Here is a 1,153,433-nt window from a genome sequence, read left to right as displayed (position 1 = left end):
CATGTTCCTGACTCAGGGAATATAGTTTATATTGCACAGAAGTGGATCTGAGTCACATAGAAACATCAATAAAGTGACTACTGCTGTGTCTTTTAATAGGAAATATTTATTGATATGTTCTGTACAGCAGATGTCTCCTGTTTGGTAACAGGCTAGCTACGCCATCTGCCTCTTTAATTTCAAGAGTAGTTATCAGAAAAGATTTGATGTATAATATGTCATTGAAATGGCGGAAACTGCCGAGGCATGGAGGGCAGAACGCCGTATTCCAGGAAGACAAGGCGCTTCCATTGTGTTGCATCAGCCTTCCAAGTACATAGCTGGCACTTTTCTAGGCATCCTAATTAAGCACACGAAACAAGCTGCCTTAAACTTTTCTTCTTTTCTTACTGGTGTGTCTAAGCTGGTTATTCTTTCTACCTGTTTGGTAGGTAGACATAATGTGTGTGGACCTTGTAATTTTAGTTCATTAGGCTTTGTCCATTTTTTGCAGTCATTTTTGCATTTACTGTTAAATCCTCACAGTTGGAAAGTGGTAGATATTACCTTAAAGAAGGAAATACTAGGACCCACTTAACTAGAGAACTTAAAAGCAATTTGTCATAAATTAGCAGGTCTGTGAGTTTCTTTGACTCAAAAGATCATGCTGGAAATTTAACTCTTCTGAAGGAAAATGCACTTTGTCAAAAGCTCTGCCCTAAATGGTAACCTTGATTTAATACATTTCCTTCAGTTGCATAGGAGTTACCTGAGGAAAAGCTGACCAGATACGGATTTGTTTCCCTCCAGTGGCAGTCACAGCTGGCCCTTAAAGCAGCTTTCCTCGCCACAGGGTCTGAAGGGAGGGAGGATTCTGCCGGAGAAGTCCAGTATTTATTCTTACAGTGCTCAGCTGCTGTCGTCCCCACTACATTTGTGAGGGATTCGAGGGGCTTGCTGTCAGCCGCGGAAAGTTTTCATATTGCTACATCATCTTTCATGTGATGGAAGGCGTTGGACTCATCATTCCTGCCTCATTATGGAGACTTAAGTTGATATTTTGCTGTTTTGTATTTTTGCCATTTAAACACATTCGTGGAACTGGTGGGTGATGATTTGCTACATGTACACATGTCAGCCCTAGGTTTAAATAAGATATAGCCTTTGACGGTGGCAGCTGTGAGCAGGTGATATATTAGGGGGGTTTTGAGGCCTTACTTAACACAAGTGTAAACTAGGCACTGAGTATACAGTAGACCTCACCTTGGATTGAAGTCTTCGGAATACTCTTTGATCTCTCCAGGAGAGTTTACTAGAAGATACAGGTAAAAGTTTTAACAATGAAACATCATCAGAGACTACAAGCTCTGGTCCAGAGTGCTTGCGTTCTCATTCCAGCTCCCTCACTTAGTAGCTGGTGACCTTGAACAAGCCACTTAGCTGTTCTAAACTTCAGTCTCTTCGTATATAAACTGGGGATAATTGCACCTTAAAAAGTTAAATATACCAGTGCTTAATATGTCGAAAGTGTTTGCTACTATTTCCTTTCACTTCACAGTGATTGGTGTATCTCACATTTGTTTTTCAGTGATATCGTGGTCCAGATAGTAGATGCTCGAAATCCACTCCTATTTAGGTGTGAGGATTTGGTAAGTAAAATGTGACATGATTCGAACTTTAAGTCCTTGGGCAGCAGTGGCAGGACAGCATCACCGATAGCAGTGAGCCTAGGCAGGCCTTTGCACCCTCCTCTAGCTTTGTTTAATCTGGCCTCCTGCTCCTCCCAAGGTCAGGAGTTTGCATTTTGGGACTGTTTAGATAGGTGTTTTCTTCAAACAGTTGTTTCCATCTGCAGGAAGGCACAAACACTTGAACTTCCTACTTTTAGTTTCGAAGCTACTTTGTTAATAGGCATTTGCCAGTGTTTCTCATTTTTTAAGAGACTCTAGTTGAAATAGCATTTTGCTTACTTTAGCATATGCCTAGTCCCTTCACTTACCCATCCCACTAAGCTTTCTCTTCTCACACCGTACTTATTACCTCCTGTGGTATTTTACAAATGAACTAAGTTTGTAAAACACCACAGGGGGTAATCATTAAGGTGTGAGGATCACAAGAAATAATGTGATACAGGCTTTCAATTAATAAGACGCTGAACACACATGAAGTATTCCTATTTTTGTTTGAGGACCAGAGTAGGAATAGTACTGATTATTTTAAAAGCTACTGGTGAATAACAATCTTAATGGGGAAACTCTTATTAATTCAGCTTTCATACTTCTGGTCTGTTTCCTAATGGAGAGCTATGCTTGGGAATTAATTTAATCACTGGGTCTTGTTTTCCTTTTAGCCTTCAAAAATATTTTTTTATATTAATAGGTAAGATTATTATTAGCTGTCGTCACTTGGCTTGAAGATAGTCCCTGCTGGCCGACAAATCTAGTTATACAGTTCTTTAACTTTGCTTAAAAGAAAGAATTCAAGATTATTAAAGAGAGGAACTATATAATTTAAAGAAATAAGAACCTGTTTTACTTAAACTGGGCAGGAAAGCATTTCTTTTTACCCTTTCCAGTTTCTCACGTGAAGAGTATTTTTTCTAAGTATAGATGACCTAACTTCTTTTCAGAGCTTGCTGAAAGGATCCATAGAATGTATCACGATTAAAAATCTTTAAATTAGGAATGATTTAAAACTGGGGGCGGTAAAAACTTTTAGTCATAGCTGGGGATCTTCAGTATAATTAGCCTAATTTCCCCCCTTTTGGAGAAATATCTAAATATCTTTATCTTGCATAGGAATGTTATGTGAAAACAGTTGATGACAACAAGGAGAATGTTATTCTAATAAATAAGGCTGACTTGATGACTGCCGAGCAGCGGAGTGCCTGGGCCGAGTTCTTCGAAAAGGAAAATGTGAAGGTCATTTTCTGGTCGGCTTTGTCTGAAGCCATTCAACTGATTGATGACTCTAAGGTAACCTGGGGGACTTTTTCAGGTTGGGTTTCAAGGAGGAGGATTTTGGCTTCTGTTAAGTGTGCTCTGTTTTTGTTTGTTTGTTTGTTTGTTTATTGTTGATGTGTGGGGTTTTATTTGTTTCTTTTTTCCCTAAGTGCTGAGATAGTCGGGTGATCTGTAGAAAAGTAAGCCACAAGGTTGCTTTCTCTGGTTTTTAAATAGTCTGCTATCCCAGGGGTCTATGATGCACACTGATAGTAGCTATAATTTTTAATTTTTAAAAATTTTAGGCAGAAAATTGTATAGGAAGTTTCATACTGCCCTTGTATGTAATTGCTTTTAAGAGAAGTCGGAACAAAAATCAGATACAACTGAATGTAGTAACTTCTCTGGACTTGATTAGACTCTCTTTTGACTTTGTTTTGAAAACAAAGAAATGAAGTTGTCCTAAATTAAGATATACCATGTTATTTTCTGTATCTTTTAATCCACTTTTTACAGAAACAGTTTAGGAGTTATTTTCTAGTAAAAATTAATGGTAACCAACTATGAAAAGAAATTAGTAATAGAATCTTAGAGCTGGAAGAGACTTAAAGTCAAATATTTTCCTATCCACCTCCTTTCCTCTCGCCTCTATTTATCAACTACTTGCTGACTGGTTAGGGTGTTATGAATACAACACCCTCCCTTGGTGAGCTCACAAGTTAGTGAGCTCTAGCTCTGTGAAGGAGTTCTTCCCTTCACCTCCCTGCCAGTCACATGCTGTCTCTGTGACTCCTTTAAATGGCAGACACCAGGTGTCTCATTCCTTTTTATCTCCAAGGTTAGAAAGTTGTTTAGTCCAGTGAAGCTAAATCAGCTTCCCTACCTTTGATCTGAGGCCTCTTCCTCTCTCCCCGTGTTCCCTCTTCTGCAGAAGAGACGTTGTCTGCTTTCCTGCTCCTTATATTGACATGACCTCCAGAGCACTCCTCACCCTGAGCGCCTGTCTGCCTGTGTCAGACGCCTAAAGTGGGTGGCAGCTGGTTGAGTACAGTATTCCAGGTGTGGTTTGCCCAGGACATGTACTCTTGTTTCTTGTGATCAGGATACTCCCAGTAATTCAGAGTTTTTGTTAATTCACCCCATTTCAAAGGAGCTTATGCTCTTGGCTCATTGAACCTGTGAACAGCCACATCCCTCACATGTTTAAAAGACAAGACTTACTAAGCAGATCTCATCCTGTCTTTACACGTGGGAAAAGGTTTTCATTTTGGTTTTAGCTCAGCTTAGGATCATGCTGTTCCTCTTAAATATTAGTGATTTGGGAACAAGGTAGAATTCATTTTGCATGTGTCATTTGCTTTTCTCTTCTTCCAGCTTTGAGTCATCTGCAGCTTTTGTATTGGCCCTTCTATATATTCTTTCTGGTCATTGATAACGCTGTTGAGTAGACCGGAGCCAAGGATAGAGCTCTGTGAACTTTTGTGGACTTAATAAGCGCTCAGTACCAAGCATTTTAGTGTGATGCATACAGATGTATTTGAAAGACTATAACAATAGTTATTCTGTTATTACTGTTAATAAAAACTAACCCATAGAAAACTTATTCGTAGCCAGGCACTGCTATTCTGAGTACTTTATGTGTTTCATTTCATCTTTTGCATCTGTGGTATTCCCTGACCTATCAACCAAGGAGTAGATTGCAAAGGGAAGTGGGATTTGTTTGCACCATCTGTTCTCAGGGAACCGTTGTTGCCTCCCATTACTGTCAGGGGAGGAATTGTTTGGAGGAATTTCCTAACTTGAGGAATTGCTTCCCTGTCAGACTCTGGATTAACAGTGCATGATTTATGGAAGATATTCTTTCTTCCTTTTTAAAAGTTGAACCCTATTTATTCCTTCCAGGTCTTCTGAAATCTGTTATTCATGATTTTCCAAGTCAAGTAGCCAGCTACCATTGTGATATATCTAATCACATCTGTCATTTGAGCGTCAAACATGAACTTACTAAAAATAGATATTCACTGTTTTCTCACCTATCTGAAGTTTGGTTCTTTCTCTATGGTTGCTTAACCTTTCTTATTTTAAAAAAAATAGGACATTTTTTTGAATTGAGTACTTTGGTTTTCTCTTGGCCATCTCTTAAATTGCACTGTGTTCCCCCAAAAGACTGACTTTTCTCTTCTTTCTCTCTATTTTTGATGTAACTACTGCAAAGTCCTTTTGTTGCCTTTATCATTTTTCCTGAACCGAAACTGCTCCTAGCCTTAGTTTTCCTAATGCACATTCATGCTCAGTTGACATTCTTGTGTCTGCAGAAGAGCACACAGTGACTGCTTTACATTTATTGCTCATTTATCATAGAAATTGCTTCCAATTCCATATTTCTTTTTGAGTTGCCAGGAATGACAATGAAATCATGCCTTTTTTCCCTGACATTTTTTTTTAATATCTCTTTCCTAAAATGTAGGATGCCTGTTTAACTGAGTTCATCATGCCCTCTCCTGCGGTGGCTACTCATTGTAATGCTAGACTGTTTGGAAATGATAGGTTTCCATCACTTCTGAATCTGAATCAATTCTCCCTTGTTGATACTGCTTGGTAATACTATAAATCTGCCATATTTCTGCTTTGCTACCCATAGGAATTCAGAAGGGTTAACACACCCGTGAATCGTAGATGACTTTTACCTTTCTCTTTCCAGAGGAAATCGTTGGTTGGTGAATAATTTCCATGTGCAGCGTTGAGTTTTGTTGCTCTCATACTTCACACACAGGGACCTATGCTCCATGGTGCTATGATTTATTAAAGGCAGTTATAAAAGAATAGCAGTTTCCTTAACTATGCAAACCAGTCTTTGAAAATGCAAATATACAGTGAAGCTCAGATTACAAATTATACCCTTCTTGCTTTGTGCAGAGAAGAGAATGTTAAATGTTTTATCGTTCATGAGAAATGCTTTGTTTTATTCTACAGACCATTGCTAAAAAAAGTGTATTGCCAAGGAGTTCAGCTTGATACAGGTTTTTCTAAACCCTTGCTTTCTTTTAATAGGTAAAAGAGTTATCTACTAGAAAAGTAATACATGTTATTTGTAAAGAGTTCAAATAATACAAAACTGTGTAAAGTGAAGGTCCACCACTCCAGAGGACACCACTGTTGATAGTTTGGTTATATCCTCATGCTGTCTTCTCCCTCTGTTCACCTTTCTCTTTCTCCTTCGTAACTTTCCTTGTCCTGTGTTCATCTTAGATAACCAACTCTGAATGTTGTTCACCAGAGTGAAGAGTAGAGTTGTTACACACTTCTGAACTTTGGTGGTTTCTGTTATTTCATCAGGAAGAAGTAAATGGAGACAGTGCAGAAGCCATCACAGCTGAGTTTGAAAACTCCAGTTGTGACGAAGCTGAAACTCTACACAAAGAGACTGAACATCTTTCAGTTAATGAAGTTGCCAGGAGTGATGAAGATGACAGTGAGTATGAGGACTGCTGGCAGGAGGAGGAGGACTGGCAGACGTGTTCGGAAGAGGGCAGCGGCCCCGACGAGCAGGCCTGCGGCCAGGATTGGAAGGAGCGCTGTACTGTGCGTTCTGAGGCTCAAGGAAGGAAGACCCCCCAGCAGAGGCAGATACACAATTTTAGCCACCTGGTATCAAAGCAGGAATTACTGGAGATCTTTAAACAGCTACACTCTGGAAAGAAGGTGAAGAATGGACAACTTACTGTTGGACTGGTAAGATGAAATATATCATAAAATTGTTCCGTGAGGGTCTGTATTCCCCATCCTTTGGTAGCTACACTGGTACTCTAGAGCTCAGGCCCTGGCGTCATAGGGAACATTGATGCCCTCTTGTTGCCCACGGGCATCCTGGGAGCAGACTGGGTGACAGGCAAAGCCCAACTCAAAGAATGAACTTTCTCAAGGCTTATATTGGTTACACCACTGTTCATATTAATTATCTTCTACAGTCTCCCAGTTCATCCCTACCTGTCACGTCACTTACAAGAGATACTAGAATGAGAGCTTTCAGGGTTGTCTTCAGACTTCCAGTCCAATGTTCTTAGCTTTAGATAGGCTTTTTACATAGGGTAGGCTTTCGGCATCCTGTGATCCTTGCCAACTTATACTGTAAACATTCCTTCTGACACCCTTCTAGGTGGGCTACCCAAACGTTGGTAAGAGTTCAACAATCAACACCATCATGGGCAACAAGAAGGTGTCTGTGTCTGCCACGCCCGGTCACACCAAGCATTTTCAGGTATTTCTACAGCATCGGCCTCTGTATTTCCTTCTCCGCCAGTTCCTCCCTCTGGGTGTTTTCTGAAGTTCTTTGCCACTCGTGTGCTGCTGCCCTCCTTTCCCTTCCTTTGCTGTATGCCCAGCATAAACCTCTTACGTGTCTTTCAGACTCTCTATGTGGAACCTGGCCTCTGCTTATGTGACTGCCCAGGCCTGGTGATGCCGTCCTTTGTCTCTACCAAAGCTGAGATGATTTGCAGTGGAATCCTCCCGATTGACCAGATGAGAGATCACCTCCCACCTATATCACTAATATCCTCTATGCTGTGCCAAAATTTTGGTTGTTATGTGTATATTAGGGCTTAAGAAAAATCTGGGCAATAGACAGGGGAGGAAAAAATAATCACTCCTTACATAGTTGTAAGGATTAGAAACAAAGACTCGGTGCTTTATGTCTGAATTAGGGTCATCTCACAAATCTATAGTGTATTTACATAAAAATGTGTCATCTTTAAGGTCTGTTTTCAGAGATAATATTTTTAAAGGATACATTTGGAAGTGATCATTGTGCATAAGGCTTTGTTTAAAAGAGGGGAGAGGGGATTCCCTGGTGGCGCAGTGGTTGAGAGTCCGCCTGCCGATGCAGGGGACATGGGTTCGTGCTCCGGTCCGGGAAGATCCCACATGCCGCGGAGCAGCTGGGCCCGTGAGCCATGGCCGCTGAACCTGCGCGTCTGGAGCCTGTGCTCCGCAACAAGAAAGGCCACAACAGTGAGAGGCCCGTGTACCGCAAAAAAAAAATAATAATAACACAAAATAAAAGAGGGAAGAAAAGTCTTTTAAATTAACGAATAATCGTACTTCTTCTTTGGAGAGGTGAAAAGTTTTTTTGTCACAGAGGTGCTGAAATACCATCTTCTTAGATGGGGAGGAGGAAGGGGTCAGTTCAAAGAAACGGATTCCTTGACAATCTTACATTTGCCAGAATATTCCAAGACATGTTTTAGAAGCTACGTACGGCATTGACATCATAAAACCTAGAGAAGATGAAGATCCCCAGCGACCTCCAACGTCAGAAGAGCTGTTGACGGCTTATGGATGTGAGTTGTGATTTATTTTAAAACATGAACAAAAAATAGTAGTATAGCTACTAAGAGGAATACTCTGCAAAGGTACAAGTTCAGAAGTTTTCCTTAGCATTTGTCATGTCACCTTTCAGGCTTGATATTTTTGTTGTCCTGTTGGTCTTGCCCACTAGGTGGCCTCCAGGTAGCTGACTTGGTCCAGCAGTAAAGGAGGGAGAGCCGGCCACTGCCTGAGTGGTATTTTACTTCAGTGTTAAGTGCTTTTTAGAGTTAGAGAAGGAGCTGCTCTGTATCCTTTGCCTCTTCCCCAGATCTTCATCATAGAAATCAAGTGCCTGGGAGACACATCTTCCCAGGCTCTCTCAGGCCCTTTCCTATGGGAGGCCTAGGACCCAAGTGTAGACACAGGGCTTCTGATCTAAGGCTATGTTGGCTTTTTCCTTTTCTGCATGGGAATTATCTTTGTCTGTCATTTCTCCAATTCATTGTGATTTATTTACCTTAAACACAAGCTTTAAAGGTAATCTGGAAAGACGCGTATCTACCTAAAGAAAAAGCGGTGTTAAAAAAATTTCCATGCATGTGTGGCTTGCCTTGTAAGGAATTGCCCCCAGCCGGGAAGGAGTTCAGGTTATTTGAGTATTTACTGGCAGAGAAAGGTGATTTGATATAAACCACACTTACATAGTTAAAATCAGACCTTGAATTTACTTTAGTTGAGCGACTTGAGAGAGGATGAATACTAAGCACTTGTTGCAAGACTGCCATAGTCACAACGTCACAGGACAAGAAGGGCCTTAAAGATTCCCCCCCTCTCACCCCCCTTTTCCTAAGTAATCTGAAATCAGAGCACGAAATGACTTGCCCAAGGTGGTGTCTGGTCAGTGGCATAGCCTCAGTGAGAACCCAGATTTCCTAATCTAGACCTCTCCAGTGTGCTAACCTGAAAGATGGGGAAGGGTACACTTTGCACTAAACTTTGCATCTGGTTTGATTTCCAGATAAAACTGAAAGAAATGTGAGTCTTTTAAGATTTTTCATCTGATTCTCTCTGATGAAATCAAAGAGAGTGAGGACAAAACCAGTTTGTAAAAACAGATGACTGAACATTCTTAAAATATTAGTGAAATTCAACATCTGTCCATATATTTGTTAGCCATTTTGTCTTCTGAGAATCACTTTTTTCTATGCATCATTTGTTTTTGTCGTAATGATTTGTAGGAGTTCTTTGCTGCCTGTGCTGCAAATGTTTTTCCCAGTGTCTATTTATGGTTTTTTTAGCCCTGTAGAAGTTAACGGCTTTAATAAACAATGTGGGTTTTTTTTGTTTTTTGGGGGCGTGTTTTTGGCTGCATTGGGTCTTTGCTGCTGTGCGCAGGCTTTTCTGTGGTTGAGGCGAGCGGGGGCTACTCTTCTTTGCAGTGCGCAGGCTTCTCGTTGCGGTGGCTTCTCTTGTGGAACACGGGCTCTAGGTGCATGGTCTTCAGTAGTTGCAGCGCGCGGGCTCAGTAGTTGTGGCTCGTGGGCTCTAGAGCGCAGGCTCAGTAGTTGTGGCGCACAGGCATAGTTGCTCTGCGGCATGTGGGATCTTCTGGGACCAGGGCTCAAACCCATGTACCCTGCATTGGCAGGTGGATTCTTAACCACTGTGCCACCAGGGAAGCCCAACAATGTTTTTCCTTCTTAGTTTTGTTGGGTTCGGTGTTTTACTTGGGAAAAACTATTTTACTGTAATCCTTTTTTTTTTTTAATCTTTAGATTTTTTTTTCCTTTTCCTAAATGTTTTTTTGTGTACGGTTAAGTATTGATACTTTCTTCTAAACTGAAGGAGCCAACATACAGCTAGTATGGGAGGGAACTGAGTTTTGAACCTGTCAGCCAAAGCTGTGTTCTCACCTGCTGTGCTCTGCTACTCCCTTCTAATTGAATTAGTATTAAAGGGATCTTCGTTGCATGTTTGGGAAACTGAAAAAGGTGTAGACACATCTTTAAATAAGAAAACTTGCTCTGTTGCTTTGGGGTTTGCTAATAATATTGACAACATAGCATTGTACAAGTAGCCTCCTTGAATCAATAATTAAAATCAGAGAGATAGAAATGACTGGAGTAGAGAGAGGTTGAATGTGTCACAGCATGTTGCTAGGTGGTTGTCAGAAGATCAGATGTAACAATATAGTCTGTTCTCCTGGATTATCAGATGTTTTTGTAATGCTAACCAAAATATTTTCTACATTATTAATTGATTTGGTTTTTTTTAAGGTTAAGTAAGAATGCACAGTGTAATAACAGAAAAGGCTAGATTTCCATCACCTCAGTTGTCTTTGTTGTGATGTTTTCTAACTTAGGTTTTGCAAAATTCATTTCTCCTCACAGGTATGCGAGGATTCATGACAGCACATGGACAGCCAGACCAACCTCGATCTGCACGCTACATCCTGAAGGATTATGTCAATGTAAGTGAACCCTGCTTCTCGTTCCTCTGGAATAAGTAGGTCTTCTTTCTCCACAGCGTATGTTTAGGGTAATGGCAACCAGCTGGGTTATAAAGGAGATATCTTCTCATTGATATTGTGCCATAACTGGAATTATATTCTTGATCCAGGAGAGCTAGCATCATATAAATCATAGAAGTGACTGACATAATATGAAAGAGACGAAGATCTCTGAATACCTATTTGCAGTGAAGGTGATAAATTTATGTCTCCAGTTTTTCCATCTCCTCCAGCCCTTGGGTGTTTCTACTGCAGCTATATCACGGTATTCCTTGTAGTGTAGCTGTTTATATACCTGTCTTCCAACACTTGTCCAGTAAAAATAATAATCATAGCTAACATTTATTCAAAGCTAGCCCTGCTAGGAATAGTTCTAAATGTTTTACGTTTGTCATCTCATTAAAAATATGTAAGGGGCTTCCCTGGTGGCGCAGTGGTTGAGAGTCCGCCTGCCGATGCAGGGGACACGGGTTCGTGCCCCGGTCCGGGAAGATCCCACATGCCGCAGAGCGGCTGGGCCCGTGAGCCCAGAGCCTGTGCTGTGCAACGGGAGAGGCCACAACAGTGAGAGGCCCGCGTACTGAAAAAAAAAAAAAAAAAAAAAAGTAAGTCTGTGAGGTATTATTCTCCAATTACAAGTGAGGACATGCTAAGTTTTGGGTTTTCTTCATCAGTAAAATAGGAATTAATAGTACCTATCCCATGAGATTATTATGGGAAATAAATGAGAACAGTGTATGTATGTGGAGACATACACACACACACACACACACACACACACACACACACACAAGCACGCACGCACGCACACACGCACATCACTAAGCTCAGTGCCTGGCACTTAATTAGCCCCAATAGTTTTTATTTATTAAGCTACTTCTTTCTACAAAAAAGCATTCCAGGGGCTTAATTGGTTGTGAGGATTTCACTTTATTCCCTCCTCTTCTCAATACACCATCAGCGGAGCTTGGAGCATAGAAATAAAAGAGGGCAGCCATATTCTCTTTTTTTTTAATTCGGTAGGAAAACAGTTAATAGAATATTTGTATAGATGAATTATTCATTCATTTACCATTTGTAAAACTATGGAGGGTGGGGGAGATGAGTTAAAAACAACCACAGTTTTTAGAGTGTTTATGGTGGAAAGAGGAAACTTGGCACCCAGTGGACAACAGCAGCAGGCCCAGTGTCCCCATCAGTACAGCCACACTGTCCAACTACGTCCTGGCTTTTGTTTTGGAAAATATTCTCTTAAGTATAATCATATACATGTACTGAAGAGTACGGTAAACAAGGTGAAAGGGGGCACAGGGAAGATTTCGTTCTTGTGTGGGAGCTGTGGGAAGAGGTAGGCCTCTAGAGCACTAAGGATCATCATCAGGGTGTAAGTTGGGACTCTCCAGTTGCAGTGACCAAAACTCAGCTCAGCTGTCAAATGGCCGAAAGTTCCATCAGAGTGTGCACCGTGGAGAGGCCTCCTCTGTGGACTCTCACACAGATGGTCCTGAGGATGTGCTGTTACCATGCATGTTGTCTTTGCAGGGTAAACTCCTGTACTGTCATCCTCCTCCTGGAAGAGATCCTCTGACCTTTCAGTATCAACACCAGCGACTCCCAGAGAAAAAAGCGAATGGTGGGGAAATAAAAATGCAGCCACGCAGAAATAAAAAAGCAAATCAGATTGAAAATGTAGTGGACAAAACTTTTTTCCATCAGGTAAGTTTTAAAGTTTTTTTTTAACTTCTGATCCAGTACATTTTGTATAACAGCTTTATTGAAATAACATTCACATACCATAAAATGCACACTTCTAAAATATACGGTTCAGTAGGTTATAGGATATTTGCAGAGTTATGTAACCATCACCACTCACTCCGAAAAGAAACCCTGTACCCATTAGCATTCACTCTCCACTCCCCTCTTCCCCCCAGCCCCTGCCAACCGCTAAGCTACTTTCTCTATATAAAGATTTGTCTATTCTGGACATTTCATGTAAATGGAATCATATGCTCTGTGGTCCTTTGTGACTGGCTTCTTTAGCCTAATGGCTGCAAGGTTCACCCATGTATCAGTACTGTATTCCTTTTTACTGCCAAATAATATTCCATTGAATGGATAGACCACATTTTGTTTATGCATTTATCAGTTGTTGGACATTTGGGTTGTTTCCACTTTTTGTCTATTATGAATAATGCTGCTGTGAACATTCATGTGCAAGTGTTTGTGTGGACATATATTTCATTTCTCTTGGGTATATACATTAGGAGTGGGATTGCTGGGTCACGTGGAAACTCTAAGTTTAACAGTTGAGGTACTGCCGAACTTCCCAAAAGTGGCTGCACCATCTTACATCCCCAGCAGCGATGTATGAGGTTGCTAATTTCTCCACATCCTTGCTAAACTACAGAAAAGAAGTGATATTTAAGCTGGACTTTGAGGAACAAATAAAAATGTGTCAGTTGGAAGAAGCAGTGAGGGCCAGATTTCCAGGAGTAGCATGGGCCAGATAGAAGGAGTAGCATGAACAAAGGCAAAAAGATGTGAGACTGTGGATATTTTCAGTAAAGAGCCTATGTTGTAGGTGGCCTTGTGTGCCACTTGAGGGAATATGAACTTGATTCCCCAGGCCACAGGCGGCCATCAGAGATCTGTGAGGACAGGACTAGAGAGATACAGAATAGAGCACTCTGATAGAAATGTGCACACTGGATTTGAGGAGTCTTGCAGTGAAAGTGAAAGTTCAGTGAAAGCTGATGAACACCTGGGTTAGAGCAGTGGGGATGGAGAAGAGGGGGAAAGATGAACAGAGTTCTTGAGAGTGGAATCCACAGAGCTTAGTGCCTGGCTGTGTGTGATAGATAAGGAAGACAGAGTGTGCGCCATCTTCAGGGCTGGGCAGATTCTTATACCACTGGCCGAAATGAAGAATGGAGAGTCAGCTTCTAACTAACTCTGGGTTGCGGCCGGTTGAAGTTTGGTATCAAGATAGAGATTTCCAGAAAATAGCTGGTACTGAGCCTAGTTATAGATGTTGTTTGAAGCCGTGGACTAAACAAAGTTGAAGACAAAGAGAATGGAGTGAAGACAAAACACTGAGAAACTTATTTAAGGAATGGGGAGAGAAAGAGGACCAGTGAGAGATGGAAGTCCACTTTCTTGGAGTTCTCCATAAGCAATCCTGTGCATATCCTGTAAAGGAGACTGCTGACATCGCCAATAGTATTTTCTCTTATTTCCTAGGAAAATTTGAGAGCTTTGACCAAAGGAGTCCAGGCTGTCATGGGCTACAAGCCTGGGAGTGGCCTGGTGACGGCAGCTACTGTGAGCAGGTCTGAGACGGGGGCTGGGAAGCCCTGGAAAAAACATGGCAACAGAAATAAAAAAGAGAAAAGTCGTAGAGTCTATAAGCACCTGGATACGTGAACTTGGGCTGCAACAGAAGTAGCATCTGCACTGTGCATCTGTGGTGCTATAGGGTGGACCCTGCCCTTGTGATTCACACCCAACAGCTGATATCAAGACCGAGGGGCTCCTCAGAGCACCAACTCCAATTAACAGGGTCGTCTTGGAGCCCCAGAAACCTGTTCCTGTAGGAGGCTGAATCTGAGATGGGGGAATGAATGATGTATGTTTATTTGTGTAAACATATATACAGATGCATAGTAATTTGTAATCTGGGAATTTTTTGAAGAGATATTAAAATTAAATTGCCACATGGATTTTTTATTTGTTCGTGTAGCTACACTGCAATTTGGACATTTCACATTATTTGAACAATTTTAATCTGCTAAAACATGCTGGGATTTTAGATGGATTTTTGAGTACATTATGAGATTTGTGATTCTCCGTCTCACACACATACCCAACACACACCCCTACTATGGCAGAAGGCATATCACGTCTTGGAATAGGGGCTAGCACGGGTGATTTTTAAAAGCCCTTGAAGAGCATAATCCTCTGTTGAAAGTCGCCGTGAGTCTCTTCCCCAGAGGGGAGCGTGGGTTTTTCTATAGCCAGACCCACAGCGAGTGAGGAAACTGGCAGCTAAGCAGCTGGTTCTGGTTTTAGGTGTAGGGATCCTGACGTCCTGAGCACTTAGGACCATCAGGAGTAGTTGACCAGCAAGGGCAGTTGACCTTTTACAATCACCTTTGTAATACACTATGGCTGCTTCAGCCTCTCACTTCTTTACTTTTGTCTCTCTTTTTCTCTGAGCCTCATTAGTCCCTTAATTCAGATCCTTACCTTGTTCTGTGTCATAGATATTTTTGGAAATCTAATGGAAGTTATAAATGCTTTCTCCAGAAAAATGCACATTCTCACCTACACAATTTTGCAAAATGTATCAGAACATTCACAGGTCCCCAAAGTTCATGAATTCACTGTTAAGAAGCCTTGCCTTGGGAATTCCCTGGTGGTCCAGTGGTTAGGACTCTGCTTTCACTGCCAAGGGCCTGGGTTCTATCCCTGGTGGGGGAACTAAGATCCCGCAAGCCATGAGGTGTGGCCAAAAAAAAAGGTGTTAAAAAAAATATTTTTTATTTAAAAAAAATTTTTTTTTAAAAGAAGGCTTGCCTTTAACTGACCATAATGTATTTGGTATATTTGAAAATTGTTATATATGGGAAATTAAAAATTTTTGTTCATTAATAAGTATTCATTGACCAAATTTTAATTTTCATGAAGTCCAAATTTATCTTTTTTTGCTGTGGTTGCTTGTGCTTTTGGTATTATAATTAAGAAAGTATGGCAAATAAAAGGTTACTAAGATTTACTCCTGTGTTTTTTCCCAAGAGTTTTAGGGTTTTAGGTCTTAAATTTAGGTCTTTGGGCCAGAGTTGATTTTTGTATATGGTGTGAGGTAGGGGACAAGCCAACTTCATTCTTTTGCATGTGGATATCCAGTAGTCCCAACACCATTTGTTGAAAAGACTAACCTTTCCCCATTGAATTATTTTGATACCCCTGTCAAAAGTCGAACGTAAATGTGAGGGCTTATTTCTTGATGTATGCCTTTGATATTTAACATTCATGGGTGTGTAACAATTGTGAAGAGTATCTGACTCAATTTCCTAGCATGTACTGCTGGTAAGAGATGATGTCTGTGCAGATGCCCCACCCACTCCACATCCCTTAGCCTAATTGGAGTTCGCCTGCAGCCCAATACACGGTTCCTGTGCAGGCTCACAGCTTTCCACAAGCCCTGTGTTTTCTGCTTTCCCACCTGAGGACTTTTCCTGCACCCCAGGAGCTTGCTCAGCCTGCACACAGGGCAGTCTAGAAGGGCTGGGGGCTCAACATTCCTGGGGTAACCCCCAACCAGTAAGGAATGGGGGCCAGTTGGTAAGCACCCCAGCTTCCCTTTCACCCAGTGTGTACATTCTACATGTTCTTCCTCAGTGGAACTGAGCCCCACTTGCCCACGGCTAAAACCGTCTCATGAACTCACCTTACCTTTTCTCCCTTCCCAGTCTCACTCTCCTCTTCCTCATTTCTGCTTCACGGAAGTACCACCCAGATAAACTAACTGAACCTAAGTCTTTGCTTACAGTCTGAGGAACCCAAACTAGGACACCACGAAGAGGGAATTTCTAGTTTCACCTTTGCTTCTGCCCAGAACATGTCTCGTTAAGCATCCTCGCAATTTTTATTTTTAAGTATTCTCACCCTTGTTTTACAGGTTAGTACTTAAATTTACGAAGTGCAGTCATTATCACACTATCAAATTTTTTGTTTCGAAATGTTTTTCCAATATTTAATTACAAGGACTATGCCACCCTTTTCAAGTAGAACCTGCTATACATCTGTCATCTGTTTACTTTTCAGGACATTAGTAGGAAGTGTGGTTTCTCTCAAGAAACCAATAGCAGCATATGTTTTCTTGGTGGGGAACCAGGAAAAATTTGGCAGCAAGCCAGAAATCTACTTAACTCCGACCTTGTTTTACCAGCCTTTTCCCATCTTCGGTCTTTGTGGATAAGTGAGGAAAATCGTTTTAAATTTCCACGCCTAACAACCATTTGTCGTCTGTTGTGTTCAACGTACTGTAAACCAGGTGAAGGCGAGAGGCCCTACAGAAAGGAAAAATGGTGCTTTCAAAAGTTTCCAGTATAGGGACTTCCCTGGTGGTCCAGTGGTTAAGAATCCGCCTTCCAATGCAGGGGACACAGGTTCGATCCCCGTTCGGGGAACGAAGATCCCACATGCATGCCGCAGCTAAGCTTGCGTGCTCTAGGGCCCATGCACTGCAACGATGCGGCCAAATAAATATATTTTTTAAAAAGTCTCCAGTATAAAGAGGAAACAATAACCATTCTGAGCAATTTAAAAACAAAAGGCATTATGTTAGCAAAAAGTAGACCCTCAATAAAATTTTTAAATGTTTTATTGAAGTGCAATACGTATACAGAAAGTGCACAATCATAAGTGTACAGATAGCTGAATTTCCACAAGCAACACACTGATGCAGCCAGCACCCTGATGCAGACACAGAGCATGACCAGCACCCACCTAACCGCTGTTCCAACCTTTCCGCCTCCCTTTATATTATATAGAAACAGAATCAACAGTGTGTACCCTTACGTACCTCACTTTTTTAATCAGGGTTTGTGAGATTCGTCCATATTCTCACGTGTAATCGTAAATCGTTCATTCTCATTGCCAAATAGCATTCTATGGTGTGAATATATCACAGTTTATCAGTTTTATTATTGGTGGGCTTGTAGAGGTTTCTCAGGTTTGGGTTTTTTTTAATTTTTCAATTAATAAACTTTATTATTTAGACCAGTTTTAGGCTCACAGCAAAATTATGCAGAAAGTACAGAGAGTTCCCATTTATCCCCAGTCCCCCCACACACAGAGCCTCCCCTACTGTCAACACCCCATACCACAGTGGCTCGTTCGTTACAATGGATGAAGCTACAGTAACACATCCTTATCACCCAATGGGTTTTGGTTTTTTAAAATAGTGCTGCCATGGATGTGGTAATACAGTGCTCTTCAACAGAACTTTCTGCTATAATGGAAATGTTCTATAATCGGTGCTGTCCAGTACGTAACTACAGCCATATGTGACTATTAAGCCCTTAAAATGTGGCTAGTGACATCTTCAGAAGTTAACTGCTAAAGGTAAAGACTCTTAACTCCTGCCTGACCCAACAATCAAAGGTCAGTATGATGAGATTTTTTTCAGAGTTGGGGGAGAATAGGGGTAAATTTCACATTTATAATTTATACATCTTGTCTACTTCTAAAGTAGGCAACACACAGTATTAAAACACTTATAATCTTTTGGATTATAAACCATTGAGTTTTTTTAAAAAGGATTTTTGAATCCATAGTAATATTCAAAAAAGGGAGAGGAAGGGAACCTTTTTTACAAAAGAACCCCAGGGAGAAAACGTAGAAGGAATGATAGGATCATCATTTTGTAACCATCAACGAAATCAAGGATTCAGGCAAGATCACCAACGGATGCTGAAAGCACTGAGTGAAAGGTCGTCGTGGAACTGGATAGTCACACCCCTCTAAGTATCACCCACCCTTACTTATTAAATTCAAAGGGAGAGTGCTTTCTACAATGGAGCAACCTGGCAGCCACTACGTTAAACAAGTGATCAAACTCAGCATCACCCGTGGAACGCCACCCTGGCATTCTGCACCCCCGATGCAGTGTATTAGGGAGTACACGACATCACCTTGTACTGCTTTTGCAAAAGCACTTAACCTCAATATAATCACGAGGAAACAACTAGATGAATCCCACATTTGGGACAATCTATAAAACAAGGGACCTGGGCTAAAGAGACACACAGCTAAATGAGTCAATCCTAAATTGAAAAAAAAAAAAATCAACTACATTACTGGACATTATTGGAACAACTGAGCAAATTTTAATAGGGATTACATTTTTTTCTTCCAGTTTTATTGAGATATAATTGACATACAGCACTATGTAAGTTTAAGGTGTACAGCATAATGATCTGATTTACATGCATCATGAAGTGGTTCTCACAGTAAGTTTAGTGAACATCCATCACCTCATATAGGTATAAAATTAAAGAAATAGAAAAAATTGTTTTCCTTGTGATGAGAATTCTTATGATTTACTCTTAACAATTTTCATATATAACATAGAGCAGTGTTCATTATATTCATCATGTTGTACGTCACACCCCTAGTACTTATGTATCTTATAACAGGAAGTTGGTACTTTGCGACCACCTTCATCCACTTCCCCTCCCCCACCCCATCCCCGGATTGCATATTAGATAAGATTATTGTATCAGTGCAATAGAAGTGTGGTTCTGAGGAGACTATCCTTGGAGAAACATGCTGATGCATATTAAGGGTAAAATGTCGTGATACCTGCAATTTCAAATGTTTCCGAGTGGAGACAGAGAGACAAAACAAATGTGGCAAAATGTTAACAGTTGGTGAATCTAGGTAGGTATTCTTTCACCTTTCTGTAGTCTTGAAATTTTTCAAAATAAAAAATCGGGGAGTGAGGTGTTGTAAGAGTTGACAGTTAAATGCCATAAGGGCTCAGGAGCCATTCAGATGCATAGACAAAATTGTACCAGAAGACTACAGAATCAAACAGTTACCACGATTAACAGATACACACAGAGCTTCTGTCTTTACTCTTTGCCTTTGCTGACTTTTAGGCAGGGTGGTTATCCAGCTCCCATACTGGCATGTAGGAACTTAGCAGGATGCTGGTTGCTTTCTGAATTGCAAACGGCGTGAGAACTTACATTTCTTTTAAATAATTATCTCAATGCAAATATTCAAGTGCTCAATTCGCTTTAAGAGGTGAGTTGCCGGACTTCCCTTGTGGCGCAGTGGTTAAGAAGCCACCTGCCAGTGCAGGGGACACGGGTTCGAGCCCTGGCCCGGGAAGATCCCACATGCCGCTGAGCAGCTAAGCCTGTGCGCCACAACTACTGAGCCCGCGCCCCTAGAGCCCACATTCTGCAGAAAGAGAAGCCACTGCAGTGAGAAGCCAGCACACCGCAACAAAGTGTAGGCCCTGCTCGCTGCAACTAGAGAAAGCCCTTGCAGCAACGAAGACCCAACGCAGCCAAAAATAAATACATTAATTAATTAATTTTTTTTAAAAAGGTGAGTTGCCTTGCTTTAAAGTCCCTTTAAAAAAGGACTTTCCTTGATGTAACATCTCAACATCTGTCCGTTCCATTAGCCCTTGCCTAGCTTCTGAGTGACATGCAGGAAGTGACTTTCAGCAATCAGATGTTACAAGGAGCTTGAGGGGAAAAAGGTAAAGAAACCCTCACAAGATCCTACAGTGTGTTGATGACAGAGTTTTAAATAGAACCCAGGACCCCAACAGTCCTACCACCTGCTTCAGTCACAACACTCCAACTTGTCCACAACGGGACTGATTAAGATTTGGAAAGGCCAGGATAAACAACAAGGTCCTACTGGCTAGCACAGGGAACTAGATTCAATATCCTGTGAAACCACAATGGAAAAGAATATGAAAAAGAATATATATGTATAACTGAATCACTTTGCTGTACAGCAGAAATTAACACAACGTTGTAAATCAACTCTATTTCAATAAAAATTTTTTAAAAGATTTGGAAGGGTCAGTATTGCATTCTCTTAGAATTAACTTCTCTGTATTTATAGCAGGTAAAACACACCGATGCAGAACTTTTTTTAAATGTTGTTTGAGGAGTAGCCCCAAGCCCTTCCTCTCAATAATGCATTTTAAAGAACACTGGCAGGAGGCAATGTGTCCTCAGAAGAGAAAAGCTGTTGAGCGGCTAGCCTGTCCCACCCACCACCACAAGCGGCTGGGATTTACGGCCTGATTGGCCGCCCATTCCTCAGAAATGCTCAGCCCACTGCAGCCCTTCCTGCGTCAGGATAATGCCGATGGGCACAGTGCCTCTACCAACAGGACAAGTTTACGAGCTGTGAGGGAGGACGTGTGCTATGGTCCTCTTGTTAGTTTTTCTTTCTGACAAACTCTGGACCATGGCCAAAAAAAACATTCGCTTCTGGACCTTGGAGGAGCCTGGTAAAGGAACTGAGACACTTCCTGAGGGCGGATCAGGTGGAGAGCCCTATGGAAGGTACTGGAAGAATTTGGGAGGGGTCCTAATGGCAGGGAGGGAGTTGGTTAGAATGCATCATCCTAAGTGTTCCCTACAAGATGAAGTCCTGGCTCCTTCAGGACCGGACCATCTGCCCCTCTCGCCCATCTCCCCTCGCTGCAGAACCTCTGCTGTTTCTTGTGCCCATAGACAAGCTCTTACCACCTCCAGGAGCACATTTGCAGGACTGGTGCTATGGCCTTGCCACCAAAAGCAAACATTCTCCAGAGCCCAGCTCATGCGTTTCTTGAAAGCCTTCCCCAATGTACACACACATGCAATGTTAGGTATCACCTAAGCATTTTCTTTCTTTTTTTTTTTTAACATCTTTATTGGAGTATAATTGGTTTACAATGGTGTGTTAGTTTCTGCTTTATAACAAAATGAATCAGTTATATATATATACATACGTTCCCATTATCTCATCCCTCTTGTGTCTCCCTCCCTCCCACCCTCCCTATTCCACGCCTCTAGGTGGTCACAATGCACTGAGCTGATCTCCCTGTGCTATGCGGCTGCTTCCCACTAGCTATCTATTTTACATTTGGTAGAGTATATATGTCCATGCCACTCTCTCACTTCATCCCAGCTTACCCTTCTCTCTCCCCGTGTCCTCAAGTCCATTCTCTACATCTGTGTCTTTATCCCTGTCCTGCCCCTAAGTTCATTAGAACCATTTTGGATTGGAAGAATCAACATTGTGAAAATGACTATACTACCCAAAGCATTTTCAATATGTTCTTAAGTACATATCACATTTCTCTGGCCTGTTTAAAAATCAATATTTTCATTCCGTAAATGTTTTTCTAACTATGTGCCAGGCACTGAGCTGGGGAGACAGGTAGGAACTAACCAACCCCAGCTGCAAGGTGCTCACAGCCTGGTAGAAGGACAACACTCATCGTGCTTGAGAGGCACCCTAACAGAGGAGGAGAGCAGGCACCTACCCCCTCAGGACCAGGACGCCCAATCACCTTTGTAGGGAAGACTACCGGTGGAGCAGCTTTGGGAAGGAAAACCACCCAGTTTGGTTTTAGACGCGCTCAATTAAGACATGCAAGACATGTCACGCATAGGCAGTTGCGTATGTGAGTCTAAAGTCTGGGAGCTCTGAGCTGCAGATAACTCACTTGGGAGGCAAAGCACAGAAGACAGATGCTCCTGGAACGTGGTGGGGAAGGGAAGAACTGAGCTCTGTGTCTCCCTCCATTGTTGATCTTCCTTTTCACATATTCTTTATACCTCTTTTTTTTTTTTTTTTTTTTTTTTTGGCGGTACGCGGGCCTCTCACTGTTGTGGCCTCTCCCACTGTGGAGCACAGGCTCCGGACGCGCAGCCTCAGCGGCCATGGCTCACGGGCCCAGCCACTCCGCAGCATGTGGGATCTTCCCGGACCGGGGCACGAACCCACGTCCCCTGCATCGGCAGGCGGACTCTCAACCACAGAGCCACAAGGGAAGCCCTATACCTCTTTTTTTTAGTGGATCTGAGGTTCTTCCTAGGAAGGACAATAACAGTAATAATTGCCACTGTTGACATGTGCCAGATGCTTTATCTGCAGGATGTCTAATAATCACAGTAACTCTATGATAGGTACTCCTATTCTCAGTTTACAGGTAAAAATACTCCTGTGCAGAGAGAATCAGTGCTTCACCCCAATCACACCTGCAAGGACGCAGAGTGAGAATTCCAGTCAAGATTCTCCAAAGCCCACGTCTTCCCACTGCATCATCCAATGAGCCAAGATATCCAGAGACTGGGAACAGCTCCCCACAGCTTCTCCAGCTCCACTGAGGGCCATCTCATAACCTAGTGTGTCTCATAAGAATCTCCTAAGAAGAGACTTCCATGGTGGCACAGTGGTTAAGAATCTGCCTGCTAATGTAGGGGACATGGGTTCGAGCCCTGGTCCGGGAAGATCCCACATGCCGTGGAGCAACTAAGCCCGTGCACCACAACTACTGAGCCTACGCCCTAGAGCCCACGAGCCACAACTCCTGAGCCTGCATGCCACAACTACTGAAGCCCACACGCCTAGAGCCTGTGCTCCGCAACAAGAGAAGCCACCGCAATAAGAAGCCCTCACGCTGCAATGAAGAGTAGCCCCCGCTCGCCACAACTAGAGAAAGCCCGCATGCAGCAATGAAGACCCAATGCAGCCAAAAATAAATAAATTGTTTTAAAAAAAAAAAAGAATCTCCTAAGAAGCTTGTGCAAAGCAGTGTAGTTGACTAAATAATGGTCCCCAAAGATTTCAAGTCCTAATCCTTGGAACCTGTAAATGTTACCTTATGTGGAAAATGGGTCTTTGCAGACGTGATTAAGTTAAAGAACTTGAGACAAGAAGATTATCGTGGATTACCTGAGTAGGTCACAAATGCAATCACAGTGTCTTTATAAGAGAAAGGCAGAGAGACATTTAACACACAGAAGAGGAGAAGGCACTATAGCCACGGAGGCAGGAGGCAGAGACTGATCAGAGGAATGCAGCCATAAGGCAAGGAACACTGGCAACCACCAGAAGCTGGAAGAGGCAGGACAAGAAACAGCTTCTCCCCCAGAGCTGCCATGGAGAGGCAGCCCAGCCAACACCTTGATTTTGGTCCAGTGAAAACTGATTTCAGACTTTTGGCCTCCAGAACTGAGGGAATACATTTTTGTTTCTTTAAACCACTGCATTTGTGGTGATTTGTTTCAGCAACTCCAGGAAACTAATCCATGCAGATTCCAAGGACACATGCCCAGGGAGTTGGAGTTAGTAGGTCTGCTTTTTGACAGGCAGCCAGAGTGATTCTGATACTGACAATCTGTGGGCCACACTGCCTCAACTGCTCAGGCAGGGTACCTGTAGGACTTAAACCCTTAAACTAGGGATTTTTAGTCTGGGTCTATTCTGCTATGGAATCCATATTTGAATTTCAGGTGTTCCATAAATTCCTTAAGATTATACGAGAAACTGTGTGTGGGTGTGCACACAAGTTCATATTTTTCAGGGGTGAGGTTTTCTTCAGATTCTCAGAGGAGTCACAGAAAAGGTGGAGAATTAACTACTAATTTAAGAAAAAGACGTTAATGTGTGTAAACCTGGTCCAAGGTGGGTGAGGAGGATTGGCCAAGCAGGGTCCTTAGTTCCCCGACCAGGGATCGAACCAGGGCCACAGCAGTGAAGGCGCCGAGTTCTAACCACTGGATCACCAGGGAATTCCCTGAAGCAACTTTTATTTTTTATTTTTATTTTTCGGCCGCACCATGCAGCTTATGGGATCTCAGTTCCCCAACCAGGGATCGAACCCGTGCCCCCAGCATTGGAAGCACGGGGCCTTAACCACTGGACAGCCAGGGAAGTTCCCGCAACTTTTAAATTAGGCCCACCTCCCCAGGGTCTATGCTGAGCCTGAGAGAGAAGGAAACCGTAACAAAGATTGAATCAAATTAAATAGTGGTATCTTCAAGTCAAAACAAAACTGAGAGCATAAGGCAACCTTAGGGCCTGGTGAGAGAGTGACACAAAACTGTGGGCTGTGTCTTCACTTCAGTGAGACAATTAGTGGAATAGATTACCTTTGGATAGATCTGCCTTTGGGAGCAGTAAGTAGACAGCATCACTAGAGGAACCCAGGATCTAGGTAGGCAGTCACTGGTCAGCACCCACAGGAGAGCAAGGTAGAGATGACCATTTGTAAGCACAGAGAACAAACACCGGAAGAGCCCGAAAAGAACAAGAAGGCAAAAACAAAGGAGAAAAAAAAAGATGAAGAAGAAAAAAAAAAAGAATCAGAAGGCAGAGGTTTCAGACTAGGAGCATTTTTTGTTTATACACTATGAGAAACTTGGGTTACATATATTTTTAATTTAACCCTTTAATCTTGTCTTAGTTGGCATGAATTTTATATCAATTCATCTTAATCATGTTACTATTTGAATTTTGGCCCCTTTTGCTTAATAACATATTTTAATTTTATCTTTATTTGCTCGATTGCCTGTTTAATATCTCTCTCTTTTCTACTGGACTGTAAATTCCCCTGAGGTAGAAAAACATCTGTTTTTCTCAACAATGTGTCCCCCATTCCTAGCACAATGCCTGACAGATAGTGTTTTATTTCTCCCGTGTGTGGTCATAACTTTTTTAAAATGAATGAACCAATAAAATAGTGTAGCCACTTTGGAAAACAGTCCAGTAGTTCCTCGAAACTTGAAACACAGAGTTACCATGGGACCCAGCAATTCTACTCCTAGGTATGTGACCAAGAGGACTGAAAACCTATGTCCACACAAAAACTTGTAGACAAATGTTCACAGCGCATTATTCATAACAGCCAAAAAGTGGAAACAACCCAAATGTCCATCAACTGATGAAAAGATAAATAAATCTGGTACAACCATACAATGGATTATTTTTCAGCCATAAAAAGAAATAACATACGGATACATGCTACAACATGGATGACGCTTAAAAACATTATGCTAAGTGAAAGAAGTCAGTCACAAAAAGGTCACTATTGGATGATTCCATTTATAAGGAATGTCCAGCATAGGCAGCTCCATGGAGACAGAGGTAGATGTGTGGTTGCCTAGGGCTGGGAGTGCTTGAGAGGGGTGGAGAGTAACTGCTAGTAGGCACTAGGTTTTTTGGCAGGTAATGAAAATGTTCTAAAATTAGATAACGGTGGTGGTTGCACAGCTCTGTGGATATATTAAAAACCACTGAATTGTACACTTTAAATGGGTGAATTTTATGATATATGAATGGGATCTCAGTAAAGCTATTTTTAAAAATAAAAAAAAGAAATGATATAGTCATGTCCTTTAAGAAAAGTTATTAAAATCAACAATGAAAATTTTAAATCATAATAATAGCTTGTTTTCAAGAACAATAGCCCTGTGTACTTGAACTGACGGCAGTGTGGCTGGATGGGAGGGGACAGATTGCAAAAATCACGGGGCTCCCTGGCTGCGGGGGTCGCGGGGTAAGAGGACTTCGCCTCCAGAGCCCCGCTTGGGCAACGGAACAGGGACACAGGGTGCAGCTCCAGCCTCAGAAAAGAGTGAGGGAGGATGCAGAGGGGCGCGTTTGATTCCTCCTTCTTGGCCTCCCACAGCACCCTTTGTATTGTGCCATTTTAACGATCTGGACCAAGCCCCACTCCTCGCGGGATCCCCAGCGCCCAAGCAAGCTCCCCAGGCGCCAAGTATGTATTGTTTGACTCAGGAAACATGGTGGGTTAATGAACGGACGAGGTGCCTCACAGTGCGCCGGCAGGTCACTGTATTCCGCTCTGGCCGCCGGGTTTGGGGGTGCGTGGCAGCGAAGGGGTCCGCGGGAGCCGTGCTGCCGCTGTCTGGGGGGCGTGGGGCGCAGCCTTTGTGCAGAGGCTGCTCCCGGCTTCCGCCACTGGGGGGCGGCCTCCCGCCCGCCGACCCCCGACAATAGCGCGAGGGGTGGGGAGCCGCGCGTTCCCGGAAACTTTTCCCTCGAGTCTTGACCGCCGCCGCCCGCCCCCTGAAGCGCGGATCTGGGCGCGCCCATCTCCGGCCTGCGGTCGGCGCGCTCGGCTGGGGCCGCCGCGAAGGAACAGAACCGGAGGAGACGCGCGGGGAGGCAGCGCCCGGGGCGGCGGGCAGCGGGGGGAGGCTGCGCGCGGGTCCCCGGCCAGGCGGAGGCGCGGGCACCGGGCCAGGCGGAGCTGATACAGCCATGGGGGAGGCGCCCAGCCCTGCGCCCGCGCTCTGGAACTGGGACTACCTGGACCACTGCTTCGCCCGCCACCGTGTCTGCATCTCCTTCGGCCTGTGGATCTGCGCCTTCTCCTGCTGGATCGCCGTCCACGCGCTGTAATGGGGACTGGGACCGGGCGGCGCCAGGGCGGGGACCGGGGCGGCCGCGGGGGGAAATGGGGCGCTGCCCCCCGCCAACTCGCGCTTGGAAACCTAGAGGGAAGGGGGCAGAAAGGGAGGATGCAGGAGGCAGCACAATTGCAGGATCGAGAGGAACATTTTGCTGTAGACTGAAATCAGATACTTCTTTCCGGATTCCACGCACAGGAGACTGGGCTGGGAGCCAGCAGGAGGAGGCTGGGTGGTGCAGTGGACGGGGCCGTGGACTGGAAGCAGCCAGTCCTGGGTTCTAGTGTCGGCCTTTCCCCGTTTACTGGCCGTGTGAGCTGGGCGAGCTATAAGATCCCTGGGGCCCGTTTTACTCACGTAAATGGGCATGGTAGCACATAGGACGGCTGGGAGGATCAAATAGTACTCGTAGAGCTCTTACTAAGTGCTCATTGAACAGCATTATTGTTGCTCCAACACTGCCATCAACCCTTGGCGGAGGGCAAGGGCCTTGGACAAGTCCCTCGATGTTTCTGGCCTCAATTTACTGGCCCTCTTAGCTGAGAAGAGGGGAGGCTAGTATCCGACTCTGGCCACAGACTTTGCCCTGGTCTGTCCGACACCTGGAGTGTTTTGGCCAAGTGGTCCCCATAACCTGGCTTCTAAGGGTGAAGTCTGGCTAAAGATGGTCTCCAGATCTTCTGCCACCCTGTCCCAAGCTCTGGAGGATGGTGCCACCCACGTATTCCCTGGCAGGGGAGAAGGACCACCCCTGAGGGAGGCTGACACCGGCTCTCCTTTGACAGGCAATCCCGTTCCCCTCAGGCATTTGACGCTGGTGGAGAGATTCTGCAGCCCCAGGGCCCAGTCCCTGGAATATGAATAAGAAGACGCTTAGAACAGTTACTGAGGGCCTAGTGCTGCGTTAACTCACTGATCCCTGCCACAGCCCCATGGGGTAGGGACTGTCATTGACCCCGCTTAGATGAGAAGCCTGAGCTGCTGAGAGGTTAACTAACTTGCCTGAGTAAATAGGGAGAACCGAAATCCCAGAACCTACTAGAAAGGGGCAGGCTTGTGAGGCAAACTACCCAGATCAGAGGATGGGAACTAACAAGGCACTTTATGTGCATTATCTCTCTTGTCCCTCACCGCCACCCTCTAAAGCCAGTATTATTAGACGTCTTACCCTCCAGGAACTAAGGCTTGGAGAGGTTAAGGAGCTCCCTCGAGAATGCCCAGTGGCCAGGCTGAGAGCACAGCCTCTGCCTTTTCGCCTTGCCTCAGCTGTGTGGGGACTGGGTCAGAGTCAGCCCGGGATCCCTGACCCCTAAGAGCTGGGGAAGTGGCCGGAGAGCCGCAGGGCACACGCAGAGCCGCCACACGTGAAGCAGAGGCCTGCCGTTAACTCACCTTTCACCATAGGCCTCAGTGTTCTCCTTTCTCAAATGGGAGGGTTGAAATGAATTATTTCTTTTTTTAAATCAATTTATTTATTTATTTATTTGTTTTATTTTCTTGGCTGTGTTGGGTCTTGGTTGCCGCGCACGGGCTTTCTCTGGTTGTGGTGAGCGGGGGCTACTCTTCGTTGTTGTGGTGCGCGGGCTTCTTATGGCGGTGGCTTCTCTTGTTGCAGAGCACAGACTCCAGGCGCGCAAGCCTCAGTATTTGTGGCACATGGGCTCAGTAGTTGTGACTCACGGGCTCTAGAGCGCTGGCTCAGTAGTTGTGGCGCACGGGCTTAGTTGCTCCGCGGCATGTGAGAACTTCCCGGACCAGGGCTCGAGCCCGTGTCCCCTGCATTGGCAGGCGGATTCTTAACCACTGCGCCACCAGGGAAGCCCTAAATGAATTATTTCTAATTTGGGTCCAACTCAGAGAGCCTCTAATGTAGGAATTTTCACTCCTGGGCCTTGAAACAGTTTCAGGACCCAAATTAACAGTTGGTATTCCTACTGTGAGCTTTGGGCTTCGGCTGGCTGGTCGGAGAATGTTTGGGAGCCCAATGGCCTTCTGTCCTCATTCATTAGTCCCAAGGGCTGAGCCCAGAACCAGCCATATGGTCCTAATGATGTAGAGTGAGTACCACCCTGTGGTTAAATGAAGTGAAACCAGAGCTGCAATCGTGCCTCAGTTTCTCCATAGAAATGGAGCAGGGAAACATCTAGAATAAAGTATTTCCAAGCTCCGATCAATGATGCTGACAGAGAGACATCTGGCCCCTTCCAGTCTGTCCTGCCTTCCTGCGCTTGTTCCTGGGGGTGGAAAGCGGGCAGTAAGGGAGAGAAGCCAGCAGTGGGGCCCCTAGGGGGAGGTCAGCCCAGAGTGCCATCACAGCTTAGCGGAGTCTCCCCCGGTGTGTGAGGAACATGCGCCCAAAATGAAATCAGTTTGGATGCAGCTGGCAGAAGCCAGGCCATTTCACTGCACAGATGGATTAGAAGGATTGCATTTTAATTTCAAAGAAGCGAGTTGCCTTTTTAATCCAGGCAATTAACTCTGCTCTGCAGTTAAACTGCAATGATTGGGTTACTTTTATAACCCTCCTGTTGCCTTTCAAAACATAGCAGCTGACAGCTCATTTGTCAGCACTGAGTGGTGGGTCACGAACTTGAGGCAGCCAGATTTGTAGGAGGAATTTCTTTCATCCTTTCACGAGGTCTGCCTCCGGCCATGGGCTTGTTGGTCAGAGGCTCGGAGGTTTTCCATCCTTTCTTTAACCACCTGTAAACTAAGGTCAAAACCACCTGCTGAATATCGGGAAGAAAGTGATTCTGAGGGACCTAAAGTCACAATTGCCCTTTTCAGACACCTGCTTTTGGAACCCAAACTCACGTCTCTGTGTTCTGCCCACACGCCTGTCTGTCCCCGCAGGCTTCTCTATCTGAGATGTGGGAAGAAATCCGGACGGGACCAGTCGGCGCTGTGTGCTGCCTGCTGCCTCCTGACCAGCCTGTGTGACACCATCGGGGCGATTCTGGCCAAACAGCTCACCATCCAGGTGTGTTGGGCCTACAGGTGACAGTGGTTTCTGTCTCGTTCCTTCCCCATGCGAGGCAGTTTCACCTCAGGGCTTGTGCCCCTGCTGGCCTTCCTGCTCCTCCAATACCCACGTGGCTCACTGCTCACCTCCTTTAAGTCTTTGCTCAGATATCTCCTTCTCAATAAGGCCTCCCTGATCACCCGTTTAAAAGTGTGCCCTGCCTCTACCACAGGTGCTCCAGACAACCTCATCTTGCTCTAGTTTTCCCTAATATACCATCGACTTCACTTATTCATCATGTTTATGGCTTATTGTATGTTAAACCCCTACTAGAATGTCAGCTCCATAAGGGCAAAAATTTTTATTCGCTACCATATCCCCATCACTTAAAACACCAGCTGACGCATAGTAGATATCCAGTAAAAAGGGATTGTTGCTGTTACTGGTTTTAGAGCCCAGGGCCCAGCCGCAGCTCAGGCAGGGGTGTCTGAATCCTTTCCCAGGTGGTGATGTGGGCTTTGGAGCAACTGAGAAGCAGTTTCAAGTTTTTCCAAAGTCTAGACCCTCAAACAAATCTGTGTAGAAGGGGCTTATCCCAAAACACATATCCCAAGGAGGACCTATGGGTCCCACTTCAGGGGGCTGGTCCTGGCCTTTTGCCATCCAGGTAGATGTGAAGGAGGGGAGCCTAGTGGTTGGACACAGATTTGGAGAGTTCTAGACCCTGCTGTGAGCAGCGTTCTATCAGAAACAAATCACCTTTCCTTCTGGGAGCCCGTTGTCATTAGCTGATAGACTATAATGAGGCCTAGCTCAAGTCCAATAATAATAGCTGATATTTATTAAATACGTAACTATGTACTTGACATGAAGGGCTTTTCATGTATTAACTCATTTAATCCTCAAATCGACCTATGACGTGGGTGCTCTCATCATCCCTGTTTTATACATGTGGAAACTGAGGCATAGCGAGGTTAAGTAACCTTGCGAAAGTCACCCTCTCGTAAGTACAGAGTCAGGATTCAAACCCCAGATCGCATGCTCTTGAGCACTAAGTACAGTGGCCCCTTGAACAACATGGCTTTGAACTGTGTGTGTCCACTTATACATGGATTTTTTTTCAATAAATACACACTACGGCACTACAGGATCCACAGTTGGTTGAACCATGGATGCAGAAGCTCGGATACAAAGGGCTGACTGTAAAGTTATACTTGGAATTTCCACTGCAGAGGAGTCGGTGCCCCAACCCCTGAGTTGTTCAAGTGCCAACTGTACTGTCAGTAGCTAGAGCATGTATGGGTGGGTGCATTTTACTTTCGTCAGTCGCTGGCCTAAGCAACTTCCCATGTATCGGCCCATACAATCTCCTTAACAAGGAGGGAGGCACTGTTATTATCCCTGCTTTCTAGATGAGGAAACCGAGGCCCAGGGAAGTTCAGTGGCTGGACCAAAGTTGCACAGCAGAGACCATGCTGTCCAGTGGAAAGTGGGGCGGGCTGAGTTCTTATCCCATCTCTCTGATGGGCATCTGCATAATGGGATTGGTTACTTAAGCACCCCATCTCCTCGTTAGTCAAATGGAGGTGATAACCAACCTTTCCTGGGGTTGGAGGTGTCCCTGGAAGCCCTACATCAGTGGAACACACGTGGTAGAGGAGAGCCAGAATGAGCGGTGCTACAGTTGCTGAAAGGTGTTTGAACACCAAGACCCTCTTTCCTTTGCTCCCAGGTCTTCACTGGTGTCTACCTAGCAGCTGTTGACCTGGTGAGCTTTGTGTCCATTCTCTTCCCAGTCTGCAGCTCCAAAGTCAAGTCCAGTTCAGGTAAGTGTGCCGCCGTCTGTTCCTGTCTTCACCCATCCACTCAGTGCATCCATCAGTGTGCTGAGTGCCTCTCCCTGCCACACCCGAGCCTGGACCCTGCCAAGCACAGACGAATGGGCGAGCTCCCTGGTTTCACCCAGAGCGGGGAGTCAGGGGCCTAAAAGTTAGTTAGCGCTGCTAGTAAGGGGGTGTGGGCTCACAATGGGCAACCAGAGGAGGGGAGGGGCTGCAGGTGTCAGAGAAGGATGTGACGTCGGAACTGGGACAGCAAGGAAGGGCATTCCAGGTGAAAGGGCAGCATGGGCAGAGGTCAGGAAGGGGAGGGGGCGGGGCTTTGGGGGTGGACAGTGATACTCAGTGTGCAAGTCCAGGGGCTCCAAGCGAACCACCTGGGCTGCCTCAGGCCGAGCGGGCGCTGGCAGTGACTGAGATGGGACGAGTAGCCTTAAGTATGTGGGACTGGGACTTCCCTGAGAAGGGGCAGCAGTGTGCTCGGACCCTTGTCCCAAAGGGAAATGTTTGCATCCGGGGTGATGTAAGATGCTCTCAGCTGCTCGAGGCTGCCCAGAGGAGGAATGTTCTTTTTGGAATTGTTCAGAGGCGGATCTGTCTTCCATTTCAAGGAGACTTTCAAAGACGATGCTTATCCTACTCACAGCTTTGGTGCCTTGGCACCAGTGTGCCCACTTATAATACATCCACCAAGCTTGTGCCGGTTCCACTCCGTGCCGGGCTCTGTGCAGATTCTAGAACTGGCCGGGCACAGTGCCTGCCTTCAGCGGCCTCCAGTCTAGGACGGGCGACTCTGTGTGCGTGCAGACGCGTATGAAATAGGATCACGTTGCCCTGCCTTGAAACATAAAACACTATGAGAGGCTGAGGATGGGGAAGAGTGCCAGTCATGGGGGGGTGGGGGGATAAGGGGAAGGGGGGAAGACCCAACCACAGGCCCTTGAAGGGGGGTGAGGGGCTGGCCTGTGGAACAGTGTGGGAGCCCATCCTGGCCTCGGGTCTGGGGTCGACACCAGTTCTTCCCACGCAGCTGTCTGTCGAGTTCCAGATCCCGGGAGCCCTGTGGGACCTTGGTGTCTGTTGCAGGTCGGGGCTCCCGGGAGAGAAAGAGGAGGCGGCAGCTCAGGGCCAGCATATTTGCCCTGGTCCTGCCGCTGAGCCTGGGCCCAGGCTGGGCTCTGTGGGCCGCTGTCCCGAAGGCTTCAGGCCCCATCCGAGGGCCGCAGCGGAGGCTGCTGGGAAGCCTAGTACAGGTGAGGTCGAGCCTGCTCAGGGGGACCTGACGGCGGGGGGCGGGGGGCGGGGGGGGGCAATGCGGGCCCCTCCCCTTCTCCTAGTTCCAACAAATGCCCTGGGGGTGGGCGTCAGGGTTAGGCCTTGTTGGGAAGAACCTCCTAAAAGCAGAAAAGGACGGGCCTGGGGTGCATGGGCATATCCTCAGGGTGCTGAGTGTATCACTGTTCCCGCAGGACAATACTGAAATCCTTGGCTTCCTGCTGGGCGGCATCGCAGCCTTGGGCGCCTGGGCTTCCCGGATCCCCTCACTCTCCAGAATCGTGAGTCTGGGGCCGGGACTGTGGGTCACCCTGGCAGGTCTTAGGGCATCTGGGAGCATCCTCCCAGCTCCAGGTCACCGGGGTGGAGAGGTGGTGTCTCCGTTCACATGTGCGCGTGTGGGTGTGTACGTGGGTGTGTGTGCGTGTATACACATGTGTGTGGGCAGCGAGCAGCCGCCCCCAGGCCTCGGAGGGTCCTGAGACTCACAGGGAGAGGGCACCGTGTTCTCTCCATTTCTCGTAGCAAATGAAAATCAGGCTCTGCGGAAGGAGCCCCTGAGTTTGGATGGATAAGCACCCCATTAAGGAGCAAGAAGATCTGAGCTTTTAGAGAACAGGGTCATGCAGCTCCTGGGGTCTGTGTATTCGAGAGTGTCTTGTTGGCAGTATTTTTCAGGCATCTGGGATTAGGGAAGTCATGTGATGGCCAGTCCCTTGGGGGAACAGACGTGCCTTGAGATGCCCTGCTTGCCCTTGGGGAGCTCACAGTCTCCCCAAGGAAGACACAGAAATGGAAAGCAGGATGTTTGAATGCTCTGAGAAAGAATCAAATGTTTGGGGTTCTGGAAGAAAGGGAGAAGCCTCCTGCATTATTCAAATGAGCGAGGGTGAAAACTGTTCACACTGCCAGGCACTGGGTGCTGGCGCGGCCCCAGGTTGGCAGCGAAGGCCAGGTGGGGGTCTAAGGAGGCAGAGGCGAAGGGAAGGCACTCAGGGCAGAGCAGAGTGTGCGGGAAAGGCCACCGAGGCAGGAGAGCGCCTGCGGGAAAGGCCACCGAGGCGGGAGAGCGCCTGCGGGAAAGGCCACCGAGGCAGGAGAGCGCCTGCTGAAGAGCCCCATATTATGGATGCGTGAAACTGGCGGGGCCTGACGCCAGAAATGTGACGGCCCATCATTTAGTCTTGCCCAAGAGCACTGTGGTTTAACAGCAATCCCAGGAGAACAGGATTTGAGGAGGCGGGTGCTTAGTTGACCGCTCGTGGGAGCTGCAGCCTGAAACCTCCCGGGGCACAGGGCCTCATCAGCAAAGATGCTGTCTCCAGGGCAAGGGAGGGGAGCATGGGGAACACTGTGCGCAGTTCAGCCGCCGCTGGGATGGGCCCCCAGGGTGTGGTCAGGGCTGGGAAGCCGTGTCACATGCGGGCCTTTGAAGGAACAGCTGCAGTGCCCTGGCCACCTGTGTTAGTTTCCTCCTGCTGCCATAACAAAGTATCCCAGACTCTGAACAACAGAAACATACTGTCTTTAAGTCCTGAGGCCAGAGATCCGATACCAAAGTGTCAGCAGGGCCACACTCTTTCTGAAGGCCCTAGAGGGGGATCCGTTCCAGGCCTTTCTCTAAGCTTCTGGTAGTCCCTTGGCTGGTGGCAGCACAACCCCAGGATTTGTGTGGAGTTCTCCCTGTGTGTGTGTGTGTGTGTGTGTGTGTGTGTGTGTGTGTGTGGTCGCATGGGTTCCCTCCATATGTTTCTGTGTCTGACTTTCCTCTTTTCACAAGGACACAGTCCTCTTGGATTAGAGCCCACCGTAATAACCTCAGCTTACCTTGATCATCTGCAAAAACTCTCTTTCCAGATAAGGCCACATTCACTACCTCTGGCGGTTGGGACTCCAACATCTTTTTGGGGGGACACAATTCAACCCATAACACCATCCCACCTAAAATAGCCCCAGGCCAGCCCCACCGCTGTGTCCCTCCCTCTGCTTAATTTTCTTCCTCGCATTTATCACAGCCTGAATGAGCTCCTTTAGTTACTTACCAGGTTGCTGCCTCGTCCCCCAGCAGAGCATCAGCAGTGTGAGAGCAGCGCCCTTGTCTGTTTCATTTCTCACTGTGTTCCAGATGCGTGGGGCCTGCCCAGGGTAGCTTCCAGCAGACACTTCTTAATGAGTCACTGCATTTGGCCTAGAGAAAAGGAAGCTCATGGATACAGGAAACAGAGGGCTATCCTGGGGCAGAAAGAGCAGCCTTGTTCTTTGCAGTCTCGGAGAACAGGACCAAGACCAGAATCAATAACCAAGAGGTTACTGGGAGGGCCGCTTCCCATTCGGTTAAAGGAAGAATTCCATGGGTTAGACACTTTCCCCAGTGCCTGGCATGTTGAGAACAGCTGGTGTTGTTATTCCTGCTTTAGGAGGTAGTGGGCTTCTCATCACTAGAGGCATTCAAACCTGATGGCCCCTTGGCAAGAAGATGGAGATTGCAAGGGGACTGAGCTGGGCAATCTCGGAGGGGCTGCCAGCCCTGAGTGTCTCTGGTCCCATGAATAACCCAGAGCTAGGGTTCCCTTGTTAGGGAGAAAGCCAGCAGGGTTGCAGTGCTATGGGAAGCCAAGCCAGCCCGGACTTGGACCCTGGATCCCCCAGAAGCTGCTTCTAATTTACCCCTGCAGGGGGCGCTGAGGAGCAGCCTGGCTGGGTGGCTTTGGTGGGAAAAGTTCCCATTTTTCCAGGAGCAAGTCCTTGAGGACAAAGGGTGTGAAACACGCACTGATCAGTAAAGCATTGTGCTGACAACACCGGGAATCATTGCTGCTGTAAGAGTGTCTGAGGCACAGCCCGCTTCCAGTCCCCAGCGCGGATTTGCCGGGAAGCCACCAGGCAGGTCGTCCTCCCAGCCGTCTGTCCTGACCTGCTAGACAGGCCTGTGTGTGCTGGAGAAATTCATACCACATCTCGAGTCACCAAGCCAGTTCCAGTCTTCAAGCAGTGATGCTTGAAGCACAGCTGTGTGTTCAGCGCCGCAGGCGGAGCCCTCTAGACCCTAGTACCGACCCTGAGAAGAGCTTGAGTTCTGAGTCAGTGGGCGCTGGGCGTGGGTTGGCACGGGAGTGAGAGCAGAGGGCTCCCCCAGCTTGGCCTCATCCAGCTCAGGGCCTAGCCCGGCTCTGCAAGTCACCTTCCCCTTTGCCCATCAATGTCCTCTGTAAAATGGGGGTGGGTGGGCTGGAGGACCCCAAAGTCTTCCCGCCATAGCAGTGCTGCTGGGCCGTGTGAGGTGGGACGGGCTGATGGGAAGGGGTGACACTCCACCCGCAACCTCTGGGGCCAGTGGGCCAGGGGCCACCGTCCCCGGCTGCGTGCCGTCTGCTCAGGGGGTGGCAGGCCAGAAACAGGGAGGCCTGGGAACAAAACCGGAAGAGATGCAGAGGTAGATGTAACACTTCTGAGGAATCTATTTCTTTTTCTTCCCCTTTCCTTGGCCGTGCTGTGTGGCTTGTGGGATCCTAGTTCCCCAACCAGGGATTGAACCCAAGCCCTTGGCAGTGAAAGCGTGGAGACCCAACCACTGGACCGCCGGGGAATTCCCAGGAATCTTTTTTTATTTTATTTTATTTTATTTATTTATTTTTGGCTGTGTTGGGTCTTTGTTGCTGCGCGCGGACTTTCTCTAGTTGCGTCGAGCAGGGGCTACTCTTCGTTGCAGTGCGCGGGCTTCTCATTGTGGTGGCGGAGCACGGGCTCTAGGTGCGTGGGCTTCAGTAGTTGTGGCACGTGGGCTCAGTAGTTGTGGCTCGTGGGCTCTAGAGTGCAGGCTCAGTAGCTGTGGCACACGGGCTTAGTTGCTCCGTGGCATGTGGGATCTTCCCAGACCAGGGCTCAAACCCATGTCCCCTGCACTGGCAGGCAGATTCTTATCCACTGCGCCACCAGGCAAGTCCCAGGAATCTTTTTGAGGGTTAAATTAAAATGGAGAAAATCGGCTAAAACATGCTTTTTCTCTTGAATATTTTCCGTTCCTTAACCAAGGTGTCTGTATGTCTCTAAGTACAGTCATCTAATGAGCAAACTAAGTTATATATATATACATATATATATAATATAATTTATATTTATGTATTAATTTAAATACCTATGTAATTGTATATAATTGGAAATACATAATATTTGTATATATACTTAATGTGTATATAAAGTGACGTTATACCTGTAAAGGATACTTACATATAAATATTGCATGTTTCCTTTTTTAAAAACCAGTATTTCCATTGCTCATTCTCCAGAAATATCCCCTTGGCTTCAAAATTTCCAGAATGTTATCTCTAATTTTCCTGACTTTCCCGTCCCTCCTGGTTCAGAGTTGGTGGCCCCGAGACGAGAAGAGTGGGCCCTTGGTTCTCCATAATTCAGTCTCCGTCCTGCTCTCCCCACTGACATTCACGAGCCCCTGCCCAGTGCTGGGTTCCAGGGCACCGAGATGGTGAGGACCTCAGCCCTGCTCTCAGGAGCCCTCTGTCTGTTGGACAGACAGATGTGTAAGGAGCTAAGTCATGATCAGGGTGAAAGGCACTCCAATAGAGGGATATGTCAGAGGTGTGAGGGACCCTGAAGAGGAAATAACTTGCTCCCCTTAGGGTGGAGGTGTTAAGGGATGGTTTCCCAGAGTTGGGTTTAAGCCAGGTTCTGAGGGATGAATAGGAGTTCACCAGACAAAGAAAACAGCTTTGTTTTTTTTTGGCCACGCCGCGCGGCTTGCAGGATCTTAGTTCGCCAACCAGGGATCGAACCCATGCCCTCTGCAGTGGAAGCGAGGAGCCCTAACCACTGGACTGCCAGGGAATTCCTGGAAGCAGCTTGAAGCCCAACAGAAGTGGCACCTCTGGGGACTGGCCATGGGCAGAGGGCTTGCCCTCCAACCTCTTCCATCACCAGGGGCCTGGGTCTTAGAATCAGCTTTAAGGGAGCTGAGGGAGGTGGCAGTGTTCCTCCCAGCCCAGCCCCCTTCTCTCTCTGCCCAGTGCTGGGGTAGGACATTTCCCTCCATCTACCTGTGGACCCGGCTCCTGTCGGCCCTGGCTGGCCTCCTCTACGCCTCGGCCATCGTGGCCCATGACCGGCGGCCTGAATACCTGCTACGGGCCACACCCTGGTTCCTGACCTCCCTCGGCCGTGCAGCGCTGGACCTCGCCGTATCCACTCCAGGCCCGGGGGCTTGGCTGCTGTGCCTCATCTGCCCTCCTACCCTCTTGCTAGAAAGAATTCTTTCCCAGTAGCCAGGGTGGTGGTTTGAATCCTGGGGGAGGCAGACACAACTGCAATGTGCAGTTTTGTGCTTTGTGTCCTTTTAAAATGTTATTTATTTATTCATTTATTTGGTTGCACCGGGTCTTAGTTGTGGCAGGCTGGCTCCTTAGTTGCAGCTCTCTGGCTTCTTAGTTGTGGCATGCGTGTGGGATCTAGTTCCCTGACAAGGGATCGAACCTGGGCGCCCTGCATTGGGAGTGCAAAGTCTTACCCACTGCGCCACCAGGGAAGTCCCTCCTCCTTTTTATTTTTTTTTAATAAGAAGAAATATCTCTTGACTGGAGCTTTGTGAAACAGCAGAGGGGAGTATGAAGCTTCCTGGCCTTGGGATCACAGAAGAGCCAGGCTCCTGTCTCGGTGCTGCTCCCCACCTGGATTGGTCCCTGTCCTCTGTGAACCTGTTTTCCTCACCTTTGCCTTGTCTTCTCACAGGCTGCGAAGGGCTTTGCAAGCTGACCTGCCCTACACGGGTGATCATCTGCTTTCTGTCCTCTTCGGTGCTGGAGCCTGGGGTGGGGAAGCAGAGAGAAAAGCTGTCAGTGATCGCTGAGCCTGTTTCTGATCCCCAAGCAGGTGTTGCCTGATGTGCTGACACCCCAGTGACCTTGGTGTGAGGGCCTCAAGGGCAAGCTAAGCTCAGACAGTGGCGAGTGGAGATGCCGGGTGGGGTTGGGGGAGGGGTGGAAAACCTGCGGATTTAGCATAAATAGTTTAGAAATGGATTTTCTCACATACTATTTGAGTCTGCGAGGGCTGCCGTAACACATAACCACAAACGTGATGGCTTAAACCACAGGAATGTATTTTCTCAGCTTTAGGAGCCAGAAGTCCGAAATCCAGGTGGAGTCACTCTCTCTCCAGAGGTTGTAGGGGAGAGCCTTTCCCTGACTGTTCCAGCTTCTGGTGGCTCCTGGGGTTCCCTGGCTTCTGGCAGCATAATATTTTTTTTATTTTTTAACATCTTTATTAGAGTATAATTGCTTTACAATGGTGTGTTAGTTTCTGCCTTATAACAAAGTGAATCAGCTATACATATACATATATCCCCATACCCCTTCCCTCTTGCGTCTCCCTCCCACCCTCCCTATCCCACCCCTCTAGGTGGTCACAAAGCACGAGCTGATCTCCCTGTGCTATGTGGCTGCTTCCCACTAGCTATCTATTTTACATTTGGTAGTGTATATATGTCCATGCCACTCTCTCACTTCATCCCAGCTTACCCTTCCCCCTCCCCGTGTCCTCAAGTCCATTCTCTACATCTGCGTCTTTATTCCTGTCCTGCCCCTAGGTTCTTCAGAACCATTTTCTTTTTTTAGATTCCGTATATATGTGTTAGCGTACAGTATTTGTTTTTCTCTTTCTGACTTACTTCGCTCTGTATGACTGACTCTATCTAAGTCCATCCACCTCACTAAAAATAATTCAATTTTGTTTCTTTTTATGGCTAATATTCCATTGTATATATGTGCCACATCTTCTTTATCCATTCATCTGTCAGTGGACACTTAGGTTGCTTCCATGTCCTGGCTATTGTAAATAGAGCTGCAATGAACATTGTGGTACATGACTCTTTTTTTTTTTTTTTATTAGATTGGAGTCACCTTTATTATTTTTCTTTACATCTTTATTGGAGTATAATTGCTTTACAATGGTGTGTTAGTTTCTGCTTTATAACAAAGTGAATCAGTTATACATATACATATGTTCCCATATCTCTTCCCTCTTGCGTCTCCCTCCCACCCTCCCTATCCCACCCCTCCAGGTGGTCACAAAGCACCGAGCTGATCTCCCTGTGCTATGCGGCTGCTTCCCACTGGCTGCTTCCCACTAGCTATCTACCTTATGTTTGGTAGTGTATATATGTCCATGCCTCTCTCTCGCTTTGTCACAGCTTACCCTTCCCACTCCCCATATCCTCAAGTCCATACTCTAGTAGGTCTGTGTCTTCATTCCTGTCTTACCCCTAGGTTCTTCGTGACGTTTTTTTTTTCTTAAATTCCATATATATGTGTTAGCATACAGTATTTGTCTTTCTCTTTCTGACTTACTTCACTCTGTATGACAGACTCTAGGTCTATCCACCTCATTACAAATAGCTCAATTTTGTTTCTTTTCATGGCTGAGTAATATTCTGTTGTATATATGTGCCACATCTTCTTTATCCATTCATCCGATGATGGACACTTAGGTTGTTTCCATCTCCGGGCGAGCTGGCAGCATAATTTTAATTTCTGCCTCCATCTTCACCTGGCCTTTTTCCCTTTGTGTATCTCTGCATTACTTCTCTTCTTCCTGTGAGGTTCCTGCCACAGGACTTACCTTATCCACCCTAATCCACTACCACCTCATCTTAACTAATTATATCAGCAAAGACCCTGTTTCCAAATAAGATCACATTGTGAGGTTCCGAGTGGATATGAATTTTGGGAGGACACTATTCAACCCACTACGTGTACTGTCCTTGTAAGCCAGGGAAAATGGTTTTCCAAATCTTTTTGTGTAACAAGTATCTATTAAGTGCTTGTTAGAGGCAGCGTCTGGCTGGGTACTGGGCCCTCAGGGGGACAGGAGCTAGGGAGTGTTGGACCTGGCTCTGTCCTCAGATGAGCTGTGTCTGTTCTGGGGCCGACCTGACAGGATGATCCCGGGGAGGTAAGGAACCAGCCCAGGATGGAGCCCTCAGGGTGCAGAGGTGAAGGCAGCACCGGTGGCTGAAGTCCTCCGCCTCCGTGGACCTTAACTTCACTTCTCAGATCATTTTCCTTTCCTGGGTGATGAAGAGCAAGCTGAGACATGCTTTGGGATTTGCCTCTGAAGCCAGAGAGAATGCCGACACCCAAGCCCTTTTGACCTGTGCAGAGAAGGAGGAAGAAAACCAGGAGGCAAGGACCGAGGCAAGGTCTCACAGCTGGACGGGGCCCCCCGGTGTTTGTGCACAGCATGGGCAGAGGCAGCGAGCCTCACCGGGGCCGGGCCTGGGAATCCTGGGGGTCCCCACGAGCTTGGCCAGTTGGTCACTTTAAAAAACTACTGTTACGCGCAATGCTGAGTGCCCTGAATAAGTAGGATCCTCTGTTTTCCCAAGTACAAAATACTTTTTAAGTTTGCTATTATGCTATTTGGTAATTTACATATATATATTTAAGTTCACATACTATATAAATTAATACGTTAGTTTAGAAGTAATGTGCTTTTTGCCCTCATTTCGTAAAAACTTAAGTTCCCACTTTCGCATGCATCTGACATCCACATACTAACACGGCTTTTTTTTTTAAGCCGGTATCACTAAAAAGCTGATTTTTAAAAGTGCTGCTTACAAATAACTTCCACCCTTTACAATTATGTCATACCAGTGAATGTGTCTATCTCTGCCTTTTGCTGATTTAATCAGGTGACCCCTCTAAGTAAGCAGAACTGTGCTAACTGAGGCAATTTTTCTTTGTCGAAAGTCCTTGTTGCAAATAGTTGAGAAAGTGCCTCATAATAATAAGAGAGCTGGTAAAGAGTTGAACGTACAGCAGCTCCCCCTTTTCTAAGATCATTTTTTGAGAAAAAAAGTCTCGCCTACTACCTGGACTCCTCACTACCTTCATTTCTTTCGGAGTAGAAATGAGGCTCCGTGTGAGTGAACCGGGTCCCCTCCTCCGAATTTTCTAGGTTTAACAGTGTAATCTGACTGAGTTAATGAAGTAGAAGATAGTGTGGGTGTGACCAAGGTAAAAGGGGAGATACAGGTGCTTAGACCAAAGATCCAAGTTCCCAAGGAGGCTCTAGTGGGAAGTTATTTTCATTCCATTCTAGAAACTGTTACAAAATTATATCCCAATGGGGAGCTAAGGTATTTCAAGAGAGCCCTGTGTGTTTAGTATTTTGAAGACAGGAAGTGGAGCCTTTGTAATCTCTTCAGCAGTCTTTCCATCAGTGGTTCTCAAAGTGTGGTCCCCGGACCAGCACTGCCTGGAAACTTGTTAGAAATGCAGATCTTAGGGCTCCACCCAGCTCTACCAAATCCAAAACTCGGGGTGTTTTTATAAGTCCTCTGGGTGCTTCTGGTACGCAGTAAAGTTCAAGAACCACACTGCTTTGCAAAAACACTCATTTAGCACCCATTTCAGTGATTCCCAAACTTTCCCATACTTTAGAATTATCTGGGGGGCTTTTAAACTCTGCAAGTCACATCCATACCAATTAAATCAGAATGTCTGGTGTGGGGCGGGGTGGGGGTGAGAGCTAAACTTCAGTTGTTTGGTTTTTTAAGAAGCCCAGGTGATTCCACGGTGCAGCAAGTTTGGGACCCACCCACCTACTGTGACCTCAAAGAGACAGATAAGATACATCTCACAGGAAGCAGAAAGTGAGATGTGCCATAAAAGAACAGAAAAAAATACTGTAGGGGTTCTTTTGAAGAAACTGGGATCCTGTTTTGAGAAAAGGTCTCCTGACTTTAAGAATCCCCCTTTCTGTCTCCCCATCCCCGCTTGAAAGAATTCGGACTGGGTGCCTCTCACCACGCTTCCTTACTGCAAGCCCCTCAAGAGGATGGCAGCTGTCAGCCGCTACCTGGAGCTGACCATCGAGCCTGTGCAGCAGGTAAGTGGCTGTGGGCCACAGCCGGGTGTCCAGAAGGGTGGGAGGCAGTCCTGGAAGGCTTCCTGGAGGAAGTGACACTTTAGCTGCAGGAGGGGCGGAATGAGGCAGGAAAGCCTGTAAAAAGAGGAAGGAACTCTCAGAGGCCTTGGTGGGGGGTGGGCGGTGGCGGTCAGCTGAAGGAGAGCTCGGAGATGAAAGGGTGGAGGCGGGGTAAGTGTGAGATCGCAGAGGGTGACAGGAGTTCAGGAGGCTTCAGGACTAGAGACTCAGGGTCAGACGTGCATTTTAGAGCCGTCACTCAGGCATTGTTGGGGGGCAGACTAGGGAGTGGAGACTAGAAGCAAGGGGGTCAGTGAGGGACAGTTGTAAGTCCAGGAAAGACATGGTGTGGCCTGAACCAAGGCTGCAGCCAATGGAGAAGCAGAGCTGCAGTGGAGTCGGCAGGTAGAGCAGTGGGGGCAGTGAGGATGTGGCGGTGAAGAGACCGCATGCTTCAGATGACTCCCAGGGTTCTGCACGGGGGGCCTTCAGGAGGAAGAGGGTTGGAGGGAAAGAGGCGACAAGAAGCCCACTCCATGTCCCACACCCCACCAAGTCGTTCCTGTCGAGGCTACAGCGACCTCCCAGTTGCTAAATCCCGGGGTCATTTCTGTCCAGTTGAGGTTCTACTCATTTGGCCGCCTGCTTCTTCTGATTTCTGGGCCCCTCCCTGTCCTGGTTTTTCTGCCACCCTCACCTCTGCGGGCTCCTCCTGGTGAGCGGACTTCAAGGTTGCAGTACCGCAGCTCCGCCTCAGGAGGGCTCCCTTCTCTGGGTACACTCTTCCAGTCCCATAGCCCTACCTGCCAGCTCGGGCTGATTTCCCTGGCCTGTGTCTCCATCCTTTTCCTCTCCTTCAGTTCCAGTCTTGGCTGCCCCACTACCTCTTCATCCTCCCTCTTCATCGTCCCCATGTGGCATCTCACACGTGCCGTGTCCAATACAGAATTCTGGATTTCCATGTCCAGACCAGCTCCTCTCCCCATCTTCCTCATGTCAGTAAGCGACACCACTGTCCGTGCAGTGGGTCAAACTCAGATTCCTCTCTTTCCCTCACGATACGCCCGTGCCCATATCACCCATCTGTGAGTCTCGCAAATACTTCTTTTAAAGTAGATCCAACCTAGAGATTATCATACTGAGGGAAGTAAGTGAGACAGAGAAAGACAAATATCATATGATATCACTTATATGTGGAATCTAAAAAATATGACCCCCCCAAATTACAAATGAACTTATTTACAAAACAGAAACAGACTCACAGACGTAGAAGACAAACTTACGGTTACCAAAGTGGAAGGGTAGGGGGAGGGATAAATTGGAAGTATGGGATTAACAGATGCACACAACCATATATAAAATAGGTAAACGACAAGGTTTTACTGTATAGCACAGGGAACTGTATTCAATATCTTGTAATAAGCTGTAATAGAAAAGAATTGGAAAAAAAGAATCTAGGTATATTCATATAAATATGTAGAAATGAATCACTTTTCTGTACACCTGAAACTAACACAATATTGTAAATCAACTATACTTCAATAAAGAAAGGAAAAAACAAGTAGATCCAGGAGCCTCCTAACTGGTTTTCCTCTCACTGCTATTCTTGTCCCACCCCCTCCATTTACAACCAGTAACCAGAAGGGTCTCTTACAAATGTAAATGACATCTTGTTCGTCTTTGTTTAAAAACACTCCTCTGGCTTCCCATTTCACGCAGAATAAAATCTAATCTCCTGCCACAGCCCCACGCTTTCCCCCTCCCTCACTGCCTCCTATTCTCCCCTCTTCACCTCTCTCTGCACAGAATTTCTCTCCGTTCCTCTGCCTACATGCTCTTCCTCCTGATTTTTTGCATGGATGCTTCTTTCTTGTCTTTCCGATTTCAGTAAAAATGTCACCTTCTCCTTCCCCCACCACTCATTCTGTGGAAAAGTTGCTTCCACCCCTCTGCTGTTTATTTTATTACCTTTTAAAATGCTCTGCAAAGCACTTATCGTGATCTTTTACTTTTGTTTGTTTTCTGTTTCCTGCTGGGATATAAACTTTGTCTCCTTCTGTCTTGTTTGCCAAAACCCTGGTGCGTCATGTCACGGGTTCTCCGTACAGGTGTGTTTGGAACCCAGAGTGCAGTGATAGCCGCCCCGCTGGGCTGCCCCTGGGACGTGCTGACGCTCAGACTTTGTGCCTGAGAGAAAGGTTTTACTCTTTGCTGTTGTTCCTTGGAAAGTGGGTGTAAATAACCTGTATGTGACGTAAGTGAAGTTCTGGGAGGTTTGGAGCACGCTTTCACGATTAAGAGTCCACTTCGGCCATTAAGCTCTTCCTCTGTCCAGAGGGTGGGTGGGTGGGTGGGTGATGGGAAGCCCTGGGGAAAGCACAGGGAGCCCTGGCAGCATCTGGCCAACGCTTTGCACTAGAAATTTTTAAATCGTGGAACTTGTGAAAAATAATAGTGCAAAAGTTGCATTCACTTGAACCCTTCCAGTACCTGAATCTTGAGTGGATGCCCACTGGAGAGCAGACTCCTTGAGAGAAGACTGTGTTCCTCTTCTGTTCTCCTCCACTGAGGCCGGCCAACACATTTTTGAGCAAATACTTCCATTCGGCCTCTTCCTTCTGTGTCCACCAGAGGGCGAGAGTTGCCTCCAAGACAGCTCCCAGCAGGGAGCCTGGGCAGAAGCCGCCTCCCTGGGCTCTAGGGTCATCATTTGCATGGTGGTCTGTTTACTGAGGGCTAACTACTTGCCAGGCTCTGAGTAAATAATAGCAGCCAACCCTTCCATGATGCTTATTGTACTGACTGGTCACAGTGCTTGGAGTACTGGTCTAAGTGCTTTACATAGATCAACTCATGTAATCCAACAGCCAACACTTGAGGTATTATGCTCATTTTACAGAGAAGGAAAATGGGGCCCAGAGAGGTTAAGCAACTTGCTCAAGGTCACACGGTTTGTTGGTGGTAGAACCAGGGTTCAGACCTGTCTCTGCCGAGTCTGTGCCTTTGACCAAAATGCGATGCTGCTTCTTACTCGGCATGATGGCTGACACCGAGTAAGCGCTTGATAAATGTTTTTTACAATTATTAGCAACGCAGAGTCTTATAACAACCTGAGGTAGATACTAGTATTATTTCTATTGTCATTTATTAATACTTAATCATTTTATTATTCTTTTTTTTTGCGGTATGCGGGCCTCTCACTGTTGTGACCTCTCCCGTTGCGGAGCACAGGCTCCGGACGCGCAGGCTCAGCGGCCATGGCTCACGGGCCCAGCCGCTCCGCGGCATGTGGGATCTTCCCAGACCGGGGCACGAACCCGTGTCCCCTGCATCGGCAGGCGGACTCTCAACCACTGTACCACCAGGGAAACCCTTCTTCTTCTTTTTTTTTTTCAATATTTATTTATTTATTTTTGGCTGTGTTGGGTCTTCGTTGCTGCCCACGGGCTTTCTTTACTTGCGGTGCACAGGATTCTCTTTGCGGTGGCTTCTCTGTTGCGGAGCACGGGCTCTAGGCGTGCAGGCTTCAGTAGTTGTGGCACTCAGGCTCAGTAGCTGTGGCTCGCGGGCTTTAGAGCGCAGGCTCAGTAGTTGTGGCACATGGGCTTAGTTGCTCCACGGCATGTGGGATCTTCCCGGACCAGGGCTTGAACCCATGTCCCTTGCATTGGCAGGCGGATTCTTAACCACTGCTCCACCAGAAAAGCCCCCCTTATTATTCTTTTAAAATGAGGCACAGGGAGGATTAACTCACTTGCCCAAGATCCCATAGTTAGAAAATCACAGGAATAGGTTTCAGACTAATCCTGTCTGACTCTGGCACCTGAGCTTTTATACAGAGGACGTGCTTTTTATGCCGCCGTTTCATGCCACCATTTCATGCCTGCTGCATTAGCAAATTATTTTCTTTTTTTCATGAGACTGTCCCGATGGGCATGTTGTAGTGATATCGGTACCCTGTTGCCATGTGCCTTGATACACGTCCTGTTTGAACTACCATCAGGAAGTGGGCAAAAGAGCCAGAGTGGTGCTCACTCTTGCCAGCATCACCTCCTGAGTGCTGGTCAAGGAGGGATTTTCCAAGAGATGCAGCTGGGGTCAGGCTGAGCCTAGGAGGCCGAGGATGTGGGGTCCTAGGAGTCAACAGCTTGCAGCATTTGAAAACTCCATTTTCTCTGTTGACTCAGGTGTGGTCAGACCTGAGGAATTGATAGATTATTTCCTTTGTTGTGGCCTGGGAGGCCTCTGCTGCCCCGCCTCCCCCCCTCTCCCACCCAGAAAGCTGTCTTTGTCTCCTTTGTGGACTTTCCTCCCTTCCAGCCGACTCTCACAGGGAACTGTGCCCTTGACCCCTCCAGGGCTGGAGCCCTGCGTGATTTGGGGACCCGTATGAGCAGCTGTTCTTCTCGTGTGTCCAGGACGTTTACTAAACCTGAACCCCGTGACACCAGTTCAGAGGAAGCAAGGCAGGGGTTACCAACCCCTTCTACAGATTAGGAAACTGAGACTCCGGAGGATAAGTTTTTTGCCGAGGTCATATGGTTAGTTGGTGGAAGATACGGTCCAGAAGGTGGGTTATTCCCCCTGTGCTGTGTCAGTGGGATGACCGCCTGGCTTCGAGCCCAGCCGGGAGCCTTGAGGATCTCTGGGGAAACCCCTGTGAGGCCTGTGGGAGGAAGCTGTCTTCTGAGATAGATGGACAGACAGACAGACAGGTAATCTCACAAGTTTCTTCCTCCCTTAACCCTTCCCAGCTCACTCTCATAGGCTGCTGGCGGGTGCGTTGGTTAAGCCTCTAGGGAGCACACTTTTGGCAAGAGCTATCCAGATTACAAGCGCTCATACCCTCTGATCCAGCAATTCCACTTCTAAGAATTTATCCTTTATATCCTGAAATTTTTAATGTACGGTATAATTTACTGCAGCCAGGGTTGATTGTAAAAGCAAGAGACTGGGGATATCCTAAACGTCCATTAGCAGGGGACTGGTTTAAATAGCTTGTGAACATCTGTACAATGCTACCAAAAAAAAAACTGCTATAAAACTACTTCTAAGGCATGTTGTTAAGTGAAATAAAGCAAGATGCATAAGAGAGTATAGAGTGTACTACCGTTAGTGGAAATGGGGGAATCGTGTACATGCATTTGCTCTCGTGTGCACAGACTATTGGGAAGGACACACAAAGGAGGGCCGGCTGCCTCTGAGGAGGAGCTGAGTGGCCGCAGGAGGAGGGTGGAGGCGGCTGCATCCTTTCGTGCCTTTTGAATGCTGAAGCACGTGGATGCTCTGACAGTGCGAAAAACAAAGATGCCAACCAAGTCTCCTGCCTGCCCTTCCCCGCACACCTTGCAGGCGAGCTGCAGTGCCACCAGGCTGCCTGGAGATGGACAGACAAGCACGGGAGCCACATCCCTGCAGGAGCCCCCCTCGTACCCTCCGGTTCAGGTCATCCGGGCATGCGTGTCCTCCAGTAGCTCCTCCCAGGTCTCCTCCATCAACTCTGACCTCGAGGTAGGTGCTGTGTCCGCCGGCAGGTGCACGGGGCCTCCTTCACGCGTGCTTGCTGGTGCCTCTGAGGTGCCTGCACTGCTCTGTTCTCCTCGGCCCACGCCAGCCTCATGCCCACTCAGTAGTGAATAAGCATCTGCACGAGAACTTTCCCACGCTGTCCGTGCTGAGGAGGACTTTCCGCAGTCAAATGAGTCATGGAAACACTGCATGCTGAATCATGGGGCACATTCAAGTCTTGCAGAAATAAATGCTGACTAACAAACTTCTTTTTTTTTTTGCGGTACGCGGGCCTCTCACTGTTGTGGCCTCTCCCGTTGCGGAGCACAGGCTCCGGACACGCAGGCTCAGCGGCCACGGCTCACGGGCCCAGCCGCTCTGCGGCATGTGGGATCTTCCCAGACCGGGGCACGAACCCGCGTCCCCTGCATCGGCAGGCGGACCCTCAACCACTGCACCACCAGGGAAGCCCCTAACAAACTTTTTAAAGAGTCTTGGTGTTTCCCAAACCCATTTGACCATGGAAGGCTTTCTTCCCCTGCAAGGAGCGCCAGGCTGTCCCCTGTGGTGCTGTCAGGGTCATACACAGGGGCTCTCAATGGGCATTGTGCCTGGCACTTTCATAAGCTTTGCCTCATTTTGAATTTTTGGATCTTTGAACAAAACACATCACATTTTGGATACCGGAAATGGGTCAAACGCTCAGGTCTACAGTCCTGTCACTCTCAGCCCCACAGCTGTGGCTCCCAGCCCTGGTCAGGAGGAAGTTTCCCTTTGTCTGTGGCAAGTGAGAACAAGGACAGCATAGTGGACAGGTGGTACCAGCAGGGGGAGGGACCGTCCTTCATTCTGGGTTTGCTGGGGTCTCCCACTCTTTTGATATTTAAATGCCCTTTTATGAATTGACGGTAACAGGAAGTGCTAAGTTGGTGTTGAGGGTTTGGTGTTGGTCTTAATGGCCTTATTTGGCAAAGTAATCAATCATCTGTCCTGAGTCAGTCCCCCAGATTCGTTCAGCTCGTAGTGGACCCTGAAATCCGAAAGACTTAGAGCCCCTGATCTGCGGGGTAGAGTCCAGATCCCTTAGTGTGGGGTTCAGGCCTTGCACACCTGCCCCAGCCTCGTGCCCCTCCCCTGCCCTCACCTACATGTCCTCCTTGGCCGTGGACTCTTCCCTCATCCCCAGGGCTCTGGGCCTTTCTTCCTGGGATTTCCTCTGGCCCAACTGCCGTGTGTCAGAATCCTACCCAGATGCCACCTGCTGTGTGAACTCCCCTCCCCTCCACGTACACACCAGAGATTAAAGCCTCCTTCCCTTGGGTGCTCAGAGCATACACCTCTCTTCCATCCCTGGTATTGTTTGCCCTGTAGCCTGAGGGCTGCAGGGACCTGTCTCCCCGGCCAGGCTGTGCACAGGCTTTTAGGTCTAGGGGCCTGGGCTGCCCTCATCTTTATCTCTTGATCCTGGAACACACACAGTTGGTCATTGAGAGGTGGGTTTTGAGGGAGAAATTCTGCTCCAGACCAAGGACCATTTGGGCTCCGTGTATCCCTGAGTCCTTCATTTGGTGCTGTTTATTTCTTGGATCTGGTCTCAGAATGTGTCAGACAACCCAAGGCGCATGTCTTGGCAGCCCGGAGCCAGCAGTCCGGGCAGAGTCTAAGGCTAAGGGGAGAGAGGGAGAGTGTGTTCAGTGAGGGGAAGGGACAGTTGAGTTGGTGAGATGGGGGGAGGGGGCTTGGGGAGGGTGGGAAGCAAGCTCACTCTGTGGGAACCCTCAACTGAGCTAAGGATTGGACAGTGACCTTGAACAATTCAGAAATTTGTCTCTGTGGCTGTTTCGGGCAGTTTCTGTGTTTTGCAGTCCTTTTTCTCCCTCTCCTCTATTCGCTCTTTCCTTTTAAATTCCAAGGGCACAGGGTCGCGCTCATACATGAGGCAAATGGAGATGAATGCTTTTGCCCTTGCTAAACAAGGGGTATATTTTTAGAAGCCCAGGTGCCCCCATCTACCCCACCCACCCCCTCCAGAACCCCCAGCACAGCCTCCTACTTCATTCCCCAAAACACCCACGCGCTCCACATGACAAAGCACCGAGTCCCGATCGGAAGTTACTTAGAATCTCACTAAACACAGGCACTGAGGAAATGCGAGCAGGGGACAGTGTAGCTTGTCAGGCTTGTGGCCCATCCGGCCTTCTGGTAATCTATACATTCTCTCTCTATATTCTCTCTCTAATCTATATATTCTCTCTTAAAAGTAATACATGTTTATTGTAGAAATGTTGGAAGATGTAAAGAAGAAAATGAGAGTTAAGCCACAAGCCCATCAACCAGCAGCTGCCTCAGGGCGGTGGGATTGATTGGGTGGGCTCCCCAGTTTTTCAGAGCAATATTCCTTAAAAGTTCTGGCTCCCTGATGGCTGAAGGGGAGGAAGAGGGTGTCTTTTAGCCGATGAGTGTGACACTGCATTTCATCCACCTGTTTGGGTCACTCATTTAGCAAACATGTTCTTGGGGGGGCATTTGAAAGAAAAATGCATGAGGGCAGGGGGGCTGGCCTGACCCACCACACACGGTGGGAGGTACTTGGTAGGTTGGTCACAGTCTGATCATGACTTTGCTCCTCCAGACCACACCACACCCAAGGGACTGAAGCTGGGCCCCAGGTCATCACCTCTTCTGGTTTGCGACTTCTCTTGCTCCCAAGATGGATTGCACAGTTCAGATATTTCCTAACACTGGGCTGAGACACCCAGGGCATCTGTTTGTACTCTCTGGCTACAGTCGTCTGTGTCTTTTGCCAGCCAGCTGGGCTCCTGCTTGACCCGCGGGTCCATAGGTGAACGCTTGCGCCCCCCACTCTGGAGGCCTGGGGGCACTCTTTGTCGCTAAGGTGTTGTGTTTGTCACTGTGGTCCTTTCCGACTTTGTGACTTAACTCTCAGAGGGTGCTTTTGTGTCCATGTCCTTGGGGCACATACCCACAGGTTTGAAGACCTACCTCCTGCCGTGCTGGGGGAGGTGGAGAGAAGAGAGGTCCCTCAACACGACATACACTGTATTCACAGCACGCAGCTCACTGCGCGTTTTTAAATTCATTGCTCACAGTGACTGCGTGTGTGTCATGAGGCAGGCGTGGTATGTTCTATACTTTACAAGCACTGTTTGATATAGTCCTCCTAACAGCCCTGAGGCAAGTACCTTTAAATATTCTTGTTTCCCAGAAGAGGAGACTGGGATACATTGAGTTTTAGTAACCTGCCCAAGAAAACATCATCATCGTCATCGTTATAATTGGCAGAACTGGGGTTCTGAACACAGCTCTGTCTGGCTCTGAAACCCTGTTGTTACCCACTACACCCCACTGCCTCAGCAGTAACTACCCAGGGCTGAGTTTCTTATCTATCATTCCCATTTTACAGATGAGAAAACTCTCTCCACAGGACTCTCTCCACTTACCTGTGTTCTCAGGCAGGGTCCTGTCTAATAGGCAGGATAAAACATTGGGATTTACAAGGAATTCCAGTGATGCAGAACACCCATGAAAAGAGGTGAAGTAGAGACAGATAAGGCACGGGAGCTTGCGTGGAGGGAGAACTGGGTCTTTTTCACCTTTTCTCAAGTGTCCGCTGGATGGGCTGGTCAGGGCACCAGACTAATGGTGGTGGAGCCTGAATGGGACTCATAACCCTGTAGACAGGCCATTTGTGTGGGCTGTGCGGATTTCTGGACGTCTCCACAAGACAGGGCACACTCCGCGGAGACTGTGCACCTACTCACTCAGCTACTCGACACCAGGCAGCCTGTCTCCTGACACAGCCGTCGGAGGGCGTTCTGAACACATGTGGAGGAAGGGTCACTGGCTCATGGTCTGTGCGTGAGGGACCAGGGCCCAGAGGGAGCAGGGCTTTCCAGAGCGGCCCGCTCACTTGCCGGGGCAGCCAGCACCTGTTTTATGAGTGCAGGGTCGACATTCCCTCAGTGTTGAGACTGCTCCTGTGCCTTTTAAAGGTTTTTTTCCTCCTAGCCTCTGGGATGCAAGAAAAGATTGAGTCCAGCTTTGTGTTTAGTCATTTTTTTCCTTCTGTGCTTCCTAGCAATGCCATTGAAGCTTTGTAGGAATTCTGCAAGGAGGCTGTTTCTGTCAACAGAAGAAAGTCTGCATGTTGAGAATGACTGTACCTGGAGCTGGCTCAGTGTGTGTGTGTGTGTGTGTGTGTGTGTGTGTGTGTGTGTTTGCGCGCACGCGCGCGTGCATAGAGCCAAACACCACACACCAGATTGCTGTCTGAAGAGGCTCGCGTCCCAGGCCCCGTGTCCTGCTAATTCTGTGCCTAAGGCTCTTGACAGCCAGGACTGCTTGTTCCCTCTCCAGACCCTGCTTCCAGCACCAGCAGACCAGGACACAGTCCCTTGGATGTTTGTCATTCTTAAAGCCAAATCATTCTTTCAAGGAAAAAACAATTAATTAGTTAATAAAAAGAATACACACCCACACACTGACTCTAAAAGTGCTAATTTTAGAAGTAAATACATATAAGTATGAAGAAAGAGGCCAGAAATTTCTAATAGGTCCCAAAGACCAGAAATTAAGTTCAGGGCATGGTATCTGCCCTGCACAGATCTGTGTGCCCCGATGTGCTCGGCAGCAGTGAGAGATGGTGCGTCCGGAAATGTGTGGACAGTCAGCTAGTTCCCCTGGGGGTAAGGAAAGACTGTACTGGGCCCCCCCAGGGCAACGGGGCTGGGCAGGAGAGAGAGGGCTGACCAGGGGTCGGGTGGACACTGGCTTGTCCAGGCTCTCGCTGACCTGCCAGGCAGCCTTGGTTCTGCCCTGGACTTCTTGGGTTTTAGTTTCTCCCTCTGTAAGTGGGAATCAGGAGACCTGCCCTACTTACATTACGGAGTGATTCTGAGGATCAAATGGGGGTGCTGCTGGGGCCCTGCAAGCCTGCCAATGGTGCTAGATGCAGTGCAGTGGACAACGGGCTGCAAGTGGGCTCAGACACCTACGCTGGCCCTGCGAGCCTTTGAACCAGGTGACGCCGTTCATTTCTCTGGACTTGCTCCGTAAGTGGAGATAATGAACTCAGGGAGCTGGTGAGGCTCTGCCAGAGCACTGTTCCCGCAGATGATGAGCTTTGAACTGGGCCATCTTTCAGGTCCCATTTAGCAAGTGACCTCAAGTGAGCAAGTGTACTGGGGGAGTTAGGCGGAGGTTAATTACACTGAGTCAGTTCTTAGAAGTGGAAAGGCTTCCATCAGGAAAACAGCGGGGCCAACCACCAGCAAAATGGGCTGCTGTGTCTGCCTGGGTGCCACTCAGAAAACCTCTTCTGGCCTCCGCAGTCTCTAGAAGCATTTCCATCACGCTGCCTGAAATCCAGGGAGGAGCTCCTGACTGAGCTCCTGCCTCCGTCCCTCCTCCTTTCAGTGCTGTCCTACCCAAGATCTTCCCAACACTCCATCAGCCCCATGGCCTTCCTGCTCTAAGGCCCTTACTGCTTACAGTTTATGTCCAGACCCCTTAGCCTGATCTCTAGGACATTTCGTTGTCTGGTTCAGGGCTAACTCTCCAGGTTTTCCTCTGCACATCCAGCCAGCTTTCCCTTCTCTGGGTTCCTTTGCTCATCTGTCTTCTGCCCTTCAAGGCCCTGGCTAAATCCTGCTTCCTCCGGGAAGCCTTCCCTGTGTTCCTGAGTAGGGTTGCTAGATTTAACAGGCAAAAAATACAAGAGGCCAGTGAATTTGAATTTCAGATAAACACACCTATACTAAACATTATTTGTTATCTGAAATTCACATTTCACGGTGTATCCTGTGTTTTATCTGCAGCAGCCCTGCTCCTGAATCCAACTTGATCATGGCCATTTCCCGCCCTTCCCTGGGCCACTTCTTCGGTTCTGAGCAGCATATGAATAGCAAACCTTCTTCCAAAAAAATCAGGAACATACAATGTTTTATGTCAATTATATCTCCTGTTTTAATGGGAAAAAATAATTTAAAAAAAATCAGGAACAGGAGGCAGGGTTACCAAGGCCTTTCCCACTGGTGGTCTTGGAGTTTGGCCTAAATACAGTATTTGCATCTCCTTGTCAGTGGAGTTCGGAGGTGCTCGCTCCCAACCCTTGCTGCCCACCGTTGTAATACATAGGCCTTCATCTCGGCTTCCCCTTCATCCCAACCTTGGGATGTCCCTGCAGTGAAACTGTCATCTTTATAAGGGAAACCGGCCCAGTGTGGGTCAGAACTTCTCTCTTACTGATCCAGTTCACCATGGGCTTTGCATACAGCACTCCACGGCCTGTGATCCATTTTTCCTCACATCCCATTTTCCTCACGACAGCCGAGGAAGGAAGAGCTGAGTGGGGAGTTTGGGCTGGTAGAGAGGAGGAAAGAAAGTATGGGAGGTGGGACAGTGCTTGATCCGGAGTAAGTGCTATAGAACTGCTTAATTAACTAACTAAAGAAATTGAAAGGATGAGATTTTTGAAGCGTACGGTGTTAAGGTTTAAAAGCCTGTAAGGTACTAGGAAAATCAAAAAGGAAATCTACTTGATGAAATCTAAAACGGAACTGTAGCTGGCGTGTATCTGGCCAGTCTCAAAACTTTATGATCAGAAAAAACAAAAAACCTTTATAATGGGTCCTGAGTCCAACACCATCTCACCTCCCCCATCTTGGGGAAGTCGCTTCTCCCCAGATGTAAGAGGAGGGAGTTGAACAAATGGTCTCTGAGGGCCCATCCAGCTCCCAGTCCTAGAAAGTGACCCTGTTTCCTCAGTGGCTGAGACACACCTCAGAGTCTTCAGGGACAAAGGAGAGCTTACCACATGCCCTGTGGACAGCGCCTATAGGTTGCTTCTTGGTTTCAGAAGCATGAAAAAGTGTTCTTTTAGAAATGAGGTGAATTGAAACCCTACGTGCTGTGGTTCACGGAGATGATGGAATTGTGATCCTAAAGACAATTCAAGGATATGTGGAAATGCTCACTATATTTTAAGAGAGAAAAGCCATTTGCATAATTTGGGGGGTGTGTGTGTGTGTGTTTGTATTTCAGAGGGCTATTCAATAACTGTTCATAGAGGCCCTCTTTTAGGGATAGAATTCTGGGCAATCTTTTTTTTTTTTTTTTGCGATACGCGGGCCTCTCACTGTTGTGGCCTCTCCCGTTGCGGAGCACAGGCTCCGGACGCGCAGGCTCAGTGGCCATGGCTCACGGGCCCAGCCGCTCCGCGGCATGTGGGATCTTCCCGGACCAGGGCACGAACCCGCGTCCCCTGCATTGACAGGCAGACTCTCAACCACTGCACCACCAGGGAAGCCCTGGGCAATCTTTATTTTGGGTTTTGAAAAAATTTCTATACAAAAATGAACAAATTTTGCTCTTGAAACAGGGAAGACTACACAAATGTTTATTTATTTTTACTTCTTTGTGGGGGGTGGAGAGAGACCTCAGTTACAAAGATTTGAGTTAATTGTATTCCCTAGGCACATTATCATTAGTTTAGAAAGTGACTTAAAAAAGAAATCCTGGCTACTACTCCCACTAGAGGGTACTCTTCTGAAATTTTAGATTGCTTGTGATGCTAAAGTTTTTGAAAAGGAGGTTTCAAGGTTTCATTTCAAATTCAGTTGGAGGACTCTTAAACTTTTTTATTTGTTTGCTTGTCTTTAAATACACTTTTTCTTTTGGAGTAATTTTAGACTTACAGAAAAGTTGCAAAGGTAGGACAGAGAGTTCCTGTGTACCTTCACCCAGTTCCCTCTAATGTTAACATCTTGCACCACCATGTTGCATTTGTCAACACAGAGAAATTTACATTAGTACATTACTATTAACTAAAGTACAGACTTTATTTGGGTTTCACCAGTTTTTCTATTAATGTTCTTATTCTTAGCATATTTTCTTTCATCTCTCTTTTTATTTCTATTACATTTGCAGAAGTTATGTAACTTTTTCCACCTGTGTTGTCATCAACATTTCTGTCTTTTGCAGTGTGTGTGGAAACATCATTTCTCGTAATTTTGTGTGTTCTCCATTTAATCTTTTTTTTAGTTTATGTTTTCCCCAGCAGGATGTCATTAAAAGATGAATGCTGTGGAATTATCACGGTTTTGTTAGGTATTAATGGCATTGTGCTTAGGAGTTTTTTTTTTTTTGCGCGCCTCTCACTGTTGTGGCCCCACCGCCACCCCCGCCGCGGAGCACAGGCTCCCGATGCGCAGGCTCGGTGGCCATGGCTCACAGGCCCAGCCGCTCCATGGCATGTGGAATCTTCCCGGACCGGGGCACAAACCCGCGTCCCCTGCATCGGCAGGCGGACTCTCAACCACTGCGCCACCAGGGAAGTCCTGTGCTTAGGAGTTTTTAAGTCCTTATCTATGAGATACATACTGAAGTATTTACAGATGAAATTATTTACTTTAAAACACTTCAGCAAATAAAAAATTGGGGGAGCTAGAGCAAATGAAAGAGGATATGTCCACAGGTGTTCATTAGATTTTGCTTTTGTGTATGACTGAAAATCTTATAATTAAAAAGTTGTTCAAGAGAAAAAGGCGTGGTACAGCTGAAGTCAGTGGTGACTCAAGTTTTCTAGGTCCATTCTGCCCTCCCGTGGAACAGGGGGAAGTAGTTCATAGGTACCAGGCTGGAAACATGTGACCTGGAAGGGGTGGGTGGGAGAGGGAGGGAAGAGGGAGAAACTGGGGAGACGACTCTCAAGCTTCATTTCTGCCACCCACATCCCCATATCCTGCCCTCCCTCCTGCAGTGGCCACCTCATCCTACCCAGCAGGGGGCAGGGCATTCTTGTGGGGGGCACTGACCAAGGACCCAGCTCTGGTGCCCCTTCCCTGCCCTCCTCAGTTTCAAGGTGGAACCTCTGCCCTTCGCCTCCAGTCTGCCAGGTGCCCTGCCACTGAGCTTGGGGCACAGCTCTGCCAGCACAGCCTGGGTCAGACCTCTCTGCCTGACTCCACCCCTACCTCCAGCTCTGACCCAGAATGGGACTTGTGCAGGCCCCAGAGCAGAGCCCCATCTCTGGGCTAGCACACTTATCAGTGGACAAATAGAGGTGTTCAATAAAGTTTTTATAATCCTAACAGATACACAGCTGCACACACGCACGCACGTACAGATTCACGTAACAGACTGGGCTGAGTGCATTCCGCCAGCCCTGCCGGTCCTGAAGACTCAAAGTTGAGTCAAACTGCAGCCCTCAAGGAGCTCAGAGAAACCAAACAAAAGCAAACAAACAGAAGTTGTTCAAAATGGAAATTTTAAAAGAATTGAACAGTAGGGGCTTTGTTTCAATGGGACAATAAAGCCAAATCCTGTGTACTGTGCAGATTGGCAGCAGATCAGTATAACAGACATTTGCAGATTCATAGCTTACGAATACGCACACACACACACACACACACACACACACACACACACACGTGTCCTGGGCACTACAGGAGGTGCTGGACGAATGAGAGCAGACGGCGACACTACCCTACAAGAACCTGAGCCAGACATATTTGAGGCTTGGGGTGGAACCAACCGTGCGGTAAAGGCTGATTAAATATGAATCTTGGCTGGTAGCAAATACCCCATAGTTTCAAGATGAGGGTTTTATTTGCATCTCTCTTTCTTAGTTTTATGGGTTTGTGTTGACTCATCTCAGCCATGTGGTTAATAGATGGAATCTTTATGATTATGCCTAATAATAATTTCTAATAGTAATTTTTAAATCTGCATAGATGATAATTTTTTCAAGGACCTGTAGCCCTTCATAATTATCACAGTATCCTACTGACCATTTAACTAAGTTGTAGCCACTCGTAGCTGCTGCCTTTTTGCTTGCTGAAGTCGGTTGTTCCTTTGCCTCCAGACCAGCGGAGGGCCTTTCTCCTGGCTCACTGAGCAGACAGGGGCTGGCGCTGATCTCTGCTCTGTGATGGTGGCAAAATCTAGTCAACACTTTTTTTTTAATCTCTCTTTTTATTCTGCAGCAGAACTATTGGGAAGCCCTAAACTCGGAGCAGGTATGGACAATCGTGCTCTCTCTTTATTCTGCAAGGGACTTCCTGTGGCTTGATTTCAGTTCCTGCTTTTGTGAGCCCCCCTTGGATGGCTGGGCCCGTGCCAAATTCCTCTAGGAAAAAAAAGAATTTGAAAATGAGTGGAGAGTCTGAAAGTCGAGGGTTTTTTCCAGGCTCTCCATTTCAGAGTTCTTTCTGCTTTGTCCAAACCATCTAGTAGGGGCTCAGAGAAGATGCATAACCCAAGGAAGAAACTTGCTTGGAACAAAAGTTTTTGAACAAGAGGAAGCCCAGCAGGTCACTAATGGTAGCGGTGCCGGGAGTGGCTGCAGGAGTTGAGATCAACGTTCCCCTATGTTGTCATCGTGAGACGTTGGGCAGCTGGCTGCTGTCTCTATGCCCTCCTCGCCTCCAAGTGACAAATAAGCACATGATTCATGACAGCCACCTGTGCCTGTCACCTCCCAGGATTTTTTTTCTGATAAGAGAGTAGATTATCTTTTGCTCAAATTCTCTGAATGCCTGGATTCCAGTGATGTTTTTATTACTTAAAATGACATATTAAAACACAATATTCCGGGAATTCAGAAGGAAGAGATTTAAATTGTTTTCGAAGGCTTAATCCACTTTAAAGAGTGCACCTGACCAGAGTGGTGGGCTGTTTCTGTTTGCCGGCAGTGGAATTGGTCAGGAGTAGCAAGGATAACTCTTAAGAAGACATTTTAGGAACTGGAGCTGTGGTTTTGACACATCAGGGCGGCTAAGAACCACCCTAAGAGCTTGTTCAAATGCCAAGCCTTAGGTCCCAACCCACAGATAGGGTCTAGGGTGGGTCCCCAGCATCAGTCTTTTTTTTTTTTTTTTTTTTTTTTTTTTTTGTGCTGTACGAGGGCCTCTCACTGTTGTGGCCTCTCCCGTTGCGGAGCACAGGCTCAGCGTCCATGGCTCATGGGCCCAGCCGCTCTGCGGCATGTGGGATCTTCCTGGACCGGGGCACAAACCCGTGTCCCCTGCATCGGCAGGCGGACTCTCAACCACTGCGCCACCAGGGAAGCCCAGCATCGCTCTTTTTAATGAGCACCCTGGGCGCTCCTGGTGAGACTGGTCCAGAACTGAGATCTAGAACGTGGGTCTCCACTTGAAAACAGAATTCATCAAAAAGCACACTGTCCATTCTCAGAGAATGGAACAGGCCCCCACTTCCACTACTAGGCAACTGGGTCTCAGAGGCTGAGGGGCCAGGGAGCTCTTTTACTTGGGATCTCTGATAACGTCTGGAAGGAATTTGCTTAGAGGTATCCGCCCAAGTCTGCATCCACAGGTAGATGAGAAATTAGCATACGTGTGCCTGACACAGCCCCAGACACGTACAAGGGGCTGAGCTGCACCAAAGAAATCAGCTCAGTCCCTGGCCTGCAAGATTACTGGGGATGAGGTGGTCTTTTTAACATGATACTGTTTTTCATGACCAAGTAGTAGAACTCAGTTCAGTTATGAGCAGTAAATCAGTAATTGAACGGGACTCTCTTTCTGTTGGAAACAAAGCTACAATTTGTGTTTTATAACTAATGGGGTGTGGGCATTATCTTTCAGTGACTCAGGGAGCCTTGAGGACCTTGTCCTGACCCTCTGAGGACTGGACTGTTTGATTCTGCTCAGGTTTGAGTAGCTGGTGGAACACTTTTTTTGGAGTGCATGTCCGTGCCTGGCTCTATTTTCTTGCCCAAATAAGATTGTCTGGCCCGGGCTGACACATCCTATGTGGCCTTTGCTTGTTGTTTCCTTGGTCTTTTGCTACTGTCAAATGCAACCTTATGACTCAGAATCACCAGTCATAGAAACTCAGAAATGAGAGATCGTATTATCTAGCTGCTGATTCAGCCTCCCAATTTACACATGGAGAAATCAAGATCCAGAGAAGAGAAAGCAAGTTAGTGGCAGAAAGAGGACCCGAGCCCGACCCCTACTTGCCTCTGTGGCTGGAATCACTAAAGATGATGCCCTTGCTCTTGGCCCACATGAAAAGCTCTCTCTTTTATCTGTTGTTTTGGAACAATAGGAGGATTTTGCAAACAGCTTCATCAGTTCTTGTGTGCTCACCTATTTTTTTTTTCCTTTTAACCTTTTTTTTTAACCCCTACACATTTCAATTTCCCATACTTGTCTGAGTCAGAGTGATGAAATACTCACAGGCAGTGACCACCACTCTGGATTAGGTTTTAAATGTTTGTTTTTGACAAGTCTGCTGACCTCAAGTTTAGAGGAAACACCATGTGGGGGGGCAAGGGCAGACCAGTACCCTGCTCCTAAGAAGCTCTGTCATCTACCTGAGAGGACAAGGTGGACACACAGGGCAGGGCTGCCCATGCTCAGCTGCAAACCAGTGGTACAGGCAGTATAGAGAAGCTGGGGAGAGCTCAATGGGTGTCAGGATAGGCTTCTAAGAAGAGGAGGAACTTACCTGGGCCATAAAGAATGGGTTGAGTTTGCCTGGTCTTTTCCAGGAATGAGTTAGGCAGGGAGGTGGGAATTATCAGGATAAAGGGAGCGTGACTGAGTCTCACTAGAGAAGGACTTGGTGAAGAGGGGGGAACAGAGAGTAGGAGGGGGAAGTAGGGTTGGTCTGTTCAGGGTGGCTGTCCATTAATTCCTTGATTTAAAGTTATACTTGCCCTGTTAGGTTCTAGAAACACAGACCTGGTTAACTTGTCCTTACCTGTTTGTTCTTGTCTGTGCCTGGGCCATGAGGACCAAGATTGGAGCTGTCGTTGGGGAAATTGTAAGAGATGGGAAGGGCCTATTCCACCAAGGTACCTCTTGTGTCTTTTCTCCACAGTGGGATCCTGAAGACGTAAACCTTGGAGGGAACAAAGACAACATGGAGATATTCAGACCCCGGGTGCACAGGTGGTCTATGAAGCCAGTGGACTTGACCTCTGATAAGTAACACTTTCTGGAGCCAGCTCAGCAGCTCAGAACCCAAGGTCAAGGTTTGGTCAGGAACTGAGCAGGGATCAACCTGCAGAGACAGCCATGGCAGGAATTTAAGCTTCTGCCAAGGCCACCCATGAAAGTGAGGAACCAGGAGCTGTCACGGAGCTTGGCTGGTCTGCACCATGGCTCAGAATGGAGCTAAGACCTTGGGCCCTGTGGACAGACCTGGACACACCCAGAGTTTGTTCTGAAAATTCAAAGTTCACAAACCAATCTCGCTTTGAAATATAATCTAAAATAGTTTGGTCTCTCTTTTCCCTTTCCCTTTGGATTCAACCCTACTCTGAATATCTGCTACAAACGAGCTCATCTAACAAACAGCTAATATGTTTGGATCTTAGTAAAGCCCCACTCTGTAAGACCTGGCTAAGCCTAGAGAGGGGTGGGCCCGCGTTTGGGGGGTTTGGGACACAGTCACAGGTTCTGATGGGACCTGGCTCCTGCCCTCCAGTCACCCACTTGAGTTTTCTGCTGGAAGTTGAGAGAGGACTGTTTGATCAACCAAGTGTTTGCAAGGTCACTGGTATTGCAAGGGTGAGCAAAGCAAAGTGCTCTAGGTACCAGGACTTGCTGCAGCCTGGCCCAGTGTGTGCTGGGCTAGGGTCTGCAGGTGCAGGGAACTGTCTGCTTCAGGAGGTAACGGAAAGCATGCAAAGGGTAAGAGGCACGGTGGGAGGGGCTCGAAATCCCCTCTCAGGATTATTTTGGAGCTACGGTGGGAGGAACGCTAGAATGAATAAATCCTGATCGAGTGCACTGAAGCATCTCACCATGGAGCACAGAGATACGTCTGAATCCCAGCACAGCCACAGAAGTTGGCCACCAGGGGACCTGGGAGAAATGCCAAGAAACACAGCTCTGCTTCTGGCTGGCCCCTGGCAGCCTGTGTGACTCAGCTGCAGCTGTCCAGTTGCTCCTGAGGGGTAGTGCAAGTCCCAGCAGCATGAAAGAGGGGGTGCCTCAGGGAAGCAGGTTGTTCCACAGGTCTCTGCACAGATTCCAATCCCCTGCATGATCTCTGAACTAGAAGTGAACCTAAAGCCACCCTATTTATCCAACTGCTTTGGACCCTGGTTGTCTTTTAATGGAGTTTGCTAAAGTCAATTTTGCTTTGTGATCTTAATCACTGAAGCTATACTTTGAGAGAAGATGAAACTTTTAACTGGGGACAAGGGGAGGTTGGGAGAACAATCCAGCAGATGAAACCACACAGAGGATTGGAAGCAGGGAAGGGGGGAATCTAGCTAAGGAAAGAGGACTCTGATGTGGCCAGAATGGATGTAGGGGGTGGGTGAAGAGGCTGGAAAGGAACCTGGGAGTTGGTGCTTAATTCTGTGGCTGGCTGGTAGCTATTGCAAGATACAGAGAGGAAGCTGACTGACATGCCTCAGGTGGGCCACAGCTGATTGGTGAGTTTTACATCCCTGCAGCCACAACTTTTCAAGAAGCAGAAATGTACAGTCATGGTTACAGCACCAACTTGGGAAACGTGTTTAATTTGATTAGTAACAGCAGGGCAGGAGGAGGGCTCATCTTTGGAAAGGCGGAAGGCCTGGGGACAGGATGACATCCCTGGAGTTTGTCTTTAACACATCGCCCCTCCCAACGGGAGGCTGGCTCATGTCCCTGGGGCACCAGAAATTGGTTGGATCCTAATGGAAATGGCCATTCACTGAAGAATATCAAATGATCTTGCTGACTTTGCGCAGCACAAACTACTTGAGCTCCAGATGTTAACCATCTCCCTAGATCCCATCGTCCCTGCCTCTTCCTTCACAAACCAGTCCAAGCTGGTCTCAAAATGGAATCCCAGAGCGAACCTTTACACTGACAGTTTTGGCAGCAAAGTTTGGCCTCATTGTTCAATGAGAATCTGCCTGTTATGCAACGCTCTGGAGCCTTTGGGAAGAGATGCCAACCCAAATGCCTTCCTCCTAGCAGGAGCGTTCCCACCCTGGGCCTCCGCTGCAGCTTCATGCCCTAGCCGTTAGTCAGACCAGGAGGATAACAGGAGTTACTTGCCCTGAAGACCCACTGAGCAGTGCAAGGGGGTTACCTACACTAGGGAGAAGCTGGGGAACCAACTGTGTAATCATCCTCTCCTGCCCACTCATCTGGAGGTGAGAGATGGTATAATAGTTGTAGTTGTACTGCCTATGATCTGCATGGCTTGGAGCTTGTTACCTAACCTTTGTGAACTCCTGGGGTAGACTGAGAATAATACCTATCTAGAAAGCTTGTTGTGAAGATTAAATAACGTATATGAAATGCATAACACTACGTGACTCAAAGTAGACATTGAAGAGGGATTAGTTTCCTTCCTCCCTATAATTCCTGGCCACATATGACCTGCAAGCCAGTTGGTAACCAAAGAATCAGACCCACAGATGGAAGGGACTTCAGAAGATTGAATTGCCTTGACAACAACCCCAATAAGTGATTAAAGTGATTACCCACCCCATCATAAGCTACTCAAAAAAAAAAAAAAAAAAAAGGATTTCACCCATTTTAATCTCCCAAGGAAAGAAGTCTGTGTGATTTAGGGAGAGCTCTATCCCTAAGGTTTTCTTAAAACACTTTCTAGATCCTGAAGGACCAATCCCCTTATCTCCCCCAGTACTTCAGTATGATGAAGAGATTTATGAGCAGTCATCTGATGCCACACTCACATCTGATTGTTACAACTGGGTATGAGCTCCTCCAGAGCAAGGAGAGGCACTGGGCCAAGGAGCCTGGCTGGGCTCCAGTTCCTACGTCTGATTCAGCGTGATCCTTGTTAAGTCATTTCCCTTTCTGATCACAGTTTCATCATCTGTAAAATGAAAGGACAGATTTCTTTCCTTTTTTTTTTTAACCTTTTATGAATATGCCAGTGAATTTTTTTTTTTTTTTTTTTTTTTGCGGTACGCGGACCTCTCACTGCCGTGGCCTCCCCTGCTGCGGAGCACAGGCTCCGGACGCGCAGGCTCAGCAGCCATGGCTCACAGGCCCAGCCACTCCGTGGCATGTGGGATCTTCCCGGACTGGGGCACGAACCCGTGTCCCCTGCATCGGCAGGCGGACTCCCAACCACTGTGCCACCAGGGACGCCCGCCAGTGAATTTTTTTTTTCCTACAGAAGACTGACATCTTCATAAACTCTCAAGAAAGAGACAATATCAAGAGAAATTTCAGATATATTTAAAAAATAGGTTTCATTATATAATATACACTTCTCTCTGTTTGGATTTTACTATCCATTTAAGATAAAATTCCCCTTTTATGAAGAACCGAGGCTTTGCTGAAACAAGAAGAGATCACAGCATTTGATGTTTAAAATTTTTGCAGTTTCCTTCCAGTACAGTACTGAAAATTTTTAAATATGATATATGAATATTTTCCAGTGACAGAAAAAGAATTCTGTATCGATCATTAAGAAAAAGAAGAGGGCTTCCCTGGTGGCGCAGTGGTTGAGAGTCCGCCTGCCGATGCAGGGCACACGGGTTCGTGCCCCGGTCCGGGAAGCTCCCACATGCTGCGGAGTAGCTGGGCCCATGAGCTGTGGCCGCTGAGCCTGCACATCCGGAGCCTGTGCTCTGCAACAGGAGAGGCCACAACAGTGAGAGGCCTGCGTACCGCAAAAAAAAGAGCAGTGTCTTAGTGTTTCAAGGCTAATTTTGCAACATTTCCAAGATTCTCTCCACTTCTTTTGCTGTCCTTTCTTGATCATCCCCCTCCACAGTTTCCAACTATGAGGGCATTGCTCTACTCTCTTCCACTTTTCATTGTTTTTTTCTGACATTCAAGTCGATGTTTTGACAGAGGAGGCTCTACTTTGAATGAACCCAAGATTTGGTGTAATGGTGACTAACATCTCTTCAAGAAGTTTACACGTGCCTGTCTAGTATTATTCTAAAGGTCATCATCGCGTGAGAGAGACAGCCTTAGATCAGGGAATGGTGCTAAATCAAGTGACTTAGAGCACATCTGATTTGTTGTTTCCTTACCCAACTCTGAAAGCCAAACAAGGTACCAGGCACCCAGCACCGCTGCTTCTGGACTGGACACTTCATCGACAGTGTTAACTTCCAGTGTCTCAGTTCATCTGTCGCCTAGAGAACTCAGCATACCCTCCCAATTCCATTGGAAATTTTCCACGGGCAGTCGATATTGGCGACAGAGGGCCAGGCTCTTCTCTTCCTGGTCCTCGGGGTCTTGCAGCTGTGATTGCAAGAGGGCTTAGTCCCTGTCGTAGGTCAGGAGCGCTCGCCCCCTCTTCACCGTCCACTGGGCTCCTCCACGACCGTCCTGGCGGGGCAGTAAGCGGTCTCTTCAAACTGCGACGGCGAAGGAGGCCACTGTTGGCACCGTCAGAAGTGAATCCCGACCTCCTACTGGCTACTTCTCCCTCAGAGAAGCGGCCTAACCCCGGCAGCCTACTTCCCGTTCAAACCTCTGTCCTGGGTCTTCCGGGAAGAGAAGAAATGCCCGGCCCCGCGAGTGAGTGCGCACCAAGCAGCTGCCGCCTCACGCGAGTCCGGCGCATCCCACGCCGCCTCCGGGGCCCCAGAACGGCACGGGGTTGTGTTTCGCCGCCTCCGGGGAGCTGCTGAGGGCGGCTCCTGGGGTGCATTTCACACCGTTGGTTTTGTAAGGGGATGATAACAAGGTTACTGTTCCGAAATTATTGACAGCATTCAGCATCCTTTATGGTGTACTGGAAAACATCCTATTTGTTTTTAAATACATTTAAAATGTTTTTTGAAATATAGTGCAGGTACAGAGTTTTTAAAAAGAGAATCAGATTGTAACAAAAGGCTTATGAAGGAAAACAGCAGTGCCCTGCTCCTCCGACCCCAAAGGTCCTGCTTCTCGCCCGTCCACTTTTTTTTAAACTTCTTTACTGGAGTATAATTGCTTTACAGTGGTGTGTTACTTTCTGCTGTATAACAAAGTGAATCAGCTATACGTATACTTATATCCCCATATCTCCTTCTTCTTGGTCTCCCTCCCACCCTCCCTATCCCACTCCTCTAAGTGGTCACAAAGCACCGAGCTGATCTCCCTGTGCTATGCGGCTGCTTCCCACTAGCTATCTATTTTACATTTGGTAGTGTATATATGTCCATGCCACTCTCTCACTTCATCCCAGCTTACCCTTCCCCCTCCCCGTGTCCTCAAGTCCATTCTCTACATCGGCGTCTTTATTCCTGTCATGCCCCTAGGTTCATCAGAACCTTTTATTTATTTTTTTAGATTCCATATATATGTGTTAGCATACGGTATTTGTTTTTCTCTTTCTGACTTACTTCACTCTGTGTGACACCCTCTAGGTCCATCCACCTCACTACAAATAACTCAATTTTGTTTCTTTTTATGGCTGAGTGATATTCCATTGTATATATGTGCCACATCTTCTTTATCCATTCATCTGTCGATGGACACTTAGGTTGCTTCCATGTCCTGGGTATTGTAAATAAGGTTGCAATGGACATTGTGGTACATGACTCTTTTTGAATTATGGTTTTCTCAGTGTATATGCCCAGTAGTGGCATTGCTGGGTGGTATGGTAGTTCTATTTTTAGTGTTTTAAGGAACCTCCATACTGTTCTCCATAGTGGCTGTATCAATTTACATTTATTTCATACATCTGCCTTCTGCCTCTGGCCTCTCGTTGCTGCTTGTCTTGTCATTGGCTGAACTCAAGTGAAAGCCAGAGGGCAAAGCGATCCATTGATTTTGTTTATAGAGGCACCTCCTGTAAGCTGGGGTTTTTATGAATGTGACGTGGCTCCTCCACTGTCTCTTTCCCTTTCTGCCAACTGAAGCAGAAGACTCTGAGGCTAGAACAGGGCAGTGCTCCTCAACATTGTCGAGGTCATCAAAAATGAGGAAAGTATGAGAAATTGTCACAGCCAAGAGGAGCCTATGGAGACATGAAGACTAAATGTAACGCTGTATGAAGTCAGCAATGTTGAGGAAATTTTCTGAACTTTCCCAGAATGCTAGTCCACATCACAGAGAGTTATTTAATAAGGCTATTGGCGATGTTCTGAAAAGGTAGCAACACCAATAAACTTTTCTGGGTTTGCAAAGAAAAAGGAAAAAACAGCTGGTTCTGCTGGCTGTCCAGTCTCCAGGGCTAATTGACGTGCCATCTGCTTGCAGCATAGAGTGGGAACCATGGTTCACGTGTCACACCCTAGGCCACCAGTTTTTTAATTGTTTTGTTTGTTCTAACAGTTTTCTCCTTTAGGTTTGATATCGAACATGCTTTCCAGCTGTAAGGTTCTAAGATTATACTGTATTTGTTTGTTTGTTTGTTTTCAGGAGATTACCTTCAACTTCCATTAAGTTCAGGCTAATGAGACACTGCAGCTAGGACAGGACCACCAGTGTATTGGGAACGTTTGCCAAAGCTGTCTTCACATCCTGCAGGTTGCTGTGGAATCCTTCGTGCGAGGGCCCCTTCCCCATGCCGTTATTCCTGAGCTAGTTTCCAGCTTCTGAGTCCAGACTGCACCAACTCAAATGTGCTTTCAGAGCAACCTGTCAAGTCCCATGCCTCTGCTCTGAACTTGACCTTGACCTTCATCCTTTTGTCTTTCCTGCAGGTGTCCTAGTATTTGGGGCGTCTCCAGTGCAAGTGTGAGAAATTTTCTAAACCCACAGCTGGAACAAGGGCTCTCGTACTCTCCAGCCGCCACAGTCTTTCCCAAGGGCAGCCTGACCACGTGTGAGAAGAGCTATCCCATAGGCCTTTCCTCGGACCAGCAATTGCACTTTGGAATATGTAGGTCTTAAAGCTCTGATGTGTGTGGTATCTGTTGAAATATAGGCTCTTAGTCTCCACCCCAGGGATTTCCTAGATCTGGGCAGGGTCTGGGAATCTTTAACAAGCTCCTCAGGTGATTCTTTGAGAACACTGCCCTCAGGAAGTTACTTTTAAAGTGATCTATTTGTATGAGATGTTCTCATAAAACTATTTAGAATAGGGGGGGAAAAAACTGATAAAGCCCCAAAACTCCACTTGTTCGGAAAGATTAAACATTACAGTTTCATGAAGAAATGCTATTTTGGCATTAAACCTAAAAGATTACAGACCCGTAGACTGAGGAACAGACTTGAATTACCTTGAAATCATCTAGTTCAGTGCCTGAGCGGCCTGCTCATTCTCACAACATGAATTCTCAGTTCTAACATGGTAAGAAAAATCTGCAGAAGACAATGTCAGGTGATAAAGTAGAATCCAAGAGAGTGTGTGCCACTGTCAGCAATTATTTTCAAAACACTGTGTACTGACGATATCAGATGAGTCTTATTATGAGACTTTCCATAAGGAACTATGTGGATTCTTGTACTAGTGGTTTCTGACTGTGGAAGCAGTTGAATACATCCCCCAATTAAAAACTAGTTCCCCCTAAATTCCCTTTCCTTTCAAGTTTGCAGCATAAAACTTTGTTTCCAAAGGAAACCACTTGGCTCAAGAAGCTGTTGCAGTTCCAGTTCATTGCCAATCACATCCCCCAAGACCAAAGAATGGTAAAGGGAGACCAGATAGCATTGACTCCCAAACCAGGGAAAACAGGCAGGAGAGAGCCCCTGAGAAAATGTAACAACCTAGTTACTATTTAAAAGCAAGGCAGGACTTCCCTGGTGGTGCAGTTGTTAAGAGTCTGCCTGCCAATGTGGGGGACACGGGTTCGATCCCTGGTCCGGGAAGATCCCACATGCCACAGAGCAGCTAGGCCCATGCATCACAACCGCTGAACCTGCAGTCTAGAGCCCGCAAGCTACAACTACTGAGCGTGAGTGCCACAACTACTGAAGCCGGTGTGCCTAGAGCCCGTGCTCTGCAACAAGAGAAGCCACTGATCACTGCAACTAGAGGAAGCCCACAAGCAGCAATGAAGACCCAATGTAGCCAAAAAAATAAATAAAATTAAAACAAAATACAGTACTTATACTATTTCATTAAAAAAAATAAAAGCAAGACAGGAAAATTAGAAGGACAGAATTTTTTTGAGTTCTTAGTGTGAATAAGAAAAGAGGCATATGACAAAGTATGTATTATATAAGTAACTTTGTCATGGATACATTTATGAATGTTAGGCTTTTTAATACTTTTTGGTGCTTCATAAACTTTATAAAAACTTTTTATTGGAGTATAGTTGATTTACAATGCTGTGTTCATTTCAGATGTATAGCAAAGTGAATCAGATATATATATGTACATTTATATATATATCTCCATCCATTCCTTTTCAGATTCTTTTCCCATGTAGGTTGTTACAGAATATTATAAACTTTTTCAATTAGTATATGTCTATTATATAATCAGACAAAATAAACTGAAGAAAGTTATAAATACATATATGGTCCCCCAAATAACATTCACAGAAACATTAGCAGAGGGGAAGTTTATAAGTAACTATACTGTGTATTGTGCATGTATTTTTATCTTGCTCTCTGTGTGTATGTAGAAATTATATTTCCATTATACTTTTCATTATTCTATACCTTTTCCATAATGAGTATTTCTTTTCTAGGTTAAAAACAATGTGATCCACCATAATAATATTTGACAGACAGGGACCTCAATAATTGCTAAAAACACGTGAAAGGTTATTGGGAGTAGGATACTCACAGGGTCTCAACGTACCACCTGTTGATGAAAATTCAATTAACAATCAAGCTAAGAAGAAAAAAAAGGGAATTTTATTTGAGCCATACTGAGGATTATAACCCAGGAAACAGACTCTGAGAAAGCTCTGAGAACTGTTCCGCCTGTTAGAAGTCAAAGGCACAGTCATATCATTCTCAAAACAAAGGATCATACATCAAATGATGTTTTACATAAGGTTCACCAAGGTTACTTAGTCCAGGGAAGCACGTACAAAGTGGGCTGCAAGTCAGCACAGCCCCCTACAGAGTTTGGAAAGAATGCTGTTCTTCAAAGAAGTTACATTACTAGTGTCAGAAGAAAGGGGGAAAAAGTTATCTTTTTTTTTTTTTAAACAGGATTTATGTATTTATTTGTTAAATCTTATTATTTATTTATATTTGGGCTGCATTGGGTCTTTGTTGCTGTGCGCGGGCTTTCTCTAGTTGTGGCGAGCGGGGTCTACTCTTCATTGCGGTGCGCGGGCTTCTCATTGCGGTGGCTTCTCTTGTTACAAAGCACGGGCTCTAGGCACACCGGCTTCAGTAGTTGCGGCACGTGGGCTCAGTAGTTGTCGCTCGCGGGCTCTAGAGCGCAGGCTCAGTAGTTGTGGCGCACGGCCTTAGTTGCTCCGTGGCACGTGGGATCTTCCCGGACCAGGGCTCGAACCCGTGTCCCCTGCCTTGGCAGGCGGCTTCTTAACCACTGTGCCACCAGGGAAGTCCTGAAAAAACGTTCTCTTTATGGTGAAGGCACTGCCGTCTTTGAGAAGTTCTGGTTAACGTGTAATGCAGATGCACGCTGCACATTAGGGAGAGAAGGAGGAGGCACAAACGGACGCAGAGAGAGGATTTTATGTTTAAATTTTCTTGATCTGCCTTAAAAGATAAATTTGGTTTCATCACACCCTGCAGAGTAGTCTATGAATTACAAATGGAAATGGGTTTGTTTACAATGGAGAAATCTGGATATCACCATGGGGGTGATATGAGGATATCACCTTAACCAAGTCGTCAAGTTCACATTACCAAGACGGGACAAATTGACACCATGTGCCTCCTGTTGTAATATCCTGATCAGGACATAGCATCACCTGTGAAATATTCTTGCCAAATATTTTCATCGGAAATCCATTTTTGAGGAAATAATCCGACAAATCCAAATTGTGGGCCATTCTGTAAAGCAACTACCTTGGATTTTTTTTTAATGTCAATGTCCTAAAAAACAAAGAAAAAGACTAGAGAACTGTTCTAGTTTAAAGGAGCCTAAAGGCGGGGGATGGGAAGCTACATGGGATTATTGGGACAATTGAGGACCTTGGACTATGTACAGTATATTAGCTCACATTATTATTTCATTTTCTTGAGAATGATAATAGTATTATGTTTGTATAGGAGAACGCCCTGTTCTTCGGATAGACATGCCAACTATTTAGGAGAGAAGCATGATGATTTGGCATGTTTCAAATGTTCAGACCAAAAAAGTATACGTGTTTCAGGTATTTATGTATATGGAGAGAAAGAGGTAAACGAGACAAAATGGGATCAACCGATGAATCCAGGTGAATAATATAAGCACGTTCATTGTATTCTTGTTGCGACTTTTCTGTAGGTTTGAAGTTTTTCAGAGTAAAATTTGAGGGAGGAATTACAGGAGTGAAGACTCTCACAGTCAGCTTCACCACGAGGTCGCTCTCCATCACCCTTGCCGGTAGAGGACCCTGAAATCCTAGGGCTTTGTGGAGGAAGCAGCTGGATTACTGGTGACTGCAGCTTCTCCACGCAGCTGGCTTCTGAGACCGCTAATTGTGGCATGATGTCAGGCCACAAAGGGTAGACAGATTCCAGTTTGTCTGGTACTGAGAAAAAAATAGTCCCTGTATCTTAGACAGCCCTGATAAGGCGCCTCCGTGGATATGAGTAATGGTCAGACCCAGGGGATGAACCAGGGCTGAGAAAGCTGGACAATGGAAAGCCGGGAGCACCATGACAAGGAAATTCTTCCCTTGAATTGCCTTTTCCTATTGAGATAAGATAGTACGTAATAAAGCACCAGACTCAGAAGTGCTGTCACCAGCGGTAGCAGCTGGCGTGGGGCCTGAGTTGCAGCACGTGAGTGCCTAGCGTTGTCAAGCATCTAGGGGGTCTCTCAAGGGCTCGCTCTGGCCTGCCTCACAAGGGGCAAAGTCAGTGACCTCAAACCCAGAAGGCCTGGGGGCAAGTCCTGATCCCACTACTCACCAGCTCGGAGACTGATTCTTTTTTCTTGTTCACAAAATAAATGTCTACTTCTCTCCTACCTGCCTCACTGATGGGTTGCAAAAACTGAAAACAAACAATGAAAGTGTTTTTCAACCCAAAGGCCATCGAGATGTCAGTATTATCATGACTTCCTAGGCATGAAGCAATTCATTTTGTAGCTTCCCCCTCCTCGGGCCCAACTCACCTGAAGTCTTTTAGGCTCTGAGTACGTTTTTAATATGAGGTTGTATGAGTAAAACCTTTCCAACTTCCGAGGAAGCAGGATGGAGATGCTTTGAGATGCTCTAGTTTCTCCTGAATAGGCAGAGTGTGGCAGCGAATGTTACCCCTTTGTTACACCTTAACTGGGAAGTAGATCCCCATAGACAAGCAGTGACTCACCCACACTGTCCCGAGTGAATCAGTGTCCCGGCTGAGCGAGCATGGGTGGCCCTGGGCCAGAGTACCACAAGGGAGGGGAATCTGGGACTCAACTCAGTCCAGGATGTGGGCCTTGGCATCTCAGGGGCAGTAGAGCGGAGCCGACAGAGTGAAAAGGGAGCAAGCCATAGGCTGGTCTTCAGGAGAGGACTGAGCTAGTGGGTATATGCTACAGAGAAGGAGTTTAACTCAGTGCAAGGGAGAACTTCCCTTTGGCCCTGTCCCAACTGCAGTGGTGGCCAGGAGCTCCCCTCCTCTAAGATGTTTTGGGAAGGTGCACCACTGACCAGAGATGGATCAGATGGTATTCCAGGGCTCTTCCAACCCTAAGAATCTGAGCCACTTGTGTCCAGCAGTGAATTTGCATTAACCCATCCTCTGCTTACTAGTCATGTGACCTTGGACATGTTTACTAGTTTTCTGATCCCTAGTTTTCTCAGATGTAAAATGAGATTATTAACATCTACCCTACTTATTGGGTTGTTAGAAACATCAACACAGATGAGAAGTGATTCCTGGTGAAATCATAAACGTTCTCCCCACTCCCCCAGGCCTCTGCCCACAGTTTCTGGGTGACCAGGAGAGTGCCTGGACTGGCATGTCCCATGGGTCAGAGCGCAGGTCACAGATGCTCAAGGGATCGGCACTAAATCCGATTTCACCAGCCATCCTCCGTCCCTGCTTCACACTTTGCCCTGTCTGGCTTCCCCATCCCTCTATTTTCACCCTTCCCATCTTCCTTCCCCTCATGCTCAGTCAGCTAGCACTTTCTGAGGGGGTACTATGTCTCAGACACCCTCCTGGGCTGGGGAGCATGTAAAAAGTACCAGTCCTGCGAGGGCGTCTTGCCTAGTTGTGGGGAGAACACAGAGAACAGATGAGGTGGGCAGTGCTCTGAGGGAGGGCTGTGCTGGGGCTCACAGGGGCAAGCCTTTGTAGGGGCGAGGCCGGTGCGCAGGCTGGACGGGAGAAGTATCCACCCAGAATAAGACGTCTGAGCCTGTCTTTCAACAGATCTCTTTCCAAGTAGAGAAGGCAAGCGGAGGGCATGAACGAAGAGCATGTGGACGCGAGTCTTGGGCCCCGCGGGCTTGGCTTCTCTGCTGGCCCTTAGCCAGCTCCTTCCCACTGGTCAGCTTCCACAGGGAGCTTCCTTCTGTGCAGGAGGATTTGGAAACTCGAAACGGTTCCTGGAAACACTGCTGCCTGGTCACTGGGGGCTGTGAAATGTTACTATGAAATAAAGGCAGTAATTCTCAACGTTGGCTGGACACCGGCATCACCTGTGGTTTGTTCTCGGTTTGTTTTAAATTCACATTTACTGGCCCCACCCTTCATGTACCCTCATTCAGTAACTCTGGGGCGGGACCTCTGAGACTGGTGTGATCCGCTTTCATAAAATCGGAGGTAGAAATATTGCCCCACTTTTGTTTTTCCAGTTCCTCACTAAGGACTGCACAGGTTTTATTGCGGGAAGTCCAGTATCCCCTAGTCAAGATTCCCAACTAGCTTCGGTTTTCTGAGAATCCTAAAGGCTTCGAAGTTCCAAAAAGCGGTGGAACTGTGGTGGGATTAGATGGGATTAGTCTGACCTCCATTCCCGGAGGGGAGAGAACGATAGCGAGCAGTCCACTACTTATATCTTCTCTGAGCCTCACTTCCCTCATCTGTGAAATGGGAATATGAACAGTCCCCACCTCATAGGATAGTGGTGAAGACTAAAAGAGCACCGAGAACACAATATATAGCACGTAATAAGCGCTCAGTCAACAATGGTTAATGTCATGGAGGCAACAAGACCTGCCTGGCAGTTAGAGGGGTGGGCTCTGGAGCCAGACCGCCTGGTTCACAGTCTGCCAGCTACTCACCCTATAACCTCCATGCCTCAATTTCCTTTTCTGTACAAAAGGGGTGATAATACCTCCCTCACAGAACTGTTATTAAATGAATGAATAAGTGCCAAGCACTTAAATCAGTGCTGGCAGAACATTTTGATCCGAGAATACAGGAGCTAAAGCTGTCCCTAGAGGGCGGCTGGCTCAATGATTCCCAAATTCAGTGCAGCAGAATCACGGGGTCTGCCTATCGCACAGATTCTCAAGTCTTGCTGATTCAGGAGGTCTGGGGGTGGAGGAGTGGGGAGGAGTCCCAAATCCCAGTGAGGTGCTACAGAAGAGCCCCGTGGGGGGGGGGGGGGAGGCAAAGCGGGTGGAGGGCTGCCCACAGAGTGCCGCCTATGCAGAGGCTCATGAGAGGCAAGGGGGCTTCTGAGGGAGGCTCAGACGGGAGGGAGTTGTCATCTGTGCAGTTCTCAAAGTTAAAGCTCAAATCTCTTGCTAAGTAATATATCTCCTCTCTGGCTATCGGGACATATTTTCAGATGGAAGAAAGTATATGTCCAAAGCAGGAATCCCAGTATCAGAACCCTCCGTGGGAGCGGAGGTGAACCCCTGGGAATGCAAGCCAGGAAGACAATTGCTGCCCCTGGCCAGTGAGGAAAGCCTTGGGCTCCGATGACCTCATGGCTCTTTTCTGTCGCCGGTGACGGGACACACCCTTCCCCTCTGCCCACCTCCACCCACAGGCATATCAGACAGATGACCGCATGAGCACAGGGGAAAAGTGTTCCCCGTCGATAACACACATTCTCACGTGCTGCTGCCGCCACTGGCCTCATCTTCCAAATGTCCCATGATGTCAGGCTGAGCAAGCCTGGCTGAGGTCAGTGGGAGCTCGCTCTCCCTGGAGACGCAGGAATTTTTGAAAAGTTGTCTAAGGGCAAACGTCCGATTGTGCCTTGAATTCTTTTGTGTGAAAACTTTAGCTCTGACAGCTCAAGTCACATTTGCCTCCTGGCTCACTGTGCCTGATTTTGTTTTTCTGAGCAGTGCTCATTGTGAGACGTAAAAGAATATTTCCCTATCTCTCCAGAGGAGTCGGCAAGGCAGCCTGTCCAGCCATGAGGTAGGTGATTGCTGAATCAAACTGGGCTCAAGTGCTTAGAGCCTCCAGAATCCATCCCTCAGAAGGAGTCTCTCCCCTTCTCCCTGCATTCCGGCAGAGACCCAGAGGTGTCCCCTTACCCCCAAAGAGCTCAATTAGTGATAAAGAAGGGGCCAGAGCCTCCTGGGTATCACCATTTCCATCAAAATGCCAGAGGATCACCAAAAAAAGTCCTTTCCCCACATGATCAAGCTCTCAAACCTCTGACAGCTCCCCAACGATCATCCCCGGCCTCCTGCTTGGCTAAATATTTGGGAGCTGAAACAATAGCCTTACTGAAGCAGTGATGGGCAATTACTGGAAAGTCATGTGATTGTCCGAATTCAACCAATTTGTCAGACCATTTTCCTTTCACTCATCACCTCCCCCACGATAAGATAGGGTCACCAGAGCACAATAATCCTTTCCTGAGATACAATGTAGAGGCTCCTGAGAAAAGAAACAAAAGTGGGGCTAATTTTGGCTTTTCTGGGACTAAAGAAAAGCAGGCAGGCAGGCAGGCAGGCTCCGTCCAACTCAAGGAAGCCAGGGTGGGCCTTGTTGCATTGCTCCAGGGTGTCTGCTTAGATCACCAGGGGATTTGGAGAACAATGCAAGGGGGGAGGGGGATGGGAACGGAGTTCTGGCTCTGGCCACGGTGACCAAGCTTTGTCCAGACTCTGGAGAGGTCTCTGAAACGGCAGCCCGTGGCTTCAGACTTGAATTTTTTTTTCAACTATAAACGTCTTGCCACTCCTCCCCAACTTAATGAATTAAGATTTGGGAATTCCTTCCAGAGCCAGCAGTGGTCTTTGTGCTCTTTAGGGCTCTGTGAAGGCCCTGAAGTTGTAGGTGAATGTTGGTTATCATGGGCACTTTTTTCTGGGGCAAGGGTCTGTGGCTTTCCTCTGATTCTCGGAGGGATCTGCCGTCCAAAAAAGACATGCTCCTCGAGGCAAAGTGTCCCCCCACCTATCACCCCAGCCCCAGGGAGAACTCCTGTTCTTTGTGGCAATGCTGGTCAAATTTCCATGTGCATTAGAATCAGCTGGGTATCAAGTTAAAATGTAAATTCTAATTCCTTTGGTCTTGAAGGCAAGCAGTGAATCTCCCTCCCCAGGCCTGGATCATGGTCACAGCCTCCTACCTGATCTCTAGTCCACCCTCCCTCTGGCCACAGGAGTGACCTTGATGCACATTTAAAAAAAAAAAATTTATTGGAGTAGAGTTGATTTATAACGTTATGTTAGTTTCAGGGTTACAGCAAAGTGAATAAGTTATACGTATACATATATCTACTCTTTCGATGCACATTTCTTTTTTTTTCTATTTTTTTTAAATTTTATTTAATTTTTTTGGCTGTGTTGGGTCTTTGTTGCTGCACGCGGGCTTTTCTCTAGTTGTGTCAAGTGGGGGCTACTCTTCGTTGCGGTGCTCGGGCTTCTCATTGCAGTGGCTTCTCTTGTTGCGGAGCACGGGCTCTAGGCGTGCGGGCTTCAGTAGTTGTGGCTCACGGGCTCTAGAGCACAGGCTCAGTAGTTGTGGTGCATGGGCTTAGCTGCTCCGTGGCGTGTGGAATCTTCCTGGACCAGGGCTCGAACCTGTGTCCCCTGCGTTGGCAGGCGGATTCTTAACCACTGCGCCACCAGGGAAGTCCCTCGATGCATGTTTCTAGTTTGTTCCTCCCCTTCCTTAAAACCTGTGTGCCCTTCCATCTCTATGTTAAATAAAGCACCTCAGAATCCATAAACAAGATGTTCCATGATTTGTCTTCATCCTATCTTTTCTCCCATTGTATCTCTCCATGAGCAGCTAATTCCATCCATGCTGGACTACATAAGAGCAAGGACTTGGGAGGTGAGGGGGTCAGACCAATGTCTGAATACTATTCCTGCCATTGACCATCTGGACTCGTTTCTTCATGTGTAGAATGGGAATAAAATACCTACCTTGGGCTTCCCTGGTGGTGCGGTGGTTAAAAATCTGCCTGCCAATGCAGCAGACATGGGTTCGAGCCTTGGTCCGGGAAGATCCCACATGCCGCGGAGCAGCTAAGCCCATGCACCACAATTACTGAGCCTGCGCCCTAGAGCCCGTGAGCCACAACTCCTGAGCCCACGTGCTGCACCTACTGAAGCCCGTGCGCCTAGAACCTGTGCTCCGCAACAAGAGGAGCCACCGCCATGAGAAGCCCACACACCGCCACGAAGAGTAGCCCCTGCTCGCTGCAACTAGAGAAAGCCCGGGTGCAGAAAAAAGACCCAACGCAGCCAAAATAAATAAATAATAATTAAAAAAAATACCTACCTCGTAGAGTTATAATGAGGAACAAATAAGATAGTCTATATAAAACACTTAGCACAGTGCCCACGCAGCAAATGCAGTAGCTTTTGTGACTTAATCATAATATGCCCAGAGTTTCATTTGTCACATGATGCCCTACTTGGATTATTCTCCCAGTCCCCCTTCTTTGCCCACATCAAAAGCCACCTCTTCCTTAAATCCTTCCTGACACCCCTCAATCACCATTCAATCCTTCACCTCAGTTATAACACTATGGGTGATTTCTTTCTGCCTATAGCAATGCCCAGCCCAGTTTGGGGCCCATATTAATAACAGTCACTAGTAAAGTTTTATGAAACTGAATTGTGTTCTTATTTCTTTTTGTTGTCATGTATAATACATACCTGTAATACTTCCTCCTTAGCTATGATAAATATATGCAGTATGTATTATCCTATAATTGGAGAGTTTGTTTGGTTATTTCTTTTCTTCCCCCAATTAATTTAATCATCAGTAATATCTGTTACTTTTGCCCTGACAAGTTGCAGATCTCAGAAGAGTATGGGATTAGCATGGGCATTACCTTATATTGGAATCAATTCACTCAACCAATATTTACTGACATCTGCCATGTACCAGCACAGTAAATGATTGTAGTGACGATCATTGCAACAACACAGGTGCATGTAGCCTTCCTTATAGAGGTGTTGGCTCTGGGACAGCTTCTGCCACCCAGGAGAGGACAGGGTCTACGTTGACACTTCCCTCTGTAAGCCCCATCATATGCCTTCAGGGAGCCCATAAATGCCAGGGACACTCCTCTGTAGACACCTTAGCAAGGATCCCTCAAAAAAAAAAAAAAAAAAGAATCCCTTGAAGCTATTTCCTAACACCAAAGATTTGGGCTAATTCTCTGAAAAATCAATCCTTTTGAGTACTTGTATGCCCATCCAAGCCTCAATTCTCTAATTATAAAGGTCCTCATTCAAACCGTCTTTACAGTTTACAAAGGTCTTTCACATAATACTAATGAGATTGATTTTTTGTCACAACTCTGAGAGGTAAGCAGGGCGGGTTTCTAGATTTTCGTTCTGAAGTTGAGGTGCTGAAAGCTCAGAGGAATTAAGGGATTGACCCAAGGTCTTGTAGCAAGTAAATGAAACACTCAATACCCACATCCACACCTGCTGACTAAAGGTCCAGAAATTCCTTCTATTGTGACAGGATCCTGGGTCTCGTAGCTGGGAAAAGATGAAGCAGGATAGCAAAACAACCTCTCTGCTACTTACTCTCAGTGCATTTCCTGAAAGGGAGGAGGGGACCAGATGAGGTCTTATGGCTGTGGGAGTATGAGACGTGGGGCTAGAGGGAGGGTAGCCCTTTCTAGTGTCAGGGAAGTGGTATTTTTTACAAGTTCCCCCAGGTGACCTATTACATAGTGACAGTGAAGAAAAAGGATGGGTTAATTTCTGACCTGCTGGGAAGAGCTGGGCAAGAACCCGAGATCTTGTGTCCATCTGGTCGACATTCCACAATGTACCATGTGGCCACTCCAGCCTTCAGACTCAAGGATATGAAAGACCAGAGCAGACAGTATATACAGAGACCCCCTGGGGGGCCTTGTGTTCCAGGTACACAGCAAGGCAGAGCCATCAGGTGTTCAGGCATCCAGCCCTCAATCCAGTGGCCTTGTCTTACTGCCACACAGTGCTGGAAGAATCCAGGGGAATTAATGGAGAGAAAGGCTTCTGCCCCCCAGAAGCCTTCCCCTAATGGTGTTTTGGAGTTCGGTGAATATTTCCTCATTCCTTCTGCACTTGATAACTAAGTGGCCCAAGCCCCAGAGAAGCAGGTTGTTATTATCCACAGAGGACAAAATTACAGGTGGAAAGGTTGAGACTTGCCCTGGTCACACAGCACACTAACAGCAGAGGCCGTGTATTGGAAACAGAAGCCCTTGTTGTCCTGGAGGAAACACCGTGACTTAGCTGTGCAGAAGCAGCCGGTCTTGGCTGGGTAGCTCCATGGAGAACAGGGACGTACCTGCCGGAGGTGCCCCCGCCCTCTCGAGTCCCAGCAGGAAGTGACAGCACACCCCAGGCAACACTTCTCCAGCAGGACAGCTCTGCGGCTGTGTTTTGGCACCTCAATATCTCTCACATGCTTATCATAAAGCCCTTTCACATCTTGTCCACCGGTTTTCCCTGCCCTTGTGTTCAGGCACGAGCTCTCTCGTCTGTCCCCAGAGGTCTCCTCTGCCTCATTCCATCCGGAAAGGCAAAATGACAGGAAAGCTCCCACCAGGGGCCGGAGAGGTGATAAGAAGGAAAAACCTTAGGCTTTCAATTGTCCTGTGGTCAGTAGAACAGCCGCTGAGGTGCTCTTGTGTGAAACCACACTGTGCCAAAGTGGAAACTCCACCGGCTCCTACAGAGTGCCGCCCATCACCACACATACAGATTTTGGGTATTCTGCTGACCAAGAGTGAGAAGTGAGAAGTCAAAACCCAGTATGCCATGTAGATTTCTTCTTAGCTTTGCTCAGTGGAGAATCATTTCTGAAGCCCTGCTGCTGTTTCCCTAGCCCTTCCCACTCGGCTTTAAATTCATTAGCAGCCATAGACAATGTGCATCAGGAAACTGGGCAACCCAGACACACAGCCAACAGAGGGTTTGTGCAGTCAAGCAAAGTGCCTTTGTGTGCCTTGGCTTCGATGGTCCCAGCTGATGCTTCCCTTTCGGGAAACTAGTAACTCTTCACCTTTGGGAGGTTATTCGGGCTGATGGGAAATCTGATAGACCAAGAACACCATCCACAGACCCTTGGGCTAGAATAGCCAAGACAGTGAAGCACCTCTCTCAGTCACCTGGCCTTTAGCTTTCTGTCAGCACTGCTCCCATCTGGCTTTACCTGACCTCTGCCATGCCAGGTGTGGCAGCCAGCCACCCATGTGACTCCCCATCTCTCGGTATTCACAGCTGTGTTGTCCCCTCGCACGATGAAGAGGGCTGATCCATGTGACCAATAGAATATTGCAGGCCTGATGGTGTGGGGCTTCCCATTAACAAAAATTTCAGCTTCCACGGTGGGCCCTTGACCTGCTCCCTTGGGGAAGCCAACCACCATGTTGTGAGGACATTCAAGCACCTGCGGAGAGACCATGTTGGAAGGAACCAGCCTCCAGCATAAACTTGCCAGGCACTTGAATGAGCTACATCTGGAAGCAGATTCTCTAGTCCCAGTTAAGCCTTCAGATGATTCTAGTTCCTCAGCATTTGAATCTTCAGCAAAGACCCAATACATCAGGGAGCAGAGATAAGATGTCCCTGCTGTGTCTGGTCTGAATTCCTGACTCACAAAAATAATGGGATAATAAGTCATTATTGTTGTGTTTTTGCCAGTAAGGTGTGCGAGTGATTTGTAATGCAGCCGTAGATGCCTCCAGCCTAGCTGTGTACGGATAGGAGCCGTCATAAAATTCTCTCTGCAAAGCTCATCCTACTTTATAAAGCAATCATTAAAAGCTGAATTCTTCTACCCCTGCTTTCTAAATTGCATTCATGTGGTCTTGAGTATTCATAACTGAGGTGGGTCCTTCACCTACCAGTACCAAGGAAGGTGCAAATGCACCTTGTGGATGGAGGGGACCATACAAAGTCCACTAAAGGAGCCATGGCTTGAATAAGCAGTTAACTTTCCACTCCTCCCACCAAACCTCTCTTAAGAGAAGGAATCTGACTTTGGTCTCTACCACTCCTTGGGAATCATCTTCTCCTCTATCATCAGGGGCCACCCCATCTCTAACTCCAGGAGCCTAAATTCTAATTCCCCTGTACCTTCTTGGTCTTCCCCTCCTTTGATTTCCTTGATACCTACCTCCTTTTGTTCCTCTTTGGTCCACCTACTGCTTCCTCTATTTTAATGGCAAATCTTCTTCCCAATCCTTTTACATCCTGGACTTCTGATGAACTCTTAATGACCCGGACTAAAGGGAAATGGGCTGCCTTGGGAGGCAGTGAGCTTCCTGGTGTTGGTAGATGCAGGGTGACCTTCTAGCAGGGGTGGCGTAACAGGGGTTCCAACAGTGGTCTCTGAGACACTAATCAACAACATAAGTCTGTAAGTATTGAGAGACTTGAATATCAAGATAACTTAAAGAATATTCAGAACTGGGACTGTTGTTATTTCAGAATTCAGACTCATCATAGAGAGTCAAAGCTGGACCCGATCTTTGAAATCGTCTATATGGTCTTATCCACTCTAAAATTTGAACTCTCCCTGTAGAGATGACTTCCATTGTTTTCTCATGACTAGCCCTATTTTTCAAGAGCTAGTCCCAAGTTTCTTCCAGGAACCTATACATCTGCCCTGGATGTATCGTGTGCCACCCAGACTCAGGCCAGCTAAATCAGGTGCACCTTCTTCTTCTCCAAACCTACTCATCCTCCTGACTTGCTTATCTCAGTTAAGCACACTCTCCTCTGGTTGGGTCTCCAAGGTAAAATCTTGGAATCATTCTTGTGTTTTTCCCCGTCCTTCAAATCTCTGTTTTATCGGTTACCAAGACATCCATCTTTCTCCTTCATGTCTCTCTCATCCTTCTCTGTATTAGTCAGGGTTCTCCAGAGAAACAGAACCAATAAGAGATAGATGGATAGGGGCTTCCCTGGTGGTGCAGTGGTTAAAAACCCACCTGCCAATGCAGGGGACACGGGTTCGAGCCCTGGTCCGGGAAGATCCCACATGCCATGGAGCAACTAAGCCCGTGCACCACAACTACTGAGCCTGCACTCTAGAGCCCACGAGCCACAACTACTGAAGCCCGCGTGCCTAGAGCCCGTGCTCCACAACAAGAGAAGCTACTGCAATGAGAAGCCCGCGCACCTCAACGAAGAGTAGCCGCTGCTTGCCACAACTAGAGAAAACCGTGTGCAGCAACAAAGACCCAACACAGCCAAAAATAAATAAATAAAATTAATTAATTAAAAAAATTTTAATAAAAAATAAATTAATTTTAAAAAGAGATAGATAGACAGATAGATTTATATAAGCCAAATCCTCATTATATATAACACTATTACAGAGCTGAGGCTGGCAGTTCCTACAGTCTGTGAGCTGGAGACCCAATGGTTTAGTTCCAGTCAGAACCAGGAGAGCCAGTGGTAAAGTTTTCTTTCGAAGGCTGGCAGGCTCAGTGCCCACGAAGAGCCAGTGTTTCAGTGTGAGTCTAAGGGCAGGAGAAAAGCTAATGCCTCAGTCTGAAGGCAGTCAGGTAGGTAGAATTATTTCTTACTTGGGGGAGGGTCAGCATCTTGTTCTATTCAGGTCTTCAACTGATTGGGTGAGACCCTCCCACATTAGAGAGGACAATCTGCTTAGCTCAGTCTATGGATTTAAATGTTAATCTCAGCCAAAACTGTCCTCACAGAAACGCCCAGAATAATGTGCACCCCATGGCTCAGTCAAGTTGACACATAAAGTTTTTTTTTTGGCTGCGTTGGGTCTTGACTGCTGTGCACCAGCTTTCTCTAGTTGTGGTGAGCAGGGGCTACTCTTCATTGTGGTGCTTGGGCTTCTCACCGCGGTGGCTTCTCTTGTTGTGGAGCACGGGCTCTAGGCATGTGGGCTTCAGTAGTTGCGGCGCGTGGGTTCAGTAGTTGTGGCTTACGAGCTCTAGAGCACAGACTCAGGTGTTGTGGTGCACGGGCTTAGTTGCTCTGCGGCATGTGGGATCTTCCCGGATCAGGGATCGAATCCGTGTCCCCTGCATTAACCACTGCACCACCAGGGAAGTCCCGACACATAACATTAACCATCATATCTTCCTACCCATCCCCACCACCTATGCCTTAGTTTGGGCCTGTATTAATTTGCTTTCCCTGCCAGCACTCTAAACCTCTCGGCCTATAACTAGACTCAAGTCCCAGCAGGCCCCAAGTGAGGTACCAAGTGTGACCCATGAGGAGATCTACTACACTCAAAAACAAAACAAAAACAAAAACTGCATGGGGAACTCCCTGGCGGTCCAGTGGTTAGGACTCGGCGCTTTCACTGCCGGGGCCCGGATTTGATCCCCTGTTTGAGGAACTTAGATCCTGTAAGCCACGCGGTGCAGAAAAAAAAAAAAACTGCATGAGTTTTCCAATTTATGCATATAGAAATCTGGGGAACACAGTGTAGAATAGATCTTAAAGGTATAGGATTATGGTGGAAAGACGATAAAGTTGGATCAGACAGAATTTATTGATATGAGCCCACTCAGCAGAGATTCTGAATTCAATGCTTTAGATTGAGGGGAACCTCAGCATCCTTGAAGAGTTCTGTGGCCACTTTTCTCAACATTACAGTAGGAACTACAACCACCACACCGGGATCCCTAATGCAATGAGGATGAGATCCCCAGGGAGGCCCATACCAAGTGACAGCACTTAATCACAAAAGATTGGTGTGGTTACCATAATGGACAACAGAGCCAAAGCAGTCATCACAATAGACTGACTCACAGAGACCTATGGCGTTTGGCTAGTAGATCATGGTCCCTTTGGGGAAGACTTAGAGAAAGATTAGCAGTACTATATAAAAATTTGGCAGTGTTGGCAGAGCCTTTCCTCAAGGGACCTGGCCTCCACTTCATTCAAGAGCTCCTTGGCCTATAAATTGACTCAAGTCTGGGAATTGACTGAAGGACCATCATGACTCTGTTTTGGTGATCTGAGATATACTACTGTTCACTCAACCTAGGATTCTTACGCTTATACAGATGCAAGAGTCTATGCTGATTCATGGGCTGTGGGCAATAGTTTGGCTGAATAGGCAGGGACTTGAAAGGAACATTATTGGAAAGGTAGTGACACGGAGGTCCCAGGAAGAGGTCAGTGTATAGACCATCTCTGAATGGGCGAAAGCTGTGAAGATATTTGTATTCCATGTGAATGTTCACTGAAGGTAACCTCAGCAGAGGGAGCAGTTTAATAATCAAGTGGATGGGATGACCCATTCTTTGGATATCAGTCAACTTCTTTCTTCAATCAGACCTGTCATTGCCCATTGGGTTCATGAACAAAGTGGGAATGGTAGCAGGGATGGAGGTTATGCATGGGCTCAACTTCTACTCACCAGTGCTAACCTGGCCATGACCACTGCTGTGTGCCCTAATTGCCACAGCAGAGACCAACACTGAGATCCCTTTATGACTCTGGGGTGATCAGCAAGCTACTTGTTGGCAAATTGATTACATTGGACCGTTTCCATCACGGATGGGCCAGGACTTTGTTCTTATTGAAATATCCACTTATCTAGATATGGATTTGCCTTCCCTGCACACAATGATTCTGTCAAAACTACCATACGAGGGTGTACAGAATACTTTATCCACCACCACACTATCCCACATAGCACTGCTTCTGATCAGGAAGCTCGCTTTATAGCCATGAAGTACAGCAATAGGCCTATGCTCATGGAATTCACTAGCCTTACCATGTTCCCCATGATCCTGCATCAGTTGGCTTGATAGAACGTGGAATGGCCTTTTGAAGACTCATTCATAGCACCAGCTATGTGGCAATATCTCATGAGGCTGGGATAATGTCCTCTAGGATGCTGTGTATTCTCTAAATCGATATCCAATATATGGTGCTATTTCTCCCATAGCCAAGACTCCTGGGTTCCGGAATCAAGGGGTGGAAATGCGAGTGGCTCCAGTCAATGTGAATTCTCGTGATCCACTAGCAAAATTTCTGTTGTCTTTCCTTGTGACCTTAGGTTCTGCTGGTCTAGGGGTTCTAGTTCCAAAGGAAGGAATGTTTCAACCAGGAAACACAACGATGATTCCATTGAACTGGAAGTTAAGGCTGCCACCCAGCCTTAACTCTGTATACCTCTTTATTAACAGGCAAAAGAGGGGTTAGTCTCCTGAGCAAAGGATTTGAACATTTCTAAGGAAACGTTACCTAAAGGCATGTTTTCTATCAGTTCTTCTTATAAGAAATAGAAAAAAGAAATAAGCATATTTCATTTTTCTTGGAACTTCCAAAGTTCCAAATAGGTATTTGAGGGACATGATGGTCTTCTTTATGTGTCAACTTGGCTAGACCACAGTCCTCAATTAGTCAGTCAAACATTGATCTAGATGTTGCTGTGAAGGTATTTTGTAGATATGACTAAAGTCCTTAATCAGTTGACTTTAAGTAAGGGAGATTAACCTAGATAATCAACTGGTTCAATCAGTTGAAAGGTCATAAGAACTTCTTCCTTGGAGAATCCACCTGAGAGTTCTAGCCTACCTTTCTGGATGGTCTGCCACATGGAGTTCAGGCTTGCCTAGCCAGCCCCTACAATTACATAAGCCAATTCCTTGCAATGAATCTCTTAATATATTAATATGTATTTCCTTCTTGTCCTTCTCTAGTTGAATCCTGATAGAGACATTAAAAATCCTCTCTCCAACGGACTTGAGGGTATGGGGAGGGGGAAGGGTGAGCTGTGACAAAGCGAGAGAGAGGCATGGACATATATACACTAACAAACTTAAGGTAGGTAGCTAGTGGGAAGCAGCTGCATAGCACAGGGATATCAGCTCGGTGCTTTGTGACCGCCTGGAGGGGTGGGATAGGGAAGGTGGGAGGGAGGGAGATGCAAGAGAGAAGAGATATGGGAACATATGTATATGTATAACTGATTCACTTTGTTATAGAGCAGAAATTAACACACCATTGTAAAGCAATTATACCCCAATAAAGATGTTAAAAAAACCCTCTCTCCAAAGCCCCTCCCATTTCCCACCTTCCCATTCAATGGAGAACCTAAGAATTAGGCAGGATCATGTGGGCTCATTTTCTCAAGTTAAAGGAGAAGCACATTATAATGAAAACATAAATTTATGTTAACAAAAGGAATGTGAATTACTTATGTAGACCCACTGAAGCTTAACTAATCCTTTTGTTTCTGTTTTTTTTGAGACATAATTGACATATAACATTGTATAAGTTTAAGTTGTACAGGTGTTGATTTCATGCATTTGTATATTGCAGTATTATGACTACCACCATAGTGTTAGCTAACACTTCTATAAGGTCACATAATTATTATTTCTTTTTTGTAGTGAGAACAATGAAGATCTAATCTCTCAGAAACTCTGAAGTTTATAATACAGTATTGTTGACTATAATCACTATGCTATGCATTAGCTCTCCAGGACATATTTATCTACTAGTTGCAAGTTTGTAATCCTTGAGGTGCAAGGTGCATCTGATTTTTCTTTTTTTCTAACATATTTGGAGGAAAGCAAACTTCACTCTGAAATGGGAGTCACCTCTGTTCTGGACGTCCTTTGTTTCCATTGTTGGGTCTCAGAACCACCTCTTCTCCACACCTGGCAGCAGAAAGTGGAGAGAAGAGAGAGAGATGCTAGAGGCTGTGGAATTTAATTTTTTTTTTTTTTTCCTGCACCAAGCGTGGCATGTGGGATCTTAGTTCCCTAACAAGGGACTGAACCTGTGCCCTCTGCAGTGGAAGCTCGGAGTCTTAACCACTGCACTGCCAGGGAAGTCCTGGAGGCTGTACAACTTAGATACAAGAGGGGACATGGATGCAGAGATTTCTGATTAAGAGTGTTGGTAATTCAAGAAAATGGGGTAGGAGATGCAGGGACTCCATGGGGTTTAAAAAAGAAAGAGGGAATAATGAGAAGGGAGAGAAGGGCTGATGTTAGGAAAGGAGGTTATCCATGTGACTATAGGTCAGGGCAGTGAGGCTCCAGGCTTTTGTTCAGGGCAAAAGGACAAAGTTTGAGAAAAGAACCTCAGTGCCTGACTTTCCACACTCCCAACTCTATATGGTTCACATCCATCACTGGAGCTTTTAGTAAAGCACTGCTTACCCTTGTTCGGACCTTGAGGTCTAAAATAAGGGAGAGAGCCCCTTCCTCCAAGATCAGTGTCCGGAATTAGAAACACCTTCGTTGAAGCTGACAACAGGGCGGTGGAGGGGACAAAAGTGTAGTGCCTTTTGCATTGCCTTTTACAAAGTAATCCAGAGCACAGAACGTTGGGTGGAAGATACAGGGTGACAGATTTCAGTTCTGCCAAGAAATACCTTTTAAGTGCTCTTCCTGACTAAAGGGAAATGAGCTGCCTTGAGAGGCAGTGGGCTTCTTGCCCTATAGGTGTGAGTAGATACAGGGGACCACCTAACAGGGGTGGTGTGGGAGAGGACTCTGTTGAATTGTATTCAACAACATAATTCTACAGTTATTGAAAGATGTAGATACTGAGATAACTTTCAGAATATTTGGGACCAAGACCATGAGATATTCTTTTATAATCTCAGAGTTAAACCTCATCACAGAGAGTCAGAGGCAGACAGGATCTTTAAAATCATCTTGTCTAACCTCCCTCCTCTCCCCCTTTTATATAAATGAAAAAACATAAGACCCAGAGAGAAGTGACTAACTCAAGGTCACACAGCTAAAAAGTGGAAGATCTGGGCTAGAACTTGTAGGCATGTTTCATCTCTCAACATCTTTGCTGGTCTCATTATCAAATCTGCCCAGCAATATCTGGAAACTTACCAGGAAAGAAAATAATGGAAACAATTAAACCTAGATAAATGACAGCTTCTTCAGATATCATTTAAACACAAAGAAATATAAGGAACTCAACTGCTGAAACTCCTTGATAACATCAAGGAAAAGGAGGCATTTCGCATAAATCTCAGAGATGATGTCATCTAAACACACAAGCCGTTAGTGGAAGTTCCAACTCATTATGAAGGAAATGATTCTTATAAATAGTTTCGATCTGGAGATACCGTTTGGCGTCTTCAAATCATAGATTCTTGAAGTAGGAAGACCTATCATAGAGGTCATCTGATCCAGGGCACGCTGACCCTGCAAATATTGGGCCAGGGTTCACGCCACTCTCAACTCTGTATCTCATGCCACCTTGTACCAGCCACTACTCCAGCATTTTGCATATTAAAGTACACCAAACTGAATGGAAATTTTTTCTTCCAATCTGAAAATAGATTTTTCCCCTAATAAAATAAACATGCTCATTGCAAAATGTCAAATAATACAGAGAAGTATAAAAAAATAAAAAGGCTTACCAGAAACCTCACCACTCAGAGATAACCATTGTTAGCATTTTGATATCGTTTAAGTATTTCTCCATGCACATACGTTTCCACTTGCACATCCATATTTTTGTAAAATTGGGACCAAGTATAAGTGCAGTATTGTCACATTCTGCTTTTCACTCATCTGTCTGTATAGATCTACATCTTCATTTTAATGGCTGCATGATAAACCTTAACATGGTGAGCCAGACCCTGACTGATGGATTAGTTGTTCGCAGTTTTTTTTTTTTTTTTTTTACTAACATGGGGTGTTATTTCCTGCTTCAGCGAGAGAGGTCACCTTGGTCACCCGCGGGAGGGTGTATCATCTCTGGAAACTAAAAGTAGCTTGCTCCTTCAAAGGGGTGATGGGGTGATTGTAGAGCTAAGGCTCCCTGGAAAGTGAGTGGGTGGGTAAGAGGCAGTATTGTCTCCTCTGGGAGTTTAAAGGAGCCTTTGGTTTGCCGGAGAAGTTGCCATAATCCATGGGGAGACCCCAAGGTATGGTCAGTGACTGGAACCCATCTGACCTTGGCTGACTTCCAGATCAGCTTGGAAACCTGCCCCTGTAGTACTCACAGCAACAGCCAGAATTGAGGACTGAACAAACCTCTGGTCCAGAGCTCAGCTCACGCAGGCCAGCTGCTGCTCTGTGACCAGGACTGCACTCCGGAGCAAGAGACATGGCTGCCTAATTCCTTGGTCGCTAGGTGAGGCCAAAGCTTCATTCACTTCCGGGTTTTGGGTATAGATCACTTAACCAGCTGCTGCTCCTCTGTCACCAGCCCTTCCCCTCACAATTACAATAAGAGACACCACTATCAGTTAGTTCCCATGGGTGCTATATGAAGTGGGGAATGGGGGGGGGTCTAGGACCCATCCACACTCTGGGGGACAGCATGGGGTACAAAGTACCGCCATCACCACCTCCAGCTGAGGGAGAGAGAAGATGACAATGCAATAATAAGCATTTTTCTACATACATTTCTCATATTTATCCAATTAGCTCCTTAATATAAACTCCTCTAAGTGGAGTTACTGGGTTTGTGGGAAAATGCTGAACAAATCTTACAGTGATGCTGGGAGGTACCTGGGAAGGACCAGCTGGCCAGCTGCTGAGAACCTTCACAGGGTAGCAATATATTATAGAAATAGCCGCTATCCAGGGTCTGGCCTTGAAGGTTCAGAAACTTGATCCCATCAGGGTCCCAAAGTTAATTGGTCGGAGGAGACTGGAGGGGATAAAGCAGAATCCTGAGTGATTAATTTATAATGAGATATCTAAATGCCAGATGAAGTGGCCTTTTGGGTCAACCTGACCGGCCTGTTCCTTCTCACTGTGGGCAGCCAGTGTGGGAAGCCAAATCACAATCAAAGGCTAGCGGTGGCCCTAGAATAGAGGAAGGAGAGTTAGTAATGATGTCATCTGAATGGTGGCCTGATTCAGCCACTTCTCCACCAGAGCAGGGATAATATACACCCGTGAGGTGACAGTGGCTCCAAAGGGAAGTCAGGTGAGTTCTAAGTACTGAAACTGCTCTGTGGCTAAGGTGGACCCCAAGCCACTCTCCTTACAGACCCCCTTCTGTCCAGCAGTCTCTAGGGACCTTGAGACTCACAGCTTTTCTTGTAGACAGAGAGGGTGCAGGTGGTCAAATGATGCCATAAGACCTGCTTTTTTTAATAGCCTGGCCATATCTCACTTTTCTATTTATCTCTTCCTTTATTCGCACATTCAACAAATGATGGTTGGGCACCAGTCAGGTCCTGCAGAGACAGCAGTGGGTAAAATAGACCAAATTCCTGCTCTTGCGGAGCTCACACGCTAGGGGAGGAGAAAGACAACAGACAGATAATCAAATCAATAGACAATAATTATTTTTAAAAAAAAATCACCAAAAAAAAATCACCAAATAGGGCTTCCCTGGTGGCGCAGTGGTTGAGAGTCCGCCTGCCGGTGTGGGGGACATGGGTTCGTGCCCTGGTCCGGGAGGGTTCCGCGTGCCGCAGGGCAGCTGGGCCCGTGAGCCATGGCCACTGAGGCTGCGCATCCGGAGCCTGTGCTCCGCGGCAGGAGAGGCCACGGCAGTGAGAGGCCCGCGTACAGCAAAAAAAAAAAAAAAAAAATCACCAAATAAATAAGAAAGTTGCTAACTGCAAAAACCTATATGCAAGATATTAGATGGCAATATTTGCTATGAACAAAAATTAAGCAGGGTAAGGGGTTAAAGAGTAACAGAGGAAAGTGGGGAACATTTTTAGAGGGTGATCAGGGGAGGTCTTTCTGATAACGTGACATCTGAACAAAGACCAAACTGTACAGATATCTGGAGGGCGAGTATTCCAGGTGGAGGGAACAGCACATGCAAAGGCTTTGAGGCTAGAGGATGGCTGGAATAGCAAAGAGATCCATGTGGCTGGAATATATATAAGCAAGGGGGAAGAAGGGGTAGGGGAGGAATCAGATCATGTAGGGCTTTGTAGTGCCACACTGTAAAAACTGGATTTTATTCTGAATGATATGGGAAGTCACCAAAAAGTCAAATTCACCTTTTATAAGGAGTCTGGCTGTTGTGTAGTGAATAAACTGATTATTCTAATGTGTCAAAAATGGAGCCGTTGAATATTAAGAAAGGGACTTTTGGAGATCAAGACTCCTGCTACAGGGCTTCCTTGGTGGCGCAGTGGTTGAGAATCTGCCTGCCAATGCAGAGGACACGAGTTCGAGGCCTGCTCTGGGAAGATCCCACGTGCCGCGGAGCAACTAGGTCCGTGAGCCACAATTACTGAGCCTGCGCATCTGGAGCCTGTGCTCCGCAACAAGAGAGGCCGCGATGGTGAGAGGCCTGCGCACCGCGATGAAGAGTGGCCCCCGCTTGCCACAACTAGAGAAAGCCCTCGCACAGAAACGAAGACCCAACACCGCCATAAATAAATAAATAAATAATAATAAAAAAGACTCCTGCTACACAAAGTGTGGCCTATGGACCAGAAGAATTGGCATCACCTGGAGTTTGTTAGACATGAAGAAATCTTAGACCCCCACCCCAGACCTCCTGAATCAGAATCTGCATTTAACAAGGTCCCCTGATGATCTATGTTTACATAGAGGTGTGGGAGGCCCTGGTCTAGTCTAAGCCCCTCATTTTACAGGTGATGAAACCAAGTGTCAGTCTGCAGAAGTGACTTGCTTACAATCACATGGTTGGGTTCATAAGCGGTCCAGGGCTAGTGCCCAGGTCTCCTGACTCTGGCGAGCCCACTTTCCATGGCCTCGCGTGGTCATGAAATTATAAAATCCACTCATTCAGTCAATAATTCACTTACTCACTCAATCGTCACTAAGGCATCATCCCATAATCATACATAATCATCTCACTAAAGATTTTTACCTTTTAAGAACTCACGAGTAAGTCAAGAGAAACTGATAACAGACTAGGCTAATCTAACTCAACTGACCACCTACACTGATTTTAAAACAGAACAAAACCTAACCGTGAGTGCTAGCAGCCTTAGCTGCAATACTTTTCCCAACCCATCTCATCAACTGCTGAGATTTGCTGGAAATGCCCAGCATGTTTAGGTGTGGTGTCCCCTGAAATGTTTCTTCCTCCAGGACGGTGGGAAAACCACAGATTTCATTGTCTTCTCAGCAGAAAAATCCCCTATGGCCTGAAACAATTTTTTAAAAAAAGCTCAATGTGGGTACCACCCCAGGATCTTGGAGATTAGACATAGAAACCCAGGTCATGTCCCAAAAGGGAAGAGTCAAGATAGGAAGGACTCTATTTTAAGGGATTGATAGGGTGAATGGCTGGAAGTTTCTACAATGGGAAAAAAAGGCGAGTTATCATCTCTGTCATTGCTATTATTGTTGTTATTATCAAAAACTTGTAAATAGTGTTCTTAAATTATTGTCCCTTTAAAACAATAAAGGAGATAATGGAGATTTCTATGGGCATTTGCTATTCACCAGCAGCTTTGCTTTCAGAAAAGTGGCCCAGTAATGACTGTTGGGATCTAGACAGTTCCAGGAGCAAGCCTGGGTCTGTTGTATGAGGACTGAAGAGGGTCAGAGCCCTTAGAGAAATGGTTCTGGCAGACTGCAAAGGGCATTTCCAAGGGGAGAAGACCCACTCTCTAGGAGGCTATTGAAGCCAATCAGGGGATAGATGGCAGGAGAGAGGGTGAAGGAAGGAGGGGAGGGGTAAATGGGAGACGCTGCGGAATTAGATGCCTGGGACAGGGCAGAAAGGAGGGCTCCAAGATGTCTCTGAAAGGTCAAGCCCGAAAGATTGGAGGGATTGGTGGTTTCCCCGGAAAGTTCCTCAGTTTCTATATTAACCAGGGTGGTTAGCACTAGCTGCTGCCCACCCTCCTCCACCCCTCATCCCTGTGACGACAAAGGCTCATTTATGTCTAACTCCTACAGTCTGTCGTGAGGGGCTGGGAGGGCGGCACTCCCACACAGCTGTCTTCCAGGGACTGAGGCATCCTGGCTGGGCCCATCCTGGAACCCTTTGCTTTCAGCCAGATGGGCAGAAGAGAAAGTAAAGCTTTTTCTTCACCACCATGAATGGGAGGTGACCCATAACTTTCACTTGCTTCTGTTGGTGAAGATTAGTCATGGGACCCCACCTTACTTCCAGGAGCCAGGAAACCTATTTTAGCCATGGGCCCAGGAAGTGAGCCTGGCTGGGGAACACAGCCAACTCTCTGCAGTGGGACTGACACGCCCACACCCCGTGTGGCTCTCAGGAGGCTGGCCCACGGGCAGGGGGCTGCCCTGTCCGGAGTGATGAGCTGTTGGTAACCGTAGTAGAAGGGAGCTTCCTTCGGCGCCTCCTCACTCCAAATCTCATCCTGCTGCCCTGTCTGGACGGTTCCTGGTTTGGGTAAGGTTTGGAGGCCACCAAGGCAATCCCACCTTGTAAATGGCAAAGCCCTTTATTCTGTTTTTTATTGTGGCTGTACGACCTTTAATGCTCCTCCCAACACTGGGATCTGATGAATATTCAGAAGCTTTGGAGTCTCACCCTGCCTCTCCAGTACCTTATCCTCCGATCTCAGGGGAGTCCCTTTCTCCTGCAGTTAGAGCCTTAGCTTCCCTAACTGCAGAGGGAGTGGGTTGGCCCAGAGGACCGTTCCTTTTCTTTCTAGGCCTCAGAGTCTTACTTCCCTTGAGGACTAGCTTGAACTAGCTCACTTCCACCTCTCCTGAGTCCTTGGAAAGGAATGAGGCCTGAAAAACCTGGAGTTACTGCTGTGACCTTTGGCTCTATTTGATCCTGCCCAAAATTGTGTAACAAACTCAGTGACTACTTCAGCTGAGCAGCTGCTGGCATTCAGCAGCTGGCAACTATCCCAAGAAAGCAGGACCTGAATGGGTAGAGGGAGAGATCGAAGGGCATGTGCCAGGGCCAGAGGCCAGATTTCAAGGCAGCAAAGAGTCCTGCCTGCCGGGACCTCTGTGAGATCCAGGGCATGAGCAAAGCCTAGAGCATCCGTAGATGTGAGACCAAGTACATGAGTCAGGGTCCCAGCAGGCAACAGGTGCATGCTCCAAAGTGCTTAGTGGCCGAAGGGGAGAGAAGAAGACCTTAATGAAGGGACTGTTTACAAACGTGTGGCCAGAGTTAAGGGACCACACAGAACAGTGAAGCATCCTGGGACTAAGCATCCCGGGACTAGGACCAGGTCTGAAGGGCAAGGGGCGGGGAGGTTGCGGCTGGAGGCCGCAAGAGCTAGAGCCCTGGGTGAGGGACCTCCCCACAGGAGCCAGAGCTGCAGACGTACGTGACCGCTGCCAGAAGTGCAGTAAAGCAGGGAGGAGGGCGGTGGCATGGAGTGGGGGATAAATATGTCAACCTGGAATCTCCTGCTAGTGCTTCCCATCGGCCCAACATAACAAGAAGCCAAAGGAACTGGGAGCCTGGTGATGCAGTTGTAGAGAATCCAGAGGGGCCAGAGCAGGGCCAGCCGGGAATGGATGGCGGAGGCACGAGGAAAGCGAGCAGGACATGAGTCTCGGGTCTTCTCTGGTCTTCCTCCCATCCTCTGTGAGATTGTGAATATTCTGGACCTGGTGGTACACTCTCAACAAAGTGCCCAGCCACGTGCGTGACAACAGCAGTAATAATGAAGATGATGACATTATCTTGTTTATATTACATACTTTCCTGCAATAATATCTGGTTACCTGGAGCAAGTTTCACCGCATCTGAAGGAGCCAGGTTGAATTTTTGGCATCTTACCTTGAGATTGCTTTGAGATACAGATTTGGACCCTGTTCCACCTTTCATCTGCGGTGGTAACACTAGCTGCTCTGTCAGTCCTGTGAGAGCTGGAAGACTGAGGTAAATTTAGACCAGAGAGTTATTGTGCCAGAGCCAGTATTTTAAATACTTGATTTTTAACATGACCTTGACCTCTGTGCCTTGCATAACCACATATTTCTTGTCCTGGGCTTGGCCAGCTTTTCAGTCTCTCACCCCCATGCTCACATGTATCTCCCCGCCCCCGGCAGCTCTGAAAGGTCGGTGCGTACAATGAGCCAGGGTGCTGGGCTGTACTCAGTTCCCCCTCCATCAGATACCATCACTGTCAAAACAAAGTCAGCGATGTGAAAACCCTCACCATTCCCCCTGCCTCCTTTCGGAATGCGCTGTTCCAACTGCAAGTACAAAGCAGCAATTTATAAGCATGAATTGGTACAGAAAACAAGACACAAAACCAAGAAAATGAATATGACATGGCATAGCATGAAACCCAGAGCTGTAAACAGGGAGATAGGGATGGAAACAGGAACTAGATGACATTTGGACATCAATATACATGACATAAGAGAGCCAAGAAACCAGACCTCAGGTATTTCTTTTATTGCTTTGCGTAGCCACACTCACTATGGAATGACCATTAATGGATGATTTTCTTCTGGTACTTTTAAAACTCTTTAAACAATTGTGGCCATACCTTTTAGTACTATTTAAAAAGGAAAAAGATAAAGATATATGTGTATTTTTTACCCTATAGTATAGTGTACTGTTTTCAAACTGTGGGTCACAACGTTTTAATAGATCGTGAAATTAATTTAACAGGTATGGCCAGCATTTTTCAAAAAAATGAAATAGGGTGAGAATCATCATAAGCATCAGAGTGTATCACACAGAGCAAAGTTAAGTGTTGGATGATACACAGAGACACGTGTGTTGGGTGTGAACATAGGCTGCACTCTTTGCCGTGGACTGCGGTGTGTACAGTTGGCTGGGTATCGGGGCACTTGGGCACTTGTACCAGCACAGCTTTTAATCTTCCAAGTGGCCTCCCCTAGACAGTTGTCCTCTCTGGTGTTGGTATCCTTATGTGTAAAGTGATACATTTGGACAGAATGAACCCTAAGGGCCTTTCCATCCCCCAGTTTAACACGTCTCTATTGAATACCTACTAAGTGCCAAGCACTGGGTGTTTAGCAGCAAAAACCTTGCGCTCACTGAGTTTATATTTTGGTGGGGGGTTGCCCAGTAATAAATAAACAAATGAACAGATAAAACACTAGTGAGTGGTGATAAGTGCAATAAAGAAAAACAAAGCAAGATAAGGGAGCTTACAGAACAATGAAGGGAGGGGATGCCATGTGGGCAGGTGAGGCCTCTCTGATAAGGTGATATTTCAGTTGAGACATTAAGAAAGAAAGTGAAAGAATCAAGTCACACAGATATATGGGAGAAGAGTAGATCCTGCCAAGACTGAAAAGTGCTTTTGCCTTGGAGGAAGAGGTCAGAGTGGCTGGAGCAGAGCGAGCCAGGGATCGGGGCAGCGGAGCATCACAGGGAGGGGGGCCGGACCAGTGGAAACGAAGCCTGGAGAGGGTTGACCTGATCGGACTCATATTGTAAAAGGTTCCCTGTAAATTGTAAGAGGCTTCTAGAATACTCCAGAAGCAAGATAATAATGTTTTGCTCTAGGGTGGTAGAGAGAAGAGGTGAGAGGGATTCTGAATATATTTTGGAGGTAAAGTGAGTAAGATTTGCTGATGGTTTACATATGATGTGAGGGATAAAGAGGAATACAGGATGAATTCAAGGTTTGAGGCCTGAGCGGCTGGAGTTTTGATTTACAGAGATAAGGATGAGCATGAGAGAAGAGGCTTTGGGGAAGGGAGGGTGAGGCGGGAGATGCTTGTGGGATGTTGCAAATCTAAGTCTGGAGAGAGGCATTCATCAGCACATGGTGATACAGAAAGCCATAGGTGACCCCTGGGAGGGCGGACACAGGGATTAGAAGAGGGCCAATCCCTGGCCCCTCCCACATAGAGACCCAGTGGATGAGAAAGAACCAGCAAACATGATTTGACTCTATGACTCTTTCCAGAAGAGGCTGCTGAATGAGAAAAGGAAAACTTGGAAAATGTAGGTTTTGTTTTGAAATCATGAGCATGACTTTCCTATCAATCATTGCTAAACCCATCATTCCTGACCGCAAGGATCACATCTTGCACCAAACTAAGTAGAGGTTTGCTGGCAGGGTAAATGGAAAAACATATATTGATTGACTCAGGGTTTCCTCCGGCTTCTTGGTGTTCTGAAAAAAGGGGGTGAATTAGAGCTTATTTACTTTCAGCAGATGATTCCAACTGAAAGAAATTGATTTCCGGGGTTTCCCCAGAAGCCCCTGAGCTCCAAAGGGAGGCTGCAGAGTGGATCTCTCCAAATTTGCCCCCGTCAATGCCCTCTCCATGTCAAAATATAATTGCAGTGTCAAGTCCTGAGCTCTCCGGGGAATTTCTCTCTCTCAGCAAAGGCAAGAGAGACCAGCCTTGTGAGGAAGTCCTCAGCACATGCTTTTCTGGTGCTTTCTCAGGCTTCAGGACTAACTCTCCCACAGGAGCAGAAAAAATTTGAAGTTGCAGGGAGTTCAATGCACGCTTCACCTCATGAAGACATGTCCTCTTGAAAAAGGATTCCAAACTGCCGTGTTCATCAAGCTGTGTGGAGCTGCCGGGTGTGTCTTTCTGTTGGTGCTGGATTTCGACGGCCATTTGGATGCAGCCACAGTTGGAAGGTCGTGGTGGCCACACTGAGATTAGAGGGGACAGCAGAGGACTGCTATATCAGGAGCAGCCGCAAAAGGAACTAGCAATTTTTGCCCCCCAGGAAAACTTCCGAAACTGCCCCTCCTACCCACCCCACCATTGTCCTCTGCCTCTTGGTCCTCCTTCCCTCCCCTAGCAACAAATTCTCTGATTCTATTGTGACTTCTCTGGACACCCAAGCCGTGCATCCCAGAAACTGTACCCTGGGCCTTCACTCTCCCTCTCTTCACCCTCTTTGCCCTTAGAGCACTGAACTCCTAAAATAACTATGTCTGGCCTGCGAGACAGGTTGACAGATTTGGAGGCCCAGCATGGTTAAATACTGCCTGAATCAAAAGTGAAGGCCCGCTGAACGTTCTCCAACCATCTGGGAGTGTACTTGTCAGGCTGAGGGAATGGACCGGCAGCTCTGCCCCCTGATCAGCAGCAGGGACAGAGAACAATGTTGGGACCAATCTATAGCCCAACAGAGAGTCTGTTTTTGGTCTTGGCTGTCCTTCTCTGCCCAGGCTGCACATTATTTTTTAAAGCCCTTCCCTAGTTTCCTGTTGCCTGTTGTACAGAGGCTAACCTTAGTGGACTCTCATTCAAAAGCTCACACCATTTAGGCTTCCCACAATAGTAAACCATATCCTCTTAAATACCCTCCCCAAGCACACGCGCGCGCGCACACACACACTCACACACACTCTCTAACATTCTATTCATGACAGACACAAGGTCTTTACCCACAATGTCTTCCCACATTTCTGGGCCTTGGTCCAAGTCTTTTCCTTGTGCCTTGGCTCTCAAATCCACCTTCTCAGATCCTAAATTACCCTGTTCGTGGTTAGGGCACTTTATACTATGGCTTTGCGGCAGTCTGCATGACACTCAAGCTAGCTGTGTGGGCTCCCGCCCACACTTGCCCCCTCCCCAATGTCCAAGCACACAGGAGACTCTGAGCTCTTTGAGGGCAAATTAGCAGTGGCGACAGTCACATGTCAGGGGCTATGGCACTTTCACAGAATCAAAGTAAAGAAGACTTTGCTAATTCAAAATGGTACCAGGCGAACAGCTCCCATTTAATTTCTGTTAATTTCCTGTTTAAAGACTCCAAAAAAAAAGAAACTTGACATCTTCAAAAACAAAGAAAACCTGGCACATGACTTGGGACTTGGGCACATTAAACGCCCTCCAACTGTGGTTCCAAACAGATTGTGGTCAGACACTTGATCAAGGCAGCTACCTGAGCACAGGCTTAGAAAGGTAGCCGCTCCTCCCCGCTTTGACTCAGCAGTTCTCTTGCTAGGAATTTATCCTAAGGAATAATTATGTATGTTGATAAAGACTTAACCACAAGGGAAAATCGAAACAAATTACATGCCTAACAGAAAGGATAGGCTCAAAAATCGGGGTATATCTGTGTGAAAGTGTACTGTACATCCAATAAAAATTATGTTCTAAAGATATGTTTGCTGACATGGAAAATTATCCATGATTTATTGTTGGTGAAAAAAATGCAGGTTACAAAACAGAATATATCATTCAATTTTTATAATAAAAACCTACCATAGGTATATGCGGAGGATAAAGCCTGGAAGAATATACTTCAGAATGTGGACAGTTGTAATCTCTGGGTAATGGAATTATGGCTAATGTTTACTTGCTTCTTTTATATAGCCTGTTTATTTTGGCAATGGATAAGTGTTTCTCCATTAATATATAGAGAGTATTCAGACAAAACCATAATTTAAAAAGACACATGCACCCCAATGTTCACTGCAGCACTATTTACAATAGCAAGGTCATGGAAGCAACCTAAATGCCCATCGACAGATGAATGGATAAAGAAGATGTGGTACATATGCACAGTGGAATATTACTCAGCCATAAAAAAGGAATGAATTTGGGTCATTTATAGAGACGTGGATGGACCTACAGACTGTCACACAGAGTGAAGTAAGCCAGAAAGAGAAAAACAAATATCATATATTAATGCATATATGTGGAATCTAGAAAAATGGTACAGATGAACTGTTTTGCAAGGCAGAAATAGAGACACAGGCATAGAGAACAAATGTATGGACACCAAGGAGGGAAAGTGGGTGGGATGAATTGGGAGATGGGATTGACATATATACACTAATATGTATAAAATAGATAACTAATTAGAACTTGCTGTATAGCACAGGGAACTCTACTTCACTTTGCTGTACAGTAGAAACTAACGCAACATTGTAAAACAAGTATACCCCGATTAAAAAATATATATATTTAGAGAGAGGGTATTAATAATAAATAGAGAAGCAACAGAGAGACATGGATCAGAGCATAAGTTCATCAGCAGGCAACCTGAGTTGGATTTCATCTGCCAATAACTTGCTGTTGGATCCTGGAGAAAGTTCCTTAACTTTTCTTCTTCTATAAAGTGTGCATAAAAATAATGCGTAAGGTGATTCTATGGAGAAAAGAGAGACTTTTAAACACAGAGCGTTGGAACCACTGGACACCCACAAACAAAGATATGAACCTAGACAGAGACCTTACAACCTTCACAAAAATTAACTCAAAATGGATCACAGACCTAAATGTAAAATACAAAACTATAACTCCTAGAAGATAACATAAGAGAAAATCTAGATAAGCTTGGGTGTGGCCATAACTTTTCAGATACAACACCAAAGGCCCAATCCATGACAGAAAGAATTGACAAGCTATATTTCATTAAAATTAAAAACTCCTGCTCTGTGAAAGACACTGTCAACAGAATAAGACAAGCCACAGAGTAGAAGAAAATATTTGCAAAAGACACATCTGATAAAGGACTATTAACCAAAATAAATAAAGAACTCCCAAAACTCAACAATAAGAAAACAACCTGATTAAGAAATAAACACCTCACTGAATAAGATGTGCAGATGGCAAATAGGCACATATGGAGAAGGCTGCGAGCGTGTGGGTCAAGGAGGTTATGGGTACTCTCTTCATTTTCCTCTCATCGTTGTTGTGAACCCCAAACTGCTCTAAAAAAATAAAGTCTATTAAAAAAATAGTTTCTATCTCATTGGGGTTGTCGTGAGAGTTAAATACGTCACTCCTGCAGAGCTGTTAGAATAGCTCTTTGGCAAAGAGTAAGCACTCAATACATTTTAGCTAAAATTAAGTAAAATCAACACACACACATACACAAGAAGAGATTTTTTTTAATGCAAATGAGAAAAACATTTCCTATCTGACTGGAAAAGTCCAGGAACTTCATACCCCAAACTCACAGAACCTGGCATATTCTAGATGCTCAATAAATGCTTGTGAACAGGTAAGTAAGGGACTAATCTCTGATTTAAACCCGAGAATAAATGAGATTGCTTAGGGTGAGATGAGCATGGGCCCAGGATTAGGTCTTATGCCCTCTAAATTTAATGATCAGCTAGAGTGGGAGAAACAGGTAAAGGAAACTAAGAAATGGCCGGATAGGAATCAGGAGCGTTTGGTGTCTGAAAACCAAGAAAACTGAGCATTTCAGCAAAGAGGAAGTGCCCGGCTGGGCTGGGTGCTCTGCCGAGAGGCCAAGACCAAGGAAGTATGAGCATGTCGCTCAGGTAACAAAGGTCCTGGTGATGGTGGTAAATGCAGCTGCACTGGAAGGGGGTGGGGGGGAGCTAGACCGGAGGGGGCTGAAGAATGACTGACAAGTAAGGAAACAAGACAGGGAGTGGAGACACCTTTCAGGAACCTTGAGAAGGGAGCAAAGAAAGACATTAGCAACCAGAGGGGAATTTGGGACAGAAGAGAGTTTATATTTGTTTGTTCTGCTTTTAGGCTAGAATGACTGGAGCAGGTTTAATAAAATACTGATGAGAAAGGATGCTTCCTCCATGTCCATGAGGGATGACGGGAAAAGCATGATGCAGATGCAGTGGTGGGAAGGTGAAACAGTCCCCATCAGAGATTTCTCTTTTCTTTGTGCAGTAGGGAGCCAGGTCATTTGCAAAGAGTGAGGAGAATCGGAAGATATGGGTAGATCTGAGCAGAGAGGAAGGTCTGACACGGTCTCTGTGGGGAGCAGCACAGCCATAGATGGCAAACTCTGGAGGGATTGTGGGGTCCTTATCCATGCCCTGTTCCTTCTGCAAGTTCTTCCCACCTCTAATTCCATAACCACAGATACCAAGACCCAGAGGGAGGAAGCCATTTGCTCAAAGTCACGTAGCACGTTAGGGGCAAAACTTTGATTGGAGTCAGGTGTTTGGGCCTCCAGTTGAGGGCACGTCCATCCCATGACAGCAGTCACCTTCTCATGGGTCTGTTCTTCATCATGTGCCATTGTGTCGGGCTCTGCAAAAAATAGTCTCCTTGGTCTTACGAGATGTTGTGTCGCCCCTTCCCCCTCATGCAAAGCCTTGCACATAGAGGGGACGGAAGGAATATTTTCTCAGCTAATGAATGATTAGAAATCAGGCTGCCCTTCTGTCTCACTCTTCTTTTTTAAAAAATTAAATTAAATTTTATTTATTTATTTTTTTAGCCGCATCTCTTGGCTTGCGGGATCTTAGTTTCCCAACCAGGGATCCACCCGGGCCCCTGGCAGTGAGAGCACGAAGTCCTAACCACTGGACTACCAGGAAATTCCCTGTTTCACTTTTCTTAAAGGGAAGCCCTCCCTTATGTATAATAATTCCCTTCTTGCTCACTCACCCCCATTTCAGAAAAAGCCAAGGGGAGAACAGAATGAGCATCTCTTTGTCATTTAGGGTAGCAGACACCAAAACAGACACCAATATCTGCTTTCCTACACTGGGACATGGATAACGTATTTACTTATGTACACTTCACCTTGTTCTGGAAAAGATTTAATGCTCCTAGGGTGTATCAGTTGCTAAAAAAATAATAAGTCCTTCTTTTTATTGTGGATGTCCCAATGCTCCACATAACTGGATTTGGCTATTAACAGATTCTACTAATTAATTCATGGTATTTCCTTGGGGGCTTAGGAACTCATTTATGTAAATGAATGCAAAAGAGATGACACATTAGAATTCCCACCCCAAAATACTTGTCACATTATAAAGATAGAATCAGGAGGGAGTAATTACTATTTACCCACTCAACAGGCTAGTTGAACTTTTTTTTTTTTTTTTTTCCAGTTACATAGAGGTAACCCTATACAAATGCCAATGGAAGACTCATACCCTGGCTCTGGTTCCACGGCAGGCCCCTGACCGTGGAACACTCAGATGTTGGAATCAGAGGTTCAGAGAGAGTAATAGAGAGAACGGTAAGCATGCAGCCGTTAGGAGACCTCTGCTCTAGGCTTGGTTCCATCACTTATTCTGGGCCTCCGTTTCTTGATGGACCAGATAAAGTGAAGCATTATTGCTGCCCTGACACAGTGAGAACTTTTGGAATGTAAACTATTTCTGGCTGTGGTCCAGGCCTCACAGGGCTTTGATGTCCCCTCAGGCACAGGAACCAGCCGCTTGTCTCCATGCAGTCCGTATTAGTGAATAGGAGCTTGGTCCCAGTGGTTAAATAGCTCCCCTGCAACTTGCAGGGGCTCTGGGTCTGGTCCTGGCTATGTGTTCCAGGGCCTGAAGCCCTGCAGCGTTGTAATGCAGGGTAAACTGATAAGTGTATTTAGCTCAGTGGCGGTAAATATTCCCTATCACTTTTTTTTTTATTGGAGTATAATTGCTTTACAATGGTGTGTTAGTTTCTGCTTTGTAACAAAATGAATCAGTTATACATATACATATGTTCCCATATCTCTTCCCTCTTGCATCTCCCTCCCTCCCACCCTCCCTATCGCACCCCTCCAGGCGGTCACAAAGCACAGAGCTGATTTCCCTGTGCTATGCGCTGCTTCCCACTAGCTATCTACCTTACGTTTGGTAGTGTATATATGTCTATGCCTCTCTCTCGCTTTGTCACAGCTTACCCTTCCCCCTCCCCATATCCTCAAGTCCGTTCTCTAGTAGGTCTGTGTCTTTATTCCTGTCTTACTCCTAGGTTCTTCATGACATTTTTTTTCTTAAATTCCATATATATGTGTTAGCATAAGAGAAAGACAAATCCCTATCACTTTTTAACAGCTGAGCAGGAATGACTGAACAATGTTTCTAAGAAACTTCACGTTTGAACCTCTTTATAGGTTCGGCTAGGGGATTATATATGTGAAGATATGGCAAATATCAAAAAGTAACTTGACTGGGAAAAAAAGTCTTGTCTGTGCATCTGTTTGCATTTCCTGAGCCCCTGAGCCTTTACCATGAGCAAGGGACTATACCAGGGCTGGGAAGGCAGGCCCAGGCCAGGGTGGATGAGAGCGCGAGGAGCTTGCAGAAAGGTGGGTGATTTCTATCCTCAGCTGAGGGGCCCCCAGTCTCCAGGCTAACCCACAGGGTCAGGCTACCAGATCCAGGGAAGGGAGCTATTCTTCCAGAGTAGGAATGAGTATTCTATCTGGAACACACGAGTATCTAGGTTGCTAGTGCTGACTGAAAAAAAAAAAGCACAACCTAAAAGTTGAGAGTTACATTTTATTAGGCGTACATTCTTAGGACTTCAAGCCGGGAGACAGCCTCTCAGATAAACGCTGAGAAAACTGTTCCGTAGAGGAAGGGTGGGAAGCCAGGAGATATAGGAGTTTTTGCAACACCACCAGGTAGTCAGAACAAAAGGCTACTGTTAATAAAAGAAAACCAAATATCTCAAGTTAAGGAATTTAGCGCTTTCCTATATATGGGAAGATGCAAGAGTCTGGGCTCACTGAAATCCTTCTTTTGATAGGCACCTCAGCTATCTGGGGCCAGCATCGTGTGTTTTCTCATCCTGAGTTTCCTCAGGCTGCACCGCTGCAGGTAGCTGCAGTCTGATGGCTGCTAGATGGCAGGCATTCCTTTTTTCCATCCTGAACTCCCTTAGGGCTCACCGTTGGGACATCCTTTGTTTGCTGATATGTCAGGCGATTTTTTATTTCTCACCAGGAAAGTCTATCAGTTCTGTTGTTGAAGGCAGGACTTTGCCAGGCACAGGGAATTTAGAGGTGGATAAAACATGATCCATGTCCACAAGGAGCTCACAGGTGTCTGGTCCTTAACAGAAGCTCTCTCTAAGCCTGGGAAGCCCCAAGAGAGCATCCAAAATCACGTTTCTGGATATGCAAAACTGAGGACCAGATCCTTAACACACTTGGCCCCAGCTAGATGCTGTTGTGCCAGAAAGGCCTGGAAAGCCAGCTGGATTTAGCCCCTTCTCTGCGCAGTCAGTGGATTTTACTGCAAGAACCACTTTCCTCTCTAACCAGGCACAGATATATTAGAATGTTAGAAATGTATTGTTTCCTTTTGTATTTAACTTGCTATTGACGATGACTCTGCACGTATTCACTCATTGTCTCTGGTTTCCAATGAAGGAAGGAAACGATGTCCTTTAGGCACCTCCCCTGCCACCTCCCCTGCCCTTTAAAATTATGAAATGTTCCACATTCACAGACGAGTGTATGTACAGTTTAAAGATAAGTAATAAAAGAAACACCTGTTACCCAGCTGGGCCTGAATCCCAGCTGTGTGGCTCTGTCCAGTTCCTGCTTCCCCTGACTGCTCCCACCGCCCTACGTAACCAATGTACTGACTTTTATGTTAATCATTCCAGTTTTCTTTACAGTTTTACTCCCCATATTACATGTCCCTAAGAAATCTACTGCTTGGATTTGAATAACACAAATTAAAAAACAAACAAACAAAAAGCTTTGTAAAGAAAGAGCACTATTGCCATTATCAGACGGGATTTCCCAGAAAAACAAGCTGACTTGTTTTCAACGGGTACAGTATGGTTTCAGCTTTCCCGAGTTTTCAGAAGCCTCTTCTGGGGAAGTCAGAGGGCAAAACTGTAAGTAGAGGCACATCTAGGATTTGTGGGGCCTGAAGATTATATAATTTGGGAGACTCTTTAAGAAGAGTGTGAGTTCAAAATTACAAATGTTGAGTTAGCTGCAGGGCTTTGCGAGGGACAAGTATGAGTAAGAGGGTTACGTTTCATTGGCTTCAGGTAAATAAGTCTCTAGCCATGAGGGCTCACCTGCATCCAGGCATCTGGTAGATCTGCAGTATGGGTGAGGCACTGAACACCCTGTAAAAATAGGATCAGAGGGAAAGGGCTGCTTTGTATTTTCTGCTTCTAAGCTCATCATAGCCTATCTCCGTCTCTCAAGAACAGGTCAAAGAAGAACACTTCAGAAATGGAGATGTTTTGTAACATGAGGGTTCTCAGCTGATTCTAGAAGCGAGGCATAGAGAGATGAGCAGGAAATTCCTTAATAGATGAGGAAGCCATGACAGACACAGATAAACCTGTCCTCAAAATTAAATGAGGGTATAATGTCAGTGGGGATTTTGGTGATGACAGTTTTCATCATATCTGTTTCTCTTTTTTTTTTTTTGCCTCACCATGTGGCTTATGGGATCTTAGTTCCCAGAACAGGGATTGAACCTGTGCCCTCGGCAGTGGAAGTGTAGAGTCCTAACCACTGGATGACCAAGGAATTCCCTCATATCTGTTTCTTGAGTCCCACTTTTCCAAGTGGAGCTGGTTAATCTCTACGTCTGGTACACGGCTATTATTATGGGATTTCCCTTCACCATCCTCCTAGGGAATCTTTGTCTCTCTCCTGTTTTAGATCCTCCTCCTTGATTTACTCTATCTTTGAGTGAGGTATATTCTTCAGTAGCTTTCTAAAGATGCATGATACTTGCATACTTGAAAAAAAAATTTATTCCACTTTCATACTCAGTTGGTAGTATGGCTGGGTATAGAATTCTAGATTGGAAATGACAATCTTCAGAATTTTAAAGGCTTCATGGTATTTTAGCTTCTAGTGTTGCTGATGGGAAGTCAGAAGCCCTTCTGATCCCTAAACTTTGTATTTGACTCACTTTATTTTTCCTTAATGGAAGCAGTAAAATCTCCTGGTCCCTCAAATCGTACCAGCCACTTACTGGCTCTTCAATCTGGCAGTTCATTCTGTTCTTGAATTACACCGTTGATTGTTCCTCCCCTTTTTTTCTCTTGCTCTCTTTCTGGAAACACTGCTATTCAGATGTAAGGCCTCCTGAACTTGTACTCTAATTTCTTACTTCTTCTCTCTTATTTTCTATCGCTTTGCCTTTTTGCTCTATTTGCTGGGGAATGGACCCAATGTTATATTCCAACTACTGTGTTGAATTTTTTATTTTTACGTAGGCAGATAATTTTCCTTTCATATATTCTTATCATCTTTCCTAACTACAAAGTATTATATGCACATCATTTAACAATTATTACAAAAATACTTTACATAGAAAATAAAAGGTTGCTATGGTTCCATTTAGTAGATCATGAAACAGAATAGAGTCCAGAAGTAGACTCATGCATAATAGCCTAAACCTTTGTAGATGAACCACACTTTATATTTATTTTCAACAAAGATGCTGTATAGTAAGAAATGTGGCCTCCAGAGAGAGGTCTGGGTTTGTGTCAGTACCTGGGAAGCAACCTCTAAACCTTAGGAATTTCCTGAGCAATAGGAATGTCTTTCTTTTTTATGGTGGGCCCCTGGGACTACACCTGGTATTATATGCTGATGAGATGACTTAGGCTGGGGGCTGGTCATGTAAGAAAGACCAAGCACGAGATTAGAGGTTTGGGGCTTTGGGTCAGATGGTATCAGTCCAACTTCCAGGGAGGAGAGGGCTAGAGATTGAATTCAACCATGTGGGCAGTGTTTCAATCAATCATGCCTATATAATGAAATCTCAGTAAAATCTCTGGACACTAAAGCCCAGGTGAGTTTCCCTGGTTGGCAATACTCTATGCATATTACCACACATCAATGTCAGTAGGGTAACACATCACTGATGATGAGAGAAGCATTGTATTTAAACACTCCCAGACTTTGCCCATACATTTTTTTCCTTTGGCTGGTTTTAATTTGTATGCTTTTGTTATAATAAAACTGTAATTGTAAGTATAGGGCTTTCCTGAGTTCTGTGAGTCATTCTAGCAAAGTATCGAATCTGAAGGTGGTTTTGGGAAAACCCCAAACTTGCAGCTGTTGTCTGAAGTAAGGGCAGTCTTATAGGGACTGTTCCCTCTGAGTGTTCAGTTTGGAAAACCCCTTAGAGATGTCAAGGCAATTCAGTGAGAAAATGGAACTCTTTCCACAAGTGGTACTGTAATCATTGATATCCATATGTAAACAAGTGAACCTCAATACTTACCTTAGGGAATTCCCTGGCAGTCCAGTGGTTAGGACTCTATACTCTCACTACTGAGTGCCCAGGTTCAATCCCTGGTTGGAAAACTAATATCCCACAAGCTGTGCAGCGTGGCCAAAAAAAGAAAAAAAAAAGGTAAAAAGAAAGAGGTTGAAATAAATTAAAACAAAATTTTTACCTCATACTATATATAAAAATTAACTTGGAATGGATCATAGGTATAAATGTAAGAACTAGAAATATAACATTTTTAAAATAAAAAATAAGTGAAAATCTTTGTGACTTTGGGTTGGGATATATTAATATATTAAATAGACCACAAAAAGCAGGAAAAAATGATGAACTGGACTTCATCAAAATTAAAACATTTTGCTCTTCAAAAGACACTGTTAAGAAGATGAAAATGCAAACCACAGGCTGGGATAAAATACAGCTGACCCTTGAGCAATATGGAGGTTAGGGACACCAATCCTTGTGCAGTTGAAAATCCACATAAAACTTAGTATTTGTATCCAAACTTAACTGCTAATAGCCTACTGTTGACTGGAAACCTTAATAATAACATAAACAATTGATTAACACCTATTTTGTAGGTATTGTATTCTTACATTAAAGTAAGTTAGAGAAAAGAAAATGTTGTTAAGAAAATCATAAAGAAGAGAAAGTACATTTACAGTATTGTACTGTATTTATTGATACCATAAGTTTACATTGTCTGTTTACAAGATGAATCGTCTGTCTGTCAGTACCTACATCAGTATCGTCTTATGTGATGCAAAACACTGTAGATGTTACACATATTACTAACACTTGACATAAAAGATGAAAGACAATGTGAAAAAGAATTTCATATTTATTTACAGGTGTAACAACTGATGCATTGATAATGAAGAAACAACAATATAATTGCTTCGTGGTAGCCTAGCCTACACACTAGCAAATGAATCGTTATAAAATATTTTTAAAGTTATTTTTATTTATTTAATTTTTGGCTGCATTGGGTCTTCATTGCTGTGGCTTTCTCTAGTTGCAGCCAGTGGGGGCTACTGTTCATTGCAGTGAGCGGGGGCTACTCTTTGTTGTGGTGTGTGCACTTCTCATTGTGGTGGCTTCTCCTGTTGCAGAGCACGGGCTCTAGAGTGCAGGCTCAGTAGTTATGGCTCGTGGGCTTAGTTGCTCTGAGGCATGTGGGATCTTCCCGGACCAGGACTCAAACCCATGTCCTCTGCATTGGCAGGCAGATTCTTAACCACTGTGACACCAGGGAAGTCCCTCGTTATAAAATTTTTATGGCATACAGTATTACTGTCATATTCATAATACAGTATTGGAACTTTGTTACATTTTGTGAAAAAAAATACTTTCCTGTGATGATAGGCTGAAGCACAGTTTCTCCAAGTAGGGGAGAGAGAGAGAGGCGTACTTTACAGTAATGTAATTCATTGAAAGCAAAGCTATAAAATAGTAAGAAGTGAACACATTCTTAATTTCATATTAAGTATCACTCACCTTATGCCAACGTAAGGATAGGCTTCCACTTCAATACAAGTCTTGTACATGGTGTTCTACATGATGAATACTTAGGTAACGGTGATGATGCTGACACAAAAATGTCTCATACAGTTTTTGCCATGCACTTATTAGATTTTCAATATTTACTATTCATTAGGTAAAGTAGATCGTCATAAAGGTCTTCACCCTCATCGTCTTCACATCGAGTCAGCTGAGGAGGAGGAAGAGGAGGGGTGGGTCTTGCTCCCTCAGGGGTGGCAGAGGCAGAAGAGGCGGAGGTGGAAGGAGAGGCAGGCACACTCAGTCTAATTTTACAGAAATACCTTGTAAATTCTGACTTTTTTGTGTTTTCATTTCTCTAAAAAGGCTTCTATGTGGTACCAATCCTTCTTCTACCTTTTGCTTTAGTTTCAGTGCCTGAATGATAGAAGTGTCTATGTTGTAAAAGTCAACAGCAGTCTTGAATAAGCAGAACCCGTCTGCCAGATTGTCTAATGTCCGCTTGTTTCCTAGCACTGCTTCTTCTACATCGTCTTCCGCATCGTCTGGCTCTGGTTTAGAAGCACTCCTCTCTCAAGTCCTCTTCAGTTAATTACTCTGGTGTGGTGTCTATTAGCTCTTGAATTTCTCCAAGATCCATATCTTTTATATGTGTGTGTGTGTGTGTGTGTGTGTGTGTGTGTGTATACATATATATATATATATATTTATTTATTTGGTTGTCCAGCTCCTTAGTTGTGGCACATGGGCTCCTTAGTTGTCACATGTGAACTGTTAGTGGCAGCATGCGTGTGGGATCTAGTTCCCTGACCAGGATTGAACCCGGGCCCCCTGCAATGGAGTGTGAAGTCTCAAGATCCATATCTTGAAACCCTTCACCACCACCACCCACCTTTTTTTCATATCCACAATCTCTTTCATGATTTCCTTGATTGGCTCTGTCATAAATCCTGTGAAGTCATGCACAACATCTGGATAGTTTTCTCCTGCAGGAATTTATTGTTTTGGGCTTGATGGCTTTCACAGTTTTTTCTATAACAATGATGGCACCTTCAATGGTGTAATCTTTCCAGACTTTCACGATGTTCTGTCTGTCGGGGTTCTCTTCCGTCATACTGACCGTCTTTTCCAGAGAGTACCACGTGTAATGAGCCCTAAAGATCCTTATGATTCCCTGGTGTAGAGGCTAAATTAGAGACGTTGTGTATGGGGGCAAGTAGACCACTTTGCCAGCTTCAGTGTTGAACTCATGGGGTTCTGCGGGGGCCAGAGGAATTGTCCAATATTAAAAGAACTTAAAAAGGCAGTCGCTTACTGGCAGGGTACTTCCTGACTTCAGGGACAAAGCACTGATGGAACCAATCCAAAAAGAGGGTTTTGTTGTCCGGGCCTTCTCGTTGTACAACCAAAAGACTGGCAGCTGGTGTTTATCTTTTCCCTTCAAAGCTCGGGTGTTAGCAGCTTTGTAGATAAGGGCAATCCGGACCATAAACCTGACTGCATTTACACAAAACAGAAGAGTTAGACTATCCTCTCTTGCCTTAAATCCCAGTACTCATTTCTCTTCCATACTAATAAATGTCCTTCATGGCATTTTTTTTTCCCCCCAGAATAAGACACTTTCACCTGCATTAAAGACCTGTCCAGGCAGGTATCCTTTCCCCTCAGTGATTTTCTTAATGGCACCTAGTAACTCATCTGCTGCCTCTGGGTCAGCAGAAGCTGCTTCTCCTATTATCTTGATATTTTTTAAGTCAAATCTTTTTCTAAAATGATAAAACCATCCTTTACTGACATTGATTTCTCCAGCTTCATATCCTTCACCTTCATTTTGCTTTAAGCTGTCATATAATGACTTTGTTTTCTCTTAAATCGTATTGAAGTCTGTAGGTATGCCTTCCCTATAGCAATTCTGCACCCACATAAAAGCTGCATTTTCAATACAAGATAAAAAGTTATTTCACAAAAAGTGCAATGTTTTCACACCTGCTGGTGTAGCTGCAGTTAAGCTTTCATGAAATTCTTTTTCTTTTTTCATAGTGGTCCTTACATTGGGACAACACAATAAATGAAATTACAAATGCTCTAGAAGGAATCAAGAGCAGAATAACTGAAGCAGAAAAACAGATAAGTGACCTGGAAGATTAAAATAGTGGAAATAACTACCACAAGCAAGATAAAGAAAAAAGAATGAAAAGAATTGAGGACAGTCTCAGAGACCTCCGGGACAACATAAAACACACCAACATTCGAATTAAAGGGGTCCCAGAAGAAGAAGAGAAAAAGAAAGGGACTGAGAAAATATTTGGAGAGATTATAGTTGAAAACTTCCTTAACATGGGAAAGGAAATAGTCAATCAAGTCCAGGAAGCACAGAGAGGCCCATACAGGATAAATCCAAGGAGAAACATGCCAAGACACATATTAATCAAACTATCAAAAATTAAATACAAAGAAAAAATATTAAAAGCAGCAAGACAAAAGCAACAAATAACATACAAGGGAATCCCCATAAGGTTAACAGCTGATCTTTCAGCAAAAACTCTACAAGCCAGGAGGGAGTGGCAGGACATATTTAAAGTGATGAAAGGAAAAAACCTGCAAATAAGATTACTCTACCCAGCAAGGATCTCATTCAGATTCGATGGAGAAACTAAAACCTTTACAGACAAGCCAAAGTTAAGAGAATTCAGCACCACCAAACCAGCTTTACAACAACTGCTAAAGGAACTTCTCTAGGCATACACAAGAGAAGGAAAAGACCTACACAAGCAAACCCAAAACAATTAGAAAATGGTAACAGGAACATACGTATCGATAATTACCTTAAATGTAAATGGATTAAATGTTTCAACCAAAAGGCATAGGCTGGCTGAATGGATACAAAAACAAGACCAACATATTGCTGTCTACAAGAGACCCACTTCAGACCTAGGGACGCATACAGAAAAAGTGAGGGGAATGGAAAAAGGTATTCAATGCAAATGGAAATCAAAAGAAAGGTGGAGTAGCAATTCTCATATCAGACAAAATATACTTTAAAATAAAGACAATTACAAGAGACAAAGAAGGGCACTACATAAGAATCAAGGGATCAATCCAAGAAGAAGATATAACAATTGTAAATATGTATGAACCCAACATAGGAGCACCTCAGTACATAAGGTAAATGCTAACAGCCATAAAAGGGGAAATCAACAGTAACACAATCATACTAGAGGACTTTAACACCCCACTTTCACCAATGGATAGATCATCCAAAATGAAAATAAATAAGGAAACACAAGCTTTAAATGACATACTAAACAAGATGGACTTAATTGCTATTTATAGGACAATCCATCCAAAAAGAACAGAATACACTTTCTTCTCAAGTGCTCATGGAATATTCTCCAGGATAGGTCATATCTTGGGTCACAAATCAAGACTTGGTAATTTAAGAAAATTGAAATCAAGTATCTTTTCTGACCACAACACTATGAGGCTAGATACCAATTACAGGAACAATACTGTAAAAAATACAAATACATGGAGGCTACACAATACACTACTAAGTAACCAAGAAATCACTGAAGAAATCAAAGAGGAAATTTAAAAATACCTGGAAACAAATGACAATGGACACACAATGATCCAAAACCTATGGGATGCAGCAAAAGCAATTCTAAGCAGGAATTTTACAGCAATACAATCCTACCTCAAGAAACAAGAAAAATCTCAAATAAACAACCTAAACTTACACCTAAAGCAATTAAAGAAAGAAGAACCAAAAAACCCCAAAGTTAGCAGAAGGAAAGAAATCATAAAGATCAGATCAGAAATAAATGAAAAAGAAGTGAAGGAAATGATAGCAAAGATCAATAAAACTAAAAGCTGGTTCTTTGAGAAGATAAACAAAATTGATAAACCATTAGCTAGACTTATCAAGAAAAAAAGGGAGAAGACTCAAATCAACAGAATTAGAAATGAAAAAGGAGAAGTAACAACTGACACTGAAGAAATATAAAAGATCATGAGAGATTACTACAAGCAACTCTATGCCAATAAAATGGACAACCTGGAAGAAATGGACAAATTCTTAGAAAAGCACAACCTTCCGAGACTGAACCAGGAAGAAATAGAAAATATAAACAGACCAATCACAAGCACTGAAACTGAAACTGTGATTAAAAATTTTCCAACAAACAAAAGCCCAGAACCAGATGCCTTCACAGGAGAATTCTATCAAACATTTAGAGAAGCGCTAACACCTATCCTTCTCAAACTCTTCCAAAATATGGCAGAGGGAGGAACACTCCCATACTCATTCTACGAGGCCACCATCACCCTGATACCAAAACCAGACAAAGATGTCACAAAAAAAGAAAACTACAGGCGAATATCACTGATGAACATAGATGCAAAAATCCTCAACAAAATACTAGCAAACAGAATCCAACAGCACATTAAAAGGATCATACACCATGATCAAGTGAGCTTTATCCCAGGAATGCAAGGATTCTTCAATATATGCAAATCAATCAATGTGACAAACCATATTAACAAATTGAAGGATAAAAACCTTATGATAGTCTCAATAGATGCAGAAAAAGCTTTTAACAGAATTCAACACCCATTAATGACAAAAACTTTCCAGAAAGTAGGCATAGAGGAAACTTACCTCAACATAATAAATGGCATATATGACAAACCCACAGGCAGCATTGTTCTCAATGGTGAAAAACTGAAACCATTTCCACTAATATCAGGAACAAGACAAGGTTGCCCACTCTCACCACTATTATTCAACACAGTTTTGGAAGTTTTAGCCACAGCAATCAGAGAAGGAAAAAAAATAAAAGGAACCCATATTGGAAAAGAAGAAGTAAAACTGTCATTGTTTGCAGATGACAGGATACTATACATAGAGGATCCTAAAGATGCTACCAGGAAACTGCTAGAGCTAATCAATGAATTTGGTAAAGGAGCAGGATACAGAATTAATGCACAGAAATCACTTGCATTCCTATACACTGATGATGAAAAATCTGAAAGAGAAATTAAGGAAACACTCCCATTTACCATTGCAACAAAAAGAATAAAATACCTAGGAATAAACCTACCTAAGGAAAAAAAAGACCTGTATGCAGAAAACTATAAGACACTGATGAAAGAGATTGAAGATGATACAAATAGATGGAGAGATATACCATGTTCTTGGATTGGAAGAATCAACATTGTGAAAATGACTATACCCAAAGCAATCTACAGGTTCAATGCAATCCTTACCAAACTACCAATGGCATTTTTCACAGAACTAGAACAATAAATTTCACAACTTGTATGGAAACACAAAAGACCCCAAATAGCCAAAGCAACCTTGAGAAAGAAATACGGAGGTGGAGGAATCAGACTTCCTGACTTCAGACTATACTACAAAGCTACAGTAATCAAGACAGTATAGTGCTGGCACAAAAACAGAAATATAGATCAATGGAACAGGATAGAATGCCCAGAGATAAACTCACACATATATGGGCACCTAATTTACGACAAAGGAGGCAATACAGTGGAGAAAAGACAGTGGTGCTGTCAATAAGTGGTGCTCGGAAACCTGGACAGCTACATGTAAAAGAATGAAATTAGAACACTCCCTAACACCATACACAAAAATAAACTCAAAATGGATTAAAGACCTAAATGTAAGGCCAGACACTGTAAAACTCTTAGAGGAAAACATAGGCAGAACACTCTATGACATAAATCACAGCAAGATCATTTTTGACCAACCTCCTTGAGAAATGGAGATAAAAACAAAAATGAACAAATGGGACCTAATGAAACTTAAAAGCTTTTGCACAGTAAAGGAAACCATAAACAAGATGAAAAGACAACCCTCAGAATGGGAGAAAATATTTGCAAATGAAGCAGCTGACAAAGGATTAATCTCCAAAATATACAAGCAGCTCATGCAGCTCAATATCTGAAAAACAAACAACCCAATCCAAAAATGGGCAGAAGACATAAATTTATCCAAAAAAGGATAAAAGGATAAAAGACATTTATCCAAAAAAGGCATACAGATGGCCAACAAACACATGAAGGATGCTCAACATCATTAATCATTAGAAAAATGCAAATCAAAACTACAATGAGGTGTCATCTCACACCGGTCAGAATAGCCATCATCAAAAAATCTACAAACAATAAATGCCGGCGAGGGTGTGGAGAAAAGGGAACCCTCTTGCACTGTTGGTGGGAATGTAAATTGATACAGCCACTATGGAGAACAGTATGGAGGGTCCTTAAAAAGCTAAATATAGAACTACCATATGCCCCAGCAATCCCACTACTGGGCATATACCCTGAGAAAACCATAATTCAAAGAGAGTCATGTACCACAATGTTCATTGCAGCACTATTTATGATAGCCAGGACATGGAAGCAACCTAAGTGTTCATCGACAGATGAATGGATAAAGAAGATGTGGCACATATATACAATGGAATATTACTCAGCCATAAAAAGAAACGAAATTGAGTTATTTGTAGTGAAGTGGATGGACCTAGAGTCTGTCATACAGAGTGAAGTAAGTCAGAAAGAGAAAAACAAATACTGTATGCTAACACATATATATGGAATCTAAAAAAAAAAAAAAAAAGGTTCTGATGAACCTAGGGGCAGGACAGGAATAAAGACGCAGGCATAGAGAATGGACTTGAGGACACAGGGAGGGGGAAGGGTAAGCTGGGACAAGGTGAGAGAGTAGCATTGACATATATACACTACCAAATGTAAAATGGATAGCTAGTGGGAAGCAGCTGCATAGCACAGGGAGATCAGCTCAGTGCTTTGTGACCACCTAGATGGGTGGGATAGGGAGGTTGGGAGGGAGACGCAAGAGGGAGGAGATATGGGGATATATGTATATGTATAGCTGACTCACTTTGTTATACAGAAGAAACTAACACAACATTGTAAAACATTTATAGTCCAATAAAGGTGTTAAAAAAATAAAGGAACAAAACCAAGACTCCACTGGCAAATGAGCTAAAGCTGAATTAAAAAAAAGAAAAATCCAATTAGAAAATGGGCAAAGGACATGAGCAGACGTTCTGAAGAGGATATACAAATGGTAAATAAGCACGTGAAAAGAAGTTCACTATCTGTGGCCATGAGGGAAATATAAATTAAAGCAAATGAGCTATCACTACACACCTAGCAAATTGCTACAATAAAAAAATGACAACACCCAATGCTCGCTAGAGTGCAGAGAAACTGGATCACTTACAAACTGCTGGTGAGAACGTAAAGTGGAACAGCCACTGTGGAAACCAATTTGTCTGTTTCTTAAAAAACTAAACATGTAGCTACCATACAACTCAGCAATTGCTCTGCTGGGCATTTATCCCAGAGAAAAGAAAATGCATGCTCCCGCTAAAGAACTGTAGAGAAATGTCCAAAGAAACTTTATTCAAAATAGCCAAAAACTGAAGACAAAACAGATGTCTTTCCACCAGTGAATGGTTAAGCAAACTGTGTACATCCACACCGTGGAACACTACTCAGCAATAAAAAGGAGCAAACTGTTGATATATTCAATGACTTAGATGAATCTCCAGGGAAGTATGTTTCATGAAAAAGTCAATTCCCCCCAAATTACATATTGTATGATTCCATTATAATATATCCTTTGAATGGCAAAACTATGGATACAGAGAAGAGATTAGTGGTTGCCAGGGTCTGGGGGGTCTGGGGAGGGGAAAACAGAGGTGAATGGGGCTATAAGAGGGCAGCATAAGAGACCCCTTTAATGATAAGACTCTTCTGTATCTTGACCATATCATTGTCAATACCCTGGTTGTGATATTGTATTATACTTCTATAAAATTTTACCATTGGGGGAAACTGGATAGAAGGATCTCTGTGTTATTTCTAACAACTGCATGTCAATCTACAACTATCTCAAAATAAAGAGTTTAATTAAATGAAACTGCACATAAATGTTTATAGTGTATTTATTCATAATCATCAAAAACTGGAAGCAAACTAAATGTCCATCAATTGTTAAATAGTAAATAAATTGTGGTACCACCTTACAATGGAATACTAATCAGCATAAGAAAGAATGTTCTATTGATAGGCAGCAATATGAATGAATGTCAAAAGCATTATGCTAAGTGGAAGGAGCCAGACTTAGGAGTATATACTTTACGATTTCATTTATATGAAATTCTAGAAAAGTAAGAAACCATAATGATAAAGAGCAGATCAGTGGTTGCCAGGGCCCAGAGGGTGAAGATACAGAATGACTGAATATGGTTTCCAGCTAACTTTTGGGGGTGATGGAGTTGTTCTATCAATATAATGATTGCAGTAGTGGTTTTATGACATTATATATTTGTTAAAACTCATCTAATTGTGCACTTAATATTGATGAATTTTATTGTATTTAAATTATACCTTCATAAAGCTGACCCCCAAAATGGGGCTAATACATTTAGATGAATTTACAAATTTTTCACTTACCTGTGTATTATGAACTCTAGCTTCAGAGCATATAACCTTACCTTCTTTCCACAACAGTTGCATAGTATTCCAGTGTATGGAGCCCCATAATACCAGAGTTAATTTAGTTAATTTAATTGTCCCCTTTTGATGAGCGTTTGGGATGTTTCCAATATTTTACTTTACAAATAAAGTTGTAATAGTCGACTTTATCATATATCTTTGCATACTTGAATGCTTTTATTGAATGGATTCCTAAAAGTGATTTCTTGGTCAAAGGTTATATACAATTAAAAGTTTAGTAGTAAGTATCAAATTGCCCTACAGAATAGGGTGGTGTCAAGTTGCATTCTTGTCAGTGGTGAGTAAGAGTCCTGTGGTTGTTTCTAAGGGATTTTTTTTTTTAACTCATGCTTTCAGAGTTTATTTCTTCTATTTACTTTCCATCTAAGGGATTCTTTTTAAGCTCATTTACTTGTTCCTTTTCCCACAGCTTTTTCATGCAGTTAATATTTTCCTTTTCACAGCTCCTATAGGATTTCCCTAGCTCTGAGTTTTGACTGTTCTTGTTTGTTTGTTTGTTTGTTTTTGTATAAATTTATTTATTTATTTATTTTTGGCATGTTGGTTCTTTGTTGCTGTGCACAGGCTTTCTCTAGTTACAGCGAGCAGGGGCTACTCTTCGTTGTGGTGTGCGGGCTCCTCCTTGCAGTGGCTTCTCTGTGTTGTGGAGCACAGGCTCTAGGCGTGCAGGCTTCAGTAGTTGTGGCACGGGGGCTCAGTAGCTCTGGCGCATGGGCTTAGTTGTTCTGCAGCATGTGGTATCTTCCTGGACCAGGGCTCGAACCTGTGTCCCCTGCATTGGTAGGCATATTCTTAACCACTGCACCACCAGGGAAGTCCTCTGAGTTTTGACTGTTGGTGCTTTGCTAGGGCTTGTAGAATGACCTAGTTATTTGTTGACCAATCAACAAGGAGCTCATATGATAGTGGGGAGATAGACACAAAAAGCAATACTATATAGCATGTTAAATAACATGATACTTGTGTATGTGTCATAATAATGATGAGAGAGAAGATGATGATAATGGTAATAATAATAGCTAAAAATTATTGAGCCCTTACTATGTAACAGGAAGTAATCTAAGATCTATATATATATACTTATTAAATCCTCCCAACAGTGCTCTGAGGTAGAAACTATTTCTACTGTTCCCATTTTATAGACTCCTTTGCTGGGCGTTGAATGATGAATTAACTAGGTTAACTAGGTGAAGAAAGGTTGTGGATTAAATGGAATCAGAATGAAAAGTGTGTAGAAAGGTACCGGGGAAGAAAGAAAAGTCAATTCAGCAGTCCTGTGAGTAATTTCAGGTGGCTGGCATCCAAAGGGCACAGGAAAAGAAGAAGCTGGAGAGAGTTCATGAGAGGGTGGATGGAAATGTTTCTCATTTCCTGTTGCTAAACACACACACACCCCCTACATTTGGCTGCCCCCACCTTATTAACCTATGGTTTCTAGTGGAGGCTGGGGGAAGACTTCTCATTACCAAGTAATGCCTGGGGACTTCTCTGGTGGTCCAGTAGTTGAGAATCCGCCTTCCAATGCAGGGGATGCAGGTTCAATCCCTGGTTGGGAAACTGAGATCCCACATGCCGGGAGGCAACTAAGCCCATGCACCGCAACTAGAGAGAAGGCTTTGTGCCGTAGCAAAGAGCCTGCACGCTGCAAAGAAAGATCCTGTGTGCCACAAGGAAAGACCCAACACAGCCAAAAATTAATTAATTAATTAATTTTAAAAGGAAGCAATGCCTGGAATTAGACCCAAAGGTTGAGTAAGAGTCAACCAAACAAAGAAGAGGAACTGAGTGTTCAGGCAGAGAATGTGACACAAGGTATCATGACTGGAGCACTTAAGAAACTGACTGGAACTGGAGATGGCTAGTTATGAAGTGTTAGGGAGAAGAGCCATTAGCGAGGCCAAAGAGGGTGGCAGAGCCCAACTCATGCAGAGGCTGTAGGTTGCATTAAGGAGTTCTCAAAACTCATGGTGACTCCAAAATCAATCAATGAAAAAGAAATGAACCAATATCTACTCTAGGTAGGCCCTGTCCTGGGGGCCAAGGGAGATGCAATGATGTGGACTGCCTTTAAGAAGCTCCCAGACTAGCTAAGAAGGTAAGAAATGAGCAAATATAAGGGAGCCAGTCAAAGATAAAGAGCCACATATAACAAGGAATAAATGTGAAATGTTGGGATTTATGGGAGGGAAAGACGATTGGCTGGGGAGGTGGGATAGTGAGGCGTCAGGGGACGGAATGGAGTCTTGAAGGGTGAGTGCCATTTGGAAGGTGATAGGGAGTTAGCCTCCTGTATAGGACATTCCAAGAATAAACAAACGGAATATATCCTATATATATATATATATTTGGAAGAGACTGAGTAAGCCTGCTGGGCCAAAGGGTGGGTGTGTGCAGGGAATATGAGAGAACCTTAGAAAAGGTGCATAAGGTCAAATTAGGAAGGGTCCTACATGCAAGGCTAAGGAATTTGAATTTAAATCTTTGTGGACAAAAAAGGGCCATTCTGTCTTTTTCAGTGTTGAGCAACTTGAATAAGGTGATTTTGTTTGATGATTAATCTGGAACAAAAGAGATAACCAAGTCAGGGAGACAACTTAGGAGGTTAGCGCTTACGTCACAGTTCTGTACAAGGTTCGCCAAAATAAAGCAGAAACGAGAAACCAGAGGGAAGAATGTGCCTCGTTATTTATGCCTTTTTGCAGGAAAGTTATTTTCTTCCTTACCATGACATACATTCTCTTTTCATGGTAATCTGCCTTCAGAACCTTGAAGATGGATGTATTTAGAGTTCTAGAAGCCAAGTCGATGGCATAGTATGATGTCTTTTAGGAATATGTACTCAAGTTTCTTCACTGGTGTCTATCACTATGTTTCATGCTCACTCTCCTGTCTGCTGGGTCTCCTTTTTCCACAGGAGGTTCATTATTGAAGCATTCTTGATACAATAATAAAAAACATTAAAATTATTTTAAAAGATGTTTCCTTCTCTTGGGGTGTTTTTACTCACAACACTTCTGTGGGTTTTCCCATGCCAACAACCAGTTCTCCAAGTCTCCAGACACCAACTGGGTGTCCTACAATTCAATTCTATTCTGACACTAACTACCCTGAGTTAGCACAGGCTCCACAGTTTTTAAGGGTTCAGTCCCACAAGACTGTCCCACTTCTGATGCCAGCTGAAAGTATTGGGTCCCCCAGGTACCCACGCTTTTGTCCAATTTGTCTGCAGAGTCAGAGTTCCCAAACTCCCCCACCAACTTCACGTTCCATCATTTGCTAGAATGGCTCACAGAATTAAGGAAAACACTTTACTTTCTACCATTGGTTTATTATAGAGGATACAAATGAACAGCCAGATGAAGAGGTATATAGGGTGAGGTCCAGAAGGGTCCTGAGCACAGAGCTTCTGTCCCTGTCGAGTTAAGTTGTGCCACCTTCCCAGAACAGAGCTGTGTTTGCCAACATGGAAGCTCTTCCAGCCCTAGGTTTTTATGGAAGTTTCACTACACATGTGTGATTGAGTAAATCACTGGCCAGCAGTGATTAACTCAATCTTCAGCACCTCTCCTCTCCCCAGAGTTGGGAGTTCTGAAAATTCCAAACCTCAAATCACAGGGTTGGTTCCCATTGCAACCAGCCCCCACGAAGTTACCTAGGGGCCCACCAACCACCTCATTAGCATAAACTCAGGTAAGGTTGAAAGGGGCTTATTATGAATAACAAGAGACACTTCTATCACTCAGGAAATTTCAGGGGTTTTAGAAGCTCTTGTACCAAGGAACCAGAGATGAAGACCAAATATAAATGTATTTATTATATCATAATATCACACCTTCCTCTTATTTGCTGAACAGAAGTGAATATGGCCTGTGCCATCTTTTAAAAACAGAGAGTTTTCAGTGAACACTTAGCATTTTTCATTATTTTGCTCTCCATTGTAAGGTCAGGGACCCATATGAGAACCCGCTTAAAAACCAGGGGGCATCACCGCACCCAAAAATACACTATGTACACACACACACACACACACACACACACACACACATGCACACGTGTAAAATTTTGCCTGCAATCTGAGGGGTTCACTGACAGCTGAAACTTGTAGCCTCCAGGTTAAGAATCCCTGTCCCTCTGTATCCAGGAGACAAGTGCTGTCTGAAGGCCACAGAGAATTGAGACAAAATTCTATTACCTCTACAGTATTAAGGAAAAGGGAGAGAAGGTATGGAATGCATTCCAATGAGGAATTTTATTGGATTCTTTAAAGGTTTAAATGGTAAGATTAATAATAACAACTAAAAAGCTTTGTATATATACACCATAAAATGCTATACCTGTATAAATTTAAGGGATTCAGTCTCCATTTGTGTATACAATATGGTAGAGAGCTTAAAGTGGAGGAGAAACGTAAGCTCTCCTCATTCCCCCCTCCACCCCCCCATATAACTGGCCCTTGTTGGACTTGTTTTCAAAGCAGTAAGCAGTTTTCGAGGGCCCTGCAATGTGCCAGAGGCTATGCTCAGCACCTAGGAGGGAAAAGAATTTTGCCTGGAGGTGAATTTGAAAGCTCTGCAGAATGGGAAGGATGTTCAGGTGAAGTTTTGTTTTGTTTTTTTCCCTTTTAGCACAGGAAGAGAGAATTCCAGGGTCCCTCTACCCTGGACTTATCACCTGGACTCTGTGTACCAGCTACTCCAAAAAGAGAAATGGCCAAGGGCATTCACCCTGCTCTTCAGTAATGAATGAAGTAGCTAATGTGTGCCAGGAACGCTGCCCGGCATTCTCCAGCTGTTATCTCTAATTCTGATAACAACAAAATGGTGGAGTGTTAGCCCCGTTTTCCTGAGGAAACTGGGTTCTGAGCTAGGACTCATCATGGTCACACCTCTAGAAAGTGGCTGAGCCAGGTCTGGAGCTGACTCTAACTTCAAAATCACTATCTTTCTTCTATGCTACATGGCTGCTTTGGGCCTGTGTTTTAAGGCCTTGTGATGCTGTGGTGTACCCAAGCACACACATAGCAGACATTTGATACTTGTGTGGTCAATACATGGATAAATGAAGAAAAGAACGAAGGACTAAACTTCCCAGTAGGGGCAGCTCCTAGGAAGCCTGTTCCTGCATCCTGCAGAATGAATTTGTCTTCCTTGCTATTGCCATATCATCAGTCAGACCCTGTTGTGCAGAGGGACTCCCCTCAGCAGGGTGTGCTGACCTCTGCTGCAGGCACTGTCTGGGGAGGTGTAGATTTGCCCAGCCAGAAGCCATACTTGTGCCTGAAAAGTTGTAGCACCCCTTCTCATCCACTCTGCCAGATTTTGCCACCATCTGCCCTGGATTGTAACCACATGTGCAGAGACCTTGCTTTGCCTGCGAGGCTGAGAGTCCCATCTGCCTCACCGTTAGCAAAATGAACTCGGGTTTGCTGGTCTGATATGCAGCAAAGCCAGTCTCCTGACACCAGGTGGTGGTGAAGGATAGTGCAGCTTTTATTGCAAGGCACCAAGCAAGGAGAATGGACAGCTCATGCGTAAAAGACCCGAAATCCCCAATGGCTTTCAGGGAAGTGTCTTTAAAGGTAACCTTTAGGGGTGAGGGTCACAGGGTGTGTGATCAGCTCGGGGACATTCTTCTGATTGGTTGGTGGTGAGGTAACAGGGTGGTATTTTGGGATCTTAATCGTCAACCTTCTGGTTCTAATCAGTCTGGGGTCTATATGCTTGCAGTCAGCATGTAGTCACCATCCTAGTGGTGGTGACCCTGGTGGGGGAAGTGGTCAGTTTCTGCAGAACAATACAAAATTATGCAACAGATTGTAATCTGTATCCCTTCAGGAAGAGCTAGGAGTTTTGTGACTCTTTCATTCTAATCATAAACTGCTTGAGTTTGTTCTTTGGAAACTTGGAGAAGGCCAAACAAGAAGTAGGGGACACAGAGGAGCTTTTGTATCCCAGAGGCTCTCTTTTTCTTTAAGACTCCTCAATCCTGAGGGGGAACAGGGGCAGGACAAGATAAGGAATACAGTTTTGGATAGAGAGGTTAATTATCAACTTAGCAGGGGAACTCAGTTTTAGGGGGACTTGGTTTCATCACCACCCTGCTCCCCGTGGTCCCTGGGACTGACACGCAACAGCTGGGGAAACCAGAGCAGCTCTGAAATGGGAACCACCGTCCACCAATTTTGTAAAGATTACAGAGGCATAGTTGTCACTTGAAGCTCTTTAAATTATACTGTCAAATACAATTTTTGTTATTATTAGAGTTAGCACTTGACAAAAGTTTAGCAAATGATTAGACAAATGATGATGTGAAAAAAAGTATGATGGGAAAAAGTGTTCTAGGAATTCAGATTACTGTAGGGTGGGGGGGGCACTGAGGAAGGGAGACTGGAGGAAGGGAAGATTTGGCTACTTTGGAATATGGAAATGACAGTGGCCGTGGGGAAAATAACTAGAAGGGGAAAACTGCACCAGCATTCAGTTCAGCAACAAGCACTATTTATTTGCAGCAACATTCTGGTCCGAGGAGTCCTCTAAGGAAGTTTTATGTAAAGGTAACTCAGCAATAGCTAGCATTGATCAAGAGTCACTTCGTGTTGGGCACTCAGCTAAGTGCTCTACATGGGTGACCTCCTTTAATCCTCACAACAGCCCAATGAGGTGATTACTGTTATAATCATCCTCAACTAATAGATCAGGACTTTGAGATGCAGAGAAGTTAATTAACTTACCTGAAGTCTAGTGAAAGCCAAACCATGCAGTGATTTGAATGCCAAACTAGGACTTTGAACTCCCACAGTGGCAGAGGAGAGTTGCTGAAGCAGTAAAATGGGTGCTTCAGGAAAAAAGCAGTATGGTGCAATACTTAGGAGTTGGGACTTTGGCACCAAACTACCTGTTTTTCTAAAATCCCAGTTCTGCCACTTGCTAGCTGTGCCATCTTAGATGTATTATTTAACTGCTCTGTGCCTCAGTTTCCTCATCTATAAAATGGGGGTAACAAAAGCATCCCGCTTTTAGGGTCTTCTGAGGAGTAAATGAGATAATAAATGTAGAGCACTTAGAAACAGTGATGCACATACCTGTATGACAACTGTTAGCTACTATCAATATGTTAGCTATTTGCTAGATGCACTGGAGAGAAGTCAGAGGCAGGGGGCCAGCAGGAGGCAAGGACTGAAGCAGCACTGCCTAGGGTGATGGCAACTGGAATAAAGAGTAAGATATTTTAAAGTAAGATTCAATAAGGTTCATTAACTAGAAATGTGGGATAAAGAAGAATAGTCAATAATGATTCCTGGTGTCATTAACTGGGAGGAAAAGGGTTTCTAATAGCAACAGGAACACTAGGAGAGGAGGTAGTTCTTGGGGGCCAAGACCACACTTAGGGAAGGCATGGGGGGCACGTCAAGAGGACTCTGGGTTCTATCGCTAGCTCTGCCACCAGCTTGGCAAAAGCCTCCTTCCTCCTCTGGGTTTTCCCATCAGCAAAATGAAGCTTTTACACTTGAGATCTCAAACTTCTCTCCCAGCTCAGGTATTTTCCTATCTCACCTGGGAGTGCCCTAAAGGGAGACTGTTGCCGATGGCCTGGCTCAGGCTTTTCGAAGTTCAAGGGTAGGTGATAAGAGGAAGGCAATAACAGAAGAAGGGGACTCCCCCCTTCTTCTTTTTTTTCAAATTGAATTATAATTGACATGTAACACTATATTAGTTTCAGCTGTATGACATAATGATTTGATATTTCTATATATTACGAAATGATCACCACGATAAGTCTAGTTATCATCTGTCACCATACAAAGTTGAGACAATATTACTGACTATATTCTCTATGCTGTACATTTCATCCCCGTGACTCACTTATTTTGTTACTGGAAGTTTGTACCTCTTAATCCCCATCACTTATTTTGCTTCTCCCCTCTGGCAACCACATTTTTGTTCTCTGTATCTATGAGTCTGCTTCTGTTTTGTTTTGTTTTTTAAATTCCACATATAAGTGAAATCAAACAGTATTTGTCTTTCTCTGTCTAGTTACTTTACTGAGCATAATACCTCTACATCCATCTATGTCACTGCAAATGGCAAGGTTTCATTCTTTTTACGGCTGAGTAATATTCCATATATATATATCACCTCTTCTTTATCCATTCATCTATCAGTGGGCACTTAGGTCGCTTCCATATCTTGGCAATTGTAAATAATGCTGCAGTGAATATAGGGGTGCATATGTCTTTTCAAATTAGTGTTTTTGGTTTCTTTGGAAAAATACCCAGAAGTGGAATTGTTGGATCATATGGTAGTTCTATTTCTAATTTTTTTGAAAAACCTTCAAACCATTTTCCATAGTGGCTGCACCAGTTTACAATCTCAGCAGCAGTGTATGAGGGTTCCCTTCTCTCCACATATTTGCTGTCTTTCTGATAATAGCCATCCATTCTGACAGGTGTGAGGTGGTGCTCCCTTATTTTTCTTCATTCCCCCTTAAATATTGCACCTCAGGTCCTGCAAAGGCCCCCTCTCTTGAGATCCCAGGGATCTCTGGGACAGGCTCTCCAAAACAGCCTGTCCCAGAGATCCCTGCACCTCTCAAGAGATTCTGGGGAGCAGTGTTGGAGAAAGTCAAGGTCAGTGTTTGATTTAGATGCACCGTCTTCCACTTGACTGGTTCCTGACTCAGGCTTTGTTTTCCTACCAGATTAGAGAAGAAAGGAGAGGTTGTTTTTAAAAGTTCACTTTCCTTAGCACTGACATCAGAAACACAGCGACAGTGAAAATGGAACCCTTAGTGGTGGCAGCAGCCCAGGAGAGCTTGTGTTTACCCACATGGCACACCTGAGGGGGAGGAGCGTTACCTGCCCAGGTGCACCCGGAACCGGCCCTAGGCTGGTGCGTGCAGCGGGCCTTCCATTCAGAAGGGTTGTGGGAGAATGGGCAGGCGCTTTTCTGAGAAGAGCTGCAGTTTGAAACGGAGTTTCACATAAAGTAAAATAGAATGACAAAACCTAGGCTGAATAATGAACATGTTGAACGCATGCCAATCAACTTAGACAGAAACAAACACCGGGAGAAAAATGTTTTTTCAAATAAAGTACTACTTCCTCAACGTAGTGGCATAGTACTACACAGAGGAGGTGTCTTCTCCTTTTTTAAAGTTGGCAACTGTGCTTAGACCATTTTCCTCAGATTGGACAATATTTAGGAATTAAAATTAATTCTTACATATAGTGATTGGGAGTCATTTACAAAACCTTAATTGGCTCTCAGAGTTAATGATTAGAGGGAACTTTGACATTAAGTAGGCTCTTTTCAGTTCACACAGAGTCATCACTGTTACTCATGTCAGCAAATGTTTATTGGGCATTTTTGTATTAAATAAAATCCTACTTGGCAAAAGTATTTTAAACACTTTAAAGCACTGTGCAAAAATGTTCGTGTGCTTAGCAGATTCATAGATTTCAAAAACCTTATGCCCCACATTTTACAGATAGAGAAACTGAGGTTCTGGGAAGCAAAAAGTCTTACCGATGATCATTCCCTATTTTAAATATAGTGCCAGGCTGTGAGGATTTAAGGAGATGAGACATGCAAGTAATTGATAATCTAGCTCAAGAGAGATAGCACTAAGAAATGGAACCCATGGTGTTTAATTCCTTGTTTGTGCCCAATAGAATGCCCAATGCTTCTGAGGGTGAACTGGAGACCTAGGAGGCTGCATCTTCCATGCAAGTTTGGAGAGACCATAGTGAAACCTAAAAGAGAAGAGGATGCAGAAGTGACTAGAAGTATATCCATGGCCCCCTGGAGAGATGGCAGGCTGCTGAAGACTGCTGGTGACCACCCTGAGACAAGTGCCTGATCTCTAGGGAGAGGCCTGGCAGGGGGGTGGGTGGGGGGGCACTCTGTTTTTAAGCAGCACCTGCAGGAGACTTCAATTATTGGCTAAGTATCAACAGAGAAACCATGGGGAAAGTAGGGCATGGTGTGGCGAGAACCCATCCTTTGGCTAAGTCATTCTACTAGAGTCAATCTCAGTGAAATAATCACTGTTAAATAGTCTCAGTGAAATATGGACAAAGCTTTATACACTCCAGAATTATTTATAATCGCCTCTGTTCTCCTTATTTCTCTCTCCACTCCTTGCACCAGTCATACTGAAATACTTGTAGTTCCTCTGAACTTGCTGCATTTTTTTTCACATCCCTACTTTATATATATAAAATATTTCTATCTCCTTTCACTTTTTATTCTTTATCACGCTTCTAGAATGAGCTAAGGGTCACCTCCTTCCAGCATTTTCTTGTTGCTAAATTTTTGGGGCTAAATTGTGTCTCTTTAAAATTCCTGTGTTAAGGCCCTGACCCTACTCAAAGCCTCAGACTGTGACTGTGTTTGGAGATAGGGCCTTTAAAGAGGTGATTCAGTTAAAACGAGACTGTATGGGTATGATGACTCAATCTGACCGGTGTCCTTATAAGAAGAGGAAATTTGGACATACGGACACCAGGGGTGCACACACACAGAGGAAAGGTCACATGAGGACACAGTGAGAAGGCCACCAAATGCAGGGTAAGGAGAGGCCACAGAAGGAACCAAAGCTACTGACACCTTCATCTTGGATTCTTAGCCTCCAGAACTGTGAGAAAATACGTTTCTGTTGTTTAAGCCACCCAGTCTGTGGTACTTGTAGATCCTTTCCCCTTTGGGTTAATGGCACTCCTCGTGCCTCCTCTTGTCATCTTACTTTAATTGTATATGTCTGCTTCCCAGTCATTTTTCTTCCACATTTTGAGTTCCTGGAAATCTAGACTTACTCACTTTTATATCTTCAAACCAAGCCCAGTGCTTGACTCCTGAATGCCAAGGGTTCAATAAATGCAGAATGAATTAATTCCTCTGAATGAAAACAATATGCAATGTAAATGAGGAACAATGAGGAACAGGATACGCAAATTATATTCATACGACTAAAACAATGCTTACAACCAATTTTTAATAATGTGGGAGAAATGCTTATGTTCTTATAGTAAGTGAAAAAAAGGTAGGATAAGAGATTCTACCTTCAGGATGGGCACAACTATATTAAAATGAATCAAAGGCAACTCAAAGGAATTATGCAAAATATTCCTAGTGCCTCACCCGGGTAGTGGCGTTATGGATATTTGCCTTAGTTCTTGCTTCCTATTTTGGAAATTTGCACTCCTGGTATTTCCTATTGAAAGTCAATCTGTACTTACCTCCTTTGTTGCAACTCTCCTGTATTTCAGTTTTCTGGTTTCTTATTCCACCGTTTTACTAGTCAAGATTATATACTCCTTGCAACCGGAGCAGCGTTTTTGTACTGAGGTTTCTCTGGTGCTTGGCATATCGTATTAAACACTAAACATTTAGTCATTCACTAAATAATTCTTCAATGCATGATGGCAGTAACAACCACAAAAATGAAAGTTTTTTCTTGTTGTTTTTAAGGAAACTCTCATTAAACTTCTTTTTCTTATGTCTGGCAATCCAGAAATATGTGAGCAGAGATGACAGTTTTCACTATGAATGGAGGCCAGTAATGATTCAAGTAACCTTGCATCCAAAAAAGGGATAAAATGGGTCCACAGAGCAGAGAAGGGTTTTGTGATTTGGGAAAACTTTCTGAAAGGCCCAGATGTGCGACATGCTGAGGGTGGAGAAAGAAAACCTGACTATATTTTGTCAGATTTCTTCAAAATCCCTTACCAGTCGGTCACTTTGTTCATCTAAAACTTGACGTCATGGTAAGATAACACAGGAGTGTTTACAATGAAAAGTTACTAGCAAAACACATGGAGTGTCTAGTTGCCACAGCTAACACTTTTTGCTCTCTGAAGTTTAGCCTCAGTTTCTGGTGAAATTTAATAATGAATATCTACATCCACACTTGTAGATGGGAGTGGACCTCTCTCATAAATACTAGGTCAAGGTTTCCTTCTGAAGCTTAAAAACAGCAGAGTGACTATTTGTGGCACTTACCGTAGAGCCCCACTGTGAGCTCAGCACTCTGGGTTCATCTTAGCTTCACTCACACACTCAAAACAGGAGAAAACTCAGTGGGCCCGAAGCAAAGGTGGGATCTTAGAAAAACACAGCTGCCAGTGTTAGCATGTGTGTAAATGTTTCTCTCTGTCGTGCCCATGCTGCTTTCTTATTTGTTTGGCTCTGAAAGCTAAGCTTTGGGGCTTTAAACTTAATCCCGTCAGACCTGAATTGATGCTTCTTAATTATGCCTGTGATGTAGTAAATCAACACCCTATTAGGAAGTCATTCAAGCATTAAATATTTAGGAACTTATTACAAGAGAATTGCAACATGTAAACCCTCAGGCAGGAAAAGATGTTGCTAATCTGTTCCACGTACAGAGCAGTGCTAACTGACATTGTGCAAACCAGGACAGGGCTTCTGGTCATATGTCCGTTCATATATTTCATCAAATCTCACCTTTCAAATAACAAAAACATCCGGTATAACCTCCCTCCTTCACCTTTCCTACTTATTTCCTTCTTTGTGGTTCCCTTTAAGCTGAAATTAAGTCCTAGTTGTGGCACATGAGCCTAGTTGCTCTGTGGCATGTGGGATCTTCCCCAATCAGGGCTTGAACCCATGTCCCCTGCATTGGCAGGCAGATTCTTAACCGCTGAGCCACCAGGGAAGCCCATGTTGGAAGATTTTTAATCACAGTTCTATTTCAGTGCTTGTGATTGGTCTGTTTATGTTTTCTACTTCTTCCTGATTCAGTCTCGGAAGGTCGTGCTTTTCTAAGAATTTGTCCGTTTCTCCCAGGTTGTCCATTTTATTGGCATATAGTTTCCTGTAGTAATCTCTCATGATCCTTTGTATTTCTGCATGTCAGTTGTTACTTCTCCTTTTTCATTTCTAATTCTGTTGATTTGAGTCTTCTCCCTTTTTTTCTTGATGAGTCTGGCTAAGGGTTTATCAATTTTGTTTCTCTTCTCAAAGAACCAGCTTTTAGTTTTATTGATCTTTGCTACTGTTTTCTTCATTTCTATTTCATTCATTTCTGCTTGATCTTTATGATTTCTTTCCTTCTACTGACTTTGGGTTTTCTTTGTTCTTCTTTCTCTAGTTGCTTTAGGCGTAGGGTTAGATTGTTTATTTGAGATTTTTCTTGTTTCTTGAGGTGAGATTGAATTGCTGTAAACTTCCCTCTAAGAACTGCTTTTGCTGTGTCCCATAGGTTTTGGGTCATGTTTTCATTGTCATTTGTTTCTATGTATGTTTTGATTTCTTCTTTGATTTCTTCAGTGACCTCTTGGTTATTTAGTAGCGCACTATTTAGCCTCCATGTACTTGTGTTTTTTACAGGTTTTTTTTTTCCTGTAATTGATTTCCAATCTCATAGCATTGTGGTCAGAAAAGATGCTTGATATGATTTCAATGTTGTTAAATTTTCTGAGGCTTGATTTGTGACCCATGATGTGATCTATCCTGGAGAATGTTCTGTGTGCAGTTGAGAAGAAAGTGTATTCTGCCACTTTTGGGTGGAATGTTCTATAAATACCAATTAAATCTATCTGGTCTATTGTGTCATTTAAAGCTTGTGTTTCCTTATTTATTTTCTGTTTGGATGATCTGTCCATTGGTGTAAGTGGGGTGTTAAAGTCTCCTACTATTATTGTGTTACTGTCAATTTCCCCTTTCATGTTTGTTAGCATTTGCCTTATGTATTAAGGTGCTCCTATGTTGGGTGCATAAACATTTATAATTGTTATATCTTCTTCTTGGATTGATCCCTTGATCATTATGTTGTGTCCTTCCTTAGCTCTTGTAACAGTATTTATTTTAAAGTTTATTTTATCTGATATGAGTATTGCTACTCCAGCTTTCTTTTTTTTTTTTTTTGCGGTACGCGGGCCTCTCACTGCTGTGGCCTCTCCCGTTGTGGAGCACAGGCTCCAGATGCGCAGGCTCAGTGGCCATGGCTCACGGGCCCAGCCGCTCCACGGCATGTGGGATCCTCCCGGACTGGGGCATGAACCCGTATCCCCTGCATTGGCAGGCGGACTCTCAACCACTGCACCACCAGGGAAGCCCTCCAGCTTTCTTTTGATTTCCATTTGCATGGAATATCTTTTTCCACCTCTTCAATTTCAGTCTGTATGTGTCCCTAGTCTGAAGTGGGTCTCTTGTAGACAGCATATATATGGGTCCTGTTTTTGTATCCATTCAGCCAGTCTGTGTCTTTTGGTTGGGGCATTTATCTATACATATTATCGATATGTATGTTCCTATTAACATTTTCTTAATTGTTTTGGGCTTGTTTTTTTTTTTTTCCTTTTTTTGCGGTACATGGGGCTTTCAATGCTGTGGCCTCTTCTGTTGCGGAGCACAGGCTCTGGATGCGCAGGCTCAGCAGCCATGGCTCACGGGGCCCAGCCGCTCCGCGGCATGTGAGATCTTCCCGGACCAGGGCACGAACCCGTGTCCCCTGCATCGGCAGGCGGACTCTCAACCACTGCGCCACCAGGGAAGCCCCTGGGCTTGTTTTCGTGAGTCTTTTTCTTCTCTTGTGTTTCCCGCCTGGAGAAGTTTCTTTAGCATTTGTTGTAAAGCTGGTTTGGTGGTGCTGAATTCTCTTAACTTTTGCTTGTCTGAAAAGCTTTTGATTTCTCCATTGAATCTGAATGAGATCCTTGCTGGGTAGAGTAATCTTGGTTTTAGGTTTTTCCCTTTCATCACTTTAAGTATATCCTGCTACTCCCTTCTGGCCTGCAGAGTTTCTGCTGAAAAATCAGCTGATAACCTCATGGGGTTCCTTTGTATTTTATTTTTTGTTTTTCGCTTGCTGCTTTTAATATTTTTTCTTTGATTTTAATTTTTGTTAGTTTGATTAATATGTGTCTTGGTGTGTTTCTCCTTGGATTTATCCTGTTTGGGACTCTCTGTGCTTCCTGGACTTGATTGACTATTTCCTTTCCCATGTTAGGGAAGTTTTCCACTATAATCTCTTCAAATATTGTCTCAGCCCCTTTCTTTTTCTCTTCTCCTTCTGGGACCCCTATAATTCAAATGTTGGTACATTTAGTGTAGTTCCAGAGGTCTCCAAGATTGTCTTCAATTCTTTTCATTCCTTTTCTTTGTTCTGCTCCTCAGCAGTTTATTTCCACCATTCTGTCTTCCAGCTCACTTATTCGTCCTTCTGCCTCAGTTATTATGTTATTGATTCCTTCTAGTGTATTTTTCATTTCAGTTATTGTGTTGTTCATCTCTGTTTGTTTGTTCTTTAGTTCTTCTAGATCTTTTTTAAACATTTCTTGTATTTTCTCTATCCATGCCTCCATTCTATTTCCGAGATTCTGGGTCATCTTTACTATCATTACTCTGAATTCTTTTTCAGGTAGCTTGCCTATTCCCTCTTCATTTGTTTGGTCTTGTAGGATTTTACCTTGCTCCTTCTTCTGTGACATATTTTTTTGCTGTCTCATTATTATTATTTATTTTTTGGTGAGTGGTATTGTGTTCCTGTCTTACTGGTTGTTTGGCCTGAGGCTTCCAATGCTGGGGTTTGTAGGCAGTTTGCTTGGGGGTTCCTTCCATCTTCTTGGGCATCAAGGGTCCCCACCAGCATCTGGCATGTGCCCTAGTTGTGGGGAGACATGAACGTTGCGTCTTCCCACACTGCCATCTTGACTCCACCTTCTAAACTTTTAAAAATGTTAATATTTTACTATATTTATTTTATCTATCTATCTGTATATATATTTATCTTTGTTGTTTTGTTGTTGTCAACCCATTTGAAAGATGCAGACATCATGGCACTTTATCCTCAAAAATAATCTCCTATTATATCACATCTCAGAAAACTAAAACTGATGAAATCTAAATTCAAAATTCCCTTCTTTCTAAGAATCCTTTTACATACTACCAGGATTCCAATCAAGGTTCATACATTGCATTTGATTGTTATGATGTGCTGGTCTGTTTTATTCTAAAATAGTCTATCCATGGTTTTGTTTTCTGATTGTTTATTTTCAAGACATTGACATTTTGGAAGAGTTCAGACCAGTTGTCTTACAGAATGCTCCCACTTTTGGATTTGATTGATTGTTTCCTACTAGTGTCTAACTCATTCCTCTATCCCCTGCATTCCCTGTAAACTGGAAGTTAGATCTAATGGAAATTTGTGAGTTTTAATTAGATTAAAGTACTACTAGTGTCTAACTCACTCCTCTATCCCCTGCATTCCCTGTAAACTGGAAGTTAGATCTAATGGAAATTTGTGAGTTTTAATTAGATGAAAGTACAGTGTAATCTGGGAAGTGGTGATCCATTTTCTGGGTATTGACTGGATTAAACACCATTTGGGGGACTTCCCTCATAGTCCAGTGGTAAAGAGTCCGCCTTCCAATGAAGGGGATGTGGGTTCGGTCCCTGGTGGGAGAACTAAGAGCCCACATGCTGCGGGTCAACTAAGCCCCTGAGCCACAATTAAGACCCAATGCAGCCAAAAATGATAAATATTAAACACCATTTTAAGTTGCTGGTACTTTAAAAGATCATCTTTAGCCTTATAGGACTCATTCCTATCCTTTACCCACCTAGGGAGGGATGCATGGTTATATACGGACAGAGAGGGAGAGAGAGAGGAAGATTTCCCTGGCAGTAAGAGGAAGAGCACTGAATTTGGAGTTTAGCCCTGAAGTTGATCATATCCCTTTCTCAGTTTTCTCATCTACAGTTTAGAATAAGTTTCTTTTTAATGGATTGTTGGTTTCAAATGAAAGATCAGAAAAGTCTTTTTTTAGTGAAATAAGAAGATCTATGTGGAAGCAGCTCTGCTTCAGGGACTGACATCCAGTTCACAGACATCCTTGATTCATCTCAAGTAAGTGAGCAAAGTATGAATCAATCAATCTATCATCTATCTATTATCTATCTATATCTATCTATCTATCTAGCTATCTATCTATCTATCTATCTATCTATCTCTATCTGTCTATCATCATCTATCTACCTACCTACCTACCTACCCACCTATCCATCTAGAGTAATGAATTTTTGATATTTCTCAAGAGTGACTAGAAAGTGTGGTGGGGGTCAGTTTTTCAAGATGATTTAAGACAGTGGTTCTTAATCAGGGGAAATGTTGCCCTCCAGGGGATATGTGGCAATGTCTGAATACACTTTTGGTTGTTTAACTGGGGAGCAGTTACTGGTGTTTAGTGGGTGGAGGCCAAGATGCTGCTGAATATCCTACAATAAACAGGACTGTCCCCTTCACCCCCCAGCCAAAGAATTATCCTGCTCAAAATGTTAATAGTGCCAATATAGAGAAACCTTGATTTCATATAAGGCACAATTAAATATTGAACCTTAGTCCAAAATCCTAGACCAATCCTTCAAATAAGTATTGGGAATTTGAAATTCCATGCCATGAAATAGCGAATTATGAACAGAAGAAGAAAAACAGAAAGAAAAAAATGAAGATGCAAATATGTTAATCATTTCAGTTAACATAATTGCTACAGTTCAACTGAGCTTCCTCCAAGACTAAAAAGAAATCACAATCAGTTGTATAATTTTGATTATTAAAAAGGGTAACTCCTAAAGGACATTGATTTTCCTAAATAAATTATAAAATATCATTTTCAAAAAGTGTTTTATAATACAGGGAGCAGTGAGTGACCTGATGATGGGATGGGCAATAGTCTCAGTATTCATGCAAAAAATGCAGAAGTAAGTTCCATATGGCTATTTATTATAGCGACTTATATAAAAGCTATAGGGAAAATATTCAGGTGAAATGCCTTTAGGGCGATTCTGTGAGGCACTGGGTTAATATGATTCCATTTGGAGGCTTCTGATGGTCTAATTTGATTAAAGAATTGGATTATGGTACCTGGAGGAATATAAGGTTTAAGTAAAGGCACAACTGAACCATGGCCTGGAGCCCTTATTATGTTTTTAAAAACACTTTGTAAATATACTATTTAAAAAAATAACTTTATTGAGATATTATTCACGTACCATAAAAATCACCCTTTTAAAGCATAGAAGTCAGTGTCTTATGGCATTTTCACTGAGTTGTACAACCATCACCGCTGTCTAATTTCAGAATATTTTCATTAGCCCAAAAGGAAACACTGTACTCATTAGCAGTTACTCCCTCTTCATCCCCCCGAACCTCCTTCCCCCATCCCTGGCAAACACTAGTCTACTTTCTGTCTCTGTGGATTTGCTTATTCTGGACATTTCATATAAATGGAATCATACAAGATGTGGCCTTTTGTGACTGCCTTCTTTTACTTAGCATAATGTTTTCAAGGTTCATCCATGTTGCCACATGTGTTGATATTTCATTCTTTGTATTGCCAATCAATATTCCATGATATGGATACACTTATTCACTTTTTGGTTATTATGAATAATGCTGCTATGAACTTTGGCATGAATGTTTTTTATCCTGAAAAGATATTGAATTTTGTCAAATACTTCTGCATCTATTGAGACGATCATGTGGTTTTTGTTCTTTATTCTTTTAACATAGTGTATTGCATTTATTGATTTTCGTATGTGAGATCAACCTTTACATTCCTGGGATAAATCCCACTTGGTTATGGTATAAAACACTTTTTACATGTTACTGGACTTGGTTTTCTAGTTTGTTAAGGATACTTGTGTCTATAGTTATAAGGGATATTGGTTTGTAGTTTTTTTGCATTGTCTTTGTCTAGTTTTGATTATCAGGTTCATACTGGCCTCATAGACTGAGTTGGGAAATATTCCCTCCTATTTTATTTTTTGGAAGAATTTGTGAAGAATTGGTGCTCTTCTTTAAATGTTTGTAGAGTTCATTGGTGAAGTCATCTATCTGGTCCTAGGCTTTTCTTTGAGGGAACTTTTAAAAATTACTAACTCAATTTCTTTACTTGTTATAGGTCTATATAGATTTCTATTTCTGCTTGAGTCAGTTTTGATACTTTGCATCTTTCTGGAAATGTATCCATTTTGTCTAGGTATCTAATGTGTTGGCATACAATTATTCATAGTATTCCTTTATAAATCTTTTAATTTCTGTAATGTAGGTAATGGTGTCCTCTCTTTTATTCTTGACTTTGGTAATTTGAGTCTTCCCTCTTTTATTCTTGATTATCTGGATAAAGATTTGTCAACGTTGTCAAAATTTTCCAAGAATCAAGTTTTGGGACATCAGTTTTCTGTAATGCTTTCTTATTCTCTTTTCAATTTATTGTCACTCTAATCTTTATTATTTTCTCCTTGGTAAATATACTATTAAATGTTTGCATAATGTGTTATAAACTACATTCTCATTTTGCTGACCATCTTTGGGCTTTAGGTTTTTTCTTCCTCCCTTTTCCCCCATTATAAATGATATCTGAGTGACCATCTCTGTGTAATCATTTTCTCTGTTGCAAATACTTATATACGTTAATAGAGGAGAAATGGCTTTGGAGGAACACGCTGGTCCTTTAATTTACCCAGCTATTTGACATTGAACAATTTACTCAAGTTTAGGTTTCTTTAGAGATTAACATCCCTTTAGGATGTTAATCCTTTCTTGGCACCTAGGTAATGTTATTAGGTTTCTATGATTGAGATATCTTGGGCAGAGGATGTGAACATTTCTTAAAAAACTTGATACATAAAGGGATACTTTTTTGTTGTTCCTTCTTATATGAAATAAGAAAAGGAAATAAATATAGATATGGAAGGAGCCACTTCCAAAGTTCCAAGATAGGTATCTGAGGGATGTGATGGTCTTTTCTATGTGTCAACTTGGCTAGACCAGTTATTCAGTCAAACAATGATCTAGCTGTTGCTGTGAAGATATTTTGTAGATATGATTAAAGTCCTTAATCAGTTGACTTTAAATAAGGGAGATTATCCTAGACAATCAATTGGTTCAATCAGTTGACAGGTCTTAAGAGCAGGGCTGACTCTTTCCTGGAGAAGAAGAAATCCACCTGAGTGTTCCAGCCAACCTTTCCTGATGGTCTGCCCTATGGATTTCAGCCTTGCCTAGTCAGCCTCCACAATCGTGTAGGCCAGTTCTTTGAACTAAACCTCTTAATAGATATATCCTGCTGATCCTGCTTCTCTGATTGATCACTGACTCTTACAAGGAGGACCAAATTTAATGGAAAAAATTTAAAAACTCTAAATCTCCTTACACTACATTTATTAAGGCTGTAGACTAATTTATTCAAAATTTATTGAGTGGTTACTACCTAATGTTTATTGTTCTAGTTTCTGGGACTATAGGAATGAATAGAGAAAATTCCTGTCTTCGTGGAGGTTACATAGCAACCGTAACAATATTGACCACCTGCTACAGCATCCACATGTGGAGGATAAAAAGGTGAACTATACCTTCTCTCTTGGACCTTGTAATTAGTCCATGAATATTTGAATTGGTATGAAGGAGCGTGGCACTGAGCATGAATTTTAATTGTAGGAACACATAATTTCTAATGAAGAGATAAAATCAGGTATTTCAGAGGAGCTATGAGGTACCTCTTGAAGGGATATTTGAGATCTTTAGGGTCCTGAGACTTCTTTAACAAATAAAATTATATTTTAAAAATGAAACTAAGTTCATAAGTGTATTTAGATGTACCCTAAAAAAATCACATAAGCTTAAAAAAATTATAAAGGGAATTTTTAGTAAAGCCCCAAGAGGTTTCACTTTGGCTTTCTTTGTGAGCAATATGAACTATTTAAGTGTATTTGAAGAGTCCAGTGACAAAGAACAATGTGCAAATAGTGAGACGTTTCTGTTGTTCTCCACTTGAACACCTGGTTCTATTTCATTTTGTGCCTGCAGCTGTTGTGCAATTTGCAGAACCTTGAGCTGTTTGGACTCTGCTTTCTAGACTGGATTAGATTACAGGTAACCTCATGGTGGAGGTGTATTTTGGATCAACTTACTTTTGAAACGTTTCTGAAAGAAATTCTTTGGTAATGGGACTTCCATACAGTAGCTCAATCAGTATTGCCTTAATTTGCCAATTTTGGTGAGGCATTTTTTCCTTTGACAAAAACAAAACAAGAAGAACAAATGGGTTCTTTTTCTTTATTACTGTAAAGAAGCAACAGCCTTCAGCAAACAGACGATAACAAACAACCTTCTGGAGATCTTGAGATATGGACCCGTAGTTTATAGTGGGATGAACATCTGTCGACTTGAATGAGACAATCATACCCACCTACTGGCCTGCAATCCTTTCACCATTACCGAGCAATTCTTTTTTGTTGCCGGGAGCCTAAAGGAAACAATCACCTATAGCTGGGCTTGTTCCTTGTTTGCTCTAGAAGCCAGAACTGCCAGCACTGAAAATAGGTCACAAGTGACTAGCAGTCCCTGAGAGGCTCACAGGAAGTAGCTGCAAAGGTCAGGGGAGGTTTTTAAAGATTATCTAAGAGGCCAGTGAATGACAGGCCTACAGGTGTTTCTCTGCTTGGCATCTGGAACAGCCACGTGGAGGAGCTGCCTCGGAGACAGACTGACAGGTGTGGAGATGTGAGCCTGGTGCCTAAGCCCCATGAAGGAGGTGCCTTTGCTCTGTTGTACAAAAAGCCTATGACTGTATACAGTATAGGGAAATCATCTTTCAGGACTCAAAGGATGATCAGGAAGGATTTACGGCATTAACTGCTGAAACCCAACACAATAGCCCCAAGTGGAGAGTCAAGGTTGCGATGAACAATCTCTGAATTAATTCCAACCCTGAGATGTTGGGATCCCATGACATCAGGTATATGTTTCTACTAATACTTGTTTTCATGGATCATTTGTTACTGAAGTTTATACCTTAATGCTGTTTCACTGAGAAAATTGTTATAGTACAAATGTCAGGGTACAGTTACAATCTTGACATTACTTTTCACTTGTCTTATTGGCCAAGAACACAATTTCAGAACCAGCTTGACCCTGGGAACTACTAGGCTCAATAATAACCATTGCCTCTCCCCGAATAAAGAGGCAGGATACCATAGAGCAGGGATCAACCAACTTTTTCTGTAAAGGGCCAGATATTATAAACATCTGGGGCTTTGTGGGTCATATGGTCTCTGTCACGACTACTCAACTCTGCTGTTGTAACACAAAAGCAGCCATAGACAATATGTAAATGAATGAGTATGGCTGTGTTCCAATAAAACTCTATTTTTAAGATCAGGCAGCTGGCTTTGACTTGGGGCCCTAAAGGGTAAAAGTACAGACTTTGGAGTCAGGTTCAAATCCTGGCACTATTACTTGCTAGCTGTGTGACCTTAAAGAACTTAATTAACCTCTCTGTGCTTTGCTCTTTTTGCATCTCTAAATTGATAATAGTACTTACACCACAGTGTTGTTATAAAGATTAAATAAGTAAATGTGTAAAGTACTTAAACAGTGCCTAGCAGATAGTAAGTGTTATACAAGTGTTTGTTAGATAATTAACCATCCTGTGAAGTAGGTAATATTTTTCCTATTAAAACTGAAATTTGAAGAAATAAATATGTTACTTCTAAGAAGGCTAAGACTGGAACTTAGTTTTCCCATCTCCAGTACAATTGTTCTTTTCTCATCAGAGGTGAAATCATTACCTCTAAACACAGAGGAATCCTGGGAACAGCCTAAGGGGGCAGGCTTTGTCCCTAAAACCGTCATTTAAAGAGCTGCTTGTATTTCTCCTCTCCCTGTCCACAGGAGGAGGCCCTATAAGCAGTAGTGTGCTAGAGCTGATTTGTGTTGGCTCATTAGAGCAGATTGCTAAATTTTCAGGAATCTGTGAGCTGTGTAAACTGTTGGTAGCTTGAAAATGGCCGTGGTGGGAGTATTTACACCATGAAACTGGCAGGTGCTCCAAATCAGGGCTTTTTTCCTCCAGGAGGCCTGGATCACTGGCACATGAGTGGCTACATGCCAGCAGTGAGCACCCCTCCAAGCAGGCGACCTATGACCTAAGCGAGTTTGTAAACAATATTCAGCCGCATGTGACCCACCATATCCTAGTGTACCATGGCCTGAGGAGAATGCGCATCCCTGGCTTTCTGTCTCGTGGCAGAGACAGAAAAGATTACATGCTTTGTTTAGCAACAGAAACGAGTCAGTGGTGGCCCCTGGACTCTGATTTCTATACATCTGATTCACAGCTCTCTTTTTATTCCTGTTCCAACACACTCGTGTGCATGCACGCACACACACACACACACACACACACACACACACACACACACAGAGGCCTGTGTGGTTCAAGCTAAATAGGGACAAAACGACCTAAGAGGGGCTAAGGGAAAGAGAGAGCTTGTTAGGCAAACATCATAAAGTACTTTTAATGGTCACTTTTTATAGGAAAGGCAGTGAGTGCTGTGGCATTTTGTTTTTAGTCTTCTAAATTTTTTTTTTTACTTTTTTTTTTTTTGGCTGTGTTGGGTCTTTGTTGCTGTGCATGGGTTTTCTTCTAGTTGTGGTGAGCGGGGGCTGCTCTTCATTGCGGTGTGCAGGTGTCTCATCGTGGTGGCTTCTCTTGCTGCGGAGCACAGGCTCTAGGCGCGCAGGCTTCAGTAGTTGCAGAGCATGGGCTCGGTAGTTACGGTTTGCGGGCTCTAGAGCCCAGGCTCAGCAGCTCTGCGGCATGTGGGATATTCCCAGACCAGAGCTCGAACCCATGTCCCCTGCATTGGCAGGCAGATTCTTAACCACTGCGCCACCAGGGAAGCCCCTTTTCTAGTCTTTTCTAAGGTGAAGTCTTCCTGAACACTGTCCTCTAAACTGTGGGAGCAGCGGAAGTAATACAAAAGAGGGCTGGAGTCAGTCAGAAGGACAGTAAGACAAATCACTTCCTCTTATGAAGTTGTGAATCTCATTTTTCTTCTCTATAAAATGGGAAGCTTAATCATGCCATTGTTAGTTTGACATGGTGGTTGTGAAAATCAATGACAGTTTGTTATTCATTTAGTCGACATACTTGTTACTGAGGACCATCATTAGCCAGGTCCTCCACTAAGTGGTAAGGATCCAGAGATGGGTGAGTTGGGTCCCTGCTCATGAGAAAGTCAGAATCTGGGTGTTTAAACAGATAATCCAAAGAGTTTGGATCCCAGAGGCTGGATCCCTGTGGCTTCATTTGGTCGTACTGATGAAGAGTTTGACCCTGGAGCCAAGTTGCCTGTATTGAATCCTGGTTGTGTGTTGTTTATTAGCTCTGGGACTTTGAGTGAGTTATTTAGTATCTTCTCCTATTCTGTAAAAGGGAATTTTAAGCTCTCCTCAGTTTCATCTTTAAACATTGAGATGATAATAGTATCCACTTCCTGGATTATTCCAAAGATTAAATGAGATAATACATGTAAAGCTTCCTCAGTTTAAAAAATACAGATAATAAAATCTATTAAAAAATATAGATAATACAAATAAAAATCTCTTTAAAAATACAGATAATAGTAACTACTGCTGCTTTTAGTATTGGCATTGTTGTGATGATCAAATAACACACAAAAGTACTTAGAACTGTAGTAACAAAAACACAAAGTCAACATAGACTAATGGAAGACACAGACGCTAAACAGGTACTTGTTCAAGGTTGCAAATGCAGTAAAAAGATGCACAGAATAGGGATGCTTAGCCTGAGAGTCAGGAAAGGCATTTAACAGAGATGATGTTTGGGAATGTAAGTTCATTCATTCATTCATTCATTTGACAACAAACATTTGAGAGTCTACCATATGCCAGGCTTCATCTAGTGCTTGATATATAGTGATAAACCAAACCAATTCAGTCTTTGCCAGTAGCTGCACCAAAAGATGGCTTCTGGGGAAGGCAGGGGAAGTGCTTCCTGTGTCCCTTCCCCTTAATTCCAAAAATCCTTTCCCCATTTACAAACATGGACAACTGATCCTTTTTCAGTTTTACATAAAGTGTCATGGAAGCATAGCCGCAAGACAAACCCTCATTTCTTCGTCCAAAAAGACCACTACTTTTAAGCCCCTTCTAGAAAAATTCTTGAGGTGTAATCAGTGCTCATCTTCACAGAATTGAAATCAGGTGGGAGAGACAGGTGTTAAATACGTACATAAACTCACAGGTAATTAAAATTGTGGTAATGGTTATAAAGAAAATAAATGGAGGTCATCAGAAAATAAAGGAAAGAATAAATAGCCAGGGAAGGCCTTTTTAAAGAACTGAGGTACACGTATTTAAGGCATGAGCTGAACTTGTACGAGTTAGCCAGGCAAGGAAACAAGGGAAAGAGAGAAAGAAAAGGTTGTGCAAAGGCCCTGGGGCAGGAAAGAGTGTGGCATGTTTGAAGAGCCGAAAGAAGGCTTACTGTGGTTGGAATGAGGTGATGTAGGAAAGGATCTAGGGTGGGGGGAAGGTGAGGGTGCAGGAATGCCACTGAAGGGGGAGTGATGGGCAGGCCGCGTCTAACCCTGGACTTTGTAGGTCAAAGAAGTTCACATTTTATTCTCAGTGAAATGGGAAGCAGTTGAAAACTTTTATCAGAAGCTATGCTCGGAGTCACACACAGGAATACACTCTGGCTGCTGTGTAAGAATGGATTGGAGGGTGGTAAGTGTGAAAGTGGGGAAATCAGTTGGGGGCTAAGGTAGTAATTCCAGGTGAGAGAGAAACTTGAGAGGTGGCTTGGATTATCCTAGTGGAAGTAGAGATAGAGAGAGGTGGAAGGATTTGAAGTGGATTTGATATTGGAATGGAAAGAATGACACCCAGGTTTCTGGCTTGAGCAGCTGGGTGGGTGACAGTGTCTTTTGCTGACGAGAAAGTCTGAGAATGTAGCTGGTTTGGAGAAGAAGGGGAAGAGCTGGGTTTTGGATAAGTGAATTTATGAGGTACCAGTGAGACATCATGTGAAGATGATATGGACGTATGGCCCAGAGACTCTGAAGTGAGACCTGGGCTGCAGGTATATATATACGGTTGTGAGTTATTAATGTACGTGCAGACAATAGCTACAGCCATGGTATTTGAGGTCATCAGGGGGAGTGAATGTGGATCAGGGCTCTCATCCTTTTTTGAGGTTCCAGATGTCTTTGAAAAGCTAATAGACACTATACTTCTTCGTTTAAAGTATTTTCATTCAAGTTTAAGGAATTTATAGACCCCCCGAAGCCCATCCACAACTCCTGTAAGGTCCATAGATGACAAATGGGGGAGAAAAAAAAAAAAAAAAGACCCAAGCAATAAGACTTGTATATACAGAAAAACAGGCCCTGGATTGAGCCCTGGAGAGCAGCACCATTTAGAGGTGAGACAGTGGAAGTATCCACAAGAGTCTGGGATGGCGTAGACAAAGACGGAGGAGCAATTCCAAAAGAGACTTATTGAAACTGAGAGAAAAGCCTTTCAAGAATGGGAGATAAGTGTTGCTGAGAGGTCTGAGAGATAAAGACTGAGAAGTGTCCACTGAGGTTGGCAACAGCAGTGACCTTTGGGAGGCCCAGGACTGTACTTATGAAGGGTTAGAGCTCTCGGAAGGAGGCATTCCCTGCTCCTCTGGAAAAACTGGAGTGAGGGAGAGATACTGGTTGCAGAGGTGGGTTGATGTGTAGACTTGCAGGTGTTCCCTCTTGATGGCCTGCATGTTTTTCAGTGAACTAGAAGGTAAGGTGACGGTGAGAGAGGAAGACAATTGAGAACAAGGGTGGAAAGTGAAGTTAGAGCTTAGTAAGGGGACTGTTACCTATTTGGGGTTGTGATCAGGGGTTGGGTCTTAAAGAGTGAGTAGGATCAGAGGAGGGAAGGGCTGGGCTCAGTATGAACAGAAGTGTGGGCACGGAATCATCGTGGGCCAAGAGCCAGCCAGGCTTCCAGAACTTCTCAAGGCTTGCTGCACTCCCTTTCTCTTCATCCTGGGCTTCTCTTTTTTCTGGCTTGTCTTTCCCCTCAGCCTATAAACATGCTCAAGCTTTACCCAGTGACTCAGCAACTCCTCTCATCAGTGTCCAAATTCTCTTCTTTCCATACCCAAAACATCTGTAACAGGAAACCTTATGAAATCTTCAATTGCTCTTGTTCTTCCTATAGTTTTCCCTTGCTTGGTTGTGTGTTGACTTATTTTGGGGGTGTTGGCTGCTTTTTGAAGTCTGGAGCTCTGCGTGGTCTTTTAAAAGCCTGAGTGCATTGATAAGTTCATGCTGGGTTCCTTGGAGATACAAGCAACAGCCAGAAGACGGGGGAACCCCTGCAGGATTTTAGATAGGTATGTGTTTTAGACAGTTCACTCTGGAGGCTGCGTGGAGGATGAATTTGTCTGAAGGAGACTGTTAGGAGGCTGCTGTAATAGTTCAGGCTGGAGAGGATGGCTGGAACTTTTGCCAGTGGGAATGGAGGTAGAGATTTGAGGGTTACTGAGGTGAAATAGAAATGACTGGATGATTGGATAACACAAGAGGCTGAATCTAGAATGACTCACACTCATTCCCAACTTTCTAATTCTGATGGCTGTGGATGGTGGTGCCAACAGCTGAGGGAGGAGCTGCTATGAAGGCAGAGGATGAGTTCGGTTTTGGACAAGCTGAGTTCGGGGCGCCCCTGTGATATCTAGATAGAGCTGCCTGGTAGGCATTTGGATATTTGGGTCTAACTTTTGTGGAAGAGGTCTGGGCTGGTGATCACTGATCTGGTAATTGAAACTGTGAGGATGGAGGTGATTTCCTAAGAGTGGAATGAGAGGAGCTGTGGGCTTGCAGTGGAGTCTTCCATATAAGGTGCAGACTCACAATTGGTGGTAAAACAGGATAGAAAGGGGCAGGGCACAACTTTTTAAAAAAATGACATAGTCATAGTACATGACAAAAACTCCTGTGAAGCAACTAGGTCCAGGATGGTGGAGGATTCGACTTCCAGTAGACCTTGCGCCTCATTATACGCTCATTGTAATACCATGCTAAATGACACACCCACAGGCCCATGACAGTTTTGAGGCCAACCATAAAAGGTCAAAAAGTGGAAATCCCCACCCCTTCCCTGAAACAGTTGAAATAATCTTCCCACTCATTCGCTTACGAAATCCATGCCATATTTCAAGGACTCTTGCTTCTTGCCTTCCGAGATGGCCCACACTCTGTCTGTGGAGTGCGTTTCTCTCTAATTAAATCTGATTTTTACCTACCACATCGTCTCCGAATTCTTTCACAATGAAGAAGAAACCTTAAATTCACGGGCAACAGTGGCACTTAAGGTGCCACCCAAGGAGGAAGAGGCTTTATTTACTGATGTGAGAACTGGTTTTGTTTTTAGAACCTAAGCTTGTTTAAAGGCTGAGGGAAAACAGTGACGAGCCAAGGAGCCCAGAGAGGTGAGGAAGGAGGCTTTAAGGGCTCCACGCCGCCAAGACAGCTTCTTAGAGTTTGCCCAACGCTTCCACGCTCCTTATCTCATTTAATCATTTGAGGGGGAAAACAAACGGTGAGACTGAGCCCAGGAATCGGGGAGTAGAGCTGTAGATCCATCCTGGTCCAGTGCGCAGTCCATGCCACGTGGTACCAGGAAGTGCGCAGAAACCGTCCAGCTCCACACAACCTACGGGCCAGGAGCAGCGTGTTCCTGGCTCCCGGTGAGGTGACATCGGTGCCGCGGACTTGGGGATGTGTGCTGCCCCCAGATGAGGTGTCAATACGTGTCACGGACCGAGGGTGGCAGCCCCCCGCCTAGTGTTATCATGTGCTAGGAACCGGAGCATGAACGCTCCCTGCCCTCGGCAAATATGCCCAAGTGCTGTGCACCAGAGGTCGTTGAGTCTCCTCCTTTCTTACGCTCCAGCAGCTGGGAGTTCTGTTAGCCGTAAGGTGAATGACAGTAACAGTGATAGCCGGGCCTTAAGGGCGCGGGCAAGGTAGTCTCACGGCCGACAGATGGCGGGAGCCCGAGGAGGCAGATGGCTGGGCGCGCTCCTCGCGCGAGTCACCGAAGGGACGTCGCGAAAACCAAACTCGCGATTTGTTCATCCGGCCGGGGCCCTTCTCCGAGATAAATCTTCTGCGGAGGGAAGTATTTAATTTGCATCCAGCGCTGTCGGAAGAAACTCCTTACCGCTGGAGGCGGTGTAGTGGGTACGTGGGAGCTTTCTCTTGGGTACGTCTTCCAGTCCTCAGCCCAAGGTCGGGCGAGCCTAGCAGGTTGTTAAATGCAATTTATAGTTTTTGGTTTGTTTTTGGAGGGGGGAGTCTGCTGTTAAGGAATGAAAGGTACCTGGATTGCGAGCCAGGATCTGACCTCCTCTCCATCATTCTAGTACAAGCTACCTCTGTGACCTTGACTCGGCGCAAGTTAAGCTAGGCCCTTCACTGCGACTCAGTTTCCCTGTTCATAAAATGGGGATTTGGACTATGATCTGGTCTGCAGGGCCAGGATGGCAAATTCCACCTCCTCCCGCCCAAAAAATGAAGTCCTCCATTAGGAACATCCCCTCCCCAACAGCCGGCTCCTCCGTAGTGCCCTCCCTCACCCTTTTTTTTCTCCTCCTGCCTGGGGGGACGGGACCAAACGGGAGGAGGTGGGCGGGGCCGCCCCTCGCCCCGCCCACAACGCCCCTCCCCTCCCGACTTCCCCTCTGCGCCCCTCCGCCTTCGGCGCTGGATGAGGCAATCACGTGACCTCACATCCGGCTCGGGAGTCCCGAGCTCGCCGCGCGCGCTCCCCCGCAGCCCGCCGGCTCTCCCCGCAGCGTGATCCAGGCGCCACCGCGGAGGGGAGGGGGGGTTCGCTACGTCGGTGGCGGCGGAAGGCCGTTTCGGAGTGCAGAACGCCCCCCTCCCCTGCCTACCTCCCCCTGCTGCCCGCCCTTGTTCTCGCCCTGCTCCGGCTACACGCCGCCGCCGCGGGCGCAGAGGAGAGCGCGGACGCTCCTGCGCCCGCCTCGGCCCGGGCCCCGCCGCGGCTCCTCCCTCCCCTCACCCCGAGCCGCAGCGTGCGGCGGCGGCGGCGCCTCGAGCTCGAGCGACCCGCGGCCGCCAGCGCCGGCCGAGGGCGATGGGGCTGGGCTGAGGCGAGGCGGCGGCGGCGGCGGCGGCGGCGACGACAGCGGTGGGCCCCGGCCCTGCGCGGCCCCTCGGTTGCTCCGGCCGGGAGGCCGCCGAGGAGACGGCGCGGCGGTGCCGGGTGAGTGGCCCCAGCTTCCCCGAGGCGTCGGAGGGCTGGGTGAGCAGGGCGTGGAGCCGGTGGGAGGTTGGAGGAGGTGAATGGTATTGTCGGGGGTGGCGGGTACCAGGTGAGCTCGTGGTCGGCCTCCTCGAGCCGGAATTGGGCATCACTTCTCGGGGAAGGTGTGTGTGGGGTGGGGAGAGGAGCGTTAAGACTGCGGAATGTCTGTCTGGGACAGGTGAGGCGCGGAGGAGGGCACCACGTTGTGGGTGTGAAGGCCTGGTTGGGACACGCCGCTTGGGGGGAAGGCGAGTGTGTTGGGTTTGAGAGTGAGATGGTGGTCCAGCCCTTTCAGAAAGTACGGGAGATGGTGAGATCGAAGGTAGGGGTATTGGCAGGGCGCTTGATGGGTTCGTGCGGGTGCTGACTGAGGAATCTTCATTTTGTCCTTAGCCACGGAGTAGTGGAGCTCCTGGCCAGTCACCGCATTAAGCTAAGTGAGGCCCAGAGAGGAAAAGTGACTTATGACTTGCTTAAGGCCTCTCACTTTGACTCTAGAAAAACCCGGGGCCCTTTCTCCAGTACCTCCATGGCCGCTCTCTTTAGAGCCTTTCCTTCTCCCCACATCATTCGCAAAGTTAGGTTCTGGTGGATATGTGACCTCTTTTTTTTTTGCGGGGGGGGGGAGGAGGGGGAGCGGAGGGAATCTGACTGGGGATTGACAGTAGTAATTCAGAGCTTCCCAGTTTGGAAAGCTTTTGTGACAGGTGTTTATCATTTCCTCTTCCCACAGATCTGACAGAAACATCCTTGGATCTTGGTGTCTGGACATAGGAGGTATGAATCACTCAGATAATTAACTACTTTTTCATCAGTGTTTTAGAGCTGTATTGAATGGTTACGTTAGTGCAAAATGAATGGGTATGGAGTTGTAAACCTAGAAACAGAAACCTATGTTTCCTACATGATTCCAAACGAAATGAGTAGAACGTTTATGTATGTAATGACTATTTTAGATCTATGAATCAGGAAGTTAGAATTTTTCAAAAATCTAAGAAATGCAGGGACGTTTAAGATAATTGCAAAATGAATACTTTTCTAAAGACTTTGTTGCTAAAGTGAAGGTGTTCTGATTTGATTGTCTTTTGAAGGGCGATTACTTAGTTAAAAATGCTCTACCGGGCTTCCCTGGTGGCGCAGTGGTTGAGAGTACGCCTGCCAATGCAGGGGACACGGGTTCATGCCCTGGTCCGGGAAGATCCCACATGCTGTGGAGCAGCTGGGCCCGTGAGCTGTGGCCGCTGAGCCTGCGCGTCTGGAGCCTGTGCTCCTCAACAGGAGAGGCCACAACAGTGAGAGGCCCGCGTACCACAGAAAAAAAAAAAAAAAAAGCTCTACCTTTGCTTAGAATTCAGCCTTTTAGTACCAAGGCACATTTATTAATTTTGTTTCACTGGAATATATGTGGTATTCTTTTCTTAGGAGGATTGTTGCTTTGCTGAATAGGCTACAGTTGCCAAAAGAAATGTATGCGGGCATCCCATTCTGGTTTAGCGACCCTTTTTAAAGGCAAGTCAGTTCCTGGAAGTTGCTTGAAATAGTAAGCCTATTAATAATTGTTAAGAAAGTTTACTTTTGCTGCTATCCTTGTTTTTGCATTATCCACCATTAAAGCAGATGAGGATGAGACGGCTAAGTGAGATTTTTGAACATTATTAGAACAGCAAAGCCTGTTTTTGGTCAGGGGATTGGATAGGAAGAATGTTGACATTGGTTGGTTGCGTTATTTCCTAAGTAGTACAATTACAAAAAAAATAAAAATATTAAGTAGCAATAAAGTTGACAGGCTTCACTTTGACTCTGTGTTCAAATTATGTAGTAAGAGGGCAGAGTTCTTCGTCCAGGCTGACCAGGAAGCTTTATTTGGGGGAGCTTTGGTTGTTAAAGTTTTAATTTACAACTGATTTGAGATAAATAGGATAAATTCCTATATAGATAGGAAAATAGTTTCACAGTAGTTAAAACAAAACTCTATAACCTGAATGTCTAAATAGTATTTTCTGATGAGTTTTCTACTTGGTTCTGCTTATTAGTTATTGGAACTAAAATCCTTCTGTTGGTTTAGTTAGCCCTAAATAGTTATTTCATTTAGGTAACATCAGTTTCCCATCTGTTGTATTTCGAGTATGGATTCTTATGTGGATAATAATGTGTGTTTGCTGCTACAGAATATTGTAGTAGAAGAAGCATGAACTTGGGAATCAGACCTGAGTTTGATCTGACTTTCTTAACTAGCTATTGACTTTGACCAGTGCTGATAGTTATTGAGTAAGCTTACTTTATACTATGCTTTGAATTAAACATGATGTGAATTGTCTCATTTAAACCCCATTTTACAGATGGGGAAACTGAGGTTCAGAGATGTTAAGTTGCTGAAAGTCACATGCAGCTAATCCGGTAAACCTAGAAATAGAAACCTCTATGTCACATACAGTAACAGAGCTAGGATTCTGGCTGTGTTGAAAGTCCCTTATACTGTTGCTTAACTTCCCTGTTCTGCTTTTTCTTTCTTTTTTTTTTTTTAATTAACAAAGGAGAATACTAGTACTTACGTCAGAGAGTTTTGAGGATTAGCTGAGAGCATATGTAAAGAAAGGAGCACTCTTCCTGGCACATAGTAAATATTCCTTTCCCCCTTCCATTCCATATACTGAATCAGGGCTGTTCTTGTTTAGCATGGTGGTTTTGTAACCACTGTGAATATAAGGTTTTAAATGTGAATATACTTTATTGCTGAAATGGATAGCAGTCCTAGGAAGTGGGCAATGATGAATGATAATGGGGCATGCTGTGGAGTTTTGTCTTTAGTTTTTGTATTTTTTCCCACTGGTCTAGGTGATGGTGGAAATAGGAACTTCATGCTTGTGAATGACAATGAGGTGGTGGTTGTAGTTTCTAAAATCTTAGAAGACAGAAGTAGAATTTCAAAATGATATTGATTACTTGGTTCATCTAAAGCTGGCTTTTGTTCACTGGTATACTGGGTAACTTAAGCAGGGGACCTTGTGAACAGACCCTAAGTTGAATAGGAGTTAGCAGCTTATCACTAACTGGACAACATTCTTAAAACAACTCACAGTGGTATGCTAAAGGAAGATAATCTAGTGTCTGATGTCTACCTGGTACATAACCAGAAGGTTTGTTCCAGTGATGGAATGTGTTCTGAATGTGCTGTATAGCTCATCTGGTTAAATCTGGATCCAAGAGTTAGCTGATGGGATTTAGTCTTTGGTTTTAGAACATAGTTTTTCTGTGTGAAATGAAGCCAACTGGCCTGTTGGAGAGAGTAAATCTGTAGTCATCAAAACCGTATTCTAATTAACCCACTTAACTAGTCCAGGTAACAAGCAAGAAGCAAGGAAATTACCATTACAGTCTTACTTTAATGTTGTTGATCTTCATATTTTGAGAGTAGAGAAATGAGAGAGGATCAGGATTGGGCTACATATTTTAAGATTTAGGTTAAAAAGTAAAAGGTTCTAGGCTTATTTAATCTGGAGAAAAGTATGTATCAATTACAAGGTAGAATGTCCTGAAGTTAATGGTAACTAGTAATTATAAAAATTGAGTTAAAAACATTAAAAACATATTAGATTAAAAATAGAGGTAATGTGAAATGTTATGAATAAATGGTAACTGGAAAAAACGATCACTGTTATAATGGTGAGTTGAAAATGATTTTTTGGTCCTCAGTAAGAAGGGAGAAAAGTGGAATGAAGGAAAGGGAGAGTTGTCCAAATAATCAAATATCTGAGACAGAGGAAAGTTGAGGATGAGGATTGCTGAAGAGTTTCCAGAGAGCTATCCCAACACCAGGCCTCATAATATCTTCAACCCACAGGCTTGTATTGGGACCTTTGCTAGGTCTGAGATTGTAAAATATTAACTCAAATAGCAAACTTTGAGGCTGTCCAAATTAAAAAAGGACTTATGTACCTTATGTATGTGTCTCCCCAAGGGAAGGGTCCACATAGATTTATGAAAATGGAGCTTCTCAGAGGCACGTATCTTTGAAGTTACAGGTGAAAATGCATCTTTTATCTTATCTATCACCAAAGGCCACTAATGCTAGTATGAGCTGGGAATGCAGGAAGAAATTAGTACCCTGTGTTTGAAGTCTGTTTTTTTGTATGTAAGATGGGGTGAATGAAGTGAGTTGTAATTAATCTTTTTTTTTTGTAATTAATCTCTTAATCAAAATTTCTCTCTTGTTGACTCTTTCACTTACTCGCTGTGGATCTTGCTTTTAAATAACCCGTTGAGGGAATTCCCTGGAGGTCCAGTGGTTAGGACTCTGAGCTTCCACTGCCCGGGGACCGGGTTCGATCCCTGGTCGGGGAACTAAGATCCCACAAGCAGCACAGCGTGGCCAAAAAAATATATATATATCCAATGACACTCAGATACTAGTTAGATTAGAAGCATAATTTCCAGGGAAGGTGAGTTAACTATAAAGTAGAATTTCTTGATTACATGATGTGGAACACGCTGATATCTATATAATCTTCCTCAGAAATTATTAATAAAATTTATTTATATCTGTTGTTGGGTGATGAGGTGAAAGACAGGTCTGCCTCAGTGATAGCAAGCTAGATTAATTGACTGCTATTTTTTTGTTGTTTTTTAATTTTTTCACAAAGGAGTTTATGAGTTGGACATTGAAATAAGGAGGTATGAGATTAGAAAATAATAATGCTGAGTGGTTGTAGGTTATTTAGACTAGCCCCTTCTTTTTATAGAAAAGGAAACTGATGTCTGGAGAGGTAAGTGACAGCATGTTGGTAAAGGAGAAGCTTTCTATTAGTTGGGTGTTCTTTTCACCCTTGTCTTTAGTTTGTACTCTGTAGTAATGGCACATCTCAAAACTCAATGTATGTTTTGTGGGGTGTTTTTTTTTTTCTTATTGAGAACCAACTTTAAAGGATTGATTTTGATCACTTGACAGACTTCTATTACATTTTTAGTTTATTTTAAAATAAGTCATGGAACAGCTCCCACATGTGTCTAGCATGGCTTCTTTACAGCATCCCTATTGCTCTCTTTTTCCTATTTGTAAAGTAGGATGAAAAATATGTTAGTAACTTACTTTGATATATAAAAGACAGGTATTTTGGTTCCTAATTCTTTCTGATCTAAACAGCTGAGTAAAATGAAATCCCCTTTTATGTAGGGGCTTTGGGCCTACATTCTCATTTAAGATAAAAATCCTGTGAAGTCAAAATTACCCATGAAAAAGTCATTTAGGAAGGCACCAGTTTGAAAACTGGTTAACTGACATATGGTTTTTCAATTCTCACAGCTAGTTTTTTCTTCAGCTATTAGTATAGGTTACTTTTTTCTGGAATCATAATCGGTTATGTGCTTTGGATTGACCAAGGAACACCAGATTTAGTCTCCGTTGCATGCTCACTCTGGGACAAGGATGTGAGGGCAAGCGTCCTGCCGCCATTATTTAGAGTATTTTTCTCTCTTGTTTTTCTTTTTTCTTGCAGCACAGATAGTTGAATTGTAATTAAATCCATATGTGATGTGATTCCACAGTGTGAATAATGGAGAAAGAAATTAGGTGTTTAGGAAAATCTGCTATTTCCCTAGGGTTATACTGGGTGTTTTATACCACACAAAAAACCTAGCATAATTAAAGGGCTAAGTAATAAAGTTGGGATTATTGGGGCACTGTTGGTACTTTTTATAATTCTAGATGGATATTCAGCTACTATCAGTGTTTTTTGTTTTTGTTTGTTTTGTTTTTTTTGTTTTGGCTGTGTTGTGTCTTTGTTGCTGCTCGCCGGCTCTCTCTAGTTGCCGCGAGTGGGGGCTATTCTTTGTTGCGGTGCGCAGGCTTCTCATTGCGGTGGCTTCTCTTGTTGTGGAGCACGGGCTCTAGGCGCGCGGGCTTCAGTAGTTGTGGCACATGGGCTTAGTTGCTTCGTGACATGTGGGATCTTCCTGGACCAGGGCTCGAACCCGTGTCCCCTGTATTGGCAGGTGGATTCTTAACCACTACGCCACCAGGGAAGCCCTGACTATCAGTGTTTTTAAGAGTTAATGTCTCCTTACTACTAGCAAGATTTGCCTTATTTAAAAACAACTCTGTAAGTTGTTAATGTTTTCCATGAAATTTAAAGTATTTGAACTTAAATATCGCTCTGGGGATAGCACAGTAAGAAAACACCAGTCGTTAAAGAAATGTTATGGTGACTAAAGATTTAACAGTCCTGTGCCCTGGGAGAGGGCATGTGTATTGGTTAAAATGTGGCCTCAGAGCCATATACAAGTGATTTTGAATTCTAGCCTCATCACTTACTAGCTCTGTAGTCCCTTAACCCTATTTAGCTTCTTCATTGGCTGAATGGAGGTAATAAAACATAGAGAATTGTGAGGATAAGAGGCTCAGTAATTGGTAAATTACTATTATTTATTAGTTTAATAACATTTAACATATTCAAAACAAGTCACACTCCTGTGTGTATCTGTGTGTCGTGAGAGAGTGTGTGTGTGGGTTGTGATTGAGGATTGCTTTTTCTCAACTGGAGCAGCAGGCAATAATGACATACTGTTTAATTCCGGCTTTTATAGCAAAAATACCATGATTTTGCATCTTTGGTAGTGACATCCTATAAAGCTCAAGATGTTAATTTCATGGGTCTCTAATGTACATTTGATGTATATTTTTATCTTGATGTTTCTGGGTGTGTTTGCAGTCTCTTTTTCCCCCATCCTCTGTGTTAATGTTACCTGTTGTCTCTCTCCCTGGCTGCATTATAAAATTTAAAAATATGTTTATTTAATAGGATTTTATGTTTCCTTTTTTTTTTTTTTTTTTGCGGTATGCGGGCCTCTCACTGTTGTTGCCTCTCCCGTTGCGGAGCATGGGCTCCGGATGCGCAGGCTCACGGGCCCAGCCGCTCCGCGGCATGTGGGATCTTCCCAGACCGGGGCACAAACCCGTGTCCCCTGCATTGGCAGGTGGACTCTCAACCACTGCGCCACCAGGGAAGCCCTATTTTCCCTTATTTTCATTTAGAAATTCTGGTTAGTGAAATGTGTCTACATCTTTTCTTTAAAAAGAAGTCTTGAAATTTTGTTTTACTTCTCTGGCCTTTGGATTGATTAGATGTAGTCGCTGGTTCTTTGTAGACCAAATATTTTTTCCTTATTGTTTTCCCAAGCACCTGAGATGGAGTTCTTACTTACATGCTAATTATCATAATATAATTCAGTTTACTAAGTGAAATGTAAAGTACTGCAGGCAAGTAACCTGAGTAGCACTTAATTATTTGAAACACTAGTCTAGCAAATTGTTAGTTAAAATAGATTTTTATTCCATGGGTCCTATATAAAAATATACTTTTTATAGTTATCACCACTGTCTTAGAGTTAGTTGTTGAATAATTTTGAGCTAATCTACAGTTGTTTTCTGTTCAGTTTTTGGTGAGAAGAGTAGAAAAACTGCTTAATTTTGTCAGGTTCAAAAGCATCTTAATGTGTGTTTTCTCAAAATCCTTTCTAATCTCTGGTGCAGCCCATACCTTTCCCCATGTTACTTTAAAAGTTGTGCCAATTACCAATTGTTGTAGTGCGTAAGAGTTGTGAGTTTTATAGGCAGTAAGGAAGGAGGCTGGGTTAGGGCCACTTAGTTGAGCCCTAAGATTGTGTTGGCACATCTAAGTATTGGATACTTTTTTAGTTCCTGTCTGTGCCAAGCACAGGGCTAGATGCTGGGTATATGTTGATGAGTGAGTTCTGCCTTCTTGGAGGTAAACAGTCTAGCAAGGGAACACAGAACTGCTGCTTTGCACACCATTCACATTGTATTCTTTGGGAATGTGGCCTCTTGGCACGTCCTTGGGTCTCTTTCAGTTGAGAAAAGTTCAGAATCTCCATCACGTACAAGTTAATCCATATCTTTATCAAACAAGGTCTTTCATCATAACTTGATTGTGTTCCATCTTTTTCAGCTCCATTTTCAGCCATTCCCCAGAGGCCATCCTGTGCTCCAGCTAGTTCAAGTAACTTGTATTCCTAACATTTTCTGGGATTTCTCACCTTAGCACTTCTGCATATGGTAATTCCTCTACTTGGATTCCATCTCTCTCTTATTTCCCCTTTTTACTGCTTGTTTGCTTGATGAACTTCACACCCGTCAGGTCTTAGATCAAGGGAGAGAGTTCTTCTCTGAAGACTCTTTTGTCCCTTGCCTGCCTCTTCCTCCCTCCCTGTGCCTCTCCGTGCTCCCAGTGCTCGCATGATACTTACTTTACTGCAGTGTGCAACCGCTTTGATAGGTTTGTTTACTTGTCTAGCCTAGGTTTGGCTTCTTGAGGTTAGAAATTTAATCTTTGTAATCTCCAACATTTAGCACGTACTTGGCACGTGTAGACAATGACATTGTAACAAATGATTTTTTATGAAATAGGAAGTAGTGATAAACCATACTGATTCTTTCTAGAATGCTAATTTAATAATTACAGATTTATTTTGAAATATTAAGGGTACTTGGGCAACATCTTGGTTTTCTCAATTAATTTGCCTTTTTCTAAATCAAACAATGGTCTAGGGTTGGATTTTAAGATATTACTTGGTTAGAATAGAGGCATTGTTTTTTTTTGTTTTGTTTTTTTGTTTGTTTGTTTTTGCGGTACGTGGGCCTCTCACTGTTGTGGCTTCTCCCGTTGCGGAGGCTCCGGACGCGCAGGCTCAGCGGCCATGGCTCACGGGCCCAGCCGCTCCGCAGCATGTGGGATCTTCCCGTACCGGGGCACAAACCTGTGTCCCCTGCATTGGCAGGTGGACTCTGAACCACTGTGCCACCAGGGAAGCCCTAGAGGCACTGTTTTAAGTTCATTGGTGACCGTGTTGGTGAGACTTTCTGTCCATAATAATGAAAAACTGACCGTCACTGGTCTCTAAAGCAAATAAAACTTTTCAACCCAAAAAGAATGGGTGATCCGTAGGATTGCCATAGCACCAGCTCCATCTGTCTCTGTTAGTAGTGCCCACTGCTGCTCCTGGGAAGCAGGGAGACTCAGTCAGGAGGACTCCCAGATTTTTATGGGCCAGCCTCTCTGAGTGGTAGAAGTGTAATGCCCACTCCCTGTATCTCCTTCATGCTTAAAGAAAAAATATTTTGGGGACTTCCCTGGCTGTCCAGTGGTTAGGACTCCACGCTTCCACTGCAGGGGGCCATGGGTTCAACCCTTGGTCAGGGAACTAAGATCCTGCATGCTTCATGGTGCAGCCCAAAATAAATAACTAAATAAATTGTTGCCTAGAGATTCATCTTGGATTTGCCAGCTTTGAGAAGCTGTAACCCATTTATGTATTAACTTCTGAACAGAATAACTCTTGATGAACTGGACGAGGAAGTAGTTGATACTGATGAGCATAGTCTTGTGGCGGCGGTTGTATAGAGTTAGGTGAGGTCACTAAGGACCTGGGGAGAGGGTATTGGGAGAGTCAGGAAAGCGAAAGGGGCATAAGGATGAGATGTGGGAGTGGGGCAAAAACAAAATTTACTTTGTTGTGAAATTTTGCCCAGAAAAAGGAAAGATTTTACCCCTTCCTCACACTCACCTCCTGTCTTGCCCTGTCTGATTCAGTCAGCTATGTTGCTGGGTGCTGGCCTGCTTCCCAACTTTAAGTCTGTTTTTAGTCTGTAAGCCCAATATTGTGAGACAAGTACTGACTGCTCTGACACGTGTAGAGGAGGGACAGAGGTGGGACAAGTCTGCTGCGGGGTGGAAGGGACAATCAAAGCTTAGTAGAGAAAATAACTGACCAGGGGCTGGAAGGACTCACAGGAGCTCTTCAGCCAGCCTAAATTAGGGAACGGCATTCTTAGCAGAAGGAACGACGTATGTAAAAGAATGGAATCAGGAATCAGTAGGACTCTTTGAGGAACTGCAAGTTGTGTTCTGTATAGATGGGATGTAAGGTTTGTAGGAGGTGAATAATAACCTTTGATGAATGGAAGGTGGTGTTGACAACTAGGCAGGGCCAGGTTCTGAAGGATTTTATGTCTCCCAGTTAGTTGTGACTTTGTCCTTGGAGCCCAGTTGGGTCTGTCTTTTGCACCAGTTTCCCATGGTAGGCAAACACATAATAGTATCGTGTGTTGTAAGACTTTCCAAAGTCTTCCTGGTAAGAGGGCTACTTAACTTTGTTTAATGCAGTACTTTTCTTCAATTTATATGAGCAGTCAATGCCTTTAAAATTTTTTTATTTTGGGGCTTCCCTGGTGGCGCAGTGGTTGGGAGTCCGCCTGCTGATGCAGGGGACGCGGGTTTGTGCCCCGGTCTGGGAGAATCCCACGTGCTGCGAAGCGGCTGGGCTCGTGAGCCATGGCTGCTGGGCCTGCACGTCTGGGGCCTGTGCTCCGCGGCGGGAGAGGCCACGGCGGTGAGAGGCCCACGTACCGCCAAAAAAAAAAATTATTTTGGAGGGACTTGTACCAGTTGGGAAATGATGCTGCAGACAATAGGAAGCCCTTGAAATTTTAAGCAGAGAGAAACGATCACATCAGGTTCGTATATTGATTAGAATGAGGGAGACTGGAGAGGGGGTCAGGACCCAAGGTGAGGCATGCCAGTGCAGGTAGGGTGGGGTGAGGTGGGTTTGAGAAAGGTAGGAATGATAAGACTTAGTGCCCAGATGGATGTAGAAGGTGTGGGATAGGAAGGAGTCTAGGATGACTTCCAATTTCCTAGCATGGCTTTTTAGGCAAGTCCTATTCGTTAAAGGAGTAGAGGGAATTGGTAGTGGCAGCAGCAGGTGAGAGGGCAGGTTTTTGGAAGAAAGTTGAAACAAGCCATTTGAATTAGCTGTCTGCAAACATGGACTGTAGATGTTTGAATCCGTGGTTCTGGAACTCCTGAGAGAGCAGTGCTGACAATACTGATTGGTGGTTGCCACTGTAGATGGGCCAGTGGTGCCACCCTTTGCCCATGATACTGTTACAGAGAGAGGAGCATGGAGGAATTAATAGTTAAGAAGTAGGCAGAGGAAGTAGAGGCTTGGGGAATATTAATAATTAAGAAGTGGACAGAGGAGGTAGAGGCTTGGTAACCTGGCTACCTGCCTCAACACCCAGGCTAGTGTAATAAGAAGTAGATCAGCAGCATTGTGAGAGGTAAAAAGGTCATTTGCGGGCTGTCTTAGGAACCTACGCTGTTTTCCGTATGAAAGCGTGTATTTCAAGTACACGCTGCTTTCAAATGAAGTTGTGGAAAATGGATGGTGCTGTCTACATTAATTTGTTGGCAAGGCTTTTCGGTATAATGTCACCCCATGCTTGACTTTCTAGGGAAGGTGAAAAATGCTAATCTTAGTTAAGTGAAGATTATTTTTTTTCCTGTTTTTAAAAGACAGTATTGATTGAAAACTGGTAAATGATAATATTTTGTAAACTAAAAATCCCTTTTCAAATGTCAGTCACTATTATTACGGTTGACATAGTACCCAAATACATTGATTTTTTTTTTTTAATCCTGAATAGTGGATTATAGAATGACCATAGGAAATGAGGAAGTTTAGATTTCTGTGATGGTTGTACCATGAGTAAGGCCATTATCCTCTTCAGTAGTAACTTAAAGTTCTGTATTATTGAAATATTTGCTGAATGAAAATGTTAAGGCCTTTATACTTCCTTTCTATGCTGAATCAGCATGAGTAGGTTTCAAATTGGGGAAAAGGAGTACAGTGGAAAAAAATTCACGTAACTGAAAAAAATTGATCCAAGTGCCTATCAGTTGTAAGTGGAAATTTGCAGGATTGTACTTTTTGTACAGAATGGTTTCCTGGTGATTTTGTGCTTCTTTGAGGTTGAGCCTTTATAATGTTTGGAAAAATGAAATGTGAACCATACTGTAGTAAAGATCATGAGTAAAACTAATTTTGTTTTTTTGTAAGCATAATACAATAATCCTGAAGTGACATATGCTGAGTTAGTGAAGAAAAATTATTTTGGAGTTTGTTGTTATAAGAAAAATGAACATATCTGTAGTCTGTGTGTGACTCCTTAACATACTGAAGATTTAGAAGTATAATTCTCCGGAAAGTTCTTCTGTTCTTCCTTTTTCCTTCTCTACCTTTCCCTATCCCCCCACCCCTTCTGATCCTAGTTCTTCCTTTCCACTCTGCTGCTCTATTTTGATACTTTTCTGTGCAAATGATTACTTCTTGTTTCAGTATGCAACTACAGTGTAATCTTTTTGAATATTTTTAATAATCAATTTAAACTCAGCATTGTACTGCCAATAATGCACTTTACTCAACTGAAATGACAATGCTATAACCAGTTGACACCAACTTTGAGTGTGTGCATGCATTGATCACTGCGTCACCATGGTTACCTGTCAACTGCAGCAGTAAGATTTCATCTATAAGTTATATCCCAATTTTAACTATGCTAAAATGTGGAAAATACGAGTCTTAGAATTAATGAATGTTTAAATTTCAAAGACCATCTTTTAAATTGCTGATTGAAATGTCAAACAAGTTATTAGGGATTGGATTAATAGCATTACATTTTAGAAGAAATAGTCACTAATTTGCATTAAAATGGAAGAAACATTCATGTATATATTGCTTAACAAAAACCCTTACCTTACCTCTGAAAAGTGTAACTTTTTTTTAGTTGAAGTATAGTTGATGTACAATATTATATGTTACAGATGTACAATATGGTGATTCAATATAGTGATTATACTTCATTTATAGTTATTATAAAACATTGGCTATATTCCCCATGTTATACAATATACCCTTGTAACTTACTTTATACGTAATAATTTGTACCTCTTAATCCCTTACCCCTAAACGTGTAACTTTTAGTTTGGGGACTTAGGCACAAACAAACAATTTGGTTTATTTATACAGTTGTTATTAGAACTCTTTTTTAAAATAAATAAATAAATTAGGCTGCGTTGGGTCTTAGTTGCGGCACATGGGATCTTCGTTGCGGTGCACGGGCTTTTTGTTGTGGCACGTGGGTTGCAGAGCGCACAGCCTCAGTAGTTGTGGCACATGGGCTCTCTAGTTGTGGCTCGTGGGCTTAGTTGCCCTGCGGCATGTGGGATCTTAGTTCCCCAACCAGGGTTGACCAGGGATCGAAACCCGTGTCCCCTGCATTGGAAGGTGAATTCTTAACCACTGGACCCTGTTACTAGAACTCTTGATTTGTCAATTCTTATTGTATTAAATGCCCATGGCACACAATTTCTTTTGTGCGTGTTTTAAAATACTCTCATTTGTTTCAGCTAGCCTTGGTTGTTTGTAGGTACCCACTTTCACCCCTAAAGAAAAAAAAAAAAAGCACAAAACATTTATAGTCTATTTCATAAGTCTAACAATGCAGAGAGGAATTTGAAGAAACTGTTAGTAGTAACATACATGTATAGGTACATGTGACATGGATTTCTAATTGGGATTGTTGGATCAAAGTATGTAGGAAGTTTAAATTTTTGTATACTGTCAGTTGGTTTTCCAAAAAGCTAGTACAGATGCACTCTTAACAGCAGTGTATAAAGGTGCTCTTTTTTGTGTGTGTGTGCCAATTTAATAGGCAAATAATGTTTTATCACGTAATTTCATACTTTACCTCATCTTGTTTTCTAATAGGATCATGTGCTCTTTAATTGTTACTGTTTTCCCCCTCCCTGGTTCTATAGCATTGTAAGATCCCTAAATTCTAGTTTCAGATGATTGTGAATTTGGCAGTAATCTTTATAAAGGGAATAATATACCTGCCTTTCCCTCCCATTATCATGTTTTATGTTTATTGCCATGTCTTATTTTTCCATTGAGACACATGAAATAGAATTTCTATTATAGGCAACTCCTACTTTCTCTTATTAGTATTTCCATTGGTACTAAAAAAAACTATATAAAATTTCTTATCTTTAATCATTCTTGATCAGTGATTGCCTTGCTAAGGCTTGCGAAAACTGTCAGCCTCTTTTCTTACCAATGTTGGAACGTCACCTAGTGGTGAAAGAGTGCAAGAGAAGGCTGTATACACAGGCGATACTTGTGTAGCTCAGAAGCTTTCATGGTTGGAGTAAATCATGAGTTATTGGGTTGGCCAAAAAGTTCGTACGGGTTTTCTGTAAAATGTTACAGAAAAACCCAAACAAACTTTCTGGCCAACCCAGTATTACAACCGTCTCATTTTAGTGGAGAAGTTGAAACCAAGATGGGTGAAGGAACTTGCAAAATAGTTCGTGTTGAATTAATTGGCATTTAAGAACAAATTGAAGCTGATTCTTGAGTTGTGTACTCTTTTCATTTGTTTTTGTTTTGTTTTTTTGTATTTTGGGATAAAGTTGTATATCTCCTACTGTTCCTAATATAGTAGTGAATATGTCATATATGCTCACTTAATACTTATAGTTGAATTAGTTTGATAAAATAATTTAGAATTTGCTGTTGCTTATGCTGTATCACTGGCTAGTACTTTTCCTCAGTGGAGCCAAAATATGGAGGAGACAGAAAAATAAAAATAGCTAACTGTAGCTTTCTTGAAATATGCTTGTTAAAGGAGCCTTCAAAATGGTACTTTACCTTGTCTGGGGTAAAATAACAATAAGAGTGCATCCAGGCAAAGAGAGTGGAATGGTCTGATAGAGACCATCTGGAGGGTCCTACAAGTTCAGGCCCACAGTTGGCCACGTGTGGTAGAATTAGAATTCTGTACATATGCTCAGTCTTCTTCCTTTACTTTCTTCTTTAACTATTTAAAAATATTATTGCACATAGATGGTGAAAGCATTCAAAGAGCACGAAAGTCTCCCTCATTCCCATCCTGACACACTGTTACCCCTGATAGTTACGTCACCAATTTACAGCTATATTCATCCTTTGGTTGTCTTAGGGGTGGGTGCCAGTTTTCTTTTGAGGCCTTTTTGGTTCTGCCAGTTTTCTTCACTCTTTAGGACTGGTCTTATCATAGTGAGCCTTTCTACTGCTTTCAGTTGTCTGCTGTAGCATTTTTCATAATAGATGGTAAGATTTTGAAATCAATCTAGCAATTATAATACTTTCATAACTCTCAGTCCTTGAGTATGGAGTTTTAGAAAGTCACATACATGAGGAAGGTTTAAGGGGAAGTATAAAAGTTTTAAGTTCAAAGTAACTTGAATAAATGAAAAAAATCTCTCATTCATATTAAGTAGACAAACTTAATTATGCTGTATATAAATTATATATTTTACTCATTTCCTTTTTTTAATAATGAGAATAAAGCATAGATACCATTTGTCAGTCCAAAGGTACCTTCTCCCAGTTTTTACTGATTAAATACTATACAATTGACTGTAATACTCAAAGCCATTATTTTGTCTAATGATAGTCTTATCACATGGGGTTTCTCTGAATAAATGGGTTGATTTCTTTCTTTAAATAGCAAATATAATAAAAGTGATAAAAATGTATGCATGTATGTTATAGTGTAGGTTAGGTTATGACTCTTAATGTTCTTGAATTGACCCTAAGACAGAAAATTGCATTATCTCTCCTAATTATAACTTATTTTGTTACAGTTATCACATTGTTTTATAACTTACAAAAAAAATAATTTCACAAAGACTGCATTTTACAAATGTAAATACAGTTTTAGTTTGGTGTATATTGGATACAATGGTCTTCCTTAAGCCTAAACACAGAAACAAAAGCATGTATTATAAGAGAAAGTTCAAGATGGGAAGTGATAAAATGGGTATTGAGTAGAGCTTTGTTAAGATTTAGCTGGTATCCTCGTAAAATTTCCATGTATTCATTAAATTATATTATGTCATTCTTATTGTTAGGAGCTGACTTGAAGTGTTAAGTTTTGCCCTCATAAAGTTGTCACAATTTGGTTACTGTTGTTGGGAGATTGAGATTTTGTCATTCTTTTTACACAAATATTTGTATAGATACTAAAATTAAGGTTGGACAGTGAGTAGAGTTAGGATTTTATATTAATAGGGCATATTTCAGTTGTAAAGGTAGAACGCTTTTGAATTGCAGAAAGTCATCTTAATTGCTGTGGATGCTACAAATTTGACAATGAAATAATATTGATTGAAATATTGATGAAATAATACAGAATGCTGGCTTTGCTGTTTATACTTCAGAATCTTTGAAACACCCTTTGTTTTGTGGTTCTGAAAGATGTGTTTATCAAATCTTTATTTAACATGTATAGGTATGTTTAATTCTCAGGAAAAAACCTAGAACTACAAAATAAAGTGGGATGATTCATTTTGTTTTTCAACAATACAAGGTGGCCCAAAAGTTTTAGTGCAGTTTTAATTTTTAAAACTTAAGAAGTACATGTTCCAAACTTACAAAAAATATCATTTGAGAATTTTTAATACTTATTTAGTTTTGCAAATATTGAATAGTACATTTTTAATTTAATTTTGTGTGTGTGTGTGTGTGTGGTACGCGGGCCTCTCACTGCTGTGGCCTCTCCCGTTGCGGAGCACAGGCTCCGGACGCGCAGGCTCAGCGGCCACAGCTCACGGGCCCAGCCGCTCCGCGGCATGTGGGATCTTCCCGGACCAGGGCACGAACCCGTGTCCCCTGCATTGGCAGGCGGACTCTCAACCACTGCGCCACCAGGGAAGCCCTAATTTTATTTTTTTAACTTCAGTTTCCCTGAAGTTGGCAAATACCAACAGAAGTAAAAAATTAAATTAAAAATATTTATTCAGAATTTGCTTGAGGTTTTACTTGAGTGGCAGATCATTCATTCCCTAATTCACCTCATAAAATTACCTACTTTGGAAATCTAAGCACATACATTGAGTATCCTCAAAGAAAACCCTCCACATATAATACTATAATATTGTTACAGCTTGTGCGAAACTCAGGTTTGAAGCAAAGATGCCTTAGGTGTGGGGATTCTATGCTTGTTAAGTCCAACTCATCTTGTTTTAGGAAAGGAGATCTGACTCTTAACCCTAGGTTTAAGACTGTACCTTAAATGGTTCTTAGTAATTACATAATATGAAAAAATGAGTTAACTTTCACAAAAATTAGCATTAGATTTTGTGTGATTTATTCCTGATAGCTTCACTTTGTCCTGTGCTGCTGTTTTTACTCACACAAAAAAATCAGGTTCATTGTAAATGCAAGGAAGGGTTTGGTTAAGCACAATAGCCTATAAGCTGCTTGCTATTTAGATAACATCAAGGCTCAGTCATGCACCGTGGAATTGGGACTTCAGTATGCTAGCTAGATATGATTTATTCAAGTAATAGGAGCTCTGCAGTGACAGTCAGATGGCAGAAGGTATGTCTTCTGAAAACCCATTTAAAATTGGAGCATTAAAAAATCCTAAATTTTAATGTCTTAGTCATTTTGAAAACAGTTCAAAAAGAACCCAAACAAGTATGTGGCAGAAAATTGTCATTTGAATGGATTTTTATGCTTAGTTTCATTTTATTTTTGTTATTAAGAGCCGGCTTTTGAAAGCTCTGCTAATATCAACAGTTGGAAGGAATGATGATACAGTGCTATTGGTAAGAAAAATTTCTTTGTGTTTTATGATCTAGAAATTGACTTGATTAAAAAGCACATGCCCTCAAGCAAACCACCGGAAGTTATACTTCTGTAAGTTAAATGGATTTTAGAAGTTCGATATTAATGTTTTAAATATCTAATTGGGTAAATGGTAGGATAGTATTTAATATGTATTTTCATCTTGATAAGTAATATATTTTGAAATATGTTATATAGATTTTTATCTTCATGATGTCATAAAAATGTTAAGGGCTTTCTATATATGTACATGTTTTTAAAATGTATACATTTATGATATGTATATGTTTTAAATGTAAGCTGTTGCAGTTGTCTCACTGGGTTTTACTAAAAGTTTATGTGACGAGTGAATTCTTAGTAATTTCCTATGAAGTATAATATGTTTATAGAGAACAATAATTGGTGACTTTTAGAGCAACTTTTAATTTGAATTCCTTAAATTATTTTTAACATTTCCTCTTTGGTAAAGTTTGGTAAGACTTAAGAACTTTGCCTTAAAAAGTAGAACTTTGCCTCAAAAAGTAAGTTAAATTTCAGAGAAATAACACTTATAAAAAGAGTAATGAGATAATACGGTCAAGAATTGTATTTAGAAAAGTATGAACATAGATTGTTGTAGGCAGTGCACCATGTGTAATGGCTCATTTAAAAATAATTTGAGTATTTTTTTGTTGTGGTCAGTTTTTACCTGTAGAAGATGAGATGAAAATATAGTTATCTTGGACTAATTTGAACTCTGTCAAGAGATATTTGGGGAAAAGATTTTAAATAGTTATGAGCATATGGAATTAAGGAAAACATTGAATTTTAATGATAGTTCTTTTTCTAAAATTATGAAAAGCATGCTTATTTATCTGCAAATATATTCTACATTGAAAACTTAGAATTTACAGAAGTGGGGAAGTACATCTATATTTCTAGGCAATGGATGAAAGACAAGAGTGAAGAAGAGTTAGATTCAAAACCCAGGGGTAAGAGTTTATGGATAATACCTGAACATAATAGGTTGAGTCGGTAGATTTGGGACTCAGAGTCCTCAAGATTCATATCCCTTTGTGCCAGGAATGACTATCCTCTGAAAATTTTCTTTTATTTTCACTTCAGATGGGTGAATTTTTTTTTAATTCAAGTATATTGATTTACAGTGTTGGGTTAATTTCTGCTGTATAAAAAGTGATTCAATTGTGTGTGTGTGTGTGTGTGTGTGTGTATATATATATATATATACATATATATATATATATATATATATACACACACACATTCTTTTTCATATTTTTTCCATTTTGGTTTATCACAGGGTATTGAATATAGTTCCCTGTGCTATACAGTAGGACCTTGTTTATCCATTCTATATATGATAGTTTGCATCTGCTAATCCCAAACTCCCAATCCATCCCTCCCACACACCCTCTCCCCCTTGGCAACCACAAGTCCATTCACTGTGTCTCTGAATCTGTTTCATAGATAAGTTCATTTGTGTCATATTTTAGCAAATGGATGGCTTTTATTTATTTAAGAAAACTTTTCCATTATGGACAATTTATACATATTAAAGAGTAGAAAGATGAGTATAATGAACTCTCATGGACCATCACTCAGCTTTTTTTTTCTTTTTTTCATTTTAATTTTTTTCCATCACTCAGCTTTTAAGTCAGCTTTAGCAGTTATCAACTCACAGCCATCCCCTGACTGATAAAGATTTTTTTTTTAAGTTTTTTTATTGGGAAGTAAGTTCAAACCTGCAGAAAAGTTGGTTTGTTTGTATAAAGTTGCTTGTTGGTTCCTTGATTATCCTTCTGATATCTGCATAATCTATAGCGATGTCTCCTGTTCTATTCCTGATATTGATAATTTGTGCCCCCCCCCTTTGAGTTTAACTAGAAATGATCAATTTTATTAATGTCAAAGAACCAGATTTTGGTTTCATTGATTTTTTCATCATTTTTCTGTTTTTTAAAATTTCATTTATTTCTTCTCGGAGTTTTAGTCTTTCCCTTAAGTGCCTACACTGGGTATAACTTGCTGTTCTTTTTCTACTTTCTTAAGAGCATTGTAAGAGTGTACTTTCATTTCTCCATGTTCTTTGTGCTTTTGCTGTGTATAGTTACCCTCTTAGTTACCATTTCTGGTGCTCATCAATCCTTTGTGGAGATCCGTATTACCATTGGTTATCTTTTTTTCCCCCACCTGAGGAATTCTCTTAACAATTTTTTTTTTTAAATAGTGTAGGTTCACTGCTGGTGAATTTTTCCCAGCTTTTGTATCTGAAAAAGACTTTTATTTCACCTTTGATTTGGGAAGATATTTTTGCTGGGTATAGAATTCTCAGAATAGTTTCTTTTTCTCAGTACTTCAGAGATGTTTCCCTACTGTCTTTTCGCCTGCATTGTTTTTAAGCAAGAAATTTAATGTCATTTTTATTTATTTTCCTTTGTATGTGACATGTCTTTTTTCTCTGGCTTCTTTCAAGATATATATATACACACACACACACACACACACACACACACACACACACACATACACACACACATATATATACATATACACACACATATATATACATGTATATATATACGTGTGTGTGTGTGTGTGTGTATGTATATATATATATATTTATATATATAACCCATTTTTCATCATGGGTTTTGATGATGGTATGCCTTGGTTTAATTTCTTATGTTCTTTGGTTAGTGTTAGTTGGACTTCTTGGATCCGTGGGTTTATAGTTTTTCATCTAATCTGGAAATTTTGGGGCCATTATAGAATTACATATTTTTTATTCCCTCCTGCCTTACATGTATATCAGGGTGCTTGAGATTGTCACACAGCTTACTGATGCTGTTATGTTAGCTTTTTTTCCCCTCTAGTCTTTTTTCTCTCCATTTTTCATTTTGGATATTTCTATTACTATGTCTTCAAGTTCATTGATTATTTTTGTGTAATATCGAATCTGCTGTTAATCCCATCTAGTGTGTTTTTCATGTCAGACATTGTACTTTTTATTTTATGTTTGATTTGGTTCTTTTTTATATTTTTCATGTCTCTGCTTCACATGATCAGTCTTTCTTCTTGCTTTTTGAACATATGAACTATAGTGGGGACAGTGTCAGGGCAGAGTTCCTTTGCAGTCATTTTAATGTCCTTGTCTACCAGTTCTATTATCTCTGTCAGTTCTAGGTCCTCTTCTGTCCTTTGATTTTTCTCATTGTGGGTCATATTTTCTTGCTTCTTTGCAAGCCTGTTAAGTTTTTTTGTTTTTATTTATTTATTTATTGCGATACGTGGGCCTCTCACTGTTGTGGCCTCTCCCGTTGCGGAGCACAGGCTCTGGACGCACAGGCTCAGCAGCCATGGCTCACAGGCCCAACTGCTCCGCGGCATGTGGGATCTTCCCGGACCGGGGCACGAACCCGTGTCCCCTGCATCAGCAGGCGGACTCTCAACCACTGTGCCACCAGGGAAGCCCAAGCCTGTTAAGTTTTAATTGGATATCAGACATTGTAACTGGATATTTTGTATTCCTGTAAATCTCCTTGGACTGTGTTCTGTGAAGCAGTTAAGTTACTTGGAAACAATTTTATTCTTTCAAGTCTTAAAAGTTTTGTTAGGCAGGAACAGAGTAGCTTTTAGTTTCAGGTTAATTTGAACCCACTACTGAAGCAAAACCCTCTGAGTACTCCGCCTGATTTCATGCAGCTAATGAGGTTTTCCCACTGATTGGTGGGAACAGGTACTCTGCCCAGCCCTGTGTGAGCCCTGATGCATTTTTCCCCTTAAACCTTTTGGGTGGATTTTCCCCTGGTCTTGGTAGTTTCCTCACACACAAGTGCTGATCAGTATTCAGCTGAAGACTTGAGAAGGGACCACTTTGCAGATTTTCAGTGTTCCTTCTCTGTACATACCTCTTCTCTGGTAATCTGCCCTGCAAACCCAGTCACTTTGGTGCCTCCCCAGACTCCCAGCTTCATCTCTTCAACTCAGGAAGATTGCTGGGCTCCCCCTGGGTTTCCTGTCCTACATTTTTTTTTTTTTTTGCATCCTGTAAATTATTCAGTTTGTAAACTGGGACAATTGTAGAGCTCACCCATTTTTGTATCAGTTTCTTTCATTGACGTCCAGCTCCTTGAAGGCTATATAGTTTTATATATTTTATTCATTTTGTTGTTTTAGTTAGGAAGGCTAGTCTTGGTTGGAAGCAGAAGTCTCTCCACTTAAGAATTTGAAGAGGTTCTTCCCCTCGAGAAACATATTTTAGGTGGTGGTGGGAAATGGGGATCAGAATTATATGTTTTGGTTGTTAAAAATGAGTGGTAAATCCTGAGTGATGATCCTGAGACACAGTCCAGAGCTTAAGGAAGAACCACGGATTAAAGGTTAAGAACCCCAGACTGGATTCTTTAGTGGGGACAGTGTCAGGGCAGAGTTCCTTTGCCTTATTACCCTTTGAAGGTAGGCATGTGCACATTTGAAACCTTGCAGGATTGGACTAAACCTTACAGGTTCAGGCAACAACAGCTGATCTTTTCTACAGGGAAAGAGGTTGGACTTGCTAATTCTCCCCCAAAGTCTGTAGCAGCAGGTGTATAGCCCTTGAGAATAACTGCTGCCTCAAGTTGTATTGGTTTGATGGAACAGTCTTACAATGGTGGGATGACTCTAGTACTATACTTTTCAGGGCTCTAACAGTACCCTAGACTGAGAAGAAATTGTTACTAAATTGCCTAAAAGGTTTTGTATGATAATGTGTCTTGTTTTCCTCTGAGAAACAAGATATCTCTGAGTCTTCTTTTCCAAGATGGCACTGAGTCCAATATATTGTGTGTGTATGTGTGTGTTTGTAATCAAACTCTTGCATTTTATTTCTGTGGAAAGCCCTGACTCTACCTAGCCCTAACCCCGTCTTCAGGGCTACCAGAAAGTAGAGAAACTTTGCCCATTCAGGAGGCATCAATATTTTTTATTGGTCATTTTGTTGATGACATAAATCAGGAGATTTCAGTAGTCTTATGGGGGGGGGATTAACTTGAAATCCTGCAGTTGGTTTTACTTTGCTCTTAATTCATATCATGTAAACATTACATGTGGCTATTGCTGTCTTAGCACAAATTCTTTATCAGGTCATTCATTCAGCAAGTATTTTTTGAGTGCCTACCATGTGTCAGACTTGTGCTATACACCATATAGATGAGTGGAGGTATGGCGTCTGGAATGAGGGAGGTAATATTCCCACTGTGTTCTGCAGAGATCAGCCTAGTCTAAAGCAGTGGCTCTCAAACTCTTTGGGCTCAGGGCTCAGACCCTTTTACATTCTTGAAAACTGTTGTGAACCCTAAGGAGCTTTTGTTTATGTGTTATACCTGTTATCGCCACATTAGTTTTTATAGATCTTTAAGAATATTAATTTAATAGAACAGTTATGGATACTACATGTTAAGTAACATATTTTCCAAAAATATATATATTTTCCAGAAGCAAAAAAAAAACGAGAAAACTGGCATTGTTTTACATTTTGCAACTCTCTTTAATGTGTGGCTGAATGTCTAATATTTGAATTTAATCTGTTTTTTTAATACAGGAAAATGATTTTTGTCAGTGGGCTCAATGAATTTTTTCCTACACAAGCATTATGGGTAGTCAGGAACAATAAGATTGCTCAGTGGACTTGGCATCAGAATGACATAGTCAGTTGAGTGGTCTCCAATAGAGGTACACCTGCCTTAGAGATTAACCCAGCAATTGCCATACATGTGATAGGTGCTCAGTAGATGAGTCTGGGGAATGAAAAAGGAAGAGTCTGTAGAAATAGTTTCTCTCAGAATTTAAATGGCTTTGTAGCAAGGCTAGTGCTAGTATAAATTAATTAATGAAATATGCCAAGTTTTGTGATAGTAGTAAGCCAGGCAGTTTCAAGAACTGGCACACCATTGAAAATGTCACGAGAATCAGCACTTTAATGACTACTTAAATATCAGTTAAACTTGCATCAAAACAAGAAATCTGGTAGTATGAAGTTAGTATCAGATATAGTCTACCAAGATACAAGATAATGTTCTAATATTTGTTCCTCTTTCCCTCAGTTATCTTCAATTGTTCTGAAGCACAAGACCTTTCCAACCACTGTAGATATGGACAAAGAAGAAAGAAAGACTATCAACCAGGGTCAAGAAGATGAAATGGTAACCAGCTTTTATAATATACTTATAAAGTGTGAAGAATTTATATTTCTAGGGAAGTAGAAAAGTATATTTAAAAAACTGCTAAACTAAAATACAGTAAAACAACAGCTAAATCGGTGTGCTGTCGTCTTTCTGACTGTGTTTTTGAGTTGGGATTATGTAACACCTCTGGTTCCAGTATAGTTCCTGCTTCACTTGTGAACTGTTAAAACTTAGAGGAAAGAGATATGTGTTTTCATTTGATAATTTAAGAAGTTACATTAGCTAATGCTTAAATATATCCCCCAAATGCAAATTTTCTAATTTTCCATTTATAAAAAATGTTTAAGGTCAGCTTAATAAAACTCAAGTCTTTGCTGGTGGTATGTGGGGGGAAAGATAGGGTTCTCACTTTGAAATTTACCTCTCATGTCACTTGATGTGTAATCACTATGTCCATGCAGGAGATTTATGGCTATAATTTGTGTCGCTGGAAGCTTGCCATAGTTTCTCTCGGAGTGGTGTGTACTGGCGGCTTTCTTCTCCTGCTCCTCTATTGGATGCCCGAGTGGCGGGTAAAGGCAACCTGTATCAGAGCTGCAGTTAAAGACTGTGAAGTGGTGCTGCTGAGGACTACTGTAAGTCCACGTGTTTACTTGTAGCTGATTATTTGAGGAGTAAAATAATGTCTTTGTGTGTATTCAAAATAAAATACGAAGAGAACATCACTGCTAGGATACAATGAGGAATACTAATCCTAGTATTTCTAAAGCATCTGTGTTTGAAGTGACTATTATCCCAGTGATTAGACTTTAAAGGAATCTTAAAAATGATCACATCTACCCTTTTTTATAGTTCTTGATGCACTGAGAGATTGGATCAGTGGTTGGTCTATCAAGGTCTCTTGACAGGACTGTATCCCAGATCTCTTCTACTGTGCAATGCTGTTGCACCCTAGGATTTGTTTTAAAATCCTAATTGGAAACATTTTATAAGAGGCTTTAATATCTAGTCTCAGTATATAGTTGGATAAATTAAGAAATTATGATCTTTTATGAGATCCTCTCAGTGAAGTATGACATATAAAATGGTGAGCAGTTGAAAGCACTTCATGTTTGAATTTATGCATCTTCGTAATTCGAAATGGTTTAACATTTAGTGAGTGAAAAGTGAACTTTCTCAATTAGAGATAAGTAAATAATATATCGTGTAAAGAATGGAAACCAATATATATGGTTATGTAATATGCATAATTGACTCTTTATCCTTATTCCTTTCTCTTCTAAGGATGAATTCAGAATGTGGTTTTGTGCAAAAATTCGCTTGCTTTCTCTGGAAACTCCCCCATTTTCAAGCCCCAAATCTATGGCTAATAAGGTTTCAAATGGCCATGCAGTTCACTTAACTGAAAATCTGGCTGAAGAGAATAGGCTTGAGATGAATAAATATTCACAGCCTCAATCACAACAGGTATTGTGATCTTAGTCTCAAAGTTCCTTTAAGAACCAGAATTGTTACATTTTATACTATTACGGATAGTCTATAATTTTGTACTTGCAGTTTTTTGTTTGAGATTATATGCATATAAAATGCCTATTTATCATTGTATATAACACTTTAGTTATTTACTAGAAGAAATAGATTACATGTCACATGTGATTGCTTTAATTTTAATAGTTGTTACATTATATGCTAAATTTGTGTTAGTAAACTTAATTGTTAACAAGTGATAATAATGCTTTTTGATATAACCTTTATGTATGTTCTACAGATTCGTTATTTCACCCACCATAGTGTAAAATACTTCTGGAATGATACCCTTCACAATTTTGTTTTCTTAAAGTACGTACTTTTCTTTTGTTTGGATTATGAGTATCTTGATAATGTTTTAGCTAGAAAAGAATTCATTTTAGTGTTACATAAAATTGAAGAGGTTTTTGTTACATAACTTTCATTCACTTGTTCATTAATAACTTCTTGGTGTTATTTGAATACTTACTAACCATTTTAGAATAAATCCTATCTGCAGCTTGTACCTTGGCAAAACTTACATAAAAGTTAGAAGCAGTATGCTCCCAAAATCCAGTCTGAGTCCTTTTCTTTTTAAGGATTCATCTAAAGTGAATTTTGAGTATACCTTTATTTATTATTTATTTATTTATTTATTATTTATTTATTTATTTATTTATTTATATTTTTGTGGTATGCGGGCCTCTCACTGTTGTGGCCTTTCCCGTTGCGGAGCACAGGCTCCGGATGCGCAGGCTCCGCGGCCGTGGCTCATGGGCCCAGCCACTCCGCGGCATGTGGGATCTTCCTGGACCGGGGCACGAACCCGTGTCCCCTGCATTGGCAGGTGGACTCTCAACCACTGCGCCACCAGGGAAGCCCTGAGTATACCTTTTAGTCTTTCAGTTCTTTTTCTTTTTGAGGGTTCACCTCAAAGTGAATTTCGAGTGTACCTTTTAGCCTGTCAGCGTATCTGAATTATCACCTCTCAATTTCCTGACAGTTCCATCCACTTGTACTTGAGGGATGGAGTGATAGACAAACATAAATTTCACTTTAATATGTGGATAAAGATGGGACATCATCAAACAAGTTAAGCCTTGGGTAGGACATATTGGAATAATCCTTTAAAATTTATTTTTTGTGGAGGCTTCAAATGATATAAGTACTAAACTAGGATTCTATTTTTATTGCTGTTAAAGTGATTAAACACTGTTAAGTATCGTTGCTTGAGAGTGGCAAAGGAATTCTTAATATTAGCAGTAAAAAAAGAATCACCTTGTGAACATTTAAAATGTTCATGCCTGGATTTTTTTCCTCAGACACTAAAGAATTGGTATATTCTGGAATGGAGCAGGGCAATTCCACATGCCTACTTCTGAAGACCATTCCTAGTTAAGAACCATTGATTTCTTTATAGAACACTGCCTATAAATTGTCATTTTGTTTTTTAAAAAAATTTTGACTTGGAGCTGATCCCTGCTGCCTTTGGAGAAGTAATCCATCTCAGTGGGAAAAAAGAGTCAAACATATTTGCTGTGTAGCCTTTGCCAACCATACCAACTTGTAGAATTTAAACTTATCCCAGTGATAGCAGCTAATCATGGGGCTTGGTTTTTCTATCCGAAAAAAGTAGAAAAGGATTGGAGTTAAATGATGTGTTATATTCTCTTTAGAGTTTTTCTGAATAGCATCTCAGTTAAAATAAGCATAATTAAGACATTTGTGGTGGAAAGTAGATATGCTAGTTGAATCCCAGTTTTAATAGTTACAGATTTTAGACATTGCCTGTGACTCATACAGATTCAGCACTTCTCTTCTCAGTATGTATTAGATGAGGGAAGGATTTAGATGGATGCTTTTGTAGAAAGAAAAATGAGTAGGACTTCTTAGAGTGAAGCTTAAAAATTGAAGAGGGAAAACTAGATAAAAAGTAAAAACTTTTTCATCTTTAGTTTGGAATTCTTGAGTTAGTCATACTTTAATTTTATTAATTATTTGCTCTTAAAACTTTGGCACAGACTTAAAGGATAATAATATTGTTACATAAGCTTGAGTATTGAGAGCCATCTTATTATGTGACACGTTGGATAATTTAGAAGTTGCCATATTTGAGACTTAGACCTTTCATTATTGTTTTATCTTAGGAATTGGAGATTTAAAAATTGTCATCCATATCTCAGTTTTTGTTAGGGGTTTCTATTTGTAAGGAAGTCACACTTTAAAACCAGGAATATAGAAAAATGAGGCATTGAGAAATATGGATATTTTAAACTTTGTTTAAAGTAAAAACTTTGGATTTATTTAGGGGACTGGATGAAGGTGTTTCTTGTACGTCAATTTATGAAAAGCATAGTGCAGGACTGACAAAGGGGATGCATGCCTACAGGTAATTTTTATCCAACTAAAGTTAGACCTATTATCAAAATTCCTAAATAAAGTAGTATATATAGTCTACCCTTTTACCATATAGTTGTAACATTAACAGGTATTTAAGTATTATAGTAGATGACAACTTATTGATATTTTATTTGGGTAACATTGTCTCTCAGTTTAAGAATTATAAAAATGTTGAAGCTGATTTTGAAGTGAATATCCCTGATAATATACTGTATTTCATCAGTTCTAAGGTGCACACTTCCCTGCATTTTAACATCTCTATAAGGAGGGTGTGTCATACAGTGGGTGGAGTGTCATCCTTTACTTGACAGCATTTTTGTCTTTCTTGATAGTACATAAAATCATGGAATGTCTTACAATTCAAATCTTAGATTTACTGAAATGTTGGGAATTGTAAGCATGAGCTCAAATTTACCACAATGAAAATGTGTAAATTGGGAGACATAATCCTTCTTATAGTGTTATTCTTTGCTAAAGTATAAAAGTATACCAGTGTATTACATATCGTAGAGATAAATGCCTTTTTCAACTACACTAGAAATTTTCTTGTACTCCTATAGCATGTTCTTTCAAAGGGTTGGAATATAAATTCATTCATTCAGGCTTCTACTTCATAAAAGGCAAGAATTAATGTATCATATAGGAAGTACTATTATAAGGAATTTAAGTGGAAGGTTTTAAGCAACTTAAGCATTAAAAAAAGCCAAATGTATAATGTTCTGAAATAAACATTTTTAGTACAGTATTCTTATTAGAAAAATAGTACAGGACCCCTCAAATTTACTTACGTAGTCTCTTGCAAAAATTAATTGCAATTCAAAATTGTTGAGATGTATTTTGTTCATGGGTGGAAAAGAAAGTCTTTTGTTGATATGGTTATTATAGACTAGTGGGAAAGGTACTTGTCACACAAAAAGATAAAGTGATAACAGTATAGTTATCCAGTATGGACTACATTGATTTAAATACTGTAGATAGTTTAAATTGTAGAAGACAGCTGTTTAGAAACATGAACGTTTAAGTTCTGGATTTAAGGAGCAGTCGGTGGTTTGAGCCTTATCTAACGCAATGCCTTCCCTAAATTGTTATTATGATATAATATAATGTAATATTATTATTGTATTTTCCTGTTATAGAAAATTGCTTTATGGAGTAAATGAAATTGCTGTGAAAGTGCCTTCAGTTTTTAAGCTTCTAATTAAGGAGGTAAGACAATTGTACTTGTCTCAACATTTGTGATCAATAGGTTTGCCATTTGAAAAGAGCCAGGATTTAAGTAATGATATCCTTGGTGTTTTGTTTCCTAACTTCTCTTTGCTTATTTTTTTACTTGGAAGGGCAGAAAGATATTCCTCTGATAGATCAGTAATTTGGGAGCATGATTACTTTTTTATTTTGTCTAATTTTTTTCTTTTCGAAGTCTGTTGTTTTTTGTTTTTTTACTCTCAGGAAGTTGCACATCTAAACCTTGCCCTATTTTACAGATGTATACACCTGTCTTTTCTTTTTTCCCGCTAATTTTTTTGGCCGCGCTGTGTGGCATGTGGGATCTTAGTTCCCTGACCAGGGATCGAACCTGTGCCCTCTGCAGTGGAAGCGTGGAATCTTAACCACTGGACGACCAGGGAAGTCCCTCCTTCTAATTTTAAAAGCGATTAATCATGTTTTCTTCAGGTGGTACACTCTTAGGAACTAGGCATTGTGCCAGAAGTTTGGAATTAAAAACATGACATGATGAGTAACAATGAGGAGCTTGCACTTTAGCCCAGGAGTAATACATGTCAGTAGTTACTGTGGTGACCCTTCAGTTGTAAGAGCTGTAGAAGCGGTGGGGAATGAGGGATTGCAGGCATGTAAAGGAAGGAGTAAGTGGTTTTGCCGAGGAGGGTGGGTTCTCCAGTCTTTCTGGTTTGGGGCTAAAGTATAGAATTAGCTGTATTGAGTGAATACTTTTAGTAGAAGGTACAGATTGTTTTCCGTCAGTTCCTGAGAGTGGCCATATAATGCTGCTTTAGAGCATAGCAAAGTGTAATAATGATTAGGAATTAGAAACACTGGTTTATAATGTGACTTCATCAGTAACTAGCTTTGGTCATTAGAAGACCTTTCTCCCTGCTGTTCCTTTATTGGTAAAATTGTAGGAAATCCTTTAATGATCCATTTGATTTTTTTTAAGGGAACTTTTATTTATTTATTTATTTGATTTATTTATTTATGGCTGCTTTGGGTCTTCGTTGCTGCGCGGGCTTTCTTTAGTTGCAGTGAGCGGGGGCTACTCTTCATTGCGGTGTGTGGGTTTCTCATTGCAATGGATTCTTTTGTTGCGGAGCACGGGCTCTAGACACATGGGCTGCAGTAGTTGTGGCTCATGGGCTCTAGAGTGCAGGCTGAGTAGTTGTGGCGCACGGGCTTAGTTGCTCCGCGGCATGTAGGGTCTTCCCGGACCAGGGCTCAAACCCGTGTCCCCCTGCATTGGCAGGCGGATTCTTAGCCACTGGGCCACCAGGGAAGCCCATCTCGTTTGATATTGAAGTAAAATGGGACTATATATGTGAAAGTGCTTTAAAAAGTACAGAAGCATCAATTTTAAAACATTGGGGGTTATTAATGAAATTGGTAAAATACTATAAAATTTGGGTAAACAAAGTCCATTGCCAGGACTCCTTATCTTTTTTTTAATTCAGATTTTAATACTTAATTATTTCCTTAGAGAAAGCAAAACTGTAACTTATTTCATGTTTGTCTTCTCTTTGGACTCCAGTGAACCTTTGACTTATAAGTAAATTAGTGCTTCGAGTTCATAATAAGTAAACGTTTGTTCCAGTTGGTTAAAAGTTTTTGTATCCTTTAGCAGCACAGTAATTATTGAAAGTAAATGTATTTTATTGCTAAAGCAGAATGAAGAACAGCTAAATTCACACGTGTTAGCTGTTTCTAGCTGAATCTGTATTTGGGTTTGGTATGAACCTAAATGGGTGCAAATAAATTAAGCTTATTTAGTCAAACTCTAGTAGTTTGATGGTAAAAAAAAAAAAAAAAAGTAATATCTTGCCCTGCTCTTTGGGTAGTTACTTGTTACCGTAGGATACTACAGAGCTTATCCTGTAAGTATCCTGTTGGTTATTTCTTAAATCTGTATGCTTATAAATATCTCATTCAATTTGACTTAAAAATCTTGTTTTTTAGGTTCTCAACCCATTTTACATTTTCCAGCTGTTCAGTGTTATACTGTGGAGCACAGATGAATACTATTACTATGCTATAGCCATTGTGATTATGTCTGTAGTATCAATTATAAGCTCCCTATATGCCATTAGAAAGGTAAGTCCAATTTATTATGGGTTTCACAAATGTGTTTGTATTTTGTAATAACACGTAAGGTGTGTAGAATGATGCTTGGTATAACGTAAGTACTCCATACAGTTATTCTTTAGTTATGTGAATATGTACTCCCTTTCCCTCTTTTTTGAGGTGGGGGAAGGCAGCTGCTTTTTAAGAGTCAATGTATCGCTTGACTGCTTTGAGGCTGTAGGATCTATAGTTGCTTATCTAAGACTGGAATACTGGAGGGCTGATTCTGCTGTTTTCAGGGCTGTCTCATTAAAGTGCTTCTTATTTTGTCTAATGTTTTGAGCTAAAATATTGAATGATCTTTGAATCTTTTGGTCTTGACCTTTTCAAAGGCAGAGTGATATGAATTTATTATTTTAGCTTACCTTATTTTATATTACCCTTGCTTTCTAATAGCTTGAAGAGTTAGTTTATATTAACAAGTTAAATTTTTTTTCCCTGATTCAGCAATATATTATGTTGCATGACATGGTGGCAGCTCACAGTACTGTGAGAGTTTCAGTTTGCAGAGTAAATGAAGGTAAGTAAGTACTTCAGTTTACTCTTGGAAAAGTAAATTTAAAAAGATTTCCACTAAACCCTAATGTGTGAAGCAAGCCCAATATATTATACATATACACTTATTTCCATAAGAAATAAAAATGTGTGTTTGGATTTGTACTCATGTTTCTGTATCAAATTCATTCATTTATGTGAAATTGTATTTTTCTATAATGTGACACATACTATACTAGACTCTTGGGATACAGTGGATGGACATAGTCCTTGCCATCATTGAACTTCAGTCTAGTTGGAAAGACATGATAAACAGAAACAGTAACGTGTGATAAATGCTATGATAGGGAGAAGTCAGGGTTAGATATTAGAGCTCATTTACTGTAGGTGTCAGGGATGCCTTCTTTGAAAAGGTATTCTTAAGTGATTGAATTAGACAGATAAAAAGTAGGTGAGAAAGTGGTAAGGTGGGGGTGAGAGAGGGATAGAGGAGGGTTCTAAGTGCCCAGAGGCCTGGGTATTAGAGAGAGTTTTGTCATTGTAATAACTGAAAGCAATTCAGTGGCAGCAACTAGATAGTGGACAGCCTTTTAAGGCTTGTTAAGGGATTTGGACTCTCCCAAAAGGCAGAGGAAAGCCATTGAAGAGTTTTAAGTAGGAGAGTGATATGATCATATTTGCCTATTTGAAAAAATCATTCTGGCTGCCATGTTCGAACTTATTTAGAGGGGATTAATATTAAAGGCATGAAATGAATCAGGGTGAGGGTTGTGGAGATGGAGAGTGGTGAGATGGGTTTGAAAGATACTTAAATGTGGGCATTGAAGAAGATTTGATGATTCATTGGATGCAAGGTGATACAGTGGTGTCAGGCTGGGGGCATGGATATTGGTGTCATTTAATTAAATAGGGAACACTGGAGGAGAAGCAGGATTGTAGGGAAGGATAATGTTTTGGACACGTTAGTTTGGTGAGATATTGAAGAGGTAAAGGAGATAAAGGGGAGGCAGCACAGCATCATGGGCCTTGGAGACAGTAGCCGCTTTGATTGATCAGGAAAACCAAATCAGTCTGCATTCTCTTGGCTCAGTATACTACATCCAGGTGTAAACCCAAGTTGGCCTGGCAGGTTGCTTTCTTCCTTGCGCTTCCTGGTCACTTGCTAGAGTACTAGCTGATAGTTTCTGCCTCCCTAGCTGCAGTCTTAGATGTGTAGCTTATTGGTGCTCCTCCTCTCCCCACTCTGCTGCTGCTGAAGATCCTGGGGATGCTAGGACAGATGCACTGCTCAGTGTTTAGCTTCCTTATCCCCTTTGTATAGTCCAACAGATCATTGATATTTAGTTTCTCAGTGCACCTAAGAGGGTTAGAATTTCACGTGGCATTAAGGCATTGAGTCACGTTTTTAAAATAAGGGATCTTATTAAGAAATGAAGATTATTATACTTACTACATGCAAAATAGCATCAGAATTCTTTAAAAGTTGTTTCCTCATAGCTTAGTAAACTACTTTTACCTTTTTTTAGAAAGGGAAGAGTATTTGTCCTGCAGACTGACATCACAAACAGTAGTTTTCTCCTCACCCATCTTTGCTTAGAAACCAGTGTAAGTCTCTTCTAAGCATAGTTTAATAAAATCTAGGGGTAGGGGAAGAGAGAGAGAATGCCCAAATATAAGGCCACCTTTTACTTGGGAAGATCATTAAAGAAATGTTTAACTAACTTGAATATAATACATAAATTTCTAAGGAAATAATGAACTAGGTATGACAAAGTTTAATTTATTTTATAAATTGATTTAAAATAATATCTAAGATATTTTGGGACTATTTTAGGAATATTGAGAAAACAATGAGACATTATGGATTATAAATAGTAGCAACAAGAAAAAGAATGCTGTTAAAAAAGAAAGTGCTAAAATTTCAATGCTTTTATCTGTTTCCAAGGGATTACAGAAATCTGAGTTTATTTACCTGTTGCAGGGGGTCTCCTGTGTGGATTCATCATCTGTTTACTCATAGGGCTGATAGCTAAGATTGAGCATCCACCGTTGTAATGAGTGTTGAAGCCCACCTACCTGTTAGCTTAGAGGGGACTTGGCATCAACTCTGTGCAGTTGGCGTCCTATCCAGGGACAAACTAGCTGACACATTTAGACACCATGCTTTGTTAGCTTAAGGAATAATAATCTTATTTGTCAAAACTCTTCATCTATTGGGATTTTTCTATTTAACTCCATTATATTTTTAATGTATTTCTGAGATCAGGTGACCTTTGGATAGATCTTTTGTTTGCTGTATTCTTATTCCAAGTTAAAGAATATTCTTTTCAGACTTTTCTTTCTTTCAATTCAGAAATCGAAGAGATCTTTTCTACAGATCTTGTGCCAGGAGATGTCATGGTCATTCCATTAAATGGGACAGTCATGCCTTGTGATGCAGTACTTATTAATGGTACTTGTATTGTAAATGAAAGCATGTTAACAGGTAAACTAAATTAAATGAGTAAAACCCAGATGAGTTGTTTATAATGATACTAGGATTAAGTAGTTGTTGATTAAGCTATGTCACAATTAACTGTGCTGTTTGTGTCCTTTACTTATGAATGTCATGAATGTGATAGATATTTGTGAAAAGATTTTCTTTTTTTTTATTTTGAGGGAACCAAATTCTGCATTATACTCAGCTGTGATACTAAAGCACAATGCTGTTGTTCACGATATCTCGTCCTTCTTCTGTCCATTCTTTTGACATGAGGAAATGCTTTATAGTAAGGGAAGAGGAAAGAAATCCTTTGCCCACAGCATATTTACTTCTCACTTTGATATGCAAAAAGTGGGACTAGAAGAGTTGATATTTTTATTAAATTGGGGAGAAATAGACTTTAAAATAGCTTCCCTTTGGAAACTCACAATCTGGAGGTAGAGCTTTACATCTTTATTTTTTTAAATTTAATTTAATTTAATTAAAAAATTTTTTTTCTTTGAACATTTTTTTAACATCTTTATTGGAGTATAATTGCTTTACATTGTTGTGTTAGTTGCTGCATAACAAAGTGAATCAGCTATGTGTATATATCTTTTTATCATGACTATTTTTTAATTGTCATAGTCAACCTGGCAAGAAAGTGATTCCTATATAATACATTTTTGAACTGTTAAGAGTCTTAAAACACACTCATACACATAAATATCCCCACACACCTGTCACCTTTGACATAAGAAGTGTGAATGCTACAGAGCACTACATTTTAATGTTAAAAGAATTTGGCTCTTTTTTACTGTTAGAGAATTACCATACTCCTCTGCCTTGCTCGGATGCTTGTTCTCTTCTTACTCGTGTGTGTGTGTGTGTGTGGTGTGTGTGTGTGCGTGTGTGTGTGTGCGCGCGCGCGCGCTTGTGGTCTGGGAGTGGGTGGGATTAGGAGTGGATCTTCACATGTTGTGTGTGCTTGGGGTTGCAGAGTACTTCCTAGGTTAGTTCTCAGGGATACCAGAACAGGTGCTGAGGCGACGGTAGCAACCTCGTCTTCTTATTTGAAACTTGGCACAGTTATTTCCAACTGATTACCTTTGAGTCACAGATCACTTTCAGGAATTATTGTGGAAGACAAAATTTGATATTTCTGGGTAAGGAAATTGATAGACCAAAAGCTAATTGATTAAGCTATGTTATTCACATGTGAGAACTGTTAATAATTGTTGTCAACAGTATGATAACATTTAGGATATTTAACAACTCAAGATTTGTGTGTTTGATACTGATTTCTATGCTTTAACTTACGGATTTTTTTTTTTAAAGGAGAGAGTGTTCCAGTGACAAAGACTAATTTGCCAAATCCTTCAGTGGACGTAAAAGGAATGGGAGATGAATTATATAGTCCAGAAACACATAGACGACACACTTTGTTTTGTGGGACAACTGTTATTCAAACTCGTTTCTACACTGGAGAGCTTGTCAAAGCCATAGTAGTTAGAACAGGTAGAAAATATTTAATCTTGTCTTGCATGGTTTAGCACATTTGAAGCCTATCGAATGCTTAATAAGAGATTCTGTTTTGAGAGATAATTCTCATTTTCTTATAAAAATACTATATAATCATTTTATTCTTTAATTTTTTTGAAAGGATTTAGTACTTCCAAAGGACAGCTTGTCCGCTCCATATTGTATCCCAAACCAACTGATTTTAAACTCTACAGAGATGCCTACTTATTTCTACTGTGTCTTGTGGCGGTGGCTGGCATTGGGTTTATCTACACTATTATCAATAGCATTTTAAATGAGGTATGTACATGGGACCCTTAATAGAGTTTGATTCTTAGTTTGATTCACATGTGGCTCTTGAAGATTTGAAATGTAGCTAGTGAGACTGAAAAATTAAAATTTTAATTTAATTTAAATGAATTTAACTTAAAAAAAAAGCCATATGAGACTTGTAGCTATTATGTTAGAAGGTAGAGATCTAGAACATCACCATAAAAGCAGAAAGTTTTGATCAGCTCTGGTTTAGATGATCTTTTATTTGCTCTCTGGTTACTTTAAAAGAGGGAGGAGTGATCCCATACTCACCAAAAGCTTTATTTTTTCTTTTTTTAACCTCTGGTATATACAGCATTAAAATTACTTGTGATTACTGAATTGAAGGTATTTCTAAGGGACCTTGTCAAATTTCTTTTTTCTATCCCCTATAGAGACTAGCATAGTAGTTAAGAGTCAATATCTGATAATATTTGTTGACTTTGAAGTATGTAGTGTATGAAGTATATGGGGCTATTAAAGTAAGAATTAGCTTTAAAAATAGCTCATTCCCACAGTCCACTGACAATTCATTGAGCTTTCCATTTTGCAGAATGTCTAAAGGGAAAAAAATTATAGATAGTTAATACATGAATATACATACACACTTATTATATATAAGATTAAAAATGGTTTATAGACTTTTCACTAAAGAAATACCCCCATTGGGTTAATAAATATTTAATATTGGGGGTCTGACATTTATTTTTATGTTAACTGTAGGTAGAAGTTGGGGATATAATTATCGAGTCTCTTGATATCATTACAATTACTGTGCCGCCTGCACTTCCTGCCGCAATGACTGCTGGCATTGTGTATGCCCAAAGAAGACTGAAAAAAGTGGGCATTTTCTGTATCAGTCCCCAAAGGATAAACATCTGTGGACAACTGAATCTTGTTTGCTTTGACAAGGTTGGTTCAATGTCAATAATCATTGTCAAAGGTCACTTTGTAGCTTTTTAAGTCTAAAGTATTTAGATTAATGGTTTCTGTATTCTTTATCATCTAATTTGCACACGTTTTAAAAGAAATGTTCTTCTCATTTTTCTCTTTTAACTTATTTGGCACATGCATCATTTTTGTATTATTTCTTCTCATTATTTTTTCAATTTTTAATACTTTGGATATTGCTTATTTGCCCAGATCTACCATTCATATCCAGAATTATGCCTTATAGTAGTAGTAGTAAAATTTATCTGCTCTTTCACCTTTTTAACAGAATAGGCTCTATACAGATATAGTTACTGGAATGTTATTGCTGTAAAGTATATACATTTAGTGTTTGCTCTATGATTTCATTGAATGTGTTACAAAATTATGAAAGACACTGATTATATGATTTTATGTGAAAATGACAAATTTTGTACCTGTGTGAAATATACCTTGCCTCTTACAAAGGGTTCTTCTTTCCTCACCTGAAATTAGTTTTCCTAAAAGTTTAGAGAATTAAACCTTGGTCAGAAAACTTTCCATCTGTCTCTTCTGGGTGACTAACATGATAAGAATTTGATTTTTGTGCATCTTCATTATTAAAGAAAAAAATATGAGATGTATTTTATTAAGAGAAAAAAAAAGTCATATCCCATGACTGTGTTTTATATGAATCTGTTCAGAAAATTTTACTTAAAATTTTGCTTAATCTTTTTTGGAAATGTTTTTAAAATTTTTAAGCAGACACAAAAGTGGAGAAAAAGATGCAAGTATAATAAATCCTCGTTTGCCCATTATCCAACTTAAACAGTTACCAACATTTTGTCAGTCTTATTTCACTATCCCCTCATTTTGAAGGTGGCAGCATCAGATATGTTATTTCATCCATATACTTCGGTATATAGCTCTAGAAGATAATGTTTTAACAGAACTTACCACACTACCATTATCACTGCTTACTACACTTAACAAAATTAACAGTTCCTTAGTATTACCTAATATCCAATTCATATTCAGGTTGCTCTGCCTTTCTCAAAAATATCTCAAATTTTTACAATTTGTGTTTTCAGCCAGAATCCAAATAAGGATTTCATTAGTTATAATTAATCTGTGACCATTGCTTTTCTTGCCTCTCTTTCCCAGTCATCTTATTGAGGAAACCAGGTTATTTATATCTTGAATTTGCCTAATTGCACCTCTTGATGTCATTTAACTTGTTGCTCTTCCCTTTTTTGGCTCCCTATGCCCTAATCTCCCCATCTTGTGTTGGCATCCTTCATTGATTGATAGGTCGATTGGTGCATTGTTCCACCATTTAATACTATAAGTACATAAGTATACTATTCCACACATATCTCCCCCTACCCCGCCCCACCCACAAAGAGGAACCGCACCATAGGGAGTGTTCTGCACACTTTTCCTCACTTTTTGTCCTGCAAGTTACTCTGTTAGTACATGCACAGAGATCTTACTTATCCCCCTCCCCATCTTATAGCTGTATTGTACTCCATTATGTAGTTGCAGCATAGCTTTTCATGATTTTGTAAATGTGTGCTTTTTTTTTTTTTTTTTTTAAAGACTGGAACTCTTACTGAAGATGGTTTAGATCTTTGGGGGATTCAACGAGTGGAAAATACACGGTAATTATTAGCTAGACTTGATCATTTATTTTAGTTAATTTTAATAAATATTTTAATATATGAAACATTCAAACATATAGAAAGTAATATTATAGCTATGTACCCACCACTAAGATTATACAGTTGACATTTTGCCATATTTGCTTCAGATCTCCTAAAAGATTTAAAACATTACAGATATTGCTAAAGTCTTAACCTATCCCTTTTTCTATCCCTACCACCATTTTGAAGTTGTATTGTTATCTTTGCATGTTTTTATATTTTTACTTCATATATATCTACCCATAAACAAGATCTGTTTATAAATAAATATACACAACTGTTATGTACTGTATGTGTTTTGCTGCTTTTTTGCCTCATAACATTGTTTTCAAGATTCATCCATGTTGATATATATAGATCCAATTTATTAATCTTAACTGTTGTTTAGTATGCTGTTATGTGATTAAACCATAATATTTGTTCTTCAGCTAAGGTACAGTTTAACTTTTTCTCCCTTTTTCCTTCCACTTTCACAGTGTCGCAATTAAAATTCTTAGGCATACAACTTCTGTGAGCATGTGGTTGAGTTTCAGTAAACCAGCTTCTTAAAAGTTTCACTGCTGGGTCATACCGCACATGCATGGCCACAGCTCTAGTAGGTACTGTCTACTTGCTCTCTAAGTGATGGTGCTAACCTACACTCTCTCCCTCAGTGGGTAAGAGACCCTGCTGCTCCATATCCTTGCTAAACTTGCCATTGTCAGACTTCTAATTTTCCCAAATGGATAGATATGAAATGGTATTTCATTGTGGCTTTGTTCAGAGTTTCTTTGGAGTTTAAGCGTATTTTCACATTTTTGGAAGGAGGGTCATTTAGCATTCTCTGTATTGTCAGTTTATATCATAATTTTTTTAATGGTGTTGTTTGTCTTTATCTTATTCACTTGGTAGAAGTCCTTTGTATTTTCTGGGTGATCATCTTTTTCAGTACTATACATTAAAAATATTTCACCAGTCTCTGTTTCATCTTTTTACTTTGTTTTTGCTGTCTTTGATGCTTAAAAGTTTTACTACTATAGCTGTGTCTATGCCACTTTTATTTTTTCTCTCTCAAAAGTCTGTGGGATTTTGGTTTATACAGTCTGAGAGACTATTGTTTGGTTCATGTCATGTCAGAGCTGTCACATCTTCTTGGTAAATAGCGTGTCACATTGTGACCTTACTTATCCCTAGTGATGCATCATGCCTTAAATTCTGTTTCATCTAATATTTGTATAGTTTTACACCAGCTTGCTCTTGCCTGATGTTTGCCTCCTATATCTTTTTTTCTATCTCTTTACTTTTCAGTCTTTACGTTCACATTTATTGCCATCGTGTTCACATTTATTGTGATTTCAGATATATTTGAAATTATTTCTACCATCCCTCACCCCAATTCCCAAACACATTTTCTCATATTTCTCTCATTTTCTCAGAATTTATACATCCTAATCTTTTACTACTTGTCCTTAAGTTATTAATATTCATATTTAGAGTCTAAAGTCCATGGGAGTCTTTATTAGTTTCTAAACCCCCAAAACCCATGCACTGTACACTACTTTTACTTTCACCTCCCTTTTTATATGTATTTGTTGCATAACATTTTATGATTATGATTTTGGTTTTATACAGTCTGCATGCAAGGATTTACCTAGGTTTACGGATACCTTTGCTAACCGTTGCTTCATGTATCCCATTCCTCTGGATTAAATTGCCATCTTCTGTAACCACATTCATTAGTAGTTCTTTGTTTCGTTCTCTCTCGTGAATGATGGTGTAACTGTATAGATTCCTAGGTTGACAGCTGTGTTCCCTCAGCACCTTGGAGGTGTTATTCCATTTCTCCTAACTTCTTCTGTTATTGCTACTGAGAAGTCTTAGTCTTCTTTAGTAATTTTTTTTCTACTTTATTTAAAAAAATACTTCTTTATGCTTGATTTCTGCAGTTTTACCATGATCTTTTTCTTTGTGCGGTACTCATTTTGCTTCTAGATTCCAAAGATTCATGCTTTTCCTAAATTCTGGAAAATTTGCAGCCTTTTTCTGTTCCATTATGGCTTTTCCCCCATTCTTTGTTTTCTCTCCATCTGGGAATCCTAACCATACCCTGGACAAGAAATTTCATTTGGTTCTTTCCAAATCTGCCTCTCCCCTTTTCCCCGCCATGGTGTCTTGTTCTTTTTCTAAGTCTGTAATTTTAAAATGCCTTCTTTGCATTCTTTCAGATTGCCATTCTATTATCTCAAGTTTATGGGATTCTAATTCGGTCTTTGTTTTGTCTGTTGAGTCGTGAGAATTGTTTCCTGGTTCATTTTTAAATTATGGACTCATCCTTAGCAGGATTTTTCTGTGAGTCTCCTTTGTGGCTGTGTTGTGGGAGCTCCTCTCTAGAGAGTTTAGACTTTGGCCAAAAGTAGTGTCAGTGGTGCCAGATAAGCTGTAATGTTACTTTCATAACTTGGGGATTTCTAGGCCAGGCAGTAACATACATTCAAGCCCAAATGCCATCCTGAGTAGCGTAATGGTTTAGAGTTTACGTACTGACACCAGACCTCTTGTGTTTGAATCCTTGCTTTGCCACTTATATGCTGTGACTTGGCAAGTCACTTAAGCACTCTGCTTCGGTTTTCTCATCTGTAAAATGGGGATAATAAAACACCTTCCTGTGGTATAAGGATGAGAGGAGTCAAATAAATTTAAAGTTCTCGGAACAGTGCCTAATGCATAGTAAATATGTTATATAGATATTAACTGTTTTCTTGAATTTTGGGTGGGGGAAAAGAGGTAAGCTTATTCTTAGTTATGCCTTTGTCTGTGGGTAAATTTTTTCTAGTATACTCTTTTTCCAAGGGTGTAGCTCTTCCAGAGCACTGGCTGTCTTAGGTGAGAGGGATATTCTCCGTTCCAACTCCCCACTTTGTATGTGGCCACAACTTTGTCTCCTGTTCCCCGTGTGGTTATTAAAACCCAAGGCCTTAAGGGTACTGAGATGGCTCTCCTCCCTCTTCCTTTTCCCCCAGACAGTCACAGCATCTGTTTAAGGTCACACCCCTCTGGTTTTCCTTTCACTGTTCCTGGCACTTGAAATTTTCCTTTTCTTTCTTATGAGCCCAGTTTTGCATTTGAAAGGTAATGGCGTTACACATTCATTTTATGTTTTTACAAGAGAGTTTTTATGTGTTCTAATTTGCCATGTGTCCATAGGCAGGAGTTTTAATTATTGTTTAGTATGTAGCATTTTCTATACTGTTAATGTCTGGTCTAGTTACTCAGAATCTAAGGTAATAGTGTATTTTAGTCATGTATAATAATTTTCATGGAAGAAAATGTTTTTGAATGTCAAAATCTATAGTGAAAATTAATACATGCATAAATGCAAACATTTTATTTCTACTTTTTAAAATAATAAAACCTGAAAAGTCCTGTTAGACTATTGTCTTCAGTCTTGGGATTTATGAATCTAATTCAGTGAATTTTCTATATAGTTTTCTTTTGCCAGAAGAAAAGGTTTGCAATGAGATGTTGGTAAAGTCTCAGTTTGTCGCTTGTATGGCTACTTGTCATTCACTTACAAAAATTGAAGGAGTGCTTTCTGGCGATCCACTTGATTTGAAGATGTTTGAAGCCATTGGATGGGTAAGTTCAGTGTTTTAAAGTACAATTAATTAACTTTAGGAAAATAGTAAAAATTAACTTGCAAAGAATTGTTTCTTCACATTGTTTTGACAGTGGTCTGTCTTGTACCATAAAAGGAACTATGTAATTTCTTTTTTTTAATTAATTTATTTATTTTTAAAAATTTGTTTATTTTGGCTGCATTGGGTCTTTGTTGCTGCGCATGGGCTTTCTCCAGCTGCGGCGAGCGGGGGCCACTCTTCATTGCGGTGTGCGGGCTTCTCATTGCGGCGGCTTCTCTTGTTGCAGAGCACAGGCTCCAGGCACGTGGGCTTCAGTAGTTGTGGCTCGCGGGCTCCACAGTGCAGGCTCAGTAGTTGTGGCTCACAGGCTTAGTTGCTCCGTGGCATGTGGGATCTTCCCGGACCAGGGATAGAACCCGTGTCCCCTGCATTGGCAGGCAGATTCCCATCCACTGCGCCACCAGGGAAGCCCTGTAATTTCTAAAGTTACATCGCTGGAGAGATATTTATAATTGTCTAAAAAGTCTGTTTTAGTAAAATTGACTCATTCAAACGACCTTTAATAGAGGATGACCTGCTCAGGGCCCCGCTTCATGTTTACAAGAGAAAGCAGGTATCAGTATCTTGAGGCAGTAGGTCTAAGTCAGTAAGAAGATCTCAGTGACACAGTTCGTTGGGCATAGGGCAGAAGTATAGAGTGGGCATGTGTCTTCAGTGCTCTTTTGTCCCCATCCATGTACTACTTCCTGTGTCCTTACTCTCACACACGCACACACGCCTGCGCAGAGGTTTCTGTCTGTTCACTTCTTTCTGTTTGTTTTGTCCTTGATTATTTTAATTTCTGAGTGCTCGCTTGTGTTCTCTGGTTCGTTTTCTCTGTTCTTCTTTTATAGATGTAATAATAGTTTGTTTTTAAAGTTCCTTTCTTGCTTCTGAATTTTTAATTTTCTCTGGGTCAGGTTTTCTTCCCCCGCTTCCTATATTAATCTTCTCCTTTATGCTTTTAGAAAAAATTGAGGTGTCATTGACATCTCCTTCATGCTTTTGGTTTTCATTATGCATCTTGATGGTACTTTTATATTTAAGAATGAGGGTCTGATTTGATAGTTCTGGGTAGCTGCAACAAGGTTTTCATCCTTGTTCATATGTATGTTGGTCTGTTTGCCTGAGAAGTGTCTTCCCTGAATGGGAAGGCTGACTGGGGGAGCCTGTTGTGTACTGAGGGTGGGGCCCCTTCAGCAGGCATTCTTCAGTTTCAGGGGAGCAGAAGTAGTCTTTAGGTTGCTTTCCCCGCCCACTCCCCCAATGCTTGCACATGCAGTACTCTGGAATGCTGCCCCTCATATTAGCAGCCCTTCCTCCTCTCAGGTAGGTAGTTCGTATCTGTAGAGCATGACTCTGGGTTTTTTGGGGGGTTTTTTTGTTTCTTTTTGCTTTGCTCAGCTATTCTGGCTGATAAGAAATGTTCCCACCTCTCCTGTATGTCCTTTTGTGTTTATTCTGGGCTACTATTTCCTTCATTGCTGTATCCATCAATATGTTTCAGTCTCCTTGCTTTGCTTTCTGTTTACTTTTACAGGGTTGTTTCTTTTTGTGTGTTTTGTTAGTATTTTGAAAGGGAGGGAGATGAGTGAAGAAGTACTCTGCCACTTTCTGAAAGCCCACAGTAAATACTCATTAAATTTAATTCCTTAAAGGAGACCCACTTCATTTATAAGGAGTAGAACAAAGTACAGCTGATTCATCTCTGATATTCTCTAAAGCCGTTCTCCAACTGAATAGATTTTCAGTAGATTTTTTGTTCTGTATGTGAATCTTTCAAAAAGTGGGTTTAAATAAGTAAGTTTGTATAATAGCATGCTTTTTTGACTCTGAGATGCTTTGATGCTTGATCTTACCACAGAGTATCTATGGAATGTTTTTACATAACTGGGCACTACTATTATTTTATGTGATTAATACCATGTAAGGTGTTAAAATGTTTCTTAAGAACTGTGTAAATTGGACACAGCTCTCTTCCCCTTCATTTTCCCGTTGATGATTCCTTCACTTATAGAGCCAAATTAGTTGTATTGTCATGTGCGTGTATTTAATACAAGTTTTTGATAGAATTTTTCACCAGAAATATTTTAAAATTAAATTTCAAGGAGTTAGGATAGTAGTACTTTAATTAGACATATTCAAGGTGGGGAAACTAAATTCACATCTTTGTTCCTCAGAGTGCTCTTGACCCAGTGGTTCTGCTAACCGTATCTGAGTTCCACATATTTTTGAATCCTCTTCTGTTGGCAGAAAGGAATCCCTGGATGATAGACTGACAATTTTTGGAACTGCAAGGACCTTCTTTATCTTGCAGAAGTAGTCTTTAAACTCAACTGGTTGTAGGAGCAAAATTAGAGAAGTTTTTCTCTATTTCTTTACTAATCTCTGTCTTCCCTCTGCCATGAGTTGCTAGGACTTTAACTAACTAGCTTTGTTTATATATTGTTTTACTTTTTTTTTTTTTAACTTAACTGAAGATAGCCGTAATGTTTCATTTTAAAATGGAACCAGTGAATTGAATTTATGAATTTCATGGATCAATACTTTGAATATTTTCCTTTCAGATTCTGGAAGAAGCAACTGAAGAGGAAACAGCACTTCATAATCGAATTATGCCCACTGTGGTTCGTCCCCCAAAACAGCTGCTTCCTGAATCTACACCTGCAGGAAACCAAGAAATGGTGCAGAATTGTTTTAAGCTAGATAATACTGTTGGTGCTCACATTTTGTCCTCATTTTAAAATATTGCTGGAAGATGAAGTCACATGTCCTTTTTCTAACTCTAATAGAGATATGAATATGTTTACTGCATTTATCAGAAACTACACCTGGTGTGTTGCAGGCCTTCCGTGTAAAACATTGAGATTCAATTCTCAGTACTATTACTTTTTTCCTATATACTGAGTGGCTTAGTGCCTTGTGATTTAGATGCATGGTGGTTAAGACTTTTAAATTGCATCTGTATTCCTGGGACTTAATAAAAATAATATGTGAAAGGCTTTATTTTTAGGGTAATTTTTAAATATGTTCCTATTAGTTTATGTTAGAACTTAATATTTTAATATTTCTAGGATAGCAGAATGTTTTAAAATACTCAAGAATATACTTTTTTAAGAAATGGGAGGTGGTAAAGAAGCAATCTTAAAACCTGACTTTGAAATACTCCGAATTCCTTACTGTTTTCCAAATAATGTTTTGTGGATGTGTAGTTAAAATTTTTTTAGCTTGAGTGTGTTAATGGACTTAATTTATACTATTACTTTATTCTTTTCGTCTTGTTTTATTTTTAGGAGCTGTTTGAACTTCCAGTAAGTGAAGAATGTTTACTTGTTACCTAAGTATATCTTTTAAAAAAATTTTTTTTTTAAAATTGAGGTATAGTAGATATACTTGTGTATCTGTTTTAATTCTTAAAAAATAATAAATGGTTTGTGCATCTTTTGAAATTACGTAGGCTATTTATGAGATAGGAATTGTTCGCCAGTTCCCATTTTCTTCTGCTTTGCAACGTATGAGTGTGGTTGCGAGGGTGCTAGGGGACAGGAAGATGGACGCCTACGTGAAAGGGGCGCCGGAGGTCATTGCCAGTCTTTGTAAACCTGAAACAGGTAAGGAAGCAGCTAGGCTTTGAGTGAGATTCTGTTATTTGTGTAAGCTTGTAGTCACAATCCTACTAATGACCTTTATTTTCTCCTTCTTAAAAGTTCCTGTTGATTTTGAAAAAGTTTTAGAAAATTACACCAAACAGGGCTTCCGTGTGATTGCTCTTGCACACAGAAAATTGGAGTCAAAACTGACATGGCATAAAGTGCAGAATATTAGCAGGTAAGGTTGGTGAATGGTTTTTCTACAGCTTTTCCAATAAAGCATCACTTATGTTTATAAAAGTCTTGTACAATAATTTATATTCAATTACTATTTATTTATTAAATATTTATTGGATATATGCAAATATGTAACAGTTCAATGTTTGTTTTAGGCAGTTGAGATAAAAGTACAACTCTCTGGAACTACTTCTATTTTTTTAAAGCTACCTTACCTTTAAAATATTTATTTATTTATTTTTTGGCCGTGTTGGGTCTTCGTTGCTGCGCGCGGGCTTTCTCTAGTTGTGGCGAACGGGGGCTACTCTTCGTTGTGGTGTGCAGGCTTCTCATCATGGTGGCTTCTCTTGTTGGGGAGCACAGGCTCTAGGCACACGGGCTCAGTAGTTGTGGCTTGCGGGCTCTAGAGCGCAGGCTCAGTAGTTGTGAGAACAGGCTTTGTTACTCTGTGGCATGTGGGATCTTCCCAGACCAGGGCTTGAACCTGTGTCTCCTGCATTGGCAGGCGGGTTCTTAACCACTGCGCTACCAGGGAAGTCCCTCTGGAACTACTTTTAGTTTATTTGTTAGATATTTATTGAGTGCCTGCTATGTGTCAGGCATGTTTTAGGAACATAATTATGTTTTTGGTAAACATAATTCTACAGAAGTTTATTTTTCCCCAGTGATCTACAGTTACTCCTTGGTATTTGTAGGGGATTGGCTCCAGGACCTGCCTCACGGATTCAACTGTGAATTTTGTAGTACTGTAGTATTTATTGAAAAAAATCTGTGTGTAAGTGGACCCACACAGTTCAAACTTGTGTTGTTCAAGGGTCACCTGTACTTGCTTTTGCCCAGTAGCTGAAACCAAGTATCATGAGTCACAATAACCACACCCTCCCACCCTCACCCGCAAAGGTCAGATGGCCATTACCAGTGTCACGTTTACTTCCAGTTATAGCTATGGGTTTCACATTCAAGGATTGTCACTTTTACTATAACTGATAACAGACCGACCTTTTGAAGATAACACTTTTGTTTAGGAATATTTCACGGGGTACCTAGCATTTTGTAAGCAGAAAGAAATATTTATTGGCTATCCTGCTAATTCTGCCTATCAAACAGACTTTTCTTCTCACATCCCTGCCCTGCTGCCATTGTCTCTAATTCAGGGACTCAGCTCTTTAGTCCAGTCTTTCCTATATCTAATCTGTGTACCACACTATATCTACAGAGAGCTCTTTAACATTCAAATCTAATACTAGTCTTCTACCTGGAATTCTTATAAATAGCTCCCCATCATCTACTGGCGGAGTTCACAAGCAAGAATATGAATCAGGAAATAAACAACAGAATACATACTTAGTTAAAAAAAAAAAGTAAATGATTCAAACAGCTAATTATCAGAAAAAGACATGCAAATGGCCACTGAACACATGAAAGTGATAAGACACTTCAGTCTTGGGGAACTACAGAATTAAACCACAGCAAGACATGACTTCTTTCTTAAGGTTTACAGAATTGAAAAGATTGATGATATCAAGTGTTAGAGAAGGCTTGAGAAAATTTTAACAACATACTGCTACTGCACTATTGTAAATAACATGCATAGTACCGATCAAAATCTCAACTTGCTTATACAATTTGACCCAGCAAGTGCAGTTCTAGGAATCCAGCCTAAAGAAATATTTCTATGTGAGCATAAGGTTCAAATTTAAATAGTATAAATAACATGATATGATAGTGGTTAAATCCTGAAGTATTAATACTTCTGTTAATTATTCTAAGCGCATTATGTGAAAAGGGTAGGACAGTGTTTATAGTACAATCCTGTTTTTCTGGATGAGGACTAAAGGAGTGGAGTGGATAGCCAAATAATAACTAAAAGTAAAAACAACTTTAGGAATTCTACCTATTAAAACAGAATACTGGGGGAATTTGGTCTAAGCAGGGACGTTTAAAAAAAAAAAAAAAGACAGCGGCAACCAAATGATCTGATGCATGCATACGTGTGATTGGGAGCCACACGTGTAAAATATCATACCCTAATTCCTACGAAGGGAACATGAAGGGTTGTCTTTCTCTACGGTTTTGCCTTTTACCACCTCTCCTCCCCCACCTTAAAGACTGAGAACTGAGTTGCCTATGGTTCTTGAGCCTGTCTTTCAGGCATCCTTCTGTGCCTTGGACAGGCTGTTCCGTCTGTGCAGAATACCCTACCCTCCCTATCAACCCTTCTCTCTCTCTACTCCCCTTCCTCATCTTTCAACCAGGATCTTCTCTGTGTTTCCATTCTACCTGTAGGAACAGGTTTTGGCATTTCTCTTACAGCTTGAACCTGTATATCTTGAATTGAATATTGCACTGTTCATTAACTAGAGGGCAAGATTTCCATGACCTGTATCATTCCTGGGAGAGTTAGGAAACCAGCTGCAGCCAGAAACTAGAACCTCAGAGGAAAATGGTTACAGAGCTTTGACCCAGTAGTTTCACATCGGTACAGCTTTGTGCTTTGAATTGCATTTTCAGGCTTCAAGGCTTATTTCTCCTGTTACCACCAGCAGGATAATTCATATTAAGTTTTCTAACTATTCTTTTAATATCTTTACCACTCATTGTGTAATTATAAATTTCAAAGATGTTTAGATTTTGTCGCTGTTTACTTAAGCACCCTTATTTTGAATTTTGTGTAGAAAAACCATTTGGTTATTGCAAGTCTGAAATTTTGGCCCCATCTTCAAACCCCATTTTCACTATTGAAAAGAATATTTCTGTGATATAATTTTGATAGCTTTAGATTTTTTAAGAATGCAGCTGTCACTGAACAGACTTCATCTCCATTGTAGTGCTGAAGCACATATTATTTTTGCATAATCCCTTTGCTTGCGTGTCTGTTTCCCCACAAAAGGGTCTTGAGAGTAGAGATCATGCCTTTTCATCTTTGACCTCCCAGTGATGAGTGTACTACTTGGTGCACAGTAGATGATCAACTATTTGAAGAAATAGCATCTTGATAACTATTGAATATTAATATTCTGAAAGACCCATCTCTGGATCCTGAGTAGATCTCATTGTTGGACTACTAATAGTTTTTGTATCACGCTTCCAGCATCAAGAATTTGATCAAGAGTTTTATAAAATTCCTCAAAGACTTGATAATGAATCCAGTATAACTATTGAATGTGCCTGTGTACAGTTTTTCCTTTTCTCTTAACATTTAAATTAGAGTATATTCGATGGGGAATGGTAAAAAATAGATATATTTTATGGTCATTCATTTTGTAGGTAGGATACAAGATGAATATTCCTTAGTACTAGAAGTATTTAGTGTCTTAGACAAAGGTATACATTTCCTAAGGATCTTTATATGCCCATGTTTCAAGGGTAAAATTTAATTTCAAAATGTATTTCTTGGGAATTGTTTTTTCAGATTTAAGTTCATTGAGATTGAACTCATAAACTTATACATTTATGGTTTATTCAGCATATAAAATGTTTTAATGTATAATTTTTGGCTATTTTAAATTGCCTTATCAACATAAAATGAACAAATACTTGTTCTCTTGACTAAATCATTATGTTAAAATTTCTTTTTCTGCAGAGATGCCATTGAGAACAACATGGATTTTATGGGATTAATTATAATGCAGAACAAATTAAAGCGAGAAACCCCTGCAGTACTTGAAGATTTGCATAAAGCCAACATTCGCACTGTCATGGTCACAGGTTAGACTTTATAAAAGGACACAGAAAAAAATCGAGTATGACTCTTAGAGTTCAGGTTATCTAATATTGAGGAATGATGAGTTAGTTATAAAAGCATACTTATTACTGTTGATATATAGCTCCATCTAATACCACACTATTATCCTATAACTCAGGTAATTAAATTTATTATATAGTTGCTCCATCTTACATTGCCCTATTTCAGCTCTGAATACTTTTCCAAGATAGAGGACAACTTTACAATACACTTTGGAGGTCTAGCAAATCTGTATATAAGTATAATACAGTAGTGAAAGGCACACTGTAAATATTTAACTGCTCTTTTTTGTTATCTCTCTTTAATCATATATTTCTTATAGCAGTTGTTTTACTCTGCCTTGTGTTAGTTATTTGTAGATTTGTTTTCTCTATTAGAATATAAGATTCTTGAGGGTTAAGAATATGATTTACTTATTTTGAGACTGTCTGTAATTTTTAGAACTGTGCCACATACATGGAAAATGATTAATAGATATTTGTTATAATTATATTTTTATATATAAGATAGTACATTTATCATTGTTTGTGTGTAACAGTGAAAAGAGCCATTTTTTGGTTTCTTTCTTGACTGCTACATCTAAATGATTCTCCTGGTGTTTATCATACTGTTATGATCAACAGTTTATCATACTGTGGATAATATTAGATAATTCCTTTCTTAGTCATATGAAATTGTGGCAGCTCTTAAAGTGTTTTTTTCTTAGCAAATAATCACATTTAAGATATTCACTTTATGGCATTTACGTGTACAGTAAGACATACGGAAAAAGCTTGTGTACATTTTTATGTTTTAGACTCTGAGATCCATCTAATACCATACTTATTACCAGATAGCTCAAGTAACCAAGTTTATTAGCATCCCAGCAGTTCTTGGTTCTCATGATCCTGCTTCAGAGCACTTTGTCTGTATCACTGGCCCTTGTTTTCCTGCCCCGGACAGAATATGGCATTGTGTCTCAAGGATCTGTCAGGTCATAGGAAGACACGCTTGGAAATAGTGTGTGGGAATTGAAGGAAGAGACAATCGTGCCCTTCCATTCTGGTAGCAGTGGGCTCCCCAGACCTTTGCCTGCTTCTCCTGTACATCTGCATTTTCCTCTCTTGATCTTGTCTTTACAGTGTCTTTAGTTCTTTCCTTTCGTGACTGAGAAGTTGTCTATCTTGCTTCTCTTTATATCTTATAAAGATTGTATTCTTGTTACTTTGCTTATCTTTTTGTTTTGTGTAATCTTACTTTTGTAACTCAGTTTTTTCTGTGATGCTACTCTCATATTCTTGAACAGATTACCAGTCACTCCCAGGTTATTTCAACAATATTTATTGAGCACTGTGCCAGGCGTTGAATGGGTACCACTAGTCCATGACTCAGAAAGATTGAGACTGTATTTGTCTTTAAAAATTGTGGGTGAGAATGTTCTGAATATTTAGTATCTATGTGCTTTTGAATTATTTGAGGCTTCTTTTGATATATATATATATCCTGATTTTATTATTTTTAAACTCCAAGAGTAAGGACCTACATTGACTTCATTTTGCCCAGCCCAGTAATGGGGACTGTAGTAGATTCTCAGTAAGATTCTTGTTGTTTAATGCATTCATGTTTCTGTTGTAATGTTAATGTATTTTCAATATTTTGAAAATTAGGTGACAACATGTTGACTGCTGTCTCTGTGGCCAGAGACTGTGGAATGATACTACCTCAGGATAAAGTTATTATTGCTGAAGCATTACCTCCAAAGGATGGGAAAGTTGCCAAGATAAATTGGCATTATGCAGACACCCTAACACAGAGTAGTGATTCATCAGCAATTGACTCAGAGGTAATATCAAGTAGAATTTTCTTTTACAAAACTTGCTTGTTTTAATTTATTCTGAAAAAATGTGCATTAAAAACACAACAAAAACTCAACAAAAACAGAAGCCTGGGCCATCTCCTCAGAGACTGATTCATTCGGACTGGGGCAGATGTAGGTCTCTCAGTGTTTAAATTTTGATATTTAGCCAAAGTTGAGAAGCACAGTTTTAAAGTATAAGAATCCCAGATACTTATCCTATTTTAAAAGTAGTGGTGAATGATGCAAGTGATCCATAATGTTTAGCTCATGGATCATTTCAAACCGAAGCTGATATTTAGCCTTCCTTAAGTTTTATTTTTTAAATAAACAATATAGACAGATTACCTTAAAACTGAATTTTCTTTTACTTTCAATAAATGTTAAACATTCAGTTGTCTTGTGTAAAACATCAAATGAAAGAATTTAGTTTTGGATCAAATATATTTAAAATAGGATTGTGTTACTTGGTTTGGCTAAATATTGTTCTGAATGTCTTATACACAGGCTATTCCAGTTAAATTGGTCCATGATAACTTAGAGGATCTTCAGGTGACTCGTTATCACTTTGCAATGAATGGAAAATCATTTTCGGTGATACTGGAACATTTTCAAGACCTTGTTCCTAAGGTTAGTGATTTGGGTTATGTATGTGTTCATACAAATACACTGTGAACAGTATTTTGAAGAAATTTATATCTTTTCCAGTTGATGCTACATGGCACTGTGTTTGCTCGTATGGCACCCGATCAGAAGACACAGTTAGTAGAAGCACTGCAAAATGTAGAGTAAGTATTGGTGGATTTTGTTTTTGTTTTGGTTTTTTTGGGGGCCCTGCTGCGAGGCATGCAGGATCTCAGTTCCCTGACCAGGGATCGAACCCGTGCCCCCTGCAGTGGAAGCACAGTGTCCTAACCACTGGATCGCCAGGGAATTCCCTGTTTTTTTTGAATTGTAGTTTTGTTTTCAAAACAAGAAAAGTAACTAATATTTCATGTATATAAACTTGTCACCTGTAAGATAGGTAAGTGCCTCTTTAAAAGAGGCTCATCTGCTTATTTATTTAGGTAAAGTACAATATCCACCATTCCTTTTCTAGGTGATATCCATGAGGATATCCTTCACTCTTGAATGATAGAAGTGATGTTATACTTTTAGTAACTAATTATGTTTCAAGTTTTTAAGGGAGAAATCTTTACTGATAGCCTTAAAAGTAAGCGTACTAAAGACTAGGCAGGCCCAGTCTTTGCTCTAAACATTAGGAAACTGAGATGCCAAAATGATAAACTAATGGTTGCCCATCTTGTGACAGTACTGGAGCAGTGACCCAGGTCATTTGACTTGCAGGCTGGTGCTGTTCGCAAAGCAGCATGCCTGTGGTCATTGTAATGAAAAAATTCATTAGTCCCACTGGGGGAATCGGGGTCTGTCAGCTCTTCAAAATACTGTGTTGGAGGAAATCTTAAGTTAAAAGTTGTATGTTTTTAGAAATTAATCAAAATCTTAACATAATTTTTGTTTCTTAGTTACTTTGTTGGGATGTGCGGTGATGGGGCAAATGATTGTGGTGTAAGTATAGATTTTGTGATTTGTAGTTCTTTCTGTGGCCTAAATCACATGCACAAAACGCAAGTAATTTTATTCTTCAAACCATTAGGCTCTGAAGAGGGCACATGGAGGCATTTCCTTATCAGAGCTCGAGGCTTCGGTGGCATCTCCCTTTACCTCCAAAACTCCTAGTATTTCCTGTGTGCCAAACCTTATCAGGTAGTATACATTGAAAAACTTCCCATTATCTTTTTGTAGCTTGCTCTAAGAATATAGAAAAAAAAAAAAGTCATAGAAAGTAATTTGAATTTGTTTTAATGGTATGTTAGTGTATTTGATCTATAACTCTTTAGCAACAGATTGATTGCTACTGCTCATTTCTTCCAGTTCTGCTTTGGCTAAGTTCTTTTGGTAGAAAAGTGCTTTGTTGTAACGGTTGAATGTTGATGTTCATCTGTCAAGATATAATTGTGGTTTGGAGGAGGCATTTAGAAAACTTCTGTTCACATGCCAACATTTGTTTTCACAGGGAAGGCCGTGCTGCTTTAATGACTTCCTTCTGTGTGTTTAAATTTATGGCTTTGTACAGCATTATACAGTACTTCAGTGTTACTCTACTGTATTCTGTGAGTACTGACATTGCTAACAGAGATGGTATTTAAATTAAGATATTGAGCATATATATTTCAGTTTGAATGCATCCATTAATTGTGGAACTTAAATAACTAGCATCTGTAAATATTCCTTTCGTTTACTATATTTTGAGTAGCAAATTGAAAATCTCATTAATCTGGAATAGCATTTTCCTTAACTGTGGATTCGGCCTTGTGAATGAAAGATGATTGTATTCTTTTTTTGCCTTTAGTGCAGATTGGACATCTTTTTAAGAACTCTTCAAAATGTCAAGGTGTGACATACTTTAGAATTGCAGTTAACTTTGCTATCCATTTATAAGGAAGGGCCAGAATGAGAAAAGATGTTTCAGCTGTAGTTTTAGGACTTGTATAAACAAGTGATATCCCTAGGTACTCCATAGGTTTTGTAGTTGAAGTGATCTCACTTTAGATTTTTCTCTAAATGAACATTGGTGAGATCCCAAGGAGTCTTTGTGAAACTATCCCCTTTTACCATTTGTGGAAAGTATCAGGCGGGGTGGTGTTAGATATTAAGGAAGCTTCAGGATACTAATTTTCAAGAATGTCTAAATTTTGTGAGTAGAAGTTTGTGTTTTCTTTTTGCCAAAAAACTTTTAAAGTTTTTATTGAACGAATTTTTTGGAGCTACTTTTTATACTAATATATTAAATTGAATTTTGCAAATATGTTATATTTCACTAATTTAAAGGCAAATCTGTTCAATTTTTAAGCATGTCCAAGTGTCATTTTGAAGTTGTCATTTAAAACCAGGGAGGAAAAATCTAATAAAACCAGGGGGAAATGGTATAAAAGTGGTGCTATAAAAATAGTTCCTGAACACTAACTATGTTAAAAAAATCCCTTCTCTAGATCTTAAGTAACCTAGGAGACTTCCAGTTTCTCTTCATTGATCTGGCAATCATTTTGGTAGTGGTATTTACAAGTGAGTATTTTGCTTTGTTATTGTTTTTAAAGCATATGAAATTCTGATGTGGCTTATTAAACTTTGGTAAATTTACATGAACAGTTGTAACACAGTGCATATCTCTCCATTTTCCCTGTAAGTATGTTCTTTTGTTAGTGGTTATTTATATTTTGCCCCGTTTGTTTTATTCTTTCTCCATTTTTTTCTGAAATATTTGACAATATGTTTATGTTATCATGACCCTTTGCCTCTGAATGTTTTAGTATATATTGCCCTAAACAAAGTCATTTTCTTATACAGCTAAACACAGTTATAATGATCAAGAAATTTAACACTGATAGAATTTTACCTAATCCATACCCATATTCAGGTTTTGTTATGTGTTCCAGTAAGGTCCCTTATACCTATTTTGCCCCCCTAGTCCAGGATCTAGTGTAGGCTCATAAATTTCATTTAGTTATCATATCTCTTTCGTCATCTTTAATCCAGAATAGTATGTCAGCCTTTTGTGGGGGGAGCTTCTTGACGTTGACATTTATGAAAGAAGATAATCCAGTTACCCGAGTTTGTCTGATGTATTCTCATTAGACTCAGGCTATGCATTCTTGGCAGGAATACCAAAGAAGTGATGCTGTGTCCTCCTGAGTACATCATATAAGGAGACAAGATGTTGATTTGTTTCAGTATTGGTGATGTTAACATCAAAATAAATAATAATGGTAATGAGATATGATCTATTTAATCAAATGAAAATTCATAAGTCCATAGTGGAAATAAATAAGTGATTGGGAGAGAAGGGAAAGCTCTTCCTTACTGTAAAATGCTAACTAATAATACAGAAGGAATGATTGGCTTATACTATGGAAAGACCCTTGTCTTACTGACATCTTAGGCCGGCTGCGTCTTCACTGTGGGGGACTATTGTGTGTGTCATAGGATGCTTACCAGTATCTCTGGCCTCTACCCACTGGATGCCAGTAACACTCCCCCATTTGTGACACCCAGAAATATCTCCAGACATTCCCATATGTTCTCTGGGGGCCAAAATCACTTTGGTTGAGAACCACTGAGTTTGACAGTCTTTAGTGGATGCTACAACTAGTGAATGAAAGTTGATAAGGAACAGGATTTTTACACAGTCCTAGTATCTTTCTACAAATTACTTATTAATTACAAAGAGAAAAATTAGAAACACTACAGTGGAGAAACTTGGTGGAACACCTTAATAAGCGATCAGAGCCTTTTTTTTTTATGTTACTGTTATGTTTATATATCTTCAAACCTTTGTTAATATCTTCTTAAGAGGAGGAAATATGTATTATTTTAGCTGTAGCTTTGCAATTAAAGATTCAGAAATAAACATACAAGGGTGGTGATGATATATGCTAATATTTACTATTCTTTTTACTTGTACTAGTGTTTCCTTTGATTTTCAATAGACTAATGTAAAAAGTACTCCTGAGCCATTTTTGAAAAAGCCTAAATTGTTTACTTTTACAGATTATTTAGATATGTATAGCATCTGGCTTGTTTTTTGGACATTTTTCATGCTAAATATTTGTTAGAGAAAAACAGGTTTTTTTTTTCCTAAATGTTCCCAAATGAATCTGACAGATGAATTTAGATATAAACCTTTCCTCTCTTTCTTCTCAATGTAGTGAGTTTAAATCCTGCCTGGAAGGAACTTGTGGCACAAAGACCACCTTCAGGTCTTATATCTGGGGCTCTTCTCTTCTCCGTCTTGTCTCAGATTATCATCTGCATTGGATTTCAATCTTTGGGGTTTTTTTGGGTCAAGCAGCAGACGTGGTATAAGGAATCGCATCCACATTCAGAGTAAGTTGGTCAATCCATTAAAAAGTATGTGTAAAATGTATGTAATATATATGCATGCAAAAATAAGTTTAAAATTTATGTAAAAATTGCATGCAGCTTGACTAAGCACTTAAATAATTTGGCCTGTATTTGACTTTATCTGTAGGAAGGTGGTCAGGCCAGGTCCTAATCACTACCAAGATGGGGACATTGGACCAGTTTCGTAATTTGCTGCTGAGCCTTGCTTTCCTTATTTGTAAAATAAGAAAGTTGAAATTAATCACTAGGGTCTGTTCTAAACCCAGAATGTTTGTGTTCCTAACTTCTCTATCCCCAGTTTGGGAAACGACATTTAAAACCTAAAAAAATTTAAGTAAAGCTATTAAGTGGGTCTTTTATTTGTTTATGGGCAGAGTGTTTTCCAGTTCACAAATTATGATAACATTATTTTAATCAATTACACAAGGTCTGTTTACCTTTACTATGCTAATATTACTCCCCAAATTTAAAGAATGGGGAAAGGGTTAAGTAAGAGAGGCTTATTAATTAATGAAGTTTCTTACTTTCTTGTAATTTTTTAATTGATTGGAATGTGACTAGAAAGAAAAACTGGTTTCCTTTGGGAAACATATTGTGTTTACTAATATAAAATCTTTTGTGTGTGTTTTAGTACACAGGAAGCTTTTAATACAACAGGAAGCCTATATGGGAATTCTTCACATTCGTACAATGAAACCAATCCTGATAGACATAATATAGAAAATTATGAAAATACCACAGTGTTTTTTATCTCCAGTTTTCAGTACCTCGTAGTGGCAATTGCCTTTTCAAAAGGAAAACCCTTCAGGCAACCTTGCTACAAGAATTGTAAGTTTGGCATTTATTGTGATTCCCATCCTGCTTCCCTTCTTTAAAAGTAATGCAAGAGTAGAGTTAAAACTGTCCTTTCAAAGTAAAATAGATCTTCACAAATAGAATGAACCTAGTGATTTAGATGTTTACTGTCTTGTTTTATTCTCATGGTAGCTGCCACCCTAAGTTTAAAATTAAAGCCAGCAGTTCTAAACATTCCTGGTTTTCACATCCTATTACTTCTGGCTCCAACTTTTATTTTTACAGCCCATTGCAAGGAGAGTTAGAATTAGAAGCAGGAACAGAGGTTCCTCAGTTGGAACAGTGGGTATTATACTTTCCTTCTGGGTGGTCTGCATAGCACCAGCTGTCTTTTCTCATTTTTGACACTGTTCCAGCCAGTGTTCACCTGGAATTCTTCATTTCTGTCACCTTTGCATCCACCACACTTAAGGGACCAGTAGAATGGAGGCTTGTGCCTATGTAAGCTTGTCTGCCTGTGGCAATAGGAGATAGCATATTTTGATTGATTACAATTAGGGTTTTAGGGGGGAAAAATTATTCACTGTATGTAAATTGCTAGTTTTAAAAATTTGAGACTGTACTAATTAATATATGGAATAACTTAAATTTTTTTTCACATAAAACTGTAGACTTTTGCAGTATCTTGGGATGAGTAGTAGTTATTCTTTTGCTGTAAAGAAATGCCAGTGTTCTAGTTGGCAGAATGTCAGGCCACAGGTTTTGGTGTGTTACAGGGGTGATAGCTACTCACATCTCTCTCTCATGTTAGAGTTAACAAAGCATATTCACATATGTTTTCTTATTTAGTCTTTACTTCTATCCTCTGATTTGTAGGGAAGGTTTTATTACTTTATATTTTGGACAGGTAAGACTGTTTAAAAATGTAAGTGCTGATAATAATTGAAATCTGATTTTTCTCTTTTTTAAAAAGAACTGATATTTCTTATCTAATAAATGGAGGCTGTATGACTGAGAGTCATATTAAAACCATGGGGGACAAAAAGCCTTGCATAGAAGGTTTATCACTGTACTTTTAAGAGAACTTCATAACTTAAGTTACCTTATTATAAGGTGAACTTAAAACATGTATATCAACCTTAATTATTACTTTTAGTTCAATATTTTTAAATTTTAAGGAAATACTGAGCATGCCCAGGGGTAGCTAAAACATCTATCAAAGAACAAAACTTTCTTTACATGAAGAAAACTGGTGTTCAGACTGGTTGATAATAAGTAAGACAAGCTGCACCAGGAAAGTTAATTTAGAGGTCTAAGTAAATCCACCCTATCCATACTTCTCCAATTAAGAAAGAGAAAGAGAATATTAGTTGCCTAGTTTTTAAACACATCTTTTAAGTTATTTTGGGAAACTTCCAAAACAATTAAAGGCTCAAATATTTTGATTTCCTATTTAATTTCAAATTGATTTAAATAAGCTCAGTTGTTGATGGCTGGACTTTTTTTTTTTTAAACGTGTTAAAACTTATATTTTAGTAGAAATATAGCCACAAAACCTTTGTCTTTACTATAAGCAGCTTGTGCATGTCTGTCAGTACATACAGAAGTGCATGCTGTCATTAAAACATGCCTCCCGGAAAATACAATAGGAACAGGAAAGTCAACATATACATACTTTGTGATTTTCACATCCTGTCTGTCTGTCTGTCTTTCTGTCATTGACGTCCCCTGATCTTGGAATGTAGTAAAGAAGGAAAAGTAGAGAAGAAAGTAAGAAATGACAGAAATAAAGTATTACTGTATAAAGTGATATACAATGTAAAGTATAAATATAGATGGAAAAGAGTGGGGAAAAGGTTAAGGCTTTCCTAGAGCTGACATTAATTAGCCTTTCCTTTTGTCCTGCACAATAGACAGTTAACAGGTCTTCACTGGGACCTGCTAGTTGCTCTTCTCAATATCTAAACAGTGTAATGTATTCAGTCTATCTTGAGGTGATTATTTTTAAGAATTAACCTCAATCTTAGGCATTTAAGGCATTATAGAGTTTTTTGCTGTCTTCTAGTGGTTCAGATTAATCTAAGTAAAACCTTATTTCAGCCTGTGGTTACCCATTTTTAACTTTAGCTTAGCCCAGTTATATTTTCTTGTTTGACTATGCTATCATTTCAGGGGCCATGATCTTACGGACTTAGTTCTAGCACTCTCTCTTAACTAGATGTGATTTCTTGAGATCTGGCTTCAATTTTTGCTACAGTTTTTTTACTTGATCCCTATAATTTACTGCTTGTGAAATCCAGGTTCTTTCTCAGTTTATGAAGGCATTATTACTGACATGCCAGTATCCTTCCTGTTCAGGCCTATGTATCTGTTTTTTTTGGCTGTACGCGGGCCTCTCACTGCTGTGGCCTCACCCGTTGCGGAGCACAGGCTCCGGACGCGCAGACTCAGTGGCCATGGCTCACAGGCCCAGCCGCTCCGCGGCATGTGGGATCTTCCCAGACCGGGGCACGAACCTGTGTCCCCTGCATCGGCAGGCGGACTCCCAACCACTGCGCCACCAGGGAAGCCCAGGCCTATGTATCTTTTGCCTGTTCATCTGCCATGCCTGAATTGGTTGGAGCAGATACCTAGAGGCCCTGCAGAATAAGGTGGCCTTTGAAAGACAAGTAACTGAGTAAGGAAGGAGGGAATAGAAGTACGAAAGACTTGAAATCTGTGTTATAGATCAGGCAGTCCTGGTTAGTATTTTTGAGGAAGGAACAAGAGAGGTATATATCAGAGCCATGGACAAGTATTGCGGATTTATTTACTCCATGTAGGTTTTTATTTTTGAGTCACTTAGCTAAGGGGAATATGAAGGAAATCCTTTATGGTGCCTTATTTTGATGCCATATTCCATCAAAAGGAACTGGTATCATTAGAAGAACAATTCTGTGATGCCATAGCTGGGATGTATGTAATAATAACTTAAATCTACTGTTTCCTCCAGGATCATCACCATATCCCCATTTTATAGTTAAAATAATTTGACTCTGAATGACTCGATGTTCACATAGCTTTGTGGCAGCATCTGAAATAGAAGCTAATTCTTTAACTTGTGGAACATTCTCCCTCAGCCGCCAGTCACCACCAACACAGAATTTGTTTTGATAGCTAGCTGTCTTCTGGTGAAGAGCATTCCTTGCACTTCAGTACGATCACTAAGGAATCACTGACCATGCCAGGAGAATCCCAGAGTTGAGAGCACAGTCTACTAGAAACTCATACCTCTCCAAAATGAATCCCTGAGTTTTCCATTCTTGGTTGAAATCCTTATTGATTTTTTTCATTTTGGTGGTTATCTAAATCTGCTAGCCATCCACCTCCCCTGTCAGATTCCTTTGAATAGTGCCTCTTTTTCTCCCCTAGCTAAACAAAGGAAAGATTCAATTATTTATTTTTTCCTTCAAATGGAAATCTTGGCAGATTTTTAGAGGTGTGATCAAAGGGGGTGGTTATAGGAGAAGGACAGATGAAGAGTTGAGAAATACTGTTGAGGTAAGATGTAAGAAGTTTTTGAGCTTGAGTAAAAAAAAAATTCTTTTTCTGGTAACATGTCAGGACTAGATTGCAAGTCTGTTTTTGCTTATCGTTATAAAAATGGAATAGGAGTTGAAAAACATTCAATATGGGCTATTACTTTATTGAAACAAAACCTTTCTGTCTTTCTTTGGGATTTATATTCTGACTTTTTTTTTTTTTGGTCCTTTTTCTGATTTAGCCTTTGTGTGTGTGTGCTTGTGTGTGTGTGTTCACGTACTTCCAACTAGCACTTTCCGAACACTTTTTCTTTAACTGACTATATAGATATTTGAATGGCTATATAACATGTATTACTTTCATTGCTGCATTTATTGAATAGAATGTTGTATCCCCGGTTTGAAATTTATTTTTTATTATTTGGTGAAATTTTTATTTTTATTTTTTGGCCACCCCACGCAGCATGTGGGATCTTAGTTCCCTGACCAGGGATCAAACCCACGCCCCCTGCATTGGAAGCGCAGTCTTAACCACTGGACCGCCAGGGAAGTCCCATCCTGTTTGCAATTTAGTAGAATGTTGGAAAAGATAAAAATCTAGAAAAAAATTTCTTTTTTATCTAAGTGGGTTCCAAATTTTTCATCCTGTTGGTCAGTGGCTCATAGTAAAAGAGTTTCCCCACTTTTGGCATGAATGTTAGTATAACTTTCAGTCTAAGCTTCTAGAACAATAAATATATATATAAAACAATAAACATATATATATATATATATATATATATATATAACACAGTATTGTTTCTATAGAATAATAACTCTTGGCCTATAGTTTTCAACTGATGGATTAACAAATTTCATATTTACAGATGACTCCCACATTTAAAAATATTGAGACCCCTTCCTTCATTTACAATCTGTAAATAGTATATTAAACTTCTTTACTCAGTCTGAAGGCTTCATGATAAAGTTTTGGTTATATGTGGTCATAGTAAAGTTTGAGTTTTGAAGCCATCCTCAAATAGGAACTTAGAAATAAATATCCAGACCAAAGAAAAAAGGGGGGAAAAGTTGGGGTCTGTCAATATAATTGAGACTATTTCTGAGCCCCTCCACTCCCATGGCTTGTTACATAAGGGTGTGCTTGTATACGTGCATGTGAATGCATGTATGTACACAGTTAACAAAATGAGCAGGGAGTTTTATTTTTGAGTTAGGAAAGTGATACAAAGTGCTGATGGATGGAATTTACCATCCCTACCTACCACAGCAAGTCACAGGGTTAGCCCACATTTAAAGTAGCAGATCAACTCAGTTTCTGGGTTTTAGCTAGCGTTTTCTGTGGAAATATTTTCATGGAGGAAATTAATGAAAAAGTGGGATTCACTGAACAGAAATATACTTACGTTCAGCTTAGAGTGCCTCTGTTTAGGATTATAACATAACTAATACTGAGAATAAACGTTATCAGCATTTTTACAATCAGTTGTCTTTGCATGTATGTTTTAAATGATAATCTAATTTTGCCGTACGTAGTCTAGTCTCCTATTTATGAATTATAGATTGGCTTGGTTGTCTTATAAAGTAGCTATCTATCTGTGAGATACACAAATAAATATTCATAAAGGTCTGTCTCATATTTTTTATAAATGCTGATTATTTTCACGTTACATAAATAAATCCTTTGGGCCTGCATGATGGATCATACTCTAGGAAATATCATAGAGCACACATTTTATATACTTCATCAACCTGAATAGAAGTATTTAAAACCAAATTTAAGATCGACAGTATACCAGTATGTGCCTTTTTATTTAAAGGAACTCCCTAATTTGTTTTACTTTCTGTTTCAGATTTTTTTGTTGTGTCTCTGATTATTTTGTATGTTTTCATATTATTCATCATGTTGCATCCAGTTGCCTCTATTGACCAGATTCTTCAGGTAAGGCTTAAGCACATCAATTATTACTGATTGTCTGAGGAGTAATAGGATCTGGGATAGCAGTGGTAAATAAGACAGTAGTGGAAAATGACACATTAGTATCACATAGCCAAATGAGACTTCTGGATGATTGCTAGGGCTTAAGATCTGTCCCCCTCCTCTGCTCTTATGTTACTGGGGAAAGAAACTAAACTGTCTTTGTTTCTTTTTTCCAGGATCTCTTCTTTCCTAATTTTCGAAGATCCAGTTATATTAACCCAAAGGGAGCATAATTAAAACAGCAGCCTTTATTGACTACCTGATATTTTTCTTTCCTGTTTCTTCATTCTTTGCTTCTAGTTCCATTTCCCTTTGTCCACAAACAAATTAAATGTCCCTTGGTCTTTAAAAATAAAAGAACATTGATTCCATTATTTGACCCGTCCCTTACCAACCTACTTCTTGAGTAGTCTGCCTGTGCTGCCTCATCACGTGCTGTCCATTGAGTTCTTATTCTCGTTCTCATTAAAAACTTTATGAAAGATGAAATACTTGTTTTATACAAACGAATATGCATACACGTTTAAGTTGTTAATCATAATAGCAATAAAATAATACCTAGGAGTCCAACATGTAACCTAAAAAAAAGGTAGCATTACCAACACCAGTAAGGCTCTATTGTGCACCTTTCTCCAAACACCCAGAGGGAACCACTACCTCATTGTCTTACTTTTCACTATACCATATATGTATGAAGTCTTAAAAGATAGTTTTGCTTACTTTTGAACTTTATGAAAATGGTATCTGGTGATTGCTGCTTTACTCTGACTTGCTTTTTCCCAAAAGCCTTATTACGATGCTGCATGCATTTCATTTTCATTCTATATAGTATTCCGTTATAGGAATATACCATAATTCACTTCTCAGTTCTCCACTGGTAAATAACTGGATTGTTCATAGACTTTTCCTGAATTAATGGTCCTGATGTAAACATTCTTATACACGTCTCTTAGTGTAAGGGAGTGAGTAACATCAAAGAGTTCATCCCAAGTACAAGCAGCAAGGGGGTGGTACAATGCTGTTGAGAATTTAAAACCAGCAATAAAGCCCACTAAACGTCCATCTGCTAGAAATATCACCTTGTCGTGGGAATTCTAAACAATGTCAGTGGTAAAATACTCCTTCCATTACCACCTGCCCTACCTTGGCATACCACTAGGGCAGACCGTCTTCTGGTGTGTTCTAGTGTAAGTTTGAGCATGTGCTCTTGAGCTTTCTGAGGTTCCAGTTGTTTTCCAAAGTGATTATACCAATTTATACTTCCATCAGTGTATGAGATCTTTTGTTCCACATCTTTGCCAATGTTTGTCTAGTGGGTGTAAAGTGTGATATGACTTTGTAAGTAATTTTGATATATGGTTGGATAGGACCCCTACCCCACCTCACATTGTTCATCATGATCTTTTTGGCTGTTCCTGAGCTTTTCCTCCTCCGTATACATTTTAAGTTTATACCAGGATAAGCCCTCTTGGAATTTTTATTAGAATTACACTGGGTTTATCAAAAAATTGAGGGGGAGAATATCTCTATTTATTCAGAACATCTTTCTCCCTAAAGGTGTTTTTTTTTTTTTTTTTAAAGAAGATGTTGGGTGGTAGGAGATTATTAATTTATTTATTTTTGCTGTGTTGGGTCTTTGTTTCTGTGCGAGGGCTTTCTCTAGTTGTGGCTTGAGGGGGCCACTCTTCATCGCAGTGCGCGAGCCTCTCACTATCGCGGCCTCTCGTTGCGGAGCACAGGCTCCAGACGCACAGGCTCAGTAGTTGCGGCTCACGGGCCTAGTTGCTCCGCGGCATGTGGGATCCTCCCAGACCAGGGCTCGAACCCGTGTCCCCTGCATTAGCAGGCAGATTCTCAACCACTGTGCCACCAGGGAAGCCCTCCCTAAAGGTTTTTATACACATTTTTGTTAGATTTATTCCTGTAGTATTATGGTTTTTGTTCCTCTGATAAGTATCTGTTTAAAATTGTATTTTATAGTCCTTTTATGCTGGTGGAAACAGTGCAGTTAATTTGGGTATTCATCTCGTATCCATCAGCCTTGTCAAACTTTATTCTTAAAATTTTTAGATTCTCTAGGATTTTGTTTTAGACAGTTATCTATAAATAGTGACTTTTTTGGTTTCTGACATTTCAGTCCTTATTCCTTCTATGTGTTTTGCATGTCTGTTAACCACACTAATGTTGGTGTGATAGTGATGTACTTGTCCTGTTCCTGACTCTACAGGGAGTGTTCCTAGTATTTCACCACTGGATATATTGTGGGCTGTAGGTTTCTGGTATATACTCTTTATCGGGATGAGGAAGCTTATTTCTATGGTGTTGTTAACATAAATAGACGTTTAATTTTATCTAATCCTCTTTCTACAGCTGTTGAAATGATCACATAGTGTTTCTTCCAGGAGAATGTGGTGAATTACAGTTAACTGATATTCAAATGTTGAACCAACACCATTCCTAGAATAAATCCAACTTGGTCATGATGCATCCTTTTTTATATCTGCTGGATTTGGTTGGCTATGATTTTGTTTAGGATTTTTGCTTGTGGCTGCATGAGTGAGATCAAACTTGGTTTTCTTTTCTTGATGTATTGACAGGTTTGGGCATCAAGCTTATAAGCACTTTATGGATGAGCATTCCGCTTCATGGACTTTCCATATTTTAACTGATCCCTTTAACGGATATTTAGGTTGTTTCCACTGTTTTGCTATTATAAACAATGCTGTATTTGCAGGTTCTTGCACACTTCATTAAGAAGGACAAACGCATATTTAGAGGTTAATGTCAGAAGTAGAATTGCTTGGCCCAAGGGTATCTAGAATTTGAATTTTTATAAATACTATGTTATTGAACTTTGAAAAGGTTGACAGTTTATAGTCCTACCAACAGTGTATGAGCATCTGTTTCCCCACACACTTCATTCAGGGATTTAGATAAGCACTTTAGGCAAAAGAAGAAAATAAAACACATTTATATAATATTTCTCTCTCACCGCATGCCTTCTACTTCACAGCCAATTAATTTTTTGAAAGAATGCTACATGCAACTCACCTCTCACACACTCATCAACTAATCTAATCTGGCTACTACCCCTGCCAGTCTACTGAAACGGCCCTTGCCAAGGCAATTAACAACCTTCTTGTTAAGTCCGGTGGATTTGTACCCCTGACGTGTGTGTGGTTTTCTTTTTCCCCTCAGTCTTACTTGTCTCCTCAGCAGTATTTGACAAGTTAGCCATGCCATCGTTCTTGAGACATTCTCCCTGGAATTCTATGATGCTTTGCTTTCTTCTGACCTTTTCCTACTACTTCTGTGACTCCTCATTCTCCATTGTGGTTCCAAACCCTGTGCCTGTGTCTTAAATGTTAGTGTTCCACACATTTGTGTTCTTGTCTTACTCTATCCATTCAGGTGACCTCATCCTTAATTGTGGCTTCCCCTGTAGTTGCCATCTATGTGTTGAAAACTCCTTTTTTTTTTTTTTGCAGTACGCGGGCCTCTCACTGTTGTGGCCTCTCCCGTTGCGGAGCACAGGCTCCAGATGCGGAGGCTCAGCGGCCATGGCTCACGGGCCCAGCTGCTCCGCAGCATATGGGATCTTCCCGGACCAGGGCACAAACCCGTGTCCCCTGCATCGGCAGGCGGACTCTTAACCACTGCGCCACCAGGGAAGCCCGAAAACTCCTGACTTTATACCCTTAGCCTAGTCTCACAACTGAGCTTTAACCTGAATATCCACTAACATACTGAACATTATATGCATGGTTCACCCATCAGTTCTCTCAGTCAACATTTAAAAAACTAAGCTCATCATGTTCTCCCTCAACCCTGCTTCGACTCTGTTTTTTTTTTTTTTCGATTCTGTTTCTTGATACTCCCATTTATCCAAGGCAGAAGTATGTGTGTATACTTGTCTTTTCCTTCTCTTTTCATGGCCAGTCTGGTCCTAGATTTTCTCAGGTTTCTTATTCTGTATCCCTGTCTTTCTCTTTACTCCAATCCCATCTGCCACCTAAAAGGAAACTATTGTTTCCTACTCAAAACACTTCTGACCCCAGATGTGTGGGGTTGTTTCACACCAGCCAGTTCTCTGGACACCAACTGGGTGTCTTGCAGTTCAGTTTTAACACTAACTACCTGGGGCGAGCACAGACCCTGCGAGTTAAGGGCATGGTCCCACAGATTGCCCCCACTCCAGGCACCAGATGCAAGTCGCAGATTGTCACCTGTACTTCTTCTGACCAACCAGCTATAAGTCATGGTTCCCACAACCCTCTTCTCAGCTTTGGTAATTTGCTGTAACAGCTCAGTGAAACACTTACGTTTATTGGTTTATTATAAAGAATATAATAAAGGTACAGGATACAGCCAGATGAAGAGGTACATCAGCCAAGGTCTGGAAGGGTCCCGAGCGCAGGAGCTTCTGTCATATGCCATTGGGATGCTTCACCCTCCCAGCACACGGATGTGTTGACCAACCCAGAGGCTCTCCAAACTCTGTAGTTTAGGGATTTTTTTAAAATGGAGGTTTCGTCATATAGACATGATCAATTATTAACTCGATCTTTAGCCCCTCCCCTCTCCCTGGTCTTTCTGGTGACCAGCCCACATCCTAAAGCCCATCAAGAGTAGCCTTATTAGGGCTTTCCTGGTGGCGCAGTGGTGGAGAGTCCGCCTGCCGATGCAGGGGACACGGGTTCGTGCCCTGGTCCGGAAAGATCCCACATGCCGCGGAGCGGCTAGGCCTGTGAGCCATGGCCACTGAGCCTGCGCGTCTGGAGCCTGTGCTCCGCAACGGGAGAGGCCACGACAGTGAGAGGCCCGCGTACCACAAAAAAAAAAAAAAAAAGAGTAGCCTTATTAGAATGAAAACATTCCTGATACCCAGGAAATTCCAGGGGATTTAGAAGCTCTGTTTAAGATATTCCTATCTCTCCCACCACTCAGGAAATTGAGTTTATATATAAACTCAATTTATATATAACTCAACTCTCAGATATATTTATTTCTCATTATGTCTGCCACCACTGTAGTTCAGGCTACCATCGTCTCTTGCCTGGATCAGTATAGCAGTCTCCACCCCTCAAATCCTTGCTGAGCCGTAAGTGTCTTTCTAAAACATGCTTTATCATGCCACTCCTCGGCACTTGACACAGGCACTAGTGTGTACCTAGGTACTCAGTAAATATTTGCTGACTGAAGAGATGAATGTATGGAGGAGATTTATTTCCTTCTTTCTTCTTCTCTTTTTTTTAGGCCTTAGAAATTAATCACAGGTTTTAAAGTGAAAACTTCCTTCTTAAATTGATCTGCACAGTTCTTTTTATGAATTTGTCTTTAAACAGTGTAGAGTTTTGAGTAGTACTTCATTATTAGATCAGTATCTACTTCATTGTTTAAAGATAGGACTTTATTTTTAAAATAGAGACTTGTTAGAAATTCATGATCTAGTAGAGCATGGGCTTTTGAGTTTGAATAGGATTTGTCTCTTAAGTTCCACCACTTTAATGTATCTTTTAAACCCTGAGTTACTTCACTTAGCGTTTTATCATCTGAAAAGTGGGTATAGTATCTACCTTGTGGCATTGTTGAGGATTGAGTAGATAGTGTATGTGAAAGTGTTTGGTGTATAATAGGAATTAAATAAATTTGGAAATTACGATATAATGCTATAATATCAACTACGTACTATATTAACATAATTTTTGTCTTACAGATAGTGTGTATACCATATCAGTGGCGTGTAACTATGCTCATCATTGTTCTTGTCAATGCCTTTGTTTCAATCATGGTAGAGGTAAGCACTTTACATAATTAAGTGGCTGCCTTGCTGCTTTGCAATTCTTGGTGATTTAATGGTAATGGGGGAAATGGATAGGTAACATTATGGAAGCCCACAAAGAATTTCAGTTTCATTGCAGTTAAATTCATTTAGCCTTCTCTTCTCAACTTTTCCATGAGCTAATAATAGTCATATTGAGAGATAGGACGGAATTCCCTGATGGTCCAGTGGTTAGGACTCCGTGCCTTCACTTTCGAGGGCGTGGGTTCGATCCCTGGTTGGGGAGCTAAGATCCCGCATGCCATGCGACGTGGCCAAAGAAAGAGAGAGATGATTTAGCTGAAGTCATAGGTGGGAGAAAATAAGCAGTTATAAATCAAAAATTAGTGACTGAGAGAAAGGAGAGAAGATTGGTGCTCAGGTGGCCCATAAACTGGTAAACCAGTGGCCATGAAATCAGAGCACCACCCAAGTCCTGTGATGTACAGTAAAATCTCCCATTTAAGGGAGGAAAGGGAGGGGGCTCTCTCCATGAAGTATAGTAAATCTTAATCATTAGAGAGTTTATTGAAATTGTAAAATAGTGACCATGATGAACTTACCCAGTCTCAGCCTGATTGCTGGAACTTCTTCCTTGGTATTTACTTCTAAGTTTTCCTTAGAGGGAAGAGGTCTTAAGTACTCTTTGATCCATTTTATACTGTATAGTTATTCTCCTACTAGGATGCCTTTAGGTCAACTTCTCTAAAAGGAGATAGTAGGTTCTCACTTGCTGCTTATTAATAAAATTTGGTCTGTTCTCAGAGCTACTATTATTCACTGTTACAATAGCAGTATGCCAAATGAAGAAGGAGATACAGTTGTGATTTTTAAGTTAAGGCTTTCATAGAGTAGGCTTTTGAATTAAAATTAGGTAATTTGTGGGAAACATGTATACTTTAAAGATAATGGCTGTAGACTTGGAAATTATGTTTAATTGGATATTTTTCTAAAAGATGACTTGGTATTTAAATTGGGGCCATAGTGGACAGCATGGTTATTACGGTACTGATCTTTTTAAGTTGCCCATTTTAATGTATTTTTGCTGTTTTATGGACAGTAGAAAGCATGTCCAAGATACTGTACTTTAAAAGCTTTCCTTTTTCTATAGTATAAGTTCATCTTTTCACTCAAATGTTATTTAAGATAAAATCTTTTTATAAAACAGAATTTCTAGGGAATCCTTTCTTAATCTCCCTTAATTTATTCTTGCTTACTATCAAAAGAATTATTTTTCATCATATGCATATAGATATAGTTGTATATAGATAGAGATAACTCAATTCACTGTTAAGAAAAATACTTCAGATTATAAGCATTATTTTAATATGGGAAAGCCCTGAGGATTCATATAAAAGCTATACTTCGTAGAAAATTTATCAAGAATTTTATGATGATTTATATTTGTTACAAAAGTCCTGTTGTTATTCTTTGTCCTTTTGCAATGTAAACTGAAATCCTCTCTATGAAAGCCAAATCATGTTTTTCACGTATGTCTCAGCATTGTGTGAGCCTTTTTAAATGTACGCATTAATGAACAATGACATAGTCATTTTTAATTCTTAACTCGCTGGACTATCTCTCAGAACTTCTTCCTTGACATGGTCCTTTGGAAAGTTGTGTTCAATCGAGACAAACAAGGAGAATATCGCTTCACCACCACACAGCCACCACAGGTTGGAAATCAGCCCTTACTCTCAATTCTTCACGTCAGTTGTGTACTCTGCATTGTGTAGGGTGGTGTTCTGTTGTGTGTTGCTCAACCTTTTCCTCTATGCCTGGCATTTCATTTTTTTGTAAGGAGTCCTAGAAGATTCATGGCAAATATTTGTTACAGTCTTTTTAGGACTTCAGAAATTTCATAAGTCTCTTTTCCATTCCAATCCGTATCTTCTCTGTGTGTGAAGGTCTTGTTCTCAGTGGTAAATTTTTCCATTTCTGTCTGGCTTAAATTTTATGCTTTCGGTTTTTATGAGTCCCATTAGAGGCTAAATGAGATTCATGTAAATAAAGTTATGGAATGGGAATTGTTTCTTCATGGATCAGAGTCCAAAGGTCAAAATTCTGAGGAATTATTTCTGATTTCTTGTCGGTTACTGTGCCTTAATTTTGGGTGACTTTTTGGTTTTCCCCAGCATATGTCTCTCATCATTTAGAAACATTTTCAGAGAGGTAGTGTTCATTTTTATACAAACCATGGTTTAAGGACTTTTGACTTTCTTTGTGGTGAAAAGAAAAGAGAAGCAGATGAATAAAACCCATTTTTTGGTGTTAGGATGTTGAAATTCTTGACAGAAAATATAGGTTAGTCTTGTTTTTTAAACCAGTACCATTGAATCACAGCTCTGAGCAGCTTTTTGAGTATAGAGAACTTGACAGCATAAAGTTCCACTCCCTCATTATTGTGCCCATTGCTGTTTGTAGGTGGGCGATATGCTTTATACACATGAGTTCTAAACCTGTCACTCATCCCAAGCCAGAAAGCAGCTTTCCGAATTCAAGAGGATTCCCTGGCGTGGGTCACTCACTTATTTTTAGCCTTCTTTTACCTGAGTAGCTATGTCCTGAGCTTTGCTTTGGTAGTTCATCAGGCTTGATGCCTGGTGTAGCAGTGTCACAGGATCACTTTATAAGAAGTTCTGTAGAGCACCATTTCCTTTTCTAATGCTTGATGATGAGTAAGGATAGTTTTGTAATGATGTGATAAGTCTGGAATCTGCTTTAGTTTCTTTTTCTCAAAGCAGTGTAAGGCACAGTTGTCCCTAGTAAGTATGACCAGAGCTGTGTTAGAGAGAGGCTCAAGTCCCTGAGCTACATCTCCTCTGTGTCTTGGTTACCTCACTACATTTCTTCAAAGGGTTAACTTCGGGTCCTATCATCAGTCCTCATATAAAATATTTGTACTGGCAAGGCCTTGGCCAAGGAAAACATTTCCATTGTTTTTAGCTTTTCCAAAGAGATCTCCAACTATTGATCTAAACAGGAAATGCAGGTTCTGAAGAGGAGCTGTACCCTAAGTCAAAAGTGGGTATCATAAAGCTCCTTTAAAACATTTGAATTGGAAAGCCTTCCTTACTTTTCAACCAAAATTAAATGGCAGAAGATTCTATAATTTGCTACATCTTTTTTCTAAAATTGTGTCCTCATTATTTTTAAGAGTTTGTGCCTCTTATGTGAGGTTGTACCTCTGAAGTGTTCTGGGGAGAGAGTGGTCTGAGCAGGGAGGCTCCCACCGGCCCCATGTGTTTACCAGTTCTGAGCACCACTGAGTAGACAAGAAGTTTGGCCTTCAGTTTCCAGGGTCATGTTTTAAGAAAGCATTTTTTAAATCATTGGCTTCAGAAAAGAGAGTTCTTATAACCTCTTAGCACAGAATGCTGTGCTTTCATCTTCCAACGCTTCCGTTTGTAGTTTGCTCTCACTGTTCATATTTGTGACCCTTGGAGAGCCCATCCGTTAGTCAGATTACTGTAAGGCTGTAGTTCTCAATTAGGGGTAATGCCCCCATCCTCCCAGGGACACGTGGCAGTATCTGGAGACATTTTTGTTTGTCACAATTGGCAGGGGTTGGGGGGTGGGGGTGAGGTTGCTCCTAGCATGTGGTGGGTGGAGCCTGAAGATGCTGCTGAGTAAACATCCTACAGCAGCGCCCACGACAAAGACTGTCTGGGCCAACATGTCAGCAGTGCCGAGGCTGAAAAAGCCTGCCATAAGGTGAAAAAGCAAAAGCAAGTGAATATGAGAGTGACCTGCTACACCTAGGAGCCCATTCTGTGCTCTTTCCTACCAAGAGTCCCATGGGGTCTTCTAAGATCGCAGCTCTCAACCTTCTCTGTTAATGTCGGGGGAAGAACAGCCATATTTCTTCATTCCTTCCTTACCATATAAACCCAGACACCATTGAGTAAGGTTTGAAGTTTCACAGCTAAAGACCCTGGACTAGGCTCCAGGTCTTAATGCAGTTGAGTTATGAAGTCGAGAACCTCACCTAGAAATCTCAAGTAACCACGTCCAAAATATCTGGTGATCTGCAAGACAGCTATGTAACACCTCCAGAATCCTTCCAATCTTAAGGTGTTTCTAACTTCGTTTTATACATAAAGAAACAGCATTCAGTCAACTTGCCGTGGTTATGCAGCTTATGAGTGGCAGAGCTGGGAGTTGAAGCCAAGGTTTCTGATTTCAAGAGGAGTGTTTTTTCCACTGTGCCACACTGTCTCACATTATGAGGCCACAGAGATGCAAACTAATAGAACAATCAAGTGACAAAATGGAGACAAAGAACAGCTACTGTTTTCAAAACCTACTTTTTATGGTAGATACTGTGAGGCATTTTGTATAAATTCTCTCTAGTTGTTACAACCACCTAAGAGGTTAGGGTAGAGAAACCGAAGATATCCCTGTCTTCACAGATGAGGAAACAGCGTTAGAACTGGAATTCAGGTTCAGTTTTATCTGGGCCCAGGACGTAATATTTCTGTAACAGAAAGCCTCCATCTGTTCTTTAAAAACGAAATAAACCTTTAGGTGTCATTTTATTTAATAGTAGACATTTTAGATATTATGTTTATTTGGCCCACTGAACATACATACAGCTGATCTAATTTAGATACAGAAAGATTTTTATATAATAGTCACTTATTTCCTACAGTGGTTCTTTTTCTTATTAATGCACAGTGGCCTCAGTAAATGTCCATTGAATCAAATTGAAAACAGGTTAAATAAACCATTTGTAAATAATCAAAGTTAAAACTTTTATGTAACTAATTATTTGTTTTTCTGTAGTGATCTTTAGCAGCTCCAGATGTTAATACTTATTCTCTGACAAAAAAAAAACATTCTTGAGATGCAGTGATTTTCAAGTAAGGATACTCATCACAAATGCCTTGAGCTCCACCTTTGATCTACTGAATGAGAAGTCTTCAGTGGAGGGGCCCATCACCTGTGTTTTTCTGTACAGCTTTACCCGTGTTTGAGATCTGTGCTTCATATTCTCTTTCGAAGAAGCGTTTGTGCCTACCCTGTGTCTGGTAAACTGAGGCTGCTTAGTGGTTAGATGTGGAACTGGAGTCATACCGTCATGTATTTTGGTAATGCCTGAGAATGTGTCCTGATTATGTTTCCCTTTTGGGGGAAAAATCCAGATGTTAGCTGTAGTCTTTATGCCACTTAGGATATTATTCGAGTTTATTTAGATAGAATGCTCATTCTGATTGTGTTTGTCTTATATTCAGGATTGGTATGGAAGAAGAGTTTTATGAAAACCACAGCACCATTACAACATTTTCCCCATAAGCATGGCTTTATATCTTACATACTGCCTATGAAAACATTTCCTAAAAGACACTGCTAGTAGTTAGCTGGCATTGGGGTTCTGGAATGAGCAGCTTGGACTGGTCTAAAAAGCAGGAGAATTTTAGCTGTAGATCTTTTTAAAAGTTCTTTGTGTTTTTTCTGCTGGGCTGTGGTAGCCACTTTGCCTTCTCTGAGGGATACACTTGGTTATTTAACCACTCCTTTCAGGAGCAAATCACAAGATCCAGTTGCTGGGGCTCCTGTGTTCTGCTTCAGAGACTTACCCTAGATGTTAGGCGAGGCCTTGGTGCTCATTCTAAGCCCCGTGACGCTTCATCTCTTCCCTCTCCTTGTGCAGTGCTTGCCTTTGTCCTGTTGCCACTGTCTTTTCTCCCTCGATTTAGTTCTATTCTAGCATGCCTGTAGCACTGTTTATTTTCTGTACCAGTGAATTATGTTGTTTAAGAATGTCTGTGGTATGCTTGTGTTTGTAAATGAACAAGCCTATGCTTGCTTATAGTGTATTTTTTGTGTATGCTGTTTGGGGGAGGTGAGGGTACAAGAACAAAATATGAGTCTAATTGTAGTGGAGGGGGGATCCCTAGTGTTCCTTGTGACTGAATTTATTTTTAAAATTATAACAGGTGTATGTTGCTTTTAATAGGGACATGAGGATTTTTGTTTAAAAAAGCATGCACATTAATGTGAAAAGAATTGTGATTCAATTGTGATTCTGTTTGCAGTGGATTTCATTTTAATTTTATTGCTTGCCTCATTTTCCACAGGTGGGGAAATGATGGATTTTATTATTTTGTGTGTGTGTGTGTATGTCTTACATTTGAATACACTTGGCTGTGACTTTCCTTAACTCAGCCTGTTTTGCATTGCTTTCAGCCCAGCTGGCTCATCTGGACAGACAAGGCTTATATGTTTCTGCCTTTTTTTTTTTTTTTAAAGTCAGCATTCACCATTCGCCCTTTTCTGTGATCCTTTAACAATGCTACTTGCTGTAAAATAAAAAGTGACAGCTTTCACATTGATTTAGGAACAATGAATTTTTTTTCCCCTGCAATTAGACGGAAGAATTTAAACACCTTGGGGAAGAGATAGGTCCAAGTAGTGAACTGTCGCCTCAGATTAAATATTAAGGTTTGTCATGTATACACCTGTACCGAAAAGGAATTCTTTGTTATTTGGATCACCTGAAGAGTCCTATAGCTAACCTCTTCTATATTCTAATGCTAAATGTTTTCTTGTGGACTTCCTCTGAGGTGATGGTAATAACTCTGCTTTTAGCTATGACAATAAAGAGGCTACTAGATGAATAATCCTCAAATCTGCATCCCCACTAACCCACCCCACCCCTAATCTGTATCCCCACTAACCCACCCCACCCCTAATCTGTATCCCCACTAACCCACCCCACCCCTGATCTAATATAGCTTACTTGTGACAAACCACAGTCTTTGCCTTTAAATTCTTGGTAATGGTGCAGCTTACACTGTTTTGTCGACAGAGTAAACTAGAAGGCCTTCAAAAGCATGTCGTTATTGTGTATCACGCTCTCTGCCGCATGCCCACCCCCAGTTTTGAAGAAGGAGAGAGTAGTAGGTTCCTGGTGGTTGTCTCAGTACGATGAGACCTACCAAGTCAAAGTATGAAAAAGTTTTAAAGAGTTTTCATTTTAAAGTATTTTTGCTATTCTCCATTGGCCAATTTAGAAACCTGTGTTTCAGGGTCTGTGTTATAGCAAATTTGCCTTTCTTGATCATGAAGATATTTTGAGAGTTAACATTAGAATGCTTCCGGAATTTTGTGAGATTACAGCTGACCCTTGAATAATGCCAGGGTTAGGGTTGCTGACCCTCCCCACAGCCAAGAATCTGCTATGATTTATATAGTTTATAGGCCTTCTGTATACAGGGTTCCTCCATATCTGCAGATTCAGCCAACTGTGGATCATGTAGTACTGTAGTATTTGCTAAAAAAATCCACATGTAAGTGAACCTGCACAGTTCAAACCCGGTGTTGCTCAAGGGTCATCTTTACTTCAGTTGAGCTTAGACCTGGTTGTAGCCTAGGTTATATGTTGATGGCAAAACAAAACAACCTGGGATTTAAATTTTGCTTTGTAGAAGAAACATCCAAAATAGTTAAGAATTGACTGTTCTTCAGAGGTGAATATAACTACAGGTCTCAGTATAGTCATTTAGTTTTATTTCATTTATTTCCGGTTCCAATTAAGACAAATTCTGAGGGCCTGTATTGAATTTACATTTTTGTACAATAACCAGGGACTCTGCTTTCTTGTTCTTCAAGAACTATTTATCTAAGATCACATCCAGTAAAAACATTGGGATTGATCCGAAGGAATTCTGTGACAGCAGAGCTTTTTATAATGAAATAATACTAAGAATTAGTACTTGCTTTATAGTTTTGTATGTACCTCTTTCCAGTTGTGGAGCACCAAGGGGAAACCATCATTATAAAATAAAATTGTTTTTATGTTAATGAGAATGTGGTTTTAAAAGAAGTGATTGACATTAAGCATGATCTAAGTTCTGATTTTGACCTAACAGTATTTACATAATGCTTTGAAAGGTGATATTAACAGTAGCAGTGGTATCTTTACAGTGTTTTCTTTCAAAAATGATCAGGTGGTTAAGTTGCTAGAAGCAGTAGTACCAAAAGATAGTTTAGGATAGAACGAGGGTTTTCATATTAAATATTAAAAATTTTTTCTCTGAATAGTTCGAAGTTATTCTTAATACATCAGATGTTTTATGTTATGGAATCACAGACTCCAGATATACAAGTTATTTTTAAAATGTATCTGCATACAGGAGGAAGTAGGACCATAGAACTAAATAAAATGAAGTATAAATTACATGGATACTTTAGAAATATAATCTTAAAAAAATAATGTTCCTAAATAATGGAAAGCTGACTGTTTTTTAAGCGTGGATTTTTTTCTTTCCTTCATGTATTTGTTGTGCCCAGAAGTAATTTCCTCTTATTTTTCTGTGCTGATGAACTGTGCTTTAACAAACTTGTTAAAAACAACAGCTCTTAATCTGCTGGGTGTTCCTCTTTTTCCTTATTTTCTTAGGAGTCAGTGGATTGGTGGGGAAAATGCTGCTTGTCCTGGGCCCTGAACTGTAGGAAGAAGATGCCAAAGGCCAAGTACATGTATCTGGCCCAGGAGCTCTTGGTTGACCCGGAATGGCCACCAAAACCTCAGACAACAACAGAAGCGAAAGCTTTAGTAAAGGAGAATGGATCGTGTCAGATCATCACCATAACATAGCAGTGAAGCCGTCTCAGTGGCATTCTAGTAGCAGTATTGAGGAGAATGTAAACGTAGGACTTAACCTGATCCTGTGCGTCAGAATGGCACCCCTTCAATTTATGTCCCTTCCAATATAGTAGCTGATTTGAGGGTTTTTTTAAAAACAAAACAAACAAAAAGAGATTAGCCTGTCAGTTAAATTAATAATCAAACTTCAAAGTCCTATCCCTTCATTCAGTAACTCTAAATATTATATATATTTCCAGAACTGGCTTGACTGTTATCCTCAGTGATACTCTTTATAGGGTTCAGAAGAAAGTTGGTATCTGGAAGGTGTTTAGATATTAGCTTCTAAGACTTTAGTTTATGCCTTTAAATTTATTTTCACAGCCCCCTTATTAGAAAAAGTCATCATTTATTTACAGGCCCTAAATTTGTGGTTGATAAATAAAATGGGTGTTAATTAGCCTCCAATGAAAATAGGTACAAAGCCTGTTTTTATTTGATTTCAGTATTTCTCCCAAAGAAGACTTAGTATGCATACCACCAGTTCCCTTTAATAGCATAGAGTTAGGAGTGAGTTTTATGGTGTTGCAACTCAGGTAATTTCCATTTATGGTTTTATATTTTCTGTACAAACTGCCTGGGTTTTATTTTTTCTAATCAGCAAGGTGCTTCACTGCCTTCTTGAGATGTCCCTCAAAGCTATTAAATGGATCTTGTGCTACGTCTGGTGTCAGTAGTATAATTTGCTTTAGTTAAATGTTGTTGAAGCCTTTTCAGTAGGAAAAAAGCTGATTTCTTTTGGCGGTAGATGTAGATCTCCCTTTCTAATATCTCTTCATACCTATTTTTTTCCTCTCAGGCTTTATATTATTTTAAATGTCTTTTTATTTTCTCCTACGTCTTTAATTACCTAAAGACATAGGATAATAGTTTTTTGTTTTTTAGTTTTTTGAGTTAGAATTTTACCTCCTAAAATTTTAAAGGTTTGATGTATGTCTCTCCTGTTAATAATGAGGCTTAAAAAAATGAGTGGTTTTGAATGACTGCTATTTTTTCAAAGCTGTATGAACCTGGCGAGTTTGTTTTATGCCATTAGGTGGCGCCAGAGGTCAGAGTTTACCTATTTTGGATTGGGTGTTTACGAATGAGCATATTTGGTTGTGGAAATTTCTGGGAGAAAAAAAAAATGAAATAAAGTTTAAAAGAAAAGTCATTCATTGAGCCAAAAGAAATGTGGAAGATATTTTTCACCTTTCTGTTTTGCCTGGTTAATGTTTAAATTCTAAACAAAATTAAGATGATTTAAAAATGCCTTTATAGGTAAGATCCAGCAGTTTGGCAAAGACCAAAGTTCTGATAAACAAGAAAACTGATACTGCTGTAAAGTGGACACTAAACTACTAAGACTGTGTGATCTTATCCTGTGCTCTTCCTTGACCGGTAGCGTGCTTGTGCTTTCTACTTCTAGCTGATCATTATTTTCCTGATACATATTTACCAATTTGATCAAATGTTACCCAGAACCATAAAACCAAATGGTTCTCATTTTTTATGCTGCAGAGACCTGATGATTTTTGGTTAACTGTAGAAAAATGTATGTTACACTCAGGATCACTGTTAACTGCTGTGGCCACTGATGATTCTTACAAAAATATAATCAAAGTTTTCCATCAAAAAAGTATGATACTATATTAATACGCATTAGATGATAAGAACAATTATTCCATGAATGATTCTATGAAGCTATGCATCTTAGACCTCTTGAGCTGTGATTAGCACTGTTTTTATAGTTACTTACTCTCTTTATCATTTTATAATTTCCACATTCAGTTCACTTCCAATACATACGAGTGATAGTCTTCAGTGATCTCCCACAATTGTAAATTTTATTCTCTGATTTAAATACTGAAGCATATAATTAAAGTAATTGCTAAGTAGCAGCTTAAAAATCCAACTGTCAGATTGTATTTAACATCTTTAAGAGCATGATCATAAAGAGCTATATTTTTGACAACCTCCCCCCTTTTTTAACATTTAGATTTTATAAGGGTTTTAAATCACATCTGTCCATATTGTTTTCAAAGGAATGAGGTTTTTAGGTAGGTGGACAAAGCATTTGTAGGAGGTTAGATTTGAACATAGACAAGGTGGGTTGTTCAGGTTGAAATGGATGGCTTCCAGAATGTGATTTGAAGAACGCCTGTGAGTCCAGGTGTGGGTCCTACTTAGTGCCATAGATAGATGAGTCCTCTCTCTGTAGGTCACCATTACATAGTAATCTTGATTCTGAATTTCACATTAAATTATTTGAGTGTATACAGATCTAAATTTTAAAATCTGTACATATGTTATTTTGACGTATTAAGATGAATAAATATTGCTGATTTAAATTTTATTTATGCACATACCTAAAGGACAGAAATGTCCAGGAAAGTAATTGTTAAATAATATGTAACTTTTTAACTTTTTAAATAAATAACAAGATTTTTAATGTGTGTCTCCCTCAGGGTTGTTTAAAGGTTTTTTTCCTCCCTCAGATAGAAATAGTGGTAACTATATGTTTTGTATCTTCTAGCACCAACTGCTGTAAAGCAATGCTGCAAATAATGCTTGAATAAAAGTGGCTAAGCCAACAACAAAGTAAAACCTTTTTATATTAGTTTTATAATCCCTACATTCGAAAGCTTTCCAAATTGTACTTGCATTTAAATAAAACTGTTGCAGTTTTTACTATTCATTTTGTTTCCCATGTTTATGAAACTACTGCACAGTTTCAAAGGCATGGAAAATTATATCATTGTTTATGTACTCTGTTCCCCCAAACGGCTATGGATCCAATGTCCAGAGAAGAGCAAAATTCCAGCTTTAGAAAACATTCTAAGATTTCATGCATGCAGAAAATAGGCTTTTTGTATATTTATGGTGGGAGGTGGTTGGGAACTTTTAACAAAATGTTAATTTTTGTACAGTCTGTAGGCATTTACACATATTTTTAATGTATTAAGATTTGGTAATTATGTGCACATTAAATTAATAAAATAATTACTTCCTGTTATGATTTGTGAATTCCCTAAGACTTTGGATTTTTTTAAGTAACTTTATATCAGAAATGATACTGCATCTTTATATTTTTTAAATAGTATTGCTGCTCAAGAATGGTACCCTGATGTCAAAAAGGCATACGTTCAGAATTGTACATTCAGCACTGTAAATAACCTTATGAAAAATTTTTGATTGAAGCTGTTCAAAATAAAGATTTGAATAATATATATAACATTTCTTTTTTCTGTGTCTTTATATACGTTTGTTTGCTCTTTAGTTGCATGAATACTGCCCAAATACTCTGGATTTATTTTCCTGCTTAATACTTCCCCCATTTCTCTCTTTTTTTTTAACTTTGAATTTTTCAAGAAAATAATGCAACTTTCCACACACCACGTCATGTCTGTGACCGGCCCGTGGAAACCCATCAGTCAGATACAGTGTAGAGCCAAATGTTAAGCCTCAGGAGGTCTGAGGGAAATGGTGAAATAGAAGACTAGGGGCTTAGAATTTATTAGTAGTTGGGAAGATCAGACGGAAAGCTAATGCCATGTAAGCCATGTAAGTTTGAGGGGAAGCGGCATCCGTGGATGCAAAAAGAGCGCTCCATGGTACAGGAGACCTTGGAGCTGACTACTGGCCATAGGAATCCCGGAGAGGGCAGGATGTGCTGGGCCTTGTGCTTGGGTGGGAGGGCTTTCCTTGTGTCACAGGTTCTGCAGGAGCCATGTGTCCTCTGCTGTGGGCCATGTGGATGGTTGGCTGGTGTGAGACCTAGTTTGAGCCCAAGTTCCTTCCATTCTCTGTGGATTGTGTAGCAAATGATCGTGTCCCTTGCACCACAGCCTGCAGGTGGCAATACAGTTCTGCATGTCTCTCCTTCCTTTTCCCCCTCCATCACTGCCAGGTGCTTTACTCTGGGTATATACTTACTGCAGGGAAGGACAGAGGGAGTTCTAGGAGTTTGAATGAGATTGTCCGCGTACCAAGTTGGGGTTGTGGTTACTCTACAAGTACAGAGAGATCGCTGCTGTGCCCTGGCCTTGGAATCTCTCCCACGGAGGAAGAAAAGCGTATCTCCTTCGGTAGATACCTGGTTTTGAATGGCCAAACCCTGTAAGCCAGGGTTCTGCGACTGATACAGAAGCTGCCACTTAGGACAGCAGATTCCCGACTTGTTTCATGGATCCAAAATCCAAAGGACTTGAAACACTGGTGCCGTCATTACTTCAGTGCTCAAAGTACTTCTCAATACCTCATCAGTTTGCTCATTGGATCAACTCTCCTCCTCCACTGTCTGCAACTTCCGTGCCCAGTGTTCCCTTCTTGGCCCATCATAATGTCCTCTCTTCAAAATAAAACTTGGAGGTAATTCTCACAGGAGATCTTCCTGGGGAAATGGGCTAAAGAAGCTTCACCCGAACTTGACTCGAAGTCGTACTCTGATTACCCCACAGTGCCTTTTCGCAGGCCTCTGTCATGCTGGCTTCTGGCATCTGATGGGCAAGGGGCCTTTCACTTGGTCTGCCTGTGTGACTGGCTCACTGGTCACCAGGGGAGCTGTTCCAGGCTCTGGAGCTTCTTCCCTTGATGTAAGCGGAAAGACCGCTCAGTGGCTTTCCCTGTGTTTTAGGACTGCATATGCTTAGAAGATCATTTCAGTCCCTTCAGCATTTAATGGGCTTCGACTGCATTTGGCTACACTAAAGGCTGAATAGATTTCAGTTCCTTTTCTATAACACCTGACAATGTCGATTTGGGGGACTTTTTTCCCAACGATAAAATAATTTAAGAGCCACTTCTGTTGTACCACTGCACTCAGATTCCAGAGGTTAATGTTTATTCTTTTGCAATTCAAGCATTGACTTTTCCCAGTATTTTAAAATACCTATATTCCTACCTTTTTTCTTAAATAATGCCATTTTCCCTTCCAAATCCTTTATATTTGCATTAAAAAAATTTTAAGTGACATTAGGCACATTTGATAAAATTTCAAAGCTCACAGAAAGGTATATAAGGAAGTCACCTTTTTCCTGGTTTCTCCCCCAAAGGGGGAATACTAAAGTTTCTTGGGTGTATTGTTCTAGAAGAAATATATATGCACATATGTTTTTAAAAATCCTACACACATAGAACCCCATGTTATATGCTATGCTGCCCTTGATTTATGTCATTCAGTGTGTTTTAGAAAGTTATGTCAGGGACTTCCCTGGTGGTACAGTGGTTAAGAATCCGCCTGCCAATGCAGGGGACCCGGTTTCGAGCCCTGGTCCGGGAAGATCCCACATGCCGCGGAGCAAATAAGCCCGTGCACCACAACTACTGAGCCTGGGCTCTAGAGCCCACGAGCCACAACTACTGAGCCCGTGTGCCACAGCTACTGAAACCCGCGTGCCTAGAGCCCGTGCTCCACAACAAGAGAAGCCACCGCAATGAGAAGCCCGCGCACCGCAACGTAGTCCCCGCTCGCCGCAACTAAAGCCCACGCGCACCAACAAAGACCCAACGCAGCCAAAAATAATTTTTAAAAGTTATGTCAGTACTTGCAGCTCAAATCCATTCTTTTCAAAGTCTGCAAGGCATCCTATTGCATGGATATACTATAATTTAAACGACTACTTCCCTATTGATGGTCATTTAGATTTTCTTTTTTTTCTATTAAAATCCTGCAAATAAGTTTTTGTGTACATGTCTTAATGAGCATTCCCATAGGATATATTTTTAGCAGAGGAACTGCTGGACAAAGAATATGTATGTTTAAAATTTGGTTGATACTACTAAATTTTCCTCCCCAAAGTTTGCTACCATTTATATTCCCACCAATGTAGTATAAGAATATCTACTTCTTCACACTTCATAAAACACTGGATATTTTCAGACTTTATATTTCAGTGTGGTGTTGGTATAGGGATTATCAAATAGCCCAGAAACAGACCCACACAACACTCATCAGATGTTGATTTATGACAGTGCTGACATTGTAGCTCTGAGGGAAGAAGGGATATACATATATAGGAAAGCTGGTTATCCTAATGGAAAAAAATAAAATTGTACTTACATCATACACAAAAATCAATTCTAGACAGATTAAAGACCTAAATGCGAAGGACAAAATTCTAAAATATAATAATAAGGTGTTATAGGAGAATATTTTTTGGCTTGAGAGGAGAGGAGGAATTATTTTAATAGACATAAAAAAACAAATCTTAAAGATTAATAACTCTGCCTATATTAAGACTTCTGTCCATCAAAAGACAGAAAGCAGGTGGAAAGGCAAAGCACAAACTAGATGAAATATCTGTAACACCTACAGTTGACAAAGGATTAGTATCCAGAATACATAAATAATGCCTACAATTCAGTTTTTTAAAGACACAATCATACATACTTTGCATATAGAAAAATGGTCAAAAGAACCCAAATTTCTCAGAAGATGAGGCACAACTGTCCCTTAGAAATATGAAAAGATGCTCAAGTTCATAATTCAATAAGGAAATGAAAAATTAAAACCATACCGAGACAATTATTTCACACGAATGGCAAAAATTAAATTTAAAAAATCAATTCCAAGGCGTGGGTGGAGATGTACGGGAACTGTCATACACAGCAGGTGGCAGCATACATTGGCACAACTACTTTGCAAAGCAGTTTGACATCCCTATGTTCAATTGAACATGTGGACACCCTTCCTTCAACCCAGCAAGGCCATTATGGAACATATTTGAGAATGTTTTTAGCTTTACTACTCCTAAAATGAAAAAAAAAAAAAAATGAGTAGGGCACTTGAGAATGTCCTTAGCCTTATTCCTAAAAGGGGGAGAGGGGAACTGGAGTAGAACTGGAGCGAAACGGCAGGAAAAGGAACACCCAAAGGAAGTGTAGCCCAACCAGGGGGGCGGTTGCTGCAGTGGCCCAGCTGTGTCACTACTGGACACACATCACAGAGTCATATTGTGCCTCTGGGGAGAAACTGCTCTCCCTCCTGCTCTTATCATTCGGCTTTGGCCATAGGACTTGGGTGATATATGGTCTCTTTTTCAAAGTTTGAAGAGATTCGTCATTAAAAACCAGAATATGCCCTCTGAGATAGGGTCCTTAACGTGACTTTTATTCTGGGAAAGCCTTTATCCTCAGGATGCAAGGATACTTCCCTCTTCCTCTGGAAAGTGCCCGATCACATGCAAAGCTCTAAGCCTTTCAGTTGCTTTGGGGTGCAGCAGCATTTCAGGTAAGGCCAAATATTTTAAAAATTAGTATGGGCAACTGGAGGGCTCGGTTAGTCTGTACGGATAAGAAATAAAATTTAGTACAAGAAGCAATTCGTTTAAAATTACGTGTAGGAAACATTGTTTTGGCCGATTAGTATTGCTGTATTTCACAGATAATTCAGTGCCACGAGTACTCATTTTTATTTAAGCATCTTAGAAGTGATAGCTCCTTATTTATGGCTCAATCAGAGATACTACTCTCAAATTCTAGCTCTGGGACCCTGGTTAAGTTACTTAACCTTTCTGTGCCTTAGTTGCGTCATCCTTTAATTGGGGATAATATTAGTACCTAACTGATAGGATTATTGTAAGGATTAAGTGAATTAATTTAAATAAAGTGCTGAGAACAATGCGTGGTGTAAAGTGATAGGTACTATTACCTACTTTTCTCAGTGTGGTTCACTATGATGGGGTGGTCCTGTTTTAGAGTAAGTTGGCACTGAAGATACAGCATGACTGTGATAAAAGGAATCAGGTGATGGTCGCTGCTGTTTTAACAGACTTTGCTGTTCCCTTCAGGGCTGTAGGTCATAGCCACCCCAGGCTAAGTCATGAAGTCAGGAGCAGGGCTATGTTCACAATGCACACTGCTCTGTGATGTCTGTGAGCTTGACTGTGAGAAAGATTATTTTAATTAGTTCTCTCTATGTAAAGGTTTAAAGGTGTTGACTTTTCCATAGCTTGAAAACGCTTTCATTTCAACGATTTGAACTAAGAGTGGAAAATCACTAAAACGAACGAGGCCTCGTAGTGTAGAATGAACGTCTTTTCACCACCCAGGAAAATCAGCACTCCTAAGAGGGAGACTTAACTTGTACCTGGGTAACATTCAAAGTCAGTGATAATCCTGGCGAAAGGATCATGCAGGGTTACAAGACTGAAATTCGAGCGTTTGTCCTTTGTGTGCTGCCCACAGATTTGCCGCGGTCGCCTTTCCAGACATGCTGAGGAGCGCTCTGCTGTGCGCCGCGCTCGGGCTCCTGCGCGCCCAGCCCTTCCCCTGCCCACCCACCTGCAGGTGCATTTTCCGCGACGCCGCGCAGTGCTCGCAGGGTAGCGTGGCGCGCATCGCGGCGCTCGGCTTGCCCACCAACCTTACGCACATCCTGCTTTTCCGAATGGGCCCCGGCGCCTTGCTGAACAGCAGCTTCAGTGGCATGACCGTCCTGCAGCGCCTAATGCTGTCCGACACCCACGTTTCGGCCATTGCTCCCGGCACTTTCAACGATCTGATAAAACTTAAAACCCTGAGGTTATCGCACAACAAGATCACTCATCTTCCAGGCGCGCTGTTGGATAAGCTGGTGCTCTTGGAACAGTTGTTTCTGGACGGCAATGAACTAAAGAGCCTTGACCAAAACATGTTTCAGAAACTGGTTAACCTGCAGGAGCTCTTTTTGAACCAAAACCAACTCGCTTTCCTCCCTGCTAGCCTCTTCACACACCTGGGGAACCTGAAATTTTTGGATTTATCGGGAAATAATTTGACCCACCTGCCCGAGGGATTGTTTGGGGTCCAGGTTAAGCTTGAGAAGCTTCTGCTCCACTCGAACCAGCTCGTGTCTCTGGATTCGGGGCTGTTGGATAGCCTGCGCGCCCTGCTGGAGCTGCAGCTCGACAGAAATCACATCCGTTCCGTCGCACCCGGCGCCTTCGACCGTCTGCGAAGCCTGAGCTCTTTGACTCTTTCCAGAAACCGCCTCGAGTTTCTGCCCTCTGCCCTCTTTCTTCATTCGCACAATTTGACCTACCTGACACTGTTCGAGAACCCGCTGGAGGAACTCCCCGAGGTGCTCTTCGGGGTGATGGGCGGCCTGCGGGAGCTGTGGCTGAACGCCACCCAGCTGCGCACCCTGCCTGCCGCCGCCTTTCGCAACCTGAGCGGCCTGCGGGTCCTGGGGGTGACGCTGAGCCCGCGGCTGAGCGCGCTCCCGGAGGACGCCTTTCGGGGCCTCGGCGAGCTGCGGGTGCTCGCCCTGCGCTCCACCGGCCTGGCTTCCCTCCCCGCCGGCTTGCTCCGCGGCCTCGGCGGGCTGCGCCACTTGTCGCTGCGCCGCAACCGGCTGCGGACCCTGCCCCGCGAGCTCTTCCGCAACCTCAGCAGCCTGGAGGAGGTCCAGCTTGACCACAATCAGCTTGAGACACTGCCCGGAGACGTTTTTGAGGCTCTGCCCCGGCTGGCGAAGGTCCTGCTGGGGCACAATCCCTGGCGCTGCGACTGTGGCCTGGGGCCGTTCCTGGCGTGGCTGCGGCGGCACGCGGGCCTCGTGGGTCGAGCCGAGGCCCCGCTGTGTCACGGCCCCGGGCCGCACGCCGGCCTGTCGCTCTGGGCCCTGCCCCTCGGCGACCCCGGCTGCCCGCGCCCCGGGAGCACGCCTTCCCGCCGCCTTGCCCTCGGCTCTTCCGAAGGCCCCCAGCAGCCCACCCTGCCCGCCGCCCCTGCCCGCGCTTCCTTGGGACCCAAGCGCTCCGAGTCCTGGGCGTGGGCCCGGCCGGTGGCCGAAGGCCAAAGTCAGGACCAGAGCCTGTTCTGGGGTCTCTATTTTCTGCTTTTAGCTGCTCAGGCCATAATAACCGGGATCATAGTGTTTGCGATGATTCGACTCGGCAGGCTCTTTCGGAAATTAATCAGAGAGAGAGCTCTGGTTTGAGGCAATGGTAAAACCTTGCAATTAATTAAAACGTGACCAGGGTATTGTCAGACGTGGCTCTGGAGAGAGTCCCGACGGGCTGCCGCTGTCTTCCTCCTGCTTCCTCTTCCTCTTCTCCCATCTCCCTCCCTCCCTCTCTCCCTCTCTCCCTCTCTCCCTCTCTCCCTCTCTCTTCCTCTTTCAGTCTCACCTCCCATTCCCGCCCCCGCCCCATACCATTTACAGTCAGAAATTGTGGCTGCCTGCTGTGCCTTTGTCTCCTCCGTCGTGTGCATCAGGGCGCGCGGGCAGTGAAGGCCCCTCCCAGTGCCCGCCGTGCCGGCAGGAAGGAGGGTTCTCTCCACTGTTTTCGGAGGGAAGGTGCAAAGGAGGCAGCCACCTTCGGTCCAGGGCCCGCCTCCCGCACCTGGCAGGTGTCTGGTAAATGTTTGTGAAATGAATGAATAACATGAATACAGGGGAATCCAGTGATAATGGCTTTTCCTAGCGGAGAAGATGGAGTGCTCGCTTTATCTACTTTTATTTGAAAAGCAGAATTCTTCCAGTTCTTGGACTTCCCTGGTGGCGCGGTGGTTAAGAATCCGCCTGCCAATGCAGGGTACACGGGTTCAAGCCCTGGTCTGGGAAGATCCCACATGCCGCGGAGCACCTAAGCCCGTGAGCCACAACTACTGAGCCTGCGCTCTAGAGCCCGTGAGCCACAACTACTGTAGCCCGCGCGCCTAGAGCCTGTGCTCCACAGCAAGAGAAGCCACCACAATGAGAAGCCTGCGCACGGCAAGGACGAGTAGCCCCCGCTCGCCACAACTAGAGAAAACCCGCACGCAGCAACGAAGACCAAACACAGCCAAAAATAAATAAATAAACAAATTTATCTTAAAAGAACTTTTCAAAACAAAAAAAAGAATTTTTCCAGTTCTTTTTCTGTCCTGTTTCTTCTCACTTTATGTATGTCTGACCTGTAGGCTGAGAGAGAGAAAACCCAGTCTTCCCTCTGGGAGCTCGGTGCCCAGAGCAGAGCCCTTACAGCAGGCTCCGGGCTGAGCGCCGAGGAGCGGGGGAGGGGCGGGCATGAGAGCAGGTGGGACGGGGGTTAGGGGAGGAGCGGGGACGTTCGGGAGGTCTAAGTGTGGGGCTGGGAGCGCCCAGTGTCCACGGATGCGTGCCCGTGAAGCGCTGCTCTGCTTGTTCACGGGGCCTGTGAGTTACTACTTGCTTCCTACAGGGGTGAAGACTGTCATTTTGACACTGGGTTGGTTTTCATTTCCTGAAACTAAACGCTACCTCATTTCACAAGCATTTACGGAGCACCTGACAGTGACAGGTGTTCATGAATGTAATGATAAGCTTGGGTTTTAGTTTATTATGCTCGGATCACGTTCTCATTTATTACAATTGAAGGCAGTAAAACTCTTGTTGCTTTCATTGGGTGTCTGCTTGTGAGAAGCAGTGGTTAAAACGCAGGCTGGAGAGTCGGAAGGGTTCAGATCCCACCTAACTAACTCCATAGGACTGTGGGCAAGGCACCTGAATTCTCAAAGCCTTGGTTTCCTCAAAGGTATAAATAGTACGTGCCTCTTAGAGTTGTTGTGAGAACTAAAGGCAATAAAGCATCTGATGACAGCCCAGTGCCCTGCATGCAGTAAATGCTCAGTAAATGGTAGCTCTTATTATTAAAGGGCAAGCAATTATTACTGCTGTCATCATTTCAAAAGAAGAGCTTTGAGCTGTTCCCCCGCCTACCATGTATATAAAGATGAGAGCAAACATCCTCAAACTGGAGATAGCATTCAAGTTAGTCTTCACTTGTGGGTGGTCTCAGCCCTGTGTGGTCAGGCTCTGTGCTCAGGGTCCAGAGAAATAGGTCCTCCAACAACCACTGGATGTGGAGCAGAAAGAGCTGGGCTCCTGGCATTGTAGGTGCACTTCTCTTTCAAGGCCAAGTTCACATGTCTCCTCCTGGTGAAGTCTTCCCTGACTGTCCTAGCAGATTAAAGCATTCCCTTCTGTGGGCCCCCGTCTCAGGCTCTCTGGCACTAGGCACCCTCCCACTCCAACTGGTTCTGCTCACCCTTTGCTCTAGGGGTTGTGTGTGTGTTTATGTGCCTCCTTGGCTTATTTATTTACATTGCTGCAAATTTTGAAACTACCTACAGCATGAAACTCATCCTCTGCATATAGTATTCTTCAACTCTTCTGGGCTAACACATTTTTGAGATTTAGCCACATGAAGCATTTGGCTCTAGTTCATTCATTTTAGTAGCTACATAATATTCTATTGAATGAATATACCACAGTTTATCTGTTCTCTTGTTGATGGACATTTACTCCCAGTGTTTTTTCTTTTCTTTTTATGGCCCATTACTCTACATCCTTACCACCTCTTGATAATGTCAGAATTTTTAATTTTTGTCAATCTGATAGGTAGGAAATTGTATTTCATTGTTGTTTTATCTTATATTTCCCTGATAACTAGTGAAGTTGAACTTATTTTTAAATGTCTATTGAACGTTCAGATTTATTCTTAGAATTATCTGTGCATATCTGTCAACCAACTTATAATGGGGCATTTTGTCTTTTTGGTATTGATTTCTAGGAACTCTTTACATATCCTGGACACTAATCTTCTGTAAATTATATGCTTTGCAGGTACCTTTTTTCTGTTCTTATTTCACTTTATTCATACTATCTTTTGGGGAGCAGAAACTTTAATTTTAATTTAGTCAAGTTTAACAATAAAACTTTATAGTTTGGGCTTTTGAAAAAAAACTCTTGTCTTAAGAAAATCTTCCTGGGGCTTCCCTGGTGGCGCAGTGGTTAAGAATCCTGCTGCTAGTGCAGGGGACCTGGGTTCGAGCCCTTGTCTGGAAAGATCCCACGTGCCAAAGAGCAACTAAGCCCGGGTGCCAGAGCTACTGAGCCTGCACTCTAGAGCCTGCGAGCCACAACTACTGAAGCCTGCAAGACTAGAGCCCATGCTCCACAACAAGAGAAGCCACCGCAATGAGAATTGAGAAGACTTCACACCTCAAGGAAGAGTAGCCCCCGCTCGCTGCAGCTAGAGAAAACCTGTGCGCGGCAATGAAGACCCAACGCAGCCAAAAATAAGTAAATAAAATGGATCAATTTATATATAAAAAAAGAAAATCTTCCTACTCTCAAGCCATGAAACTACTCTCCTTTATTTTCTTCTAAAAGTTGTAAAGTTTTTCGCATTTAGATCTTTAGTCCACATGGCATTTATTTTAGTATACGGTGAGATGTAGGGAGCCGACTGTATTTTTTGCAAACATACATCCTATTATCCCAGACCATTAATCACACAGTCCATTCTCTCCCCGCTGGTTTACAAAGCTGTCATTTATCAAGTTTCCTTATATGCATGGGTTGGTTTCTGGGTCCTGTAGCCTAAACCATTGGCCTATGTATCTAGTCTTATATTCACTGTCTTCATTGTTGTAGCTCTGATAATTCTCGGTAGAATCACCACCCCACCTTGTTTATCATCAGAAAAGTTTCATCTATTCTGGGCCCTTGGCAGTTCTATGCATATTTTAAGGTCAGCATGTCAAGCTCCACTGAGAAACCCTGCTGGAATTCTGATAGGCAACTGGCATCCCCCAGATCGAGTGTTCAAGAGAGAGATATCAAGACAGAAGCCAGTGTCTTTTATAGCTTAACCTTGCTAGCCACATTTCGTCAGTTCCTCAGTAACCTACTGGTATACGCAGGTCAGCCTCGTCAGGGCACCAGCTGGAGTGAGAACACCCGGAGGCAGGGATCACCGGGGCCATGTTGGAGCCTGGCTACCATGGGTATGTAAGTTTGTGTGGTTTACTCTTAACTACTGATTTAATTTCAATGGTCATAAATCTGTTCAATTTTCTGTTTCCTCACTTTTGTTACATTATATTTTTTTTGTTTTTTGTTTTTTGTGGTACGCGGGCCTCTCACTGTCGTGGCCTCTCCCGTTGCGGAGCACAGGCTCCGGACGTGCAGGCTCAGCGGCCATGGTCCACGGGCCCAGCCGCTCCGCGGCATGTGGGATCCTCCCAGACCGGGGCACGAACCCGTGTCCCCTGCATCGGCAGGCGGACTCTCAACCACTGCGCCACCAGGGAAGCCCACATTATATATTTTTAAGGAAATTGTTCATTTTGTCCCCACATTTTCAAATTTGTTAGCCTAACATTTTCCATAATATTTAATTTCTCTGTTGTATCTGTTGTTGTCGTCCCCCTTTTATTCATTCTTAATATTGTTTATATCCATCTTCTTTTTTTTCTAGATAAACTTCACGAGTGTTTTTTCTATTTTCCTACTTTTACTGAGAACAGACTTGGGGTTTTGCTGCTCCTCTCTACTGTATCATTGTTTTCTATTTCATTCATTGTTGGCTTTATTATTTCCTTCCTCCATTTCCTTTGAGTCTATTTAGTTGTTTTTCTCTGCATGACTTCTTAGGTCAGATACTTAGCCCATTAATTTTCACTCTTTCTTCTTTTTCGGGGTGTAAATTTCCCTTAAGGACTGTGTCGAGGTTGATGACTTTTATGTTCTCTTACTGTAATTAACATTTTGGTGGTTGTTGAAAATGAATAAAAAGGAGTTGATGTTATTGTTTCTTTGGAAATATTGTTTACTATAGCGTCAAGTAGTACATTGTAACTACATTTCCTTTCTAACACTTCCTTCATCTTTCTAGAATTTGTGGAAACCGCCCTGGACCTCTACCCAGCTGCCTCTGGGAACTCCTCTCCATGGCTTTCATTGGTTGCATCCACTATCTCCTAAATTCCATGTCTTCTTCTTTCTAGTGTGCTCTCCCATCTTATAACTTCCTAGGAGAAGGGATACAGAGGGTATCCTTTTTTCTGAGTCCTTACCTGAAATTTTCTTTATTCTCCCCTTATACTTGGTTGCTAGTTTAGCTGGGAATAGAATTCTACATTCAAATTGTCTTTTGCACCAAGATTACTGGTAAGAATTCATTGTCATTATTTACAGCTGACTCATTTTTTTCTTTTTGGGAGCCTTTAAGATCTTCTCTATGTCTTTTGTGTTCTGCTGTCACTATGATGTGCTATGTATTCCTCTTTATTTCATTCACACAGATGGAAACATCCAGGGTCCTCTGGAGACTTATGTCCTTAAGTTTTGTGAAATTATCATACACTACTTCCTTGATAATTTTTTGCCTCTCTTTTAATCCTTTATTTATTTATTTATTTATTTATTTTTATCTTCTCTTGTGTCTTGTCTTTGAAATCTCTCCTACTTTCCGGAGACTTCTCAACTCTGTCTGCCAACACTTTAATTAACATTTTAATTTCTGCAGTTGTATTTTTAATTCCTGTGGTGCCTGTTCTTTACTTGTTCCTTTTTATAGATTCTTACTCTTGTTTAATAGATGCAGTCTCTTTTGGATTTCTCTTAGGATGCTAGGGTTTAAAATTTTGTAGTTTTTAAAGTTACCTTTTCCTTTCTGAGCTATGTCTATTTTCTCTGGGATTTGTCGTTGATTGTTGTTTGCTTCCCTTAAATCCATGGTTGTTGGCTCATATTTTAAAAGGGAGGCAATAAAAGTCACTATCAGAGAGCTCTGTACACATGGCAAGTTTCATGTTTGGGTTCTGGGGTAGCAGGCTGAGTATTATACTGGGAACCTCTACAAGCCAGAATGTTCGTGGAGGGTTGTTTTCTCTAGAACACTGTAATTTAAAAAAATAACTTGTTTGTTTTCCTAGGTGTGGGAGCAAAGGCAAATGTTCTATATAGTAGCTTTCAAATGACGCCCTGGTTTTTACTCCCCGTCTCACACACGCCTGTCCTGCATTGTACCTGGTGTAATCAATTTTCAAACCTCTCTGGGGCTCTGTTAAGAAAATGACATCTCTCTGCTCAGCTACCTTCAACTGTTCTGTTCCATAAATGTGTTGAAATCTCTAGTCCAGTGATAATCCTCTTCCCTTCCCTGTGATGTAGTGGGCTTATCATTTCAATTCCTTTGTTACCATCTAAGTGGGGTCCTTGGAGGGAGAGGAGATAATTGGGGACAAGCAATTTGCATGTTTAACTGCAAGTCTTTCCATTTCTATTCTCCAAGTTTCCAGTCTCTCTGCACCACCAACCCCCCCACCCCACCCCAGCATGTTGTAATTGGCTTCTCTTTCTGGAACAACTGCAGGTTGGGCTCTGAATCTCTGCTGACATGGGGACTGACCAAGTTTGTTTTGGGAGAAGTCACTTTGGGCTTCCCAGCTTTTAAAAATCACCATTACTACCAGGGCGTGCCGAAGGCAGGGAGACTCCAGGACTCGCTGTGCAGTAGCTGTGCCCACCCTCATTAGGCATCTGGAATGTTACAAGATGATTTCATCGCATCATGAAGAGACAAGCATTAATTGAATTCAGTGGCTGGATCCAGGGTACTGGGGAGGCTGAGATGCCCAGGGGGAAAAACAATGAACAGCTTCTTCCCAGTGACACTCTTCCTCCATTCCCTTCCACCTCTCTGTTGATGCTTCCAGGTGCTTCCTGGCTTTTATTACCCCAACACAGATACTGATATTTTCAAGTCCACTGCTTGGGATGGTTTTGTGTTCCAGCTGCTGCCGCATTCAACCAAACTTTATTAAATATATAATACATGCCTGGTACCATGAAATCAATTTTCCTAACCTTTACAACTGTCCTGGGAGGTAGCATTTATTATCCCATTTTATCAATGAGAAAACTGAGGTCCAGAGTGGAGCAGTAATGTACCTAAGGTTATGATCGGCAGAGCTGTCTGTGAGCTCAAGCCAGAGCTGGCTCCTGGCTTCTGGCCTAGACTATTCCAAGCCCCCTCCCCCACTGCTTCTCCTGGTGTGGACGGGTTACCTGCTCAAACCAGGACCTACTGATCGGGGGAGGCAAGCACCAGGAGGACACTCATTCGTGGTGGTAGACATCCTGACCTCAGCATTCTAGTCCCTTAAGCCTATTAAGGGCTACCGAGAGCTGAGAGTTATTTGTAGGGGCTTTGGTTGCTAAGAAGGAGAAAAGAAGAGAGAATAAAGAGAGAGAAAGAGGGAAGAAAAAAGGCTGGGAGAGAGGTAGTTGAGAGGGGAAGGGAACGAGAGGAAGGAGGTAGAAATCCAAGGGCAGGTCATTCTGACAGTGGCTGTGAGCATGGCCCTGACCCAGCAGGAGCTGTCCAGAGCCCACGGGAGGCACCGTTGTGTGGTGGGAAAGACAGAGAGTTGGTCTGAGATATGGGTCTGAGCAATGCCACTGACTGAGTTTCCGCATCCTCCTGGGGTGGTGTAGGAGTCAAATGGATGTAAAAGTGCACTGTACGCTGGAGCTCTGTCCCGAAGTGTCCCCTGTTTTTGGCACACCGTGGGGGCAGGGTGGTTCTCGATCTACCACCTCTGCATCCCGGAGCCAAACCCAGAACAGTCCCACTTGGCACAAAGAAGACCCACAAATGCAAAACATCAACAGAAGGTGCAAAGAGATAAAGGGATGCAGGATGTGTTTTCTGCACAAGCCTTTCCCATGGTCCTGTCTTCCCTCCACAGGCCCCGCAGCCCAGAGCTCCCACGCTCTCCCCTTAACCGCCACAGCAGGAGCTGCCAGATTGAGGCCTGCCAGAACCCCAGCTTGACAGAAGGCAGAGAGTTGGGCCTCTTCCCTGGCTCCAATCCCCTAGCAATTCATGGCCACAGTGACATCAAAAGAGAAACAGAAAATGTCGCTATTTCTGAGTTTTTGCCCCCTTCAAGCTCAAGGTCAAAGTCAACCTCAGTTTAAACTCTTTTGAGTTGATTTGTAGGACAGGAGTAGAGTAGATGGCATCAGTGAAACTCTGCAGCCCACCCAGCTCTGGGAATGCTATCATTCTAATAAGGTATTGGCCCAATGACCTGCCCAGGAGCATTTAGGTGGAACACAGTCTATCTGAAGATGAACCTCAGAGAACCTCCTGGCTGCCTCAGACCCCTGTGTGCCATGACCCTCCCACTGCCCAGCATCCTTTCTGGTTCAATTAAAGTAACTCCTGGGCACCGTAAGATCTGTTAACATTTCCAGTGATGATGAAAATGTCAGGGTCCTCTGTTCAGATCTGTCAATAGGAAGAAACAAGCTGCCTTGACAGGTAATGTATCACACAACCCTAGAGGCAATCAGGCTCTTTCTGGAAAAGAAAAAAGAAAAGCAATCTAAAAAAAGTTGGGGAAGGGCACAAAAACTAGCCAGGCTATCCTGTCCCCATGCCTTGTGCAAGCACATTTTTGTAAATCTCTTTTCCCTTTTATGCCAGGGTGCTCCTGCGAAACTACAAAGCCGTAAAGGACCCACTCCCACAGGCAGAGTTAGTTGTTCTCTGTGGAACATAATGGCCCAAATAGCGGCCACCAAAGATGTCCATGTTTTAGTCCCCTATGAATGTGTGAATAGGTTACCTTCCACGGCAAAAGGGACTCTGCAGAAGTGATTAGGTTTAGGACCTTGAGATGGGAAGACTATCCAGGTGAGCCCAATGTAATCACAAGGGTTCTTATAAGTGAAAAGAGGCAGGAGGCTGGAGAGAGATTTGAAGATGTGACAATGATGCTATTGGCTTTGAAGATGGAGAAAGGGGGCCATGAGCCAAGGAATGCGGGCAGCCTTCAGAAGTTGGAAAAGGCGAGGAAGTGGATCCTCTTCTAGTTCCTCCTGAAGGAACCCAGCCCTGCTGACACCTTGATTTTAGTCCAGTGAGACCCATTTTAGGTTGGTGGTCATTTGGTATAAGAGCAACAGGAAACCAACTTTCCCCACTTCCATGCCTCAATTCCAGCATCTAGCACATTTTACTATAATTCTACATGTATGGATCTGCTCAACTGGGCTCCTTGGGGTCAAAGCTATACATTAAGTAGCCTCTCTGTCATGGTGCTACTGTGCTCAGAGTTAGCTCTCCTGAATGAATATGTCATATCTACGCTGGCCCGCAGAATCAGACCTGACAGAGGTCAGCTGCGGCCCATGCTGTGCTATTAAGGGAGCTCACCTTTGACCCCACTGCCTTTAGAGAGTTCAATGTTCTTCCTTTTTAAGGTTTTGTAAAGTCGGGATTTGCCACACATTTAATTATGAGCGCAGGTTCCCATAACTGTTCTCTGAGCAAGTGTGGCCTTCGTGTGTGTCTCTCTGAAGCTTGGAACAGAGGGTCTAAACCCGAGGTAACAGGAAGGAGAAAGGGCACGTGGATGAGGTCTCTAGGAGGGTGCTTTGAGATGTTGACCTTCACCTTGAACGTTATGTTCAATCCTGGGGAGCCAGGATTCATAATTAACCTAGTAGAGAGAGGGTAGAAGAAAATGACTAGGGTGAAGGGTGGGAGGGAGAGCTGATGAAGGGCTGGAACCCAGTCACGGGGAAGCTGGTTGAGAGAACCGGGGTGTTCAGCCCGGAAAGGAGAGGATTTGGGGGGCTGATCGCTGTGTTTAGCCAGTTCAAGGGTTGGTATGGGGAAGAGGAAGGGATTTGGTCCATGGGGTCTCAAGAGACAGAACGAGGCCCACTTGGCAGGAAACACAGGGTGGGTGGTGGAGGAGACGCTTGGTCCCAGGGTTGGCGTGGCCATCACGTGGGACCACGAGCTGTCTCTGTGAACTCCTCAAGCTGTGGCCGTGCAGCCCCGAGATGGAAGGAATTCCAGTGTTTGATGGAGACGGATGTGAGGCTGCTACGTGCCCTTTAAGGTCCCTTCTCCCTCACACGGCCTGTGAGTACTCGACCCTGCCCTGGGTTGAACTGGGTGGATATGGGTGTACCCTGCTGCCCAGACTCTGGCCGCTGGAGACACTGGCCGTGGCCTTGTTGAGCTGATCTGCACAGAGAGGAAGAGCAATTTGCAGGCTCTGTGTCAGCTCGGGTCCTTAATGCCCTGGGGTCAATCCACATCCTCAAACATAAAACCAGCCATCCCAACAGCAGGCTTTTTGCAGTTCGCTCTTTCCGGGGAGGAGACCTCTCACTGGCCAGCAGGGCCTCCCAGGGGTTTATATTCCCAGATTGCTTTGGAAAAGCTCAATCCTAGGTTCCCACACAGTCCTTAGTGGGCTGGTCCCTGGCCAAAGTGTGTGTCTGCTTTTCTCCCCTCTTTCTATGCCTCTTCTAGATACCCAGCCCCCCCACCTAGGGATCAGGTCCTCACTCTGCTACTGACCAGCTATGTGACTGTAAGTGAGTTCTTTTCCCTCCTTGGACTGTAGTGTCCGCATCTGTAAAATGGGGGTCTGGACCAGGAGGTCACTGCCACTCTGATGCTACAGAAACCCAGAGTCTAGGACCTGAAAAAAATCACTTCCCTTCCTTGTACATTTACCTCTATCCTTTCAAAGACACATCCCTGTCCCCTCCTCCCCGCCCACCTCAGGCTGCCCTTGAATGACTGACCCTGCTCGTCTCCCTCCTAACACTTAATCAGCTACAGAAAGGGCCTTTTCCCAGAACGAGTGGAGAACCAGTCTAAGTGCCTGTCCAGGTGTCCCCGTGCCCACGTTTGGTCCTACTGCCGGCACCGCACTTTGTAGGAACGCATTTTGGCTGGTGGTGCTCATGACTTGTGGTTGGAGGGCACCCTGGCGAGGCCCCCTCCGAGCCCAGGTTCAGTCCATGCTGTGGTGGAGTCCAAGGCTCCCCGCTAACTAGGAACACAGCAGCAGCTACCTGCCGCCCAGTCCCTGCCCACAGAGAGAAGGCGCATCCTCTGGCACGAAGCCTGGACTTTCACTCATCCTAGTGCGACGGCCAGACATCCCCTGCGTTATCGTGGCCCTGCTCCTACGCCCGCCGCCGACGGCTGGGAGTAGACGTTCTTGGAACCATCATGGTGAGACATGGGTGAGAAAGTGCTTTGTGATTTGAAGAGCTCCATGTGAGGAATGACTACATCTGGGAGGTCCACTGGGCACCCATGGGACAGTGAGGTAGGGCCTCCCCAGGACTTGGGTTCTCCCTGGTAGCATCTGGGGAGGCGTGTTAGGTCAGCAGATGCTACTGTACGTAGGCTTAGACGTGTTGAGTCAGGTGCTTCCTGGAAAAAGAGTGCGACCCAGAACAAGAGCAAGACAGAGAGAGAGAGACGGAGAGAGAGAGAGAGACGGAGAGAGTGAGAGTACGCGTGGACCCCATCTTGGCTGTGCCCCTCACTGCACGGCCCTCGGCAAGTTCTCCTTCTCTCTAAAATCAGTTCCTTCAACTGTAAAGCGAGAAGGTTGCTTTCAATGCCAGACATCCACACGCCCCCTATCGGTGAAGCTCTGTGAACTCAAGCCTCTTCTTCGCCTCCTTGGGACTCCTGGACCACACAGCTCCTGAGCTGTCACCAAGGCTGAGGCAGTAGGGAGACCAGAGTGGTCTGGGTAGCTCAGTGGTTGGAGGAGGGAGCCAGTGGGGCCATGGAGATCCCTGCTTGGGCTGCATCCTCCACAGGCCTCCCTCACCGAGCAGGAGTCAGGGGGAGAAGGGAGGCTGATTCCCAAGGGCCCGCCCGCATGGTGGATGGTACGGCTTCCCGGGCACATCATTCTCCTGACAGGCCTGCAGTGCCAGCCTCTTAAACAGAGCCCAGCCCTTTGGACTTGGTTTATAGATTGAGTTATGGGACATCACATAAACGCCCAGTGGAAAGCCAGTTCCTGCATCTTCCTTTCTTCCTGAGGAATTCCCGCTTCTGCTCAGATTAACCAGGTGGTCCCTTTGTTGGGCATTTAAAGACTCTCTCTTTTAAAAACGCTTGATTTTAGAAGAAGTCAACTCGAAGATGGGCAGGTCTGGATTTTCTGGAGGGAAGCCCTGCACTTCAACACTTGGCCGAGAGAGCAGGGTCAGCCTCACGGCCACTTGATGTTGTTTCGAAGCTCAGGTGAGAGGAGCAATATTTAGGGCGAGTTGCTGGAAAGAGAAGACGTGGGAAGTGGCTCATACACTCCCCCAGGTACCCTGAAAGATGTTTCTCAGACAAGCCAGAGGTGTAGAGAGCTGTAAATGTATTTTAAAAATTCCCATCCATAAATCCATACAGAAAAGTGCATAAATCGCCTGTGTGCCGCTGGATGAATGATCACAAAATGAATTTTGAAGTATTCACTTTTAGTCGCATTCCTGAATACCTTTGAGTCCTTCACTTTTGTTTTTCCTCCTTCTTTCCTTCTTGCTTTTTTTTTTTTTTAAATTAAAAATTTATTTTTCTTTTTGGCTGCCCCGAGCGGCATGTGGGAATCTTAGCTCCCTGACCAGGGATCGAACCCGTGCCTCCTGCAGTGGACGTGCAGAGTCCTAACCACTGGACCGCCAGGGAAGTCCCCCTTCTTGCTTTTAACTTAGGTTATTTTGTTACATTTTATTTGAGCTACCTCAAATCCTTTCTGGAACCAGGAGGGATGAGAGTAAATACACAGAAAGATGAATGGGTTGATGGATGAAAACACGGTTCTCTGAGATGACTGGGAAGCTGATCCACCCGGAGCCACCAGTCCTGAGGGCCATGACTCCATCCTAGACATGAGGAAATGCCTCCCAGCAGGGATGGGGTGGTGATTTTAGCAGGGGAGAGCCCGGGGTCATCCCTGTTCTGCCCTGACGCCAGCTCTCTCCTCCGCGTCACTTGTCACCTGGGTCGCCATCCATCCTGTTAACCACTTCCTGCCTACCTTCCAGGTTCCCGGTTGTAATAAGCACTATCACTGCGTTCCTGTCTTCAAAATCCTCCGCTGTCAGCAGCAAAGCTTAGACATTTCCCTTAATTTGCCAGCAGGGAAATGGCCGATGCCAGAGAAGACAGCCTGTCATTCCAAGGACTCAGGTGACAGCTCTGACAGTGGAACCCAGGCACCACGGTCATTTAGCCTTGTTTTCCCCTCAGAGCAATAACCACCAGCTTCATTTATGAGGAGCCGCAGCTCTTTCAGCTGTCTCAGCAAAGGCTGACCAGAAGGCAGTCTTCAGGAATAATATGTTGCTCCTCTGAAGAACAGAAACTAATAGTCAAAGGTGTGGTGTATGGGGCTTCCCTGGTGGCGCAGTGGTTGAGAGTCCGCTTGCCGATGCAGGAGACGCGGGTTCGTGCCTCGGTCCGGGAAGGTCCCACATGCCGCGGAGCGGCTGGGCCCATGAGCCATGGCCGCTGAGCCTGCGCATCCGGAGCCTGTGCTCCACAGCGCGAGAGGCCACAACAGTGAGAGGCCCGCGTACCGCAAAAAAATAAAAAGGTGTGGTGTAACGCAGAGAATGCTGGATTCTAATCCCAGCCTTTGACTGAGACTTCTCTAGAATTCAGTTTCCTTTTCTAGAAGAGCATAGATTTAAACTAGATGAAGTCTGGGCTCCTTTCCGGGCCCCACCCTCCTCCAACCCCTCCCCCAAAGCACATGGTTTGGGTGGGTAGTGGTGTGAGAACCCTGACCACTTTTAGGTGCCAAAAATGGTTCTGGATAATAACACATGTATAAGCAACTGTTTGAACAAAAGAAGAAACCCCAATTCCTTCTGATACCGATTTTATTTAGAAAACTTTGCTAGACATATCTTTTTTGGACAAGTCCTTAAAAAAGGGAATAGGGGCCAAAGGCCTGAGATGAACCTTGCTATGAGAATGTCTCACTTTCTGAACTGCAGATGCTGCAACCTTTCAAGGTACTGGATTGAATAAATGGCCTAAAAGCACAGGTTGGAGTTTTTCAAAGCAAATGAGGGGGCAGAATTACAGAGGCCTCAGCTCAGGCAAGCCGTCTGAAGGGGCTCCAATCTGAAATGCTCTTTTCAGGCCTTTCGATGGAACTGAGTCGCTGAAGGCTCCAAGTGCAACGAAACCTCTGAAGGAGTTGGTCACAACTTATCCAGACCCAGCCCAGCCGATTTCCATCCTGCAAGAGCCGCTGCCCCCCAGCCCAGCCTGGGGAGGAGCCTGGGTCACTCTATGCACCTGTGCGGTGAGAGAACGCCAAAAAACTTTTACCATTTATATGTAATAAATGATAATAATAACAATAATAATAAATAAAGCTGGAAGCTGTCGGGTCTGGGCACTGATGTGTGCGGTGGGCAGTGCAGAGTCAAGACAGTGTGAAATTAGTCAAGGCGAATGCAAACATAAACTGTGAACAAAATTTGCCCACCTCCCTCCATCACTTCCCTCCTCCCTCCCTCCTTCCTTTCTTCTCCTTTATCAGATGAGATAGGGCGAAAAGTTATGATTTTTTTCGTAGAATAACAGACTGTCATAAATAGTTAGCTCGTGGAATGTCCCCACTTTATGGATGGGAAAACTGATACCCAGAAGGGGAAGTGACTTGCTAAGGTCCATGTTCTGGGCTCCCAGCTGTCGTCCATGCCTTTCTTGAACCTGTTTGTTTAGCTAACTGCGTTTTCTTGCTCCTTTTTGGGTTGTATACTGAGAGGAATCTGTAGAGAGTGTGCTGATCAAGGCAGGTTTCTCAGAGTGGGGAGCAGGGGAAGAACGAGGCTCCTTGGATTCGGCGCAGGTGCCCCTGTGTTTTTGTGCAAACTTCAGTCATCTAGGGCATTCAAAACAGACTTGTTCATTCATGTAATAATTAAGGAAAACACGGCAGCTCTTACAGTGCTCATCTCTGACCTTTAATTAGGTGTGGTGACGCGCTGGAAGCTGCTCTAGCCGTGAGGACCACGAAGTTGCTAGTTTAATCATTTCAAAGGCTGCTCTGTTTTATGGTGGCATAAAATTTGGAAGTCTCATATTAAAATGTACAATTAAATGTAACTTGAATAAATTGCTTTAGGCCAAAGAGAACTTCTCCCTTCTTCCTGTGATCAGCCCTGTCCCCTTCCCACCCCCATCTGTTAACTGTCTATTTTCAAACTCCCTGAATCCCTTTGAGGTAACTAGATGATTGGGCTCTTTGAAAAACAGTGTTTAAAAAGACATTTGGCAAGCTTGCCGGAGTCAGTCTGTAGATTCAGAGATAGCTACTGGTTAGGCTCAAACTGTCCTTCCTGCTTGATTTGAGGCTGCTGGGACGAGAAAGCAGACTCTGAGGCCTCTTGATCTACATGGGCTGGTCTCTTGATAAAGTAAATGAAACCATAACAACCACTACCCTTCCTGGTTTGCAGTCAACTATGGAAAAAAGTCCAAAAAAGTCTCTCAGCCTGGCATACAAGGGCTTCACAATCCAGTTACCTATAAAAGCTCACACCCTCAAACAAGTACCCTTTCTTGCCTTTGGACCTTTGCTCACCCCATGGCCCTTGTCTGGAATGTCCACCCACCCCCTTCAAACCCTTTCAAAATCCCATTCATCCCTGAAAGCCCTGCATCCACCCTGCCATACCTTCCTTGATCTATCTCGGCTGGAGAACGGTCCCCTCCTCTGTCCCTTCTGGACACAATGCTTGCATGAGGTCAGGACCTGTTTTTAGTTTGGGATGCTTTATGTTGGTTGTTTATGTGTCTCAGGCCCCTGAGACTGAGCTCTGAGGATGGGGGCTGAAGGTCATTCCAGTTGGTCTCTGCAGACAGTTTGTCCCTAGCAGAGCGCCTACCTGGAGCCCAGCTGATGGCCACAAAGGTTTGCGGGGACATTTGTCCATCTGGACTGTGAGCCTAGCCCATCCCTATGACCCTACCTGCATGACTCACTTAGGAAAACAGCATTTCGCTTGGGGGCTGGTCCTAGGCAGTGGAGGTCCCTCCTGAGAAACACTGAGCCCTCCTCGCTCACAGGGGTTGGCATGGAGGATGAGGTCTTTAAAATATGAGGAATTTCAGGAATGTTTTCTTCATTATAAAAATCATTTCAGAAAATGTGGAAAAAGTATAAAAGACAAAATTATAGGGGAGGGAAAGATGGTTCTTATTCCCGTCACCTAGAGGCAGGCCAGTCTTCCTCCAAGGCTCAGACATGTCTGCTGGGCGAGGGGAGCTGAGTTCAGGCCAGAGCAGAGGGGTGGGTTCTGTGTCCTGTCTGCGTCTGGGTGAACCAGGAACCAGCTCACTTAGACTGGGTTTCTGTGTTCTTTATTTCGGATAATGTTTTCAGAAAGGCTTAATTTTTAAGTTCATAGAAAAAAATATTTCACCAGTTAAATAATCTTCTTCAACTCTGTCTAGCATACCATTTTTAAGGGTACACTTCAGTGGCATTAAGCATATTCATATGTAACCATCCATCTCCATCCATCTCTAGAACTTTTTAATTGTCCCAAACTGAAACTCTATACCCATCAAGCATTAGCTCCCCATTTCTCCCTCCCTCAGCCCCGGACAGCCACCATTCTACTTTCTGTCTCTGTGAATATGAATACTTTAGGCACTTCGTATAAGTTGTATCATACAGTATTTGTCCTTTTGGACACTTGGGTTGCTTCTCCCTTTCGGCTATTATGAATAATGCTGCTATTAACATGGGTGTACACTTATCTATCTATATCTACCTATCTGTCTGTCTATATGTACATATACGTACATACACCTGGAAGTGGCATTGTTGGGTCATATGGTAATGCTATGTCAAATTTTTTAAATTTTTATTTTATATTGGAGTATAGTTGATTTACAATGTTGTGTTAGTTTCAGGTTTCTACAAAGTGACTCAGTTATACATATATATATATATATCTATTCTTTTTCAGATTCTTTTCCCATATAGGTTATTACAGAGCATTGACTAGAATTCCCTGGCTATGTTTAATTTTTGAGGAACCAACATACTGTTCTCCATAACAGTTGCACCATTTTACATTCTCACCAGCAACACAACAGTGTTCCAATTTCTCCACATCCTCTTCAACATTTACTAGGTTCTATTTTGGGCATAGAAGCCATCCTAATGGGTGTGAAGTAATATCTTATTATGGTTTTGGTTTGCAATTCTCTGATGACTAGTGATGTTGAGCATCTATTCATGTGCTTATTGGCCATTTGTATATCTTCCTGGAGAAATGTACACTCAAGTCCTTTGTCTTTGTTTTAATTGGGTTGTTTGTTTGAAGATTGCTTTTTCACGTGTGAAATCCTCTCTGCTCCCAGGCTTGACAACCTCTGACCAAACAGTCTCCTTGGGACACTCATGACTCAAAACACATCACCATCATCATCAGGAACAGAATTCTAGGATGAAAAACCATCTCATGACACCTGCCTTTGGAGAAACACCATTAATAACCTGGTATAGGTGGAGATGAGTCTGGGAGCTGTCACTGGGGATTTTAAGAAGGTGACTTTCAGAACCCTCCTACACTGCTGGTGGGAACGTAAATTGGTGCAGCCACTATGGAGAACAGTATGGAGGTTCCTTAAAAAACTAAAAATAGAGCTACCATATGATCCAGCAATCCCACGGGCATATATCTAGACAAAACTCTAATTTGAAAAGAGACATACACCCCTATGTTCATAGCAGCACTATTTACAATAGCCAAGACATGGAAACAACCTAAATGTCCATCAACAGAGGAACGGATAAAGAAGATGTGGTGTATATATATGCAATGGAATATTACTCAGCCATTAAAAAAGAATGAAACAATGCCATTTGCAGCAACATGGATGGACCTAGAGATTACCATACTAAGTGAAGTAAGTCAGACAAAGACAAATATCATATGATATCATTTATATGTGGAATCTTAAAAAATGATACAAATGAGCTTATTTGTACAGAATAAGCTCAGACAGAAACACACTCACAGAAACAGACTCACAGACATAGAAACAGAAACAGACTCACAGACATAGAAAACAAAGTTACAGTTACCAAAAGGGAAAGGGTGGGGAGGGATAAGTTAGGAGTTTGGGATTCACAGATACACACTACTATATATAAAATAGATAAACAGTAAGGACCTACTGTATAGCACAGGGAACTGTATTCAGTATCTTGTAAAAAACTATGATGGAAAAGAAAAAAGAAGGTGACTTTCTGCTTGTTTGTTCCATTAATATTATTCTGCATATTTTAAGTGTTTCATTCTTCCCTCATGAGGCTGGTGTGCAATACTTTACATGGCCCAAATCGTGCCACTTTGGGACAAGTAGGAAGATTAGAAAGTCATTTTTTTAAAAACTGCCCTTTTCCTGAGAAGTCAAAAGCAGCCCTCCTATAAGAAGAGGAGGGTGGGGAAGCGAGAAGGGCCCGCCCACCTACTGAGCATCTACTGCCATCAGGACTGAGCTGCGCCCTTCACACATGATTTTTCTTCTCATCCTTTAGTCATGTCGGGCAAGTTGTTACTGAGTTCACACACGGGGACAGGGAGGCTTGGAGAGGTGACGAACTCACCAAGGACCCAGCCAGAGACAGGTAAAGGTGGCAAGCGCCCCAGAAGCCTAAGCCCTTTCCGTGACAACAGGCACTTCTGCTCCTGGTGCTGGGACCACACCTGAATTTGGTGTCAGGAACCTGTTTCAAGAAAATATCGTTCGCTCTATCTCTTCACAATTCCTCCCTCTCTGCTGGACATTTCCACTCAACCTCTGACATGTTGAATCTTGTCACCCCAAAAGCCCGGTGTCCCCTCCAGGATGAGGCTTCTCTCCCATCCCTCGCTCCGGGACCCTGCCTCCTTCGCCTGCTCATTCTACTGCCCCCATAGCACCGCCACGCCCACGGGCTCCCCACAGCACCGTCACGCCCACGGACTCCCCACAGCACTGCCACGCCCACGTGCTCCTCCGTCAGCCGCCACATTGTCGTAAACGCTACCCCACCCCTCAAACGCTGCATCATACTGCTCCTACCACCTCCCTCGCTGCTCTTTTTGGTCCCTGCAGTTGGCTACTCTGCCTTTGTCTGCCTCAGTAATATTGGGAAGCCCCAGGCTGCCTTTCTGAACCCTCTTTTTAGCTCACTCTGCACCCAGACCCGTTGAGAATCTGACGAAAGTCATGAGATTTTTTTTTTTCTCTAGAAAATCGCCCATGCACAGCACATGCACTGACATGCTATCTCACGGAGTCGCCCGCTGCCTCTCCCTCTCATCCTTCAGGTGTAGAGCCTGCTTTAATCAGTGAGGTTCTTGGACTCCAGATTAACACCATTTCTGGACAATGTCCTCATCTATGGCTCCTTAGACCTCCATCAGCATCCAGACCCTTTCCTGAGCTCAGACCCTGATTTCAGACTCCGCTGGACAGTCTACATTATGGTTCCATGAGGCTCAAATGCAGCCTGTCCAGGTGAGTCTGCCATCGTGCTCCCACCGCCCTCCCCTGTGTCTTCTCCCCCTCCTAATGGTACGCACCATGCTGAAAACCTGGTTGCTTTCCTTCATGAGTTTTTTCTCTTTCATCACCTGTGGCGTGGACTGCTAAGAGCCCCCCAGTGACTGTGCACACCTACTTTCATAGTTATAAGTGTTTTACTTTTGTACATGGCGTTCAGCTCAAGACTACATTTCCCTTGCAGGAAGGGGCAGCCATACGACTAAGTTCTGACCGATAGAAAGTGAACAGAAGTGATATATGTATAGCTCCTAGGTCATGCCTTGAAAAAGAAGGACTGAGCCCTTCCTCCTTTCCTTTGGCTGGAATATGAATGTGAAGGCAGGAGATGGAGCAGCTGTTTCAGCCATGAGATGGCAACCATGGATTGAGATGGCAGAGCAATTAGATAGATGGGATCTCAGTCCCTGCTATACCACCCTTCCAGCTCTAGATGGAAAATAAACCTTCATCTTATTTAAGCTCTTGCTTTTTGGGGCTCACTTTGTTGTGACCTAACCCATATAGTGACAGCCCCATTGTGTTACCCCACTTACCAGTGTAATCAATCCATCACCATGTTTTACCAGTTTTACTCCTTACATAACTTATGATGCAGTCTCCTCTTTCAGTCCTCACTGTCTGGTCTTAGCTCAGGCTTTCATCATCTCCCATCTGAGCTATTGCTATACTTGTTTTATTAGGTCTCCGTACCCACACCTCCTCCTCCCAAGCAGTCCATCTTCCGTACTGCTGCCAGAACCATCCATCCTCTACACCAGTGTTCCTCAACCTCAGCACTCTTGACATCTCAGCCCAGATCGCTCTTTGTTGTGGAGGGCTGTCCTGGGCACTGGAAGCTACGTAGCAACATCTCTGGCCTGTGCTCACTTAACGCTACTTGCATTCTCCAAGTTGTGACAACCAAAAATGTCTTCAGTCATTACCAAATGTCCCCTGAGAGGGTGGCAAAATCACCCTTGGTTGAAAACCACTGCCCTACACCAACCTGACCACATCTCTCCTTGGCTGTACCCTTCCATGGCCCTTCATTGCCTGCAGAATGAATCCAGTTGGTGGGACCCTTCATACAGTACCTCCTGCATTCCCCCGGCTGGTGTTCCTGCAGAGCCCTCACACACACCCTGCCCTCTGGTTATCTGCAACTATTTGACACATGCTCGATGTGCCATGGTCCTTGGTGCCTTTTAGCTTTTGCAAATGCTACTTGTTCTTCCCAGTGTGCCCAAATGCCTGCTCATCCTACCAGGCTTAGACCAAGGGTCACCTCCTTGGGGAAGCCTTCCTCCCATGGCTCAGGCAGGCTGAGCGGCTCCCTTGTACGGCCCCATCTCATACATGCCTTACCCTTGAATATGACTGTTCATGTGTTTGAGTCCCCTTCAGACAAATTCGCTTCTGTATACGGGCCCTGGGCTAGGCCTGACCTTTAATGAACGCTTGGCTTGCTGAGCTGGGGCTCCGAGTTGAGCAACCAGGATGGTGGAGGGAAGGAACGATATGATGTGTCCAAAGGTGCAGGAGAGGAAGGGGCTTGGAATGAGGTGAGCCTGTTCATGGATCCCAAATGTCTGAGGGGCTGGCCTGTGGGCGAGAGCAGGGACGATGGGGCCTGAAGTGGGGAAGAGAACCATCTGTGGAGGGTCCAGGGAGCCAGGATTCAGTGTAATAAAAAGAAACATTAAAAAAAATAGAATTTTGTTTTTTGTCTTAAAATAGTTGTCCTAATGATCAATTAGATGAAATTCAGGAATGTATGTTTCTTTATTTAAAATTTTTAAAAATTATAGTTGGATTTACAATATTGTATAAGTTTCAGGTGTACAGCACAGTGATTCAGTTATATACATATTCTTTTTCAGATTCTTTTCCCTTACAGGTTATTACAAAATATTAAGAATCGTTCCCTGTGCTGTACAGTAGGTCCCTGTTGGTTATCTATTTTATACATAGTAGTGTGTATATGTTAATCCCAGCCTCTTAATTTATTCCCCCCCCAACCCCTCTTTCCCGTTTGGTAACCATAAGTTTGTTTTCTGTGTTTGTGAGTCTTTCTGTTTCGGAAATAAGTTCATTTTTGCCTTTTTTTTTTTTTTTAATGAAACATAAAGCAACAGATAGTTCTAAAAAATCCTCATTCATCGCTACTCCCTACCCCCACTACTGGAGCAGTTTTTTGTGTATCCTTCTAGATCTATTTCTGTGCATTTATATAATAGATATAGACAAAGATATACTTGTGTGTACATGTAAACACACACACACACACACACACACAGATGTATAGCTGTTTGAAATTTTCTCTCACCTGCACTCTTCTCTCTTGTTCCTCCTTATCTGTGTTGGGAAAGGTTTTTTATAAAACGGAGTAAGTGGACAGAGACTTAGGTGGCAGCCACATCCCAGTGCTGTTATGAGAGGCTGTCTACGTGAGCACAAGGGATGCCTGTGTGTCTTTGAGATTCACTGCTCTGAGGAACCACCTAAAATTCCTCCTTCAGAGAACAGCTGGGGCTGTGGGAACGAGCTGGGAACCACAGCCATGCATCTGGAGCTCAGGGGTGTGGCCTTCTCTGCCTCCGAGACAGCTGGGCCACTGGGAGGGGAGCAGCAGCTGAAGGCAGAACAGGGCCACCTGGGGAAGGTGAGAAGTTGGGGGACAGGCAGAGACAAGGGCCCTGGGTGCCCATCTCAGGCTGACTCCGTGGGCACTCAAAGGGCCTTGCGATGGGAAAACTGAAGTTTTGTACCATCTGGCTTTTTGTGTGATCGTGATCAACACACAGAAAGAGTGCTTTCCTAAAACCAATAAGTGAGATCATATTATATATATTAGCCTGCTTAAAACATCATATACATTTTTCTTTCTCAGCAAATAAAGGTGAACCCCCTCTTTTAAATTAGCTACTTGGTGTGGGTTTTCACGATGCAGGGAATCATTGTGTTATGGACGGACATCTGCATTGTTCACAAAGATCTGTTATTGCCAACACTGCTGAACATACAGCTTCATGCCCACATGATCCTGTCAGCGAATGTGGCACTGACGCTGGCTTACATGTTTTGAATTTTGATACCTACTGCTCCACCAATTTATATTCCCATTAACAGTGCGTGAGACCACCAGCATCCTTGCCGAGCCTGGGTGTCTCCATCTTTTTTATTCTGCCAATCTACCAGAGGACCTCATTGTGCAGTACTGACAGCCCCATCCTGGAAGTAGACCAAGTGGGTCATAACTTCACCCCTTGAGGGTGAGGTGGAGGGGCTTCCTCCCCACTGGGGAGGCTGGATGGTATGGTTTGCAGTTCCCCGGATTCTGTGCTTATTCACCAAACTAGAGAAACATGTGTGGGTGGGAGTGCTGAGTTCTCTGAACCCCGAGGCAACCTGGTCCTTCTGGTACTCCCAGAGGGGCTGGAAGGTGACCCCTGAGGTTTCCAGGACCTACGGGTAGTGAATCAGCCTTTTGCTTTCACCAATAATAGATTTCACTTCTGGGGACTGAGTGGGGTCATTTTGCTTTCTCTGTAGCAGAGAGTATGCTTCTCCGTGAAAGAGAGGGGCTCAGTGAGCGGAAGCTCTGAGGTCCTATAGCTGGATCTCGACAAACACTCTTTTTTATTTTTTTAATTGAAGTATAGTTGATTTGCAATGTTGTGTTACTTTCAATTGTATATAGCAAAGTGATTCCGTTATACACACATATATGTATATGTCTATATTCTCTTTTTTTCAATTCTTTTCCATTATCGGTTAGTACAAGATATTAAATTTAGTTCCCTGTGCTGTACAGTAAACCTTTACACTCTTAATCTGGGGAATGGACCTTCCTGCACAGCCTGGTTACTGTATTGAAACCCGTGTCTTTTCATGAGGACCAAAGAAAATGATAGAAGTGCTTTGAAAACTGCAAGCACCCATGGGTCCTCCATGAAACCTGGAAACCCCGTGTTACTGCACCTCCGGCAGCGTGGCTCTGACTGTGCCTCTCGCCTCCTCCAAAACCTTCGGTGACTCCCTCCTGCCTGCAGAGAGACATCCGACTCCTCAGGGAGGCATCCCAGCCCTCCCAGCTGGGTCTGTCACCCACCCTGGGCTCTAGCCACACACAGTGTTTGGTTGTGAGCTCTCTCGCCTTCTTGCTCTGACTCCGTGATTTTCCTTAACTCCCCCCCCCTCATTTCCAGATCCTGTTCATCTTTTTTTATTTTTTTAATTTAAAAAATTTCTTTCTTTCTTTCTTTTGGCTGTGCCACGTGGCTTGCAGGATCTTATTTCCCCAACCAAGGATTGAACCTGGGCCACGGCAGTGAGAGTGCCCAGTCCTAACCACTGGACCGCCAGGGAATTCCCCCTGCTCATCTTTTCAAGCGACCTTTTACATGAAACTCAAGCCCTATCCCTTCAAATGCACCCACAGGTATCAACCTTACCTCAAGGAAGCTTCTGTCAGTGACTTCACTCCCCTCATCCCCGCCTAATCCTTCCTCTCCACCAATCCCAACACAACCGCACTTCTATCTACAGTATTATGTGTGTCTGAGCACACAATGTGGTGGAAATAGCATACAATTCACAGTCTAAGATTTGAATCCTAGTTCTGCCACTTAGTGCGTGATCTTGGGGAAATTAGTTAACTGCCCAGGGCCTCAGTTATTCTATCTGTAAAGTGGGGGCAATTACTCCCACTCGCAGGATTATTTGGTAATCAGTGGTTCTCATTTGTGTGTGTGTGTGTGTGTGTGTGTGCGTGTGCGTGTGTGCTGACTCCCCAGGGGACGTTTGGCCCTGTGTAGAGACATTTTTGGTTGTCACAACTTGAGAGGGATGCTACTGGCATCTAGTGGGTAGAGGCCAGGGATGCTCTAAGTATCCTATGATATATAGGACAGCTCCTTACGACAAAGAATCCTCTGGGCCAAAATGTCAATAGTGGTGAGACTGAGAAAGCCGGTGTAGATGAAGGAAAGTAATAAGGTGCTCTGGGCTTTCTGGCTCACAGTAGGTGCTTCCTGAACAGCCTTTCTTTCTTCCTGCCCGCTGAGTGTCAGCTCTTTATGGGCAGGAAACGTGTCTGATTCATCCCTGTGTTGTCTGGAGCTCCCAGCATAAGGCCTGGCACAGGGCGGCTGAACATCAGGATTGGGAAGGAAGGAAAGAAGGTAAAGAGGGAATATTCTTTTTCTTGCAGGTTCTATGGAAAGGCAGTTGAAGACCCGAATGTGGGGATATGAAGGCTCCAGGGGAGTAAGAGGGAGGGAGTTTTCCACGTGGACTATTATTTGGAAGGAAGGCTGGTGGCTGAAGAGATGGGCTGGGTGCTGTGTGGAGACCCCCTCCAAGTACCCTGCCCCTTTTGGGCCAGCATCACTTAATGGACAGGGCACTTTTTGTTTCTGCCTCTGAATCATGGGGCCACGGTGAGGAGGAATGTGGCATGATTCAGGCTGAAGGGCTTGACCATGGCAGGCTCCCCAAATGACTATTTCAGTAATAACACTACGCACTTTTATGTTTTCCTTTCATCACAGCTCTCAAAGCGCAGTGCCAACGTTAATTAAGGCTTTCAGCATGGCATGAGGCACTGTGTGTAAATATTACTCTCCACAATTGGCTGAGAGGGTAAACTGAGCCAGGGCAGGGCAGGTGGCTTAATCCAGTGTGGCTCATACCTTGTTGAGGCTCCACCTTGGAGAAATTGGGGTTTAACAGCCTCCCTGCCTCTCCAACTATGACTTCTTCTCTCCTTCCCAGGCCTTCTTGGTGATACCATGAGTAGAAATGGTTTCTTATTTCCCACTGGGGCAGCAGGATGACAGCTCCAATGCAGAGGTGCAGGGCATAGGGGGCTCCTCATTCAGATATATCCCTTCACTGCCATGTGTCACCACTTCTGGTTGGGGGGGGCAGTGAGGGGACAGAGGAGGATGTCAGAAGGTAATCGAAACATTGTGGTTTTTGGGGTTTTTTTTTTTGTTTTTTTTTGTGGTACGGGGGCCTCTCACTGTTGTGGCCTCTTCTGTTGCGGACCACAGGCTCCGGATGCGCAGGCTCAGCGGCCATGGCTCACAGGCCCAGCCGCTCCGCGGCATGTGGGATCCTCCCGGACCGGGGCACGTACCCGTGTCCCCTGCATCGGCAGGCGGACTCCCAACCACTGGGCCACTGGGGAAGCCCGAAACATTGTTTTTACGGACTTCCCTGGCAGTCCAGTGGTTAAAACTCCAGGCTTCCTCTGGAGGGGGCACAGGTTTGATCCCTGGTGGTGGAACTAAGATCCCACATGCCCCGTGGCAGGGCCAAAAAATTAAAAAATAAATGAAGAAAAGAAAAGAAACATTGTTTTTAGGAGGGACACTGGGGGTAACTTTAACTTTCCTCGGAATTTTTCCAAAACCTTAACAACAGGTGAATCGGGTTAAGCAAATAAGGGAGTTCCTTGTATTGTTCCTGCAAATGTTCTTTAAATTTGAAATTACTTCCGAATAGAAAGTTTAAAAGGAAAAGAACGGATATCTTTTCTAGAACCGCAGCGGCCAATGCAGCAGAGTCTCCAAAAGAAACACTGGAGGAAAAGAGACAAGAGGAAAATGTGTTCTTAAAAAAGAAAAACAAAATCCAAAACACTGGCAGAAGGAAACCCCTTCCGCTGAGCGCACAGGCTTGCCTCCTTGGGTGACACCGCACCTCTCTGTCCTCGCACGTCGGGGTGCTGCAGTGGCGCGCGTGCCCCTCCCCGCCACCGCGCCGACACTGCCCCTGGCGGTGACTCACGCCGGGCATCCTTTAAATACGGGGAGGGACCGGCGAGCCGCACTCCTGCAGCAGCAGTGAGCCGTCCCACGTCCTCCTCTCTGGCTCCCTCTGGTTGACGGCCGCCGGGCGGGCTCTGAGCTGCTGGTAAGTAGGAGGGCTGGCCTCCTGCCTCCTCCCTCCCTCCCACCGGCCTGGAAGGACCCGGCTAGCCTCCCCCTCCTTTTTTGCTGACCCCGCTCCCCGGGGAAGAGCGTCCAGAAGGGGCAGGGCTGGCGCTGTGCCTGGGGATGCTCTCAGAACGCGGCCGGTGGAGCCTGCGCTGGAGGGGCACGTGGCCGAACCCAGGTGCCTGGGGCCACAGCCCCTCTCTGCGGATCCCTGACCAGCCTCTTACTCTTTTAGTCCCGACCCGTCCTGGATGTCGACCTGGGACACTGAGAAGATGTTTTAGACCGGCAAAAAGTTGACTTTGAAAGTTGACTTTCAAATTATCACACCAGTTACCCATCGAGCTTACCTCTTACGGGATACTAGCTCCACTGGGAGAAGAGTTTCTCTTTTTAAGATCCAGGTTATTTGAACCCAAGTCCTCTTCCCCAGCACTTACTATGGTGGCCACCAGCGGCCTGTCCTGTATTTGGGTCTGTTGAGGACCAATGGGGGTATCCCAAGTGACAGAGCTGTCCTCTTTTCATAGACTGACTTCTAGTTGCTACAAAAGTGGCTTCAGCAGATGTGCTGGCGCCTGGTTTGGATTTCCAATTTGGAATTCGGCTGTGGACTCAGGGTTGTTCCAGATCCTAAGTTTGTGTGTGGCTTAGGCGACTCCATCATTCTGGCGGCTTTCCCCTCTTGCCTTGGCCACTAACGGCTTTGGGAAGGGAGAGTCAGGGCTGGAGATGGATTTGTGATGAAGCTGGTTTGCATTTAAAATTGTGACTGTTGAACCTTTACCAGATTCTCTGCTCAAATGTAGAGGCAGGAGCGGGGCCAAGGAACCACCTGTGGAAAACCAGGACTTTTCTAGAGCTTCCCACCGTGCCAAGTGTGAGAGAGCCAGTCTACCTCCAGGGCCAAGTGTGTGACCTCAGGGCAGGTTGCGACTCTCTCTTGGATGACACGTCACTCAGGCTGAAGGTGCTGGAGGCCTGTCTGTCACGCTCTGGCTTCTCCTTCAGGATTATATCACCATATCAACCAGTGCTGGTGCCACTGGCTCTGTAATTTAGAAATTCTCTAATGGCTGTCACTTCTTATACTCTGAATCGATTGAACATCTGGGGTACTTTCAGGGCCAGACAGTCCTATTTGCCTGTGGTCTTGAGTCAGCTGGGCGGGCTCTGCAGGGATGAGACAAGAATGTGAGAGAGGTCGGGGTGCGGGGAAGGGTTCTGAACAGACCCTGCAGCAAGTCAGGGCACGGAAAGGCTCTCCCAGGGCTGGGGACACTACCTGGGCTTGCTCAGTAAATGGAGGGGGGTGGGCTGCCACTGGAAGTAGGTCCAGATGTGGAGAAATAAGGAGAGCTGGGAGAGAAGCTGTCCCTGCTCGGTCCTGCCAGCAAACACTCCCACGGCTGTGACTACACGTGGCAGTTTGCCTCCCTAAATCCTGACCGCGAAAGACTGACAGCAGCTTCTGGTTTCACTGCCTCCCTGGGCTTTGGGGACACAGGATTTAGAAACTTCTGTCAAGATGCTTTGATGAGGGACTGGTCCATTTTATCTAAGTTGGGCCCCCCAGGTGTTACCCTGAGAAGGGGGCTGTAGCCCATGGCTTTTAAAATAAAAGCCCCAAGTGGAAGCGTCTCCCTGCTCGGCTGGCGAGTTTGTCAGTATGTCCTGCCACTTCTGCCAAGCTAATTCCAGCCCTGCTCTGGCCTCTGCCAGAAGCCCTACCTCCCCTAACCCCAGGGCTGGAAAGGACTTGTTTCCTCGTACTCATTTCCTTTTCTAAACGAATGGACTGAACTTTGACCTTGATGGGCCATGAGAGATGGGGTCGGTGACTGAGGCAGGTGGAGGATGAGGGTGCGGCTGCTCTTCCCTTGGGGCTCCAGGATGTGTTTGGGGTGGAGCCCTGAGCCGGGCTGTGTGTTGAGACGATGGGATCACCCCCTTCTGGTTGAACAACCTCTTCTGTTCTTCCATCCACTCCTCCAAGCCACTCAGGTGAAACTGAGCAAACACGAGCATCAGAGCAGCCTTGAGGAAGAACATCTCTCAAACCATGCAGCCTGGGAGTTGGGAGAGGCACTTGACCTTGACTCATCACGCTGGGCAGCTGGAGGGTAGATTGTAGATGAGCCTGAGATCATTTTAGAATGGAGGGAGAGAAGCCACCTCTTCCCCGAATCCAGGCACAGCTGGACACGTGGTTGATGAGGTCCTAAGCCTCATGATAAGGTTCAGGGGGACCACCAAGCTCTATGGTTAGTTAGAGTCCTGATCTGGGTGTCTGGAATCTTCCACTGACTGTGTGAGCCCAGGCAAGGCTCCTACTTCCTCTGGGCCCCTTAGTTTTCCCATCTACAAAATGACCAGATGGTTTGACCAGATGGGCTCAAAAGGCCTTGGCATCTCTGATGCCCTGGGCTCTAAGTGCTGCTTCTGGGAGCAGCCTCTACTGCTGGGTTCAACTTAGCTCAGACTCCAGATTTCTGACAGGGATGGAGAAAGGGCCACTGAAGGACGTATCGATAGAGGGGGCTGGACCTGTCTATGGCCTGACTTTTAGCCTCCCCAATCCAGGGTTCAATCTCTCTGTCTTGGCAGTAAATGACATAGGTCAGGAGCATGGGGTCCCAGCTGGTCTAGGCCTCCAGTGGTGCTTCCGAGTGTGGGCTGTGGACCCCTGCATCAGAGCCACTTGGGGCGTTTGTTAAATGTGCAGGGTCCTGGGCTGTTCCCCCTGCCTCCCGGACCTAGGGATCAGGAGCTCTGTGGGTCGAGCCTCCAGAGATTCTGACTTTACTCAACAAGATGAACAATGATTGTAAGTAACATTTATCGGGTACTCATTTTGGGCCAAGAACAAGCCTAAGGGCTTCACATGCATTAATTTGTGCAGTCCTCATCACTGCAGTGCTGTGAGTTCGGTTCTATTAAGCGAGTTTCCCAGGCACTTCCAGGCGACATTTATGTACTGATCTGGGGAACACAGCGGTTACCCCCTTCAAGCGAGACGTGGAGGTCAGGATACAGTGAGCCTCTCATTCAGACAGTGGCTTCAGACCCGCTGGACCGCGCAGAGAGGAGCGCCTTGGTTGGGGCTGACGCCGGCTGTGTGCAGGGGAGACAACACAGCCCCAGGCCTGGCATCTCCCTCGGAGGACGGGGCCACGTCTCAACGCTGATGAGGCCATGTTTTGGGAGATCTCTGTGCGGGGAGGGCACAGGCCACGGAGGGAGATTTCCTGTCTGGGCTTCAGTTTCCCCAGGTGTGCTGGGAGGGGGCCTCCCTAAAGCCCCCCTCTCAGCTCCCTGATCCATGAAATGGCTCTGGGCCGTGTGAAGATGCGCCAGTTAACAAGTGGGATTGCCCTGCCTGGAAAACTTTGGAAGCAAGGTGGGCCTGAAAAGATGGATGCAATGTCCTCAAGCCTCCATGTGAAGGTGGCACTGCTGGTGGTTCCCCGTGACCTATAGGGGGTGGTGGGAAGGGCGGGGCTTCAGGCCAAATCTCCTTTCTGTCTCTGGTAAGATATCAGAGCTGCCAAGGGCCCCTGGGAGTCTTTGCAATAGGGGAAACTGAGGTCTGGAGAATTTACCTAAACTCACACTCCAACTTAGAGTTAAGACAGAGTAGCACATCCGTCTCTGAGGTTCTTTCCGAAAGCTTTGCTCCATGGCATTGAAATAAGAAGGCGTCTCCTCCGAGGGAACCTCGTGTTTCAGGAATGTGATGATGGTATTAAACCCAAAAGTCCCAACCCACCAACCAACAAAGCTCAGGGCTTCGAGGCTAATTACGTGTTTGCCCATGAGTCATAGAGGCTGTTTTTGCTAAAGAGACCAGAGCCAGAGCGCCTGGTCCAAGCGCTTCCACTCCTGGGGAGGGACCACGTCAGAGTGCCCAGGTGAGCTGTCTGTCTGTCCTTCTGTGTGTCTGCGGGCTCAGTGAATTCCCTGGGCCAGCGACAGACGCCAGGCTGCTCCCCCTCCCAAGACAGGGGCTGGACCAAGTCGCTGCAGTGACTAAGGACACGTTTGGCTGCCTGGAGGAGGAGGGTGTAATTAGGGCAGCTTTGTGGGTCTTTAACTGTCATGGCTGCCAAGCGGCACAGGGCAGCGTGGACTATTAGTCCACTGTGTGCTGGGCTCCTGAGGGCCTCAGGCTGCCGTGGACGCCGGCCACACTTGCTGGAAATCCAAGGGCCCCGCTGGTTATCCAGCCTGCTCCTGCGGCCCCTCCCTCCCCTGAGGGCTCTGCAGCTGGGTTTGGGGTAGGCTCCCTGGAGGTCCTTTGCAGCAGTCAGTGCCAGCCGTGGCGGTAACAAGTGCTGGAAAGTAGGAAAGCAGTGCATGTGGTGCTGGAGTGGGCTCTGCAGACACGAGGATTTATAAAAGGGAAAATCTGCAAATTCTTGCAATATTCGTTAAGCTGAGTGTGGTTCGTTTTAAACAGTAGTGGCTCTGTTCCCATAAGGGAGTTGTTCCCATAAGGGAGTTATCTTTTTCCTCCTCTTCCCGAGACGTGAGGCACCACCCCTGGCCGTGGGCCCTTCCTGGGGCTGGCTTGATGCCCCCTCCGCAGCTGGGGAGTGCAAACTCAGAGAGGTCTGAGATGGGTCTTCAGAGGGGTTCCTTGCCCACACCCTCATTTATGGATGGGGAAACTAGACAGAGACGGCCCTGGGCTTTCCAGGTTACGGGCACTTTAATTTAGTCCCTAATACTTGTGCTGCAACACCATTTTGAAGCATCCTGGGCATAGGAGTGTACATAGAAATTAAGCGCTAGACGGCTCATCACCAGGAGAGACGCTTCCCATTTTGTAAGTCAGTCCAGTGGGTAGATCTCTCTCACACATATATCAAGGGGATGGGCAAACACCCACAACTGTCTGCGTGGACCCCCTGGGAGCACAGGCACAACTGTCCTGGTTGATGGCTCTCATATCCTTGCCCTGGGACTCAGCCTTAGAATCCTAAAGTCTTGGTGATGGACAGCTGTCATCTAGTCCAATACTCTACCAGGTGTAGAATCTTCTCTCCAGGTTCCTTACGATGTTTCTGCTTGAACACTTTCAGGGATGGGGAGCTTCCTGCCTTATGAGGTTGTCCATTCTGGTTCAGACAAGCTGTCTTCGGTGAAGAACTGAAATGCGTGTGACCCCGTAGCTTCTGTGGACGAGTTTCGACCTCGAGAGCCACACTGAGGCTGTTTGCTTTATCCCAGGGCAGCCCTTCACGAACACTAAGAAAGTGCTTGCAGGCTCATCACATCTTCTCTTCTTTCTGCTATTCATCCACAGTTCCTTCAATGGATGCTCAGATGTTCTGGTTTCTGCATCCCCTCACCATCCTCTTACCGTTCTCTAGAAGGCCTTCAATAGACCAGTTTGTCTTTGGCTTTCTTGAAGTTCAGGGTGAAACTGAGAACAGCATTATAGGCGTGGACTGATGAGGGTGGTGTAAAGCAAGACTATCACCTCCTTTGTTCCATACTTAATACTTCTATTAATGCAGCCTAAGATCACATTAGCTTTTGTGAGCAGTCTTCTTTCTCTGCTACCATCAGTAAAACGCCCTCACACCTAAGGGTGGATGTTAAGTCACTTTTTCAGTGCCTCCTTTCTAAGCTGTTCATTTTCTGCTCTCAAGTTCTGGATCCCACATTTATCTATACAAGTTCATTCTTTTAGATGTGTCCATAGCTTAATCTGGTCCCCTTCCTTTGAATCTAGACTCCATTGTCAAGTTGTTGTTTTTCTTTCATTTCTCCACAGTTCTACATAATTTGAGTCTTGATGGAAAGTACAGCAGGTCAGGGCTTGGATGGGCTGTAACTAGGGCAACAATCAAGGCCTGGGTGGGTGGGGGATGAACTTGGGTTCTGTCCTCAGAGTAAGCTTGTTGGGAGCAGGGAGGGGTGCATTGAGTTGAGGCCAGGTTGGGAAGCCTGGATTATTCTGAGTTATGGGCCAGACTCAGGACTCCATGAGTTCAGGGGAACAAAGAAAGGCCAGAGAAGTACCTTCTCCACCCAGCCAGTTTATGCCTTATAGGCCATCATTTGAAATTCCTTCTGACTCAGGACTTTTGCTCATTAAAAGGACAGGCACTGCAGTAACACTCACGGTTCTCATCCAGGAATCTGGAGATGCTGGCTTTAAGCTCTGAGCCTCAGTTTCCCAGCTTCCTGCATTCCCCCAAAATGATGGGCATGCATGATCAGCAGGTCTTAACCCTTTGGGAGTTAGAGACCCCTTTGAATCTCAGATGGAAGTTACAGGTGTCCTACACACACACAGAAATCTATAGTCCCTTGACTAAGAATGCCAAGATTAAAAGCACCTTGAGGCCTTCCTGCCTCCAAGAGTCTGCAAGGGCCATTGTAGGGGAGCTTGGCACATGCTCACACTTTTGCACAGAACACACCCTCACAGCCTTTCTTCAATTTGCTCCTCATGGCGGCCTCAGGAGGGGGCAGAGGTTATCACTGTCACTTAACAGATGAGGAAGCTGAGCCTGGAGGCCTCAAGCTTCATTCGAGTCAAACAGCTAATCTGTGGTCCTTAAATATTCATGTAGGGCCCAGTTCCCATGCCCCCCATCTCCACTTTCTGTTTGTATAGACCTGATCTCAAACACCAAACGTTCCATGACTTTGACTCCATTCCCAGATCAGCACCATGTCTGCGGGAGCGTCTGGGCCTACCCTAAGTTTTCTGGGACTTACTCAAGGCCACCCAATGTTTCTTCTGGAAACTGGGACTGGTACCCAGAAGGCAGACCCCAGACGTCGGTCGACCCACAGCAGCCCCTTCCGGAGAGACAGGAAGTGGTGTGGATAGTTTCCTTTTATTGGGAAGGTGGTTTGGATTAAACCTAGATGAAGCCCCTGTGAAAGGGTTAACACAGGGGCAGGTTGGTGGTGGCGGTGATGGGGCAGTGCTGGTCGCTGTGCGGCGGGGCCCAGGGAGACGGAAGGCTGAGCTTCCCTGCAGTATTTTCCACCAGATCGCAGTGTGGTCCTGCTCTGCTGGCTGCTGCTGCTTCTCCCCACAGGTGTTCATATCTGTGGCCTCAGCATCTTCCCCCAGGTTCAGGCCCTGTTTATTTAATCTCGTGTCCTATCTGTTCCTCCTGAGGAAGCCACGTTCAACTAGCAAGTCCAGGTGCTCTGAGAGACACAGAGGTGGATAAGATACTGCTCCTGACTTAAGGAGCTCATAGGGACGGGACACAAACATCCCTGCCCTTGCAAAACCTATTGACTAGTGAAGGAGACAGACGGGGACACAGTGAATGCCATGTGTGGCTGCTATGGCTTAGGCCGTAATGGAAGTTGGGAAAATCGCCTGCACGGGAGGGTAACTAAAGCTGACTCATGGAATCCTGGAAAGCTTCCTGGAGGTGACTGCCTGTGAGCTAGACTTAGAAGTGTGGGGAAGATTTGGATGAGGATGAAGAGCCCTCCAAGTGGGGCGAATGGCTTGGGCAAAGGCATGGAAATAGGAAGGCCTGGGGGAAGACGAAGAGGCTGCAGACCAGACCACAGGTAGCATGAGATGCGTATGTGGTGATGGGGTTCAAAGGCAAGCCAGCGTTTGGCACCCAAGGTTGATGTTGGCTTAAAAACAGCTGAAGCGTCAGTGAGGCAGTCCTGACTCGTGCCCTTTCTCTCCTTGCAGAGGCCATGCCACTGAAACATTATCTCCTTTTGCTGGTGGGCTGCCACGCCTGGGCTGTGGGCTGGGCCAACCATGGCTGCCCTAGAGAGTGCACCTGCTCCAGGGCCTCCCAGGTGGAGTGCACGGGGGCGCACATCGTGGTGGTACCCACCCCGCTGCCCTGGAACGCCATGAGCCTGCAGATCCTCAACACGCACATCACCGAACTCAACGAATCCCCGTTCCTCAACGTCTCGGCCCTGATCGCCCTGCGGATTGAGAAGAATGAGCTGTCCCACATCGCGCCCAGTGCCTTCCATAACCTGGGCTCACTGCGCTACCTCAGCCTCGCCAACAACAAGCTTCAGGTTCTGCCCGTCAGCGTCTTCCAGGGCCTGGACAACCTAGAGTCGCTCCTCTTGTCCAGCAACCAGCTGGTGCAGATCCAGCCGACTCACTTCGCCCACTTCAGCAACCTCAAGGAGCTGCAGCTGCACGGCAACCACCTGGAGTTTATCCCCGACGGGGTTTTCGACCACCTGGTGGGCCTCGTCAAGCTGAATCTGGGCAAGAATAGCCTCACCCACCTCTCACCCAGGGTCTTCCAGCACCTGAGCAACCTCCAGGTCCTCCGGCTGTATGAGAACAGGATTTCAGACATCCCCATGGGCTGTTTTGACGGGCTTGGCAACCTCCAGGAGCTGGCCCTGCAGCAGAACCAGATTAGTACGCTGTCTCCTGGCCTCTTCCACAACAACCGTAACCTCCAGAAGCTCTATCTGTCCAACAACCACATCTCCCAGCTGCCCTCCGGCATCTTCATGCAGCTGCCCCAGCTCAACCGGCTCACGCTCTTCGGGAATTCCCTGAAGGAGCTCTCTCCGGGCATCTTTGGACCCATGCACAACCTGCGTGAGCTTTGGCTCTATGACAACCACATCGCCTCCCTCCCAGACAATGTCTTCAGCAGCCTCCGCCAGTTGCAGGCCCTGGTCCTCAGCCACAACCAGATCAGCTACATCTCTCCGGATGCCTTCAATGGGCTGGTGGAGATGCGGGAGCTGTCCCTCCACACCAATGTGCTGCAGGAGCTGGATGGGAGTGTCTTCCGCACGTTGGCCAATCTGCAGAACATCTCCCTGCAGAACAACCGCCTCAGACAGCTCCCGAGCAACATCTTCGCCAACGCCAATGAACTCAGGGCCATCCAGCTGCAGAACAACCAGCTAGAGAACCTGCCCTTGGGCATCTTCGATCACCTGGGGAAGCTGTGTGACCTGCGGCTCTATGACAACCCCTGGAGGTGTGACTCAGACATCCTTCCGCTCCACAATTGGCTCCTACTCAACAAGGCCAGGCTGGGGACAGACACTCCCCCGGTGTGTTTCAGCCCAGCCAATGTCCGAGGCCAGTCCCTCATCATCATCGATGACAATGTTGTCTCCAGTGTCCAGGGTTCAGTGGTCCCCAAGGTGTCCACCCACCCAGAGACACCCAGCTACTCCGACACCACCTGCGTCTCCTCCACCACTGACTTCACCAGTCTGACCACCATCAAGACCACCAGTAGCCGTGACACGGGGGGCATGACCCAGGCCCAGAGCGGGCTGACCATTGCTGCCATTGTGATTGGCATCATCGCCCTGGCCTGCTCCTTGGCTGCCTGCATCTGCTGTTGCTTCTGCAAGAAGAGGAACCATGCAGTCTTGATGCAGATGAAGGCACCCAATGAGTGTTAAGAAAGGCAGAGGCTGGAGACAGGGCTGGGGAACCGTGGGACCCCCAGAGGATCCGGGATTTCATTGTTCCGCCTCCACCCCTGGGTCCACAGAGCCATCCCCTGCTCCCCCTCTCTCTGGTCCCCGAGAGAAAGGTGTCCCCACCTTTTCCTGACCTGCCTGGTTCTCCTATAGAAGAGGTTCTTTCAGAGCCTTCTTACCAACAGGGAGAACTAACCCACTGTGGCAAAAACCCTGCGGTGTTCCCAATTCACATCCCTGGGCTTCTCTCAAGAAAGCCCCTCCTCTAAAGCCTCACCAGCTCTCCTCCAAAAACCACCTTCCCTGCGTCTGTACCCCTGCCAACCTCTATAGACGCAGTTATTACACACCTGCCACTTTGTGGCAATGGTTCTCCACTGGGACAGCCCCGCTCCCAAGTATTATGTAAGTTGATTCCCCTTCTTCGCTCCTCTTGTTTGCGACATGGCTCTACCCTGTCCCCTCAATGAAAGGTCTCCCTTCACTTCCTACTCCTGAAGGCAAGGTGACTTCTCTCCTCGAAGAAGGCTTCAAACCATTTAGCTGATCTCTTAAGAACTGCCAAGTGCCCTGGCTTTCAGGATGGTATGCAAGAGAGAAGGGAAAAATGAGGCTGTTCAGGTCCTGGAGGCCGGACTACCCTCAGCATCTCTTGTGATTTTTATCTGGAAAAGGAAGAAAGGCACCGGTGCAACAAGTTTAGCCGCTTAGAGAATGATATTTCTGAACTGCAAACTTTGCTTTGAAAATTTCAGTCCTTTAAGGAATAAAATCATGTAGAATTTCTCACCGCCCCGCAGGAAAACTTGAAAATCAGCTTATTGGTACTGGATGGAGAAAGCAATTTCGTGTCTGGGGGTCCTCGTGTTCACCCCCAGGATTTTTCTCTTTTAACTTTTTATGGAAGTGTAATATACATACAGAAAAGCATGATAGTGTCTAGTTTGATGGATTTTCACAAACTTTACACACCTGTGTAACCAGCACCCAAATTAAGAAACGAGACATCGCCAGGATCCTCCATCCTGAGCTGTTACCGGAGGAGACTGGGGCCTGTGGAGGTGGCATGACCTTACCTGGGAACTGGCTCCCCATGGGTCAGGATGAGCCCCTCACTGCCCTCCCCCTGCAGCCAGCCCTTGCAAAGGCCCAGCTGCCAGGGTTGGAGGAGACGATGTAGGTACACTCTGGCCTGGACGGGAAATTGTATTAAATCCCAGACCTTGAAGCACCAGGCTTGGCCAGGTCAGAGGCATCTCAACTAGAGAGGCCCGTGCAACCACACACCCTACCCTGCCAACAAGCTGTCTGTTGCTCATTGGAGGCTCCTCTGCCTGGGCCTTTTATGGGCATGATATGCCTATATCTGTTTTTAATTTTCACTCTCCGTTTGGGAAAGTGAAATAGCTCAGAGATGAGATCCTTTAATTGGACAGCCAAGTGTAATGGAACCCAGCAATCCCTCTGGTTGTGGTAAAATTCTCCATCGACATTACAGTCAGCTAGACACTGAATTTCAGCATTCTCATACACAGCAGGCAACATGGGTACACAGATAGGTCACACTGGGTCAGGGCCCTCTGTGGAGCCTCTCGCTGCCTGTGGTCTGGTTACAGGAGTTGAGTTGTTTGGTCCAGAGTTGCAGTCACATGAATGCCTGCCCTCACCATCCTTCCTGCTACATATATATTCACACTGGTAAAGGAAGTACACTCAGGACGATGCATGTCTTTCTCTGGACAACTGGTATACCAGTTTAGAAGAACAGTGAAATGGAGAATTTCCCGTATCTGTGTCTGCCCAGGAAAGAGCTGCATCAAACACTACAGGGATCTGGAAATCTGCTCTCAATCCTGACTGGCCTTTACTAGTTCCCTCTGCCCCACGAGACAAATAAGAAATTCCCTTGGGCCTTAACAGCATGATGCTGAAAGGTCCCAACAAAATGAGTGTGTAAGAACTTGTGCATTTGTAGCTTTTCACTCTCTGTCACAGGGAATCTGGGAGAGCTGGGGCCTGTTAAGGCAAAAGACATAGTATCCCCAAGGTGAATCAGGGTCTCCAAAATGTTTTCAAATTATTTATAGCACCTGGCGGACATGTATCAAGGCTTGCCAGGGTCCAAAATGATGTGAGTCCAGAACTTGGGGCACGGGCACCATTCCACTGATGGTGGCCTGCCATATTGATCCTGGGGCCCAAAGGGGAAGCTTGGCTTGCTCGCCTCCAGACAGGAAGCATGCTTTGGCACTGCATTCCTCAAGATGCTCCTTGTAACTAGGCTCCAACGTCTCCTTGTGCAAGGGTACAAGTGGGCCAGAGATGGCAGAGAGGTGGAGAAGGAGTCCTCTTCATCCAGCGTGCCCTGCCAAGCTGAACCCAGAACACCTGGGTATTGATGGCATTGGCCATGACCTTGGAATATCTTCCTGTCTGGCCCAGGATATCACACGTGGCCTGAGGGCAGCTGTCCTCAGATGACTCCCCACAGGAGCACCCTGCGTGGGGGTGGTGGGCCCTTTGCCTGACCTTCTGAGCTTGCCTGTTCCTTTCTCCCATCAGCATGGACCGGAAGGAGCCACTGGGCCTCCTCTTCCTTGGCAGGCGTTTTGGTCTTTCTGAACCACGTTGTCCGGTCAGGGAGCTGCCAGAAAATGTGGGTGGAGTTTCCTTTCCAACAGGATGATGCATTTGCTCACTTCTTGGGGCTGGAGTGAGCTGCTTGGTCCCCCAAAAGTTGAGTTCACTTTCCCCCTTTGCTCATTGGCTTCTAGTTCCCCTTGCCAGTACTCCATTTGGAGTGGTGGGTCAATGTTGGAGGAAAGATAATAAAAGCCCATTAGAACCACTGTTTTTCAAAAATGCTTGCTGTGCATGGATACCCTTCAAAGCACCTAACAGCCATTTTCTTTTTAACCCTCACAGCACCCCTGTGCATGAGTAGTACATGTGAGAGGGTCTAAAACCACTTGTCTTCCGCAACATTATTCAGTAGGCTGTGGCTTTACCTTCTCTCTTTAAGCTTTGCACAACCAAAGAAAATGGGAGTCACCGTCCTCTTGCTCCCCATACCATAGTCTTAGCCATTGGAACCTCACCTGGTACTGTGTGGATCCAACGCTTTGTGAATACAGGAAAAAATTAAACTCATCCACCCGTTAAAGAAAAACTGGCTTTTCTCAAGGGAACTGTTGGGCTGAGTGTATATTGTTCCTCCTCGTTAGAATTTAAAGGCAAAACACCCTTCTTAGAACTCTTCCTGGGAACCAATACAATTGTCACAGATGTCTGTGTAGTGCAGTGATGGGAATCATTTCCAAACTCAGGAAGCTTGTGGCGAGCAGACAGCTAGAGATAACTAGATAACTAGAGTTGCTAAAGAGACACTGGAGGTAGCCCGACCTTTAGCTATGAATCACTCAAAGATTTCAGCCTACAGATCCCGCAGTTGGAACTGAATCGGGGCTGCTGGGGAGCCGGTGGTGGTCTTGGGGAGCAGGTCTTCGCTGTGGTTCAGAGAGGCATGGGGCAGACACTCCTCCAGGCCAAACTCCTCCCAGTGTGAGCTCTCTCCTTGACCTAAGGAGAGATTGTTCTCACAAACCTGTTGCCTTCGTGCTACCTTCAAAAGTAGATCAATTTCGCCTCGCTTAAAGAATCATTGCAAATAGTCCCAGGTGCTTGGTGATGCGTTTAGAGCTTTCTAGGCCCCCGAGGTTTTATAGAGTGTGAGCCCTGGTGGGCAAGGTTGGGGGTCTGTCTTTCCCGGATGCTGCTTGTAACAGATTTGGTGCGCAGAATCAGCAATAAACGGTATACACAAGACACGTGTGATACTGTGGGCGCCTTGGCTAGGGGATCTCACTGTTGATGCTACGCTTGTCACACGAATGCAAGGCTGACCTGGACAGCCCCCCACAGAGACCAATTCCAGGCTGGGAAAGGTCTTTGGAAAGTGAGTGGGGACCACAATGATGTCTATAGGTCACTGTGGCCAGAAGGGGCCTTAAGAATAGGTTCAACCCATTTTATAGATGAAGAAGGTAAGATTGGGACAGGAAATGTCCCAATCGTATTTCCCCTAGTCACCTAGGGAACTAGTGGCTGAGCTTGCAAGAAAACCAGGCTTCCAGACTCCCAGGCTGGAGTTTCTTCTATGTCTCAGAAAGGCAGTGAGGTTCACTCAGCGTTCATTAAAGTGCCTGCATGTGCGCGTGCACACACACGCACACACACACACACACACACACTCTTCACTTTGTTCTGAAGCCCCTGGATGAACACCTTCAGGGCTGTTCACTCTCTCCTCAAGCAACTGCTTTCATCCTTGGATATCCCAGTGGTTAAAGCTTCTCTCTCCATATTGGGCCAAAATTCACCTTCCTATATCATTTCCCCCTTTTAACTCAGAAAGGGTTTACAAACTTAAATAAGCATTAAATAAAGAAACAAACACAAAAGGACAGCAAACCCACAACCCTCTTAGAATTTCTCCTGGCACTGAGAGCCCACGGGTGCGTGTGGCCGGCTGCCCAGCTGCGGTCAGTCTGACCTTGCACCGGAGGGGATGTGAATGCGGAGCCCTCAGCCCAGAGCAACTTACTAGAAACTTTCTAGGGCCTAGTGGCTGCCCTTAGGGTCCTAAAGTTGCCAAGACCATAACCTTAGCTGGATTTTGGCCCCAACCTGGATCCGTCCATGGGAACAGTTCAGGGTCATTTTGTAATCTGCAGAGGTCTTGCCTAGATTCTCTTCTGCTGTCCTGTGACCCTGGTGACATTCCGGGAATGCTCAGGCCACGTGAGGGGAGGAACCACTGCCTGGAACTTTGATCAGCAGCAGGACTGCTGGGCTCAGGCTGACCACTGACCACACCAGAAGTCCTTCTGCTCCTGAGGAACAGCCAGGGCAGCTGGTCCCCAACCGTGAGCCCCTCGCGGTAGGTTTCCTGGGGTCACTACAGGGCTCTGGGGTCTGTGGGGACGTGGGAGGAACCTGGCCTGGGATCCCAGCTTGGGGGCAGGAGATGGGCTGGCCACTCGTCCCAGGTTTCAGAGCACGTCCCCAACTCCATGTAGGCTGCACCTTCTGTGTCCCCTTGCCCGGGCAGGAGAAGCCCCTGAGGTACTCAGCCAGGGTGGTGCTGGGCTGGGGCTGGAGGCAGGTCACGGTGTGGAATTCTGAGATGAAGGTGACCCAGTCCCTGGGCACAGACAACTCCTAGTGGACGGTGGGGATAAAGCAGTGTGACCATATGTGTAGGTTTTCCCGATCCCACCCTTGTTTATGCCTGTCATCCTGGCATAATTATCAAGAGCTCTCCTTTTATTCTCAGAAGTGTCCTGGTTTCGATGATAAAGTAGGAATAAAACATGTATGTGGCTACGTTTTAGCAAACATTTATTATTTGCCAGGCACTGCATTAAGTCCTTTATTATTTACCATCTCATTTAGCCTATTTATCATCCAATTGAGTGCTAATTTTAACACTAAGGGATGGGGTAATAACCAGGTATTGGGAAACTGAGGCTTAGAGAGGGAGTGACTTGCCCAATCCCACACAGCTAGTAGGTAGCCGGGTCAGAATCTAAACCCAGGGTACAGCAATGACAGAGCCCTAACCCATGAAGCAGGATGAAGGATAAGACCCTGGATACAGGCTCACGAGAGCCACAAATACATCCTGTTCAATTCGGCACCCAGGGCCCGAGCACCTCTCTGGCTCAGCCCTGGGCCAGGTGCTGGGGTGCACGGCCAGGTAAGAGATGCTGCGGTCACGGGACCGCCACCTCCCAGGGGCTCCTAGTCAGGTGGCGCAACTGACTAGAAGGCAGAGCAGAAGGACCCACATGTTCAACAGAAGACAAGTCCCTGCAGGGTCCAAAAGAGGTGCAGTCCAGAAAGGCTTCCCAGGGGACGTGTGACGTGCTGGCCTGGAGGGTAGGGAGACTGGGGACAGGTAGCAACAGGGAAAGGTCAGCAAGGGCATTCAAGTGGAGGGGGCTGCCTAAGAGAGGGCTAGAGGTGGGGCCCATGGGGAGCATTTGGAGAAAGGACAGTGCCCGCTTCACAACCTCCTATTTCAGAATGTTAGTTCCCTTCAGGAAGCTATGACAGTGGATGAAGTTTCCTTGAGCCTCTGCAGTGTAATTGCAAGGAAGGAAAGGAGTCAAGGAAGCCCCTGTTAGGTCCGTGGAACTGTGCTGTGTGTTTTACATGATCTAAAAAATTGTTTTAATTGTTTAATTTTTTTGGCTGTGCTGTGCAGCATGCGGGATCTTAGTTCCCTGACCAGGGATCGAACCTGTGCCCACTGGACTGCCCGGGAATTCCCTACATTATTTTTATAATAACTTTCAACCTTATTACAACAGTGACACCTATTTATTATTTTTAAAAGTTGAAAATACGTTATTAAGCCAAAGGAAAAAATTAAAATCACCGCAATTAATTCTGTTCTTCAGAGATAACCACTGCAAATATTTTGTGTACCGTCTGGAGCTCTCTAGGGGACCATCAAAGTCACTTCAGTGACATAAACTCAGGTGTGGGTTGAAAGGAGCTTATTACGAATAACAAAAGACGTTCCTCTTATCACTCAGGATATTCCAAGGGTTTTTGGAGCTCTGTGCCAGGAACCAGGAAGACCAAATATAAATTTATTATATCAGAGTATCATAAACCCATGGCCAGTTGTTTCATTTAATTGCCACGATGACCCTAATGTGCGGTAATGCGGGTGTTATTATCATTATCATGATTATCATGATTGTTCTCAATCTACAAATGCGGAAACTGGGACTCTGAGGGATTACTTCACTGCTTGGGACACCCTGGGCAGCAGGGAGGGTGGGGAGGGCGGGCTGGCTGGGAAGGGAGCCAGCTCAGGTCCCACTGCCTCAGCCACTTGGCTTACTTCCCTGATTGAGAGGAAAGGAGACCGGGGTCCTGGAGACTTGGGTGAGGCAGTCAGGGGCTCCAGATAAGCCTTGGAAGCCCCTCTTCCTGCTCGCAGATGTACTAGAGCCCGAGGGGCAAAATCCAGCCACGTTGGTGAGACAGATCCTGACGTGGATACCCCAGGTCCAGGGACAAGTCCCCTGGGGGTGTCGGGCCGGGCTCTGGGCTCCCATCACCCTCTGGAAGGAGTGAGGGTTGGCTCTGCGGTGGATGACAGATGGGCTTGTGGTACACACACAAATGTGCCAATCCAAAAGTAATCTGAGAAGAGGAAAGAGTCCATTCGCAGCCAGTCACCCCTCCCCCCCTCCTCCGCAAAAAGCCAGGCTTCCTCAGCTTGCTGAAGGCATGGAACATTTTTGTGGGCATTTGCTTGTCTCTGCGCAAATGCAGAGGTGGTTTCTTAGATGACGAGTTGGAATCTTCTGGCTGCCGCCCCACTGTCCCCTCTGCTGCCGTCCTCCACGGTACCTAGGCGGGGATGCTCCCGGTCTCCAGAGCCTGTGGAGACCTGCTCTTGAGGGTGGCTCGGGGAAGAGGCCCAAGTCCAGGGCATCCTGGTCACATCAGAATCTGAGCTCCACTAAACCAAGGACAAAACAATGACCCGTTTCCCTTGGCCAGAAGAGCCAGAAAGTGCTGTAGCGAGACAGCCGGCTGGCCCGTAAATGAGGTGCTTGGATGAGCTCACCAGTCTTTCCTTAGCTGACTCCTGCGACTGCTTTACCACAGAGCTGGGGCTGGCCTGGGCTGAGAGTGCTCTCTGTGTACACGGCTCTGGGTTTGGAGCCTTCGATGCATTTTCTCATTCACCCTTCGGAACCACCCCTTGAGGAAGGTAGTATTGAACCTTGCTGTTTTGAAGGTGAGGAAATTGAAGCACGGAGAGGTTAAGTAATTCAGCCAAAGCCACACAGCTAGTAAGGGATGGAGACAAGATTTGAACCCAGACTCTCTGACACCACAGCACAAACTCTTAGCCATTCTAGAGTGATGTGAGAGTGAGTCTTGGGCTGGGAGCGGAACATTTGGAAATGATACGTGTTCCATACCCTCACTGTGAGTACCAACTATCACTTCCTTTGCCCCAGTGGACTGGGACAAGAGGGTCTTGCACTGAACTTTAGAGGCCCTGTTCTGGTTCCCCTCCCACCATGACACCCCCAAGGGGTGAGAAGTTTGCATGATCAAAGGGACATGCCCATCTGGAGGCTGTGTCCCCATCTCAAATCCTGATTCAGGTACCCAGGACCCAGGGCTTGTGTGGCATGCCTCCCAAGGTCCATCTTCTCTAGGCTGACCCCGTCACAGAAGTGCGTTCCCTTAGGCTTCTGAGGTGCGGGGACACAGCTGTGCGAGGGATCTCTACTCACAGTACCGGAGAGAGGCCGGTGGGAAGAGAAGGGGACAGGCGGTAGACAAGGTCCCTTGTGTATGTTCACCTTGGGTCCTGAAAATGTGAGCATGGGTCTTCCTGTTCCAGAAGCCTTGTGGTGTTGCTGCAAGCACCTTGCTGACAGCTCAGGCCATCAGGACGGATCCTAGCCCCACACTTCTTAGTCGTGTGCCCTTTGACCCGTTGCTGTAGCTCTGGGTCCCCCAGTTTCCCTGTCCTGGAAACTTCTCGATGTGCTCTGAGGATCAAGATGTGGGTGTGAGAGCTTTGGGAGCTGGCAGGTGGGTCTCGCCCCCTAGCTTAGCCCCCCACACCAGAGAAGCTCCGCCCACCTCTCCCACCAACCACTGCCTGAGCCTAAGCTGATTTCTCTACACTTGATTTTCTGTGCCATGGATGCCACAGTTTTGACTCAAGTCCTGAATTCTCCAGTTACATCCCTTTGTTGGAAAATTCTAAAGTATATTATTTCCTTTTTTTTCTGTATAACTACAATTTTTTTATTATCTATTTTATACATATTAGTGTATATATGTAAGTCCCAATCTCCCAATTCATCCCACCACCACCCCCTGCCCCCGCTTTCCCACCTTGGTGTCCATATATTTGTTCTCTACATCTGTGTCTCAAGTTCTGCCTTGCGAACCAGTTCATCTGTACCATTTTTCTAGATTCCACATATATGCGTTAATATACGATATTTGTTTTCCTCTTTCTGACTTACTTCACTCTGTATGACAGTCTCTAGGTCCATCCACGTCTCTACAAATGACCCAATTTCATTCCTTTTTATGGCTGAGTAGTATTCCATTGTATATATGTACCACATCTTCTTTATCCATTCGTCTGTTGATGGGCACTTAGGTTGCTTCCATGACCTGGCTATTGTAAATAGTGCTGCAGTGAACATTGGGGTGCATGTGTCTTTTTGAATTATGGTTTTCTCTGTGTATATGCTGGTCATATGGTAGTTCTACTTTTAGTTTGTTTTGGTTTTTTGCGGTACGTGGGCCTCTCACTGTTGTGGCCTCTCCCGTTGCGGAGCACAGGCTCTGGATGCACAGGCTCAGCAGCCATGGCTCACGGGCTCAGCCGCTCCGCGGCACGTGGGATCTTCCCAGACCAGGGCATGAACCCATGTCCCCTGCATCGGCAGGCGGACTCTCAACCACTGTGCCACCAGGGAAGCCCTACTTTTAGTTTTTTAAGGAACCTCCATACTGTTCTCCATAGTGGCTGTATCAATTTATATTCCCACCAACAGTGCAAGAAGGTTTCCTTTTCTCCACACCCTCTCCAGCATTTGTTGTTTGTAGATTTTCTGATGATGCCCATTCTAACTGGTGTGAGGTGATACTAATGGTAGTTTTGATTAGCATTTCTCTAATAATTAGTGATGTTGAGCAGCTTTTCATGTGCTGCTTGGCCATCTGTATGTCTTCTTTGGATAAATGTTTATTTAGGTCTTCTGCCCATTTTTTGATTAGGTTGTTTTTTTACTATTGAGCTGCATGAGCTGTTTATATATTTTGGAGATTAATCCTTTGTCCGTTGATTCATTTGCAAATATTTTCTTCCATTCTGAGGGTTGTCTTTTTGTCTTGTTTATAGTTTCCTTTGCTGTGCAAAAGCTTTTAAGTTTCATTAGGTCCCATTTGTTTATTTTTGTTTTTCTGTCCATTACTCTAGGAGGTGGGTCAAAGAAGATCTTGCTGTGATTTATGTCAAAGAGTGTTCTTCCTATGTTTTCCGCCAAGAGTTTTATAGTGTCTGGTCTTACATTTAGGTCTTTAATCCATTTTGAGTTTATTTTTGTGTGTGGTGTTAGGGAGTGTTTTAATTTCATTCATTTACATGTAGCTGCCCAGTTTTCCCAGCACCACTTATTGAAGAGACTGTCTTTTCTCCATTGTATATCCTTGCCTCCTGTGTCATAGATTAGTTGACCGTAGGTGTGTGGGTTTATCTCTGGGCTTTCTGTCCTGTTCCATTGATCTATATTTCTGTTTTTGTGCCAGTACCATATTGTTTTGATTACTGTAGCTTTGTAGTATAGTCTGCAGTCAGGGAGTCTGATTCCTCCAGCTCCATTTTTTTCCCTAAGATTGCTTTGGCTATTCGGGGTCTTTTGTGTGTCCATGCAAATTTTAAGATTTTTGTTCTAGTTCTGTAAAAACTGCCATTGGTAATATGATAGGGATTGCATTAAATCTGTAGACTGCTTCTAAATCATATTATTTCCAAGTGACATTGGGTTAGAAGTTAGAGGTACAGCAGGGGCGGGTGAGGCACAGTGTCCCTATGAGGCTTTTCCTTTCGCCTGCCCCTCTTGCTTTGGTCCCAGCTCTCCCAGCAGGAGTGATCAAGGAAACCAGGAGATCTGGGTTCTAACCCAGGCCCCACTGCAGACACCTGGGGGCCTGGCCTCACCCTCTCAATGAGGCTGGCCAGATGGTCCCTAGGGTCCTCATGTCCCTTCTAGTGGGATTTCTTCTGGAAACTGCCTTTGAGAACCAAGGACCAAAGGGGTTAGCAGGAAGGGGACTGGCATGTTGATAATATTATGGCGCTTTACAAATAGGAGTTGCTCCTCTCTTACTCTAGGTGGGGGAAGGAGGAGGGAGGGCTCAAGGCCGTGCTCACGCCTGGCTACGGTCATTCACTCCGGGCTGGAATCATTCCAGGGAAGGGCAGCTCTGCCTCTCAAGCTGCTCATCTCAGCCAACGGTTCAGTTCAACAGACCCTATCATGAATCAACACGAGCGTAGAGAGGACCACACCCACCTTCTCGCAGAAAGGACAGCTGTGAGAACCCGTCATCTGGAGGACGATGCCAGGTGCTAAGATAGAGAAACATATCAGGAGTCAGAGAAGGCTTCTGTCAGGATGACCAGGGGTTTCGTGTAGGAGCCTAGGGACAGCCCAGGTAGCAGGTATGGGTGGGACCATGGCTACGTCATCCTTCTTCAGCCAGGCTCTCTTCTTCTTATCTGTATTCTGCGCATGCAATCTCAAGAGAATAAAGTCTCACGCTAAAGCTGAACTCTGTAATGCTGGTCTATGGGATGGCAGGACCAGGAGGCTTGTCCTTTGCCCTAGTGTGTCCTGAGTGGCAGCAAGACCCTCACTGTTAGAGACCTTCCCAACCATGGTGTTTAATCCACCTCCTGTGGCTTACCTATGTGGCCATCAGAGGAGCCTCAAGGGAGCGGCAGCGCTTTTTCAGGGAGAAATTGTTCCTTCTGTATTGATTAGGCAGAAAAATTCCTGGAAAAACTGAGAGTTATTGAGCGTCTGAATGGGAAGAGGGTACAGGGGGCTTTTTGTAAGCACCGTGCTTGCATGTGGAGCCTTTTGGCTGAAGCTGAATCTTGCGATGGAGGAAGCAGCCAGCAGAGGGCAGCAGAGAGGCAGGGTGCAGAAAGGGTGCTTGGGGCCAAGATTCCCCAACAGGGAGCCAGCTGAGTTCTTGCTGAGGACAGGTAAATTGAGAAAAATTACGATTATATTGCATGAGAATTTTCCCTTTCTTTCTGACTTTCCTTCTTTCTGTCTGTCTTCTTTCTTTCTTTAAAGCTAAATATATTCTAGCTAAAGGGCATTTTGTTCTTCCTACTTCTTTCATGTTCAAATAATCTTTTCTGTAATGACGGTGGTTTGCAACCTTTAACAATGGTTAACATAGCTTATTAATTGCTCACACTATGTCAGACGCTGTTCTAAGAATTTTACCTCTATTTACTCATTTAATCCTGCAATTACCCCAACAAGGTTAGCACTAATATTATCGTCATTTTACAGATAAGAAAATTGAAGCACAGCCCAAGGTCACATAGCGAGAACGTGATGGAGCTGGTATTCCAACTCATGGAACTCGAACCACTAGAAGCCATGTAAATGATGACGTGGGTGGGAGCAGTAGAGGTGTGGGGGGTACAGACCCCCTAATGGGACAATTAAGACCCCGTTGATCTCGTTATGTGGGAATGTGAACCCAATGTCCCTAAATCATCCTGAAGTCTGGAAACATTTAATGTGCTATTTCTCAGTTTCTACATGCCGGCTAGTGGTTCAGACATAAAAAAGACTGCGTGGTAAGTAAAATGTGCTTGTCAGCTGTGTCACCAATTCGTGACCTGTGGTAGATGCTGGCATTAAAAAAATTTAATATTTAGTGAACTAAAAACTTGGTCCCCTTCCCTTATTTAAAACAAAAACCTACAGGTCTGTGGAATCCCCTCATCTGGGACCCACCTGTCCACACAGTGTTGGAAAGTTCCGTGGGCTCCAGGCTGGTGATAGGGGTGGCGGGCAGGAGGGGAGCGTTTCGGTAGCAGCACTGAAGAGAAGGCGGACTCATTCCAAGATAAGAGCCCATCTTGTCCCTGTGTCTGCTCTCAGCCTCAGCGGTGCAAAGAGCTGAGGGTAAGATCTCCTCATAATTAGGCTCTGCAATGTGCTGAGATTCGAAAACTCAGGAAGAGTTACGGTTAAAAGACTTTCCAACTCAGGAATAATCTGCCCATACTTTACATATCATCTTAAAAATTCCACAGTACCCATGGTCTCCTTTTATACCCCTGTTCCATGCCTTTTGGTCTCGGTCCCACCTCTTTCTCCAATCTGGAAAGAACACGTCAGGTCCACGAGACCAGGGTCTTGGTCCTGCCACTAACCTGCAGGGTGGGACTGTGGACTGGCCACGAGACACCCTTGCTGTCAGAAGGTTAGAACTCTGGTCCTATTGACCTTGCAAGGCTGCTGTGAGGTGGTATGAAAACAACTATTAGAAACATAAACTAGCTTCCCATCTCCTGGCTCTCTGACCAGTGTGCTGGTCACCGGGCTGCCTGCCCTTGACGAAGGTGCCACTTCTGTTTTCGCTTCCCACTCAGATCTAGGAGATGCTGCCCAGAGCCTGGCTGCGCTGGGCCTGCCTCTTGCTCCTGGCCACGCCTACCCAGCCCTGCCCCAAGGGGTGTGACTGCTTCATCCGGGAGGTCTTTTGCTCCGACGAGGAGTTGGCCGCCATCCCGCTGGACATCCCGCCACACGCCACAGACATCATCTTCGTGGAGACCTCATTCACCGTGGTGGGAGCCAGGACCTTCAGTGGCAGCCCCAACCTGACCAAGGTGGTCTTCCTCAACACCCAGGTGTGCCACTTCGGGCCGGATGCCTTCGGGGGGCTGCCGGGGCTCCAGGACCTGGAGATCACTGGCGGTGCCTTCTCCAACCTCAGCACTGACATCTTCTCCAACCTGACCTCGCTGGGCAAGTTCACCCTCAACTTCAACATGCTGGAGGCTCTGCCCGAGGGCCTCTTCCAGCACATGGATGTCCTGGAGTCCCTCCAGCTGCAGGGCAATCGGCTCCAGACGCTGCCCGGGAGGCTCTTCCAGCCTCTGAGACGTCTGAAGACCCTCAACCTCGCTCAGAACCTCCTGGCCCAGCTGCCCGAGGAACTGTTCGCCCCCCTCTGCAGCCTGCAGACCCTGAGGCTGAGCAACAACGCACTGGCCGGCCTGCCCCAAGGGCTGTTCGGCCACCTGGGCGGCCTGCGGGAACTCTTCCTGGACGGCAACTCCATCTCCGAGCTGCCCGCGCAGGCGTTCGCGGGGCTGTCCCGCCTGGAGAAGCTGTGGCTGCAGCGCAACACCATCAGCCACCTGCCTCGGTCCATCTTCTCCTCCCTGGGCAACCTGACCTTCCTGAGCTTGCAGGGCAACGCACTGCGGACGCTGCCCGCCAGCCTCTTCGCCCATTCCCCGGGCCTGGTCAGCCTGTCCCTGTCCCACAACCAGCTGAAGACCATCCCCGAGGGAGCCTTTGCCAACCTGTCCAGCCTCGGGTCCCTCACGCTCTCGCACAACGCCCTCACCCATCTGCCGGCTGGCATCTTCAGGGGCCTTGAGGGGCTGGTCAAGCTCTATCTGGGCAGCAACAACCTGACGGCCCTGCACCCAGCCCTCTTCCAGAACCTGTCCATGCTTGAGGTGCTCAGCCTTTCCAGGAACCTCCTGACCACGCTCCCCCAGGGCATCTTTGACACCAATTACAACCTGTTCAACCTGGCCCTGCACGGCAACCCCTGGCAGTGCGACTGCCACCTGGCCTATCTCTTCGGGTGGCTGTACCAGCATAGCGACCGGCTCTTCAACAGCCAGACCTACTGTGCCGGCCCCGCCTACCTGAAGGGTCAGGTGGTGCCCGCCCTGAGGGAGGAGCAGCTGGTGTGCCCGGTCACCCGGGACCACCTGGGCTTCCAGGCCCCGGGGCCGGAGGACAGGGAGCCAGGGGGCGGCTGGGACCTGGCCATGGAGGAGAAGGCGACCTGGGGCCGGTGCCTCTACAGCAACCCCGAGGGCACCGTGGTGCTGGCTTGTGACGAGGCCCGGTGTCGCTGGCTGAACGTCCAGCTGTCTCCCAGGCAGGGCTCGGCCTCCCCGGGACTGCCGTTCAATGGCAGTCAGGAGTGGGACTTGAAGTCCAGCTGTGGCTCTGCGAGGGTCACTGTGTCGATCGAGGCTCTGGCAGGGGAGCCCTAGGTGCAGAGCAGGTGGGCTGGGAGCCTGGGCAGACAGCCTCCGGGCCCAGCCAGGCAAGAGCCGGCGAGGGGAGCTGAAGCTTTGGTTCTTCAGATGCAAGGGATGGGGCTGCATCTCCCCGGGTGGAGTGGGTGGGGAGCTCGCCCCCCGAGTCTCCGCCGCCCCTTCCTCCTTCATCCCCCCAGTCTCTGAGTCTGAGACCTAACGGGGCCTTCCTCAAGCTTTGCAAAGCATCCGTTAAATCTGCATCGTGGTCCGGAGAATAAACTGCTGGCGTCGCCCTGGTGTTTTTCTGTTATTGAACACCCACCCTAATCTCATCCCCACCCTGAGATACCCTCTTACCCCTGCTCCATTTCCGCAAAGTGGAGGCCACCCGCTCTTGACATCCAGTTCAAAGCCAATGTCTGTTTCTATTTCTCTGCCTGGAACTGTGGTTTTAATTGATAAAGACAAATAGGGGAGAGGATAAAAGCAGAGGTGACCAGAAGGATGAGGGGCGGGGCTCTGACTCCACATCCAGGGGACTCATGCCGTTCCTGCCCCCCTCCAGCGCTTCCAGGAGAAGTCAGGTGACAGGGGCTCTGGAGGGGAAACGCTTTGCCTGCTCAGCCGACGGGATGGCTGCTCCCTGAGGGGAGGGGGGGGGAGGGAGCTGGGTGGCTGGGACCGACGCCCTGCAGTTTTAAGTGTCGGCCTCTGTGGGCTGCTCACTCACTGAAATGGTCCTCTCTTGGTTCTGGGGACACCGCCCTCTTACCCAAGCCCAGCTGCTCTCCCCGTTTTACTCAGTCACCTCTTGCACGCTGGTCTCCTCGGGGCTGGCTGTCATTCAGGATCCCTGGGTAATCCCTGTGCAGGCCCTTGGGGTCAGATGCCGCCTCTACGCTGATGGCCTCAAATCTCCAAAGACCTGAGCCAAATCTCAGACTCGAGTTTCTGGCTCCATCATGAGACATCCGCCTGCTCTGCCTGCAGCCCCGTGTTTTATTATGACGGCCACAAACACGTCCAAACCAGACTCCGACCCCAGCTCCTCCTGGGTCCCAGCAAATCGCCAAGCCCAGGAGCTGGGAGTAGTCTTCAATCTCTCCTCCCCTTATTCCTCTTGGCCAACCAGTCGCTGAATGCTTCTGAGTGCCGCTCTGTCCATTTCTCCTTTCCCGTTCCCAGCCCAGGGAAGCTCTTTGTCTCCCTGGATTGAACCGTGACCCAGCCCCCTTCCTGGTTTCCCAGCCTGTGGTGCGGACTGGCTTGGGTGAAGTGCTGGGGTAGGGGAGGGAGAAATAAATCAGATGTACAGCAGGTCCTCCAGGGCCTCATAGTCTGGTGGAGAGATCAGAAAAGAATGCATGGGATGAAAACGTAAGTAAGACGGGGTGGGCACCAAGAAGGTGCTGGGGAGTTCAGGGGAGGTGGATGTCTGGGTGAGCACAGACCTCGGGAAGCTGCATTTGATCCCTGGGCCTTGAGATTGTGCAAGAAGCGTGTGAGTCAAGGGATGGAGACGGGCAAGTGGGTGAGGACAGGGCCATGGCCTGTGGAACAGGCTACAGGTGGGAGAGGAGATGGGGAGATAAGTAAGGCTGAAAGGTAGCTGGAGCCTCGACAGGCCCAGGGAGTTCACGTGTTCATTAAGAACGCCCAGCTGTTACTGAAGGACTTTATGCAGAGGAGGGTCATGCTCCTGCCTGTGAAGTTTGAGGAGATCAAGAGACAGAGAAAACAGTAAGGATTCCTGCTTGGCTTGAGCTAAGAGCTGAGCTAACAGCTCAAGGATGCCAAGGAAATAGAATGAAAAGTTTTCAGCATCCAAACAGCACATACACAGATGGATTAAAAGACTGAAATAATTACAGAAATGCAAATTCAAACAATATAGGTATCACTTCCTACCTATTAATCCCATGGAAATTAGAAAGCTGGATTACGGGCACAGGGGAGCCTCCAGGTACCGCTGGCTGGTGCAGCCACTCCCTCGAGGACACGAGCAAGCCTGAGGCAAAGAAAGGGTTTGGTGAGGGAGTCAGGGGTCCAGTGGGTGGGGCTGAAAGATGGGGGGAGGGAGAAACCTGGGGTGACTCTCAATTTTCTCTCCTGGGAGACAGGGAGGACCGTGAAGCCATCGACCAAGGGCAGGGGCGGTTTTGGGGAAAGGGAGGAGAAAGATGCCAGCTTTAGACAAGGAAGTACAACTTCACCCTCGTGTCCAGTGACGCCCTTTTAAAAAGACATGCTTCCTGAGCGTGATCCCAGTTAAATTCTAAGGTGATGGAAGGTAGTTTGGCAGCTGTGCCAAAGGAACAGACTCTCTCCCAGATTCATTTGGTTCAGTTCCCAAAAGCCTCTGGCTTAAGAATAATCCTGACCAGGTCCTCCAAGGTTGGGGAACGTTGCTTCCCCAGAAAGGAGGAGGCCCTGAGCGACTGAGGGTCCCGTGATGCCAGCCCCCAAGGCTTGTGCTTTCACTGCCCAGGCCCAGGGCTGGGCTGCCGTGGCTGCTAGCTTCCAGCTGGTTGTGATATCCGCTGTCTGGGGAAAGGGTCACCAGCACACAGCAGGCGCTTCCCAAATTTCCATCGAATGGATGCCCGTCTGAACTACAGCTGCTGGTCCAAATAGTCCCTGGGTCTACCGCCAGGGATAAAGGAACAAGATAATCCCGCAGACATTTCTCTTAATTATATTCCCTCCCAATAGAACTCTTTGTTAGGTTAAGATATAATAGTTTTTCTCTGTGCTGAATGGTGCTGTGGAAAGAGCACCGGCTGACAGGGCAAGCTGCTTGCTGGCCCTTTCAAGTTGGTTGGACGAGATCAGAGTCACTGTGCTCTTTGGGTAGGGTTGCCAGATTTACAAATAAGCACATACATGCTGCTAGGGACATATTTATACTAAAAAAGCGATTTGTAGTTTATTTAATTGGGTATATTGTTTGGTGACCCAACCATCTGATGAAAGTGGGGAAACAATGGGGGCAGAGGTGAGGGTTCAGGGGTTCTCTTCAGGGCCAGGGAGGCCAGGCCTGAGCCTGCAGTGGTGCAGGTCCTGACTACTGAGGGCTGCTAGGGTCTTCAGGTTGGAGCTGACAGGAAGCAGGGGGCACTGAGCATCCCCCCAGACCGAGGTACGCAGACAAAGAGGCAGCTCTGAGTGTGCTGTGCACCCAGGGCCCTCGGTCCTGCTGCCTGTTTCCTTGTGAGGTGGTCCCAGTCTGGGGCAGCAGTAGAGCTTCTGATGGGCTCTGGAAAGAAATCAGGACACTTGGTTCCCCCTTCCTTAACATTTGGCTTTTGGCAAATCATGGCTCCTCTCTGGGCCAGAGGAGGTTGGTTCTCAATGCTGACTGAATCCTAGAATCACCTGTGGGAAGTTATAAACGACAACAGGGCCCCACTTCCAGAGATGATGATTCAACTGGCCCAGGGAGACCCAGATATCAGTTTAAACACACACACACACACACACACACACACACACACACACACACACACACACACAAAACATCCCCAGTGATTCTAATGCTTAGCCAGGCTTGAAAACTCAGGGCTCGATTTTGTCCAGTTCTAGGTCTTCCCACTATCTGTAGCTGCCCCAGGGTTGTGGAGCAAATGCTCACCTTATCAGACCCACCTGGTGTAATGCTTGGGATGAATTCATGAACAAAGTAAGCCACAACACTGTGTCCCAAAATATCTCATAGGTTTTTTTTTGTTTGTTGGTTGGTTTTATTTTATCATCCTCAGTGTTCTCAGATTTTGGAGAAACAATAAGCTGAGTGCACGCTGGCTTGTTTTCTTGCAGTACGAGGACGAGGGTGGCTAAGTGCCTCCAAAGTACCTCCTTAGAGCAGATGGGAGTCCTTGCGCTGATGCCTGGAATGTTCCGCAGTTCTTCAGTGACTTCCCCGCCACTTGCTAGCAAGGTAACCTTGGGCAAGTTACTGAAACCCTCTGCACCTCAGTTTTCTCATCCATGCTGTTTATCATGGGGATAATACTACCCACCTCACAGCGCTACTGGTGAAGATAAAATATTCATTCATGGAAAGAACCGAAAACAATGAGACGTGGTTAAGTTCTCAAAAATGTTATCTCTTATTATTATTATTTCTAGAGAAGTGTGTGTGTGTGCGCGCGCGCGCGCGCGCGCGGGAGGCAAGAACTGGCCAATCTCTTGGCCATTGCACTTGTTTCACCCATATTCATTGGTGTTTCTGGGAGGATGTTGACGTTGCTGTTTATATATCAAGATTATATTATTGGGAGGATTGGAAACGCCATTTACAAAATTATTCAGTGCTAACAGTGGATACTGGAAAAGTGGATGGTGCTGCCACAGATAGACAATTTCGCACAATAGTAGTGCAGTAAGGAATTCTTTCTCACACTGTTTTCGGCCTGCCTCCATCTCTTGCATCCGTAGACAGTTCAACATCTCACAAACCTGCAAAGGTTCCGATTCTGGGTCTCAGGGCGCCCCCGCGTGGCCAACTGGGAGAACTGCTTTCCGGGAAGTCACAACCAGGGAGCTCCAGAAGGGACAACATGACCACATGGATGCTTTCCGGCTTCCTGCCGAGCTTCTGTTTCCTGCGATTCTGGAACGTGCCCGCGCCCAGGGAGCAGCTGGAGCGGAGGCTGAGGTCCCGGGTGCACCTCCACCTCGTGGCGTTTACACATGCCGGGCGTTCAGATTTGTCCCAGTGATGTTCCGCATGGGGAGGGTTGGGGGACAATCCAGCACGAATGTGGCTTGTCTTGCGTCTCCCATGGCTTCCAAACAGACCTCCAGACACTGCTGTGGGTGAAATCCTGCCGGTGATGGTCTCTGTTCATATACACTCAAAATTGTGGTCCCTGCCTTGTTGTCTGCACACTTTTTCCAGGACTGCCCCTTAGTATATATATATATTCTGGGAAGACTGTGCTTTATTTTCTTTGGAATTTTATTCAGAGTTGTTCAGGATTTTGGAGAAAAATCCCCCTTGGCAATGCTTAACTCTTATTTCAAGAAGTCGCATATAGAGGAAAAGCAACTTCTCTTGAATTCATCCTTTACTCAGTATCTAGTAGGTTAAAGCCTCTACTTCATCAAGTCTCTGGTGAGGTCTTATCCAAGCATTTACACGCAAAAATGAATAGTATTTTATTATAAACTGCCTCTTCTTTCTAGCTTATGACAGTCAGAACATTTAATTTTTAAATTCTCTTTGAGATCTGATTATATCTGTGAAATTTATTTCGGGAGACTGAAGGGGGTGTTAAGATTTATTTCCTTTAAAAGCGGTGTTGGGTCTGTTGGTGATGAGCTCCACTGTTCCAAAGTAACAGAAGGAGCAAAAGCTAGATGTCAAGGTCTCTAGAGAAACAGAACCAGGAGGACATATATATATACAGAGAGAGAGAGAGAGAGAGAGAGAGAGAGAGAGAGAGGGAGGGAGAGAGAGAAGGGAGATTTATTATAGGAATTGGCTCACACAATTATGGAGGCTGAGAGATCCCACGATTTGCTGTCTGTAAGCTTCAGAGTCCGAAGGCCGGAGAACCAGGAGCTTTGATGTCCAAAGGCAGGAGAAGACAGATGTCGCAACTCTAGTGAAAGAGCAAATTGGCCCTCCCTCCACCGTTATGTTCCGCTCAGGCCCTCAGTGGATTGGATGGTGCCCACCTGCATTGGTGAGGGCCATCTTTACCCAGTCTATGGATTCAAATGCTAATCTCTTCTGGAAACATCCTCATAGACACACCCAGAAACAGTGTTTCACCAGCTATCTGGGCATCCCTTAGTCAAGTTGACACGTAAAATGAACCATCACAGTCTCTGTCAGTGGAGGTCTTGAAGTTATTTCCTGGCTCCTTTTCCCCACAGGCAGAGACTGTGGCCGCCTTTCCCACACCGTGTGATGGTACCTCTCATTTCCCCGTTGCAGAGAAGCTTTGTAAAAGGGAGTAAGATTCAAGTTGCCTTTGGAGAGAGAGAAAAGATTAGGAAGCCTCATTTGTGGCATCTGCTCTGTCTCAACCTTGCTCTGCGATTGTGAGCAAGTTACTTGCCCTCCCTGGGCCCTTGAATCTTCATCTGGTAACCAGGGGCTGAAAGTTTTGAGCACTGACGTCCTCTTCAGGTGGGTGTGTGGAAGGTCTCACCTCCTGCCCCGGCCCTCCAAGGTAGGCTCACCTGGCTTTGGGGATGCTGGGCACCTGCAGCAGGGCCCAGCCGGAGTCTAAGCTCTCAGAGCTCTGGGCCCTCGGGCCCTCGACATGCAGAGTGCCATCGGGGCCTTCCAGGCTGGCCCCTCAGGAGCTGCCTACTGGTTGTGACCAGTGATGGTCAGCTCACTGTCTCCTGACACAGCCCACCTTCCCTGGGCAGCTCCAACTGTCCAAATGGGCCTCCCTGCTGGCCTGGCCAAGTGGACACTCCTGTCCCTACAGTGACCTTCAGAAATGGAAGCAGCTTTCCCATCTCCTCAATCATCCCAGCCCTTCAGTCATCCCAGCTCCAGTGTAACCCTCCCCAGTCACAACTTCTCATAAGCAGCTGCTTCTCGCAGGGTGTGGTCTTCATAGAAACCATGGTTGGGAGCCCTCCTGAAGGATGTGCCCTCCTCCTGCTGTGGATGGACCACAGGTGTGGAGTGTAGACCTGACCGCCTTCCCGCAGGGCTGGGCTCTGGGCCAGAGGCCCCCCTGGTAGGTAGAGAAGCCATTTTCCTGATGCCGTCATCGGATAGGTTCCCTCCATGGCTGACAACAGGGTCGTTTTATTTCTTCCTCATACTATGCGGCTGGCCTGCCTGTGTGCTTTGGTTCCACTCCTGTAGGATGGATTATCCCAACAGCAGCCTTGCCAGGCCTTCCTCGTCAAACTGGATTTCATAGAAATTCCAGAGACTCTGGGGTCAGCCTTCATGGAGAGATCCTTCACGGCCAAAGACATTCCTTTTGCGGAGTGGGAAGCACTAATGACCCTGCGAGGCTGAAAAAGGTGGCATTTGCCTATAAGGCCTTTGAAGCAGGTGTGCTGATGGTCTGGAAGGCTGGTATGCTCAGGCTGGAAGCTTCATGGGGCCTCATCTTGTCAGCTGCAGAAGCAGAAACTCGGTCCTGAGACGACAAAGGAATGAGAAGAGACTGTTTGATGACCTTGCTAATTAGAGAAACGGTTCTGGAATAATATTGACATTTTCTTCCTGCTCAAGGGACCAGGCTCCAGCTGACTTTTGTGTCCATGGTTGAGAGAGATCTTTGCCCTTCCCAGGAAAGCCTTGCAGAGACTGTCCCACAGAAGCCCTTCTGCTAGCAGAGACCAGGATTGCATACCACCCCTCAGGATTCGGGACAATCTAGTGTCCCACGTTGAACTGAACATTCAGCACAATGGGACTGAATTTTTTTTCTGGAAACTCCTTGAGCTGGAAGTGATGAATTTGGAGAGCAACCTTCCTGGGTGGCTCCCATGTTCTGTCTTCTTTGGGCCAGTCCAGCACACAGGAGGAAACTCAGCTTTGTTTTTCATGGTCTGTATAATTTATACAAGCAGCAGGGACCCAGCCTGCATCCCCTACTAAGATAGAGTTCTCTCTACAAAATATAGGTAATTTTGTCCCCTACGGCAGCCGGAGGGGGAGGGGAGGGAGGGTATGAGGAGGAAGGTTAAGATGCATCCTCTGGGCAGCAGAGGGCAGGGGCAGGGGCAGGGCCAGGCCAGGGCAGGAAGGCACCATCAGCATTGACAGGGAGGGGTCTGGGGAGGGGCTACAGGAAAGCAGCCAGGGGCTGGGGGCCCAGGAGATGGGGGTGCCAGCGTGGGGGTCAGTATTTGTGGTGGGCGGGGGTTCACTAGTGTCTTTGGTAGGGGCTGAAGGTACCACCAGTGGGGGACAGGGGTTGCACAGGAGTCTCATCAATAGAAACAGGGTAAAGGTGAGAGGGTCGGGGTTGGGGTGACCTCAGGTCCTAGGAACCCAGGAGCCGAGTGGCTGCTGGGACACTCCCGGTCCAGTTATGTAGTGCCCTTCCCCCAGGAGCAGGGGTCCGGGTCTGAACTCCTGCCAGTTCCGTGGGTCAGCCAAATCGCTCTTAACCAAGAAGTTGGTCGTTTCTCATAATCAGATTTCACCTCTGCCTTGGGGAATCATGGATTTGGGAAATTCACAGATTTCAGCGTGGGAGCCAATTCAATCACCTCTTGAGAGGTGGCGTGTTTTCTTCTCTTGTCAAATGTGAAGAGTCTCTCCCTGCAGTCATTGGGGTGGTGAGCTTGCCTCAAGGGACTTCTGTATCCCCACCGAAGCTCTAATCCATGAGGTTCCCTCCCGTATGGCCCCAGAGGATTCCCAGGTGGGTGCAGCTGTCAGCATCTCAGAGGGACAGCGGGTCTCGCTGAGGCTGCGCCATCCTCAGGCACACCAAGCGCCAGCCCTGCTGACCCCCCGACAACCACCTGGCCTCCCGCCTGCCTGCAGCCGCATCCTTGGCAGGCCCCCCCACCCCGTGCGAATTCCAGCCCTCAAACCACACATAGTGACCACCCCGTGAGGGTACTTCATCAACCCTGATGTCCTCTGAGCAGCTGTGACCCTCAAACTTCAGCCCTCCTGTCACTGCTGCCTTGCCCAGAACACCAGTCTTTGCGGTCTTCAAAACCATGGCTTGTTCGGGGACGGAGGCCCCGTGGGATATGCTTCCCTCTACCTAGATTTAGTCCCTCTCCAGCAGGGAGCACACTGCCACGCTGTAGGGCTGAGCCCATCCAAGAAGGAAGCTCCCATTCACCATTCACTGCATGTCCCAGGAGGTTCTGCAGCCGAGGCCTCCCTCTCTCCTGATCAAACTTTCCCCTAAAAACACCCACACGCTTTTGCCACCCCTGTTCTCAGCAGCACAGAAAACACTCAGCTCACTGACCGCTTGTTTCTCCCCTTTGCCCCTCCCAGGGCTGCAGTGGGTTACCATCGACACACCTGCTGCAGTGTGCTCTCAGCCTGTCCCTGAAGTGTGGCTCTTTTGTGGCTTTTCCCCAGCTGTACCATCAGCCTTGGTACCCACAGGTTGTCCCTGGTGCCTTTGAGGCTGAGAAAGTTGCCGGGGAGAGAGGCGAGCCCAGAACAGAACTCTTCCCATGGGAGGAATCCCATGGAGTTACCTGAAGCCAGTGTGGACACACACCTCCTCCTGCCCACAGGAGGGGACATACGACTTCTTGGGAGAGGAAAGGGGTTAGACTGAACCCTAGGAGGCTGAACAAGGAGATTTTTATTCAATCCCTGGTTGGATTCTATTTTTGCTCCAAAATCTGTGTGTCAGACATCATACTTTTGGCATCTGTGAAGCTGGCAAACTTGTGAACACCCTCAGAGTCCTAAAACTTGCATTTGTGGAGTTAGCACATCCTAATAAACAGCAGGCCGAAGCCTTAGGGCAGGGGTCCCCAACCCCCAGGCCGGGAACAGTCCGCAGCCTGTTAGGAACCAGGCCACACAGCAGGAAGCGAGCGTGAGGCAGGAGCGAAGCTTCGTCTCCAACTCCCCATGGCTCCCCATCGCTCACATTACCGCCTGAGCCACCTCCCACCCCCCCAACCCCTCCCTAACGCCCCCCGCTCCCCGCCCCCACGTAAAAATTGTCTTCCCACGAAACAGGTCCCTGGTGCCAAAAGGTTGGGGACCGCTGCCTTAGGGCGTTTGCAATAAGTATTATTAGATCCACTGCCTTTGCCCACAAACACGTCGCCTATTTAAACTGAAATAGAAGAACTCGTTCATACAAAATTTCACTATCCAACCTCTACACTCTCCAAATTAGAGCTCTAACCAGGAAAAAGAAAAATGTCTCACGAGCAGCCAAAATAAGTTTCCAGTGCCTTGGATGAAAGCTCGTGCATTTGCTCAAAGAAATATTCCTGCACTCAGGGTCTGTTCACTTTTATGTTAGACACAAGTCCATCACGTTTGGTCATATGGTTTCCAGACTGTAGTAGATTAAAGGCAAAAAACGTAAACTCGGAGGAGGGTGGCAGTCCTGCTAGATACTTGCTAGCAACAAACAAAGAGACACAAAAATGGCAGAATCAAACACGAATTCCCGACGAGGCGCAGCTGGGCCATTTAGTGGCGGGCACTTGGGTAGCTCCCAAGGTAACACGTATTCCAGCGCAGAGCTGGAGGTAAATAATAAGCCCTGGTGGATAATGATGACCCGGGCTGCCTGGAAAAGTGCACGTTACGTACAACACTGGCTTGATTTGCGGTCCCCTGAAAGCAGAGCTTGGGGCAAGGGCTTGGATGCAGTCTAATTGGGAGGTGATCCCAGGAGGCAGGCGCCTGCGACAGGGAAGGAGGAAAAAGCAACATACAGATGACTGCCGAAGCTGCTCTGGGTAACGGGGCTGACTCCAGAAGGACTGCCTGAGAAGCATCCAGAACGACTCTAGCAGGCAGAGCATTTACCCAGCAGCCCCCACCCCCACCTCCCATCCACCCCCACCTCCCATCCGCCCCCACTTCCGGAAGTGGGCTCGAGGATGGCGGAGGATGGAAAACTCGCCGCACCCGGAAGCTGCTGCTGAGAAACGGCCCGGATGAAGGCGGCTGCTTCGAGCGCCCTGATTACAGCAGCGGCTGCGAACTCTAAGGGGTGTAAATGTTATCCGTTAACAGGGCGTGTGCTCAGTTATCCAGAAGATGAGTCAATCCAGAATGGTCCTTCATGAGGGCTCTGGGCTCACAGTGTCCCTGGGGATGTTGAAAGAGCTCCTGTGCTGGCGGATGTGCTCCTGGCGGGGCCAGAGCCTATGGGAGCTGTTTTCAGCGGAGGCTCCTGGCGACTCTTCATTAATCCCGGCGTCAGCCCACCGGACACTTCAGTGCCACTCTTACTGCCGCCTCCTTCAGCCGCTTCTCTGGAGGCGCGATGCCTTCACTCGTCCCCAGATGTTGCCTGGTGTCTTTGGTCAGGCTTCCCGAAGACCTTGAGGTGAGGGTCCAGATGCGGCTGATTTCTCATCAGGAAGTGATCCTGGGAGAGGCTGGTAAGAGAGTGGGAGAAGATGACGGGGACGTGGTGGGAAGTCTAGCAGTATGCGACCTCAGACAGAGAACCAGCCCCAGCCCGGGCCTGCAAGAAAGCTCTGGAGTGTAAATTATTTCCCAGTTTGCCCTAGCTGGCCCCAGTGGTGGGAGGACAGCTCTGCAAAGAGTCACAGGTGCCTTGGTCAGGGGTGAAAGCATGCAGAGGCTGGGGAAGGGTGCACGGGACCAGTGAAGGTGGCCCTGGGGATCTGGGAGCGTTGCCATTGTCCACTACAGTTGGGTCCTACTGTGAGCCCGGTGCTGGGCTAAGGTGTGGTTTTGCTGTGTTTACTCTCTATCCACTGGGGGAAGGAGCTGGTTCTGGTTACCCCTGCCCTCAAGTGCACAAGACCCTAGGAGACCTGAGTCCTCCACTGGGTCCTGTGACCACAGGGCCTCAGTTTCCCATGTATTAATGAGGGGAGTTGACTTGTAAGACAGCCTCCCGCAGTGGTCACTGAAACCTGATGTGGTGGCGTGTGCGTATGGAGAGAACGCACTGTTTAGTTGTCATTTGTCGTTTCTTATCTAGAGATATATGATTAAAATTCTATTATAAGGGCTTCCCTCGTGGCGCAGTGGCTGGGAGTCCGCCTGCCGATGCAGGGGACGTGGGTTCGTGCCCCGGTCCGGGAAGATCCCACATGCCGCGGAGCGGCTGGGGCCATGAGCCATGGCCGCTGGGCCTGCGCGTCTGGGGCCTGTGCTCCGCGGTGGGAGAGGCCACAGAAGTGAGAGGCCCGCGTACCGCCAAAAAAAAAAAAAAAAAAATTCTATTATAAGGCTGCTGATGAGACACACAGAATGTTTAATGAGATGGTAGGGTGGAATCCTAGGAGCATTTTACTTCTGTAAATTCAATCCTAAAATCTAAGGAGAAAGGTTGAGGGTCATGCCAGGGAGATAGAGAGAGGAGGTGGGGCAGGTAGGTAATTTTAGGTGGATTTTTTTTTAACGGAAGTATAGTTGATTTACAATGTTTCCGGTGTACAGCAAAGTGATTCAGTTATACATACATACATATATAGATATATATATATATTCTTTTTCAGATTCTTTTCCATTATAGATTATTACAAGATATTCAATATAGTTCTCTATTCTATACAGTAGGACATTGTTGTTTATCTATTTTATATATAGTAGTGTGTATCTGTTAATCTCAAACTCCTCATTTATCCCTCCCCCACCCTCTTTCCCTTTTGGTAACCCTAAGTTTGTTTTCTGTCTGTGAGTCTGTTTCTGTTTTGTAAATAAGTTCATTTGTATCACGTTTTTAGATTCCACATATAAATGATATCATATGTATTTGTCTTTCTCTGACTTACTTCACTTCGTATGCTAAACTCTAGGTCCATCCATGTTGCTGCAAATGGCATTATTTCATTCTTTTTTATGGCTGAGTAAAATTCCATTGTATATACGCACCACATCTTCTTTATCCGTTCATCTGTCGATGGACATTTAGGTTGCTTCCATGTCTTGGCTATTGTAAATAGTGCTGCTGTGAACATAGGGGTACATGTATTTTTTTGAATTCAAGTTTTTGTCTCTCCTGGATATATGCCCTAGGTTGATGTTTTTAGGGTGGTGAGATAGTTGAGGCAAATCAGGCTTAAGAACAAAAGGCAAGAATAAAAGATAATTGCCACTTGAGGACAGGACAAAAGAAGTGTAAACAGTTGAGCCGCAGTGTCCTCTGGCTGTTGCCCACCCACATTGCGAAGAGCACAAAGGCCAGCTCTTCCCGTAGAGTTACTGTTCCACGGTGAGGGAAGCTGTGGCTGTGTGGGCTCACTTGCACTTTAGAATCTACCATGACCAGATCGACCGCGTGGATGGTGGCCGTAGCTCTGCTCTTCGGAGCCCATCTTGGAAGGAGGGGCTTTTTGAGTGACGAGAGTTTTCCTGCCTGTCTCTAGCATCCATAAAGTATATTGGCAGGATGCGGGGACCTCTCAAAGCTGCGTGCTCCCGACTGACCTATGCTATGCCTGGGAAGGACGCTGCACCCCAAAGAATGCTTGGGGCCGGGGTCGGGTCACGGGCGGAAGCCTGAATGCCAAGCAGTCATTAGGGGAGATTGATGGAGGGGAGCGCCTTGAGGGGGCCCCAGAGGCCTGCCGCAGTTTCATTGCGGTTATTTATGGTCTAGCTGGGGCGTCAGAAACGGGATGACAGCTCGCCGTAAGCTGACCTGGCTGGCGCACAGCCTGCAGCCTTCTGCCTGCCCATTCCTCAACTTGAGGAATGTCAGCCTCAAAGACAGTGACCAGACGTGGGAGGTGTGGAAGGAGAGATTCCAGAATGCGTCCTAACCCTGAGACCTCTTTATCCAGAGAGAGGTGTGTGTGTGCGTGCACGGGACACATGCTTGCACCCCCTAAATATTTATATAAGCAGACATTTGTGAAATAGACATAGCACAGCTAACTGGATTCATTTTTTTTGCGGGGGGGGGGGGGTTGGGTACGGGGCAAGGGAACACCAGTAATCCCAAACAGCAAGTAATCCAAAAACGGTTCTTTGTAATTGGCTTGGGGAATATACGCTAAAGGTTTTTTGTTTATCTTCCTGGTTTGTTTGTGCTGTGTGTGTGTCTTTCGGCAACAGAAGTACCAGTCTAATCCTATTTAATTTATCTGAGCTTTGTTTTCTTAACGGACACTGTGGGTCAAGGAGGTCCAGAAATGTCCTGGGTGCTAGGGGCTAACTGACATGGTTACTGAGAAGCTCGGACGTCTGTGGATGGTTCAGTCCACACCAGGGACAGACAGCAGGACCCGCCATGGTGATTAGCAGCAGCCTGGCTGGCAGTGGCCCAAGCAGGGTGAGGGGCCCATGGTGTGCAGCCAGAAGCCCAGGTGAGAGTCCTGGTGAGCCACTTCCTTGTATCCCATGGGCCTGGTCACCCCTGCCGGGGCTGCCTCAGTGACCCTGTGGGGATTGAGGACAGGAGGCAGGAGGAAATGCTCTGAAAACTGGAAAGCACTCCTGGTGAGGTCTGTATCATGGCATCTCTGCCTGGAGGGCCCTCCGGGGAAGGAAATGCCCACCCAGAGGCAGAGGCCAGATGTCTGGTCTGGGCAACAGAGCAGCAATTCTGTGTTTGGGGCCCTGGGGAGGCGGCTCCAGGGATTCAGCCTGGGGTGGGGGGCCTCGGCCGGGCGGCTGCCTGGGGCCCCGCAGAGCCCCAGGAGGGAGTGGGGAGGGAGGATGTGATGCTCCCTGAGAAGGAGGCTGCCTTTTGTTGGAGGACAAGCTGAAGTCACAGTGTGAGAAGTAGAAATGAGTATCACTTGGTAGTTCCATGAGGCCGCTGAGCCGAAGAGCTGAAAGGGGATCGTTGCCGTTGGGTCCCTTTATGTCTTTTCAACTGTTTACTCCACATCAAGTGCCGTAATAAGAGACCATGGTCTAAGGTGACCAATTCATAAAACCTCGAAGCTTTAAATGGACACATTCTCACCAACACTTCGTTTATTTTAAAAACATATTTTACATCTTCAGAGCTGTAGCTCAAATATTTCTCTCACTTGGGAATTCATTTCTGATGCCCCCAAACATCTCTCTCTTACTTGCTGGCTTTCGTTGGGTGCACATTTGCGGGGTGCTCCGTGAGTGGCAAGCCGTGTGCCTGGTCCCCACCCAGGGTACTCAGCCTCTGGAGGGAAGGCAGGGCTGTCAGCCAGCCGTTCCAACTCTGGCGGAAAGTGCCTGACCGAGAGAAGCGCAGGGGTCGCAGGACTCCAGACAAGTATTTTTGTCAGTTGCTGCACAGCAAATTACCCTAAAATGTAGTGGCTTAAAGCAGCAGTAATCATTTATTATCTCTGTGGGGGTCCACGGGCCAGCACGCAGACAGAGCGTGGTGGGGACAGTTTGCGTCCACACCATCAAGTGGGGCCTGCTGGGCATGACCTGAAGGCCCACGCTTGCCGCGGGCACTGGCTGCAGACACGTGGCTCTCCCTGTGGCCCCACTTCCTCTGAGTGTGGCGGCTGGGGCCCAAGGACAGGTGTTGAGGGGGAGAGAGAGAATATGAATGAGAACCAGGCAGAGGGCTGTCCTTTTTCTGACCTGGACCCTGAAGGCACAGAGCATCACTGCGCTCCATTGGTCAGGGCAGTCACAAGGCCCCCCCACCCAGATCCAAGGGAGGGGACACACACTCACTGCTCTGTGGGAGGGGTGTCTGTCCATCATACTGCCAGGAGATCCTGCTGGATGGCATAAGTACATGCGAGTGGCTGTCTTTGGAGAATACGAATGCCATGTCCATCTAGGACGGGACGGGGGCTGGGGAGGTCAGGGGAGGCTTTCTGGAGGGAGTGATGCTTGAACTGAGTCTTAAAGATTGGAGAAAATAAGATGTGTGAGAGGAGAGGGAAGGAGAGAGATTCCAGGTAGAGAGGCAGCGTCCGCCCGGGGCTGAGGACTTGAAGAATCATGGAGAGTCGGCGGCAACTGCAAGGAGTTCCGTGATGCTGGGGCCGCTGGTGAGGGGCCGGGCAGGTGGGAGGTGGGGCTGCAGCGTGGAGGGGCTTAACCTGCAGTTCATGATCCCCTGGGGCTGTCAATTCCTCCAAGAATCAGACCCTCTCCCAGGAAAAAGTACTTACAGGGACCATTTCAGAGACCCACGTCAAGGGCCCTAACCGCAGGGGACCTCAAAGGATCCCTTCCTGTCCTGTGTTCTGTGGAGCCAGCTTGGGTCCTGCACTTGCCAGTGATATCGCAGGTGTGTGTGATCTCAGGGGTCCCCAGGAGCACATCAGACTCAACCCAAATGCCTTGCCCAGCCACTGGCGTCACTGAGCCCCAGCTATTGCTGGCATCTTCTGGGCATCCTGGCTTTCCTGGCATAGATAGAGCCTCACTGTTCACTAAGTGCTTCTGTATGGTTTCTATTCTCCCAATGGGGGAGGCATGCTCTCCACTCTACAGATGGGAAACCAAGGCTCAGAGACCATTGTTCACTCGCCCAAAGTCACACAGCTAGTCGCCATCAGAATGGGCATGATGAGGTGGGTCTAACAGCCTCTCCAGGACAGCCCATTTCCACCTTGGCATCCTTTCTCCTGATGCGGGGCCTGGCATATCACTGAGCCACCTGATACCACCTTGCCCTGCCCCACCCACGAGGCTTAGCACCGGGACAGTGTGACCCAGGCATGAGTTTGCCTCCGCTGGAAAACCTCCAGCAGAGCCATGCTGATCCTTCCACATCTGCCTCTCCAGCACTCCAAGTCTGTGTTTCCAGTGCATATGCCAGATACCCTTCCAGGGAGGCCCCTTGCTCTTCCCATGTTAAAGTCTGCACTCGTCATCTTTGCTCACCCTGGATGCCTCTAGTGGTCCTGCACTAGGCATTTCCTGTATCTGGGCTTTCAAGTAGGCTTGGCCAATAGCAGGTGGGTGGAGAGACACCAGGGTATTTCTTCCCCTCTCTCTGCTCTAGGAAGCGTCTCCGTCAGGGCCTGGGTCTCCTCTGTGCCCCAGCTCCCACTGCACAGGGCTGCTCTGGTTTCTGCTGGGCTGGATTGCTCCTGGCCTTCCGGTTCTAGTTATACTGCCTCCTCTTTCCATCCCTTCTTCTCTAGACGGTGCCAGTGGTTTTTTCCCATTGCTAACCTCTATGCTGCCTCAACAGCTTATGCAGCTTCTCAGCTTTTACATCACTATACAACCAATCCCCCGTATTAAATTGAGATACCAGTGTGCTTCCTGCTGCCCAGCTGGACCCCTGACTGAGACCATTCCTTTACCCGAGGATGGTACCAAGTCAGAGCGTTCAGTCACCAAACTCACCTACCCCTCACCCAACTAGTCACTGAGCCAGAAGACTATGCCTCTGGAATCCTCTCAAGCCCAGCCCCCCGCCCCCCGCAAAAAAAAAACCTCTCCTCCCATCTGCTGCAGCTCTGGGCAAGTCCTTATCATCTCTGGCTAGGATAGCCCCAGCAGCCTTCCACCAGGGCACCCTGCCAGCCCACCTTCCCCACAGTGGCCTGGGGGCTTTAGACAAGGTCCCCAGAACGTTCCCAATCAAGCCTGACTTCAGAGCTAGCCTTTCCAATCTGGTCCAACGCTACCTTCCAGCCCTGGCCATCCTCCACATCCCCTCCTCCCACCGTGCACCCTATGGCCCTCCACCTGTGTTCACCTATTCCTTCTGCCTGGTCCGCCCTGTCTTTTCTCCTGGTGAATGTCTATTGATTTTTTTAAGACCTACAGCAGATACTGCTTCCTCTAGGGTGAAACACAGCACTCCCCTTTCTGCCTTCCATGGCACTGGGTCTGCCTCCTTAAGAGTCCTCACATGAGACGTGAGTTTCTCAGGGCTGGGACCCTGTCTGAGCCCTCCTTCTACCGAGGCACCTAGCCCTTACTCAGAAGGTCAGTCAGTCTTCTATTGGCTGGAAGGGAAAGTGCTATTGGAATCAGCTGACCTCCCAAGCCCTTGGCGATGGGGCCTGCCCAGGTCCCTTTCCTGTTTGAACAATCGACCAGACTCGGGGGCCTCTCCTCCCCTAACACCAGGGCTGTTCATTTCAGTGATCTTCTCAATGATCCTGGTTAATGTTTAATTTCAGTTTTTTTTGTTTTCTGTAAAGCAGATAACAGGGTGGTGTAGCTGGGAATGTAATAGACCACAAGAGGAAAACAAATACCCACCCGTTTTTACTTAACTACAAATTGTTTATTCCCCCCCAGATTTGGGGGGATGAATGGAAATGAAGGCCGAATGTTAAAATGTAGCCCTTCAAAATTGCTAAACCTTATACAGAACGTTGGTGATTCTCTCACCACAGGCCCTAAAGCTGGACTTTAGGAAGGCTTTGCACATCAGCAATTTGCTGGACTCTAGAAAGACTCAGTCTTCCCGAAACTTCCATCAGTGTCTGTTTCCTGCATCACAACTCAAATGGCTTCCCGTGGGATCCTGGATAGAGCCCAAACTCATCAATTTTAAATTCAAGTCCCCCTTGCCCCTCTCTGTTCAGCCTCAGCTGCCTCTCTTCCAGCCAGACATCCTGTTTACAGATCCCAGACAGGACATGGGGTGGGGTCTCACCTCTGTACCTTCTGAGGACAGGTTAGAGGAGTGGTTAGGAGTGTGACGTCCATCCTACCCTGGCTGTGATGGCCGCGCAGCCTCCAGGAAGCCTGCCCTGATGCCCCTGACCCACACTGTGCATCCCCTTAGTGTCCACCTACTCTAAATGCCATCCCTCCTCAATTCTCATGGACATCAAAACCTCCAATCCTGTGATACCGATTTCATGGTCATTTATTTGTGTTTCTCTAGTCTCTCCACCCGGACTCTGTGTGCCCCTCAGAGTGCCTGCATGAAAAATGACAAAAAAGGATAGAAATTCACCATGAGCTGCGGTCAGAGCTGGCCATCCAGCCTGCTCAATGTATCACATCTATAAGATGGGTGCCTGTAAGATAGGCCTCTGATCTGTCTCTCTTCCCTGAGAAGTCAGAAAAATAATCATGAACAAAAAATGGGTATGAGTCTCAGTGGGTGGGGTCAGCAGCTGACACTCAACTCTCAAACCTGGCCCCTCCTGAGTCATCTTGGGCAGGCCCCCTCCCACTGTGTGCTCTGTTGCAGTTTCCCTGTGTTTCCACTCCCTGCCTCAGTGCACTCCCTCCTGGGCCTCCACAGGCCCCTCCTTGAGTTCATGAGGTGCCTGACCCATGGATGAATAAGGTCATAAGTCACAAGGGCTGCCCCCTGGGGAGGAGAGGGAATGTTTATGGATGTATGAAATTTGAGGTGCCCAGAGTGATTGACCCTAGGCAAGTTCCTTCCCGTGTCTGGGCCTCACTTTCCCCCATCTGTATGCAAGAGAATCAGATCAGGTAATCTGGAACATTCCATCCAGCTCTCTGATCCAGAGATTATGGGGAGGATGTAGAGAGGTTTTCCCAGCACTCAACACAGCCTGATCCTATGATGCCTGACCAAATGGCGTTAGAGCAGCACTTTGCCCTAATGTCAAACGAATCTGCCTACATCTAGGTAAACTGTAGTTTCTGGTTCACTGGATCCGAGGTGGGGCCTCAAATCTTCATGTCTGACAAGTTCCCAGGTGCTATCAGTGCTGTTCCTGGCCCACCCATTGAGTCATGGCTGTTTGGCCCTGGTTCTCAAGGTGGGTCCTGGGAACAGGGGCATCAGCATCACGTGGGAACTTGCTAGAGCTAAGAAATCAGACCTATTGGGGCAGAAACTCTGGGGTGGCGCCCGGCAATCCGTGTTTTAAAGCCTTCTAGGTGATTTTGATGCACGCTCAAAGCAGTAGAACCACTGTTTTAATTGAACCGGTTCCGTACTTGGCTGTACATAGGAAACACCTCGAGAGTTTTAAAAAATACTGGCGCCCGGGTCCCGCTCCCAGGGGTTCTAATTTAATTAAGATGGGGTACCTCCTGGGCACTGGGATTTTTTTAAAGCGCCGCAAATGATTGTGATGTGATCCCCATGAGAGAATGTATCCAAGATGTCAGGCCCCACACCTAGGCCTGCGGGGCTCCGGGACGCGCTCTCCGGGCTATGACCACTAGGGTGCGCTGTTGCGGCACCTGGGAGGCCGGCCGGAGGGCGGCTCAGACTCTTGCCAGCCCGCGGCTGGAGCAGCTCCGGGGCGGGGGGAGGAGCGGGGGCGCCTGCGGGAGCGGCTCATGGCCGAGGCGGCCAGCCCCCGTGCATCTGTACCTAGTTAGTGCTGGCCGCGGCCCCACCGCGCTTGACGTCAGTGCTGTGCTCCGTGCTGGGGAGAGGCGGCCGTTGCAGCCGCTGCGTACAAATTGCTTCACCCGGCCAGCCCTGCTGCCCCCCTCCTCCAGGCAGGACGCCAGGCTCACCCTGGGTACCGAGCCTTTGTTCACGCTCCTCGGATGACGAGGAAGCCCCTCCCGGATTCCACCCTACTGGGGCACCAATGTCCTTTCCCATCTTCCCTGGCAGCTCCCTGCCCTTCCCCTGCCTTGTCAGGACCCTGAGAGTCCCAGGAAATCCCCCGGACCCGGGTCCCCCAGGCCAGATCCTTGGATCTGCCAGGTCAACTGCAGGAACCAAGTCTTAGCTTTCTTTCTCCTTCTGAGTTTCTCTTCTCCCTGGCTCTCCTCTGCTCCTGCCCTGCTGCCTGCTCCTTTTCTCTCTTATCTGATGTGTGTGGATCAGATATTTCAAGCTGATATGTTCTCATAGCAGGAGTGGAAGAGATGAGGCCAGAGATTGCCTTGGTTTAATATGACAGATAAGGCAGTGCTCTTTGTAAGGAACGTTGTTTGCGTTGGTGGGGAGGAGTAAGGTGAGTTCTGGTTGTTGATGAAACTTTAGTTTCAAAAAAAAATTCTTTCCTTTAAGCAGGGGTGGGAGTTTATTCTGGAGGAGAGAGTGCCTTCAGGTACAGTAATGCTCTCCTGTCTGGCTTCCCCTGCTGGCTGAGGACATCCCTGGAGTTGCTTTTCCCAGTGAGGATGCCAGAACTGCCTTTATCATAAATGCTCCATTATAGTTGTCTTTATTATGAATGCTCCATTTCACCCCTGCTATTGCTCCCCTCCCCCGTGTTTGATCTTCTGGGCCTCTGTGTGAGATTTCATCTGGAGAAAGGCTTTGTGGGTAAAAGCAGCTTGAACGCCTCTGGTCTGGATGATGCCTGATGACCCTCTGGGTTTCAACAGCTCATAATTCTAAGAGGAGGAGAGGGAATTCTGGGAAGCAGGAGGCAGGCTTGATTCCTGCTCGAACCTTGACCTCAAGTGCCTATTCCTGGTTCCTTCCATTTGACACCCCTGCCCGCTCCCAGCCATGACAGGGCAGTGAGGTGGGCATTCCCTGCAGCCCCAGAAGGGGGAGAGGCTGCTGGGGTGTTGGAGAGGGACACAGACCGGCAGCACTGGGCAGGTAGCACGGAGCCAGGCCAAGTCAGATGGGGAAACCGAGGCCCAGAGAGGGAAAGGACTTGCTCAGGGTCACACAGCTGGTCTGCAGCGGATCCGTTTACAAGCTAATTCCTCAGAAGCTCCTGGCAGGGCCCCTCAGAGCTCCTACTAGGTGTCGGGTTGAACACTATCAGGAAACGTTGAAGGACTGACGGCTGGGTGCCAGAGGGAGCCGGTTTGGTTTAATCTGAGGAATACTAATCTCTCCTTGAATCCAGATAAGCGACCCCTTGCCAGAGGCAGAGGTCCTTCCAGGGCTCAGCCTGACCCTGGGGCAGCAGACCCAGCTGGGGCTCTGGCTGGAGACAACTGCCCCAGGGCTCAGAGGGGATTTCACCTGCCAGGCGCCACCCCACCGGGACAGAAAGCCAGGGAAGAGGTGTGGGAGGTCAGTATGGATCCTGCACCTTCCAGCATAGCCTCTGAAAATAAAGGTCTGAGCCTTGAATTGGATCTCAAAAGGGCCTGGGGCAGCCAGTTTCCCTACTGCCTCAGCAGCGCATCTGCCCAGAGCCCAGCGGGAAGTCAGGGACTCATGAAATAGCAGCTGGAGGAGGACCAAGGAGATTCGTGCTCTTGTCTTGTGGGTAAGGAACGAGGGCGGGGCAGGAGAGGGATGGGCCCAAGGTCACCGGATAATCAGCAGCAGAGTGGAGCTAGGACGTAGTCTCTGGACTCTGAGTGGTGTGTCCCCGCCATTGTCCAGTTTTCCATGTGGACAGAGGCTCTGCTTTCTCTTCTCTTTGGGTTGTGTAATGTGTGTGTGTGTGTGTGTGTGTCTGTGTGTAGACATTTCCTGTTTTCTGTGTCTCTGCCTCCAATTCCTATCAGCTTCATAAAACCCAGAGCAAAAAATTCTATAACCTCGTTCACCTATTCCAGGATCACTGTCGGGAAATCCTCTTTCCACCTTGTTCAGAGCTCCCATGCTCTAGTTTAAGTCCCTCCAGGTGGAGCTGGCAGGGTCCGTGGGACTTACTCCAAGGGCCCCAGGGAAACTGGCTGGGCCGTTTTGGAGGAATGTTTACTTGGAGGAATGTTTACTTCCACTTCGCAGTCTCCAAGCACGCGCTCTCTCTGCCTGAGGTCTTGAATGTTGCTGCTTTTGGGGCTGGGGGGTGGGGGGCGGTGTGATCCCAGCTAGTGATTTATGGTCTGTTTACTCAGAAAGCGCTTGCTCATTCCTGCTGGTGGGAAGGGATGGCTGGACGGAGGGAGGTGAACGCGTGTCCTCTGAGCTGCAGAGGGAGCCGGCAGGGATGACTTACCCACTACCTCTGACGGTTGGCTTCCATTTACTCATCCTCCGTGCCTCTCTCCACATGATGAGAAGCCGAATGCTCTTCTCCCCTACCTGGGAGGCTTCAGGCATATTTTCTGCTCAGAGGCCACTGAATGCAAAATTCCACCCAGAAGATGAGGAAGGAGGAAAGAAGTTAGCTGGTGGAGCAGTACTGTGTGCAGGATGTGTACTGGGTCCTTGTGTGGCAGCCCTAGGATGGAGGGATTGCCTCCATTTCACAGAGAAAGCTGATGCTCAGGGGGCCTAAAGTGCCTGAAGCCACACAGAAGTGAATAGAGTTGGGATCCAAGCTCTCGTCTGGCTAGTACCAGCGCTCAGGCTCTTCTTCCACCAGGGTTTCTCGAGTGTCCCCTGGGCCACCGACATTAGACGCACTTCCTCATTCAGTCCATCCTTTTAAACAGGTGTTACCAACCCAGGCTGTTCCAGGCTCATGGGAGCCATCAGGAAGCTTCACAGAGCTTCCGTGATCGGGGAGACCAAAACACGTATAAGAACCAAGTCAATTATATAGTTGTCTCAGTCAGCTTGACCATAACAAAATACCGTAGTCCGGGTGGCTTAAACAAACATTGATTTCCCACTGTTATGGAGGCTGAGAAGTCCAAGAGCAAAGGGCCAGCACATTTGGTGTCTGGTGAGGACCCTCTTCATGGTTTGCAGATGGCTGCCTTCTTGCTGTGTCCTTACAAGGTGGAGAGAGTGCTGGCCTCTTCCTGTTCTCATAAGGGCACTAAGCTCATCACGAGGGCGCCACCCTCATGACCTCATTGAAACCTAATTACCTCGCAAAGGCCCGCCTCTGACTTCTATCACACAAGGGGTTAGGGCTTCAAGGTATGAATCTGAGGGTGAGAGGACACAAACATTCAGTCTGTAGCAATGGTATAATAGAAGGTGATAATGCTGTGACAAAAAGGAGAGCCGGGATAGGAGGTGAGAAATGGGGAGGTGGTATGTGGGTTATCGTTTTAAATATAATGGTCAAGACAGACGTTAGTGACATTTGAACCAAGTCTTCAAAGAGAGAAATGTTTTGCTATTGACCCTGCACTTCCTGTGCCCACTTCATACCTGCTCATTCAGAGCCTCTGGGAATATGTATTTTAACAAGTCTTTTATACATAGGTAAATTTGGAAATCTCAGTCTGCACCCTGGTGCTTCTTCTCCATGCAAAAGACTTTTACTTAAGCGGTCAGGAAATATTTGCCCAAATCTAGGTGTGACTTTAGGTGTTCAAGAATGAAGTTGGAATCCAGGGTCCTGATGACACATCCCTTTGCAACTTGATAACTGGCTTATACTTAGTAATTAAAATAGGCAAAATGCCCTCATGACCATGACTGGGCCTGGAAGGATCTGTCAGTGCAGGGCAGGATGCTCATGTTGTCCAGTCAAGGTGCAGCCCAGGCTATTGGAGCAACAGGCTGGTGTCATGTGAAGAGCATGGCTCAGAAAACTTGGGTTCTAGGTCACACTCAGCTGTGGTGAGCTTGGCCAAGTCATTTGCCTCGACTTCCAGGTTTATGAAATGGAGCTGCTAAAACTTCTCCTACTTATTTCAATGCTGCCTCCACCTCTGCCACCAGCCAACCTGTGTATCCATCCATCCGCCTACCCATCCCATCCATTCACCCGTTCTATCTATCCATACATCAATCCTGTCCATCCATTCGTCCCTCCATCCCATCCATCCATCCTGTCTATCCATCCATCCATCCACCCACTCATCCCATCCACGCCATCCATCCATCCCTTCACCCATCCATCCACTATCACCACAACCATTAGTATCCTCATTTCATTATTATCAACATTTCTGGTTTGGCCCATATTCAGATCAACAAAATTCCATGCTAGAACTTATTGTAAAGGAATTAGGCCTGAAAAAAACAATGAAGAAAAATTGTATGGGTAATGAACTAGGATAGTGAAATCTTTCATCTGGGAAGATGTGTTTAATGAGGTCCAAAGGTGGAGTCCGTGCTGCTTGTCTGAGGGAGCCAGACAAGTGCCTTGTAACTTCAGTTGCAGTGGAAGCCGCATGAAAGGCAGCTTCAGATTTCCCCTGGTGGCTGGGAGTCCTGCCTCAGTGCCCAGCCCTATTAACTGTTGGCTTCCCAGTTGCTGAATCCAGCCAAAAACATCCTCCACTGTTTGAAGTGCTTATTGGAAAAGCAGATTTCATCTTGGCTGGAGCTCTGAGCAGTTCCTTGTGTGGGGTACTCCCCAGGGCTGTAATTGAACACAAGAAAGCATCAGCCTCCTTTTGGCATTCTTGCTTTCATCTCGAAGTCACATTTTAAAATTTATATTTAAAAAAGTTAGGGCAAGGGGCCAGCACGGCTCACGCGGCCACTGGTGCCAGAACCCCCAACACGGCAGCTCCAGGAACGAAGGCTGTATAGTATTAGAAGGGGGAATTAGGACCATACAGTGGAGTGATGCTTCACGCCAGTTCTGGGGGCTCTCAAAGTGCTTTTGAGGCTGGGCTTTGGTGTGATGTGGGCTTTGCAGAGCAGGAGGCCTGAGGGTGCAGACCGGGGCCCCACTTACAATAGTCCATTCGGAGGAGAATTTTCTAAAAGCCTCAGAGAACGGGAGAATCTGAAGCCTCTTGGACACCCATTCAGGGGCTGATCAGCCTGCTGAGCAGGAAATGTTCTTTCCTCCCAATCCAAATCCATTGTGCTGCTGGAGAACTTGCTTCCAAAGGCTTCTGTGGACACTGGTGACCATGAGTGGGGGAAAACCCCTGAGGGAAATGCTTGTGCTCTGTTCTTTTTCCTCCGGATGCTCCCTTTCCCAGGAGCTGGGGCAGGATTCTGGAAACAGCAGGTGTCTAATGGATGTTTATTAGACAAGCTCTCATGCCAAAAGATTGTAGTTAAGTATGGCACACTGCTTTCCTACAAGCCTTAACAAGACCATTATCTTCTCCGGGGGCCGATGTGAGAAGAAACACCAAGCTTCATGAAGGATTGAAATACAGTAGCGTCCTGGAGAAGGCAATGCCCTCACAGTTCAAACATACACCCAAGTACCCAATCTGTGAGGCCCAGCTGCCCCCTTGCACAGGGCTATTTGTTGCATCATTAGCTTGTGCCCCACTATGACCCCTTAACCGTTTTCAGGAGGTTTTGTTTATGGGAAATCATTATTGTTTATGCAGCTGGAACTTATGTTTATCCCTGTTTGACACTAAGATCATTGATACCTTGTGTTTTGCCAGAAATTAAAAATTAAAAATTTGAGGGCTTACAACAAGGAACATACTTATTCAGTAAGATGATAAAAATCATCATCCTGCTTTCGGGACCACAAGAAGGAGGAGGGAAGTAAACATATAAAACCTAGAACTCTTATTAAATTGAACTCTGAGGGTCCTAGTGGCCAAGAAAAGAAGGGGAGAAGTAGGTATATTCGTTCCTTAGGGGAGATAAAATTTCTCATTTTTGAGTTCTAAAAGAAATTTTTGAGGGACTCAATAGGCTAGTGTGTTGACAACAGTTTTATGCTAAATGCAGAAGTAGTTTTCACAGGGATATTTTCTATTATGGCTTTAACCAGCATTTAGGGTGACGTCTGGGATGTGGAAGGCGACCTTGAGGGTACAGTAGAGTGTAGGAAACTGTAAGAGGACTGATGAGATCATTATGCATTCCCTACTTAAGGGCACTGGGTTGGATCTGGGGCAAAAAAAAAGAAGAGAGGCAAGATAACAATGGTATAGGTCAGAATAGATCTCAGGGGAATCATTAACTCTGCACATGGCCAACCCCCTTCCCCCCACCCCCAAGAAGTGAGCAGAAAATGAGTCATCCAGTTAAATCAGCTAATGCCTAAGTTTGGTGTTGGTGCCCATGTGCACGTAGGTGTGTGAATACAAGCCCTTCCCCTGTCCTACTGCCCTCCCACCCTGCAGTGTACACCCCACCCTAGAGAAGCTCCGCACCCTGCAGTCAGCTCCTCTTGTCAGGAGTTGACTTTGATAAACAGCCAAAATATAGGATTTTTTTCAAGGTTTGAAGATCATTAACTCTTTGGAAGAACAAGAGGACAGTTTCTGAAGGCTCGGGGGGGGGGGGAGACAGCTTATGGGTGACAGCCTTAATTACCCCAAGTCAATATTCAGGAGCAGGGCCAGGCAAGGCAGCAGAATCAGCGGAAGGAGTCTTTGCTCCATGGCTGCAGGGCTCCTCGTTACACTGAATCGAGCTCCTCTGAGCTGAGCATGATTCCTGGGCCCATACAGCCCTGCCCTTTGACGATATTTACCCCCCTTTGGGAGGCATCGGCTTTAGAAAATTTAGCGTATTTATTCACATAGCCTTAACTGAGGACCTAGCGTGTTCCTGGCACTGTGCTAGGCCCTGGAAGTGATGACAAGGAGACTCACTGCCCTGGAGAAAGAGGAGAAATCCCCACCCCCACATATAATTATGAGACATGTGATCTCATGTGTGATGAAAACATAATAGGAAATAAAAGTAAATTCTAAAATTCTTCTTTACTCAGACTGTCTTTCCTTCTCGGGAATCACAGGCCAGTTTCCTTCCTGTATCATGATCGTGACCATTACTGACACTTGGGGTGATGGCATGACTTTGGTTTACAAGCTGCATGTTTGGTTGTCATGAAGTCCCTTCTGACTTCTGAGAACAGGGCCATCACTACTGTCTGGACAGCTTGGGGTGGGCCCCTCGCGCTCTGCTCTCTCCAGGTGCCTCTGCGGCCTGAGGCTCCATCCCCAACAGACCAAGCTTCCCTGTGGCCCACACGGGGATGGAGCCCATGCCTATTCTCCTCGTATCCATGCTCCAGCTAAGAGAGCAGCTGGGGATTCCTGGCCGTACTTTGGCCCGACTGAGATGGGGGGAGCCACCGGCACTGGAGGAGGTGGAGTCTTGGTATTTTAGTGTGTAGTCACAGTCAGCATCAGGAAATGCAGCAGGGAAGTTTGAGCTTTGTTCCTTTGCAATAAACAGCACGTGGTTTCTTTTCGAAACCAGTTGTTCTTAACCATTGTCTCCCTTGAAACACATGGAGGGTGTTGAGCGTGGCCCCAGGCTGGCAGCAGCAGCATCACCTCTGAACTTGTTAGAAATGCACATTCTTGACTCCCCCTTCGGAGTTACTGAGTCAGAAACTCTGGGGTGGGCCCAGTGGTTTGGGCCTACCAAGCCCTGCAGGTGATTCTGAGGCCACTCGTGTTTGACGGCCAGTGAGTCACGATAACTCACCGTGACAGTGATTCTTGGTCAGGGAGGCTCCCCTGGGGCGTGGGCCAGAATCTCTGGAACTGGGCTTGAGGGTGACACATGTAGTTTGAAAAAGTCCCTAAAGAGATTATGATCTCTCCCTCCTCCCCTCCCCTATTTGAAAATCATTGATCTAGAAACTAATTTTGCATTGGAAGAATCATCTCATGCAAATGTCTCCGTATTTTGATGATTTTTTTTTAAGCTTCAGAAATTTCATGATACCACGGAGCATCTTGTGCCTGGCCTGGAACAGCTCCCTCCACAGTTAAACAGACTTAATTTTTACACTCTGAGACTTAAAGAAGGAGAAGAGTTTCCTCACAGTGATTTTGGCAAGTCTGTCCTGTGGAGCTTGCTGATTAGAAGCTGGCTGAGGCGACAGCCCACTCCGTGGGTGGGAGAGACCCACCCTTGAACCCGTACCTCCCTCATCAGCACAGGGAGTACGGCCCCCCCGCAGAATGGGATGTCGCTGTGCTTAGCCTCAAATGAGCATGCGCCGGCTGCGTGACGTTTTACACAAGCTCCTTAAAGGAAACGGAGGGCGGGAGCCTCTTTTTATCGCCCAAGACAGGGAGAAGATAAAGCTGAAGTTGTCCGGTGTTTGCAAACAGTGGTAGACCTGAGGGGTTTTTTTTTCCCTCTGAAAATGTTTTATTTGGGAAGCCTTCCTGGATTTAAAGAGAGGGTGGGTGTTTAAAAAATAAGGAGCGTTTGCTTTAATCCACCCCAGCTCACTGCTATCTGCAGGTGTTCAAGCTGCTTCTACCTGCCAGGAAGACACGGAGAGGAGGGAGACCGCTTCTTAGAAAGTGGGTTTTCCTGTTGAAGTGGGCAGCCCGACAAGGCCTGCTTATCTGGGTGACAGGCTCCACCTCCGCAGGAGGTAGTATTTCCCCTGCGGCTACTGAAGCAGGAAGCAGGTGGCAGGGAGCGGACCCGCAGGGTCCCCCAGAGCGGGCGGGGCGGGGCCTTGCCATCAACCGTGGCTAGTGCTGATCTCCCTGATTGCTGAGTGGTTCTGAGTCTCTCTGAGGGGATGGGATCGGCTGACGTCCTCAGCAGATCCGGTGGTGCAGGCCTGGGTGGAGACATCCGGGCCTCAGTCAGGGAACAGAGGTCTGAAAGGACCCAAAGCTGCCACTCGCTCTTTGTGCAGAGCGGGGAGGAAGCCCACCCCCCAGCGTGGACCTGGCTGGAAGGGAAGCTGGTTTTCTCATGTGATGGCCCCACCTGAGCCCTGACCTTCCCCTCCCTAGGATGCAAGCTCCACAGGAGTCAGATCTGGTTGGTCTTGCTCCTCACATGCCCTTAGCATCTAGAACAATGCCCGGCACATAGTAGGTTCTTAATAAATATTTGTTGACTAAGTACGTGAATTTCTCCCCCTCCCCACTCCTGCCTGCTCTCAAGCCTGACAGGGAAGGACTGAAGGTCTTGTCCCTAGGCTGTCAGGTGCCCTGGGGACAAAGAAGGGCTCTTCTGGGAAGACTGTCACCCTTCTGCAGATGTTTCCAAGGGCAGCTCCGAATGAGGGAGAGGAAGTGAGATCCCAGGCCTGGATACCAGGCCAGTGTGTCACATGTTTATCAGAGTTGATGGGGCCGACACCACGCCCCTCCTGCCGCCCCCTCCCTAACACTCTGGGCTGGAATCCGGCGTGCAAAGTAAGGATAGACAAGGTGACTGGACACAGGGGCCTTTGCAGACGTTTGGGGCAAGGCTTCTCTGGCAGTTTGCCCTTAAACCCACAGGTCACCCAGAAGCGGGAGACTACCTGACAGGGATGCGTAAGAGGCTCCGAGTTGGCGAGCGCTGGGCTGGGCTGTGTGGAGCCCTGGCACTGCCGTGGGTTTGTGGTTCTGGCTGAGTGCAGTGTGGCAGGGAACTCCCTGCCAACGGGCTCCAGGCTGTGTGGTCCTTGGGTGAGGACCCAGACCCTCAGACTCGAAGGACCCTGCAGGATGCCTGTCCTACGCTGTCCCAGGCAGGACCCCCTCCTCCACAGCCCCACAGCTCTGTCTTGGACCAGGAGATTACAAACAGTTTAAACTATTAGTAATGTTAATAGAATATTAGTAATGTTTATAGAAAAATATTCCCTGGGGCTTGACTAAGCAATTGCATTTTAATGATGCCCATAAAAGGCAGTGGGGCATTGCTGGGGTTTTGGAACTTTCCCTTCTAACTATAGGTGGTGTCACTGATCCGGAGGTGTTCCTCCTGGTGGGCTCCGCAACAAATATGGTGACAACAGGAGAGTGATTAGGAAAGAGAAGAAGAGCAAGGAATGGATACAAATGTGACACACTTCTCTAACCTCAAATTACCTAAAATTGTTTTGATTTAACTTACATTTCACAAGGAGACCTAAGCCCAGCCCCTTCTAAGCTTGGCAGCAAGAGAAGAAAGAACAGGGAAGAGATTTGCCTGAAGTCACATCAGGTGGCCAAAGCAGCCTTGGGATTTGACAGCTGTGGCTACAAGTGTGTTAGAATGGCATGGGGCATCTGGCTGGAGACTTTAGGAGAAGACTAAGGAGTTTCAGGTCCTTTGATAATTTGCCTGTTCTGAACATTCAGTCAATTATTCAGTCATTCATCTTGCAGTAAGTGCCTTTTGAAGACCCGGCCTGTGCCCAGCACTGTGCTAGCACCAGGGGAACAATGGTAACAAGGGACCAAGTTACTGCCCTCATGAGCTTATGGTCCCACTTTCCAACCCCCTTCTCTCTTTTACTGTAGAGCAGATAAAAGCAGTCAGAAGCAATCTGCACGCCCCTTGTCTCCACATCAACTCTGCCCCGCCCCGAGCCTGTGTCTGTGCCCTTGTCTCTGCCTCTGTCCTCTTACGATGGATGAACTTTCTATATGTGGCCGAGGCCAGCCCCTCCAGCTGCCCGAGCCACCCCACACCAGCCTGGATTCTCAGGAACGCTGCTCCAGTGTCTCCCTTCTCTCTCTTGCCCTGCCCTTCTTTCCCTCTCTACAGCGTCTCTCCTGTAGAGCCGTGCTGTCAGTTCCCCCATCTAAGTATACCTTCTCTTGACCCTGCTTCCTCCCCCAGAAAAATGGCCCCCGAGCTCTCCTCTTTACAGCTAGACTCTTCCAACAGTCGTGCGTACTTGTCATCTCCAAGTCCTCTTCTCCCACTCTCCCTTGAATCCACTCCAGTCAGACTGTCACTCTCGAAACTGTCTTGACAAGATCTTTAATGTCCTCATTTTGCTAAATCCAATGACCATTTCCTGGTCCGTCCTTGTCTTGCTTGACCATCAACAGCATTGGAGCAAGCGCTCTTTGATTCTTCTTTTAGGCTCGCACCTCACACTGATGGTGTCATCAGATCCTGTGAGCTCTACCTTCTCATCACCTTTATTGCTATCATGTCGGTCCAACCTACCATTATCTCTTGGCTAGAGCATTACAAAAGGCTCCTAACTGGTTCTTCCTGCTTCCATCCTTCCCAACAATGCCCCTCCCTGCCTTCGTTCTATTCTGTACACAGCTTCCAGAGGAATCCTTTCAAAAAATAGGTTAGATCATGTCTCTCCCTTCTCATCTCACTTGGAGCCTCAGCCACATTCATCCCAAAGGCCTGTAGAACCCTATGTGGTCAGTCCTTCCATTACCTCTCTATCTCCTTGCTCACTCTCTCCAGCCTCAGGACCTTTGCACTTACTGTGTCTTCTGCTGGGAACTCTTTGCCTTCAAGATCTTTACTCAGACGTCACTTTAGTAAGGTCTTCCCTGATCACCCTATTTAAAGTTGCAACCTATCCCACTCACACTCCCTATCCACCACCCCTGCTCTGTTTTCTCCAGTGTACTTATCACTCTTCAAATATGTATGTTTTAAAATTGAAGTATAGTCGATTTACAATATTGTGATAGTTTCAGGGGTACAGCGAAGTGATTCCGTTATACATATGTATACTTTCTCAGATTATTTTCCATTATAGGTTATTATAAGATATTGAATATAGTTCCCTGTGCTGTACAGTAAATACTTGTTGATGTATTTTATGTATAGTAGTATGTATCTGTTAATCCCAAACTCCTAATTTATCCCTCCCCCCTCCCTTCCCCTTTGGTAACCATAAGTTTGTTTTCTATGTCTGTGAGCACTTATCACTCTTTAATTCGGTGACCTACTAATTCAGTGGTGGAGGTGGGGAACCTGCACTGGGTCCAGGTAATAAGGAGGAGCATCATCTGTAGAAAATTTAAAAATAATCACGAAATGTTGGTCTTTTTTTTTTTAGCTCTAGAGAGTCACACAGGTTTTTGTTTTTTGTTTTTTTTAAGTTTTATTTATCAGCTGCATCGGGTCTTAGTTGGGGCACGTGGGATCTTTCGTTGCAGTGCACCGACTCTTTGTTGCGGTGCACGGGCTTCTCTCTAGTTGTGACACGTGGGCTTCTAGCTGGTTGTGACACGTGGGCCCCAGAGTGTGCGGGCTCCGTAATTGCAGCACATGGACTCTCTAGTTGTGGTGCTCAGGTTCAGTAGTTGCGGCGCGTGGGCTTAGTTGCCCCGCAGCATGTGGGATCTTAGTTCCCCAACCAGGGATTGAACCGGTGTCCCCTGCATTGCAAGATGGATTCTCAACCACTGGGCCACCAGGGAGGTCCCTAAGTTGGCCTGTTTTTTATTAGCACCATGCATTGGCAATTCTAAACATTGTTATATGATACTTCTCCCCACCAGGGTGACAGCTCCTGGTAACTCTCCACTATTTAACATACTCTATATTTCCCTTATTTATTGTCTTGTCCTTTTCCCTCCCATAGAATGAAAGTTCTTTGGGGGCAGGATGTTTTGTCTGTTCACTGCTGTGTCCCTAATGTTTGCCAGGGTGGTAAATGCTCAGTGAACTTCAGTCAAATAAATGAAGGAAGCAGAGGGTGCTCTGTGTGCCCACAGCTGAGGGTCATCAGGAGGGTTTCCTGGATGAATCCATGTTGAAGTGGTCGAGGAAGAAGGAAGAGCAGGTGCCCAATCTGGGAGCATCTTCACTCTCAGGGTTACCAGCTAAGGGTAGGAGTCAGCATCCACGAGTGTCATTCAGCAGAAGTCCTTCCTTCATAATGTTGATGTTTGGTGAATGAATGTGTTCCTTTACTGGTAATTGGTTGAGGGTCCTTGCTGACGGCCGGCTGTCACTTTCAATCAGAATGGCTATTCCCCACTCCTTCTGAAGAATTCCACGGCTGGGAGGGGAGCACACTCTCCCACACTCCGTCAGAAGCTTCTCTTATCCCTGTGTTAAGTGTGGGAGCTGGGAGACCATGTGCGAGGCTGTGGTAACCATCCCGGAGAGTGATGGATGAGAGATGGGAGCCTTCCTTTGGCAAGATGTCCCTACTTTCTCTTCCCTTTTCTGGGCAGAGCTTGCAACCTTCTTCCTTTCGGCTCCTTGTTCATTTCTTTAACACTTACAACATGTTACCATCTTTATTTGCTTCCATGTTTTTATCTTCTACTGAATGTCACTCCAGTAACAGAAATAACGCTGACTCACTTCTGGTCCCTAGCACAGAACCTGGCACATTGGAGGAAATCAATAAACACATAAATAACAAGGCAGGTGTTGTATCAAGTGCTATACCAATATCAAAAGAATATAATGGTTATTGTGATGATGCTTTTGAATGCCCATCATAATGAGAGTGAGCAGTCCATGGTGATTATATAGAATATAGAATATATATATATATATATATATATATATACTTTTTTTTCTGTAAAGGTGACATTTCGCGTAACTCTGTTCTTTTAAGTTCCAGAAGCTCAGTATCATACACAATTATTCAAGCATTATCAATGCAGGTGCTTATTCAAGTGTCAGATACGTTATAGCTTCCAAAAAGTGTGAATCAGACCAAAGATCAACTTTAAAAAAAGATGCTACCCTAAAATACTAGTTTTATATATGTACCAAATCTGAGATGGGGAGACCAGCCCATATGCCAGTGCACTGATTTATCCACAATTGGCAGGCGGGCCCTACCCCACTGGAAATAAATCTTATAGGCTTCAGAAATCAATCTAATGAAATAAGATTTTTAACTAGCTCAAAATCAGAGTTCAGAAACAGTTCAGTTAATATTTAAATATCAAGTTAAGACAGGAAGTTGAACAAAATTAACTTGGAAGCTTTCACAGAGTTTTAAAAAAGCAACACTTGAGACGTAAAATTGACCATTTCATTATATTCAATGGATTTGAGCATGAAATATATGTTAAATTTTTCATTTAGCAGATTCCTTCTCGGACTTTCAAAACCACCACCAATAAACATTTACATATTTACCCCTCCTCAAAGCACTTCCCCAGGTATACGCAAATACCACTCATTCTGAGGTCCTGTTGCTCCAGATGAAACAGGTTCTCCTTCTACGAGGGCCCACAGGATTCTGCTCCAGCCAGAGCAAGGTCTCTGGCCCTTGGATAATTTCACCACCTCTGGTTGACTGAGCAGGGCTGGGAATCTCATTATGGAAGCCATCCACCTCCTCCCCAGGCCAGCCTGAGCGGGGCTCAGTGTTGCATCATCCGCCCTGGGCCTCAGCCCTCCTTGCTTGAAGCCAGCTCACCAAAAGTATTTTAAGAGCATTCTAACAGCCCAACTGCCATTCCTCCACCATCCCAGATGGGGAAATGCTTGTGAGGTGGATCTTCCTCAGTGTGACCACGATCGGCCTCCTTGTGCTTCCAGGACAGTGCTCTTCACGCCAGACAGACTGGTTGCCAGTCATCAGGTCTGGGAGTCTCAGGGACAAGGGTCACTCTCAGAAGTGATGTCATCTCGTCTGAGAGGACACAAGTAGAGATACTGCATAAAACCTGGGGTCGAGGGCTGGACGTGCAACCCTTCCTCACCCACGGCCCACACCCGCTCCTACACGAGTGCCCAAACACCGCAACATATTGGGGCAGTTTTTAAGTCTATTTCTGTCTCAACTGGGACTTTCATTCACTGGATATCTAAGTTCTCAAACTAGCCAGTGGGTTCCTGTTTCTTTTTTAATAATTAAAAGAAATTTCATACTTCATGATCACTGTAGGAAAAATAGGGAGGAAATGTAAATAAAAGGAAAATATAAAAAATCAATACTGAAAGGTTTATATATATATATATATATATATATATATATATGCGTTGGAGAAGGCAGTACCTCCAGACTAGTTATTAGGCAGGTCTGCCAGAAATCAGTCCAGCAAGAAAAAGATGGTACGCTCCAGAAACTCCCACCTATTGTTTCTTCCCTGTTTCCTTTGGGGACCTCGGGACAACAGCTGGGATTGCCACGCTAGACGGGCATCACTGGTGCCCTGTATGCACAACGCAGAGGAGTAGGAGTGTACTAACCCATCTGAAGGGCCACGGATGGCCACTGTCCTACATTTTCCCTCATTGCTCCCAGAGGGTAGCCCTGATCAGGCTGTGGGCTGGGATCTGGGTGCGGTTTACCTATCGCCAGCTTGAACTTCTGTCTGCTCCACTCCGCAGCAACTCTCCTTCCTCATCACCAACTCCAAGTGAGCAGCAACTGTCTTCTGCTGGGATGGCGGACAGGATGTGTAGCTGTTCCCAGATGCCTGTGGGTTTGTGCTTCCCACCTGTCCTGCCCAGGCTGATCGTCCAATGTTATCACCAGCCCTCTGGGTAGGCACTAATAGAGGTGCAGCCTTCTAACTAGCCCCAGGACAGCACTGAGGAACTGGAGTGGCTCTTTGGTCCTTTGGGAAGTTCCCCTGGGAGGCTGTGCTCTTACTCTAACGGTGGATGTTCCTTCACCCATGTCCTGCGGTTGCTGGCCAGATCCCCTGTGAGCATGGCAATGGTTCAATCTGGAATTGTCCTCCCGGCCACCTATGAAGATCTGTCTCTTCCCATTACCCCCTGGCTTCCCACAAAATGGTCCATGTGGCTTGTCTGCACGCCTTATGCATCACGGTGTCTTGGAATGCCTTTGGGCCATTCTCCAAAGACTCTGGATTTGACTGTGGAGTGCCTGCCCAGAGGGCTTGTCACAGGCTCTGTGGGTCCCTCTGAAGAGTGGGGCTTGGTGGGGGAGAGGGGAGCAGCAGCGAAGGAGTCTGGAGCAAGCATTGTGTCAGGGTAAGGCCTGGCCTGCCGTTTGTCCCCCGCACCCCCCAGACCTCATCACTTCAGAGGCACTTTCCAAAGTGGCTGCCCTTGGGTGCAGTTGGTTGCACGCTCTAATGACATTGTAATTAGGATTTCAGCACCACCTACTAGAAGGAGGGTCACATACATTATTGCTCACCCCCAAAACTTCCTCTCTCCATTTTTGCCTAACAAGTGGCCCAGAGGGTATGTTTGAGGTCACACTAATGTCTACTTTGCATCAAAATCCCGGCCCTCGGATGGATGCCCCCCTCCTGGTTGTGGTTAGCCAAGTCTATTCGGCCGATGGCAGAGGACGGGTGGAGAGCAGTCAGGCAAGAGTCAGGGCCCAGATCTTAAACGTGGCCCCTCAAGCCGGTTTAAGCCGAATCCTTCCCTTGCCCTCAGGCCGAAAGAGCTTCCCCACTGGGAAAGGGACGCGCTGGGGGTGGGAGCATCTCCTGGGGCGGGAGGGTGCGGCGGGCCAGGAGCGCGGGATTGGGGGGCGGGGCGGGGCGGGGCGGGTAAGGGAGGAGAGCCCGGGAAGAAAAGAGAGGTGGGGCAGGCTGGGGCCGGGAGTGGGTGCAGAAAGTGAGGGCTGGAGGAGAGGGGGCCCCCCCAATTGGCCGATGGGCCGGGGCGGCGGCCGAGAGCGGGGCGGGGCCGGTGGTGGCTACAGCGGGGAGGGCGAGGGGCGGGCCAGCTGGTGTGGCCGATGAGACCGTTATGAAGCCGGGCTCCTGGGCTCCCTTTGTTCCCGGGAAGCCATTTAAAAAGCCCCTTCCTCGAGCGGGGACAAAGGCCGGCGGCGCGGAAGGCTGAGCGGAACGCCCCCTTTAGAGAGGCCTTTCCAGTCGCGGGGCCGGACCGGAGGCTCAGGGCACAGCGAGGGCCGGGGCACCGCACGCGGGGCGCGCGCTGCCCTAAGGGGCTAGGAGGGCCACTTAAAAACAACAAAGGTGAAAACACACAGCTCTCCCTCGCTGGAAGGCGCAAATGCTCGGGCTTCTGGGTCCTCCGCAGATGGCCTAAGCGGCTTCCCATCCCCCGCCTGGCACCAGGGGGACGAGGCGCGTGCGCCGCAGTAGGGCGCCTCGCCGCGTGGTCCTCAGTGCCGCTGTGGCACATTCCTGGCCTTTGCAATTATTGGGAAATGAGAGGATCTTTTTTTTTTTAATCTCCCCTGCTCCCCCTTCGCCCTCCCTTGTTTTTCTTCCAAGCATGGAATTATCTACTTTAGCAGTTCAAAAGACATTCCATTCCCATGACAAAAACAGCAAGGGTGATGTTGGCATACCGTAGCCCTCTTTCTTACAGGGAGATTCAGGCAATAAATCATAATGAATGAAAATTTAAAATAGCATTTCTTTAACTTTTAATGGTGTACTTTGCTTATTTTCAAGTGCCGCTAACAGCTCTGTTTCTTGACGTCCCTCAAGAAGAACCCATCTGAGATGCTGAGCTAACAATAGTGAATTTTATTCCTTTACAATATTCCTAAAGGAAGTGGATTGAGGAGATTCGTTTCGAACTCCCTCTCAACTCTAAAATTCCTGAAGTCTATCAGTGAAAAAAGGCTGATGGAAGATTTTAAAACGGAGTGAAAGAAAAACTATCACCGTGGCGAACGACCCATCTGTCTGTCCCATCCATCCAACCCATTCTGTTTAGTGCTCTCTTTCCCTCCTTTGGCAGACCTGAACCTTACATCTGTTCCAGAAACAATGACATACACACATTGGCTCACCCAAGGCAGACTCATATCAGCGTATGCCAGAGTATCTGGAAATGGTTGATCAAAAACACTCTCAGTAATGGGTAGTCCAACAGGAGACACTAAACTGGATAAAAATGAAAGATGGGGGATTATTTCCTCAAGAGAACCAAATATTCTAAAAGTTTGAACTCACTTTTAAACAAAACCGTCTCAGACTTTCATCCCTAAATGTGTTGCAATTTACACTCAGGCTGGAGGATGGAAGGGTGTCTCACCAAGTAATTGTTTCCAGTAAAGGTCATTTTCGGCCTCTCAAATCACGACTCTCGTATGTCACATTGCACAGGTATTTTTCACAGCTCACCAAGTCTGATGGTTCTGAGGGTATTTAAGACTGCTGCAGAGAGGAGCCCAGGGCCATGGCGATTAGTGGGCTTCTGTAGGAAGCACAGTGGAAGGGACAATGGGCCAATTACCAGCAAAGCCTGTGGTCTCCCTTGGAGAGGTTAAGGAGAGCACATGGCCTTTGAGCCAGCGTGTCATCTGTCCTGGGGCTTAATCAAGTTATCATATCACCCCAGTGTCTCCAGGCCTCCATCCTTCGATTTGAATGAGGACAAAAATTTGCAGACAAATTTCTAGCAGCAGGAAGTTGGTGCTCTCCTGCGAGGCTGGATGAAAAGCACCTGTAACCTTGTCGGCCTTGTCCAGCTCCTGCTGGGAGCCGCTTCAGGCTACAGCCTGTTGGCTTCTGAGCCTGCCTGTCAGCAGGAGCTGAGGCTGGGGCTGGGGGAGGGGGCGCGGGGAGTGGATGCCATTATGTGTTTCAAAAGAATGCCCTGGAGCTGGCCGGCTGTGGCCAGTACAGCACAATGTGGCTAGCTACCGTGAATGTGTAGGTGGACACTCTCCCCTTCCTTTTGATACTGGCCTGGAGTCATACTTAGGTTAAGACGGGGGCTGACATGCAACAACCCTCATGATGGCATAAAGGGAATACTTGTGTTTCTCCCTCTCTCTAGCGAGAGTGAGAAGCAGGGAGCTTTCCAGAATGCCATCAAGGCCAGCCAGATTTCTGCTCCTCTCTGAGCTGCTGTTTCCCCCTTTGTGAAATTCAGGGATGTTGTAAATTTCATCTAATCTGCAGGGTGGAAGGGAGAGGGGGTTTGGTGTGGTAGGTTGAGCATTCATGGGGGGTTATGAGACCTGTGTTCCAGGCCTAGCTCTACCACGTGTGGGGAGCTGGCTCAGCCTCTTTTTGTTGTAGTTATTTCATTTGTAAGAGGGGGATAATGATCCAGGCCGTTAGCTACTTCACAGCTTATGAGTCAATGCGATGATAGATCAGTGAATGAAAAAACTTTAAAACCACTTTACTGTTGCCTTTACAGCCCTTCCAGCATCGGTGCTCTATGACTCGGTGTCACAAAGAGGGATTGGAGGAGAGGAGTTATTAATTAGCATTAATATAAGAGCAGTCCATCCTGAGAATAAGTTGATCACTGACTGTGAATGTCATAGTCCTTAGCAGGAAAAGCCAGAAGATGGGAACTTGTTTTTTTGTGTGGTATGCGGGCCTCTCACTGTTGTGGCCTCAGGCTCCGGACGCGCAGGCTCAGCGGCCATGGGCATGTGGGATCCTCCCGATCCGGGGCACGAACCCGCGTCCCCTGCATCAGCAGGCGGACTCTCAACCACTGTGCCACCAGGGAAGCCCCAGAAGATGGGAACTTTAACACTCTGTGGGACTGGTTGTTCTGATCAAAATCAACTTTTCTCAAGTCTACAGGAAATTGGACTTCTTGACATTTTGATGAAAGGCTTGTACCCTAAAAAAAGTGGATGGAGACCTGGCCAATAAATTACTTCTTCCCCTGCTCTTTAGATGGTGTTCACATTCTGTAGCCACTTTGTGACAGGGGACATCAACCTTAACCCATGGCAGCTCCAGCCTGTTTCCTCACCTATGAAGTGGGGTGCGTTTTCTCTGCCCCTCTAACTTATGGGAGCGTTGGGAGACTCCACTGGTTAACAGGTGAGAAAGTGCTTTGTAAATAAAGAGTAAGGTGCTACGTAGGTTTGCACTGTACGTGCGTGTGCACACACACGGAAAGGACTATTAGTGCCCATTTAGCTGGAGCTTAAATGAACACGTTGCAGAAATATCATGGCCTTGTGGACCTCAGTACATGGATCCAGTATCATGGATGATCTGGCTCAAAAGAGGATTCTTCATTCAGAGCTAACACCCGGCTGCTCTCTCCGAATGAACAGCACTGGAGTGCCCTGCTTGATCTCGCCTCCTGAGGGGGTGGCCCTGTGGACATAGGCAGGTCTGGGGTACTGTTGCCCGAGCGCAGCAATGAGCAGACAGCCAAAATGTAAAATACAGACCGAGTGCTCTTCATTCTTTACTTTCTCACTTGCCTCCCCCTAAGCCCCTGGTCCACCAAAATACCCATGACTCCCTCAAACAGCACAGTGAGGTCCTGCCCCACAATTTTGCATCTGCCACTTCCCCTGCCACCGTCTCTCACCGTCTCTCCACCTTCTCTGCTTATTAAGTCTGTCTCATCCTTAAAGGTCCTATGCAGTGTCCTCCTTTGAGGACTTTGAGGACACTTTGAGGACACAGTCCTCAAGCTCCTAACCCAGTCAGAACTGACTGCCCGCCCCCATCCCCACCTTGGAACTTTGTCCTGAACTTTGCCCCACAATGCGGGTTTTGTATTAGTATTCATTGTGCACACACCTCTCTCCCTGCTTACTCTGTGAGCTTCTCAGGGGCAGAAACTAAGTCTGATTCCTCTTGGTGGCCCAGTCCCTAGTACTGCCACTGGTGCGTAGCAGTAATTTATGCATTAAATGTTGCATTGCATTTATCCTGCCAACAGTGAGAGGCCCACGTACCGCAAAAACAAACAAAGTCACCCAGAGCTATATTTAATTTCTTTTGCCTCACTGTTGCGGCCTCTCCCATTGCAGAGCACAGGCTCCGGACGTGCAGGTTCAGCGGCCATGGCTCACGGGCCCAGCCGCTCTGCGGCATGTGGGGTCCTCCCAGACCGGGGCACGAACCCGTGTCCCCTGCATCGGCAGGCGGACTCTCAACCACTGCGCCACCAGGGAAGCCCATAGAATTTTATATAAATGAACTGATACAGTACGTTGTCTTTTGTATTTAACTTTTTTCACTCACTGTCAAGTTTTTGAGATTCATCCATGTCGTTGCATGTATCAATATTTTGTTTCTTTTTATTGCCTAGCAGTATATCATAGGATAGCTACAATTCGTTTGTCCATTCACGCATTGATGACATTTGCATTGTTTTCAGATTTGGTCTATTAAGAATACGTGGCTATGAATAATGTTGCTATAAACATTTGCATACAAGTCTTTGTGTGAATATATTTTCATTTCTCTTGGGTAAATACCTAGGAGTGAAATTGCTGTGTTGTATGCTGGGTATACCTTTAACTTTTTTTTTTTTTTTTTGCGGTACGCGGGCCTCTCACCGCCGCAGCCCCTCCCATTGCGGAGCACAGGCTCCGGACGCGCAGGCCCAGCGGCCATGGCCCACGGGCCCAGCCGTCCGAGGCATGTGGGATCCTCCCGGACCGGGGCACGAACCCGTGTCCCCTGCATCGGCAGGCGGACTCTCAACCACTGCGCCACCAGGGAAGCCCCCTAAGTATTTTTATACTGTTTGTAAGTGGAATTGTTTTTTTAATTTTTATTTCCCAGTTGTTCATTGCTTATATGTAGAAATACAATAGCTATTTTATTAAACTTTTTACTTTGAAATAATGTAGCTTCACAGGAAGTTACAAAAGTAGTACAGAGGACCCATGTACCCTTCACCCAGTTTCCCCCAGTGGTTATAGTGCAATATTAAAACCAGGAATCTGACATTGGCACAGTGGGTGTGTATCATTATCATATGTACATATTCATGTAACAACCACCACAATTGAGATACAGAAATAGTCCATCACCACAAAGATCTCCCTGTCCTACTGCTTTATAATCACACCCATCCCCCTCTCCCACCATCCCTAAACTTTGGCAACCACTAATCTGTTTTCTATCACAATGATTTTATTATTTCAAGAATGTTGTAAACCTGGAATCATACAGTATGTGGCATTTTGAGCTTGGCTTTTTTCATTCAGCATATGCCCTTGAGATTAATCCAAATGGTTGCATGTATCAACATATCATTCATTTTTTTTAAGAACATTGTTTTTATTTATTTATTTATTTATTTATTTATTTATTTATGGCTGCATTGGGTCTTTGTTGCTGTGCATGGGCTTTCTCTAGTTGCAGCCAGTGGGGGCTACTCTTTGTTGCGGTGTGCGGGCTTCTCATTGTGGTGGCTTCTCTTGTTGCAGAGCACAGGCTCTAGGCGCGTAGGCTTCAATAGTTGCAGCATGTGAGCTCAGTAGTAGCGGCACTCGGGCCCTAGAGCGTGCGGGTTTCAGTAGTTGTGGTGCGCCAGCTCAGTAGTTGTGGCCCACGGGCTTAGTTGCTCTGCGGCATGTGGGATCTTCCAGGACCAGGGATCGACCCCATGTCCCCTGCATTGGCAGGCAGATTCTTAAGCACTGTTCCACCAGGGAAGCCCATATCATTCATTTTTATTGCTGAGCAGTATTCTATATTATGTATACACCACTGTTTGTTTGAACATTCACCTACTGAGAGAGATTTTGGTTGTTTTCAATTTTGGGATGTTACAAATAAAGTGGCTAAGAAAAATCATGTATAGGCTTTTGTGTTGACGTAGGTTTTCATTTCCCTGGGATGTATGCCTATAAGTACAATTGCTATGAGGTATGGTAAGTGTGTGTTTAGGTTTTAAAGAAACTGCCAATCTGTTTTCTGGAGTGGCTCTAACATTTTACATTCCCACCAGACATGTATGAAAGATCCAGTTTCTCTGCATCCTTGCCAGTATTGTGACTATTTTGAAAATTTTAGGTCTAATAGGTACATAGTGATAGTTCATCGTGATCTTATTTTTCATCTCTCTAATGGCTAGTGATGTTTAACATTTTTTCATATGCTTATTTGCATCCCTAAGTCTTCTTTAGTACAATGTCTCTTCATGTCTTTTGCCCATTCCCTAACTGGATTGTTTGGTTTTTCTACTGTGGAGTTTTGAGAGTTTTAAAATATATTCTAGATATAACTTCTTTTTCCAGATATGTGGTTTGCAAATGTTTTCTCCCAGTCTATGCTTATCTTTTCATACTTTTAAGAGGATCTTCTGCAGAGCAAAAGCTTTTAATTTTGATTAAGTCCAATTTATCAATTTTTTATGTTACGGGTGATGCTTTTGGTCTAAGAACTTTTTACCAAGCCCTAGGTCTTGAAATTTTTCTTCTGTGTTATTATCTAAAAGGTTTATGGTGTTATGTTTTACATTTAAATCTATGGTCCATTTAAAGTTAATTGTAAAAGGTGTGAAGTTTAGGTTCTTTGTTTTTTTTACCCTCGAATATCCATTTGCTGTAGCACCGTTTGTTAAAAAGAGTATTCTTCTCCCATTGAATTGCTTTTGCAACTTTGTTAAAAATCAGTTGGCCCTACTTGTGTGGGCCTATTTCTGGGTTCTGTATTCTGTTCCACTGGTCTATGGATCTATCCCTCTTGATTACTGTAGCCATATAATAAGTCTTAAAGATCAGGTAGAATAATTTCTCTCACTTTATTCTTTTTCAAAATTGTTTTAGTTATTCCACTTCCTTTGCTTTTCTATGTAAATTTTAGAAGCTTGTCCATATCTTCAAAAAGTCTTGCTGGGATTTTTTTTTTTTTAAATAGCAAGTAAGTTTTTGTTAAATATTTAAAAATACAGATTTTGTGGCAATTATAAATTAATTTCTAATATGATAATAAATTGATACTTTGAACCAAGAAAACAATATAACCAAAAATTCATTTCCTAATGCAAAGCAGGTACCCTATGTTTAGGGATAGTTCATATTAATGCATAATTTTGTTTTTAGAAAAAGATGATTGTTACAGTCAGGTATATAACCACTTAGTTACACATAAGCTCTATTGGTTAAAAATATATTCTTTTAGAAAATCCATTTTAAACATATTATACTTTTTTCAGTGATTTTCTCCAAACTATGGTAGAAGTGTGCCTTGATGGACAGAACTCAGGAACTGGTTTGACCACACCTAGGTTATACTGATATCTACAACATAGGACTCCAAGGGAGAGTCCAGCTCCAACTTTTGAAGTAGGCCCAGTTCTGAATGTTTAACCGTGAGGTGCTAACAGACGATAGTACTAATCATCAAAAATGAACAACTTTAGGCATCTTTGTTTTGGGTTTCTGTGGTTTAGGCACATCCAAAATTTCTTCACAGTCCGCACTCATTCCCTTTGCCCAGCGACCAGCTGTGACCATTCGATCTGAATTCTGACCATCTTTCCTAAAATGTTCCACAGAGCCACAAAGTCTGCAGCAGCCACCATCAGCATAGAGTCCTTTGGGATCATCAGGACAAGATCTGCACAGCTGTCCCATTTCCCCACAAACAAAACATTTTACAAAAGAAAATTCACCAAAACCTAGGTCTACTTTAGCCTTGCACTTGGTTATTTCATGCTCTGTGCATCCACACCGGTAACACATTCCAGTGCCTGTTTCTTGATTCTCAAGGGCAGCTGGACAATCTGCAATCCCATGGCCAGGTTTTCTACAGTGGAAACATACCATTGCATTTTTCTTTGCTGCTTGTCTTTTTAATCGTCTTCCTTCCTGGCGACTGTCTTTCTTTAAAGCAACTGCAATTTCTTCCCTGACTTCCTGACTGTCTGTTGCTATCATCTCCCCATTGTGAACCATCTGTGAGTTTGTCTTAGATATTCCATGAATCCATTCACATCTTCATTTGAATATTCCTTTTTCTTTTTATTCTTTTTGTGTTTTGCTTGGGGTGCATCATTTTTAAGGGACAGACTGTTGGCTTCAAGTTGTTTCCTCTTTGGTAGGTTTTGGCTTTTCCCCTCAAAGGACCCCTTCTTCATGTCCTCCCATGATGTTGCAGGGAAGGGTCTTTTGTTCTGTGTGGTAGTAACTCGTGCCCACCTGGTCATGGCTTCATCAGATGTTTATCAGTCTGCTAGTGTTGGAGGGTCTCCTGCAGAGGCATGAGGTGGCTGTGGCTCATTGTGGGGACAAGGACACTGGCAGCAGAGGTTCTGGGAAGTACTCCTTGGCATGAGCCCTCCCAGAGTCCACTATTAGCTCCACCAAGGAGCCGGGTAGGCTCCAGTGTTGGGTCGCCTCAGGCCAAACAACCAACTGTCTTGCTGGGATTTTGATAGAAAATTTATTTTACCTGTGTATCGATTCGGGCAGAATTAACATGTTTTATATTGAGTCTTCCTATCCATGAGTGTAGTACGTCTCTCCATTTACTTAGATTTTCTTTGATTTCTTTCATCAGCATTTTGAAATTTTCAGCATGTAAGTGTTGTACATGTTTTGTTAAACGTACACCTAAGGGTTTTTTTTAGTGATTATAAATGGTTTTATATTTTAAATTTCAGAGTCTCTGTCCTCATTGCTAGTATACAGAAATACAATTGATTTTTGAATGTTTATCTTGTATCCTACAATCTTGCTGATTTCACTTATTACTTCTAAGAATTTTTTTTGTAGATTTCTTAGACTTTGTAATAATATATAATCATGTCATTTGCAGATAAGGAGACTTCTGTTTTTTCCTTTTCAATCTGTATGCCTTTTATTTCCTTTTCTTGCCTCATTGCCCTGACTAGACCTTCCAGTACTATGCTGAATAGCAGTGGTGAGAGTGGACATTTTTGCATTGTTCCGGGTCTTAGAAGAAAAGTATTCAGTCTCTCAACATTAAGTATCATGTTAGCTGTAGGTTAAAAAAAAAAAAAAAAAAAAACTTTCATACCAAGTTGAGGAGGTTCACCTCTATTCCTATTTTTTGGAGAATTTTTTAAATCATGAATTTTGTCAGATACTTTTTCTACATTTATTGACATGATCAAATGTTTTTCTCATTTATTTTAGTAATATGGTACATTACATTGATTGAATTTTTAATTTAAACCAGTATTGCACTCCTGTGTTAAATCCACATGGTTGTGAAGTATTATCCTTTAAAATATGTCATGAGATTTTGTATCTAAAATTTTGGTTTTTGTGCCTGTGTTCACGAGGGATATTGGTCTGCAGTTTTCTTTCTTTCTCTTTCTTCGAAGAGATCACATCTCTTTGCCTGGTTTTGGTGTCAAGGTAATATTGGTCTCCTAAAATAGATTGAAATGTATTCTCTCTTCCTCCATTTTCTGAAGTTTATGTAGGACTGGCATTTTTTCTTTTTTAAATACTTGGAAAATATACCAGTGAAGCTGTCTGGGTCTGAAATTTTCTAAGGGAAAAGTTTTTATTTACAAGTTCAATTTCTTTCAGTGATATGAGGCTATTCAAATTTTTTACTTTCTTTTGAGTCAGTTTTGGTAATTTCTGTCTTACAATGAATTTATGCAGTTTATCTAACTTGTCAAATACATTGGCATAAAGTTATTGATAATAAACCCCGTTAGCCTTTTGATGTCTGTACTAATGTTACCTCTTTTTTTTCTGATACTGACCATTTATATCTTCTCTTTGTTTCTTTTTTATTATTATTATTTATTTTGGCTGCACGGGGTCTCAGTTGCGGCAGGCAGGATCTTTGCTGCCGCATGCTGACTCCTAGTTGCGGCATGCAAACTCTCAGCTGTGGCATACATGCGGGATCTAGTTCCCCGACCAGGGATCAAACCTGCCCTCCCCACCCCCGCGTTGGAGTCCTACCCACTGGACCACCAGGGACGTCCCTCTCTTTGTTTCTTTATCAGCTTAGCTAGGAGTTAATTTTATTGATCTCTTTAGAAAACCAGTTTTCATTTCATTGATTTTTCTCAATTGTTTGTCCATTTTGTATTTTATTGATTTTTGCTCTTATCTTTATTATTTCCTTCCTTCTACAGCTGACCATATATGAACAGCACAGGTTTGTACTGTGTGGGTCCATTTATATGTGGGTATTTTTCACTAGTGAATACTGCAGTGCTGCATGAACCTGGATTGGTTGATTCTGTGGTTGCAGAACCACAGATATGGAGGAACTGAATATATATTGGGGGGGCTACTAAAAGGTGTGTGTGGATTGTCTACTGCAGGTAGCCCCCACATTGTTCAGGGGTCAACTGTACTTAATCTGGGTTTCACTGCTCTTCTTTTATAATTTATAAGAAACCTAGGTTACTGATTTTAGGTATTTATTCTTTTCTAATATAAGCATTTAAAACTATTCATTTTCTGTAAGCACTAATTTAGTGCATGCTACTTATTTTAATATAGTCTATTTTAGTTTTCATTTCTTTAAAACTTTTATATTTCCCTTGTGATTTATTTTTTGACCTATGGATTCTTTTAAAATGTGTCATTTAGGGCTTCCCTGGTGGCACAGTGGTTGAGAGTCCACCTGCTGAGGCAGGGGACACGGGTTCGTGCCCCGGTCCGGGAAGATCCCACATGCCCCGGAGCGGCTGGGTCCGTGAGCCATGGCCGCTGAGCCTGCGCGTCCGGAGCCTGTGCTCCGCAGTGGGAGAGGCCACAACAGTGAGAGGCCCGCATACCGCAAATAAATAAATAAATAAATAAAAATAAAATGTGTCATTTAATTTTCAAATATTTGGCATTTTCCTAGATATCTTGTTATTGGTTTCTAATTAAACCCTCTGTGGTCGGAGAACACAGTTTGTATAATTTCAGTCTTTTAAAATTTGCAGAGACTTGTTTGTGTCTCAGCATATCATGATTCCTAATGATCCCCATGTAGACTTGAATATGTATTCTTGCAGTTGTTGGATAGAGCATTTTACAGATATCAGGTCAGAGTGGTTGAAATTGTTCAGATTTTCTATGTCTTTGTTGATTATATTTATCTAATTGTTCTATCTCTTGCTGAGAGTGGATGTTAAAACCTCCAACTATGATCATGGAATTATCTATTTCTCCCTTTGATTCTGTTAATTTTTACCATGCATTTTTTTTTTTTTTTTTTTTGCAGTACGCGGGCCTCTCACTGTTGTGGCCTCTCCCGTTGCAGAGCACAGGTTCCGGACACACAGGCCCAGCGGCCATGGCTCACGGGCCCAGCCGCTCCGTGGCATATGGGACCTTCCCGGACCGGGGCACGAAACCACGTCCCCTGCATTGGCAGGCGGACTCTCAACCACTGCGCCACCAGGGAAGCCCTACCACGCATATTTTGAAGTTTTATTATGAGGTACATGTATACTTAAGATTTTCAAGTCTTCTTGTCAAATTGATCCTTCATCATCATGAAATGTCTCTTTTTATTTCTTTAATTTCTTTGTCTCAATATCTATTTTTTAATTAATTTTTTATTGGACTATAGTTGCTTTGATATCTGTTTTATCTGATATTAATAGACTCCTCACACTTTCTTATGGTTATTGTTTGCATGGCATATGTATTCTTTTTAACCATCCATTTACTTTCAGCCTATCTTTGTCTTTATATTTAAAGTATGTATATATTTTTATAAACAGCATATAGTTGGGTCTTGCTTTTATTTTCATCCAATGTGACCAACTATGCCTTTTACTTAGATTGTTTTGTCCCTTAATTCTTAATGTAATTATTAATATGGTTAGGGTTGGGCCTATGACTTTGTTTTCTCCTTGCCCCTACTGGGTTGTTTTCCTCCTTGCCTGCCTTTTATTGGATTATTTGGATAACTTTAGAATTCCATTTTAATTTATATATTGACTTTTAGCTATAATTCTTTTTTTTTTTTTTTTTTTTTTGCGTTATGCGGGCCTCTCACAGTTGTGGCCTCTCCCATTGCGGAGCACAGGCTCCGGACGTGCAGGCTTAGCGGCCCAGCCACTCCACATGTGGGATCCTCCCGGACCGGGGCACGAACCCGTGTCCCCTGCATCGGCAGGCGGACTCTCAACCACTGCGCCACCAGGGAAGCCCCTAGCTATAATTCTTAAATTTTTTTCCCATGGTCTCTCTAAGAACTGTATGTAATGTATCCTTTTTTTAAAAAGAGATTTCCCTTTTTAAAAAAATTAATTAATTAATTAATTTATGGCTGCATTGGGTCTTCGTTGCTGTGCGCGGGCTTCTCATTGTGGTGGCTTCTCCTGTTGCGGAGCACAGGCTCCAGGCACGCGGGCCTCAGCAGCCGTGGCTCGAAGGCTCTAGAGCTCAGGCTCAGTAGTTGTGGCTCATGGGCCCAGCTGCTCCGAGGCACGTGGGACCCTCCCGGACCAGGGCTCGACCCCGTGTCCCTTGCATTGGCAGGTGGATTCTTAACCACTGCACCACCAGGGAAGCCCTGTAATGTATCCTTAACTTTTCGTGGTCTATTATAGTTAGTGCTTCACACAAAATGGAGAAAATTTGCAACCTTATAATTTCATACCCTTCTATTCCTTATGCCTTAGTTATTATGTGCATTACCTCTACATATGTTATAAACCAACAAGGCAGTGATACAGTTTTGTTTTAAACAGTCACATATATTGTAAAGAAATTAAGAGGAAAAAAAGTAGAGTTTTGTATTTATCCAGATATTTTCCATTTCTAATGTTTCCTTTCTGAGGATTTGAGGCCCTATTTGGTATCATTTTTTTTCAGTCTGGAAAACTTCCTTAGCATTTCCTGTAGTGCAACTCTGTTGGTAACAAATGTGCTTAGTTTTCTTTTATCTGAAAATTATCTCTCTTTGATTCTTGAAGATTTTTACTGGATCATGCATACTGGGTTGACAGGATTTCTTTGTGTTTTCAATTTTAGCACTTAGAATGTTGTTCTCCTCTCTTCTGGACTGCATAATTTCTGATGAGATATCAGTTCTTAATTGGATTGCTGTTCCCCTGCATATAATATGACATTTTCTCCTGCTTCTTTCAAGATTTTCTCTTTCAACATTTGACTATGGTGTGACTTAATGAGATTGTGTTTATATACATAACAAAACATACTGTTTGTCATTCATTGAACATCTTGAGCCTATAAATTTATGTCTTTCACAATATTTGAGAAAAATTTGGCCATTGATTTCTTCCATTATTTTTTCTGGCCCATTCTCCCTGTCTTCTTCTTTTATGACTACATGTATTGAGGCTCTGCTAGGTTATATTTATATTCTCACTCTTTTTTCTTTTTGTTCTTTAAATTGGATAATTTCCATGTTTCATCTTCAAGTTTACTTCTCTTTTCTCTGCCACCTCCATCCTGTTGTTTAATTCACCTAGTGATTTAAAAAATTTTTTAGATATTGTATTTTTCAATTCTAGAATTTCCATTTTTTATTTTCATTTCTTTGTTGAGGTTTCTTATGTATTCTTTCATTGTGAGCATGTTTTCTTTTATTCATTGAAGATAGTTATAATACATGCAAACAATTTCTTGTCTGCTAATTACAACATCTGTGTCATCTTACATTTGTCTCAGTTGATGGATGTTCTTTGAGCTTGATGATGTGTTCTATTTTCCTGGTTCTGTGTGTGTTAAGTAATTTTGGATGATATTCTGGACATTATGTGTGTTAAGTTGTATAGATTCTGGAGTTTAGTAATTTTCTCTGATGGATGTTAATTCTTTTGTTTTATCAGGCAGTTATCTTGGTTGAATTCAAACTGTAAACTCTGTTTCTTAAGCAGCAATGACGATATCAGTTCAGATCTTTCTCCAATAGCTCAGCTGCTTTGCATCTTCTCTGTGTATGTATAGTTCAAGGTTTAGACAGAGATGTGGACAGATGACTTTTGGGATCTTCCTTCTGCTTCTTTCCCTTTAAAGCTTTACCCTGTTCTCTTCACTATCACGGTTTCATTGGCTTCAAGGCCAGAAAAAAAATTTTTTTCCACTAGCACCTACCCTCCTCCCTCCCTACACCACCCTGCACGCTGTACCAACTGCACGTGGTCTCAACTAAAAGCTGCAAATATGGGAATTTGCTCTGCAGAGTATAGACTCTGCATCGTATTCTATCTGCTTTTTTTCACTTTTGTTCATTGGGTATGATATTACTTAAGCATTATGGGAAGTGCAAGTTGACTGTATTTAACTTAATCACCAGAAAAGGAATGGTACATTTCTTAACAAATGTGAAGAATGGAAACATTTCAGGGATTTCAAGATTGGAAAGAGCTTGCCAGGCCTGACACAGTGAGCCCTAAATAATGCCCCAGGGACGAATCTTCTCTCCAAATCCCACTCTGCTGGATTACCCTCAGTGATAGAATGCTCACTACCTCATAAAGTAGCCCACTCCACTTTAGACGGTTCTGATGACCGTTTGAAATATTTTCCTTTGATATGCTCAAAACGTCTTCATTTCAGCTTTCACTCCTAGTTCCAGTCCCAACCCTCACGGCCACACAGAACGAGCCCAATCCCCCTTTCCTACAAATGTCACTGAACCATCAGTAGGGGATGCAGCCTCAGGTCCTCCAGCCAGTCTTTGAAGTGTGGGATTTCTAGTCCTCTCATGGTTCTGACCTCCTTTCCTTGAGCAGGGTCCTGGACCTACATAGCTTCCTTAAAATGTGATGTCCAGAGAAGACCCAACACTTGGGGCAAGGCTTGGGCAGCCTAGAGTCCCCCTTCTTTCCACAAGGCAGCTGAGGTTCCTGTTGGTGTATTCCAGTCATGTCGTACGTAATTGGCTCTTATTAAGCTGGTGCTCAGTGAGCAACCCTGGGCCCGTTTTCATCTTTCCCTGCGTAGAAGCACACATCACATTTCTCCAGCCAGCCTCGCAAAGCTGCCTTCTAAGGAGTACAGCATCAAGCCTCAGAGGATTTGCCGCCATCAGAGACCTGTCCTGCCCTGAGACGTCCCCTCACCCTCAGGGCATCAAGCCTGGAAAGTGCTTGCAATCAGATGCCTCAAGGCCCTTAAATCTGTCTGCATTTCTGGTCTATCATTTTCAGAAAAATTAGTCTGCATCTTGTGATGGCTTATATTCAAGTCAGGGTCCACACAGCCACTGCAGAGCAAGATACTGTATACAATCCTATAATCTGGAAAAATAATTTCTATATGACCTCATTAGATCCATGGAATAGCCAGAGTAACTGTATGAAATGGGCACAGGAAAATGTATTATTCCCATTTGACAGATGAGGAAACTGAGGTTGCAGGCTGGCTCCAGGCTGCCAGGACTAGGGACAAAGGATAGTCAAAACCAATAGAACACGGGCTTACCTGGTGGCGCAGTGGTTGAGAGTCCACCTGCCGATGCAGGGGACACGGGTTTGTGCCCCGGTCCGGGAAGATCCCACATGCCGCGGAGCGGCTAGGCCCGTGAGCCATGGCCTCTGAGCCTGCGCGTCCAGAGCCTGTGCTCCGCAACGGGAGAGGCCACAACAGTGAGAGGCCCATGTACCGCAAAAAACAAAAACAAAAACAAAAATAACCAATGGAAAACTCTATCGCAAAACATTTTTCTCAGCATCTCAGAGGCTTCAGGCTTCCGGTCAAATTCATGTCTGAGCCATTCTCTGGGTAGAAAGTTTTTTCTCAGGGCATTTTGGGAGCAGATGATCTAAGCGAATCCCCCCTTCCTGTGCCCTCACCCCCAACCCCAAGGGGTGTGGTACAGGGTGCACAGTAACAGGGAGAAGAGAGTCTCTAGGCTGCTTTCCAAGAAATTGCTTCTGGAATCATTTGCCTCCAGCCCCCAACAAAAGCTCAGGTATGGAAGCTTGGCGCGCCTCTGACCTTTCACATCCCAGAACCAAGCTGCGGGGAGGAGGGGCTGCCGCACAAAAGGGTCTGAGGAGTGACCGGCCTGCCTCAGCTCCCCGCTGTCCCCCACAATGGGGCCCGAGGCCCTGGCCGCCTCTAGAGGCCAGAGAAAAGGGCCGAGATAATGACAGGCCCAGCTACCGCTGCTCTCTTCAGAGAAATGAGAAGAGGGAGGAGGCCAAACCTCCCAGATAATAAAGAAGTAACAAATGGGGAATAAAAGCTTATGGAAGACATCTTAACCCAGGGATGAAAAAAATGTCAACATCTGTGAGGCTTTCTGCACCAGCAGACGCAGCCCTAATGAAAACCCTCGAAGAGCCATTCAGTGGAGCAGAGGCAAAAAGGCTACATTTTTCTATGGGGGCATCGAGGGGGTTTCAGGGGCCGGACGAGGCTGCCCGCTTTCCCTTTCGGCTGCTGCGGAACCAAGCGCTAATGTTCATCTTCAGCTTTATTAGGGAACCAGGGGCGGGAGGAGAGTGCAGTGGCCGGACCACCTTTATCCTGACGTCTGTGAGGTGGGTGGATTTAGGAGCAGGCGAGATGTCTGCACGCTGAGGCCAGGAAGAAAGCCAGAGGAATTAGAGAAAATGCTGTTTAACAAGAGTCTCCTTTGACCGGGGCCTTTCGGAAGGATGTGGCTCCAGGAAAGTAATCCTCTTAGCACAGACTTCTGTGTGTGTACAAAACAGGGAAATCGAATCTGAATGTCCTCATTGCATTTGCTAAAATACCTAATGAAAACACAAAGATGCCTTATCCCGATCTTCACCCTTCCTTCAGAAGACGGGGAGCGGCAGATGTTTGCTTATAAAGCTGATTTTAAAAATTCAGACTGGGAATTTGGGCTGGGGGAGAAGCTGCGCCTCCTCTCTTCCCAAAGGGTGTGGGTTTGCAGAATTTCGAGCCTTCGTATCTTCCCTTGAGGTTTTCAATACCCTCCTCCCTTGTGCCTTTGAGGCACGAGGTGTGATTTTATTTCTTTGGTTTGTGTTCTATGTTCACCACTGGAATGTGTCTCCAGAGGCTTCAATGAGAAAAATCTCAAATCCTGGCCAACCTTTGCAGCTTCCTGAGGAGAGTCGGAAAACTGGGAGGAAGAGAAACGTGCCCCCAAATTTGTGATTGCTTTGCAGTCGGAAAATGTTGTATCCTGGCCAGAGCGCACCAAGGTGGTCCTCACCACACCCACACCCACACCCAAAGGTATGCATTCCCCTTCCCACACACATACACATACACACACATGCACATAAGAACCCATGCCACTCACTGCCATGTACTCATACAGACATACACCCTTTCAGTTATAACTACACACACAACACAACCCCTCCCAGATACCCACACACACACTTCCAGTGTGAACTGTTTTAGCTAGCCTTACGGATAAACATCTTCCTTACCCATCACCTTAGCACACAGGTTTTTAGACTAAATGCTTCAATTATGATTTAGCTCCAAAAGGAAACAAGACATAAGTAAGGTTAAGTCAAATGTTTTCAGGATTGCCCATGAGGGCTTTACACTAAGTTAAATTGGGGTGTATACTTTTTTTTTTTTTCCTGCGGTACGTGGGCCTCTCGCTGTTGTGGCCTCTCCCGTTGCAGAGCGCAGGCTCCGGAGGCGCAGGCTCAGCGGCCATGGCCCACAGGCCCAGCGGCTCCGCAGCATGTGGGATCTTCCCAGACCGGGGCACGAACCCGTGTCCCCTGCATCGGCAGGTGGACTCTCAACCACTGCGCCACCAGGGAAGCCCGGGGTGTATACTTTTATTTTTTCTTTGTTAGGGGGCTGTTTGTTAGGGGCTATTTGAAATTCAAAACTACTGTTTGCTGTTGGGACGCAAAAGGGATGGAGGTGCAGGGGGCAGCCACAGAGGGGCTGATTATGGCCCCAGGTCTGGTCCAAGCTGTCCACCTGTGGGTCGGCACTGTGCTCCACGGGTGGCTCTAGGTCTGGTGCGAGCTCTTCGTCTGCGGGTCAGCAGATGTTCAGGGCAGGTAGTCAGCTCCCAGGCTCTCAACATATTCAAGTAGTGCCCCAAGAACCCTCTGTCATCTGTCGTAGTGAATTGGGGAGCGATTCCCGTGCCCGGCGTGCCGTTGAACTGGGTGAACTCTGATGTCTTTTGTAATCCTAATATTAATAATCATATGTTATTTATGAGGACTAATTATGTCCTAGTCACTGTTCTAAGGGCCTTAATGGATTATCTCATTTAATTTTCACAGCACTATGGTATAGACTATCTTATACCAATTTTGTAGATAAGGAAACCAGCCTGGAGACGTTAGTAATGATAGAACCAATATTCAAACCCGCTAAGCTTAGGCTATTGACCTAACACTACAACAAGGCCCTTTAGGAGAATTTGACTCTGGGGCTTCCCTGGTGGCACAGTGGTTGGGAGTCTGCCTGCCGATGCAGGGAACACGGGTTCGTGCCCCGATCCGGGAAGATCCCGCATGCCGCGGAGCGGCTGGGCCCGTGAGCCATGGCCGCTGAGCCTGCGCGTCCGGAGCCTGTGCTCCGCAACGGGAGAGGCCACAACAGTGAGAGGCCCGCATACTGCAAAAAAAAAAAAAAAAAAAAAAGAGGCAATTTGACTCTGAATGAGTTTCTACTCCCTTCTTTTCCTGGTCTGTAGGAAGGCATTGACTCTGTTCCTCCTGGTTCATCCCCATGCTGCATCATCTCTCCTTCCCATTCCTTTGGAGGAATGAGGGAAACCTGGCGAGTCCCTGCCAGCCTGTCCTTGCTGTGGGCTGGGGAGGATTCCACACTCAGCTACCGAGTTCCAGACCATCGAGGTGGTCAGACATCCTGCATTACCCGCACCTGGCAGCGGCGGTATGGGAGCACACAGCAGGTGCTCTGTCCACTGGCCAGCAGCATCTTTCAGCAGCTGTGCTAAGGCACTGGGTTCACTGACAAGGCTCATAGCCCTCCTGACCTGTGCACCGCTCTGAGGAGCACACCTTCTCGTTCTCCAGGTCCTCTCTCCTGAGAACACAGCCCACCAGGAGAAGGGTCAGCAGACACCTCTGATCCTCTTATGTCCAACATGCCTGATGCTCTGCGGTGGGGAGTGGGGAACGGGGTGGTGGGGAACCAGAGTCACCGCCCCGGAAACTGTAGGGATCGTTGGATCTAACTCCCTATGGTGGTTCTGAAGCTGTGTCCACAGTTCTCTGATATGACTCCCCTCAAGAAGCAGAGCTCAGTTACCGCTTCCTGAGTGTGGACTGGACTTAGTGACCAGCCCACTAGAGAGTAGAATATGGCAGAACTGATGGCTGTCACCCCCAAGATTAGGTTATAAAAAGATGGTCGCTTCTGTCTTGGGTTCTCCATCTGTCTCTGTCTCCATCCCTGTCTCTTGAATCACTTGCTCTGAGGAAAGCCAGCTGCTAGGGTGTGAGGCAACCAGAGGAGAGGCCCACAGACTGAGAAACCGAGGCCTGACAGCAGTTGTGTGGGTGAACTTGGAAATGGTCTTCTGAGGCCACCAGCAGCCGTGGGAGCCAGCCTGGAAGCAGCTCTTCCCTCAGCCGAGCCTCTACTGACTGCTGCCCTGGTGGGCATCTTGACTGCAGCCTTGGGAGGGACCATGAGGCCAGATTCCTGACCCACCGTGAAACCGTGGAGAAACCAGGAGATTGCGTCTGGTGTGCGAAACCCCTACCCTGGGGTCACTGTGTCACGTTGCTCTCTCTCACTGTGCAGCTGGGAGAACTGAGGCCCTGCTGGGGAAGTCACCGACCCGTTTTCACAAATGACGAGTTGGTTCTTGAAACAAACTTAAATATTTTGACTTCTTGTCTAGTGTTCTTTCCACTACATCAGGCTTCCTTTTGCTCCCGTTTCCCACTAACGGACGGGAAGAATTGAACCTGGCAAAGCCCTGCCAGCCTGTGAGCTCAGGTCTTTATGTTCTGAGTGGTGTGGCCACAGCAGGGGATGCCCCAGTGGCCTAGGGTTTGGTGGGGACAGAGGATCACCTCTGGGGCCGTTTGAGAGTATAACAGCCCCTACCTCTGCCCCCCTTCCTAGGGCTCACGTTTGGCTGATGTGGGAAGCCCAACCCATGCCTATGAATTTTGAATTTAATACAGAACTTACCACCCAGAAATGACTGTGTGAAGTAAGTGTAATTTGCCTGTGTTTATTTTTTTTTTATTATGAACTTAAGCAAAGTTTATGGAAAGAAAAGGAACCTGATGGTCATGAGACGTGCTATTTTACATGTCTCTATATTCTCTCTGTTAGTGTTCTTTGCACAGCTGTAATGGCCCGTGCACACTATTTAGAGTTTTGTCTTCCTCACTCAGCAAGTGTCCTTTGTGCCCCAGGCCCTGTGCGGTTGGGAACGCAGAGCCCACTGTGCTTGGCACTCTCCCAGACCACCCTCCCGTTTGCCCGCCTTGCCCCCTTGCCTTCCGCTCCTCCGCGCTCCTTGCAGGGTAGCCCAGCGTCTGACCCCCGGCTCCGCCCCAGCCCCTCTTCCAGCCAGGCCCGCTCCGCCTGGCTCACTCACTGGACCACACTGTGTGGCGGGGCTTGGAGTCTTGGCACTCTCCCCGCCTCCACTGAGGGCTGGTCGGTGCTCCCGGAGGCCGCGTGGCCGACAGTCCTCCTGAATCTGGAGGAAGGGCCGAGGAATCTGCATTTTTACAAGCTCCCGAGACAATTTGGTGCCCAGTACAATCTGTGAACTACTGCTCTGCTCCCGCCTGCTGTTGACAGTGTGCAGCTGTTCATAACCACTTGATTAGCAAACTTCACAGAGACAGTCAGAAGCAACCTTCGATTCCCTGAGCCTGAGCCCTCAGCTGGACTGGCTCTTCCTGCCACCCCAGTGTTCTCCTCGCCATACACCTTTATCTCTTCTTGTGACCTGCTTTCACCTATAGGAGCAGGAGGTCAGAAGATGCCAGGATGCCGTTCTCCAACGTTGGTCCATTGGCTTTCTGATGGAAGCCTAGAGACTGGTTTCTAAGGGAGGAGCTGGCAATTATCAACCACAGTAAGGGCTGAGAGTTCACCGTTGGCCTCTGTGGGTTGGCTTTGTGAGCACTTTACATTAGGGACAGGTGACACAGTGGGAGGTCTGCAGCAGGGACCACTGTGGACTTTGAGGCCGATGCTCCCATACGGTCCTCTCACTGCATCCTTCCACTCTGTCTAAAGGGCCAGTTCTCCAGTGCTTCCGATTCACTGCTTCCTCCAAGTAGAGGAAACCATCCCCGGTTTTCCTGGGGTCCACATGATGTCCCTTGCTTCCCTCAGAGGGCAAGAAGGTCCCTGCCCTGAGCCTCAGTGGCCCCAGCCATAACATGGGGGGTTCCAAGGAAGTCCTTTTCAGCTCTGAGATTCTGTAATATTTGCTGCAGGTAGGGGTCTCTCCGTACCGCCTAGATTCTGACCCAAACGTGAGCGCCTTCCCTCCCAGTGTGGGCCTGGACCCACAGCCTTGCAGGCTTGGTTCCTTCCCCTGTATGTAGGGGCTCCTGCCCCTGAGTCCCATTGAACTCAGCCAGGCTGAAGTGTCAATCAGAGAGGAGACGCGAGCTGGAGGGGGCTTAGAGAGTGCCGCGGGCTGCAAGCATGTCTGCAGATGTCTGTTTATTTTCACACCCTGAGTGCCCTCTGAGGGAGGCCGGGGCCACAGAGCAGCAGCCAGCTCCTGGCTTTGTAGCTCTGCTTTGAGGCCTAGGATGTCTGAATTCTCCCCAGGCAGTTCTCCTAACCGCCTGCCCCCTGAGGAAGAGCCCCACCGGCTCTGCCGGCTCTGTGCACCAGCAGAGGCCCAGTGGGAGATGTGATCGGAATCCAAACAAAGCCTGCAGAGAGGACCGGAAGTTTGACACGGGGCCCAGGCAGGAACCCCCAGCCCTAACAGCTGTTCTCCCCCACGTGACAGATAGACTCAGCAACAGCCTGGAAATAACACCCAGGGTGTCATCTGCGTCGCCTGCCACCCTCCTGCCACCCTTGTTTTCCCCGCTGCCGCAGGCATGATGGCTTCTACCGCTGACATTTGGGGTCTTGTGAGATGTCAGTCAAGGGAGCAATCATTGTTCACACAGGCCCTATCCCTGGTGTCCTCTATCACATGCACACTTCCCCCTCAACAGCCGCCCAGACTCCTTGGCTCCCTTAACACGCCCTCGCCCGTCCAGTCCTCCACACGGGCCTCCAGGAAGGAAGCCCTCAGGCGCCCAGTGAGGACAGACAGGGCCCCATGAGTGAGACAGGCCTCAGGGCCTCTGGTCTGGATGTGGAACTGTTCCATTAATTTGATACTGACTTCCACAGCTGGGGACTAACCCCATAAATCCTGACTTGGACACATGGCAGCAACAGAGACCAGGACAGGGTGGATGCATGAAGCTGCTATGAGTGGGAGAGAACAGCGAGGGCCCGATCTGACTCCAAGGGCCAGGGAGGGGATGGAGTGGGAAACGTTGACCCTCTCTCCCCAAAAAGAAGATGATCTAAAGGTGTCACAAATGTGTGATCAGGGCCGTGATTGACATGGACCTTCTCATCCTGGCTCTGCCACCCTGGGCAAGTCATGCAACATGGCTGGGCCTCTGACATATTTGCAGAATGTCAGGATACACTGATTGATGACCAAGGGCCATCCCAGCATTTATGTTCTATGCTTTATTTCTGTTCTGTGAGTGTCCAGTTTCTGAGAGGGTATGTTTGAGGGAGGAGTGGCTGGGGAGAAAGGGTCTGGATGGCGAGTGTGTGAGGGGTGTGTGCACGGGCGGTATTTCCCAGGATCCGAGAATTGCTTCCTCCGACCCACGGATGAGGGAATAGCCTCGGAGAAGCTAGGTGAGCCCCCAGCTGGGGTGGGGCCTGGCTAGGGCTGGGTCTGTGCTTCGCTTCGCTCTTCTTATACAACCAGCTCTGCTCTCTCCCTTCCGGCTCCACCCATCAAGACCCTTCGCAGTGTCATCTCCTCTGTGTGGCCTTCCCCGAGGCTCCTTCTGCCAGAACCCATACCGCGCCTAGCCCCCTTGACTTCTCCTTAGACCAAAGCGGGTCCGGCTGCCCCAGTGGCCTCAGAGCCCCTTGGAGGCTGGGCTTCAACATGCTAAGTCTTTCCCAGCCCCGCACAGTGAATGGCAGTAGTAGGTTCCACTGAGTGTGGAATCGAAATTACTGAGAGGAGCCCCAACATGCGGGTCCCCAAACTCTGCCCCCAGCCCGCCCAGGCCTCAGAGGTGAGACCGCATAACCCCCAACCCAGCCCCTGGAGTATATGTCCCTATGTGGTGAGGCCCATGCCCCTGTGCCCAGGAGGCTGTGAGGGTACCGCACTGTCAGTTGTGCTTTAAAGGGGCCTCTCCTCCAGGGGCTCCTCAACCAGGCAGGAAGATGGGTTACGGGATACCCTGCGCTTGCCCGTGGGGAAGAGTTTGCTGAGGACCCCGCGGACTCTGACCCTCTGAGCTGTAGTGATTGTAGCCCCTCCACCTTTCCATATCCTGTTTTCACCTACAGCAGCAGGAGGTCAGAAGAAGCGACTGTGTCGTTCTCATGGTCCATTCGCTTCCTGTTAGAAGCCCAGTGAGGACAAGGAAGAGTATGGTATAAGCCCGCCCTGGTCCCTTGCTCTGTGTGGGGCTGTGAAAGGGACTCAGTGAAGGAGTTTTAGAGTTGAGTCTATTTTTCCTATCTGTCCCAGAGCTGTTAGACTTGGAGAAGGACCTCAGAGCTCCCGCAGTGAGTCCAGTCCCCTTGGCGGGCATGGGCTCTGCCTGAGGGCCCCAGAAGGGATTTGTTCAGAACCGCCTTGAGCCATCTACCCGCACTCACTGCGTGCCTTGGGGCTGCCCCCTCTGCAGGGGAAGCTCTGCACAGAGGCCACGTGCGTTCAGGAGGTGGCAGCACAGGGGTGGTAAGAGAGTGTGGGCCTCAGAGGCAAGAGAGACCTGAGTTTGAATCCTGGCTGCATATTTCCTTGTGTGGTGCCTCGCCAGTCTTCACTTTTCTTACTTATAAAAGGGGTAACGTTAATATCCACTCTGCAAGGTTGCTGTTGTGTTGAAAACGAGATCGCATTGGCAGATGCTGGAGCACGAGGAATGTAGAGGCACTCACTACCCTTCCTTTTCGGTCCGGGGGGGAGAGAAGATGTGTCCCCGTGGGGACCGGTGAGGCAGTTCCTCAGCTCTGATTGTATCCGCGTGCCACCCAGTTGTCGTTAAGTGAGGTTACCCAGGGCAGAAAGTTAGAGGGAAGTTTGACGTGTGGGCAGCTGGGCTTCCTTCCCGTTGGGTGCTGTTGTGGCCTGGAGGCACCGCAGGGGAATGTGCCCCAGGGTCTTCTATGGCAGAATCCGGGTCCCTGGGTCCTCACCTGACCTGTCTGTGACCTGGGCAGCCCCTTCTCCCCCCGGGCCTGGGGAAGGTAACACCTGCCTTGTTTGCAGCTCGGCACCGTAGCGAATATCCACGTGAGGATTTTATACACACGAAAGTGCTGAGCAAACACTGGGGTCGCTGCCGTTTCGTTGTGAGCACCACTGTTTTCTTAAAGAAATTTTCAGAAGTGAAAGCATTTGCACTATGTCTTGGTTCAAACTTTTTTTGTGTGTGTGTAAGCAGCAGAGAAAAAGAGGGAGCAAGGTTAAAAAGAAAAAAAAAAAAAGGATTCAAGCCAACAGCTCTGACTCCATTGTTAGCCAAGTAGAAGACGTGAGGAACGAGATTTGTTTCCAAGGGTGTTTGAGCCAAGGAGAACTGCAGCCAGCCCAGCCGGGCCTGGGGCCAGTGCTTCCTCAGGGGGTCAGCGCCCTGCCCGCCCTCCCAGGCCCCGCTTCTCCCACTATGTGGAGGCAGGAGGTGGTCCTCCTCTTGCCTTCTGTCCTGCTGCAGCGCTGGCTCGACTTCCTTCCCCTTAACCCTCCTTATTTCTCTGACCAGTGACTTGTTTCCCCACCGCTGTTTCCTGCCTTGCTCCGCTCCCTTCCAGCCCAGGTTCCACAGCTGCCTCTGGAAACACAGGCAAAGCCCTGGCACCCTCCTCCTCCGCTCTTTCCCCTCCCCAGTGGCCTATCCAGGCCCAGGCTGTGCTCCCTGGCCTGCCCGTGGTCGGTGGTGCTGGCCCCCCTGGCACAGGCCTTTGGCACCTTCCTCAGGTTACAGGCTGGGTGGAGGCCTTGGCAGTGAGCATGCCTGAAACCTGAAAGCCATCCAAGGCCCAGTTAGAAAGGCGTGAGGGGGTAGAAGAGACCAGAGCGCTTTTGGGTGGGCGGCTGCCCACCAGCAGCCACTGAAACCTTGCCTAGGCCCAGCTGGGGGAGGCCGGCTGGGAAGGGGCTTTTGCCCATCAGATGCACACGCCACCCTGTGAGTGAGCTACGTGCTGGCTAGCAGCTGTGCCTGGCGTTCGCTCCTTTTCAGCACAGTGTTAAGAGACAGATGGAGTTAACGGGAAGGCCTGGCTCCCGGGCAGGAGGTGGAAGGCGTTCCCCGGTCCTGGTGGGGTAACCAGTGACTGACACACACACACGCCTAGGGAGGAGAGATCAGAGGCCATAGGTACCTCAGTGTCGACCGCTCAACCCCCTGTTTTCCAGATTGGAAAACTGAGGCCCAGAGAAGGAAGGAACCCACGCAGCAGTAGAGCCTGGAAGGGAACCCAGGCTCCGTGGCTGCTCAGCCCTGTACCCCTCCTCCTTCACCTCCTGCTGCCTCGCACCAAACCAAGCAAATCCAGGTGCACCAATGCATCCGTGCACCACAGGGTTGTAAACCAGCTGATTGGAGCAGGGCATGCACGTTCTCACAGAGAAAGTGTTCCACAGTCGACTGTGTCTCTCAGTGCCCGAGGGTCCCCACTTTCCCAGGTGTAAATCAGGATGGACTTTCTTGAAGAGGATGTTGTTCTCCCAGTTGATTTCCCGTTGCTGGAAATTTAGATAAAGCGGTCATCCGTGCGCATGCGTGAACACAGGAGTGGGTGGGAATCTTTTGGGTCGCGGAGGTACCTCATGGACATCTGCCTTCAGGATGAGCTGTTCCGACTTCTCAGACCCACTTGTCTCCCCATACCTGAATGTAGATCTTCTCTAGAAGCTCTTCTTTTCTGACACCATCTCCAGCGGGGAGCAGCAAAGCAGTGGGGGTGGAGTGGAGGAAAGATGGGGGATGGGGTCTGAGAGGGCGTTTGAAGTGCGGGCTTCATGTGGTGACGGGTGAGGGGAGTGGAAAGACCACGCCACTATCATGGTAGTTGTCAATCCCCCACTCCCTCCCCCTTGTCATCTGTTTCTTACCTTGGCAACAGCCTCCAGATTGATCTCCCCACTGCCCTCTCCCCACTTCCACCTGGCCTCCTTGCTGCTCACACGATAGTCTAGGCTCTTTCACTGCCCCCCCTCACACTTGCCCTATCTTTTTATTGCAACAGACCACTCACCATTCTGCAAAACCCGCCCTCCGTGCCTTCCCTGCCTGTCTCTGCAAGGCCACCTCCCTCCCTCCTCCAGCCATGCGAGCCTCCTTTCAGTCCTTGGACCCAGCAAGCACCGGCCGCCTCTGCCCCTGCTGTCCCTCTGCCTGAAGCCCATTCTGGCTAACTAGCCCCCTTCCCCAACCCTACCTTGACCTGGTGCACTCCCACCTCCCCCTGATGCTTAGCTTAACTTCCAGGTCTGCTCCCTAGGCACCTGCCACCCTTTCCTCTCACCTGCTCTTCTCCTCCACAGGACCTCAAACAGAGCATAGAAATTATCAGGACTCTCTCCTTCTCCACTCAACCGCTTGAGGGCAGGCCCATTCCTCATTCACTGTGGGCCACCAGTGTCTAGTATTTAGTAAGTGATTAAGAAAACATTTGTTGGGTCGAAATCATCTTTCTTACTGACCTGAGAGCTCCTCCAAGGCAGGACCTGTCTCTGCATCATCAGGATGACTGGTGAAGTACTGGCCTCACAGGCTGCCCACAAATGCTTAGTCAATTGAATTTCAATGACGCTGTTATTGGGGGAAGTGATCAATAGTCTTTCTATCTCTAAACACCACCCCCCCGCTTGTATAAAAAAAGAAAACTCCCAGGCTGTCTTGGTTACCAACCATTCTTGGTTTTCAAAGATGGAAAGCAATTTGCCACAAGCAGAGAATGACAAATACTCAGGATGAGAGAGGAAGAAGGGAGGGAAACAATTATGGGAGGGAGAGGGAGGGGTGGGTGCTATCGACCCCATCTCCTGAGCTTTCCTTCTGTGAGTGAGAAGGAAAGCAGAAGAGGTTATTCTCAGAAAATCCCATTTTCTTCTTAAGGGACCAGGAAAGTGTTGTATCCTTCTTTCACTGTTAGGCCTCACAGAGTCTGTGAGCATGAAGCATCCGTTTACATTGGAGGTGCTGGTCAGGGTGCAGGGACCTTGTGAGCCACCTGAGGGAAACTCCTGCATTATTCAGAACATACGGTTTAACAATATTTCCACAGTATTCAATATCTCCCCCAACTCTGGGCTTTCTGCAATTAAAAATGAAATTATGTCGGTCATCGAACCATATTTGTTAAGCACTGCCCAGTTCCTACTCTCCTTATATTTAAATTTTATTGGGAGGAGACAGATTAAACACACACACGTGTAAACAAGAAAATATCAGAGTGTTCTCTGCAGAGAATTAACTCTGGGCAGGTCAGGGAAGGCTTCTTGGAGGAGGCAACTTTTGAGCTGAGGCCAGCCACAGAAGCTGGGGAGGGGCACTCCAGGCCTAGGGCACAGCAAGTGTGTGATCAGAGCAAGCTTGCTGGTTCCAAGGTCCGAAGAGAGAGGGAAGGAGGGAGAGGACCACCTGAGGTGAGCGGGTCCCAGAGGCAGCGGGTGGCGGATATTTTCTCCTCAATTCTGTGACTCACAGAAAATGGCGCTTGGCAAAAAGAGAATGGACTCGGGATATGGCTTCTAGGTTGGCTCTACCGCCGAATTCCCACGGTACAGGCCTGGGGCAGGTGGTCTCAGTCTCTCTTTGGTTCTCGGCTTCCCTTGGCGGGGGGACCTCTGACCATCCCAGCCCTGAAAAGGCAGGCCGTTGGCATGCATGTGTGCTGTGGTACAGATGGAAACAAGAGAAACGTCATCTGCTCCGTCCATACGAATTTGCCGGAAGGAACCCTGCGCCCTTCCACGTCGAGTTGCACTTTCCTGGGCATCTGGGCGGGGCCTCCTTTTAAGATGAAAACTGCTCCTCCACCCTGGTGACTTGCTTGCTGGTCTACAGCTGGCCAGCTGCTGGCCTGGGTTCAGGGCTGAGGTGGTGGCTGGATTGACAGGCAGTTCCGTGGCAGCCATGGGGGCTCCAGCCTCCTGAGCAACGGGCCATGGCCTAGCACCTTCCTCCTTCCTGACTCAGCGTGACTGGAGTGTGGATTTTGGCGGGTGAAGGCCACGCACCAAACTCGTGTGTGGCAACCAGGGACCACCCGGCCCTGAACCGTTGGCTTTGCCACGTTTCAGGGTGGGTTATTTTCCTGCGCGGGCATGTTTTTCCTGGCACTGAGAAGGCCACGTGCTTCAGGGCAGTGAGTTGAGGAACGTCTGTGGGCTCTATTTACACAGTGAGGGGAGAGAGAGAGAGACACTTTTTTTTGTGTCAACAGAAGGATGCTTGGGAACAGGACCGTTTATAACCCGTTAAACTGCCCGTCCCCACAGATGCCGGGGCCCCTCCTGTGTGTGGATAATGTTTACAATATGTGGAGCGCTACGGGCGGAACTGGCAGCACGCGCTGGCCAGGCACTTCTGTTCTGAATAAACCTCTGCGGCAGTGCTGGCTAATTCATTCCAGGGAGTGGCTTGCGCCCCTCGGTGACCAGAAAATCCTGGGACCCCCGGGAAGTGGGGAGGGTCCCGAAGGTCCTTAGCTCGTGATCCCCTTTAAAGAGTCACCTCCGACCACCACGTGTGTCCAACCTGAGCACAGAACACCTCCAGGGACCAGGAAGTCACTGCCCACAAACTCGGCTATCCTTTGTGGGATCGCTCAGCTTGCCGAGAGTTCTTTCTTAGAGCAGTCGAAGTCTGCCCTCTAGATACACGTTCACCCTAGGGCCCTTTGGGGTCAGATAAGGGCAATCCCCTCTCCCGTGAGTGTGCTGAGAGGAGATAGTTGTCTCCATCTGGGGATCTGGGTTGAACTGCCTGAGTCCCTTCTCCTATGACCTGGTTGTGACCCTCCTCACCGTCTGTCCAAGCCCCATTTCCTCCCCTGGAAATGTGGCTCCCAGGTGCTCACTGAGCAGCCCAGAGAGGGGCCGGGAGAGGCCCCGCATCCTCTGAGAGGCAGGTAGGCCCCTCTACCAAGTGAGGAAGGTGGTGGGCTCCAGGGCCTCTGCGGCCACACGCTGGGGCTCCGCTGGGGTCACTGCCCCCTCCTGCCCTCAGGCTACGGAGCGTCCACTCTGGCAGCCACGTGGGGCCCTGGAACGGGCGCTCCGTGGGCCTCAGGGTAGATGCTTGAGGAAGGCCCGTCTGCCGGCCAGCAGCTCACACTCCCCCTGTTCTTCGTCTCCCCTTTGTCTCCCCTTGATCTCCCCTTGTGTGGGAAATGCAAGTTCTAAACCAGGTCAATAAGATGTTCATAACAGCGAGAAGCTCTCATCCGAGCGTGCACCTCACTTACGCTCTAAGGCTCCATCCCGCAGCCGGGGAAGCGGGGCGCAGCAGGGCTTACTTCCCCCAGCGCAGCTGACCTGACATGGCCACCCCGCAGGGCGATGGCCACGCTACCCAGGAAGAGAACCCATGGTTTTGGAGGCCAAATCAAAGAAATGCCTTTCTCTGACCTCCAACAGCTCAGCCTAGCAGGGGAGCTAGGATGTGCTCACGAGGAAACACCCTAGGACTTGGACATGGGGTGGGGGGCCGAGGCCTCGGGGCATGCCGCTTCCTCTCTCCGTGCAGTGCCCTTTAGTTCACCGAGCAGTGGTCTAGGGAAAGGGCTGGCTGTAGTGGTCCCTCCTGCTGCAATGTTCTGGCTCAGAGACCGGGGCTGGGCTGAGCGAGGATGGTGGCAGGGGCCTGCTCTGCCACTCTCCTCAATGTTCGGAAGCCTGAGGGCACGAGGACTGGATGCCTTCCCAGAAAACACAGCTCACTGTCTGCCTGGCCTGGCCTTGAGCCCGGGCCCAGCTCTGTCCCATGGCAGGATCCGTAGCGAGCTGCCCCCCTCCCGGAGCCCAGGGAGGAGAACAGGCTCCCAGGCCTGGGGGAGCCCCCCAGTGGGATGGGGACCCCAGGCCCACCTCTCTAGCCCTGCTCTGTAGGAGAAGCACCAGTGGTAGCTGGGTCTCCAAGCCAGACCTCTGGGGCCGTCCCCAGGACCTGGGGATCCCGAAGGCTGTATGTGGCTGCATTCAGAGCCAGAGGCCAGCCTCTGGAGAGCTCAAAGGAAGGACTTTGTTTTCAGGGAAGAAGACAGGGCAGGGGTCGCCTCCCTCTCCTCTCCAGCCCGTCTCTGCCAGGGCAGGGGGCACGCGGTTGACAGGGCTGCAGTCACTCCCTGCCACCCCCGCCCCTCAGACTTTGAGCTCATGGGCTCAGCGCAACTTGTGTGCGGTTGACCCAGAGGAGACTTTCTGTGCCCTAGATCTGACCGCAGTGAGCAGAAAGCCTTTTTCTCCTGGGAGCAGTGGGATGGGCCTGCTGATGGAAGGGGAGGCTGACTCTGAGATGTGCCGGTTTGCAAACACAGGATGATCCTGCAGGAAAGGGGTGGGTTTAATCAGGCTACCCCTGGGCACAAAGGTACTTGTGACTGAGGGGCAAAGAAAAGAACCGGTTCTGTTTTCAAGATGGTGTGATATTTGCGTGAGCGGTCGGGGTGGAGGGGGGTGGGCAGTGGGCGAGGAGGTGGCCACGTCTCCCTCTTTGAGGTTGGTGCACTGACAAAAGCCAATGAAAGGGAGAATGAAAAGACCGGTTTCTAGTTCCAGCTCTGCCAAAGACTGCCAGAGCCTGACTCAATGTTCTCATCTGTGAAATGGGGTGTTAAAAATGTGCCCCCTGAAGAAGCACCAAGTTGTGGGAGTTGGATGTGAAGAGGCTTCTTCAACCGCGAGGGGCTGTAGAGTGGGACCCACACTGCCGGCATCTGATAGGCCTGGCGAAGGCACCCCACCTTTTGGGAGGGGGAGGGGGAGGGGCAGCCGAATGGGATCTCACATCTTTCCTTCCCCACTAGGAGGAGCACTTGGCACTTCCAGAGACTGGATTGTCCGTGTGTCTGGAAGAGGGGGTGGAGGGGAGCAGAGTCCGCCCAGCTCCCGCCTCCTCCCGCCCGCACCCTCTCTGCAAGGCTTCCCTTAGGGCAAACGTCCCAGCCGAGCCGGACTTTCCGTCTCTCAGAGACCTGGGAGGAGGCCTGGCTGCCAGGAAGCGTGGGGCTACCAGGCACCGCCCAGCTGCAGTGTGATCCCCCCCAGGCCCAGAAACTCTCCAAACCTTGGACCTCAGCAGACATCCCGCACCTCAGAGGGGTGGCGGCAGGACCTGCCAAGGGGGACTGAGGGTGTGTGGGGTGCCTCTGAGGTTGAGACAGGAAGAGCCATGTTGTATCCTACTCTGGAGTCAGAAGGCTTTGTAATGTACTGCCAGTGTTAACAGAAGTAGCTGGGCAGCCTTCAGAAATGCTTTTCGCCCCCAGATGCTGCCATAGGGCCGTGCAGGTATCCTAGATTTATTAATTAATAAAAAAGTTGCCACTTGTTGAAGAGTGTTTACCATGTGCTGGACACTTGCTAAGCTTGTGACCTACCTGAATCCTTCACCAACTCAATGAGACAAGATTATCATTGTGCCCTTTTCATAGGTGAGGAAACTGAGGCTCAGGGGCAAGGGTCACTTGTTCAAGGTCACATAAATACTAATTGCTGGAGGCTGGATTCAAACCCAGGTGGGTCTGGCTGATTCCAGACCCTTGCAGATCACCTGGTACCTGGCAGGTACCCAGTAAAGATATGTTGAATGGAGCCTGATGCATTTTGGGGGGTCTGATTCTCTCCCATTATAGTCTGATGAAATGACATAGAATATGTAAAAGTACTTATCTCAGCGACAAGCGTACAGTAGGTCCACATAAATCTAAAGACGAGGCCCAGCTTTCCTCCCTTCTACATGCGGTATCTGCCCTCATGAATAATATTTTCAGAGAACACAGCCTCCCCTTTGGGTCCCTGCCCAGGCAAGGCTGTTCAAAGTCCCCATCAGACCTCGCCTAAGGGAGTGAGGGGCCTTGGGGGTGGGATGAGGGGAGGAAAAGGAAGAGGCTGTGATTCTCTCTCTCTTGAGTCCCAGATGCCGGGAGTCTGGGAGTGGGGAGGAAAGACACCTGCTTTCTTTGCTGACGCTACTGAGGGAGCACTTCTCTCCACCTCAGTGGAGGTTGACGTAGAGGCTTCTGGACCTAGAAGCTTGGCTTTCTCAGAGCTCTGAGAGGCTGAGTCACGCTGTCTGGCCCAGGTGTGTGAGAAGCACTGATTGTGTCCTGCAGTGAAAGATGCTGGGCAGGGGGCGCCTTGTGAGAGGGGAAGGGGCCTGCGGCGGGACAGGTAGGCAGACTCCAGGTCTTCTGGTCCCGTGCGGAGCCAAGGTGCACTTGGCTGCCTCCTCATTCCTCCTGCCTCTGACTCTCCTGGAGGTGGTCAAGATAGAACTGTCCCATATTTCCATCCATTTCACCATCTCTGGCTGGGTCTCCTCTGACCCACACTGACACGGTATCAGAGTCCAGGCAGAAAACATAACCCATTCCGGAAATAAAGCCATTGGAAGAGATGAAAGGGCAGACTTGGATGAAAAGCAGCCTTGAGGGTAGCGGCCACGGGAAAATGGCACCGTTCCTGCTGAAAGGTCGGAGAAGAGGTAGTGTTTCCAGAACCCAGAGAGAACTGGAACCCTGGCAGAGGTTCCCTGGCAGGAATTGGGACCCAGAGGTGATCGGCCAGATAAAGGGAGAGAGGGGGAGAAAGACTCTAGTTTCTCCCCTCCTCCCCCCCACCTCAGTCTCCTGGCTGGCTGGGACTTGGGCAAATGTAGCCTGCAGGGGCCAGTCCCCTGTGAGAGACAGCGGAGGAGCGTGGAGGGGAGGGAAGACAAGCAAATGACCTGCCTAATCTCCTGCTAGTCAGGCCTTTGGAAAAGAGCGCATCTTTACAACGGGTGGAAACTCTGGAAATAGTCCCAGATCCTCTGTGGGTTACCGGGATTAGTGGTGATGCCCAAGCCTTATCCCTGCTGGGAGTGAGACAGGGAAAAGGAGGACTTTTTTGGTGTGTGTGAGAAAGATGTTTCCTTACATTTTGCAAAGGATCGGGGAACCCCCCAGATGCTTTTAGTGAAGCACCAGGTTTCATGTTAGACCATAATACCAGTCTTCAGGGGCAGAAATCTCTATGTCAGACAATAAGACAGACCAACATGCCTGTTAGGAGAGGGTACTAGACGCAGGATCAGGAGACCTGAGGGTAAGACCCAGCTCAGACGAGTCACTTACCATCTTTGAACCTCGGCACCGGTCTTTCAGATGGGGACTCTGCCTTTTTCAGAGTTCTCTAGAAGTGAGGGACAACACGTACGTGCGTGGGTTTGTAGACTATAGAGCACTCGGGTAGAAAGGCCTGTGCCTGGACCACACACCATTGCAGGAGAGTTGCTCAGCCTGCTTTTGGAGTTGATGTGTCCCCTTGGAGTGGGCACCTGATCGCCTTGTCTTATAATCACAGAGTCAAAAAGACAATTGCAGTCAGCTTGTCCAAACTCTCTCCTAGAGGAGGAATCTATTCTCCAGTTTTTGAAGATGATCCTTTCCATTTTTTCTCCTTCTCTCTGTCTCTCTCCTTCCCCCTTTCCATCTCTCTTTCCTTCCCTGCTTTTTTTTTTTTTTTTTTTGCAGTACGCGGGCCTCTCGCTGCTGTGGCCTCTCCCATTGCGGAGCACAGGCTCCGGACGCGCAGGCTTAGCGGCCATGGTTCACGGGCCCAGCCGCTCCACGGCATGTGGGATCTTCCTGGACCGGGGCACGAACCCGCGTCCCCTGCATCGGCAGGCGGACTCTCAACCACTGCGCCACCAGGGAAGCCCCCTTCCCTGCTTTTGCCCCTCCCCCTCCTTTCTCTCTTCCACAAATATTTGGAGCATTTACTCTTTGGCAGGCACTGCGCTGGTTTCTGGTCCTGCAGCAGGAATGGAGACACGTAGGGACCCTCACAGAGCTTACAGTCTAGCACTTGAAAAGTCTCTGCAAACGATTTCTGTTGAAGATCTCCAGTTACAGGGGGCTCATTACCTTAGAGGACAGCCTATTTTCTGGGTTCATTTTCCCTATTTAAACAGAATCCTGCCTCTGTAGAATGCTTGTTCTGACCTCTGGAGCTACACAGAGCAAGTCTAACCCCATTTCCTGTGTCACTGCCCGTGAAATGTGGGAAAATAAACATGGAATGCTCAGAAAGTATTCTCACTCTCCAGTTTCCACTTGTGAAGGGGAAGCTGAGTCTCCGTGAAGTTAAATTCCTCCAGGGAGTGAGGTCAGAACCAGGGTGGGCTACCATCTGGGTGCTGGGCCCTGTTCCCAGGCCACCCGGGGCAGAGGGAAGCCTTGCGGTGGAGACTCACAGAGAAACGCAGGCAGAAGCGTGCAGGTGGCGAGGGAGGTGGACCCGAGTGAAGCGAGGGGGTCAGTCAGTGTGGAGTGTGGGGTGTCTGTGAGGCATGCTCTGGCCGTCTGCCCAGGACAAGCCTGAGCTCCCGGGTTTCTGGGCTGATTCACAGCTTCCTCCCTCCCCAAAGGAATCCCCTTTATAGCTCTCCAGGCCTGACCCCAGCGTCCCTGTGAATGTTGTCTGACAGCTGCAGGGAGTGAGCCGTGGCTCCTGCGCCGGGTGCCAGCTGGACGTGCTCGGCGGCCAGGGCCCTGGGAGCCACCGCTTGGGATGTCAGAGGAGCGCTGAAGCCGCCCTTCCGTCAGCAGGAAGCCCAGCCGCAAACACTTGGACAGGAAGCCCGGGCGCTGGCCAGCTGAGCGAGCTCTGGTTTCTCCTGCGTCGCAGGCTTTGGCCCAGCGCGGAGGGAGGCCAGCCAGGTGCCGCGGGCAGGCAGCACTGACAGAGCTGCGGGCTCCGCCTCGGGCCCAGGGATGTGGGTTCAAGGGTGTGAGCGGAAGAGCATCATCGAAGCCGGGCCAGAAGAGGTGCTTCCTAGAGGAAGGGTGAGGGAGCGGGGAACATAGTGTCTAGCAGAGCTGGGCCAGCTGGCTGAGGATGTGCAAAGACCTTTGTGTGATGGTTCCAGACAAAACATGTTCCCTTGGGTTCAGACCTCCAGCATAAACTCAGACCAGCTCCAACCTCCAGGCTGCCTCCGCCTCCGGGAAACACACGACCACCTCTTGGGGTGGAATGTCCACACATTCCCAGCTTGAAAGTGACTCCTTGCAGGGAAGGACTCTTTCATAACCTACCAAGCTGCATTCTGAGTGAATTAATAAAAAATTGAGTGTGCTCAGCCGGGGACAAAGGCAATGGTGCATTCAGGGCTGACAGTTTTGCTTCTAAGTGCTACGTGTGATGATCTCCAAGGTGGTCTGTTGGTGCGTGCGACCACCTGAAGGTCCCCCAGGATTTGTCGAGTGCTTAAATTTTTCACAAGTCACTCAGGGATTTTTTTCCCCCCACATTTGCCTCTCATCACCTGATAAGCCAGTAAGAGATGGCTGGTATCTGGGGACCAGGAGGTAAGTAGATGAGCTTAAAGTCCCTCAGCTCAGCAATGGCAGAGCCAGAAGCACTGCCGTGACTTCTGATGCTCCAGAGGGAGAATTTGGATGATTACTTTCCAAGTGCCCTAGCATCCCCTACCCTCTCCTGGACTGTGTGCGTTCAAGAACAGGCACACGGAGGGGGATGTGCTCTGGGCTGGAGTCTGCTGCTAATAGTCCTTTGTCAGAGGCCATTTTGAAAACCTCCTCCTGGGTGAATCCTGCCTGTGGCTTTAGTCGCTCTCCTCGGCATCCCCACAGCTCTTTATTTGTGCCATTTTAATAATCTAGATTTTATCATAGTCAGTGGCCTCTGCGATCCTGATTCTAGACCAGGGGTTGGCCACTTTTTCTGTAAAGGGCTAGAGAGTAAACACTTTAAGTCTGTGGGCCATTTGGTCTCCGTTGTAACTGCTCAGCTTTGCAGTTGCTGGTGCAGAAGTAGCCATAGACATGTCAACAAATAGGGTGGCTGTGTTCCAATAAAACTTTATTCACAAAAACAGGCAGTGGGCCGTGGTGCCCAGGCTGTAGTTGGCTGACCTCTGCTTTAGAACTCCTTGAAGACAAAGATTCCTTTGTTCATATACAACCACAAGCACTCTTCCCACCCCCAGTACCCACATTGCGTTGACTCTATTTATACTTTGCGCTTAATAGGAATTCAGTGTTAATTCAATGAATGAATACGTGAATGAGTGAGTTTGCAAGTGAAACCATTACGGGACTGGTTAGATTTCAGTTCAGATCCTCATCTGGAAGCAATATGATATCATTGAGTCTAAGCTCATTGGGGGGAATTTGAAGGCCTGGTTTAAACACCAATTCTGCTACTGTCTAGCTTTGAAAACTTAGGCATGTAAATTATTCTTTCTCAGTCTTAGTTCTCAGCTTGCCCATATGAGATATAGGGTGATAACTACGTCAAAGTGTTGTTGTGGGATAAATAGAGAATGAATGGAAAGCTAGGGGCCCAGTGCCGGGCACACAGCGAGCACAGGAGCGTGGTGGCAATTGCTCCTGGAAGGAAGTAGTTTTACTGCTGGAAGCCACTTTGTGTTCAGGGTCAGCTTCCAGATTGGGCCTCAGCATCCTCCTCTGACACATGGAGAGGATATTGTGAGAATAAGTGGAAAGATACCCCTCAGTAGGTCATGTAGACCCAGGCAGGGTTTTTTTGGGGTTTTTTTCTGGTGTTCTGTACTTCTTCTTGTGGATTCAAGTTACTGCCCATTGTCCTTCATTTCAGGACCCAGGCAGTTTTGCAGAAGTCTCCCATGTGGCTCTCCAGAAGCATCCCAAACTCACTGTCCAAAACAGACCTCATCTCTACCTGCCACCTTCCAAGCCACTGTTCCTTCTCCATCTCTCCCGATCCCAGGTCAGAAATCTGAAGGTCATCTGCGGGTGAGGCTGGCTTCCTCCTACCCCAAGACCAGCAACCACCGAAGCAGCCACCATCCCCTCCTCCCCATGCCCCAGCCTCGTCACGGTCTTACATCCTGCAGTTGCAGTAGCTGCTTTCAGTGGCTCCCAACTCCATCCATTCAACCACTGTGCTATTAGGTCTATGCTTCAAAATACACATCTGGCCCTGTGCTGCACAGCTTCTAAAATCTTCAATGCCTCCCCGTTCATAGTAGGCCAAAGTCCAGTTCCTTAGCCAGAACTGTTCTCCACTGGTCTCTGTCGGTCTCTCCAGCCTCATCCCTTAGCATCCTTTGCTTGCCACCTGTGCATTCTCCTCTCTTGCATTTTTTATGTAGTTACCTTCTCTCTCCTCCTCACACCCCAGAATTCCCATCCTCTTCAGGATGTCACAAATCAGTCATTAAATAGCATCTTGTGGCCTTGGAGCTTTTAAACACAGTTTTTAAAGGTATTTCACTCAGTTCTAGTTTGGAACTTAGCTCTGGGAAAATCTGTGCCAATGGTATATTAAAAGAATATATATATATTTTCAACTAAAAGGGAACTTATATATCAGGTGCTTTCTGTCTAGAAGCTTCCCTGTAACATCCAGAAAAGAAATGTGCTGGCATTGGGCTTATGGATCGACTCTCTAACAGTAAACATGAGGCTTCCAGTCCAGTAGAATAATGGTGTGGCCAGTGTGGATGCCATTTGATTAAATTGCTCCTCCAGAGGTCCTCTGGAGTCACAGAGCAGAGGTCTCCTCCCGGCAGCAGAACCTTCAGTGGAACCTGTCACTGTGACCACTCATTAATCCAACATGACCAGCAGCTGGTACTTGGCTTCCTACAGCTTCAAAGCCTGGCAAGTTCGGAATGAAGGATGAGGCCTCCAGGCTACAGGAATTGGAAGGGTGAAAAATCACATGGCCGTTCTCCTTGCCCTCCTGCTGATGGGTGATAGCAATTCTCCTTGTCCTTGGAAAAAGCTCCAAGTGCAGACACCTAGGGCCAGTTCAAATTGGTCCTCTCTGGGGGCTTCCCTGGTGGCACAGTGGTTGAGAGTCCACCTGCCGATGCAGGGGACACGGGTTCGTGCCCCGGCCCGGGAAGATTCCACATGCTGCGGAGCGGCTGGGCCCGTGAGCCATGGCCGCTGAGCCTGCGCGTCCGGAGCCTGTGCTCCGCAATGGGAGAGGCCACAACAATTAGAGGCCTGCATACTGAAAAAAAAAAAAAAAAATATATATATATATATATACACACACACACACACATACACAAATTGGTCCTCTCTGGCCCTCTAACCTCAACCCCATCTCTGGTCTCACCTGTTGTCCACTCAGGGCTTATTGAAATCCTCCTGCCTCTCTTGCTCCCTTGAGAACAGGGAACCAGGACACAGTACCCCACACAGTGTTGATGGGACTTTCATCCCCACATGTTTGCACACCAGAGTTAGGTAGGCTGGTGGCCTTTCCAGAGCCACAAATAATTTTTTCTTTTAAGGAGCAGTGTATAAAGGCATAATTCTTCTCAGACATTAGCCGGGCTGAAAACTTGGGTGAACGCAATGAGATGTTTTTCTTACCAATAAGAAAAAGACATTTGCTTTTGCTTAAAATCTACTCTTACTAATCTCTATGATGTAAAATTCCCTTTTGGTTTAGAAGTAGTGAAGTGTAATGGACAGAGAATGACATGGAAGAATTTCCCTTAATCAGCTCATCTCTATCGTATAAAATGCTACTTTTTGATTCTAACTCACCTATACCCTACAGCTGTTAGGAAAAACATTGCTGGGTTGAATTTCTACAGTGCTTTGAATTGTTAGTAAGAAAGAACTGTGAGAGGCATATCTTGGTTTTAGAAACTTGAAATATTGAAACCTCAACTTATTAAACAAACAAACGGCTGGATTTAAGCATGGTAAAATAATCTACACCATTGAAAAGATGGATATCATGATGCATTTAAAATGTGATTAGATTTATGAGGTTTAGCTTCACATTTTAAGTAAACCTTCTATGGCATAAAGCAGTTATAGGACTTTTCAATATTGTGTTGATTAGAATTAGGTTTGGGTTTAAGGAAGGTAGAAGTTTGTTTTCCTCTCATGTAAAAGTTTAGGTGGGTGGTCTGGGGTTGATGTCACCTCCCTAGTATAAGAGATCCAGACTTATTCATTTATTCATTCATTTAATCAGTCAGTCAGTCAGCAAATATTTGTTTAGCACCAGTTAGGCACTGGCATTATAGAAGTAGGGGAAGGAAAAAAGAGGACAAACAAAAATCTCTGCCATCATGGACTTTACATTTTGTTGTTCTACGGGGCATGGCCTTGACCTCATGGTCCGAGATGGCAACTTCTCTGCATTCTGGGCAGCAGGCTGGAGGAAGGAATGAAGAAGGCAGAGTGCACCTATATAATCTCTTTGGAAAGGTTCTTAGAAGCCACAGGACTCTTTTCCCTACATTCCATGCAGCGATTAGTCAGGTAGTCCCACCTAGCTGCAAGGGAAGCAGAAAATGTAGTCTTAATTCCAGGTGACCACCATGCACCCAGCTTAAAGTCTATTATTTAGGAAGATGGCAAGATGAATAATGGCAGGGGGCAGGGGACTATAGGTATCTCCCACAAACAAAACTTGTAATTAAAAAAATACACTTTATTTAATTTGATATATTCAAAATATTATTTTTCCAACATGCAACAAATGTAAAAATTATTATTTCCCATTCTTTTGTTTTGTCGCTAAGTCTTTGAAATCCAGTGTCTATTTTATACTTACATCACTTACATTCTCTCATTCACTCACTTCACATTTCAATTCAGATCAGTACATTACAAGTACTCAGCAGCCACACTGGACAATGCGGCCCTGGAGCCTGGAGACCTGAAGTGTGGTCCACGGGCCAGCAGCAGATGCGCAACACTGGGAAGCTTGTTAGAAATGCAGACTCTCAGGCCCCACCCCAGACCTACTAAATTAGAATCTAAGACCCCCAGGTGATTAGTGTGCTTATCAAAGTATGACAGGCACTGTTCTATGATGCTTCTTCAGAGGACAGTTTCCAATAGAACCTCATAAAAAGTCTCGGGAAAAGAGAAGCTACCCTCAGTGAACTCTCTGGAATCAAGTGTGGAAACCTGTCAGACACCGTCTTTCCTTTTCTTGATCCCATTAGACTTTAATTAGACCTTCCAAGAAGGGGCAATTTTAAAAATGTTACATTTAAATAAATCAATTAATTTTGGTTAATTGACCAAGGGAGAGACTTTGAACACCAAACAACATAGAATTGTTGGGTTGTGAGTGGATTTAATTTTCAAGGCTGTCCTCCAATGCATCAGATTTCTCTTAAACCTGTTGCCTGATTTTAGTTTTTACAGCTTTATTGAGATACAATTCACAGGCCATACAATTCACTGATTTCAATTGCACAATGCAAGGTTTTTTGTATATTCACAGAGTTGCGCAACCATCACCAAAGTCAACTTCAGAGCATTTTCATCACCCTTAAAAGAAATCCTATACCTCTTGGCAGTTACTCCCCATTTCCTGCTAGCCCTGGGCAACCAGTAGTTCGGTTTATATCACGATAGATCTGGCTAGTCTGAACATTTCGTATAAAGGAAGGATACCATCTATGGTCTTTGGTAACTAGCTTCTTTCACTTCGCCTAATGTTTTCAAGGTTCATCTGTATTGTAGACGTATTGGTACTTTATTCCTTTTTATGGCTGAGTAATATTCTATGGTATGGATATATCACCTTTTGTTTATCCATTCACAAATTTGTAAAGCGTTAATACAAAAGCCAGCAAGAAGGGGGAAAACAGTAAGTAGGAACTCAAGGAAAAACAGCTCCTTTGAGGTTCAGAGTCACAGAGAATCAGAATGAAAAAGAACCTTAAAAATCACTCAGTCCTTTTTTTTCCATGTGGAGAACCCAACACCCAGGGTAGGAAAGCCATCTTCCCAGGGTCCCTCAGCATCAGGGTTTGAGCTGGGATGAGGCCCAGCTTGTCCTGACTCCAAGTCCTGTGCTGTTCCCTGCTGCCACCCACATCCAGGGCCTCAGGGCTCCTCTCCAAGGTGGAAACGGTAATCCCTGGTGACAGCAGGGAGAGGCACAAGTTTTTTTTATCTCAGTCTTGGTCTCAATTTTAGAGAATCATTCTGAGTTCAGAGCCTCAAGGTGGGTTTAGAGTTACTTCTGGAGAACGGTTCAGAAGCACCGGTAGTAGGAAGTTTGATTCTGGACCTCTCTCCCCCGCACCTTCAGCCACGTCTCTTATCATCAGAAAGAATGTATGAAAAACTCAGGAATCGAGTACATCACAGCTGGGATGGACCTCACGCCATTGGCTCAGGCATGAGCCTGTGGTGCGGGGGGGTGGAAGTCTGTTCCCTTTCAGCCTCCGTCGGGGGGGCAGGGCCCTGGCTTTCACCTATTTTGGGATTCTTCTAAATTGGGAAGACAGTTTGCATACTGGGTAGTCAAAAACAACAGGTGTCCACGACAGTTATAAATCTAGTGTTCTGTAGCGAGGAATAAACGGGAAGCCCTGTCCCAGCAAACAATGCCAGTCTTGGGCACTGACTCAGGGGGTAGCAGGCAGGTATTTGAAAAAAGACTGAGAAACTTGCCGAGAGCCTGTGTCCCCTTCTGACTGCCTCTCAGAGAAACAGAGGCAAGTTGAGTGGAGGACCAGGGTCCAATGGAGGATGAGCCTGTGACGGGCCGAGGTTCAAGTTCATGTGAGAAACAGTGGAAGTAACAGGGGCCGTTTAACCCTGAGAAGAGCCAGGCTGTGGAGAACTAGGAGAGTGTATTCCCCTGTCGTCGAATATTGGAGCAGTCAAGGGGGTGAGATAGTCCGGGGGGCATGGCTAGAATTGAGAAGCGGGAAATGATAAGGAGGCAGATTTCCGTTTGATGTGAAGATGTTTCTAGCAACCAGAGGTGCCCACCAAGTAACTAGAGTGATTCCAAAGGTGGGGACCTGTCCTCCACTGGAAGTCTTCAAGCCAGGACATGGGAGGTCAGTTGGTTAGCCTCTAAGACTGTACTGTCCAACACAGGAGCCACTAGCCACATGTGGCTTTTGAGCACATATAGAAATGATGATCTTTTGGATACATTGGCCCAGCCCAGAAAGCTGCCCCCTGCAGGCACGGGTTCTTCTCCCAAACTTACCCATTAGATGAAACCTCCTCCTCTGAGGAGAAGGGAGGTGAGGGTGTGTTTCTCCCGTTGCTAGGAATGCCCAGTCAGGGGGTGTGTGGGGATAGAGGTGAGGTTCACCTGGGCTTACACCTCCAGCGTAAGCCAGTGTCCAGCGTGCTGAGATGGAGAGAGACAGGGGGTTACGGATTGGACACCTGGTGGACCAACCTGTGTAAGCTGCATCTCCCCACCGGTGCTGGCAATGCCCACATGGGCACGAACCGTGGCCATGCACGGAAAGGCACATCGCCTTGCTGAGTGCATGCCCCTTGCTCAGTGCAGAGCAGCTATTGTCTGAGTCCTTGATCCCACACTCGGTGTATCTCCTATGACATCAAGCACTGGTTTTCGGGGCTGGGATTTTGCCTGTCTCTTACCAACTGGTGTTGTGTCTGAATTCTAGAATTGTGGGATTTCAGAGCCGTTAGAGCTCCCAGATACCATCTGGGCGTGTTGCAGATGAGGTAAGTGGTCTGTAAGAGGGGAAATGAGGCGGCAGCGAGGAAGAGGGCTGTGTGGGTGTTGTCCGGGACACGTGTAGCTTCTCCACCCCACCCCCACCCTGTCACCACCGCTTCCTAGACCTAGTAATTCAGGAAGGCAGTCTGTCTGACCAAACGGCAGGAAGTCCACGGCCCACTCCCATCCCGCTGGGGGCTGGTTCTATTCTTGGGCCATCAGAGGCCCTTCGGGGCCTGTGATACGAGCCCAGACTGCTCACTTTAGTTCTGGGATCTGCCACATTTAGTCTCTTTCTTAGTTGTTTATGTTTTCCTTGCATTTTTATATATCCATGACAACCACAGGTCCTCTCAGGTTCTAACGGAGATCTTAGACCCAGCATCTGGGTAGAGATAAGACGTTTTTGCGATTTGTTTTTTTCATACTTTTTCCCATTTACTTTATTGTTCATTAAGTGCAACATATTAAGTTTAATATATTAATGCAAATCTATTTCAAACTCCAAGTACGTGATAAGAAAAGAACTTATTTTTACCTTTAAAAACAAATCATCCGGGACTTCCCTGGTGGCGCAGTGGTTAAGAATCCACCTGCTAATGCAGGGGACATGGGTTCGAGCCCTGGTCCAGGAAGATCCCACATCCCGCGGAGCAACTAAGCCCGTGCGCCACAACTACTGAGGCTGCACTCTAGAGCCCACTCGCCACAACTACTGAGCCCACGTGACGCAACTGCTGAAGCCCGCAGGCCTAAAAGCCCAAGCTCCGCAACAAGAGAAACCAGTGCAATGAGAAGCCCACGCACCGCAAGGAAGAGTAGCCCCCGCTCGACGCAACTAGAGAAAGCCCACGTGCAGCAACGAAGACCCAACGCAACCCAATAAATAAATACAAATAAAAATTAAAAAGATAAATCAAACCAAGTCAAATCCAATCCGTTCCTCCTAAAATAAAAAAAAGCAAATAATCCGTGATGTAGGCAATAGAGTATATGTTACAAAGTCAATTTTTATCATAACCTAAATTTATTTGAGCCCAGGTTTCACTAGCTGTGAACCAGAAGTGTGATATACTTACTTGATTGGATCCATGTCTCTGTATATTGGCATTTCTCTCATATCCTTTTTGTATATGCAAAATGCATTCTAATCCCTGATTCTAGATAAATCTGTTTCTTGGAGAGTAACAGACATGACAAGAAGACGGTTTTCATATGAAGAGAAGTACAGGCAGATGAGGCTGAGTTTGCTCCGAGTTCACGCTCACAGCACAGCCGAGGAGCAGCTTCAGAGCTGGAGCCAGATTCCTGAGTTCTTGCCTCAGCGGTGCTGCCGTTGAGCTGGAGATCTCGGGCAAGGCCCTCCCTCTCGGCTACCCTTCTCCAACGTTAGGGATCAGCTGAGCTGAGGGAGCCATGCCACGAACGATGGCCCTGAGATTACGGGAGGGGCTCTGGCCCAGGTGCCCCGTGCTGTGGTGAGTTTCCTAGGAGGCTCAGACCACAGCATCGGCGCAGGTCGCCCCCATCATGTGCGGGTAGCGTGCTATTAAACAGGCCTCTGCTGCTGACCGTCCCAACCTCTGTCCTGTAGTGCAGCTGGGTGAGATCTCTCCCAGAGGGTGAGCTTCCGACACTTTGTAGCAGGAAAAAAATTCGAATCGAATCACTCCAGGCTGGCCTTGCACATTGTCTTATTTGCTGATGAAACAGCCTTTCTCGGGCATAACCTCTTGAAACTTACCTCTTCAGAGGAGGCTCATCTTAAGGGGATAAGCTTTAGCATTGAAAATTCTCTTTCCAGCTTTGGTTGGCTGTTTATTCTCCTTTATTCCAGGCCCTAAACTTCAGCCCTATTTGTGCTGTCTGAGTATTTGTGTTAAACAGTCAGCCTGGACTTCATCAGAATGACAGCATTTTAGGGAACCCAGCTGTAGGGCTAGTGTCTGGGATTTCAAAGAGCGGACGCTTTAAGCCTCTGACCTGTGCTCCAGAAGGGTAAAGGTTGGCACTAAAAGCTGCCATCTTTATGGGGGATATTAAGCAAATGGGACTTTCTCCTAATGCAGCCAAAGGGACCGGCAGCTCCGATTCAATTCAAAGAGAGCTCAGGGCCCACAGGAGGCCCAGAGCTGCATTCACCGTGGTGAGTCTCCTGCTGTCTGCTGAGCAGCCATGTGCTCCCAGGAGAGTGTTTCTTGAGCACCTACTGTCTGCCCAGCTCTGTGCTGAGTGCTACGGAGGAGCAGACCTAACCCGAGTGTTACCACGTGAGTGCTGGTGGCTGCTTCCCAGCTTCCTCCAGAGGGTTCGGGCAGCCGGCTCTGACCCGTCCACCGGCAGAAGGGGGCTGGCCTTTGTGTTGCAACCACAATCCCGGTATCTGAAGCACCTGGACGAAGCTGATGTCTTACCTTTAGTCCACCCGTTCCCCTCTAGGGCCAGAACTTTATCCGAAACTCCACTCTTCTGAGCTGGGGCTCAGGCAGCTGGCTAATCTCTTGACACCTTCTCAGATGCTACCTGTGTCTTCAGCTGGGGTTCTACTCCAGTCTGGATCGTCACCAGCTCTCACCGCGCAGCCCAGCTTAGATGCTGGGTATTGCCACTGTCCCATTGCCCCTGCAAACAGGCAAGACGGAAGCAGACTTCTCAACCCGCTTCCATTTGTGTGACCCCCTCTGACAGGGAAGGGCTCCTCCTCTACTCAGCACCCAGCTAGAAACCTGACCATCAGCTTAGATCCTTCCCTCCCCATCCCGTCATCCAATTAAAGTTGACTCTCGCTCTCTCAAAGCTATTGATTTCTCTCCGTTCCCCCCCTTAACAACCTTGGTTCAACCACCTGTGTCTGTCTTGCCCGCCATTGCAGCTTCAGCTCCCGGCGTAGGACCTGTCAAGGGGTTGCTCACAATATCTGCTGAATCAATGAGTGAAAGTGAGTGAGCCAGTGGAGACCGTCCATGGTGATCTGTCTAGTCTCATCTCTCCCCTCACCCCTGGCACCCGTCCTGAACTCCTTTTGGTTCCCTGCCCATCCACCTCTTCTGGAAGCCTTCTCTTATCCTGCCGTGTGAATGAGTTGACTTCTCTGTGCCTCAGAGCACCGCACACCCAGCCCATTCCTATAGAGCGCGTGTCCCACGGCACTGCCTGTCTGTGTATCAGTTGTTCTCACTTGACACTTAGTTCCGTGAAGCGGCATCTGTGTTCTACTAGTCATTGCATTCCCAGCACTCAGCACACGGGAGGTGCTCCTCACATATTTGTTGACTAAATGAAGATCTAGAAATTCCTGCTTCCCACCTAACCCCTTGCCACTCTCGTGTCTCCCCCTCACCCCGTCCATCCGGGTTTTGGCACTGGTCACTCTGATGTGCGTCCGAGAACCTCGGGACCAGCTCCACTGGGAGTTTGTATCTGGGCGATCGCATCACCCATCCTGGTTCTTGCCCTGTATTGGGGTGCTTTGTTCAGTGTCCTGACCTGCACAGTCAGACGTGCTTTGCTGGCTCTGACCTCTTAGTCTATCCAGAGCTCGTGCCCTGTTCTGGTGTTTTCTGACTGGGTCTCCTATGGTGTTTTGTGCTAGGCTGATCCCCTCACTGGGCCGTGAATCCCCAGGCAGAGGTGACATCTAAGTCCTATCTGGGTGGGACCAGATAGGTGGGACCACCCTCCCCGATCCCCACAGCGCCCAGAACAAGGGCTTGTTGGTGCATAGTAGGTTCCCAGGAAAGGTCAGATGCTTCCCTTGGATTGATCAGAAGCTGGCGGGGCTCAAGGAGGAGCAGGGCTCTGGGAGTTAGGATGACTGGAGGGAAGCCCCTAAGGTGAGGGAGGGCGAGGGGAAAAGGGGAGATATTTGTCACCAAGAGTGTGGGTGGAAGAGGACATGCCCTGACAGGAACAGCAGGGAAGCAAGAGGTGGAGGGAGGGAGGGAGGGAGGTGCAGAGCAGAGTTGCCGGCCTCAGTGCCCTGTTAGACATGCCCCAGGCACCCGGGGGGCAGCCAGCTGGCTGGGCCCCGTGCCCACACAGCTGTGACCATGGGAGCTCTCTGCACATGTCTGTCCTCGGCCACAGGGGCCCTTGCTCTCCCCATGTGATGGAAAGAGCCTCACACCCCTTTTATTGAGAGAGGAATCAAGTCAGCAAAGCGCTTTATGTCTCCTCTAGAAAGGTTAGTTATCTTCACGGCCACCACCACCACCATCCCCTCACTATTCCTCACATCTGTTTCCCTGGGTGTTCACCTTTATTATCTCATTTCGATCATCACAACTGCCATTATTTACACTTCATAGTTGAAGACACAGAAGTTCAGAGAGGTTGAAGGGCTAACCCAAGGTCACACAGCTAGCCTTGCGGGGTGGTGATGTGGACTGAGATACCTGCTCTGGAAATCCTCTTAGAAAGTGTGGGCAGGGGCACAGCCCAAGTCTGTGTGTGTGTGCACGTGTAAGTGTGCCTGTCCCGATTTTCTCCGTGTGCACCTGTGTCTGTCCACGCCTCTGCGTGTCGAGGGGTGCGTGTACGGTTCAGGGTGGACCTTGGCAGGTGTTTACGTGTGGAACCGCACAGGGGGCAGCCTCGGGGGCGCGGGCGCGTGTGAACGTGGTCTGGGCTCATACACGCGCGTGCACGCAGGCACTCACCCCCTTCTCAGATGACTTGGCTGAGGGTTTGACAACTGAAACCCAGCTGCGTTCTGGCCGGGAAACATCCGCTGTGGAAACCTAGGAGGAGCTGACAGTCCCTAAAGAGGGGCTCCACACGCTGCCAGCAAGCGCTCCTGGCCCGCCGCCTAATTCCCTGCAAATGCTCTTTAAATCTGTTTCTAATTTGGACTCTGCCTTCCCCTGTCCCCACCCAGCCCTCCCCACTCTCCCAACTTGCCTCAAACCAGTCGAATTATGCTGAATAATGGCTGTGGAGGGGGGAGAGTGCTAAAGGCCACCAGTGGGCTGTTGGAGGGTGTAATAATGTCACATTTTAATTTACGCAGGGAATGGTGAGGGGATCAAAACCAATAAATTCGGGCTGTACTCGCAACTCCGGCCAACGGTAACTCCTGCAGGTCATGCCACTTCCAGAGAAGAAATCGCTAACTGTCACACCCCACAGTCCACTGTGTTGGAGAAAACCCATGTGTGTATGGACAGATGCAAAACACAACCTTTTCTGTTTGCAAGAGGACTTGGATTTGGGGATTTGCAGCATCAGCAAGAATCTCTCCAGTTGTCGGAGTATCACCCAGATGGTCTGGGTATTAAGATTCTAAAAATATGTCTTCCGTGTATTTTGCAGTCCTGTGAAATATTCAACACCAGGATGACCCAGATCCATGGGAAAGTGTATCCAAAGCACAGCAAGAAGGGTCAGGAGCAGAGTTGTGTGTATACATTGATGGCAGCTCTGAAAGCTTGTTTACATGCGAGAAAGGTGGGGAGGGGGCTGCTGGGAGACATCTGTCGGAACTGTGTTTGTGTTGAGAGGTTGGGGATATCATTTGAGGTGCAGTTGTCTTAATCATTAATATGGACTTAAAGCATGAATTCTTTTGGAAGGCAGAGGGTTTGCTCTACTGACCCCTTATGCCCCCTTGCGGAACAATGGAGTCCAGAGATCTGGAGGTCTAGAGATGATTCTCACCTGTGCTGTGTGGCCAGGTACCTGGGGAAGAAGCCAGGAGCGAGAGGAAGCCATGCGTTGTCGGGTTTCTGGAGGCCTTTGCTAGGGAGGCTGTGGTCATGGTGATCTGGTGAGAGCCCCGCCTCTTCCCTCCAGCATCCTGAGAGTCTGCAACTGGCGTGTGCTCCAGGGGCTGCCGAGGGGGCCTGGCGCGCTGCCCATCCCTCAGCTGGCTCTGCAACTGCGGGAAGGTAGAATTTGCAGTCCTGGGGGCCACCACCGGGAAGCCGTGAGGCTGTCAGGACTCTGGAGCACACGCTGCTCCATCTGGCTGGGAAGGAAGTGGGAGGGGGAGAAGCTGCTCTGGGCTGAACGACACCCTGAGGACTTGTGCTCCCCATTCCCCGCCACACACCAGACAGAGGCCACCAGGATGCCTTGGGAAGAAAGAGGAGGATGGGGCCACACGTCTGCCATGCCCAGGGCCTGTCTCTGATTCCATCCCTCAAGACACTTCACTTTCATATCTTTTTCCTTTTTAAATGGTTGCCATTTATTTAGCTGTCTGTGATGCTTAAGACTTTGCATATGTCAAAAGCCTCATTTAATCCTCAGAACACACCTGCAAGGTAAGTGTGGCAGAGATGGCTAACCTTCAACCAGAAGTCCCTACTTCCCTTTCTTTAGGGTTGAGCTCTTGCTGGGAAGTAGCTGCTCATTCATGGACCACACTTTCCAGCCCCCTTCACAGCTAGTTGCAGCCAGAGGACTGGGTTCTGACCAATGGTTTGTGAGCAGAAGTGAGTTGCTCCACTACAGAGCCTCGCCCATGAAAACCTCCCAGGAAGCCCTCTCTAAACTTTACCCGCTTCTGCCTGGATGGAATAGGGGCAACCCCCGGGATGACCTTGGAAGCCACAGATTTAAAAGGACAGAACATCTGTCAGCCTGGGGGTCTGAGTGCCTGTGTGAAGAAGGACTGCTGAGCCAGCGTGTTCCCTGCCCAGTCCTGAGCAAGATGGAAACTTGTATCCTACTGTTTCCAAGCCATTATACTATTGGGGGTCTGTTTGTTATAGCGGCGAACCCACCCTAAGTAATTAATTAGAAATTCTCACTTCCATTTTACAGATGAAACTGAGACTCAGAGAGGAAAATAAATTGCCCAAGGTCACATATTCAGTACTAGCAGGGTCACGATGCAAGTCTAGGCCTCTCTGGTTTCATGCTCTAATCTTATGAGTTTCCCCAAGTATGTTCCATGGAACACTATTAACGCAACAATGACACCCCAAAACTTCTGTGCTTGAATAAGTTTGGGAAGTGCCAAAGTCAACAGGCTTCTTTCTGCGGCTCTTTTAAGGATGTTTGCATGCTAATGACCTCTGAGATTCACCACCAGGGCATCTAGCAGGCAGGGAGCAGAGTTTTCCCAATGTTTGAGACCACAGGAACCTTTTCTCTACAGAGCATCTTTGAGAAGAGCACACCAGGAACACACTTTGGGAAAGGTTGAACTTCAGTATGCTGCCCATTATGGGTTGAATTGTGGCTCCCCACCAACCCCCCAAAAAGAAACACTGAAGTCTTAACATGCAGTACCTCAGAATGCGACCTTATTTGGAAATGGGGTCTTTGCAGATTTAACAAAGTTAAGGTGAGGTCTTTGGGTGGGCCCTAATTCAATATAACTGGTGTCCTTGTAAAAAGGGAAATTTGGACGCACACAGACAGGCACAGAGGGAAGAGGACATGAAGACACAGAGACATGCAAGGAGAATGCCGTGTAAGGGCAGAGATGGGAAAGATGCAGCTCTATGCCGAGGAGCACGAAGGATTGCCAGCAGCCGCCAGGAGCTAGCAGAGACAGGAAGGATTCTCCTCTAGAGGTGTGAGAGGGAGCGTGGCCCTGCCCACACCTTCATCTCAGACTTCTAGGCTCCAAAACTGAGAGAGAATAAATTTCCACTGTTTTTAGGTGCCCCGTTTGTGGCACTTGGTCCTGGGAAATGAATACACTGCCTCAAGCTCCTTTCAGGACTGAAGTTTCTTGGCATTGGTACCTTCCAGATAACCGTCCACATGACTAACCAAGGTGGCTTCAGTTTACCAAAGCACAGATGGAGGAAAAGAGAGGCATCGGCTTCGGTGCCAGGCTCTGCATCCCCTTTTGACTTCCTGACCTCTCTGTGCAGTTTGATCGTTTGTAAGGTGCGGATAGCAAGGCTCACGCTCACTTCAGAGGCTAAGGGGAGGGTTCAATGAATTAACATAGCTGAAATATCTAGACTAGTACCTGACAGAAAGCTAGTGCCCATTCCTTTAAAATTATCTAGGCAGGATGGCGTGCTAACTGGGGCGGGAGTAGGGGGGGCAGGCCGATCTGCGTTTGAATCCAAACTCTGCTCTTCACCAATGGTGTTACCTGGAGCAGTTTGCTAACCTTTCCAAGTCTCTATCTCCCCATCTCTACAATAGAGAAAAGTCGTGCCTGTTGCTACCAGAGGGTCTTCAAAGAAAGTGAAATCACAACCCTCAGGTAACAAATGAACACGTGTGAATGATTTTATTTAATCTATTGTTAATGAGTGAACTAGAGAGATGTTACAGTTGGTTCAAGGGAGAATCCTAAAAACAGACACGCGTAGATCAGAAATCTTGAAATGCATTTTCAAATGGACACAGCGAACTGGCTTTTGCACAGGGAATAGGGGCTGCCCAGCTCATTTGTGTGTCCGCAGTCAAGAATCCCTGTGTGTCCTCAGTGCCCTACAACTTATAGAGCTGCAGAAAGAGCTCAGAGGCTGGAATCAGAGCTAGGAAGGGTGTGTTCTAAACAATACGTACCTTTAGAGATACCCAGTAATAATTTTTGCTTATTTTGCAGATTTCCTTATGGTCTTGTCACCGAATTGGTCAACTGGACCCGCGTTGGGGTCCTAGCCCGGGCCGAGACCCCCTGTCCTGGCCAGGGAGTTTCTTTTTCCTATCGTATTCACGTAGTCAGTAACAACAAAACCAATGCTGAGACTGGAACAACACAAGCTTTATTCAACGGGTAAAGAATGGGGAATCCGGAATGTAAGTTCACAAAGCAACTTCTCAACCCAATTCTGGCAGAGATGCCAAATATATAGGACGGTCGAGGTAAAAGGGAGGGAATTAAAAAGAGTGGGCGGAATATTCATGAATTATCCGAGAACCGGGGTGTGGTTTGGACCCAGAGCTGTTGCAGCTCTCCTTTTCAGTCCTTCTATGGGCTTTTCCTGTTGCTGTCATGGCAACTGTCAACTGTCACGGTGCCGGTGGGTGTGTCATTTGGTTGCTAATGTATTCCAGTGAGTGTGTAATGAGACTCAAGGTCTACTGGAAGTCAAATCCTCCACCATCTTGGGCCTAGTCGGTTCTGACCTGTTCTTGTTTTTTACTTCTTGCAACTTCCTCCCAAAACTTAGATAAGAATAACTGGTTTCTATTTGAGGGAGGGTCAGGGGTATGATTCTGGGGCAACAGCCTCTCACATATTCATATGTACGGGAGTAGAAAAAGATAGATGCATGTGTGAAACAAGCAAGTTGCTGAATAAGGTACGATCCTATTTTCATAAAAACAAGCTGTGTGTGTGTGTGTGTGTGCGCCTGTACGCACACGAGTGGGTGTGTATATATAACACTGATTAAATTCATACGAGTGTCTGGAGAATACACAGATGCACACACTGCCCGCCTCTGGAGGGCGGGATCCAGGCTGGGATGTGGATGGAGACTTCCGTGGCTCACTTCCTAAACTTCTGTGTCGTTTGAATACAAACCAATACCTGCTTCACAGTGTCCTGTGACCGAGGATTGCCTGAATGAGAAATATGTCTGTCGTGCTTGACGCAGTGCCTAGCTTTCCAAACATGGTAGGTTTTGTGAATATTATTAATGTACGTTCGAAGAGCCCGGAGCCCCCAGGCCTGTTCTCAGGAAGAAATGACCAAGAGGAACAAGCACACTGCTGCCCAAGGGCCTCTCCCTCTGAGAGAAGCTAGTCTTGAAACCCTGGGCTTGGATTTGGGGACCCACCTGTGTGCCCCTCACCCCCCTGAGGGTTGGAGGGCACCTCCTTCCTGAGTTATGGCCTGGGGGTGGCTTCAGCCCTGCTGGCAGCCACATGTTCAGGCCCACCCCATGTTTAGCTGTGACAAGCTCCTGGGCCACAGGAGGAAGGCCTGGCTGGGCCAAACTCTAGACAGAAGGGCTGTCTGTACCCAGTGCCCGCCTCCTGCCTAGGCTGGGGCCTTGGCCTCCATGTGAGTCCAGTTAGCGTCCCCCAACCAGGGGAAGGGGGTGCTGGTCACAAAATGCAAAGAGACAAAATCGAGTTTTTGAGGATCTAATTTTAGCCTCTGACTCATCCCTAAAGGACAGCCTTGGTACCCGGGAGAGGTCTTGGGAAGGGGTCAGAACACCTGACCCTGGTGCAGGTCTGGCCACTAACTGGCTTCATCACGACGGACTGAGCCTTAGTTTTCCCATCTGCCCAATGGGAATAAGACTAGTATTTATCTCCAAGGGCTATTGTGAAGCTCAAATGAGGTGGTGTCTGTGAAGGTGCTTTGTGAGCTGTGAAGTTCTATAGAGATTTAGTTTGGGTTGATGCAGTGAGGTACTGCAGGAAGCTAACTATGCTGTAATAATAGCAAATGTTGTACGGCACTTACCCCATGACAGGCCCTGTTGTAATTGCTTTACCTCTATCTAGTCATTCAATATCCACAGCAGCCCCACGAGGAGTGTGCAATCATCCGATCCCCACTTGACAGATGAGAAAACCGAGGCAAAGAGAGATAAGTAGCTCCTCAAACCTTCCCATGACGACAGGCCACCTGGACAGAGTCCTTCCTCAGGGAAGCATCTCATCACCAAACCCACACATGCAACTGGGTTTTCTTTTCCTTTCTTTTGTAGAATATTTCAACATATACAAAGTAAAAAGAATATCAGAAAAAAATCACATGAATTCTCATTACCCAGCTTTATTAATTACCAATTCATGGCCAGTTTGCTTCATCTTCATCCCCTCCTCTCGCTGATTTGTTCGGAAACAAATCCCAGATATGTTGTCTATGTGTATTTCATTTTGTGTTTCCACAAGATAGAGATTCTTCCAAAAACTTAACCTTAAAACCATTGTCACCTAAAAATTTTCAATAGTCATATCATCAACTACTCAGAAAATTTATTTGAATTAGGATACAAATAAGGTTCATATATTGTAATTGGGTGATAGGTCCCTCGAGATTTTTAAAATCTATACGTTTCCATCTCCATTTTTTTTTCTTACGTTTTGTTCGTTCATTATCGTTGTTTGAAGAAACCAGGTCACTTGCCCTATAGAGTTCACCACACTATGGATTTTGCTGAATGCACCCCTGTGGTTTGTTTATGGTTAAGGTCCTTCTGTCCCCTAGATTTTCTGTAAATTGGTTGTTTTGTCTAGAGGGCTGCCCAGATTCAGTTTCATGGGTTTTTTGTGTTTTGTTTGTTGGTTTTTCCAGCAAGGGCACTTCATGAGTAGTATCCTTTTCCTCCTTCCAGCCCCTCAACTATTGGTCTCTCTTCTTCCCAGTATCCGGGATGCCATCTTGAAAGAATGTGTCCTAGGAGTAGAGACACTGGGATCTAATGGGGGCAAAACTGAGAAGGAAATGGCTCAAGACAACATCTAGAAAACTCAAGGTCTTTACCTGTATCCACTGTTTAGTTAGAAGGTTCCCCTTCATCGTAATAGTAACTATCACTTCTTGAGTGTTTACAATACGCCAGGCACTGTTTTGATTGCTTTTAATGTAAAACCGACTTTGTTCTTCTCAACAATGCTGTGCAGTCAGTACTAAAAGTATTATCACTTAGAAAAGGGGAACCAGGCCCAGAGAGGTTAAGTCACCTGCCCCAAATCTCACCATGGTGTTTGCCAGAGAGAACTGTCCTGTCTCCAGGAGTGCTTGACTTAGGGACTTTCCAGGCCTGTATCATCAACACATGGCGAAACGCTGCATTCTCACTCGGATTGACCCTTTGTGATCTCAAAATAGTGTGTCAACTACAAATTCTTCTTTTATCTTTTAGGGAGCTTGCCTCTGGGACAGCTGCTCACGTCCAGATTCCTCGTCTCAAGGTCCCCTTATAGATATAAGAATTATGCTCTCTTGTTAGGCAGTACTTTGCAGGCTAGATTAGGGGACATGGCCCATCTGCCTGGAGCCCTTGCCTTTCTCTTGATGCTAGAGGACTACAGTGATGCTTGTCTGTAAAGACAATCTGCTCGGCACTGGTATTTTTTTGACCACTTTACAAAATACCCACCCTTCACCCCACCTGATAAAACCCATTCGGTCCTAGAGTTGGAGCTCTTCCTACCTAGCCCTGGGGCTGTGCCTAAACTGAGAGTCTTTCTGTTTCACCTGCAGAACCGGGGTAATGATCTTTGTATCTTTCAGGGAGGCCTCTTGTTGAAGGCTCCTCACCGGAAAAGGGAACCAATGATATATCCTGTGACAGCTTCAAGAGCCAGACCTCAAAGTTCTGCCGGGAGCCAAACCTCTCTGTTCCAGGGACGTGGATCGTGGGCCCTCGGCTGGGGTGGTGAGGGGGCCGTGGAGAGGGGCAGCAGCAGGCAGGGGCAGGGCCAGCTACAGGATTTGCAGGGTTCATTGCAAAATCCAAAATGTGGGGTCACTTGTTCAAAAATTATCAAGAATTTCAAGACAGCGACAGCAGAGCATTAAACTAAACATGGGGCCCTTCCAAGTCTTCCCTCACTGGTACTTCGGGACCCATCCAAAACACTTTTATAAATGGCGTGATGTTTGTAAAATGAGACAAGCTAGGCTGGCTTGTATGTGCTAACTACTTTTCATTGTGCCTCGACTAACTCTGAACTGTGGAATATTCCGGACAGAGGTATGGTGGGAACAGACAGAGAGCCTCCAGGGGGAAAGTCTTGGGTGTCTGGCAAAAATGGCCTAGCAGTGATTTCTGCCTCAGAGTGAGCGGGTGAGGGCAAGCAGAGCGTGAAAAAGTACATGTGTTGATTGAGTTATACACAGAAACCACAGAAAGTAAAGCCCCACCTGAGGGGCTATTCAAGATGCAGAGAAGGTTAGGCGAGAAAGCCTGGCACAGTGTTGGGTTAGAGAAGGCTGGGAAACCGTACCTTTGATTCTTTTTGAAAAGCAGCAATGCAAGGAGAAACATTTGTAGATGTTTATGAATATGAAAGAAAGCTGGAAACGTGAAATGACAGATGCCGATGAGGTTTCTTTGAGAAGAACCCACAGCGGAGTGGAAGCAGGGCACCAGCCTGCCACTTCCCTTGCAGAGGAGAAGTTGGCTACTCTATGGACGGGGCCATACCCAGAAGCTGGGGGGCAGGAATGTCTGGAGTTTGTGCATCAGGCAGTTTTCCCCCAACCACCTCTACAGGATGACAAGACACTTCTCCCAGAAAACCTAGAGAGAAGAATCCACACTGCACAACCCAGGGGCACCCTTCACCTTCTAGCCCAGCAGGGGGCTGTCCTCCAGGGTGTCTTTCCCATGCCCTGCGATGGGACCAGTACCCCACTGGCTGGCTGGTGCGGCTCAGTGTCTCTCTCCTCCAAGGTGGAGGCGTTCTAGCAAACAGTGGCTTTCCCACTGGTGGTCAGTGCGGTCCCCCATCGGACACCATCTTGTCTTCCCTGCATGGCTAACCGACGAGGGACGACTTGTGTCCTTGTCTCTTTTCTGCTTCACCCTACAGCATGCCACTGAGTTCCTACTAGCAGATGAAACCAACTTGGAGTAAGATCACCCTGAGTCCAGCAAAACTTGGTCTTCCTGAAAAAGTACTTAATTTAGTTCTAATGCTCACTTAATCCTTTAGTCTGGCTACCCTTTTTCCTGGGCGAGTGGTAAGTTACTATGACTCTCATTGAAAGGCTGAGAGTTGCAGCGATTAAGAGCATAGAACCTACACCCAGACTGCTGGAGGTCAAATCCCACCTCCACCAATAACAACTGTGGAAACTTCAGCAAGTCAATGAAACTCTCTGTGCCTCAGTTTCCTCATCTACAAAATGGGGATACTGTGGGCTGTAAGGAGAGTTATATGAGTTAATACAAGAGAAGTCCTGTCGTGGAATAAATGTCACTATTATTATTAAATGAGAAATATGATTAATTAAATAAAATATGTACAATTACTATTAAATAAAAAGATGACTTTACCGGTTTCTCTGTGGCACCAGTAATTACATGGGGTCATTGCTTGGCCTGTGACTGAAATACTGAGTATTACTACCTAAAAGCAGCTTCCTAAATTGGCTCAAAAGTCAGTATCCCTGTGTCCAGATGAGCAGATTCTTTCTTGCTTCGAAAGAAAAATGAAAAGGAAAGAAGTGATTTCTTCTGTGGGGTTGGATGCCGTCCAGAACCGTATGGCCATACTTTAAATTGATGAATGGCTGAATTGCCGGCAGAGACCCTGACAGGCGGGGACTGCTGGGATGTTAAAATAAAATGATAGAAAATGAAGACAATTCAGCTGAGTTTCCACAGGGGCATTTGATCCGACCAGACTTCTTGCCAGAGCAAATGAGACCAGAGTGAGCGAACACCTGTAACAACATCGTTGTTGTCACTGCCTGAAGGGCAGCCACTGCGAGATGGAAAAGGAAATAAATAGTGGGGGGAGGGCAGACAAAGGAAAGATGCAGGCCTGGGGACCTGAGCGCTCATGCCGCTTTCGAAATGACAATGGGGTTCTAAAAACTGAGCACTGCTTAAAACAGGAAAAGAAGAAGGCTTCCAGCCTGTAAAGATGCTGCCTGGCCCCGGCCCTGGCCCCGGGTCAGCCAGGTCTGGACTCATCCTTGTCAGCGCTGTGTGTCACCCACTGGGTCCTCTGGGCTTGTCTCCCTGGGACAGGCTGCACTCTGCTCTCTTCCTGGAAACTGAAACTCTGACACTGTAACTAACTACTACAGTTATGGGATTTTTAATATATATTTTTATTATAAAAAAGATGTGATATTTAAAGAAAGCTTAGGAAATACAGAAAAGTAGAAACAAGAAGAATAAAATTTTCAAATCTCAGTACCTAGAGCCAACATTTGTTAAAAGTTTGGGGTTTTCATCCAGACTTAAAAAAAAAAGTCAGAGTGATATGATTAAAAATATATATAATAGTTTGATTATAGCCTACTTAATATTATTTCATAATCATTCTATATAGTATCATAAAATTTTATAGATATAATTGAATGAGTGTACAATATTCTGTCAAATAGATTCATTATAACAAGTTTTTTTATAAAATGACATTTTGAACATTTCCTTTTTACTAGTATAAACAATAATATAATGAACACTTTTTAAATAACTGCTCTATTGAGATAAAATTCACCTACCATCAAATTCACTTTCTAAAGTATACGATTCAGTAGTTTTTAGTATGTTCACAGTTATACAACTATCACTGCTATTTAATTCTAGAGCATTTTCATTAACCCCCAAATAAATCCTGTACCCAATCCTCCTAGCCTCTAGCCCCTGGCAACCACTAATCTACTTTCTATTTCTATGGCTTTACCTATTCTGAACACTTCATGTAAATGGAATCATACAATATATGGTCTTTTTTTTTTTTTTTGCGGTATGCGGGCCTCTCACTGTTGTGGCCTCTCCCGTTGCAGAGCACAGGCTCCGGACACACAGGCTCCACGGCCATGGCTCACGGGCCCAGCCGCTCCGCGGCATGTGGGATCCTCCCGGACCAGGGCATGAACCCGTGTCCCCTGTATCGGCAGGCGGGCTCTCAACCCCTGCGCCACCAGGGAAGCCCCAATATATGGTCTTTTGTGTCTGGCTTCACTTAGCATATTTTCAAGGTTTATCCATATTGTAGCATGTAGCAGTACTTCATTCCTTTTTATGGCCAAGTCATATTCTACTGTATAGATGTACCACATTTCGTTTATCCATTCATCAGTTGATGAACATTTTGGCTATTTCCACTATTTTTTGCTATTACGAATAATGTTGCTATGAATGCTCATGTACAAGTTTTTGCGTGGACATATATTTTCAGTAATCTTGGAGATATACCTAGGAGCGGAATCGCTGGGTCGTATGGTAACTCTGCTTAACTTTTTGAGCAACTGCCATTTTACATTCCCACCATCAATGTATGAGGTTCCCAGTTTCTTTATATCTTTGCAATCTCTTATTAATTTCTGTTTGTTTGCTTTTCACTAGCCATCCTAGTAAGTGTTAAGCATCTTTTCATGTGCTAATTGGTCCTCTGTATATTTTCTTTGAAGAAATGTCTTTTCAAATTCTTTGCCTCTTTTAAAATTATGTAATTTTTATTATTAAACTTAAAAGTTGTTTTTATATTCTGGATGAAATTTCTTATCAGATATATGCAGAAAATTCAAATATTTTCTCCTGTTCTGTGAGTTGTCTTTTCACTTTCTTGATAGTGTCCTTTGATGCACAAAAGTTTTAAATTTTGATGGAGTCCAATTTATCTTTTTCCTTTAGTTATTTATTCTTTCTTTTTTTTTTTGGTTATTTATTCTTTTGGTATCATATCTAAGACTCCATTGCCTAGGCCAAGGTTGCAAAGATCTACACCTATTTTTTTCTTCTAAAACTTTTATAAGTTATTTATTATAGGGAATTTGCTCATGAGATTATGGAGGCTGGAAAGTCCCAAGGCCTGCAGTCAGCAAGTTGGAAACCCACAGAACTGATGGGGTAGTTCCAGTCTGAGTCTGAAGGCCTAAGGACCAGGAGAGCTGGTGACGTGAGTTCCTTCCTGAAAGCTGGCAGGTTACAAATCCAAGAAGAGCCAATGTTTCAGTTCGAGTCCAAAGGTGAAAAAAGACAGATATCCCAGCTTAAGCAGTCAGGTGGGAGGAAATTCCCTCTTATCCAGTGGAGGTCAGCCTTTTCATTCTATTCGCACCTTCAAGCAATTGGATGAGGGCCACCCACATTGGGGAGGGCATTCTGCTTCACTTGTCCCACCCATTCAAATGTGAATCTCATCCAAAAATACCCTCACAGAAACATCCAGGATAATGTTTGACCAAATATCTGGGCACCCTGTAGCATAGTCAAGTACACAAGTACAATGAACCGTCACACCTAGGGTTGGTGAAGGCCTAGTGGTGACGTTTGAACTAAGAGTGGGAATAATGGGGGAAGAGATTTTGAGGTAGAGGGGATAAGTTCTGAAGTAAGAATAATCCATAATATTCCAGGAATTGTAGAAGGACCAGTGTGGTTGGAAGGAGATGTGCAAGGAGGAAAGGAATCTGGAGACGGGGCCAGGGCTACGTTGTGTGTGGTTTGTAGACAGCGATTAGAAGTTTAGATTTTATTCTAAGTAAAGTGGGAAGGTATTGGAGTGATACAAAAAAGATCAAGGTGATGAAATGAAAAGGGTGTATGTGTGTGTATGTGTTTACGTGCGTGTGTGTGTTGGGGCAGGGAGACCGATTGCAAGGTCAAGACGATGGCAGCTTGAATTAGGGTGGTGGCTGTAAAGGTGATGGTCAGAGGTTGGATGTATTTCGGAAGTAGAGCTTGAAGGACTTGTTAGTGGATTGCATGTGAGACGTGAAGATAATAGATGAATCAAATATTACTTCTAGATTTTTGCCTGAGTAACTAGATGGTTTGGTACCATTTATCAAGATGGGGGAATGTTTGCTGGGAGTTGGAGTGAGGAGTTGAGTTTTGGAGAAAATCAGAAGTTCTCTTTTGGCCTCATTAAGTTTGAGTTTGTTGCCTCTGACTAGAATTTAGGCCTTCTAACCACGACAGGTGTTTTTCCTACAATGCCACACTATTCATCTGTTGGCTGAAAAAAGATGCACAACATGAGAGCTGTGGGTTAAGTTTTATTTGGGGCAAAATGAGGGCCATAGCCCCGGAGACAGCGTCTCAGATAGCTCTGAGGAACTGCTCCAAAGGGGTGGGGGTGGGATTGGTATAGATGTGATTTTGGTGAAGGGGGAGACGTGCAGTCAAGCACATATGTTGGCACAGGGTCGTTGCTAATTTTGAGAAGCAGATGTTAATGATTTTAGTGCTTTTCTAGATATGAGAAAATGCAAGAAATTGGGCTCATAAAATCTTCCCCTGAAAATATCTAACTATCTGAAGGCCTGCTCTGCCAGTTTTTCTCAGAGCACAGAGTGCCTCATTCCTGATCTCTGCCCTGAACTCCTTTCAGGGTGTGTTGAAGGTTAACAACTGCAGCGACTAGTGACTTCATTCTTATAGAAGCAGATGGCGAGCGACAATTTTTAGTCTGCATATCCATTCAAAACATATGTATTGAGCACCTGTGTGCAAATTTCTGTTCTAGATGTTGAGGAAAGAGCCCTCAGCAAGTCAGACACAGCAGAACTAGCTGCTGTTTCTTGAGTCTCTGCTGTGTGCTGGGCATTGTGCAGAATACGAAATGAATCAGACAGATCTCCATCTCACCAAATGCTTTCAACTTAATTGGGTAGTTTAGGCAGAGAGACAAATAAATAACAGTTGAAAGTCATAAATACATTTATCGAGTACCTGTTATATTCCAGGCACTCTGCCAGCCATGCCACATGCTGGGAGTATAAAGATGAATTAAGATGCAGGCCTGTTCCCCAAACACTTACACTCCAGTGGAAGAGACAGACACCTTCGAGCGGAGGAATGACTAAATGATTCTAATCCAATGTGGTCAATGACAGGGCACTGTGAACGCACAAATATACTGAGCAGAGGCCGTCATCCTGCATGACGGTGGCCACCTAGAGGAGATAAAAATTCAGGTGAGTCTTAAAGGATGAGTCAGACCAAGAAAGGTTGAAGGCATTCCCCGCTAAGGGACAGCACAAGAACAGAGCGGCGAGCTGCCAGAGAGTTTTCAGCAGAGACGTGAATGGCTGGGCTTGCATTTTGTAGCTACGTATATGTAGGTCAGTGGTGCTTGAAATGGGGGCGGGGGGAAGGGGAGGCAGGGAAGGACTGGAGGCAGCAGTGTCAGCCAGGAGGATGTGGCTAAGGATAACAACTAAGAGAGGAAAGATGGGAGCCAGAATGAGTGACAGGTGGTGTTCAGCATGGCGAGGGTTCTGCCCTCCTGCAGACCTGGAGAGTCAGCGCGGCTTTCACCAGTGAGGGGCACTGAGAAGGGCTGAAAGGAGGACTTGGGGGACTCAGCCCTAAAGTAGATCAAGAGGCTGGCAGAGAAGTTTCAAGTGGAGGTGATAACAACCAACAGGGACTTCCCTTCCCTGATTAGCATTTCACGACGTCATGTAATCCTCAGGGTGCTGTTAGGCACACACCCCATTTCAAACGCAAGGAAATGAAGGGTCAGAGGGGTTGAGTGACAGGCCTGAGGTCAGACACTGCACAGTGGTGGGGTTTTTATTTTGTCTCCCCTGCTGTAATGGGTCAGAACCAAGACAACACCACACTGAGAGAGATCCTTGGCTTTATACCCCAAGACCCCAAGGAGCGAAGAACGAGCGTGAGGCTGGGCAGAGCCTGCGGAGTTCCTTCTGGGCGCTCACGCTTCTTCCAGCCCAGCGGTCCCGCCCTCACTCTCCAGAGACGTGTCTCTCGCCTTCTCTGACCCCGGCAGGCCTGACAGCCGTCAAGCTCATCACCTCTGAGATCAGAAAGACTGGGAAGTAGACATTAGTGGCTGTGAGCTGAGGAAACACACAGAAGAGCAATTAAAGTGGCGCATGGGAGGAAGCTTGCCTTTAATGGTTTGCAGCTGCAGAAAGCATTCGCCTCCCCCTTCGGGCTCTGCCCTGCTGCTGCGGCTGCCTGTCTGTATTTCGCATCCTGACCAATTAGATCCCCATGTGTGCTGCAGGCGTGAAAAAATAGAAAGTGAATAATCCTTCATTCTCTGCATAGCGAGCAGCTTTGATCCTCTGGTGTGGGGGCCCTGCTCCATCAGAAAGTGCACCTCTTCTCAGTTTTCTTTTTTTTTTTTTTAACTCAGTTTCCTTGTTTCAAAATGACATTAACCTCCACCCAGAGACCTGTGAAATGACCACAATTCATCTTTAGACCCCTGTGATCAAAGCTGGGTTGGGGTTTTTCTTCATCTCTTTTTTAAACTCTTGCTACACAGCCCTTCTTTCCTCACACTGGTTTGCTGCCAATGTTTCCAGGCTGAAATCAAAAGGAATAGTCTATTAATATCAGGCTCATGCAACAAGGGCACCATTGTCTGCTTCATTTCAGAGTACCTATGGTCCTCTGGTGAGAGAGAGAGAGATGGTGAGTGTGTGTGTGTGTGTGTGTGTTCAGATAAGCAGTTTCAAAATAAGCAGGAAGAGAGGGAGTTAATCCTGGTTTATTTCAAATGTGAGCTGAATCTCAGTGACTCTGGCTATAGATTCAAATACTGATCGCCTGTTCGACTTTGAAAGCATTAAGATCTCAGAAGCATATTTGGTAGGAGACCTATTTTAATGCTATAAATAAGGTTGTGGTGAAGCTGCTTGTGGTGGTGTAGGGGTACAGGCAATAAAGGAGGTGGTGGTGAGGAGGAAGGGGAGCTGAAGGTGGTAGGGATGGTGCTGGTGTTGGTGTGAAGAGATGCAGGTAGAGTAGGCGGAGGGGGCGCAGGAGCTGGGTGGTCACAGTGATGATGGTGTCAAAGAAATGGAGGATGAAGTGGCTATAGAGGTAGTGAAGGAGAAAGTAGAGGAGGTGGTTTGGTGGTGAAGGTGAGAGAGGTAATGGAGGGAGTGGAGGAGGAGGTGAAGGATATGGTCATGGTGGGAGTAGAGGCAGTGGTGGTGAAGGACATGGAGGAGGGGGTGCAGGGTATGGTGATGGTGCTGGTGGTGGTGGAGGTGGTGGTGGTGGAGGTGGTGATGGAGGTGGTGGTGGTGGAGGTGGTGATGGTTATGATGGTGGTGGTGGTGGTGGAGGTGGTGATGGTTATGATGGTGGTGGTGGTGATGGAGGTGGTGGTGGTGGAGGTGGTGATGGTTATGATGGTGGTGGATGGTGGTGGTGGTGATGGTTATGATGGTGGTGGTGGGGTGAAGGTGGTGGGGGGGTGGCAGTGGTGGTGATGGTGGTGGTGGAGGTGGTGATGGTGGTGGAGGTGATAATGGTGGTGGTTGTGGTGATGGTGGTGGTGGTGGTGGTGGAGGTGATGGTGGTGGTGGTGGTGGCAGTGGTGGTGGCGGTGGTGGTGATGGTGGTGGTGGAGGTGGTGGAGGTGGTAATGGTGGTGGTGGTGGAGGTGGTGATGGTGGTGGTTGTTATGGTTATGATGGTGATGGTGGTGGTGGAGGTGATGGTGGTGATGGTGGTGGTGGAGGTGGTGATGGTGGTGGAGGTGGTAATGGTGGTGGTGGTGGTGGTGGTGGTGGTGATGGTGGTGGTGGTGGAGGTGATGGTGGTGGTGGTGGTGATGGTGGTGGTGGTTATGGTTATGATGGTGATGGTGGTGGTGGTGGAGGTGGTGGTGATGGTGTATATAAAGGAAGTGGAAAAGGAAGTAAAGAGGTGGTGTGGGAGGTGATGGTGGTGGAGGCGGCGGTGAAGGATGAGCAGAGTTACTGAAAACAAGAACCAGCTGCTGTCTGTACTTCCATCATCCTGTCTCAGCAGATCCCACAAGCTGGGAAGACTCAAAAGCTTATCCCATGAATCCTCAGTTTCACCCAGGTGTATGTAAATCTTTTCCTCCTGCTTCACTGGGCAGGTTTTGTGTGGTGGTCACTCCCAGCTGAGGGCTGCTTGGATAGCCCTTGTTGGAAACAGCTCTCCCTGGATCAGTATCTCATAGACGTAGGTCCACCTCCTCCAAGTCCATGACATGCATCCACTGCAGTGTAAACCTTCTGGGAGTGGCAGGTAGAGGTAGGGAAGCGGTGGGGTAGAGGTCAGCTGGGTCACCCAGATCGAATATGCTTAGGGCTCTTGAGTGAACTGCATGACAAAGTAAGAAAAAAGAACTGGGAGTCCTGGGGCCTGGGGCCTAGCCCTGCCTCTGATAGCTGTATGGCCTCCAATGGGCCACTTTCCGCTCCATTCCCCAGTCTCCCACTGTGTGAAATGAGATCATTGTATCAGAAGAGTTCTGCCAACTCTGCCCCTTGTCTTCTCTTTTGGAGAAATTACGGCAAATATTAGAGCTTTGCTTGAGTTCCATCCTGACTTTCTGAGGATGGAGTTTTATTTCCCATTTCTTCAGTTTATGTCCTTTTCTGAAGGCAGAACAGAGTGGCCCTTAATTTACCTGTGTCAGCCTTGGGTAAGTGGGTGGGTTACATGACCCAGTGCCCATTACCCTAAAGCCATCACTAGAACCAGGTTCAGATCAAAGTCAGACTGATTCTTCCCATACCTGCCTTAGAGGAAAGTTCACAAGTTCTGGTGAGAGGGTTCCAAAGTGGCCTGTTATCACCTGTCATTGCACATTGCCAGAGATGAGACATGCAAGTCGGAGCCTAGAATAAAGCTGGACTCTTTCAGACCAGAGAGTAAGCAATTGACCTTGGTCTAAGAAAGCTGGCAGAACCGGAGCAAGGGAGGGCATGGGGCAGGAAGGGCAATCTAGGGGGCAGATTCTTTGCTGCTGATCAAGAGTCAGGACAGTTGCTGGTAGTGAACTTTTCCACCAAAGGACAAAATTGCCCTTGTTAGGATGTGGCGGTGTGGCAGGAGCAGTGGATTTGTGTGTGTGTGTGTGTGTGTGTAACTTCTTTTTTTGTTTTTCTTTTTTTTTTTTTAACATCTTTATTGGGGTATAATTGCTTTACAATGGTGTGTTAGTTTCTGCTTTATAACAAAGTGAATCAGTCATACATATACATATGTTCCCACATCTCTTCCCTCTTGCGTCTCCCTCCCTCCCACCCTCCCCATCCCACCCCTCCAGGCTGTCACAAAGCACCGAGCCAATATCCCTGTGCCATGCGGCTGCTTCCCACTAGCTATCTACCTTACTACGTTTGTTAGTGTGTATATGTCCATGACTCTCTCTCGCCCTGTCACAGCTCACCCTTCCCCCTCCCCATAACCTCAAGTCCGCTCTCCAGTAGGTCTGCGTCTTTATTCCTGTCTTACCCCTATGTTCTTCATGACATTTTTTTTTTCTTAAATTCCATATATATGTGTTAGCATACGGTATTTGTCTTTTTCTTTCTGACTTACTTCACTCTGTATGACAGACTCTAGGTCTATCCACCTCATTACAAATAGCTCAATTTCGTTTCTTTTTATGGCTGAGTAATATTCCATTGTATAAATGTGCCACATCTTCTTTATCCATTCATCCGATGATGGACACTTAGGTTGCTTCCATGTCCTGGCTATTGTAAATAGTGCCGCAGTGAACATTGTGGTACATGACTCTTTTTGAATTATGGTTTTCTCAGGGTATATGCCCAGTAGTGGGATTGCTGGGTCATATGGTAGTTCTATTTGTAGTTTTTTAAGGAACCTCCATACTCTTCTCCATAGTGGCTGAACCAATTCACATTCCCACCAGCAGCGCAAGAGTGTTCCCTTTTCTCCACCCCCTCTCCAGCATTTACTGTTTCTAGATTTTTTGATGATGGCCATTCTGACTGGTGTGAGATGATATCTCATTGTAGTTTTGATTGAGCAGTGGATTTTTAGTCAAAGACTTGGCATTGCAGCTTCTGAGACTTTAAATACATCGCTTCCCTTTTCTAGACCTCAATTTCCTCCTTCCCATTGTAATGGGACAATAATAACGGCAGCACCAATGTTGCCCTGAGGGTAAGATCACATTGCAAACTGCTCAATATCTGATAAGTGTTAAAGGATTTTTATTCCTAGAGCTCCCCTTGACTTTGGAATTGACTTGATGGGGTAGCTAGGAGGAAAGGTGAGCCGGATGGGAGCTGTTCTGACACACCTGAGCAGCCTGCGGCCATTGCTGATTTAATTACAAATTTCCAGCTGAGAAGGCACCACTTAGGCACCTGTAATTGAAATGTTCTCAGAGGGGCACTGGCTGTAACCCCATTTGAATGCCTCAAAAGATGTAATTAGCCAACTGAAGAGCCAGGCCTTGAAAAGAAGGGACACAACATTTCCTGAGCATCGACTACAAGTCAGGCTGGGTGCCTTTCACGGATAATCGAGGCTAATTCTTATAAGGTAGAAATTATGATCTTTACTTCATAGATGAGGAAACGGAGGCTTGGAGAGATTTAGTGACGTACCCAAAGCCATAGTGCTGAATCTAAATTCAAACCCAGGTCTGTCTGTCTACATCGCCATCATGCCATGGTGACGTCTTACCAAAACAAGTTGAAATCTTTCTCGGATTGATTTTTAAATAAGTCTATCATGGCTTGCCTGACTCTGGGTCCCCGGAGTTGACACGGGTTTCCGAAGGCCGGCTCCCCTGACCAGGATCAGCTACCAGGGACGGTAGGAGAAACAGTACGAAGGAAACCTTGAGAGCTATTTCCCAGAATTCATCTCATTCCCCTCAGAAGGGGAATCTAAATGCCTCCGAAAAAAGCAAAGGAAAAAAAAAAAAGCCTTCCTGGACAAACTCCAAGGGGAAGGAACTGTATTGTTCTTGGTTTTATTTGCTCCGGGGCTAGAACAGGATTGCTGAAAAGCTTTGTAAGTGACACACAGGTGATGGGGTCTGGCTTGCCGCTGCTGGTGGCACTCAGGATATGGCAACCACGGGATGCTTAGTGAAGGGGCTCAAACATCCCTTCCATCTCCTGGGTCCTAAGATCATTCAGGTTCAGAGCGGCGACACTAAGTCAGAAGGAAGAGGATATGTGATGTGCAGGACCTTTAGATGGAGAGGAAGCACGCAGCACTTTGCTTGTTCCCCCCTGTTGAAAGGCTCCACTGCCCTCTTTTCCACATCTGGATCCTTCTCATCCTTTGGGTCTTAGTTTAAATGTCGCCTCCTCAGAGACGCCTTCTCAGATGATCAGATCCGAAGGCTGTCTTCTCCTAGCTCACCTTCCTTTCCCAGCAGAGGTGCACTGGTCACAATTTGTAATGATACGTTTAGTCATTTACCTGAGTCAAGTCTGTCTCCGCACCAGACTCTTAGACCCACGAAGACAGGCACCACCAGGACGGTCTATTTCTTCACCATGTTTTACTGAGTGCCCAGTACATGGCAGGATGAATGGATAAGTGGAGTGGTTAGAACAAAGGAGTTCTTATGCGTGAAGGGGTGAGCTGCGTGGGAAACCTAAGTATATGGAAGGAAGGGAAGGGAAGACCCAATTCTAAGCAGTTTTAAGAATGAGAACATTTATTGCAGCACCTAACGAGGAGCCTCGCAACAGGCGCTTCCAGAACTGGCCCCACAGTTGCAGGCTGTCCTTGTAGACAGTGGGATTAAGAAAGAACATACATTTTCACTAATTAAAGAAAAGTTGTGAATTGCAAGTGTTCCCCAGTTCATTGACGTAACGGTAAACCTTCATAGTTCAGAAATGCTAAGCCATTTATTAGACATCTGCTGTGAAATTAACCCCCAATCCCTGCAGCTGAGACATTACACTTGGGCCCTTTTCCTGGAAGAGACTAAGTTAAAGAGGTTCGTGTATGGAAACCACTGGGGAGCGTCACCTCTGAATGGCTGGGTGGTGAGACTTAAGAAGAACTAGGATTCTCTCCTTTCCCATTCCCTATCCCCAGCCTTGGCCCAAGTCTTCCTGTTAGATTTCAGAAATTCCTTGATTATTGTATATTCCTTGGACTGTACACCTGGTTGCTTAATTGGCATCTCCATAGGCTGTCTAATAAACCTCTTGAACTTAAAGCATTTCAAATCAATTCTTGGTTACCTCCACCCCTATGAATTTGCTTCTTACCCAATCTTCTCCAAATTGGGAACTGTACCACCATTCACCTCTTCTCAAGCCAAAATTTACGAGTCATGTTTATTTCATCTCTTTCCTTCACAGCCCACATCCAATCCAGCAGTGACTCATGTCAGCTCTGTCTCCAAATTACATCCCAAGTCCAGTCACTTCTCACAGTTTCCACTGCTATCGGCCTAGTCCTTGAACCCTCCTCTCTTAGTTGGACCACGGCAGTAGCCTTTAAGTTTGTCTCCCTTTTGCTGTTCTACTTGGCAGCCGAGTCTTTTTGGTCATCTGAAATGTGAAAAGATCATAACACTCCCCAACTTGGAAACCTCTAATGGCTTCCTGAAGCCAAAGAATAAAATTCAGTCTTCCTCTGTGGCCTGTGAGACACTATGGCATCTGCCCTTTGCCCGCCTCACGGACTTCTTGCAAGCTTTGTTCACTCTGCTCGGCATCTGACTGGGTCCTCAGGACCATCGCAGTAGTCAAGTCCGAAATACCTTCCCCAAGAACTCTGCAGGCTGACTTTTTCTTATTATTCAGGTTTAACTTAAATATGTCCTTCTCACAGACGTCTTCTCTAACTCTTGATCCAAAATAGCCCACCCCTCCATTCTCTAAGTCCTTACCATGTTTATTTTCTTCATAGCACTTTTCACTACTGGAAATTCTTTTACTCATTCGTTTACCTTTATTATCTGTCTTCACAGCAGAATGTATGCGTCATGAAGGCTTATGTTGCTTATTGCTGCAGCCCCTACTCTAGAACAGGGTCCATGTTTATAGATATGCAGTGAGTATCTGTTGAATAAGGATGAGTCTTAAGCCTTGAATCTCATATTAAAAAACAAAACTCTTTGCAAGAAGAAAGGTCAACTTTTTTCTCAGGTCTTGGGAAGACCGAGACACTGTAGGGACAGAGGGCATCCAAAATATAGGTAGGTGAAGCCTAAGGTAATATTGTAACGGGTGAGCTTAGAGCATAATGGAAGGTCGAGGATGGGTGACTGGACAAGTGGTCCAGGATTTGGTCTTGGTTCAACCATGATAAATTTAGAGACTGAAGATCCTAGAGTCAAAAAAGAAGAAAGTCACTCAAAGGTCTGCCCGGAGTCCTTGGACTTTTTTCAACGAAGTTTGAAATCTCAGGCAAGTGCTTCAACCCCTCTGGGCCTTAGCCTCTCAGAGCCTTGGGCTAGATGATCACTAAGGTTTTGGCCACCTGTGATTGCTCCGTGTTCATTCAGGAAGTAATAGCCGAGCACCTACTGAGCTCCCAAAACTGTATTACATGCTAGGAATACAGCAAAGGACAAGGCACAGTCCTTCTCCTCATGGAACTTCTAACATAGAAGACAGAGATTAGACAAATAGTTACACAGATAAGCATGTCATACACATTGTGTTGGGAAGGGGAATAAAAGATGCAATGAGAGGTGATAAATGAGCACCTCATGGGGATTGTAAGGTCAGATGGACCTACTCTCCCCAAAGAGGTATTTTCTTAATATTGAAAATATTCAAGCTTTGGGGGAGGGGACAAGGTGGCTTAGGGGAGAGTTTCTGGCTGAGTCCCTGATCGTGGGCTGTGTATCTGGGCAGATACTTTCTCCATTGCAGTGATGGATCCCACAGTTCCTGGTACATGGCATGTGGGGTCCTCCTGGAGCCAGGAGGGTGTGCTCAGTGGGCCATCTCTGGGCCGAGGGTGGCTAGGGAGAAGTTCTCTGCAGTGTGAAGACTGGTTTTCCTCTAATGCCACAGATGAAGGTGAAACTTGGCGTTTTCAACTATTTATGGCAGTCCCCTGACTCCACCTGGCCAAATCCCCACAGGCAGCAAATAGAAGTTGGAGGTGGAGGGACTGCCCCTTCCTCCCCTACTCAGTGTGTGATTTTGTGGTGGGTGTGGATCTCGGTATGTAAATTTATTTGTGCAACAAATATCACTTTATTTTGTTTAAAATGATCTTAAATCTTTCTCTATGCCCCCATCCTTTCAGGTGGAGGAACTCAATCCCAGTCATTACTGGGCTCTCTCCTCCACTCTCCCCAATGGGTCCCAGGGGAGGCTGAGATCCCCCAGCCCTCCCAGGCTTGGCCTTTCTGGGGCACCATGGACCCATCCCGAGGAGCCTTGGCCACCTCTCCGAATGGCTGAGACCACACAGGACTCCCGGGACCTCTCTCCAAGGCTGGAGAAAGTTCTCATCTCTCTTCTCTCCTAGGCTGCTTTCAAAGGTCCCTCCAGGACACCTGGCATCTCTCTGTGCTTTGACTTCTGCAAAAGACAGCAAGAGACTCAATTTTCAGTCTTTGTTGCTTACTGCCTGCAGAAATCTCTGAAGCAGGTCTGTCTCTCTGCTTGGAGAGCTTGTGGAAACTCAGGGAAAATGCATATAAATCTATGCTTTAAAAATTGTCCTGCCATAAGACTGAGGCTCTGCAACCAGGGAAAATCTGCATCTGTCTGAGTCTTGACTTTACCTGGGCAAATCGCCACCGCTTTAAGCCTCATTCCTCATCTTAAAGTAGGCAAAATTGTAGTAGAGACCCCTTCATGGATATGTATGCAATATATTTAATATATGCAAATATATTTGCATGCAAAATACTTAGCACAGTGTCTGACACATGGCAGATGCTCAATAAATATTAGCTATGATTTTAATAATATATGATGTTAGTTATAAAATATACTGTTAATTATGATCCCCTAGCTTAGTGATCATATAGGTTTTATGGAAGGTGGTCTTTCCAGTGCTGCTAAGCCTTTTCCACCCACCCCGGCCTATGAACGGGGCTTGGCGAGGCCGGCAGTGTTTTCATGCTCCCCGCAGAGCAGGTGCAAGTCCAGTCACGACTTCTCCCGTCAACCTTGTCAAATCATAAAGAATGATAATCTGTCCTTGGAGGTTCCTACTTTCCTTGTGGCAGCTTCTGAATTATACCTCTCTTGTTCAGACAGATTTTTTTTTCTTCCCTCTACCCTCTCTCTTCCCCTCCAAAATACTGCAAGTAAATATCATTTATGTTGATTTTTTTTTCAACCTACCCTCTGGGGAGCCCATTTCCACCCCCTGAAAGTCTGGGAGGCCAGCCTCTGATTATAATTTTTCCTAATGCTGAGTCAAATTTTTGTTTGTTGTGGCAATCTTAAATCTTTTTAAAAAACAGGCTCAAGTCTTTGGGACAGACTCTGACATGAGCCGTGTGCACACGCTGATGACAGAAGGGTGGAGCCAGGAGGAGAGCAAGGCTTCCATTTGTGAGCAAAGGATGAACCTCAGAGAGAAGGAAAGGAGGGGAGAAGGGGAGGACCCCCGGGCCTGAGGAGAGAGAGACAGAGAGAGACAGATCCACCGGATGAGGACCTGGGGAAAATGACACAAGGCCAGACTGCCTGTGTACTTTTCCGACTAAACTAAGAACATATTTGACACGAGTAAAAAAAGCGTGTGTAAGGAAAATGGCCTTAATGGATGAGTGAGTTGCATCTTTCCAAATTGAAAGCCAGACCCAGGGAATTTCATTCAGGAATTAAATGCATAGTAAGGCTGATTGCCTTCTGATTTTAAGTCGTTCTGTAGATTGGAATAGATCATCTCTGCATGTATTTTCTATACTTTAAAGGAACAAGAAAAAACATTGACTTTAAGGGTTCTGCTGATAATATGTTTGAGGACTAGCTTTTATTTACTGCCTGATATGTGTTAAATATTTAGTAGAGGTTTTATAAATGTGTCTGAATCAACCCTAAAAATAATACTGTGTGGGAGACGTTATCTTTGTTTCTTCCTTTCTTTCTCCCTTCCCTTCCTTCCTTCCTTCCTTCCTTCCTTCCTTTCTTTCTTTCTTTTTTTCTCTTTCTTTTTCTTTCTTTCTCTCTCTCTCTTCCATCCCTTCCTTCCTTCCTTTCTCTTTTCTTTCTTTCATTCTTCCTTTCTTTGTGCTTGAACTGAAGTAGTAGAAAGGCAAGCATGCTTACTTGGTTTGTAGTTAACACAAAGTTGAAAAGGGTTGCTAATATTTTAAACGAGGAGAATTCAAAGTGACTGATAAATAGATGGTCAAAGGATGTTTAATAAGAATCATTTAAAAACTGTATAGCTAGGGAAAACAAAAGCAACTCTAGCAATGTAGTGTATTAGCTGGAACATAGGCAGTATTTAAAAGAATGTTTCTAGAATGAACATGAATATGACACTTCTGTTCCTATTGTTTAACTGGAAACCTAAAGCCTACTGGGGGTTCTTAGACCAACAACAAGTTTTGGGGGAGGGAGGGGGACTCTTTTTCTCTGTTCTAGATGTAGAAAATGAGGATCAGAGACGTTAAGTAGCTTGTTCAAAGTCATGTGACCTGTAAGTACAGAAGCTGGGATTTAAACTGGGCCTGGCTCAGGCCAACCGTCCTGTCCAGTCCCCCTCGCCAGACAGGGCCTGAGGATTCTCTCTACAATGTTCTACCTCCTTCTTCTGCTTCCAAACTTCCACCGTTCATGGAACCCATCCCTCAGGACGCCTCCCCTTTCTCATTGGCTGTAAACTTCCTGCTCTTTTTCCTCACCTCTCAGCAGCCCAGCAGGGCCAGAGCATCCCAGGTACACAACAAATATTTCTTCACCTGAAAGTCTCCCAAGGATGTTGTTAACCCCTAGACAACAATGCAGAGTCTATTTTTCAAATTACATCAGTCAATGACTTTTTAGTTTTTGTATTTATCAAAGTTTTACATGCACATAATGTGGGGAGTCAGATCATTCTATGAGGGTTGCCTTTAATATGCCTGCGTTTCTCTTCTGATTTTCCAGTTTTAAGCACTGACTCTGGAATGCCCACTAGGAAAGATGAGTTTTGCTCTTGCATTCTCTGCCCTAGCCAGGACACTACCCCCCCTTACATGTACACTCCTCTTACATTCCACATCCTCCCAAGATTGTTAAATACTAATGTAGTTTATTCAGAATTCTGTGTTTACATTGTTAAAAACAACATTCAACCCAGTAAATGTTAAAGAGCTTGCTGGATCTATTCAATGATTCACGAATCAGCCAGCACCCAGTCTAGCAGATAGAAAGGAGCTCTGAGAGGTTGTAGAAAATGAAAGACTTTTACAGGCAGAAAGGAGCAGAAGCAGGAAGTTATACTAGGTAAGTTCCTTTTAGGGATGGCAGGGGCTATCAGGTAAATGACCTGTCTAGTACTACTCAGCTGATTCCTGATGGACTGGTTTAAGATTCCATTTCTGGGAGAACCGAAACTGTAATTAAGTCTTGGTTTGGTGACATGGAACTTAGCATACGTGACTCCATTTTGGGCCTGTTGTCTTGCTTTAACAACATTATGAAAATTTATATTTATAATGGAGCCCTTTGGTAAACTGTGATTATTTTTCCTTTCCTGGAGTTAGTAACTATCTTCTTTTTTCATCTGCTTTGTTTCCTTTGTATTAAGCAATAATTAAAGTTCAAACTCTGCCAGAGATCTAAATCCCCTCCACAGTTATTTGAAGGATCAGGTCTTCTATCAAACTCATCTCCGTGTGAAGCCCCTCCCAGAGTTCTGCCCTGCGGCGCTGGGGGTGGGGCCTCCACGCCTGGTGTTCCTCCTGCAGCACCCTGGGGCTCCTTTCTTTCCCGGTTGGAGCTCCTGCTTCCTGCATCCATGTCTTCCTCTTTCTTGGTTTACTCTTGAATTTGTGAGGAGCTCATTTCCCAGTAACTTCATGAGAAAGGGGGCCTGCCGCCATGCGTTTTTTTTTTTTTTTTTTTCTTTTCTTTTGCGGTACGCGGGCCTCTCACTGCTGTGGCCCCTCCCGTTGCGGAGCACAGGCTCCAGACGCGCAGGCTCAGCGGCCATGGCTCACGGGCCCAGCCGCTCCGCGGCATGTGGGATCTTCCCGGACCGGGGCACGAACCCGTGTCCCCTGCATCGGCAGGCGGACTCCCAACCACTGCGCCACCAGGGAAGCCCCGCCATGCGTTTTTAATCTCAGCATTCCCAGCACTTGGCATCATAGGTGCTCAATAAATGTTTGTTAAGTTGATGAAAGGATAAAGGAAGAAAGGAAGACAGGGAAACATCAGCAGAGAAGAAGTTATCACACGTCTAAGAGATGAAAGGGAAACAATAAATGCTGACAACCTGATGTTAAATGACTGACCTAAACTTTTAATTTACATAAGTAATAATGAAAGTTCACAAGAACCCCTGGATTTAGGGAACTCTTCTCATCTTTCCCAAAGGCAGTCTGGCACAGGGGAGAGAATATAGGCTGTGAATGAATTACCTAACCTTTCCGTGTCTCTGGTTTTCCATCCCTAAAAAATAGGGATGATAATACTTATCTAGGAAAACTGTGGTGTTGAGTGAAAGCTAATAGTTGCTGAGCGCTTTCACCTGTCATCCCATCAAAATAACATTTAAATTCAATTCAATTCAATTAAATCATTTGCATGCAAAATACCTAGCTCGGTGCCTAGCCTGTTGTAGCACTTGGTGAATGAAAATGACTGCCCTTCTTTCTCAAGGGCTCAGGGCTCTCTGAATTGCCAAACACAGCAGTATCAACTGTGTTGAAAATGGTTTAAAAGCGTAGATTTGGATTCTGAAGCATGGTGAGATGCCCATTCTAATCTTGGCTTTCCATGTGACTCGCTGTGTGCCCTTCGCAAATCCCTCCCCCTCTCTGAGCCTCAGTGCTTTCTTCAGTAAAATGTGGGGTTACATGGATGGTGACTCAGGTCCCTCCCCCACCCCAACTCTGTCATGCTAGAATCTGGTTCTGTGAAATGTCCTTCCCAGAACTGACTGCACCCAGCTGCTGCGAGCATAGTTTGCCTACAGATAGATGCTATCTCTGGCCCTGGCACCCGCTCCTACAAGACTGGGGCTGTGGTAGGTGTACGGAGATTGACTGGGGAGAAGCGGGTACATTCTTCTGCAGCGTAATGCAAAACAGATCTGGCCTTGGCCGTAGCCAGCACCAAGGAAGTGGACTTCATTGTAAAAGCCACCTTGTCAGCGTCAGGTCGGAGTGATTAATGACTCTTTAATCCCACAGCAGAATACCTGACAAAGTACGCTTGGGCCAAAAAGGCAGAACAAACCTAATTAGCCCGGTTGATCCACTCACAAGGTGTGGGTTGCTAAGGATCCCAACAGCTTGGAAAGGAAGCCTCTCCCTTTAGGTCTGTGAAAGCATCAAGTGGCCACAATGGGGAAGAGACTCCATTAAAAGGAGGGGGCCGGCCAATGAATAAACATGCAGGTTACCGTGTTGATATTTCACTGAATGCCGTTCTGAAGTGGGGTGCTTGGGGCCTCCGAGGCCGGCGCCCCTGGTATTGTGCTGGGGGAGGGACTGGCCATTTGAAGTCAAGGTGAGGACATACTGGGGGCAGATGGAACCTGCTTTGTTTGTGAAAGAGTTTTTCTGCTATTTATGCTAATGAGTGGGAAACACTTCTCAAGCATTTCAGATGATTCTGTAATGAGGCCGCGCAGAATGTGCTAACATTGTTGGCCCAGGACGATTTTAAACTCCCACTCGCCACATTAGCAGCCCCTTTTCTTTACACGAAGGCCCTTGGAGGGTAAAAGGGGACAATGACGGGAGAGGGAAAACATCACAAAGAGAGGCTTTTGTTTCGCGTTCCTTTGAACCCTCTCAAAAGCCGGGTTTCAAGGGGTGTGTTGGGCCTGCCTTTCAACGTTACTGAACCCAGAATCCCCTGTTGTTTAGCAACATAGAAAGCTGACCTTAATTGACTCCACTTCTGAGAAGGCTTTGTAAATCACTCTGCCCCAGAGTGAAATTTCCTGATGGGGTCTGTGTGTGATATATACCATTATACACTGGATACCAATGCGCCTTCCCACGTACACAGTGATTTCCAGCTTACACTCCACTTTATGGCCATTGTCTAGATTAATTCTCACAGGCACCTACCGCTGGATGAGGAATCATTGCTCTCAGTTTACAACTAAGAGAACTGAGCTACAGAGAAGTTAGGTGGCCTGCCCAGAATCATACGGCAAGAAAGAATCAGAGCTGTGACCCAGAACTTGGATCTCTCTGGCTTTCTCCACTCTATCACAGATGTTCCTGGGATTGGAGATCATGTAGATGTGTGTGCCAGAGAGATATCTTCACTGATGAGTTGCTTAAACACATTATTTTTTGGAGAAAGAAGGGCACCACAAGATTATGGTGACATTTTGGATTTCCCCCTTAATTTCTGGGCATGATAGCATTTCTTGGACAAGACTTCTCCTTTCACTGTACCTTAGCTGTGCCCAGCTGATTTGTACCCCCCCTTCCTTCCTCACCCCCAAGTCACCCAGCTACAGGCACATGGCTGTTCAGTGGAGCAGTACTGGGTGTCTCATCTTCCCTATGGGATGGTGCTTCTCTAAGCCTCACCAGTGGGGTGTGTTGTGAGGAAGGGGTTCCACCCTGGAACTCGTCCAGAAGTTGGGCTACAGTTCAGGCCTGAGAGACATATCTATACCCTAAAAGCCTCTAGACTAGTAATAATCGAAGATGCCTTTGACTTCTGACCAGCTTCACGGGCATTTGACCTGTGCAGTTGTGCAGGACTCCGTACTCAGAAGGGCCCTGTGCTTGGTTTCATGCCCTGCTGTCATTGTGTTGACATGCTTAATGATTTCATCTCTGAACTTTCGTTTTGTAAAATGAAGTCCAATGAAATGATGGAGCAAGGGAGAAGCATGCGATGTGCCTGTCCATTGCAATTCCTTGCTTGCCGTTCGTGGCCCAGGAGAACAGAGTCCCTGTGGGCCCACAGTCAAGGGAGCTTAGTGACACTCAAAGCAAGGTAGGTGCGCTATGTCTACAACTGAGTCACTGGTGGCTCCAAGAGGCCATGCTTTCTGTTCAAACCAGAATGGAAGAATGCAGAAAGAAGGCAGTGGTTTTCTAAGAAACATGACTGACCAAAGAACCCCATCATATCCTTTTTTACTCATGGGACTTCCCCATATTGACCAATCATTTACACTGAAAATGACGACGGAAGGAAATGGAGAGAGAGGAGGGTGCGGAGTTGCTTGTCCTTTTCAGCAGCCTCCTCAGTAAACCAAAGGCAGAGTGCACTCGGGGAACAGGTGTTATGAAGTGAAATAAAAACAGTTGAGTTAGTTTTGAGTGACACTTCTGCTGTTCTGGTAAGAACAAAAAGACATGTACATATAGGATACGAAATCAAAATCCTGTAATTTGGGTGATTCTGCATAGGAGTTAAATGCTCTTCTAGTTGCATTCAAAACTGGCATTGTACAATCTAAAGATGAACAGTAAAGCTCATGCTAATCATTTAAAAAATTCGTTTCACTTTACTTAGAATGACAGTAAATAGCAAGTCAAAACCACCATGAGCCTATTTGACCCGCCTGCTAGAGAAATGGAAATGAAAACAAAAATAAACAAATGGGACCTAATGAAACTTCAAAGCTTTTGCACAGCAAAGGAAACCATAAAGAAGACGAAAGGCCACCCTCAGAATGGGAGAAAATATTTGAAAACGAAGCACCTGACAAAGGATTAATCTCCAAAATATACAAGCAGCTCATGCAGCTCAATATCAAAAAAACAACCCAATCCAAAAATGGGCAGAAGACCTAAATAGACATTTCTCCAAAGAAGATATACAGATTGCCAACAAACACATGAAAGGATGCTCAACATCACTAATCATTAGAGAAATGCAAATCAAAACTACAATGAGGAATCACCTCACACCGGTCAGAATGGCCATCATCAAAAACTCTAGAAACAATAGATGCTGGAGAGGGTGTGGAGAAAAGGGAACACTCTTGCACTGTTGGTGGGAATGTAAATTGATACAACCGCTATGGAGAACAGTATGGAGGTTCCTTAAAAAACTACAAATAGAACTACCATATGACCCAGCAATCCCACTACTGGGCATATACCCTGAAAAAAACCATAATTCAAAAAGAAACATGTACCACAATGTTTATTGCAGCACTATTTACAATAGCCAGGACATGGAAGCAACCTAAGTGTCCATCGACAGATGAATGGATAAAGAAGATGTGGCACATATATACAATGGAATATTAGCCATGAAAAGAAACGAAACTGAGTTACTTGTAGTGAGGTGGATGGACCTAGAGTCTGTCACAGAGTGAAGTAAGTCAGAAAGAGAAAAACAAATACCGTATGCTAAGACATATATATGGAATCTAAAAAAAACAAAGGTTCTGAAGAACCTAGGGGCAGGACAGGAATAAAGATGCAGACGTAGAGAATGGACTTGAGGACACGGAGAGTGGGAAGGGTAAGCTGGGACGAAGTGAGAGAGTGGCATGGACATATATACACTACCAAATGTGAAATAGATAGCTAGTGGGAAGCAGCCACATAGCACAGGGGGATCAGCTCGGTGCTCTGTGACCACCTAGTGGGGTGGGATAGGGAGGGTGGGAGGGAGATGCAAGAGGGAGGGGATATGGGGATGTATGTATACATGTAGCTGATTCACTTTGTTATACAGCAGAAACTAACACAACACGGTAATGCAATTATACTCCAATAAAGATGTTAAAAAACAAAACAAAAAAAACACCCTGACAAGTTGAGAACGAGACTACAGAAGAAAGGAAAAAACTTTATATTTTAGGACTTTTAATGGCGCCTTCTTCCTTTCGAACAAGGGGCTCTCTACTTTCATTTTGCACTGGGTCCTCCAGATTACCTAGGCAGTTCTGTTTCTGACAGAAGACACATAGAAAGTGAATACTAGGTGTTTAAAAAAAAATGTTCCACGATCTCAGATCTCACGATTCACTCAAGAAGAATTGCTCTATGAATGCTGCAGAGCCTCGTGTTTTATTCGGGTGCTGTGTGGGGCTGGGCATGTGCTGTGATGCTCTGTGGGTGGAGGGTGGTGTTGTGGAGGCCACCTGGATGTATTTCCTACATGAACGTGGATAAGTGGCTTACCCCAGGATGTCTTCTTTTCTATTTTATTTATTTATTAATTTATTTATTTTTATTGAGGTGTAGTTGATTTACCATGTTGTGTTAGTTTCAAGTGTACAGCAAAGTGATTCAGTTATACACACACACACACACACACACACACACATATTCTTTTTCAGATCCTTTTCTATGGTAGGTTATTATGAGATACTGAGGCTGTTTTCTTAATCTGCAAAATGGCAATAACACATGCTTTGCCCATTGGTCAGGGGTTCCAGTAAAAGAATGGATATAAAGATATTTTGAAAACTGTAAAGTGTAGTGCGTGGATAAAGCACTTTATAATTTTTGGTGTTATTTAAAAACCACAAAGCAAGAATCATGAACACTGCTGTCTTTGTCCCCTCCGATTTGCAAATTAATTTTGAACGCATTCCTGCCAAGTTTGCATAAATCCAAATTCATTTCTTTTTTTCTTTGACACAAATCTGTTAATAACTGGAAGAGCGTATGGAACTGCCGTATATTCACAACCTTTTGTCCCCCTTTGTAGACGTGCGATACACATCGATGTTTATAAAGGCAAGAGTGGTTTGGCAGAAGTTAGAAAAGTTTTACCCTATAGAAAAAAAGGAAAAAAAGCAAAATATGAAGTAGTTTATACAGTATTCTGTGATTACACAGCTGTCAAACCTGTGTATAGACAAATGACAAGGAAATAAACCAAAAGCCCAACAATTAGATAAACAACTTGGTACAGAGGACAAATGAGCCCTAATCACATAGGGTTCTATCATAACATGGTCTATTTTTTTTATCACACAGTTTGGATAACTTCTGGATTCAAACATGTTTCTCTAAATGTAACAACTGCTCACAGGCCAAGTCTGATTGATCAACCCGCTGAGACCACAGCAAATGTCCTAATCATATCCCTCCAATACCAGCATTGTAAATAGTTCTCTGTCATAGAGTGAGGACTTTGTCATAAATGGTAGACTGATACTGTAGAATAATGGCTGTACTGGGAGGGAAAACATTTCTGCCCATGACCTTGGGGAAGGAACTTCTCTTAGCATGGACCTTGGGGAAGGAGCTTCTCTTAGCATGGACCTCAGCTTCTCCATTTGTCCTTGGAATGGAGTGGACCATGAACTCTAAAGGGCCATCCAGCACCAACATTCTGTGTTTTGATGGCTTTGATGTGAATTTCAAAGCTTCATTGCCAATGTCACTTTCAGGACCACCTGAAAGAGGAGATGCATAGACATGGGGACACTCAGCATGGACGGGTTCCATGTGCCAAGGTGACGCAGCAGATCCGGGCTCTCAATACCTGTTCCAGGTTCACACCAGCACAGCAGCTGACCTGTGAATGTCTGTTGAACACCGAATTATGGTTTCATAGTTTACACCTCATTTAATCCTCCTTTTAGACTGCAAGCACTATAAAGAGAGGCTCATCAAATTCGTCTCTCAAATTCGCCCCTAGCACAGCCACAGGGCCTGGCACATGGTAGGAGCTCAGTAGATGAGAATTCCAACATTTTGAGATGACTTAAATGATCGCCAACACCAACTTTGTTGAGATAGATATTCTCACTCATGAAGGACCCCAGCTTGCCCAGATCAGTCCTGGTGAATGTCTGCTGCCCACCAGTGGGAGGAACAGGGGTGCAACTTGTGCTTTCCGGGGAAGATGTGCAAACCGGAAACTGGCAAGTCCCAGAAACTCTTCCCTGTCTTAAGACCATACCTTACGGCTTCAGGCTTTTCCTTGCTTTGCAGTCCTATCTGAAATGGCATTTGGAATATACCCTTTGAGCCAGCAATGAAAAATTGTGAGAGGCCGTTAGTAGCAGGCGCATTAAGAATAGCCTCAGGCTTCCCTCGTGGCGCAGTGGTTGAGAGTCCGCCTGCCGATGCAGGGGACGCGGGTTCGTGCCCCGGTCCGGGAGGATCCCACATGCCGCGGAGTGGCTGGGCCGGTGAGCCATGGACGCCTGCGCGTCCGGAGCCTATGCTCCGCAACGGGAGAGGCCACAGCAGTGAGAGGCCTGCATACCGCAAAAAAAAAAAAAAGAATAGCCTCAAACTGGAAACACCCCAATGTCCATCAGCAGGAGAATGGGCAAACAAAATATGCTGTGTCCTTACTGGAAAAACTACGAGGCAATAAAAAGGAACAAACTATATGGACGAATATTAAAAGCACATAAAGTGAAAGAAGCCAGACACAGAGGAGTCCATACTGAATGATTCCATTTAAATGCAGTTCCAAAACAGACAAAATGGATCTAGAGTGAGAGAAATCAGAACAGTCATTGCCAGGGCAGGGGTGGGGTGGGGCAGTTTGACTGGAAAGGGTACAAAGGGAACCTCTCTCTGGTGTGATGGTTATGTTTTCTATCTTGACTGGGCTGGTAGTTACTTAGGTTCCATTTGTCAAAACTCATTGAACTGTACACTTAAAACATCTGTCCATTGTATTGTTTGCGAAATTAACCCTCAATTCACCTCCTCTCCCCCCAGTACTTGGAGCTGAAGTTTTCTCAGCCTTTCCATGGTTGGCTGTCTCCCGGCTCGGATACTGGGAGGGGAAGCTGTGATTTCCGCAGCTGTGACCACACTGCAGGTTTCCTCACGTCCGCCTGGGGTGGCTGCAGCACGTGGCCCATTTCTCATCCAGGCACTTTGCTGGCTCTCTGGGAACACCTGTCTCTCCCTGGGCTCTCCTGGGGTCCATGCAAGACGCTCATCCTTCTTCCATTCAGCACTTCTTCAGATCTCAAGTTCTCTCTGTGTTTTCTCTTCTGCAGGCTAATCCTCAGTTTTTTCCATTCGTGCTTCACTGAACATGGTTTCCAAATCCTTCCTCCTCGGAGTGTCCCTCCCCTGGATCCGATCCAGCTGCCCGGGGCCCATTTAAGTGATTCTCTGAACGCTTGGGCTGACAACTCGACTTCTACTTCCCAAGTGATTGCAGCAGGAGGAGACAGGCTACAAGCCTTTGTCTGCACAACCCAACAGGTTAAACTTTTTTTGTTTTTTAAGGGAAAAGACAAATGAAAGCATGTTGGGTATTCCACAAAGGCTCCTGTGAATGATTGACATACATTTAAGCAGACGGCATATTTGTGCGATGCCAGGGGGCTGATACATTAATAGATATAATTTGTAGGCTCCCAAGGAGAGGTTAAAGAGGGGAACACAGATTCCTTTGAGCTGACTTGGTGTTCCCATGTCATCTGTCCCAGCCTTAATCAAGTTATCATATCAACCCAGTGTGTCCTGGACCCCAGCTCTCTGTCTGAATGAGGAAAAAATTTGCAGACAAATTTCTAACAGCAGGAAGTTGGTGCTCTCCTGCGAGGCTAGATAAAAAGTACCTGTAACCTCTCCAGGCCTCCCTCCTGCTCCTGCTGGGAGCTCAGTTCAAGTGGCTCCCTTATTTGATTACGCCTCTCAGGCCTTCTCTGGTGTAGGTATCCAATTCGCTGCTGTGCCCACCGGCTCCCTACGAAGCAGAAAACATTAGAGTCACTCTTTTGCGAAATTATGGCGAAGCTGAGGGGGCCAAGCGCTTGTGGTGTGTGTGTGTGTGTGTGTGTGTGTGTGTGTGTGTGTGTGTTAGACACACAGATGTGGATAAAGAGAGGAATGCTGTTTGCCAGCAAACGTGGCATTGATTTATACTTCTTTCCTTTAGTCAAAGAGTAACTGAGTGGCATCTCCAAATTCTCACGATAAAAAAAAAAAGAGGTAGCAGAAAAAAAAAAAAAAGACTCCTGCTAAGGGCTATAGATCATTACCTTTTTTTTTAGTGTTTGCAAAAGATTTAGCACATGCATAATTTACAATCAATGGACCAGATTCTCCTATTGGATTTAATTCTCCTATGGATTTATTTGCTTCATGACTATATAATTCAAATTAGAGCGCTGTATATTATTTTATAATGAATGTATGAATTATGATGGTGTTTGAAGCTGTTTTCATTCGAGGGTATTATTGGAAGGATGCTGATGGGTTGGTGGATTTGTGCGTCCATCTCTCCTACACATTAATTTATGAGTGGACAAAAAAAGTGGAGGTGATATATGTTGTAAGGATGGGCCTACTCTACATTACCTTTTCCCTTTTTTTTTTAAATGGCTGGCAGATTATTATTTTTTAAAATTTATTTATTTAATTTATTTTTGGCTGCATCGGGTCTTCCGTTGCCGCGCGGGGGCTTTCTCTAGTTGCAGCGAGCGGGGTCTCCTCTTCACTGTGGTGCGCGGGCTTCTCATTGCGGTGGCTTCTCTTGTTGCGGAGCACGGGCCCCAGGCTCGTGGGCTTCCGTAGTTGTAGGTAGCTCGCTGGCTCAATAGTTGTGGCTCGTGGGCTGTAGAGTCAGTAGTTGTGGCGCACGGGCTTAGTTGCTCTGCGGCATGTGGGATCTTCCCGGGCCAGGGCTCGAACCTGTGTCCCCTGCATTGGCAGGCGGATTCTTAACCACTGCGCCACCAGGGAAGCCCTACGTTACTTTTAAAAAACTGGTTTTCTTTCAAAGAAAAACATGTATTTTCCCACACAATCACCAAAAAACAACCAAAAACCACACTCCCCCACCCCACTGCCGCCAAAACTTGGCAAGGCAAGGAAGTATTTTGTATTCATTTCTGGAAATCTCAACCTAATCAAGGAAAATAATGGTACCATTTTTCATCTTCAGGTGCCCAAGACACCTGAGAATCCGGCCGAAGAGAAGCATTTTAAGATCGGCCTGTGGCTTCGGGCAGACGGGCACTGGCCAGGAGCTGGTAAGAGGGAACGCTCAGAGGGTGAAACTGGACTTGCCCGCGGGCTGAGGACGGTGCTGGGCTGGTGAGACACGGAGTTAACGTCCATCCATGCATTCCTAAGCGGGGGGAAAAGGAAACACACCATCCGAACTCAAGATGCCTATTGATTTATCCCTGTTAGCAGGCAGGACCCTTGAGAAGCCCATGCCTTGGGGCTCGTTAGCATCTTTACTGAGAGAAGACTGCGCAGCGGCGAGTTCCCACGGGGGCCGGGAGTCAGCGGGGCGCTGGGCGCGGGCCGGGAGGCGGCGGCTTTTCTTAAAGGCCTCCACAGACTTGGCTGGAATCGCAACGGTTAAAGAGACCTCGCCGCACAAAGGGGCGCCCCGGCGGTAATCGGGAAATAAATTTGATTTTCTGAATTCTTTGGCAGCTGGTGACAAAGGGCCAGGTACGGCGCGCGGCGGGGTTGATCCGTGCAGAGGCGGCCGCCCGGCGGGGCACACGGGCTTGGGGCGCACAAAAGCGGCCGCCGGCGCACAAAGGCCGGCCCGGGGCTCTGGGCTGTCCGCCCGCCCCGCTGCTGGGCCGGCTGCAGAGGGGCTGAGTCCCAGGACACCAACTGTCTTCATCCTGGAACTCCAAGGGCCTTCTGCTGGGGCCACAAGCAGCAGGGGACTTCTAAAGTTTCCATCAGTTCACCAAGAAATGTCCACAACCCTTCGCCTAATTCAGCCTTTTGCTATGGTTTGGGAGGGGTCACCAGAAATTCCCTGAAATTTCCCCAGATTCCTCCCGACTCAATGGGCTGGGCCTCCCTTGTCTTTATTTATCGGATTCTCTTGGGTCATTTGGGAGTCATGTCCTGTCTGTAAGTTTCTTGAAGGGAAGTGGTGGACCTTATTCTATCCTTGGTGACAAAGCTGAAGTGCTAGAGGAAACCCTGGGGAAATGTAGCTGCTATAGGCCTCTAAGGGCAGGAAGTAATGCTTTGTTCATTCATTCACTCATTCAAAAATATTTCCCAAGTGCTGCTCACTGAACCCCCAGCCCTGTGCTGATCTCAGGATGTTTTCACCTCCTCTGGCTCCTGTCACATCTTGCTCCTAAGTCAGCTACAGTAGCAGCACCTCCCAAACGCTACAGTGTCTGGTTCCCCCACCAGCCTAGAAAGCCCTGCTGGTAAAAGCACAGATTTGCTTCTCCTCAGACTTGAAGATGTGTGTGGGCCAGATTTCCTCAGCACCACTCTGGAACGTTCCGACAGCCAGTACCTCAGACACTAGCCAAACTTCCATCTCGTTTCGTTCATGTCCAAAATGAGGCCGTCCATAACGTTGATTTTAGAATGTTTGTAGAGGATGTCAGGATTCCAGAAAAGCAAACTCTCAGAAAGGAACAAAATGTGTTAACTAACACACTTACTAAGGCTCTTTCCACACTCTCTTTGAGCAAATCTGTAACCTAAAAAGAAGTCCCATGTCTTTAGCTGCTATTAAAATACAAGTGGCCATTTTTTTTTGTATTTATTTATTTTTGGCTGTGTTTGGTCTTCGTTTCTGTGTGAGGGCTTTCTCCAGTTGCGGCGAGCGGAGGCCACTCTTCATCGAGGTGCGTGGGCCTCTCACTGTCGCGGCCTCTCTTGTTGCGGAGCACAAGCTCCAGACGCGCAGGCTCAGTAGTTGTGGCTCACAGGCACAGTTGCTCCGCGACATGTGGGATCTTCCCAGACCAGGACTCGGACTCTTGTCTCCTGCATTGGCAGGCAGATTCTCAACCACTGCGCCACCAGGGAAGCCCCACAAGTGGCCATTTTTTAAAGAAATTATAGATATGGGGCTCCCCTGCTAGATTAATTCTTCTTCTGGCGTAATTCTTTTGGGCAGATTCTTTTTTTTTTTTTTTTTAATTTTTATTTTATATTGGAGTATAGTTGATTTACAATGTTGAGTTCGTTTCAGGGGTACAGCAAAGTGATTTAATTATAAATATATCTATTGTTTTTCAGATTATTTTCCCATATAGGTCATTACAGAGTATTGAGTAGAGTTCCCTGTGCTGTACAGTAGGTCCTTGTTGACTGTCTACTTTATATATGGCGAGTGTTACAGTCTTGTATGGTGTCATCATGGGAGTGACATCCCATCATCTTTGCCGTATTCTGTTGGTCAGGAACAAGCCACAGCCCCGTCCACACTTGAAGGGAGGGGATTACACAAGAGTGTGGATACCAGAAGGTGTGAACCATGGGGGTCTCCTTAGAGTCTGTCCACCACATTCATTTCACCCACATATAAACTGAGGCCCTAAGATGGGGATGTGCCCTGGTCACAGTCTCAGTGAGCTAGTCTAGTGGCTAGATGCTCATCTTGCTAGGATTTCTGTTCTGTCTTGTGCTCTTTCCTAAATGGCATGCCTCCAAGATACAGGTTTAACACCTGTGAAGCCCCTGGTTCTGGAAAGCAGGCATGGTCTCTCACAGCACTCTTGGACTGCTGCCAGGTTAACACTCACTGCCCAGTAATCACTGTGGTCCCCCACTAAGGAAGTCAAGGAACCACAATTCCCCTGCCTCCACAAAATATCCCTAAACCAAAATGGTAGAAAGAATCCCATTTCCATATCAATTAAATGGGAAAATTTTGAGTATATCAGGATTTTCCTAGTCCCCTACTTCCACCCTGCCCCAACTCCTTTCAACAGATGAGAAAACTGAAGCTTAGGAAGGAGAAGTAATTTATTCAAGCCCCATGGACACAGCCCAGTTCTCTTTCTTTTTGATGCATGTAAAGTATCAGAGAGAAGGTATTGGCTTGAGCAGGCAACCATAGGAGGGGGTGGCCCACAGGATAACTGGAACCAGGACTCAAAGGCCTCAGGGGCAGTCCTGTCCCATCCCTCCACTGCAGCCCCACCCAGGCCCCGAGACCAAAAGGAAAACCATCAAATAAACAACAGTCCTCATCCCATCCGGCTGTGTTGCCTTTTGAGGGGATAAAACAAAACAAAACACCGCTCAGATCATAAATTCTGGACATGCAGAGGCTGCTTAAACGGCTAGTTCCCCAGGGACCACGTATCACTGACAGTGCACAGTGTAACAGGACCCTAGCTTTGCCTCTCTAATTTCAGTAGGACTACAATTCCCACCACAAGAAGTGGAAGTTATGTCTAATTTGACATGAAGAGAGAGAGAGAGATTGAGATTCTTTCTTCTGGGTCGAAGTCTTTGTCTCACCTCCTCTCTGCACTGGAGAGAAAAAGTAGTATTTTCTGATCTCCAGTCACTGCGTTTGGCCAAACAGCCTCCCAGGAAGCCATTAACAAAATCTCCTCCTCTACCTGTGCTCTTATCAAAGCGGCCTCTGGCTGCATTCTCCTTCCATGGTCCTCAGAGGGTAACTGGAGGAACAGGTGAAACAGGGTATAATGAGTTCTGTGCCTGTCCATCTTGAGTTTAGAAGCCCTAAGTTGTCTCCTTGCTGGCTTTGAAGAGCTGAAATCACCCCATTTGTTGGAAAAGTTCAGGGAATACGAAGAGTTTGTGCCTTGGACCAGCTCACTAAGTAGTGCTAATGCAGGGCTGCCTTTGAGTTTTATTTCCTGGGTCCAAATGGACTTTCTTTTGTTTTAATTTTGAAATTATTTTTAAAAATTGAAGTATAGTTGATGTACAATGATTCAGGTGTACAGCAGTTTATATATATATATATATATGTATATGTATTTATATATTCTTTTCCATTATAGGTTATTACAAGACATTGAATACAGTTCCCTGTGCTATACAGTAGGTCCTTACTGGTTATCTATTTTATATACAGAAGTGTATCTGTTAATCCTGAATTCCGAATTTATCCCTCCCGCCCTTTCCCCTTTGGTAACCGTAACTTTGTTTTCTATGTCTGGGAGTCTATTTCTGTTTTGTAAATAAGTTCAACCAAATAGACTTCCTGAAGGCACCTGTTGTCCGACAGAAATCAGAAATAGACTTCAGAAAAATAACCATCAAATCATTTGGGAAGAAATAGAGAAGGTACACTTATTTTAGCAATAAGATGGTCTCTCCTGGGATGCATAACTGATTTGGTGGAAATGTTTCTGCTTTAAATAAAGTCCACTTGAGTATTAGAATAACAGGGATTGATTTTCAGGGCCTTTTAGACTTTGGGACCTCACTGTTTTCTGAATGTGGACTGTCAGGACTCCATCGCTTTGCACATGCTCTTGTTTATACCTGGAGTGGCTTCCACCTTCCTCTTTCCGACAAACTTCCTACCCACCTGGTAGGATGCAGCTCCCTCCTCGGTGAAGCCTGTGGACGTTCCTGACGCCCCCACTCCCCTCGCTATGCACAGAGACGGTTGCCTTCCATTCTGGGTACTCACAGCCCTTCTTTGTATCCCTAACTGCATATTGACAACTTCTGCCCTGGGGAGACTGATACAGCAGGAGAGCAGGGGTTTTGTCTTGTTCGTTTCATTTTCCTTTTCGTAGGCCTTACACAGCTCATAGTGGCATGAGTTTGATGGGTGGATGAATTGGTAAATTGCTTTAAGGAATATGTCTTTGACTTGGTTGTTTTGAATTTTTGTTAACGAATTGCCTACTAGCATTCCTGGGCGTACGCAGTCAGCATTGAAATGATATAGGGCTGCTATGTGCAGAAATGAACTTTGAAGAAGACAAAGACTTCCAGGTGGAAATATAGAGCAAATGAGTCAGAGCGCCCTCGGAGATCAAAAGGAGATTGCAGCCCTGTTATCCCATGTTCTTAGTCATTCCCTGTATTTACTGAGCACTCAGTGTGTCTACACAGCATGCTAGGGGCTTTACAGAGACTACCACAAAATCCCTTTAAGGTCCTATTATGGTCATTTTACAGATGAGAAAACTGAGGCACAGAGATCAAGTAAGTTGCCCCAGGTCACCTACCTGGTGATGGAGGCAAGTGTTAGCCTGAGCTGGCTGACTCCAGAGCCCAGCTCACCACCTCTAAAGGGTCACAGAAGCTTTGTCCCAGGTGTGCATTGGCTGTAACTGAGGGTCTGTGGCACACTAGTTCCTGCCCCCAGTGCTTCCAGTGCATGAAGGAAAGCGATCGGGTCTCCATCCTCGAAGTTCTGTAGGAAGGGGTGGAGGTGGGAGCTCAGACAAGCACACAAGTTACTATAATGCAGGGTGAAACAACAGTGTCATCAAGAAGCAGGACATGCTTTGGAGGATGATTCGGGAAGGCATCTTATAGAAGATGAGTCTTGAAGGATGGGGAGGATATCAAGAGATCATTGGAGAGGGATCCAGATAGAGGCTAGAACCAGTGGGGAGAAGGGGGGCAGGTACCAGCCAAGGGAAAGGAGGCTGGGAGGTGAGGCAGGGCCAACTCATGGAGGGTCCAGCTATCTGCCTGGAGGATGCAGCCAACCTGGTAAGCACTGACAGGGGCTAGTTTAAATGATCAAGAAGAACCTGCAGTCCAGGTGGTTGGAGCTGAGCCTAGTGGGGCTCTAACTACTAGCTTCATGTCTCTGTTAACTGAGTTCCAAACTTGTCCCTCCTTTCTGAGGTTTCTGTCTTCACTGTCGGTTTCTAACAATCCTCTGCTCCGCCTCCCACATCCCCTACTCACCCCCCCCCATTATCTCCTAATTTTGATTTGCGAGTTCTCAGTACTCTTCACAGATTTGCAGGTGGTTACTAACTTGCTGGGAACCTCCCTGTGCCAGCTCTGTGATCACCCTCTCATTCGCCCTAGCTGCTCCTCTGCGCCCCCAGTAGCACTCAGCCATGGAGCTCCACATTTTAAATATCACACAGATGGTCCTTCTGGCCTCTCAGCCTATGTAAACGTTATTAAAATCCCATTGTCTATAAACTGAGTAGACTTCACTCATGAGAATCCACTTAATGTCTTTAGAATGAAGCACTGTTCAAAAGTTCAACCTACAAGGTGTTCGTGGGAAGAGGGTCAAGTCTACCATTCCTGCGGCAGGTCACCCTCCACCTCTGCCCAAATGTGTCCAGTGGTCATGTTCACCGTCTTTGGCACCTTTCTTCCTTCCCAGTGTCACTAGCTGGGACGGGTTCAAACCCACTGGAAAAGCTGAGGCCACACCTCAGGAATTCGGTACCCCTGCTTCTCCTCTCGGTCCTGTGGCTTCTGCTCACTCATGCCTTCCACTCCCTGTGGTTTAGGGAGATTGTACAACAATCCAAACATTCTTTGAAGGGGGTGACTTGCTTGTTCATCTTTGAATCCACTCAGCGTGGTACCCGACACACAGGAGTTATTCAGTAAGTGTTTATTGACTTGCTTCTTTCCAGTCCACCAGATTTCATGCCCTTGACTCCATTCCCCTGAACTCCTCTGCTTGTCTGACCCACAGGAGTGGACTCGGGCATCCTGGCTCCCTTCACTTGGCTTTGTAGGACCTGTTTCCCAACGTAATCATTAGCTTAGCTCCATTCTGAACCTCCTCCCACTTTTCATGCCCCTCTAAAGCTTAAAGCCTACGACTTGATTTTCAATATAGAGACAGTGGGCTTTAAACTACTTTTTGAACTCCAAAGTGCTGTGCAAATGTAGAGAATACAATCAAAATGATGAGATTTCTATGAAGGACCGTAATGGTTAAGAGTGGAGGTAGGATGCTGGGCTAAAGGAACAACTTTAAAACAGACAGACAAGGTCAATGACCATGAATTGAGTTTAGTAATCTTGGGGGAGTAATTCTCTTCTGGCTTAACAAATATTGATGAGATACATCTTGTATATTTTTAGTTGGAAAGCAAAGTGAATTTCTTTCAGCAGTATATTTATGGTTTCATTTCATCTACTTTCAAAAACTATTTGAGAAACATACAATAAGTTAACAGACAGGAAAGGAGAAAGAATTTATCTATTGGCTCCAGCTTGAAAACTCTGTGACCACTTTTCCTCTTTGTCTCTCCATTTATAAAATGGGCGGGGAGGGGAGGGTTGGAACAGATAACCTGTAAAGTCCTTCCTGGCACTGATAGTCTACGGCTTATTGAGAAAACCTAGCCATTCTTTGGTTCCTTACATGGCTGGGTTCACTTTCCGTGCGAACTCTCTCCCTGGCACACATCTCATTATTTGCCATTCTTTGTTAAGTGTAGTTTTCTCTGACTAGACCATGAGCCCTCCCAGGTCAGCACTGTGTCTTGTCCAGTTTCGTGCCATCCTGACTCAGGGCCTGGCACATAACAGACGCTCAGTGAATGTTGTCAAATGAAGAGGTCCGAGGTGCTGACGACATCTCTGTCCTCAGGTGATTGAAAGGCTGGGCTGATGAATGAAACTGAACACTCATATACTTAGAAAGGACTTCTACTGGGAGAAAAAGATTTCAAACAGTCTGTCTGAAAACGTTCTTCAGGGGTACTTTCCCATGTCATCTGACGCTGGTGAATAAGGTAAAGCTAAAAGGGTGGTACATCTCCATTGGACACCGTATTTTCAGTTTGTATTAGTTTTCTGACTTCTCAGTTTAGCTGGTGTCTGGCCATCTCTGATCCCTGACAGAATTTTAACATCATAAGCATCTTCGCAGGCTGATGGAGAAGAACCTACCATGTACTCCTAGCCACTCGTTCAGGAGTGCCTGGGGTGGTGTTGGGTGCTTCATTATCTCATCTGAGCTCAGGTGATGTCAAGACATCATTTCTTAAGTGGAAAACTCAGTCATTCACCCAGATGTTTTGTCTTTGAGGGTTAGAAACGCTGACCTTTGGTAACATAAAGTCCTTATCATGGAGTCCATTAATTTGAAGACATCAAAGAATATATAAAATGATGAGACTGTACAAAGACTGCTGAGCTAGAGGACTAGATTGAATGATTTCTTTCCCATCAGAACGGCTACCATGGTCTTAGCTTGGTCACTGTTTTTTTGTTTTGTTTTTTTTAGGACAGCTTACATTACTGTTAGATTTACTTTCCCTTGTGAAAAATTATTTTCATTAATAGGATCATTCAAATGGGAAACATTGAGAGAGGATGCTGCAGTTGGGCAACAGTTAGCATGACAGCTCATGCATCGGAGTCCTGGGTCTCATCTCCTTCGGGCCTGGAAAGGATCCTCGACAGCACAGGGTCCAAGATGTGTTGGCTGCTGGAGTCCTCGCCAAGGAAGTTCAATTCCTGAACAGAGTCAGTGGGCAGAACGTTCTCTGTAAACCTAAGTCAAGAGTCTGGAAAACGGCCGGACAAGTACTATGTCTTGCTTGACTGAGCAGATAGAATGAGAAGAAAAAATAAAAGAGAAGATGAGGATTGAAGCAATTCGAAAAGTAAAATTCAGAGGTAGAGAAATAGAAAGAGGGGAAATATTTTACTGGTCTAAAATTGAAGAAATGTAGACTTGAGTATATAGGGACTTGTGCCAATGAGTTCAGTCCTCTGGTTATATCAACAGGGGAGCTGAGGCTCAGAGAAGGGTTAGGACTGCCCGAGATCACACAGCTAGTTAAAGACGTACCTGAAATTGGAATCCAGGTCTCCTGGCTCCAGGGCTGGTAACAGGACACCGTAAAGTTAGCCAAAACTTATTTTATTAAGATCATCTATGTTTATTTAATAAAGACAGAGAGTCAGGGAAGACAAAACAATTTAATTAGTTATGATTCACCAACTGGCCTTCAATTCCTTCTCCCCCTTTTTTTTTTCTGAAGAGTGTTTATTAAGGTTCAACTGGCCTCCCATTCTCTCTGAAACTTTGAGTCTTGCAAGAGGAAGAAACTCTAATCTTCTACTTTGTCTCAAGAGGAACCTATAAAAACACCTACTTGAGGTCTCACCACAGCAGCTCCTCAGAGAGTAAGATCTTATCCAAATCTGCTTTTCTTTTGAAGCCTTTTTTTCCAGTCTTTAAACATAAGACAATTCAAACATTCCTTGGGTAGCGTATGCCTCTTTAATTGACTGGGTGGCGGATAATATTTTTGAAGAATTGACTGCTATATTCTTATTCCCCTCCCATCTCCATCTCCAGCAGACGTATGAACAGCTGAGATTTCCTTCTGCCCCAGGCCCTTCCCCTCTGGTCCAAACAGCTGGGCCTAATCCCATCACTCACTGCTTTCAGCAAGGGTGTCTCAGACAAATGCAGAGAGCCACGCATCAATTCCTGCATGTCACTAGGGAAAAGCAAGGGACAAAAATGGAAGAGTAACCAGGGTCAGCTTATGAGGACTTTAAATGCTGAATGAAAGACTGTTTTCTTGATCCTATAGGACTGGGATGGCCAGAGGAAGTCTTTAAAGTGGGAACACCATGATCAGATTCGGTGTTTAGAATAGACTGTGGTTGCACAGTAGATAGGGGTAGCAGACAGAGTTAGCAGTAGGGAGGCCAATACCAATCTGTTGTAGAGGTAATTGCAGAGGGAGAGGTGCTGATGGCTTGACCTGGGGCAGTTCCAATGAGGATGAAAGGGAGATGGATTCAATAGGAAAAAAAAATAGAAGGGAGGATTAGAAGGACCTGGCTATGCTGAGTGTAGAGAGTGCAGGCAACTGTGAGACTGGGGAGAGGAAATGAGGGAGGGAAGTTGAGGAAAATGAGAATTCTGGCCTGGGGGCTACAGCATATCCAGGGGAATATGGGGGGCAGAGGGGTGCGGCAGGATGTGGTGCAGAGGTTGGGGGTAGGGTGAGAAGGAATGGCAAGTTCAGCTGTGGCGCATTTAAGGAGTTTGTGGGACATGCAGGGGGACAAGCCCTGTGGGGAGTTGGAAACCCAGGTCTGGGGTCAGGAGGGCCCACAGCCAAACATGTGGACTCGCAAACCAGATGGTGATGGAAGCTGAAGGCAGGAGGTGCCGATGAGTTTATGCCTAAATGAACATCCAACGCCTTAACCATAGGGTCTGCGTCCTATGTGCTGTCACTGTATTAATCTTTCTAAAGCACCACTCAGACCCAATTACCCTACCTCTACTTGCAAATACTCCTACATTTCTTATAAATTCAACTGCCCATTTTTTTTTTTTTTGCGGTACGCGGGCCTCTCACTGTTGTGGCCTCTCCCGTTGCGGAGCACAGGCTCCGGACACACAGGCTCAGCGGCCATGGCTCACGGGCCCAGCCGCTCTGCGGCATGTGGGATCTTCCCGGACCGGGGCACGAACCCATGTCCCCTGCATCGGCAGGCGGACTCTCAACCACTGCGCCACCAGGGAAGCCCCCATTGTCTTTTAACTGAGATCACATACCTGGTCTCAGGATTTCATGAAGCTCAGGTTCTTTATGTCTCATCACAGCAAGAATTCAGTGAGAGACAAAATGATAGGTAAGAAGTGGATTTATTTAGAGAGATAACACATTCCATAGCCAGAATGTTGTCCATCTCAAAAGGCGAGAACGGCTCTGGGAGAAACACATTCCACAGACAGAGTGTGGGCCATCTCAGAAGGCGAGAGGCCCAGAATACGGGGTGGTTAGTTTTTACGGGCTGAGTAATTTCATAGGCTAATGAGTGGGAGGATTATTCCAACTATTTCGGAGAAGGGGTGGGGATTTCCAGGAATTGGGCCACCACGCACTTTTTGGCCTTTTATGGTTGGCTTCAGAACTGTCATGGCACCTCTGGGTGTGTCACTTAACATATGCTAATATATTACAATCTGTGTATAATGAGGCTCCAGGTCTACTGGAAGTTGAATCTTCCACAGTCTTGGACCTAGTTGGTTCTAACCAGTTTCTGTCACGTCCTCAAGGGCTATGTCATTCTTTAAAGGTTATGCCCTGCCCCCTTCCCTCCTGTTTCAAAGGGATTTGGGGTGAGAGAACCAGGCCTGGCGGGACCACTGAGACAGAAGAGGAATCAGCCTCCAGGGATCAGGCAGTCTCTGCTCTGGTGGGCACGGGCGCTGGCAGCCAGAGCGATTCTGCAGACCACCCCATCCCCATCCCAGCCAGTCTCCATCCCACCACATTGTGGGTGTCGAGGGGCCCCAGCCGCTGTCCTTCCTGTTGGACCACTGCCATGGACGGCCAGGAAGCACTTCTGTCAATGCCCAGAGGGTCTGCATAGTCCTGTCTGGCTTGCCTATGTGGACAGCTCCCTTTCCAACTGCGCCAGGATGAAGGGTGGCATCTCAAGTATCCAGAGGACTGCTGGTGAACTTCTCTTCACCATATCTACACTTCTGTGAGATTACATGGAAATGGCTCAAAATTTCCCTCTTGCAGAAAGAGATATACTCCTGTTACAGATACTTTTCTACTGGCATCCGATGATGATCGCCCTTGTGTTGTAGATATTTCTTACTGCTGGATGTCTTCTGTTTGCCTATCCAGATACACTCTCTGCTCTTGTCCACTCTGCTCTCTTCCCCAGAGGCTGGTCAGTGTGGGCTGTAGGGCTTTGGACTTCCTGCTGGGTTCAGCCAGTGGGGAGCCTGGCAGGAGATTAGAAGGATGGGAAGAGTGAGGTCAGGGCATTTATTCCCCCAGCTGTGCTTTCAAGGGAGCCCTTCCTGAACTCTTCTCTCCTGAGTTCCTGCAACCTCTCCTTCTTCTTTTTCTTTCCAGTAGGGGTGGGTAACAATTTCTCTGTTACCAGGCACCTCAGGATATCACACTTATTTCTTGTTTCCCTAAGCCCTGCCTATATCCTCATAACTAGTGCCTTCGTTAAGCTTCCTTGAATTATCCTAATTTGGTTGTGACATCTGTTTTCTGCTGGAACACTCCTGCAGATTATGTTTTCCAAAGATGGTTAAAACAACATCTCCCATTCCGCATGTTCTTCTTATCTTATAATATGACTTTGACAACTCTCCCTTGAGAGGAAATGACACTGTGACTTCTGAACTACTTGTAAAAGACGATACAGCTTCTGCCTAAGTCTCTTGGGAAACTTACCTTTGGAGCCGAGAGCTGTCATGTAAACAGTTTATCCTAAGGCTGCCATGCTGTGAGGAAGCCCAAGCTGGCCCACTCAGAGAGTTAACATGGAGAGGCCCTGAAACTATATGAAAAGAGATGCCTGGCCAGCCCCCAGCTGCTTCAGCAAACCCTATCTGGCTGCAACTACAGGAGACACCCCTTCCAGAATCGCCCAGCTGAGCCCTTCCTGAATTCCTGTCCCATACAAACTACAAAAGATACTAACATGATTGTTGTTTTAAGCTGCTAAAATTGGAGTGAATTGTTAATGCAACAATTGATTACTAGAGCAGACCCTGACGGATATGGTATACAAACAGCGCTCCCTTCTGAGCTGTGAGTTTCCTGTGGTGAAGGGATCATGCCTTATTATCTTCCCTAGAGCTGCTATCACACAACAGTCCATTCATGAATATTAGTGAATGGGTCCAAAAGATGTGACCGATTTGAGTTTTGGTCCTCAAGGGAGATTTGCGCATTCTGCTCACTTGGGAAATAAGAAATGGAGACTGTTGCATTGTTGACCTCATAAAGGCAGACTGTGGGTTCTGCTTCTTTTGCTTACAAATAGGCCTCTTTGAACCCCAGTGACCAGGAGCAGATATACCTCAGATTTAAGATGTACTTTGAAAATAATATTTGTCTTAAGAAGTAGAACACTAATTGTGCCAAAATGAGATCGTGGACTTTCCCAAAGACTTATCTAAGGCCCCACACTAAGGGTGGCCTCCCTGTTTTCTCTCCTTTGTGTGTATGTGTGTATTTTGTCAGTTCAAGGCCAGAAAGCAAACGGTCCTAAACTGGGAAATGGAGTTAAATGTGGGGAAAGAGGCCACTGCTTGGATAACATTCCTGAGATGATGGGTTTGAAAAGTGGGAGTGCCAGAAATTTCCTGGAAAGTTTATTTTTGCTGAGTTTTAAGCCTGACTTCAGACCATTAGAGCTCTTGGATAATGCCAGTTTGTTGAAACATGCAGAAAGCCAACCGTCCCTAGAAATGAGGTTCTCTCCTGCCAGCTAGAGTTTTGTGGTCTGGCTCGCCTCTATGCTTGAGTTAAGCCAGACCTTAACTTTCAAAGCAAATTGTCAGGAAAGGTCAGAGGGATGCTGTGCTGCCAGTAGGGCTGATAGGAGTGCATCTAGACCACTGCTTCTCCCAGGGAGCTTGTGAAAACACAGATCCAGACTCAGGTGGTCTGCCTCTCCACCGACTAGGTTTTGAGAAGCAGCTTTGTAGAGGGCGTGGCTGACTACAGGAGGGCCCCATCTGACCCACCTCCATCGGGCAGTCCTTCCGCTGGGGTTCAAAGTTATTTTTTATTTCAAGAATCTTCTAGTAAAACGAAAATGCCCTTGGGTTGGGATGGGGTGCAGAAAGGGTCTCCACCTGAATCTGGGCAGGAACTATGTCATTGCTATTTAAAATAAAATTCATCATAACAACAACTCAATTTATTGAAATTTACCCTTTGCTGGGCTCTGTGCTGAGGGCTTTGTGTGTTGTGTTGACTCACTTAATCCTTGTGATCCCCTGGTGAGGGGGGTCCTAGTGTGCCCTTCTTACACGTGAGGAAACTGAGGCACAGAAAAATTAAGTTCCTTGTCCAATTTTCAAACAGGTGGTGTGGAGAACACTGAGATGGGCCATCAGACCTCAGAGTCCCAGGTCCTGGGCAGGAGGACACGGGAGGCTCCTGTACATAGCAGAAGGGTCAGCTCCTGGAGGAGGATAGGGGAGAGTGGGATGGGTCAGCCTTGCTAACCTCTTAGTATTTCCAGGGACGGCATGGCTACATATTTGCCTGGAAGTGGTATTGTTTTGTCCTCATTAAACCATTCCTCCATATCTTTATTTAGCATTTGCTGAACATGCAATGATGTGTTAGGCCTTGCACTAGGCATTAGGGTAACACGCTCAATGAGCCACATCCCTGCCTTCCACAAGTGCAGAGTTTCCTCGAGGAGGGTGACCTGCAGCAGTGCCAGGATGACAGAAACAGAAACACACGCAACCACAGGCTGCTAATCTCACGACCATTTTCTTGACCCTGGAGCAAACTCTTTCAAATGCTGAAGTTACAAAGTCTCTGCCCCCAAACACTTAACCCCCTCAAGGATTTAGCTGGTGCACTGGTGGCATCTCAGTTGACACCCTTTGCATATGCCCGCCTCTCTGTCTTTGTTTATGCTGCATCCTCCTTCTAAAGAACCTTTTGACCCCTTCCCCCTTGCCTAAATCCTACCCAAGGGACAGGCCACTTCCTCCATGAAAACTGGACAGATCCCCCCAGCAACACACGTCATGCGGGCCTACACTCATCTAGGGTGACCAGTTGTCCCAGTTTGCCTGGGGGTGTCGGGGCATGGGGGGGATGGGGAACTAAAGCATTTCCTGGTGGATTGCGTTTCTATTGCCACATAACAAATGACCGCAAACTTAGCTGCTTAGAACAACACCCATATTGGCTTACAGCTCCATGGGTAGAAGCCCAGGCGTGGCATGGCACGGCTGGGTCCTCTGCTCAGAGTCTCAAAGGCTGAAATTCAGGTGTCCACCAGGCTGAGTTCTCATCTGGAGGCTCTGGGTAAAAATCCATTTTCAAAGCTCATGCAGATTGCTGGAAGAACTCAGTTTCTTGCAGCGCAGGGCTGAGATCACCACTTCCTTGCCAGTTGTCCGCTGGAGGCCACTCAGCTCCTAGAGGTTATTCATATTCCTTGCCATGGGATCCCCTCCGTCTTCAAAGCCTCATTGGATCCTCTTGTAATTCAGATCTTTCTGAATTCATCTCTGACCTCCAGACCTGGATTTAAAGGGCTCCTTTGATAAGGTCAGGCCCACCCAGCTAATCTCCCTATCTTAAAGTCAATTTATTTACACCTGCAAAATCCCCTCATAGCAATACCTAAATTTAATGTTTGATTGAATAACTGGGTGAGGCTGTGTGTACAGCAGGGGCTTGGAATTTGGGGAGTCCTCCTAGAATTCTGCCTATTACATCTGGGATGAAAGCCTGGGACGGCTGGTCACTCTGTTAGCAAATTGAGCAAGGGCCAGGCATTGGTTATTCATCTCTCTACCTCACTTCTGACCCTACGCCACTGCTCTGTACATGACAGGTTCTTTCTTGGTAAGATGCGCTGCTCTGGATGACAAGGCAGCTGACCTCAGTGACATGTAGCATTAGGACAACAGGGCCTAATGGCTGAGACCGTGAGCACCGAGTCAGACAAACCTGGATTCAAATTCTACCTTACCAGCTTTTGTGATCTTTCACTAGACACGCAAACTCTGAGTCTCATATATTTTTTTCTTCTATAAAATAGATATTGCTACTATACAGTCCTAATAACGTTGCTATGAGGATTAAATGAAATCTTGTACATTAAGCATTGGACTCAAGGCCTGGTGTATAGTAAGTGCTCAATGAAATCAGTTATTATTGGTATTACCATACCAGAGCCAGTTAAATGCTAGCAACCAGATATTGCTTGTGGTGTCTCTGGGCAAGATGCAGAGGGAAGGGCTGACCGTTCACAGTCCTCCAGTGCTTAGAAAAATATTAGAAGGAAAACCCAATAGAAAGGTTTTCCTGCAGTGATGTCCTGGCCAGCCTAGGTAACTGAGCTCTACTCTGAAAATTCCTCTGGGAACTTAGTGCAAGAAACACATCTTCCTTCAATTTAAAACTTTTGGGTGGTACAGCAGTACAGATGTTAAATATTTGGTGTGTATGGCTCCAGAGGGTAGGGGGGTGGGTCGGTAATTCTGAATCCTTTGAACATCTTAGCGGCCTCTCTGGATGAAAGGTGCATATGTTGAATGTGGCAGTATATGAAATTAAAAGAAAATAATTTTCTGCTCAAACAGCTGTGGGGTCTCTGCAGACCAGAGGGATGTCTCAAAGCAGTTAGTGGACCCTAGGGCACAGGGCCCTTTGGAAAACATCTGGAAACGACACATCTAACTCCAACACAGCCTATCAAGGATAAAGTTGTTTACGGAGGAATTCCTCAGTTTCAGGGCAATTCCTTGCAAAAAAGAAGGCCTTCTAGTGCAAACTTGTGCCACGAAGAAGAGTGTGCTAAAGGGGATTTATTGTTTTAATTAAACTAATTTCAGCTTTGAATGATTCTTTACAAAACAACACACAGACACAAACAAAAGACACGCAGACGTTCCCTTCCCCTCTCCCTACTCCTAAAGCACACAGCTAGGGCTTTAAAGGGGGACTTACTTCCTTTGTCCTGGAGCCAGCAAACCAGGTGGTCACACAATCAGCAAACCAATAACAATGACAGACATTACAATTTTCTACTTCGCTGCCATAAACAAACACTGAGCAATGGGGCAGAGAAGGCCTGGGCCATCAGCAATGCCGATAGAAAAGGAAGACAAACAGTGTTGGGTCCCAAGATTTAGACGAGGCCTCAGGCATCTCCAGAGCTAAAAAAAAAAAAAAAAAAAGAAAGAAAAAAGCCTCCTCCCTTCTTCCTACACAAATGTTCCAAGGAAGGATCCCTTAATACCTAAGCTTAGTGGAGCTTAGCGAACTGTAACAGGCCCAAACAGGGGCCGCTGTGACCTCCGCAATAAATCACTTTCAAGATAGAGGTTTGCCTCCCTCTTTGACCCTCCTACACAGCCATAGATTAGATTTAAGGAGTTGAAGTTGAAGGGAACTGTTTTTTAAAAATTGCCTTTTCCACTGTTTATTTATGTGGATTGGATTTCCCATGATGAGCATTCTTTTTTTTAATCTTCTTAAATCTGTGAGCTGTCCTGTCCTCTTTTTCCATACCCTTTGAAAGGAAGTTCCATCCCCAATGACTTTGATGTCATTTACTGTAGCCTTTTTCAGTGGTTGTCTCTGGACCGGAAGGGACGCAGAGATCATTTGAGTCCAGCGATTACCTAACACAGCCCGGTGGCTCCAGGACCTGTGCAATCAGACTTAGGGGGTTGGCCCCGAAGGTGCGTTTAAGGGCCCCCGCCCCTTATCCCACCTTTGGTGAATCTGATATGGCTGCTTGGTGGATATATATCTGGGAACCACAGGACGTGGGAATCTACTCCCACATCATCCCCCTCAATGTGTAGATGTAAAACTGAATTCCCGAAAGAGGTCATGGTCTGTTCAAGGTCATCTGATAAGTTGGGGGGGGGGGTCTCCTGAGTCCAAGACAAAGACTGGGACCTTTCGCCCGCAGCTGTATGTGTGCGATTCTGACTGCAGGGCTGAGGAGTGGCCCCGCAGTGACAGGGAGTGGCAGCACACTGGTATTACAGGGAAGCCGCCTCTTACGGCAGCCGCGTTCACGTCACCAAAACCTCACTTGGAAGAAACTCAGTTCCTTGGCCAACTTGCTCCATCTGGCTCAGCGTCCTCCAGCTCATTTCTCTTGTCTGGTGTGTTTGTCCAAGATTGGTCGTTATAGCTAAATTTGAGATTCACAGTAGCAATGATGTCATTACTGGTGAACTCGTTCTTTCCCCTTCCTCGTTCCCCCCCTTGCCTTCCTTCCTCCCTTCCTCTCTCTCTCTCTTTTTCAAAGAAGAGAAAGCAGTTATTTTTTTTAGTCACTAATCCTTAGAATATTTGTCCCCACTGGGACTTCATGAGCATCTATAGAATTTAGCTGAGGCGTTGCGAAGCTGAGTGCAAGCACCGCTTCTGTGCCCAGGAGCCGTCTCCCTCCCTGTCCCTCTAGTCAGGGCGCTTGTTGGGAGCGTCGGTTGAGGGCAGCTCTGTGCCCTGGATTTAAGAAAAAAGTTTAATCTGGTTCACTCCTCTGTTTGTCACTGTGGTCTGTGGGGCCGGGGGATGCAGTTTTCAGCTCTAACATTCACAGGAAATAGTTTATGTATAATTTAGAAAACCAGTGACCTTAGTATCGTTGCTTCTTTCTCACCTTCTTTTTTCCCCTTCTTCTTTTTCTTTTCCCTCCTTTCTTCCCGTCAGCCTGTCTCTTCCCTTCATCCTCCACTGTTGTCACTTTTCTCTCCCTCCTCCTCCTCTTTCTCATCTCCTACCCTAGACCTGGCAGCAGCAGGAGGAGGGGGGAGGGGAGGGAGAGAGGAGGGGGGACGGGAGGGAGAGAGGAGAGGGGAGGGAAGAGGAAAGGAGAAGCAGAAACTGGTGAATGAACGAATACAAGAGTGTCATTGTGATGATCACAGCCCTGGTTAGGACACTGGAGTGAAGGTCTGGGATGGTGTGTTGCACAATTTGAACTTTTGAAGCAATGGGTTCTGCCAGGGAACTTCCTCCCGACGCATTCTGGGTGATGTGGGAAGCAAAGTAAAGGTTACAGTTCATTCTGAGAAGAGAGTGAATTTGATGGTCTCCATGCTGAATCGAAACTCTCTTCTCCCTCTTCCACCGCACAGTCTCAGAGATGGCTTTTTCTTCCTACACTGGATGGACCTCAGCTGCAGCTTGAGGGGTCTCAACATACCAGTAACAGCCAAAATGACACCCACTAGCTTCTACTCCAAACCAATTTCTTCTCCACTAACTTTTTAAATGCACCACAATTTTGTAGACTGGGAGCCCTCCCACCTTCAGTGTGACTGCTCGGACATATTGCAGATGGAAGCAGAAGAAAAAATCTGTAAGATATCTTGTCTTTATTGAAACTTTTCATATTTTATACATCATGAATGCTTTGCATTAATTTTTATTTTAAAAATATGGAATAAAAATGGTATTTATCTTGATTACTGAATTTTTTTTGACTCTTTCTTCAATTTTGTGCACTGGTCTCAACTTCGCCTAAACCCCTCCCAACTCTCTGAGGCAATTTAGTTAGGACTTGTGACCAAGTCCTAAATCCTGCTAATTCCACCTTACAGCCTTTTCTGAGGGTCTCTCTGTCTCTGTCTCTCTGTCCCTCTCTCAATTCCGCTGCCACCGCTCCATACGAAGCCACCACTGCTTGTCTCCAGGATACATCAACAGCCTCCTAACTTGCCTTCCTGCTTCATCCACCCCCGTTCCCTAACAATGCTTTTTCCCCAGTGACTCCAGGGTGACTTTCTGAAACACAAAGCCTCAACTTGACATTTTCCAGGGTCTCCCTACTGCCAACCAACTAGAACCCATCCTTAGCTCGACATTGCAAGTCCTCCAGTGTTTGGCCCCAACCTTCCCTCTGTCTTTACTTTTACTAATGTATGAAACCATTGGTTCGCTTTTGCTTGGTTAGGGAGTATGGAAACTAGGTGTAGAGAAAGTATTGGGTTGGCCCAAAAGTTCGTTTGGCTTTTTCCATAACATCTTACAGAAAAACCTGAATGAACTTTTGGGCCAACTCAATATAACAATAGATCTCTTGAGAGAATAGGTATTTGTGAAAAAGTAGGTCAGTGATCAAGGAAGTTTGGAACTGGTTTCCAATTTCCCCTCCTTGGTGATTCAAAATAATTATTAGCATAATAAAACCTCTGAGTAGGTAAAGAAACTCTTACCATAATGCAACATTCTCCTAATATTTGTCCATTGAATCTCATCTTAAAATTCAGATTAACCTTTTAAAGGATATGTTTTGCAGAACAGTTTGAGAAGCGTCAGTCGAATAGTGAAAGCCTTTTGGACAATCAAGCTAAAAACCAAGGTTCTAGGGTTGCTACTGGTGTTCGTTCACTGATCCCCTTGTTCATGTTACACACAATGCACTCTGAGGAAACCAAATGAATATAACATTAAGTTTTTGTCTCCAGGAGTTCACTGGGAAAATTACAAACCAATATGGTAGGAGAAGTCATAGTGGTAGGGACAAAATAAAGAAATTGTGCTGGGGGACCTTTGAAGAAGAGAGATATTTGAACTGGGTCTTTATTTTTAACTTGTGGACATATTTTATTTTATTTTGAAAATCTTTTGGCCATGCCACACAGCATGTGGGATCATAGTTCCCCGACCAGGGATCGAACCCACGCCCCCTGCAGTGGAAGCACTGAGTCTTAACCACTGGACCACCGGGGAAGTCCCCTTGAACTGGATCTTGAAAGAGTAAGAGTTTACGGCTGGAGAAAGTGAAGAGATACTTTCCTAAGAGAGGGACAGTGTATGTAAAGGGGAATAAAAGGACATTGCATATCTCAGAAATGGTGAACGGGACTTCCCTGGTGGCACAGTGGTTAAGAATCCGCCTGCCCATGCAGGGGACACAGGTTTGAGCCCTGGTCTGGGAAGATCCCACATGCCGCAGAGCAACTAAGCCCATGAGCCACAACTACTGAGCCTGCGTGCCACAACTACTGAAGCCTGCGTGCCTAGAGCCCGTGCTCCACCACAAGAGAAGCCACCGCAATGAGAAGCCCGCGCACTATAGCGAAGAGTAGCCCCTGCTCACTGCAACTAGAGAAAGCCTGCACACAGCAGCGAAGACCCGACGCAGCCAAAAATAAATTAAAAAAAAAAAGAAATGGTGAACAGAGAACATGTGATGGCATGAGGTCAGTGGTGGAGAAGAGTTTCTGGAGAGGACAAGTCCCAACTTTCACAATCAAGAGGGCACTGTGTGATGGTTCCCCCTTGAGTTGTGCAGTGCACAACCTGCCTGCCTGAACGTGGAGGCCCTGGAGCAGATGTTAGAGAGTCAGACAAGGTCATATCCTAGAGGGATGCTAGAGTTGAAACTTTAGTGAAAAGACAGCCATGGCCTAGCCAAGTAATACTGCTTTTTGTTTAACTTTAAATCTATACAATATACGATTATTTAATTTAAAAAATTTGAACAAAATATAAATTTAGAGTTAGAAACAAAAGCCCCGCCCTTCCCTTTCCCCTACCCTAACCACAATCTTACCCTGCTCACTCCACTCCCAGATGACACCTCTATCAATGGTTTGGCTATATCCTTCCAGAATTTACATACATGTATTGGTACATTTATGAATATATTAGTTAGTAACGTTTTTACTTTAAGTGGGATCATACCCTGCATGTTGTTCCGCACCTTGATCTTCTCACCTAATGATGTATTATGAAGAGTTTCCAATGTCATTACAAGTAGAGATGCACCTTCTTCTTTTTCATGGCTGCCATGCTAGGTACTGTGGTTGGCCCCGCCCATCCACTCCGCCCCTTCCCCCTTGGGGAGGATCCTTGGCATTTGGGTGGGGTTGACCTCATCCCTAGTTCTAGGGATGAGCCTGTTTCGTATCAGCCTCAGCAGTGAGCTCAGGATCATTCCAATCTCGGGGAGGGGCAAGATGTTCCTGGGTGACCGCAGGAAGAGCAGACCCCTCTGTCCCTCTGTCTGAGCTGCTCCGTGTGCAGATGCCAGGCCCGGGAGGGCTATTGAAGTTTGTCGGCTCTGCGGGAAGCCAGCAGAGGATGAAGGTAATGCATGGAGGAGGGTGAGCTACGAGAATAATAGAAACACGAATCTGAAACCCTCCCTCCGTGTGGACGTCTCCACTAAATAAGCCAATGAACTGCTGCAGAGTTTAGGACTGTTTGTTGGGGTCTTCACTGAAATAGCTGCACGGTATTCCCTGGATGAACTACTACTTAACCAGGCTTCCGTTGTTGGCCGTTAAGATGATTTCTGTGGTGTTTTTATTTGTTGTTTGTTTGTTATTATAAATCAGACTGCAAGAAACATCTCTGCAGTGTTTTGTATATGTAAAATATGTTGTAGAAAAAAAATAACTGAAGTGGAATTGCTGGGCCGAAAGGTATGCATACTTTTTGTTTGTTTGTTTGTTTGTTTGTTTTTAGCGGCACTTGGGCCTCTCACTGTTGGGGCCTCTCCCGTTGCGGAGCACAGGCTCCGGACGCGCAGGCTCAGCGGCCATGGCTCACGGGCCCAGCCGCTCCGCGGCATGTGGGATCCTCCCAGACCGGGGCACGAACCCGTGTCCCCTGCATCGGAAGGCGGACTCTCAACCACTGCGCCACCAGGGAAGTCCAGGTATGCATACTTTTACTTTGCTAGGAGCTGCCAAATTATATTACACTTTCAAAAGGACAAACCACCACCACCGAGTTTGGGGGTGCTGGGTGTGGTGGGGGTGACGAGATATTAAACACATTAAATGACATCCTCCAATCAGCACAGATGCTGGCCATCAGCGTGAAGCGTTGAAGCAGGGTCTTGGGGGTCCCAAGCGAGAGGATGGGGGCTGGGTGGGCAGGGCACACAGGGGGTTTGGGTCAGTAGCCATTTCCCAGCTCTTACAGAGATCCTTGAGTTCCTGGGTGTCTACCTATTCCTGCACCATTACAGGAAGATGGTTGAAAATGTCCTAGCTACGTTGTGATGTTGTGGTGTTTGGTGAGACGATAAGCTTTTCGTCATTGTTCTTTTTCAAAATTCTCTTGGCTCCTTTCTCACATTGTCCCTCCCAGAGTTTGTGCAAAAATCTCTGATTTCTAGATGGCCGATTTCATCCTCTGCTGGAGAAGGAATGTCCCATCCTTTCCCGAGGCAGATATTTGACCAGGCCTACCGGCCATTCATTGGGTCATTTTCGGATTTAACTAGTTAGAATCAAAAACAAAATGACAGGGCTTCCCTGGTGGCACAGTGGTTGAGAGTCCACCTGCCGATGCAGGGGACGCGGGTTCGTGCCCCGGTCCGGGAAGATCCCACATGCTGCGGAGCGGCTAGACCTGTGAGCCATGGCCGGGGAGCCTGTGCGTCTGGAACCTGTGCTCCGCAATGGTAGAGGCCACAGCAGTGAGAGGCCCGCATACTGCAAAATAAATAAATAAAACGACAGAAAGTGGAATAAAAGTCTCAGAGAATGCAGTCCTAGGGGAAGATGATGAATAGAAGAGAGATCTTTCAGCCTGCTGTGTCCCATTTTATAAATGAGGACCCTTGGATCTGGGGAGGTGAAGTGAGGTAGGGAAGGCCACGCTGAGAGTGGGTGGGGGATGGCGAAATGGCTGTGACCTTCAACCTGGAGCTGCACCCCCCGCCCACCTGCCCCAGGCTGGATGGCCTCTGGGTCCTGGCAGTTTTGTGGATGGGCACAGCCCTCTAGAGCTGCCAGGGCACATCTGTGCTAATGCTGCATGCTCCCTGCCTGCTCACACACCTAGCAGAGATGAGGTCTGAGTCCTTGCTAAATGTACCCAGGCCCTTCTGGAGACATTCTCTAGAAGAAGATCCCCCCCTTACCCTGCTGTATTTTCTTCATGCCTCTATCATCGCCTGGGGTATTATTTATTTATTTCTATTCACCATCTGTCATGCCCTCCCTCCCCCAGAACAGGAGCTCCACGAGGGCAGGGACTTGGTTTTGACCATATCCACATGCCTAGAACAATGCCTGGCACATCGGCTGCTCAGTAAATGTTTGCTGAGCGACTGGACGCTACGAATGACTCTCTTAGTTTGGTCTGGCCACTAAAACAGAACACCACCGACTGGGAGGCTAACAAACAAGTTTAGTTCTCACAGTTCTGGAGGCTGGAAGTTTGAGATCAAGGCACCAGCAGATCTGGTGTCTGGTGAGGGCTTGCTTCCTGGTTCATAGATGGTTGTTTTCTTACTGTATCCTCACATGGAGGAAGAGGCAAGGGCACACTCCCAGGTCCCTTTTATCAAGGCACTAATCCCATTCATGAGGGCTCCACCCTCATGACCTAATCACCTCCCAAAGGCCCCACCTCCTCATACCATCGCATTGGGCATTAGGGATTCAACATGTGCATTTTGGAGGGACACAAACATTCAGAACGTATCAGACACTGAGGAAGCTCTCGTAGGTTTGCAGCCTGTTTCTCCAGGGAGACGAGGGAGCTGACACCAGTCAGTGCCACGGCCCTGTTGGAGGTGTGAATCAGGCTGGGCATGTGGAGACAGATAGAGATTGAGGACACAGTCTCAGGTGTCTTGGTACCAGGGCACAAAGACCTCAACCAAATAACCTTAGGGAGTTTAACAATTCTTTTTATCATTCGCTGGATTTCTTTTCAAAACCTTCAAATGCTGAGGAGGAACAAAAATAGGGAGATTGTTTATGATCTTTGGTCTTTTGTTTTTTTTAACCTTGAAGCTGAATGAACAAAAACAATGGAGCTCACCCCAGAAGAATGTTGAAAGCCTTGGTGTTTCACCCAAGTTCATTCGGCTGTTTAGCAGGGAAGGAGGAAATATATCATGGAGTGGTATTGACAGGTGTGGGTTTACTGAGAGTTCGGCCAAGTTCAGAGGATATTTGACATGCATGGCTTGCCACCCTCTTCTCAGGACCAGGAAAAAAAGAACCACAAATATCTCATCACTTCACTGAGCCTTGGTCTCCTCACCTGTAAAATGGGGTAACAAAGACCCACCTTGCAGTGTTTGAGGATCCAACAAGCTAGTGAGTATGAAGTGCCCTGTAAACCGTCAGATGTTGTACAAGTGCGTTGTTGTTTTCATTGCGAAAGGATTGGAATTCTGCATGGTAAAGTTGGCATGCACAAATGGCAGGAAAATTTACTGAGATATCCACTTGGACTTTGTTCTTTACTGTATTTTTCCCCCTCTCATTCTAGGTAGATAATTAAGCCTTTGGGTTTCCTTGTTTCAGGACTCTTGGGGCTGTAGGATTGAAACGAGGAGTTCTTCGAGATCATTCTGTCCCCATTTCTGGCCTGACTTTAGAGAGGATTGTGCTAACGGGAGAAGGAGGCAGCAGGGGAGGCTGGGGAGAAGAAGGGGAGAGAAGGGGACGGGAGGGGAGAGTGGGCTGGATAGGTTCTCCCAGACCTAGAAGAGAAGTGGTTTGGGGTTCTGGGCCCTTATTCTCTTCTCGCCCAGGGCCCCAGGGTAGAGGCAGAGCCTCAGTGAGCCCAGGGTCTGCCATCTTCTGCAGAGGCCACAGCCCAGGAGTAGGTGAGCTGACAGCCTGTAGGGACCTTGGACTGTGAAGACGTCAATCACCAGAGGCCCTTACAGCTGCTCCACTTCCAAACCTTGGGCCCCTTCCATGGCCCCCAGGTGGATGGTCCCAATGCCACTTCCAGGATGAGCCCCATTCACTCATGACCGAATGGGTAAATTTCTCCACCTACCTAATGAACTGGATGCTCCTAATCAGAATTCATTTGTCTTTAGAAAAATCATAAGGCATTTCTTTCATGCCCATGTTTGTGGAATAAAACCTATTACCTGCTCCACATAGAGCACAATATCTAATAAATGCCCTTGGACAAAAATGTTACATAAATAGCAACACCTGAAAGAGACATATCCTGAAAGAACCAGTAGAAATCAGGAAATCACTGTCTTATTTTTGCCTCTGGCACTAAAAATCTCTGTAAACTTAAGTCACTTTCTCCATCTGTGTCTCTATTTATTGGTTAAATTAAGGAACTGGACTAAATTCCTGGTCCATGTTACTACAAATTTAGAATGGATTTGGGAAACATGAAATAGTCATGAAACCATATTCTTTTTTTTTTTTGGCTGTCTTGGGTGTTCGTTGCTGCACGTGGGCTTTCTCTAGTTGTGGTGAGCGGGGGCTACTCTTGCGTTGCGGTGCAAAGGCTCTAGGCGCGTGGGCTTCAGTAGTGGCAGCACGCGGGCTTCCGTAGTTGTGGCTCATGGGCTCAGTGGTTGTGGGTTGCGGCCTCTAGAGCTCAGGCTCAGTAGTTGTGGCGCACGGGTTTAGTTGCTCCGCGGCATGTGGGATCTTCCTGGACCAGGGCTCGAACCCGTGTCTCCTGCATTGGCAGGCAGATTCTTAACCACTGCGCCACCAGGGAAGTTCCCCATGCAACCATATTCTTAACTAAAGATATAGTTTAGAAACTGCTCCAGTACTGTACTGTAAATTTCCACTTCAAAAATAATTGATTTTTGGAAAAAGAGAGTTTCTGCAATTGCAGAAGACATGCATAAATGTGACATTACCTGCTTAAGCAACACTTGTTCACGCACTTATGGTGTCTCTGTTAGGACTTTGGTCTTCATGGTAATGTGTACTTGGGATTTTCATTTTAAAAAGAAAAGGGCCTTTGAAAAAACCAATCCTTCCATAACGGGCTCATCTTTCACCAGGGCTGGAACAGTGTAAACATGACCACATGAGGCTCCGTGTTTATGTTTTCTCAATGATTTCCAGATCAAATTTGCTGTGTTTACAAAATGGAGACACTTTTTCTAACCGCTGGCATTGCAAATTCAAACAGGGGCTGGGGGGTGGGGGTGGGGGGTGATGGCCCAGCTGGGCCCTCTCTGCTTCCAGTTATCCTGCGTCTCCGACAATGTGTTCACGGATGCCCCGGCAGGATGCGCCTAGCTCAGCAGCTGCCTGTGGACACTGGCTTTCATACTTAAATTGAATCAGGATGCCAGGTTATTATTACTATTACTACTATGACTATTATTATTATTATTATAGACTTTATGGCTCAGGTCCAGAAGTAGGATCCTGACTACAGAATTATTCTTTTCTCTTTTTTTCCATGCTTGACAATTGCTTTACTTTTCCCCACGCCTCCCTCAGTTCTTACCTCCTCAAGACCTGGTGAATCTCATTTTGAAGTTTCTCTTAATTCCCTTGAATCATGACCAGTGTTAACCTGATGCCCAGAAGCCCCTGGGTGATCATGAGGTTTGCCAGTCATCTGTTGAGGTACCCTTCGTGTTCTGTAAAACTTCAAGCACGAAGTCCTTGCATGCTCTACCTTGAAAAAATACCATATCCCTTTAAAACAACCGTTTCACTTAAATCCCCTTGTACTAGATGTTTAATGCTTATAAGACATGGTACTTGGACCATGGAGCTGGCGCCCTAACTGGCTATCCCAGTGTCCTAGTTGGGGCTCTGTCGGTGGGCAGTGAGGTGCCCTGGTTCCTCTGTCACTGTCTGCTGTTTGTTTTTTCACCGAGGCCACGGGGTGGAGAGCAAAGAGTGGACTTGCCTTCAAGAGCCTGATTCACAGCCCGGAGCTGATCCACCAGCAGCTTGACTTGGGTGGAATCTGACTCTTCGAGGCCCAATTTCCTCTTCTGTCCTCTCGCCTCACAGAGATCAGCTCTGGTTCCATGGAACATGCCGGGCATGAAAGAATGTTGTAACTAAAACACCATGGGAGTAAAGCGTTCCGTGACCATCAGGCTCAAGGTTCTTGGGGAGGTGGCTAGGGATCAGGGGTGCTGTCTATTGCTCTGCACCTGGGAATATTTGTAAAAACAAGTCTAAAAATTTTTAAAAAATCATTAACATCCCTGAAACTCAGACATAAGTTTTCTTGGACTCCGCCATCACTATAGCAAACTCCCTCCCTCCCTGGGCTTCCAGTTGTCCCTCTGTCAGCTGGAGGGATGGCCTTAGTGGTGTCTAAGGAGCCTTTAGCTCCAAAGTGCTGCAGCTCTGTTCCACGGCTCTCAGGCTGCTGTGTAGGGAGATGTGATGGGATTGGAGGGGAGAAAGGGAGAATCTAGTTATACCTCTATTGAAGATTTCTCGGGAAATAAATAAACAAATGAAAACTTTATTACCAGGGAACTCAGATCTAACTCAATTTTAGTGACCATCTTATTAGATGTTTTGATTTCACTCAAAATATGTATTCCTTGACCGCCACCCAAGACCAGACATACCATACATAAGTGTGTGCGTGATATACACGTTCTTATTTCTGCTTTCTTTCTTTCCTTTCTTCCTTTTTCCTTCCTCCCTCCCTCCCTCCCTCTTTCCCCTGCCCCTTCCTTCCTTGTTTAATTGCACGTGCCTTATTGCATTTTTAAATTTTTTGAAAATTGAATAAGTAAAAATAGTACATTTTTAAAAGTGAAAAAAATGACATAAAGGAAGTAGACTGTGCGCCTTTGTGTTTTCAGTTCTGGAATCTTGTTCCTGCAACTCACAGCACAGGAAGCTCTGCTGGCTATTAATCAAGTAATGCCTTGACCTGGATCTGGAGGTGTTTTTGTAGTGCTGGCTCTGATGTTGATTGCTGTGTGACCTTGGGACAGTCCCTTCCCCTCTCTGGACCACAGCTGCCTCATTCAGAAAATGAAGGAGTTGGACTAGATAGTCTGTAAGCTACCTTCCGTACTTAAAGCTCTCCATATAGGTGTCTCTCACTTTATAAAACCCAACATCTGAAACAATTAATAAATAAAATCTACCCTCCCCAAGCACCTTTTTACTTATTACACAGGCCAATAAAGGTAAAATGGCTTGCATTATAAAAAAGAATTGTAAAAAATAGCTGCTTCATTTTAGAAATAATTTGATTTACGTGTAGCATTTCAAATTCTCTTATACCCATAATTGATAAAAATTTATCTAGTTGGACATTTCAGAGATGGTCTTTTATCCCTAGCAGCTGACCCTGCCACATTTATCAGACAAATTCCCAAGAAACCTGCCTATAATGTTCAGCGGAAATCTCTAATGGGTGTGATCAAATCAGGTTTAATGTTAGCTTTGGTGAACAGTTACTTTGAAAGCCTATGTTGCTTTCTCATTACCATTTTATTTCTACCATTAGCCACATTTAAATGTATAAATCACTACTAACATCTTTCCGAATGAAGGTTAACCCTCTCACCTCAGAGCTGATCCCCATTGCAAGTGAGGACATGGGGCATCACGGAAAGAGGAGGGAGCATCGTGGTGTGACCTTGGGTAAGTTGCTTCCCTCTCTGGGCCTCAGTGCACTCATAGGTAAATGCCGGCTTGGTCTAGGTCACTCTGCAGGGCCCTTTGCCACTGATGTGCAAAGATGTTGTCATAATCTCGGCAGTTGCTGCGCTGTTGTAAGAAATGTATCCGTTAAAGCATTTCTGATGGCTGTCCCCCTCGGTTTATGCTGGGGTAGGGTGGACCAACCGACAGCATCCTTCAGCTTCAGAAGAGAAAAATGGTTCCTCAGACCCAAGAAAACCACCGTAAAGGAGAGAAGTAGGGAGTCAGCAAAGCCCCTCTCCCTCGGCTCCCTCCCCACTTCAAGTGTCTCCTGGTTGAATTGCCTGGAGACCGGGTTTTCCTGTTCAGTCCTCCAAAGCCCAGGGGCAAGTCTGTGAGTAGGTACTCTCAGGGCCCCTGGGAGCAGGCGAAAGGGCTCAGCCTCCTTTAGATGCTTTAGGGAGGGGCGCTCAAACTTTTTAAGACACAGCAGTCTTTTTAAAAAATAAAATGTGAGGTGGAACCCAATATATAAAACAAATAAAAGTGGTGTTTTGTTGGTATAAACCTATTTTCTATGTTCAAATGTATGACATTAATTATCAACTCAACAAGAGGCTGTTTGTCCTGACTGACATAAAATCTTGAAATTGGAGAATGGGGTGCCGGTTGCTGTCTTATGAGCCTCTGCATTGATCAATTTCCGTAATTCATTTTGTTACATCATGTCCGGGTTGCAAATGGGAAGTTTTTCTGAGGGTGGCTTTGCCATCAATTGATACTCCTCAAGTATGTAGAGGTGGCAACTTTTATTCTAAAGTCAGCCCTAAAATGAGTTATAGATTTCCGTTAGTGGTCTCCCATGTGTTAATATAGTATAATTCCACATACTAATATAGTCTAATTCTTTCTTTCATTAAAAATAGTTCTAACTATATTATAAAAAGTATACATTTGACTGTAATCCTTGTAAAACTTCTGAATTACTTAAGTGGAATGTCTTCGGGCAGCAGACATGGAGAATTCTGGAGGCTTAAGGCACCCCTGCTGGGAGATGTGGGTGACATATGTTCTCTGCCACACAGAGGCAGGGAAAAGGGCCCACGGTGACCCGCAAGGTGTTGATGTGTAAAGCCATGCTTTAAAGCCAGATTCTCAAGACTCGCTGGATCTAGTTACCTCCCTCTTGTGGATTTTCTGTTCCCTTCGTGGAGTCTTTTATAAGGCTCCTGCCTCCCTCAGCAGCCTCCAGACCTCGCCTAGAAAGATGGTTGAGGCTACAGGTTAGAGGAAGTCCAGCCCTCCCCTGAGACCATCATGGAGGCGAGAGTGGTACCACTCCAAGGAGAAGGCGAGTCCTATGTGGAATGAGGCTCCCTGGAGCTGCCTTCCCCAGACCCCCATCTTGCTCCCTAGCTAGTCTCCTTCCAGTGCCAGCTCTGGAGGTTCTGGACTTTACTTTTAGTAATAAAGCCCACATTCCTTGCCAAGTTGTATATGAGGCACTGGGGGGACACGGAGACGAATAGGCTCAGGTCAGGCCCCCAGCAGCTAACAGTCAACAGAAACGTGAGCTCCTGGGCCGTTTCACCCGAAAGAGAAGCTGGGTTCGTGGTGTGCTTCAAATATTATTTTCAACATCGACTCAGCTTGTCTCAAAGATCTAATGGTACTAATTCATTTTTTAAGTCCCAGTAAGATCTATTTAAATGTTCCCATCCTTCTGCCCGACCCCACTCCCACCTCTGCAGTGTAAGAAAGCAGCTTCAGGACATCTGCTAATGATTGATGGCCCGGTTCTCTCTTTGTCTTTCATGGCCTGTAGGTTTAGGTCCCAGATTGTTTCAAAATGGCCAGCACCAGTCAGCATGTGGTATCTCTGAAATCTTAGAGACGACAAGCAGATCACACGCTCATAACATCATACAACTGAAGGAATTATCTTAAAAAATAACAGTAGAATTCTCCGATATTTGCTAGTCAAGGCTGAAGACTTTACTTCTTGGGCAGTGAGGAATAGCATCTGGGAAAGCAATTTTGCAGAGGAAAAAAAATAATAAGGAAAATAAGGAGTCATGTCATGCCTAAGCCTGTATACCATTTCTCCTCTTCCGGGGGTCTCCAACAGTGGAAGGGGCTGGGAGGCACACTTTCCGTGTCCTGGCAAAGATATCCACTGCACAGCCCCACTGAAAATCAAACTGTCTCTTAGGTGAGGGGACGGGACTTAGCAAGTGATTCTCTATCGCTGAGCCCACAGACTTCTGGGATGAAGGTGTTAATGGCGGGGAAGATGAGAAGAGGTCTGTGAACAATTTTCAGCATCTCCAAGAGCTTGCCGGGAATGCCGCATTTGCCTCGATAGGGGTTGTACTGTCCACGGGATGCCCCCTTCCTTTGCTCTTGGCCGTGTGGGTGCACCGGGGACTGCTTCCTGCAACCGGAGGCTCTGCTGGGCCAAACAGAATTGTGATGAATCACCTGGGCTTTGACGGGAAGACAGGTCTGGGGTCACGCCGTGCTCATCCACTTCCTGAGCGGATGACTTTGATGGAGTGCCTTGATCTCTCTGAACCTCAGTGTCCTTGCCTGTGAAATAAGGCCGATAGTCGCATCCACCTCACAGCGTTGTTAGGGGTGGTCCGTAGTGTGCCCTTGATTAAAGGCAGCTGTTATTGTTAGTAGCTTTAATTAACGAAAAATGAGAAATCCAATTATGATTTAATGAAAGTAGCACATTGACAGGCAAAAATCTTTCCAAACTTGTAGCTCAGAAGGGTTTGACGCAAGTTAGAGATCCTTTACACCAGGAGACTGTAAGGTTCTGGACTTTCAGTGGGGCCGTGGCATTGACAGGTGTGTGTTTAAAATTTAATTGAGAGACTTTGATTTCTTTCCTTTGGGCTGACTATGCATATCTTCGGGTGTCATAAAACAAGCCCAGGACCATAGTGCAGGCCACATGCCCCGTGGTGACCTCTTCTAAGCCACCCCTCTGTCCTCTGGAAAACCATTGATTGAAAAGGGCAGAACAATACCCTCTGTCACGATGGCTGCAGATCACATTCAATCAGGACAGCATTCTGTTGATTCAAAAGAAACACACAGACACAGACACACACAGACACACACACAAACACACGTCCCAGCTGGTGACATCAGTGACCTGAGGACAGTGGGGGAGATTTGAGGACAGTTTACCTGGGAATGAAGGTTTCAATCATACTACCACCCAGTGGTGGGTAGAAGTAACTTAGATCGATGAAGCCTGTTCTAGGATTTGGCTTAATTCTCAATAATCTTACCACTACTCTTTGTTCTTAGAGGTCTTTCTTGGCACTATGTAGAGACCCATGGTTTTTCTTCTTTAAAAAAAAAATATTCTGAACTTAAAGTGCTCTAAGAAATAAAGACTAATTAAAAAAAAGTGTGTGAATTCACTGGCAGTCCAGTGGTTAGGACTCTGCACTTTCACTACCAAGGGCCGGGATCAGTCCCTGGTCAGGTAACTAACACCTTGCAAGCCCATGGCGCGGCCAAAAAGAAAGTGTGTGTGTGTGTGTGTGTGTGTGTGCGCGCGCGTGCGCGTGCACATGCTGTGTTGAAAACAGTATCATGAAACATAAAATTTGGTTCCCAACTTTTCATGTAATGTTACATGACTTGAAGGCTAGAGCTTTGTACCTAATATTATGATTTCCCTGTCTGTTGGGCCCACGTGGAAATTTCCTGCTGAATGCCAACCCTCCTCCCCTCTCTCCCAACACACAGCCCTCCCACCCACTCACTTTGCAGTGGATTCTCTTTGGAAGATCTTTTAGGTTTTCTTTTTCATCACACAAGGACGTTGCCATATGTAACAAGGTCTTTCTTCCTACAGATGAAGACCTCAGCTTTATGACGAATGGCAGAAGTTCATTTTCTTTGCCTAAGACATTTAAAATGTAATAGTTCATTGAAGAGGGAGGGGGGAAACCCATTTAGTTTTTGTCTTGACTAAAATGAAAGGAATGGAGATTAACAATTCAAAAACAGAGCTTGCTAATTACAATTAACTACAATTACCCAACTTGCCGTGCAGCTCACTGGGAATCATTTCTCTTCTGCTTGATTATGATGATGAAAACTTATCTTTTACTGGATAAAATGAAGACATCTTGATCAGAGAGAAAAATTGTTTCTTAAGACTGGCTGTAGAAGTGTTTGTTTTTATAGAATTTTTAAAAAAACACCTAAGTAATACATTAAAAGAAGTTATTCTCCAGACCTAACTTTGTATTAACATGTGTTTAAATATGGGGAGAAATTTCTCACATAATGAATCCAAACTTAATAAACCAAATGCATTTAGATTTCTACAGTTGGGGACCTTCAGGATTGCAAATACCTGAATAGGTACACAATTTCTAAATAATTCTCATATTACTGAAGCCATACTCCAAATGCACTGTGCCTGAATCACATGATTTATCGGATATGGTACATGGTGATTACCGTGTTCTAGAATTCTCCTCTCCCCAGTGGAGAAGAATTTATTCTTACGCGATTACTGCTACACAGTCATGTCGGTCTGATTCTGTTACTAAGCATGACATCACCTTTTAAGAAGATCCCCCAGAGAAATAAAGTGATTCTAAAAGAAGCAGAGGAGTGAGGGGAAATAGAACTATGAGCTTTAATCTCTGGAATAATTCCAACTCTGCAACAGGAGAGAGCAAGTCTACCCCAAGAAAAAAATTCCACTGGCTCAAGTGATGATGAGGACCCTCTCCAATGGGGAAGACATCTGCCCCTGTCGCACCCTGATTTGCCCACCACTGGCCTTAGGACAACCTGTGAGTAAGAGAATGAAAGGTCCTTTTATGTTTTAACCTCACCGCCTCTGAAACTGCCCTTCAGAAACCCTACCTTTCTCGTTCTCTCTTTTCTTGGCAACACTCAAAGTCCTTTGTAAACATCCTCCCGGGAAGTCTCTGTAGATCTGTCTGATAAACTTTGAAAGGGAGAGAGTTTAAACTCCTGTCTGAGAACAGATTGGATGGAGAGCTTAAAAGATTATTCCCTTCAGAGAAGTAGCCGAAATCACCAAGCTTGAAAAGGTGTCAAGGAGAAATAGAAATGACACAGCCCTGGTCTTTCTGTACCGAGCTTTTTTCTCTCCCCAGACCCAGCGTTCTTATGAGCCTTGCTGAGCAGGAGAAAGGCAAGCCCAGGCTCTTGATTCTAAATGCACAAAATTGGGAAAGGCCAAGACAATGAAACATTAAGAGATGTGCTCAAAATTCTTTGGCGCTAACTAACGTATAAACCCTCCAACCAAACGGAAATAGCCCATTGGGTCAGAAACGCAAACTCTTTTCCTTTTTAAAAGAATTTGTTGGCAACTCAAGTCTCATTTTTCAAATTCATCTATCTCCCTTTCTCCCCGTCCCTCTTCCATCACAGGGCAACGGAAATGTATTTGTCTATCGAAAAGATGTTGATTTCCTCCCAAAGTTAAGATTCCTAAGGAACCACATTGAAAGAAAGGATAGGGATCCTGATGCGTTTCAGGATCAAGAGGACAGCTCTCTCACTTCCTCTTGTCCTCCTCCCGTTTCTTCCTGTTGGAATGTAGCTACTTGCATCTTATTCACGAATAGTGGAGTTTTCCATCCTGGAAGATATTGTCAGAGGGGAGATGATGGTTATTCCAAAGTGGAGGGATTCCCACATGGGATGGAGGTGGGACCAGAAGACCCCAAAATCCCCTTTCAGTTCTAAGGCCCTGGGGACCAGTCCTTCAATCCTATCCCAGGGGTCCACTTGTGGTTCAGAAACATTTGGTGCAAGTCTCAAGAAATCAGACTTAGATATTTACCCCTCCTCCCGCCCAGATGATCCAGTAGCCGGTATGGAAGCTTTGTGGGAACAGCAGTCCATTGTAAGTTTGTTGGGCCAGATCGTGGAGGATGCTGGACTCGATGCGGTTAAAACAAAGTCGACAAACAAACGAAAACTCTTCTCTTCTTCTAGTGGTGTCTCTTCAGGGAGACCATGACTCTGAGCTCCTAGGTTTTAGAAGTATGTCTATTTTTGAAAATTAAGCTTTATTGAGGGATTCTCGACATAAAATAAACTCATATTAAAAGTGTACAATTTGGTTCATATCAGTACTATTTACAATAGCCAAGACATGGAAACAACTTAAATGTCCATCAACAGATGAATGGATAAAGAAGATGTGGTACATAAAAAAGAGTGAGATAATGCCATTTGCAGCAACAGGAATGGACCTAGAGATCATCACACTAAGTGAAGTAAGTCAGACAGAGAAAGACAAATATCATATGATATCACTTATATGTGGCATCTAAAATGTGACACAAATGAACTTATCTATGAAACAGAAACAGACTCACAGACATAGAAAACAAACTTATGGTTACCAAAGGGGAAGGTGGGGGAGGGATAAGTTAGGAGTTTGGGATTCACAGATACACACTACTATATATAAAATAGATAACCAACAAGGACCTACTGTATAGCACAGGGAACTATACTTAATATCTTCTAATAACCTATAATGGAAAAGAATATGAAAAAGAACATATATATATGTTTCCTATCATATAATCACTTTGCTATACACTTGAAACTAACACGACGTTGTAAATTAACTATACTTCAACTTAAAAAATGTATGTAAAAAAGTGTACAATTTGGTAAGCTCTGACACATGTGTACACTCAGGAAACCATCACCACAATCAAGATAGTGAATATATCCATCACCCTCAAAAGCTTCCCCTTCTCCCTTTGTGATCCCTCTCTGTCCTCTCCAGCACCCTCTCTGTCCCTCTCCCCCAGTCTCTAGGCAGTTATTGATTTGCCTATGTCCCTATAGATTAGTTTGCATTTTGATTTTATATAAGTGGAATCATAGAGGATGTACTCTTCTTTTTCTGACTTCTCTCACTCAGCATAACTATTCTGGGTCAACACGTTTTCCCATTTTCTTGCTGAGCAGTAGTCTATTGTATGGATATACTACAATTTGTTTATCCATTCACCTATCGATAGACATTTGTATTGTTTTCAGTTTTTGGTTGTTACAAATAAAGCTGCCTTGAATATTTATGGATAAGTCTTTGTAAGGACATATGCTTTCCTATCTCTTGGTGAATACCTAGAAGTGGAACGGCTGGATCATATGTTAGGCATAGGTTTAAGTTTTTAAAAACCTGTTTTCCAAAGTGGTTGTACCATTTTACATTCTCTCCAGTGGTGTGTGCGTTCTGGTTACTCCACATCCTTTCCAACACCTAATACAGTCAGCCGTTTTAGTTTTTGACTGGTTTTAGTGGGTGTGTCATGGAGGCATATCTCACTGTGATTTTAATTAGCATTTCCCTGATGACTAAGAATGTACATCTTTTCATGTGCTTGTTTGCCATCCATATTCTTTTTGGATGAAGAATCTAACTCTTTTACCCATTTTGTAATTGGTTTGTTTGTTCTTATTATTGAGTTTTGAAAGTTCTTTATATAATCTGGATACAGTTCTCTTATCAAATCTGTGATTTGCAAATATTTTCTCCAAATTCTTTTTTCTCTTTTTCACCAGTGTTTTTCTTTTTTAATTTCTCAAAACAATGTCTTTTGAAGAGACATTCTTAATTTTGGTGAAGTCTAATTTATTAATTTTTTGCAATGTACTATGCTTTTTTGTGTTGTATCTAAGAGATCTTTGCCTAACCCTGGGCCACAAGGATTTTCTCCTATATTTCTTGTAGAAAGTTTATAGTTTCAGGTTTTATATTTAGACTAAGATCTGTTTTGGGTTCTTTCTTCAATGTGACGTGACGTATAGATCAAAGGTCTTTTTTTTGTTTGTTTTTTGCGTTGTTCATCCAAATGTTCCAGCACAATTTGTTGAATAGATCAACATTTCCTCATTAAATTGTTTTCGCCTGTCTGTCAAAAATCAGTTGACTATATATGTGGGGTCTACTTCTGGATTCTCTGTTCCATTGACCTATTTGCTCATTGCAACACAAATATCATATTGTCTTGATTACTGTAGCATTCAAATAAGTCTCGAAATCAGATACTATAATTCTCCAACTTTGTTCTTTTTCAAAAGTCTTTGGCTAATTCTAGTTCCTTTGCATCTTCAAACTGGACATAAATAGCCTACTGTGGGACACACAGAAGCGAATCTAAACTTCTTTAAACCGCACTTGTTGTCAGTTCCTTAGGAAAGAGGATTCAGAGATAGATACCAGCACTCATTAATTATACCTTTATTTAGAAGTATAGTATATACGTATCTTGAAAGATAAGTGTTTAAGTAACTTGAAAGAAAAGAAGAGAGGGAGGAGGAAAGACAAGCTTCATGGAAGAGATGAAATTTAATGATATAATTTTGATAAGTAGGGTGTAGATAACTTGAGTTAGCACCTGGAGAGAATAATATGAAGTGTGCCCATCACAAAGCCCAATTAGATTGTAAGAAAAGGTGCATGAAGAAAGTGGCTTGTCTTCATATTGTAGAGGACCTCGAAATGGAAGTTGAAGAGTTTGTGCTTAATTCTCTAGGCAACGAAGAGCCATGAAGATTTTCCCTCTGAGACAGGGTTTTTTAGAGGGAGAGGGTTGTTACGGCAGTTGAGCCGACTGCTCGAACTGAAGCATTTCATGCTCACATCCTTATACAGATTCCCTCACATCTCACCTGCTTGCTACCAGAGTCCCAAGGGAGGGAGGGCTAGGACTTGTGGGAGAGGTTGATTGGCAGCAGGGCTTTAATTTCAGTGGAATGTTTTCATGGGCGTCGCCTTTCCCTTCCTGGATCGGGGGATGAGTGGAGTTTCCTTGGGAGTGTTTTTCTTGGATACATTCATTGGGTTTCAACTAGAAACACAGGATATTGGTATGGCTCTTCACAGTTTAGGTTGAATTGCAGTCCACCCCCAAAACTTCCTTGAGGTTATGTTTTATCCAACCCTTCTCACTGTTCAAATGCCTACCAAACAGATTTATAGAATGCCAAAGCTGGAAAGGGCCTCCGAGAACATCTGAACCGTCCTTATCCTCTTACTCCCTCTGTTCTGTGAAGAAATGAAAGTGAGACGGTAACTCAATTCCAATAACATGAATCTGATCACACTGTTTACCTCTATAAAACCCTTCAACACAGCCTAAGACCTTTAGCTAGGGTGACCTGACATCCTGATTTGCCCAGAATGGTCCTAGTTCTTGCTTGTTGCCCTGGTGCAGTTATTCATAGCAACCCTTTTCACTCCCCAAAGTGAACCAGTTTGAATGATAAATTAAACGGTCCTCCTAAGTAATGCTTTCCAACATACAGACGCTGATGGGAGACAGGCAGTCTCAGAGTTACCGTGGAGGTTTTGTACACCCGTCATGTTTATACAGTCTCTCAATCAGCAGAGAGATGAGTAAGATTATTACACTTTAAGGGTCCAAGAAGAATGTTGAAGTTCAGTATAGGAATCACTTGAAAGTATTGAGACACAATGACCAGCCCTCCTATCCAGCCTCCAGCCTCCCCTGCTCATCTCCTAGTGCCCTGCCTCCCTCCTGTGGTCCAGCTCCGGGGAGGGACGATTCGTGGGTGTCATGACTCTTCCACGCTGGTTCAGGGCTCTGTGCTTTTGAACATGTTTTCCCTCTGCTGGAAGATATCTACCACCAGCCCCTGCCCCTCTTGTCCAACTGATGAAATCCCACCTTTCCTGCAATGCTCAGAACCTCCACACCCCTGTCTCCCCAGCACAACCACCCCTCCCCAGGGCAGAGCCAAACTCTCTGTTCTGAGCCTTCCTGTGCCCTGCATTCTCCTCTGTCCTGGTGGCCCTTATCACTCTGTGTTGGCTGTATTTGTTTACATGGTTGTCTCTCTCCTCGACTGGGAACAACTTGAGGGCATGGTGACTGGCACAGGGAGGGGACACAGGCAGTATGTGCCAAGCTCATTCATTCAATACATATTTATTGAGCATTAACTTTGTTCCAAGCACTACTTTGCACAGGATCCAGTAGCGCACAAACGACGTCCCCGGCCCCCGCACTCCAACCCCGTCTGGGAATGGGTGTGGTGCGAAGGGAGCACGGGGGCTGACCTGTGCACCGTGCATGTGTCTGTGCGCACATGCGTCTACGTGGCTCAAGGAGGTTTCCTGGAACCTTGGGCTCTTCTCAGGAAGCCAAAACACTTCAGGACAGGTCAGTCTTTTTCCATGCAGCTTCTTTATGAATTAAGCTGCGTTAAGTCTCTGATCTATTTTAAAACAGAGAAAGGGAAGTCTGTAGAGACAAAGCTAACTTTCTCAAGGTCACTGAGTTGTGTGGTTGGTCCCCAGGGAGAGAGGCCTTGTGCCTTGGACCTGGCTTAGCCCTAGGTGAGGGGTGGCGGTGGGCATGGCCTGCCAGTTCCCCTGGGAGGTAGAGGCTCCCCAGGCCAGCCGGGCCAGCGTCTGTGAGGCAGGCTGTGTGGGTGCCTGTCTCCAGACAGGAGCCCATCCCAAGAGCTGGTCCAAGGCCACAGAGGCTGAGCAGAAGCCCGTGTGCTGTTTCTGGTGTGGAGGGCTCCTTTCTCAGTGGTTTACGTGTACCATTCCTGGAGTCGGGGGAAGACTTGGAGCTGGGCTGAAGTACACACCAGGTCCCAAGGAGCTTGGCAAATGATAACACAAACCACTGAAGCAAAAGAAGACAGAGAGGGAGAGGGGTGTGGGGCAGGAGAACTGAGGAAAGTGAGAGAGATTGAGATGCAGAGATTCTCAGGCTGTGGCAAGGGACCAGAGGCTAACGTTTTGCTCTCAGAATACCGTGAATCACTCTTTCTCACTCCCTCTCCCTCTCCCGCTCCACACCCACCCTCCCACTCTCATCGCCATTCATTTCTTTCTGAAACAGCCCTCCTCACCCCAACTCAGAGATTTTATTTTCTTCTCTCATTCGGAAGTTGCAGCAACTCTGGGCAGCCCTGGGTCCCTGGTTCAACACTCCCCCTTCCGGCCTTCACCACCTCCTTACTTACATGCGGGAACACTCTTCAGGAGCAAGAAAAATGAGATGGGACTCCCACAGGACAGAAGGGAAGGTGATGGCGCCCCTCACGGAGATGTCAGTCTCCGGGTGGGGTGGGACCTAGGCCCGCCCCTTGGTCCATGGAGCGGGGAGAGGGGCTCGCCCTGGTGCCCTTGAGGTAGGTGTCCTCCAGCTCTGAGTCTCAACTAGATTCCAGAACAGCCCCTCCCAGCTCAAAGAAATAGAAGCCACAGGGAGGGGAGAGCAGGTGACTTGGAGGTGGCAGAGAAATGCCAGCTGCTGTCAGGTAACCTGAACCCCGAAACCTAGTTACTCAGCTACCGTCAGGCCTCACCAGGGGCCTCACTCCATCGGATGTCCCTCCCCCAGCACAACTTCCTCACTCAGCTTTAACCTTCTGCTGGGGGGCCAGTGCCCTCTCCTTGAGGCTTGTCACGCCCACACTCGCCCCTCCACTTCTTGGGGTCACTTGCCTCCTCTCTGGGCCCATCAACAAACCCCAAGTATCCTCAAGCATAAGGAGGCCAAAGGGCCTGAAACGGTTGTAACGCGAGAGGGAGAAGCACTGGAGAGGGAGGAGTGGGGCAGGAGGAGGGAGTGGCCGTTTCATTTCGAAAGGCTGAGCCTTTCAGAGTGTAGTAGGACCCGGTTAACAGGAACTCCCCTCACCCTCCAGGGAATCTGGCGAGAATCCAGGAAACGGATGGCTGCTGCCGCGTGACCCACGCACAGGGTGGCAGGGCCCTCCCTGGAGCTCGGGAGCCCAACATCAGGTTCCTGGGACCAGCCTGACCGTGCAGGACAGCCCAGTCTCCCTGCCGTCTCTTCTTCCCTTTCCACTTGGAAGTTCACCCCAGAGTGGGGCTGGGAGAGAGAGGGGTACCTGATGTAGTGCCCACTACATGGTAAGGTGCTAAACGTAGCTGTTGAATGATTGAATGAAACATGAACCAAACAGAGCGGGGTAGAGGGAAACAAACGAGGCAGAAATAGGAGGGGGCAGAGATCCGGAACGAGGGTGGAGAAAAGAGCAATTGAAAGGGGCTCTGTGTCTGGGGGCAGATAATGTAGACTTGCAACTCATGGAACACAGCCATCTAACTGCAACATCTGGCATAAATACTCCCACAGTCCACACTGTCCACATGTATCGACCCTCATCCAGGGGGGCAGGCCTACTGGGAGGACTCCTGGGACCATATGATCCAATGTTCCCATTTTACAGATAAAGAAACTGGAGTTAAATGAGGGCAAGTGACATTGCCGAGGCCTCCAGGTCAGGCTCTGGCTCCACCCGGCCCCCTCCAGGGGATTTCAAGAGGCACCTTTCCTGGACAAGAATTGATCGATGGCTCTGACTCATTAGCACATGAAACCGGTCAGACCTGGCCTTTCTCTGCCCTCCCTCTGGAAACCACACCCAGCCCTGGGACTTCTAACCTCTTCACTTCTCCCTCTGCTCTCAACTTCCAAACTGGCTGGCATGCCAGCCTTTCAAAAAAGAAGCTCTCATTTTGTTTGAATCACCTTAGGGGCCCCCCTTTGGAAAATATTTTATTTATACCTCAATCCTCCAGAGATGGAGAGACTAGTGTCTCATTCATCTGTCTCTCCACAGTGACACAGCGCGCGCACAGAGTAGGTGCTGAGTAAGAGTTTAATGCTGGGAGGAAATACGAAAACTGGAGACCAGAACTCGAGGCAGCCTGGGGAGCCACACGTTGTACGAGCTTTGCTGGTGGATTTTCTTAGAAAAGCCCTGGACCCCATGGTCTGGCAAGGAGAAGTGACATTACGTGCCTGTTAGACAAGCAAAAAGTACTATTAGACCTTCATTTATACTCAAATACATGCAAAGAACAGAAGTAGGCTCTCAAACCAAATTAGAATCAAGCCAAATCAAGTTGATAGACAAGAGTTAGGGGACTCCAGCAGCAGCAGGCTTGTGAACCCCTGGCCTTTTAATATTACTTTCCAGGGATGTAAGCGCAAACTTCCTTCAATAGCAATTTATGACTCAATTCACATCCAGCCTATTTCTGGAGTTAATATCTCACATCCATAGTCAAGAGCAGTTGTGTGGACATGTGGGCATCATGTGAATCTTGACTTTGATGGTTCTTTTGGGTGGGGTCTGCAAAAATTACATATTCAGCTACTTAAATGTTTCAACCAAGGGGAAAAAGAAAAACACGAGGAATGGCCTTCAACCGTACTTCAAAGATGGCAGCTCAGTTGTTCTTACAAGGTCAAAACCAAAGTCAAGGAAGATTTTAGAGATTCCCAGCCTGGACTTGTTATAGCTCATAGAGTTTCTTGCAATTTCAAGTGACGTCATAGGTGGTTCAAAGCACAATTAAATTTACTTTCGCTTAAATGTTTATATACACACACATCCCATGTGATTATGTACGTTATCCTGATGGTGTATATTTGCCATGTATCACGTTTGCTAGCAGTTGGCTTGTGGGATGAGAACTACCAAGAAATCAAGCAACACGTAGGCAACTCGTATCCAAATGTTGCAGGTCACGGGAATTGCCTTTAAGAGAGAAAAAAAATCTTCACAAAATAAAAACTATCAAATAAGAAAAAAATAGAGAACACTTCTGTACAGAGAGAAAAATTACTATTAAAGGGGAATAATCAATGGAAACAAAAGCCTGAAAGCTTTCAATGTCTTTACAACTGTTCATAGTGTTTAAGGATATTCTGGGAAATAAAATTACATGAGTTTCATTCCTTGCATAAGTCACTGGTGCAAGTGAGATGAAGTGGACCAAGTAGGACCTGGATTTTAACTGTGTTATGTGAGGGCAGTGGGAGCTATGGAAGATTTGCGGGGGAAAAGGGAGAAGAGGGAGCTGTGTCTTAGCAGAAACATCAGTAGTCCGGCGGCAAGAGATTGGTGGAGATAGAGCAAAGGCAAAAAGGCCAATTCTGAGGATGTAGCAATAACTGATGTGCAAAATATTGAAGACAGTTGAGCTGGGGTAGATGTTGGGATAGATGTGGTGGTTTGAGAGGGAACTATCTAAGCTCCTGGTGGATGATGATGGCAGGTAGGTGTGAGGGGAAGGGAGAAATGAAAGATAGCCCTGAGCCTGGCTATCTGGGAAGACGATTATCATTAGACCCTCCAATGCTGCTCTGGCCAGGATGGCAGCCACTGGCCACAGGTGTCTACTGAGCACTTGAAATGTGGCTGGTCTGAGTTGAGAATTGCTGTCAGTATCACACAGACACCTATGTCAAAGACTTAGTTCCCCGAAATAGAATGTAAAATATCCCATTCATAATTTTGCACATGGATTACATGTTGAAGTAATATTTTGGATATATTGGGTTAAATAAAATATTAAAATTAATAATGTTTCTTTGTACTTTTCAAAAATGTGGCTACTAGAACATTTTAAATCGCACACGTGGCTCACATTTGATCTCTATGGGGCATCGCGGCTCCAGTGGTTTCCCATTGCTCTTAGAGTCGGACCCAAATTCCTCACTGAGACCATCAAAGCCCCATGTGACCTGCCAGGCTTTCTGAGGCTGAGTGAGGGCCCCACTCCCCTTGGTCAGCATGTTTCAGGCACACTGGCCTTGCTGTTCCCCTGGCACGCCGTTGCTCTTTCCTGCTGCTGGACTTGCCCCCACCGTGGCCCCGCCTGTCATGTTTTCTCCTGAGATCTTAACTTGCTGGATCCTCCCACCCTTCAGTTTTCTCCAGAGGACTCCTCCCTCCCCCACCAACATGCTAGCTCATGCCCTATTTTATGTTCCTCAGAAGACTTCATCAGTTTAGAAATTACTTTGTTAATTTCTTTGTTTAATGTTTTATTGTCTCTCTCCTCCTGGCTACGACTTAAGTCCTGAGAAAGCAGGGACCCCCATCTGCCTTATTCTCCTTTGTATCTCTAGGCTTGGCACATAATGGGTATACAATAAATGTTCGACAAATGAATGAATGGAGAAGTACAGAACCATGGAGAAGGGCTCCTGGCTAGACCGGGGTGGGGTGTTGGGATGACGGCTTTCAGCACTTTTCCTCCAATATGGTCCATACACCATGGCTCTCTCTAGACTGTGACCTCCTGAAGGCCTTCACGTCTGTTCATCACTGCATCCCCAGGGTTCCCAGTCCACCACCGTGTGCAAGGTGAAAGCCCAGAGGATTATCTATGGAATGAACACATGGATACAAAACCAAAGCTCGCGCCATACACCCCACTTCTTCCCACAGGAAACAAAGGAATTGCATCCGTTTCCTTTGAATTAGCTTCTATCTCGAATATTTCAAGTGCTTTGCAAACTGGGAGAAGTTTTTAGTAACTGTATTCATGAAACAGCAGCAAGTGACACTGGTCCTCTTTGTGGCCCCGGGCACCACGGTCAGCCATTTACAAACCTTGCCCTGGCTGGCCAGAGGTGACATTTTCAGACCTGTAAAATCAGGTTGGGCTTTTTGTTTTACTGGCCTTCCTGGCTTCAGGAGTCACCTCCTCAGTGAGGCCTTCCTTGATCATCCATCCCAAATTAGAGCCCCAGCCAAACTTCTGTCCCTTTATCACAGCACCGGATTTTAGTTTCTTCATAGTATTTATCATGAGCTGACGGTCTCTCCTTTATTTATTTCTTTTCTTTTTCTTAACTGTCTTCCCCGCAGCGGAATACGTGCTCACTGAGAGATGTGGCCTGCCTGTCCTGTTCACTGCAGAAACTCTGGTGCCTGGAAGAGCGCCTGGCACAAAGTAGGTGCTACACGAATCCCTGGTGAATGACTAGCCAGCTGCAATGAAGAGCTATTCTGTGGGCCGGTGACCCACTGGTGCCGTATGCCCCTGGCTTCCGGTATCGCATCCTGAGCTGCAGGTGACCTCGACAAACTGTCTCTTCTAAAGGAACCCCTCAGGTAATACATGCTCATTTTGATCTACCACAAAACCTGGATGCAAACACCAGCAGTCACAGACAGGAAAAAAAAGCCCAAACAAACTCTATCTGGAAATTCAGAAACTGCTTCATGGCTCTGGGACATTTTGCTTACAGAGACTGTATTGATCTTGTTGCAGATAGCCGCCCTGTATGAGCAGCTGTTCTGGTGTGGCCGCCCCCAGGGCTGGTGCTTCGGAGCCCCTGTTACACCCTTAGGTGCTTTTACCCACTGGTTTCTCTGGGTCATGGTGTGATTCATTCACCGATTAAAGAATGACTCTCAAACCAGCCACACAAATATGATCTTCAAAATTGGATACTTTTTGGGCTTCCCTGGTGGTGCAGTGGTTGAGAGTCCGCCTGCCGATGCAGGGGACACGGGTTCATGCCTCGGTCCGGGAGGATCCCACGTGCTGTGGAGCAGCTGGACCCGTGAGCCATGGCCGCTGAGCCTGCGCGTCTGGAGCCTGTGCTCCGCAATGGGAGAGGCCACAACAGTGAGGCCCGCGTACCGCAAAAAAAAAAAAAAAAAAAAAAAAAATTGGATACTTTTCTTACTTCTTAAAGTTTAGGATTTATTTTCCCATTCTCTCTCTATAATTTTTGGTTCTGAAAAGGTCCTGGCAATTCACTTTGCTGAGAATCATTAAGCTTTTTTTTTTTTTTTTGTTCCACCCAGTTTGTTTATTTTTTATATTTATTTATTTTTGGCTGTGTTGGGTCTTCGTTTCTGTGCGAGAGCTTTCTCTAGTTGTGGCAAGCGGGGGCCACTCTTCATTGCGGTGCGCGGGCCTCTCACTGTCGCGGCCTCTCTTGCTGCGGAGCACAGGCTTCAGACGCACAGGCTCAGTAGTTGTGGCTCACGGGCCCAGTTGCTCCGCGGCATGTGGGATCTTCCCGGACCAGGGTTCGAACCCGTGACTGCTGCATTGGCAGGCAGGCTCTCAACCACTGGGCCACCAGGGAAGCCCAGTTTGTTTATTTTTTTATTGCAGTATAGTTGATTTACATTATTGTGTTAGTTTCAAGTGTACAGCAAAGTGATTCGGTTATACATATATATATTTATGTATATATCTATATTCTTTTTTTGGATTCTTTTCCATTGAGATCATTAAGCTTTCCGTGTAAAAAAGACCTTGGCTTCGATTGCATTAGTTCTTCTGCTGCTCGATAGACAGGAGGATGGAACGGACCTGCGCTTCTTGTGCCCTAAGAGATACAGTTACACATCCGAGGCAGCAAAGCAGGAGGAGAACAGGTTTCTGTCACTCTCTAGCTGCCACCTTGGCCAAACCATTTCCTCTCTTTGAGACAAATTATCCACATTTGCTACGAGAATAACATTTTCAGTCCTACTTACCTACATGGATTGCTTTTGGTGTCAAATGAGAGAGTGTCTGAGAAAGCATTTTGTGAGACTTCAAGTATTATTCAAATGTGAGTTGTTATTTTTATTAATATCCTCCTTCTTCTTCTACTAGTAATGTGTAGCTTCCTGAAGGATTTCTGTATGGCAGGCATTGTGCCACATGCTGTGAGTAGAGAAAAAATATGTTCTTTTTGCCTCCAAAACTTGCACAGTCTGGGTTGGGCAGAGAGATAAAGAGACACTATAATCCAGTATCATCAGTGATGTGTTGAATGCACGAGGAGGGGGTGAGAGGGACAGGGAGGGGTCAGGATGGGTTTCTGGAAGCAGGTGAATTGAGCAAAGTCTTGAAGGATGCCTATGTAGGAGGTCTCTGGATGGAGAGGTAGAAGAGTGATGCTTCCGGCGCAGGGACGGTGTGTGTAAAGGGAGGGAGGGCTCATGGCACTGGTGCAGCTTTGCGTGCAGGGGAATCATGGACGGGATGCTGACTTCTTGTAGGGTATAAGGCAGGAGGGTAGGTCAGGAGCAAATCACGCGACTTTCTCCAGAGGTGGAGGCAATAGGAAGCCTTTGGGAGTTTTCTCTCGGTGTCGTGGTTGTTTGGCTACGTGACTGGAGTGTGCTGGATGGGTTGGAGGAAGGCAAGACTGAAGGAGGTGAAAGCAAAAACCTCGAAGCTCCTGCACAAAGGCAATGACAAAGGGGGCCGAGATTCAAACAACAGGGAAGCCTGATGGTTCCTGGTGTCTTGTGGGATGCAGGGAGGAGATCGGTGATGGGGTTGAGGAAGACGTATTAAGCCTGGGAAGACAGGGGTAGGACACCTCGCAGAGTTGGGGACCTACTGACTTTCATGTAGAGATGGTCCGTGGGTGGCTAGGTCCACGGTCTGGAGCTCAGGACAGAATTTGGGATTGAAGATACCAAATTTGGTGGTGGTCTTCATGCAGACACCAGTCACTGTGGTGGGTGACGAGTGACAAAAGGAAAAGGACACAGACTTTTCAGGGACAGCAACCTTAACGCGTAGGTCGTGGGGAAAAAATCCCATGATAGATGTTGAGAAGTCACCAGAGAGGTTGGAGGAAGTCAAGAAAAAGAGGCGTCAGGGGGGCTAAGGAAGGAGAGAATGTCCAGGATGGAGTCTGCACATGGTCAGAACCTCCCAAATGTCGACAGAGGAAAGAACAAAAGAGGGACCATCTGATTTGTTCAGAGAGGGAGGGGCATTCAGAAGCCTGGCTGCAGGGGTAACAGTGAGAGAGAAGTGAGGCAGGGGAGGCTATGAGCTAGAACTAGAGTCTAGGGTCCTTGGTGAGAAGGGAGGAGGGCAGTCACGGGTGGAAAGAGGAGTGCAGGGTGGCAGAAGCTGGCTCTGAAAGACGGTGGAAAAATAAATGTATTTATATGCTGAGGAAAAAGTAAAAAATGTAAAGGAGGTTGCAAATTCAGGAATAAGAGCTGGTGTTTTGTGGGCCACGCCCCTGATAAAAGGGAAAGGCATCCAGAGTGCAGTCCTGAGAAAGAAGGGAAGGATGGAGCCAGGTGGAGATAAGCTTAAGGGGAGGAGGCAGGACCAGTCAGAAGGAGAGCTGACCAGGACCTGACAACCAAGGAGTGGGAGAGCTGGATGACACCACACTTTTCCCAGTGGAAGGAAAAGCCCTGTCTGGGCAAGGGTGTTGGGGGGGGGGGGGGGCGGGGATGGCACTGGGAATAGGTCCTCACTCTGCAGCCCTGGGACCCGCACCCCTCATTCCCCTACCCTGCTTCCTACCCTACTCACACGTGGAGTGGGCAAAATGATGTGTCACCCAGCCAGTAGGCTCAAAAGAAAAGCAGAACCAGGCAGTGCAGGGGGGCAGGGGTGTTCATACCGAGGCTGCAGGTAGAGGGGCATTTATTTAAGAGAACAAGTTTCCAGAGAGAACAGTGGAAAGGCTGAGGAGGGACTCCATCAGATGAGGGGCAGCACAGAGCAAGATCTGAACCCGTGGCTGGAGGCTGTACGCTGAACATGAAAACTTGGCTTTTAAAAAGTTAAGTTGAGGAGCTTCCCTGGTGGCGAAGTGGTTAAGAACCCCCCTGCCAATGCATGGGACACGGGTTCAAGCCCTGGTCAGGGAAGATCCCACATGCCCCGGAGCAACTAAGACGGTGAGCCACAGCTGCTGAGCCTGCGCTCTAGAGCCCGCGCGCCACAACTACTGAGCCCACGTGCCACAACTACTGAAGCCCGTGCACCTAGAGCCGTGCTCCACAACAAGAGAAGCCACCGCAAAGAGAAGCCCGCACACCGCTCGCAGCAACTAAAGCCCGCACGCAGCAATGAAGACCCAACACAGCCAAAAATAAATAAATTTATTTAAAAAATAATAATAAGTTGAATTCAACCCCACATAGGTGAGAAACCAGTTGCTATGTCTCAAGATGATCAATTGTTTGAAATCCAACTTCTATTTTTAAACTATCACATGCATGTAAATATGACTATAGCCTCAGGTCTTTGTATAGGAGCTGTGCGAATATTTGAGGCAAGAATGACATTTTAAGTTATCCTTTATGAACTGCTCCCAGCATTAAACTGTTTCAAAATGTCTCTTCTTTGGATGGATACTCCCTGGTTTGCACTTAAAATGAAACCTCAAGGAGATCACAGTGGTTTCCAAGTTCTCTAGATGATCATACATTATGCCCCTTTCCCATCGTGCCCTTCCCCCAAATCCAAAATAAGAAATCAAAAATAATCCAAACGAGTCTTTGGTTTCAGAGTTTTTTAGAGGTTTTCTCTCCTCTGTAAGGTATTAATGGGCAATTCCACAATTACTTTGTTATACAGAGTTTTAAGGGAAATATCTGTTTGATCCTTCAAGATTCTATTCGTATAAAAATAATCTTATGGGTCCTAATTACGGAACAGACACAGGAAAGAATAACTTATGTTCAAGAGTATTTGTTCTTCACAAATCTGGGGTAAAGGAAGCCTTCCTTTATGGTTTGTATCTCATCCCTGACCCCAGATATCTATTGGGTATTCACTAAAATGAAGAACTGCCTCGAGTACTTTTACTTACTTTTACTCCTAAACGTCATATATGGTACTTGCTTCTGAAACTGATTTGACGTGGCCTTTACCCTCTCCTGGCCCCCTTAAGGAATAATATCCCTGTTTTACATTCTGATGCCTTAGGGACAAATTTATGGCTTAGGGGAAAAGCTGATAGAAGAGAAACTACGTCACAGAAAACATCAAGGTTAGGGTGGTGGTGTTTGTCAACTGAAGTAATTTTTCTCTAGGCTGGAGGTTTTCTCAACTGGATTTATAAATTTCATGTCTCATATTGATGACTAAACTAGCAGAATTAGTTTAACATGAAAACAGATCACATTTGTGAATAACAAAATAGTAAACTACAAAGAATGTTCCTTAAATAACATCGCTATCATTGATACTTGCAATTCTAAAAAAAAAGAGAAGATTCATCGATCCCTGCTTCACTAAAGGCAAATTACAATTGGAAACATATCCAGACATAGAAAGAATAGCTGCAGTAAAGCCTTATTTTTTTAAATTTTTTTTGCAGTTCACGGGCCTCTCACTGTTGTGGCCTCTCTCGTTGTGGAGCACAGGCTCTGGACGCGCAGGCTCAGCGGCCATGGCTCACGGGCCCAGCCACTCCGTGGCATGTGGGATCTTCCCGGACTGGGGCACGAACCTGTGTCCCCTTCATCGGCAGGCGGACTCTCAACCACTGCGCCACCAGGGAAGCCCAAGCCTTATTATTAATTTAGACTTCAATTATTTACTTGAGCTGCAAATCATGGCTGTTCTTATTCTTACTATAGATTTATAGTATAAATAATACTGAAGAGCTATGTTTAACCTGCTTAAGAGAATACAGTCTTTAAATGACTTTAGTGCATTAGTTTTATGAAAGCAAGTCTTTCTGTAAACTATGAATTCAGACTCACTACAAGTATTTGCCAAGTTTGCTGTTCTTCCTCCTATTGGATATTTAAAATTCAGATTTTTCACTAATTCAGACTGACTTCACTAATTTCTTCTTGTTTAACCAGACTAATTCAGTAAGTTTAGTTACTTCAGTAAGTGTACTAGTGGAAAAACTCTAACCAGCTGGGGAAATATGTTTCCTAAATGGAGAGAGTCTGGTAATCAACACACCACATTCTCTTTTCAGAAAAGAAGTGTGCAAGTGAAGGGGGGTGGGGAGAAAGTGCTTAGGGTGAAGAGGGAAAGTGATGGCATTTTTAACTCTTGCTATTCTGTTTTCCAAGTAAGATAACAAGATATCACAGCGAAGGATAGGGTCTTAGTGGCAGATATTAGATACATCTATCCTGTTAGATGTAGTCTTCCTTTGATGGGTCACACAGGGAACACGATTCTCACTAACACAGCAGGTCTCCAAGAAAACATGTGGCCTATTTCCTTGCAACAGTGGAAGTACAGGGCCCATGCTTCAGGTCTGTTTCAAAATCTTGGGGTTCTTGTAGCCCCGTCACAAGTGTCAAGATGCAGAGGCACACGGAAGCATGCTGAGGAGATAATCACAGACTGTGGACTTGAGAAGGACTTCAGAGACTTCTGGTCTAAGCTTCTCACCTTGTCAGTGAGGAAACTGAAGACCAGAGACTTAAGAGGATTTGCTTAGCATCTCACAGGCAGTGGCCAGTTTGGAACCAGGATTCCCTGACTCCCAGTGCATTCCTTGACCATATCAAGGTGACTCTGCTCATTCAAAAGATATTAGTATTGTAAAACGATTAATCTTAAAATTAACCATTTGACACTAATTTTTCTTAGGTAGAATTTGACTAGTTATTTACTATACCAGCACTTTCTATGGTCACAAAAATTTATACAAAAATTAATCATGATTTGGAGGCCGCAAAAGTTACCTGTTACAATGTGTCACCATCTTTTTGTACCACCAGTGTACACTACTCCTCTTTTATGACACTTAACATAGAGTAATTCATTTTTGTTTTTAAACTAGTCTGTTGGGCCTACTAGACTGTGAGCTTTATAGCTACAGAGATCATGCCTTTCTTTTCCCTTTATTTCCATGGTACCTGGTTCAATAATTATTGAATGCATACATGAAATTCAGAACCTAGGGAAGAGGCAGTGGTGCTCTCACATGGGGCCCGGTGCAATTACAAGCAGCTCCTGAAATCACTGGGCAAAGGCCAGGGCTGGCTTTCCCGTTTGGTGAACATCCCTCACTGTGGCTTAGGAATCATTAATAGCTGACATGCACTGGGGGCTTACATGCCAAGCTAAATGCTTTGCCTGCATTTATGCATTTCATCTTCACAACCCTATGCCGTACCACCCTGTGAGGTACAAATGACACGTACAGTACAAAGGAAGCACAGAGAAGATAAGTAATTTGCCTGCACTTACAACCTAAACAACCTGAAGCCAGATCATGTGCTTTTAACCTCTGGGCTATTCTGCAGTCCAAGGACTGAAGCAGACAACCTTGGTTGGCTCTATGTTTTTGACCTCTGAGCCAATTCACATATTTGAAAATTTCAGTACCACCATGGCAAACTTCCTGAAATTCCCCCAAACTGGACTTACATATTTACCTCTCTCTGCGTTTTCCCTCACAGTTCCATTCCCATCTCTTCCTGTGGAACGCATCTGTCACCTCTCCGCTTCAGGTGCCAACTCTCTGAAGACCTTACCTGGTTTCCTCTCAAATCAGAAATCAATCTCTCTGTTCTTAGGTGCCCTTTGTTGAAACTTCTTTTCTGGCACGTCCCACATCAGGTCGGGGGTGAGTCACTTGGCTGTTTGTCTGTCTCCCCAGCTAAACTGAGAGCTCTGGGAGGGCAGGGGCTGGGTGGCACTTAGTGTTATCTTTTTAGCGCTTGCAGGGGGCTTACTGGGCACTTAGTAGGTAATGGGTTTTCGAAGATGAGATTCCTTTTTTACGGAGTCGCGAGTTGCCGTCTGTTGGCTCTGTCTTTTTTGGGACGACGGTGTGCGCTGAGCCGCCCTTGCCCGACCGCTCCCCGCGCCGCCTCCATCCTCCGCCCCCCCTCCATCCTCCGCCCCCCCTCCATCCTCCGCCCCCCCTCCATCCTCCGCCCCCCCGCCTCCATCCCCCCCCCCGCCCCCGCCCAAGGCCTGGCCTGCCGCTTGGCAGGGCTCCGGCGGCCGCGAGGGCCTGTGCTGCCCTGACACTGGCCTCGGCCCAGTTTCCCGGCTTCTAAATGCGGCCCGGAGCTACCGGGGGAACTGGAAAAACACTGGCAGGCGGCCCCACCCCCGGGCCCAGCGGGCCGGGCGGCCGCGTTTCTGCGGCTAAGGGCCTGCTGCTTGGGAGGCGCTGGGGCCCCGGGCGGGGAAGCGGGGGAGGCGGCCGGGCGCGGGCGGCTGCCTGCCTGTCAGCGGGAGCGGGCGCGGGCTCGTGTGTCAGCGGCTCCCTCCTCCCTCTCCCCCCGCCGCCGCCCGCCCGCCTGCCGGGCCTCCCGGCCTCCCGCCGCCGCCGCCGCCGCCCGCTCCCCCCGCGGCCTGGCAGGCTGCCGGCTGCACAGGCGGGGGTTCGCGCCGTTCTCACGACCTCTCAGGTTGCCTGAGCTCATCTGGGAGCTATTCATTTCCTGCCAGAAAGCAGCCGGGCCTGCTAAGCAAACCACCTTGGCTGCAGGGCCGCCGGGGCTGGCCCGGCGTGGCCGCCCCGACCTGCTCCCCGCCCGGGCCGCGGGCCCTGGCGGCCTCCCTGGAACCCCTGGCGGCCCCGGCGGGCGCGCGGCGGGGGCAGCTCGGCCGCCCATCTGGTTGCACTTAGGAGCCGGGGAGGAAGCTAGCAGCGGGTTGTTACCGGCCAAGGGGTGTGGGAAAAGTTAATTGACTTTAATGACAGGTTTCCCGGGACGGCGGTGACGATGAGGGGGTCCAGCTTAACCCCTGGGTCCCCACTCCAGCAACACGTGGGGTGCAATGGGGCGCGCCTCCCAGCCGCGGCAATTCACCGCTTAGAGAAGGCGCCCGTCTAGACCCAGGAGAGCCCCCTTCTAGTTCAGCGCCTTTTCCGCTCCGGATGCTGCCGGGGACGGCGGGGGGCCGGAGCCCCGAGGGTCTCCATTGAGAGGCTAATGCACGCGGCAGCGAGGCCGGCGGCCAGCATCCGGACGTGGAGCTGGGAGCCGCGCCTGATCTCCAGGAGACATCGTCACCGCCCGGGGGCGGGGGAGAGGGGCTGCTGGGTGCGACCCGAGGCTGTGCAATTAGTTCAGGCCCGAAGGATCGGGTGGGGGCCAGATTGAAGCTTCTCCTCTCCCCCAGCTAATTACTCCAGAAAGAGCCTGGGTGCAGGAGGGCACAGGGCCTTAGACAGAAACCCTCTCATTTTACGGACTTGGAAATGTTCCAGAGAAGGGAAATGACTCATCCAAAGTGACACAGTGAGTTTGGTGGCAGAGCTGACACAAGAGCCTGAAAATCCCCATTGGGGCCTAGGGTCTCCCCTTTCTTTCTGTATTGTACAGAAATGCCTCATCTACTAGTTTAAACCCAAATTCAGGGGGAAAAAAGACCATTTTCAAACTACTAATTATTTTCAAACGAACAAATGTTTACTTCTTTTCCTTAATCACTCCCCCCATATCTGTGTGCTTTTGATGATATTAATTAAAATCCATTTTTTTCAGTTGTTCCCCTTCAGCGCAGGAAAAGACAACGAGATTTGGTTTTGAGTTGATTTAGTGATCTCACTGTGTGTGTGTGTCAATTTTTAAGAACATAAATGTACTTCTATAAAAATGAGACCCTGTTGTCTCCATTATTTCTGCTGGGACATTTCCAGCGGAGCCAGAGGACAGATTTACCAAGTGAAGCATTTGAGCTTGGAATGGGTGTCTTAAAAGAGCAATTGTTATTATGTTTGTGTTTAAACAAGGCAGAAACGGCAGAAAAATGATATGATAAAGAAGACTGTGTGTGTATATGTGTGTGTATTTCCCTGGGGGGAAGGTGTGTTGGACACCTTTCCCAGACACAAAATAATGCAAGTAGGAGCCAAAATTTTTAAAGTATCTTTTAAACGTCTCACTCTAGGTCTGAAACTGGGTGGAAGGTATTTGAGAAAACTGACTGCTGTCTGCTAGATCGTTCCTGTGATAGAGCAGCTCTCCACACTGGCCTGTGGAAAAGGCCAGCTAGGTGGGGGAGAGGTAAAGCTTTTGAAACAAGACAGAAAATCGTTGGCTTTATCTTTGTTAGGAAGGCTTCAAAGATTGATCTCTCCCGCCTCATCCTTCTCCTCCCAGAAGCCCTTCCAAAAGAAGGGGGGTGAGAGGAGGCTGGCGGGAGGGGCCGGGCAGGGAGGACGACTGGCCGTCGGTGGGGGAGGAAGGCGCGTCCGCCAGACCCACAGCGCCGCTGATGTGTCTGGTCTCGCAGGGCTCGTGGTTTTCATTTCCCCAACACCTGGATGCAGTCAAACACCTGGCCAAATCTGACAAAATCTGACAAGCCTTTGTGATGGGATTTGGAAGAAATTCCCTGCAGATCCTGGCACAGTTTAAAGCTGTCCGCTTTGAGTTAGGACTTGTTAAGGAGGGTTATGTGAGCTGAAACCGGAGACAACCCTTTTGCTTCTATCTGGAGCCCACATCTTGCCTGGAAATGGGGCATGACCAAGCAAAGGGGTCGCTTGCTGTTTGTATTAAAAGGGGAAGATGGCCTGTGTGCTTGCCAGCAAGGCCCCCACATGCTTTCTCTATTAGAGCCAAGCGCAGAAACTTATCAAAAACATATGTCTGGTGTTAATCATCTGGACTCGGGCTCCACTTGGGAGTCTAACTAGCTGTTCCTTGGCAGAAGGAATCTGTTGACCTTCTCAGCTTGCTTGAAGAGGGTGCAGAGAGGCATTTCAAACTTTTAGATGCTGGTACAGAAAATGTCTAGCTGCACCTAAAGACTGACTAATTAAAGGAAGACTCCGACACTTGAAGGCTGGAGGCTGCAGCTATGAAGACTGTTTTTACTTGGATGTTGGTGAGCTGCCCCAGGGCAGTAGTGGTGCAGGAGCCACCCGTAAATGTGCAGTGGGCAATAGTACCGGACTGATGAACTTCATGAATTCAGCCCTGTTCCACCCTCCTCAGAAGGAGCCAGCATGAGTGCCAGGACTGAATGAACTACCCAATTGCAACTAGAAAAGTTTTTGAAATCCTTTAAGAGATTGACCACAAATTGATCAGGGAAGCCATATCAGATGGGTTCTCACAAATTAAATGGAATTTAGTTCAAGGAGGGTTGGTAGAAGGTTGGACAGATTTTTTAAAATGTTCTTTTAATAACAAAAGAGCCAATTCCTGAATTCTCAGATTACACGTAATTCAAATTCTGCTGAGGCCTTTTTTACATATTCTGAAATAATCAGTTCTAAGACATAAGAGCATTCACTCTTTTTTTTTCTTTTATTATATTTTCTCAAATAAACTTCCCAAAAGGAAGATATTTTAAGAGCATTTTCAAACATCTTTGGCATCACATAAAAAAGAAATCTCGTGTAAAAAACGAAATGTCATCTGAACTTTTATAATACAAAGGCGCAATCCAATATGAACATATAAAATATATACAAATATAGTGCATGGTCAGTCACTTAATACAGCTCTCTACAAAAAAGTAACTTTAGAAATTAAAAAAAAACCAAAGTAACCACTTAATCACAGAAGTCCTCCCTTCTTTCCCAGCCTCCAAGTTCCTGTTTAGTGTCCCGAGGGAAGGGAGGTGGGTTGGGGAATTTAGGGGGAGGGGTGGCCTGAGCCCCTCAGTTCCGCCACGGCCTCCACATGGAGTCCGCCGTGAGCGAGGGGCCGCTGGAAGGCGACACCGCGTTGGGGCCCACGGAGGTCCCGCTGTTGCTGGTGTAGACTGGGATGACCGGGCCGCTGTGAGCGAAGGCCCCGTTGGGGATGAGGAAGGCAAACTGGCCGTCGGGAGCCGGCACCACCTGGAAGCCGCCGAACACCTTAGCCGCCTCTCCAGCCGGGCTGCCCAGCTTGCAGGGCGCGCCGCCGGGAGGGGGCGCCGCACCCCCGGGGATGGGCACGAGCGGCGGAGGCGGCGCGAACGGCGCGTGCTGCGGGCCTCCAGGTCCCGGAGGGGGTGGCGGCGGCGCCTGTAAGGCGGGGTGCGGCTGCCCAGGGTAGGTCATGGCGTTGATCTGGGTCATGCAGTTGGCCAGGTGGCCGAGGAGCCGGGTGCGCACCTCGGTGTTAACGCCCTCACACGTGGACAGGAAGCGGGTCACCTCGTTCATGCACTCGCTGAAGCCGGCGCGGTACTTCCCCAGCACGCTCGGGTCTGTGCTTAGCGCGGCTGCGGGCCAGAAGGAGACAGACGGGTCACCGAACAGCCCTGGCCCCGAAGCCGCCGCCTCCGCCCTGGGAGGTCCCCGCCGCGCGCCTCCCTGACCACCCGCCCGCGGCACTGCCTCTTGGCTACCGGGCTGGGTTTAGAAAAACCATCCGCCTCTCCACACTAGCTTGGCGACCGAACCCGAGACGCTCCCTCTCCGTTCCCTGTCGCTCCATTTAAACCGATCTCAAGCCTCAGATTTGCCTCCTCCCCACCCTCTCGCGATGTGACCTTGGATAATGCCCTTCCCCCCTTCTCTACCATCCGATCCGTATTTCCCGTTCTGTAGTGGGGGAGGAGGGAGTGTTAAACCAGATGACCCCAGGCTCCACGCAGCTTAAAAACCGCCACGGTTCTAAGTCCTTTCGCTCCCACCCGCTTCCCCCACTGCCAAGCCGCCCGCAGCCCTTGCTGCTACAACCTCTCTCCCTCCCTTTCCGGAACAGTAACAACTTGGAGTTGTGGCTATAAATAAGCCCCAGACCGTGGGAACGCAAGAGTGAGCCAAGGCAGTAAAATGTAGCTGAATGCCTCTCACAACCACGGGCGGAAGTCTGGAAGAAATCACCGCGGGGAGAGAGGGACGCCCGCAGAAGGGGACGCGGCGAGCCGCCCTCACCCGTCATCTGCGCCCGCTGCAGGTTCCGGAGGTGCTTCACTGTCATTTCCAGAATGTCTGCCTTCTCCAGCTTAGAATGCCGTGAGCTCTGCACCGAAGAGGCAAGGGAGGAAAGTGAGAGCCCCGCCAGCGGCCTCGGAGTGCTGGGGGTCCCTCCCACCCCCGGCCGTGGTGGCGACATCCCTAAACCCCGGCTAAAGGGGCTCAGCCCTCCCGCCTCAGAGAATGCAGTGCAGGCGGAGAAGATCCCGCTGGCAAGGGGGTTTCACTCTTAGTACCTGAGAAATAGTATTTTGTTTTTTTATTTTAAAAAAAAGCAGAATTACCCACTTACATCTTTCTTAAGAGCATCCAAAATCAGTGTTTTCAGCTGGCTCAGACTTTCATTTATTCTTGCTCTTCGTCTTTTCTCCATGATAGGCTTTGATGACTGTAAAGAAAAAAAAAAGAGCGCTGAGTTCCCATGGGACCTGCCATTTCACCCCTCGATTTTAAGGGAGAAAGGAGCCCCCAACCCCGTCTTAATCTCTTGGGGCTGCAAGAGATGCAGGTACTGCCCTTACCTTTCTGTGCTCAGATGCTGTCTTTGGTTTATCCGGTGTCGTGTTGACACTGGCTGGGGTAGCAGCCACCGGGGACGAGGAATTTTTCTCCATTATATCAGCTGGCATTTTCTTTTCTTTTTTTTTTTAAATCCCTAGAGAATTTTATTTTTGGAGTTCTTCACACACACAAAAAAAATTGTTTTGTTTATGTCCCTTCTACTTGAGACTTTCGCAAAACTACTGAGCAAGTGCTGAGCGTTTATTACAATATCTTATGGCTACTTGGTGATCGGTAGCGCAATTCCAGGACCAAGGAGAGAGGTAGACGGGGGATTCCGCTGTTATCAGCACCAGCTCCGGATCCTGTGTGATCCCCAGGCCCTGGCGGCCTCTATATATATCTGGGACTGCACGCGAACGGCTCGTGTGAAACTTCCCAAACTTTCTTTCCCACAGTAACTTTTAGCCAATGGGAGGAGGAGACACGCGGCACCGCTCGTGGACCGCGCCCCCCCATTGGCCGCCAGGCACAAGGCCTGGCGGCCAATGGCGCGCGCCTGAGCCCGGGGCACCAGAGGCTACAACGTCAATCAAAAGGATTTTAACCCTTTGCTACTCTCCCTGCTGGGCTTTGCTTTAGAGAGGATTTTTCCACATTGGGTTTGCTCTAGTCTAGTTTATTTCTTTTGGGGCTAGGGTCTTTGCTCCTTACTTCCGTTCATGTGTAACAGAGCTACTTTGACGCTAATAAGAAGTTCATTTGAAATATATTTTTAAAAAGGTTTAGAAGGGCAAGGATAAAAGGTTATAATTGCAGTGGTTAAAAGGGGGGAATTGTGTAAGGGTGTAAGTTACGGAAACATCCAAGTGATTTCCCGCTCAGACTCCGCACATTCGGGGCAGGAGAGGGGTGAAAGTCGACCATGCAGAAAACGGACCAAAAAAATTCCTTCTTGCATGCAGAAAAAGTGCCTCCATCTTACATTTGCAGGTTTTTCAGAGCAAGGTGGTTTTTGATCCCCGCCCTCCCCCCGACACACGCCCACCCCGGCCCGGCCCTCATTTCTCTTCTAGAGTTGGGGCTTTGGACCCCGCGTTTCCCCAGGAAACAATCAGAATAATTTCCAACTGAGCAGAAAGGAAATGGAATTTCAAATGAAAGATGAACAAGGGGGGCTTTGATGGCAATGCCTCAGGGACGCGCGCGCGTCCTCGCCACCCTTTCCCTTTCCACCCGCCGGCTCTCGATTCTGCCGCATGTTGAGGTGGCGAGCGGAGCGGCAGCCTCTCCCTCCTTCTCGCCCCGCGGGCGGCCGGGGCAGCCTCGGCACCCGGCGCGCGCGGGCCCTTTAAGAGCTACACCAGCCGAGCTGCAGTTTGACATCAGCCGGCCGGCAAGGGCGCGCCAGGAGCCGAAGCACGTGCCAGGATGTTTTATTGCCGCCGCGGCTGCGGCCCGGCCGGGAGGATGTGTGTGTGCGTGCGTGTGTGAGTGTGTGTGCGCGCGCCCCGGGGGCAGGGAGGCGGGGGGCGGCGGCGGGCGGCGGAGCGCGGGGGCTGGTTCCTGGTCCCCGGGAGAAGCCAAGAAGGTAAATAGCAGCTGCTGTGCTAGAGCCTGGGAAAACCCCGCCCCCTGCGCCTTGGCCGGGGCTCATTGGCGCGCGCTGCGTGTGGGGTGTGTGTGTGTGTGTGTGTGTGTGTGTGTCTGTCTGTCTCCCCGCGTGTGGTGTGTGTGTGTGTCCGGGCCCCCCTCCTCTGGCCCCCGCCGGGCCAGGAATCCGAGGGGGCGGCGGGAGCCGAGCCCCGGAGCTTACCACCCACCCACCCCCCCCCAACTCCGCCGGGCCAAGGTCAGCCCTTCCGGGCGGGGAGCGCACGCCCTGGGGTGGAGAGTGGGGAATTATTCCAACCCCCCACTCCACCCCTGATTTCGGGCTTGAGGTTTTAACTCTGCCGAAAGCCTCACTAGCAACAGCCCGGGGGAGGGGTGGGGGCCTTCTTGTTTGCTCCCAGCCTCGGCCCTCCCTCCCACCGCGGGGCCTCCGGCGCCCGCCGCGGTCACGAGATGCCTGACCGCACTTAGGAAGCGGCCGGGTCAGCCTCCTGCCTCCGCTCGGCGGCTACGGTTAAAGCGGCTTCGCGCCGCCCGCCCTTTCCCCGGGTCCAGGGCGGCCGGGCAGCTCCCCCTCGCTGCGCCCGGGAGGCCGCCGGCGGGCGGCCGGGAGGAGGCGGGCGGCGCGGGCGGCTGCGTGCTGCCGGTTGGCCGGGCCGCGCGCCGGGAGGAGCCGCCGCTGCCGCCGCCGGGTGCCACGTGGCGGGCGCCGGGCCGGGAGCGCCAGGGCTCTGGCGGCGGCCTCCCTGGGGGATTTGCCGCGCAGGGCGGGCGACGCGCACTGCCCCGGCCGGCCGCCACCGCCGCCACCGCGTCCCTCCCTCCCGCCCGCTTGCCCGGGTCGCCGGGCCCCACGCCCCCACCCCTTCCGCCCTTCCCGCCGCCCGGGAGCTCGGGGCGCTGCTCGGGCGGTTCGGGGCGGCCCGGGAGCCGAGCGCGTCTTGTTTGATGTCGCCCCCCGCCCTCCCAGCGCTTCCCTAGGCTTAGAGGCCGCCGGAGGCCTGGCACACATTTCTCAGTCACTTCATTCCTTCCTTCCTCTGAGCTCCCCACTGAGATAATGTTGTAAATGATTTCACCAGATCTCGTCCCGAATGAGATTCAGCGGTTCCCGACTCTGGGTGACCTTGGGCAAGCCCCTGTCTTCTCATTACGGAACGCATGCTCTGTGCCAGACACTGTGTTAAAAACCCTGGGATCACCACGACGAGAGATAGAATGGCAGCCTGTAAGGAGTTGCAACTCTGGAGGCAGACAGACTCTGATTTTCTGATTGATGACCGAGCATTCCTCTATTATTCCTTTCTTTTAGGGCTTGGATGATGGCCCAAGCCATCAGATCAGGAGAACCTAAAAGAAACACTGAACCACACCTGTATGGGCAACACTGTTTCTGGTCTATATGGGGGGGGGGGTACAGGGATAAATACAATAGTTATTGCCCTCAGGGAGCCTAGGGCAGAGAGACACTGAACTCTTAAGTGCAGCTGATATCTGCCTATTTCCACGTATATTCCTTTGGTAGGTCCTAGGTTCAAGAGAGACAGTTATATGTCTAGATAGAAGTAAAATGAAGTTTTAGGATAATTGAATTACTCATAAATTGCGGTATCCTGGAAAAATTCCTGGAGGAGGTGTCCTGTGCTTTGTATCTTGAAAAATAGGTAGGATTGGAGCTTTGGAAATGTGGTGAGTCATGGGGCTGGGGAGGATGGCCGTACACATGGCCCTGAAAGCCTAGACTTTGGAACTTGAGGTCTTTATTCAGGGAACATGGTCTGGAGCCTAGGGTATGTGACAGCCAGGAGTGTAAGAAGGCACTGGAGGAGGAGGAGACTTAAGGCCCTTAAACATCTTGCTAAATGACTTTGGATTTATCTTTAGACAGTGGAGAGCTATGAAATGCTCTCGAGCAGAGAAGGGACATCAAAATTCTCCTTTAGAAAGATGGCTCTGGGAAAACGTGGAGAGTGGTTTGCAAGGTTCAGAGGCAGAGGGCCAAGTTAGGAGGTTCAAACCAGTAAAGGAGGTTCCTACCAGTAAAGGAGGTTCCTAGGTGACAGGTGTAGACTGACACTCACCCGGAAGCACCTGCCTAGAACTAGCTCACCTGGGCGTTAACTGCACGTTGTCCAATGATCCAAGTTCTGCAGAAACCTGCCTACCCTTTACTGCAATGTTCCTCCACAACCTGGAGTCCAACCAAGGAATCCTTGTGACTGGGACCAAATTTACCTTCCAAGCCTCATTTCCGTCTTCCAGGACAGCCCTCAAGTCTGCAGCCAAACCTGTACCTCATTGCAGGCTGAGTTTACTCGCTCTTGCCCCTCAGGCTACTCTCTGGGATTTTTTTTGCTGTTTTCTTTACACACTGCAGAGTGGGCTGTGTCCTATCATGTTCTGAAGAAATGATGAACAATGCCTCCTTTGTTGACCTGCAACCTGGGCCAGTGGGGAAGGACTTTTCCTTCTTATTTTAAACAGATGGAAAAGTGGTGATGACAGAAAATTGTCTGTTGCTTTTGAAAAAAGTGGAGTTTCCCTGTGTGTTTGACATCCTCTTGGTGAAAGGTGATGAGACTATGAAGTTACCCTGCTTTCTGCTGTGCAGACTTTGCAAGCTTCTTAAAAGGCTTCTGCTCAGCATCTGACTTTTTAAAAACTGCATAAATACTCTGACCCAGATTCTTCCAAGGAATGAAAATCTCCCCAGGGAAGATTGTTAGTTAACCCTTTCCAGGTTACCCCCAAATCTATGAGAACCAGTGACTTCCTCTATTAAACTCTGCTATGACATTGACTGCTGCCTGCTCTTGGGCCCTAATTAACTAGCAGGGCATGCCACCCCCTGTCCCTTCTAGCCTAAGAGCCTGTTTTTTTTTTGTTTTTTTTTTTTCTCCCCTGATTCTGTCATCTCCTGAGGCTTTGGCACCCTGAAGGTGCGTGGAGAATGTTGAACATAGTCAAGTTATGGTCTCACTGCAGTGCCTAAAACAGCCTCGTTGGCCAAATAGTTAATCAACAACTCGTTTACTGCCACTTTAGGAGTGCTTAGACTGGTAGAATGAGCAAATAATTTAAACACACACACACACACACACACACATTTTCAGATAGAGCCGGTCAAAATTTTGCCATGAATTTGTTTCTGGACCAAATAAACAAACAAACAAAAAACGAAGCCATGAAATTGTCAGCCCTCCATCCCAACCATTCACGTAGAAACTTTCTTTGCAAGTGTGCTCAGATGCTGTTTTTCAGCATCCTTATCCTGGGCAGTGAAAATAGTACCAACCAACGGGACACTCTCCGCACCTTCTCAAATGGGTAACTAAGCTCCTAAACTCAAGAAAAGCCTTTTGGATTTGGAAAGCCCTCCTTAGAGAGAAACAGCCTTTATTTTTCCGTCTTCCTCATCCCCTCCACCCCTCCCCCCAAAGCACAGAGAAAACTGAACCCTGTTCATCAGTGGAGGTCATTTCTTTGATCCCCATGTGAGACCAGCAAAACACCAGGAATCTTTCCCACTGTATCATGCCCAATAAATACAATCAGGGGCTGCTGTGTTTGTCTCCTTCCCCCTTTCTGCCCTGTGAAGGGTGATTTTTCTCCATCTTATTGCATCACCTGTTTGCTTTAAACCATAAAACAAATAACCGCATCTCTAGTGAGACTCTCCTTTGTCCCTGGGTATCGGAATGGTTTGTGGGTTTGGTTTAAAGCTAAAGAAAGGAGAAAGAGTGAGAGAAGAAGAAAAAAGGTATTTTGCCTGAGGACTTGAAGCTTTTTTTTTTTTCCCCTCTTTTCCTCCGCTTGACTGACTTTCTCACACTCAGATTCCCTGCAGCCTGCCAGGGACGTGGTAGCTGCCCTGCCAAAGAGCTATCCTGGGAGGGCTATTGAAAGAGCTTTGAGTAAGTACACACTGGGCGGATTTTCCCCTCCCCTCCATACCTGCTCCGCACCTGTACAGGGAGCAGTCCCACACCTATCACCTGATCGCAGCCCTTTCAGAGACCGTGAGAAAAATAAAGCCCAGGATAGAAGAGATGTTTGTCTCTGTAGGGCTGCAGCCAGCTCCCCACAGTACAAGTGCCCAGAAACAGCACATTCCTGCCCCGGTGTGCACGCGTGTTTGCCCTCGCGCGTGCTGGCTGGGGGCACCGAGAAGGCGAGGGAAGCCGGGCATCACCTGCATGATGTAATGACTGCCTTGCTGCCTTCGTCTTCTGGTATCTGCCTGACCGGTAGTTTTGTGATCCTTTACTAAAATCATTGTTGTGGTCCTTCTAGATGAGTCCATATATGCTCATCACAGCAGAATTCACGACAGGGATTTCTGACCTTAAGGTTCACGGATGAACCCCCAGGGAACCCCCTGAAATGGAATTCAAAATTATGTCTCTCCATGCATATTGAGCAGGAGCTTAATAAATACTTTTTGAATGAATGAACAAATGCATCATTTCCCGCCCCCCCGCCCCAGCAAGGAGAGGGTCCACAGCTTTTAGTAGAATCTCAAAGCTTTTTTGACCCAGAAAGGTTGAGGAAGCTGGTCCAGGCAATCTCCAATTACAAGTGGGTACTCTAAGGCCCAGAGAGGGCCAGGGACTGGCTCAAGCAACATAGGGCCAGAGTGGGGGCCAGAGGCCAGCTCGAAGCCCTTTCCATCACGCCAGAGTGCTGTGGGCTTTGGGAAACTGAGGATGGGTTTATAGAGTTGTGATCACTGCCAGAACTTGGATTTAAAATAGACACTTTAAATAAATTAATTAATTAAATAAAATAGATACTTTAATAAAGATACTTTGAATTTCCAGAACTTTTTTTTTCTTAATTTTGAGGCACTTGAGCGGCTCTGCACCCAGCATTTGGATGGAGAAAGGGATAGGCAAGAAAGCCAAGTGTCTACCCACAGAAGAGGATTCAGGAATGCTTGCAGCAAGAGTCCTGGTTGCCATGCAGTGGCATTCGAAACGACCGCAACTCTGCATTCCATCTTTGATAAAAATAAGTTGCTACTTCTAAACAAAACTGCCTAGTTGGTTTCTGGCCAAGCTGGGACCTCGAACTGCAAATCGCGGGTGACGGTGGAAAAACAGAAACTTTTCAGCATTGGCTCCTAGCAGGCTGTAATGCTTTCTGCTTCCCCCCAGCCCTTTGGAAAACTTGACCACAGCCAGTGGGACCAAGGGAATGTGCACTTTTCTAATGGGCCCAAAAAGAGGATGGTTGCCAGGAAAGCCTTTCCCATGGGGCGGGGGCAGGGCACCGGGGACAGCTTAACTCCCACATTTGGCCACAGCAGCCATGGCGGGCAGGCTTTAAATGTGCTCTCAACTAACCTTTTACTCTCTGAGCAGGGTTGCAGTGAGGCAAGCCTGCAAGCCCAGGGATGAAGGCGGGCATTTCTGAGGGATTGCACGGTTGCTGACTTGCACCCTTGTGTGTAAAAGGCTCAGAACTGCACGGGGGCTGGTGCCTGTAGGGGCCTCTGGAAGACTCAGGAAGGTGGGGGGGAAGTCTTAGCCCCTTTAAACCCAGGACATGGGTTTGCTGGGCTTGCTGATAGCTGCTCAAATTGTGACATCAGATCAAGCTTCTCAAAAAATCAAAAACAAAAACAATGCAGCTAACCAAGAGAATCATTTGGATAAAACCTAGGGCCAGAAAGTGATATGGGATGAGTGTATAAGGCATATTTAAAATCAAAGTCGCTGTCATTGTTACCCTTGCTTATTTTCCTCGGCTTATAGGAAAGGGGTAGGGGAGGCAAAGTAAGAGACCTAACAGGTGGCTTAATGGGTCCGTTCATTGAATGCATAGGAAAATTGAACCTAGGAAGAAATGACTGGACTAAGGTTTAACAGCCTCCCCAGAGAGGGAGGAGAAGGCCAGAATTAGGCTCGAGTTTCCTACCCACCAGTCCAGAAACCCGCCCCTCTGTATCTGTATGAGAAGGATGTTTTGAAATATCATCTACAGCAAGTGACTAACATTACCACCAAAGATGGATTTTCCGGTTGAGAATCAGAGCTACCTGCTGGTGGGCGAGTGTGGTGGTGTGACAGAATGTGCCCAGCACACAGCGTGGTTAAATGCCAGGCTTGCTGCACCGTGATTCCCTCTAGAATTTGCTCACCACCCTGTGACCTCTGGAAAAGAAGAGATCTTGATTTCTGAGTTCCAGGAGACAGGAAGCTGCTCGCCGGGGCCACACAGAAAAGCAGAGGGAGAGGTGAGAAAAAGAATGAATTTTTCCAAGTGGTAGAGAGATGGTATTTGCATGTGAGATATACATTTTCCTTTTATGTATCAGGTTTAGGGAACAAGAAAAGACAGTCCGGGCAGCTGCCACAACTGCCACTTAAGACTCTGGTGGGTTCTAGCATTTCGGGAGCTTCTGGTCTCTTCCACAGAGTTGGAGGGCACCTGTCTTCTTGCCTTGTAGTATTTGACAGTGGACAAAGCACTTTATAGTTCATTACAGCATTCTGTCCTCATATATAGCCTTATAACCTAGCCTAGAAAGACATGGTGGAAGGCCCAGGGATGGGGAGAGAGAGGATTCAGGTGATTAGTTCAGGAGACCATGGGCTGTTGAGGGCACAGGATATAGGATAGACAAGCTTCCTGGAAAGTTGTACCTCTAGAGAAACAGGGCAGGGAGCTTAGAGGCCGGGAGAGAACAAACTTTCCTTTCTCAGCCACCGGCAAGAATAAGATGTCAAGAAACTGGAACAGAGGGAAGAAGGGAGATGACTGTCAATTTGTTAGAGAGTATCAGTAATCCGCAGGACACATCTTGGGCGGGGAGCAAGGAGGAAGGGTACTTTCTTGTGGCAGGAAGCCAGGGTGGAGAAGGTGAAGGGAAGGAATCCCACTTAGCAGGAAGGTGACTGAGCAGGTTCTGGAAAGGACATGGAAAGGTGATGAGCATAGTTTTCACTGGGCTGAGCTGCTTAGTTCAGCATCTGGTACCTTCTGAGGGGCTTCCTGGAAAATCTCAGGAAGGGAGACCGGGTCTGTGCCTGAGGGCGCTTGTAGAACTCTGGAACTGGTATCACTCTTCCTCACTGGTTATTTGTTCTATGCTTTTGTATTGCTATAGGCATAACACAAGAGCCCACAGACTGGAAAAAGCGGTGGGATTGTTTGGGGGTGATGGCAGGGAATGGGGGCAGTATGGAGACTGCATCCTGCTCTGTAGCCAGTCTGAGGGTGGTCGTCCTGGAGAGGAGGCGGCAGGGTGACTCAGCGGAGGGGGAGGCAAGCACATCAAATTCTTCTAGTGCCAGGGGAAGGACCGAGGACCCAGGGTTCATCTCCAGCTCCCTGACCGTGTGGGCAACTGCCCACATATTGCAGTGCATTCTGGGTCCCCTCAGCCCAACTCTGCCTCTACTCTGGAAAGTAGGGGAGAGGAAGCTCCTTTTGCAGGGCTGGGCTTCTACAGGCCCCTTGACTGAAATCGGAGAGGAGCCTGGAGGCTGTGAGTGGTGACACCTCCTGCCTGACCGATGGAGCTCTCTTGATAAAGTCCCTGAGCGTCGGCTGTCTCCTGGAGCAGGTTGCCAAGCTATGCGGGTCTCATCCCCACGGATCCAGCTGTGGCCTTTATCTCACCAGGCTCCCACAGTCACAGAGGGACCTGGTACTCAAGTTCAAGTATTTGAGCTCCCTGTCCTGGGGGCTATTCAACCCTCTACACCCTCCTCACTTACCCTCAAAGTCCCGGCCCCTGGGACAGACCTGGACTTGGTCTAGAACTCCAAGTCATCTGGACAGAGGGTGGAGTCACAGCTTGTCTTCTGTGTATGGAGTGAACCTGTGTGGACGGTAGCCAGACAATCTCGTCAGGGGTGAAAGCCGCCCGATCTCCAATTGCCTGTTCAACTTAATTCAGGTCAATGACTATTTGCAAGCACCTACTACGTGGAGGGCAAAACGACATGTCTATTTTGACAGTTACTTCCATCCTTTCCTGCTATTCAAATGCTATCCATCTGTGCAGAGGGGCAACATCCCAGGTTTATATTATAAAAATTGCCCCTTTACTCTCCACATTCTTCATCTCTATTGCTTCTCTGATAAAGAAGCAAAGAAACTCCTTACGGTGTCAGTTATAATATCTTTCACAGAGTCAGCACCCCCAAATATTGGACAATAAATGCACGAGTGAACTTCAACTTAAAAGAATGTTTTACTGGCGATTCAATGGCCCCCTGAGAGGGTCAGGGTACATTTCTAAATTTTCCTCGGTTGCTAAGTCCAAGGAGTGGGTTTACTTTGACGCCTCTGGGTAAGCACCTCTGGGCAGCAGGGACACCCCTGCGGACAGCTCTCCTATGTTGCAATCAGGAGAATTGAGAGGAATCTACGGCTGGCTGTGTTTTCCCAGGCCTATCTTTATTGATGGTTATTAAAGACACACCAGCACACGGCAATACGAAAGTACAAAGCAATTCCCAGGGTAAGGTACGTGGGAAGGAGCGAGATACTGAGCTCCCAAACAATTCTACTGTAATCGTAGTCTGCCATATCTACGTATAGTTAATAAGTAAGATGTAAGCAGGCAGGTTCCACCACTGGGTAGCAGATGGAAGGGAAAAAGGCCACGGGAGAGATCACTGGTCCTGCTGGAAAATTGGGAAAGAAAACAAGGAGGATACCTGGGAAAGGTGAGTCTGGCGGGCAGTCACTGGGAGGTGCGGAAGCCTACACCTGGTCCCCAGGAAGGACCACTGCTCACCTCTTCTCCTGCCCTCACTCTCCCTCTGCATGCCAGCCCCTCGTGGAAGATTGCGTGTAACCAAGAATAGGTAGGAATCACGCCCAGACACACTGGGTTAAAAAAGTGTCAATACAGCACACAAAAACACCTGTTTTTATAGAGTACCCCCAACACACCTGTTGTTTTACGATGCCGAGTATTATTGATAAAGGGGGCTGTAAAGTTGAGGTGAAATGGCCTCTTATATTTAAATAGCACCTTCCTCAATGTTTTACAGCTGAGATTTGACTGACCCGTTGATTATTTGTTAGGAATGTTGAGCGCATATCTCTATGTATGTTCAGGGTGGCTAAAAAGCAAAGGCTCTGGAGCCTGACTGCCTGGGTTCACGTTCCAGCTTATTCACTTTCTAGCTATGTGACATGACTATTCTGTACCTCACTTTACTTGCCTGTTAAATGGGGAGAAATTCATAGTACTTACCTTCTAGGATTGTTAGGAGGACTAATATATGGAATATGTTTAGAACAGTGCCAGGCATATTGGACATACAATATAAGTTCTTTTATCATATTGCTATATATATATGCCACATATATGTTTATATTTATATCTGGCATACAAGATAGACACTCATTCATTTAAAAAATATTCATATGTTAATATTCTCAAAGAAATGGATGGACGACCACTGTGATAATTGGTCCACAGGTATTTGACAAATCAAAAGCTTCAGCAGTCTTTTATGAATAAAAGGCTGTGGGACCAGGAGGAACCTAAAAAATTAGCTGGCTTCTTCTTTTCCAGGGAGGAGGGTCTCTACCATCTAAGCACTCTGGTGGCTTTGTTTGTGGGCAGGTGCAGACCTTGGTGTAGCCCTGCCTGGAATAATTAAAATGAGCCTCAGGCCCATGGAAAGTAAAGCTCTAGATGGAGGCAAGGGCATCGGCAGGGGCCAGGCACACAGGATGTGGACTGGAGGTGGATTTATTCCCGCTCGCCGACAACACGAGGGACCGGAAGGGCTGTAGAGGGACACTTCATCCAAAAGAGTAAACATGGGCAGGCCCTCCCTGGATGCCAGTCACACTTCCATGAGGTAAGATGAGTGGGGAAGATGAACGTCTGAGACCTTTCCTGCTTGTAGGTGCCCGTATAATTTATGGTCTAAACTGGAACACTTTTGAGAGTGAAAACTAATGCTATTAACAATTATGTCAGGACAATTGGCATAAAAACTGGGACACATGACCATCGTAGTTCTGTGGGCCTACAATGGCAGGTCCTAGATTGTTCATCTGTCTATTTAGGTATCTTTTATCAGAGATGCTTCCTAAGAAGAAGAAAACAATTTTTTTGGCCGTGGCATGTGGCTTGCGGGATCTTAGTTCCCCAACCAGGGATTGAATCCAGGCCCCCTGCAGTGGAAGCCTGGAGTCCTAACCAATAAACCGCCAGGGAATTCCTAAGAAATATTATTATTATTATATATTTTTTTCGGTACGCGGGCCTCTCACTGCTGTGGCCTCTCCCGTTGCGGAGCACAGGCTCCGGACGCGCAGGCTCAGTGGCCATGGCTCATGGGCCCAGCCGCTCTGCGGCATGTGGGATCTTCCCGGACCGGGGCACGAACCCGTGTCCCCTGCGTCGGCAGGCGGACCCTCAACCACTGCGCCACCAGGGAAACCCGAAATATTATTTTTAAGTCACTAATGTTTTAGCATTTCTTCATCTTTGGAAGGTGATGCCATTGATTTACCTTCCATACAGGGAGGAGCCCCAGTTTTGAACCTAGGGGACCTTAGTGTGTATAGGAGAAGGGACGGTCAGAGGGAGGCCCTGTGATGGTTGGATGGTTGTGCTTAAGGCATGTTTGACATGACTCGGTTTCTTCTTCGATAGAGCAGGTGTGGTCCAAGCTTCCCCACCTGCGAGTTTGCACCCGGGTTATGGCTACAGCACAGCAATGCTTCCAGGGACTCTTGCACGGACCAACCATGGCTGAGTACATCCATTTTTCTTGGGCATGTGAATGTGGAAAAAGCGATTGCTGCAATTTGACACTCAGGCCATTGTGTAATGGCTGAAGGAAGACTCCAAAGGAAAGAACATTTTCCCACCTGAAATATTTGCTCTTTTTGCTTTGAATTTGACTAAGTCTTTAGTGGTAAACAAAAACCAAAACCCACCCCAAAACCAAAAGCGGAACAAACAAACAAAAATCACATTTTTTTTTCTAAACAGTTCAAACTCAAGGTTTGGGCTTTGTTAATTTCCTTAAAAAAAAAAAAGACAAGAAAGAAAAGAAAAATGGCTCCTTCACCTGAGTGTTCTTATATGTGCCTATTTAATGATTAATAATACCTTGTGGGCTACCGTTGGATGTGGCCTCTGCTGGTTTGAACAGGAGAATTCTGATTCACACTTCAGGCATTTATGAATCACAAGTGTTTACCCTGAGACAATAAGTGAAAGGGGGGAGATTAAAAAAAGAAAAACACCTAAATATGCTGGGTTCTTTGAGGAAAAACTGGAGATAATGTGGGCTCTCCGTCTTTGATACCCTGTGCAGGGCCCACCGCTTTCTCTCACTGAATAAAGATTGTGTGGAGTGACCGCGACTGCGCCTTTTGAGTTTTATAGATTTTCCCTTTCATTTGCTGAGCGGTCGGGCAACTCTTCCCCCTTGGTTTCCATGTCACGTGCCTTCGTTTTCTTCCCACCTGTCTGGTCAGTCTGTGTCAGTGGTTTGCAAGGGAGTCTCTTCATGGGCGTTTAGGGGCACCCTTTCCCCAGAGTCCCACTCGTTACCCTCTTCATTAAAGGGGGGCTGGAAGGCTGGGGGGAACGAATTAAAGAGGTTCAGGTCTTGGCGACTGACTGGGTCACGGTGGGGAAAGAGGATTCTAAAGATGCCACGCAGGGCTGTCGCTCGAACAACTAATTGTGGAGACCCTTCTTCCACAATTCCGCTTTTCTAAAAATTATTATTCTTTAAGTTAATTCATTAATTAGGCCGCGTTGGGTCTTCATGGCTGAGCACGGGCTTTCTCTAGTTGTGGTGAGCGGGGCTTCCCTTGTTGCGGAGCACGGGCTCTAGGCGCACGGGCTTCAGTAGTTGTGGCGTGTGGACTCAGTAGTTGTGGCTCACGGGCTCTAGAGCGCAGGCTCAGTAGTTGTGGTGCACGGTGGGCTTAGTTGCTCCGCGGCATGTGGGATCTTCCCGGACCAGGGCTCGAACCCGTGTCCCCTGCATTGGCAGGGGGGTTCTTAACCACTGTGCCACCAGGGAAGCCCCACGATTCCCCTTTTAATAGTAACTCCTAGACTTATTTTCCCTACTTTCACCCCCAAAGCCTAGAGGTCAGTGAAAAATAACTGCCAACTTTGACTCCAACGGCCCTTAAAATTTTTTTGAGACAATTTTAGACTCACAGAAAAGTTGCAAAAATAGTACAGCTCTCTTATACCCTTTAACCAGCTTCACCTCTGTTACACACCCCACCCTGGTGACATGGTTATCTTATATAACCATGGACTGATCACTGAAAAATAGTCTTGGTACAAACTATAGATTTGTTTTGGATTTCATCATTTTTTCTACTGTATTTCATCCTGTCCCAGGATCCCATCCAAGGTCCACAGTGCATTTAGTTATCTTGTCGCTTGAGTCCCCCTTCAACCTGTGACAATTCCACCGTCTTTTCTTGTCTGTCATGATACGACAAGAGTACTAGTCAGTTGCTTCGGGGAGTGTCCTTCACTGGGGTCTGTCTGATGTTTTCTCACAACTATACAGAGGAGCTTTGCCGCTAAGGAGAACAGCACAGGGCTGGTGAGCCCTTTCCAGGGCAGCATGTCGGGGACTGTACAATGCTGCTATATTTCACTGCTGTTGTTGACCACGATCACGAGGTGAAGGTGGTTTCCACCAGAACTGGCCACTGTACAGTTAGGATTTTCCCCTTTGTATTTCCTAAATGTTTGGGGGGTGTTACTTCAAGACTACTCAACTATTCTGTTTCTGCTTACACTTCCGCTCGCTAATTTTAGAGTCCATCAGGGGATCTTGCCTATGGCAATCATTCCTGGGGTAGTCTAATCATTTCCCTCATTCCTTCTATACTTATTAATGGAACTTTTCTTAAGGAGGAGTTGCATGACTTTACATGGTAGAAAAGCAGAAATTTAAAAAAATAAATAAATAAAACATATAAATAAATAAAACTCTAAAAAATCCTTACTCTTTTGGAGCTTACATTCTAGATGGAGAGGTAGACAAGCAAAATAAATAAATGGGTAAGATAGTATATTAAAAGGTGACAGGTACTAGAGAGAGAAATCAAGCAGGGATGGGGAGAAGGAAGTACCAGGAGGTGCAGGTTTAAATGGCACAGTCAGCAAAGGCCTCAGAGAAAAGACTTGAAACAGAGGAGGGAGCCAGCACGTGAGCATCTGGGGGGGGTAGCTTCCTAAACAGAGGAGACAGCAAGTGCAAAGGCTCTGAGGCAGGACCACGTCTGGCCGATGTGCTCTCGGAAAACAAGGAGGCCAGAGTGATTGGCTCCAAGTAACCAAGGGGGAATGGGAGGGAGAGGGAGGGGACGCAGAGGGCGGCAGGGCTGGATGGGGCAGGCTCTGGGCCATTCTAACGGCCTGGCTGTGCTCTGAGGGAGGCAGGAGCCACTGCAAGGGTTTGTGCAAAGAGGTCACATGATCTCCTTCATATTATTAAAGGATGGCTTTGGTTGCTCTGGGGTAGGCAAGCATGGAGGCAAGGAGATCATGCTTAGGAAGCTATGACATTCATTCAGGTAAGAGATGAAGGTGTCTTGGCCCAGAATGGTAGCAAAGAGTTGATTGGGGTTTGGGTGTATTTTTGAAGGTCAAACTAACACTGCTAGGAAAGATCTCCCGTGTGATGGGCAGCTTCTGGCCACCTCCTGAATCCCCCAGGGAGTGTATGCTCCTCCCTCCACCTTGAAGTGGGGCTTCAGGAACAAGTTTGAGAAGAACTGGCTGGCTGCGTTGAGTCTAAGCTCCACAGCCCCTCAGCAGAGTCTTCTGCCATCCGGGTCCACCTTCCTTCTCCCTGCAGCGCATCACACATTTCCCTCTGCCACATTCTGCTCAGGCCACCAACACATGCCCATAAACTCCCCCGCTCCGTGCTCTCTGCCAATCAAGATCCTTCCTATCCTCCAAAGCTCAGCTCCACCGCTGCCCCCAGCCCCGACTTTCTGACCTCCTCCCCTCTTGGTCCCTGGATACTAACTAGACTCAGCTTCACAGAGCAGCCGCTGGATACAGACACACCTCAAGCACCCCTGCAGCCTCAGGGCCCCTGAAGCACAAGAACTGGCACCGAAGACTTCATTAGCCTGTTGGCTGGCTCGTTGGTATGTGGCATATCGTACAAATGAAAATATTGTGTTTCCTCTTAATCATCCAAGTACATTTTGCATTATACTCTGCATATATTCCTATTTCTTTTAATATAAAAATAATATATCTGCTCCCTCTTCCCAACTTGTCAAGGAAAATTGAAGTTCCAGATTTCCTCTTGTTGGGCCACTCTGTACCTCTGTGGGTCCTGTGTACCCCAGTTTGAGAAGTCAGGAGAGGCAGGCATCACTGAGGGTTCATTTGCTGCTAATGGATTTCTCTTTATCTGTTCATTGATTTAACTAAAAAGTGCATATGGTTAAGATTTTCAAGCAGTACAAAGGGTAGATACTGAAAAGTGACCCTTCCATCTGTGGCCCTCATCCCCCAAACCTTGCCCCAGAGGCAGTCACTCTTACCGGTCCCATGCGTACACATCCGGGGATTGCTAATGAACAGCCAATGGCTGGTAGCACCCAGCAACTACCAATTGAAGGTAAACTGAGCTGCTGTGAGAACCAGCTCCCAGCACTGCCCTCCCCAGGGCTGACGCGACTCCTGTGCAGAAGGGCCAGTGGTAGCTATTGCCACTGCAGCTAACCTGCCATTTTTATTGTGGTATTAAGCTCAGATCACATAAGGCTGAGTTTGCAAAGGCTCCACACTGGGGTGGAATTGGGGCATTTGGTACCACCCTCTTTGGCTCTAGGTCTGGGCCATTGAGATGTCCCAGGCTGGCTGTTGTCTCTCCCTCCAAGTCAGCCAGCCAGAGGGAGGTGCACAGCCGAGAGCTACATAGAGAGGGAAGGCAGGTGGGAAAAGGGACAGGGACGGAGGAAGCCAGGCCCTGAGCCGTGAAAACAGCAATGCCGAGAGTGAAGGGAGATTTCGGGGGGGGCTATGTCATCCTCCTACTCTTCCTGGGGCCTCCAAGGCTCACCTGAAAGGCAGTACTCTCCCTCTACCTTTCCCGTGGGAATTCAGCGCAGCCAACAGAACCCCTGAACTCTGCTGGGCCGCTGCCAGCAACTTTCAAGCCTTTTCCCCCCCTGCCGGTTACAGTGACATGATGTCGTTTTTATTGAGGCAAGATTAGATTTTTTTTTAAGTTTTTAGAAGTGTGGTTCACATGATCTCTAGTACTTTGCCTGTTGCTGGAAGACCACAGAGCTGCCAATTTCAATTTGCTTCAGCTTTTATCACTAGAAGAAGCTTAAGAGAAAAAAGAAAGGGGGGAAAGGCCGGATGAAAATATTCCACTTGGCCCTGGCAGTTAGCTTGAGGGTGGCAGGGGACACACGCATCGTCCCCTCCCGCGTGTGTAACCGGTGTGATCAGGGGACTGAAGTCGGGCCTGGCAGCTGGACAGCACACTGTGTCCCAAGGGTTTTCATGCCATAGCCAGAGAGAAAGCACATAACTGGAGTCATTCATGGAGTCAGGAATGTATTAGAAAAGATGCTAAGCTATTGGGAGATGGGTAAAATAAACCCATAGAAAAGTGGTCCTTCCTCTTAACTCTAATTTGACTAATTCCCTTCTTTGGAGGCAACATTTCCCATTCACTCATTCATTTAACACATTTATTGAGCATCTTCCGTATGTCTGGCTCTGCTGAGGATACAGGGTGATAAGGCTAAGTTCGTGTCATTCACCATTTTTATAGGAAAATGGAAGAATGCCAATTTGCATGGTTGATGGTTTTTCAGGTGCCAGCTCAGCCCTCAAAATGGGTGATGTGATGGAAAATCGTGAAAAACATGAGATCCAATCCCATTGTTTTGGCATCAGGTCAGAGAATGAGGTCTGGAGGGGTAAAAGACGTGCTGAGGAAATACATGTCTCCCACTCCATGGGAATGTTAGATAGAAGCAGCATCCCTGTATCCCCACCACTGACAGCCATTCAGATCCCTGCTGGTCTCGTCCTCACAATAGCCTGGGAAGTAGGGAGGGGAAAAATTTACCACAGCTCTACCTGGCACTGGTAGGTGCTCAGTGTGTGTTGAATGAATGTTGAATAAACCCCCAATGTACATGGGAGGTAGGGTAGGTTCAAGGGAAATCAAGAGATTGGTCCCAAGTCACCAGTAGTAAGTGGCAAACCCTGGACTTGAACCCAGAGGTCTTGAATATACACGTCAAGGCCCATCATTACTCCTAGAGGCAACACTCCCTGGAGATTTCTCCAAATGACTGCCCTTCCTTTGACTGGCAGGAAAGTGACTCTGGACTCACCTTCCTCAGAGGTTGCAGTGAGTCTTTGGGGAGTCATTTCAATGGATGGAGGCCAAACTGACCTCAGAGGCGGACAGGACACCTCATGAGGAGAGCCTGCATCCCAGGAAGCTTCTCTCAGTGTTGAATTGGTTGGGCTAAGAAAACTGAGTATTGGGTGTTGTTCCTTGAGTATGGACTTCTAAACTGTCCCAAATGAAGTTGGACGTACTTGGGGGGCACGTTTCCTTTCAGAAATCTAGGTATCTCCCCAACTTACACTCTCTCTGTCAATTATGTGGATGAGAAAAAGCTGGATCCAGAGCAAACCTGTGAAGAAGCAACTCCCCATTTGTGTCTCATGAGCCTTGATTTTCCTCTTCCATAAAGGAATGGAGTGGAGTAAGTGCCGGGTAGCTTAGAAGGTGACATCGGGGTTACAGGGAAAGGCAGCCTAATTGGAACCGCAGTATCACTGGACTGGAAGAGACCCAGAACGTCACTGAGTCCCTTCCCCTGCCTCCTGGAGAAGAAGATTAGAGCACACGTCCAGGGGCTGGTGCTGGATATGTCCCTGCCAGGAGATGCAGTGTGGGGACCAGGCAGAGGCCATAGGAAAGTAGAAAGATCAGAGGGTGTGAAAATCCCTCTTCTTGTCCCCTTCACCCTGAGAGCACGAGGTAGTGCAGGCAGCTTCACCTTGGAAGTCAGAGAAAGATCTGAGTTCTGATCCTGCTTCTGCCATGGTTGCATGTTGCTGAACATAGTATTCGTTACCACCCCTCTGGGCCTCAGTTTGCCCACTGGTAGTCTAATGGTTTTCAGAAAATGCCTAGGGAGGAGTTTCCTCCCAGGAAGCTCAGGGACAGAACTTGGAGCTACGCTGAGTGGGAGGGGCTCTCCCTAGCCCTGTTTTCCTTCCACCAGAAGGATCTGGCTTTTGCCTGTTCACACATTGTACGTCCTAACACGATTTTTTGCAAAGAAAATGTTCTATTGGTTTTTTGTGTTCAAGTTTGAAGCCATCAACTAAGATGGTCTCAAAAATCCTCTGCAGCTGGAAAAATCTTGAGTCTTCCCTTGTGCCTCCCGGGATTTTGGACTTTGCCTCCTCTGACCTGTAGCACACTGTCCTTTAACCACTTGTATGCTGGTTTTTCTCTGCCCAAAAGCTCCTTGCTACCTGATTCCACAAAGGATTTTGGGTATGGGGGAGCTGCTGCACAGGCAGGGAAAGTACCTGCCCCTTAAACTGCTCACAGTTCAGTGGGGTAGGCTGGAGGCAGTGGAACGAAGAATTAAAATACTACCCAGTATCTTCTGCTATTCACCACCAATAACTGGGACCTTGTCTTATCTCTCTCACCCACAGACAGCATATGTAGGACACTTAGTAGTTGCTTAGTGAATATTTGCTAAAAGGATTGATCAAAGAATGGCTTGTTCCTCTCTTTGGGAGGAATCACAGATGTATCTGTAGCTAAGGGCCTTCCCAAGACTGACTGGAGCTGTATGAATTCTGTGGCCTCCGTGTTTTCCTTTTATGAGCTGGGCTTATAGCTGTTGGTAGTCATCACCTGTTATGGGTTGAATTGTGTCCCCTAAAAAAAATGTGTTGCAGTCCTAACCCCCAGTACCTCAGAATGTGACCTTATTTGAAAATTAGCATTGTTAGAGCTTTGTTGCTGATGTCATTAAGCTAAAGTGAAGTCATATTGGAGTAGGGTAGGCCTTTAATCCAAAATGACTGGCAGAGCTTCCCTGGTGGTGCAGTGGTTAAGACTCCATGCTCCCAACGCAGGGGACCCGGCTTTGATCCCTGGTTAGGGAACTAGATCCCACATGCGTGCTGCAACTAAGAGTTCACATGCCACAACTAAGGAGCTGCCAAGCCGCAACTGTGGAGCCCATGAGCTGCAACTAAGGAGCCCACCTGTCACAACTAAGACTGGTGCAACCAAATAAATATTTTTTTAAAAAACAACAAAAAACCAAAATGACTGGCGTCCTCATAAAAAGAGAAGAAGAGACACAGAGAGAGAAGATGGCCATGTGATGATGGAGGTAGAGACTGCTGAGACGCCTCTACAGGCCTAGAATACTAAGGAATACTGGCAAACACCAGAATCTTGGACAGGGAAGCAAAGATTCTCCTCTGTAGGTTTCAGAAGGAGCATGGCCCTGCTGACACCTTGATGGCAGACTTCCAGCCTCCGAAACTCTCACAAGACAATGCATTTCTGTTGTTTCAAGTCAACCAAAGTTTGTGGTACTTTGTTTTGGCAGCCCTGGGATACTAATACATCACCCCACCTGTAATATTATGCCTGGAAAAAAACCTACAACCTCTTTTTCCTTTAACCTCTAGGAAATGGTCACAGGAAAATATGTTTGGTTGAACTTATTTTTTGAAGCATTAATTACAGTATCTCATAAAAATATTTCATGTATTTAAAGCTCTAGAACCTTTGTATGTTGGGTCATATGTATGGAATATGTTGCGTAGTAACATACAAATACAGAAGCAAAAAACCTCCCCACAAACAAATAATAGAGTAACTTCCCCCCCTCATTTTTTCAAAAACAAATTTGCTGAGGAGTGGCTACTTCTTCTTCTTTTTTTTTTTTTTTGCGGTACACGGGCTTCCCACTGCTGTGGCCTCTCCCGTTGCGGAGCACAGGCTCCGGACGCGCAGGCTCAGAGGCCATGGCTCACAGGCCCAGCCGGTCCGCGGCATGTCGGATTCTCCCGGACTGGGGCACGCACCCGTGTCCCCTGCAGCGGCAGGCGGACTCTCAACCACTGCACCACCAGGGAAGCCCTAGCTACTTCTTTTGACCTGAGAGTTTGCACATTTGCTCAGTCTGGGGGGTGAGTTTCACTTTCCCGTCTAGGAGCAGGGCATGACTGTCTGGGTTAAATGTGATGTAACCACAGAAATGATGCCACTTGCTTCTGAATATCCTTCTTGCATTTTGTTTCATCCACCCATCCTCCTGGGGGCAGGTTTCCAGCTCTGGCTTCTCCTCGGGTGCCCTTGATCAAGAAAGCACAGCTCCTCCCCCTCCATCCCCAAGGAGATGCAGGAATTTGTGGGACCCACCTCATTTCTGGTTATTGAATAACTGGTGGGGCATCGAATGTCAGGGCTGAGAAAACAGAACAGCCTACCTGTTGGACTAAATGACCTCATAGCTCCGGCTGTTCTCATGGTGTCACCTTGCACTCTCTGTCAGCGACTTTTTCATCGCAAGCGGCGCTTACATCAGACTATTCTAATCACGGTCACTGTGCTTCCAACATGGGTGAAGGAAAGAGGTTTAAGGTTCTGATTAAGCCTGGGCAGTCTTGCCAAGGAGGAAGGGGTCTTCTTTTTTATCGAAGTATAGTTGATTTACAGTGTTGTGTTAGTTTCAGGTGTACAGCAAAGTGATTCAGTTACACACACACACACATATATATATATATATATATATATATACACACACACACACACACACACACACATATGTTCTTTGTCAGATTTTTTTCCATTATAGGTTATTACAAGATATTGAATATATTTCCCTGTGCTATACAGTAGGACCTTGTTGTTTATTTTATATACAGTGGTATGTATCTGTTAACTCCAAACTCCTAATTTATCTCCCCTCCCTCCTCTTTTCTTCAGCCTCAAGAAAGGAAGGTGTGAATGGGGCATGAATGAGGAGCTTATTGTGTTTTAATTCAAAATTCACCATTAACCTGCCACTGGGATTTCCAGTCCAAGGCTTCTCTCAGCAGTAGATCGGAGAAGAGCAAACCATTGGCCTCCCATCCTCCCCCAAATCTGACCTGGCTGACTAGGGCTTCCCTGCAGGGAAGAGAAGCTTCTGGCACCATTTCTCCAGCATGGGTACCACAGCAGCAATACTGTGGATGTCTTTGATCCACAAATCTTTGATGTGGAAAACGATATTTTCTGGGCTTTAGCAGATGACCAGAGGGTCTCTTTTAGGTTGTATTTGTGGACCTGCTTTTCTCCACTGGTGCTGGCTTCCCAGTCAGTGCCTCTGAGAGACACTGCCGAGACAAGGAGAATGGAAAATGATCTTTTTATTAAATTTAAAATTAACTTGTAAATAAGTGTGGCCTTAATTTTTTTTTAATTTTCTTCTATTGTTCTTTATTTTTTAAATTGACATATAGTTGATGTATAATATTATTGATATATAAGTTACAGGTGTACAATATGGTGATTCACAATTTTTAAAGATTATACTCCATTTATAGTTATTATAAAATATTGGCTGCATTTCCCTGTGTTGTGCAATCTATCCTTATAGCTTGTTTTATACCTAATAGTTTGTACCTCTTACAACTCTACTCCTATTGCCCCTCCCCCACCCCTTTCCCTGCTGGTAACCACTAGTTTGTTCTCTATGTCTGTGAGCAAAAAATGATCTTGAATAGCAAGTCATGTTTTCCTCAAGTTAGAGCTGGAAAAACTGGGGAGAAACTGAAAGGGGGGTAATTATTCTGTGGTGATGTTAAATTTATTCATTTGCTCACTCATTCATTCACTTATTCATTCCTTAATTCAACAGACATTTTCTGAATATCTGCTCTAGACCACGTACTGTGTGATGTGCTGGGGAAATAAAGACGGTGTCACAGTTCAGTGATACTAGTGTGACTCGTGCCTAAGGAGAAGTCCGCTGCCGGAGTTTGAGAGAGTCACAGGGAAGAAGAGAGCTCAACCAGTGGCCTGGAGAAGCAAGGAGGAGAGTTTTATCCTGGGACTAGAAGAGCCACTTTCAAAGCAGAGACCTTAGGCACTCGACCTCAGCATTACCTGGGGGAATTAAAATGCAGATTCCGGGCTCTCATCCCCAGCCTGCTGATCCAGAGTCTCAGGACTGGGTCCCGGGGATCTGCCTGTGGATTCTGAGGTACTAAGTTGGAGAATGCCTGCTTTAGGCTGCTGCATCAATGAGAGCTGGAGCCAGGGAATGCACAAGCGAGTTAGGAGGTCTGGCCTGGCCCAGAGTGCTGTGTATTTATAACCGAGACCAGGGCTGACCTAGAGCGGAGCAAGGGACAGCCTAGGACATCTTTTGGCGAGATGCAAGGAGAGAGCCCTTTGTCCCCTAACCGATTTTGTCTCAAAGCTTCAGGGAATCTCCTTTCTTTTGCTATTTCCCCGTCTTTTCTAAGGAAGTCGTTTGTATTAGGAAGTTTGAAGACGTAGGTACAATTCCAAGGACATCGGGGGTGGGGGGGAGGGGCGAATTGTTTCTGTTGTGCATACCTGCTTGGGGAAGACCCACATTCTCCTCCGAGGCTCCTTTGGTGGAGGGCCTGCTATGGCTCTTGCTCAAGTGGCCGGGCAATCTTCAGCTGAGGCGAGAAAGCCCCGCCAGCTCCGCACAGTTCTCCTTAGGTCTTAGTAACAACCAAGAGAAAGGGTGGGGAATGGCAGGCTGCGCAGCACTATTTGTGATCTGCCCTTGTGTTCAGTGAGTAATCACAGTTGGAGGAAATCAAAACCGAAAACTGGAGTCCCTTGTCATCCATTCATTCCTTCAACAGAAATCTATCGAGTTGGCGGTGTTGTGTGATTGCTGGAGTTTGAGGTGAATAAGGCAGACACAGCTCCTGCCCTCATGGCATTTGCGACCTAGAAGGGAAGAGAAACAAGTAAAGGATGCATCGCAGTGAAGTGTGGTGAGAGTTGAGCCAATTCTTCCGTGGTTCCTTTGAGCCCTCAGAGAGCACACCTGGCCCGGGGCTGGATGGCTCGTTGGTATTTGAGATATCCTGTCCTGTGTTCATTTGTTCCTTCGATCGCAAGCATTTGCTGAACCCCTATGATGTGCCATGTGGAATGAATTATGTCCCATCCTCTGCTAATAACCTTAGAGGCAGATTTAATAAAAAATGAGCAAAATGTAAAACCTTGTCTCAAGAAGCTCAGAGTCAAGTGAAGGGGGTCAGAAAAGTAAACCAATTGCATTGAGGCTGGGGTCATGGTCACTGGTATACAGTCATGGTCTGTGCAAGGTCACAGGGGGATGTGGGGCTGGGGTGGGGGGCAGCGAGGGCAGAGTGGTCTGCGGGGACCACTGAGCTGGACCTGGAAACATACGTAAGAGTTTCGTCTTCTTTTAGTACTTCCCAGAAAGGTTCACTGATGTCTATTTCATCATTCAGTCCCTCAGTAACGATGGACTGAGTACCTAAGATGATCTTAGAGAACCAGCAAGACAAATCATTAGATTAACCGATCAAACCAACAACTTGTTGGTCCCCTGGCAGGTGACAAGCTACAGTCAAGCCCTGGGGACTAAATCAAAGAAGTGGAAGACTCTGTCTCTTGCTCAGGGAGTCCACAGCTGAAGTGAGATGGCCAAATGTGCCCAGTCACCTCCAAAACTCCTAGTTTAGGAAAAGCTAGGTCCTGCCCACCAGCAATGGCGAGTTTCCTTCTGGGTGGAAGTGAGATGCCCCATCACCTGGGTAAGGCAGCAAGTATAGCTCTTAATTTCTGTAGCAGAATGCCAGCTCTGTTGTCTACCAGGCTGGTATCAAAAAGTAGTAGGATCTGTAGACAGCTACTTATATACATTAATAATAAAGTTTATTTCCAGTTATAATATAAGCGCTTTAAAAAATAGAAAAATACAGAAAAGGTGAGAGAAAATCACTCTTCTTATTTGATATTTTTCTTCCTTTTCTTTCATGATTTTACATGATTATGATCATTGTAATAATACACTTTGTTTTCCAACGTGATGACAACGTGGAAAACGTTGTCCAACGTTGCAATGAAATTGCATCCAACGTGATGCAATTTCATTGCAAACGACTGCACAATCTTTCACCATTGATGTACCATGATCTACTTAATACATTTAAGCATATAACTTTTAAAACATTTGTTTTTCTTAAGACAAATTCCCAGAAGTGGAATTGCTGAAAGAGGAGCATTATTAAGCATTATGAATATCTTAATACATATTGCCAAATTGTTTTCCAAAGGGTCATATTGATTTTTTTTTGTTTTTTACTTAATTTATTTTAAATTTAATTTTTATTTTATATTGGAGTATAGTTGATTTACAATGTTGTGTTAGTTTCAGGTCTCCAGGGTCATATCAATTTTTATTTCTGCATTATGTGGGAATGCATGAGTTTAATTCTAAATCGTGTGCTATTCATCTCTCGTCAAAAACATGATTGAAATAATGAATTAAGCCCTGTCCTTCTGATTGGGTCAACACAAAGAAATAGGTTTGAATTGCATTAGTGTAGTTCCTTTACACTGAATTATAAGTTAATACATTCCCTTAACGTTGATTATGGGCTATTACCAAACAACAGAAAAGATACTTTTGGCATTTTCTGCTAAACCATCAGTGACAACCCATCCATTGTGTTACTCAATGTCCCTTGTATCAGGACACATCCCTCTTTAACTTCAGCTATATTTCCATTTTTTATCAAATAATGATACCCAGGCTATCAGGAAGCTCATAGCCCACATTTGTGTTCGCTGGCAGAAAGGGCTGTAAAACCGTCTCTCCTCCTCTTTTGGAGTGATTGGGAACACGTTCCAGGACCAGCAGCCGAATGCACATCAGTGTATCGGTTTCACTGATTGCAAAGAAGTTTCCAAAACTGCAGGTTCTCTTTTAACCTCCGTATTGGGGAATGGGATGGGACTCCCTGCTCCCTCCCTGAGCCTGACTTTGGGACCTCCGTGTTCCTCCAAGTAGATGCTAAGTCTAATTACTCAAGCTACTGCAAGAGAAGATTATGGCCTGCTTCTAGGAGGCCGGTGGAGTAGAAGCAACAGAAGGTGGTAGAGGGGGAGAGGGGGTGGGCAGTGAGGAGTGATTCCCTGTGCAGATGGCTTTTTACAGAAATCCAGCGGGGGCAGAGAGCAGGAACCTGTTCTGCTCTGAAGAGACCAAGGAGCACAAGGCAGTGACTGCATCACAGTGCCCCGACCCCGTGACCCTCTCCTGGTAGCCCTCACGCATCTCACTAGCTACTCCTCCTCCCAAGAAGGAGAGAGATGGGAAAGTTCCAGCCTTCCCCTTTTGTGGGCTGAGGAATACAAGTCTCTCCTCTACAAAAATGTGAAGAAGGGAAAATGATGATTATCCCCAAGGGGACGTAACTGCGGTAGCCAGCTTAACCTAGGTATCTAACATAATTGTCCTTTGCTTCCCTCAGTGGTGTTTCTGATTTTCCCCTCCATTTGTATCTCGAGCTTTGCTGTTATAAATGTCTTTATTTTGAAATTGTAAGTAACTTGATTTTTTGTATTATATTGTATACAAGTAAATAGCTATAGGCTTGGAGTTCTAAAGCTAACATGTGCAAGACACAGTGAACAAAACAACACATTTTATGGGTGACGCCTTAAAAGCTAGTCAGTGAGAACTCGAGTTATCAGGCATGAGTTTTCTATGGGCGGCAGGGCTTGAGTTGAGTTTGACCACGTGTAAGAATCATGAGGTCAAAGGCAGTGCTGGAGGTGAGAGGCATCATGACTAGATACGAATAATTGTCATTCCTTTAGCTCTTTACAATTTATAAAGTACTTTAACCCTTATTATACACTTAATCCTCATGCCAACCCTATGGAGTGGATTTTATTTATCATTCCCATTTTGCCCACGGGGAACTGGGTTCAGAGAGGTCAAATGGTGGAGCTGGGACTCATACTGGGTCTTCCGGCTCCAAATTTCATCTTCACCTCCATGCCCTGTCCTACACTGTCTGAGCTGGGTGAGGAGAACAACTTGATTAAAGGGGTAGAAGTGGTCTAAAGCACAGTAGGAAACTACGGTGTTGGGGCCGAGCCAGACCAAGGAGGTCCCTGAGAGCCAGGCAGAAGAGATTTCATGCAGAGGAAATAGGGAGCCATTGAAGGCTGTTGAGCGGGAGTGTCACACAATACAAGCAGTGGGATCCATCAGTCTGATAGCTAGTGTGCACAGAGGACTGGGGGGTGGAAAGAGGGAGTATGGGAGTAGAGACGCTAGTGAGGGGGCCTCTGGAAGAACCCCGGGTCTCCAGATTATATTGTTAGTACCCAGGATCTTACTGGCTTCTTTCTGGGAATTTATCACTGTGCCATGGAACAACTGAAATGTTCTGTCATTCACTATCTTTATAAATGAGCCCGTATCTCTGAGTTTTGGTCCATGTTATTGGACCAAGCCTTTCGGCTTCACCTCACCTCAGGGTCCTCTCTGTACGCAAGGTTGTGATCAGAACAACGCACTGAGAGTGAGCTGGAGCAAACGTGGACTTGACTTTTACCATATTTCATGAATATTTACTGAGAACCAGCTATGAGCTTGGCACCCTGCAACATTCCTCTGTTGGAGAGACAGAAAGAAGGGGTGGCAGGGCAGCTGGTTCGGGTGCTCTGGGCTGAGGCTGAGAGGAAGCTGGGCGGGAGGGGGTGGGGAGGGGAGGGGGGAGGCCGTTAGACGGGGACACAAAGAATGCAGGAGAGGGTGACGACGGCTGGTTCCTGTTCGTGCCAGGAGGCCAAGGATTAGGTGTGAATCCATCTGCAGCAGTGAATGTCCCACTCAGAGGATGGCTCTGTCCTGTGATCAAAGGGTGTCTCGGAGATGCCAGCAGCCCCGGCCCCGGGGGGACCCGCTCCCTTCTGCTCTGTGGTGACCATGATGGCCCTCTGAAACTGGCTGCTCCAGAAGGAGCAGTTGGGAGCTGGTCCCCTCCCCTCCTCCACCCCACATCTTCTCCCTCGGGACGTCAGCGGGGAGCCCCACCCTCCAGGGGAAGTCTGTGCTGTGAGGTGCGACAGGACACCTGAGGCCAGCCCCACTGACTCACTGTGTGCCCCTGGGCAAGCTATTTCTTCTCTCTGGTTCCTTCCTCTTTCAGAATTGGAGCAGCTTCTTGTAGCTCTGAAGACCTGAGGGTGGTTATAGCTGAACTGCACCGTGGGCATGTGTGTGTGTGACTTGCTGTTTAATAGGGTGCTAAGACAGCGGGTGGGCCGTCCTTCCCACCCCCCAGCCCCACAAGTGTGGTTCTCATTACTGTCAGGAGGCCTTAAGTCGGCCCCATGGAGATGAGAACAGACCCCTTAATTAGGCACCGTTCCCAGAGCCAGAGAGGGACCATCCTGGGCCTGGCTGCCCTGGCATCGCGGGGAGCCAGCCTGCAGGGCTGGAGCGGGGGAGGGGAGGCTGTGGCCGGGGCATCTGAAGGACTCAGCAGGTTTACACTTCACTGACCTGATGGCTGAATGGGGCCCTGTCTACCCCACGGGGGCCTGGAATCTTCAATTATGGCAATTACATCAGTGGGTCGGAAGGGCAGCACTTTCCACTGAAGAGCTTCAGGGCTTAAAAGAGAAATCCTAAAGCCACCGTTTTTTTGTTTGTTTTTTTTTTCTTCTTTCTTTTAAAGGGATTGGGTTGATGGAAGAAGACCCCCATCTGCAGTCTAATTGGGCTGTGGCTAGAAAACAAGGAAGTCGCACTTTTGGGGGGTAAACTCTGGCCCACACGTGCTCCCCCACCTCTGGACCTCTGGCTCTTCTCTCAGACCACTTTGTGTTACAGGTCCTGGTGCAGTGCCTCTCCCCTGTCATCTTCCTGAGCTTGAATGTTATGACTTCATCTCCGAATCCTCCCGGCACAGAGTGTAGTGGCGGGCAGTCGAGGCAGCTCTGAACTGGTGGCAGAAGGACTGGATTCGTCCTTGGAGGAGGCACTTAGTCTCTCTGATCATCAGTTTCCATATCTGTAGAATGGGCACAATGCTGTCTCTCCTTCACCAGGTTTCACTTAGTCTCTCTGATCATCAGTTTCCATATCTGTAGAATGGGCACAATGCTGTCTCTCCTTCACCAGGTTTCACTTAGTCTCTCTGATCATCAGTTTCCATATCTGTAGAATGGGCACAATGCTGTCTCTCCTTCACGAGGTTTCAAGGAAGACTCTACTTCCTGCTACATACTCAAGCTAATCAGGCATATTCTCTCTCTCAGTGACCCTGTTAGGTCGGTAGCACTCCAGTGTGGCCCTTGTACCAGCAGTGTGGGTGACACCTGGGAGCTTGTTAGACATGTAGAATCTCAGACCCCACCCCAGCCTTGCTAAATCAGAACCTGCATCTTACCAATCTCTCCGGGAAATCCTTGTGCACATTCAAGTCTGAGAAGTGCTCCTCTAAACTGAAACTTGTACACAATAGGCATGTGTTAAGTGAGTGAGTGAGAGTGAGCCTGTGGCCTTGTTCTCATCTGTAAAATGGGGATAATCAAATCTTTGTTCTTCTCATATGAGGGACGCTGTGAGGACCAGATAAAGAAGTCATTTATAATTGTAGAGGCGTGTTATCCAGTCACTCATGAATCCATTCAATAAACATTCGCTGAGCATCTTCAAGGCAGGTTTGGGGTTTAGAAAATACGTTCTCTGCTTAAGAATAATTTGAAGTTCTCTAAAAGCCTGATTTTTAAAAAGAGATAAGTACAATAAAATGTGCTAAGTGTTGTCAAATAGCTGTGCTCAAAATAGGGGATGACAAGGGGGGAGCGATCAATTCTGATTGAAGTTCAGGGCTGGGCAGGTCAGGAGAGTCCTCACCAAGGCGGTGGCATTGAGCTTATGTCACATGGTGTGAGCCAAGCGGAGGAGGGAGAGAAGATCTTTCTAGACGGAAGCTTGGAGGTATGAAAGAGGGTAGGGATCAGGGTGGCTGTTAGTTCCCAGGTCTAATAAGAGCAACTAGAGTGACAGTGTATTTGCAGATGGCCCCATGACTTGATTGGTAAGGGTGGACAGGAGAGGTCTTGCTGCCTGTTTCGTTTCTTTGGGGGCCCATCGTCTGGTTTATTTCAGTTTCCAGTTCCAGGTGGGCCATCAGCCTGATTTATTGTCCTGTCTACGCTGTCAGTTGCCTAAGAGGAAGACACTGGTGTGGGGGCTTTTTTTGTTTGTTTGTTTTATTTTGATTTTTATTCCTCATCTGCTCTAATGAGTGAGATTTACTGCCAACACCAAGGTCCTACTTCCTAAGATGTTAACATAACACTGAGTGGCAGGGTTTAGTTAAGGAAGGAAAGTAGGTCTCTAGATTTGTCATTTATTTTTATGACAGTTGGAAAGGAAGTTGGCACCTATGATAACCGAGAATGGAGATGTCAGCATGTTTAGGAAACGGTCAAAGCCCTCCTCCAGCACCACTGACATCCGTCACTGCCCCGCTCTCCCACTGCCACCCCGCTGTGTCCACAGCAACAGAGGACACAGGCTCAGGGCGACATGGCTCTTGGCCAGCGGGCACACAGAGGTACAGACATCGCCGAGGCCCATTGAGCAGAAACCCTGACACATCTGGAAGAGGCGGTTCCCACGTGATGCAGCCGAGGGCATGGGGGCCAAGTCTCTGGGCTCTGCCTGGTCACAGCCCGTGAGACCAGGGGTAATCGTGGAGGACACCGGGTGGCGTGTACAGAAGCAGGCATGGGGTGGAGTCTGAGTTCTCCCACAGGCCAGGAGACTTCCAGTTTGACATGAGGGTTGAGTTCTCACTACTTGTCCAGGCTGTCAGTGTACGTACACCGGGCCTGACTGCCACCAGGCGATGGGGAGGAGGGCCCCTCAGTGTGGGAGGAAAGCGGCCTGTGGGATGCTCAGGCTCCTTTGCTGATCTCTGAAGCTAAAGGGAAGGACTTTGTCTCGCTTGTATGGGGCAGCGCCCTTGGGTCCTGAGTTACTATTTAACGAAACTTGCAAATAAGGGTTATCTGTCTCTGGCAAGGACATTGGGGCAAATGGCTTTCTGTACCACTGCCCTCGGTGTTACTGTTTATTCTCTTCGGCAAAGGAAAGAGATAGAATCTTCCCTTTTCACTGGTCCCTTTTAGTTCTCTGCTGATGTAGGTGGCCAACGTTTTAAAAATACGACCCTGGCGGGTGTGTTGCTCTGGGGGGATCTTGGGAGAGCACAGTGCAGCAGTAACCTGAGATCAGCAGCCAGGTATAGGGCTGGATTCAGATCTGGGCCCCTCCGCTGAGGAACTTCATGCCTCAGTTTCTCCACCAGTACCGCACGAGCGACCTGCCCTCCTTGCTGTGTCGTGAGGACACAGCACAGTGACAGCTGCTGTGCCGGCTGGTTTGCTTGGAATCTAGGCCCAGTCCCCAGTAGTCTAGAGATGGAAACTCAGGAGGCTTTCAGTTCAAAACCATTTCAATGTCAGAGCCGGGGCAAGCAAAGGAACTCGTGTCAACCCTTCATCAGCCAGAAAAGGAAAGTGCAGCCAGGGACACTGCACCCTGTAGGGGCCCTGTGGCAGCAGCGCCTGTCCTCAGACCCACACAAACCCCACAGAAGAGGGAGCCCCAGTGCCCTCAGGTTTCCTGGACCTATTCTCCACACCCACCCTCCCTTCACCTGACCTGGCGTTTGCCCTCCCAGCTCTAGTCGCCTTGCCTTTTGGACTTGATCTTGCCAGTTCCTTGCTATGGCCTTGAATCCACTCAAAAGTGACTCTGATCTCACACCCAGTATGTTAGTTCTGCTGCCTCTGGGGCACACGCCTCCCTTTTCTGTGGGTCCAGGAGTGTAGCGCTTCAGAAGAACGGTCTCCTCTTCTCCCGGGTGCTGTGTTGGTTTCTGGGTTTGCATTCTTTCCCTCTCTCTCCCTCTCTCTCCCTCCCTCTCTCTCTCTCTCTCTCTCTCTCTCCCTTTTATTTTTTATAGCTATGGGGAGCAGTCCTTAAGGATTTTTTTGGTGAACAGGCCATATGCCTGCTTCATCAAGCAGTAAGAATCAGCAGGAGGAAAACGGATGCTCTTAACATGACATGAAAAAATCAAAAGCGCTCTCAGCCTCCCCTTCAGAGGGCAGAGGGAAAATCCTGAGCGAGCCCCTGACGTCGATGACCTAATCCACCTCTTCTAGATGCTATGGGGCGTCTTGAAACGTCCATCTCCTTGCTCTGAGCCTTAGTTTCCTTTTCTGTGAAATGAGGACAATAGTGACTCCATTCTCAGCAACTTCATCAGGTTGCTCTCTGGACCAGATGTGAAAATACTTGGTAAGCTTGGTAAGCCCTGTGTGCTTGACAGGGGGCGGCCACGTTAGTTCTCAGCCCCATTCTAGGTTGAGGTCTGTATGTCCTCCACTGGGTCAGTCAGTCCTGGTTGTGCTTAGCAGCCTCCTGCAGAGGCGCCTCCATTTCCAGGCTGGCAGAGCGGCCGCCATGATGCCACCTGCTCTCTCTCCTCGGGCTCTTCTCCCGGATGAGTGTGCCTTGTGGGTGGTGAGGAAGCTCAAGGGATCCTTAAGGGTCCCTTTGCTGGGAGTCTCCAGATGGGATCTCCCATGGCAAAGATGCCTCAACCGAGGACCCCGCAGAGGTAGCAGAGTAGTGTCCAGGGACACGTGTGGGGCTGCATGGGTGATATTACATCCCCAGGTAGGCAGGAAAAATCATCGTAAAGGGCAGCCTTTTGCCTGTTGCCTAGGCAGTAACCCAGCCACCAGTGGCATCTGCATAAGGTGTTTACATTCACCATAAAGGAGCCAGAAGAATTGTCACAAACTTCCCTTAGAGATAGCAGCATCAGTCTGGAAATATTTACTAGTTCATCCATTTGGTCATTTGTTCAGACATTTGTCTGTGTATTTATTCAACCATACATAATTATCAAGCACTTACTGTGTGCAGAGTCCTACGTATGTTCCGTCTTGTATTAGTCAGGATAAGTTAGGTCATGCTGTGGTAGCAAACAATCGCAAAATCTCAGCGGTTGGAAGCAACACCAGTTTATTTCTTACTCGTGTTACATTCTCAGTACAACTCTTTGGGAAAGGGGCTGCTCATGGGTGCCAACCTGAGGGGTGCCGTACCATCTTCTGTTGCCACGATGTCAGCCTGAGCCCTCAGGGTTCACTGCGGCAGGGGAAGAGAGCGTGGAGAACTGTGCCTCAGCTTCTAAAGCGATTCTGTCTGGAAGCGACAGGCACCACTTCTGCGCATGTTTCATGAGGCAGAAGATGTCACGTTGCCACACCTGATTTCAAGCACTGGGGAGAGAAGTGTAATCCGCCTTAAAGAAAGGAAATATGGAAATAATATGACCGCTGTTTATTTCTACCGCATTGCTAACCCCACCACAACCCTGGGTGTAGTTATTATTCTCATTTTACATATGATAAAACTGAGGATAAGAAGGGCTAAGGACCTCCTCCACATTTGCATATCAAGTAAAAAGGAGATGTGGGATTTTTGAACTTGGGACTCTCTGGCTTGCAAAGGCTTGGCTGGTTCCCTTCTGTCACCCAGACACGTACACGAATTAGCCGTATCACCAGGTGGGAAACCAGATGGTCGGCCAAAGAAGGATGGATCACGTGCTGTGTAGTTTTAGAGGAGGGAGAGGTCACTGTCAGTTGGGGAAATCCAGGAAACCTTCATTGAGGAGGTGGCTCTTGCCTCCAGGTCTGAAGGAATAGGCCACATTTGGACCTTCAGAGATGTTTGTTCTTTCAATTGGTTATTCATTCTGTGTGTTATGCTCACATCTGGAAAATCTTTATAAAATCCATTTAGTTCACACTCTTAGTTTAGTTCACACTCTTCTTTCACAAGAGAAGTCCTAGAGTGATGGGGATGGGAGGGGAAGTCATTCTGAACTGGGTTTGACTGAGGAATTTTCCTGGAACAGGCCTTGGGGAGAGATCTGATGCAGTGGGTCAGTTAAGACTGAATTTTATTGCAGATTTATGGCAGCTTTCCTTGCTCCTTCCCTCCCTCCTTCCCGCCCTTCCTCCCTCTCTTCCTCTCTCTTAGTCCTTACTGCCTGCTCTCTGCCTCGGGCAGGGCTCAGGGCTGGGTCAGGGGAGGAGGGAGCCGACTCTGACACAGTTTTTGGCCCCCTGGGAGTCTCCGTGTTTAATGATGGGAGGGATAAGGTTGCAGGGCCCCAGGGTCCCAGTGTTTGCCTAGAAACTCAAGAAGAAGCCCCCAGTGTGGAGCAGAGTGACTGCCTTGAGGGGTGTGGGTAACTGGAGTAAAAGAAAATAAGACAGACTTACAGAGCAGGGGGAGAAGCTGCAGGGCAGCCGGAGGGGGAGGCCCCGGCCTGCTGCTCAGAGGCGCTGAATGAGTCAGGACCCAGCGCTGCTCCCTGACTGGGGCGGGCAGCTGGGCCCTCGGGCTCACCCGGAGGCTGCCGCCGCACCTGGCCTTGCCCACAGCTGTGCTCCAGCCAGTGGCCCAGGGCGGCAGCCAGCTTTTGTCAGCGCAGCCAGAGAAGAACTCAACCGCTTCGCTGAGTTCTTTCTGTCTGTCACACACCCACTCAGGGAGAGCTGGTTTCGAGGACAAAACTCTGCCTACAGCAGGGCTGTCCTGGGTCAACCACGGAGGAGAGATACTGGAGGACATCTCTGCACACACACTGAGGCTTGGCTGTACTGGGTTCCCTTCCAAGATTCACGGGCCGTCAGCAAAGCCCCTGAGTTTTCTACTTGAGAAACTTAAGTTTACTCCTGGGTGCCCTTTACCTGCGACTGCATTGCTTCTACCTCTAGGTCTCTTCTCCCACCATCGAAAGACCTCAGGCCTGGAAGAATGTCAGAGGGTAGCCAGGCCAGTGGTTACTCAACTGCTCATCTTCACCTGGGAAGCTTTGAAAAATACACTTTGCCAGGCTCTGAGCCCTGATGTTCTGACTCAGGAGTCTGGGTCTGGTCCCTGCCCAGCTGTTGATTCTGTGTGTCCCACACTCAGGGTCCCGGAGAGCACGTCCCTTGCCTGTGCTTGGCAACCAGCCTCTCCTCGTGAATTTATCGTTCTCATTAAGGGAATGGCTCGCTAAACCCGCTGAGAGCACCAACACTGTTGTGCTTCTGAACGCTGGGCTGTCCGGCCAGGAGAGGGCTGGCTTCTGCCCTGGCCCAGCTCCCTGTCATCAAGAAGGAGCCCTTCAAAAAAAAAAAAAAAATCAACAGAGAAAAAAAAAAAAGAAGGAGCCCTTCCCTGAGGAAGGGGAGCAGCGTCTGTGTCAGTCCCAGCTGCCTTGAGAAGCTTCCCCTGAGCGGTGCAGGGGAAGGTCTGCCAGGCTGAGGCAAGGGGCTGTGGAGAAGCACAGCTGACCGCCCCCCTCCCCTCCCACACACCCCAGGCCGCTGAAGAGCAGGCTGTCTTCTGGGGGGACTGAGACCGTGGCCATGTCTCTGGGAAGACACTTGAATCCTCATTTCTAACTCCCAAGAAGTACTTTGCAAAAGGATAACAGCGATTTTGCTCCATGTGCCCCAGATGTGCTCTTGGAGGTTTTCGTGTGCTGCCCGGCACTGTCCTGGGAAGAGAGGGGACAGGATTACCTTCCCACAGCCTGGAGCCGAGCAAGCTGGGCTCAGAAAGGACGTGGGGTTCCCGCAGGGGCCATGATGTATGTAAGCGGCCCTCAAATTGTTCAAAAGGAAATTGTGTGTGTGTGTATCTATAAGCACATATAGATACACACACACACACACACACACACACACAAAGAGAGAACAACTGATAAAGTAAATGGGGTAAAATGTAACAATGGTGAAACATCTGGGTAAAAACCATACAGGTGTTACTGTATTCATTTCATTTTTATACTGTTTAAATTTTTTTTTTTTTTTTTTTTGCGGTACGCGGGTCTCTCACTGCTGTGGCCTCTCCCGTTGCGGAGCACAGGCTCCGGACGCGCAGGCTCAGTGGCCATGGCTCACGGGCCCAGCCGCTCCGCGGCATGTGGGATCTTCCCAGACCGGGGCACGTACCCGTGTCCCCTGCATCATCAGGCAGACTCTCAACCACTGCACCACCAGGGAAGCCCATGTTTGAAATTTTAAATGTATTTTCAAATTAAAAAATGGCTTCAAAAAGGAGGTGTGGTTTATTCAAGGACGCAGAGCAAGTTAACAGTGGGACCCCTGTCCACGGAAGGCCCACAGGTCACATCTTATCATCTCTATATTTATATTTTTTTCTTAGACTCAACTTAAATGCCAGTTCTTGAGTGGACCTTCCCGACCTCCTAGACAAGATCATGTGTCCCGATTTCATGTACTTTTCCTTCCACTATGACAGCACATAGGAGTGAATTATTTTTAACTTAATTCCTGTTTCTCCTGCTTGACTGGAAGCTCCATGAGGGGAGGGTCCCATTTGTCTTGTTGGTGCTTTATCCCAAGGGTCTAGCACAGTCACTGGAACAGAGCAGATGCCCAACTAATGTTCATCGATGGGATGAGTGAATGGACGCTGGAGCGTGGGCCACAGATGTGCACAGGTGGACACACACGTGCACACACGGGCTCGTGCTCTCTGTTCTTAGTTTCATCGCTCTGTGTCATATGCAGGCTGGAGATGCCAGGATTTAGAGGACAGCTGGCAGTGTGGCATCTTGCCTCTGGAAACGACATCTGGGAATGAATGACATCCTTTGGGAAGAGAGGATGCTGCCCCTTCCCAGCCTCTGCCTCCCTCCCCTCCCCACCTCGAGGCCAGAGGCTCTTCCGGGGGGAGGAACGATGCTCTTGCAGCAGGTGGTGAAGGGATCCCAGAGACCACAGGCTGGGAGAGGGGGCAGGGATGCGGCCTGGAAACCGCTGCCTTTCCGGAAACAAAAGAGCTCTTTAAAGTCCCTTGATAACATGTTCTCCTGCGCTGGGCGTCTGCCAAGGCCCCCTCTTCCCATTGTGGAGCAGCAGGAACACCAGAGACCTGTACTTGCGTGTCCTGATGCACAGCACAGGGAAAGGGGACCCAGCCTGTGCTGGGCAGGCCTCGTGGGCCCCAGGCGTGCCCATTAACTGAAGAGTTTTGATGTTCATTTTTGAGTAAGTGATACGTCCACATATTTCAAAATTCATAAACTGTAAACACACATGAGGTGAAAGTCCCCTCCCACCCCTGCCTTCCATCCATCCAGTTCTCCCTACTGATATTTTTAGTTCTTACGAATCCTTCTACAGGTAGTCTATGCATATCCAACCTACGTCATCTATTCCCTGTGGTGGCTGGCAGAATTCCATACACACTGTTTGCATCTTGCCTTTTTCACTTAATGAAATATCTTGGCACTCTTTCCATAGGAATCCATAGAAGAGTATCTTTGGGCTTTTTCTTGGCTACATAGTATTCCATAGTATCAGTGTCCTAGGTGAAGAGGCCCCCTTCCCCCAACCCCATATCTAAGGAGCCATGCTCCAGCCTTCCCCTGCCACGCCACGTGCATGAATCACTCACTTCTGTTCCTGAATTGTACTGAGCATGATATTTAGACATGGGAGGGACCTTATACCTGTGCTGTCCAGTACGGTGACCACTGGCCTCACATGGCTGTTGAGCCCTTGACATATGGAGAGCTGAACTGTGATGTGCTGTAAATGTCAAACACTCACTGGATCTTGAATATTTAATTTTAAAAATATAAAATATCTTATGAATTATTTTTTATATTTATTACAAATTGAAATTATGATTTTTGAATATATTGGTTAAATAAAATCTATCGTTAAAATAAATTTCACCTGTAAAAAATTTTTTTAAGTGTGGCTTAATGAATTTAAAAATTATATATGTGACTTGCATTCATGGCCAGCATATTTCTCTTGGACTAGGCTTCCTTGGAGGCTTGGAGGCCCAGAAGAGAGCTGGGGCTGGGAAGGAACTAAACAGAACAGGAGAAAGCAAAGGAGTAGAAACTGATGGGTAGCAGTAGCCAGCTGAAAGCTCCCAGGCTGGGGGTCAGGAGCATTGGGTCCCTGCCCATCTCAGTGATTTTCTGGGAGACCCCAGGACCAGCCTCCTCCCCTCTGGGTCTAGGTTTCCTCCTGTGTGCAAGGTGACTAGGATTCCAGAGTGCTGCCTCCAGGTGAGCAGGAATTCCTCTCTGCTTTATTCTCTGCTCTGTCCCCAGAGCTAGAATGGTGCCTGGCACAGTCTGGGTGTTTGCTGAATGAATGAATGAAAGTAGGAAGTGAAATAGAAAATTTGATTTTTTCTTTCTAGGTAAGTGTTAGACTCATCAAAGTATCAGGAGTCAGAGGCCTTTAGAGATCGTGGGAAGCCTCGGACTATGAAGCCAAGACTCAGAAGGCGGGAATGACCGAACTAGGACCACCTCCAATTTCTTCACTCCTCCAACCAAAGAACCATGCAGAAAAAAAGGCTGTTACAAATTAGCATCCGCTCTTGGTAATGTCTGCTGTTGATGCAGCCTTGCCATGGCACCTGTCCTCCTTCCCCACCAGCCGCGTTCAGGGTGTGGGGTGACATTTCCCGCTCCTGTTAGGCAGAAGTCCCGAGGGAGAATGAGATCAAGAGGAACCCACTCAGAACCAAGGGCTCAGTGTTTTCCAAGGCCTCTCAGTCAGAAGGGCCCGAGTCCCCAGGCGGAGGCCCTGTCATCTCCCCACGCCTCCCGGCCCCAGGCCACTGGCCCAGAGGAGCTGGAGGCCAGCCCTGGGGCGGCCAGAGGGCCGTCTCTAAATGAATGGTGCTTGGGTGGGAGGGCGGGGGGAGGCGCAGAGGGGATTTCTAGACTATAGTGAGAGAATGACAGTGGGGAGGGAAAGGAGCTGAGTTCCCACAGAGTGTCCGGTCACTCCTTCGGGGGCTGTGGGAGCCGGGGTGGCTGCCTTTTTCTCTCTGGACAGCAGCACACGCAGTTTCTAATAATTAAGTAACTTTAATTGTCCTGGGAAAGCAGAGCTCGCCTTGGGGCACGCTGCACAAACTCATAATTAATGTTACCAAGAGAGATTAGCAAAGGAGAACTGAGAAATGATTCACTTTCAAAAGAGCCTCACGGTTAAGTCTTATTATCCTAAGTTTAGAACCTCATTTATCTGCTTGGAGGAAAACAAAACAAAACAAAAGACCCAAGACCCAGAAATGAATGCATGTGAAATTAAAACTCCATGCCTTTGTAATCTGGTTTAAAAACATCAGATGGGAAAATGCTGCCGTTTCTTGCTTGCATTCTGGTGACCAAAGGAAAATTTAAAACAGAGGACTATAATTAGTACATAATAATGCATGAAGAAGAGCTCGAGCTTTTCACTGGTGCCCCTGTTGCTTAGAAATGATTTCATTTTAGGAGTTTTGGGAATGGCTTTTTCTCTCTGACTTTCTATGAGAGACATACCAAAACCCGTGTAGTTTTCAATGACTGTTCGTATGAAATGATACTAGTGGAGTGTTTGTGATGTCAGTGTTCGGTACACATCAGATGAATTAATGAATTAGCGAGCACGTTAACGTGAGATGGGAGGACCCCAAAGAGAAAATGGGGAAATAGGGCAGCTGTGACACACCTGGGGTGGGAGGGAGGGGAGAGAGAAGCTTGAATGTCAGGACTGAGTGTGAGAGTGAGAACAAGGGTGAAGAGAAGCTCAGAACTCAGGGCCCCGTGTGGCCCTTATGCATAATTAGTAATCCATAAATAGTATGTGATCGATAGCCCTAAACTAGTGAGGATGTTTCCTCACTATGTCCTTGTGTCTCCACAGCACCGCCCTGCTTTCTTCTACTCATTATCTTCTTCTACTCAGTAGATGATGGGTGTCCTACCCTTTCCAAGTATCATCGTGGGGTTTTCTTCCACTTAGTCAACGAATACTGACTGAACGCCTACTAGGTTCCAGGCACCATGTTACGTGGACACACAGGTGGAAACAGCTGAAGTGCAGGCAGGGACTTTGGCTCTAAACCTACACATATGGTTCCCTTCTTCTCTCTGAGCTTCCGTGTCCTCAGCCACAAGGTGGGAACGACAGTGCGGGCTTCCCTGAGGCCCTCTGGAGAGTGGATGGGAGCTGGAGGGATGACAGTAGGGGTTCCTGGAGCCCCTTTTTCGGGTAACTGCAGAAGAGTTTGCTTCTGGCTTCTCTGCAGCCTCCATCCTACCCCGGGTACTGTTCTCGTCACATGCCCACCAAACAGGGCTCAGACAGCTGGCCCCCTCATCCCTCCTCCTAGAGTAGGAGCTGGATTTGTCCCAGACAGCCACCTGCTAGGGCACTCAGGCCTTTCCTGAGACTCTGCCGTTCCCTGGACATCAAGAGGCTGGGGGGTACATAACGAGGCGGGGGCTGATTCAGCTCAAGGTATGATTCTTTTCATGGTCTTTCCACGTGACCAGACAACTTACCAAGAATGAAAACTTTCAAGACATGAAGGAATGAAGCCGTTCTCTTCCTGGTGCAGCCCCTTTGTGACCACACGCAAATTGTGTCCGGGCCTTTGTTGCCTAAGGGGCAGGGGTTGAAGGGGCACCAAGGAGGTTCCCCCGGAGCTTTTCCTGAGCAGGTAGAAACTGGGGCACTGAGCGCTGAGGTGGCAGAGGCTGGGAAAAGCTCTCAGACCCGAGGGCGGAAAGGAGGGTGTAGTGGAAACAGGGTTTGCCAGGCTCAGTGGCAATGAAGAGGGGCCCCTCTTGGAAATTTGACTAATGAAGGCACTGGTTAGAGAGAGCACACTCTGAAAATAACTGGTGTTTCTACTAATAACCACAATCCTTCAACCTGTTCCGAACATTAGAAATGATGAAGCGCTTTCCCATACATCATCTCATTTGATCCACACAAAAATTCCAGGAAGGAGATATTACTATTCCCATTTTGCAGGTGAGGAAACTGAGGTTTCTGAGATTTCAGTTGACCAAGGCCTTGAGCTCAAGTTCTCAGACTCCTACCACTCTGCCCGATGAGACGCTACCCACGATAATCCTAATATTTCTTTTCGGCTCTTAAATACTGTGATCTATATTGCTGGTCTTCTCCAAAATGTGACGCTATATATTAAATTATTACCTTGGAGCTCAGGAAAAAGCAGACACACTTTTGTTCATTCATGCGTCCTCTAACCATCAATCTATCGAGCTTGTATTTCCTGAGGACCTCTTATGTGTTATAGCTAATCAGGGTCCCTGACTCCAAGTCTTGGGCGAAGTGTGATTCTTACATTTTAAGTAGGTTGCACAGGCCCATGAGAAACAATCCAAGTTGTATAGAAAAAAGTAAAAAGTAAGCCCCTTCCCTCTTCTTCTTGATGCTCTGTCCCCCTGACCCTCTCCCAGACACAACCACTGTTGCGAGTTTCTTGTGCATCGTTCAGAGATAGTCCATGCATATGCATACGCACACACTTGAGTGTGTGTGTGTGTGTGTGTGTGTGTGTGTGTGTGTTTCCCTTCTTCCAAAATGGTAGAGTACCATGTACAGTTTCTATATCTTGTTTCTTTCCTTATAAAACTGTATCAGGGAGATAACTCCATATCAGGACATAGGGAGCCGTGCCCATCTTTCTAAATCGCTGATTAGCATTTTATGTTACGTAACCTACGTTTCATTTTTTAAACTACTGGCCTAGTGATGGATATTTGGGTGGTTTTCATTATTTTGCCATTCACGTGTTTCCTTAACATCCAAGCCTTAACGTTTATCTTGGAGTAATTAATCTTGGAGTAAGCATGGAGTACAGTGGAAATTGCTGGGGACAGAGAATTGAGAGATGAGAGTTCTCTCTTAAGTCTGTGTTAATTAGCTATTGGACTCTGGGCACGTGCCACTGCCTCCCTGGGCCTCAGTTTCACCATCTATCAAATGGGAACACTGGGCTGTAGCTGGCGCCTAGCATCCCTCCCAGCCTGTCTCCTCAAACCCCAGAAGAAGCAGAGTGCCCCACAGAGGGTCGGTCCGGCTGGGTCTGTGGGTGGGGTCCGCGGGGCTCAGTCACCTGGTGAGCCTCTCCCGTCGTTGATCTCAGTGATGCAATATTGAACTCAGGCAAGTTTGGCCTTGCCCTCCTCGGGACCCAGCGTGATTGTGATTCAGGGCCCGTAGCGTGGCTTCCCCACCAGCAAATGAGCTGCAAGACACCTTTCTTGGCAATGGGCTTAACGAGGGCTCCGGGAATGTCTGATTACTCATCTTTTTGCAACGGCAGCAAACTCCCGGCGAGAAGAAGAGGCAGCTAGCGTGGCTTCCTTCCTGAATTAATGACTTCAGCGTTATGAATGACTCATCAGTTCAGCACGGAGCAGAACTGGGTGGTCGATTCGGGGCTGCGGGTGGCAGCCAGGCAGATGGCGCAGATGGTGCTGGGTGTTGAGTGGGCTTTAACCTCCCCCGCCCTCTGCTTGGCTGCCTCGGGGTCTCCGTGCTGTCCTTTTAGGGGGGCAGAATTGGGGTCAGAGGTCCTACCCAGACACCAGTCTCCACTGTCTCCTAGAGCCTGTCTACCTGGGACATCACTGCTGTCAGCCGATTGCAAACTCCCCCTCCAGCCTCAGCTTAGGTCCTTCCGAGGGAAATCTAAATGCTTACAGAGAAATCCAGGAGTGAAACCCGGAATATGCCATTTTGTATGATATGCCTGCTGTGTACCTAAGAAGGAACTTTGAAATTAATCTGTTACTGGGAGAAGACGTAAATCTTCTTTGGGCCACACTTTTGAGACAAGCACCACGAAAGGAGGACTTCTTTCCTGGCTAGTTTTCTTACCCTTCTTATCTCAAGCAGCTTATTGTAGATTCGAGGATTAATGGGGACTGGAGGGAATATCTCTCCTTTAAAGCAAGGTCTCCGGCTTCACAGTGCTCCCCATCTCACCCCCTTTCTCTCTTCAAGCTTCCCCTGTCAGGCCAGTCCTGGCCCAGCCCTCTGCTTTCCAGCAGTGACTAGGTAACTAACGCCTATTGAGGTGGCCCGAGGGCCTGCCTGGACTATCGCTATGCAGCACAGGTTCCAGGTGGGGCTTATACTTTCGGCTTCACCTGGTCCCGGTCCCAGAAGTCCTGCACAAGCTCCTTCCATGAGGGCACAGGTCCTGAGAGGTCTCTCTCCTCTTTTCCCAGTCCAGGTGGAGCTCTCCCTAACAGCCCCCTGACCCCTTGGACAAAAGGGGTCCTTTCCTTTTGGTTTTAATTTGAAAGTGCTCTCCTGATTGACCACACAAAATGTGTGGCCTCAGCCTGTGCCCCTTTTTTTCTTTTTTAAATATATCAGACTTTTTAATACATTTATTTATTTATTATGGCTGTGTGGGTTCTTCGTTTCTGTGCGAGGGCTTTCTCTAGTTGCGGCGAGTGGGGGCCACTCTTCATCGTGGTGGGCGGGTCTCTCACTGTCGTGGCCTCTCTTGTTGTGGAGCACAGGCTCAGTAGTTGTGGTGCATGGGCTTTGTTACTCCGCGGCATGTGGGATCTTCCCAGACCAGGGCTCGAACCTGTGTCCCCTGCATTGGCAGGCGGATTCTCTACCACTGCGCCACCAGGGAGCTCAGGCCACAGGAAATCTCTGAGCATCCTGTGCAGGGGGTGGGTCACCTGTCTCTAGCAGCACGTGCTGGGCCCTGGCTCTGGGGTTTGTCTTGGGACGCTTCCCCCAGCCTTTCTACGATCAACCAACTCATGGTAGGGGGGTTCTCTAAATTTCCCGTCCTTCCCACCATATGTCCTTTGTGGTCCAGCATGCTCCCTTGAGGTTGAAGGGAATCACCATTTAACACAGGGTTCTGCCCAACATAGATGCTCAATTGTTGGGTGGATGGTTCTTATCCTGAGCAATGCCGCATTTCCTTTGCCCTCAAAACTTTAAAACTGGTTTGTGTTACATCTCCCTGGACCAGCCGCTCTGTCACCAATCACTTTCTTTTTCTTTTTTAAAAATTTTTTATTGGAGTATAGTTGATGTACAATGTTGTGTTAGCTTCAGGTGTATAGCAAAGTGAATCAGTCGTGTATACATATATATTTTTCAAATTCTTTTCTCATCTAGGTTATTACAGAATATCGAGTAGAGCTCCCTGTGCTGTACAGCAGGTCCTTCCCAATCCCCTTCGGTGGCACGACTCCATCTTCCTTGGCACAGTGGCAGCAAAGTCCATCACATCAGAGGGACCCTGTTGCTTACAATGTCATCAGCTTCCTAACCTGGCAGAGAGTAGTTGGCCTTTGTGGAAATCATCTTCAGCTAACATCTTTAATAATTTTAGGATGAGTCACCCTACTTGGCCTTTTTCTAGGAATTGCCCCACAAATTCACTTTATGTGCTCAGAGTAGGCCAGAGACGACCTCCCCAAGAGGGAGACACATCTCTGAGGACGTCCCAAATACGAGGTGAGATTTATCTTTTCTTTCTCCAATTCAGAGCCTTTTAACATCTGGGAAGCCTAAGTCCCAGTGTAAAATGCTCCAGGGAGGGGGCTTCCCTGGTGGTGCAGTGGTTGAGAGTCCGCCTGCCGATGCAGGGGACACGGGTTCGTGCCCCGGTCCGGGAGGATCCCACATGCCGCAGAGCGGCTGGGCCCATGAGCCATGGCCGCTGAGCCTGCACGTCCGGAGCCTGTGCTCCGCAACAGGAGAGGCCACAACAGTGAGAGGCCCGCATAACGCAAAAAAAAAAAAAACCAAAAACGTCCAGGGAGTGCTCCCTGTACCGCCCTCTTCTGCCAGCACCTCTGGGTCTGGGTCTTGGGTTTCATCCTTTCTCTCAGTGTGGCCCCCCTCCTGGCCCCTTGGCCTAGGGGATTGCAGCCCCTGCTCTTCAGCGAAGAGATGATGCCTAAGGCTGAAATATACACCAACACGTGTATTTCCTGAGACTAGACACTACCACTGCTCACTTTAAGGTTGACAAGCTGTTTGACTAAGGAGATTATTTTTTTCTTTTCTCCTCTCCACCCCATCCCCTTCCTTTTGGTTGCTTTTCACACCAAGACACTGAAATCACAGGTTATGGGCAGTATTTTTCTCTTTAGAAATCCTTTTTCAGGCAACTATGTCAAGAATGTTTTCATACTTTGGGTTGGATAGGGAGGGAGGGAAAAAAAAAAAAAAGGCTTAATCCCCCCCAGATGGGTATTTCTCTGAAAACGGACATGCAGATGTTGGGCTTGTCAAACACTAAAATGTTTTCTTTCTTCTTGAGAATTATGGCATACTGCCTGCTGAGCCTGGGAGATCTGACGAGTGAAGGAGGGAGTCTGGGTAGCAGAGGATGCAGAGTGTGGGAAAGGGCAGGCGGCAGAGGCACGCGCCAGATAAGCGGGGGCGCTGAGGACAGCCGCCCTGCGCCATGTGCCTCAGGCCGTCCCTCCCCAGCCCCGCAGGCTGGCGAGGTTGGAGGTTGCCTTCCAGGAACTGGAGGCAGGGATACGGGAAAAGCCAGATGCCCCACGCTCTTGCGCATGTGCACTGACATCTCACCCGTGCTCCCCTGCTGGGGGCGGGGCTAGCCTGAGTCACCTGGGAGCTCCAGCCAGTAAGCTGAAGCTCGCACCTGCCAACCTGAGTGTAACGAGATTTAGCGAGGTATTGTCATGCCTGGGGTAGCCGCTTGAGGCTTCTGTCCGGGAACCTCTCTAGATTCTCCTCCACCAAGGGACCCCGAGCTGGGAGGGGGACAGATTTAGCAAATGCTTCCTGCGGGCTGCTAAATAATTGCAAAGCACCACATGAGGCCTTGCTGCCCCTAGGTGACGAGTTTACAGCTCTGTGGGAGAGAGAGACAAGAAAACATGCATGCTAAAGCAGGGCAGCCTGGGCTGAATGGAAAAAGAGAGGTACAAGTCTCCCCCACCACACGCCCAGATATGGTTAAAAAATTTATATCAGGTGATAAAATGGCTTAAAAATATTTTACTGCATCTGTAGCTCTGAAGACGAGCTGGTCTAATTTTTTAGGTTTTGGTTTCTCACTCCCCAGGCCTTTGCCTCATGAAAGTATGGAAACAGGGCAGGAGGTGGCCTCCTCTTCGTGCCGAGGGGCGGGGGGTACGCTTCGGTTGGGCACAGGTAGGTCTGGCTGAGGCTGCAGGAAGAACTGTGGACTTGGCTGCTCTCTGACTTACTTCTCTGGGTTATTGTTTTGAGGATCAAATGAGGTCATGGTTATGATTATATTTTGTATATTATAAATCAGTAAATAACTAAAGAGTAGTATTATTTCCTTGAGAGTTACAGCCCTGAAAGTCCTAATGATGTCTTCAATTTATTTAGCACCTACTATGTTCCAGGCACTGTCTAGGGACTTAACACATGTTACAGCCAACTAGAATGTAAGCTTGATGAGGGGCAGGATTTGGCCTTGTTCTCCTGTAGTCCCAGGGCCTAGAAGAGTGGTGGTCACATAGCAATTCTTCAACAGATATTTTTTAGAGGTTGAAAAAGGAATTTCAAATCCTGACAGCCCCCTAGGACACTGGCCCTGCTCTACACACGAGGATATGGAGGCTTGGAAAGGTTGAGCGGCCTGTTCTAGGTCCCACTGCTAGCTAATCGCTGACTTGGGACTGGAGCTCAGTTCATCTGTCTGTGAGTTCAGGCACTCTCCACAAAGCCCAGGCCTGCCTGGGGCCCTCGGATCATCTGTCTCCTGACGTTACTGGGCTTAGTTGTCCTTGTCAAAGCAGGTTGCTGTGCCAGGAAGAAGTGGGATTTCTAGGGACAGGCAGGCTCTCCCCTCCTGGTTCTGATGACCGGGCAGAAAGCCCCCCCCAGTTAACTTCATAAATGCCTCGAGCTCTTTTGAGAAAGAGGTGGAACAGTATCCATGTTAGGCAGAAAAATGGTCCCCCAGACCTATGACCTAAAATGGTCCCCCAGACCTATGACCTAATCTTTGGAGCCTGTGAATATGTCATGCTACATGTCAAAGAGGAATTAAGGTTACAGATGGAAATAAGGTTGCTAACCAGCTGACCTTGAGATGTGCAACTTGTCCTGACTCATCCAGGCACTGTGCGGGCCCTGTGTAATCACCGGGGTCCTTTAAATGTGGAAGAGGGCGGCAGGACAGTCAGTGTCAGGTGCGATGTGAGAAAGGCTTTCCTTGCTGTTGCTGGCTTTGAAGGTGGAGGAGGGGGCCACAAGCCAAAGAATGCAGGCACCTTCTAGAAGCTGGAATAAAACAAGAAAAGAGATTCTCTCCTAGAGTTTCTAGAAGGGAAACAGCCTGGCCAACCCCTTGATTTTTAGCTTAGTGAGGCCCATTTTGGACTTCTGAGCTCTAGTGCTGTCAGATAATACATTTGTGGTATTTGTGGTGATTCATTACAGCAGCAACAGGGAACTAATACAGCATCTTAGCAAGGAGCAGGCCTCAATCGGGTTTAGCTTGTGCCTTGGACTCCAGGGACAGACATGATAGAAGCAGACACAGCCCTCCAAAGCTTTCCAGAGAACCCATCCGGCCCCTCTTCCCACAGCCATGGGCAGCACCCAGGCACACAGGCTTTGAGCAGCTTCATGGGGGTTCTCCAGCTGCACCTCACCCTGGGCTGCCCCACATACGTCTCACTTCCTGTCCTGGGACTTCTGCTGCATGGCTGGGACACTAACCAATGTGCGTCCTGGAATTGCATGGGGCCACCCTTGACCGATAAGGGACAACAGCCCACGGGTAAACGTGTCCACATTTTGACTCTCAGGTGAGCAGTTCTAAGACGCTTTTCACAAAGCTCTTCAGGAGTTTCCAAGGATTTGAGCCCTCGGTTCCCAGATGGAGGCCATCTCAGTCTCGCCTCCTTGTATCGGCTCTCCCCTCTTCCCTGTTTCCCGTGAAACTGGACCTCACTCCTGCCTCTCAACCCTGCCCTGGGATCATTACCCATACGAATACCTGTATGGGAACCTTTGTTTCCAGCCCTGCCTTTAGAGGAAATAAGACAATCTGCCTGAACAGACGCCCTGCCCAGTCTCCCAGAGCTGTGGGGAGCTCGTGCAGGTGTGGGGTAGCGGGCGGGGACTTGCACAGAGCCTCACAGCTGCAGACGAGCCTGTCTTGGGGTCTCAGCTGAGGATGCTTCCCAGTCTAGCTAGGGACGGGTGAAGTCTGGAGGGGGAGTTGCCAGGCTCCTTGGGGACATCAAGGGCCCTGCTCATTTTGTCACCCAAGTCCCCTGATTCCGGTGGGCTTCCCTTAGAGCATACCCACTGTGCCTATCACTCAGAACAGATGGTTTACTGGTGAACTTAATTACATCATTAGCAACTGGGCTACAAAAATGAGTGATTTGAGAGGGGCTGGGCAGCTGGGAGTCTCCTGGCCGCATGGCTGGGCAGCTGTCCCTGGGGCTGGCTGAGTATGCCTTTGCAGTGGGCTCCTTCCCATCCCCCATCCCAGGCTGCCCCTGTCATGCCGATAGGCTGAGCTGCCCTCTCTGATCCCGAGGCTTTCCCACCAGCTATGCCCAGAACAGATGGAAATGAATCTCTTGTGTGTCTCCAGCTGATGCGGATTTCACAGCCGGCGGAAGAAAGTGAGGGGGAGTAGATAAGCCACCCCTTCCCACGGCCACTTGGGAGGCCACACTGGTGGTTCAGCTGTCCACCCTCACTTCTTGTGAAAGGGGTGGGGCTTGTCATTGGGGGGGATTCATTTCAGTGGAGGTGAGCCTAGAAGCTAGGAATACAAAATACCCCTGTTCCTTATGGTTTTAAACCTGAGCTCCAAGGAGCCATGGGGGCTGGGGACCCCTTACCATCACTGCTTCAGCCAGAGCAGAGTTTCTTTCCAGCCTCATCGGATAGCACAGCTGCATAAAAGGCTAGACTAGTCCCCAGTCTCCAAAGCTTCCCTCTCCCTCCCCCCATTTCCTGTCTTGTAGCCTCTGCTTTCTGCTGTCATCCCAATATTCTTTCTGCACAAACCCATCCACCTCATCTTCCAGACCTGGCTCAGATGCCACTTTCCAGAAGCAGCTATCCTCTTCTGTCTCCCCTCCCCCCAGTTTTAGCAGTAATTCAGCCCTCTTTCCTCTGAAGTCTCCAAGGGCTCCATCTGCATAGCTCAAATTACACCAATCGCTTTCTGCGTGCGACGTAATTACTTCTGTACTTGGTTCATTTCTCCCACCGGACTGGGTTCTCTTCAGAGCAGGGAATGGCTCTGTCTTGGCTCCATAGTCTCCACGGGAGATGCTGGGTAAAATGTCTTTTGTGCTTTGGTTGGTTTTGTTTTTCTTTTTAATGAGTGCACGTGAAAAACGCATATCAAAAAGTGCTTTTCCCAAAGACCCTGTCTTCGTCTGATCTGGCTGCTCTAACAAAATACCATAGACCCGGTTGGCTTAAATGATAAATGTTTATTTCTCACAGCTCTGAAGGCTGAGAAGTCCAAGGTCAAAATGCTAGCTGATTCGTGTCTGGTGAGAACCGTCTTCCTGGTTTACAGGCTGCTGCGTTCTTGCTGTATCTTCGCATGGTGGAGAGAGAGAGGGCTCTGGTCTCTTCCTCGAATAAGGACACAAATCCTCTCATGGGTGCCCTATTCTCATGACCTCATCTAAACCTAATCACCTCCAAAGGCCCCACTTCCAAATACCATCATATTGGAGATTACAGCATCAACATATGAGCGCTGGGGGACACAAACAGTTCGTCCGTAGCCTGTCTTGCGATAACAACCTCTGAATTCAATATTGGGAACTCTGTTCAAAACGATCCTCTTTTGAGTACCTGCTGTGACAGGCACTGGGCTGTGAGTTGGAGGGAGGTATTCAGTGTTGGGCGAGACCCAATCGCTGCTCTCTGGGAGCTCACAGTCCGGGGGAGTTGCCGCTGCACAGTCCGACAGCTACACATTGTCATCAGTGCTAGGACGGCTGGGGCAGGGAGGTGGAGATGGGGCTCAGTGCGTGCATGCCAGGGGCCACGGGAGGGAGAAGAGGCATCCTGGTGGGGGCATGCTACTGATGGCTGTCTCTGGGTGGGCTCTATCACCAACTCTGGCCAGGCCCTAATGGACTTTGAAAATACAGTCCCCGGTACACGCCAAGTGAGAGTTAAGAAGCTTCTTCCTTACTCACGTTTTTCAAGGCTTTACCAGTCCCCACATAATTGATGTTTTGTAATACTTTTGGATGATGGAGATGGATATAGAGTTGTGCTGTCCAACATGGTAGCTACCAGACACAGATGGCTATTTCAATGGCTTAATTAAATGCAATTAAATGTAAAACAGTTTTTCAGTTGCATTATCCACATTTCAAGTGCCCTGTAGCCACATGTGGCTAGCACAGAATGGAACTGTTCTGTCATCAGCGCTATTGGATGTTTTATTGAATAGCCCTGGTACAGAAGGTTGCTTTTCAGCCACTAGCTCTTAGTGTTTTATTTTTTTAACAGGAGAAAATCAAATTTAATTTTGTTTGTAAGGGGCCTGGGGGCATAAGAAAAGTGAGACCCAAGTGAGGCAGTTGAGGCTTGAATGCCATCCGAGAGAAGGAAAAGGGGGTAGCGCTTTGGGACTTCAAAGGGTTAATGTTTTTAAATTTTTTTAATTTTTGGGGGGTACGCGGGCCTCTCACCGTTGTGGTCTCTCCCGTTGCGGAGCACAGGCTCCGGACACGCAGGCTCGGTGGCCATGGCTCACGGGCGCAGCCGCTCCGCGGCACGTGGGATCTTCCTGGACCGGGGCACGAACCCGTGTTCCCTGCATCGGCAGGTGGACTCTCAACCACTGCGCCACCAGGGAAGCCCGTTAATGTTTTATTTTTAAAGGTTAGCTACTTTTTGTCTTCTCCTTTCTTCTTAAATGACCTCTCTCTTTGGCCTCTTCCCATAATTTTTTGAGGACTTAAGTTGCTAGTACTGATATTGACCCTGTAGGTCTAGTCTCACTTCCACTGTTATTCATCCCACTGGAGCACAGAGCTTTGCTGTTCTGTGCTTAGTTTTCCACGGGCTGCTAATTCCGTCTCTCTTGATCCTCAGTCTACTGTAAGAACCAATGGAAAGGGCTTTAAGCCAGCCAGAAGAAAAAGTAGCCAAGAGGCCAAAGTAATAAGGATCTTTTGGTACCTGGGGAGAAGTTGCCCTTCCTCAGGGTGGATCTCACTGACCTGGGACCTACCCTCACAGCGGGCAGAGGGATTTGCAAAGGGAGCCAGGTTGTCTGGGAGGCAGCTTTCCGTAAGTTCATCTAGAATGCCTTAAAACACAGCACTTATCCGAAAGGTAGAGAGAACACCAAGACAAGCTTCATCTGAGCTATAAATGTACAATTATGATAATATGTAATTTAAATCGTACTGTTCCTTCAGACAAGTAAATTCCCGTTCACAGTTACTATGATGTTTATACTTTTGATATCCCAAGAGTGAAAGGGGGCATCACTGGTGGGACAGCCAATGCAACCTCCAGAGTGTTTTGCAGTCTGCTCGGAGCCCATGCATAGGTAACATATCTACGGCAGCATGCAGAGATTGTCACTCATTTCGGGGTATCAGTGACAACATCTCCAGGGCAGTCACTACATACAGAAGCCCTTATGCCAAGGGACAGAGTTGGCCAACCAAAGAGGAAGACCTCAGTGGGTGACGTCATATACTCATTCCTTCTCTTGAACTTTACTGGTTTGTGTACCCTGTAATTGTGTCAGTAGTGGGCAGAGAGAGAGAGATGATCGAACCAGAGTCTCGTGCTCCAGGCGTAAAACCAGTTACCTAGAACTTTGTAAAGTGACTCGTTCTGCTGAAATAAAAACCTGTTTTATGTGGATGTGATACGAGTACCAACAAGCTTCCTTCTTCGCTTCCCACTGTGCTTTAAATTCAGACATTGGGTTAATAAGCACCCACCGAACACCTTCTGCGCGCTGGGTCCTGGGCTTAGAGCTGAGGTGGATCCGGAGCTCATCAGCGGGCGTGGTGAGTCAGGGAGCTCACGGTCCACGATGGAGGGGCCGCTGGGGTCAGGATACAAGGCAAACTGTGCTCAGCCCTCTAAGCGGGGCCCCACAGACGAGAGCCACTGGGCAGGGACACAGACTCACTGAAGAGCCAGCAGAGATGGCAAAGTGCTTTAGAGCTTCGCTCTCCAGTGGGTTGGTACGATTTTCTCCCAGTGTCCTTACTAGGGGCTCCCTATGGCCTTGAGTGGCCTCAGCAGCTGGTGTTTGACAGGCAGGGGTGGGGAGGCCCACTCCCACTCTCCTAGTATCCCGAGATGCTCTATTCCTTTGGTGGGGTCAGGAGATAGAAACCATTTCTAATGACCTCAGTGAATGTCAGCCCTGGAGAAGGTTCCAAAGAGGGTTTAGTCCAATTCCCCTCATTTGGAGAAGCTGAGACCCAAAGAAGGGAAGGAGCTCCCTTGGGGGCCCTGGGAAGTAAAGCAGTGACTCGACCCATCTTGGAGCCCTCAGGGTTTGCATTATTGCTCTGAAGGTATCTGAAGAAGAACATGAAGCGAGAGGAGTGCCCTGCTGCCCACAACACACAGAGATATCTGTGAAGGGAAAGAAGGAAAAGACCAACAGCGAACAAGCCGTACATTCTTGCCTGAGCCATTTTCCCACGTCAGGACAGACTGTGCTGAAAAATGTAGGTTTCTCCTTTCATGTTGCCTTTCCCTGCACTCTGGACAGAATGCCTTTCTTTTCCTCCTTTTCTTTGGCTGGATCCTGACCAAGCCTGCAGAAAAAAAATCTTTTAAGAACATATATATCTATCTATCGATATACATTCAGGCCCTGACAGTGACACGAAATTGTAGTGCCTCTTAATTAGCCAGGAAGTGACAAGGTCAAGAGGTGTCTGAAAGCTGCCTTGTGGTTCTAGCATTGATTTCTAACCATTGTCACCACTTCACAAGCTAAAGTGGGGGGCCACAGAGCCTGCGTTTCTCCACTGTTTGGATTTCTTCCTTTCTCCCTCCCTCCCTCCCTCCTTTTTTTTAAATTTGAAAAGAAACTTCTGGCATTTGGGGTATTGATTGGAAATTTATAAAAGCAGGATGTGTTTCAGGTTGGCTGACCAGTCATAATTGCTGCTTGGGCGCTAGGGGAGGAGGTCAAGTTCTTGTAAAGACACCCTCCCCCCACTCCATGACCCCGCTCTCTGGCTACTCTCTCCCACTTTCTTCCTATTACTTTTGGACTTTCCGGGAGAAAATGACTAAAAAGATTTTTCATGCCCTTGAGTAGTCACTGGCTCTACTTATAATGCATACATAAGTTGTGTCCTTAGTTCTTGACACAGAGTTTTGAGGCAGGTGTGTGTGGGGTTTTTTTTAATAAACTTATTTATTTATTTATTTTTGGTTGCGTTGGGTCTTCGTTGCTGCACGCGGGCTTTCTCTAGTTGTGGCAAGCGGGGGCTACTCTGTTGCGGTGCGTGGGCTTCAGTAGTTGTGGCACATGGGCTCAGTAGTTGTGGCTCGCGGGGTCTAGAGCGCAGGCTCTGTAGTTGTGGCTCACGGGCTTAGTTGCTCCATGGCATGTGGGATCTTCCCGGACCAGGGCTCGAACCCCTGTCCCCTGCATTGGCAGGCGGATTCTTAACCACTGCACCGCCAGGGAAGCCCCAGATGTGGTATTTTTTTTAAAGGAGAGGAGCCAACCTTTGAACCATGGTCATTGAGAAATTATATTAGAATAGAAAAACAGAACTAAAGGTGTTCCTGGAAACATCAGCCTGAAGTTGTAGAAATTCCTGTGAAGTGTCGTTGAGTTACATTTTGAGACAGGGAAGCCACAGCCTTCTTTAGAGAAATGAGTGCACAGAGACCTACCTGACTATTTTGTTCTTCAGTAAAAACTATGGAATGTGATTACCTGCCAGAGTAGAGAATTGGTTAATTCTTAGTCTGATGATAGAGTTCTTCAAAATTTTACCAAGTCCTAGCGGATGTCAGAAATTCCATGGAGAAGAAGAGTCAGAGCCTGTGACGTGCAAGTCACCAATCTTCATCTTCCATGTCAGAGAGGACGTGTCTGTGCAAATACAACTCTGAAACTTCTAGAGCTCTCAGGAAGGAGTCAGAGGCACAGTATTTTCCTCTTTTTATTTATTTATTTATGGCTGTGTTGGGTCTTCGTTTCTGTGCGAGGGCTATCTCTAGTTGTGGCAAGCGGGGGCCACTCTTCTTCACGGTGCGCGGGTCTCTCACTATCGCGGCCTCTCTTGTTGCGGAGCACAGGCTCCAGACGGGCAGGCTCAGTAATTGTGGCTCACGGGCCCGGTTGCTCCGCGGCATGTGGGATCTTCCCAGACCAGGGCTCGAACCCGTGTCCCCTGCATCGGCAGGCAGATTCTCAACCACTGCGCCACCAGGGAAGCCCAGTATTTTCCTCTTGATTGTACAAATGACACCTTGGAAAGTTAGGGCCTTAAATCTAATGGTGTTAAGCATGGAAAGATTCTATAATAAGAGAAACTTTACCTCTCTTTAGAGAAATCTTGCGTTTTCTTCCCAAACCTTCCTGCTCTTCATCAAGGATTGAAACATACCTAAAGGGACTTCCCTGGTGGCACAGTGGTTAAAGAATCCGCCTGCCTATCCCGGGGACACGGGTTCGAGCCCTGGTCCGGGAAGATCCCACACGCCGCGGAGCAACCAAGCCTGTGCACCACAACTACTGAGCCCACGTGCTGCAACTACTGAAGCCCGGGCACCTAGAGCCCGTGCTATGCAACAAGGGAAGCCACCACAATGAGAAGCCCGTGCACCACAATGAAGAATAGCCCCTGCTCGCCACAACTAGAGAAAGCCCGTGCACAGCAATGAAGACCCAATGCAGCCAAAAAAAAAAAGAAACATACCTAAAACATTTCAAGGGATAAAGGACAGAGTGAGGAGTTGGGGGTTTGGTGTCAAGGCAGAGTTTTAATCTCACTCTACCCCAGATCTTGAGAGAGCCACTCTCCCTCTCTAGACCTTGGTTTCCTCATCTGAAAAAATGAGCAGTTGGCCTCGTTGACCTCCCATTCAGAACAGAAACAAGAAATACATTGACATCTACTTCTGAATGCTAGTAAAATCTCATCGGGCTTCAGGTTAGGGACAAATTAAAATATATCCGGCCTTTTGTCATCTGTAAATATTGACTGCACAGGACTTAAAATCCAGCCGGAATTAAATGTTCCCAATGCCTCTCCCCGAGATCAGAAATAGATTGTGGCTAGACAGACAAGACATAGAAGCTGTTGAATAAACGTGAAACAAGTAAATATATGAGCATGATGCAGACACCCAGGTGTGAGGATGTCTCATAACTCTAAGAGGTGTTGCTATCTCTCTACTCAACAGTTCATATACCTTCCATCCATGCCCCCATCCGTGCATCCCCCCACCCATCCCCCCATCAGCTCACCAATATGCCATCTTGTTCCTCCATACGCTGCATGACAGGTGGGTGTCATAACAGGGAGGTTTAGAAATGTGCAGGGTTGGGGGGCTCAGTTGAAGGGGGAGATCCTTTCTAGCTGGAGTCTTTAGAGAAGCCTTCAGGGAGGAGCTGGCATTTGAGCTGAGGTTTGAAGGATGGGTAGCGTGTGAAGAAGAAGGGCTGATGTGGGGAAGACAGAATGAGCAAGGACACAGAGATAGGAGAGTCCTGTATTTGTGGGGCACGTTGAATAGTCAAGAAAGAAGGTCAAATAAGAAGACTGAAGAAACATTAACTCTGGGGATCAAAGCGACTAAGGAGAGTAGCCAGCAGTGTTTTGGAGGACCTTGGAACAAGCTATTTTTACAGTAGAGAGAGCGCTGATGAAAGGGAAGTGGAGGAGGTGGGGGCTGGAGGGGGTGCTGGGGAGCCAGGAGACAATGGCTAGCACATTGTGTTATGGGAAAGGGTGTGCAAATAAAATATGAAAAAGCAAGAGGAAACCCTGAATACCGTATGAAATTTTACAAGTGCCTTACATTCAGTCTCCAAGAGTTCTCCAAGTAACTCTTTAGAAAACTTTGAAAAGTCAAAGAGACTGGGTTGGTAAGAGACTCATTAAGGAGTGAGAGGTAGGAGGGTGTGAAAGGAATTTCACTGTTTTTTTGTGTGTGTGAGACAAGAGCCTTTCCACCTTCTTGCACCTGGCCCTCTTATGCTATTTTTTCTGGAATTGCAGACATGGATGCTTGGGTGGGTGGAGTCCACTGCTGTGCCCTGAGCCAGATGATTTTCCAGCCTGGGAAGCACCGTCTGGACTGACAGCACGAAGAGGGGCTGGAATCCTGTCTTTGCTCCTCACGAGTGCGTGACACAGGAGAGCTGCACAAACTCTTTAAAATGGTGTCATTAAAATGTTTCCAGTAAGGATCAGTTTCAATGACATATGAAAAAAGAAACTAGCCCCAAACCTTAAGCCCTCCGAACATGCTGGCTCATTCACAGGTCATCTCATTTTATCCCTGAGGTAGCCCACTGAGGTAGGAATTCTTTCCCTTCTTGCAGATAGGATCCTTGAGGCCAGAGAGTTTGAATAACGTTCCCATGATCACACACAGAACTAGGCTCCAAGCTCAACACACCGGAGAACCAGTTAGTCATTTAATGATTTTTGTGCTTCAGTTACTGTAGAACTCTTGGCATTAGGGATTCCTGATGGCTTTGGGCTATTCAATAATTAGCATATATCTCTGTAATAGCAATATATTATAATTATATTAAGTAGAAGAGGAATGGAAAGTTGTGGATGAAGGGAGCATTGGAGGAAAATATGAGAGAGTGGAGAAAACTGGGAGGCAAAGTAACTTTGCAAGTTCCTTAAATGAATTCTTCAAAAACGAAGAAGCGGGGGAAAGATGAGCCAGGCTGCGGGGATGAGTAAAGCCAGGCAGCTTCATTCCTCCCCCCGCTACCCCGGCTGCCCAGACCACGCTCCGGCCTCTGGCGGGGGGCACCTAGTAACCACAGTGCACAGCAAAGCAAATACTGCCTTGTTGATTTTGCTAAAAGAAAATAAGAGAAACAGAGTTTACTCCCCGAGGCCCCTGTGCTGAGCCAGCTGTTTTGTAGCCCCCCCATGCTGGGCTGTGGTCCTCCGCTTCCAAGGTATCTTGAGTGTTCAAGTGAAGGGAAATCCAGGCTTTTTAGCTTCAGCGCCTTTTTCTTTTCTTATAAACAGTGAAATGCTCACATCTGAAGTCTTCTGTTTTGACCAATACATATCAAGGCCTAGAACATTCCTATCACCCCGGAAAGTTGGCTTGGGGTTCTTCTCAGTCAGTCCCTGCTTCCCCCCAGCAACCGCGAGCTGATTTCTATCACCATTGGTTAGTTTTGACTCTTCTAGAATTTCATAGAAATGCAGTCGTACTGGGTGCTCTGCTTATGTTTTTTTCTTTCACACCGCGTATTTTTGAGATTCACCCGTGTTGTTGCCTCTCTCGGTAGCTCATTCATTCTTACCAATAAGTAGTATTCCATTGTATGGACACAGTGCAGCTTAGTAATCTAGTCTCTTGTGACCGGCATCTGGGTCGTTTCCAATTTTGGCCTATAATGAAAAAGGCTGCTACAAACATTCTTTCGAGACTGTAGATGTATGTTTCCATTTCTCTTAGGTGAATACGTTTCAGTGGAATTGCTGGGTCAGGGTGTAGTTACAATGGTGTGCTGGGGTGGGTTGGTACTGGCTGGCGAGAGGCAATTATGCTCAGCTCTTCCCAATTCAGCTCTCAGTGATGTCACTGACAGCTTGAAACCAGCCATGGCGAGGGAATTGATACCAGGGAGATCAGCAAATACTACCAAGCAGGCTTGTTTTTCTTCTGGGGAGCCTGTTGTTAAACATTTACCAGTATACCACTGGGTAGATGTGTGTTTAACTTTTTAAGAAACTGTTAGTTTTTCAAAGTGGCTGTACCATTTAACATTCCTACCAGTGATGTATGAGAATTCCAATGGCTTCATGTCCTGTCCAACATCTGGTGCTGTCAGTTTTTAATTTCAGCCATTCTGGTAGGTATGTGGTGGCACCTCATTGTGGTTTTAATTTGCTCTTTTCTGGTGACTGATGATACTGAGGACTTCCCCATGTGCCTATTGTGGTCCTTTGTATATCTTCTTTGGTAAAGTGTCTGTTTAGTCTTTGGCCATTTAAAAACATTGGATTGTTTGTCTTTTTTATTATTGAGTGGCAAGAATTCTTCTTATATTCTCCATAGAAGCTCTCCGTCAGATATATGTTTTGTGAATCTTTTCTCCTTGTTTATGGTTTACCTGTTTATTTTCTCCATGGTATATATCTTTGGTGAGCTGATATTTTGAATTTTGATAACATACAATTTATCCATTTTTAATGTATGGTTCATATTTTCTGTATCAGCTCTAAGATATTCTGTCATGCTCTCTCTGCCGGGAGTGGCCTTACCCCATTGCCTATCTGGAGAGCCATTCATTCTTCAAGGCTCAACCTAAAGGTCATCCTTTAGGGAACCCTTTCTGGACTTCAGCTAGTGGTATCCTCACCCTTGGATCCCCACCTGTCTGATCATGCTATAATGTAACTGTCTCTTTATGGGTCTTTTCAACTTACCTGACTGGGAGCCCCAAGTCGGGTCTGGAGGGTTTCTAGATTTTATTTTCCATTGCATCTCCTCTTCCTCCTAGTCTCTTTTCTCATCTCCCTGCAGTACCCTGCTAAGTGTCTGGCCTACAGTAGGTTCACAGTGAACGCTAGCTGGTTGAGTGAATTCACTGGAACTAACCCAGGACCTCATACATCTCCATGGTTGACCTCTTTGTTCCTTGATTATGTTGTAAGGTTTGCGACTATACTGCTTATAGATCAGAGGATGGGGTAGTTTATTTCACGGAGCAAAAGTGAGTTTGAAAAATTTTACCAGGTTCTACCAAAGTCAGAGTTATTGAGAATCCTCAGTGAGGATCCAGTGTGATTCTGCTCAGAGAATGTTAAAGTCAGGCAGCTCTGTGTGCGTGTGTGTATGACAGGGAGGGAGAGGGAGAGGGTGTGTGCGGGATGGAATCTGAACTGCATCTAAACTTTGAGCCCGAGCTGACAAAAGCACTGGGCTGGTAGTTAGACAAACCTGGGGTCAAGCACATTTAGAGCTATGTGACATTAGGCAAGCGCTTTCATGCTTTTAGTCTCAATTTCTTAGGTATAAACCAGGGACGGTCATACTACCCATTGTCGTTGGAATTAAAGGCAATGTACACAAGACAGATCTGCAAATAGTAAATTTTCCAGGATACCTGAACGTAGGGTCTGGGCAGCTCTTGTGGGGGGATGCTTGGTGGTTTCCTTGCTCTGCGTGGTTTTCCATGGCTGAAGGCTCCATGACTTACAGTGTCAGTGTGGTATCTGCCTGGGGAAGTTCCATACAGTTCTGGAGGTAGCAGAGTTGGAGGGGTCCCTGGGAGTCCACACAGAAGCCCAAGTGAGGGAGAATACTAGGAGTGCTTGGCACGCCATACACACGGATGTCTGCCCCTGAATCAGAGGGCCCCCTTTTTGAGGAATTTTCTAATTGTCTGTTCTTGCAGCACTCAAATTGTGCCAGAGTGGGCTGTGATCAAGGCTTCCCTCGCCCAACAGTAAATAGGGAATTGTGGGAGTGGGTCTTGCGTAGAGATTGGCAGACCTCCTCATTACAGACTCAGATGTGGGGGATCGAGGGTGTCCCCCGCCTCGCCAACTTTCCACCTGAATCCGGAGGCAAGAGCGGCCCTACCCCTAGCAAGTCACATTCCCTGAGGCCAGTTTTCCCCGTGGCAAACTAGTGGGTGCCAATACCCCTCTCCTCCTATCCTTCAGGGTCTTTTCAAGAATATACGGAGACAGTGGGGGTCAGGCCTTTGGAAATGGTTCATAACTACATAGGCACGTGGTGCGTGCCTGCCAGGAGCGGCTCCCTTTCTTTTGTTCCTTCGTTCCCTCATTCATGTATTCATTCCACATCGATTCAGCATCTAGGTGAGCCACGCACTGGGATTAGAAACAGAACGAAAACAAAACCAAAGCCCTCTGCAGTTGTGTCCAGCCATCCAAGGGTTAAGCGGGCGGCTCTGGAAGCGGGAGGGCGCGCGGCGGGTGCCAAAGTCGGAACCTGTTCGGCTGCAGCTCCGGCGCTGCCTTGACTCGCGGCCAGGCCTGGCGCAGCCGCCGGCTGTGGAATGTGTGAGCGCCATGTGTCACCGCCCCAGACTGTGGGAAAACGCTGCTCCGCTCACCTCCCAGCAGCTGCCCCGCGCCCGCCGGCCCGCCCAGCCGGTAAACGGGAACCGCCTGCCGCGCGGGCCCCGGGGGCACTTCCGAGAGCGCCTGCGGCACCCACGCTCCGCCAGCCTCCGCGGCAGCCTGGCAGGGTCCTCTCCCTGCCCTTTGGATCCCGAACGATCTAACTGCTTTCCGTTTAGTTCAGTTGGCCCTGTTAGACCCAGCAGCCTTCTAAGCACAGGGGCTGGGGATGAGGGCCGGGAGGGCTGTGGTTTGAGATACCACTGGTCCCCCTGAGCACCTTCCTGGTCCCCCGCTAGGGGCCCCGAGGTCATGGTCAGTGATCACAGCTCCGAGTCGGAGGCCCCGCTGTACCTGCTTCCCCCACATCAGAAACAGATTCCTCCAGGGCCAGACAGGGGATCTTCACCTCCCTGCAGGGTCACACCCCCAGTCTCCGGTGCACCCACGATGACAGCCCAGCGCCTGGTGTGAGTGGGCGCCACGCGGTGCTCAGAAATCCCTCAGGCCAAGGCCTTCTAAGTGCAGCCGTGCTGGGGGACTTATCCAAGGTCACCGTGCTGGGTGGCAGCAGAACCACTTCTAGAATCCAAGTCCAGTGTCCCTTCTGCCACAACTCCAGCACTCCCCTCCTGGGCATCGCGCTCCTCTCAGCAACTTAGTGCCCTGATTTGCGTCCCTGCCTTAATTAGAGAAGTTGAGAGTGGGGCACAAGGGGATGGGGGTAAACCATGTGTGTTGAGGCTTTGCAGCTTTGCCCAAAGTCAGCCTTATGCTGCCAGAGGTCCTACTCCTGTCACTTCACCCTGTCTTCCTGGAGGGGTACCACCCACAAGCCTTGGGCCCTGGTTAGTGAAACCTCCACTGGATCCCAGTGCTCCACCAGCATCTTTCCGTTTTTGCACCCGGCTCCTGCTTGTCCTGCAATGTCTGGGCCTGAGGTCAGAGTGCAGCTCGGCCCTCTCTTGAAACCCTTGATTCCTGTCCCTTCTTACGACCACCTACAGTTCACGATCTACATGCCCTCTCTTTCCTTCCACAATTTCTTAAGGACCAGGTCTACGTTGCCTTCCTTTCTGTATCCCCAGCAAGCAATAGTTTGGAAGTTCTGCGTAGTGGTATCTGCTCTGTTTGTTGGCTGGATGAACTAGAGCGTGAATGCTTTTCCAGTGCCATCTATCACTGGCTCACCATTTCACTTACCAGATGTGTGACCTGGGCAAGTTACTTAACTCACCTCTTTAAGTCTCAGTTTTCTCACCTGTAAAATGGAGATAAGTTCAACTGGTCTTGGGTCTGAAGTGACTTGTGTAGTGGCTGGCACACAGCAGGTGCTCAGTTAAATATATATACATATATATATGAAACTGCTAAAATATTCAGTACATGAACGCTTATCAGCGTATGCATAGAATATGCAAATACTAAATGACAAGTATTTTCAGTAACTGTTTCAATACGACACATCTATCTCTTTGTTAGCTAGCCTGGTGGTTGGGGAAACTCCTTGTTATATCAGTGTGGGCCATCTTTTGTGTGTTTTCCCCTTCCCAGTGTCCTTCTGGGGGCTGTGGTGACAGAGCCAAGTCTGGATATAGAGAAGCAGACGTCTGGGTGTGGGTAAGTGTGTGCTTCTAAAGGTGCCCCACCGCCATACCAGACAGACTCCTGTCTTCTCAGGACCACTTTTCCTCCTCTATCAGGGCATGACTTTTAACCAGCTAAGCACGTCTGGAGCATCTGCTGTGTGCAATGCTCTGTGCTGGGCTTATGGATGATACAGATCCTCATGTTCATACCTGCAAAGAGCTTCCCTCTTTATTGGAGGAGCAACATGGGGACGCATGGGGGAAATTATTGAGTCAGCAAGATAGCGTCACTAATTTAGTGCTATCATGTGAGGGGCTGGTGACAAGTGACACAGGTTTCTAAGAAAGGAGAGAGCAGTGATGACGGTGGGTGTATTCATCTACTTGGGCTGCCATAACAGAATACCATAGACTAGGGAGCTTAAACAAGAAACATTTATTTTCTCATAGTGCTGGAGGCTGAGAAGTCCAAGATCAAGGTGCTGGCCAATTTGGTTTTTTTTTTTTTTTTTTTCCAGTACGTGGGCCTCTCATCGTTGTGGCCTCTCCCGTTGCAGAGCACAGGCTCCGGACGCGCAGGCTCAGCGGCCATGGCTCACGGGCCCAGCCGCTCCGTGGCATGTGGGATCTTCCCGGACTGGGACACGAACCCGTGTCCTCTGCATCGGCAGGCGGACTCTCAACCACTGCGCCACCCGGGAAGCCCCAATTTGGTTTTTGGTGAGGCTCTCTTCCTGGCTTACAGATGGCTACCTTCTCACATGTCCTCACATGGGCTGGGTGGGGCAGGGCTGGCGGTAGTGGGGAGTCTTGTCTCATAAAGACACTTATGCTATTGGATTAGGGCCCTACCTTTATGGCTGCATTTAACCTTAACTACTTCCTTAAAGGCCCTGTCTCCAAATTCAATTCACATGAGGGGAGTTAGGGTGTCGACATATGAATCTGATATGGGGGCACGATTCAGTCCATAGCAGGGGGGGAAGGGTGTGACTCAGTCTAGAAAGAAATCTCCCTGGCGAGGTGGGTGGAGGGCCTGCCTGGTGAAGGGAACAGCTTGGGCAGAAGTGCAGAGACAGGCGCGAGCAGGCCGTGAGGAACCCGGCAGGGCTGGTACCGAAAGTGTGTGCTGGGTGGGAAACAGGTTTGAGAAGCTGGGGGTATGGCCAGATTATGGAAGGTTTTGAATGCTGGGTGTTTGGAGGGTTTTTTAATGCTGAGTCTGTGCTTATTGTGTCTGGAAATAGGAGCTGAAGAAGGTTTGGGAGCGGAAGAGGAAACACTGGTTAAATGACAGGGCAACAATAAGGCTTTGAAAATGCTTCTCATAGGCACCAGATCTAGGAAACCTAATCCTAGTCTTCAGATGAGGGCGCTGAGGCTAAGAAAGGTCAAGTGACCAGATTAAGGCCAACAGCGGGTTAGTGGGACGCCAGGATCAGCTATGGCATTTGGCTGGCTCCACAGTGGACCCATCTTCCATTGTGTGCCTTGGCCCCTGAGTACCAGGTGGGGAGAGGGGCTCCAGGAAGGTCCATGTGGGAATTCCCTGGCGGTCCAGTGGTTAGGACTCCGAGCTTCCTCTGCTGTGGGCCCGGGTTTGATCCCTGGTCGGTAACTAAGATCCCATAGCCAAAAAAAAGGAAGGTCCACTTACTTACTGGGCTTGTGACAAGTGGATTAGAGGGAGTTGAGAGCCAAAAGCAGCTGGAACCCCCCAGCAATGATCTAGATGCGATTCCCTCCACCTCCTATCCCCCTGACCTGGCCGGGGCAAGGTCAGCGTATGTGACGCTGCTAGGGAGCAGCGGAGAATGGATTTGAATGGAGTTCTGAGGACTGAGGAGGATTTGGAATGGATGTGCAGGCGGAAAGGAGGGCATTTTATATCTGTTGGATATGTTGGTTGCTATTATCATTGCTATTTAAGATGGTACCCTGAACCATACACTTAAGTTAATGCTTTAAGCAGTAACACACCAGATTTAACCAAAATCCAAACAATATGACAGTACAGACAGAAAGGCAGAAACATCTGGGAGATATTAAGTGCCTGTGAGCAGTGGTTTTTCTAAGTCAAAATCCGTGGGGCTGACTTACAGGAAAACGAACCATTCGGTAGATGAAGAAACTGAGGCTCAGAAAGGATAGAAGCTGCCTCCAGCCACACAGATAGTAGGTGGCAGAGCTGGTTGACCCCAGATCCATCTGGATCCAGTGTGTGTCCTCTTTCCACCCCCACGATGCTGACACTGGGCCTGTTTGACATTTGGATATCAGGTATCCATCTGGTAACTTTATTTTCCAAACCCCAAATAGGGACACATGGTCAGACAAGTGTGAAGGCGCTTATGGGGACAAGAGGCTAGAATGTTTTAGATTAGGACCATCCGGGCAAATCCAGGACATCTGGTCATCATAGATATCTAGGGGCTGCCCACACCCTTGGCACGAGGCTGACTGTTGCCATTTAATACCCTTACCCATCCTGAAGGCCCAAGGGCTATTTTTCAGTTGGAGCATATGCCACGGACAAGTGAGCGACTTTTAAAAAGATCCAACAGCTGGAGAGAGATTGCAGTGGACATTCTTTTCAGGGCAGCCTGAGAAGGGGAAAGAGCAGGGGAGGGCAGGGAAGTGGCAGAGGGTCAGAAGAATAACCCACAGCTCCCAGATCCTAGGAGGCGCCAGGCTCTGTGAGCGGAGGGCAGCCTGAGGTTGGAGGGCTCAGGAATGTGGCTCCCCTCCTCTCCTCTCCCTTCCTCTTTCCCCATCTCTTCCACTTGCTCTTTCCTCTTTATGAACGTCAACGGCTCCCTTCCTGCCTTCCTCCCACTCCGGCTGGGAGAAGGATGTGCCTGGCACCCCTCTGGGAGGGGGCATCGGCTTCTGGGGAGGCGAGATGGCTTTCTAGCTGACTTACTAGCGAGTGGTGTGATGGCATCAAAACCTCTTCTGCGAGGGCTTCCCTGGTGGCGTAGTGGTTGAGAGTCCGCCTGCCGATGCAGGGGACATGGGTTCGTGCCCCGGTCTGGGAGGATCCCACATGCCGCGGAGCGGCTGGGCCCGTGAGCCATGGCCACTGAGCCTGTGCGTCCTGAGCCTGTGCTCCGCAACGGGAGAGGCCACAACAGTGAGGGGCCCGCGTAACGCAAAAAAAAAAAGGAAAAAAAACCTCTTCTGCAAAATGGGCCCAAAGGAACAGGTTACTGTAGAATTCTGTGGGGTTCTATGTGAAACTGTTCTGGAAACTGTAAAGAATTGGACACATGGAGTGCTCAGTTTTATATTCTGTGGGTGTTGGGGTCAATGTCATGTTGATATTGTTAGGATCAAATGCCAATCTTAGAAGCATTCATCTGGGGAGGCGTGTGTTTGATGTTGTGTGTCTGACTCATTAAGAAAGAAGAAGTGAGGTGGGAGGGGTGTGTGTGTTTCTGTGTATGTGTGTGTTTGTGTGTGTGTGTGTGTGTGTGTGTGTGTGTGTGTGTTATGGAGAGAGAGAGAGAGATTTGGCATTCGCTAGAAATCACATAATCATAGAGTATTAGAGACAGGCCTCAAAGAATATATAACCTATCCTCTTCACTTTATACATGGGGACACTACAGTCCAGACAAAAGTTAATTTTCCAAGGTCAATAGCTAGTCAGTGGTCACAGTCGACATCATCCAGGTCTCCCGGTCCAAGTACAAGTCTTCCCCTGTGAGGCCGTGTTGAGCCATATCATGCAAACGGCCCTCTTTAGGAGAACGAGGAGGCGGACAGGAGAGGAGATGTGATCTCTAGTGTCCGGGCCTCACAGACTAACTGGAAAGGCCATGCCCCAAGCAGAGAACAGCTCCAAACTGTGCTGGCTAGGGTGGGAGATCCAGGGATACAGCCCGGGGGCCCATGAGAATTTAGATAGAGTCACAACCATCCAGGCCAGATGGTTGGGCAGGACTTGGGGGACAGTTGGAATGATGGAGCATTGCTTTGGGCTCCAACTCTTGTCTAGAGGTGGTTAGTTAGGCTTTTAACCAGCACCTCTATTTCGAATTCACATGTGCCTGTACTTCGCTTTCCCTGCAAAGTCCATTAAGTTACAAACTGACGGCTCCTAAAACGTCTCTGCAAAGCGTTAAATGTCTGTGACAGAGACAGAGAAGCTCACCAGTTAGTATCTACTTCGCAATCAGCCCAGTGTCTAAAGGAAGGCCACTGACTAAGTGGTTGGCAAAGCTAATTTGTCATTCCGGTGTTTTAACCTATTGTGCTTTTCAAAGCATTATTCTTCCAAAGCATTTCAAAAGTCTATCTAGCTCCTCTTGGGGAGAACCAATTAGCAAGCAGTCTTTACTTGCCAGTGCAACAAGTTCTCATTAAAGTTACTCACCTTGTTTTCTTTTTTATCTGGAAACATCATTGGGAACCTCTGGAAGACAGTGAGCTCTGCCCCCTCCATTGCACCTCCCATGAATTCTTGCCCAGGGTGGGCTCTAAAGGAACTTTTGTTGGATCGACTTGAAGATCAAAGTAGATGGCATGTCCAAGTTACTCCCAACCCTCTTGAACCCCAAGCCTCGAGTTGCTCACAACTCGAGTTATCACCTGTGAAACTGTGGTTATCCTAATACCTCACGTGAATTTCCACCGTAAGCAATGTCACCTGATGGCGGGCATCTTGAGGAAGAAGATTGAGTCTTATTTGTCTTGGTATCTTTATGCTTAGCCCAGTGCCTGGTACATAGTAAGTGCTCAATAAATGTTTATTGGATTAAACAGAAACAAAACACACTTTTACTAGGCTACTTCTGTCCCCAAACTCAGACTATATATCATTACAGGTAAAAGAGATTTTAAAAATCATTTCCTGCTTTGGAAACTGTACGATTGGCTTCTTTTCTCAAGGTCAGTGTTTCTGATCTGATTCCTGTAGTTCACACAAGAAATGATAACTTCCCTGTTACTTCAAAGTCCCTTTCTCTTACCTAGGCTGATTTTTTAATTTTAATTTTTTAAAGCACAGACTCATCTTTGATCTATGCAGGACAATGTATCTGTGTTGACAAGATGTTTTTCCCCAGTTTCCTCATTTAAGCAAGCTTTAATCAGTTTGCTCCTTCCTTGTTCTAGTCCTGAAATGATTTTTTTTTTTTTTTGGACCCAGAGTTTACCACAGAAATTCACATTAGAGATTATTTCTGAGTCTTTCTGGGCTTTTCATCTTCAGATTATTAGGATAAGACCCTCCCCCTCCCCCCAACCTCTGTCCATTCTTTGGATTATAACCTTATTTAAAAACATGATCTTGGGCTGCATATTCATTCATGTGAAGATTAACTGATCCAGATGAACTTTACTGGGATGTAAATACTGGAGCTGGAAGGCAAGATCAAAACCATTCCCTGTACAGAAATGTTAATCTTTCTTTTGCAAAGGGGAAGCACAGCACTTTAACATGTAAGGCGATTTCAAGCATTTTTACATTAAGTAGAATCTTGTGTCCTTTTTGTATGGTTGAGATTATTTACAAGTAACAGGTAAAGGCCAGAGGTCCACAGAACCACCCAATCTTCCTGTTTTAATGTCAGTCCCAACAAAGATGTTTCGAGAAATCACTGTTGTGACCACAGTATCAATTAGTATTACCTACTAGTATTTCATCCACTTGAACTATGTCACCAGAGCTTGAATGAAAAAACTATGTTTCTATTTGTGTGTGTGTGTGTGTGTGTGTGTGTGTGTGTGTGTGTGTGTGTGATGTGGTGGTGGAGTGCTGGGTTAATGCAGAATAAGAGAAGAGCCTAAGCTTAATGAATAGTCAAACTATAACAGACTTTTCTTATGAAGCAAACTCTCTAGACTTCTCCAGTATATCAAGAAATCAGTAACTCCTTCCATAAAGCAAAAGTAAATCTTTTTTGACTTATAAGAATGTTTGGACTTTCCCTGGGTACTTGCCACTGAGTCACTCTTATATGGACAGCTTTGGAAAGTTTGCCTCCCGCCAGCAGATACCAAATTGAGAGACTAATAGCACATAAAATAGCCTGGAGCATTCTGGGATAAAAATGGCTCCAAGCTGACCTCTTATCCAGACTTCTATACTTCTACCCCCTCCAGCTCAGCCCAATCTCTTAGACCAGGTCTCAAATAGGCTGCTTCCAAAGAAGGGTATTACCAATACAAAAGGGTATTACCCTTGGGTTAAATAAATATTTTGTGTGATTTCTTTCACCTGGTCAATCAATTATTGCCTGAGATTGACCTAGAACCTTCTGGTTATTGTAACACTCTTCTGTCTCTACCCCCGAAGAAAGAATCATCTATTATCTCAACAGTACACACACACACACACACACACACACACACACACACTTTTACAGCATTTTGAAGCTTTGGTGAGATGCCTTAACTTATTTAAGCAAATTACACAAATAAAGTAAAAAAGCTCACATCTGTTTTGAGATTGACTCTGGTAGCACTCGTGTTATTGGATATTATAAAAAGGAATTCCAGTTACAGCAACTACATTTATAAAAGCACAACTGGGGTGGGTGAAATTGGAGTAGTTCACTAGGTTAGATCAATATTCAATCCTGGTTACACATTCACCTGGGAAGCTTTTGAAACATACCCATGCCAGGTCCACATGTCCGACCAATTAAATCAGAATCTCTGGGGGCTGTGGCCTAAGCATCTGTATTTTTTAAAGCTCCTCCAGAAGATTCTAACGTTCGGCTAGTGTCGAGAACCACAGTCAGGTAAAAGGAACCTGGGAATCAGGAACGCAGTGATTAATATTATGCCATGTTCAATAACAGAGTCCGAACTTTTAATTTAGGATAAATCTTCAGGTGTCAGATGCTAGATAGGACTTTAGAGAGAATGTCTCATTGTAGAGAGGGGGAACTGAGGCAGGGAGGCTTGTTGGATGGCAAGATAACATAGGCAACACTCGTTCTAGAAATCAGTACCTTTCACTGAATACCTCTGCCCCTAAAAGTTATATTGGAAATTAAAAGATCAGATACACCTTTTTGTTCCTAGCCATTCATTTACTTCGAAATACTTAAAACACCAGAAATGGTTTATGGTGGTGAAAAGAGCACAACTTTGCCACTCTCAGACCTCTGAGTGGCATGGACATAAAGGCCACATCATTTATTAGCTATTGCTTATCCTCTCTGAAGCTGTTTTCTCACCTGTAACATAGGCATTAAGAATAACACAAATGAGGGAATTCCCTGGCGGCACCACGGTTAAGACTCTGCACTCCCATTGCAAGGGGCCTGGGTTCAATCCCTGGTCAGGGAACTAGATCCCACATGCATGCTGCAACTAAGAGTTTGCATGCCACAACTAAGGAGCCCACCGGCCACAACTAAGGAACCCACCAGCCACGACTAAGACCCGGCACAATGAAATAAAAAAAGATAAATATTAAAAAAAGAAGAGCTTTTTTTTTTTTAAAAAAAAGAATAGCACAAATACGTCAAACATGTAGGATGTGCTATAATATACGCTCAGTAAATTAAATATAATTATTAACTGCATTAAAAAAAAAAACTTGGGCTTTATGTAGAAATAGCTGCAGAGGGGATAAAAAGATGTCATGGTGTTTCTTTGCATGAAATATCTTAATCTTGCGAAGGTTGTTTTTGGTTTCCATTGATTGAAAACACAAATAAACCTCAACTGAAGCACTTCCTAGGAAGGAATGAATGGATTTCCAATCTGTGTTTTCTTGTTTACGGTGGAAAATATGGCATCCAAGGAAAACACAGGTGGTTAACTGTTCAGTGCCTTCTATTTTTATCATATGCAGAGAGGGCTCTAAGCATACAAATGCAAATATTTTAAGTAACAGAAAATGAAGACTAACTTCTGAAGGTTAAAAGGCTTCAGGTTTCCTGTGGCAAATTTAGGTTTCTCTCTTTCAGCCATTTCTTGAAAAAGAGCTCCAGATCCCATACAGACTGAATTCCAAACCAATTATCAACAACAACAAAATCTCACAATTGGCATTTTCAAAGAACCATTTCTTTTCCTTTAGGGTCTTTTTGTTTTGTTTTGCATCCTTTTTGTTTTGCAAAAAGAGTATCTACGTCGGGAGAGGGAAGCCACCTCGGCAGGTTGTATGTCTGTGAAACGAAGATGGGAACCGAGACTCGGCAGGTCCCCGGAGAAGCTGGCCGCCCCCGCGTCCCCAGCCCCCGGCCGGGCTTGTGCGGACGTGTCTCGGGCGTGACCTCTGAGCAGCTGCGCCACCGGCTCAGCCTCGCGGCGGGAGAAACCCGAGCTCCTAACAAAACAGTTCCATCTTTGGCAAGTCCTCTGGTATTTAAGGCGCTGCCGGTGGGGAGAGAGGCCGCGTGCCTGAGAGGCTCTGGGAACTCGCAGGCTTTCGCCTCCCTGGTGTTACGTTTCTGAAGGCTCTGAGCATCTGCGGTGGAGGGCCGGGCGGGGGCGGGGGCGAACCCAGCCAAGGGATCTTCCTGTGGCCCGAGGGAGTCTGGTTCACCGTCCTCCCTGGGGTGGGTCTCAGGACTTGATTTTTCTTTTTCTTCTTTTCTGCAGACACTTTGTGGTCAGCAGGGGCTGAGAAGATTTAAACCCTTACAAGAGGAAATCTTCTTTCTAATATCATCCTCCCTCCCCCCAAGCTGATTCAAGTCGTCACTTTAGGAGCTGCCTCTACCTGCCTGAAGTACTGGAATGCAAAGTTGAAAGTGACAAAAAATTAATGCATTCTTTCGGGGGAAGACGTTTTGTGGCCCCATAATAGTAGTTAACAGTTATTGAGTGCTTACTCTGTGCTAAGTACTTTAATGCAATAATTCATTCAATCCTCACAACAATCCTATGAATCCTATGAAGTAGGAATTCTTATTATACCAGTTTTATAGGCAACGAAATGGGCACAGAGAGGTTCAGTAACTTGCTCAGGGTCACACAGCTAGTAAATGGTAGGGCTGGGATTGAAACTTAGTCAGTCTGGCTCCAGAGCCTGTGCTTGTAACTACTGTGCTCACCAGATGAAAGATGCTGTGTTCTAGAATTCCTCTTCTAGCACGCCGGATCTCAACAGGTGGAGAAACAAGCTCTGGGAAGTTTGGAAATCAGATGTGACAAAGTCAGGCTTTCTGAAATGCCCTGACTTAGTCAGAAAGAGCTGGGGCCTGTGGGGGCGGTGCATACAGCCCTCACCAGGAATTGTGTACATTCTGTTAGTTTTGGACATGGTGGTGGTGTGTTAACACTCACCCTGCCATTCTTGGGAAGGTTTCCCTGGCATTTCGACTTATGGGAAAGGGATAGGACAGGCAGTGACAAGAGATGAGGATTGTAGTCAGTTGGCTACAAGTATTGGTGTGAACAAAGGAGGGGTATAAGAGCGACATGCTGCCTGGCAACCCAGCCAGGACCTTACCTGAGAGGCAGGGGAAGGGCCTGATCTCACCTTCACTGCTCCAGGAAGTGTTCCGGGCCCTTGGAGGCCCCCTCCTCTGAAGCCTGGGTCTGGCAGGCCACTTTATTGATGAACAGAAGTCAAGGAGTCAGAATTTGTTTCCCCATCGAGGACATCCCCTTCCTGGTATGCACGTATAAAGAGTGGAATGAGGCATGAGAGGATGCTTTTGAGGAGAGGGCAGTGAAAAAGCCAAGGTTCTAGGATGGGTTGGGGGCTCATTTCTCTGCAGTGTGGAAGAGCTAGAAGCATTGTTTCCCTCACACACACACACACACACACACACACACACACACACGCACAATACAGGAAGTTCACTTCCCACTGGTCTGAATGTCTCTCTAGAATAATCCTTACTCACAGATTCCACTACTTTTGTGGTAATAGTCTCTACAGTACCATTTAATACCAGTGAAAGTACGCACAAATATACCTTCAGTTAGGCAGGAAAAATCTTTCCCTATGGCCCCCTCTCGGGGTACCAGAGTGTGAGGGTCCTGGCACACAGCAGGAACAGAAATTGCCACCCCCTACTCACCTTTATAGGACAGTGATTAGGGCACAGAGCAGCCGTGGGTCTGTACCTGAGTCACCTGGACTGTATCTGGGTGTCACCAGGCCAACCCTCAGAGTAAGCATTCCTTTAGATGGATAAACGGTGTGGTGGGAGGGACATGCATACCTTTTGTGGGTTCCTTTATGGCTGTGCCACTTACTTGCTCTGTGATCTTGGGCAAGTCACTTAACTTGTCTGTGCTTTGGTTTTATTGTCAGCAAAATGGTGCTAATACTAATAATCATCTCAGAGGGTTGTGAGGATTAAAATGGCCTAATAAATGTAAGATGCCCGGCACATGGGAAGTTGCTTAATAAATATTAGCTTCTGCTTTTGCTACTATTACAGCTATTATTATTAGGCAACTGTAGGCAGCTTACTTTACCCCTCTGAATCTCATTGTTCTCATATGTAAAATGGGTGTAATACTGTCTGCTTTATAGGATTGTTGTGAGAATTCGTGTTAATTACTGTTATGAAGTGTGCCGTTTATTGTGTTTGCTTTAGCCTAGTTTATGTCCCAGGCGACGACTTTATTTTCAGATATGAGGAGGTTTCCTGTAAGAGCTTCCGGATACTGACCGTAGCCAGTGAGGGTGCTTGGACACTGCGTAACCTCAGCCACATCCCCTTCCCCAGCTGTAAAATGGTATAATAACCACCGCTAGGAATCTCAAGGACCTTAAGAGGAAAAAAGTAGACAATAATACACAAAGAAGCATTTTGAGCTCCTCTGAAGAGAAACGCACATAAATGGAAGGTGGAGTAATCACTGGTTTCTCTCCCCCTCTGTTTTATTTACTTAGAAGAAAACTAGTAATTAGGAAGCATGGCCTTGTTAAAGCCATGGCCTGGGAAATTGTTCCCCTGGCACCTAATCAGGACTTGTGACACGGCAAGTTTTTGCAAAATGTGGGCCGCAGGGGACCTCTCCCCAGGCCCAGCGATAGGGCTGCAGGTCGATCGTGAGGCATGTGCTGTCTGAGGGCCATGGCCTGGGGGGCCTGACACGGAGCGGGCCAGGGGAGACTCCCTGGTCTCCTGTTCCCTGAGGAAGTCTCCCCCCAGGTCAGCAAGGAGGCTCCGCCCGGCTCAGGAGCCTTAATCCCTGGAGCCTGAAGTCACCCTTCTGTGCCTGTTTCAGGTTGCTGCGGTCCTGGATCCAAGCTTTTCCACCCTTGCGCCCTCTTGGCACCACTGGGGTGACCGCAGGGCTCTGGAAGCTCCTCCCATCTGGGCTTTTTGCTCTAATTCGGTACCGAGAGGAAGAAATCTGCCTGCTCTCCTTAAGATGGGCCAGAGCGGAGTAGGTGCTTGAGGCCTCTGCCTGCCCTTCACTGTGCCTGGCCTCCTGAAGCTGCCTCCAGCTGGGAAGACTCCCTCCTCTCCGTGAGTCCCGGTTTGCCCGTTGTTCTTCTGCATCCTGCTAAGGGACTGCCTCTGCCAGGAGGCCTCCCCCAGGCTTCCCGGGTGCCATTACCCTCTTCTTCCTCTTCTAGACTCTATTCGATATAGGGTGGTTTTTGCGTCACTCCTTGACTTCTCTCACCTTTGACTCTGAGCTGCTGGAAGGAAGGGAAGGGACAGAAATTGGAGAGGTAAAGTACACCCAGCCATGTGCCACGGCCAGAATTATGCGCAGAATTGACTGAGTCGATTTCCCCTCACTTCATTGGCAAAGCAAGCGGACAGCTTTCTGCGAAACACTGGGATGAGCAAGTCTTTTAAAAATTATGAATGAGGGCTTCCCTGGTGGCGCAGTGGTTGACAGTCTGCCTGCCGTTGCAGGGGACACGGGTTCGTGCCCCGGTCCGGGAAGATCCCACATGCCGCGGAGCCATGGCCGCTGAGCCTGTGCGTCTGGAGCCTGTGCTCCGCAATGGGAGAGGCCACAACAGTGAGAGGCCCGCTTACCGCAAAAATAAATAAATAAATAAATAAATTATGAATGATTTTAAATATACAGAAAACATTATAGTAGGCACACATGCGTCCACCACGCAGGTTACCAGATAATAGTATTTTACCTTAAATATTTGCCTTAAATATCTTCTTTTCTTCTTATTTTTAAAATATATATATTTATTTATTTATGGCTGCATTGGGTCTTTGTTGCTGCACGTGGGCTTTCTCTAGTTGCGCGAGCGGGGGCTACTCTTCGTTGAGGTGCACGGGCTTCTCATTGCAGTGGCTTCTCTTGTTGCGGAGCACGGGCTCTAGGCACATGGGCTCAGTAGTTGTGGCTCGTGGGCTCTAGAGGAAGCATGGGCTCTAGGTGCACAGGCTCAGTAGTTGTGGCACATGGGCTTAGTAGTTGTGGCACATGGGCTTAGTTGCTCCGTGGCATGTGGGATCTTCCCAGAACAGGGCTCGAACCCGTGTCTCCTGCATTGGCAGGCGGATTCTTAACCACTGCGCCACCAGGGAAACCCTCTTTTCTTATTTTTTTCAAATAAAACTTTTAGATATGGAAGCAACCTAAGTGTCATCGACACATGAATGGATAAAGAAAATGTGGTATGTATATATACAATGGACTATTACTCAGCCATAAAAAGAATGAAATATTGCCATTTGCAGTAACATGGATGGACCTAGAGATTATCATACTAAGTGAAGTAAGTCAGACACAGAAAAACAAATAGGATATCACTTTTATGTGGAATCTGAAAAATAGTACAAATGAACTTACAGAACAGAAACAGACTCACAGACAAAGAAAACAAACTTATAGTTACCAAATGGGAAGGGGTGGGGGAGGGATAAACTGGGAGTATAGGATTAACAGGTGCACAAAATATACAAAATAGATAAACAACAAGGATTTACCGTATAGCACAGGGAACTATATTCAGAATCTTGTAATCAACTATGATGGAAAAGAATTTTAAGAAGGAATATAGATACATATATATGTATAACCAAATCACTTTGCTGTACACGGAAACTAACACAATATTGTAAATCAATTATCCTTCAATTAAAAAACAAAGTCAAAAAAGAAATGAAATTTTAGGTACAGCTAAGGCTCTCCATCTCCACTGTGGTCCCATTTTCCGCTCCCTCCTTGGGGTCACCACTTCCCTTTCTCCTTCCATCAGGGGCCCTTTACCTGCATCCACGGATGGGATTTAGGAGATGGGTAAACTGCTGAATTGTATGTGAAATTGTATGTGCACATCTTTTTCACACACATCACAGCTATTCAGGAAATCCTCTGGACTCAGTCTCGTGGTCTCCACTGCTACCACTGGTGCACAAGCACCATTATATGTACTGGGACCAAGTGGTCCCTACGACAGTCACTGACATTGTAGAGTCTCAGCCGAATCCTGTTACCCCTTTGCTCAGATCACACTAATGGCTCCTGATTTAACTCAGAGTGAAAACCACAGTACTTGCAGCCCACAGGGCCCTATGTGATATACGTCCCCCCAGCCCCCTGCCTTTCTGACCTTGTCTCCCACCAAGGCTGCCTCCCTCTCCCTCTCTCCAGTCCAGCCACACTGCTCTTCTCATTTTTGCTCAGACACACGAGCGTGGCCGTGCCCGGGGGCTGATCCCTCTGGCTACTACACTCTTTCTCCAGGTACCCACATGGTGAAACCTCTCACGTTCTTCCGTTCTTTGCTAACATTTCACTTCTCAATGAGGACAAACTGGCATAAGCTATTTAAAAATATAATCACAGTGGTTAAGAATCCGCCTGCCAATGCAGGGGACACGGGTTCGAGCCCCAGTCCGGGAAGATCCCACGTGCTGTGGAGCAACTAAGCCCGTGCGCCACAATTACTGAGCCTGCGCTCTAGAGCCTGCAAGCCACAACTACTGAGCCCACGCACCACAACTACTGAAGCCCGCACGCTTAGAGCCCATGCTCCACAACAAGAGAAGCCACCGCGATGAGAAGCCCATGCACCGCAACAAAGAGTAGCCCCTGCGCAACGCAACTAGAGAAAGCCCACGCAGTAACGAAGACCCAATGCAGCCAAAAATTTCTAAAAATATTTTTAAAACCCTGCATTCCCACCAATCTCTTACTCTGCTTGAATTTTTCTTTTTCCGTAGCACCTAATTTCTAGCAAATTGTATGTTTGCTTATTTACTACATGTATTCTTTCTTGTCTGTCTCTTCTTGCTAGAATGTAAGCTCCATGAGAGTAGGAATTTTTGTCTATTTTTTTTTTTCACTTATGTTTCTTTGGTCCCTGCAATAGTACCCGGCACATAGGTGCTCCGTAAATATTTGTTGAATGATTAAATAAATAACTGAAAATGAGCATTTCTTGCTGGAAAGCCCAGAATTTTTCAACAGATTTTCAAAAGTGTCCGTGACACAAAAAAGGATAGGAACCATTGACAGAGTAAATCATCAAAAAGTTTGCTGGAAATTTTCTGCTTGCCAGGTAGCTTGTCTAATGAAGCAGAAGGTCACGAGAGGTTTTTTCTCTTTCTCCAGCTTGTGTTTCCCTGGAGAGCTACTGCTAGCAGCTGCTGGGAACTCCTTCCCCAGGACTGGCAGTGAGGCTCCCTGGATCCAGCCCTGGCCTGACTGACGTAGGGAGCCAGTGGGGCACTAAGGGAGAGTGTGGGCAGGACATCTGGCAGTGGGCCAGCTCCAGAAAAGCTGTAATTTTCTTTACTCCTGTGTCTGGGGGCAGAGGCCAAATGTAGCCACAGCCTCCTGAGCTTCCTTTGGGGAGCTAGGCAAGATGCCCAGACCAACAGGAGTTGCTTCCTGCCTTCCAGGCTCCAAGCCTAGGCGAGCAACTAGACCAGGAAATCTCGCAGGAGCCCCAACCGGGGAGATGAGACATAGGCATGTGATGCAGAGAAAGATAATAGGGGAGTGGGGGGAACCTGGAAAGCAAAAAGGTACCAAAGGCCATCTGGAGGTGATAGTGGGAGTGAATTGGAGGTGAGTCAGCCAGCTCTCAGGCAAGTTAAAAGACAAGTGGGTAATTGTGGGTGCAGTCGGCAGGTCACACACAGAAAATGAGGAACAAGTGGTTAATTGGGCCCACAAGCCCAGGATCCCGCCTGTAATTAGCAAATTGCAGGGCTTTGATGTTTGCTTTGCTAACAACTTGTATAGTCAATGGCAGGGAGGAAAACTGCTCCCCCAGCCTGGGAGGTGACGCCCTGTCTGAGCTCTCTGAACTGTTTTCTCACAAACACTTACAGGCAGCATACACATGAATATACCCCCAGCATTGGGAGAGGGGGGTTTACGCCTTTCTGCAGGCTGACAGCAGCCTGTGACACTTTCTTTTTTCCCCTTTACCTCTTGCCTAAATTTTTGTCAGCTCAGGGCTGAGGCTGAGGTCTGGCTCCCGGGTGTGTGTTCCCACTGTTCACACACTGATTCCTAAGTTCCCTGAAGCCACAGCCCCTAATGCAGAGCTCCTCTAATCAGAGATATGACCTAGGAATGGCCTTGGGGAATTTCCATACAAGTGTCATAGTAGGGGAGGGGAAAGACAAGGAATTCTGTTGCACTGTTGTTGAAATTTTGTCCATGAGGATGGCCTATGCTGGTCCCCGATCAGAGATGGCCCTGCTAGACTTCAGATCTGTGTTTACCTCTGCAAGTTTCTGTGAAGTTCTAACTAAAGTGAAGAATAGAAGTATAGGAAAATTGCTTTGGGACTGTCATGGCAAAACCTTATCAGTTGCCGCAGAGGCAGAGAGATTGGTGAGCACAGGTGATGGAGCACTAAAAAAGTATCAGGAGACCTGGGTTTGAATTTGGACTCTCTACTGACTCTTTGTTGGATCTCGCCCAGTTACTTAAATACTTATATATCATGTCTGTCATGTATTGGCCAGTTTTTATCGACTGATTTTCCCCTTGGTTATGGGTGAACATTTTCCTGCTTCTTTATATGTCCAGTGATTTTTTATTAGATGGTAGACATTGCAAAGCTACGTGGTTAAGTATTTGGACTTTGCTGCCTTCTTTTAAAGAGTGTTAGACTTTGTTTTGGCTGGAAGTTAATTTACTCATGAAATAGTTTGATCCCTTTGAGTCCCGTCTTTGAGCTTTGCTATGCAGGGTCCAGAGTGACCTTCACTCCAGGAATAGTTCAGCCACTTTACTCAAGTGTGCCTCTTCCTCTGAGCTCTCCACTGATTGCCCCAGGGGATCACCAAGGACTCTCCACTCAGGTTGGTGCACAACCATTTCCGCATTTGTGAGAACTCTGGGTTATTCAGCTTAGTACTCTCGGGTCATTTCTTTTGCCTGGTCTTGTGGAGTTTCATTTTATACACACATGTACTAATTCTCAACAGACTCAAGAGAGTATCTCAGCAGACTTATGGTGTTCTTTTTCTGTGTATCTCCCCTCTGTTCTGGAACTGTGATCCTTAACTCCTAGCCACCTCAGCTTCTCCAGTCTCTGGTCTCTGTCTCCTCTGCTTAGCAAAGTTTCCAGACTGTGCTTGTGATTTCCAGATGGGAATTGCCTCCAATCGTAAACAGGGTTATTTTAAGACTCACTGCATTGATCCCTTCTCTCAGGGATCACAGTTTTGCGCTGCCTATTTCTCAATGTCTTGAAGCAGTTGTAATTCTGTCAAGCCTAGAGGCTGATGTCTTCTTGAGTTAATAAAGCATCAGTTTCCCCTAGTGTAATAACATAGCATAATAATATTTTCTTCAAAAGTTAGTTATAATAACTGAAATACATAATGATCAGAAATAATATAAAATGATGTAATAAGCAACAAAACATAAAATAAGAACAGTTAATAAACACTAGTTCTAGTTTTACTTTCCGTTGACACCAATAGTATGAATGGATTTAACATTTTCATGAAACTGTAGAATTTTAGAGCTGCAAGAGATTTACTTCGGAGACAATGAGTTGGTCCAAATGCCTCATTTTACAGATGAACAGACTGAGGCTTTGTGAGTGGGAAGTGATTTTCCCAAGACCTCATGGCCTGTGAGCAGAAGAATGAGACTGGCACTCAGGTGTCTTGGCTTCCAGTCTGTGAGGTATCCATTCATCCAGCTCACACTTAGTGAATATTTACTAAGTTCAGAACACTAAACTGACTGCCATGTTGCCTCTGTATCATGTTCTGGTTTGCAGAAATGTTTAAAAGTTGATTTTGGAATATTATAGTAGGTTCAATACATCAGCATATACTTCGGGGCTTCTCAGGAGTGAATCTGACTGGTATTAATTGGAGCAGTCTCTGTTGTCTAAAGTGCAGAAATGCGAAACGCTTCTCGTATTCAGCTCCCGTGGGATATTCCATTATAGTGCTTCAGACATGTGAACACGTCAGGTAAGTACTGTGGTTTTATGGCTCTTTCAGTCATGGTTATAGGGAAACTAAGGATTTACTCTGCATGCCGCCGTGCCAGGGAGTCAATGCAAAGATGGATAATAAAACTTTAAGGAAGGTGATCAGGAAGTTGCAAAATGTGAAAAGAGCCGCGTATAAGGTGTCACGAGGCCTGGGTTCTAGGCCTAGTTTGTTACTTCTCTTCTCTGGTCCTAGATTTTCCTGACAGTAAAATGAGTGCAATAGACTGGATGACCTACCACATCCCCTGCAGCTTGGAGATCTTTACATCTGGAACTCTACATCGAGCTATCCCTACTGCGATGCATGGTGCAGCTGGGGAGTGGCGGTGGGTGGGAGCTGTGTGTGGAAGATGCGGGAAGGCATTCTAAACCCAAGGGGCAACATAAGGCGAGGAAACAAAGCAGGGCTGTGGCTAACTTGGAATTTTTGATCTGATGCACGCTGGAACGTAGAGAAGAACGTGAAGACCCTTGAGGAAGCTTCTCTGCACCTGCATCCCCAGAGGTTTTGTGACCCCCTATTAAGAAACTCTGCATTAAAAGTTAAAAACTGTCACTTGAGTTGTCCATTTAGCATCAGAAATTACAAACACAAGTGCAAATAATACAAAGATTAAAATAGTGAGGCAGGATTGAGCAGAAGATATATATATATATATATATATACTTCCCCCTTTAGATTACCACTGAAACAAAGACAGAAAATTTCAAAATATTATATAGAACTCCACTCTTCTCCCAGAGCAACGCTCAGAGTTTTCTAGACTCTGGTGTGCAAAACAGTGGTGAAAGGGGATAATGGTAGATGAGATGGGAAATGTTGATCAGGAGGAGATCATAGAAAGCCTTGAACATCAGGCTTAAGACTTAGTAATTTATTCTGTCAGTTGTGGGGAACGATTGAAATTTTATGGGCAAAGGCTTATATGATCAGGTCTGTGTTTCAGCTTTCTGATTATAGTGTGGAGGATGGACTGGAGGGGGTTGAGACAGAAGGACTGGCCAGGAGGCTGGCACAATAGCCCAGGTGACAAAGGATGAAGGACAAAAGAATGAGGACCCTGACACAGAGTAAGAACAGTGTTCATAGAAGAACACTGAGGATGAAGCACACCTGGAGCCTGTCTGCTGACCGAGGTGGAGGTGAGGGAGGAGCCCACATTGCTTTCAAGTATTCCAGCCCCTGGGATGGAGTGAGTGATGAGCCTGAGCAACAGTAGAAAGGGGTTTGGGAAAAAGACAAATCTGGGTGTTTATTTGATTCATTCTGAGTTTCTCCCATGGTAAAATAAGGATGGGTGTACCTATTCCTTGGATTTTTTGTAAGGACTGATGGATTAGTATATATGAAAGTACCTGGGATATGTAAGTCCATCCATCCATGTATTGATTAAATCTGTGTAAATATGGAGGGAAATAATTAGTTCAATTAAGACCCTATCAAACATTTCAAATTCACTTTGAGTAAAGAGATCACGGCTGAGAAGGTCTCTGTAGGTTTGGACCATTCTACTCCCAGACACTAGGCTGGGCCACAGTTCAATGCCAGGAAGTTGTTTTTGGTAACAACAGGTTTCTTTCTTTGCCTTCCTTTCATAACCAACCTCCTACTGCAGTCTATTTCTAGGTCTCTAATTCTAATGTAGTAAACGACAAAAGAAAGAAAAGAAAAAAGAAGAACACAAACATCAAATGGATCAGTGTATTTTCTTGGTGGCCTCCTCTGAGGACACACCTGTGCCAGGCACCCATCCACAGGTGTGTAAGAAACTGTTACTTGGGCTTCCCTGGTGGCGCAGTGGTTGGTTGAGAGTCCGCCTGCCGATGCAGGGGACACGGGTTCGTGCCCCGGTCCGGGAAGATCCCACATGCCGCGGAGCGGCTGGGCCCGTGAGCCATGGCCGCTGAGCCTGCGCGTCCGGAGCCTGTGCTCCGCGACGGGAGAGGCCACAACAGTGAGAGGCCCGCGTACAGCAAAAAAAAAAAAAAAAAAGAAACTGTTACTGGGACTCTTTTCTGTGATTAGACAGTAACATCAGGATTGAAGAGCACAGGGTGGCTTACCTTGGGAGATGCAGACGCCTTGGAAGGTGACAGTGCCCCGTGGAGCCTAAGGTCAGCTGCAGATCTTCTATGTGATGAGCAGCACCCGGCACTATTTCTCAGGCTCCTGATTCTTGCTCGATTTGCACACTGCTCAGATCCACCAAACCCTCCTACGGTGACCTCCTCCCTTTTTCTCAGTTCCCAGGGACCAGGGTCCTGAGCAGGTGAGAGCCTTCACTCTGTCCTTTAGTCGGGACTGCAGTGCTGTGTGCCAGGCACGCAAAGCGGAAGCAGGGAGCTCTGTCAGGAGAGCAGGGATTTCAGCCCTGCCAGATCCCTCCTTTCCTAGTTCCTTCCCGGCCCTAGGTCACAAATCCCCTGGCAAAGCAGCTGCAGCTACAACCTCAGGTTTAGGGAAAGTCCACAGGCTCTGACTCCCCTTTTTGTCTTCCGACACAAACTGGATGCTGTACTTGTACACACCCAACCATGGAGGGGTTGGGTCCAAGTCCTTTTCCTTTGAATCCGGGTATACTTGTGATCGCTTAGACAAGTAGTATGGCAGAAGGGACACTTAGTGACTTCAAAGCTAGGTCATCGAAAGCCACATAGCTTCCACCTAGTTCGCTGGAGACTTAGCTCTCTGATCAACAGTCGCTGCTGAGCCCAGCCTTGCAGCCATGTCCACCCATGAGCCTGACATGTGCGTGGAGCCATCACAGACCCTTCAGCCCGCCTGCCAGCTGAGCACCTCCGAGAACCATAGTTGGTGCCACGTGGAACAGAATTGCTCAGTCAAGCCTGGCCTGAATTCCTGACCCACGAAAACTATGAGATATAATAAAATGGTTGTTTTAATCTACCAGATTTGGGGATGGTTTGATATGCAGCAATAGATGACTAGAACACTAGACATAAATAGAAGAAACTTTGCTGACGGCTTTTGATCAATTTAGGCTGATTTCATGTGATTTGCTCCGTCCATCTGCTCCTGGCCATAATAATTCCATTTGGCTTAAAACTTGGATCAAGTTACCTTTTAACGGAGCCAAAACTTCACCTGGGTTCACGGACAGCTCCCTGAGCCACAGCAAAGGTTTCAAGCTCTCCGACTCTGGTTGTCACTAAACATCCACTCCGCTCACTCAAACACAGCCCTGCACGATGCCTTCGTCCAAAAGATTTGCAGAAATTGCCACGTATTGGAAGTGTGGCAGCACAAGCCAGTTTCTGTGGATCCAGAGAAACAACGCGGAGACAACTTTTTCTCAGCATTTTCACAACTTTTTCTCAGCATCTTCACATACAGAAAGGGTATCTTCCTATTTCTTGGCTTGTACCTGACTTCAAATACAGAGTACAGGATTTCCACATGGCGATTTTTCTCCCCAGTTACCATCATTCCTGTCCTTACAGCCCAGAGACCTCTTTTTCAGCCTTGATTTGAGGAAAGTTCCTAGTTTCCTGAGTGCGGTGAGTGTGAGGAGGGGTGGGCTGTGTCCCTGTGGTCAAGTGACATGCTTATGTGTGCCCTTCTTATTTTTTTTTTTATTATTATTTTTTGCGGTACGCGGGCCTCTCACTGTTGTGGCCTCTCCCGTTGCGGAGCACAGGCTCCGGACGTGCAGGCTCAGCGGCCATGGCCCACAGGCCCAGCCGCTCTGCGGCATGTGGGATCTTCCCAGACCGGGGCACGAACCTGTGTCCCCTGCATCGGCAGGCGGACTCTCAATCACTGCACCACCAGGGAAGCCCGTGTGTGCCCTTCTTGAAGTATGCCAACAGGACAGGTGTGGACTTGGAGTCAGCAGGATGTGGGTTCAGACCTGAGCTCTACCACATGCAAGCTACGTGACCCTAGACAAGTTACTTAATCTCTTGCAGTCTTAGTTTTCTCATTAGTCGAAAGGATAGTTTTCACCAGTTTCACAGGAAATATGAGGCTGTCTTAGTTTGGGTTTGGCCAGAAGCAGATCCTGAGACAAGGACGTGAGTGCAAATGGTGTATTTAAAAGGTGGAGGGAGCACAGGCAAAGGTGTGGGCAGTGGTGTAGGGAAAGGAAGGAAACCAGTTAGGGGTTCATTAGCAAGCCAGTTACCCCTGTGGGCAGCCGCAGCTTGATCCCAACAGAGGCATTCTTGAAAAAGGGTAAAACACATGCCCTGAAAATTATTCTCCCCATGGGGTGAGGGAGCTGGGGTATTTAAACACTGACCCCTCCCAGTCTATTGGCTGAAGGCTCTTCCCCAGAGGGGGTTAATTTCCCAGAGAGCTGGACTGCTCCCTTCTGGAAAAAGCCCTCAGACCCTGAGACACGGATCCTGGAAGCTGGATGTTTGCTGGAGCGTACTGAAAGGATGAGGTTGGAGGGTCGCAGGCGGCACTGTAATAGCATCGGTTAGAGAGGACTGAATGAGATGTATGTAAAAAGCTGGGCTACGGCAGGCACCTAACACATGCCAGCTCATGTCTCTTCTTCCCTTTCTTCATCTCTCTCCTCGGCCCACAGTGACCTCTGCCTTCTCTTGTTCTTATTGAACACCCAGGTCACTTGGTACTCGATATGTAGCGTTTTACCCACTGATAGCTTGTCCTTCAGATAAATAGTAAATGCATCAAGGGTCAGCTCCTCCCATTTCTTACACTTTGTTGCATCTCCCATAGTACCCAGCTTCGCAAGAAATATACGGTAGATGCTAAGTGGTAAATACTAGTCAGGCATCAGGGGCAAACCACCTTGGTTGATAATGGGAAGGGCTTGTACAGGTCTGGTGGAGTAACCACCAGTGAGTTACAAGTGAGTGTACACTTGTGAGTTAATGTACAAGTGTACAGTGTACAAGTGAGTTAATATATATAAAGCACTGTACTTTATACACAGGGAGAATTTGTACACAGGGAGAATTCATTATCCAGTTGATCGTTCCTTTTTTATTTGTGGTAGCCTCGATCATGAGGTTAAAGACAGCAATAATCCTTGGAGGAGACAATGACTCTCCAAGTAAAGAAGAAAGAATATATTCTGGGAAAACAGTTTTCTAGTTCCCTTTTACTTTCCCCAATTATTGGGAAACAAACAAATCCCCTGTTACCCTCCTCTTGTTTTGTGTGACACAATATTTAGACATTGGTGTTAGCTGTGCGGCGTGTAGGTTATGGGAACAATGGACAATTCACTGCAGGCACTCTGTAATGATTTTTATGATTAGTTCTCATGATAAGTCTATGAAGGAGATTTTATTTCCATTTTATAGATGAGGAAATTAAAGTACAGAGAGATTTAGGCAACCTGCCCCAGGTCACACAGTTATTAAGTGGCAGAGCCAGGATTTAACCAGCTTGTCGGGACCTCCCTGGTGGCACAGTGGGTAAGACTCCATGCTCCCAATGCAGGGGGCCTGGGTTCTATCCCTGGTCAGGGAATTAGATTCCACATGCATACCGCAGCTAGGAGTTCATGTGCCTCAACTAAGGAGCCCTGGAGCCACAACTAAGGAGCCCTGGAACTGCAACTAAGGAGCCCACGTGCTACAGCTAAGACCCAGCACAACCAAATAAATAAATAAATATTTGAAAAACCCCCAAAACCCCAGCATGTCTGCTCCAGTGGCCATAATAACAAATGCACATACCACTTTGTTCTAAATTAACTGTGGAGAAGCAGAGTGTTTGTGTCCTGAATCATCTTCCCTTCCAGAACCAGGGTTCAATAATGCAAATTCTTGTATATGGTCATTTGGAAATTGGTACTGATGAATCTAATATTCCTTTCTGCATGCTTTCTCCTCTATTGTTAATACGTCCATTGTGATCAGAAGTTCACCAACGAGCTTAGGTGGATAGAGAGTGATTGCCCACTGTCTTCTTTGCTCTGAAGAGCCTGATTCTTGGGGAGCAGAGGATGTAGGTGAGTGAGTCAGAAGGCATGGGTTCTTCCACAGCTGGAGACACCCTGAGGGGGTGATGAGATGGCCTGAGCTCATAGTGAGGTGACCAGCTGTCCCAGTGTGCCTGGGCCTGAGGGACTCCATGGGCATTTTAGTGCTAAAACTAGGATGGTCCTGGGAAAATCGAGATGATGTGCCATCCTAACTCATATGCCAAAGTATTAAATAAGGAATTTTTTTTTAACCAGAAAACAAGAAAGAAGAGCTCTATAGGTTTTCAAGATGCTAAGAGGAAAGCTTCTAGATGTATCTCAAAAGTCAAGTTTCTGAGACTTAATAAGAAAGTTGCAGTGGAAGGGAATTTGAGCCAGAAGACCCAGAGTCCCATTAAGGAACTTTATACTGTGTGACTTAGAAAATCCTTCTAACCTCTCTGAGCCTCAGCTTGCTCACCTGAGAAATGGAGAAGACAGCCCCAACCTGTTTTAGTCACAGGGGCTGTGGCTGCCATCAAAGGACATAATGGAATTGAAAAGTTACTTATTTGCAGACGCTTACCACAGTCCTATAGGATGACTAAGGGCTGCCTCGAACAGTCATTGTGGAATACAGTAAGGTCAGGTCATCTTGATGAATAAGTGGGAGGTCAGCCCTGTGGGGAAATACGACGTCTCCACACACAACTCTGAGACTGTGTAGACAGAGTCATAGGATCTTTTCAACGGATAGACCAACCACAGTTCAGCTGGTGCCTGAGAATGTATGAATCCCTTCCGAGGTCTCTAAGATTCAGGATGCCCGGAAAGTGAATATTGATGAAAATGAAACATGCAAGTCATTAGAACTCTTAGATCCCAAGAATCTGTAACAATGTGCTCATCTCTCTCCTGCCCTCCTCTAACATTGTTCCTGTAACCTGGATCAGCGGCCAGGAAACCTGGACTCTGATGTCACCTGCAGCCCCTGTCTGTCCTCGCAAGGCACAGTGGTCCTATTTATTACTTAAGTATCATGCATCAGCTGTGCTTCCTTACTTGTGCTAACCCCTGCTGTGGTCTCGGCTGTAGTCAAGACTTGGCTCTGTTTTGATTCACCTCCTAGAGTAATGGAAGTAAAGACAACAATAAACAAATGGGGCCTAATGAAACTTAAAAGCTTTTGCAAAACAAAGGAAACTACAAACAAGACAAAAAGACAACCCTCAGAATGGGAGAAAATATTTGCAAACGAATCAAAGGACAAAGGATTAATCTCCAAAACATATAAACAGCTCATGCAACTCAATATTAAAAAAACAAACAACCCAATCGAAAAAGGGGCAGAAGACCTAAATAGACGTTTCTCCAAAGAAGACATACAGATGGCCAAGCAGCATATGAAAAGCTGCTCAACATCACTAATTATTAGAGAAATGCAAATCAAAACTACAGTGAGGTACCACCTCACACCAGTTAGAATGGGCTTCATCAGAAAATCTACAAACAACAAATGCTGGAGAGGGTATGGACAAAAGGGAACCCTCTTGCACTGTTGGTGGGAATGTAAATTGATACAGCCACTATGGAGAACAGACAGTATGGAGGTTCCTTAAAAAACTAAAAAAAGAACTATCATATGACCCAGCAATCCCACTACTGGGCATATACCCAGAGAAAACCATAATTCAAAAAGACACATGCACCCCAATGTTCATTGCAGCACTATTTACAATAGCCAGGTCATGGAAGCAACCTAAATGCCCATTGACAGACAAATGGATAAAGAAGATGTGGCAAATATATACAATGGAATATTACTCAGCCATAAAAAGGAACAAAATTGGGTCATTTGGAGAGACGTGGATGGATCTAGAGACTGTCATACAGAGTGAAGTAAGTCAGAAAGAGAAAAACTAATATCGTATATTAACACATATATGTGGAACCTAGAAAAATGGTACAGATGAACCGGTTTGCAGGGCAGAAATAGAGACACAGATATAGAGAACAAACGTATGGACACCAAGGGGGGAAAGCGACGGGGGGGTGGGGATGGTGGTGTGATGAATTGGGAGATTGAGATTGACATGTATACACTGATGTGTATTAAATGGATGACTGATAAGAACCTGCTGTATCCAAAAATAAATAAAATTCAAAAATTCAAAAAAAAAGACTTGGCTCTGGACCCAGCCCCTCTCATCTGCCTTTTCCAGAATCAGATCCATGGATGTGGGGCCGTGGAAGGTGGGGTCACATGACTTGGGCTTTACTGGATTTGTGTGTACCTGCGTCTCCTCTGTTGGGGATCCAGGGATTGGCTGCTGAAGGACATAGAGAAGGTTTGATGACTCTTCGGCAGCAAATAGTGGGGCCTCCAGGTTAGTGACTCTTAAACGTCAGCATGCAGGACGTTTAACCACCTGACGTGCATGCTGAAATCTGACTTCCCGGCCCTATCCACCCGGAGTTCTGATCCAGTATGTCACAAGAATGTGGGTTTTGAAATAAGCTGCTGGTTTGCCTCTGATACGTGTGCTCTGTGAGTTATACTTTACAGAACGATTGCTGAGAACTGGGGTGCTTCAGTTAAAGAGAGATTCAAGCTAAGTTAGATATGTTACCGTGAACTTTTAGAGACCAAGAATGTGATAGTTAAAAAATAATTTAGTCTTTGGTGCTTTGCCTCCGGTGCTATTGCAGCCTGAGATAGTCATTATTTAGAAGTGAAAAAAGTTTTGGAGTGAATTTCATTTTCTGATGGTTTGCATGCGGGTGAAATGGAAAATTGACCCAAGGTATTAGACACCTTTGTGCCTATTATCTCTTCTGTCCTCCCGACGTTCAGGAAAGTGAAATGCAGAGATTACTGTATCCATTTTATAGATGAACTCGGCCAAGTTCCTTGGCTTAAAAAAAACCCCATGACTGTGTATTATTTTCTGTTTCAAAGCATTTGTACATGCATTCCCTTACTTGAGACTCACAGGAAAGTGTGTGCAGGTAATACCATTGTCTCTGTTCTGCAGGGGAGGGAATTTAGGCTCCAAGAAGTTACCGGACCTGCTCAAGGTCACAGGGTGAATAAGTGATGACACCAGGACTGACAGGCTGCTGTGGCTCCTGACATCACACTCTTTTCAACGTGTCCATGCGCCTCTCTAGAGAAGACAGCAGCACACCTGAGACTGGAACCTAGAGACCCTGATTGTTGGGGAAGCAAACTGTTTTTCCAGGCCCGTGGACACTTATCCCAAGATTTTAGATCCACTGTGACAGTTTGGTAGCTCCACCCTCAGACTTCCTGGATAAAACCTGGATAGACGGCAACTTGATTTAAAAGAAATGGAGGAAAAAATAGGAGATAAAAGTGACAAATGGACATGGGCGTGTTCCTACAGTCGTGACCGCCCTGGCTGCGTACTTGTCTCCTGTCACAGATCTTTCTGTGTCTGGCACCTTCGTCTCCCCCACTCTGGGGCCCCCAGGGAGGCGGGGTGGTGAGCAGGGACAGTTGTTGGGATTTATGGGGCCGCGGCAGCCCCTCTCCCCCCCCGCATGGTAGGGAGGGGAAGCAGGATCCATTTCCTCCTGGGTAAACATTTTCACAGGAAGCATTTATCAGATGTCAGCAGGGGCAGCGCGGGGTCTGGGATCAGTCAGGCAGAATCTGCTTCTCTCCTGCTCTCGCGGGGGAAGGCTGCGGGGTTTCTCCTGCCCATTCTCACCCTCTCTGTCTTGCGTCCCACCTTCTCTCAACCAGCTGAGCTGCAGGGGAGGAGAACAGATCCTAGGACACCCCAAGTCCGCTCCACCCTTTTTAATAAACAGAGTTTTTGTCAGCCTGAGCCCCGTAATGAAGCTGATTGCCCACATCCTTCCAGAAGAAATGCTGATAAGGAAATGTCTGGAAAAAGACTCAAGCAAATAAAGCCCCATTACTCCTCAGGTGCTGGCCTTGGACTCTGAAACCGTCTCCCTTCCTCCGAGGCGGGGACCGGTGACTCGTACTTGACTCTTCTGGTTGGCGAAGGTTGGCCAAGAAGCACCCCTGATTCAGGACTCTCTCCTGGATTTTCAGATTCCGGCCCCCTCTACCAATGCAGAGGGAAGAAGCCTTCCCTCACCATGCCTGCTTTTCCCTCACGGCACCTGCAACCTGTCCTCTTCTCTTTTATGAGAAGCAGTATGTAGTAAAGAGTTGAATCTCAACTCTGCTGCCTATTAACTGTATGACCTTAGGCAAGTGACTGTACCTTCCAGGGCCCAGTTTCCTCATCAATCGTTTCTTTTTGTAAATTAACTGAGCACCGTCTCTGTCCTAGGCACTGGACGAGGTGTTGGACAAAAGTTACCCCCCTTACAGGTTTTTGTGAGGATTAAATGAGACAGTTCAGTGAAACACTTAGCAAATCATAGAATAAGTACTCAATAACGGTGAGCAAATACAGTTATTCTCACTGTTATTATTTCCACATCTGTCTTTGGGGAATTTGAAAGGCCACTGGTAGCTTTCCAGGCCTCTGACCCTCATGCCATCATGTAGAACCATCTTGCCCTTTTCACTGGATCAAGGCTGCTGTCTTCCCAGATTTCTCTGTGGAACCACAGCCCAGTCACTCACTCACTCTGTATTTTAATCATTCAACCAAAACCGCACACAGTGTGTCCTTTGTGTGGCAAAGAGGAATAAGAAAGGCACCAGCCAACAGGCACTGGGGCTGGGGGCAGCAGAATACATCAGCAACTGCAGCTAAGTCAAGACAGAGGTGAGACTCTGGAAGAGCCAGCAAGTAGGGCTCCTTCTGGGGAAGAAGTGGTTATTTCCACCTGGGGATCTGAAGGAAGGCTTCGTGGAGGAAGTACCATCTGGGCCGTGCTTTGAAGGAGGAGGACGGTTGGTGGGTCCTGTGGAGGTGGGAACATGCGTGAGCTGTGAGACCTGTTGCCAGGCAAAGGAAACCACTTCAGCCTGAGGAGATGAAGCGTCTGGTCTCTGGGCTGTCACTTAATTGTGCAGACATTTTAAAGCTTGCCTTAGATTACCAGTAATACTTGTGGGTCATTTTCCACATACCTAATGTTGTTTACGTTTCACAAAAAATTGAGTCACAGTGAGAATTATTATGCCCACTTTCCAGATGAGGAAACTGTGACTCAGAGAGGTCAAGGGATTCGACCGTATCTGTGAAGGTGGCCGGTGGGAATGTGGTCATTGAACTCGTGTCCCTTGGCTCCAAGTCCAGAGCACTTTCTGTGGCATAAAGCTGCTCCTCCCTCCTCCCACCCCCTCCCACCTCACTCAGGCTGGTAAAGCTGGTCTTTGGAGCCAGAGGAGATTGGAGCTGGTCCCTTGGCCTCCGTTGATGCTGCACCAGCACTTGCCAAGACTCTGCTATAGCATCCTTAGAGGTCTTCCTGCTTCCATCCGATGGCCTCCAATCCATCTTCTATAATCATCTTTTATGCAGAGTAACCTTTCTAAAGCCGAGATCCGACCATGCTATGCCCTTGCTTGAAGGACCAACCCCAACTCCTTCACCTGTTCTTCCAGGCCCTTCAGGACCCATCCTGCCCTGTGGGCCTCCCCAGCCCCCTTCCTTGCCGGCCTCCCTTGAGCTTCCTGTGTGTGACATGCTGAATTTCTTGCAGTTCCCCAAATACTCCAAGCTGTCCCCTCATAGTTTTGTGCCTACATGGGCCCTGGAGCCAAACTTCCTGGTTTTAATATTCAGACCCACCGCTTAAATAGCTGTGAGATTGAGAACAAATGCTTCAGTGGCACTGTGCCTCAGTTTCCTTATCTGTAAAATGGGGATAGTAATAGGACCCATCTCGTGAGGATGTTGTGTGACTCATTTTCATAGATATAGAAGGATGAGCCCAAGGCTCGGTACACAGTGGGTGCTTAATAGATATTGTTGTGGCTGTTCGCAGTGCAGGGAAACTTTCCTTGGCTGGTGAGTTTCCTCTGCTGGGCTGGTTCTCTCAGGCTCCTTCTCCTGTTGCCCCCTCCGGGAAGCCTTCCTGAACTGCCCGAGGTGAGTACCTCTCACCCGCTCTCACAGGCCCCTGCACGCGCCTTTCCTGTGCTCCTCTGGCTGTAACTGCCAGCCTGAGTTGGCCTCCTCACCACACTTAGAGCTCCTTGAGGGCAGGGTCTCATCTTTGAGAGCTGGGGCCACGTCTGAGTTACTGTGGTGCTTGTCATGCCCAGCACGGCCCTGACACATGGGAAGTTCTCCTACCGTCTGTGGAGGGAGTGATTGGTGTGCAGGGCTGGCACTGAGGGCTTTGCTGGTGGCATAGTCACTGATGTGTTGGGTGACTGACCACAGACACCTCTGTACCGCTCTGTTTCCCCAGAAATGGCCTTCCTGGTCTGACAGGTGTCCCAAAGACCACAGTGCCTTGAGGACCACACCAGTACCACCCTGGAGGGTATGACAAGCTTTGGAAAGGAAACAGTTAATGTCCCATCACAAAATGTTAGCCTGTTAGAGCAGATTTACTGGGAGGTCATAAAGCTCGTGACAGGGCCCCTCACTACCCAGCCGCCTTCCAAGGCCCTGTGCTCCCTGTTATTCTTGACACTTCAGATGCTTTTTCTTAAAGATGCCCCCCCCAAACTGTACCAGTTTCAGGACCCCCAAATCCCGGTGGCCCTAAAGCTCACCCTTCCCCGGAGAGTTTCCTCATCTTCTCTGCATCTGGGACTCTGAGTCAGGGAGGAGGGCCAGGACCCAGGCCCCTGTCACACTCTGCCCTCTCCTGGTCTCCCCACACTCACCTGGACCTGAAGAGCAGCTCTGGGAGTTGCCAACATCCATGCAGAACCCCTCCCGTCGCCCACACCCACGGCTCCCTCCTACCACAAGGCTTCTCAGGTCCTCAGAACTTCCCTGTGGGTTTGGCTCTGAACCACACCCCACCCCGTCCACCTGCCTTCGGGGCGGCGTCCTGGGGTACAAGCCTCCTTGGACTTTGGGCGGTCCAGCCCCTCCCTTCCAGGGCCCAGCCTCCAGCTCCACCCACCTCAGCCGTGGTCCCCAGCCCCAGCCCCAAACTGCGGGGCAGGCCTGTGGGTCAGAAAGCTGACCTGCCTTGACCCGTACCCATGGGTGGGAAGAGGGAGTGGGGGGATGGCGGGGTGATGCTAGACACATTCAAACCATTTCCTTAGGGAGGAAGTGGCATTTTCATAAATACGCTATTTGAAGGCTACCTACACACACCCTACAGGGCACAGTTCTCAATCCTGGTTGCACTTTTGAATGACTCAGGGAGCTTGAAAATATACTGGTGCCTGGGTCTCACTCCAGAGATTCTGTTCTAATTGGCGTGGGATGCAGGCCAGGTACACGGCATTTTAAAATTTCCCCAGATGATTCTAACATGTGGCCAAGACTGAGAATCCCTGCTTTAGGGAACAAGCACATTCTGTAAACATGTAGGCAGATGAACAGTAAGGGTTCGGAGCAAAATGAGTTTTAGCATGAGTAACACGCCCACGCTTGCTAAAGTTGCCTCCCTGATTTGACCTGAAAGAGACACACCCTTTTCTCCCCCTCCCTCCAGGCCCGAAGCTCTGTGGGGTGGGTGAGGATCACACTGGCTCAGCCCACCTCCGCCCTCCAAGAGGGTAGGAGTTTTAAGGTAGAAGCAGTGATGTTTAGGGGAGCAGGGCCAAGCCTTCTTTACTTTGGCGTGCCCCGGGCCTAAGTCAGAGGTCATGGGCTCGCCGGCAGCTTGAGGCAAGGGTTCAGTGTTTGTATTCCAGCTGAGCCCCGGTTGCTGCCCCATGCCTGCTACTTCTCCTGCCTCCTCAGCTCAGAGAATTTTCCCGTCATCGTCGTGGCTGTTTGGTCTCCCCAGTTCACTCACCCTGGACTCTGCCTCGATTTCCCTCCAAATGCAGTTGGCCACCATATTCTGTGCCTTCCCCCACTAACATCCTCTAGATGCCCTTCCTCCCCAGCTGCCCGCCCAGGCCCTCCTCAGGTCCCCCCTTGTTACTTCTACCAGAAGCCCCTGCTCTGGACTTCCTGTTTTCTCTTTCTGCATCAGATCATGTTCCTATCTTAGTAAGTCTCTTCCTTTCTTTTTTAAAATTTACTTTATTCAAGTAGAGTTGATTTACAATGTTGTGTCCCTTTCTGCTGAACAACAAAGTGATTCATTTATACATAGATATACATTCTTTTTCATATTCTTTTCCATTATGGTTTATCACAGGATATTGAATATAGTTCCCTGTGCTACACAGTAGGACCTTGTTGTTTATCCATCCTATATATAATGGTTCACATCTGCTAATCCCATACTCCCAAGCCATCCCTCCCTCACCCCCTCCCCCTTGGCAACCACAGATCTGTGCTCTATGTCAATGAGTCTGTTTCTGTTTCATAGATAAGTTCATTTGTGTCATGTTTTAAGTGATATCGTATGGTATTTGTCTTTCTCTTTCTGACAGCAAGTCTCTTCCTTTCTCTCTCTCCCTCTCTCAAACGCAGTCTCCAGGAGCCAAAACCTCCCGTGATTTCCCTTGACCCAGCCAAGTGGTCCTTAAAGTGTCTTCCAAGGACCAGCAGCATCAGCGTCACTTGGGAACTTGTCAGGGATGCACGTTCTCAGGCCCCAGCACAGACCCACTGAATCTGAGCTCTGAGGCTGGGGCCGGGTACTCTGCTTTAACAAGCCCTCCAGGCGCTTCTGCTATGTGGCCTGGACAATTTAGTGCACGCTCCCGAGCGTGGCGTTCGTGGTCTCTCACACTCCAGTCCCCATTGACCTGTTTGTCCACTTTTCAGCTCTCACATCTCCCATATCCCTTCCTGTGGGACTCTGCTCATACTGTCCCCTGCCTTGGAAAGCCCTTGACCACTTCCATGTATCTAAATCCATTTCTCCTTCCAGATCCAGCTCAAACATCATGCATTTTGGCAGATCCCAAAGACGCCACCTCCAGGAACATTCTTCCCTTCCCTGACCTCTGTAGCGTTATTTTTTTCCCTTCTCTCTCTCCCTCCCCTTCTGTCTGAGATTTCTGAGTTTTACCTTTAAAGCAGAGCTTCTTCCGATCATGCTTATCTATTAGAATCACTCAAAAAAAAAAAAATGTATACCCAGGCCATACTCCAGAGCAATTAAATGAGAATTCCAGGATGAAGCCTGTCAGCGTATATTTCAAAAGTTCCCCAGATCATTTTAACGCATACCCGAAATTGAGTCCTTCTCTCCTAAGGCAACCAGAGGGGAAACCGTGACAGGAAGAGAGATGAATTTACAGTTAAGAGACCCAGTTTCTGTTCAGGGCTCTGTCCCAACTGGCTGTTTAACTTTGGGCAGGTCACTTGCCCTGTCTGAGCTGCTGTTTCCCAAACTGCCATTTGGGGCATTGTTTCGGATCAGTGGCTCTCAAAGTTGGCCAATGCCTGATCCCACCACTAGAGATTTCCTTTTAATGGATCTGGGAGGCGGCCTGGATTCTAACATGTAGACAGGGTTGAGAACCACTCTTGTAGGTCTTATCTAAGGGCCATGAAACTGTGTCTAGTGGTTTACTTTTGGGAGCAAGGAGGCCTGCCTCTTCAAATTCGTGGACTTCTCTGCCCCGGCACCTGCTAACTTTTTCTCCCCAAGAAAACGCACACCTCATGTCAGTGATGAAGGGCACACAAAATTTCCTTGTTTGGTAGCAGGATGGCCAGGGATTTTGAGCGGTAGGTAGCCGGGTTGGGTGTGTTTGTCCACTGGGGCAGAAGGAGGATTAAGGATCAGATGAAAATCCTCACCAGAGTCCTGGCAGAGGGCCGCTGAAGGGACCCATTCTTCAGCAACCTTGAGGCCTCACCTTATGTGTCTCAGCTCCTAAAAACCTTGTCACACCAGCACAGACAGGGACATAAGCGTTCCTTCACAGCCAGGTCAGGGGCTCATTTAAAGGCAGGTGTAAAAAGAGAACTCATGAGGAGCAGAAGAACACGGAAGACACAAAAGCAACCAAAATGTCCATCGACAGATGAATGGATAAAAAAGATGTGGTATATATATATATATATATATATATATATATATATATATATATACACACAATGGAATATTACTGAGCCGTGAAAAGAATGCAGTAATGCCATTTGCAGCAACCTAGAGATTATCAGACTAAGTGAAGTAAGTCAGACAGAGAAGGACAAATATTAGATGATATCACTTATATGTGGAATCTAAAATATGATACAAATGAATTTATTTACAGAACAGAAACAGACTCACAGACATAGAAAACAAACGTATGGTTACCAAAGGGGAAAGAGGGTGAGGGAGGGATCAATTAGGAGTTTGGGATTAGCAGATACAAACTACTGTATATAAAACAGATAAACAACAAGGTCCTACTGTACAGCACAGGGACTGTATTTAATATGCTGTAATAAACCATAATGGAAAAGAATATGGAAAAGAATATATGTATAACTGAATCACTTTGCTGTGCACCTGAAAATAACACGACATTGTAAATCAAACATACTTCAATTGAAAAAAAATAAGGAGCAGGACACACCACGCACCAGGGGCAGCTGAGGGCTGAGACTGGATGTGAAGTCGGGCTCGAGCCTGAGGAAGGCAAAATGACCCAGCTGCAAGGGGAGGGGTGGAGGGGAGGAAGTAGCCTGCTTATTTAAGGGGTGGGCGCGGGGAAGGGAAGCGATTGCTTACATAAGCACCTCTCTGATGAAGGTGTTACTGATCCCCAGAGACGCCCAACAGCCGTCTACAATGAGCCCCTCTGTTTATCCGCACTTTGGGCTGTTCCCCTACAAAGGAAGTCAGCCCAAGTGCAGGGGAGCCCAGAGCAGGGACCCTCGACCTCAGGGCCGGGAGAGTGGAGAAGTGAAGACAGTGAAGATGAGAGAGACGGTCCCTGAAGTCTTCGTCCCCTCCCCCACCGCCCCCAGTACAATGAAGCCTTTCTTACTCTGCTCTGTTCTTCCACAGCCCTCCCCAGTGATTCTCTCTCCCAAGAGGTAGGCTGGTCCTAAGTCCGGCTGCTGCCGGAGGAGGGAGGGGCTGTGTTTTGCATTGAGAGGTGATGCCGCCTTCAGAGGCCCGAGCTGCTTTGCGGAGGAGACAGTCCTGGGGGTGCGCTGTCTGGCTCAGGCCAGTCCTGGGAGCCAGGACAGAGGTCAGGCAGTCTGTCTGGAGCTTGGGGCACTAGACCATGCTTCCTGATGACTTTACAGTCTAAGCCATAGAGGAAGAAAATGCACATGCAAAAGGAGCTTTGTTTTGACCCTTTGATACTGGCTGGGACCAGCTCTCCCCGCCAGGGGTTGGGGGGAAGCGGGGAGGGGATGAGAATGTCACAGGGCAGCGGGTGTGATGTGTCCACCCCCCCCTCACCTTCCAAGTGTCTGGTGGAGGCTGAGCAGGTTGTTCCCTAAGGTTAAGATGCCTGGGGTTGCTCCAGGCAAACTGCAAGTTTTGAGGCTTGAGTGTTGGTCAAATGCAGCTTTCTGGTCCCAAGGAGGGAGAGAAGTCATAAAAGTCGCCTACCCAGAAGGCTCAGCCTGGCTTTGGAGGCATCTATCCTCTTCACAAGGCCATCGTTTGGCTGCCTTTAAGGTAAGTGGATGGGAACGGTCTGAATCCCATTTCCCTGGCAAGGGCTGGCAGGGAGCGAGAGCAGAGGGAGAGCTGCAGGGCTGCACCTGAGGTTTGGTGTGGCCCCGGCGCTCCAAGCAATTGGAGTGCATTTCTGGACCCCTAGATTGTAAAGTAGTGGAAGAATCCCAGAGTTGGAAGGGAGCTCAGACCAATTTAGTAACTGCCTCAGACGGCCTGACCTGCTGGCTTTCCAGAGGAAGAGACCGAGGCCCTGGGAGGCAGGGTGACGTGTTCTCCAGGGAGCTGTCAGCAGTCGGGCCCGGAGCAAGCTTGCCATCCCCAGCCCCAGGCACCCTCCGTGGCTCCCCAGAAGCTTCCTCCTTGGGACTTGACTCTGGGCCCTTTGGCCTGCTCTTAATATCCCTGCCCTCTGGGAGGGCCTTCCCCAGCTCTGTGGTGTTTGGCAACTCTCTTAACCACACTGTTACTCAGTCCAATGCATCTGGGAAGCCAGACACGACCCAGACTCCTGGGAACACAGCTGTGGCACCCGATTGGCCTTTCTCCGCCAACTCCTCTACAGCCTTGGAAAGAAGACCTGGTTGGGGAGAAAGGTTGGGGAGAATTGGACATGGCTTAGCAACACCCCAATAAAGGCTTGGCCTGAGCAATGCCCCGGCCCCTCCCCCAAACCCTAGGAAGAGTGTAAAGAAGAAACATCCTAAATGATGATCCGTCACAAAATCTTCTTTGGTTTCATCCCACACTAATCCACGGGATCTATTTTAAAAGAAAAGGAGGAAAAAAGATTGAAAGGAGGCCAGAGGTGGTGACTGCCTCCAGAGAGAATGGGCCAAGTAAACGCCGCCAACTGCATCAGTTCAGGCCGCCCATGGAAATTCACAGAAAGAACCCCAGTTTATCTTGTTCGGAAAAGGAGGCGTGTTGTCCAAGGTCAAGTGGCAGGGTGATAGTGGCAGGGCCCAGAGAATCCCCAGCGCTTTCCTGCCGGTCGAGGGCTCAGCTCCATCCTGTGTGCTGTTTGCACAGGTGGAGATCAAGGCTGCATCTCTGTGTTGCTCAAGAAGCCACTGATGGCAGCCAGCCAGGGGAAAGCATGGGCCAGATCCTTGCCCCATACTGGCCTAATATCGAACTTCTTTGACTGATGGATCATGCTATCTTCTGAACTCCCGTGGGGAGGCTAGGGGAAGTCATAGGTCCTGAGATGTGGGTACAGTGCCAAGTCTCTTCAAGAGCCACCTGAAGGGAGGTGACCAAGGAGGAGAGAACATTCCTATGCTTAGCTCTGCCCCCTGAGGCTCCCTTGAGCATCCTAGAGACACCCCCTTTCAACAGTGGAGCTCAGGCAGCTGGTGAGCAAATGTCAGCAGAGCACCTGGGAAGTGACGGATGCACCAGGATGGCATTCATGCCAGGGAGAGGCCTGAAAGCCCATCAGAGAGAAAGGGCCGAGTCCAGTGAATGCATGGCGGTGACGGGGCCGTTCTGTTAGGTGGTCAGCGTGAGGATGGTTCTAGGTGGGGAGACAGGCCTCAGCTGTGGACGAGGGGGAGGTGCAGGTGCAGGAAGGTTGCGGGTAGGGCTTCCCCTGCCTCCACACTGCAAGTGACCAACTGCGTCAGAGCCTCAGGGCTCAGAGCTTAAGAAGACTGGCTTAGCAGGCAGACAGAAGGGCCTGACTCCACCTCTTTCTGGCTGTGTGAATGTGGGCAAGTGTCTTGCCCACCTAGTTTCCTTATTAGTAGGACAGGGGTTAGAATACCTACCTCACAGGTCATTGTGAGAATTCAGTACAACAACACATGTCAAATGTGTACCACAGGGCCTGCCACTCAACAGAAAATTATTATTATGATTTTTTCTTTCAGGGAGACTGTTTTTTTCAGGGATTTAAAAAAATTTTTCTTTCAGGGGTTGTCTCCAGACCCCATGATTCTGCTGGATTATAGAATGGGAGTCTTTCTTTTGACACCCAGGAGAGCTACCAAAGAGGGAGGACAGAGGCTAGCGTGCCTTTTTGTGGGCATTACCTGTCCGCGTTGCTTTTGACTTTGGGAGCAATAAGGTGAGGAGGCCTCATAGGTGGTCTGCAGCTCCCTGGTCGCTTACAAATGCTTCCAAAACACAAAAGGGCCTTCCTCCTCCCTAGGACCTGGGCTGAAGGGTGGTCTGACTCAGGCTCCTCCCAAAGTCCCTCTCACACTGTCGCATTCCTATCAGGTTCCTTACAGTTGGCCTCACAGTGTGGGAAGGGGCTCAGTCGGCTAAAGTCGGGTCCAGCTCAGACCCTGCCTGGCTGGTGTGACCTCTCACTTGCCCCTGGGAGTGGCCAGGGTCTCGGCTTCCCTACCTAGTGCCAGTATCCTCTGTGGCCATCCTGTCTCTGAGGCGGGGGGCTTGCTGGGCCTGTGTGGTTCCTCTGGGGGATTCCTGGCCCTGGAAGTGCCTCCTCATTAAGGGCTTCAGGACCCTCCCTCAGCCTTTGGGCTGCATGACACCCAAGGGCTCCGATTCCAACGAGGGTTAGGAAGAGGCTACACTTTCAGGCAGCCCTAGAGTGGGACTGGGAATCTTCATCAGCCCTGGAGTTGGCTCAGGAACCAAAGCAAGGGCTTGGGCAGGATTTCCTAAGGTCAAGGTACAGCTCTCTTCCTCCCCGTCTCTACACAGATCTTGGTTTTGCCTCAAAATAAACTTTGAGCAAATATTTAAAGAAGAACTGAAGGGGAAGGAGCAAATTATTAATCTTCCTGGGGCAGTCACAGGTCTTGGTATGAACCCAACTTCATATGAGTCCCTAAAACAAACCAACCGTGTCAGGGACTCCAAGCAGTCAAGGAAATCTTGTTCTCTTCTTCCTGGTCATCAGCCAGACTACATTTCCCAGACTCCCTTGTGGCTAAGTATGGCCATGTGACTGAGTTCTAGCCAATGGAAAGTGAGCAGGAGTGATGAGTGCCACTTCCTGTCTGGCCCATCAAAACATTTCAGGTGCACTCCCACATGTTCCTTTGGGCCAAATGAGGATAATGCCCAGGTACCTTGAAAACCACATATTATAATGTCTGTGTCCATCTAGCCCTGCAGATTTTGAGATTCCTACAGAGCCAAGTGGAGGAGGATCACACACTGGGTTGACTCACTCACCCACTCAAAACTGATGTGTGAATAAGAACTAAACAACTGTTGCATTTGAACTGTTCTGAACTTGGGTATCCATATGCTAGAGCAGTGCACTTATACTAACCCATATAGGAACAAACATTTGAGCCAGAGACACAGCCTCTAGTCCTTGCAATCTATAATCCGACACAGTCTATTCTTGTAATTCATGGTAAGTGTATTCTATAGAGTTGCTGTGATTACTGAATTAGGAAATACTGAACCATCGCTCCTGGGGGGAACTCAGGGTTAGTTTCCTGTGAGCCTCTGGTCACAACATTTTTGATGACTGATCAATACAAATCTTGTTTTTTGCGTGTTTCTGTTTAAAGACACCTGATTTAAATATATATATATAAACAATATATATTACATTATATATATATTAACAATATATATTAACTATACATATATATATATATATATATATATAAAAGAAATAAACTGGCAGCCCACAGCACTACAACTCACAGCTGCATGAAACTTACCTAACATGCATATTATTTGTTCCATAAGGCACATCACAGCCTTCCTGCACTAAGGAACGCTAGACAGAACTTCAGTGTTATCCTTGGGGATTGTTTTAAACAATGAAATCACTAAAAAACAAAACAAAACAAAAACCCACACAAAAATGCAAAAAAGGTGGCACTAAATACCACCCCATTACAGTATGAGAGCTGAAACAAGAAGGCACAGGGTGTGTATCAGCTGGGAATGTGGGCATCAAAAATGCAAAATTTTCATCCCTCTACAAACATCCATGAATGACCACCAAAGTGCCCTGAGTATTGACTTTGGGATTATAAATAGGTGAATCTGCAAATGATGAGAATAGACCATAGCTGGATACCACCAGAGTCCCCTGACCTGGTATTCTGATATGCGTAGCCTGGCTGATAAGGAGGATTGGGATCAGATGAACAGAGGAAGGCGTAGGGCTAGTACTGGGAGTATATGCGGGTGGGGGGGTGGGGGTGGGGGGGTGGGGGAAGGGGAGGAGTGTGAGGTGTGGGATGTGCAGGGAGATGGTGTGAGTGGCTCTCAAAGACGTGGTGGGTCAGTACCTGCTGCCTCTACTTGCACTGCTCGTTCAAGGATGCCTTTTGTTTGAAGAAGGCACCAAGGTCATCAGGCTACAACTAATTTAAAAGGGATGGCAGGATCCCTGGTAGAATCTAAAGTAACCACATTCTCAGTGACTGTTTTTTAAGACAGGACTACATCTTGGGACCATTTTTGGTTTCATGAAAGCACCAAGTTCTTTCTCACTTTAAGCCTTTTCTTGTCTCTGTGTGGAACTCTATACCCTCCCTCTTCTTTTCCTTCTTGCCCTCACCTTGCCTGCCTAATTTTATCCACCCATCTAATCTTGGTCGGTTTTTCCAAGTTTGGACTCCAAGCTTGAAGTAGGTGACCCAGCTCTATGCCTCTCAGTACCCTTTTCCTCCTCCAGTGTTAATATTCATTATGTTATGCATTTCCTCTCTTCTTGATTGGACTGTTAACTCCCCCAAGGCAAGAAACTTATTTACCATAATCTCCAATCAAACTGCCTTAAATAATGAAGATGTGTATTGGCTCTTGAAAATAAACATTCTAGGGGGTAGGCCTCAATACTGCTTTAATTCAGTGGCTCAGGGATGTAACCAAGGATCTAGTTTCTTTTTCTCCCTCTTCTTTGCCTTCTGTGTGTCAGCTTCATCCTAAAACAAGCTCTTATTCTGCTTATACAGTATCTACTAAGAGCCCCCAGGATACCTCCTTTCTTTCCATGTGCAGAGAAAGAAAGATAGTAAAGATTGTTTCCCCTCGAACCATCAAACAAAGGTCCTCAGCTTTCGTCATTGAATGATCTGAAGTCATGTGCCCACTCCTGAACCGTGGAAAGAGGAAGAGGGTCACTGTGCCTGATTTAGATCTTGGAGCTAGGTTGGGACCACTTGTATAGGACTGACTGTTGCAGAGGAAGTGTGGAATGGGTGTGAGGGGGCCAGCTAGAGTGTCCAGAAGATTAAGGACTGGTGGCAGGAAGATCCCAGAGAGAGCAAGTCCTAGATGAGCCGGGGACCTGGGCAGGCTATTGGAGAAGAGCCTTGGACTCATGTGGACCAAGGGTGGGACCATTTCCTTCCTTCCGAAGTAAGGGAATTTGCAGCAAGGCAGGTGCTACTTTTAGAATGAAGGCCCAGTGGGATCAAAGCTAGAAGGCAGTGATTGAGGGGAAGACAGCACTGTGAGATGAGGTTGGAGAGATGGGGTGGGGAGGCAGTTCATGTAGAGCTTTGCAGGTCATTTTAAGATTTGAGAGATTAAGCATGAACAGATCACGTTTCTGCAGCTCCCCCAGAGAGGGCTCTGAGGAAAGAGCGGCAGGCACACCACCACTGGAGAAGCGTCCCCCTTGGCCTCCGGTTATAGGAATGCTGCTCACCTATAAAAAGCTTTTCTTGGTGACAACTGAAAGTGAAATAGGGCAGCTGCCCAAATGTGTGTCCAGAGTGGCCAGATTCTGCCTCTCCAAGAGAAGTGATTGTTTAAGAGCATGCTCCTCAAAGTGGGGTGCCAGGTTTCCTGTTGGGGTGGTGACTCAGCAAAATCCTTTAATTGACAGGATAAAATTGGCATATCCTCATGGGATATAAGTTCACTTTGCAGTAATTTGAAATATTTTTATAGTAAGACAAGATATATTATGGAGTAGTGGGATACAAATCCTGCAGGAATTTTTAAGCTTAACCACAGGCTTTAGGGAACGTTTGGGCTTGAGTGTAGGTGGGAGGAGTTTGGAGGGGAGTGTATAGAATACGCAGGACCCTTGCGGGCCAGCCTTTGGGGATATGATTTCATTTTCCTCTCCTATTTGGGATACTTTAGGGAGAAATGAAAAGCACTGGCTTCAAATGGCAGGGTCACTAATGCTTGTGCTTCGGGGCTAGGTGCTAACACCACTCTTTTATGACCCCATAATACCACAGAGCCAGGTTAGGGGGCAAGGCTCATCCTCCCCTCACCACATATAACGAGATCCTTCAGGGACTTGGCAGGCAATGCCCCTTGGATTTTATCCAAAACAGAAGAATATGCATTAGAGTGAATCTGTGCTTGAACGAGTTTTCTCAAAGTGAGGTAGGGGCTAGAGTCTGCTGAATCTCATATGTGATGCCATTTGAACGCCTGGCTGTGAACCAGGGAAAAAGCGGGGGTGGGGATGGGGCGTGGGCACCTCATAAACACCCTGCCTCTCATTTGCCTCTGTAAAGGTTATGTTTGTTCAAGGTCATTGCCTTTTGTCTTTTCTTTTTGCATAAATCTCAGTTCTTGGTATCCTATTTCCCCTCTCCCAGTCCACTTACTGCCCTCTGCATTTCTTCTGGACAATGGGTGTTATGCTTTTCATCTTTGTGATTTTTTTCTCTGAGTGCCCACTCAGATCAGGAGGGAAGTGTCTCTTTGGTTACTCAATTAGTTTTTGTCCCCAAGGGCTATTAGGAGGGGAAAGCATTTGGAATTCTTTCTCTTTTTTTTTATGAAGAACTTTCTCTGTTCTTCCATGAGTAGTTCTTGAATGATCAGCTCCCCGGGGGGAGCGATGAACCTCTTGATATCTGAGACTGTTTGAAATTTCCTGTGTGTGCCTCAGTGACAGCCTTCCCGGGAATGTGTTCTTGAAATTCTGCAGGGTGGTCTCCTTCCCACAAAGTGGGACCTGTTCTCCATGGGCCCCGGAGAGGAAGGAAATGTCAGACAGGTGGAGTTATGAGAATTACAAGGAGGAAACAGTCAAAATGTCACCCTATAACTAATTCAAGTGTAATCGAAATTTAATAAAGTACAGCGACCCATTTTGCATTTACATACCATCTTTCATCCGAATGTGGAAAATATTACTCTTTTCAGTCCTTTGGTCTGGTTTTTGCGAAGAGTCCCGTCTGTGTTTTGTTTTGTTTTTTTCCTCCTCCCCAAGGCAAAGAAAGAGTAACTGACTTATTCAAGTTCGCACAATAGCTCCTCAGATTTGAGAGAAGTTGGTGTTGGTGTTATTTTCAGGCCCCGGGGACAGGATGGGGGCTGGAAAACAAAGATGGCTTTTCTCTGTCCAAATGGTCACCCAGTGAAATCCCTTCCGGATGGGCCAGCCCTGTCAGGTGAGCACACCGATTCAGTTAAAAAATATGAAAACAGAACAAAACAAGACCAGTGTGACCTGTCCTCTTCACAAGTTTCTGGTGAGAGGTACCCTTTCCCCCTGGGACCTCTGACTGGTGGTTTAAGAATTTGCTTTATTTCATGATGCTGCTGAACGCTTGGCAGAACATATTTCAGGATCTAAGGCAGGCCTTTGAAGGTAATGGTGTCTGAGTTTGGGGATAACATGAAAACGTCAGTAACATCCAGGGAGACGGGGTGGGGCATGTTTTATTTTGTGATCCAATCTGTCTTCTTCCCAATTAGACTACGTTTGGGGAAGAAATGCCATGCTTCTGGAAGCTAAATTTAGATCACTTATGAATCTCGCTTGATAAGATTCATGGAGATTTTGATCTCCCTGTGTGTCTATTTATTTATGATTTATATCTCACCTATTTCCACTTGAGATTGGAGAGTTTTATAATAAATATTTGAAACGAGCATCAAAGATCAAAAACAACAGAAAAAAGGAGGGAAAAATGTACCTCAAGTTGCAAACTAATACAGCCATTAAGATCGGCAGTAGCTTTAACTCTGCAAGCACTGTATTGATTTCTGAAATAAATTTATGTCAAAGATCTGTATATGAGGCTCTTTGAAGAACATGATGACTATATTTTTAGCTGTACTCTGGCAACAGATGCAGTTGTGTGTGTATGTGGGGGGGGCAATTGTGACATTTCATCAGACCCTCCCAGGAATCCTTTCTGTCCTCACTCTCCATGAGAGGACAAGGGTGTTTAGGGGTTAGATACAGGCAGGTGTCTCCATATAGTTGTGGGTTGCAGGCAATAAAAACTGCTTCTGGCGATAGTAGAACCAGTCTTGATTACCTCCTGGTGTCCAGGCTGGTGGACAGTCCCTTGGGGCTCAGCAGCTGGATGGACAAGGGAGTGCAGCTCTTCTTTCCTGAGTCGTTGTACTTGGCTCAAAAATCCCAGAAGTGAGTTCAAGAAGTAACGCATGGCTGAGACGGCAGCTCCTTGTAAGGGGATGTCAAGGCATTTTGACAGATTGCATGCAAACTGCATACACGGAGGGCAGAGGACAGACCCTAAAGGAAACTGGAATGCTGTTGTCAAAGGACTTGAGTCCAGCAGGGAACTCTAACTCCACCCCACACTGGCTTTGCTTAAGGAAATTTCCTGATTCAAAAATAAAGCTGCTTTGGGGCTTCTGTGGTGGTGCAGTGGTTAACAATCCTCCTGCCAATGCAGGGGACAGGGGTTCGAGTCCTGGTCCAGGAAGGTCCCCCATGCCACAGGGCAACCAAGCCCGTGGGCCACAGCTACCGAAGCCCACGTGCCTAGAGCCCATGCTCTGCCACAAGAGAAGCCACCGCAATGAGAAGCCCGCACACCCCAACAAAGAGTAGCCCCGGCTCACCGCAACTAGAGAAAGCCCACGCGCAGCAACGAAGACCCAACGCAGCCAAAAATTATAAGTAAATAAATAAATAAAAATAAAAACCTGCTTTTTACTGTTTTCTGTGATCTGAGCTTAGTCTAGTGATGTTTTCATGCTCAACTGACCTGATGATTATCCAATGATCAATCTGAAAGCCAGCAGAGTATGAATTTTCTATCGTCAAGAATGGGATCTGTCGGGCAGGGTCCCAAGGCTGCCATAACTCTACACCATAAACTGGGTGGTTTAACACAACAGAAATTTATTCTCTTACAGTTCTGGAGGTCAGAAGTCTGAAATCAAGGTGTCAGCAGGGCCATGCTCCTCCAAAGGCTCTAGGGGAGAATCCTTCTTTCCTTCTTCCAGCTTCTGGTGGTAACCAGCAATCCTTGGCATTCCTTGGCCTCTTCCAACATCACTCCAATCTCTGCCTCTTTTGTCACATGGTTTTCTTCCCTGTGTGTCTGCCTTCACATGGTGTTTTCTTCTTTGTGTGTCTTCTCTTCTTAAAGGACATCAGTGACTGGATTTAGTTCCCTTTCTAATCCAGTATGACCTCACCTGCTATGTTCTGAATGTTTGTGTTCTCTCAAATTCACATGTTGAAATCCTACCCCCCAATGTGATGGTATTAGTAGCTAGGAGCCTTTGGGAGGTGCTTAGGTCATGAGGGTGGAGCCCTCATGAACGAGATTAGTGCCCTTATACAAGAGGCTACAGAAAGCATTCTAGCCCCTTCTACCACACGAGGACACAGTGAGAAGTTGGCAGTCTGCACCTGGGAAGAGGACCTTCAGCAGAGCTCAACCATGCTGGCACCCAATCTTGGACTTCCAGCCTCCAGACCTGTGAGAAACAAATTTTTATTGTTCATAAGCCACCCAGCCTGTGGTATTTTTGTTATAGCAACCCAAGTGAAGGAAGACAGAAAACCAGTATGACCTCATCTTCACTTCCATTTTAATTAGATCTGCACAGACCCTATTTCCAAATAAGATCACCTTCACAGATTTCACATAGACATGCATTTTGGGGGACACCATTCAACCCAGTCCAGGCAGAGAAGGGAGTTTGCTTTTCTGATGGTTGATGAAGTCAACTTTAAATACAAAATAACTAATGGGTTTGACCTGGAATTCATTAAGAAGGAAGCTCAGGGACTTTTGTTTTCCATCTAAACACCTTTTAAAAGTGCTTAGATTATATAACTGGACAAAACAGGTATTGTCAAGTTCTTGGACTAGTCTGTCAAGACTTAGTTTTTAGGGAGTTGAACATCAAGTCAGTTTAAGCAGCTTTGCTATGAAGGAAAAAAATAGTTTTTTCTTTGGATGAGTTCCCAGTCTGGAGCAGGGCATTCCTAGACCTCAACATGCCATTTATCTCCACGAGTTGTCCCTTGGCTTCAGGCCTGCTTTTGTCTCCATTCTGCCCCTTCTCACCTTCCTTTTCCCAAATTTAGAACTGACAATCCCTTGAGTTACTTTAAGAGAAGAAAACAAGGGGCCTGGTCTCTAAGGGAGGTTGAGAAAGAGAACAGGAACTCAGAAGCACCATATGTTTTGTCCCTCTCAGCTTTTATGCTCACTCTGGACTAAGTCACAGAGACGTGGTTCCCATGGTGACCCATCGGCATGGCCCACAGAGACTTTGCTGGGTGTCAACTCAGCTATTTTTATCCTAATCTCATATAACACAGCAGTCATATGGAGAAATGCAATTGGGCTTGACTTTAACATGGCTTTTCATTTTTCCTGACACAGGTCTGTCTGGCAGGATTAGGGGCAGGGTTTTGAGCAGTGAGGCTGGAATGGTGGACAAGGGCCAGATGACCAGGGTCACTGAGAGCCCTGCTAAAAGTGGACTGTATTTGGGAGGTTTTCCCTCTCCAACTGTGCTATCAGACCACCTACATCAGAATCCCTTGTGGGTATGTGGTGAAAATGAAGATTCCTGAGCTCCACCCAGACTTTCTAAACCAGAATCCCGGGAGTGGCTCAGAAGTTTGCCTTTTTCTGCAAGCACCCCAGGGGATTCTTGTGCAAACGCTTGAGAGCTACTAGATAATGTGGAGCCGGGAGGATGGTAAGCAGACTTGGGTTTTAGCAAGAGTATTTTGATATTGTAGGAAAAAAATGAAGCTAGAAGGCTGTTTAATAATCCAGCATTTTATGAAACACATACTATGCTTACTACATGCCATGAACTATGTTTGTTGCTTTAGAAAATTAACTCATTTAATTCTCATAACAACGCTAGGAATAAGTTCTGTTATTTTCTCCACATTCTGGAGAGGGGAACTGAGGCACAGAAACTTGCCCAAGGTCATACAGTGGTGTGACTTCAGAGCACATGTCTGCAACTACTATGCTCTGTTGAGATGTAAGAATGTGGAGACCTATTGGTGACTTGGGGACCTGAGGAAAAAGAAATCATGTACAACCAGAAGATGATGGAACCATTAACCAGAACCTGAATGTGAAGATGTGCTGGTTTTTACATACTTATGTGACCTGTGCCTCCACTATTAGTCGTGAGCTCTTTAAAGGGAGGGATACTGAAGTCACTCACAGCTTCCAAAATGGAGTACATGTCGGATTGCACAGGCACCAGCCTCAAAACCAGTGAGTCAGGATTCTGGAATCAGCTCTGTCAATTACCTGCTGTGTGGTGAGTTACTGAATATTAGTTTCTCCATCAGTAAAATGCAAGTGCTGGATATGTGATGTCTCTTCCACTGTAACACGGGCAAGGCTGCAGGGTTGCAGAACTTCAGCGGGTGCCATTCTCTTGGAGTTCTCAAAGACAATGTCAGCAGTGGAACCCAGGATTGTACACTATGGGATTACTGCAGAGGGGGATGATAGTACCTACTGGCGGATTAAATGAGTTAATACAGGTAAAGCGTTTGGATCACACCTGGGATATGCAGATGTTAGTTATTTTTGTTATTATTATCTCTCAATTTATTCCAGCTGGAATACCTGGAGTCTGAGATCCTTTGAAATAAAGAAATATCGTTTCCCCCCAGAAATAGAGAAAGTGAATTTGAATTTGAAGGACAAAATAGTCTATAGGCAGACAATTTTCTCTCTTAACTGGTTTGTTCCTTCTACCCAGTATGTCTATTGAGTTCCTTTGGCCCCCTTTCAGCATCTTCTTCCCTGGAAACTTCCACCTCCAGGTAAGCCAGGAAAGTACAGGCATTGGCAGAGGCTGACTTGACCAGCACCTTCTCCACCCAGCTGCCTCTGTCTCTGCAGCTGATCAAGGTCATCTGTGGACAACACATTTCCCAGTGAAGGCTACTTTGCCTAAGGTTCAGCTCACTGCTGAGACGTCTGCACAAGGCATGGAGCAACAGAGATCGGTGTTCTCAAACTACTATATAATGATCTGATACGGAAATCTAGACTAAATCTAGACTAAAAGATATTTTTTGCTGGTCCTAAAAAATATTAATCAAGCAAAACACTTTCCTGAGGACACTTCCTGAGGATGTGTGAGCTCATACTTAAATTTGGAAATGGAATTTCAAGAGGAATTTCAAGAGACTCAGTTTCTTATTTTTCATTCATTCTTTCATTCATCTATTAATTCAATCAACCAACTTTTATTAAGTGTTTATTGACTACATGCCAAGTATACATTACATGTCAGGGACCCTGTGTACTAGTTATGTAGATTTTAAGTTAGAAGATTGGTTTTAAAATCCACTACAACCCATTAACTTTGCCAACTCTGGGAACCTCAGTGTTCTGTCCCACCTCACAGGGACGTTGTTAGGGTCCAATGACTTCATATACATTATGGATGTCATATGTAAACAGATGTCACTATTAGGAACATGAGGAATGTGCTGGTAGGGCAAACCTTAGCTTTGTAGATAACCATGGAATTCTTTCTAACAACACACTCAAATGACATCTCTCACAGGAGACAGCCTGTGTTATTACAGTGGGAAAGCAGCCTTTAGGCTACTTACTTTATCCCTGGGCATGAGTAAACCTTTAAAACCCTTTGGGGAGTTGGAATGCTTCACTTCCCATACAGTTTTCTAAGTCAGTAATCCTCCAAGGCCATTTGGCTTCCAGAATTTTTCACCAAACATTCATTGCTTCCCCATTTTTCTGTCTCAACCAATATTTCCTTATATTACATAATCATAATATCCCTGCTAGTCTGAAGGAAAAATCCTCCAAGGGCAGGTAATATAACATTTCTTATTAGGCCTATTTGATTCCTGTTGGGCATGGGCTTAGATGATCTGGCCAAAATTCTAGCTAGTTGCTGGCAGAATAGAAGGCTGAGCTGAGTTCCCATCTTTGTCCTATTTACCAAGTCAGAGCTGAGTGGCGTGAGGAAGGCCAGTGTCCCTCTTGGGCTGCTCTGCATTTCAGTCATGCCCTTGGTTAACCCATAAAGTCTTGAGTTTGGAAAAGCACCGTCTGACAGGACCTTGCTCACAAGTCCTTAAGGCAACTCTAGGAAGTCCAGAAGGCACTGACTACTCTTGAAGCGGCTGAAAATCTCCTTATTTTGCAGCCCATTCTGCTCATTCATTAAACCCTCAGACTTCTGTTTGGAGCATAAGACAGGTCAGTTTCCTGCACCACTGTGGACCTGACCACTGTATGATCTGTACTGTCCAGTATGGCATCCACTAGCCACGGGTGCGTATTGAGCACTAGGAATGTGGTTGGTCCATATGGACATGCACTGTAAGTGCAAAACAGTTAACAGAGCTTGAGGACTTAACAAAAATAGGAACGTAAAATATCTCATGAACAATTTAAAAATATTGGTTACATATTAAAATGATGATTTATTGAATATATTGGGTTCATTAAAGTGTAGTTTTATATTAACTCTTTTTTATTGAAATATAGTTGACATACAATATTATGTTAGTTTCAGGTATAGTACATAGCGATTTGACATTTGCATCCATCATGAAATGATCACCACGGTAAGTCTAGCAACCATCTATCCCCATGCAAAGTTGTTACAATGTTATTGACCATATTCCTCAGGCTGTACATGACATCCCCGTGGCTTATTTATTTTATAACTGGAGATTTTTCCCTCTTTATCCCCTTCACCTATTTGGCCCAAGCCCCACCCCCTCCCCTCTGGTAACCACTCATTTGTTCTCTGTATCTATGAGTCTGTTTTCATTTTGTTTTGCTTGTTTTGTTTTTTAGATTCCACATTTAAGTAGATCACAAGGTCTTTGCCTTTCTCTGACTTAATTCACTGAGCATAATACCCTCTAGATCCATCCACATTGCCCCAAATGGCAAGATTTCATTTTTTTAAAATTAAGTAATTAATTAATTTATTTTTGGCTGCATTGGGTATTTGTTGCTGCACGCGGGCTTTCTCTAGTTGCGGCAAGTGGGGGCTACTTTTCATCGTGGTGCGTGGGCTTCTCATTGCGGTGGCTTCTCTTGTTACAAAGCACGGGCTCTAGGCACACGGGCTTCCGAAGTTGTGGCACGTAGGCTCAGTAGTTGTGGTGCGCAGGCTCTAGAGCACAGGCTCAGTAATTGGGGCACACGGGCTTAGTTGCTCCACAGCATGTGGGATCTTCCCGGACCAGGGCTCGAACCCATGTCCCCTGCACTGGCAGGCGGATTCTCAACCACTGCGTCACCAGGGAAGTCCCTCATTTTTTTTTTTTTTTAATGACTTCCTGCAACGATCTGTCAGGACCTCAAAGAGAGTGGTGACCGTTCCTCCCTCGTGTTGCCTCTGCCTGAGTTCAGCATGTTTCCCAGTCCCCTGTCCATACTGTATGCCCCTATTTCCTCTTCTACTAACTGTCCTTTTTGTTGTCTGACAGATGATGATGATTTAAGAAGCAGCAGAGTCAAAGAACACTGGCATTTTGAAGATTTGAGAGAAGGGCTGACCTCAAGTTTTCATATCTAGGTCTATGTAAACACACAAAATCCTTTCCTCCCCTATCTAAAATTCTTTCCATAAACTCATTTGACTGAAAGATGAAGTCATGTGTATGAAAATATCCATGAGATTCTGAACATGTTTATCAGTAAAAAGAATTTCATTTTCCACAGGGAACTCTACTCAACACTCTGTAATGGCCTATATGGGAAAAGAATCTAAAAAAGAATGGAGGGCTTCCCCGGTGGCGCAGTGGTTGAGAGTCCGCCTGCTGATGCAGGGGACACGGGTTCGTGCCCCGGTCCGGGAGGATCCCACATGCTGCGGAGCGGCTGGGCCCGTGAGCCGTGGCCGCTGAGCCTGTGCATCCAGAGCCTGTGTTCTGCAACGGGAGAGGCCACAACAGTGAGAGGCCCGCGTACCGAAAAAAAAAAGAAGAATGGAGATATGTACATGTAAGACTGAATCACTTTGCTATACACCTGAAATTAACACAACATGGTGAATCAACTATACTCCAATATAAAATAAAAATTAAATTTAAAAAATTTTAAATTTCATTTTCTAGAAAACTTACTTCTGTTAGACAGTGGGGGTAACCAACAGTTCAGAAAGGAGAATACTGGGCCAAGTCACCTTTAGCATTTCCTTCCAGCTCTAAGATCGAGTCTGTAATTCCCTGTCCCAGGGTTTTATCCAGGCTGGAGGGGAGCTGTCTCAGGGATGGAGAGAGACCATGCAGACCAGATACATCTTCAGTGGAAGCTTCATCTTCATAGACATTTGCCCTCTAGAAACAGAGTTAAGGTCAATCCCTTTGCCAAGAGGTCAACAAACTACCTTCTCAACTAGGTCAGTAGACTAGGCGTAAAAGACCTCAAGGACCATGAAGTCTCCTTAGAGGGACTTTTTGAACATTCAGAACATGCGTCAATAAACTGGCCTGGACCCAGAATTCACTGAAGGGAGAAAAAACACAAAAGACTATGATAAACCCAAGGATTATCTTCTTGGCATTCCCTAGAACAGCTGTCTGGCAAATGTTACACAATGTCTGAGATGATTTTAGAAACTTCGTCTTGAGGAAGAACACGTAGAGAGAATACCAGACAGATTTGCCCTCATTTTTTGTCACAGAATAAGAATTTCAGGGCCATTGGTACTTTCAGTGAAATCATCCTGATGATGGTCTTATCATTGTTTGAAACTTAAATCATGTCACATCTAATAAATTTATAACCAAGTGCGGTCACAAAATAAGGTGATACCAATAGTTACTTGGGTCTTCCTTCTCCTCTTCCTGTTGCTTTTCCTCATTATCGTGGTAAATGGAATATTCAAAAGATGTGTTAAACAAGAGAATTCTGCCAAGTATCTATAGATGCCCATCTTAAATGAAATACATATTCAGGGGTAAAATGATGAATGAGATGTGCTTTCCTAAATTTCCTTTCAGACCTCATTTTCTCCCCAAATATCCTATTCTCAGGGCTTAGTAAAACAGATTATGCCAGAGAGGGGGAGGGAGGGAGAGATAAAGAGAGAGAAAGAAAGAGAGAGAAGAAGGAACGTTACCCGTGAGGGCTGGAATGAAAATTACAGCAAGACTGTGATCAGAGTAGAAAACTCAATGTAGCTCTTGGGATCTATACCTGTGGGGGTGAGTGAGAGGATGGCCTAGCATGAACCCCTCACTCTGTTCTTGTTCACATCAGAATTCTAAGTGAAAGAGCAGTTTGTCAACATGGATCACTCACATCAAGGTAGTGTCTGAACATTGAACACGTGACTCAGCCATTACCTGAAGATGCCACCTTAGCAGTTCGCATGATAAAGTTTGGGGTTTTGTGTGTGTGTGTGCAGGTGTTGGTTACTTTATACAATAATTATGGGGAGCTTTGTGGCTAATCTAGAAATCAAACTATCATTTGTAACATGATTTCCACGTTCTAAATAATAATTTTTAAAAAATTTTGGAACAGAGCAGGATCGCGACTTGGGGGCAACCTGTTCCACTGGGAGAGAATGGAGAGTCAGTGCAGCTTCCTATGGAATGCTGTAGAAATACTCCAAACATTCCCCAGGCATGTCACTTCTTTGAAAAAGAAGAGTAGAAACAGCTAAGCTGGGGTTTGCCCCAGCACACACACAGAGCTCTGGACGTCAGCAGACTTCATTCTCTCTTCACAAAGGAAATGGGTATGTGCTGACTGCATGTCTCCTCTCATTTCCAGCCTTAATTTTCTTTCTCTTCTGCCTTCCCCAGGTTATATTAAGCTAAATGATAGGTTCACTAGGTGTTGTAGATTTCCTAAAGTCTGCAAGGAAAATAGACTTACTGATCAACCCAGACAATGCTGAAGTGCATTAAGACAATGAAGGAAGGAAGGAAGGAAGGGAGGGAGGAAGGAGGGGGGGGGCAAGCCAGTCATCCTTAGACAAGAAGAGACATACACTGTATGATATTTCATTGGAAGTTGATCATTTAGTGGGAAGGCAGTAGAGAGCACAGAAGAATCCAACACAGGAAGGTATTGTTCTGTGTGGTGGTGAGCTGGTGTGGCTTTCATTCATCCCACAGTCTGATGAGAGCACATTCATTTCTGGTGGTCTTCCTTTTGAAGAAAACCAGTATTCACATTACAAAATCAGACTTAAAAAAACCCCCAAACCTTAAAGTATTCTTTTAGATGGGAACCATCTCAATAGCCTTAAGTGTTTTGTTTTTCAGAACATTTTTTTTCATTGAATGGGTCCAATTTAAAGGTAAAATGAAAGAATGCTTGCTAACTAAAAGTTGACTGTAAATGACTACCAGCCATCATGAATTTAAACTAGCGAGGGGAGGGAAGGTTTGGGAGTGTGGGATTAGCAGATGCAAACTGGTATATATAGGATGGATAAACAATAAGGTCCTACAGTGTAGCACAGGGAAGTATATTCAATAGCCTGTGATAAGCCACAATGGAAAAGAATATGAAAAAGGATATATATATATATATATGTATAACTGAATCACTTTGCTTAGAGCAGAAATTAACACAACATTGTAAATCAACTATACTTCAATAAAATTTTTTAAAAAAGAGTGAGGAGATAGGACTGGTTTATAGACATTGCACGTAATCCTTTCTATCCCTGCACCAGGCTGCCGCAACTGACAGGTTACTACACTGTCCTTGAGGGAGGGAGCCTACTTCCTGGAAGAAGTGACAAAAATATGTTTAATATTCTCTACTTTGACTTGTTTGTGCCTGAATTTCTTCTTTAAATTTTTAATTTTAGAATAATTTCATACTTACACAAAAATTGCAAAAAAAACCACACCTTTTTTTCTGAGCTTGAATACTTTAGTGTGTAATTTTTACAAATTCCCTTACATAATTATAATGCAATCATTAAAATAAGGAAATTAACATTGACACATTACTACCATCTAATCCTCAGATGCCATTCAAGTTTTGACAATCAAAGAATGATTGTTATAGCAGATGGATCCAGTTCAAGCGGACCTGCTGCATTTAGCTGTCATATCTCTTCAGTTCCTTCACTTAGAATACTTCCTCAATCTTTCCTTGATTTTATAACTTTGATACTATTGAATATCACATTCTGATTATTTTGTGGGATGTCCCTCAATTTGCGTTTGCCATTTGATATTTCCTCCTGAGTTCATTGTAAAGTTGCTCTTTTTCTCTTTGTAATTAATAAGAATTTTGTGTGGAAGTACTCTGACACTATGCAAATCTCCCATTTCTTAAACTTTCACCTATTAGTTTTAACAACTACTGATGTTTCTTAGATGATTTAATTATTACCGTGATGGTTGCTAAATGACAAATTTTCTAATTCCATCATTTCTCCATTTATTAGTTGGTGTTTTACTGTAAGAAAAAGTTTTTTCTCCTCTCTTTCTTTAGTTCTATCAGTATGGACTTACAGATTTTTATCTTAATGATTATAATATATTAATATCATTATTTATTTTGATACATAAATTGCCCCAGATTTGACCAGTGAGAGTGCTTTGAGGCTGACTTCTGTGTCTTTTTATATATCCTCATTCTTTGAAAGGCTGTGAGTCTTTTGAATGGTAGCTCTGCTGGGCTCAGTGGAAAGGGGGCTGTTCTTAGAGTCTGAAGACCTGGGTTGAAGTCTTCTTGACTTCTTTCATTCCCAGTTGGGTATCCTTGGGAAAGTAGCCCTTCTGTATTCTGTAAATGGGGGTAATCAATACCTGTATTATCTTTAATATCTATATTGATTGAATTAAATCTGTATAAAAGGAAACATGATATTGATCTTACTAATCATGAAATGTAGTATTCATAAAAATTTCATTGCATTTGAAAACTATCTAGGGTTAGATTTTCCTGGGTCTGTCAGGATTGTTGAGAACATTGTAGAAAATGAAACAGGTTACTTATAGGCAATTACTTTCAAAAGCAAAAATTATAAAAGAACCATGAAAAGAAAAATTTTTTTTTTGTGGTACACGGGCCTCTCACTGTTGTGGCCCCTCCCGTTGCGGAGCACAGGCTCCGGACGCGCAGGCTCAGCGGCCACGGCTCACGGGCCCAGCCGCTTCGCGGCATGTGGGATCTTCCCAGACCAGGGCACGAACACGTGTCCCCTGCATCGGCATGTGGACTCTCAACCACGTGCCACCAGGGAAGCCCTGAAAAAAATTTTAAATAGAAATGATATTTGATGTGGGATGAATGTACATTTTAAGATGTTTAAAATGATGTGGAGTGGGACCCTCGAACTAGGAGAGTTGAGGGCTTGTGAAGGACGTAAGCCAGGCAGAACAGTTGGGGAGTGAGTCCCCTGTTCCTGTTCCAACCACAGAGGCTGGACAGCTAGAGTTTTGGGAGCAGTAAGTGCCTTCCTGTGCTGGATGGTGGAGTGGGAATCAATCCCTAATTAGTCTGTGACCCTGAGCAGACTGCGCCCCTCTCTGGGGCTCACAGTCCTCAATAAAACCAAAATACAAGCAAATATGCAAAAATCCTTTAAGCTCTCTTACACCTCTAAGAACTGTCTGTGACAGACATAGAAAACAAATGTATAGTTACCAAAGGGGATAGCGGGGTGGCGGGGAAGGCGGGGTGGGGGAGAGCTAAATTAGGAGTTTTGGATTAACATATACACATGACTATATATAAAATAGGTAAACAACGAGGACCTACTGTATAGCACAGGGAACTATACTCAGTATCTTGTAATAACCTATAATGGAAAAGAATCTGAAAAAGAATATGTATATGTATAACTATATATATATATATGTATAACTGAATCACTTTGCAGTACACTTGAAACTAACACAACACTGTAAATTCACTATAGCTCAATAAAAACAAACAAACAAGCGGAAAAAAAAAAAAAACCCTCTGTCTGAAGATGCTGGACTCCATGATCGCTCTCCATCCTCGAGACTCTAAAATTCTATGTACCATCCTCTGAGCTTTGATTCCAGGAGCTATTTATTTTGAACATCAGGTTCTGCATAGCCCATAATCAAGGATTCAACTTCTCCCGCTGCTGGTGTCTCCTTCAGAGAGGAAGTAGACCCGTCGGGCTTTGTGAGCTGGCGTTCTCCCCTCTTTAAACATAATTGCATCCCCGCCCTAGGGACTGGGCTGAGAGAAGGAAAGGCTTTCTTCCTGATCCATACGTATACGGGTTTGTAGTCCTTGCCCTTGACAATTATATCAAAAGGAGGATATTTTGCTAAGGTGGAGTATTAGTTTTCCATGGTTGCTGTAACAAATTACCACAAACTGGGTGGCTTAAAACAACTGTGATTTATTTTCTCACAGTTCTGGAGGCCAGAAGTCTGAACTCAAGATGTTAGCAGGCTTTAGGCTCCCTCCAAAAGCTCTAGGTGAGAGTCCACCCTTGCCTCTTTTAGTTTCTGGTGACCCCAAATGTTCTTTGGTTTGTGGCTACATCGCTCCAATTTCTGCCTCTGTCTTCTCCTCTTCATCTTTATAAGGGCACTTGTCATTGGATTTAGAGAGCACTTGGGTGATCCAGGATGACCTTATCTAGAGATCCTTACTTAATTACATCTGCAAGTTTCCTTTTTCCAAATGAGGTCACACTCACAAGTTCTGGGAGATTGGATATTGACATATCTCTTGGGGCTACCATTCAACCCACTGCAGGGGGCATGAATGTTGGGCTACTGGCTCTTAGATGAGCTCTAGAGTGTCAGTGATGGTGGATAGAGAGGGTGCTGTGAACAGCGTCAGGGAGAGGGAAGGATGGAAAGAGTGAGGAGTGTGCACATGACCCCTGTTGACCTTGGCTAGTGCTGTCATCAGCAGTCCTGCAGTTTAGTGAGGGCCATTCTGAGCACCCGTCTCTCCTCCTTTCCAAAGGAGGGTGCTGTATCAGTAAGTTAGGCTTGGCTCTGCTGCAGTCACAAACAACACCAGAATCTCAATGGTTCATACAAGCATTTTTCATTCACTTGCCTTACGTCTCTGATAGGTTGGCAGCAGGACTGCTCCAGGTCACTTTTACTCTGGGACCAGGATGATGGAGTGGTAGACTGGGAATATGGCCAGTCTTGTGGCAGATGGAGAAGAGTGCATGATAAACCTCGAGCTGGCTCTAGAATCTTCTGCCTGGAAGTGATGGGTGCCTTTCCTGCTCATTTCACTGGCCAGGGCAAATCACATGGCCAAGGTCAATGGCAATGAGGAAGAGAAAGATCAGCTTTTCCCAGGGAAGGGCAGTGAATGTTTATGAACCACAGTAAGGCAAACCACAGGGGCTACAGGAACAGCCCCTCTGTCTGCTGAAAAGATGCATAGCTTCCTCTACCATTTCTCACCCAGGGAAGATTGCTGCTCATCCAGGTTTTCTTGAAACCCTTAGCATTCAATTCTCCAGGGACTGTGCTATCTGCATTTTTTGAGTATACCCTACTCGTTATCCTGTACTATGCAGGCCTCCCATCCCGGCTCATTCCCCATCCCCCAGGAAAAAACCATCGGGTTATAGTTTCATGCCATTTTCTGGTAGAGCTGCTGTTGGGACTATACTTTCCAAACACAACCTACATTGAGTGTCTCCAGTCTAGTTATTTTCACAGCAGCTGTGGGAAGAACACTTTGCTCCTTCCTCTGTTTGCAGAGGCTCTGAGGAAATGGTCAAAGGCTTGGCCCTGAAGTCAAGATGGAATCATCTACGGATCCCAAAAGTCTTCAACAATTAAGGCGGAATAGGTCTTAAAGAGGTGGAGTGCAGCTTCCGTGAATCTAATGGTCTGTAGATGAACTGCAAGGTTCTGTAAGTTTCTTAAATTGTAAGTATAACTGAGGGAGAGTATATGTCCAGTGGCTGTGTATTTTCTGGGGCCAGGAATCATAGCTTACATCTGATCCTCAAAGAATCTGTGAATCCAGGAAGATTAAGAACCATGGAATCTCAACCATGTACCAAATGGATTGATTCTAATATATTAGCTAACTTCCTCAAAAGCCTTTTCCCTATACGTTGGTTTTGTTTCAGTGAGCTCATTTCTCTAGTATCACAACCTACTCTGGGAGAAAGAAATAGTCTTTGGAAAGTTACACTGACTTCCAAAGCCGGGAAGGTATCCTTTGGTGCATTCCTACCCCAGCAATTATTGCCCTTCGAGTGCCTGCAGAGCTCCCTCCAGCCTTCCCTTTAGTCTCCATGGGGACTCATTAGGTTTCTAATAGCCAAGTGGGAAGACTTACAGTGCTGGCTTACCAGAAGGCCTTGTTTTGGGAATTTCACAGACAGGGCAGCTTCTCTCTTGTAAGGAAATTTATACCCCACAACGCAGAATAGGGAATGACTGTGGCAGATGACGATAATAGGATTGCATCAATATTATATGCTTGCCAGCCAAAGAACCAATGTTTTCACAGCACAGGTTATTTATTCTCCTTTATGAAGCTAGTTGGATGTGAATAGTATTTCCTTTTTACAGATAAGGAAACACAGGGTCAATATTTTATTAGCCTCTTGGAGCAGAGATTCTTAACAGGGTCCTTGGATGGGACTTCAGGGGTCTGTGAACCCCTGAAATGACCTGCAAAGACAAGAATAAATTTGTATGCGCATTTGGGAGGGGAGGGGAGAGGGAGGAGCGTGAGATTTTCATCAAATTCTACAAAGTTCTGTGACTGTACAAAGTTCAAAACCACTCCCCTAGGGCTTCTATTCTCGTAAAATAACTGGCAGATTAGCCTAATCTTAACGTGCAGCCCTATCTTTGTGAGTTTTTTTCCCCCTTTGGTTGCTGACCTCCACGACAGTGAAAAAACTAGAAAGCAAGGACAATCGTGGACGAGTCATATTTAGATAAGTTTCCCTTACCTACCTCTCTTCCGGAAAGTTTAAACTCTTACTTCTACCCATGATCATCCCACGTATGTTAGAGTCCCAAAGACAGAGTGGAAAGAAACCTTAAAAATCATCAGGATTCATGGATGGGAAAACTGAAGCTTAGAACTGAGGCTTAATCACACTCACATAATAAATCAGTGATCAAGTGAACGTTCATTCCTTTCTGCGAAATCAGCTCCCATCTCAGTTGGAAACCCCTTGCCAGTATTTTTAAACAAATGCCAATTCAATAAGATTCATTTTTCTTGACATTATGTAAATGAGGCAAAGGAGACTGAGTGGCCTTCTGTCCAGGGAGTAGGAAGTGAAGCCTGTCTGGGGCTACACGCTCCCTTGGGACACATTGTGGTGTCAGAAAGGAGTTCTGGAAGAAGGAGGCCCTTGTCCATTTCTGTTTCGTGAGTGAGCCCCTTCTCTTGGCCACAGCTGGAGGCGTGGCTCCAGACCCACTTCCCCACCTCGGAGAGGGAGCAGAGCGTTAAACCAAAGTGCATCTCCTCAGGACGCCCGGCAGGTTCTGCTCTCCCAGAGCTGCCATCAGAACCTCCTTTCCTCCCCAGCCTTGCTTCCCACTGAGGGAAACGTTGACTTTTCCAGGTTAAATGTTCCGAGTCAAATAGTCCCTCCCGTGAGAAGCAGAACCATGGTCAGGTCAGGGGACCAGAGAGGCCGTGAGCTGATGCTGTTGAAGTGTGCCGGGTTTGATCCTTAAAGATATTTAAATGTCTTTCTGCCCCAGAGGCAAACTTTGTTCTGGCTGGAGGGACCCTGGACCTCTCTAACCTCCATGAGGGGTAAAGTCTGGTGTTAATGTCACTAGCGAGCCGTCAGTCACAGAAACTGGCCATGCCCCGGTGTCTTCCAAGCGGACCTAACAGTGTTTCTTCAGAGAGACCTTTGATAAGACACTTCAGAAATGTAGTGATTCATAAGAAAGATGTTATTTCCTACAGACTAGGAAAGTTGGAGGATGCTTTAAGATATTATTCACTCATTAGACAGACAGATGAGGAAACCAGAAAGGGGCAGCTTCCTGAGGGCCCAGAGCCAGGAGGTAGCAGCGCTGGGCGGGAGACTTGGGTCTTGTGACTGAGCTGTGTGCTTCAGGCTGCTCTCCACATCACAACTTTCTGTCTTCCTTCCTACTCAGACAGTCTTCCTTAAGCTTCAATCTCCAAATTGTACCGATGGTTCATTTGTGGGACCCCAAGGCAAATTTCAAGAACTAAAGAATGCAGATCAAAAGATTTGCCGAGGGCTACCCTGGTGGCGCAGTGGTTGAGAGTCTGCCTGCCGATGCAGGGGGCGCGGGTTCGTGCCCCCGGTCCGGGAGGATCCCACATGCGGCGGAGCGGCTGGGCCCGTGAGCCATGGCCGCTGAGCCTGCGCGTCGGGAGCCTATGCTCCGCAACGGGAGAGGCCACAGCAGTGAGAGGCCCGCTTACCACAAAAAAAAAAAAAAAAAAAAAAGATTTGCCGAATAGCATCTAAGGGACTTTTGAACACACTCTCATTGAGTGGAGAGGGCTGCATCCCGTCCTTGCAATCAGGATAGTGCACAGACCCTAGTCCTTCTGCTTCTACATCCTCTACAAGCCCAGAGCCCAGGGATCCTACTAGGACATGGCCGAAGCCAGCTATCCATCCACACACGTGTCCAAGGCCACTTGTGTGGGAACCCGTTCTCATCACGTCTGCCTCCGGAGACTTCAGATGACACCTCCCCACTCTCCCTTCCCCTGCTCCAGCCCCTCTCCGGTCGTGCAGGAGCCAAAGGGGATTTGTGCAAACAGGCACAGGCCCAAGCCCAACCCAGGCCTGAGGAACTTGACCTGAAGCAAGAGGATAACCCAGGACAACACACTCAGCTCCCCGGACGAGGAGGGGTGGCCCGGCAGCCGGAAAGAAAACTCCTGGACTTTTTATTGAATCCATAAAACAAAAGGTGAAGGGGTTCTGGGGAGGGGAGGAACGTCCGATGATTTATGGCGCTGGTGTGCAGAGGAGGAGAGCAGGGAACTCTGTCCAGCTCGGCGGGCGGCGTGTGATTCATTTCCCCCGGGGCCGCGGGGCCGGGCGGGCGGGCGCAGGCAGCCTGGGGCAGCCGCACACCCCGCGCTCGTTTATTTACGGTGGTTTATCAGCGGCTGCGCGCGGCGATAAAGTTTATGAAAAGAGGCGGCGGCTCCGGCCGGCGGCCCGGCCCGCGCTCCTTTCCCACACTGATTAGGATCGAGCAGGGCTTTGGAAGCTGTAGTTAAGGATCTCGGGTGCCCGGAGCCGCGTCTCCCCCTTCCTGCCCCGCCCGCCCGCCGGCTGCCCGGCTGCTGCCCCGCGTGGGAGCCGAGGTCAGGGTTGCGGCCGCGGCCCGGCCCGGGCGGGGGAGGGGAGAACCGCCCCGCGCGGGAGGAGGAAAGGGAGCGCCCTGGCCAGGGATGCTGGCAAGGAAGAGAAAAATACCATTCAAATAAAAATGCGCAATCCCCGTGTTAAGAGGTAGAAGAGGGATGATGGGGATTTTTCTCCCCTGGAAGTGTGGTATATTCTCATCCCCTGCGCTTACTTTTTGAGATCCTTCTCCATCATTTCACCTACGTTGTTTTGTCTTTGCATTTGGACTTCAACTTTTCTTTTCCTTTTCATGAGCATATTTTGTTCGTCCCTTCAAGGTAGTTATTGAACACCTACTTTGCAGGACCCCTCTAAGCATGGGGGTTTTGGCGTGGGGGGAGATTCAAATATGAAGAGGGCGGTCCTGTCCCTCAAAGTTCTCATGTCCACAGGGACAGACAGTCCAGTAAAGTGTAACAGCAGCCCTGGGACTATACGTAGCAGACACTGAGGCCGGCAGGAAGGCAGGTGCCGCTCTAACGCCTTGGCGGCATTAACTTGTTTACCGGGTCACAGCGACTTTAGGAGGGAGCTGCCATTATTATGCTATTTTACATAAGGTAAAACTATGGCCCAGAGAGGGCCAGTGGCTTGCTTGAGATGACTCAGAAGTCAGTGGCTGAGCCGGGATTTGAACCCAGGCAGAAAGGCCCCGGAGCCTGGGCACCTAACCTCGAAATCTCCCTGACGCTCTAGAATAGATAGGGAGCAACGAGAGTGCAGCAGCCTGATGGCCTATCCTTCCTGGGAAAGACGGTGGACAGTGGACTGTCTGCAGGTGGGGCGGGCATCATGAGGGTTGGGCTCAAATAGTAGGTTTTCACAAGACAGGCATGATGGCCAGAGGAAGGCAGTTTTAAACGGAAAGAACTTCTTCTGCCGTCCTGAGTTCTCCAGGCCCAGCTCCTTTCACCTTCCATTTTGTATTTTCTCCAAGGAATGGGAGAACAGTAGTGCAGAACCTTCATACTGCGTGAAAAGAAGGTCACCTTCCCAGGCCATTTCCTTGATCTGGAAGGCTCTATCTGCAACTGCTGTAATCCTAACAGTTTTCAAGTCTGAACAGTGTCATCCCCTCCTGAAAGCTCTCCTGGCGGCTCCTTATTTTCCTGCCAATGACTGAAAGCAATCCTTCCTCCTCCTGTCTCTCACGCTTGCCTGTATGCAGTAAAGCTCGGGAGTTTGGCCTCCATCTGTCCTTCTTACTAGACTGTGAACTCCTGGAGGGCACTGGGATATTCCTCCCCTTCTCACCTGCTTCTGCCCCAGGCCTGGTTTACTATCCTGCACATACGAGGTGCTTACTAACTGCATTTGGTGAATAAATGAGGGAGAGAGAGAAAGCGTCTGATCTCATAGGTGTCTCATTTACCCCTCGATGGATTTCATAATCAAGCAAGCTAAAAATGGAGATATGTGTCCCCACCAGAGAAGGTCTGGACCAACTCTGCCAAGAGAACACAAAGGCAGAGTCACCCAAACCCCGAGTCCCTTAAAATCCCTCCAGACTGGGAGTAGGATGAGTCCTGGAGCCTGGGCATAGCAGGAAGTCTTGTTGCCCCAGTTATGGGGAAAGGGCTGTGAGGGACCGGAGCCAGGCACTTCATTGCATAATCCGTCTTGATTTCAGTGAGGTTTTCCATGGGGCCAGTGGCATGGTGGTGGACATTTGACTCCAAAGGGTAAGGCATAACTACGGGCACCTGTCAGCACCACTGCTAAGGGAGTCAGGGCTGCCTCTCGTTCTTTGTTGTATTTTTGTTTGTTTAGAACCAGCTTTTTAAAAATTTAATTGGAAAAGTACCACATGCACATGATTTAAATTTGAAGTGATTCAAAAGGGTATACAATGAAAATTCTGCCTCCAGCATAGACTCCTCAACTCATCACCTCCCTCCCCAGGGGCAGCCATCGTTAAGAGTTTCTTTTCCCAAGATGCTGTGTGCACATATATACAATATTTTTGTATTTTTTCATGATGACTTAATGAGGTTATTGTGGACATACTCAGTGCACTTGCAGGTGTTGGTGATGTTGGTACGGTTGTTGACACCCTGGAAAAGAAGTTTAATGTCCACTGAGCTTGAGAACTGGAGAACTAGTCTTGTCCATTCTGAGTGATGTTGAGTAATAAAAGCTGTGTAGTAGGGCTTCCCTGGTGGCGCAGTGGTTGAGAGTCCGCCTGCCGATGCAGGGGACACGGGTTCGTGCCCCGGTCTGGGAAGATCCCACATGCCGCGGAGTGGCTGGGCCCGTGAGCCATGGCCACTGGGCCTGCGCGTCCGGAGCCTGTGCTCCGCAACGGGAGAGGCCACAACAGTGAGAGGCCCGCGTACCGCAAACAAAACAAACAAACAAAAAAAACTGTGTAGTAGCAAAATGTAGATATCTCAAATACTATACGGAAGAAGATTGATCTGGCCCATGGGTAGTGGAGAAAGGATCCAAAGAGGCATGGTTGGCCACAGGGCAGGAAGTGTTAGGCCATCTCTAGCAAGTACCAGTATGCTGTCAATCAGGGTGGATCCTAAGGAGTATAACTGATGGAAACCAGCAAATTATTTACGAGTAGGTGCTCATTAAAGTATTTGCAAATCTCCTGTTATTTGTACTCTGTTATAGACTGGTAGGAGGGAGAGTCACAGAAGTGAATAAGGTAACTTCTAGTTAAATAACGAGGACCAGAATGCACTCATATGACATTAAAATAAAGATGCCCTCCATAGACTGGTTGACAGAACTGGCATCCTTTAATCTAGACAAGAAAAGGACAGAAGGTGACAATTATATAAGTACCTGGTAAAGGAAGCTGAGCGCCCCAGGCCTCACTGCCTGAGTGTGACTTCTTAGTGGTGCTCTACCCTAAGGTACCTAGGGCAAGGGATCTCCGGCTCTCTGCACAGCCCAAGAGCCCCAGGGCCTGCTCCTGATGGCTGCCCCTAGGCACGCTGCAGCCAGAGTTCTGGGGAATGAGGAAGAAGGCTCTTTGCTCATCTCCCCTCCGTGTGACATTCCAGTAGCGTGGCCCCAAAGCTCTACCGTCTGCACTCTGTTCCCATAAAACTCCAACAAAATTGTCTTTTCCATTTTCCCTTCTGGTCCTGATGCTCTTGATAAAACTCAGATATGAGTCGCAAACGTGTTTAACCAAGGCGTACTTGGGATGAATTGCTTCCAATGAACAAGACTGTCCTCCAGGGTCAACCCGGGCCCCCTCAGGTCTCCTTTGCCCCAGAACGCCCTCCCTCCCAGGAGCCCCTTGGTCCCTCATGCAGTTGTCAGATGTGCTTGGACACATCAGACTCCAGCTCAGGCGCAAACTAGGACCTAGATTCCCCCTAATAATAACTAGCAAGTGCTTGGTTGTTTTGATGAAAGATTCTGCTGATTGTTCTATAAGGAAGGTCAGATAAGAGGCTGTGGATATAAACGATGGCAGGAAAGATTTTAGAGAGTGAAAAGGGAGGATTTCTTATATCAGGATGATAGGAAGGAAAGTTATTTCAATCTCTCTAGGGAAAAGTCTGCAGTCTTTCTTGAGTTGTTCAGGAAGAGGAGTCCTAGTTCTTTCCTAGCCAAGACCTTTAAAATCGAATAATAGTGGCTTTTCCCCTAATTCAGGTAATGTAATTTCTCCATGTAAATTTTTTTCCATGCATTTTTCTTACGTCTTAAACCTTTAGCACCTGCAGGCAACAAAACTAATGAACAAGTAGTAAACAGATATGAACGGGGAAACTTGAAAACCACCGATCCTGCTGAGTTTGTTGCTTTTTCTAAAGAACATGAGTGCTTGTGGTTTTATACTGCCTGCCCATAATGTAGCCATATTTTCTGCTGTTAAAGTGGTTCCTAGTTCATGGACGGAATGAAACAGACCATTAATCCAGGGTGTTCCTGGAGGAGCCTCATATTTCAGGAGGCATACCACGACTTTTCACCTTTTCATCCTCCACCACTTGAGTACACTTGAGCTTCGCTATTGTCCACCCTTGAGTATTAGTTTCCGTTCCTTCCCCCTGCCCACCTCTCTCCACCTCTGCTGTTTCACATCATGGCCCAGACTGACTCCCCTCCTCTGCCAGGCTAAAGATAACCTCTCCATCTGGGATATCACCCACAGGCTAAATTTATTCTCAGAGGTGAGTTGGGGCTATCCTGTCCAGTGACTCCAGGTAAACATCTAAGCCCTCAAGGCTGTATGTCATTGAAAGAGATGAAAGGAGCTTGGGAAGGGGAAGGGACCCCTGGGGAGAGAGGGGGAGGGGTAGGAAGGAAAGATGAAGAGGGAGATTCATAGGAAGCTGGCAAAGGGACTTCAGAGAAAGGGTGACACACCGTGACACTGTGACTACAGCATAAGCTCAGTTAGTCTGAAGGATTTGACTGCCCCCAGCAAAGATTCCATTTCTGTCGGTTATAATATTACCGTAATACAACCCTCAGAGGGAAAAGCCCAGTGCTAATTAGGGCTCAAGAAGTCAGTGGACTTGATGTACAGAATGGGGTGTTTAGTTTTATGATATGGCTATGGGTTACATGAGAGACTATTAAAAGAACTCCATAAAATGTGGCTTGGAGCAATGGGGTTGCAGCCTCTGCCAGAGGGTCAGCCCTGTTCAGAAGTTGTTTTAGATCAGGGCTGATGTCTAGCTGGTATGGACGTTCTGGTTCGTATTACTGAGTGGTCAGTAAGAGCCAGACAGTGTTCCTGGAACTGGAGATGCGACAGTTATCTGGAAGTGGTTCCGCTCTGAGAGACTGTCCAGTCCATTGGGGCCAGAACTAGGTAATCAGGGAGACCAGGGGAATCAGGGGTGGCTGAGCTTTGCTTCTGAAGCCCATTCCTGGCCTGAGTGTATCTTAGGTGGGGACCATCCTGGGTGACTCTTGGTGAGAAGCTTCTGTCTGTGGTTCTGCTTTGCCCCCACAGGTTACTAATAGCCTGGTGGGTCCGCTGAGAGCATGGAGTTCCCAAGAGGGGCTCTCATTGTACAGACATAGAGGTGGAGAGAGGCCAAGGACTGCTTGCCATCTCCCTCCTTACACTCTAAAATTGCTTGTAAGCATCAAACATTTTATGATGTATTTCGCTGAATTAACAATTGAACAGAATAATTCTTTAACCTTTCATAAGAGAGAAATATTAGACAATCTGGATAGGAAAAAAGAAGATAATAAAAATTATAAATTCACCATCTAGGGACAACAATTTAGCGTTTGTTCATGCAAATTTTTTTTTTTGGATGCACAGGCTCAGAGGCCATGGCTCACGGGCCCAGCCGCTCTGCGGCATGTGGGATCTTCCCGGACGGGGGCACGAACCCGTGTCCCCTGCATCGGCAGGCGGACTCTCAACCACTGTGCCACCAGGGAAGCCCTCATGCAAACTTTTCTTCTGGATGTATCTCCTATTTCTACAGATGAGGGAGATACATACACACATACCTACACATATGTATGTACTTTGGAATCTGCCTTTTTCACTCACTTTCCCAATGAGTGCAATTTTAAAGTAAATCCAATTATTCAAAAATATTTAATTAATGCACACAACTTTGAAGGACTTCCCCGCCAAAATCCAGCAAGAACAAAGAGCTTAATCGTCTTAGAAGTAAATGAGGCACTTGCCAGGGATAGCAGATCAAATTTTTCCTGTTTTTACATTAAGACATGGGATGGAAATTTTCATATGATGGTGCCCTGGCTGCCTTCGACTCTCAGTTCCAACTTGGTGCTCTCCTGATGAGGCAGCCAATGGGAATGACAGGGGCGGAGCCTGGAGGAGCAAGGGCAGGTGAGGCTCTGTTAGAGACTTGGGGAAGGGAGTCAGGGCAAGGCTTTCTCCCCTTTGAGCCAGTGGATGGAGAGATTGGGGATGAGGCTCTAATTGAGGTGGGTCCTGGGCTACATCAGCACTCATGACTGACCCCCCTCCCGCCAGGTTGCTGAGGATAAGCTGAACCTGGAGACACAGTGGAACTGAGAGGTTTGCTCCCTCCTGGTGCCATGATTGAGACCGACTCCCTATATGCAGCTACTCACAGGACTAATGTCACCTAAGGAATTCACAGAGCTGGCCCTGAGTTTCAAAGAACAGATAGAAAAAAAATAAGTGTGCATCTAAGAGGGATCAGGGGGCACAGAGGGAGAGGAACCCACCAAACAGCTAGAATGTCAGCCTGAGCAGAAGTAACAAGGACCTTCAAACACAGTAGAAAAGGAAAACAAAGACTTCCTGGAACTAAACATATTTTGAATGAAACTCCTAACTGGATGAATTAAATCAGGAGATGGACTTGACAGATCAAATGCAAGAGCATCCTATGTCCAGAACAAAAATACAAAGAGATGGAAATCATGAGGGCAAAATCAGAAACCTGAAGGCTGGACCCAGGAGACTAAGATGTCAGTAATAGGAATTCTGGGAGGAGGAGAAAAATAAACACATGAAGGAGAGGGAATAATTAGACAAATGACAGATGATTACTTCCCCAAGTGAAAAAGACTCGGGTCTGAGTCTTTGGTTTAAAAAGAACTCATGGGGTCACTAGGACTGAAAGCCACACACCTAAGCCCATCCAGATAAAATTCTTGAACAGCAGGTGTAAAGAGAACCTCTTGCCCCCTTCACTACAAAGAGGAAAACATTAATTACAAAAGAAAAGAAAAGAAAAGAGGTGGGTGTCATGTTTCTCACTTACCATAATGGGAACTTGAAGACATCTACAAAACACTGGAGCAAGCCAAAATACTTCTTGCTGGTCAGGGTAAATAAATAAATAAATAAAAATATCACCCAGATATCCAGGCAACGGTCTGGGAAAAATACTCTAGAAAGAACCGTAAGCAAATGAACAAATGAACTGAAGCAGATCACTCAAGACAAGAGAAGGTGAAGAAGAGAGAATCTGGTGGTGGGCAATTGGGCCTCACAATCTCTCTGTCTCCGTCTCTCTGTCTCTTTGTCTCTGTCTTTTCCTCTCTTTCTGAGGCAGTTGCAACAGAGGCCTCTGCTCAACCCAAGGGGAATTTTGGAGCTGGGATTGTTCTGAGTTGGGACGGATCTGGCTTTTTCACCCTAGTAGTTGCATAGAGGGTGCCCCCGGGAAGGGAGCAGACCTGGGGTTTGGCAGCTTCTTTCAGCTTCAGGCAATTCCTGGAGAGAGAGAGACTTAGCTGTGAGCTGTCGGCAGCCAACACTCCTTCAGCTGGGGGCTGGAATGGGCGTAGCCCCCAGCATCCCTCACAAGGCATGCATGGTACCATTTATGTAAAATGATATGTATCAATGCATACTTATGCTGGGGAATGTTTAATCATCAGCTCTTGGGGAGATGGGGGCTGGTGTGTGTGTAGGGGTTTTCCGATTTGTAGCCTCTGTTGATTCTTGTGGTATAAATACTCCTATCATGGCTGATCTCAAACTACCAATGTGATGGGACTGCAGAGGGACCTGGGACCAGACCCAGCAGTTGCCCAGGAGGTTCAGGGAAGGGGAGGGGAGGACAGAAGGAGCAGCAGTCACAGCATCTTATACGGTGGGAGTGCTCTGATACTGGGAGTTTTTCTCTGTTTGCTTCATTTTTTCTTTTTGGTCACCTTTCTAACCCTTGTCCCTACAGTCCACTTCGGTAGGTTGGTATTCTTTGCAGGCAGTATTCTAGAAGAAATCTCAAGCCCTTGTTCTCACCAAGGCCCACGTGACCATCAAAACTCAAGGCTGCTTCTTGGTGGGCGGTGCTGGGGATGGAGTTGAGAGGGTGTGGAGGGGTTGGCAGACCTCCTCTGAAAGGGGCCCGTGGTACATATTTTTGGCTTTGTGGGACCTATGGTCTCTGTTGCAACAATGAATCCCCCGCAGGACATAGTTTGCTGACTCTTGCTGTACATGATACCATTGTGTCATAAACCTCACTGAAGTGTTAATTATGGCTATTTCAAAGGCCCCAGAGGAAAGAGCCCCTTCACTCTAAACCAACCAACGCAGAGGAGGGATTTAGGCCTTGGGGGAGGTTTTGTGGTTTAGCCGCCTTCTCCAGGAATGTGTTTTAACTTCTTTTCTCCAGGGTTAAATAAAATGAGGAAAAGAGAATGCCTGGGTTAAAAAACAAAAAACAAAAAATAAACTGACAAACAAAAAAATCTCAAACCCCTCAAAAACCAAAAACCCAATTCTACTCACAAACTCTTTATTTATTAGGATCCTGTTAATTTTGGATTTGGAAAAATAGACCTGGGAAGGAGGCAGGCCCTCCCCACAGCACTAGCTCTGAAGGAAGGTACCGTAGACAGATCAACAGAGTAAACCAAGCCCGGCAGCCAGAGCCTTCATAGGGCTAAGACATCTTCCTCAGCTTTCTAGCATTATTTGAATGTTAATATGAAATCTATGTCTGTTTATAAAAGTGAATCATGTAGGACCATTTTTGGGGCAACACTTGATAAATACCTCTAGCATGTTGGTGTAGATACTAAGCTACGGTTTTCCAAATGTATTTGGGGCAAGTCTCTTTTCCCCCGGCTTCAAGTTTTCCATCTTTGAGTATTTACAATATCTTGGACAGCCTTCTGAATTTTTGTGACTGTATTAATGCGGATTCTTAAATTTCACCCAAACAATTAAACCCCTCTACTCAAAAGAACTGCCTTTGACTCCTGACCAGTCCTTGCCTTGTAACTCCATGAGGTGGACAGCATGACAGGTGAGTTCTATTTTGGCTTTTGGTTTGTCTTAGAGTGTGTGTGTGTGTGTGTGTGTGTGTGTGTGTGTGTGTGTGTGTGTGTTTATAGTTTGGTGGTGAAAAAGTTCTTTTGTAGTAGAAAGTCCTTGCCTTATCATTACTTTGCTGATTTTCCCCTGGTGACCAGGAAGCTCAGAGCTGAATTTAGGGTCCATAGAATCCCACCCAGGTTCTGTTGCAATGATCTTTCGGTAATTCTCAGTCTTTCTGGGTTCACAGATCTCTATGGGAATTTGATGGAAGCAAAGAGGAATCCCTCAGGAAGCGTTCCTATCTGCCCACAAAACATAGGCAGAGAGTGGATTCTGATCATTCCCTTTGGAACTCTTCCCCTACCATATTTTACATTTTATTTGTGTTACTTTCTGGTGCCCCCAGTGCTCACGCACCCAGGACTTTAAGAAACAGAGGAGGTGCTGACAAGCGTTGGAAGGGTTTCTTTGTTCTCATGCAAAGGGGGGAGAGGTAGTCAACGCCTTCTACCCCAAGAGTATTTCTCCAGGAACGTTATCACAACTTAGTCCTGTAGTACAGGGGGAAAGCACTGGACTAAATTAAAGCCCTGGTTTTATCACTAGCTAGTTCTGAACTTAAACAGATCCTTTCACTTCAGGGAGCCTCCATTTCCTTAACTGTAAACTGAGAGCCCTACCCAGGCCAGTGGGAGATTAAGGGAAAGACTCTCTGTTGGAAGAGCTGGCTACTCTGTAAAGTGTGGTGCAGATGACTGGTTCCTTGGGGTCCTCCCTAACCAGCACTCAGTTAAACCAGGACCAAGGGGTGGGACACGCAGAGGCCATCACCTTGCCTGGTACAGCGATGGCTACTGACTGATGACCCAGCAGTCTTGGGCCTCCATTTGTTCCTTCCCGATCCAGGAAAAAGATGAACATTAAGGAGGCTCTAACATGACTGAAATGAGCAGGTGGAAACTGATAGACCAGTGAGGGCCTGGGCCCTGTCTCTGGGATGCCCAGGAGAAATGCCAGTCTCTCCCAGAGATCACCCCTCCCCCTCCTCCACACTTGCACAGTTACGCCTCCTTGCAGCTCCAATGCAAGAACCAGTCCTACCACAGCCCCTTCCCTGACTGTGTTCTTTTTTCTTCTTCAGGCCACAGGATTCTTGTCCATCAGATTCCAGTAGCATTTACTGCTTGTTCTGTTTATCTGTTACTGAAGCTGAATTCAGTAGTCTACTGAGTACTTACCATGTAGAAGGCTTTGCTCTGATCAGAATCCCGTATTGCTTGATTCATCATTTACAGCTTGTTCATCTCTATATGCGTTGTACCCCTTACGCAATGGGATCACTTGTGATACATGCATCCTCCAACCATCCAGCACATTGGAATTGACAGCTAAATGTCCATGCTTAGGTCAACTCCCCCTGGCTACAGCTCTGGTAGAACATAGTGGTGAGTCAAACACATAAGTATAAAAGTTATACATACCCAGTCTAAAGAGTTTGGGAATATATAAAATATAAATTTACTTAGAATCCTACCATCCAGTGATAACTTCTATTAATATTTTAGTACATTTTATTTTAACCTTCTTTTATCTATGTATTTATCAAATAAGGAACCATCTATGTGCAAAGTTTTACACTTCACATTTTCCCACGCCATTACAAATTTTGAAAACATAATGCTGTATAAGATTCCATTATACTGATGAGCCGTCTAATTTATCAATTTCCTTATTAGACACGTAGGCTGCCGTCAAGTTTTCCACTATTACAGAACTTATTGTAATGAGAACTTTTTGTACATAGGTCTACATGTCTTCATGCCTACATCTCTGATTATTTCCCTTCAATGTGTTCATGGAATTTAAATTACTATTCAAAGGGTACAGAACTTCTAGTTATTGGTTTGTATTACCAGATTGTTGTCAGAAAGGATTATCCTTTCTATCCCATCAGCAGAGAAGAATGCCTGGTTTATTATTCCTACACTAACATTAATTATCTTTTTCAACATTTACAAATTTGATTAGCGCAGATGAGTTTCAGTTTTGCCTTTCCATGTTTCTTTGATCATTAGTGAGCTTAAACACTTTAATATATTTATGAGAAACATTATTTCTTCTCTGAATTATCTGTTGATGTTTTTGACCATTTAAAAAAATGAAGTGTTAGTATTTTTCCTATTGGTGTGCTACAGATGCATTACTAAAGGTTTTAAAAACCATTTTAAAATCAACTGAATTTTTTTTATTTTTTTATGCCACATCATCAACGGCCACCTTAGAAGAAAGACCAATTCCAGACACAAAGAGCAGTTCCTTCGGTTATTTTGGGTTATTGAATCATTCCTTCTTTGCATAAAGAATGCACAAGAAAATGTGAGTGCAGTTTTTTCCTCAACACACTTGCTTTCCATTAAGTGGATCTTTTGTACTGAAACAGATTTACAGACCCACCAAACCAGAGGATGCCGCTGGCAGAAAGATGAGCCTGGTCTGGTGTTAATGCAAGAAGATCCCTGTGGTACAGACGCAAGATGTTGGACCATACGGAGAATTTTCTACCTCTGCCTTCTTTCCTTCCTTGTTCCTTTCTTTTTACTTTTTTGTAATTGTAAGGCGTCAGGAATGGCTTGACTCGTTAGACGATACATATTTTTCAGAAAGTCTCCATTTTTTACATTTCCCTCAGGTAATATAAATTCCTGAAAGCATTGAAAAAATAAAGACATTTTTTGAAATCCATTCATAAGATGCGCAAGAGGAATTCATCACACAAACTTCAATCAATCTTAAAAAAAAACAAAAAAACAGGCTTCAACAACTCCCTTGAGATAGGTGTTAGTATTATCTTGATTTTACTTACAGAAGAGGCTTAGAGAAATTAAGCAATTTGCTCAAGGTCAACAGCCAGCAGAGCAACGACACCAAAACTTGGACCCAGTTCTGCTGATGCCAAAGTACCAGTTCCAGTTTATACTACTCCGCTAAGCTAGTTAGTTACAGTTCTTAATTACATGTGATCAGAAAGCTCTAGTTACAGCCTTTATACGTGATCAGAAAGCTTGTATCAGATCTATGAGGCAGGTGCTGTAGGAAACTGGGCACAGTGTTGGGACATCTGACGAAGTATTGGACCATGGTCCAGGAGAGTCAGCAAATTCGTGAAGGAAAGAGAATCTTTAATGGGGGTCAGAGTGACCATCTTTCTGGCAAAAGGGCAAAAGGGAAAATTGGACACACTGGTATAGAAAGACAAGGGATGGTTAGAGAAGGAATCAAGGTGGTTTCTCTTCTTCCTCAAAGACTCTAGGGGCTCCACGTTTGAGTCTGTTTCAGAATAATTGTGAAAAGCTGTGGAGTTTCTAGGACGATGGGAGAAGAAGAGTTGGCCCAAGGAAGATGGAATTGAGCCAGGTGAGGCTCTATCACGGTGTAGAAAGGAGGACCCAGGAGCAGGGAGCTGGGCTTCGGGAATGCTGGGGCTTGAAGGCAGAAGGCACAGCAATAGGGGAATGGATGCTCCTTTCTCATGAGCTGTGTGATGAATTGTTCTCTTAATCAAGTTCCCAGCATAACTGCAAACAGTGCTCTCAAGAACTGGGACGTAGAAGACGGGAAAGAGTGCTTTCTGGTTTGGTGCAGCAGATCCTCTAAGACAGTGGCTTTCATACTCTTTCGGATTATGACTCACAGCAAGGAGTACCTTTTCTCTCATAAGCCAGTGACATATACATATCTATGAAACCGAAGCAAAATTTCATGGGACAATGCTTACCCTTACTATGCAGGATACATGCTGGTATTTTCTATTCTCTTCTGTTTCATTTGAGCAAAATTGCTGGTACCTCTCACGAAACCGATTTCTCAATCCTTGAAAGGGTCATGACTTACCGAGTGAAAAATCAGTTCTGAGTTGCACCATGTGTCAACAAACAGAATGTCCACAGAAGCCATCCTTCGGTTCTTACAAACCACAATCAACAGCATGGAAGTAGTTGCATGCAGAATTTTTTCCAAGGCATAGAGATATAAAAGCAAGGTTTTAATTCTGGTTAGCCTGTGTCCTTATAGCCTGCAACTAACTTCCACTGCAGTGGATTTTCAGATTGTCCAGAATGTGATTATGTAAGGGGGGATTGGAAACATGTTCTGAATATGTGCAGAAGTTTCCTGAGTACCATTTCAGTTCAGTCGCGCTAAGCCTGAGATAGGGCGTCATCCCTCGCAAGCTTCCCAGGACCCCTTGGCTGTGCACACAAAGAGAACCCAGCTTTTCTTGTTTGGGCCTTTGCTCCTTCCTATTTGATTGAATCTGAAGAGGAACTGTTTGCCTTAGGCCGTACATCCTGAATCACAATCAGGATGCTGCTGGCACAGAAAAGCTGCTCCCACCCTTGCCTGAAATAACTGAACAGGGAAATAGAGTTAGTTCCTCCCATCCCCAGCCTTAAAGAAAGAGGCTCACAATTTATGGTGTGCTGGCAATACATCAGAAGTCAGTTCAGTCACTTACAGTAAAATCAAGGAGGGCAGAACAATGAATATAAAGTGAGATTAAAACACCTCACTAAGGGACAAATTGTTCAGTGGACCCCAGAATAACGATGCTTTGGTCTTTGTTAGCCAGACTCCAGTGGCCTTCAGAGATGCTTCCTTGTCTATACGATATGAAAAAAGGTATAAAACCACATCCTCAGCTTTTTCAATTCTTCAACAAATACGCTTTATTCAAACTATCTATCAGGGACAGTGCTACTAGGATATATGGGTTCCCTAGGGCTGCTGTAACAAATTACTATAAACTGGAGGGCTTTTTTTTTTTTCTTAAATTTAATTTTATTTTTGGCTGTGTTGGGTCTTCATTGCTGCATGCAGGCTTTCTCTAGTTGTGGCGAGCAGGGGCTACTCTTTGTTGCGGTGCATGGGCTTCTCACTGCGGTGGCTTCTCTTGTTGTGGAGAATGGGCTCTAGGCGTGAGGGCTTCAGTAGTTGTGGCACGGTGGGCTCTAGGTGCACGGGCTTAGTTGCTCCGCGGCATGTGGGATCTTCCCGGACCAGGGATCAAACCCGTGTCCCCTGCACTGGCAGGAGGATTCTTAACCACTGCGCCACCAGGGAAGTCCTAAACCTGGGGGCTTTAAACAACAGGAATTTATTCCCTCATAGTCGTGGAGGCCAAAAGCCTGAAATCAAGGCATTGTCAGAGCTGCTCTCCCTTCAAAGGCTCTAGAGGAGAATCTTTCCTTGTGTTGTCCAGCTTGGTGGTCCTTGCATTCCCTGGCTTGTGGCTGCATCACTCTAAGCTCTGCCTCCAGCTTCATGTGACTTTCTCCTCCTTCTGTGTGTCTCTCCTTTACGTGTTTCTTATAAGGACACTCACTTGTCATTGGACTTAGGGTCCACAGACCTGGATAATTCAGGCTGATCTCATCTGGAGATCTTTAATTATATTTGCAAAGACCCTTGTTTTTCCAAGTAAGGTCTCATTCATAGGTACTGATGGGGTTAGGACATGGCCATATCTTTTGGAGGGCCACCATTCAACCCACTATACAGAGGATACAAAGTTAAAAAGGACAGGGTTGTTTTTCTCAAGGAGCTCAGTCTAGTGGGGGAGGCACTAGTTATATAACCATGTCAAAAGGATAACCACAGACAGAGCTGTGTTCCATGGGCTGAGGGGATCTTACGCGTTTGTACTGGGAGTTGATGTGGAGGTTATAGTGGGGCACGGAGGGAGTGGTTTTGTTTTTGTTTTTTAACTTTTGAACTCTACAATTTTCTGGCATCTAGAAATCACTATAAAATAAGTCCAGTCTGAATGGAGAGGATTAATAGCAGCAGAGCCAGGTCTTTTGGGTCTGGCTGAGTTCAGCCAACCCTGCTGGCTGTCTGGACGTTTGGGAGAGCGGGCAGGAGAACGAGGGAAAGACGAAGCCCAGGAATTGGTTGGGATTGTTGATGGCTACGTTGCTGGCAGGTGAGGAGTAAGACACCAGGAAATGGGTTATTGGCTTTCTCTGTGGTGGAGAAGGAAAAGAGGGGCATCTGTGTCTGCCGCCCAGCCCAAGTCAGAGCATGTGGGCCCTGGCGGGGGGATGCCACAGGCCAAGGCAGGTGCTCCACTGAGGTCTTCTTCTCTCCAAGGCCTTGGGCCAAATGATCTGCCTGGGCCTGGCACGGTGGAGGAGGGCAGCTACTGCCTCTAGACGTGCTGGGGACCAAAATAGAGATGGTTTGCACATTTCTCTTTTGGGGACAGCGTTTTTACAATCTTTGCAGATTATCACCTCCAGGTCTCTGTGCTCCCCTGGGACTTCACCTTCTTTGTGATTATTTAAAAAATTCTTGGTAATAGATATTGTGGAATTATTGTTAATATGCTTGGGTGTAATACACTTGTTATGAAGAAGAACATCTTTATTCTTTTTTTTTTTTTTTTTTTTTGCGGTACGCGGGCCTCTCACTGCTGTGGCCCCTCCCACCGCGGAGCACAAGCTCCGGACGCGCAGGCTCAGCGGCCATGGCTCACGGGCCCAGCCGCTCCGCGGCATGTGGGATCTTCCCGGACCGGGGTACGAACCCGTATCCCCTGCATCGGCAGGTGGACTCTCAACCACTGCGCCAACAGGGAAGCCCCAGAACGTCTTTATTCTTAAAGAGCACATACTGAAGTATTTATGGGGGTGTTACTAATGTTGACAGTTTCCAATATTTCGGTGAAAATGTAGATAGATAAACCTGATATCACAAAAATGTTAAGAATTGCTAAGTCTACGTGGGAGGTATGTGAATGTTCATTGCTCTATTCTTTCAACTTTTTTCTGTACTTGAAATTATTCTTAATAGAAATCTTGGGGGGGATTGGGAAAGGAAAATTCTTAAAGCAGAGTTTCTTGACCTATGTTTCATGGGCTCTGGGGGAAGAGGTAGATGAGCTTCAGGGACCAGGAAGCTTCGAAATGTATACGCCAAACTTCGCGGTGTGTGTGTGTGTGTGTGTGTGTTTCTATCCTCATTATGGGGAAAGGTTTATTGTTTGCAGCTCTTCTTCGATTCTCAAATGGACCTATGACTCCCCTTCCTCAAGATTAAACACCATTGCTTCAAACTAGAGATAAATTTGCAAGTATTATACCTTTTGTAAATGGATACAAATGGCCAGAGTTTGTTAGCATGTATCATTAGTACTTTGTTGCAAAATCTGAGTTAGTTTATAAATATAAATTGTATACTACTCTGTCTTCATATTCATTAACTTATTTCTTGGTTTTTCTTAATTATTACTTTTCCTATTACAGTTGACTTCTTAGACTTTCTCATAGTTTAAAATACTAATTGCTAATATGAACATATCTGTTTTCCTTTGCACAAATTTAAAACTGAAATAATCATTTTGGTATCTTTCTACATTATAAAAATAACATAGCCTCACTATATACAGTAAGTCTCCTACATATGAACGAGTTCTGTTCTGAGAGCACGTTCTTAAGTCCAATTTGTTCGTAAGTTCAACGAAGTTAGCCTAGGTACCCAACTAACACAACTGGCTATATAGTACTATACTCTAACAGGTTTATAATACTTTTCACACAAATAATACATACAAACAAACACAAAAAATAAAGAAAACGTTTTTAATCTTACAGTACAGTACTTTGAAAAGTACATTAGTCCAGTACAACAGCTGGCATACAGGGGCTGGCATCAGTGAACAGGCAAGGAGAGTTACTGATGGGAGGAGGGAAAGGAGGTAGGAGGTGGTAGGGCTGAAGGATCGTCAGCAATAGGGGATGGAGGGCAAGCTGCAATTTCACTCACACCTGACGTTGATGGAATGCACGTTCGCATCTTCGAAAGTTCGCAACTAGAAGGTTCCCATGTATGGGACTTACTGTACAACTTGTAAAATACAGAAATGTATAAAGAAGGAAATAAAGTTACCATTAACCCATGCTCCGGAGGTAACCGCTATTAACATCTTGTTGGATTTCTTGCTTTTGGTGTGTAGGCTCCTGTGTGTATGCATATATATATATATATATATATATATGAAACAAAATTGAATAAGGCTGAACATGCAGGTTTATATTATGCAAAAAAGAACATTTCAAACTTCTTTACACTTTATTGTCTCCCCAATTTTTATATAGAAGCATTCAAATGGATTTCTTCAGTCTTCATATTAAATATGGTTGTTCAAATCCATGTGTTTAGGTTTTAGTGAAGGCAACTTTTCCTTGAAATCTCTTATCTCTTCTGAGTACTTAATACCCTGACTAATATTATTTACGTTCAGTGCCTAGAGTTATAGTTTGTTTTACCCATTGAGTTGCCCCCATGAGATGGGCAAGAAAAAAACAATTTTTCAGTCCATACTGGTTGTTCAGGATAGAACCAAAATACAGCTGACCCCAAACAGTTGGAAATCTGGGGGGGGCTGGGGTTGGGGGGATGAAATCTGAATAAACTCTGATTTGTGTGTAGCTCGTTCTTGCAGGTCTGATATTTGGTGAAATCAGAAGAGTTCAAAGGAAAAAAGCTATGGCTGCCTGCAGGAGCCACTTCTGGGAGCCAGGAGGTTGCCATAGAGACGTCATGGGGCAGAGGAGAGACAAGGGGCCTGGAGAGACTGGCCGTGTGACACTTGCCATCCCCTGACTTTCAGTGGCACTTGGTGAGGCCCTAAACACATTTTGATTTGAACCAGGGTTATTTGTTTACTTAGGTTAATGTACGTAAAGCGCCAACAAAGTGTCTGGTACTTAAATAGCACAAAACAAATACTAATCCCCTGATGTCTTATTAGACCATGAGTTCTTGGGAGGCATTTGTGCTGTTCAGTGCAGTGTATAAGAACATGGGGTTGGATCCAGATAAACCTGTTTAGGGTGTTGAGTTTGCCTCTTATTAGCAGTATGACCTTGGGAAACTTGCCTCGTAAGGATAGTAATAGTTCCCATCTCTTTGGGTGAAAGGATTAAGTAAAACCATCCCTATAAGAAAGGCTAATATTTATCAAGGGCTTACTATATTCAGAGCACTGTTTTAAGTGCTTTAGGTATGACCATCTTATTTAATTCACATAAATCTGTGTGCTAGGTGCTAGCATCCCCATTTTGCAGATAAGAAAACTGAGGCACAGAGAAGTTGAGTAACGTGTCCAGGGTCACAAAGCTATTACATAGGTGAAGTGGGATTTGAACTGAGGAAGTTAGTACGCTGGTATGTTTACATCCCACTTTGCACGGCACCTTGCCGTGGCCATCCCCTCATTGCGTGTTTGTGCGACTGCACGCCTGGGAAATACTCGCTGAATAACATCTACAGGAGTGTCTTTCCAGGTTGCTAGTTAGAAGAGCACTAAATGTATTCCTGTTGTGAATAAGAAAATGTGCTCATTTAGAGAAGAGACACATCATATGAACCTGATATTCAGTCCTTTAAAATAGTAGCTTTAAAACTCACGTTTGAATAACCTCATGGAAGAAAGGTTGGTCTGGTGAACATTTGTGCTGTTGCCTATTCCAATCAGCTGCTGAGTTGGGCTTCTGCCAGATTAATGACTCTTCTCCCATATGCAAGAGGGCGAAGCATGAGCATGTTACCAGGAACTGAGGCCTGAACGGGCTTGCAGGGCCGGGCTCCCAGCCGAGTCACACCCAAGTGGTGGGCGCTTGCCAGCTTTGGGGCTAAGCTATTGCCCCAGAGAGGCTGAGCAGGGCGGGCAGCTCTTTGCTTGCTGATTCTCTGGTCTCCCAGGGCAACAGCCTAGAGCCGACTGTGGTCACCCGTGGGAATGCTCCTCCTGACTCAGCGGGGCCTGCAGTGCCCCAGGGTGTGGCTGTGTGTTCCTTTGGGCCCCTCACAGATAGCATTTATTTCAAAGGATATCACTGCGCCATCGTGGGTTGAGGGCTAGAGCTGCAGGACGGAAGCTGCTTGATTTGAGCCCCATTAGGTCCTCAGAAAGTCAACTTTTAGAACTTTTCACTGGGCTGCTGCTGTATGCAGAAAGTGCTTAAGATGGAGACATGTGAAGCCTGTTAGTGTATCAGTACATCTGTGACCATCAGAGACTAGAGACCTCGGTTCTAGAATCAACTCTTTCTCTTATGTGTTGTCTATTTGGAAAGATCACTTTCTCTCCTCTAGGCCTCAGTTTCCTCATCTGGAAAATTAATATAACTCCTGCCCTACCTGTATCCCTGGATTCGGCTGAGAACCAGACGGGATGATGAATATAAAAATGGTCACTAAGCAGCCAGTGCTGCCTGAAAGCAAAGAGCCATTTCTTCTCCTGCAGGTGAATCTTCCTGCCCTGGTTCCTAGTGATCCTCCTGGTTTTTTTTTTTTTTTTGCGGTACGCGGGCCTCTCACTGCTGTGGCCTCTCCCGTTGTGGAGCACAGGCTCCGGACGCGCAGGCTCAGCGGCCATGGCTCACGGGCCCAGCCGCTCCACGGCATGTGGGATCTTCCCGGACCGGGGCACGAACCCGTGTCCCCTGCATCGGCAGACGGACTCTCAACCACTGCGCCACCCGGGAAGCCCCCTCCTGTTTTTTTGAGTCTCTGACCATGGCCAGCTTGGAGGGCTGGAGTTTGATTTTATTAAGAGAAGTGGCTCGATTCCTGACCTGAGAGGCCAGCAAGGAGCTCCAAGAGGAAAGACAGTCTCAGGAAGCCGGTGTTGGAGGCTATGGGATTAGCCATGCCTGTTCTGTCTGGAAGCCTCCCTCCATTTCCAGCTTCAGTGGGTTGGGCTCTCATTTTACTAAAGGGGGTAATGCAGGTTTTCTTAGTGCCTCTCAGTCTTCCGTGGTACTTTTGGGAACTCTTTTATGTTAGGGGTACATATTGGAGTGCAGGGCACCTTCAGAATGAAGGTTACTTTGGGAGGGGGAAGTGGAGGCCCCGACAAGGCTAAATCTCAGCTCATAAGGACCAAAAAGGAGAGGAAGAGAGGGAGGAGGAAAGGGGGGTGATGCTATAGCCCAATGGCAGCTATGCTGGCTCTGATATGCTCACCATAGATTTTTTGGCAGGAACAACAGAAACTTTTCAGCCAATTCTTTTTTTGGGGGGAGGGAGTGGCACCCTTGTTCTTTGTGCATTAAGATATAGCTGTTGTTGTACCAGAAGAGTCTACTAATGGCTGCACAATGGTAGACAGGAGTGAGGTCTGGCCCCCAGGGTTCTGCACTCGGTTCCAGCTAGAGCATGTCCTCAGGGGAGTGACATAAAACTTGTGTCACAGAAAGTGAAGGGATGCTTAGTGAGGAGCATGAAACTTGCCTTCATATACCTGAGGACCCATCCTGGGGAAGGGTAGCCGGCTCTGTTAGCTCCCAACCTTTCCTCCTCCTCCCCTACTCTCCAAGCTTTGGCTCATTATAAGTCAGAACTTTCTATAAGTCAAGATACCTAAATGTGGTGAAGCAGAAACTGACTCACCTCATGACTGTAAAGTTCCACTGCCCTCTGGTTTTGCTGGGAGGGGAGGATGCCCGCATTGTCGTTCTGCGTTCTGACTAGCCCCCTTTTTCATGTTTCTTCTTCCTTCTTTATTCTCATTTTGTTGCTCTTGGTGCTAGAATTTGTGGAGATTTGTTCATAACAATTACCCTCCGCCTTGAGAAGCATGTGGAATGTTTTAGGAATATTTTTACAGAGTCTCGGACCATATTTTTATGGCTTGAAATTAACCAGAGAACTGCAAAAATGCAGGCTTGCTTATTCAGCTCCACGTCCCGATGACGAGCACTTCTCGCCTCCCGCTTCTGTTTTCTGGGTCCTTGGGCCACAGTTAGTCCTTAGACGGGATCCCTTCTCCTCTGACAGGACTATGGGTTCCATGAAGCTCTGTGTTTTTATTGTCAAGCCTTCTGGTCCTCTTCTCACCTCCCAGATACCGTCTTTCTCCTTGATTTCCTTTTTTCTCTCTTCAGCCCTTGCTGCCTCCCCATGCCCCATATTTCTTCCATCTTAGAAGCCCCTCTGAGCTGAAGGTACTTGTCTGCAAAGGTGTTTACACCTGCTTCCTGAAGGACTCACGGAGGTTAAGATGAGTGGGCTTTAGTTCCCTTTAAAAGGGCTTTAGCCATTCAGACTATTGTTTCTCTTGGGAACTGAATTGACAGGATGCTAATCTCCAGCAGACATCCTTTTGCTCAGCCATGCTTGTGAAGTCCTTGTCCATTTCCACATTTTCATCATTTTGATCATTCTTTTCAGATTCCGACATCAAGGCAGGTGTCTGGTGCCTTTTATTTTCAAATTTAAAATGTTAAAGGCTGAGGAAAACTGTCTGAGTCTTGAATGTGAGTCCACAGAGCTCTGTTTGTTGGCGCATGACCCCACATCAACTGGGCATTATTGACGACTGTGCAACAGGTGTTGGGGGTCTGCACGGGGACAAAGGAACTGGTGTGACAGCTTCCTGCCCTCGGGCACTCAGAGTCCAGCCAAGGAGACTCCCCTAGGCCACGGTGAGGGCCAGACCAGGTGCTGTGGGTGCACCGAGGGGGAAGGCTTGAATTCTGCTTGAGTGGAGATGGTGTAGGGGCAGAGAGGGGAAGGCTGTTCAGCTAAAGAGATGAAATCTCAGGTGGGTCTTAAAGTACCTGAGGAAAATCTTGCTGGGAAGACAAGGATTCTGTGGGCAAGGAACAGCATTAGGAAAAGCAAGGGATTATGAGAAGAGCGGTACGTTTAGGGATCAGAGAGCAGCTGGGTGTAAGTAGAGGTAGTGGACGCGGGTGGAAGCCGGGGTGGGAGATTGGGGAGGTGTCTTAGAGGGGGCTTATGAAGGGCCTTGGGCGCCACGTGAAGAAGTTGGGATATTGGTGATGGGAGTCATATTGATCTCTGCCCCCCACCCCAATCACCACGGCCTTTCTGGAGGGTTTTCCTGCCCACCAACTCACTGCGAGATGCTCAGAGAGGCCTCTGTGAGTGTGTGTATTTCCGGCTGCAGAATGAAAGACAAACATGAGTAGTGGGAGACTGGCCACAAGCAGATGGCCTCGGAGGATTCTGGGATAATCCAGGTGAGAACCGTGGAGCATCCACAAGACAGGCAGCCTCTGCCTCACGGACCGCACGTCCATACTGCCCGCCACGTCCAGCGACAGTGCCTCCCCTGGTGCTCAGGCTGCCTCTGGCTTGCTTCCCAACCTCTGTGGTCACCTATCACCTCCCTTCCCAGAATTCATCCTCTTGTTTACGGTGGCCCCTGACTGGGGCTGCATCCCCAAAGCTCCCTCAGGCACTCCCCCCAGGACACACAGGCCAGAGACATGGTGGGATGGATAAGGTGTAGCCTCGGCCCCCCCACCCCCACCCCGCCCCGCAGAGGAACGCTTACAGGAAAACAGAAGTTCTCTGTGTCTCAGCTGAGTTTGGGTTGGACTCACCATTTCCTTCACATCCAATGCAGTCCCCGTGGCTGTCTGAGGAAAAGGATTGTGTGGGCTGGGGAGGCCTGCCTACATTCATGTGAACTCAAAGGCTTCCTGCTCACGGCATGGGATGGCTTCAGACCTGTTTTTGCAGGCCTTTTGGCTGCAACCGGGGGAAGTTCTTGCATGACATCACCCAGCTGAACATGTGCTTGTGTCATCCTCAGGAGCCCTGGCAGCTCCCAGGGACTCTGCCAGCTTCCATCTCCCGGAGAAGAAGGCCTGTCCTCCTGGCCCTTCCCTCTATACTTTGCCTCCCAAGGTTTAGAGCAGTGTTTGCCTGAATGTTCTAGCTGTTCAGCAGACAAAAGATCTCATGGTGGTCCAAAACCTTTGGGAAGACTCTGGGTTGAAGAATGCTAAGTGGTTTAGTTCACTTCAGGCCTTCTCGAGATCTCTAACGTGCTAATACAGTTGGCCCTCTGTAGCCAGTGGAGGGTGGATTGAACTATGCCTTTTTTTTTTTTTTTTTTTTTGGCTGCGTTGGGTCTTCATTGCTGCTCATGGGCTTTCTCTAGTTGCGGCGAGCGGGGGCTACTCTTCGCTGTGCTGAGCGAGCTTCTCATTGTGGTGGCTTCTCTCGTTACGGAGCACGGACTCTAGGCGCAGGCTCAGTAGTTGTGGCGCACAGGCTTAGTTGCTCCACGGCATGTGGGATCTTCCCGGACCAGGACTCAAACCCATGTCCCCTGCATTAGAAGGCAGATTCTTAACCACTGCACCACCAGGGAAGCCCTACTATGCCATTTTATATGGAGGAGTTGAGCATCCCTGGGTTTGGGAATCCACAGGGGTCCTAGAACCAATCCCACACCAATCATGCGGGATGACTGTATATATACTGTGAGTCTCCCAGAGTGGTTAAGAATATGAACAGTCCATTTTCCACACTTATTTGGCTAAGGCGCTTCCTCATGCCCCTTTCTTTGTTACCGTAGAGGCTTTCCCTCTGGGGAAAAGGAACTCAGCTGGGGGCTGAACTTTGTGGAGAAGATTCTGAGAGCAGCTAAACTTTATCTCCTAGATTTTGGAGGGATTCTAATTAGGGTCAGCAACACCCCAGTTTGCCTGGAGCAGTCTTTTTTTTTTTTTTTTTTTTGCGGTACGCAGGCCTCTCACTGTTGTGGCCTCTCCCGTTGCGGAGCACAGGCTCCGGACGCGCGGGCTCAGTGGCCATGACTCACGGGCCCAGCCGCTCCGCGGCACGTGGGATCTCTGCGGACCGGGGCACGAACCCGTGTCCCCTGCATCGGCAGGCGGACTCTCAACCACTGCGCCACCAGGGAAGCCCAAGCAGTCCGTTTTATATGCGTTGCCCCAGCATAATTCAGATAGACTCCTGACTTTTACTCTCCAAAGTGCCCTGTTTGAGGGCTGAATTATATGGTCACCCTGGCCGTAAGTCCACTACAGGGTCCAGAGCCCAGCCACTGGCCTTCTGGACTCCAAAGGGCAGCTATTGTTAGACTTACTTCGGCTTCTGCCCATAACACAGTCTGATGTCACCCTTTGACTCACCACTTGCTCTCTGACAACCTTTGATATTTGCCAGTGGGTCCCGAATTCTTTCCCCTTTATTCAACCACCATATTCAGCCTGGCAAAATGCCTCACCTTCTCCAAAGTGGTTCTGCAAGGGAGAGCGACAGAAAATCAGGGCCCCTAAGAAACGCAGACCTTTTGTGTTAGGTGTCCCTTCACAATGCAGGCCTTCAGTCGTGGCCTTTCTGGACTGCCTCAGCCCATGAACTTTTGGACTCTGCGTCTGCTGGTCTGTCTCTGGACTGTTTGTCTGTGTCATTCTCTCTCCTCCTTCCCTTGTCTCCTCTTTATTCCTGCTACTGAAACAGCCACCTTCCTGCTGTCAGATGCTCTGAAGGAATTCGTGTTAGAAAATATCAAGAAACCATTCTTATTTAGGGGATGAGAGGAATAAAAGGAAAAAGGCCAAGCACACAGGGCAGGAACCCAGTAGCTGATGAATTAGGGCGATCACAGAACTTATGGAGAAAAATGAAAGAATTAGAAATTTTCTTGATTCTTTTGGAGGGGCAATTAATGGCCTATAAGATTTGATGTCAACTTTTGTTCGCTTTTTGAAAAATATTTTTGTTGACAAATTCATTTTCAGAGTGGTAGAGTCTGGCTTTCCAAAATTCTTTACGTGGAGACTCAAAGCGGAAAGATGAGGATTTACTGAAGAAATGCTTTCTTTTTATTTGATAAAGTAAAAAGTGAGAAACATCTTTAAAATTTGCAAAAGCCTCCAAAAAATCTCACCAGTTAGAAATACAAGAGGGAACTAGTGATCAAGTATTTGGGATTTCTTTTTTATTAGGGGATGTTGTTGGATTTAAATCCTACATACCTGAGTTTCATCTGGTTGTAAATGTCCCAGGCAATAGGGTTTCTTCATGGATTTTTGCTTCATGTTCTTAGTTGTCCGGGACAGACTCTTAAACCCTTGTCTCTTTCTCAAAAGAAAAAAAAAAAAAAAAGTAACTATTTTGATTTTAAATTTAATCCTTTAAAAAATTGCTCAAGTTATGGATCTTAAAAATAAGATCCACTCTTTTTTGGTGACCATTTTGGCCCTTTTTTCCTTTCCCCCCACCCCCTTTCTCCCACCAACGGCATAGTTTTGCTTTGCCTGTTTTTGAGCATGTGGAGGAAGTATTGTTTTCTCCTTAACTCTTTTGAAAGAATGAGGTTATGTGGCTTTAATACTGTCATCTAGGCTTTCCTAGTATGTGTCTGTTTATAGCAGTTTTTAATTGGCCTAAATACCATAGTTTTCAGCTCGTTCGTCTGTTGTAGAGTCTTCATGACTTTCCTTGACCAAACCAAACCAAACTAAACAAAAATCAAATCAGAGCCCACTCTCAAAAACACAGCAAAACTGGCCCGCTGGTTCTCAGGAGATAACTGACTAAGGTTACTGTCTTATTTTTTTTAAATATATTTATGCACATAAATATATGCATATATATCGGTATTACATTTCAAATTTTTTTCAAAAGATGCTTCAACCCTATTATGTAAATCCTGACTGAAAAACTTGAAAGAAATATTTGTACCTAGACATTAAAATCAAACCTTGATTACACAAGCTCCACCTCATTTTGTTGACTTTATTTTTAAGAGAGAAGGCCATTTAATTAAAAAAATTCTCCGTTTCTTTCTTTTCTTCCCCTCTCCCCTCCCCCACCCTTGCTATTGTCTCTTAGGACCAGGAAGTTTATATGTAAACAGAAGCTGTAATCAGACCCCTGACCTCCTCTGGGCTTTCAACCCAGTGTTTCCACAGAGGGATTAACCCCAAATACCAACTTGCTCTCAGAAGCAAAATTGTTCCTGAGGCGGGCATCACCAAAGGGTTTTCTTCTCTCTAGGCTTTCACATTCACCCTGCAAATAAGGTCTTCTCAAAGGGAGGCTTAAAGGCGGCCACGGGAAAGCAAATTGCCGGGCAGCCTGGAGCCGGGAGGGATGCTGAGAATTCTCTGGGCTCTCCAGCCCCTTAGTCTGTCCTCTGCCCACCAAGTGGTCATAACCTTCCCGATCCATGAGTGTGGTGGGAAAGGGCCAGTTTGCTTGGTCTAATAATGCATCGCTCTGTGCATGCGTGTGCATACTTGTGCGAGTCAGTGTGGGTGCGCATATTCCCATCTTTGGATTTACACACAGGGTGTCTTGTGGATGGCCGGCTTGGGGGCAACTCAGGGGTGCTGGCAAGGAGCAGAGCGTGGGGATGGTGGGGATCATGATTTCCTTCTGGGGGGGGTGGTCACGAGCAATAGTCCTGGCCTCTTGTCCAGAGCCACAGCTGTGTGCCTACAAGGGGAAAGTTTGCAAGTCGTTCTGTTTTATTCTTCCCTGCAGGTCTTAGAATGTCCACTCATTCTAAGACTTAAGGGAACGCTTTGAACCAGGCATCAAGCTCTGGGCTGGACGCCAAGTCAGCTCTGAAAACAGTCAGAGCTCCCCTCTGGCTCCCTACTCGCTGGGCAGAAAGGCTGAGAGAGTGGGTTCTCACTTCTGCACCCACCTCACACCGCCACCCCCCGGGCCCCGCCCAAGTCGGTTCCCCACATCGCCTGAACAGCCCTGCCCTAAGCCGGGATGCGGATGAGACAAGACAAGGAGCTTTTCTTAGGCCAGCGCATCCTCTCCCCACCCAGACCCCCAACAATTTCTCATCCGAGAGACAAAGTATCTTTCTTTTAAAGGCTCCATGTGGCATGTCCAGAAATATCTCATGTTATTAAGAAGGGGGATGGGGGTGGGGAAAGGGCCCGATGAGGCTGCTTAATAGCTCCTAACAGCTGTGGAAAGTTTGATGCCGCAGGAGCACCCAGACAGAAAATTAAAAAACTAATAAAGTCCTCAGTGAGGGGGCGCTGGCATCACGACAGCTTTACTTCTCCAGACACCTAATAAAGAGACATTCCGGGACATTCACTCATAAGGGGAGTCTGCAGGGGTCACGGAGAACAGTGGAAGGCGAGCCATGGAAACACAGCAGTCACTCACATCCCTGCAGGGAAGGGGCCTTGGCTTCTTCTCTCCCCCGCACCCCCTTGGCTCCATGTTAGGAAAATGGCAGGGTGCTCAGGACCAAAAGAAAAAACTAGAAAGACCAAAAAGAAAAAAAACCCACAAAAGAAGAGGGGATCGATTACAGGAGCCCCGGATTTAGAAATGTCACTTTCACGGAGAGAATAAGCAGGAGGCTGACGTTTGACAGTTTAGGGATTAGAGGGACAGGAGGCGAGGCGGAGACTGGCATATGGTTTGGCTTCTGGAGGTGGCGGAAGAAGAGGGCTTGGAGGACTGAGGTTGGTTCAGCGGCGTTTGGGAAGCGCTCTCTTCACCATAGGTCTTCTCACGTGGATTTTTCCACTGCGGTGACTTGGTCCTTTTGGATCTGAGTTTCTTGGGGTCTACGAGGTTATGGGGTTGCCGGTTGAGACTCTGGTTTTAAAGGACATTTATGTGATTATGTCTTGGTCCTCAAGTCGGTTTTGTGTGCATTTGAAGATCTTTTTCACCATTGTTTTTTTAATGGTGACTTTGAACAACCAAGCCATCGGTCCGTTGTGGAGATATCCCCATGGGTTGGTGGTACCAGTCTTTTCACACAGATAACTGTGAAAGGGCCAAAGGTGGAACGGAACAGCCTGTTAGGAACAAGAGAGTGAAGTGAAGTAAGTCAGACAGAGAAAGGCAAATACTGTACGATCTCGCTTATGCGTGGAATCTTAAAAAACCAAATACGTAGGAACAGAGAGAACAGATGGGTGGTTGCCAGGGGGGGTCGGGGTGTGGGCCTCGGGGTGGGGGGAGAATGAATGAAAAAGAAAAAGTCAAAAGAAAGTTGGTTCCATTTCCTCATCTGTTGAATTCAGTTCAAATTTTTGAGAATGGCTTACGTTCTCACTTTCTGCCTAATATTCTGAGACCAGCCGCCAGACTGGTTCCTCGGGATTGCCTCTCCACAGCAGTGGTTACAACGGAGTAATGGTACATTTGCTTTAGAAGAATACAGTTTCGCGTGGTGCAAATGGCCTTTGCAAGCTGGCCTGGAGATAGTCCTTGCACAGATTTCCCAAGGGCGCCTGGTACCATGGAAAGAGAACCTGAGACAAGAAACCCGGGCCCCATCCTGGCCAGCTCTGCCACTAACAGGCCTGGGTTGCTTGAACAAATCACTTGTCCCCCGTGGGCCTCAGTTACTTGTTCTACGGGGTGAAAGGGTGGGAAACGACGTCTAAGGCCCCTTCCTGCTCCCAGCCGCTGTCGTTTTGTGAGGTGAGAAGGTTTGCCTCTGTATTGGCGTTCCTGGCTCTCCCGTGTCAGAGAGAATGTTTTCCCTCTGGCCTTTCGTTCAGCTGTGGCTTAGCAGAGTGGAGCTGTAGCCATTGGGTATGATGCCGGACAGATCAGTGGTTATGGGATGAAATATGGGCTTTTCAAGTCCAGAAACTCTTTCATGGTCTTTTAGGTTTCTTTGTTTTGTTTTTTCTCAAAAAAAAAAAAAAAAAAAAGGTTTTTCTCCCATGAGTAGCGTCCCACATTTAAGAAAAGAGCAATGCTGCCACTGGGGTGGGCGTGGGCTTGTTTCTATTGGGTGGATCTCTCTGAGGGAGGCCTGGGAAGTTCTCGTTGATACTGGAAAGATCTAGACCACTGCTTCTCAAATTTCAAAGGGCATAAGGATCATTTGAGGGTCTTGTTGAATCCAGATTCTGGTTCAGTAGCTTTGGGGTGGGACACGGAAGTCAGCATTTCCAAACAGCTCTCAGGCGATGGTGCTGATGCTGGTCAATGGACGACACTGTGCGTAACACGGCTAGACGATCCCAACTAAGGTGTCCCCTCGGCTCCTCCAGAGAACAGCAGAGCTCACAGAACGGGAAACACTGCAACCAGACCCTCCGGACCAGGGCTCCCAGAGGGATAGAACTCCCTATGTTAAGAGATAACTTTTCAGGTGCATTCTCGATGTCGGTCTGTCACAATCTAGCTGAGAATCAGTCTTTACGTATGTTCTCCCTTTTGCCATCTGACACTTGAGTGGTTTCCTCTCTCCGTTTCTCTGTCTCTGTCTCTCTGCTTCCGGCATCGGGAAAAGAAAAATTGGACAATAGGGTAGGGAAGAACAATGCGTCAATTACTTAGAAAGCTACAGTATAGAATCAAATGAGCCCCATACTCTGGCTCATTAACAACATTTTATTACTTAGCAAGTCTAGAACTAGTGCGGCAGCTAAAGAAAGAAACGTAAATCATTTAATACACCTCTCTTCATTGAGCCGCACGCCAGGGCCACCTTCCCCGTGGTATTATTGCACCAATTACCTCATTAGGAGAGAAGACCTGCTTATATGACAGGCTCGGGAAGTTAAAATGGCAGAGGGACATCCTTCAGAAGGACTAATTCTGGGCTGGGCTGAGTTGAACAGTGAACAGCGGCGCAAAGGGCCTGTGAGGACCTGGGACTGAAGGTAAGACAATGATCCCTGTTCAGTCTGACCCCAGGCTTGGGGACAAGATCCGGTTTCACTCTTGCCGTGTTCTTTGGTCAAGAATGTAAACCCCAGTGGCTCTTGTTCTTCGGTTTGTGTAAGATCCACTGGGGAGGCTCGTTAGGAATTCACGTTCCAGGGCACTACCTTGAGATTCTGGTCCAGGAAATCTGGGCTGGGCTCCAGCCAAACCAGCCTGTAGTAAGGCCCCTGGGTAGTTCCCCTGCAGGAAGTCCACAGATGCTCACTTTTTTGGTAGAAATTGTAAAGAGGGTCCCAGTGACTTCACCCCAAACCCAGTTGGGTGTATGCAGATTCCTCCATCAACCACGGGTTTTCATCTTTCCAAAATACAGACCAAATGAGCTCTGAATGGGTTTGTTTCCTTAGACACAACACAGATAATTTTCTCTCTTTCTGTCTGGCTGAGTAGCAGGACAGACTGAGTTGGACTATTAGCTTGGATGTTTACTTGCTGTGTGACATTGGGCAGGTCATGGTGCCCTTGAGGCTACGGTCTCCTCAACTCAGAACGGGCACGGCCATTGGGAAGAGCGAAGTACATAGACGTGTTATTGGTCAAGCCACATTGTCTTTTGGCAATCATTTCCTTCTCTGTAAAACGAGAATGTTGCCCTTGAGGATGGATTTGGGGAGTCCAGGTTGCAAGTGGGTTCTCTTTCTGGCAGCTTTTCCTGTTTTCCTTCCCTGTAGTGACAAGAACTTCAACCTCCAGATTTTGTGTAAATATTGAATCTATAGCAATGGTTTTGTAGAGTGTTCCAGTTTCCTGGGTTGATGATTAATGTGGTTTTCTCAGAGTGCGTCGTGCCTTCTCCAAAGGCTTTTCCTGCTAGTCCTGTGAACCGCACAAAAGCTAAATGTTATTTCTGCTTTTCTCTCTATTGTCACGTGTCATCTGCTGTCACGGCAGCAGATGCATTCTGTGTTATCCCATAGGGCAGAAGCAGCATCAGCTGAGAGACACGTAGGGAGGTGAAATTAGGCTTAGAAACTGGAATTTCCTATTACAACAACTTCCCTGATTCAAAACCTTGGCTGGCTTTACATTGCCTACCATGTCATGCACAGACTTCTCTGTCTGGACTTAAGTGTCTCATTGCCTGGCTTTAGCAGGCTTTGCTAATCCTATATCCTCTTCCTAAGTAACTTGCACTGTGTGGCTTTAATTCACTTTTGTGATGGTCACTCTCCAATCCAGATCCCGTTCTGCATTTTCATCAGTCTGCAAAGCTTCTCCAGTGGGCTATCTTGTCATTATAACAAATTCAAAATGTCCTCATGGACACCCATCAACTTTCCCTTAACTTCACTGCTCTTCCCATCTTCCTCATTTCTGTTTGTGGAAGGAGGATCTGGCCTTAGGGAATGAAAGCTGACTTGGAAGATTTGAAACCTCCTTATTCTGTCATCTGATCTTCTACTAGGACCCGTTGCTTTGAAATATCTCAATATTAATAGTTACAAGAAATCTTTTCCAGTTCTTATAGCTCATGCTATTTCTTCTTCCTCTAAATCAATAATGAAACGTCTCTAGATTTTATAGTTCATGGGCCTGGTTGGATCTCACATGTGGTGGAGAATGGTTTGTGAGCAGCACGTGTGCAGATGGGGTTTGTTGATAGCGTCAGCCAATTACGTGTATAAATCCATGCCGTATGATGCCAAGTAAGTTCACATACAGTACACTTTCATTAGGAAAAATTCACCCTCTAGAACAAGCAGAGTTATTGTCCTGATCAACTTTGCACTGATTGAAACACACCTGGGGTGCTTCTTGACTGTTATATTGTTGTATGTGTACTGCATACACATGTATGAACTGTCAAAGACATTATCTGAAAGTTTCCCATTACTATTAGATTTCTATCGATTTCCCCCGAATCTCTGAGAATTCTTGCTGTATTTTTTTTAAATTCTATATTATGTGGCATATAATGGTTCATAACAGTTATGTTTTCTTTATGTTCGCTTTGTCAATATTTACCTAAATTTCACTTAAGCTTTTCACTTTTAATTCTACTTGGATAAAAAACATTGTGATCCTGATTTTTTTATAGATTGTACATTTGTGAGTGTGATGTATTTGCTAGTGTATCTTTCTTTAATCTGATACTTTTCTTTCTTTGTTTTAGGTATATATCTTGGGATAGCATATGGATAGGTTTAGTTTTTCAAATATTGGAATTTAAGTCATTTACATGTATTATCATAATTACTCTGTTAGTTTTTATTTGACGTAAGTAAAGTTGCTTATGCTTTCTGTTTTTTGGGTTTTTTTTCTTTTCTTTGTTTTCCTTTTTTTGCTAGTGAGATGGAATATATAGGCCCTATTGCAAAATTCCATTTGGATTGCACTGAAAAATTTTAAAACATATGGACTTTATTTTCCTAATTAATAATTAAAAAAAATTCTACCTATCAACTGTTTCCTATGTAAGGTTATGAAATAAACACACTTTTATTTCCCCCTTCCCTGCTTTACTCAGTTTCCTGTTCTGTTTATTTAATCTGGGATTTTAGACTCAGATAGTACTTTTTGCCCCCCAGTGTTTTGCTTTATGAAAATATGCAAACATACAAAAAAGTTGAAAGGATTTTACAGTGAACGCTTGTGCGCCCAGCCTCTAGTTTCTACTATTGCCATTTTACTTTCCTTGCTTTGTCATGTATCTATCCATCCTTCTGTCCATTCACCAACTCATCTTTTTTTAAAATGCATTTCAAAGTAAATTGAAGAAATCAGTATACTTCACTCTAAATATTTCAGCATGAATATTATTAACTAGAATTTAATATTTGCTTGCAGTTTTTTTACCCCTTTGAGGTAAAATTTACAAACAATGAAATACACAAATCTTAAGTGTATTTTCATTGAATTTTGACAAATATATACCAGATGTTATTTTTTAACATTATTTTCTCTTTCAATTATTGTTTTGTACTTTAAAAACTCTTTTACAATCATGCTTTAAAATTATTTAGATGATATATTTAAATGGTTTTAGTAATCAACATGAGTTCCATTTCATCAGAACTTCTCCATTCTTTGTTTTGATTCATCTCTCAGTTGGCTGGAGTGTACCTTAAGTACTTTTTTCAAGAAGGATATGAGTGATATACTTAGGAGTCTCTGAGTAGCTAGAAATTTTCTTATAGTTCTTTCAGACATGAATGACAAGTTGGATGAGCTTAGAAGTCTTAACTGGCAATCTTTTGTACCCAAAACTATAGATATTTCTGTATTGTCATCTGGTCTTTAATGTTATAGGGCTATCTGAGGCTATCTGCCTGGATAATTGTAAATTCTTCTATCGCTTCTGAACTTGAGTATATCTAGTAGTTGAAATCTTTGAGGTAATTTGCCAGGTACTCAGTGGGATCTTTTGATCTGAAGTATATAGTTTTATTCAATTATGGCAGAGGTTGGTAGCGGTTCCCCCAAATGCACATTTTCCTTCTTAGTAAACTAATTCTTGATTTTCATATGGGCACATAGCTGCTTGGAATAAAACCCATATTTTCCAGACTCCCTTGAAGTTTAATGTTGCTAAACTTCATTTCTGTCACAGGCAGCTGACTCTGATCCTTATGGTTATATCAGCTCAGGAAAGTTTTCTTCTCTTATATTTTTGGTTATTTTGTTTTGTTTATTCTGTTCTCTTTTGTTTTCCCCAGGAACATCTCTTATCTATATTTTCTGTATTATCTGTTCTTTAAACCCAACAATTTTTTCTCTTATTATTTCAATCAGTTTGTCTTTTTCCTCCTCATTCCATGGTAGAGTTTCTCTTCTGTACCTCCGATTTTGACTTTTTGCTGTGCCCAGTCTACTCTTTATTGTTCTTAATGAAAAATTTAATTAGCTATTGCTTTTTAAGTTTCCTTAACTCACTCATAACTTTCTGCCTCCTCTGAGCATCACCCTTTTCATCATTGCCTCTGGCCCTCAAAGCTTCACCACTGGAGTGGGGAGGGCAGTCAGGTTTGGTGGGGTCTCAGTCTCTCTGCCGCCTACTTCCTGGAGCCCCTGCTGTTTCTCAGGAAGCAGAGGTGTGAGATGGCTTTCAGTGCCTTCCTTCCTCCGGGCCCACCTGCACCACGTTGAACAGGATGGCCCCAGGCTTTCCACCTTGCGGAAGGCACGCTTTCCTGTGCTGGTCCTCCCTCCCTGCAAAGCTTCTTCTTTTTTAATTCTTCTCTGGGTCCTTTCAGAGGAGATCTGGTGTGCAAGACGTTAAACAATTAGTTCCAATGCCTTTTTACCCAGGAGTCTGTAAAAGACATTCTTTAACATTTTTCATATTGTGAGAGCATATACCGTATGCTATAAATTTATTAAAAACAACCTTAGTCTTTGTAGGCAGAGGAACAGAGATATAAGAGAACTTGAGTCCCCAACTTAGTCACTTGTAAACCATGGGATCCTGGTCATATGCTCTTCAGTTTACTTATCTGCGAAACAAGAGTAATACCTTGGATTGAATGAGATCAAGGACAGTATTTAAAAGCATTTTTAAGTTCTTAAAAGCTAAAAAAAATGTAAGAAATGGCAACCATTCTCTTGATGTTCTTCTTCTTTTTGCTTCTTATAGGCTGGGTCCACGGTATGGAAGATATTCCATAAATCTTTGTTGGTTAGTTATTTGGAATGAATGTCCAGAAAATGCTGAAGAATACCTGAGGAGACAAAAGAGAGTGATAGAGTGATTAAATATGTCATTACTGCCTTCTTTGCTATTTATAAGATTTCTTTTAATCTGTGGTATTATCTGCTTAGAAAGTGCCAGATTGTATTAACCATGTTCACATTTTCTCTCTGATCCCTCCTTCCAACCCTTGCTCTCCATTCCCCCAACATTTATTGTAAAAAGGTGTTCTTTTAAAGACTTTTTTTTAAAGAAATGTAATTATCCATGGCTCAGTGTCACTTTTAAAGTTGTCCCTTGGTACTTTTTGGAGGCTGCAAAATATGTTTAATTTCCAAACCTTCTTGGAAGTCACCCAATAAATTCAGTCATGGAAGGCATGGTCAGAGTACAGGGTGAACGAAGAGATTGTGCTGTGAGTTGGCCAGTATCGTTTATTATAGGCAATCCAGCAGGTGCGTAAATAGCTCCTACTGGGAGGTTTTCCCCTCAGCTTCCCAAAATGGCTCCATTTCAACATCCAGCAGTGACTCTGTATTCTCAGAATTGGATTAGCTAAGCACTGGGCAAGTAAAATCCACTAGAACGATCCAAAGGAAAGCTTTGCTCCCACATCGACAGCATTAGTATGAAATAGGCTTTTATTTATTACAAATGGTAGGTTTCATCAACTAATTGAAAAGTCTAGTTCTTGGAAGTGCACATATACATTTCATGTTATATAGTTCAAGTCTATGTATGTCATTTTTGAGTCCTTACTAAGTATCAGACCCTGTACTGGGTGCTGTGGAGGGTAGTCAGATGAGTGCAACCTTGCCTTGTCTTTGGGAGTTCACACGTTTGTTGCGAGACAGGGGCAGATATATCATCTCATCATGAAACAGATTGGGAAATTATAAATGCAAGCAAAATGCCGTGGTGTTAGAAAGGAAAACTTGGCGACGCCTCTTGGTAGAGTAAGAATTAAAACTAGGCATTCTTGCATTCATTTTTTACACAGACAATTATTGAATGCTTTATATCATGAACACTCCAAGAGGGCCAATTTTAGTTGTTAATAATTTACAGAAGAATAAAGTTCAACAGGCAGAAAAGGGAAGGGAGGGCACTCCAGGGAGTAGGAGTTTAGTTGAAGCCTTGAGGCTACAGGGCCTGCCCAAGAGATGAGGAGGAGTCGGAGTCGGAGTCGGAGTCGGGTGTGGCTCTGACCCAGGATGTGCATATGGGAGTGGGGGAGGGGGTGTTGTAGTGAAGGTAAGGATGGAAGATAGATGAGGGTAAAACTGCAGAGGGTTCTGAACACCCAGCAAAGGAACAATAAGTTTACGTTTAAATCACATTTTTACAAATTGAGTCATTCTAAGTTTACTGGGATTGCTCCCTTTTTGGTGTAACAATTGGAAGTGCGCTGTCTGGGAATCAGACCACACTGAATTTGCGCTGTGTCAGATGAATAACTGTGGACAAGTTATTTAACCTTTCTGACACTCAGTTTTCTCATCTGGGAAAATGGGGTTTGTGCAGATTAAGTGAAAAGACATAGGTGAAATGTCCACCAAGGGCATTTGTCCATCTTTAGTAGGTACTCAATAAGGATTAGCCTCTTCTCTTTCCCTCCCTTCCCTTCCTCTTTTTCCCCTCCCCTTCCCAGAGGAAGGCTCTGATGAACCACACATTTCAGTAAGATCACTGAGTCCTCAAGCTTGGTTGCTAAGTTTTTTTCTCAATTTTTATCCCAGTGGTTCCCAAACCAGAGCAGTCATCAGAATCACCTACAGGTTGTGTGAAATCACGGATTGCTGGGTCCCACCCCAGAGTTTCTGATTCAGTAGGTTTGGTTGGGGGGGGGGGGGCTGAGAATTTGCATTTCTAACACATTCCCACATGCTGCTGATGTGGGGAGTGCACTTTGAGAACTCCGACCTTATCTTGTTTTGCCCTGGCGTAGACCCTGTTAGTTGCTTACCCAAGAGCTATCCCCTCATCCCTGCTGACAGAGCCCTGAGTTGTTCTGGTAGTATAGAAGATTCTTTGATTTCAGTGTTAGGCTTCTACCTCAGTGCCAGAAGATGATGATGATGATGGGTCTAAACCAATCACGGTAATCTCAGTTCCCTTGACCATTGATTGATCTGAATGTACCATGTAGTGTCTCAAGAGGTGTAAGGGTGAATCAACTGACAACAACTCACAAAGAGAAGGGCTTCTGCCCCTTGCACCTTCTTCCTGAATGTGTATATACTGCTGCAGTTACACTAGTCATCTTGGGACCAAGAGACGACAAGCACGAGGAAGAGAACCAACATGGCAAGGACGTTAGGGCAGAGATACAGGAAGAGCCTGGATCCCAAAGGCATCATTGAGCTGCATGCCCTGGATTCCTACCTCAACTTGTTCTCGGTGAGAAAAATACATTTTCATTTGTTGAAGTCACCATAATCTCTTCTTTTGTTACTTGCAGCCAAACACACTCCTGACTGATACAATCTGTTCTAGTTCTCTGATGGCATAATTAATATTGACTTCTTTTATAGATGAAGACACTGAAGTTCAGAAAAATGAAGATGACATAATATATAGTGGTAGAGCTTAGATTCCAACTCAAGCTTCCTGATTAAAAGTTCTTGGCATTTTCCCACTGACCTATAGCTCAACCACTCTAATTATTTCTTCCTACTAATATAAATAAATAAAAATAAATAAATTTCTGTTTTTCCTTCTATTAAGGAAGAAAAAATTGATAATTCCCTATCTGTTCTGAGCTTTACTTGTGCCTCTGCTCTCAGCCATCTGACTTCTGATTGTTATTTATTAATTATCTAAATAATTAATTCCTTCCACATTTACATATAGATGTACTATATATAACGTTTGAACTTGATCTTTTTTGTAATGGACAATCTTACTTTTGTTCAGATTTTGTTCCTTACAGAAAGAAGCAGTTCAAATTAGCTTTGTGTCCTAACTCTTATTTTTTTTCTGTCCTAAGATTTTTACTTTTATTTATTTTTATTTTTTTGAATTTCATTTTATTTTATTATTTTTTAAATTTTTTATTTTTTCCGGTACGCGGGCCTCTCACTGTTGTGGGCTCTCCCGTTGCGGAGCACAGGCTCCGGACGCGCAGGCTCAGCGGCCATGGCTCACGGGCCCAGCCACTCCGCGGCATGTGGGATCTTCCCGGACCGGGGCACGAACCTGTGTCCCCTGCATCGGCAGGCGGACTCTCAAGCACTGTGCCACCAGGGAAGCCCCATTTTATTTTTTTTATACAGCAGGTTCTTATTAGTTATCTATTTTATACATATTAGTGTATATATGTCAATGTATCCTAACTTTGAGACATAGGCTTCAGTTATACTTCTAAATTTTTGAAGACCTTGAAGTTCTAATCAAACAAAAATTATAGAGCAATACTAGTAATCTTCCAGAAAACACAATTGGATGCCGACTACTGTGTAAACCAGCCTGCATCTCTGACTTTGATATATCTTCTTAACCCACCCACCCATTCATCATACTTGGGCCCTCCCAGCTCTACTACCTCAAGCTGTCAAGGTTAGTGCAAATGTATTGAAGAGACCAGCCTCCAAGTCACACTGACACATATGTTTATTCCCCCATTGCCTGGTTGAGACAATGGGCCCATAGCCCTCTGAACCCCTAGGGAAGACTGGAATCCCATTTATTACTAGCTCTTAGATTAGAGCTGGGTATATATGATGGAACTTAAATTAACTACAATTGCTAACAATATTTTCTTTAGTATATGAAGAAATATTGTTATTTAGCTCAGTTACATTACCTTAAGTAGTTTACTCATGCATTTGGCAAATTTTTATTGAACGTTATGTGTGCTACAGCGATAACGATGTCATCCATTTATACAGTCACTTATCCACAGTTTACAAAAGCACTTTCATAGCATTAGGGGCTGGGGATTGATTTACAATGGAGAGCAAAGCCAGTGTATATTGATGAAATATGCCTATTGTTCATAGAAATATTTGTTAATATAGTTATGAGAACATGTACACGTGTGGTTTAATTTTTTTATTACTATTATACGTTAACATGGTTATGTGCATATGCACATATATGCTCTTGCTTGCATCTTATTACTATTTTCTTGTTGGAGATTTTGACCTCACATCTTATCATTTCTTTAGTGTTACTGTCAATAACAATGTAAGGAATCAATCAGATGTGCTGTCTTCTCATCTATTAAGGAAGAAGGGATTGGTAAGTTCCTATCCATTCTGAGCTTTACTTGTACCTCTGCTGTCAGCCACCTGGCTTCTGATTGTCCTTATTAAGTATTTAGGAGACCATGGGCTAAAATGTGGAGAAAGCTCTCTTCACTCTGTGCCCGAGAGGGCAAAAAGCCTATCTATGAGATGGGAGTAATACTTATCCACCAGGTCAGGTCTTGTTCTACAGTAGGAAAGGGCCACCCCAAATACTGAGATTTGTCTGGAAAAGCTCTGGTACCAGACAGCTCCCTTGCAGAGGCTCGACCGTCTTCTGTGTAGAGGTTTGGGTGAAATGGTTTGCACGTTTTCTGGAAAGGGTGGACCTTCATGCTTCTTAGGAATGGAGCAAAGCCAGATTAGCTGACACTTGGAGAGGGGCAGGTAGATTCCTGGCTCAGGAAGCTTTTCGGGGTACATTTCCATAAGGTTGTTCCTTTTGAGATAGCACAAAGGAATGACAGGAGGAGGAGGGGGTGATCAGAGAGCAAAACAGTACAGTACTCAGTACTTTCAACCAGCCCCTTTGAGTTATGTACAGTGTGCTCTCCCACCCCAAGTTACGAGCAGCTGAGTTGAATTAAAAAACAGTCCCTCCTTTGCTGCGACCTGGCCTGCCAAATTCTCAGCTGGCGTGAGCTTTTATAGCTATGTTATAAACCCCCCAAAAAGTGAGGCATATAATGGAAACATTGACATAACTTGAACTCCAACGAGCGGCTTGTGCCTCTCTAATTATCCTTACGTTTCATTGGCCATTTCTCTCCCTCCTCGGGCAGGACCTGCTGCAGAGGCTCTGCCTAATGGTCCAGGGGGCTGGAGGGTTGAAGCTGGGCTTTGCTGGGGATAATGAGACAGTGTCTGCTGGTGGGAAGCCCCTTGTTCCATACATACTAACCCCTCCCTTTTCCTTTCCTTCCCTTGTTCTCCCCCTGCACCGCCTCTCACAATGCCCTCGCACCGCCCCCCCGCTCCCCAAAAAAAGGCAGAACAGTTCAGTTGGTTGTAAAAATTAATGAGTTCAGATACAGACTTGCCTTATTCCGGTCCAGCTGCGTAACCAGGGCGATTCCGACCAGCATTCTAGACGCTGACATCAGCTCCACACCCCGGTACAATGCTGCTCTGTTTGATCTCAGAAACAGATCAGGCTCCTGGGCTTTATACATCCTGCTTCCTCCCTTCGTAGACTCATTTTATCACCCACCAGGAGAGCTCATCTCACCGCTCTCCCCCTGGGTAGCTAATACCAGAGGATCAGACCCTACAGCTGACTCTTCTTTCACCAGCTGGACACTTTGATCCAGTCTTCCTGGTCCGCTTGGAGAATCCCTGCCCCCATAGGCGTTGACAACTGGTGGAGGATGAGAGTGATAATGATTTCACCGCCTTGTCTTTGCACAGGACTTCACGATTTTCCATACACTTCCACGATATCGTCAATGTGGCCCAGGACCACCCTGGGCGGTGGAGGTGGGACACCCATTTTACAGATGAAGAAAGTCTGGGAGGGCTGGTGAGTGGTGAGAGCAGGAACCGATCCCAGAGTCCTGGACTCCTATTCCCAGCTCATTCCATGGACTCAAGGTGCTCACCGCTTAGTGCAGGGACCAGGCAAGGTAGATTGAGTTTCTGTTGGTGAACGGAGCTGGAAGAAAGCTCTGTGGACCCACTCTCTGCCAGGCTAAAGGAGGGGGGCAGTGACAAATCACTTTAGGCCCCTCAAAAGTGTGTCATTAATCTGTCACAGCTCACCCCTTCTGCAGAATGCTGCTTCCTCTTCCTCTGGTTCAAGAATATTTATTTCCCAGGAGGACCAGACAGATGTCTTGCTTACAGTGGCTCCGGAAGCATCAACAGCAAAGACGGATTGTAAGCAGTTTAGGAGGATTTCAGGAGAAGCTGTTCAAACGATAACAAACCTTTTTAGAAATAAAACATAGAAGAATAAACCTTATTACAGGGGGTGTTTCATTCCGCAGTTTGGGGTAAATGTTTTAGCAAGTATAAAGTTAGCAAAGAGGAGCACCGAGGTCAGTATCAGTTTCCTGTGGCTGCAGTGCGGCGTTCCACAGACTGAGGGCTTAAACAACAGGCATTATTCTCTCCCAGTTCTAGAGGCTAGGAGGTTGAAAACAAGGGCCACGTGCCCTCCAAGGCTCTGGGTTGATGCCTTCCTTGGCTCTTCTGAACTTCTGGTGGTGGCCGGCAATCTTTGACTTGCCCTGTGGCACCGCAGTCTCTGTCTCTGTCACACCTGGCATTCTCCTTGTCTTCCCATGCCCTTTTTCTCTTCTTATAAGGACACCAGTCATATTGAATTAGGGTCCACCTTAAGTTAAGATGAGGTTGGAAAAGATTGGGGGGTGTCCTAATCCAATGACTAGTGAGGGTCTTTCTAAAAAGAGAAACGTAAGTTGATAACATCTGCAAAGACCCTACTTCTAAATAAGGTCCCATTCACAGGGACCAGGAGTTAAGAAATGAGGAGAGAGGTGGCAGTCTTGAAGAAATGCTCCGGGAGCATCACTTGGAGCTCCTGATTCCCCTCAGTGGCTCTTCTCACTTGACTACAAGAATGAATCTCAGAGAGGTTATCCAACCTGACGAGGACCCCATCTGGGAAACTGAGCTGGTTTGCAGTTTCCAAAACCTACGTTCATTCCATTGCATCTTGTCTTTGGTGGACGTTGAATGTGACTGAACCCTACCCTTGACTTTTGGTGAACTTGCTGGGAACCAAGGCCAGCGAAGCCGCTTCTCGGAAGCCTTCGGGGGCTCATCAGCTGACCCGGAAGCACAGCTTCAAGGTCCCCACTCTGGGTCATGTGCTCTGCCCACCCTCCTACCCCAGTCATGGCTTCCCATTATCAGACAGCCTGGCTCCCTTTAAAGTTGCTTCAACTCATGTTAACCGTCATCTTGCAACATTTCTAGCTGTTTTCCTGTGTCCCTTTCTTTTGTAGAGTATATAAACTCAGCATGTTTAATTTTTTTTTTTTTTTTTTTTTTGCGTTACGCGGGCTTCTTACTGTTGTGGCCTCTTCTGTTGCGGAGCACAGGCTCCGGACGCGCAGGCTCAGCGGCCATGGCTCATGGGCCCAGCCGCTCCGCAGCATGTGGGATCTCCCCGGACCGGGGCATGAACCCGTGTCCCCTGCATTGGCAGGCGGACTCTCAACCACTGCGCCACCAGGGAAGCCCAACATGTTTAATTTTTGAAATAGATTTGCTGTGAAGCCTCGTGATTTTTTAGTGGCTTAAAATGTATTGTCTTGTGAGTTTTTCCGTGCCAGTCACAGTGTTCACTGTGGGAAGCAGCAGGACACCAGGGAGGTTGATGTTTATTCAGTTTTAGGGGGTTTTAAGGCATTCCTGAGACCATCCAGATTTTAAATGTTCTGTCTCATTGTTCCTGAAGCTATTAACATATGCGAGAAATGATGGTGTCTCAGCCCCTAAGCCACACATTTCAGATTGCCTCCTGTCCCCAGAAATGACTTCTATCAACAGCCTTCAGTAAGCCACTGTAATGGTTCTGAAATGAGAACAACATGGTCATTCCATCATTAAAGCCCCTCCTGCTCTGAGACTGGACACACATTACTGTTTTCTGCCAGGGTTCTGATTTATGAGATGCTCTGTGGGTTCTGGGTTTAATGTATATGGCTGGCTGCCCTCAATGTACACGACTTGCTGGAATTCTTTCTCACGTGATTAGATGGATCACATTTATGTTATATCGTTACTGTTTGGGTATGCAGGCAATCCTAGCTTTGTACAGTATCAGTTAACTAAAGCACGTGCCTATTGGAATGTGTCCCCACTTTGCACGGTTCCCTGGTAATTGCTAAGTGAAGACACAAGAGTTTCTGTATGAGTTTCGGTGAACATGGTTCCAGCGCTAAGTAGGACGAGTTGTAGCTGCTTTTTAAATAAAATTTGGATGTAGCTGCTTTTTAAATAAAATTTGCATGTGACTATGGAGGCTTCCCTGATGGCGCAGCGGTCAAGAATCCACCTGCCAATATAGGGGACACGGGTTTGAGCTCTGGTCCGGGAAGATCCCACGTGCCGCGGAGCAACTAAGCCCGTGAGCCACAGCTACTGAAGCCTGCACACAGCAACGAAGACCCAACACAGCCAAAAATAAAGAAATAAATTTATATATGTAAAAAAAAGAATGTGACGTGGCAGTTCTCATTTCTTAAACAAATAGTGAGTACCCGTTGGGTCCAAGTCACCAGGCTTGTCTCTGTCCTGAAATAGAACTGCCACAGCCTCCACACTCGAGCTAAATGGTGGAGGAGGTCTGATGACGTATGGAAATGACTGAATGAAGACAAAGACAGCTGACAGTTATCAGTGATGGAGTGTGGCAGGGACTCAGAGGGGGCGTGGTCTTCTTTCTGGTGGTAGGAGGATCAGAGAACTTGTATGAAGGAGTCAACATTTGAATTGAGCCTTGAGAGAAGAGGGTATCTGGGGAACGCAGAAGAGGGAAACGGGAGGTGGGCACTCCAGGCTGACCTGACAACACGAGTAAAAGCACAGGGGTGAGAAATCTTGAATCCCAGAGCTGGGAATTCATAAATTTATAAATGATGACCTATGGGTGACACTTTCCAAGGAAGGAATCACACACCAAGGGCGGATGGTGAGAACCAGTCAAGTATGAGGGATCTCACGGTGCTGTCACCTTCACGGCCTTTTTTTGATGCCCAGAACGAATCTGTGAAGGACGGAACCTGGGTGTCCCCATTTCATAGACGAGGAGCAGAGTCAAAAGGCAGAGACCCGCCCAAGCCTTCAAAACTAGCAAGTGGCTAAGCAAGGAGAAGAAGGCAGGTTTCCGGAGGTCCAATCCCCTCCTTTGTCTATTGCCCACCCTGAGAAGTTGGTGCCTATGACAGTTGTATTTGGTTTCTGCTAAATTGTCCAGCTTCACATGATTGTGTTCACAAAAATACACAAAAAATACACAAATACACAAATACACAAAAAATACAAAATATACAAAAATACACAAATGCACAAAAATACTAATTATTATAGCTAACCTCTCCCTAAGGAAACACTCATTGAGGGGAAAATGAGAAATCAACCTGGGCACGTCTAATGGCTTTGAGTTTCGTTGCTTTCTTATTTCTTGTGTTCTTTTACTTTGAAAAGTAATGTCGATTGGATTTTAGAAAACTGTTCCCCACAGAATATTTTCAATTGTTAAAAATAAGAATAATAATAACACCCCCACTAAAGGAAGCCGTGGTGTCAAGCTGTCTTCCATTTTGGGCGGATTTTCCTTTTGTTTAGCCAGTAATTACCGCAGGACTGCTGTCCTGGACTCCTCCTGGCCAGGGCTGATGTGTCTCTGAAAGCACGTTGCTTCCACGTCTGAACTCTTCCGTCCTCTCAAGTTTACCTCAAGCAACACGACGAAACCTCTCCATCAGTCACTTCCTGACAGATCAGCACGGATTTAATCCCAATCAGAGTATCTGAGAGCCAGCAAGATGGGGCTGTCAGGAGGCCCACGCTGGCTGGTCTGAAGCCTTTGACCAAGTAAACACAGTCTCAAAGGGCTGGGGAGCTTGAAAGTAAAACTGTAAATGATCCCATCTGTGATTCTTGGCTGGCGATTCCTCTGGGGTGGACCAAAGAGGGGGAAAGCAGAAGAGAGGGTCTCTCTTTGCTTTAAACAAAATATAGTTACCCTTCTAGCATCTTCCTTGTTTGGGGTATTTTCCAAGTGAAAGTTCATTAGGGAGACACGAAAGCACGACTTACTAATGTCCATCAAAGAGACGGGCTCAGTTTCAAAGCACAGAAGAAATACGATAGTGTTGAAGCAAACTACATGAAAAAGATCTTATGGCCCCAAGAAGCAAGAAAGAAACAGGGACCGGTGACTTGGATTTTTTTTTTTTAATTCAATCTTTATTTGGGACAAAATAAGTGAGTCCCAGGAAAATGAGTATCTCCTGGGCTTTCTCTTATTTACATCGGGCAGGCTGAACTAAACATTCTGGAATGTTTGTAAATGTTTGGGTTTCCTATTCCATATTTTCTCCTGTTGGCACCACAGCTGAAGGGTTCAGAATTTCTCAAACAAGGTTCTTACCCACAGTGATGACTATTATTAACATGTATTGATCTAGAGGATATACAGAAACAGGATTAAGTGCAGATCCGGAGCCCAGGGATTACGTCTGGCTGGAGAGCAGAATGTAAACAGGGGATGTCTGAGTGGTGGGAGGCAGGGGGGCTCATTAGAGGTCTGGGCCAAGGCACAGGGTGGCTTTGTGTCTGTCCTCAAGCCAGGGAGGGGGCCTGGATGCTGGCGAGCCTGAGGGCCAGAACGTCACTTCCTGGGGGGCTCCACAGGGGTACTGGGCAGGTTCCCAGGGTGACATGCCCCTCTGCAAGGAGCACTCGGGCCAGGTAGAGGGAGGCTCTCTCTTCTGTTGAGTGTTTTGCTGAGGAAATCCCAGCTGGTCTCAGGCATGCTCCCTGGGGGAGCAGTTCTCCTCCATGTCAGAAGGGTTCGTCTCCCTTGGCTGCCCGTGGAAAGAGCGGCTGTTTTCCACGCTTCATTCCTCATGCATTGTGAACCCCCCAAAATACCTCTCTGAAAACAAGGCCCTGGGTGAACATCAAGGTCCCCAGGAGAAAATCCACCATAAGAATTCAGGCTGCCATAAAAGAGGATGAAATTTTGCCATGTACAGCAACACTATGCTAAGTGACATAAGTCAGACAGAGAAAGACAAATACTGTATGATATCACTTATATGTGGAATCTAAAAAATACAACAACTAGTGAATATGACAGAAAAGAAGCAGACTCACAGATATAGAGAACAAACTAGCGATTACCAGTGGGGAGAGGGAAGCAGGGAGGGGTAACATAAGGGTGTGGAATGGGAGGCACAAACTACTGGGTGTAAGATAGACTCAAGGACGTATTGTACAATGCGGGGAATATAGCCAATATTTTATAATAACTCTAAATGGAGTGTAACCTTTAAAAACTGTGAAGCGTTCACTATATTGTACACCCATAACTTGTATAACATTGTACATCACCTACACTTAAATTTTAAAAATTAAAAAAAAATTCAGGCTGCAACCCTGCACCACAAGAATCCACTGAACCTGGGTTCCCAACAGTGAGATGGAGACTGCCATCGGGATGGACCCTCTCACTCTGCTCACGAGGCCCACCTGGAGACGAATCTAGTCCATCTGGTGTTCTCAGGTTCATAGGTTCATGGGGGGACATCTTCTGGAGCAGAGGTTCTCAATCTCAGCACTATAGTTGTTCTTATCAGTAGCGGAGACACAGGGAAAGCAGAGTTAGCCCTGGCACTAAGCATAGTGGTTATCTTCACAGGCGTTGGAATCTAAGATATGGGATCAAACCCAGCTTAAGTTGCTCAGTTTTCTTATCTGTAAAATGGGGAGAATATCACCTACGTGAGAGAATACCTGTGAAGAATAAATGTGGTACATATGTAGGTGGTTGCTTAGCCCAGTGTCTGGCACATAGTAAGTGCTAAGTAAATGGTAGGTTTACTGTTTCCTGTTGTGGGCTTCACAGACAAGTGTGTGGATGGGGACATTAGCATGTAGGAAGCATCACTCTATGTTACACATCCTACGATTGCTTTCGTGGGTGTAGGTAGAATAGACCCTTCCCTCCTCAGTTGTGGTAGCAGCTGTTGACTTAAGGTGACAGTGATGCCTGGTGCCAGAAGCTGAGGGTGGAAGAAATGAATGTCACTTGTCCTTCTTAGATCTAAAGCAAAAAGTCTGATACGTGCTTTCTTCATTTGTTCTTAACTGATGGTAAGCTTTCGTAGCTGCAGTTATAATGTAAAGTCTTTGAAGAGAAAAGACTTATTTTCTCTTACGCTCAGGCGTTGGATCTTTCCGAGTTGCATATCCAGGTTTGGTTCTTGACATCCAAGCTGACCCTATCCGTCTACTCCCAACCACCAACACTTCCTCACAAACCTCATCACTCAGAATTCAGGCTCCCAAAGCCTGGGCAAGAAATCCTGAATTATCCGTTGAGCAACTCAGGTTAAGGGGGAACTGGTAGAAAAAGTGAGTCAAACAGAGATGAAGAGACAGGGAGAGAACCATTCTTTGATCCATTCAAACACTATTTGTGAAGTACCTGCCTGCCAGCCACTGTGCTCGGTGCTGAGATTACAGAGACGATCAAAACTCAGCCGCTGACCTCAGAAACATAATGGTCACTTCTTGTCCTTGGAGCAGGTTAAGATGTGTAAACATTCAGCAGGTTGCAAACTTTGGACAGTTCTTGATGAATGTTATTCCTCAATAGAAATTTGCTGTTGCCGTTTTTAAGAATAGTGCAGACAAAGACACAAAACCAGATCATTTTAAGTGTGAGATGCGGATGTGCCCAGGGCATTGTGGGAGAACAAAAAGAAGGTAGGATGTGTTCTATAGTCCTGGAGGGGCAAGTGTCGTCCCTGACAGAGGTTCCAGTGTAAGTGAAGTTGTGGAGGAGAGAAACCATGTGGTATGGGCAGGAAACTCTGAAGAGCCCCATGTTCGTGGCGCATAAATTGTGAGGCAGGAAACAATGAGCCTTGAGATGGGAGAGGGAGGTGAGGACATTGCCTATGAGGTGGACTTTTTCTTGTGGGCCGTGGGGAGTCCTGGGCAGGTTCCTGTCAAAGAGGGAAGTGGTCAGATCTGCATCTTAGACAGCAGTGTGGAGGTGGACTCAAGATAAGGGGCAGGGAGGACAGTTTTGTGGCCATTGCCATTTTCCAGATGAGAGATGGGTAAGAGTTCGAACTAAGATACAAGCTTTTACACATAGTGTAGTCACACACACACACACACACACACACACAATTTTCCAACTGAAGATTTTCGTGTATTCTGCAGAAAAGCCCACTTGAGCTTGGTAGACACAAAGGTGGAATTGTGCAACAGGAACTCATGTCTCTCTTAAACACTCTTTTTTAGTACCAGCAGATTTCGAGCGTGAGTTCAATGCTCCTATGTCAGCTCTAAGCAGCACGTATTTCATGTCCTTTGCATTTTTTGTTTTTGGAGACATTTGTGAGGAAGTAATTCTTCCTTATTCTTTTGGGTGTTTATTTGCTGCTTGTCTCTTGTCTGAAATATTTTCTGTTATCTACTTTCCTGGTCAGGCTCTAGTCTGGGGAGTGAACACCCTGTATTAGCTCACATTTTCCACATTTAGTTCTTCACTTCTTTCCTCATATTGTCCAGAAGAAACTCTCAAGCAGCAAAATTGATGAAAAGATTTTGTCTCCTCTCCATAGCCTCTCCCCACCCCCTGCATGGACTGATGTGTTTCCTCATGTCCTGTTCCTTTAAAATAGTAGACTGAAAGGTCTGCTCATTCATTCCAGAACAGTGGCTCAGAGAGGCGCTGCTGGTGACCTGGACTCTGATGGGAATGGTAAGCTTGGGGCTGTGGACTCAGAATAGTCTCTGACGGCTGCATACCAGCTGGAGGAGGGGAGGGGACGTGGCGACCAATACACCCTGTCTATCCAAACTCTCCTGCTTCAAAGGAACGTTGATTTCATTGTTCCCTAAAGAGGATGAGTAAATAACGGGATATTGTCAGGAGCCAGGGTGTTTCCTGCTGGAGACTAGGGTGCTGCCAAGTGTCAGAAGACTTGGGACCTAGGTCTGTATGAGCCACTCGTGAGACGTGTGGGTTCGGACGAGTTACTTCACCTCTGGAAGACCCATTTTCACTTTATAGACAATACAAGACATAATAGAATCTGTCGTTTTGCCCTTACAGGTTGTGTGATGTTGGGTGTAGAAACATTTTGGATACTGAGAAATGCATTTTGGAAATAACGGTCTAGTAGGAGAACTTTCTCTTGAACATTAAACAAAGCACCACTGAAACAGCTTTGAGTCTAATAAAAGGGTTTGAAGAAACACAGAGAAAGTATGCAAAATGCACCTTCAGTTGGGCAGGAGTATGTAATAATGTCTTGATAATCCATTACAGGAAGACCCATGACAGATGCTTGCTGGCTTTCTTTTGCCTTGCAGTCTACTTCTCTCTGTCTCTCTCTTTTCCTTTTCAGGGTTTTACAGAACTGATTTCCACGCCAGCCAAGGCAGGCACCCACTGGAAAGTGGAAGCTGGGATTTAACACTATGAGAAGGAGGGCACTGGCCTCAGACCCACCACCTAGGTTTGGATCTCAACTCTTCCCTTCACTCCCTAAGGGTACCTGGGTAGGTTTCTTTGCCTGTCTTGACCTGAGTCTCTTATGCATAGATTGGTTAGGATTTTATTAAGGTCCTTTCCAGCGCATGGATTCTGTATTGTCCCAGCATTGAGTCAATAATACCTTCCAGGGGCTGAAGAGCCTGGAGTTGCTGAGTGACTGAGTCATCACTGGTGCAGGATCTCCTGTCCACTCAGGGCAATTATCAGGAGTTGACACTGCTGTGCTAAGGCCCTGGTTTTGTCTCCTCACAGTGGCGTAGGGCTTGGACACACCACAGCTTGCCCAGGATGCAGGAACGTGCGTGGTGCAGACAGATACCGTATTTTCCTTCAGTCCTGATTCTGGGAAAGCAGCAAGAGGAGAGGTTGGGGAAGGGAGTGGTCACGCTACACAGGCACCCAAGGCGAGGGGAGTGGGAAGAGGGTGACTTGTACAGTAGCAGGCCACCGCTGAGACCTGCCAAGGGATGAGTATTACTCAGAGGGTGCGTCCAGTTCCCATTTTACAGCAGAAGTAAACTCTCCAGACCCTGTTGTAGTTGGCTAATGGTGATCCCCAAACCACAGGCTCCAGAGATATGAGCCAGCGTTCCAGGAAAAGCCACCCACGGGAGAAGGGAGGACAGAGGGACAGAGGCTGGAGCGAGTGCCTGCGTGTTTGGGGCTGATTGCTTCAAATGGAGGGTGATTGCGCCTTCCAGCTCAGGGTTCATTGGTCAGACCTCCAGCGCAATCCAGTCCACATCCACGGAGGCCTGCATGGCAGAGAGTTAAGTCTGCCTTTCCCAAAGTCAACATCCAGTGAACCAACAGAGTCATGAGGTCACTGGGAAGTTCTTCACTCTGGTTCTTTTTTTTTTTTTTAAGCTTAGAAAGACCAGCTCACCACTTAGGAGGCCTTGTGTGGATGGTTCTCCAAACCCCTGGTCAGATGGCTGTCTTTCAACTAAAACACAGGGTTAGTTGAATTTTCTTCCAAATTTCATTTCAAACAATTATCTTGGCATGTTATCTGTAATATCTCCTTTGGAAGGTTATTCCACATTAAAAAAAAATTCATCATATCCTGTGAATGAGTGGATTGAGAAGTAAAACCTCAAGTCAGTGAAGATGTACGAAGACATGAGTGACTCCTGAACTACCTTTGACTGCGGCTGTCAGCAGCAGCAAAGGAAGACCCTAGAAAGATGCAAGTCTGGACCCCTGCAAAATTTGAGCGGTCTTCCTTGAAAAGTCAGTTGTTTAATCTCTTGCCTTCAGGTCAGATCATACTTGAATCATCAGACCCTGTGGTCCTTCAACACACACACACACACACACACACACACACACACACACACACACAGAAAATACACATTTGTATGCAATATTGCACACCCCCTCCCCCAAACTCTCAGCAATTAGGAGTTGAATTCCCCAGTCTGCTGAGCTGGACTTAGAGACCTAGCAAAAGGGACTCTTGAGAAGAAAAAAGGAATTCCACACTGGTGAGGTTAGGGCTGCCGTCCTTAAAAGCGAAGGGGTTTCACCCTTAAAAGCGAAGGGGTTTCACGGAGCCTGACTGCTTTAGAAAGGGACAGGTCCTGATGCTCCCAGAGGGGAATTGGGTGAAATGCTGGGGAAGGGGTCCAGGAGCCTTGAAGATCAGAGCCGGCGCTGGGACTGGGTGGCCCGGTGGGGTTCACCTTCTGAGCATCCCCACCTGCCCTCTCACTCCCACCGCCCAGGGCCCTACAGTTGCTCTATTCTTCACCCATCTCTGAAAACCTTCCATCTCTGATGCTACTTCAAAGCCCCCTGGGAAAGCCAAGTTGCCAATTAAGCCTCTTTGAGGCAGGTTCTCATTCCTTCCCCCACTAATTGAAATGTTACTCCTTTTACTAAACTCCTAAACCACCCAAACACAACGGGTCCTCCTCATTTGCATTGTAACAACGTCCCTAATGTGCTTCCAAGAGCTTTCCGTAAAGGGGACCTTCTCTCCTCTCCCGAACGGTCAAAAGCAATTCGAGGCAAAGGCCTTCATTTCCATCCCTATACAGCTGCTCATTAGCTAAGGTGGAAGAAATTCCTTTTATTCTGGATTCATTTCCCAGGATGATAATGTCTTTTTTGTCTCAGGCCACTGTTCCCAAACTAGCCCTTAATTGCTGGTAGTAATTGAGTTAATACATATTTACAGCCTGGTAAGGTTAAAGAAGGTCTCCTGTAGTTTTATTTGAGGCATTTTATCTAACCTGCAATAAAATCATTAACAAGTTGTTCGGTGTTAATTCTCTATCCTTTATCTTGTCTCTGCCCCTTGGGAAAGTCGGGTGAAGGCAGATGGCTTTGGCGTGGGGATCGATTCTCAGGCTGGGTGGACCAGAGAGCCCCAAACCTCACCTCAAAAGTCACCTCCAGGTCCTCTATTCAGAGAGGAGGGCCTCTCCTCGGTGGAAGCAGATAGCCTGGGGCAACACTGTGTAGCTCTCCCAGGCACCCAGCCAAGCAGCGCAGGCAGGGTGATGAAATCCCATCAAAGCCACAGGGCTGGGCCAGGCTCCTGAATTAGCTCCCACCAGTAACTCGAGCCCCAAGTGGCCCACAGGCTGGGCACCGAACCAAGGTGTCAGGCCATGCGACCGTCTGGCCACTGGAGCCCGCCCAGAAAGAGGGGCTGAAAACAGAGCAGGAGGAGGGGCCAAGGGCCAAGGGCAATGCCAGGGGAAGCCAGGGGTTTTCCAAACTTTACCCTGGGAGGCCCGGATGGCTGCCTGTGAAAAGTCGTTCTTGTCACATCCCTTCTCTCTCCTTCCCAAAAGCAGCGGGAGTGATGTGGAGGCCCCCTTCCCCGTGGGATTCCAGGCCTCTTCATCCCATCAGAGGGAAATTGGCTTACCAACAATGAAGCTGTCTTGAGTCAACAGCATGTCTGACTACCCCCAGAGTACTGCTCCCGGTTGCCTGACACTTCCTTTCTCTCCCCCTTGCTTTGCTTGGGATTCTGCCTTCTTTTCCTGCTGACCCATCCCTGAGGAGTGGACCAGGCTGTGTGGCAGAAGCTGGCATCCCCCAGAATCCACGTTGCTGTATATTTCCCAGCCACACATCTACATTTTCCAGCTCCCCTTGCAGTAGACACGGTGTGGGGAAGGGGGGAGTGACAAGCGCCAGCTCTGAGCTCTTTGCCCTGTCTGGCTGCCTGGCGTGAAGATGACCCTCTGGGCAACTTCTGAAGCCAAATGTTAAAAATGGCAGAGCCTCAGTCAGCTCAAAGACTTAAATGATAGGTGGAGGGTAGCGGCTCCTCCCATCCTGTGTATGAGCTTGAAATCAGTGTCCATGGGGTGTAAACCACTGTACGCTTTGGGGACTCTTGGTTATAGCAGGGAATTTGCTATACAGTCTGAGACTGTTCATATAACACTAGGAACTGTGGGAGTTGTTGCCTTTGCCTAGAATGTTCATCCACCAGTGCCTCTCCCGTGCATCCCTTAAGACTCAGCTCAAATTCCAGCCCCTCCGTGGAGCATTTCTGTGGGCAGAGGACCCACAGAAGTAGCTTTATCTGGTGATTCATCCATGGGCTGCAGCAGAAGCCACCTTTGCCCACCTACACGGCCCACTGAGTGAGATTTAGAAACTCAGCCCAATGGCCAAAAGCCTCCAAACCAAAGGTAGCTCCCTCTGAGACTCTGATTTCATAATTCTTTTTTTTTTTTTTGCGATACGCGGGCCTCTCACTGTTGTGGCCTCTCCAGTTGCGGAGCACAGGCTCCGGACGCGCAGGCTCAGTGGCCATGGCTCACGAGTCCAGCTGCTCCGCGGCATGTGGGATCTTCCCGGACCGGGGCACGAACCCGTGTCTCCTGCATCGGCAGGCGGACTCTCAACCACTGCACCACCAGGGAAGCCGTGATTTCATGATTCTTTGTTTCTGAAATCAGGCTCAAGAGCCTTGGAGGAGGGGAATAAGTACTAAGCTGATTTCTCGGGTGATTCAGCAACCTGGCGATAGATGGGCCCTTAGAAAAGGCCCTGCCTTTTTCCTTACAGATGAAGAGGCTGGGGCCCAAAGTGGAAAGGCAGAATCAGCACCCAGGCCTCCTGACTCTCAGCCCGGTGCTCCTTAATTGTCCTATTTAAGCAAGGCAGGTGACACGCTGTTGTCAAGTCTCCCATTGCATCCCCTGGTCCAGGCTCAGAATTATTTGTTCTTTTCAGTTCTCCAAGTTGTGCTTCAGCCCGCTCTGTTTCAGTGTTCTCAAATACTGCCCCATGCCGCCTTCCTTCAGTCTGAGCACTTCATGTCAAAGTTCTTGGTGCTGATTTCCAGCCAAGGCATGTTGGGAAGCTCCAACATTTCCAAGGTTAACTGTTCAATAGCCTATGGACAGATATAGCCCACTCATGGAACATAGACCCATTCCTTTGCTCTATAGCGAGGGGCTGGGCCAGGCAGGAAACGTGGCATCACTAAACTATTCCCTGTCTTGTCCTTCTCTTCGCGGGAGGAAGAGTCCTTGAGGAGGAATTCCGTCCCCATTTTACAGAGAAAGGAATGAGAACTGAGGCTTAGAGAGGTTTGCTGATTAGCTCAAGGCTCTACAAGCTGTGGTGCCTTTCTTCTGATTCCCCCTGCACAGTCCTCTGTCAGAGTGAGAAGTTTATCTTTTTCGCTTTCTAAGCCACAAAAGAAACACTACGGTATGGTTTGGGGGTATATTTTGGAATTTTAAACTCAATCGACCACAATTTCTCTTATGATTTCCCAAAAGCAGAGACTTATTTTGCAGTATTCATTTCTTAGAGTCTAAGAGACCTATTGGTCAAAACTTGACATCTGACCTAACATAGGGGTTGATGTCGTTTTCCACAAGGCGGTCCCATCCTGTCAGCACTTTTTCTGATTGTTGGAGCTGGTTCAAAACCCACACTTCTGCCCTCACATCCTTCCTTTCAGGAAGCGGCAGGAGAGTCAGAGTCCTGGATGCTTGGCTCAGGGGGGGTCCTTAAGGTTATATAGGTCAATCTTCTCGTATTTTCGGGGGGACCATAGGCCTATAGCGAGCTGGTGGCAGGGCTGGCCCGGTGTCCTGACTCTTCAGCACAAAGTGCTTTATGGACAACATGTGATAGTGAACCCAGATTGGGTAGTGTCTCCGTAAAGTAAAGAAGGAACATCATTTTCTTTCAATTCTATAGCCTGGAGCAAGGAGGAGTCCATTTTCCTTTGGGAAGTATGTTCCGTACCATCCTGTCTATAATTCATGGATGAAATGGTCACCTTTTGGGATTGCTGATGCCTGTTTTCCTCTGGGATGGCTCCCTGCATCTTTCTGATTCATGGCTCTGCTCTGTCAGCAGTTCTTTTTTAGCTTAGTGACTGTGCATGTGGGGAGCAGGGAGGTAGTGGTGTGGGTAGGGTGACAGTCACTCAGACACCGCAGCTGCAGGAGGGAAAGGGAGTGTTTCACAAGGTTAGAGTTGGGGGTGCCCACCAGCGGCCATTCCTAAGCATATTTATTGTATGCTTAGTATAATGAAGGAAGATTGCTTCGTATATGCACACTTGATCATTCCCTTCGTGCTTTTTCCATTTGGTATAATTTTAAATTCCTTAACAAAAACCTTTGGAAAGCAGAGACCTGGAGAGGAAGAGCTAACGTGTTGCGGAGTCTACAGTACTCTAGGAAAAGTGCTTCTTTCTCTTTTTTTTAAATTTTATTTATTTATTTATTTTTTATACTGCAGGTCCTTATCAGTTATCTATTTTATACATATTAATGTATATATGTCAATCCCAATCTCCCAATTCATCCCACCACCACCCCCCGCTTTTCCCCCTTGGTGTCCATACGTTTGTTCTCTATGTCTGTGTCTCTATTTCTGCCTTGCAAACCAGTTCATCTGTAGCATTTTTCTAGGTTCCACATATATGCGTTAATATACGATATTTGTTTTTCTCTTTCTGACTTACTTCACTCTGTATGACAGTCTCTAGGTCCATCCATGTCTCTACAGATGACCCAATTTTGTTCCTTTTTATGGCTGAGTAATAGTCCATTGTATCTATGTACCACATCTTCTTTATCCATTCGTCTATCGACGGGCATTTAGGTTGCTTCCATGACCTGGCTATTGTAAATAGTGCTGTAGTGAACATTGGGGTGCACGTGTCTTTTTGAATTATGTTTAGGAAGGCTGCTTCTTATGTTCACATATATATGAGGAAACTCTTTCCATCCCCAACAATATCATGAGACAAGTAATCGTATTTTAATTGTCATGATGAGGACATCTGTGCTCAGAGCAGTGACTTTCCTAGAGCTCACAGCTAGTAAGTGGCAGAGGTAGGATTTGAATTCAGATCCTAGGAGTCAAAGCCACAATTCTTTCCACAACATCAATCTGCCTCCCTCAGTACCTAGAACTGTTAGCAAAGAGGAACAAAAACCCAATTTGTAGCTTGAGAAAAATGAGTTTGTAAGTCTGAGAGGCAAGAAATACAATAGTTTCTAATCTCAAAATTGGGACTAAAGTTCCAAGCTGTGCTAACTGAAATGGTATTCTCCAAGATATGGTTCCCCCCTCAAGAGACCAGCCATCAGTTGGGAGCCATGCCTGATACTTGTGTCCCAATAGGTAATGGTTCAGAATGAGCCCGTGGGTGAGGGATAAGATTGGCTGGTCTAAAGGAGAGGACTGAAAGATCTGAGATGCTAGATCTGAGTCCAGACTGCGGTCCTGTCTGCCAGTCTGTTAAAATTGTGTTTGCCACGGGCCATGGATGTGTTTATACCATTTATCAGAACCTCTTGTGATCTGGCAATAAGGAAACCCAACTCAGTTGTAGACAAATATTTTGCAGTAATTTCATTTACTTAACAAGGGCGGGCTCTCTCCCCTTGGAGAATGAAGCTGGAGCCGGTGTAATCACTGGTCAGATCTTCTCCTCACAATGGTCTGAGTGGGAGCCTCTCCCCTCTGTGTTACCTCCCAAAGGAACAGGGGATAAACGCCCTTGTAAGACAGTTGGTCTCATTTTGTGGATGTGAATTCAATGTCTCACAGCTCCATTCTACTCATCCTAGCTCCGGCTTAAGTTTTAAAAACGAATTCTCTCTGCATTAATCTGAAAAGATCCTTCAAACAAAAGCTCAACATCTGAGTCTATTTACTGAGTGTGCAGCTGTGTCAATTGGCCAAGACAAAGCAAGGCTTCCTGGTCAGCCCACAATGGGCTGCAGGTAGTCCTGCAAACAGAGAAACACAAGGCACGGTCTTTTCAGGAGCCAGCAGCCCTCCTTCCAATAAGGGAAGAGCTGGAGCTCAGGGATCAAGAGAAAAGGAGTGCCACCCTTCCCCCACGTCACCACACACACAAGTGGGGACTGAAGGATACGATCTGTAAGCCCGTCAATTAGGGCTATTAAAAAGGTAATTAGCCTTCTTCCATGGAAACCAAGGACAGAGATGTGAAAAGGGGAAATTCATTTCCATATGGTTACATTTTTATGTGACCAGTACACTTTCTCAAGGAAGTGAGATAATATTGTTGAGAATATCACTTGGTCATTCATGATGGGAAGGTGATATCAAGTAAATTTAAGAGTTATCTAAGAATAAAAATAATAATTTTTTATTCCTGAAAAAAATTTTTTTTCTGCTATTAGTCAAACACTAGATTCAAATCAAGTGGCCAGAGTTAGGAGGCCAGGGAGGAGTTGAGAGTTATTTCCTTTCTAGTTTTCCTCTCCCGAAGAGAATCGCGGCAGGAGATGAAATCTGAAAATGTCAACAATGAACAATTTGTCTTGGATTCTGATAAGTGTGAAATTCAGAATTAGTGTTTCTGTTCCCTCTCTTTTCAAACATGTGTGGGTATTTTGGTAATAAAGCCCAAGAGAGAAGAAAATGAATTGAGGAAAGCCCTTTCTCATAATGAGATTTGAAGATATCTATTGAAATGGATCTGAAGTGTACAGTACTCTGCAACACTGGCCCAGTTCACAATGAACATAGGGCTTACACGTGTTTACTTTGTCTCTGTGTGTGTGCATGCTTTCAGGTAAAAGATAATTTAATTTTGTTTTGTTTTTCTCCACCATCTCTTTCCTTCTCTTTCACTTTCTCTTCCCACTTTATTGAAGTCAAACGTACCTGCAGGGAGATGCACAGAGCTTAAGTATCCAGTTGGATGTATCACATCTTGTTAATCCACACAACAATCAAGATATACAATATTTCCACCACTTCAGAAGTTTCCTGCTCCTGTATAGTCAATAACCACCCCCAGGTAATCACTGTTTTAATTTTTATTGCTACATATTCGTTTTGCCTGTTCTTGAATTCCATATAGATGATATCACATGGTATGAATTTTTTGTGTGTGACGTCTTTTGCTCAAAATAGTATTTTTGAGATTCACCTGTGATGTTGATGGAGTGTATCAGTTTATTCTCTTTCATGTATAAGTAGTATTCCATGGTATGATGACACCACAGGGGACCCATTCTTGTATTGATCGACATTTGGGTTGTTTCCAGTTTTAGGCTGTTATGAAATAAGCTACTGTAAACATTCTTGCACAAGATCTTTTTTGGGCATATTTTTTTTTTTTCTCTTGGGCCATTACCTAGGAGTGGAATTGCTGAATCATAGGTTAGGTGTATGTTTAATTTTATAGGAAACTAAGAAACTGACAGTTTTCTAAAGTGGTTGTACCATCTTATGCTTCCAGAAGCAATGTATAAAAGTTTCAGTAGTTCCATCTCCTTACAAGCATTTGATGTTTTTAGTCTTTTTAACAGTAACTGTTCTAATGGGTATGAAGTGGTAATCTCATTGTGGTTTTAATTTGCTTTTCTCTAAGGACTAGTGATGTCAAAAACCTTTTCATGAGATTATTATCATTTGCATTTCTTCTTTCTTGATGTTTCTATTTAATTATTTTGCCCATTATTTATTGGCTTTTCTCCTTATTCATTTGTAGGTATTCTTTATATATTCTGGATAAAAGTCTCTTCTAATATAGGGGTACAGCAAATATTTTCTCTTGGTCTATGACTTTCATTTTCCTTTTCTTAATGGCATCTTTTTGATGAGCAAAACCTTATTATTTTGAAGAAATCCAATTTTTCCATTTTTTTCTTTATGATTAGTGCTTTTGCTAGCCCATCTAAGAAATATTTGCCTAACTCAAAGCTGTGAAGACACTTCTCTATGCTTTCTTATAGCAGCTCTACAATTTTAGCTTTTGTGATTAACTCTACAATTCATCTCAAATTAGTTTTTTGTGTATGTTGTGAGGTAAGGGTTGAGGTTTATATTTTCCAAGCATTTATCCAGTAGTTCCAGAACCATTTGATGAAGACTTCCCTTTCTCCATTCAATTGTTCTGATGCCTTTTCATAGATCAATTGACTATATATGTGTAGCTCTATTTCTGAACTCTCTGTGTTTTTGTCTTTCTTTATGCCAGTGCTACTTTGCCTTGATTGTTATAGATTTTTAATACATCTTGAAATCAGATATTGTGGGTTTTCTAATCTTCCTCTTCTTTTTAAAGATGATTTTGGCCACTCTAGTCCTTTGTATTTTTATATAAATTTTAGAATCAACTTGTCAATTTATTCAAAAAAGTTCATTGAGATTTTGACTGGGATTATGTTAAACCTGTAGATCAAATTGGGAAGAGGGAGAAAGGCTTAACATTGATCCTTTCAATTAATGAACATGGTATCTCTTTCTACTTATTTGTTTTCTTTTTCTTCAGTAATATTGTATACTTTTTAATATAGAGGTCTTGCATGTATTTATTTAAACCTATTCCTAAATGTTTCAAGTACTTTGATGCTATTGTATATGGTAGTTTGAAAATTTTATCCTCTAATTGTTGTTACTATGCAAAAGTAGAATTGATATTTGACCTTGTAGCTTGCTATGCTGCTAAATTCCCTAATTAGTTCTACTAGTGGTTTTATACATCCTTTAGGATTGTTTACATACATATTCATGACATTTACAAATAAAAATAATTTTACTTCTTTCTTTCCAGTGTTTATACTTTTTATTCCATGTTATTGCACTGGCCAGAAAAGAAGAGGTGAGAGCTGACATCCTTGCCATGTTCCTGATCTTAGAAAGTGTTCAGTAATCTACCATTAAGTAGGATGTTAATGTGGATTTCTCAGAGCTGTCCTTTATCAGACATTTTATTTCTAGCTTGCTGAGAGATTGTTAAAATCATAAATGGGTATTTAACTTTGTCAAATGCCTTTTCTTCATTTTTGAGATGATCATGTGGTATTTTTCTATGGTTCTGTTAATGTGGTGAATTAAATTGATTACTCTTTGAATCTTAAATCGACCTTGCATTCCTGGGATAAGCCTCACTTAGTCATAATGTGTTATCCTTTTATATATAATGCTGGATTTGATTTGACAATATCTGTTAAGCATTTTTGCATCTATATTTATGAAAGATATTGATCTGTAGTTTTTACTTTCTTGTAATATTTTTGTTAGTGTTGTGATGGTGTGATGGTTAGTTTTATGTGTTAACTCGGCTAGACTATAGTACCCAGTTATTTTATTTAAAATGAATCCAGGCGTTGCTATGAAGGTATTTTGTGGATGTGGCTAACATCTGCAATCAGTTGACTTTAAGTAAAGGAGACTGCCCTTGATAATACGAGTGGGCCTTATCCAATCAGTTGAAGGCTTTAAGAGTAAAAATAGGTTTCCCAGAGAAGATGTTCCACCTCAGGACTGCAGCATCCATTCCTGCCAGTTTCCAGCCTGCTGGCCTGCCCTACCATTTTGGACTTGCCTAACCCCACAACTGCATGAGCCAAGAGCCAATTCCTTAAAATAAATCTCGGTCTATTCAAGACCTATGAACATATAAAATCTCAATCTTGTAGAAGCTGGTGTTAAGGATTTGTTAGGGTGGGTCTATTTCAGTTTTGTGTTTGGGGTATGATCCTTATTCTATGACATGGTCCTTTCTCTGAAGGTGTGGAATTTCTGGCGTTTCACATGAATGGTGAGGCACTCACCAAGATATCTCTTCACTCTGCTTGGTTGGAACTCCAAAGTCTTTCAGCATTAAGAACCTCTGGTGTCTCTATTTAGCTTTTATCCCCAGAGAGTATGTTCTCTGATAGGCCTGGTGGGGTTTTGTCCCGTGCATTTGCAGCCCTACTCTCCACCAAGAAGCCAGAGGGAATTCCCAATATAAACGTCTGGCACCCTTCCTGCACAGCTACCTCTTCACTGGTACCCTGCCCTGCTAATTCCGGCTGCTTCAGCATCCCCAAACTCCAGCCTCTGCTTCCTCAACCAAGCATGCCTGCCTTCCTCTGCTTGTGCCCCACCTCCGTGCAGTATGATCTGGTAACTGTCCCCACGTAGAAATCCAGGTTACATGTAGGGGTCACTTCATGTGTTTCTTTTCTCTCAAGGATTACCGTCCTGCTGCCTATTGCTCAATGCCTGAAAAGAGTTGCTTTATTTATTTTGTCCTGTTGAATCATTACTTATGGTAGGAAGGCATGTCCAATACCCGTTTACTCCATCATGGCCAAAAATGGTATTTCAGCCATCCATCCATTTGTCAAACCATCCTCCAAACCAAGACCATCCCTATGCCGTCTGCTTCGCTTCTCATGTGCTCAGCAAAGGGCAGAAATCACCGATGAGTTCAGAAAAATCACTGGGTGATTCTTACAAACACTTGTCTTCCATGGTTCTCAGAAAACAAACAAACAAACATATCATAGTTTCTAAAAATTCAAATAGTCCTTAGTCGTCCTTTGTAAGCCAGCATTTTTCAAACTGTGTTCTGAGGAATGTTGGTTCCATAAGGAGTTAAATGGTAATCTGTGAATGAAGGATTCTCTGATCAAATACTTTGGGGGAAATGTTATGTCTGATTTTTGTTCCAGGAGAGTCACATATATATTAACACATTAAAGACTCTGACACGTCCTGCTGAAAACTTTCATTAACTCAGTGTTTCCCAAACTTAATTGATTAGCGAAGCCTCCTCATGGAATATTCATTGGCATTGGAAACATGTGCTTTTTAGGGTCATGGGTTATCTGACCTCTTATCTATTTTCCCTAAAGTTTTGGAGAAATACTATTCAGAAGGGAAAATGAGAGCTTTTAAGTTTGACAAATCAGTTAAAATCAAGGCTGCTGGTATTGTAATCAAGCTGTACATTTTTGGTAGAGCCAGCAATTAAACAAATCATTTAAACCTCTCCAGGAAACCGTGTGTTTGAATTACACTTCCTAAATATGCAAATAACGAGGTGTTATAGGAAAAGGGACTTTTTCCTTTAGAGCTGAATGACTTAGATCAGCATATTTATTTTGTAAAGCCCTAGAAATCTGGTAGTTCCTCCTCCTGCGCCCATCCCAGTGACACCGGCCATGCCACTATGCAGGCAGCTGGGAGCACACCTGAAGCCAGTAGTTCACAGTTCAGGCTGTGGAGTCTGTCCCTTTGGACAGCAACTGTGGTCTGAACATGATTATTTCCCATCTAGAAACTCCAGGGCATGTGGGTTTCCTTTTAGTGATTTTTCAAACCAGGCTCTGCTGAGAATGCATGAGGGATAAACTGGCGTACTTGTTGAAGGCAAAGCTTAACACAGCCTCTGAGTCCTTGCCGCCTTGAAGTTTCACACCCTTGGGATTCCATTGCTGAGACCGGGAAAGCTGGTTTTGTCATTTATCTCACTGTGGGTGACTCTGAGAGCGAGGTGCAAAGATGAAGACAGTATGATCTCTGTCTTCTAGCGGCTCACAAATAATTGTAATTCATAGCAGAAAGTAGCATTATTCCATCAGAATGCTGGACGCATAGAGGACCATGGTGGTTCATGGAGTTCAGAGTACCATGGCAACTGGTACTTCGGAGAAGAACAGGAAGGATCTAGTTGGCTGTGGGCCTGGATTTCACAGGTAAAAATAGGGGAAGGGAACGGCAGGAGGCAGGAGCGGTCTCAGCAATATCAGAGGTGTGCCATGGTGTGGCAGTTTGGGGGACAGGTGATGAACATGGGGGTTGGGAAAAAATGTGTAAAGATCTCATTATAGGTATAGCTACTATATTTCTACAAGCTAGGAGCTCAGAGTGAGACAGACTCAAAGATACATTTCTATCCTCCAAATACCCAGACCAATAGCACAGGAGACATTGCATTAGGATGCTTGTCAAATAAATAGAGAGCACAGGGTTCACTAATATTTCCCTCGAAAATACCAAGGCGGTATTTTATTTTTAATTCTTGGTAGAGTTAGTAACACATTGTATAACAGGGTACAGAAGGAGGGCACTAGATGAGAGGCTGGACTCAAGCGACCCCCTCAAACCTGTCCCAGCCCTGCTGTGCTATGCTAACACATCCAGTATCTGAAGGTCAGAACCTAAGTATTCGTGGGTCCTAGCTACATTGCATGCTCTGTGAAGCTCTGGTATCTACCTAGTATTTAGGTACTGTGGGCCTTCAGAAGTTAAATTAAGGCTTTTAGAAGATGATTGTCTATTTCACATCAGTTCCTGTAGAAAGGATAAAAGAAAGGCAAAAACCTTGAAACTTAAAGTTTATGATAAATTATATCTATCTCTCCCTCTCTTTCTCTCTCTCTCTCTCTTTTCCTTGGAGATTCAGTTGTTAAATCTTCACCACTGCTGAGACATTCTGTCCTTGCAAATTGACAAGGAGAAAAAATAATTCTCTCATATAACACAAATCAGAGGGTCTCTGGAGAACAGTACTGTCCTAGTTTGGGTGCAGAAGATCTCCAGGGAGCTGGCGATGAGCAGGTCACTAAATACATAGTTGAATGAATGCTACTTTGCTCCTTTATAAAACAAAATGCACTCTATTCAAGGAGCTCCAAGATTTTAGCAACAATCTTGAGATGATAATATTGGATGCTTTGCTCCCACCTCTGCATAGTGACAGCTCCAGAGCCAGAAGGTCTGGTGCTGACATCTTCTAAATTCTCCTTTCCTCACCCTAGCCAGCAACAGCAGACTTCATGCTGATCCGCAAGTACACTCCTGCCTCAGAGCTTTGTACCTGCTGTCCCCACCACCCGGAACAGTCTATCCTGGCTACTCCCATGACGCACAACCTTACTTTATTCAAATGTCACCTTCCGGACATACCCCCTCTCCCTCTCTTTCTTCTCTTTTACCTTGTTTTATTGCCCTTTCATAGCAGCACTTATCACTACCTGATAGTATACGGTTATTTATTGTCTAATTCAGGGGTCCCCAGCCCCGCAGTCTGTGGCGTGTTAGGAACCGGGCCGCACAGCAGAAGGTGAGCAGAGGGTGAGTGAACGAAGCTTCATCTGCCGCTCCCCACCGCTCCCCATCGCCCCCACCGCCCCCCACCGCTCCCCATCTCTCCCCACCGCCCCCCATCTCTCCCCATCGCCCCCCACTGCCCCCCACCGCTCCCCATTGCTCACATTACCAACTGAACCACCCAGCCTCGCCGTCTGTGGAAAAATTGTCTTCCACGAAACCGGTCCCTGGTGCCAAAAAGGTTGGGGACCGCTGGGCAAATTATCTACTAATATGTAAGTTCCATTAGGGCAGAGATTTCTGTCTGCTTTTTTTACCTGGGGACCTCAAACAGTACTGGGCACTCCAAACATTTTGCTGAAAGAATGAAAATGTGAGCGTGGCTGGGAGTTTTCTTTTGCCCCAAGGATTCTGTATCACCTCGAGGCTTTGCTCTATAGCCATGGGCATGTGTGACCCTAACGGAGCTGTGTGAGGCTGACCTAATAAAAACACCTCCCTAAGACCAGCTGTGCCCTACCTGGCCTGCTGGCCCAGGGCTACCCCCAGGTCACACCGCAGCAGCTGCCCCTCCCAGGGCTGACACACAGAGCTCTCTGACATCTCCACCCCCTGGTCCTTGCTTAACTTCCTGGAGGATGGATGCCTCATGGCCTTGCTTTGAATTCCACTTCTTTGACTTAGGCCAAAGGAGCAGAAACGACAAAGGCTGTTTAGAATTTAGTCTTCCCGATTGTTTGACCTGGTAAATAGATAAACAAAAAAGGGAAGAAGAAAAGAGAGAAAAAGAGAGGCTGGCCTGGGCCCTCCAGCTGCGGGTCCCCATGGGCCTGGCCGACAGGAGCCCAATTACTGTGGGGCCAGTGCACCTGTGAGGAGTTAATGAGAGGCGCGCAGGGGGGTGGGAGGCCCTCGAGGGCTCCGATTAGGACCCCACGGAGGCTTCCTGCCTCCGCCCCCTACAGGGGTAATGACCGATTAATCTCAGCATGTTGCATCTGGGGACACACCATCTCTATCGCAGAACGGAGAGGAGTTCTCGGTGGGTTTCTCGCTCAGCTCAGTTTCCTTAGGATTTTTATTGATAGATGCAGAAGCTGTTTGTGAATTTAACACTAAAGGGCATAAATTAAAATATGGGGGGGTGGGAGTATTTCCAACGGGCTGTATGCCAAAGAAACTCAGCAGGAACCTGCTGGAGCATCAGAGCACGGAGTGTAACCCTCTCACTTCTCAGAAGGGGAGGCTGAGACCCACGGAGGGCTTCAAGGGACACTCACAGGAAAGTGGCTTCTTGCGGCAGGAAGAAATGACTCGTAGGGCTGCGGGTGGGGAGTGCTTAGCGTGGGGTGGCTGCACAGTTGTGTGACGGTGAGAGGGCCCTGGAATGGGATTCCGGCTCCACTGCTTACTGACGATGGCCTTTGGCAAACTGCTCAGCTTCCTGTCCTTCTCATTCCTTATCTGTGAAATGGGCATGGGGATAGTGCCTGCTCCCAGAGATGCTGTAAGGTCTAAATGAATCAATACACCCAATGCACCTAGGGAAATGTCTGGGCCATGGCAGCTTGAAGCAAGTGTTAGATTTCATGATTATTATGGTCTGTTTTCCAGTGGGACCCCTTCCAAGGTCCCACTCCTAGGTTAGGATCAGACTCAGACTGCGGGTGTGGGTGGATGGTGGTCTGATGTCATTTGGTTTAGTCCCAAAGAGTCTTTTCAAACATTTTGCTGAACGAATGAATATGTGAGCGTGGCTGGGAGTTTTCTTTTGCCCCAAGGATTCTGTATCACCTCGAGGCTTTGCTCTATAGCCATGGGCATGTGTGACCCTAACGGAGCTGTGTGAGGCTGACCTAATAAAAACACCTCCTCCCTAAGACCAGCTGTGCCCTACCTGGCCTGCTGGCCCAGGGCTACCCCCAGGTCACACCGCAGCAGCTGCCCCTCCCAGGGCTGACACACAGTGCTCTCTGCCATCTCCACCCCCTGGTCCTTGCTTAACTTCCCAGAGGATGGATGCCTCGTGACCTTGCTTTGAATTCCACTTCTTTGACTTAGAGGGGCCAAGCCTCTCTTTTTCTTTCTTTTCTTCTCCCCATTTTTGTTTATCCTGAGCACTTGCTACACGCCAGTCTGTCTCTGGCATTAATACATACATAAATGAGAAAAAGGCCCGGCTCTCCTGAAAAGCCATCAGAAAGGGCCCCCGGCTCAGAGTTAGAAGACAGGACCTCTGGAGGCGAGTCTCTCTCGAGCTAGCTGTGCCGCCGCAGTAAACTGCTTCATCTCCCTCAGTCTCTGTGGTTTCCTCTGTCAGATGGAGAGAGTAATCCCTACCCTGCCTCCCTCAGGGTGCTAGCCAGGATCAAATGACCTAAGTGCACGCAGAGGGTCTTTGACTGCAGGAAAATGCCTGTGCTAATGTGAGGTGACCGTGGGGCTGGGGTGGCCGCTCCCCCAGGGACCCAATATGGGCTGCATGTTCATAGTGCTGAGAGTGGCAGCAGAGAAGATTCCCAGGGAGGTTGGCTAGAGACCTAAACAGCAGAGCCAGGAGTCAGTGGAACCTAAGCTGGAGTCACAGCTTTTCCACTTCCTAGCGGTTGACCTTGGAGGGCTACTTAACATCCGCCGTATCTCAGAACCGTGAGAGCTACCTCATCACATTACAACCTCATAGGACAGATGTAAGGAGAAAAGGAAAGAAGGCATGTGCAGTGCTCACAACCTTGTCTGGTAGGCAGTGACACCTAGAAGGGTTGGCTGTGTTTTGGTGAAGTCACTGCATTCTGGGGTCCTGCCCTTGACAGGCCGCCAGGAGGATCCTGTTCACAGAGCCTGTTGTATCGGCAACTGATGTGTAGATGAGATTTCCGGTTCACCCATTGACTGAGTGGAAGTGACCTCTCCTGGGGACTGGAAACACTCGTCCAGCTCATCATTTTTCTTGTAGGCAAGCTCTCCAAGGAAGCTGAGCAGAACCAGCATCTTGCCTGGTAAGCAGAGCCTCACGGCAAGAGAGGCCAGGGAGGTGATTGTATGTTTGAGGCATTGTGTCCAGATGGCCCGATGCCTCCATCTCCATGTGATACCGCTCCTGAGTCTGGGCAGAGCTATCTATAGCCAGAGCTTTTCTCCTGCCATACAAACAATGCCAAATTCCAGTACTCTGTCCTTCCTTTTCTATGCTGCTTCCTCCTGAGTTATCACTCATTTCTTTATAAAAGTTGAGGCCCTTGATATCTCTTGTTCCTAGCCTGCTTCTGGTCTATGACATCTTCTGGCTTTTGGGTTACCCCTTGTCTACCCGCTGTTGCCCCTTGTGCACTGACCCTGCTGGTTTAGCTGTGTACAGCCTGCACATAGATGGCTTGTCTCCTAGAGGGAACCTACTTTCATGGGGACACGTCATGGTCTTGGTATTTCTAACCTATGCAATGCTTAGCAGCTCTAAGCTCCTAGAGGGCACGGCTGCCCGTGGGGAAGCTCTTCTTTAGAAACTAGCCCTTCATCTCTGCTTTTATAAGGGGGACTCTGAGGGCCGTGGAAGTTAATTACTTCCTTCACGAGGCAGGGATCAGTGTCTTACATTCACTGATGTCCCACGCCAGGACAGAGCCCAGCACAAAGAAGGTGCTCAATCATATCTCTCAAAGGAATACAATCCCCTTCTCAATAAGGTGTCTTGTTTATCTCAGAATCCATTTTTTGGTTGGCTGTAGAAGACAGCATGCCTTGGTTTCCTACCGGAGACATTCCTTTTACCCAGTCTAGGCTCATCTCATCTGAGTTTTGTCTTTGCGGCTGGGATTTCATTCTCACTTACACCCTCACTGCCTCTTCCCACACAGCCCACTGATCTCAGGGCCTCCAGGGTGAAAGCACTGTTCTTTTTTTTTTTTAAACACATTTATTGGAGTATAGTTGCTTTACAATGGTGTGTTAGTTTCTGCTTCATAACAAAGTGAATCAGCTATACATATACATATATCCCCATATCCCCTCCCTCTTGCGTCTCTCTCCCACCCTCCCTATCCCACCCCTCTAGGTGGTCACAAAGCACCGAGCTGATCTCCCTGTGCTATGCGGCTGCTTCCCACTAGCTATCTATTTTATATTTGGTAGTGTATATATGTCCATGCCGCTCTCTCACTTCGTCCCAGCTTACCTTTCCCCCTCCCCATGTCCTCAAGTCCATTCTCTACATCTGCATCTTTTTTTTTTTTTTTTTACATCTGCATCTTTATTCCTGTCCTACCCCTAGGTTTTTCAGAACCTTTTTTTTTGTAGATTCCATATATATGTGTTAGCATACGGTATTTGTTTATCTCTTTCTGACTTACTTCACGCTCTATGACAGACTCTAGGTCCGTCCGCCTCACTACAGATAATGCAATTTCGTTTCTTTTTATGGAAAGCACTGTTCTGATCCCACCAGTTCTCAGCTCACATCCTTAGATGGCTCCCATTGCTTTTGAAATCAAGGACAAATTTCTCACCTTGGTAGTCAGGGCCTTGAATCTGCCCCTGACCTTGTCCTCCAAACCCAAGCTCCATTTGCTCCCCACAAGGGCTCTTGGTTGCATTTCAATTGCATTGCCCAATGTTTTCCAGAACTTCCCCTCGAAATTTTCTGTCCTCACCCTTTTCTTTGTGCTGTTCTCTCTCTTTGGGACAACCTCCCCCAACAAAACAATGTTCAAGAGAAGCCTGGAAAGCTGTAAGTGATTCATTCCTCTGCCTGCTGGAATCACTTAGACCTTTTAAGAACAATCTTGAGCTTTCAAGAACCATCTTGAACATCATTTTGTTTATAAAATCTCTAATTAGATGAAATCCCTTCCTCCTTTTATCCTCTAGATGTGCATCCGTACACCTCCTCTGTTTTTCTCAACTTTACAAGTGTTTCTGTAACTCCCTCATTCTTGCCCACATCTGTGCCTGAACGTTTTTTGAGGATGAGGACTTGGTCTCAATTCCATTTCCTCTCCAGGACTGTGCACGTGGTGCTGCCTTGGGATATAACTGAACTGAACAACTTATTGCACTGAGCAGTGATTCTGTAAACACAGGCGCTGCCTCTATACATTACAATTCTTGTTTCTAATTTCTTTCTGGGTCGCATGGACCTTATAAAAGGAATGATTTTCGTTGTCATCAACAAAAACCCATTTCAGCATCATGGGCTTAAGCTGTTGGAATTAAAAGCCAACACATCTCAGATCACTTTATGCCTGAAAGCTCAAACTGCTATTGCTTGCAAGTGAGTGTCGCCATGGCCATGCCTTGCATGTTGATCATTCAAAAGGAAGTCACATGTGGTTTTGTTCAGCTCTAGGAAGGGCAAGCATGAATTCCTCAAATTTGTCCAACCAATCTCTATGTAGGGACGAAAGATAGAGTTTCATCCATTTGTTCAAACAGTTTGATTCGCTACCACACGTTTTATAGGACCTGAAGAGTTGTTGAAAGGAGTCCCTGTCTCATCACTACAAGTTGCATTCTTGAATTTGTAAAATAAACTAGTTAATTAGCATGCCTTTATATTCTCCCATGCCTTTAGGTATACCTATTTCCAGACGTTTTCAGGATGCTTGTGGGGAGGCTGTGATTAAAGGGTATTTTTTTGGTGTCGTAAGGACAGAGGCTGAGTCTCTTGACAATGACTTGAAAAAAAAGAATAAAATCTATTTTACATCAGTTGAATGTCTCTAATTGGGTCTTGAAGACCAAACAATTCCCTTCAAGACAGCTGGGGCTTTGGGTAGCCCCAAACCAATTAACTCAAATTATATAATTTTCCTCCCACTCCTACCCCCAAAGCTTGACTTGCTTATTGAGTAAAGAGGAGGATTAGCGCAAGCACTAAGGAGTCCATTCTCTGACGGCCTAGCACAATATGCTGAACTGAGTTCTGGGCCAGCCCGGAGCACCCTGTCTGGGAAGAAAGGAGAAAGGGGAGCTAAAGTCAAGCCGTCCCCTTGGTATGAGCCTCTCTTTCTTGGGATACAATGCAATTCAGCATAAATGTATTACTGGATTACCAGGCAGCAGACAGCATCCTAGCCTTAAATGGAAACAAGCAATCTTTACCCCTCCTAAACCTCTGAAAATGTGCAGGAACTAATTAAGGCAACAAAACTCATGAGGTGCTCAGAGTACACCAGAGAAATGTGAATGGTTATGGGGGAATTTGAATAGGGGCGTGTGTGTGTGTGTGTGTGTGTGTGTGTGTGTGTTTCACGTGCACACACACATGCGCGCTTGCTCAAGGGAGCAAGGAGCTGTACTATGAATAGATTTCACGTTTCTTCTCTTTCCAAATGGTTGGTTAAGACTGGGAGAAGCACTGAACAAATGACAAGATTATGTAACAATTCCAAACGCATATTTTCCAAATTTTTAAACATCAATAACTTAAGAAAGTGAAATAAGACTCTACATTGACAATGGTGTCACAAATATGCATTTTGTGATCCTTGTAACAAGATACGAAATTTCTGATTTGATCATTGTAAATGTAAATATAAATGAATTTAAAATAGTTTTGTTTGAATAAGAAAGCATAATTAATGGTACGTCGAGGCTGGCAGAATTCTCCAGGGAAGCCCTTTTGGGTATTTTTTGGACTAAGGAATCCCAACTTGTAAGTGCTGGCCTTTTTTTTATGTGCCAAAAAGAGAAGACAAACACTAACTCCCCACCACCCACACACACCCCCCAAAGTGTTCTGAGCATTTAAAATATGGCACTGAACTCACCCTAGTATTTTCTCACATCTTCCTTTCTGAGAGGACCCTGCCCTGGATACCGTTGGTTCCTTCAACTACTAGAGTTGAAGAGGTTCATGGAACAGGCTTTCCTGTTTTTGCAGGTCCTAGGAGTTACTGTTCACGTTTGACTTTCTGTTCATATGTCTGTTGGAAAGGACAATGGAGTGACATTAAAATTCTTCAGGAAGCTATACCTTTATCTCCTCAAGCTCTGGTGGATGACGTAGCATTTTGTCTTCTGTTGATGCCCCCAGCTATCTAGGATTTTCTAAGATCTATGAAAGAGACCCTAGAGATAATGTTTATTGCTTTCCTTTAGAAGCTACAGACCATCAGTATAAGACTCAGAGCCATAAAACCACATCTCTTGGTCGTTTGGTCCACAGTATCTCTGACCAGGGCTTAGGCCTTCCCTGTTGATGGTCTCTGTTTTGGAGAGATAGATTCTCAAATTCAGGGGCCAGAGTCCCAGGAAACGTATTCAGTTAAGACCCAGAATATGGATACCTGTTAAAATAAAGATAACTGAGTGTCAAGTTCAAGTTCTGAAAAGAATGTTCGGAATTCTTTAGTCCACTCCATCATTTGAAAGATGGAGCCATGGCGTCCCAAGAAGAAAGGCGATCCGTTCAAAGTCACATGGGACTTGGTGGTACAGCCTGACCAGAGCTCAGTTCTCCTGACTCAGCTAAAGAGTGGACCCTGGCTGTTAATGCTGGTCACATCTTAATCACAGAAGCACATCGTTTGTTCTGACTGTATAGATTGCTAATGGACCTTGTGATGTACAGGCTGAGGTTTCACCCTGCTCCCCTTGGCTGGATGGATTTGGCATCTGTGGTCCAAGCTCTAAGGTGGAAAAGCAGACAAGGTCCTCTCAGTGCCCCTCCTCTTCTCTGGACGTAAAAGCAGAAGGTGTATTATTAACATATTGTGGCTGCCTCCACCTCTAAGCCTTCGTTGGCCCTTCCCTTTGGGATTCTTCACCAAAATCGAAGCACCACTTTGGTTTATTTTGAAAATATCCTGAAAAGGAAAATGTTTGACCACTCCTCTCCTGGCTTTACCTCCACGTGCCGTGTGTAATGATCCAGAGAGAATCAATTGGACACTGCGTTTTCAAGATAAGGATTGGGATTGTACTTCTGGGTAACCTGGTGACCCCACTCAATCCCTGTCTTATGAACCCTCTGAAGATTCGATGCTCCAGTCTGCAATTAAGTCCCAGCTTCCAAGAAAGGCAACAGATGTTGCAATCCAAACACCTTTATTAACTATTTATCTTCAGAGGTGTATCAACAATCTCTTGGCCAACAGAAACAGCAGACTGCTCCTTAAATGGAAACATCACACTCGTTCATCTTCAAGTTATTTTACTCTGTAATCCCTTTGAGGAGATAAAAAAGAGATATATTAGAAAGGTAGCCAATGATATTTAATTGCTTTAAAGATTTTCCTTTTCTAAAAGTCATCAATCCAGTGGAAATATTACTATGAAGTTACATATCCCAATTACACAAAGAATCAGATGGTATTAAAGGTAAGCAGAAAACATACCAAAGTGAAGACTTCAATGTTCTGGTTTTTTGTATAACTTGCTGATTATATTTCATTTGCCGGACGTCAGCCCTGCTTGAGGCATGGCTTCAACACCATAACGAACAATCCTTGCCACCCACCTGCCTTACAAGAATGTCACAAGGATTGTAAATGATGGTGCAGTACTTCGAACACTGAGGATGAAATACAAGGCCAAGATATCTCAAGCAGGACTCTGCGTAATCCTCTGCATATGAACTCATTGAGGTTTTGTGCTAGAGCTGAGCTCTTGTCTGGAGTTTATGAGGTTATTCCATAGAGAGGAAAATACACTCTTGTGGGATCAAAGAGGCTGCTTCTCCCTGGATTTAACTCACTGGCTAAACGGGTAGGTGGAGCGGGCGGTCCTCTGCTTCGAGGGCAGGGCTGACTTCATGGGGAGGCTAAAGCAGGTTAAGCTTCTCATCGGCACAGGCCCTTCCAACGTGTTCTCGTTGCCATTTGTCTTCTTGAAATTTGCAAAAGTCAGATATTTTAACCACAGTTGGTTAAGAACGCTGTTTCCACTCTCACTTTCCTTCCATTGTACCCCCCAGGGCTGTCAAGGGATGTTAAAGTGGCTGCAGGGCAATCGTGCCCTCCAGCTAAGAGGACCTTGCGTTGGGGATACTTTAGATTGGGCTTTGCAGGATAAACTTATACCGTCTGCTGTCTCTCCTATGTACAGCAAAGATATTCCCAGCCTTTCTGATGTAGGGTTGGATTCCAGGAATGTTACCTCCACTGTGCCAACTCACCTGTTGTCATGACACCCATCGAGGGTTAAACTAAACCCTGGAGGCTCTGGGTAATGGAGGAGAGGCAAGGTTTGCAGGTTTGGAGCTAAAAGCAAGCCTGTAGAATATGCCTTGAATCATCACATGAATACAATTGTCAATGGAGGATTCCAGTTCAATGATGCCTGGTAGAAGGAAAATTTTCTCCTGTTAAGACTATGCTTCGTAAGACATTATTTATAATTATAAGCGCATTATATGTTTTTTTCTTTTAAAATGAGAACTGTGTGAAATAGAATTCATCACAATTCTGTGTCTGTAGACACAGACCTGTAGCAGGGCTACAAAAAGCAGGTATATCTAGTGAGAAATTGTGAATTTATGCCTTGCAACTTTCAATAATAAAGAAACAAACTCCAGTCAACCATGTTAGAGGAAAGAGTGTATTATCTTCCTATTATCTCTATTGAACATCATGTTATAGCAAAATCATTGTCATATTAAAAAAGTAATCAAAAGGTAGTTTTAGAATGTAGGTTAAAAAATATAGATGTATAATTATATATATGATAGGTAGTTAATTACTCAAAATACAAAGTTGTCTTTAGGATTTTGAAAGTTTATGGTGTTTTCCAGCTTTATAAATAAATATTCATGTCTGTACTTAATTTTCTATTTGTAATCTTTTTCTCATAGAAAACCCTCAAAATTCTATTTGCTTTAGTCCCTACATAACTTGGATCTGCGTAGAAGTGGGTTTCAGGAAGCAAAACTTCATCCTTCAAAGATGATTTAATTCAGAGGCCAACTCGATTCATGCTCCTTGCTTCCCTCTGCCCCTCCCCACTATGTTTAAGGAAATTAAGGCTTTCACGTGAAGCTGTCTGCCTGTGATCATACGGCCCATGTGTGGCAGAAATTGGACAAATCCATGCGATAAGCAGAATGGATGCTGGGACCTCCTGGTCATAGAGATCAGCGGCAAAGGGGCTGATAGAAGCTGAGAAGCCAGGTTGCAGTCTGGAGTGCCACTGCTTCATGTGTGACCTGGGATTAGAAATTTCCCTCTTTGGACCTTGGCAGCCCCGTTTGTGCAGTCCCAAAGGAGTTACCTTCTTGCACTGGGAAGTTAGAGAAGGCATCCGTGATGAAGCTACGTCTGAGCAGAGACATAAAGGAAGTAAGAGAGTGAGTCACGTGGGTCTCTGGGCTTTCTCTGAAGAAGGGACAGCAACTCCTGAGGCAGGAGGGTGCACGGCATCTTGGAGGAGCAGCAGAAGGCCAGTGAGCTCGGGCACGTAGAGCAAAAGGGTGAGAAGTAGGCATGAAGTCAGCACCTGAGGGAAGGCTCTGGTCAGGGAGCTGAGTCTCAGGGAGATGGGGAGCTTTTGAACATGGACATGACGTGACCTGACAGATATTTAAAGACTATCACTTTGTTGCCGTGTGGAGTGAGGGTGGAGACCAGATAGGAAGCTCCCGCAGTCACACAGATGTGGCCTGGGGCAGGGGCCAGCGGGGAAGATGCACACGACCACCTCCAATACGAGACAGGAAGTCAGAGGAACCCGGAAAGAGGCATAGGAAGGTGGTGCTGGCTGGGAAGAAGGAGCTGGACATCACCAGGCAGAGACAGTGGGCGGAGGCGGCTTCCGTTTTGCAGAGGAAGTGGTGTCAACAAAGACACATGTGAGAAAAACAAGGGCTGTGCTCCAGGAGACCGTGCCATGAAGTGACTGGCAGTGAGGGCTTTGGGCTCTGTGCCCTTAGTCCAGTTACTCACCTTCCCACCCCTCAGCATCCTCATTGTAAACTGGGGTCGGTATCGGCATCTAGCTTGGAGACGCTTTCCAACGAGATGGCGGTTGTGTGGCTCTCCAGAGGCACCGAGTAAACGGTAGCTCACATGACCACAAGTGAGATTTTATTAACTGCCGAAAAGTTCAGTGAGGCTGCAGCATAGGAATGTGATGGGCAGAAACCCAGGAAATCAGGCTGAAAAGGCTGGTTGAGGCCTGACAGTGAAGAGCCTTGAACTCTACCCAGTATGTCTGGGGAAAGCTTCCTAGACCAGCCTGGTTATAAGACTCACCAGAAGTGCTTGTTGAAAATGAGGTTTCCCAGTCCACTACCTGGGATGGGGCCCAGGCAACTGGAGTTTAGCAGGAGTCCCACGGTGATTCTTATACAGGTGCTGATTAAGAAACTTTTTTTAAAAACTTAGGGTTGGAATGGGAATGCCTTCAAAGGCCAGGACTTGATGGACTCCTCTGCAAAAGCAACAATGGGTTTTGTTCTTCCAGCTTCCCTCGTGCAGTCAGCAATGGCAAAGCCGGAAACGGGACTGAGGGCTGGTGGAGGGAGGAAGCGTATGGGCTGGGACTAAGGGAGAGCTCTGGGGGCCATTCCAGAAGCCAGCCTTCCCAGGAGAAGCTATGCAAGGCAGCGGCCAGAGCTTGGTTCTCTTACACGTGGCCCCGTAAGTCACTGTGTGTCCTTGAGTGATTCTTGCCTCCTCTCAGAGTTGTAACTTCCTCCTCGGTTTAAAAAAAAAAAAGTCTAGAGGGCTGAGTTGGGCAAACTCTAAAGTCCCTTCCAGCTCCAAGTTTATCTATTTATCAAACAGTCTAATCTTTGCAAAAGCACTTGCAAGGGCTACAGCCTGGAGACAGTCTTTGCAAACTTTGCTGTCAGACTCAAGGCTTTTGGGGTTACACAAAGGGCACCAAATACCCCTGCCATCAAGATAAGAGAAGGAACGCTTCCCAAGGGCTTTCCTCCCCTCGGTTTGGCAGTTTGCATGCACCCCTCCACACGCAGATCTGAGCTCCGGGACCCATCCGATTTAACCCTTATCACGCTGCAACATTTGGTGGGGTCAATGTGGAAGCAGCTAGACGGTTAGACACTGCTGACCTCACGTCTGCCATCCTGGCACCGGGATAGTGCTCAGCCCTTTTTCTGCCTGAAACAAACCAGTCGGGTTTTAGTGCCCCCTGATTGGACACCTTGTGATTCTGTGGTGTGAACAGCAAAGAAATGAAATGCCTTTGATTTTGGATAAATCACTTATGCACTCCAGGCCTCAGTTTCTTTAGCTCAAAGATATTTAGCTCGAAGTATCCCTGGAGGATACTTTTTTTTCCTGATTGCTATCTTTAGATTTGATAATTCCGCATTCTGTTGGCACAACTTTTACAAAAGCCCTTTCTTTCCCCCATCATATTGCGGGATGACCTGACTTCTTAGGATTAGCTTAAAAAAATAATAGTTTCATCCTAAGTGCAAAGCTGCCTTTCTATTCACTTTATCTCTGTTAAACTCATCTTTACATTTTGAGGCAGATGGTGGTCACAGCGACTTCACTAAAGGCCCCCTTCCCCTCAGCACGCACGGATCTGAGAGTTCCTGGACTTCTCTGATATAATCCTTACCACCTCATTAAATTTTAAGCGGAGCCTATTCATGTAAGAGTCACAATAATGTCTTGATATATTTTCTGAGGGAAGGTGGAGGTAGGTATGGGGGCTGTGCAGTGGAAAGGATGAGTCTGTAACCGCTTGCTAATCTATTTTCTCCATTCCGGGGTGCGGGGATAATCATTTGTGAGGGGGGAACGTGAAAATCTCAGGAAAACATACCAAGAGCTTTGGGGGAGGAGTTTTGTGTTTGTGATATCATGATTGACTAACCAAGAAAAGTTAAGGCAGAACATTTTTATAAAAAAGGCTGGAGGGGGGCTTTCCTGGTGGTGCAGTGGTTGAGAGTCCGCCTGCCGATGCAGGGGACACAGATTCGTGCCCCGGTCCCGGAAGATCCCACATGCCACGGAGCGGCTGGGCCCGTGAGCCATGGCCGCTGAGCCTGCGCGTCCGGAGCCTGTGCTCCGCAGCGGGAGAGGCCACAACAGTGACAGGCCCGCGTACCGCAAAAAAAAAAAAAAAAAAAAAGGCTGGAGGGAGTGAGGTGGGTGGGAGTTAGTCTGAGCTCTCAGATCGCTCCTGTCTGCTGGTTGTCGCCTGATTTCTGCACAAGCAGCTCCGGCACCATTATTCCTCATACGGTTATGTTTCCCCTGAGGTCTCCTTAGGGAGCCCCCCATGTCCTGAGGAAGGCACTGGTCTCCCCACAGAACAACAGGACTGACCTTCCTTCTCCATAGCTCCCTGCTCTCGGGGATTCTGAACCTGTGGTCTGGCCTGGGGGCTTCTGGAGGATCCCATCTCCCAGATCCTTGCCATGAAGTGGGGCCTCTGAGGGCAGGCGAGTCATGTCCTGAACACACCTTCCATGCCCTCCACCTACAACACGCTGTATCCCCAACAGAGCCACTGTCCATGTGCCAGACCAAGGGGGGCTTCTCTGAGTCTCCCTCACCTGCTGAGGCGCACAGAGGTGGGGTGGGAAGCTGACGGCCAGAGGGCCTGCAGCAGCGGAGGAGTAGCTTGGAGTAATCTCATCCAGGAGTGTCGACGTGCAGTTTCTGTTTTGACTGCAGCAAAGTGCTCATGACAAATATTTAGTGAGGCCTCCAAAAAGCCCTGTGCTCGTGCGCTCCACCCCATAAAGAGAAGGAAGAAATGTGCTTCTGTCCTAAGGCAACCGAGGGCTGCTGGGGTAGACGCGCAGACTTACCCAGCACTCTGAGAGCTTAGAGCCCCCAGCGTTCCTTCTCTGCTGGGAGACTGGAGGCTTACTGCCAGTGGCCCAGGACGCCCGGAGAAGGCAGTGGGGAGGTGGGAGGGGTGGCGGAGGCCAGCCTGAGGATACTGTAAAGCAGGTGACCTCCCCTGCCCTGTCTGCCCACCAGCTCCTCCAGGGCACAGAATCCTCAGTGGTGTCTGTTTGCTGGGCCCAAGCCTTTACCTCCAGCTAACCTGCCATGGACCTTCATGCAACAGCCTATGAATACCAGCTCTGGGCTTCTAGCTGGCCTCGGTTCTCTTAAACCAAGACCAAAATCTGGGTCCTCCTGACTGTCTATTTCTTCTGCTTTTTACACCACCTGCTGATCTGATTTTTGGCCCAGTCTCTTCTATTCTCTCCCCACCAAACCCTCCTTTCCACCACAACCCACACAGAACCAGCCCCTAGCCCCACAGCCCTCCCCCACAGATACCCTGCCTCCTTCTCCTTCAGGCATTTGGCTCCCAGTAACCCAGCGAACTGGGAGGTGGGATCCCAGAAGCCCACCTTTACACTGACCGGGTTGGCTGGCGCTTCTGCAGGTCTGGCCAGCCCCTCAGGGGATGCTCTGGCCATGGCCCCAGGGGTTCAGGATACCATCATGGCATCATTTAGTCATTGCAACTGTCTCCTACTGGTCTGGCCCTCTAGGTTCCATCAGCAATAAAAAAGGTTGAGGACTAGGACTGTTTAGCCTGGAGAAGGATGATGGGAGTGATCAGATAGCTGAGGTGCTTCTGTGTTCGTTGAGCGGTTGAACTCGTTCTCCAGGATCCCAGTGAGTAGGGGGAACTAGGGCTGAGGCTGGAGGCATCAGAAGGCTGAGTCGGCCTCGCAGTAGGAAAACCTCCTAGTAGAGCTCTCCAGAAATGGAACAGGCTGCCTCACACCTCAGCCTGACAGGCTCTGTGGATAATCAGCTGCTGGAGAGATTGGAGGAGGTTTTTTGTTTTTGTTTTTTTTGCAGTACGCAGGCCTCTCACTGTTGTGGCCTCTCCCGTTGCAGAGCACAGGCTCCGGACGCGCAGGCTCAGCGGCCATGGCTCACGGGCCCAGCCGCTCCGCGGCATGTGGGATCCTCCCGGACCGGGGCACGAACACGTGTCCCCTGCATCGGCAAGCAGACTCTCAATCACTACACCACCAGGGAAGCCCAAGTTTGGAGGAGTTTTTTTTTTTTTTTTGCCCGCGCCGTGTGGCATGCGGCATGTGGGATGTGGGATCTTAGTTCCCTGACCAGGGATCAAACCCGTGTCTCCTGCATTGGGAGCGTGGAGTCTTATCCGCTGGACCACCCGGGACGTCCCTGGAGGAGTTTTAAGGGCCCTTCCTGCCTTGTTGCTATACAATAAAGTGCCCAAAACATAGGGGCTTAAACAACGATTTATTATTTCTTGTGATTCTCTTGGTTGGCTGAACTCAGCTGGGCAGTTCTTCTTGCCCCGAGTCACTCAGCCATCTGACAGCTGGCCTGGAACTGAAGGATCTAAGGTGGCTCACTTGCGTGTCCGGAGCCTTGGTGCTGGCTGTCCTCGGGGCCTCCCCGCTCTGCGGTCTCCTATCATTTAATCATCTAGCCCGGGTTTCCTTATATGGTGTAGGCAGTTTTGCGTGAGAACGGAAGAAGATGCAAACCTGGGCGGTGGAGTATAAACAGTGTTGCTTCTGCCACATGCTACTGACCCACACAAGGCCAGGTTCAAGGCATGGGGAAATAGACTCCACCATTTGATAGGAGGAGCTACAAAGTATTTGTGATCACATTTAATATACCATACTTCCTGAATTGCCTCTGCTTCTGGGTCTTCTGTGTGATCCCTTAAGATTCCATTAGCCCCTGTTAAGGACCATGTGGTATATTTCTATACCTGTGAAGAAGGCCTTTATGTGGGCACTGGCTGCCTACTAAATATCTATCCCCCCTCTTTTTTGCGGGGGTGCTTATTCCATCTCCATACAGTCTCGTGCTGTAGGGGAAACTGACCTCTTTGTTAGTAGGGCTGATAAGTCTAGTGGATCACTGACTGGCCCAGGGATCCAGGCCGCCAATAATCTCATGGCATTATCCTGCTCAGGGATTGGTCTGGAAAAGGCATGTACAGGCATACCTCAGAGATGTTGCAGCTTTGGTTCCAGATCACTGCAATAAAGTAAGTATTGCAATAAAGCAAGTTACACACATTGTTTGGTTTCCCAGTACATACAAAAGTTATGTTTATACTATACTGTGGTCTATTAAGTGTCCAAAAAAACACTGTAGTTCATACCTTAATTTAAAAATATCTTATTGCCGGCTTCCCTGGTGGCGCAGTGGTTGAGAGTCCGCCTGTCGGTGCAGGGGACACGGGTTCATGCCCCGGTCCGGGAGGATCCCACATGCCGCGGAGCAGCTGGGCCCGTGAGCCATGGCCGCTGAGCCTGCACGTCCGGAGCCTGTGCTCCGCAACGCGAGAGGCCGCAACGGTGAGAGGCCCGCGTACCGCAAGAAAAAAAAAACAAAAACACCTTATTGCTAAAAAATGCTAATCATCATCTGACAACACAGGGTTGCTACAAACCTTCAATTCGTAAAAAACAAAAAAACAAAACAGTACCTGTTAAGCTCAAAAAAGTGAAATATAATAACCAAGGCTTGCCTGTAATCGAGTACAGGCCAATGACACATATGAGAGGAAGTTTTCTAGGAACTTCTGAAAAAGAAGTTTCCTCATTTTTAAGGAAGAGCTACCAGAAAGGATAATTCCTTCTGTGTTGTATGTGGAGGTGAGGCCCGGGACTGCTTTCATCTCGTTATTAAACTAAGGATGAAGCCACAGTAGAAAGGAGGGCAAAGCCCAGGGAACCACCGACAAAAGGAACAGGAACCCTGGCCGCTCCAGCCTGATCCTGGGCTTGTTTCAGGTCCATGAGCCAATAACTCCTCTTTATTATTTAAGCCAGTTTCAATGAGCTTTTCTGATACTTGCAGTTAGCAGTATCATAAATGACCCAGGGCCTGAAACTGTTAGATGACCAACCTAGTCACACTATTGGTGGGTCACAAATCAGATATTAGCTTGGTTTTTTTGCCTGCATCTTACAGCTTGTAGGATCTCAGTTCCCCGACCAGGGTTTGAACCTGGGCCACAGCAGTGAAAGCCCAGAATCCTAACCACTAGGCCACCAGGGAACTCCCCAGATACTGGCTTTTAAAGAAAATAATAACTAACGTATTTTTTTGTTGTGCTTTTCTAGAGAGTGGCGAAATAGAAGATTCATTATGTCAGAATGGAATAAGAAATACCCTTGGACACATCATCTGTTCAACCACCCCATTCAACAGATAAGGAAACTGAGTCCTGGACACTTCAGTACAAACATGCCTCAGATGTCCCGATGCCCAGGTTCTCTGCTGCGTCCACAACCGTGCAGTCATTCGCACACTCTGGAGCACGGGGACCACCGTGATAGGCATACTTTAAATGTGAACTTCGGAACAGCCACCTTGGAAATTTACTTGGCAGTTTTTTTAGAGATGAAAGACCATCTACCCTATGGCTCACCAATTCCACTCCTAGATATTTACTCCGGAGGAATGAATTTACCTGACTTCTAGAGGAATGTTCATGGCAGCTTTGATTCATAATACCTAAAACCTGGATACATCCCAGAAGTCCAACAACAGGTAAATGGATAAATAACAAATTACGGTATTTGTGGTGTATCTGTTCAATAAAATACTACTCAGAGAGAAAGAAAAAAAAGAATGAACGACTGATGCATGCAACAACATGCATGAATTTCAAAAACATACTGCGTGAAGGCAGCTAGACACAAAAGAGGATACGTGGTAGGATTCCATTTGTATGAAATTCTAGAATTGCACCTTCCATCTGTGGTGACGGAAGTCAGATCAGTGGTTGATTGCTTGGTGCTATGTGTATGTGTGTGCAGGGGCATTGCCGAGCAAGGGGCATGAGGAACATTTCTGGGGGGATAGAAATGTTCTGTGTCTTTTTAAATAAAATATTTATTATTTGGTTGTACCGGGTCTTAGTTGCGGCAGGCAGGCTCCTTAGTTGCGGTTCACCAGCTCCTTATTGCAGCACTCAGCCTTCCCAGTTGTGGCATGCGAACTCCCAGCCTCGGCATGCATGTGGAATCTAGTTCCCTGACCAGGGATCGAACCCAGACCCCCTGCACTGGGAGCCCGGAGTCCTATTCACTGCGCTACCAGGGAAGTCCCGATGTTCTGTGTCTTGATCGGGGTCTGGGACACGTGAGCGTATGCATTTGTCAAATCTGATCAAGCACTTAAGATCTGAGTATTTTACTAAGTGTAAATTATACCGCACAGCATTTTTTCAAAAATGAATTTCTAGCCACAGACAGGAAGGTACAACATTAACACTTGATCTGGTTGAGAAGAGGGTGTGGGAGCCGGGGACTATCAGGCTACTGGAACGAGTCTGTAGTGCTGTGCCCTGGAATCCGGAGCTTGGGAAAGTGCTGTGTGTTCCCGCTGCGCTGATGGCTGGACCAGCCAGCTTCCTGTGTAGCCTGCCAGCACCGAGCTGTCAGGATGGGCCCAACCACAGCTGCTGTAATAGCAGGTTGGGAGGGCCATTTCCTCCCGGCCCTGTGGCCACATCACAGGGACCAGCCATACCCCGGCCTGCTTCCACTACCACTGACTGCACTCACCAAAGAACCTTCCCTTTCCTCGCTCTCACCTACCCTTCTGGAGCCTTCCTGGACCCAGGCTGGACTTGCCATCATTCGAGCTTCACGGGTGATAAACTCGGGCTATCTGACATTCCAGGACTGCTGCACTGGGCCACTGCAGCCATGCTTTTCTTTAACTTTTTTTTTAAAACTGCCATTTGTGTTTTCCTCATATTTCCTGCCAGATTGTCTAATCAGGGTCTCTCCAGATGTCAACATCTCATATTAAATTGCAAGTCTGCATAATCTTCCAAAATAATGTTTTCTAAGAGCCAGGGAACTCCTTTTGTTCACATTATTCATCTGTTCAAATTGTATCATGTCCTAGCACTGATTTCTCCACTGAAATATATCTTTCAAGAGGTCAAGGCTGGCTGTGACAGGCCTGATGCTGGCATCAGGCTACAGGTTGCTTGGAGAATAAGTGATCTGTTGGGATTTTTTCTTTTTGGTTCTCTTTTACTTCTCTGTTTTAAAAAAATTAATAAATCACAAGTAAACCCTTCATGGAATAAGCATGGAATGAATTCAGCTTTTCCCTTATTGCGATGTTTATATTTTTAATGTAAAATGAAATCTCTAAGATGCCAGACATATGGTACCCAGACGAAGTCTGCTTGTCTGAATCTCGGGCTAGAGGTGGTTTTAGAATGTTTCAGACACATGCAGTATATGTTCCCCAGCTGGGAATGCGTGCCCGGGGTGGGGAGGACCCACAGCCCCAAGCTGGCTTCCTTGTGCTTTTCCTATCATTGAAGAGACCTGCCCTGTTCCTCTGTAGGATCAGAAAATAGGGAAGCCCAGGCACACACCTAGCCCAGTGCATAAGGGTAAGCACCTGCCTGAGAGACAGAGATGCACTTCGGGTCCCAGGGCTGCCGCTCACTCACAGGGAGGTCGATTCCTCCTCTTCTGGCTTCCACCAGTTTGGGCCTTGGAATGGATCCATTAGTTTCAACCTCAATGTCTTTTGTGGGCCAGCTGAGGAGGATAGGGTGTTGGTGGGGGAAATGGAAGAAACGTCCTACGGAGTGGGCTCCTGACCACCTCCTGCTTCTGCTGTGATCAGAGCCAGGTCGCTTTGCTCTGTTTTATATCTTAGGCTTCCATGTAAACCCAGGCAAAACAACAACAACAAGACAACCTCCTTTGGGGCCATGTCTAGCCCTAAGGCTGATATGGGAAGATTCATTGTTCCTCCTTGGAGCTGAGCCATGGGCCATAACCTGCCTGATGGTCGGAGCCCACCACCTCCATGCAGGAGACCAGGCAGGCACGGAGGAATCGTGTGAGCTGTGCTCATTTGGCATGTACACCCTCTGGTAAGTGCCCCTTCCTTCCTTCCTCCCTCCCTTCCCTCTCTCCCTCCCTTTCTTTCTTCCTTCCCTTCCTTCCTTCCTTCCCTCTCTCCCTCCCTCCCTCCCTCCCCACCTCCCTTCCCTCCTTCCTCCCTCCCTCCCTCCCTCCCTTCCGTCTCTCCCTCCCTTTCTTTCTTTCTTCCCTTCCTTCCTTCCCTCACTCCCTCTCTATCTCTCTCTTTCTTCCTTTCTCTCTCTTTCCCTCTCTCTTTCCTTCCTTCCTCCCTCCCTCCCTTCCTTCCTTCCCTTCCTTTCTTCTTTCCCTCCCTTCCCTTCTCTCTCCCAGAGCATGTCCTGGTGTTTGGCCTACACACTCCTGACCTTTCAGTAGCATTAAATTCATTTCACACTTCGGGCTGTTTCAAAGGGAATTTGGAGGTGAGGGCACCTAGCCTCCTGTCTAGACACAATTTCAGTGTGCAGATGGAGTTGGGCCTGCCCGGGATTCTCCCACGAGTCCACCTAGGCCCATCTGTGGCTTCATCAATCTACAAGGAGCCAAGCCTTTCAAGGAGCCAACTTTCAAGCCTCCATGGCTGCTGTTCCAAACTGCCTTCTGCCAGGCATGTGAAGTGCTGAATCAGCAAAAAGTTGGGTGCCTTGAGAAGAGACTGGGAGAAACGTGAACTTAAAAACACAGCACAGCCAGGCCACAAAACAAACGCTGAACAAAAGGTTAATTCCACGGATAAACAGCTCTCGGTGGCGCTTGACCTAGCAGCTGGTTCCCATTTCGTGATGCCATTCCGCCAGATGTTCCCCTCTATTAATACATTCTGCTAAAGCCAAGATGAAACGCAAAACTTGAAGGCTGTGAGCATTGCTGGCAACACGATGTGGCAACATGCAGGAACAGAGAAATCTCTGACAGTGTCCTTTGTGGGACCACTCGTTTCCAGAAAGAGCCGCCATGACTGGGGCCCCGTGTAAGCTGTTTGTGTCTCGTGAGATGGTGACTGGCCTGGGATGTCTTTTAATAGAAATGTGAGAAGAGGGAGGGTCACCTGATTTTTCATCCCTTATGTGTATGGACATAATTGAAGAGACGGATTTGAAGACCATTCTCTGAGTCTCCTCAGTCTGGGGATTCCAGACTCCGTCTCCCATAGTGCTTTCCTTTGGGCACAAAGCACCCCCGTCCGTCACTCAGTCATTCATCCTGTGAACACGCATCCGAATGTCCCTTAGGTTAGGCATTGATTGTATCCTGTTTTAGTTAGTGACATGGCCCCCTGTGTTGCCTTAGGGCAAGACCAAGACGGATTCATCTCTGTAGATTCTGTAAGTTATTAAATATATGTTTCTGTGATGAGTCATAGCCAGAGCTCTCTGTTTTCGTTTCCTGGCTCTCCATCCCAGAGACACAAGCTCCTGTCTGGTCCTATTTCAACACGGGACGGTGAGGATGTGGGCCTGGGCGCTCTGCACTCTGCATGCAGAAAGAACAAAGCCGCTGCTCTAGAGGTGTTCTCCATCATGCTGAAGACTGTGTCCAATCTCATTGTCAGAAGCAGCAGGTAACTGTGAAAGGCGGCCCAGGCCCCCATTGTGACCGCCTTGGCTGCAGGTGAAAGGTCACTTCGCAGGCAAGACTCTGACCCTTAACTTTTTTGTTGCGAGTGTCACAAGGTAAATTAATCAGATTTATGGCGTTAAGCTTTGCCAATATCTTTATCCTCTCAGCTCTTTTTCTCCAGCAAAACGCTCTCTCCTGGGGGAAAAAAAATCGTTTTCTTTTTTTTTTCCTGAGGAAGGGGGAAAAGTGCTTTTTGTTTCTCTCTCACAGTTTTCCCTAAAAAGTGAAAATGGTTGGACACATATGGATAAAGTCCAGAAGCCAAAGCAGCCCTTCCTCCCTGGAATAGCTGAATGAGCCTTCTCGGAAGTTAAAGTGAACTTTCTTGGCACTTAATCAAATGCCCCAGAACACGGGACAACGAGGAGGGCAGGTGCTGCTGGTGGCGATAGATTTCTTGATTCTGGCTAGAGCCCTCGTCTTTGACCAGAGCAACTTAGGAAAAGCCCATCATGGAGACGTCACCAGGTGGACGTGGGTGTATGTTTCATCTGGACCTGGCCCAGGACAGTCCCGGTACCAGAGCAGTATTTCCAAGGGGCAGGTAGGTCGGAAGCAAAGGAGCAGAGAGACTCACCCGGTCCCCAAGCTGGAGGCTGGAAGCGCCTCTCAGCAGGAACAGGAGGGAGGCTGCTGATGCGGCAGGTGTTTTTTAGGCAGCCTCGCAGGAAAGCTCCAATATCCTGCTGCTAGAAATTTGTCTGCAAATTTTTTCTCATTCAGAAGTGACGGGATCCAGGAGACACTGCCTAGATATGATAACTTGATTAAGGCTTGTGCGGGTGATCCAGATGCCTGGGAACTGGCTGGAAGAGCATGTGCTCCCCTCTAATCTTTCACCAGGAGGGAACTGATGGGTGCAGCTGGTAGATTTCATCCCCCTGAGCTTGACGGGGGTCAATGTTTTAGACTCAAGAGCCCTTGAAACGCTGCAGTTGTGTTTCTGATAGAGCGCCTTTGCAGAAAAAGAAAAGTCAAGTGACAAAGGATCATTTTCCCACATGAATTAGCAACATAAAATAAGGATTGGGTCCTATTGACTCAACCAGTGTTTCCTGAGCACCTACTATGTGCTAAGCCCTGTTTTAGACCCTGGATATAGCAGTGAATGCTTCAAGGCAAGTTCCTGCTTTCATGGAACTTACAGCCTAGTTGGGAGAGACTGACAGTAAATAATAATGAGTTCCCCAGATGTCAGGGGGTTAAAATGCTATAAAGAACAAACAGGATCAGAGGATAAAGCAGTATGATGGGGTAGGAGGTGACAATTTGGAAAGATAGAGTGGATAGGAACATCTTCTCTGATAAGATGACACGAGGCTAGCAGCCTGAATGAAGGGAGAGCACAGCACTTTGATAACTGGGACAAGGTCTTCCTGAAAGAGGATTTAACATGTGCAAGGCCCTGGGTGGGAGTGGGGCCTCAATGCGTTCAAGTAATATTCTTTTACAATTATGTTTCACTTATGAATGCAAAAACAAACCCATTTAACAATGATGATAACAGTGGTAGGACTTTTGTGACGGTGTTGTTATGAGGATTAAATGAAATAATGCTTATTACACATTGCACAGTGTCTGTGCATAGTAAGAATTTAATAGGGACTTCCCTGGTGGCATAGTGGTTAAGAATCCGCCTGCCAATGCAGGGGACACGGGTTCGATCCCTGGTCCAGGAAGATCCCACATGCTGCGGAGCAACTAAACCCGTGTGCCACAACTACTGAGTCTGCACTCTAGAGCCCTCGAGCCACAACTACTGAGCCATGTGCTGCAACTGCTGAAGCCCATGAACCTAGGGCCCGTGCTCTGCAACAAGAGAAGCCACCGCAACGGGAAGCCTGCACATCGCAATGAAGAGTAGCCCCCCACTCTCCACAACTAGAGAAAGCCTGAGAGCAGCAACGAAGACCCAGTGCAGCCCAAAATAAATAAAATTTAAAAAAAAAGAATAAGAAAAATAAAAGTTAAAAAAAGAATTTAATAAATGTTAACTGCTTTGATAATTATAATTATTTTTTACTAAGTATTTGACAGTCCTAATAATCCTATAAGGTAGGTGGGCAAGGACTATTAGCACCATCTTGTAAATGAAGGATCTGAAGTCCATAGAAGGGAAATGATTGGCCCAAGGTCCCATTGTAGGTTAGTGGCAGGTGGAAGCAGCCTGGGTCCCTAAGGCTGATGCAGAGACTCATCCAGGAGAGCTGTTGACCTGCATTGGACTTTACCTGAACAGGAAATAAAATTTTGTTGTATTAAGCCACTGAGATTTGGGTGTTATTTGTTACAGCAGCTAACATTACTTACCCTGACTAATGCAGTGGACTGTGAGGCGGGCAGGGAGACCAGGACTGTGCCCCTCAAATAACAGAGCTCTTGACTTTTGGAGGAGAAACTGTATTACCGCCGGAGAAGATAATAAGAAACTATGAAGTCTTGCTTCTTGGGGTTCATTTAGACTTGGTTCTTCACAGGTTATTTTGATTTTTCATCATTGGACATGAATCTTCTTAAGCTACATCATTTATAATAGAGGACCTTACATGCTGCTGAATGTTATTGTTTTGAAAACAGAAGGATACTATTTGAGGGTGGGTGGGGACAGGGAGTAACTGGAAAGATGAAGTGAAGAATGAGTAAATACAATATCATCATATATGGTGTCCTTGACCCTCCATCTTGCCTCCAGAACTTTCACTGGTCCTTGGGGTCTCTCCCCAATCCCAGCCCCTGAACCTCAGTTACACTGGACCCCAAACATGCCTGTAGTTTTCCAGTACCAGTTTGCTCCTACCAATGCCTCTGCCCAAGGCATGCCCATCTACTTCTCTAGCATAACCCTCTGTATCCTTCAAAGCCCTGTCTGAACATCACTTCCTCCAGGAAGCCTTCTCTCTTCCCTAGTCATAATCCAGCATGTCTTGCCCTGCACTGCCACAGAAGATCCCTGTTGACTAGTGGCCACGTTTTGCCTTTTGCTCTGCTTGTGTATGTACATCCAGCTCCTGCGTGTGACGGCATGCTTTCCAAGCCCAGGCCTTGGACCTCATTGCTCCCCAAAGCGGCCGGAGGCAGGATTCCATTTGGAAAGAGGTGAAATAAAACAATATTTCCTATTTTTTATAAAAAAGGTAATTTTAAGTGGCAGGGCAAGCAGTCTGAGAAAACTCTCTTTGGGACTTTTTAGTATTACCTCTTACAAACATTTGCGCCCTCGTATACACACATTTCCCACCGGGCCCCTCAATTCTATTGGCAGATGGAGCGCGATGGTGTATTTTGCTGTTGCCGTTATGTTGATGTTCAAACTCCTCTTCTCCCCTCACCCCCATCAATTATTGAATGCTTTTAAAAAAAAAAACTACCCCAGCAGATGTGTGTGAGCTGTTTGATCTTGAGACTGAATAGGAATGAAAGTATCTGAGACTCAGATTATGGTGCAGAAGAGAAAAAAAAATCTTAACAGGAGCTCTGTGAAGGAGAAAGTCTAGCTTTGATCTTACTATTGAATTTTGCTAGTGGGGTATGTGTTTATATCTATTTCTATTTATCTTTTTAGCTCCAAAGTTCTGTGCTGCTGTGTCCATCTTCTGTAACACTACAGAAGGGAGTTTTGTCTGGTTCTGTGCAAGGTGATTTAAGTCATTTAAGGTAAGAATTTAATTTCTCCGAGAAATAAGGGGAGGACTATAGCTTAATTTATGGATATCTTTTCCTTTAAAGGATTCTAAAATAATTGGGGCCACTTTATCTCAAACCAAATGGAAAAGAGGCCTATTAAAAAGTAAAGAGGCCGTGCTTCCAGACGACGAGGTCTGACTTTTTCGTTTAATTCCTAATTTGCACATCTTCCTCACTAAAGAAAGCCCAGACCTTAGAAAGTAGTCTGACCTTTGTAATGTACAAGGAGGGAATTGAAGTACATTTGTTTATAATTAAATTCTATTTTGAAGAAGTTTCCCATGAACGGGGCCTCTTCTTTTTAAAAATTTGATAATTTTAAAAGTTAAGAAACGAAATAATGGTATTTGCAGCAACATGGATGGACATAGAGACTGTCATACTGAATGAAGTAAGTCAGACAGAGAAAGAAATACCATATGATATCACTTATACGTGGAATCTGAAAAAGGGATACAAATGAACTTACTAACAAAACAGAAATAGAGTTACAGAAGTAGAAAACAAACTTATGGTTACCAGGGGGTAAGGGGGAGAGCCATAATTGGGAGATTGGGATTGACATATACGCACTACTATATATAAAATAGATAACTAATAAGGACCTACTGTACGGCACAGGGAACTCTACTCAGTACTCTGTAAAGGCCTATATGGGAAAAGAATCTAAAAAAGAGTGGATATATGTACATGTATAACTGAGTCACTGCTGTACACCTGAAACTAACACAACATTGTAAATCAGCTATACTCCAATAAAAATTTTAAACATTTAAACAAAATAAATTTCTTAACTTGAGAAATCTTTAACTTGAAAAATTAAAAATAAGTTTTTATTGAAGTATACTTGATTTACAATATTTCAGGTGTGCAGCAAAGTGATTCAGTTTTTTATATATATAAAACTGAATATATATATATATATATTGTTTTTCAGATTCTTTTCCATTATAGGTTATTATAAGACATTGAACATAGTTCCCTGTCCTCTACTGTAGGTTCTTGTAACTTGAGAAATTTTAAAAGGTACCTTCCCCTGATATGCTGATAATATAGTAAAATGACGCTCGAGTGGTACATCTAAGGATTTTAATTGTTCATGCAACTTGTGGAATTGTGGATTTTTAATGCATTGCAGTGTGAAATGGAGGCCGTCCAATCTCACTATTGATTTTTCCTCTCGATTTGAGGACTGCTGAAATGTTTATTATAACCTTCCTTTCCTTGCATGCATTCTTCAGTTAGTGTATTCATTCATTTAATCAATATTTATTGAACCTACTACATGCCAGACACTTTGCTTGCACACATCTAATCTGTGGCAGGCGTTAAAAACACAGATGTTCATCTGCATCTCAAGGCATAAACCAGCAAGAGTCCCTAAATTAGGTACGCAGTATCCTCCCAGACAGCTATTCTCAGCATTTGTTTCATTTAGCATTTTCCTATGTATTTATTCAGCACTAGCCAAGTATAAAGCACCGTGCTCAGCACCGGCGTGAACAGGGAGATGAATCATGCAGACTGTGTTTTCTAAGTGGCTTGGGGGCTGGGGAGGGACAGGCAGAAGTAGCACCAGGAAGCAAGTAGGTGTGGGAGGATGGAGTCGGGGGAACACTCAGGGAAAGGAGATCCCCGAGGCCTGCGCTGAGGCTGGAGCGCGCCAGCTTCTAAATAACAAGTTGGAATGCCAGTGTTCTGGGAGGTGCTATTAAAATGCTGTCCACGGGGAATCCTTCGCTGGGCTGAGAGGGGAGCTCACGCCCCGAGAGAACGTTTTGCCTAGAACTAGGCTGCAAGACTGTGGGATGTGGTTCACAATGTTCTCGAAGATTCCAGAGACCATCAATTCCCTGTCAAATGAAGGTCCCCGCAGAGGAAAAATTGATAACGCCCCACCCCACCCCCAAAAGACTTTCCAGAGCCTTGCGTCCGTTGTTACTCTCTGTTGCACCCCATCTGGGCCCCACATCCCCTGGAATGACTTCAGAACTGCAGGGTTGGGTTCCGTTGACTTTGTGACAGGGCACGGCCTCACCGAATATATAGCTGCTGTAGGTGAACTGCAGGGCCCGGGGGTCTCATTAGTTAAATCAGCCTGGTGCAGTCATGGAGTTGGTTGGCCCTCACAGACCCCCTCCTCACTTTACTCCATGGGGTTGGTATGTAATCGACACTAAGCCATGGGCCCTGCCTTATTTTGGTTTGGAAACAGTTCACGATTTTTCGTAGAGAAGTTTTAGATTTTCCTGGTGTCTTATGCCGCTTTTGGTCAAGTATATTTTAGGCATATAATTTTTGATGGTTTCTCTTTAGACTTGGCCAGCTAAAAAATATATTAGGATATAAAATGACCGTATATGTTTTGTATTTCTAACCATACATGTCTGTATGAAAGCTTAGGCATTAAACAAGGACGTCTAAAATGCTAACTCTGTGCCTTATGTAGCTACTGTGTAAAAAGAAAAATACTACGGAGAAATACGGAAGTTTTTCCTCCTATATTTATTTGTACAATACTATATATGCATTCAGTGCTATGAAAGCTTTATTTCTTTTTTTTTTTTTTTTTTGGTGGTACGCGGGCCTCTCACTGCTGCGGCCTCTCCCGTTGCGGAGCACAGGCTCCGGACGCGCAGGCCCAGCGACCATGGCTCACGGGCCCAGCCGCTCGGCGGCATGTGGGATCTTCCCGGACCGCGGCACAAACCCGTGTCCCCTGCATCGGCAGGCGGACTCTCAACCACTGCGCCACCAGGGAAGCCCTGAAAGCTTTATTTCTGATGGCACCTTGTAGAAACTTTTACATCTCAATTTACTAGTAAATTGAATACTAACGAAGGCTTTGCTACTGTAATATTTGGTAGAGGCTTTACAGTTAAACGCGCCTGGCTCACACGCTGGCCCTGCCACACATGATCGGCCTGACCAGGAGTGTGTCACTTGAACTCTTATTTGTGAAACAGAGGTCTCGGGGTTGTTTTGTGGATTAAATAAGATGACATTAAGTGTTTGGCATTATGCCTGTCACCTAGCTAGCAATTTTAAGTGCTAGCAATTTTTCCACTTTTTACATATATTTCTAGTGCCTTTCATTGGGTTTCAACAGCTGTGAATAACTTTTATCCTATGATAGAAGTTGATGTTTTCAACATTTCTCTTTGTTTTTTAAAATATTTTTAAAATTATTTATATTTTTATTAATATATAAATAATTAATAAAATATATAAATAAAAATGTTTATATTTTATTAATATATTTATTAATAAATATTTATATTTCATTTATTTATCTATTTATTTATTTTAATTGAGGTATAGTTGGTCAATGTTTCTTTTTAAAAGCATCAAGGTCCGTAAGTCCGTACATACTGGCAGCATTAGGGGTGGCCTCCCTCGTAAGGGTGTCTCTTTGGAGTCCTCGCTGTCACATTGCACACACCCACAGCCCAAATGCAGCTAACAGGGCCCCTCCCGTGCCCCCAGCCCCCCACCCCACCACCATACCGTGGCCCTGAGGGAGTGATGCCCTCTCTTACTGGTTGCAGATTACAGGGGTGTGTTGGAGAGACCTGCACGCCCTGCAGAGCCCGCATCAGGAACGTCTGCTTTCGCCCTGCCGGTCTCTCACAGGCTCACAGCCACCTCTGAACCTCTGCCTCCCTCCCTTTCAGAGCTCGCAGTGCATCTGCCGCTGCCAGCCTCCCAGAGCTGGGCTTCTTGAAGTCATTACCTAAGGTCATTCTCTTTGGCCTTCACAACTACACCTAAATCAAACGGCGATCTCCGCTCTGTTTTTCCGAGATTTTGAACTCCCCTAGCCTCTCTAAGAAAACTTTCACACTTCCTTTCATCTCTCTTAAGGTTTACGCGTCTGGATTCCTCTTGCTCATGTCCGGTCAAAGACAGCCAGCCTGGGGAGGCAGGGCGAATCCCCTGCTTTGCCTATCAGCTCCATCCACTCATGTCTGGGGAACCATCCAGCACCCATTGCATGCAGTGTTGGAGGGGCTCTGGGACCATCAGTCAAGGAGTCCTCCTTCCATTGGCCAGGTCTTGGCATGTGTCTGTGCCTTGACCAATCAGATTCTCTTGCAAATTTGCATCTTGGATGGACAGTGCAGCTCTGGAAAGCCACTGAAGGCCTAATCCCATCAGCAGCTCCCTCCCAGACCACCCATTAGTTCCTGCTCCCTACGGCCTGCCTTGCTTCCTGGCCATTCTGAGACTGATTCTTCTGATTCTGATTCTGTAAGTGGTCCTGTATCTTCTACTAAATTCATTTTGTGTTTAAGATAGTGAGATTCCATTTCTCTTCCTTGCAACCAAAGAATTCTGATAGAAGAGTTCAGTCCGAATAGCTACACTTCTAAAGTTCAGTTTATATTATGATTATTCTTGACTGACCCACAGTGGAATCTTCTAAAATTCTTTTCTATGTTGAAACAAAGACTTTGGCAACTGTGTTTCAGAGTGAACTTCCTGTTATCTTGAATAAAAATTGACCGTTTCTTAATCACATGGTAAAAAACATGGCTACAAGTGACGCAAGCAAGCACAAGAGAGGCTGACACATCTAAACTGTGCCTTAAAACAGTGCTTCGCAGACATTACTGTGCATAAGAATGAAAAAAAAAGTCAGTGGAACAGCATGTTCCATTATCAGCACACTAAACCACAGGATTAATGAACTTTCTGGCAAAAGCAATCACATTTATTAGTATCCCCGTGGGACTGTGGCCTAGAGCAATAAACAACCATTTTAAAAAAAGAGGGATTTCCCTGGTGGTCCAGTGGTGAAGACTGCACGTTCACAATGCAGGGGGCCAGGTTCCACCTCTGGTCAGGGAACGAGATCCCGCATGGCGCAACTTAAAAATCCTGCAGGCCACAACAAAGATCATGCATGCCACAACTAAAAGCCAGCACAGCCAAAGAAAGAAAGAAAGAATCACCTAGATAACTTCTTAAAAACGTCAATTCTTGGGAACTACCTCCAGGGATTCTTATTCAGCAGGTCAGAGTGGGACCCTGGAATCAGAATTTCAGAAAAGCTCCTAGGTGACACTGATGCTGCTGGCCTAAGAACCACATCTGGAACAGCAAGTCCTTAAATATTATCTTTTCCCCAAGCAAGAGAGACTTTGGAACACAGGAAGCTCTCCTCTGGCTTGTTGAAATTAAAAGACAAGAGATGAGATGAGAACGGCTTTTCCATGGGAACTTTAGAGATGACTGTGCTCACTGACCTCATTAACAAGCTTTGTCCATCGAGCCCTGAGCAGGATGGGATGATGGCTGGATTGCAAGGTGTGTCCCAGGGCAGGATGTCTTCACGAGTCCACCTGGCACCCCCCAGAGCCTCACAGGCTGCTGGGCAGAATGTCCAAGGCTACTTCAGTGAAAAGCTGAAAAAAAAAAAAAAGGCAAGTAATTGCATAAGATCAGAGGAGATGCAAGACTGCCCCTTGGGACTGTTCAGCAGTGACCACAACTAGAAGCTGTGACCCGGAGCTGAGCCCACTCCTCATGGGCCCTTTTTCCCACCTTCAGCACCCACCTTGCTTCTCTCTCCCATACCTAGCTCTGAACTTACCTCTCCCCAGATGCTGTCCCTGCATCATTCCAACATCTACATACTGAGCTTTGAAAAGTTTAAAATCCAGTTCTGATACCACTAACAGCCCCTCCTGCTTTGCCCCTTATTGCATTCCTGGAGCTTTGCTTCTGTATCTCATTTAATTCTTGCAACAACCTTATGGGGTAAGTATTATTACCCCAGTCTATAGATGAAGAAACACAGTCTGAGGAGTCATTTACCTTAAATAAACTACTTAGGAAAAATTAGAGGCAGAATTTGAACCCTATTCTGTGAGACTCCAAAACCTATGTCCCAAACCACCCTGCCATTCAACATCAATTCTGTGTGTATGAGTGTCTTCCTGTATGTGTCTTATAGTATTTGCTCTCCCTGTCCAGTGGAAAGCTCACCTAGGCAGGACCTGGGTGCTCTTGGAGAATATTCTAGTGGTTCTCTTCCAGGCTCACATCCTATGGTGTGCTTAGAGCCACATTTCTTTCCAGAGTAATCATTCAAGAGATATTGTTTACCACTGATGTGTTCTCTGACATTTCTGAACATCGGCAGGGGGAGGCACATTACTGGAAGTGGGAAGCATTTTTTCCTACTTACCAATCAGCTGTGTTTTCCATTCATATCTGTGAGACAGATTAAAAATCCAACTTCCAAGAGGAATAAAGAGCTCATTATTCATCGTCATCTATTAAAAGTCTGTTTTGTGCAGACCATGAGGCTGGATTCTAGAAGGAGCCACAGAGGACCCTGATTTGGGAGGCCGTGAACTCAGGGTGTGCTGGGATGCAGAGCCGGAGGAGGCGAGGCCTGCAAGGGAACGCAAGCAGAACCTGGGCTGGAGGAAGGGCCCTGACGGTGGCACTGGTCCCCTGGCTGGGCTTCATGCTGGACCTAAAAGTGCGTGGGAAACACAGCCGCCCACCTGGGAGGGGTTTACTGCGGCTGGGCCTGGGTAGTAGAGGGGCTGGAAGTGGGTGGCTGCCAGTTTTGCTAATACAGGTGCTTGGTTCACTCAGCACAGGAGCCCAGGCAGTGGCTGAGAAGGCACAGGAAATAGTCACTCATTTATTCATTCATGCATGCATGCACTCAACAAATATTTAGCGAGTACAGAACTTGCACAGAGAATACAGGTATGAATGAGACAGATGGGGCCCCTGCACTCAGGGAGCCTGCAGGGGAGACAGGTGTTAAATAGTAATGGCACAGGGGTGACTTGCTTCCTGTTGTGCTCAATGCTATGACAAGGATGAACACAGTATTACAAGAGGGCTCAGGCTCTGTGGCTAGGAAGAGTGTAAGTGCCCTGAGCGAAAGGGCAGGAGTTCAAGACCAGGCTCCAAGTACAATGTCCTCTGTGCCAGCAGTTCCCTCGGATCAGATGAGACAAGTGCTTTTTGGAGGTTCAAACCCTGCCTTGCCCTTGAGAAACAGGCCATCTAATTGCAGAGACAGACCCTGTGCCCATGCTAGGAAAGAGCGTGGTGCGTTGAGTGAGTACTAGACTTAGAACCAGAAGAACTGCTGTCTTGTCCCAGCCATTCTTTGTTCCTGCAGCATGGCTTTGAGCAAACTGCCTAAGTTTTAAGAGGTTTGAACTCTTCAAGCCTCAGTTTCCTCATTTGTAAGCGGGAGAAACATTTACTGCTCTATCTGCTTTACAGGATTCATGAGCGAGAATGAGAAAGGGTTTGATAAAAGCAGGAGATCTTGATGAGCGCGCACACACATACACACACACACACACACACACACACCCTTGAGCTTAATCAGCCCAGGATGTTTAAGGCCAAGTGCAGACTTCAGTGCTCAGAAAACATTGAAAGGGTTGGGTCTGGAGAGATTCGCATGAGCCGTCTTCAGAGGGATGAGTGTGGCACAGAGAAGAAGGAAGTGGCCTGATATGGACATTCCACGGGGGTGGCATGTGTGAAGGCAGGTCAACCGGAGGGAGGAGCCCTGAGGGGACGGCTAGAGGATGTTTGGCAAGAGTCAAGAGCCTCAGTGTTGGGTAGCGAGGGGTGAGGGGGGCTGTGTAGGATGGAAGGAACTAGCTGGTGAGGAGTCTTGCAGCACGTGATCATCTCCTTATTTATGGTCCCAGTTTAGTTAAATCTCATTTAAAACATTTAAATAAATCATTTTTTATAATTCAAACAATCATAGTTTTTTCTCACAGAGGTTTATTTCTATTGCAAAGAGGAGGGGCTGGCTTTTCTACATATAAGTTATAAAGAGATCATATGGGGTTGGGAATATGGGCCACTCCTCGAAGAAAAATAAAGTTGGAATCCCTACCTTATACTGTGTAAAAGATGAGTTTTAGATGGATTAAAGACCTACATGGGGGGCTTCCCTGGTGGCGCAGTGGTTGAGAGTCTGCCTGCCGATGCAGGGGACACGGGTTCGTGCCCCGGTCTGGGAAGATCCCACATGCCGCGGAGCGGCTAGGCCCGTGAGCCATGGTCACTTAGTCTGTGCGTCCGGAGCCTGTGCTCCGCAACGGGAGAGGCCACAACAGTGAGAGGCCCGCGTATCGCAAAAAAAAAAAAAAAAAAAAAAAAAAAAGACCTACCTGGGAAAGGTAAAATGATAAAGCTATAAAAGATCTATAGAAGAAAATGTAAGAGAATATATTAGTGACCTTGGGGTGGAAAAAGATTCTTAAAGAAGGATCCAAAAGCACAAACCTCAGGGCAAAATACTGATGGATTTGGCTACAACAATATTAAATCTTTGTGTTCAACAAAGGACACATTAGATAAAGATTAAAGAAGGGCGACATGTGAAGAGAAGATGTTTGCAATGTCTTAAGCTGATAAGCAAGGAACTCCCATAGACCGAAGAGAAAAAGATGGGAAATCCAGTGGAAAAATGGTCAAAGGCTATGGGTGAGCAAGTCACACAGGGGAAGATGTAAGATGAGCAAGTATACAAAAAGCTGCCCAACCTCACTAATAAAGAAATGCAAAGTAAAATTACAAAATTGTGTTTATACTCACAAAATTTGCAAACACTAGAATATCAGATCATAAATACTGGTAAAGATGTGAAGAAATAGGCACCCACAAGCATTGCAAATACACATTTCAGATAGCAAACTTCAGGGACAATATGACCTTAACTGAAGAAAGCACGTGATGTCTGGCCAGCCCTCGCTCCAGGGGTAAATGTCATAGAAACGCCCACACAGGTCAGAGTTGTGTTGTTTGCAGTAGTAGAGAGTTGGTGATGATCTCAGAGACCACCTCTAGGTAATGGATAAGTGAAATGAGATGGATGCCTGCCATGGAATATTATGCAGTAATGAGAAACAGTGAACTAGAAGTAGAACACCAGCATGAGTAGCAAAATGGTTTTGAGTGAAAAAGAAGAAACAGAATGAGATATTTAGCACAACAGCATTTAAATAAATTAAAACTATAGCAGAAAAAAACTATATTTTACAAGGATCTATTCATATCCAAGGATATATACCAAACACACTAGATTAAGTGCCCATACAGGAGCAAGAAATGGGGATATATCAATCAATGTCCAATCGGAAAAACAGAAACCACTCTAGATATTCCAGACAGAGAGGATTTAATGTAGGGAATTGATTACAAGGGTATTGGAGGCCAGGAGATGAGAAAGGGGACACTGAGATAGTGAAAATCAATCACATCTACGGCTGGTGGAACAAAAGGGAAGAAATGGTGTCACCAGACCTAGGAGTTCAAAGGAAGGAACCCCATGGCTGGTGTGCAGGTATAATTTGCAGTCCTTTGGTGGAGGGGCTCAACTGGGGCTGATGGCTGGCGCTGGGAGAGCTGAAGGAAGCTTGCGGCTGGAGCTGTGGCTCTTTTCTGCTGCTGCATAGGGATGCTGACAGGAGCCAGAAAACTGAAAGACAGCTTTTCTGTTCCTCCTGCCTTCCTATCTCTAACCCGTGTGTCCCATGGCAGAAAGTGCCAGGAAGCCAGTTGGCAAAGAAGTCTGGGAAATGAATTTAGAGTTTAAGCCCCAGTATTACAGAGCAAAATATACAATTATAGGCTTGGGCTCAGAGATATAAGAAATAATCAATGTTGTAAAAATAACAAAATATAATTAAAAATAGGAGGCTTGCCTTAGACTACTGGTGATGGTGTACTTATGAATGAAGGAATGCGATTAACTCATTCTGCAACTAAATCCAAAAATAAATAAAAAGTAAGTGTTCAGGACAATGAGCTATGTGACATGGAGCCCATTTGGGGTCTGAGTCACCGTGTCACCTTGGCCAACTCACTCAAACACATGCGTCTCAATTTTTCACCTATGCTAATCATAGGCCTAAATTTGTAAGAGCCAAAATTATAGAACTTCTAGAAAAAAACACAGAAGGAAATCTTAATGACCTTGGATTTAGCAAAGATTTCTTAAATCTGATACAAAAAGCCTGAAATGTAAAATTTTTAAAAAGTAAACCTGACTTCATCAAAATAAAGACTTTTACTGTTCAAAAAAATAGTTACAAAATTGAAAATGCAAGTCACAGATTGGAAGAATATTTTTTCAGAATATGAATCTGATAAAGAACTTACGTCTAGAGCATAATAAAGAATTCCTACAACTGATTGAGAAGAAGACAAATAACCTAATTCTTTAAATGGGCAAAAGATTTGAATACACATTTTGCCAAAGAAGATATATGCATGGCAAGTAAGCACATGAAAGAAAAAAAAAAGCTCCGGAGTTCCCTGGTGGCCTAGTGGTTAAGATTCTGGGCTTTCACTGCTGTGGCCTGGGTTCAACCCCTGGTCTGGGAAATGAGATCACACAAGCCGCCAGGCACGGCCAAAGGGGGGAAGAAAAGGCTCAACATCACTGTTGTTAGGAAAATGCAAAATAAAACCACATCCCCATTAGAATGGCTGGAACTTAAAAGACTGGCCAAACCAAGTGGTTGGTGAGGATTTGGAGCAACCAGGACACTCAAATATTACTGGTGGGAATGCAAAGTGTACAATTACTTTGGAAAACAGTTTGACAACTTATTTAAAAAAAACAAACACATACCTCTCATGTGATCTAGTCATTCCTTTCCTAGGTATACATTAGAGAAGTCAAAGCGTACGTTCAGACAAACACTTGTGCAAGAATGTTCATAGCAGCCTTATTTATAATAGCCAAGAACTGGAAAGAACTCAAATGTCCATCAATGGATGAATGGATAAAAATTGTAGTATAGCTATACAACAGAATACCATATAGAAGTGAAAGGGAATGAACTATCGATACACATAACAGTATAACTGAATCTCAAAATAATTATGCTAAGGGAAAGAGGCCAGACCAAAAAAGAGCACATACTGTATGATTACATTTATATAAAATTGTAGAACATGCAAACTAATCTATGGTAACAGAAAACAGATCAGTAAATGCCTAGAGACTCTGGGGTGGGGTAGAAGGGATGTGGGCAGAGAAGAGGAGGCAGGGGTTACAAAGGGGCACAGGGACACTTTTGAGAGTGATGGACATGTTCATAGTCTTTATTTTAGTGAATGTTTCACAGGTGTATACATATGTCAGAACTCATCAAATTGTATACTTTAAATTTGTTCCATTTATCATACATCAATTATACATCAATAAGGCTGAAAATAAACAAACAAAAAATAAGGCTGAAAACACAAAGTCATGTGACATGGGTCCTAGTTCTGGACCCCAGGTACCATGTCATCTTGGCTGAGTTACTCAACCACACGGCTCTTGGGGTTTTCAGCTATGCTCTGGGAGTTTTGGATTAGATCACAGGTAATAAATGCAAATACTCTCAGGGGCCAAGGAGATACAAATGAATGGATTGGCTCGGTTCACAGTGGAGAGGGGTGGGGACTGTGGCTGCACGAGAGTGTGTGCCCCTGTCTACAGGGGCAGCCGCTTATCACCTCCAGCCATTTGCTGCTCCGATGGAATGTGGGCAGTGTTGCAAATGCTTCAGATCTTTAAGAGAAACATGAAATCTGGATTTTTTTTTTTTTTTTTTTCCGCGGTACGCGAGCCTCTCGCTGTTGTGGCCTCTCCCGCTGCGGAGCACAGGCTCCGGACGCGCAGGCTCAGTGGCCATGGCTCACGGGCCCAGCTGCTCCACGGCACGTGGGATCTTCCCGGAACGGGGCACGAACCTCCATCCCTGGCATCGGCAGGCGGACTCTCAACCACTGCGCCACCAGGGAAGCCTGAAATCTGGATTTTTAAAATGAGATTTTCCTGCTATTAAATGCAGGTAACTAATTTTTAAAAGTTCAAAAATTGTGCAGCCCAAACTGACACATGTGCAGACAAGACCCAGCCCGAGCCCCACCGGTTTGGCAGTTTGAGACCTCTGACACCTGGGATGCTCTGACAGTCCTTGGCCAAGGGTCTCATCTCAATTTTCAGCCAAAGTCAATTTCCTAATTCTTTTTCCCCCTACTTTACCCAAAAAACATTTCTACCAATGCCCTTGCATCCTGCCTACTCCCCATCTACCATTTTACCTAAATAATATCTTACCCCTGGGTAGACCTTGAACTCTCATTTCTTCAGTTCATGGGAGAGAAGTCCCAGGTAACTTTACAGAGTTAATAGAGGCTGATATATACCCCCCAAAATTGAAAGCAGGGACTTAGATATATTTGTGTACATCAACATGCAAAGCAACATTATTCACAACAGCCCAAACATAGAGACAACCCAAATAACCATCGACAGATGAACGGGTAAACAAAATGTGATACGATACAATGGAATATTAGTCAGACTTAAAAAGGGAGGAATGAAATTCCGACACATGTTACACTATGGATGAACTCGAACACATTATGCTAAGTAAAATAAGACAGACACCAAACGACAAAGATCGTAGAATTCCAGTTGTGTGAGATACCTAGAGTAGTCAAATTCATACAGACAGAACACAGAATGTGTGGTTGCCAGGGGCTGGGGGCAGGGGAAATGGGGAGTTAGTGTCTAACGGGTACAGAGTTTCAGCTGGGGAAGATGAAAAAATTCTGGAGATGGATGGTGGTGATGATTACACAACAGTGCGAATGTACTTAATGTCACTGAACTGTACACTTAAAAATGGTTAAAATGGTAAATTTTATGTTATGTATATTTTACCACAATAAACCATTTTTTTTTAAAAAGCTAGACACTTGTCTGGAATTTTCAGATCATATCAGGTAAAGTGAGAGGCTCTTTCTAAGATGCTGTGCTTAGGAACTATTGCCTCAATGCCCAGATGGCATGTTGTCTCTGTGACTCCCTACAGGGCCCCTCACACACCAAAGGAGACCACTCGCAGGTCACTAAGGCTCACTTAGGCGGCATCCATTTGGAGGAGTGAGTCTCAGTTCCAGCTGTACTTTGGGAGCTTCGAAAAACGCTGATGCCTGGGCCCCGCCCTTCCAAAATCTGGTTCAATTATTGGTGTGGTCATGGAGCCTGGTCTCTGCATTCAGTAAGAGCCTCCCAGGTTATTGGAGTGTGCAGGCAGAGTTGGGAACCACACATAAAGAACTCTATTTTGAGAAAACAGTAGGATGCTTTTTGGGTATAATGGGTGAGTAACTCAAAGACCATGTCAGGCAGGACTGAGAAGATGCATGGGGCAGAGTAGCTTTGAGGAGGTGGGTTTTTCTTGGGAAGGGTCCTGCACAAGTGGATGGATCTGGAAGTGTGTCTATCTGCACCCTATAAAGAGGCAAGAAATGAGCAAGTCGCATTTCTTGATTTGGAGAAAGGAAAAAAAAAACAAGGTTGGGATTAAGTAATGAAGCATGAGGCAAGGGGACCTAGAATTCCAAGGTGAAGGGTCGGGTTTCTTCTTATTCCTGAGCAAAATCTTATCAGTGGAGAATATCCATGTTCGCAGAGAACTTCTTGGATTTCCATCTCAGGCAATTCAGTGCTAAGAAAAGTAAGCCAAGATTCTCTAAGCAGGAATCTATCTCTACCCGCTGCAGTTCTCTGTCAGAATAGCCCATGCCCAATCTAAAGGCAGGATTTCATTCAGAACAGTATCTAGACCCACAAAACCACTCGACCAAAGTTCGGTTTATTTAATTTAGTGACTTGACCTAGTCAAACAGGTTTTTGAGGGATTAGAGATAATAATCTAAAAAGAAAATAGAGGATCAGCATACAATTACACTCTTTGGCTTTGTCATCCTAAATCTTTTATGAACCAAAGTGGGAGAATTGATCAATTGATCAATCTGGTTCCCTTTCCCTAAACACTATTTTCTCCAAATTGTCTCATGGAATCGACAGGGAAATGGCGGTCATGTGATATAGATCCATTGAACCATCAAATCCCATCAGAACGTAATTTTTAAAAATCAAGGAATGAGGGACTTCCCTGGTGGCACAGTGGTTGAGAATCCGCCTGCAGGGGACACGGGTTCGAGCCCTGGTCCGGGAAGATCCCCACGTGCCGTGGAGCAACTAAGCCCATGCACCACAACTACTGAGCCTGCACTCTAGAGCCCGCGTGCCACAACTACTGAAGCCCGCATGCCTAGAGCCTGAGCTCTGCAACAAGAGAAGCCACCGCAATGAGAAGCCCGCGCACCGCAACGAAGAGTAGCCCCCGCTCACCGCAACTAGAGAAAGCCCACATGCGGCAGCGAAGACCCAACAACAAAGACCCAATGCAGTCATAAATAAATAAATAAATTTTTTTTAAAAAAATCAAAGAATGAGCAAGAGGTTCTGGAGGGAACATGTGTGTTTATTTCATGGAAATAGTTTCGTGCTGCTAAGAAGCCGATCAAGGCTCTGGAAGTCTTCGTGCATGTGCACATCTGCCTTATCTGCAGGTCACCGCTCTGGCAATCTCAGCGTTCACAAGAGTTGAGAACTGAGAATAATAATAACATCTGCAGCACTAGCTAACCTACACTGCGTGCTTGCTATGGTCTCTCTCTAAGCACTCTTTCATGACCTTGGCAGGTATCAAGATTTCTAATCCTCAGGATGACCCTATGAGATAGGTATTATTTTTCCCCACCCCCATTCTAAGGATGAGGAACCTAGGACAAGAAGCCGTTCAATAATTCACCTAAGGTCACAGTGCATTGCTGTACTGGACTCAGATGAGTCTGGTTCAGAGCCTGAGCTCTTCACATTTTCCACTTTTATTCTGGAAGAAGGAAAGGAAGGTAAAAACAAACTGTTTATTAAGTGTCAGCTACTTCACACGTGATTATTTCATTTAACCCCCAGAACACATCCTTAGCCCCATGTTATAGGCATGGAAAAGAGGAAGCACAGACTTAGAGTTTAATGACTAGTTAGTAACAGATGGAGCTAGGCTTCAACCTGAATTTGACCATAAACCTGTGCTTTTTTCACTAAACCATGAAATTTCTGCGTAGCATCCATGCACGAAAGCACACTTAAGGGAGAAAGTCTCTTGCTTAGATCTTCATCCTTACCTTTGCATGGTTTTAACAAGTTGGTTACCTGGTTTCCTTGCTCAATGCCAGGAAGCATGTGGGGGGTTGGAGGGAGAAGGATGGGTAGGTGGATTGTAGGGGAAATATAGTTGATGGAAAAATAAATGTCCAAGAGAAGAGAATAATTAAATAAGCAGTGTCTTAGCTATACATCTTTGATTTCTTTGAATAGATATTTTGCATTAAAAGCTATATGTTTTTGTTAAAGGAGTCAGAGGAAAAAGCTTGGGTGAGTTCATCAGGTAAATTTTGTAAACTTTCAACAATTAGCATAAAGAGAATCCTTACTTAAATTTAGAAAACAAAATCAAGTGCAACAAGAACTCTTTTAAAAAGCAATTTTAACTCTAAAGAATACTTTGCCATTTACTCTAAACAATGCAACATCCACAAAATGATGATTCCAAGATTATTAAACATGTATCAGAAAGAAAAAAAACTACAATGAGGTATCACTTCACACTGGTCAGAATGGTCATCATCAAAAAAAATCTACAAACAATAAATGCTGGAGAGGGTGTGGAGAAGAGGGAACCCTCTTGCCCTGTTGGTGGGAATGTAAATTGATACAGCCACTATGGAGAACAGTATGGAGGTTCCTTAAAAAACTAAAAATAGAACTACCATATGACCCAGCAATCCCACTACTGGGCATATACCCTGAGAAAACTATAATTCAAAAAGAGTCATGTACCACAATGTTCATTGCAGCACTATTTACAATAGCCAGGACATGGAAGCAACCTAAGTGTCCATCGACAGATGAATGGATAAAGATGTGGCACATATATACAATGGAATATTAGCCATAAAAAGAAACAAAATTGAATTATTTTTAGTGAGGTGGATGGACTTAGATAGAGTCAGTCATACAGAGCGAAGTAAGTCAGAAAGAGAAAAACAAATACTGTACGCTAACACATATATACGGAATCTAAAAAAAGAAAATGGTTCTGAAGAACCTAGGGGCAGGACAGGAATAAAGACGCAGATGTAGAGAATGGACTTGAGGACACGGGGAGGGGGAAGGGGAAGCTGGGATGAAGTGAGAGAGTGGCATGAACATATATACACTACCAAATGTGAAATAGATAGCTAGTGGGAAGCAGCCGCATAGCACAGGGAGATCAGCTCGGTGCTCTGTGACCACCTAGAGGGGTGGGATAGGGAGGGTGGGAGGGAGAAGCAAGAGGGAGGGGATATGAGGGTATATGTATATGTATAGCTGATTCACTTTGTTATAAAGCAGAAACTAACACACCATTGTAAAGCAATTATACTCCAATAAAGATGTTAAAAAAAAAAAAAAGAAGAAGAAGGTATGGGGAGTTTGGACACAGCTGCGGGATGTAGTGCAGGTCCTGTGCCTGGACATGCCCTCCTTCTCCACTCTCCTGTGCTCCTCTGCATGGCCTGGGCAAGCTCTTTCCGGCTTCTTCTGAGAAGTTAGCCCTATTCTCTCTGCCCCACCCATCCCTGCCCTGCAGTTCTCACACTTCGAGGGCCTCTGAATGCTCGTTAAAACACAGATTGCTGGGCTACTCCCCTGGAATTTCTGATTCAACAGTCTGGGCCCTGAGCGGTTGTTTCCAACAAGTTTCCAGCTAACGCTGAAGCTGCTGGTTCAGTAAAAACACTTTGAGGACCACGGCTCCAGAGACAGTTGTTCTCTCCACAGTTGCCCTGTGGTATTCAATTGTTTTATGTCCTCTTTTGCCAAGCAATTTCCATGTCTTCTCAGGAGTCTGAGAGCTTCTTGAAGGAGGCAGTTGGTTTTCTGACCTGGGAGGAGAGCAATAGCAGGATGCTGAGGGCCTACTGGGAAAAGATGCCTGCGGAGCAGAGAGGACCCAGGGCTGAGGAGTCTCTGCAATAAATATGCTTCAGTCACAGGTCTCTGAAAACTGCATCCCAACCCCAGACCCTGCTGTGGTCTTGCATACCCACTGGAAAGTTAGAAGCTGTAGTTAAACAGAAAGAGCTAGTTTTTTGTTTGTTTGTTTGTTTCAAAAAGGCAGAAACAGCACTCTCTGGGACCCCTATAACAAAGTATGATACAGGGAGAGGTGTTTTTCTCTACTAACCCGCAAACCATTTTTTTGGTGACCCAAGGGTTTCAGGCCATCACTAGCAATGCCTGAGTGAGATGAGAGTGCCCGGCAGAGCAGGGCATAGCCAGGGTCACACTGCCCAATATGGTAGCCATTAGCTACACGTGGCTATGTAAATGTAAATAAATGAGAATTAAGGAAAATGTAAAATTCAGTTCATTGCCACACTAGCCGCATTTCAAACACTCAAAAGGCACAGATGGCTAAATGGCCATCCTGTTGGACAGCACAGCTATAGAACGTGTCCAGAACTACAGGAAGTCCTATTGGCTAGCCCTCCTGTAAGGGCGTGGGGAGTGATGGTATCTTGGGACAGGGCAATGCAATGTGTTTGTGCCCCTCCCTCTACGTGCTGCTGCTGCCCAAGATCTGCAAAGATGGGTGCCTGAGAACAGATGCTCCCCTATGCCTTCCGACTTTCCTACATTTCTTGGGCTGGTGGCACCCTTGGGCCAGGGAGGGACTGGTGGGACTGAGAGTAGCGTTGTCCCAGAGCAGGTAGAGTCACTCCCTGGGACTCCTAGCAGGACCTCCGTGGCACAGAGGCTGCCTGACATGCTATTGCTAAGTTGGGTCACCCTCTTTCCGTTGCCATCAAAGTCAGCCATTGCCTCACCCGGCTCCTTCTGCAGGAGGAGCTTTCCCTCCACTGGCTCATAAACTGGGTGTGCACCTTCTCTTTGTCATCACTCCTCTTTTAAAAACAGCCCAGGGACTTCCCTGGTGGCACAGTGGTTAAGAACCTGCCTGCCAATTCAGGGGTATGGGTTTGAGCCCTGGTCTGGAAAGATCCCACATACCATGGAACAACTAAGCCCACAAGCCACAACTGCTGAGCCCTTATGCCACAACTACTGAAGCCCGCACACCTAGAGCCCATGCTCTGCAATAAGAGAAGCCACCGCAATGAGAAGCCCGCGCACCGCGATGAAGAGTAGCCCCCACTTGCTGCAACTAGAGAAAAACCGTGAGCAGCAACGAAGACGCAATGCAGCCAAAAATAAAAATTAATTAATTCATTAATTAATTAAAATTTTAAAAAAGAAATAAAAACAGCCCACTCTGAGTTAGAATTCAGGGATTGAAAGGATGGCAAATGGGACAATGTAGTGGGGTGATCCAGGCCAATGAAAGCTTCTCTAAGACTTAGTGTATTTTAGCAATCAGGTTTCTAAGCCCTCCCTGGAGACCTAGCCATAGTCTGATAAATCTCTCTCCATAGACGAGTTGCCTGATTGTACGTAGTTTTATCTGATTCCTCCTTAACTCATCATAAATTAAAAAAACAGAATCTAATTTCCTCCAGGCTGGCTAAAGGCTGAGGTAAGTGGGAAGGACAGCACTCCAGGTGGTCTTCCGGGTGGCACCAGGACTTAAACTGTAGCAGATGGGCCCTGATCTGTCTGTCTTGAGCCTCTTCAGCTCCTCACTCCTCAGTGCCACACGGGTCTTAGCCAATGGCAGGGTAACAGAACAAGGACCCGCTGTATATGGAGCACATCGAGGGGAGGGGGAAACAGCCTAAGGACAATGATCTCAGCCAGATAATTGGAGCGGGTCCGGTTTCAGCCCAATATATGCCCACAGCTGGGGTTTAGAAATATCTAGAATGTGTGGCAATGGGCAGCATCCTCCTGGGAGATTTATCATAAGAGAATAGGAGTCAGGACGTTGTAGGTTTGATCCGGTAGGTACAACTTGTAAGCTGAAAGAGGGCAGGGAATCGCACATGCAGCATGGTGTTTGTCGCCCAGATTTGTCTCCAACCCAGAGGGCGGAAGATGGCCCAAGCCGGCTGCGCTAGGTATACCCTGGAAAAGCCGTCTGACTCGAAACAAAAACACAGCACCACTCTGAGAAGCAAAGGTGCTGTACGTGTTTGGAGGATCCGATCTTGTTCTGCCTACCAGGAAAGAGGGCCACGACACTCTCTGATGGGCAGGCCTTCCTCATCCTCCCCCGTTCCCCTTAGCAGGCCCCCCAGCAGTCTGCTTGTGTGGGTCAGGCCTCCGATGCCTCCTCTGCAGTGACAAGTGCGAGCTCCCCAAGGCCAGCCGGGGCCAGACCACAGTGGAGGCAGAGCAACACGCCTTTGAAGAGGGGGCAAGCCTGTGGCCCTGGTGAGCAGACCTCTGTGTCTGTGAGCCCCCTCCTCGAGCCCCCTCCGCTTATTCGCCCTTGCTCGTCCCTGCAGATCTGTGGAGCGAGCATCGCCCTGCCCTCTCACAACAAACATGGTACTTTCACAGTAAAACAGGGCCTCGGCGTGCCCCGGCACCAGGACACCTCCCAGTTCTAACAGACTGTGGCTCTACCACGAGCACGTGTCCCAGGAAGGGTACTGGGTGCGGGGCAGGAGGCCTGTGGCAAGCAGCGTCCCTGGCCTGGGCAGCCGAGGATGGCGTGCTGGCTGTGTTCTGAGGTCTCGGTCCTCAGAATCTCTGTCCTGACACTGTGTCCAGTGAGGATAACCTTACTGACAAACAGCATGTGATCGGAAGGGTATCTAGAAGAGTCTTATCAAACACTGACCTCTCTTTCCATATGCACACGTGTTCTGGCAGAGTTACGTGAGCCTGTTAAAACATATACTCAAACAGGACAATTTCACTAAACATTTTTAAGTTATTCTAAACTGAATTATTTTGAACTTTTGTAAAAGTGTTTTTTCATTTTGTTTTTAATTAATGTCATTATCTCACAGCCTTGAGTCAGGCTTTCCTCTCCATCCTTGGGTGTTCTTACGCACTCCAGCTGGGATTTTGTTTATTTAGTTTTTATTTCTGTTTTTTTGGCTGTGCCGTGCAGCATGTGGGATCTTAGTTACCTGACCAGGGATCGAACCCGTGCCCCCTGCAAAGGAAGCATGAAGTCCTAACCACTGGACCACGAGGGAATTCCCCCAGGTGGCATTTTAATGGTGAGCTTGCCCCCAGTTTTATGTCTCTCCTGATCTTCTCTCCCAAACTGCAGATCCAGATATTAAACTGCGTCTTGCACGTGACCACGGGGGGATGTCTCTCAGGCCCCTGGCCTCCACAGACTGAATTCTGACCCATCCGTTCCCTCCTCCAGACACCACATCAGGCTGCTTCTCTGACAGCCCCTTTCCGTCTCAGAGAAGAGCAGCGCCACCCAACGCCTGCCCCCTTTCCCTCATTCCCACAGCAGTCAGTCCCTGATCCCACTGCTGCTTCTACTTCCTAAGTTGTTCTCAAATCTGCCCTCGGCTCTTGTCTCCATTGCCGACATCCCGGTTCCGGGCGCCATCACCTCTCACCTGTAACACTGCAAACTCCCTCCCTGGCTCCAGCCTGGCCATACCGCCCCCTCTGCCCCCTCCAAACAACACCAAACCTCGAAAAATGTGACCCTAACATATCACTTCCCTGTTGAAAACTCGAATTGTTCACTATTACCCTTAAGATAAAGACCCACATCCTTAGCACAGTCAATAAGCAGCCCCCTAACGTGGCCTCAGCCCTCTAGGGTGACCCACGCGTCCAGATGAGCCCGGGACTCCCTTGAATATCACACTGGAGGTCCTGAGCTCTCCTTAGTTTCTGGCAAACTGGGCTGGTTCATAGCTCTACTCTCCTCCTCTTTCCCCATCTCCCCTCCCCGCCCCCCCATTTTCACCCTTTCTGAATTTCTGTCATTTAATGCCGTCTGTCACCTCGGGGACTTCACACTTGCAGTCCTACCGCCTCCCACTGAGAACGCTCTGCCCCATCCCCCTTGTCTTCTAACTGTTAAACCCCCTTCGCTGGGGTGGAAATGTGTGGCAGGTCTGAGGGCTGGCCTCCACCGCGCAGGGCACTTTCTAGGTCTTCCTGTGACACCAAAGCAATCTTATCGCAGTCGCTGGGTCCTCCTTCCGTGGCCTAAGTGCTGCAGGCAGGGGCTGTATCACCTTTGCCCCCTGTTGTCTCCCCACATCTGGCAAAACAGGTTTTTAGATCAATCGTGATTCATTCAGGCAAAGCCTAGACACAAAACATGTGTATATCTGTTATTTTAGCTCTTCAACAGGCAGTGTCAGAGAAAACAGCTGGTTTAGAAAAACATGAAAAAATGTCGAGTATCACCCACAATTAAACGATGCAAATTAAAATAACAAGGAGATGCACTTTTTACCTACTAGATTCATACAGGTCACCAAGCGTTGAGAACTGAGGGCGCCGGCAGGCACTCTTTTCGTTGGGGTAGGAGCATAAATCTTCCAGAATCCTTCAAGAGCAACTCGGCAATCTCTGATAAAAGATTATCTACACATTTTTATGTGTGACTATTTCACTCCTAGAAATGTGAAATTTCTTACACATGTGGACAGAGGACACACGAGAATATTCAACAGGTCACTGTAACCAATGATAAAACAAAAGAAAAACACCACTACCTGTCCATCAAAAGCAGACTAGTTCAACAAACTACGGAAGCCCTTCTCATGGAGGATTATGAAGGAATTTTTTAAAACATGAGTTAGATTTACAAATGTTCATGTGAAGCAATTCTTGAAACAGAAAAAAATGAAAACAACGTGTTTTAAGTTGTGATTTTAAAAGGAAATATACATGTGTGTTTGTATGTGTAAAATATTTTGGGAAGAATACGCAAGAAATTCTTAACAGTAATTACCTCTGGGCAGAGAGACTGAGATCTGGGACAGAAGAGAAACATGTTCACTGTATATTCTATTTTAAGCGTTTGAATATTTTAGACATGAATTAGCTTTGCAATTATACAAAAAGAAAACTCTACATTTGTTTTGCTTTTTAAAAAGAAGCTAGTGGATTTGCATCTGCCTCAGATTCTAGCAATTTTCCTTCCTCCCTTCCTCCCTTCATTTCTTCCATTCTCTCCTCCTTTCTAAGAAAATTGTCTCTCCAGAATCTTCTAGAACTGTTAAACACAAAACCACCCTGTTCCCCATCCCTGGGTTGGGAGTCCAGGTTTGACCAGGTTAATCCATCATCACTTGCTGCTAAGTGTTGGCTTTTCTAACTTGATGAATGGGGCACCTCCTGTCCTGCGTTCATCCTCTTGGCCCATCTTGTTACTTCAGCCAGGACTTGGCCCCCAGCTACAACCGCTCCCAGCACCTCACTTCTCTCCCTTCCTGCCCCCAGGAATAGAAATCTATTTTTCCATTCTGATGTTGGTGGAAACCTGGAAGTAGGAGGGGGTTTACAACCCATGGGGTGACCTGTGCTCAGTGAGAGCCAGTGGTGGATAAATACTCCCCTCACAGCTCCGTGGGGTTCCCCAGGTTTAAGTTCTGGTTTCCTGCTGGACTGACCCTCGGGTTGGCTCTCCCTCGTTCCCCTTTGCTTTCCCCGCCTCTCTCCTGTTTCTTGGGATCACATCCCCAAATAAACTACTGGCTTGTGCTGTGGGGCTGCTTGCTGGGGGAACCCAGGCTGGGCACCATCCCTCACCATCTCTGTGGAGCTCTGGCATCCCTGTCCTTCTGGGCACCCAGAAAAGACGATTGCCCCTGGGGACCTTCTCTCTCTCAGTCTTCCTGGGGTGAAGCCTCCATCCTCTAGGTCCTTATGCTGTCTTTTCTCTCCCAGTCACGTGAGGATGGCATTCGTCAACCTGGCTATTCTTTTCCAAAACCGCCCCCAAGTCAGACAGAAAAGCACAGCATAGATTTTCCAGGTAGAAGCATCTGCTCTGTAAATTAACTATACCCTTCACATTGGGGTGATCTTGCATCCATTTTAGATCCCTGAACTCCGATTTGGCGATTCAAGAAGGAAGAGAACCTCTGAGTCCAACCCCTCCTCTCCCGATTCCCCGGAAGGTGGGAGCACACACGGTCTGCTCCATGCACGTGTTGCACCAACCGGGCGGAACCCTGGCTTCAGGTCACCACTGTTTCTTCATCCTTTGGTCAGAGTTCCCTCAGAGGGCTGCCGATGCCTTTCAAACAGTCCTGGAAAAGCTGTCTGATGGCTGCCTTTTCCCTCGACCTGCCCCTTTTCTGGGTAGCACTCTCTCTTTCCTCGGTGTTACACTTTCAAAACAAACCATCTCCACTGGTTGTGGTAAATTTCAGTGAAGAAAATTTCAAGCTAGGAACAGTTGCAGACCTCCAGGAGGGACACTATATATAGACTGTCTTTAACGCCAGACATCATAATTGCCTTTTCATTACTGTCTGCCTTTAAGCAATAAATAACATTTTATTTGAAAATCAAACCAGAATAGATTGCACAGTCTGCAGAGATTTGGTAAAGTAAGTGTAAATATGCAACATGGCTCTATTATTTATAGACCTGACTATGATTTTTTTTTTAGGAGAATAGCTTCATTTGGGTGTTCTGTAGACCTGAGTCAACTTAATCTAACAAAATCCTAATCTGTCATAGAAACCTAGAAGTTTAGAGCCAGAGGGGCCTTAAGGAGTCACAGGGTTCAGCCCAAGGTTATGTGATGACATAAGATGGGAACATGCAAGGAGAAAGAAGGGATTCGTTCTAACTGACCACCTGGAGAAAGGTCTTGGATTCTCAGATTCAATAAAAAATGCCTTCGCACATCTTTTTATCTATTACAGTTCAAGACTGGGAAGTTGTAATCCCCATTGTTCGGTTGAGGAAAGTGGTTCAGAGAATAAAGTGACTTATTCCAAGTTACACAGTTGATCAGTGACAGAGGTTGGATTGGAACCTGACTCCAACTCCAGGCCAGTGTTTTTCCATTCACCATGACATGGTTGTCCTGGGTTTCTGGGTAAACTTTGATTGACAGCGCCACAGCAAAAGTCCCTCCCGGCCACCCCCAACCCCTGCCCCAGGCTACTCCTCAACACTGATCCCTCTCTGATCCCTCCAGCTCTCCCAGCCTCAGGGCTTGCTCACACTGTGGGTGAAGTGAGCTTCTCCAAGCCCCTACCATCAGAGGTGGCTTCTTCTTGACACATTTTTCATTTATTATTCCAAGGCCTTTGTCAGTTGTTTTCTTCACTTTCTCCCAGAATGGCCCTTTCAAAACAGAGCTGTTTAGAATGTCCTATTTTCAAAAACAGAGGCACTTACCGTCTAATGAGGGTTGGGTGGAGGGGGGTAGAATGGACAGGGAAACAACCTCGCAGAGGAGTACCAACAACACAGCAAGACAAGAGCACGTAGAAGGACATTGTGTAGTGGGTAGAAGTGGCAGGAGTGTGAGGATTAAGTGAGAGAGTTTATGGAAAGTGGCTACACAGTCCTGGCACATAGTAAATGCTCAATAAACTATAACCAGTCTTATGCTCACTACCACACATCCTGTTGAGGGCACAGAGGAGCAAGGCCTCTGCCTGTGTCTGATTGCCACGTCTCCTCCCACCCCTTCCATCTGCTCCAGCCAGATTTTCTGTCAATGAGAAACACACCGGATTCTTTCCCTCCTGGGGAGGGAAAAGCTGTTCCTTATGCCAGGAACCCTCTGTCCCCAGCTCTTGGCAAAGCTGGCTCCATCTCACCCTTCCGGCCTCAGGGTAAATGCCACCTCCCCAGAAAGGCCTTTCCTGACTACCCCATCACTCCCAGAGTTATTGTGTATTACATTATACTGGCTATTTCCTTCTTGGCAATTGCCAGAAACTGTAATGATTTGGTTTATTTCTTTCCTTTGTTTATTGTCCCACTAGACTTCAAGCTCCAGAAAGAGAAGGGCCATTTCTGTGTGCCTCCACTGTCATGCCCTAGACACTGGAATAGCTCTTTGCATGACCAGCATGTGGTTGGTCTATCTGCCTGGGGGAGCTGGGAAGGCCTCACAAATAAAGGTGCATTTGATCAGGGTCTTGGAGGGGGAACAAGAGGTCACCCTCCAGGGGCTGCAAAGATGAGGGGGCACCAGGCCTGCTTTTCAGTGGGAAGGAAGTACTGAGAAAGGAGATTTTTGCCATGATGAGCAGCCCTTCCAGGAGAAGACAGGGTGCTGAGTCCAAACCAACACTGGGTATTCAAACAGAAGTACCCTGGGGGTAGGAGGGACCAGTGGTGGGTGCTTCATCCCGCTATCAGGGGCTAAGGGCTCAGGCCCCACCCTCTCACCTGGGCTCTCCTAGCAAGCAGCCCTCTGGCCTAGAATCTGTGATCTGCCCACCGGGCAGGGGACCTTATCAGATGGTCAAGTACAGCTTTCAAACAATAATAATGAAAATTAGAGGGATTACCATTTACTGAGCTCCTACTAGCATCAACCACTGGACTGGGCATTTTACACACAAATACCTGTTTAAACCACACACACCACACAAGGTTGGCTTTATTTCCCCCAGTTTCAACTGGGATTCAAAGAGGGTGAGTAACATGTCCAAAGTCTCTGGCTTAGAAAGCTACGGACGGAATTTCAGACCCAGCCAGTGCTCTGAACGACCACCTCCTCTGGCTGGAGTACCTCACAGGTGAATCAATGAATTAGTCATCGTGAGTCAGGCAGCCTGAACCTGTTCTCTGGGAAGCTGATACAGACCTAATCCCTAAACCGACAATGCCAAGGGCGAGACTCTGGACTTTGGTAACCCTGTGATAGGGCTGTTACTCCCTCTCTGGCTCAGAGCGGCAGACTACTCCTCCCCAAGGCAGGAAGAGAGGCACGTGGCGGGGCGTGGAGATGGGGGAGACCTACTGCAGAAATCCTGCATGGCTCTGCCACGGAGGGGGTGGCTAGGAGCGTGGGCAGACAGACTGGTTTGAAGTCCAGCACTTGAACTGTGACCCTGACTGGGGCAAGTCTCTTTACCACTCCGCATGTCAACCCTCACCTGTGAAATGAAGCCGAGAACAGTCTCCTGGTGTTGCTGTGAGAACTATGTGAAGAAAAACCTATGTAAGTTGCCAAGCGCATACACTTGGCACCCAGCAAGCCCTCAGCCCTCGGTGGCCTTTATCATCATTATAGTTGTTAACAGTCTTGAGGGGAGTTATCCACGATAAAGTGGGTCTGAATCTTGGTGTCATTGTTTTTTAGTGACTTTGGGCAAGTTACCGAACTTCTAAACTCCTCATCTTTAAACTGGATAATTTAGGAAGTTTGGGGAGGTGGGAGTCCAGTGCCCTCATCCTTAAATTCGAATCAGCTTCTGTTAAGGAACTGGGAAATGCCAGAGGTAGGGAATGACACTCGCCACATAGGGACAGCATCTCTCGTAAGCCATGGTCTGCCAACCGGAGGCCAAGGACTTCTGGACTGTCTGAATCTCATCAGGGCTTCCAGGGTGTGGTCTCCAGAGTGTAGCTGCATCGGCTGGTCTGAAGCTTTCGACTAGTCTGCTGTGCTGGTTTGAGCTGGAAGAAGACTGTTTTGAGGAGCGTGGTGAGTACGGTCGGCACTGGAGTCAGGAAAGAAAAGGCCACAGAGAAAGGCCGCATCTACGCACGCTGCCCTGGGTGTGCCCGGCCTCGCGAGTTCAGATGTGTAGCCCGGGGCAGGCCCCCTCCCCCACTGTGGAAACGAGGGCCCTAGGTGATCCGAGCTCCCTGGCTTGGGTTCTAAACCTCTCATTCTGCTTCCGTGCCCCCTGCCTGTCTTGCGGGCTCACCTTCTCTCCAGGACAAAAGCTCAGATCATCTGCACCTCAGTCTCTTGGTAACATGTCCGACGCTGCGTGTGAGTTGATGTGAATTAGTCCTGAGATGTGGACACCCCTCCAAGGACACGGACTGAGTTTCTGGGCCTGCCAGGCTGAGAACCCAATCTTGTCACATGGTGACTCCACCACGTTACTGCCACTCTGACGCCCTGACGGAGCTGGCAACTGTCCCAGAGGGCACTGGTCTCCCGTCACCTTCTTTATCTGTAGTGATATCACCCTCAGGGTTGTGCACAGGATTAAATATCTGTACGGGCACACACCAGGTACTCAACCAATGCTGATTCTTTCCTCATCTTGTTAAACCCTGTGACAAGCCTAGACCAAGAGCTTGCATGCAATCACCTTGAGGCCTGGAACCCTGCCTCCGATCGCTCTGGTTTCTCTCCCTCACTCTCCAATAAGTCCCTAGGACCTGACCTTGCCCTTGGTGGTTGTCTTAACCCCACTGGGGGTTCTCATCATCCTGACTTCTGCTCACACATCAGTCATGCCCTCCAGGTGTTCCCTGAGCCCCACTCCAGCTGTTACACGGCCTGGCAGCACGGCACCCACATTCTAGAGCTGCACCTACTCGCTGTTGGGACTGGCTCTCCCCATTCCCGTGTCTGGGCCTCCATTTCCCCTTTTGTGAAATAAGGGTGTTGGGCTAGCTGCTCACATGCTGTGCTTGTGTGAATGAATTATTCCATCTACCTGTTTATCCATCCATCCACCCGTCCACCCACCCATCCATCTCCAGCATCTCCTCAGTGCTGCATTAGGGACTGCGGTAGGAAGAGAGGGTTGAACGGCTATGCCCCAGGCCTCCAGTCTCTCACACTGTGAAGGAGACAGACCTCCGCACAATAGAGTGTACTCTCGGAGGGGACAAGCAGTTGGGCCAGATGGTACACGGGTCACACACGGATAAGCGGCATCTGAGTGCCCCCGGCCGTGGTTCGGCAGAGTGGCAGCGCCCGGAAGTCTGTCCCGTCCCGGTGGAGATTCCTCCCTTTTCCCGGGGCGTTAGTCAGCGCCCTGAAAGGCCCGTCTCCCCGCGGCCGTCCCCCTGGTCCTCCTGCAGCGCAGCACAAAGGTCCTGTTGTGGGCCGTAGCCCAGGCAGCAGCGAGCCTCGGGGTGACTCACCCTCTTGCCATTTCCTTTGTGCGGCTCGCAGGCTTCTTGCTGGAAGCCGGCGCGAGGCTGCGGGGCGGGCGGGGAGCCGGGCTGGGGGCGCGAGAGGCCACACCCACCCTCCACTCCTGCCAGGAGGGGCGGCAGGAGGCAAAGCGCAGCCTGCGGAGGGAGGGGGTCCCGATCGGCGTTCCTTGGCTGCCGGCCCCCTGAGCCAACACATCTTTATGAAAACTGACCAGGGAAGGGAAGGCATGGGTGTTTTGGGGAGCCGCGTGGACTGCCGGCCTCCTGGCGGCTCCTTGGTCCCAGCCCAGAGGCTCTGACGGCAGCATGTGGACCTGCCGGCGCTGGAGGCATCCTCCCCGCCCTGGCTCAGGGCTCGGGCTGGCGTGTAGCCGGAGACAGCGGCCACCTAAGGAAGAGTAAAGGAAGCCAAAGAACTCGGCCCAGGAGCCTGAGACGTGTTCCTCCGCAGGCTAACTGCGTGACCTCCGGCCCGTGTTAGAGGTGGAATTTCAGGCATCTCTCCCAACAGGTCCTAAGTCGTGGCTCCTCGGACCCTTCCCGGTCTGACCCCTGCCTCCTGCGCTGGCTTTATCTCTGCCCACGCACCCCTTAGCTTTACACTCCAGTCGCTCTGAACGACCTGTTCTGTCCTGAGCACACCACGTTCTCACTCACCTCCAGGTTTTGCACAAGCTGTTTCTGCCACAAGGAAAGCCCTCTCCATCCTCCTAAAAGGCATCTGGTTAGTCTTGTCTTTCAAGAGTCAGCTCAGGTGTCACCCTCCGCTGGAAGCTTCTCCCTGGGGTCCCCTATAGCCCTGTCAAAGCGCTTACCCACCCCACCCCCTTCTCAGCATCCCCTGCCTGTTTACATGAGGGAGGGCACTGAAGTAGTGAGTGAATGAGTGAGTGAATGAAGGGAGAGCTTGAGAAAAGAAATTGCTTCCCCCACCAGTGCCCTGTGGATGGGGCCTAAGACAAACCCTACAGGAAGCCTAAGAAAATGGCTCTAATTCTGTCCTTCCTTTTACAGTTTTTAGGCATCTCATGAAAAACTGCAGGTGCTAGTGGGAGGTTGTTGCCCTGGACTAAGGAGAGATCCACACAGGCAAGGGAGGTGCATCTGGCATCAGTATTCAGGGTTAAGGGCAACTCACGATTTGTAATCCAGCCATTGAAACAAAAACATGCATGGCTGTAATGACGTTCTATCTTGGGCCAGGTCAGCAGGCGTCCCTGAGAACAGTGCAATAGGCACCTAGAAGAATCCCCACACACTCCAGCAGTTCTTTAGGATTTGTGACGCTTTCACCATTGCTGGTCTCAACAGGGTTTGAGTAGGTGGGGTGAAGCTAACTTCTGACCCTGTTTTAGAGATGAACGTACTAAGCTTTAGGGAAATTGAGTCTTCCTGGATATCCCACAAAGAGTAAGTGGGGAAAAAAGAACCCGGGTCTTCTTTCAATCAATCCTCAGAGGCTATAGGTGTCAAGCACCATAAAAATGAGGGGGATGTGTTTCTTGCCACCAGGGAGCATGCAGGCTTGTCAGAGAGACCCAAGTAGAGCATGGCAAATGCTACCTTCATGATAAGTGCAAGGAGATAATGGAGTCTAGAAGAGGGAGAGGTTTGTTCTGGCTGTGAAGTCAGGGAGGACTTCTCAGAAGAGACTTTTAAATGGGGCATTGAAGGGTGAGTAAGAGTCTCCTGAAGATAGAAGAAGATGGGAGGAGAACTCAGTGAGAGGGGACCGTGGTGGAGGAAGCATGCTACCACATGTCTCCCCGCTTCGGCACTAAGGTCTTTCAATGTTCAAGCCAATGAGGATAATAAGAGCAGGTGCAGTGGTTTGTAAATTTGAAGGGCTTAGAAGTTCCTGCAAAGCACCATCCTCTGGGCCTCACCAAATCTCTGTGGCGAAGAACTGATCCTCCTGGTCTGTGGGCAACTCTCCAGAGGGAGTGTGAATTTGGGAACCATCATCAGTTAAATACAAAACTGGGGTAGTCAGTGGAGAGGGATGAAAGGGGTCAATGGAGAATTATTTTAAGATGGGAGATACTACAGCATGTCTTATGCTGAAGCGTACGATCCAGAAGGATGGCAAAAACAGTGCCCAAGCATCAACCTGTGGCCTCAGCCCGAACCTGCTTTAACTGACATTCAGGGTCCTCTTCCAGCATGTTCTGCATGACGTAGTGGGTATGCACTTGACTCCTAGGATCCTCTCCCTCCATCCCCACTCTCTTCCTTTCTCCCAAGTCCTCATCCTGTCAACTCCAGCATCACCGCTGCTGATTACTAGGAGAGCAGACCAGAAATATCCCTCAAGTTGGGCCTCCCCACTCCAGTCATGTGTCTCCTGGGAAGGAAACCCAAATACAAGTGGAAGGTTCTAAGGGAGATCGAGCCAGCCTTCAAGTGGCCTCAGCTCCCACAGTTTCCAGAGACCCATGTTTGGCAGCGTCCAAGGGCCTCCTGTGAAACCACTGGGAAACAACCAACACTTTGACTTTTAGGTCCACATTGAAGACCCATATTGTAATCTCTCTGTATCCTTCACTGCTTTCTGTAGACGTTGTTGTCTTAGATTCATTTACGGATGACAATCCAACCAATGACCAGTCATTGAAAAGCAATGCAACCCTCCCGCAATACAATTTACAACGTTGTGTTAGTTTCTGCTTAAAACAAAGTGAATCAGCTATACGTATACATATATCCCCATATCTCCTCCCTCTTGCGCCTCCCTCCCACCCTCCCTATCCCATCCCTCTAGGTGGTCACAAAGCACCAAGCTGATCTCCCTGTGCCATGCGGCTGCTTCCCACTAGCTATCTATTTTACATTTGGTAGTGTATATATGTCCATGCTACTCTCTCACTTCGTCCCAGCTTACCCTTCCCCCTCCCCGTGTCCTCAAGTCCATTCTCTACATCTGTGTCTTTATTCCTGTCCTGCCCATAGGTTCTTCAGAACCATTTTCTTTTTTTAGATTCCATATATATGTGTTAGCGTACAGTATTTGTTTTCCTCTTCCTGACTTACTTCACTCTGTATGACAAACTCTAGGTCCATCCACCTCACTACAATTAACTTAATTTCGTCAAACTTTTTTCTTGATGAAAGGGTGGGACCCAGGAAGTCATACTGGCATCATGTATCATGGCTCCTCATCAGCTGATTGGTTAAAGAATGGACACGTGACATTGGGCTACTGTCCGGGCAAGCCCATCCGCTTCTTTTTTGAAATAATTTGAGCTGAGAGACATAGAGACTCAAGTTAGGAGTATGCTTGAATTGAATGGTCCTGAGATATCAGGATAGTAGCTAGTAGTGTGTATGACAAAGTAGGAGTCACAGCAAGCCTAAATTATGCAAGAGAGAAAAATAAGAGTCTTGCAGAGTGGTCCATCTAGTCTGCCAAGAGGAGAATGGAGTGGATATGCAGAAAGAGTTAGAGATGAGAGATCCTGTAGCTCTTACAGGACAGAGAGACTTTTCTGTTCCCCTGTGACCCAGCATTACTCCCTTCCTGTCCTTGGAGGTCAGTGATAGTCCCCTGTATCCTTTCAGTGACCACTCTTGTCATTTGAAATTGTTTGAGAGGGTATCTGATCCTTGTTACCAACATGCCCTAAGTAAGAAAAATAATAAAGCCTAAGATTTACCGTATGTGAATTAATCTTGGGATTCCTTGGCTCAATTCAGCAAACATTCCATGGACAACTTCCATGTACGAGGTTCTAGGGGTGTTTTGAATAAACTTGAGACCCACTATATATCCTCAAAGAATCCGCAGACTGGAAAAATGTGTTCCCTCATACCCAGAACACAAGGTGGTTTAACATCAACACCCTAAGAGAAATGCAGGTGGGAGGCTGGAGGGGTGGACCACAGCTGGGGAAGCAGGAGGAGTTGATGGAACAGGGTCTCCAAGGACGGGTGGAATTTAATATTGGAATGAAGAAGGAGGGAGGGAAAATATGAGAATCAGAAGTCTGGTGGCAGGAAGGGGTGTGATATTCATGGAACATGGTACACTGAATGGCTTGGAAGGATTATGGGGTTTAGGGGAATAATATTAGATGAATCTGTAAGACAGATTTGATTGTGATTATGAGGGCCTCGAATGCCATGTCAAATTGGTTGTCACAGAATCATAAAAATGGGAAGAACCTTTGTGGTCGTCAAGTCTGACTCTGGTAATTTGTCCCTATATCTCTTAAGGAGGCCACCAAGACCAAATGCATCCCAAGTGCTTACTTGAGATATTGTCATTTCCATGGTAATGACTCAAACTTCTCTTCTCTCTTCAACAACTTTTAGTTCTTTCCAGAAGGACCTTCTCACTACCAGGAAGGATCTTAGAGCTTAGGGAACCAGGGCAAAGGATTTTGAAGTACATGGTCTGAAATAGCAGTCTGTGAAGTTAAGAAACAGGAGAGGGGTATCCACTACGTGTCAGCCAGCATCAGGCACTGTGTTTTATTTTATTTTTTAATTTTTTAATTTTTTTCAGCTTTAATCAACTCTTTCATGAAAGGTGATTTAACTTAATTTTAATATACAGTCATTAGAAGGAAAGGAATAAGAATATTAGAGGAAAATAACAGGGTATACCTCACCAAATTGGGCCGACACCTACTTTCAGATCCAAACAGCAGCTGGGAAGTCCCGAGTGACAGCAGTCCGGAGTCCCAGTTGGGAAGGGGCCTGGGCGGTGCACCCACCCCATGGGTGAGACTTCAGATTGGAGCTCTGGGGGCTTCCATTTATAATTCCAGGCTGCAAAGGGCACTGTGTTTTAGACTTTATTACACTAATCTGCAAGGTAGATGTGACAATCCCTTTTCAGATGAAAAAAATCGAAGCTCTAGGCAGGAGTAGGAAAGTTCTCCATGTCTGACAGCTGCAAGAGGTGAAGCAGGAATGTGGCCCAGGTTTACCAGAGACATGAGTTTCCATCCCTCTTCTGTGCTTCCTTTAAGGCTAGACAGGCCTGCCTTCAAGTAAATATCACTCGTGAAGGAATTTCAGAATGACCTTCACTTAAATGAATGGCTGATGGCTGCCAGTGGGTGGGTGGAGGAAACAGAGTATAACAGCCAAAGCTTCACTGCAGGAATTTAGCAAAGCTCTAAACCATATCTACCAGAAGTCTACAGAGACATTTGGCAAAATGGTTATTTCTTTTTAAATAATCCCAGGAGGCAATTTATAAGATGCTTTGAGCAGGTCCCCAAATTCAAAATCCCTTATCATCTTACAAACCGCTCTTGAGACCACACAGTGCGTCTGGAAACAGCAGGTGCTTCCATGACTAACGTCATCACTTTATACACAAGGGGAAACAGAGGAAGGAATGTGTCTGGATGGGGGACAGGAGGAGGAGGCCTTAGATCCGCTGTGGGGCTCTGTCCAGCTGGAACACTCCTGGAGTTAGATCGGGGTTGGGGGATGTTAGCAGTTAGGAATGCCAGGACCTTAGATGGGGGGCTGGGGAGGGAGGATGGGAGAGCATTGTCAGGGGAGAGAAATGATCTAGAGGAGAGGAAGCCCAGGATGGTGGGCTGATGGTAGATGGAGGGACAGGCAGACAGAGCCAGATGAGGCCTACGAGAAGGTTGGACCCAGCCGTGCCTAAGCTGAAAGACCAGAGAGCTTAGCACAGGTTCCCAAACTTGGGGGCACAGCAGAATCACATGGAAGCTGGTTAATACCCTGGTTCCTGGGGGAATTCCCAGAGGCTGAGTCTGGGATGGGACAGAAGTGGCATTTGTGACCAGCTCCCCCAGGTGATCTTAAGAGGCAGTCCTTAGAAAACACCGGCAACAAGATTTTCCTCTGCGGATGTCTGTGATCTGCTCTGTAAACTGAGGGGTTTGTCAAGGACAGTTCCTACTGTCCCTGCCAACTCTGACACTGGGCTTCTCCAAGGCTTCCACGGCATCTCTTTGCTCGTGTTTGCCGTCCTCAGTATCTCTCTCCACGCAGTCGTTTCCTGCGCCTTTTAATTTACAAGGCAGGCAGGTCATCAGGTATCTGCTCAGCTCTTAAAAAGGCCTACGGGTAAAAAAGGCTCTAACAACTCCATCTGCTCTGCCCATTTGTGTAAGAACAAGGCAGCATCGTGTGTGTTCATGTGGGTGTCCAAATGGGACAGAGTCCCTCTCTCTGGAGGCCACAGCTCGAGGGCCGGGACAAAACCACTTCCAGGACTCAGGTCACACAATCACACGGGATGATTTATTGAAGGAAGAAAGCTTCAAGGGCTCAAGGGAAATTAACCATGTATATTCCTCCAGCAATTATGCTTGCGCTGTCTTTTGAAGAATGGTCCCCATGCCCCGCCTAGAAGAAAAGCCAGATTCTCAATGAATCTGTGTTCTGAAGGCATCCAGAGGGCGATGGTGTTTTTCTAACAGCGAAAGCCACACGAAAGTCTTCACGGCAACTTTGTGCTATTCCCGCTACAGCTCCTTTCAGGGCTGACTGGAGAATCGGGGAGTCCCGTCTGAGAAAGCAGGACAGGCTGGGCCTGAAACATTGATTTCTCGTTCAGGTTTCTCAGGGAAATGTGAATGAGGAATTTTCCACTTCTTCTTGTCCTGATTCACCTTGGCGGAATCTTTGCAGTCCCAGACTGGAGCAGAAAAAGTCTATTTCAGGTGGGCATCCAGCCAGATTTGCACCCCAAATGAATAGTCTTCTGTGCCGTTCCAGTGTCAGGTGTCTCCTTTTGGCCGGGAAAAGACTCCGTCCACCTGACTTCTGATTTAGCTGTTTGCACTGGGAGGAACCAGGCCAGCATGTCAGGACAAGAGAATACCATAGTGCCGTATGAGTCCTCTCCACTGGATACAGACTCAAGTGGGTGATACAGATCCGTTTATACTACCCGAATTGCTAGTAGATGTCAGGCTCTATGCCAGACTTTGGAGATCAGAAGGTAAATAAGACACAGTCCTTGTTCTCAAGAGTTTACAGTCTACAGGCAGTCACAGCTGTGCAAATATCAGCTAGGGCAGGCTCTGATAAAGATGACAAGAGAGACGCAGAGAAATCGGGGAGATAGGTTCTGGCTGGAAGGCATCAGGGAATGCTTCCCAGACGGGCTGACATTTGCACTGGGTCTGGAAGGATGAATGGGACTAGAGAGATGGTGGAGGGAGCAGAGGGAGGGGCTGTCAGAAAAAAGTACTGTGGTTAGAACATCCCTGGTGCATGGGGGTACAGGAAATAGTCTGGGGTCACTAGTGGGTAGATATGCAAAGAGAGGAGTAGGAGGTGAGCCTTGAAGAAAAGTCAGGGGCCAGGCCCTGAAGGGCACCCTAAGTTATGGTGAGAGTCCAGACTTGACAAGATGGCAATGGATAGCCATCAAAGGACTCAGAGCTGGAGAGAGAGAAGTTGGAGGTAGAGAGAACAGGTAGAAGGTTTTTGCAATAAACCAGATGAGGAATTAGGTTGACCAATGCTAGGCTGAGGTAATTAAAATCAAAAGATATTTTGGAAGAGAAAAATAATTGATTGTTTGACCACGGGGAGAGGGAGAATTTAAAGATTCTCAAATATGTGCCGAGCCCCAGTTTAGACAATGGTAGGTGGATGGTAGGAGCCCCTCCCACAGGCTCCAGAGTCAGAAGGCCTCTATCCAATGCCTGGGTTTTCATCTTCCTAGATGGGAAATTGACCAGCTTCTCCATGCCTCAGTTTCCTCTTCTGTGAAAGGGAATGAACAAATTGCACAGTAACTCTGTCGGCTATCACTGTATTGACAAGCCTAGTGCTTTTTGTCTTTGGTATCGGTCATTCCGCAGCATCCCCGAGGGTCTGTGAATCAGACTTTAAACAGGCTGCACTGTGAAGACGGGGTGCCTGGTGCATCCCTTTGCTTATGTGGGAGGGGCTCATCCTCTCTGCTTTTACTCTCCATCTGGAAACACATGACAATTCTGTTAAGTTCTACAATGCTTTTTTGCAAAAAAAAAAAAAAAAAAAAAAAAAGCCTCTTTTGAAAGTGAAGAGGTTTAAGAAAGTGTCGTTGCTTGGGCAGAAAATGAAACTTGATGGGAAAAAACACTGGCAGAATGGCATTTGAGAATTTGAGGTTTCCCCAAAGAATCCTGCAAATCATCCTCTGCATTCTCACTGTAAAATGATCAGTGTGCTGGGATACGTGGGGTTTAAAAAACCATTAAACAGCATACATGCAAAAAAAGTCTGTAAACCATACCAGCAAAACAAACCATTATAAAAGGAGTATTTGCATAACCACCACTCAGGTCAAGTAACAGAACACTGTCAGCACCCCAGTGCCCCTTCCTGTCACACCTCTTCCATCCAAAAATAACTTTCGTCTTGACTTTTATGGCAGCCACCTCGCCGCTCTTCTCTCCTCCCATCACCTAAGTATGTACCCCTGGTTCCTGAACACCAAGATTTCCTTTTGATTATACTTGACCTCCATACAATGGACTCACATGCATGCACTTTTTTGTGTCTGGCTTCCCTTTCTCAACATTAGGAACAAGACCGTCCATGCTGGTGTGAGCCTGCAGTTTGCGTTTCCACCACAGCCCTATGAAGATATACCACGATTTACTTACCCATTTGACGTTTTTTAATAAATTTTCTTATTTATTTATTTTTGGCTGCGTTGGGTCTTCATTGCTGCGCGCGGGCTTTCTCTAGTTGCAGCAAGAGGGGGCTACTCTTCGTTGCAGTGCTTGGGTTTCTCCTTGCGGTGGCTTCTCTTGTTGCAGAGCACAGACTCTCGGCACGTGAGCTTCAGTAGTTATGGCGCACAGGCTTAGTTGCTCAACGACCTGTGGGATCTTCCCGGAAGAGGGCTCGAATCCGTGTCCCCTGCATTGGCAGGTGGATTCTTAACCACTGTGCCACCAGGGAAGCCCCCCATTTGACTTTTGATGGGCGTTTGTGTTGCTCTTTTTGGGGGACTATTCTGAATGGTATTGCTGGGAATGTTCTTATCCATGTGGATACATTTCTGTTGGGATTATCCTGAGAATGGAGTTACTGGGTCACAAGAAGTAGTCGTAGCTTCATCGTTAGTATATACTGCTAAAGAGTCTTACGGAGTGCTTCCACCTGTCTACCTACGTTTCCTCCAGCAAGGCCCAAGAATTCCCACCTCTCCATACTCACCAAGCCTGGTGTCGCCAATCTTTTTGAGGTTTTAGGACTAAAGTGTGTTTGAAGGGCATCCCAGAGAAATAACTGGAGGTCAGTGTGCTGCCAGGTCAATTCCAGGTCTAAAGAGCTATAACATTGGAAATAAGTGTGATGAGTTACTTTCTCAGGGAAAGGCCCATGATTTATGCTTTAATATGCAGAAGATTGTTGCAAATCTCTGAATGGGGTCACAGAAGCAGGCTGCTCGTGGGCAGTGGCTGGTGCCAAGAGGTTGAGTTATAAGGAGATAAAATGATATCTCAGAAAAATCTTTGAGACGGAAACGGAGGCAGGGATGGAAGTAATCAAGAATGCACTGAGGCAAGGTAAAAACCCTGAGGGAACAGTTCTGGAAAAGAATTCAAGATTTTGTAGCCATGTATTATTGCTGTGGGTCCGTTGGTTTTTAACATGTACATAAGTCCTATTGTATTGTTCTTTTACACTTGCAATTTGCCTTTCCCTCTAAAATATTGATCTGGTTTTTCCATTTTAATTACTAGGTGGTATTTATTTGCACTTGAACGTCACATTCATTTATCCGTTCCTACGTTGGTGGCTATTGGCAAACAACGCTGCAACATATTCTGTTGTTCTTCTGTTTTTTAAGATGGAAAATAAAGTCAAGCTGAAGCGAGTATGTCAATTTCGGAGGCTGAGTACAAGAATGTCTGCTATATTATTTTCCGGACTTTTCTGCATATTTGAAATATTTCATACTTGAAACATGTTTTAATATTTAATATTGACCCACACAGGGCACAGAGAAAGAAGAGCACTTAAATGAGCAGATTCCAAAATCTTACTGGCCGGGTTGACCAAGATGCCTTTGGAAACAACTTAGACCAGACACCCAAAGGATGCACCTGGTAGCATTTTGACAAAGACCTTAGGCTCCTCCCAATCCCCAAAGATGGCAGTTCTGGAATTAGACGGACATGGGTGGGATCCGATTCCAGTGTTCATAGAATGAGATCCTTGGCAAACTGTTTGGTTCTCGGCCTCTTTATCAGTAAAACTCGGGGGATTAAATCTTCCAGGCAGAGCTGTTCTGAAAGTAAACACAAACATGTACGTAACAGGGAGTTATACTCATTGGGGTTTGATGAGGAAAGCAGAACCACTATAAGTGTACAGAATAAAGAATCTGTTACAGGAATTTGACCTCCACAATTGTTGTGGAAGCTGGAAAAGTGATGATCTGAAAGGGGACAGTTGGAGAATCAGAGAAAAGTCACCCACCAGGGACCAAAAAGCCAAGCTGATAATGACTACAGAAAGCTCTGCATTTGATGGTGGCCTGAAGTTACTGTAGGTCAGCAGGAGAGGAGTTGGGAAGAAACACTGGACATGAAGTGAAAGAGAACATGGGACAATCTGGAACTCACAAGTACAAAACTCAATTCATAACGTCCAGCTGAGGTCTCAGGGTAATTTGCTGGCCCACGGAAGGCCCAATAGCAATAGCAAGATAGAAACTTCCCTAAAGGGAGAATAATTACCTGCAGAGCATGGCGCAGGTTTGCACTCAAATCCTAAAGGTTTATGCTATTACTTATGTATGGGGGACCTGCTAAAGATTCCATAAAACTCCCTGTCTGTCACAAGACACTTCTAGTACACATGGCTCTACTGACTCTTATGTTCCGTTCAGACGGCAGAGGACCTTGTGTGGCAGGCTGGATCTGTTGCAAAGTCTTCTCATTTTCTGGATCCAACTCAAAATTAGCAGCCTTTCAGTTACTCAGTAAATGAGTTGAAGCAGCATGACCAAATGAAGTACAGTTGCCTCCAAAATCCAGAGGTTCATGGGCATCCTGCCATTTCCCTGGAGGTAAGAGAGGCCAGATGTTGCAATTTCTCTTTCACTTTGGACGGAACATCTCAACATGTCCTCATCACTGGACTCTTAGAAATTTCACCAAAAGGTCTGGCTCCTGACTTTTTGTGAGATTCATTCTCCTCCATCTGCTTATATTTTTCTTACCAAGGTATTCCGAGTAGCCGCCATTTCCTGCCCTCCAGGACCAATCAGCATAGTAGACCTGTATGATTTCCCATGGAATGGAGAGGATATTAAGGTCCCTGGGATTTCGATTGTGACAGTAGGCTGGGGAGTTAATCTAGCCCTTAGGCAGGACAGCGAAGGTGTATTGCCTGCCTTGCTAGCTTAAAGCAAAGTGCTCCTGGTGGTCTTTATCAAGAGGAATAGAGGGAAAAAGCGTTTGCCACATCAACAGCTGCCCGGGGTTGTGTTGACTTTCTTCAGCAGAAAAACCACACCTGGCAAAGACGTTTCAATTGGGGTTACACCAATTAAGTTTATGATGATCCATTGTTATTCTCCAAGATCAATTTATCAGACCAAACAAGCTAGTTGGATGGGGATGTAGTGGGATCTCTGCATCTTTCAAGTCCATCATGGTGGCAGTAATTTCTGCCATACCTCCAGGACTGTGGTATTTCTTTAATCTCTTGTAAGTAGGAGTGATTCTGTTGGCTTCCACTTGACTTTTCTGGCCTTAATGACCCTTACTCCATGGATAAGGGAAACAATGTGGAAAGTCTACTAGTTGCTGTGTATGTCTATTCCTAAAACGAACAATGAATCTGCCCGTATGTCTCTATCCTAATACTCAGGGTCGCTTTCTCCCCAGCACTTTAACATAAGAGACCCTGTGAGGTCATGATTTCAATTTGCATTATTCACCCCAAGATTAGACTTTGGGTTTGATTTTTAGAAATCTTGGTCCTTTAGCCATAGGAGCTACCGGTTTTCCTTAGCCAGACCTTGACTTGGAGACTTAAAAGCCCTGAAGAACCTAATTTTCTTCCTGTAAGTTCTCCAGCACACTTTGGAGCTACCCAGCAATTCTTCTCTCCGCCGGGTTTTCACTAAAATGTTCTATGACAGCAACTACTTGGTGGTCCAAAGCCTTGCCTTCTCTAGACACTTAATTACAGGTGTTACAGGTGATCACTTAAGTAGCTGTTTTGCCACTGCCTACTGTGGACTACCAGTGTCCTCTTTATCACTGGCATCGGGATCGTTAATGCTTTAAATATAATCAGACCAGAGAACGCTTTCCAGAAAACAGAGAACGCATTCCGTAAGACAATTCCAGAACCAATTCAGAGAATGCATCCTTGAGATTCTCTTCCTCATGGTTTGATCAGAGAAACAGAGCTACTCTTGATGACCCAAAGTAAAGGATTTCTTGTAGGGATTAGACTTGACACTATTGCAAGAGAAGCTGAGGAAGTAAAGGTCCAGAAGAGCAAAGTTACTAACCAGGACAACTGGTGAAGAATTCTGGGGGAGACTCTTACTCTGTGTCTCCTGGTGGTTGTGAAGTTGCTGCAGGGTTATAGCCAGACAGGAAGACCAGCTGGATTTGAAGTGGGAGGGAGCAAGGACAACCCGGGATCCATGCCTATCTCTCATCACATCCAAGCCTGACAGTGTGGGTGGTCTACGGAAGAAGCCTGTGCCGTCTGCCATGGAGTTGCACACATGCCCGACCCAGGACTCAGCAGGACCTGGAGAGGCTACAGAATGGGGTCCTTCTCCACGCCAAGGAGGTTAAGTGGCAAGCACATGCACGAGCTGCAGTAGCACGGACCTTCAGCTGAAATGATTGTTCCCACCCTCTGCCTTCCAAACCTCATGTCAGTTTCTCTGTGGCCAACTGGAAAGAGGGTCATACAAAGAAGAGAAGTCTGGGGAATGTCATTTGAGCTCAGCTAGACTGGTCCAGCACAAAACCACCACAGCAGTCCATATTGTGTAGCTCTTATTTAAGGAGCTCAAGCTCTAACCTAAGGATCAGTACCTAGAGGGAGATGTCAAAGGGACGCATGGAGAGGAACCACGTAAAAACTGGAATATGAATCAGCCTAAATTAAGACTGTCTGTGAGATTTCACTTGTACAGTCAGGATCTGGGAAACCCGAGGGAAGGGCAAACTTTGCTCCAGACATTTCTGTATTGACAGCGATGATGAGGACCCACCATATGCTCTTGCAGAGCATTTTATGTTTTGTGAAGTCCTTTCGCATCCATCATTTCATGTTGGGTGTATTGACCTTCCATTTCATTCACTTATTCACTACATACTTATTGAGTATCTGTCCTATGCCAGGCACTGTGCTAGGTGTTTTACATATGTTGCCCCCAAATATGGCATCTCCTGTGTATTTCACTACATCTCCGTGACAAAGGTATCGTTGCTATTTTACGTATGAAGAAACTATGCCTATAAGTTTGGAGATACAGAGATGAAGGACACCCTGTCCTTGCTCTCTGGAACAGAGGTCAGCAAACTTTGTCTGTAAAGGGACACATAGTAAATATTTTAGGCTTTGCGGTCCATACAGTCTGTTACAACTGCTCCTCTCTGCAATTACAGAAAAAAACAGCCATAGAACATAAAAAGGAATGAGAGCGACCGCGTTCCAACAAAGCTTTGTTTACAAAAACAGGTGGTGGGACAGATTTTGCCTGTGAGCCATAGTTTGCTACCCTTGCCCTACAGGGTCACAGTCTAGAGGAGAGACTAATGCAAACAGCCCATGATGAGATGACGGTGGTAACGAGGATATACAAAGGGCTGGGCAGGCAGAGTGTATAAGTATCTGGGGAGCTTGGCGAGGCCTCCATGTGACCTTTCAAGAACCAGGCCTCTGTGGCCTGTATTTCCAGGTCACCGCCATCCAAGAACCAGGAAATGGCTTGCAGACAAATCAAGGTGGGGTCTTGAGCTTATGTCTAATCAGAGCATGTGCGTCCCTCCTGAAGTGACTGCCTTCCTGTGAACGAGTGTGGCGTGAGGATTGTGATGTGTTAAACACCCCCAAAGCATCTCAAAACCCGGCGTCCCATATCCTTGCAGTGTGTGGGCTTGGTATGAAACCACCCTCAACTTCTTCTGACCCGCAGCTTGGAAATAGTACTTCGTAGTAAGCAGTCACCAGGTTACACCTCCTAGAATGCCCTCTAGGTAACATCCTCAATGACGGGTCTGGTTCCTGCTGTGCCCGAGGTATAAAATCACCCTTGTGGTTGGATGTTCCAAGGAGACAGACTTCAGCTCAGAACAAGGGAGAAATCTCAGGAACAATCTAAACAGCCTCAAACTGGACTGGGTTGTCTAGGGAGATGAGTTTCTGACCAGTGCGGGGATTTGAGCAGCGGCTGGATGACCGACTGAAGGAGAAGGTCTCAGGAGCCTTTCTGCCCTGCTCTCTTATTAACTAGCTCTGTGACCTTGGACACATTTCTTGACCACTCTTAACTTGGTTTCATCCTTTGCAAATGGAGATTACATATCTTTCATTTGACTGTTGTGATAATTCAATGAGAATGCCGTCCAAATTCTTAGCATACACCAGCCTGACACACAGTTGGTGCCTGCCGGCCTCACAGGGACTCTGACATCAGGTGGGGTGGAGAGAAAGGACTTCTGGGGTCTGAGTTTACGGTTCTCTGATACAGATATCTAATGGGAATCCCTTCCCTTATATGACATGATTTCACGGAATCCCAGAAACAAAGGCATATGATCTCGGAGTCTGTGATCTCCCTGAAACTGGACATAGTGAAGGAACATTTATTCAGACAAAACGATGTTATTTGGAGAGGAAAACGATTGTAGGATTTTTATGCTGAATAGTCTTTCACATGTATAAGCCATGTTGGTCAGAAGAGACTCCAGCCATAAAAAGTTTCTGTTTCAACCTGAAGAAAGTTTTTTGAATGCCTATATTAACAAAGTTCTCACTGAGGTTGAGGGAGTTGGGAGGACATTCCTTTTATAAAAATTGCGCTTGCCACCTGTTTAAAAATATACTATTCAATGGGTTGGTATTAAAAATAGATATCTGTTTCCATTAAGTCCACCAAATAAAAGCATCTGAGTCTGTGGGCAGAGGGAAGGGCAACTTCTTTTTCTTATGCGGATGGAAAGAATCCCAGGAGACTAACGAAGCAAGAAATTATCAAAGCTGTGGTTTTTACTAAGTAACTTTGTGCCGGTGCCCGGCAAGCTGCCACCACACTGCCAAGCCCCAGCGCCCTGGCTGACCGGTGCCACAGTGAGCACTGCCCTGGACGGGGGAGGCCGGAAGTGTGCTGAACCCAGACAGAAGAAAAAGAACTCATTCTGGAGAGTCCCAGCAGGTGGCGGAGCCCCTTCGCACCACAGTGAGCCTCTTTTGACCCAGAGCACGTACAATAGAGCTCTCTCAGAAGAGAGATTTCCCCCCCCCCCCCCCCCCGGGTTTCTTCTCGGCCCTTGGGATTTGTTCTAAACTGGCTCTGTCTGTGTGGGAGTTGTCTTGGCCTTTCTGATTTTCTTTCCCTTCGGAACTCTCAGATCTTTCCATTGTGTGCCATGTCCCTGTTAAAAGGCTGAGTCACTGTGCCTTGCAGACTCCACATTCCCTCTGTGAATCAAGGTAACCTGGCAGATGTCGGGCGGCTCCGTCGGGGAAAGGGCGCATTTATCAGTCTGTCCCGGCCCTGGGCACCCCCTCGGGAGCATTGCTGAGGGACATAGCTTTCAGATGAGAAGGCGTTTGTAAAAGGCTGACAGGAGCCGCTCGGGCCAGATGACCTTTAGAGATCTTTTCCAGTTCTGAAATGCTAAGATTTCGAAATGCTGCGTGGCCCCCAAACGATGCCATTTGAGGAAGAGCAGATGGAATTAAAGTTGTGTGTGACGCAGAGGAGACATCAGAGCGGCCCGGAAGATCCCTGGACATGAAGGAGAGATTAGTCTTAGTACATGTGGCCTCAGAAGATGGAAAGTTTGGCTGGAATTTTGTCACAGGATGGGATGTTACAGCTCATATAGAAAAGGAACCCTGACTTAGTAGTTAGGGGCCCAGATATAAAGCCTGAAGACCTGATTTCGAATCCTGACCCCTAATTTATTATCATCTATGTGACCCTGGACTAGTGACCTTACCTTGCTGAGCCTCTATTTTCTTATGGGTCAAATGGCGATGATAAGACTGAGCTTGTTTCTAACATCAGGCTATTGTGAGAATCGAATAAGACAAGGGAAACTGCTTGTAAATTCTGCAGTTCTACAGACTTAATCTTATTGTCCAAACCCTTCATTTTATAGAGTAGATAACAAAGTCTAGAGAGGTTAAGAAACTTATGTGAGACCAGACAATGTTGGTCTAAGGTAATAGCTGATAAGGCCTCAGGGATAATTATATTGATATGATGACCAGGCATAATTATATTGATCCCTGGAAGCCCTGGGAGAAAAGGCTTTTGGGGGACCTTGGGGCCATGATGCAGCCCCAGCTTCCCAGTGGAGTTTCATCTCACTCTTAATTTTATTTTCTGATTATAAAAATAGTATGTGCTCATTGTATGAAACTTGCAGAATACAAAAAGCACAAAGAAGAAAACTTTAAAACATTTCCCATGATTCTGCTTAATTATTGAAATTTTGATATCTACCTTTCTAGTCTTTTTTCTATGCATTTGCATATTTGAACATAACCGGAATAATATTTATGCACAGTTTTGCACATTGATTCTTTTCTCACCTAACAGTTTGTTATGTACTTTTCCATTAAAATTCATTAGACAGTGTTTAATGCTTGCATAATGGTCTGCCGGTTATATTGGATATCAAGGTTCTTTCCTAATTTTTTGCTATTGTACATAACAGTGTTGAACATTCTTGTACTCTGTACTGTTAAGTGTTGCCCCGCCATTAAGCAAATGTTTCCTATAGATTTCTCCAGATGACTCTGGCCACTCTCTCAAACTCTTGTGCCTTGTCTTTTGTAAAGACTCACAAATATTAATTTGTCCCAAAGTGTTAGGTGACTTGAATGGTGTAGAGTATGATACACAGGTGAGGCCCAAAGCCCTGTTGAAAGTACTTGATTTAAACACATGTATTTACATTAAGTATTTATTTTTGCCCTGTGTTGTTCCCAGAGATACTTAAGGTATCTGAGTTTCACTTGCCTTTCCTGGTTTAAGTTTCAGATTAGACTGGTGGTGGTTGGTCCTCAAAGGTGCCTCCAGATGAATCTCCCCCTCCCACATCCACATCCTTGAGAAGTCCCCCCTTCTTGAATTCCCCGTGACTCACTTTGGGACAATCACACGCAGCAGAAATGACGCTGCTTGACTTGAGGCAGGTCATAGGAAGCCTTGCAGTTGTGCCCTGGGTCTCTGGGAACATTTGCTGTGAGGAAAGCCACTGCACATAAGAAATTCTCTATCCTGAGACTGTCATGCTGTGAGGACTCCTAAGCTAGCCACAGGGAGGGGCCACCTAGCCAGGTTCAGTTCCTTCAGCCACTCCATTTGAGGCAGCAAGCATGTGAATGAAGAAGCCTTCTTTGGTGCCCAGCCCAGTCGAGTCTTCAGATGACCCCAGTTTGGCCTCCCTCTGACTGTAATTCCAGACCCCATTGGGAACCACACACAGCAGCTGAACCCAGTCACCCTGCAGATTACGCCAGGTTTGCAGAATAAATGATGACAAGGACATGGCCCTGCTTGCCCCCGGGAAGCTCTGATCTACGGTGAGGATGCACAGGAGACAGTGACCTGAATGGATCCGACACACAGGAATAAGGAGCCTGACAGCGGACTGGTCGCTCTGCCAGAAGATGAGCTGATGCTGCCTATAGAGTAGGGAAGGATTTTCTGAAAGGAAGACACTGAATTGCATCTTGAAAACTGCCTGGGAGCTTACCGGTAGACACACTGAAGGAGGGGCAGCAAAATAGAGGGAGACCCATGTGCAAAGAGACACTCTATCCTGGTTGGGGAAGAGCAGGTAATAAAACCAGTGGGAGATGCAGGACCTGATTGTGACAGTCTCATATGCCGGGTCATAAAACAGAAATTTGGCCTAGCTGAAAATGGGGAATCAAAAAAGAGTCTTTAGCAGGTGGTTACAAGATGAGATTTGCTCTTAGACCACTTTGGCTACCTTCCTTCATTCAACAAGTGTTCACTGAGAATTTACCTTTCATTGAGCCAGTAATGGTCAAGGGTGGTGATGTCCAGTAGAAATGCCATGTAAGCCATGTATGTCATTTTTAGTTTTCTAGTAGCCATATTTAAAACAGGAAAAAGTAACAAGTAGAACTAATTTTATAATAATATATTTTATTTAACCCAATAGTTCCAAAGTATTTTCAACAGTCAATCAATATAAAAAATGTTGAGATATTTTAGGTTATCCTATTCTAAGTCTACAAAATTGGTACACATTTTACACTTTTGATAGCACATCTCAAACTTGGACTAGCTACATTTCAAAAGCTCAACACACACACGTGGCCTGTGGCTATCGTACTGGGCAGGGCAGCTCTAGATGCAGGGGATGAGGTGGAGAGCAATGCAGGTGAGGTCTCTGCTCACATAGAGCTTATATTCTAGGGTTGAAGAGTAGAGACTGAGAATAAACCAGTAAACAGCTAAAGCAGCAAGATTGCTTCAGATAGTGATAAGCAGTGTGAAAAGGATGAAAGTAGAACGAAAACATTAAACTATGGTGGCGCATGCCTGGCAAGCAGCTGGTGGTCAAGCAATGCCTTGCTGTGAATGTGACCCTGATGCTGACACCCGGGCGCCAGGTGTATAAAGCTCTCAGGGCAGAGCCTGTGAAGATCTAGAGGGCGCCATGGAGGGAGGACAGCCAGAGAGGAGGCTACTGCCACAGTCCAGGGAGGGACAGCCATGCTTGCAGCAAAGGCTGCAGCAGTGACGGCTAAAGGGGGAGGATGAACCAGGGAAATATTTCAGCAGTTGAATATACAGACTTTGTGACTGACAAGAGGTCTGGGGGAAGGAATCTGGAAGATGATCAGGACTTGGGCTTGGCTGATCGAATGCATCAACTGGTGTCTTCCCCTCCACCCCAGGGGGTGAGTAGAGGGGTAAGATATGCATTCACTCTGGGGCGTATGCTGAGTTTTGAGTTGCCCGTAGGGTAGAGGAGTGGAGATGCTCAGTGTTAATTAAAGTTTACTGAATTCTCATAAAATTTTTCTTCATACCCCTCTAATCAGTGAGGGGAAAATCCCTGCTTTTCATCCTAGCTCTTAATGGCATCTTTGACATACTTCATCATTTTCAGTTAATTAAATCTCAGTCAAGTGAATGTATCGATACTAAAAGCCATTGAATTGTACACTTTCAAATGGTTAACATGGTGAATTTTATGTTACAAGAATTTTATCTAAAAAAATAATAATTCAGTTGAACTTCCTTTAATTTATCAATCCCTCATCTGGTCCAGAGGTTTACCTTCCCCCAGTGCAGGCTCTCCTGGAAGGATTTATGGGGGGAAGGGGCAAGGCCAGTTCTTTCCAGCCTCCTCTTCCTATTCCAGGCCTCTCTATTTATGAATTGGTGCAGGAAGGAGAGCCCAGGGAGGTGAAGGTCATTTTGTGTTTCTGGCCTCATGTATGGTAAGGAGGTATCCCTGGCCTCGCTCTGGTTCTTTGAGTTGCTGGTGGCCTCCACCAATATGGTCGTCTCTCTGGGATGAGTGACTGCTATTTTCAGCCCCAGGTTGGTCCCTCCAGGTACAGAGCATCCCCTTAGACCAGTGCCCTGCGGGTAGCCTTCATCCCCAGTGCCCTCTTTGTGAGGAGGCCTCCCTCACTGGGCAGCCCCATGACTACTGTCCTTTCCCTGTTCTGCGCTCGCTCATTGGGAGCAGCAGGAATACGTACACTCACACTCAGAAGGCTGCAGGATACGGTGGTGGGCGGGAAGGGTGCCTGTTTCTCTTTGCAGGCTTAGACTCCACAATCTTTTCTAATCCCTCTTGGTATCAGCCAGTCTGGTAAGGCCAGAAAGGAAGTGGGCCCTGTCTGTAGGCTCGCAATGAGGTATCAGTCCCCTTGCCTGAAGGCACCCCAATCTCTAAGAGAGATGCCTGTGGAGACCCCGTCTCACTTGGCCTTAGAGTTGGATGTAGCCCCCTTTTTTCCCCACAGTGCAGAGAAGGAGGAGTCTGTCTCCTAGAACGAGGTCATTGATTCCCCACCCCCTTCCTCTTGTCAGTCTTTAGACAAAAGAAGGGTTCTAGAGTGACGGTTGGCTACCCTTAGTCAGGCTTGGGCAGGGTTCTCAACCTCAGCCACCCATTAGCATCACTTGAGGAGCTTTTGCAAAACACCAATGTGGTACAACTATTTTAAAAACTGTTTGCTATTATCCATGGAAGCTGAATATATGCATGTATCTGAGCAATTCCACTTCTACATATAGACTCAGCAGAAAGGCATGCACATATGTGCCAAGAAACATGCACAAGAATGTTCATAGCAGCACTACTTGTAAGAGCTAAACACTACAAACAATGCACATGTTTACAAAAGTAGAATAGTGATATATATTGTGTGGATAGCCAGACAGTGGAATACTATACAGCAATGAAAATAAATAACAGCTACCCAAAACAACAGGTGAGTCTTACACATAAAATATTGAATCAAAGAAGTCAGACACAAAGAGTACATACTCTACAATTCTGTTTCTACAAATATCAAAACTAGTCAGAGCAAATATACCGTGTTAGAAATCGGGAGAGTCTTACTCACCTGGGGAGGAGGGGATGAAGGAATGTACAGAAAGTTTAAGGCTGCTGGCAGTGCTTTCTCCCTTCAATGTAGGTGGCAGTAACGTGTGGGTATTCACTTTGTGAACATTTGCCAAGATTTTTATATAATTTTTCTGATGTATATTATCATTAAATTTAAAAGTTTATTTTAAAAATACCAGTGCTGGGCTCCCTACCCCCATTGACTCTGATTTCACTGGGTCTGTGGTGGAGCTCAGGATTCTCAATGGATTAGAAGTTCTCCAAGTGACTCTAATGTGAGGTCAAGCTGTGCCTGGTTATTGGCCTCCGTCTTTAGATGTGGAGAACTTGGGCTTGCTATTTTCACCCACCAGCCAGTCCCATGCAGCATCTGTTTACAGGATAGGAACGGAAGAGACAGAACACTGAGTTCTGGAGGTGCAGAACACTGAGTCATCGATGAGCATACAGATCAGTACTCCTGAGAGTGACGGGTTGGGGTGTTGGCTAGAGATCGCTTAGAGTGATGGATCCAGGCACTAGGGTGGAAAGGAAAAGAAATAAACTGGGAGAGAGCTATAGACTTAGAGAAAATGGGGGAACCAAGGACCTGGACATCTGGATGAGGTTTCATAACAAGTGCAAGAAAGGTCAAAGAGTGAGGCACTGGGAGAATAAGAGGTTGTGATAAGAGCATGGATTTGGAGGTTCAAAAGCTCCAGGGTAGAGCAAAGCAGGAACATCACTCCTGGCCTTGCTCTCAGTGTGACCTGTTCTCAGTGTGGCTCAGGTGAAATGCCTGGCTCTCAGGTAACCACATCCAGTTTGTAGTGTCCTACCAGAACAACCTTTGACCCTTCCCTGACCCTCTCACTGGCTTAACAATACAGTGGCTCAGTCCTGAATGTGAGCTCCAGTGTTGCCACCAGCCAGGAGGTCAAGCTTGGTAAATGGCTCACCTTAGTGGACTTTGGGTGAAAAATTGGGGGATTCTGGTCAGATTAACTTATTTTTATTTTAATATTTTATAATTATTTATTTTTTTATTATTTTATAATTATTTTTCATTTCCAACAGTGCTCTGCAGAGATCCCTGGAGTCCCCCTGTAAGCAGGGCAGGTTGAGGTGATGGGAGAAGAGAGCTGTCAGCCCCACTTCTCTAGATTTAACTGGAAAGATGGTCTTTTAGTTGTTTTACACACTGGATTCAGCAGCTAAAAAAAGCTTGAAGACCAGGTAATGTGATCATTAACGTTCCTTCTAATCTAAGGATCTGAATTCCCTCCTCTCCTCAGTTGGGCAACAAGTGAATTAGGACTCCTGGGTTTACACCCTTCAGAAGCTGCCCCCCCCCACCTCCATCTTCTCCCCCGCACCAGTTCGACTGCAGAAGGAAACACGTGTGCAGGTGCCAGAGAGGCTGCCTGAAGACAAGTGTTCACTGAACGCAGGGGCCCCACGTCAGCGCACTGCCCTGTGTCCAGCCCCACGGGGGGGACCTGCTTATTCTCACTCTTCCACAGAACAAATGGAAAAGGAGATGGGACCCTTGTAAAGACCTGCCACCGGAGGAAAAAGGCTGGTCCTGGGAGACTGACTCGGCTCGTTTCTACTTTAGAAAAGGAAGCAGGGCCAGGACTTAGCAGGGTGACCCCAAATGTCCCCAGACTGAGTGGGGAGGAAACATTTTGAGCCACCCTCAAAAAGGGTGCTGTTATTTCAACTTCCAAAAGCAAAATTACATTGTGGCCCACTAAGGAATGAGGTCACCTGTTCACAGACCCACTTGTGGAAAACATTCCTACATAACATTGCTTGGCTCCTTGGGTTGGAGAATACAGACACCGAGGCCCAGGAAGACGGTCAGAGCTTTGCCTTGTGCTTGTATCCAAGGTCACAGAGCTAGTTAGGAGCTGAATGAGTGGTTGGTGGGAAGAACACTCGTCTCTGGGGTCAGACAAGCCTACGACTGATCCAAATGCTGCTGTGTAACCTTGGATAAATTCACTAAACTCTTGTTTGCTTATCTGTAAAATGGGGATAATAATACCTACCTAGCAGGCTTATTGTGAGATTAAATGAGAAAAAATATATAAAATGCCTGACACAAAATAAGTGCTCACTGACTAGTAGGTGTTATCAGAATAAAGTGTAACTGCCTATAGATATGCAGTCCCCTTAAATGAGAGGTGGAATCACAATGAAAAGGCTGTGTTGGTCCCTGTCTGGGTGTCACTGGGTACTTGGTGGAAATACGACCCTTGGGAGTGACGTTCCTCTGGAGCTTGTCTTGATGGTTCAGGAGAGAGTCTGTCTTCTTGTCCTTCATGAAGTTTGCCCTGGTGGCTTCTTTCCCAGCTGTGGAGCAGCTTCTGAATGAACCACTGTGGAGCCTCCAATCACCTGGGGAAAGACTGCGGCCGGTGATCAGACCATAATCTTGCATTCATTCATTCATTCATTCAACAAGTATTTGAGCACCTGCTTCATGCCAGACACTGTTCTAGGTGCTGGGAACACAGCAGTGAACAAATAAAATCTCTGCCTTCATGGAGCTTGCATTCTAGAGGATTCTAACATTTCTCAGAAACGTGGTAACAGAGCTGATGCCAGGCTCTGAGGCCCTTCTGTTCCCAGGCTCTTCCCTTATTGCCACAGACCCGGCAGCAGCAACTGTCTCTATTTCCTCCTCTGTCGTTACGGTTCTCCTTCCCTAAACCATTCCCCTTTAACTGGGGGGAGTTAAAGCAAAACAACAATCATGTTTAGAAGCAGGAAATAGGATACTTTGTTCAATGTACGATAAATTAACGCTTTATAAATCTCTTCTCTAAAATGCGCCCCACACGAATTAAATTAAGTTGCTTTTGCCTTGTGCGTGTTGCCCCTGCTGAATTTCCTTCTGAGCATGACTGGCCTGCATCAGAAGGGCCCCCTCCTGTCCTGGGGCCCAGGTTTTGGGGGTGTGTCTTTTACAGCAAACATGGCACCCCTTACCCCACCCTCTTTATCACTTGACTCTGGCTATGAAAAGAAAGAGAAGAAAAGTAGGTTTGTTTGGCTTCTTTTCTGAAGCCAACAGGGAGAACAAGGCTTGAAACAAGAGGAGGCTGCATTTGGGGTCAATGGTTAACCAGTCAGATTAATAAATGCTAGAAGAAGGAAGAAGCCAGTGAGGAAAGAGGCAAGAAAAAATGTCTCCCTGTAGTTCAATGGCCAGCTAAAGTTTACCAAGATCTGTGACCTGTGGTTAAAATGTCCCCAGAGGCCAGCTCTCATCTGATTCCCACCTGAAATGCCTCTGCCTTTTAAGAGGGCCACCTGACTCTGCCCTTGGGCTCAGCAGCCCGGCGCTGACCCACGTCTCACCGGCCAGAACTCACTTTCCTGGAACCGCCTCCTCTGTCCCCCAACACAGCTTCCACCCGATATTTAGAAGCGGATAGAGAGCTTTGGGCCCGGTGAGAACTTTTGGCCGACGTGAATCAGGACAGCTGGGCTGTCCTGGCCTCTGCCCTGACTCGCTCTATGAGTTTTAGCAAATTGATTGCCCTGTCCATGCCTCCGTTTCCTGGCCGGTATAATGACAGTGTTGGCCTAAAGCAGTGGTTGGAAAACTCTTTCTATAAAGGGTCAAATAGTAAATATTTTAGGCTTGTGGGTCATACACACAGTTGGTGTCTGTCTCAATTACCCAACTCTGCCATGTAGTGTGAAAGCAGCCGCAGACAATATGCAAATGAATGGGTGTGGCCGGGTCCCAGTACCGCTTTATTTACAAAAACAGGCTGTAAACAAGATGGGCCAGCGGGCTGCACCTTTTGGAGCCCTGGACTAGATCTCTAAGGAGCTCACTGTGCTTTGCAATGAACAAATATCATTTAATCCTGGATTACGTTACAGAGAGAAAATTCAGGTCCAGAGATGCTAAATGACATCGCCCAAGCCACCAAGTATGTTAGTGGCAGAGCTGGAGCGAGAAGTCCCCTGGCTCTAGTCCACTGTGACTCTTGATTCTTCCCAGGGCAAAGCACAGGTTGTTTGGGGCATGTGGGAGTTACCCCAGGAACTGCTCTCCCGACGTTGCTGGGTGCAGGGGAGTGGGAAGCAGCGCTCTCTACCTGTTTCCGTGAGGGGCCCAGACTGAATTCAATGAGTTAAAGGACACCAGAGGAAGAAGGGGGGTGGGGGGGAGGCAAAGGATACTACGCTGTTCATTTTGAATCTGGGGGAACTGAGGTTTAGGAGAGCCGGATCTCCAAATCTGCACATGTTAACCTCCTTTTCACCCAGCTGGTGCTGCAGGGAGGAAGGCCCCACCAGTGTGTGCTCTTCTTGTGCGTCTAAATGTTCCACCAAAGGGGGCTCCTCCCAGGAGATTGGCTCCTGGGCCTGTTCTTTCGTGGCAGAAGCGGCGTGGCTGGCCCAGTGCGACTGTTTATTGTTACGCTTCTGTGACATGCTTCCCTTCAAACAGCCTTGTGTAAATTTGTTTGGGACTTGCTGTTCCTTGGCTGAAGACCCAGCAGCTTTTACGATGTGAATCTGTTTTCCTCTTTGCCCCCAGCCTTTGCTCTCTAGAGGGGAGAGGCCGTGGATAAGGTCCAGTGGGGGTGGGGTGACACCTCTTTCACTCAGAATCTCAGAGGCCCCGCAGTCCAGCCAGTGTGATTCTCTTCCCCACACTCTGCTCTCCACTCCCCACGTGGACCCCTTGACAGGACCCTGGCCACGGGGTTTTGGAGGAATAATACTCCCCCATCACCACCGCCACCACGATGACTTCTGAAAGTGAGAAAGTGCACCCCATCCAGAGTCACTGAGCTCCAAGGAGCAGTCCCAGGGCTGTTTGTTATCATAGGATTTTGTAGCAAAATTTGCATGAAAGAAGTGAAGCTTGGGAACCGGTTTGCCACAGAGATTTTCTTGCCAGATGAAGAAGTAAGATGTTCAGAATTGGCTTCGGCACGAGCCTGGATTGGGGAGCTAGACTAGTTCTGAGGAGTCAGCCACAGAGGTCTCCCCCAGGAAGGTATATGAGGTTCATGGTCAGCGCACGTCTTCTGGCTGCAGGATCGGCTCAAGATGATCTCTACCTGAAGTCACAGACCTTCAGGCTAGTTTTGGAGGCTGTTGAAGTCATGAATATGGGGTCCTGCATGTTGAGATTACCCAAACCCACCCTCACATGCCTTAAGATGACCAGCGATGGTCAGAGTCTGAGTTCTCTGCATGGCTGCTTCTCTGGGCCTCTTTCCCAGTGTTCCCACCCACTCCCCCCACAATCCTGCCAAACACAACTGCAGTGATCCCTGACCCGCCTCTGCTTTTTAACACCTGCTTTTGCTGATGGTGTTACCCTCTGCTTTGAAAGCCATCACTCTTCTGGGCTGCTTCCACTAGTCCTCCAGCTTCCAAATCTTATGGCTGTTAGCATCCCCTTCTTTATATTTGTGCACCAATGCCCTACAAGACAGTGTTATTCTTCAGGGTAGGGACTCTATACAATTTATTACTATATCCCCATTTCCTCCTGTGATCTTTGGGGTAACTGTTGAAGGAGTGAGCAGATGAGTGAGGAAGTGACCTTGCAAGGATTGGCAGTTCATGGGACTGGTGAGTAATAGCCCCCCAAAAGCATGTCCAAGTACTAATTCCCAGTACTGTGGTGGATGTGACTTTATTTGGAAATAGGGTCTTTGCAGACACAATTAAGATAAAGATCTTGAGAGGAGATCATCCTCAATTTAGGGTGGTCCCTAAATCCTTATAGGAGATAGAAAAAGGGAATATACAGAGACACACAGAGGGGAAGGCCGTGCAAAGACAGGCGCAGAGATTGGAACCAAGGAACACCAAGAGTTGCCAAAAGCCAGGAGAAAGTCATGGAATTGATTTTCCCTCAGAGCCTACAGAAAGAACCAACCCTGTTGACACCTTGATTTCAGACTTCTGGCTTCCAGAATTGTGAGGGAATAACTTTATGTCATTTTAAGCCACCAGTTTGTGGTAATTCATTACAGCATCCTTAGGAAACTAACACAAAAAGAAAATACATTCCCACTAATTCTGTTAGGACAGTATTACTCTGATACCAAAACCAGATGAAGACATTGCAAGAAAAGAAACCTACAGACCAATATCTGTTGTGAATGGAGACACAGAAATCTTCAATAAAATACTAGCAGATCAAATCCAGCGACATATATAAAGGATTATATGCCATGACTAAGTGGGACTTATCCCAGGAATGCAAGGTTTGCTTAAAGTCCAGAAAACAATTAATGTAATATATCAAATCAATAGAATAAAGAACAAAAAATACATGATCGTCTCAGTAGATGCAGAAAAATCATTTAACAAAAACAACACCCACCATTCAGGATCAAACACTCCACAAACTAGGAATAGAAGGGAACTTCCTAAACCTCACAAAAGGTACCTATAAAAAACCCACTGCTAATATCACACTTGTTGTGGAAAGAATGATTACTTTCCCCCTAAGATCAGGAAGACAAGGATATCCGCTCTTGCCACTTCTATTCAACATTGTACTAGATGTTCCAGCCAGGGCAATTAGACAAAAAAACAAAGTAAAAGACATTGAGATTGGAGATGAAGAAGTATAACTATCTCTATTTGCAGGTGACATGATTTTATATAGAGAAAATAAAGTTTTGTTTTGTTTCATAATTAATTATTTTTTTGGCTGTGTTGGGTCTTCGTTGTTGCGTGGGCTTTCTCTAGTTGTGGTAAGTGGGGGCTACTCTTTGTTGCTGTGCATGGTCTTCTCATTGTGATGGCTTCTCTTGTTGCAGAGCACAGGCTCTAGGGCACGCGGGCTTCAGTAGTTGTGGCTCGCAGGCTCTAGAGCGCAGGCTCAGTAGTTGTGATGCACGGGCTTAGTTGCTCCGTGGCACGTGGGATCTTCCCGGACCAGTGATTGAACCCATGTTCCCCTGCACTGGCAGGCAGATTCTTAACCACTGTGCCACCAGGAAAGTCCTAAGAAAATAATGCTTTTAATCCACTAAAAAAATTTAGAACTAATGCCTGAGTTCAGCAAAAGGAAATTTTAAAAACAGTTTAATTTACAATATCATCAAGAATAATAGGATACTTAGGAGTAATTTAACAAAATAAATGCAAAACTTATACTTTGAAAATTATTTTTAAAAAAACCTGTTGAAGGAGATTAAGATCTAAATAAGTGGAAAGATACCCCATGTTCATGGATCAGAAGACATAATATTTTGGGGATGACAATATTCCCCAAACTGATCTAAACAGTCAATGCACTCCGTCAAAATTCTAGCTGGATTCTTTGCAGAAACTGATAAGCTGATCCTAAAATTCCTATGGAAATTTGAGGGACTCAGAAAACTCAAGACAGTCTTGAAAAAGAACAACAGCATTGAAGGACTCACATTTCCAATTTCAGAGTTTTCTGTGAAACTGCAGTAATCAAGACAGGGTGGTACTGGTGTAAGGACGAATAGATCAATGGGACAGAATTCAGAGTCCAGAAATAAACCTTCATATTTATGGCCATGTGACACATGTGCTGAAACAATTCCATGAGAAAAGAACAATATTTTCAACAAATTATGCTAGAACCACTAGATATCCACATGGGAATGGATAAAGTTGAACCCATTCCTCATATCATACACAAAAATAACTCAAAATGGATCAAAGACTTGAATGTAAAGCTAAAACTGTAAAACTCTGAGAAGAGAACATAGGGGTCAATCTTCTTGAACTTGGATTAGGTAATGGTTTCTTAAATATGACACAACACACATACAACAAAAGAAAAAATGGGTAACTTGGACCTCATCCACATTAAGAACATTGTGTACTTCAAAGAACACCATCAAGGAAGTGAAAAGTCAACCAAAAGGATGGGAGAACATTTTCACAAATCATACATCTGCTAAGTGACTTGTACCTAGAAAATATAAAGAACATGGGCTTCTACCACTTGTGACTGAGGACTTTCACTGATATTGCCTTGTGTTGAGTTGAAATATTTCTCCCCAGAGCTTTCCTCCTTGGTCAGTTTTGCCTTCCGAAGCCACGTAGGGGCAGTCTGTTTCTCTTCTACGTGACAGCCCTTCAGCTATCTGCAGATAAACAGCAACTCTCTGAGGCCTCCCTGCTTCAGACCAAATACCGACAACTCCTTCAGTCGTTCCTCACACGATGAATGTATCAAAGTTCTCAGTGACAGATAGCAGAAGTCCATGTTAGCTGACTTCGATAGAAAAGACATTGCTATTAAGAGGAAATGGAGTTGTTCACAGAGTTGGCAGAAACCAGAAACAGAAACCAGAAACCTTGAAACTTTCCCAGAAGCATCCCAGGAGGGCATAGGACCGGCCAAATGGAACCCACACCACCACAAAGGAGAGGGCAGCCACGGTCTTTGTAAACTGTGGGTGTTAATTACCCATGCAATGGAGGAAGCAGCAGCTAGTTCTCAAGAACTTATTGGGAAAACTAGGTCATGGAATTTATCTAGACATGAATTTGGCCTCGTTAGGTCAGCCTGTCTTTCTCTAGAGCATCAGGCATAGATGGTATTATGGATAAGCGTTTACGTACCCCCAAATTCATATGTTAAAGCTTTAACCCCCAAGGTGACAATATTTGGAGATAGGCTTGCGAGGAGGTGATAAAGGCTAAATGAGGTTATATGGGTGGGTCCCTACTCTGACAGGGCTGGTGACCTTATAAGAAGAGGAAGAGACACCAGAGCGCTCTCGCCCCACCCCCTCTCCTGTGGGAGAACACAGTAAGAAGGCAGCTATCTGCAAGTCAGGAAGAGAGTCCACATCAGGAATTGAATCTGCTGACACCTTATCTCAGACTTCCCAGTCTCCAGCGCTGTGAGAAATGAATGTGTGTTGTTTAAGCCAGCCAGTCTGTGGTATTTTGTTATGGCAGCCCGAGCTAAGACAGGTGGGTTGGTGGTGGTTATGTGTTTTCAACTACCTGAAATTTCTACAAAAACTAGTAGCCCCTAGAGAGACATGAAAGCAGAGTCATGACCCAGGGTTTTCCCGTTCAAACACCAGACTTGATCTCACGGGGGTGGTTTTGATGTAGTTTATTCCAGGGAGCATCAAATTAAGAAACAAAAAACCATCATTCAAGAAAGCATTGGGTTGTAGCATGTTAGGGGTCCTCTAGGTCAGTCCGGAGGCTGGCACCAGATGGGCTGCATCCAAGTTGCCTGGGAAGCTTTCTGAAAAGATAAACTCTAGTCTGTACCCTCTGAGAGTCTAATTTCATCAGTCTGGGGAGGGAACCCAGCAATTTGTATTTTGGACAAGTGCCCCAGGAGACAGGGTGAGGTAAAGCCAGGACAGGGAACCCTGCTCTGGGCAAGTTCTTCTCACATGAGAAGCTGAAGAGGAAGACTCTAGACTCAAGGTCATCCATCCTTCTCCAGGTTCAGCCTGGACCAGAGCCCGGGTCTCTTGTCCTTGGGGATTTGTCTATCTCTTCACAGCACTGACACGTCTTCTGTGCGTGAGGAAGGGAGCGTTGGCTGCAGACACCAGGTGATGCTTTCTAAGGGGCACTGAAATTTTCGATGAGAGCTAGGCGGTGAGGGGGCAGGAATTCTGCTGCGGGGTAGGGGGACAGGTACAGTCTCCTGCTGACTGCTTACCCAGGGCAAGGCCTTAAAAGCGTAAGTAGAAATGAATAAGACAATGTGGGTGGAAGGAGATTCCGGGAGGAGGGGACAGCTTGAGACCAAACCTGGCTGGCGGTGGGAAAGCGTAGGCAGAGCGAGGGAAGCGATGGCCAGCTGGGCTGGCTCTGCCCAGAGCAGGGGACCTTTGAGATGCACTTGGAGTTGAGGCTTACACGCCGATGTGCTGGTAAACTCTGAAACACCACTGGGCGCATAGAGATGGGCAATAAATGCCTCACAAAGTCATTTGATAACTTGCCCTGGTTTCAAGACGTGAAGGAGTTGAGGACTTTCTAAATCAGCAGAGAGAGACGGGTCCGCGTGATTCATGTCACCCCTTTGGGAGGGAGGAGATTCCGCCTGAGGGGAAAGGCACATAACCCCAGATCTTGCAGAGAAGCAGCTAACCGCGTTCCCACTGCCCCGCTGAGTTCTCCCTGGCAGCTAGGTAGATATTTTGGTTCCTGCTTCTTTTAATGCACGTGGGGAGAGGACAGAAAAGCACAGGTGGGAGGGTGCCCCCCGCCCCAGTGACTCAGGGCGGTGATTATGGGCGTGATTGTCTGAGGGGACAGGTGAACAGAGCAGCCTCGGCCCCCCTTATCAACACCCTGCCATCAAGTCACAGGCATTTCTGGAGGGCAGCTCGGGAGGCAGCTCCCAAGTCGGCGCAGAGTCAGATAAGTGCAGCTCCGGGTCGCTCCAGAGGCTGTCCCATGCCTCACCCACGCCGCCACACCTCCCACAGCACAGGGCTCCCGGGGCCCGGCGAGGGCCCAGCCTTCTTTTTAAAGCTACCATCTCAGCAGCATGCACTTCCGGAGCAAGTACCCTACGACCATTGTTGCGTTAGGGCCTTGGAGGATGTCAGGAGGGAAGAGGTGCTGAGATGCTTGGATCACCTTTCACCCTGAAGGGTGGGAATGGTCAGTACACGGACAAATAATATGTGGGCTGGGAGTGTTTGGGGGTGCGGGAGAGGCAGGGACGGTTCTGATGAAGCTCCCGAATTCCAGAGAGGAAGCAGTGCCTTGTAGCTGGGGATCCTGAGAAGGCGCAGAGGACGGGGTAGCATTTGAGTTGAGACTTGAGGGTGCAGATTTGGAAGTGGTGGATGCCAAGAACCACCGGTGATGGAAATGGCCTGGGAAAGGCAGAGAGGATGGACATCCCAGGGCCCAGCCAGCACTTCCTTCCTCCTTCCCCAGGGCCCATGAGGCAGAGCCCGAGAGCTTCTCTCAGCATCTCTGTTGCATCCGTGCTGTTCAGGTCACAGTTCCAGGCGCTGACACTGTTTCTAAGAAAAGGAGGAGTGGCTAGACTCTGTTTGTAGGAGCTCAGAATCTTCGATGTGAGAGGAAAGCTCTGTATGAAGCAAGAGTGGTACAGCTCCCTGAGGCTTCTGCCCTGCCCCCGCAGGCTGGTCTCTCAGGAGCCCAGGACATGCTCCCCTGAAACACACAGCTCCCTGGGCCTGAACAATACTTGCCTCCTGGCCTTTGCTCTGCTCTGCCTGCTTCTGGACATCCTTCCTCCCACGTGTGAGCATCCAGGTCTGCCCACGAGGCCTGACTCAAATGCCGCCCCCAGCATGACCCAACTCTGCTGCCCTTCATCCCCCATCCTGGGGGAAGATGGTACTCCCCTCCTTGATCGCCCCAGCACACGATGTGTCTTCCTCTCTGCGTCGGAACAGTTATCTGCTGACGCGATTCGGCCTTCCCTAACACTAGCTGTGAGTGCCTTGAAGGCCGGGCTCCGTGCCCTTCTCAGGGTCTAGTACAGCCCCCAGCACTTTGTAGGTGTTCAGGAAATGTCTTTGTTAGCCCTGGAGGATTGGAGATACACATCCCTGAAAAGGAGGCCAGAGTTTATCAGAAAGGGTTAAGAGTATTTCAAGGGCTTCCCTGGTGGCACAGTGGTTGAGAATCTGCCTGCTAATGCAGGGGACACGGGTTTGAGCCCTGGTCTGGGAGGATCCCACATGCCGCGGAGCAGCTAGGCCTGTGAGCCACAGCTACTGAGCCCCTGTGTCTGGAGCCTGTGCTCCGCAACAAGAGAGGCTGCAACAGTGCGCACCGCGATGAAGAGTGGCCCCCGCTCGCCACAACTAGAGAAAGCCCTCGCACAGAAACGAAGACCCAACACAGCAAAAAATAAAAATAAAAAAAATTAATAAACTCCTACCCCCAACATCTTTTAAAAAAAAAAAAGTATTTCAAAAGGTGAACGGGAAAGAAATGAAGTTTGGAGATTTGGGGAAGGAGGTACAAGAGTCACCTGGACTCTCCTGGATGGACGGGTCTCACTGGCTCCCTAGACCTCGTGCCCACCCAGGAAGCCCTTTGCCTAACCTCCAACCCAGACACACGACCCGACTGGATGTTGGACTGAGACCTTGAACATGAGGCAGAGAAACTTTGGCTCAGAGGCGAAGGAAGGCACTAACGGCTCTTGTAAAGGTTTCTGGTAGGGGGAAAATTTCATTTCAAAAAGAGAGCTTGGGTCATGTCACTCCTTGGCTTAAGATCCTTCAGAAGTTTCCATTTCCCTTAACATACAGAAAAAACGCCTTCGTGTGACCCTCAAAGCCCAGAGTGTCTGAGCCCCATCAGCGTGCGGAGCTCAGCCTGCCCTGAGGCAGCCACTGTGCTCTTCCCTCTCTTAGTCTTCCCTCCATGGCCCCTGCCACAGGACATTTGCACAGGTGGTTTCCTCTACCTGGAACACTACTAACCGTGGAAGTAAAGTGGGTGGAGAGAACTGGCAGAAGCTACAGGGGACTGTGTGGGGTGAGAAGGACAGTCGTGGAAACATGAAGAGTAGGTGGATATTACTTTTAAACAACTAATTAAAGCATGTACAGAGCTGAAAGAGGGAAGGAAAAGGAAAAGAAACTGATGTTTACAAGGTTCCTCTTGAAGAGAGAATGATAGTTAAGGTCTGACTGCTGGGTTCAAATCCCAGACATAGTACCTGATGGCTGTGTGGCCTTGGGACAGATGCTACCCATCTCAGCCTTGGTGTCGGCAGAGGTCCTCTTACAAATATGCTGAGTTAGTATATTCAAAGCACTCAGAGCAGAGCCTGGCTCCTAGTGAGCGGACAATGAATGTTAGCTGTTATCAGCATCGATATAAACCAGGAATAATAACCCCTAAGGGCCAACTGATACTATTTACCTCCATTTTACAGACACGGAAACTCAGGGCGGGAGAGGTTTCGGTGCCTGCCTGCGGTCACCCAGCAGAGCCAGGATATGAACACAGACATTTCCGATTTCAGAGCCCACACAATGTTTTCCCATTGCACCGTGCTGGGAGGGGCCTGAAAGACTCACCTAGTCCAATCTTCTCAGGATAAGGATGGGGAAACAGAGACGTCAAAGGATAAAGTGACCTGACCCAGCCTCGTGCTCTTAAACTGTAAGCGTCGAGGGATCATCCCAGTCGAAATGTCCTATAGACAGTTGGGAATACTGGACCAAGCCTGGGCGAGGGGCAGAACTGGCTCCCCCAGATTGGGTGGAACCCCACGGCTGGTTTTCAACTCCCAGAACCATCTGTCCTGGCAGAAGTTCTCTGACCTGTGTGCTCCCTGGGTGACCGGGCAGATGGTGAACTCTGGTTGCCAAGGAGTGGGGTTGGCAGTTCTGAAAAGGGCCAAGTCAGCGCCGTCTCTGCGGAGGCTTCCCACATCCTTGAGTAACCACCGCGCAAAGGTGCCAGGCTTGGGGCCAAGGGTGCGGTGGAGGCTGAATTAGTAATACACACTGGGTGCCCTCCCCAGCTGGGTTTCGCTCATGCTCATGACTAACACGATCACTTCCTTAGCAATCATGGTGGCCTTAAGGTCCCGGGGGAAAAAGTACAACTTTGCAGGACTTGCGAGGGGGGCAAATCGGCCCGGAGTGAGGGGTCCCCCAAAATGGAAACACATGTAATTGGCTACTTATAGGTATGATGTATGAAGTGAATCTGTCAAAACTTGAAAGTGGGTGGCAGTGGGACAGGTAATGAGCAGAGAGAGGAAAAAGGTGTAAATAATCCGAGGTGAATGTGGGTCCTGTTGGCACAGTGGATTTATGCCCTGCCTTCACAATGCACCCTTTCATCTTGGAACCTGGATTCCAAAAATCAAGTCTAGACAGGAATTACTGCTGTTGCCTCTCAGATCGCGCCATTCAAGGTTTCTCAACCCCCGGGACTCCCGAATAGGGATGTGAACGGCCCACTCTGCCAGGGGACGTTGCTCGGAACTCAAGAAACCAAGGACGTCATTCTTACGGACGTTTCAGGCACAGACGCTCCGCTCACAGGCAGCTCAAGGAGGCACCGCCACTCATTCCGGGGGGGTGACGCCACCTTTGTCTCCATCTGCCCGAGTGGGAGACAAGCCCAATCATGCCTGCGGCCCGACGGTTGGCCTGCGCCTCTTCTTCTCTCCTTCTTTTCACGTGTGCCCGGGTCTGGTTTCGGCAGCTTTCATCAGCGCCTGAAACCCACTCCCCCCGCCCCCCTGTCACTTCCCAGGGGCTGCGGGCAGGCCCGGGAGCCTGGGCAACGGTAAACAAGGCAGCCCGCGGACCTCTCGGAGCCGCTGCTCTGCCCAGGCAGGCCCTGTCTCCTGGGTGGCCAGAGCCAGGGCCCAGGAGCCCCCTGCTGCAGGAGGCGAGAGTCTGACAGTCTTCACTCCTGAGCGAGGCCCCCTCTTCCGTCGCCCCGGCTGTGGATCCTGCAGACGTAGCCTGGGAACCCCGGCGGCTGGGCTGGAAGAGAGCGTAGAGCAGGCCAGAGGTTGGAGCATCTGTACTGGAGCATGTGAGCCCGCGTCGTGACACAGCTATGGGCCTGAGAACTGGAGAATGGACTAGAAAAGGCTAAAGTGATCCAGGAAACACGGATAGACAAAAACTACACACGTTCAAAGCAAACGACAAAGGCACAAGGACTCCGAAACCAGTTCATCCTTCTTTAGGAACAGCTGGGGATCCCTGAAGCTTGCACTGTCCCCTGTTCTCTATGCTGCAGGGGCCAGGGAGAGGGCAGTTCTGTGGGATACAGAGCAGAGCACTAAACCAACTAAAGAGCGCTGGCACTTATGGGCTGTGTGACCTTGGGCAAGTTAGTGGGCGTCTCTGAGCCTCAGATTCCTTGTTTGCAAAAAAGGAGACATGTCTACCTCCCCAGATGGTTGCAAAGGTTAAATGATGACACAGTCGTCATATGCCTGGCACATTGCAGGTCTTAAATACATAATCATAATTACTATTCCTCACCAAACATTGCTCACTCACTCCTTTTTAAAGCTAACCCTCAGAAACCAACTTTCCATACGTGTGCTCTGCCCTCTTTCTGAATGACTTCACCTTATCCATAGCCTCAGATGGTGTGTGTGTGTGTGTGTGTGTGTGTGTGTGTGTGTGTGTGTGTAGAAAAGACCAGAAGAGACAAAGAAAAAATGTCCTTTCAGCATAGTAAGGACATTTTCCCTACCCTACAATATGTGTATGTACACACACACACACACACACACACACACACACACACACAGGCCTGTGGCATGGACAAGGCACAGTTAAACCTTCCTCCTTCTAAAGGTGGGAATGCTCACCTCAGAAACATTAAGTGACCTGAAAAAGCCACACAGCCGATGTGTTTCTCCAAAAGAAATGGTCAGGAGTCAACATTTCATTAAGGTCTCTGATGAAGAGACAATGAAATCATACCTTAAGGGCCATGTAAGTTGTTCTTAAAAGGTATCATCTAGCTATTTTGAAAAGGCAAGATTCAATTCTTTAAGGAAATGTGCTGTCACTCACCCCATGACTTCTCTGTTGACTGCCATCTCCAAATGCCCCGAACAGATTCCTGCGAAAGTCAAACCACAGAAAAGAACAGCTGTCACTCCTGAAAAAAAATTATTTTCTCCTGGAGACACCACTGGGCCTCAGCAGTTCCTCCTGTGCTGTTCTGCTCTATGACATGTGCAGCTTCAAATCACATTCACAGCAATGACGGATCCACCAGCCATGAAGCCCTCACCACGGGGACAGTGTTTTACATTCACAGAGTGTCATTCACTCATCAGCAAATTTGTTCTTTTCAAAGCCCTGTGAGGTGGGCTGCAGGTAGGCTCAGGATCCCCATTTCACAGGAGAGACAGTCAAGGCACAGAGGGGTTCCCCAACCAGGATCTGAACCTGGGCCCATGGCAGTGAAAGCGCGGAGTCCCAACCACTGGAGCACCAGGGAATTCCCTGAACCCCGTCTTCTGATGTGACCAGGACTCTTTTCTCTGGACCACTGCGCCTTTCCAGAGCCCTGTGCTGAGAATCGTGGATTTACTTTACCTGCTGTTATTTGGTGTGACTGAGATGATCTTCCCTAAACAGATTTCCTGTCTTGAAGTTTTGCTCTCTGTTCCACTGAGAACAGGGACATGCTTTGAAGAAGGAATTTGAACATGAACAGTCATGTTTTATGCACATTAGTGTTTATTTCTCTGTGACATGGTAGCTTCCTCTGGAAAAATCCAACCAACACATCCGTTTCCAGTCCTGAGAAACTCTCCAATGTTGACCATGTGTCTGATTCCTGTGTGGTCAAAAGAGCGATGTTTCTGAAGGTCCACAACTTATTTCCATGTTAAAATAATTCCACGCTCGGCTAATTTCCACTTAGACACAAGTATGCACCTGTTAAAATAGGTCATTTTTCACTGTTAATCTTCCAGATTCCATGGGTATGTGTGGGAACCTCGGACAAATGTGACCCGAATGTCACCAAGAGCATTGTTCTCCTCTGAGTGATCCTGGTTGGCCCAGACCCCTCGCGGGTCCCTCACTCCCACGGATCTGAGAGAGGAAGAAAGATCACTTTCTGCTGAGACCGTGCATCAGAATGAAGGTCTCGTGTGACATTGCTTGGGCTTTTTGTCTTATAAGTGTGTTCTATTTTAATCAGGTCTCTTGAAGATTTTTTTCCATGCTCTGGTGCACTACAGTGTACAAACTCAGTAACTCCCCCCCCCCCCGCAGTGTCCCCCATAAAACTAAAAGAAAAAAATAGAAAGAAAAAAAAAAAAGATTTTCAAACCAAGGAGCTCTGGCACCTGAGGTTTTGTGCCTCTTGCAGAAGTAGAAGGTCATGTCTGCCACAACCTTTAAGGCTAAAAAGTAAATTCACAAAAGAGCACTTCTGATTCTGAAATTTGCATCTTGGCAACGAGGTTATTTTTTTTCTGCTTCAGATCTGGAATGCTTCCAGAAATCCAAGTGCCCTACATCAGTCTCAGGGGACTGCTTCCAACTCCTAAGAACCTCCAGGGCTCACTGCAAATGTGGAGCCTGGGTTCCAGAGAGACAGGCCTAAGGTCACCAGGGAAATTGATGACAAACCCAGGAAACCCAGGCCCCCTGGCTGACCTCAGACACAGGACTTGTGCTGGGACAGCCTCTCCCCTCCATGAGCTGTGAGGAACTGCCTTGAATTGTTAATCTTCCTGGCAGTTTATTTTGAAGAGAAAGTCAACGTCTGAGGCCCAGAGCAGGGGACGCCTTGTGGGCTACATCAGACAAGCCAGAGATCTCTGGAAAAACATTCAGCCTCTCTGAGAGGCAGATGCCAACATCTTGCCTTTCTACAGGGCCGCTAATGTACATGTGAATCCCAAGTCCCAGAGTCGGCTTCTCCAAGCTGATTTATTTATCTGAGAAGGCAAGATGTGTATGTGTATGTGTATCCTGCTCTGTCCTTGAAGTCAAGGTGAAAAGCCATGTTTTTAGAGTGGAATCTGGCACAGAAACTGGCTCATAGCAGACACTTCGTAGACCTGCCTTCGCTGAAAGGATCTCTCATCTTCCTTTCATCACCAAGGGATGGACCACGTTGGTGATGAGATCTAAGGACTTAAAAAAAAAATGCATGTGGTCAATTACATACGTTATAATCCGTGTAGTTATGATCTTTTCCAAGGTTCCAGCCAGTTCCCTTAATTCAATTCACTTTCACAAACAATTCCTTAACACCCACCCATTCCCCAGGGCTGTAGTGGGTGCCATGGGGGACAAAGGTGAAGGGGATACAGTCCTTTCTGCTGCTTCTGCAGCTGAGTAAGCCTATAGCTTGTGTTTATTTGCCAAAAGCATGGCCAACTCAATGGAAACAAAGCAAAGCAAAACAAGAAGAAGTTGATTTGGTGCCATGACTGGACTTGGGAGGGTAAGGTAATGACCAAGCTCTGAACCCCTGGGGAGCCAAGCGAAGTTTGCCGATGGCATGGTAACAGCACGGTGGTTGCTGAGGGAACCGGAAACCATGTCACGGGGAGAAGATTTGTAGGATGGAAGGCCTTTGGCCTGGAGAAGAAAAGACTTGGGAACAGGAGAGCTGTTTTCATATACCTGAGAGAGCACCATGGGGAAGACCCCCAAGGGTAGAGCACACGCAGTGGGGCATGCATCTAGGGGGACCAATTGTAGCTCCAAACTGAGAGTCCTCTGTAGTCAGAGCTGTGGAATAGGATGTCCTGCAGAGAAGAACCCAGCTCGGGAGGAGGGGAGACGGCTTGATCCTTTAAGCTTTACCCTCCCTGAGAGCCTTGGATTCTCCCCCTCCTTCAGCTCTAGCTTAATGAGCTGCTAACACCAACACATGGGTTCTTAAACAACAGAGGTGTGAATGGGGAGGCCTGGCACCACAGGTCCGGAGACGAATAGCAAATTCCCACAGGGCTCGCTGGCATAAGGGGAGGAAAGCAGAATCGTTCTGCCGGCCTGAAGGTGGGATTTTGAGCTCCGCCCTGCCCCAGCGCCAATGCCTCCGGAGGGTGACAACCACACTTCAGCAGGAGGGGGAGTCTCTTGGCTGTGTCTTTACAAGGTGACAAGCAAGAGAGCAAGAAAGCAGAGAACGGAGGGCCTGGGCAACAGGTCACCTTCGGCTCCTCTAGTCCCCTTGCACTGACTCCGGGTGATGGTGATGCTGGGACTTAGTCGCCCAGCACTGCGTGAGTGCAGAGGGTACCACTCCAGGGGGAGGGCACGGCAAATCAGCTCCTTCCCACACCCCAGCTTTTCCCCACAGACGGGGTATCTGCTGTTCAGATTGAGGGACATGTACCCATCCATCCCATCCCATCTTGCCTATCCCTCCACACGCATCTTTTTTTTGTTGTTGTTAAAAGTGTGAGTAGCTTTTTCCTGACATCACTGTCTAAGAAATAAATGAATTGCCACTGATTCACTCAGTCAGCAGGCATTTGCTGAGCTCCTGTCACAGGCTGGGGTTTTAAAGTTCAAAGATAAAGAATACAGCCTCCCATCCGCTGAGGAGCAGAGAAGGGGGTCAGCCGAAGCCAAGATGTCAACACAACTGGGCCCCTGACGAATGTACAGCCTGTTGCTTTGGGAGCTCAGGGGAGGGGCCCAACTCAGTCTGGGGGTTTACAGCAGACTTCCGGGGAGAGACGTCGTTTCACCTGACTCATAAAGGAAGAAAAGAGAGGGTCAGAGAAAGAGAAGTGAACACAGCAAGAGCCTGGCGGTGGGAAGCTGCATGGCAGCATTACAAGTGATTAGCACTACTGGTCTGCAAATTAGGAGATGGGGACTGGAAGGACATGAGGCAGAGGGGTCAGTCTGGACACATGTTAAGGGCCTTATTGTCATTCCAAGATGTCTGACGTTTTCCTGTAAATTGCAAGGAACAGAGGAGTGACATGGGCTGATTTACAGAGATTTTTTTCTGTCTTCATCAAAGATATAACATATAGGGGAGCAGAACTAGTACTGAATACACTGGTCAGAATTCTCCTGTAATCCTTTAGTTGAGACATGGGAAGGGCCTGAACTAGGACAGTGGTTGTAGGATGGAAAGGAAGGGACCAAAAGGAGAAACTTTCGAATTTAAAAATCAGTAAGACTGTCTAACACGTGAAAGCTACAAAGGCAAATGATCCAATAAAACCATGGGCCAAAGACGAACAGACACCTCACAAATGAAGACATACAAATGCCCTATAAGCAGATGAAAGCATGCCCAACACCGTTAGTGATCAGGAAAATGCAAAATAAAACCACAGTGAGCGAGCACTTCACACCCTCTAGAGGGGCTGTAATCAGAATGACTGACCATACCAAGCACTGGTGGGAATGTGGAGGAACAAACTCTTGTACGCGGCTGGTGGAGAGTTCAACGGTACAGACGTTTGGAGAACTCTTTGACAGTTTATTGCAGAGTTAAACGTACATCTATTTTATGACCAAGTAATTCTACTTCCAGATACTTGCCCAAGAAAAATATGCTCTCAAAAACATGTACAAGGAAAATATGTTCCCAATAAAATTATGAACAAAGTTTATTCAAACATCGCGGAACTGGAAGCAACCCAAGTGTCCATCAACAAAGGCAGAGATAAGCAAACTATGGTATGTCTATACGATGGAATACCAGTAAGCAATAAAAAAAGAACACGCTAATGATACATGCAATGACACGAATGAATAGCAAAATCATATGTTAAGTGAAAGCAACCAGGCACAAAGTAGATCATACTGCATGATGCCATTTATATGAAATCCAAATACAGATGAAACTAAGGTATCGTGTTAGAAAGCAGACAGTGGGTGTAATTGTATTGGGGTGGGGAAGATTGACTGGTGAGAGGCTGGGGGCAATGTTTACAGAGGATAAAAATGTTCTATAACTTATTTGACTGATGATTACACAGGTGTATATAGCTGTCAAATTTCGTCAAACGGAACATTTAAAATCTGAAGTTTTTTTTGTACGTGAACTTCATCTTAAAAAAAAAAAGTCTGGTGATTGGTTCATATTTGACCCTCACATTTCTAGCTTTGAAGTTCATGTGGATGGTGGTGACCCTAAGGCAGATACGAGAGGAAGCGAGTGAAGAAGGCAAAAGATGAGTTCAATTTTGTATATGTGGAGTACGTGGTATCCAGTCTCACAGGCACTAGCCGGTGATATCCCGCCAAGAAACACCAGCATCAACGAGTCTGCAGCTCAAGGAAGAGGTCAGGATGGAGATATACCTTTGGGGATCACTTGTTCACAGAGGGTAGTTAAAGCAAAAGTATGAGTGGGAAGGTCCAGAGAGGGTCTGCGGTGTTGGAGAACAGGGGGCTGAGGGCCAACCCTGGCGGAGGGTAGTTGTTGCTGGGCGAGCAGAGGAAGATGGTCTATGGAGCAGGCTGGAAACCATCAGGGAGATTTGAAGGAAGCCGGAACCACAGGTGTCCCCAGCAGAGAGTTATGTATGGCATTTTTTTTTTGAGGGGGTGGGGTTTGTTCGTTTTTTGAGTAGGTAGGTTTTACATATTAAAGATTTTTTACAATTTTATTGCAGTATAAATTGCATATCATAAAATTCATTCATTTTAAGTGTATGGTTCAATGAGTTTTAGTGAATGTATACAGTTGTTCAATAACGACCACACTCAAGTTTTAGAACACTTTCCTCACTGCAAAAATGTCCCTTGTGCCCTTTACAATCGATCCCTGACCCCACTGCCAGCCCCGACAACAGATAAGCTTTTGTCATCATAATTTTGCCATTTCTAGAAATTTCATACAAATAGAGTCATAGAGTCTTCTGTGTCTGGCTTCTTTTTCTTGGCCTGTCTTTGAGACCTCTCTGTGCTGTTGCGAATATCTGTAATTCATCCCTTTCTCTGTTGAGTAGTATTCTACTACATAAATATACTGTATTTTGTTTACCAATATACTAGTTGATGGACATTTGCATTGTTTCCAGTTTGGGTGTTATTACAAACCAATTGTAGATTTTTTTTTTTTTTTTAATTGCGGTACGCGGGCCTCTCACTGTTGTGGCCTCTCCCGTTGCGGAGCACAGGCTCCGGACGCGCAGGCTCAGCAGCCGTGGCTCACGGGCCCAGCCACTCTGCAGCACGTGGGATCTTCCCGGACCAGAGCACGAACCCGTGTTTCCTGCATCGGCAGGCGGACTCTCAATCACTGCGCCACCAGGGAAGCCCCAATTGTAGATTTAAAAAGTCCTCACCAGGCAAAACGCAACAAACAAACAAACATGGTAACTATGTGAGGTGATGAATGTGTTAACTAACCTTATTGTTATACTCACTCATTTCAAAATACCTATTGGGTTGGCCAAAAAGTTCATTTTTCCGTAGCATTGTACAGAAAAACCCAAACGAACTTTTTGGCCAACCCAATACATATGTCAAATTGTAGACCTTAAATTTATAAATGTTATATGTCAATTATATGTCAGTAAACCTGGAAAAAATTAATGCTTTACATATATTATCAAAAAAAAGTGTGGTCTGGGGCCCAGCAACATTGGCATTACCTCGAAGCTGTTAAAAATGGAGAATACTGGACCTCATCCAAGACCTATGGAAGCAGAATCTGCATTTCTAACAAGACGTCCAGGCAATACTTATGTACAAAAAAGTTTGAGAAACACTGGCTTACGCCATAAAAAGCACTTTCCTAAAGCAGGATTCAGCTCCCTCTGGTAAAAAACTTTAATTTTGTGTGTGTGTCAATGAATAAAAATTTAAATCCCTAGTAAGGGAAAAATGGAAGGGCTTGCCCATACAACTGGTAGTTAACCAAATGGAAATACGATCTGGTTAAAGAGAGAGGAGAAAGGGAATCCAGCTCATAAAAAACTATTTGGGAGCTAAAGTGAACTTTTGGGGAGGTACCAGTTAAATCAAACAATGAATAGTCTACCGTTTTTCATCTGACTGGTAACTAACTCCTCACTTGAGAACATGGACTGCTGAGGTGAAGATCCTGGCTGTTCTCATTGTCACTCCCCTCTCAGCAAATACCCCATCCCCGCAGCCATGCATATACTAGGTCAGTAAGCTCAGCAAAAAACACACGAAAACCAAAAAGCTTTGTGGGCACCAGGTCACAAGTTGCATTCAGGCCCTGACCTGCCATCTTGAAAATTCAGACCATGAGTCATCACTGAGAAAAAGGGCATGTGGATTTCAACAAAACATCACCCTTCTGTTAGGAAAGTGACCCTGTGCTCACAGGCTTCCAGCGAGCAGACATCTCTGAAAGTGGGAGGGTCCAGACCCAAACATTCTGCACCATCAGAGGTTCTCATTTTCAGTGGTTTTTCAACAATGTTTTGGTCCCTGGAGCCCAGTGTGGGTAGTGCTGCCCTCGACCATCTCCTTCAATGGACCTTTCCTACAGTCCTCCCAGAAGCAGAGCTCTGCAGCGGGGAGGGAAGGAGCTTGTGACTCTGTGCCTTGAGTTCAGCCAATGTTGTCTGAAAAGAACGCTGATCTTAAATAAATCAAAGTATAAAATGTATGTCACTGTGAGCAATACCACCGGTAGATTGTCAGAGCTGAAAGAGACCTCATTCATTCAAACAGAACTTCATCCATAGTCAATTACGGACAGGAAGCAAAATACCCGTGTGGTTAAGAGCTCAAGTTTTGGCATCAGAATTCCTGACTTTGAATCTTGACAGCTGTGTGACCTCAGAGTAAATATTAACTTCTCTGTTCCTTGGTTTGCTGGCCTGTAAAACAGCAATAGTGTTTGCTTCTCAGGGTTGTTCCGAGGATTAAGTAGAACCATTGACCTAGAACACTTCCGAGAATGCCTAGCACGTAGTAGGCACTCAATAAATGATAGCTGTTGTAGTCACTGAAGCTGCCCCTGTCATGGAATCTCAATGACGGGAAGGACTAGGGGCTTACAGCAGCAGTGAGGAGGGGGCGTCACACAGACTGGAGGTCGGTGGGGGTCAGGCAAGTCTTAAGGGGTGTCTTGAGGTTTAGGAAGAATAGGCAACCTTGTGGGCTCTGCGTTCCACCTCTTCATCATGTTTTTTCTGCCGCAGAGTACACGCTCACACGTGGACACGCGCACACACACAGATCACACGTCAGGAGGTTTGCAGCTGTCAGGGAGATAACATGGGAACAACTGCCGGCAGCTGGGAGCCCGACCCCAGCACTCGTCTGGCAGCTCCAGTTCCAGCTGTGAGGGACGAGGAAGTCTGGAGCCAAAAGTCAGCCTCCCCCCACCCATGAGAACATCGCGCCAGATTAGGCAGCTGCCTGATCTCTCTCCCCCTCCCCCTCAGTTCTCAGCTGGAGGATGGGAAGATGGATGGGAGGTAAGGAACGAGAGGCCAGGAAATCGGCTCTGTTTATCCACGTCTCCCTGGCGAGGAACCAGGAGACCCCCACCCCGGGATCCCGGCATCTGGCCTTGCCTACAGATACTCCGCTTGTGCAACAGGCATCAGTCCTGCTGCATTTCCCTCGTCTGTGTGTGGGTGGAAGGTGGGGGAGATGCCTGTGCAAGGCTAATAGTGATTCCCGATCTGAGTCTTCTGGGGAGCTTGGGCCTGGGCCCCGCCCCAGAATGACTGAATCAGAGTCTCTAGGCGGAGGGCCTGGGCTCTGGTTTTTTTTTTTTTTTTGGAAAGATTTCTAGATGATTTTAATGAGTACCCAAAGTTGAGAACTATTGACTGGTAAAGAAAAATATAGCTCTCCGGAGTCATAAACCAAGACCTTCAGATCTGAGTGGGACTTCGGAAATCGTTCCGCCCAACACCCTTATTTTACATATGGAGAAACGTAAGGGCCAGGTGGGAACCTGCTACGTCTAGCCTCGGGGTGAGCTGTGGCAGAGCTGGCCGAGAGCCCAGGTGTCCTGATTCCAAGCCCAGCGCTGTTTTCACTGCACGTACCAGAGCAAAGTTTAAAAGTACCCCTTGAACACTTGGGCCTTGAAAGACAGTGCTTGTTGCTACCCAAAACAATCAGGCATTTAAAAAGGATGAGACAAGGCGCCTGTTCTCCAAGGGAGAGAGATGGAGGGGCAGACGTGCACCCCCTGAAGGTCACCATCTGGCCTTGGGCAGATGGACATTAGATGAGGGCCCAAATTTGCTGGCTCGTCGGCCCACCTGCTCAGCCGTGGTGCTCAGCCCCTGAGGCTGCTACTGTCTAGCAATCCCCTCCTTAGGGCTGTGCAAGAGGACTCACGCTTTACAGGACACACTCATCTCCAAGGGGCGAGGAGTCCAAGAGGTCAAGGGCACACAGCCACCAGGAGCCTGTGCTCCATATTCCAGACCTTACCCTGGGTACCCGGGACCCCTCCATCCCCTGCCAAAACACCACTGGCCACTTCGAGGGCCTGCGTGGGCCTTTCTTAGGTCTGTCCTCCCGAGCAGAGGTCTTGCTGCAAGTCTGTGCACCCTTGGCCCAGAGGCCGCTAAGGAATACACTGCCGGTATGTGCATCGTTCAGCCCAGGTATAACCAAGAGATTGTTGCAGCCAAGGGACCTGGAGGAGAACTAGGACATTTGTGGGAGCCAGGGGTCCAGATCTGGGGACAGAGCCCATGTGGACAGGGCTACTGCTGAGACGGCAGATGGGGGAAAGAAGGGGCAGGGCACAGGTCAGGGGTAAGCTTCCCTTGTGCTACTGAGTTCTGGGGCAAAACTCCCAGAATTTGAGAATTCCAAACTAAGACTAGGCCTTCAGGTCATCATAAAGATATATTTGTCAGAGTGAGAGGGTAGAACATCTTTTCATTAATAATTTTAAGCTTATTTTAAATAATAGGCATAAAGCATATAGCTCACCATTTGTACTCTCACTCCGGACTCTGTGACTGTGAGGGGCATACTTTTTTCCTCTATGCAAATTACAAAAAGGAGTCCCTCTCTCTGGACGCGCGAAACCCCCAGCAGAGCGTACAGCTGAGGCCCCTTGTACAGTGCAAACCCTGCCCAGCCTAGCCTGGTTGTTTTGGAAGAAAATCAAACTCAGCCCCGTGAGTATAAGGACCAACACAGGGGAGGCCATGGGGGAACATTCGCAGTCCCTTAAGGTCTCTCACGCTGTCCTGGCTTGCAGCTTCCGTCCGGAGAGCAGCCTCCTGAATTAGCACCACCTTGACCTCAGTGACTTGCCCAGGAGTCGAAGCACCCAGAGCCTCTCTCCCCACAGCACAGCAGCTGGTCCACATGTACACCTGGAGCCCACTGGCTCCCTGACTCTCCTGACCCAGCCAGACACTGTCTCAGTGTCAGCTCGGTTGCCCCCTGTCCATGTCAAAGGGTCTCATTCTCAGAGTACAATCAGCAGACTCAGAAAGATTGATCTCAGCTGTGGAGGGACTGGGAAGACCGTCCTTGGTGAGGAATTTTGTAGGTGGCTAAAGGTTGAGCCATAATGGAAGGTCATCCAGGAGCCAAGTCAAGGAGGTGGGCGTGGTTGAGAAGAGTGTGCTGAAATCAGGTAGACGGTGAGGAAAGAGCAGATGAGCAGTGGGGGTGGGAGAGGTGAGCTCTGAGGGAGGAGCAGAAAAGGGCCAGGGGAGGAAAGACAGTGGGTGGTCCTGGATGCCATGATAAGCAGCTCAGATGGCTGCTCTGATCTTCAATTCTCAGCTGGACTCTCCATGGAGACCTGAAAGGCAACTGTGTTTGTGCTGTTGGTCACTTTTGCCACCAGATGAGTGTAAGCTCAGGAATCTGAGTTCTGTTCTCACCCAGGTAGGAGGCAGGTGGGACAGGCTCGGAATAGGAGCCAATATGTGATCGGAACGTAAGCGTCCGCCTGACTCTGCACAAGCAGGTGGTTGACTGGTGACTGAGACTCTGGGCTTTGCCCCCTACTGTCGCTCTGCAGCAGACCGTGGTAGGCTCGTCTTTGTATCACCCGTTCATTCGTTCATTCATTTGTTCATCCTTCATTTGTCAGCCTCCAACTGAGGTTTCCTCCATGCCAGGTCACCACGAAAGCCAAGGACAAATCAAAGAAGCAACAGACAAGGTCCAGGTCTGCAGAAGCTCCATAAATTACCACCGAGAAGATGAATATAAGCATGAATGTATTCTGCTTATCTCTCAGGCAGGTGCTGGTTTTGTTTTCCCTTCCAGACTAAGGTGCATGGCCTATGGACTCTTTCAGGAAAGTAGCCAGGGGATTTCCCTGGTGGTCTGGTGGTTAAGACTCCACGCTCCCAATGCAGGGGCAAGGGTTCGACCCCTGGTCAGGGGGAACGAAGATCCCACATTCGGTGTAGCGCGGCCAGAAAAAAAAAAATAAATAAAGGAAAGTAGCCCAAATGTCTTTCAAAGCCTGAGGCTAGAAGTATGAGGGCCAGTGACCCCGGAATGCAGTCTGCAATGGCCGGGACAAAAGCCCTTTTCTGAAGCCCTCTTTGGGTGCTTGTGTTTCACTCTGCTGTGTGTCTGTGCAGAGCCGCTGTCTTCCTCTTCAGCCTGTGTGTCTGGAAGCAAAACCCCACAGCTCCCCGTGGCCACTCCAGCGGCTCCACCTGTGTCTAGCCCCCAAACTAGGTGAGAAGTCAATGAATGTCAACCTGAAAATCCCGGATGGAGCTCATCCTTTCCCACTGCGCCCTCTGCCCTCACACACTCTGACACCTCCACCCCAGCCTGCAGGTGGCGCTGGAAGAGGTCTGAGATCGTGCCAGGGGCCTTGATTTAAACGCAGACACTTTCCTGCTCTGTTCCACACCAGAAAACCAAATCCTGGATTTAATTCAAAAGCCAGCTCATCTGAAGGGGCGCCCCGCCCCTGGGAGGCTAAGAAGGAACAGACAAACAGAATTAATCCTTGTCCGCAGGTTGACCCGTGCTGGAGAGGTGTCCACGTCAGAGCATGCAGTCTCACCAGCTAACGAGGGCCCCATAAACGTTTCATTCAACAGATAGACAGGCTGCTTCGAAAAATGTGACTTGTATTTGCCTCACCCACTAGCCTGGAAGCCCCTAGGCCTGGCCAGCCTACTCCTTTGTGTGTACCTGGGCACCTTCATCCCCTACCACAGCCTGAGGACCCTGAGTCGACCTGGCCACCCATCCGCCCACACTGGCAGCTTGGATTTGGGTTGGAAAAGTGGAAGGTGATTGAAAAATAATGTTTCTAAAACTACAGGGGCTGCTAAGCTTCACCGCCATATCTTCTGTGCCAGGTCCTACATTCTCACATCTCATCCTCACCATTTCTCCCCAGGTTGTTACTATTCTCATCCTGCAGATGAGACAGAGGCTAAGAGAGGTTGAGGAACTATCCAAGTTCCTATTGCGAGGAGGTGGCAGAGGCAGGATTCCAGCCCCATCACACTGGGAATTCGATCCTATGGTCTTTTCAACACAACATGTGCAATCATGGCAGAATCCGCCAATCAACTGGGTGTCCCCACCACGGCTCCACCCCTGTCCAAAGCTTCCATGCTTCCACAGCCCCATCCTCTTCCTCTGGCATCGACAATTACCAAATCTCTGCCTTCTTCGCACAAAGTGACTTGTTATTTGACGGGAAATGTGAATATGGTTCATTTGTCATCAGTGCAGGTCTAGACGTCCCCAATGCTAAGAGGTCCCTTAATCTGTTTGTGGAAGAAAGAAAATATGAACTTCTGTTCTCCTAGGGAGGAGCAGACTTCAGCGAGTAGTTCTCTAAGGCTTGGCTGTCTTAAGTAAGGAATATTTGATAGTTATTTTGCTATCTTTTTGCTCATTTCATGAGCCTGGAGGTGTGTCTGGTGTGATTACAATTCTTTTTGGGTGAGGGGGTTGTTCTGTTGGACTTTATTGTTTTTTAATTTTTTTATTGAAATATAGTTGATTTACAATGCTGTGTTAATTTTTGCTGCACAGCAAAGCAAAACAGTACAATTCTTTAAGTCAGTATTTTCTCATGGTGTCTCTGGGTTGTAACATCTTCACCTGGAGATAGTCTTCCAGATCCTGCCATCCAATCTTCCTCGGTTTACAAAAGAGGAAACTAGCATTCAGTAAAGAAAAATGGTTTATCCAAAGGCACGGCCAGAAATACAACTGCAGACTCTCAAGTCTGGTGCCCATGCTTCTTCCACAAACTCACGGGACTGGCTGATGAGAACACATGCCATCGTGACATCATGGCCTCATGGTGGTCTTGTGTCCTGGTATCAGCATCTCGGGTGTAAGGGAAGAAACCTGGGTCACAGAACTGCAGCAAGTAGCAAATCAGAGTGATTACACCCCCACTAGTTAGTCTGCCCCATAAATGTAGCTGCCTTCTTCCCACTTATATTGTCTATCTTGGAATTTCAATCCTTGGTTGATTTAAAGAGCAAATGAGAATCTATTATATTCAAGAGAGAAAGAAAATAGACAGGAGTGATGCCCAGTCCCTCTTCCTGACCTCAAGGGTCAATAGGGAAAATATGTCTGTGAGTATGTACAGCCTGCTGGGGACCTCAGCTCCACATCCACAGATCTGTGTCACTGCCTAGATCTCTATCTTCCCACCCCCAGTCTCCTCTACACGGGCTGGAGTGAGCACTTCCCTCAGACCCAATCCTGCTCTCACTGTTCCTGTGCCGGGGCTGACGTCACCCTCCACACAAGAGCCCCACCCTGAAACTGAGGGGTCGTGGACATACAGCGTCCCTGCCTACAATCACCACTTCCTGTCAGTTCTAGCCCACATATTTCCTCCTCCGTAGTCCTTCCGGTACTCCCTTGGGACATACCTTCACATTTTGCTGGAATTCTTGCAATATCCTCCTAATTAACCTTTCAGCCTTCATGCCGGCACCATCATTTCCCTCAATCCCACATTCCCACCCTCACCAAATCTGTCCTCCGTGTCATTCCCAGAACACCCCCCAAAATGCAGATCTGTTCCTATCACCGCTTTGCCTCTTTGAAATCCTTCAATGACCTCCCATTGCCCTCAGAATAAATTTGAAATCTTGTGACAGTGGCTGCTCTGTGATAATTGTCTTCTGTCTTCCGTGTTGGGATGGGAGCTCCTTGGGGCAGACACAGTGGCTGGCACGTGGAAGGCATTTGGTAGATGGTTAGGTAAAGAGTCAAGGGACACAGGAGTGAAGAGAGAATCCATCAAGAGGCAGGAAGCTGCGGATTCCATAGAAGAGGTAAATCGTGTGCCTGGGACATTCCAGGAAGGAAATATTGGATTGGAAAGATGCAAGACTGTTTATGGCCTGGAGAGTGGATTGAGGGTTTAGACAGCTAGAGATAGAAGCAAGTGGGAGGGGGCGGCTGGGGAGGAAGGCAGGAGAGGGAATCCAAGCAAAGAACAAAAGGAGGCAGTGGGCTTCCCTGGTGGCGCAGTGGTTGAGAGTCCGCCTGCCGATGCAGGGGACACGGGTTCGTGCCCTGGTCCGGGAAGTACCCACATGCCGAGGAGCGGCTGGGCCCGGGAGCCATGGCCGCTGAGCCTGCGCGTCCGGAGCCTCTGCTCCGCAGTGGGAGAGGCCACAACGGTGAGAGGCCCGCGTACCGCAAAAAACAACAACAACAACAACAACAAAAATTAAAAAAGGAGGCAGCACAGGTAGAGTGAAGGAACGCATATCAATAAGGTGAGGTGGGAGAAAGGAAGCAGAAGTGGATGAGGGCAGGTGGAGGCAGACCCACGTGGAGGTCTTGAAGCCAGACTGAGGGATGTGAGCTTCTGTTGATCACAACATTAGGGCTTACACTGGGGAACAGTGGGGAGGGGAAGAGCTGGAGGAAAGTGGTGACAGGCTCAACGCCCACAAATTGAGAGAGTTGCTATTTCATTTGGCTCTTTTTGACTTGAGTTTCAAAGGAATCCAAGTATCCCTTTTTCCCCCTTTATTTTATTTTATTTTTATTTTTATTATTATTTTTTTTGCGATACGCGGGCCTCTCACTGTTGTGGCCTCTCCCGTTGCGGAGCACAGGCTCCGGACGCGCAGGCTCAGCGTCCATGGCTCAGGGGCCCAGCCGCTCCGCGGCATGTGGGATCTTCCCAGACGGGGGCACGAACCCGTGTCTCCTGCATCAGCAGGCGGACTCTCAACCACTGCGCCACCAGGGAAGCCCTCCCCCTTTATTTTTAAGGCACTTAATTGAAGTGAACACTTGGGCCTTATAAATAAGTGGTAAAAGATGAACCAGTTTTTATTTTAATGAGAGGTTTAAATGGGCTCACTTTGAATTGAGAGTCAACATCCAGGTCTGTTTTTATCTTGGTAATACCCCACGAGATGTGGTCTCCACTAACAGTGATGTGTGGATGCCAACGCCCTGGACAGCAAACGCTGTCTCTGCTCTGTCCTGGGCAGAAGTCCCTTCCGATGGGGATAGTACCTCTTTGAATAAGTAGTACCCTTTTAAGCGGACAGAGGCAGAGGAGGGGTTTAAGCAAATTTTTACATACTTTGTTCTGCTATTAAAGGCAATTAAACCTTAACTCTCATAATTCATGGAAGAGACAGGTGGAAACAGTGTGATTGAAGGGAAAGAGGTCTGGTCTGGGTCACAGAATCAGGCTCCACCCTCTCTCTCTCTCTGCACTTTTCTGTATAATCGTAGGCAAGTCCCTCTCCCATCCCAAGCCTCTGTTTCTCCATCTACAGGAAGAAGGATTGGACAAGACACTCTCTTTCCAGAGCACTTCCAAGCTCTGAGATGCCATGAGTATCTGCACAGTTTCTCTTCTGACCTCTGCTTTGCTGTGCTTGTCAGTAAGAGCATCAGAGAGCAGGAATCCAGGACGGAGAGAGGAAGGGCCTATTTTAAGGATACAGGTGACTAAGAAGAAAACCACTAGTGAGGAGAGCAAAAAGCCCAAAAAGCGCTGGCCTTTGCACAGGCCTGACATTTTTATGGGGCTTTGCTGGCCTTGGACCACGAGCTGCCCACACACACACAGGGGCACCCCACAGCAGCCACTGAATGCTGCATTGTGGCACTGAGACCCATGGACCAAAAGCCCCTATTTGCAGTCTCTGTGAAAGCAGACTGAGGGAGGGACCGGCACGGCTTGACAGCTTGCATTGGGCTGGGCCTGACTAGGTCCAGCAGGGAGACCTCCCAGGGAGGCTGGGAGCAGAGGAAATCAGGTTGGAAATTCACTGGCAGCCCACACTTGACCCCATGGAAAGCGCTGGTTCGGGTTAGAAGGAATGGCACAATGTGGCTTGGCTAGGCTGTCCTGTTCAATCAGACCACGGAAAGCCACAAGCATGAGTTACGCCTCCTACCACGTGCTGAGTCTTGTGTCATGGGATGTCCACCGTGTAGTGGGCCCAGGGCACACAGTGATAAAGATGTATGGGCTCTGTCCTCACAGAACTTGCAGTCTAGTGGGAAGGGCGTGTGCGCCAACAATCTGCCACCATCTGTCTCGCTAAATGTCACATTCGAGATGGATCTAGGGGGCACCGAGAATCTAGTCACTCATTCAGAGAGATGGCGGGAGGGAGGCAAAGTGTCACAAAAAAGGGGAAAAGTCCTCACGTTTTAAAAGATATTTGGGAGTTACGCAGGTGGAGTAGAAGGGGTGGATGGGAGCATTCCTGGCTGAAGGCCCAGCACGTGTGCAGACACGGAGGTGTGAAAATACGGCCAGTTTGCAGAACTGTAAATAGCTCGCAGAGGCTAGTGAACAGTGGGCAAGGGTGGAAGGGCAGCAGGAGGGCTTGGAAGTTTTGCAGGGTGAATTGTAACCCCTCGAAAAATATGTTGAAATCCTAACTCCTTGTACTTATGAACATGGCCTTCTTTGGAAATAGGGTCTTTGCAGACATAATCAGGTTAAGAAGAGGTCACTGGGGGGAGGGGGCCCTAATTCAATGACTGGTGCCCTTATAAGAAGAGGAACATTTAGACACAGGGACAATACCATGCAAAGATAAGATCGATTGGTGTCACGCATCTAAAAATCAAGGAACATGAAGCATTGCCAGCAGCCACCAGAAGCTAGGAGAGAGGCATGGAACAGACTCTCCCTCTGAATCTCCAAGAAGGAATCAACCCTGCTGACACCTTGATATAAGACTTCTGGCCTCCAGAAGTGACCTCCAGAAATGGGACACAATAAATTAAATCACTCACTTTGTGATGATTTGTTATGACGACCCTAGGAAACTACTACAGTGAACAGATGAGCCACTCTGAGTTTCCACTTGTTAGTAATCTATAATGTCCCTAACTTCAGAGAACTATTCAAATGACTCATGGAACCGTTCAAATGACTTGAAAATTCCCATGACCAGATATCCAAGCTACTACTCTTTCGTATTCCTTCTTATACCTGGTACCTGGAAACGGTCTTTAATCAGACTATGTATCCTGATTTTCATGTGTTTTTTTCTTTTGTGTTTCCTTTCTTTTTCTTCATTCAGAAAGATATACTCTCCAGAATTATAGAGCCCTATGTGTGAGTTTGGGTGAATCAGCCAACTTGTTAGTGCCAAGTGTTCTTGCTAGTTTTCCTGATCCACCCTTCTTTCCTTGAGATGTCCACAAGTAGATTGCTTGCAAAGTTTGAAAAATGACCCTCAGCTCCTTGCAGACTCACACAGAGTCCCATGTGACTATCTTGTTTGAAGACCTGTGGTTCCAATGCCACCTCAGTAAAGCAAATCTTCCCATGACATCTCTAAGGCAGGGCCCACCTCCCAGGCTTCCTTCTATCCTGCATAATGAAGGTCCCATCCAGGATATCTGCTCTGGGGTGGCTGATGGGGAAACTAAGTTGAAGAAGATGTCCTTAAGAAACTAGCAGTCTGGTGGAGGCTAGGCTTGGGAGAGAGTCATAACGACCAAGTTGTTTTAGTCCATCATGGTTAGTGACCCAGTAGATGAATGCACAAGGCGCTTTAGAGCCCAGAAGAGGAACACTTGGCCCATAATAATGGCTGCCATTTGTTGAGCATCTACTAAGTGCCAAACACCATGGTGGGGTTTTACATGCATGATCTCTAATCCTCAAGGAACAAGACGCATACTACCGTCCTCATTTTACAGATGAAGAAATTGAACTTCAAGAGGTTAGCTAAGTAACTCACTCAAAGTCCCTCAGTTAGCAAGTGACAGAACCACAACTAGAACTTAGGTCTGCCTGACACCTAAGATCCCACATGGGTTCTCCACAATACCAGGCTGCCTGAGTACAGAGAGATTGGTTCAAGATGGCGGAGTAGAAGTATGTTCACTCACTCTCTTGTGTGAGAGCACCAGAATCACAGCTAACTGCTGAACAATCATTGACACGAAGACACTGGAACTCACCAAAAAAGATACCCCACATCCAAAGACAAAGGAGAAGCCACAATGAGATGGTAGGAGGGGTGCAATCGCAATAAAGTCAAATCCCATAACCACTGGGTGGGTGACTCACAAACTGGAGAACAATTATGCCACAGAAATCTGCCCACTGCAGTGAAGATTCTGAGTCCCACATCAGGCTTCCCAACATGGGGGTACAGCAATGGGAGGGGAAACCCCAGAGAATCAGACTTTGAAGGCTAGCAGGGTTTGATTGCAGGACTTTGACAGGACTGGGGGAAACAGAGACTCCACTCCTGGAGGGTGCACACAAAGTAGTGTGCACATCAGGACCCAGGGGGAAGGAGCAGTGACCCCATAGGAGGCTGAACCAGACCTACCTGCTACTGTTGGAGGGTCTCCTGAAGAGGTGGGGGGAGGCTGTGGCTCACCACAGGGACAAGGACACTGGCAGCAGAAGTTCTGAGAAGTACGCCTTGACATGAGCCATCCTGGAGTCTGCCATTAACCCCACCAAAGAGCCTGTAGCCACCAGTGCTTGGTCACCTCAGGCCAAACAACCAACAGGGAGGGAACTCAACTCAACTCAACACAACAGCAGAAAAGCAGTTTAAGTTTTACTGAGCTCTGCCCACCAGAGCAACACCCATCTGTACCCACCACCAGTCCCTCCCATCAGGAAGCTTGCACAAGCCTCTTAGATAGCCTCATCCACCAGAAGGCAGACAGCAGAAGCAAGAAGAACTACAATCCTGCAGCCTGTGGAACGAAAAACACATTCATGGAAAGATAGACAAAATGAAAAGACAGAGAACTATGTACCACATGAAGGAACAAAATAAAACCCCAGAAAAACAGTTAAGTGAAGTGGAGATACGCAACCTTCCAAAAAAAGAATTCAGAACAATGATAGTGAAGATGATCCAAGACCTCGGAAAAAGAATGGAGGCAAAGATTGAGAAGATGAAAGAAATGTTCAACAAAGACCTAGAAGAATTAAAGAACAAACATCTAGAAGAATTAAAGAACAAACAAGAGATGAACAATACAATAACTGAAATGAAAAATACAATAGAAGGAATCAATAGCAGAATAACTGAGGCATAACAACGGATAAGTGACCTGGAAGACAGAATGTTTGAATTCACTGCCACAGAACATGATAAAGAAAAAAGAATGAAAGAAATGAAGACAGCCTAAGAGACCTCTGGGACAACATTAAACACACCAACATTCGCATGATAGGGGTCCCAGAAAGAGAAGAGAGAGAGAAGGACCTGAGAAAATATTTGAAGAGATTATAGTCGAAAACTTCCCTAACATGGGGAAGGAAATAGCCACCCAAGTCCAGGAAGCTTAGAGAGTCCCAGGCAGGATAAACCCAAGGAGAAACATGTGGAGACACATAGTGATCGAACTGACAAAAATTAAAGGCAAAGAAAAATTATTAAAAGCAACAAAGGAAAAGCAACAGATAACACACAACGGAACTCCCAAAAGGTTAACAGCTGATTTCTCAGCAGAAATTCTACAATCCAGAAGGGAGTGGCAAGATATATTTAAAGTGATGAAAGGGAAGAACCTACAACCAAGATTGCTCTACCCGGCAAGGATCTCATTCAGATTCAACGGAGAAATCAAAAGCTTTACAGACAAGCAAAAGCTAAGAGAATTCAGCACCACCAAACCAGCTCTACAACAAATGCTAAAGGAATGTCTCTAAGTGGGAAACACAAGAGAAGAAAAGGACTTATGAAAACAAACCCAAGGGCTTCCCTGGTGGCGCAGTGGTTGAGTGTCCGCCTGCCAATGCAGGAGACACATGTTCGTGCCCTGGTCCAGGAAGATCCCACATGCCGCAGAGCGGCTGGACCCGTGAGCCTGCATGTCCGGAGCCTGTGCTCTGCAACGGGAGAGGCCACAACAGTGAGAGGCCCGCGTACCGCAAAAAAACAAAACAAAAAGCAAAACAATTAAGAAAATGGTAATAGGAACATACATATCAATAATTACCTTAAATGTGAATGGATTAAATTCTCTAACCAAAAGACACAGGCTCACTGAGTGGATACAAAAACATCTATATGCTGTCTACAAGAGACCCACTTCAGACCTAAGGACACATACAGACTGAAAGTGAGGGGATGGAGAAAGATATTCCATGCAAATAGAAATCAAAGAAAGCTGGAGGAACAATACTCATATTAGATAAAATAGATCTTAAAGAAAGAATGTTACAAGGGACAAGGAAGGACACTACATAATGATCAAGGGATCAATCCAAGAAGAAGATATAAAAATTATAAATATATATGCAACCAATATAGGAGCACCTCAATACATAAGGCCAATGCTAACAGCCATAAAAGAGGAAATCAACAGGAACACAATAATAGTGGGAGACTTTAACACCTCACTTACACTTACGGACAGATCATCCAGACAGAAAATTAATAAGGAAACACAAGCTTTAAATGACACAATAGACCAGATAAATTTAATTGATATTTACAGGACATTCCACCCAAAAACAGCAGATTACACTTTCTTCTCAAGTGCACACAGAACTTTCTCCAGGATACATCACATCTTGGGTCACAAATCAAGCCTCGGTAAAATTAAGAAAATTGAAATCATATCAAGCATCTTTTCCAACAACAACACTATGAGATTATAAATAAATTACAGGGAAATAAACATAAGAAAAACAAATACGTGAAGGTTAAACAACACAGTACTAAATAACCAAGAGATCACTGAAGAAATCAAAGAGGAAATCAAAAAATACGTAGAAACAAATGACAATGAAACCACAACCACCCAAAACCTATGGGATGCAGCAAAAGCAGTTCTAAGAGGGAAGTTTATAGCAATACAATCCTACCTCAAGAAACGAGAAAAATCTCAAAAAAAATAATCTAAACTTACACCTAAAGGAACTAGAGAAAGAAGAACAAACAAAACCCAAAGTTAGTAGAAGGAAAGAAATCATAAAGATGAGAGGAGAAATAAATGAAATAGAAACAAAGAAAACAACAGCAAAGATCAATAAAATGAAAAGCTGGTTCTCTGAGAAGATAAACAAAATTGATAAACCTTTAGCCAGATTCATCAAGAAAAAGAGGGAGAGGACTCAAATCAATGAAATTAGAAATGAAAGAGGAGAAGTTACAATGGACACTACATAAATACAAAGCATCATAAAAGACTACTACAAGCAACTCTATGCCAATAAAATGGACAACCTGGAAGAAATGGACAAATTCTTAGAAAGGTATAACCTTCCCACACTAAACCAGGAAGAAACAGAAAATATGAACAGACCAATCACAAGTAATGAAATTGAAACTGTGATTAAAAATCTCCCAACAAAAAAAGTCCAGGACCAGATGGCTTCACAGGTGAATTTTACCAAACATTTAGAGAAGAGCTAACACGCATCCTTCTCAAACTCTTCCAAAAAAACTTCAGAGGAAGGAACACTCCCATATTCATTCTACAAGGCCAACATTACCCTGATACCAAAACCAGACAAAGATACTACAGAAAAAGAACATTACAGACCAATATCATTGATGAATATAGATGCAAAAATCCTCAACAAAATACTAGCAAACAGAATCCAACAATACATTAAAGGATCATACACCATGATCAAGTGTGATTTATCCCAGGGATGCAAGGATTCTTCAAAATACACAAATCAATCAATGTGATACACCATATTAAACAAACTGAAGGAGAAAAACCGTATGATCATCTCAATAAATGCAGAAAAAAACTTTTGACAAAATTTAACACCCATTTATGATAAAAATTCTCCAGAAAGTGGCCATAGAGGAAACCTACCTCAACATAATAAACGCCATATATGAGAAACCCACAGCCAACATCATCCTCAATGGTGAAAAACTGAAACCATTTCCACTAACATCATGAACAAGACAAGGATGCCCACTCTCACCACTATTATCCAACATAGTTTTGGAAGTCTTAGCCACATCAATCAGAGAAGAAAAAGAAATAAAAGGAATACAAATTGGAAAAGAAGAAGTAAAACTGTCACTGTTTGCAGATGACATGATACTATACACAAAGAATCCTAAAGATGTCACCAGAAAACTACTAAAGCTGATCAATGAATCTGGTAAAGTTGCAGGCTACAAAATTAATGCACAGAAATCTCTTGCATTCCTATACACTACCAACGAAAGATCAGAAGAAGAAATTAAGGAAACAATCCCATTCACCACTGAAACAAAAAGAATAAAATACCTGGGAATAAACCTACTTAAGGAGGCAAAAAACCTGTACTCAGAAAACTATAAGATACCAATGAAAGAAATCAAAGATGACCCAAACAGATAGAGAGATATACCATGTTCTTGGATTGGAAGAATCAATATTGTGAAAATGACTCTACTACCCAAAGCAACCTACACATTCAGTACAATCCCTATGAAATTACCAATGGCAATTTTTACAGAACTGGAACCCAAAAAATATCTTAAAATTTGTATAGAGACACAAAAGACCTTGAATAGCCAAAGCAATCTTGAATGAAAAAACGGAGCTGGAGGAATCAGACGCCCTGACTTCAGATTATAATACAAAGCTACAGTAATGAAGACAATACGGTACTGGCACAAAGACAGAAATATAGATCAATGAAACAGGATAGAAAGCCAGGAGATAAACCCACGCACCTATGGTCAACTAATCTATGGCAAAGGAGGCAAGGATATACGATGGAGAAAAGATAGTCTCTTCAATAAGTGGTACTGGGAAAACTGGATAGCTACATGTAAAAGAATGAAATTAGAACACTCCCTAACACCATATACAAAAATAAACTCAAAATGGATTAAAGACCTAAATGTAAGACCAGACACTCCAAAACTCTTACAGGAAAACCTGGGAAGAACATTCTTTGACATAAATCACAGCAAGATCTTTTTTGACCCACCTCCTAGAGTAATGGAAATAAAGACAAAAATAAACAAATGGGACCTAATGAAACTTAAAAGCTTTTGCACAGCAAGGAAACTATAAACAAGACGAAAAGACAACCCTCAGAATGGGAGAAAATATTTGCAAATGAATCGACGGACAAAGGATTAATCTCCAAAATATATAAACAGCTCGTGCAGCTCAATATTAAAGAAACAAACAACCCAATCCAAAAATGGGCAGAAGACCTAAATAGACATTTCTCCAAAGAAGACATACAGATGGCCAAGAAGCACATGAAAAGCTGCTCAACATCACTAATTATTAGAGAAATGCAAATCAAATCTACAATGAGGTATCACCTCACACCAGTTAGAATGGGCATCATCAGAAAATCTACAAACAACAAATGCTGGAGAGGGTGTGGAGAAAAGGGAACCCTCTTGCACTGTTGGTGGGAATGTAAATTGATACAGCCACTATGGAGAACAGTATGGAAGTTCCTTAAAGAACTAAAAAAAGAACTATCATATGACCCAGCAATCCCACTACTGAGCATATACCCAGAGAAAACCATAATTCAAAAAGACACATGCACTCCAATGTTCATTGCAGTACTATTTACAATAGCCAGGTCATGGAAGCAACCTAAATGCCCATTGACAGACGAATGCATGAAGAAGATTTGGTACATATATACAATGGAATATTACTCAGCCATATAAAGGAACGAAATTGGGTCATTTGTAGAGACGTGGATGGATCTAGAGACTGTCATACAGAGTGAAATAAGTCAGAAAGAGAAAAACAAATATAGTATATTAACACATGTATGTGGAATCTAGAAAAATGGTACAGGTGAACCAGTTTGCAAGGCCGAAATAGAGACACAGATGTAGATCACAAAGGTATGGACGTCAAGGGGGAAAGCAGGGGTGGGGGCAAGTGGTGGTGGTGTGATGAATTGGGAGATTGGGATTGACATATATACACTAATATGTGTAAAATAGATAACTAATAAAACCTGCTGTATTAAAAATAAAATGAAATTCAAAACCAAAAAAACTAGTACACACACCCCACTTACACACACACACACACACACAGACAACAATAAATATTAGGTCAGAAATGAATAATAAAGATTAAAAAAAGGCCAGGCTGCTTGATGCCCAGGGCTTGTTTCATCAAAGTAAGCACTTAAAAACATTCAGCGATTTTTCCATATTGTTTTTGCAGTAACAAAAACATTTAGTGGGAAGATCAAGATTAAACTCACCAAGGTTGTCAATAACACAGCCAGTGCTGTTCTTATCTTGCTTGACCTTCCTGAGGGCTGATCTTGTCTCCTTGAAAGTCCTTCTTCTGTTTCCTTCCACAACATCATGCTCAGCTGGTGTTCTTTCTTCCTCTTTGGGTGTTCTTTTCAATTTCCTCTTTTTCTAACTCCTTCTTTAAGGTTCTGCCCTCCAACCATTTTTCATTTATCATTCTATGTACCCTCGCCAGGAAAATCCCATCTACTCCAATGATGTCAATTACTTTCTTGGTCATGTGTTTCTCATTTGTTTCTTGTTGATTCCCAAATATTTACATCTAATGCTGACCCCTCTTCTGAGCTCCAGACCTAGATACCTGGTGCCCTCACAATCATTTCCACCTGAAACTCCCACAAACACCTCATTATCTTTCCCCCCAGACCTCACTTCCTCTGTTCTCCATCCCAGGGAATGGCCCTCCATATCCCCTGTTGGCTAAAGCATCCTTCTTCTTTATCCTCCTTCATTTGATCAATTCCTAAATTTTCTTCATTCTACCTTCTAAGTGTCTCTCACATATGCCTGCATCAGCCACCTCCACAGTCACCACCTTAGGTCTGTCCTCTGACTTCTCTATCTGAATGATTGTTTTTTAAAAACTTTTTTATTTTGAAATAATTTAAATTTATAGAAGAGTTTTCAGGTTAGTACAGAGAGTTCCTCTATATTCTTCACCCAGCTTCCTTGTATAACCATGGTACAGTTATCAAAATGAAGAAATTAACATTACATACTGGATGATTTGGATGGCTTCTGTGACAGATACTCCTGTTTCCCTAGTGCCTCCCCAGAATCTTTTTTCCCCTTTTATTAGCTGGAAATGGAAATGTGTCCACCTCCAGAGGATGGATCAAGGATGGTCTCCCTCTCACTTTGACTAACTTCCACTCATCCATCAGCACCAGCTGACTCCCCCAAATCTGATGAGGTGGTCCTCCAAGATGCTCCCCTAGCAGCCTACTCTTTCTCCACAGCTGCTGGATCGTCACTCTCTGTGTATTTGTCTGTCATTCCCAGTAGGCACTCAGTAACTATTTGCTATATGAATGGATGAATGAGATCAGGGTGGCTGGAGCTATAGGTTTGCAGTGGTGATCCAGAAGGATGGCATTTATGAATCGAGGGGTTTGAAAAACTTATTGGGGACCCGAAGTCCTTTAAAACACAGAGGCCCAGTCCCAGTGCAGATGGACCCTAATGCCATTTCCATCCTCACTCTGACCATCCTAGTGATGAAGGGCAGGGCTAAGCCTGGTGTCACAGGCTCCTTGAATGTCATGTCTGGGAGAGTGCCTTGAATCCAGTGGTTCCCAGACTTAGTTGGCTGACTCAGAACCTCCAGGGATGGGGCCTGGCAATCTGCCTGTTTAATAAGCTTGCAAGGTGATACAATGCACTGCAGGAACCTGGCTCCAGTCCAAGAAGTGGAGTTCAGAAACCCCTTGGGTAGGTCAAACTTCTTATTTTACAGTGTTGGACAATCTGATTGTGAGGGTCTCTTCCAGCTCTGATTTTTTGATACATTACTTTTTTTCTCTAATTTCAAAATAACCTGATGAATCTAAATGTTTTTAATATGAATCATGGATCTACATATTACACTCCTAAAATGCCTGTCAAAAGTCACATATGAGGAAATAACTTCAGTTTCTTAATCTTAATATTTTTTATTCTAAACCTCATTTTTCTTACAGTGTAATATCAGAGATTTAGATTTTATGAATCCTACAGTAGTATTACAGTAGGATCTGATGGGAAATTACATGCATTTGCATCTTTTTTTGATTAATTAATTAATTTATTTATTTTTGGCTGCATTGGGTCTTTGTTGCTGTGCACGGGCTTTCTCTAGTTGCGGCGAGAGGGGGCTATTCTTTATTGTGGTGTGCGGGCTTCTCATTGCGGTGGCTTCTCTTTGTTGCAGAGCACAGGATCTAGGTACGTGGGCTGCAGTAGTTGTGGCTCGCGGTCTCTAGAGCGCAGGCTCAGTAGCTGTGGCACACAGACTTAGTTGCTCCGCGGCATGTGATATCTTCCCAGACCAGGGCTCGAACCCGTGTCCCCTGCATTGGCAGGTGAATTCTTAACCACTGTGCCACCAGGGAAGTCCCCATGCATTTGCATCTTGATTTAGCTTTGCAATCATATTCAATTTCCACCCTGGCTTTGGGCAGCCTTTATTTCTACATGTAGCATTTACTGATTTTTATGATTGGAATATAATACAGGTTTTTAATCCAAAAGAGGTTAGTCCTAATGTTCATGCCTCTCCAGAATTATATATCTCTGTCTAAGTAAGCCCAACTGCAGTAGATTTTCCACTCTTTAAAATCCCTAATATTCTGTAATGGTTTGGCTGGTTACTGGATGGAAACAGAAATACCGTATGTCAGAACCTCAACTACCCCCTGCTCTCCCTCCCATTCTAGACAAAGAGAACGAAGTGAAGATCAGGAGCAACGTGGGCAGCCCTTACCATGGGATCTGCACAGCCATAGCGGAAGCATGTGGCTGGAGGGACAGCTGGGCTACCCAGGCTGACTGATCCTCTTAATATTCGTGCACCTCAGGTGCAAACAATGCAGCTTCCAAGTCTGCATCTTTCCAAAGTAAGGCCCCGTTGCTGAGTGCAATCTGGGGTCAAGCAGGTGGCTAGTCTCAGGAAGTGAAGAAGCTGTTACAGACAGGGGACTTGCAGTCTATTGGGGAAGAAGTTCTGGGAGTTCTAATGACCTCAGGAGTCCACAGAACAGTGACAAAATTTTAAAGTTCCCAGGTTGATTTGAATCCTTCAAAGGAAAAGCACACTGGATGCTCAATAGTCAGGGGCGGAAATGATTTCATGGTCTGTGATACACATTTCTCATCCTTTCTTCTTCACTAGTAAGGATTCATTTCCAAAAAACATTTAAGAAACAATTAAGCCTTCACGGCTAATCAGAAGTGCATGGAAATGCTTTGGTCATCATTTTTCCAGGCTGCTGCCATGACATCTGTTCTATACTGCGGCGCTATAGGGAAAGAACCATGACTTTCTAAGCTTACTTCCATATCCCCCGCTTCCTGTGCCTGTGATTGGAGGTGAAATGGACCATGCACTGAAGAACTGAAATTCTTATGACATCTGAGGATAGCAAAGGTGCAAGGAGACCCTTTCTGACATTTTGGCTTTGGGGACCCAGATTTGAAACTTGCAGCCAATGTGTCCATCAGAGCTGTGACACGTCCCTTTCTACCTTCCTTTTTTCTTCCTTCCTTCCACCCTCCCTCTCTTTCTCTCTTTCTTTTCTTCTTTACATCTTTCTTTCTTTCTTTTTTCTTTCTTTTCTTTCTTTCTTTCCTTCTCTCTCTCTTATTTCCTTCCTCCCTCCCTCTCTCCCCCTTCCCTCCCTTCCTTCCTTCCTCCCTCCCTTTCTTTCCTTCTTTCTTCCTTCCTTTCTTTCTATTTCTTTCTTTCTTTCTTTCTTTTTTTTTGTGGTATGTGGGCCTCTCACTGCTGTGGCCTCTCCCGTTGCAGAGCACAGGCTCTGGACATGCAGGCTCAGCAGCCATGGCTCACGGGCCCAGCTGCTCCGCAGTATGTGGGATCTTCCCGGACCGGGGCATGAACCCGTGTCCCCTGCATCGGCAGGCGGACTCTCAACCACTGCACCACCAGGGAACCCCCTCTTCTTTCTTTCTTTCTTTCTTTCTTTCTTTCTTTCTTTCTTTCTTTCTTTCTTTCTTTCTTTCCTTCTTTCTTCTTTCATACATATTGAGCACACATTATGTACAAGGTCATGTACCAAACTCTGGTTTAGTTGATTCAAAAGAGAGATGCAGTAAAGTGACTGCTGACAGGTATGTATGGAGCATTTCCAATGCTGGGCCAGCCATGCTTTTGTCTAACAATTATTTACTGAGCAGTTGCCAGGCTGTGCCAGAGACACAGAATTAAAGTAGAATGAGTTTCTAAGACCTCACAGTGCAGTCTTAACACCCAGATAGAAAGAGCTATGAAATAAGACACATAATCTTGAATGACATAAAATGCCGATACTCCATCTACCCATCCTGCTGTCTACTCACCCTTCATCCAACAAGTATTTATTAAATGTCTACCACAAGAAGTCTCTATTTTCAGCTTCAGGGATGCCACACTAAAAAAACCAGCATACAAACCATAAACCAAAAAATTAATAAGCAGAGTTAACTCTAATAGTGAACAGTTCTACAAAGAGATAAATCAGGGTGATGTGATAAAGACTGCTCCAGATAGAGAGGTTATGGAAGGCCTTTCTGAGGCAGTGACATTTGAGCTGAGGCTGAAGGGGTGTGAAGGAGCCAGCATGTGATTATCTGGGTGAAAACATAATCCCAGACAAAGGGAAGAGCAAATGCAAACATCCTGAGATAGAAATAAGTTTAGTGGGTTCAGAGAACAGGAAAAATGCCAGAGTGACTAGAGTGTAGTTAGTGGGGGTGGGGTAGAGGAGGGGTGTGTGGAGTACTAGAAGAGAAGATCTCAGAAAAAGGTATAGACTGGATCACATGGCCTCTTACAGAACCAAAGACATTTGCATCTTATTCCAAGCACACTAAGAAGCCTTTGAGGGGGACTGGTGGTCCAGTGGTTAAGATTCTGCACTCCCAAATACAGGGGGCCCAGATTCGGTCCCTGGCCAGGGAACTAGATCCTGCATGACACGAGTAAAGATCCCACATGCGGCAACTAAAGATCCTGTAACGAAGATCTCGCGTGCCATAACTAAGACCCAGCGCAGCCAAATAAATAAATATCTGAAAAGAAGAAGAAGCCTTTGAGGATTTTACATTGCAAAGAACATATTCTTTAAAAGATTGCTCTGAACCTCTCTCTCAGTGATTCGTATAACAAGAATACAGAAAAGCAAACAGTAAAGATATAGATCCAAACAACACTTAACTTAATTGATATTTATATAACGTTCCACACCCAATAAGCATAAAATACACATCCTTTTCAGGTGCAAATAGAATACTGACCAAGATCAAACATGTTCTGAGCCATAAAATTAATCTCAACACATTCAAACAATTGAAATCTTATAGAATGAATACCTTAAACCAATGAAACTAAATTAGAAATCAATTGCAATAAAATATCTAGACAATCCCCCACATATTTAGAAATTAAATAGCACACTTCTAAACACATGGGTCAAAAGAGAAATTACAAAGAAAGTTAGAAAATTTTTGAACTGATTGATAGTGAAAATACAATATATCAACTAAAGCAATACTTTAAGGGATATTTATAGTTTAACTACCTATATTAAAAAGGAAGAAGGTTTTGAAATCAATGATCTAGGTTTCTAGCTTAAAAAACTAGAAGAAGAATGCATTAAATCTGATATTAAAGAAAAGAAATAATAAGCATAAGAGTATAAAGCAGTGAAATAAAACACATACCTCAAATAGAGAAAATTGACAAAGCCGGAAGTTGTCTCCTTGAAAAGATTAATAAAATTTATAATTCCTTATTAAGATTCATCAAGAAAAAAAGAGTAAACACAAATGACCAATTTCAAGAATGAAAGAGGAGATATCCTATAGATCCTACAGACATTAAAGGCTAACAAGGGAATACTATGAACTCTACGTGAATAAGGTCAGTAATTCAGATCAAGTGGGCAAATTCTTTGAAAAACATAACTAACCAAAGTTGACTCAAGATGAAACAGAAAATCTAAATAGCCCAACCTCTACTAAAAATATTCAATTCATAATCTTAGTCAAAAGCATTTTCACATCGATGACTCCAGCCCAGATGGTTTCACCGGTGAGTTCTATCAAACATTTATGGAATTAATAGTACTATTTTTACACAAATTCTTTTAGAAAAATAGATGTGAAGACCCATTTCTCTATCCATTTTATGAGGCTAACATAATCTTGATAGAAAAACCTGACAAAGACATTTAAGTAAAGGAATATGTTATCCTTATTCCATGGATGAGAACACTGGGGCTCAGAGAGGCAACATGACTTATCCCAAATCTCAGGATTTGGAAGTGGCGGAGCAGCCCAGGTTTTCAACCCCAGACTCTCTTCACCATGCTGTCGCCTAGAAAGCAGCCCCTTTACAGTCTGCAAATCATATCCTGTAGGCAAGAATTTAAGGCTACCTCCACCAGAAGCTGAGCCCAGAGGACCAGCCCCCCTTCACTACTTCCTACTCCCAAAGGACTGCAGATGGGTGATTGTGTATCCCTTACTGCCCATTTTGGAGTCCCTGGTGTGAATCCTCCTACTTACAATGAACAGCTGTGTGAGGCCAAAGACCTATGTGTGGTTACAGGAAAAAATTCTTCCATGTTACATCTGGTTTTGTCATTTGGGCCAATAATCCTGTCTAGTCCATTATGTATTGCTTTGGGTAACAGATACGGCACAGAAGGAATGCCTAAAAGTTTTAACAGGAAAACAAGTCACTGCCAGAAGAAGGTAACAGTAACACAGCAGCCTAGAAATAACAAAACTCTGCTCAGTTTTTCCTTATGCGGAGGGTCGAGTACTATTTAAATGGAAGTCTGAGTGCCATTAATTAGTGTTCAAATGAGTAACGCCTCTTGTATTTGACCCATTATCAGAACTTGAAATAACCACCTCAGTTCTTCTGTGACCCTGTAGTTTTGATGTCCTGGGTATGATTTTTTTTTTTTTTTTAATTGGGGTATAGTTGTTTTACAATGCTGGGTATGATTTTAGAAGTGGGCCATTGGCTGCATGTGGGAATTTCCCAGTGTCTGCTGTACTAGGTTGTGAATCTTTATGACCCAGTCTTGCTGGGAAACATGGTTAGGGCTGGCCTTCATCTCGCAGCCTTGACATCTAATGTTGCCACCTTTTCTAGTTGAGTCTACCTCCTAGATAGCTCTCAGCTGTGTCCTCCCCTTACTCCCCTCTGTCCTTGTTCAGGGTCTCGTCATCAACTCCAAGGCCATGGCTTCCTAGCGTGTTCCCTGCCTTTAATCTCTGTGCCTGCAGTCTCTCTTTCACAAGATCACTCGAAACTGTATTTCTATGTTGTCTTTGTGTTAAACCGAAAATTCATTAGTAGGTCTTTCATAATTCTAGGCTCAATGTGTGTAATTACTGTTCCAATTTAAACCCTCCAAACTGAATTCTCAAACATCCCGCCCCACCCCCTCTTCCACAGCCTTCCCCATCTCAACTAAAGACCATTCCTTTCATCTAGTTGCAAAAATTGGGGGTTGTAGTTGACTCTACTTTTCTCTCTGATCCAATCTAATCAGCAAACCCTGTTGTCTGTATCTCCCAAAGAGATCCAGAATCCACACTGTTCACTGCCTCTACTCCCACCCTGAACCAAATCTCCCCGATCTCTCGCTGGGATTATTGCAGGAGCCTCCTTACTGATCTCTCTGCTTCCTCCCTTGCCCCACTACTAGTATTTTCAAAAAGCAGTCAGAGGGCTCCTTGTTAAAACCCAGAAGCCAGATCACGGGACTCTTGTGTGCAAACTCCGTAGCTGCCACCTTGCTCAGAGTAAAGGCAGATTTCATTACAGTGGCCTAAAAAGTCCTACTCATCTGGCCCTTCACAAGCTTCCAACAGAACCTTGTTGCCAGCCACTCCCTCTGCCTGGAAAACTCTTCCCCCACATGTCTACATGGCCCACTTCCTTCCCTGACTACCCAACAGTAGTACCCTCTTCTCTCACCCTTCCAACCTTCCTTTCCTGCTTCCTCTTTTTTTTTTTTAAAGAACACACATAACCTTCTGATGTACTAATATACTTTTCTAATAATTTATTATTATTATAGTCTACATTCCCAAATGGAATATAATCTCCGTTAGGTCTGAACTTCGTTTATTTTATTCACTGCTGTATCTCCAGTGCCTGGTACATAATAGATGCTCAATAAATATTTATCAAATCAGTGAATAAATGAATATGCTTCTCTACCCTCATCTTCCAGAGGTCCCTCCCACTGAACACTAGCTTTTAAATAATAATGATGATGATAAATGTTTCTTGAAAAAACTTTTCTATAGACTAAAGTGTAAAAGAACCAGAGATAACTGTTGTCAACATATATATGTACAACATATTGATTAAAACAAGCAAACACACAAAAAAAATATAGCCAAAGCATGTGCAAAACACATCAGCACAGAGTGAAAAAAGAGTTCATTGGATTCCAAGGTCTGTGCATTCATAACAATGGCTCCCTGGTCTCAGCAGCAACCCCGTGTTCATGTCACAGGCAAGAAAGCAGATGTTGGGTTTATTGTCCAATACTTTGTGGTGATATGGGTGGGGCTGTGCTCAGATCCCCTCAAGGTCTTACCTAGTAAACGTTCTGATTATTTGGCAAGAATAGAAAGCATTCCTGTGAACTGCACAGTGCCTATTTGAACTCCTCATTAGGCAAGCGATTACTCCAGCACAAACAGATCGCTCAGGCCCGGGATGTTTCCGGGGAAAGGAAATAGCTAAGTCCCTTCAATGCTGTTTGACTCTCCCTGTGTCTGAGGTTGCCAGATACTCCAGGACACAGGTGCATGAGATGGTCCCATTTCCCAGGGCCTTGTTCTGTTTCAAGCTGTGTTGGGACATCTCAGGAAATCAAGATGTGGGTTTCTCCCAGATTAGAACTTCCTTAAGGTCCCTCAGAAAAGAAGGGTTTGTATCTGTAGATGACTTACCCTGAATCTCTCCCCTCCACCCATGCTGCACAACAGACAGCTCCTACAAGTCAGGCATCCCTCCTGTTACAGACAGGAAATCCAAGCTCTCAAACCATCCTGGTTGACTTCATTTTCCTTTCAGCACCTCTTCTGCCCTCAACATTTTCCTCTCCCTCACCCTCAGCCTCTAATCTGGTGGTTCTCAAACTTCAACATGCATCACAATCTCCTGGAAGTCTTCTTAAAGCACAGCTTCCTGGGACCACCTTCCCGACCCATAGTTTCTAACTCACTAGATCTGGGATGGGGCTGGAGACTTCCATTTCTATCAAGTTCCCAGGTGATGCAGATACTGCTGGTCCTTGGACCACGCTTTGAGACCCATTGATGTACTTCATCACTGTTTGAACTCTTTCTCCATTCTTACTTCCAGTGGCTTAGTTTGTGTCCTCACAGATTTTTTAACTTTTAGAACTTTGACTTTAAACATAATATTTCAAAAAAGTGAAGCAACAGGCTCAAAGTCATACAGTTGGAAGGTGGTAGATTCAGGATTCAACCTCAAGTCCTCAGACCCCACGCGGCACCTCTCTTTTTTTTTTTTTTTAAATTTTAGCAGAGATTTATTCGTGGAAGGAAAGAAAGAAAGGGGGAAGAAGGGAAGAACTAAATCAGGAACCCATCTTGGAATACTTATATTCATCCTAATCTTACCCACCCAGATTTTTATGTGTCTACACGCTATTCAGAATGGTGATCCTTAGATAATCAAAGATCATGAATCTTGAAAAACAGCCTATTAATTTCACCCTACTTCACAATTTTTTTAAGTTTCTTAACAACAAGAGCTAAAAACAGAAAAGTTTCTGATTGCCCCTTGGTTAAAGAGAGGCCTTCACCTTGCAGGAGGCCTTGCCTGGAGGACAGGTCTTGCCCGGTGAAGCGGCGTGTGCCAGTTAGTGTAGCGTCACCAGCTCCCTTGATTCCTCATGCCTCTCTTCCTTCCACTCTCATCCAGCTACTCTCATGAGCACCTACTGTGGGCCAATGTGAGCTCACCCCTTCATTCTGTCAAGCACCTCTGAGTGTCTACTATACAGCAGGCACTGTCTGCATCGCTGGAGACAGAGTAGTGTGTAACAACAGTCATGTGTCTGTCCTCATGAGCACCCAATGGAGGCCTAATGGAAAGATTAGACACTATCAAGTAACTGCACACAAAATTCAAGTCTTCAGGACTGTTAAAGGAGGGGTTCATGGTGCTCTCAGCACATGTAAAATGGGGAATTTAATGGAGACGGCTGTGGAGGAAGTTTCCCTCCGGGGACTGACAAGTAGGCGGTTATCTAAAGGATGGTAGATGTTAATCAGGTAAAAAAGGGAAGCAAAGGTATTTGGCGGAGGGAGCAGCTTGTATAAAGGTCTTGTGGTAGGAAGGACCCTGATGATTACAAGGGAATAAAAGAAAAGCAGTATGGCTACAGCAAGAAGAGTCGAGGGCCAGAGAGGCAGGGAGCCACTGGGCCTTGCCTGGACAAATAGGGCACATTAGGAGGGTTTAACTGTTCAGAACGATAGGAATCCACCGTGGGGGTCTTAAGCAGGGACAGGTGGTTGTCACGTGGAGGAGGCGAAAGGGAGCCCAAGTTCTGAGTGACTACTAAGCATATCCAGCTGGAATCTGAGGATGTCAACTTCACTGGAAGAAAGCATGGCCAGGACGAAGTCTCCAATCTGTGGAAACTAGAGAGACCAACAGCTTGAAGGGATCTAAAGAAAAATATTTGATTAAATTTTGAAAGCCCCCAAACAGAAAAATGAATTGCATATTCCAAACATAATCATTAAATGTCACCAAGGGGGCTTCCCTGGTGGCGCAGTGGTTGGGAGTCTGCCTGCCGATGCAGGGGACACGGGTTCGTGCCCCGGTCCGGGAAGATCCCACATGCCGCGGGGCGGCTGGGCCCGTGAGCCATGGCCGCTGAGCCTGTGCGTCCGGAGCCTGTGCTCCGCAAGGGGAGAGGCCACAACAGTGAGAGGTCCGCGTACCGCAAAAAGAAAAATATAAAAAACAAATAAATAAATGTCACCAAGGGACATCGCTAGCCTTCCCAAAGAAAATATACAGCTACTTGGCCACTGTGAACTTAAATTCATCTTGCCTAATGTTCCCAGAATTCGCGTACTCTGATGAAAATTGAAATGTGTTCGGCTGTTTACTGAGAGCTGTGGGAACACATTTCAACTAAATCTCTTTCTTGAACAGCTCACCACTTCTAGTCCTTACACATAATTCCCTGTCTGGAAAACCTAGATTTACCCAGATGCTCCTTTTTCAGGTAGCAGCTGTCTCTCACCTCTCCCAATCTTTTATTTACAGACAAGCGATCTCCTCGGCGACCCCTGGCAGCAGTGTCCCTCCATCTCATGAATGAGATGCCAGTCTGATACGTCATCTGTGTTTTGCTTCAGCCTGAATTCTGGGAAGTGTTGCCATTTCCCTTCCTGAATATTTGCTTTGAAAATAAAGAGAGGATGTTCATCTTCCCCAAGAACCTCCCAGGGCGTTCCTGCCTTCAGTCTTCCCCCTGCCTTGGGAAATTCCATCAGGCAAACACGAGCTGGACTAACCACTCAGGTGACTGGACTCCAAAGAGGAGGAGCCCAAGGAAAAGCCTTTTGCAGAATCCTTTTCCTTTTTGATACCCAGGCAGTGATTTTAGGAAGGTGACCTGTGTTTACTAATACCCACGCACCAATTTAAGTAGACTTCCAAACCACGCTCAAGGACACAGATGCATTAAAAAGCCCAGTGGCCGGGCACCTGGGTTCTGGGTCTGGCTTTGCCAGTGAGCAGCTCTGTGACCTTGAACGAGTGTCTTTGGTTCCTGGCCTCTGGGTCCTCAACTGGAAAATGGGAGAGTTGAATTGAATTACCAATGTTTTCAGTTTTATTTTCGATCTTTTTTATTATTATATTCTTACTGCTCTAGGCCCCCATGTTTGAAAGATTTTTTGACTCTATGCGCTCTGAACTTATTAAACAGCTTTTATTTTCTTTTTTATTCATCGAAGCACACACCAGAGGCTCTGATCAACGTGGCTAATTGACGTTATTCTGGCCAAATAAAATCTCATTGTAAGAGCATGTAGTTGCTTATAGGATGTTTGAACTTTTGAAAATAGGTTGCAAATTCCTACTGCAATATTCATAGACCCCTAAAAATCCTAAGGATCCCAAATGGAGGAACAAATAGGGTAAAACATCTTTAGAGAAGCCAGCTGTATCCAGTGTCCTGAAGCTTAGGCCTGAGGAGATAGAACACAAGTCCCTATACTAGGGGAAAAAGTGTTCCACAACTGAATGAAATGGCCCAGGCTCGAGCTAGACAGACCTCTGTCTTTCTTCTCTGTTGACGGAGAACCATTATGTGTCTCTGGATGACATCTATCTATGTTTCCCCTCCATTTAATCTTGCCAGTGGCTGTATTCATGAATAGCCCAGATCTCTCCATCAACTGTATCCAAAATGATAAATACCAAGCAGCTCATTTATCTTTTTGATGGTTCCATAGCCCAACTTCCCTAATACTCGTGATTATGCTAGACATCAAAGGCAGACAAATCGAATTCCTTTTCTAACCCCACTTTAGTTTTTTAATACACTGATTGAGCGCCTACTATTTTCCAGTCACACAGTAGGTACGTAACACATGCTTGCTGAATGTAGGCCTAAATTAACCAACTCAGGTAGGAGCAAACTTTGTTACACATTTCCACACATCCCATGTCATTGAACTCTCTCAAAACCCCTGTAAGGTAGGGAGTAGTCTTCCCATGTTACAACTGAGGAAACTAAATCTCAGATGCTGTGACTTGTTCAGGGTCAGACAGCTAGGAGGTAGTGAGGTAGAACTTGAATACAGGTGTTTGGTCTACACCCTTGGCTGGCGCCCTCCAGGGCAGCCCCTTGTGGACTCCTACTGTCCCATCCTCTAGCAGTTCTGGATGAGCTGACCCCCTAACTTCTCCCTCTTCATCACAGCTCACCCAGTTCATTCATCCAGTCCTTAGCTACCATCCTGCTCGCCATCACCCAAGGGCACATCAGTGCTTCTCATTGTGAGGGGCTCCATCACCTCCTCTCTGAGACCTTACCCAGCACCCACCAGTCCTCTCCTCACCTCCCTCCTAAGACCTTCTCTGTCCTGCAAAGGGTCTGACCCACTCCCTAAAAGTCAACTGGATCATCAGTTAGCTGGGTGATGTTGGGTCCGTCATACCCCCAGTCGGGGTTCCCATTAGTTAAATGGAATGATTTCACTTGGTGGCCCTAGCAGCTTTGACATGGGTCCCTCCAGCCAACACACTTTCTTCTCTCCCTTCCCTTTCTCCCTTTCTGAGCCCTCCTTCCGCCTAGGGGCCAGAGCCCTCCTCTTTCCCAAACAACTTCTGGAATTCCAGCTCCTCAGAGGCTTCCTGAAACAAGTAACCCAAGAGGGCTGTTTTTAGCCTCTTGACTCTGGCCCAGCGCTCAAATATCTCTCAATGCTGGAACCACAAACTCCCAGAGAAACACACAGTGTCGGGGTTAATGAGCACCTACCTGCTGCTGCCGGCCTGCCTGTGGTTCTCCATCCTCGGAATCTGGACACAGATGAATCCATTCCCTCATCACTCCACCTGAGTCACTCCGGTCAATTTTGGAACAAGTGACATTACATTTTCCCTCTATCAGAATTGGAAGGTTCTTTTAAAATGAAGGTTCATGTTACCTCCAAAACCTATGCCTATTCTACATACAAAGAAAACAAGACCCCCAAACCACTGGATAGAAGGTTATAACCAAGAACGTGAAGAACAGTCAATGACGGGCCTTTTTCTTGGGGATTGATGGAGGAGGTATTTGACTGAACACATTCCTTCCTCTCGTAGGATAGGCTGGCAAAGGACCACTGGGAAAATGGCCTCTCGTGATTAATCCTATTATCAATGACAAGGCCTATAGGTTTCCTGCCCTTATTGGCACAATAGTTCAACTGTTCAAAAACATGGTGCTGATGACAGCACTATGGCCCCACCACTTTCAGACTGACTTGCCTGAGATAAGGGCCATGGCTATACGGCTGGAAGAAAAACAGGAGACCCAAACCTGTCATCCAAATATTTCAGTCTAATATCAAGTACCCCCATGGTCATATGCACGCACATGCATGCAGGCGTGCGTGCGCACGTGCGCGCGCGCGCGCACACACACACACACACACACACACACACACACACACTATCTTGTCCCTTTGATTAAACAAATTTTATACCCATGATGCTTTTTTTTTTTTTTTTTTTTTGCGGTACGCGGGCCTCTCACTGTTGTGGCCTTTCCCGTTGCAGAGCACGGGCTCCAGACGCACAGGCTCAGTGGCCATGGCTCACGGGCCCAGCCGCTCTGTGGCATGTGGGATCCTCCCGGACCGGGGCACGAACCCGTGTCCCCAGCATCGGCAGGCGGACTCTCAACCACTGCGCCACCAGGGAAGCCCCCATGATGCATTTTTAATGAAGGGAAACAATATCCCAAGGCTAGTGTTTGGGGGCAGACCCTCCCCCTTCTTGCCTGGTTGGCAAGGTGTTGAGTCAAGTCAAGGATTTGGAGTCAGAAGAAACGGGACCAGGATTCTGGCCTTAAACTTGACTCAGTGTTCAACCTGTTCAAGCCCTCTGTTTCCTGATCCATAAAATGGAAACGTCACACAGTTGTTCACAGTAGCACTGTGTGTATTAGAAGGTAAAGGCTGTGAAAGCTCTTTGCAAACTGTAAAGTACTGCTCAAATAGAAGTTATTAATACCAGGCTTTTACTCCAGGGATCTTCTGCGAAACTCACATGGGTGAGCCTGGTCACATGTATGCACACACTGCTGCCAGCTCACCTTTCTCAGAGGTAACTATGCCTTCATGCCTGTCCACGCAGAAAGCCACAACAGCTGCCCCACACCCGCTGCCGAAGCTCCTTCACCAACATCTGTAACCTTCCAAGGACTGACCCCACTGACCAGCCTAACCAGCCATACCGACACTGTCATGGTTACCCATAGAGCTTTCTTTCTGCCTACCTTCCCCCACCTAGAATGCTCTGCCCCACCTCCCCAGCCTCCACAGCCTCTGCACATCAGAAGCCTACCCATCCTTCAAGGCACAATTTTAATGCCACCACCTCCAGGAAGTCTCCCCTGGTTGTTACCCCACCCACCCTCAACAGAAGTGGTTTCCTCTCCTCTGAACTCACTTTATCATCCTTCTCTTATAGGGTTTATTTTCTATTAGAGTGACTTGTGGGCACGTTCTCTCTCCCTTTACCAAAGTTGGAATTCCTCAAGACCAAGTTCTCTGTCCATCCCCCTCACCCCACCCCAGCACCTTGTACAATTCCCAGCAGCAGCAAGGGCATGGTGTTGAAGGAACAAATGAATGAACTCACTTCTCCTTCCAAACACAAATACCAACAGCAAAACGGACCTCTCTCCCTGAGCGTGGGGTTGGTAAAGAATGCTGCATCTGGAACACAGACAGAAGATCTCAGGGACATCAGCAAGTGGGGATCACAGGAAAGCGGGTAACACAGAGATGGAAAGTCAGTTGGTAACATGAAATATCACATAACACATGGGTTGACGGTCAATCACCAAGTAACCACCAAATCCAGGGTGTATTTTGAAAAGGTAGCCAGAGTTACAGGGCATGTTTAATAAAAATCATAGTAATCATGAACAGATTTAATTTTTTATTGTTTTACAGCTATTCTTCCAGGATATTCAAGCAAATATCCAACCTCAGAGGGAGGACCTGGAAATGGCGGCCTAGAGGTGGTACCACCCAGGCCAACCAGGTAAAAAGGGGGAGCGTCTGTCACCAAACACTAGCTTTGGGGTATTGTTTCTCGTCATTAGTCTGGGAACGGAAGTTCTAGGCCAAGCTTTGCAACTAACTGGGTATGTAGACATGTCAGAAGGATGCCATTTTGGTCCCCTTCTGTCTATCCTCCTGTAAATCATAGTTAGAGCAGGTGCTCTTACATGACCCTCAGGTAAGGAAGGTGCGTGGGTTTCCCAACTTTCCCCAATGCCTTCAAGCCATTTCCCACTGACTTCTGACCAAAGACCCTCCGGGTGTACTCGAACACTGGTCAACTTCACAGTAGCACATCGTTGGCCGAAGCAAGGTTTCCTGATGACAAGTGTGGAATGGGAGTCCCGAGAAGCAGAGAGGGCTGCCGTCAACTCACGACCCAGGGTCCGCCTTCAGTTTTGGGTGTCCCTGCCCCTGGATATCGTAGGCGGCTAAGTCCAGGTCAGGGGCCCGGGCTGGGGTTCTTCGCTCTGCTGTCTTGTCTTTCGGAGGCTCAGCTTCCCACAGAGCAACATAACACCTCTGAGCCAGGGTCGGTGGTTGTGTATTCCCTGAGCTGGTCACCAACACCCCTGGGCCATTGCCCAGAGCCCAGCGGTCAGCAGCCAACTGCAGGGGGTGGAAGAAAAACAGGAATGTCCCCTCACCCCTCCGTCACCCACGCCCAGTGCAAACAGTGCTCACCCCTCAGAAGCTAGCAATTAGATGTTCCCAGGGCGGCCTGTAAATTGCTAACTTCTCTCTTTGGGAGGTAGGAAGAAAAGAGATTGCTACTGAATATTTCTCTATTTTTCTGCCTGTGGGTGAGTGTGTGTCGAGAGATAGCGTGTGTGTGTGTGTGTGTGTGTGTGTGTGTGTAAATCCCCCTCCACCCCGTGACTTACACAACTGGGTATTTACACACGAGATGATCCCTGCAGGAAAAGGCAAGTCCCCAGCTGCTGTGGAATTTTAAGAGATCTCCCTGGAATGCCCTTCTGGGATGTCTGGTTCTAATTGCCTCTGTAAGCCGGTGCTGGCGAGCTAGCAGAAGCAATGAGAGGTGAAATTAAACAGATTCCAGTTCACATCAGACCCCCAGCCCTGCCAGAGTCCCCCAAGGGCTGGAAAAGAAAACAAACGCAGCCACGGTGGTGGGTGTGGTGGAAAGAACTCTAGACTGGAAATTGGAAGGCCCAGATTCTTGTCCCTGCACTGCCACTAACGCCCTGCCCTGTGTGGCTTTGGACCCATCGCTTCCCTTCTCGGGCCGCCAATTTCCTCATTTGCTAAATACGTGGTTGAGGACTGCTGGCAGGTCTCCAAGAGCCCCGTCCCAGCCCCAGATTCACGGACAGAAATATCAAACTCTCATTGCAGGGTTTGTGGGCAGGGAAGGGGGGGAATTTTCTTCCGAACTTCAAAACCAGATGCTCTGCATTTTTAGATCTTTAAGAAGAACCGGGGAAAGGGAGAGGATTTCATTCCCATCCACTGTAACCTAGTCCCGGCCCCAGCCCCATTTTTCCTGTCTCCTTGGCGGGGGGGATAGGGATGGTTGGACACCCAGCCAGAGAGGAGGCAGGGATCCCACAGTTCCTTAGCGCCCCCTATAGGCCCAAAGGGCGGTCGTGCTGAAACTGGAGTTATCCAGGCAGCCACCTGCACCCCTGCGTCCAAGGTTTCTTCTACCGCAAATCCTCGGGTTTTAGAAGCAGACAGTTCAAACTGGCCCCTAAGTTGTGGGGAATTTCTCTCTGTTTGTAGCCCGGTGCTTTAAGGCTCAGAGTAAAGCTGTTGAACTTAGAGCCACAACAGGCCGGGGTGGAGCACCCCGTAGGGCTCCTATGGTACACGCACAGCGCAGCCGGGGTCACCAGTACCAAATGCCAAAGGCTTCTGGTTCACACTCTGCTCTTACCCACCCACCCCCCGCCAGCCCCCTCACCCCCTAACCCCACAGAGGATGCTTGCACGTCTCCAGCGACTGGGCGCTCACTACTTTCTGAGTCAGCCTGTATCTGGTAGGGATTTTGTACGGTTAGTGACAGAGCTCAGATCACAAATTTGACTTTGTCAAATTGGGGGTTTATTTGCTCATCAAAAAGGCATTGGCAGATAGCTACCGTCCACAGAATCATCAGGAACTAGAGCTCCTTCTAGATTTTTCTGTAGCCATTCCTAAAGCATGACTCCCTCATGGGCCTCGTGGACCAAGATGACCACTTAAGTTCTAGCCATCACCTCTGTGCCCGGAGAGAAAGAAGGGGGAGGGTTAGGGTCCCCGGGGTCCCTTCCCTCGAGGTCAGCCCCCTTGAAGACCCACTTAACGGCTTGCACTTGCATCTCATGGGCTGCTCCAGCTGCAGGGATGGCTGGGAATGTAGTCTCACGGACACTTTGCATAAAACTGGGGTCTGTTACCAAGGGAGAAGGGAGAGTGGACATCGGGTAGACAAGGGCTAGACGGCTGTACAGCCCGTGCACATTGAGAGAAGCCATGAGTGGCTGCGCGGCTCTGCTGTTGTCTTGCGGACACCGGTTTCCCTCTGCCTGCAGAAAGGACAGGAGTCCTGCGAGCGCTCACCTGATGCAAGAAAACGCTCCGCCTCCCCACACAGGACCAGACTCCTGCCAAGCTGGTGAAGGACGGTATCTGCCCGATCACTCTCTCCTGAATGTGATGCCAGGCAGCTTCCTGTGAGCCAGGCCTCTCTGGTACTTTCCCTAGGGAGACCTATGCCAGCTCACCCAGGAGGACCTGAGCCCAACTTCAGACACACCCCCGAGGTGCCTGCTGCCAGGTCTACTTCTTCCCAGCAGGCGAGAGTGACGATTTGTCCCTGTCCTCTACCCCGACTGGGGGGTGGGGGGAGGAGGGGAGATGCCCAGCCCCCATTTGGATGTGCCCTCTATTCCAGGGAAAGAGTTCACTGAGTTCTCCCCAGATTTTTTCTGCTGGGCGCCAAAGCCATGCATCAACTCAAAAAGCAAACCCTTACATGTTTAAAGTCGGTACTGAGAATGGTAGACGCAGAATGTATAGCCAACAGAGACTGATTTGGCCCCGCAGCTAACTTCTTAATTAGCTGCCTTCTGGTTTTCTGGTGTCAGATGCTCCTGGTACTTTAGGCTTGGAGAGGAGGCCCAGCCTGCCGTTGATCTCCAAGCTCTGCATCATGTGGTGGATGTGATTTCCTCCCCTTCAGGAGACCCACAGGCCTTTCCCTCCTCCTTGGACCACTGCAAGGCTGCTTTCCAGGGAAGGAAACTGAGGCACGGAAAGGTGGTCACTTACACTGGACCAAGATGTATGGGTAGGTGAAGGAAGGAGAACACGGAGGAGTAAGCTTCTTTGGGGAACGACTTTCCAAATCTCCTAGGGGTGCTCCAGGTCTTCACTATGGTCTCAATCGGTATTTCTTTCTTATTTCAACAGCCATCTACGTAATTCAATAAGTGCACCGTTTGTGACAATCAGCTGCATTCTCTTCATAGAGCATCATCTGAAGCGGGTTCCAGTTGTCCCCACTCTCATTAGACACGCCCTAAAAATGCCTCTTCCCTCTTCCCGTCACCTTCATCCATTCGGTTCTCTCATGAAGAGAGAGAGGCCTTTAACCATACAATTAAAGTACGATTTGCCTTTAAGATGGCATTTCCAGGAAGGAACCATGTTTAAAGGCCAGGACCACCTCTCTGGGTAGGCGAGGGAGAGAAATAATCAGCTTCAATTTGTGAAGAACCATTTATCATGAATGCTCTAAAACGATGTCTGTTTTAGATCTTTTCTCAAGTCTAACAAAGTTATTGCACCTATATCACGGAAAGGTTCCTAGAGTCCTGGGCTCTGCATGCAGCCCCCCAGAGGCCAGCTTTTCCATTTCTTAGAATATACTTAAGGAAAGACAGAGTGTCATGTTTAGCACTTTGCTAGTTGGTACTTTTTTTTTAATATATTTTTTGTGCTGTTTAATGCTAGGTACTTAATACTTTGGAGCACTTAAAATCCTAACAGTACGTTGAATTATCAAGCTTTATAGCCAGGGAAGCTAGAAGAAAGGTTCAAAGAAATGGTCAGGTGCATGCTCTGTCTTCAGCTCAAGGTAGAAGCAGGAAGTAGAGTCCCATGACTGCATCATACTGACAGCCTGACTCCATCCTTGCCTGTCTGTATACATTGAAATTATTACTGAGAAAACTCAGCCAGATCTCTCATTTCTCCGGAGCTCAACCATAATGCCTCCAAAGCACGAAGTCAGAGTAGCTGAAATGGAGCAGCAACTTGGTTTGAATAAATCATTTCAGTCCCTAGATGATTTTTCTTATAAAGTAGGGGTCACATCCCCCAAGGATCAGCGCAGTCTCTTGAATTCCTGGAAAACGTCATAGGAAACGTAAACAAGAATGTATTTGTAGTAGCGATCTCTCAACATCTACATGGTGATTATTTGTTTAATAAGCACTGACTGAAGGTTTCGTGTGCATTGCGTTTTGGGCACACGGGACTTGGGTTCCAGGATTGACTGCTGGTGTCATGGAGCAAAAAAGGGTGAATGAAACCCCAGTCCATAAACTGGAAGATATAAACGTTCAGGAAAAAGACAAGGTGTGGAAGAGAGGATATAGTATCTTGACATTTGCATTTTTTAAAAAAGGAAAAATGAATATGATTTACATAAAAATGCATATGGAAACTTTACATGTTTACTTGTATTATAAGCATAATGGATATACCCGGTAACATCAGCTACTGGAAGAGGGGTAACGGGTGGTGGGAATAAGAGATAAGAGGGAGAGTTTCCACTTTCTACCTTTTGTACTTTTTGAATTTTAAACCGTGAGAATGTATTACCTATTTACCAAAAAAATAAATCACATTTAATTAAAACCCTAATGCTATCTAGATTCCAAGTGGCAGGGTCAGTGGCTCAGAGGCGTGGGAGGAAGGGAACAGCCATCCACCTGGCTGATGGTCGTAACGCCCGTGGACCTCACACTGGGCACCACCTGCTACCCAGCGCCCTCCCGTGGGCCCAGGCCAGTGTGCATCCAGGAGTCAAGGCTCATGTTATTTCTTCAAGCAAAACAAGAAGGACGCCAGTTGCCCTCTGGCTTGTAATGCTTTTCAAGCAAAGTGACCAGACTCCTTATGTCCTTGTCTGGGAACCTGGCTGTAGAGGGATGCAGACCAAGCAGAGGTCATCCCAGAAGCCGGCCAGGAGGGACTGGGACGCATGCACCAGGAGGGAGCGTTGGAGACACCATCATGTAGCCTGGGAACAAGAGGGTTGGTGGAGCCAGCGCCCCATCTCCAGCTGTGTGAAGGGAAGCTGGAAGAACAGGCAAGATGAAAGCCCGGGCAAAATGTGTGTCCTGGGCAGGCTACACACCTCTCGGAGCTACCTTCCTCGTCCATATCCACAAGGGGACAATAACACCTATAGCAGCAATCCCCCCGGGGTTTTCTTTTTCTTTTTTTAAAATGTATTTGTTTATTTTTGGCTGCATTGGGTCTTCATTGCTGTGCGCAGGCTTTTTCTCAAGCTGCGGCGAGCGGGGGCTACTCTTCGTTGCGGTGCACGGGCTTCTCATTGCAGTGGCTTCTCATTGTGAAGCAGGGGCTCTAGGCACGCGGGCTTCAGAAGTTGTGGCACGCGGGCTCAGTAGTTGTGACTCGCGGGCTCTAGAGTGCAGGCTCAGTAGTTGTGGTGCAGAGGCTTAGTTGCTCTGCGGCATGTGGGATCTTCCCGGACCAGGGCTCCAACCTCCAACCGTGTCTCCCTCATTGGCAGGAGGATTCTTAACCACTGCGCCACCAGGGAAGCCCTCCAACCCCGCTCCCGCCCCAGGGTTTTCTTGATCAGGACATAATGTATGCAGGATGTCTGGCACTTAGTAGGGACTCTGCAGAGGCTCCTGCACCCCGTCTCTACTACATAACTTTCCTATCCAAGCAAGTAGATCTGCCCCAGTGGGTGAAAGCTGCAAGAAAATGGACTCGGGCTTCTATTAGGAAAGACTTTCCTACGGACAGAACTGTTCAAGGAGAGAGCAAATCTCTCTCGAGGGGCAGCATTGCCACATGGTACTTCCTAGGAAGAAACCAGAGGCCCCGGCTTTGCTGTCTCTAAGCTTCCAAAAGGAGGCAGGGTCGGAGCCCCTAGGCCCTTCCTCTCCAGCTCCTCTCCGTTCCTGACCCTCCTCCAGCCAGCCTGCTCCCAGAAAGGCTCAATTAAGAAGGCATTTCCAGACCTCTCTGCGGCTGGTACCACAACATTTTTTGCATTCCCTCCTCTGCTGCTCCAGGAGGTGTGTGTGTGTGTGTGTGTGTGTCTCACCTGCCTCAGGAGTCCTGTGACCCTGCCTAAGAGGGATTTTCTCCTTTGACCTCACTGGTAGAATTTTCTCCAGGCTCTAGAAAGAATTCTCTTCGCTGTGCCCTGACTCTCCAGGACTTCTGAGCAGGCGCCGTTCTGAGCTCATGGGGATTCTCGGATAAGTGGGGTCTGGCCCCTGGGCTGGGATAACTACAGTCAAATGGGGGTGACACTTATGCAAGTACCTCACCCCCTGGGAGAGCTGTGATCCACGCGCGGGCATGGAGCGCCAGAGACCCGAGGAGGCAGCGGGTGATTAATTCTGACACCAGGCGCACAGGTCAGCAATAGCTTCACGCAGTAGGTGAGGTTGAAACCCGGGGCTCAGGAATGAGTCAGAGATTTTGGAGTGGGAGGAATGCCCATGATTTCGAGGCTTCATTTTTGGTCTGCGAATCATTTTCTCTTGGGTTTTCACACCAGTGAAAGCATTTCCCTTGCAGGGTGTGACCCGCCCTGGCTTCAGATACCCCTTTGGGCGGGGCCTTGCAGGAGGGACCTGTCTGGCTGCCAGAGCTGGACCAGATCTGCCCCCCAAACCTGGGAGACGCTGTCCCCCTCCCCTTTTCCTCTCTCCCCTCCAGTGCCCCTGGGGAAACTTATCCAAGTTCCAAAGAGTAAATTTAAGTCCTTGGCAGCCCTCCCACAGATGACTCCCAAATTATCCGATTCCAAGGCGGGTGGTGTGGGAGGCCAGGAGTTCAGTCCCGAGGATGTGGCCCGGTGGTCTGAGAGCTCCGGGCGCCATCTGCTGGCGGAAACCAGTAGGCAGCCTGGAGTGGGAGGCGGGGGAGGGCAGGACTTTACCAGTGACAGGGACAAGCCTGGTCTCGCATCCCTGACAGTGAAGGCAATTCACTGTCTCACCGACACGAGACAGAAAAAGGGGGAGAAAAGGCGCGTGCGTGCGTGCGCGCGTGTGTTCTGAGTTCGTGCGTGTGTGGATTCCTCCACGGTCTCCGCCTGCAGCCGGGCTGGGGGCAACCTGGAAGGTGTGTTGGGATGGTGTGCATGCTTCTGTTATTTTTCCCTGGGGTGAGTCTTCGAGTCTGTCTCCAGAGTAAAAAGACAGCAAATAAGAAGGTAATCAGGCCCAGATGTATCCCTTCAAGGGAAGTTTCCAGATGTCCTCTTATGAATCCTCAGCCCAAACGTGGGTGATGTGTGAGACTCTGTTGATTGCGTTTTCCTTTGGGGAGAGTGAGACAGTGCGATCAAGGCCCAGAGCAAGAATACCGGTCTTTACTACAAACATCAAATGACCCTGTGATACAGACCCTACAGGTCATTTAGCTCACCCTCACCATTTGCAGAGTAAGAACCATGAGTCCAACGGAGAAGCGCGTGACACATCCCATTAGACTACCTTTAAAGTCCTTCTCAACCATCAGTTCTGAACAAATCCCCACCGCAACCCAGCCCGGTATGTGTGCCAGGAGGATCCCGGGCAGCTGCTCCCTGCCTTGCCCGCCTCTGCCTCACCTCTTCTCTCTATTCCTGAAGGAATGTCCTGGCCCATAAATCTTGACAGAATTATTATTTCCTGCGGCATCTCTTCGTTGGAAAATGTGGCTTTCTAGTTTCAGGCTCAGAACCAGATTGGGGTCACAGCTCTCAGGTGGGAGGAGAATTTCTCCTGGATGGTGGTGGGAAGGACACCCACCTTCCATCGCCCCCTGAGGGGCTACCGAGGACACTCCTTATTTTTCCTGGCTCCCAACTAATGCTGCGGAAACAACCAGACCAGAAAGTTCTCTCTGCAGGTTGTAAGAACCGCCAAAAGACCCAGGAGAAGTGAAGGGCTTGGTCCCTATGCTCACATCACCTGGAAGAAGGAGGGGGGGTGGGGTGGGCGGGAATGGTATCTTCCTGTATTCTCTCCAAAACCACTGCCTCTGACTTAAGTTTCTTCCCTTCCACCATGAGCAAAATCTTCCTAAAACACAACTCAGCTCAAAATCCTGCAGGCAATGCCTCCTTTCTGCCTATAGGATAAGTCCAAACACCTTTACAGGGTCTTCAAGCCCCTGAAGACATGACCCCCACTTCCCACCCACACGTGGCTCCCTTGCCGTGTTTCCACACATGTGACGAGTTCCAGCCGCGTCGGTCCCTTCCCTGTTTCCGGTCCCTCTCCCACAGTACTGTCCTGCAACTACTGTCACCCCCTGCTTCCTTCAACTTCATGCCCTTTCCTCTACCTCCAAATGTTGAAATCTTTTCTGTTTTTCGAAAGCCTATTAAAGGTCACTTTCTCCCGGAAGCCTTCAGGGATCTCCTCCCTCCAAAGTAAACAGAATGTCTTTTGGGTCTCCCAGAATATATTGGGTCTGTACGCCTTCAGGTTCTCGTAGGCTCCTTTATTCTGCAGCCCCTCACCCACATGATTGCTCCCTCTCTTAGATTCTGAACTTCTTGAGGGCAGGGGCAGAGTCTTGTTCTTTTGCATCCCCCTTCTCCCTTTCTCCCTCCACCCAATGACCCAGCACTGTTTCCAGCAGTGCGGATGTTCTCGGGGGAACTTGTAAATGGTATTCAGATGATCCAATATTTTGACTTTTCCAACCTCTCCTTCCCTCCCAAAAGGACACATTAACCCAAAAGAGCAGCTTACTTCGGAGAAAAACTTCTCACCACCATCATCCTTCTCAGAGGAGCACTCGGCCCAAAGCCCCAGTGTGCCGGCAGTCGCTGCGCTGTGAATGCCCCAGCTCCTGGCATGCCTGGTCCAGACTCAGGATCTGCAGGGAACCTCATTCCAGAGCCGAGGACCTCCACTGAGAAGGAAGTAACCTGAGCTCTCAGAATTCATAGCTGGAGAACTCCAGAAGGAAGTCTCAACCTGCTGCATCCTCCATAGGTCCCTGGAGAGAAAAGGTGTTTTTACAACGTTGGTCTAGAGATGGGCGTTGGGAGACAGGTACTAGCCCTGGCTTTGCTGTAACCAGCTCTCAAACCTGAGGCGAGTTCCCTCCCTGTCTGTATAATGTGGCGGCTGGCCTGGATCATCTTGAATGCCTTTGCAAGACTGACACTCGGAAATCGTAAGGACACGAACCAGGCAAGTGGCTCTGCATTCAAAAACCTTCACACATTTTGTCTCTACAGTTTTAAAATGAAGTTGCATAGGGACATCCCTGGCGGTCCAGTGGTTCAGACTCCGCACTTCCACCGCAGGGGACTCGGGTTCGATCCCTGGTCAGGGAGCTAAGATCCAGCATGCCACTCAACGGGGCCAAAAAAAAAAAGATGCCAGAGTTGTGTTGATATCAAACAGTTTTGGTCATCCAAAGTTTTCATGAAAAACCTCCAGCCAATAAATCATTTATTTCCTGATCTTTTGAGATGTTTGATAGTTGCCATTGTATATCTGTGAAAGCTGAGATGGGAAAAAAATACATATATTCAGAGCCAAGATTTTATTTCCCTTAAATAATTTCTGTAGTCTCATAAATACACTTTTCTTCATGCATTTGTCTAATTTTCTTCTTGGGTTACGTTCCTTAAAATAGAACAGGTGGGCCACAGGATATGGACTTTCTGAGGAGTTCTGATATTTCAAAACTCTTCTTCTGAACTGACCCCCTTACAGAGGCTAAGTCAGCCAGGCTGCCTCTGGCATTCCCAACTTGATGAATGATGGGATGTCAAAACCGGAAGGGACCTTAGGGATGAAGATTTACAGATCGTTTAACAGATGCGAAAGCAGAAGTCCACAAAGGGCAAGTGTCTTTCTGCAGTTTCTTACAACATGGACCCGGAAATCCATCAGCTTGGCCCAGGCTTCTCAGGGTTTCAGACATATATGCAGCAAGCCCGGACATTTACTGAGCTGGCATGTATGTCAGAGGAACGTCTAGCCTAAATGCCTATATTAAACATAAACGTCATCAACTGTCCATCATCTCAACAAACAGAACTCCTCTCCCAGGGCTAAGATTTGGTTTTCCCTTGGAGGGGTGGTACTGAGATGTGAGAAACAGCTGCACGGGCTGTAAAATTGGTTTCTGGGGGGGACACTGTTGTGAAGCGGCTTGTAGACTTGAGGGTTTAAATGGTCTCATTAAAATGAAGGACCAAGCCCACGTCTGAAGCCCCCGGGTGGGCGGGGCGAGCCCCCAACTTGGCTATGACGTCTCAGGCAACTGAGCCCAGACAAGCCGTGCATGTGCCAGGAAAATTCCCCCAGGGCTCTGGAGAAAGCCTTCTGTGGGGAGCAGAGGGGCTGGGGCAGCCCCGCTTATGCTAACAAGGCACTAAATTAGTGCATTACACACCTCATTTAGCACAACTGTGAAAAATCTAAAAGTACTACTAAATTTTCCTTCTGGGGTCAAGAATCATAAAAGGATAGATGATCAACCATTAATTAGCAGAGAAATTAAAGCTTGAAGGCTTCTGTTCGATTCCTGTTTTCTTTCAAATGGCACAATTTGTTCAAAACGCTTTTGCAAAGCAGTCTTTCTTAGGAAACAAAAAAAGCAGCATCAGTCAGGAGAGTAGCTTTCTATCCTCTGTGACTCTCAGGGTGACGGGCCTTGCTTAGAGCTGACTGTTCTAAAAGATGAGCCCTGGGCATTTCATCAAGGGAGAAGGAACTGGCCGTCTTCATTTCCTTATTTTTTTATTAGCTTTAGTATGACATCTAGGTCTTATACTGGGAGCAACTATTACAAAAGGGCATTCTTCTTTGTTATTTGCACTAAAAAGTCAATCACTCGGAAGGGTCTCGGTGAATTTTGCCAGATTCTGCAAAACAGACACTTCTGGGATGAAGGGAAGTCAACCTTTGGTTTGCGTTTGCCAGTGACTTTTGAGGAGAGATCTCTTAATAATTCATTGCTCCTTTTTTTTTTTTTTTTTTTTTTTTTTTGCGGTAGCTCGGGACTCTCACTGTTGTGGCCTCTCCCGTTGCAGAGCACAGGCTCCGGATGCACAGGCTCAGCTGCCATGGCTCATGGGCCCAGCCGCTCCGCGACATGTGGGATCTTCCTGGGCCGGGGCACGAACCCGTGTCCCCTGCATCGGCAGGCGGACTCTCAACCACTGCGCCACCAGGGAAGCCCTCGCTCCTTTTCCCCTTCCTTTTTTAGCATGTGTATTTATATATTACAGAATGTTGGGTGTGGGGCTTTATATAATTCTCAGATGAAAGTCTTAAACCTTCTGGAGATCTCTCTGCCCATTACTGCTACCCCAGCTTCGGTGCCCTTGTGTGCCCGCTGCGTACAAAGTGGGATATTTGATTATACAACAAAAGGTGCCCTGAGCAACAGTATAAAGGTAACATTTTCAGACCAATAAGTTTCCCCTCTTCTCCTCCCCAGGCCTTGGCTTTGCCAGAGGGCAGGTGAGCATCCCCAGAGAGTGAGGGAGGGCTGACCCTGAGGCTTCCCGTCATCGCTAGATCCTCCCAGGCATCTGCAAATAAGTTTAAACAAAAGCCGAGAGGAAGGTTCAGCTCGCTTAAATCCTCGTGTGTTTTGGTCATGGCTTTGGAGGTATAAATACACCCAGATGTTTTAAACTTTTTCCCTGTTGCATATAATCACCAGAATCACTGGGGCTCTGTTCCTCTCTCCCCGCCTTGCAGGGACATGCAGTCTAATTAAAAGGGTTCTTTTTTGTTTCCCTAATAGCTCTCAGCCCTGAGGAGCCCAGAGCATTTGGTCAACTAGGCAGACCCTAATGTTTAAGACCCCACACATGGGCATGCCTGCACCATACATTCAAATGCAGCCTAGCCTCGTTAGGGAATTGAGGGGCTGGAGGGGCGATACAGCAGGGCCAGGCTCCTGGGGGGCATCTCCTGCGATGACTCTGGAGATGGGCTCAGGATGGAGCCTGCCCGGGAGGGACTGTTTTCTAATAGCAGTTATAGGAGCTGTTGCTGGCCCTTCACTCACTGCAAAGGATCATTTCCTCCTCCCTGGGGCCTTGGCTAGAGCATCCCTCTCTGGCCCCTTCTCTCCAACCTCCAGCCGCGGCCCATTCTGGCCCTAAGCTCTAATGGGTCTCTCCTCCAGCCTCTTCTGCTCGCTGGAATCACTGCCAGCCCAATGCATCCCCCAGGCAACTGCACCACTGATCTTCTCAAGACACAGACTGAGTCACTCCCAGGCTTGAAATCATTTCCTGCTTCTCCGTTGCTTCCAGAATAAGGTGCAAAGCAGCAATCTCTGGCCCTATCCTCATCTTTCCCCAGTTCCCCCTCTAGCTATCCTACTGGATTTCTCACTCTTCCTGTTCACTGCCTGCCTCTCTTCCTGCTGTGCCTTCTACTCTCAACGTGCTTCCCACAGCTGGGCCTGGAAAAATCCAGCTGTCCCTTCAAAACCAAATCACGTGTCCTCTCCGAGGTGCAGCCTCCCCGAGGCTCTGCAGGCAGGTCGTCTGTCACCCCATTTTCTACGTCACATCCTATTGAAATGATCTCTGTGTGTATTTCCTTTCCAGACCATGAGCTCCATGAAAGGAGGGGTATGTCTGTTTCATCTCTGTGCCCCCTCTCCTGGGCACATTTCATGTACAATATTTACCCTACCTCTGTAAATATTGTATATGAAAGTGGGGAAATCATATATGACTATTTCACAGGAATTTCCTGCGTCACTGAAGGCGATTTTTAACCGTGGTCACTCATCCTACTTTCCAGATCACTGCTATTTAGATGTTACCTTCTAGTGTCCAGACAACTGTCCGTGAGGGTCCCAACCCTGCAGCAGGGAGCCCAGCAGGGCAAGAGACACCGCAAGCCAAGGCCACTGGAGCATACATCCCCTCTACCAACACTGCTTGTCAGGGGACACCTGCAGGACAGGCTGAAACTGAAAGGATCAAGGAACACCTTAGCTTAGAATGGACATGGATAAAAACACAATGCCTGGACCCCATCTCAGACCAATTAATCAATGTCTCTGGGTTGGGGTACAGACCTGAGTGTTTCTAAGTTCCCAATGTGCATACCAAGTTAAAAATCACTGCTTTAGCCCCAAATAGTGGAAACCTTGCAACCCACTTTTGAACTCTCAAGAACATAACCGAAGCAGTCTTTCTGGGAGAGTTCTGTAAAATATTGCTACTCCCCCGCTATTTGAAGGAGTCAAATAGAGCTGGTACAAGTGACTTCTCATTATCCCAAACCAGCTGACTCCTTGGTCATAAAAAGGCAGGCAGAGGGATTAAGAAAAAACGCTTCCAGACTGGAACTATTCAAAACCACACGGGACCTGCGCTCAAAGACTTGGGATAGCTTTTCTGATTGTTGTTTTTCTCATCTGCAAAGTTGCAAAATGGATTTAGCAATAATTCCTACCACATAGAATATGGTGAAGGTTGGATATGAGATGTGAAAGCATTCTGTAAACTATAAAGAGCAGATGTTAATTGCTGTTATTTTGGTGCTATAACTATACATTTCTGAGTTTATGGGAAACAGGACACATGTCTTCTTCATTTCTGCACCCTTTGCACCGGACTCCTGTGCCTGGCTCAAGTCCTCCCCAGGGTGTATACTGAGTATGTGAATGAATGAGTGAATGAGGTTAAGAGCGAGTGAGAAAATGAGTGAGGAAATGAACAAATGGATGTTTGAACACTGGAGTTCTGTGTCCCCAGATCCACACACCAAAGCTCTGCCAGGCCATGCGACAAAGCTTTTCCCTCCCCTGCTTTCCAGCCTTCAGCTGACATGAGCCACACGTGGAGCAACTTAACAGACAAACAAACATCTGGGGGCCAGAAGCACCGTCACACAACCCACCCTGGACCTATTCCCGAAGTTCAAGAAATGTGTGTAGCTTTGCAGTTTCCACTTGTGTCTCATGCCCTTCCCTTCTTTGATGCTGCTAACATCAGGCAGGAGCTGGCCATGGCCAAATGGCCAAGGACAGAGGTCAGGGCAAGGAGCATGAGGAAATGGGCTTCACCCAGGCTATGCTAGCGCCTGAAGGGAGAAAGCTGACCTTGCTAAAGTATCTCTGGCCCACGGGCAGAGGCCACCAAACACAGAAGCTAGAAGCAAGGCTGCGGAGGTCCTGGAAAAAGAGCCCTGGACTTGGAATCAAAAGACCCAGATTCAGTTCCAAGGGCCACCATTCATCTTCCACGTGGCCTTGGGCAAGTCACTTAACCTTTTTGTAAAAAGGGGCTAATCGCTCCTGTGTCACAGGGTTGTGAAGAGTAAACGGAAAAAATATTTCTGGAAACTCCTAACTTGCATCAAGCTAGCTTTAAACATTCATTCATTCATTCTTCAACAAAATTCATCTATGGTGAATTTCCAAGGACACAAGCCTCTCAATAAATCCTTCCTCCATTCTTCCCTCCCTTTCTTTTTCTCAGAGGGGGAAGAAGACTTGGGTGTTATTTGGTTTAAACATAAAGGCATGAACCGATGAAACGATCATTGTTTTTCCTAAGAGAGCTTCTCACCCCCGCGCCCAGGAGGGAAAAGACAGAGCAGAGAGCTGTGCAAATACACACTTATCACCATAAACAGAAAAGCACACACATCTTCAAGATGATTTCTCTCAACAGCCTGGAAAAAGACAAATCAAATTAAACCCTTGATTGGAGAAGCCCGCACTTAGCCAGAGGAGTTTCCATGGTGCCAGATGTGTCCGACAGGGCCAGATGTGTCCGGTGGGACCAGGAGGTCTGGGACAATTCTGAGGGCGCTCCTCCGTGTTCCACGTTATCTCTCATTTCCTTTGGGAGCCCAGGAGACACAGCCTTCCCAAAGCAGCCTCTGAGGTGGCCTGTGACGCTTTTGTCCTTGGCAGCAGGGAAATTTCTGCTTCAGTGGTTCCAAACAAGGCTTGCATTAACTCTGGGCCTGTGAGGAGAGCACGCGCGACAAAACCCAACACCGTGTCCCAGCCCTCAGACAAGCACAGAAACAAACTGTGCAGGAATTTTTCAGAATAGAATCATCCGCTCAATGTCACTGCATACATTTACCTACCTCAGTGCCTATTCACGGCCCCCTGTAAAGGGGGCTAGCAATAGAGATGGATCAGACAACATCTCTATGGCAACACCTCCACTGAAGACTGATGGCCGCCACAGCGAGAAGAGCGACGATCGTTTTTTTAAAATATACACAAATACAACACTACTCACCCCGAAGGACCCCTTGGCTCCTGGGACACAGGATGGTGTTTAAAACAATAGCATAGGAGCCCATGATGAGACTAATTAGGAGCACGAGGGGACATGCAAACTCAGGATGGAAAGTTTGCACAAAGAATTAAGACCTGGAGCGTCCCAACACTGGAATTTGTCAACAGAGTTAACATTCTCTTTCCTGGAAACTCTCAGTCTGAAGCACTTTATAAGGACCTTATTCTAAGGGTGCCTCTTGGGACAGGGAGTGAGAGGTGGTAAAAACGAATCGTAGCCACCACCAGGCCTTGAACAGGATACTAAACCTAGCAGAAGGCTGGATGCCTCTAACTGGCCCACTCGGTGACCTTCCTCTGAGCCTTCACAAATCAGGATGTGTGGAAGGAGCAGTCTTCATGACCTCAGGATCAGAAGCCTTAAGGGCTTTGTGGTTCAAAAGTGCTGTGATGGTAGAAAGCCTAAGATGCTACTACTGAGGACCACCGCCATCACCAAGAAGAAGAAGAAGAACGATGATGATGACGACGATGATGGTGAGGATGATGGACCGACCTGGATGCCATTTATAGGCACTTTCAGGAGGTCTTATTCATTGCACGCTTTAGAAAGAAATTGGGCGCCATCTCAGCAGAGCAGGTTTTCCAACTGTCGAAAAGGATAAGCAAAGGAAAAACGTCATTTCATCTTGCTTCCTGATCAGTTGCTTTGTGTGTCAGAGAAAGGAACAGAGGAGAAGTGAAGACCAAGCCAGGTCAGGGCAGACCGTTCTGTTTCCATTTTCCCCACTTGCTTTCCCCCTGACTTTAGGCAAGTCATTAACCTTGCTTGCCTCTGGAGCTCTTTCCATAAAACAAGAAGTACTGCGGATTGTTAGATGAAAGAGTCCGCTGCGCCTACAGAGTTTCTATCCAGCGCCTGTTCTACCCAACACGTGAAAGGAATTAGCTGTAATAGGCCAGGCGTCAGGTGGAGGGTGTGAGGGCGCCTCTCCCTGTGACCCCGGTGTTCGGATTCCGTAGCTTTGAACAGCCTTATTTTAAGAAAGCTTGTCAACGGAGAGCGGACTGCGGCTGACTCTTGCTTCTTTTTTCTTTCTTTTCTGTTCATTCTTTCCAAATACTTACTCCTTTAGGCAGTTGCAAGAATTTGTATCCTAATTTTCAGGAACCACAATAAATACCTCTTTTTTTTCTTCTTCTGTTAAGTGAGAAGCTCTTATAGTTAAACACATACAAAGTAGATCGTTGAATTCATTCCTTTTTCTAGGACCTATACTTCAAATATCTCTTATGGAATTTTAAAATTCTATTAACACAGTTAAAATACATCTTTTTATATCTGTTTGATATGTAACAAATATTAATGTCACTAGCTTATATTGATTCTCTACTTATTAGTATATAACCAATATATATTAGTTAGAATTTCTGCAAGGGCTACCAAAAATGCCTGAATAAAGACTCAGAACAGTTAATTTAATTTAAAAGAACAACACTATTAAGTTCAAAAGCAGTTAATACAATTTTGCTTTCTCCATGAATTTTCATCTTATTTTAATTCCCTCTCCAACATTATCACAATATATATGCTTTAATAAACTGTATTTGTTTTAAATGACTGCTACTACATTTTATAAAATCATTATAATTTTTTGCTCTGATAATATCACTTTTTAAAACTAAATTCAAACTTTTCTTCATTTTCACTCAGTCAGGAGTCAGTTTCAGCCCAGTAGAAAGGGATATGTGACCATGTGATTCAGGTCCATTGAGGACAAACACATGTTGAAAGCTCTGTTTTTCAACCTTGGGTTTTGTTCATTGAACTGATGACAGTTGTCGTTTCCATGGGGTTTAGCACTTCCCAACCTCAGCTGTACAGGACTGAGTTTGGCAAAATGATTGATTGAGCTCCTGTTTATTTTTTTTTGCTTCTAAGGGTATTTGTAGATTAAGATTCAATTCACAGCACAAGTAAGACTTGCTGTGTACTCACCACGCTTTCCCATGTTTGCTGCCCTGAGTAGAGTTTGAACTTGCAAACAGGGCAGCCTCAAACCTGCTACTCTCCTAAGAAGCAGAGGACCCAGAAAGAAGCAGCCACTATACTGCTTATTCCTTAGGCCTTCTAGTGAAGAGGAGGGTTCTAGGTCCTGCTCCCCTCTCCCTCTGCTGCCAACAAGGAAACAGAGGGAGCATCACTTTCTGAGGTCACACCAAAGATGTCACGATGTACAGGCTCCCCTGGGTTCTCTGGGCACCTCCCTATCTTCTTACAACCCTTTTGAACTTCCAGGAGACACTCATGAGCACAGAAGCCATCAATTTAAAAAGAAAATTACACAGTGAAGTTAGGATCGAATGCTTAAGACAGGCATTGCCTACCGATTAGGTAACAACTGGGGAAAAGTTCAAGAATTTGTTGATTTCAGCAGACATTTATCCCACTTCAGAGTGTGTAGGTGTGTGTCGGGTGGGGGGATTCAACGGTAGGTGTATAATAGCCCTATCATGTTAGCTCATCCAAATAACTAGGCAAGATCTTGCAGATCGTAAATCTCGCTTTACGGATAGGAAAACTGAGGCCCAGAGGGGGTTGCGCGTTGCCCAAGTTCTCTTGGCAATCGAGGCTAGAAGCCAGGTGTGCTGGCTCCGTACCAGGTTACATTTGGGTTTGGGGATTAACTTCATCATCTCTTTCACGGGCTGTATTAGATTCCTGTGCCTCAGTCTCACACCAAAGGATTGTGATAAGGGTCACGGCCAATTTAATTGACAAAATCCAATTTACTTTACAAAATCCATTTTTGCCCCTAGTAATATCCTGCTGACCTAGGCAGAGAGCTGTGAGGGTCATATGAATAATGGATGAGGAAGTGACTTGTAAAGTGATAGGTGATGTACGGTTACGAAGCACTATTTTTCCAGGGTTTCCTAGGGACCCTGGTCACAAGATTCAATAGCAGCCTCTCCCCACACAGCCGAAGTTGCTGACTCAGCGCTACAGCCTCAGGAGCCAGAAGCAGAGACAGGCTGCAACTGAGGGGAGGGCGGGGTACACCTATGTGGCCATTTGGAAAGCAGAAGCATTTTGATGCAACCAAACGACAGACAGAAAAAAATAAAAAACACACTTCTTTGTGTTTTCCTTCTTAATTACCAAATAATATCTAGTAGAGCCATCCCCTCCCCCGCCCCGGGGGCCTGGGAGTGGGGTGGGGTAGGCTCAAGAAGGGGTAAGGGCCAGGACGTGTGTTGCACAGACTGCCTAGTGCATGAAGATGTTTGGAGACAGCAACACCAGAGCAGCTGGGCCCGGATGGCCGCTTCACTGCTGTGGCTTTGTTCTGAGAACAGGCTGTGGTCCAGGGCCCAGTGGACAAGCCAGCCCAGCTCCCTGCCTCAAGGGGAGCCCTTGCCTCAGGGGGCTCCCAGGCCCCAAGAGAGCATCTCTTCTGCGTTATAAGCAGGGCCCGCGGGGATGGCTAGAGTGAGTCAGGAGATGAAGATAACCACTGGGATAGAAATGGCGTAGAGTCTAAGAGGACAGGCCGACCCGGCGGGAAGTGTCCTTGATGGAGACCTGCGTCCATGGCCTGGCCTGCCGCTCGTGGAAACTTGGACTCCTGCATCCCTCTCGGAGCCTGTGAAAGTAGAGAGAGTAGTCCCAGTCCTGCCTTGCAGCTGCTGGGAGATCACTGGGAAAGGCATATCAGGAACCATTAGGTGGGAGGATAGTTTTATTTATTTCCAACAAGCATCGACTAAGTTCTTTCTGTATGCCATGTACCGTGAGGGCACAGGGGATACAGAGATATATATGACACCCCTTGCTCCGGAAGAGCCTTAAGCCTAAGAAGTGACCAGCACTGGGGCCATATGTCCTGCAGAGGCCAGTGCCTGAATGCTCTCGGGTACAGGAGCTTCCCTGCAGAGGGGAAACTCTTTGGGGCAGAGGCATGGGTTCTGTGTTTGCAAACCCACAGATGGAGCGCTTACAGGGAGAAGGAGAGCAGCTTAGCGGGGGTCGAGGAGGCCTGGGGGGTGGGGGGATGGCAGGCTGCCTAATCCGCCTGTAGTATTGATTTTATTTCACATCCATCTAACAGATCATTCTACATTTCACTCATTTGAGCCTTGAAAAGCAGGTTCTGTTATTATCTCCATTCTACAGATGAGAAAAAGGAGGCCGGGAGAAGATTCCCTCCATCACACAGGGAGCTAGTAAGTGGCAGAGCGGGGCTTCCTCCCCTGGCAGCCCGGCTCCAATTAGCTCGGCATAAACGCCTGTGTCTATAATCAGAAGAACCGCAGGAAGCTAGAGGTGGTATCACAGAAGGAAAAGAGATGGGGCTAGTTTTGTTCTGTCATTTGAGTGTTTTTCATTAGTTTGTATTGAAAATTCAAATAAATAATTTAAAACTAAGTTACCAGCCCTGAGGGTGTGGACAAGCGTGTGTTTAGCCTTAAAGCGGCGATTCTGACTCTGGGTCTATTGTGGTGGCTTGTCCAGGGCCGAGGTGCCGACGGCAGGTTTCTGATGTCCTCTTGGCCTCTTATCTTCCTCAGCCCGGCTCTGGGATCGACTTTCCCTCAGTCTCACCGCCTCAGCCTCACCGTCTTTTCAAACACCGAATTCTGCCTCAACCCAGAACATCTGGGTCTAGGGGTTAACTTACAGAGGCCAGCTCCTTGAGGCAGAAGCATGGGTTTTACCACTTTTTGTTCTCCTAAGGTTGGTTATATATTTAAGCCATCTCCTGCCACAAGCAAAGGGAGGAACAACCCGTCTCCTGGTCATCAGTTGATCCGAGTGAGCAAAGCAAGCTGAGGGTCCTGTACAGAGTATATTGCAGAGTGATGGTCCCAACCAGGGCAGTGGTCCCTGTGCCTGGAGAGTGACCTAGGTGCTGTTTACTCATCTTCATAGTCAGTCGGAAGAGGACTCACCTAAGGGTTGTTGAATAGAGACTGGTCACCATCACCCCAGGGGAAGGGTTACACCTGCTGCAGAGATGGGATAGGCCATGACCTTGGATGTCTGGTGCTCTACATGGAGCAACTTCTGGGAGACATTCAGCACGTTCACTCCCGCAGAGGGGAGTGCCAATAAGCAGGTAAAGACTTTCCACGTGCCAGCCGAGCTCTGCCATGGGCACCACTGATACAGGCCACCCTGGCCATGGCCAGGACCCAGCGAGCAGCCCAGAAACCTGGCACCCAGCCACAGGCCACCACCATCTTCAGCTTGGATGGCCACCAGTTTTCCTTCTTCTGCAGACTCACGGAGCCCAGAGCCAGGCCAGGCAGGCAGAGAGTGCGTGTTAAATGCCACCATCGTTACGGTCAAGGGGCACATCTACACAGAGCTTCTCCCCCACTGCAGACCGGTTTCATAACACACTCAAACCCATGAGAAAGCCCAATGACCTCGAGAAATCAGCCAAAGGGGGAGGGGCACTTACAAACCGTGGCAGTTACAAAGGCTAGTCTCCCCTTTACTTGTTCTGCCTTTGCCTCTAAAGACATTGGAGTGAATGAAGAAGAAAATGAGAAACAAGAGACCAAGACGACCCCACTCTGAAGTCTGACACGGGAACAGAAGGTCAGATTCCAGAAAGCCAGGGCAACCCAGCATTGTTATTTCAGAAAACCTCTGTCCTCTTGTGGACAAGTGGGAGTTCAAGGCCACAGGGAGACAGAGATAGGGGAGCCATTCAGGGCTGCACAGCCCGTTACTCTATCCTTGCTCTCGAATGACGCTCCCTTCAGCCCTCACGACAGAGCCTCGGGGCCCCAGGGGCTTGGCTTCTGCCTACCCCGCATCCCTCTCCAGCAAGGCTTCGATCTCCTGCCCAGATTCTCTGCCCAGACCCTGGGGATAACATTATGAAGACACTACTTCTACGTGGACTTCGCTGAAGGCATTGCCTTCTGCTTGGCAGATGTGATCTTTTCAATCCTCTCCCCAGAGGCCTCTGAGACGGGCCGGGCTGCAGAGGAGGGTGCTCTCCTAAGTTTAACCTTTCCGCCATCAGACTGGTGTGTGTCAGGGTCCCAGTATTGGAACCAGGTCCCATGCTGGGTTTTGAAGGAACACGGACACTGCCTTGCACCATGAGGCAAAGCCACCATACTGAGGCTTACGGTGCAGCTCCAATGCCACCTTCCCCAAGAAGCTACTTCCAATTACCCAAAGCCACCAGCAGGATCGAATATCTCTCTCGCTCCTCTGTGCCCGCCACTGCACTCTGAACTCTTACTGTAGCACTTTTAAGTCAGCTTTGTGTTAAAGTTAGGTGTTTGCATGTCCAATTCTGACACCATTTCCAGTATGTGGGGTTTTTCCCCACACCACCAAGCAATTCTCGGACACCAGCTGAGTGTCCCACAATTCAACTCAATTCTGACGCTATCTACTCAGAGGTAGCATCAGAATCCACAGGTTAAGGGCTCAGTCCCGCAAGGTTGCCCCCACTTCAGGTGCCAATCACGAGTCCAGGTTGTTACCTGTGCTTCTGACCAACTGACTATAAATCAGAGGTTCCCATGACCCCCTCCTTGGATTCAATTAATTTGGTAGAGTGGTTCACAAAACTCAGGAAGCCAGTTTACTCATTAGATTACCAGTCTGTTACAAAAGGATATGAAAAGATACAAATCAATTGCTTGATGAAGAGATACATAGGGCAAGGTCCCCAACAAAGAAGTGTCTGTTCCATGGAGTTGGGGGCCAACACAGTAGCATGTGGAAGCATTCTGGTTCACCAGCCTAGAAGCTCTCTGAACCCTGTCCTTTGGGGTTTTATGGAGACTTCATTACACAGGCACAACTGATTAAATTGTTGGTCTTTGGTGATTGAACTCAATCTCCAGGCCCTCTCCCCTCCCCAGAAATCAGGGGGGTGAGACTGAAAGTTCCAACCCTCTAATTACTCGGTTGGCTCCACAGACAACCAGCCCCCATCTTTAGGTGCCTTCCAAAACTCACCTTATTAACATAAGACACATTTATCACTCCCCGCACAGGAAATTCCAAGGGTTTTGGGAGCTCCAAATATATATTTATTATCAATCAATATCACAGCACGTATGTGAGCCCAAAGACTATGAGCTCCTTGAGGTCTAGGCTCAGGGCAGACCCTTGGCAAACACTGAGTGATTAAATTAATAAAAGAACAGGTGCAGTAAATGCCACATTTCACTAATCTCCTGGAGACCTATGTGGCGAAACCCTCTTTTCTTCATTCTACAAATTCGTATTGAGTTCTACTATATGCCAAGTACCATTCTTGGTTATAAAAGGAAACAAGGCAGACACAAGTTGATACCTTCATAGAATTTATAGTTTAAAAAGGAGAAGAGGAAAACAACAAACAAAACAAGTAAGTAAAATAGACTGAGAAAAAGCAATGACTGGAGGAGAAAAAAGTGATGGAACAAAAGAAAGCAGGAAAGGGAGAGAGAGAGAGCTGGGGTGGGGGAGGATATGGGCTGAGCTTTTCCCTATGGAGGTCAGGAATGTCATCACTGAGAACATGTTTCAGAAAATACTTGAAAGATGTGAGAGAGTGAGCTACATGGACATCTGGGAGAAGAGCCTCAGAGACAGAGGAAAGAGTGTGTGCAAAGATCCTGAGGTAGAAAGATGCTTGGCATTTTCAAGGAACATCCAGGAGTTCAGTGTAGCTGGGGCAGAGTAGGTGAAGGAGACAGTGGTGGGAGATGAAGCCAGAGGGCTAATGAGGGTACAGGTCACACAAGGCCTGGTGGTCATTATTAGTAAAATAGGAAGATACTGAAGAAGAGCTTTGAGAAAGAAAAAAAAAGCAGCATAATCTAACTTTGGTTTTAGCAGGACCACTCAGGCTACTGTATGGAGAATCGACTGCAGTGGGTGGGGCAGTGCAAAAAGCTCGGAGGCCAGTTAGGAGGGTGTTGCAATAATCCGGGTGAACATTAACGGTGAGTTGAGACAGTCTGATAACATTGGACATGGTATGAAGTGGGAGGATTCTGGTACAATTTAAAGAGAGAGACAAGAGAATTGGCTGCTGAAATTGGATATTGTATGTGAGGAAAGAAAAGAGAGAAATTAGGGGGCACTGCCGAGTTTTGGGACTGGGCAATTAGGAGGATGGGATTGGCATTAACTGAGATGAGGAAGTCTGCAAAAGGAGCTGCTCATTGACCATTAGGCTGGTGTTAAGATGCCTATTACACATCCCAGCAGATTTGCAGATAGGCAGTTGGGTATCCCAATGTGGAGTTAGAGAGAAGTCTAGGCTGGTGTGGAATAATGGCCACATCCTAATCTCCAGAATCCACGAATGTTACTTTATACAAGAAAAGGGACTTTGCACATGTGATTAAGTTCAGGATCTTGAGATGGGGAGATTATCCTGGATCATCTAGGTGTGATCTCAGTGGTTCGTATAAGAGGAACACAGAAGAAGTAAGAGTCAGAGGAGAAAGTGATGTGACGGTGGAAGCAGAGATCAAAGTGATACGGCCACAAGACAAGGAATGCTGGCAGCATCTACAAGTGGGAAGAAGCAAGGAACAGATTCTCGCAGGAGCATCTGGAGGAATCAGCTCAGCTGACACTTTGTTTTTAGCCCAGTAAGACTCATTTCAGACTCTGACCTCCAGAGTTACAAGATAATAGATTTGTGTTATTTTAATATACTAAGCTTATAGTATCATTATAGCAGCAAAGGAAGACTAATACCATTGGATATATAAAATTGAAAGCTTATTATTTAAAGCTATAAGAACAATGAGTTTTCCAAGGGGCCAATTATAGAGACAAAAAAGGGATCCAAACACGGAGACCTGGAGCAGTTGGGGCTGTGAAGAGGAAGGAGCAGGAGATACTGAGAAGAGGTCGAGGGTCCAAGAGGAGGAAATCAAGAGAGTATGATGTCTAGGAAGCAAAGTAAAAGATGAATTTCAAGCGGAGGGAATGACTCCCTGGGTGAGATGCTGATGGTCAAGAAAATGAGAAGTGAGCCTTGGCCATGGGATTAAGCCACATGGAGACCCTTGGCGGCCTTGATAAGAGCAGTTTGGGTAGAGAAATAGGGTGACGGTGAGTGGGAAGAGAGTCTGGCTGGCGGATCAAGCAAGAATTGGAGGAGTGGAATTTGGTGATAAGGTGAGAAGGTAAATCTCTTAAGATGTTTGGCAAGACAGGGAAGGAGAGAAAGAGGGCGATAGTCCAAGGGGCTTTGGGACTCCTACTTATGATTTCTGTTTAGGCTGTTGACAATGATCTAACAGAGAAGGGATAGTTGAGGATGCAGGAGAGGAAAATAACTGGAATAATGTCCTTGGGTAGATGAGAGGGGCAGGATCTAGTTATTCCAGCTCAGACTGCCTAGACTCAGAGAGCTTCTCCTCCCTCTGGGTTTGTGATCCACCCTGCCCTCCCCTCCCCAACCAGGCCACGGAGGCATCTCCCTGCCCCTGCCTGAGCAGGGATCTCCTGCTTTCTTGAGATTCTCCAGCAGTTTGTCTCTAGCCTGCTGAGCTTGCTGGCCGGCGGTGCTCCCCATGGGAGGGGGCAGAGTCATCAAGAGAAAAGCCACTTGGCAGTCAAGGCCCTGCCTTACCTCTACCCAACTCTGAGAATCTGCTGCTGGAGAAGATCCTGAGAATCTGCTGGAACAACTCCACCCCATTGATATGTTCTGAGAGTTAGTACACTTGGAAAAGCCCAGCTCCACGTAAGACTGACATTTCAACTTTATACAAAAACATGGCTTTTATGGTCAAACATGACAAAAAGGCTGTCTTGTTCCATTTTTTCCCCCACTTTTAATGACCTCAACTTGTTAGTTTCCAGTTTCCTTAATTACACCCAGAATGTTTCCCCTGCCTTTTATAAACTCCTTCATGTCAGTCACATGCAGCATTCTTCATTGCCTCTCCCTCCATATTAGGTGACATCTCATGAGGAGGTTAGACAGCCACCGGGTTCCTCTGTAAGCACGGACCACTGGCGAGGACACACATGGTCTTCTGTTTTTATAATCATATGCATCGTATATTTTAAGTTATGCATATTCAATACCTCTGCATCAGGTCTTGTTATATACAAATGTAAGATGAATTAGGGTAGTAATAGCTGACAACTTTGTGATGGTCACAGTTACTAATCAGTTTCATCATGGTTCTATTGGCCATAGCTGTTTCTCCTTATGGGAAAGATGTTGTAAGACTCATTGTAGAAAAAAAAAACAATTTGTGCAAATTTAAATGGACTTCATAGAAGACTGTCTTTGATAGAAACTTTGAGCTGGTAACGTTATGCCCCCCTTAACATTTTAAAGAAGTTTTTAGGTTTTTTTCCTCATCCAACACGACTCTCATCCTAGGATAAAAATAATAGTTATGAGTGGTTTTTTTCTGTCTTTATTGAACTTGTAGATGACGTCCTATCATGAAAGGGAGCTGATTAGACTTTCCAGCAGGTCAGAGGAAAAACTAAAAGTAGAATCCTCATGTTCTAAACCCCAGTGGAGTGGGGGGTGTGCAGAAAAGTTATTTTTATCCACAGTGGGGCTGGCGGGGATGGCTTTTGTGACTGCATCAGCCTTTGCAGACTTATCCAGGACGTCCACCTTCACTGGACTTCCTGGGTCTGCAAGTTTCGGCTTCTGTATGCATAGTTCCACAGAAACAAGGGATCTTTTCTGTTTCTGAGAACATACAGAGAAATAGAGATTCTCTAAATCTATAAAATGGCGTATACTTTTCCTGCAAGTGTGCTGCTAGTTTAGAATAAGATGTAAGTAAGACGGAAAGGTAGAGATGATCTATTCCAGCTCCCTTATTTCACATATGGTGAAACTAAGAGGCAGAGAAGGGAAGGACTACCTGTAGCTCGGCAGCAAGTCAGAAGTAGCATGTGTTCAGGCCTTTAAACTCCTGGGCCGCTTCTCTCTCCATCTTCCCCTGATCCCCATTGCAGGCTTTACTGATTCTAAATAGTCATTGAACTTTTGACCAAGGTCTCATTGACCTGGGAGTGTGTTGCCAAAATAAAAAAGGCTTCTTTTCTGACTTTTTCCAGTCACACCAGATTAGAAAGTATCATCCTCTTACTTGGGAGTGTAAGTGACTGAAGCTGAAATGCAGCCTTGTATACTGGCAGGAGTGGGTGGGGAGGGGGACAGAGGAGGAACAAACAAACAATAACAGCCTGACTAGAGGCAGATGTCATCTAGAGGAGGCTAGTTCTCATGATGCTCTTTACTCACTGGGTGACCTTGGGTTCATTTTGTCCCATCTTGGTCCCTAGATCAAGTTTCACCACCCACAAGATGGGACGTTTTGATAAATAGTCCCTAGTGTTCTGTGTCCTGGGCTCCTTCAATTAAAGAATGTTCTGCCTTTGTTCTTGGTTTCTTCTGCTACTGTAACCAAGAGAAGGCAAGATGTTCTCTGGGCCAGGTGTGGAAACTTCAGTGCCCTGGGAGGTATTAAAACCCATGCATGCTGAGCCCTCCCATAGAGAACAAGGCGTCTTTACCTGGTACATGCTACTGTCGGGGAGGACCATTATGGTTGTGTGGTCTGGGTACAAAATCCAATGTGTCACAAAAGCCCCTGTGGAAAGGGCAGACACTCTCATCCCCAGCTCTCAGTAGCAGCATCTTTTGATGGACTCTCCAGGAACAATTTCTGTTTCGAGCAAAACAATAGCTACTGACATTTATCTCTGGCTAAGAGGTCTTTGTGTGGCTAAGATAAAAAAACTGAAGTTATTTACGAACTAGTCCTTTCTTTGAATCCTTTAAGTCCTTCCATTTGTATCCTTTGTGGTCTTATTCCAAAAGGGTGTGTTCATTTATAGACTCATTCCTCTATTTATTCATTCAACAAACAATCCTTAGGTCCTATATACCAATCATTCTGCTAGACACTGGGGTTGCAGGCAATGTTTTTGCCTCCATGGAGCTTGTAATCTATTAAAAGAAGATGAAAAATTAGGAGAGATTAAAAAGAAACAACACAGATATACATGTGATTACAAACTGTTTTAAGGGCTCTGAAGTAAAAAAGAGGGAGCAAAGGGCAAGCATAATAGGTACGACTAACCACTGGACAAGGAGGAAGTGACGTCTTATGCTGAGATAGGTTTTTGTGTTTTGTTTTGTTTTTTTAAGATGTTGGGGGTAGGAGTTTATTAATTAATTTATTTATTTTGGCTGTGTTGGGTCTTCTTTTCTGTGCCAGGGCTTTCTCTAGCTGTGGCAAGCGGGGGCCACTCTTCATCGCGGTGCTCGGGCCTCTCACTATCGCAGCCTCTCCTGTTGCGGAGCACAGGCTCCAGATGCTCAGGGTCAGCGGCCATGGCTCACGGGCCTAGTTGCTCCGCGGCATGTGGGATCCTCCCAGACCAGGGCTCGAACCCGTGTCCCCTTCATTGGCAGGCAGATTCTCAACCACTGCGCCACCAGGGAAGCCCCTGAGATAGGTTTTCACAAGGATATTCAGTGCACATTGCTTTCAGATAGAGCTCAATTTTCTGTTAACCTGGAAGCAGGGATTCTGGCAGAGGGTAATGAGTATAGAGGGGAACAATGATTTCATATGCTCTGACATCACATTTATTTCCTAGATGTAGGAGAGAAAATTAGAGGAATAAGTCTGCTTGATATTGAAGCTCTTCCTTTTTGGGGGTTTGCAGCTAGACTTTTTTTTTTTAAGCAATAAAGCAGCCATTTATCTCTTTATAAGTACATTTTGGCCAGTTTCTAGTTAATCCTCATAACCATCTCAGTTAAATAGCTCAGTCAACCAAGGCTGAGTGACACATGACTTCTTGCTTTGAGCCAAGGGGACTTATTAAAGAATATGCAATAGTTTAAGAGGACTTGGACCCTTTCCCTCTGCAACATCAGGAGGCTGCCTTCTCAAAGAATTAAGATCACATGGGGATTTCGGTTTCTGGCTGTGACAGAGTAACTGGTACATTATTTGTCTCCCTGCTTTAAACAACTACAAGCAGGGCCAAAACACATGAGGCAGATGTTTTCAGATGCTGAACAACAGGCAATTGGAGACTCTGATTTTGGAGAGAAGTGAACTGTATGAGGAGACTCCCGTGTTCACCCCAGCTCTCTGCCCAGGGGGATTCCCCTGCAACAGTGGCGAGTGAGCCTAAGCTGAGTAGTGCTCTCTCAGAGCTGAGAAGGCAGAGATCAGAGCTCCAGCCTACAGAAGAGGCTGGACTATGTGGGACAGGATATCAGAGAAGAAAGAGCTCCACAAAAAGGCAGACCCCTGAAGTCCGCATGGGGATGGACTGGGGGGTCTGTGGCTGAGAACTGAGCTACACATGCACAACTAAGAATCCACGAGGCCTAGCAAAGGTCACACACTGCAGGGCTGAGACCTGAACAGACACACCAGAAGCCCTGCAGCCCTGAGAGACAGTGGACTTCCGGCCCGAGCAGAGTGGACGCACCTTCTAAAGAGTACCTTGAGGACTGATTGGAGCCCTCAGAAAGTCTATGCCTTAAGAGTAAAAGCCATGACCTAGAACTAGGGCCTAAAACTAGCCTCAAAACGAAAAACAGACTCCCTCCTTTCACAAAGCAAAAGAAACAGGCCTGACAGGACCTGACATATACAATCAACTGATGTTTGACAAAGGCACCAAGGCAAATTCATGGTGAAAGAAAAGTCTTCTCAACAAATAATGTTGGAATAACTGGACATCCTTTAGAAAAAATGAACCCTGAACCCCATCTCACACAGCTCACAAAAATTATGGTTGTCTCTTGGTATCTGCAGGGGATTGGTTCCAGGATGCCCTCACCCCTACAGGTACCCAAATCTCAAGTGCCTTATGTAAGGGTGCACAGAACCTACACACATCCTCCTGTATACTTTAAATCATCATTAGATTACTTATAATACCTAATACAATGTAAATACCATGTACATAGTTGTAAATACAATGTATAAATAGTTACCAGCACTTGGCAAATTCAAGTTTTGCTCTTTGGAACTTTCTAGAACTTTTTTTCTAATATTTTTGATTATGGTTGACTGAATTCATGGATTTGGAATGCACAGATATGGAGGGCCAAACTGTTATTCAAGATAAATCTTATATCTAAATCTAAAAGCTAAAACTATAAAACTTCTAGAAAAAGGAGAATATTTTTGAGGTTCAGGGTGTGCAAAGATTTCTTCAAGATGACATTAAAGTATTAACTATGAAATTTCAAAATCAATAAACTGGACTTTATCAAAATTAAATATTTCTACTCATTAAAAGAATTTTTTAAGAAAAGGGAAAACAAGCCACAGCCCGAGGCAAAATATGTATAATAAAATGTCTCACTAGGGGAGAAAAGGGAACACTGTGGGAGCGTCAATAGGTGCAGCCTCTATGGAAAACAGTATGGAGGTTCTTCAAAAGATTAGAAATAAAACTGCCATGTGATCCAGGAATTCCACTTCTACATATTAATCCAAAGGAAACATAAGCACTAACTTGAAAAGATATGTGCACCCTTATGTTTTGTACATCATTATTTACAATAGCCAAGACGTGGAAATAACCTAAGTGTCTATTGACAAATGAATGGACAAAGAAAAAAATACACACATATATATTAATATACAAAATGGAATATTGTTCAACCATTAAAAAAAAGGACATCCTGCCATTTGCAACATGGATGGACCTTGAGGGCATTGCACTAAATGAAATAAGTCAGGAAGAGAAAGACAAATACCAGATGATCTCATTTATACGTGGAATCTAGAAACAAACAAGCAAACAATAAAAACAAACTCATATATGCAGAGAACTGTTTGGTGGTTGCAATGGGTGAACGGGGTCAAAAGATACAAACTTTCAGGTATAAAATAAGTCCTGGGGATGTAATGTACAGCATGGTGACAATAGTTAATAATAATGTACTGTATATTTCAAAGTTGCTGAAAGAGTAGATCTTTTTTTTTTTTTTTTTTTTTTTTTTTTTTGTGGTACGCGGCACAGGCTCCGGACGCGCAGGCTCAGCGGCCATGGCTCACAGGCCCAGCCGCTCCGCGGCATGTGGGATCTTCCCAGACCAGGGCACGAACCCGTGTCCCCTGCATCGGCAGGCGGACTCTCAACCACTGTGCCACCAGGGAAGCCCAAGAGTAGATCTTAAAAGTTCTCATCACAAGAAAAAAAAATTAAAACTGTGTGGTGATGGATGTTAACTAGACTTATTGTGGTGATTATTTCACAATATATGCATATATCAAATCATTATGTTGTACACCTGAAACTAATAGAATGTTGTATGTCAATTATACCTCAATTTAAAAAAATGTCCCACAAAGAACTTGTATCCAGAACACATAAAGAACTTCCACAAATCTGTATTAAGAATAAAAAAAATTAAAAAAACCCCCAAGAATCCAGTTGTTTTTTTCAATGGGCAAAAGACATTTCACAAAAGAAGATATATCAATGGCGAATAAGTGCATGAAAGGAGGTTCAACATCTTCAGTCACTGGAGAGATGCCCTCATAGTGCTTGAAGTTCTGTAAGGAAGATAGACTTTGAGCAAGCAATTCAATGGCATTTGATGGACAAAATTACATACCAAAATAGCAGTGACATACCAAGGGGGTGGTCATGGTGGCAACAGTCAGCCCGGAGTACCATAGGAGGTAAGTTGTCTGTAAAAAAATTTAAAACAATAAAAACAATTAAAAGCTGCCTGCCTTTCATTATGTGACAGCGATTCTAAACAATATCAGTGAAAAAATATTCTTACCCCCACCCATTTACCACTGATGATAGTTAAGCACTTGTGATATATATAATTTAGATCCCATGTCCCCGCTTAACATTAATTAATATATTTCCTCTTCAAAATCTTCCTGAGGGCTTCCCTGGTGGCGCAGTGGTTGGGAGTCCGCCTGCCGATGCAGGGGACACGGGTTCGTGCCCCGGTTCGGGGGGATACCGCATGCCGCAGAGCGGCTGGGCCCGTGAGCCATGGCCGCTGAGCCTGCGCATCCGGAGCCTGTGCTCCGCAACGGGAGAGGCCGCAGCGGTGAGAGGCCCGCGTACAAAAAATCTTCCTGAAATAGGACATGTTAATGGTTGCATGATACTCCTTCATATTTTGTTAACCAATCCCCTCTTACTGAACACTAAGGGTGTTCCCAATTTTTCAGTCTTACAAATGACATTGAGATAATATCTCTATGCATAAATCTTTGACATTTTTTCAGGTTATTTCCTTAGGAGAGAAATGCCTCTTCTTGATGTTTGAGGAAATTCTTGGACAGTGAATTAGCTGGAAGTGTATGGAAGTGTATGTGCAAGGACCATGTAGATGTGTCCTCCAGGGCTGAGAGATGTGGAAAGGGCAGAATAGAAAGTGGGGAGCAGCATGGGAAGGACCCCTAGAGAAGGAGGAACGCGTGTAGGACTCTACCTAAATGGTGAGCAGAGGGACACCAGGCCATGCCTGCGCCCAGAGCAGGGATTAGAAGTTACATGGAGGCCACCACGTTCCTTGTGGTTGGCAGACTTTACCCTCTGTGCCTCATATTCCTCATCTTTCAGAAGAGCTTAGGAACAATACCTAACTTTGTAACCCTCTTCTATAGATTAAATAAGTTAATGCTTATAAAGCACCTAGAATATGATCTGGAACACTGTGAGTGATATGTAAGTGTTTGGTAAATAAACTAAAGGGAAGCATGACTCCTGTGGGGAGCCCAAGACAGTGCCCAAGGAGGAAATCTGCACAAAAGAGGACATAGAATGGATGCCTTGTGTCCCTTCATGAGGGAAAGTGACTGGCAGTCTTGCCCTGGAGTCAGCTTCTATCAGAGCAAATGCCTATGGGGGCCAGCTGCCTCTTTTCTCTGACTCTGGCCAGTATCTCAAAGATAAGCTGTGAGAAAGGAAACACACTGAACTGAGAGATAGAAGACACAGCCTTCCCCTTCCATCAGCTCTTCGGGGGCACCAGCCACCACTTATTAAGCAGTTTATGTCAATTAAGCTTCTCCCAGGGGAGCTGGAGAACCACAGGACAGTGTAGATAATGAAGATCTATTGCATAAGCAGAAAAAGTTCAATGGATAAATACCTCCTCCCATGCTTCCTGGCCGCCTCTACCCCAGCGGTCCTGTCTCCTTTTCATTAGCAGAGGATTCAACATGGATTTTATTTTCTCACTCCTTGTGGGAAAAGACATTGATTCCGGCTTAAGGAGCTTCTCTGTATCTGTTCCCTGAGGCTGAGAATTGGCTTCCTCCAGGCACAAGCTGGATGCTCCCCATGCCTGGCGAGCCCTGGGCACGCTTCTGACTCACTTCCCTTTTTGGGCCTCTGAGATCAAGGATAGTGCCTGCTCTCAGGCCTCTTCAACCAAGGAGGACTGCCCTCAAAAATAAAAGCCTGACTTGGAAAGGGAACCGGATGCCACCGTTCCCTTGGTTTCTTCCAAGGGAATGAAGCACAGGGCAAAAATGGAAAACACGAGGCTTAAGGGCCTTCCGATCTGGACATTCTGTGAAGTGGAAAGTCACCAATGGGCCAGACAACATCTGGAGGCAGGGTGGGCTCAGGCCCAGGTGAGGTCACGAGGGGAGAAAGGGGAGGAACACGCCGCCTGGTCCACAGGTCAGTGGAATCCAGGACATGCCTCACCGCAATGGATTATTTTACTCCATCCATGGACCTCTCACTCTTTGATTGAGCCGGGTGTGTATCATGTTTGAACAGAAACAGGTGAAGAATTCCCCACTAATGTCTAGCACACGTTTCTCAAGCCTTCTTTAACGAGCGGTTTGGAGTCTGTATTCCATTTCTCCCACTCTTTGGCCTCCTGCCTTACCTGTCTGCCCTGGACCCTGCTTACCAGCTCATCCAAGCTAACCTGAGGTTCACATATGCCATCTGAACCTCATATGCCCTCCAGCCCAAATATGGAACTTTTAAAATCTGCCCCTAATACATACACTCTATGATGTTTATTCCCTTCTTGTACCCCTCACCCCATCCCACTCCATCCCACCTCTGATCCCACAGGAACCAGAACCCCGTGGCCATACAAGATATCGCTATTGCATTGTAGTCACCCCGAGTTTACTTTCACAGGAAAAGTAAATACCTACAAATCTCTATGGTTTAGAATAACAGTGTTACCTGAAGTAAAGCATTAGGAAAAGTGCCTTTCTCTTAAACCTGGTAAACCATGTAGCTCTGAGGTAGAGACTAGATTAGAAATACTACAGCTGGAAAACAGTTCACACACCAAACCCCATGAACTGTGTTAAAAACTGGAAGTTCAGAAATGAACAACATATGGATTATTTGGTTGAGAGAAGCATATATCACCCAGTGTATCAGAATCAGAGGACTGTGAAGGCTAGCAGTGTGGAATTAAATTAAAACACTGGAATTGCCACTCTGAGGAATTTGTCTTTAATTCAGTGTTTCTCAACCTGAGCACTTTTCATATTTTTGACAAATAATTCTTTGTTGTCAGAGGCTATCCCATGCATTGCAGGGGGTTTAGCAGAATTCCTGGCCTCCACCCACTAGATGCCAGAAGTACCTTCCCCCAACTGTGACAACCAAAAATATTTTCTGTGTGGGGGCTGGTACCTGTACCTCAGAGAGAAGGTGAGATTAGCGACTGGGAGGAGGGAAATAAAATATTAGTACTTCTATATATTTTTATTTGATTATAACCTATAGAATTTAAATTTTGTTAACATTAATGATGTCCTCATCCAAGATATGTCACTGAGATACACATAACTTGGACAGGTAGACAGAAAAACCCTCATTTGTTCTCTCCCTCTAGGCTTATTACAAGAGGTTGCAGTTCACATGTGCACAATTAGATGAATTTAGTAATTATTTTAAATAGCAGGTGGTAACAATAAAGACCCCACGGGTTATCTCATGGCAAGGCACTTAAAAATGAGGCACATTTTTTTCTCTTACAAAAAGACAAATTATTCCAAATTTGCTGCCACTTTCGGTGATAGGTAGTATGCCAGTAGTATGTTGCCTAGTAGATATTTTCCATACACACAAAACACATTTTTTCAAAGAAAAGGTGATATTTTACAATGAGTGAAAATGTGGCTACTTTTAGAAAGATGCCCATGCTATGGCACTTAGGGCAAATAGCTAGAGAGCTTGAAAATTCCTCCTGAAATAGAACACATAGATATTCTGTATAAAATATAACAGGCACACTTTTAGATTCAGAACTAAGCTGACCTGAAAGTAAGGAAAATCACCAGATTTTCACTGTGCGATGCAGAATACACAAATACTGAGGGCTGATCAGGGGACTTGAACATCTACAGATTTTAGCATCTGCAGCCGGAGCTGAAACAAATCCCCTGCAGATACTGAGGGTCGACTGTACTCTAAAAAAGGCCCAAGCATTTGTGGAAGAAGACCAAATAGAATTCTGAACACAAGAAAATATAATTTTTATAATTAAAAACTAAATGGATGAGAAAAAAAGTAAGAGGACATTAAACATGAAATTAGGCACACTGAAGAAAGAATTAGTGAACTGGAAGATAGATCTACTGGAATATACAGAATACATATTTTTTTGGAATCAATAGAAAAACAGTGCTAAAAGAAAATAATTGTCAAGCAAGAACTGTAAACCCAACTAAAATAGTCTGTAAGAAAAAGAACAAAACAAAGACATTTTCAGACAAATAAAAACTGAGAAATTTATTATAAACAGAATAGTTACTAAAGGAATTTCTAAAAAAAGAGTACTTCAGAGGAAGAGGAGAGCCTTGTCAGGAAGTTCTGAGCTTCAAGAAGAAATGATTTTCCATTTAGAACAAGGATTCCTTTATTAGTTCCTAATTATTAAAGGTTTATACACAAATTTGTGCTACTTTGACCATTTAAATGCAGTTTAAGGATTTGAAAATAAATGTTAGAAGTTAAAGACTTTTTTGTTGCCACTTATTCATAGTAAAATTTTAGATCTTTTTAAAAAAGGAGGAAAAGAAAGAAGAAAGACAGTAACAAAGCAAGTGAATATCATTTATAAGAAAATGTTTGTTTGGAAATACAAACATAGAGATTGGGAAGGAAGAAAAAAACTGTCTTTGTTAGCAGATAATATAATTGTATATGTAGAAATCCAAAAAACTAGACCAAAAAACAAAGCAAAACAAAACAAAACCCTAAAGCAAAAACAACTCCTGAAACCAATAAGCAGTAACAGCAAAATTACAGGATATAAGTTAATATATGAAAGTCAATAGCTTTCCTATATACACTAGCAGTGAACATTTGGAATTCGAAATTTAAAACATAATAACATTCATATTAGCACCCTCTCAAAATGAAATATAAATATGGTATGAATCTAACAAAATATGTACAAGATATATACGAAGAAAACTACAAAACTCTGATGAAAGAAATCAAAGAAAAACTAAATAAATGGAGAGATATTTCATGTCCCTGGATAGGAAGACTCAATATTGTCAAGATGTCAGTTCTTCCCAACTTGATTCCGTGCAATCCCAATCAAAGTCCCAGGAAGTTATTTTGTGGATATAAACAAATTGATTCTGAAGTGTATATGGACAGGCAGAAGACCCAGAAAATCCTGCATAATATTGAAGGAGAAGAACAAAATCAGGATTGACACTACCCTAAGACTTATTACAAAGTTACAGTAATTAAGATAGTATGGAATTGATGAAAGAATAGACAAATAGATCAATGGAACAAAACAGAGACTCAGAAATAGACCCCCATAAATAGAGTCAACTTATCTTTGACAAAGAAGCAAAGGCAACACAATGGAGAAAAGATAAACCCCAACAAATAGTACTGGAACCACTGGACAGCCACACACACACACACCAAAAAACAGAATCTAGACACAGACTTTACATTCTTCACAAAAATTAACTCAAAATGGATCAGAGACTTAAATGTAAAAGACAAAACTATAAAACTCCTAGAAGATAACATAACAGAATTCTAGATGATCTTGAGTTCGGCAAAGACTTTCTAGACAAAACAAAGGCACAGTCCATGAAACAAACAATTGATATGCTGAACTTCACTAAAATTAAAAATTTCTGCTTTGCAAAAGAGTCTGTCAAGACTCCCAGCCACAGACTGGAAGAAAATAATTGCAAAAGACATATCTGATAAAGGACTGTTATCCAAAATATAAAAAGAATTCTGAAAACTCAACAATAAGAAAAGAAACAACCCAATTTTAAAAATGGGCAAAAGGCACCAGAGAGAAGACAGCAGAAGCAAGAAGAACTACAATCCTGCATCCTGTGGAACAAAAACCACATTCACAGAAAGAGACAAGATAAAAAGGCAGAGGGCTATGTACCAGATGAAGGAACAAGATAAAACCCAAGAAAAACAACTAAATGAAGTGGAGATAGGCAACCTTCCAGAAAAAGAATTCAAAATAGTGATAGTGAAGATGATCCAGGACCTCGGAAACAGAATGGAGGCAAAGATCAAGAAGATGGAAGAAATGTTTAACAAAGATCTACAAGAATTAAAGAACAAACAAACAGAGATGAACAATACAATAACTGAAATGAAAAATACAATAGAAGAAATCAATAGCAGAATAACTGAGGCAGAAGAACAGATAAGTGACCTGGAAGACAGAATAGTGGAATTCACTGCTGCAGAACAGAATAAAGAAAAAAGAATGAAAAGAAATGAAGACAGCCTAAGAGACCTCTGGTACAACATTAAACACACCAACATTCACATGATAGGGGTCCCAGAGACAGAAGAGAGAGAGAAAGGACCAGAGAAAATATTTGAAGAGATTATAGTTGAAAACTTCCCTAACATGGGAAAGGAAAGAGCCACCCAAGTCCAGGAAACACAGAGAGTCCCATACAGGATAAACCCAAGGAGAAACATGCTGCGACACATAGTAATCAAATTGGCAAAAAAAAAGAAAAAGAAAAATTATTGAAAGCAGCAAGTGAAAAACAACAAATAACATACAAGGGAACTCCCATAAGGTTAACAGCTGATTTCTCAGCAGAAACTCTACAAGCCAGAAGGAAGTGACATGATATACTTAAGGTGATGAAAGGGAAGAAACTATAACCAAGATTACTCTACCCAGCAAGGATCTGATTCAGATTCAATGGAGAAATCAAAAGCTTTACAGACAAGCAAAAGCTAAGAGAATTCAGCACTACAAAACCAGCTCTACAACAAATGCTAAAGGATCTTCTGTAAGTGGGAAACACAAGAGAAGAAAAGGACCTACAAAAACAAACCCAAAACAATTAAGAAAATGGTCATAGGAACATACATATCGATAATTACCTTAAACGTGAATGGATTAAATGCTCCAACCAAAAGACACAGGCTTGCTGAATGGATACAAAAATAAGACCCATATATATGTTGTCTACAAGAGACCCACTTCAGACCTAGCGACACATACAGACTGAAAGTGAGGGGATGGAAAAAGATATTCCATGCAAATGGAAATAAAAAGAAAGCTGGAGTAGCAATTGTCATATCAGATAAAATAGACTTTAAATAAAGAATGTTACAAGAGGGCTTCCCTGGTGGTGCAGTGGTTGAGAGTTTGCCTGCTAATGCGGGGGACATGGGTTCGAGCCCTGGCCTGGGAAGATCCCACATGCCGCGGAGCGACTAGGCCCATGAGCCACGACTACTGAGCCTGTGTGTCTGGAGCCTGTGCTCCGCAACAAGAGAGGCCACAACAGTGAGAGACCCGTGCACCATGATGAAGAGTGGCCCCTGCTTGCCACAACTAGAGAAAGCCCTTGTACAGAAACGAAGACCCAACACAGCCAAAAATAAAAATAAATAAATTAAAAGAAGTCTCAACATTAAAAAAGAATGTTACAAGAGACAAAGAAGGGCACTACATATGATCAAGGAATCAATCCAAGAAGAAGATATAACAATTATAAAAATATATGCACCCAACATAAGAGCACCTCAATACATAAGGCAAATGCTAACAGCTATAAAAGAGGAAATCAACAGTAACACAATAGTGGGGGACTTCAACACCTCACTTACACCAACAGACACATCATCCAAATTAATAAGGAAAAACAAGCTTTAAATGACACAATAGACCAGATAGATTTAATGGATATTTATAGGACATTCCATCCAAAAACAGCAGATTACACTTTCTTCTCAAGTGTGCACAGAACATTCTCAAGGATAGATCACTTCTTGGGTCACAAATAAAGTCTCAGTAAATTTAAGATAAGTGAAATCATATCAAGCATCTTATCTGACTGCAACGCTATGAGATTAGAAATCAATTACAGGGGAAAAAAACACATTAAAAATACAAACACATGGAGGCTAAACAAAACATTACTGAATAACCTAGAGATCACTTAAGAAGTCAAAGAGGAAATCAAGAAATACCTAGAGACAAATGACAATGAAAACACGACGATCCAAATAAAATAGGATGCAGGAAAAGCAGTTCTAAGAGGGAAGTTTAATAGCTATACAAGCCTACCTCAAGAAACAAGAAAAATCTCAAATAAACAATCTAACCTTACACCTAAAGGTACTAGAGAAAGAAGAACAAACAAAACCCAAAATCAGCAGAAGGAAAGAAATCATAAAGACCAGAGGAGAAATAAATTAAATAGAAACAAAAAAAAAAAACAATAGCAAAGATCAATAAAACTAAATTCTGGTTCTTTGAGAAGATAAACAAAATTGATAAATCATTAGCCAGGCTCATCAAGAAAAAGAGGGAGAGGACTCAAATCAATAAAATTAGAAATGAAAAAGGAGAAATTACAACAGACACCACAGAAATACAAAGCATCCTAGAGACTACTACAAGTCAACTCTATGCCAATAAAATGGACAACCTGGAAGAAATGGACAAATTCTTAGAAAGGTATAACCTTCCAAGACTGAACCAGGAAGAAATAGAAAATATGAACAGATCAATCACAAGTAATGAAATTGAAATTGTGATTAAAAATATTCCAGCAAACAAAAGTCCAGGACCAGAGGGCTTCACAGGTAAATTTTATCAAACATTTAGAGAAGGGATAACACCCATCCTTCTCAGACTCTTCCAAAAAATTGCAGAGGAAGGAAAACTCCCAAACTCATTCTATGAGGCCACCATCACCCTGATACCAAAACCAGACAAAGATACTACAGAAAAAGGAAATTACAGACCAATATCACTGAATATAGATGCAAAAATCCTCAACAAAATACTAGCAAACAGAATCCAACAACACATTAAAATGATCATACACCATGATCAAGTGGGATTTATCCCAGGGATGCAAGGATTCTTCAATATACACAAATCAATCAATGTGATACACCATATTAACAAACTGAAGAATAAAAACAATATGATCATCTCAATAGATGCAGAAAAAGCTTTTGACAAAATTCAACACCCATTTATGATAAAAACTCTCCAGAAAGTGGGCAGAGGGAACCGACCTCAACATAATAAAGGCCATATATGACAAATCCACAGCAAACATCATTCTCAATGGTGAGAAACTGAAACCATTTCTTCTAAGATCAGGAACAAGACAAGGATATCCACTCTCACCACTATTATTCAACATAGAAGTGCTAGCCACAGTAATCAGAGTAGAAAAAGAAATAAAAGGAATACAAATTGGAAAAGAAGAAGTAAAACTGTCACTGTTTGCAGATGACATGATACTATACATAGAAAATCCTAAAGATGCCACGAGAAAACTACTGGAGCTAATCAATGAATTTGGTAAAGTTGCAGGATACAAGATTAATGCACAGAAATCTTTTGCATTCCTATACACTAATGATGAACAATCTGAAAGAGAAATTAAGGAAACACCCCCATTTACCATTACAACAAAAAGAATAAAATACCTAGGAATAAACTTACCTAGGGAAACAAAAGACCTGTATGCAGAAAACTATAAGACACTGATGAAAGAAATTAAAGATGACACAAACAGATGGAGAGATATACCATGTTCTTGTATTGGAAAAATCAATATTGTGAAAATGACTATACTACCCAAAGCAATCTACAGATTCAATGCAATCCCTATCAAATTACCAATGGCATTTTTTACAGAACTAGAAAAAAAAATCTTAAAATTTGTAAAGAGAAACAAAAGACCCCGAATAGCCAAAGCAGCCTTGAGGGAAAAAAACGGAGCTGGAGGAATCAGACTCCCTGACTTCAGACTATAGTACAAAGGTATAGTAATCAAGACAATATTGTACCAGCCCAAAAACAGAAATATAAATCAATGGAACAGGATAGAAAGCCCAGAGATAAACCCATGCACCTATGGTCAACTAATCTATGACAAAGGTAGCAAGGATACACAAGGGAGAAAAGACATTCTCTTCAATAAGCAGTGTTGGGAAAACTGGACAGCTACACGTAAAAGAATGAAATTACAACACTCCCTAACACCATACACAAAAATAAAATCACAGTGGATTAGAGACCTTAATGTAAGACCAGGCACTATAAAACTCTTAGAGGAAAACATAGGAAGAACACTCTGACGTAAATCACAGCAAGATATTTCTTGATCCACCTCCTAGACTAATGGAAATAAAAACAAAAATAAACAAATGGGACCTAATGAAACTTAAAAGCTTTTGCACAGCAAAGGAAACCATAAACAAGATGAAAAGACAACCCTCAGAATGGGAGAAAATATTTTCTAATGAATCAATGGACAAAGGAATAATCTCCAAAATATATAAAGAGCTCATGCAGCTCAATATTAAAAAAACAAACAACCCAATCCAAAAAGACCTAAGTAGACATTTAGGCCTATTTAGGTCTTCTGCCATTTCTTGGGCAGAAGACCTAAATAGACATTTCTCCAAAGAAGACATACAGATGGGCAGGAAGCACATGAAAAGCTGCTCAACATCACTGATTATTAGAGAAATGCAATTCGAAGCTACAATGAGGAATCACCTCACACCAGTTAGAATGGGCATCATCAGAAAATCTACAAACAACAAATGCTAGAGAGAGTGTGGAGAAAAGGGAACCCTCTTGTTGGTGGGAATGTAAATTGATACAGCCACTATGGAGAACAGTATGGAAGTTCCTTAAAGAACTAAAAATAGAATTACCATATGTCCCAGCAATCCCACTAGTGAGCATATATCCAGAGAAAACCATAATTCAAAAAGACACATGCACCCCAATGTTCATTGCAGCACTATTTACAATAGCCAGGTCATGGAAGCAACCTAAATGCCTGTCGATAGACGAATGGATAAAGAAGATGTAGTACATATATACAATGGATTATTACTCAGCCATAAAAAGGAATGAAATTGGGTCATTTGTAGAGACGTGGATGGATCTAGAGACCGTCATACAGAGTGAAGTAAGTCAGAAAGAGAAAAGCAAATATCGTATATTAATACATATATGTGGAACCTAGAAAATGGTACAGATGAACTGGTTTGCAGAGCAGAAATTGAGACACAGAAGTAGAGAAAAAATGTATGGACACCAAGTGGGGAAAGCGGCAGAGGTGAGGGTGGTGGTGTGATGAATTGGGAGATTGGGATTTACATGTATACACTGATGTGTATAAAATGGTTGACTAATATGAAAAAAAAAATTTAATATAAATAAATTAAAAGTAAAAAAAACGGAAAATGGGCAAAGGTCTTAAAAGACACCTCACCACATAAGATATACAGACAGCAAATAAGCATATGGTAAGATACACATTAGGGAATTACAAATTGAAACAACAGTGAGATACCATCTCACATCCACTCAGATGGTGAAAACTGAAAATACTGACAACAGCAAACGTTGGTGAGGATGTGGAGCAACAGGAACTCTTATTTATTACTGGTGGGAATGCAAAATGGTGCAGGTACTTTGGAAGATAGTTTGGCAGTTTCTTACAAAGCTAAACATTATTTTACTATACAATCCAGCGATCACACTCCTCGGTATTTAGCCAAATAAGTTAAATTTTATTTACAAACAAATTTATAGTTACCAAAGCAGAAATGTGTGGGGAGGGATAAATTAAAAGCTTGGGATTAACATACACACACTACTCTATAGAAAATAAATAACCAACAAGGACCTACTGGATAGCACAGGGAACTCTACTCAATATTCTATAATAACCTATGGGAAAATAATCTCAAAAAGAATGAATATATGTATATGTGTAACTGAATCACTTTGCTGTACACCTGAAACTAGTACAACATTATAAATCAACTGTACTCCAGTAAATTTTTTTTTTTTTTTTTTGCGGTATGCCGGCCTCTCACTGTTGTGGCCTCTCCCGTTGTGTAGCACAGCCTCCAGACACGCAGGCTCAGCGGCCATGGCCCCCCGGCCCTGCCGCTCCACAGCATGTGGGATCCTCCCGGACCGGGGCACGAACCCGCGTCCCCTGCATCGGCAGGCGGACTCTCAATTACTGCGCCACCAGGGAAGCCCCATAGTATTTCTATTTAACAGCAATGAACAATCTGAAAATTCAATCACTGTTGCCCTAATTCAATCACTCAACAGTCACATGTGACTAGTGGCCATTCTATGGGATGGCACAGACATAGAACATTCCCATCACTGTAGAAAGTTCTACTGGACAGCACCAACCTAGCACAAAATGAGGGCTCTGTCTCCTCACCTCAAAAACTGGGATAGTTTCCATCTCACAGGTTGTTGTGACTATTAAATAAAATGATGTCTGGAACAGAATAGGTGTTCAGTAAGTGGTGGTATCTTTATGACTCATAAACAAGGAGTCGGCCGTGTTGGTTGTTGGGATGCCCTGGCGATCCTCAGTGCTACCACTAACCCTCATGTTACCTTGGATAGCTCACTTCCCTGACCTTGTGACCCAGCGCCCTTGTCTGGAAAACACAAGAATTGGGTTAGATGCTGGTGATCACTTCTGATATTTGAATAGCCTATTAATCAAAGGATCTTTCAATGATAAATGATTAAAGAAATTTTTTCACTCTATCTCCTCCACAATAGGGCTAAATCATGCAAAATGTAGAGAAAAGGAAATAGGGGATATACAATTTTTTCTCGTTTCTGTGAAAGGTCCTAGAATTCTTGGTGAAATTTAACAATTAAAAAGCATTCATTCTTTCAACATAATGAGGAAGAAAGAAAGAAAAGGCAGAAGTTGGGGAAGGGGGAAAAAAGCATATAAATTTACAGATTGACTCAACCTGTTCCAGCTGGGGGACATTTGACCTCGATATATCTTCTGAACAAAGTAGGAGGGAAGGGTTTCCTGCCATCCTTTGTCATCAAGCAGGCCAAGCCTGGCTAATGGGAACTGTCACCTGGGCCTTTCCAGGTCAGAAACGAAGAACAGCAATTAACTCCTCTCGGGGGCTGGGGGCCCTGAGCCGGCCCTACTAGGCCAGGTAGCTAAATCATTAAAAACACAGTTCTTTTCAGTGATAAATTTTGCAGACGCGTGAAACCCGCTGCTGGCCATTAATCTGGGCTAATCAGGTTGAAAGCTGGGCTGTTTTATTTAGTAATTAATGGGTTATGTGAAAAACATGATCCGTGGCCTGGGGTGTGTCTATAGAGCACTGTCCAGGCAGAGAGAATGGAGGACGGCGGGGATTCCCTGGAGAGCCACTCAGCCTTATGCAATTATAGTCACGGGCAAATGCTGAAAAATGACCCTGGGTTCGTATCGACACCCAGGAAAGAAACATTGCTGCCAACAGCACAGGCGGAGTCTTGAAGGCCGATAATTGCTCTCCCCGCTGCCCCTCCCTGCCACCTGCTAAGCCAGGCCCAAGGTTTCAGAGATGCACGGTGGTTCTGCAGGCACACACTGCTCCCCGTGGCTGTGGACAACCTGTGTTTGAAAGTGGGCCGGATGGAGGATGGGGCCCTCTGCAGAAATGTGGGTCCCAAAAGGAAGAGAGGAAGCTGAGGGTGGGAGAGACGAATGGCTCTGGCTTGACACCTTGGTGTCCGGTGCTCAGCGACGACCAAGTAGGAACGACCACTTGGCGACTGGATGGAGGGATCTGGAGCTCAGGACCTGCCCAAGAGGTCTGGGCTGGAGCTGTGAGCCTAGAGGGGCGCGTGATCATCCCGAGAGGCTGTGTTGAGAGCAAAGGCTGAGAGCAAAGAGCAGAAGGCCCGGCTCAGGGCCCCGGGTGTGGCCCAGCTGGAGTTCAGCACCCAACTACGACCCAATCCCTTTCACATAGTTCTGCTGTCGCTATGCTGCTTGATTCCCTCCTCCACTCTTGCTACACACTGAGTCACCAGAAACCAATTTCTGCCTGTTCCGCCTTCTAAACTCCCTCCCGTCTTGTTCTTCCCCATGGCCTCCCTCTGCGGCAGGGCTAGCATCTCTGCTGTAGAGTCTGAGGCAGTAGCTACTTTCAGGTCTGTCCATTTCCGTTCTTACCTCCTCTGAGTCTCCATCATGGAGTCGGGGTGATCTTTCTGAATTACAAGTTGGCCCAAAACTTTTGGGATGTTCCTGAATGATTTAAAGATAAAATCAAAATGCTTTACCAGGTGACCAAAGTCTGGCACGATATCAGGGCCTTGCTTCCTGTCCAGTCACCTCCTCTCCCCTCACCCTCTGTGACCCAGCCACCCTACACTTCACTCACTTCTACAAACGTGTCTTTCAGAAACCTCTCCCCGTCCCTGCACCATGTAGCTCCTACTGGATCTTTGGGGTGTCAGCTGGAACACTCCTCTTCTAGGATAACTCACCTGGCCCCCCAAGCTGGATTCAGAGCCCTCCTGTGGGTGCCACAGCCCTGTGCTTTCAGGACATCCACCACTTTGCGGCCATTGTCTGCTTCCCTCTGTCTCCTTCCAAGCCCTGGGAAGGCAAGGCCCACACTCATAGTGCTGTTTGCTATTGCACTTCCAGCTCCTAAAATGGTTCCTGACATAGTAGGTGCTCAATAAAATTTGTTGCATGAATGAATATAAAAATTCTTTGAATCAGAAGGCCCCTTGAAGGGCACTGAGACTCAACCCTCACTGTACAAATAAGGAAAATGACCCCAGAGAAGGCCAATACAGTACATGTGGCAAATTAGTGGCAGATCAAAAAGGGACCACGGATCTCTTGGCCCAGCCTAGGGGTCTCTCCAACAAACTATATTACCTTTCAATTCACATCTGCCACTGCTTTTTCTTTGGAAGATTTACTACTTAAATTCCTTGTGGAAGGCCCTCGACCTTTTGACCAGTTTAAGCAATTTCTCCAGATGAACAGCCTATAAGTGGGAATTGCTGACATTTCCATATAACGTCAATGACTAGAAGGAATTTAAGGAACATTCCTGAAAGTTCATGTTAACCTTTCAGTTGACAGGTAAGAGGGAGTGTTTTGGAGCCAGAAATTTAAACCTGAGTTTCAGTTCTGGCTCTGCCATGCATGAGCTATATAATGTGGGGCAGTTTACTGGACCTCTCTGTGCCTCGCTTTTTTCATGTATAAAATGGAGATAATAACAACACTGACCTAATAAATTATTGCTAACAACAAGTGAGATGCTGGAACTTCCCTGGCGGTCCAGTGGTTAAGACTAGGTGCTTCCACTGCAGGGGACATGGGTTCGATCCCTGGTCCGGGAACTAAGATCCTGCATGCCACGTGGCACAGCCAAAAAAAAAAAAAAAATGAGATAATAATAATAATAAAGATGATGTTTATTAAGGGCTAGATACTATGTTAAGTGTTTTATATGTCTTATCTCAATCTCTAGTGTATCAGTCTCTCATATATCTTTTTTTTTTTTAACATCTTTATTGGGGTATAATTGCTTTACAATGGTGTGTTAGTTTCTGCTTTATAACAAAGTGTATCAGTCTCTCATATATCTTTTATCTTATCTCAACACCTATGTGGAACGACATACTATTCTTATCCCCATTTCATAGATGAAAAAAAGCACAGCACAGAAAGGTTCAATAAGTTGCCCAAGGTCACACAGTCGGTAAGTGGAAAAGCCAGGACCAGCTCACTTCTAACCACTGCCCTCAATTTCATGTGCAGCCCAGTTCCTGACACACGTGCTCCATCCATGTTTCCTACTATGAGTAGAGGCAACGCCAGAAGCAACAGTTGAGATTGCATTTTGTCAAAGGCTTGGGTTATAGTAGGTGCTCAGTAAATGGTAGCTTGGGTTATAGTAGGTGCTCAGTAAATGGTAGCTTGAAGAGTCTGTGTCTGGGAATGTGTTTTCTACTGTTCCTACTCTTTCTTTAAAAGGCCCCTAGGAGCCCTTGTGAGGAAATCCAATCAGCAGGCATGGGTCCCCACGGAGCTAGGTGTTCTGGCCACAGAAGAGCCAGTCCTCAGAGGGCCAGGAGTTCTGGGACCGGCTGACTTCCACTCAGCTGCCAAGTCAAGATGTGCCAGGACCTGGTTTCATCTCCTTGCAGACCTGAAGCTAAGCCTTGTGCACACAAACCAGAGGAGTGCCAGGTTAAAATGCCCAAGGGCCGGCCGATGTAGCACCCACAGGACTGCAAAGGCCCTGGGGGGGAACCTCTGCCCGAGGACTGGGCCCTGGATGCCAACTGGAGGACACACCCTGATGGCCCCTGCCCCTCCCTAGGCTGATCATGCAACAGGGTAGATATTCCTACTGTCTCCTTTCTCAAGGGGCAGCCTCTCATTCCTCAAAGACATGCATCTCTTGTTGGCCTTACCGCCTAGCTGAACAAGGGAAGGTACCAGCTAGTTAGGTCCAACTTCACAAGAACACCAATGGCGCCATTCCTTGGCAAACTGGGAATTCATTGAACCCCAGAGATAGAAGGGTGCCTGCGTGGAGATCTCCTATAAAGGTAGGTGTTATGGAAATAAGATTGAGACCCTGGCCTCTGGAGGCATCCTGCCCAGGTTCGAGTCTGGGCTCTGCCATCTATCAGCTCTGTGACCTTGGGCATGTTTCTTAATTTCCCCGGGCCTCCATATTCTCATCTGTACCAATGGGAATAATAATGTTACCTACTTCATAGAGCTCTGTGAATGTTCCATGAGAGAACTCACGGAAAGCACGGTTGACCGTTGAACAGCTGCAGGTTTAAGCTGCAGGGGTCCACTTATAGGTGGATACTTTTCAATGGTAAATACTACAGTACTACACAGTCCATGGTTGGTTGAATCCGCAGATGTAGAGGGACTGTGTATGCAGAGGGCAGACTATACACTATACACAGATTAACACCCATGATTGTTCAAGGGTCAACTGTATTTAGAATGGTGTTTAGGACACAGCAATTGTTCAGTAAGTGTCAAGTGCTTATTCTTATCCCTGCACCTAGTGCAGGAATCCTCACTATGACTAATGTGCGGCTCGTATCCACTTAACCACTTCTAATGATGGGAAGCTCATTACTTTCCAAGCACTTCTGCTGTTACTGGACAGCTCTGATTATTGGATGGTCCTTCCTGCTCTATGCAGCAATTAAAACGTGCATGTAGGAAGCCTACTATACTAGAATGAAAGATACCCAAGATATATGCAATGAAAAAGATCAAGCTGCAGAGCAATATGTGTTTAAAAAAATAGGATTTGCCCCGCTCAGCCCTGAGACAGCTCAGTGACTGATGACAGATATTGGCCCCTCCCTCTGTGTGATTGCCCTGCCCCTCCATGGTTTTAGGCAGCAGGGCAGGCTGGTAGGTAATGGAAGAGAGTTTAGGTGCAGAGGCTCTGCTGATTAAATCTCCTAGCTACCTGCTAATCCAGTCTCAGAGAGGGTCAGTCCCAGAGCTTGACCAAAGGAAACTCACTGGCCACAAGGGGTGGTTTAGGTCATTTTTTAAATGAAGCTTGGGATCCAGAATTGATGGGAATTCTTGGATCTGTCATTTAAAAAATTTCCCAAACTCCCAAGACTTGGCCAAACATCTCTCACGCAAAACTTAATGCGTGCACATCAGGGCAATCGTAAGTCATCTTCCCTTTCAGGACGCTCTAAGGGTCCCACTGAGGGCCTCCTCCTATCCTGGGGCGATGGCCCCGCCCTGCCCCGCCCACTGCACCTGTTCCCTACCCAACCACGAGGGGGAATCAGATTTCCTCTCTGCATCCACAACACCTGGAGGCTTGGCATAGTATTATGTAACCACTTCATTAGCAAAGAGAGGATGCTCACCTTGTCTGCTAGCTTCGCTCTGCCAGAGAAGTTTCTGTGGGTCAGTGGAAGTTTGCAGACCTGGACCATGTGAGTATGCAAACCTCCATCATATTCATTATTTTATTCAGTTTTACAATAAGCCCATAGAGGAGGTCTATTTGATCCCCATTTTACTTATGAGAACAGTGAGGCAAAGACAGGGAAGACTCACCTAAGCGCAGACGTAGGCTGACACCCAGCTCTCCCAGCTCCTCATTGCATGTTCTTTCTGGTCCCACTGGCCCCTTTGCAGCTTCATCCTTTCCTCCTGTCTTTGTTCCTAAACCAGTTCCTCTGCCCTCTTCAATCTACCATCTTTCGCTACCATGGGGAAGAGAAGTCCTCTTTTAGGAGAAGAAAAGTAAAAGGAAAGTGTGACAGAACAGAAAACTATTGGAAGCCCAGGGAGCTGCAGCAGCAAAAACGAACATGGGGCTTGTTCATCCTGTGAAAGCCCCAGATTATCCAGGCTGATTCTCAGGGTCTGATTGAGAGTAAAGCCAAGGTCCTCCTGATGGCTGTGAATGGTCGGTCACTCTGCTCAAGGCTTAACAGAGGCCGGCTAATGAGGCTCCATGATGCAACTGAAGAAGAGGACACAGATGGTCAGGTCTGCCCTGGGCCCGCAGTGCCCACCCCGAGGCCACGCAAGAGCTTTAGAGCCCGTAAGCTGTACTTTGAAGAAGGGCAGGGTAGCTGCCAGATGAAGGAGGCAAAGTCATGGACCGCTATCGCCATGGCAGCCTCACTCAGCAACATCATTTATAATAGAGAGAGAGAGAAAAAAAAAGGGAACACCAGCCCCCAGGCAGTCCCCATGCTTACACCTGGCCCCCCGGGCTCAGGCCCTCAGCATCTAGGAAAGCGAGGCGAGGCTGGTGTGGGCATCCCCTCCCTGCTAGCTGGGACTCTACCCTGCAGTCTCCACCCTGGCATTGCTCTGGAGGGTGCCCACTGCCCAAGGTGGACCAGAGGCCATGTGGGGATGTGGCCTCAACCAGCACCAAGGGACCCTGGGTAAGGAGGAACCCCTGAGGGTGCTATCTTACACTGCGGCTGATGCGGACCCCAAATGGGACTTGTGTCTCCTCTGGAGCATTTCTCAAGTGGCTGAAAGCCCTGGGCCAGCCTGAGAACGGGCAAGGTAGCTGCCCAGCAGGCTAAACTTCCCCACTTAAAATATCAGCACGTTGGACAACCTACGAGTCTGAGGTGGGAGCTGGAAGCTCCCCCAGGTAAACTCCTCCTGGGCTGAGAAGGTGCAGGAGAGGATCCAATCCATCTTCCTTCTAAGTAGGGTTTCTCTTGGGGCCTTCATTTCTGCATCTGCAGAATGAGGGACAGAAGGAACTTTCCAGTCTCTCCAGTTCTGCTCTCCTATGATTCTGGAAATCCCACACCTTCACTTCTGCAAGGCTATGTCCATCCCCAGACGCAGTAGCTCCTGGTGGACACACACGAGATTTTATCACAGAGAGAGGCCACTGCTTACCAAGGGTTCTCAGCATCAAAAATAAGAAAATATTGTTTAACTGTGACAGCCCCAAATTCAGCTACATTCAGTTACATGGTTATTTAATATAATAATATAGGTAAGAGTTCTTACCTCTTTCCTTTAATTCAGCCAGAGCTTTGCCTGGAGCACCCCCATAGATTCCTCCAAAGTCTGAAAGCTCCCATTTTAGGTTCTGGTGCCAGGTTTCACGGTTTCCCAGAGTCCAGCATCTGAGGAATATCTTTTTTGTTTTTTGCTTTTTTGTAAAGGACCTTCATAAACATCCCCCCACCTTTTATTTAAATTGAAGTATAATTTACAATGTTGTGTTAGTTTCAAGTGTATGACAAAGTGATTCAGATATATGATTTTTCAGATTCTTTTCCATTATAGGCAATTAAAAGATACTGAGTATAATTCCCTGTGCTGTACAGTAGGTCCTTGTTTTTTATCTATTTTATATACAATAGTGTGTATCTGTTAATTCCAAACTCCTAATTTATGAAGGTAAATTAGGATCTCCATAAACTTTAAAAAATACATGAGAAGAAGCATAGGTAAACATACATATCTGTTCAGCAAAATGCATCCAGTACCCTCAGCACAGGCCCTGCGCTGGGTGACAGGCTACAGTCTCATGGGGGATGCAGACAAGACACGCAAACAGAAAGCGACGTCAGGACGCGCCCCGTACATTGATCTTTGGGCATTTGAGATCACATTTGAACACAGGAGACATAGGCTGAAAGTAGGAAACTCATATGCCCTGTTCACAGGGGTGGGGGCAGGTCACAGAGACCCTGCTGGCAGGCAGGAGAGTCTCCCCTCCCACTGACCCGCCTGTCCCCTCGCTCACTGCTCTGATCACGTGCAGCTCCCTGGGGACCCCATTGTCTGCACGGATGAGCTGGGGTTCATTTGGGAAACCCGTCCCTGGGAATGGAAAGGGAGATTTCAACCATGGCATTGGACTTTTGTGCTAATACAACTGTGTTTTGTTTGGGAGTTTTTTTTTTTTCCAAATAACCCCTAAGAAGTTCCCCAGGCCACGACAGACAGATGCATCGTTTCTTTTTATTCCATCAGTCAGGGGAAAAAAGTGAGAAAGAGGAAAGAAAGGGAAGAAAGGAGAAAGAAGCCCCCAAGAGTGCCTCCCGTGTCCTTCCCATCAGCCACGTATCTCCTTCCAGGGCTTTGTCCCCTGACTGCCTGTAAGGACGGTCACTCTGGCACTCAGAGCGACTTCCCTCTCCACACTGCAGGTCTCTCTCCAGCAGCTCCTTCCGGCCGCACCCAGCCAGATGGGCTCCTCTGGGGGAGTGGGTGGCACTCCCGGCAACAGGGGCGTCCAAGCCAGACACAAGCAGCCCGGGCTCCTGCTGGAAAAAACCGCCAGTCGCCAGTCCCTGGAGAAGGCCGAAAGCAGGCCGCTGGCGTCGCTGGCCTTTTATATGGCTGCAAAGAGGGTTCATTCCGAGTGTAGGCCGGTTTATAGCAGGAGCAAGGAAATGGTTTGTTTGGGGATTTTTCCTATTAGGGATCCATCAGGGATCCTGTGCATTCAAAATCATCTCGTATTTTCTGTTTTAAAAAATCCTAAACTTTCCATTTATCCGATAATAAAATTAAAGGCATGAAACTTAATACAAGATGTCTATTTTGAATCTGAAGCTATGGTATCAAATGGGACTTAGGCCTAGTTTGGAAAGAAAGAAAATTCAGTTAGAAAGAGTGCAGAGAGTTAGAAGGAAGAGAGCAACAGGCTTCTCTGGAACGGGTCCCCCACTTCCCCCCTCCACTTCCATCCATCCTATCCTCGTCCTTTCCTTTGCTCCTCTGCCCCTTCCTTGAATCTGTGGTCCCCTCCCTCAGCTCTCATGAGTCCCACTGCCTCCACAGAGCATTCTGGGGTTCTGTCCCTGCCCCTCTGGTGGCTGCCTCAGCATCACTGCAGCCCTGGTCCACATCTGCCGATGCCATGTTATCCCTTCTCTTCTCACAGAGCAGACTTGCCTGCGTGGCTTACCCAACAAAGACCAGGACCGCTTGCTCCTTGAAGGCAGGGGTGGGATTTGAGATGCCCCTAAAATCCCCCTGCCACCACTGGCCTGCCGCATAATAGGTATCCAACATGTCTGAGCAGAACTGCAGGTGACAGAAGGTGACGCTGAGACTCCAGCAGGCTTAGCCCAGCTGCTTGGCACCCCTGCCTTCACCAGGATACCAGCCGTGCTGACTGGAAGTTTCTTCTGCCAATCTGTTCAGTCAACATGTATTCATGACGCCAATCTCCCAATGAAAAAGATCTCATTTGGGCTTAAATTTAACATGGGGGCGTGGGGAGTGGGGAACATGGGATGTGAGTTCACAGACCTTGAATTTGCATTTTAACTGGGCCATGTCACATTAGCTCTTGATATTATTTGCTCATCTGTAAAATGGGCATAATCATGGTAATACCATCCACCCTGCCTTCTTCTCCGAGTGTTTGTAAGAGAATATCTGTGAAGAGCGCTTTGTAAAGAGCATTTATCATATAAACGACTGCAAAGCAAGCTTTCCTGTGCTGGGAAATGTTATTCCTTAAGTCATTGCTCTCACTACTTAGAAATGGGTTTGAGAATTAACAGAATTAAAGACTGTTTTTTTTAAGAAAAAGAATCTATGTATAAATTATGGTCGCCCTGCTGCCAGAAGTGGGGTGGGAGGACATTAGGGAAGGGACCTGGGTAGGTCTGAATGTGAAATGGTGACCGGTTTTCCTGGAGCCAAGAGGACGTGCGAGGTACGTTTGGACATGAAGGCTGGGGATGTAGAGGCCCACATGCATGTTAGTGGCTCCCTAACCCTTGAGGATCTTTGAGCCATGAAGCAGGGTGCTGTGAGCTCCAAGTGTGGTCAGCGCGGCAGGGCGCATTGGATGGGGAAGGGAGATACTGGAGAGAGGCAGACTCAGACCCACACTGCAGGAAGGGGACTCTGCAGGTCACTGCCTGGGTGGGGGGAGGGGGAGGGGGCAGCCCGCAGGACACCAAGGCTGGGTCGTCTGTCATCCAGGGCACCCCCATCCGTGCAAGGCATTGTAGCTGTCTGTGGTTTGTCCGTCTCTCACACTGGCCCATACATTCCTTGAAACAGGTGTCATAGCAATATTAGGTGCCCAGCATCTGGCCCATGGAAGGTGCTAATACGTATGTGTGTGGAATGAACGAGAGTGACTCACTTTTATGCTCTTAGTGAAGCTAGGACTCGTGCTTTGTGAGGGAGCTACATTTTCAGTAACATGGCCCCCTGGACCTTCCACCTCCCCAGGGTGGATAAGGCTCTGGGAAACTTCCAGGTGCCTCTCTTCAGACTTTGCCTTGGCCCTTCCCATCTGATGTAGGTCCCCTGGGACCACGACACCAGCCTGGACCGAAAGCCTGCCAATCACTGAGAGCCATCATGGCCAGATTTGTAGAGTATCTGCTCTGTGCTAGGCCTTGGGGGAATGACATACATCATCTCATTTAATTCCACTTCATCTTTATCACAATCCTTTGAAAGGGTTATAATCCCACTTATTAAATGTAGGAGCTGGGGCTCAAAAAGTTCAGTGACTTGCCCAAAACCATACAACGAGATCCAATGGACCCAAAGTACTATGCTGTGAACTCCTTAAGGTGGGATCGCATTCTGTTCGCTATTGTATCCTCCACAACCTGCCCACACTGCAATTTTGAGTATTTGTTGAATGAATGACTGGGACAAGATTCTTCTGATTCCAAAGCTCAAATGCACTCTGAACCTCCATTGCCTCCAGAAATAACATGAAACAGATGGGCTTGGTGTGAAGTTAAAATGTTTGGTAAACATAGGGGTATGGAAGCCACCTGCCTTCCAGAATTCCCCAAATCCCAGACTGCAGACAATGCTTGCAGATCTCCTTTTGAAGAGGTTTGGGCTTCAGAGCTCAGCTCACTTCCCATTGGGGCTTATTTGTGGGTCCGATCTGATTCTCAAAACTGGCACTGTCAGCTGCCACCAGGCAAACAGGCAAATCTTCCAGGAGAAGCTAAACAAACTCCCTTTATTTCCACCGCATCTGAAACCTGCTAGCTAGTCCTGGCCACTACCCCATCCTGACCACACCTCCCAGCTCCCCCAGGGCCCTTTGTCAGGGAACTCGGAGGAACTGAAAGGTTAACCAAAAGGGGGCCGTCTTTGTTGCCCGAACAAACTAGTGGTGGGGTTGTCTTCTCAGCCTTCCTGGCTGAAGTTTCAGCTGCTGCGGCCACACAGAGCAAGCCTTGTTCTTTCGTGAAAGTTCTAGTCTCAGTTTTGTTCCAGGGTTGTGGAGACTTCGGCAGGGTCTTTGTGGCCAAAGAATCTTCCTGGACAATAAGGCCACTTCCTTCAAAGAGTCTGCTCCACCCTGGAGGGAGAGCCGAGGCTTACAAACTGCCTGGCGGCCCAGCACTTGTAGATGTGGAAAGTTCCATGCGGCCTGGGAGAAAAGGAGCGCTTGGGCCTCCACAGTGCCAGTCCCCTCGTAGGCCAAGTCACAACCCAGAGAGAAGGGTACCTCCAGGCCTCATCAGGTGGGGTCAACATCAGCCACATCCACTTGGGGACAAGACAGGAGACCTAGACTCAGCTGAATTGTCTCTCTCAGAAGCTGGCTTTTCCTGCCTGGTATAGCTGGTGTCCCCTCTTGATCTAGAGTGCCAAGACTCTTCATAACCAAACACAGAAAATTCAGTCGGGGAAGGTAAGCGTGGAAAAAGGGTGAAATTTTATTGAGTATTTACCAAATGCCAGGTGCTGTGGGAAGCACTTTTTTGTTTTTAAATAGACATACCATAGCCGTTTATTGAAAGGCATAATATAGAAACGATGTCAAATGATCACAAATTGATAGACAGGTTTAATGCACTGTCTATCAAGATACAATAACAATGAATATTTATTAAGCATCTACTATGTCCCAGGTATTCTGTTAAGCCATTTATCTATATTGTTTCATTCCATGTTCATAATCATCTTTTAAGGAATGTAGGAATATTATCATTCTCATTTTGCAGATGAGAATTTGAGGTTCAGAGAGGTTAAGCAACCTGCCAAAGTTCCCACAGCCTTTAAGTGGTGAGCTAGGATTTAAATGCAGGATTTGAATCCATGTCTGTGCAATGGAGAAGCCTATATTCTTTGTTTCCTTATTGAGGTATAATCGACATACAATATTCTGCACATATTTGAACTGTACAAGCGGTAAGTCTCTGCGTATGTGAAACCATCACCAAAATCAAGCTAGTGAACATACTCATGGGCCCAAAAGTTCCCTTGTGCCTTTTATAATACCTTCATCCTGTCCCCAGCCACCCACAGATCTTCTATCACATTAGTCTGCAATTCCTAGAATGTATGATTCCTAGCATCATACAATATGTCCTCTTTTAACTTTTTTTTAATCTGGCTTTTTCACTTAGCATCATCATTCTGAGATTCACCCATGTTGTATGCATGTCCATTCTTTTAAATTGCAGAGTTGTAGTCTGTTGTGTGGATATACCAGAGTGTGCTTATCCATTTCTCTGTTGGTAGACATTTGAGTGATATCCAGTTTCTGGCTGTTAGAAATAAAGCCGCTAAGAACATCTGTGTACAAATCTTTGTTTAGACACAGGCTTTCATTTCTCTTGGGTAGACACCTAGGAATGGGATGGCTAAATCATATGGTGGGCTATATATTTAACTTTTTAAGAAACTGCCAACTATTTTCCAAAGTGGTTTTATCTTTTTACATTTCCACCAATAGTGTAAGAAGGTTCCAATTGCTCTAGATACTTGTCAACACTTGGCATGGTCAGTTTTCAACTTTAGCCATTCTAATAGGTGTATATTTGTACCTCATCTTTTCACGTGCTTATTTGCCATTCTACGTCTTCTTTGGTGAAATATCTATTTAAATATGTTGCCCTTTTTTTTTTTTTTTTTTTTTGGCGATACGCGGGCCTCTCACTGTTGTGGCCTCTCCCATTGCGGAGCACAGGCTCCGGACACGCAGGCTCAGCGGCCATGGCTCACGGGCCCAGCTGCTCCGCGGCATATGGGATCCTCCCGGACCGGGGCATGAACCCGTGTCCCCTGCATCGGCAGGCGGACTCTCAACCACTGCGCCACCAGGGAAACTCCTGTTGCCCATATTTTTAATTGGGTTATTTGAGTCTTATGATTGACCTTTGAGAGTTCTTCATATTTTCTGAGTACAAGTCTTTTTTCAGATCCATAAATATTTTCTCCAGTCTGTGGCTTGTTTTTCATTCCCTTAACAGTGTCTTTTATAGAACAGAAGTTTTTAATTTTGATGATGTCCTATTTATCAATTTCTTTTTTTAATGGATGGTGCTTTAGTTGTGTTTGCCTAACTTGAGCTTGCAACGCTTCTCTCCTATGTTTTCTTCTAGAAGTTTTATAGTTACAGTTTCTACATTTAGGTCTATAATCCATTTCATGATAATTTGTGTTTATCACGAGTTGAAGATTTTTTTGCATATCCAATTGTTTCAGCACCATTTGTTGAAAAAAATCCTTTCTTTATTGAATAATATTTGAAATTTTGTCAAAAATCAGGTGTTCATATGTGCATGGGTTTATTTTTGTACTCTCTATTCTGTTCCACTGATCTATTTGTCTGTCTTTATGCCACTATCACAGTGTCCTAATTAATCTACCTTTACAGTAAGTTTTGAAATCAAGTATTGTTAATCTTGTTCTGGTTTATTTTATTTTGCAAAGCTGTTTTGGTTTTCTAGGTCCTTTGAATTACTGCCATGTGGATTTTAGAATCAGTTTGTCAATTTCTACTAAAAAAAATGTGCTGGGATATTGACGAAACTACCCTTAATTACACGCTGATCACAGTTTTTAAACTTTTTATTTATTTATTTATTTTTGGCCGCTTTGGATCTTTGTTGCTGTGCACGAGCTTTCTCGCCTTTCTCTCTAGGCAAGTGGGGGCTACTCTTCGTTGTGGTGCATGGGCTTCTCATTGCAGTGGCTTCTCTTGTGGAGCACGGGCTCTAGGCATGTGGGCTTCAGTAGTTGTGGTGTGCAGGCTCAGTAGTTGTGGCTTGCGGGCTCTAGAATGCAGGCTCGGTAGTTGTGGTGCATGGGGTCAGTTGCTCTGCGGCATGTGGGATGTTCCCGGACCAGGGATTGAACCCATCTCCCCTGCATTGGCTGGCGGATTATTAACCACTGCACCACCAGGGACGTCCCACTAGTCACATTTAAATTTTACCAAAAATCATTGAGTTGTGGCATTATTCTTAGTATTTTATAGTTGAAGAAACCAAGACTCATATAGGTTATAGAATCTCATTAGTGACACAGTAAAAATTTGAACCCAAGTCTGCTGTAATTCTTGCTACCACTCTACCACAGTGCTTGAAGGAGCTAGCTGGGTCATATGGTGTCCCAGCTCTCAGCTGGCACTCCCCATTGGAACAGTTTGGGATTGTATTTAACACCTGAAGCCATCATTTGCTGTTTACTTGATTGCAAAATAGGCCTTCAAAAACATATTCTTCATGCTCTCTCTGGTCCTCTCTTCATCCTCATTTCTTCCGTGAATGGGGAAAAATGCACACTCTCATCTATGGGTATAATATGTTCCCTCTAAGTCTCACTAACTGTTATTATAATGTGAACTTACCAGACTTGTTTATAAATGTTCAAATATTCATCTCCTTGAAAAGCATGTCACTCTCCTGTTGAAAAACAATTGATGACTCCCCAGTCTTACTGAAATTAAGTTGACTCCTAGAGCATATTGAGAGTAGAAAGAGACCTCAGAGATCATGTATACCAAACAGCGGTGAAGCAGTATTCAACTCTGTTATTTCATATGTGAGAGCTGATTACCAAGGAGAGGAAGGGACATCTTGTAACACCACCTCTAACAGATTTTCTGGGTTTGATTTTGTTTGGTTTTGAGCTCTATCTCAGGATTTTTATTTCAGTCTGGTCTAATGTTTTTGCCTCTAAAAATGTAAAAGACTCACTGTGACATTCAAGGCTCTCCTCAATTGCATTCCAGCTCATCCCCTGTCCTTTTACCATACTCCACTCAAATTGTGCCCACACCAGCAGAGCCCTTCCTGATCTCTGTGCTTTGTTTCTGCTGTCTTCAGCTAGTGATGAACTCCTTTTTTCTATCTGCATCTATTGTTTTCTATCTGCATCTATTTCTTCTGAAATACCTTCACTCCCCGTCATTTGAGGCTGATCTCAAATGCCACCTCTTCCATGAAACCTTCTCTGATTCCCCCAGCTGCATGCATAGGTTCTCCACCACCACCCCAAGTTTTCATTCACCTGGGTCTGAGATGAAAAATACCCTGTGTGGGATTTACAGCAGATAGGTAACTACAGAAGAGAAGATCAGTGAATTTGATGACATAGCAACAGAAACACAAAACGAAAGCCAAAGAGATAAAAAGAGAACAGGAAAAAAAATGAACAGACCATCAGTAAGCTGTGGGACAGCTGCAAGTGACCTAATGCATGTGTAATGGGGATCACAGAAGAGGAGCACAATATTGAAGAAATAATCGCTGAAGTTTTTCTAAACTTAATTAAAACAAACAAACAAACGGTATACTCACAGATACAAGAAGGTGGACAACCCCTCAAACGCAAGAAACAGGAAGGAAAGTACAAGGCATATCCCAATCAAACTGTTTAAAACCAGTGGTAAAAAGAAAATTTAAAAAGCAATTAGAGAAAAAAGACACAGCATGTACAAAGGAACAAAAAGTAGAATCATAACAGATTTCACACTGAAAACACCACCACTCAGAAGACAGTGGAGAAGCATCTTTAAAGTTCTGAAAAGGAAAACCAACTTAGGAATTCATTGCCCAGCAGAAAAACAACTTTGAATATGAAGGTGAAATAAAGACTTCTTCAGACATATAAAAGCTGGAAGACTTACTGCACTTAGTATGTGAATCTCTAGGTCCATTCATGTTGCTGCAAATGGCATTACTTCATTCTTTTTTTGGCTGTGCCAGGAGGCTTGCGAGATCTTAGTTCCCCAACCAGGGATCAAATCTGGGCCCTCAGCAGTGAAAGCACTGAGTCCCAACCACTGGACGACCAGGGAATTCCCATATTTTATCCATTTTTTATGGCTGAGTAATATTCCATTATATTTATATATATATATATATATATATATATATATATATATATATATATATGTCTCACATCTTCTTTATCCATTCATCTGTCAAAGGACACTCAGGTTGCTTCCATGTCTTGGCTATTATAAACAGCACTACTATGAACATCGGGTGCATGTATCTTTTCAAATTAGAGTTTTTGTCTTCTTTGGATATATGCCCAGGAGTGGGATTCCTGGATCACATGGTGACTCTATTTTTAGTTTTTTAAATGAACCTCCATATCATACGATATCAATTATATGCGGAATCTAAAAAAAATGTTACAAATGAACTTATTTACAAAATGGAAACAGCCCTGAGCCCCGGGGGGTGAGCTTGTGCAGCGGGAGGCCGGAACCTGTGGGATATCTGCGTGGGCTTGAGCCGTGGCTGAAAGTGGCCACCCCCTCAGGCCCGGGCCCTCCTGCAACAGTGCCTGCACGCCCAGCTGCAAGTATGCCCTGCCGAGGGGGACACTGCGGCCCAGTGGGTGGAGGTCCAGAGAGGATTAGTGATCTACGTGTGATTTTTCAAGGGAGCTGATAAAGAGCTTCTTCCCAAAATGGTTAATATACTGTTAAATGTGAAATTAAGTGAAACAGAAAATGGCAAGCACGTCTTTATATTGGATCTATCAGGCAACATTCTTACCATCCCTCAAGCCACCCTTGCGGGGAGAGTAAAAGGAAGAAGCGTGCAGTATCACTCTAACTCTGGAAAAGAAGAGGGGTTAGAACTTTATTCCCAATTTGTGACTCTGTAGAAAAGAATTAGCTGCTAACAGCAAGTGTGCTGAAGCTGGGGGTTGTAGTGGAACGTGGCACTTACGGCAACAGGCAGGTGTTAAAGCTTGACAGCAATGGTCCATACACACACCTAATTGAGTTTTGAAAAATTAAAAGTTTCTATAGTTGTAATTAGATTCTCTTCCCCTTCTTCTTGAGTACACTAATCTGCAGCATTTTTAGACAAGAAAATCCTGGGTCCCATCCATAACTCTGCAGCCTGCTAATTGGATGACCTTGCCACGTCACCTAAACACTGGATCTCAGTCACCTTCCATCCTGCTTTCCCCTAAACTCACACTCAAAAATTTGAAAAATGCCTTCTATTCACTTTATGGTCATTGATAAGAACATGGAAATGTTCCTAGAGAGCTGTATTTAAGCATTTTACAATTAAGCATTCTATGTAACCAAGAAAAATATATTTCTTATACCCTCAAATGTATGTAGTATGTAATAAAAATCACTATTTGGGTTAAAACTAGGTAAAACCCAGCACAAACTGATAATAACTTTGTCAATTTTGTTTTAGCATTTCAGATTTCCATATTTTGAATGAAAGAATATGCAATTTACTATTCCTTCTAATCATATCTATGAAAATGTAATACAGAAATGTTATTGTGCATTTTAATATTACTTTCCAAGGACATCCAAGTGCTTTAAATTATTTTAAGAATCTTTAGTTGATATAGGAACAAGGTATGGGGGACTAAAAGTTGGTTTTTTTGTTTGTTTGTTTGTTTGTTTTTGCTGTACGCGGGCCTCTCACTGCTGTGGCCTCTCCCACTGCGGAGCACAGGCTCCGGACGCGCAGGCTCAGCGGCCATGGCTCACGGGTCCAGCCGCTGTGCGGCATGTGGGATCTTCCCGGACCAGGGCACGAACCCGTGTCCCCTGAATCGGCAGGCGGACTCTCAACCACCGCGCCACCAGGGAAGCCCTAAAAGTTGTTTTTATTTAATATACTAATGGCTTAATATTCTGTTTCTCAGTTTTTTACCAAAATAATGTGTGTTGCATTTTGTCTTTGGTTTTTAAAAGTTACTGTTTCATTGAATTAGTGTTCATAAATCTTTTAGGAAGTTCCTTTCTTGTCGGTTTAGATTGCTATAAAAGGAATAAAAAAGGATGCTTTCTACAGGAAAAACAAACAAACAAAACAAAATGGAAACAGACTCACAGACATAGAAAACAAATTTATGGTTACCAAAGGGGCGGGGCGTGGGGAGGGATAAATTAGGAGTTTGGGATTAACAGATACGCATGACTATATATAAAATAGATTGAAAAACAAGGACCTACTGGATAGCACAGGGAACTATATATTCAATATCTTGTAACAACCTATAATGGAAAAGAATCTAAAAAGGAATATATATATATATATATATATATATATATATATATATATGAATCACTTTGCTGTACACCTGAAACTAACACAACACTGTAAATCAACTATACTTCAGTAAACTAAATAAATAAAAAGCTGAAAGAGTTCAGCAGCAGCAGGCTTATACTATAAGAAATAGCAATAGAAATTCATTAAAAATGATACCAGATGGAAATCTGGATCTATGGAAAGGACTGGAGAGTCCCAGGAATGGTAACTACATGAGTAAGTGTATATGAGCTTTCTTATTACAAGTCCCTTTCAAAGATCATTTTTAAAAACATAATTGCCTGTTTAAAGCAAAAATAATAGCAATGTATTGGGGACTTTATAACATAGGTCGAAGTAAAATGTATGACATCAATACACTGTATAAAGTTTCTTAGCCATTATCACAATTAAGAGCTTATTACGCCAAAGGTGAAATATGAAGTTCACTTTTTGAAGTACATCCTTCCGTGCAGCTGAAATGCCACCTCCTCCAAAAAGGCCACCTAGGTTGATGGGCTTTCTTTGGTCTGTCTTCCCACAGCACTCCATGCCCCTTTTAGCAGTGCTCGTTCTCTAAAGTTATTGTCTGTGATCCAGCATTATTACTCTCCTCCTCATGTTCAATCCCTACCAAACTGTTTGTAGAAAAGCTTGAGCCTCCTAGATCTCTCTGAGTTCGAAAGAACAAATTTAATCAGAGAAGTGAGGAAACGCAAAAGCAAAGGAAAACAGTCAAGCAAGACAAATAATAATAATTTAGCCATAAAACAAAGTCAAGGACCTTTAGTTCCTCCTCAAGGGCTATAGGTAATATCCTGAGCCATATCCTTGAGTTGTTTTGCAGATACTAAAACCCCCAGAAGGGCTTTCCTGGTGGCGCAGTTGTTGAGGGTCCACCTGCTGAGTCAGGGGACGCGGGTTCGTGCCCTGGCCCAGGAGGATCCCACGTGCGGCGGAGCGGCTGGGCCCATAAGCCATGGCCGCTGAGCCTGCGCATCCGGAGCCTGTGCTCCGCAATGGGAGAGGCCACAGCAGTGAGAGTCCCGCGTATCGCAAAAACAAAAACAAAAGCAAAACAAAACAAAACAAAAAAACCCCAGCAGAGCAAGAGGGAGGGGATACGGGGATATATGTATACGTATAGCTGATTCACTTTGTTATACAGCAGAAACTAACACAACATTGTAAAGCAATTATACTCCAAAAAAGATGTTAATAAAAACAAAATAAAATAAAACCCCCAGCAGGTGGAAGAAGTTAACTATGCTGACCACAGGCATGTGGACCTCAGAACCAGGTTGACGATGTTAACTCCAGAAATACCATGCTGTTACCTCACCACCAACCAATGAGAAGAATGTCCACGAGCTGATCATGCACCTGCAACCCTCACCCTTAATGTTGCCTTTAAAAACCCTCTCTGAAAGCTATCGGGGAGTTCAGGTCTTCTGAGCATGAGCTGCCCCTTCTTGCTTGGGACCCTGCAATAAATGCTGTACTTTCCTTCACCACCACCGGGTGTAAGTAGACTGGCTTTGCTGCACATCGGGCGGGCAGACTCAAGTTTGGTTCTTCACCTGTGAGCGAAGAAGTTGAACTCCCAGCTCTGGCACGCTTTCTGTAAGCCATTTCCTCTTCCTGCCACCCTATCCCACCACTACCACTCCACACGCACACACAGAAAAAGGCTTTAGGAATGCAAAAAGGAGTGGGATATCTATCACTCAGCAGAGTGTAGTAAGAGGGAATTTTCCAGCCTCCATCGCCTGGGACAGTTTTCAGATAGGAGAACGGACCAGATTCAGGACAGGAACGAATCAGGTGTATTCCAGTGGTGTGGAAAGAATCCTGAACTGACCTGTCTTCTGATGTTTCTGGATGGCGGCATGGAAGGTACAGTGAGGCATGATGGGCAGGGCAGCGCCTCCTTCTTAGAACATACTCCCAAGCCTGTGCATGGACATGGGCTTATAGTCCTCCTATGCACAGCCCATCTGGCCCCATAATGGAGCCCGGGACCACACACTGGCACTGGAAGGGCCCCACGAGACTCAGACCAACTCTGTCCTTTGGCAAGGCCAACCTGATACCAGAGCACTGAGGGGCTTGCCCAAGCAAGGGTGGAGGTGAGATCAGCGTGAGCGCTGCACTGTAACCAAGCCTTGCTGGACAAACACACAGTACCTTGGCTTCAAATGCCAAGGGAAAGTTTCAAATGCAAAAGGTTTAAAACAGGGGAAAGTAATTTACGTTAGAAGTCCGAATAGGAGAGTGGTCACTGTTGCAGGAGGTGATCCTGGGAGGGAGCACAGGTGGGCTGTGGGATGCCGGAAACGTTCAGGTTCTTGACCTGAGGGATACAAGGGTGTGGCAGTTTCCATCAAGCTGGACAGGTGACACATGTACGTTATATTTCAATAAGAAAGTATTTTTAACAAATGAATGAAAAGAGAGAGGAAAGGAAGCATGTGGCCCAGACACTGTGCTGGGCAGCCCCCAGTAGGTGAAGAGGGCAGTGTGTCCGGCACCCCAGCTGTGCCCCTGGGAGGGGCTGAGGGCCGGTCGCCTGCGCGTGTTGTCAGAGCTAACAGCCGGGCCTCCGAGTGCACTGTCTCCTCTGTGTACACAGGGTGTTAGGCCAGGCTCCACCGAGCTGCACTTCATGGTGACAAAGACAACAATGCCACCATCTCGTAACTGTCAACAGCATCGCTGTGCTCAGGGCTTTGTTCCAATATTTGCGGAGCCAGAAGGGCCAGGTCGCCTTTACGATATTGACTTAGATTCATCACTTACCAGAGAAAGCAGAGCGCCCAGGCCTGCTGGCTCGCTGCTGAAGCCTTTGGGACGTGCGTGACCTTGGGCAGAATGTGCGGGGTCTTAGAAAACCGACCCGCTTGGCTGTTGTCACTCTTATCTTCCCTGTGGACCTGGGGGTCAGGAGTCACAAATTTCCAGACTGCCGATCAAGATTCTCTCAAGTCCTCTATAATCCACCCTGCCAGATTTGCAGAGGGAGCTGGGGAAGCTGAAGCAGAAAGTTTACATCTTGAACTGAAGATTTCGGGAAATGGCATTAGAAAGCTTTTCATGAGGAAGTTTTCTTATTTTATAGGAAAAGGAACTTTTTTTTTTTTTCTTAACTGGATTAAACTCTATAAATGCCAAATATCTTAGCCTCTAGCTCGGGGTTTTATTGCTCCCAATCATTTCTGAGTGAGACGCTTCACCACTGACAAATACGAGAGACCACTTTCCAGAAACTCGTGTTGCCAGGGGAAGCTCCCCGCTCCCCTTTGTGAGTCGGGGCCTCAGCGTCCCGCCCTGACCTGTGACCTCCGGGCTCCCGGCCTCGCTGTCAGCGGGAGAAAGCGAGGGGCCAGCCTGCGTCAGCTGGACAAACGAGGGCCTGGCAACACGGCCTTGGGCTCTGCTCTCCACGAGGAGCTGACCCCTCGCAGCAGGTGCCCTGTCCCCAGGGCAGCCTTGCTGTCCGGTCAGGTGGCAAGAAGCTCAGGCATCTCTGCTGTCTGAGAGGGTTTCTCTTCTTCCCGTTTTATGAGAAGAGCTCTGCCGAGACTCTGTGCCCTGCCCTCTGTCTGTCTCCAGGGCCCACACATTCAGCGAGCCCCCCGGTAGCCATTCATTTAGCCAGTTTCCTGGGCCACAGCGTCCCCTGGGGACCCCACTTTGGTGGGCAGCAGCGGAACAAGACGCCCTGCTGTTTCCCTTCCCTTTTAATTACACGGGGACAAGCTTCCTTGGGCTGACTTTGGGAGGCAAGCCCCGGGCCAGCCTGGCTGCCCTCCACGAAACAATGCACACATGTTCCAGAGAATTCCCTTCTCGCCTAATCCGGGCTAGGAAGAAAAGGGCTTTTCTTCTTGTTGTCAAAGGGGGTCTTCGATGCTAAGATTCCATTTTGTGTCTCAAGTCATGTCACGGGACTTCTGCCTCGGCCTTACTGCCTGCTCTTTAGAAATGAAAGACACAGTCCGTGCTTCACCTCAGGACAAGTCCCCCTCCCCTTCCCTGAAAATACAGGGGCTGGGGGCCAAGAGAAGCGGGAAAATCTTCCAGCTCCCACTGTTCCTTTCTTACCCAGGCAACCTCAGCTTTTTGGACTATTTGCCCAAAGGATGAGTGGGGGAGGGCTGGGCCTCACCTGCTGATCTCAAGGGTCATGAATATTCTTATAATCCCCTGGAAAGAAGGGCCCTTTCATTAGAGAAGCAGATTCCTCTGCCTCTCCGCTCCACAGCCTCTGGGGCCCAGCTGGCTTCTCCAGATTTTCCTAAGGCCTGGCTATGCTGCTTTCCATCGCGAATCCACGCCCCTATTTTATAGATGAAATAAAGGAAATAACAGCAAAGAAGTTACAGACACGCAACCTGTGCTTAGAAGGGAGCTGGGTTCAGTACCCAGAGGAGAACAAACTTCCTGCATCACTGGTAGTTGCAGGCACTTATATGTTTACACTTTACCTTGTTTGGCAAAAGGATTGGAGGTAGCTTTTGGAAATACCCATGAAAATTCAGAGGAAGAAATCAAAGATAAGTGCAGGGGGAGTGGCAGAATGAAATCAAGGCAGAGTAAAATAGGTTTAGACGTGTAAACGTAAGTTTCCATTTGTGAGCCAGGCTCAGGCTAAGCTGAGAATGTAGCTTCCGGCTTCCTAGAAGCCAAAGAAAAGGGAGAAAAGTGGTGGATAGAAGGTCAGAGCATACCAGTCTCTCAAGGGAAGCACAGTTCTCCTTGAATCTGAGGCCTGAGACTCCCCGCCCAAGGCCCCCAGGAATGGTGAAATGGTGAGTCCTCAAATAAACAAAAACACTAGGTACTTCATTAAAAATATCATCTCTGATGTAACAGTTTCCTTAAGTTGTGTTTTAAAATGGTTGAACTTAAAACTCACACAGCAATGATAATTGACATTCACTAGACTCCCATCTAACCCTTGTATTTAAAATATATCCTGAATTCAGGCTAAGAAACTAAGAAATAATTCTCATGGGGATTGCATTGCGGCAGATATTTTAAACAAAGGCTCTGATCCTGTCGCTAAGCCTCATAGTACAAAGCAATGATTTTCAAAGTTTTAATCTCTTAGAAAGTATCGTACACCCCAAAGTTTTTGTTGACATGGGTTTATGTCGATTGATATTTACTATTGGATATAATAGTTGATACTGATATATTCAAAACTGAAACTGAGAAATATTTAAAATACTCATTAATAATTTTTTTAAAATAAAATGATTCCATGTTAATATAAAATACATTTCTTATGAAAAACAAAAGAGTGTGGTAACACGAGTAGCTATTTTTTTTTAATTTATTTATTTTTGGCTGTGTTGGTTCTTCATTGCTGCATGTGGGCTTCTCATTGCGGTGGCTTCTCTTGTTGCGGAGCACGGGCTCTAGGCACGCGGGCTTCAGTAGTTTTGGCACGCGGGCTCAGCAGCTGTGGCACACGGGCTTAGTTGCTCCGTGGCATGTGAGATCCTCCCGGACCAGGGATCGAACCCGTGTCTGCTGCACTGGCAGGTGGACTCTCAACCACTGTGCCACCAGGGAAGTCCACGAGTAGCTTTAAAAAAAATTTTTTTTCTGCAATTCTCTTTAGTGTCTGGCTTGATAGAAGATAGATGGATTCTTCTATCTGCTTCTGCATCCAATCTGTTGCAATATGTTGTTTTGGTTAAGGAGGTGAAGAAAACCTGGTCTCACGCAGTAATGGGATGAGAAAAAACAAGAAGAATGGAAGAGCCTTTCCAGGTAATTGTGCAGCTTCTTTGATGCTACACAAACACTTGACACGTCAGTAAACTTATCCTCTATGACATAAAATCCCTTGGTCTATCTCCTGCTTGGAGAGGACCTTTCCTCATGCCTGATCTGGACCCATTATGCACTAGCCGTTCAGAAAATATTGGTTTCCTTGCTTATGCAGATCTTCCAACTGACACATTTCTTTTTACAATATGAACAAAATCACATTCATGAATACCATCTTCCATCTCATCAGAAAAATATTGAGAAGTTGTCAAGCTCATTTTGTTTTTCCAAATTCTCATTTTTGCTTAAATGTGTCAGTTTTACCATTGGCAACCAGTACAACAGAGGTGTTTTCCTTAAAGTGGCAGGTTCACTCTTAGTTTTGAGAAAATGTCTGCTTTATGAGTCAGTTTGAATTACCATAGTTGATTAGTCATTCTTTTAAGCAAAGTGGTGTTCCTTGAAAGAAATGACAGTTTAGGTCATATATCAAATAATTGCACGAGTACTTTTTATCAAGATGACTGTGATATTTCGGGTTACAAAGGGTTTTATGTGACACTCCTACTTTGTCAGACTATTAAAAAAGCATGTACTTAAGGGCTGAGGTTTAATAAAACTAAAAATCGATAAAATACATTAATATCATAGCAATACGAATTAATAAAATAAATGAATAATTTTTACTGTTTCATCAAGCCATTCTTTAAGTAAAACTAGTTTGTTTGTTTATTTTAAACTGTGAGCGCATGGTGGTAAAGATGACACAACGCTCATCAGCACAGGTTGTGCCACTGTCGTGATTCATGCTACGCAGTATTACCCATGGCTGTTTTTGCAGAGCCAGTGAATGTCAACATAGTGAAAATAAAATATCAGTGTTATTATAAAATCATTTTGACCTTGTTGAGTACCGACAGGGTCTTGAGTACCCCCGGGGTCCCACCCTTACCAACTAACTGCTGGTGTAGAGGAAGACTTGGCATCTAAGATGGCAGGTACTCTAGGAGAGACTCCAGATGCCAAAAAAGGAAAAGGCAAGGATTTCTTTCTGAAAATGTTCTATATTTTGAGTACAGCTCTGAGAGCTAAAGGAATCAGAAATGCATCCTGTGTTTATAATGTGATAAATATTTCAGAAGTTTAGTGCTATAATCAAGTTATTTCATTAAGGTTAGATAAATGCTTAATATAAGCCAATAACTGAATTCTGCTCATTTCATCACAGTATCTTATCTACCATACTGATATATTTTAAACATTAAATGAGATAATAGCTCTGAAAGCTGTATGCCAATTCAGGGCAGTTTTATTTAGAAAAGGCAGTTTTATATAAAAATAGAATCACTTACGGTTACCAAGGAGGGGGCAGGAGGGATAAATTGGGAGATTGGGATTGACATATACACAGTACTATATATAAAATAGGTAACTAATAAGGACCTACTGTATAGCACAGGGAACTCAATACTCTGTAATGATCTATATGGGAAAAGAATCTAAAAAAGAGTGGATATATGTATATGTATAACTGATTCACTTTGCTGTACAGCAGAAACTAACACAACATTGTAAATCAACTATACTCCAATAAAAATTAATTATAAAAAAATAGAATCAAAGTTTTTACAAATGTCAGCATTAGAAGGACCTTTAGTGAACAGCCAATCAAACCCTTTTATTTTATCAACAAGGAAATTAAGACTAAAGTTGCAAAGGACCTTCCAAATCACAGCAAATCCTGGGCCAATTTTTTGCCAGTTGAAGTGAAAAGTTAATTATTTATCCCAGATAGCAAATGAAAAAAGAGATGACACTCACACGCTCACAAACACATAAACCTGAATAAACATATAGCAGTGAGCATTACCTTATATGTAACTCAACGTCTATATACTGTATGTTTTACAGACGTGAACAGTTCACTCATTTGAACAGTTTTTCAATATTTGTTATGTGCCAGATGCTGTGCTAGATGTTAGGGATAAGATCTATGATACCCAGTGTCTGCCCTTAAAGACCTTTCACTCTTGTGAAGAAATGTATGTAAAGCGGCAGTCCCAGGACACGATGCTGTGTTAGGACAGGCAGATGCGTGGGGCGCTAATGGAAAAGCAGCCAGTCCAGGTGGGAGTCGGGAAGGAAGGGAGGGGTCACAAAAGTTACCCAGAGGAGGTGGTGCTGGATCAGGGTCCCCATGGATGGACGAAGGTTATCAGAGCAAGTGTGTGTGCAGGAAGGTCTGTGGCTCTTGATGTGGATGTGGGCTGAGGGGATGGTTGGAATTGCTATCAGAGAAATGGGCTATGTGCTAAAGAGTTTGAACTTCATTTGCAAGTTATCTGGAGACAGTTTTAATCAAAAACGGTCACATGCATTTTAGAGTCTTCTTTCTGGCAAGAGTGTAAGGGATGCTTAAGATAGAAATGAAAATGAAGGCATGTGGCAGGAAGAGAGGTGAGCCATGGGGCCATCTGAGGTGTGCAGAGACAGGAGGATGAGCACCGAAGATACTAAGATCAAAACTGTAGACATTGGTGACTGGGTTTGGTGCTTGTATCAGGGACAGGGAGACTCCTAGGTGTCTTTCTTGGTAGCTATTACAGTGCCTGTCACCAAAATAGTGAGATCTGGAGAAGGGAGAGGTTTAAAATGGAGAAAGGGGCGGCTGCACTTCGGACAGGTTGGGTGTAAGACACCTAGGGCACATGCAAGTAGGGAGCTGGAGCTGGGGTTTGGAGTGTGGGGACAGGAACAGGATGGAGCTGGAGAGTTGAGAGTCACAAGCAAATGTGGCTGGGGGTCAACCAGCCAGGAGGAAGAGGAGACAGAAAAGGAGAGTGCTGAGGGAGCGCTCCGGGAAACGCCCGCACTCGGGAAGCTCTGTGGACAGTCCTGACGATCAGCAACCATTGTGTGATAAGAACGAAGACCAGGAGAAAGTGGGGTCACAAAATTACAGAAGTCAAAGAAGTACGAGTTGAGAGAGAGAGAGAACGCATGTCACAAAGTATTAAATGGCCTTCATGGACCAAGCAAAGTAAGTAGAGCAGCGTTTGGGGACATTAGCAGCACGGAAGTCACTGGGGGCCTCCGAGAGGGGCGGTTGGCCGAGGGGCAGTGGTGGGAGCAGCAAGGACGTGGGGAGGGAGGCCCAGCTGACAGAGGAAATGCCAGCTTGGAGCTTGGAGTGAGCTGTAGATCGAGTACAGGGTGATCTCTCTTCCAAGGCACTTGGCTGAGAATGAGAGTGCATGCTTTACAGATATACGGGGTTTACTGAAGATACCAATTTACTTCTAGATCCTGGGATTCAAGGACATTTTAAAAGTTCATTGGCTTTATTTCCAGATGACTCTCTCCAGAAGTACCCAGAAGACAGTAAAGTGGCGGTATAAAATGAAGACAAAGGAAAACCCATTCAAACTGAAAAATGTCAAAGTAGCTCACGTGAGCAACCATACGGAATAAGATGCCAACGATCCAACTTTCCTCATACTCACGTGGTAAAGCATGGCCTGGCGGCAGGGCTAGGAGGACACAGCGAGCCAGTCCCTTTGCTGCCCACCATGAACATAAGGATTCACACAACTCTCCCTGTGCCCTCTCAGGCAGCCTATCCATAGCTATTTAAAAAAAATTTTTTTTCATTTATTTATTTATTTTTTGGCTGCATTGGGTCTTCGTTGCTGCGTGCAGGCTTTCTCTAGTTGTCACAAGCGGGGGCTACTCTTCATTGCCGTGCATGGGCTTCTCACTGTGGTGGCTTCTCTTGTTGGGAACACGGGCTCTAGGCGCACGGGCTCAGCAGTTGTAGCACGTGGGCTCAGCAGTTGTGGCACGTGGGCTCAGTTGCTCCGTGGCATGTGGGATCTTCCCGGATCAGGGCTCAAACCTGTGTCCCCTGCATCGGCAGGTGGATTCTTAACGCGGCGCCACCAGGAAAGTTCCTCCATAGTCTTTTTAAAAACCTACTTTGTGTCAGGTCTTTGTCCTCGCCTGTTCCAGCGCATATTAAGCCCCTGCCCTTCCCTCTGGCAGGGAGGGGCTGCTGGGTGTGAGGTGTTTCCTTGGAAGTCAGGAGCAACCCAAGACTGGGCTGCCTGGTTCCCAGGGATTTGCGTGTGGTGAGGTGTGGCACTGAGCCCGAGAAACAGAAAAATATTCTATCTGCAAACATCCCCAAGGGGGCTGGAACTCTCTTATCTACAGCTCCCAGATGCCAGCCTTCTGAAGTCACAACCTCTCAAACTTCTCTGACGTCCTTTGCCGACAGCAAATTCTTCCTCAGGCTTCCTACTAATAAGCAATGCAGGCTATTTCCAGTAGAGAAACAGTTTACAGCACCGTGCAGTGGTTAAGTGCACCGACGAGGGGACAGATTGCCAGGGTGGAAATCCCAGCTTTGCCACTTGCAAGCTAAGTAGACTGACAGCTTGAACAACTCAGAGATGTCATTTTTTCCCCCCATCTGTAAAAGGGGAAAATACCGGTACCTACCTCTCAGGGTTGTGGAAACCAACACACAGGTTAAGTGCTTACAACAGTGCCTGACACATAATAAGCACTCAATTAATGTTGGTATCATTATTTAGAAGGATTTAGGAGAGAAACACCTTGTACCCGGTTTGGAGGCAAATATGATGCCTTTCACTTAAAAGAGAATGTAATCTGGAAAGTGTCCTGCTTGACTTACTTGGACCAGGAGACACTTTTCCTCGGTGTTGGGAGAACATCTTTAGATGCCAAGTTTAATCAGTGGTAGGAACTTTGGGACCATCCTGGAAGAGGAAGGGGCTCTGATAAGGTCACTCATCACATGAACGCAGAGCATGATTAGAAGCATGGCCCTTTGGCTTCATGGCCTGTGCTCTGCCTTTGCTCTCCTGTAGATAAACACATAGGTTTCAAACCCTGTATGTGTGTGCTTGTCAGGGCCTTGCCCTTCTCAGCAGTGGCCTTCCTCCTGGTAGAGTTTCTCCAACTAGATTTCTTTTTCTGGAAACAGCGATGAATTCTTGGTTACAAATCCAGGATAAACACACACACACACTACACAATAGACTCTCCTTTTTGAAAAAAGCACCCTTTAGTTAGTGAGCTTATTTTATTCAAGCTGCACCACAAATACAAAATAATTACCAAAATTCTGGGCTACCTCCTCCTCAATAAACCTTAAAAATAAATGTGCTCTGGGGGCTTCCCTGGTGGCGCAGTGGTTGAGGGTCCGCCTGCCGATGCAGGGGACGTGGGTTCGTGCCCCGGTCCGGGAGGATCCCACATGCCGCGGAGCGGCTGGGCCCGTGAGTCATGGCCGCTGAGCCTGCGCGTCTGGAGCCTGTGCTCCGCGGCGGGAGAGGCCACGGCAGTGAGAGGCCTGCGTACCGCAAAAAAAATAAATTTTAAAAAAATAAATAAATGTGCTCTGAATACTCAGAATTCACTTAAACTATGAAAAACTAGCATGACAAGTGCCATTTTCCCCGGCTGAGGTTCACCAGGGTGACCTTCAGAACTTGAAAAACTTTGATGTTTAGAGCAAAAGACTTATGTAAGTACGTGCATCTCATTCAATTGGGGTTTTCCCTTAGCGAGGACTTGCCCGATGTGCCGGAAGTAGGACATCCAGTTCTCCCTTTATGAACATACCCCCAGTTTTGCCAAGCAGCTCACAACATGCAAAGGAACCACCAAGGCAGGAGAGTTGAGGAGGTGAGGGAAAAGGCTGTTAGCACACGGCCAGCCCATCCAATACCTGCCCTTTGTTCCAGGCTCTGCACTCAAACCTTCCTGGAATCCCAGAAAGACTTGGCCAACAAGCCAGCCTCGGAACTTCAGGCAGCCTCTCTGAGCCAGAGTTTACGTACGGTAAAATTTTCCCTTCAGTCCAGCCTCATCATTAGTGAAGCTAGAGCTCTAGGTATATAAATGAAGCTAAAAATCTATGCATCTCTAAGAATGAGCAGAAATCATATTATTTGCAGAAGCCCTAGTAATACTGTCACTCAAATCCATGGAGGCCAGAGGTGAGCAGAAAGTTACCGTTTAAATCAGGTTTCAAACGGTGACCCATGGGTGGGCAGTGTGTTACAGATGTTTCTGTCCGACTCACACACTGTTTAAAAGATTCTTAAAATCAGCTGCTAATATTTAAAAGGCAGGAGGTTTCATATGATTATCCGGATCCCCAACTTCTTTTACAAATGACTGAGGCATGGGCTTCCCTGGTGGCGCAGTGGTTGAGAATCCGCCTGCCGATGCAGGGGACACGGGTTCGTGCCCCAGTCTGGGAAGATCCCACATGCCGCGGAGGGGCTGGGCCCGTGAGCCATGGCCGCTGAGCCTGCGCGTCCGGAGCCTGTGCTCCGCAACGGGAGAGGCCACAACAGTGAGAGGCCCGCGTACCGCAAAAAAAAACAAAACAAAACAGAAAAAACACAAATGACTGAGGCATTACATTTGTGGCCCCTGATTTAAATCTTCATGGAACAGAAGCAATACTTCCCTTGGGAGTCAGGAGGCAAGGGTTCTAGCTCGACCACTAATTGAACAAATTGCTTCTTCTCTCTGGGTCTCTTTTCTTCTTCTTTCTTTTTTTTTTTTTATAACAAAACAAGAGCTATCATTGTTCTAAAACTATAATTCACTTTCTAGATAAGCAAACAAGTCCAAGGGTAAAAAAATGATATAACTCCTCTAGAAATCACACCATACTCTGTACAGTTAGCTAGGTGGTAGAAGGTTTTAAAAAGGTTTCAGTGTGTGTATATATATATATATATATATATATATATATATATAAAAAACTGGTAACACAAAAGATTATCCAAACTATAGGCATCTGTATAAAAGCCATGGTAACTCAGAAAGAGGAAGCTATTTTTAAAGGAAGAAGTGCTCTGTCTCATACGGGAAGATGGAAGCTGCCCACCACCAGATGCTGAACATGCAGACGTGCCGTGTATCCATCTGCCATGGAAATTTCCTTATTTCCACATTCTCATCTTGTAGTTTTGAGGGTGAGCATGCCACGCCTCGGCCGTGGAGGCTTTCTGCTCCAGTGGCTTCAGACAAAGTTACCATTAACTCCGCAACCTGCAAAAAAATTATTTGACACAAAGGATTCCAAAATGTCCTCCTCTCCCCCTACAAGCCCACAAACAAATGGTACAGGAATGAGGTCAGAAAGGAATCCCCCGCCTACCAGGCCCCTGAATTCATTTACCTACCTCAGAGCCCATTCAGGGGAAGGGGTGGGACCGGGAACAAGAGACCCTCGGAGGCCAAGTGGAGTTTGGGGGTCGAGCGCTACATTACAAGATCTGACAGGCCTTTGCCAGCCTTCAGCTTCTTTGTGTCTCTCACATAATAGAGAAACACAAACTGAGCAGCACACGATCTGTGGTTACACCCTTGGACAGAGCGCACTCTTTGCAAATGCTAATAGTATTGTAGCATCCTGTCACCCGGGAACACAAAAAAAGGATGTTGATTTTCACATGAACCAGAACAGGCCCATTGTACACAAGTTGGTGACCAACTTGTAGTATCTGCACATCAAAAGCCCAGCCAATCATAGGGTACACAGCTGGCGAACCACACCAACCCGGGCGCCTGTCCCAGAGAACGAGATCCTAATGCCCTGTCCACCGCTACGGTGACAAAACATAGTGCTTTTGACGTGAATGGGCCCACAGTCTCAGGATCCTGATTTAGCAATTAGTATAATTAGTAAGAATGTAAGTGTCTCAGATATTTAAAAAGAGAAATCTGAATGTATGAAAATGGGCGTGGCTTCGTGCTCTTGCTGAGAGCCTTCGGTATGGCAGAAGCAGCAGAGGGCAGGGATATTCAACTAGGCACTCATACTAGGGGGGATCTGATACTGGACTAGAGGAACTCACGAGAATGTTGGCAGGGAAGTATTTATTACCTATTCCTATCTTAAGGGTCCTGGGAAACTAGAAACTCTCAGGGCAAGAAAATTAAATAAAGAATATAAATGATATTCCTGAAAATAAACTTAGAGATTGTAAAGGCTTCTGTTAATAGCTTTCCTTTCAAGTGCTAAATTTATTAGAAATCAAAAGGCAGTCAAAATTGGGGAAAATAAAATATTCAATCAAGGTTTTGAAAACTGGGGTAAAAATAATTCTGCATCTTAACAGTTGGGCTAACTCAAAAAGGATCAGAGAATCTGTAGAGGTAAAATGGGGAAATTAACATGATTAACATGTTAAGGGAAAATTGCAGAGTTTTCATTTTCACTCCTAAGGTCTGGGGTAGACCTGAGATTAGAAACTCCTTAATCTCAGTATCACCTTGTCCCCCAGGGCCCGGTAGGAAACCATCTCTGCAGGGGTTTCTATTCTTGTGGTGCAACAGAAGTCTCATATAATTAGGGAAAACCATCCTAGGGCATTTCTGTAAAGTTAGCTCAACTTGCACTTTCTAGGTATATCAGTGCCCTAATATACTCATAATTTTATAAATAAATTCATTTTCCTAAAAGTATATTTGAGAAAGAGCACGTTTTAGAAAGTGCGTAGGCTTGTAACCAGATTTGTTTTCCAATTTAGACTCTGCTAGTCACTGGAATGACCTTGGTTATTTAACTTTTCTGAGCTTATTTTCTCATCCATAAAAATGGAAATAATACTGCCCATGATAATGGATGCATAACATAAGACGTACTGGCTCCTTTGCTCTAGATTTCAGTTCTTTTCTTCAAAATTTAAAAGGAAAGTCAAAAACGTTTCACAGGATTAATCCTTGGCAAGATAGGATACTGACCATTAAAAAGGTTTCAGGGGGGTCTCTAGATAGATCCCCAAAGGCTCATGGCCAGCGAGACTACACTGTGTGCTGAGTCCCACTAAGACCTTTATACAGGCTCTTACTCAGGGGTGCTGCCACCCCTGCAATGGCTGTGCACCTTTTCTCCCAAAACACATCAAACACCGCCCCCTCGCATTAGCACCGCTCATGGCAGTGGGGAGGCGGGTTCACCGTCATTACTGGGAGTGTGCTGTGCTGTGCTGTGTTAAGGTATAGGTGACTCCTGGTTTTCACTACATATACGTTGATGGTAGACAAAAATGATATACATTCGGCACCCAGAGGGATTGGCTGTGAGCCAGGTGTGGTGGCACGTGCCGGTAGTCCCAGCTACTTGGGAGGCTGAGGGCAGGAGGATCGCTTGATCCCATGAGCTCCGCGCTGTAGTGTGCTGTGCCAATCGGGTGTCTGCACTAAGTTCGGCATCTGTATGGTGACCTCCCGGGAGTGGGGGACCACCAGGTTGCCTAAGGAGGGGTGAAGCGGCTCAGGTCGGACACGGAGCAGGTCAAAACTCCTGTGATCAGAGGAATTGGTTGTGTACCACTTGGAGCATCATTGGCTCAAGTGTGAGGACTTTTGACTTAAGCCCTCTAGACAAATACGACTTCTGTGTTAAGATGTATGGAAAAGAGAGATAAAAACAAAAATGGAACACAAACTAAGGGAGCAGAGAAATGGATAGGTTCATCCCTTAAGAGGTATATTAATTTCAGTATTTCCTGGTAGCTGAAGCAAAGAAACAGGTGAAGTCTTGAGTTCTCTTTGACAGAAGGGAAGCACCATATGCGTTTGTCTGTAGTGGGAAACTTTGCTGGCATTGACTTATCTAGTACCCCTTACTTTAAAGAACTTAAGTGATAACAGAGACATGTCATTAGATTTTACTACTGCAAAAGCTACTGTGTATTTGTCAAATAGGTGCATCATACAGTATTTGTCTGCGAAAGCCAAGGGCATAATACTAGATAAATTAAGAAGTCGGTAAAGGTAAGTAGTCCATGTAGTACTGCTTTCTGATGATTTGGCCTAATTCTCAGATAAACTTTATCAAAGCAAGAAGATGGAGTTAACCTATTCCCTACATACTTTCTCACAAATGTTAGAGGTCTCACAAGCTTCTGGCAAGTGTTAGATCACGTACACCATGAACATATTTTTTGACAAGTGGATAAAATTCTAATTTCCATGTTGTTGCTATGATTTAGTTACTTCAAGAGTAAGTAGCAGAATGGACATTCTGCTTTGAACTCTAAGCAGTGAAACTTGTATTCTTAACACAACCATAAGATATGCCTCTGTGGAGGCTGCTGACAGTTTCACTGGATCTTCAGTGAGGTCTATGGCCTATATATATATATACATATATATATATTTAAAGACGTTTTGCATTTTCTCAAATACTTGGATAGGAACCAGGCTACACCTGGGTTAATCAGTTAAAAACAAAACAAATAATAAGAATCCTTTACCACAAAGAATAAGGAACTGATTAAAAACATTTAAAAGCTATAGTTACCCCCTATCAGTGACCTGACCCCAAATGAACCTTAACACTGATCCTATAGAATGCGAACAAAACACACAAAAAGGTTTTCAGAGGGCGATCATATACACTCTCTCATTGTCAAGCTGGTAACAACTCTCATTTCAAGATACATATTTAACCCAATGCCTTATGATGTATGTTTTTCTTACCCTTATTTTATAAAACTGTCTTCTTCGGGCTAAAGATCACTCACATTTAAACAGTCCTGGCACTGTTCTGCTTTGCAACCTTTGACAACTTTTGGAGTACCTGTCTTAACTCTTTGAAGTTTTCTACATCTATCAGCTTAGTCTAATATGTGCAGAAATTATGACTTAGTTATCACAAATTGGGTATTTTATTGTTTAAATTTTATTGAAACAATAATTATTATTTTAAAACACATTTTGTAATATAATTAAATAATGCATCTGTATTATTTACAAGCACATGGTAGCTACTTCACTTGGACAAAGATATTAATTCTTCAGCTCAAAGTATTAGAAGAAAACACATAAATTACCCTATTAAATCTTCAGGAAGTAAATTCTTCAAACTTTCTTGACCCATGAAGATTTTGAACTTGAAGTGCACAAAGGATGAAAACAATTTAAAATGCAACCAGTTTGGGGGCCTCAAACTAGGATTGGTCTGTTAACGCTGACAAGTGAAATAACTGCTCATATAACTGAAATATGTTCTTCTGTATAAACCTTCTAAAGGAAGTCAAAGATTGTCTTGACACCTATTCACCAGAGATATACCACACTCCAGCTATTGTCTACCACTTATGGAAGCAATCATGAGTTTACAATCTTTTCCTGGTTTTGATTTTAGCCAACCACATGAATCCTGAAGACACACCCATGCTCTGCCTTATTTTACACATCTAATGATCACCAAATCTTTAATAAGCATCATTTATGAGCAAAGTTCTGGGAAGAATTATAAAATAAAAAATGGGAGCTCATAATCAGGTGGTAGATAGAATTAAGTGATCTTTAAGGTTCCTTCCAGTTCTAAGACTTAACGATGACTTGTTAGTAATCCTCATATATGACTGAACATGTTAGCATCATTAATGAAAATGATGGCCATGGACTTCCCTGGGGGTGCAGTGGTTAAGAATCTGCAGAAGACGGGTTCGATCCCTGGTCTGGGAAGATCCCACATGCTGCGGAGCAACGAAGCCTGTGCGCCACAACTACTGAGCCTGCGCTCTAGAGCCCACGAGCCACAACTACTGAAGCCCTTGCGCCTAGAGCCTGTGCTCCACAACAACAGAAGCCACCACAATGGGAAGACCGCGCACCGCGATGAAAAGCAGCCCCTGCTCGCCACAACTAGAGAAAGCCCACGCGCAGCAACGAAGACACAATGTAGCCAAAAATAAATAAATGTAAAAAAAGAAAGAAAGAATATGGTGGCCATGGCAGCAAAATGCAATTAAAAACATTTAAAAAATATATTTTACCAAAGAAAATACCAAAATGTATTGCAAAGTATCAAGACATGAAAAAGAGCATTGTTAGACCGTAAATTACAACTGTGCAATGGGAGGCATGTGAAATTCAAGCATTCAAAAAAGAGCTACATTTAAGAGGCTTGTAAGACCATGCATTTGGTTATACTGTGACGTCAAGTTATTTCCCTAGGTGCACAGGTTTCTCTCTCTCTCCCTCGTTAAAACAGAGACAACTTAAAAACTGTTCTCCAGTAAGAGAATTATAACATGATTTCAGTATCTTTAATTACTCATCTACACAAATGACCTTAGATCAAGCACAGGCAAAATATAAATTGCAGTAATATCTACACATAGTGTGAAGGTTTTTAAAAATAATACGAGTTCATTCATAGTGCGCAAGTAAAAACAAGGTTAAGTTTTAAATATTCAAACACAAAGCCATGATTATTCAAAAGGTAAGCATATTTATGAGCACATTTCTATACTGCTAAAGTTCCTGAAACTATAGCATATACCAGCTTAGAGAACTGAAATTTAAAAAACAATTACTTTGATCCCCTTTATTGGTAAACTAAAACACCATTATAATTTTTTAGCAGATAAATACCTCCAAAATAAATAAAAAATAAAATTATTAACTAGTTAAGGGATTTACCTTTTAAACCTACACTCTGAATCTTATCCATGTGTAAAATTCCCAAATTATAAGGTCAGGAAACACCACTCTCTGCAATGTTCCCTACTTATTTTTACACTATTCATTTGCATCTGGAGGCTAAATAATTTGTGGGAAGGAGTCTGCTGGAGTAAAGCCTGGAAAGAGGGGATAATACAAAGAAAAGAGAATATAATTAAGCCGCTAAGAAAGGCTGATTGCTCCGCCTATAACTAAAGTTCAGCTGAACTATAATTCAACCGTGAAGCTGCAAGAACTGCTTGTTTCCTGTCATGATTTGCCTACACAGTTTGATTTTTTAAATTGATACCCGGATGAGTAAATTTTAGATATAATCTATTTACAGTTGTTCAGTCTTCCATGCAGAGCTTTGTTCATTCTATTCTTTGCAAATTCTGACATGAAAAACAAATGATTCCTGGTCTGGTTAGAATTTAACTTCTGTATATTGAACTTGTTTTTATTTGTTAAATTTGTATACTTCTGTATAGTGATTTGTTGGTATCTGAATCATTTGTAAGTTCTGAACTACAGACACAATACACAGGGTTTACCGTTGAGAATCTGAATTTTATTTTTTTCTATTAATAACATCTGCATTTAATAAATACCTGGCTTTTGGGTGGGGAGGGAAGCATGCTTAGTGTGAGACTAGCCATAAAGGAAAAAAATGTATAATCCATGAAAGAAGTTGTATTACTGAGGAGGACGGGGAATATCTGGACTCTAATGTGGGATTTTAAATAATATTTTTATTATCTATTTATATATTTAAATTACAAATACTGATCTCAAAGAAATGGAGACATCCATCCTCCCTCCCCCACACCTTTCTTAAATTTATACAAAGAGATGCAATAGTAGTACTGACTTAACATCAGCCTTTTTGCTTGGGGGCAATCTGTAGAAATACAGCTGAGGGCATTCTTCCCTATCCATAGCTCACAGAAATAAACATGGTCCTATTTCTTTTTTTCTTTAGAAATAGATTTGTAGTTATAAAGTGGTTCTGTTTTACAACTGCAAAAATATTAATTAATCATTGCATGATGTTTGCTTCCATGAGGGTGTTTACCCACTGGCCAACACTGGTTAGAGGTAGTTAACCGGTAAGGTCATTTCCTAACCTTTGCACAGAACACGGGGGAGCTCTACTCCCTTTCCATTCACCCACTATCCCTAGGTCTGAAGGATACAGAAATGTCCTTGACTACTCAGCTCCCAAATAAAGTATACTGCTACTAGCTGCTTAAAACTGGATCTACTTTTCTTACCAACCAGTTTAAAACAAATATTTCCTGAATTCTCAATTTTGGAAATATTTTGTGGTATACTTTAACCTTCCATATTAAGTGTCAGATCTTGATAGAGATCACAATAAAGAATGTAGATGTTAAATTTAAAAAAAAAATGTGGGGTGGCAAGGGAACTGTTACCAAAACATAATTTCAAGAAAACTGTAAAATTAAGTAAATTGTAAAATAAAAACTGTCACACAATGGGCATTTTTATTAGAATAAAGGCTTAATGAAATGGCAGTAAAGAGCAGAGTTAAATGAGATAGACATTTAAAGTAAAAAATGGCCTATTTCTTTGCTTTAAAGTCCTTTAGCCAATAAAAAAAATATATATAAAAAATGAAAAGGATGTGAGGATATTATTGTAATTGAACTGCAATGAATTAAACTTTATATTTTTCTTTAAACATTCCGTGAAGAGGTGGATGGTCAACACTATTCTAATTGTTGAAATAATTTCTATTTAAAATACAGTCTTATGAAAGAAGGCTTTTTTCCTGAGGCCTAGCTAAAATGTTTGACAATAGTTGAAATTAGTCTAAATGAAATTAGTCAATTGATTATTCTTAATCTTTCCTATCCTATGTCACAAACCAACAGCTCTGTCAAATAGTAAAAAAAAACACTGTTAACAAGATAGCCTAGCTCAAGTATACAACATCCAAAATGAGTGAATTTCAAATGGGTAGAGAGAGTACAAAAACATCAACTGAAGCAAATAGGTAAGCCGCTACTCACTTAGCTTCTACGGCAACTTCTAAGCTGTCAATGAAGGGTTGAAATCTTTCACTGAATGTACACGGAATTGTAATACAAATTAACCTATTTGAGGGGTTTTTCTGTTAACTCGCTTTCTTTCATGAGATGAATATAAACTGAATTATCATGGTCAAATAGTTTCTGGATATAGAACATTACAGATACAGACAACAACTCAGCAGGTTACCATCAATTTATATACAATTGATAGCCTTTAGAAAATTGCCATCAGTTTTATTTCAAAACACCTAGCATTCTTTTCCTGGAAAAGAAACTGACATGGAGTAACATCAGCTAATGAGTTAGTTGAACTAGTGCCACTACAAATCAGACAACAAGCAGGAGAGCGAGCTTCTTATCTTCAAGGACTGAGCCTACTGGCCACACCAAGTTAAATTATCCCAGTTTGTCACTTTAATACAAAAAAATACAATGTTAATGCCATTTCCACTGCTTTCCCATTGAAAAGGCAGCTGATGGTTAAAGTGCCTCTAACACACATAAATCATTTTTATTCCATGACTTTATTTTATGTTTAGAAAGGTGGAATAGCAGAAGAAAAAAAAGGCAGGACAAAAGGCTCTGGAGTTTTCTTTCTTCAGATGTGTGCAGAGGTGATTATATTATGAGTAGGAGGTCTGTAAAAATAAACAGAATTTTCATTGATAAATTTAGGTCTAGGGAGACAAATGTAAAATTTCTAAGTAAATTTTACTACTGCATGATCATAAAAATGTTGAAGCTTAACTGCCTAAGTTTGCTAGTTTTATTAAATTTAAAATATCCACCACCAGAATATAAAATATTTTTTATCAAACATGATGTATGAATCAAATATTGGACTTCATCTTCAGCAAGTATCAGAATTGGTTACTGAAAATGATCAGGCTGAGTAACTCCATGCATCTTAAAACTGTCATTGCGGAATTATTCTTTAAGATGCTTGGTAACTTTTATTAAATGGTCAGAATGAAGCAAGGCTACAATTTTACCAGATTTATTCTTTTAAATGCACTTACAGGATACAAAATAGATCATCTGTCCAATTCACAGATATATGTAACAGTTCGTGGCATAGAGAGTAGAGACAAGTAGGGAACAAAGAAAGTTGGGACAATTTTCCTGTACACAGCTGGCCTCATAGGACTGCCCTGGCCTGCAACTGAGGCAGACACTCTGGCAGGAAAAGGCATGTTCCCAGCAGCAAGAGTAACTCCAGATGTCACACTGATCAGCTTAGGGAAGTGACAATGACTGTTCCGTAAAACACTGGTTGGCTGTGGGCTACCTTATTTCATTGAAAAGACAGAAACATACCTTATATTTTTAATGGGGTTTCTGTGAATTTTTCCCCAAAAAAACCATATATGTAAACAAAGACATCAAGTAAACTGGTGTTTATGAAGAGAATCTCCAAATCCAGAAGACTCTCAAAATGTTCCTAACGTTAACTACTGATAGTAATTATGATGATGAGGAAGACATCGTAACACTTTATGGTTTTAAAAGAAAATTTTCATACATTGAAGTTGTATAAAACATTTACAAACACAGACACTTAAAAACACTGAATTATGTTTGGTCTGAGTTAAAGATGATTGATATTTAGTTTCTAGATATATTTTTGTATACACCCATACACCAGTCTTAACTTATGCAAGAGACAAACAAAGTAACAAAGCATTATTCTAAAGCTTTTAACTCCTTCCTCTCTCATTCATTGCTGGTATACTGTTCTGAATGATGTTGGTCTGAGCTGTGCTTCCCTTTCTAGCTTGCTTTCTCAAATATATCGCCCCTACACTACAAGAAAGTAGGTAGTCTGATTTAAGGGCCTTTTCTGAACAGAATGCATCTAGGGAGAGAATGAATTTTTCACATTTCTACTTTCACTTCTGACTGTGTTGCAGGCTGCCTATAGTGTAAGGCTCACAGATAAAGTGCGTAATTAAATATTTCAAATTAATGATAAGGTCTTAATTATAGCATTTTCCCTTTCTCAACTTCTTCTATAAAAGACTTACTAATTATAATTCTTCAGCAATAATTAACAATTAACTCTGCTATTAAGAGAAGTCTTCCAATATACAATACTTTATTGGGAACTGCTTATAATGCCAGACTACAGAATTAAACAAGAGCCCATATATTCAGAAGAGTCCTAAATTCTACAGCTATCTAAGTTACTTTAAATTGAAAAATGGTTTATTTAAACGTTGAGAATAAGATTAAGAACAATTGTTAAAATTTTTAGTCAAGACAAATAAAAAGCTTTGCAAGTGAACATATACACAATTATCCATTGAATATGAACAATGAGAAATAAAACAATGAGAGCTAAAGCTCAATTCTTCACATACAGAAACTCTATGAGCCACCTGCACACTATGAAATATCTTAGCTTTATTGACCTTTCTTCTGTTCAAAGAGTTCTAGAGGATATTTTTAGTCTAGTCACAAGGCAATCAAGTTATTCAAAGGAACATCATACATACAAAATTTAGAATCTAGTTTCAGAAATTCCTCCTTTTTAAATTATTTAATTATATTAAGATTATTATTAAGGAACAAGTTGGATATAGTTAAATAGAATGATTATTAAAATAAGTCTAAAATATAAATTTTGTGTTTAGTCATTACCAACGCAGTAAGAGGTTTTTTACTCACTTATTACAATTTATTTCTCCTGATGAAGAGCTTCAATAAAAGCATCAAGTTTTTCTTGAATTTCTCTAACTTTCTCTGTGGAGATAAAAAGAGATAATAAATTAGTTAAAAACAAATTTATTTTTCAAAGGCATCACAAATCATAGAAGATAAATGGTTTGGGATACTTTAACGACTTGGGAAAAGGGGGGAAAATTACCTTAGCACCACACTCCATCTTATAGCCAAATAAAGTTCGAACAGATTATGTAATAGCAAGAGCTTCTAAATTTTTGGAAGGGGAGGAGCATGGGTGGGGGTTTGTGACAGATACCTTTGAGGATTTAATACAAGCTGTGGATCCTTACACAGAAAAATGCAAGTATAGATAAATATACCATTATGTATAGAATTTTAAGGAGTTGTCAGATTCTCTGGAGTCTAACCAAGGACTCACAGTTAGCATTATCTGGAACAGAGGAAAATATACAATAATGAAACCATTTTTTAAAATTAGAAGAGAATACAGGTGAGTATATAACTGGCCTTCAACTGGGAAATGACTTTCTAAGTATGAAGTAATGGGAAGAGTTACAAAGATCAACCAATATGACATTAAAATGTACCCTTTATATGTCAAAATGTCCTAAAATTGAACGGCAAAAGAAATTGTACAAAATATTTTCAACAAACGTGAAAAAGGAAATAACACTTTAAAAAATAAAAACGTACTTTGCTTGCTGTGAATGAGGAAAGGAAAGTTTAAAAACACCAGAACCACTGATGACAGATTTATTTTATTTGATTTTAGGTTTTCATGTTTATAGATGTTCAAATAAAATCTACAATTTCTCTCTGAAATATAAAAATTTCCTTCAAAATGTAAACTACTCACAGGACACACGCCTATCTCTTAATATTAAAAACAGAAGTCATGATTTATTCTACTTCACTAACCTAATCATGCAGCTCCCATTTTAAAATACAGGTTATAGTAAGCATGGTAACAAATATTTTTGTCCTGTTAACACAATTTAACATGTTGGTGAGAATTATCAATTAAAGTGAAATGACTGGTTCAAAGCTGGTGATCTAGAGGCAAAACTTCAAAGCATTCTACTTAGAGAAAAAAACATGTAAGAGGTATTAATAGTCAACATTTATATTTCCCCCCGCCCAGAACTTCATGCATACTTTATTTGTTGGCAGTTACTGAATGGCTGCATAGTGCAAAGCCTGAATAAGAATATTCTCACTCTCATAATGTTTATATTCTTTTTCAGATTTTTTTAAAAATTGACGTATAGTTGATTTACAACATTTCTATCTTTTAAAAGATACAAATTGTATCATTTAAAAATAAATAATCTGCAATTGAAGATATAAGTATCCCTTTTTAACAGTGAGACAGCATTTGTGATGAGTAGTCAATAAAAAGAACTATCCTTTTTGTAAATTCTTATTAGCATTGCAGGAACTCAACACAGCCTACCAGGGTTGCATATAAAGAATGTAATGTCTTCATCTTCTTTTTCCAGTAATTCAGCACTTCTAATTCTTGATATTAGACTGAGACTAACACACACCAAAAAAAGCCAGGGGAGGGGGATCCCCTATTGTTTTAATCAAATTATTTACTGAGAAAATATGATTTTAGTTATCACAAAGGCAGGAGTAACTCCTTATATATAAAAAATTAAACTCTTGGAAGTTTAGTTTGTACTTTTTGGTAGTATGTTTTGTTTTTTTTTGTTTTTAAACTAGCAGTCAAACCAGTAAACATACTTCCTTTCTCAAAATAAGGCCACATTTCTTATTTTAAAAATTATTTCATGTAGTTGCTTAGAAAGAGTTCACCTATTTTCTTCATTGAACATTTAGAGAATTCCAGATACTATAGGTCATCAGTTGAAGAATTTTTAAAGGGGGATGGGAAACAGGTGGAAAAAAGTTTTCTAAACTGTCTCAAAATTTTGGAAATGGATGGGGTCTTTAAAAAAACATCTAGCTTAAATAGCACAAAACATGGAAATCTAAACCAAGTGTTCAGAGCCTTAGCAGCTCTCTAACATTAGACTGAGAACTATTTCTACTTGGGAAAACTGTACTGTATGAAGAAAGGAAATCATTCTATCTGCTCCATGATCAGAGTACAATCAGGCAGCTGAACGGCCAGCTCTACCCATCCTTTTGCCCTGTCAATGACCTCTATGTTCAGCTGGACAGACTATCTGTGAGTGAGTGATACAGTAGCATCCCTCACAAGACACTGTTCAGAGCAAGATCTATTTGTATTGAAAGAAGCCAAGAGCCACTCTGATGCATGTGCCTAATTGTGGAATCTGAATCAAATTCAAATTCTTCTAAAATTAGAGATAAGTGATGTTTTATGTAAATGAAAGTTTAAAAAAAACTAATTAATTTAAATATGAAAACCACAGAATAAAAAATTACCAAATTTCCCTTTAAGAAGCTTTTATACAAAATATTTTATAATCGGAATATCAGGACACTGTACTGAAACCTCAAGAATGACACAAAACATTAGTAAGTTACTAGGAAGTAATGCGGGGAGAGGAGAGAAGAGGATGGAAGTAAATGTTAAAAGAAAAAAGAATAGTTGTGATAAATGTATCCTTTTAATACTAAATTGAAAAACACATTTCTTCATTCATTCCTTCACTTATACAATGTACTTAATGGAGTGACATGGGGACACACATTATACCCTGCCTTTGAGAAAAATTCCTTGCTTACTTTCTACCTCTCTCTAAGTCTGTAAGTGTCTACTATGTTTTGCGTGATGTCAGATCCCACATTTCATTTGGTCCTCATACAACCCAGCAGGTTTCACTGCCAAAGATGAGGACATTAAGCCTGGAGAGTTAGCCTTGTCCACACTCCTCCAGTTAAGAAACACATACTAGATCTGCTACCATATGCAGACTCTAAATGGTAACAAAACAAATGCTATTATTTCAAATGTATTTGGTGAAAGTTTTACCTTTTATGTAAGATAAGACATTTTGATAAAAATTAGGGAGTGAGATAGTTACTGAGCACCTCCTAAGTAGTTCTGTGCCTAGAAATGTCTAAAAAATGTATACTATGCTACCATACTCGGATGAATATTATTACCTCTTGAGGGGACTAGATCTATACACACTTGGAGAGACCCTTGGAGAACAATATAAGAGTAGGAAACTGGCCCAAAAACGTTTAGCATCTTCAGTGTCTACAACAATGTCTGACTCGCTATATATGCTCAATATTTGATAAATGAAGTTCCCAAAAGTATGGCATGGAAAATGAGGGCTATCGGTTATCAAGAAGGGAAAAAAAGCACTTAACGTGCTTCCTGGATGTTATGCCAGGATCACAAGAGCTAGAGCAAGTCTGAGAACAGGAGGCAGGGTATACACTGACAATGAAGCTCAAGGAAAGCTGGTGGGTCACCTGAACCACATAAAGCACCAAGGAACAGAGAATACTCAGGTCTTAGAACACAATAGCATTTTGTGGGGGCGGGGGGGGGAATAGGGGGTGGGGTGAGGGACAACTTAATTATTGCACCTTAAGAAGGCTAAAATATGCTGACTACACAAGCACACACAAGCATGATTTCATGCTTTGCAAGGAAGCTATATTACAAATAATATAGCAGCATTATTTTCCATATTTGAATTCATTCATTTTAAATTCTGATGTAAGGTTCCAGCACTGTCTTGTATACCAACTATGCCTCCTGGCTGCACAGAAAACTGAGTTATGTGTAAAAATCAAATTGGAATGTTAGCAACTAACACTTAACACTTTCTGATCCTTCCAAATTAATGTTTCACTATTACAGTGTTTTCAAATCCCCAAATATTACAGTATTTAATTTTTTCACCATTAGAACTTACTTTCCCACAGAAAAATGTGTATATATTAGCATGGCTAATTATAGAGCAAACTCCTTTTTCTATTAAATATTTGCAATAAATATTTATATAGTTAAAGAATTCTTATAAATTTGTGATTTACTTGATAAACTAAACCAACTCAGGAAGGGATTAACAAACTGCTATTTTTGTTACACTGAAATAGCCAATTCCACATGTAGTGAATACTGAGTCTACTTTCCATTTGTCCAATGTTTACTTAAAAGATGAACAATTTCAAACATCAATTCATTGTGCTTCTTGATTGAGTCATGAATATTCCCATAATCCCCAACTCATAAACCGTCAGTCTCAGTGAATGAAGTTCCTTCTCTTTTTTCTTTTCTTCGGATGACTTGACACTCATTCATGTTTTGGGTCTCTTTATCTCCACATGAAATGATACTGCTACTCTCATTTTTTTTTTTGAGACTTCTGATACTTGCTCTAAAAGTCTCAAATATAGACTAATCTGTAATTAGGATTTGAATACACTGTGAATACCAAAAGGCCAAACCCGGGAGAAGGTTCACTTCAGTGGTTAATAACAGTTTAGAACAGGAACAAAGAATCACACACAAAACACTACCACATGAACTGAAATAAACCTTTTACAGCTTTTGATCTTTTTAGAGAAAGCATAAAGAAACGAGCTGCAAACTTACTAATGCAGTGTATTTTAAACAAACCACACATCCAAAGATCCAAATGTACCTTAACAGAACTGCTTCATAACATACTGCATACACATTTTGTACCAAGCTTGAGGACACCTTGTAGGTGAGATTTTGCTATAAAAAGCTGTTCACTAAAAGAAGGAACACTTCTTATTATGTTATATATGTTGCTCCTAAACAGGCTTGCTTTTCATTAGACAATTACACTGTAAGTGCTCTTTAGAAATTCAGTATCTAAAGGAATCATCTAGGGAAACAAGCAAAGAAAAACAACAACAAAAAAAAGTGAATAATAGACCAGATTCAAGAGTCTCAAAACTACAGTCGAAATCTTAGACTTGGCACAAGAAAAGATGTACACCTCTTACAGCTGAAAGGAAGAGCCAAAGAGATACAGAGTCAAAGATGTATAGCTAATTCTAACACTTATCTTCTGAATCTTGGCCCTGTAGTGTTTTTTCCCTACAAATAGGTATGATTATTTTTAAACAGACTCATTAATGAAGACAAACAGTATACTTTTGCTTGTTAGAGAAGAAGGAGGCATCGTTTCCTATGTCCTGGAAAGCTGTTTGAGACTTGGACAGTAATTGTAAAGCTGGGTGGGGTCCCAGACTTCCAGGAGTCTGTGAGGTGGAAATAGAGTTCTCTGGGTTATTTCCATTGTTTCAAAAGTTCAAATGGATATCTTTGTTTGGGCCAGAATTACATCAACTCTTGTAACAATTAGTTATTTAGGCTGATTAAAGATATAATTGCAATTTTATGTTTCAAACTAAAACTGTGTGCATTGTAGACAAATCCTATAAAACATGGACTTCACAAGAGTATACAATAATGAAAGGAGTGTTTGATGAAAAAAAAAATGTTAGGAATCCCTGGTCTAATGCCCCTAACAATCAATGGAGTAGTTATTTCATATGACTTTTTATCAAGATGAGAACATAATGTATTAACAGGTATACGATAACGTGATCAGGGGAACTAAGTTTCTAGTCCTGGTTTTGCCTTTAATCTTACAACTGCAGACAAATCACGGTGCTAGTTTCTTTATCTCTAAAATGAGGGAATCAGTCTAAAAAAAGACCATATTACTTTAAAATTTAGGACTGAAATGTACTATTCTAACTGATCATGTTTTAATTGTACCTTTTAAAACTTGTAAATGGTCTTTTCTTTGTTCTTTAGTATCTTTTTATTTGATGTTAAGCTCCTAGTAAAAAATGCAACCACAAGTGATAATATTATTCTCATAGGGTTACAGAATTCATTTTAGAAAGATCAGTTTTATACTGTTTTTCTTCCCCCGGGAATCAACGTGTGACTGTTTGTATGAATTACCTACTTACAAAAAAGCCTGTCATTTAAAATCACTCAGCAAGTGCTCCAGCACTTGCTATGTAATAGATGCCCATGAATATTCATTCATTGCTCATTCATTTATTTATTGGTGAGTGATCTGACTTAACCAATACTTAATCCAAACATTAAAGATGATTATTTTAAAAATTTGCTATTTCAGACCCCAAAACAATATGATTTAGAAAGAAAGCTGCCATAATAAAGTCTGTGAAGTAAATTATAATTTATGTCTGCTGAATGTATAAACAACTCAAAGTGACTTGTGAATAAATTCAGCCTAAATTTTAAAAACAACTTTAACTGAGCATTTCTACCAGGCTCCTTTCTGGCTAATCAAAACCTCTTAAAAAATACTTTCTTGAATTTTGAAGTCTATTCTCCAAAAGACTTTAGTATGGATGAACAAAGAGTAGCTTTATACCCAGGCCTTTATATTGGTTAGGCCCTTAAACTTTCATAAATAGATGGCAACCCTAATTTCATCTCAGCTATTAATTCTTATGGACCTGCCCTTAACCAACAGTCACACCATTCCAGGCGCTTGTCAGTGTCAACCAGTGTAAAATCTTCAACTTTCTCTACCTGATACTTATTAAAAGGCTCAGTTGCAAGAAGAAATCACATTTATGGAAAATTGTATGGGGGATATATAATTCATCTATTTCTCTAGATGCTATATATTTCATCTTTAGATAAGCCAAACCAAATAGCTATTTATTTAGATGGCATCATTCTGATTTTGTCCAGAATTGCTTGTTACTGGCCTACACTGAGGAATGTTACAATAAAGAGCCCCATGAAATTCATGATTATGTGCAGTCATTTGATTCAGTATATCATATAACTCAGTGTTCCTCTTATGAGGACTAGTGACTTTTCTCTCAGGTGTGTGTACCAGGTATATCTATGCTTCAACTAAGCAACTGCTGTGCTGTTGTCTGAGAGCTACCATAAATCATGTAATCAACTCTGTTTTCCATTTTGCATCAGCTACTGAAAGCAACTCCCCCTAAAACGAAGTTCCCCTGCAGGGCTTATGATTAACCTCTCTACCCGAAACTTTATCCCTTTTCTTGTCCCGTCCCTGTCCCCCTGAAGATTGAGAAGTAGCAAAGAAAAGAGGGGACTGAAACCGAGCAGGACCCCACGGAGCATTCCCCAGGTACAAGGCCCTCCATGTCCCCTGTTTCGTGTTTGACCTTCCCTGAGTTCCAAAGAGCAGACTCACGCAGTTAACGATTAGAACAGAGTCACAGGACTCCTAGTTCCTCTGGAAGGGATGTAGATGACAATCTGACGCATATCTTGTTGTTCTGTGGAAACTAAGACGCCATACCCAGTGGAGGAAGGTGACTACATGCTGTCGGCAAGCAAGTAGACCCCAGACTTCTTGGAACTGGAAAGTTGATGACTGAGATTCCCTAAACATCATCCTGTTACCTCACCACCAGCCAATCAGAAGAATGTCCACGAGCTGATCAGGCACCCTGTGAACTTCACACTTAATGGTTGCCTTTAAAAACCGTTCCTGAAAGCCAGCACGGAGTTCAGGTCTTTTGAGCACGAGCTGCCTGCTCTTGCTTGGGGTCCTACAATAAATGCTGTACTTTCCTTCACCACAGCCCAGTGTCAGTTGATTGGCTTTGTTGTGCATAGGGCGAGTGGACCAGAGTTCAGTTCAGTAACACTACTAGGAAGCTCAGGGCCAGATATGCAGCTTGCTTATAGCAAAGTACGCAGAACCCTTGAGCACCAATCTTATCCCAAATTTCACATTATTTCACTTGCCTGGATTTTCTCTTCCCTTCCACCCAATTTTTCCACGCAAGTATTTTTACTTTTTGCACAGGGTAGATCTTTACAAGCTGCCTCAAAATGTTTGGGGAATAAGGCAGGGAATTAAACTAACAAGCTAGTTTGCAGAAGATATACCACTAGGTAGCTGATTCATATAATATACTATAGTATTCTAAAAATAATCTTTTTATACTGGTAATACTTTTAAAATCAGTAATTTAAGAACATTTTGGGAGGACAATATTTGTCACATTTAACCTTCTATGAATAATCCCTACATGAGAGAAAAAAATAAATTATTCTTATTTCTGCTCAATTCTCGGAAAACTCAATGATATAAAAATCTATATTTAAAGCCATTATTTTCAGCAAAAGAAAAAAACCATACAGTTTTATGGGATTCATGATCGTCTTTTTAAATGTGAATGTTAGATAGATTCTACCGTAAGATTATAATTGTCTCCTGTGAATTATTTTATTCTGTATCCAGTACATAAAATATTCCATATTCGTTACACCTATCAACTCATATTATGATGAAAAAATATTTAAGTTATTTTATGTGGTAACTCATTAATGATACATTTTTTTTCTCAAAAAAGTTTAAGTAAATACACTATTTCAAAATGAATACATTTCTTTTTCTCTCCATAAAAAAACCTAAATATCACTACAATTTAAAAACTATGATATAGGTAAGTAATCGGGAAAGCTAAAAAAGTGTTAGCATAATGACCAGTAAAATATTCAGTCCCAAACAATTAAGGTTTTAAAATAATTCATCATTTTTTTTCTTTTCTATTTTCCTCTTCTTAAAAGCATATTTTACTCTGAATTTTGTTAGGAGGGAAATTGAAACATTTTAAGAGAAGGAAAACCACCCAGGCAGCCCTTAAAGAGACAGGACATCATTTATCACCTGAAAAGACAGATTTATAAGAAGAGGGCCCTTTCTGTTCCTTTAAGACTGCAAAACAGATGGGAAGTGAATGGACAGTCAATGGGACAAGAAAACACATGGGAGGTGCCGCTGTATGTATGTTCCCAGCATAAGAAAGAGGTCAAGATTGTAACTGCATGACTGGGTCCTGGAAAGGGTCTTTCTTCAAGCTGTTACAAAGACAAAACGCTGTTCCTCATCCTGCTGTCAAACTGTTATAAATATTGGTTTGTCAAAAGACCTTCAGTGCTGAAATTTTAAAAAGGAGGTGTAACAGATGAATGAATCATGAGAATGATTCTTAAACAGTCAGCTCATTAATGTAATTTTAAAAGTAAAAGAAAATAATACAAGAAGGGAGAATGTAATTCTGATTTATGAGCCAAACTGAAAGTTTATAAGAAAAAAGTATGGAATTAAAAATTGCAGACTTTAATAAAGTTATGAATTAAGTGAGATGAAAAACAAAAATGTAATACAATTATATCTCTCTTTTTTTTTTTTTTTTTCTGGTACGCAGGCCTCTCACTGTTGTGGCCTCTCCCGTTGCGGAGCACAGGCTCCGGACGCGCAGGTTCAGCGGCCACGGCTCCGCAGCATGTGGGATCTTCCCAGACTGGGGCACGAACCCGTGTCCCCTGCATCGGCAGGCGGACTCAACCACTGCGCCACCAGGGAAGCCCCAGTTATATCTCTTAAATAAGATGCTACATAAGGACAAAGTATTATTAATCTTATCACAAGGAGAATTAATAGGCATTTGTGTTTTTTTAGGCTGATTTCATGTTTTCAGTTATTTCTCACTATAACCCTATAAATTGATATCATTACTGATATTGGTTCCATAAGGCAGAATAAGGCTCAAAGACATAAATGCAGCTTCAGAATTAATTTCATGCATTCAGTAATTTAGAAAATCACCTTTAAATTATAAATCACAATTTCTTTTTTTCTACAGAAAAGAAATAAAATTGAAATAGCAATAAGAATGCATAGATGGATAAGCCTGGGTTATCTTTTTTGAAGAATGAAACCATTACACATTTCTTTAGGAGACAAACTCATTGTTCTCGAGTTAATGATTAGTTGAACTAGGAGAGTAGACTCTAAAAATAACACATTGAAAATAATATAAAAAAGGAAGCCAAACTATATGAACTTGGTTATCTACAGTCACCACTAGCACAAACCCAGACTAAAAATGAACAGAATCCCAAAACAAATCTAAAAAGATACTATCTCTGACACATGTTGTTAGCCCCAGCTTTGCCATAAATATTTATGTAACTGGCTAAATCATTTCCCTTAGTGAACATCAACTTCCCCATCTGAACAATGGGGATAATAACTTACAAGCCTTATACGCCTTTAGAAGAAAAACACAGCACATGGTGTAAAGTGCAAAGCTCTATACAAATTTAAAGCACATATATAGAGTTCCAAACAGGATTTAATTTGGATTCCAAAGTACCAAATGATGCAGTTACATGAGAATACTTTCTATTCCTAATGCTTGCCTGGCTCATTGCTTTCCTGATTGTCAGCAATCTCAGTAGAAGTGAGAATAAAAGATTACAAAGTTAAGAAGAGAGTGGACGGTTTAAAGTAGAGGCAGCAGCCAAACATTCAAAAGTTTTCCTGTAGACTTCCCAGGTGGTGCAGTGGTTAAGAATCCACCTGGCAACGCAGGTGACATGGGTTCGATCCCTGGTCCAGGAAGATCCCACATGCCGTGGAGCAACTACGCCCATGTGCCACAACTACTGAGCCTGCACTCTAGAGCCTGCGAGCCATAACTACTGAGCCCGTGTGCCACAACTACTGAAGCCTGCACGCCTAGAGTCCCTGCTGCGCAACAAGAGAAGCCACCACAATGAGAAGCTCACGCACTGCAACGAAGAGTAGCATCCACTCGCTGCAACTAGAGAAAAGCCTGTGCGCAGCAACAAAGATCCAACGCAGCCAAAAATAAATAAATAAATTTATTAAGGGAAAATAAGTTTTCCTGTGTAAAAGAGAATCACGATCAAAAGCAGCTGGAGTACACAGAAGAATCAATCTAGTAATTTTAAGATAGGAATGATTTCAGCATCTTTGAAGAAAGAGAGACATAATGAAGGTACAAGTACATATAGGAAGTGCCAGGGTCCTGAATACAGGTGGAGATTAACTTTAAAAGCAGAGTGATTTTTAGTACATGTTTTGTTACTATATAGCCTCTGGAATCCCTGACCTATTTAAAGCAATGGGTACCATAGGTTTTATTTTTACTAATGCTGCTTATTCCTCTCAGGGAATCTTTTTGAAATGTTTGTATGAAGAAAAGAAAGAGAAATTGAGCCTACTTGATAGATGAGAAACCAGAAATAGGAGCAATGACAACAAATTGAAGATTTGGGGTATAAGAGGAAGCCAGCCCAAGATTTCTTCATGAAAAATGTGTTCCAGAAGTGTAACAGAAATTATGTCCCTAAGATCCCATTAAAAATTTTGTTAGAATACAATGTTACAGTGGTTATATCTCGGCAGTGGTAATAGTTTAAAAAATTCTGCCATCTATATCTTCTAACTTTATACAATGCATATGCACTAGTTTTGTGATAAAAAAGATTAAAACAAAAACACCTAAAATTCTGGTAGTTGTACTGGGTGAAGACAGGTACACATGACACAGAATATGAAGTGGTACCAATAAAAGGAGAGACTAAAAAAAGACCTGAATTCCTTGGCCCAGAAAAAAGATCTAACTCAAAAGATTAAAACTAAGGAACAGACTGAAAAAGTTCTTCTAAGAGAAATTAAAATGGACTAATTCCATACACAGTAGGTAACGACGAAGCAGAGAAAATCTGTCATCTTTAATGGGCTGCACAAGTGTGAAAACTTCACCAGTTCAAGAAAGATTTCAATTCATTCACAGGTGACAGATCCAGGAGGGGCAGTTACTAGAAATAGGAAGAATTCAAAGTGAATCCCCAACCACAAAGGATGATACGATGATAACCAATTACTATGTGGCCCCATGAAATGTCTCTTGGTGTCACAATTACCAAGAGGTTATTTGGGAAGATATCAGTCACTTTTAAAATTGATCATATCATGAATCAGCTTAATCATTTCTATGAATGTGATAATTAAGAATATGAAATTTCTAAGGTAATTTTGAATTATGCTCATTTGGAAAAAGAAACAGTTTAGAAATGTATAAAATGGTAAAGAAATTAAAATTTCTTTTGTCCTCAACCCCTCCTGCAACTATCCTGAGAACCCTCTTTCACAGAGGTTACCAGTTCAGTGTGCATCAATTTGTCCTTCAAGACAGTTCTCTTTTTTAAAAAATGTATTCATATCTTGTTTAGTTTTATTTTTTAATATACTGTTCCACAGATCAATGGATTGTTTTGCAATTCGATTTAGTTTTCAATAACTAGATTCCATCTTTTTCCATCTTAGAATGGAGAGAATACATAATTAAAAAAATAAAACAAATCAAAGTTTAATCCAAAACGTAAAGATACTATTTCATCCTAAAGTCTCACTGAGGGAGTGGTAAGCATTAATAACAAGGGAAAAACAGCCTCATTTCTAGCTTTAAAAATGTGCACTGTCTTTTTTATACATAATCATATATACACAAGCACATAATACATAACACATAAATAGAAACCACTTTAAAATGATCAACAAAAAATTCAATCCATAAATTACTGAACAGCCCTTTCCTATCTTTATTCTCACTTTTAATCAGTTAAAATGTGAGTTTAAAGCAAAAAGAATATACTTGCTAGTAAAGCATTGAATAACAGTAGCCTGTAAAAGATTACAGGGAAGTAAATATCCTTTTAATCTTGTACCAGTTTATCAATATCCGTCAATGTTGTCTTTAAAAGACAGACTTAGGGCATGAAAAATGTGCTTGATTGTAAAAGCCCCATTTTGAGTCTGAATTTCCTCATCAATGACCTGGAAAGCACACAACTCGGACTCATCGTGTGGAATTGCGCATGTAAATAACTACTCCTCTAACACACAGGACTCTCCCTGAGGATTACTTTATTCTTTGTGTCAACTCACTCTCTCTCTTTTTTGGACTACAACACAAAGGCAGAGTCTACTTCGTCTCTGCAGACTCAAGGTAAAAATAATCCTTCACTCTCTTCCTTAGCTGCTTTGTCAATTTCACCTTACTAGGAAAAATATTCCACAAAGGCAGAAGTTAAAAATTCAATCACTTTAACCCTGAGAAGACACCTTAAAGAGCTCAAACACTGATAACATAAAACAGAAAGCTATTTATTCTGTAGTGAAGAAAAGAAACATTCTAATCTTCCCATTTTTCAAATATACTCACTTCTACTAACCATTCCAGAAAGTGCATAAATGTCAAATAGAATAAAAATATTCCAATCGACTTAAAAATTCCTAATAAACACACACACAAAAATGAGTGTTTCGGTGAACTGGGTGGACCGGGGATTAGGACATCCCTGGTGACCTAGAAAGAAGTAAGAAGTGGTTCTGCTAGGGATGAAAGCTAGTCGCAAGATGCCAGCAAAGGAATGTGTGGGTACAGGGGTGAATGTAGCAAATGCGAGCTGCTCTACAAGAGAAATGAGGTGGCAGTTTTCTGGTGAGACAGAGTGGAAGAAAGCTTTCTTCTCCCTCTTTTTTAAGTTAAGAGAAGGGGGTAATGAAGAGCCTGTATTAAAACGTCATGATCCAACATTCAGCAAACACATTCAATATGACATACAAAATATGGTGAATTTATGAAAGAAGCAAATGGCTTTGGCAGAATAGATCAATCATAATAGACATGAAAACATTTTTTTCTTCAATTGGTTATTTTGGTTGATCTACAGTTGTCTATAGTGGGAAGCCTGCCTTCTGCTCAATTAAACAACACTGGCAGTACCTCAGTAAGGTTTTTAACCACTGAAGGAAGTTAAATAAGCAGGGAGGAGGAAAAACACTAGCTCAGGACCAAGAGATAATAATGATGTATAAGAAGGCACAGTGAGAGACATAAGAAAAAAAGAGAAAGAGGGAAAGGCTGCTTAGAAGTGTGCTAGAAGCCAGGAGAGATGAGAAAGCAGTACTGAGTGCCTGTAATTACTGGCCAAAAAACCACAGTCACAGTATGTAGGTATAAATGATGCCACAGAGATTATGGTTTTTACAGTTGCCTAGGTACCTAGAATTCTACAACTCAATGCTACCCTCTCCTCCTTTAAATCCCTTTAAAATTCATTTTCTTTGGTTATGTCTACAGAAACAAATGAACATGCTACTATAGATAATAGTTCAAATAACAAATTTTCAATAGTCACATGATTTATCAGACTCTACTAAAAGAAGATATATGTCGATTTCATGCCCATTAATAAAAATAACAGACTGTGCCGCTGTAAGCATGAAGAACTCTCCAGAGAACTGGTGCGGGGGCAGAGTGGGTGGTGGCGGTGTGTGGCAACAATCGCCTGTGGAGACTTGGCAAAATACGCATGCCGTAGCCCTACCTCGGGAGAAACAGTTTAAACACATGACTTCCCTTTTCTACAGTTTTAAGTTCCAGATTCTGAGTACAATAATCTTTCTAGGATGATTTTCAGTCTCACACTACTTCGTGGCCACGGGTTTCATCCATCAAGGCCCTCAAGGATTCCGCAAGTACGGCAGAAGTTTAGGAATGCGGAGGAGCCAATGAAAATTAAACTCAAGAGTATCTTGCTATTTTTCTTTCCTAAATAAAGAACAACAAAATTATTCTTGCTGAAGCTTCTCCCATCTAGATATTTCCTGACTACTTTTTATCCCAGTTTTAACATGGCATGAAGACATTTCTTAACTCTCTTATAAACTAGAATTATATCTCAGAGATAACGAAGGTACTTATTCTTCTTCTTTTTTTTTTTTGCAGTACACGGGCCTCTCACTGTTGTCACCTCTCCCGTTGTGGAGCACAGGCTCCGGACGCGCAGGCTCAGCGGCCATGGCTCACGGGCCCAGCCGCTCCACTGCATGCGGGATCCTCCCAGACCGGGGCACGAACCCGTGTCCCCTGCATCGGCAGGCGGACTCTCAACCACTGCGCCACCAGGGAAGCCCAAAGGTACTTCTTAAACTTAAGCAGCTAAGGTGCATTTCTCTTCTGATCTTAGCTTATAAAATGGTAGTACTGGATCATTCTGCCTCTACTCCCTTTTTATAACCATAATTTAAAAAATGCACTAGTACGTTAATTATGAAGAACAAACAAAATTTTCATTATAAAAATAATTTGTTACTACCTGGTAGCTCAGAGAAAAAAGAAATTTCCATCTGTCATCTACATTTCTAAGTTTTTAGCATCAAAACTGAATCTCCTGCACACTACGATAGAAAGCCTGTATCTTTCCTCCATTCTAATTATCAAGAGAAAGCATAGGATGGAGGATAAGAGGAGACTGGGAAAGTAAGGAGACACAAAGACAAGCCCCACCAGCATTGTATATTGCCAAGAGAAACAAACTTTAGTTTCAAGAAACAATTGCCGGCTGTCTGGGAGATGCTCAGGCATCAAACAATAAAGAACAGTCAACAGAGGCAAGAGGCCGAGCATGCTGCTGCGACTGCTTCTCTAATCCCCGGACCTCCAGTAAAAAGGCCAGCTGTTGCCACCTCGTGTAGAGAGTCAGCAGAGCAAATTAACCATGGGAGAAAAAAAGCTGCGGATATTGGAAAATTCTAATTTACCAGCCCTTTAAGCTACACTGTTTTTAACATTGAGGACATCAAACTATTATCATTAAAATAAGCCTGTGTAATGGTAGCCCAAGTAAAAAGGTTTAAGACTGTTTTCACATTTCATTAGTAAATGAGATAGATGTAAATATGAAATATTCGGTTTTGACTGAAGCATATCTTCTCTTCATGTAAAGTACAAGAAATATGAAGAAATACACTGAAGTTTATTATAAAACATTTCAACACTCCCAGACAAGCTCGACAAAAAGCCTCAACTTAGAATAACAGCCATATGCTCAAGTAAAGATTCTGTATCTGTTACAGCTGGATTTTAAGTCTCTAAGTACAAACACACCACACTGAAAAGCTGTGTCTGAATTTTGGGCAACTTTGGTACTACTTACCTATGGCGGAATTCAACTGAGTGTACTTCAAGACAATTTAACAAGTCACGTAAAGAAAATTAACTTCCTTCCATCTGTTTACTGGCTTCATTTACACTTCTGTGTTCTCTTACCCAGATGTTCTAATGCTATCAAAGTTTTCATATTGTTTGAAAGTTTAAGCTGCAAAGGTTTTTTAGTGTACGAAGTACAGAGGATGATAATTATCATGATGATTATCACGGTCATAACTAACATGTATGTCTTTTTTGACCCTCTCCATAAAGGACACTGTTAACTATGGGAGCCTCCAAATATAAAAGACCATTTTATATAATTATATTGTCTAACACCTTGGGGTTTGCTTCTCAAATTAGTTCAGCAGAGTAGTTAAAAGACCTGGGCTCAAATCTTGGCTTTACCGGTTACTATCTGTGTTTCTTAGGCTGCCGTTTCTTTTTCTATAACATGAGAAAAATGACTATACCTATGAGACTGCATGTTAAACACATAACCTAATATCTGGCACAGGAAATTTATTCAAATATTAATTTATATTCATAAATAGATTCAAGTTTCGATACAAAAATGAAAAGGAATTTATTGTAAAATAAGAAGAGAACAATCTAAATGGTAATACCCCTTTAATTCCTGGGTATCAGCGATTCTTTGATTATGTACACAGGAAATAGTCAACAAGAGTTAAAAAAGAAACCTAAGCTCTAAACCCCATGCAACTGATATCAAGGTCCAAAAACTCACAGTAAGCTAGGTTGATATGATATTTACAGAGCAAACAATAAAAGAATCCCATGTTGTTCTGATGAAATTCAGTTTAGCAACATTACTAGCAGTTGTTACCAGTGTCCAGACACTCAGTTTCCAGGCTGGGATGGAGAATAAATTCCAAAAATAGTCTGTGAGATGTTAGCACTATTACTTATTTTATATAATGACAATCATAAAATACATCTTATAAATCATAAGCAGATCATTATAGAAAGAAACATTTTAAATTGAGCTGTAACATGCCAATTTTTTCCTCTTCAAAGAAAGCGTTTTAAAATTGCGGTCTGTTTCAGTAAATACATTGGACACATTATTAAAAACTATGCTGGGAATCCAAATAGATTTTATCTAAATTAGTGCTGTATTTAAGTATCTATAAAAAATCCTTTGAGATAAAATTCACTATAAAATCAAAAGAATTTCATCAAGGTCATAGTGAACATATTTAAACACCAGACAATTCTGAGTATGACTAGACAATGCAAAAAAGGAATAAGGTGGAAAGATTAGCTATGTATTTTACTAAACTGTCCATGAGGCAACTCAGTCTTTCAACATCTTCAGAGGTCATGTTTTCAAAAGTCTCATTATCTCTAAATTATTTTCATATGATCCCTGATCCATTATCAGCTATAAAAACAAAATTAAATTTTTTTTTACCCTTTTCTCAGACTTAGGCAACAGTTGTAAAAATACTACAAAGAACATTTTTCCTGAATCATTTACTGTCATTATGCCCCACAAGCCCCAAATATTCTGTGTAGTAGCTACAAATATTTTCCTAAATAATCCTAATCTAACAAGGTTTAAAAATTAACAGTGAAGTATTACTACCTTGTAACCCTTAGATTCCCACCAACTGTCCCATGAATGTCCTTTAGAGCAAAAAGACCTAGCTCAGGATCACGCATTGTATTTCGTTTTCTTGTTCTTTAGTCTCCCTCAACCTGGAACAGTTCCTCAGTCTTTCCTTGTCTCTCATGATCTTGATACATTTTAAAGATTACAAGCCAGCTATTTTGTAGACTGTGCTTTAATTGGGGTTTTTCTGATGTATCCTTATGATTGAATTTAAGTTATACATTGAAGGTAAGAAAATCATAGAAGTGACGCTGGGTTCTTCTCACTGCATTCTATAAGGTGGCACACAGTTCTGATTTGACTACTACTGATAATATTACTGTGACCACTTGATTAAGGTGGTTATTACCAGCCTTCCCCACTTTAAAGTTACTCTTTTTTCCTTTTCAATTATTTTGCATGGAGACAATTTGTGTGATTGTACAAACATCCCATTCCTCATCATTGATTTTATTCATTTACTTATATAATTATCAATTTATGGACTCCTGTTTTATTCAATGGATTATAATTTATAACTGTCCTTATTTATATTGATGCCCAAACTGTCCTAGTTTTAGCCAACAGGAACCTCTGCACATTGGCTTCTGTATCTTGTTGACCTGTCCCTATCATCCTTCAACTACTTCCTTACTTTCTATATCCTAAGATGTCCCAGGTTCCTCCTGACCTTCCCCTGCTCCGCCTATGGAATCCACTGCATCTCCAGAGTCCTGGTTCCTTGTATGCCTCCTTATCTCATAAGCCTCCTAGAACTAGAAGAGGCAAGCTCTTCTTTCATTTCTTTCATCTTCCTAACTCTAGCTTTGTGGCTTCACTTCAATATTGAACACAGTATATTTTCTCCAGAATATGAGAGAATACCGTACTACTTATGTACTCATCTTAAAGGACAACCAGTCGAAGAATCCCCAAAGTAAAGTGGTGAAATGATTTGAAATTGGGCACGTTTAAAACTGGCAAAATATATGATGCATCAAACTTCTACCAATCTCTACAATAATCTACCCTGTACCATTTTGAAACTGTAGTAAAAACAAACAAAAACTCTGACTCCCTTTCTCTAAATTTCATTAACCGACTTACCATATTCTAATTGAATATGCTATATTAGGAACTTTGATCTGTGTAAGACAGTAGTAACCATTAAACTGTGACAGTTTACTGGTTGAAAGTATCCATGACCATATTCGCAAGTGTTAGGCTGAACATAAACAGTAAGGAAAAGGTACTCTCAAGATTTTTTTTCAACTAATGGACAAAGTCATGGCTCATCTCCTTTAGTGTGACTGATGAGGCTGAGTCACTGGTCAAACACTTGCTTCCAAGGACATTATTTGGTACATTAACACGACAATAATTATATATATACAAAAGTAGTAAATCATTTCAAGGGAGTCATATGAGTACTTTCTCAGGAAAACATAAGACTTGGCTTGACAGTGCACAAATTTGTGTTAGCAATACACTTTCCTTAAACAATCAAATTGGGAGTAGAAAATGATGGGGTTACACAACACTCTATTATAAAACATGAGAAAAGACATATTTTCTAATCACTTAAAAATGTATATGCTGGTAGAACACATGGAAGTATTTCACTGTCTGATAACTATGTCTCGAGGGATACAAAAGAAATAGATCTGTATACACTGTGATACTGACACATCTCTTCCTGTAACAGTACTAATTTAGCATGAAATTATGAACCAGAAACTTCCAAATGTTTTTTTGAACCAATTCCCCTACCAACCCTGTAAGAAGAAAACAATTATAGTATCATTCTTACAAAGAAGCTAAGGCTGTGGAAGATACCCTGCCTAAGATAACACAGCTAGTACATGGTAGTTCAGATTTAAGCACAGGCCTTCTATGAGTTAGCACAGACTTAACTACACCACCAAGGCAGCATGAAAAAACTGGAAGAACAGCAACAGACGATGGAAATAAAAGTTAAAGTGAGATATATTTCAAAAAAAGATTACCTAAAGAAAGAAGGAAAAGGAAAAGAGAAAGAAATAGGAAGCTGAGATAGTAGGGAGGAGACAGAAAGAGAGGACAAGCAGTGGAGGAGAACACGCTGCTCTGGCACACAGCAGAAGACAGGAAAGCGCTGCTTGGTTTCACTTGGATGTTCTAGGGGTTGTATTGTAGTGCTAAATATTCAGCTTAGAAACTGTTTTCAAATGTGAAGAACTGCTTTTGGTTGAGCATGTGCTACCTTCTGGATATCAGAAAATTCATAGATAGTAAATTTAAGTTTACACTGAAAGAAAAAAATACTGTTTCATGAAGTTGAAATAAGGGAAACTTGTAACAAGGTAAACTCAAACAGAAGCACTAACCACCAGTATTTTCATTTTTATTTAATAATATTAACTTCTCACTGATTTCCTTCGGTTCTCAAGTATTTAAGTAAATCTTAATAGGCAATCCAAACATCTTAAAGCTAGGAATTCACTAGCATTCAAAGAAGAACCAAATGTCCCTCCGTGCCCCCCCAAAGCCCCCAAAAACAAAGTGACAAAGTGACTAACAGGGCCCAGCTAGGTTGGGGGCTGAAGGTGGGGAGCCATATCACCCTGGTATAGGTGTTAAAGCCAGACCAGGTGTAAGAGGGTGTTCGCGACCTGCCCAGCAGTGAGGAGAGGATCCGTGTAGGAGGAGAGTCAGTGCAGGCGGCCAAAGCACAGCAGGATGAAAACAGTATCTCTACAAAAGCACGGTTGGGCTTCAGGTGAGGAAGAGTCCTCGTGTAGCCGGGCAGCGGGTAGGAAGAATGAGAGAGAGAGATGCCTGGCAGTGTCAGAGCATGAGCTCAGTAAAAAGGACTCCATTAGGAAGGGCAACCTGGCACAGAATGTCAGAGCCTAGATGAGGTGGAAAGGGTGTCAACACAGGGTAAGGTATTGTGGTAGTGGCCTGGAGTTGGGCGATAAGAACCGAGCTGGGTGAGAAGGACATTTGTGCAATGAAGGGGACAGTAGCAAGTTTGGTTACATATAAGAGGACTGATCAAAATAAGGAAATATATTAAAGATACGTAGAGCCAGATTTATCACTGTCAGAAAAAGGAATTACAAATAAGGAAAAGGAAAAAATTAGAATGAACTCGGTATTATTAAATTAAAATGGAAAGCACTGGTGTCAACTTATGGTTTTCAATAGATATATACATATGATTAGAAATACAGATGTAATTACGTGTATATATGCGCACGCACACACACGGTATTTGTTCCTTCGCTCCACCGAGTGGGTCTGGGAACAGTGATATTTCAATAATGATGAACATATCTGGTTCCTAGTTCTTGATTTCTAAATATCATTCTCCAAAAAGGGAAGCTTGGTCAGGGAAAGCACAAGATGAATATGGAACATCTTGTGTGGAAGGACAATATTAGGACAACAGATGAAACTTGCATGGAGTCTGAAACTTAGATGTAGTAATTTATCAGTGCTATTAACATCCCGATTTTGATGGTTGCTAGGAGAAAATTCTTGTTTCTAAAAAACACACGTTAAAGTACTTGGAACTAATGGAACTTCAGGTCAGCAACTTTCAAACAGTTCAGGGGGAAAAAGCTCTTTGTACATACTTTTCTATAAGTTTAAAATGAGATGGAGAAATAAATGGACATGCAGAAGGTGAAAAGGCAGTGAGATGGAGGGCAGGAAGGATTACTTACTGAGGTCTTCAGCCAGTTGAACTCGTTTACCAGTGAGCAATTTTACCTTCTTCTCACTATCTTCAGCAAAATCTTCCAGTACCTCTTTAACATTTTTCTCTAATCGCCTGACTGTTTAAAGCAAATAAAGAAATATGAGAAGCATGATTTTTATGAATGCACAAGGATGATAAAATTAACAATATATGGAGAGCAAGTTCTTATTTTTCTCATCATGATAAATCTATTGTTAAGTTCAGACTTCTCAGTTATAGGGAGAATATCTACCTGTTATGCCGTACTTTTATCAACATGAAACACATATCCTCAGAGAAAGTCCTATTCTTAAGCCCTAATATTTTAATGGAAGTACAGATTCCCCAAAAAACCTAAGTGATGCTTAGGAGTCCTTTCCTAACAGAGTTTTTGTGTAATGAAGAAAGACTCCTGGTATGTTTATCTCCCATCTTTTTCAATTATGGTTTATTTTCATTACTATTTTAAAGGCAAATTATAATTTTTGGTCTTCTAATAAATCTAACGTTCAGGAAATATTTTGGCATCCATCTATTTAAAGTGAAATGTTATTACTGTTATTTTTCATGTCAAATTAGAAAGTGGTCCTTCTGTGGCTTACCTTCAGTGTTTGTAAGTTGCTGTCTTAAAGTATTTGCAGTGATAGCAAGCATTCGCTGTATTCGCCAAAACAGGACAACATCATTGCATTCCAACTGAAATATTAGGTAATAAAGATTACCAGATGCAAACTTAAAAATAAAAACCACAATCATGAACACATAAAATTCCTGAAGTCAGTACCTACAGCCTCTGCTTTAATAAAAAATAATCAGATTTACCTAATACATATATTCCTCTTGTAGATAGGACCTACTGCATTTTTTCTGCACAGGAACCACAAAGTTCTACATGATTTGGGTTTTATTTGCACCACAGCTACATAGCTTTGTTTTGATTCCAATGACAAAGCAAGTAAACTTGGGAAGTAGAGAATTTCATTATGTTATATACAAGCGGAAGTTCACAGAATATAGCCTTACTTAGCATTTAGTTCAACTAACAATCATGTTATCTTAAATATGTCCTTAGGCTAACCTCTGTTCTTTGAGTGTACACTCAAGCCATTTTTGAAATTCAGCTGCATATGCGAATACATTAATGATGTTTTTAAAAAGCTTATCCTCTGGGTGAGGAGTAAAACAGGGGTAGGAGATTAAGTAGTACAAACAACTATGTATAAAATAAATAAGCTACAAGGATATATTGTACAGTACAGGGAAATATAGCCAATATTTTATAATCACTTTAAATGGAGTATAATCTATAAAAATATTGAATCACTATTCTGTATACCTGAAACAAATATAAAATAGTAAATCAACTATATTTCAATTAAAAAAATAGCATATTCCTTTTTGAAAGCAAGAAAGGGAAAAAGAAAGCAAGAAAGAAAGAGAAAGAAAAGAAAGAAAGCTTATTCAATAGAGAGGTCTTACTAACAATGAAAATTATGCAAACAACTTGCCAATTTTTACACAGGCACATTTAAACACAAATTTCTTTTAAGCTGCTGAAAACGCAAAAGAAAAACACTTTAGGGGTCTCAAATAAGATCGCTTATTAACAGAGCTCTTTCAGAAGGACACTTTAAAAAGCATTTATCCTTGTATGAAAAAGCTCAAAATACATTAGTTTACCGCCACCTAGGGGTTACTTTGTAAAATGTGACATTAAAGTGCAGTTGTAAATTCTAAGAACTTTCTACAGTTCTTTTAAAGAATTATTTAAAGCAAGATTTTCATGGAGGAAGCTTGCACAAGCCTCTTAGATAGCCTCATCCACCAAAGGGCAGACACCAGAAACAAGAACTATAATCCTGCAGCCTGTGGAACGTAAACCACGTTCACAGAAAGACAGACAACATGAAAAGGCAGAGGACTATGTACCAGATGAAGGAACAAAATAAAACCCCAGAAAAACAATTAAATGAAGTGGAGATAGGCAACCTTCCAGAAAAAGAATTCAGAATAATGAGAGTGAAGATGATCCAGGACCTCGGAAAAAGAATGGAGGCAAAGATCAAGAAGATGCAAGAAATGTTTAACAAAGACTTAGAAGAATTAAAGAACAAACAGAGATGAACAATACAATAAGTGAAATGAATAATACCCTAGAAGGACTCAATAGCTGAATAACTGAGGCAGAAAAACAGATAAGTGACCTGGAAGACAAAATAGTGGAATTCACTGCTGTGGAACACAATAAAGAAAAAAGAATGAAAAGAAAGAAAGACAGCCTAAGAGACCTCTGGGACAACATTGAACACACCAACATTCTCATCATAGGGTGCCAGAAGGAGACGAGAGAAAGAAAGGACCTGAGAAAATATCTGAAGAGATAACTGCTGAAAACTTCCCTACATGGGAAAGGAAAGAGTCACCTAAGTTCAGGAAGCTCAGAGAGTCCCAGGCAGGATAAGCCAAAGGAGGAACATGCAAGAAACTTAGTAATCAAGTTGACAAAAGATAATGAAAAAATATTAAATGCAACAAAGGAAAAGCAACAAATAACATACAAGGGAATTCCCATAAGTTTGTCAGCTGATTTCTCAGCAGAAACTCTGTAGGCCAGAAGGCAGTGGCACGATATACTTAAAGTGATGCAAGGGAAGAACCTACAACCAAGATCACTCTACCCGGCAGGGATCTCATTCAGATTTCACAGAGAAATCAAAAGCTTTAGACAAGCAAAAGCTAAGAGAATTCAGCACCACAAAACCAGCTCTACAACACATGCTAAAGGAACTTCTCTAAGTGGGAAACACAAGAGAAGGACCTGCAAAAACAAACCCAAAACAATTAACATAATGGTAATAGGAACATACATATTGATAATTACCTTAAATGTGAATGGATTAAATGCTCCAACCAAAAGACACAGGCTCACTGAATGGATACAAAAATAAAACCCATATATATGCTGTCGACAAGAGACCCACTTCAAACTAGGGACACATACAGACTGAAAGTGAAGGGATGGAAAAAGATATTCCATGTAAATGGAAATCAAAAGAAAGCTGGAGTAGCAATACTCTTATCACATAAAATAGACTTTAAAATAAAGAAAGTTACAAGAGACAAGGAAGGACACTACATAAGATCAAGGGATCAATCCAAGAAGATATAACAATTATAAATATGTATGCACCCAACATAGGAGCACCTCAATACATAAGGCAAATGCTAACAGCTATAAAAGAGGAAATCAACAGTAACACAATAGTGGGGTACTTCAACACCTTACTTACACCAATGGACACATCATCCAAACAGAAAATTAATAAGGAAACACAAGCTTTAAATGACACAAAAGACCAGATAGATTTAATGGCTATTTATAGGACATTCCATCTAAAAACAGATTACACTTTCTTCTCAAGTGCACATGGAACATTCTCCAGGATAGATCACATCCTGGGTCACAAATCAAGCCTTGGTAAATTCAAGAAAACTGAAATCATATCAAGCATTTTTTCCGACCACAATGCTATGAGATTAGAAATAAATTACAGGTAAAAAAAGGTAAAAGACACAAATACATGGAGGCTAAAAAATATGTTACTAAATAACCAAGAGATCACAGAAGAAATCAAAGAGGAGATCAAAAAACACCTAGAGACAAATGACAACGAAAACGCAACAAACCAAAACCTATGCGATGCAGCAAAAGCAGTTCTAAGAGGGAAGTTTATAGCAATACAATCCTACCTCAAGAAACAAGAAAAATCTCAAACAAACAACCTAAAGTTACACCTAAAGGAACTGGAGAGAGAACAAACAAAACCCAAAGTTAGTAGAAGGAAAGAAATAACAAACATGAGAGTAGAAATAAATGAAATAAAAACAAGAAAACAATAGCAAAGATCAATAAAACTAAAGCAGGTTCTTTGAAAAGATAAACGAAATTGATAAACCTTTATAGCCAGATGCATCCAGAAAAAGAGGGAGAGGACTCAAATCAGTAAAATTAAAAATGAAAAAGGAGAAGTTACAACAGACACTGCAGATATACAAAGCATCCTAAGAGACTACTACAAGCAACTGTATGCCAATAAAATGGACAACCTGGAAGAAATGGACAAATTCTTAGAAAGGTATAACCTTCCAAGACTGAACCAGGAAGAAATAGAAAATATGAACAGACCAATCACAAGTAATGAAACTGTGATTAAAAATCTCCCAACAAATAAAAGCCCAGGACCATATGGCTTCACAGGCGATTTCTATCAAACATTTAGAGAAGAGCTAACACCCATCCTTCTCAAACTCTTCCAAAAAATTGGAACAGAGGAAGAACACTCCCAAACTCATTCTACAAGGCCACCATCACCCTGATGCCAAAACCAGACAAAGATACTACAAAAAAAGAAAATTACAGACCAATATCACTGATGAATTTAGATTAAAAAATCCTCAACAAAATCCTAGCAAACAGAATCTAGCAACACACTGAAAGGATCATACAGCATGATGAAGTGTGATTTATCCCAGGGATGCAAGGATTCTTCAAAATACGCAAATCAATCAATGTGATACACCATATTAACAAATTGAAGAATAAAAACCATATGATCATCTCAATAGATGCAGAAAAAGCTTTTGACAAAATTCAACACCCATTCATGATGAAAACTCTCCAGAAAGTGGGCATAGAGGGAACCTATCTCAACATAATAAATGCCATATATGACAAACCCACAGCAAACACCATTCTCAATGGTGAAAAACTGAAAGCATTTCCTCTAAGATCGGGAACAAGACAAGGATGTCCACTCTCACCACTATTATTCAACATAGTTTTGGAAGTCCTAGCCACAGCAATCAGAGAAGAAAAAGAAATAAAAGGAATCCAAACTGGAAAAGAAGAAGTAAAACTGCCACCGTTTGCAGATGACATGATACTATACATAAAGAATCCTAAAGATGCCATCAGAAAACTACTAGAGCTAATCAATGAATTTGGTAAAGTTGCAGGCTACAAAATTGAGGCACAGAAATCTCTGGCTTTCCTATACAATAAAGATGAAAAATCCAAAACAGAAATTAAGGAAACACTCCCATTAACCACTGCAGCAAAAAGAATTAAATATCTAGGAATAAACCTACCTAAGGAGACAAAAGACCTGTATGCAGAAATCTATAAGACAGTGATGAAAGAAATTAAAGAAGATACAAACAGATGGAGAGATATACCATGTTCTGGGATTGGAAGACTCAACATTGTGAAAATGACTATACTACCCAAAGCAATCTACAGATTCAGTGCAATCGCTATCCAACTACCAATGGCATTCTTCACAGAACTAGAACATAAAATTTCACAATTTGTATGGAAACACAAAAGACCCTGAATAGCCAAAGCAATCTTGAGAAAGAAAAATGGAGCTGGAGGAATTCAGGCTCCTTGACTTCAGACTATACTACAAAGCTACAGTAATCAAGACAATATGGTACTGGCACAAGAACAGAAATATAGATCAATAGAACAGGATAGAAAGCCCAGAGATAAATCCACGCACCTATAATCAACTAATCTATGACAAAGGAGGCAAGGATATACAATGGAGAAAAGACAGTCTCTTCAATAAGTGGTGCTGGGAAAACTGGACAGCTACATGTAAAAGAATGAAATTAGAACACTCCCTAACACCATACACAAAAATAAACTCAAAATGGATTAAAGACCTAAATGTAAGACCAGATACTATAAAACTCTTACAGGAAAACCTAGGAAGAACACTCTTTGATATAAATCACAGCGAGATCTTTTTTGACCCACCTCCTAGAGTAGTGGAAATAAAAACAAAAATAAACAAATGGGACCTAATGAAACTTAAAAGCTTTTGCACAGCAAGGAAACTGTAAACAAGACGAAAAGATAACCCTCAGAATGGGAGAAAACATTTGCAAATGAATCAATGGAGAAAGCATTAATCTCCAAAATATATAAACAGCTCATGCAGCTCAATATTAAAAAAACAAACAACCCAATCCAGAAATGGGCAGAAGACCTAAATAGACATTTCTCCAAAGAAGACATACAGATGTCCAAGAGGCACATGAAAAGCTGCTCAACATCACTAATTATTAAAGAAATGGAAATCAAAACTACACTGAGGTATCACCTCACACTGGTTAGAATGGGCATCATCAGAAAATCTACAAACAACAAATGCTGGAGAGGGTGTGGAGAAAAGGGAACCCTCTTGGACTGTAGGTGGGAATGTAAATTGATACAGCCACTATGGAGAATAGTATGGAGGTTCCTTAAAAAACTAAAAACAGAATTACCATATGACCCAGCAATCCCACTACTGGGCATATACACAGAGAAAACCATAATTCAAAAAGACACATGCACCCCAATGTTCACTGCAGCACTCTTTACAATAGACAGCTATGGAAGCAACCTAAATGCCCATCGAAAGATGAATGGATAAAGAAAATGTACATATATACAATAGAATATTACTCAGCCATAAAAAGGAACAAAACTGGGTCATTTGTAGAGACGTGGATAGACCTAGAGACTGTCATACAAAGTGAAGTAAGTCAGAAAGAGAAAAACAAATGTTGTATATTAAAGCATATATGTGGAATCTAGAAAAATGGTACAGATGAACTGGTTTGCAAGGCAGAAACAGAGACACAGATGTAGTGAACAAACATGGACACCAAGGGGGGAAAGCAGGGAGAAGGGTGGTGGTGGTGGGATGAATTGGGAGATTAGGATTGACATATATACACTAATATGAATAAAATTGGTAACTAATAAGAACATGCTGTATAAAAAAATAAATAGAAAAAAATTCAAAAACAAAAAAATAGATTTTCATGATATAAAGAATTACAATATGGGGGAAAGCATGATAAAAAATGTAGTGCATTATTATTTCCATTATGCAAATAAATGGTTATGTTATATATCTACACACACATACATACAACAGGTATAGAAAGAGGTGAACGGATATACATAAAAATGTTAACTAAAAGTATTTCTAGGTCAGGGGATTATAAAATATTGTTTCCTTTTGCATGGTTGTTTTTTTTTAACATTTATTTATTCCATTTACTTTCTATAATGGTAAAGTATTATTTTCTAACATAGTTAATTCTTAAAAAAATCTTTAAAAAGTATTGTAGTGCCTATTATATGCACACGATCTAATATGCACTGGGATGATATGTATGTAAAATGTAATCACTACAAAAGTGGTAAATATCTTTGAAAAAATAAAAGTTAGGTCACTCTATAAATTACGCATACTTTTTTTCAGAAGATCAAAAGACTTAAAAGTTAATGCTAAACCTCAAGCTTACTTTTAAGCAATTAACAACTATCACTAAAAAACATTTCTCTTTGTTTTTGGAAACCTTACCTCAGAATCTACAAAATGCCTCTGGTAGTAATAGAAGCCTCTTCGACAAAGGTTACAATGGTTTAGGGCTGTTTTTAAGAAATGTCTTCTATAAACTTGGTGCCAAGTATCCTTGATCTAAAATAATAAAAAGAAAAGAGACCAAAGAGTTACTGTATGCTCTCCAGGTTGATCAAACACATTCTGAAAAGTTATATACAAAGTTTACTTATAAAAAAGTTAATTAAAACCAATGGCAATGTTGTTATTCTGTCAACCTTCTATATCCATTAAAAAATTTTTTTTCTTCAAGGTAAAGATTAGACCACTAGTGCTCTGACTCCTTACCAGTCTATATACTTCAATATTTGCAGTGTTTCTAACAAGCATTATTATTAATCATCTGGTAGAGCAGAGAGGGTGGAGATTATCTTCCTCTGGTTAGAGGTAAGGTGTCCAAGGCAAAAAGAGGTTGTGAGCCTTGTCAGAGGTCAGAGTCAGACTAGGAAGCTGGTCTCAGACCATGTCCATCAACCCAACAACATTTCCTTTCTCGTTATGAAATTTCATTGTTCCTTCAGCAATATGACTCCCACCACTTTATTATTATATAGTCTGTTAGGGTGTTCAGAGGTCTTCCACACCATTGTCTTTTTTCAAGCACAACAAAAATAATGTTGAGAAAGTAGAACAAGCATCATCAACACCATCTGACAGTTGAGAAAAGGGGGCTGAGATTATACCAATAACTAAAGGCAATATTACTAGCTAATAGAATGGAAGTGTACTGGAATTCACATCTCCTGACATCTAGTCTATCCACTATTCTTATCACAGTACTTTGCTACCTATTTTATAGCTTCACAAAATGCAGTGAACATAGTTTCTCTTGGAAAAAATCTGATACTTTCTCGTTCACAGAAAGTAAGATATACAGCCAATTCATATCCTAAGATATGGATTAAATCCCTCCTATTGTATTAACCACTTATAAAGTTCAAAAGTATCCAACCGAACAGAATTTACTGTTAGTAAGAGCTAGGACCAATGTGGATAAATGAAATCTATATTCAACTAATAATTTCATGTAATCATTAGTTTTAATTTCATTTTCAATTTATAAACAATGAGATGTATAGCAGCTTTAACTGTTTCTTTTCATCAGTTTTCTTTTCTTGTTCTGACCTCTGGTGGATTTTAAATTAAGTATACTCATTTCTCAAGTGGAGAAACATAAATAGCAAATAAATCTTTAAGAGAATCTATGCATGGCCCTGAAACTTCTTAAATGATTGTTTTCCTCACTAGAATTACTTTTCTAGATGGGGTTCACTTAAGCTAATTTAAGCTAATGTTAAAATGAAGCTTTGATCCCTCACACCCTAACTAACTAGGGAACACAGGCCCAGAAACACAATTGTTTTTTTAAATTTTTCTCCAAATAAGCATCATGAAGGTAAGCAAAAGTAGCCTAAACTATAATTATATATCCTCATATTTATTATGAAGAAAGAAAATGAGATAGAACCCAAAGGTATTATCCAATTTACTCACACCTGATTAAGATACATTTGACTGAAAAAACATACATATTAAGTGAGCCATATTTAAGCAAAAATTTCATTCTGCAATCTGAAACAGCGTAACGTAGTGCAGAGATCTCGGTGGGGTCTCTCCCCTTTTCCCAGAACTTACTGCTGAATTTGCCCAGAGAACTTCCCTTTTCTAAGTCTCAAGTTCCCCATTTACAAATTAAAGCATTATACTTAAAGCAATACTGAGAATAAAATTTCAACTGTTTCCACACTCAAAATGACCAACTTCTTTTTGTCAGCAAAAGTACACAGGATCAAAGTACAATTAAGCACTTAAATATCTAAGTAATACATTAGAAGTAGTAACATTTTACTACAAGAAACAAAGACTAAGGAAGCAAGTTCATGCTTTTCAGCAGTTTATTACCAAGCTTGGGTCTACTTCTACTCCTCGGGATTCAAGGTTCTTTCGGACTGTAGTTATCTCATCACTTGCGAGATAAGCTGGGTGCTCCTCATTACATTTCAACATCTTCTCCAGTTCATTCTTGGTTTCATTGTGAACACACTTTGAAATGTTTAAAAGAGGACTGTGTTTAGATGGTTCATGACTTGGCATAATTATAAAAACAGAGTCCCAATTTTAATAAATATATTACTTTTGCACGATTGGTGACACAAGCTCAACCACAACAAACAAGGAAAACCAGAGTACCCCGGCTTATGAATGCAAAACAACCTGGACATGTGAGGGGGCAAGGGGGGAAGGGGATTAGCCCTATTTGCTATACTTTATCGATACTTTGGCTGAGATGTTTTACTGTCCAAGTCACAGGATCAGGCACCTTACTATGTACATCCTTTCTTGACCTTAGGGTATGATTTCAATCTAGGAAAAAGTGCCCTATATACACGGGAAGAGATAATGTTCTATAAATGCCTCATATCTAAGAACTGGATGACTGTAAGGCCCTGTGCCTGTTGACATGCTCCTTTTCTGATAAATACAAAATTCAGTCTGATTTTTTTAAAAAGTCTTTTCATTGAAATCCTTCTTAGATTGCTTCTGTGAGGTGCCCAACATTCTTAAATTCACTTCCAGTCTCTTCTCTATAATTGTTTACAATCTCTTCACCAAATGAGGAAAGCATACACACTAGTGGTAAGTCTGAAAGCAAGACTCAGTACGGTGTCAAATTAACTTTATCTTTTCATTTTTTCCATCCTTCTTTCAAAACTGCATGGTACAGGAAACTAGCTTCAAATTCACTACTCTAAACAAGTTACTACCATAGCACTTTGCCCCAAACTGTACCAAGCTACGGAATCTGAGTATTTATATAAAAATAACACTGAAACACAAATAAACGGCTTGTAAATGGAACTACTAAATAATATTCTCTGAAAACATGAGAAGAAATTTAATAAAGAGAAATTTCACTGTTTCCTTAAACTTCTGCTATTTGGTCTGAGACAGGAAGGAAAATTCCAACTATATTCTCCCACTCTTCCTGCCCTGTTTTACTTCCACCTGTCCACCTGTTCCCACCACGCTGGTTGTTCAGGAGAACACCACTCTCCCATCTATCCTGACCAAGATTTCCATTAGTTTAGCTCAAAGTGAAAATGTTTCAAAGGAATGGTTTTTCCCCAGAAGATTAGGAAAAAGTAACAATATAAAAGCAAAATATAGTTTTCAGAACATGGATTTCTCATCTTTAGCAAAGGACAATCTTAAGTTTCTTTTCCTGCTAAATCCTGCCAACTCAAAAAGAAAAGGAACTGTTACACAGCTATCTAAACTTGCAGTGTGGGACCTAGGGATATTCTCAACTTCTAGAATCTGTTTCTCACTGAAAACTCCGGGTATGAAGTCTAGACCAGTGGTTTTCAACTGGGACTGGGAGGGTTAGAGAGGTTAGAGGAGAGCTTGAGTCGGTGAGTCTGACATGACGCTTTGCTTTGACAGAGAAAACAAAACCTGCGTATACAAACACCTCCCCAGCGGTTCTCCTGTCCCTCCCCTCTACACTCCAAACTATGGCCTCTGTTTGTTTTACAGTCAGACTGAGTCTTACACATGCTGCCCTGATAACCCTAGGAGAAGCTCTTCTCTGAAGGGTTTCCAAATTCCTCTTCTAGGCTACAGATCCTTGCACTGACAGTAAAACTAATTCCTCTGCTTCTCTTGAAGGGATTTCCTATGGGTTCAAGTTCCTGAGAAAGTAACTTACAACCAGGAATCATTCCTCTCTGAGAGTGTTTGGCCAAAGCATATTTACTACTAGTTGCTGAGGCAAGTTCTGCCATCACTGATTGTTCTAGACCTAATTAGGCCTAATTTCACTAAGCCTTAAAGGTCAGACGCCATTTTTCTTTGGAGCTTATCTGCCTTATACCAGTTCTTTCTAATCAATGCCTCTACCTGTCTCAAAGTCAGAAATCTCTGCTGAATCCCCTAGGAATTCTATTCTGAAAGACTGCCTCCTCACAGCCCATGTGTATAGCAGAGATAACTGATGTACTCTGAATACACGCATGACCCAACCACTAACTGTCCATTTCTTCAGCTTCTTTTCAGTCTCTGAGTGACTCATTTTCCCACAAAAATCATATCAGAAAAAAAAAGAGAAGAGGAAGACTGTCCCCTCACTATTTTAAGACAAACTGGGACTTATATCTGATAGATATCTTACAAAACAAGAAATGCATAAAACCAGAAAAACATAGGGTGTTGATTATATAATTAACTCTGTATTTAAAATAAAAACAAAAAAATAAAAAAAGAATAGGAATTATATGTCATTTGGTAATTTTTCATTCTCTTTATCTGCTCTCTCAATACACACACATCTGATGGTCTCATTCTCTAATTACATGGATTCAAGGAAGGAAGAAAGGAAAGTAAATTAGATGCCACCTCTTTTTCTTATTCATTACTTCCTTCATCTATGTATTTTGATTTTATATTCTATTTACCATCTTTTATTTAAGGAATTAACATAAGAAAGAGATGGTGGTGTAAGACTCAATGCTAATAAGAAAAGAAGCCATAACAACAAGGAAAGAATAAAAACAGGTGGGGAGAAGGGGGGGAGGATTTTAATGATTACACATTTTCCCTCTATTTATTCATTTGTAAAGTTATTTATACTTGCCTTTACCATTTTGTTCTTTTAAAGTGATCATTAAATGTTTATAATATGAATTCTATAATTCTACTTCCTGTCTGAATTTTTATGCTTATTTTGTGAACATAGGAGCAAAAAATGCAAAAGGATAAAATAGTTTAAATAGACAGCTAACAGAAAAATCCAGTGATAATAATAGAATAAGGTTTTAAAAAGACATTATATCTTTTATTCTAATCACGTTCATTCTACATCCTCTGAAGTCCCTGTCATTTTTTTCTTCTGTTTATAAATTTAATCTTCATTTTACCTCAAATAGGCACTTGAACAAAGTAATCAACCACTCTTTTTAATAAAAAAAGCTACCTCATATTTTTTCAGACTTTCTTTTGTAGTTTACTGTTTTTTCTAAAGATTTATTGTCTTTTCGAAAGGCTGATATAAAATACTTGAAATTATTAAGTTTGGCTTAGAGGCATTCAGAGGTTATATTTTAATGCCTGAATTAAAATGCCAAAGATTTGTTTGTTTTTACCTGTTCTTGGGTTCGATTCTTCCAGTATAACCACCTCTTTTTCCAATCTGGACCTACCATATTTTCAATTGCATTTTCAGCTAGAAAAATTTAAAAAAAAAATTTTTTTTATTTATCAGGAATTTTATCACTTACCAGGTACATAAATTATAACTAATACTATCTTGCTTTCTTAACCACTTCAAAACACTGTGTCAATATGAAGTCAGTTGAAATAAAGAATAAAACTATATAATTGATATGGTACATATATAAGAAAGCATTTAATTATATATGTTTAGAATCTATGAAAAGTATAATTGCTTATAAAGTTCCCATAAGTATAGTAGCAAACACTAAAATAGTCTGAATTTCAGCTTTTTAGAATATAAGTACATGTAAATATCATGGGTCCAATTTAACACTTTTTTTTTCAATTTAACATTTTTAATAGTTACAAGCAGTTGATCAAAAAATTGCACAAATAATATTCAACTAGGATAGTACTGACAAAGAACTTGAGATGTTAGATTTTTTCTTTTAAACCAATGTTCACTAAAGTTAGATGACTCTTTATCCACTGAGAATACTCAAAACTCAATAACCCATGTCCCTACTTACTATCCTTGAGACGAGCCTGAAGAGCCTCTTCCATAAAGTAAATAGCTGCATCCCATTGCTGTTTATCAGATATGGACCGATCTTCTAAAGCATTGTGCTGAATAACCCTCTGAAACAACAAGGAAAGAAAAACAGCTATTTTGATGGATATCTTGTCATTTTAGTCATTTTAATTCTAATTGACAGCTCAGAAAATATCCAAACTAGCAGATGTATCTACAACAACATAAAAGTATGTCCCTCCCACACAAATGCAGAGGGTCCTATTATCTGCCTGCTTATTTGTCAGCTTTCTGTCTAAAAAATAAAAGTGGAGATTTTCTCCTAGCCCAAATTAAATGAGCTCACCATCGAGAAGACAGCTGGGGGTTGGGGGGTGGGTAGAGAATTACATATTTAACTACATAAAATTACACCCTAGAACCCTGGTATTCAGGAGCTAATGATTCAGATCATCTCTACTGCTTCTTTTTGCCATATGACCTATGTGTTAGCATTTTCAAAAAAGAGAGGAGAAAAAAAAAGCAATAACCATTATCTCACTGTTAACACCAATGGAAAATGTAATGGAAGGAAGCTTAAGAGGTCTAGACAATCATAAGTAAATGTTAGTTATTTATTGTAAGAAAATTGGTTTCCAAATCTTATAGCTTTTGAATTAATGAATGAATGAAAACGGCACCACTCTCTCTCAGTAAGCCAATCTTATTAAGGCATTTAACAAGAATGGATATGGTTTTCAAATATGAAGACAAACATTTCTTTAAAAAAAAACCCTATAATTACGATCAGCCCACAGTGAAATATGCATTTTTAGAAAACTGCTCAGTCTTATCTTTAACAGTTCCTCCCATAACTGTCTGGACAGAGAGGGTGGTTAAAAAAGGTTTGATTAGGTGATGAGAACACTCTACATAACAAAAGATTTATCAGGTGATGAAGGTCAGGAGCCAGGCTTTACAATAAAGACACAATGGGGCTCATATCCCAGCTTTGCCAATGACAACAGAACTGCTTAAGAACAAAATAAAACAATGCTTACAAAATACACAGAGTTTCTGGTACCTTGTAAGCATCCAACACACGGTAGTTAGCATTATGATTTTAGGAATCTAACATTTTGACTCAACTCCACTGAAAACCAATGCATCTAATTCTTTTTACCACTGAGGGTAAAATGAGAAGCAGCTATCCGTAGTTCAGGCCCATGTAAATTCTGTGGAAGTTTATAGAAACCTGTTTATTGCAAGGTCTGATTTTCTTCTGAAATGATAGCCAAGAAAGAAATAGCAGAGGGCGATTTTAGAAGGGCAGAAAAACGTCAAAAGGCCGATTATATTTTGTAAATCTATTTCTTTCCTTATTTTCAATTCAGAACCTAATTTAAACAGTCATATAAAAATATTCTATAAAAGAATATCAATTTGAGAAATTATATAAAAAAATGAGGCTGGCACCCTAATATACAAACGACATACCAAGCTGTCCTCTGCAAAATCATTCCACTTGTGGCGTTTAATAGTTTCTTCCTTAACAGCCTCTTTAAGTTTATCAAATATGTCATCATGCTCTTTTCCTTTCGGTTCTGTCATGAAGCGGGAAAATTCTTCTTGTAGGGTCTCCCAAGCAACCTAGAATGATTTAAAAGAAAAAAGCTGCACCTATATTGCACACTTTCATTTAATGTGTAACAAGAAAAATAAACACATGAATTTAAGCCAAGTAGATGTGATAAATCAGTTAATCAGAAAATACATATGAAATCACATTTTTAAAAAAAGGTATAGCAAATATAAACTCTGCCCTCAAGAGCTCATACTGGTAGCTGGTGGAATAGACTTGGCCTCCTGTTTCGCTACACATACACAGCATCTCAAATTAAAAAAAAAAAATAGTAACCAACATTTAAAAACTGAGAGACTTCCTATAAAATCCATGTTTCCAGCCTCGCTTGAACCACCTGGCAACACTGGGCCCATGTTCCTGCACACCTTCGCCTGCTGGAGCTAAACAGGAGCTGCCTGTCCCTTCAGAGAAGGCATGCAGGCCACATCAGCCACCAGACTCGGTTCACTTACTTATTTACTTCACTCTCTACAACATCTGAGTTTGCCTGCCTCTTCCATACTGTAAAAAGTTTAAAATTTCTTAATGATTTAGTTTTTTCACATCTTTGCCCTTATGCAAATATATGAGGTAATGTGTCAATACTTTCGAACACACGTGAGCATTATTCAGCCTTGTACTATTGCTAATTCCCAATTATCTGAACAGTGAAAGGAGAGCACAGTGTCAAAATCAATTAAGAACTAAACCTACTTAGGACTAAGTGGGCTAGTTAATATTGTATTTTATATCTAGCCCTCTTCGTTTTAAACATTAAGAAATTATGGCATAAAGAAAGGTGACTGTCCAAGAATATAGAGGGAGGTATTAAAATCTGTTTCCTGGCCTTCAGCAGGTTCACATCTTTCTACCACACCTATGTGTGAAGCGAGAAAGCAGCAAAAGACAGAATCACTTGCCATTTTTATGATTACTTCTGCTGCTTGAACCTTAGGATATGAAAATATGCTACCATGGGACAGGGTCCAGAAAAATGTTAGAGCCAGTAGTGAGGAGAAGTGGCAGCAGCTCTTTCATTACTTTAGGGGGAAATGTGTCAAGACCAGGGGTCAGCAACATGGAGCTTAGCTAGAGTGGCTGTAAGAGTTCTTAGAAAAAGAGACTTGAGGAAATTGAGAAAAGAGATAAAGAAGCAAGGACTGGAAGGATAGGAAAGGGGTAAAATACACCTGAATAATTTAGACACTGACATTTTGTTTCTAAGGTAGGTATGAAAAACAAAAAAAATTTTTTTTTTTGCAGTACACGGGCCTCTCACTGTTGTGGCCTCTCCCGTTGAGGAGCACAGGCTCCGGACGCACAGGCTCAGCGGCCATGGCCCACGGGCCCAGCCACTCCGTGGCATGTGGGATCCTCCCAGACCAGGACACGAACCCGTGTCCCCTGCATCGGCCGGCAGACTCTCAACCACTGCGCCACCAGGGAAGCCCCCCAAATTATTTTTAACACGGATTCTAATTTTGTGAGCAACTTCACACCGAAGCAAAGGACACACTGGCTCTTATCTACAACAATCGTTCTTCAGAGTAATGTGCCTGGCAAGATCAACTTGGATGATGATCATAATCATCATAATAGCAGCTGGCATTTACCAAATGGTTACTATGGAGCAGATACTGTCTAAGTATTCTACATATGTTAACTCCTTGACTCCTCACAACAATTTATGATGTAGGCAACACTTTCATCCTTATTTTATAAATGAGAAAACAGGAAGGTTATTAAGCAAACAGCCCAAGGATCGCATAGCTACAAAGTGGTAGAGCCAAGATACATGGGTATCAGAAATGCTTTCTCTAAGATACTTGCTTACAATTCCTAGTCTAACCCTCTGGCAGGGTCCTAACTAAGGAAATAATTATTTAAGTAAAATTGAGCCCTGCATAAAATCAACAAATAAAATGTTTCATCCATTAAACATTTTCCTTATGGAATCTCTAACTACAGAGGAAGTTAAAAATATTTCACATTCAAACAAATTTTGCCAGTTTTGTTAAATGCTACCTTTGGAAGGAGAACCAGTACCCTCAGACCAACACCATACCAATTAGTAAATTTTTTTGACAGTAGTAACTGGTAGGAGCATTAAGGTTAATCCCAATAGAGATTAGGAATAAAGAATAAAAGGAGCATAAGGACCAAAGAGAAAGATAGTGGCTGTGATAGGAATAAAACCTAAAATTCACAGCTCCTAATCCCTTCACATAATGCTTCTTACCCATTTAATTAAATTATATCCTAACCTCGACTGCTTTATTAGGAAGCTGCTTATCAGTCCACTGTTTAAGCTTGATATCCACTGTCGTATTAAAAGTTCCAGAATTCATGGTCTGTGCAGCTGGAAGATAGATGTTTTCAATCACATGAGTTGATACTCTTTCCCACAAAGACTGCTGAAGGATTTCCTCCCTGAAATTAAAAAAAAAAAGTTCCAAGAACACCAAATTCAAATATTAAGCTTTTATAAACAGCTTTATTGAAGTATCAACTTACAATAAATTGTACATATTTAAAGTTCTGATATATGTACATGCCTATGTACCACCGCAATCAAGATAATGAACCTTTTCATCATCCTCGAAAGTTGTAACCACTGGATTTACTTTCTGTCACTACAGCTTAGTTTATTTTCTACAACTTAACATAAATGCAGTCATGTAGCATGTACTCTTATTTTCTCTGTCCTCTTTCATCAGCATAATTACTTTGAGATTCATCCATGTTGTTGTGTATATTAATATTTCATTTCCTTTTTTGCTGAGTAATATTCCATTGCATAAATTTGTTTACTTATTCACCTGCTGACGGACATTTGGGCTGTTTCCAGTTGCAGGCTACCACAAATAAAGCTGCTATGAGCATTCATGTACAAGTCTTTGTATGACATATGCTCTTGTGCCTCTTGGGCAAATATCTAGGAGTGGAATGGCTGGATCATATAGTAATTTTATATTTAACTTTATAAGATACTGCCAAAATGTTTTCCAAATCGGTTGAACCATTTGACATTCCCACCAGAGGAGTATGAGAGTTCTAGATCCTCTACATCTTGCCAACATTTGGTATGATTAGTCATTTTCATTTTTGTCACTGTAATAGGTTTACAGTGGTATCTCATTATGGTTTTAATTTGCATTTCCCTAATGACTAGTAATTCCAAGTATCTTTTTATGTGTTCATTTACCTAATATTAATACATACTTTATATGTGTTGACTGTGAAGTAGAGTCCAAGACTGTAAACTTCTTGGTATGATTTTAACAATTTATCAGACCACAGCACAAAGCACAGAGACATTATGGGATATTGCTAGGTAAAATTGTTCAACATTTCATGATAACATAAAGGATGAATAATCAAGCTGAAAATTCTACCTTTTATAAGACATCTTACAAGAATACGGTTCTCTAAATAGAATAAAGAAAACTACTTCAATCAAGAAAAAATCTGAAATCTCTAGAAAATATTTATTTGGCTTCTCCCAAACTAATCTTTACTGTTATACAGTGCTAAAACATACAAAAACACCATGTTTATCAAATGATCAGTCTTAGGAGTAACCTCACCTTTTAGGATGCAGTTACAAAGCTCAGGGCAACAGAAACACCCCTTTCTGTCCAAAAGCCAAACTGCACTTTTCTTGGGTGAGGAGAGCCAACACTTCCTGCCATGCAAGTTGACTCATACTCACTCAATATTTTGTGTAAAATTAAGTCTATTGGGTCAATGAGCTTAGCTGCAGGTCTTCCCTTGCTAATTTTCAGGTCTTTTTTCCCTTACAACCAGAAAACAAAAGAGTATGGGAGGGAGGACAAAACACGTGAGGAAGATAGTGGTATAAACATACAGTTGTAAAATAAATAAGTCATGGGATGTAATATACAGCATGAAGACCATGACCAATAATATTGTAATAACTTTGTATGGGGACAGATGGTTACTAGACTTATCGTGATGACACTTCCATAATGTATGCAATTGTCAAATCACTATGTAAAGGAGGAGCTTCAAGATGGCGGAAGAGTAAGATGCGGAGATCACCTTCCTCCCCACCAATACATCAGAAGTACATCTACATGTGGAACAACTCCTACAGAACACCTACTGAACGCTGGCAGAAGACCTCTGACCTCCCAAAAGGCAAGAAACTCCCTATGTACCTGGGTAGGGCAATGAAAAAAGAAAAATCAGAGACAAAAGAATAGGGACGGGACCTGCACCAATGGGAGGGAGCTGGGAAGGAGGAAAGGTTTCCACACACTAGGAAGCCCCTTCGTGGGTGGAGACTGAGAGTGGCGGAGGGGGGAAGCTTCGGAGCCACAGAGGAGAGCGCAGCAGCACGGGTGCGGAGGGCAAAGGGGAGAGATTCCCCCACAGAGGATCAGAGCCGACCAGCACTCACCAGCCCGAGAGGCTTGTCTGCTCACCCGCCGGGACGGGCGGGGGCTGGGAGCTGAGGCTCGGGCTTCGGTCGGAGCACCGGGAGAGGACTGGGGTTGGCGGCGTGAACACAGCCTGCAGGGGGTTAGTGCGCCACGGCTGGCCGGGAGGGAGTCCGGGGAAAAGTCTGGACCTGCCGAAGAGGCAAGAGGCTTTTTCTTCCCTCGTTGTTTCCTGGTGCGCGAGGAGAGGGGATTCAGAGCGCTACTTAAAGAAGCTCCAGAGACTGGCATGAGCCGCGGCTAAAAGCGCGGACCCCAGAGACGGGCATGAGACGCTAAGGCTGCTGCTGCCGCCACCAAGAAGCCTGTGTGCGAGCACAGGTCACTATCCACACCTGCCCTGCCAGTAGCCTGTGCAGCCCGCCGCTGCCAGGGTCCTGGGATCCAGGGACAACTTCCCCGGGAGAACACAGGGCGAGCCTCTGGCTGGTGCAACGTCACGCCGGCCTCTGCCACCGCAGGCTCACCCCGCCTCCGTGCCCCTTCCCCGCCCGCCCCCACCCCCGGCCTGAGTGAGCCAGAGCCCCTGAAGCAGCTGCTCCGTTAACACTGTCCTGTCTGAGCGAAGAACTGACGCCCTCAGGCGACCTACACGCAGAAGCGGGGCCAAATCCAAAGTTGAACCCCGGGAGCTGTGGGAACAAAAAAGAGAAAGGGAAATCTCTCCCAGCAGCCTCAGGAGCAGCAGATTAAATCTCCACAATCAACTTGATGTACCCTGCAACTGTGGAATACCTGAATAGGCAACAAATCATCCCAAAGTGAGGAGGTGGACTTTGGGGGCAACGATATATATATATTTTTTCCCGTTTTCCCTTTTTGTTTGTGTGTATGTGTATGCTTCTGTGTGTGATTTTGTCTGTATAGCTTTGCTTTTACCATTTGTCCTAGGGTTCTGTCTGTCCGTTGTTTTTTTTAATTACTTAAGAAAACGTTTTTTCTTAATAATTATTTTTTCTTTTAATAACTTTATTTTATCTTCTTCTTTTTTTCTATTTTTCTCCCTTTTATTCAGAGCTGTATGGAGGACAGGCTCTTTGGTGCTCCAGCTAGGCATCAGGGCTGTGCCACTGAGGTGGGAGAGCCAAGTTCAGGACACTGGTCCACAAGAGACCTCCCAGCTCCACATAATATTAAACAGTGAAAATCTCCCAGCGATCTCCATCTCAAAGCCAAGACCCAGCTCCACTCAACGACCAGCAGGATACAGTGCTGGACATCCTATGCCAAACAACTAGCAAGACAGGAACACAACGCTATCCATTAGCACAGAGGCTGCCTAAAATCATAATAAGGCTACAGACACCCCAAAACACACCACCAGACGTGGTGCTGCCCACCAGAAACACAAGATCCAGCCTCATCCACCAGAACACAGGCACTAGTCCCCTCCACCAGGAAGACTACACAACCCACTGAACCAATCTTAGCCACTGGGGACAGACATCAAAAACAACGGGAACTATGAACCTGCAGCCTGCAAAAAGGAGACCCCAAACACAGTAAGATAAGCAAAATGAGAAGACAGAAAAACACACAGCAGATGAAGGAGCAACATAAAAACCCACCAGACCTAACAAATGAAGAGGAAATAGGCAGTCTACCTGAAAAAGAATTCAGAATAATGATAGTAAAGATGATCCAAAATCTTGGAAATAGCATACACAAAATGCAAGAAACATTTAACAAGGGCCTAGAAGAACTAAAGATGAAACAAACAACGATGAACAACACAATAAATGAAATTAAAAATACTCTAGGTGGGATCAATAGCAGAATAACTGAGGCAGAAGAACGGATAAGTGACCTGGAAGACAAAATAGTGGAAATAACTACTGCAGAGCAGAAAAAAGAAAAAAGAATGAAAAGAACTGAGGACAGACTCAGAGACCTCTGGGACACCATTAAACACACCAACATTCGAACTATAGGGGTCCCGGAAGAAGAAGAGATAAAGAAAGGGACTCAGAAAATATCTGAAGAGATTATAGATGAAAACTTCCCTAATATGGGAAAGGAAATAGTTAATCAAGCCCAGGAAGCACAGAGAGTCCCATACAGGATAATTCCAAGGAGAAACACGCCAAGACACATATTAATCAAACTATCAAAAATTAAATACAAGGAACAAATATTAAAAGCAGCAAGGGAAAAACAACAAGTAACCCATAGGGGAATCCCCATAAGGTCAACAGCTGATCTTTCAGCAGAAACTCTGCAAGCCAGAAGGGAGTGTCAGGACATATTTAAAGTGATGAAAGAGAAAAACCTACAACCAAGATTACTCTACTCAGCAAGAATCTCATTCAGATTTGACAGAGAAATTAAAAGCTCTACAGACAAGCAAAAGCTGAGAGAATTCAGCACCACCAAACCAGCTTTACAACAAATGCTGAAGGAACTTCTCTAGGCAGGAAACACAAGAGAAGGAAAAGACCTACAATAACAAACACAAAGCAATTAAGAAAATGGTAATAGGAACATGCATATCGATAATTACCTTAAATGTAAATGGATTAAATGCTCCAACCAAAAGACAAACACTGGCTGAATGGATACAAAAACAAGACCCGTATATATGCTGTCTACAAGAGACCCACTTCAGACCTAGGGACACATACAGACTGAAAGTGAGGGGATGAAAAAAGATATTCAATGCAAATGGAAATCAAAAGCAAGCTGGCGTAGCAATTCTCATATCAGACAAAAGAGATGTTAAAATAAAAAGCATTACAAGAGACAAAGAAGGACAATACATAATGGTCAAGGGATCAGTCCAAGAAGATGTAACAATTGTAAATACTGATGCACTCAACATAGGAGCACCTCAATACATAAGGCAAATACTAACAACCATAAAAGGGGAAATCGACAGTAACACAATTATAGTAGGGAACTTTAACACCCCACATTCACCAATGCACAGATCATCTAAAATGAAAATAAATAAGGAAACACAAGCTTGAAATGATACATTAAACAAGATGGACTTAATTGATATTTATAGGACATTCCATCCAAAAACAATACACATTCTTCTCAAGTGCTCATGGAACATTCTCCAGGATAGATCACATCTTGGGTCACAAATCAAGCCTTGGTAAATTTAAGAAAATGGAAATCGTATCAAGTATCTTTTTCAACCACAACGCTATGAGACTACATATCAATTACAGGAAAAGACCTGTAAGAAATACAAACACATGGAGGCTAAACAACACACTACTTAATAACCAAGAGGTCACTGAAGAAATGAAAGAGGAAATCAAAACATACCTAGAAACAAATGACAATGAAAACACAACAACCCAAAACCTATGGGATGCAGCAAAAGCAGTTCTAAGAGGGAAGTTTATAGCTATACAAGCCTATCTTAAGAAACAAGAAACATCTCAAATAAACAACCTAACCTTATACCTAAAGCAATTAGAGAAAGAAGAACAAAAAAACCCCAAAATTAGCAGAAGGAAAGAAATCATAAAGATAAGATCAGAAATAAATGAAAAAGAAATGAAGGAAAAGATAGCAAAGATCAATAAGACTAAAAGTTGGTTCTTTGAGAAGATAAACAAAATTGATAAACCATTAGCCAGGGGAGAAGACTCAAATCAATAGCATTAGAAATGCAAAAGGAGAAGTAACAACTGACACTGCAGAAATACAAAGGATCATGAGAGATTACTATAAGCAACTCTAATGCCAATAAACTGGACAACCTGGAAGAAATGGACAAATTCTTAAAAATGCACAACCTGCTGAGACTGAAGCAGGAAGAAATAGAAAGTATGAACAGACCAATCACAAGCACTGAAATTGAAACTGTGATTAAAAATCTTCCAACAAACAAAAGCCAAGGACCAGATGGCTTCACAGGCGAATTCTATCAAACATTTAGAGAAGAGCTAACACCTATCCTTCTCAAACTCTTCCAAATATAGCAGAGGTAGGAACACTCCCAAACTCATTCTATGAGGCCACCATCACTCTGATACCAAAACCAGATAAAGATATCACAAAGAAAGAAAACTACAGGCCAATATCACTGATGAACATAGATACAAAAATCCTCAACAAAATACTAGCAAACACTATCCAACAGCACATTAATAGGATCATACACCATGATCAAGTGGGGTTTATCTCAGGAATGCAAGGATTCTTCAGTATACGCAAAACAATCAATGTGATAAACCATATTAACAAACTGAAGGAGAAAAACCATATGATCATCTCAACAGATGCAGAGAAAGCTTTTGACAATATTCAACACCCATTTATGATAAAAACCCTGCAGAAAGTAGGCATAGAGGGAACTTCCTTCAACATAATAGAGGCCATACATGACAAACCCACAGCCAACATCATTCTCAATGGTGAAAAACTGAAACCATTTCCACTAAGATCAGGAACAAGACAGGTTGCCCACTCTCACCACTATTATTCAACATAGTTTTGGAAGTTTTAGCCACAGCAATCAGCGAAGAAAAAGAAATAAAAGGAATCCAAATTGGAAAAGAAGAAGTAAAGCTGTCACTGTTTGCAGATGACACGATACTATACATAAAGAATCCTAAAGATGCTACCAGAAAACTACTAGAGCTAATCAATGAATTTGGTAAAGTAGCAGGATACAAAGTTAATGCACAGAAACCTCTTGCATTCCTACACACTAATGATGAAAAATGTGAAAGTGAAATTAAGGAAACACTCCCATTTACCACTGCAACAAAAAGAATAAAATATCTAGGAATAAACCTACCTAAGGAGATGAAAGACCTGTATGCAGAAAATTATAAGACACTGATTAAAGAAATTAAAAATGATACAAATAGATGGAGAGATATACCATGTTCTTGGATTGGAACAACCAACACTGTGAAAATGACTCTACTACCCAAAGCAATCTACAGATTCAACGCAATCCCTATCAAACTACCACTGGCATTTTTCACAGAACTAGAACAAAAAATTTCACAATTTGTATGGAAACACAAAAGACTCCAAATAGCCAAAGCAATCTTGAGAAAGAAAAACGGAGGTGGAGGAATCAGGCTCCCTGACTTCAGACTACACTACAAAGCTACAGTAATCTAGACAGTATGGTACTGGCACAAAAACAGAAATATAGATGAGTGGAACAGGATAGAAAGCCCAGAGATAAACCCATGTACATATGGTCACCTTATCTTTGATAAAGGAGGCAGGAATGTACAGTGGAGAAAGGACAGCCTCTTCAATAAGTGGTGCTGGGAAAACTGGACAGCTACATGTAAAAGTATGAGATTAGATCACTCCCTAACACAATACACAAAAATAAGCTCAAAATGGATTAAAGACCTAAATGTAAGGCCAGACACTATCAAACTCTTTGAGGAAAACATAGGCAGAACACTCTATGACATAAATCACAGCAAGATCCTTTTTGACCCACCTCCTAGAGAAATGGAAATAAAAACAAAAATAAACAAAAGGGACCTAATGAAACTTAAAAGCCTTTGCACAGTAAAGGAAACCATAAACAAGACCAAAAGACCACCCTCAGAATGGGAGAAAATATTTTCAAATGAAGCAACTGACAAAGGATTAATCTCCAATATATATAAGCAGCTCATGCAGCTCAATAACAAAAAAACAAACAACCCAATCCAAAATGGGCAGAAGACCTAAATAGACATTTCTCCAAAGAAGATATACAGATTGCTGCCAACAAACACATGAAAGAATGCTCAACATCATTAATCATTAGAGAAATGCAAATCAAAACTACAATGAGGTATCATCTCACACTGGTCAGAATGGCCACCATCAAAAAATCTACAAACAATAAATGCTGGATAGGGTGTGGAGAAAAGGGAACCCTCTTGCACTGTTGGTGGGAATGTAAATTGATACAGCCACTATGGAGAACAGTATGGAATTTCCTCAAAAAACTCAAAAGAGGACTACCATATGACCCAGCAATCCCACTACTGGGCATATATCCTGAGAAAACCATAATTCAAAAAGAGTCATGTACCAAAATGTTCATTGCAGCTCTATTTACAATAGCCAGGAGACGGAAACAACCTAAGTGTCCATCACCAGATGAATCGATAAAGAAGATGTGGCACATATATACAATGGAATATTACTCAGCCATAAAAAGAAATGAAATTGAGTTATTTGTAGTGAGGTGGATGGACCTAGAGACTGTCATACAGAGTGAAGTAAGTCAGAAAGAGAAAAACAAATACCGTATGCTAACATATATATATGGAATCTAAAAAAAAAAAAAAGAAAATGGTCAGGAGAACCTAGGAGCAAGACGGGAATAAAGATGCAGACCTACTAGAGAATGTACTTGAGGATATGGGGAGAGGGAAGGGTAAGCTGGGACAAAGTGAGAGAGTGGCATCGACATATATACACTACCAAACGTAAGGTAGATAGCTAGTGGGAAGCAGCCACATAGCACAGGTAGATCAGCTCGGTGTTTTGTGACTACCTAGAGGGGTGGGATAGGGAGGGTGGGAGGGAGGGAGATGCAAGAGGGAAGAGATATGGGAACATATGTGTATGTATAACTGATTCACTTTGTTATAAAGCAGAAACTAACACACCACTGTAAAGCAATTATACTCTAATAAAGATGTTAAAACAAAACACTATGTAGTGCACTGAAACTAACATAATATTGCATGTCAACTATATTTCAATAAAAACAAAAGGAAGGAAAGAAGGGAGGAAGGAAGGAGAGAGAGAATGAATATGCGGAGAGAATACACCACTGAGGATCAAAAGGACAAAGTCCATTTAGTCACGGCATTAATGACAGATAATGGGAGAATTTTAAGAGCAAGGTGGAAGAAAAGAAGTTTGTCAGGGCCATCTATTCAGACAATTTTAAACACAAACTCAAGATATCTGAAAGATGAACAAAAAATCAGGATACAGCCTCTGACCACGAACGCCTTTTGCTGCTCCTGCCTCAGAACAGACATGGTCTGTTAATCTCTTCCTAGGAGTCTATGGGACAGGACTCTACAACCCAGACACCCTTTCAAGGAGATCATAACAAAATTCCACACCACCAAATTCTGACAAGCCTTAGGTAACTTTCTCAAAGGAGGCTGCAGCTTCTCAGTCCACCAAAGGTGGCTGCTGTCACTTATCCTTACCCAGCTCACTTGCCCTTTCATCACTAAGCTGCTGTCCTCCGTCCAGACTCCCCCTGCTCCCCTCCATCACAATAACTTTTATTGTGCCTCCAATACCTTGTTCCATAACAAACAAACCATTTTATATTCTCATTCTTTCCCTTTTCCTTACATCTTCAAACCTTTCCTGACCCTCCCTTACAGGCAGTAACTGTCCTCAAATTCTGCTGCCTGGAAGCTGCTCATTAGCTGAATGTGCTTCAGAGTCAGGAAGTGGATGTTCTTCTTACCCCACAATCTCTCTTCCAGACCATTAGTCCTCTACTCACATCGACCAGTTCCCCAGTATATATTCTAGGTGATTGTAGACTTCTTCTCTAAGTTTTGCCATCGTCCAGGGATAAATACCACTAATACACAAAATACAACTACCATTATAGTTCTATTTATCACCCCCTTTATCTCCTGAACTCTACCTATATGCCCTTTTAATTAAAATTTTTTTCAAAATGAAAATTTCTTCTTTTAAAGCAGAGGACTTACTCCATATAATTTAAAACCAATACAGAAAAAGTAAGAAGTCCTCCATAATGTCTCTTTCACTAAATGACCACTATTCACAGCTTAATTTATCATTAAAAATATTCAATGCCTACATTACTATTTGTGTGTGTTTACACAGGTGATATTACACATACTGTTTAATAAATATAATATTCAAGTATATTGTACATAGTTTTCCATGTTGACATCCTACATTTTTCAATGGCTGCATAGTAATCCACTCTATGGATAAATCAAATATTATGTAATTACAAATAAAAACACAAGTTTTCAATTTTTTACACTTATAAACAAAACCATGGTGAAGATTCTTATGTGTTCATCTTCGTCAAAAATATCTTCATTTCAATAGAGCCCTAGCAATATAATTACTGGATATAGATGTACTCAGTCTTTAACTGACTCCTCTTCTCCATTACCTACACATCCAATCACTAAATCCTGTCAATTCTATCCTCTAGGTAACCTCTCAAATATCTCAAAAATGACTCCTCTTCTCCACCTGTACAACCACTATTCAAGTTCAAGCCACTATCTCTTCTGGTCTAGATTGTTTCAACAGTCAACTGTCTCCTTGCTCAGTTTTCTCCACCTGTATTCCACTTTCCCTACTACAAAAATCTTTTTAAAATGCAAATCTGCCTAAACCTCTTCATTGGCCCTCACTGGTTGTGGGATAAATTTCAAGCTTCTAAACATGGTTTCTAAGGCCCTTACTCATCTATATCTTGCTTATATCCACCGTTTCATCTTCTTCCTCTTGCCTCCTTCTATGCTAAAGCCATAGGTACCTGTCTTCAGTTACTTGTGTCACTTTTCTTGCTCTCACCTCTTGGCCTCTGTAATATTCTGGTCACTGCCTTTACCTAGTATCTATTCACTCTTTAAATCTCAAATTATAAGAAATCGTTTTTGATTCCTTACATCTGAGTTAGGGTACTTAACTGTGCATTCCCATATTCCTTTCATTCTTTTAACTTCAACAAAATAAACTTAACACTTTTCACCAAAAATTGTATGTATACTGCGATACCATTTTTAAGTGTATTTCTATAAATCCTGCCAGCTATCCTTCTAAATAAGGATAAAATAACTATCTCCTGCTTAGTGTCCGTAATCGACTCCTAAAGATCAAGTATATTGTGTGAAAGCGCTGAGAGCCTATTTCTTACTCTAATGAATCATATGTCAAATCTAAACCTCCAATAACTTTCTTAAAATATGACTGAAGTATAGAATGACAAAATGCTTGTAACAGTGCTTCCAAATTACCAAATACAGATCAAACAGTCCTGTGACTTAAATAATTATAAACATCTTAGAGTTGTATCCTAAAGTGTCACATAAGGCATTAAGTAGCAAAAAGATACTACCTGATACAACATCAACTACGTCACAAAAATAAAACATTTTGGGGTGCAATGCAGTTGAAATCAATGTGGCACAAACAGCTAAGATTAGGACATGCTATTTTGATCTATGTTTGTGTTAAGCTACAGCGTCTGGGGAAAAAGGGTGCGGCGGAGGTGGAGGGGTGGTGATGAAAAGATCCAGCAGCTCAAAGAATAAATCTCTAGCAGCCAGATGTCCTAGTTCTCTCCCTTGCCTTCTCAATAGGCAATCTGGCAATACAGGTTTCTTGTCCCTTCACAAATTCCCTTCACCACCCGTGTGTTAAGTAAATTAGATTTATCTTCAAGGCTTGCTTAAGTGTAGGTACACTTTGATTTCAGACTTGCTCTGTCCAAACAAAACTAACGATTCCATTTGATGATGCCAGAAATTCACAGAGGCACCACATTTTTCTCCCATAAATAGCATTATGAGTTATCATAGTTTACAAATCACTTTTCTGTACATTATCTTCATACAACCTAGTAAGGTAAGTAGTACTATTCATTCTGTGTGTATGTGTGTATATGTATATACTATACACATACATACATATATACACACACACATCTCTATCTCTTGCAAACTTCAAAAACTGGATGACTTATAGAAAGCCATAGAACTGGCTTAAAATACAAATAATAATGATAACAAGTTTTTTTTTGTGTGTGTATATATATATATATGATTAATCAATCAACAAATACAGATAAGATCAGAATTCCTTTTTGGATAAGGAGAGAGATTAAAAATAGGCAAATTTTGACTACTTGAAGAGAGAAAAGGGTTCACTACTGAGGAAGAAAGGGCACCAACATAAGGAAACTAGTAGTACTGAATACAAACTTAAGGACTGGACACTACTGTCTAAGTTCCATTTTGATAATCTTCAACTGAGCAAATATAAGAGTTACAGAAAATATTCATAATAAATGGCAGTTCTGCTCCAAGAATAATAAATTTTTAAACTACAGACTTCATTATAAAGATAATTTTTATATAAGGGATTTGTTAATTAAAATACGATTATAAAAATTTTAAATTTAAGCTATTTATACATAGCTTGCTTGAGGTACATGGAACCTATTTTGGTTACTGCCATTCCAACATATTTAAGAGCGCCAATATTTACGTAAAACATAAATTGAAGGTGACACTTGGCCCTAAAAGCGATTTGCATGAGTATTTTTCAAAAGAATGCATTTACTTGCTATTTAAAAAAAAAATCTCAAACAGGATTCAATTTCAAATGTGATCTGTACAAAACATATCAGACACGTATTACAAAAGCACCAGTGTTCTTATGCAGATGTGAGAATTTGAAAGCAATATACTCTTCTCCTACAGCAATTTTCTCTGTAGTTTTGTTCTCTAAGTGTAATCCAACAAGAGCAACCAGTTTTGTTAGACTGTTTGATACTTAGCTAAAGCACAATTTGATAAAACTTTTACCTAAATGATTTTATAGAAATCAAAATTATGTATTTATTAAAGTATAAGATAAGGAAAAACCTAAGATGAATGAAGATTTCAAAAGAGCATGGAGAGGGCTTCCCTGGTGGCGCAGTGGTTGAGAGTCCGCCTGCCGATGCAGGGAACACGGGTTCGTGCCCTGGTCTGGGAAGATCCCACATGCCGTGGAGCGGCTGGGCCGGTTGAGCCATGGCCGCTGAGCCTGCGCTCCGCAACGGGAGAAGCCACAACAGTGAGAGGCCCACGTACCGCAAAAAAAAAAAAAAGAGCATGGAGAAAGCTATCTTTCAGAATATCTCTTCTCAGAGATATATAATAAATACATAATTCATTATACTTAAAATATTTAATTGGTTAGACTAGAATAGTGGTTGGATTCTGCAAAAAAACGTACTTTTATGTTCTTGCCTATTTACTAAGTGTTTGGGGGGACAGGCCAAGGCTACAATAAATCACTGCTTTATCAATCTAAGTTTTAGTATTCCATTATAATTCACATAGTAAAGTCTTTGAGAAAAGGTCAAATACTCACCAATGTTTTGGTGTAACCTGGCTCAGACTGATAACTTCATCGAGGATTTCATTTTTAGCTTTTTCAAACAGTTCGTTCTAGGCAATATAGATACACGTAAGTAAGATTTTCATAAGATAGTCAATTTGCCCTGCCATGATTTTCAGAGATAACTAAAAGGAAGGCCTCTGACAAGCTACTGGCTGGACTTAGTTTTGAAGCATGCCTGACCAACAAGTAACGCTCTTCTCTTCTAGTCTCTTTCTTTAGGAATGCCAATATCCAGATAAGGACAAAGACACTGACACACGTCTACCTTATTCAACTCTGAATGCAGTTTTTCACGGAACATTGGTTCAGGTAAGTTTTTTACATAACAAACGTTATGTGAAAGTTATCAACGCACATTAATTTAGTGTATTACTAACAGTAATCTGATGCTGTGTTTTACAACTGATGGCATTTTAAAATCAAGGAAAACCAATACTTAAGACCTATGAACTTAGAGTATGAACAGTGAAAAGGTTAAAAAGCTGATGTATAATTTTTAAGTTTACATTACATAAATATGTTAATTTATAAGACATTGAAAGACTATTCTTCACCTTTTCAGAAAAAGATTTTCAATACTTGTTTGGATGTCCTATGATCCCTAATTACTTTTTTTATTATGTAATAAATAATTTAAGTTATTTGTAAAAGTGACAACTGTTCGTGGAAATGTATTCTTGCAACTCTAAATTAGTAATCATGGTTAAAACCAAAACAATTTAGCTTACCAGATTCTGCTTGTCAACATAAACTTTGTTAGAGCACAATACTAAATTAGATATACACAAAATACATGAGGTATATAAATATTACCCGGTCAAGTTCTCGCAGGCGAGGATAGTTATTCTTCCACTCAGTTTCAAGGTTAAAACGTGTTGCTGAAGAAGAAGGAAAAATGCTCAAGTTTGAGGATTCTCTTCAGTTCCAGATGCAGTGGTTAAAGGCTATCTCTCACATATCTGCTATATTAACTGAATTTCTGAGTGTGCACAGATAGCTCCTGAGTACTCTGGGCTCTCAATATCTCAGAATAGCATTATTACAACAGTTTCCCAAACTAATCCCTTTGACTTTAGTTTCTCCATTTTCAGTCCACAAAGCACACAGCTGACACAATTTAGTACAGCTGCTAAGAGCATGGGACTCTGAAGTCATACCACCAACTCAATACTGATTTTGAACCCTTCAAACCCTGGGTCTATTATCTATTACTGTTTGATGCTGGGTGTGTTACTTAGGTACATTATTCTCTGCCTCAGTTTGCTCTTCTGTAAGATGAGAATAACACTTACAAGGTTGCTGAGGGACTAATGGGATAAATAAGTAGGCTTTCCTAATGAGAAAATGGGCGGAGGATATACTCTCACCAAATGAAACTACGGAAGCAAGCAAAGCCATGGAACAGGAAAGCGTGGTATTCAGGAACCAGTACAATGTAGCTGAAAGTACACTGTCTGCTCTGCTTCCCAACACATTTCCTCTCTTTCCTCTAAAAAGGCAGAATCTGAGTTCTCTATAGTTATACTAGGTTCTTTCTCCCAAACACTACTGCAAACTTTCTGTTTAAATTTTGTAATGTTCTCCTAGTAATGTTTCCCCTGAAAAGAAAAATCCTGCTCTCATACAACTGAAGATTTGTAGTTTTCCTTTTCCTACATACTATCTTATAGTAAATGAATGAAAAGCAACTGTTAAAACAAAGGAAGTAAAGAATCTGATGGATGCCCAAGACTGCCAGCTAATAAAATATCTAAATTTGAGAGTTTATTTTAAAAACCCAACTTACCTTTGAAACTGTCGGCCTGTTGTTCAACTGACTCTCGTACCATTTTCCAAAAGCAGTCCGAAACAGCAAGGCTGAGATTTCTTGTAGTTACTTGGTGTGCCTTTAGCATGCTTGTCCTACAAAACAATAACCAGAGCTAAAGTATATTAAAGTGGCAGAAAGGACAATACTATCACCAAGTTTGAGAATGTGCTTGTTACAACATAATGAGAATAGCCACTTAATCATTTTATACTAGGGCGGTCCAATGAACTTTCTGTGATGAGGAAAGTAATCTATACCCGTGCTGTCCAATATGGTAGCTACTAGTCACATGGGGTTATTGACCCCTTGAAATGTGTGGCTAGTGTGACTGAGGAACTCACATTTTCCTTCTGTTTAATGTTAACTAATTTAAATTTAGAGACTTCCCTGGTGGCACAGTGGTTAAGAGTCTGCCTGCCAGTCTAAGGGACATGGGTTCGAGCCCCGGTGTGAGAGGATCCCACACGCCGCAGAGCAACTAAGCCCATGCGCCACAACTACTGAGCCTGTGCTCTAGAGCCCGAGAGCCACAACTACTGAAGCCCACGCCACCTAGAGCCCGTGCTCCGCAACAAGAGAAACCACCGCAATGAGAAGCCCGCGCACTGCAACAAACAGTAGCCCCTGCTTGCTGAAACTAGAGAAAACATGCGTGCAGCAACAAAGACCCAACACAGCCAAAAATAAATAAATAAATTTAAACAAGCACACAAGGCTAGTGACCACTATACTGGATAGCATAGTTCTACCCACTTGCCAGCTCCCAACCCAACAGACAATTCTCAAGACTACGTGTGAAAAGACTACCTTGACTTACTATACTAATATAGAGGCAAACGCACCCTTCCAGTTCAAGAGACTCTCTACATGTTATAATGTTTTAAAATTCAGTTGCCCTTTAGCTTTTCCTCTTTGCTTTTCTGTCAGTGTCTTATTTTCTGTTAATTTCTGTCAATATCTATTTAAGGACACCCCTTTCACACTCCCACCCCTCACTCCAACTTTCCCCAATACTGTAAGAGAAATGTGTACATGCATTTAAACATGTAAGTGTTGATTTTAAAAAATCACCTTATAAGTAAAACAACTTAAGTGGTGTCAGTGTGGTCTCCGATGCCCATATGCCAAGGGGCAGTTTATTACAACAGCATGTACTGTACTGTGTGATAAACTGCTCCCAATTCTGTCAGAGTAGCTTGAGGACTTGCTTATTAAATACAGATCGCTATTTGGGAATTCAATTCTGGAAATTCAATGTTAAACTGATAGCTATAAAACAAACTTTTAAATGAAAACAGCTGAAGCTACTCCCTCACTATAAATTCTTTAAATATTTAAACAAGATACCTACTTTAGCAGTTTTGAATTCTGAAAAAATTCTTCTTCATAGTCTCTTATAGCTTCAATGCTTTCAGAGCTGTTTCCTAGGGAGAGATGATGGTAAAGTTCTCACTAAGAAAATTCATTTTTATTATTTGAAAACAACAAAAAACTATAATAATCTGTCTTTGCATACCTTTTCCTGTTACAACAGCAAAATAACCTAGAGCTTTCATTGGGAAGAGTTTTCCTTCAATTATCTGCTGAATCTATTTTCAAAAGTGGGAAAAATAAACAGATGTAAGTTTACATAATTTTTAAAGCATAACATGCTATTTAGAAAGCAAATTTAATAATGCTATATATGTATATGTTTGGGTAAATATATGTCTGTACAAAAGTACTGAAATGTATTTCAACTGCTATATATGTCTGTACAAAAGTACTAAAATGCATTTCAATTGCTCTTTGAGGAAAAAATGAAATACATTTAGTTTTGTTATATTAAAAATGTATTGTTAAAACTCAAGTACCAAAATTAGAACTTGGAATGACATATAGAGCTTTGGAGTCAGGCCTTAGTTTGAATTTCTTCTCTGGCACTTACTAGGTGTGTGGCCTTAAGTAAGCTACTTAACTTTTTCAAACTGGTAGTTGAAAAGGTTATATGATACTTAACACAGTGCCAGGCACGCAGAAGCACACAATAATAGTAGCTGCTATTATTATTTCCCCAATATCTAAATTCTAACAAAGTTGGACAGTCTTTTTTTTTTTCTTTTTTTAACTCTATAAAAAAAAATTTGGATCCAGTGGTTCTCAACTCTTTTAGGGTCAAAACTCCTTTTCTAAATGAAATAAAAACTACAGACTCTGTCTCCAGAAAAATGCACATTTGCACAGAGATCTATCATTCACACATAACATAAAAGAGTTCCTACTCCCAGAAGCTCATTAAGATTAATACTGAGATAAGAATCCCTCCTCTAAGACAAGTTACATTTCTAGGCTAATGCTAAATCTTTGGTATAAAAAAAGACTGATATAAGCTTCAACTGTATTCAAAGGAAATGCAAACTCATTTTCCTAAAGAAGAGGAGAAAAATGAAAGGAATGATGGGAAATGGGAAGGAAGCGCAGAAATTTGCTTCTACCTCACTTCTCCCCTCCTCCCTATCAGGACCAATACGGCCAAGGGCAGGCCTTACCCTTAAAAATAAGGCAAAGCTAAGGTCACTGAGGCTGTACAGAAAAGAGTTAACACAGCAGGCCTGAGATTGCTGTCCTCAGAAAGGCCTGCCTGTCCTTGGCTGGCATCTGGGAACTTAACTGGTAAACAATTCCCTACACTGATATAAAACTTTCCCTAAATAACAGTGGCTCATTGTGCAATCCATGTGGTTTATGCTGAGCATCTGCTTTCCCTTGGGCGTCTGGAATCTTGGTACTTGAGGGTGGCTACATGAACAGCCCCCGATAAAAACCTTAGGTGCTGTGTCTCTAATGAGTAACTTGTTGCTGGCAGGATTAAGCATTTCCTGTATGACTCTACTAGGAAAGAACTCTTGGAAACTTGAGCTTGGTTTCCTTCAGATATCACCTTCTGCACCTTCTCATTTTGTAATTTTGCTTTGCATCCTATCATTGTAATAAAATCTTAGGTGGAAGTATGACTATGTACTGAGTCCTGTGAGTCCTACGGAATCAGGGAGTCTAGGGGTGGTCTGCCTTGGGAACCCCATCACAGAGGCATAGTCCTACAGAGTTTCGGGTGGGAAAAACAGAAATTCTAAGCAGTAGCCAGAGGGATGGGTACTTATATCTGAAGTTGTTCCATGGGGGATGAAGATATAATAACAACAGATGATAGCCACTATTTACATAACACTTTTGTGCCAAGCACTATTTCAACCACTTTACGATGGATATTTAACTCAATAAGTTTTCATTACCTATGGGACAGTACCATTAATATCTTCATTTCCAACAGATGAGAAAGCCTAAAGCACTGAAAAAGTAAAACAACTTACCTAAGGTTACACAACTAGCAAACAGTAGCGCAGGTGTGAAACCAAGCAATCTGGCTACAGATTGTGCACTTTTACCCACTTTTACCCACTTTTTTATGCCTTCATAATTAAGTAGAGAGCATGTCCTAAAAAACCTTGCACACAATCGTACCTTGAAATAAAATACTTTCCTTGTTAAGGGAGGAGGAGAGAAGGGACACTGAATACCATGAATAGAAGTCACAGAATCTCAGAAATGAAAATGACCTAGAGATCAACTAGACTAATAGGTTGGACGGTGCACTGACTGGATGCAGAAAAGTAACAAGATTTGCCCAAGGACATGCAGCTGGTTGGTGGTAGAGCATGGATAAGAATGCTGAGCCCTGACACCCCATCCAATGCCTTCTCTATTATGAAAACCTGCCTCACAGTCTTTCATCAGTTAAGAAACGCAATGTTTATCTGAAAAAAATAAATAATAAAAAAATTTTAAAAAAACAGGACAAAATAAAATAAGGCCCAAAAGGAATTTAAACTGTCACTAGTTTTACATTAATTAATGAACATCAACTAAAAAAAAAGTTTAAACTATAACAAAAAATACTACAAATGAGGTTAATGACTGTATGTCAACATACAAAATTTAAATTAAATTAGAGTAAGCAACATTAGCAGTTTTAAGTATTTGAAGCAAACTGATTACAATTGTGGAATTTCACTTATACCTGGATATTGCACTTAAGTAATTTACTATAACTATACAATACTTTGTTTTTAATGAGAACCAAGAAAAATCCCATTACTACTTGTATTTCACAAGGAAATTTTTTATTCCCCCAACCAGTCCCTGTCATAACTGAAGCTTGTATAAAGAACTTGCCCTCACCCTGCTTGGACTAGCCACATTTTTCTCTGCCAGGTCTACTTTGGTCAAAACAAATATTGTCCTTCTTCCATGAGGATCCATTTGACTGACCAAGTCGGTAACAATGCTGCGTTCAGCATCCACAGATCCATCTGAAAAAAAGATTGAAAAATGACATTGTAGGGCTTCCCTGGAGGCACAGTGGTTAAGAATCCACCTGCCAGTGCAGGGAACACGGGTTCAAGCCCTGGTCCGGGAAGATCCCACATGCCAAGGAGCCAAGGAGCAAGTAAGCCCGTGCGCCACAAATACTGAGCCTGTGCTCTAGAGCCCGCGAGCCACAACTACTGGGCCCATGTGTCATAGCTACTGAAGCCCGCAGGCCTAGAGCCCATGCTCTGCAACAAGAGAAGCCACCACAATGAGAAGCCCGCGCACCGCAAGGAAGAGTAGCCCGCACTCTCCAAAAGAGAAAGCCCATGCGCAGCAACAAAGACCCAACGCAGCCATAAATAAATAAATAAATAAGACACTGTAATGGTTACAAAGTAGGTTCTAAAAACTTCAACAGGCTACATCTTTGTGTCTACATTATAGTAAGAAAATTTTTCTTAATATTTTATCTTAGTTATGAAAAGACATTCTAGCCAATAAAAATGTCTATGATGCCTACACAGTGAAATTTATCAAAATATCACCAACTTCAATTCTATTTACTAATAAAACGAACAAGTAAGAGGAGATAACAAAACATATTTATTTTGTATGTTTATGTAACGTGCATATGTAGAACAAAGCTTTGATTGCTAAGTAAGGAAGAATATTAGTGCAATTAAAATCTTTCAATAAAACTTACCTTGAATACATAGTATGATAGCATTAGGATTCTGCATATAAGCTTTGCTGATACTGAAAATAGTTTCTTTTGTGTCAGGAGCCATGCCTGATGTCACAGTCTTGAAGAAAAAGGTTTTAAATGTCATTATAAATGTCTTTCACAATAGGAAGATAAAACACACATTTTGTAGATACTTACATTAATCACACCTGGTAGGTCAACAAGCACCATCCTCTGTAGTCCAGGGCCCTTTACATTTAAGGATATGGTCTGTGCAGGGAAAAAAAATCCAAAAACCAAAAAACTAATTTTGGGAAGCAGCTTGTTAGGAATTTTTTGGTGACACATATTTTGAAAATTCTGTATCTCATCCATTCAGATATGCAGCTCAGAAAAAAATTATGCTTTTTCTGACCATAACAGTAATTATCATAGAAAATTATCCACAAAACAATATTCTTTGGAATATTAAAAGAAAAAAAAAGACTAAGTATCTTGGAACAGCTGCAATCTAAACATCAATGCTAACACCATGATTTCAAACCATAAACATTGGATTTCCATAAAACATTGTTGAAATGAATCGCAACACTTACCTCAGGGCTAACAGTACAGCCTTCTTTCACGTTTTTTCTCATTCGGAGTTCTATTTCATGTCTTAATGCTGCAAGCTATCAATGGAAAGCAACAAAATCCTAAGGAAATCTTCAGTTAAATATTCCATTTAGTTGTCTTTTGTAAGTTTACACATGTTATAAAAAGTTACATACATAAACCTCATACAAATTCTACTTACATCTTCCTCTTTGGTAAGATCAAACTCCCGAGAACTATCTTTAAACAAGGCCACGTGGTGAGGGCCTTCACTGAGAGTCACCTGAAATTAACAGAACATTGAGAAGACTGTATTTACAATTCCTATTAATTCCCACAGCACTTATATGGTTCTCCTTTTCCAGTCAACATTATACAGAGTACCAAGCAGAAAGCCATCAATCTCAAAACTTGAAGAACTAAAAGGAAATCTTGCATTTCACTTCAAAGGTAAATTTAGGTAAAGGACAGTTCATTTATTCAACACCTATTTATTGAGAGCCAACTGTGTCAGGCACTGCAGATGGGGGAACTCGAAGAATCGACTGTAACTGGTTTAGGCCTCATTATATACTGGGAGAAATATACAGAGAGAACAGGTCTGTGTAGCAAAACCTAGGATGCCACAGAGGAGAGCAGTACTAAGGGGAACTAAGGCAGCCTTCACCCAAGGAGTGACATTTGAACAAGAAATTCTCTAACAACTTATATGTCAACAGTCAGTGGTTTCATGAGAACTTCTAAACTTCACATTCCTTAACTTTTCAGTTGTAACTTTTCAAGCTTCTCTATAATGATTCGATTTCACTTTTAAAAAACAATTCTGTCTACTAAGATTAGCTAAGCATACAGAGGATAACAAATAAAACCTAGCTGTTTGGAGACATCTGAGCAGCCTGGACTGAGTCCAGGACCCCAAAGGATCTGGATGGGTATATTCCTGCAGCTATTCTCCCTCAGGGCATTTGCTGATTTGTGGCACATGGTGGCCTGAAAGAGAAGTTTAAAACTTGTAGCAGTCTCACTGTGTTGAAGAGACAAAATCGGATTCCAGGGCTATCAAGCAGCCACCATCTAAGATGCCAAACTCTCAGAGAAAAATGGACAGCAGAAATAAATCTCCAAAAACTGAGCCCTACATTCTATGCACAATTTCCCTTTAAGGCATTTGCGCATTAAGGAACAAAGAAGCTGTTAAAGAAGTTAAAATATTAAGTCAAGATTTTGGCAATTTCACTCTTCAAGGGGAGACAAAAATCTGGAGTTTAGAGTCCATGAAGGAGGAGAAGTCCTGGTAAATACTAGTGAAGTAATGACAAACTGAAAAGAGAACAGCCTTGTCTGTTTCAAGGAAATCTGTCCATGATATCTGCCTGCTGGAAGAAAGTGAACTCCTTCCTAAAATATAGTATCAGCCATAGCCACTACAATTAGGGTGCTGGTTACGATGTAAAAGGTAGGTTCACAATATTTTTACAGTTAATTACAGAGCATGATATAGTCAGTTCATTATTTTCCCCCTAAATTTGTAATATTCCAAATGCCCATCAACAATAAAACGGATCTATAAAGTGTGGTATATTCACACAATAACACAAAGCAATGAAAAAGAAACTAGTTTTACACAACATGGTTGAAATCACAGCCAGACCCCAAACGATGCACTGTCTGAATCACACTAGACTGCCTGTTGTAATTATAAACAGACCTCAATTCTGCAAGACTTCAGCATCAGCCTCATTGTCTCACTTTCTACCACTATTCTAGCCTTCATTCTTGGTGACTTCAATTTTCCATTTCTCCAATCACTCTATACCTACTCCATCCATTCAGCTGAGTTAAAACATACACACACATCCTTGTGTCTACATTACAGCAAGAAAAACTCCTGATCTTTGTTCATGCCTGAAGGATGCTGCCTACTGATTTCTACACTAGCAATAATTCCAAATGCTACATATCAATTATTTCTTTTGTCAGAATTCTTCATTTTAACACAATGGACAAACTTCATTAAAGTGACTACTTTCCTGAGGAACTTCATTTGGCCTCTTTTCCTTTTTAACTGAAGTAGAGTTGACAAACAATATCATGTTAGTTTCAGTGTATAACATAGTGCTTCAACATTTAAATACATCACAAAATGACCACCACAGTAAGTCTATTAATCCAGAGGGCCTATTTTCTTACCTTAACCGGAGAACGTGTCATCATCTCCCCAGACCCTCTAGGGAATATTCGTGCTTGAGCAATCATTTCCAACACACTAGTTTTTCCAGCACTTTGATCTCCAACCACAACAACCTTATGACAAAATAAATACCACATATCCATATCTTTTGATACCAACTTAAATTTAATAGATTTGGAATGCTGCTGAGAAGTTTTAGTCTTAAAAATTATCCACAATTAAATGATTTTAAAATATCATCCAGAAAAAAATGATGGTTCATACATTGATGTGTATTGAAAACATAAACAGCAAAACATTAACTGGATCCATTATTTACAGCCAAATTTTTATTAAAAACTCATGCTAATTTAAACCACTAGTTTTAAAAACACATTAACATTAATATTCCACAAATCTTTTCCACAGCTAGTTTACTCTTTACAAAGACATTTTCAATTCTATAAGGTTAAATTTCACTCATGTACCTAATCTTATCCACCATTCAGGTATTTTAATATCATGGATATCATGAATACATAATGCCAAATATCTGAAAGCCTTACTTTATTATGCATAAATATAAGTAAACCAATGGACCAAAATAAAGAGTCAAACAATATTCAATGCTTAGGGCATCACCTAGAACACATGAATATTACACAGAAAATTTTATGTCTTTGTCTATGTCTATACATATGTGTATGTATTATGTATGTAACTTTTTAAAAAACTACAGTGCTTTTTTGCTAATGGGCAAGTTCACTGTGGACTAATTTTTTACTTACCCTTGGCAGATGATCTTGTGTATTATAACTGGCATCATAATCGGACAGAACATCAAGAACTTCAGAGTACATGTCAATCAAAGATTTCTATAAAATTCAAGAAATGAGTAATATAAAATAGTGAAAACATTTTTAAAAAACCACAGATGTGTCGATAAAAGAGCTGATACATTCAAAATGTTTCCATAATAATTGTACTGCTTTTCCTAGTTACGCAAATAAATATTCCTAGTAAATGTAAAACAGTACAGAATAAAATTCCATATGTTCTTATCAAATTTATTTTAAAGAGACAATGATTTAACACAGTATATTAATTCATGATTTCCGAACCTTCTAATTAAATGGTAAAAGAAGGAGGTTATTGTTTAATATTGAAGAGCTAACATTAAGTGCCCAACAAAGGAAGACCATTAACACCAAAAAACGCCCAATAAGGGGTCAGGTGACCAGCTGAAAGGAATGTTTGGTGTATGCGTCAGAGTGGGAGAGAAAGAGAGACTGAAGAACTGGTAGAGAAAGAAACACCAAGATTATTGTTAAATCAGTATGAATGATTAGTGTACACTGATAACTGGGCAGACTAAAATGTGAGAGCACCAGGGGCAGACATCTCAGTAAAAACAGTATCAAACACGGTGCCTGGAAAACTATAAGCTTCAAGTATTTGAGGAATGATTGAACATATACACACGCCTGGGAAAAGGTTACTATCAAGCATTTAATAATTAAAGGTAAGTTTCAGTGCCAAAGTAGGAACAAAATGAGGGTCTACACTGACTTTCATCTCTCAACACCTAGAAATAAAAGGAAAGCAACTGTTATCCCCTCCACCTAAAAATAAACCAAAAACTTTTCGAATTTTCATTACCATTTCATTTTATGAGAGAAAATACAATTTCTCAGTGTTAATATATATAATTCTCAATATATATTAACACTTGGATGTGGTTTTTCCCATCAGCCATGTGCTGACTTATAAATAAAGTCATGCTATTTATTTGTTTTATGCAGTCGTAATTTGGAGTCACAACTATTAATACATGTTGGTTAAACTAGGGCTATATATCTTTGCACCTTGGCTACAAAATGAATGTGCCATGATTTATTGCAGTTTTGCTACGTACATATTCTGTTTACTTATATGACATTTAAGTTAAAAGAATTACTTCAATTTCATTTAGCACATAAAGGTTGGTTTAGTGGGGAATAAAAAGATTTAATTAACTGATAATGGTAATTACCAATGTGCTGATGATAACAATACCAGCATGCTTTTTCAAAACTACTTTAAAATGTCTAAGGAACCTTCCAGAAGAAAACATTAACTATTGTAAAACTGGAGGAAGTGGGCTCTTCATTGAGTGGCAATACAAGTAAGGCAATGAAAATAAGACATGTAACTTTCTATCAACTTACACTGCTGGTTTTATAGCTGTATAAATTAAGTAAACCTAGAGATAAACTAAATATTTCAGAAAAAATAAACTGATTCACAAGAAATGACTCTTGAAAGTATGAAAATTTATGGATATAGTATAAAATAAATGTTTGAAGATTATAATTTGTGGAAAGTCTTAGGAAGAGACCTCCCTATCTCCTAAGCATATCAGGTTAGAAATAAAAGGATAGAACCCTTTGCAGTTCCTTAAAATCCGGTATTGATCAACACACAATGTGAAGTGGTAAAGTTCTGAGAGCGAACAAATTAAGACAAACTTAAAGTACCTTAAGCTTTCTGTGATGGATGCCTTTGTCATCTTTCTGTAATACTAATTTTCTCAATTCTTTGTTCTCCTTTTCTAGCCGTTCCAAGATTCTCTGGTACTTTAACTGCAACAATATAATACATATAACTTTATAAGAAAGAGATGGGTTAAAAAATAACATTAAGGGTAAATTAAAATCTTCCAAGATCCTGAAGCAATATCTCCTGCCTACTTAAAATGAATTATTTCATTTAAAAGTCATCTATGAAAATGTTGAACAAATAAATTATGAATATTATCTCAAACAATGAGCTTCATTATAGTTTTCTATTTCAATTGGAATTTTGTTTGGAAAAGTCTTTGCTGTTTATGTTGAAGAAATTATTAAAAATACTAAAAATGAAAGGAGTTGAAGAAGGAAGTTCTTAAGTATCCTCTATGAAGCAATATTTCCTATTACAACAAAATTTTAAGTCTTCATTAAAGGGACATTTGACAAAAATTCAAACTCTCCCCATCCCCCATATTATTTTATAAAAATGATATAAAATAAAAATAGCTAACAGTACCTGACTATTCAGTATGTGACAGGCCCTTTACTGACTGTTTGACCTGCATTAACTCCCGTAAGCCTTCAAGTGAGGCCAAGGTTATACAGATTAGGAATCAGAGGTCAGGGATGCTTGGTAGCCTATCTAAGGTCACAGAGTTTTGAATACAAGTCTGAGTTGAGGGGTCAAACTCTTCCAAGTTTTGGTAAGTTTCTGTGGCCAGAAATTACACATTAATTTTTAAAATATTGATATAAGAACAATTTAAAGAAAACTAATACATTTAGACAGGCTTTTTTGTCAAAGTAGATGCTTGGCTATACAATGTTCTTCTAGAATAAATGTGATCCTTTTCTAATTGGTCTTCTCTGTACACTATTATTTCTTCTCTAAACATTAACAATGTTCAGAAAACTATTAAGAATTACTCTTTCCTATAACCAACTGGATGTTTATGTCCAACTTACAATAACATGACTCTTATAATGGAAAATATTTCTTAGAAAATGTTAGGTTGTTATAATCTTCCAAGCATACAGTAAATAACAAGAGATCACGGCTCTATCCTCAGAGAATGTCCAGCTTAAGCCAAATTAAAGAAAATATTATGTAATAGTACGAGACAGGTAGAACTACAGGCTAGATTCTATTATAAATATATTTTTACAGAATTTGTTCATCTATCTGTAGTAATAGTATATATAACAAAATACTGGTAGTTATCTAAGAATTAGTCTGTGCTGTCTAATATGGATGGTAGCCACTAGCCACATGCAGGTACTGAGCACTTGAAATGTGGCTAGCCTGAATGGAGATGAGTTAAGTATAAAATACACACCAGATTTCTATAATTCAGTAAAAATACATAAACACCACATTAATATTTCTTATACTAATTAGATGTTTAAATGATATTATTTTAGATCTGCTGGGTTAAATTTATTATTAACATCAAAATTCTACCTATTTCTTTTCACCCTTATTTAATGTAAAAATTTTACAGTGCATGGCTTGCATTATATTTCTGCTGGACACTACTGATATAGATAACGCTATTATTACATCATGAACTCTCCATCAAGTGTTTGTCAATGCCTAGCAGCTGACAACAACTGTACAAATTGAAGGGTTGATATCAATAGGTATATATAGGGGTGGCAGGATTTCCACTGGCTCACTTCCTGGTAAATATGGAATCAATTATGGGGTCTACATTTTCTGGGGCTGGAAACACTCTTTAGTACAGGTGCCAATCTGCAGTCTTCCTACAGAGATGTGCTGCTGGGTCATCCTGCAAAGACGTCTAGACCAGTAATTCTCAAACTTAAGAATTCATCAGAATCACTTGAGGGTTTTTAAGAACAAAGATTGCTCAGTTCTACACCCAGAGCTTCCCACTCAGTGAAGATGGGATGGGACCAATAATCTGCATTTCAAACAAGTTCCCAAAGGACATTACTGATGCTAATGCTGCAGAGACCACATTCTGAGCCAATGATTCTTAATCCCTGGCTGCAGATTGTAATCACCTGGCTGGGAAGCCATAACAAATATATACAGTGCTGCTCAGAGCACACGCTATTCTAACATATAGTCAAGTGTAAGAATAATGCATAGATATTAAGAAAACCTGGGACTCAAAATATACTAGTTCCTAATTTCATCTAGATTGTCCTTGTATTTTTTTCCCCTAAAAAGAGAGACCCAATAAGTCTTTTTAACTTATTCTTAATTATTGCATGTCATTGTATCTACATAGAATAACTAAAGATAGAGTGGGTGATGGGGCAATTTTTCACTACAATGTTACCTACTCAATTACATTGCACAGAAAAAGTCTTTAATGATAATTGTTATCATCAATTATAAGAGAATAACTTTTCATAGTAGTGTTAGAAATACCTTTGGAAAGGTTATTATCTGATTGGCTTTGGGCTTCAGAGAAGAACTGTGGTAGACTCAACTCCAATTTCTTTAACTGTTACTTAATTAGCCTATCAATGTAAAATTGCAAACATAGATTTATGTAAGGACAGGTCACTTTCCCCAGTTTTTGCCGTAGTTTTTCTTTAAAATTAGAAGCATAAGATTCACTAAAAAATAGGTTTTTACACATAAATTAGTTAATTAAACTTATCAAGTTCCTTCATTATTCCTTATTTCTCAATTAGTTTTTGCATTTTGGGGAGCATCTACTTATAATAATAAGGTTCTATCATTAAGCCACTCTAAATTTTGCTTTGTTAAAAAGATAAATTTCCATACCACCAAACTTAGAGTTTAAGAAAAACTTTCTGGTTCTTTTTACTCATCAGAATTACCTGGGTATGCAGAAGCTCTTCTTGAAGTTGGTCTATTTTCTCTTTGTCTGACACCTAAATGTTTAAAATAAATAATTTTATTGGAGTAGAATTAGGTTTATATAGAATATACAGAAAGTTAATGTTTTTAAAAAAGCATTTTTAAGAGTGAAAACTACTGGCTTTATATGGATATTTAGTCAGCAAATTTTAAATCAAATGCTTAATTAAGTAAAAATATCTTATTCATTAATAAAAATAGCTCATCAAAATTTTATATTAAGTGAAAACCTTAAAAAGCAACCATCTTCCTATTGCCATTCTAGTCATATATGGCTGGCTTGTTAGAAAAACAAGAAAGCAACACATATGGTTACTATATTCTTGATAGGTTATTTTGTACTCAAGCACAGGGACTTGGATGCTTGGACAAATAGGGCAATAACATCCTTACAGAAATGTTTTGGGAAGTCAGACACATGTTATCATTTACAGCTACTGAAAAGTTCATTGGTCATAGTGTATCTTTAAGCAAACACTATCCATTTCTATTCTGTAAGTAGGAAAGCGTTTAATAAATGCAAAGAACAACTTGCATTTTCAGAGCTTTAAGCGGAGCCAGATGCTTATTTTTAAATTCAGTTCCAATGCAAGATCTGCTAACCCATAATAAAGCGAATGCATCAGGAGCAATGAAGTTGAGTAAAGCAACTAAAATTGATTTCAACATAAAACAAAAGTAGGATAAAATCCACAGGTATTGGGGAAACTACTCCGAATTGTTATTAATGTTAATATTTCTAAGATAAAATATTCAAAACAACAAAAAACTTTATTCTATAACAGGCTTTCAAGTAGTCACAATTCCAAATATAAAACACAATAATCAACTGTAATTAAAATGATGTCATTTATGACAAATACATGTAACTGTACTTTGACTCCCTGGTGAGATGCCGAAGTTGCCATTCTCAGTCTTTCAAAATAATTATCTAATTTCTGACACTCAAAATGTTTAGAGATGATTTTATTCCACAGGAGACAAAAATCAAGTTAAAATTCATGTAAATCTTTATTCATCTTTATTCATTGGCTATTTAAGCAGTCAAGACATCATGGTAGCAAATATATATGAAAACATTCTAAATGATTTGCTTATTGAGGTAGACGTTAATAACTCTCATCCATGCAATAAAGTTATTTTGAGAGTTTAATTCCTATTTCCAAATAATTTATCAAAATTTCCCTCAAAATTCTTTTTTTTTTTTTTTTGCAGTACGCGGGCCTCTCACTGTTGTGGCCTCTCCCATTGCGGAGCACAGGCTCCAGGCGTGCAGGCCCAGCGGCCATGGCTCACAGGCCCGGCCGCTCCGCGGCATGTGGGATCTTCCCGGACAGGGGCACGAACCCACGTCCCCTGCATCGGCAGGCGGACTCTTAACCACTGCGCCACCAAGGAAGCCCCTTCAAAATTCTTTTAAATAAAAATGACAATACTTGTTAGAAATGATAGGTATGTATCATTTTTTCCTAAAAAGCCTATGTCTAAAAATTCTAAATTTGGTTTGGTAATTAGAAAAACAATAATATAAAACAAACTTTGCCAGAGACTTGTGGATATAAGTGTTTTTCATTTGACTATGTGTTTGTAAAATGGACAAGAATTATTAATCGTCTCCTAAAATGTGAGGAAACAAGCACGTTGGGGAGGAGCCCACAACCCAAAGAACAAAATCTTAAAGGCCACTGAAGAAATAAATAATTCCATATTTTGACCATATGGCATGCCATCATACTGTAATAGCATGGTCATAAAAATTTTGTTATGCAGATTATATTCCCAATTCATTTTGAAAGTTTCTCTGATTTACTCTGTTCCGTTAACTATTCATCCAATGAAGTTAAATTAGTATGAAATGTATAAACAATATTAGTATAAACTGTTTTAGTTTTAGATGTGAATATTTAATGATTTCATGTAATATAAATTACAGTAGAAAATCCGACATTTCTCTATATCTGGGGCAATAATTAAGAAACTAATACAATTACACAAAGTTAGAATGTTTACTATAAGCCAAGGAATATAAAAGGTTACCTTGATAATTTGGTAAAATAAAAAGGATATATAAAGAGTTAAAATGATATAAGGTTATTAGAACATTACAAATACAATCTTTATGCTAATATTAGTATTTAGTACAATGACTGTTAAGATTTTCATAAATTTGGATTCTTAGGAATATTTAAATTTATCATGTGTGCTTCTGGCATGACTGTTAGAAACAACTCATGCAGTTTTACCAATACACTTCCTATCTGCTTAGTTTAATGTTAAATTAAAAGATTAATGTTATTATATAAAAGACACGTGATGGTGGAATCAAGAATTAGACCTAATATTTTCTAGGAAATAAAATCAAAACATTTAGGTTCACAAAATAAATATTAAAGATTAATGATAAGATACTTTTACATATTTTCTTAAGAGACTAGTACATGCTATTGTTAGTCTATCATTTATTTGAGGTCTTAACTAGCAACCTGGGTATATTTTATTTTGATGCACTTTACTGGTAAAATTCAGCTACTTACAGTAAGTTCTTGTCCTACTGTTTAATATATTTAGTTTTCATTATGAAATTAATTTAAAACTCACCCTGACAGAAATGGGTATCAATAGTCTTGAAACCAGAGCTTTTCTACAATTCCAGGGCTGTAAAATTGATGGAGAAAGAGCGGAACCCTCTGCAGAAACAAGCTAAAGCTGAAAGAGAAAAACCTTTACTAGCTCCTCACAAAACCAAGCCTGATTTTTAAATTTTAAGTATCTCTTCCTACTAAGCAATTCTGGACATTCTGAAATACAGAAATGCATAAGACTCGTAAAAATTTTTATGTATGTGTACATATTCACAGGAGGCAAACCTATCAATGGCGGTCTTAATCTGCTGTCTCTGCATGAGCTCCTTTGCTCAGATGATACAGGGTAAATCTATTAGCCGCTACTAATAAGACATAAATAATGAAGGCCTACTTATATTTTCAAGGTGTAATAAGAAATAATGGTCAAAAAGCAACAAAAAGTAGCTGTGGCTTTGTACCTCAAGCAAACCTCAAATGCTTAGAATGATAAAAATCTAATCAAATTAGGATTTTGGTCATTATGACAATGTAGGGCTGAAAAGTCATCTGTGTACTAACTATAGGGGGAATAAAGGGGAAGATACAGTAAGGAAACCATCTTTAAGGACAGTAAAAGGAATGATATTATTATAGAGGAGCATAAATTGTTTTTAGTCTCATTTACTTTCACACAAGGCAACTGTAAAGTGGGCAGGAACAAGCCCTGTTTCGTGCTCTACTAAGTATGCCTTAATAAACAAAACAGATGGAGGTACAGTCCTGCCAGTAGCTCTTTTACAAATGTGTAAAGTGAGGAATAAAAGGGTTACATGGATAATCCAATAAATATTAGGAATAGGAAGGATAACCGTAAGCCTGAAAAAAGGCTAGTAAAGTTGGCCCCAATGAACATTAACCCTTGGCAGTGTAGAAAATAAACAATATTCACTACTGATATTGCTTAAATCATCAGATTCAACAGCACATCAATAATCTTAAACTGTATCTTAGAATCTTAAAATAGCAGATCTATAGGACTCATTGCAAATTATTTTACCATTATGAAAAACACAAGAACTACTAGTAACTAGAGCTATATTCATATTCCTAACTAACGTACCAAAACACAGTAGCTCCCTCCCCTTCTTTCTGTAACAAAGCTAAGGAACAGAGGGCTTAGCCTAAGCATCCAACTTGTTACAATATTTAAATGGTACTCTCAACAGCATGAGGAACAGAGAATGCTAAAGCACCATTTAAAGTAAGTCCTCCCTTGGGACTTCCCTGGTAGCACAGTGGTTAAGAATCCGCCTGCCAATGCAGGGGACAGAGGTTCAATCCCTGGTCTGGGAGGATTCCACATGCTGCGGAGCAATTAGGCCCGTGTGCCACAACTACTGAGCCTGCTCTCTAGAGCCCGTGAGCCACAACTACTGAGCCCACTCACCACAACTACTGAAGCCTGCACACCCTAGGGCCCACGCACCGCAACTACTGAGCCCATGCACTGCAACTACTGGCCCATGCACTCTAGGGCCCGGGTGCTGCGACTACTGAGCCTGTGCTCTGCAACAAGAGAAGCCACCGCAATGAGAAGCCTGCACACCGCAGTGAAGAGTAGTCTCCGCTCACCACAACTAGAGAAAACCCGCACATAGCAACGAAGACCCAACGCAGCCAAAATAAGTCCTCCCTTGGTTTAACACAAGTAGGAAAATAACTTGTTTTCTATTTCTACCTATGTTATTCATTCACTGAAAGCTAAACAACATACAGGAGTTGATTCCACAGCCATGGAATTGAGAAAAGCCAGGTAGTGATACTGAAAAAATAAATGAAAACTATGATGAGTATTCTCAAGTATTAACCACCACCAAATGCGACAGGGTTTGCCAGCAGAATTATTGCACTAATTATCTACAATATTAGTTGATTTCAATATCAGAACCTACAGGAAGCTAATTATATGACTGAATCTTTTTTCCTGAGTAAGATTTGCACCTAACTCCAAAATTTTTCTTATCTAATATATGTAACACAAATAGCTGATTTCAAGATCTTAGAGTATAATTTTAAAATCATTACATACAGTTCATTTGACTCTAGTCTCTTTAGAACATTAACCTTGGGATCTATACTACAGGATCATCTAACAGCCAAAAGTATATCTTTAAGGATTCCTTGGTTGCTCCTATAACCAAACATTTGTATACTGTTATGCTGAGTTTTATCAGAATCTGTTCTTTATTGACCAGAATTATATCAAATTTCCAATGTTCAATCCTGCAGTAGACAAGGTGAAAATCTGTGCTGACTTTATTAATAAATGTGGAAAATCTTTATACAAATTTATCAAAGTATATAAGAATAATTTTGCCCCAAAGTTAAGTCAAAACAGTTTCCTTCTGTAAGAAATAAGAATTCTCTGCTGATTCATTTTAACTAAAACAAATACATTTCACTCTTTAATTTAACATGGTCATTCACAGTAACCCTTTTCATTTTACAAATGAAAACTTGGAGAATAGACAAGTTGGCTACAAATTTAAGGTGACTCAATAACTGGACCAAGTAAGCTGCAATTCATAATTCTTATCTAAGTACAAATCCATGAACCCTCACAGATAATCTAATTTTCAGAAAATAAATTCCTATGTTTAATATTTTGGATTTACCTACTCTAGGAAAGTTGCATATCTCTATTATCTTTCATATTTTTACTTTGTCAAAAATAATTTCTCATAATTGGAGTCCATGAATGGATTAAGGTGACACGATCCTGGTAGAAACGGCTGATTAGTGTGAACATATCAGTAGCCCCCTTAAACCATCCATCACCTTGCGCTTCTGTTGGGCATGGCTCGTGCTATATTGGCCTGCGGCTCTGCGCGCTTCCTCTTCATGCTCTTGAATTTGCTGTTGTAAGAGAATGAGCTCACCAAGCAGACCCTGCCATGAGTTTACAACGAGGAGAAGAGGAAAATTGGGGAGGAGAACAATGTTAAACCAAAGGGCACAAGAAAGGAACAGATGTAAGTCAGAGAAGAATGGATAGCTTATAACAAAAATGGAAACTCAGTTATGTACCTTTAGAGCCACTATATAACTAGGTTCTGTACTACATTTCCATTTTTCTCCTCAGTAAAATTATGTCTCAGAAATATATAACAGCATAGTTTAGTAAGTGAAAAGGAAAATGCAATAAGTGACTGCTGAATAAAACGAGCCAGATATATAATATCAACATACAGTAAAACCGAGACTAACTGGAATGCTCAAGGAAGGTGGCACTATAGTTAACTAAATGTCCTAGTAACAGAAAAACTGAGAAAACAAATACTTCAACCCTTATTTTTGAATTGCCAATACGAACTAGTGTACGCTCCTGACTTGATACATATGGGGGAAAAAACAAAACTGAGTTTTGAACAGTGTTGATTTCAAAGGTCTGAATCTTCTAATTCTCAACCATAAGTTTCATACGACTAAATAGAGAATACATAATACCTTAATCACTTATTAAATTATTATTCTTAAGTTTTCCTTGACATCTAATGTCTTCAATTAAAGACCCCTCAAGGGACTTCCCTGGAGGTCCAGTGGTTAAGACTCCAAGCTCCCACCGCAGGGGGCGTGGGTTTGACCCCTGGTCCAGGAACTAAGATCCCATATGCCACATGGCGTGGCCAAAAAGTAAATAAATAAAGATCCCTCAAAACGTAGTTTTGAGCATCAAGTTAATCAAGGTTTTACATTAATTCATAATTTTACATGTCTACGCACAGAATCTTATTTGATTAAAATCTAAGGGTTTTTTTTTTTTGCGAATTAAAAAATAATGTTTGAGGTACTGTTTTAGCTTTATACAACATCAAATAAGTAGTTTGACTGAATTTTCACTTTTTATAAGCTGTTTTGACACTAAATAAAAATGGCCTCTGAGAATATAACCAAGGATATATCAATTACTAAAGCACAAGCTCAATAAAATAACATAATTAAGATATGGAGATAATATAGTTACTGTGAAAATAAAAATGAAACAAAACCCAGTTTGGACCTATGCACAAAATAATCATCATTTCTATGTTTAAAATTCATTCCATTTAATAATCATGAAATGTTCATCTGATGCAATGTATTCACTTGTGACATGAAACGAAAATACATGTCATTTTCTGTACAGTGTTTTTAATTGCTGTCTATTAGATAATCAACCTCAAGAAATGTAGGAGAAAAAACAACTAGCAATTGACAATGTCAGGAACCTTATATTTTCTCAATTAGAAACCCTAAAAAGGCAAAGTTCCGATGAATGAGGTCACTCTTTAATTTTACAAGAATAGTTTACCTGGGAGAACAATTTTTAACAAGTTATAATAATAAAAAGAATTAGGAAAACTAACACTCATTAGGAGTTTCAAATAGCTTCACAGCTTTATAAAATAACTGACAAAAATATTTTATTTTGTATAGTACAATTATAAAGTTTCTTAAAATGAAATATTGGTTAACGTTACATTCAAATTTTAATTAGTAGACTCACCTGGAGGCTTAATAACTTAGTTTATATAATCCAAAGATTTATATAAATAAAAAAGTTTACAAGAAATAAATACAAATAGAAAAGATGTATTACAGTAAAGCACTTTAAATTAAGGGAAATATTAGCAAACAATTAGGGGGATTTTTATTTTGTTTGATTCTTAGTTTTAATACATTAAGTTATACCAACATAATGAAACTGGTTGACTTACTATATAAATCAAAGGATGAAACTAGTTGATATTTCTTCATGAAAAGTAAGAGAACATCAAAGTGGCAAGTAACATAACTAAACTTTCAACATCTGTTTCCAAATTCAATAGTACAAAATATATTTATAAAAACCTGCGGTTATCTTTTAACATGTATCTTTTAAATAAACACTTTTATGGTCATTGATAAATCAAAGAAATGCAATGCCAACTCACTACCCTCATCATTCCCATAATTTTTTATGTCCTTTTTTTTTCATTTTTTGTATCACTGTCTTTCATCAAGCAGAAAGAAAAGTAATCCAACTCATTTTTATTCATTTAGTCATTTATCATAATCACTTCTTCTACTCATCCAAGTGTTTAGATTTCTCAAAACAGTTCCCTTTTAAAGATGGCTTCCCATGTTGGCTTACACATTAGTGTACCTGTGCTTTAATTAACATAATACCCAGTAGTATAAGTTATAAAATGCTAAAGCAGTGAGAAAATATTCCACATTTCTTAACTGTGCTGGTCTATCAGGCACAGGATTCTTGTTTATTCATAGCTTAAACACCCCTCCCTAATCCACTGTTATACACTGTACATACAAAGTGTATGGTAAATATCTAATATCTATTACAAGAAAAACACCCTCTCTTTCTAGTGACACCTCACTTTCCTTCCAAGTCTGTTACTGAAGCACTTTTATGTGAAGGTAGTTGAAATTAACTGTTACCTCCTAAAAAAAGTAGGAAGAAAACAAGAATTAGACACAGAAAAAGCTATATACACTATACTAAAAAAGGTTACCATTATCCAACTTTAGGCATCAAATCTCACCCTAAGCACAGCTGGATTAGCTTTTAAAGCTAAGGTTTGTGGAATAAGGAAGGGAAAAATGTGTGTGCCTCCTGTGCAAGATGAGGCATTTGTTCATGCCTCCTTGCATGAACAGAACACTTTTACTCAATAAATATTTTCCCAAGTTCAGACATTCTTCTCTCAAGAAACAGCACATAATTGTTTTTTAAATGATATATATTACATTAAAAATGTACTAATTGTGATCTTTAACAATAGTTATTGTAAACAACCACAGATGAATACTCTCTAAACATCTCCTGGTTACTGTCAATTTGACGCTGCAGTTCTCATAGTCCCATATTTCATGTACAGTGTTCTCGGGTTTTTAAAAAAGTGTAACGTCAGACCAAGAAAATCAGTGATAACTCCAGAAACCAAAATGTCAACTGAAAATGCTGCAAATACCTCTAGAAGTTGATAAGCTTGTTAGAAAATATTTTTAAAAATCTTGAAATTATGACTCATTCTTATGTGAATACATTTAAAATGCTATATTTTTGGGAATTCCCTGGCAGTCCAGTGGTTGGCACTTGGCGCTCTCACTGCTGGGGTCCTGGGTTCGATCCTTGGTTGGGGAACTAAGATCCCACAACCCGGGAGGCATGGCCAAAAAAATAAAATAAAATAAAATATTGGGTTGGCCAAAAAGTTTGTTTGGGTTTTTCTGTAAGCTATGGAAAAACCCGAACGAACTTTTTGGCCAACCCAATACTATATTTTTAACAGTATTCTAAAGGGCCCATACCTTGTTTGTTTTTATACCTAACACACAGAATAAGGCCTGACACTTCAGATGTGTTATGGCCAGCACCTAGGATAGGGCTTGGCCCATGTCTGTTGCTTGAATGAATTAAATGATAACCTACTTTTACCTAAAAACGCACACAGTTTACAGCACAAAATCCAAATTGGGTTTCCTAAAAATTGCCTATTATGTAAATAAGCTACACATCAACCCTACAGTCCATTTTCCCACTTATCACAATCCCCAGAACAGATTCAACAGGAATTAAGGGGAGGAAATTAATCAAATAATGTGAATATGCTAACTCATGGAATAATTCTAAGTCTTAGATGATAATAATCATTATTATTATCATTACATTAGTTTTCATTTAGTTTTATCATGTGCCAAGATCTTGTGCTAAAGGGCTTTACGAAATGCTCACAATAACCCTTATCAGGTAGGGTTCCCCCTATTACTGAAGAGGAAACCAAAAACTCAGAGAAGCTAAGGAACTTATCCAAGGTCACACAGCTCAGAAAACAGGAAAGACAGAGTCTGAATGCAGGCAGTGTGACTCCAAAGTCTACACCTGATACCTGTTAGCTCTACAGTCTCACTATTTTCAAAGTGCCTTTGACCCTTCACGTTCAATTTACATTTAAATAAGGAAAATGGTAAAAGTGCAATATTTCGGAGGGCAAATGTAAATTACTCTTTAGAGAAGGAGTTGACAAAGTACAGTGGTCTACCTGAGTAGTCCTAGAGACCACAGGTTTGCAAACCTAAAATATTTACCATCTGGCCTCTAAGGAAAAGCTTGCCAACCCGTTTTATTAGTTTTAAAAGTAACTTGGGTCCAGAAAAGAACTTCGTGAAAGTGAAGACTTCTTTCCCCTTCCATTTAAAAAATATTCCTAGGCACTAAACTACTTTTCAAAGTTTGAATAATTCTGCTATTTCATTAGCTAAAAAGATCTATTTTCCTATTTTCCTCCCTCCCAGTAATATATAATTCAGCTCAAGATATTCACAGCCAACTAAAATATGTTTATTATTGGATATCAGAAAGAAGTATGTCTTTCTACTTGAATTATTTAATTTGCTCCAACTGAGAAATATCGCATCCTATTTGGACAATTTCTACAAGTAATTAATTTCAAGAGATGAACAAATCAGTCTATTACCAATAGTTTTTATCGATAATACAATTTCTACCAAATCCCCTTTGTTCTAAATTATTACCTAAAAATAGTGTTATGTACACAGTATTTATTTAATGTTTTTTAAATGACATAAAAATGCAATATGCTTATTATTAAGGAATAAAACAAGTATCTAACCAAGTACAGTTGCCAATTGTTAGCTGCTTAGGAAACCTAAGTTTCCTGAATCTGCGGCTACTTGATGGTGCTGGTTGTGAGAATTTCATTTTGCCACAGTTTACATTATTTGTTGCATGAGGAATCCCAGAAATGTTAAGTCCTACTTAAGCAACACTGCTTTGTTACAACTCAGAATTCCGAGTATAAGTGCTACCTTCACATTCTTGCTCTCTTCAATAGTTGTCAAATATTGAAGGCCAGGAGAAATTCAAAGGTAATCAGAGCAAAAAGACACATTACATAAAATCTTTGGGCCCACTCTTGTTAGCATTAATCAAATTTGCTTACTTTTTTTTTTTTTTTTTTTTTTGCGGTACGCGGGCCTCTTACTGCTGTGGCCTCTCCCGTTGCGGAGCACAGGCTCCGGACGTGCAGGCTCCGGACGTGCAGGCTCAGCGGCCATGGCTCACGGGCCCAGCCGCTCTGCGGCATGTGGGATCTTCCCGGACCGGGGCACGAACCCGCGTCCCCTGCATCGGCAGGCGGACTCTCAACCACTGCGCCACCAGGGAAGCCCCAAATTTGCTTACTTTAAATCAGACTTTTACTGAGTTAAATCAACTGATGAATTGTGTTAAGAGTTCAGCATTATCCTAGGCGCTCTGAGAACAGAGATTTTGTGATAGAAATAGCCTATTAAACAGTAAGAATGAAAGCCAAAGTAAATAGTGTTTCATCTGTAAAATGTTTTAGATTGTTAAGAGAATAATTATTGGGACTAAAATGGTTATGGAAGGCTTCACAGAGGTGACAACTGAACTGGGCTTTCAGGATGAGTGGAAATTAGGCAGAGAAAAGGGAAGAGAGATATTTCAGAGGGTAGGTATAAAATAAGTAAAGCCACACAAATAAGAATTACAGTAACGTGGAAAGGAAGATAATTACTATTTAATGATTATTTTTAAAAGAGTAACAATACTTTTTATGATTTGGACTTCAAATATTTTCTATAAATTATAAATGGGCTTGTACCCTTCAGAATGACCATATTCCTTACTTCTATGAGATGTTTATGAGCCATCAGAAACATGACAGAACAAAAGCACAGATAATGTCTCATTTAGCAAATTAATTTTCACTAGAACACAACAATGTTACTGAATCTAAAAAAAGGAGATACACTAAGTGGTCCTGTCACCTATATATACTATGACTGATATACAGAAATCTACTGACTTACAAACCAGGTGAGTCCATTAATTCACTAAAAAAGGCTTGTCACTCCAATTCCGAATTTGTCTTCAGGTAGTTCTAAAGGTCTCCAGGTCTCACTAAGGGCTCTTTCTAATATTTTTCTATAGTGAACACAAGTTTAAAATTTTTTGACTAACTAAAAGCATTTACTAAAATGTGGTTTCAGTATTTTTCCATTTTTTATTTATCAAAAATACGTAGAAGAACTTTTGATAAACATTACTGTCCACAAACTGAACGGATATAAATACAGGCAAAATCAAAGAAACTTGAGGTTTAGTTAGCCTGTGTAGCATTATGTGGGAATAGATGCTTTTTGACTTTTTGAAGACCTCAATCACAACTTTCCAGAACACCTAAAAGTCCAGGGACCCCAGACTGGGAACCACCAGTAATCTGTCTATTGTGTGGTTCATTCTGCCTGACTCAAGTCAATCTGGCATCTGTGTTCCTGCAACTCCCTGTCACTTTCACTTCGGTTGACTTAGAAAGGTTCCTAATTGTCCCTCTACTTGCCAGCACTTTTCCAGATGTGTTCTCTTATTAGAAAGAACAAGTTTTCTTTTTACTTCTAGTCGAAATGTTTTTAATCTATTACTACATTAAAAAAATCTGATTCACATTTACTTTTACATTTCTAATAGAAGTCTAGCCAGAAACTTTGGTATAAACCCAACAATCATTAAGCTAAGGCATGAACACCATTTTAAATCTTGGGGCTCTCAGACACCAGACTGAACCAATCAAAAAGGTATCACCTGAACTCTGGATGCCATCCTACCACCTCTGATTATTGCCCAAATTTTCAAATTTGATGCTTTAGAATAATTTCAAAAAGGCTTCTGCTAAGGTCTCCCTTTCCATGCTTACATTCAACCATCAATTTACAGACAAGTCTCTTACAATCAGTTTATCTGCATCTTGTCTGAGTAGTTCATTATTTTCAAATAGCACAGGTAACAGTCAAGCCTTGAAAACATAATGCTGCATATTAATAAAATTTAAAACCACTAGTTGAGGTTGAAAATACTTTTTCTGTAAACATTTATACTAGCATTTAATACTATCTGATTTAACCTATAATGAAAACGGCTTAATTTATAACAAATAGTTGGAAATAATTGGTGCGTTTTTAATGGGCAAGATAATCACCATAAATTATGGAAAAGTTAAAAAGGAACAGTCTACAACAGCACTTATCTTCAAGCAAAGTAAATTATAATATAAAGCAATAAATTTGCTCTCGTGTCTACTGTATAAAATAAAATCTGTAAATATAAATTCCCAGAGATCAGTTCTCTTGTTTCTTCTATACTGCAGAGCTCTTGATCATTTATCAGTTACTACTCATTTATCACCTTAGCAGGATTTTAAGGGAATTATCTCTCAGGACCTAAAAAGGATTCTCATTTACCAAAACAATCCTAGGCCATATCAGAAAAGAACAGAGATGCAAGCCTCCCTTAACTGATCTAGGCAACAAGAAATCCTGTCGCTCAAAAACCATACTACCATACTTGTAACAGGGGTTCCTTCTCCCCAGTTAGATTAGCTTTTCTCTACACATTAAGTCTATCTGCATTAAGGGCCAAGGCCTTGGCTCAAAATAAGCTGTGCATCATAGGCTAATTTCTATTCAAATGTTTCTTTCCAGTAGCATGTATATTCAAGGGTATCCCTTGGTTAAAATAATGCCAGTGGAAAAGGTTATCAAAAATGATCAAGTTAAAAGGCAAACACACACACATATACACACACATTTTGAAAAATGTTTTCTCCAAAAGATCAAGTTAAAAGACAAAAGGAAAAAAATCTTTTGAAATATAATTAAAACTTGGAATATCATGTAAAAAGCTCAAAGTTGAAGGACAGGAAACAAGATGGAAATCTATACATAGAAATTACTTTCTTTCTGCTTCCCCAAAAAACATAAAATTATTTACCTCAATGATTTAAAACCATAATAACCTTCATCATTTAATTTTTAAATGTTCATATTGAATTTTTAAATGTTCATGGAGTATTTTTTCCAGATATTTATTTATCTAGGTTATTATTTAAAAAGAAAAACTTCCAAGGAATCAGTTATCTTACCAATTTCAAAAGACGAAAAGAATTAAGAGTAAGACAATATCAGGTTAACATATTAATATAAATACACAACAATGCACGTTATTCTACATCAGCAATTCTCCTAAAAGTTTCATATGGGTTTTAATGCATGAATTGAAATTAACATATCCTAAATAACCCCATACATAATTTTGTTGACTAGCAATGTAACAGAAGTCTATTTATCCCTTAGTAACAAACCTGCCGTTCCCTTAATATTTCCCCTAACTGTATACCATGAAACATTAGTCCCTAGAAGGTATTTCATGGAAGAAGGGCTTTGTTGCTAAATAAATCTGGAAAACCCTGCACACTTTGACTTCTCTTAGAGATTCACAATGCACATGCATATATTAAGGTCTGAGAAATCCTAGGGAAAAGAAAAGAAGCCTGCTTGTTTTATTTATACCAGCTTTCCCCCACACATACTTAACAACAAAACCCTTTGTTGGGGACAACCCTGGAAACTAATATTTCACAGACATATTTGAGGGAAACTGGCTTCTCCAATTATATTTCCAGAACTGTTGAATAATACCTTGCATTTTGTACCAAGAATAATAACAATACCTCCACTGGATGCTTTTATGTTTGCTTCTCGGATGCTACCATTTTCAGATCTTCCAGGGTAGGTAAAAACTTTAAAAAATCTTTCAAGACTATCTACGTGAAGAATGCTCCTTTATACGTACCTTTCTATAAGGCTTGTCACTTTCAGACCCGGCATCTGTCGCTCTAAATGCCGTTTCTCCAGGTGAACCTTAAAGATAAATATGCAGTCCTTTAAATTCTCCAGTGAAGTCAATAGCCTAAACTAAATTCCAAATTATGTTTAGTCGGTTGAAAGATAAAAGGATTTTTAGAGCAAAAATCACTTTTTGGAAAGCTATTCTTATTTTAAGGAACACAGTGGTTAAGCTAAGAAAAAAATTTTCAAAACCATTATAGGACATGTTTAACTGATTTTTTAAAATATCACTGAAAATTACAATAAAAAATAAGGCAATCTTTGATAAGGATTATTTTACATGAGAGTACTTACAGTTCAGCCATACACTACTGCCATTACAGACCATATACAGTAAAAAAATTAAATTAAAAATGTCAACTGTGACAGGACAGATGAGACAAATTAAAATGACTTTCATTTCAATTAACAGAAACAAACACATCAGGTTCAAGAAACTATTTTGGTTAACCAAACTTTCTTTTTAATAACTTTAATCTTATAATATAGACACATATTTAGGAATTTTAGTTTTACCACAAAAAAATTATTTTATTATTTCCACCTAAAGGATAATGAATTTGCCCAATATAATTCTGACATTTTAAAATTTAGCATAAGCAATATTATAAATTTGGTCTGCAATTTTATTTGCAGCTAGTTTATTAGATGCATTTAAAAGGCATGTTAAGATCAGCAAAAATATCTGTTTACACACCTAACAAGAGAAGTAGGTCAGAAGCTTCTATGACTTCACTAACCAATTTGTGACCTGTGAAAAATCAGCAAAGGGGGAAATAGAAATGTAAAATTTAACAATGAGCAAACAAAGATGTCTGAGACCTCAGATTTATATCATGATAGGGCAGAATTGGGCAAATACACCAGGACTAGTCTTAGTAAATTCTACTCATTATGGTCCGTTATAATTAAATTTGTTTTAAAATCACCAAATCGGCTCTAACCAGTTATGAACAGTAAACACATAGGAAGTGTCATCTACTTGTCAAGAGCAAGTGATTTATTTTTCCCTCACTGACTAAAGCCAAGCATGTTTAAGTTCTTGCAAATTTTCATTTTCTTGGCCCAAACAAAAATTAAAACCACGGGGACTTCCCTGGTGGTCCAGTGGTTAAGACTCTGTGCTTCCACTGCAGGGGGCACAGGTTTGAACCCTGGTCAGGGAACTATGATCCCGTGTGCCGCGTGGCACTGCCAAAAAATAAAAATAAATTTAAAAAATAGTAAAACCACAGAGCAAAAAAACGTTGTGTTTATCCTTTTATCAAAAACCTGGCTTTTATTTGTACTAAATATTTTCATTTAAAAGATGGAAATAGGGACTTCCCTGGTGGTGCAGTGGCTGAGAATCCGCCTACCAACGCGGGGGACATAGGTTCGAGCCCTGATCCGGGAAGATCTCACATGCTGCAGAGCAACTAAGTCCGTGAGCCACAACTACTGAGCCTACACTCTAGAGCCCGCGAGCCACAACTACTGAGCCCACGTGCCACAACTACTGAAGCCCGCATGCCTAGAGCCCATGCTCCGCAACAAAAGAAGCCACCGCAATGAAAAGCCCTCCTGCCGCAAGGAAGAGTAGCCCCCGCTCGCCGCAACTAGAGAAAGCCCACGCGCAGCAATGAAGACCCAATGCAGCTAAAAATAAATAAACAAAATAAATAAATTTATTTTTAAAAATGTTAATTTAAAATAATAAATAAATAAAAGATGGAAATAAACAAATGAATACATTTTAAGTATTTTTCCTCTGTGTTTCCCGACATTTTAAATGAGATCAAACACACGTCCTTCCTTACCTGTGGTGAAAAAGTCCTTCAATAAGCTGAGGCTTTCAACAATCTTGTCAAAGTCAGGTGCCAATTTTGCAAGGTCCTCTGAATCAGGAAGGGCTTTTCTAATTTTCTCTGGAGAAGAGAAAAGAAACAGTCTCAAAATAAGAATTTGACTATTCAAACATGCATGCAATTTAAATAATTATATATAAACTTAAATGTTTTTTTCCATTTTTCTCCCTATTCCAACTATAACTGCTACGTATATCTGAAACAATGTGTTATTCTGATGATCTTCTACAAGCCATGAAAAATTTTTTAAAAAGACTCACCAAACATACGGTTTAGAGGGTTATCTTTGATTTATAAGTTAAATGCCTTGAGACAGAAACACTGTATAAATGTTAACACTGGATTGGAAACAGAAGTATTTTTGGGGAGGAAGTCACAGCAGAAAGGCAATGAATCAAAGAAAAAAGAAAAATCCTTTGTAGCACCTGACCTGAATTCAAAAAAAAGTGATGAAATCCCAGTTCAAGTTTAAGAACAGAATTCCATTACTCTTCTCTCTCCTTTTGTATTCCCTAGGAAAACTTACACTTGTTACCACTTCAAAAAACTGTCTCTGAACTCAAGACAAGCCATTACTTTATTATTGCTAGCTTTATTTATAAAGTGATCAAGTATTTATTTTTGTTTACAAATACTCAACAATTTTGTCAAAGTTTGGTACAACTTTACAGTGTCTTCTGAATTAGGAAGGGCTTTTCTAATTTTCTCTGGAGAAGATAAAACACGAAGTTTCTCAAAATAAGAATATGTATTAGGTCTTATTCTAAGTGCTATAAAAGCACTAACTTGTTTAATCTTCATGTCAATGCTACAAAACAGTTCTCATCAACCACATTTTACAGACGAGGAATGGGGCACAGAGGTTAAGTAACAGGACCTGCACATACAGCAAAGTGGGGGAGTCACGTTTAAGCCTAGACAGTCTAGCTTCAGAACCCAGGCTTGCAGTCACTACAGCGTGGGATTAGTGAATGCATACCGTTAAAAGCTCTTCTCATAAACGTTAGAAAAGTAATTTGAAGGAGTGCTTTTCCTGTAAATATCTTTGTCAATGCAACAATTTTACCTTTAAGACAGTGCTGTGAATAGTGCATGCAGAGATCAAATCCACCCCCATATACACCTAAGCTAAAGTCTAAAAAATGTCTATACAAAGTCTTAAAAAAGAGACCTGAGGAAAATAATTTCATCAGAAAAAAAATCTTTTTCTAAAGATCACCATGAGTTACTGGCAATCATAACTACCAAATATACTTTTTTTCTCATCTATCTATTATTTGAAAAAGGGAACAATGAAAGACTAACAGGAGAAATTACTCTGGACACTAGCAGGCTTTTAAGGAATCTGGTTACAAAAAGTAGAGGTAACCAAGGTACTCAATCAAAGGGAGCTAGTTAGGTGAAGCACAGTGCATCTGTTCTGGGTAACATCATACAACATTGAAAATGATATTCAAGAAGGCTGCTCGGCAGAGTAGAAAATGCTGACAAATGTGTTAGGTAGCAAAAGACAAGATAGCAAAGTGTATGTTCACTATGACTATATAATTCTTAAAAAGCAAAGTAAAATATTAACCACATACACAAAATAGGTACAATTAAAAGAAACTGATCCCTAAGGATAGTGGCAGCTGTGTTAAACTGATGAACTAGTGGATGATTTTTTTTCTTACCATTTTTTTCTCCTATTCTATTACTTTTATCATTAAAATAAAACTACTACAACCAGCCATCATCAAAAAATCTACAAACATCGTGGTGTGATGAACTGGGAGACTGGGATTGACATATATAAACTAATGCGTATAAAGTGGATAACTAATAAGAACCTGCTGTATAAAAAAAAAAAATCTACAAACAATAAATGCTGGAGAGGGTGTGGAGAAAAGGGAACCCTCCTGCACTGTTGGTGGGAAAATAAATTGATATAGCCACTATGGAGAACAGTATGGAGGTTCCTTAAAAAACTAAAAATAGAATTACCATATGACCCAGCAATCCCACTACTGGGCATATACCCAGAGAAAACCATAATTCAAAAAGACACATGCACCCCAATGTTCATTGCAGCACTATTTACAATAGCCAGGACATGGAAGCAACCTAAGTGTCCATCAACAGATGAATGGATAAAGATGTGGCACATATATACAATGGAATATTGCTCAGCCATAAAAAGAAACAAAACTAGTTATTTGTAGTGAGATGGATGGACCTAGAGTCTGTCATACACAGTGAATTAAGTCAGAAAGAGAAAAACATATACCATATGCTAACACATATATATGGAATCAAAAAAAAAAAAGGTTCTAATGAACCTAGGGGCAGGACAGGAATAAAGACGCAGACGTAGAGAATGGACTTGAGGACACGGGGAGGGGGAAGGGTAAGCTGGGACGAAGTGAGAGAGTAGTACTGACATATATACACAACCAAATGTAAAATAGATAGCTAGTGGGAAGCAGCTGCATAGCACAGGGAGATCAGCTCGGTGGTTTGCGACCACCTAGAGCGGTGGGATAGGGAGGGTGGGAGGGAGGCGCAAGAGGGAGGGGATATGGGGATATATGTATATGTATAGCGGATTCACTTCGTTATACAGCAGAAACTAACAGACCATTGTAAAGCAATTATACTCCAATAAAGATGTCAAAAAAAAAAAAAAACTGCTACAACCTTAAACTTCGAGTTAAGGAGCTATCTCAATACAACTATTTCTCTTTCCTAAAGATACAACCAAGAAAAGTATTTTAATGTTGATACAAACCCAAATCGATATACTCATCAATCTCCCATACAATGTCAGGCACAATCCATTTATAGTCACTAAGGTCAGGTATCATGTCTTTCCACTGATCAAAAGTCTGAAAGATAAGAAAGTATGCCAATCAAATGATCTGAATGCCATATCAAATATTAAAAAAAACTATTTAAATTTATTTTGTTAAAACATGCTAAGCTACTAAGAGCAATGTATTATGTTCAGAATTTTTAGAAACAAAGTGGCCTCTGCTCTTCTAAAAGTAAATTAGCAGACAAGCATATAAAACATGTAAATGCTCCTTTACTAAATACAGAAAATGGAAAAATTCAAAATGTACTCCTATTGCAAATGGGTTTCATGATTTGGCTTTAAACAACACTGAGGAATACAAGGAAGACAGACCACGGATCAGGATACCCTGCCTTTGGTCCCAGAGCTGCCACAAAGTAGTTGCATGAGCATGCCACTTACTTCCCTGCCTGTGCTACTAAATGGCAAAGCTGAAAATCAAACCTAAGTGTTCTTACTCCCAGACCAGTGCTCCTTCCATTAGGCCATTTTCATCTCTTATAATAACTAAGATTCAGAGAGCATTTTCCTATTAGCACCATTAAAACAGTTCAGCACATAATAGAGACACACAATAAATGTTTAAACATCTAATTACATTCTACTGCACTAAAGAAAAACGACATATGCTAAGAAACTTTAAAACAATCATGCTGGAATAACTGGAAAAGCAGTAGGAAAGTTAACCTCACCTTTTTGGCTGTATAGCCACCCCCAACAGCAGATCCGAGTATGAGATACCGAAGTTTTAAGAGTCTTGCAGCTAATCTCGCTGGCCAAAAATTTCTGTGGGGCTGGTAGCCATATTTAATTGGAGAAAGTTTCAGTTTACGTAAAGGAAGGTTAGTTAGAGAGGAGAACTGCTGAAATGAGGTCCTGAAGTGGGGTCTTTGAAGCTTTAAGATAGGATGATGCGAATGATAAATACTTCGTGATACCAGATGCAGTTTTTGTAGTGGTAAGCTTCCTTTTGTTCCAGAGTTGTGTTTCACTAAGGACTGGCAGACCTCACTGAAAGAAAAATAGGTGTGGAGGAAAGATCAGATGGGGAAACAATGCAAAGGAAACGATATAAAAGAGCAATATGCAAAAGGGAAAACACACAGGCACACACGACCAATCACACTGTGTCTTACGATAGCCCACAGTTACTAACCATTTACTGTGTGCCAGGCACTGCTGCAGCAGGAGCTAACTCATCTGATCCTGCTGATAATCCTATGATAAAAGTACTAGTATCGTCCCCATTTTACCAACGAGGAAAAGGCGGACAGACATAAGTAAGTTGCTGAAGTCCCCACTGACATAAGGAGTAAAGGAAGGATTCAAACCTAGGCAGTGGGACTCCAGAGCCTGTCCCCTAATTTACTATATGTGGGCTATGATCCTGGTCCAAGAAATCAAAACTGAAATCAAAAAAGGTAGAGACTTATTAACTACTGACAGCTATTTGCTGTCAGTAAAGTTGAAAACAAAATATCTTTGTATAGTGACATATCCGAACTAAACTCATCATGGTAATCATTTTGAAATGGTATAGAAATACCAAATCACCATGTTGTGTAATAGGAACTAACACAGTGTTGTAGGTCAATTATACTTCAAAAACACACACACATAGAAAAGAGATCAGATTTGTGGTCACCAGAGGAAGGGGGTGGCAGAAGGGGGAATTGAATGAAGGCAGTCAAAAGGTACAAATTTAGAGTTCTAAGATAAATAAATACTAAGACTGTAATGTACAACATGATAAATACAATTAACAGGCTGTATGTTATATATGAAAGTTAAGACAGTAAATCCTGAGAATTCTCATCACAAAAAATATTTTTTTCTATTTCTTTAATTTTGTGTCTGTATGAGACGACGTCTGTTCACTAAACTTACTATGGTCATCATTTCATGATGTATATAAGTCACATCACTATGCTATGCACCTTAAACCTATACAGTGCTGTATGTCAATTATACCTCAGTAAAACTGGAAGAAAAGATGTGCTGTAATAGCAAAAAATGTTACCACTTAAATATCTAATATTAAGAACAGAAATTTATAAACTATGGTACATAAACAAAAGAGAATACTGAGAATACTGTGTATAGCCATTGAAGTGATAAATACGAAGACCGTGTAGATATACGAAAAGATTTCATGTAATGTTAGGCTAAAATGGTGGTATGAAAATAAATGTGAATTATGGATGCACCTATACAAAAAAAGGCGTGTAAACTTTTACTTTTAAGCACAGAAGTTCCAGTAGCTTATAACATCTATTCTTTGCCCTCTCATCTATGTTTCACAATCCTGAGATGGTCCAGGAATGGAAATTAAGGAAAAATTAACACCTCATGTACCTGGCTCCCCAGAAAAAGAAAGAAAGAAGGGGGAATACCCCAAAGAGAAAAGAATCTAAATGCACATGTTACTATCTGAACTCTTCCCTCCTGTCCTTCCTGGCAGAGAATGAAAGTCTCCTACGAACAAACATACGCCTGATTATCTTATTCAACACACCGTCATAGTGCTTACTAAGGGCCAGGCCCCATACTAAAGAATAAATTTTTAATTCATTTAGTTACACGGGAGTAGAAATATCTTAAGGAAAAGGAATGAAGGAACATTGAAATAATGTTGTGAAGACGGACAGTGAGGGGAAAGGGGTACCTAACTGCCAGGCATTATGACAGATGTTTACACAAATGCTCCTGTTAACTCTCAGAAAAACCCAGTAAGGTAAGTATCCTTATTTGACCAACTTGCTTTTTTTAAACTGTGTCTTGCCTAAGGTAGAATGACTAGTGAATGGCGGAAAAGGAATGGTGGAAAAGGAATTTGAATATATACTTCTATATATTAGGCCAAACTAAAAATCAAATGTGATGCAAAACAAGGCTCCCCGACCCCAACCCCAGAAATCATCTATTCACACTCATCCATCATCTCCTTTTAATCTATGTACTGTTTCCTAGCATGTTATTATTTTTTCAACAAGTTTATGCAAATATTTATTGCACCTAAATAAATGTTGTCCATTGGTCTTCTGACATGTCTATGAGCACATATTTAGATATATATGTCAAAGAATGTTTATTTATTAAAGAGTAAGAATTAAATGTACTCCTTCATAACATGCATAGGAACTACATCAAAAGACAAACTCCAGAACTTGGGGCATCTGACCTTACGCATCTCTACTTCAGCAGGCAGCTAAACTGTGCTATCAACATAAGACATTTTAAGTCATGACTACAGAGTCAAAAGTAACTTTAGAAACAATTTAGCCGACAGCATCCAATTGAATAAACAATTATCAGTTGATAATTAGTTGGTTGGAAACTCAATTTTTAAAGTTTTTCCTACATATCTTAATTGCTCCAACAAAGTACGCTATTTTCTGCAAAGTCTTTTCTTATGTAAAGAAAATTAGATATATTTCCCCAGTAAATACTGAGAAGTAGAAATAAAAAGGTTGTAAATAACTTAGTTCAGTACCAAGGGCTGTGGATTTACTCAGAAATTAAAATTCCATGACATTAGAAGTAACTTATTCAATCAATTATTCTAATTGACTGAAACTTCAACTATTGTATGCCATTCAGTTCTAAATTTAGATTCAAATTAACCTTCACAAAACAAATGGATCCCCTCTCTTATAAACACTATAAATTACACCACTTAAAAACGTTCCAAAAAAAAATTCAAGACAGGTGTTTAGCGACTGAGTTAATTCAGGAAAACCAAGTTTTTCCAACCTTGCTTGATGTATGTTACTTCTCATCAAATGCCTGCAACAATGAGTTAAACCTGAAGATATCTAAGGATACTAGAACACAGCTACGTGTAAAGATTAAAGTCAAATTTAATTTCATTAAAATGCACATAGTAACCCATAGAAATATAAATACTTCTATGATTTTCGGTTTAGGATTAACACAGACCAGGGCAACAATAACACAGTGATTAGAAAGGTGGTGCTACATTCACCACCTCACATCCAAAAAGCAAGTCTCCCTTCCTAAACACTGAAAAAAGCTGCTATTTAGAGAATATCTCTAATCACCATCTCTGACACTACATGTATGCGTCACCGCTCCAGATCTGACTCCAAATCATGTTCACTCAGCGTACTAAGGAAAGAGGCAAAGTCCCCTTCACCCCGAGAGAGGAGCTCAGGTACCTGCAAAAGCAATGTAAGCTGGCATGGAGGCAGAAGCCAAAGACAGTGAGAATTAAGAGACGCGGCAAGGGTGACACATGGTTAGAGTCATAGAGCCCGGACAGAAACAAGAAGCCACCAGAGACAGAGATAACAGCGAGGACAGAAGGGTGAAAGGGGCAGGCACAAAAGGACAATAGAAAAGGCCAAGACTGAAAAGCGCCCAGAATCTTCCGAGGGGCATAGGAACACGGACAGGGGCCAGTACGGGGGACAGCACCTAGGTAAGCCTAGTCAGGGCACCTGTCACTCCGGGTCCTCAAAAATATCCCGGAATCCTCCAACTGCTCTCTGCTTGGCCTGAGAGTTACCTGCACATTCTGTATGTCGTGATGGGACAACCTCGTTTTCTGGAGGCCCCGGAAATAACGGGGCCAGGTCGGAGCCCGCACTTACCAGGCCACGGCAGCCCGGCGTAGTCGCCACATCCCGCCAGCGAGGAGGTCACACAGGCGCCGAGGCGGCCGGGGGGAGCCCCTGTGTCAGCCCCAGTCCGGCTCCTACTCCAGGAATGACCGAAGAAGAGGCCCTCGGCAACAAGGGCACAGAGCAGCCACTGCGGACCTCCCAATAGCGAATGGACTTCCGTGAGAGCCTGCTCGGCACCCGTACTCGGTCCGACGGGCAAACCTCCACCCCACCCCTCTTCCTAGGAGGGCAGCACAAACGGTCCGGGGGAGGACTCACGCATGCGCTCAAAGCCTCTGTAGGAACCACAGTATTTTCCCCTCCCCTCCCCTCTTCCCTCCCTTCTCCCCACCCCGCCCCAACCCGCCCTTTTTGTTTCCAGAGTGGTGTGGTGAATTCGTGCCTCTCTGGTTAAAGACTTGGGGAAGGGAGGGGTCGAGGTGTGGGGGCAGGGGCTGAAGGGCGAGAAATACGGAGTGATAAATTCTTACTGGGTGGCTACCATTTGGAAAATTTGGTGTTGCAGGAGCATAGAGGAAATTAGGGAATACAAAATGAATACAGTACGGGGATAGAGTAATAGAACAGAGTAATGAAAACCCACGGCTGCCCCTTTGCCCTGCTCCTTTGTTTGGCCTCTTTGTTTACGAAGTACTTTCATATTCTTAGAGCAGTCTCCGGAGGCTGGAGAAGTACTGGACAAGTTAAATGCTTTAGAATCTCTGAAGGTCAGATCTAAGAGGGGTCATGAATTAGGAGATCTAAGGGCTTGGGACAAGCTTGTGCAGTTTATAAAGGCGTCAAAAATGATTTTGTTCATTTATTCCTTAACCGGCTTTCATCTGGCTTTTAATCACACTAATTTGTTGAAATTGCTGTTGTCAAAGCCTCCAACAATTCCATATTGCCAGTGGTCACGGGACCGCTCCGCGTTCAGCTCAGAATATTGGATCTCAGCACACTCCTTAATCGTCTTCCCTCTCCTGGCTTTCAGGACATCACATTCACCTTTTCTCAAGGACCTGCTACTCCCCAGTCTCCTTTGCCATTTCCTCCTCCCAGCCTCTAAACGTAGGATCTCTTGAGATACTGGACCCCTTCTCTTCTTTGTCTTCATTATCTAAGTAGTCTAAGTCAGTTCTATGACTTTAAATACGCTTTTCCCATTCCAGCTCTTATCATTTTATGTTTTATGTGGAAACGGAGCCATACAAGGTATGTGGCTTGTGGAAGGTAGTGAAGTCAATTAGTGGCCCAATATCAGAGGGCTGGGTATGCCCGCTTCATTTTAAGAACTCCACCCCCGGCACATGCTACCCACAAAATTCCTTTCCCGTAATCATCAGACTCATAAGACAGTGTGCATCCATTCACAGTAACACCAAATATAGACCCAGCCTATGGTAGTAAACTTCCCAAATGAAGGACTCTGGGATTTTCTTTATTATATTTAGTGTGGTGACTGTTTTAATGGCAAGTACAAATGGGAACTTGCTATACTGATCTGTACAAAATGTAGGTTTTCCCAGGATTGTAGACTTATGCAAAAATTCCTTTGTTACTGTTAATTCCAGTTGTTTTATGGGAAAAAAAGTGGAAACCAAATAATGGCAACTCCTTCCATATATGGGTTATCTTTACATCTTACAAAGTCCTTGTTTTGTGATTCTATGTCTAGGCATTTAACCTGCTGAATCTGTTCTCCGAAAAGCTGGGTTCTCTTCTTGGTGGGTGTCAAGCCAAAAGACACAACTAAGCCAAAGTTCAGGAGAACGAAGTATTTATTCCTTGCAGTAAGTGAGGAGAAAACTGGGAATCTCCCAAAGCAGTGATTCCTCCAACAGCAAAATTTGGGAAGTTGTAAGCTAAGGGAACGTGCATGTTTATGAAGGGGTTGGGCAGTCAACAGAGTACAAGCTTGAGTTGATTGGAGTCACACAGGTCAGAAAAGGTCAACATCATCATCCCTTAGGTGCCAGTTGATCTGGTGGTTGAGGCTTCAGGCTAATCTTTACCAGTGAAGCAGAACTGGGAGTCTTTACAACTGATACATTCTCTTTGCTATTGTTACTTCTCTTGCCTGATAACAGTTGTTTGTTTCTGCATTCTTTTGTTCCCTTAAGATCATTAATTACTGAGACCTGAGGACAAGCATTGTGGCCAGGCTGAGATCACACAATGGCTTTGGCCCAAAATGCCTTCTCTAATGCCATGAAAGCCATACGTAGTTTTCTTTCTCCAGACCCTCTACCTCATCTGCTTACAAGTCATGGAAAGATGTATACATGCTGTTTCTTCCTGCATTGCATGAAGTAGCAAAAGATCAGAATCAACATCATTAAAAGATAAACTGACTCAATAAAAATTTTAAAGGTTTACTTGATCAAAAATTATTCAAATCAAGCAGTACCAAGCTGTAACAGGGAAGAGCCAATTTTGACTCCATGCTGGATCTGTTTCTTTGACTTTAACCTTTACTTTTCATTGCTTTTGTTATTATAATCATACATAATGGCCTGCCTCAGGGAACCCTGCCCCTCTGCCTGAATGTTAAACTGAAGTGCCTTCCTTTGTTCAGCTCACAGGGAGACAATCTGACCCTGCCCACCTGTGAATGGCTGCAGGAAAGAAGAAATTAACATACCCTGCCTCAGTGTAGGACATGGGAGGAGATGTTTTGCAACACTCATGGCCCTTTTTACTTTACTTCCTCACCGCCTCTCCCTCTCTGATTCTATAAAACAGACTGGCATCCAGACCCCGATAAGATGGTTTTTGGGGACCCTAGTCCGCCATCTTCTCAGCCTGCCAGCTTTCCAAATAAAGTCGTTATTCCTTGCCTCAACACCTCATCTCCCAATTTATTGGCCTGTCTGTGTGGCGAGCAGAGTGAGATTGGATTCGGTAACAAAGCTAAAATTGGTTAGAAGTGATCCATCCATTGACACTTTTATGCAGAAGACACAGAAGTGAAGAAAGGAAATTATTTGGTTGGCTGCAGTTTAAGTGGTTACCTTATTTGGGAAAGCCTAGTTGGCTGTTTCTGATTGGTTGTTTTAGGTTTTGATTTCTTAACCTTGTTCTGATTGATTGTTTTAGGTTTTGATTTCTTAACCTTGAGGCTTAGGTTTTGTTTTGCTTAGTAGGCTGCTATAGGGGAACAAAATTTGCCACCACAAAATGTGTCCCTTCGGCATGAGGTTAATTTAAGTTGATTATTTTTAAGAAACAGAGGACTCAGGAAGTCTTTCTTTTTACCTCCCCCTTAGCTGCCTGAGGAATTTAGACAGAGGGCCTGTTGTAGGAATAGAGCCATCACCAGAGATATCTGTAAAAGATATGGACTAAGTGCAGTGGGGGAAACTCTTAGTGATCAGAATCCACTCTCCAACCAATTGTCTCTGAATGGCCCAGCATTTATTTAGGAAATATTTCCTTTTCCAATTCCATGTGAATGTCCTTTCTCCCCTTTGAAGTCCCAAGCCCCTATCCCCAACATCTTCTTTTGTCTTTAGCTGAGGATGGTACTGATATTTAAGGTAAGGCTTCAGTCATTTTGGCGATTCACAGTTCTTCCGGGTCTCTCCCATGTATACATGTTATTAAACTTTTGTTTGATTGTCTCCTATTTATCTGTCTCGTGTCAACTTAATTATTAGACTATTGCTGAGCACAAGTTCACGTGCCCAACACACAGTGATGCCAAACAAACCTAGAGGTTTGGAATAGAGAAAGGTTTCTTGAAAGGGCCATGAAAGGAGAATGGGCAGCCTGTGCTCAGAAAACCCAAACTCCCAGATGGTTTTGGGGGAAGCAGTTTTATAAACAAGATTAGGATGAAGGCTGCAGGATATATGACTTTTTTCTGATTGGTTGGTGGTGAGGTAACAGGACCCTGTTCCAGGAATCTCGTACTCAGCCTGTAGTTACCATTCTCCACCTGAGTGGGGGCCTTAGTTTCTACAGAAGAACTCGAAGTTATATATATTCCTTGACGAGGAACCAGGACCTTGCTTTATGGCCGCACTCTTGTCTCTTGATTGCTCCTTCTTTGTTTCTGCATTCCCTTCCTTCCCTAATTAGAAACTGTTTGAACCTGCCCTTTGGAACTCAGGGAAGGTCTAGGAGGCTGAAGCTTTTTTCCTACAAACAAGAAATGGGGGATATAGAAAGGCTTTTGTACCAGGAGGGCCCCCGCAGCATCCTGCTCCATTTCAAGGCCAGACAGAAGAACCTAGAAGGGTAGAGGAAAATTTCTTCCTCCTCGACACTGCCAAGACATTAGAACCATCTTGTCTAATGACCTTTTTGTTTAATTAATTGAACAAGAAAAATAGCCAGAAATAGAAATAGTTAAATAAATTATATTCATACTAGCCATGAAAGTCTATGAGTTAGATCTCTTTGTCCTGATAAGGAACAATTTCCAATATATAGTATCAAATGAGAATAAAGGGGCAGAATATTGTGTAATCAAAATGCCACCATTGGTCCAGATTCATCCCCCTGACCTGTTTTGTTTGGCTTGTGTTAGCCTATTTGGTGTTTTAAAAATAATATTGAACTTGTTGCTGTTAAAGAGAAAAACCACAGGCCCCAAACAGTGTCACTTATGCTAAAGCCCATGATACCAAACCTAGATTTAACACCTAACCCAATGAAGCCCTCCTGGGTACAAAAGCCTCTCTGTGCCCCTGTTTCTTGTTTATAGAAAAAGGCTTTAGTCTCCCGGCCTTCTCTGTGTTCCACTTTGCAGACTCAAGCAATTACTAATTAGGGAAGTGAGGGAATACAGAAACAAAGGAAAAGCAAATAGTTCAGTGATAAAACAGAGTCATATTTCATCCTCAAGGGATACACATAACCATCTGATGCAAACCTTTGAGTTGTTCTGCAGAAACTAAGACCCTCACCCAGGTGGAGAATGGTGACTACATGCTGACCACAAGCAGTGAACCCCAGACTGGTTGCAACCAGAAGGTTGATGAATAAGATTCCTGAAACTTCATCCTGTTACCTCACCACCAATCAGATTAAAGTTCACGAGCTGCAACCCTCAACCCAGATGTTGCTTTTAAAAACCTTCCTGGAAGCCATCAGGGAGTTTGGGTCTTTTAAGCATGAGCTGCCTGTTCTCCTTGCTTGGCACCCTGCAAATAAATGTTATACTTTCCTTCACCACAACCTGGTGTCAGTAGATTGGCTTTGTTGCACTGCGGGCAAGTGGACCCAAATTTTGTTTGGTAACAGTAACAACCTGGACTTGTGATTGGATCTGAAGTGAGGGGGTAGGGAACCAGTCTCGTGGGGCTGAGCCCCTAACCTGTAGGATCTGATGCTATCTCCAAGTAGATAGTGTCACAATTGAATTAAATTATAGAACACCCAGCTGGTGTCTGGAGAATCTGAAAATTGCTTGATGTGAGGGAACCATCCCAATCCCCACCACCCTCACTGACTTTTGGTGACTAGAAGTGTCAGAAATAAAGCAGAGGATTCAGAGAGTATCAGGAGTAGACACAGGAGGACTCTTTTTCCTTTTCAGTAAGGGTCTGAGGAAGGACTTGAGGATGGTGAGTCGTGAGTGGAAAGGAGAGTTGCTTTCACTGTAAATCCTTTTATACTCTGAATTTGTTAACATGTGTATTATTTACTTAAGGAAATAGATGTTAAAAATGTTTTTCTGGTCCAGTAGTCATGAAATAATTTTACTATTTTAAACTCTCAGGTTCAGATGGAAATTGAGCAGTGCACCAGTTAAAATTCCCAAAACATTTATTAATATATTTACCTGCAAAAAGACGTTTTTCAGAGAATCAGGGATCTTCAGAAAGGGAGATATTAATGGAAACTGAAATATTTGCCTTTGTTTTCTTAAGTTTTGTATTAAAATTTTTACAATAGAAGTTTTTGCCAAGTTCTTCCTGGGAGATGCCCAAGTTCCCTGACACTGCACTTTTCCTCTGTGGTTTCCTGGAGAGGGAAACTAGCTAAGTCACACATAGCTGCACCATCAGGGTTATCAGACTCTTCCCACCCTTCAGAAAAGCATGTCATAAGCCTCGTCAACAAACATTATAAACGATTTCCTAAAAATCCTCATTTGGATTTTATACACACACACACACACACACACACACACACACACACACACACACACACACGTACATGGATATATTTTTTAAAAAGAGTAAAACCCAGCCCTGCTCTCAAGTAACCATGGTCTGGCCAGGGAGACACATACCTAAAAAGGTAAATAATGTTTACAAAGGTAAACAATGATTGAGTACATACTGAGGACCTAGTAAGGGGTGGAAGTTCTGCTACAGGGCAGAACTATAGCTTAATCAAGTGGGCTTAAGGAAGATAATTCTGGGGAAAAAAAAAAAACAGAAAAGGATGAATTTGTAAAGAGAGAGATTGAAGGTTGGGAAGGCTAGATGAGAAAGTCAAGTGTGAGGGGTCTGAGCTAAGTACAGCAATGGGGATAGAGGTGAGAGATCATTTAAAAGGATATTTTAAAATATTTAAAGTAATGGAAAACTAAATGCAGAAACTAGGGACAGGAATCAAAGATGACTAGTATTTCAAGCTGTAGTGAATCAGCAGTGCTAGTGACAGTCGCAGATAGAGGGAAGCTAATTTGGAGTGGAGATATGATAATGCTGGTTTTGGATTGATGATTAATGCTGAGGCATTAATGAATTACCTAGGTTGAAAAATCTATGAGGATCTTAGAAATCAAGTCCTGGAATTCCAGAAGGAGGTAAGGCTTGCAATACAGATTTGAGAATTGTCTTTATAAAGGTGAAACTGAATCACTTTTTAAAAAACCTTTTTATTTCTTGGCTGCTGCATGCGGGATCTTAATTCCCCTGCCCTGGAAGCGTGGAGTCTTAACCATTGGACCTCCAGGGAAGTCCCAAATTGAATCAATTAACCTTTGGAAAACTGTGCAAGAACTTGAAATTGTTTACAAATGATTAAATCCACATGATTTTATAATGTTTATATTTTAAGACTAAAGGTATTACATGCAGTGAAATAATGCAAGAAAAAGAAATATAAGGCATAACATTTTCAAATGATTGTTCACATTGAAAACCTTAAGAAATCAGTAAGAAAAAATAAGCCACTAGATATAATTAATGAGGTAAGAAGGGTCTCAGAATACAAGGTGAATATAAAAAAATAATTGTGTTGCTATATATTTGCAAAAACTCTTGTGCAGATATCAGGTCCTAATCCTTGGAACTTGTAATTGTTACCTTATTTGGAAAAAGGGTCTTTGCAGATGTTATATTAAGGATCTTGAGATGTGAATAGTACAATATTTTAGATTATCCAGGTGGGCCCTAAATGCCAGTACATGTATCCTTACAAGAGGAAGATGTCACAGATACACAGAGAGGAGAAGGCAATGTGAAGACGGAGGCAGAGGTTGGAGGATCTCACCGACTAGAAAGAGGCCATGCTGGCACCTTGATCTTGGACTGTCCAGCCTCCAGAACTACGAAAAATGAATTTCTGTTCTTATAAGCTACCCAGTTTATGGCATTTTGTTTTAGCAGCCCTAATTGACTAAGTCACAACCCAATTAAAAATGGGCAAAAAAAATTCAAACAAACACTGAACAAAGGAAGATATATATAAATAACCAAGGAACACATAAGTGAAGTGCACAATGTTATTAGTCATCAGGGAAATGCAAATTAAAACCACAAGATACCAATATATCTCCACTAAGCTGCTAAAATGAAAAAGAATGACAACACCAAGTTTGATGAAGAACTCTCAGGCACTGCTGATGGGTATGTAAAATGGTACAACCACTTTGGAAAAATATTTGACAGTTTCTTACAAAGCTAAACATACACCTCCCCTTTGGTCCAACAATTCCACTCTTAGGGATTTATCTAAGAGAAATAAAAACACATGTATGCAAAAAAGGCTTGTATAAAAATGTCCCAGCAGCTTTATTTACAATAGCTAAGAACTGGAACCAAACCAAATGTTCATCAACAAGAAAATGGATAAGCAAATTTATACAAGGAAATACTACTCAACAACAAACAGGAATGAATTATCGATACAGGTAACAACATGAATGAGTCTAACAGACATGCTGAACTCAAAAGAGGATGTTTCATTCATGTGATGTTCTAGAACATGGAAAATGGGTGTTGAGAGTGGGAAAGGAACATTGGGGTACTTTCTAGGGAAATGGAAATGTTCATGGGATAGGAGTCTGGATGACCTGGATGTATCCATTTATCAAAATGTACAGCTAAGATTTGTGCATTTCAAATTTCAGATACATACATTTACATTTTGCATAAATCTGTAAAAATTAATTGAGTGAGGAAGGTTGAAGCAGGGAGATTAGATGCAACAAGAATAACAAAATGTTGATAATTGTGGAAGCTGGGTGGTGGGTATGAGTCCTTATATATACACACAATTCATTTATATACGTTTCTGTTCACTTTGTATGTGTTTAAAATTTTTCATTATAAAAGTTTTAAACTGTGTCATATGATTCTTTTTTTTTTGTTTGTTTGTTTGTTTTTGCGGTACGCGGGCCTCTCACTGTTGCGGCCTCTCCCGTTGCAGAGCACAGGCTCCGGACGCGCAGGCTCAGCGGCCATGGCTCACGGACCCAGCCGCTCCGCGGCATGTGGGATCTTCCCGGACCGGGGCACGAACCCGTGTCCCCTGCATCGGCAGGCGGACTCTCAACCACTGCGCCACCAGGGAAACCCCTGTCATATGATTCTTGTAAAAATAATACAAGAAGGGAAATGAAATGCATTTGACAGGCAGTCTCATCAGTGTAAAAATGAGGAACAGAGAATGACTATGAAAGGCAAATAGCCTATGTGCCGTGTAGAAGTTATTCCAGCTGTATTAGTTTTCTATGGCTGCTGTAATAAATTACTCCAAACAATTCTGGAGGTCAGAAGTAAGAAACGGGTCTCACTGGGCTAAAAACAAAATGTCTATAGTGCTGGATTCTTTCTGGGGGATCTAGGGAAGAATCCGTTTTGCCTGTTGGTTTTGCCTTTTCCAGCTTTTAGCAGCTGCCCACATTCCTTGGCCCTGGCTCATTTCTGCCTTTAAAGCCAGCAGTAGCTGCCTGAATCTTCCTAACAGAGCATCACTCTGACACTAACTCTTCTCCCTCTTCCACATTTAGGGACCCTTGTGATTACACTGGTCCCACCCATGTAATCTAGAATTATCTTCTTATTTTAAAGTCAAATGATTAACAATCTTAATTTCAACTGCATCCTCAATTCCCCTTTGCCATATTCACAAGTTCCAGGTATTAGGATGTAGACTTCTTTGTGGGAGGCATTATCCTGCCTACCAGACAGCTCCATTTAAATTCTTTTGACTGATCTCTCTCTGATACTAAGGGGTGTGTGTGTGTGTGTGTGTGTGTGTGTGTGTGTGTGTGTGTCTGATGTATCAAGTTTATCCCACCCAGCCACACCTGGGAATAGCTGTAGTTTTAAAATTGTACTTCTAATCTTTGTTTTCATATTTATCATTTTCTTATTTTTAATGATTTTTATACATTTGTCATTTTTTCCTGCTGTCTAAAAAGAAATCTCAAATTTGCATTCCATGTCCACAAATGTCATTTTCTGCAGTGGTACTGTTGCCTTTCCTGCCTTCTAAGTACTTTTTAATATTCTTCTGCCTTGTAAATCTTGTTATATTTCCCTCACTTATCTTTATTGCTTTCTCTGCCTGTACCTTAGAGGCGAAGTTTTTTCATTATCTTAAAGATGCAAAATTATTGTCTAAATTTTTTTCTTGTCCCTATAGTAAATAAACTCATAGACAGTAAAATCATGGATATGATCTTCCTCTGGATTTTCTATTACGATTGTTGTGATTACTATCACCAGTGGACACTCATCAAATGTGATAGGCACCATGCTCCCTCCTTACATATATCTCCGTACATTCTTTTCTATAATATTTTTTCACAGGCTTCATTCTGTGTTTTCTTCCTTGCTCTTCTAGGCCAGCGGGTTTACTTTGTTTTCTATCACAAATTATGTATTAACAAATAACTAAAATCTCTAATTCTGCTGCATATACCTTGTACTTAGTGGTTATTCCTCCAGAATTCTGGCTAAAGGTTTGTGGGTTTTTTGTCACTGTTATAAATTTTCATATTTTTGTTGCGTTTTCACAGGTATTTTAGTAATTAATTAGAAATAAACTGCACCAAGGACGGATAGTCAAATATAGACCTTACTGGCTGAGAAAATGTGGCTCCCTTGTAGATATTCAAACTGAAGCCTTGCTTTAGTGGGACAAACTGTGAGGTGGAATACATTTTTGAAAATTGAATTTATACTGTTTTTCCCAAAATTGAATTTATACTGTTTTCCCCAGACTTCTATTTCCCTTCTGCCATTGAAAAGGCAGGCAGCTTTTGTAATTTCCTTGCCTCACATATATTAGGAGGAAGGAAGTATGGGGAATTCAAAGGCTCTCCTGGTGAAAGCTTTCTATGAAAGCTTAAGTCCAGTGTTAGGATTTTGCGAGGAGGCCTGGAGTAGAGAAAGGGTCTTGGAAAAGCAAAAGTTGGACGGTAGAGCTTCCTAGAGTTGAAGCAAAAGTTGGAGGGTAGAGATCCTAGAGGCCAGACAGAGGAGAATGTTCTCCCCTAACTACCTGTCCTGTACTTGGGAGAGATTAAGACCTCTGAGGGGTCTCAGCTGCTGTAAAATTCCACCTAAGCATGATCAGAAATGGCAGATCCATCAGATTCAAAAGGATCATGAAGACTAGGGATTTGAAATTACCTATGACCATTAATTATACAGAACTATTTTCTACACGTATAGTTATTTATTATGTCTATTACATCCATCTGGTGGAAATACTATATAATAGTGTGCTACTGTGTATCTCTTCCCAACTCTGCATTCAGTGACATCGTGTTGGTAGTTTGTAATTAGTTGACCCCTAATAAAAAATACTACTACTACCACCACAGAAATCAGCAAACTCTACCAATCAAGGCTCGATTTATTATTTCGTTGACTGTTTAGTCTTAAGACAGTGATGGAGAAATGGTAATACTGTAGGTTCAATTTAAAAGTGTGTTGTATCTGTGCCTGTTCCATTGTGAATAGCACAGAACATTGAGGAAATATTCTTCCAGTATTTAAAAATCTGTTATCTGATTCATGAAAGGTGTCTTGAACATCATCATGGATGATTCAAGTTCTGACATACGTCTTTGTTGCTTCACATTTCTCTTACTTGTTAATGTATAGAGAATATCAACTTATATTCATGTCAGACGTAAACTCATAGGCCAGTGATGTGAGCAACTTCTTTAGTAATTGATAGTAAGTTCTTCAGTATTGATAGTAATCAAAATAATCAAGCACGTATTCCTAGTAAAGTTTATAATGATACCATGCATATGGATGCATACTTTTTTGGTAGAGCTAGTTGCTAAACATTTCCCAGGACAACACTGGTGTGCACATGTATGCTTGAGTAACATACTACTTCTCTTCTACCTCTCCATAATTGAAAACTTGTGCCATTTAGTTTTTTTCTTTGTTTTGAAGTTTCCTATATCTCTGACCACTTATATGGCCATGTCCTCTTTTTTTAAATCAATTTATTTATTTATTTTTGGCTGTGTTGGGTCTTTGTTGCTGGTCACGGGCTTTCTCTAGTTGCGGCGAGTGGGGGCTATTCTTTGTTGTGGTGTGCGGGCTTCTCATTGCTGTGGCTTCTCTTTGTTGTGGAGCATGGGCTCTAGGCGCATGGGCTTCAGTAGTTGTGCCATGCAGCCTCAGTAGTTGTGGCTCACAGGCTCTAGAGCACAGGCTCAGTAGTTGTGGTGCACGGGCTTAGTTTCTCCACGGCATGTTGGATCTTCCTGGACCAGGGATCGAACTCCACATCCCCTGCATTGGCAGGTGGATTCTTAACCACTGCGCCACCAGGGAAGTCCCTGACCATGTCCTCTTTTGGCCCAATGTCATGTCCAAAGCCTGCAGAATATCCCTTTCTCCACTCCTCAGGTTCTGAGATTTCTTACCCCTGCTTAGATGTATTTTTCTCTACAGTTTGGTACATTTCCTCCTTGCTTCCCTTTTAGATCAATAACATGTCCTCTACCACCACCCTATACCCAAGTGTGGCCTGTTCAAGAAATAAAACATTTACTTGCCTTTAAGTAACACTGCATGGTAATCCATTCTTGTAGTATCTGCACCAGATGCCTTTCCAGCTTGCTGGCAACCTCCTCAGCAGGAGAAGATTGAACTGTGTGCCTTGAAGAGGAGCTAGCTCTCACATCCTTCTTGCTGTTGACAGCCTCCTCACACCTTGGGTGGTCTTAGTTTCCTTTGTAGTGGGAAGGGCCAAGATGAGCAGTTGACACAGCAGCCCGCTACAACTGCTATTATCCTGGTCTGGTTTACAAACACCACCGGAAGAGTGAGATCCACCATCTCCCAGTCTGGAGACCCACTTTAGCAGCAATGGTGCTTGCATTTAGAGAAGGCAAAAATAATCTGCATACAGTGATTCACTTACAGGGGTACAACAGGAGAAGAGATGATAGGAATGCACAACCCTCAAGAAGTTCTTAACAAGCAGGATTAGATTTACCTATTTGTATTAAAGAAACACAAATTAGAACCTCTTCTTCCTTTGTTTCCTTTACTCTACCCAGCTTGCCATTTTTTCCCTCCTTGGGGATGGGTGAGATTTAGATGAGCAGAAAGGATGGGGGAAGACATACTGTAAGGATGTGTGTGATGAATACGGAGGTCAATGGCCATTTTAGATTTGTACTTCTGCATCATTCTACTACCATGACGTTACAATACCTGTTAATATGTCTAACTCATCACAAAATGAGTTAATACATATGAAGCATTTAAAACAGTGCCTGGTACATAGTAAGCACTTAATAATTCTATTAGTTGAGATAGGATGGGATAGGCTGCTCTAGAAGATAAACTCCCACATTTCAAGGACTTAATCACAATAGAGTTATTCCCTTCTCACATGGCAGTCTGATGTGCACTGGTTGGGGTGGGTGTCTCTCCTGAAGTCAGCTGACTTGGACACCCAGGGTGCTTCCCACCTGAGCCTATACCATCTGAAACATGTGACCTTGAAGGTCACTTTGGTGAGCATGGAGGATTGTCTGGTATGACTTTTAAGGGCTAGAAATGACTTGAGAGTGTGACCACTAGTGGTCAATAGGGTCAAAGTTCACTTCTGCCCACATTCTATTGGCCAGAACCTTAGTCCTACAGCCAATATGACCACCAGTAAAGCTGAGAACTACAGAGGAGAAGGTGGACAGTTATTCTGACTGCCTGTCTCTCCCATTATAAGCATTAGCTATAACAATGTTATTATTCTCTAAGAATGAGATATTTTCTTCTATTTAAGTATTACTATCTATATTTCCATTGAACTTACAGTTTTAGATTACTTCTTATGTCCATCTCTTTCTAAAACACCATGAAACCTACTTTTATTTTATTTATTTATTTAAAAAAATATTTATTTATTTTATTATTTATTTTGGCTGCACTGGGTCTTAGTTGTGGCACGTGGGATCTTCACTGCAGCACGTGGGATATTTTAGTTGTGGCATGCAGGATATTTTAGTTGCGGCATGTGGACTCTTAGTTGCAGTGTGCGTGTGGGATCTAGTTCCCCGACCAGGGATTGAATCCTGGCCCCCTGCATTGGGAGTGTGGAGACTTACCCACTGGACCACCAGGGAAGTCCCCCTACTTTTATTTTATTCTCCATAATGGGAGAGTAACCTAATTTTATTCTCCATAACAGGAGAACCACCGTATTGGCAGAGATTGAATTTCCCAGACACCAGCTAAATGAGGGCTCAGAGTTAAAATTCAGTTGATTTGAAGAAATGCAATATTTATCACACAGCTAAGTTTACAGTCTGAGATTCATACCCGCTCCATTAAAATATACACTCTATGTAGAGAGACTGAAATAGATGGAAGTATTTTTTACTTTTAGGATTGTTCTATGGGACTGTTAATAAGGCCTGGCTCTTTTAAGAGCCCTGGAAGAAAGGTTATTGTGAAGTCAGCCTTCTACATGCTGGGTTGCACCTTCGAGATCTGTTTGATAAGGGGTTGGACTTGGAAATTAATCCCACTGCATCAGCCAAAAAGACGTGAGAAAGACTACGCTTTAGTGCTTACCTTCCAGTTATCTCAGGACACTGGGTTTACAGCTATCAGTGCTACCAATGAGCAGTGAAGACCATATGACTTCCATGTTCTATTCTACCAATGAGCAGTGTAGACTATATGATTTCCATGTTCTATTCTTATGAGTTCAGAGAAATGTGTTAATTTTCTCCAGGTCACACAGTAATTTGATTATGTATGGTATATTAAGGGCTCAATTTGCAAACCATTTGCTTGGAAGAGTAATGGAAGAGAAAACTGAAAAGTAGGTTTAGAGGAGATCACAGAGTGTTTTGAAGGTGTCAAATTATATTTGGATATTTTTATTTTGGCAAAAGGACTTACGTGTAATTTCTTTGCGGGAAAGCACCATGATCCAAATGGTGCTCTATGGAGGTTAACCTTCCAGTGGAGAGTAAGATTCGTTAAAGGTGGGAGACTGAAAACAGAGAGCCGGTTAGGAGGAAGTGTAATTATCCAGATGTGTTCTGACTTGGATTTGATTATGGGGTCAAAGATGGCAATGAAGCTTTAAACCCAAATGCCTGACTTTTCTTTTTTTAAATGTTAAGGCTGAAAGACATTTATATATTTTTAAAATAAACTTCTTTGTTGTTTCTTTTTCCCTTCCTCTTTTGAAAATTCCATCCTATCATAATTTCTAGTACATCCATACTTCCTACATTCCAGCAGTGTCTGTGCCAGTGATGGGAGGCCCACTGTTTCCATGGACCGGCTCTGCAGTATGCTTTTCAGAAAAGAACAAACCATGTTCCCAGGCTCTTCCAGAGATTCTATGAGCTGCTCACTATTGCTCGATACATTCCTTTCCTGCTCAATTTCCCCAGAGTTAGTTTCTGTTACTTGCAAATAAGAACCATAACTAATTCAGTTTTCTCATTTGATGCCATAACCCAGATGTTGAATAGAACAATCGTGCCCTGATAATTTAGATAAGACTGATTCAAATTATATTCCATGGATTGTAGAAAGTCTAACATCTTCTCCAAGATTTCTATAAATTCTGTGGGAGACTCGGGTTCTCACGGACACATCTGACTCAGAACTTTTGTGTCCCCTAAATCAGGATTTCTCCCCCCTGGGACTATTGACATTTTAGGCGGGACAGTTCTTTATTGTGGGTGGCTGTCTAGTACATTGTAGGAATTTTTGGCAGCATCCCCAGAATCTGCCCACCCAATGTCAGTCTGAATGTCATGACTGCCTTGTCCCCAGCCATGACAATTCAAAGTGTCTCCGGACAATACTAAATGTTCTCTGGGGGGCAAAATCAGTCCCTGTTGGGAACCACTATCCTAAAGTAATTCAGTGTAGGAACTGGTCCCTGTTGTCTCTGTTCTCACCAAGTCTGCCTGAGTGTGGCACTCAGACATTTTTCTCAATTTCCACCATTTAAAAAAAAAATGTAACAAAAGGTATCTACTACTGGTAGCACATTTGATGGAAGTTCTGCAGAAATGGAGAGATTTTCATCACAAATATGGAACCAAATCAAATTTCTTAGATGCTCATGTATTTAAAGTCTTTCAGTCATTTCTGCAACTTGGGTTCTAACTTTCGGCCACATTACTTGCCCCTCTTCTGTTTCTCTTCCCTTAACACTGTGTACTTCTCTATTGCTCTTCCCTGCCTCCAAATTCCTGGCCATTTTCAATTCAAAGTGGTTTAGTTATATCTTTTTATCTCTCTGTACCAACTCATCCCCTTAGGTTCTCACCTTCTAGTCCTAACTGGCTTATCAAGGTATTTTCCTAAACAAAAAAGCCCCCTCCCTCACAGAATTCTGGAACATGTTATGAAGATAATTCCTACTATAGCTTCTCCTAGTGAGCTACAGTAGTATTAGGTCCCTTTTATTGGGGGGAATCTGTTCTAATTATCCATTACAGCATAAAAACTACCTAAAAGTTAGTGGCTTAAAATAACCACCATTTTATACTATCTCTCTCCAAATGGCATACTCTGTGGTTAGTTTGGGCTCCTTGCAGCAGAGTATCTATTCTCAGACTAGTTCACCTTCCTCGTTGTGGCTCAGGGCTCCTAAAGAAAGGGCTCCTCCTGACAGAAGTGGAAGCTGCCAGTGTTTTAAAGCCTCACCCCTCAGTGTCACTTCTGCCATATCTGTCAAAGTAGTCACAGAGCCTGTCAGATTCAAGTAAGTGTGTCATCATCTTTATTACCATTGTAAATCCTCTGACCACAAATTTTGACATTACTCCTTCATGCAAATTACCCTGTTTCCCTCCCAGGACCCCCAAATGTCTCATCTTATTACAGCATCAGACTCAGACTTGAGGTCTAGGTTTTAGATAGATGAGAGAACTAGGAAAAGAGCTAAGAGAGCTTGGTGCTCTGAAAGCCGAGGAAAGGAGAGGGTTTCAAGAAGAGAGTGGTCAATAGGGTCAAAGATCATGTAACACAGAGATTGAGGAGAGGAGATTCTTGAGTGAGGCCAGCAGAAGGCTTGGGTCCCTTCCTCTACCTCCTTCACTGTGGGTGGTGATGATGGGCTTCAGAGACCTTGCTCACTGATTTATTTTTATATATCATTTTCTTTTTCTGATGATATGAAACATGTTCCTTCTAGGCATTTAGGAAATATGGGGGAAAATGTATAGACAACCACTAAAACGTTCTGTTGAATTGATTTTTCTATTCTTTATATAAATATGTATGCTTATGTGCACGCATATATGTTTGTCTACGTGTACTTTTTACTCCCATCCTTTCTTCAATTGTTCAGTCACCAGCAAAACTTCTCTATGGGCACTCAGCGTAAGGTTACAATAGGAAAGCAAAGAGAAAGAAATGAGACAATTATCAGTACTTAAGTTTTCAAAATAGACTTGAAATTCCCAGAAAATACTTTACTTAGACAAAAAGGATTTCTGACTCTTAAAGTCTGACTTTTGTGTACAAAAGCTAAATTTCATTTTATAAATAATAGACTTTGGAAGAATGAATGATGTAAGATCCAGTTTTCAAATCCACTTTATCATGGATTTGCTAAACATTGCACAGCTGAGGAAGGAGAGATTTGGGAAGTATGATCGTGTTCGGTGTGGTGTAGGTCCCGGAGACACTCCCATACCTTGTGAATTGATAGATGTTTCAGAGCAGTGCTGCTGGGGACCTCAAGCAGAGACCTGGATCCTGACTCCTGGGGAAATCTGAAGGGACAGTGACATTGACAGAAGTCCTGCGTACTGACAGGTCACAGAAGTCGCGGAGAAGTGGATGAAGCAGGAAAAGCCTAATCAGGGACCCCACGTTGCCTGTGGCCCAGGAGGCTTGGGAAAATACCCTAGAGTTTCATGTGCCCCAAAGTGTGGAGAAGGGCTGAGAGGAGGCTGGGGTACAAAACGTGGTGGTGCCACAGGTATCTCAACGGAGGCAAGCCTAGTAAATGCAGACGACCAAGTAAATAAATGATGACTCAGCGGATGCCAGTGAGGGACAGAGGACAGCGAAAGGCTAGTCTTTCTGCACTCTGTGACATCAACATCCGGGGAATGGAATCTAACGGAAGTAAGAGGGAAGGGGGAAACGCTTAACTGATTGTTTAAATACAAAGTACTTGGGAATATCCCAGGGTGACTTAGCTACTTCTCAGTTGACTAGATTCATTTCCTGTCATCAGGCAAAATGAGGGAATAAAAGAAAAATCAAGTTGAGATATAAAAAAAATAAAGTTACATTTTCTGCACGCTGTGACCTAAGAAATATGTATTATCGTTTACGTGTGTATGTGTATATATGGTCATCTACGTTATTCCCTAAAGCTTTGATCACACTCTTATAGAGTTTTACTAAACATTCTATCATGAGCAGTTTAACCATGTCATTAAATATTCCTGGACATGTATTTACTGACTGCATAACAAATCCATTGTATGGGTATAGTTTTCCTTCCCCTTCCTTCTTTCCTATATTTCTTCATTTCTTCTATCCTTCTTCCCTTCCTTCCTTCCTTCCATAATTCCCTGATTGTTAGATACTTACTTTGTTTCTAATTTTTTACTGTTTTATGAAACTTTTTTTTTACATCTTTATTGGAGTATAATTGCTTTACAATGGTGTGTTAGTTTCTGCTTTATAACAAAGTGGATCAGTTATACATATACATATGTTCCCATATCTCTTCCCTCTTGCGTCTCCCTCCCACCCACCCTCCCTAACCCACCCCTCCAGGTGGACACAAAGCACCAAGCTGATCTCCCTGTGCTATGCGGCTGCTTCCCACTAGCTATCTACTTTACGTTTGGTAGTGTATATATGTCCATGCCTCTCTCTCGCCCTGTCACAGCTTACCCTTCCCCCTCCCCATATCCTCAAGTCCATTCACAAGAAGGTCTGTGTCTTTATTCCTGTCTTATCCCTAGGTTCTTCATGACATTTTTTTTCTTAAATTCCATATATATGTGTTAGCATACGGTATTTGTCTTTCTCTTTCTGACTTACTTCACTCTGTATGACAGACTCTAGGTCTATCCACCTCATTACAAATAGCTCAATTTCGTTTCTTTTTATGGCTGAGTAATATTCCATTGTATATATGTGCCATATCTTCCTTATTGATTCATCTGGTGATGGACACTTAGGTTGCTTCCATGTCCTGACTATTGTAAATAGAGCTGCAATGAACATTGTGGTACATGACTCTTTTTGAATTATGGTTTTCTCAGGGTATATGCCCAGTAGTGGGATTGCTGGGTCATATGGTAGTTCTATTTTTAGTTTTTTAAGGAACCTCCATACTGTTCTCCACAGTGGCTGTATCAATTTACATTTCCACCAACAGTGCAAGAGGGTTCCCTTTTCTCCACACCCTCTCCAGCATTTATTGTTTGTAGATTTTTTGATGATGGCCATTCTGACTGGTGTGAGATGATATCTCATTGTATTTTTGATTTGCATTTTTCTAATGATTAATGATGTTGAGCATTCTTTCATGTGTCTGTTGGCAGTCTGTATATCTTCTTTGGAGAAATGTCTATTTAGGTCTTCTGCCCATTTTTGGTTTGGGTTATTTGTTGTTTTGTTATTGAGCTGCATGAGCTGCTTATATATTTTGGAGATTAATCCTTTGTCAGTTGCTTCATTTGAAAATATTTTCCCCCATTCTGAGGGTTGTCTTTTGGTCTTGTTTATGGTTTCCTTTACTGTGCAAAAGCTTTGAAGTTTCATTAGGTCCCATTTGTTTATTTTTGCTTTAATTTCCATTTCTATAGGAGGTGGGTCAAAAAGGATCTTGCTGTGATTTATGTCATAGAGTGTTCTGCCTATGTTTTCCTCTAACAGTTTGTTAGTTTCTGGCCTTACATTTAGGTCTTTAATCCATTTTGAGCTTATTTTTTTTGTACGGTGTTAGGGAGTGATCTAATCTCATACTTTTACATGTACCTGTCCAGTTTTCCCAGCACCACTTATTGAAGAGGCTGTCCTTTCTCCACTGTACATTCCTGCCTGCTTTATCAAAGATAAGGTGACCATATGTGCATGGGTTTATCTCTGGGCTTTCTATCCTGTTCCATTGATCTTTCTGTTTTTGTGCCAGTACCATACTGTCTAGATTACTGTAGCTTTGTAGTATAGTCTGAAGTCAGGGAGCCTGATTCCTCCAGCTCCGTTTTTCATTCTCAAGATTGCTTTGGCTATTTGGGGTCTTTTGCGTTTCCATACAAATTGTGAAATTTTTTGTTCTAGTTCTGTGAAAAATATCAGTGGTAGTTTGATAGGGATTGGATTGAATCTGTAGATTGCTTTGGGTAGTAGAGTCATTTTCACAATGTTGATTCTTCCAATCCAAACATGGTTTATCTCTCCATCTATTTGTATCATCTTTAATTTCTTTCATCAGTGTCTTATAATTTTCTGCATACAGGTCTTTTGTCTCCTTAGGTAGGTTTATTCCTAGATATTTTATTCTTTTTGTTGCAATGGTAAATGGGAGTGTTTTCTTGATTTCACTTTCAGTTTTTCATCATTAGTGTATAGGAATGCCAGAGATTTCTTTGCATTAATTTTGTATCCTGCTACTTTACCAAATTCATTGATTAGCTCTAGTAGTTTTCTGGTAGCATCTTTAGGATTCTCTATGTATAGTATCATGTCTTCTGCAAACAGTGACAGCTTTACTTCTTCTTTTCTGATTTGGATTCCTTTTACTTCTTTTTCTTCTCTGATTGCTGTGGCTAATACTTCCAAAACTATGTTGAATAAGAGTGGTGAGAGTGGGCAACCTTGTCTTGTTCCTGATCTCAGTGGAAATGGTTTCAGTTTTTCACCATTGAGAACAACGTTGGCTGTGGGTTTGTCATATATGGCCTTTATTATGTTGAGGAAAGTTCCCTCTATGCCTACTTTCTGCAGGGCTTTTTATCATAAATGGGTGTTGAATTTTGTCGAACGCTTTCTCTGCATCTATTGAGATGATCATATGGTTTTTCTCCTTCAGTTTGTTAATATGGTGTATCACGTTGATTGATTTGCATATATTGAAGAATCCTTGCATTCCTGGAATAAACCCCACTTGATCATGGTGTATGATCCTTTTAATATGCTGTTAGATAGTGTCTGCTAGTATTTTGTTGAGGATTTTTGCATCTATGTTCATCAGTGATATTGGTCTGTAGTTTTCTTTCTTTTTGACATCCTTGTCTGGTTTTGGTATCAGGGTGATGGTGGCCTTGTAGAATGAGTTTGGGAGTGTTCCTCCCTCTGCTATATTTTGGAAGAGTTTGAGAAGGATAGGTGTTAGCTCTTCCCTAAATGTTTGATAGAATTCGCCTGTGAAGCCATCTGGTCCTCGGCTTTTATTTGTTGGAAGATTTTTAATCACAGTTTCAATTTCAGTGCTTGTGATTGGTCTGTTCATATTTTCTATTTCTTCCTGAATCAGTCTTGGCAGGTTGTGCATTTTTAAGAATTTGTCCATTTCTTCCAGGTTGTCCAGTTTATTGGCATAGAGTTGCTTGTAGTAATCTCTCATGATCTTTTGTATTTCTGCAGTGTCAGTTGTTACTTCTCCTTTTGCAATTCTAATTCTATTGATTTGAGTCTTCTCCCTTTTTTCCTTGATGAGTCTGGCTAATGGTTTATCAATTTTGTTTATCTTCTCAAAGAACAAGCTTTTAGTTTTATTGATCTTTGCTATCGTTTCCTTCATTTCTTTTTCATTTATTTCTGATCTGATGTTTATGATTTCTTTCCTTCCGCTAACTTTGGGGTTTTCTTGTTCTTCTTTCTCTAATTGCTTTAGGTGCAAGGTTATGTTGTTTATTCGAGACGTTTCCTGTTTATTACGGTAGGATTGTATTGCTATAAACTTCCCTCTTAGAACTGCTTTTGCTGCATCCCATAGATTTTGGGTCGTTGTGTCTCCATTGTCATTTGTTTCTAGGTATTTTTTTATTTCCTCTTTGATTTCTTCAGTAATCACTTCGTTATTAAGTAATGTGTTGTTTAGCCTCCCTGTGTTTGTATTTTTTACAGATCTCTTCCTGTAATTGGTATCTAGTCTCATAGCGTTGTAGTCGGAAAAGATATTTGAAACAATTTCAATTTTCTTAAATTTACCAAGGCTTGATTTGTGACCCAAGATATGATCTATCCTGGAGAATGTTCTATGAGCACTTGAGAAAAATGTGTATTCTGTTGTTTTTGGATGGAATGTCCTATAAATATCAATTAAGTCCATCTTGTTTAATGTATCATTTCAAGCTTGTGTTTCCTTACTTATTTTCATTTTGGATGATCTGTCCATTGGTGAAAGTGGGGTGTTAAAGTTCCCTACTATGAATGTGTTACTGTCGATTTCCCCTTTTATGGCTGTTAGTATTTGCCTTATGTATTGAGGTGCTCCTATGTTGGGTGCATCAGTATTTACAATTGTTATATCTTCTTCTTGGATCGATCCCTTGATCATTGTGTAGTGTCCTTCTTTGTCTCTTTTAATAGTCTTTAGTTTGAAGTCTATTTTGTCTGATATGAGAATTGCTACTCCAGATTTCTCTTGGTTTCCATTTGCATGAAATATCTTTTTCCATCCCCTTCCTTTCAGTCTGTATGTGTCTCTAGGTCTGAAGTGGGTCTCTTGTAGACAGCAAATATATGGGTATTATTTTTGTATCCATTCAGCCAATCTGTGTCTTTTGGTGGGAGCATTTAGTCCATTTACATTTAAGGTAATTATCGATATGTATGTTCCTATTCCCATTTTCTTAATTGTTTTGGGTTCGTTATTGTAGGTCTTTTCCTTCTCTTGTGTTTCTTGCTTAGAGAAGTTCCTTTAGCAGTTGTTGTAAAGCTGGTTTGGTGGTGCTGAACTCTCTCAGCTTTTGCTTGTCTGTAAAGGTTTTAATTTCTCCATCAAATCTGAATGAGATCCTTGCTGGGTAGAGTAATCTTGGTTGCAGGTTTTCTCCTTCATCTCTTTAAATATGTCCTGCCAGTCCCTTCTGGCTTGCAGAGTTTCTGCTGAAAGATCAGCTGTTAACCTTATGGGGGTTCCCCTGTATGTTATTTGTTGTTTTTCCCTTGCTGCTTTTAATATGTTTTCTTTGTATTTAATTTTTGACAGTTTGATTCATACGTGTCTTGGCATATTTCTCCTTGTATTTATCCTGTATGGGACCCTCTGTGCTTCCTGGACTTGATTAACTATTTCCTTTCCCATATTAGGGAAGTTTGCAACTATAAACTCTTCAAATATTTTCTCAGTCCCTTTCTTTTTCTCTTCTTCTTCTGGAACCCGTATAATTCGAATGTTAGTGCATTTAATGTTGTCCCAGAGGTCTCTGAGACTGTCCTCAGTTCTTTTCATTCTTTTTTTTTTTTTCTGCTCTGCAGTAGTTGTTTCCACTATTGTATCTTCCAGGTCACTTATCCGTTCTTCTGCCTCAGTTATTCTGCTATTGATCCCATCTAGAGTATTTTTAATTTCATTTATTGTGTTGTTCATCGTTGTTTGTTTCATCTTTAGTTCTTCTAGGCCCTTGTTAAATGTTTCTTGCATTTTGTGTATTCTATTTCCAAGATTTCGGATCATCTTTACTATCATTATTCTGAATTCTTTTTCAGGTAGACTGCCTATTTGCTCTTTATTTGTTAGGTCTGGTGGGTTTTTATCTTGCTCCTTCATCTGCTGTGTGTTTTTCTGTCTTCTCATTTTGCTTACCTTACTGTGTTTGGGGTCTCCTTTTTGCAGGCTGCAGGTTCATAGTTCCCGTTGTTTTTGGTGTCTGTCCCCAGTGGCTAAGGTTGGTTCAGTGGGTTGTGTAGGCTTCCTGGTGGAGGGGACTAGTGCCTGTGTTCTGGTGGATGAGGCTGGATCTTGTCTTTTTGGTGGGCAGGTCCACGTCTGGAGGTGTGTTTTGGGGTGTCTGTGGACTTATTATGATTTTAGGCAGCCTCTCTGCTAATGGGTGGAGTTGTGTTCCTGTCTTGCTAGTTGTTTGGCATAGGATGTCCAACACCGTAGCTTGCTGGTCGTTGAGTGAAGCTGGGTGCTGGTGTTAAGATGGAGATCTCTGGGAGATTTTCGCCATTTGATATTATGTGGAGCTGGGAGGTCTCCTGTGGACCAGTGTCCTGAAGTTGGCTCTCCCACCTCAGAGGCACAGCACTGACTCCTGGCTTCTTAATTTGGGATGATTCATTGTCTATTCAGGTATTCCACAGATGCAGGGTACATCAAGTTCATTGTGGAGCTTTATTCCGCGCTTCTGAGGCTGCTGGGAGAGATTTCCCTTTCTCTTCTTTGTTCTCACAGCTCCCAGGGGCTCAGCTTTGGATTTGGCCCCGCCTCTGCGTGTAAGTCGCCGGAGGGCATCTGTTCTATGCTCAGACAGGACGGGGTTAAAGGAGCCGCTGATTCGGTGGCTCTGGCTCACTCAGGCCGAGGGGAGGGAGGGGCATGGAGTGCGGGGCTGGCCTGAGGCTGCAGAGGCAGGCGTGACGTTGCACCAGCCTGAGGCGCGCCGTGCGTTTTCCCGGGTGAGTTGTCCGTGGATCACGGGACCCCGGCAGTGGCGGGCTGCACAGGCTCCCCGGAAGGGGGGTGTGGATAGTGACCTGTGCTCGCACACAGGCTTCTTGGTGGCGGCAGAAGCAGCCCCAGCTTCTCATGCCCGGCTCTGGGGTCCGCGCTTTTAGCCGCGGCTCGCGCCCGTCTCTGGAGCTCCTTTAAGCAGCGCTCTTAATCCCCTCTCCTCGCGCACCAGGAAACAAAGAGGCAAGAAAAAGTCTCTTGCCTCTTCGGCAGGTCCAGACTTTTCCCCGGACTCCCTCCCGGCTAGCCGTGGCGCACTAACCACCTGCAGGCTGTGTTCACGCCGGCAACCCCAGCCCTCTCCCGGCGCTCCGACCGAAGCCCGAGTCTCAGCTCCCAGCCCCGCCCGCCCCGGCGGGTGAGCAGACAAGCCTCTCGGCCTGGTGAGTGTCGGTCGGCCGTGATCCTCTGTGCGGGAATCTCTCCGCTGTGCCCTCCGCAGCCCTGTTGCTGTGCTCTCCTCGCGGCCCCGAAGCTTTCCCCCTCCGCCACCCGCAGTCTCCGCCGGCGAAGGGTCTTCCTAGTGTGTGGAAACTTTCCTCCTTCACAGCTCCCTCCCGCTGGTGCAGGTCTCGTCCCTTTCCTTTTGTCTCTGTTTATTCGTTTTTCTTTTGCCCTACCCAGGTACGTGGCGGGGGGTTTCTTGCCTTTTGGGAGGTCTGAAGTCTTCTGCCAGCGTTCAGTAGGTGTTCTGTAGGAGTTGTTCCTCGTGTAGATGTATTTCTGGTGTATCTGTGGGGAGGAAGGTGATCTCCGCGTCTTACTCTTCTGCCATCTTCCCGGAAGCCCCTGAAAAATTTTTTTTTAAACAGTTTAAATCTTTTCCTATAACTTTAATTACTTTTTGGGGAACAATTTCCAAAAATGAAATTACTGGGTAAAGGTATATAAATATTTTTAATCTTCCTATTCACATTGTCCAACAGCCCTCCCGCCTAGCCATACCATTTACATTCCCATCAGCTGATTCGTTCATGTGGACGTCCCTTTTTTCAGAGGACACTCAGGAGGGTAAAGTTCTATGTATATGAACAAAGTGGGGTACGGTCCAACAGGTTAAGCGCTCTGAGTATAGTGTGACTCTTATCTAGGCTTTGAAACGTCAAACTTGGAGCATGAAGGCTTTCCTTTGACACAAAATATAGATTAAATATTAATCCACTAGAGGGCAGAGCTATCCCACTAAACCAGGGTTTTTCGGGAAAATCCAAGCCAGTTTATACCATCAATTTAGATCTAAATCCTGACATTGTCATCAAGGTGGCTTCAATTATTTTAACGAGGTGATAACGGGCTGATATATATTTAAAATAAGCAGCTTCCAGTTAGTCTAACAAACACATTGTATTCACACTGCTTTTTTAAGAATGAACTTTTAATTTTAGAATAGTTTTAGATTTGCAGGAAAATTGTGAAAATCCTATAGATTTCCCATATGTCCCAAACCTAGCTTCCCCTATTGTTAACATCTGGCATTAGTATGGTACATTTGTCACAACTAATGAACCAGTATTGACACATTATTAGTAACTAAAGTCTGTAATTTATTCAAGTTTTCTTAGTTTGAACCAAATGTTCTTTATTTGTTCCAGGAATACCACATTACACATAGTTGTCATGTCTCCTTAGGCTCCTCTTGGCTGTGACAGTTTCTCAAACTTTCTTTGTTTTGATGACCTGGGTAGTTTTGAGGAGTACCGGTCAGGTATTTCGTACATTATCCGTCTATGGGGATCTGGCTAACTTTTCTTCCTCATTATTAGACTGGTATTATGAGTTTGAGAGGAGAATATCACAGAGGTAACGTGCCATTCTTATCTCATCATTAAGGGTACGTACTAGCACCATGATTTAGGACTGTTGATGTTGACCTTGATCCCCTGGCTGGGCTTCTCCAGTGTTGGTCAGGCTTCTCCAGTGCGAAGTTCCTCTTTCGACCCCTTCCCACGGGGTGCTTTGTGGAAGGCAGTCCCTGTGAGCAGCCCACCCTTAAGGAGTAGGGAGTTATGTAACCCTCCTGGAGGGGGCAGTATCTACATACATTATTTGGATTCTTCTGCATAGGAGGTTTGTCTCTTCTCCCCCAGTTATTTATTGACTCGATCCTTTGTTTATATCACTGTGGACTCATGGATAGTTATTTTATACTTTGGGTTATAATCCAAATCCCATTTTAAAATTTTGTTGCTCAGACTTTTTTGGCCCTTGAGAACTCTTTCATTTTCTCCAGTGCCCTTTTGATATACCCCCATGACTGTTCTTTTTGTCTTTGTTTTTGTGAACACTTCCTACCTTTCTGGCCCTAAAAGAGGCTCCAAGCTCATCTTTCATATTTGCTGCCCTAGTCCTGGAATCAGCCTTTTTTTTTAAATTTCCCAAGGAGCCCTGGTCCCTTTTGTCAGAGAATGGTATTAGAAACCAAGATCAGGGTGCTAGCTCTGTGTTCACTTAGCTGTACATTTTGTATAATTTTATTCTTCCAACTGCCCTGTAAAGTTATTAGTCCTATTTTGTGGATGAGCTTTCTTCAGAGCCATGAAAAATCTTCCCCAGCTGGTAGTAGACCCTGGCCTCACGTCCAGATTTGATGTCACTACAGGTTCACGTTCCTTTCAATATGCCCAGAGATCATGGCTAAAGTGGAAGAGGAGTATACATTATTCCCTGCAATTGGATGAAAGAGTTTGCCTTTACTTTCGCTTCCCCCCAGAGAAAGAATTTGTCTTGGAGTCAATTGTTTGCCGAAGCTCTCTGGCAGTCAAAGGAAAGTGGTGATCCTTCTGGCGCCCCTAATTTACTGAGGGAGCACCATGGACCCAGAACCCCAGATGGGCTGTCCTGACCTGGCTCACAAGATTAGAGGGAGGGGAGCCTTCCTGGAGGACCCTGGGAAGGCTTTGAACAGGACCGGAGCCAATCCGATTTGGAGAGGCAGGGGCTGGTGGGGAGGAAAGAAACAAAGAACATCACTGAGATGAAAAATACTGGAAGAAGGAAATATTCTGGCGGGAAAGAGAAGGCCTAAGGCATGGTAGCTAAATTTCCATTTCTCTGGGCAGTTCAGGAGCTTTGGTAGCTCCTTAATGAGGATAAATTTCCTGCCACCAAGTGAGGCGCACAGGTTTTTTATTTGGATATCTTCTGTGTAAATGGAATAAACTTGCATTACATTTCCAGTTCCTTACCTTTGGTAATATTAACTGCTAGCAGATGGGCCCCATCAAAGAGGTTGACACTGTAAAGTTCTCATTGGGGGCAAGCAAGAGACTTGGACTCTAGTAGCAGTTAACTAGAACTTGAAGAAATTATGCTATAGCCAGAAATATTTTTAATAACATTGACTTTTTCTGATTATGACATTAAAGCATGTTTACTGTGGAAAATTAGACGATACAAGCAAATAAAGGAACGAATTCTCCAACTTAGAGATATTTACTCTTAGATTTTTGTTGTATTTCTCCTTTATTTTTTCTTGTCTACGCATCCATGGATAACATCAGGCTCATGTTGCGTGTAAAAATTTACATCTTGTTTTTCACTTAATATTTGATTACCTGTTTCATCTTATTAAGTATTCCTGAAAAATCTGATATCTCATGGATATATAATATTACATCGTATTAGATATATTCAGTTTGAAATATACTGTGATAAATTTTTGTATATGTACATTTTGAATATAGGCAAGATTATTCTCTTAGAAAAAATTTCTGGAATTGGAATAAAGTGGTGATAATAAAAGTATGTGTTCCTTAGAGCTGATGTCAGGAAAATGAGATCAGATGAATGAAACCACTCACAACAGTGTTTGGTACATGGCAAGCATTCAATGAATGTTAGGTATGATTGTTGAAAATATATTCTACTTGATAAATACGAACAAATAATCTTCCAGAAGACTGCTTTTCATTCTTAACATAAGCAGGTCATTAAATATTTTAATAGTAATTGAAAATATTGTGAACCACAACTCTAAGCTTTGTGATGACATCTGGGGTAAGAGATGGGGTTTTGGCATAAGGGACTTGAAAAAATTAGCAATAGGCCTTCCAAAGAGTGGGTTAAAGGCGTGAGAAATACCATGGAAAGAAATGGTGAGGCAAATGTCACCATTGCATCTGATGGAAGTGTGACCAGGGCTCACGCTGTGATAGTGTGTGTGTGTGCGTGCATGTGTGTGTATATGCGTGTGTGACATTGTAGGGCTAGAGAGAAAGAGATGCAAGGCTCTTGTGATGCCTAATGTCTTCCTGGGGCTGGGGTCCCCAGCAGATCAAGTGTGGGGCTGTGGACCCAGGAGCAGTCACAGATTATTGAGGGCAGAATACAGGCTGAGTGGGGTCACCAGTGCCTTGAGGAAGGAGGCAGGCCAGCTGCTGTCCAGATTGGGATGGAATATTCTGTTGTGGAGAAGGTATAAACTGGAGACCATCTATTCTATCATAGGGGTTAAAAAGATCAAAGCAAAGAAAATCCTGGCAAGATCATCTGACTCTGAATTCCGCTCATTTAAAAAGCTGGGGTTGGGACTTCCCTGGTGGTCCAGGGGTTAAGACTCTGCACTCCCAAATTTGGCAGGAGGTACAGGTTTGATCCCTGGCCAGGAAACTAGATCCCACATGCCATATGGCCAAAAAAAAAAAAAAAAAAAAGCTGAGGTTACCCACTTTATGCAGTGAGGCCGACAAAAGTCGGTTGGGCTTCCCCCTCTCTGCAGTGCTCTCTGATGGCCTTTCCAAAGTCCCTGAAAACCCACCACCCTGAATCTGCCCTCCTAGGCCTGGCAGAAGGCCTTCTGTGAAGTCACTAGGGGGCTCCTACGCAAATTTTTGCCACGTTGACTCTGTGTTAAGCACTTTATATGCATTATCTCACCTGACTTCTTATCAACTACAAGAGATTTATTAGAGGTTAAGGAATTTTTTTTAACATCTTTATTGGAGTATAATTGCTTTACATGGTGTGTTAGTTTCTGCTGTATAGCAAAGTGAATCAGCTATATGTATACATATATCCCCATATCCCCTCCTTCTTGCATCTCCATCCACCCTCTCTATCCCACCCCTCTAAGGTGGACACAAGGCACCGAGCTGATCTCCCTGTGCTATGTGGCTGCTTCCCACTAGCTATCTATTTTACATTTGGTAGTATATATATGTCCATGCCACTCTCTCACTTCGTCCCAGCTTACCCTTCCCCCTCCTCTTGTCCTCAAGTCCATGCACTACATCTGTGTCTTTATTCCTGTCCTGCCCCTAGGTTCTTCAGAACAATTTTTTTTTGTTTTTTTAGATTCCATATATATGTGTTAGCATATAGTATTTATTTTTCTCTTTCTGACTTACTTCACCCTATATGACAGACCCTAGGTCCATCCACCTCACTACAAATAACTCAATTTCATTTCCTTTAATGGCTGAGTAATATTCCATTATATGTATGTGCCACATCTTCTTAAACCATTCATCTGTCGATGGACATTTAGGCTGCTTCCATGTCCTGGCTATTGTAAATAGAGCTGCAATGAACATTGTGGTACATGACTCTTTTTGAATTATGGTTTTCTCAGGGTATATGCCCAGTAGTGGGATTGCTGGGTCGTATGGTAGTTCTATTTTTAGTTTTTTAAGGAACCTCCGTACTGTTCTCCATAGTGGCTGTATCAATTTACATTCTCACCAACAGTGCAAGAGGGTTCCCTTTTCTCCACACCCTCTCCAGCATTTATTGTTTGTAGATTTTTTTTTTTAACAATTTATTGGGGTATAATTGCTTTACAATGGTGTGTTAGTTTCTGCTTTATAACAAAGTGAATCAGTCATACATAAACATATGTTCCCATATGTCTTCCCTCTTGCGTCTCCCTCCCTCCCACCCTCCCTAACCCACCCCTCCAGGCTGTCACAAAGCACCGAGCCAATATCCCTGTGCCATGCGGCTGCTTCCCACTAGCTATCTACCTTACTACGTTTGTTAGTGTGTATATGCCCATGACTCTCTCTCGCCCTGTCACAGCTCACCCTTCCCCCTCCCCATAACCTCAAGTCCGTTCTCTAGGAGGTCTGCGTCTTTATTCCTGCTTTACCCCTAGGTTCTTCATGACATTTTTTTCCTTAAATTCCATATATATGTGTTAGCATACGGTATTTGTCTTTTTCTTTCTGACTTACTTCACTCTGTATGACAGACTCTAGGTCTATCCACCTCATTACAAATAGCTCAATTTCGTTTCTTTTTATGGCTGAGTAATATTCCATTGTATATATGTGCCACATCTTCTTTATCCATTCATCCGATGATGGACACTTAGGTTGTTTCCATCTCCGGGCTATTGTAAATAGAGCTGCAATTAACATTTTGGTACATGACTCTTTTTGAATTTTGGTTTTCTCAGGGTATATGCCCAGTAGTGGGATTGCTGGGTCATATGGTAGTTCTATTTGTAGTTTTTTAAGGAACCTCCATACTGTTCTCCATAGTGGCTGTATCAATTTACATTTCCACCAACAGTGCAAGAGTGTTCCCTTTTCTCCACACCCTCTCCAGCATTTATTGTTTCTAGATTTTTTGATGATGGCCATTCTGACTGGTGTGAGGTGATACCTCATTGTAGTTTTGATTTGCATTTCTCAAATGATTAGTGATGTTGAGCATCCTTTCATGTGTTTGTTGGCAATCTGTACATCTTCTTTTGAGAAATGTCTATTTGGGTCTTCTGGCCATTTTTGGATTGGGTTGTTTTTTTTTTTTTGATATTGAGCTGCATGAGCTGCTTGTATATTTTGGAGATTAACCCTTTGTCAGTTGCTTTGTTTGCAAATATTTTCTCCCATTCTGAAGGTTGTCTTTTGGTCTTGTTTATGGTTTCCTTTGTTCTGCAAAAACTTTTAAGTTTCATTAGGTCCCATTTGTTTATTTTTGTTTTTATTTCCATTTCTCTAGGAAGTGGGTCAAAAAGGATGTTGCTGTGATTTATGTCATAGAGTGTTCTGCCTATGTTTTCCTCTAAGAGTTTTATAGCGTCTGGCCTTACGTTTAGGTCTTTAATCCATTTTGAGTTTATTTTTGTGTACGGTGTTAGGGAGTGTTCTAGTTTCATTCTTTTACATGTAGCTGTCCAGCTTTTCCAGCACTACTTACTGAAGAGGCTGTCTTTTCTCCATTGTATATTCTTGCCTCCTTTATCAAAGATAAGGTAACCATATATGCGTCGGTTTATCTCTGGGCTTTCTATCCTGTTCCATTGATCTATATTTCTGTTTCTGTGCCAGTACCATACTGTCTTGCTTACTGTAGCTTTGTGGTATAGTCTGAAACCAGGGAGCTTGATTCCTCCAGCTCCCTTTTTCTTTCTCATGATTGCTTTGGCTATTTGGGGTCTTTTGTATTTCCATACAATTTGTGAAATTTTTTGTTCTAGTTCTGTGAAAAATGCCATTGATAGTTTGATAGGGATTACATTGAATCTGTAGATTGCTTTGGGTAGTAGAGTCATTTTCACAATGTTGATTCTTCCAATCCAAGAACATGGTATTTCTCTCCATCTGTTTGTATAACCTTTAATTTCTTTCATGAGTGTCTCTCAGTTTTCTGAGTACAGGTCTTTTGTCTCCTTAGGTAGGTTTATTCCTAGCTATTTTATTCTTTTTGTTGCAATGGTAAATGGGTAAATGGGAGTGTTTCCTTAATTTCTCTTTCTGATCTTTCGTTTTTAGTTTATAGGAATGCAAGAGATTTATGTGCAGTAATTTTGTATCCTGATACATTACCAAATTCATTGATTAGCTCTAGTAGTTTTCTGGTAGCATTTTTAGGTTTCTCTATGTATAGTATCATGTCATCTGCAAACAGTGACAGTTTTACTTCTTCTTTTCCGATTTAGATCCCTTTTATTTCTTTTTCTTCTCTGATTGCAGTGGCTAAGATTTCCAAAACTATGTGGAATAATAGTGATGAGAGTGGACAACCTTGTCTTGTTCCTGATTTTTAAGGAAATGACTTCAGTTTTTCACCATTGAGAATGATGTTGGCTGTGGGTTTTCCTTTATTATGTTGAGGTAAGTTCCCTCTATGGCTACTTTCTGGAGGGTTTTTTTAATCATAAATGGCTGTTGAATTTTGTTGAAAGCTTTTTCTGCATCTATTGAGATTATCATATGGTTTTTCTCCTTCAATTTGTTAATATGGCATAACACATTGATTGATTTATGTATATTGAAGAATCCTCGCATTCCTGGGATAAACCCCACTTGATCATGGTGTATGATCCTTTTATTGTGCTGTTGGATTCTTTTTGCTAGTATTTTGTTGAGGATTTTTGCATTTATGTTCATCAGTGACATTGCCCTGTAGTTTTCTTTTTTTGTGACATCTTTGTCTGGTTTTGGTATCAGGGTGATGGTGGCCTCATAGAATGAGGTTGGGAGTGTTCCTCCCTCTGCTATATTTTGGAAGTGTTTGAGAAGGATAGGTGTTAGCTCTTCTCTAAATGTTTTGATAGAATTCACCTGTGAAGCCATCTGGTCCTGGGCTTTTGTTTATTGGAAAATTTCTTTTTTTTTAAGTCAGGTTTATTGAAGTATAATTTATATACAGTAAATTCACCTTTTTATTTTTTTGACTGTGTTGAGTCTTTGTTGCTGCGTGTGGAGTTTCTCATGTTGCAGCTAGTGGGGGCTACTTTTCCTTGTGGTGCTCAAGCTTCACATTCTGGTGGCCTCTCTTGTTGCGGAGCATGGGCTCTAGGCACGTGGGTTTCAGTAGTTGTGGCTTGTGGACTCTAGAGCACAGGCTCAGTAGTTGTGGCGCATGGGCTTAGTTGCTCCACGGCATGTGGGATCCTCCTGGACCATGGCTTGAACCCATGTCCCCTGCATTGGCAGGCGTATTCTTAACAACTGAGCCACCAGAGAAGCCCATGTTGGAAGATTTTTAATCACAGTTCTATTTCAGTGCTGTGATTGGTCACTTATATTTTCTATTTCTTCCTGGTTCAGTCTCAGAAGGTTGTGCTTTTCTAAGAATTTGTTTCTTCCAAGTTGTCCATTTTATTGGCATATAGTTTCTTGTAGTAATCTCTCATGATCCTTTGTATTTTGCAGTGCCAGTTGTTACTTTTCCTTTTTTATTTCTTATTCTGTTGATTTGAGTCTTATCCCTTTTTTTCTTGATGAGTCTGGCTAATGATTTATCAATTTTGTTTATCTTCTCAAATAACCAGCTTTTTATTTTATTAATCTTTGTTACTGTTTCCTTCATTTCTTTTTCATTTATTTCTGATCTAATCTTTATGATTTCTTTCCTTCTGCTAACTTTGGGGTTTTTTGGTTCTTCTTTCTCTAATTGCTTTAGGTGTAAAGTTAGGTTGTTTGAGCTGTTTCTTGTTTCTTGAGGTAGGATTGTATTGCTATAAACTTCCCTCTTGGAATTGCTCTTGCTGCATCCCATAGGTTTTGGGTCGTTGTGTTTTCATTGTCATTTGTTTCTCAGTATTTTTTATTTCTTCTTTGATTTCTTCAGTGATCTCTTGGTTATTTAGTAGTGTATTGTTTAGCCTCCATTTGTTTGTAATTTTTACACTTTTTTCCCTGTCATTGATATCTAGTCTCATAGCATTGTGGTCAGAAAAGATACTTGATGTGATTTCACTTTTCTTAAATTTACCAAGGCTTGATTTGTGACCCAAGATGTGATCTATCCTGGAGAAAGTTCCATGAGCACTTGAGAAGAAAGCGTAATCAGTTGTTTTTGGATGGAATGTCCTATAAATATCAATTAAGTCCATCTTGTCTAATGTGTCATTTAAAGCTTGTGTTTCCTTGTTTATTTTCTTTTTGGATGATCTGTCCATTGGTGAAAGTGGGGTGTTTAAGTCCCGTACTATTATTTTGTTACTGTCGATTTCCCCTTTTATGGCTGTTAGCATTTGCCTTATGTATTGAAGGACTCCTATGTTGGGTGCATAAATATTTACAATTGTTATAGCTTCTCCTTGGATTGATTCCATGATCATTATGTAGTGTCCTTCTTTACCTGCTGTAAAAGTCCTTATTTTAAAGTCTATTTTGTCTGATATGAGAATTGCTACTCCAGCTTTCTTTCTTTTTTTTTTTTTTGTGGTACGTGGGCCTCTCACTGTTGTGGCCTCTCCCGTTGTGGAGCACAGGCTCCGGACGCACAGGCTCAGCGGCCATGGCTCACGGGCCCAGCCGCTCTGTGGCGTGTGGGATTTTCCCAAACCAGGGCACGAACCCGCGTCCCCTGCATCGGCAGGCGGACTCTCAACCACTGCGCCACCAGGGAAGCCCCCCCATCCTCTTTTAACCATAACTTTGTTTTCTGTGTCTGTGAGTCTATTTCTATATTGTAAATAAATTCATTTGTATCATTTTACAGATTCCACATACAAGTGATATCTTGATATTTGTCTTTCTCTGTGTGACTTCACTTAGTATGATAATCTCTAGGTCCATCCATGTTGCTGCAAATGGCATTATTTCATTCTTTTAATGGCTGAGTAATATTCCATCGTATATATGTACCATCTCTTAATCCATTCATCTGTCGATGAACATTTAGGTCACTTCCATATCTTGGTTATTGTAAATAGTGTTGCCATGAACACTGGGGTGCGTGTATCGTTTTGAGTTAGAGTTTCCTCTGGGTATATGCTCAAAGGTGGGATTGCTGGATTATATGGTACCTCTGTTTTTGGTTTTTTTTTTTTTTTTTTTGTGGTACGCGGGCCTCTCACTGTTGTGGCCTCTCCTGTTGTGGAGCACAGGCTCCAGATGCGCAGGCTCAGCGGCCATGGCTCACAGGCCCAGCCACTCCGCGGCATGTGGGATCTTCCCGGACCGGGGCACGAACCCATGTCCCCTGCATCGACAGGTGGACTCTCAACCACTGCGCCACCAGGGAAGCCCTCCAGCTTTCTTTTGATTTCCATTTGCATGGAATATCTTTTTCCATCCCCTCAGTTTCAGTCTGTACGTGTTCCTAGGTCTGAAGTGGGTCTCTTGTAGACAGCCTATATACGGGTCTTGTTTTTGTATCCATTCAGTCAGTCTATGTCTTTTAGTTGGAGCATTTAATCCATTTACATTTAAGGTAGTTGTCGATATGTATGTTCCTATTATCATTTTCTTAATTGTTTTTGGTTTGTGTTTGTAGGTCTTTTCCTTCTCTTGTGTCTCCTGCTTAGAGAAGTTGCTTTAGCATTTGTTGTAAAGCTGGTTTGGTGGTGCTGAATTTGCTTAGCTTTTGCTTGTCTGTAAAGGTTTTAATTTCTCTGTCAAATATGAATGAGATCCTTGTTTGGTAGAGTAATCTTGGTTGTAGGTTTTCCCCTTTCATCACTTTAAATATGTCCTGCCACTCCCTTCTGGCTTTCAGAGTTTCTGTTGAAAGATCAGCTGTTAACCTTATGTGGATTCCCTTGTATGTTAATTGTTGCTTTTCCCTTGCTGCTTTTAATATTTTTTCTTTGCATTTAATTTTTGATAGTTTGATTAATATGAGTCTTGGTGTGTTTCTCCTTGGATTTATCCTGTATGGGACCCTCTGTCCTTCCTGGACTTGACTATTTCCCTTCCCGTGTTAGGGAAGTTTTCAACTGTAATCTCTTCAAATATTTTCTCAGACCCTTTCTTTTTCTCTTATTCTTCTGGGACCCCTATAATTCAAATGTTGGTGCGTGTAGTGCTGTCCTAGAGGTGTCTGAGACTGGTTTGGTCTGGTGGGTTTTTACTTTGTTCATTCATCGGCTGCATATTTCTCTGTCTTCTTGTTTTGTTTAAGTTACTGTGTTTGGGTCTCCTTTTTGCAGGCTGCAGGTTTGTAGTTCCCATTGTTTTTGGTGTCTGCCCCCAGTGGGTGAGGTTGGTTCAGTGGCTTGTGTCGGCTTCCTGGTGGAGGGGACTAGTGCCTGTGTTCTGGTGGGTGGGGCTGGATCTTGTTTTTCTGGTGGGCAGTGCTGCATCTTGTGGTGTGTCTTGGGGTGTCTGTGGACTTAGTAGGATTTTAGGCAGCTTCTCTGCTAATGGGTGGGGTTGTGTTCCTGTCTTGCTAGTTGTTTGGCATCGGGCGTCCAGCACCAGAGCTTGCTGGCCATTGGGTTGAGCTGGGTTTTAGCGCTGAGACAGAGATCTTTGGGAGAGCTCTTGTCGACTGTTATTATGTGGTGCTGGGAGGTTTCTGGTGGTCCAATGTCCTGAACTCAGCTCTCCCACCTCAGACTTTCAGGCCTGAACCAGGCCAGAGCACCAAGACCCTGTCAGCGACATGGCTCAGAAGAAAACGGAGGAAAAAAGAAAGGAAAAAAAATTACAAAAATAATGAATAAAAAAATTATTAAAATAATAAGTTAAAAACTAATAATAATAAAAAAAGAAGAGAGCAACCAAACCAATAAACAAATCCACCAATGATAACAAGCGCTGAAAATGAAACTAAGATAAACATAAAAATCAGAAACAAATCAGTCGCAGGCAAAAATATCCCAAGTCTACAGTTGCTCTCAAAGTCCACTGCCTAAATTTTGGGATGACTCATTGTCTATTCAGATATTCCACAGATGCAGGGTACCTGAAGTTGGTTGTGGGGATTTAATCTGCTGCTCCTGAGGCTGCACAAATAAATTTCCCTTTCTTTTCTTTGTTCTCACAGCTCCTGGGGTTCAGCTTTGGATTTGGCCCCAGCTCTGCGTGTAGGTCACCCTCAGGTACCTGTTCCTGCCCAGACAGGAGGGGGTTACAGCAGTGGCTGACCATGGGGCTCTTGCTCACTCAGGTCACAGGGAGGGAGGGGTATGGTAGTCATAATTGGAATGCAGGGTGAACCTGTGGCAGCAGAGGCTGGTGTGACGTTGCACCAGCCTGAGGCGTGCCGTGTGTTCTTCCGGGGAAGTTGTCCCTGGATCATGGGACCCTGGCAGTGGCGGGCTGCACAGGCTCACAGGGAGGGGGAGGTGTGGATAGTGACCTGTGCTTGCACACAGGATTCTTGGTGGCTGCAGCAGCAGTGTTAGCGTTTCACGCCCGTCTCTGGGGTCTGAGCTGATAGCCATGGCTTGCGCCCGTCTTTGGAGCTGGTTTAGGCAGTGCTCTGCCTTCTGTGGGCAAATGGGGAAGGAATCCCCTCTCCTCACATACTCCAAAACAATGGTCTCTTGCCTCTTCAGCAGCTCCAGACTTTTTCCCAGACTCCCTCCCGGCTAGCTGTGTCACACTAGCCCCCTTCAGGCTGTGTTCACGCCGCCAACCCCAGTCCTCTCCCTGGGATCCGACCTCCAAAGCCTGAGCCTCAGCTCCCGGCCCCCACCTGCCCTGGTGGATGAGCAGACAAGCCTCTTAGGCTGGTGAGTGCTGGTTGGCACCGATCCTCTGTGCAGGAATCTCTCCGCTTTGCCTTCTGCACCCCTGTTGCTGTGCTCTCCTCCGCGGCTCCGAAGCTTCCTCCTGCCCACCCCCTGTCCCCGCCAGTGAAGGGGCTTCCTAGTGTGTGGAAACCTTTCCTCCTTCACAGCTCCCTCCCAGAGATTCAGGTCCTGTCCCTATTCTTTCGTCGCTGTTTTTTCTTTTGCCCTACCCACGTATGTGGGGATTTTCTTGCCTTTTGGGAAGTGGTCTTCTGCCGGCATTCAGTAGGTGTTCTGTAGGAGTTGTTTCACATGTAGATGTATTTTTGTTGTATTTGTGGGGAGGAAGGTGATCCCCACGTCTTACTCCTCTGCCATCTTGAAGGTCCCGAGGTTAAGGAATTTGTTTTAGATCACACTGATGGTAAGTGGCAAGGCAATAATTGGAGCCGAGCCACTGGACGTAAAGGATCATATGCTTTTTACTTTATTGATGTATAATTGGATTACGATAAACTAAGCACATATAAATTATAAAATATGTCAAGTGTATACCTGTGAAACCATCACCACAATCAAGAGGACTGAAGCCCTAACTCGTAACCACTAGGCAGCAGCTTCTCCCTGTTAATACTAGTCCTTCCCTTGGCTTCACTAGATCAGTGTCATTCTCATCCTGTATGCCAAGCAGTCAGATATTTGAAGATGACCCACTTGTGCTTCCTCAAGCACCGCTATGAGTTTCTGCAAATGCATTTCATGGGACATAGCTGAGTTTCTCTTATCAGCTTGTTAACCCTCCCATATGTATTTTGCCCAGGTAATTGGATATTTGGATGATTCTTCAATCTGCCAAAAGCCATGCAGCTATTGTCACAGAGTACACAGTCTGGGACCAGGCCTGTAGGTGACAGGTAGCAGTGCCCACAGCAAGGCCCAGGTAGGCAGGTCCAGTGGCCAGGGTTCAGATGTCTCTGTCTTAGCCTGGCCTGCTCTGAATGCTCTCGTCCTAATAGACTGATATCCTTCAACCAAACAATTTGTTTGTGTTTATTTTAGAAAGATTAATAAAATTATTTTATTTTATTATTTTTTATCCTTATTGAAGTATGGTTGATTTACAATATTATATTAGTTTCAGCTGTCTAGCATAGTGGTTCTGTATTTTTATAGATTATATTCCACTTAAAGTTATTACAGAATAATGGCTGTATTTTCCTCTGCTGTGCAACATATCCTTGTTGCTTATCTACTTTATACATTGCAGTTTGTATCTCTTAATCCTGTACCCCATCTTGCCCTTCCCCGCTAAAATAAAATTATTCAATTGTCTTTTTTTCAATTTTATGTATGTATATGGAATAAATATACAAATAATATTTATAAATATGTTTTGTATTTATATATACATGTATTCCATATAAAAATTGTTTTAGGGAAGAAAAATATCCCAAGTACAGTTATCTTCAACTTCCACTAATTTTTCCTTTAAAAATATTCTTATAATTTGTCTGACACTAGACTGGGCGTGTATACTTTATCTTATTTATCCTTACAAGCACCCTGTAGAACAGAGTAGTAGTAGCATTCTATTTCACAGATGAAAAACTGAAGCTTAAGGTCATTCAGTAACTTGTCAAATTTTCCATCGCTATTACAGGGTAGACTCATGATATAAGTTGTCTGATTCTATGGCTGGAACTAATTTCAGTGCATTAAGGATTTGGGAGGTGAGTGGCTGAGGAGAACAGGAAACAGTGGCTAAAATCCCAGGTGCAAGGATTTCTTTGCCTAAATACCTTCGAATACGTCACATCACACACACAAATATATATATTTTCTGCTTTTACAAAAACAGGATTAAGTTCCACATAGTGTTCTATAACTTAACTTGGCAGTTTATGTATCATAGACAGCTTGCCATGACAATAGGTCTACCTTATTTTTTATTTTCCGTTTTTAAAAAAACTAGTACAAGCCCAACATAACCCTACTTGCCAAAAGTGTAGATGCTTCCACTCCCAGAGACTCTGATTCAGTAGGTCTGGGCTGGGAGGCTGCAGGGAGTCTAGAAGAGTTCCCAGGTAAACAACAGGCACCCCTGGTAAAGAACTTCTGCTCTTGTAGGTGCCCCCTGTAGGATGAATGGGATATAAACAAACATAGCAACAACAAAGCAGGCAGCCAATGACAAGTGTCCTGGGGCCAGAGAAAGACTAAAGGGAGAAAAAGCCACTCAGTTCCCTTTGTGAGGAGAGGTACAGGGACGTTCCTGTGGCAGACGTGGGAAGAAAGTGGTGTTTCACGGGGCATTGCACAGGAGGGCAGCGACAAGACAGTGACAGCCCCCAAACACCTGTATTAGAACAGAGATCGAGCTGGAAGCTGGGCGACTTATTTTAAAGTTGCATTTGCATAGAAAACTCACTTTTTCCTCAGATAGTTAATTTGAGATGCTTGGGCGGTGTTAGTGGAGGGTTTGGGAGAGATAAAGACCTCAGCGAGCCTCCTTTGATGCCATGCTATGGAGGGGCGGGTCTGAGTACTGGGAGTGCATCCATTCCAATTTCCGCTCATGTTCCCATCAGGAAATAACACTTTCCATCACCGATTTGCTTAGTGCATTGGAAGACATATGTAAGATGAACAAATAAAAGCTCTGAACTTCATGAGGCATTCATTTCAGTCTCTTCTCCCTCCCCACATATCACTGGTTGATCCACTTGAGAGTGTCCTCCCGTCTGTGCAGGGTCTTTGTTGCTGATGAATGACGAAAGTGATAACTAGCACAAGTCATCCTAAAGTGGACATAAGGGAGGATGGTAAACAGGGAGCCCTAATAGCCAGTCCCAGTTTTGCCTCTCTGTCTCCATCTCCAGCAAGGACCTCTTCTTGATTCCCACTAGGAGGCTCAGCCCTGTTCCTGGGTCATCCCATGGCAGGGGTACCAAACCCAGCCCAGCCTCACTCTCCACCACTCAGCCCGAAGTCACACTCCCCACCAGCCTGACTGGAGGCAGTGTCCTGATTCTGCAAATTGGGCTTCTGCCTAATTCCCAAACATAAGATCCCCTGTGGGTACTACTGTTCCCAAGTTCCTGTCTGGCAGCCTGCCTCGACCCCCAGGTCCTTCCTAGTAGTAAGGACTAGCCTTTCTCTTGCCAGGCTCCTACCCGGAATTGGAACACTGCCCCAGGCCCAAAGTCTCTGGCTGGGCTTGGCCACTAGAGGACAGACTCCAGAGCCAGGTTCCTGTTTGGATTTCCAAATATCACCTGCCCCATATTCCTCAAGGCTGGACTTAACTGCTTGTTGGAAATGTTTCCACTTCTGTCTTTTCTTCTTTTTTTTTTTTGGCAGTGCCACGCGGCATGTGGGATCTTAGTTCCCTGACCAGAGATCGAACCCAAGCCCCCTGCATTGGAAGCACAGAGTCCCTTCCACTTCTGTCTTATGGCCTCCCTTCTCTTGGCCAATTGCTCTCCTGAGCTGTAAGCAAAGATTGTCATAAACTTCAACTGCTAGATTGAACTTACTTTGTTAGCACCTGTAATTCCATCAGTTCCCCAAGTACAGATATTTACTCCATTGGGTGTGTCCACATCCTCTCTATTTTGCCTAAGTAGTTGGATACACCCTACAATTCAGTGATATGGCTATGACATTATGCAATTAGTGGATTCTGCAAACATTCTATTTAAATCGAACATTCCAAATGAAATCCTCTTTTAAATATGCTAGAGAGACTGTTCAAAGAATCCTATTCTGATTCCTTTACAAAAAGTGGGTAGAAATATGGTGTAGTGTAAAGTACCTTATATAAGACAAGCTCTGTATTTGAGGCCCACCTCTCATAGACTGTGACCTCGGAAAATCATTATACAGTCTTCCTGGAACTTTTTCTTCACCTGAGAAACAGTGAAGGTAATTTAGTAATTTCTTAGGTCCAGTCTAGCTGTAACAGTCTGTGATTCTTAGTAGTTATACCTTAACATGCATCGTTTTGTACATTCAAAATTTCAGGTTAGGGGACTCCCTGGCAGTCCAGTGGCTAAGACTCCACACTTCCAATGCAGGGGACGTGTGTTCGATCCCTGGTCAGGGAGCTAAGATCCCACATGTACTGCGGTGCTGCAAAAAAAAAAAAAAATTCAGGTTAGAAGTTCTCAAAATTAAGTACACTGGCATGAAGTTTCTGCCTGAGAATTTACTCTTTGGCTTTTGTTTTTGTAGACTGTCCTTAGTGATCTGGGATTGTCATAATAGTTGCTGAATAAAATACGCTTCACAGAAGGGAAGCTGCTTTACCTCCAGAAAGGAGCTTTTTAATTTTTATTTTTGTAAATAACAGAAAGCTATTTACAAAAAGCTTTTTTTTTTTACAAAAGGGGGGCTTTTCTGAAGGTGGACCAATGGGCCCCCCAAAGCCACCCTAAAGAAGGTCAGAACCCAGTGCCAAGCAGGGATAGTTGAGAGCAATGCTTCTGAGCAGTAGAGACAGTGTTAACCTGGTCTTTTCTTCTGTAATTAATGGGGAGGCCCTGTATCTTTATATTAGACCCTTTCATCCAAGGGTTGCTGAATGTTTCACACATGTTAATTAATTCAATGAAACTTCACATTGCCACCCTGAGGCAGGTAATTCCTCTTCCACACAACACACCTTTGCTTGCTCCGGTGTCATCCACAGATTATGCATTAATGCAGATTAGGATAATTAATAATAAAACCTTGAGTTTAGATAAAGCTCTGGAACTAAAGATCTCAAGCACTTGGCAAATAGCCAGATTTGAGGAAGGAGGACTGAAGAGGAAGTTTGAGGCAGCTCATTGCCCATGATGACAAGCAGAAACATTGTGCTCATTTCGGGTTCCACTCCATGTTGAGGACACATGACCTTGAACAGGTCTTTGTGACCCCTTTGTGACTCAGTTCCTACAGCTCTCAAGTGGGGGCAATAATACTACTCATCTTCATACTTCATAGAAATGTTTCAAGGAATAGTGTTTGTAATATGCTGTGGAGTTCTCAGATGAAAGGTGGAAATTAACATATGATGAAACATTATCACCACTTATCTTCACACTATCTAAATGGGTTAGGTATGGGAAGTAGCCGCATCCCCACAGTCCCAGCAGAAACCAGAAATGCCATTATTTCCATTTAACACTTATTATATACACCCAAAGAGGTTGAGAGGTGCTCAGGGCAGCAGAGATGCTCCTGGGATAAATGAAAGCAAGTTGAGACACCAGATCAGAAAAGAGGTAGCTAATTTTTAGTTTTCTTCTTTTTTTTTCTTTTCCATTCTTATTTGAGATGGAATGTTTGAGAGGCAGTGGCTGAAGCAACATTTCCTCTTGGGCATTCCTCTCAATTCCAAGTTATCAATATAGGCATATTATTCAGATTCCCAAGAATGGGCTCACTTGCAGGTACTCCCCTGGGCCTTTGTTTTCAGTCTTCTTTGTTAGAAACATTTCCTCTATCCATCTCCATTTATCTAGGCTGGTATAGAACTCCCCACATCCATAGAGTCTTCCTGGCCTAACTTCCTACCTGAACTTCCTCTGCCACTCCTTTGTGATTAGCACGTGTTTTGGAATTCATATTTTGGTGTTTGTCTTGCTTCTTAATAGACTTAGCTCTTCCAGAGTATATTTTATTAATTTACATTCTTCATCTAGTACAAGTCTTGGCACACTGAAGTTAATTAAATAAGTGTTAAATAAATGAATGAATGGTCTCTCTCAGCAAAATGTCAAGGTTCGAATTTAGACCACACCAAATCCACATCTGCTTCTCTCACCATGTCGTATCACACCCTGTGAGGCACACATAGGGTAGAATAGAAATTTTGGACAGGCAAAATTAAGGGAACGAGAGACTTATTTAAATAATAAACTTTCAACTCCTTTGGGTAAATTCCAAGGAATTTCCAACTCCTTTGGGTAAATTCCAAGGATCACTGAATCATATGGTAAGAGGTTTAATCTTGTGAAATATTCCCAACCTGTCTTTCAAAGTGACTGTACCATTTTGCATTCTTATCAGCAATGAGAATTCCTGTTGCTCCACACCCTTGCTGGTATTTGGTGTTGTCAGTGTTCCAGATTTTGATCATTTTAATACGTGTGTAGTGATTGCTCATTGTTATTTTAATTTGCAATTCCCTGATGACATAATCAAATGAGTTGATTATAAATAACAAACCCGAAAGATATTTACCTAAATTGTTTTCTTGGTTAATTGCTTTAGCCCTGACTATTAAATGTTGTTCCTAAACGTTTGTCCACACAAAAACCTGCACGTGAATGTTTATAGCAGCCTTTTTCATAGTGCCCGAAACTTGGAAGCAACCAAGATGTCTTTCAGTAGGTGAATGGATACATAAACTGTGGTGCATCTAGACAATGGAGAATTATTCAACTCTAAAAAGAAATGAGCTATCAAACAAGGAAAAGACAAGGAGAAACTTAAGTGCATATTACTAAGCGAAAGAAGTCAATCTGAAAAGGCAACATACTGTATGACTCCAACTACATGACATTCTAAAAGCCAACAATATATGGAGACAGTAAAAGAATCAGTGACTGCCATGGGTCATGGGAGAGTTAGGGATGGATGGGGGAGCAGAGAGAATTTTTAGGGCAGTGAAACTGCCCTATACGATACTACAGTGGTTGAAACCCACAGAATGGACAGCACGAACAGTGAACTCCAATGTAAACTGTGGACTTTGAGTAAAAATGACGTGTCAATCAATGTAGGTTCAATTGTTAACAAATATAGCATTCTGGCGGGGGATGCCGATGGGGTAGGAAGGATGTGTGTTTTTAAAGAGTATATGGAAAATCTCTGTACCTTGTGCTCAATTTTGGTGTGAACCTAAAAGTGCTCTAAAAAAAAGTCTATTGAAATTTATTTAATATTAACATTTACTTATAAATAATAATTAACTTTCAAACAATGCTCTAAAGGGAAGTAGAAGATTTAACTGAGAGGGTTCAAAGAAACCGTCTATATACACATAATATTGTTTAGAAAGACTGGGTTACTTTAGAACTTGCTTGTGCAATGATCTGTATAATATTTAAGCACATCCTGATCCGTAAAAAGATGCACATTTATATCAGTTTGTCTTCACTGACATCATCGCTTATTGTATTAAGCCCAGACTCAGGCCTCAAATTCAAGACTTCCGTGTAATGATCTTGATCTCTATTTCCTGCCATATCTCACTCCCTTATTCCTTCACACACACCCTGGCTGCGGCAAAGGTGATGGACGTATTCTGGACCAGCCCGTGTGTTCCTCCTTCTGATGGCTCCCTTGCTTTAGATGCTCTTTCCTATGGCCCACTTCCAGTGTAGGCCCCAGCACTCCACCTACTGAAGTCTTCTCTGTCTGTTTTCAAGGCCCTTCTCAAATGCTCCCTTCACAAAGAGGCTCTCCTGGTCATCTAGATGTAACATCCCTCACAGAGCACTTTGATTGTGCCAAATGAACCTACAGTAGCCGTGTTAGCCTAGTCACTAGGATCATGGACTGGGAGAGCTGCATTGCCATGGCCAAATGCTCACTCTTCACTAATTATTTTCTGTGCTGGTGTTTCCAAGTCTGCTAAGTGGGGAGGATAATAATACTACTGACTACAGAAGCCATTGGAAGGATTGTGAATGTGTGTGTAAAATGCTCAGAATAGTGCCTGGTATATGCACATGTTCTGTAAATGTTTCCTTTTCCGTGGAATCTAGCTCTGTTTCTGGGTACACTCATGCTTGCGGACTCACAGTGCTGAACGGGGAAGGAGGCTGGCCACAAGCCGTGTGGCTGTAGAGGCACTTGGACATTTTACCATTAGAACTTTTGGAGAGAGGTGAGGAAACACTGTTCCAAAGTCCTCATTCTCCTGGACCATGCTGTTGAAATGATTTTCTATTGGTTCCTAGTTTTCATAAACATTTTTTACGTTCCTGGGGACTGATTTTGCTATTCAAGTTTGGCTTAAATAACTGTTATGGCGTAACCAGATCTGTTTAATGAGGTGAGTTCATGTGCGGTTTTCCCTGAGATTCTTAATAAATTACACACTCATCTTAACCCCACAGTGGTGCAGGAATTGCCAAGTTTATTCAGGAACCCAGCCAGAAGGAAACAATGCGGGAATTACCAGTTATAGACAATAGAATGAAACGCTTCCTTCTCACTTGCCGACTAGCACTGGTGTAGTTTTACCACTTCACATGCAAACATTCCTCAATCCCCATAAGTTGAGATAAAGTTTAAAATCTTCTTATTTTGCTATTTTCTCTGCTAAATATTTAAATGATTCTTGTTAGAGCTCTAAAATGTTACTTTTTTTGAGACATAATTTTTTATTGAGATATAATTCACATTCATAAAATCTACCCTTTTAAAAAGTATACAATTCAGTGAGTTTTAGTATATTCACAAAGTTTGGCTGCCATAACCACTATCTAATTCCAGAACATTTTCATCCTCCTAAAAAGAGACCTCATACTCCTCGTATTTTGATCTTGTGATAAAATGGTTATTTACGTGGTTAAGTGTGCTGATAAGTTTTAGAAATTCAGAGAACTGCATGTATGTATAATATAGTAATTAATATTACAATAGGTTACTTTTTAATGTTTATCTTAGTTATACTTTACCATTTGCTCAATGTTTTACACACACACACACACACACACACACACACACACACACACACACTTTAGTCTTGGTCTTGTTAGGGTTTTTCATATCAGGTTGGGAATATCATTGCCAACATTTGTGCATAGCTTGACGGAGAGGGAGTGGACACAGTGAAGGTATAACTCTCCTTTATTGAATACATGCTGTTTCCCCGGGCACTATCCCTCATATAACAGTTTTAGGAGGTAAGTTCTATTATCATCTTTATTTTACATGTGAGCAGATGGACGCTTCTAGAGCTTATGAAACTTGTTATCCCCAGGTGGCGTAACTAGGAAAGTCCAAATCTGAACCCAGTCCCTCCAAATTCAGAGCACATGCCCTTAAAAACTGTGCTCCACTCACTGCTGTTAAATTGGATGCTTAGTTTAATTATAACAACAGCCCTTGATCAGAGCTGTACGATACATTTCCCCAAGCCCTCATTCAATTCCTCCAATTACTGGATGAGAAGAGCCAGTTCTTGCAGGTTAAATGATCACGTGGCGAGGCCAGCGCAGATAAGCAGCTGGATTTTTTTTTTTTTTCCCAGAGCAGATATGGATGTGTGTTCCCCTCCACCATTCTGGGACTTCTGACAGTTATCTTAGACGTCTGTTCCAGCTCTCATAATAACTAACCACATTTTATCACACTTGTTTGCATATCTGAATCTCTACATCAGTCTGAGGGTGGCAAACATGACTTGATTTATATATGTAGTCCCTGTGCTCAAATAATGTGACTTGAATGAATGTGTGAAAAAATTAAAAAATGAGTCTAGACTCCTTAAGAGTTTAACCACCAGTATTTAGTGAGAGGAGACTACACAGAATAGCTTGGTTACACTTTTGTCTTTTTTCTGCAAGTTTCTCAAAAAAGTAAACAATTCCACATACACATTAAGTGGAATGTGTTTTGCACACAGAGGAATGCGATTTCAAATACCTTTTGAAGAGGATTAGTCACAATTTGTACCTTTGGTAAGCAAAATGAATGAGGATCCTATTAAAAGCCGATGGATTAGGGCTTTCATTAATCAAATAAATTCTGCAGCTCTGTTAGCCTCCTTCCCACCCCAGTTCCTTGTGAATAAATCTGGGAGTCCTTGTGCCTGCTCCCCACTCCTCGGAGAGGTCCTGCCAACTCTGCATTGTCCTGCTGGATTTGCAGTCAGATGTCTTCTGCTGGCAGGCACTGTGCAGGCAATGAGTTCTTTCCCTGTATGTTGGGCACAAAAAGATCAGCATGGGAGCAGCAGCCTCCTTTGGGACAGCTGCTCAGAGAGAATGCAGTTAGCCAGGAGCCTGCAGAAATTCCTCCAAGCAGAGGGTGGCTCGTAGGAGGAGTTCAGTTTGCTAAGTAAGTACTGTCATTTGCTGAAAGAAGGTGTGTGCTCCAGAGGGAGTTTTAACCTGGAGGATCATTAAGTCTTTCAGTCAGCTGGTGAGCGGCGGTGGCTGGGCAAGTTCAGTTCGTCCTGGACGCATCTGCTCCAGAAGGTCAGGGAGGAGTGGAATCACTTTTCCATGGGGGACCACTTTGAGAAGGGCCAGCAAGCTTTGCTCAATGAAGGAGAAGAGAATGAGATGGTAAGATTCTAGCCACATTCCCCCTCTTTCCATTCCCACTCCCCAGCCTCCAATACTCACACGCACACACACACACACACACTCATACACACGCACACGCGCACACTCATACATACACACACTCATACACACACTCTTCTCTGCGATTTGATTCTGGCATTATGTGAGAAAAGGTAATGTTCAAGAAATCTTTCTTTCTCATAAATGTAACCTCTGACAGCAGAAATTTGCTAGGATGGAAAATATTGTATTCGTTTTATCAAGAATGTTTTGAAGTAAAATTGAAAGGGAGAGAAGTACAATGCCCCTTCATGATATGTTTTTGAGACTTATCAGTATAGCAAGTTCTGTTCAAAACGTCTAATAATTTCAGCAAATCCCTAATGTTGGGAGCAGCGTATTCCCTGATAGGAGGAAGTAGCAAATCTACAGCGAAGTAGGAGGGGAGCTGGGGTTCTGACCTTCTTCTCTGCTCACATATCTGTGTTCACAAAGACTGTTGGACAGGGAAAACATATACAATATTAACAGTTATCAGCCTACATGCATTTCTCTTTACTTCTAGAATTTTACTTGTAGCTCCCTACATACAGATTGGTTTCAGGAAAATTTCTGGAGTTCACTGTCTCTTTTAATTTAGATGTGTTCCCATCTGAGAAACTGTCGGAAAAATCAAAGATGATTCTTATGCTCTTGCTGAAATTAAAGCTGTATTTCTCAATTACAATATAATCAAGAGAGAGTTAGGAACGTGTACTTCTGTTAATAAGGCTGTTCTGCTAATTGTGTAAGCGTAGACTTTTATGCCAGTAATGGTGTAATTAAAACGTTAAAATGTGAAGCTCTCATTCTACAGTAACATTTTTATCTTCCTGGAATTAATATATAAATAACAAACCCAAAAGATATTTACTTAAAATGTTTTCTTGGTTAGTTGCTTTAGCCCTGGCTATTAAATTCTTTGTTTCTGAACTGGTCTTTCAAGTCTAATCTGCTTACCTGTTCCTATAGCAACAACATTTTTTTGGACCTTCAAGAGTAGATGCCTTCTGCTATCAAAGCTGAAAAAATTATAAAGGAATCAAAGTCACCCAAGTTTACGTGATTTTCTTAACCATCTCCTTACTTCTTTTGGGTTTGACCACCAAATGACAGTTGCCTTTAGGCCCTACACAGATGTCACCAGAAATGACCTTCTGACCCACGTTGGATATCATCCTTATTTCTCCAGAGTGTTTTCTCTATATGAAGAGAATTAAGAGAATTCTCTATATTAAGTTGAAAATTTGATCCTCATCTTGAATATTCTTCACCAGAAGGCAGAGTCTCCTTCTCTCTACTGGTTTTTTAAATTCTCCCTCAAATCCTCAGATGGAAACACACCTACTCTTTTCCTCCACACTCATTTCTTCTCTTCCACAATTTGTCATTCAAGAGTCATGAAGAATCATCTACTTTCTGTCAAGGCTTTCCTAGTTCAAGGGAAACTACTACCCCTGCTTTAGCCTACGTATCCTAGTGAAGCAGTGGTTAATAATTCATCTTCATAATAGCGTCACCCAGTCAATGCATCAGAGTGTCAGCTTAGTATTGCATGCAGCTGAAAGCCCAGTTAGGAGAGGGCCTTTGACAAGGAAAGGACGCTGTGTTTTCTGGAGATGAGTCATCTGGCCGGTAGTCTCGGTTGAGGTGCAGCAATTAGTATGCACTCTTGAGCTCTCCATCCTGCTCTGCCTGGAGAAACCTGGCCACCTGCCTGTTGCTGTGTCTGACACTTTGTCCCTTTTAAACTCGTTACTCCATTCCCTTCTCCCAGAGCAGTAACCTTCAAAAATTAGCAGGATATCTTAAATGTATGCCACGTATATTTAGAAATTTTTAGTTTACCGATAGTTTCTTGCCTACTAGCTAACTTGGTTTTCACTACACCCTGTGAGGTAGGTGCTATGCTTCCCACCTGAAAGAGGAGAAAACTGATACACTGAGAATTTGCTCATCTAAGGTTACATCAACCGTGAAGACCAGGAGCCGAGACCCCACATAGGTTAAGTTGGTAGACCTGAACATAGCCTCCTGTTGCCTTCTTCAGCTTTTGCAGAGGATATAGCACTCTTAATAGGAGAACACACTTCCTCCCTGATAAAACAAAGCTTAGATCCATCTCATCCGCTTAGATTTCCCAGGATCTCTTGTTGTACATGATTTGTATTTCCTGAGTCAGTCTATCTTGTTTGGCCTCAACGTTAATCCCTTTTAGCAAATCAAGATTGTCTAGAAATATGTCACACCAAAGTGTTTACAGTTTCTTGCTTTCTAATATACACTCTTTGGACCTTTGCAGAAGTCATTCCTCCGATGATAGAAATGACTGCAAGTTTCAAGAGAAAACAGCATTCTAGGGTTTAGCCCTCATGTCAAATAAAGAACAGAATATTTCCGTGCCTAATGATGCCTGGGACTGTCTTCCACTCTAAAACTAATAAAACAGGAACAGGAAAGAGACACTCTAGGTGACCTGAAAGTAATATCCTTAAGTGCAAAATGAGATAGGAGCCAATGGAAGAAAGAACTTGTTAGGAGGACAAGGCAGGAAAGAGGAGAAAGTGACCGTCTGAGAAGGTTCACCCAGATGACTGCCTCTGAAAGGCCTCAAAGAGGAGACTGTCTCCCAGACAGCACCATAATGGGACCAGAGAGCAGGCTCTCACTAGCTTTAGGCTAGCCACTTGCCTGCTCTAGCCTCAGTTTTTGTAGCTGTAAAATGGGAGTTGTCCTCCTTACTTTACCTGTCTCACAGGGCTCTTATGAGGATCAACTAAGACAGTCTATGTGGCATTGTCTGAAGAAGTATAAAATTCTGGAGAAGCATAAGCTGAGGTCTATGCAAAGATAGGAGTGAGGGCTTCAGCAATTACAAATGAACGAATACTACCCTGCCCACCCATCCCCCATGAGGTCATCTCTTCTCATTAAATAACGATAAGTGAGGAATATATACTTTTATCCACAAGCTATAGAGACCATTTATAAATGGAGAGGAGCTGAGTTACTTTATAACCTGCTTTGTAGTGCTTACTTTGGAAAACACCTGCCAGTCATAGGACTCAGTGTCCTTATTTGTAGAGGGAGAGTGTCAGATGGGCTGGGAGCTCAGATTCCTTTGTATTCAGATGTTGCATATTTATATTTTGAAAGGCCTTAGAAACACTGAGTGCTCGTCTCCTTATACCATGACTGAATAAAGGTATGATTTAATTGATTCAAATTTTACTCACCATTATCTTTAGTTATACTCTAATGAAATCAGACTCCTTTTCGGGGAAGTGTTTTGTTACAGCCAGACTTATTTTAAAAGTTGTGTTCTCTGATTTCTTTCTTTCCTAGATTTTAGCAAATAAGAAAGAAAAAAAAAAACCTTGAAAATTTTTTCTGATTATAAAGGTAACATATGTTTACTATAAAAATATTGTATTGAAATGACATATAAAGGTCTACAGAATGAAGTAAATATGATTCATGAACTTTCCACCCAGACATGATCAATATTATTATATTGGTGACTCTCCTTCCAGACTTATAAAAAATGCATATACAAAACATCACCTTCTAATATTTTACTGCATTTTAATATTATCTATACTCATGATTATTTGTATCTGTTGTATCCATATCATGGAAATACTACATAATGGTATGTTACTGTACATCTCTTCCCAACTCTGCATTCAGTGATGTCACATTAGTAGCTTGAAATGAATAATGTTGGGAGTATTTACGCCACAGAAATCGGTAAGTGCTACAGAGAACTTCTACCTGCCCCACCTGAAGGCTTGCTGTTAAATACCTACCAGCACACCACAGCACATATTATTTCTTCAAGACTTCCCTTCTTACCCCCATACATGTCTGAATAGAATAAGAATATTGTGTTTGGGTATCACCCATTTATTTGCACTATGCACCATGCCAAAACAAAAGACAATCAATCACAATCTGTTCTTAAAAGAATGTGCACCACCTATTTACAAATACGTAATTTTTTAAAACAAAAAATGGAGTCATTCCATTTATACTCTTTTTTAAAGCTGGCTTTTCATTACACTTAAAATATATTAGGGACATATTTTCCTTTTGACATTTACAGCTCCACATAACCATTTTAATATTTAAGTTGTGTTTGGATGGACTATGCTATACTAAGCAAATCTCTCGTGTTACTCACTTACGTCATTTCTAAATTTTTTTGGCTGTGATGGACAACTTTGTGCATGTGTTTTAAAATATTTATCAGATCATTTCCTTAGGATAGAGTCCTAGAAAAAGCACTGCTGCAATAAAGGGGATGTGTGTTTTAAATTTTGATTGATACATTGCCCTACATTGCCCAAATTGCCCTCCCTAAGATTGCGGTTGTACAAAAATATACTCTGACTGGCAGCCTGTTTTTGAGAATACTTGATTTCTCTACCATACTTGCCCATGTTGAGCATTATCAGTATTTTTGACTTTGGCTCATCTGGAATGTGAAAATGATATTTTATGGCGGAATTATTTTTCATTTCCTTAATTTGAAATTGATCACATCGCTATATGTTTCTTAACATTTTTTCTTTACTAGAATATATGAATGCTACCACTGATGTTATATCAACCAGTAGACTGGGTAACTAAAAACTAGTGAATGTGGAAAAGCAAGAGAAACTCTTTTTGAACTTCCAAGTCATTTGTGGGAACAGCAAGAAGTTAGTGCCACGGGCACATAATATAGCAGCAGGGTGGTGTGTGGCCTTTGCCACATGGGAAGTCCTGTTGCGCCTTCAGCGTGAGCTAGGGGCATCTGTCCCCTGAAATTATTTGGCTCACTTTGATAGCTGATGTTGGCCTTTTCTTCCCTGACACCAGGGAGCGAAAGCACCTCCCCCCACCTCAATAGCTACTTATTTATTATGCTCCATGAGCACCTCCGAGTTGGTTGCCAATGTTAACTAGTGAACCCACAGATCTCATAGTGGAGGAATTGTGTTCGGACTGAGACATTTTGTCAGTTGAAATGTTCAGGAAGCTGGGCCACTGGCCAAGTCTAGGGTCTTTATTCTTGATTCATTGCTGCAGAACTCCCATGAAGTCAACTCATCTTTGATTGAAACTCTTGAAAAGTACGATTTAATGGCTTCTTGAGAAGAGGGACCCTGCTTGTTTCACCTTTCTATGGCCTCCTTCTCCCCTTTCCCGCTCCCCCCCAGAATTTAGCACAGTTCTTGGCACAAACACTCAGGGCATATCCGATGGCACAATTGCAAGCCCCATTAACCTGCAATTTTGCATTCTGAGAAGAACAAGGAGGTAGCAAGGCTCAAAGCCTGCAACAGTTTGAGAAATTTAAAGAGAAACCTAGGAAATTTTATGTTATTTATTGGGGATTGTCAGTCATCTTATGAATTTATCAATTGACTGCTCTCTCCCTCAGGCATAAACAAAGCTTATTCTTCAGAGTTAATTAGCCATGCTACACTATTTTTCTGTGAGATACCTTATTCTACCTTTTCATCTGTTCACGTATAAACTCAACAAATATTTACCAAACCCTTACTCTGTGCCAGGAGTCCTCTGTGCTAACCAAAGAGGGTTTCGAGTGAATAGCAAACAGTTTCTGTTTTCAAGGATTTCACAGTAGAGTCGGCAGGACCGAGTATGTAATTTGTGGGGTCCAGTGCAAAATGAAACTGAGGTGTCCCTGGTTCAAGAATTATTAAGAACTTCAAGATCACTATAGCAGAGCATCCTTCCAAAAGCAGGGCCTTGTGTGACTGCACAAGCCACACGCTCATGAAGCTGTCCTACAATTGGGGGGACCAGGGATGCAAATGTAATGAAAGTGTGCTGAAATAGGTATCATTGTGGGACTTATGCATACAGAGCTGTGGGAGCACAGAAGAAGTAGCAACTCTGTCAAAGAACACTCCAAGGGGGAAGATGACATTTAATTTCCCTGGAGGGGTAGGTGAAGGCCAGCCTTTGAAGGACTGTGTAAGACATCCTAATGAGTACACATTTTACCTTTTCCAATGATTCCCAAGCATTGGTCCATGAAAAAACCATACCAGAATCAAGTTGGGGAGTACAATAAAATAGATTCCTAGGCCCCCATTCCAGGCCTACTAAATTAGAATCTTTGACTGTTGAGTTGGACTTGGTCAGAAAGATGTAATGCCAACCTGATGGACGCAATGGGGAAGCTACTGAAAAATTTGAAACAGGGAATGATATGGTAGGATTTGCCTTTCCAAAGGATGTTACATCAGGGGATGAGGAAGTTTGGTTGGAGGAGGCAAGACAAGGAAGGAGTGTTTGAAAGAGTCCAGGTGAGAGATTCAGGATGCTGAGTGGAGACTGGATATAAGAGATATTTAAAAATTAGAATTAAAAAGACGTCATGATCCGTAGACTGTGGTATAAGAGAGAAGGGGTGAGCAGGATGAGTAATTATTAAGGAAGTCTTTGAGGTTCCTACTTTGTCCGATGGGAGAGGATGATGCTACCACTTAATCCCATAGGGAAAAGTAGGAACAGGTTGGGAGCGGGGATGGCAATAGTCACAGCAAATACTCATATGGCGGTTGATCTGGACTAAGAACTTTACATATAGTAACTTATTTAACCCTCTCAACAACCCTAGGAGGGATGAGCATCTCTCTTCTACAAATGAGGAAACTGAGGCACAGAGAGATTAAATGACATGCACAGGTTCATCTGGCTAAGTAAATGGAAGGCTATAGCCTAAGTTTGTGCTTTAAACACGATAATTTACTGCCTCTTGGTTTTGCTTAATTTTGGACGCACTACTTTAGTTGTTGATGGTTGCAAAACAGCAGGGCATAATCGAAAAAAACACAACATTAAGAGTCTGGAGACCAGCACTGTGGTGTTGACTCTGCCATTATTAAAGTAGATCGTGGTCACCTCTCTTTGATTTCACCTCATTTACAAGATGGAGATAATAATACCTTACTGGTTTGAGCCAGAGACCAATGCAGATGGTTTCTTGGTGTACTCTCCAGTACATATACAAAATATGGTTTAAAAAGTTTTAAAACAGGTGGATACAATCTCTGTGAAACAACTTAAGAAATTTAAGTGATACTCTTGATTTTTTCAAAGTGCTGTGAGATTTTTTTAGTCATGGAAAGGCGAACATATCTGGAGACATTACGTTAAGTGGGAGATGGAAATTGATGGCAGTTGCTGTATGAATTACTCAATGAATAAAGGAATAAGGAGTAAATCTATTCATAAATAATTAACCAGTGCTAAACCCTACAGCTCCCTGAGGCCCACAGAAGACACAGAGCACAGGAACTTAGCCTTCAAAAGAATTGGTGATTTGGTGATATGTCCAGAGGAAATTCATTCCTGGGCACCAGTTTCAAGACTTTGTGACTATGTCAAAGCCTCTTGAAGACGAGCCAGAGTGAGACCATCTATCTAAATGGGCTACAGCTATTTCTAGATGCCCATCATGTAAACCTTGGTGAGTTGCCTGAAACCACAGCTGGGTAGAGTTGGAAGGCAGCTCAGAACATCGCCTCCTCAAATCCGTCCTCACCCTGAGGCTACTTTTATGTACAATGAGCACAGTTATGCCCTAGATGCCCCCTCAGAAAAAGAACAGAAGGAGGCCCAAATGTATTGGGTGATTTCCAGAGAAATATTATGTCTCTCAGGCCAGAACACTTTCTGATTGTAGTGGTTGCACACACAGGGCTCTGGCTGAGACTGTCATCACCTTAGCATTTCCAGAATCTTCTTGGGGGAACCATGGCTGCAGGATTTTGAATCTCTGGTACTCCAGTCTCAGGATCAGTACAAAGAAAGGTGAGGAAAGGTCAATTTTTGAGGCCAGGTCAAAAACAAAAGCATCCAAGAATGCAGTTTGGGTAGATAAGTGGTTCCTTCTACTTGCTTTTAATGAAAGAATAAGGTTGAATTTTATGGCATACATTTACCTTCAAGTTTTCTCTCCTTCAGCTTGGAATCACCAAGCATGATAAGGATCTTTCAGCTTGGAGGCCACGTCACCCTGTGCAGGTCGTTCCTTTAGTCAATTCCAAGAGACAATTTTTTACTTTCCATTTTCTTTTATCACCAAAATGTGGTCTTCTTGCTCTTCCCAGAATATATTATATACTTTCTCTGTCAGGGTGGTATCTTCACCCTAATATCTGGCCATCAGAGCCCTGCCCCTCCATCAGAACTCATCTCAAATCTGACTTCCTTCTTTAAGCCATCTGGGAGCCTCTGGGTCACACTTGGTCCCTTCCTTGTCTAGAGTGGATTTGAATGCCTACTATAGCAATTTTCACTGGGTTCTGTAGTAGAGTCATGTGTTTATCTTTCTCCCCCAACAGATTGCGAGTTGGTAGGGGCGGGTACTGCATCTTATTTCATGTCTATATCTCACACATAACACTGAAGTTACTTAATATATTTCTGATAAGATAGATTGAAGATTTTATGCGAATATTACAAGAGTTTTCCTCTTCTTTCCTGACTCAATTGAGTTGTTAATCTGAATTTTACAAAAACAAGTACTGAGAAATTATATAATCTGTCCAAATCTGAAAGCTAAGAAGCAGCAAAAACAGATCTTGAACCTTGGCAGGTTGATTCCAAATCTCCTGCTCTAACTCCAATAGTTTCCTGGCTACTATTACTGCTACCACCCCTACTAATACCACTATCTCTACTACTACTATCATTACCCACGACTATCACCACTACTACCACCACCACTACTACAGCTACAAAATAAGCCCAACACAGTGTGTATTAGTTTAGCAGCTATGTTATACTTAGGGCTCATTTTGAGTTTGTGAGAAGCAAAACCTCTGGGTCTCTTTTGTAAAAGTCATAGCTTTCTGATCTTTGGGGCATAAAAGTGAACAAGGGCACAGGTACTGGAATCAGGTCACCCGGATTCCCCTTCAGTTTTCAGCCATCCGTGCCTGCCTGCATTACAGAAGTGGCCTCTCTTCATGTTCTTGTCCCTCCACCAGTGTGTCCTCCTTGGCTTGTTACTAGGCTTCTAGTAGGGGCAGGGAAGGTAATCCTAGCCAGTCCTTTTGTGTTTGGACTTCAGGGAGTGGTTCCTTGTCAATACTCCTGTTCATCCTCTCCGTGGTAGCCACCTCTGTCTTCTATCTGTCAGTGGTCTGAGATGGGAGTTTCCTGCCCCTCCGATCACAGTTTCTTGAGCATGATTTTGTAGAATCCTGGTTTCAGGATGGTAAGTGGTAGAGGATTTTTGCTTCCGTTCTTCATCCAGCACCAATGGAGTTTTGCTTGCATCAGAGAGGATTTCCTACTTGGAAGTAACTGAGCAGTGTCAAATTGGTCATATGGTACTGGTTTTAGTCCCAAACTTCACATGCAGCCTTCTGATAACTCCAGGATTACATATCCCCAGATACTAAGCCAGTGGAAGAAACAATTTGTCTTTCTTTCAATAGTCTCAGTAAAATAGATGAGCAAAACAGACTCATCTTTTCTCACTGGCTCTGATTGGATCATCTCCCCTTTTCAAATTTATTAGTGTGGACAGGAGAATGCCATGGTCTTAGTCACATGCCCGGTCCTAGAGGTGGGGTCAGAGTCAACTCTGCATAAAGCACATCAGCAGAGGGTGGTGAAGGGAGTGGTTTGACAGAAGAAAATTGGGGTATTGGATGCTATTACCTGGAGTGAAATAAATGGGGATTTGGTGGTCTAGACAAAAAAATACAAACGGACAAACAGAATTTCCAATCTGATAGTCAATAAATAATAGGTTAGCTGAACGGAACAAATAATGTTTAAAGTGGTTGGGTACCCCTGTGATTTTTTTTGCCTCAGAGAATATAAAATATAGAGCTTTGCTGAAGGTATTTTAGATATCTGTGAAGAGGTAGAAAAGAGCTTTTAAAAATACATGTTCATTTTCATTTTTAAAAATTATTTAAATTGAAGTATAGTTGATTTACAATACAGTATTAGTCTCAGGTGTACAGCAAATTAATTCGGTTCTCTCTCTCTCTCTCTCTCTCTCTCTCTGTATATATATCTTTTTCCCCCAATTCTTTCCTTTATAGGTTGTTACAATATATTGAATACAGTTCCCTGTACTATACAGTAAATCCTTGCTGTTTATTTTATATATGGTAGTGTGTATCTGTTAATCCCATACTCCTAATTTATCTCCCTTTCCGCTTTGGTAATTATGTTTGTTTTCTATGTCCGTGATTCTGTTTCTGTTTTGTAAATAAGTTCATTTTTATTATTTTTTAGATTCCACGTATGAGTGATATCATATAATATTTGTCTTTGTTTGACTTACTTCAATTAGTATGATAATCTCTAGGTCCATCCATGTTGCTGTTTTTCTGATTTTAAAAGTTCATTGAATCGTATTTACTTATTACAAAACAGAAACAGACTCACAGACGTAGAGAACGAACTTATGGTTCCCAGGGGGAAGGGTGAGGGGAAGAGAGAGATTGGGAGTTTGGGATTGACATGTACACACTGCTATATTTAAAAGAGATAACTAGCATGGACCTACTGTATAGCGCACGGAACTGTGCTCAATATTTTGTAATAACCTAAATGGGAAAAGAATTTGAAAAAGAATAGGTACATGTATATGTATAACTGAATCACTTTGCTGTACACCTGAAACTAACAACATTGTTAATCAACTATGCCCCAGTGTAAAATAAAAAATAAAATAATTTTGGTTATTAAAAAAGTTCATTTAATCATATTCAATGATTAAAATATGCACAATATAGAAGTAAAAGAAGAATCACAATGATGTCATCACCCAAGGCAGATACCATGAGTATTTTATTTTATACATTTATATTTCAGTCACTTATGGTTTGTGCTTCACCTTTTTTTCAATTAAATTTGAAATCATACTGCATAATTTTATGTTGTTTCCCTTCACTTAATATTAGTACATACACATTTTCCCCATGTTATTAAAAATACTTAAACATTAGTTTAATGGCTATATAATATTATTTAATGATTACCAGATTCTTATATACATAGGTAGCTTTCTATTACTACTACTAGTAATATTGCAGTGAATATCTACAATATTAATATAAACCTTGCGTATAAATGCATACAAATCTTGTCTGTGTTTTGTATAAGTTAGAGGGATATTTTTAAAGACAGTCTTTCCTAGTTGCTAAAATCATACCCTTCAGGGGGGTCTGTGCATTTGTAAAGCCAGACTGGCTTTCAAAACACCTCTCAGGAGTAGAGATCTAGACTCATGTGGAACTGCAAGAAGGGATATGATTTTGATGCTCTGAAATGCCATGTTTCCCATTCTCCATCCCAGAAAACTATGAAGAGGAAGTGTGTAATAGAAAGTTGTGAAGCTTCTATTTATTTAAAGGCTTTTCAGGCAAAAGGCATCATGTGCATATAAAGGATCAGTTCTGACCACAGCAGTCCCATGTTGCAGAGGTGAATGGGGCTATAGCAATAGACTAGGGAGGCTTCATATTTCATTTCAGGAAAGTTTTCTATGTAGCTTCCCCCTGCTGTTTCTACCCTAGGAGTAATAAATTAAAGATAGAATTCCTATTATTTTGGTATCAAATTCTATCCCCTGTGGTCACAGCTATAGTATGTGTTCTTTAATAAAGGCCTGATTATGGGGCTTTCACACTATAGGGAGAAAAGCCCAATCATCTTCTTTCTGAACTTTTACACAAGATCACAGAGCAGGAAAAAAAATTATTTTTGAGTTTTACATCATTGAAATAATTGCCTACAAAGGGTTCCTATATAAATTAATCGACCAATTGAAAATAGCAAAAGATATGCAAATAGAGGTAGAATATTTTATTATCCCAAGGAAGATATACTTTTCTACTTAATATTTCATAGCTTATTGATCAACTATTCACTGCTATATCTCCAATGCTTAGAAAAATGCCTGGCACAAAGTAAGTGCACAATATATATTTTTGGACTAAATAAATGAATGAATGATGGATGAATGTAGCTAGTTACAGTTACATTCCAAAATTATATGAAACAGCATACAAATTGAAAGGTAAATAAGGATTAGAATTGAGAGAAATAGATGCCTAGTTTACGACACTTCATTTCACCTCAGATTCATTCCATAGAATCAGAGTCTCAGGCCAAAAGCTTCTTCAAAGTTTATCTGACCTTCTCCTACCCCTTACCTCACCCATCTAACCTTTCCTTAAATGCCCTCAGAGAAGGAAACTCAGCATAAGATAAATCATTTCCTTGTAAGACAGAGCAGACAATTTAAAAAATTCTACTTTATGTTGAACTGAAATATAGTTCTATTAACCTGAATTCATTAGTCTTACTTCTTTTGCCTTTTGGGGCTACCTGTCAAAAATCAGCTTCCAGTTCTACAAGTCAGGCATTTAAAAATTGTTCTTGTATGTCCTTCAACCCCACCCCTCCAGGTATCTCTTCTCCAATCTAAAGAGTTCCTTCAGTCACTCTTCATGTGTCATAGTTCTTTGAGATTTACTTCAGAAAATCTTGGAATGATAATTTAAAGAAGCTACCTTCTCTTAGTGTAATTCTCACTTTGAAATCCACAGAGATTCTGGGATAAAGGGGCATCTACCAGGAGGAACAGAAGTGCCACTTACTGTGTCACCAAGGTTGTTGACAATAGGAGCTCAGACCTTTCTGTTCAGAGCCAGAAGGTATTAGATCAGTCTGATTCTGTTACCAAACTCAGGTTTGGCGGCTCACCGTTTGAAAAATTAACACTCAAGAGACAATTGTTGGTTGGAAAGGAAAGGTTGCTTTAATCAGGACTGGCAACCAGGGGAGAAGGTGGACTCATGGCCCAAAACCAACTCTGAAGATTCTGCTAGGCCATGAAAAGCGTTAAAGGGAAAAGGGGGAAATAATCTCAGTTAACCATTAATGGAGGGGGTGAGATTCTTTGTCATGTTTCCATTCCATGCAGATTTGCTGACCTCTCCTGATCTTCCTTTGGATGCTATCTTGCCCGCTTAGTCCACCTGCAAATTTGCTAAGGGGTATGCTGGGGGTAAAGAGTCAGTCATTCTTTAACTACTTAATTCTTCATTCTTCCTCCTTTTAATCCGGGAAAGAAATCAACAAGTTAGACAAGACATTGTGTACATTCAGTAGAGCATAAGCCAGGAGTTAGGTTAAATGTTACCTAGTGATCTCATAATAAGGTCTGAGGGAAACAGAGATGGACAAACAGAAAAGGGGCAAAAGAGCTGCTTACAATTCTTGCCTAATAATTGTAATAGTCTTAGTTATTGACTACTTACTAGGACCTATGTCCTTTGATAAGCACTTTTCATGTGCTTCTTCATTTTAAATTTATAATAACCCCATTAGGTAGGTACTGTCACTACAGGTGCAAACATTAAATGCTTCTGTTGTTCTTCTGTGGCAGATGTCTGCATACTACAGATTGTGGGTGAAATCTGGCCCACTGATTGCTTTGTAAATAAAGTTTTGTTGGAAAACACATCCTTCATTTGTTTACAGATTGTCTCTGGTTGCTTCTGCACTACAACAGCAGAACTGAATAGTTGTGAGAGAGGCTGTATAGCCTACAAAGCTGAAAATGTTTTCTATCTGGTACTTTACAGAAAACATCGACTTGTTCTTTTCTTTTCCTTTCTGGCCTCATTCTTTTTAAAAAAACTTTTGCTTTATTGCCATAGTAAAATGTTACTTGTTAAGATTGTCCACATTTTCTTTATCCACCAGTGCTCCTTTAGTAGAGCTCTGAAAGGACTGGGGCTGGGTGGTGTTTAACAGTTTGGACAGGCTGTCAGTGAGGGCAGTAGATATTTACAAACTGCCGTGGTGGAAAGGGCCTGTTTAGAAGCCTGGGCTCTTTCGAGCATGAATTATTCCATTAACCATTCATTTTGTGTGAGGAATTTCCTTTGTCAGGCCTCTGTTTCTTCCATCTCTAAATAGATATAGATCTGTAGGATCTGTCCGATTTAGTTTCATCCCTGTCCTCATTTTGAGGTTGCCCAGATCTGTAAGAAGCTTTGCCTGCTAGACATAGTACAGCCATTTATCACCAAGAGCCAGATGGATCAGACCCCTCAAATCATGGAATTTCAGGTATAGAAAGTCACTCAGAAATAATCTAGTCCAACACATTCATTTTTTTGTCTTTTTCTTTTTTGTAAAGATAATTGTAGATTCACATGCAGTTGTAAGAAATAATACAGATTCTGTGTCCCCATTGGTAACATCTTGTAAAACTCTAGTACAATCTCACAATCAGGAAATTGACATGGATACGATCAAGGTACAGAACATTTCCATTACCACAAGGATACTTCATTTGCCTTTTCATAGCCACATCCATTTCCTTCTCATCTGCACTCCCTCCTTAAGTTCTGGCAATTGCTACTCTGTTCTCTATTTCAATGATTTCATCATTTCAAGACTGTTATATAAATGTAGTCATACAGTATGTAAACTTTGAGATTGACTTTTTTATTCAGTGTAATTTCCTGAGATTGATCCAGGTTGTTGTGTGTATCAAGAATTCATTCTTTTTTATTGCTGAGTAGTGTTCCATGGTATTCCATGACACCATGTTTTATTTAACCATTCATCCATGAAAGGTCATCTGAGTTGTTTCCAGTATTTAGCTATCATGAATAAAGCTGCTATAAACATTTGTGTATAGGTTTTTGTGTGAATGTAACTTTTCATTTCTTGGGAGTAAATGTTCAGGAGAGCAATCACTGGGTTGTATGGAAGTTACATGTTTAGTTTTTAAAGAAAGTACCAAATTGTTCTCCAGAGTGGCTGCACCATTTTACATTCCCATCAGCAATGTCTGAATGATTCAGTTTCTTTACATTGTCACCAGCATTTACCATTGTCACTATTTTTAATTTTAACCATTCTGATAGGTATGTAGTGATATTTCACTCTGGTTTTAGTTTGCATTTCCCTAATGGCTATTGATTTTGAACATCTTTTTGTGTGCTTGTTAGCCATCTGCATCTTCATGTCTTTTGTCAATTGTCTAGTTGAATTGTTTTTTTTTTTACTGTTGAGTTTTGAAAGTTCTTTATACATTCCGGCTACCAGTTCTTTGTCAGATGTGTGGCTTGCAAATATTTTCTCTCAGTCAATAGATTTTCTTTCCTCCTCTTAAAAGGCAAAAATTTTCACAAAGCGAATGTTTAAAGAATTCCAATTTATCATTTTTTCCTTTTACGGACTGTGCTTTTGAAGACAAGTCTAAGAACTCTTTGTGCAGCCATAGGCCCCAATATTTTTTCCTGCTTTTGGTCTTAAAGTTTTATGTTTTATATTTAAGTGTGCAATCCATTGAGAGTTAATTTTTGTATAAGGTATGAGACTTAGATTGAGGGTCATTTTTTGCCTATGGATGTGCAACTGCTCCTGTACCATTTGTTTAAAAGGCTATTTTTTTCTCCATTCAATCACTTGTGCACATTTGTCAGAAATCAGCTGGGCCTATTTTTATAGGTCTATTTCTTGGTTTCTATTCTGTTCTGCTGAGCTATGTGTCAACGCTACACAGTCTTGATTAAGGCAGCTATAATAATAAGTCTTGAAATCAGGTAGACTTGTTGCCTCCTTCATTTGTATTTTTCAAAATTGTTTTAGCTATTATAGTTCATTTGCTTTTCCATATTCCAAATTTTATAATAATCTTGTTTATATCTACAAAAAAATCTTACTGACATTTTCATAGGAATTATATTAAACCCATATATTAATTTGTAGAGAATTAAAATTTTCACTCTGTTGAGTTTTCCAAACCATCAACATGGTGTGTCTCTCCATCTATTTAGATCTTCTTTAGTTTATTTCATTAGCATTTTGTAGCTTTCAATATATGAGTCCTGTACATATTTTGTTATATTTACATCTAAGTATTTCATTTTTTGAGTGACGGTAAATCATCTTGTATTATTAGTTTTGGTATTCACATGTTCATTATTGGGATACAGAAATACAATTGATTTCTGTATGTTTATCTTGTACATTGTGACTGCGGTGAACTCAGTTATTAGTTCCAAGAGTCTAAGAGGTTTTCTGTTTGTAGATTTCTTGGAATTTTCTGTAATAGAAATCATGCCATATGCAAGTAGAAACAATTTTATTTCTGTATGCTGTTTGTTTATTTTTTCTTGTCTAGTTACAACTCCAGTAATGTGTTTGAATAAGAGTCGTGAGAATAGACACCTTGTCTTGTTCCTGATCTTATGGGGAAAACATTCAGTCTGTCATCATTAAATATAATGTTAACTGTATGTTTTTAAAGATGTTCTTTGTCAAGTTGAGGAAGTTCCCTTTTATTCCTATTTCTCTAAGAATTTTCAACATGAATAGCTGTGAAATTTTGTCAGATGTATTTTCTGTATTGATTGATATGATTGTGTTTTTGTTTTGTTTTGTTTTTTTGGTTTTTTTACTCTGCTAACATGATGGATTACACTGATCAATTTATGAACGTTGAAGTAGTCTGGTATCCCTTGAATACACCACTTGATAATGGTGCATAATTCTTTTAGCATATTGCAGAATTCTCTTTGTTAGTATTTCATTTAGGACTTCTGCTTCTATACTCCTAAGGGATATTGGTCTACAGTTTGATTGCTTTCTTTTTCCTTTCTTCCTTTCTTTTTTTAATACTGTCTAGTTTTGTGTCAGGGTAAAATTAACTTCATAAAATGAATTAGGGAATGTTTCATCCTTTTTTATTTTCTGGAAGCAATGGTGAAGAATTGATATTAATTCTTCTTTAAATGTTTAGTGAATTTTTCAGTGAAACCACCTGGACTTAAGGATTTCTTTCTTTGGCTGCACCATGAGACTTGCTGGATCTTCCCCAACCAGGGACTGAACCCAGGCCAGGGCAGTGAAAGCCCAGAATCCTAATGATTAGGCAACCAGGGAACTCCCAGGGATTTCTTTTTAGAAATTTCAACAGTATAGATTCAATTTTCTTGATAGTTCCAGGGTTATTCAAGTTATCTATTATCCTTCTAATGAAATGAATAATAAGATCTTTTTTAATAGTTTCACTGGTTTTATTTTTTAAAGACTATTTTCTCTTTGTAGTTCAGTTTGGGCAATTTTTATTATTCTATCTTTCATTTCACTGATTATTTCTTTTCCCTTCATTCTACCGTTGAGTCCATTCATTGAAGGTTTTTTTTTTTTTTTTTAATTTCAGGCACTGTATTATTCAGTTCTAAAGTTTCCACTTGGTTCTACTTTGATCTTCTATTTCTTGTTGAGATATTCTCTTTTTTTTCATTTTTTTGGTGTGACTGTAGTTGCTCCTCCAAGTATTTTTACAATGGCTGATTTAAAATCTTTATGAGATCATTCTAACATGTCTGTTATCTTGGCATTGTCATCTGTTGATTCTGTTTCTTCATTCAGTTTGAGATCTTCTTTTTGGTATGACTTTTAAAAAATTAAAAACTGGACATTTCAGGTATTATGCTGCGAGACTCTGGATCTTATTTAAAACTTATATCTTAGTCGGCTTCTGTTGCCACTGCTCCAGCAGAGGAAGAGTAGGGCACCACCTCATTACTGCCAGTTGGTGGGGAAAGACCGGGTAACCTACTCAATCGACATTGATACTTGAGGAGGGGGAAGCGCCTCATTATTTTTGGTTGAGGGTGGAAGTTTCAGCACCACTAGGCTTCCAGTGATAACTCTCTGGCTTGGAGAATTAGAAGTGCCTCACTGCTCCTCCTCACATGACCTCCACTGATGCCGCGGGAGGGGGTTTACTACTGCTAGGTGGTAGTAAAAAATCTTGCTCTCCTTGGGCTTCCTCTGACAACACCCTAGCATGGAGAAGGAGGAGGAGGAGAGGAGCTTTGTTACTGCTGGTTGGGAGTGGTGGTCTAGGCTCCACATAGTTTCCACTGATACCACAGGGAAAAGGGTGCTTGCTATTACTTGGTGGGAATGAAAGTCTTGGCTCCTTATGCAGCCCTATCTAACATCATTCCCGCTGGGGTTGAGGTTCCTCCTTACAGTATGTGGAGAAGAGCAGTCTAGACTCCCCACTTGGCCTTTGCTGGTGTAGGTGGGGTGGGGCCACAGTTTTTTTGTGTGTGAACTTGGGATCCTTTCCTGGTCATTTGGCTAGAGAGATCAGGCTTTTGGTATGTGCGTGTGTGCGTGTGTGTGTGTGTGTGTGTGTGTGTGTGTGTGTGTGTGTCTTCTCCCATTGCCAGCTTCTTTTGCTCCAAGTCATAGATGAGGCAAAGAGAAAACCCAGGGAACTCACTACTGTGTCATTGGTTCCTTGGTTCCCAAGTTCTGTAGTCAATCTGCCTTCTCTCCACCATTCAACCTTCTTATGTTTGTTTTCTATAAAACGTTCACGGATTTTAGTTGAACTTATTGGGAGGACTAGGAAAAAGTAAGTCTACTCCATGTTTCCAGAAGTAAAAGTCTCAGTTACTTTTAAAGATAATATTACTTTCTGACTTTATTTTAAAATATATTTTATTCTACTTTATAAAATTTTGAAAGCACAGAAAAATATAAGGAAATACGAAAACATCACCATGGTTCTATCATTGTTAATATTTGATATATTTTCGGCTAGCTATTTTTTCTATAAATTTTCTTCAACATTATTGGACTCAACCCATAAATGCTTTTGTTCAGTTAACACATGATAGATTTTCCCTATGTCATGAAAAATTTATTGTAAATTTCAATTTGATGACTGAATAACATTCTATTTTGTGGAGGTGTCATATTTACTTAACTTTCTCCAAATGTCAGACAGTTAAGTTCTTTCTACTGCGTGTGCATGTTTTACTCTTGTGCATAAAAACGTAGAATTTTACCTTTTCATTTCAGATTATTTCCTTATGATGAATTCCTAGAAATAATAATTATGTTATTGCAATAAAAATTAGGAACACTTTTAAGACTCGATAAATTTGCTGAATCGCTTTTTAGAAAGGTTGTGCCACTTTATGAAGGATCCTACCAACTTTATAAAAAAATGCCCTTGTAACTCTCTTGGGTCAGTTTTCAGCACTTGCCAAAGATCTTGGCCAATTTTAGTAAAAATGGCATTTTGTTTTAAATTTTCCCTCCAACCTTATTCAAGACCAAAGTTCAATGTAACTCAGTTTGTTGGGGGCCGATTATCTGTAGGTTCATATATTGGATGCCAAAATGTCAAGGTCAATACAAGGATGAAAAAGGCATGTTCTTTCACCAAGGAACTCAAAGTCTAGGAGCAGTACTGGCTAATACATACTGAGCACTTGCCTTGTGTTAGGCATTGTGTAAATACTTTATAGGCAACATATTTTTTAATTGTCACATCAACCCTATTAGGTAGTTACCATTATAATAGTCATTTGAGAGAAGAAATGTTACTTGGTCTAAATGGCAGAGTCTCCTTCACTGTATCGATCAGCTTTTCCCAGATGCCATGTGCATAAGAATCAGCAGAGATACTGAGCTGGAAATGCCCTGGTCCTCTGGCCCTACCCTACGAAATTTAGGGTGGTGGTCCAGGAATTTGCATTTTTAAAAAACGTCCATGTGATTCTGATGCATATGGTTGGCAGTCCCACATTTAGACACTCTGGTATAAATATTTACTTATGGCTTTGAAATAGGGGCTATATGAAAACTGAGCAAGGAATCATTTTCTCTCAATAGGCAGAGAAGCTAGTTAAGGGTAGAGCTGTTTCAGCTGTTTCCAGTGCCTGGTTTAGTTGGGAGATTCCAATTCTCCACTCTCCTATCTGTTTAGCAATAAAGAGATTTCCCCTTAAGAGAAATGGTCGTTGCAAATGTAAATCCATGGCAGTCACATACAGGGAAGGGATAGCACTCAATTTATACCTTTAGACTACGTGTATACATCCCTGCGGTTCCTCTTGACATGTCCCCCAGCAAAGACCTTCATGTCACCATCTTTTCTCAGCCTTAGACTATAGATAAACCGTATCAGTTGAACAAATGTAATGAGTCTCTGCAGTGTGGATACTGTGGAGATAGATATAGCCTTCAATGACCTAATGCTTTAATGGAAGAAGCAAACATTTTATTCAACTAACCCAAATATAAGTTCTACACGGAAGGCAAAGTGATCTAAGGGCATACCTTTCCTTCTTTCCTTCCTTCCTTCCTTCCTTCCTTCCTTCCTTCCTTCCTCTCTCCCTCCTTCCCTCCCTCCCTCTCTTCCTTCCTTCCTTCCTTTCTTCCTTCTTGAGCACTTTCTGTGTATGAGTCCCTGTGCTTGGTATTAGGGATACAAAGAAAAGTCCTAGGGCCAAATATCTGGTAGAGGATAGAGTTCAGTGGGCTAGTGTTATGACAGCAGTATATCCAAGGTGCTGTGGGAACAGAGAGGAAGCTACAGCCAATTCCTGGATGACCTCAGTGAAAAAGTGCCAACTGAAAATAATCTAGATGGACGAATAGGAGTTAACCAGCAAGCCCAGATAAGACAAAGAACATTCTGAATCAAGGAGACACAATGTACAAAGGAACTGAGATGTAAAGAGACAGAGCACATTCCATTCGGAGAACTGAATGTAGCTTGGCAAAGTTGGTATGCAGGGTGTATGTGTGTGTGGTGGAGTGGGACGGGAAGAACAGAGAGAAGAGGCTCAGAAGATAGTGTGGAGAAGGTTAGGAAGAGCTTTGCCTGCCATTGTATAAAGTGATTGAAGGGTGTATCTAAGGAAACCATCCTGGTTTACCTGGACCTTCTGGCCTTTAGCACTGAAAGCCCACATCCCAAAGAATCCCTCAATCCTAGACAAATCGGGTTGGTTGGTTACTCTAGTAAGGAACTGAAAGCAGGTGTTTGGGAAGGTAACTCTGTAGCAGTATGGACAACAGTGCAGGTGCTCGTGGAACTGAAACGGGGGCTCTTGCAGTGATTCTAGTAAGCCTAGAGGTTGAACTAACAGGAGAGAAGTATCAGTGATGAAGCAGAGGAGACCAATTTGAGAAAAATCTAGGAGATACAATCCATAGACCTTGGGCTTCCCTGGTGTTGCAGTGGTTGAGAGTCCGCCTGCCGATGCAGGGGACGCGGGTTCGTGCCCTGGTCCGGGAAGATCCCACATGCCGCGGAGCGGCTGGGCCCGTGAGCCATGGCCGCTGAGCCTGCGCGTCCGGATGCTGTGCTCTGCAATGGGAGAGGCCATAACAGTGAGAGCCCCGCGTACCGCAAAAAACAAAACAAAACAAAACAATCCATAGACCTTGAGCTAATTAGATGCTGAGGGAGGAGGGGGAGAATATTAAAGGGAATCCCTAGATTTCTGAGTCACATAACTGGCTGTGTGGTGGTAGTGGTGATTCAGAGAGAGAAGAGGGTGTGGGTAATGAGTTTAGTTTTAAACTTGTGATGAATTCTGACTGAGGAAGATTCATAGAGCAAGTTTAATTTGAATAAAAGTTAAAGATTGCTAGGATTTTTTTTTCCTAGGTGAAGGAACAACAAGGTAGGGGCAGACATTTGCAAAATAGAAACAAACAAAAACCTGCTTGAATAAACACATATTGGTAGGTAAGAGGGTATTTCTAAGAATGATGTGTAGTTATAGGACATACTCATTTTAAGTACAACTTTGCCTGTTACGACTCTGATTAGACTGAGGGAAGTAAGAGAAAAGAAGGTGTTGTTTTACTATAAATATAGGATAAGACAAGGCTACCCAGTTGGTATATCATGGATGGCGCTGGGGGTGCTACAGATGGATTACAGGGGTTCGTATAGGAATGTTGAGATATTGATCCCCTCCAGCTTCAAGCAGCCTCATCTACTTATCTGATCTGCACTGTGTGTAAAAAAGATTTGGAAGCACTGTGCTAAGGAAATCCCTTTTCTTTTTTTAAATCATCTTTATTGGAGTATAATTGCTTTACAATGGTGTGTTACTTTCTGCTTTATAACAAAGTGAATCAGTTATACATATACATATGTTCCCATATCTCTTCCCACTTGCGTCTCGCAAGAGGAAATCCCTTTTTTGGTTTGGTTTATAGTCATACTTAAATTGACATAAAATCACACCTCTATTTTTATTAGAATGCAAAATAACAAAACAAAAATTAAGTTCTTTTTCTTCTTTCTTGCTCATAGACTTTTTATTTTTTCCCCCAGCATTATCGGTACATAATTACATATAACATTGTATAAGTTTAAGGTGTACAGTGTGATGATTTGGTATACATATATATTTTGAAATGATTAAATTCTTTATAAACAAAAACTTTGGATTTTTTTTAACTATTGCTTTGTGGGATAGATGTTATTATTTCTAAAATAAAACCCATTAAAGTAAAAGCAGCTGAAGATTAGGTCATTTATTTGTCGTCTTTGTGCAAAATCTGAAATCATTGGGAATGTAGCTATTAACATTTGAACTCTTGCAGAAGTACTGGCTGTTCCATAAGTCATTATCATGAAATAGGGAAAGATCTAGATTAAAAGAACCAGGAAAATTACAATGTTAATCACATAGGAGTGTGTGACATTTCCCCTTTTTTTAATTGTGAAATATTATATAATACCTATATTAAAGCACAAGAAACATTTTTGTACAACTTAATAGATAATTATAAGGTGAAAATTTATTAATTATCATCGAGGTTAAGAAATAGAGTAGTGCCACACCAGTTTGGAAAAACCAGTTGTAGTGGAACTTAGTGTGTCCACTGAAAAATTTGAATATAATTTGGGTTTTAGTTGAGATAAAATCTCACTGACATGGACAAATGGAGGCCAGTGAATGAAAAAGCAGATCAGAAAAGAGCATTTATAGTATGGTTTCATTTTGGTGAAAGAAACAACATATATGCAGCATGTTGTTAACTGCGGGAATCTCTGAGTTGTGGGAATGTAAAGTTTTTTGTTGTATGTTCCTTTTCTAATCTTTAAAATGTGCATGTATTGCTTCTGTAATAATAAAAGCATAAAAGGAATACCTGAGATTATATCATAACTATCTGGCCCAGCATTGTGTCTTGAATTATCCTCTAGTTGGGTGTGACATCCCAGAATATTTTGAAAAGAGAGAAATTCTGGTCTCCCTTTTGCCCCACCACTCTCCCAAACAATTTTCCATTTTTATTGGGTCTTTCATTTCCTTATCACCTATCCTAACTTCATCATCTACCACTTAGATCCATTTGCTTGAAATTCTCCAGCAGATTCTGAGGCCTCTTTTCTGTCAGTTAAAACCAGAATCAAGCATCATGGCTTGGTGGTGCCGTCTTACAGAATTGCAAGAAACCTTCCCCAAGGTGGTGCTTAGGTCTTAATACCAGTTGTGGAAACGAATCATGTAGTCTTTTCACACTGGGGAATTCCGATGCTCAGTTGATGAATATGGCACAGTGGCCAGGAAGTCACACAATTTCACAATGGGGGTGGCATGCCAGCTCCCATCCTCAGGGCCCGGGAAGGGGCTCCCTGCATGTGGCATGCTCCCTCGTCTAGAGGGCTGTCTGATGGTCTCAAGCAGGTTGTCTGCACAATACGTTGGCAACAATTTGTACAAATGGTGCAATAGAGACCACCCTCTATTTTTCCTTAAAGGAATGTTAAAGCTTGAGTGAAGGCCACATGGGCAGCTTTGAAGTGGAGGCAGGCATCTCCATGGAAGGGATTTATGACCTTTGATGTGCACCTATGAGGGGACTGCAAGCTGGTCACATAGGTGATATTCGTGAGGTTCCTATTGTTATAAGAACTACAGACATCAGAATTTAGAGGGACTCAAGAGATCATATAATTCCACCCTCTCTGTTACAGAGGGTGAAATTGAGACCCAGAGAGGGGAAAGGGATTATTTAATAAAACCAAAGTTCAGACTAGAGCCCAGGCTTGCCCGTCTCCAACCCAATGCTCTTTCCCCTCTACATCAGTGTTTGCAAACCTGTCTGTCGGCTACGACTCTCAAGAGTTATCGCTACGGGTCCAAGGACTTGTATGCCCAACACGTATTGACAGCCTCCAAGCATTGACAGTTCTCCAGAAGTGGAACTCAATCATTTGAGAGTGTGCAGCATTTTAAAAACTGTCAAGTAAATGTGCAAAAAATATATACAACCAATTTAATAATAAATCGAAACTCATATGGTCATTGCCTGGATCAGAAGGTAGAACACTGCAAGCATTCAAGATGTTTTCCTGGGTCCCTCCTTAATCATAACCCATCTCTGTCTCCCTCCCCCAATGGAGAAGTAACCTCTTACTTGTCTTCTGTAATTCTTATTTTCTTGCCTTAAAAAATATTTTTTCGGGCTTCCCTGGTGGCGCAGTGGTTGAGTCCACCTGCCGATGCAGGGGATATGGGTTCGTGCCCCGGTCCGGGAAGATCCCGCATGCCGCGGAGCGGCTGGGCCCGTGAGCCATGGCCGCTGAGCCTGCACGTCCAGAGCCTGTGCTCCACAACGGGAGAAGCCACAACAGTGAGAGGCCCGCGTACCAAAAAAAAAAAAAAAATTTCTAACCATTCCATAACAATATTTTTGAAGCTTATACGATTGAAATCACATCGATTATATTCTTTTGTGTTTTGCTAATATGGATGTATCCATATTATTGCATAAAATTAGAGCTTATTCATTTTCATTGTGTCAGAATAGATCATGGTAGAACTATACTAAAAAAAATCAGTTTCATTGTTGATGGACTTTTGGATTGTTTCAACCTTTGAGTTTTTCTTGTTCATGTCCCCTGGTACACATGTGCATACATTTCTGTAGAGGAGACACTTACCAGTGGAATTGCTGGATCACACAGCATGCATATCTTTAGCCTTGCTATAGAATGCCAAACTACTTTCCAAAGCAGTTTTAACAATTTATCTCTCACCAGCAATGTTAAGAAAGGGCTTCTCATTCTAAAAAGGTGGTAACAGTTGTTCTAGGCATACTTTCCACCCACTTCTACTATATGGAAAAGATTTCAGGCCATCTCAGCAAGAGAGCTTGGTAATAGATACAATGACTTTCAAAATGATTTTTATATACAGAAGCCCTTGTTTAGGCATAAATTTGTAATGGAAGATCAATATATTTATACTGACTTTATACTGTTTGGACAGATAGAAATGGAGTTGTTCTGGTTGAGAGGGAATTGTTTGAGCTCAGAGTACCACCTTCTGGGCGTCAGCCCAGTGTCTGGTACATGGTGTAGTTATTAGTAAGGTTGTCTGAAAATGAAACAGACTTCCCCAGGAAGTAGAGTTTGCTTCACTGGAGGTGTGGGTGTTTCATATTGTCAAAGAAATGTAGGATCGGATCTCTGACCCTTCCCTCTTTCAGAGTTCAGATAGCATACTTCCCCCTCTTTCATTTTCTAAAATCCTAAGGTAAGTGAGAAATAATCATACCTGGGGATAAAGGCCAATAAGAATCCTTGAGGATACAGTCAATTGTCAAGATAAATGCTCCATTGATCAAAGAGTGGAAGTCTGACTTTGGAAGGAGATCACTGCTTTTTCCTATGCTTTCTCTCTTTCTGTGTGCCCTTGTTTGAGAATTCTCCTAAGATCTCAGACTTCTCCTCTTGAAAAATGATGTTTGGAAAAAAAAAAAAAATGATGTTTGACTGGATATTTGCTAAGATTCGTCACATGCTAACAGTGTGGAATTGTCATTCTTGGCCTCCCTGTTTAGGAGTCTAGTAATATTCAGCAATGTAATTGGAGGCATTTGTTCAATCAAAAAATATGAGTGGGCCTCCTGTGTCCCAGGAAGTGTTCTGCTATGTGCAGGGATCCAGCGATGAACAAGACAGACCGAAGCTCTGCTCTTGTGAAACTTACATTCTAGGAACCAATCATAAAAAAATAAACAAATAAGAAAAATATCAGATAAAGCTAAGGGCTTGTAGAGGTTTAAAAGGGATGATGGGAAGAGAGTGATTGGGTATCTTCTTTAGGCTGTGTGGTCAGGGAAGCTGAGATCTGAGAAGGGGGTGGAAGCAGCCATGTCAGGGCATCCATGAGGGTTTATCAATTAACTTTAAGTCTAACTGCCTTCATAATAAGAACAACTTCTATCTGAATCATGCTTTCACCACTGTTGTCCCATTTTATTGTCAATAACAGCTTTGTGAGGTAGGCATTAGTGCAATTATTATTTTCTAGGTGGGGTAGGGACTTCCAGATGCTATAATTAGTAAGTGGCAGAAACAGGTCTTGAACGTTTCCCCCTGCTCTGCCTTGTCTTGGGTCTGTCTCCTGTGCACTGAGGAGGCTGCCCAGACCAGATGGTGTCCCGGATACCGATCTATCTGAGTTCTACCTGTCTTACACTACTCAGACATCACCAGCAAGAGAAGTTTTCATTTCAGCATCACATGGGAATCTGGAAAATGCATCTTGCCCAAGATTACCAGACCAGAAAATTAAGATGTTGCTTGCAGAAACCACCTTCTGGTTGCTGGGTGGAGTCCTTTTCTCCTATTTCCTCTCTCTCTGCAGTTTGAAGCTTATGAAAACCTCTTTAAGGGGAACCTAAGAACCTGTCTGGGCAATGCATCCATTAGCTCAGATGTGAACAATCAGCAAGAGTTCAAGCACTGTCCCTGGTGACACCTGCCAAATGAGACTATCAGAGAGCAGGGGAGGGAGTGTCTGCATGGGAGGCAGCCCTATTGGTGGAAAGAGTTTTCTCTGTGACCTACTAGCTGGGTGACTCTGAGGGCCTTCCTTAACCTCCTTGAAACTTACCTTTCTCAGTCTCACCCCCAGGTGATATTACCTTCCTTGTAGGGTTATGAGGATTAAAACAGAATATGGAAAAAAGATATTTAGGGTGACTGGGACATAATAACAAGTTATTATTCACAAACTGTGTGTTTCATGAGCTTCTGCCAAGTTTGGGTGCACAGTTATCCACAGGGCAGGGGAGCACCACCCTGCCTGCCACTGACGGGTGGGACATGTTGCTTTTCTGCCAGCCCACTGGTGTGACAAGGAGAAGTTTCCATAGCCCAGGCTGGGAGCCTCCTGGGCTGAGAAGGGTAACCCTGATTAGGTCAAAGGACACTGAAGCCCCAAACACATCTTCCTGCTTCCATAACCAGACTGCTGCCCAGCTGGAATAGGCAGAGGCCATAGGCAGAGGCCTCTCTGTCCCTGACTTTGCCCAAGGACGCCAGCTTTATGAAAGTTGCAAGAGGTTTGCTTGCTTGTTGTGGAGGGGGAGAGATGTAGGTGTAGTTTTTAAGGGTTCGGCAAACTCTCTTTTGATCAATGGCTAGCTGGAGTACAAGACATGTCTTAGAATCCGAGTCTCACCCAAAGTTGCATTCTCTGGCCATATAGGATGGGGTTAATTGGAACACCACCATACACGGACCTGTGCTACCTGAAATCACATTTTGTCCTTTGGTACACTCTATGTTTCCAGATGCTGTCCCTTTGCTCGAGGCTTGTTCCTCCTACCCTCCTTTCCCAACTACTGAAGTTCTAACAATTCTCCCCAAGTTCACCTCAAGTCACAATCCTTCTGGCAAGCTTTTTCTAATTATCATCTCAGTTGGGCATCATCATCATTTTAAACTAATAGCATTTTTCTCTCTGTGCTTTTCACATGACACTTCATATTTTCTGCCCTGAATTGTATTTTTTAATCCATCACCTCTCCTGTCAGCTCTTTGAGGGTGGGAAATTTATCTCTAACAGACCTACCTTACCCATGGCCTTAGACACAGTAGACAATATAAATTGAACAGAAGCAAAAATGCCTTGAAGACTTTACACTGGGGATGCAGCACCTAAACATTTTCATGTGGAGCTCCTTTGTTCTGGGGCCGGACAGAGTCATTCCACTCTTTCCCATAGCAATCTCGGGAGGTAACACTGAACAAGCAAACTGGGAGTCAATGGCCAGAGAGGGGGCACTCCAAAGCTAGGAATGAGAGAGAAGCGAAATCCCAGACCTGAGAATGAAATTGAGCTTAATGATATTCTAACTTTCTGCCACAGGACAGTGAATGGCAGCCAGGTCACTAGATTCCCAAGGATCCCCTCCCTCAAGGCTCACACTTGCACCATTCAATGGATGACAACACTGTTAATGGAAAATGGGACCCAGTGGTTAAGTAGTTATTGTTGCAGAGTATTTCTTTATATATTTTATTTTTATTTTTTTTGCGGTACGCGGGCCTCTCACTGTTGCGGCCTCTCCAGTGTTGCGGAGCACAGGCTCCGGACGTGCAGGCTCAGCGGCCATGGCTCAGGGGCCCAGCCGCTCTGCGGCATGTGGGATCTTCCTGGACCGGGGCACGAACCCGTGTCCCCTGCATCGGCAGGCGGACTCTCAACCACTGCGCCACCAGGGAAGCCCTCTTTATATATTTTAAAAATCATTTTACTGTAAAGTAATTTCCAAGACCAGGAAATTAGCACAGCTCACCCAAAGGTAATTGTGAACTCACCTTTGGTCCAGAGCAGGAGCCTGGGTGGCAGATGTCCGAATCAGTTTGTCCCTTCCAGCCCAGGCACTTGGCTTGTCTCTGTTGAAGGTGAGGAGCTTGGGAAACTCAGCCTTACCCCTGGCATCTTTTCAACTCCTGGAGACAGATAAGGAGGAAGAAAAAGAAAAATTAAAGCACTTGTTCAAGAAACCTAGCCTTAGAGATTAAGTGTGATGTAAATGATGAGACTAGTTAACGTTTCCTAATGGCCCAAGGCACAGAACAGTGTCTGGGGATTGCTTATGCCTCCTTTTTTCTTTGACCTCCAGTACATTGATTTAATTTTTAGAATGCCCCAAAATAGGATATAGTTAAACTTCTTGGGATAGAACAAGGAAAGTAGGGTTTATTAATTTTCATTTCCTCTTTCTCTTAATCCTTCCCTCCTTCTTCCTTCCTTCCCTCTTTCCCTCAGTACAATAACTCATTTATTTATTCATTCATTCAGTGCCGACTACGTGCAGATCATATACTAGGTACCGGGTAAACAGTATTGGAGGAAACAAACTTGACTGGATCCCAAACTGACAGAACTTAAAGCCTTGTGGGGACAGAAAGGAAGAACAGTTAGAAAAGCAAGCAAAAAAAAAATACAAATTTCCTGTTGGGAAAATGCCAGAAAAGTATTATAAAGGGTGTATGAGATCAGGGGCTTATAATTATATAGGAGATTGGCTAAGGCTTCTCTGAGAAGGAAACATTTGAAGGAGACTTAAAAGGATGAGAAGTCTGAGTAATATTCCATTGTATATATGTGCCACATCTTCTTTATCCATTCATCCGATGATGGGCACTTAGGTTGTTTCCATCTCCGGGCTATTGTAAATAGAGCTGCAATGAACATTTTGGTACATGACTCTTTTTGAATTATGGTTTTCTCAGGGTATATTACTCAGCCATAAAAAGAAATGAAATTGAGCTATTTGTAATGAGGTGGATAGACCTAGAGTCTGTCATACAGAGTGAAGTACGTCAGAAAGAGAAAGACAAATACCGTATGCTAACACATATATATGGAATTTAAGAAAAAAAAATGTCATGAAGAACCTAGGGGTAAGAAAGACACAGACCTACTAGAGAACGGACTTGAGGATATGGGGAGGGGGAAGGGTGAGCTGTGACAGGGCGAGAGAGAGTCATGGGCACATATACACTACCAAACGTAAGGTAGATAGCTAGTGGGAAGCAGCCGCATAGCACTGGGAGATCAGCTCGGTGCTTTGTGACCGCCTGGAGGGGTGGGATAGGGAGGGTGGGAGGGAGGGAGACGCAAGAGGGAAGAGATATGGGAACATATGTATATGTATAACTGATCCACTTTGTTATAAAGCAGAAACTAACACACCATTGTAAAGCAATTATACAATAAAGATGTTTAAAAAAAAAAAAAAGGATGAGAAGTCACCAGGCAATGGAAGATCCTGAGGCAGGATAGGGCTCCATGAGTTTAAGGAAACGTCCTTGTGGCTGGGGCAGAGTGAGATAGAGGGGTAGTTCTTTTCGGGGAGGGAAGCGGGTGTAGTCCATAGGGGCAGCTGGCTTTCTCTCTTAGGTCCTGTTTCCTCGTCTGCAAAATGACTTCCTATGACCACTACTGACCTTAGGGTCATTTGGTATTAAGTGCTTATCCTTGTTTACTGTAGATTTCAAAATCAAAAATTTCTAGTTCTCCTCTGGGTGCTGAAGATGACGTTCTAGGCACTAGGACCTAGAGGCCTGCCTCGGTGGGGCAAATGCCTATAGCAGGCTTCTCAAGCTCTACAGTTTTGGGCCACATAATGTTTTTTTTTTGTGTGTGTGGCGCTTTGGGGGCAGCTGTCCTCTGCACTGTAGGATGTTTAACAGCATTCCTGGCCTCTACCCATCAGATGTCTGTAGCACCTCTTACCCAGGTGAGAGTGACTCCCAGCCATTGCCAAATGTCCTCAGGGGGACGAGATAACTCCTGGTTGAGAACCACTGGCCTACAGAGAGAAGTTGTATCTCCAGTGAACAGGCCCAGGATGAGATGAGAAACAGAAGCTGACATAGAGCCTCAGTGTTGGGGAAAAGAGAAAGCATGGCAGAGACCATGGGAAATGGGGAACACCTGCTCGTTTAAAGGGGGGCATCTCTCACTTGCTCTGGCTGATTCTTCCTTTTTTCCTTAAGGCTTCAGGTGCTCACAATTAGTTGTCCATAATCTTTGGTGCATGACACACTCGTTCTTTGCCCATGCTGTATTGCATTAATTTAGTCATTTAATTAACTCCTTATAATAATGTGATGACCCCACCACTCAAACAAAATCTAGAATTTTGACAATGACCTACATTTGACAATGTGTCCCTTCTCTCCCTGCCTCGTCCCGATATAAGTAACCATTGTCCTGTACCATGCGGTCATCATTCCCTTGCCTTCCTTTCTATATAGTTTTCTTTTATTTAAGCGTATCCTTAAAATATTCTTAAAATTTTAGTCGTTTTTAACTTTATAAAAAGATTATCATGGGCCTCCCTGGTGGCGCAGTGGTTGAGAGTCCGCCTGCCGATGCAGGGGACACGGGTTCGTGCCCCGGTCTGGGAAGATCCCACATGCCGAGGAGCGGCTGGGCCCGTGAGCCATGGCCGCTGAGCCTGCGCGTCCGGAGCCTGTGCTCCGCAACGGGAGAGGCCACAACAGTGAGAGGCCTGCGTACTGCAAAAAAAAAAAAAAAAAGATTGTCATGCTGACGTAAGCCTTTGCACTGACTGTTTTCACTTACTATTGTATTACTAAGAGTCATCCCTACTGTTGAGTGTTGCTGGGAGCTGATTTGTTTGAAGTGCTGTATCAGATCTTGTAGTGTGAACACATCACAGTGCATCGTCCCCTGTCTCATTGGGTGGTGTTGGGTTAGTTCCTGGGCTATTTTGTACATGTCTCTTGGTGCTCCCCAGAGGATTATTTTTTATTTATTTTTTTTTATTGAAGTATAGTTGATTTACTGTTGTGTTATTTTCAGGTGTCCAGCAAAGAGACTCAGTTATTCATATATATATCTATACTTTTTCAGATTCTTTTCCCATATAGGTTATTACAAAATATTGAGTATAGTTCTCTGTGCTATAGAGTAGGTCCTTGTTGTTTATTTTATATATAGTAATGTGTATATGTTCCTCCCAAATTCGTGATTTATCCTCCCCCCACCTTTCCCCTTTGGTAACCATAAGGTTGTTTTCTGTGTCTGTGAATCTGTTTCTGTTTTGTAAATAAGTTCATTTGTATCATTTTTTAGTCCCCAGTTGATTCTTACAGTGCAAGAATGTGAATACAGTAAGGTCACAATTTCTGATTAATTTTAAAGAAAAGGTAGAGCTTTTATGTGAAAATAATTGGGCCAATTTAAAGTTTTAAGAAATACTTATCAGGCCAACAAGAAACCTGTCTGCAGGCCATTCTTTCTGAGCCTCCAGTTTAAGATTAGATCATTCAGGTTGAGAATTTCTCAGCTGGATGGAGAAGTTAACTTAATTTAGAGGACACTTAGGAAATGTTCTTTAGCACAAAAGAGTGGGAAACAGGAAATGACCCAGACAGAAATTTAAATAGAGTGTGTGGTGAAGATCGGCAGTAACATAAACTGCATTCCAGTAGCACAACTTGTTGTACCGCGTGGAAATTGTAGCAAAACATTCTCTTCACTCCCAACATTTGGAAATAAGGGAAAAGAGCTTATCTTTAGGGAAGTAAACTTTTAAAAAATGAATCACTTAAACTTTTCAATGTTTAATGAAGCCAGTAGAGAAATGCAAAATTGTCTTAAAGAGAATAAATGGCTCTCAGGCCAACAGGATCTGACTGTACTTGATTGAATATATTTAAAGAAGGCATGTCAGTCAGGGTGAGAGAATTCGTCAGAGAAGATTCCAGAGCCCAGTTTAGGCAATGTGCTTGATTACAGCTCCATCGGCAGGACAATCACAACTGTGGAAATTGTGCCGCTGGGAAGAGAACAAACTCTTAATACCTGAGCGTGTATTTATCTGGTCCGTGTGACAGGCACATGCATCTCCCTCTCTCATGACACCCCGGTTTCTGAGACCTGGCTGATGTGAGTATTCTCTGGGAGAGGTGTTCTCCTGGCAGCCTCTGGGACTAGAAGGCCGGGAACCATTCTCAGGACTTGCTGGCTCCCAGGTGATAATGTCACCCGATGGAGCTTTTTGGAGTCAGTCGCTGCTCTGCTTTTGTTGTCACCCTCTCACTCTCCCCTGCATTTCTGTGAGTTCCTGTCTTCACACTTCTGCATTCACTAAGTGCTTACCTAGTGCCAGACCCCAGGTTCACATAAAGAGTGTAAACTCTGAAAGATCAGCCTTGATTTAGCCTTATGAACCCTCTAGGGCAGAGTCTTTTCTAGATTCTGGGAACCCCCTGAATCTCTATGGAGAACTTTATGTGTGTGTGTTTCTAGGGAGAGGATCTGTAGACTCTTAAGAGGTTCTGTTGGCTGAGGTAGTTTAGATCATTGCTCCGGGGAGCCTAGTTTGACTTCTTGAGTATAGGGAAGAAGGGAGAAGGCCTGCACACCTGGAAGACAGACTTTAAGCCCTTAGGGGTGCAAAGGATGTAGATGCCCTGGGACAGAGGGAGGAGGAGAATCTGTGGGTTGGAGGGGGATGATGAAAGTGATAGCACGCTATTCCGTAATGCATGTAGACTGCCATGAGGGTAATATTCTTTGGACATTTTCCCAACATGTTTTTTTTTTTTTTGACTGATTGACTCCTTTTTGTGGGAGGAAGGGTGGGTGGAGTGCACGGTAGCAGGGACAGTTCTCCCAAGCATTTTTGGAGACATGGAAGGTACTTTGTAATGCGGGAAGGAAATTGCTATGGGGTGATAAGAAACAGCACTGGGCTAAGTTTTGCAATTTTAAACCCAGTATCTATGAATAGTCCCTGCAATGTAATTCACTTCAAGTCAGTACAGTTCAGCTCATTTCAACAAGCAATAACTGAACACTCCTTGTCCACATTATTCCAGCTTTTCTACTGAAAATTTGGCAATGGGTTATGGGTCATGAGCTACTAACTGGTGTTGTGTCCACAGGCTGACAGCAAGCAAGCTTTTAGGGTACCACTCTGGTATGACTAGGGGGTGTTCATCTGGCTTTCCTGGGATACTTCTGGTCTACCTGTGTTGTTATTAATAGCACCCAATTCAGACGACAATTTATATAGTCACCTCTCTCTATAACACTTGTATTGCTCTAAACTTGTTTAATCTGTTTATGTGCCTCTGGAGCTTCCCATTAAACTAATGAGCTTCTTGACGCTGGAAGCACTGTCTCATTTATCTCTGTGTCTAGCACATGCCTGCTATTCTCTGGACACTTAAAAAAAATATTTCTTCAATTGAACTGATATTAAAAACAGAATGAAGAACGGCCTTAGAGTAGAAATGGTCAGCTCACATTGTCTTCCGTGTGCTGCCGAGGCCTGGACTGGAGGCCCAGCTCTGAGTCACTTATGAGCATCGTACATTGGGAAACTTTAGTCTTTTTCAACAAAAGGAAAGTGTGTATAAAGTGCTTGGTGAAAGGCGTTTCAGTGCTCCACCAATGTTAGCTGCCGTCATTGTTTTCAAATTATTAGTTGTTAATAATAACTATTACTATAATCACTTTAAGTTTATTTTTAGCTGTGTTGGGTCTTCGTTGCTGTGCATGGGCTTTCTCTAGTTGCGGCGAACCGGGTTTACTCTTCGTTGCGGTGCGCGGGCCTCTCATTGCGGTGGCTTCTCTTGTTGCAGAGCACGGGCTCTAGGCACAGGGGCTTTAGTAGTTGCGGCACGTGAGCTCAGTAGTTGTGGCTCACGGGCTCTAGAGTGCAGGCTCAGTAGTTGTGGTGCACGGGTTAGTTGCTCTGTGGCATGTAGGATCTTCCTGGACGCGGGCTCAAACCCGTGTCCGCTGCATTGGCAGGAGGATTCTTTTTTTTTTTTTAATGTAAATATGTTCTTTTTTTTACTCTTTTCCATTATAGTTTATTACAAGGTATTGAATATAGTTCCCTATATATATTCATATATTTCATATATGGTAGTGTGCATCTGTTAATCCCATACTCCCAATTTATCCCTCCCCCGGCTTCTGCTTTGGTAACCATAACTTTGTTTTCTATGTCTGTGAGTCTGTTTCTGTTTTGTAAATAAGTTAATTTGTACTGTTTTTTAGATTCCACATATAAGTAATATTATATTTGTCTTTCTCTGTCTGACTTTGCTTAGTATAATAATCTCTAGATCTATGCATGTTGCTGCAAATGGCATTAGTTCACTCTTTTTTATGGCTGAGTAATATTTCTCTTACTCATTTAAATATTGAAATACTTATTTTTATATTATAAGCCTGATATTTTCCATTCTGGAGTCTTGTTTTTTGTGTGGCTCTCTTTTTGTACCTTCTTTTCTTGTGAGTTTTGAGATTTTTCCATTTGAGCTACTGTTTAGTGGAACTCTATCTAAATTGCTGCTATGGGGTGTTCTTGAAGGTATGTTCATCTAGAGGATTTGCTTCTGCCAAAAGCCCAGAGCTACCAATAATTCAGGACAAATTTAACATATATCTTGATTTAAGGTCTTTGGGATTATCCTGAAAATGTGGCTGGCTCATGATTAAGAATTCACAAAGAAAACTTTCATTTCACCCAGAGCCAAGGCTGAAAATGAAAATATTTCTTGTCTTTTTCCCTATAAGGGCCTTAATTTATTTCTGGTCTACTGCTACACCGTGGGTATAGCCCTTTGGGATAACTCCTTCTGTGTAGCTATGTCTTACTAGAACTCCCATCTTGAGCTGGTCCTACAGTTTGTCTCTTGTTCCCAGCACTCGACTTACACATTCATCAAAACAGACTCTCAATGTGCTCAGGATTGAGTATATGTCCTCAGTGTGTAAATTGCTTTGATTTCTTTTTTATTTTATTTTTATTTTTTTGTTAGTTTCTGCTTTATAATAAAGTGAATCAGTTATACATACACATATGTTCCCATATCTCTTCCCTCTTGCGTCTCCCTCCCTCCCACCCTCCCTATCCCACCCCTCCAGGCGGTCACAAAGCACCGAGCTGATCTCCCTGTGCCATGCGGCTGCTTCCCACTAGCTATCTACCTTACGTTTGGTAGTGTATATATGTCCATGCCTCTATCTCGCTTTGTCACAGCTTACCCTTCCCCTTCCCCATATCCTAAAGTCCATTCTCTAGTAGTTCTGTGTCATTATTCCTGTCTTAACCCTAGGTTCTTCATGACATTTTTTTTTCTTAAATTCCATATATATGTGTTAGCATACGGTATTTGTCTTTTCTCTTTCTGACTTACTTCACTGTGTATGACAGACTCTAGGTCTATCCACCTGATTACAAATAGCTCAATTTTGTTTCTTTTTATGGCTGAGTAATATTCCATTGTATATATGTGCCACATCTTCTTTATCCATTCATCCGATGATGGACACTTAGGATGTTTCCATCTCTGGGCGATTGTAAATAGAGCTGCAATGAACATTTTGGTACATGACTCTTTTTGAATTATGGTTTTCTCAAGGAATATGCCCAGTAGTGGGATTGCTGGGTCATATGGTAGTTCTATTTGTAGTTTTTTAAGGAACCTCCATACCATACTCCACAGTGGCTGTATCAATTTACATTCCCACCAACAGTGCAAGAGGGTTCCCTTTTCTCCACACCCTCTCCAGCATTTATTGTTTCTAGATTTTTTGATGATGGCCATTCTGACTGCTGTGAGATGATATCTCATTGTAGTTTTGATTTTCATTTCTCTAATGATTAATGAAGTTGAGCATTCTTTCATGTGTTTGTTGGCAGTCTGTATACCTTCTTTGGAGAAATGTCTATTTAGGTCTTCTGCCCATTTTTGGATTAGGTTGTTTGTTTTTTTGTTATTGAGCTGCATGAGCTGCTTATAAATTTTGGAGATTAATCCTTTGTCAGTTGCTTCATTTGCAAATATTTTCTCCCATTCTGAGGGTTGTCTTTTGGTCTTGTTTATGGTTTCCTTTGCTGTGCAAAAGCTTTGATGTTTCATTAGGTCCCATTTGTTTATTTTTGTTTTTATTTCCATTTCTCTAGGAGGTGGGTCAAAAAGGATCTTGCTGTGATTTATGTCATAGAGTGTTCTGCCTATGTTTTCCTCTAAGGGATTGATAGTTTCTGGCCTTACACTTAGGTCTTTAACCCATTTTGAGCTTATTTTTGTGTATGGTGTTAGGGAGTGATCTAATCTCATACTTTTATATGTAGCTGTCCAGTTTCCCCAGCACCACTTATTGAAGAGGTTGTCCTTTCTCCACTGTACTTCCTGTCTCCTTTATCAAAGATAAGGTGACCATGTGCGTGGGTTTATCTCTGGGCTTTCTATCCTGTTTCTATCCTGTTCCATTGATCTACATTTCTGTTTTTGTGCCAGTACCATACTGCCTTGATTACTGTAGCTTTGTAGTATAGTTTGAAGTCAGGGATCCTGATTCCTACAGCTCCGTTTCTCGTTCTTAAGATTGCTTTGGCTATTCGGGGTCTTTTGTGTTTCTGTACAAATTGTGAATTCTTTTGTTCTACTTCTGTGAAGAATGTCATTGGTAGTTGGATAGGGATTGCATTGAATCTGTAGATTGTTTTGGGGAGTAAGAGTCATTTTCACAATGTTGATTCTTCCAATCCAAGAACATGGTATATCTCTCCGTCTATTTTTATCATCTTTAATTTCTTTCATCAGTGTCTTATAATTTTCTGCACACAGGTCTTTCGTCTCCTTAGGTAGGTTTATTCCTAGATATTTTATTCTTTTTGTTGCAATGGTAAATGGGAGTGTTTTCTTGGTTTCACTTTCAGATTTTTCATCATTAGTGTATAGGAATGCCAGAGATTGCTGTGCATTAATTTTGTACCCTGCTACTTTACCAAATTCATTGATTAGCTCTAGTAGTTTTCTGGTAGCATCTTTAGGATTCTCTATGTATAGTATCATGTCATCTGCAGTCAGTGACAGCTTTACTTCTTCTTTTCCGATTTGAATTCCTTTTATTTCCTTTTCTTCTCTGATTGCTGTGGCTAAAACTTCCAAAACTATGTTGAATAAGAGTGGTGAGAGTGGGCAACCTTGTCTTTTTCCTGATCTTAGTGGAAATGTTTTCAGTTTTTCACCATTGAGGATGATGCTTGCTGTGGGTTTGTCATATATGGCCTTTATTATGTTGAGGAAAGTTCCCCCTATGCCTACTTTCTGCAGGATTTTTATCATAAATGGGTGTTGAATTTTGTCGAAAACTTTCTCTGCATCTATTGAGATGATCATATGGTTTTTCTCCTTCAATTTCTTAATATGGTTTATCACATTGATTGTTTTGCGTATACTGAAGAATCCTTGCATTCCTGGGATAAACCCCACTTGATCATGGTGTATGATCCTTTTAATGTGCTGTTGGATTCTGTTTGCTAGTATTTTGTTGCGGATTTTTGCATCTATGTTCATCAGTGATATTGGCCTGTAGTTTTCTTTCTTTGTGACATCCTTGTCTGGTTTTGGTATCAGGGTGATGGTGGCCTCGTAGAATGAGTTTGGGAGTGTTCCTCCCTCTGCTATATTTTGGAAGAGTTTGAGAAGGATAGGTGTTAGCTCTTCTCTAAATGTTTGATAGAATTCGCCTGTGAAGCCATCTGGTCCTCGGCTTTTGTTTGTTGGACGATTTTTAATCACAGTTTCAATTTCAGTGCTTGTGATTGGTCTGTTCATATTTTCTATTTCTTCCTCATTCAGTCTTGGCAGGTTGTGCATTTCTAAGAATTTGTCCATTCTTCTGGGTTGTCCATTTTATTGGCATAGAGTTGCTTGCAGTAATCTCTCATGATCTTTTGTATTTCTGCAGTGTCAGTTGTTACTTCTCCTTTTGCATTTCTAATTCTATTGATTTGAGTCTTCTCCCTTTTTTTCTTGATGATTCTGGCAAATGGTTTATCAATTTTGTTTATCTTCTCAAAGAACCAGCTTTTAGTTTTATTGATCTCTGCTATCGTTTGCTTCATTTCTTTTTCATTTATTTCTGATCTGATTTTTATGATTTCTTTCCTTCTGCTAACTTTGGGGTTTGTTTGTTCTTCTTTCTCTAATTGCTTTAGGTGCAAGGTTAGGTTGTTTATTCGAGATGTTTCCTGTTTCTTAAGGTAGGATCGTATTGCTATAAACTTCCCTCTTAGAACTGCTTTTTCTGCATTCCATAGATTTTGGGTCATCGTGTCTCCATTGTCATTTGTTTCTAGGTATTTTTTTTATTTTGTCTTCGATTTCTTCAGTGATCACTTCGTTATTAAGTAGTGTATTGTTTAGCCTCCATGTGTTTGTATTTTTTACAGATCTTTTCCTGTAATTGATATCTAGTCTCATAGCATTGTGATCGGAAAAGATACTTGAAACAGTTTCAGTTTTCTTAAATTTACCAAGGCTTGACTTGTGACCCAAGATATGATCTATCCTGGAGAATGTTCCATGAGCACTTGAGAAGAATGTGTATTCTGTTGTTTTTGGATGGAATGTCCTATAAATATCAATTAAGTCCATCTTGTTTAATGTATCATTTCAAGCTTGTGTTTCCTTGTTTATTTTCATTTTGGGTGATCTGTCCATTGGTGCAAGTGGGGTGTTAAAGTTCCCTACTATGAATGTGTTACTGTCGATTTCCCCTTTTATGGCTGTTAGTATTTGCCTTATGTATTGAGGTGCTCCTATGTTGGGTGCATCAATATTTACAATTGTTATATCTTCTTCTTGGATCGATCCCTTGATCATTATGTAGTGTCCTTCTTTGTCTCTTCTAATAGTCTTTACTTTAAAGTCTATTTTGTCTGACATGAGAATTGTTACTCCAGCTTTCTTTTGATTTCCATTTGCATGAAATATATTTTTCCATCCCCTAACTTTCAGTCTGTATGTGTCTCTAGGTCTGAAGTGGGTCTCTTGTAGACAGCAAATATATGGGTCTTGTTTTTGTATCCATTCAGCCAATCTGTGTCTTTTGGTGGGAGCATTTAGTCCATTTACATTTAAGGTAACTATCGATATGTATATTCCTATTCCCATTTTCCTAATTGTTTTGGGTTCGTTATTGTAGGTCTTTTCCTTCTCTTGTGTTTCTTGCCTAGAGAAGTTCCTTTAGCAGTTGTTGTAAAGCTGGTTTGGTGGTGCTGAACTCTCTCAGCTTTTGCTTGTCTGTAAAGGTTTTAATTTCTCCATCAAATCTGAATGAGATCCTTGCTGGGTAGAGTAATCTTGGTTGCAGGGTTTTCTCCTTTATCACTTCAAATACGTCCTGCCAGTCCCTTGTGGCTTGCAGTTTCTGCTGAAATATCAGCTGTTAACCTTATGGGGAGTCCCTTGTGTGTTATTTGTTGTTTTTCCCTTGCTGCTTTTAATATGTTTTCTTTGTATTTAATTTTTGACAGTTTGATTCATATGTGTCTTGGTGTATTTATCCTTGGATTTATCCTGTATGGGACTCACTGTGCTTCCTGGACTTGATTAACTATTTCCTTTCCCGTATTAGGGAAGTTTTCAACTCTAATCTCTTCAGATATTTTCTCAGTCACTTTATTTTTCTCTTCTTCTTCTGGAACGCCTATAATTTGAATGTTGGTGCATTTAATGTTGTCCCAGAGGTCTCTGAGAGTGTCCTCAGTTCTTTTCATTCTTTTTTCTTTATTCTGCTCTGCAGTAGTTATTTCCACTATTTTATCTTCCAGGTCACTTACCCGTTCTTCTGCCTCAGTTATTCTGCTATTGATCCCATCTAGAGTATTTTTTTTTTTTTTTTTTTTTTTTTGCGGTACGCAGGCCTCTCACCGCTGTGGCCTCTCCCGTTGCGGAGCACAGGCTCCGGACGCGCAGGCTCAGCGGCCTTGGCTCACGGGCCCAGCCACTCCGCGGCATGTGGGATCTTCCCGGACCGGGACACGAACCCGTGTCCCCTGCATTGGCAGGCGGACTCTCAACCACTGCGCCACCAGGGAAGCCCCCATCTAGAGTTTTTTAATTTCATTTATTGTGTTGTTCATCATTGTTTGTTTCATCTTTCGTTCTTCTAGGTCCTTGTTAAATGTTTCTTGCATTTTGTCCATTCTATTTCCAAGATTTTAGATCATCTTTACTATCATTATTCTGAATTCTTTTTCAGGTAGACTGCCTATTTGCTCTTCATTTGTTAGGTCTGGTGAGTTTTTATCTTGCTCCTTCATCTGCTGTGTGTTTTTCTGTCTTCTCATTTTGCTTATCTTATTGTGTTTGGGGTCTCCTTTTTGCAGGCTGCAGGTTCGTAGTTCCCATTGTTTTTGGTGTCTGTCCCCAGTGGCTAAGGTTGGTTCAGTGGGTTGTGTAGGCTTCATAGAGGAGGGGACTAGTGCCTGTGTTCTGGTGGATGAGGCTGGATCTTGTCTTTTTGGTGGGCAGGTCCACGTCTGGAGGTGTGTTTTGGGGTGTCTGTGGACTTATTATGATTTTAGGCAGCCTGTCTGCTAATGGGTGGGGTTGTGTTCCTGTCTTGTTAGTTGTTTGGCATAGGGTGTCCAGCAATGTAGCTTGCTGGTTGTTGAGTGAAGCTGGCTGCTGGTGTTGAGGTGGAGATCTCTGGGAGATTTTTGCCGTTTGATATTATGTGGAGCTGGGAGGTCTCTTGTGGACCAGTGTCCTGAAGTTGGCTCTTCCACCTCAGAGGCACAGCACTGACTCCTGGCTGCAGCACCAAGAGCCTTTCATTCACACGGCTCAGAATAAAAGGGAGAAAAAGTAGAAAGAAAGAATTAGTAGAAGTAGAAAGAAAGAAAGGAGGGAAGGAAGGGAGGGAGGGATGGAGGAAGGAAGGAGGGAAGGAAGGAATAAAAGGAAGAAAGATAGAAGATAAAGTAAAATAAAATAAATATAAAATATAATAAAGTTATTAAAATAAAAAAATAATTATTAAGAAAAAAATTTAAAAAAAAACAAGAAGAAGGACAGATAGAACCCTAGGACAAATGGTGGAAGCAAAGCTATACAGAGAAAATCTCACACAGAAGCAGACACATACAAACTCACAAAAAGAGGAAAAGGGGAAAAATCATAAATCTTGCTCTCAAAGTCCACCTCCTCAATTTGGGATGATTCGTTGTCTAAATGAGGGAAGGAAGGAAAGAAAGAAAGAAGATAAAATAAAATAAAGTTATTAATATACAATTAATTGTTAAGAAAAAAATTAAAAAAAAAAAAAGGAAGGATAGAACCCTAGGACAAATGGTGGAAGCAAAGCTATACAGACAAAAATCTCACACAGAAGCATATACATACACACTCACAAAAAGAGGAAAAGGGGAAAAAAATCATAAATCTTGCTCTCAAAGTCCACCTCCTCAATTTGGGATGGTTCGTCGTCTATTCAGGTATTCCACAGATGCAGCGTACATCAGGTTGATTGTGGAGCTTTAATCCGCTGCTTCTGAGGCTGCTGGGAGAGATTTCCCTTTCTCTTCTTTGTTCTCACAGCTCCCGGGGCTCAGCTTTGGATTTGGCCCCGTCTCTGTGTGTAGGTCGCTGGAGGGCGTCTGTTCTTCGCTCAGACAGGACGGGGTTAAAGGAGCTGCTGATTCGCGGGCTCTGGCGCACTCAGGCCGGGGGGAGGGAGGGGCACGGAGTGCGGGGCGGGCCTGCGGCGGCAGAGGCCGGCGTGACGTTGCACCAGCCTGAGGCGCGCCGTGCATTTTCCTGGGGAAGTTGTTCCTGGATCCCGGGACCCTGGCAGTGGCGGGCTGCACAGGCTCCCGGGAGGGGAGGTGTGCATAGTGACCTGTGCTCGCACACAGGCTTGTTGGTGGCGGCAGCAGGAGCCTTAGTGTCTCATGCCCATCTCTGGGGTCCGTGCTTTTCGCCGCGGCTCGCGCCTGTCTCTGGAGCTCCTTTAAGCATCACTCTTAATCCCCTCTCCTCGCGCACCAGGAAACAAAGAGGGAAGAAAAAGTCTCCTGCCTCTTCGGTAGGTCCAGACTTTTCCCCGGAATCCCTCCCGGCTAGCCGTGGCGCACTAACCACCTGCAGGCTGTGTTCACACCACCAACCCCAGTCCTCTCCCTGCGCTCCGACGGAAGCCCGAGCCTCAACTCGCAGCCCCGCCCGCCCCGGCGGGTGAGCAGACAAGGCTCTCGGCCTGGTGAGTGCCAGTCGGCCCTGAACCTCTGTGCGGGAATCTCTCCGCTTTTCCCTCCGCACCCCTGTTGCTGCGCTCTCCTCCGTGGCTCCGAAGCTTTGCCCCTCTGCCACCCGCAGCCTCCGCCCGCGAATAGTGTGTGGAAAGGTGTCCTTCCTAGTGTGTGGAAAGCTTTCCTCCTTCACAGCTTCTTCCCACTGGTGCAGGTCCCGTCCCTATCCTTTTGTCTCTGTTTATTCTTTTTTCTTTTGCCCTACCCAGGTACGTGTGGAGGGGTGGGTTTCTTGTCTTTTGGGAGGTCTGAGGTCTTCTGCCAGCGTTCAGTAGGTGTTCTGTAGGAGTTGTTCCATGTGTAGATGTATTTCTGGTGTATCTGTGGGGAGGAAGGTGATCTCCACGTCTTACTCTTCCGCCATCTTCCCGGAAGCCCCCCGGCAGGAGGATTCTTAACCACTGCGCCACCAGGGAAGTCCTATAATTACTTTAAATTTTTCAGTTTTCCAGTTTTCTTAGCTGGAAATGGAAGGTCATCATTCCTGCTTTACTTTGATAATGAACATGAAGACACTTTGGAAACTACACAGAGCTCTCATTGCATAGCCTGTAAAAGAATGCACATTGACAGGGAGGTTTGTGCTTATAGAACTGGCATAACTTCGTTATATTGTATGAGGAGCTAGATTGAATGGCAAGATAAGCAACCTTTTAAATATAATATTTTAAAAAGATGAAAAAATGGACAGATGGGGAGGGCGGATAGAAGTTGATCTGTTCCAAAGTGTAGGAATATAATAAAAGCATGTGGGAAAAGACAGTGGGATGGACTCAGACAGGTGTCTGGAATTTAGAATTGGGACCCTGCTTGGTATGAAACCAACAAAGCATTGTTTCTAGCGTGGTGAGGGGACAGAGCATCTCAGGCTTGGCATCTGGGGAGCAATAGCTTGAGTGTGGGACAGAAGAATATTTATGTCAGGATAGACATTCTACTTTGCAAAATGAGTCAAGAGCTTGTATTTCTGAGGCGAGGTAAGCGTTTTATCAAAGGCATGCCAGATGTGGACACTACCTAAGGAAGCCGTTTGGCACCTGCGTGCACTGCTAATAAGAGAAAGGGACCTAGTAACTACACATGAAAGCAGCTTTCCGTCAAGGATCACAGAAACTTTTCTGATAATATATCTTTACCAAGTGAGACAGAGAAGTCGGTGGATTTAAAGATGCATGTTCCAGCTCCCTTATTATCCTAACAGGAAATTCTAACAAAAGCAGAACTATTGATACTAATTCTTAGCTCTAAATGCCAGTAAACCCAGGGGTCGAATTTCAGGTCTATGTTAGGGGAAATAGTAAAATCGTAGCAGCAGCAGTAAATGTTTACATAGCACTTATACACAGTAACACACAGCAGCCCTGGGACGGGGGTACTATCAGCACCCCCATTTTATAGATGACAAACTGAGGAATAAAGAGGTTAACTAACTTGTTCAAGGTCACAGCCAGTAAGGGGCACACTAGGCTTTGAACTCAAAGTGTTTTGGTCCAGAGAATGTGCTTTTAACTCGGACCCTCTCCTTCCTCTCAACTGTAGCCATTATAACCGGTATAAAGTACACCTATGACTTTGTGGGATATAGCTGTGGGACCTAGGCCATAAGCTTCAGGTGTGGTTTTCCATTCTGTCCCAGGCTTTCCTTGGAAGGAAGAAGTTTGTCCAGATTATACATTTATTAGAGGTCGGTCTCTTATCTTTTGTTATTTGTACCCTCATGGCACATAGCAGCTGCTCAATAGTTGAAATAAACTAAATTGTCTCTGCGGTGTTTTCCCCTTGATGTAAAATTCTTTTTGTTATTAAACAAGAGAGGAGGCTAGGAAGGCATAGCTCCCTGTACTGCAAACCCTTAAAGGCAAGCTGGGATTTAGTTGTTCATCCTCTTTTGGTCAAACACTTTCACCAAATCCTGACTCCAAACTCAAGGCCTTTTCTAGCCCCTCTTGCCCATGGTGGTTCCCTGGTTCCAGCCAAGGGAATCATTCATTGCTGCCGTCACCCAGTCCTTCTGTCACATGGCTCATGATCACGTCTGTGGGTTGAGTTCAAGACCTGAAGGCTGACAGATCTGGGTTTGAATCAGGGCAGCAGAATTTGCCAGCTGTGTGGCCTCGGACAAGTCATTACATTCAGCCTTTCTGAGCTAAGCCTCATCATTTTTGGAGTGAGGGTCATATTACCCTATTCAGGAGATGCTTGAGAGACTGAAACCTCATAGCATATCATGTAGTATAGTGTTTGGCATGGGGTAGCCACGTGCTGAAATTGTAGAAACTGAATTTCCCAGTTAGATTACAACTTCTTGGAGGGCTGGGATCATGTTTAAGGAAGGATCTTTGTCAGGGATTCTTCACTTCCTCAACCCCTCACTCTGTCCTCCCCTTACCTTCCTCAGCTTCTTCACTCTCTGCCCCTCCCATCAGTTTCATCACCAAAATTCCAATTTGTTCATTTGTTGTTTGTTGTGCTTAATCAATGTTTGGGGTCATTTTGGTTCTGTCCCAGGAGATATTTGGCTACCGGACTCAGAGCTGCCGGAAAACCCTCTGCCTTGCTGGATCTATCTTCTCCTTTGGGATCCTCCCCTTGGTGTTTTACTGGAGACCCGCTTGGCACGTGTGGGCAAATTGCATCCCGTGTTCCTTGCAAGAAGCAGACGTCGTGTTGCTGAGGACAACAGTAAGTGTGTACCTGGTTCTGTACCTGGTGGCCCTTTTTCCTGGACACCTTGTTATGGGATGGTTGTGGGGAGATGAACACAAGGCAGGCGGCAGCTGGATGTCCAGCCTCAGGCTCCATCACAGCCTTACATTTACTTACCAAGAATTCAATAATTTGTGTATGATTGGATTTCATTAAGAAGACCTAATTCATAGGGTATTCCTTTTAAATTGTGATTTTAGTGAATGTCGGAATAGGGAATAACCATGTTAACAGCTAAAAATAATAGTGTGAAGTAGTTATGTCAGGCTATAGGTTATAACGTTCATACTCATCCTTCTCCCCACCCCCATCCTGACATATCAATGCCTATCCCAGCCCCCCTCCACTGGGGTATCCCTGGGGGAAGGGAAGGTGGGGAGGAGGTGGGAAGTACCCCTCTGAGGAGGATCCTGTCTTCCCCTGCTCCTCTGAGAGAGCCATGGTTATTGATAGGAGTCTGTTGCATCCTGTAGATATGCTAGGGTTTAAAAGCGTGGCCATCTTGTCCCTGAGTAGATTGCCGCTTTCTGCTAATACAAGGTCCTGGTGTTAGGGGAGTTCCCCTGTATTGGCTCTGATAACACTTCCTTCTAGCACTCATTACACTTAGGCGAAGTGCCTTGTTCCTGCTGGACTGTTAGCTCCACAAAAGAAGGGACTATCTCTAACTTGTTAACTGCATCCCTAGTTCCGGCACATGGTAGGGATTCCATACATATGTGGTGGCTGACAGGCTAAAGTGGACATTACTCTTGATAGAAGTCAAAGTGCAGTCTCACAGAGGACCCTTTTCGGGCTAACTTTTACTGAGTGTGTCTAACAATGTGTCAGCCCAAATGACCCAGAATGACAACCAAATTCTTGATAAATCAAACTCTACTAGGCTGTTAGCTTCTTTTTTTATGTAGTGACCTCTCTAGATAAACATTCTATTCATTTCAGTGAGAGAAGAGGATAGCAGCAAGTCTTATAACTGGCCCCCAATTTTTTTTACATATTTCACTCTGAGTTGGAGCTAGACCTCAATGAAACTGGCAGTTGGATGAAGTTTGTCTTTGTTGACCTGCCCTCCCTGGGCTCAGCCCCATCCCTTATTTCTGGCTCCTGGTCACTTCAAGAGCCACCCGTCCTATGTCCCGGCTTAGCTGACACGTGGACCATATTACAGATGAGAGCTGAGGCAGCTCCACCCAAGTTCAACTATAATTTAACTCAAGATTCTTGGAGAATAGCCTTCAAGACATTAAGAAGGCAAGATGATAGTGGAGTCAGAGCATCTCATGCTGATGATGTTGGGCTGGGAGCCCTGCTCCACTGCTGCCTCAAACCATACTTCATGAAGGCTCACAGAATATGCATGAGAGAAGAGTGCCTGGCGCTCACCAAGGAAGATCTCGTCATTTGATTGGGGGAGGAAATGGGGTCAGGAGAGGGTGCATATTTTAGCCACACTCCTTGATGAGTTAGGGGCCTCACCAGGAAGAAGTACCATATATCCCAGTTCCTAGTTCAGGGTTGTCCCCACACAACTGCACGTAGATCCCAAACACCAACCAGCCTTAGAATCATCTGGAGGGCTATGAACAGATTGCTGGGCCCCCCTCCCAGGGCTTCTAATTCTTTAGATTTGCATTGGGGCTCCAGAGTTTGCATTTTTAACAAGTTCTCAGATGATGCTAATGCTTCTGGTAAGGGACCATACTTTGAGCAAAACTGCTGCAGATAGTCACCACTCCCACTGGCGAGCTTACTTGGTCCTTGGGAGAGGAACAGGGGCCTGGACATTTGCTTTATGGCTCAGCCAATATATATTTATATGGTCTCAAGGGGACGGATCCAGATTTAGCAAAGTGTTGTAAGTGGTCCTGCTGTATACAGCCCTAGTGTCTTGCTGGAGCAGGGGTAGAGAGAGGTTTATTTTCTGGGGCTCAGGGTAGGGATGTAAGGACTTATGGAAGACCACATCTTTGGGATACTTTCATAGTTCAACCCGTTCCATGTGAACTTAAGGACCTATGAGATTCTTATTTTTTGTCATGAAAGGAGGATTTGGAAAAGTACTTCACTCTACCCTGCAGGTGCTTTCATTTCGCCCAGCTAGTTCTCAGGGGGCAATGCTTTTGTTGCAGCAGAAACAACCTCAGAAACAGAAAAGCTTTCTGTCTTTCAGAGTGTATCACCAGACTCTTCAGATCTGAGAGCATGTGGTTGGCTGAGCTATAAGCTCCGAGGTTGCTGGCAGAGTCAAGGCACATAGAGGAGCAAGAGGAAATGAACAAGGAAATGGCAAGGAAGGGAGCAAAATGAAAGAAAAGGAGAGGGAAATAGGCAAAAGAAAAATAAAGAGGGAGAAAAGAGAAAGATCTAGTAAGATACAAGCTACTATGTATGACATAAACTACTATGATATACAACAAGAATGCATTATACAGCACAGGGAATTATAGCCATTATCTTGTGATGACTTTTAATGGAGTATAATCTGTAAAAATACTGAATCACTATGCTGTACATCTGAAGCTAATATAATATTGTAAATGGACTATACTTCAATAATAGAACCTAAAATTTACAAAGAAAGAAAAGAAGATCTGGTAAGAGTGAAAGAAATAAAAAAAATATCAACCAACACGGAGCTGGTCCATTATGGGATTCGGAGTCAAAAATTTTGACTTCTAGTCCCAGCACCTTAGGTACACGACACCTTAGGTTTGTTACTTAACGTTTCAGGACCTCAGTTTCTCTATCTGTAAAATGGGCCTAGTAAAAGCACTTGTTCTTTCTTGGGTTGGTGTGAGGATGAAGTGAGATTACATATGTAAAAACCATTTACAAACTGTAAAATGCATCATCAAAGACAATTTTGATTGTGTATGTGTTTTTGATATAGCAATTTCACAAGCTTGACGTATGAAAGCGCTTGCTATAGCCTCGATGCACCCATGTATAACGGCCCTGCTCATCTGGACGCTGTGTCCTTCCCTTATTATCCAGGAGGCCTGGCACTTCCTTCCAGGACAGGAGACATGGGGAAGATGCCCTATAACTAGAAATCCCCAACACTCATATGTGCTCAAGTAGGTCACCTCTCCTAGTTGCATGTGATCAGCTTTGAACTGGACATACAGCAGAAAGATTCAAAAAGGCATCGGTGCCTCAGGGAGCTGCATTCCATCACCCTGCCCCTTTCTTTGGCTCTTTGAAAGTGTATTAAGCCTTTCTCCCATTACACTGCCCTCTGCAACTAATCAGAGCTATTGAAACCAGCTTCAATCTTGTCTTTTTCATCTTGATTTCAACCTTAATTTTTAATTACCTGCTCTTGTGCCTCATTTTAAATGGATTTGCTATGCCAGAGACTCTCCAAATAAATGAGGTGCTAAATTAGTCTTTATGTAATTAGATAAGAACCCGATTATTTCAAACACTTTTACTATGTGAGCCTTAGATAAAAATAAGCTTTGAGAGTCAATAGATTAAAAGTCTGCCGTAAGGTTATTTGCATTAAAATGATACCTTAAGAAAGATATTATTTGAATTATATTATAATAGCTGTTCAGTAAAGATTTCCCAGTAAGAAAGACTGGATGACTCTTACCTGAAAATATGTTGCATATCTGTTTTTCATGTTATTAAAAAATCAGTACTTGATATTTATCATCAGTCTTACACTGGTAAGATTACAGATCATTATCCCAGATACTGATTAGGTAGTCATTTTTTAACATTAAAAAAATAGTAACATGATGTGTACTGACTGAAAATCTTCAGCACCTAGTTTATTTTCTGTTCCCGTCCTCTTATTAAGCACCTCTAAGAGTGAGATTTTTCCAAAAGATAAGAGTAATTACATTTCTATTTTATAATTTAAAAGTGGCGTTTTATTCATTATTCATCTACTTCTGACTTTTAACCAATATCTGTGGCGATGCCACATTTCTATGCAAATAACGTGATTTATATTCATTGGTGTTTTGAATTCAGATGCTCCTGATGATTTTCGTAGTTTTTATCTTTATTATAATTACATATACATTTTTCCTTCACTGTCACTGTATGTCACATGTTGCCAAAGACTCACAATGTTCAGAGAAGAACTTTGTGATGATTGGCTGTTAGGCCTGGCTCTGGGCATTTCACTGCAATGTTTTAGTGGGGAACATTTCCCCTTCAGTTTCACCGAAAGATGTCAGTGGTAGGGGCTTTAGCTTAAAAACTTAGAAATCCCCAAAATCAGCCATGCAAATGGCATCTTGGGTCCACCAGCCCACCAGGATGCTCATCAGATACCAGCATTTGTGTTCATGTTTCCTGGATCCCTTACTTCCTCCCCTCCCTCCTCTTCTGCAGCCTGGTCTCTCCAAGCCCAGGCTCCACACATTGGCACCACTTTCTAAGGGAATCAGACAGTTTGTTTTGTCTATGCTTTTACTCATAAAATTTCTTCTGATATTCCCTATCTCCCCCATTCATTCATTCACTTATTCATTCAACAAGTATTTATTGAGTACCAGTCAAGTACCAGACGTTGTTATAGGCACTGGGAATACAGCTATGAACAAAACAGACGGAAATCCTTGCAGAGGGACATTCTGGAGAGGACTCAACTGATAGACACTTGTACACACTCATACACACATTCTCTGTACAGTAAATATAGACAGTAGGTGTTCTATCTCTACTTATCAAAACCTACTCATTCTTCAGCCATATACCACCTTTTCTATTAAATCTTAGTTGATCCATTCTCTGTCCCAATACCAGAGGGAATTAATTCCTGTCCTTCCTTCTCTCCTAGCTCTGTATTTGTTAGCTCTGACTGCTGTAGTGCTTTCTGCCTTCTATTAAAATGCTATTTGCTCTACATTTTATAAAACAGCATCTCATTGATTATATTATTTAATTCTCATAACAACCATAGGAAATGGCATTATCATTTTTATTTTACTGATGAGGATACAGAGAGGACAATAACTTTGCAACCTAGTAAATGTCAGCCAGGATTTCCCTCTCCCTTCCTCCTTCCTTCATAAATTTAATGAGCACAGGTTGTATGCCAGCCACAGTGCTATCTCATGGACAGCGCAGGGGGCAGGGAGTATAACAGTAACATCAGGGTTCTTGACTCCACGGAGTTCGTCAAATCAACTACACAAATAAATGCAAAAATCCAACTGTTATAAGTGGTACTTAGGAAAGCTTCGTGGTTATTGTAAGATTATAGACAAGGGATTTGATCAAGTCAAGAAAACCAGGAAAGGCTTTCCTGAGCCATCAGAGGATGATTAGAGAACAGATGTGTGGACACAGCGGGGAGGTGGGGGGAGTTGGGGGGTGTGGTCAGGGAGGGGGTGTGGGATGAATTGGGAAATTGGGATTGACGTATGTGCACTGCCATGTGTAAAAGAGATAGCTAGTGGGAACCTGCTGTATAGCCCAGGGAGCTCAGCTTGGTGCTCTGTGGTGACCTAGGTGGGTGGAATGGGGGGGAGTGGGGTGGGAGGGAGGTCCAGGAGGGAGGGGATATATGTATACACATAGCTGATTCACTTTATTGTACAGCAGAAAGTAATGCAACATTATAAAGCAACTAGACCCCAATATAAAAAAAAAAAAAGGTGATGGTGGCTGGTGGGGAGGAGCGTATGGGGAATGGTCCAGGTAAAGGGGGTAGTGTGGACAAAGAACTTGAACCTGTCTTTTGAGTCTCTAAGCCCAGCGCTTTCCCCCACTATACTACATTGCTTTTTTTTTTTTTTTTTGCCGTACGCGGGCCTCTCACTGTTGTGGCCTCTCCCGTTGCAGAGCACAGGCTCCGGAAGCACAGGCTCAGCGGCCATGGCTCACAGGCCCAGCCGCTCCGCGGCATGTGGGATCTTCCCGGACCAGGGCACGAACCCATGTCCCCTGCATCGGCAGGAGGACTCTCAACCACTGCGCCACCAGGGAAGCCCTATGCTACATTCCTTTTTATAGCTTTTTCTCCTATTACACTAGAAGCTTTTAGAAGACAGTTGTCGTGGCTTTTCATTCCCCACAACACTTAGCACGTGTCCACAGTGGGTGTTCAATAATTATTTAATTCAATTACATAAATGAATTAAATCTGTAATAAATGGTCTCATGGTTTCTACCAACACTTTATAACAAAGACCCTAAGGTGAAAAGTCACGGATGAGAATGTAAGAGAAGATAGTATGATCCTTTTAGGTACTCATTCCTTCTTCTGAATCCTATTCCCCCTTCCCCCCATTTTTTAAAAATACGTTTATTTATTTATTTATTTATTTTTGGCTGTGTTGCGTCTTCGTTGCTGTACATGGGCTTTCTGTAGTTGTGGTGAGCCGGGGTTACTCTTGGTTGGGCTCTGCGGGCTTCTCACTGCGGTGGCTTCTTTTGTTGGGGAGCACGGGCTCTAGGCCCGTTGGCTTCAGTAGTTGTGGCACATGAGCTCAGTAGTTGTGGCTCGCGGGCTCTAGAGTGAAGGCTCAGTAGTTGTGGTGCACAGGCTTAGTTGCTCCGCGGCATGTGGGATCTTCCTAGACCAGGGATTGAACCCATGTCCCCTGCATTGGCAGGCGGATTCTTATCCACTGCACCACCACAGAAGTCCCCCCCATCCCCTATTTTAAACCATTTTTTTGTTAGGCATTCAGTCAGAAATCCCTGAGATTCTATGGGCTGGCTTCTCACAGATGATTTTTTTTTTTAAAGATAAATAGCTCTGAGGCCGTTATCTATTATAAAACAGGGCTATTTCTATTGTGATTTATAGTTTGCAAAGCTTTTGCATATATGTTGTCTCATTTCGTCCTTACTAGTAGAGATTATTTCTTAGCCATTTTACATTGGAGACATAAAGAAGTGAAAAGAAATGCTCGTGGTGTTACAGCTGTAAGCAGTGAAAACAAAATTTATGCTGAATTGTTCAGCATTTTTTTTCTTTTTTTTTAACATCTTTATTGGAGTATAATTGCTTTACAATGTTGTGTTAGTTTCTGCTGTATAACAAAGCAAGTCAGGTACATGTATACATATATCCCCATATCCCCTCCCCCTTGCTTCTCCCTCCCACCCTTCCTATCCCACCACTCTAGGTGGTCACAAAGCACCGAGCTCTTCTCCCTGTGCTATGCGGCTGCTTCCCACTAGCTATCTGTTTTACATTTGGTAGAGTATATATGTCCATGCCACTCTCTCACTTCGTCCCAGCTTACCCTTCCCCCTCACCGTGTCCTCAAGTCCATTCTCTACCTCTGCGTCTTTATTCCTGTCCTGCCCCTAGGTTCTTCAGAACCATTTTTTTTTCTTGTTTTAGATTCCATGTATATGTGTTAGCATACGGTATTTGTCTTTCTCTTTCTGACGTACTTCACTATATATGACAGACCCTAGGTCCATCCATCTCACTACAAATAACTCAATTTCGTTTCTTTTTATGGCTGAGTAATATTCCATTGTATATATGTGCCACATCTTCTTTATCCATTCATCTGTTGATGGAACCTTAGGTTACTTCCATGTCCTGGCTATTGTAAATAGAGCTGCAATGAACATTTTGGTACATGACTCTTTTTGAATTATGGCTTTCTCAGGGTATATGCCCAGTAATGGGATTACTGGGTCATATGGTAGTTCTATTTTTAGTTTTTTGACGAACCTCCATACTTTTTTCCATAGTGGCTGTATCAATTTACATTCCCACCAACAGTGCAAGAGGGTTCCCTTTTCTCCACACCCTCTCTAGCATTTATTGTTTGTAGATTTTTTGATGATGGCCATTCTGACTGGTGTGAGGTGATTCCTCATTGTAGTTTTGATTTGCATTTCTCTAATGATTAGTAGCATCCTTTCATATGTTTTTTAACAATCTGTGTATCTTCTTTTGAGAAATGTCTATTTACATCTTCTGGCCATTTTTGGATTGGGTTATTTGTTATTTGTTATTGAGCTGCATGAGCTGCTTGTATATTTTGGAGATTAGTCCTTTGTCAGTTGCTTCGTTTGAAAATATTTTCTCCCATTCTGAGGGTTGTCTTTTTGTCTTGTTTATGGTTTCCTTTGCTGTGAAAAAGCTTTAAAGTTTCATTAGGGCCCATTTGTTTATTTTTATTTCCATTTCTCTAGGAGGTGGGTCAAAAAGGATCTTGCTGTGATTTATATCATGAAGTATTCTGCCTATGTTTTCCTCTAAGAGTTTTATAGTGTCTGACCTTAACATTTAAGTCTTTAATCCATTTTGACTTTATTTTTTGTGTATGGCATTAGGAAATGTTCTAATTTCATTCTTTTACATGTAGCTGTCCAATTTTCCCAGTGCCACTTATTGAAGAGGCTGTCTTTTCTCCATTGTATATTCTTGTCTCCTTTATCAAAGATAAGGTGACCAAATGTGCATGGGTTTATCTCTGGGCTTTCTATCCTGTTCCATTGATCTATATTTCTATTTTTGTGCCAGTACCATATTGTCTTGATTACTGTAGCTTGTAGTATAGTCTGAAGTCAGGGAGCCTGATTCCTCCAGCTCCATTTTTCTTTCTCAAGATTGCTTTGGCTATTCGGGGTCTTTTGTGTTTCCATACAATTTGTGAAATTTTTTGTTCTAATTCTGTGAAAAATGCCATTGGTAGTTTGATAGGGATTGCATTGAATCTGTAGATTGCTTTGGGTAGTATAGTCATTTTCACGATGTTGATCCTTCCAATCCAAGAACATGGTATATCTCTTCATCTGTTTGTGTAGTCTTTAATTTCTTTCATCAGTGTCTTATAGTTTTCTGCATACAGGTCTTTCGTCTCCTTAGGTAGGTTTATTCCTAAATATTCTATTCTTTTTGTTACAATGGTAAATGGGAGTGTTTCCTTAATTTCCCCTTCAGATTTTTTATCATTAGTGTATAGGAATGCAAGAGATTTCTGTGCATTAATTTTGTATACTGCTACTTTACCAAATTCATTGATTAACTCTAGTAGTTTTCTGGTAGCATCTTTAGGATTCTCTATATATAGTATCATGTCATCGGCAAACAGTGACAGCTTTACTTCTTTTTCGATTTGGATTCCTTTTATTTCTTTTTCTTCTCTGATTTCTGTGGCTAAAACTTCCAAAACTATGTGGAATAATAGTGGCGAGAGTGGACATCCTTGTCTTGTTCCTGATCTTAGAGGAAATGATTTCAGTTTTTCACCAGTGAGAATGATGTTGGCTGTGGGTTTGTCATATATGGCCTTTATTATGTTGAGGTAGGTCCCCTCTCTGCCTACTCTCTGGAGGGTTTTTATCATTAATGGGTGTTGAATTTTGTCAAATGCTTTTTCTGCATCTAGTGAGATTATCATATGGTTTTTATCCTTCAGTTCTTTAATAGGGTTTATCACATTGATTGATTTGCATATACTGAAGAATCCTTGCATTCCTGGGATAAACCCCAGTTGATCATGGTGTATGATCCTATTAATGTGCTGTTGGATTCTGTTTGCTAGTATTTTGTTGAGGATTTTTCCATCTATGTTCATCAGTGATATTGGTCTGTAGTTTTCTTTTTTTGTGATATCCTTGTCTGGTTTTGGTATCAGGGTGATGGTGGCCTCGTAGAATGAGTTTGGGAGTGTTCCTACCTCTGCTATATATTGGAAGAGTTTGAGAAGGATAGGTGTTAGCTCTTCTCTAAATGTTTGATAGAATTTGCCTGTGAAGCCATCTGGTCCTGGGCTTTTGTTTGTTAGAAGATTTTAAATCACAGTTTCAATTTCAGTGCTTGTGGTTAGGCTGTTTATATTTTGTATTTCTTCCTGGTTTAGTCTCAGAACATTGTGCTTTTCTAAGAATTTGTCCATTTCTTCTAGATTGTCCATTTTATTGGCATATAGTTGCTTGTATAATCCCTCATGATCCTTTGTATTTCTGCAGTGTCAGTTGTTACTTCTCCTTTTTCATTTCTAATTCTGTTGATTTGAGTCTTCTCTCTTTTTTTCTTGATGAGTCTGGCTAATGGTTTATCAATTTTGTTTATCTTCTCAAAGAACCAGCTTTTAGTTTTGTTGATCTTTGCTCTCATTTCCTTCATTTCTTTTTCATTTAGTTCAGATCTGATCTTTATTGTTTCTCTCCTTCTGCCAACTTTGGGTTTTTTTTTTTTTTTTGTACTTCTTTCTCTAATTGCTTTAGGTAAGGTTAGGTTGTTTAATTGAGATGTTTCTTATTTCTTGAGGTAGGATTGTATTGCTATAAACTTCCCTCTTAGAACTGCTTTTGCTGCATCCCATAGGTTTTGGGTGGTCGTGTTTTCATTGTCATTTATTTTTAGGTATTGTTTGATTTTCTCTTTGATTTCTTCAGTGATCTCTTGGTTATTTAGTAGTGTATTGTTTAGCCTCCATGTGTTTGTATTTTTTACAGATTTTTTCCTGTAATTGATATCTAGGCTCATACCTGTGTGGTTGGAAAAGATACTTGATACTATTTCAATTTCCTTAAATTTACCAGGGCTTGATTTGTGACGCAAGATACGATCTATCCTGGACAATGTTCCATGAGCATTTGAGAAGAATGTGTTTTCTGTTGTTTTTGGATGGAATGTCCTATAAATATCAGTTAAGTCCATCTTGTTGAATGTGTCATTTAAAGCTTGTGTTTCCTTATTTATTTTCATTTTGGATGATCTGTCCATTGGTGAAAGTGGAGTGTTAAAGTCCCCTACTATTGTGTTACTGTCAAGTTCCCCTTTTTTGGCTGTTAGCATTTGCCTTATGTATTGAGGTGCTCCTATGTTGGGTGCATCAATATTTACAATTTTTATAGCTTCTTCTTGGGTTGGTCTCTTGATCATTATGTAGTGTCCTTCTTTGTCTCTTGTAATAGTCCTTATTTTAAAGTCTATTTTGTCTGATATGAGAACTGCTACTCCAGACTTCTTTTGATTTCCATTTGCATGGAATATGTTTTTCCATCCCCTCACTTTCAGTCTGTATCTGTCCCTAGGTCTGAACTGGGTCTCTTGTAGACAGAATATATGCAGTTCTTGTTTTTGTATCCATTCAGCCAGTGTATGTCTTTTGGTTGGAGCATTTAATACATTTACATTTAAGGTAATTATTGATATGTATGTTCTTATTACCATTTTCTTAATTGTTTTTGGGTTTGTACTCTGTAATGGCCTATATGGGAAAAGAATCTACCAAAGAGTGGATATATGTTTACATATAACTGATTCCCTTTGCTCTATACCTGAAACTTACACAACATTGTAATCAACTATACTGCAATAAAAATTTAAAAGAAAAGAATAACAACTGATCATATAGGCTCTTTTCAATCTGCTTTTCTGGAACTTTTTAAAAGGAATATCAGATTGAACTTTTCAAAGGCCTCTCAAGCCAGGAAAGTCAAATAAGGACTTGCCATCAGACTCTGACTGCAATATGTACAGATTTGGGTAAATTCCTCTCTTCTTGAGGTCCCCAAACTATCTTGAGGTTCCTGCACTTGCCAGGGACTGACCTTCCTTACTCACCTGGTAAGACTTCTGGAAACCCTGTATGCATGGTACTAGGTAAATATTTCCAAGAGTCATTATTGGCTCCATAAAGTCAATCTTAGTACTTTAAAGCTGTCTTGTCATATCTGAGTCAATAATGCCTCTGTCAAATATGACATTTCAGTCAGTGCCTTCATAATATAACCAATGTTTCCAATTGTGTCCTGTTATAAGGAGAACAGATTCTTATTGAACTTATGCAAGTAACTATATTGCCATGAAAATAAGAATACTCACTAAGAGTTTCCAAATTCTGGAGGGATCAGGTAGGGAGAAAAAGAGAAATGTTCTATCTTTGTTTACAAAGTTATCATTTATCAAATTGCTGCAAGTCATAGATAGCTTGAGAGAAAAGTTTTCCTTAAATCTGGAAAAGCAAAACATAAAAGAACCAGCAATGTTTTAAACAAAAATTATAATCATCCTGTACAGTTCATTCAGTCCTGTGGAATTAATTCTTGACCTTTTCTTAGCACTTTTTTGAAGCCATCTGTTTCTTCATTAGAGTTCTGTAAATTCTTACCCAATTCAGTAGTATGATCTGAGAGTTTATCAGAAAACTGTACTCTAGACAAAGTATCAGAGGCCTTTCTGAATCTCTGTAAGGATGAAACATATTTGTAAAAGCATCACAGTAAAACAATAACTGTCTATAAATGACAAAAGAGTTAAAATGTAAAATAGATAGCTAGTGGGAAGCAGACACATAGCACAGGGAGATCAGCTCGGTGATTTATGACCACCTAGAGGGGTGGGATAGGGAGGGTGGGAGGGAGACACAAGAGGGAGGGGATATGAGGGTATATGTATACATATAGCTGATTCACTTTGTTATACAGCAGAAACTAACACACCATTGTAAAGCAATTATACTCCAATAAAGATGTTAAAAAGAAAAATGCATGGTTAAAGTGCTGATTACAGTGCAATTGACAAGGAAATTAAGTTATCTCTGTGACATACACCATTTTAAGATAATAACTAGGATTATGATTGATAACATTATGCCAGGACAATCAGAATTCCAGAAATTTCATAGTTTCTATAACACTTATATACCTATACAGACACAACATAAAGCAGGCTTAGTATTACTTCTTTTTTTGACAATGCCTCCCGTGTGATTTAACATGTCAAATAAGCGTAATTAGTTTAACATCTCCCTTTTTATAAGGAGAGAGGACAAATCTCTGAGATATTTCAGGGGCCTTCTGAAACATCTCATATCTCAAAGTTAGATCTAAGTTAAAAGACTTCGTTTAGAATTTGATTTTGGGAAGTTTGTCAAATATATCAAATTTTTGTTTTTAAACACTTGGTCAAATAGGATCATGAGTCACTGTGAAATAATGCTTAGTTATTCATTTAAACAAAATAAGAATTAAATACTTCATAGGTAAATATAAATGTTATATAGTTGTAAATCGTCTTAGCTACAAAGTATAGAATCTTTGTTTTTCTAGACAGATTACATTAAGGTAAAGAAATCTTTGTTTATAATTTCTCATTAAGACCAGACCATTAATCTCAAAACAGTTTGTCCTTTTAACAGAAAACCAAATTTTGTACCAGCTTACTTTTGATATTGAAATTTATTCATTCTAACCTTAGCCAGTCCTGATGGCACATAAAATTCCTCTCTAAAGACTCTCTTTTTGTTTTCCTTTTTGCGGTACGCGGGCCTCTCACTGCTGCGGCGTCTCCCGTTGCGGAGCACAGGCTCCAGATGCACAGGCTCAGCGGCCATGGCTCACGGGCCCAGCCGCTCCGCGGCATGTGGGATCTTCCCGGACCGGGGCACGAAACCGTGTCCCCTGCATCGGCAGGAGGACTCTCAACCACTGCACCACCAGGGAAGCCCCTAAAGACTCTTTTTTCCCACAAATTTTCTACAGCTTTCTATGTCTGTTTTAATTTCCCCCTTTTTTTCTTTCTCATTTAGAACTAACCAGCTTTAGGACAAAATTACTTTCTTTTCCCTTAACAAAATGTATTTCAGTTTTCTGTACCTTTAAAATTTTTTTTCCTTGAATATGAAAATGTTTTCCTTATTAATGTTAATAGTTTAAATTATGTATATTAATTAGAATTTTTAAGCTTTAGAAACCTTAATTTTTAGTAAAAACTAAGAAATAAGCAATTATGAACTGTCTTTTCCAGTAGTATTCTGTAGATTGGCAAACTTATAATTACTTTTTATAATTTTTAAAAACTTGTGCTTTCTTATAGAAAATATTTCAGTGTGGCACCAAAAATATTTGCTAATAGTCCCAAATATCTTATGTTTCTCTGTAAAAGGAAGCCTATATTCAGTAATTAATGTTTCAGTACCTTATTTTGTTTGGAAATGATTTAGATATTTAATAAATTTCCATCATTTAACTTAATCTAGCAAAACTTTAAAGTTTCCAAAAAGGTTTGGGGGAACTATTTTGAGATAGACACATCATAAAACATAACTATTCTTAAAGAGTTTACCTAAAAACTCTTACTCATTTACATTTATTTAATGTATGTATGAAAATATCATACTGAATTATTTTTATTGCTGACAAATTTTGTAACAGATAACAAACTTATTTGACTTTTAGTAAACCTAGGTACAATAAAAGTATTATACTTAATGTTGGTGACTAAAGGCATGTCTGCATTAATTAAATCAATGAACTTTAACTTTAATACTGAATATTTCCCAGCTCTCTTGAACCTGAAATTCATTTGGGTTACTACTATATTTCTGAGAATTTATTTTATTTAAGAGCTTAATTTTTTTAAGGCAATTAAATAGAGCTCTTTTACAAATTAATTTTGACAATACCATTCAAAAGTAGAAGCATACTACATCTGTAAGGTACATACATGGACATACATACATCCAGATAGGCACGGACAGAGTCTCATAGTTTTAGTTTTAAAGCTTTAGTCATGAATCAGGTACAATAAAAAAACTCACGGGCTTCCGTGGTGACGCAGTGGTTGAGAGTCCGCCTTCCGATGCAGGGGACACGGGTTCGTGCCCCGGTCCGGGAAGATCCCACATGCCGCGGAGCGGCTAAGCCCGTGAGCCGTGGCCGCTGAGCCTGCGCGTCCGGAGCCTGTGGTCCGCAATGGGAGAGGCCACAACAGTGAGAGGCCCGCGTACCGCAAAAAACCCCACAAAAACTCACTAGTTTATAAATAACAGTTGGAATGAATTACATCTGCTAGCTCGGATGGCTAAAGCCTTTTATTATGTGTGGAGAAGATATCAGCTTTGCATTTGCCCTTGACAAGTAATTTTAAGGAGGTTATTTGAGCAAGAGAGTCCTTCTAGCAATTTGAATTAAAAGGCCTCTTTTTTTTTTTTTTTCAGTCTTAGGAATTGGAGATGGTCTAGATAAGGGTTCCCTGAGAAGATGAGGTAAAACATTTATATTTCAAAGGTAGAGGGAGAGAAATACAAGCTCCTCCTAGAAGGACTTTTGTCCCCTTAGGGTCAGAATTTTTTTCAAAAAATTTTTTTTTCAAAAAATTTGTTTTCAAAATGGTCATAATAATCATAGACATTTTCATCAGGCCCCTGGAATTGTTGTTGCCTTCTGTGGGGATCAATCTTGCTGTTATAAAAAGAAAGCTCAGAAAGAGATGGATAGCAAGGAGGACGACATTCAGAGGAGAAGGAAGGAGCAGAGGGAGAGAGAGAGAGAGTGAGAGGGTGTAAGAGTAAAAGAGACAGAGAGACAGAGAGGGAGAGAACTCTCAGAAGCCTCAGAGGAATTTCCAGTTCTGAAATCCTTTGAGATAATTGTGAGTTAGTTTCTCTGAGGGAAGCAATAGTGTATTCATTGTTATGTTTTTCTGAGCCGTCAAAAATACCAGTTGAGATATGCTTCTATTCTTGCCTTACATCCTTTTCTTAATTGACTGCCCAAACTAATTTAGGAGTTTCAAAGGAGCCCCATGTTGGCCAATTTTACTGTAAATCATCCCAGGTAATTGTAGTCCAGCAAGACAAATACTTGCAGGACTAAGGCCCATAGTTCTTTTTTTTCTTTTTTTTTTTTTTTTGCTGTATGCAGGCCTCTCACTGTTGTGGCCTCTCCCGTTGCGGAGCACAGGCTCCGGACATGCAGGCTCAGCGGCCATGGCTCAAGGGCCCAGCCGCTCCGCGGCATGTGGGATCTTCCCAGACCGGGGCACGAACCCGTGTCCCCTGCATCAGCAGGCAGACTCTCAACCACTGCGCCACCAGGGAAGCCCAGGCCCATAGTTCTTATACATAAAACCAGGAGAAGTTTAATGAAGAAAGAGGCTGCCCTTAGAGAGTGAACTTCTCATATTCCAAAAGTAATTATTTACCAGGAAGAAAAAGAAAAAAGGAAAACAAAATCCCAAGAACAGAAGCTGGCAGCCCAAACAAAAGAGGAAGTGAAATCCTGAAGGCCACTTGAACAAAACAGAGAAGATGGGGAGTGAGATCCTGGAGGACCGTAGCTGGTCAGAGGACACCCTGTCTCCTACCAAGGTGGGAGGTTTCAGTACAGAGGACTTCCAACCAAGTTCTGGGACCACTAAGGAGACAATAGAGCTCGACTCTTGCAGGTACCTTACTCAGATCCAAGACAATGTATCCATCCGCAATGTATCCATCACCCAAAAAAGAAATTTCTTTTTTCTTTTTCCTAATCAGTATTAGGAAAATACTGATTTCCTAATACCTCTTTGGAACTTCACAATGGGTTACATTTTCTTTTTAAGGCAAGCTCAGAAGTACTACATGTTGTGGAATGAACTCCTATATAAGAGTCAGTGACTTCCCTGGAGGTCCAGTGGTTAAGACTCCTTGCTTCCACTGAAGGAGGCACGGGTTTGATTTCTACAGGGAACTAAGATCCTGCTGGTAGTGTGGGAAAAAGGATAAAAAGGGGTAGAGGATAAGTCATAGAATTGGCCTCAACTTGCTTTTAAATTTCAAGAGATGAGGCGCTTATAGCAAGGTTGGAAGAAGATAAGCAAGGTCACTCACTTCATTCAATATAAGAGTTAGTCTGGCATTTTCAGGTTCAGAAAGTCCAAGTCCACAGGAAATAAAAAATGCCCAGATTTGCTTCTTTATTTTTCTGTCCAGGTCAAACCTAAGTCTTCTGTATACATTCCATTCTTTGAAATCCACTCTTGAGTTATTTTAAATCCTACTCTTTTAGAGTTCAAGGACTGGTCTGGTTAATTCTCTTGGTAAAGAGGAGGTAAAGAGGAGACTTGAGGTGTTAAAGTGTCTAGATTTGCCAGGCAAACAATTTGGACTATCTGCATTACAAAGCAGTTATTTAACATGGTAGGTCTTCTGGTGCATTTAAGTATTTTATAGATCATTAACTGCTTGAGAGAGCTGGGAAACAGACTGAAGTGGAAATAGCTGTTTCTAGGTAAATACACTTCTTTCCCAGAAAGGAAAAATAGACTCCTAGAGATTCTAAAGTTTCCTTAAAGAGAAAAGAAGTTCCTAGTTACAGAAAAATCTCAGGAGAAACATACTGTGGAAATGAGGTACAGAGCTACACCCAACCAATATTTGTCACACCCAGCTACGGGCCAGACCTCGGACCAGGTCACGCACATTATGCATTTAATTCTTCAAGCATCCATGAAATGTGTAGCATCATCCCCACTTCCTGGATAAAGAAAATTAGGTTCAGAGAGTTGCAATGATTTTTCAATTTGGTTTGGAGCTGAGATTTGAACTCACAAAGGAGCCCATGTTCTTTCCATACTGGACAACACCAAGCTGAAAATGGAGAGAAGTTGATGAGGTCACCCACAGTGACCACTTCACAGTGACACATTTTCCCTCCCTTTCTTTTTTTTTAAATTTATTTATTGGTTTATTTATTTATTTTTGACTGCATTGGGTCTTCGCTGCTGCACGCAGGCTTCTCATTGTGGTGGCTTCTCTTGTTGCAGAGTACAGGGTCTAGGCACGTGGGCTTCAGTAGTTGTGGCACATGGGCTCAGTAGTTGTGGCTTACAGGCTTAGTTGCTCCACGGCAACTAATGTGGGATCTTCCCAGACCAGGGATCAAACCCACGTCCCCTGTATTGGCAGGCGTATTCTTAACCATTGCCCCACCAGGGAAGTCCCTCCCTCCTTTGCCTTCTTTTCCCCCTTAAAAAGTTGGATGAATTTCTTTTTTTTAATTAAAAAAATTTTAAATTATGTAATTTTTAAAGGTTACTTTTCATTTATAGTTATTAAAATATGCATGATTTTACAGAGTCCTTAACAGAGTAGTAAACAAGAGAAAAGCCAGTGATACTACCTTATTCTAAGAAAAATGTCTCACTGTGTCATATTTATTTAACCTATACATTATACAGTATAAGTATAAATAAATGTATAAGTAAAATGTATAAGTAAATAAATGTATAAGTATAAATAAATGTATAAGTAGGTTATACATTAACCTACTTTACATTATACAGAATTACGAGTTAAAAGACCCCAGAGGTAAAAGTGATGACAGGAATGGAGTTTACAGGCGAATATATCCAAGCACCTTCAATTTAGCGATGCTACAGACTGTGATAAGATGAATTCCAGTCTCGCCTAGACTAAAGCATGCAGTTGGTGCATTGGATTAACACTGGTCTGTGGGAGCTGGGAAGTTTCAATGGTCCAATTTGCTTTTCTCTTTTTAGGGATTACAGTCTAGAGGTCTGTTTGCTTTCACACTGGGCTAAAGGGTGACAGCTTGATTTGGGGAATCAGATGTTCTGTTGCTAAGAGATAGAAATTCTGAGCAACTGGACGCTATTTGTTACAGAGTGTAGAATTCAAGGTGATATTTATCGATTTATTAACATTTTATTTATTTATTTATTTAATTTTATTTTTCGCTGTGCTGTGTGTTAATTGCAGCCTAGAGGACCTTCGTTGAGGCATGCAGGATCTTTCCTTGCAGTGTGCGGCTCTTTGCTGCAGAGCACAGGCTTCTCTCTAGTTGTGGTGTGCGGGTTTTCTCTCTCTAGTTGTGGCTCGTGCGCTCCAGGGCACGTGGGCTCTGTAGTTTTGCAGCACGTGGCTCTCTCGTTGAGGTGTGCAAGCTCAGTATTTGTGGTGTGGGCTTAGTTGCCCCGTGGCATGTGGGATCTTAGTTCCCCAACCAGGGATTGAACCCGTGTCCCCTGTATTGGAAGGCAGATTCTTTACCACTGGACCACCAGGGAAGTCCCTCAAGGTGATTTTTATACATGAGTCACAAACACCGTGGGGACGACTTGTTGAAACAAAGAGGAAGGAGCCAAGGTATAGCGTGGGAAAACCTGACCTCAGGTCTCTGTTCCCTCCTGCTCCCCATACCAGACTGGCTTGGGCAATTCTAAGCCTTGTTGATGAAGAGTTTTCTCATCTGCAAAATGGATACCATAGTTTTGCCTTTGGAGAATTGTGAGCCTAAAATAGGAAAACTGACACAAAAAGTGTTTATAAACTGCAAAGCAATCATTTGAAAATTAGTAGTTAGTATTATTTTGCTTCATTTAAGAGGACCAACAGGAGCTTATCTTCCTTATTGTTCTCACTTGGTGGCCTGAGGTCTCTGGTCCTGATGCCATTTTTATAATTTGTGTTCCTATTTACCTACAAATTATGTGTTTTCTTATGAAGTTTTTCATTGAAACTTTGTTCTTTGGCAATCCTAGTTCAGGCTGGATATAAAAGTGTCAGTCCAGTCAAATTGTATTGTTGAACAATGAATGTAGAATAGAGCAGAGGGTAAGATGGGACTCTGGAAGGGCTGGGGGATGAGGGTGTCAAACCCCTGCTCTAATGTTTACCAACCGCGACTTAGTTTCCTCACTTGTAGAATGGGGTTGGTAATGAACAGTAACTACCTCATAGGGTTTTTAAACTTTAAATGAAAGAACACACATGTGGCATTATGTGCCTAGAACATAATAAGTGCTAAACAAATATTGTTTTTATTACTGTTATTATTAGAAACTCAAAATTGTTCTCAGAACAGAGACCACATGATCTTTTGATGTGGTCAAAGGCAAAGCTGTATAATGCTGAGCTATGTCAAGGTGTGATCTAGGGAGTTGTTGGCACATTCCACAGTATCTAGAACATGTCCACAAGTTCAGTGGCTTAGTCATTGGAAATGTAGCCATCTTTGGTCATTCTTAGGCTTTGAAGGTAACTCCATACAAATTTGATTTGATATAATTTAGTCATCTTTTCAAAAAATGCGGTAATAGCCAATTTTACTGGTTTTTAAAATTAATTCATTAACTTCCAAATTTCTACTAAGGTTTTTTTCCCCTTCCCCTCCTCGCTCTCCCACCCCTCCTTTCCTCTCTTTTTCTTTTCTTTCCATAACCTCCTTCACTTTCCCTCCTTTCCTCTCCCTTTCCCTCCCCTCCCTACTTCCTTTGCTTTGCTTTTCCCTCTCCTCTCCCTTTTCTCACTGCTCTCTCCCTCTCCCTCTCTCTCTCTCAGAATCTGTGCCAGGCCTGGCTGGAGCACAGACATCCATCAAACATGATCCCTACCCACAGTCCAAGAGGAGTGATAAGGTGAGGGGGCAAAGGGCAATGCCATGAGGTAGAATGTGGTGAGAATCTCAAATACCCTGATGGTTTAGAGGACAGATCACCCAGAGAAATTAGGGTGGTTCCCATGACATGAACTTTGAGCCAGACCCTGAAGGATGGTTAAGATCTAGCCCCATGAGGTTGGATTTCCATGGTGTGTCAGCTTGGATTTTTCTCCCTCTTTCTTAGCTCTATAGTTCTTCCAGGCTACTTTGTAGCAATTTGAGTCTAAAGCATCACCTGCCACTGGAACCCAAAGGTCTAGGAGGAGCTTCAAGCTGTGACAAGACTCCCAATGGATTCATCTGAGGTTAACCCAACCTGGACCCTGGAGTCTCCTCAAACATCCATCGATGAAAATTCCCAGGCAATTCCAGTTGCCTCTTAACCTATGTCTGAAGTGTTAATAAAGAACCTCAGTAACATGACGCCCAACCCGAGTATCAAATTGCCATTCATTCTACCAGAATGTCTACGTCAACCAACTGGGCGGTTACTTGGTGAAACCATACCCTATAGGAGAGGGGTGAGGACCGTGTTAACTGATCGGAGAGATAAGATAGAACATCTGATTCAATCTGTTAAAAAACGCTATAGCAAAGGAGTTCCTCGGTCTGACTCTCAAAGAGAACCATGGCAGAATGATGTTGAGACTCAGTCAAGAGGGCAAAGGTTTAGAAGTAGCTGTCGTTTTTGCTGGTTTCACAGAGATCCTTCTGAGGATAATTATGAGAATTATTACAACAATAAGTATTACAGTAATTATGACATGGAGTCGAAGGAGCCATAAACCTTATTCTTGTACTATTTTTTATTCCTGGTAATTTTAGGATCATTATGAAGCTTGGGAAAGATTGTGCACCAATATTTTGATAACCTATATTACAAGTTCTGTGACGTCCATTTTTCTTGCATCTCTTTACTACCTTAATACAGTAACTCATAAGGAATCTATGTAGCTTGCATTTGAATGACTTGAATATATTTCAGTTCCACTTTGTGAAACAAATTAACTTGTGTGGAAGGAAAGTGAAGAAAACGTTGGGTGGCTTGACCACAGCATTGTTAGAACAGCGTGTTGAATTGTAATAAAAATTTTTGACGTGCTGTTTCAATTTTCAGTAGCAAATAAATGTGTTTATAGGGGATCTTATTAAAATTTGAGACTTATTTGAGTACCTTTAAAAAAATTCTTGTTATTTTAGACTTGTTTTTTTCTTTTTTTTTTCCTACGGTACGCGGGCCTCTCACTGCTGTGGCCTCTCCCGTTGCGGAGCACAGGCTCCAGACGCGCAGGCTCAGCGGTCATGGCTCACGGGACCAGCCGCTCTGCAGCATGTGGGATCTTCCCAGACCGGGGCATGAACCCGTGTCCCCTGCATTGGCAGGCGGACTCTCAACCACTGCGCCACCAGGGAAGCCCTAGACTTGTTTTTGCTGGCTATGTATTAACTGAATAATACTTATCCCCATCATATTCCCAGGGTGTAAATATCCAGCATTCTAATATTTTGTGATATTGTCCTGTTGGGAAGGAAGTTTATACATTTGGGTAAGGTTAGAAAACAAGGGCACAGACATTTGCACATATTAACCTCTTGGAAGAAGTTATCAGTTGATCTTGGTTGGAGGGAATTGAAAGAATGATAGTGGTATATAATACTAAGGGAAGATGCAGCCCCAATGGTGTTTTAGTTCAGTTATTTTCTTTCATAACCTAAGTGTACACAGACCTGGATTTCTTTGTGGGTTAAAAGAGATACATAAAACTCATCTTCTGCCATCCAACTATCTTTTGTTCACTTTAAAAATATATTAAAGAATTGGGTACATGGGACTTCCCTGGCGGTCCAGTGGTTAGGACTCCTGCTCTTTCACTGCCCAGGGCCTGGGTTCGATCCCTGATTGGGGAACTAAGATCCCACAAGCTGCATGGTGTAGCCAAAAAAAAAGAGGATCCAGTTGCAAAGCAACTAGAGACCTGGTGGTATTCAGAATGAAGCAGAAATAGCCCAAACCTGGACGACTGTGCAAACAAATGGCAAAGAAGTTCAACAGTGATGTTAAAAAGGGATATTAAATATTAATACCCATCAAAGTAGGTCTTCAGAGGTTGTCCTACTTAGAACTACTCAAACCATCATGGTCTACAGCATGGGTGAATGTGGGTGGTCTTGAGGTTTTGTTAAACTTGCAAGCTGTTCCTAGAGGCAAGGCCGTCTTGACTGCTGTATGCATTTGAAAATCATTGACTAGTGAAAAAACTTATTTGTTGTAATTGTGTTAAATTTATTAAAAAAAAAAAAGATCTAGCCCCATGAAGACTTAAAGAGAGGAGAGAAGGATGCGCATTCCAGGCTGAGGAAGCAGCAGGAGCAAAGGCATGGAGGTGGGCCTCTCCTGAGGAAAATCAATGTAAGAGATTAGCTACAACAACTACTAACCCTTCTCCCTGCCTTTTGCAGAGTCAGCTCAGACACTCTTCATGGCAAAAGTGGGTGTGGTGGAGACAGTCCCTTGTTCTGACCTACATTCCCACGCATCAAATTGTTTCCCAGGCTTGACTTCCCTGGCCATTCTTCCTAGCTCCCAAGGTTTACCAGACATCCAAGTGGAAGTTATGTGTGGCATTTACCCATTCAGATAGTAAACTATTATCACATCAGTCTCTAAGGGACCATTGTGGTACCTGTTACTCAATCCAGCACTGCTCCCTCTAGTTTTATTCTGTGTTGGAGTCATCAGTGAACTGCAAAGGGAAGCAGCTTCAATTAGGGTCACGCATGAAGATGCCTTCCTCAATGCTACCTGTGCTAACATCTTGACAATTATCCTTGGGCATGCTCAGTTCATATTTTCAGTATTTTTCCCATCCATTCATCAAACTTTCACTGAGCAGATCAAAATTCCCCACGTGGATGGGATATAAGGGACGGTAAAACATGGTCCTTACCTTCAAGATAGTCTAGAAGAACTAAGAGAATGCAAGGCAGAAGGTAATTGGGAGCACAAGAGAAGGACAGTGAAAGTCTTTTAGAATTAGTATAGTGACAGTCCCCCAAACCACACCCCCGCAACCGAAGAACGTGTTAAAGAGGTTGTTCTGGAAGAGGTGGAATTGTTAAGCCTCAAAACATGGGAATAGTTCTGTTGACCTGGCCTCCTAAACCTTGAGACATACAGAAACACTTTGGAATGCTTGCTTGTTTTTTTTTTCCCCTGTGAAATTTGTATCTGGCCGTAGCCCCATGGTGGGAGGGTAATAGGGAAAACTAGCTCTTACCTGAGCATCTGCCTCATGACTCTTGAGCGTTGTTGTGTGTGCCAGTATTCACATCCTGATTCCTCAGTAAGTGATGGCAAGACTTTTCCCCTCAAGGCTCTAGATCTACCAGATTTCAAAGGCATAGGACTCTGTCAAGAATGTTTAACTCTGTAAACATACAGAATTATATTCAAATAATGTTTTTCAGGTTGAATTCTAGACTGATGACCTCTCTTAACTTCACGGGGGTTTTGGTGTTTATTTCCTCAGGATGAATTCCAAACTTACTCTTGGAAAAAGGTAGTGTGGATCTGCCTGTCAGCATTGAACAGTGCATTTCGGCTCATTCCTGATCACCCTCTCATCACAGATGAGGAATATATCATAAATAGAGCCATAAGAAAGCCAGACCTAAAGGTAAGTGCACTTATGGCTCCTGCAGGTGCTAAAGAAATTTAATCATTTTTCCCTCCAAGTGCAAGATTAAATTTATATATAGCCAAAACTTTAGAATAACAATAAATAGAATATAACTGTTAAAAATTGTGAAGCATTACATTGTATACCTGTAATTATATAATATTGTACAGCTACTATACTTCAATACAAAAATATTAAATTCAGATCCTCCACTGTGCCAATCTTCTTTTTTTCTACTTGTAAGCTCTTTTTTAAATTTGAATTTTATTTTATTTATTTTTTATATAGCAGGTTCTTATTAGTTATCTATTTTATACATATTAGTGTATATATGTCAATCCCAATCTCCCAATTCATCCCCCCCCCCACAACTTTCCCCCCTTGGTGTCCATACATTTGTTCTCTACATCTGTGTCTCTATTTCTGCCTTGCAAACTGGTTCATCTGTACCATTTTTCTAGATTCCACATATATGAGTTAATATACAGTATTTGTTTTTCTCTTTCTGACTTACTTCATTCTGTATGACAGTCTCTAGATCCATCCACATCTCTACAAACGACCCAATTTCATTCCTTTTTAGGCCTGAGTAATATTCCACTGTATATATGTACCACATCTTTATCCATTCTGTCGATGGGCATTTAGGTTGCTTCCATGACCTGGCTATTGTAAATAGTGCTGCAATAAACATTGGGGTGCATGTGACTTTTTGAATTATGGCTTTCTCTGGGTATATGCCCAGTAGTGGGATTGCTGGGTCATATGGTAATTTTACTTTTAGTTTTTTAAGGAACCTCCATACTGTTCTCCATAGTAGCTGTATCAATTTACATTTCCACCAACAGTGCAAGAGGGTTCCCTTTTCTCTACAGCCTCTGCAGCATTTGTTGTTTGTAGATTTTCTGATGATGCCCATTCTAACTGCTGTGAGGTGATTCCTCATTGTAGTTTTGATTTGCATTTCTCTCATAATTAGTGATGTTGAGCAGCTTTTCATGTGCCTCTTGGCCATCTGTATGTCTTCTTTGGAGAGATGTCTGTTTAGATCTTCTGCCCATTTTTTGATTGGGTTGTTTGTTTTTTTAATATTGAGCTGCATGAACTGTTTATATATTTTGGAGATTAATCCTTTGTCCATTGATTCATTTGCAAATATTTTCTCCCTTTCTGAGGGTTGTCTTTTTGTCTTGTTTACAGTTTCCTTTGTTGTGCAAAACCTTTTAAATTTCATTAGGTCCAATTTGTTTATTTTTGTTTTTGTTTCCATTACTCTAGGAGGGGGGTCAAAAAAGATCTTGCTGGGCTTCCCTGGTGGCACAGTGGTTGAGTCCACCTGCCGATGCAGGGGACATAGGTTCGTGCCCCGGTCCGGGAAGATCCCACATGCTGCGGAGTGGCTGGGCCCGTGAGCCATGGCCACTGAACGTGCACATCCGGAGCCTGTGCTCCCCAATGGGAGAGGCCACAACAGTGAGAGGCCCATGTACCACAAAAAAAAAAAAAAAAAAAAAGATCTTGCTGTGATTTATGTCAAAGAGTGTTCTTCTTATGTTTTCCTGTAAGAGTTTTATAGTGCCTGGCCTTACATTTAGGTCTTCAATCCATTTTCAGTTTATTTTTGTGTATGATGTTAGGGAGTGTTCTAATTTCATTCTTTTACATGTAACTGTCCAGTTTTCCCAGCACCACTTATTGAAGAGAATGTCTTTTCTCTATTGTATATCCTTGACTCCTTTATCATAGATTAGTTGACCATATATACGTGGGTTTATCTCTGGGCTTTCTGTCCTGTTCCATTGATCTATATTTCTGTTTTTGTGCCAGTACCATATTGTCTTGCTTACTGTAGCTTTGGAGTATAGTCTGAAGTCAGGGAGTCTGATTCCTCCAGCTCTGTTTTTTTCCCTTAAGATTGCTTTGGCTTGGCTATTCGGGGTCTTTTGTGTCTCCATATAAATTTTAAGATATTTTGTTCTAGTTCTGTAAAAAATACCATTGGTAATTTGATAGGGATTGCATAGAATCTGTAGATTGCTTTGGGTAGTGTAGTCATTTTCACAATATTGATTCTTCCAATCTGAGAACATGGTATATCTCTCCATCTGTTTCTGTCATCTTTGATTTCTTTCATCATTGTCTTATAGTTTTCTGAGTACAGGTCTTTTACCTCCTTAGGTAGGTTTATTCGCAGGTATTTTATTCTTTTTGTTGCAGTGGTGAATGGGATTGTTTCCTTAATTTCTCTTTCTTATCATTCCTTGTTAGCGTATAGAAATGCAAGGGATTTCTGTGCATTAATTTTGTATCCTGCAACTTTACCAAATTCATTGATTAGCTCTAGTAGTTTTCTGGTGACATCTTTAGGATTATCTATGTATAGTATCATGTCATCTGCGAACAGTGACAGTTTTACTTCTTCTTTTCCATATGTATTCCTTTTATTTCTTTTTCTTCTCTGATTGCCACGGCTAGGACTTCCAAAACTATGTGAATATGAGTGGTGAGAATGGACATCCTTGTCTTGTTCCTGATCTTAGAGGAAATGCTTTCAGTTTTTCACCACTGAGAATGACGTTTGCTGTGGGTTTGTTGTACATGGCCTTTATTATGTTGAGGCAGGTTCCCTCTATGACTACTTTCTGGAGAGTTTTTATCATAAATGGGTGTTGAATTTTGTCAAAAGCTTTTTCTGCATCTATTGAGATGATCATATGGTTTTTATTCTTCAGTTTGTTAATATGGTGTATCACGTTAATTGATTTGCGTATTTTGAAGAATCCTTGCATCCCTGGGATAAATCCCACTTGATCATGGTGTATGATCCTTTTAATGTGTTGTTGGATTCTGTTTGCTAGTATTTTGTTGAGGATTTTTGCATCTATATTCAGTGATATTGGTCTGTAATTTTCTTTTATTGTATTATCTTTGTCTGGTTTTGGTATCTAGGTGGTGGTGGCCTCATAGAATAAGTTTGGGAGTGTTCCTTCCTCTGCAATTTTTTGCAAGAGTTTTGAGAAGGATGGGTTTTAGCTCTTCTCTAAATGTTTGATAGAATTCAACTGTGGAGCCATCTGGTCCTGAACTTTTGTTTGGTGGAAGATTTTAAATCACAGTTTCAATTTCATTACTTGTGATTGGTCTGTTCATATTTTCTATTTCTTCTAGGTTCAGTCTTGGAAGCTTTTACCTTTCTAAGAATTTGTCCATTTCTTCCAGGTTGTCCATTTTATTGGCATAAAGTTGCTTGTAGTAGTCTCTTAGGATGCTTTGTATTTCTGCGGTGTCTGTTGTAACTTCTCCTTTTTCATTTTTAATTTTACTGATTTGAGTCCTCTCCCTCTTTTTCTTGATGCATCTGGATAAAGGTTTATCAATTTTGTTTATCTTCTCAAAGAACCAGCTTTAGTTTTAATGATCTTTGCTATTGTTTTCTTGTTTTTATTTCATTTATTTCTACTCTCATGTTTACTATTTCTTTCCTTCTACTAACTTTGGGTTTTGTTTGTTCTTCTTTCTCTAGTTCCTTTAGGTGTAACTTTAGGATGTTTGTTTGAGATTTTTCTTGTTTCTTGAGGTAAGATTGTATTGCTATAAACTTCCCTCTTAGAACTGCTTTTGCTCCATTGCATAGGTTTTGGTTTGTCATGTTTTCATTGTCATTTGCCTCTAGGTATTGTTTGATTTTTCCCTTTGATTTCTTCAGTGATCTCTTGGTTGTTTAGTAACATATTTTTTAGCCTCCATGTATTTGTGTTTTTTACATTTTCTTCCCTGTAATTTATTTCTAATCTCATAGCATTGTGGTCAGAAAAAATGCTTGATATAATTTCAATTTTCTTAAATTTACCGAGGCTTGATTTGTGACCCAAGATGTGATCTATCCTGGAGAATGTTCCTTGTGCACTTGAGAAGAAAGTATAATCTGCTGTTTTTGGATGGAATGTCCTGTAAATATCAATGAAATCTATCTGGTCTATTGTGTCATTTAAAACTTTTGTTTCCTTATTAATTTTCTGTCTGGATGATCTGTCCATTGGTGTAAGTGAAGTGTTGAAGTCCCCCACTATTTTTGTGTTACTGTCAATTTCCTCTTTTATAGCTGTTAACCTTTTCCTTATGTATTGAGGTGCTCCTATGTTGGGTGCATATATATTTATAATTGTTATATCTTCTTCTTCGATTGATCCTCCACTGTGACAATATTTAACTGACAGTATAGGACATTATAAAGAACATGGATTTTGGGGCCAGACAGAGCTCAATTCAGATCTCAGCTTCATCCCTCAAAACTGTGCAGCCTTGGGTCAGTTACTAAACTCTGCTGAGCCTCAATTTTCTCATGTATAAAATGATGATATTGCCTACCTCTAACATTAATTGATAAAATTCAGTAAATTAAGAAATACAAAAATCAGTATGGTGGCAGGTATATAGTAGATGCTCAGTGCATATTAACTGTTAGTAGCATCATGCCCTATATTATAATCTATGCAGCAGGGCTTGTCTTACGGTAAAGGTAACCCCCCCTTCCAAATGTTCTAGGTAGTTTATGTTTGTAAAATGATATTATCATTCAAATGTATTTGCTCTACTCCTTTCCCATCATATTAAATTAGTATTACTTGGATTATGACTAGTTAACATTCATATTAAAAACATATTTTATAACACAGACTGCTTTCTCTTCAATCTATATATGTGTAGACAACTGTTTAAATTGGTTTTATGAGCTCAAGGTCAATTATTATTTTTTTTTTGGCGGTACGCAGACCTCTCACTGTTGTGGCCTCTCCCGTTGCGGAGCACAGGCTCCAGACGCGCAGGCTCAGTGGCCATGGCTCATGGGCCTAGCCGCTCCATGGCATGTGGGATCCTCCCGGACCGGGGCATGAACCCATGTCCCCTGCATCGGCAGGTGGACTCTCAACCACTGCGCCACCAGGGAAGCTCAAGGTCAATTTTTTAAAATAATAAAAGTCAATTGCTGAGCAGTTTCTTTTCTGTCAATTGTTATCACCCAGTTGTCATAACTGCCAAAATAAACAAAATCAAAAGAGATGAAGCACCCAACCAACAGATTGCTTAATTTTTTTAGATGGCCATTCACCTGAGGATAGACAACGCAAATCAGCCTATGGACATGGCCTCAGAATATTATTGACCTCCACCATCTTTAATCGCATCAAACAAATAAGTGGACAGACAAATGGAGAAATGTTCAAATAAACAAACAAAATGTGAGGAAAGGGCAGAGGTCTTGAAATGGAAAGTTCTGGCACCCAGGCTTGATATCTTTGTTTACCAGCATACAGCATAGGGAGTTGGTTGGTTACTGCCTCCCTGGGCCTTGAGTTTCTTATTTATAAAACAAGAGTAGTAATGCCTTCTCTGCCTGTTTCTCAGGGCTGTCATGAAACTAAAATGAAAAGAAGAATAATAAGGTGATTTGTGAGTGATAATGAGCTATATTCATATAAAGGACTGAAACTTTTATTAAAATTGGAAGATATGTCACAGGCTTAGCCACAGCAACAATGATGACAATGACAGCAATAACACAATACCAAAATGATAACCGTTCAGGACCACATAGGGGGAGTTTGGAGACTGCAGCAAATGTAGACTAAGAGGAGACTCCAAGGGCTATTTTGTAGGATTACATGCAAAAGTGAAACCCATGGCTTAACCTGTTAAACAGAAATGAAGAGTGGGATGCCTGAGGATTGGAACAATTTCTGGTTCTGAGCGGAAAGATGCAAATCACCCCACAGCTGATCCCTGATTTCCTAATTACTGTTTCCTGGTCTGAAGTTCCAGGCAATGGGCAAGTAAACTTCACCCTTTGCAAATATTATGCTTAACATCTTCTTATCAGCTTTCAGAGCCTCTGGACATGATGAGGGAAGCTGAGAAACTCCAGGCAGAGGTGTTTCCTGCTTGGGGAATCTCAAAGATATTTAAAAGGCGTATGATGGAGTCATTCTTCTCACTCTGTGAAGAATAGCTTCAGAAATTGTTAGGAGATAATGGGATTTTCCATTTTCGGGCCTGACATAAAACTTATCAGTAACCTCTTTATTCCTCATTATTGCTGCCTTCATCTGCTGTTTGTATCTATTATGTTATATAACTTGCTCACAGCCTATTGATCTAGGTTCTCTAACTGAGCAGGGGTCTCACGTTCTACCATCGTTTGTCTTTTACATTTTTTCTAACTTGAATTTCTGAACTTACAGAATTAATAAAGTAAGCAACCCTCACTTTATACAATTTGAATACTGGAAGTTATGGGATTTTCAGACCGTCTTCTGAGACTAGCTTGACTATTAGATCCTTCAGAGACTAGACTTGGGGGCTAGAGGGGCTCAAGTTCAATTTCCAGCCCTGTTTCTTTTTTTTTTTTAATTAATTTATTTTATTTTTTGGCTGTGTTGGGTTTTCATTGCTGCGCATGTGCTTTCTCTAGTTGCGGTGAGCAGGGGCTACTCTTTGTTTTGATGAGTGGACTTCTTATTGCAGGGGCTTCTCTTGTTGCGGAGCATGGGCTGTAGGTTTGTGGGCTTCAGTAGTTGCAGCACACAGGGTCAGTAGTAGTGGGGCATGGGCTTAGTTGCTCCGCGGCACACGGGATCTTTCCGGACCAGGGCTCGAACCTGTGTCCCCTGTATTGGAAGGCAGATTCTTAACCACTGCACCAGCAGGGAAGTCCCAGCCCTGTTTCTTAATAGATGTGGTCTTGGGCAAGTTACTTAATCAAAATGAACTTAAGCGGCAAAGTGGAAATGAAGATAATATCTGTCCTACCACAGGATGATTAAAAAGACAAGAACCCCACCCCCCAAGTACTCAGTAAACAGTAGCTGTGATCACAGTCTAGCTCTATTTGTAAAATTGTAGAGACTACTGGAAAGGAAAGGAAAATGTGAGGCAAAAAACTCGAGACTCCAAGATGGGCCATGACAGCTAACACACCCCAAGCTGGTCATGTTTCCTCACCTTAACTTGTAACTTGTGAAGGAAGAATTGTTCCCAGTGGCAATTCACTCCAATTTTATACTGAAAGTCAATTGGAAGATAGGATTTCTTTTAATATTATTTTGAAGCCAACACACTGAAATAAATCCATTCTGTAAAATAAAAAATACAGTATTTAATACGCTCACTTGGTAACTATGAATGTGTGCACACATACACATATATTTTTTTCTTCTGGTTTTATTGAGGTATAATTGACACACAGCACTGAGCACTGTATAAGTTTAAGATGTACAGTATAATGATTTGATTTACTTACATCATTAAATGACTACCACAGTAAGTTTACATACATATATTTATTGGACAAGGTTAAAAGTCATTTGAAGTAACCCAGGTCTTGGAGCTTAGGGATTTAAACTCTATTTCTATTGTGGTTGCCATGGGGTCAGGGATGGAGTCAGAGTTTGGGGTTAACAGATGCAAACTAGCATATATAGAATGGATAAACAACAAGGTCCTACGGGGACTAAATTCAATATCCTGTGATAAACCATAATGGAAAAGAATATTAAAAAGAAAGTATATACAGTATAATTGAATCAATTTGCTGTACAGCAGAAATTAACACAACATTGTAAATTAACTATACTTCAATTTATAAAAAAGAAAATTCTATTTCTAGTTGACATGTGGTTGTGAAAAGCACTCATTTATTTATTTAATAAAAAATGTGTTGAGCACTTGTTATGTAGCAACTATATGCTCTTCCAAGTTTTAGATTTTATCTAATGTTTATACTGACTGTAATACTCATAGGTATAGAACATATTCAGAGGAGTTGCAGTGGAACTTAGAAATGATCTGGCCAATTGCCTTAATTTATTCATGGGAAAATTGAGGTGCAGAGAAATTTCATTGAATTTCTCAAGGACACAATGATAAGAGTAGCTATAGAAGGAAGTCTTGGACACTGTTTCTCAACTTTGGCTGCACATTAGAATTACCTGAGGAGGTTTAAAACTATTTCTGCCCAGGCTGTACCCCAGACAAAGGAAATCAGAATCTCTCTGGGAGTGGGACCCAGTCATCAGTATTCTTTAAAACTCCCCAGTTGATTCCAATGGGCAAAATGAGGTTATAACCATTGCTCCATAACAATATGACAGTCTTACCATTTCTCTTTGTACTTAATTAGGTCACCTGTTAATGGAAGTTCAGATTTATATGTAAAGTTGCTTAAAGAAATCAAAAACAAGAAGGCATTACGTCATAAGCATTAACCTTTCTTTCCATTGCCAACACCCTCAGATGTCGTAGAGTTCATTTTCTTGCACTAGCCATCTCACTGTCTTCTAGAACCTGCTGCCAGTCTAATCTTTTAGACTGTGTCTTCGGTGTCTCTTCCATAGGTTACTTTGCAAATCCGTTGCTTCCAAAAGAAAAGTTCTAAATACTCACGCTAGCATTTAAGGATGCATCATCTGGTCTTTATTTATCCTTCCAGCCTCATTCTCCATTCTGCTGTCAAATAGGCTCCCTTCACTTACCCCTCCCTCACAACTAAATTGTGTATAATCTCTTTGAAATGCCTTCTTCCCTTCTCACCTGAGCAAAATTCTTCCAATCCTTTAAGGATGCAGCTCAGATTCTTCTTCTCCATGATACCTTCTGTCATCTAAACTCTCTGTATTTCTACGGCATTTCAATACTATAATTTTTTCTTTATTATGTTTTCATTTCTTTGACACATGCATAATTTGACTGTATGGTATAGTTTTCCCTTTCATAACATATTTTCTTCCCTTGTTTGGTTATCAAGTAGTGGAACACAGAGGGTGAGTTTTACTTATATACTCATCCGTGTAGTAGGCCCATGATACACATTGCTTGAATGATGATTTCTAATAAAGAATGCCATTTGTGTAGTAGCCAAGGATAGGATTCGTTAGGAAAGGATAAATCTTAAATAAGTATACTAGGGCTCTATCTTTGCTTCTTCCACGAATGCTTCTTTAGTCACTGAACTATGTATTTGCTGATCCTTAAACTGGAGATTTCTTAGTACTTTTCCATTGCAGGTGAGATGCATAAAAGTCCAGAAAATAAGATATGTTTGGAACAACTTAGAAGGACAGTTCCAGAAAATTGGGTAAGTTGTTTGAGCAATTGCATCTGAAAAGAAAAATATTATTTCAAAAATATTTTGCTCAGTATGTCTTTCTCATTGTTATTATTTTAGCTCTTTGGAAGACTGGCTCAGTTCTGCCAAGATACATGTAAAGTTTGGATCAGGTCTAACAACAGAAGAACAAGAGATTAGGTACCACGTATACTTTTATCTACACCAGCTCAGAACGACTGTCACCAGTTAGTGAAAAAGAGAGCCCAGGAAACGGTTATCTTAACTGGTCAACATCAGAATATGTTGTAATGCTCTATTTAGTATTATTAAATTAAATGCTTTTGTATGCATTATCTCACTTCAACAGAGCAACCTTGTGGGGAAGTTAGAACAGACATCCTCATCATCTCAGTATAACAGATGAAAAATCTGAGACTCAGAGAGGTTTAGTGGCCTGAACTAGGTCACACAGATGGAAGTGATAGAGGAAGAAGTGCATCTCTGACTATAGGCTTAGTTGTCTTTCTACTCTGCATAATGTTCCTCAAGGTTACTATAATAATAAGGTTGAACCAGTTTTGACTGTGATCAGGACATATGTGTTATACTATGACAGCATAGTTAAATAATAATTGTAGAGCAGCAGAAGAATATCATGCAAGACTTGTAGCTCCACAATTCTAAATAAGCTACTGGGCAGAGGAGCGAGATTTGGGAAGGGCGTTGGGTTGAATGCCAAGAGTCTGTCACTGATTCACTATGTGGCTTTGAGCAAATGGCTTCTCCTTTATGGGCTTCAGTTTCCTAACTGTTAAAAAGGGGAGGAGAACTCTATAAACACCTTGCTAGTTCTAAGTTTCTATGATTACTGCGTTCCCCTCCACCCCATGTTGGGGTGGAGCTTCGGTGGTACTTTGAATGGACTCAGAGTGCAGCATCACCATGGGTGCTTGTTAGAAATGCAGAATCTCAGGTCACATCTCATCCTTATTGAATCAGAACCTTCCCATTCGCAAGACCACAAGGCTGTCTGTATAAACATTAAAGTTTGAGAAGCACTGCTGTAGTATTTACATTCTGTTAAGCTCTTTGGTCTGAGCATCTACGTAGAAGGCACAGAGAAAGTGTTTAGCATTCCCAACAGCAAGATAACTCATAGAGTGTCGTTGCTCTGTGTAATCAAAGAAACACATCTCTGAGTTTTCAATTAAAGGGCGTTATAACTGTGGAGCTATTTTTGAGAGTTCAGCACCTTTTCACTCACATTAAAACAAATTCTGCAGCTTCCCAGCACTGAATAGGAGGAGGAAAAGTAGGCCCAGTATTCCTTATCAGTAAAACTGTTCCCCTGTAATGAGCCCTCCGTCTCACATCCATGGAGCCAAGAGTTCGGGAGAGACAGAGTTGAGAGAGTGCTAATCCTGAAACTACTTGAATGGAAAAATGACTAAAATTAAATACCCAAATTACCATCAGGGAAATATTTAATTCAATAAATGATCATGCTTATTGGTTTTACACCTGAAAACCCTCCCCCTCTCCAGTTATTTTGAGAAAGATGGTGATGTTATGTAATAAGGGAGGCATATGTTGATCCCACAAGTGGGAAAGTGAACATGGAATAGTCTTTTTTTTGAATGGGTAACTGAATAGGCTGTGATCTCTCCCTATAGGAGGTTAATATGTGGGCCAAATACTATCGATGTTGAAATCACACCCATCTGGAAACTGCTCATCAAGGAGGTAATCAGTATTTTCTCTTGATGCTGGCTAGAAAATAAAAAGGTTAGATTTTAGTCAAATGATCAAGAATGCTACTTGTTAATAGTAACTGTAATTTGGGCTATTTTAAAAGAATGCAAAGCATATTCATATCTCTATTGTTTCTTGTGGTCCATTTTTGCACACACATTTCCTGTTACAGCATAAGATATGATGTTCGTGTGTCTGTTTATCCTTTAATGACTAGATGAACACAGGGTTTCCTTTCTTTCTTTCTTTCTTAATCCTATACTTTTTATCCCGTCTCATCTTTGTGAAACTAAAATAATAATTAAAACTTAAACAACTCAATCCCTTTCTTATGGGCAACATATACAATTGCCTTAGCATCCAAAACTGTAGGAAGAAAACATCTGTTCAGCCTTATTAGTTCTACTGATCTCAATGTGTGTGTGGGAGGGAAAGAAAGATTTGACCATAATTTACTACATTGAATTTTTTCTGTTGGACTCTATCACTGGGCTCATTTTTCATTTTACCGTGATTATTATGATACCTACAACCTTACAGCTGTACTCTGGGTCCTCTCCTGCATGGTACCTCCACTCCTCCTTGACTTAAAAAAGACTTACTAAACTCCAGCTACTTTCTCAATATTTCTAGCACGTTTTAAGTCATGAAACAGAGCAGAAGAAGCTGATAAGAAAAGTTTCTGTGGGCTTGTTCCCTAACCAGAGGCAAAGATAACTGTTCCTATTTTAGAAAGATGGGAATCAACTAGAGGGAATTTGAGTAAGGGCACAAAATGTTTTTATCCCAGGCAGGATTACAACTGTTGGAGTTAATCTCTGCTTTCTCCCCTAGTGTTCTAGATGCTCAATTATCTAGATTATTCCTTTCAGCTTGGCTCTCTATTTATGAGAAAATTTAGTCTTCAACTCGTACATTAATCTAAAGTACTTTAATGGCTTCAGATATAGCAATGTTGTGTCATAGAGAAGAACAACTAGAAAGCATTTTAACTTTGTAAACCTGACCAGTAGGTCAGGTTCCGAAGGCCACTCAATGTAAACTGGACATGATAATATCTACTCCTCACACAACTGTTGTGATGGTCAACATGGTGATACATGAGACAATACTTTGTAAATTATAAGGTGCAGTGGTGATTAAAAGTAAGGGCACTGGGGCCAGATTGCCTGGGTTCAAGTCCTGGTCTGTAACAGTTGTGGCTCTGTGACCTTGGGCAAGTTTCTCAAGATATAAGGCCCAGTTTCTTCATCTTTACAATGGAGATAACTAATAACTTCTGGATAATAAGATAATTATGGGAATTAAATGAGTAAATTCAGGTAAAGTTGCTTAGTACAGTATCTGGCACATAGTAATTGCTGCATAAATATAATAAGAATATTGGGTGGGACGATTTGTCATGGAGACGATTATGATAACAAACAAGTCAATGAATAGCTAAGTATAAAACCTAAATATCTCCCTTGTCTTCCTGTTTTTATGCTGCCAACAGGTTTTAAATCCATTTTACATATTTCAGCTCTTCAGTGTCTGTCTGTGGTTTAGCGAAGACTATAAGGAGTATGCTTTTGCTATCGTGATCATGTCGATCATTTCCATCGCTTTGACCGTATATGATCTCAGAGAGGTGAGTTTTTCCACCAGTCGTATGGTCTGAGAAAGAAAGAGTTGTGACTTTGTTGAAACTTGGTTTGAAAAGCGTATAATCGGAAAATAGTCATTGCCCACTCCATAACAAATGAGACCACGTTTGTAAATATCTAGCACAATAGCTGATGCTCAACAAATTCTAGTTCTTTCCTTTCCTTCCCATCCCAATCCCTAACCTTTCAAGTTATTTTTTCCCTATCTTTAGCTTACTAAAGCTGATTATTGAGAAGAAAATGCAAATATTTATGCATTGTGAATAAGTGAAAAAATATGTGTAGAGACTACTGATGGGTCTTGAAGATGGTGGAAAAGGGGTGAAGGTGGAGGAGTCTTTAATATTTAATAAGGAGTGTTTAATATCTTTGTCCTTTATGTTTGGTTGGTAATCATTTGTCAAAACCCCAGTCCAACTCTTGGCTTTCTTTATGCCTACACAAGGGGATCTAGGCACTGCCAGGAAAAAAATCACACGGTACACGTTGGTTGATTGTGCTATAAATCCATGAATACCGACCTCATCTGCACAAGCTTTCTATATGTCTCTGGTCAATGTGCTCTCCCATTCTCTGGAATTAAGTTCTCAAACCAAATCTTCCTTCAAGTTTCTGAGATGCCTAACTGCCCACATTCCACTTTCCTCTAATTCAGCTGATAATCTATCTCATTGCTTTTTTTTTCCCACAAAGATAGAAATCATAAAATCGGAATTTGCTCAGTTCCGCACCCTCCTACTGCCAGATGACTTTTGTCTCCACCTCCCTCCTGACCTGATCTCTCATTACAGAGGCGGCGGTGCCCTCTGCTTGTGCTTTTGATAGCATCCTTTTCACCTTCTCAGCATGCTTATGGGGTCAGTGAATGACTCTTTTCCTCATTCCCTCTCCCTAAGAGCCTTCCCATCAGCATTTAAACATGCTCAAGCTTCTCCCAACTTAAAAACAAAACAAAACAAAACAGAAACAAATGAAAAAAATCCCTTCTTTTGACCATGCTTCAAACTTCAGCTACTATTCTACCTCTTTTCTCCCTTTGACGGCAGAACTTCTCAAGCTCATTATGCATCTCTCTTCATTTACTCATCTCCCTCTCATTTCTCATCTATATGGAGCTGGCTTCCTCTCTTATGACTCCATTCAAAGAGCTCTTACTAAGGTCACCACTATAATCCTAAGGCTCATAGATAGTTGTTGTTTTTTTTTGCGGTACTTGGGCCTCTCACTGTTGTGGCCTCTCCCATCGCGGAGCACAGGCTCTGGACGCGCAGGCTCAGCGACCATGGCTCACGGGCCCAGGCGCTCCGCGGCATGTGGGATCCTCCCGGACCGGGGCACAAACCTGTGTCCCCTGCATCGGCAGGAAGACTCCCAACCACTGCGCCACCAGGGAAGCCCTCATAGATAGTTTTAAAATAAAAAAACAGTACTTTTTAAAACTAGCTAGTCTTTTTTCTTAATAGAAGGAGTAATATATGGACATAATAAAAAAAGCTCACAAGAACAAAATAGTGTAAATGAGTAGTAAATACTCCTCCCACCTTAGTTCTTTCAGTGTCTGGGTCTCCTTTTAAGAGGCATCCACTGGGACCAGATGTTCTATATACTTTTAGCACTGTTAAACACATATGCGTTTATTTGTTTTATACAAATGGAAGTATACTATTATATACACTGTTACGCACTTGCATTTTTCACCTATGTATCTTAAATATCTTTCTGTATCTGCACAAATATATTTTCTCTAAATGTACCATGATTTTAAAACCAGTCTTATACTGATGGATATTTAGGCTGTTTCTAGTCTTTTGCTATTAAAACAATGCTGCATTGAGGATATTTGCGTATATATCTTTTCATACATCCACATATATGTGTTTGCAAATATGTATAAATCACAAGTATATATAATTTATATTACATGTAAATGTGTGTATAACATATCTGTATTGATAAAGAGATATAAATTTTCTGTATTTGAAATTGCTTAATCATAAGCTAAATATATTTTTTTACTAGACATTGTCAAATGCCTCTTAAACAAGTAATGCCAATATACACTCCTCCCAAGAGTGTTTATTTATTTTCCTTATTTTTGCCAATATAAATGAAAATAGAATTTCATAACTATAATAGCATGTTTTCCATTGTGAGTTGAGCACTTGCTCGTGTTTTAAGCTATTTGTATTTCTTTTACTGTGAACCGTATTCATGTCCCTCATTAATTTTTATTGAGTGGTTGGTCTTTTGCTTGCTGATTTCATGATTCCCCTCCCACAGTGTATACTTTCTTCCACAGCGTAGATTTCACTAAACCTCTCAGTTGCATTTGGCATTGTTAACTGCTCCCGAGCTTTCCCTTTGGCTTCAGTGACAACACACTCTCCACCTCTCTAGCTGCTCTTCCATTCTCTTTTTATAGTTCATCCTCCTCTACCTGGCTTTTTAAAAAATGGGTGTCTCATATCAAAACAATATGAAAATGTTCACCACATAAAGGCTCCCTCTTCCTCCACCCCTCCACTTATGCAACCAGTTTTTAGTTTCTTGGGCATTCTTCCAAAAATGTTTTTGGAATATACATCTATTTTGTTTTCCTTTCTTATGTAAGAGGGAGCATAATTACACTATTTCCTACCTAGCTTTACTATTATTATTAATAATACTGTCTTGATGGTCTTTTCATGTGAGTACATTGAGTCTTCATTATTCTTATACTGCATATACTAATGACTTCTAAAGGCATATGCTAATGACTTTCGAATTTATATATGTATTTTAAGTCCAAATATCTCTTTTGAGTTGAGACACATAGATTCAACAACCTATTTGATTCAATGTCACTTCTTCAGGGAAGATTTCTATTGGTTCATTAGCTATATATGCTCCCAAAACACCTTATTGTTTTCATTTTATTGTTGATTGCAGTGATATATTTATGTGTGTGATTATTTGATTAAATGTATTTACCCAGTAGGTTGTAAATTCCTGATGCTAAGAATCATATGTTTTGTTGACCATTCCACCCCAACCTCTCAGCATAAAGGTTGTTCAATAAATGTTGAGTGTATGTATGAATGAATAAAAGAATAAGTTAATAGGAGAACACTCTTTCGCCTTATATGATTCTGTTCATCATTCTTAGGACATATTAATCAGATTTGTAAATGATTTGAAGCTAGGAGATTAAGGGAGAGTCTTAAATGACAAAATCAGAATAAAAAAATGAAAACACTAAATGATTGGGAATTTGTAATCCCCAGGACCATGTAAAAGGTCTTTCACACAATAATTTCTTAATAAATGTGAAATCAAATATAATTGTATTATTATTTTTGTCTCCTCTTATTTATTCACTCTCAATGTCCCGTATATTTCACATATTAAAACAGCAAATACTATGAGGGAATAACAGGAACAATCAAACTCCTTATGAAGTTAGATTAGGAACTCTGATATGGGATAACCCCAAACTGAAATAATGCTTGGTTCTTGAAACTATTTAGGTATAAACGTAAATGTTGAATGACCAAAGTTCTTTTGAGTGGACAGAGCATGCTGGGAACTTCCTTTCTATTAAACAACATGTACTTCTTATCACTGGCTGAAGAGCACCACAAGTTGGATGCTTTTTCAGTTGAGTAGGAGGCTACTCAGTCTTGTTTTTAAACAGTACGTTCAGTTGGCTCCATCTTTAAAGAAGGCTAACACTTTACTGAATAATATCTGGGACCTATCCTCAAATAGAAAAGGCTTTTTAAAATTTTCTATTCTTCTTTTTCAGCAATCTGTAAAGCTCCACCGTTTAGTTGAATCACATAATAGCATTACAGTCTCTGTATGTGAGAAAAAGGGTAAGTCACTTCATTTTAGATCTGTGTGTTGTCCATATGAAATGAGAAAAGGATTTAAATTTGTATTCCTGATTGTTCCTACTACTCTCATCTTCATATGTATCTTTTCCTGTGCATTTACTTAAAGGGGTGGGGAAGTGGAGACTTTTTTCACCTTTTAAAAAAACATTGAGGTAAAACTGACATACAGTAAGCTGAATTCAAGTGTACAATTTGATAGGTTTTGACATGTGTACCTACTTATGAAACTATCACCACAATAAAGGTGACTGTCCATCCCCCCTAAAAGTTGCCTTGTGCCTGTTTGTAATCTTCCCTTTCAATTTCTCACAATTTCATCCCCATCCTCAGGCAACCACTTTGCATGTTTAGAGTATTTTATAAATGGTATTGTATAGTATGCATTTTTTTGTCTTTTATAGTATATTTTGGGTTAATTTTTGGGGGATCGAAGTTCATAATAATTTTGAAGTTCATCCATTTTGTTAAGAACATCAATAGTTTATTTCTTTTTATTTCTGAGTGAATTCCATTGTCCAGATAGACCAGTTTGTTCATTCATTCATTTGTTGATGGAAATTTGGGTTATTTCCAGTTAGGGGCTATTACAAATAACGCCACTTGAACATTTGGGTTCAAGTCTTTCTACGGACATACACTTTCATTTCTTATTTTCTAGGGAAAATACCTAACTGTGGAATGGCTGGATCATATGATAAATAAATATTTAACTTTTAAAGAAACTGTTTTCCAAAGTGGCTGTGCTCTTTTACATTCCCACCAGCAGTGTGTAAGAGCTCCAGTTGCTCCACATTCTTGCCACTGCTTGGTATGGTCAGTCTTTTTAATTTTAGCCATTTTAATAGCTGAGGGGTAGTATCTCATTGTTGTTTTAATTTGCATTTCCTGATGACTAATGGCATTGAGCATCTTTTCAAGTGCTTCTTTGCTACTTGTATATCTTCTTTGGTGAGGTATCTGTTTAAATCTTTTCCATATTAGACTGTTTGCTTATTATTAAATTTTGAGTGTTCTTTCTACATTCTGGATACAAGTCCTTTTTCCAATATGATTTGCAAATATTTTATCCCAGTCTGTAACTTATAATGTCTTTTCATTCCCTTCACAGTGTCTTTAAAAGGGCCGGTGTTTTTACTTTTGTTAAAGTCCAGTTTATCAGTTTTTTCTTTTGTGGATCATGTTTTTTGTCATATCTAAGACATCTTTGCCTAATCCAAGGTCATCAAGATTTTCTACGTTGTCTTCTAGAGGTGTTATAGTTTTAAGTTTTACATTTTCATCTCTGTTGTATTTTGAAGTTGTTTTTCTTTTTCTTTTTTTTGGATTGAAGTTCATTTTTTGCAAGCAGATATCCAAATGTCCCAATACCATATGTTGAAAAGACTGTCCTCTCTCCACTAAATTGTCTCTGCATCTTTGCCAAAAATCAGTTTCCTGTACATGGGTGGATCTATTTCTGGACTCCTTATCCTATTCATCCTATTCTACTGTTCTATTTGCCTGTCTTTATATCAATGCCACATAATGTAGCTTTATAATAAGTCTTGAACTAGAATAATGTCAGTCCTCCAGCTTTGTTCTCTTTCAGAATTATTTTAGCAATATTGGGCTCTTTGCATTTCCATATGACTTTTAGAATCAGCCTGTCAATTTCTACCAAAAGAACATGTTGAGATTTTGATTGGGATTGTGTTGAATCTATAGATCAATTTGTGGAAAACTGACCTGTTAACAATTTTGGGTCTTGTGACCTGCAGACATGGTGTATCTGCATTTATTTGTCTTTGATTTCTCTCAGCAGTGTTTTGTAGTTTTCATTGTACAGTTTTTCACTCTTTCTCAGATTTATTTTTAAATATTTCATATTTTGATGCTATTTAAATGATACTTTAAATGTAAATGTCCCATTGTTCATTTGCTAGTAGTTCCCTCATATGCATGTGCTGATTACTAGTCTGCTGAATACTAAAAGGGAACCTCTGTGGGCCTTTGGGGCTCTCCCTCTGGGCAGTTACTTTCTCTCCAGTATTCTGTTCTGTGAACTCAAGATGCCTTAATCTCCATAGACTTTTATGTCTGTTCCAAACTAAGAGTCTTCTGGACTTTGTCTGGGTTCCGCCTCCTTCATAGTGGCCTGGAGACCCTCTACAGGCAGTAAGCTGCAGGGCATCTTCATTTGTTTCCCATTTCTTTTGTTGCTTATATTTAGTGTCTAAAACCATTGTTTCATATATTTTGTATGACTTTTGGTTGTTTCATGTGGGAAGATAAATGTGCTCCTTTTTGCTATATCTTTGCTAGAAGTGAATTTTTACCTTTTAAAAATGTCCTGAAATGTAAAGTTACATAAAAATGTAACTTTTTATGATAAAACATTTTACATATAATAGTGGAGAAAATACAATAATGAAACCCTATGTACCTATCACCCAGACTCAATTATTATCAAGTCACTGAATGTGTTTTCATCAGTTCTACTTCTTCCCTCACCCTGGATTATTTTTAAACTATTTCAGATATCATATAATTTCATTTGAAAACATTTCAGTATAGTTCTAAAATATAAAGACTCCTTTTTAATTCCTTTATCACAGCTTTAAAAAAAACATAAGAGTGAGGGCAGTGAAGTAGGAGGAACAAGAGAGATTTCTGAAATGGTGTTAAAAAAAACCAAAAACATAATTTAAAAAATCATCAGTTCTACAGGCAGTATTCAAATTTCCACCAATTGAATCACAAGTGTGTGTATATACTTATGATATATATGATATACAATATATATTTATTATATATAATATATATTTTCAAATCAGGATCCAAATAAAGTCCATATACTGCAATTGGTTAAGTTTCAAGTTTATTTTAATTCACACTTTCCCTCCTCCACATCCTATTTTTTTCCTTGAAAATTTTTTGTTGAAGAAAGTAAGTGGCTCATCCTGTGGTTTCCACGGTTTTGAGTGTATTGATTGCATACTCATGGAATAATTTAACATGATTTTCTACTCTTTGTACTTCCTATAAATTGGTGGTTAGATCTGAGGCTTGAGTTTTTGGCAAGAGTACTTCATAATTGGTGTTGTGTATTTCTAATAGGAGGTACATAATATTTGTCTTTTTCTTGTGATATTAACAGACGTAAATCTTCATGACCCAGATTTATTATTTCATTGAGTTTAAAATATATTCCATCTTCATACATTAACTGGAATATTTCCATAAAGAGAGACATGCTTCTTCAACCATTTCATTACCCTGAGATTCAGTTTGTTTCAGGATAAATATCTGACTATTTCTCCTTATTTACCAGCTTTCAAAATAATGGGTTGATCTTTTAGCATTTTCCAAAGGCTTTAAAAAAAATTTTAGTGTCATTATACATGTATAATTTTAACATGGTTGGGATATTTTCATCCACGGCAGGTTTTATTCTTGTTGTTCAAGATGCCCATCTTTGGCCTTTCAGACTTTTTCATGTTGACTCTCAAATTCATTTGACATGACCCCAGTAATCTTTGAAAATTGTATTGCTTTCTGGTATGATAAGCTATTCCAAGTTCATCTTGGACAATTCCTGCTCCAAACCTGGACACATCCAATTTTCCAAAGACCTCTTACATATGGTACTTAGAGACATCAGTCAGAGTGTTAGGAATGCTCATTTCTGTGGTGTTAGTCATTGTTTCCAGGCCTTTTGAGAAGACATACCTAGAAAATAATATTCTAAAGATAAATGTGAATTATGAGCTCATACTGACATTTCCAGATTAAGTTTAGAACTAAGGGTTTTTAACTTAACTTTGTTGATTGTCCTTCTAGTTCTCCTTTCTCCATACCAAAAGTCCTGATTCTCAATTACAGCAACAAATTACTCATTTGCTTTATCCCATTACACATAGTAATCTCAGAGTAACAAACCAACACACCCAGCAACAATATGATTCCTAAAAACAATTTAAGAATTTTTTTAAAGTTCTTTTTTTCTCCTATTTGTGATACACCATGAGGAAGGTACAAATTATACTTGAAAATATATGTTTTAATGTCACTCAAAATAATTCTTCTCTGTATGGTTATGCCAACAACAGTTATGTTCACAACTAGGTGAACAACAGGTTCACCTCATTGATTCTGTTTTAGCCTTTTAATGTTAGCTTTTCAAATTTATTTTTGTGTTAGTTTGTGTAGTTACTATATAAAATACCTATAGGATTTGAAAGTTAACTCCATAAAACAAAAGACATTCAAGGGAGTCAATTTCCTAACCTTCCTTCTGTACCTGTGTACTCATACTCTCAATAGGAATCATTTAAAAAATTTTTACATTCAAAAATACAAATTATAGATAATAGTCATAGTGACATAGTATATATACAGAATAGGATATATACATATACTGCTGCTTTTTAGACTGCAGGGGTGTATCCTACACATTTAACTTATATTTCCTGGTGTGTAGGCTACATACTTAATGATGTTTCCCAGGGACCCTTTCAGAGCAGTATATATAGATATTCTTCATTCATATTTCAGCTGCGTAATACTCTCTTGTATGGAGGAACCATTGTTTATTCAGTAAGTTCTCTGTTGAAGGATTCTTTCCCAGCCTTTTACTATAACCAATAATGCTGTAATAAAAAGCCTTGTGCATTTATCTTTCCATATTTTTCCAGTCTATCTTTGACATAGATTTTGAGAAGTAAAATTGCTGAGTTAAATAATAAATGCATATGTATTTTTGATGGAGAGATATTGCCAAATTTCTTTCCATAGACAAGGTACCAGTTTCCATTCGTACCAGAAATGTGTGAAAGTACCTGTTTCCTCATAATCTTGCCAACAGAATATACTGACAAACTTTTAGATTTTTCTAATCAGATAGGTGAGCAATGCTATTTCATGTATGGTTCTCTCTGTCTTTTTCTTTCTTTCTTTTCTTTTTCCCTATGAAGTAATTTACAACATACAGAAAAGCCACAAGAGTAGATCAAATAACTTTTTTCTTGAACCATTTGAAAATAAGTGGCTCCATGACTCCCACATGCTTTAGTGTATATTTCTCAAAGACACGAGCATTCTTCTATGTAACAACAATTCAAACATTACTATCAGACGGTTAATATTGATATTAGTACCAAAGAATGCTCAGCCCCATTCCAATTTTGTAATTGTCTTAATAATGTTCTTTATAAGAAAGGACCCAAGATCACCGAATACTGTTGTTTGCCATATCTCTTTAATCTCTCCTTGACTTTCACGACCTTGACTCTTCCCACTTTGGTTATTTTGTAGAATGTCCCTCAACGTGGATTTGCCTGATATTCCCTTACAGTTAAATTCAGCTTACGCTCTTTTGGCTGGAATATTACAAAAGTGATGCCATGTTCTCTTAGGTCGTACATAATTTAAACTTGTCCTATTACTGGTGATGTTAACTTGGACTACTTAATTAAATGGTGTCTGTCAGGTTTCTCTATTGTACAGTTACTTTTTTCTCTTTCTAATTAATAGTTATTTTGTTGACATATACTTTGAGACTTTATAAATAAACAACCCTCATCAAATTTTCACCCCCTAGTTTTAGTATCCATTGATGTTTCTTGGCTAGATTAATTATTGCTTTGATAATGGCCAAATGGTGATTTTCTTTCCTTCTATGATAATTAATTGTCAATTTACTGTAAGAAAAAGCTATCTTTTCTCCTCACTTATTTATTCATTTACTTATGTCATTATGGACTAATGAACTCCTGTTTTATTTGATGGGTTATTGTTCATTATTATTATTCATTACTTTGATGCTCAAATTATTACAGATTTAGGCAGCGAGAGCTCTGTAAGTTGGCTTTGATATCTTCTTGATCTGACCCCATTGCTCTCTGAGAACTTCCCTACTTAGTGGCATAGCAGGACATTCTACCTTATATTATTTGTACTTTTCTTGGCCCAGCATTGTAATCAGCCATTTCTTTAAAGAACCCTAGTTCTTTTTTGAAGGGAAATGAAATTTAGACACCAAAATTTGGGCACGAGGTGTGCACATCATTAGTGGGTTTTCACTGCTCTCAGCCCTCTCAGAGAACAGAATTAGAGCATGTACATATAAAAAAAGACAAGCAAATACATATGCATGTATTCTTATATACATACACATTCACATCTATATTATTTCTCTATTGAAAACCATCGGTTTACACTCTTGTCTCCAATTCTAGTCCAATACCACAGAGTTCATTCTGCTTTTATTTCTATTTCTATTTGTAACTTCCTTTCTTCAGTGAGAAACCTGGCTCTCATTAGCCTCATTATATCTAGTTATTGTATCAATCCTGCTTTTCTCACCCTGCTTGGACTCCAATATCTCACACCAGGCCACTGCCACCATGGGGATCCTGTCTCCCTCCCTGGGCTCTGACACTCTGCACCAGGCCATGTAATCACCCATTCATCCATTTTAGGCTCCACCATGTGGTAGGTGCTGTCACTCCCATCCCCACTTCACCCAGCCCCCTGCATGGATGTCTGTCTTGCTTAACCCCCTATAACTTTGGGCTTTGGGAATGAATAAGGAAGATAAGAAGTAAAGGAAGACTGGAAAGAAGGACAGAAGGCAGAAAGGAAGGACAAATTTTTCAATTTTCTTATTATGAGTAAGAATGAATATCTTTTCAAATGTTTAACACCTGTCACTTGTAGTGTGTGTGTGTGTGTGTGTGTGTGTGTGTGTGTGTGTGTGTGTGAACTATACGTTAACATCTCCAGCAATTTTGCTATACAGTCATTTGCTATAGTCTCTTTTTTCTCAAACTCTTTGTTTATTAGGAATATTAATCTTTTGTCTGTAATGTAAGTTTCAAACATGTTCTCTGAATTTGTCATTAGTTTTTTCTCTGCCTATTTATGTTTTTTTGCCACACAAAGGTTTTTATTTTATGTAATATAATGTATTACCCTTTTTTCTTATAGTTTGCAAATTTCAAATCAATGTTGAGGAATGGCTTCCTTTTTATATATGCCCTGGTTGCTTTTTCATCGATTTCCAATTTAGGTAGATGTTGGACTGTGTTTTTGTGGGAAAAAACCTGACTCAACTCTGTCTCCTCACACTTTCAGCTGGAGTCCAGGAGCTGGAATCACGCTTCCTCGTACCTGGAGATCTATTAATTTTGACGGGGAACAAAGTGCAAATGCCGTGTGATGCCATCCTGATAGATGGAAGCTGTGTGGTAGATGAAGGCATGCTGACAGGTATGGTTCTACCTCCTAGCTTACAGCCTCTGTTGGTTCTCCCAGGTTTTTCCTGAATGACAATGGCAAAGCACGGGGTTGCTGTGGGACCTTCCTATCCCCACAAATCTTATTAACAGTCCTGCACTGGATGGATCTGAGAGTTCAAATTAAAGCTGCTTTCTAGTACTAGGTTAGATATTACAACCCTGTCATTTTACCTTTAAAGATTTTAGAGGTCATTAGCTGTTTCAGAATCATCTGTGACTTTTTTTTTTTTTTAATTTATTTATTTTTGACTGTGTTGGGTCTTCATTTCTGTGCGAGGGCTTTCTCTAGTTGCAGCGAGCGGGGGCCACTCTTCATCGCGGTGCGCGGGCCTCTCACTGTGGCGGCCTCTCTTGTTGCGGAGCACAAGCTCCAGACACGCAGGCTCAGTAGTTGTGGCTCACAGGCCTAGTTGCTCCGTGGCATGTGGGATCTTCCCAGACCAGGGCTCGAACCCGTGTCCCCTGCATTGGCAGGCAGATTCTCAACCACTGCGCCACCAGGGAAGCCCCTGTGACTTTTATGTTTAGTACTTTTCTATAAAATACATCTTCAGAAAAACACGGAGGTTTGAAAACCATTAATGAAATCCTGAAACACCTCCCCCACAACCCTGCCCCACCCTGGTCAAGGCCAGGCTCTTCCTAGCTTGGTTTGAAAATGTTGATAAGTGGTTGAGGCAGGATTTGCCAAATCTGCTAACTTCAGAATACACGCTGGATATTTTGGACTAACTGTGTTTCATTTTTAAATCACATGCTGGAGCTGGGAGGGACGTCATATCATGGGTATGGAAGCTGAGGTTCAGAGAGAAGTGACTTCTCAAGGTCACGGTGCTTTGAGTTCTTACTCACATATGCACTTATGAGAAGATGCTGTGCCTACCTTTCTGTAAGCTAAAGAATCATAAAGCCTTTTTCAGAGATGGAATTGGAGGCTATAAATACGTATTGATGTACAGTACTGTGGTTCCCATTAAAGTCCAAATCGAGTCTATTTCTCCTGGCAGACCAGGAAGGCATTAAATGCAGACAAGAGCACACAGCTCCCTCCTATGTGAACTTACAAAACAAAACAGGTGTAACAGGTCAGGTTCCTTTCTCTAGGGAATCCATAGACTGATAAAAATCCTTTCGTGCTGGGACTTTTACAAAGCCAAGTGCAATTTTCCTAATGAAAGTGGCCCTAGTATACTGGAACATATCCCTGATCTTATACTGTCCTTTGTACAAATGGAGGTGGAGGGCTTCAATAAGCTTTATTCTCTAAGCTTTATTCTTTATTTGGTTACTTTCACAACTCATTCACCACCTTGTATTGCCACTTAACCCACTGAAATCTGCCCCTCCCAGTGTGCTGACAAGGGTCACAAATGTCCCAATTGGCAAATCCAATGGATTCTTTAAATTTCACATCTTATTGGCCTATCTGCTGCATTTAACCATTCTGACCATCTCTTCCTTCTGAAAACACTCTTCTAACTTTCCAAGTCAGTGCTGACTCTCCAAGTTCTTCTACCACCGACAATACCATTCAGCTTCCTACACTTCTCCTCTTCCTCCACCTCTTTGATTTTTGATGTTGTTCAGGGGTCCTGGACCTTTCCTTTTCTAACCTTTCACTCGAACCCTAAGTAATCTTGTCTTTTCCTGTGGCTTTAATTATTGTTTATAAGGTGATGACCTGTGACTAAATATCTCTGGTCAAGGCCTCTCCCCTGAGCTCCAGACCCAAATAAATATCTAACTGCCTACAAAGCGTCTCGACATGGTCATTCCACAAGGCATCTCCAAATCAGGGACCGAAAGGCAATTCCTTCCTCCTTCCTCCTATAATCCCTGTGTTGATGATTAATGCTACCCTCTGCTCTTTCTTCCAAGTCAGAAACCAGGAAGCCATTTAGAATTCCTCTGTCCCTATGATCTGCCAATATAAAAATCTCCCCAAGTTTTGTAGCTGCTCAATTTCTTATTTCTCAAAACCAGTGCCTCTTTTCTACTCCTACTGCCAATTGCCATAGTTCAGACCTTGTCCTCTTTAAGCAGGACTCTTGTGATTTTTTTCTCAACTGGATATCCAGCCTCCAACCTCATCAGACTTCAATTCATTCCTTGTACTGCAGACAGAGTACACTCTCTTTGTACGTAAATGTCATAGTACTCTCCTGAATCAAACAGCTAAATATCTCCCTATTTCCCTCCTGCCACCAATGCCTATAGAAAAACATTTAAACACTTAAGTATGTGCATGCAGGGCCTTCCACGCTTTGGCTCCTACATAGCTCTCATGGCCTCTCATTCCCTAGACCCCACAACTTGCTATTCCCTAAATCTTTATTTCCAGTCTATTTCAGCATCTCTGTTTCATTTTACAATACTCATAGTATTTATAATATGACATTATACTTATTTGTTTCCATGGCTGTCTCCCCCTCTGGACTACAAACCTCTTAACAAGAACTATGCTTCTCCTTGTATCCCCTATACCAAGGGTTGTTCCTGCCACGTGGCAGCCTCCAAAAAATGCCTGCTGTGTGATGAGTTAGTATTTGCATGTTTAAGTGAGTGAAGGCCTCCCACCTCACAAAATGAGATGCTTGTTTTCTGTAGGAGAAAGTATTCCGGTCACTAAAACTCCATTACCTAAGATGGATAGCTCTGTGCCCTGGAAAACGCAGAGTGAAGCAGATTACAAACGGCATGTCCTCTTCTGTGGAACAGAGGTTATCCAGGCCAGGGGGGCTTGCTCTGGCGCCGTGAAAGCAGTAGTCCTGCAGACAGGTTAGTTAGCATCTCCTTCATTTTATTATTTTGATGAAATATTTTTGCTCAGTTTGTCTAGTGCCTTAAATGAATTAGGTAAGGAGCAGTCTTTAGATGACAGACCCCATATATGTAAATATAGATATTTAAAATGTGAATTGAGCTATGGCCTATACCTTTTAGTAAAAATAATAACATTGATGACAGCAATTATTATTCATATGCTTTGTAATTTATAAACTATTTCCACATATCAAATTATCAGAACAAAGATGCCTGTCCTCATTTTGTGCATGAATAGGCTGGGGCCTGCACAGTTCAAGTGAAGTTTAAAAAGAATCACACAGCCGCTCACTGACAGAGCTGGACCTAGAGCTTAGGTATTCTAACCCAGAGAACGAATCTCAACTTCTTTCCAGGCAGGACTAGAAACTGAAAACTTGATGATGAAAAGTATTAGAAATTGAATCCATCTGTATTTACTGGGCCATTTAATTTAAATTCGGGTGTTCTGTGCGTGTGTGTGTGTGTGTGTGTGTGTGTGTGCGTGTGTGCGCACGTCCATGCACACTTACAAATCCTTTCCTTAAAATGAAGCTGTATTTGGAAAAGCTGTGCTCTGCCCCCATATGGTGCTTTCCTATCTCTGGGATGCATTGAAATTAAAAGTATAAGGAAGGAAAGCCGGAGAGGAATAGGCTCTGAAAGAGCAAAGGTATATCCATTCTGGCACTTAGGTATTTGGCCAATTATCCTTGAATTGCATTTGGGCTTAAGCACTGTTTAAGTATCTCTAGAGAAAACAAAAGCTGTGTTGAGGATTAGAAGAGCACTAACAGTAGTATTTGTCATCCTGAGAGTATGAGGTGTGTGTTTGCTGCTTCAGGATTCAACACTGCAAAGGGGGACCTCGTGAGATCTATTCTGTACCCGAAGCCGATGAATTTTAAGCTCTACAGGGATGCCATCAGGTTCCTCCTGTGCCTCGTAGGGACCGCCACCATCGGAATGATCTATACTTTGTGCGTCTATGTGCTCAGTGGGGTAAACAGCTTTTGTTCTTTTACTACATGCACACGTACACTCATCTATAATTTATACTCTCCATGTTGACCTTAATATAAGTCGCAGTTTTCAAACCTGGGAAAGCGAAGCCAAACACTGAAACCTGCTTATATACTCCCAGATGCCCAATATAAGCAATTGATCACCAAGTTCCGTAATAGCCATCAGATCTAGTGCGATAAAACAGTTTGTTTATTGAGATATCAGCATGCCTCTACTCTTGGACTTTTCCTTACACTGTTTTTTCATCTTCAGTCTGAGGATGTTTATTCCAATAGTGTAGTATTTTATAGCTGTTAAACGAGGAATTTAAAATAAAACCCAGTGTTGGTGAGATCATGGCAAACTGGTACATTGTTCTCCGCTGGTAGTAGTATGAACTGTTACAAGCTTTTTCATTGCACTTTGGCAAAATCTATTGAGAGCCCTAAACATGTTCATACCCTTTAAACCACGTTTGGCCCACTCACATCATTTCTAGGAATTTGACCTAAAGAAGTAAACAAAAAGGAAGAAAAAAGTCTCATGCATAAAAGTGTTCACAGTTGATTTATCTGTAATAGCTAAAGAGGGACTTTATCTTCCCAGGAACCTCCGGAGGAGGTGGTGAAGAAAGCCCTTGATGTCATCACAATTGCGGTTCCTCCCGCTCTACCTGCTGCCCTGACCACAGGCATTATCTATGCCCAGCGGAGGCTGAAGAAGAGAGGCATCTTTTGTATTAGCCCCCAGAGGATTAATGTATGTGGACAATTAAACCTTGTCTGCTTTGACAAGGTATGTGTGTTTCATTCTTATCCTCAGTGACATTTTTATTATCATTGTCATCATGCACAGGTACTTTACACTCTTGTGAGGCAGGAAACATTAGATGTGGGTACTGGGTACCTGACTTCATTTTGTCTCTGGTTGGATGTGTGATCTAGGACAGATACATCTCTTGAGCTCTCAGATTCTAGGGTTTAGAGAAGGAAGAGTAGAGACGGAATAGGTGAATATTTTAAGGTTCTTCCACCTCTAATATTCTATGAAACACAATGAATTAAAATAGCATTCTGTCCCTCTGTAGTCAATACCCTCATGCAAGGAACAAAATTTAAGACTTTTATTACCGTTACTACTGTATCCCTAATGCTAGGACCGTTACCTGGCACACAGTCAGTGCTCAGTAAATATTCATTGAATTAATGAATGAATAAAAAAGGAAGAGTTTATTTAGCTGTGTCTTACTATGAGACTTGGTTAAAATAAATCCCCAGTCAATCCCTTACTGTATTTTCCCATCTGCAGTGTATTGCTTAAAATAATCCTTGATCCCATGCCAGTTACTCCCAATCAGCCTCTTATTCTACCTTCTCCTGAATATATTCTTTTTGTCTATATACACGTGTGCTGGCGTGAAGGTGAGAGCTGTAAGAGGGTAAGATGGAAATGAAGGGCTGTTTTCTGCCTGGGTCTTAATTTATAAAGGTGACTAAGTGACCACAGGCAGAGGTCGATGCCATTGAAAGAAAAGTTTAATGTTACTCACAGTTCCCCTAGACAGAAGAGTCTCACCAGGCAAGGCCCCAGGAGGAATGCCGGATTTTGATCAGGAAGCAAAGCAGGAGTGAGGCGAGTGCTTGGGTTATGGCCTTTATAGGAGTTTCTGCAGGAAGGGCAAGACAGAGCAGGGTACACAGCTGACAGTTGGCTAGTGTGAATGATTTTGGTGGGCTTTGGGCTATAGGAATGGTCTTTAGTTGTCTAGTAGCTGGCGCTGGGGTGATTAAGTCAGAGAGAGTGTTTCCTGGGGAATCTGGTCAGATAGAGAAGGTATGACTCCTGACTGGTTAGTTTGCATATCAAAGACATGCTGTTGGCCGAGACCCTGGTTATCTCTAAGAATTGGCTAGCCCCAAGGAGGCAGTCTGTCCGTCAGAAAGGTTTCTTAAGTTAAACTTTTGGTGGTGGGCACACTGTATGGTATACAGAAGTAGAACTATAATGCTGTGCACACAAAACTTATATAATTTTAGTTATAACATAGAATGTAAACCACCGTTTTCACAATTAAAAATAGATTTAAAAGAGAGAGAGATTTTGTAACATGTCAAATATCATAATATACAGAAAATTCGAAAAGATATAAAACCTGAGGACATTGTAGGCAGGCGAATGTGGGCAAGGAGTCAGGAGAGCAATAGAGTGTGATTTTGATCAGAGCAGAACATTAGTAACAGGAGAGGGTGTTGTAGACTTCAAATGTATGGCTAAGAAATTTTTACATACTCTTTAGGCAGTGGGGAGCCATCGAAGGTGTTTTCTCTTCTTTTTTTATTGTTGCCTTCCATTTTCTTAATTTATTTTTTATTGTGGCAAAAGATACATAACATAAAATTTGCCGTTTTAACCATTTTTATGTGGCTTTAAGTGTATTCACATTTCTGTGCAACCATCACCACTATCCATCTCCAGAGCTTCTTCCCTCTTCCCAAACGGAAACTCAGTACCCATTAAACGGTACAGTGAAGGTTTTTGAAAGCAGAGAATTAATGGGATCAGAGCTGTATTTTATAATTACTTGTAATTACTTTATAATTACTTGTATTTTATAATTACTTGAATATCAGAGAGATCTACCGAGAACAGAAGGTTAATATGGCTGTTGCCACCATCTCAATATTATTTTGTGATCAAACTAGCATCATAAGAAAAGATGTTCTGGTTCTAGGATCATGTTATCCTTGGACTTGGAAAACGAAACAGGGGGTGGGAAAGATAATTGTGATATGAATTTGAATAAAGAATTAAGTAATAATTATGAGCAATTATCATTATTCTCAGCTCTTACTCTATGCCAGACATTAAGTTAAGCACTTTGTAGTATCTCATTTAATTTTTAAAACAACCCTATATGATTATGACCATGTTACTGATAAGGGCTCTGATGTTTAGGGGGATTAAATAATTGACCCAGGTCACACAGCTGGTGTTTTAGCCCAGTCCAAGCTCTTCATCACCGCGCTGAGAGAAATACCAACAAACCCCTTTTTACCAAATAGATGTCAAATGGCAAACTATAATATTTCTTTAGAACAGTGAAAAATTCTACTTTCATTACTTGTTTCTGATGACATACTTTTAACTTTTGCTATAAGTGCTGGGACTCACCCATTTTTAAAAAATTGTATTGAAGTATAGTTGATTTACAATGTTGTGTTTAGTTTCTGCTGCACAGCAAAGTGACTCAGCTATACATATATATATTCTTTTCCTTATTCTTTTCCATTATGGTTTATCACAGGATACTGAATATATTTCCCTGTGCTATACAGTAGGACCCTGTTTTTTATCCATCCTATATATAATAGTTTGCATCTGTTAATCCCAAACTCCCAATCCACCCCTCCGTCACTGCCCCCATCCTTGGCAACCACGAGGCTGTTCTCTTTATCTGTGGAGACTCACCCATTTTATAGCTCTTAAAAGCAGGCTTACCAAGGACTCTCCCATCCATTCAGTCTTCTGTTAAGTTCTTGAGACAAGCCTCTGAAATATGTAAGGCAGGTACCGTTTTCTTCCCTTTATTGCTGAGAACACTAAAGTTCAAAGAGATTAAGTGCCAGCTTGTCACACAACTGCTGTGAGTTCATCAAATCTTCCACCCAGGACTCCAGATACCCACCTTATTGTGTCCTTCCTTGAAGAGCTGATCTTGATCATGTGTTGTGACATATATTTTCCTGTTAAAACATAGCTTATCAGTGTCACTGTGGGGCTGCTGCATCTTCAGAGTCAACCGAGCTCTTGTTTCTGTTTAGACAGGTACCTTAACAAGGGATGGCTTGGATCTCTGGGGAGTCGTGCCCTGTGATAGGAGTGGGTGAGTACTTGGGACCAAATGCATTGTCATTTCTCTTTTCCCAGAACTCTTTGTTTTTCTTCCTGAATACTAATAATGGAAAGATTTTGGCACTGGCTTTGGTGAGCAGTAGTTGCCAGAGTATCTTCATTTAATTTCTCTTCTTGACTACTTCCAAAGCTCACTAAAACGTGCATATTTCCTCCACCCCAGTCCCAGCCCCGGGACACTCACAGAACCCAGGAGATGAAGGGCAAGTCTTGACACTGCATTTAAATCTTTGCTAAAATGTGATTTGCTGTCAGCATATTAGTTCAGGGCCAGTGTGTGTCATTTGGACAGTACCAAGACACTGTCCTTCAAGGAGGTAACATTTCTTGTACAAACTGAAGCTTTTCCATGTGCTAGGAGGAACACTGCCCTGACTTGTAGACACTGAATTTCAGAACGAGGAACATCTGTGGAACCACAGCTAGTGTACTTCATTTTCCTTGGTATTCTAGTTCTGGCAACACTACTTTCTGGCTGCCAGAAACTCCTCTTTTCTGGCCAGAATGGACTCCGTTTTGGCAGTTTACAACTTAACGTGGTAAAGATTTCTATGTCCCTCTGCTGGGGCTCTCTTGTTTGAGTTTGCTTCTCTGCCTGCTTTTTCTCCCCACTGCAACTTCCAGCCTTATCAGAACACGAACATATGACAAGTTCAGGTTTTGAGGGTTTTTTTTTTTAAATTGAGGTATAGGTGATTTCAGGTTTTTTTAAATTAATTTTTTTGTCTTTTTTTTTTTTTGCTTTTGAATTTCATTTTATTTATTTTTTTATACAGCAGGTCCTTATTAGTCATCCATTTTATACACATCAGTATATGCATGTCAATCCCAATCGCCCAATTCATCACGCCACCACCCCACCCCCTGCCACTTTCCCCCCTTGGTGTCCATACGTTTGTTCTCTGCATCTGTGTCTCAATTTCTGCCTTGCAAACCAGTTCATCTGTACCATATTTCTAGGTTCCACATATATGCGTTAACATACAATATTTGTTTTTTTCTTTCTGACTTACTTCACTCTGTATGACAATCTCTAGATCCATCCACATCCCTACAAATGACCCAATTTCGTTCCTTTTTATGGCTGAATAATATTCCATCGTATATATGTACCACTTCTTCTTTATCCATTCATCTGTCGATGGGCATTTAGGTTGCTTCCATGACCTGACTATTGCAAATAGTGCTGCAATGAACATTGGGGTGCATGTGTCTTTTCGAATTATGGTTTTCTCCAGATATATGCCCAGGAATGGGATTGCTGGATTATATGGTAGCTCTATTTTTAGTTTTTTAAGGAATCTCCATACTGTTCTCCGTAGTGACTGTATCAATTTACATCCCCAGCAACAGGGTAGGAGAGTTCCATTTTCTCCACACCTTCTCCAGCATTTATTGTTTGTAGATTTTTTGATGATGGCCATTCTAACCGGTGTGAGGTGATACCTCATTGTAGCTTTGATTTGCATTTCTCTAATAATTAGTGATGTTGAGCGTCTTTTCATGTGCCACTTAGCCATCTGTACGTCTTTTTTTGAGAAATGTCTGCTTAGATCTTCCTCCCATTTTTTGGTGGGGTTGTTTGTTTTTTAGATACTGAGCTGCATGAGCTCAGGTTTTGTTTTTTGTTTTTTTTGAGGCAAAGGAATACGACTTTATTCGGAAAGCCAGCAGGTTTTTTTTTTTAATGAAAATATTTCCCTCTCATACTTGCAACCTAAATCACAAAGCATCTTATACATAAAAGGTACCTCATGATTCTTCTGCATTATGCAAATGACATATGATTTATCCAAAAATGTTTTAATTATATATGTTTAACACATTTTCATATTAATGTATTATTTATAAACAAGTCCATTTCTGGAGTTGAAAAATTAATCCTGGTGCTTCTAACCATTTTAGTCTATAGAAGGAGGCTGTTACAAGTGGTAACTTTCTAAAGTTCTTTTCATTTTCTCTTGAAAATAGATTTGGATATATACCTGGTCTTCTTGTTTTTAGTATTTTCCTGTTTCAGTGTCTATAAAAAATATATGCATTTATTCAAATATGTGAGCATTCAGAGAGCAGTCTTTTTCTTATTTATATTTGTGTCCCTAATGCCATATAGCACTATAGGAGGCACACATAGTAGATTCACAATAAATGTTTGTTTATTTAAAGTGAACTTAATATGTTCCATCTTTTGAATGCTCTTCTCCTTATTGAATTGACATCCTCTTATTCACAAAACTTTTAAAACTTTCTGTTTCTAAAAGTGACTTGTCAAATTTAAATAAAAATAATTGATATACTATTTAGATTATTGATAGATTAATCCAACCTGTCACTCTCCTACCCCCTCCCTCCTTTCCCTCCTTCAAAAAGGTTAAAGTTGGCTCTAAATGACTAAAAGAGCAATTAAACCTTTTTAAAAAAATTTTTTTTAAGTATTTATTTATTTATTTGGCTGCATCAGGTCTAGTCACGGCACATGGGCTCTTCGTTGTGATGTGCAGGCTTCTCTCTAACTGTGGTGCGCAGGCTCAGTAGTTCCAGCATGTGGGCTCTCTAGTTGTGGCACATGGGCTCTAGAGCTCACGGGCTCAGTAGTTGCGGCACTCAGTCTTAGCTGCCCCACGGCATGTGGGATCTTAGTTCCCTGACCAGGGATTGAACCCACGTCCCTTGCATTGGAAGGCGGATTTTTAACCACTGGACCACCAGGGAATTCCCCCAAAGTTTTTTTAATTGACAAATTTAACTGATAGAATAAGAGAAAACAGATTAAATTCTAAGCAAGAAGTCAGCACCTGACTTAGTCGCTGTTAAATATCTTATTGTAAACTGTAAGCTCATTTCTAATAATTCTTATCTTTTCCAAAGAGGGCCTGCCTAATGTGCCAGGTACTTCAAAGTCATTGGAAGTCTACCTGAGCTACCTGGTCTTGATAAGTCATAAACATTCAAATAATAGTTCAAGGTCAGGGATGACAGAGGGTTCTATTTATTTTTGTGCAAACCAGGGTCTGGCCCGATCCTCCCAAACTCAGAACTGTGTATTCAGAATTACATACGGAAGACAGTTTGTGTGCCATCTTAAAGATAAGATTCTTTTTTCCTGATCTGTGTTTGCTTTACAGCGTGAGCTTGAGAATCTGTGTTAATCACTGATGGTGACTGCTTCCTTTTAGATGTTTACTAAAATACCAGAGACATATTGTAACCACTGAGATAACTTGATCTTTCAATATATAATGATATGATCAACAGGCTCCGTGGAGAGGTTTTTGAGCTCTTAAGGAAGCTTGAATGGGGAAACCAGGAAGAAATGTGGCTGAATTACGAGTTAACATTCCGATGTACATGCTTTCAGGAACAAAACGCTAGAGCAACCGAAGGAAAGGCAGGGTCCATATCATGAGAGATAATAGTCTGATCCTGGAGACTGTGTTTTAAGACAAACTATGGTAAATAGTAAAAATTACAAATTCTTTCAAGAAACAGTAACTAGGAAGGTCAGAGGTCTGGAAACTGCACATTGAAAGCACAGCTAGAGGTTCCTGTGTAATCCCAGAGGAAGGGAGTATTAAAGGGGGTACAGCCAAGCTGACCACAGATCTGAAGGAAGTTGACATGTGGAGGAGGAGGAACAAGTAGATTCTGACTGGCTCCAAGAATCAGATTTGGCCTTAATCCAGGAAGCACCTTCAGCCGCTCAGGGTCCACCAAATAGTATGGCCTGCCTTGTGAACCACTTACTGTGCTAAACATGTAAGAAGGGACTGACCAATAAGGTCCAGAGGACATCCTTTTGTAGGCCCAGTGCCAAACTTGATGACTTCAACTCTGAGTTAGTAAAAGAACCCTGCATATGATGTTTGAGTTGTATCTCGGTAGATTTTAGATGAGGGGACTTTCTACAGAAAGCAATGGTGATGATGGCTGCAATATAGATCCTAGATGCCGGGGTGGAAGAGGAGAATGCCGTGTCCTTTTCAAAATGTCTTTTAAAAATTTCATTTCTTGGGGCTTCCCTGGTGGCTCAGCGGTTGAGAGTCCGCCTGCCGATGCAGGGGACATGGGTTCGTGCCCCAGTCCGGGAAGATCCCACATGCTGCGGAGCGGCTGGGCCCGTGAGCCATGGCCACTGAGCCTGCACGTCCGGAGCCTGTGCTCAGCAACGGGAGAGGCCACGACAGTGAGAGGCCTGCGTACCGCAAAAAAAAAAAAAAAAAAATTCATTTCTTTACCATTATGGTCTTTCAGATTTCCAGTAACCAACTCATTCATTTATTTGCTCTTAAATTTGCTGACTGTCTGCTGTGGGCCAAACATCAGATATGTTGGAGAGAGAGATATGGAAGAGACAGCCCTGCCCTGAAGAATAGATTGAAGGAGATACACAGATATACACAAGTAGCTGTAGTATGAGCTAGCCTGTTCTGTCTCACAGCATAAGAGATAAAGTGGTCTGGAAGCTCAGGTGGGAGTGGACGCACTTAGAACTAAGGGTGATACTTCTAGCTCTTTCTATACCTCTGGATTTAAGTCAGTGCCAGAGAGACGTGAAGGAAAAGAGGGAAGAAAGAGCTTGAGAGAACCTCAGGACTTTTTCTCATACTCATTGAACTTATGTAAGGATGATGGATGAAGGAAGCACTATTCATTTGGGGAGATTAGAGTGTAGATGTATAATGTGACAAAGTATATCAACTTATTTTTTAAAAGGATGGTCACCTCCAGAAGCTCCATTCTGGCCTGCAGGAATAGACTAAAGCCCTTTCCCTTTTCTCCTTTAGCTTCCAGGAAGTCCACAGCTTTGCCTCGGGCAAGGTTCTGCCCTGGGGCCCACTGTATGCAGCCATGGCCAGCTGCCATTCTCTGATCCTCCTGGATGGGACCATCCATGGAGACCCACTGGACCTCAAAATGTTTGAAGCTACTACCTGGGTAAGCTTCTGTTCTGCAAAGATTCTAAGAAGCTTCTTCAATGCCAGACCAAGCCAGGTGTTATCATAGCTATTCAATACTCATAAAAATGTGAGGTCTCCAATATGGAGTACATATGGCAGTGAGGGGCAAACTCATCCGAGCCCCAGTTTTCTCCTCTGTACAGTGTATTTCCATATTAGGGTTATTGCGAGGATTAAGTGGAAGGACGCATTAAAAAAAATCCCTGGTGCTGTGCCTGGAATACATTACCAGCTCAATAGTATTAGTATAATTATTATATAATTATTTTCTAACCCTTTCCAGCTGTAGTCTGAGCCATGTCTGGTTTCAGAGTTATCTAGAACATGGGGATTAGGAAACATCACTGTCCCCAGTGCTTAGGATAATTCGTTGTTACCAGGAGTTTTATTCCTACTACTTTAGTATTAATTTTGTCTCTAAGACTAGACAATGAAAAGGAAAACCATGAGGGATTTTGTTGAGACTCTGAAGTAGATTTCAGATCAAATGGCCTTGTTCAGGAGGAGGAATCCGGCTCTCCCGGTTCTAGTCTTGGCTCTGTTCTGATTGACTCCTTCACCTCGTGAGGTCATCTCTCCTGTTGGGGTTTTCCATAACTTTAAAATGAGGGGATTGAATTAGACCAGCGATGTTCACCTAAAAGAAAACAAAAAAGCTGGAATCTTTTCTTAAAAGGAAATTTTATTCAAAAGCATCCTACACAAAACAAATCGTTGGGTTACTCTGGTTGAGATAGCAAAATGGGGAGTAAAAGCACAGCTTAGGGAACACACATCCCCACCTACTTAGCTACAAGCCCGCCTCCCCCCCGTATAGCCTGGTTCAGCTCCAGGCCCCTGTGATACATGTGTGAGCCCCACTGAAGGAGACAATCTTTAGGGTCCCTTTCATCACTCATAGGGCATGGTTCTGTAGCAGTCTGATGTAACTTTCTCCATCCTTCTTGGGTTACTGTTTCTGTACCTTTAAGTAGGGATTATAATTTCTTCTCTGAGATTTTTTTCTGCCACTCAATGAGATGATTATAAAGCATTTTGGCATCTTTGAGTAAAAGGTTCCTCTGACTATAATTTAGGGTCTGTATTATAGCAATTCCCGAGTGTTTACTGAACATTAACCACATACATCACAGTCCCTGCCCTGCTGTACCGTGGGCATCATCAATCCAAATTAGACAGAGAGGGAAGAGCAGGAGAGTGAACCAGGAGAAAAAAGGCAGAAAGGTGCGAGCTATTCACGCTCAGTGTTTTCAAGTTAAGCCCTTCAGAAATGGAGAATGAGCCTTTATGCAGCACCTTCCAGCAGAGAAAGCAGGAGAAATTGCATGAATAATTCAGAAGTGTCTGCCCTTCAAGTTCCTAGCATTTCCGATGCATTATTTTTGTGTGTGGCGAATTTAGTCTGGCTCACCTCCGTGTAGCTGAGGGAGGAGAAAATATTGAGACAGCTTGAGATTTTCTCAAGGGAAGGGTTTGAGCACAGTATTAGTGGATGAACAAGAAAGAAATCTCTACAATGAAACATCCTGTTTGAAATAGGAAATGGTGGTTTCCGGGCATGATTTCCACATCAAGGGAGCACCAGCATGCACCATGGTTGTTAAGCCCTGCAAAACAGCCAGCCAGGTAAGCCTTGCCTGCTCTCCACTCCACAAAACCCAACTCACAAGGAAAGTCCTGGCAGGCCCACAATTTTGAAAGCTCAGAGATGTGTCTCTTTGAATTCCACATGTGAAAATTGGTGAGACCTTGTTTCCCTTATTTGCTAAGCTAAGGATTGGAAAAGGAGTAATTAATTTCCAATAGCTAGAAGCCATGTGGTGTGTCCCTCTCCATTCCCCATCCCTCACCCAGGTCCCAGTGGAAGGAATCGCAATCCTGCATCAGTTCCCATTCTCATCAGCGCTGCAGAGGATGACAGTCATTGTCCAAGAGATGGGGGGTGACTGGCTGGCGTTCATGAAAGGTGCACCAGAGAGGGTGGCCAGCTTTTGCCAACCTGAGACAGGTAAGTGGACAGACTTATATTACAATGGGCAAATCTGTATTTCCAACCCACATATGTCCCCTCAGCATTTGATCAGTGAATCCAATTGCCCACTGGCCATCACCAATTGGATGACTCACTGGCATCTCAAACTCGGTACCAAAACCAAGCTTATCTTTCTCACTCTCTCTATTTCCCATCTTAGTGAATGAAGGTACTACTCCCCCATCCCAGTTTAGGATTCTTCCTGGATTCCTCTCTCTCCCTCAGTGCCTCTGTCTTGTCAATTGCTAATCCATGGCCCTGTCACTCCATCACCTCAGGCCCTCATCATCCCTCCACTGGATCACTTCATAGTTGGTGAATTTGTTCCCTGCCCCACAGTGTCCCCTACTCTTCACACTGTGACCGGATTGTTTTTTCTGTCACACAGTATAATTATGTTAGCACATTCCTGCTTTCATTCTTGGATTGCTTCTCATAGACTCCAGGATAACCTCCTTTAGGATCATATCTAAGGCCTTCATGATCTGACTCCTATCAAACTTCCCAGAGTTTCCTTACCACTCCTATCTTCACATCCTGTGCTCCCCCTGAGATGAACTATCAAGGTTTGCTGTCTCATGGCCCTGTGCCTGAGCACATGATGCTCCCTCAGCCAAAATGCCCTTTCCCTTCTCCATCTAATCGCATTCTCCCTGTCTGATAGATGCACCAAGTGTTTCCATAGCATGCTGTAACTGCCTGGGTCATAGCAAGGATCTCATTCGATTGTATTGTTAGCCTACTGGCTGTTACCCTACTAGACAAAGATCCTCAGGGTGGCAATTGCAGTGCAATCTCTGCATAGCTAATTCCTGACCCATAGTAGACTCAATAAATATTTGATGGTTAAACTGGAGAAAAAAAGAATCATACACTTTTCCCATTCTTCTTCTTCTTTTTGTTTTTTGAATGCTTCCTTTTCATTTCTGCTTCACTGGATCCCAAGAGGTCAATCGTGACAATGTAGTAATATTTAACATTCCCACTGACTTGTTTGTGTACATTTTTAGAGGTGTGTTTTCTTGGGCAAGAGTTGGATCTCTTTGTAAAGAATTTCTCTCCCAGTTCTAGCTGAGTTCATATTGCATACTAATCTTGTGTTATTTTCTGAACAGTACCAACTAGTTTTGTTAGTGAACTTCAGATGTACACGACACAGGGCTTCCGGGTCATAGGACTGGCCTACAAAAAGCTGGAAATGGACCATCATACCACTGCCTTGATGAGGTAAATGGGGTGGGGGGAGTTTTGATAAAGCAGAATGGTTTCGCGGGAAGACGCACCAGACTGGGCAGTGGACCCAGCAACACAGCTTACTGAATTTGTGTGCCTGAAATGCCTCTGAACTTAGTAAATGGGGATATAGTCATCCCTGCCCTGCCTAAATCACAAAGCTGATGTAAACACTGACTGGGAGAACTGATGAGAAATAGCTGTATAAATGGTAAAGTATGATGTGATTGTACAGCTTTGTGAAGACAGATATACGAATACAGCCCATGTTTCAGAGGGTTTGAAATTGTGGTCATGCCCCCATTTTGAACCAAATATAAGTTTGGTTTTAAATTATTTTTGGTAATTAATTAGCTATTTTGGGATTTTATTATTTTTTATTTTATTTTTTTTTAACATCTTTATTGGGGTATAATTGCTTTACAATGATGTGTTAGTTTTTGCTTTATAACAAAGTGAATCAGTTATACATATACATATGTTCCCATATCTCTTCCCTCTTGCATCTCCCTCCTTCCCACCCTCCCCATCCCACCCTTCCAGGTGGTCACAAAGCACCGAGCTGATCTCCCTGTGCTATGCGGCTGCTTCCCACTAGCTATCTACCTTACGTTTGGTAGTGTATATATGTCCATGCCTCTCTCTTGCTTTGTCACAGCTCACCCTTCCCCCTCCCCATATCCTCAAGTCCGTTCTCTAGTAGGTCTGTGTCTTTATTCCTGTCTTACCCCTAGGTTCTTCATGACATTTTTTTTCTTAAATTCCATATATATGTGTTAGCATACGGTATTTGTCTCTCTTTCTGACTTACTTCACTCTGTATGACAGACTCTAGGTCTATCCACCTCATTACAAATGGCTCAATTTCGTTTCTTTTTATGGCTGAGTAATATTCTATTGTATATATGTGCCACATCTTCTTTATCCATTCATCTGTTGATGGACACTTAGGTTGCTTCCATGTCCTGGCTATTGTAAATAGTGCTGCAATGAACTTTGTGGTACATGACTCTTTTTGAATTATGGTTTTCTCAGGGTATATGCCCAGTAATGGGTCGTATAGTAGTTCTATTTTTAGTTTTTTGACGAACCTCCATACTGTTCTCCATAGTGGCTGTATCAATTTACATCCCCACCAAGAGTGCAAGAGGGTTCCCTTTTCTCCACACCCTCTCCAGCATTTATTGTTTGTAGATTTTTTGATGATGGCCATTCTGACCGGTGTGAGGTGATACCTCGTTGTAGTTTTGATTTGCATTTCTCTAATGATTAGCGATGTTGAGCATCCTTTTGTGTGTTTGCTGGCAATCTCTATATATTCTTTGGAGAAAAGTCTATTTAGGTCTTCTGCCCATTTTTGGATTGGGTTGTGTTTTTTTTTTTTTGATATTGAGCTGCATGAGCTGCTTGTATACTTTGGAGATTAATCCTTTGTCAGTTGCATCATTTGCAAATATTTTCTCCGATTCTGACGGTTGTCTTTTCATCTAGTTTATGGTTTCCTTTGCTGTGCAAAAGCTTTTAAGTTTCACTATGTCCCTTTGTTTATTTTTGTTTTTATTTCCATTTCTCTAGGAGGTGGGTCCAAAAGGATCTTGCTGTGTTTTATGTCATGGAGTGTTCTGCCTCTAAGTGTTCTCCTCTAGAGTGTTTTCCTCTAAGACTTTTATAGTGTCTGGCCTTACATTTAGGCCTTTAATCCATTTTCAGTTTATTTTTGTGTATGGTGTTAGGAAGTGTTGTAATTTCATGATTTTACATGTAGCTGTCCAGTTTTCCCAGCACCACTTATTGAAGAGGCTGTCATTTCTCCATGTATATTCTTGCCTCCTTTATCAAAGATAAGGTGACCAAATGTGCATGGATTTATCTCTGAGCTTTCTATCCTGTTCCATTGATCTATATTTCTGTTTTTGTGCCAGTACCATACTGCCTTGATTATTGTAGCTTTGTAGTACAGTGTGAAATCAGGGAGCCTGATTCCTCCAGCTCCTTTTTTCTTTCTCAAGATTGCTTTGGCTATTTGGGGTCTGTTGTGATTCCATACAAATTGTGAAATTTTTTGTTCTAGTTCTGTGAAAAATGCTATTGGTAATTTGATAGGGATTGCATTGAATCTGTAGATTGCTTTGGGTAGTATAGTCATTTTCCCAATGTTCATTCTTCCAATCCAAGAACATGGTATATCTCGCCATCTGTTTGTATCATCTTTAATTTCTTTCATCAGTGTCTTATAGTTTTCGGCATACAGGTCTTTTGTCTCCTTAGGTAGGTTTATACCTAGGTATTTTTTTCTTTTGTTGCAGGGGTACATGGGAGTGTTTCCTTAATTTCTCTTTCAGATATTTCATCATTAGTGTATAGGAATGCAAGAGATTTCTGTGCATTAGTTTTTTGGTTTTTTTTTTTTTTTGTGGTACGTGGGCCTCTCACTGTCGTGGCCTCTCCCGTTGCGGAGCACAGGCTCCGGACGCGCAGGCTCAGCGGCCATGGCTCACGGGCCCAGCCGCTCTGCGACACGTGGGATCTTCCCAGACCGAGGCATGAACCCGTCTCCCCTGCATTGGCAGGCAGACTCTCAACCACTGCGCCACCAGGGAAGTCTGTGCGTCAGTTTTGTATCCTGCTACTTTACCAGATTCATTGATTAGCTCTGGTAGTTTTCTGGTAGCATCTTTCGGATTCTCTATGTATAGTATCATGTCACCTGAAAACAGTCACAGTTTTACTTCTTTTCTGATTTGGATTCCTTTTATTTCTTTTTCTTCCCTAACTGCTGTGCCTAAAACTTCCAAAACTATGTTGAGTAATAGTGGTGAGAATGAGCAACCTTGTCTTGTTCCTGATCTTAGTGGAAATGGTTTCAGTTTTTCACCATTGAGAACGACGTTGGCTGTGGTTTGTCATATATGGCCTTTATTATTTTGAGGTAAGTTCCCTCTGTGCCTACTTTCTGAGGGGTTTTATCATAAATTGGTTTTGAAATTTGTCAAAAGTTTTTCTGTATCTATTGAGATGATCAATGGTTTTCCTCCTTCAATTTGTTAATATGGTGTATCACATTGATTGATTTGTATATTTTGAAGTATCCTTGCATTCCTGGGATAAACCCCACTTGATTATGGTGTATGATCCTTTTAGTGTGCTGTTGGATTCTGTTTGCTAGTATTTTGTTGATGATTTTTGCATGTATGTTCATCAGTGATATTGGCCTGTAGTTTTCTTTCTTTGTGGCATCTTTGGTTTTGGTATCTGGGTGATGGTGGCCTCGTAGAATGAGTTTGGGAGTGTTCCTCCTTCTGATATATTTTGGAAGAGTTTGAGGATAGGTGTTAGCTCTTCTCTAAATGTTTGATAGAATTCGCCTGTGATGCCATCTGGTCCTGGGCTTTTGTTTGTTAGAAGATTTTTAATCACAGTCTCAATTTCAGTGCTTGTGATTGGTCTGTTTATATTTTCTATTTCTGCCTGATTCAGTCTTGGAAGGTTGTGCTTTTCTAAGAATTTGTACATTTCTTCCAAGCTGTGCATTTTATTGGCATAGAGTTGCTTGTAGTAATCTCTCATGAGCCTTTGTATTTCTGCATGTCTGTTGTTACTTCTCCTTTTTAATTTCTAATTCTGTTGATTAGAGTCTTGTCCCTTTTTTTCTTGATGAGTCTGGCTCATGGTTTATCAATTTTGTTTATCTTCTCAAAGAACCAGCTTTTAGTTTTATTGATCTTTGCTACTGTTTCCTTCATTTCTTTTTCATTTATTTCTGATCTGATCTTTATGATTTCTTTCCTTCTGCTAACTTTGGGGTTTTTTTGTTCTTCTTTCTCTAACTGCTTTAGCTGTAGGGTTAGGTTGTTTAGTTGAGATGTTTCTTGTTTCTTTAGGTAGGATTGTATTGCCATAAACTTCCCTCTTACAACTGTTTTTGCTGCATCCCATAGGTTTTGAGTAATCCTGTCTTAATTGTCATTTGCTTCTAGGTATTTTTTGATTTCCTCTTGGATTTCTTCAGTGATCTCTTGGTTATTTAGTAGTGTATTGTTTAGCCTCCATGTGTTTGTATTTTTTACAGATTTTTTTCCTGTACTTGATATCTAGTCTCATAACGTTGTGGGCAGAAAAGATACTTGATATGATTTCAATTTCCTTAAATTTACCAAAGCTTGATTTGTGACTGAAGATAGGATCTATCCTGGAGAATGTTCCATAAGCACTTGAGAAGAAAGTGTATTCTGTTGTTTTTGCATGGAATGTCCTATAAATATCAATTAGTCCACCTCATCTAATGTGTCGTTTAAAGCTTGTGTTTCCTTATTTATTTTAATTTTGGATGATCTGTCCAATGGTGAAGGTGGGGTGTTTAAGTCCCCTACTATTATTTTGTTACTGTCGATTTCCCCTTTTATGGCTGTTAGCATTTGCGTTATGTATTGAGGTTCTCCTATGTTGGGTGCATACATATTTACAATTGTTATATCTTCTTCTTGGATTGCTCCCTTGATCATTATATAGTGTCCTTCTTTGTCTCTTGTAATAGTCTTTATTTTAAAGCCTATTTTGTCTGATATGAGAATTGTTACTCCAGCTTTCTTTTGATTTCCATTTGCATGGAATACCTTTTTCCATCTCCTCACTTTCAGTCTGTATGTGTCCCTAGGTCTGAAGCCAGTCTCTTGTAGACAGCATATGTACAGGTCTTGTTTTTGTATCCATTCAGCCAGTCTATGTCTTTTGGTTGGAGCATTTAATCCATTTACATTTAAGGTAGTTATCGATATGTATTTTCCTATTACCACTTTCTTAATTGTTTTGGGTTTGTTATTTTAAGTCTTTTCCTTCTTTTGTGTTTCTGCCTAGAGAAGTTTTTTAGCACTTGTTGTAAAGCTGGTTTGGTGGTGCTGAATTCTCAGCTTTTGATTATCTGTAAAGGTTTTATTTTCTCCCTCAAATCTGAATGATATCATTGCTGTGTAGAATAATCTTGGTTGTAGGTTTTTCCCTTTCATCACTTTAAATATGTCCTGCCACCCCCTTCTGGCTTGCTGAGTTTCTGCTAAAAGATCAGCTGTTAACCTTATGGGGATTTTCTTGTATGTTAATTGTTGCCTTTCTCTTGCTGCTTTTAATATTTTTTCTTTGTATTTAATTTTTGATAGTTTGATTAATATGTATCATGGCATGTTTCTCCTTGGATTTATCCTGTATGGGACTCTCTGCCCTTCCTGGACTTGATTGACTATTTCCTTACCCATATTGGGGAAGTTTTCAACTATAATCTCTTCAAATATTTTCTCCATCCCTTTCTTTTTCTCTTCTTCTTCTGGGACCCCTATAATTTGCATGTTGGTGTGTTTAATGTTGTCGAAGTGGTCTCTGAGATTGTCCTCAATTCTTTTCATTCTTTTTTCTTTATTCTGCTCTGTGTTATTTCCACTATTTTATCTTCCAGGTCACTTATCGTTCTTCTGCCCTAGTTATTCTGCTATCCATTCCTTCTAGATAATTTTTTATTTCGTTTATTGTGTTGTTCATCATTGTTTATTTGCTCTTTAGTTCTAGGTCCTTGTTAAATGTTTCTTGTATTTTCTCCATTCTATTTCTAAGATTTGGGATCAACTTTACTATCATTACTCTGAATTATTTTTCAGGTAGACTGCCTATTTCCTCTTCATTTGTTTTGTCTGGTGGGTTTTTGCCTTGCTCCTCCATCTGCTGTGTGTTTCTCTGTCTTCTCATTTTGCTTAACTTACTGTGTTTGGGGTCTCCTTCTTTCAGGCTGCAGGTTCATAGTTCCCGTTGTTTTTGGTGTCTGCTCCCAGTAGCTAAGGTTGGTTCAGTGGGTTGTGTAGGCTTTATGGTGGAGGGGACTAGTGCCTGTGTTCTGGTGGATGAGGCTGGGTCTTGTCATTCTGGTGGGCAGGACCATGTCTGGTGGTGTGTTTTGGGGTGTATGTGAACTTATTATGATTTTAGGCAGCTTCTCTGCTAATGGGTGGGGTTGTGTTCCTGTCTTGCTAGTTGTTTGGCATAGGGTGTCCAGCACTGTACCTTGCTGGTCATTGAGTGAAGCTGGGTCTTAGTGTTGAGATGGAGATCTCTGGGAGAGCTTTCACTGTTTGATATTACATGGGGCCAGGAGGTCTCTGGTGGACCAATGTCCTGAACTCGGCTCTCCAACCTTAGAGGCTCAAGCCTGATACCCGGCCAGAGCACCAAGACCCTGTCAGCCACATGGCCATGTACGTGGGGAGTTTCTTGCTTTTGGGATGTCTGAGGTCTTCTGCCAGCGTTCAGTAGGTGTTCTGTAGTAGATGTTCCACATGTAGATGTATTTCTGATTTATTTGTGGGGTGGAAGTTGTTCTCCACATCTTACTCCTCCGCCATCTTGAAGGCGCCTCACCTCACTTATGGTGTTTTCTCCCAGAGCTAGAACTCCCTGGTGGCTGTTAACAGGTATGGTGATGAAAATCACCACAGAAGATGGAAGACAGCTTTGTGGTCATTTAATTCATTCTCTACAAAGATTAAAGTTAATCTCATCCTTAATAAGCATCCTCTCTTCATTTCAGTTCTGTCAGAACAAAAGTCTCTATATCCTTGTGCCCCCTCCTGTTTTCTTTCTGGATAGTTTCTGCACACATTCAGTGTCCCAGGAATGGTGCGTGAACGAGTGAGTGGGGACCACTCTGAGAGGAAGATATCTGACTTTGTTTTTGTTTTGCTTCCTGTAAGAAAGACTGTAATGTGTGATTTCTGTTCCATCCTCCATATACTTCCAGGGACCAGGTAGAATCAGACCTGATATTTCTGGGATTGCTGATCTTGGAGAATCGACTGAAGGAAGAGACAAAACCTGCCCTGGAAGAGCTCATCTCAGCCCGGATAAGGACTGTAATGATCACAGGTATAGAACAAAGTGTGTGTGAAAACAGGAAGAATTTGATGTGGAAATAGGCAGAGATTCACTCATTTAGCAAATTTTGTTGACTTGCTACTATGGGCCAGACACTGTTCTAGACACTGGACATGGACAACAAAATAGGCAAAGTTATTACTCTGAGCATCCTTTTACATGGGTTAAGATAGAAAATCAATCATTCGATTGAATAAACAGCTACCAATAAGTGTTATGAGATACATAAAACAGGTGATGTGGTAAAGTGTGTCTGACCAGCTACTTTAGATGAGGTGTCCTTTCTGAGAGGGAACGTTTGAAATAACACCTGAATAAGAAGACATAAGCCATGCAAAGATGTTGATATTTATTATTAAATGTTCGGAGAAGCAGAATGCTTAGTCAGCATGGTCTGTAAAATACACTGAAGGCCCATCAATGAGAGCTACAATTCTGGAGATTAAAAAATGCTGTCCCTTCTACTCCCACTCCCAAACTCCAAATCACAAACAAGGGAGCAGTGAGAAAAGATGGTGCAAGAGAAATGTGTGAAATTTCTTAATGAATGCTTCCGAGTAGAGAGTCAGTGATTTCCTAATGCATTCATGATTTTTGAGTGTGTATTGCCTTCCCTTTCTCTGCTCTCGAAGTCAGATGCATTTAACTCTATGAATTCTGGCATCAAGATACAGTCTTGCCCCACGAAAGCAGTCTCTCCCTATCCCACTGTCCTTGAACCCAATTTGATGTTGGAAACTCGAGAATACATTCACCTCCCCTTTGGAGCTTCTCCACCCCCCTCCACTACCACACCCTCCAGTCCAAGAGACTTTTGGATCACTTTTTCCCTCTCCCTTCTTAGCCCCTCTGCCCAACTTCTAGGTGCTGCTGAGTTAGTTTACTACTTATTAGAATTCCCCTTACATTATGACCCTTCTGTTTCAAAATTTTTATTTAGCACTTATTTTACACAGTCTCAGAATCTATCCTTTACCAGTTAGATTTATGTAGAAGTAAGAGCTCATCGCTCACAACACTCCCTCTTCACTTCTTTCATATTGAAATTTCTGTTCTGCTTCTTTCCTTGCTTGGTTGTAATTTTTCTGAAGAATTGTCCTTGGATGGGTTGGAAGGGTGATATGCTCTCTGATCTTTTATATACCCTGAATTATCTTTCTTTGCTCTGTCTGATAGGTGAATGATGTCTTGCCTGGGTATAGTATGTTTGGGTTAGAGTACTTTTTTAAAAAAAATTTTATTGGAGTATAGTTGATTTATAATGTTATGTTAGTTTCAGCAAAGTGAATCAGTTATCATATATCCACTCTTCTTTAGGTTCTTTTCCCATATAGGCCATTACAGAGACCTATATTACACTACTAATATAGAGAACTCTACATTACAGAGTAGAGTTCCCTGTGCTATACAGTAGGTCCTTATTAGTTATCTATTTTATATATAGAGTCCTTTTTTATTAATGGTCTGTAGGTTTTATTCTTTTGTCTTCCAGTTTTTGGTATTGCATATCACAAGGCCAGTGGAGTCCACTGTAGGTAACTTGTTCTGTTTACATATAATCCTTTTCCTTTAACTTTGGAGTTTAGAAATGTTACCAAGGTGTGCCTATATGTTTGTCTTTTTTCATTAATTTAGTCTGGAACATTGTGAGCATTTTTAATCTGTCTTCTTCTTCTCAGGAAAATTTCTTCTATTGTTAATTAGGGCTTTTGTTCTCTCTCTTTCCTTCTTCCCTTCTGGAATTTCCATTATTCACATGACAGGCTTCTTGGATCTATCCTCTCAGTCTCTTATGTTTTTTTCTTGTAACTCATATTTTAAAATTTTTCATATAATTTTTAAAGGCTATATTCCATTTACAGTTGCTACAAAATATTGGCTATATTTCCCATGTTGTACATAGATCCTTTTAGTCTATCTTACATAACTCTCATATTTTTATAATTTTTCTCTGAGCTTTAAGGGTTCTTTTTTTGCACCGAATTTTTTCAAACTGCAAACTCGGGTATCAAAAATGAGGATGATCTCCTTCAAATCACCTCTTGAATTGTGAAGTTCTTAAATTGTGTTTTGGAGTAGGAGTGACTTTAGAAAACCATGTTTTACCTGTGCTCCATTTGAGTTTCCTAAGTGCTCTCATTATTTTTAATGCAGTTTTCTTCTGTCTCCAGCAGCTAGCCTGCTTTACCAGTCATGTTCTGGTTGTTCTGCCTTATATTTCCTTATCTAGCTTCCAGAATTTCTTAAGTAGGTTTTTATCTTTTTTTGTCAGATGGTTGAGGATCAGGCCTGGGCTGCATGTCCTAAACAACAGACCTCTCGCAGGTGACAGATGGCAAAACGGTCTGTGTTGCAAAGCAGATGGCTGTTGTCGCCCTGCTGAGGCATGTGGAAGAGCCTCTCACTCTCAGGGCTCCCTGTACTCTTCTGATCTCAGGCTAGAGCATCTCCCTCCCCGCAGTTAGCTCTTCTGAGGATTCTCAAAGTATTTTGGTAGAAACCTGGGAGAAACCATGTTAGGGATAGCCAACCGGTTGTTACATTATTTATTTTTAGTGGTTGCTCTACGAATCACTATATCTGTACCTACCCTTTCAAGAAGGCTTATCATCATAAACATCCCCTATTTTCTCTCCTCTGTTATTGTTGTGTATATATGTGTATGACATACAATGAAACCCCACCAGACAATGTTAGAGTTTTAAATTTCAACAGTCAAGAGTTGGAGAACATAAGTGAAGAAAAATCGACTTTATATTTATACAGCTCTTTATTATTTCTGTTCCTAAATGTTCATGTCTTATGTTGCAAGTTTCCCTCTGGTATCATTTCCTTTCAGCCTAAAGAACTTCTTTAAGTATTTCTTTTTGAGCATATCTGCTGGCACAAATTATCTTAGATTCCCTTATCTAAGAATGTCTTTATTTCTTCTTCATTCCTGAGAATATTGTCATTAGCTATAGGAGTCTGAGTTGACAATTTTTTTCTTTCAGCACTTTAAAGATGTTCCACTATTATCTTGCCTTCATGGTTTTTGATGAGAAATCTGTGATAATTTGAATTGTTTCCCTATATGTAATTTATTGTTTTCCCTAGCAGCTCCTAAGATATTTGCTTTATCTTCGGTTTTTTAGCAGCTTGATTATGTGTCTGGGTGTGGTTTTCACTGAATTTATCTTGTTTGGGATTCACTGAGCTTCTTGAATCTGTACATTTAAATCTTTTACCATATTTGGGAAGTTTTCTGCTATTATGTCTTCAAAACATTTTTTTCCTGTTCCAATCTTTCTCCTCTCCTTCTTGGGCTCTAATGACATGAATGTGAGTTCTTTTGATATTCTTCAATCTTTGTTCTTTGTTTTTTCAGTTGAGAACTTCTATCTTGTCATTTATTTCAAGAGTATTAACCTTCACCACATGGAGGAGGATTACAATAGCTGCTTTAAAAGCATTGTCTGATAATTCCAACATCTGGGTCATCTTGAGACAGGCAACTATTGAATTGTTTTTTCTTGAGAATTGGCCAGATTTTCCAGGTTTTTCACATGTTGAGAATCCTGAACATTTTGAATATTATGTTGGGATACTTTGGATCCTGTTAAAATCCTCTAGAGAATGTTGAGTTTGTTGTTTTAGCAAGCAAAACTCTGGAATATGGGAGGTGACTAATATCATAGTTCAATTCTTGAAGCTTTTGCTATCCTTCTTCAGGTTTGCTCCACACGTGCACAGCTCTGGGTTGAGCTTGGGGCTTACATAGTTCATACACTGAATTACTCTCCTTGTCTAGCTCTCTTCTTTCTAGGATTTCCCTCACAACTCTTCAGGCCTCCAGTGCCCCTTTCCTGGTTCCTTTGGCCAGAAAAAAGTAGGTTTTTCTTGGAGTTTTAGCTATCTGCATAGCTCTGGGACTGGGGCTCACACTCAGGTCAAATTACATGAGAGGAAAGAGAAAAAAAGCTGAGAATCTCTCCACCTTGTAGATTATTTCTCCAAATTTGACTCCCTTTCACATTATGCCATTTGTGTTTACTTTTCAAAGTCCTCAGGTAGGTTTTTTTAATGGTATTTTTTCCAGAGTTTTCCATTGTAATCAGTGGGAGAGATAGATTCTAGTGAGCTTACTCCATATTAGCTGGAAGTGGAACCATGAGATGTCATATTAAACCAGTAGAGTTTTGCTAAACATTTACTAAGCTGTTGACAAATAACAGAAATATATTTGAACTTTGCCTTTTTAATTTTACTTCCCAATCCCTGGCAAAAATATACTAGTAGGTCATAAAGTAACCAGATGAAAAGCAGCAATAATAAGGAAAGGGATCACAGAATCATGGAAGGTCAGGGCTGAGAGAGAACTTAGAGACTAGTTCTTCTCGCACCAAAAATAAGGTCTGAACTCCTTACCCTAGCTTTCTAGGTTCTACGTGAATTGGTTCTGTCTCTTCAATCTCATCTTGGGATACTTTTCCTTTCTTCTAGGTGACAATCTTCAGACTGCAATAACAGTGGCCAGAAAGTCTGGAATGGTTTCTGAAAGCCAGAAAGTCATTCTCATTGAAGCAAATGAAACTACTGAGTCCTCATCAGCATCTATATCTTGGCAGTTAGTCGAAGAGAAGAAACATATTGCTTATAGGAATCAGGTATACCCAAAAGCAGACCTTCTGCCATATTATCTGACTCATCACACAGTGTTGACTACTGAGCAGCTTTGACTGGCAGAGGTGTACAGGTGACCTAGGGTCAACATACTTCTCCAAATGTCTAACATGTATACAGTTCAGAGAACTCAATTATATCATTTTCCCATACCATTCCTACTGAGCTTTAAGGTATGGTGCTTTCCTGGGTGCTGGAAATAATCCATTCTTTTAAACTTAAAAAAGTCTTTAGAAAGAATATAGTAAGTGGGGCTGCAAGTCTAATTTTCCATTTTTTCCCTTGCTTGCCAGCCATCCCACTGGGTTCAAAGGGGATTTAGTCCCTAAGAGAGACACTGCTGTGTGCATTGGAAAATCAGACTATATCTTCAGGGTGGGAAGAAGTTTTATTCATTTATCTCCAATCTTGTCAGTATCCTATGTCTATTATGTCCTTGTGAAAGAATATTAATTCTGTAAAAAAAAAAAAGGAAAGTTCTCACCTCAGGGAGGGATTTGTTAAGCTGCAATGCTTTCGTATTTTACCCTTGAAATGTGTGAAATGTGCTTTTTTCTGGGACTCACTGAGATCAAATCAGGATGAGAACAGGACGAGAGTAAGTGTTACCCCCCTGTTCACTAGAGGCTGTTGATGTGCAAAGATTGATCCAGCAAAGAGAAAGTGCTTCTCTGAGGAATCAGGGCCGGAGTGTGACTTTTATAGAGAGATCCCAGACTGTCATTGTTGCCTTCGCTCAGATATGCTTGTGGTCCTAACCACTCTATCAAGTCTAAAATTACTGCGTCTTGCCTTGCAGGACAATTACATTAACATCAGGGAAGAAGTCTCTGATAACAGCAGAGAGGGAAGTTACCATTTTGCCCTAAGTGGAAAATCCTTCCAGGTTATAAGTCAGCATTTCAGCAGCCTACTGCCAAAGGTAAGTTCTAAGAGGGTACCAGTCTCCTAGTAAAGATGCTAACAATGTCACGGAGCATGATCGTAAGTAATTTCAAACCTCTAACTAGGTTAGACATACCTATTGAATGTATCATAAGGGAAGCAGATAGTTTTGCAGAGGTCACTGCTGTTTCATTTCCTGCTAGATTTAAAATAAGTAAATTTGATTAACTAATTATCCATCATCTATAGGATTAAAATATTAGTGACTTCTCAAGTGATAAGGTTGCTTTGGGGGAGCTGTCACTATATTGCTAAGGTTAGGGGATCTCACAGTATAGTGTAAATCCAGCAATTATACAGGAAGGCAGGCCCCAAATAGAGGAATTCCATTAGGTTTTTGATAGAGGACATCTGTACAAAAGAGGGTCAAACTTAAAACTTTTCTGATGAAGAACAAACCCACAATGAGGGCAGGTAAGGTATATACATAAGAAAACATGTGAGCAAACTAGAAAAAGATTGTGTCCAGTGTAAAGCAAAGATAATTTATTTGTATTCAATTGCTCATTATCTTAAGTACTGTCTAAGAAAAAAAGAATGAAGACTTTAAAGCTGAGTGAACAATAAGCTGAGTTTACAGCCAAGAAGAGCAGGGAGCACACAGCTGTAACACAGAAGAATTTAGACTCTGTAGGATGGGGTTCAGGTGGATGGAGCTGGTACAGGTTTTTATACAACAATCCATTAATGTGACAATCCATTAATGTTTCAGAGCCCAAATTAGGCTGGAGATATCAACTGAGTTTCACAGTTGGTCAAGCCCAGATGGTATGGTTAAGTCAAAGACCACAGATAGTCACCCTCTCATCTCTAGGCTATTTTTCTGCTAGATCTGAACAATTTTCTGAGAAGCAGTTGCCTCCTTTCCTTCTCCTGGGATCCTGACCTCTTGTTATCTTGCAATTTCTCATACTTTACTGGTTTAAGGTTCCATCAAGCTCAGGGTTTTTCAGGACGACCTCCTTCATGGCCCCTGAGCTAAATGCCTGTAGGTCATCATTTTCATCAATTATGTCTATTAAGTAGTCATTTTTACTGATTTTGGTCTTCCTGATCACTTATCTGATGACCAAAGTCTCAACATCTGTCTTAAAATCCAAAGAAGGACTTCTTGGAAACAAATATTTTTCTCACTCATGGATATCATTACCCAGTCAGTGTTCTGAATGTTATCAATTACTTCATGTATGACCAGCTGACATAATAAAAAAATTTTCCCTTTTGCGTTCTTTACAGATATTGATCAATGGGACCATCTTTGCAAGAATGTCTCCAGGGCAGAAATCCAGTCTGGTGGAAGAATTTCAGAAACTAGAGTAGGTCTTTACCAATTCAGATGGTGTGAAGTGCATGGAGGCATGACAGGGGGAGAGTAAGGAAGTCACTCAGTTTGGTTAGGGCAGTGGTTCTTAACGTAGCTACACATGACAGTCACCTTGGGAGCTTTGAAAAATTAGCAATACCAGGACACCACCATTCAGAGATTCTGATTCAATTGCTCGTGTGGGCACTTGGACATCAGTATTTTTTAAAAGTTCCTTTCATAAGTCAATTATGCATCCAGAATTGAGAACCCCGCTGAACTAGAACATAAGGGGGACAAGAAATAACTCTGGAAAGGTCATCTGAACTTGGCTCCTAAAGGTACAATGAAAATTTAGACTTCACTTTTACAAATTATTTTCACGGTTATGATACAGGGAGGTCCCTATGACAAGAGATTCACATAACCCTAAAAATATTAAAACATTCTTATGCCAAAGCATCCTCTCCATCCTAAATCAGAAAACTATTCTTAACACAAAGGGTCTCCATTGTCAGAATCCCATCATTGGGGATCCTTTATTTCCTGTTAATGGAAGCCCATGGAGTCTCAGAGGCACCTCTGGTGCTGGACCACACTTACACAGCTCCAACTCCTACCCATCCCTAGTCCACCCTCATCCTCATTGACTCAGTCACTAGGCAAAAGATCTATATTCAAAAAGCCCTATCTTCTCAATATGGCTAAAAACCTCCACAGTAAACTTGTTGCCTTAGGTAGCAGTGTGGAAGAGAAGTACAGCAAATTCTGCAAACACTGTCAGAGTGCTCCTACCTTAAAAAGCAGACTGTCTTCGTCAACAATTCAAGAGAGCGGTATTCATCCGGCCTCAGAAAGCTATCCTGAAATGGGGATATATTTTCTTTCTTCAACTTCTGGTCCTCGCACCACATTTTTGAGTTGAGTGACAGCTGACACGGTGGATTTCCTCTCCAGTTACTATTAATGTCACCAACAATAATTCTTATTTATCATTTTAGAATACATCACTTCACTGAATACTCATAATGCTTGTAGGGGAGAAAAATGATAGTCAAAATGGGGAAGTGATCAGGTCAGAGATCCAGATCTTCTGGCTTCAAATTCTGTGCCTTCCCCACCATGCCATGCTGTCATATAATCGTGAGCATCCTGTTTTACAGCTGACAGAGCTGTCTCCTAGACAGAGAAGTGCGGGGTCTCCTTGAATCGCTTGGAGTCAGGAAGCCTGTATGGGATTTCTTAATCCATTGTAGGAACTGCTGAGTCATACTTTATTTTAGTCAAACCAGACTGTTAGGGAAACTACCTTAAAATAAATAATAAGTTTGAGCCTTAAGTAATGAAGCTCATTTTATCTTTTTAATTAGAGCAATTAGAAGGTAAGATTGCTTTGATCTCCTCTACAATTGACACGGTTCCCCTTTTAGTTACTTTGTAGGTATGTGTGGTGACGGAGCCAATGACTGTGGGGTAAGTAGCTGTCAGTGTGTCAATTGTACTTGCTTCAAGCCCTGTAAGAGATAGTATCCCCTGGGATATATACCACCTGCATTCCTCCTGAAGGAGAAACTGATGTGGGCGGTTTGGAAAGGTTTTAACCAAAGCCACACAATGACTCAGTGGTCAGTACAGACTAAATGGGGAAGAACTTGGTTCTGCATTCCCCACTTCTTTAGCTAGGTGTCCCAGTGCCACCTCTCTCTTATGTGGCAGGCAGAGCAAAATTTGATCATCTCCTGGCCACTGCTTGGGCCCACAAGCCACTTCGTGGGCAGCTTAACTAGCCTTTCTTGTGTGGCCTCAGGAGACATGTGTGTGAGTGTGCATCTATACAGTAAGCTGACTCTTTGCTTTCAGGCTTTGAAAATGGCTCACGTGGGCATCTCTTTATCAGAGCAGGAGGCATCTGTGGCCTCACCTTTCACTTCCAAAACTCCAAACATTGAATGTGTACCTCACCTTATCAAGTAAGTAGGTACTTTTCCCCAGCATTGTTTTAATGTCTCTTGACTTTTAGGTGCAGACCCCTTTGTTTTGCCAGGCAAAGACCAGTGGAAATGTGTGTCCCTGGGCAGGGAGGGTGCTTTGTGGGAGAAAGCAGTCAAACATTCTACTCTGGAGTGGACTTACCTCCTGGGAAAACAGTGGCATTTCTAATGAAAATCACTGAATAGATTATTTTTAGAAGATTAGAATCTGGAACTTGTTGCTGCTTTGAAAATGTCAATCATACTCTTCTTATTATTATTTTAAATGAATCTCCTTAGATACTTTCTTAATGGAGAATTGACAGAAACTTTCTCTTCCCTACTTGCTTTCCTCTCCTCTTGCCTCTTTATGCTTCCTTGGAATATCCTTCCTATCCCCAGTTTTCAGAATATTTATTCATCTTTGCTGCTTCTGCTACAATTTCCCTTGGTGCTTTGTTCCCCTCCCCCAACCCCAGAATATGTACTTCTGCTGCATTTTGTTTGAATGATGGAGATGGTTAGCATTGTGGCTGCTTCTGGTTATTATAACTAGTATGTGTTTACAGTTTATAAAGTGCTTTAATGCCTAGTATCTTATACATCAAAACAGCCTGGAATTGTAGGGATGGTCACTATTTCTTTTACAAAGAAACTGAGGCTCAGAGAACTTGATGTATCGAAGCTCACAGCCATATAGGATTGAAGATTGCATTAGAATTAATTTTGTTTCAATGTGTTTTATATACAAATATCATATTCCTTCCACCACATTAAAATAATGATTTGACTAGGTGCTCCCCGTTTAAAAAATGTATTCATGCATCTGACAAATATTTATAAAGTAGAGACTTAGGGCCAGGAACAGTTGGAGGCACTGGGGACCCAGAAGCAAATAAATCGAACGTCCCTTGATCTCACGAAGCTTTCTTCCCGTGAAGAAGCTGGGCAATAAACACACACAGAAAAATCAGGGGTAGCGTGAAAAGTTGGAAGATGGCTTGGGCAGTAGAATCGGCTGCTTCAGATGCGGTGGTGTGGGGAAGCCTTTCTAAGGAGGTGTGGAGGAGAAACCACCTTCTAGGCGGGATAAACAGCAGCAGCAAAGCCCTGATACAGGAAAAAGTCTAGTTTGAGGATCAGGTTTTGGAATCCCAGGAAACCATTCTGACCAGAATTAAATTTAAACTCTATTTTTTCCCAAATGAATGAGATAAAAGTGGCATTTCATAAGTACTCTATTTTACACTCTAAATATATACTATTCATTCAAAGTCAATCAACAGTAATACAAATGAACAGGCTTATTGATTCCAGTCTCTTTAAATTTGATGTGTGCCTAATTTGAGCGCGCCTATTGTCTTAGTTCAGTTTTAGAAAAAGTTGGGACTGCCAAATGAAATTTGAATGAGATGTTTGCAAACTCCTGAAGCACCTGAAGCATGAAAATAGCCCCCAAACCTGCAATCTTATTTAAATTCCTCAGTTCACAGATGAAGAAACTGTGACCAAGAGAGGGAAAATGACCTTTCAAATCACATTAGTGAGTAGATAGGAGATCTGGGACCAGTTCCCAGGTCTCCTGACTCAGAGCTGAAATAATGCCTGCAGACAGGACAAGAGTAACTCTACATTCGGGCTCCAAAGCTCCATTAAAGGCCTGTGGACCTTGGCCTGGATTTAGTCTTCCTTGAACATCTAGCACACTGACTGCCGGCTCCCACTGGCTCAAGACTGTCCAGTCTGTCAGACAAACAATCGAATTATCAGGCTTTGATTTTTTTCTTCTGAGCTCAGCTGAACAGCACAGAATAACTGACCTCGTTTCTTTTTGTGACTTTCATTTCATTACTCTTTCATTTCTTTTCTCACACAGGGAAGGACGTGCAGCTCTCGTTACCTCATTTTGCATGTTTAAGTACATGGCTCTGTACAGCATGATTCAGTATGTTGGTGTTCTGCTGCTCTACTGGGTATGACTTGAGACCTAGCCTCTTGATTAGTGAGAGCTAAAACAAATAGCGGTCACTGGCAATTTGCAAAGCCTCTTAAAGAAAGAGTGCACATGGGATATGTCGAGTACCAACAGCCTCTCTAAAACTATCTTTAACGTTTTTGAAAGTAAATCAGAAATAGACAAGGATACAAAGGAAAAGTCGTTGGTGTCAGTTCTCTGACTCTCTGACAGAAGTTTCTCATCTGGTTGTAGCTGAGGTTCAAAACTGAAGGTAAACTTTCTCTCTCACTGTCGTTTTGGCTTGCCTGGACCAGGTCTCTTACCTTCCCAGTTCCAGTGCGGCTCCACCCTAGCATAACATTCGCTAGAGAGGTGCTTCTCTAATTGGGGTTCTGGTAAATGTTTCATAACTGGCTCTCCCTGGAAACACAAGCCCCGATTATTAATGTTTACCGATTTCAATGGCATAACTACTCCCACCATGGCTGATTTCAAGCTATCTACCTGACGTCACTGAACATGGAGTTGGGAAGAGATGTATTATACAGTAGCATACCATTCTATAGTACTTGCACCATATAGATACAAGAGTTGTAAATAACCTTAAGACCATTGATAATATTTAAATGTAGGAAAATGATTAGAGAGTGATGAGTTTGGGCTATTACCTGTGTTTTTAGTGTAATTTATTTAATGGTAAATTTGTATAATTTAAGTTTTTATATTGGCTGTGTTTAAAAACCAGCTCACAGAATTCCTGAAACTTTAGCAGTTGACTTTCATGAGTTAGTACAAAGCAGCATATCACTGATTCCCTGAATACAGGGACTTGAAAATTGGCATATCATGCCCCCCAAAGCACATAGGTCTTGTGATGGTTTTTACTATTTAGCAAAATATGAAAGGAGAAAAGACATATCTAGTATTTGTGAGCTCAACACTTGGGCTTATTCTGTTAAGTAACACTGAGAAAGTGAATTCCATTTGTGCTGAAGGTATGCAGATTCATCTCTATGTCTTGCCCCCTTGCTCCTGGTATGAGGGTTTTTACTTCCGTTATTTTCAGATTATATAAGTCCTTTTCCTCTCACTGATGAATGGGCTGGAAAAGGAGAGGCTGTTTATAGAAATCGGTCCCTAGTTTGGAATCCCAATAACTCATTATGCTCAAAAGTAGAGTTAAACATGGGTCATGATTATCTCCTTTCCACGAAGGGGGTGGGGGTGGGGGGAAGGAAGCAAGTTTCTTGAAATCAGTAAGACATGAACTTTTTTTTTTCAAGAATATCAAGATGCTTTATCAGGACTTTCTAACAACACCCAAGAATGCAATTAGTGGGTTTAGTTATTCTCATTTTCCATTGGTGAAATTTAGGTAAGATCACCACACATTTGTCACTGACCATTGGGAATGTGTCATTTTGTTGTGTCAGACCAAACCCCAAACTTTCTGCTAACAAGTAGAAAAGAGACTAGAGATGAATCAGAGTGAGATGTTCCCCTCAACAGGGGTGACACTGATGCTCAAAGGAGCAGCCCAGAAAGCACACTGCAGTGGCCCTCCTGGCTAGAAAGGAGTTTGCAGGCTTGTCTTTGGTACCCCTGCCGACATGACCAGGCCCCTGATACCATCTCCTTGGTAATTTACTTGAAAATCCTATGTTGCAGTGAGAAAATGAGTACAATTGATGTCACATTTCTTCCAGAAGGTTATAACTTTTCTGAGCCACTTTCCTTTTTATTTTCAGGAGACAAACAGCCTTTCAAATTACCAGTTTCTGTTCCAGGATCTGGCCATTACAACTCTTATTGGTGTAACAAGTAAGATGTCTTTTAAATTTTCTTCTCAGAGATACTCCCCTCCACTTGCTTCCCTCTGCCCCTGCAGGGTTAGTTCACCATTGAGGGGTAGCAGCTATAGCCGCAGTGATGAGTGACTTATTCCCAAAGGGCTATGGTATGCAGAGAGAGAAAGAGGAAATAGAATCTTCATTTTTAAGTGTTGAAAGTGTTAGCAGAGGAAAAGCTGGCTCGTTGTTTTGCTGTTTTCCACAAAATATAGAGCTTCTATAAATGGTCACTAAACCTTTAAAATGAAAAAAAGCACCTTGAAAACTGACTTCAGTGTGCTTTTAGGTATAGTTATGGTCCAAATGTGCCCAATTTATAGAAGTTAAATGGCTTTTATGTTTCCCACTTCCAATCCTAACCTCTGAGGATTTAGAACAGAGATTAAATGTAATCTTGCCGTTATGCCACTCTCACCCACCACCTCCTAACTGATACATGAATTGTCTCCCCAGTTTCCCCGCTATGGGATTTTTCCCCAGCCTGACCACTATCCATCATCTTTACCATATTCTCTGCTTTTCTCTCTTATATATGAATGCCACCAGCTTCACTTGTACTTTAGATCCTACCTGCTCCTACCGCCTCAAGGATTTTGTTCCTGGAATGATCTTTTTCTCTATCACCAACTTTTCTCTGGTCTACTGGATCATTCCAATCAGCAGATAAATATATTTTTGTATCTTCTTTCCTTAAAACCTCTTCTGTGACCCCAAATCTACCATTAGCTACTGTCCCCTTTATTCTCAAACTTTCCAACCTACCATTAGCTATTGTCCCCTTTATTCTCAAACTTCCCAAACAGTTGAGTAGACCCACTTTGTCCACTTGCCATCTCTAATTCTATTGTCATTTCATTTCCATCAGCCGGATTCTAACGTTCACGGGCATGAATTCGGATTCTGGGCCTGTGCAGTTGTTTGGTGGAAGGCAGTGGTTTCCTGGCACATATGTAACAGCCAGCTCTCCAAACAGTTGTAGATATGCATGTATATGCATATGCATAGAAGCTTATTATAAGCTTTACTAAAAAGAAAAATGTGTAGTGAGCAATTATCAAATAACAATAAAGTATACATTACTCTTTCTTGCAGTTTCCATTTAGCCAGTGGATTCTCACAGAATGCTTTAACTGAGTTTCATCAAAGTCTTGTATCCGTAGTCAATATATTGTTGTGATTGATGACTGAAATAGGTCTGATGTGAATGAATGTTTGTTGACGTTTTTCTTTACCTGAGTGAGCAAAACAACACAGGCTTATGCTGAAACTTTAATCATTCATCAGTCATGTGAGCAACTTATTCGCTAATCTGGATAATAGTTCTTGAAATCTGGAAGAATATTTCCTCAGTTAAAAAACAATTGTTCATGATGTAATGGCTACAGACGTGACACACGTTTAAGTTCAATCTCCATTATTAACTTTAAGAACAGAGATAATGCTAAACTGCAGTAAAATCATTAGGACGTTATCAGTTCTGAGGATTCATTATCTTGGTTTTTTTTTTTGCGGTACGCGGGCCTCTCACTGTTGTGGCCTTTCCCGTTGCGGAGCACAGGCTCCAGACACGCAGGCTCAGCGGCCATGGCTCACGGGCCCAGCCGCTCCGCGGCATGTGGGATCCTCCCGGACCGGGTCAGGAACCCGCGTCCCCTGCATCGGCAGGCGGACCCTCAACCACTGCGCCACCAGGGAAGCCCCCATTATCTTTGTTTTTAAGATAATATTTATTTAATTGCAACTTTATATAGTATTCTTCTAATAATGGCCATATTTAATAATTGGCTTACAAACTTAGTGGCAGTTGGCTCTTGTGAGCTCGTATGAGCCAACTCCAGACACCGCTGGCTGGGAGGGTCCACATTACTGATACATTCAAAAATACCAGAATATACACACTACTGTATATAAAGTAGGAAAACAACAAAGACCTACTGTATAAAACAGGGAACTATACTCAATATCTTGTAATAATCTGTAACGGAAAAGAATCTGAAAAAGAATATGTGTGTGTGTGTGTGTGTGTGTGTGTGTGTGTGTGTGTGTGTATAACTGAATCACTTTGTTGTACTAACACAACATTGTAAATTAACTATACTTCGATACAAAAAAAAAAGTACCAATCTTAGACTGCCTCTTCCACATGCCTCCTGGTCTTGCTTTCACACTGTTTCCACTATTTCATCTTATACCTTGTCGTCATAATCTTAACAGCTATCACGCCAACTTATGGTTTAAAAAACTTGCTCAAAAGCTTTGCTTTCAGAGAACATATGCAAGGAGAGTAAGTACTATGCACACTTCGGCTGTCTCTTCCCCCACACTGCTCTTGTCAAGTGCACCAATGAATTCCTTGCGGTCAACAGTACTGATCACTTCTCTTTCCTCATTGTACTTGGATCTCTCAACAGCACTCTTATCCTTCAAAAGGTTTCTTCTCTTGACTTTTGTGATGCCACACCCTGCTGAATTATCTATTGCCTTAATGAATACAGCTTCCTCATGTCTTTTGCTGGTCTCTGCTCCTTTACCTGTGCTCTAACTTTTAGAATGTTCCAAGGCTTGCTTGTTCTTAGGTTCTCTTGTCTTTTCAGTCTACACAATCTCCCTAAGTGATTTCAACCAATGCTATGGCTTTAATGTTATCTGTATGCTGATGAATCCCAAATTTATGTCTCTAGGCTTGATGTCTATCCTAAATTCTGGAAATGCAGCTGCTAAGCATCTAATCTTGGATATTTACCAGGACGGAGACTTAATGTGCCCAAACAGAATGCTTTATTCTATCAGATCTGATCTTCAACAAAATTATTAAATATTTACTGAGTGTCTGGTTTGTTCTACTTACGGTAATAGGCACTTGATATACGTCAGTGGAAAAAACCATAGAAATTCGTTTCCTCATGGAGCTTGTATTCTATTGAAATAGTACCACAATCTACCAAGTTGTTCACATCGAAGACCCGGAGTCATCCTTAATTCCCCTCTTTTCTTCACCTTTACATATAATATCTATATATATATATATATACAATTCCTATTGGCTCTACCTCCGAAACACATCCTACATAGCTTCTCTCCATCCCTATTGTAGCCACTGTCACAAAGCCATGTCACCTCCCCTGTGGATTACTGCGATACCTTCACAACTGTCCTTGCTTCTGCTCTTGCTGACTTCTCCTCACCCCAATTTACCTTTCACACGGTAGTAAGACTGTTGTTTTTTAAATGTAAATTTTATCATTATCCTTCCCATTTCCACTAAATCCAAAGTCTTACATGATCCAGCTCTGGCCTAGTTCTCCAGCTTCACCTCTAACCGTATTGCTACCCACTTACTTGTTCCAGGCACCCTGGTCTTTCTGTCTTGTGAGCATTGCCAAGCTTGTGGGCACCTCAGCACCTTTGTTTTTGCTATTTTCTTTGCCTAAAATACTCTCCCTGTAGATCTTCCTATGGTTCTAGTCAGAAAAATGTCACCACTTCAGAAAGGTCACTTTAAATAGTGACCAAACCAGTTATTCTCTATCACCACACATTCTGCTTTATTTTTTTCACACTACTTTTCACAGTCCAAAATTATGATATTTACCTAAGTTTTTATTTGTTTTTGCTTGCCTTCCCTCACTCAGTGTGTGTACTTCGTGAGGACAGCAGCTTGTCTATCCTGATCACTGCTGTATTCCCAATACTTCTAACAGTGCCGGACATATCAAAGGAGCTCATTAAATATTTGTTAAATCTACTGTAAGAACATCCTTGGGCAGTCCTTACTGTTAACAGAGTAATCCTGTACATCAAGCCAGATCTACCTCTGTGTAACTTTCACGCATCTCAGACTTCAGTTCTGCCATTTGGGGTGGCAGAGAATAGTCTGATTTTTCTCTCCAGAACAGTTCTTCAGATATTTGAAAACAGCTCTCATTTCTTCTGTGATTATTCTCTTTCCCATAACAAGCATCTCCAGATTTTTCTCTATTTTTTAATATAATTCATTGTGAAAAGAAGATGGAAAACATTGCAAGAGATAACAAAGAGAAAAACCACCTATATCCTCCTATATCCTGCTATCCAGAGCTGACAAATTAAAGCATTTTGATGTATTCCCTTCCATTATACACACACACACACACACACACACACACACACACACACACACACACACGTATAGATAAAGAAATTTGAATTATGTTTTCTATATAATAGTTGTGCATCCTGGTTTTTTTAGTTTAACTTTATGACCACTTCTTTATGTGTACATATTTTCATTCTTTTTTTATTGTGGTAAATTATGCATAACATAATATTTGCCATTTTCACCATTTTTAAGTGTACAATTCAGGGGCATTAATTACATTCACAACATTGTGCGACCATCACCACTGTCTATTTCTAATTTTTTTCATCACCCCAAACAGAAACTCTTTACCTATTAAGCAATAACTCCCATTGCCCCTCCACCTAGCCTCTGATAACCGCTAAACTATTTTTTGTCTCTATGAATTTGCCAGTTCAAGATGTTTCAAATAAGTTGAACCATACAATGTTTGTCCCTTTATTTCTGGCATATCTTATTAGCATAATACTTTCATGATTCATCTATGTTGTAGCATGTGTCAGAACTTCATTCTTTTTTATGGGTGAATAATATTCCATTATATATATATACCACATTTTAATGTTGATGTGTTGAAACTCAACTGATTCTTATGTGTTGATCTTGTATCCTGCAACATAGCTGAATTCATTTATCAACTCTAGCAGTTTTCTTGAGGATTCTTTGGGATTTCCAATATTTGGTATCATGTCACTTGTGAATAGAGATAGTTTTACTTCTTTCCTCCAAATTGAATCACTTTTATTTCTTTTTCTTCTCTAATTGCTCTAGATAAAACTTCCAATGCAGTGCTGAATAACAGTGGTGAAAGTAGGCATCCTTGTTTTGTTCCTGATTTTAGGGGGGAAAGCTTTCAATCTTTCACCCTTGAGTGTGATGTTAACTGTAGGTTTTTTATTACGTAATATATAATTATGAGGATTACATGTAATATGCTAAATGTGTAACAATCTAGTTTGAATAGGTACCTTAACTTTAGTAGCATATAAAAACTCTGCTACTTTACAGGTCTGTCTCCTCCTTTTATGCTATTGTTGTCAAATTACGTCTTTATCCACTGTGTGCCCAGTAACATACATATATAATTGTTTTTTTATGCATTTGTCTTTTAAATCATGTAGGAATAAAAAGCTGAGTTAAAAAACACAAATACAATAATATAGGATTTTATATTTGCCCAAATAATTACCTTTACTGGGAAAAATGAGTACGCCAGTAAAGAGATAGACATTATAAAAGAGGATTCTTTAAAAAGAATGTCTTTGGGCTTCATTTTAAAATTTCTATCTCTTTAACACTCTCCTTTTGTTCACATTATTTCCCTGATTTCCTTCAGTTCTTTGAGCATGTTAAAAACAGTTGTATTAAAGTCTTTTCCCAGTAAGTCCAACGTCTGGGCTTCCTCAGAAATAATTTCTGTCAATTTATTTTATTCCATTAAATATTATAATGTTGTAACTCTGGAAATCAGATTCTTTCCCCTCCCCAGGGCTTGATGTTTTTTGTTTTGCTGCTTTTTGAAGACTGTAGTAGTCCATTTATTTAGTGACTTTTCTAAACTATTTTTGGAAAGATTAGATCAGTTGTCATGTGTGGTCACTAAAATCTCTATTGCTTTAGCTTTTGTTCAGCTAGTGTTTTAACAGAGATATCCGTAAGTTGAATTCCATGAGTTTAAAAACATGAACAAAGAAATACCTCTCCCAGTCTTTGCAGACTAGTTCTGTGCTGGGGCACTTCAACACTTAACTAAGCTTGTGCTGAGTCTAGTGATTATTCAGGGCTGAAAGCTTAGGGTCTTTTCTGGTCTTTTCTGAGCATACATCTTTGGCAGGCACAGGGCTTTCTATATTCCCCAACATGCACAGGTACTTTTGAATACCATAATTTTCCAAATAAATGCTCCTTAACTTTTCTTTCTAGGCTTCAGGTTGTTATTTTATGTCTCAACTGTAATCCTTTGCTCCCCATGACTATGGGTAGCTTGTTAGCCTTACAGTGTTTTTAAGGAGTGTATGCTGCTTTTCCGCCCTGACTAAGTTTTTTATTAGGCAAAACAGAGATGAACACCTTGCATCAGTTCTCCAGGTAGCTTCCAGACAGGTTAGAACAGACATACACAATAATTTGTGGATAAAGTCTGCTTTTCCCCTTTTGTAACCAGGATCCCCCGCTGGGAATGCAGACAACCATGTTCAAGACTGCCATTGAGCTAAGGAGGGAGGGGGGCAAGGGAAAGTAAAAATGGGCAAGGGCAAGTAAAAAAAAGCTTTCTTCCCATTTTTAAGTTGTCTTTTTCTTGACTCAGCATTTGCTTGTTTGCTGTAACTTTCATCTGTTTTTCAGAGTTCTGACAAAGTTGCTTCTGACAGTTTCCTTTTGTTTTTCAGTGTTTCTGTAGAGGGATGGGATGTTGGAGTTGCTAATCTGTCACTCCTCATTTTGTTATTAAATATTTGAAAACATTACTTCTTAGTGACTGTATGTTGTTTCATTATAGAGATGTACCATAATTTATTGTAAATGATGCTGTGATGAACATCTTCCTACATCTCTGATTTTTTAGCTTAGGATAAACTTCCAGAAATGGAATAGCTATGTCAAAGGTTATGAACATTTTTCAATCTCTTCATATTTATTGCCAAACTGCCCTGCAGAAGGTATTTTTGTGTCAATATACGTTTCCACAAGCAGTGTATGAGAGTGCTCACTTCATCACTTCCTCATCTATAATGTAATAGTCTTTGCTTATTTAATAGGGGGGGAAAGGGCATCTTGTTGTTGTTCTGTCTTCTCTTTCAAGAATTCCTCATATGACTTGAGTTTGAATTCATTCATTGTTTTATTCCCTTACTTTGTGATGTATCAATATTTCAATTTGTCAATTTCCTCAGCTATATGGGCCCAAGAAGTTACACCATTCTTCTGATGAAGAATACAAAATTTTCCTGCTCTCATATACATATAAAACTTGAATTTATTTTGTAGTGAATTTGAATGGTGCCTATCCCAAGCTGGTGCCTTTCAGACCTGCAGGACGGCTGATCTCCCCGCCTCTGCTGCTCTCTGTGATTCTCAACATTCTTCTCAGCCTGGCCATGCACATTGTGGGCTTCATTCTGGTTCAGAGGCAGCCTTGGTATTCCATGGGGATGCACAGGTATGATCACAGCCTTAGATTGTCACATTCTAATTTCTGTCAAACATCATCTGGCCCATATGTTGGGAGGCAGATGGGTCTTCATTCTACTAAAGCTTTGGCTTCCTTAAGGCCCTTGGCAGTTTTCCAGTGATCTCTTCTTTGTAGCACAGTTTGGTGGCATCATTCATTAGCACTTATCTTTGCTCATCTTGAATGATAGTGAACTCTGACCATCTTTTATATCTAGGGTGACCATGCATTATAGTTTGGCTAGGCAGCCCTATTTTAAGCCTGATATCCCAAAGAAATGATTATATTTTTTCCTTTCACATTCAAATCTGTGCCTGTTGGATGATAAATTGTATAGTCACACTATCTGTAAATGTTCAGAAATCTGAAGCAAATAGAGGGAAGTGTCATGACTTACTCATATCTTTTTCTCTCACATAGTCTTACTACATTATTGGTGCCCAATTTATTGAATAAATAACTTGTTGGATCTGTTATCTATCTATCTATCTATTTATATCTATCATCTATCTATCAATCATCTATCCATCTACCCAAAATATAGATCTATACATGCTGGTTTCTTTCTCCTTACTTTTCAGTATATTCTTTCCCAAAGCGTAGGCAATTACAGAAGCATTGAGGACATGTAGTTGTGTAGATACATATGCTTCGTAAGGGCTTGTCATCTCACTTCATTAGCTTCTTTGGTTTCCTTTTTAGTACCTGCACAGTGCAAAATGAGACCATCTCAAAGTTAACCATTTCTCCAACTGCTCCAGATAAGATCGGAAGTAATGGTGTCTTCACAAGTTTTGAGAACACTACTGTATGGTTCTTGGGAACAATCAACTGTATCATTGTGGCTCTTGTCTTCTCCAAAGGAAAACCATTTAGGCAGCCCACATACACAAACTGTGAGTAGAACTGTACCATATCAGAGGTGAGAGGTCATCAGAGAGGAGAACAGATACTCCTGGGTCACTCAAGGAGCAATTGCAGAGTTGGCACTCATCTAGGGTCTTCTGACTTCCACTCCAGGGCTCTGTAAACACATGCAGCCTTATTTCCTGGTCCTTTGCTACCTCCCTCAAAGCTGTGTTAAATACTAGAGTTTCTTAATCCACCACTTCCTTTCCCTATAAATTTGTCTCTAGGTATCTTTTCATGGGTTCACTCCAAATTGGGAAGACACGTTTAATTCTCTGCTTGTCAGTACTTGTCAGAATTCATCTCAGAGGAGGTGGGGAGAAGGGTCACAGCGCTCAGTTGGAAGTGTCTCCTGCCATGAATACAATGGTCGGGATGACACTGTGTGATTGGCAGTTCTGGGAGCGGGTCCAGCCTGGAGGAGCCTGACTATAGAAAGTTGTTGAGATTCTTGGCCAAAGTACCTCTCACCTCCTTACAGTCCGGGCTGAGGGTGGGGGTGAGTGTTAGGAGAAGTAGGTGACCTGTTTAGCTTTTGGGACATGTATTTGCATAGCATCACTACCCCTCTAATTGGGAAAATTTAGAAGCACAAGTTGAAGAATCAATATCCTTAGAAAAATCTGTTCGGAGAAAATTATTTTGCTCTTCTTCTTGGGATGAGGAAGCAATCGAATGCTGACCTCCGCATGATTGCAATTCAAACATTTGTTTATTTACAGTCCTCCTTTTTCCCAGAAAAGGATTTGAGGCAGATGATTTTTTTTTTTTTTTTTTTTGCGGTACGCGGGCCTCTCACTGCTGTGGCCTCTCCCGTTGCGGAGCACAGGCTCCGGACACGCAGGCTCAGCGGCCATGGCTCACGGGCCCAGCCGCTCCGCGGCATGTGGGATCTTCCCGGCCCAGGGCACGAACCGTGTCCCCTGCATCGGCAGGCGGACTCTCAACCACTGCACCACCAGGGAAGCCCAGATGATTTTTTTTAACATCTTTATTGGAGTATAATTGCTTTACAACGGTGTGTTAGTTTCTGCTTTATAACAAAGTGAATCAGCTATACACATACATGTGAAGTGAATGATTTGCATTAAAGAGACTCAGATACTTGGATATCTCCAAGGCATTTATTGAAAACGTTGTTTTGTCAGTATTACCCTATATGTATGTCCCATTTTTATTAATTGAAACATATAACATGCATGTGAAATTTTCCACTTACCTCAAGGACATACATAGAAATTGTAGAGGTGAGACCCATTGCATAGAAGTGAGTACTTTTCATCTGTTTTGCTGAGTTTGGTTGTAGAAATCAAGTAAATCTAATCGGTGTTAACCTAGAATATGTGTATCAATGGATGTGATACTCTGGACTCAGATTTCTCTAAATGATAGCTTGTGTTCTTATTTCCTCAGATATATTTGTCCTTGTGCTGATCATACAGCTGAGTGTGTGTCTATTCATTCTATTTGCCGATATTCCAGAATTATATAGGCGTCTGGATGTAAGTCTTATCTCTGGGATATGATGATATTTTATAGTTGTATAACACCCCGACTTCAAAAAGCAGGCCACAATTGCAGTTGACATGGATTCTTGACACGTATTATTCTTTTGAGATGGTAGGGTTAAAATGAATGCTGAATTTATTCATATTTTTTATTTAAGCTGGTCGGGAAATAAAATTCTGTGTAGCCTTGATTTCAAGTATTTCAAAAGCATTGAACATTTTTCCTTTAAAAGATCTCTGTAAGATTGGAAATTCTATTTATACATTTTCTCTTAAAGAGAATTTTCTCGTAAATGGTTTTGCTTTGAAGCTGTTTAAAACAGTTTTGCCTATAACACTTTTGGGGTTAATTCCCAAATCTGTATTTACATTTTTTTAAAAACTCTTTAAAAACTTGTTTTTCTGTATTACATACTTAATGTCTGCAAAACCTACGTTCGAAGATGTGTATCTTACCTCAAGTACTCTCTTACAGTTTTGTAATTTTGAGACAACTGTGAAACTCTAGAAGAAACAGAAATTTTACATATTCAAGCAAGGGAAAATGTATATTTTGATTCCTCTAATCTATTCTTCTTTTGAATTAGAAGTTAATCATTAATAAAAGTCCTTTAGACCAATAAATAGGATACAGAAGAGATGATAAAAGGACCTGAGCTTTCAGTTCTTTGTAAAATTGCCTGTCTGCTTCTCCCTCTCAAAGACAAGTTTCATGAGGGCCAAGATCCTATCTTATTCATTCTTGTATTACCAGTGCCTGGCATAGTGAATGGCACATAATGGCAATGACTGACTGACTGATCATTGCAGATCAGGTTCCTAAATGTAGACAAGCATTTGGAGTACATAGTGCATTCCAAACCAGCAACACCGTCACAAACCCATGGTGACATTTGACATATAAACTAATATCTACATTCGGCTTTTCATTTTTATAATTGTATTACTGTGGTTAACAGTATAATTGTATTCATGAATTAGATTGGGTACTCATGGAGATAAATAGTCCTTGCCTACTAGTCTTCTAAATGAGTTAAAATTCCTTAATCCTGCCGAAGTTAAGGTTAAAACATGTTGGATTTAGTTACACTCTTAAGTTAGTGAAGACTGTTTCAGAGGGGCTGGGACCTCTTGTAACAAAATAAGGAATGTATTTGGTTTGGAGGGAACCTGTGCAGAGTCATTGCCAGCATGACTTCAAAAGATTCTGCAAAGGATTATTGCTCACCTTAAAAATAATTATTTTTCTTATTACATAAAATTATGGGTGCATTTTAAAAAATGTAACTATGCAGGTAAGGAAAATTATAACATTATTAACTATAGCCTTCCATGTTTAATATTCATATATTATAAATGTGTGTTTGATTTATGAAGTTTATTTTATTTTAAATGGAATCGTGCTGCTTTGTAACCTAATTATTGCTCATTTTTTTAAAATAGAGAAAACATTCCCATGGTTTAAAATTCAAAAGTTTAGAGAAGTTATGTGGTGAAAACCTCCCTCCCATCCTTGTTCCCCGACTACCAGTTCCTCTCTCTGGAGACAACTGATAAGACCAGTTTATTTTACATACTTTCAAATATGTATTCTACACGTGTACATATACATTTCTTATATGTATATTCTACCACGTTTACACAAATAGTAACAAACTGTTACATTTGTCCAAGTCTTCTGAGATGGAGATATCCAGGTGAGGTGAGATGTGTAAGAAAGTTATTGGAAGAATTACCTATGAAGGAAAAAAAAAAAAAAAAGATTAGGAAGCCAGTGGAGGTGGGGAGGATGCCACACTATGATGTGGGTCTGACCCCTGCGAAGGACAGAGGGAAGGAACGCGAGCTGGATGAGTTGAGTTTCAGACTGCAGCGAGATTCCAAGAAAGTCAAGCCAAAGTTGCCCATCAGAGGTGTCTAGCGTCTCACAAGAATGAGTGTGGTTAGAAGCCTGCATGTACACTGTGAACAGCATGAAGTTTTTGCAGCATAATTAGTCTTCAGACTGACTTTGCTTTTTCATCTCCCACCAGCTGCTCTGCACTCCTGTCCTGTGGAGGGTCTACATTGTCATTATGCTCGGCTCCAATTTCATCGCGTCCCTTGTCGTGGAGGTAAGTGGCCTCAGGCTGCTCATTGCTAGTTGGGGTGGCGGAGGCATCTCTGGGAGTCTGAAAAAGGAACAGCTTTAGCGGACAAGGCTCAACAGTGCAAGGGTCTCCCTTCCTTGCCAACATGAGCAATGATGCTTCCCTCTGATGAATTCCAAACAAGGTATTCATTTGCCTATCTGTAAAGTGGGGCTGGGGAGGATGGGAGAAGGTCCTATCCATTTCTAAAATTCACAAACAGAGACCCAACTCAATTCGTTCAAATTTCTTCAAAAGAAGCTGATATATGAGTCACATGCTATAAGATTTACCTTTTTAAGTGTACGATTCAGTGGTTTTTAATATGTTCACTGAGTTGTGCAACCTCCAACACTGTCTAATTCTAGAACATTCTCATCACCCTGAAAGAAATCCCACACCCATTAGCAATCGCTCCTTATTTCCCCTTCTTCTTCCTTCACCCCCTGGCAACCACTAAACTACCTTCTGTCTCTATGGATGCCTATTCTGGACATTTCATATAAAGGGGATCATACAGTATGTGGCCTTCTGTGTCTGGCTTCTTTCACTGAACAACTTCTATCATTTTTACTTTACAGATGGGAAATGAGATTCAGAGTGAGCTTTTCCCAGCTTTTATTCTTTATGCTCCATTTCCCCAGGAAAATGAGCTTCCGCTCCCCCTTCGCCTTGCTACGCGCTTTACTCTCTCCTCCTTCAATGCTGTTAGACACAATCCCCATTTCTTAAAGCCCACCCTTGGAGGGGGCGCCCCAGAAAAGGCATCCATTCTGTAGGAGGGATGAGCTTTAAGACTCCATCTGTCCCCATTCCTGCTTTCACTTACAAACCCAGACTGGTTCCAGTGAGGGGGGATTCGTGGTGGGCTGGCGCACCTGGGGCCTGACGGCCCTGCAGTATTTTGTATGCAGGAGCTCCGGAGCCTTCATTGCTAAGCAGGGTAAAGGCTGCGCAGGAGCTGGTGGCAGAACAGGACATAGAATTAGGATAAGGAGCATCTATCTCTTTGCTAAACTAGGACTTCTCAAACTTGAGTGGGCATCAGAATTCCCTGGAGGGCTTGTTAAAACACAGATTGTCCGGCACTGCCCCAGCATTTCTGATTTGGTAGGTCTGAAGTAGGTACAAGCTTTTGTTTCTAATAAGTTGCCAGGTAATTCTGATGCAGCTGACTCAGGAATCACACTGAGGAGTACTGTGCTAAACCAAATGGTCCCCAAAGCCACCGAATTAATAAAAGAGCATTGCCATGAGAGTCCTCTTATGGAGTTGCAGAAAGATGGTCCTTGTCCTTTAAGGGATAATCTTATGTGTATATCGTATTCCTATCCATGATCGTGTTATTTCTTCTGTCTAGTACATCTTTCCCCACTTCTGCATATTGAAATAACATTCCGTCCTCTGTGGCGCAGCTAGAGTATTAGCCTGTTCATGAATTTTTCCTGATTCCTGGATCAGTTAGGCAAGTAACAAGGCTCAGCAAGCAGTGGCTTAAACAATAAAGATATTTATTGACTCACTTAACAGGAAGATTGGAAGCCAGTGGCTTCAGGGCTAGTTTAGTGTCTCTGTGGCATCACTGGGGCTCTGCATTCTTCCACCTTTTTGTCTCACCATCCTTAGATGTTGGCCTTCATGGTTGTGCTTGTTGCTTATGGGGCCCAGCTAGCTCCCATGTAGCTAGGCTTTATGTCTGTTTTCAGTGCAGGAAAAACATGGAAGAAGAGGTACCAGCAAGCTTTTATTCCCACAAGTATGAACCTTTTATCAGGAAGCAAAAAATGTCCTGCAGCCCACCAGAAGGCTTCCTCTTATGCTTCATTGCTTAGAACTCTCATAGTCAGCTTTAGTAGAAAAGGACTCTGGGAAAGTGGATCTATGCCAAAAAGTTAGACAAATTGGTTTAGACTAGTTATGATTTTTTTTAAGGTGGGCAGGGAAGAGCCAGGAGGAATGGGCTGTAGGGTAATCAAGCAACAAAGTCTGCCATAATCCCCCAGCAGGAAGCCGTTCTCCTTCTGAATATTTGCAGCTAAGAATATAGCTGCAGAGTAGTCTACCTGGGTTTGAATCCTGGCTCCACCCTTTCTTGTTGTCTGACTTTGGTCAAGTCACTACACTGCTCTGTGTCTCTGTTTCCTCATCTGCAAAATGATGATAATAATGGTACCTTATCTCATAGGGTGACTGTGAGCATGAAATGTAAACAGTGAAAAGCACACAGTAAGCGCTTAGTAAATATAAGCTCCTATTATCATGCTATCTCTTGTGGTACTTACCATTCCTTACTTTGTGTCTAGCAATCATTTATTCATTCACTCTTTCCACAAGCATTTGTTGAACCTGTGCCATGTACTAGGGCATGATGTGAAAGGGGTAATAATAGCAGAGGGGTAGAGCTCACAGTCTACAGGGAGAAAGAAGACAAGTGTTATGGTTATCTGGGTATAAATTTCTTTTTTTGCTTGCCATTAAACTATGGCAAGAAGTCATCTTACTAGCTATAACAACTGCTTTATTCTATTAGGAGCTGGGTAAAGGTTTATTCAATTCTTAAATGTAAGAAGTAAGGCTGCCCACCCCCAGCAGATGGAGACAGTAATTTGATACTCACGAAACAAGTTTGAGTGAGACCTTATCCTTACTTGCTGGGTCTCATGATCTAACCTCCTGCTAACAGGCAGAGGAGCTAATGTGGATAGCTTTAACACACTCCCTTTTATTACTTATGCATTGTGTGAATGCGTGTGTGTGTATATATGTATGTGTGTGTGTGTGTATATATATATATATATATATATATATATATGAATTATTTGAATGTCTGTCAGAAGAGCTCATGTGATGAAGTTTTGTTTTTTTCTTTAAGAAATGGTATATCATCAAGGCTTTCCTTTTGTTTCTCATTCTACATCTAATTTACAATGTACAGTGACAGGACGGATTATTTCTCAGTGCTTTCTTTGATTCCCTTTTCAGGGCATCAAAGTAATACAAGTCATCACATTTGTAGAATTGTAACAAAGCTCAAGATATTGTGTAGAGCACTAATGTCTTTTGTGTGTGTGTGTGTGTGTGTGTGTGTGTGTGTGTGTTCATTTGTTTTGTACGAAGCCTGCTAAGATTTCCTGGACATAAGTTAGATTTTGAAACCTTTAATTGAATACCTATGATCCTGCCTTATCTCAGCTCTAAGGAGAACTACTGTTCTCTTGTTAATTAAAGAGGACAAAAAACCTTGGTCTGGGAAAGTAAAGGAACAGGTTTGGCTAGGTGATCCCTGAGGTTTGCAAGATGCTGATAAGATGGCTGTGTGGGTGTTTAACAGCCTGTCGGCAGATGATCAGTTTTTAGAGGAATGTTCAGACTAGCTGTTCTCTATGATTTCCATGGGCAGTGGACTCAGATGTCAAAGATGGGTGGATTTTAGGAAACCACTATCTCTAGCAAAGTTCCTCGTAGAATCCTACAGAATTAACTCTTTCAGTTTCGCAAAGATACCACTGACAGACACCAAAACCAGTTCTAATTCTGTGGGACAGCTTGGGTCCTCATATTTTCCTCTTTGTTTCTTTCATGGTAACTTATAAGATGGTCAATCTTTGTGACCACATAGGATGAAAAAAATGAATTTAACATAATCCCTCATGTGCTGTGTATTATAAGTTATAACTTGGGCTCTATTCAAGGCTCAGTCTAACTCATGAAGTAAAATGCCAATCCAAAATGTTTTCAAAGGACATATCTTTTGTCATCTTATAGAACGCATTGCAATGAAATATTTGTAGGTGAAGTTTGGAGGCTTATGTGAATAAGGCTGCAATGCACAGCCGTTTGTTAGATGAATAGTTCAGGAGAATGGTAAAGGGAAGTAGTTGTGCCATGCCATGCTCTGCATTGTAAGGGGAGTTATATAATCCTACTGACAAATATAAGAGGAAGGAATTATTATTTCTAATCACTGAGGCTCAGATGGGGTAATTAACTTGCCCATAGTAGGTGTCAGAGCTGGGATTCAAATCCAGATCTGTCCAGCTCCAAAACTGTGGCCCACATCCCAAATTTTACCTGTGTTCGTGACTACGCAGTGACATCCCAGGGTACACCCGAGTCACATCATAAGCATGGCCTATCTTTCTATAAGGTCAATACCGTTTGGTAGTAGATAATTTTAAATGTCATTTATATTAAATCACATACGGATGTGATATGGAGTGAACTGCAGAATTTGGATGCTTTTATATTTAATTTACATATGAAATCCTTGAGGCGGACTACTTCAAGCTATGTTTCTGGATTCTTGAAACTGTTTCTCTCTCTTCTTCCAGAAGAGTTTCTTAAGTGGAAAAGTTTGAGAGGCCATGACCTATCACATGAAATCACCTTGGATTTGTCAGAAGCTCAAGTTGTTTGTCAAGCTAGATTGAAGCAGTCAGTGCAGTAGTGCCTTATGAGGGTCTATGGAAGGCTGTATTCTGGAAACACCTAACCTCTGATTGTAAACAGTAACTCTTTTATTTTGCAGGAGGCCATCATTGAAAATAGAGCCCTGTGGATGATAATCAAAAGATGTTTTGGCTATCAATCAAAAAGCCAGTATCGGATATGGCAGAGGGCCTTGGCAAATGACCCCAGTTGGCCCCCCATAAACCAGACCTCCTACTCTGACATGCCGGCGTGTGGCAGGGGAGTGTCTTATAGCAACCCGGTGTTTGAGAGCAACGAGGAGCAACTTTGAAGGCAATGTGATATCCAAGTTTATATAACATAGTAACGATGACAAAAGGGACCAGTTTCAGTGATTTGTTTTTAAGCAGTGAGACTCTTACAAATATCAGCTAGAGTTTTTGGAATCAAAAACCTGCCCAATCATGGTGACAAATTAAAGTCTTTTGGATAAAATACTTTCTACAGAGCAGAACACTGCCCTAGGAGAGTGTTTTTCTCTTGGCTTCTGAAAGTATTAGAGGTGTTCAGTGATTCAAGAATGGTCCACGGATGGCAATGGGCCAAGAGACTGAGAGGCTAAAGGAGAAGGAGAGTACGTAGTCTTTCTTCTTAGATAATATATTTTTTAAATAAGTTGAGGGAAGGTAGCATAGAATTGTAAACATGTTAAAGATCATTTTTGAATTCTTATTTCATTGATGGAAAAACAAATGCATGAGAACTATCACACCACTCTTCACTGTCTGGTTTCCTTTCCTTTATGGTACTTTTCAGATTTGAGATGTTTCCTTCCATTTCTGGCCTTCCCCTAAGTATTAGTAAGGATAGGCTTAGCTGATGCTGCAATAACAAACAGCTCCAGTATCTCAGTGTTTTAACACTCAAGAGCTTCTGTCTTGAGCCGGGTGGCCCTTTAGAATAGCCCTCCTCGGAGTGGTGACTGCTCCAATCTGATGGCTCCGCCGACTCAACACAAGGCCGCCATGTATGTTGCAATGGGGAAGGAGGATGGGAGCTCTTCACTGTGTCAAAGTGGTGCACATCTCTCCCATCACTCACACCACACTAACCAGGGATTTGGCAAAGAAACTGGGAAGCACAGTCTCCTGTATTTAGGGCTGGCTTCATGGGCATACAATCTGGCAGTCGCATAGGGCCTCATGCTCAGAAAGGTCCCATTGTTGGCTTAATACTCTGCTATTGGCATCTTGAAAGTGCTTATTTTTAATAAGGGTCCCCCAGATTACATAGTTGGTCTGGCTTATGTTCCTGGAAAAGAAAGGAAAGTAGCACAAATCAAAGAGCACTAGAACTGTCCCCTAACCTCTGGCTCCTGACTCTGTGGACGTCTGTGTTTTAGGAACCCCGCGTCTCGTGTGCCCAATTCCAGGAACCACATCCCGTGTGCCCAATTCCAGGAAGTTTTACTCCTCTGCTCTATTATTTTTGAGAAAAGTTAGTCTTGTGCTACAACATTATATGTTATCATTAACATAAGTCCTCATACAACGTCCGCATTTCTTAAGCTTGAGGCTTTAGATTTCAGAAAACAAAAATTTCCCTTATTTTATCCTTAGTACAATTTGGTTATATTGAGCTCAGCAGACAACACTGAGTTCTAGGTAAACTTCCACAAATAGTATTTTAAAGCAAAAGCAACATTTTCATGACAAACATCAAATCCTAAGTGAATGTGCCGGGCAGGGAGTGAGTCCCTGGCTGGTTGGCTACTTAAGAGCGTCTGCAAGCATTCCCTTACCCGGCTTAACTCCTGAGCGTGGTTCTGGGACATGGTGCAGATAATTCTGGAACATGGTGTTTCTCAGCCACAAAGTTACCTTGTCGTCTCTGGGTTTAAAATAGGGTGTGAAGAATCATTAGAGCAGGCTGCAGGATCTTTGTCTTAGTACAGAAAGAAATGTTTCCTTGGACAAAGTCAGCCTTGGCAGTGATATGGAAGCTCTGAATGTCTTTTTCTAAAACTGATAGTTGTTCTCATTTTCCGAAAGTTGTGGGCAGGGGCAAGCTGGAGATAGTCTGCAGCGTAGTGATGAGCGAGTGTGGGGCGCACCGTTCAGACTCTGAAAAGCCGCTCACCAAGTGCTATCACCTCCACTAGCCATCTGAATTACATAATCCTCCTGGAACTCAGACAAGGAAGGGCTTCCCATCAGCATTTTACAGATGAGAAAGCTGAGATGCAGGGTGAGGAGAGCACACCCAGACCTTGGACACAAATCTTCAGCGAACCTGATGTTACCTCCAAATACCTCCTAATTACTAAGCTCCAACAGGGCAGGGGTGCGTGGTGTGATCTCACAGTCAAACAAAGAGTGAATTTCTTCTTGGCCAGGTGCAAGGAGGCAAGCCTTTGCTAATACCAGGGCCTTCTGTTCAAATGAATGCAAGGCATCCTGCCAGCCTTAGACTAGAGGTGTGTTAAAAACAAAACCAACCCCCAAACCACAGGTGTCTGTTTTTCTGCAATTCTGAGCTGCTTTTATCTTGATCTGAAGTGATTCCATCCTCAGCAGAGGGAACAGGGACGGAGGACTCTAGCTCCTCACCAGCCAAACAGCCATAAAACCTTGGCCAAAAGGGACTCATTCTAAAGATCGTTCTTGAGATGAACTACATCTTAGAGGCAGTGAGTGAAAGACCAGGAAGTGCTTAGCCTGGAAAAATGGGTATTCAGGGGACGCCAGAATGGTAGTCAAACACTTGAAGGAGTTACCGTGAGAGAGAAAGCTCTGACCTGGATCCGGTGTCACCACCAGTGGGTGAAGAGCACGATGGGAGTGGCTTCAGGCTGACACGAAGACCACTACCCTAACAGTCAGCACTGCCAGAGGTGGAAGTTGGTGACCTCTGTGTGCACTCCGTGACATAGGTGGTTGCAGCAGATATTCAAAGACCAATTCGCAAGGGAAGTCAAGTATCAGATGAAACTCAATTACCTGCAGGATTCCTTTCAGGCTTGATACACCCAGTGTCTCAGTGTCACGCTGGGATGCGAACCTTTTATGACTGCTGCCCACACAGAATATCAGACTGACCTTGTGGGGGGCTAGGCTGGGGAGGTCCCATGGTGAGGATGCACAGACTGATTGCTCTGTACGTTGGAAGGTGGCTTCTGATGGGACAGGAACCTAGACAACAGTTGCACAGAGCGGGGCCCTGACTGCCAAATTGACGACTGGGGGATACTTCTGATGTGAGTATTTTCTCAGAAAGAGGTGTTTGAAATTTTTGAGAAAAAGAACATGGGACAGTGCCCCAAACCCAAGGGCAGTGCTACCTGTGCCCGATATGCTTTCCTGACCAGGACTTGGAGGAGAAAAGGACATAGTCACCTGGTCCAAACCACTTGGGAGGGTCCCCTGTATGTTTACTCCAAGGTATACGGCTCTTACCCATAGAGAAGAACCCTGACTCCTGGCTCGCCTTGCTAAATATGGAATGATGGAAATAGAGGATGGAAGTACAGCTGTGCCTTGTACGTCCTTATGTGCTCACAGAAGTGTGCGTTACACACTTGCAGATGTGATGACTGGAAAAAGGGATTATATATTCAGAGGCTTGTATGTTGTTTATGCGATAATAATTTATTCTGTACGAAGGAGGCAAGTAAAATCTATCATTCTGTTGTTCTAAAATCAGTCTCTCTTTCTCCGCAGTGAAGTCTTTCATTCTGGATAATAAAATGGTGTGGTCTCCTCCAGTAATGCTGAGTCAAAGCAACATCTTTACAAAGTCCCAGGCATTTCTAACACTGCAGATGCTATTATTCCCTGCTTTGTTACAGGACGTTACAGTCTCCAAAACACCTGTACACTCGTGCTTTCATTTAAGCCACATAACAGTCTTAGGAGGAAGGCAGGGCAAGGACTACTATCCTCCTTCTTTTCATGAGGTACCATACCCTCCAAAGGCTTAGTAACTTGTCCGAGGACACACAGCTCGAGAGTGGAGGGACTGGAGCTGCATTCAGACATGGGACCTCTCTGCCTGCGAAGTCTCTGCTGTGTCACTCTTCCATGTTGTTTTCCCCAGGATGTTTGCAGCACCAACAATCAAGGAGGCAAGCAAGGCAGCTGTACAATGGATTGCCATCATGAGTATGGATTCCTCCAGAAAGAGTTGTTAGTTTTCCTAGAAGTTCTCTTTCCATCAATCACAGAAGAGGTCAACTCCCACAGCTGAGGGAGTAAAATCATAAAACCAGAGATCTGTGAGCCTATGTCATGAGATCACATAAAGCTCTGGTTTTTGCCTTCAGTCTCCAGAAGCAGAAACCTGTATCTCTGCTTGAACTTTGCTCAGCCCCTACTTTGTTTTTTTGGGTTTTTTTTTTTTTGCGTTACGCAGGCCTCTCACTGCTGTGGCCTCTCCCGCCACGGAGCACAGGCTCTGGATGCGCAGGCCCAGCGGCCATGGCCCACGGGCCCAGCCGCTCTGCGGCACGCGGGATCCTCCCGGACTGGGGCACGAACCCGCGACCCCCGCATCGGCAGGTGGACTCCCAACCACTGCGCCACCAGGGAAGCCCTCAGCCCCTACTTTGTACAGCTTTTTTTAGGGTTATATGAATTCTCTTGCGGCTTTGTACTATGCTCACTTCTTTATGCTTAAGAAAAAACCCTTGAAAATTGCTGCCACACAACATTGGCTGTCCTTTGGGTTCCATTAGACTTGTTAAAAGAACCCTCTAAACTTTATCAACGAAATGACTTTCCTCAAAATTGAAAAAACATACAAATAAAAACAACAATGACAAAACACACCTCTCCTAGAGGTGTTGACAGAGCCTTAGGGGTGAGTCACCCTGGCATTCCCAAACATGTCAAGCTTGTTCCTTCCCTGGGAAGACTGCATTTGCCATCCTTTCTGCCTTGAATGCCGCCCCCACTCCCACCAACCCCTACCCTCCTGGCTGACTCCCTTCTCCTTCAGGTTTCAGCTCACTGGTCACTTCTTCAAAAAAGTCTGCCCTGACCCGACCACTTTATCCAAGGGTTTCCTCACCCCACTACCTCGGTTTGTTTTCTACATAATACTTGAGCAACCCTTTAGGAGACTGAGGTTGAAAAAATCCCAATTGTTTGAGATCACGCACTTAGGAAATGGGTGACCTGAGTCTAAAATCCTAGTCTATAGGTTTCCAAATGAAGGTCCTTTATGTTTTTCACTCCTAGCCAGATTCTGCTAATCAAATCATCTAATCCACTAGGGGAAAAGAATGTAACATGTTGTAGAGCGTCCATGTTTGAATGTAGAGTACTCAAAGGGCTATCCAGACTCTCCCAGCTCTACTTCCTTGCCATCTCCTTTTGATTCTCTCTCCTTAGTGTTTCAGCTTCATGAAGAATCTGATAAAGCCCTGGCCTGTGATAAAGGCTGCACACATATTGACTATGGAAACTCTCTTGAGTTTGAAGTTGTGGCTAAGGGTGACAGTGCTGCCGGAAGGTCTCACATAACGTTGCATGTATTATGCACTGCACAACTCAAGGGGGCGCCATTCACATTGTATCACAAGCCAAAAGTGGTGGTTCTGTGTGATATCAGGAAGGCTTTGTGGGTAAGTGAGGACTTTTCCTTGTGTAACCACAAACATGGGCATGCAATGAAGAGTCCCACCTGTTCCCCTCCAATCAGTTCTTAAATCCCTGCACGCTCTCTTGGCTGTATCTCTTGAGTAGAACTTCCTCTCCTCCAAGACGCTGGCCACCACCTGCCTGAATATAAGAATCTCTTATCTGGTCTCCCCAACTGAAGTCTCTCTTCTGGTTTTGCTTCCCAAGGTCCCTATGAATTTTATTGCCCAACTTGATCATGCCACGTCCATGGTCAGAAACCTTTCACAGTCTAAATTATCTACCAAATAAAATACACATTGTTTAGTAAGGAATTTAAGACTCTTTGCACTGGCCACATCTGGCCTCATCTCAGACATTTCTCATCCTTGTACTCTATAATGCAGCCAACTGTCATTTCCACACTCAGTAACTCACTTATTATTCCCAGCACTCTGTAATTCACTTATTCGCAGCATACAATAACCCCTTTCTCACCACAATACCTTTTCCCATGCTGTTTTCTCTATAATTATTACTCTTATCTTCATACACCCAAATCCCACCTATTTCTCAAGATCCAGTTATAATGCCACCGGATCTGCCAAAACAAATGGGAGACCTCTTTTATCTGCTCTACATACCCATCCTTTGGGTAGCAGACAGTTCTTTCTACCTTGTATTATCGTCCAGTAGTGTTTTCATTTCCTCCAATGCCTCCACAACCCCATTTAACTAGGAGCACATTCTCTGAGGATAGGGGCCAAGCCTGATTCATTTCATTTTCCCACGCTATACGCAGCACAGGGCCATGGTTGAGTCTCCGCAAGCAGCTGTGGCATGATTGAATAAAAAATATAATCACTGGGACATTTTGTTGATTTATTTCTCCTTCTTTGTCTGTGAACATCTGTTTTCCATTCAATACAAAGAAGCTTAACTAAAACATTAGGGCTATGAATAAAAACAACCAAAAGTATAAAAGTATAGTGATTCCAGTGTTGTGCTTAATGAGTTTGGCGCATAGGTATATACATATATATATACATGGTTTGTATAGCGGGTGGGGGAGGTGCGCTGTGGACTTAGAAGAGCTAGGTATATGCTACAAAGACCATCTTTATATGTAGAGGACACTAGAGGTTTATTTGTGAGTGAAAAGGCTCTCCTAGAAAGGTACTCAACCCGAGGGAAGAGAGAATTGAGGCAAGCAAACTTTTTCGAAAACCAAACAATGGATATTAGGGAACGGGGGGAGAATTTCAGTATAATTGGCTCTGTATTTTCCGATTTGTTCTCTGGTTTCACCCTATCTTTACCAACTTTTGCAGGGGCCCAAGGAACAGAAAGCTGTGATGAAAAGAGAGAGAAAGAGATAAAAAATAGAGATAGGGATAGAGATAAAGATGGAGAAAGAGATAGGGATAGAGACAGAGATAGGGGTAGGGGTAGAGATAGAGATAGGGGGAGGGATGGAGATAGGGGCCCACTCTGTGGTCGGTGTGTCAGAGTGTGATCAAAGCACAGTGGAGGGAATCCACCTGTGGCCTCTGTCACTTTGCAGTGTTGCGACTGTGTGAGCACCAGAGGAAGATGCATTTTGCTACTGGCTGAGGGTGTCACACAGAGACCTATAAGTATTATAAACAGTCTGAGCATGTCTCCAAATGGCTAAGGGAGGTAGAAAGTGGCGAAAGAAGATGAAAAATGGGGAGGTGTGACTAGAGTGGCGTGCAATTTGGGGTCCCCTGCAACCAACCTCCAGGTCAGATAAAGCCCACAGAAGCTTCATGGAAGCAGCAGAGATCATCTTGGAGTGGTGCTCTGTGTGTCTGTGTGGGACAGAAGAGCGTCCTGTCACCAGGAGCCCTACTGCAGTATTCCGTGGATCTTCTCAGTGACTCAGGAGAGACTTCAGCGTGGCACTGCTTCTGTGATCCTGTTTGTGACTACGATAGGGAAACATAGGTTAGAAAGATAGGAGAGAGACCTATCCAGGAGGTGAAGGTGCATTTGATGGAAGCATATGCAGGAACATTTAGGGGTAAAGCACTCTGAGAAAACAGCTCAGAGCCCCAAGGCCACGCCATGTTCCTGGTCTGCTCAGGACCTAGGCAAAGTACAAGATAAAGTGGCTCCACAGTTGGCTGGATGCTTTTTCCTGAAAGCTGAGTCCGTTCTCTCTTGACCCAGCTCAAGGTTAGCCTTGAGAATTGGATAAGGGCTTCTTAAATAGCCTCAAGAATTCAGCCACAATCTATGACTAATTAGAAACTGGTTTGATCTGGGGACAATGTTATAGGTTCAGATCCTCCCTAGAGGGATCCTGTAACCTATTTGGTCTGGATGCCAA

The 1,153,433-nt window shown here is 43.9% G+C and overlaps 10 protein-coding genes and 2 pseudogenes across 26 annotated transcripts in view; 9 read left to right on the top strand and 3 right to left on the bottom strand.

The window, feature by feature from the left end:
* Window positions 1–15,511, top strand: part of LSG1 (large 60S subunit nuclear export GTPase 1) — a 26,120-nt gene extending 10,609 nt beyond the window's left edge. Inside the window, exons 7-15 of the mRNA XM_079921732.1 lie at window positions 1,568–1,628; window positions 2,778–2,954; window positions 6,258–6,653; window positions 7,078–7,179; window positions 7,329–7,474; window positions 8,139–8,260; window positions 10,619–10,698; window positions 12,280–12,453; window positions 13,978–15,511. Coding sequence (XP_079777858.1) covers window positions 1,568–1,628; window positions 2,778–2,954; window positions 6,258–6,653; window positions 7,078–7,179; window positions 7,329–7,474; window positions 8,139–8,260; window positions 10,619–10,698; window positions 12,280–12,453; window positions 13,978–14,160 — 1,441 coding nt within the window. The 3' untranslated portion in view covers window positions 14,161–15,511. The remainder of the gene's footprint in view (window positions 1–1,567; window positions 1,629–2,777; window positions 2,955–6,257; window positions 6,654–7,077; window positions 7,180–7,328; window positions 7,475–8,138; window positions 8,261–10,618; window positions 10,699–12,279; window positions 12,454–13,977) is intronic.
* A 10,360-nt stretch (window positions 15,512–25,871) lies between these two features.
* TMEM44 (transmembrane protein 44) lies at window positions 25,872–61,568 on the top strand. Its single transcript, XM_079922834.1, is given in 12 exon segments — window positions 25,872–26,693; window positions 29,559–29,685; window positions 31,400–31,493; window positions 32,592–32,758; window positions 32,975–33,061; window positions 37,802–37,972; window positions 40,841–40,979; window positions 40,982–40,986; window positions 42,573–42,677; window positions 48,069–48,227; window positions 58,229–58,261; window positions 61,095–61,568. Coding segments are annotated over 12 exon segments (1,335 nt in total). The 5' UTR covers window positions 25,872–26,556; the 3' UTR covers window positions 61,206–61,568.
* Window positions 61,569–148,382: 86,814 nt separating this feature from the next.
* ATP13A3 (ATPase 13A3) lies at window positions 148,383–225,747 on the top strand. Of its 5 annotated transcripts, none has more exons than XM_079923093.1 (35): window positions 148,383–148,465; window positions 149,241–149,284; window positions 165,952–166,014; window positions 172,117–172,215; window positions 172,659–172,832; window positions 173,482–173,664; window positions 173,966–174,036; window positions 176,012–176,092; window positions 177,240–177,309; window positions 179,290–179,424; window positions 179,902–179,974; window positions 182,303–182,434; window positions 183,749–183,928; window positions 184,074–184,231; window positions 184,967–185,155; window positions 186,752–186,813; window positions 190,320–190,470; window positions 193,079–193,195; window positions 193,805–193,822; window positions 193,969–194,122; window positions 194,219–194,339; window positions 197,922–198,046; window positions 199,730–199,905; window positions 200,425–200,547; window positions 200,626–200,705; window positions 201,444–201,486; window positions 201,575–201,684; window positions 201,995–202,091; window positions 202,971–203,043; window positions 204,684–204,861; window positions 205,511–205,707; window positions 211,046–211,134; window positions 216,890–216,970; window positions 218,581–218,670; window positions 225,399–225,747. In XM_079923093.1, exons 4-35 carry the CDS (start codon window positions 172,165–172,167, stop codon window positions 225,594–225,596), a joined length of 3,780 nt encoding a protein of 1,259 aa, XP_079779219.1. In that variant the 5' UTR covers window positions 148,383–148,465; window positions 149,241–149,284; window positions 165,952–166,014; window positions 172,117–172,164; the 3' UTR covers window positions 225,597–225,747. The 5 variants fall into 5 exon arrangements, with proteins under 5 accessions (XP_079779219.1, XP_079779217.1, XP_079779218.1 ...); XM_079923092.1 differs by having other exon boundaries at window positions 148,397–148,504; XM_079923091.1 differs by lacking the exon at window positions 165,952–166,014 and having other exon boundaries at window positions 148,396–148,465.
* Window positions 225,748–233,835: 8,088 nt separating this feature from the next.
* GP5 (glycoprotein V platelet) lies at window positions 233,836–235,674 on the top strand (the record flags this gene model as incomplete). The annotated part of the gene is made up of 1 exon (XM_079922638.1): window positions 233,836–235,674. One exon carries the CDS (start codon window positions 233,836–233,838, stop codon window positions 235,543–235,545), a length of 1,710 nt encoding a protein of 569 aa, XP_079778764.1. The 3' UTR covers window positions 235,546–235,674.
* A 33,729-nt stretch (window positions 235,675–269,403) lies between these two features.
* Window positions 269,404–271,116, top strand: LRRC15 (leucine rich repeat containing 15; the record flags this gene model as incomplete). The annotated part of the gene is made up of 1 exon (XM_079922833.1): window positions 269,404–271,116. The coding sequence occupies one exon, from the start codon at window positions 269,404–269,406 to the stop codon at window positions 271,114–271,116; it is 1,713 nt and encodes a 570-aa protein (XP_079778959.1).
* A 13,267-nt stretch (window positions 271,117–284,383) lies between these two features.
* Window positions 284,384–286,042, top strand: CPN2 (carboxypeptidase N subunit 2; the record flags this gene model as incomplete). The annotated part of the gene is made up of 1 exon (XM_079922141.1): window positions 284,384–286,042. The coding sequence occupies exon 1, from the start codon at window positions 284,399–284,401 to the stop codon at window positions 286,040–286,042; it is 1,644 nt and encodes a 547-aa protein (XP_079778267.1). The 5' UTR covers window positions 284,384–284,398.
* Window positions 286,043–329,818: 43,776 nt separating this feature from the next.
* On the bottom strand, window positions 329,819–330,624 carry LOC307187158 (zinc finger CCHC domain-containing protein 9-like; annotated as a pseudogene). The gene has a single exon. The product of its transcript is annotated as a zinc finger CCHC domain-containing protein 9-like (transcript).
* A 127,732-nt stretch (window positions 330,625–458,356) lies between these two features.
* LOC307186359 (D-aminoacyl-tRNA deacylase 2-like) lies at window positions 458,357–838,272 on the top strand (annotated as a pseudogene). The gene is made up of 3 exons: window positions 458,357–458,390; window positions 458,752–458,954; window positions 837,794–838,272. The product of its transcript is annotated as a D-aminoacyl-tRNA deacylase 2-like (transcript).
* On the bottom strand, window positions 461,856–464,336 carry HES1 (hes family bHLH transcription factor 1). 2 transcript variants are annotated; one of them, XM_079922094.1, is made up of 4 exons: window positions 463,997–464,336; window positions 463,768–463,863; window positions 463,434–463,521; window positions 461,856–462,775 (listed from the first exon to the last, which is right to left on the bottom strand). In XM_079922094.1, exons 1-4 carry the CDS (start codon window positions 464,102–464,104, stop codon window positions 462,225–462,227), a joined length of 843 nt encoding a protein of 280 aa, XP_079778220.1. In that variant the 5' UTR covers window positions 464,105–464,336; the 3' UTR covers window positions 461,856–462,224. The 2 variants fall into 2 exon arrangements, with proteins under 2 accessions (XP_079778220.1, XP_079778221.1); XM_079922095.1 differs by lacking the exons at window positions 463,434–463,521; window positions 463,768–463,863; window positions 463,997–464,336 and adding an exon at window positions 462,902–463,212.
* A 17,496-nt stretch (window positions 838,273–855,768) lies between the features above and the next one.
* Window positions 855,769–953,002, bottom strand: OPA1 (OPA1 mitochondrial dynamin like GTPase). 4 transcript variants are annotated; one of them, XM_079921577.1, is made up of 31 exons: window positions 952,749–953,002; window positions 948,828–949,146; window positions 948,070–948,166; window positions 945,255–945,362; window positions 944,153–944,206; window positions 943,400–943,467; window positions 934,525–934,635; window positions 929,083–929,136; window positions 926,230–926,334; window positions 924,502–924,588; window positions 923,734–923,847; window positions 921,746–921,826; window positions 921,546–921,620; window positions 921,148–921,219; window positions 920,968–921,067; window positions 920,133–920,263; window positions 917,431–917,503; window positions 917,266–917,338; window positions 915,891–916,006; window positions 914,918–914,982; window positions 914,075–914,151; window positions 900,779–900,944; window positions 898,388–898,540; window positions 896,910–897,018; window positions 896,310–896,389; window positions 893,071–893,211; window positions 891,130–891,246; window positions 884,308–884,401; window positions 883,692–883,802; window positions 862,566–862,640; window positions 855,769–860,536 (listed from the first exon to the last, which is right to left on the bottom strand). In XM_079921577.1, exons 1-30 carry the CDS (start codon window positions 952,778–952,780, stop codon window positions 862,576–862,578), a joined length of 3,048 nt encoding a protein of 1,015 aa, XP_079777703.1. In that variant the 5' UTR covers window positions 952,781–953,002; the 3' UTR covers window positions 855,769–860,536; window positions 862,566–862,575. The 4 variants fall into 4 exon arrangements, with proteins under 4 accessions (XP_079777703.1, XP_079777704.1, XP_079777705.1 ...); XM_079921578.1 differs by lacking the exon at window positions 944,153–944,206; XM_079921579.1 differs by lacking the exon at window positions 934,525–934,635 and having other exon boundaries at window positions 855,770–860,536; window positions 952,749–953,001.
* A 47,298-nt stretch (window positions 953,003–1,000,300) lies between these two features.
* Window positions 1,000,301–1,150,673, top strand: ATP13A4 (ATPase 13A4). 7 transcript variants are annotated; one of them, XR_013828502.1, is made up of 31 exons: window positions 1,000,302–1,000,712; window positions 1,046,034–1,046,207; window positions 1,069,874–1,070,020; window positions 1,079,083–1,079,153; window positions 1,079,244–1,079,324; window positions 1,080,800–1,080,869; window positions 1,082,374–1,082,508; window positions 1,086,309–1,086,378; window positions 1,093,513–1,093,647; window positions 1,096,284–1,096,454; window positions 1,097,323–1,097,480; window positions 1,098,090–1,098,278; window positions 1,101,305–1,101,366; window positions 1,106,180–1,106,330; window positions 1,107,893–1,107,979; window positions 1,108,208–1,108,361; window positions 1,109,501–1,109,612; window positions 1,116,397–1,116,521; window positions 1,121,013–1,121,176; window positions 1,121,992–1,122,114; window positions 1,123,374–1,123,453; window positions 1,124,871–1,124,913; window positions 1,125,301–1,125,410; window positions 1,127,287–1,127,383; window positions 1,129,116–1,129,188; window positions 1,136,323–1,136,494; window positions 1,137,209–1,137,402; window positions 1,138,829–1,138,917; window positions 1,140,957–1,141,037; window positions 1,145,581–1,149,085; window positions 1,149,182–1,150,673. XR_013828502.1 is itself a non-coding variant. In XM_079922543.1 (30 exons), the coding sequence occupies exons 1-30, from the start codon at window positions 1,000,650–1,000,652 to the stop codon at window positions 1,145,791–1,145,793; spliced, it is 3,567 nt and encodes a 1,188-aa protein (XP_079778669.1). In that variant the 5' UTR covers window positions 1,000,301–1,000,649; the 3' UTR covers window positions 1,145,794–1,149,160. The 7 variants fall into 7 exon arrangements, 6 of the variants coding, with proteins under 6 accessions (XP_079778669.1, XP_079778670.1, XP_079778668.1 ...); XM_079922543.1 differs by lacking the exon at window positions 1,149,182–1,150,673 and having other exon boundaries at window positions 1,000,301–1,000,712; window positions 1,082,401–1,082,508; window positions 1,145,581–1,149,160; XM_079922542.1 differs by lacking the exon at window positions 1,149,182–1,150,673 and having other exon boundaries at window positions 1,145,581–1,149,160.
* LOC307186909 (developmental pluripotency-associated protein 3-like) lies at window positions 1,062,331–1,068,739 on the top strand. Its single transcript, XM_079922548.1, is given in 4 exon segments — window positions 1,062,331–1,062,348; window positions 1,066,244–1,066,320; window positions 1,066,528–1,066,723; window positions 1,066,727–1,068,739. Coding segments are annotated over 2 exon segments (492 nt in total). The 5' UTR covers window positions 1,062,331–1,062,348; window positions 1,066,244–1,066,320; window positions 1,066,528–1,066,633; the 3' UTR covers window positions 1,067,129–1,068,739.
* Window positions 1,150,674–1,153,433: the final 2,760 nt, after the last annotated feature.

This window comes from Stenella coeruleoalba (assembly GCF_951394435.1).
Source record: "Stenella coeruleoalba genome assembly, chromosome: 5".
Lineage (NCBI taxonomy): Eukaryota > Metazoa > Chordata > Mammalia > Artiodactyla > Delphinidae > Stenella > Stenella coeruleoalba.
The sequence above is the reverse complement of the archived record's forward strand: the minus strand, read 5'-3'. Positions and strand labels throughout refer to the sequence as shown.

Coding starts and splice junctions, on each gene's coding strand:
- ATP13A3 (XM_079923093.1), top strand. CDS start 172,165: ATGGACAAAGAAGAAAGAAAGACTATCAACCAGGGTCAAGAAGATGAA. Junction 205,708..211,045: donor GCAACCTTGCTACAAGAATT/GTAAGTTTGGCA, acceptor TTTCTGTTTCAG/ATTTTTTTGTTGTGTCTCTG. Junction 211,135..216,889: donor CTATTGACCAGATTCTTCAG/GTAAGGCTTAAG, acceptor TTTGTCTTACAG/ATAGTGTGTATACCATATCA.
- HES1 (XM_079922094.1), bottom strand. CDS start 464,104: ATGCCAGCTGATATAATGGAGAAAAATTCCTCGTCCCCGGTGGCTGCT. Junction 463,864..463,996: donor CAGCATCTGAGCACAGAAAG/GTAAGGGCAGTA, acceptor TTTTCTTTACAG/TCATCAAAGCCTATCATGGA. Junction 463,522..463,767: donor TGGATGCTCTTAAGAAAGAT/GTAAGTGGGTAA, acceptor TCTTCGGTGCAG/AGCTCACGGCATTCTAAGCT.
- ATP13A4 (XM_079922542.1), top strand. CDS start 1,000,650: ATGGGGGACCACTTTGAGAAGGGCCAGCAAGCTTTGCTCAATGAAGGA. Junction 1,108,362..1,109,500: donor CTTTTGCCAACCTGAGACAG/GTAAGTGGACAG, acceptor TTTTCTGAACAG/TACCAACTAGTTTTGTTAGT. Junction 1,125,411..1,127,286: donor TGTGTACCTCACCTTATCAA/GTAAGTAGGTAC, acceptor TTTCTCACACAG/GGAAGGACGTGCAGCTCTCG.
- OPA1 (XM_079921577.1), bottom strand. CDS start 952,780: ATGTGGCGACTACGCCGGGCTGCCGTGGCCTG. Junction 893,212..896,309: donor AGAATCGAACCCAAGAACAG/GTAAAAACAAAC, acceptor AACATTTCAAAG/TGTGTTCACAATGAAACCAA. Junction 862,641..883,691: donor TCAACTGGCTGAAGACCTCA/GTAAGTAATCCT, acceptor TTATCTCCACAG/AGAAAGTTAGAGAAATTCAA.